This window comes from Nerophis lumbriciformis, linkage group LG28 (assembly GCF_033978685.3).
Source record: "Nerophis lumbriciformis linkage group LG28, RoL_Nlum_v2.1, whole genome shotgun sequence".
In the NCBI taxonomy this organism is placed as follows: domain Eukaryota; kingdom Metazoa; phylum Chordata; class Actinopteri; order Syngnathiformes; family Syngnathidae; genus Nerophis; species Nerophis lumbriciformis.
Genome location: NC_084575.2, coordinates 33,937 through 1,187,369, shown reverse-complemented (window position 1 = coordinate 1,187,369; position 1,153,433 = coordinate 33,937). Strand labels below are relative to the sequence as shown.

General features: G+C 40.1%; 28 protein-coding genes, 42 non-coding genes and 4 pseudogenes across 80 annotated transcripts in view; 43 read left to right on the top strand and 31 right to left on the bottom strand.

The window, feature by feature from the left end:
* LOC133570515 (uncharacterized) overlaps positions 1–173,951 on the bottom strand; it is a 905,074-nt gene extending 731,123 nt beyond the window's left edge. Inside the window, exons 1-2 of one of the 2 annotated variants that reach the window (XR_012051417.1) lie at positions 173,555–173,951; positions 164,903–165,164 (exon numbers count right to left, since the gene is read on the bottom strand). Coding sequence is in view for 1 of the 2 variants with exons in the window: in XM_072916637.1 (XP_072772738.1) it covers positions 173,555–173,678 (124 nt within the window). In the remaining variant the exon portion in view is untranslated. Of the gene's footprint in view, positions 1–164,902; positions 165,165–173,554 lie in introns of those variants that run through there. The other variant, XM_072916637.1, reaches the window with a different exon arrangement.
* LOC140680200 (uncharacterized) lies at positions 29,054–30,584 on the top strand. Its single transcript, XM_072916643.1, has one exon. It carries the CDS (start codon positions 29,180–29,182, stop codon positions 30,152–30,154), a length of 975 nt encoding a protein of 324 aa, XP_072772744.1. The 5' UTR covers positions 29,054–29,179; the 3' UTR covers positions 30,155–30,584.
* LOC133571335 (5S ribosomal RNA) lies at positions 66,783–66,901 on the top strand. Its single transcript, XR_009810426.1, has one exon. It is a non-coding gene; the product is annotated as a 5S ribosomal RNA (ribosomal RNA).
* On the top strand, positions 85,605–85,675 carry trnag-gcc (transfer RNA glycine (anticodon GCC)). The gene has a single exon. It is a non-coding gene; the product is annotated as a tRNA-Gly (tRNA).
* Positions 86,913–86,985, bottom strand: trnav-cac (transfer RNA valine (anticodon CAC)). The gene has a single exon. It is a non-coding gene; the product is annotated as a tRNA-Val (tRNA).
* Positions 87,520–87,593, top strand: trnan-guu (transfer RNA asparagine (anticodon GUU)). Its single transcript has one exon. It is a non-coding gene; the product is annotated as a tRNA-Asn (tRNA).
* trnav-cac (transfer RNA valine (anticodon CAC)) lies at positions 94,990–95,062 on the bottom strand. Its single transcript has one exon. It is a non-coding gene; the product is annotated as a tRNA-Val (tRNA).
* Positions 95,832–95,902, top strand: trnag-gcc (transfer RNA glycine (anticodon GCC)). Its single transcript has one exon. It is a non-coding gene; the product is annotated as a tRNA-Gly (tRNA).
* On the bottom strand, positions 97,183–97,255 carry trnav-cac (transfer RNA valine (anticodon CAC)). Its single transcript has one exon. It is a non-coding gene; the product is annotated as a tRNA-Val (tRNA).
* On the bottom strand, positions 97,742–99,701 carry LOC133570581 (uncharacterized). Its single transcript, XM_061923263.2, has one exon. It carries the CDS (start codon positions 99,699–99,701, stop codon positions 98,394–98,396), a length of 1,308 nt encoding a protein of 435 aa, XP_061779247.2. The 3' UTR covers positions 97,742–98,393.
* Positions 100,148–113,610, top strand: LOC133570555 (uncharacterized). Its single transcript, XM_061923238.2, has 2 exons — positions 100,148–100,181; positions 111,087–113,610. The coding sequence occupies exons 1-2, from the start codon at positions 100,148–100,150 to the stop codon at positions 112,568–112,570; spliced, it is 1,518 nt and encodes a 505-aa protein (XP_061779222.2). The 3' UTR covers positions 112,571–113,610.
* On the top strand, positions 120,598–153,771 carry LOC133570610 (uncharacterized). The gene is made up of 6 exons (XM_061923297.1): positions 120,598–120,719; positions 124,077–124,233; positions 151,026–151,248; positions 152,866–152,925; positions 153,055–153,579; positions 153,666–153,771. Exons 2-5 carry the CDS (start codon positions 124,150–124,152, stop codon positions 153,576–153,578), a joined length of 891 nt encoding a protein of 296 aa, XP_061779281.1. The 5' UTR covers positions 120,598–120,719; positions 124,077–124,149; the 3' UTR covers position 153,579; positions 153,666–153,771.
* On the bottom strand, positions 154,541–154,613 carry trnav-cac (transfer RNA valine (anticodon CAC)). The gene has a single exon. It is a non-coding gene; the product is annotated as a tRNA-Val (tRNA).
* trnag-gcc (transfer RNA glycine (anticodon GCC)) lies at positions 154,855–154,925 on the top strand. The gene has a single exon. It is a non-coding gene; the product is annotated as a tRNA-Gly (tRNA).
* On the bottom strand, positions 158,340–166,196 carry LOC133570819 (uncharacterized). Its single transcript, XM_072916512.1, has 2 exons — positions 166,151–166,196; positions 158,340–160,061 (listed from the first exon to the last, which is right to left on the bottom strand). The coding sequence occupies exons 1-2, from the start codon at positions 166,194–166,196 to the stop codon at positions 158,914–158,916; spliced, it is 1,194 nt and encodes a 397-aa protein (XP_072772613.1). The 3' UTR covers positions 158,340–158,913.
* Positions 173,952–184,791: 10,840 nt separating the features above from the next.
* Positions 184,792–867,168, top strand: LOC133570631 (uncharacterized). Of its 3 annotated transcripts, none has more exons than XM_072916640.1 (3): positions 184,792–185,255; positions 862,292–862,651; positions 865,755–867,168. In XM_072916640.1, exons 1-3 carry the CDS (start codon positions 185,069–185,071, stop codon positions 866,534–866,536), a joined length of 1,329 nt encoding a protein of 442 aa, XP_072772741.1. In that variant the 5' UTR covers positions 184,792–185,068; the 3' UTR covers positions 866,537–867,168. The 3 variants fall into 3 exon arrangements, with proteins under 3 accessions (XP_072772741.1, XP_072772742.1, XP_061779309.2); XM_061923325.2 differs by lacking the exon at positions 184,792–185,255 and adding an exon at positions 855,996–856,469; XM_072916641.1 differs by lacking the exons at positions 862,292–862,651; positions 865,755–867,168 and adding an exon at positions 191,822–193,107.
* On the bottom strand, positions 199,715–199,823 carry LOC133571253 (5S ribosomal RNA; annotated as a pseudogene).
* On the bottom strand, positions 208,105–242,953 carry LOC140680203 (uncharacterized). Its single transcript, XM_072916648.1, has 2 exons — positions 242,786–242,953; positions 208,105–209,224 (listed from the first exon to the last, which is right to left on the bottom strand). The coding sequence occupies exon 2, from the start codon at positions 208,962–208,964 to the stop codon at positions 208,341–208,343; it is 624 nt and encodes a 207-aa protein (XP_072772749.1). The 5' UTR covers positions 208,965–209,224; positions 242,786–242,953; the 3' UTR covers positions 208,105–208,340.
* On the bottom strand, positions 297,252–311,804 carry LOC133570605 (uncharacterized). The gene is made up of 3 exons (XM_061923289.2): positions 311,399–311,804; positions 300,845–301,303; positions 297,252–297,544 (listed from the first exon to the last, which is right to left on the bottom strand). Exons 1-3 carry the CDS (start codon positions 311,583–311,585, stop codon positions 297,252–297,254), a joined length of 939 nt encoding a protein of 312 aa, XP_061779273.1. The 5' UTR covers positions 311,586–311,804.
* LOC133571233 (5S ribosomal RNA) lies at positions 334,581–334,699 on the bottom strand. The gene has a single exon (XR_012051427.1). It is a non-coding gene; the product is annotated as a 5S ribosomal RNA (ribosomal RNA).
* Positions 336,172–336,280, top strand: LOC133571240 (5S ribosomal RNA; annotated as a pseudogene).
* Positions 341,789–343,671, top strand: LOC133570608 (uncharacterized). Its single transcript, XM_061923295.2, has one exon. It carries the CDS (start codon positions 341,790–341,792, stop codon positions 342,999–343,001), a length of 1,212 nt encoding a protein of 403 aa, XP_061779279.2. The 5' UTR covers position 341,789; the 3' UTR covers positions 343,002–343,671.
* Positions 344,143–344,215, top strand: trnav-cac (transfer RNA valine (anticodon CAC)). Its single transcript has one exon. It is a non-coding gene; the product is annotated as a tRNA-Val (tRNA).
* Positions 345,496–345,566, bottom strand: trnag-gcc (transfer RNA glycine (anticodon GCC)). Its single transcript has one exon. It is a non-coding gene; the product is annotated as a tRNA-Gly (tRNA).
* Positions 346,393–346,466, bottom strand: trnan-guu (transfer RNA asparagine (anticodon GUU)). The gene has a single exon. It is a non-coding gene; the product is annotated as a tRNA-Asn (tRNA).
* trnag-gcc (transfer RNA glycine (anticodon GCC)) lies at positions 346,689–346,759 on the bottom strand. The gene has a single exon. It is a non-coding gene; the product is annotated as a tRNA-Gly (tRNA).
* trnav-cac (transfer RNA valine (anticodon CAC)) lies at positions 351,834–351,906 on the top strand. The gene has a single exon. It is a non-coding gene; the product is annotated as a tRNA-Val (tRNA).
* LOC140680139 (uncharacterized) lies at positions 361,095–365,070 on the bottom strand. Its single transcript, XM_072916511.1, has 2 exons — positions 365,061–365,070; positions 361,095–364,019 (listed from the first exon to the last, which is right to left on the bottom strand). Exons 1-2 carry the CDS (start codon positions 365,068–365,070, stop codon positions 362,713–362,715), a joined length of 1,317 nt encoding a protein of 438 aa, XP_072772612.1. The 3' UTR covers positions 361,095–362,712.
* Positions 370,604–370,722, top strand: LOC133571184 (5S ribosomal RNA). The gene has a single exon (XR_009810340.1). It is a non-coding gene; the product is annotated as a 5S ribosomal RNA (ribosomal RNA).
* LOC133570718 (uncharacterized) lies at positions 389,202–413,929 on the bottom strand. Its single transcript, XM_061923412.2, has 3 exons — positions 413,510–413,929; positions 404,368–404,772; positions 389,202–390,681 (listed from the first exon to the last, which is right to left on the bottom strand). Exons 1-3 carry the CDS (start codon positions 413,619–413,621, stop codon positions 389,630–389,632), a joined length of 1,569 nt encoding a protein of 522 aa, XP_061779396.2. The 5' UTR covers positions 413,622–413,929; the 3' UTR covers positions 389,202–389,629.
* On the top strand, positions 417,715–417,833 carry LOC133571129 (5S ribosomal RNA). Its single transcript, XR_009810288.2, has one exon. It is a non-coding gene; the product is annotated as a 5S ribosomal RNA (ribosomal RNA).
* On the bottom strand, positions 429,880–441,419 carry LOC140680197 (uncharacterized). 2 transcript variants are annotated; one of them, XM_072916635.1, is made up of 3 exons: positions 440,957–441,419; positions 437,935–438,021; positions 429,880–431,732 (listed from the first exon to the last, which is right to left on the bottom strand). In XM_072916635.1, the coding sequence occupies exons 1-3, from the start codon at positions 441,141–441,143 to the stop codon at positions 430,390–430,392; spliced, it is 1,617 nt and encodes a 538-aa protein (XP_072772736.1). In that variant the 5' UTR covers positions 441,144–441,419; the 3' UTR covers positions 429,880–430,389. The 2 variants fall into 2 exon arrangements, with proteins under 2 accessions (XP_072772736.1, XP_072772737.1); XM_072916636.1 differs by lacking the exon at positions 437,935–438,021.
* On the bottom strand, positions 468,206–468,324 carry LOC133571333 (5S ribosomal RNA). Its single transcript, XR_009810424.1, has one exon. It is a non-coding gene; the product is annotated as a 5S ribosomal RNA (ribosomal RNA).
* On the bottom strand, positions 487,620–498,720 carry LOC140680138 (uncharacterized). The gene is made up of 3 exons (XM_072916510.1): positions 498,593–498,720; positions 493,933–494,193; positions 487,620–488,047 (listed from the first exon to the last, which is right to left on the bottom strand). Exons 2-3 carry the CDS (start codon positions 494,180–494,182, stop codon positions 487,620–487,622), a joined length of 678 nt encoding a protein of 225 aa, XP_072772611.1. The 5' UTR covers positions 494,183–494,193; positions 498,593–498,720.
* LOC133570606 (uncharacterized) lies at positions 503,922–506,408 on the top strand. Its single transcript, XM_061923292.2, has 2 exons — positions 503,922–503,978; positions 504,935–506,408. The coding sequence occupies exons 1-2, from the start codon at positions 503,922–503,924 to the stop codon at positions 506,090–506,092; spliced, it is 1,215 nt and encodes a 404-aa protein (XP_061779276.2). The 3' UTR covers positions 506,093–506,408.
* LOC133571225 (5S ribosomal RNA) lies at positions 528,453–528,561 on the top strand (annotated as a pseudogene).
* On the bottom strand, positions 589,699–597,730 carry LOC133570499 (uncharacterized). Its single transcript, XM_061923176.2, has 2 exons — positions 597,703–597,730; positions 589,699–591,963 (listed from the first exon to the last, which is right to left on the bottom strand). Exons 1-2 carry the CDS (start codon positions 597,728–597,730, stop codon positions 589,826–589,828), a joined length of 2,166 nt encoding a protein of 721 aa, XP_061779160.2. The 3' UTR covers positions 589,699–589,825.
* Positions 611,858–621,993, bottom strand: LOC133570617 (uncharacterized). Its single transcript, XM_061923305.2, has 2 exons — positions 621,474–621,993; positions 611,858–612,384 (listed from the first exon to the last, which is right to left on the bottom strand). Exons 1-2 carry the CDS (start codon positions 621,658–621,660, stop codon positions 611,858–611,860), a joined length of 714 nt encoding a protein of 237 aa, XP_061779289.2. The 5' UTR covers positions 621,661–621,993.
* LOC133570638 (uncharacterized) lies at positions 661,862–670,447 on the top strand. Its single transcript, XM_072916509.1, has 3 exons — positions 661,862–661,919; positions 663,835–664,095; positions 669,061–670,447. The coding sequence occupies exons 1-3, from the start codon at positions 661,862–661,864 to the stop codon at positions 670,365–670,367; spliced, it is 1,626 nt and encodes a 541-aa protein (XP_072772610.1). The 3' UTR covers positions 670,368–670,447.
* Positions 677,896–683,283, bottom strand: LOC140680137 (uncharacterized). The gene is made up of 2 exons (XM_072916508.1): positions 682,236–683,283; positions 677,896–678,020 (listed from the first exon to the last, which is right to left on the bottom strand). Exons 1-2 carry the CDS (start codon positions 683,281–683,283, stop codon positions 677,896–677,898), a joined length of 1,173 nt encoding a protein of 390 aa, XP_072772609.1.
* Positions 691,346–691,464, top strand: LOC133571138 (5S ribosomal RNA). The gene has a single exon (XR_009810296.1). It is a non-coding gene; the product is annotated as a 5S ribosomal RNA (ribosomal RNA).
* On the bottom strand, positions 696,655–698,351 carry LOC133570652 (uncharacterized). Its single transcript, XM_061923341.2, has one exon. It carries the CDS (start codon positions 698,291–698,293, stop codon positions 697,337–697,339), a length of 957 nt encoding a protein of 318 aa, XP_061779325.2. The 5' UTR covers positions 698,294–698,351; the 3' UTR covers positions 696,655–697,336.
* Positions 701,851–718,511, top strand: LOC133570717 (uncharacterized). The gene is made up of 2 exons (XM_061923410.2): positions 701,851–701,872; positions 716,235–718,511. Exons 1-2 carry the CDS (start codon positions 701,851–701,853, stop codon positions 717,734–717,736), a joined length of 1,524 nt encoding a protein of 507 aa, XP_061779394.2. The 3' UTR covers positions 717,737–718,511.
* Positions 723,594–918,419, top strand: LOC140680201 (uncharacterized). Its single transcript, XM_072916644.1, has 2 exons — positions 723,594–723,674; positions 916,816–918,419. The coding sequence occupies exon 2, from the start codon at positions 916,866–916,868 to the stop codon at positions 917,826–917,828; it is 963 nt and encodes a 320-aa protein (XP_072772745.1). The 5' UTR covers positions 723,594–723,674; positions 916,816–916,865; the 3' UTR covers positions 917,829–918,419.
* On the bottom strand, positions 744,021–744,139 carry LOC133571331 (5S ribosomal RNA). Its single transcript, XR_009810422.1, has one exon. It is a non-coding gene; the product is annotated as a 5S ribosomal RNA (ribosomal RNA).
* On the top strand, positions 745,645–745,763 carry LOC133571330 (5S ribosomal RNA). Its single transcript, XR_009810421.1, has one exon. It is a non-coding gene; the product is annotated as a 5S ribosomal RNA (ribosomal RNA).
* LOC140680202 (uncharacterized) lies at positions 746,397–829,584 on the top strand. Of its 3 annotated transcripts, none has more exons than XM_072916647.1 (5): positions 746,397–746,778; positions 747,774–748,004; positions 819,375–819,599; positions 827,152–827,324; positions 829,464–829,584. In XM_072916647.1, exons 1-5 carry the CDS (start codon positions 746,676–746,678, stop codon positions 829,503–829,505), a joined length of 774 nt encoding a protein of 257 aa, XP_072772748.1. In that variant the 5' UTR covers positions 746,397–746,675; the 3' UTR covers positions 829,506–829,584. The 3 variants fall into 3 exon arrangements, with proteins under 3 accessions (XP_072772748.1, XP_072772746.1, XP_072772747.1); XM_072916645.1 differs by having other exon boundaries at positions 827,152–827,490; positions 829,464–829,547; XM_072916646.1 differs by lacking the exons at positions 819,375–819,599; positions 827,152–827,324; positions 829,464–829,584 and adding exons at positions 755,620–755,880; positions 764,154–764,326; positions 765,456–765,648.
* Positions 764,519–765,473, top strand: LOC133570716 (uncharacterized; the record flags this gene model as incomplete). The annotated part of the gene is made up of 1 exon (XM_061923409.2): positions 764,519–765,473. A coding segment is annotated over one exon (783 nt), but the record flags the coding sequence as incomplete, so codon positions are not given.
* On the top strand, positions 774,248–774,320 carry trnav-cac (transfer RNA valine (anticodon CAC)). The gene has a single exon. It is a non-coding gene; the product is annotated as a tRNA-Val (tRNA).
* On the bottom strand, positions 808,178–808,296 carry LOC133571329 (5S ribosomal RNA). The gene has a single exon (XR_009810420.1). It is a non-coding gene; the product is annotated as a 5S ribosomal RNA (ribosomal RNA).
* LOC133571167 (5S ribosomal RNA) lies at positions 809,660–809,778 on the top strand. The gene has a single exon (XR_009810323.1). It is a non-coding gene; the product is annotated as a 5S ribosomal RNA (ribosomal RNA).
* Positions 834,082–834,153, top strand: trnap-ugg (transfer RNA proline (anticodon UGG)). Its single transcript has one exon. It is a non-coding gene; the product is annotated as a tRNA-Pro (tRNA).
* Positions 834,426–834,497, top strand: trnap-ugg (transfer RNA proline (anticodon UGG)). Its single transcript has one exon. It is a non-coding gene; the product is annotated as a tRNA-Pro (tRNA).
* On the top strand, positions 840,234–840,306 carry trnav-cac (transfer RNA valine (anticodon CAC)). The gene has a single exon. It is a non-coding gene; the product is annotated as a tRNA-Val (tRNA).
* On the bottom strand, positions 872,770–872,888 carry LOC133571326 (5S ribosomal RNA). The gene has a single exon (XR_009810417.1). It is a non-coding gene; the product is annotated as a 5S ribosomal RNA (ribosomal RNA).
* On the top strand, positions 874,225–874,343 carry LOC133571133 (5S ribosomal RNA). Its single transcript, XR_009810291.1, has one exon. It is a non-coding gene; the product is annotated as a 5S ribosomal RNA (ribosomal RNA).
* LOC140680196 (uncharacterized) lies at positions 875,063–979,097 on the top strand. 5 transcript variants are annotated; one of them, XM_072916631.1, is made up of 6 exons: positions 875,063–875,258; positions 929,692–929,743; positions 936,676–936,894; positions 953,978–954,208; positions 960,241–960,501; positions 977,979–979,097. In XM_072916631.1, the coding sequence occupies exons 1-6, from the start codon at positions 875,187–875,189 to the stop codon at positions 978,944–978,946; spliced, it is 1,803 nt and encodes a 600-aa protein (XP_072772732.1). In that variant the 5' UTR covers positions 875,063–875,186; the 3' UTR covers positions 978,947–979,097. The 5 variants fall into 5 exon arrangements, with proteins under 5 accessions (XP_072772732.1, XP_072772731.1, XP_072772733.1 ...); XM_072916630.1 differs by lacking the exon at positions 875,063–875,258 and having other exon boundaries at positions 929,294–929,743; XM_072916632.1 differs by lacking the exons at positions 875,063–875,258; positions 953,978–954,208 and having other exon boundaries at positions 929,294–929,743.
* LOC133571194 (5S ribosomal RNA) lies at positions 950,361–950,479 on the bottom strand. Its single transcript, XR_009810350.1, has one exon. It is a non-coding gene; the product is annotated as a 5S ribosomal RNA (ribosomal RNA).
* On the top strand, positions 951,819–951,937 carry LOC133571211 (5S ribosomal RNA). Its single transcript, XR_012051428.1, has one exon. It is a non-coding gene; the product is annotated as a 5S ribosomal RNA (ribosomal RNA).
* Positions 979,098–988,601: 9,504 nt separating the features above from the next.
* On the top strand, positions 988,602–1,023,308 carry LOC140676634 (uncharacterized). Its single transcript, XM_061923250.2, has 4 exons — positions 988,602–989,126; positions 1,005,548–1,006,006; positions 1,009,308–1,009,532; positions 1,021,617–1,023,308. The coding sequence occupies exons 1-4, from the start codon at positions 988,940–988,942 to the stop codon at positions 1,023,020–1,023,022; spliced, it is 2,277 nt and encodes a 758-aa protein (XP_061779234.2). The 5' UTR covers positions 988,602–988,939; the 3' UTR covers positions 1,023,023–1,023,308.
* Positions 1,023,309–1,035,570: 12,262 nt separating this feature from the next.
* Positions 1,035,571–1,035,641, top strand: trnag-gcc (transfer RNA glycine (anticodon GCC)). The gene has a single exon. It is a non-coding gene; the product is annotated as a tRNA-Gly (tRNA).
* Positions 1,035,642–1,037,380: 1,739 nt separating this feature from the next.
* Positions 1,037,381–1,037,451, top strand: trnag-gcc (transfer RNA glycine (anticodon GCC)). Its single transcript has one exon. It is a non-coding gene; the product is annotated as a tRNA-Gly (tRNA).
* A 1,866-nt stretch (positions 1,037,452–1,039,317) lies between these two features.
* Positions 1,039,318–1,039,390, bottom strand: trnav-cac (transfer RNA valine (anticodon CAC)). The gene has a single exon. It is a non-coding gene; the product is annotated as a tRNA-Val (tRNA).
* Positions 1,039,391–1,042,168: 2,778 nt separating this feature from the next.
* On the top strand, positions 1,042,169–1,042,242 carry trnan-guu (transfer RNA asparagine (anticodon GUU)). Its single transcript has one exon. It is a non-coding gene; the product is annotated as a tRNA-Asn (tRNA).
* Positions 1,042,243–1,043,068: 826 nt separating this feature from the next.
* Positions 1,043,069–1,043,139, top strand: trnag-gcc (transfer RNA glycine (anticodon GCC)). The gene has a single exon. It is a non-coding gene; the product is annotated as a tRNA-Gly (tRNA).
* Positions 1,043,140–1,045,108: 1,969 nt separating this feature from the next.
* On the top strand, positions 1,045,109–1,045,179 carry trnag-gcc (transfer RNA glycine (anticodon GCC)). Its single transcript has one exon. It is a non-coding gene; the product is annotated as a tRNA-Gly (tRNA).
* Positions 1,045,180–1,045,401: 222 nt separating this feature from the next.
* trnan-guu (transfer RNA asparagine (anticodon GUU)) lies at positions 1,045,402–1,045,475 on the top strand. Its single transcript has one exon. It is a non-coding gene; the product is annotated as a tRNA-Asn (tRNA).
* Positions 1,045,476–1,045,748: 273 nt separating this feature from the next.
* trnag-gcc (transfer RNA glycine (anticodon GCC)) lies at positions 1,045,749–1,045,819 on the top strand. The gene has a single exon. It is a non-coding gene; the product is annotated as a tRNA-Gly (tRNA).
* Positions 1,045,820–1,047,099: 1,280 nt separating this feature from the next.
* trnav-cac (transfer RNA valine (anticodon CAC)) lies at positions 1,047,100–1,047,172 on the bottom strand. The gene has a single exon. It is a non-coding gene; the product is annotated as a tRNA-Val (tRNA).
* An 11,629-nt stretch (positions 1,047,173–1,058,801) lies between these two features.
* On the bottom strand, positions 1,058,802–1,058,920 carry LOC133571180 (5S ribosomal RNA). The gene has a single exon (XR_009810337.1). It is a non-coding gene; the product is annotated as a 5S ribosomal RNA (ribosomal RNA).
* Positions 1,058,921–1,060,392: 1,472 nt separating this feature from the next.
* LOC133571239 (5S ribosomal RNA) lies at positions 1,060,393–1,060,501 on the top strand (annotated as a pseudogene).
* A 37,064-nt stretch (positions 1,060,502–1,097,565) lies between these two features.
* Positions 1,097,566–1,097,684, top strand: LOC133571175 (5S ribosomal RNA). Its single transcript, XR_009810331.2, has one exon. It is a non-coding gene; the product is annotated as a 5S ribosomal RNA (ribosomal RNA).
* A 4,658-nt stretch (positions 1,097,685–1,102,342) lies between these two features.
* On the bottom strand, positions 1,102,343–1,104,759 carry LOC133570501 (uncharacterized). The gene has a single exon (XM_072916619.1). It carries the CDS (start codon positions 1,104,716–1,104,718, stop codon positions 1,102,970–1,102,972), a length of 1,749 nt encoding a protein of 582 aa, XP_072772720.1. The 5' UTR covers positions 1,104,719–1,104,759; the 3' UTR covers positions 1,102,343–1,102,969.
* Positions 1,104,760–1,112,579: 7,820 nt separating this feature from the next.
* LOC140680173 (uncharacterized) lies at positions 1,112,580–1,123,996 on the top strand. The gene is made up of 2 exons (XM_072916551.1): positions 1,112,580–1,112,802; positions 1,122,650–1,123,996. Exons 1-2 carry the CDS (start codon positions 1,112,580–1,112,582, stop codon positions 1,123,867–1,123,869), a joined length of 1,443 nt encoding a protein of 480 aa, XP_072772652.1. The 3' UTR covers positions 1,123,870–1,123,996.
* Positions 1,123,997–1,153,433: the final 29,437 nt, after the last annotated feature.

The following is a 1,153,433-nucleotide window of genomic DNA, read 5'->3' as shown; positions in this document are numbered from 1 at the left end:
CAACAATGAGTAGATGAGTGTTATGTGTGTGTATATGTGTAAGTAAATGAACACTGATATTCAAGTATTTCTTTTGTTTATATATATATATATATATACTGTATATATATATATATGTATATATATTATATATATATATATACATATATATATATATCTGTGTTGGCCCTGTGATGAGGTGGCGACTTGTCCAGGGTGTACCCCGCCTTCCGCCCGATTGTAGCTGAGATAGGCTCCAGCGCCCCCCGCGACCCCAAAAGGAATAAGCGGTAGAAAATGGATGGATGGATGGATATGTATATATAATATATATATATATATATATATATATAGCTAGAATTCACTGAATGTCAATTATTTCTTGGATATATATATATATATATATATATATATATATATATATATATATATATATATATATATATATAAAATATATATATATATATATATCCATCCATCCATTTTCTAACGCTTATTCCCTTCGGGGTCACGGGGATATATATATATATATATATATGTTCTGTTACAACTAAAAGTTGTAAACTGTTGTTGTTGAAACGTGTTGTGCTTAAATAAGCTTGTTATGTAATTAACATTACATGTGTATTTGTCGCCATCATGTGGTCATGGCAGTTATTACATCATTGAGAAGTATGTATTTTGAATCAAACTTTATTGACCGGAAGTTGCATAAGCCAAGCAGAGAAATCTACGGTGCCAGCACGTACTTTATGGTGGTTATTTTCGAAGAAATACTGCATATATCTTTTGTTTAAGGTTGCATCGCCGGTATGTATCATAAGTTGAACTTTGAAACTTGGTTTTTGTCTAAAATATTTCGAGCTAAATTTATGACTTTTGATGTATGATCTTTGCCATACTCATTAGCAATCATTTGCGATGTCATCTAAGATGGCGTCGTAGTACACATTCACTTTGTTTACCTTCTCATGCCTTTTAAGGTAGCATTACAGCATATATATGATACATTTGCACAACATATGTATATATTGACTGTATTGTTTGTCTTTTTAGTTTCACCCTTTTGAATGTCAATAAACCTGCTGACAACGCTCATCGGTCTCCAGAGTCGTGACGTAAGAAAGGTGTTAAACAGCCCTTGCATCAGACATGCACCCCTAACGGCACAATATATATATATCTATGTATATATATATATATATATATATATATATATATATATATATATATATATATATATATACATATGAAATACTTGACTTGGTGAATTCTAGCTGTAAATATACTCCTCCCCTCTTAACCACGCCCCCAACCACGCCCCCCGCACCCACCCCCCAACCCCCACCTCCCGAAATTGGAGGTCTCAAGGTTGGCAAGTATGCTCAAACGCAACATTTTGGTTTGTGTTTGCAAGTAACTTTGACGTCTTGTGGTGTTATATTCAAGGTTGTTGAATCAAGGATTATTCTACATTAAAAATACCAACCAGGTTTTGTCTGATGTCTTTTTATGGGATCTAGGGTGATTTTTAGCTTGCTTAATTTCTAATAAATTTTGAGTTGGGCACATATAAATCAATTTCACTTAGTAACCAAAATAATTTCATTTTAGCTGTATTTGTTAAAAATTAGTCTGACAAATGTTAATCAATTTCGCTTAGTTATTGCAATAATTTCAGTTTGGCTTTATTTGCTAAAAATTAGTTGGATTAACACATTTTTGTTGTATTGTGAGAATGTACTAGTTTTGAGTTGGGCCAACATATATTTGTTGGATGGAAATCCTGCCCTCATTTTAATTGAGTTCATCCAATGAGTCATTTTTTTGAGCGTGTGGTGTCATTTTCCTACCTGTTAAGAGAAGTATTTGATCTTGAATATATATATAATCCTCCATATTGGCAGCCATAGTGATTCATTTATTCAGCAGAGCATTAAAACTTGGATCTGACAAAAAGTAAACACAAATGTTGTCTTCCTCGCTGATAAAACATGATAGCAACATGCATCTGCTAGCTCATGATCGCCCCTACTTCTCAGTGTGGCGAGTTGGAGTACTACAAGAGGTGCTTAAAGCTGTATTTGTAGTCTTATTATCAAGGAATAATGAGGTCACACTTATATTAAAACATTAATGCTAAGGTTTTGTCCAGTAGTGGACCGGTAACGTCTGATGATGATGATGATGAAGATGTATCTGTGCAAGTGAACAATTGGATCCACAAGGGACAACAACCCTTTCCACAGACTACACACACACATCAGAAACATAAATGTTAGAAGCCTACAACAATATATGTGAAGAAGACTTTAGGATTAAAAGTGAAGATGTGAGGTGAAATAAGTACAAATGCAGCAATAAAAACAAGCAACTCCACTCACGATGGCTCTAAAGTTCAGTGATGTGTTGCTAACTTCAGCATTTTTCTTCTTTGTTGATGTTTTGCAGTACCGTATTTTCCGCACTATAAGGCGCACCGGATTATTAGCCGCACCTTCTATGAATTACATATTTCATAATTTTGTCCACCAATAAGCCGCCCCGGACTATAAGCCGCGCCTACGCTGCGCTAAAGTGAATGTCAAAAAAACGCTGCGCTAAAGTGAATGTCAAAAAAACAGTCAGATAGTTCAGTCAAACTTTAATAATATATTGAAAACCAGCGTTCTAACAACTCTGTCCCAAAATGTACGCAAATGTGCAATCACAAACATAGTAAAATTCAAAATGGTGTAGAGCAATAGTAACATAATGTTGCTCGAACGTTAATGTCACAACACACAAAATAAACATAGCGCTCACCTTCTGAAGTTATTCTTCATTCGTAAATCCTTCGAATTCTTCGTCTTCGGTGTCCGAATTGAAAAGTTGCGCAAGCGTGGTATCCAAAATGGCCGGTTCCGTCTCGTAGAAGTCATCGGGAGTCAGTGTCGCTGTTGTTCTGTGAATCCTGCCTTCCGGAAAGCTCGGACCACAGTTGTGACCGAAATATCTGCCCAAGCATTTACGATCCACTGGCAAATGTTGGCGTATGTCGTCCGAGGCTGTCTGCCCGTCTTAGTGAAGGTGTGTTCGCCTTCGGAGCTGTGTGAAAAAAGCCACCCGGCCTCTTCGCGTAAACTTCCCTTAACCACTCGCTCATCTTTTCTTCATCCATCCATCCCTTCGAGTTAGCTTTTATGATGACGCCGGCTGGAAAGGTCTCTTTTGGCAAGGTCTTCCTTTTGAATATCACCATGAGTGGAAGTTAGCATGGCAAGCTAGAACCACAGTGAAGGATGACTTCTCATTCCCTGTGGTGCGAATATTCACCGTACGTGCTCCCGTTCCACAGTGCGGTTCAGTTGCTGTGAAATACGGTAGTAATCCGTGTGCGGATGGAGAGATTGCGTCTTTTTATGAACCGGATCGCTTAGTAGGAGCCATTTTGTGGTCTTTACAGATGTAAACAGGAAATGAAACGTACGGTGATATCCGCGCGTTTTTTCTTCTTCTTCCGGGGGCGGGTAGAAGAAGAAGCGCTTCCTGTTCTATGGGGGCGGGTGCTTTCCTTGGCGGTTGCTTGCGTAGAAGAAGAAGCGCTTCCTGTTCTACCGGGAAAAAAGATGGCGGCTGTTTACCGAAGTTGCGAGATCGAAACTTTATGAAAATTAATCGTAATAAAGCGCACCGGGTTATAAGGCGCACTGTTAGCTTTTGAGAAAATTTGTGGTTTTTAGGTGCGCCTTATAGTGCGGAAAATACAGTAGTTAACATCCATGATGTAACAATGCTGCTAATCTACCAGAGTCCACATTTTGTTAACCATTTTATTCATTCATACTTTTAATTGGATAATAACATCAATAAAATGAAATAGAAAATATGCATGAAAAAAACCTAATTAAAATAAGAAGATGTCCTCTGTTTAACAATGAGAAAATAGAATAAAATAGTAGCTACATATATAATATTCAATACATGCACACAACTTAAAAAGTAACTACAGGACAACATACAGTATAAGACTAGAAGATGAGAAGCACTACATACAACATCAAATATACATTCATATTAAAGGGGAACATTATCACCAGACCTATGTAAGCGTCAATATATACCTTGATGTTGCAGAAAAAAGACCATATATTTTTTTAACCGATTTCCGAACTCTAAATGGGTGAATTTTGGCGAATTAAACGCCTTTCTATTATTCGCTCTCGGAGCGATGACGTCACAACGTGACGTCACATCGGGAAGCAATCCGCCATTTTCTCACTTTCGTCGGTGTGTTGTCGGAGGGTGTAACAACACGAACAGGGACGGATTCAAGTTGCACCAGTGGCCCAAAGATGCCAAAGTGGCAAGAAATTGGACAAAATTTGTTCAAAATACGAGGCTGTGGGGAAAGCCGACGAAATGGTCAGTCGTTTGTTCCGCACACTTTACCGACGAAAGCTATGCTACGACAGAGATGGCAAGAATGTGTGGATATCCTGCGACACTCAAAGCAGATGCATTTCCAACCATAAAGTCAAAGAAATCTGCCGCCAGACCCCCATTGAATCTGCCGGAGTGTGTGAGCATTCAGGGACAAAGGACCTCGGTAGCACGGCAAGCAATGGCGGCAGTTTGTTCCCGTAGATGAGCGAGCTAAACCCCCTGGATGTCTTGGCTCACACCGTCCCTTATGCCACCGAAGATGATCAAGAGAAGAATATCGACCCTAGCTTCCCTGGCCTGCTGACATCAACTCCAAAACTGGACAGATCAGCTTTCAGGAAAAGAAAGCGGATGAGGGTATGTCTACAGAATATATTAATTGATGAAGACTTTATTCATTACTCGCGGTTTTACGTAAATTATTATCCATAAACTGTGTTTACCAATAATTTAGCTTAAAAACGTTTATTTTTTTCAATCATTCGAGTACATTCGGGTAGTCTTGTGTAATGCAGTATTTTGTGTCTATTTAGGTATGGTTAACCTGAGTGCTGAAATCGTGGAAAAATATATGTTCTTAGCGCGCCTGAAATGGGCTGTCTGCACTCTCAAAGTGCATGTTGTTGCCAAATGTATTTCATATGCTGTAAACCTAGTTCATAGTTGTTAGTTTCCTTTAATGCCAAACAAACACATACCAATCGTTGGTTAGAAGGCGATCGCCGAATTCGTCCTCGCTTTCTCCCGTGTCGCTGGCTGTCGTGTCGTTTTCCTCGGTTTCGCTTGCATACGGTTCAAACCGATATGGCTCAATAGCTTCAGTTTCTTCTTCAATTTGGTTTTCGCTACCTGCCTCCACACTACAACCATCCGTTTCAATACATGCGTAATCTGTTGAATCGCTTAAGCCGCTGAAATCCGAGTCTGAATCCAAGCTAATGTCGCTATAGCTTGCTGTTCTTTCCGCCATGTTTGTTTGTATTGGCATCACTATGTGACGTCACAGGAAAATGGACGGGTGTTTATAACGATGGTTAAAATCAGGCACTTTGAAGCTTTTTTACGTGATGGGTAAACATTTGAAAAAAACTTCGAAAAATAAAATAAGCCACTGGGAACTGATTTTTAATGGTTTTAACCCTTCTGAAATTGTGATAATGTTCCCCTTTAAATATGCTGTGTTTTTAAACTACATTTAACACAATCACTGTTTAAGTGTTTTTAAATCCCTGCAGCTTCCATGACTGTTACACACTTGTGTTTACTGACCTGATTCTTAAACCTGAACATCTTATCACACACAGTGCAACTAAACGGTTTCTCTCCAGTGTGTGTTCTCATGTGTGTGGTCATGTGTTGTTTTCTGGTGAAACTCTTCATACAAACAGAGCAAGTAAAAGGTTTCTCACCTGTGTATGTTCTCATGTGTCTGGTCATGCGTTGCTTTGTGGAGAAACTCTTCTTACAAACAGAGCAAGTAAAAGGTTTCTCACCTGTGTGTGTTCTCATGTGCAATATAAATTCATTCTTAGTGTTGAATCTTTTAGCACAAGCTGAACAAGCAAAAGGTTTCTCTCCAGTGTGTGTTCTCATGTGTGTGGTCATGCGTTGTTTTCTGGAGAAACTCTTCTTACAAACAGAGCAAGTAAAAGGTTTCTCTCCAGTATGTATTCTCATGTGTGTGGTCATGTCTTTCTTAGTGTTTAATCTTTTAGCACAAACAGAGCAAGTAAATTGTTTCTCTCCAGTGTGTATTCTCATGTGTGTGGTCATGTTAGGTTTTGTGGAGAAACTCTTCTTACAAACAGAGCAAGTAAAAGGTTTCTCTCCAGTATGGATTCTCATGTGTACTGTAAAATGACTCTTCTGTCTAAATGATTTCCCACATTCAGAGCAGTCAAAGTGTTTGTTGTTAGTGTGATGTCTCGTATCACCTTTAGAGTCATTTTTACTCTCCAAAGGTTTTTGGATGTGGTCACTGTGATCAGAAGAGTGTGACATCATGTGGTCCATGTCTGACAGTGGAGCAAAGATGCTGTCTGGTTCTGACTTGATATCTTCACAATGCTCTCCATCAGCTTCTGTGATGTGTTGACTTACAAGCTCCGCCCCTCTGTTCTCCTCACTTTGACTGTGATGAAGCTGGAAGGACTGAGCTTCATCTTCATCATGAAGCTGCTCCTCTTTAATGTGGGAGGGGGCCTGTAGCTCCTTCTGTCCCACACTGGTGTGCCACTCCTCTTCATGACTCCCCGCTGACACCCGCTGGACGTCTGCAGAACAAATGAGGTGTTACTGTATTGAAGTTTGCAGTATTCAAACTATTGACATGTGAGCTAGGCCAAATAGACAGTGATGGGCAAGCTACCTGGACAATGTAGTAAGCTAAGCTACAAGTTACTCTCAATTAAATGGAGCTAAGCTATCCTCAGAGAATTGGAGCACGCTACACTACAAGCTACACTGCAAAAGTAGCTTGCCACATCAAATATATATATATATATATATATATATATATATATATATATATTGGCCCACATGTATAATATCAATGTTTATGTTGTCCATGGAAAGAAGTTAGTAAGAAGCAAAAGAAAAACAACCAACCATGGATGACAAAAGGACTGAAAAATGCTTGTCACAAAAAAAAGACATTACATGGAATATTAATAACACAGACATCTATAGAGGCAGAAAATAAGTATAATAAATATAAAAAGAATCTAATTGGTATACTAGGAACATGTAAGAAGGAATACTACAGACAATTATTAAAGAAGAACAGAAACAACATGAGAGCAACATGGGGCATCCTAAATAGCATCATTAAAAATGCTGCTAAGAAAGATTACCCCCAGTACTTTCTACATGGAAATACAAAAAATGACAATATGAACCAAATAGTCGAACGTTTTAATGATTACTTTGTTAATATCGGAAACAATGTGGAACAAAGATTTCCAAATGCAGATGATGGATCAGTTGAGGACTTGAGTGAGCTCATAGACAGAAATCCCAATTCCATGTTTCTTAAGAACGTGACAAAAGAAGAAATAATCAAAATTGTAAAACATTGTAAATCCAAGACCTCAACCGACTGTCATGGAATAGATATGGTAATCATAAAAAAGGTTATAGAAGACATTTCAGAACCTCTGACATATATCAGCAACGTATCATTTCTAACCCGCAAATTCCCTGACAAAATGAAAATTGCAAAAGTCGTACCAATTTCTAAGAATGGAGACATACACCAGTTTACTAACTACACACCAGTTTCATTACTTCCACCATTCTCCAAAATCATGGAAAAACTATTCAATAGCTGATTAGATTTATTTATCAACAAAAGTGGGACGCTGGTGGAGAACCAATATGGACTCCCAGCAAATATCTCAACATCTGGTCAACATATGTACAAACCCCGTTTCCATATGAGTTGGGAAATTGTGTTAGATGTAAATATAAACAGAATACAATGATTTGCAAATCTTTTTCAACCCATATTCAGTTGAATATGCTACAAAGACAACATATTTGATGTTCAAACTCATAAAAAAAAATGTTCTTGCAAATAATCATTAACTTTAGAATTTGATGCCAGCAACATGTGACAAAGAAGTTGGGAAAGGTGGCAATAAATACTGATAAAGTTGAGGAATGCTCATCAAACACTTATTTGGAACATCCCACAGGTGTGCAGGCAAATTGGGAACAGGTGGGTGCCATGATTGGGTATAAAAGTAGATTCCATGAAATGCTCAGTCATTCACAAACAAGGATGGGGCGAGTGTCACCACTTTGTCAACAAATGCGTGCGCAAATTGTTGAACAGTTTAAGAAAAACCTTTCTCAACAAGCTATTGCAAGGAATTTAGGGATTTCACCATCTACGCTCCGTAATATCATCAAAGGGCTCAGAGAATCTGGAGAAATCACTGCACGTAAGCAGCTAAGCCCGTGACCTTCGATCCCAAAGGCTGTACTGCATCAACAAGCGACATCAGTGTGTAAAGGATATCACCACATGGGCTCAGGAACACTTCAGAAACCCACTGTCAGTAACTACAGTTGGTCGCTACATCTGTAAGTGCAAGTTAAAACTCTCCTATGCAAGGCTAAAAACCATTTATCAACAACACCCAGAAATGTATTGTATTGTATGCATGCATGTCTGATGTATCATGTTGTATGCATGCATGTGTGATGTATCATGTTGTATGCATGCATGTGTGATGTATCATGTTGTATGCATGCATGTGTGATGTATCATGTTGTATGCATGCATGTGTAATGTATCATGTTGTATGCATGCATGTGTGATGTATCATGTTGTATGCATGCATGTGTGATGTATCATGTTGTTTGCATGCATGTGTGATGCATCATGTTGTATGCATGCATGTGTAATGTATCATGTTGTATGCATGCATGAGTGATGTATCATGTTGTATGCATGCATGTGTGATGTACCATGTTGTATGCATGCATGTGTGATGTATCATGTTGTATGCATGCATGTCTGATGTATCATGTTGTATGCATAAATGTGTGATGTATCATGTTGTATGCATGCATGTCTGATGTATCATGTTGTATGCATGCATGTGTGATGAATCATGTTGTATGCATGCATGTCTGATGCATCATGTTGTATGCATGCATGTGTGATGTATCATGTTGTATGCATGCATGTGTGATGTATCATGTTGTATGCATGCATGTGTGATGTATCATGTTGTATGCATGCATGTGTGATGTACCATGTTGTATGCATGCATGTGTGATGTATCATGTTGTATGCATGCATGTCTGATGTATCATGTTGTATGCATGCATGTGTGATGCATCATGTTGTATGCATGCATGTGTGGTGTATGATGTTGTATGCATGCATGTGTGATGTATGATGTTGTATGCATGCATGTGTGATGTATCATGTTGTATGCATGCATGTCTGATGTATCATTTTGTATGCATGCATGTGTAATGTATCATGTTGTATGCATGCATGTGTGATGTATCATGTTGTATGCATGCATGTGTGATGTATCATGTTGTATGCATGCATGTGTGATGTACCATGTTGTATGCATGCATGTGTGATGAATCATGTTGTATGCATGCATGTCTGATGCATCATGTTGTATGCATGCATGTGTAATGTATCATGTTGTATGCATGCATGTGTGATGTATCATGTTGTATGCATGCATGTGTGATGTATCATGTTGTATGCATGCATGTCTGATGCATCATGTTGTATGCATGCATGTGTGATGTATCATGTTGTATGCATGCATGTGTGATGTATCATGTTGTATGCATGCATGTGTGATGTATCATGTTGTATGCATGCATGTGTGATGTATCATGTTGTATGCATGCATTTGTGATGTATCATGTTGTATGCATGCATGTGTGATGTATCATGTTGTATGCATGCATGTGTGATGTATCATGTTGTGTGCATGCATGTGTGATGTATCATGTTGTATGCATGCATGTGTGATGTATCATGTTGTATGCATGCATGTGTGATGTATCATGTTGTATTCATGCATGTGTGATGTATCATGTTGTATGCATGCATGTGTGATGTATCATGTTGTATTCATGCATGTGTGATGTATCATGTTGTATGCATGCATGTGTGATGTATCATATCGTATGCTTGCATGTTCCAAATAAACTCAACTCAACTCAACTAACACTTGGTGGACATTCAAGCCACAAAATGCAAATGGAGTATTGTTGGTGTATTTTGGATGGTTATAGAGGACCTCCCATTGGCTCCATTGCAAGTGGACTTTTATTTACATTTATGAGTTAGAATTAGGGCTGGGTGATATATGGAATATACTGGATATATCGTGGGTTTGTCTCTGTGCGATACAGAAAATGACTTTATGGTGATATTGGAGTATACGTTCTCACACAGTTGCTTTTAGCTGCAGGCATTACACTACAGGCTCTTCTCACTCTTTCTTGTCTCTCCTTCTCACAGAGACATAAAACAAGCGCACCTTCTTACATACGTCACATACTGTCACGTGTGCAACGTCATACGCTCTCACGGAGCGGCATGGTAACGTTAGCTGTGGTGCTAGTGGTAATATGAGAGAAAGAAGGTGCCAATCTGGTAACAAATGAAGGAAGAATTAATTCCCAAGACAAACAGCAGGGGGTCCATCGTCTGGCGGAGGTTTGGCTTCAAGCGGGTAGATGGTGAACAAGTATGCGGCAAAAGCGTTGCTACAAAAAGTAGCAGCACTGCTAATGTAGCATCATTTGAAAAGTCACCCGCTAGAGAATGAAGAGTGCTTGAAACTCTGCATGTCAACATCTCCGTTCGGTGCCACACCCACAAAATGTCCAAGCAACCATTTCCAGTTTAACACCATATGAAACAAATAGTCAACAATATGTGACTATTGAGTGTATGTCCTTCACATAGTGAAGGACATACACTATTTGATTTCCTATTATGCAGCTAATTTTTATTTGACACTTATTGAAATATCTTATGTGACATCATGCACAAAAGTGCACTTTATTTGTTTTAAACTATTGTAGTGGTGTTCTGTACAAAAAGTGCACTTTAATTTAGTGTTGTTTTGATGTCATCTTAGTGACATCATGCACAAAAGTGCACTAATAGCTTCTTTTAAAATGTCTCTGACAATCTTGCACTTTCTGTTTTGAAATGACATGAATGTTTGTGCCACTGCTTAATAACTGTTTAATAAATACACTTTTATTAATTGACTTAGTTGTGGTTTCCCTCTCTGCATGAAAGTTTAAAAGTAGCATATATTAATGCAGTATGAAGATGAATGTTTTAATGTAGACACAAATAATCATCATACTGCTGTGATTATATGCATCAAGTGTTCATTCAAGGCTAAGGCAAAATATCAACATATATATGGTGTATCGTGACATGGACTAAACATATCCACATATATATGGTGTATCGTGACATGGCCTAAACATATCCACATATATATGGTGTATCGTGACATGGCCTAAACATATCCACATACGGTATATATGGTGTATCATGACATGGACTAAACATATCGAGATATTAATAAAAGGCCATATCGCCCAGTCCTAATTAGAATGTTGTTTTTTTTTATATACATATCCACCATCATGTCTTTTATAATGATTGTGAACGATAGAAAAATTCCCCCAAAAAGTGCAGTTCCCCTCTAAATTCCAATGATTAGATTTAAGACTTGAAGTGTATGAGCATGAAGTGATGAAGCCTACTTGGATGAGTCTTCTAAGACAAAGTGAACAGTCCAGTTGTGATGGATTGAATGCTCTGAGAATAAAATGATATGTGCTTACTTGGACTGTGATGAAGCTGTGAGGACTCAGGTGCTTTGTCTTCATGCTCTTCAGTCTTCACAGAGACAATAGTCAGTGGAAACTTGCTGAGCTCAGTCTCCTCCTGCCCTGGAAGAAACTCTTCCTCTTGAGTAACCCAGAGATCCTCCTCTTCTTCTTTAATGTGGGGGGGCTGTGCATCCTCCTGCTGCTGAAGGGGACGTTCTTCTTGACGAGCGTTCATCTGTTGGACGTCCGCAAGACAACACAAACAAACTTCAGCTCAGATGTGTCAAATTTGTTTTAGTCCATCAAATATAATATTTTCCAAGTGGACAGACACCACTTTGTGGTGATGTTCTTCTACACATGGAATAATCATCAGTTATTGATTATTATGAATTGTGTAATTGATCTTATCTTATTGATAAAAAGTAACAACTTACAGAAAACCTCCTGCTGGGATTTTAATACCGTCATGACTGCATTAAATCAGTCTGCACAGATACAAGTTTCATTGTGCTGCAGCATCGAGTGACGCCAACTCGCTCCTCCCACTACCAACCTACCAGCCAACCTTGACGTGTCACGTGCACCTCCAAAATAGTCCGACCTCACGTCAACTGTGACCAGGACTGCAGAGCTGTGATCAGTTGGCTTTACTTTTACGCGCAATATCCTCTCCTCACGGCTTCACGGTGGCAGAGGGGTTAGTGCGTCTGCCTCACAATACGAAGGTCCTGAGTAGTCTTGGGTTCAATCCCGGGCTCGGTATCTTTCTGTGGGGAGTTTGCATGTCCTCCCCGTGACTGCGTGGGTTCCCTCCGGGTATTCCGGCTTCCTCCCACTTCCAAAGACATGCACCTGGGGATAAGTTGATTGGCAACACTAAATTGGCCCTAGTGTGTGGATGTGAGTGTGAATGTTGTCTGTCTATCTGTGTTGGCCCTGCGATGAGGTGGCGACTTGTCCAGGGTGTACCCCGCCTTCCGCCCGATTGTAGCTGAGATAGGCTCCAGCGCCCCCCGCGACCCCAAAGGGAATAAGCGGTAGAAAATGGATGGATCCTCTCCTCATTCTTCCTTCTGCGAAAGCAACATTCTTAAACCCAACAAAAAACAAACAGAAGTGCAGCGAAGCACGTGTAACAAGTGCCAGCGAGTGTGGCCGTGCGATAGTATGTTGGTTGAACCTCACTCACACCTTAAGAAATGTGCTGGCGTGAGAATATATATACACTATATTGCCAAAAGTATTTGGCCATTCATCCAAATGATGACAATCAGGTGTCCTAATCACTTATAAAACCAAGCACTTAGGCATGGAGACTGTTTTTACAAACATTTTGTGAAAGAATGGGCCGCTCTCAGTGATTTCCAGCGTGGATCTGTCATAGGATGCCACCTGTGCAACAAATCCAGTCGTGAAATTTCCTCGCTCCTAAATATTCCAAAGTCAACTGTCGGCTTTATTATAAGAAAAGTGAAGAGTTTGGGAACAACAGCAACTCAGCCACCAAGTGGTAGGCCACGTAAACTGATAGAGAGGTCAGCATAGTGCAAAGACTCTCTGCACAGTCAGTTGCTACAGAGCTCCAAACTTCATGTGACCTTCTAATTAGCCCACGTACAGAACGCAGAGAGCTTCATGGAATGGCTTTCCATGGCCGAGCAGCTGCATCTAAGCCATACATCACTAAGTCCAATGCAAAGCGTGGGATGCAGTGGTGTAAAGCATGTCACCACTGGACTCTAGAGCAGTGGAGACGCCTGGACTGATGAATCACGCTTTTCCATCTGGCAACCTGATGGGCCAGTCTGGGTTTGGAGGTTGCCAGGAGAACGCTACATTTCGGACTGCATTGTGCCGGGTGTGGAATTTGGTGGAGGAGGAATTATGGTGTGGGGTTGGTTTTTCAGGAGTTGGGCTTGGCCCCTTAGTTCCAGTGAAAGGAACTTTTAATGCTCCAGGATACCAAAACATTTTGGACAATTCCATGGGATGGCACTTCAAGTTCTTATGTGAGTAAAGGCAGGTGGCAAAATACTTTTGGAAAGATAGTGTATATATATACATATATATATATTTTTTGAGAATATTTGGATACCTCATGATTCAATTACAAACAAAATATTGATGCATGTTCAATTTGTGTACAGTATATTAAAGCCATTTTTAATATTTAACATGTATTTCATTAAATATTTACTTACATATATAATATATATATAATCACTTACAATTGTGCAAATTGTGTATTCGTAATAACAAGCATCAGTTGATTGAATTTCCATGATATGTCCGCCCGAACTATATTATATTTAATGGGCAGCACGGTGGAAGAGGGGTTAGTGCGTCTGCCTCACAATACGAAGGTCCTGAGTAGTCTTGGGTTCAATCCCGGGCTCGGGATCTTTCTGTGTGGAGTTTGCATGTTCTCCCCGTGACTGCGTGGGTTCCCTCCGGCTACTCCGGCTTCCTCCCACTCCAAAGACATGCACCTGGGGATAGGTTGATTGGCAACACTAAAATTGGCCCTAGTGTGTGAATGTGAGTGTGAATGTTGTCTGTCTATCTGTGTTGGCCCTGTGATGAGGTGGCGACTTGTCCAGGGTGTACCCCGCCTTCCGCCCGATTGTAGCTGAGATAGGCTCCAGCGCCCCCCGCGACCCCAAAGGGAATAAGCGGTAGAAAATGGATGGATGGATGGATGTCCGCCCGAATGTAGCTGAGATAGGCCCCCACCCCCTCCCGCAACCCCAAAAAAGGGACAAGCGGTAGGAAAATGGATGGATGGATGTTATCAAGGTAATAGAAGCGCGTGCAAACAACATAATTTGTATTTATTGCTAATAAAGTTAGCACCAACACAAAGTAGACTACTGCAATGTATGTGTAATATATTATATTACACTGTCATAATAATAATAATTTTAATGTTTATCCTGTAAAGCGTCTTTGAGTACACTGAAAAGTGCTATATCAAATAAAATGTATTATTATTATTATACCATGTGACTTATTACAGACTTAAATTACGAGACGTTCGTTCCTTTCTATTAACAAATATTTAATGATGTTAAGCGTGACTGTACTATACAGCAAAAAAACAGTTAAGGTATTAAATAAGTCAATATAATTGTCATAGAGAACATATAAAATACACTCCTCAGACGCTCGCATTTGCTACAAAGGCCTGCTAGCTGGCTAACGCTAGCACGTTAGCTTCGAACAACATATCAGGTAAATAATATAAACATATATAATGTATATTACCTCATAAGCCGCATGTACAAGAGAGGAGTGGAATATATTCTTCTTATTGTTACACCAGCAACTCTTAAATGGCACTTTCTGTTGTTCTGTGGCTGGGCGAAGGAAGTGTGCACCACTCACTATTGTCCCAGTGAAACACGTGTTTGGACAACATTTGTTCCGCGGTTGAGAACACCTCGATGACGTCACACAGGAGGAAGAACAAAACAAGATGGCGTCTGACGGAGAATACCTTGTTTTGGTTATTATGCTTTCTTGGTCTTAATTACAACGTCCATGTGCACATGTATGTCGTTTAACAGAGTAAACGTTTGTATGCGGATACATTAGTCTGAGTGCACTTTGACCTGCTAGCCTAGCCTGCTGCTTAGCTTAGCTTGTTAGCTGCTAACAAAGAGAGGCGGAAGTGATCGACACATCAAAGCAGAGATCCAATGTAAGTGTAAAGTGTTATTATTGTGTGAACATGTCTACATTAAGCAGAGATCCAATGTAAGTGTAAAGTGTTATTATTGTGTGAACATGTCTACATTAAGCAGAGATCCAATGTAAGTGTAAAGTGTTATTATTGTGTGAACATGTCTACATTAAGTAGAGATCCAATGTAAGTGTAAAGTGTTTTTATTGTGTGAACATGTCTACATTAAGCAGAGATCCAATGTAAGTGTAAAGTGTTATTATTGTGTGAACATGTCTACATTACAAATGATGTGAGTGTTGGTGAATCAGCGACTAGCTGCTGCCGTTGAAGAAATATTTGTAATGTTAGGAAGAAACAAAAAACAATAGTAGAGTATGAGGAGGAACTTTGTCCAAAAAAAGAGAAGAAGGAGCGACAACATCAACTACTGGACGCTTTTTTCAAGAAACATCAAGTTGTGTTACAAATCCATCCATCCAGCCATCCATTTTCTTCTGCTTAACCGAGGTCGGGTCACGGGGGCAGCAGCCTAAGCAGCGAAGCCCAGACTTTCCTTTCCCCAGCCGCTTCCTCCAGCTCTTCCCGGGGGATCCCGAGGCGTTCCCAGGCGTTCCCAGGCCAGCCGGGAGACATAGTCATAGTCTTCCCCGTGGCCTCCTACCGGTCGGACGTGCCCATAACACCTCCCTAGGGAGGCGTTCGGGTGGCATCCTGACCAGATGCCCTTACCACCTCATCTGGCTCTTCTCGATGTGGAGGAGCAGCGGCTTTACTTTGAGCTCCTCCTGGATGACAGAGCTTCTCACCCTATCTCTAAGGGAGAGCCCCACCACCCGGCGGAGGAAACTCATTTGGGCCGCTTGTACCCGTGATCTTGTCCTTTCAGTCATAACCCAAAGCTCATGACCATGGGTGAGGATGGGAACGTAGATCGACCGGTAAAATGAGAGCTTTGCTTTCCGGCTCAGCTCCTTCTTCACCACAACGGATTGATACAGCGTCCGCATTACTGAAGACGCCGCACCGATCCGCCTGTCGATCTCACCATCCACTCTTCCCTTACTCGTGAAGTAGACTTCGAGGAACTTGTACTCCTCCACTTGGGGCAGGGTCTCCTCCCCAACCCGGAGATGGCACTCCACCCTTTTCCGGGCGAGAACCTTGGACTCAGACTTGGAGGTGCTGATTCTCATCCCAGTCGCTTCACACTCGGCTGCGAACCGATCCAGTGAGAGCTGAAGATTCTGGTCAGATGAAGCCATCAGGACCACATCATCTGCAAAAAGCAGAGACCTAATCCTGCAGCCACCAAACCAGATCCCCTCAACGCCTTGACTGCGCCTAGAAATTATGTCCATAAAAGTTATGAACAGAATCGGTGCCTTGGCGTGTCCAACCCTGACTGGAAACGTGTCCGACTTATTGCCGGCAATGCGGACCAAGCTCTGACACTGATCGTACAGGGAGCGGACCACCACAATCAGACAGTCCGATACCCCATACTCTCTGAGCACTCCCCACAGGACGTCCCGAGGGAATGCCTTCTCCAAGTCCACAAAGCACATGTAGACTGGTTGGGCAACCTCCCATGCACCCTCAAGGACCCTGCCGAGAGTATAGACCCGGTCCACAGTTCCATGACCAGGATGAAAACCACACTGTTCCTCCTGAATCCGAGGTTCAACTATCCGGCGTAAACTCCTCTCCAGTACACCTGAATAGACCTTACCGGGAAGGCTGAGGATGCTTATACATATTGACACAAATATAATAAAAACACTAACCTTATGACGGATGCTTTTGCAATTGTTCGATTTGATCTTTCACAACACCTAGTGGCCACAATAATTCATTAGTCAAGCTCATGGCGTAGAAAGTTGAACGATGCGGACAGGTTTGTTACTGGATACTTTCTATCCGACTTCTGTTTTGGAGACTTAGTGTACGTATTAAGCAACTAAATTATTTTGATATGCTTAAATGTGCTGTTTTAGCTTAGCTGTTGTGTAGCTGCTAGCTCCTACAGCAGGTGTGTCCAAAGTGCAGCCCATAGCTATGTTTTTAACCGACAACAGGGAGTGTTGAAAATGTGGTATTTGCGTGTCGGTCCAATCAGCGGCAGCTACGCCCTGTTTCGTCATTGGACCTAAGTCTTTGGCTTGGTAGGCGGGACAGAGAGCAAGGGAACAATGTGGGACAGCAATGGTGTCCATCTCATACCATGCTAGTTGTTGCAATGAAAGGTCAACATGATCAGCCACACCCCGACTTCCAACATATATAGAAGTCTAAGGCCTCCTGGTATGAGTCGTCTGACTGGTGATCATAACAGGTGGCGGTACATACGGACGCAGCTCAGTCAGCCAGGGCTTTCACTGATAGAACAGTTGGAGCAGTCCTCGTCCTTGACTCCTTCCCGGGAGGAGGTGTACCCAATAGATGTTGGCCATTGCTGGTACTTCAGGCTGTGGTACGAGCACGAGCATGGAGGAGCCTTTGTAGTGGTGTCGCAGCTTGGTGGTCGTGCCGTCAGGTAACACCAGGAAGGTTCCTTCTGTGCGACACTGACTGCTGCTTTTTTCTCCCTGGACTCTGACTTCATATCTGGTGTTGTCCTTCAGACCTGGGCCAAGAAGCCACGTAAACCGTGGCAAGAATGTGGGCGATAAGAGTGTATGTGCGTGGGCATGAACTTGCACCCAGTTTCAACTGGAACTCAGGACATATGATTAGTTGCACGGCCTATTCTAATCTATATTAAACATTTCTTAATCACGTCATCCTTCATTATCTTAATTATATCCCAACTTTAGCTACTTTTAAAAATGAGTGACTTATTCTAGTCCATTTGTAAATAAATAGTTTTCCTAAATTATAGTCTCTTCACTTTAACCAGACAGTCATTAGGACAAAAGACCCTGCGAGGACTTTGCCCTTTAAAAGGGAAAGCCCGAAAAAGGACAGTAATAAGATAAATTCATCACATTTGCTATGAGGCATTTTATTATTAATGTATTTTGTTCTTGTTACTTGGGGCGGTATAGCTCGGTTGGTAGGGTGGCCGTGCCAGCAACTTGAGGGTTCCAGGTTCGATCCCAGCTTCTGCCATCGTAGCTGTTGTGTCCTTGGGCAAGACATTTTACTGACCTGCTCCCAGTTAACATTGGTTTAAATGTAACTTAGGTATTGGGTTTCACTATGTAAAGCGCTTTGAGTCACTAGAGAAAAGCGCTATATAAATATAATTCACTTCACATGATATGTTTTTGTTCTGTTTTCTCATTTCAAGGGGAACTGCACTTTTTGGAATCATTCACAGTCCCTTTGTAAGTTAAAGTTCAGGTCCCAACGGTAGTCCCACACTAGGTGTGGTGAAATGATCCTCTGCATTTGACCCATCCCCAAGTTCACCCCCTGGGAGGTGAGGGCAGCGGAGGCCGCGCTTGGGAATCATTTGGGGATTTAACCCCCAACCCTTGATGCTGAGTGCCAAGCAAGGAGGCAATGGGTCCCGTTTTTATAGTCTTTGGTATGACTCGGCCGGGGTTTGAACTCACGACTTTCCAGTGTCAGGGCAGACACTCTAACCACAAGGCCACTGAGCAGGTCGATGGTTAATGCATCCTCAATAGAAAATAAACCTTAGCAAAAGTTAGCTAACAATTGAGTCATTGGTAGCCGCTCTATTCTGCCTATAAAGTGCTCTAAATAACATCCTAAAACCTTCATCAACATTTTAAATACACACTGTACATATATACAGTATGTAATGTAGTAACATTCTTAATAACATGTCATATTTACATATCTTGCTCATTTTAAGCATACAATGTCTGCTCTCACTGGGATGCCGACTGATGAGATGTTCATATCTTCCCGTTTAGATGAAGAATTAATCCTCACAAAGGGTTAAAAAAGGGTGGGTGCAAAAGAGCGTATTTTCGTGTCTTTCTTGCCATCTCCAGGTCTAAGTTGGATGTCAAAGTTGACCAAGTTCTCGGTTTATGTCCACAACCTTCACCATATAAATGAGAGGCATGATTTATAATCTAGAATTAGCTTTCACCATTTTAGAGGCGAGAAAGCAGCTCAGTATGTCAATATAGCAGCATAAACTAGTTATTTCTGTGATCAATGCGCCGCTAAAAGTAGGTCCTTAACGTTAGCGCTTATAATAACAATATCGCTAATACTTGGTTATTATTCAGGTCACAAAATGTAAATGGAGTATTGTTGGCAGTTTTTGGATGGTTATTTGGAGGACTTTGTGGGTCTAATAGAGGAGCTCCCATTGACTCCAATATTAGCTGATTTTTGCTCACGTTTATTTACTAATTAGAATTCATAAAAATGAAAAACATATGTCTTACATAAGGATTGTGAATGATAGGCGACATTTAAAAAAAGTGCAGTTTCCTTTGAATTTGTCAGATAAGTAAACAGTCCTTCAAATTAAAGATGAAAAAGGTTGTTTAGCGATATTATCCACAATGAAGTTACAGTAAAACTAAGCACACAAGGGAAAGTACATTCATATACACATGAAGTACACATATGTGTAAGAATCATGTTTACCACCAAAATATCGCCTCGTTCTCCTAAAGCCAATATCGAGTATCCTTTGGTGAGCTGACCGTATCGTCACACCCTTAGTTAAAAGCACACCATCCCCATGACATGACACTTCCACGAGATGTAGAACAGTAGTACAACATTTTAAACATATACACACATCTGAAGAATATAAAAAATAAATATATTTGGTGGGCCAAACAAAATGACTCGGCGAACCAATGTTTGGTATGGGCGATATGACCTCAAATCTATATCCTAATAACAATATATGTCACCATATATCATTTGGTATATGATTGATAATAGAAGAATTTCAAAGCGGGTTACAAAAGCTCCTAATTTGGCAGCTGACATATGCAGTAACATATTGTGTCATTTATAATTGTATTATTTTGTTGAAACAATTGTTTTTTATGTGGGACGGCGTGGCGAAGTTGATAGAGTGGCCGTGCCAGCAATCGGAGGGTTGTTGGTTACTGGGGTTCAATCCTCACCTTCTACCATCCTAGTCACGTCCGTTGTGTCCTTGGGAAAGACACTTCACCCTTGCTCCTGATGGCTGCTGGTTAGCGCCTTGCATGGCAGCTCCCGCCATCAGTGTGTGAATGTGTGTGTGAATGTGGAAATAGTGTCAAAGCGCTTTGAGTACCTTGAAGGTAGAAAAGCGCTATACAAGTATAACCCATTTAGGTACTTGTTTATTTACTGTTAATATCTGGTTAATTTATTTGAGAAAATAATACTGCAAATGATGTAATATTTTACTGCATATTTCAGCAACTAAATTAGGAGCCTGTGTAGCCTGTTTTAAAATGGTTCTATTAGTAATTCTATATGAAATAATATATCGCAAAATCAATTTTAAACCATATCGTCCATCCAAAGTAAAAAGTCCTGTCGTCCTGGTTTGTTTTTCTTTTCCTGTGAATAATGTTGTAAAGAGCAGCGTGTTTGTGCGTCACTGAGATTTGAAGACAGTTCATACAAGAACTTGTTTTTCCTAAGTGCATGCAAACGTGACTGAGCAGAGATGGATGTTTTTAAAACGTGTTTGTCTTCTTGTGTCCTGCAGACGTCTGTGAAGAACATCTTCTCCCTGAGCAACAGAAGTGGAGCTTCAGGATGGAGCCACAGCCCTCCCACATTAAGAAGGAAGAGGAACACCCACTGATCCCCCATTTTAAAGAGGAAGAGGATGACCCACTGACCACTCACATCAAAGAGGAAGAGGAGGACACACTGATCCCCCATTTTAAAAAGGAAGAGGAGTACCCACTGACACCCCATTTTAAAAAGGAAGAGGAGTACCCACTGACACCTAATTTTAAAGAGGAACCAGTGGATCCACTGAGCCCTCACATTAAGGAGGAAGAGGAGTACCCACTGACACCTCATTTTAAAGAGGAACCAGTGGATCCACTGAGCCCTCACATTAAGGAGGAAGAAGAGGACCCACTGAGCCCTCACATTAAAGAGGAAGACCCACTGACCCCTCACATTAAAGAGGAAGAGGAGGACCCACTGACCCCTCACGTTAAGGATGAAGAGGAGGACCCACTGAGCTCTCACATTAAAGAGGAAGAGGAGGAACGCAGCATCAGTCAGCAGGGAGAGTATCTTGAAGGACTGGAGGAGGTTGATGTCACCAAGATGCCAGTGACTGGTGTCCCTGTGAAGAGTGAAGATGATGAGGTCAAAGGTGAGAGTGAGGAGAAGAGAGAGGCGGAGCCTCCAAGCAGCAGCTCAACACAACACATGACAACAGAAGCTGATGGAGACCACTGTGGAGGATCACAAGCAGACAAGATCTTAGCTCCACTATCAGATAGTGAGGACACAACGTCACACTCTCCTGACACTGATGATGAAGACTCTAAAGATGATAAGACATGTCACACTGACAACACTCACTTCACATGTTCTCACTGTGACAAAACTTTCAAATATCCTAGTCATCTGAAAAGACACATGAGAACACACACTGCAGAAAAAACTTTTTTTATGTTCAATCTGCGGTAAATGTTTAACTCATAGGCACGATTTGAAAATACATAAGAGAATACACACTGGAGAAAAACCTTTTCCTGCTCAGAATGTGGTAAGAGTTTTGTAAGAAATCAAAGTTTAAAAGGACACATAAGAACACACACTGGAGAACAACCTTTTTCATGTTCAATCTGCGGTAAAGATTTTACTCGAAGGGAACATTTCCAAAAATAGGACCCATTACCTCCCCGCTTGGCACTCAGCATCAAGGGTTGGAAATGGGGGTTAAATAACCATAAAAATTATTCCCGGGCGCAGCCACCGCTGCTGCTCACTGCTCTCCTCATCTCCCAGGGGGTGATCAAGGGTGATCGGTCAAATGCAGAGAATAATCTGGCCACACCTAGTGTGTGTGTGACAATCATTGGTACTTTAACTTTTTAATGTGGCAGTGATTGTGGAAAAAACAAAGCCTGATCTAAAGATGACATCTTGATCTCATACCATCTCAAACCAATTGGCCGTTCATTATTAAGTGAATTGTCTTAAAGTAGCTTAAATTTGTCTTTAACCAAGCAACACTGTTTTATCCAGTTACTCGATTAATCGTAAGCATTTCCAGTAGAACACTTGATTAATAACATTTTCAATAGCCACAGCCCTATATTTCATGTACGATTTAATATTTAGCATGTAGGAGTTAAAATGTGTTTTGTCTGTGTCCTGTAGACATCCATCAGCTGATTGGACACCAAGAAGAATGTCTCCCTCATCTGCAAGGGGACAGTTTCACTTCAGAGGATCCACAGCCCCCCTATTTTAAAGAGGAAGAGGAGGGAGAGTGTGTTGTAGGGCAGAAGGAGGATGATGTCAGCAAGTTTCCACTGACTGTCGTCTCTGTGAAGACTGAAGAGCATGAAGACAAAGCACCTGAGTCCTCACAGCTTCATCACAGTCCAAGTAAGCACATATCATTTTATTCTCAGGGCATTCAATCCATCACAACTGGACTGTTCACTTTGTCTTAGAAGACTCATCCAAGTAGGCTTCATCACTTCATGCTCATACACTTCAAGTCTTAAATCTAATCATTGGAATTTAGAGGGGAACTGCACTTTTTTGGGAGAATTTTTCTATCGTTCACAATCATTATAAAAGACATGATGGCGGATATATTTAAAAAAAAAATAAATCACATTCTTACTAGGGCTGGGCGATATGGCCTTTTATTAATATGTGAATAGGTTTAGGCCATGTCACGATACACCATATATATGTGGATATGTTTAGGCCATGTCACGATACACTGTATATATGTGGATATGTTTAGGCCATGTCACAATACACCGTATATATGTGGATATGTTTAGGCCATGTCACGATACACCATATATATGTGGATATGTTTAGGCCATGTCACGATACACCATATATATGTGGATATGTTTAGGTCATGTCACGATACACCATATATATGTGGCTATGTTTAGGCCATGTCACGATACACCATATATATGTGGATATGTTTAGGCCATGTCACGATACACCATATATATGTGGATATGTTTAGGCCATGTCACGATACACCGTATATATGTGGATATGTTTAGGCCATGTCACGATACACCATATATATGTGGATATGTTTAGTCCATGTCACGATACACCATATACTGTATATGTGGATATGTTTAGTCCATGTCACCATACACCATATATATGTGGATATGTTTAGGCCATGTCACGATACACCATATATATGTGGATATGTTTAGTCCATGTCACGATACACCATATATATGTGGATATGTTTAGTCCATGTCACGATACACCATATATATGTGGATATGTTTAGGCCATGTCACGATACACCATATATATGTGGATATGTTTAGTCCATGTCACGATACACCATATATATGTGGATATGTTTAGGCCATGTCACGATACACCGTATATATGTGGATATGTTTAGGCCATGTCACAATACACCGTATATATGTGGATATGTTTAGGCCATGTCACGATACACCGTATATATGTGGATATGTTTAGGTCATGTCACGATACACCATATATATGTGGATATGTTTAGGCCATGTCACGATACACCATATATATGTGGATATGTTTAGGCCATGTCACGATACACCATATATATGTGGATATGTTTAGGCCATGTCACGATACACCGTATATATGTGGATATGTTTAGGCCATGTCGCGATACACCATATATATGTGGATATGTTTAGGCCATGTCACGATACACCGTATATATGTGGATATGTTTAGGCCATGTCACGATACACCGTATATATGTGGATATGTTTAGGCCATGTCACGATACACCATATATATGTGGATATGTTTAGTCCATGTCACCATACACCATATATATGTGGATATGTTTAGGCCATGTCACGATACACCATATATATGTGGATATGTTTAGGCCATGTCACGATACACCATATATATGTGGATATGTTTAGGCCATGTCACGATACACCATATATATGTGGATATGTTTAGGCCATGTCACGATACACCATATATATGTGGATATGTTTAGGCCATGCCACGATACACCATGTATATTTGGATATGTTTAGGCCATGTCACGATACACCAAGTATATGTGGATATGTTTAGGCCATGTCACCATACACGTATATGTATATGTATATGTATATACAACATGATACATCACACATCCATGCATACAACATGATACATCACACATGCATGCATACAACATGATACATCACACATGCATGCATACAACATGATACATCACACATGCATGCATACAACATGATACATCACAATTTCCAGTTTGTCTTTTCAACATGTTAGAAAAGGAGTAGGAAGAAGCAGAGCTTATTTAATTCTACCACTTTTATTTTACATAACAGTTGTTAAAACGTTTGTTCACTTCCTGTTCTCAATGTATTCACAATATACTCCATAAGTAATAACAATAAAAATAAATAAATAATAATGAGTGAAGTAAGTTATATTTCATATGGTGAGATGAGTAAGATGATGTAGAAAATGAATGATGGATGAAATAAATTGAGAATGTTTATCTTCTTCTTTGTACTTTGTAAACACTTTAAGTGTGAAGAGTTTCTTGAAGTGGATCATATTAGTACATTGTTTGATTGCTTTGCTTCATCCATTCCATCATTTAATTCCACATACTGATATACTGAAGGTCTTAAGTGTTGTACGTGCATACAAATGTTTTAAATTACATTTTTTTCTAAGATTATATTTCTCCTCTTTTTTTGAGAATTGTTGTACATTCTTGGCTAGCAGGTTATAGTTTGCTTTGTGTATCATTTTAGCTGTTTGCAAATTCACTATGTGGTGGAATTTCAGTATTTTTGATTCAATAAATAAAGTGTTTGTATGTTGTCTATATCCAACATGATGTATTATTATAACTGATCTTTTTTGTAACACAGTTAATGAATGAAGTGTACTTTTGTAGATATTTCCCATATTTCTACACAATAAGTCAGATATGTAACACTAGTGAGCAGTAGAGAATATGAAGACATTTTTGTTCTAGAACATGTTTTGTTTTATTCATTATTGACGTGTTTCTTGCTACTTTATGTTGTATATTTTTTACATGAGATTTGCAGTTCATTGTATCATCAATTATTATACCTAGAAATTTGGTTTCATTTACTCTTTCCATCTATTTGTATTTGTGTTTGACTTTCTCTTCTACTGTTACCAAATAGCATTATTTTACTTTTACTGAGATTCAAAGATTGTCAAAGCATATTGTGTATACTGTTGTATCATCTGCAAATAATACTAACTTTAAATATTTTGTAACTTTACAAATGTCATCTATATAGAGATTGAATAATTGAGGTCCTAGTATTGATCCCTGAGGTACACCACAGGATATATTTAGTGTTGCCTAGCTTCACGTATTGTTTCCTGTTGGTTCAATAACTTCTTATCCAGTTTAAGACCAACCCTCTGATGCCATATCCTTCTAGTTTTTTGATGAAAATATTGTGATTAATTGTGTCAAATGCTTTAGTTAGATCCAACAACACTGCTGCTGCACATTTTTTACTATCTATTGCATTGCTCATTTCTTCTGTCATTTCAATTAAAGCCATCAAAGTTGAAATATTAGCTATGTATCCATATTGCTTCTCTTCTAGTATTCTATGTTTGTTTGTGAAACTCTCTAATCTGTTATTGGACACTTTTTCAATGATTTTGGAAAACTGTGGAAGTAAAGAAACAGGTCTATAATTTGTAAATTGGTGTTTGTCTCCAGTCTTATAAATTGGTGCAACTTTAGCTATTTTCATTTAGTTTGGGTATTTGAAATGATAGGTTACTAATATACATGAATGGTCCTGAGATCTCTTCTAGAACCTTTTGTATGGTTTCCATATCAATTCCATTACAATCAGTTGAAGTCTTAGATTACAGGATTATAACTATTTCCTCCTGTGTCACATTACTGAGGAACATGGAGTTGGGATTTGGCTCTATGGTATCATTATAGTCCTCAATTGAAACTGGGTCTGGAATCCTTTCTTCCAATATTTACAAAGTAATTATGGAAGCTTTCAACTACTTCCTTCATGTTGTCATTATTTGTGTTTCCGTCTAAGAAGTATTGGGGGTAATCCCCCCAAATATAAGCTTTGGCTTCAGCCTATTCCTTTTTCCGTCATTCTTTTTCTTTTCTTTTTGTGTGTAAATGTGTATGATTGTTAAATATGTATCATCTGTACTGTTAAACTGGTCACACAGAATGGTTGATGGTTGATTATATGATGGAAATAAACTTATTTCATTAAAATAAACATATGTGACACAGGTTGTCTTACGTCAGCACCAGAAGTGGTCAAATCAGCTGCTCACCTGGCAGGTTTTTGGGGGATGAATAGGGAAGTCCTTCTTTAGCTGCCATCTTGTTTTATCATATATTGTTGCCTTTTCACCTGTCAATGTTCACTTTTGTATGCACATTAAATCAACAACAAATCTTGACTTTGGAGCAATGTTCACAGACTCTAGTATTTGGCTCTCTATTAGATGTGACAGTGCCTACCTCTTTAGGACCACCGTTTCTAGATATATAAAGATTTGTATTTACAACATTAATACATACATACTATGCAAATATAAAAAAGGTAAGCTTTTAGTTAATTTTAATAAGTTTTGTTTTAAATGTTTTGTTTGTAATTGGTTTTTAATCTTCATTATTTACTTCAAGTTATTACAGTATGTCTCTATATACATATTTATTTTATATATAATTTGGCCAAAGGAGGCACATTTCAAATTCTTACTCACACTTGTTATTACATATGTTGACCAGAGGGGGATGAATAGGGAATTCCTTCTTTAGTCCTTCTTTAGCTGCCATCTTGTTTTATCATATATTGCTGCATTTGCACCTGTCAATGTTAGTTTTATATGCACATTAAATCAACAAAAAATCCTGACTTTGGAGCAATGTTCACAGATTCTAGTATTAGATGCAATGTTATTGGGACCATGATTTATGTCATCACTTGTTCACACCTCCTCATATTAAAGATACTTTTCCTTTTTCATGTCTCAAAAAAACACACACACACATTATTGTATGTGTGGCCTTCTTGACAACCTCTGAAAAATGCTTACCTCTTTAGGACCAGCATTTTTAAATATATAAAGATATATATATATACACATTGTTTTGATTCATTTCAATATCTTACCTACACTTGTTATTACATATGTTGACCAGATGTTGAGATATTTGCTGGGAGTCCATATTGGTTCTCCACCAGCGTCCCACTTTTGTTGATAAATAAATCTAATCAGCTATTGAATAGTTTTTCCATGATTTTGGAGAATGGTGGAAGTAATGAAACTGGTGTGTAGTTAGTAAACTGGTGTATGTCTCCATTCTTATAAATTGGTACGACTTTCGCAATTTTCATTTTGTCAGGGAATTTGCCGGTTAGAAATGATACGTTGCTGATATATGTCAGAGGTTCTGAAATGTCTTCTATAACCTTTTTTATGGTTATCATATCTATTCCATGACAGTCGGTTGAGGTCTTGGATTTACAATATTTTACAATTTTGATTATTTCTTCTTTTGTCACGTTCTTAAGAAACATGGAATTGGGATTTCTGTCTATGAGCTCACTCAAGTCCTCAACTGATCCATCATCTGCATTGGAAATCTTTGTTCCACATTTTTTCTGATATTAACAAAGTAATCATTAAAACGTTCAACTATTTGGTTCATATTGTCATTTTTTGTATTTCCATGTAGAAAGTACTGGGGGTTATCTTTCTTAGCGGCATTTTTAATGATGCTATTTAGGATGCCCCATGTTGCTCTCATGTTGTTTCTGTTCTACTTTAATAATTGTCTGTAGTATTCCTTCTTACATGTTCCTAGTATACCAATTAGATTGTTTTTATATTTCTTATACTTATTTTCTGCCTCTATAGATGTCTGTGTTATTAATATTCCATATAATGTCTTTTTTTTGTGACAAGCATTTTTCAGTCCTTTTGTCATCCATGGTTGGTTGTTTTTCTTTTGCTTCTTACTAACTTCTTTCCATGGACAACATAAACATTGATATTATACATGTGGGCCAATATATATATATATATATATATATATATATATATATATATATATATACTTGATGTGGCAAGCTACTTTTGCAGTGTAGCTTGTAGTGTAGCGTGCTACAATTCTCTGAGGATAGCTTAGCTCCATTTAATTGAGAGTAACTTGTAGCTTAGCTTCCTACATTGTCCAGGTAGCTTGCCCATCACTGTCTATTTGGCCTAGCTCACATGTCAATAGTTTGAATACTGCAAACTTCAATACAGTAACACCTCATTTGTTCTGCAGACGTCCAGCGGGTGTCAGCGGGGAGTCATGAAGAGGAGTGGCACACCAGTGTGGGACAGAAGGAGCTACAGGCCCCCTCCCACATTAAAGAGGAGCAGCTTCATGATGAAAATGAAGCTCAGTCCTTCCAGCTTCATCACAGTCAAAGTGAGGAGAACAGAGGGGCGGAGCTTGTAAGTCAACACATCACAGAAGCTGATGGAGAGCATTGTGAAGATATCAAGTCAGAACCAGACAGCATCTTTGCTCCACTGTCAGACATGGACCACATGATGTCACACTCTTCTGATCACAGTGACCACATCCAAAAACCTTTGGAGAGTAAAAATGACTCTAAAGGTGATACGAGACATCACACTAACAACAAACACTTTGACTGCTCCGAATGTGGGAAATTATTTAGAAAGAAGTGTAATTTTACAGTACACATGAGAATACATACTGGAGAGAAACCTTTTACTTGCTCTGTTTGTAAGAAGAGTTTCTCCAGAAAGGAATGCATGACCACACACATGAGAACACACACTGGAGAGAAACCTTTTGCTTGCTCCGTTTGTAAGAAGAGTTTCTTCAGAAAGGGTGACATGACCATACACATGAGAATGCACACTGGAGAGAAACCTTTTACTTGCTCTGTTTGTAAGAAAAATTTCTTCCAAAAGGGTAACATGACCACACACATGAGAACACACACTGGAGAGAAACCTTTTGCTTGCTCAGCTTGCACTAAAAGATTCAACACTGAGAATGACATGATATTACACATGAAAACACACACTGGAGAGAAACCTTTTACTTGCTCTGTTTGTAAGAAAAATTTCTTCCAAAAGGGTAACATGACCACACACATGAGAACACACACTGGAGAGAAACCTTTTGCTTGCTCAGCTTGCACTAAAAGATTCAACACTGAGAATGACATGATATTACACATGAAAACACACACTGGAGAGAAACCTTTTACTTGCTCTGTTTGTAAGAAAAATTTCTTCCAAAAGGGTAACATGACCACACACATGAGAACACACACTGGAGAGAAACCTTTTGCTTGCTCAGCTTGTGCTAAAAGATTCAACACTAAGAATGACATGACATTACACATGAGAACACACACAGGTGAGAAACCTTTTACTTGCTCTGTTTGTAAGAAGAGTTTCTCCACAAAGCATCACATGACCAGACACATGAGAACACACACTGGAGATAAACCTTTTGCTTGCTCAGTTTGTGCTTAAAGATTCAACACCAAGAATGACATGACATTACACATGAGAACACACACAGGTGAGAAACCTTTTACTTGCCCTTTTTGTGAGAAGAGTTTCTCGATAAAGGAACGCATGACCACACACATGAGAACACCCACTGGTGAGAAACCGTTTAGTTGCACTGTGTATGATAAGATGTTCAGGTTTAAGAAGCAGTTGAGTAAACACAAGTGTGTAACAGTCATGGAAGCTGCAGGGATGTAAAAACAGTTAAACAGTGATTGTGTTAAATGTAGTTTAAAAACACAGCATGTTTAATAAGAATGTATATTTTATGTTGTATGTAGTGCTTCTCATCTTCTAGTCTTATATGATGTCCTGTAGTTACTTTTTAAGTTGTGTGCATGTTTTGAATATTATAAATTTAGCTACTATTTTATTCTATTTTCTCATTGTTAAACGGAGGACATCTTATTATTATTTTTTTTTTTTCCATGCATATTTTCTATTTTATTTAATTGATGTTATTATCCAATTAAAAGTATGAATGAATAAAATGGTTAACGAAATGTGGACTCTGGTAGATTTGCAGCATTGTTACATCATGGATGTTAACTACTGCAAAACATCAACAAGGAAGAAAAATGCTGAAGTTAGCAACACATCACTGAACTTTAGAGCCATCGTGAGTGGAGTTGCTTGTTTTTATTGCTGCATTTGTACTTATTTCACCTCTCATCTTCACTTTTAATCCTAAAGTCTTCTTCACATATATTGTTGTAGGCTTCTAACATTTGTGTTTCTGATGTGTGTGTGTAGTCTGTCCAATTGTTCACTTGCACAGATACATCTTCATCATCATTAGTTTATTATTGTTCTTCGGTCAATGGTCAACAAAATAAACAAACAGTTGTACATTCATAGATTGAAAAAGAAAATGTTGCAGAGAGAAAGTGTTTAGGCTGAAGTTGAACACTTACTGCGCCTAACCCTATAAACAATGTCAAGTACAAGATGAACTTCCGAAAATGATGAAATGTCCTTTGTACAACATATTATAAATACACATTATACACAACATGAACACAGTTCAATGATATACACAGTAAAGGCATGTGAAATATCCTTGTACACCTTTGCACCAATTATATACTATATACAAACACTTCCATTATTATTTATATCTCACACTTAGTTTTCAATTAACATTGATCATAGTATTACCTGCAGTGTTGATTCAAGAGTGATATATTTTTTCAAGACATTGGTCTTAAAGTGTTTTTTAAATGTGTGAATGGAAGTGGAACATTTGAAGGAATGATCCAAGCTGTTCCTAACCCTGCAGTGTAACAGCATCACAGCTTGTTAGAGACCAGGGAAAACTGGAGCTCAGCCTTTTAGCGGCCCGGACAATAAGATAAGAAGTGGCAGGAGTTGGTCAGTGGGCAAGCAGTCAGAGCGTGGACTGTGGATGTCGGCCAGAGCGGAGTTACGTAACCTTTCCACGCCCACTTCCCCCTTGTGGAGCCGAGCAGACACACTCTAGCGCCCACTGATGATTTACTGCCGAGGATGACACAGCGGTTCCACGTTCCGTGCTCTCATCTCTCTGACGACTGGGACCAGCTGGATCAGTTGCAGTGTGTGCTATACAGCAGTGGTCCCCAACCACCGGGCCATGGCCCGGTACCGGTCCGCAGACCGATTGGTACCGGGCCGCACAAGAAATAAAAAAAATACATATATATATATATATATATATATTTTTTTTTTTTTTTTTTTTTTTTTAATTATTAAATCAACATAAAAAACACAATATATACATTATATGGGCTTTGTACCGAGGATGTCGTTGTGGCTTGTGCAGCCCTTTGAGACACTTGTGATTTAGGGCTATATAAATAAAGATTGATTGATTGATTGATTGATATATCAATATAGATCAATACAGTCTGCAGGGATACAGTCCGTAAGCACACATGATTGTATTTCTTTATGAAGAAAAAAAATAAATCATTTCATGTATTTGTTTTGAAAAGGTCAGGGGTAATAATAATAATAATAATAATAATAATAATAACTGGGATTTATATAGCGCTTTTCTAAGTACCCAAAGTCGCTTTACATGTAGAGGGGTAAGCGGGCAGATTTGGTGGGGGAGGTTTTACAAGAGGGCAGCACGGTAGAAGAGGGGTTAGTGCATGTGCCTCACAATACAAAGGTCCTGAGTAGCCCTGAGTTCAATCCCGGGCTTGGAATCTTTCTGTGTGGAGTTTGCATGTTCTCCCCATGACTGTGTGGGTTCAACTACGGCTTCCTCCCACCTCCAAAGACATGCACCTGGGGATAGGCCCCTCCCACCTCCAAAGACATGCACCTGGGGATAGGCCCCTCCCACCTCCAAAGACATGCACCTGGGGATAGGCCCCTCCCACCTCCAAAGACATGCACCTGGGGATAGGCCCCTCCCACCTCCAAAGACATGCACCTGGGGATAGGTTGATTGGCAACACTAAATGGTCCCTAGTGTGTGATGTTGTCTGTCTATCTGTGTTGGCCCTGTGATGAGGTGGCGACTTGTCCAGGGTGCACTCCGCTTTCCACCCGACTGTAGCTGAGATAGACTCCAGCACCACCCGCGACCCCGAAGGGAATAAGCGGTAGAAAATGGATGGATGGATGGATGGTTTTACAAGAAAAAATGTCAAATAAATGTGAGCACTTGCTTATTTAGACACTGTGTTGTACTGCACTGTTGATGCTGAATAAAGTGTTTTGAAAAAAATATCTATATTCAATATTTTTGAAAATACAATAGAATTCAGAAAAATATGCCTCTAAAATTGCACACGTCACAAAACTTTTACCATTTGTGTTTTAACTTCTTTTTCCACTCAACAGCTAAGAAAAACGGTTACATGCCTTCAAAATAAAATGCAGATACAACATAAAAAACAAATGAGAGTTTGAACTCACCGTAACGCTGTAGATTGGTCAAGCTGGAGTGCGTTACCACGGTGATTAGCAATCCTCTCTAACAATTGTGTCTCAATGTCTTCAGCTATTTCCTCAATGCGCCGAGTCACGGTGTAGCCGACAGAGATATCTTCTTAGCAGCCTCTCCTAGAAGTTGACTTTAGCGGCAGGAAGGATCAATTCTTCACCAATAGTGAATGGCTTTTTAGCCTTAGCAATATGATTAGCCACTAAGTACGATGCTCTCAGTGATTCTCATTTACTGATGTGGTCATTTCTTCTCTTTTTCATCTTCATCTTTTTTCTTTCAAAATACTTGTCTTTTAATCCAGGGTGCTCGGTCTCTAAGTGGCCAAGCAGTTTTGAAGGCTTCATGGCCTCATTAGAGAGCTGCTCGCCACATATTATGCAGAGTGCGGGGGAATCACCTGTTGCCATAAATCCATATTTCAAGTAGGACTTCTGCTATTGTCTGTTAAAAGATTTATTTTTGTTGGAAGTCATAGGCTGTTCTTCTCTCTCTTCCCAAAGCCTTTTCCCCTTCACAAAGAAACTTTCCAAAGACGTCTGTTTTTTGCTCATTTTCCTAGCAGGGTTACATTTTGCCGCTCAAGTGACCAATATATAATCCAGAGAATCCGGTCATTTTTCAAAATAAAATACTAAAAAAAATCAAAAAAAATCGTTCGGGCTCAGATAATAAATAAAACGGAAATAACTAATAATTTCTTGTGCGGCCCGGTACCAATCGATCCACGGACCGGTAGCGGGCCACGGCCCGGTGGTTGGGGACCACTGGTCTACAGTACAGGCCAAAAGTTTGGACACAGCTTCTCCTGACTATTTACATTGTAGATTGTCACATCAACACTATGAATGAACACATGAGGAGTTATGTACTTGACAAAAAAATAACTGAAAACATGTTTTATATTCTAGTTTCTTCAAAATAGCCACCATTTGCTCTGATTACTGTTTTGCACACTCCTGGCATTCTCTCCATGAGCTAACTCCTTCAAGACTGTTGGAAAACCATTTCAGGTGACTACCTCTTGAAGCTCATGGAGAGAATGCCAAGAGTGTGCAAAGCATTAATCAGAGCAAGGGTGGCTATTTTGAAGAAACTACAATATAAAACATGTCTTCAGTTTTTTCACTTTTTTTTTGTGTTCATTCATAGTTTTGATGACAATCTACAATGCAAATAGTCATGAAAATAAAGTTGAATGAGAAGGTGTGTCCAAATGTACTGATATGTCACACACTTGTATTGGAACTCCGAGCAAAGTACAAAGGTAGAGATGTCCAATAATAATAATAATAATACCTGAGATTTATATAGCGCTTTTCTAAGTACTGTTGCGTTTGGACCAGTTGTTCCTCCCAGGGAATTCAAGTCACAAGTCGCTCCCAAGCTCTTTACGACACTTAAAGCTGAGTAGAAAAACCACCAGAGACAGAATAGGTATTTTGTAATATATTTGCAAAGCTTTGTAAATACATTGAGACCAGTCCAGCATAGAACATTCAATCGCTCCGCCAAGATGGTCTGCCCCCCTCCCATGAAAAACCCTCTCCCCTATCAAGTCTCTCTCCCTCCCACCCTCGCAGTCATGTCCCTCCAGCCAAAACACATGCCCATTGCCCTCCGCACCTGGACATAAGGCTAGATAAGAGAAAGGAGTATCTCTCTTTCTTACATTCCTCACTCAAGGTTTAGCACACAGTATTTGCAGACAACCAAAAGACCACAATTGGAAGAAAAACACTAGCTGTTTTGTAATATGATTATGAAATCAAAAGAAGTAACACTTAAAAACGGATATATGTAAATATCTGCCTCCGACATTACCCAAAGTCGCTTTACATGTAGAACCCATCATTTATTCACACCTGGTGGTGGTAAGCTACTTTCATAGCCACAGCTGCCCTGGGGTAGACTGACGGAAGCATGGCTGCAATTTGCGCCAACGGCCCCTCTGACCACCACCTATCATTCATCATTCAATTCACCGGTGTGAGTGGCACCGGGGGCAAAGGGTGAAGTGCCCCGCCCAAGGACACAACGGCAGTGATTTTTGGATGGTAAAAGGCGGGGAGCGAACCTGCAACCCTCAGGTTTCTGGCACGGTTGCGCTACCCACTACGCCATGCCGATATTATCGGCCGATAAATGCTTTAAAATGTAATATTGGAAGTTATCAGTATCGCTTTTTTTATTATTGGTATCGTTTTTTTTGTTTTTTTTATTATTATTTGAAGTTTTTTATTTTTATTAAAGGGGTACATTATCACCAGACCTATGTAAGCGTCAATATATACCTTGATGTTGCAGAAAAAAGACCATATATTTTTTTAAAACGGTTTCCGAACTCTAAATGGGTGAATTTTGGCGAATTAAACGCCTTTCTAATATTCGCTCTCGGAGCAATGACGTCACAACGTGACGTCACATCGGGAAGCAATTCGCCATTTTCTCACTTTCGTCGGTGTGTTGTCGGAGGGTGTAACAACACGAATAGGGACGGATTCAAGTTGCACCAATGGCCCAAAGATGCGAAAGTGGCAAGAAACTGGACGAAATTTGTTCAAAATACGAGGCTGTGGGGAAAGCCGACGAAATGGTCAGTCGTTTGTTCCGCACACTTTACCGACGAAAGCTATGCTACGACAGAGATGGCAAGAATGTGTGGATATCCTGCGACACTCAAAGCAGATGCATTTCCAGCGATAAAGTCAAAGAAATCTGTCGCCAGACCCCCATTGAATCTGCCGGAGTGTGTGAGCAATTCAGGGACAAAAGACCTCGGTAGCACGGCAAGCAGTTTGTTCCCGCAGACGAGCGAGCTAAACCCCCTGGATGTCTTGGCTCACACCGTCCCTTATGCCACCGAAGATGATCAAGAGAAGAATATCGACCCTAGCTTCCCTGGCCTGCTGACATCAACTCCAAAACTGGACGGATCAGCTTTCAGGAAAAGAGAGCGGATGAGGGTATGTCTACAGAATATATTAATTGATGAAAACTTTATTCATTACTCGCGGTTTTACGTAAATTATTATACATAAACTGTGTTTACCAATAATTTAGCTTAAAAGCATTTTTTTTTTCAATCATTCGAGTACATTCGGGTAGTCTTGTGTAATGCAGTATTTTGTGTCTATTTAGGTATGGTTAACTTGAGTGCGGCAGCACGTTGGCAGAGGGGTAAGTGCGTCTGCCTCACAATACGAAGGTGCTGAGTAGTCTGGGGTTCAATCCCAGGCTCGGGATCTTTCTGTGTGGAGTTTGCATGTTCTCCCCGTGACTGCGTGGGTTCCCTCCGGGTACTCCGGCTTCCTCCCACATCCAAAGACATGCACCTGGGGAAAGGCCCCTCCCACCTTCAAAGACATGCACCTGGGGATAGGTTGATTGGCAACACTAAATGGTCCCTAGTGTGTGAATGTGAATGTTGTCTGTATATCTGTGTTGGCCCTGCGATGAGGTGGCGACTTGTCCAGGGTGTACACCGCCTTCCGCCCGATTGTAGCTGAGATAGGCTCCAGCTCCCCCCACGACCCCGAAGGGCATAAGCGGTAGGAAATGGATGGATGGATAACCTGATTGCTGAAATCGTGGAAAAATATATGTTCTTAGCGCGCCTGAAATGGGCTGTCTGCACTCTCAAAGTGCATGTTGTTGCCAAATGTATTTCATATGCTGTAAACCTAGTTGATAGTTGTTAGTAATTATCTTATCAGACAGTGTTAAGCCGCTGAAATCCGAGTCTGAATCTGAGCTAATGTCGCTATAGCTTGCTGTTCTATCCGCCATGTTTGTTTGTGTTGGCATCACTATGTGACGTCACAGGAAAATGGACGGGTGTATATAACGATGGTTAAAATCAGGCACATTGAAGCTTTTTTAGGGATATTGCGTGCTGGGTAGAATTTTGAAAAAAACTTCGAAAAATAAAATTAGCCACTGGGAACTGATTTTTAATGGTTTTAACCCTTCTGAAATTGTGATAATGTTCCCCTTTAACATGTTCTATCTACACTTCTGTTAAAATGTAATAATCACTTATTCTTATCTTCTTTGATACTTTACATTAGTTTTGGATGATACCACCCATTTAGGTATGGATCCGATACCAAGTAATTACAGGATCATACATTGGTCATATTCAAAGTCCTCATGTGTCCAGGGACATATTTCCTCAGTTATTAAACTGTGGAAGTCGCTTCCTAGCGGTTCCGCTGATCACAGACGTCACAGGAGACCTGCAGCGTCCAGAGTTGAACAAAGTTTTAATATGCATCAACAACTTTTTAAATTTATAAATGGTTGATTTATATAGGCTAGTAAGGTAAAGTTTTGTACCTGACAAGTTACCAACTATCCCACACCTGGGACACATCCAGACATCCAGACAACAGGGGGCGGCCCGCCCTACCCCCGACGCACACCAGGGGACACCACTTCAGGTGGGATGGAACAATACATATAACACGTCACGCTAACATCACGTGACACCTCTGATGAAGGCTGCAGAAGCAAGATAGCCCAAACTTCTCAGGTACAAAACTTTACCTTACTTGCCTATATAAATCTACCATTTATAAATACCAGTGGCATGCGGTGAGGTTGATGGCTGGTGAGGCACTGACTTCATCACAGTCAGATTTACAAACATATGAACCCTAAAGAGTATCTTATTCACCATTTGATTGGCAGCAGTTAACGGGTTATGTTTAAAAGCTCATACCAGCATTCTTCCCTGCTTGGCACTCAGCATCAAGGGTTGGAATTGGGGGTTAAGTCACCAAAAAATATTCCCGGGCGTGGCGCCGCTGCTGCCCACTGCTCCCCTCACCTCCTAGGAGGTGATCAAGGGGATGGGTCAAATTCATTACACCTAGTGTGTGTGTGACAATCATTGCTACTTTAACTTAACTTTAACTTTACACAAACAAACTGTAGCACACAAAAAAGCACATTTAATTAAAAAAACATTATTATGGTCTTACCTTTACTTATAAATGAAGTCCATGCGCCGCTGTTGCGCCGGATAATGTACCCCCGCCGTAGAATGCACCCCCTGACGGGAGTGTTATATCAACTAAAGCCCTCACTTAAACTTTCCACGTGCAAGATTGAATCTATTTAAAAAAGTGTAACCGAGGGTTTATAAATGTGGCCTATACTGTATGAAACTACAAAATAACAAACACGGATGCTCCAGTTTACACGAGGACCACTTTAATTACCTTCTTTCAAAAACCTCCGCTCCACTCCGTGTCATCACTTCCGCTCTTAGCGCCTTCAAAATAAGAGCTCAAGGCATATACTGCATAACAGCGTATAACAGGAAAATCACAAATAGGAAAGCCCATAAAAATAGGTTACAAAAGTTATTTAATAAGAAGCCAAAAAGTGCAAAAACAAAAATGTTCGTGTTGGAGGAGTTGTGAATGAACGAAATAAGAAATCCGTGCTGCAGTCTGCAGGTGTACCTAATGTTGTGTCCCTGCAGTCGTTCACGGCTCCTCCAACACGAACATTATTGTTTTTGCACTTTTTGGCTTCTTATTAAATAACTTTTTTAAATAGATTCAATCTTGCACGTGGAAAGTTTAAGTGTGGGTTTTAGTTGATATAACACTCCCGTCAGGGGGTGCATTCTACGGCATCCAGCACAAGGAGGCGGGATTACTGCGAGCCTCAGCCAGTGCGTCTCGGTATGATGACGTTTGCGCGTGACGTCACGGGTTGAAGCAGACATTTTGGATTAGCACGGTGGCCAGTTTAAGTCGTCTGTTTTCACCACATAATTCCACAGTATTCTGGACATCTGTGTTGGTGAATCTTTTGAAATTTGTTTAATGAACAATGGAGACAGCAAAGAAGAAAGCTGTAGGTGGGATCGTGTATTAGCGGCGGCTGCAGCAACACAACCAGGAGGACTTTGAGTTGGATAGCAGACGCGCTACCGTGAGTACAGCTTTGGCTTCCAAACATTTGATCACTTGCCCGTACGTGCGTGCCGCTATGTGTTTGTCACGTACGTAACTTTGGGGAAATATATGTTTCTTGCCGACTCTGATGGCGGCCGGGGTGTCGTCGAAAGCTACAACGCCCGCCGCCGCGCCGCTGTCCTCACCTGTCTGGGTTGACTTCTTCCGTCTCCGGGCCGCCGACCGCATCGATGATCGGGTGAAGTCCTTCGTCGCGCCGTCGATCGCTGGAACGCAGGTGAGCACGGGTGTTGATGAGCAGATGAGGGCTGGCTAGGTGGAGAGCTAATGTTTTTAGCATAGCTCTGTTGAGGTCCCGTAGCTAAGTTAGCTTCAATGGCGTCGTTAGCAACAGCATTGCTAGGCTTCGCCAGGCTGGACAGCATTAACCGTGTGGTTACAGGTCCAGAGTTTGGTTCGGTGTCTCCTGATAGTAGAAGTAATAGTAGTATTGTTGATATTCTGTCTACCCTTCCAATCAGGGGCTTATTTCTTCTGTTTCTATCTGCATTTAAGCACAATGCTATCACGCTAGCTCCGTAGCTAAAGTGCTTCGCCGATGTATTGTCGTGGAGATAAAAGTCACTGTGAATGTCCATTTTGCGTTCTCGACTCTCATTTTCAAGAGGATATAGTATCCCAGGTGGTTTAAAATACAAATCCGTGATCCACAATAGAAAAAGGAGAGAGTGTGGAATCCAATGAGCCCTTGTACCTAAGTTACGGTCAGAGCGAAAAAAGATGCGTCCTGCACTGCACTCTAATCCTTCACTCTCACGTTCCTCATCCACGAATCTTTCATCCTGGCTCAAATTAATGGGGTAATCGCCGCTTTCTCAGTCCGAATCGCTCTCGCTGCTGGTGTAAACAATGGGGAAATGTGAGGAGCTCTTCAACTTGTGACGTCACGCTACTTCCGGTACAGGCAAGGCTTTTTTATCAGCAACCAAAAGTTGCGAACTTTATCGTCGATGTTCTCTACTAAATCCTTTCAGCAAAAATATGGCAATATTGCAAAATTATCAAGTGTGACACATAGAATGGATCTGCTATCCCCGTTTAAATAAGAAAATTTCATTTCAGTAGGCCTTTAAGTGTTTTTAAATCCCTGCAGTTACACACTTGTGTTTACTGACCTGATACTTATACCTGAACATCTTATAACACGCAGTGCAACTAAACGATTTCTCTCCAGTGAGTGTTCTCATGTGTGTGGTCATGTTTTGCTTTCTGGAGAAACTCTTCATACAAACGGAGCAAGCAAAATGTTTCTCACCTGTGTGTGTTCTCATGTGTAATAAAAGTTCCCTTTTAGTGTTAAATCTTTAAGCACAACGTGAGTGTCAGGTTCAAACACTGATGACATCTATTAATCAGACAAGAAGCAAGGAATCATGCAGAGACAGAGTTCAATTTAGCTCATGTGGAGAACGCATGGAGCTGCACACTTAGTCACAGTCTCGGCCTACGCTCTAAGGTTCAGCTCCCGCGTCCCTCTATTTATTCAAGAGTTCCACAGTCAACATCACTGAGGCCGCCTCTAAAAGGAGTGGTCACATATATTATGCAAAGCAGGTCCAGGACGCACAACACGTGACAGAATGTGGTGGGGGCCTTGTGATTTCGCCTTGTCTCCGCTTCGACTGTGTGTTGTCATCTTATCTTCATTGAGGTCCTTCAAGTCTCTGCTTCGTCTGCGTGTTGTCGTCTTATCTGCGTTGAGTTCCTTGAAGTCCTTGGCTGTTAGCGGGCTAAAACAAAGATAACATCTGTGGCTGAGGCCACCCCTCAGACAAGAAGTTTTTGTCCTTGCACAAACAGAAAAGTCTAACTTGAGCACAATAACTAATAACTAAAGCAACAAACTTTAAGCATACTAAAGTAAGTGTGATAATATATACCGTATTTTCCGCACTATAAGGCGCACCTAAAAACCACAATTTTTCTCAAAAGCTGACAGTGCGCCTTATAACCCGGTGCGCTTTATTACGATTCATTTTCATAAAGTTTCGGTCTCGCAACTTCGGTAAACAGCCGCCATCTTTTTTCCCGGTAGAACAGGAAGCGCTTCTTCTTCTACGCAAGCAACCGCCAAGGAAAGCACCCGCCCCCATAGAACAGGAAGCGCTTCACCCGCCCCCGGAAGAAGAAGAAAAAACGCGCGGATATCACCGTACGTTTCATTTCCTGTTTACATCTGTAAAGACCACAAAATGGCTCCTACTACGCGACAAGGATCCGGTTCATAAAAAGACGCAATCTCTCCATCCGCACACGGATTACTACCGTATTTCACAGCAACTGATATTCCTGTGAACCGCACTGTGGAACGGGAGCACGTACGGTGAATATTCGCACCACAGGGAATGAGAAGTCATCCTTCACTGTGGTTCTAGCTTGCCATGCTAACTTCCACCCATGGTGATATTCAAAAGGAAGACCTTGCCAAAAGAGACCTTTCCAGCCGGCGTCATCATAAAAGCTAACTCGAAGGGATGGATGGATGAAGAAAAGATGAGCGAGTGGTTAAGGGAAGTTTACGCCAAGAGGCCGGGTGGCTTTTTTCACACAGCTCCGAAGGCGAACACACCTTCACTAAGACGGGCAGATAGCGCCGGTCGACATACACCAACATTTGCCAGTGGATCGTAAATGCCTGGGCAGATAGTTTCGGTCACAACTGTGGTCCGAGCTTTCCGGAAGGCAGGATTCACAGAACTGCTGCACAACAACAGCGACACTGAATCCGATGACTTCGACGAGGCGGAGCCGGCCATTTTTGGATCCCACGCTTGCGCAACTTTTCAATTCGGACACCGAAGACGAAGAATTCGAAGGATTTACGAATGAAGAATAACTTCAGAAGGTGAGCGCTATGTTTATTTTGTGTGTTGTGACATTAACGTTCGAGCAACATTATGTTACTATTGCTCTACACCATTTTGAATTTTACTATGTTTGTGATTGCACATTTGCGTACATTTTGGGACAGAGTTGTTAGAACGCTGGTTTTCAATATATTATTAAAGTTTGACTGAACTATCTGACTGTTTTTTTGACATTCACTTTAGCGCAGCGTTTTTTTGACATTCACTTTAGCGCAGCGTAGGCGCGGCTTATAGTCCGGGGCGGCTTATTGGTGGACAAAATTATGAAATATGTAAGTCATAGAAGGTGCGGCTAATAATCCGGTGCGCCTTATAGTGCGGAAAATACGGTACATAATTATTCTAACACTGAGCAAGCAAAAGGTTTCTCTCCAGTGTGTGTTCTCATGTGTAATATAATTTTCTTCTTAGTGTTGAATCTTTTAGCAAAAGCTGAGCAAGCAAAATGTTTCTCTCCAGTGTGTGTTCTCATGTGTGTGGTCATGTTAAGCTTTGTGGAGAAACTCTTCTTACAAACAGCGCAAATAAAAGGTTTCTCTCCAGTATGTGTTCTCATGTGTGTGGTCATGTCACCCTTTCTGGAGAAAGTCTTCTTACAAACAGAGCAAGTAAAAGGTTTCTCTCCAGTGTGTGTTCTCAAGTGTTTGGTCATATGTTCCTTTCTAGAGAAACTCTTCTTACAAACATAGCAAGTAAAAGGTTTCTCTCTATCGTGTGTTCTCATGTGTGTGGTCATGAAATCTTTTCTGGAGAAACTCTTCTTACAAACAGCGCAAGTAAAAGGTTTCTCTCCAGTGTGTGTTCTCATGTGTGTGGTCATGCATTCCTTTCTGGAGAAACTCTTCTTACAAATAGAGCAAGTAAAAGGTTTCTCACCTGTGTGTGTTCTCATGTGTAATATCATGTCATTCTTTTTGTTGAATCTTTTAGCACAAGCTGAGCAAGCAAAAGGTTTCTCTCCAGTGTGTGTTCTCATGTGTGTGGTCATGCTTTGCTTTGTGGAGAAGCTCTTCTTACAAACGGAGCAAGTAAAAGGTTTCTCTCCAGTATGTGTTCTCATGTGTACTGTACAATTAGTCTTCAGTCTAAATGATTTCCCACATTCAGAGCAGTCAAAGTGTTTGTTGTTAGTGTGATGTCTCGTATCACCTTTAGAGTCATTTTTACTCTCCAAAGGTTTTTGGATGTGGTCACTGTGATCAGAAGAGTGTGACATCATGTGGTCCATGTCTGACAGTGGAGCAAAGATGCTGTCTGGTTCTGACTTGATATCTTCACAATGCTTTCCATCAGCTTCTGTGATGTGTTGACTTACAAGCTCCGCCCCTCTGTTCTCCTCACTTTGACTGTGATGAAGCTGTAAGGACTGAGCTTCATCTTCATCATGAAGCTGCTCCTCTTTAATGTGGGAGGGGGCCTGTAGCTCCTTCTGTCCCACACTGGTGTGCCACTCCTCTTCATGACTCCCCGCTGACACCCGCTGGACGTCTGCAGAACAAATGAGGTGTTACTGTATTGAAGTTTGCAGTATTCAAACTATTGACATGTGAGCTAGGCCAAATAGACAGTGATGGGCAAGCTACCTGGACAATGTAGTAAGCTAAGCTACAAGTTACTCTCAATTAAATGGAGCTAAGCTATCCTCAGAGAATTGTAGCACACTACATTATATATATATATATATATATTGGCCCACATGTACAATATCAATGTTTATGTTGTCCATGGAAAGAAGTTAGTAAGAAGCAAAAGAAAAACAACCAACCATGGATGACAAAAGGACTGAAAAATGCTTGTCACAAAAAAAGACATTATATGGAATATTAATAACACAGACATCTATAGAGGCAGAAAATAAGTATAAGAAATATAAAAACAAGCTAATTGGTATACTAGGAAGATGTAAGAAGGAATACTACAGACAATTATTAAAGAAGAACAGAAACAACATGAGAGCAACATGGGGCATCCTAAATAGCATCATTAAAAATGCTGCTAAGAAAGATTACCCCCAGTACTTTCTACATGGAAATACAAAAAATGACAACATGAACCAAATAGTTGAACGTTTTATTGATTACTTTGTTAATATCGGAAAAAATCTGGATCAAAGACTTCCAAATGCAGATGATGGATCAGTTGAGGACTTGAGTGAGCTCATAGACAGAAATCCCAATTGGGTTCACCGTGCGTGACTGCTCGCTGACTATATTTATATATATATATATATATATATATATATATATATATATATATATATATATATATATATATATATATATATATATATACATATATATATATATATATATATATATATATATATATATATATATATATATATTGGCCCACATGTATAATATCAATGTTTATGTTGTCCATGGAAAGAAGTTAGTAAGAAGCAAAAGAAAAACAACCAACCATGGATGACAAAAGGACTGAAAAATGCTTGTCACAAAAAAAAGACATTATATAGAATATTAATAACACAGACATCTTTAGAGGCAGAAAATAAGTATAATAAATATAAAAATAAGCTAATTGGTATACTAGGAACATGTAAGAAGGAATACTACAGACAATTATTAAAGAAGAACAGAAACAACATGAGAGCAACATGGGGCATCCTAAATAGCATCATTAAAAATGCTGCTAAGAAAGATTACCCCCAGTACTTTCTATATGGAAATACAAAAAATGACAATATGAACCAAATAGTTGAACGTTTTAATGATTACTTTGTTAATATCGGAAAAAATGCGGAACAAAGATTTCCAAATGCAGATGATGGATCAGTTGAGGACTTGAGTGAGCTCATAGACAGAAATCCCAACTCCATGTTTCTTAAGAAATAATCAAAATTGTAAAACATTGTAAATCCAAGACCTCAACCGACTGTCATGGAATAGATATGGTAACCATAAAAAAGGTTATAGAAGACATTTCAGAACCTCTGACATATATCAGCAATGTATCATTTCTAACCGGCAAATTCCCTGACAAAATGAAAATTGCAAAAGTTGTACCAATTTATAAGAATGGAGACATACACCAGTTTACTAACTACACACCAGAATTCACAGCTAATATGTCAACATGGATAGCATTAATCCAAATAACAGAGGAAATGAGCAATGCAATAGATGGTAAAGAATGTGCGGCCGCAGTATTCATGGTCTTAACTAAAGCATTTGACACAATTAATCATGATATTTTAATAACAAAACTAGAACGATATGGCATCAGAGGGTTGGTCTTGAACTGGGTAAGAAGCTTTTTAACCAACAGGAAACAATACGTGAAGATGGGTGAAAATATGTCAACACAGCTAGATATATCTTGTGGTGTACCTCAGGGATCAATACTGGGACCAAGATTGTTTCATCTTTATATAAACCACATTTGTAAAGTTACAAAGGACTTAAAGTTAGTTTTATTTGCAGACGACACAACTGCTTTCTGTTCAGGAGAGAACACACAGAAGATAAAACAAATAATAACAGAAGAAATTAACACATTAAAAAGATGCTTTGACAAAAACAGACTATCTTTGAATTTCATTAAAAGTAAAATAATAATATTTGGTAACAGCAGAAAAGAGCATCAAACACAAATACAAATAGACGGAATAGAAATTGAAAGAGTAAATGAAACCACATGTCTAGGTATAATAATTGATGATAAATTGAACTTGAAATCTAATGTAAAAAATATAGCAAGAAACACATCAATAATGAATAAAACAAAACATGTTCTAGACCAAAAATGACTTCATATTCTCTACTGCTCACTAGTGTTACATATCTGACTTATTGTGTAGAAATATGGGAAATAACTACAAAAGTACACTTCATTCATTAACTGTGTTACAAAAAAGATCAGTTATAATAATACATCATGTTGGATATAGACAACTTACAAACACTTTATTTATTGAATCAAAAATACTGAAATTCCACCACATAGTGAATTAGCAAACAGCTAAAATGATACACAAAGCAAACTATAACCTGCTAGCCAACAATGTACAACAATTCTCAACAAATGAGGAGAAATATAATCTTAGAGAAACATGTAATTTAAAACATTTGTATGCACGTACAACACTTAAGACCTTCAGTATATCAGTATGTGGAATTAAATGATGGAAAGGATGAAGCAAAGCAATCAAACAATGTACTAATATGATCCACTTCAAGAAACTTTTCACACTTAAAGTGTTTACAAAGTACAAAGAAGAAGATAAACATTCTCAATTTATTTCATCCATCATTCATTTTCTACATCATCTTACTCATCTCACCATATGAAATATAACTTACTTCACTCATTATTATTTATTTATTTTTATTGTGATTACTTATGGAGTATATTGTGAATACATTGAGAACAGGAAGTGAACTAAAATTTAGACACTGTTATGTAAAAGAAAGGGGTAGGATTAAATAAGCTCTGCTTCTTCCTACTCCTTTTCCAACATGTTGAAAAGACAAACTGGAAATTGTGATGTATCATGTTGTATGCATGCATGTGTGAAGTATCATGTTGTATGCATGCATGTGTGATGTATCATGTTGTATGCATGCATGTGTGATGTATCATGTTGTATACATGCATGTGTGATGTATCATGTTGTATGCATGCATGTGTGATGTATCATGTTGTATACATGCATGTGTGATGTATCATGTTGTATGCATGCATGTGTGATGTATCATGTTGTATGCATGCATGTGTGATGCATAATGTTGTATGCATGCATGTGTAATGTATCATGTTGTATACATGCATGTGTGATGCATCATGTTGTATGCATGCATGTGTGATGTATCATGCTGTATGCATGCATGTGTGATGTATCATGTTGTATGCTTGCATGTGTGATGTATCATGTTGTATGTATGCATGTGTGATGTATCATGTTGTATGCATGCATGTGTGATGTATCATGTTGTATGCATGCATGTGTGATGTATCATGTTGTATGCTTGCATGTGTGATGTATCATGTTGTATGTATGCATGTGTGATGTATCATGTTGTATGCATGCATGTGTGATGTATCATATTGTATGCTTGCATGTGTGATGTATCATGTTGTATGTATGCATGTGTGATGTATCATGTTGTATGCATGCATGCATGTGTGACGTATCATGCTGTATGCATGCATGTGTGATGTATCATGTTGTATGCTTGCATGTGTGATGTATTATGTTGTATGCATGCATGTGTGATGTATCATATTGTATGCATGCATGTGTGATGTATCATGTTGTATGCTTGCATGTGTGATGTATCATGTTGTATGTATGCATGTGTGATGTATCATGTTGTATGTATGCATGTGTGATGTATCATGTTGTATGCATGCATGTGTGATGTATCATGTTGTATGCATGCATGTGTGATGTATCATGTTGTATGTATGCATGTGTGATGTATCATGTTGTATGTATGCATGTGTGATGTATCATGTTGTATGCATGCATGTGTGATGTATCATGTTGTATGCATGCATGTGTGATGTATCATGTTGTATGCTTGCATGTGTGATGTATCATGTTGTATGTATGCATGTGTGATGTATCATGCTGTATGCATGCATGTGTGATGTATCATGTTGTATGTATGCATGTGTGATGTATCATGGTGTATGCATTTGTGATGTATCATGTTGTATGCATGCATGTGTGATGTATCATGTTGTATGCATGCATGTGTGATGTATCATGTTGTATGCATGCATGTGAGATGTATCATGGTGTATGCATGCATGTGTGATGCATCATGTTGTATGCTTGCATGTTCCAAATAAACTCAAACTCAACTCAACTAACACTTGGTGGACATTCAAGCCACAAAATGCAAATGGAGTATTGTTGGTGTATTTTGGATGGTTATAGAGGACCTCCCATTGGCTCCATTGCAAGTGGACTTTTATTTACATTTATGAGTTAGAATTAGGGCTGGGTGATGTATGGAATATACTGGATATATCGTGGGTTTGTCTCTGTGCGATATAGAAAATGACTATATGGTGATATTGGAGTATACGTTCTCACACAGTTGCTTTTAGCTGCAGGCATTACACTACAGGCTCTTCTCACTCTTTCTTGTCTCTCCTTCTCACAGAGACATAAAACAAGCGCACCTTCTTACATACGTCACATACTGTCACGTGTGCAACGTCATACGCTCTCACGGAGCAGACAGGTAGCGGCATGGTAACATTAGCTGTGGTGCTAGTGGTAATATGAGAGAAAGAAAGTGCCAATCTGGTAACAAATGAAGGAAGAATTAATTCCCAAGACAAACAGCAGGGGGTCCATCGTCTGGCGGTGGTTTGGCTTCAAGCGGGTAGATGGTGAACAAGTATGCGGCAAAAGCGTTGCTACAAAAAGTAGCAGCACTGCTAATGTAGCATCTTTTGAAAAGTCACCCGCTAGAGAATGAGGAGTGCTTGAAACTCTGCATATCAACATCTCCGTTCGGTGCCACACCCACAAAATGTCCAAGCAACCATTTCCAGATCAACACCGTATGAAACAAATAGTCAACAATATGTGACTATTGAGTGTATGTCCTTCACATAGTGAAGGACATACACTATTTGATTTCCTATTATGCAGCTAATTTTTATTTGACACTTATTGAAATATCTTATGTGACATCATGCACAAAAGTGCACTTTATTTGTTTTAAACTATTGTAGTGGTGTTCTGTACAAAAAGTGCACTTTAATTTAGTGTTGTTTTGATATGTCATCTTAGTGACATCATGCACAGAAGTGAACTAATAGCTTGTTTTAAAATGTCTGACAATCTTGCACTTTCTGTTTTGAAATGACATGAATGTTTGTGCCACTGCTTAATAACTGTTTAATAAATACACTTTTGCTAAATTGACTTAGTTGTGGTTTCCCTCTCTGCATGAAAGTTTAAAAGTAGCATCTATTAAGGCAGTATGAAGAAGAATGTTTTAATGTAGACACATAGAATCATCATACTGCTGTCATTATATGCATCAAGTGTTCATTCAAGGCTAAGGCAAAATATCCACATATATATGGTGTATCGTGACATGGCCTAAACATATCCACATATATATGGTGTATGGTGACATGGACTAAACATATCCACATATATATGGTGTATCGTGACATGGACTAAACATATCGAGATATTAATAAAAGGCCATATCGCCCAGTCCTAATTAGAATGTTTTTTTTTTTACATACATATCCACCATCATGTCTTTTATAATGATTGTGAACGATAGAAAAATTCCCCCAAAAGGTGCAGTTCCCCTCTAAATTCCAATGATTAGATTTAAGACTTGAAGTGTATGAGCATGAAGTGATGAAGCCTACTTGGATGAGTCTTCTAAGACAAAGTGAACAGTCCAGTTGTGATGGATTGAATGCCCTGAGAATAAAATGTTATGTGCTTACTTGGACTGTGATGAAGCTGTGAGGACTCAGGTGCTTTGTCTTCATGCTCTTCAGTCTTCACAGAGACAACAGTCAGTGGAAACTTGCTGAGATCAGTCTCCTCCTGCCCTGGAAGAAACTCTTCTTCTTGAGTAACCCAGAGATCCTCCTCTTCTTCTTTAATGTGGGGGGGCTGTGCATCCTCCTGCTGCTGAAGGGGACGTTCTTCTTGACGAGCGTTCATCTGTTGGATGTCCGCAAGACAACACAAACAAACTTCAGCTCAGATGTGTCAAATATTTTTTAGTCTATCAAATATAATATTTTACAAGTAGACAGACACCACTTTGTGGTGATGTTCTTCTACACATGGAATAATCATCAGTTATTGATTATTATGAATTGTGTAATTGATCTTGCTTTCTGTATTTACATAAATTATTGATAAAAAGTAACAACTTATAGAAAACCTACTGCTGGGATTTTAATACCGTCATGACTGCATTAAATCAGTCTGCACAGATACAAGTTTCATTGTGCTGCAGCATCAAGTGACGCCAACTCGCTCCTCCCACTACCAACCTACCAGCCAACCTTGACGTGTCACGTGCACCTCCAAAATAGTCCGACCTCACGTCAACGGTGACCAGGACTGCAGAGCTGTGATCGGTTGGCTTTACTTTTACGCGCAATATCCTCTCCTCATTCTTCCTTCTGCGAAAGCAACATTCTTAAACCCAACAAAAAACAAACAGAAGAGCAGCGAAGCACGTGTAAGAAGTCCCAGCGAGTGTGGCCGTGCGATAGTATGTTGGTTGAACCTCACTCACACCTTAAGAAATGTGCTGGCGTGAGAATATATATACACTATATTGCCAAAAGTATTTGGCCACCCATCCAAATGATGACAATCAGGTGTCCTAATCACTTATAAAATCAAGCACTTAGGCATGGAGACTGTTTCTATAAACATTTGTGAAAGAATGGGCCGCTCTCAGTGATTTCCAGCGTGGAACAGTCATAGGATGCCACCTGTGCAACAAATCCAGTCGTGAAATTTCCTCGCTCCTAAATATTCCAAAGTCAACTGTCGGCTTTATTATAAGAAAAGTGAAGAGTTTGGGAACAACAGCAACTCAGCGACCAAGTGGTAGGCCACGTAAACTGATAGAGAGGTCAGCACAGTGCAAAGACTCTCTGCACAGTCAGTAGCTACAGAGCTCCAAACTTCATGTGACCTTCCAATTAGCCCACGTACAGACCGCAGAGAGCTTCATGGAATGCCTTTCCATGGCCGATCAGCTGCATCTAAGCCATACATCACTAAGTACAATGCAAAGCATGGGATGCAGTGGTGTAAAGCATGTCACCACTGGACTCTAGAGCAGTGGAGACGCCTGGACTGATGAATCACGCTTTTCCATCTGGCAACCTGATGGACCAGTCTGGGTTTGGAGGTTGCCAGGAGAACGCTATATTTCGTACTGCATTGTGCCGAGTGTGGAATTTGGTGGAGAAGGAATTATGGTGTGGGGTTGGTTTTTCAGGAGTTGGGCTTGGCCCCTTAGTTCATACTTGCCAACCTTGAGACCTCCGATTTCGGGAGGTGGGGGGAGGGGTGGGCGTGGTCGGGGTAGAAGGGGGCGTGGTCGGGGGCGTGGCTAAAAGGGGAGGAGTATATTTACAGCTAGAATTCACCAAGTCGAGAGAGGGGGAGAGGGAGCAAAGTTGTCCCAGGAGGTTTTTGGGAGAGGCGCTGAATTTCGGGAGTCTCCCGGAAAATCCGGGAGGGTTGGCAAGTATGCCTTAGTTCCAGTGAGAGGAACTTTGAATGCTCCAGGATACCAAAACATGTTGGACAATTCCATGGGATGGCACTTCAAGTTCTTATGTGAGTAAAGGCAGGTGGCCAAATACTTTTTGAAAGATAGTGTATATAAATATATAAATATATATATTTTTTTGAGAATATTTGGGTACCTCATGATTCGATTACAAACAAAATATTGATGCATGTTCAATTTGTGTACAGTATATTAAAGCCATTTTTATTATTTAACATTTATTTCATTAAATATTTACTTACATATATAATATATATATAATCATTTACAATTGTGCAAATAGTGTATTCGTAATAACAAGCATCAGTTGATTGAATTTTCATATGTCCGCCCGAATGCAGCTGAGATAGGCTCCAGCACCCCCCCCCCCCCAATCCCTAAAAAAAGACAAGCGGTAGGAAAATGGATGGGTGGATGTCATCAAGGTAATAGAAGTGCGTGCAAACAACATAATTTGTATTTATTGCCAATAAAGTTAGCACCAACACAAAGTAGACTACTGCAATGTATGTGTAACACATTATATTACACTGTCATAATAATAATAATTTAAATTGTTATCCTGTAAAGCGTCTTTGAGTACACTGAAAAGTACTGTACCAAATAAAATGTGTTATTATTATTATTATTATATTATGTGACTTATTCCAAACTTAAATTACGAGACGTTCGTTCCTTTCTAGTAACAAATATTTAATGATGTTAAGCGTGACTGTACTATACAGCAAAAAAACAGTTAAGGTATTAAATAAGTCAATTTTAATTCTCATAGAGAACATATAAAATACACTCCTCAGACGCTCGCATTTGCTACAAAGGCCTGCTAGCTGGCTAACGCTAGCACGTTAGCTTCGAACAACATATCAGGTAAATAATATAAACATATATAATGTATATTACCTCATAAGCCGCATGTACAAGAGAGGAGTGGAATATATTCTTCTTATTGTTACACCAGCAACTCTTAAATGGCACTTTCTGTTGTTCTGTGGCTGGGCGAAGGAAGTGTGCACCACTCACTATTGTCCCAGTGAAACACGTGTTTGGACAACATTTGTTCCGCGGTTGAGAACACCTCGATGACGTCACACAGGAGGAAGAACAAAACAAGCTGGCGTCTGACGGAGAATACCTTGTTTTGGTTATTATGCTTTCTTGGTCTTAATTACAACGTCCATGTGCACATGTATGTCGTTTAACAGAGTCATTGTTTGTATGCGGATACATTAGTCTGAGTGCACTTTGACCTGCTAGCCTAGCCTGCTGCTTAGCTTAGCTTGTTAGCTGCTAACAAAGAGAGGCGGAAGTGATCGACACATCAAAGTAGAGATCCAATGTAAGTGTAAAGTGTTATTATTGTGTGAACATGTCTACATTAAGCAGAGATCCAATGTAAGTGTAAAGTGTTATTATTGTGTGAACATGTCTACATTAAGCAGAGATCCAATGTAAGTGTAAAGTGTTATTATTGTGTGAACATGTCTACATTAAGCAGAGATCCAATGTAAGTGTAAAGTGTTATTATTGTGTGAACATGTCTACATTAAGTAGAGATCCAATGTAAGTGTAAAGTGTTATTATTGTGTGAACATGTCTACATTAAGCAGAGATCCAATGTAAGTGTAAAGTGTTTTTATTGTGTGAACATGTCTACATTAAGCAGAGATCCAATGTAAGTGTAAAGTGTTATTATTGTGTGAACATGTCTACATTACAAATGATGTGAGTGTTGGTGAATCAGCGACTAACTGCTGCCGTTGAAGAAATATTTGTAATGTTAGGAAAAAACAAAAAACAATAGCAGAGTATGAGGAGGAACTTTGTCCAAAAAAGAGGAGAAGGAGCGACAACATCAACTACTGGACGCTTTTTTCAAGAAACATCAAGTTGTGTTACAAATCCATCCATCCAGCCATCCATCCATCCATTTTCTTCTGCTTATCCGAGGTCGGGTCGCGGGGGCAGCAGCCTAAGCAGGGAAGCCCAGACTTCCCTCTCCCCAGCCGCTTCGTCCAGCTCTTCCCGGGGGCGTTCCCAGGCCAGCCGTGAAACATAGTCTACCCAACGTGTCCTGGGTCTTCCCCGTGGCCTCCTACCGGTCGGACGTGCCCATAACACCTCCCTAGGAAGGCGTTTGGGTGGCATCCTGACCAAATGCCCGAACCACCTCATCTGGCTCCTCTCGATGTGGAGGAGCAGCGGCTTTACTTTGAGCTCCTCCCGGATGACAGAGCTTCTCACCCTATCTCTAAGGGAGAGACCCGCCACCCAGCGGAGGAAACTCATTTCAGCCGCTTGTACCCGTGATCTTGTCCTTTCGGTCATGACCCAAAGCTCATGACCATAGGTGAGGATGGGAACGTAGATCGGCCGGTAAATTGAGAGCTTTGCCTTCCGGCTCAGCTCCTTCTTCACCACAACGGATCGATACAGCATTGGCATTACTGAAGACGCCGCACCGATCCACCTGTCGATCTCAGGATCCACTCTTCCCTCATTCGTGAACAAGACTCCTAAGTACTTGAACTCCGCCACATGTGGCAAGGTCTCCTCCCCAACCCGGAGATGACACTTCACCCTTTTCTGGGCGAGAACCATGGACTCGGACTTGGAGGTGTTGATTCTCATCCCAGTCGCTTCACACTCGGCTGCGAACCGATCCAGTGAGAGCTGAAGATCCTGTCCAGATGAAGCCATCAGGACCACATCATCTGCAAAAAGCAGAGACCTAATCCTGCAGCCACCAAACCAGATCCCCTCAACGCCTTGACTACGCCTAGAAATTCTGTCCATAAAAGTTATGAACAGAATCGGTGCCTTGGCGGAGTCCAACCCTCACTGGAAACGGGTCCGACTTACTGCCGGCAATGCGGTCCAAGCTCTGACACTGATCGTACCACCACAATCAGACAGTCCGATACCCCATACTCTGAGCATTCCCCACAGGACTTCCCGAGGGACACGGTCGAATGCCTTCTCCAAGTCCACAAAGCACATGCAGACTGGTTGGGTTACCTCCCATGCACCCTCAAGGACCCTGCCAAGAGTATAGACCAGGTCCACAGTTCCACCACCAGGACAAAAACCACACTGTTCCTCCTGAATCCGAGGTTCGACTATCCGGTGTAAACTCCTCTCCAGTACACCTGAATAGACCTTACCGGGAAGGCTGAGGATGCTTATACATATTGACACATATATAATAAAAACACTAATCTTATGACGGATGCTTTTGCAATTGTTCGATTTGATCTTTCACAACACCTAGTGGCCACAATATTTCATTAAGTCAAGCTCATGGCGCAGAAAGTTGAACAATGCGGACACCTTTGTTACTGGATATTTTCTATCAGATTTCTGTTTTGGAGACTTTGTGTACATATTAAGCAACTATAATTATTTGATATGCTTAAATGTGCTGTTTTAGCTTAGCTGTTGTGTAGCTGCTAGCTCCTACAGCAGGTGTGTCCAAAGTGCAGCCCATAGCTATGTTTTTAAGGGAGTGTTGAAAATGTGGTATTTGCGTGTCGGTCCAATCAGCGGCAGCTACGTCCTGTTTCGTCATTGGACCTAAGTCTTTGGCTTGGGAGCAAGGGAACAATGTGGGACAGCAATGGTGTCCATCTTAAACCATGCTAGTTGTTGCAATGAAAGGTCAACATGATCAGCCACACCCTGACTTCCAACATATATAGGAGTCTAAGGCCTCCTGGTATGAGTCGTCTGACTGGTGATCATAACAGGTGGCTCAGTCAGCCAGGGCTTTCACTGATAGAACAGTTGGAGCAGTCCTTGTCCTTCACTCCTTCCCGGGAGGAGGCGTACCCAGTAGATGTCAGCCATTGCTGGTACTTCAGGCTGTGGTACGAGCACGAGCATGGAGGAGCCTTTGTAGTGGTGTCGCAGCTTGGTGGTCGTTCCGTCAGGTAACACCAGGAAGGTTCCTTCTGTGCGATATTGACTGCTGCTTTTTTCTCCCTGGACTCTGACTTCATATCTGGTGTTGTCCTTCAGACCTGGGCCAAGAAGCCACGTAAACCGTGGCAAGAATGTGGGCGATAAGAGTGTATGTGCGTGGGCATGAACTTGCACCCAGTTTCAACTGGAACTCAGGACATATGATTAGTTGCACGGCCTATTCTAATCTATATCAAACATTTCTTAATCACGTCATCCTTCATTATCTTAATTATATCCCAACTTTAGCTACTTGTAAAAATGAGTGACTTATTCTAGTCCATTTGTAAATAAATAGTTTTCCTAAATTATAGTCTCTTCACTTTAACCAGACAGTCATTAGGACAAAAGACCCTGCGAGGACTTTGCCCTTTAAAAGGGAAAGCCCGAAAAAGGACAGTAATAAGATAAATTCATCACATTTGCTATGAGGCATTTTATTATTAATGTATTTTGTTCTTGTTACTTGGGGCGATATAGCTTGGTTGGTAGGGTGGTCGTGCCAGCAACTTGAGGGTTCCAGGTTCGATCCCAGCTTCTGCCATCGTAGCTGTTGTGTCCTTGGGCAAGACATTTTACTCACCTGCTCCCAGTTAACATTGGTTTAAATGTAACTTAGGTATTGGGTTTCACTATGTAAAGCGCTTTGAGTCACTAGAGAAAAGCGCTATATAAATATAATTCACTTCACATGATATCTTGTTGTTCTGTTTTCTCATTTCAAGGGGAACTGCACTTTTTGGAATCATTCACAGTCCCTATGTAAGTTAAAGTTCAGGTCCCAACGGTAGTCCCACACTAGGTGTGGTGAAATGATCCTCTGCATTTGACCCATCCCCAAGTTCACCCCCTGGGAGGTGAGAGCAGCGGAGGCCGCGCTCGGGAATCATTTGGTGATTTAACCCCCAACCCTTGATGCTGAGTGCCAAGCAAGGAGGCAATGGGTCCCGTTTTTATAGTCTTTGGTATGACTTGGCCAGGATTTGAACTCCCGACTTTCCAGTGTCAGGGCAGACACTCTAACCACAAGGCCACTGAGCAGGTCAATGGTTAATGCATCCTCAATAGAAAATAAACCTTCGCAAAAGTTAGCTAACAATTGAGTCATTGGTAGCCGCTCTATTCTGCCTATAAAGTGCTCTAAATAACATCCTAAAACCTTCATCAACATTTTAAATACACACTGTACATATATACAGTATGTAATGTAGTAACATTCTTAATAACATGTCATATTTACATATCTTGCTCATTTTAAGCCTACAATGTCTGCTCTCACTGGGATGCCGACTGATGGGATGTTCATATCTTCCCGTTTAGATGAAGAATTAATCCTCACAAAGGGTAAAAAAGGGTGAATGCAGAGGAGCGTATTTTTCTGTCTTTCTTGCCATCTCCAGGTCTAAGTTGGATGTCAAAGTTGACCAAGTTCTCCGGTTTATGTCCACAACCTTCTACTACATAAATGAGAAGAATGATTTATAATCTAGAATTAGCTTTCACCATCTTAGAGGCGAGAAAGCAGCTCAGTATGTCAATATAGCAGCATAAGCTCGCTATTTCTGTGATCAATGCACCGCTAAAAGTAGGTCCTTAACGTTAGCGCTTATAATAACAATATCACTAATACTTGGTTAATATTCAGGTCACAAAATGTAAATGGAGTATTGTTGGCAGTTTTTGGATGGTTATTTGGAGGAATTTGTGGGTCTAATAGAGGAGCTCCCATTGACTCCAATGTTAGCTGATTTTTGCTCACGTTTATTTACTAATTAGAATACATCAAAATGTAAAACACGTCTTACATAAGGATTGTGAATGATAGGCGACATTTTTTTTTAAAGTGCAGTTTCCTTTGAATTTGTCAGATAAGTAAACAGTCCTTCAAATTAAAGATGAAAAAGGTTGTTTATAGATATTATTCACAATGAAGTTACAGTAAAACTAAGCACACAAGGGAAAGTACATTCATATACACATGAAGTACACATATGTGTAAGAATCATGTTAACCACCAGAATATCGTCTCGTTCTCCTAAAGCCAATATCGAGTATTCTTTGGTGAGCTGACCGTATCGTCACACCCTTAGTTAAAAGCACACCATCCCCATGACATGACAATTCCACGTGATGTAGAACAGGAGTAACACATTTTAAACATATACACTAAGGGTGTAACGGTACACAAAAATTTCGGTTCGGTACCTACCTCGGTTTAGAGGTCACGGTTCGGTTCATTTTTGGTACGGTAAGAACACAACAAAATAGAAATTTTCTGGTTATTTATTTACCAAAATTTGTAAACAATGGCTTTATCCTTTTAACATTGCTTTAAAATAGCTCTGTGAGTGATGGATGTGAGCCACCACTAGGCTGATCAGTGCAACAGCAGGCAGTCATGAATGCTAAGCATAACAATAACATACATATACACACAGGGTCCATTGGCAGGGTTAATGTGGTCAACATATATCAATCAATCAATCAATGTTTATTTATATAGCCCTAAATCACAAGTGTCTCAAAGGGCTGCACAAGCCACAACAACATCCTTGGTTCAGAGCCCACAAAAGGGCAAGGAAAAACTCACAACCCAGTGGGACGTCGATGTGAATGAGAGGACCGCAGATGTGGGTGACCCACCATCCTCTAGGGGAGACCGGATGCAATGGACGTCGAGTGGGTCTAGTATAATATTGTGAAAGTCCAGTCCATAGTGGATCAAACATAATAGTGAGAGTCCAGTACATAGTGGGGCCAGTCGGAGACCACCCCGAGCGGAGACGGATCAGCAGCGCAGAGATGTCCCAGACCGATGCACAGGTCCACCCCGAGTCCCGACTCTGGACAGATATATATATATATATATATATATACAGGTAAAAGCCAGTAAATTAGAATATTTTGAAAAACTTGATTTATTTCAGTAATTGCATTCAAAAGGTGTAACTTGTACATTATATTTATTCATTGCACACAGACTGATGCATTCAAATGTTTATTTCATTTAATTTTGATGATTTGAAGTGGCAACAAATGAAAATCCAAAATTCCGTGTGTCACAAAATTAGAATATTACTTAAGGCTAATACAAAAAAGGGATTTTTAGAAATGTTGGCCAACTGAAAAGTATGAAAATGAAAAATATGAGCATGTACAATACTCAATACTTGGTTGGAGCTCCTTTTGCCTCAATTACTGCGTTAATGCGGCGTGGCATGGAGTCGATGAGTTTCTGGCACTGCTCAGGTGTTATGAGAGCCCAGGTTGCTCTGATAGTGGCCTTCAACTCTTCTGCGTTTTTGGGTCTGGCATTCTGCATCTTCCTTTTCACAATACCCCACAGATTTTCTATGGGGCTAAGGTCAGGGGAGTTGGCGGGCCAATTTAGAACAGAAATACCATGGTCCGTAAACCAGGCACGGGTACATTTTGCGCTGTGTGCAGGCGCCAAGTCCTGTTGGAACTTGAAATCTCCATCTCCATAGAGCAGGTCAGCAGCAGGAAGCATGAAGTGCTCTAAAACTTGCTGGTAGACGGCTGCGTTGACCCTGGATCTCAGGAAACAGAGTGGACCGACACCAGCAGATGACATGGCACCCCAAACCATCACTGATGGTGGAAACTTTACACTAGACTTCAGGCAACGTGGATCCTGTGCCTCTCCTGTCTTCCTCCAGACTCTGGGACCTCGATTTCCAAAGGAAATGCAAAATTTGCATGGTTGGGTGATGGAGAAAAACCTTTTTCTTGTTCATTCTGTGGTAAAGGTTTCACACAAAGGCAATCTTTGAAAATACACATGAGAGCACACACTGGTGAAAAACCCTTTTCCTGTTCAACCTGTGGTAAAGGTTTTACACATAGTCAACATTTGAAAGGACACATGAGAACACACACTGGTGAAAAACCTTTTTCCTGTTCAACTTGTGGTAAAGGTTTTACACAAAGTCAGAGTGTGAAAAGACACAAGAGAACACACACTGGGGAAAAACCTTTTATCTGTTCAATCTGTAGTAAAGGTTTTAGACAAAGTCAATATTTGAAAGTACACATGAGAACACACACTGGTGAAAAACCTTTTTCCTGTTTAATCTGTGGTAAAGTGTTTACACAAAGTCAATCTTTGAAAGAACACATGAGAACACACACTAGTGAAAAAACCTTTTCCTGTTCAACTTGTGGTAAAGGTTTTACACAAAGTCAACATTTGAAAAGACACATGAGAACACACACAGGAGAGAAGGTGTTGAGTTGCAGTGTGTGTGGTGAAAGATTGTCTTCTAAGTACCAGTGTAAGAAACACAAGTGTGCTGGTGAGAACAGCAGCAGCAAATGAAACTGCAGGATTTGAAATAAACTGTCAAGACTTTAATGTTGACTTTCTAACAACATCAGCACATATAACATGTGTGACATCATTGTTGTTTGTGTAACTATCTTGTTAATATGCTTCTACATTTTTTTTTTTAACGTTGATGTTCCAGGTAATCTTATTTTCAGTGAAGGTTTAGGATAGCCAAATATAAGCTTTGGCTTAGCCTATTCCTTTTTCGGTCATGCTTTTTCTTTTCTTTTCTTTTCCTTTTGTGTGTAAATGTGTATGATTGTTATAAATGTATAGTCTGTCACACACAATGGTTAATGGTTGATGGTTGATTCTATGACCGAAATAAACTTATTTCATTCATTCATTCATTCATTCATTTATAGATTAGATAGTTTGAAATATGGATGTATTACATAAATATAATTCACTTCACTTGGGTATAAATATAGTAATAAACGATTGGTAACTGAGGAAACTAATTGTTGAAGCTTTGGATTGGAATTGTTTCCTATTGTTTTATGTAGAGCTTCAGTCGTTCAACAGTCCGGGGTCTCCGCTGTCGTATTTTACGCTTCATAATGCGCCACACATTTTTGATGGGATACAGGTCTGGACTGCAGGCGGACCAGGAAAGTACCCGCACTCTTTTTTTATGAAGCCATGCTGTTGTAGCACATGCTGAATGTGGCTTGGCATTGTCTTGCTGAAATAAGCAGGGGCGTCCATGAAAAAGACGGCGCTTGGATGGCAGCATATATATATATATATAACTTGGATTTCTATAGCACTTTTCTAAGTACCCAAAGTCGCTTTACATGTAGAACCCATCATTCGTTCACACCTGGTGGTGGTAAGCTACTTTCATAGCCACAGCTGCCCTGGGGTAGACTGACGGAAGCGTGGCTGCAATTTGCGCCAACGGCCCCGCCGACCACCACCTATCATTCATCATTCAATTCACCGGTGTGAGTGGCACCGGGTGCAAAGGGTGAAGTGTCCCGCCCAAGGACACAACGGCAGCGATTTTTGGATGGTAAGAGGCGGGGAGCGAACCTGCAACCCTCAGGTTTCCGGCACGGTTGCTCTACCCACTACGCCATGCCGCCCCAAAAAGCATATGTTGTTCCAAAACCTGTATGTACCTTCCAGCAATAATGGTGCCTTCACAGATGTGTAAGTTACCCATGCCTTGGGCACTAATGCACCCCCATACCATCACACATGCTGCCTTTTCAACTCTGCGTCGATAACAGTTAGGATGGTTTGCTTCCCCTTTGGTCTGGATGACACGATGTCGAATATTTCCAAAGCAATTTGAAATGTGGACTCGTCAGACCACAGAACACTTTTCCACTTTGCATCAGTCCATCTTAGATGATCTCGGGCCCAGAGAAGCCAGCGGCGTTTCTGGATGTTGTTGATAAATGGCTTTCGCTTTGCATAGTAGAGCTTTAACTTGCAACTACAGATGTAGCGACCAACTGTATTTAGTGACAGTGGTTTTCTGAAGTGTTCCTGAGCCCATGTGGTGATATCCTTTAGAGATTGATGTCAATTTTTGATACAGTGCCGTCTGAAGGATCGAAGGTCACGGTCGTTCAATGTTGGTTTCCGGCCATGTCGCTTACGTGGAGTGATTTCTCCAGATTCTCTGAACCTTTTGATGATATTATGGACTCCAGATGTTGAAATCCCTACATTTCTTGCAATTGCACTTTGAGAAATGTTGTTCTTAAACTGTTTGACTATTTGCTCACGCAGTTGTGGACAAAGGGGTGTACCTCGCCCCATCCTTTCTTGTGATAGACTGACCATTTTTTGGGAAGCTGTTTTTATACCCAATCATGGCACCCACCTGTTCCCAATTAGCCTGCACACCTGTGGGATGTTCCAAATAAGTGTTTGATGAGCATTCCTCAACTTTATCAGTATTTATTGCCACCTTTCCCAACTTCTTTGTCACGTGTTGCTGGCATCAAATTCTAAAGTTAATGATTATTTGCAACAAAAAAAAAAAGTTTATGAGTTTGAACATCAAATATGTTGTCTTTGTAGCATATTCAACTGAATATGGGTTGAAAATGGTTTGCAAATCATTGTATTCCGTTTATATTTATATCTAACACAATTTCCCAAATCATATGGAAACGGGGTTTGTAAAAAAATGTCCACTTGCAATGGAGCCAATGGGAGGTCCTCTATAACCATCCAAAAAGTGCCAACAATACTCCATTTGCATTTAGTGGTTTGAATACCAACAAAGTATTAATGATATTGTTATTATAAGTGCTAACGCAGACAAACTATTTATAGCTTGTGTGTCTATGTTGACATCACCGGCTGGTGAGCTCCTTCCTCGCCTCGGTTCTGGTGAAAGATTATTCCAGATCATGAATTATGCCTCTCACCTGGATAGTAGAAGGATGAAAATGTACTTTGACAAGTTGGTACCGTTTGACAGCCAATTTAGACCCGGCAATGGCGAACGACACAAAAAGATGCTTAGTTTCACCCCTCTCTTCTGTGCGACGATTATGAATCATTGTTTATCTAAATGGGAATATAACAAGATTATATCAGTCTGTGTCATAGTCACAGCAGACTTTGTACAGTAGGTGATGTTTTTTGTTTGTTTGTTGGCTCTCATGAATTCTGTAGTGTGTAATATTCAGTAATCTTGTTAAAAAAAACAAAAAACTTTGTGATGTGTTTTTGAAATTAATGCGCTAATGAGCAACAATATGTAAATACATATATACCTACACTTTCTGACAGTCGCTTCCGGATGCGTCGTTTTGGGGGCGGTCTTATTTACGTGGCTCACCTTCGACAGCGTCTTCTCCCCGTCATCTTTGTTGTAGCGGTGTAGCGTGCAAGGACCGGATTGGAAGAAGTGTCAAAAGATGGAGCTAACTGTTTTAATGACATTCCGACTTTACTTCAATCAACAACGGAGCAGCATCTCCTCATCCGTGGCTCACTAGTGCAACAACAACATTGGAAATGTGTCCCGTGAAAAAGCGTCTGACCGGAAGTCTCTAATAACTAAAGTTCCTTGGGTGAATAATGTAAACTCACTACACCGGTTTGTTTTAGAGCTTTACTGACATCATTTTACACTACTTTATATTAGAAATGGCAACAGCAGAGGGTGAATATCCCATAACAAGAAGATAGGGAAAAAGAAGAAGCTTATCGATTATGGCATCGGCATGGACGTGCGCAAATTTCCAGGACTTCTGCAGATCCCAAATACACATCAGCAGGTACCAGAAGGTAAGAAAAGTTGGTTTTGCATAATATTGCGAAACAAAGCGCCAGATAATATGTCTGCTAATGGGTGCCATTTTGTGGTCCTTATACACACATCATAGTAAAACTTGTATCTCTGACTACGGTAGCCATAATGGTCCGACAATCCATCAAGCGGTGCGGCTTTTAAAGTCGTACTAAAACATTTTGACAGATTTTTGTGTGTGTAATGTTCTTTATTTTCAATGGAACATAAAAAGTTTTGTTGTTTAATGGCGTCATATTGCAGTCTACAGGTATCTCTTATGTGTGACTACCATCTACTGGTCACACTTATCATTGCACCTTGTACTAAATAAAATTGCTTCGAGGTCGGTAAGCACAACCAGAATTATGCCGCACATTAGGCGCACCGGACTATAAGGCGCACTGTCGAGTTTTGAGAAAATGAAAGTATCTTAAGTGCGCTTTATATTCTGAAAAATACAGTACATGAACAAATTGAGCCTTTTGTCAGTCATTTTTAATCTTTGTTTCGGTTACTTGCAATTCTCCTCCACACGTTTTCCTGTGTGCAGTAGTGTTAGTAGTGTTAGTGTTCATGTTGGAGATGGAACTAGTCATTTTAATACAACGCTGAATTTTAATGTACACATTGCTTTGAAACTGTAGGAGAATGATTTTTATTCAAGTCCTCGTATCAGCTGGTATTTGACACATGCCCCCATATGGCTGCCGGGGGATATGCCTGTTGTATGATTCTTTCATTTTGGGCCTTTTAGAATCAGCATGTCTTTGTCTATTTGTGTCAAGGAGGTGAAATTAGGTCTGAAAACCTTTTGACAAGTGGACTTCATGTCCATTAGGTATTTTCAAAGTGTAGAATACCATCCGCCTTAAACAGAATATTCTACTTTGAAAGTAAACTGGATCATTTATTTTGTGTTTATGCATGACTTCTTGTCCCACACGAGCAGATTTTAGCTCAATTGAACCGTCTTGTTGTGTCGACCACTAAATATAGAAGTCAGGCGGTGGAAACTGACATGTTGACTTCAAAACAATAAATGGAACGAGTCTGTCGCCGTGGCGCCGCTATTCCACATCCAGTGGAAATCCCCGGTTACACTTACAAACGTTGCTTGGCGAGATAAATTACGTAACCATACTTGGGGTTCAAGCAGGCCCGGCCCTAACCAATCTGGCGCCCTAGGCAAGATTTTAGGTGGTGCCCCCCCACATCGGCAGTGAAGTGTATATACTCACAAGAACCCGAATAGCTTTGTCTTTGACCTTTTTTTTTTACTTACAACTATACCTAATATATAAAGGGGTGGAAAAGTGACTATTACCTGCAGGGCAAACATTAGCTAACCAGAAGGCAATAACAATGTAAACAAAAAACACCTGCTTGAGAGAGACCTAATACAAACATTTATATGCACGTACAACACTTAGAACTTTTAGCATATCAGTATGAGGAATTAAATTATGAAATAGATTAAGTAAAAAAGTTAAAAATTGTACTGATATGATCCAATTGAAGAGGTTGTTCAAAATAATAGTGCTTACAGAGTACAAAGAAGAAGAATTATGAGAAATACTTTCAACCTTATTGAAAATAAGATATTCTTCATCTCAGTATGTTAATAATGACTGAATTAATTAATTAATTACATATTACAAAACTGTTGTATACTAACTCATAGATGTTATTTTATTATATAAAAAGGTCAGTAAATGATTCTATATATTTGTAAACGCTTTGAAGTGGGAAAGAGGTAGGATTAAATAAGCTTTGCTTCTTCCTACTCCTTTTCGGGCATGATGTAAAATGAAATGATATGAAATTGTGTGATGTATTATGATGTAAGTGTGTTCATGTTCCAAATAAACTAAAGAAAGAAAGAAGTGTCCCTGAGGAATGTAAAGTGGGAGTACTGTAATTACCTAACGTTACATTATTATTTTCCATAACAATTTAGCCCCCTCCACAATTAACCCGACGTTAAAACAGAACTAGCTATTTATTGATTAGCAATTGCCGAATCATGTAACATTAGCTTAATGCTAAAAAGCCAGGTTACTATCACATTCTGTAACAGACAAATAATTTCATGTAGGCTAACGTTACCTACCTGCTACCTCTGTCTTTTCTCGTTTCTCCTCCTCTTCTTTTCTCTTTTTTCTTCCCTGGGCACCTGACAGTTTTGGCATCTTGTGTTGATTTTTTGATGTGGGGAGGTCCAAAAAGAGTCACGATACGGGAAGGGAGGGTGCGCACCGTGCGGGGGAGGAGGGGGGGGGCGTAATGTTGTAACAAATAATATTTCTATTAAATAGGCTTTACTTTGCATTTTAATTAACGTGGGATTATTTTTTGTATTTAGAAATAATAGTACCAACTTTATTTTTTATTTTTTCTCTCCAACATTTATGGCACTGGCGTGGCGCCCCCTGATGGACGGCGCCCTTAGCATTTGCCTATACGGCCTATGCCACGGGCCGGCCCTGCTTGACTCGGACTTGAGGGCAAAGACTTGAGACTTACTTATGACTTGCAAAACAATGACTTGGTCCCACCTCTGGTAGTATGGCCGTAAGCCGAAGAAAGATGTAAAAACAACCTTTTTAAATGAAACTCTTACAGACGGGGTGAGAGACAATTGTTATTTATCTGAGAGCCTGGCGCGCATGCGTACACTAATGTGCTTTTTCTGGCTGTATGAGGTGCAGCTCTCCATCCATTGTCTACCGCTTGTCTCTTTTGGGGTGGCAGGGGGTGCTGGAGCCTATCCCAGCTGCATTCAGATGCCACCTCATCACAGCTCTCAACACTACTTTATGCTTAGGGACCGTCAATAAATCACTATTGTCTTGAAAAATGTATATCTGCTACATCAAAACACTGATTCATCTAAAAGAAGGTAAACAATTAGTCATACCTCCTTATTGTGCATGCCCATTATTTCATAATTTTAAAATTATATTCATGTTTAATATAAAAAAAAAAAAGGATATTTTCCCAATAGTCTGAATGTCATGCAACTTAGTAACCTAATTCCACTTATTAGTCATGTTAACCTTTTAGTGTAACGCACACCCTTTTATTTTAAAATAGGGTTTTATTTAAAAAAAAGTTTTTTAATAAAGATCATGTGCGTGATGATATTTCTTATACAGATAATTAGCAGCATTTTTATGAGCTCCAAATGAGAGTTAAGTTGGTTTTATGTTGGATAGTCGTAGTTGTTGCGGGAACTAAAAATGAAACCATGGTTTTCAATATTACAAATGTATATAAAATCCAATTAAACTTACATTTTAAAACAAAAAGGTGTGAAACACATTAGAGAAAACACTTCAAATATCAAGTGATTTTGGGATTTTAGGTCATATGACCAGGAATCTATTGAAAAGAAACATTTGTTTTTAATATCAAAATGTTTTTGATCCTATTTTAAAATAAAAGGTTAGCACGACTAATATAAAGTGGAATTTGGTTACTAAGTTGCATGATGACATGGAGACTTTTAAAACAAATAATTATTGTTTACATTAAAAAATGATTTAAATTATAAAATCAGGAACGATATTAAAAATGTAGGACTATTTATTTGACCTCCTTTTAGATGAATCAGTGTTTTGATGTAGCAGATATACATCTTCGAAGACAATAGTAATTTATTGACGGTCCCTAAGCATAAAGTAGTGTTGAGAGCGGCACCTCTCCTGCAATCTCCCCGCAGCATGAGAGAGCAGTGTGGGCACAGTGAGGGGGAGCTTCCGCTGGAGCTCCGGAGGCAAATATCCACCGTGAAAGCAACTTGACCGCCGTAGCAAAGGAAGACAATCATACAGCCAGAAAAAGCACATTAGTGTACGCATGCGCGCCAGGCTCTAAGATAAATAACAATTGTCTCCCATCCCGTCTGTAAGAGTTCCATTTAAAAAGGTTGGTTTTACCTCGTCTTTCGGCTTACGGCCATACTACCCTGAACACGCCCGATCTCGTCCGATCTCGGAAGCTAAGCAGGGTCGGGCCTGGTTAGTACTTGGATGGGAGACCGCCTGGGAATACCAGGTGCTGTAAGCTTTTACACTCACGCCAGAGGGCGCTACAAAGTGCTGAGACTACAGCTGTTGTGATTCATGTATTGCTTTAATTGCAACTATTCCAAAATAAGGGAATATATTCGGCTATTATAATACAATTCCACTTAATATTTACAACTACAGTTGAAAGTACAAACCTTTACAACCGGATTTAAAACATAAATACCAACTAGAGCAATACTTAGATTAATTTAAAAATAATGGTGTGGTCTTTTGCAGTCAGTCAACCTCGCCCACGCCTCCTACCACTCCGTCCTGCATGAAGCTGAGGAGCCACGACTCGTCTCGCTCTGATCAGGCAACTTATCATTTAAAGGGGTCATATAAGCTACTGTTTATTTACCAAAATAAGTTGTATGTCTTTGTTTTGAAAATGTAAAAGTTTATTTTTATTTTCAGAATGTGGAAATAGTTGTACCGGGGGGGGGGGGGGGGACTTGTTTCTCTCGCGAGATCTGACAAGACTGCGCGCGAAGCAAACAGGGCGAGGATAAAGCAAGATGGCGTCTGACGGTGAAGACGTTATTGCAGTCGTCACAGTTCAGTGTTCTTAATCTGTGCGTCCATGTACACATATATGTCCTTTACTACACTCTTCAATAGAGTTAACATCATTAATAACTGTTTGCATCCGGTTATATTAGTCTGAACGCACTTCTTAGAGCTAGCTTAGCTTGCTAGTTAGCTTAGCTTGTTAGCTGCTAACAAAGAGAGATGAAAACACATCGCTAAGCAGAGATCAAGTGTGAGTGTAAAGTGTTGTGATTGTGTGAAAATGTGCGAAAGAACCATAGCAGAGTACGAGGAGGAACTTTGTCCAACAAAAGAGGAGAAGGAGCGACAACATGAAAAACATCAAGTTGTGTTACACACAACAGGTTTGTTTACTTCTTACTCTCACATCTTTACTAACTTTATATTTATTATTAACACTTTTCTTCAATAGATTGTCTATAGGAAGATGAATTGTCATGTGAGGATGTTCAGACACACAATATTTATGAGAGGTTGATGTTCCTCTCAGTTTGTAACAAAGTGTATCAACATGTTTACACAAAACTCACACAGTCACCGGGGGAATATTCCAGAGAGCAGGTTAAGTGCAAACTCCTGAGTATGTAAAGCTCGACAGTTTGACCTCCAAAAATAAGAGAGGTAAGACAAAGTCAGAGTCAGTTACCATGGTAACTGACGCTGTAAACCTAGCCTGCTAGCTGGCAGGTTTGACAAGTTATTTATGTGTGTAAAAGCTATACTGACCTGTTATTTCCTTCATATTGGTGCAGCCATTAACCTACTACAACACCTGCTACATTAACCTACTACAGAGGTCGGCAACCTTTACCACTCAAAGAGCCATTTTGACCCGTTTCACAAATTAAAGAAAACAATGGGAGCCACAAAACTCTTTTGAAATTTAAAATGAAATAACACTGCATACAAAGTTTTTGCTTTGTGCTATGTATAAACCAGGGGTCTCAGACACGCGGCCCGTACCTTAATATGAAAATGTAATGTTAGTGCGGCCCGCGAATTTTATATGAATGCTGCTTGACAGCATCACACTTGCCAACCCTCCCGATTTTTCCGGGAGACTCCCGAATTCCAGGGTAACTATTCTCACGAATGTCTGCTGATTTTCACCCTAACAACAGTAATAAGGGCGTGCCGTAATGGCACTGCCTTTAGCGCCCTCTACAACCATTTGTACATGCAGCGTGACAGCCCAGTTACATATTGTATGCGGCTTCTGCAGACCCACATGAGTGACTGCAATGCATACTTGGTCAACACCCATACAGGTCACACTGAGGGTGGCCGTATAAACAACTTTAATTCTGTTACAAATATGCGCCACACTGTGAACCCACACTAAACAAGAATGACAAACACATTTCGGGAGAACATCCGCATTGTAACACAACATAAACACAACAGAACAAATACCCAGAATCCCATGCAGCCCTAACTCTTCCGGGCTACATTATACAACCCCCCCCCCGTAAGTCGGTTGAGGTGGGTGGGGTTTGGTGGTAGCGGGGGTGTATAATGTAGCGAATTAAACGCCTTTCTGTTATTCGCTCTCGAAGCGATGACGTCACAGCGTGACGTCACATCGGTAAGCAATCCGCCATTTTCTCAAACACAATACAAACACCGAGTCAAATCAGCTCTGTTATTTTCCGTTTTTTCGACTGTTTTCCGTACCTTGGAGACATCATGCCTCGTCGGTGTGTTGTCGGAGGGTGTAACAACACGAACAAGGACGGATTCAAGTTGCACCAGTGGCCCAAAGATGCAAAAGTGGCAAGAAATTGGACGTTTGTTCCGCACACTTTACCGACGAAAGCTATGCTACGACAGAGATGGCAAGAATGTGTGGATATCCTGCGACACTCAAAGCAGATGCATTCCCAACGATATAGTCAAAGAAATCTGTCGCCAGACCCCCAGGAAAAGAGAGCGGATGAGGGTATGTCTACAGAATATATTAATCGATGAAAACTGGGCTGTCTGCACTCTCAAAGTGCATGTTGTTGCCAAATGTATTTCATATGCTGTAAACCTAGTTCATAGTTGTTAGTTTCCTTTAATGCCAAACAAACACATACCAATCGTTGGTTAGAAGGCGATCGCCGAATTCGTCCTCGCTTTCTCCCGGGTCGCTGGCTGTCGTGTCGTTTTCGTCGGTTTCGCTTGCATACGGTTCAAACCGATATGAATCAATAGCTTCAGTTTCTTCTTCAATTTTGTTTTCGCTACCTGCCTCCACACTACAACCATCCGTTTCAATACATTCGTAATCTGTTGAAGCGCTTAAGCCGCTGAAATCCGAGTCTGAATCCGAGCTAATGTCGCTATAGCTTGCTGTTCTATCCGCCATGTTTGTTTGTATTGGCATCACTATGTGACGTCACAGGAAAATGGACGGGTGTATCTAACGATGGTTAAAATCAGGCACTTTGAAGCTTTTTTTTAGGGATATTGCGTGATGGGTAAAATTTAGAAAAAAACTTCGAAAAATAAAATAAGCCACTGGGAACTGATTTTTAATGGTTTTAACCCTTCTGAAATTGTGATAATGTTCCCCTTTAACCAAGCAACACTATGTTTTATCCAGATTAATCGAAAACATTTCCAGTAGAACACTTGATTAATAAAATGTTCAATAGCCATAGCCCTATACTTCATGTACAATTTAATATTTAGCATGTAGGAGTTAAAATGTGTTTTGTTTGTGTCCTGTAGACATCCATCAGCTGATTGTACACCGAGAAGAATGTCTCCCTCATCTACAGGGGGACAGTTTCACTTTAGAGGATCCACAGCCCTCACATTTTAAAGGGGACAAGGAAGATCCACAGCCCCCTTATTTTAAAGAGGAAGAGGAGGGAGAGTGTGTTGTAGGGCAGGAGGAGGATGATGTCAGCAAGTTTCCACTGATTGTTGTCTCTGTGAAGACTGAAGAGCATGAAGACAAAGCACCTGAGTCCTCACAGCTTCATCACAGTCCAAGTAAGCACAACATCCACATATCATCTAATACAATATAAATACAAGTCCACTTGCAATGGAGCCAATGGGAGGTCCTCTATAACCATCCAAAATACACCAACAATACTCCATTTGCATTTTGTGGCTTGAATGTCCACCAAGTGTTAGTTGAGTTGAGTTGACTTGACTTTGAGTTCATTTGGAACATGCAAGCATACAACATGATACATCACACATGCATGCATACAACATGATACATCACACATGCAAGCATACAACATGATACATCACACATGCAAGCATACAACATGATACATCACACATGCATGCATACAACATGATACATCACACATGCATGCATACAACATGATGCATCACACATGAATGCATACAACATGCATGTGCTATAGTACTGTATTCAGTGCTGTAGCCTTAACAGACATTATAACAAAATGAAAACAATGGAAAACAAAAAACAAAAACAAATGAGCATTGGACTTTCTTTTTCTTTCTTTTTTTTTTACATATTTGAAAATATGCATTGTGGGACGCCATAGCAGGATGGAGATCACTCAGTGTTAAAAGCCATGGAATAAAAGTATGTTTTTAAGAGCGATTTAAAAACAGGAAGACAGGAGGCCTGTCTAACACTCAGAGGTAAGTCGTTCCAGACCTTGGGAGCAGCAACGGCGAAAGCTCTGTCACCTCTAAGCTTCAGCCTTGTGTCAGGGACCGTCAACAGCAGCTGATCGGCTGATCTTAGGGATCGGGTGGGGCAGTAAGGCTGAAGGAGGTCGGAGAGATATGTTGGAACGAGGTTGTTTAGACATTTAAAAACAAATAGTAGGAGTTTAAAATGTATTGGGTAACGCACAGGGAGCCAGTGAAGGGACGCTAATATAGGGGTGATGTGCTCACACCTGCGGGTCTGTGTTAGCAGACGAGCAGCAGAGTTCTGCACGAGCTGCAGGCGGGCGAGGGAGTCCTGGCTAATGCCTACATACAGGGTATTGCAGTAGCCTAGACCAGTCAAGATAAAGGCATGGATTAATTTCTCAAGATCATGTCCTGACAGAAACGGTTTCACTTTCGCTGTTTGGCGTAGTTGATAAAAGCTTTTTTGTACGACGCTGCTGATTTGTTTTTCAAACTTAAAATCTGAGTCAAACATTACCCCCAGGTTTGTGACACAGTCACTAAGTCACTAAGATACTAATATATATATTAAATGTAGCTTTGATGTGGCAAGCTACTTTTGCAGTGTAGCTTGTAGTGTAGCGTGCTACAATTCTCTGAGGATAGCTTAGCTCCATTTAATTGAGAGTAACTTGTAGCTTAGCTTACTACATTGTCCAGGTAGCTTGCCCATCACTGTCTATTTGGCCTAGCTCACATGTCAATAGTTTGAATACTGCAAACTTCAATACAGTAACACCTCATTTGTTCTGCAGACGTCCAGCGGGTGTCAGCGGGGAGTCATGAAGAGGAGTGGCACACCAGTGTGGGACAGAAGGAGCTACAGGCCCCCTCCCACATTAAAGAGGAGCAGCTTCATGATGAAGATGAAGCTCAGTCCTTACAGCTTCATCACAGTCAAAGTGAGGAGAACAGAGGGGCGGAGCTTGTAAGTCAACACATCACAGAAGCTGATGGAGAGCATTGTGAAGATATCAAGTCAGAACCAGACAGCATCTTTGCTCCACTGTCAGACATGGACCACATGATGTCACACTCTTCTGATCACAGTGACCACATCCAAAAACCTTTGGAGAGTAAAAATGACTCTAAAGGTGATACGAGACATCACACTAACAACAAACACTTTGACTGCTCTGAATGTGGGAAATCATTTAGACTGAAGAGTGATTGTACAAGACACATGAGAACACACACTGGAGAGAAACCTTTTACTTGCTCTGTTTGTAAGAAGAGTTTCTCCAGAAAGGGTGTCATGACCAGACACATGAGGAGGACACACACTGGAGAGAAACCTTTTACCTGCTCAGCTTGTGCTAAAAGATTCAACACTAAGTATGCAATGACCACACACATGAGAACACACACAGGTGAGAAACCTTTTACTTGCTTTGTTTGTAAGAAGAGTTTCTCCAAAAAGGAACACATGACCACACATATGAGAACACACACTGGAGAGAAACCTTTTGCTTGCTCAGCTTGTGCTAAAAGATTCATCACGAAGAAGGAAATTATATTGCACATGAGAACACACACACGTGAGAAACCTTTTACTTGCTCTGTTTGTAAGAAGAGTTTCTCCAGAAAGGGTGACATGACCACACACATGAGAACACACACTGGAGAGAAACCTTTTGCTTGCTCAGCTTGTGCTAAAAGATTTAACACTAACAATGACATGATAGTACACATGAGAACACACACAGGTGAGAAACCGTTTACTTGCCCTGTTTGTAAGAAGAGTTTCTCCAGAAAGGAATGCATGACCACACACATGAAAACACACACTGGAGAGAAACCTTTTGCTTGCTCAGCTTGTGCTAAACGATTCAACACCAAGTATGACATGATATTACACATGAGAACACACACAGGTGAGAAACCTTTTACTTGCTCTGTTTGTAAGAAGAGTTTCTCCAGAAAGCAAAACATGACCACACACATGAGAACACACACTGGAAAGAAACCGTTTAGTTGCACTGTGTGTGATAAAAGGTTCAGGTATAAGTATCAGGCCAGTAAACACAAGTGTGTAACAGTCATGGAAGCTGCAGGGATTTAAAAACACTTAAACAGCTGTAACAAACGCACCCATGTTCTCCTGGTGTCTCTGCCACTACGCAAATTAAGGAGTCACGGGTGGGACCTGATATTCAGCTGGAAATAATTAATACAGTAAATAAACACAAGACATGTATAACTATTAGCCACAACACAACCAGGCTTATATTTAATATGCCACAAATTAATCCCGCATAACAAACACCTCCCCCCTCCCGTCCATATAACCCGCCAATACATCTCAAACACCCGCACAAAACACTCAATCCCACAGCCCAAAGTACCGTTCACCTCCCCAAAGTTCATATAACACATATATTTCCCCAAAGTCCCCAAAGTTGCGTACGTGACATGCACATAGCGGCACACACGTACGTGCAAGCGATGAAATGTTTGGAAGCCGCAGCTACGTACTCTCGGTACCGCGTCTGCGTATCCAACTCAAAGTCCTCCTGGAAAAAGTCTCTGTTGTCCCGGTTCTCCACAGGCCAATGGAAAGTCCACAAAAAAGGTAAAGAATGAGGATTCTTCCATGAAGTGGCTCCGTAGCAAAAAACGCTGGGTCTGACAGGTGCTCCTAGGTGGTTTGTGACCTCAATTTCCACTTCTGCCCGGTCTGATAGCACCGGATGCCTTTTATATCCCCACATTTTATTATGTTACATATTTAATAGTAACATGATTATTTAATACGCCTGTAACAGTTTATAATAAGTACATGGATGACATAATAAGTATATATATATATATATATATATATATATATATATATATATATATATATATATATATATATATATATATATATATTTATTTATTTTCCCAGCTGAGCACAAGTTAATTGTGACTGGCAATATTTATTATATATATATACGCCTCGATGGACCCCTATGGCCATCACACAGTGATTGTGCTAAATGTAGTTTAAAAACACAGCATGTTTAATAAGAATGTATATTTGATGTTGTATGTAGTGCTTCTCATCTTCTAGTCTTATATGTTGTCCTGTGCTTACTTTTTAAGTTGTGTGCATGTATTGAATATTATATATGTAGCTACATTTTTTTTTTCTCATCTTTGAAGAGAAGACATCTTATTAGTTTCATTTGGGTTTTTTTCCACACATTTTTCCATTGCATTTTATTGATGTTATTTTCCAATTAAAAGTAAGAATGAATAAAATGGTTAACAAAATGTGGACTCTGGTAGATTAGCAGCATTGTTACATCATGGATGTTAACTACTGCAAAACATCAACAAAGAAGAAAAATGCTGAAGTTAGCAACACATCACTGAACTTTAGAGCCATCGTGAGTGGAGTTGCTTGTTTTTATTGCTGCATTTGTACTTATTTCACCTCACATCTTCACTTTTAATCCTAAAGTCTTCTTCACATATATTGTTGTAGGCTTCTAACATTTATGTTTCTGATGTGTGTGTGTAGTCTGTGGAAAGGGTTGTTGTCCCTTGTGGATCCAATTGTTCACTTGCACAGATACATCTTCATCATCCTCATCATGATCATCATCATCATCACCGGCCCACTACCGGACGAAACCTCAGCATTAATGTTTTAATATAAGTGTGACCTCATTATTCCTTGATAATAAGACTAAAAATACAGATTTAAGCACTGTATTAGAGTGCTTCTTGTAGTACTCCAACTTGCCACACTGAGAAATGGGGGCGATCATGAGCTAGCAGATGCATGTTGCTATCATGTTTTATCAGCGAGGAAGACAACATTTGTGTTTACTTTTTTGTCAGATCCAAGTTTTAATGCTCTGCTGAATAAATGAATCACTATGGCTGCCAATATGGAGGATTATTTATATATTTAAGATCAAATACTTCTCTTAACAGCTAGAAAAATGACACCACAATAAAAGTGAAACAGCAGCAGGACTCAGTAAATATTTTATTAATTGACTAATTAATAAACTATAAAGAGTAACATGACAGTGTATATTTCACAAGAGTTGACTAAAAAGTGTAAAATGGGAATGCTACATAAAATGCTTAACATAGACTGATACTGATACTGTGTAATCATTTATTTGTCCTAACATTATTTTGGGATATAAATTGATGTCCCCCCAATGTTAAACTAATTTCTACGCTCACTGTGTGAAGACTGGAGGTTAATGTACTAATAAAGTAAAAACATGTAGCACAAATGATGTGTATATATGTTAGCCAATAACAAGTCCGTCTGTAAGGCACACAAACACATTTATTCAACATCGTTATGATGTAACATGGAAGATGCTAACGTTAAGCTAACTAGCGAGGTGATGCTGTGAAGAGCTGCTCCGCAAAGTTGGCATACAACCAGAAATTACTTTAAAATGTTATTATTAATGTTCACTTTCAATGTATTTATTTGGAACATGTCAAAACTTTACAAGCACAACTTTTGCTCAAGTGATCAAGCGTCCAACATGAGTGGAAGAAGCAGAGCTTGTCTGGTCCCCCCAGTGTAAAAACTAAATGCTTGTCTGGTCTCCCCCAGTGTAAAAACTAAATGCTTGTCTGGTCCCCCCCAGTGTAAAAACTAAATGATTGTCTGGTCCCCCCCCAGTGTAAAAAGTAAATGCTTGTCTGGTCCCCCCCAGTGTAAAAAGTAAATGCCACTCAATGATGTGTTGAGTTGAGTTGAGTGTATTTATTTCTATGTGACATTTAAAACAAGCTCAGTTGGCCAAAGTGCTGTACAGACATAAGACATAAGGTGCACATAGTGTCACATTAACATGGTAACACAGGAGGATGAATACAATACAATAGTAAAATATACCTTAAAAGAAGTGCAGAATATATCACCTAAAATACTAAAATGTAATAAATAAATACAAAAGGATAAAAGAAGAAATAATTAAAAACAGCCAAGATGCTGCCTAACTGGATTTGAACGCCAGGGAGTAAAAATATGTTTTTATATAGAAATAGTCTCAGAGACTGGGAGGATCTAATAGATAGTGGAAGGTTGTTCCACAGTCTGGGCCCTGCCACTGAGAAGGATCCATCTCCTCTGGTTTTTAGCCTAGTTCTTGGGACAGCCAGGAGGAGCTGGTCTGAAGACCTCAGAGTCCTGCTGGGTTAGGTTTAGGGTTACCCTAACCCCCTACTGTACTGTTTACTTGCTGAAATACCCTTTTTAGAGCAAATATCTACCCACATGGCCACTTTGTTGCTGCCAAAAATGTATTTCAAATAATATTTTGATATTGACACACAGGGGCGTCACTAGCTTTTAAGGACGGGGGGGGGGCTTAGCCCCCAGGAGATGCACAGGATGCGAGCGAACGTAGCGCACGAGCACAAATCTTCACAAATGGCTAACAAAGACTTAGAAATGATTCATTGTTATTATTATTATTTGAGTGGGTTTATTTTCAATGTGTGTTCAGTACAACAACAACAATGACATTTTGTTGACAGCATCAACAAGAAACAATGACTTGCATGATCCTTCAAGAGACACTGAAACACAATGAAAGTCATGGCATTAGCCTCTATGTTATTACTTCACAACATAGAGGCTAATGCCACCACTTTCGCTCACAATACTATAATTGTTTGTTCCCAAATATTTTGAAGTTGCACAGATTACATTTTGGGAACATATGTGACTAAAATGGTTGTAAATTCAAGCCCTGGAAATATTACTTAATTACTTGAATTAAAGTCATATCTGGACCGGGATAATTTGGCTTATATATAATATATTTATATATATATATATATATATATATATATATATATATATATATATATATATATATATATATATATATATATTATGGCAAGTCGTTAAGGAAATTAAATATATATGGAAGTCTGAATAGAAATGAGAAAGGTTTATATATACTGTAAATAAGAAAGACTGCTGATGTGAAAAAGAGCCAAAGCTGTCAAAGAGCTGAGGGACCATCTTCAAAGTGCAATGCTGGAACAAATAATGCAAACAATAAAATGTAACTTCCAGGGTTTGAGATTAACGTAGTCCCGTCGTCCCGGGGACGGTAAAAAAATGCACGGGACGAAATGAAATGCTCCCCGGGACGATGGCTTTTAACCATTTTTTTTCTTTTTCTTTTTATGTATTTATTCATTTTACATTTTTTATTAAATGTCTTGGTTTTTCCTCCCTTTGAAAATCCTATGAAATGATTAACACCCATCCATCCATCCCCCCCGCTTATTCCCTTCGGGGTCGCGGGGGGGGGTGCTGGAGCCTAGCTCAGCTACAATCGAGCGGAAGGCGGTGTACACACTGGACAAGTCGCCACCTCATCGCAGGGCCAACACAGATAGACAGACAACATTCACACTCACATTCACACACTAGGGACCATTTAGTGTTGCCAATCAACCTATCCCCAGGTGCATGTCTTTGGAGGTGGGAGGAGCCTATCCCCAGGTGCATGTCTTTGGAGGTGGGAGGGGCCTATCCCCAGGTGCATGTCTTTGGAGGTGGGAGGAAGCCGGAGTACCCGGAGGGAACCCACGTAGTCACGGGGAGAACATGCAAACTCCACACAGAAAGATCCCGAGCCTGGGATTGAACCCAGGACTGCTCAGGATCTTCGTATTGTGAGGCAGAAGCACTAACCCCTCTTCCACCGTGCAGCTATTAATGTAACAATACAATACAACAAATATATTTAATGATGCTTTTTCCATTATTTGAACAATAGGCTAATGTATATTACTTGATATAGATTCGACAAGAAACACAAAAGTTAAAAAGTAAATGATTTACAATTGCAGACACAAGGTTTGGTGCAGCTTCACTCATTGTAAAGGAGGACGGAAGTCCACGCAGGAGAAAAATGACTACAAAGATGGTGTATTTAGAGCGGGAAAGTAACTTTTTGTCAAACACAGACCAGGTGTAAAGTGGACATAATACATTTGACTACAAGCAGTGATGAATACTTACTTTCTTGAAAACCTTTCTTATGTCCTTTTTGCATCCGTTCACGTTCTTGTTCTGCAATCTGCAGTGCTGTGTGCTAATGTGCTTCGTACAACTGCAGGACCGCAAGCAAGGTCGCAGAGAAAATGCGGACTGGATTTTGAGTGATGTGGGCATTTTCTATATGAAGAAGTGGAATGGATTGGATACCGACGCACTAAAGGGGCTCGCTACCTTACGCTATGAAGTGAGGGGAAACTGAGTGAATAATGACAGGTTATATTATTATTTATTTAAACTCATATTCGGCCCACTTCATAATGAATATGTCAGCATGTATTTGTAAAATAAAAATATATAACACCAAATGATTTAGGGGGGCTTAAGAATATTTTAGGGGGGCTTGAGCCCCCCTAAAATAGGCCTAACAACGCCAATGTTGACACATCTCATCTCTGCATACTCTACTAGAATACCCTTATGAGCATTACATATACTGTATATAAATCAAGTACCTATTTTACTGTTTACTTGTAGAAATACCCTTTACAAAGTTAAAATATGCCAAAACAACCACTTTGCTACTGCCAAAAATTGATTTCAAGTAATATTTTGATATTGACACAACTCATCTCTGCATATTCTACTAGAATACCCTTATGAGCATTACATATATCAACACCTACTGTACTGTTTACTTGTTGAAATACCCTTTTTAGAGCTAAAAACGACCCAAATGGCCACTTTGCTGCTGCCAAAAATAGATTCCAGACAATATTAACAATAATAACAAAATGTCAAAACATTTCTGTTAGAATAATTGTTTCTAAATGATCACAAAAAACTTTGTATTACATTGTGTTCCTGACAAAAGGACAGGGGCTGTCTTCGAAACGTACCAAGAAGAATGCTCGTAAAACTCCACTGGGACTTCAAAGCGGACAGATGGCAGGATCTGCCCGACTTCCAGAGGAACTCTTTTTGAAGTATTTTACAAACTCTTTTTGAACTATTTTATGGAACTCTCTTTGGACTATTTTATGGAACTCTTTTTTTTAACTTTTTTACAACCTCTGCTTTTGAACTGTTGGGTAACCGAAGGCAACGCTGTTTACGACCCACTTCCCTTTGGAAGCAGCTGTGGTCAGGTGGGGGGAGAAAGTCAAATAAAGAAGGAGTGCAATCTTTTGGCAGAGCGTGGTTGAAGACTGTACAGAAAGTACAGTCGCCATGTTTCTCCTCAATATTGAGTCCAAATTTAATTCTGTTTCTGTTTGATTATTTGCCTCTTGTCTTGTATAGATGTCATCAGTGTTTGAACCTGATATTTCTCTAAAAAACAATATTATACATTCTGAAAATGTAAACGATAGCAAGAATATACCTACAACTTTCAGAAAAATTTCACTTGCAAACACTTTGTTTAAAAGGTTTTTACTGTACCAAAATTCTAAATAAGTAAATAAAAATGACTGATAAACACTGGAAAACTGTCACTGAATGTCTTAGTGTGATGTCATTCTGTCACAGACAAATGCTACACAGCTCCATGCTGGTGCTGAGAGGAAAAACATGTTATATTTGTGTCATTTTTTATATATATTTATATATATATATACACACGCACACACATACATATATACAGTATACATATATACACACAAACACTCAATTTGACATACAAAATAACTACTATTTTTAAGAACAAGTTACAGTAATATATAATACATATAACATATAATATATATGTATATATAAAAAAAATATATATATATATTATATTATATATAGACATATAAACTATATGGGTATATATTTTCTCCAAAAAGGGTATTTCAACAAGTAAACAGTACAGTAGGTAGTTGATGTTGATATATGTAATGCTCATAAGGGTATTCTAGTCAAATATGTGATGTGTAAATATCAAAATATTACGTGGAATCACTTTTTGTCAGGCACTATTACATTTAATGACAATGTTACATAAATGAATACATCCAAACACGTTGTACATATTTATTATGTGCAGGAAGAAATAACAGTTACAATTGTGTGTATCTTCCAAACAAGAAAGAGGTTTTATCACATCACCATGGGACTAACAACACTCCTTTAAATCTCATCAATACCACAGAAGAGGCAAACTGTCCTTTTCCAGGCACCATAAAGTCTTAAATAATGTCAAACACGTAGCGATACAACAACCAGGAAGATAAAGTGTTTGTCTCACACCTACTAATCCACTGTGGACACACCAAGACACAAATGGAGGTTCAGTGACCTCCGCCAAGGAAACACATTTTTGTCAGCCATTCACATTTTGCCACAACACACATGAGGGAAAGTCCTAGTTGGAAATACTAATATTGTGTGTCAGTCACCTGATACATGTTGTGTGTAAGTCACGTGATACATGTTGTGTGTAAGTCACGTGATACATGTTGTGTGTAAGTCACGTGATACATGTTGTGTGTAAGTCACGTGATACATGTTGTGTGTAAGTCACCTGATACATGTTGTGTGTAAGTCACCTGATACATGTTGTGTGTAAGTCACGTGATACATGTTGTGTGTAAGTCACGTGATACATGTTGTGTGTAAGTCACGTGATACATGTTGTGTGTAAGTCACCTGATACATGTTGTGTGTAAGTCACGTGATACATGTTGTGTGTAAGTCACGTGATACATGTTGTGTGTAAATCACGTGATACATGTTGTGTGTAAGTCACGTGATACATGTTGTGTGTAAGTCACGTGATACATGTTGTGTGTAAGTCACCTGATACATGTTGTGTGTAAGTCACGTGATACATGTTGTGTGTAAGTCACGTGATACATGTTGTGTGTAAATCACGTGATACATGTTGTGTGTAAGTCACGTGATACATGTTGTGTGTAAGTCACGTGATACATGTTGTGTGTAAGTCACGTGATACATGTTGTGTGTAAGTCACGTGATACATGTTGTGTGTAAATCACGTGATACATGTTGTGTGTAAGTCACGTGATACATGTTGTGTGTAAGTCACGTGATACATGTGTGTAAGTCACGTGATACATGTTGTGTGTAAGTCACGTGATACATGTTGTGTGTAAGTCACGTGATGCATGTTGTGTGTAAGTCACGTGATACATGTTGTGTGTAAGTCACGTGATACATGTTGTGTGTAAGTCACGTGATACATGTTGTGTGTAAGTCACATGATACATGTTGTGTGTAAGTCACGTGATACATGTTGTGTGTAAATCACGTGATACATGTTGTGTGTAAGTCACGTGATACATGTTGTGTGTAAGTCACGTGATACATGTTGTGTGTAAGTCACGTGATACATGTTGTGTGTAAGTCACGTGATACATGTTGTGTGTAAATCACGTGATACATGTTGTGTGTAAGTCACGTGATACATGTTGTGTGTAAGTCACGTGATACATGTTGTGTGTAAGTCACATGATACATGTTGTGTGTAAGTCACGTGATACATGTTGTGTGTAAGTCACGTGATACATGTTGTGTGTAAGTCACGTGATACATGTTGTGTGTAAGTCACGTGATACATGTTGTGTGTAAATCACGTGATACATGTTGTGTGTAAGTCACGTGATACATGTTGTGTGTAAGTCACGTGATACATGTTGTGTGTAAGTCACGTGATACATGTTGTGTGTAAGTCACGTGATACATGTTGTGTGTAAATCACGTGATACATGTTGTGTGTAAGTCACGTGATACATGTTGTGTGTAAGTCACGTGATACATGTGTGTAAGTCACGTGATACATGTTGTGTGTAAGTCACGTGATACATGTTGTGTGTAAGTCACGTGATGCATGTTCTGTGTAAGTCACGTGATGCATGTTGTTGAGTATTAAACTCTGCGACTGTTTTTTTCGGATATTGACCATGTTGGGGTTCCGGTCAGAGAACACACAGTCATCATTTGGACTCTTCCAACTTTAATGGTGCATATTGGTTTAGGTTCATTTCTTTAGTTAGTTAGTATCTGTAAATCAGAAGCAAACACCCATCAACATTTATGTCATTTAACTAAACAACAATATAATTATATGCTCAAAGTAAAATACTAGAGACATAATATATTGCATTTCTACAATGGCATGTGAGCTAGCCACATTAGCAGCAACAATGCTATCCTTAACAGGGAGATGTTAGCTCGTAGCATTCTGACAACACAGCACCAATAATACTCATAAAACACCACTAGATGTTACACAAACACAGTGATGTCCATTAATAAACTAAATTAGTCTTATATAATAATCAACATACTCACATCGTCAAAGACTAGAGCACCGATTAAACGTAGCAGAGAAACAAGTCAGCACACATTAACACACGTCAAAAGGGAAGCGGAAGTGACCCCTACAGGAAGGAAGCGGAAGTGACACTGTCAAGAAATGCTTCAAAATAAAGTATCTGAAAACATAGATAAACATGGAGAATTCTTAACACATGTTGTGTGTAAGTCACGTGTGTAAGATGACAAAAAGAGATGTGAGTTGTTTTCAAGGCTTTGGTCCTGAAAAGATGGAAGGCTTTTGCTGGGCGCGGTGGATATTTGGAATGGAAGAAACCTTGGAGGGGACCACAAGTGGTAATGATGATGCCAGCCTATTTCATCCTAAACTTCATTGCAAAAGGACGCTTTCTTCTTTCCTTTATCTTTTTCCGCAAAAACATTTCGGCGACGGGGTTTTCAATGTAAAAGCTTTAATTTGCATTTTCTTTGCAGCCGACTTGCTTCCTCTCGTCGAAACCAGGAAGTATCCTTCGGCCCGTTCAATCCCGGGTTGGGGTTGATGGAAGGAGTTTGGAAAAAAATACAAAGGTGAGAAAAGTTGGCCCCCCCGCGACGGTCCTTTGGTCCGGGGTCCCCCCTTACGACTGTCCTTCGCCATTCTTTTCTCTTCTTTTTTAATATTTGTACAAACCTTCACTCGCCCAAAAAAAAAGAAAAGTTTTCGTGCACGACTTGAGTCCAGCTTTTCTTCCATGTTAAAATCGGTAATGATAACAATCTTTTTTCGTGTTTTTCTGAGGTAAAAAAGAAACAAAACAAAAAAAGTTTCTCCCCCTTACCGTTAAACGCCGCCACGGGAATGGGGGGGGGGGGGGGGAGAAAAGAAAAGGCCCTTTTTAAAAAAAATCTTTGACCTGGTCCTGGCTATTTGGGCGTGCTTCAGTTGGGACAAAAGAAGCATGTAAAGGATCTTGGACTGTTTTGGACAAAAAGCCTTCCCACCTGACTTGTCAATGTGCTGCAGAGACTGAGAGGGCATCATCTTCTACCACCACACAAACAAATGAAGCAAGAAAAGTCTTTTCCCAACCTTGAAAAGGGAAGAGGCGGAGAGAAGCAGTTTGTCGCTACATGCGGAAACAAATGCCAAATGGTGTGTGTATCATCTAATAGTGGCCTTCAGATTTCTGTCCTGGGAGTTAAAGACATACACTTGGTTGTCTCCGGTACTGAGAAAGACATGATTCCGTAGTAAGGAGCCCACTTTCACAATACACCACTGTGATAAATAAGCAAACTCCTTCCTTCCATCTTTATTTACAGCGGAAGAGAGACCACCACTGTTTCCCGCGCCTCAAATTCTGACCAATAGCAGTTTGCATTTAGCGGTAGTCGCGTCATCAAGTCTTTATTTTGTCTCTTACTGTGGTGTTGTCTTTATTTTGATATGGCATACAGGATGTGATGTTATTATGCTTGACACATTGACTCCTCTGGAGAATAAACTGATCATTACAACTCATATTAGTAGATTAAAGAAAGTGAATTTTGGTTTGATTTATTGTTTGAAATACTTAAGGGTTAAACTATAGTATTGTTGTTACTTCAATGTTGACGCCAATCAAGCACTTGATGGCGTTGTGTTGCTAGACTAGGAAGCGGAAGTAGCGTTCATGAGGAGTTTCCATCATACAATTATTGATATTGTCTCTCAGTATGCAAAATAAAGGGACTTTGATTTATTGCATCAAATGTTAGTTGTAGTATTTACATGTTTTTCTTCAACAGTTGGGCAAGACAACCACAAGGTGGCGTAGGCCGCACCAGCACTTGTGTGGCTCAACCATGAAGAAGAAAACTATCCAATCAAAACATTTTCAAGAAAACTGTCATATTTCAATTCGCTTTGCATGTTTTTTTTTTTTGCCATTTTTACAACTTTTATCCGGCTTTTAAATCAAGCTTTTTAACGAAAGTGAAACATTTACGATGTACTTTTGGGAGAATAGGTTACAAACTTTTGAAGGGTGGCTTTTTGACAAAGACTGGAAAACGTGAGTTTTGAGTCCAAATTGAAAAGAAGTCAGTTTTAATTGTAAACACTGCAGATGGGACGGCGTGGCGCAGTGGAAGAGTGGCCGTGCGCGACCCGAGGGTCGCTTGTTCAATCCCCACCTAGTACCAACCTCGTCATGTCCGTTGTGTCCTGAGCAAGACACTTCACCCTTGCTCCTGATGGGTGCTGGTTAGCGCCTTGCATGGCAGCTCCCTCCATCAGTGTGTGAATGTGTGTGTGAATGGGTAAATGTGGAAGTAGTGTCAAAGCGCTTTGAGTACCTTGAAGGTAGAAAAGCGCTATACAAGTACAACCCATTTATCATTTATAAAATGACAAGACGCATGTAGCAGCTTTTTGTTTATAGCATTTCTTTGTTGCAAAGTAGTGTTGTTGAAGCAAGTCTTTAACTCTTTCATTCTTAATCATCAAATGTAAATAATCAAATGTAGATATTTTTTCTTATGCCTTCTGATCTCTCTCTCTCTCTCTCTCTCTCTCTCTCTCTCTCTCTCTCTCTCTCTCTCTCTCTCTCTCTCTCTCTCAAATTTGCAAAAAAGTTTCTAGTTAAAACGTTTGCAACATAACTTTCAAGCCATGCTTTTTTAAACTAATGTAAATTACTGATAATCAATGCTATCGCCTCAAATTGGCTATCATCAATTCAGTGTAGGGTTATAGACATCGTGTTGAAATCCCATGCTGTTCCAGGCACTGTAGCTGTCAGTCAAGGTGCCTGTTTGTTACATAGGAGATGTTGGGCTCAAATCCCGTCAGTGTCCTGATGTTTTTTCTGTAACACTTTCTCAGTTTGTTTTCAAACCACATGAATGCAAGCCAAATTCTATTCGTTTTGAATAAAATCCCAATGGATCCACAGAGTTTGATGTTTACTGCAATGTTTTCTTCAAAAAAATGCCATTTAAAATGTGGATTGAGTAGCCTATCGCCTCATTTTTGAGCCCATGTCCTCCTCTAAATTTGCAAAAAAGTTTCTAGTTAAAACGTGTGCCACATTTGCAACATAACTTTCAAGCCATTCTTGTTTAAACTAATGTAAATTACTGATAATCAATGCTATCGCCTCATATTGGCTATCATTAATTCAGTGTAGCATGTTTGGTACGTCGCAGCCCGCATTTCAAACGTTCTTCCTCTTAACCGAGTTCATAAATCTCTTTTACTCCACAGGCATTGGTGGTTCAGTGGTAGAATTCTCGCCTGCCATGCGCGAGACCCGGGTCCGATTCCCGGCCAATGCATTCTGTTGCTTTTATTACATTTTAACTAATATTCATAAGGGACAAAAACAATGTTTGTGACAACCGCAAGACGCAGGCATTCCACCCAAAAGGCATATTGGACTCACCGAAGGCTGAATCAGTATACTTCTAGTTACGCCCATCCAATGACAATGACAATCGGTCAGCGCGTTCGGCTGTTAACTGAGAGGATGGTGGTTCAAGCCCACCTAGGGACGAAATCTTGACGCGAACACGAGGGTTTGAGGGTTTTCTTGTACAGCCCATGTCCCTCTCTGAATTTGCAAAAAAGTTTCTAGTAAAAACGTTTGCAACATAACTTTCAAGCCATGCTTGTTTAAACTAATGTAAATTACTGATAATCAATGTTATCGCCTCAAATTGGCTATCATTAATTCAGTGTAGGGTTATAGACATCGTGTTGAAATCCCATGCTGTTCCAGGCGCTGTAGCTGTCAGTCAAGGTGCCTGTTTGTTAAATAGGAGATGTTGGGCTCAAATCCCGTCAGTGTCTTGAAGTTTTTTCTGTAACACTTTCTCAGTTTGTTTTCAAACCACATGAATGCAAGCCAAATTATATTCGTTTTGAATAAAATCCCAATGGATCCACAGAGTTTGATGTTTACTGCAATGTTTTCTTCAAAAAAATGCCATTTTAAATGTGGATTGAACCAGGACTCAGAAAGAAACACTACTTCAGATGGGTTCCAAATCACTTTGTAATTTAAGACAGCAGAGTGGCGCAGCGGAAGCGTGCTGGGCCCATAACCCAGAGGTCGATGGATCGAAACCATCCTCTGCTATGATTTAGGTTTCAGTTGTCTATTTGACTGGTTCTTAATTTGAAAGCAAGGCCAACACTCATTCAGACTGCAGCTGTCTTCTCTAACTCTTTGGGAATTACACCTATGATTCCTGCTAAAAGAGAGGTTAAACATCTTATAAGTCAATCTAAACAGTACAGTTGCAATCCATTGAAAGCCCTGAGAATACAGTGACTTGAATGAATGAGAAATTTCACAGGTTTGTGCGTGACATTTTCATGGAACCCAGCATTCATGATGTTGAAGCCTGAGGTCTGCCTATATGAGAACCCTCTAAATTTGGTGTCGTGTGTGCTCGGCTGTACATGAGGTGGTCAGCTATGTTGCAAACTACTTTATGATGAAACACAGGACCTTGCTATCATTTATTTCCTTGCTTATTTATAGAGGTAAGAAGGAAAGTAAAAAGACCTTGTTTCCACCCTGTTTCGAACAGGGGACCTTTCGCGTGTGAGGCGAATGTGATAACCACTACACCATGGAAACTGCTGCAAGATGCAGACCTTTATCAAGACTTACAAGTTGATTTTGGGCCAATGGAAAACATGGTGCTCGCTAGTCTTATTGCTGTTATTAGCTGCATTGCATTTCTTGCCTTTTGTGGATGTTGTTAAATCCCTTGTGCACGTAGAATGTGTTCTACTTTGTAGCATGTTTTGTCTGTCGCAGCCCGCATTTCAAACGTTCTTCCTCTTAACCGAGTTCATAAACCTATTTTCTCCACAGCCATTGGTGGTTCAGTGGTAGAATTCTCGCCTGCCACGCGGGAGACCCGGGTCCGATTCCCGGCCAATGCAATCTGTTGCTTTTATTACATATTAACTAATATTCATAAGGGACAAAAGCAATGTTTGTGACAACCGCAAGACGCAGGCATTCCACCCAAAAGGCATATTGGACTCCCTGAAGTCTGAAGCAGTGTACTTCTCGTTACGCTAATCCAAAGACAATGACATCGGGACATCGTAGCATGAGATTTTATAATTTTTTTGTGCAGTAATTAATCATGTAAACCAGTAAGTCTCTGTGGCGCAATCGGTCAGCGCGTTCGGTTGTTAACTGAGAGGATGGTGGTTCAAGCCCACCCAGGGACGAAATCTTGACTCGAGCACAGGTTTTTGAGGGTTTCCTTGTACAGCCCATGTCCTTCTCTAAATTTGCAAAAAAGTTTCTAGTTAAAACGTGTGCCACGTTTGCAACATAACTTTCAAGCTGATTCCCGGCAAATAAATTCTGTTGCTTTTATTACATTTTAACTAATATTCATTAGGGACAAAAGCAATGTTTGTGAAAACCGCAAGACGCAGGCATTCCACCCAAAGGGCATATTGGACTCACCGAAGGCTGAATCAGTATACTTCTAGTTACGCCCTGTACAGCCCATGTCCTTCTCTAAATTTGCAAAAAAGTTTCTAGTTAAAACGTGTGCCACGTTTGCAACATAACTTTCAAGCCATTCTTGTTTAAACTAATGTAAATTACTGATAATCAATGCTATCGCCTCATATTGGCTATCATTAATTCAGTGTAGCATGTTTGGTCCGTCGCAGCCCGCATTTCAAACGTTCTTCCTCTTAACTGAGTTCATAAATCTCTTTTACTCCACAGGCATTGGTGGTTTAGTGGTAGAATTCTCGCCTGCCACGCGGGAGACCCGGGTCAGATTCCCGGCCAATGCATTCTGTTGCTTTTATTACATTTTAACTAATATTCATAATGGACAAAAACAATGTTTGTGACAACCGCAAGACGCAGGCATTCCACCCAAAAGGCATATTGGACTCACCGAAGGCTGAATCAGTATACTTCTAGTTACGCCCATCCAATCACAATGACAATCGGTCAGCGCGTTCGGCTGTTAACTGAGAAGATGGCGGTTCAAGCCCACCCAGGGACGAAATCTTGACTCGACGACAGGTGTTTCAATCAATCAATCAATCAATCTTTATTTATATAGCCCTAAATCACAAGTGTCTCAAAGGGCTGCACAAGCCACAACGACATCCTCGGTACAAAGCCCACATACGGGCAAGGAAAAACTCACCCCAGTGGGACGTCGATGTGAATGACTATGAGAAACCTTGGAGAGGACCGCATATGTGGGTAACCCCCCCCCTCTAGGGGAGACCGAAAGCAATGGATGTCGAGTGGGTCTGACATAATATTGTGAGAGTCCAGTCCATAGTGGATCCAACATAATAGTAAGAGTCCAGTCCATAGTGGGGCCAGCAGGACACCATCCCGAGCGGAGACGGGTCAGCAGCGTAGAGATGTTCCCAGCCGATGCACAGGCGAGCGGTCCACCCCGGGTCCCGACTCTGGACAGCCAGCACTTCATCCATGGCCACCGGACCTGTGCCCCCCCCCCTCAAGGAAAAGGGGAGCAGAGGAGAAAAGAAAAGAAACGGCAGATCAACTGGTCCAACAGGGGGGCTATTTAAAGGCTAGAGTATACAAATGAGTTTTAAGATGGGACTTAAATGCTTCTACTGACGTAGCATCTCTAATTGTTACCGGGAGGGCATTCCATAGTACTGGAGCCCGAATAGAAAACGCTCTATAGCCCGCAGACTTTTTTTGGGCTCTGGGAATCACTAATAAGCCGGAGTTCTTTGAACGCAGATTTCTTGCCGGGACATATGGTACAATACAATCGACAAGATAGGACGGAGCTAGACCGTGTAGTATTTTATACGTAAGTAGTAAAACCTTAAAGTCACTTCTTAAGTGCACAGGAAGCCAGTGCAGGTGAGCCAGTATAGGCGTAATATGATCAAACTTTCTTGTTCTTGTCAAAAGTCTAGCAGCCGCATTTTGTACCAACTGTAATTTTTTAATGCTAGACATAGGGAGACCCGAAAATAATACGTTACAGTAGTCGAGACGAGACGTAACGAACGCATGAATAATGATCTCAGCGTCGCTAGTGGATAAAATAGAACGAATTTTAGCGATATTACGGAGATGAAAGAAGGCCGTTTTAGTAACACTCTTAATGTGTGATTCAAACGAGAGAGTTGGGTCGAAGATAATACCCAGATTCTTTACTGATTCGCCTTGTGTAATTGTTTGGTTGTCAAATGTTAAGGTGGTATTATTAAATAAATGTCGGTGTTTAGCAGGACCGATAATCAGCATTTCCGTTTTCTTGGCGTTGAGTTGCAAGAAGTTAGCGGACATCCAATGTTTAATTTCATTAAGACACGCCTCCAGCTGACTACAATCCGGCGTGTTGGTCAGCCTTAGGGGCATGTAGAGTTGGGTGTCATCAGCATAGCAATGAAAGCTAACACCGTATTTGCGTATGATGTCGCCTAGCGGCAGCATGTAAATACTAAAGAGTGCAGGGCCAAGAACCGAACCCTGAGGAACTCCGCACGTTACCTTAACATAGTCAGAGGTCACATTATTATGGGAGACGCATTGCATCCTGTCAGTAAGATAAGAGTTAAACCACGACAAGGCTAAGTCTGACATACCAATACGTGTTTTGATACGCTCTAATAAAATATTATGATCGACGGTATCGAAAGCAGCGCTAAGATCAAGAAGCAGCAACATAGATGACGCATCAGAATCCATCGTCAGCAGTAGATCATTAGTCATTTTTGCGAGGGCTGTCTCCGTAGAGTGATTTGCCCTGAAACCGGATTGAAAAGGTTCACAGAGATTGTTAGACACTAAGTGTTCATTTAGCTGCTGTGCGACAATTTTTTCGAGGATTTTCGAAATAAAGGGAAGGTGGGACACCGGTCGGTAGTTTACCATGAGGTCAGGATCAAGGTTAGGTCTTTTGAGCAGAGGATGAATAACCGCTTTCTTGAATGCTAGGGGAACAGTGCCAGAGGAAAGTGATAAGTTTATAATATTTAGCACTGATGGACCTAATAATACAAAAAGCTCCTTGATAAGTTTCCCAGGAAGTGGGTCAAGTAAACATGTTGTTTGTTTTATCCCACGTACACGCTGTAATAGTTCCTCTAATGTTATTTCATCAAAAAGAGAGAGACTATTTTGTATTGCAGTATCCGTCGTAGATACAGTTGTATCTGTGTTCATAGAACCCAGTTGTAGCTGGGATGCGTTGTCTTTAATCTCCTTTTTAATGAGTTCAATTTTCTTATTAAAGAAATTCATAAAGTCATCTGCCGAGTGGGTGGAGCTATTGGGAGGAGTCCCTTGTTGGGTTAGCGATGCTACTGTACTAAACAAAAATTTAGGGTCGTTTTTGTTGAGGCGGATGAGATTTGAGTAATATTTAGCTTTAGCTAAGGTAAGCATGCGTTTATACGATATTAAACTATCACTCCATGCTTGATGGAAAACCTCAAGCTTGGTCGCGCGCCATTTGCGTTCCAACTTTCTACATGATAATTTATGAGCTCTGGTTTCCTCTGTAAACCATGGGGTGCGCCTTTTAGGGGCCCTTTTTTGTTTTAGCGGTGCTATACTATCAATGGTTTTGCGCAGGGCATTGTCAAAGTTGTTAGTGAGGTTATCAATAGAGCCGACATAATTTGGGAATGGTGCCATTACCGAAGGCAGTAGGTCAGCAAGAGTCACCGTTGTGGCGGCATTAATGTTGCGGCTGCTATAGCAGTTATTATTATTATTAGTTTGTTGACAATGAGTCAGAACTTCGAATTTTATAAGGTAATGATCGGACATTACTTTAGTATACGGGAGTACCATAACTTTGGAGGTGGTGACACCCCTGACCAGCACTAGATCTATCGTATTGCCGTTGCGATGCGTAGGTTCATTTATTATTTGTGTAAGACCACAGCTATCAATTATAGTCTGGAGCGCCACGCACTGAGGGTCCGATGGGGTATTCATATGGATATTAAAGTCCCCCATTATGATTATATTGTCTGCGTGCGTCACTAGATCAGCAACGAACTCTGAGAATTCATTAATAAAGTCCGAGTAGGGCCCTGGGGGGCGGTAGATAACAGCCATATCGAGAGGCAGCGGTGCGACAGACCTCATAGTAAGCACCTCAAACGATTTGTATTTATTATTTAGGTTAGGGGTAAGGTTAAAGTTTTCATTGTATATTAATGCGACCCCCCCACCCCTTTTAAGGGGACGGGCAATATGCGCATTCGTATAGTTAGGAGGAGATGCCTCATTTAGCGCAAAAAATTCGTCTGGTTTGAGCCAGGTTTCGCTAAGACCAATGACGTTAAGATTGTTGTCTCTAATGACCTCATTAACTAATAACGTTTTGGGAGACAATGATCTTATGTTTAAAAAGCCCATATTATAAGTATTGGGCTGTTTTGACGAGTTTTTGTTTAAATTATCCGTAGTAGAAATATTAATAATGTTGCGTTTATTATACGTAGTGCACTTTAAATAGTTTCGACCATATCTAGGAATTGATACGACGGGAATTTTCAGATTGTTTGCTTGATGCTGCGATCGACTAAACGCATCATGATTTGCCACCTCAGTAGAATGCATATCTACCCCGGACACATTCACAACAGAAAACACATTATGTGAGTTGTGTGTTATTCTAAGAAAATTGCTATGCGTACAGGAATTATCCAGCCTGGCGCTGGCTAGTTCTAGCTTAACTGACTCCTCACCCGGACTAGCAGGCTCTGTAATTGCCTGTGACCGGGCTTGCTCTAGTGTAGTTAGTCAAATGTGACTTAAACAGTAGTCTATATTCTTAGACAGGATGATGGCGCCTTCCTGGTTAGGGTGAAGGCCGTCCCTCATCAGCAAGCCTGGTTTGCCCCAGAAAGAGGGCCAATTATCAATAAACGTTAGTCCCTGTTGTCTACAGAAGCTAGCCAGCCACTTGTTAAGCGAGACTAATCTGCTATATCTCTCATCATTGCCTCTCGCAGGCAGGGGGCCAGAGACAATTACTCGATGCCTGGACATCTTTCTAGCGAGATCACAAGTCCTGGCTATGTTTCTCTTTGTAATCTCTGACTGTCTCATTCTAGTGTCATTGGAGCCAACGTGTACAACTATATTCGCATAACTAGTGGTGCGATTAGCCTGTCGTACGTGTTTACTAGGCCTGTTGCGAGTTAGCTCCCTAAGATTAGCCTCTATGTCAGGTGCTCGGGCCCCCGGGATGCACTTAATTGTGGCTGGTTTGCTAAGCTTTATGTTTCGGGTGATGGAGTCCCCTATGACTAAGGTGTGGTGCCCGGTAGACTGGGGTGTAGGACTAGCTAAAGAGCTAAATCTATTATGCGTCTCAACCGGTACACCGTAGCTTGTAGGCTGCTTAGGACTACTACATGCTGGGCTAGTTAGCTCGCTACAGCTAACGCTAGCAGATGTGTCCGCAACATCTAAAGTTACGAGATTACTCTGCTCTAACTGGCGGACACGGCCCTCTAGCAGAGCCAGCCTCTCCGTGAGTAAGGTGCAAGACGCGCAGGAAGCCATACTCACGGTGTTTTCTGTCACCGAGTGAAGTTCCTGCTGTCTTCCGAGAAGTCCTGGTCACGGTGTGCAGGAGTAGACTCCTTCTGACCGGCGCCCGGCGACGCCTTTCTCCGCGCTAGCTTCGTTAGCTTAGCAGCTAGCTGCTAGCTAGCTGCGGGAGGGGTGGAGAGACAGAGATCGGGTGATTTGCAAGTTAAATAGTACTACTAAATATGTTGAGAAAGTAATAAAGAAAGCTGCAGAACAATTTAAAAGCACACAAATAGAACGATACTTAGCTTTTTCGAAACAGCGAGCAGTCAGCGAGCAGTCACGCACGGTGTTTGAGGGTTTTCTTGTACAGTCCATGTCCTTCTCTAAATTTGCAAAAAAGTTTCTAGTTAAAACGTGTGCCACGTTTGCAACATAACTTTCAAGTCATTCTTGTTTAAATTAATGTAAAATACTGATAATCAATGCTATCGCCTCATATTGGCTATCATTAAATCAGTGTAGCATGTTTGGTCCGTCGCAGCCCGCATTTCAAACGTTCTTCCTCTTAACCGAGTTCATTAATCATTTTTACTCCACAGGCATTGGTGGTTCAGTGGTAGAATTTTCGCCTGCCACGCGGGATACCCGGGTCGGATTTCCGGCCAATGCATTTTTTTGCTTTTATTACATTTTAACTAATATTCATAAGGGACAAAAGCAATGTTTGTGACAACCGCAAAACGCAGGCATTCCACCCAAAGGACATATTGGACTCACCGAAGGCTGAATCAGTATACTTCTAGTTACGTCCATCCAAAGACAATGACAATCGGTCAGCACGTTCGGCTGTTAACTGAGAGGATGGTGGTTCAAGCCCACCCAGGGACAAAATCTTGACGCGAGCACGAGGGTTTGAGGGTTTTCTTGTACAGTCCATGTCCTTCTCTAAATTTACAAAAAAGTTTCTAGTTAAAACGTTTGCAACGTAACTTTCAAGCCATGCTTGTTTAAACTAATGTAAATTACTGATAATCAATGCTATCGCCTCAAATTGGCTATCATTAATTCAGTGTAGGGTTATAGACATCGTGTTGAAATCCCATGCTGTTCCAGGCGCTGTAGCTGTCAGTCAAGGTGCCTGTTTGTTAAATAGTAGATGTTGGGCTCAAATCCCGTCAGTGTCTTGACTTTTTTTCTTGTAACACTTTCTCAGTTTGTTTTCAGACCACATGAATGCAAGCCAAATTCTATTCGTTTTGAATAAAATCCCAATGGATCCACAGAGTTTGATGTTTACTGCAATGTTTTCTTCAAAAAAATGCCATTTTAAATGTGGATTGAGTTGCCTATCGCCTCATTTTTGAGCCAATGTCCTTCTCTAAATTTGCCAAAAAGTTTCTAGTTAAAACGTGTGCCACGTTTGCAACATAACTTTCAACTTACTGCAATGTTTTCTTCAAAAAAATGCCATTTTAAATGTGGATTGAACCAGGACTCAGAAAGAAACCCTACTTTGGGTGGGTTCCAAATCACTTTGTTACAAGTAGTTTGTCTGGATATTCACCAGAGTAAGCATCCTGGAGATTAAGACAGCAGAGTGGCGCAGCGGAAGCGTGCTGGGCCCATAACCCAGAGGTCGATGAATCGAAACCATCCTCTGCTATGATTTAGGTTTCAGGTGACTATTTGACTGGTTCTTAATTTGAAAGCAAGGCCAACACTCATTCAGACTGCAGCTGTCTTCTCTAACTCTTTGGGAATTACACCTATGATTCCTGCTAAAAGAGAGGTTAAACATCTTATCAGTCAATCTAAACAGTACAGTTGCAATCCATTGAAAGCCCTGAGAATACAGTGACTTGAATGAATGAGAAATTTCACAGGTTTGTGCGTGACATTTTCATGGAACCCAGCATTCATGATGTTGAAGTCTGAGGTCTGCCTATATGAGAACCCTCTAAATTTGGTGTTGTGTGTGCTCGGCTGTACATGAGGTGGTCAGCTATGTTGCAAACTACTTTATGATGAAACACAGGACCTTGCTATCATTTATTTCCTTGCTTATTTATAGAGGTAAGAAGGAAAGTAAAAAGACTTTGTTTCCACCCCGTTTCGAACAGGGGACCTTTCGCGTGTGAGGCGAATGTGATAACCACTACACCATGGAAACTGCTGCAGTTTGCAGACCTATATCAAGACTTACAAGTTGATTTTCGGCCAATGGAAAACATGGTGCTCGCTAGTCTTATTGCTGTTATTAGCTGCATTGCATTTCTTACCTTTTGTGGATGTTGTTAAATCCCTTGTGCATGTAGAATGTGTTCTACTTTGTAGCATGTTTTGTCTGTCGCAGCCCGCATTTCAAACGTTCTTCCTCTTAACCGAGTTTAGAAAACTCTTTTACAGCACAGGCATTGGTGGTTCAGTGGTAGAATTCTCGCCTGCCACGCGGGAGACCCGGGTCCGATTCCAGGCCAATGCATTCTGTTGCTTTTATTACATTTTAACTACCGGTAATATTCATTAGGGACAAAAGCAATGTTTGTGACAACCGCAAGACGCAGGCATTCCACCCAAAAGGGATATATTGCACTCACCGAAGACTGAAGCAGTGTACTTCTCGTTACGCTAATCCAAAGACAATGACATCAGGACATCGTAACATGAGATTTTATAATTTTTTGGGGAGTAATGAATCATGTAAACCAGTAAGTCTCTGTGGCGCAATCGGTCAGCGCGTTCGGCTAGTTAAAACGTGTGCCACGTTTGCAACATAACTTTCAGCCATTCTTGTTTAAACTAATGTAAATTATTGATAATCAATGCTATCGCCTCATATTGGCTATCATTAATTCAGTGTAGCATGTTTGGTCCGTCGCAGCCCGCATTTCAAACGTTCTTCCTCTTAACCGAGTTCATAAATCTCTTTTACTCCACAGGCATTGGTGGTTCAGTGGTAGAATTCTCGCCTGCCACGCGGGAGACCCGGGTCCGATTCCCGGCCAATGCATTCTGTTGCTTTTATTACATTTTAACTAATATTCATAAGGGACAAAAGCAATGTTTGTGAAAACCGCAAGACGCAGGCATTCCACCCAAAGGGCATATTGGACTCACCGAAGGCTGAATCAGTATACTTCTAGTTACGCCCATCAAAAGACAATGACAATCGGTCAGCACGTTCGGCTGTTAACTGAGAGGATGGTGGTTCAAGCCCACCCAGGGACGAAATCTTGACGCGAGCACGAGGGTTTGAGGGTTTTCTTGTACAGTCCATGTCCTTCTCTAAATTTGCAAAAAAGTTTCTAGTAAAAACGTTTGCAACATAACTTTCAAGCCATGCTTGTTTAAACTAATGTAAATTACTGATAATCAATGCTATCGCCTCAAATTGGCTATCATTAATTCAGTGTAGGGTTATAGACATCGTGTTGAAATCCCATGCTGTTCCAGGCACTGTAGCCGTCAGTCAAGGTGCCTGTTTGTTAAATAGGAGATGTTGGGCTCAAATCCCGTCAGTGTCTTGAAGTTTTTTCTGTAACACTTTCTCAGTTTGTTTTCAAACCACATGAATGCAAGCCAAATTCTATTCGTTTTGAATAAAATCCCAATGGATCCACAGAGTTTGATGTTTACTGCAATGTTTTCTTCCAAAAAATGCCATTTTAAATGCGGATTGAACCAGGACTCAGAAAGAAACACTACTTCAGATGGGTTCCAAATCACTTTGTTACAAGTAGTTTGTCTGGATATTCACCAGAGTAAGCATCCTGGAGATTAAGACAGCAGAGTGGCGCAGCGAAAGCGTGCTGGGCCCATAACCGAGAGGTCGATGGATCGAAACCATCCTCTGCTATGATTTAGGTTTCAGTTGTCTATTTGACTGGTTCTTAATTTGAAAGCAAGGCCAACACTCATTCAGACTGCAGCTGTCTTCTCTAACTCTTTGGGAATTACACCTATGATTCCTGCTAAAAGAGAGGTTAAACATCTTATCAGTCAATCTAAACAGTACAGTTGCAATCCATTGAAAGCCCTGAGAATACAGTGACTTGAATGAATGAGAAATTTCACAGGTTTGTGCGTGACATTTTCATGGAACCCAGCATTCATGATGTTGAAGCCTGAGGTCTGCCTATATGAGAACCCTCTAAATTTGGTGTCGTGTGTGCTCGGCTGTACATGAGGTGGTCAGCTATGTTGCAAACTACTTTATGATGAAACACAGGACCTTGCTATCATTTATTTCCTTGCTTATTTATAGAGGTAAGAAGGAAAGTAAAAAGACCTTGTTTCCACCCTGTTTCGAACAGGGGACCTTTCGCGTGTGAGGCGAATGTGATAACCACTACACCATGGAAACTGCTGCAAGTTGCAGACCTTTATCAAGACTTACAAGTTGATTTTCGGCCAATGGAAAACATGGTGCTCGCTAGTCTTATTGCTGTTATTAGCTGCATTGCATTTCTTGCCTTTTGTGGATGTTGTTAAATCCCTTGTGCACGTAGAATGTGTTCTACTTTGTAGCATGTTTTGTCTGTCGCAGCCCGCATTTCAAACGTTCTTCCTCTTAACCGAGTTTAGAAAATTCTAATGTATGCTGACCTTGAATGGAACATTGTCACGACACGCACGGTCAAAAACTGTTTGTGTCCTCCATGCAAGCGCCCCGAGTGCTCCCACCTGAACCCAATTAAATGACGTTACCATGGCAACCGCACCATAGCAATGGTCCCATCCCTGTCAACACATTTCAGCATGAACAGAGGCCAGCAATCAATGAGAGAAAACAAAATAAAAACAATATGAACAAATAAGGAAATTGTCTCCTACAGTATGCAAAGTAAATGTCTGTGGGATGATGTACAATACTGGCTTGTGCCTGACACTCCAAACTTTGATTGATATTGATATTGTTTTGGGGATGTTTAAAAAGAAAACATACATTAAAAATGTTTAAAACCCAATAATGGGAATTTTTGTTTTATCCACGAATGTAAGTTTGTAAAAAGAAAAAATAAACATCCTTCCACAAACAATTCAGCCTTTTTCTCTCACTTTTATATTGCATAAAGGTCTGGGGACATACATATAAAACAATCATCATATTACAAAAGAGAGTAATAAAGATCATTAATAAAATGGATTATAGAGACCCAACAAATAATTCATAAAGTCACACATTTTAAAATGGTATAAAAGACAAGTGTTCAAATGATGTATAAAGTAAATAATAATATGCTTCCTGAAGTGGTCCAGAAGATGTTTCACATGTGAACCAGTACATATGTACATCATATAAAGGTGATCATCTATGGGATCATTACCAAGTAGAAATACAAATATGGAATACTTCAATATTTCAAACTATCTAATCTATAAATGTAGGAGCATATTAAAAAGATAGTTACACAAACAACAATGTCACACATGTTATATGTGCTGATGTTGTTAGAAAGTCAAAGTTAAAGTCTTGACAGTTTATTTCAAATCCTGCAGTTTCATTTGCTGCTGCTGTTCTCACCAGCACACTTGTGTTTCTTACACTGGTACTTAGAAGACAATCTTTCACCACACACACTGCAACTCAACACTTTCTCTCCTGGGTGTCTTCTCATGTGTCTTTTCAAAGAAAAAGGTTTTTCACCAGTGTGTATTCTCATGTGTCTTTTCAAAGATTGCCTTTTAGTAAAACCTTTACCACAGATTGAACAAGAAAAAGGTTTTTCACCAGTGTGTTTTCTCATGTGCATTTTCACACTCTGACTTTGTCTAAACTCTTTACCACAAGTTGAACAGGAAAAAGGTTTTTCACCAGTGTGTGTTCTCATGTGTATTTTCAAATTTTGACTCTGTGTAAAACCTTTACCACAGGTTGAACAGGAAAATGATTTTTCACTAGTGTGTGCTCTCATGTGTCCTTTCAAATGTTGACTTTGTGTAAAACTTTTACTACAGATTGAACAGATACAAGGTTTTTCACCAGTGTGTGTTCTCATGTGTCTTTTCACACTGTGACTTTGTGTAAAACCTTTACCACAAGTTGAACAGGAAAAAGGTTTTTCACCAGTGTGTATTCTCGCGTGTACTTTCAAATGTTGACTTTGTGTAAAACCTTTACCACAAGTTGAACAGGAAAAGGGATTTTCACCAGTGTGTGTTCTCATGTGTCCTTTCAAATGTTGACTTTGTGTAAAACCTTTACCACAGGTTGAACAGGAAAAGGGTTTTTCACCAGTGTGTGTTCTCATGTGTATTTTCAAAGATCGCCTTTGTGTCAAACCTTTACCACAGATTGAACAAGAAAAAGGTTTTTCACCAGTGTGTGTACTCATGTGTCTTACCAGATGACGATTGTGTTTAAAGGTTTTGTGACAGTGAGAACATGTGAAGTGAGTGTTGTCAGTGTGACATGTTGCATCATCTTTAGAGTGTTCATCATCAGTGTCAGGAGAGTGTGACGTTGTGTCCTCACTATCTGATAGTGGAGCTAAGATCTTGTCTGCTTGTGATCCTCCACAGTGGTCTCCATCAGCTTCTGTTGTCATGTGTTGTGTTGAGCTGCTGCTTGGAGGCTCCGCCTCTCTCTTCTCCTCACTTTCACCTTTGACCTCATCATCTTCACTCTTCACAGGGACACCAGTCACTTCCTGACTAACGCTGTGTTCCTCCTCTTCCTCTTTAATGTGGGGGGTCAGTGAGTCTTCCTCTTCCTTTTTACAGGGCAGGGTCTGTGTCAAAGAGGAAAAGGAGAAGCCAGAGGGTCCGTGGTGCCTGGTCTTCCTCTTTGGTGGATCCTCCTTCAACATCCTGAAGCTACTCTCCTGTTTTTCAGGCAGAAGTTGTTCTTCACAGACGTCTGCAGGACACAAAATGACAAACATGCTTGAGAAATGTCCAGATTTGCTCAGTCACATGAGGCATTCAGTAAGTTTACATGTACTTAAAATAACAAGTTAATGTATGAATTGGCCTGAAAACAAACACACTGCTGTTTACAACATCATTCACAGGAAAAGAAGACCACTTTTTACGAGGGGTGGGCAATATGGCCTAAAATCTGTATTGCCATAAATTCCCTTCTGCCTGAGGTATGATGTATAAAGTTGGAGAAAAGATTAGGTCGTTTACATTGTAAATCTGTATTCCGTATTGTTAGCTCTGCTATGGCGCTACCTTGTGGTCGAGTTCGCTCACTGCGAGTGCAGTGGGTTGAAAGTGCATTTCCTTTTGCTACGTGCCATAAACCCCAAGTATGGTTTCTTCATTTATCTCGCCAAGCAACGTTTGTAAGTGTAACCGAGGATTTCCATCCTAAACCACAATTTGTGGTTTAGAATGACGTCTGGAACTCAAGATAGTTCCACATGTCTGGGAACGCCACCGACGGATAATCCTTGATATTACTCAACAAATCTTTAGGGATCTATTCCGTTTCATAATTAGATTTTTTTCTCGTATCTGCTTTTCGCAGGAAGATCTCGGCCAGGGGTGTTTAAACTATATTTAGATGGGGGGCCACATGGAGGAAGATCTACTCCAAGTTGGCCGGACTGGTAAAATTACGGCAAGATAACGTAAAAATAAAGACAACTGCAGATTGTTTTCTTTGTTTAAAAATAGAACAAACACATTCTGAAAATCCCGTCTCATTCACTCATTCACACACTAATGGCGGGATCTGCCATGCAAGGCGCTTACCACGACCCATCAGGAGCAAGGGTGAAGTGTCCTGCTCAAGGACACAACAGACGTGACTAGGTTGGTAGAAGGTGGGGATTGAACCAGGAACCCTCAAGCACGGCCACTCTACCAACCGCGCCACTAGCCTTACACCATAGACCTGCCTACTAGCCTTCCACCATTGACCTGCCTACTAGCCTTCCACCATCAACCTGCCTACCAGCCTTCCACCATCAACCTGCCTACCAGCCTTCCACCATCGGCCTGCCTGCTAGCCTTCCACCATCGGCCTGACTGCTAGCCTTCCACCATCAACCTGTCTACCAGCCTTCCACCATCGACCTGCCTGCTTGCCTTCCACCATCGGCCTGTCTACCAGCCTTCCACCATCGACCTGCCTATTAGCCTTCCACCATCGGCCTGCCTGCTAGCCTTCCACCATCGACTTGCCTGCTAGCCTTCCACCATCGACTTGCCTGCTAGCCTTCCACCATCGACCTGCCTGCTAGCCTTCCACCATCGACCTGCCTACTAGCCTTCCATCGGCCTGCTGTTTGCCTCCAGCCATTGGCTTCGTCTACGGGCTTCCACCCATCGGCCTTGGTTGCTAGTCTTTAGCCCTGTCTGCTAACATCTTCAAAAGTGGTAAAACAAGTGGAACTTCTCCTCTCACTATGTCACAAATTATTATATTGTGTTTTATACTTTTGTGTGGTTTTACTGGTGTCCCAAATGGGTCTGGTCACCCCCACTCACGAGCTATGCTACTTCAAGATGCACAGTTTGACATATTTGATAATTTGACATGTCATCATAGTGGCAGCTACAAAATAACCTCGGCCTTATCTCAGTTGAAGATTTCTGTGACTTTGGACAAAACAAAATGGCTGCATACTATGGTAGAGTCCATTCATTCTTATTGTTTCCTTGTTTTGAGAGATCACGTCAACATTACTGCATCCTCCCCTATTGTGAGCACTTACTTTCACAGATTAAAGACCGACTCAAAAGATGGTAACTTTAAGTGCAAATGTTTAAATATATTATTGTTATTGCTCTCAGGAAATGTTGAGACTAATCCAGGCCTTGATACACCTACACAATGTTTTACACCTGCGGATTTTAAAACTAGATCTGGTTTTGGGATTATTCATATCAATGTTTGGAGTTTACTCCCTAAACTGGATATGATAAAGATCTGGATAAACTCAACAAATGTTGATATTGTAGTCTTATCTGAAACTTGGCTTAAACAATCTGTGCTTGATGAAGATATTTACATTCATGGCTATAATGTCTATCGTACTGACCGACAAAGAAAAGGTGGTGGAGTGGCCATATATATTAAGCAGAGGTTTGATGTTAAATTAGTGCTCTCTGAATCAGTAAGTAAAGAACTTGAACTGTTAGCACTTGAAATTGAATTAGCTAGAAATCACCACATTATGGCAGTGGGGTGTTATAGGCCTCCATCTGCCCCTAGTAATTCCCTATCTACTCTTGTGAAGCTTCTGTCTCAACTGAAATACAATGAAATAGTGATTTGAACTGGGACTGGCTCACATCTGTGTCTGACTCTTTGAAAGCACAGTGTGAATCTCTAAATGTAACACAATTAATTAACTCAGCTACAAGACCTAATCCTAAATGCCCTCAAAAAGCTACACTCATTGACTTAATTCTAACAAATATGCCCTTTAAATGTGTTGCATCTGGTGTTTTCCCTAATGATGTGAGTGATCATTGTGTGATTGCAGTAGTGCGAGACACAAGGTATCCTAAAAGCAAGCCTCGTCTTCTTGAAAAACATACCGGTAATATGAAATTATTTGAGACGCAAGCTTTTTTTACATGACTTGCATCTTTTTAATTGGGATAGAATTGCTCTTTTTGATCATGTTGAACTGGCTTGGAAATATTTTCACGGAAACTTCTTGAGTATAGTGAACAAACATGCCCCTTTTAGAAAATGTAGGGTTAAAGGACGTGACAATCAGTGGTTTACATCGGACCTGTCAGATGTATTGCATGAGCGTAATGCTGCTTGGGCCAGGGCACGCAAGTCAGGGTTAGAAGCAGATTGGTTGAATTTTAGACAATTAAGAAATCAATTTACCTCTCTCCTTCGGAAAGTCAAATCAGAATTGTATTTCTCCACAACAACTGAAAACATCAAACACCCAAAGAACTTTTGGAAAATCATCAAATCTTTGTCCACCTGCTGTAATTCAGTCAATCTCCCACCTAGTATACTTGTTGATGGTGTCAGAGTAAGTGACAGAAGAGAAATGGGTAGTCATTATAATAATCATTTTATTACCTCTGGTTTTCTCTATAATTCTGACAACTCTACTGAAGTTCCGCTAACTCCGGAAAGAACCGTTGAAAATACCCAGGTTTTTAACTTTACGCTCTTTACCACAACAGAGGTCATGAGGGCTCTAAAACAGGGGTGCCCATTACGTCGATCGCGAGCTACCGGTCGATCTCGGAGGGTGTGTCAGTCGATCGCCAGCCAGGCATTAAAAAAATAGTCCTAAAAATGAGCGATAATAAATCTTCACTATGTTGTCACTTTCGTCACTTGATTGACATTCACGGCACCCGAGGGTCTTCTGAGATGACGCTGGCTGCTGCCAGCACATTATTAAGAAAAAATTACCGACAGGAAGGCGAGAAACACTTTTTATTTCAACAGACTCTGGCGCCGTACCTGTCGTCAAAACTCCAAAGACCGACTGCACAGTTGCACAATAAAAGCGCTGCTTCATCCTGCCTGCGCTACCAAAATAAGAGTCTCAGAAAGCTGGCGTAAACAAGCTAGCAAGCTACGGAGTTTGCCGCCAATGTATTTCTTGTATAGTGTATACAAAGGAGTACGGAAGCTGGACAAATAAGATGCCAAAAACCAACCACTTTCATGTGGTATTGGACAGAAAGGAGGACTTTTTTTCTCCTCCATTTGAAAATGCGGACGTTATCAGCACCACCGTCTGATTCCTATCAATGCAAGTCATCACAATCAGGTAATACACCAACTTATATTCTTGTCTTCATGAAAGAAAGGAATCTATAAGTGTTAAACATGCTTGTATTATCATTAAACACCTTTAACTTGTTAACAATATTAACTATATGTGTTAAACATGCTTGTATTATCATTAAACACCTTTAACTTGTTAACAATATTAACTATATGTGTTAAACATGCTTGTATTATCATTAAACACCTTTAACTTGTTAACAATATTAACTATATGTGATAAACATGCTTGCATTATCTTTAAACACCTTTAACTTGTTAACAATATTAACTATATGTGTTAAACATGTTTGTATTATCTTTAAACACCTTTAACTTCTTAACAATATTAACTATATGTGATAAACATGCTTGCATTATCTTTAAACACCTTTAACTTGTTAACTATATTAACTATATGTATTAAACATTCTTGTATTATCATTAAACACCTTTAATTTATTAACAATATTAACTATATATGGGACGGCGTGGCGCAGTGGGAGAGTGGCCGTGCGCGACCCGAGGGTCACTGGTTCAATCCCCACCTAGTACCAACCTCGTCATGTCCGTTGTGTCCTGAGCAAGACACTTCACCCTTGCTCCTGATGGGTGCTGGTTAGCGCCTTGCATGGCAGCTCCCTCCATCAGTGTGTGAATGTGTGTGTGAATGGGTAAATGTGGAAGTAGTGTCAAAGCGCTTTGAGTACCTTGAAGGTAGAAAAGCGCTATACAAGTACAACCCATTTATCATTTATCATTTATATGTGTTAAACATGCTTGCATTATCATCAAACACCTTTCACTTGTTAACAAAAACATATCTTTCATAAATAAGTAAATATAAATGATATATATGAATGAGGTAGATCCCCACGACTTGATCAATTGAAAAGTAGCTCGCCTGCAGAAAAAGTGTGGGCACCCCTGCTCTAAAACAACTTAAACCTAGAAAGCCAGCTGGCTCAGATAAGTTGGAGCCGCTTTTCCTAAAGTTGGCAGGTGAAATTATAGCTGGACCACTGACTCACATTTTTAACCTTACTCTAATTTCAAATGAAATCCCCTTGGATTGGAAATCTGCCCTTGTAATCCCCCTATTAAAAGGAGGTGACCCTAGTAATCTAAATAATTACAGACCGATCTCTAAACTCTCTGTTGGGCCCATTATTAATTAATAATTAATAATCTTGGACAGAATATTCTGAACTCAACTTTCCATTCCTACGCTGATGATACTGTCATATACTGCACAGCACCCACTCCTGCTGAGGCCTTTAAATATCTACAACAAGCATTTGACAGAGTACAAGAACAACTTTGCTATCTTCAACTGCTTTTAAATGCAGAGAAAACAAAAGTGTATGTTCTTAACCACATCAAAAACTGTAAGATCAGCACTGTGTGAGAACATTTGAACAAGAAATGGGCAACACATTGTGTTAGTGTCTGCTTTTAAATATTCAAGATTTGTAATTGATGACCACTTGAGTTTTAAGGAGCACATTCAGTATGTTGTAAAAAAAACCTGAAACTTTTACTGGGATTTTATTATAGAAACAAGTCTTGCTTTTCTTTTACTGTGAAACAGAAATTGGTGGAAACAACCTTTTTACCTGTTATTGACTATGGAGATGTGTTGTACCGTATTTTCCGCACTATAAGGCGCACCGGATTATTAGCCGCACCTTCAATGAATGGCATATTTCATAACTTTGTCCACCAATAAGCCGCCCCGGACTATAAGCCGCGCCTACGCTGCGCTAAAGGGAATGTCAAAAAAACAGTCAGATAGGTCAGTCAAACTTTAATAATATATTAAAAACCAGCGTTCTAACAACTCTGTTCACTCCCAAAATGTACGCAAATGTGCAATCACAAACATAGTAAAATTCAAAATAGTGCAGAGCAATAGCAACATAATGTTGCTCGAACGTTAATGTCACAACACACAAAATAAACATAGCGCTCACTTTCTGAAGTTATTCTTCATTCGTAAATCCTTCGTCTTCGGTGTCCGAAGTGAAAAGTTGGGCAAATTTACGATCCACTGGCAGATGTTGGCGTCGTCTGGCGCTGCCTCCTCGTCTTAGTGAAGGTGTGTTCGCCTTCTGTCTTCCATTGTTCCCACGCAGTTAGCAGTCTAGCTTCGAATGCCCTGTTGACACCAATATCTAGCGGCTGGAGGTCTTTTGTCAATCCACCCGGAATGACGGCGAGTATTGAATTAAGCGCGTAAGCGTGTCTCTCAATGTGCTGTTATGAGCTAGCAAATATAACAACTACACTACCCAGCATGCAACGATAGTTACGAGCATGCGCGGTAGCCCTGAGAAGCGTTGTATGCTGGCAGTTAGAATGTGGTTATGAGCACGCTGTGAGTAAACGTTGAGAACTCAGTTAACACGCCTCGTCTGCATTATTTATAATTAGACAGACAACACACTTAATAGGAGCCATTTTGGGGTCTTTACATAAACACACAAATGGAAATGAAACGTCACATATCCCAGCATGCACCGCGCGCTTCTTCTACGGGGAAAAAAGATGGCGGCTGTTTACCGTAGTTGCGAGACCTAAACTTTATGAAAATGAATCTTAATATTTATCCATATATAAAGCGCACCGGGTTATAAGGCGCACTGTCAGCTTTTGAGAAAATTTGTGGTTTTTAGGTGCGCCTTATAGTGCGGAAAATACGGTATTAGTGCACTTTTGTGCATGATGTCACTAAGATGACATCAAAACAACACTAAATTAAAGTGCACTTTTTGTACAGAACACCACTACAATAGTTTAAAACAAATAAAGTGCACTTTTGTGCATGATGTCACATAAGATATTTCAATAAGTGTCAAATAAAAATTAGCTGCATAATAGGAAATCAAATAGTGTATGTCCTTCACTATGTGAAGGACATACACTCAATAGTCACATATTGTTGACTATTTGTTTCATATGGTGTTAAACTGGAAATGGTTGCTTGGACATTTTGTGGGTGTGGCACCGAACGGAGATGTTGACATGCAGAGTTTCAAGCACTCTTCATTCTCTAGCGGGTGACTTTTCAAATGATGCTACATTAGCAGTGCTGCTACTTTTTGTAGCAACGCTTTTGCCGCATACTTGTTCACCATCTACCCGCTTGAAGCCAAACCACCGCCAGACGATGGACCCCCTGCTGTTTGTCTTGGGAATTAATTCTTCCTTCATTTGTTACCAGATTGGCACCTTCTTTCTCTCATATTACCACTAGCACCACAGCTAACGTTACCATGCCGCTACCTGTCTGCTCCGTGAGAGCGTATGATGTTGCACACGTGACAGTATGTGACGTATGTAAGAAGGTGCGCTTGTTTTATGTCTCTGTGAGAAGGAGAGACAAGAAAGAGTGAGAAGAGCCTGTAGTGTAATGCCTGCAGCTAAAAGCAACTGTGTGAGAACGTATACTCCAATATCACCATATAGTCATTTTCTGTATCGCACAGAGACAAACCCACGATATATCCAGTATATTCCATACATCACCCAGCCCTAATTCTAACTCATAAATGTAAATAAAAGTCCACTTGCAATGGAGCCAATGGGAGGTCCTCTATAACCATCCAAAATACACCAACAATACTCCATTTGCATTTTGTGGCTTGAATGTCCACCAAGTGTTAGTTGAGTTGAGTTTATTTGGAACATGCAAGCATACAACATGATACATCACACATGCATGCATACAACATGATACATCACACATGCATGCATACAACATGATACATCACACATGTATGCATACAACACATGATACATCATACATGCATGCATACAACATGATACATCACACATGCATGCATACAACATGATACATCACACATGCATGCATACAACATGATACATCACACATGCATGAATACAACATGATACATCACACATGCATGCATACAACATGATACATCACACATGCATGCACACAACATGATACATCACACATGCATGCATACAACATGATACATCACACATGCATGCATACAACATGATACATCACAAATGCATGCATAAATAATAAATGATAAATGGGTTGTACTTGTATAGCGCTTTTCTACCTTCAAGGTACTCAAAGCGCTTTGACACTACTTCCACATTTACCCATTCACACACACATTCACACACTGATGGAGGGAGCTGCCATGCAAGGCGCTAACCAGCAGCCATCAGGAGCAAGGGTGAAGTGTCTTGCTCAGGACACAACGGACATGACGAGGTTGGTACTAGGTGGGGATTGAACCAGGGACCCTCGGGTCACGCACGGCCACTCTTCCACTGCGCCACGCCGCCCCTACATACAACATGATACATCACACATGCATGCATACAACATGATACATCACACATGCATGCATACAACATGATGCATCAGACATGCATGCATACAACATGATACATCACACATGCATGCATACAACATGATACATCAGACATGCATGCATACAACATGATACATCACACATGCATGCATACAACATGGTACATCACACATGCATGCATACAACATGATACATCACACATGCATGCATACAACATGATACATCACACATGTATGCATACAACATGATACATTACACATGCATGCATACAACATGATACATCAGACATGCATGCATACAACATGATACATCACACATGCATGCATACAACATCATACATCACACATGCATGCATACAACATCATACATCACACATGCATGCATACAACATGATGCATCACACATGCATGCATACAACATGATACATCAGACATGCATGCATACAACATGATACATCACACATGCATGCATACAACATGGTACATCACACATGCATGCATACAACATGATACATCACACATGCATGCATGCATAGAACATGATACATCACACATGCATGCATACAACATGATACATCACACATGCATGCATACAACATGATACATCACACATGCATGCATACAACATGATACATCACACATGCATGCATACAACATGATACATCACACATGCATGCATACAACATGATACATCACACATGCATCCATACAACATGATACATCACACATGCATGCATACAACATGATACATCACACATGCATGCATACAACATGATACATCACACATGCATGCATACAACATGATACATCACACATGCATCCATACAACATGATACATCACACATGCATGCATACAACATGATGCATCAGACATGCATGCATACAACATGATTCATCACACATGCATGCATACAACATGATACATCAGACATGCATGCATACAACATGATACATCACACATTTATGCATACAACATGATACATCAGACATGCATGCATACAACATGATACATCACACATGCATGCATACAACATGGTACATCACACATGCATGCATACAACATGATACATCACACATGCATGCATACAACATGATACATTACACATGCATGCATACAACATGATACATCACACATGCATGCATACAACATGATACATCACACATGCATGCATACAACATGATACATCACACATGCATGCTTACAACATGATACATCAGACATGCATGCATACAATACAATACATTTCTGGGTGTTGTTGATAAATGGTTTTTAGCCTTGCATAGGAGAGTTTTAACTTGCACTTACAGATGTAGCGACCAACTGTAGTTACTGACAGTGGGTTTCTGAAGTGTTCCTGAGCCCATGTGGTGATATCCTTTACACACTGATGTCGCTTGTTGATGCAGTACAGCCTTTGGGATCGAAGGTCACGGGCTTAGCTGCTTACGTGCAGTGATTTCTCCAGATTCTCTGAGCCCTTTGATGATATTACGGACCGTAGATGGTGAAATCCCTAAATTCCTTGCAATAGCTGGTTGAGAAAGGTTTTTCTTAAACTGTTCAACAATTTGCGCACGCATTTGTTGACAAAGTGGTGACACTCGCCCCATCCTTGTTTGTGAATGACTGAGCATTTCATGGAATCTACTTTTATACCCAATCATGGCACCCACCTGTTCCCAATTTGCCTGCACACCTGTGGGATGTTCCAAATAAGTGTTTGATGAGCATTCCTCAACTTTATCAGTATTTATTGCCACCTTTCCCAACTTCTTTGTCACATGTTGCTGGCATCAAATTCTAAAGTTAATGATTATTTGCAAGAACATTTTTTTTTATGAGTTTGAACATCAAATATGTTGTCTTTGTAGCATATTCAACTGAATATGGGTTGAAAAAGATTTGCAAATCATTGTATTCCGTTTATATTTACATCTAACACAACTTCCCAACTCATATGGAAACCGGGTTTGTACATATGTTGACCAGATGTTGAGATATTTGCTGGGAGTCCATATTGGTTCTCCACCAGCGTCCCACTTTTGTTGATAAATAAATCTAATCAGCTATTGAATAGTTTTTCCATGATTTTGGAGAATGGTGGAAGTAATGAAACTGGTGTGTAGTTAGTAAACTGGTGTATGTCTCCATTCTTAGAAATTGGTACGACTTTTGCAATTTTCATTTTGTCAGGGAATTTGCGGGTTAGAAATGATACGTTGCTGATATATGTCAGAGGTTCTGAAATGTCTTCTATAACCTTTTTTATGGTTACCATATCTATTCCATGACAGTCGGTTGAGGTCTTGGATTTACAATGTTTTACAATTTTGATTATTTCTTCTTTTGTCACGTTCTTAAGAAACATGGAATTGGGATTTCTGTCTATGAGCTCACTCAAGTCCTCAACTGATCCATCATCTGCATTTGGAAATCTTTGTTCCACATTGTTTCTGATATTAACAAAGTAATCATTAAAACGTTCAACTATTTGGTTCATATTGTCATTTTTTGTATTTCCATGTAGAAAGTACTGGGGGTAATCTTTCTTAGCAGCATTTTTAATGATGCTATTTAGGATGCCCCATGTTGCTCTCATGTTGTTTCTGTTCTTCTTTAATAATTGTCTGTAGTATTCCTTCTTACATGTTCCTAGTACACCAATTAGCTTGTTTTTTTATTTCTTATACTTATTTATAGAAGTCTGTGTTATTAGTATTCCATATAATGTGTTTTTTTTTTGTGACAAGCATTTTTCAGTCCTTTTGTCATCCATGGTTGGTTGTTTTTCTTTTGCTTCTTACTAACTTCTTTCCATGGACAACATAAACATTGATATTATACATGTGGGCCAATATATATATATATATATATATATATATATATATATATATATATTTTTTTTTTTTTTTTTTTTTTTTTTTTTTTGATGTGGCAAGCTACTTTTGCAGTGTATAGCTTAGCTACATTTAATTGAGAGTATAGCTTAGCTCCATTTAATTGAGAATAACTTGTAGCTTAGCTTACTACATTGTCCAGGTAGCTTGCCCATCACTGTCTATTTGGCCTAGCTCACATGTCAATAGTTTGAATACTGCAAACTTCAATACAGTAACACCTCATTTGTTCTGCAGACGTCCAGCGGGTGTCAGCGGGGAGTCATGAAGAGGAGTGGCACACCAGTGTGGGACAGAAGGAGCTACAGGCCCCCTCCCACATTAAAGAGGAGCAGCTTCATGATGAAGATGAAGCTCAGTCCTTACAGCTTCATCACAGTCAAAGTGAGGAGAACAGAGGGGCGGAGCTTGTAAGTCAACACATCACAGAAGCTGATGGAGAGCATTGTGAAGATATCAAGTCAGAACCAGACAGCATCTTTGCTCCACTGTCAGACATGGACCACATGATGTCACACTCTTCTGATCACAGTGACCACATCCAAAAACCTTTGGAGAGTAAAAATGACTCTAAAGGTGATACGAGACATCACACTAACAACAAACACTTTGACTGCTCTGAATGTGGGAAATCATTTAGAAAGAAGAGTCATTTTACAGTACACATGAGAACACACACTGGAGAGAAACCTTTTACTTGCTCCGTTTGTAAGAAGAGTTTCTTCAGAAAGGGTGACATGACCACACACATGAGAATACACACAGGAGAGAAACCTTTTACTTGCTCTGTTTGTAAGAAAAAATTCTTCCAAAAGGGTAACATGACCACACACATGAGAACACACACTGGAGAGAAACCTTTTGCTTGCTCAGCTTGCACTAAAAGATTCAACACTAAGAATGACATGATATTACACATGAGAACACACACAAGTGAGAAACCTTTTACTTGCTCTGTTTGTAAGAAGAGTTTCTCCAGGAAGCAACAAATGACCACACACATGAGAACACACACTGGAGAGAAACCTTTTACTTGCTCATCTTGTGCTAAAATGTTCAACACTATGACGGAAATTACATTACACATGAGAACACACACAGGTGAGAAACCTTTTACTTGCTCTGTTTGTAAGAAGAGTTTCTCCAGCAAGCAAAACATGACCACACACATGAGAACACACACTGGAGAGAAACCTTTTGCTTGCTCAGCTTGTGCTAAAAGATTCAACACTAAGAATGACATGACATTACACATGAGAACACACACAGGTGAGAAACCTTTTACATGCTCTGTTTGTAAGAAGAGTTTCTCCAGAAAGGAACGCATGACCACACACATGAGAACACACACTGGAGAGAAACCTTTTGCTTGCTCAGCTTGTGCTGTAAGATTAAACACTAAGATTGACATGACATTACACATGATAACACACACAGGTGAGAAACCTTTTACTTGCTCTGTTTGTAAGAAGAGTTTCTCCACAAAGCTTAACATGACCAGACACATGAGAACACACACTGGAGAGAAACCTTTTGCTTGCTCAGTTTGTGCTAAAAGATTCAACACTAAGAAGGAAATGATATTGCACATGAGAACACACACAGGTGAGAAACCTTTTACTTGCTCTGTTTGTAAGAAGAGTTTCTCCAGCAAGCAAATCATGACCAGACACATGAGAACACACTGGAGAGAAACCTTTTGCTTGTTCAGCTTGTGCTGAAAGATTCAAACACTAAGAATGACATGACATTACACATGAGAACACACACAGGTGAGAAACCTTTTACTTGCTCTGTTTGTAAGAAGAGTTTCTCCATAAAGCGTAACATGACCACACACATGACAACACACACTGGAGGGAAACCTTTTGCTTGCTCAGTTTGTGCTAAAAGATTCAACACTAAGAAGGAAATTATATTGCACATTAGAACACACAGGTGAGAAACCTTTTACTTGTTCTTTTTGTAAGAAGAGTTTCTCCAGCAAGCAAATCATGACCACACACATGAGAACACACACTGGAGAGAAACCTTTTGCTTGTTCAGCTTGTGTTAAAAGATTTAACACTAAGAAGGAAATGATATTGCACATGAGAACACACACAGGTGAGAAACCTTTTACTTGCCCTTTTTGTGAGAAGAGTTTCTCCATAAAGGAACGCATGACCACACACATGAGAACACACACTGGTGAGAAACCGTTTAGTTGCACTGCATGTGTTAAAAGGTTCTGGTCTAAGTATCAGGTCAGTAAACACAAGTGTGTAACAGTCATGGAAGCTGCAGGGATGTAAAAACACTTAAACAGTGATTGTGCTAAATGTAGTTTAAAAACACAGCATGTTTAATATGAATGTATATTTGATGTTGTATGTAGTGCTTCTCATCTTCTAGTCTTATATGTTGTCCTGTACTTACTATTTAAGTTGTGTGCATGTCTTGAATATTATATATGTAGCTACTATTTTATTCTATTTTCTCATTGTTAAACGGAGGACATCTTATTATTTTAATTAGGGATTTTTTCCATGCATATTTTCTATTTTATTTAATTGATGTTATTATCCAACTAAAAGTATGACTGAATAAAATGGTTAACAAAATGTGGACTCTGGTAGATTAGCAGCATTGTTACATCATGGATGTTAACTACTGCAAAACATCAACAAAGAAGAAAAATGCTGAAGTTAGCAACACATCACTGAACTTTAGAGCCATCGTGAGTGGAGTTGCTTGTTTTTATTGCTGCATTTGTACTTATTTCACCTCACATCTTCACTTTTAATCCTAAAGTCTTCTTCACATATATTGTTGTAGGCTTCTAACATTTATGTTTCTGATGTGTGTGTGTGTAGTCTGTGGAAAGGGTTGTTGTCCCTTGTGGATCCAATTGTTCACTTGCACAGATACATCTTCATCATCATTAGTTTATTATTGTTCTTCGGTCAATGGTCAACAAAATAAACAAACAGTTGTACATTCATAGATTGAAAAAGAAAATGTTGCAGAGAGAAAGTGTTTAGGCTGAAGTTGAACACTTACTGCGCCTAACCCTATAAACAATGTCAAGTACAAGATGAACTTCCGAAAATGATGAAATGTCCTTTGTACAACATATTATAAATACACATTATACACAACATGAACACAGTTCAATGATATACACAGTAAAGGCATGTGAAATATCCTTGTACACCTTTGCACCAATTATATACTATATACAAACACTTCCATTATTATTTATATCTCACACTTAGTTTGTAATGAACATTGATCATAGTATTACCTGCAGTGTTGATTCAAGAGTGATATATTTTTTCAAGACATGTTTTTTAAATGTGTGAATGGAAGTGGAACATTTGAAGGAATGATCCAAGCTGTTCCTAACCCTGCAGTGTAACAGCATCACAGCTTGTTAGAGACCAGGGAAAACTGGAGCTCAGCCTTTTAGCGGCCCGGACAATAAGATAAGAAGTGGCAGGAGTTGGTCAGTGGGCAAGCAGTCAGAGCGTGGACTGTGGATGTCGGCCAGAGCGGAGTTACGTAACCTTTCCACGCCCACTTCCCCCTTGTGGAGCCGAGCAGACACACTCTAGCGCCCACTGATGATTTACTGCCGAGGACGACACAGCGGTTCCACGTTCCGTGCTCTCATCTCTCTGACGACTGGGACCAGCTGGATCAGTTGCAGTGTGTGCTATACAGCAGTGGTCCCCAACCACCGGTATATATATATATATATATATATATATATATATATATATATATATATATATATATATATATATATATATATATATATATATATATATTTTTTTTTTTTTTTTTTTTTTTTTTTTTTAATTATTAAATCAACATAAAAAACACAATATATACATTATATGGGCTTTGTACCGAGGATGTTGTTGTGGCTTGTGCAGCCCTTTGAGACACTTGTGATTTAGGGCTATATAAATAAAGATTGATTGATTGATTGATTGATATATCAATATAGATCAATACAGTCTGCAGGGATACAGTCCGTAAGCACACATGATTGTATTTCTTTATGAAGAAAAAAAAAATAATAATTTCATGTATTTGTTTTGAAAAGGTCAGGGGTAATAATAATAATAATAATAATAATAATAACTGGGATTTATATAGCGCTTTTCTAAGTACCCAAAGTCGCTTTACATGTAGAGGGGTAAGCGGGCAGATTTGGTGGGGGAGGTTTTACAAGAGGGCAGCACGGTAGAAGAGGGGTTAGTGCATGTGCCTCACAATACAAAGGTCCTGAGTAGCCCTGAGTTCAATCCCGGGCTTGGAATCTTTCTGTGTGGAGTTTGCATGTTCTCCCCATGACTGCGTGGGTTCAACTACGGCTTCCTCCCACCTCCAAAGACATGCACCTGGGGATAGGCCCCTCCCACCTCCAAAGACATGCACCTGGGGATAGGTTGATTGGCAACACTAAATGGTCCCTAGTGTGTGATGTTGTCTGTCTATCTGTGTTGGCCCTGTGATGAGGTGGCGACTTGTCCAGGGTGTACCCCGCCTTCCGCCCAACTGTAGCTGAGATAGGCTCCAGCGACCCCGAAGGGAATAAGCGGTAGAAAATGGATGGATGGATGGATGGTTTTACAAGAAAAAATGTCAAAATAAATGTGAGCACTTGCTTATTTAGACACTGTGTTGTACTGCACTGTTGATGCTGAATAAAGTGTTTTGAAAAAAATATCTATATTAAATATTTTTGAAAATACAATAGAATTTAGAAAACTATGCCTCTAAAATTGCACACGTCACGAAACTTTTACCATTTGTGTTTTAACTTCTTTTTCCACTCAACAGCTAAGAAAAACGGTTACATGCCTTCAAAATAAAACGCAGCTACAACATAAAAAACAAATGAGATTTTTAACTCACCGTAACGCTGTAGATTTGTCAACCTGGAGTGCGTACCACGCTGAATCAGATCTAACAATTGTGTCTCAATGTCTTGGGCTATTTCCTCAATGCGCCGAGTCACGGTGAAGCCGACAGAGGCTACCTCGCTATATTGTTGGATAAGCTCAGAGCAATCGGATTTGACAAAATCTCATGGAGCTGGATGCAATCTTACTTGGAGGGGAGGGAACAGGCGGTAGAGGTGAACGGCACCGTGCCCCCCCCCCCCCCCCCCCCCCCCCTCAGTAAGTTGCGGAGTCCCCCAAGGCAGTATATTAGGGCCTTTACTGTTCCTAATATACATAAACGACATGTCATCAGCATGCGACTGTGCATTGTTCTTGTTTGCGGATGACTCAACCCTGCTGGTATCAGACAAGGACAAGTCACAGGTGGAGAAAATCCTCAGTGCTGAACTCTGTAGAACTTGCACCTGGCTCGCTGACAACAAGCTATCCATACACTTGGGTAAAACACAATCCATCCTGTTTGGGTCCCACATCAACCTTAAGAAAGTCAATGACTTCACTATAAAAGTGGGTGACATTGTTATCACCAGGAAAGATGAGGTCACCTACCTAGGTTCCATTCTAAAGGCTAATCTTTCCTGTGATCAAATGGCAACCAAGGTAATCAAAAAGGTCAACCAACGAACGAGATTTCTCTATAGAATCTCCTCTCTGGTCAACAAAAGCACCATGAAGATTCTAGCGGGAACTCTCGTTCAACCCTTTTTCGATTACGCATGCACCTCCTGGTACCCTAGCACCTCCAAAACCCTCAAATCTAGACTCCAAACATCCCAGAACAAGCTAGTCAGATTACTTCTAGACCTCCACCCCAGATCACACCTCACTCCTACCCACTTCTTCAAAGTGGGCTGGCTCAGGGTGGAGGACAGAGTCAAACAACTTGCACTGAGCCTGGTCTATAAAATCCGCTACACCTCCCTGATACCGAAGTACATGTCAAACTACTTCCTTAATGTAAATGACCGCCATAACCACAACACCAGGGGGAGCTCCACTACCCACGTTAAACCCAGATTCCGAACTAACAAAGGTCTTAACTCATTCTCTCTCTATGCCACATCAATATGGAATGCACTCCCAACAGGTGTAAAAGAAAGGGCATCTCTATCCTCCTTCAAAATTGCACTAAAACAACACCTCCAGGCAACTACAACCCTAAACTAACACCCTCCCCGGATTGTTAATAATCAAATGTAAATAATCAAAAGCAGATACTTTTTCTTATACTTTCTGATCTCTCTCTCTCTCTCTCTCTCTCTCTCTCTCTCTCTCTCTCTCTCTCTCTCTCTCTCTCTCTCTCTCTCTCTCTATGTCCACCGCTCGCTGTACATATCCTACCAAGTCAGTCATACACTGTTCCAATGTCCATTACTCTGGTGGCACAATTGTTGATGACTGAAGTGATGATAACAACCAAACCTACATATATGTGTACATGGACGCACAGATTAAGAACACTGAACTGTGACGACTGCAATAACGTCTTCACCGTCAGACGCCATCTTGCTTTATCCTCGCCCTGTTTGCTTCGCGCGCAGTCTTGTCAGATCTCGCGAGAGAAACAAGTAAGCAGCTCTTTTCCCTCCAACCCCGGTACAACTATTTTAGTATATACTATTTACTTATTCTGAAAATAAAAGTAAACTTGTCCATTTCAAATTTTCAAAACAAATACATACAACTTATTTTCGTAAAAATATTCAAATATTTAACAATGTATTGAAACAACATTAGCATAAGGAAAGAAAAAAAAAATAAACAAAATAAATATTACACTCATGATATTATTTTTGTCTTTGATGCTAATCGTTTTTATAATGTATCTTAGAATGTGGGAGGTTTTCATGTTCTTTTTAAATTTCCTTTGGTATTATATATATTATAACTATATAGCTATATCTATATATATCTATGCAAATATATATATATATATATATATATATATATATATATATATACATATATATATATATATATACATATATATATATATATTAATTAATAATTAATATAATTAATATATAATCTCCTGATGATTGAGGGAACCCCTCATGAAACAGGCCTGTAGAGATGAAGTAGTCTTGTGATTTTTTTTCCCACACATACATATATATATATATATATATATATATTGTGATTTAGGGCTATATAAATAAACATTGATTGATTGATTGATTGATATATACAGGTAAAAGCCAGTAAATTAGAATATTTTGAAAAACTTGATTTATTTCAGTAATTGCATTCAAAAGGTGTAACTTGTACATTATATTTATTCATTGCACACAGACTGATGCATTCAAATGTTTATTTCATTTAATTTTGATGATTTGAAGTGGCAACAAATGAAAATCCAAAATTCCGTGTGTCACAAAATTAGAATATTACTTAAGGCTAATACAAAAAAGGGATTTTTAGAAATGTTGGCCAACTGAAAAGTATGAAAATGAAAAATATGAGCATGTACAATACTCAATACTTGGTTGGAGCTCCTTTTGCCTCAATTACTGCGTTAATGCGGCGTGGCATGGAGTCGATGAGTTTCTGGCACTGCTCAGGTGTTATGAGAGCCCAGGTTGCTCTGATAGTGGCCTTCAACTCTTCTGCGTTTTTGGGTCTGGCATTCTGCATCTTCCTTTTCACAATACCCCACAGATTTTCTATGGGGCTAAGGTCAGGGGAGTTGGCGGGCCAATTTAGAACAGAAATACCATGGTCCGTAAACCAGGCACGGGTAGATTTTGCGCTGTGTGCAGGCGCCAAGTCCTGTTGGAACTTGAAATCTCCATCTCCATAGAGCAGGTCAGCAGCAGGAAGCATGAAGTGCTCTAAAACTTGCTGGTAGACGGCTGCGTTGACCCTGGATCTCAGGAAACAGAGTGGACCGACACCAGCAGATGACATGGCACCCCAAACCATCACTGATGGTGGAAACTTTACACTAGACTTCAGGCAACGTGGATCCTGTGCCTCTCCTGTCTTCCTCCAGACTCTGGGACCTCGATTCCCAAAGGAAATGCAAAATTTGCTTCCGTCAGAAAACATGACTTTGGACCACTCAGCAGCAGTCCAGCTCTTTTTTTCCTTAGCCCAGGTGAGACGCTTTTCGCGCTGTTTCTTGGTCAACAGTGGCTTGACACGAGGTATGCGGCAGTTGAAACCCATGTCTTTCAAGCGTCTCTTGGTGGTGGATCTTTAAGCACTGACTCCAGCAGCTGTCCACTCCTTCTGAATCTCCCCCACATTTTTGAATGGGTTTTTTTTCACAATCTTGACCAGGGCGCGGTGATCCCTATCGCTTGTACACTTTTTCTGACCACAGTTTTTCCTTCCCTTTGCCTCTCCATTAATGTGTTTGGACACAGAGCTCTGAGAACAGCCAGCCTCTTCAGCAATAACCTTTTGTGTCTTTCCCTCCTTGTGCAATGTGTCGATGGTTGCCTTTTGGACAGCTGTCAAATCTGAAGTCTTCCCCATGTTTGTGTAGGCTTCAGAACTGGACTGAGAGACCATTTAAAGCCCTTTGCAGGTGTTTTGAGTTAATCAGCTGATTAGTTTGTGGCACCAGGTGTCTTCAAAATTTAACCCTTACACAATATTCTAATTTTGTGACACACGGAATTTTGGATTTTCATTTGTTGCCACTTCAAATCATCAAAATTAAATGAAATAAACATTTGAATGCATCAGTCTGTGTGCAATGAATAAATATAATGTACAAGTTACACCTTTTGAATGCAATTACTGAAATAAATCAAGTTTTTCAAAATATTCTAATTTACTGGCTTTTACCTGTATATATATATATATATATATATATATATATATATATATATATATATATATATATATATATATATATATATATATATATATATATATATATATATATATATGTATGTGTGGGAAAAAAAATCACAAGACTATTTCTTCTCTACAGGCCTGTTTCATGAGGGGTTCCCTCAATCATCAGGAGATTTTAATGGAAGCATTCACATACCATGGTTTATATAGGGCACAGAGTGGGTGGGTACAGGCTGGCGTAGGGGCGTGGTGATTGGCTCATGTGTTACCTAGGAGGTGTTTCCGTCTGTGGCGGCATGCTGATACAATTTCGCTGCGCTTGTTGAGGGATGACAGGTCTGGACGGTATATAATAAACAGTTTCTCTTTCAAGCATAGGTTGCATCTTTTATTACCACTATTATAAGATGTGCTGGATGCAATAATTTGCCATGTTATTGAATATTCAACATTATTGTCTTTGAGGTCCCAAATGTGTTTGCTGAGTTCTGTGGTATTCCGCAGGTTTTGGTTCCTGAAAGAAGCCTTGTCTTTGTTCCATCTGGTTTTAAACTCTCCCTCAGTTAATCCTACATATGTGTCGGATGTGTTAATGTCCTTGCGTGTTACCTTAGATTGGTAAACAACTGATGTTTGTAAGCACCCCCCGTTGAGAGGGCAATCAGGTTTCTTGCGGCAGTTGCAGCCTTTGTTGGTTTTGGAGTCGCTCTGTCCGGGGGCCGACGGCTCATTTGCAATTGTTTTGTTGTGGTTTGAGATAATTTGTCGTATATTGTTCATACAGCTGTAGCTCAATTTAATGTTGTTCTTGTTGAATACTTTTCTTAGGGTGTTGCCTTTGGGGAAGTGTTTGTCAATCAGAGTGAGGAACTTGTGGCCAATGTTAGTCTTTTAAGACTATGATACCAATGATGTAATATTGTATAATCATGAACATCTTTCACCAATCTACTTTACTTTACGCCCTAATGCAAGTAGGACATGTTTGATGTCCTTCATGCTAATATGACATCACATGACATGCATAAGCTATAAGGAAGGGAGTTGTCCTTCACTCCATGGAACAGAACTACAGGAATGAAAGTGTAAAGCGAGAAGGACACAGGTATGTCATTTCTAGATCTGGGAAACTTCTATGTAAATATGATATGTATATTTGTTGTTGTTGTTTCCTACGCATTCATGTCTAGTGCAAGTACAATAAGCCATTCTTTGGTTCAATGTTAGCAACCTATCCTGCAAAGATCCTGTAATAGATGTGCTGTGAAATAACACCAGGACAAGCTACTGGACTTCATTTGATAGTGTCCTCTACCGTCTTCTCAGACATTTCAAGTGCAGGCGGACAAAAGTCCAGAAAGTAGTGGACAGTAAAACAAAAGTCCCAAATAAGCGGACTGTAAGACAAGGCCTTCTGCAGTGTACAGGACACATGGCATAAGAAGATTGATTGACAATGGTCTACAGTCCCTTTGCCAATCAGGATGCAGAACACAATGCGCAATCATGTGCTGTAAAAACAAAGGAAAAAAGCCTAAAAAAATACACACACAAAAAAGATGGGTGTAACAGCGAGGCCGTGTAAAGTGAAGCGTGTTGTAGTGAGAGAACACTATTAGTTTCACCTTGTAAATATCATTGCTGGAATAAAAACAACTTCACTATGTCCAGGTATATTCTTCCAAATTCAGAACATTACAAAATGGTAAAAGTCTGCACATGTGACAATAAATCTGGAGATGTAAAGTGCAAGTCATTGAATGGACTGGAAAACAACTCTAAAGAGCAAGTCAGGAATGCTCTCACTATTTGCCTACTAAGCAAAGGTTTGATTTTCAGCTGCTGGATCTTTACAACGACAGTCAAAATAAACTTGGCTTTTGATTCCAACAACTCAAAACAATAATACACTCACAGTCTCTTATAACACAAAGCTTATGTTGTCTTTAGACACTGTCAAAATGACGTGTTTTTTTTCATGAAGTGAAAAAATGCCCCCCCGCATTTTTACTATGCGACATGTTTTAGCATTACATCACAAACATTTGCTCTTTTTGACATTGTTCTAGTCCAACAAACAAAACTGCAGCTTTGGGCGCATGTCATGTTTTTGCACAATCAGACAGTTGTCAAGTTGAAGAAGACATGAGAGCAAGTAAAAGGAAGTGCACATTATTTCCAGGCTTCCACATCAAACAATGTGGCGGGCCAGATCTGGCCCTCAGACCTTGAGTTTGACACACATTATTTGCTCATCCTAGCCTAAGGTCTTAGTAACAATAATGAAATAGCTCTTCCTCCATGTATTCAATACCCAGGGGCACTAAGATGGACGAGGGTATGTATGGAACTTAAATGGCCGTGTCCCTGCCTGAATGTCTCCAAAGCAAATACCTTGTGTTATTGTGTAACTACATACATAGATGTAGTGTTATTGTTTAACTACATACATAGATGTAGTGTTATTGTGTAACTACATACATAGATGTAGTGTTATTGTGTAACTACATACATAGATGTAGTGTTATTGTATAACTACATACATAGATGTAGTGTTATTGTTTAACTACATACATAGATGTAGTGTTATTGTTTAACTACATACATAGATGTAGTGTTATTGTGTAACTGCATACATAGATGTAGTGTTATTGTTTAACTACATACATAGATGTAGTGTTATTGTTGAACTACATACATAGATGTAGTGTTATTGTGTAACTACATACATAGATGTAGTGTTATTGTTTAACTACATACATCGATGTAGTGTTATTGTTTAACTACATACATAGATGTAGTGTTATTGTTGAACTACATACATAGATGTAGTGTTATTGTTTAACTACATACATAGATGTAGTGTTATTGTATAACTACATACATAGATGTAGTGTTATTGTTTAACTACATACATAGATGTAGTGTTATTGTATAACTACATACATAGATGTAGTGTTATTGTTTAACTACATACATAGATGTAGTGTTATTGTTTAACTACATACATAGATGTAGTGTTATTGTTGAACTACATACATAGATGTAGTGTTATTGTATAACTACATACATAGATGTAGTGTTATTGTTTAACTACATACATAGATGTAGTGTTATTGTTGAACTACATACATAGATGTAGTGTTATTGTATAACTACATACATAGATGTAGTGTTATTGTATAACTACATACATAGATGTAGTGTTATTGTTTAACTACATACATAGATGTAGTGTTAGTGTTTAACTACATACATAGATGTAGTGTTATTGTTGAACTACATACATAGATGTAGTGTTATTGTTTAACTACATACATATATGTAGTGTTATTGTTTAACTACATACATAGATGTAGTGTTATTGTTTAACTACATACATAGATGTAGTGTTATTGTTTAACTACATACATAGATGTAGTGTTATTGTGTAACTACATACATAGATGTAGTGTTATTGTTTAACTACATACATAGATGTAGTGTTATTGTGTAACTACATACATAGATGTAGTGTTATTGTGTAACTACATACATAGATGTAGTGTTATTGTTTAACTACATACATAGATGTAGTGTTATTGTTTAACTACATACATAGATGTAGTGTTATTGTTTAACTACATACATAGATGTAGTGTTATTGTGTAACTACATACATAGATGTAGTGTTATTGTTGAACTACATACATAGATGTAGTGTTATTGTGTAACTACATACATAGATGTAGTGTTATTGTGTAACTACATACATAGATGTAGTGTTATTGTGTAACTACATACATAGATGTAGTGTTATTGTTTAACTACATACATAGATGTAGTGTTATTGTTTAACTACATACATAGATGTAGTGTTATTGTTTAACTACATACATAGATGTAGTGTTATTGTATAACTACATACATAGATGTAGTGTTATTGTGTAACTACATACATAGATGTAGTGTTATTGTTTAACTACATACATCGATGTAGTGTTAGTGTTTAACTACATACATAGATGTAGTGTTATTGTTTAACTACATACATAGATGTAGTGTTATTGTTTAACTACATACATAGATGTAGTGTTATTGTTTAACTACATACATAGATGTAGTGTTATTGTGTAACTACATACATAGATGTAGTGTTATTGTTTAACTACATACATAGATGTAGTGTTAGTGTTTAACTACATACATAGATGTAGTGTTATTGTTTAACTACATACATAGATGTAGTGTTATTGTTTAACTACATACATAGATGTAGTGTTATTGTTGAACTACATACATAGATGTAGTGTTATTGTTGAACTACATACATAGATGTAGTGTTATTGTGTAACTACATACATAGATGTAGTGTTGATGCTCGCTACCTTTGCCGTTTAGTTTGCAACAATTTTCCGGAGATAGCTTCCCCTGTAGCTTAGCTACATTTCATGGAGACTAACTTGCAGCTTACATGTTCCAGGTATCTTGCACATCACTTGGAGCCCACACAAGTTTGCTGAGTGTCTGAGGACAGCAGAGGAGGACAAGCAAACATGAAGGTGGAGATGTGGAAGGTGCACGCCACGCTACAGTCGGCGCTGGATGGCAACGTGGCGATTTCGACACCTCCAAATGTGGTAATTAAATGTACAATGCACATGTACAATGACAAGTGAATACATCCTATCTACAACACATGACAAGTGAGTACATCCTATCTACAAACCTCGTTTCCATATGAGTTGGGAAATTGTGTTAGATGTAAAAATTTGTGGCGCATTATGAAGCCTAAAATAGCACAACGGAGACCCCCGGACTGTTGAACAACTTGAGCTGTACATCAAGCAAGAATGGGAAAGAATTCCACCTGAGAAGCTTCAAAAATGTGTCTCCTCAGTTCCCAAACATTTGTGCCCCCCCCCCTCCTTGTGGAGGGGGGAGGGGGGGCACAGGTCCGGTGGCCATGGATGAAGTGCTGGCTGTCCAGAGTCGGGACCCGGGGTGGACCGCTCGCCTGTGCATCGGTTGGGAACATCTCTGCGCTGCTGACCCGTCTCCGCTCGGGATGGTGTCCTGCTGGCCCCACTATGGACTGGACTCTTACTATTATGTTGGATCCACTATGGACTGGACTCTCACAATATTATGTCAGACCCACTCGACATCCATTGCTTTTGGTCTCCCCTAGAGGGGGGGGGGGGGGTTACCCACATATGCGATCCTCTCCAAGGTTTCTCATAGTCATTCACATCGACGTCCCACTGGGGTGAGTTTTTCCTTGCCCTTATGTGGGCTTTGTACCAAGGATGTCGTTGTGGCTTGTGCAGCCCTTTGAGACACTTGTGATTTAGGGCTATATAAATAAACATTGATTGATTGATTGATTGATTGATTGATTGATTGATTGAGTGTTGTTCAAAGGAAAGGCCATGTAACACAGTGGTAAACATGCCCTTTCCCAACTACTTTGGCACGTGTTGCAGCCATGAAATTCTAAGTTAATTATTAGTTGCAAAAAAAAAATAAAGTTATGAGTTTGAACATCAAATATGTTGTCTTTGTAGTGCATTCAACTGACTATGGGTTGAAAAGGATTTGCATATATTTACATCTAACATAATTTCCCAACTCATATGGAAACGGGGTTTGTATATATGTCTCCGTCATCCATAGCTTTATCTATAAGCCATAAAGTAGGCAGGCACGGAGCTATTTCTCAGCGTGTGTTTATTCCAGCCGGCACATTAATACACTGACACGCAACATCCCGATTCCAATCATGCATTGCTTCAAAACTACGGCAAGTAGTAATGTCCAAAAAAAGATAGTGACAGAGAATTCAAGCCTAAAATCACTTCTTTCCTGCAAATGAAATGCCACAGATGCTGCCCATACCTATGCTCCTTCAAAGACTGTGCTACTGGCTGCAAAGCATTGCACTTCAAATACAACAATGAGTAGAGACGAGTGTTATGTGTGTGCATATATATGTGGAAATAAATGAACACTGAAATTCAAGTATTTCTTTATATATATATATATATATATATATATATATATATATATATATATATATATATATATATATATATATATATATATATATAAGAAAGATATATAAAAGAAATACTTGAATTTCAGTGTATTGTAGCTATAAATATTCCCCCCACCAATCTCCCGAATTCGGAGGTGTCCAGGGTGGCAAGTGTGTTTCAAATCCTAAAGTTGTTGTGGTTGTTTTACACTTACATGCTGTGGTTAATAGTATTCTATCTTTATTTGTCGTTATTTACACTTTCTGAATAAATGGTGTGATAAAGATCATCAGTCAACTCATTGGTGTTCATTGAGAAGCTCTGCCATCCGGGGGGAGCTCAAAGTGAAGCCGCTGCTCCTCCACATGGAGAGGAGCCAGATGAGGTGGTTCGGGCATCTGGTCAGGATGCCACCCGAACGTCTCCTGAGGTAGGTGTTTACGGCACGTCCCACCGGTAGGAGGCCACGGGGAAGACCCAGGACACGTTGGGAAGACTATGTCTCCCGGCTGGCCTGGGAACGCCTCGGGATCCCCCGGGAGGAGCTGGACGAAGTGGCTGGGGAGAGGGAAGTCTGGGCTTCCCTGCTTAGGCTGCTGCCCCCGCAACCCGACCTCTGATAAGTGGAAGAAGATGGATGGATGGATGAATGGAAATAATAAAAATGTTAAAAAAAATCGATTAAAAAAAAAAAAAAATCAAATCTGAATCGCACAACGGGAGGATCGCGATTCGAATTCACTTTTTTTTTTTCCCACACCCCTACTATATATATATATATATATATATATATATATATATATATAGATATATATATAGATAAATGAATAAATGGGTTATACTTGTATAGTGCTTTTCTACCTTCAAGGTACTCAAAGGGCTTTGACAGTATTTCCACATTCACCCATTCACACACACATTTACACACTGATGGCGGGAGCTGCCATGCAAGGCGCTAACCAGCAGCCATCAGGAGCAATATATATATATATATATATATATATATATATATATATATATATATATATATATATATAATATATACAAAGAAAAACCCAGAAACCATCTTTGTAGTCATTTTTCTCCTGCGTGGACTTCCGTCTTCCTTTACAATGAGTGAAGCTGCACGAAACCCTGTGTCTGCAAGTGTAAATAAATTAGGTTTTAAGTTTTGTGTTTCTTGTAGAATCTATATCAAGTAATATACATTAGCCTATTGTTAAAATAATGAAAAAAACTCATTTATATATTTGTTTTATTGTATTGTTACATTAATAGCTGTTGTATTATAGGATGGCTTGTTAAACATTTCATAGGATTTTCAGAGTTTTTCAGATCAGCAGACGGACTCTAAGTCGTTCTTATTTACAGTACATATACAGTCAAGAAAATAAGTATTTGAACACCCTGCTATTTTGCAAGTTGTCCCACTTAGAAATCATGGAAGGGTCTGAAATGTCCATGGTAGGTGCATGTCCACTGTATGAGAGATGACCTAAAAAGAAAAATCCATAAAACACAATCTATGATTTTTTTTAACAATTTATTTGTGTGATAAAGCTGAAAATAAGTATTTGAACACCAACATTAATATTTGGTAGAGTAGCCTTTGTTTGCAATTGCAGAGGTCAAACGTTTCCTGTAGTTCTTCAGCAGGTTTGCACAGACTGCAGGAGGGATTTTGGCCCACTCCTCCACACAGATCTTCTCTAGATCCGTCAGGTTTCTGGGCTGTCGCTGAGTAACACAGACTTTCAGCTCCCTCCAAAGATTTTCAATTGGATGTAGGTCTGGAGCCTGCCTAGGCCACTCCAGAACCTTGATATGGTTCTTACAAAGCCACTTCTTGGTTTTCCTGGCTGTGTGCTTTGGGTCATTGTCATGTTGGAAGATCCATCTTCAATGATCTGACTGAGGGAAGGAGGTTTTTGGCCAAAATCTCACAACACATGGCTGTAACTGATAACGTAAAAACTTTTTAAGTTATCATAATAAATGTTTTGAGTTACAGTATACTTAAAAATGTGTGTTCAGTTGACTTAATTTATATTCAAAGTTCAATATAACATTTTAAATGATCATTAACTTAGTATTTATGTCTTCTTCATACTTAAATGATCTGATAGAATATATTTATAAAAACTAAATGACATGGACTTGAAAAAAATAACTGAATACAATGTATTAATATCAATAGTATCTACTCAAAATATTACACCTTTTTGAACTCAAAATATTTACTTCTTGCCGACTTAATGTGCAAGATGCCCTGTTTTTAGAGAGCTGTGTTTTCTGAGAGGTTCTGTCCCCCAAAGACATGCCAAAAGTGTGCAAATTCAGTTGTGCAGATTGTTGTGTACATGTAACTGTAGAACTATAGTCATGTGCAAGAGAAACCTCATCCTTGCAATAAAAGGTTCTTGACTAAAGTGTTACTGTCAAAATGTCAACAATGTATTAGGGTATAAAACAGCACCTTAAAACTTACCTTTTAAAAAGGCAATAACAACTGTTACATTTTAAGTTTTTTATTTTCCCAGAACAGACTTAGTAAAACTGTGAAATGTCGAATAACATTAAAGTGCAACACCTGGAGTCAAACTTTTTTTTTTTACAAATATATTTTAGCAGCCTATTTTGAATCATTGGGGATGGACAAACTTCCCTTTCTCTGCTCTGTATTTTCTCAAGGAAGAGAAAAAAACTTATGAAAGCAGCAGCACAGACATCTAAATTTGTGCAAATGAGGAAAATAAAAAAACATTCCAAATAAAACAGAACAAAATACAATAAATAAAAGAAAATCTAATATAAATAAATAACTGAATCATCATTACAACTGAGGGTTGACTCAGATCAGTGAGGTCAAGGAGGCAGTACAATAAAATTAACAAAATATTTACCTCTCATTCTAAACTTATAAAAAGCCCACTGGGCATACGCAAAAGTGCTTTCAACATTTTAACAGACATGTCTATGGAAATCAGACATGTTAAGAGTAGAACAACATGGCTGCAATAATGATGCTGATCTGAAGCACATTTATGCATGGTTAATGAGTGCAGGCATGCACTTCTCAGCTGCTTCGTTACTCAAACTTTAACAAGTCATTTTTCAGGCAGAGTAGGCATGGCTTCAGTGCTTTGTTATCATCCAGACACAGCAGGACTTTCTGGATGAATGTGAATGTGTGAGTGAGTTTCTTTGGATAATCCAAGTCAGTGGTTCTTAACCTTGTTGGAGGTACCGAGCCCCGCCAGTTTCACTTTAGTGAAAAATAAAATGTTTTTTTTTTCAAATTCAAGAAAAAGTTGTTATTTTACTGGTGCACAAAATGAACCGTGCATGAACATCACCTTGTTCAAAGAACAAAACCAACACAGTGCATAAACTCACAACAAATAACACACCTTACCCACATTACCATGAATTGATTAACGTGGACCCCGACTTAAACAAGTTGAAAAACTTATTGGGGTGTTACCATTTAGTGCTCAATTGTACGGAATATGTACTGTACTGTGTAAACTGTACTGTTTCATATCATGTATCCTCCTCCTTTGCAATCTGCTAGTAAACGTTTCAATCGATCAATCAAACGGAAAATTAGAGGGAACATTGTTTGGGAGTATCCATAATACGCCGATAGGGAGAAGTTTTTATTTACACGATAAGTCGGATGTGTCTTGACCTCCGTGGCGGAGGCTCCGCCGAACCCCTGAGGCCGACCCCTAGGGTTCGATGGAACCCGGGTTAAGAACCACTGATCTAAGTGTGATGCATAGATTGAACCAAGCAGCACCACAAATGCATCAGCCAACCTGGGAAGCTCGCTCATAACAACTTCATCCTCTATCACGATGGATATGTTCTCCGGGCTGAAGCTGCTGGAACCATTGGAGTCAGGGGCCACAGAGAGAAACGCCAGTGGTGTGTCAGTGGTCTCCATCTCATCTTCACCCTGCAAAACACAAGAAAATCAACTATAACCAATCCAGAAGGATGTCACACAATTCTTGTTTGTAGAGCCAAAACATACAGTATGCATAGTCCCCCCCTCTCCTCCTCCTCATCTCCTCTGCTCCTTCTTCCTCCCCGTCATTGTTTCCTCTCCTCTCCTTTCCTGTCATTGTTTTCCCTCCCCTCCTCTCCTCTCATTCTTCTTCCTCCTCTCCTCTCCTGTCCTGTCCTTCCTCCTCCTCCTCCTCAAATCTCCAAGCATAACTTTGGCTGCAGAGACATACTTACATTACAGGTTTTGTAGAATTCAGTGTCATCCTCCCGGAGATACACTGGAAGTCCACGAAGAACCAGAGTGCGTCGCATGTTGATGTCATGTTCTTCCTAGAGCGAGAAACAAGAGAAAATGCCAGCATACCCAGTCCGTGTCACTGATATAACAGTGTGCATGCTTCAGTCATGTTAAAAACAGTAATCTATGATTCAGCAGGATGACTGACTACTATCAAGGCGTCTATAATCTGCAATGACAACACATATGATCAACATTGTCCCCATGAAAAAGGCAAACATAAACTTACCTCCAAGTCATAAATTCTCAGCATCTCTTGCAGTGCCTCTGCTCCCTTTCCAGTCCTTGAGGACTTCTGTCAATACAGTGCAGCCAGTTTTGGTGTGTAGCGGTCAAGTTCACAGTAGAACTGGTTGCGTAGATTCACATTTGTAATACGATGAAACTCTGCAAACACCTGTACAGACATAAATATTTCGGTGTAAAAACAATCAGACATGGCAATGATTTTGATGAACTATTACTAATCAAAACATACTACATATTTACCTGTGAGGCCGGCCAGTTCTCCAGGAATTCCCGCACCCCTGGACTTCCTTGAACAATGTGTCGCCGGCGAAGGCCAAAGGTTGTGTGCATGAGTTTCTCTATCAGTATCTGCTCTCTCTCAGTCTCTTGTGTGATTTGTACTCTCTTGTGTGGCGCAGAGACGTCACACAAGATCTGCAGGGAGACAATAAACAAATGTCATTTCTTTCCAAATCATGGTGAATGGCATAACCAAATGGTGTTTTAAAATGAACAAATACTCACCAATATAATCACAAATGTTGCTCAAAATGACAAACTTTATTTCCAACCACTCTATGGTACTATAACATAACAGAGAATGTGACTTAAGATGCAAAATGCATATGATGATGTATAGTGTACTGCATTACGTGGTCAATCCCTTATTGGCGAGGGCGACTCCGTTAGACAGCCCTTCTGAACATATTATGATTTTGCTTTTTTCTCCAAAGTCTAATCATTTCAAAAAAACTTTCACATATGCAGTAACTGCTTAATTCAAACATTTCACCAATATTTGAAACACGTCGTCCTCTGCATATTTATCAAGGCAAAGAACGTCTGTTTCCACTACGTTACCCTTAACGTTAACGTTACGTTGTTGACAGTAACAAAGTAACGTTAGCGACCTGGGCCTACAAACAACACTGACAATAAAGTCATAGGCTTTGGTTTCAACCAGTTGGAAATATGTGGAATATCGTAGCATGTAACCTGCACACATTCACTGCGTCGAACAAAAGATAGCCTAAGTTAACCTTATTGAACTTTTGAAACGTTCATTTTCTACGTTACTCACCGGCTTCACGCGCGAAACTTTCAAATTCTGGAGCCGGAACACAAAACACAGATAAAAGACCATTTTACAATAGCACGGCGAAAAAATGACCGTCGTCGTGTGGGTTTTTTGACGAATAACACTATTTTTCCACTTTTCTTGGCTCCAGACATCCCGAATGTTCTGGATACATGCCCTAAACCGCTAGGGGTAGTGACGTCAGACGTCACGTCCCCTCACGCACGCACGCTCGTTCTTCTTCTTCTTCTTCTTCTTCTTTTGATTTTTTATGGCGGTTGGCAAGCAACCTTGTGGTGTGCATTACCGCCACCTACTGTAATGGAGTGTGAACCGAGATGGATCCCTATTCTATTCATTTGGTGTGAGAGGAGTAGTTTTAGACTGGCTACGAAGTTATTTAGATAATAGACAAGAGGTTGTGGATGTTGTGGGTAATCCATCTGAACACATGAGGATTGAATGTGGACTTCCACAAGGTTCGGTTTTGGGACCAAAATGGTTTATTTTATATATGAATGATATATGTGAGGTATCAAAGTTATTGACATTTGTATTAATTGCGAACGACACCAACTTTTCTAGTTCGGGACATGACTTAAAAGCATTATCAAACATTATTGAACAGGAAATGATTCAACTTAAGAGACGGTTTGATGTCAATAAATTATCATTAAATGTAAAAAAAACCAAAGTTCATGATGTCTTGTAAGAGGAAAAGGGAGGAAAGGATCAAACTGGCAATAGATGGAATTGATATTGAAAGGGTTTCTGAACTTAGATTTTTAGGAGTGATACTGGATGACGGTCTGACATGGAAATCTCATATTGCACATGTACGGAAACAAATGTCTAAGAGTATTTTTATATTAAATAAGGTCAAATATGTGTTAGATTATAGGGCAATTGTGCACACTTACATTGCCATACATCAGCTACTGTGTGGAAGTGTGGGGGAACACATAAGAGTAACATAAAGGCATTGTATCAACTACAGAAAAGATTATTCATAAAGTAGATCACTTAGAACACACTAACATATTATTTATTAATTATGGTTTATTGAAACTACAGGGGCAGCACGGTGGCAGAGGGGTTAGTGCGTCTGCCTCACAATACGAAGGTCCTGAGTAGTCTTGGGTTCAATCCCGGGCTCGGGATCTTTCTGTGTGGAGTTTGCATGTTCTCCCCGTGACTGCGTGGATTCCCTCCGGGTACTCCGGCTTCCTCCCACCTCCAAAGACATGCACCTGGGGATAGGTTGATTGGCAACACTAAATGGGCCCTAGTGTGTGAATGTTGTCTGTCTATCTGTGTTGGCCCTGCGATGAGGTGGCGACTTGTCCAGGGTGTACCCCGCCTTCCGCCCATGTGCAGCTGAGATAGGCTCCAGCGCCCCCGCGACCCCAAAGGGAATAAGCGGTAGAAAATGGATGGATGGATGAAACTACAGGAGCTAGTAAAGTTACAGACATTATGTGTCACGTTTAAGGCTACAAGTAAAACATTACCAGCAAATTTACAACAAATGTTTGTCATCACTTGTGAGAATGAAGAGCATAGAAGAAAAGGTCATTTCCAACATGGGTATTCAGGGACAACTTGAAAACAAATGTGCATATCAGTGGTGGGGGTTCAACTATGGAATTCTCTTTACAATGAGATTTAGGCTGAAACGACGCGTCGACGTCATCGATTACGTAAATACGTCGACGCCGTTTTTGTGCGTCGACGCGTCACATACCGTATTTCCTTGAATAGCCGTCGGGGCGCTAATTGATTTAAAACCTCTTCTCACTCCTGCGCTTACCAAAAGGCGTCTGGTAAATTTAGGCCTGCGCTTATAAATTTGAGTGATGTAAGGATACCATCATGAAAAGTACATTTAATAAAAAAAAAAACGTTATTATGGTCTTACCTTTACTTATGAGTCCATGCGCAGCTGCTTCTGATCAAAAGCATCGATAACCTGTTTATAGAAGCCTTCTTTATCTTTCTTCAGTTTTAAAAGTCTCTCTGTCTCGATGGAGATCTTCCTTTAAGTATTACCTCCTGCTTCCATTGAAAGTCCAGTTTAGAAAACGGTTTTATTTTAGATATGTAATCCTCCATGTTAAAAGTGCAAGCAAACGATCGCTGCTCACTCTTGTGGCTTGTTGTCTTCTTCTGCAGCACCGGTCTTCTGCAGTACCGGTTAGGGATGTCCCGATCCAGGTTTTTGCACTTCCGATCCGATATCGATATTGTTTTTGCACTTTTGATACGATACCGATACTGACCTATCCGAGCATGTATTAAAGTTTAAAGTTATTTAGCCTACTTAGTTGTCAGAATCATGTTGAAAAGGGTTTTAGTACTCTTGATAACAACTAGCCAGCTGAATTAGGGGAGTTTGAATAATACACAATGGTTGGTAACAAGAAACTGACCTGTTTATTCAAGGATAAACACAAAATAGACAAAATTATACATGACAAACAGAAATGGCATCATTGAAACTAGGGCTGGGCGATATGGCCTTTTTTTAATATTGCAATATTTTAAGGCCATATTGCGATACACAATGTATATCTCCATATTTTGCCTTAGCCTTGAATGAACACTTGATGCATATAATCACAGCAGTATGATGATTCTATGTGTTTTGATTGATTGATTGAGACTTTTATTAGTAGGTTGCACAGTGAAGTACATATTCCGTACAATTGACCACTAAATGGTAACACCCCAATAAGTTTTTACACTTTTTTAAGTCGGGGTCCACTTACATTGATTCATGATACAGATATATACTATCAGATATATACTATCATCATAATACAGTCATCACACAAGATAATCACATTGAATTATTTACATTATTTATAATCCAGGGTGTGGAGGGGGGCGCCGGATGTAAGTGTCAGAGTTTGATATGAGAATAAATCTAAAGTTAAAATATAGGGTAGAAATGCACCCATTTGCAAGAAATGTAGTCTTGGTTTTCAACATTTTCTTTCAAGGCTTGCATGTCTACATTAAAACATTCTTCTTCATACTGCATTAATATATGCTACTTTTAAACTTTCATGCAGAGAAGGAAATCACAACTAAAAAAATCACACATTTTTTCATACGGTGTTGATGTGGAAATTTTTGCCTCGGCATTTTGATGGTGTGGACGTGTGGCACCGAATGGAGATAAGCGTCTCAACAGACGTCACAATATTTGAACAATGATGACGAAAACTGTTTTCTCTGTCGTGTCCGTGTGTCGAAAATTGTTATGCGCTTATTTTTTTATTAGATTTTGTGCGTGGCATAGATTTGCCGTGCGCAGAGGACGCTTGAGCAGTGCGTAATTGCGCAGGCGCGCACCTTAGATGGAGCGTTGTTCGCACGGCTGCGCTAGCATCACAGCTAACGTTAGCCATGCTGCTACCTCTCTGCTGGGAGAGGGCGTATACGTATGTGACGTATGACGTGACAGTATGTGACGTATGACGTGACAGTATGTGACGTATGACGTGACAGTATGTGACGTATGACGTGACAGTATGTGACGTATGACGTGACAGTATGTGACGTATGACGTGACAGTATGTGACGTATGACGTGACAGTATGTGACGTATGACGTGACAGTATGTGACGTATGACGTGACAGTATGTGACGTATGACGTGACGGTATGTGACGTATGACGTGACGGTATGTGACGTATGACGTGACAGTATGTGACGTATGACGTGACAGTATGTGACGTATGACGTGACAGTATGTGACGTATGACGTGACAGTATGTGACGTATGACGTGAAAGTATGTGACGTATGACGTGAAAGTATGTGACGTATGACGTGACAGTATGTGACGTATGACGTGACAGTATGTGACGTATGACGTGACAGTATGTGACGTATGACGTGAAAGTATGTGACGTATGACGTGACAGTATGTGACGTATGACGTGACAGTATGTGACGTATGACGTGACAGTATGTGACGTATGACGTGACGGTATGTGACGTATGACGTGAAAGTATGTGACGTATAACGTGACAGTATGTGACGTATGACGTGACAGTATGTGACGTATGACGTGACAGTATGTGACGTATGACGTGACAGTATGTGACGTATGACGTGACAGTATGTGACGTATGACGTGAAAGTATGTGACGTATGACGTGACAGTATGTGACGTATGACGTGACAGTATGTGACGTATGACGTGACAGTATGTGACGTGTGACGTGACAGTATGTGACGTGTGTCGTGACAGTATGTGACGTATGACGTGACAGTATGTGACGTATGACGTGACAGTATGTGGCGTATGACGTGACAGTATGTGACGTATGACGTGACGGTATGTGACGTATGACGTGAAAGTATGTGACGTATAACGTGACAGTATGTGACGTATGACGTGACAGTATGTGACGTATGACGTGACAGTATGTGACGTATGACGTGACAGTATGTGACGTATGACGTGACAGTATGTGACGTGTGTAAGAAGGTGCACTTGCTGTCTGTGAGAGGGAGACACAGAAAAGATTGAGAAGAGCCTGTCGTGTAATGCCAGCAGCTAAAAGCAACTGCGTGAGAATCCACAGACCTGTGGATGTGTTGAAGGTGTGCTGGAAAATGCGGAACGGAAATTAGGGAGCAGCAGAAAAGTGGAATGTATTATTTAAATCGGTGCGTTGGAAAACACGGACCGGAGGTTTTTTTTAAACTGGATCTGGATCAGCATTTTCCCATGCCTTGCCGATGCGCATTTTTTGGCAAATATCGGCGGCCGATCCGATCCAAATATCGGATCGGGACATCCCTGGTACCGGTAGTCGCAAGAAGGATCACTAGCGCCCTCTACCACCAGGAGGCGGGAGTCATTTAATGACTCATATTTGACACACGCAGCTACGGTATATTAATAAAACATAGCTGCTTACTGTTCTTTTTAGCAGATTCAATAGCTTGGACCTTAAATCCTACTGAATAGCTCTTAATCTTCTTCCCTTTATGTGATTTCAAATGATTGAAATCGGCCTCCTCCATTTTGAAAATGATGACAGGTGAAGTGTCACTCATGACGTGACGAGTTTGACCCGGCGGAAGTCCGAGACATATGCTAATTATTTTGCAAAACGAGTTTGACCCGGCGAAAATTCCAGACATGCACTAATAAAATGAATATTTTGCGAACTGAGTTTGATCCGGCGTTAATCCTGAGCCGGCGGTAAGGCCAAGCATGCGCTAATTATTTTGCGAAACGAGTTTGACCCGGCAGTAATTGGAGGCATGCGAATACTATACACCCGGCGCCAATTCAAGGAAATACGCACTTTTTTGTATTGGATGTTTATCTTTATTTTTGCACATTTTAAAGCAAAATAAGCAATACTTTTACCTTTGGAATGCTTATACTATTGCAGAATATTAAGATTTGCACTGTATGTTTATTTTATATTTGCACATTAAAAAGCAAATAAGCTACTTTTAGTTTTGTTAAATGTTAAAAGTTTTAAAGGTTTACATTGTTACAGAATAGTTTGTCATGTTGTTGTCAATGTTGACTGAGTGGCCACACTTTTTTTTTTGTAAATAAAAGCCATGCCTTCTGAAAAAACTGGCCTAAATTTATTTTTTCGTCTTCATTTTAAATAAAAAATAAAGAAATCGGTAAAAGGAAAAATAATCTATAGATTCATCGAAAAAAATAATCTATAGATTAACCGAAAAAATAATAGAAAAATAATCGTTAGCTGCAGCCTTAAATGAGATGAAAGACTGTAAAATATATTCCAATTGAAAAAATATATAAAGACAGAACAATAATATCATACGGACAGCCATAAGTGTTTACATTTCGCTTTATATTTATGATTTTACTTATTTTAATTTTTTGCCTGGTTTTGTATCATCCCGTGAGGTGTATATTACTTTTTTTGTACTTCATGAAGTTTTGCACTTGTTGTGGTTTTTTTGTGTGGGTTTTTTTTGTTTGTTTTCATTATATTTGGATGTAATTGTTGGTCTATATGATGTCTATTAGGTAAGACTGCGTGCTATGTTGAAAGGGGCAATAAGATTTGTCTTCATCCTACTCCTTCTCAGGCATTGCTGTGTAGATGTGTAGTTGAATGGTTGAGGTGTGATTGTCTGTTGATCGAGGATGCACATCAATGAAGGAGATAAATAAAAATGAAATATTCTTTTATTGAACCCAGTGTTTTTAAAATATGTGTATATTGCTTTATATCCTATATAAATGATAAATGGGTTGTACTTGTATAGCGCTTTTCTACCTTCAAGGTACTCAAAGCGCTTTGACACTACTTCCACATTTACCCATTCACACACACATTCACACACTGATGGAGGGAGCTGCCATGCAAGGCGCTAACCAGCACCCATCAGGAGCAAGGGTGAAGTGTCTTGCTCAGGACACAACGGACATGACGAGGTTGGTACTAGGTGGGGATTGAACCAGGGACCCTCGGGTCACGCACGGCCATTCTCCCACTGCGCCACGCCGTCCCATCCCGTATGTTCTGAATTCAATCCTAATATATCTTCCACTGCTAACCTTATATTTTCTTTCGCTAACTTACTTTCCAGTATTTCCCTTTCTCTATTATATTTCCTACAATGTATTAAAACATGTACGCACGCCCGTTAACTTAGACTTTTCAAGTTGAGGGACAGTGTTCAATGAATGAATGAATGAAATAAGTTTATTTCGGTCATGTAATCAACCATCAACCTTTAATCATTTTGTGTGACCAGTTTAAAAGAGTACAGATAATACATATATACAATCATACAGATTTACACACAAAAGAAAAGAAAAGAAAAGAAAAAAGAGAAAGCATGACCGAAAAAGGAGTAGGCTGAAGCCAAGGCTTATATTTGCCTGTCCTATACCTTTACTGAAAATAAGATTGCCTGGAACATCAACGTTAGAAAAAAAAAATCAAAGTAATTGTTACTATATTTGATCATTTTCAATTATTTCGCCTTTCAATGTTTTCTTAAACCTTAACAAAGAAGTACATGTCTTCAGCTCATCACTGAGCTTGTTCCACCATTTAACTCCTAAAACTGAAATACATTTGTACTTTATATTTGTTCTTGCTTTACCTATTTCAAAAATCAATATCCCACGTACATTATAGTTTTCTCCTCCTAATTGAAATAACATAAGAATACAAGCTGGAAGGCTGTTGTTCTTTACTCCAAACATCATTTCCATTGTTTTTAAAAACACAATATCCGAACATTTTAACACATTAGAACTTATAAATAATGGATTGCTATGTTCATAGTATTATTCTAATGACCCTTTTTTGAAGTTGAATTATTGGGTCTACGTTTGTTCTATAAACATTCCCCCAAACTTCAACACAATATGTTAAATGTGGAAAAATAAAAGAATATAACATATGCAGACATTTCTTATTCAGCATGTGTTTTACTTTCTAAAGAATAGCAATGGATTTGGATATTTTTCCCTTTATATATTCAATATGCGGTTTCCAACATAATTCATGATCAATTATTATTCCCAAGAATTTAGTTTCATGTACTCCATCAATTTCCACTAGATTTAATTTGAATTGTGCTTCACAATTTGCCCTTGCACCACTAAACACCATACATTTACTTTTCTTATCATTTAATGATAACTTATTAATATCAAACCATTTTTTTAGCTGAATCAACTCAACCTCAACACTTCCTTCAAGTCTTCTCCTGAACAATATACATTTGTATCATCTGCAAACATAATACATTTCCATTTATTAGACACTGAACAAATATCATTTAAATATAGTAGAAATAACTTAGGTCCCAATACCCAGCCTTGTGGAACCCCACAAGTTACTCTTCTTGGCTGTGATTTAGTCTTAGTCATTTCCACATATTGAGATCTATTACTTAAATAACTACTTTACCCCTGTTGTGAAACACCTCTTATGCCATAGTTTTCCCATTTTTGCAGAAGTAAGGAATGTGTCAAAAGCTTTACATAAGTCAATAACTACTCCAACGGTGTGTTGCTTTTTTTCTATTGCTGTGGCTACGTTTTCTACAAAGTCCATCACTGCTAGGGATGTAGATGGATTACTCCTGAAGCCATACTGATGATCATTCAGTAGCTCATGTTTGTCAATCAACTTATCAAGTCTATTTACAAATCATTTCTCAAGAATTTTTGCAAACTGAGGTAGTAGAGGCCCGTGTCTATAATTTGAGACCATATGTTTATCATCATTTTTATAAATCGGAATAACTTTAGCAATTTTCATTTTGTCAGGAAAAGTTCCAGATGATAAAGATTTATTACATATGTGAGTAAACGGCTTCAGGACACAATCCTCCACCACTTTAACAAGTGACATATCCACGTTGTTACCATCGACAGATGTTTTGTTTTTAAACTTTCTGACCACTTCTAACACATCACTTTGACAAACTCCACCAAGAAACATTGCATTTTTAATGTCAGATACACGTTTGAACTTTTTCTCATCATTCATCCATCCATCCATCATCTTCTTCCGCTTATCCGAGGTCGGGTCGCGGGGGCAGCAGCCTAAGCAGGGAAGCCCAGACTTCCCTCTTCCTGTGGGACCCCGAGGAGTTCCCAGGCCAGCCGGGAGACATCGTCTTCCCAACGTGTCCTGGGTCTTCCCCGCGGCCTCCTACCGGTCGGACGTGCCCTAAACACCTCCCTAGGGAGGCGTTCGGGTGGCATCCTGACCAGATGCCCGAACCACCTCATCTGGCTCCTCTCCATGTGGAGGAGCAGCGGCTTTACTTTGAGCTCCCCCCGGATGGCAGAGCTTCTCACCCTATCTCTAAGGGAGAGATCACTCCCATCAGTCACTAAGAGTCCACTTTTTCTATTCCCATCAAATACATTTATAAAAATATTGTCAATCAGTGCTAAGCTGTCCTTTGTTATTCTGCTAGGTTTTACAATTAGTGGAGAGAAACTCAAGCTAAACAAAATCAGTGGTTTTCATGTGATCATTGAAGGCCTACTGAAAGCCACTACTACCGACCACGCAGTCTGATAGTTTATATATCAATGATACGGCCGGGTTAGCTTACTAAAGTGCAATTTTAAGTTTCACGCCGAAATATCCTGCTGAAAACGTTTCGGTATGATGACGCCTGCGCGTGACGTCACGGATTGTAGAGGACATTTTGGGACAGCATGGTGGCCAGCTATTAAGTCGTCTGTTTTCATGGCAAAATTCCACAGTGTTCTGGACATCTGTGTTGGTGAGTCTTTTGCAATTTGTTCAATGAACAATGGAGACAGCAAAGAAGAAAGCTGTAGGTGGGAAGCGGTGTATTGCGGCCGGCTGCAGCAACACAAACACAGCCGGTGTTTCGTTGTTTACATTATCGGGACAGCTACTATTTGGACAGGACTTTGTTAAAAAATACACATATTTGAACCGAAATTTGACCGAAACGACGCACACTTTAGCCGAATAAGCAGGCAAGCTCTAAAAGTACAGAAGCGGGCGGAAAAAAAAGAGACAACAATCCAAAATTCACCAATCTATTTCAGTCTTAACAAGCTAACGCTGGTCATTACATCCGTCTGCTGGTTTACACGCTTTTCCCGTGTATTATGTATAGTAAACACATAACATTTAAGGCAACGTTTAAGTGGGTACCTTGGAACATTAATTTGGACAATAACCTTACATGACAAAAATCAATAAAAAATAGCCAATGCTAATGTTTTAGTCGTACAACACGGACGTTGTTGTGGGACATTTTTGGACTGATTTAGAATTCTGACGTTACCTGTCAGTGGTGCTTCTTCGTGCTTGTGTATGTCCGCCTGGGGCTGCCTTCGACGGGGCTGACGGCTGACTGAGGGCCGCAGAGCAATGAGGTGCGAGGCAAGGGGTTCGGCTATAAGCCGCCTACCGGCCCGACCAGAGCAGGTGGAGATCCTTGGCCTCAGGCTCGAGGCCTATCTACAGCTCGCCATCCAAGACTTAGGGACCTGGCCTGCGTAAGCACAGGACCCGAAGTTCAATCAATGTGCGCACATAACATCAACATTAAGTCATCTATCGTTCGACCTTCAATAAATAATACTGCTAACATTAACAATTACATGCATGTATAAAATAAACACGACAGTACACAGTGTTGTCACTATGACGGGAGTAGCATCTGAACAGTAACAGTGACGTCACTACGACGGCTCTAACCAAAGAACAGCTGCAGTGTTCATTCATTGTCTTTACCACAGCATAAAAAGTGCAAATGGCCTTAAAACGCCACAATACTCAGATACCATATGTAAGTTGAAGCAGGAACAGGAAGTAGTTGTAAAAAGATGGCGGCGCTCCCGTAAGTTGCGACAACATTTAGTAATTATTATCAAATCCACTCTGTCAAAATACAAAGAAAAGGCGTGGGAAGCATCGACGTAATTTTTGTCATGCCTCCTCCAAAGAAGAGCGCACAGATGGAGAATGACATAGAGGAAATACGCAAGTCGCTAAACTTCATGTCAGGGGACCTGGCTAGCGTCTCCCAACAGCTAAGCAAGCTAACGGAGCTTGTAGATGAAGTGAGGAAACTCAAAGAAACAATCCGACAAAAAGACAAGACAATAACTGATCTTGAAAGGAGAGTTGAAAACTTGGAGCAGTACACAAGGATGGAAGATGTCATCATCACGGGACTAAACATCAGACCGCGCTCATATGCCCGAGCTGCTACGGCGGGCAGGAATGTTGGAGAGGACGCGGAGACAGAGGATCTGCAAACTCTGGAGGACCAAGTCTTGCACTTTTTGAAAGGAAAAGACATACACGTGGATGCAAACAATATCTCAGCGTGTCATACACTGCCACGCAGAGACAGAGCAAAGCCTGCAGTCCTTGTGCGCTTTGTAAACCGGAGACACAAAACGGAACTACTGAGACAAGGAAGAAAGTTAAAGGGATCAGCGGTGTATATCAACGAGCATCCGACCAAGAAAATATGGGATATAGCACGGGAAGCACGGATCCTCAGGAAAAACAACAAGATTGGAGCCACATGGACAAGAAACTGCAAGGTTTTCATTCAGCTGAATGGATCTACGCCGGAAAAAGCTAAAGTGATACTGGTAAGAGAACTTGAAGACCTCGAACAATTCAGATAATGTCGATTGTTCCATTTTTTGGACAATCACAATTGCACTCTCGTCGAGCTCATTTTTTGATCGTTCCTTTTTTGATGAGGACAGCTACAGTGAGATTTTTGATGAGCTTATTTTTGGAATGCTCAGACTATTTTTGTTGTTTTTTACTTTTTCTTACCTTGGATCATAAAGACATATACTCAACACCACGTAAAAACACTAACTTAATACCAAATACAAACTTGTTTTCATTTGGACTGTTTTGGGACGCTCATAATAGAGTAAAAGTATTGTCAGTTGTGTGCGTGTGTTTGTGTGGGTGTGTGTGTGTGTGCGTGTTTCAGTGGAGGTGGATACAAATGTGTTATCTGTACAAAGAAAAAGATGTAAATATATACTAAAATATAATGGGGAGTGAATTAAAAAATATCTTTACCAATGTTGGTGATAAGGAATTAGAATGTAGAAATACTGATAATAATCATAGTAGTGAACTGTATAATAATTATAATCACATCCAACTAGACTTCTACGACAATATCAATTACAACTGCAATTCAAATGAGTTTGGCAGTGACATAGATCCCCATTGTAATCTTTACAATAATATTACCAGCAACTGTGAGTACTACACAGACGAACAATTTAAATGTGTGAATGTGGACAAATCGTTTACTGTAATACATTTTAATAGCCGAAGCTTGTATAAAAATGTTGACAATATTAGAGAATATCTGAGCCAGTTCAATAAATTTAGTATTGTTGCAGTCTCAGAGACTTGGCTTGATGAGAATAAGTGTTGTGAAATAAGATTGGATGGTTATGAATTATTCACCACAAACAGAGTTGGAAAAAGGGGAGGAGGAGTAGCACTTTTTGTAAATCAAGATTTAAAATGTTGGAAGATTGACAGCAAATCAACTGCTATAGCTGGAGTTTTTGAATGTATAACTGTAGAAATTGAAGTAGAAAAATCAAAAAAAATAAATGTCAGTTGTGTTTATAGAACACCTGGATCATGTCTAGATACATTCAATCAAAAATTGGATTATTTGTTTAGTAAATCAAACAAGATCCATATTGTGTGCGGTGATTTTAATATTAATCTTCTGAACCCCATGGACAGTACCAAAACAACCCATTTTATAACAGGACTGTACAGCAATCATTTCTTTCCCCTTATCACAAAACCAACTAGAATAACAGTAGACTTTGCCACACTGATAGATAACATTTTCACCAATCAACCGGAGAATCAAATTTTACACCATTTCTTTGATGAGAGAGGGGCCAAAAAAGCAGTTCAATATAGATTTGTTAGACACCAAACACCAGAAACTATGGCAGCATTCAAGTCTGAGTTATGTGCTCAAGACTGGGGGGAGGTTTATACCTCCACAGACCCGAATGAGGCATATGAAACCTTTCTCAACATTTTCATAACACTGTATGATATAAGCACTGTCCAATGAAAAAACATGTCATTAAGGACAGCACTGTCAAGGACAAACCGTGGATCACAAAAGGGTTATTGAAGTCCTGCAAAAAGAAAAATGATCTTTACAGAAGACATTTAAAGCACAGAACCAAAGAAACTGAACACAAATATAAAACGTACAAAAATAAGTTAACACAAATAATAAAGCACAGCAAAAGAACATATTACTGTAACCTATTAGAACAACATAAAAATAGCATCCAGGGTACGTGGAAAGTTTTAAATGGTATCATTAAAAAAAACATGACAAATAATGAACATCCAAGCTATTTCATAGAAAATAATCAAACTATAAATGACCCTAAGGAAATAACGGATGCTTTTAACACCTTCTTTGTGAATGTTGGACCTAATTTAGCAAATTAAATTGCACAACCTGAAAACTGTGTCAAATTTAATGAACAAACCATTCAAAGGAACTTAGAATCGTTTTTTATTCCCCCCGTTTATGAAAGTGAAATCACAGAAATTGTAAATTCTCAGAAAAACAAGAAGTCAACAGACTGCTCTGACTTGGACTTTTCTCTGATCAAAGAAATTGTTGATTTTATAGCTGTTCCCTTCACTTATATATGTAATATTTCTTTTATAAAAGGAGTTTTCCCAAAGAAAATGAAAACGGCAAAAGTTATTCCCATCTTCAAAAGTGGAGATAAGCATCAGTTCACCAACTATAGGCCTATTTCTCTACTCTCACAATTTTCAAAAGTCCTTGAAAAATTATTTGTGTCAAGATTAGACAGTTTTATTGACAAGCATCACTTGCTAAGTGAACACCAATACGGTTTTCGAGCAAACAGGTCCACTTCCATGGCAGTGATGGAACTAGTTGAGGAGGTAACCACTGCTATTGATAAGAGGGAGTTTGTTGTTGGCGTTTTTATTGACCTGAGCAAGGCCTTTGACACCATCCATCACACATTACTTTGAAACAAAATGCAGAGGTACGGTTTTAGAGGTCTTGCTCATGATTGGTTGAAAAGTTATCTTGGTGGTAGAGAACAGTATGTGCATATGAACAATGTAGATTCAGATAAAAAGATTATAACACATGGAGTGCCCCAAGGTTCTGTACTGGGACCAAAATTGTTTTTATTGTATATTAATGATATCTGCAAAATCTTTAAAAAACTCAATTGTATTCTCTTTGCTGACGATACAAGTCTGTACTGTTCTGGGCAAGACCTTGGCCAACTCTTAGAGACTGTAGAGAGCGAACTCCATATACTAAAGCAATGGTTTGATGCCAATAAACTGTCAATCAACCTAAATAAAACAAAATATATAATTTTTGGAAATAGGAAAAATAACATACAGTGTCATATAAGAATTGATGATATGGAGATAGAAAGGGTGTATTCAACAACATTTTTGGGAATCTATATAGATGATAAATTAAATTGGAAACTGTACATAAATATACTTAAGACAAAGATGGCAAAAAATATTGCTATGTTACATAAAATCAAAAACTCCGTAAATCAAAAGGCTCTTATTATGTTATATAATTCTTTCGTACTCCCTTATCTTAATTATTGTGTTGAAATCTGGGGTAACAATTACAAAACAAACATCAACTCTATATTCTTACTTCAAAAGACAGCGATTAGAATTGTAAATTATGCAGATTATCATGACCATACCAATGCTCTGTTTATTAAATTAAAAACCTTAAAACTGCATGATCTTGTTGACCTCAACACTGCTATTGTGACGTACAAAGCTCATAACCACATGCTGCCTGGGTGTCTACAGGAGAGGTTCAAACCCAGAGAGAATACCTATGACCTCAGAGGTTCAGCTGTCTTCCAGAAAGCTAAGATAAGAACAAGCTTAAAAAGTAGATGTGTTTCTGTCAGGGGGGTTCAACTGTGGAACAGCTTGGATGATTCCCTAAAATGTTCCAGGTCCATTCACACATTTAAAAAAACACTTTAAGACCAATGTCTTGGAAAAATATATCACTCTTGAATCAACACAGTAGTTAATACTATGATCAATGTTAATTAAAATACTAAATGTGGGATATAAATAATAATGGAAGTATAATTGTTTGTATATAGTATATAAATTGGTACAAAGGTTTAACACGCGTATAAGGATATTTTACATGCCTTTACTGTGTATATAATTGAACAGTGTTCATGTTGTGTATAATGTGTATTTATAATATGTTGTACAAAGGACATTTCATCATTTTCGGAAGTTCATCTTGTACTTGACATTGTTTATAGGGTTAGGCGCTATAAGTGTTCAACTTCAGCCTAAACCCTTTCGGTCTGCAACATTTTCATTTTCATTTTCAATCTATGAATGTGCAACTGTTTGTTTATTTTGTTGACCATTGACCGAAGAATAATAAACTAAAAAAAAAAAAAAAAAAAAAACCAAAATAAAGACTCGACATAAATATAAATTCAATCAGATCAGAAACATTGGAGGCAACGGGATTCAAAGCCGATGCTAATCGCCTATAGGAAATACATGGGTACGGCTAGTCGCTACTATTAGCAAACAGATTCACTTACCAACTCGGCTTAATATCTTATCATCGACACACTCTCTCGTCGCAACACGTCCCTGATGTTCGGCACCTACAAGTTTACAATTAGTTGTAAAATGTTGGACGGTTGTTTTTACAATATGCAAGCAAACGACAACTTTAAAACATACCGGCTTCATCCAGGCCTGGCAGCCATCTTGGAATGCTAGATTTTATAGAGCGTGATTGGCTGCAGCGGGTCACGTGAGCACCGTGCGGGGGGGGGGGGGGGGCCCTCTTGTCACGTGTCACGTAACATCAGTAGCGCACTGAATTCTTGCATCCTTTAAGTGTCTTTCATGTCATACACACACTTGCCGGCGCCACGCAGCAGACCAGACGCTTTTTTGGAAAATCCACATTTTGTCTTTGAGAATGGAACACCCGCAGGTACTTAATTTGCAATTCTCTCTTTCTTTCTTTCGAACAACACACTTAAGTGTGTAGGTAACACGCGAACGTTAGGAGAACGTCCATTTTGTCTTGAGAATAGAACACCCGCAGGTACTTTGCAATTCTCTCTTTCTTTCTTTCGAACAACACACTTAAGTGTGTAGGTAACACGCGAACGTTAGGAGAACGTCCATTTTGTCTTGAGAATAGAACACCCGCAGGTACTTTGCAATTCTCTCTTTCTTTCTTTCGAACAACACACTTAAGTGTGTAGGTAACACGCGAACGTTAGGAGAACGTCCATTTTGTCTTGAGAATAGAACACCCGCAGGTACTTTGCAATTCTCTCTTTCTTTCTTTCGAACAACACACTTAAGTTCTCATAAGTGAACGCGAACGTTATGAGAACGTTAGGAGAACGTAGGGCATTGTTATGGGAACGTTAGTTTGTAACGTTCAAAGAACGTTAGGTTGTGGAGTTCTTGCTTGGTTAGCAGAACGTTAGCCAAGAACGTTTGGCAAGAACGTTTAGGGAACTGTTTAGGAACATGCTATTTTCGTCTGTTTTTGCTCTATATTGTCAGGACTAACACTCAAACAGAAAATTCAACAATAATTCTTTATTAGTGATAATTATAATACAATAGAAATGGAATGCAGTGGTTTTTACGTCTGTTTTTGTGCTATATTGTCAGGACTAACACTCAAACACAAAATTCAACAATAATTCTTTATTAGTGATAATTATAATACAATAGAAATGGAATGCAGTGGTATTTACGTCTGTTTTTGTGCTATATTGTCAGGACTAATTACATCATAATACATCACACAATTTCAAATCATTTCATTTTACAGTAGGAAGAAGCAAAGCGTCCTATCCAGGGACGTGCACATGATTAAAGAGGGGCAGGGGCTCAAAGTCAGAAAAGGGCAGGACATTTTTTTTTGGTCCTTTACACAATATGGAAATTAATGTAAAATTAAAATTGCTAATAGGAAGCTAACTACTTGTAAAAGTGATTGCCATTTCTTTTGTGTCAACAAATTATTGTTATAATGAGTTAATTCACATTATCATAGTCTTGGAAGACATGAAAAGCAACAAAACACTGGTTTATTATTAGACACAGTGCATTTTATTTTGAAAATGAACCCGGTGTTTTATTTTGTATTTTGTACACTACTTCCTGTCCCGCACGATCCGCTCTGCTCTGTGCGGACTTGATGTGCGGTGCTCAATGGGGCAGGGCCGACATCCGGGCAACTGAGCTACATACGGGTTCTTCGAGCCATAGCAACCTGACTGGCGTTGAAAACAAACCGTCGCCATTACTCTTTAACCTGTCGACCTGCGCTGATTAAACCCGTCATTCTGCCTCCAAAATGCCCAAAAACTGTGTTGTTTTTGGTTGTGCAAACCACAACTGGAAACAGGGAAAACAAAGGTCGTATTTTGTTCTGCCAAAGCGTGCTAAAAGCCCACAGAGACGAGACAAATGGCTCGCAGCTTTACACCGGGAAAACGAGGACGGTTCTCACTGGAGTCCCCCAAAATCCCGGGTCGTGTGTTCGGATCACTTCGTTTCTGGTAAATATAAGGAACAAAAATCCACCTTCTTAACCACAACTTGGTCCATGCTAATGTTGAACCCGTTGAATTTTTACTGAATAACGTTCGACAGCTGAAGTTGTTGTTGTTGCACAACAATAACATACGGTATAAAGGCTATTTCCAGTCATTCAGCAAATAATAAATCATAATACTGAACTGAATTTGAATGAGCTCTCTACAGATATAATAAATGTACAGATACTGGTAGCCACCGTGTCATCCTTATTATCATTTATCAACATACCTTGGGTGATTTAACCATTTTTATGTGATTTATTCGTTATATAACAACCGAAGCGAACAACCGACCTGGTGCGCTTGTGACTCAGTGGCCTAGTGGTTAGAGTGTCCGCCCTGAGATCGGTAGGTTGTGAGTTCAAACCCCGGCCGAGTCATACCAAAGACTATAAAAATGGGACCCATTACCTCCCTGCTTGGCACTCAGCATCAAGGGTTGGAATTGGGGGTTAAATCACCAAAATGATTCCCGGGCGCGGCCACCGCTGCTGCCCACTGCTCCCCTCACCTCCCAGGGGGTGATCAAGGGTGATGGGTCAAATGCAGAGAATAATCTCGCCACACCTAGTGTGTGTGTGACAATCATTGGTACTTTAACTTTAACTTTAACTTTTAGACATAAAGATTTCCAAATTCCATGTCCGGCCATTGTGTAGGATTATCAGTCCACGCATCTGCTGGAAGGCGGTAAGGGCAACTACAGAACATTTTAACTCGTATCTTAACCTAGCCTCACTGGAAAGACTATTTACATAATCATACGCCATTTAGAACAGTTTAAAATGCCGTGAAACCTCGTTAAATGCCTTTTCTGTCAATGCTGTGTTCGCTGTGAGCTGGTTTGTTTTCAACCAATTCAATATGGCGACCGCGTTGCTAGAGGATTGGAGGGCGGAAGTGACGTAGGTCCGCCCTCGCCCATTGATGCGCCGTGCTCCGACGTCCGGCAAAAACAGAAGCTGGCACACTGAATACTAGAATAATACAGCGTGTTTCTGAAATATTACCCATATTAGATGCTGAATAAGTGGACGGCGACTAGACCATAACTCACAGGTTCAAGTTGCTCCACTGTCACGTCTCCTCACGGGCACAGTTGGCTCTCTCTCCTCTTACTTACTCACTCACTCGCCCTCTCTCTCTCTTTCTGGCGGAAGTGGCAGGCTTAAACAACCCGGTATTACAAGAAAACGTGGAGTTTTTGTACCGCTGGTTTTTTTGTTTGTTTTTTTTACATCCTTGACAGGAATTTATTACTGTTGTTTAAAGAAGAAGAAAAAAAGAGAAAAAGCACACACAGGCAGAGGGCACTTTTTAAGACGAGGCAAAAAAGGGCAGGGGCTCAAGCACCCATAGGGCCCTATGTGTGCACGTGCCTGATCCTATCCCTTTCCCACTTCAAAGCGTTTACAAATATATAGAATCATTTACTGACCTTTTTATACAACAAAATAACATATATGAATTAGTGTACAACAGTTTTGTAATATGTAATTAATTCATGAACGGGGCTTTATATTAAGCCCGGTCAGAATAACGTCATTTATTCTTGTGTACTGTTCCAGTTCGTCCACTCGGTCCGTTATTTGTTCTATTTGTACATTTTTTGCGTCATTCTCGACTCGTAGAATTTTGACCTCCTCCACCAGCTGCATAATTGTCTGTTGGTACTGCTTAATGGCTGATACCTCTGCTGTTCAAAATTCAAGCCATCTCCTTATCTCCTCACCTTCATCAGGAGAGAGCACCTTCTTTGGCCCCATGTTGATCTTGGCTGTCGCAGGTGTTCACTGCCTTCGGCCTAGGCTGTCCCCGGTCCCGATAGATGTCGTCTAATGCCCAAGATCTTTGATGGGATCCCGTCTGGCCTGGCAAGCCTCGCTCTAGCCTCTCTCGCGCTAGCCTCGCCGTTGTCACCGCGATGTGGTCCCGCTGCTGCCAGCCGCCAGCTGGGCCTCTCCAAGATCTTTGATGGGATCCCGTCTGGCCTGGCAAGCCTCGCTCTAGCCTCTCTCGCGCTAGCCTCGCCGTTGTCACCGCGATGTGGTCCCGCTGCTGCCAGCCGCCAGCTGGGCCTCTCCCTCGTCGCTCTGCTGCCGTCACACGCCGCCGCCGCCAACTGCCGGTCCCGTTTTGATTGATTGGTGAAGGTGAAGGTGGTTGACGCGAGGGGAGGGGCGATGGTGCGGCGGTGACCTTAGAGATGTATCGGGCCCTTCACAAAACATCCACATCCGCCCTGCAGCTGAGCTTTGAACCGGGGGTGTGAGGGCCTGGATAACGAGAGAAGGCAGCGATGCGGCTGCTTCCCCATCAACGACACCGTACATCACTGGTAGCGCGTTATTACCCACCTCTGTTTATAAAGCAAGTTTGAGTATCACTGGCAAATGTTCACCTAGTCGCATATATGTGTCCTCTTTTTGGGATTTCACAATATGGTCAGCCTAATGTAACCGAGGGTTTATATAAGTCGCCTATACTGTGTGTGTGTGTGTGTGTGTGTGTGTGTGTGTGTGTGTGTGTGTGTGTGTGTGTGTGTGTGTGTTGAACAGGACATTCAGCAATTGTTGGAAAACTTGCCGCCAGACCAGCGGGAACGACTGGAGGAGTACTACTTTGAAAAGGAAAGGGCCATACTCCTCGAACGTCAAGTTGCCGCAAAGGCCCTTCAGGATGCCGGAAAGGCCCTTCAGGATGCCGGAAAGGCCCTTCAGGATGCCGGAAAGGCCCGTCAAGATGCCGGAAAGGCGCGAGATGAGCTTGTCCAGAACCAATGTAAGGAAGGTAGATTCTACAAACCCCGTTTCCATATGAGTTGGGAAATTGTGCTAGATGTAAATATAAACGGAATACAATGATTTGCAAATCCTTTTCAACCCATATTCAGTTGAATGCACTACAAAGACAACATATTTGATGTTTTTTTTTTGCAAATGATAATTAACTTAGAATTTCATGGCTGCAACACGTGCCAAAGTAGTTGGGAAAGGGCATGTTCACCACTGTGTTACATGGCCTTTCCTTTTAACAACACTCAGTAAACGTGAGGAGACACATTTGTGAAGCTTCTCAGGTGGAATTCTTTCCCATTCTTGCTTGATGTACAGCTTAAGTTGTTCAACAGTCCGGGGGTCTCCGTTGTGCTATTTTAGGCTCCATAATGCGCCACACATTTTCAATGGGAGACAGGTCTGGACTACAGGCAGGCCAGTCTAGTACCCGCACTCTTTTACTATGAAGCCACATTGATGTAACACGTGGCTTGGCATTGTCTTGCTGAAATAAGCAGGGGCGTCCATGATAACGTTGCTTGGGTGGCAACATATGTTGCTCCAAAAGCTGTATGTACCTTTCAGCATTAATGGCGCCTTCACAGATGTGTAAGTTACCCATGTCTTGGGCACTAATACACCCCCATACCATCACACATGCTGCCTTTTACACTTTGCGCCTATAACAATCCGGATGGTTCTTTTCCTCTTTGGTCCGGAGGACACGACGTCCACAGTTTTTAAAAACAATTTGAAATGTGGACTCGTCAGACCACAGAACACGTTTCCACTTTAATCAGTCCATCTTAGATGAGCTCAGGCCCAGCGAAGCCGACGGAGTTTCTGGGTGTTGTTGATAAACGGTTTTCGCCTTGCATAGGAGAGTTTTAACTTGCACTTACAGATGTAGCGACCAACTGTAGTTACTGACAGTGGGTTTCTGAAGTGTTCCTGAGCCCATGTGGTGACATCCCTTACACACTGATGTCGCTTGTTGATGCAGTACAGCCTGAGGGATGGAAGGTCACGGGCTTAGCTGCTTACGTGCGGTGATTTCTCCAGATCCTCTGAACCCTTTGATGATATTACGGATCGTAGATGGTGAAATCCCTAAATTCCTTGCAATAGCTGCTTGAGAAAGGTTTTTCTTAAACTGTTCAACAATTTGCTCACGCATTTGTTGACAAAGTGGTGACCCTCGCCCCATCCTTGTTTGTGAATGACTGAGCATTTCAAGGAATCTACTTTTATACCCAATCATGGCACCCACCTGTTCCCAATTAGCCTGCACACCTGTGGGATGTTCCAAATAAGTGTTTGATGAGCATTCCTCAACGTTTTCAGTATTTATTGCCACCTTTCCCAACTTCTTTGTCACGTGTTGCTGCCATCAAATTCTAAAGTTAATTATTATTTGCAAAAAAAAAAAGGTTGATCAGTTTGAACATCAAATATGTTGTCTTTGTAGCATATTCAACTGAATATGGCTTGAAAATGATTTGCAAATCATTGTATTACGTTGATATTTACATCTAACACAATTTCCCACCTCGTATGGAAACGGGGTTTGTACCATCTGACATTATAATATTGTTTTTTTAATTTAAGCCCTCTCTTGCAGTGAAGTCCCTGAACACAATCCAAGCCCTTCAAGTTGAGAACAGAGCTCTCAAGAGAAGAGGTATGAAAAGTCAACATCAGCTCCTTGAGTAGCCTGACAATGAACTGTTTCATTTGTAACCTGTATCTTACCTTCACTGTAACTTGTATTTCTGTGTCTTACCAAACACAACTTGGAAAATGCCGACAGTCGCCCGCGATGTCGGTGAAGGGATCGGGGCCCGCGATGTCGGTGAAGGGATCGTGGCCCGCGATGTCGGTGAAGGGATCGTGGCCCCCGATGTCGGTGAAGGGATCGTGGCCCCCGATGTCGGTGAAGGGATCGTGGCCCCCGATGTCGGTGAAGGGATCGTGGCCCGCGATGTCGGCGAAGGGATCGTGGCCCGCGATGTCGGCGAAGGGATCGTGGCCCGCGATGTCGGCGAAGGGATCGTGGCCCGCGATGTCGGCGAAGGGATCGTGGCCCGCGATGTCGGCGAAGGGATCGTGGCCCGCGATGTCGGCGAAGGGATCGTGGCCCGCGATGGCGGCGAAGGGATCGTGGCCCGCGATGGCGGCGAAGGGATCGTGGCCCGCGATGTTGGCGGCGAAGGGATCGTGGCCCGCGATGGCGGTGAAGGGATCGTGGCCCGTGATGGCGGTGAAGGGATCGTAGAGGATCCCGGTGATGAGGCACCGGCGGCCAAAAGGGCCAGACGAAGCCACTCCATATAAGGTAGCAGGATTAACACACACAACTCTACTGACACATACACATTTTTTTGTACATCTCACTCCTTCTGATTGTCATCTTTTTTCCAGGCGGTACCATGGGCTCAGCGCTGCGGAGTGGTACCATGTGGCACCATGTGGTACCATGGGTTGAGTGCTGCTGCTGTCCCACTTCAATAAAAAATTGATTGACAAATGCTTGGTTGCTTTTTATCAATTCTATGCTTTTATGGGGATTGGCCCCTCCCACCTGCGAAGACATGCACCTGTCTTGCTCAAGGACACGACGGCAGTGACTAGGATGGTGGAAGTGGGGATTGAACCTGGAGCCCTCATGTTGCTGGCACGGCCGCTCTACCACCCGAGCTATACCGCTGTTTTCACTGCTGGACTCTAGAAAGAGGTTCCGCAGCCTCCGAAGCACAACCTCCAGGTTGTGTAACAGCTTCTTCCCTCAGGCCGTAAGACTCTTGAACGCATCATAATTAAATGATCCCCTCAACACCCCCCAAAATGGATTAACTCGCTATATGATTTAGGTTTCAGTTGTCTATTTGACCGGTTCTTAATTTGAAAGCAAGGCCAACACTCATTCAGACTGCAGCTGTCTTCTCTAACTCTTTGGGAATTACACCTATGATTCCTGCTAAAAGAGAGGTTAAACATCTTATCAGTCAATCTAAACAGTACAGTTGCAATCCATTGAAAGCCCTGAGAATACAGTGACTTGAATGAATGAGAAATTTCACAGGTTTGTGCGTGACATTTTCATGGAACCCAGCATTCATGATTTTGAAGCCTGAGGTCTGCCTATATGAGAACCCTCTAAATTTGGTGTTGTGTGTGCTCGGCTGTACATGAGGTGGTCAGCTATGTTGCAAACTACTTTATGATGAAACACAGGACCTTGCTATCATTTATTTCCTTGCTTATTTATAGAGGTAAGAAGGAAAGTATAAAGACCTTGTTTCCACCCTGTTTCAAACAGGGGACCTTTCGCGTGTGAGGCGAATGTGATAACCACTACACCATGGAAACTGCTGCAAGTTGCAGACCTTTATCAAGACTTACAAGTTGATTTTGGGCCAATGGAAAACATGGTGCTCGCTAGTCTTATTGCTGTTATTAGCTGCATTGCATTTCTTGCCTTTTGTGGATGTTGTTAAATCCCTTGTGCACGTAGAATGTGTTCTACTTTGTAGCATGTTTTGTCGGTCGCAGCCCGCATTTCAAACGTTCTTCCTCTTATTCGAGTTCAGAAACCTCTTTTACTCCACAGGCATTGGTGGTTCAGTGGTAGAATTCTCGCCTGCCACGCGGGAGACCCGGGTCCGATTCCCGGCCAATGCATTTTGTTGCTTTTATTACATTTTAACTAATATTCATAAGGGACAAAAGCAATGTTTGTGACAACCGCAAGACGCAGGCATTCCACCCAAAAGGCATATTGGACTCGCCGAAGGCTGAAGCAGTGTACTTCTAGTTACGCTAATCCAAAGACAATGACATCGGGACATCGTAACATGAGATTTAATAATTTTTTGGGGAGTAATTAATCATGTAAACCAGTAAGTCTCTGTGGCGCAATCGGTCAGCGCGTCCGGCTGTTAACTGAGAGGATGGTGGTTCAAAACCACCCAGGGATGAAATCTTGACTCGGGCACAGGTTTTTGAGGGTTTTCTTGTACAGCCCATGTCCTTCTCTAATTTTGCAAAAAAGTTTGTAGTTAAAATGTGTGCCACGTTTGCAACATAACTTTCAAGCCATTCTTGTTTAAACTAATGTAAATTACTGATAATCAATGCTATCGCCTCATATTGGCTATCATTAATTCAGTGTAGCATGTTTGGTCCGTCGCAGCCCGCATTTCAAACGTTCTTCCTCTTAACCGAGTTCAGAATCTCTCTCTCTCTCTCTCTCTCTCTCTCTCTCTCTCTCTCTCTCTCTCTCTCTCTCTCTCTCTCTCTCTCTCTCTCTCTCTCTCTCTCTCTCTCTCTCTCTCTCTCTCTCTCTCTCTCTCTCCCCCCCCCCCCCACTACTTGCTGTCCATATCCTACCAAGTCAGACCTACACTGTTTCAATATCCATTTCTCTGTTCTCAATTGTTGATGACTGATGATAACAACCAAACCCACCCCCCTCCAGACCCCAGATTGTAAATAATTCAATGTGATTCTCTTGTGTGATGGCTGTATTATGACGATAGTATATATATGAAGTGGACCCCGACTTAAAACAAGTTGAAAAACTTATTGGGGTGTTACCATTTAGTGGTCAATTGTACGGAATATGTACTTCACTGTGCAACCTACTAATAAAAGTCTCAATCAATCAATCCCTTGAGTCTGTGCAGTTTAGAAAATTGAGCTGAGGTTTCAAAAGCACTGTTAAGGGCTTGTCCAGGAATTGAACGCAGGACCTCTCGCACCCTAAGCGAGAATCATACCACTAGACCAACAAGCCCCAAAAAATATAATTTTAGATAAAAATCTCATGAATTGTGAGATTTTAACAGGGAAATCATTCTGAAACTGGGTTAGTATAGTACACTTTTACCACTAATTTAAAGGTATGACTATTTTCCTGCAAAAAAGAACTAAAGGTTACAAGCTCTGTCCTAAAACAATTAGAGCTTGTAAATTGAGCTACCACTGTATTTGATTTTATACATTTTCATTGATCCCTTGAGTGTGTGCAGTTTGGAAATTTGAGCTAAGAGTTTTAAATCACTGTTAAGGGCTTGTTCAGGAATTGAACCCGGGACTTCTCGCACCCTAAGAGAGAATCATACCACTAGACCAACAAGCCCCGAAAAATCAAGTTTCATCAAAAATGTTCATTAATTGTAAGATTTTAACAGGGAAATCATTCTGAAACTGGGTTAGTATATTGCACTTTTACCACTAATTTAAAGGTATGGCTATTTTCCTGCAAAAAAGCTCTGTCCTAAAACAATTAGAGCTCGTAAATTGAGCTACCACTGTATTTGATTTTATACATTTTCATTGATCCCTTGAGTGTGTGCAGTTTGGAAAATTAAGCTAAGAGATTTCCGATTTATAACCGATTTCCGAACTCTAAATGGGTGAATTTTGGCGAATTAAACGCCTTTCTATTATTTGCTCTCAGAGCGATGACGTCACATCGGGAAGCAATCCGCCATTTTCTCACTTTCGTCGGTGTGTTGTCGGAGGGTGTAACAACACGAACAGGGACGGATTCAAGTTGCACCAGTGGCCCAAAGATGCCAAAGTGGCAAGAAATTGGACGAAATTTGTTCAAAATACGAGGCTATGGGGAAAGCCGACGAAATGGTCAGTCGTTTGTTCCGCACACTTTACCGACGAAAGCTATGCTACGACAGAGATGGCAAGAATGTGTGGATATCCTGCGACACTCAAAGCAGATGCATTTCCAACCATAAAGTCAAAGAAATCTGCCGCCAGACCCCCATTGAATCTGCCAGAGTGTGTGAGCAATTCAGGGACAAAGGACCTCGGTAGCACGGCAAGCAATGGCGGCAGTTTGTTCCCGCAGACGAGCGAGCTAAACCCCCTGGATGTCTTGGCTCACACCGTCCCTTATGCCACCGAAGATGATCAAGAGAAGAATATCGACCCTAGCTTCCCTGGCCTGCTGACATCAACTCCAAAACTGGACAGATCAGCTTTCAGGAAAAGAGAGCGGATGAGGGTATGTCTACAGAATATATTAATTAATGAAAACTTTATTCATTACTCATGATTTTACGTAAATGATTATACATAAACTGTGTTTACCAATAATTTAGCTTAAAAACATTAATTTTTTTCAATCATTCGAGTACATTCGGGTAGTCTTGTGTAATGCAGTATTTTGTGTCTATTTAGGTATGGTTAACCTGAGTGCTGAAATCCTGGAAAAATATATGTTCTTAGCGCGCCTGAAATGGGCTGTCTGCACTCTCAAAGTGCATGTTGTTGCCAAATGTATTTCATATGCTGTAAACCTAGTTCATAGTTGTTAGTTTCCTTTAATGCCAAACAAACACATACCAATCGTTGGTTAGAAGGCGATCGCCGAATTCATCCTCGCTTTCTCCCGTGTCGCTGGCTGTCGTGTCGTTTTCCTCGGTTTCACTTGCATACGGTTCAAACCGATATGGCTCAATAGCTTCAGTTTCTTCTTCAATTTGGTTTTCGCTACCTGCCTCCACACTACAACCATCCGTTTCAATACATGCGTAATCTGTTGAATCGCTTAAGCCGCTGAAATCCGAGTCTGAATCCGAGCTAATGTCGCTATAGCTTGCTGTTCTATCCGCCATGTTTGTTTGTGTTGGCATCATGTGACGTCACAGGAAAATGGACGGGTGTATATAACGATGATTAAAATCAGGCACTTTGAAGCTTTTTTTAGGGATATTGCGTGATGGGTAGAATTTTGAAAAAAACTTCAAAAAATAAAATAAGCCACTGGGAACTGATTTTTAATGGTTTTAACCCTTCTGAAATTGTGATAATGTTCCCCTTTAAGTGTTTTTAAATCCCTGCAGCTTCCATGACTGTTACACACTTGTGTCTACTGGCCTGATACTTAAACCTGAACATCTGATCATACACAGTGCAACTAAACGTTTTTTCTCCAGTGTGTGTTCTCATGTGTGTGGTCATGATTTGCTTTCTGGAGAAATTCTTCTTACAAACATAGCAAGTAAAAGATTTCTCACCTATGTGTGTTCTCATGTGTAATAATAGTTCCTTTTTAGTGTAGAATCTTTTAGCACAAGCTGAGTGTCAGGTTCAAACACTGATGACATCTATTCATCAGACAAGAAGCAAGGAATCATGCAGAGACAGAGTTCAATTCAGCTCATGAGGAGAACACATGGAGCTGCACACTTAGTCACAGTCTCGCCCTACGCTCTAAGGTTCAGCTCCCGCGTCCCTCTATTTATTCAAGAGTTCCACAGTCAACATCACTGAGGCCGCCTCTAAAAGGAGTGGTCACATATATTATGCAAAGCAGGTCCAGGACGCACAATACGTGACAGAATGTGGTGGGGACCTTGTGATTTCGCCTTGTCTCCACTTCGTCTGCGTGTTGTCATCTTATCTTCATTGAGGTCCTTAAAGTCTCTGCTTCATCTGCGTGTTGTCGTCTTATCTTCGTTGAGGTCCTTGAAGTCCTTGGCTGTTAGCGGGCTAAAACAAAGATAACATCTGCGGCTGAGGCCACCCCTCAGACAAGAAGTTTGTGTCCTTGCACGAATACAAAAGTCTAACTTAAGCACAATAACTAATAACTAAAGCAACAGACTTTAAGGATACTAAAGTTAGTGTGCTACTATATACATAATTATTCTAACACTGAGCAAGGAAAAGGTTTCTCTCCAGTGTGTGTTCTCATGTGTAATATCATGCCATTCTTAGTGTTGAATCTTTTAGCACAAGCTGAGCAAGAAAAAGGTTTCTCTCCAGTGTGTGTTCTCATGTGTGTGGCCATGTGTTGCTTTCTAGAGAAAATCTTCTTACAAACAGAGCAAGTAAAAGGTTTCTCACCTGTGTGTGTTCTCATGTGTAATATCATGTCATTCTTTATGTTGAATCTTTTAGCACAAGCTGAGCAAGCAAAAGGTTTCTCTCCAGTGTGTGTTCTCATGTGTATGGTCATTTGTTCCTTTCTGGAGAAACTCTTCTTACAAACAGAGCAAGTAAAAGGTTTATCTCCGGTGTGTGTTCTCATGTGTGTGGTCAAGTGTGGCTTTGTGGAGAAACTCTTCTTACAAACAGAGCAAGTAAAAGGTTTCTCTCCAGTATGTGTTCTCATGTGTGTGGTCATGCTTTGCTTAGTGGAGAAACTTTTCTTACAAACAGAGCAAGTAAAAGGTTTCTCTCCAGTGTGTGTTCTCATGTGTGTGGTCATGTTACGCTTTATGGAGAAACTCGTCTTACAAACAGAGCAAGTAAAAGCTTTCTCTCCAGTGTGTGTTCTCATGTGTGTGGTCATGCTTTGCTTAGTGGAGAAACTTTTCTTACAAACAGAGCAAGTAAAAGGTTTCTCTCCAGTATGTGTTCTCATGTGTCTTGTAAAATTACTCTTCTGTCTAAATGATTTCCCACATTCAGAGCAGAAGTGTTTGTTGTTAGTGTGATGTCTCGTATCACCTTTAGAGTCATTTTTACTCTCCAAAGGTTTTTGGATGTGGTCACTGTGATCAGAAGAGTGTGACATCATGTGGTCCATGTCTGACAGTGGAGCAAAGATGCTGTCTGGTTCTGACTTGATATCTTCACAATGCTCTCCATCAGCTTCTGTGATGTGTTGACTTACAAGCTCCGCCCCTCTGTTCTCCTCACTTTGACTGTGATGAAGCTGTAAGGACTGAGCTTCATCTTCATCATGAAGCTGCTCCTCTTTAATGTGGGAGGGGGCCTGTAGCTCCTTCTGTCCCACACTGGTGTGCCACTCCTCTTCATGACTCCCCGCTGACACCCGCTGGACGTCTGCAGAACAAATGAGGTGTTACTGTATTGAAGTTTGCAGTATTCAAACTATTGACATGTGAGCTAGGCCAAATAGACAGTGATGGGCAAGCTACCTGGACAATGTAGTAAGCTAAGCTACAAGTTACTCTCAATTAAATGGAGCTAAGCTATCCTCAGAGAATTGGAGCACGCTACACTACAAGCTACACTGCAAAAGTAGCTTGTCACATCAAAGCTACATTTAACAGCATTTATATATATATATATATATATATATATATATATATATATATATTTTTTTTTTTTTTTTTTATATATATATATATATATATATATATATATATATATATATAGGGCAGCACGGTGGGAGAGGGGTTAGTGCGTCTGCCTCACAATACAAAGGTGCTGAGTAGTCTAGGGTTCAATCCCAGGCTCGGGATCTTTCTGTGTGGAGTTTGCATGTTCTCCCCGTGACTGCGTGGGTTCCCTCCGGGTACTCCGGCTTCCTCCCACCTCCAAAGACATGCACCTGGGGATAGGTTGATTGGCAACACTAAAATGGTCCCTAGTGTGTGAATGTGAGTGTGAATGTTGTCTGTCTATCTGTGTTGGCCCTGCGATGAGGTGGCGACTTGTCCAGGGTGTACCCCGCCTTCCGCCCGATTGTAGCTGAGATAGGCTCCAGCGACCCCGCGACCCCGAAGGGAATAAGCGGTAGAAAATGGATGGATGGATGGATATATATATATATATTTTATATATATGTATTGGCCCACATGTATAATATCAATGTTTATGTTGTCCATGGAAAGAAGTTAGTAAGAAGCAAAAGAAAAACAACCAACCATGGATGACAAAAGGACTGAAAAATGCTTGTCACAAAAAAAAGACATTATATGGAATATTAATAACACAGACATCTATAGAGGCAGAAAATAAGTATAAGAAATATAAAAAGAATCTAATTGGTATACTAGGAACATGTAAGAAGGAATACTACAGACAATTATTAAAGAAGAACAGAAACAACATGAGAGCAACATGGGGCATCCTAAATAGCATCATTAAAAATGCTGCTAAGAAAGATTACCCCCAGTACTTTCTACATGGAAATACAAAAAATGACAATATGAACCAAATCGTTGAACGTTTCAATGATTCAAAATGTCTAGGTATAATAATTGATGATAAATTGAACTGGAAATCTCATGTAAAAAATAAACAACATAAAGTAGCAAGAAACACGTCAATAATGAATAAAGCAAAACATGTTCTAGACCAAAAATGACTTCATATTCTCTACTGCTCACAAGTGTTACATATCTGACTTATTATGTAGAAATATGGGAAATAACTACAAAAGTACACTTCATTCATTAACTGTGTTACAAAAAAGATCAGTTATAATAATACATCATGTTGGATATAGACAACATACAAACACTTTATTTATTGAATCAAAAATACTGAAATTCCACCACATAGTGAATTTGCAAACATCTAAAATGATACACAAAGCAAACTATAACCTGCTAGCCAAGAATGTACAACTATTCTCAACAAAAGATGAGAAATATAAACTCAGAGAAAAATGTAATTTAAAACATTTGTATGCACGTACAACACTTAAGACCTTCAGTATATCAGTATGTGGAATTAAATGATGGAATTGATGAAGCAAAGCAATCAAACAATGTACTAATATGATCCACTTCAAGAAACTCTTCACACTTAAAGTGTTTACAAAGTACAAAGAAGAAGATAAACATTCTCAATTTATTTCATCCATCATTCATTTTCTACATCATCTTACTCATCTCACCATATGAAATATAACTTACTTCACTCATTATTATTGATTTATTTTTATTGTGATTACTTATGGAGTATATTGTGAATACATTGAGAACAGGAAGTGAACTAAAGTGTTAGCAACTGTTATGTAAAATAAAAGGGGTAGAATTAAAAAAGCTCTGCTTCTTCCTACTCCTTTTCCAACATGTTGAAAAGACAAACTGGAAATTGTGATGTATCATGTTGTATACATGCATGTGTGATGTATCATGTTGTATGCATGCATGTGTGATGTATCATGTTGTATACATGCATGTATGATGTATCATGTTGTATACATGCATGTGTGATGTATCATGTTGTATGCATGCATGTGTGATGTATCATGTTGTATACATGCATGTGTGATGTATCATGTTGTATGCATGCATGTGTGATGTATCATGTTGTATGCATGCATGTGTGATGTATCATGTTGTATACATGCATGTATGATGTATCATGTTGTATGCATGCATGTGTGATGTATCATGTTGTATACATGCATGTATGATGTATCATGTTGTATGCATGCATGTGTGATGTATCATGTTGTATACATGCATGTATGATGCATCATGTTGTATGCATGCATGTGTGGTGTATCATGTTGTATGCATGCATGTGTGATGTATCATGTTGTATTCATGCATGTGTGGTGTATCATGTTGTATGCATGCATGTGTGATGTATCATGTTGTATACATGCATGTGTGATGTATCACGTTGTATACATGCATGTGTGATGTATCATGTTGTATACATGCATGTATGATGTATCATGTTGTATACATGCATGTGTGATGTATCATGTTGTATACATGCATGTGTGATGTATCATGTTGTATGCATGCATGTGTGATGTATCATGTTGTATACATGCATGTATGATGTATTATGTTGTATACATGCATGTGTGATGTATCATGTTGTATACATGCATGTGTGATGTATCATGTTGTATGCATGCATGTGTGATGTATCATGTTGTATGCATGCATGTGTGATGTATCATGTTGTATGCATGCATGTGTGATGTATCATGTTGTATGCATGCATGTGTGATGTATCATGTTGTATGCATGCATGTGTGATGCATCATGTTGTATGCATGCATGTGTGATGTATCAAGTTGTATGCATGCATGTGTGATGCATCATGTTGTATGCATGCATGTGTGATGTATCATGTTGTATGCATGCATGTGTGATGTATCATGTTGTATGCATGCATGTGTGATGTATCATGTTGTATGTATGCATGTGTGATGTATCATGTTGTATGCATGCATGTGTGATGCATCATGTTGTATGCATGCATGTGTGATGTATCATTTTGTATGCATGCATGTTTGATGTATCATGTTGTATGCATGCATGTGTGATGCATCATGTTGTATGCATGCATGTGTGATGTATCATGTTGTATGCATACATGTGTGATGTATCATGTTGTATGCATGCATGTGTGATGTATCATGTTGTATGCATGCATGTGTGATGCATCATGTTGTATGCATGAATGTGTGATGCATAATGTTGTATGCATGAATGTGATGCATCATGTTGTATGCATGCATGTGTGATGTATCATGTTGTATGTATGCATGTGTGATGTATCATGTTGTATGCATGCATGTGTGATGTATCATGTTGTATGTATGCATGTGTGATGTATCATGTTGTATGCATGCATGTGTGATGTATCATGTTGTATGCATGCATGTGTGATGTATCATGTTGTATGCATGAATGTGTGATGCATCATGTTGTATGCATGAATGTGATGCATCATGTCTTATGCATGCATGTGTGATGTATCATGTTAGATGTATGCATGTGTGATGTATCATGTTTTATGCATGCATGTGTGATGCATCATGTTGTATGTATGCATGTGTGATGCATCATGTTGAATGCATGCATGTGTGATGTATCATGTTGTATGCATGCATGTGTGATGCATCATGTTGTATGCATGAATGTGTGATGCATCATGTTGTATGCCCAATTCCCAAGACAAACAGCAGGAGGTCCATCGTCTGGCGGTGGTTTGGCTTCAAGCGGGTAGATGGTGAACAAGTATGCGGCAAAAGCGTTGCTACAAAAAGTAGCAGCACTGCTAATGTAGCATCATTTGAAATGTCACCCGCTAGAGAATGAAGAGTGCTTGAAACTCTGCATGTCAACATCTCTGTTCAGTGCCACACGCACAAAATGCCCAAGCAACCATTTCCACATCAACACCGTATGAAACAAATAGTCAACAACAGAAGGAGATAACGTCCGCAGGAACCTACCGCATAGTGAAGCACATACACTATTTGATTTCCTATTATGCAGCTCATTTTTATTTGACACATATTAAAATATCTTGTGTGACATCATGCACAAAAGTGCACTTTATTTGTTTTTAACTACTGTAGTGGCGTTCGGTACAAAAAGTGCACTTTAATTTAGTGTTGTTTTGATATGTCATCTTAGTGACATCATGCACAAAACTGCACTAATAGCTTGTTTTAAAATGTCTCTGACAATCCTGCATTTTCTGTTTTGAAATGACATGAATGTTTGTGCCACTGCTTAATAACTGTTTAATAAATACACTTTTGCTAAATTGACTTAGTTGTGATTTCCCTCTCTGCATGAAAGTTTAAAAGTAGCATATATTAATGCAGTATGAAGAAGAATGTTTTAATGTAGACACATAGAATCACCATACTGCTGTCATTATATGCATCAAGTGTTCATTCAAGGCTAAGGCAAAATATCCACATATATATGGTGTATCGTGACATGGACTAAACATATCCACATATTAATAAAAGGCCATATCGCCCAGCCCTAGTTAGAATGTGATTATTATTTTTTTTATATATCCAACCTCATGTCTTTTATAATGATTGTGAACGATAGAAACAGTTCCCCCCCAAAAAGTGCAGTTCCCCTCTAAATTCCAATGATTAGATTTAAGACTTGAAGTGTATGAGCATGAAGTGATGAAGCCTACTTGGATGAGTCTTCTAAGACAAAGTGAACAGTCCAGTTGTGATGGATTGAATGCCCTGAGAATAAAATGATATGTGCTTACTTGGACTGTGATGAAGCTGTGAGGACTCAGGTGCTTTGTCTTCATGCTCTTCAGTCTTCACAGAGACAACAGTCAGTGGAAACTTGCTGACATCATCCTCCTCCTGCCCTACAACATACTCTCCCTCCTCTTCCTCTTTCATGTGGGTGGGCTGTGGATCATCCTCTTCCTCTTTCATGTGGGGGGGCTGCTGGATGTCTGTTTGGTAAATAAGTCAATAAGATAAATGATAAGCGATAAAGAGAGAATATAAATAGTTTTGGACTGACACTGTTAACACAATGAGATTATTTGTGTTTTTTTGTGTGTTGTGTTAAAAGTGTGTAGCAAAACAACCAATAAAAACACAGGAAATACCACCTTTTGTCCTAAAATGAATTCAAAAGTGGTACAGTGAGTACAAAAACAGACTTGAAAATTTGATGGGGGTCAATTTGAAAATGTTTATAAGTACGAGGCAGCATTGATTGAGGCATTCTTAACTTCACTGATGTAAAGTCTGTAAATATTGAGATTGTCATTACCATAACTTCATTATCATAGAAATAAAAAAAATCTAATTCCAAAATCACTTAAAAAAACATTCATGGATGTTTTTTTTATCATGCAGAATACTTTTGGGTAGTCATTTTGTTGGCTGGGTCAAAAGGAACTTTGAACAAAAACATGTTTTACTATGTGCTGTTTCATGGAGTATTTCCATTAACAATTCCTCTTTAAGAATTGGAGACCATCTACAACACACGGAAGGAAAGTCAGTCACCTTCATGTTCTTTTAATAATTCAAGTGTTGACTACTTTGGTTGTTGAAAATAAATGTTTACTTTCACTTATTGTTGCATGTAAGTCAGAATCAGGAAGTGTAATTATAACTTTAATTAGATTTGATTACAGTGAAAAATGTATTTAGTGAGTTTGTGACTTTTGTGTAAACATGTTGATACAGGTCTACATCTTCTTGGGGACTGGAACACAGATATGTCCTGAAAGGATGCACCCATTTTTAAAACCTTCACTAAGCTGTGCCACCAACATTGTCTCACTTAGCGCATTAAGCAAACTACCAGGGTGAGTGAGTCCTTTTAAACCTTCATAGACCTCGTTGTTACTTCTGACCAGTCTAAGATCACCACAAGTGGAACTACTGTATGCGGCTTAAGTGATCATTCCATCATTTTCTGTACCCATAAAAAACATAGAACTGAGTCTGAGGAGTTCCGGTGACGTCATCAAGTTGAATGGCAGCTTAGAGTAACATCTCCCTCGTGAGAAAAGTTATTTTGTCCCGTTAGACCGTAAAATGCCAAATTTTTAGATAATCTCTGAATAAACAAAAGGGCAAGAATGGGGAAAACCAGAGGAAATCGAGGAAATATTGTTGCAGAGCCTGTAAATGAGGAAAGTTCTGTGTCCGCAAACAGCTCACCTGTAAAGCTACAAGATGGCGGTGCTAACGCTAACCCTCGCTCAAAGAAGGCGGACGCCGAAGGTTTAGTCCAAGTTCTGGAGGAGATTCGGGACTTCCGAAAAGACATAAAAGAACAGCTGAACGATATTAAATCCGAGCTCACCAACATTAAACAACAAATAACAGACACAGAGGAGCGAATTGAGAAGGTGGAGGGCCGGATTCAAAACGTGGAGTATGTGTTGAACAACATGATAAAAGTCATTCATCAGCAAGAAAACAAACGACTCGACTATGAAGGGAGATCCTGACGCAAGAACTTGAGGATAAACAATGTTCCCGAAGGAGCCGAGGGACCGTCCATGCCAGAGTTTGTGGAAAAACTGCTACGGGACATGTTGGAGATCCCCGCAACTACGCGACTCGACATCGAAAGGGCACACCGCGCGCTGGCGCCAAGACCCGCCGGAGACAGAGAATACAAGCTGCGGTCAATAATAGTCACATTCCTCCGCTACAGGATGAAAGAAGAGGTCATGCGCAAAGCCTGGGGAAAGAAGAAGATTTTTCCGAATAGGACACTAATATATTTTGACCAGGATTACCTCCCAGCAGTCCTGCAAAAGAGGAAAGAATATGCTGAAGCGAAGCGAGTGTTAAAGCAAAGAAATATCCGCTTCCAGACTCCGTACCCGGCCAAACTACGAGTGTTCCAGGAGGACGGCACGCAGCTGTACCGGACAGCAAAGGAGGCGACAAAAGACATGAAGAACAGAGGACTGCAAGTCAGCGTGACTACGCCGAGGGAGAGCCCGCTGGATCACCTGTCCCGCTCCGCCTGGGAGACCATGGGAGGAAGGAGCCGGGAGGGGACAGGTGAGGAGCCAGAGAAAAGCATCAAGGAGAGACTGCAAGCCTTCAGAAGATAATCATCGCCTTCTCCGGGGGACCTGTTAATTTTGACTGACTTCTTAAAGTGTTGGTAAGATGAACAGAACCAAAACAGGTGACTTTAAATTCACTCCAAGACATTTGCGTTTATATAATAACCCCAGCTAGATGAGAATATATACAAATGAGGGATGTATCTATGTAATGAACAGAGATTTTTGTTCTCTTTCTACCAAGTGCCATGATGGGGGCCCTCAGCCCATAGTTGGGAGAGGATTTCCCCCACAGCTAGACGTTTTATCTAGCCTAACTCAGGGTCATCTATTAGAGACCCCTGCCTTGGAACCACACTTTTCTTTTTTAATTTTCTTTAGTTATTTTGCTTTGTTTTATTTATGTTATTTCAGTTGTTTTTGTAATGGGAGTAGACTTGCTAGGTTTTATTTTGAATATTTTATTGGTACACTTACAAGTAAATACATATGGCTAGTGACAAAGTAAAATGTGTATGGTTTAATGTTAATGGGCTATTGAACCCAATAAAATGCAATAAAATATTATCGAAGGTGAGGACAGAACAAGCCCACATAGTATATTTACAGGAGACCCATTTGACTGACAAGGAGCATGTAAAACTAAAGAGAATGGGCTTCACTCATTTGTTTTGTTCGTCATATAAATTAGGACATAGGAGAGGAGTTAAAATTCTCATCTCAAAAAAGCTACATTTTGAAAAAGTACTGGAATTTGGTGATAAGGAGGGTAGATTTATTTTAGTAAAGGGAAAGATAGATGGGAACCCAATCACCTTCTTGGTGAGTGATATTAATTTCTTCCAAAAAATCACCAATATAATGGTAACGGAAACCAAAGGTCTTTTGATTTGTGGTGGGGATTTAAATATATATTTACAGCCAAAATTGGACTCATCTAGTATAAAAATACATAACGTGAAACCCCTTTATAAGAAAATAAACACACTTTTTGAGGAAGTAGGCTTAATTGACATATGGCGAGACTTTTTCCCAGAAAGAAGGGATTATACTTATTTCTCTGCTCCGCACTGTCTTCATACAAGAATAGATTATTTCTAACATTTGGAAAGGATAAAGATAAAATATGTACCTGCGAAATTGGGACGATAGATCTAAGTGACCATGCACCTATTTACCTATCTATTGACTTTAATCTGAGGGCAAAAAATAATACATAGAAACTAAACTCAAGTCTGCTGAATGACCTATCCTTTAAGACACAAATTAAATCTGAAATTAGTCTCTTCTTGGAGTTCAATGACACAGGACAGGTTTCACCTCCCATATTATGGGACACTCTGAAGGCTGTTTTAAGAGGGAAAATTATAGCAATATCTTCATTTAAGAAAAAAAATGAGAATACAAAATCAAATGACTTAAAAAAATACAACTAAAAGAATTAGAAAGAAAACACAAACTAGATTTGGCACAGGATACATTAAGGGAAATAAGAAATACTAGGAATGAAATGAACAGTTTGGCCACACAAGAAATTAAAAAAAATCTAATGTTTTTGCAACAGAGACACTATGAAAGTGGCTCTAAGTCTATGAAAATACTGGCCTGGAAACTAAAAAAAAAGATAGCGGAAAACACCATTCATAAAATGAGGGATCCAAGAACAAAAAAGATAAAAACTAAATCAAATGAAATTCAGTAAGCCTTCGAACATTTTTATAAAACTTTATACTCTGAGGTCTCCAGTAGGAGGATAACCCAAATTGACAGCTTCCTGAACTCTCTGGATTTACCTATTTTAGATGAAAAACAAAACCAAACAATATCTGCAGATATAACTGAACATGAATTAAAAGTTGCAATTAGTAGGCTTAAATTAAGTAAATCGCCAGGATCAGACGGTTACACAGCTGAGTGGTATAAGGAATTTAAAAAATAATTAATACCTGTTTTACTCCCCACACTGAATTGGGTCTTAAAAAAGGCACAAACGCCACTTAGTTGGAGGGAGGCAATTATCTCAGCTATACCAAAAGAAGGCAAGGATATAATTGAATGTGCATCTTACAGGCTAATATCGGTTCTCAATGTAGATTATAAACTATGTACTTCCATTATGGGCAAACGATTAGAAGATTTCTTACCTATATTGATACATAAACCAAACAGGTTTTATACATCAACGACAAACACAAGACAATATAAGAAAGACACTACATATTATGGATCATATACAAAGAAAAAACATACAAGCAATTGTTATAAGTGTGGATGCTGAAAAGGCCTTTGATTCGGTCAATTGGAATTTTCTTTACAGAGTTTTATATACCGTATTTTCCGCACTATAAGGCGCACCTAAAAACCACAAATTTTCTCAAAAGCTGACAGTGCGCCTTATAACCCGGTGCGCTTTATGTATGGATAAATATTAAGATTCATTTTCATAAAGTTTCGGTCTCGCAATTTCGGTAAACAGCCGCCATCTTTTTTCCCGGTAGAACAGGAAGCGCTTCTTCTTCTACGCAAGCAACCGCCAAGGTAAGCACCCGCCCCCATAGAACAGGAAGCGCTTCTTCTTCTACTGTAAGCAACCACCCGCCCGCGTAGAAGAAGAAAAAGCGCGCGGATATTACCGTTTCATTTCCTTTGTGTGTTTACATCTGTAAAGACCACAAAATGGCTCCTACTAAGCGACAGGTATCCGGTTCATGAAAAGACGCAATCTCTCCATCCGCACACGGATTACTATTTCACAGCAACTGATATTCCTGTGAACCGCACTGTGGATACAACGGGAGCACGTACGGTGAATATTCGCACCACAGGGAATGAGAAGTCATCCTTCACTGTGGTTCTAGCTTGCCATGCTAATGGCCAGAAACTTCCACCCATGGTGATATTCAAAAGGAAGACCTTGCCAAAAGAGACCTTTCCAGCCGGCGTCATCATAAAAGCTAACTCGAAGGGATGGATGAAGAAAAGATGAGCGAGTGGTTAAGGTAAGTTTAAGTTTACGCGAAGAGGCCGGGTGGCTTTTTTTCACGCAGCTCTGTCCATGTTGATATACGATTCCATGCGCGCCCACATCACGCTGGTTTTAATATATTATTAAAGTTTGACTGACCTATCTGACTGTTTTTTTGACATTCCTTTAGCGCAGTTAGATGCGGCTTACAACACGGGGCGGCTTATAGGTGGACAAAGTTTTGAAATATGCCGTTCATTGAAGGCGCGGCTTATAACCCAGGGCGCCTTATGGTGCGGAAAATACGGTAAATTCGGTTTTCAGGATACAATCATTAAAACTATACAGGCACTATATAACAATCCTACTGCTACGATTAAAGTCAATGGATACTTATCAAACAGTTTTACCCTAGTAAGGGGCTCTAGACAGGGATGTGCATGGTCACCATTACTCCTTGCATTATATCTAGAGCCATTAGCTCAGTCTATTAGACACAATGAAGATATTAAGGGAATCATGATTAAAGGAAGAGAGTATAAATTGGCCTGCTATGCGGATTACATTTTGGTTTACCTCGGACACCCAACATACTCGCTCCCTAAATTAATGCAATCATTTAAACTGTATGGTCAACTATCAGGATATAAAATCAATATAGGTAAAACCCAGCTACTCTCATATAATTATAACCCACCAGGGGGAATCAGAAGTAGTTACCCTCTGATATGGCAAACAGAGTCTTTTAAATACCTGGGCATTAATTTGCCAAAAGATCTAACAAAATTATCAGAATACAATTATCTACCCATATATAAAAAAATAAAAGATGACATAGCAAGATAGAACTTAATTCCTTTTTTTAGCCTTAGTTCTAGAATTGATTCCATTAAAATGAATGTACTGCCAAGACTGCTGTACCTATTTCAAACCCTGCCAATAGAGATTAACCAAAACCAAGTCAATGAATGGGACAAAAGGCTATCAAGGTATATATGGCAAAGTAAAAGGCCAAGAGTTTGTCTCAAAACTTTACAATTGGTCAAACAAAAGGGAGGATGGGGTTTACCTTGCCTCCGATATTACTATTTTGCAGCCCAGATGAGAGCAGTGATATGCTGGTGCAACCCGTCATACATTGCTCAATGGAAAATTATTGAAGAAGAAATGCCCTCCATCCCCATACAAGCAATTCTGGCAGATAGCAATTTACAAACCCACATAAATAACATTGATAACCCATGGGTGAAATGGAGCCTTAAAGTGTGGAAAATGATCATAAAGGAATACAAACTCGAGAGTGATATTGCAGTTCTTAAATGGTGTGCCTATGATACAGAGTTTACACCTAATAAACTAGACTCAAGATTTAAGGACTGGATAGCTAAGGGTATAACAGCTTTATGTAGTGTAATGAAAGATAAAAAATGCTTAGTTTTGAAACTATTAAAAGGACATATATATAAGAAAACCAAGACTTCTATCGATATTTGCAGTTGCGGCTTTTTGTTAATATGAAGGTGAAAAGTGTCACAAAGACGAGTATATGTTTGATTGAACTGTTTACAAAAGCCTACAATTCAGAAATTATTGATAGAAGTGTTTCATGCTTGTATAAGGGTCTGTTGAATATGAAATCATATTCAACTTCATATATTAAAACAAAATGGGAGAAGGAAGGAGGGATAACTAAATCTGAGGAAGAATGGACAAAAAAATGGAAATATCAATGGACTTGTACCAGCTCACCAAGTGGAGGGAGTTTGGCTGGAAAACTTTGATCAGATTTTTTATTACACCTTTTCAGAAGTGTCACTATGATAACAACTCCCCTGCCTGCTGGAGAAATTGTGGGAATTCAAATGCAAATCACTACCATGTTTTGTGGGACTGCTCCACCATAAAGGACTATTGGAAAGAGATACACCAAGCTCTACAGGATATTTTCAAACGTGAAATACCCCTCCAAAGTAAAACTTTGTTTTTTGGACATGTACCTCAGGACTGGCTGAAGAAAGATAAACATTTAATGAATATCCTACTGGTGGCTTGTAAAAAGACCATTACTAGGAAATGAATATCCCAGGAGAGCCCAACTTTGAAGCAATGGATGGAAACAACAATGGACATATATAAAATGGAGAAGATAACTGCCTTTATTAATTATGAATTGGAGAAATGTACTTTATACTGGGAAAACTGTGTCAACTGTGTCACGCCCCATAAACCTGATTTTAATTTTTCGAATTAGTGATTGTACTGCAAAAAAAAAGAATAAAAGGGATTACTCCCTTTATGTGTATATGTATGTATATATATATATATTTATATATATGCATCTGTTTATATTTTATTTTATATCTGATTATTATTATTATTAATGTATTATTAATGTATTATTATTATTTTTTGTTCTTTGTTTACTTAATCGATGTATTTGTAGATATTACTTTGTTTTTTTTGTTCTTGCTTTCTTTTTTTGGGGTGGGGGTGGTATGGGTGGGATACAAACAAAAATATTTTGACATTTAGGGCAGACAATAGATATATGATTTATGTGAATATGATGTAAACTGTGGTACGCAGGCATCACCTAGTGGTACGCCAATTATTATTTCATTATTTAAATACAGTGTTTTATTTTTCTACATTCAAACACAGTGTTACTGTTCAAACTGTGTGTAATGTTAGAGTAACTAAAAATATTAAATATACTTGTTACATAACGTGTCTTCCTTGTTTTTAATGAATAATTAAGGCCTACTATGCTACTGTATTTTAATGCTGTTCATGATGGTGGTACTTGGAGATCCAAGTATTTTCTGAGGTGGTACTTGGTGAAAAAAGTTTGACAACTACTGACGTAGTGACATTGTAAACTACAATGGCAGACACCATTTTGTTATAACCAATACATCGCGCTTCCAACGAGATCCCGTTTTTTTCCCCGAGTTAGAAAGTTCCAGAACTGTTCACGTTTTACCATCTCATCTCATTGTGGATCATGTGAATGTTTGAAGTGGAACTAAATGTGATCTCTGAAAGGGGTACACATTATTTCCAAAGCAGGGCCCCCATCCACATATACAATACTAGTACATATCTGATGAAAAACAACAATATTTTTGCTATTTTATTATAAGTGTGCCAAATCACCTATATTTGAACATTATCTAATGGAAATGACTGCTGTCTGATAATCACATTAATAACACAATAACAATCATGTGTCTGACTACACCTATTAATCACAATTAATCTAACAAGTCATGTTCATGTTAATAATGAAATATAAAGTTAGTAAACATGTGAGAGTAAGAAGTAAACAAACCTGTTCTGTGTAACACAACTTGAGGTTTCTCGAAAACAGCGTCCAGTAGTTGACGTAGTCTTTTGTTTTCTTCTTTTGTCCGAGAAAGTTCCTCTTTGTACTCTGCTATCGTTCTTTCACACATTTTCACACAATCACAACACTTTACACTCACACTTGATCTTAACTAAGCGATGTGTTGATCAAATCCGCGTCTCTTTGTTAGCAGCTAACAAGCTAAGCTGACTAGCACGCTAAGCTAACTAACGCGCTAAAACAACTAGCAAGCTAAGCTAACTAACGCGCTAAAACAAGTAGCAAACTATGCGGGCCTAATAATGTCCAAAGTTGACAGAGACGAGTGGAGTTTATCCTGACACGGAGGATGAATAAAGTGTAGTTAGTAGCGAGGCTTAGAAGCGTGTGTGGAGTAAAGGAAGACTTTGCTGCGAAGCGCATATCCTCCACGCATGCGTCACTTAGGGGCGGGGCCAATGAGTCATAGTGATGGGCAAGTCATGAACGATTCGTAATAAATGTATGTTTTCATGGTGTCTCCACAAAAAAGCACGGCAACAAATGATCCATCCATCCATTTATCTACGGCGTGTCCCTTTCGGGGTCGCGGGGGGTGCTGGAGCCTATCTCAGCTGCATTCGGGCGGAAGGTGGGGTACACCCTGGACAAGCCGCCACCTCATCACAGGGCCAACACAGATAGACAGACAAGTATATAAACTGTATTTGACTTTAAATCAGATAAATATCATTCAACATTAACATAATGTGCAGACTATAATTACTGCTTTGCTGGTTTTACTGGTGTAAAATTCTGCATCCGAGAGATCACAACCATTGCAGCCATGCGTCCAAAACATAACATCATCTTGCAGGGACATAAGGACAAGCAAAAGTAAAGTGTCTGTTGTTTTACAATGTAATAATCTATTTAATAAGAAATGCTCAGAGAATACCTTTTTTTTTAGTATTTATTGGAGGCCTGAAAAGACAAAGGCCGTCTGTTTACAGGAGAGTGTCACTTTTTATCTTAGCTCAGGAATGCATGGGGGAAGGGTTGGAGACAAGCGGGAAACTCTTAGTTAGGAAAAGTGTAGCTGCTGACAGAAGCACATTGTATATATGTTATATCATTTCATAGTTGGTTAGGGTAAATAAATACAATGTATAAATATAAGGTCATATTTACATATAATGTGATTAAAAATGTGTTTCCTTTAGTTAATTCATGCAAGTATATGTTAACTTTATTTCTGTTACAAAACCCATGTCAATTGGAGGGGAACATATTTTTTGTTCCGGTTTGGTCACATTGTTGGGGGGACAATTAATATGTGACGGAAAAAGGGAAGCAGCATGAGACAGCAAGCATTCGATGTAAGAGGTTAATGGAGTCTCGGCTTGAAAATAAACTTTATTCCCTCGGAGTTTGTGAGGCCAATGAGGTATGATTCTTTCTGATAATGTATGTGAAATCAATGTGTTTTTCTTTTATTTGATGTCAGACTAATTGTAAGTTCTGTTTTTCTTATTTATATGTTCTGACGGCATTATTTTGGCATTGTTGTTAACAAGAATATTTTCAGTGACTCCCTTGTATGTTTATTTGACATCGAACAAAAGAAAGCTGTACTGCCACAAGTCAATTAATCACAATCATTAGTGAACATCACATGACTAACATTTCAATTAACTACACAGAAAAATGTTAGTTAAATAGTTCATGATCATTTCTTGTGTTTGTGTTCTTTTGCAAAGGCAGCTATAATTGTTGTTCCAATAGATGATTACTCACCTTCATTGATGAATTCCAAAAAGGTGAAAGCTGGCTGTGATCTGATGTACTTCTTGCTTTTCTCATGTTTCACCTTCACCAACATAATGGCCTCATGAAACCACACCTTGGAGAGAAAGTACAATTCTGAAAAGGTTATATTTCCCTAAGCCCAGCACTGTGGCAAAACTAAATTAGACCATTTCTAGGGAAAACAATTATGAAAACATTGTGCTATACATTTTATTTGAATTCATGCAACCCCCCAACTAACCTGACTCTGGCCAGATCCTTGTAGTTGGCTGAGCTCCACACAAGGATCTGGGCTCCAGGGCAATGATTTGTTGCTATCTCCTTCCAGATAGCAACAAATAATGAACCAATCAGGATCGCCGGGCGGGATTTCACAGATTTGACGTAGCGCCGAAGCGACTGTTTGATTGAAACAATGGTGGCATGCAGCGAGGAGTCGTGTGCTGACATGGATTCTGCTATTGCAGCTGTTTTGTCACATCTATCCAATATTCATTCTTTAAAAGATGAACAGAGAACTTTGTCACGATTGGGTCGCATCTTACTGCGGGGTTTGTTCCCCCGGGATGCAGACGGACCACTCCGAACAAGACGTGCAGGTAGGAACATGATTTCGAAATCAAACAAGTACCAAAAACGGAAAACAAGCCAGAGGAAAAAACGTGGCGATCGCACTGGACGCTAAAGCTAACACTTGGCATAGACTAGAGATAAGGAATACTCACATAACTGTGGCAAGAAGCAAACAATGAAGCCAGACTGAGTGTGGCAAGCAAGGTGAATAAATAGCTCTCTGATTAGTGGTTAACAGCAGCTGAGCGTGCCGACCACTAACCAGAGGCAGGTGAACCCAATTAATCCCCATGGAAACTAAAACAAACCCAGTGGTGCACAAACAGGAACTGTGGGAGTTCAAAACTAACAGAACATAACAAAACATGATCCGGGCCACGGATCATGACAAACTTTTTGCTGTGTCGCTACCCAATATGTCGGCTGTTCTGTTTTGTATTTGCCAGCATGGCTCTCATCAGCGTCACAGCTTGATTTTCATGTGAGTGCTTGAAGTAGCACCTCATTCAAGATAAATGCTTTATCCAATCACATACAAGGATTGTTTTTACAAGGCCCCGCCTTCTGCAATACAACTCCTATTGAGAAGTCCCACATCCTTGTGTGGAGCTCAGCGAACTACAGAGTCAGGTTACCCCCTACCCTCCCAACTACAGAGTCAGGTTACTCTCTAAACTCCCAACTACAGAGTCAGGTTACCCCCTAACCTCCCAACTACAGAGTCAGGTTACCCCTAACCTCCCAACTACAGAGTCAGGTTACCCCCTAACCTCCCAACTACAGAGTCAGGTTACCCCCTAACCTCCCAACTACAGAGTCAGGTTACCCCCTAATCTCCCAACTACAGAGTCAGGTTACCACCTAACCTCCCAACTACAGAGTCAGGTTACCCCTAACCTCCCAACTACAGAGTCAGGTTACCCCCTAACCTCCCAACTACAGAGTCAGGTTACCCCCTAACCTCCCAACTACAGAGTCAGGTCACCCCCTAACCTCCCAACTACAGAGTCAGGTTACCCCCTAATCTCCCAACTACAGAGTCAGGTTACCACCTAACCTCCCAACTACAGAGTCAGGTTATCCCCTACCCTCCCAACTACAGAGTCAGGTTACTCTCTAAACTCCCAACTACAGAGTCAGGTTACCCCCTAACCTCCCAACTACAGAGTCAGGTTACCCCTAACCTCCCAACTACAGAGTCAGGTTACCCCTAACCTCCCAACTACAGAGTCAGGTTACCCCCTAACCTCCCAACTACAGAGTCAGGTTACCCCTAACCTCCCAACTACAGAGTCAGGTTACCCCCTAACCTCCCAACTACAGAGTCAGGTTACCCCCTAACCTCCCAACTACAGAGTCAGGTTACCCCCTAATCTCCCAACTACAGAGTCAGGTTACCACCTAACCTCCCAACTACAGAGTCAGGTTACCCCCTAACCTCCCAACTACAGAGTCAGGTTACCCCCTAATCTCCCAACTACAGAGTCAGGTTACCACCTAACCTCCCAACTACAGAGTCAGGTTACCCCCTAACCTCCCAACTACAGAGTCAGGTTACCCCCTAACCTCCCAACTACAGAGTCAGGTTACCCCCTAACCTCCCAACTAACAATACAACAAGGTTGTGACATTCCAAAATACTCTTTTTTAGATGAAATGTTACTTCACTTATTATTTGGCTCATACATGACATTGAAATACACAAGAGCTATACATTATACATTTATACATGAGCTCTTAAAAGGACTGTAGTTTACTACTTGTTGGCTTTTCAGCATGTTTAGCATGTTGCATCTTAGCTAGCTAGCATACTAATTAATCACCCTGCTAGTTAGCTAGCTAACTTAGTAAGCAGATGAACATTTTGCTTTAATGACTAATGAATCATTTTACACCCCAGTAGACGATAACATATGACTTTAAGAAGCTGTACAAGTTTTAAGTACAATGAGTGATTGTTGAGTTTAGGCTTGGCTTATTATGTCACCTGTTTCCTCTTTCCAATCAATGAAATACTTTTACTTCTTACCTTTTTTTCAAGCAACTTGTTCTACGTCAAGGAAATGCGCGCGTTGACGGACAAGGAAAAGAGGAAATAGATCCCTAGATGGAGTAAAGGTGAACTCAGCCAGCTGTGTGTGCATTCATCAGCACCGCCCTCAGAGTGATGTCATCACTTCATTTTACACACTAATCAACACCCATCACATCTAAATATTTTACACACTTTTGCTGTGTAATTTAAAACATTTGTACGCACCAGTGACGTGCAGTCAGGGGAGGCAGGTGAGGCGGGGCCTCACGTGCCATCATGGAAAGAAAAAAAATGTCAAAAGAAGAAAAAAAAAATTAAATTGTTATATGTATCCAGTTATTATACTATAAAGTTATTTTCCATTTAACTTCACCAGTTTTAGATTATTTTTATTCAAAATCGTTGAATTTTCACATTTGCCGTTCAAATACTGAGAAGAGACTTGCGGTGATCAGCAGCCAGTTGAGCCTCACCATGGATTGCGCAATGACTCGGCTAACTGCTGGCCTGCTGTGCAGTGAGACCGTATTGCTATATGAACTATATTATACATTTCCATAGTTTAGTTAGCTGAGGTATATAATGTACAGTGTATTTTGTCAACAACTGTATGTGTGTAACGTATTTCTTGTGCTGAGCAATCATAAAACGGCTGCAAAAGACGCACTGTGTGAGGCTCGCAGTAATCCCGCCTCCTGGTGGTAGAGGGCGCTAGTGATCCCAGAGATCATTCTTGTGATTACTCGGGTGGCAGAAGAAGTGACAACAAGCAGCAACAGTTAGCAGCGATCATTTATTTTTTCCTCTTGCCTGGACTATTAACATGGAGGATTACATATCTAAAATAAAACAGTTTTCTAAACTAGACTTTCAATGGACGCAGGAGGTAATTCTTAAAGGAAGATCTCCATCGAGACAGAGAGACTTTTAAAACTGAAGAAAGATAAGGAAGACTTCTATAGACAAGTCATCGATGCTTTTGTTCAAAAGGAACTGCGCATGGACTTCATTTATAAGTAAAGGTAAGACCATAATAACGTTTTTTTTATTAAATGTGCTTTTCATGATGTTGGATCTGTGTTGTTGTTGTTGTTGTTGTTGGGGACAAGTGTTGTAAATTAGCTTTGGCTACAAACACAATGATGCATACATTGGATAACTGTTTCAGATGGCTATGTTTTGGTATCCGTCCCTATGTCAAATAAACCTCTATAAATATATATATATATATATATATATATATATATATATATATATATATATATATATATATATATATATATATCCTTACATCACACTCAAATTTATAAGCGCAGGCCTACATTTACCGCATGCCTTTGGTAAGCGCCGGAGTGAGAAGAGGTTTTAAATTAATTACCGCCCCGGCGGCAATTCAAGGAAATACGGTATCTAAAATAAAACAGTTTTCTAAACTAGACTTTCAATGGAAGCAGGAGGTAATACTTAAAGGAAGATCTCCATCGAGACAGAGAGACTTTTAAAACTGAAGAAAGATAAGGAAGACTTCTATAAACAAGTTATCGATGCTTTTGTTCAAAAGGAACTGCGCATGGACTTCATTTATAAGTAAAGGTAAGACCATAATAACGTTTTTTTTTAATAAATGTGCTTTTCATGATGTTGGATCTGTGTTGTTGTTGTTGTTGGGGACAAGTGTTGTAAATTAGCTTTGGCTACAAACACAATGATGCATACATTGGATAACTGTTTCAGATGGCTAAGTTTTTGTATCCGTCCCTATTTCAAATAAACCTCTTTCTCTCTCTATATATATATATATATCCTTACATCACACTAAAATGTATAAGCGCAGGCCTAAATTTACCGCATGCCTTTGGTAAGCGCCGGAGTGAGAAGAGGTTTTAAATTAATTACCGCCCCGGCGGCAATTCAAGGAAATACGGTATCTAAAATAAAACAGTTTTCTAAACTAGACTTTCAATGGAAGCAGGAGGTAATACTTAAAGGAAGATCTCCATCGAGACAGAGAGACTTTTAAAACTGAAGAAAGATAAGGAAGACTTCTATAAACAAGTTATCGATGCTTTTGTTCAAAAGGAACTGCGCATGGACTTCATTTATAAGTAAAGGTAAGACCATAATAACGTTTTTTTTTAATAAATGTGCTTTTCATGATGTTGGATCTGTGTTGTTGTTGTTGTTGGGGACAAGTGTTGTAAATTAGCTTTGGCTACAAACACAATGATGCATACATTGGATAACTGTTTCAGATGGCTAAGTTTTTGTATCCGTCCCTATTTCAAATAAACCTCTTTCTCTCTCTATATATATATATATATCCTTACATCACACTAAAATGTATAAGCGCAGGCCTAAATTTACCGCATGCCTTTGGTAAGCGCCGGAGTGAGAAGAGGTTTTAAATTAATTACCGCCCCTGCAGCAATTCAAGGAAATACGATATCTAAAATAAAACAGTTTTCTAAACTAGACTTTCAATGGAAGCAGGAGGTAATACTTAAAGGAAGATCTCCATCGAGACAGAGAGACTTAAAACTGAAGAAAGATAAGGAAGACTTCTATAAACAAGTTATCGATGCTTTTGTTCAAAAGGAGCTGCGCATGGACTTCATTTATAAGTAAAGGTAAGACCATAATAACGTTTTTTTTTTATTAAATGTGCTTTTTTGTGTGCTACAGTTTGTATGTGTAAAGTTAAAGTTAAGTTAAAGTACCAATGATTGTCACACACACACTAGGTGTGGTGAAATTTGTCCTCTGCATTTGACCCATCCCCTTGCTCACCCCCTGGGAGGTGAGGGGAGCAGTGGGCAGCAGCGGCGCTGCGCCCGGGAATCATTTTTGGTGATTTAACCCCCAATTCCAACCCTTGATGCTGAGTGCCAAGCAGGGAAGAATGCTGGTATTTAAGGTTTTACTACTTACGTATAAAATACTACACGGTCTAGCTCCGTCCTATCTTGTCGATTGCATTGTACCATATGTCCCGGCAAGAAATCTGCGTTCAAAGAACTCCGGCTTATTAGTGATTCCCAGAGCCCAAAAAAAGTCTGCGGGCTATAGAGCGTTTTCTATTCGGGCTCCAGTACTATGGAATGCCCTCCCGGTAACAGTTAGAGATGCTACCTCAGTAGAAGCATTTAAGTCCCATCTTAAAACTCATTTGTATACTCTAGCCTTTAAATAGCCCCCCTGTTGGACCAGTTGATCTGCCGTTTCTTTTCTTTTCTCCTCTGCTCCCCTTTTCCTTGAGGGGGGGGGGGCACAGGTCCGGTGGCCATGGATGAAGTGCTGGCTGTCCAGAGTCGGGACCCGGGGTGGACCGCTCGCCTGTGCATCGGCTGGGAACATCTCTACGCTGCTGACCCGTCTCCGCTCGGGATGGTGTCCTGCTGGCCCCACTATGGACTGGACTCTTACTATTATGTTGGATCCACTATGGACTGGACTCTCACAATATTATGTCAGACCCACTCGACATCCATTGCTTTCGGTCTCCCCTAGAGGGGGGGGGGTTACCCACATATGCGGTCCTCTCCAAGGTTTCTCATAGTCATTCACATCGACGTCCCACTGGGGTGAGTTTTTCCTTGCCCGTATGTGGGCTTTGTACCGAGGATGTCGTTGTGGCTTGTGCAGCCCTTTGAGACACTTGTGATTTAGGGCTATATAAATAAAGATTGATTGATTGATTGATTGATGAGCTTTTAAACGTAACCCGTTAACTGCTGCCAATCAAATGGTGAATAAGATACTCTTTAGGGTTCATATGTTTGTAAATCTGACTGTGATGAAGTCAGTGCCTCATCAGCCATCAACCTCACCGCACGTCACTGGTACGCACGTACAACACTTAAAACCTTTAGCATATCAGTATGTGAAATTAAAGGCCTACTGAAATGACATTTTCTTATTTAAACGGGGATAGCAGATCCATTTTATGTGTCATACTTGATCATTTTGTAATATTGCCATATTTTTGCTGAAAGGATTTAGTAGAGAACATCGACGATAAAGTTCGCAACTTTTGGTCGCTGATAAAAAAAAGCCTTTCCTGTACCGGAAGTAGCGTGACGTCACAGGTTGAAAGGCTCCTCACATTTCCCCATTGATGAAAGATTCGTGGATGAGGAAAGTGAGAGTGAAGGATTAGAGTGCAGTGCAGGACGCATCTTATTTCGCTCTGACCGTTACTTAGGTACAAGGGCTCATTGGATTCCACACGCTCTCCTTTTTCTATTGAGGATCACGGATTTGTATTTTAAACCACCTGGGATACTATATCCTCTTGAAAATGAGAGTCGAGAACGCGAAATGGACATTCACAGTGACTTTTATCTCCACGACAATACATCGGCGAAGCACTTTAGCTACGGAGCTAACGTGATAGCATCGTGCTTAACTGCAGATAGAAACAGAAGAAATAAGCCCCTGACTGGAAGGATAGACAGAATATCAACAATACTACCAAACTCTGGACCTGTAACCACACGGTTAATGCTGTACCGCCTGATGAAGCCTAGCAATGCTGTTGCTAACGACGCCATTGAAGCTAACTTAGCTACGGGACCTCGACAGAGCTATGCTAAAAACATTAGCTCTCCACCTACGCCAACCCTCATCTGCTCATCAACACCCGTGCTCACCTGCGTTCCAGCGATCGACGGCGCGACGAAGGACTTCACCCGATCATCGATGCGGTCGGCGGCCCGGAGACGGAGGAAGTCAACCCAGACAGGTGAGGACAGCGGTGCGGCGGACAGCGTTGTAGCTTTCGACGACACCCCGGCCGCCATCAGAGTCTGCAAGAAACATATATTTCCCCAAAGTTACATACGTGACATGCACATAGCGACACGCACGTACGGGCAAGCGATCAAATGTTTGGAAGCCAAAGCTGTAGTCACGGTAGCGCGTCTGCTATCCAAGTCAAAGTCCTCCTGGTTGTGTTGCTGTAGCCAACCGCTAATACACGATCCCACCTACAGCTTTCTTCTTTGCAGTCTCCATTGTTCATTGAACAAATTGCAAAAGATTCACCAACACAGATGTCCAGAATACTGTGGAATTTTCCGATGAAAACAGAGCTGTTTGTATTGGATACAATGGTATCCAAATACTTCCCCTTCAAATCGTGACGTCACGCGCAAACGTCATCATACCTAGACGTTTTCAACCGGAAGTTTCCCGGGAAATTTAAAATTGCACTTTATAAATTAACCCGGCCGTATTGGCATGTGTTGCAATGTTAAGATTTCATCATTGATATATAAACTATCAGACTGGTAGTAGTGGCTTTCAGTAGGCCTTTAAGAACCTTCTTAAAACCCATTTTTATTCACTGGCTTTTAACCCAGCATGAGATTTAAACTGTTTTTAACTTTTTTAACTGTTTTTAATTTTTTAACTGCTTTTTATATAACAAATTGTTCTTAGGATAATTTGTATTTGCTTTTTCAATTTGTATTTTACTTCTGTTTAAATGTTATTTTTTAGTCTGTGCTTTGCCTCTATTTCTTTGTGGTGTTCAGCCCTTTGATCTTCAACTGTGCTTCTTTTTAAAGGGCTTTTTAAATAAAGTTGGTATGGTATGGTATATATATATCTGTATATATAATATACTGTACACATATTATGTATATATTCGTATATATGTTAGATTTTTTATCGCTATATTAGTCTATTTATACCTGCATTGTCCTTTCCATCCTTACACTTTCCATCATTGTAACTGAGCTACTGTGTTGAACAATTTCCCTTGTGGATCATTAAAGTTAGTCTAAGTCTAAGTCTAAGTATGGTATATCATGTCATGTAATATGACTTCAACATTATTTATGTTAATATTAGACTTTGTTTGTAAACCAGTTCTACTTCTGACTATTTATTTTATTTTGTATTGAACAATTAAACATACATAAACAATGTACACACACATTAAGGTGCTTTCAATACAATATGAGTCAATGTTTTTCAATATTTTACTCAGCAATATAAAACACATCACATTAAATACAATCCTCCTACAAACAAAACATGTTAAAGAAAGTCAAAGTAAATATGAGAGACCATACGAATAAGATTAAAATAAAAATATATATAAATGAATAATAAACTTGTGCTTATTTAAAACCACTTAAATAATTCCAATAAATATAATCATTTAAGGGCTTTTTCTATTTGGTACAATCTTCCAAGATTGAATTAATAAAATGAAATCATTAACACAATGTGAGAATTAGGATTTCACTTCAAGAAAGAGACTTTTGTGTATGAGAGCAAATGTTTCACACTTTTTAAAAATGATAGAAATTCACGACACGATCGATCAACGCATGCGCGAAGAGGACGTCACTTCCTGGACTTTTTTAATGACAGATCTCCTGCGACATCACGCTCTGTGATATTTGAATGTTTTGTATAAAAATATATTACCTAAGAGTAAAAGAGAAGAACAATAAGAACACGTGGAAGGGTAAATTTAAAAGAATCAGGCAGTAATATCGCTACAATTTCTACCACTTTCACTCTTGTCATTGCAATGAATGTCGCACGGGGGCGCCACTGAACACCATCATTAAAGGTTTGTTATTTACTTTCCATTTATTTTTTTAAACATTTTATATCACATAGTTATTGAAATAAATATTATAGCAAAGAAAAGCATGATAACAGTGACAGCAGGCAATATCTTATATAGAGATGCCGCATCCACCTCTTCATCAGTGACGTCATTCCCAGCTTCCGGTGTAAACGGAAGACGGCAGAACAGAGCAGTCCTGCCTTGTAACGTCAAGTGTGCTAACTGTCGTGAAAGCACATCGACGGAGAAAGACGTGAGCAAGACGCTAATAAGTCAGTCTTATTATTTCTTATCTAGTTTGAAATATTTACGTCGTATAAAATACATATTTCATTCTTTATTCAAGGATAAAATGGTCTGAATGCGCTAGAAGCACTTTGCCGCTTCTCCTGCTATCTTTGCTTGTTAGTTAGCTTAGCTCGCTAGTTAGCTTAGCTTGTTAGCTGCTAACAGAAGTTATCAACACATCGCTAAGTAGAGATCAAGTGTGAGAGTAAAGTGTTGTGATTGTGTGAAAATGTCTACATTACACATGTTGAGAGCGTTGGTGGATCAGCGACTAACTGCTGCCGTTGAAGAAATATTTGTAGTGTTAGAAAGAACGATAGCAGAATACGAGGCGGAACTTTCTAGAACAAAGGAGGAGAACAATCAACTACTGGACGCTGTTTTCAAGAAACATCAAGTTGTGTTACACAGAACAGGTTTGTTGACTTCTTACTCTCACATGTTTACTAACTTTACATTTGACTAATAACAAGAAAAAGACATTTGTAATATATCATATAATCACATTGACCAGGGGTGGAGCAAGTCAGAGCTGGGCCGGGGGCGGGTCCCATGACGGGGCCCCCCTCAACCCAAATATCAAAGCTAATTCTAACATCATTTGACAACATACACATGCCTCTCTGGGTTTACTACCAACAATCTTTAACCAGGTTTTAAAACGTTTGCCAGCCATTTTTGCTAAAATTAGCATTTTCCCGACATGTATTTATTTTCTCACTTTCACCACAGCATCACCCGTTCACAGGATGTAGAAAAATTATCAAAGGGGATCAGATTTTTTTATTTTGCCTATCATTCACAATCCTTATGTAAGACAATAATATGTTTTTATTTTTTATGCATTCTAAGTCGTAAACAAACGTTAGCAAAATCTTAACTCTCCTAATTCTAACAATGGAGTCAATGGGAGCGCCTCTATTCTGCTCACTAAGCCCTCTAAATAAGAATTAGTTGATCAATATAATATACCCAGAATGCTATCTCTCTAAAACATGCTGTAAAAATACATATTCTCTGGAAATATGCCTTATAATAGCCACAAACTGGAGGATACATTTTTAATTAGGATAACATTTGAAAAAGAGTTTAAAGATTTTAAATTTTACAGGGTCTACCTCAACTTCTGCCCCCCTGTGGCCCCAAAAGGGACAAGAGGTAGAAAATGGATGGATGGATGGAAAAAGACACATCATAGAAAGATGCATTAAATATAAAGTTGAGTTAATGAAACATGTAGAATAGATTGTGTTCTACACCCTCTGTTGTTTAAAAGGGGTACAGTTAGGGTTGGACCATTATGGCAAAAATAATAATCACCATTATTTTCATTGATATTGTAATCACCATTAATTACACAATTATTTTCATATGAAAACACCAGTATTTATTTTACTACCAAAACTAAACTTTAAATATATCTCTGGAAAAATGTCTAAATTTGTGTATACATTTTAAAATACTTGTAATGATTTAAGCATGTATTTTATTATTATTATTAGCTTTCATGGCTGAAAAGACACAAGTGACAACAGACAAGCTCCGACTGGATATTAGTTAGTAACAAATAAAATAATAGTAAAAATAAATGTAAATAACAATGGCAATATAAAAACAATATAATTAAGTTTTTTGTTTTAAGGTCCATTTTTTACCTTATACACGTATTTTACTACCATTTAAGTGTGTGCTTTTTTGTCAATAAAAAATGTATAAAATGTTTAGTTAAATGCAGAATCTCTCACATTTATTGGTGCAATTTATATTTGGACCATTTTTAACCAGAACTTTGGGTCAAAGCATAATAATTGTGTAAATGCATCAATAAGTTCATTATGTTTGTGTGAGGTGCTTTTTTGAAAGCTTTATTTTGTCAGCGCAGTCAGGCCTATTATTGTGAAGGGGGAATTGTGTTGCTGTTCTTAGCTTGATGTGTGGAGGCGACTTGAGGGTGTTTAAAAAAAGGAGAGAGAGAGAGAGAGAGAGAGATTCTGAAGTTGCAACTGCTGTCCTGTTTGTACATTAATCCTACATGGATGATGTCGTTCACAACAACACAATCAGATGAGATGTGTTGTGGGTGTATGGATTTTCCTTGCCAGCTTTAGCTTCGTAGTTTAGTCGCTATTTCGATTGACCGCCTCAAGGACGGGACAGTTGTGTGTTTCATAGTAACGTTACTAGTCGTTGTGACATGTAGAGGACTAGGAGGTTTATTACCATTGCGGGGAAATTTTCTGTGTCTACGTACCTTCGACACATCCGTACACCCACCGGAGTGACGCCACGCTTTCTCCGCCGTGTGTTTGAGGAGCCTGCAAAAGACCTGCACATGCATGTAACAATCATGTTACATCAACAATACAGTTTGCTGTAAACTTAAAAAAAACAATACAACCATTAAGGATAAAGTTGGACTTTTTAGCTTAATGCTAACATACAATGGACGAGCACATTGACAGGCTAACAAAAAATAGCACTGCGATGGTTTTAAACTCCATATGAGTTGGGACATTGTGTTATATGTAAATATAAACGGAATACAATGATTTGCAAATCATTTTCAACCCATATTCAGTTGAATATGCTACAAAGACAACATATTTGATGTTCAAACTGATAACCTTTTTTTTTTGCAAATAATCATTAACTTTAGAATTTCATGCCAGCAACACGTGACAAAGAAGTTGGGAAAGGTGGCAATAAATACTGATAAAGTTGAGGAATGCTCATCAAACACTTATTTGGAACATCCCACAGGTGTGCAGTCTAATTGGGAACAGGTGGGTGCCATGATTGGGTATAAAAACAGCTTCCCAAAAAATACTCAGTCTTTCACAAGAAAGGATGGGGCGAGGTACACCCCTTTGTCCACAACTGCGTGAGCAAATAGTCAAACAGTTTAAGAACAACGTTTCTCTAAGAGCAATTGCAAGAAATTTAGGGATTTCAACATCTACGGTCCATAATATCATCAAAAGGTTCAGAGAATGTGGAGAAATCACTCCACGTAAGCGGCATGGCCGGAAACCAACATTGAATGACCGTGACCTTCCATCCCTCAGACGGCACTGTATCAAAAACCGACATCAATCTCTAAAGGATATCACCACATGGGCTCAGGAACACTTCAGAAAACCACTGTCATTAAATACAGTTGGTCGCTACATCTGTAAGTGCAAGTTAAAGCTCTACTATGCAAAGCCAAAGCCATTTATCAACAACACCCAGAAACGCCGCCGGCTTCTCTGGGCCCGAGATCATCTAAGATGGACTCATGCAAAGTGGAAAAGTGTTCTGTGGTCTGATGAGTCCACATTTCATATTGTTTTTGGAAATATTCGACATCGTGTCATCCGGACCAAAGGGGAAGCGAACCACCAAGACTGATATTGACGCAAAGTCCAAAAGCCAGCATGTGTGATGGTATGGGGGTGCACTAGTGCCCAAGGCATGGGTAACTTACACATCTGTGAAGGCACCATTAATGCTGAAAGGTACATGCAGGTTTTGGAACAACATATGCTGCCATCTAAGCGCCGTCTTTTTCATGGACGCCCCTGCTTATTTCAGCAAGACAATGCCAAGCCACATTCAGCACGTGTTACAACAGCGTGGCTTTGTAAAAAAAGAGTGCGGGTACTTTCCTGGCCCACCTGCAGTCCAGACCTGTCTCCCATCAAAAATGTGTGGCGCATTATTAAGCGTAAAATACGACAGCAGATACCCCGGACTGTTGAACGACTGAAGCTCTACATAAAACAAGAATGGGAAATAATTCCACTTTCAAAGCTTCAACAATTAGTTTCCTCAGTTCCCAATCATTTATTGAGTGTTGTTAAAAGAAAAGGTGATGTAACACAGTGGTGAACATGCCCTTTCCCAACTACTTTGGCACGTGTTGCAGCCATGAAATTCTAAGTTAATTATTATTTGCAAAAAAAAAATAAAGTTTATGAGTTTGAACATCAAATATGTTGTCTTTGTAGCATATTCAACTGAATATGGCTTGAAAAGGACTTGCAAATCATTGTATTCCGTTTATATTTACATCTAACACAATTTCCCGACTCATATGGAAACAGGGTTTGTACAAAGGTTTAACAAATAGGAGTTTAGTTGAACAAAACTGACATAAAACAACAGATGCATTTTTACTTACATACATATATTCACCAAAGTGTGTAGAAACTAAACTTTGTACTATTAGGCCATCAAACCTTACAACTCTGATTTAGTATGGGACATTATTGCCAGGTCTTCTTGTATCACAAAATTGTGAAATTAAATATTTTCCACTCACAAAGACCCCAAACATCCACATTTTTAACCGCTGATTTGTATTTTTGATGTTCAGTTGGCCGACCAGAGGAATTAGTTGTCACTACAACTAACTGCATCTTCTTACATCACACCTTCAACCATCCTCCATTGCAGCAAATACATTACATTTCTTACAAGTATTATTATCACTGAAGGACAGTAGAACAAGGCTAAACATGCTACACACAAAGGACGGGCAAGCTAAGAGCTAAGCTAGCCTCTAAACTAGCTTGAAACAAGAAGAAATAAGTGCTTAGTCGTTTTTCCCATTCAAAATAAATTGGCAATTTTTCAAACTTCAACCATTTACACATTTTTCAACCGATTCAAACATATTCCACTGATCCTGGACATTCAAACTATCATATTTCCAAGTTTAAAAAAATCCAGGAATTCCCAGAATTTCCGTTTTTTCTTGACCCTTTTTTCTGGCGACGACTCCTTTCCCATTTTTCAACCCACTTCAACCGTTCTACCGTCAAATCATTCTTCTTAATCAGGACAAAAATCAACGTTGTTTTTCGAACTTGAAAAATTCCTGTTTTTTCCGAAATTCCAGGAATTCCATAATACCATTTCTCAATTAAAATGTTACTACTTCAACACCTCAGCCTTCCCGGTTAGGTCTATTCAGGTGTACTGGAGAGGAGGCTACGCCGGATAGTCGAACCTCGGATTCAGGAGGAACAGTGTGGTTTTGGTCCTGGTGGTGGAACTGTGGACCAGCTCTATACTCTCGGCAGGGTCCTTGAGGGTGCATGGGAGTTTGCCCAACCAGTCTACATGTGCTTTGTGGACTTGGAGAAGGGAAGTCCTGTGGGGAGTGCTCAGAGAGTATGGGGTAACGGACTGTCTGATTGTGGCGGTCCGCTCCCTGTATGATCAGTGCCAGAGCTTGGTCCGCATTGCCGGCAGTAAGTCGGACACGTTTCCAGTCAGGGTTGGACTCCGCCAAGGCTGCCCTTTGTCACCCATTCTGTTCATAACTTTTATGGACAGAATTTCTAGGCGCAGTCAAGGCGTTGAGGGGATCCGGTTTGGCGGCTGCAGGATTAGGTCTCTGCTTTTTGCAGATGATGTGGTCCTGATGGCTTCATCTGGCCAGGATCTTCAGCTCTCACTGGATCGGTTCGCAGCTGAATGTGTGAAGCGACTGGGATGAGAATCAGCCCCTCTAAGTCCGAGTCCATGGTTCTCGCCCAGAAAATGATGGAGTGCCATCTCCAAGTTGGGGAGGAGATCTTGCCCCAAGTGGAGGAGTTCAAGTACCTGGGAGTCTTGTTCACGAGTGAGGGAAGAGTGGATGGTGAGATCGACAGGCGGATCGGTGCGGCGTCTTCAGTATTGCGGAAGGTGTATCGATCCGTTGTGGTGAAGAAGGAGCTGAGCCGGAAGGCAAAGCTCTCAATTTACCGGTCGATCTACGTTCCCATCCTCACCTATGGTCATGAGCTTTGGGTTATGACCGAAAGGACAAGATCACGGGTACAAGCGGCCCAAATGAGTTTCCTCCGCCAGGTGGCGGGGCTCACCCTTAGAGATAGGGTGAGAAGCTCTGTCATCCGGGAGGAGCTCAAAGTAAAGCCGCTGCTCCTCCACATGGAGAGGAGCCAGATGAGGTGGTTCGGGCATCTGGTCAGGATGCCACCCGAACGCCTCACTAGGGAGGTGTTTAGGGCACGTCCGACCGGTAGGAGGCCACGGGGAAAACCCAGGACACGTTGGGAAGACTATGTCTCCCGGCTGGCCTGGGAATGCCTCGGGATCCCCCTGGAGGAGCTGGACCAAGTGGCTGGGGAGAGGGAAGTCTGGGCTTCTCTGCTTAGGCTGCTGCCCCCGCGACCCGACCTCGGATAAGCGGAAGAAAATGGATGGATGGACGGGTTCTTTTATGAATTTATTATGGGTCTACTGAAAATGTGAGCAAATGTGCTGGGTCAAAAGTATACATACAGCAATGTTAATATTTGCTTACATGTTACCTGCAATAAGGCACTTTTGGTAGCCATCCACAAGCTTCTGCTTGACCACTTGACCACAAATTGGTGCAGTTCAGCTAAATGTGTTGCTTTTCTGACATGGACTTGTTTCTTCAGCATTGTCCACACCTTTAAGTCAGGACTTTGGGAAGGCCATTCTAAAACCTTCATTCTAGCCTGATTTAGCCATTCCTTTACCACTTTTGAGGTGTGTTTGGGGTCATTGTCCTGTTGGAACACCCAACTGTGCCCAAGACCCAACCTCCGGGCTGATGATTTTAGCTTGTCCTGAAGAATTTGGAGGTAATCCTTCTTTTTCATTGTCCCATTTAAAGCAGCAGTTCCATTGGCAGGAAAACAGGCCCAGAGCATAATACTACCATCACCATGCTTGACGGTAGGGATGGTGTTCCTGGGATTAAAGGCCTCACCTTTTCTCATCCAAACATATTGCTGGTTATTGTGGCCAAACAGCTCCACTTTTGTTTTATCTGACCACAGAACTTTCCTTCAGAAGGTCTTATCTTTGTCCATGTGATGTCAGATGAAACAAAAGTTATTTATTATTTTTACTACATTGTCCAGGTAGCTTGCCCATCACTGTCTATTTGGCCTAGCTCACATGTCAATAGTTTGAATACTGCAAACTTCAATACAGTAACACCTCATTTGTTCTGCAGACGTCCAGCGGGTGTCAGCAGAGAGTCAAGAAGAGGAGTGGCACAACAGTGTGGGACAGAAGGAGCTGGAGCCCCCACACATTAAAGAGGAAGAGGAGGAACTGTGGGAGCAGCTTCAAAGGTTGGAGGAGGCTAACGATGAAGATGAAGCTCAGTCCTTACAGCTTCATCACAGTCAAAGTGAGGAGAACAGAGGGGCGGAGCTTGTAAGTCAACACATCACAGAAGCTGATGGAGAGCATTGTGAAGATATCAAGTCAGAACCAGACAGCATCTTTGCTCCACTGTCAGACATGGACCACATGATGTCACACTCTTCTGATCACAGTGACCACATCCAAAAACCTTTGGAGAGTAAAAATGACTCTAAAGGTGATACGAGACATCACACTAACAACAAACACTTTGACTGCTCTGAATGTGGGAAATCATTTAGATGGAAGAGTGATTTTACAAGACACATGAGAATACATACTGGAGAGAAACCTTTTACTTGCTCTGTTTGTAAGAAGAGTTTCTCCACAAAAGATCACATGACCACACACATGAGAACACACACTGGAGAGAAACCCTTTACTTGCTCTGTTTGTAAGAAGAGTTTCTCCACAAAGCGTGACATGACCACACACATGAGAACACACACTGGAGAGAAACCTTTTGCTTGCTCAGCTTGTGCTAAAAGATTCAACACAAAGAATGAAAAGACCACACACATGAGAACACACACTGGTGAGAAACCTTTTACTTGCCCTGTTTGTAAGAAGAGTTTTTCCATGAAGCTTAACATGACCACACACATGAGAACACATACTGGAGAGAAACCTTTTACTTGCTCTGTTTGTAAGACAAGTTTCTCCACAAAGCTTAACATGACCACACACATGAGAACACACACTGGTGAGAAACCTTTTGCTTGCCCTGTTTGTAAGAAAAGTTTCTCCAGAAAGGAACGCATGACCAAACACATGAGAACACACACTGGAAAGAAACCGTTTAGTTGCACTGTGTGTGATAAAAACATTCAGGTTTAAGTATCAGGTCAGTAAACACAAGTGTGTAACAGTCATGGAAGCTGCAGGGATGTAAAACACTTAAACAGTGATTGTGCTAAATGTAGTTTAAAAACACAGCATGTTTAATAAGAATGTATATTTGATGTTGTATGTAGTGCTTCTCATCTTCTAGTCTTATATGTTGTCCTGTACTTACTTTTTAAGTTGTGTGCATTTATCGAATATTATATATGTAGCTACTATTTCATTCTATTTTCTCATTGTTTAAAGAGATGGCATCTTATTTAAATTTGTTTTTTTTTGTGTCTAATAAAATCACAATTTGTTTCCATTGCATTTTATTGATGTTATTATCCAACTAAAAGTATGAATGAATAAAATGGTTAACAAAATGTGGACTCTGGTAGATTAGCAGCATTGTTACATCATGGATGTTAACTACTGCAAAACAACAGAAGAAGAAAAATGCTGAAGTTAGCAACACATCACTGAACTTTAGAGCCATCGTGAGTGGAGTTGCTTGTTTTTATTGCTGCATTTGTACTTATTTCACCTCACATCTTCACTTTTAATCCTAAAGTCTTCTTCACATATATTGTTGTAGGCTTCTAACATTTATGTTTCTGATGTATGTGTGTAGTCTGTGGAAAGGGTTGTTGTCCCTTGTGGATCCAATTGTTCACTTGCACAGATACATCTTCATCATCATCATCATCATCACCGGCCCACTACTGGACGAAACCTTAACATTAATGTTTTAATATAAGTGTAACCTCATTATTCCTTGATAATAAGACTACAAATACAGCTTTAAGTACTCCAACTCGCCACACTGAGAAGTGGGGGCGATCATGAGCTAGCAGATGCACGTTGCTATCATGTTTTATGAGCGAAGAAGACAGCATTTGTGTTTACTTTTTGTCAGATCCAAGTTTTAATGCTCTGCTGAATAAATGAATCACTATGGCTGCCAATATGGAGGATTATTTATATATTTAAGATCAAATACTTCTCTTAAATGATCATGTTTACAGTCATTGTTTTAAATGTATTTTTTATGTATGTCGCTTTGGATAAAGCGTCTGCCAAATACTTCAACATAAACATATATAAACACCTGAAAGTCTTTATATCAGCTAAAACCACCAATCTGTTTCACTGGATTCAGAATAAAAGCAAATTCTGTCTTACCCAACAATGTTAGTATTTGAATATTGTTACTTGAAGCTAGACTAAATGTAGACTTGTATAATACTGTACAGCCACTGTATAATACTGTACAGCCCCCCCTCCCCCCTACACCATACTTGCCAACCCTCACGATATTCCCGGGAGACTCCCAAATTTCAGCGCCTCTCCCGAAAACCTCCCGGGACAAATATACTACCGATTTTTTCCCGATTTCCAGCCGGAGCTGGAGACCACGCCCCCTCCAGCTCCATGCGGACCTGAGTGACGAGTCGACAGCCTGTTCTCACGTCCGCTTTTCCACGATATAAACAGCGTGCCTGCCCAATCACGTTATAACATGTAGGGCTTTTAGAGAGTGCACAACTGCACACACAACGAGGAGACGAAGCAGAAGAACGAGGAAGATACAGCCATGGCGAGTTGGCGACGCCGACGACGAGTAAGATGAACAAATACGCTTGTAAGTTCCAAAACGAATGGAAACAAGAATTTCATTTTATCCAGGACAGTTCGAATATCCCGAATTCTGAGGTCTCAAGGTTGGCAAGTATGTCCTACACGATCTGGACTGTGGTCCTAACTTTTACCCCTGTTGGCTTTTACAATCTTTATCTTCATCATTTATTTCAACTTTATGTTATTCAAGTATGACATTCTTTCATTTAATTAATTTCATTGACAAGCAATTCTATTATGGTCATACTCTTGTTTGCTAGCGGCTACCATTTCAGTACTATTGAAGATCTTTGCTCCTTCTCAACTCTGTGCTAATATTCTTTTTACTAAATACAACCATCCATCTATCCATCCATTTTCTACCGCTTGTCCTTTTTGGGGTCGCTGGAGCCTATACCAGCTGCATTCGGCCGGAAGGCGGGGTACACCCTGGACAAGTCGCCAGCTCACCACAGGGCCAACACAGATAGACGGACAACATTCACACTCACATTCACACACTAGGGACCATTTAGTGTTGCCAATCAACCTATCCCCAGGTGCATGTCTTTGGAGGTGGGAGGAGCCTATCCCCATGTGCATGTCTTTGGAGGTAGGAGGGGCCTATCCCCAGGTGCATATCTTTCGAGGTGGGAGGGGCCTATCCCCAGATGCATGTCTTTGGAGTACAAATACAACCAATAGTACGTTAATGTTAAATCTTACTTGTGAAAAGTAATCCTCCATTCCTATTTTCAACAGTCAGCATCTTTGTTTTCTACCTGTCAACTGTCAGTTTAGCATCTTTGTTTTCTACCTGTCAACTGTCAGTTTAGCATCTTTGTTTTCTACCTGTCAACTGTCAGTTTAGCATCTTTGTTTTCTACCTGTCAACTGTCAGTTTAGCATCTTTGTTTTCTACCTGTCAACTGTCAGTTCAGCATCTTTGTTTTCTACCTGTCACCTGTCAGTTTAGCATCTTTGTTTTCTACCTGTCAACTGTCAGTTTAGCATCTTTGTTTTCTACCTGTCAACTGTCAGTTTAGCATCTTTGTTTTCTACCTGTCAACTGTCAGTTTAGCATCTCTGTTTTCTGCCTGTCAACTGTCAGTATAGCATCTTTGTTTTCTACCTGTCAACTGTCAGTTTAGCATCTTTGTTTTCTACTTGTCAACTGTCAGTTTAGCATCTTGTTTTCTACCTGTCAACTGTCAGTTTAGCATCTTTGTTTTCTACCTGTCAACTGTCAGTTTAGCATCTTTGTTTTCTACCTGTCAACTGTCAGTTTAGCATCTTTGTTTTCTACCTGTCAACTGTCAGTTCAGCATCTTTGTTTTCTACCTGTCAACTGTCAGTTTAGCATATTTGTTTTCTGCCTGTCAACTGTCAGTTTAGCATCTCTGTTTTGTACTTTTCAACTGTCAGTTTAGCATCTTTGTTTTCTACCTGTCAACTGTCAGTTTAGCATCTTTGTTTTCTAGCTGTCAACTGTCAGTTTAGCATCTCTGTTTTCTACCTGTCAACTGTCAGTTTAGCATCTTTGTTTTCTAGCTGTCAACTGTCAGTTTCGCATCTTTGTTTTCAGCCTGTCAACTGTCAGTTTAGCATCTTTGTTTTCTACCTGTCAACTGTCAGTTTAGCATCTTTGTTTTCTACCTGTCAACTATCAATTTAGCATCTTTGTTTTCTAGCTGTCAACTGTCAGTTTAGCATCTTTGTTTACTAGCTGTCAACTGTCAGTTTAGCATCTTTGTTTTCTACCTGTCAACTGTCAGTTTAGCATCTTTGTTTTCTACCTGTCAACTATCAGTTTAGCATCTTTGTTTTCTACCTGTCAACCGTCAGTTTAGCATCTTTGTTTTCTACCTGTCAACTGTCAGTTTAGCATCTTTGTTTTCTACCTGTCAACTGTCAGTTAAGCATCTTTGTTTTCTACCTGTCAACTGTCAGTTTAGCATCTTTGTTTTCTACCTGTCAACTGTCAGTTTAGCATCTTTGTTTTCTACCTGTCAACTGTGAACACCTGCGACAGCCAAGATCAACATGGGGCCAAAGAAGGTGCTCTCTAACAAGCAAAACGATGATGCTGTGTTCCACATTTCAGTTATTTACTGAACTTGTGTGAGCCTATGGCTTTGCATTTTGTTATATATATAATTTTATTTTTGCAATCTATTTTAGTTACTTTATGGAGTTAACCCCCTGGCGCTGATTTGTACTGTTTTTGTACTTTTGATTATTATTATTTCTCGATTGTTTGTAAATGTTGCAGTTTATAAATAAAGGTTTATAGAATAAATAAAAAAACAAAAACAAAAAAAAGACAAAATATCGTAATAAAAGCCTGCGACTATTATATATATATATATATATATATATATATATATATATATATAAATATATATATATATATATATATATATATATACAAAAAATTCATATATTTTCCCCCAAAAAATATTTCAAAGTGAAATATTTGATGTGTAGTAATTGAAGCCTTTTATAAGTCGATAATTCATAACATTATTTTGATTCATTATTCTTAGCTTTTAGAAATAAAATAAAGCAATCGACGATTGCCAATTATACGTTTTTATATTTGTTTATTTTTGTTTTTGTTTTATGCAGCTAAAAACAGCCTGCCTGACAGCTTTCTGTTATAAGAGTCAACATTGCAACTTTTTCTTATTACATTTCACCTGTATGCTCTTTTATTACACTTTTTTTGTTTTGTTTTTTATGAGTATTTTTTATGTCAGCAGTATTTTTCAGGTCCAGGTGCAGACACATTTTTCAGGCGAGCAGTCTGAAAAACATGATTTGAACTAGGGATGTCCCGATCCAGGTTTTTGCACTTCCAATCCGATACCGATGTTGTTTTTGCACTTCCGATCCGATTTCGATACTGGCGGTACTGGCCTATCCGAGCATGTATTAAAGTTTATAGTTTTTTAGCCTACTTCGTTGTCAGATTCATGTTGAAAAGGGTTTTAGTACTCTTGATAACAACTAGCCAGCTGAATTAGGGGAGTTTGAATAATACACAATGGTTGGTAACAAGAAACTGACCTGTTTATTCAAGGATAAACACAAAATAGACAAAATGATACATGACAAACAGAAATGGCATCATTGAACAGTAAAAAAGTGAACAGTATAAAGTGCAAATAATGCTGTAAACATTATTTAAAAAAAGCAAAACGCACAAACAACCTGAATGGGATAAAATGTTTATAACTCAGCATCAAACTTGCTCTTGAACAAGTGTAAGTGTGCAGTTAAACTTAATAATGATAAAGGACTGTGATCACAGCTCCATATATCGGTTGTGAAACTAAGAGCATTTGCACTCTCTACTTGTTTGGCAATGTAATCTCTAACATCTTCATGAATCTGGGGGATTGTTTTCTCAGGGATGTAATGACCGCTGGGCATGTTGTACCGTGGTTCAAGGTGTTGGATGGTGCCTCGAAATTCCACTTTACTCCCGAGAGATAGCGGCTCATCATCCAGAATTATTTCCTCGCCAATGATTCTAGTTATCCCCTGGGCTTTAGCACTGTTCAGTGGCAGTATGTTCTAGTTATCCCCTGGGCTTTAGCACTGTTCAGTAGCAGTATGTTCTAGTTATCCCCTGGGCTTTAGCACTGTTCAGTAGCAGTATGTTCTAGTTATCCCCTGGGCTTTAGCACTGTTCAGTAGCAGTATGTTCTAGTTATCCCCTGGGCTTTAGCACTGTTCAGTGGCAGTATGTTCTAGTTATCCCCTGGGCTTTAGCACTGTTCAGTGGCAGTATGTTCTAGTTATCCCCTGGGCTTTAGCACTGTTCAGTGGCAGTATGTTCTAGTTATCCCCTGGGCTTTAGCACTGTTCAGTGGCAGTATGTCACGCTTGCGAAAGTTTCTGTCAGAGTTAGTTGGGTAGGACCTTTCTTTTTCTTTTCCTCAGTTTTCTTTAGAAATTCTTCATATTCTTTACGGTGGTATTTCGCTAACTGCTTGATCAGATTTGTTGTATTAAAATGTCTTACAACTTTACCACCACGCTTGACTTTATTGTGGCATGTTTTGCACTCCACCTCTTCATCTTTTTCGTTTTGTAGGGTAAAATAATCCCACACAGCTGGCATTTTACCGGTAACTTCCGCTCGCCTTTCGGAACCATGAACCAGCATCCGCTTCCGGTTAGGACACAGACCTGTGGATGTGTTGAAGGTGTGCTGGAAAATTCAGAACAGAAATTAGGGAGCAGCAGAAAAGTGGAATGTATTATTTAAATCGGTGCGTTGGAAAACACGGGCTGGAATTTTTTTAAAAACTGAATCTGGATCGGCATTTTCCCATGCCTTGCCGATACACATTTTTTGGCAAATATCGGCGGCCGATTCGATCCAAATATCGGATCGGGACAACCCAAATTTGAACATGTTCTAGCTGCCTTTATTCATCCTTCAAGATAAATGCAAACTAATGCTTTTTAAATACCTGGGCTCTTGTATGCCTTTTAATTTTGGGTCTAAACTTTTGGAAATAAAATAAAGCAATCGACGTAAATCATTGTCAAATATTTTATATTACTTAATTAACACAATACATTAGCAAAATCTGTCACATTTGGTCTTCTATTCGTGTTCAATTCATTATAAATGAAATAAAACAATCAATAACAACTACACTTTAACATTACTAAATTAACACAACACATCAGTTTAGGTAATCCCTTGATATGTATTGTCATGATTTTGCTCATGTTGTGTTCTAATTAAATTAAGTAATTCATTCATTCATTTATACAGCACACATTCTCATATTGTGTATTAATTATGATACATTGTTATATTGTTATATTGCCAACCTGGTGTTGAACGGCGTGGCGCAGTGGAATGGCCGTGCGCGACCCAAGGGTCCCTGGTTCAATCCCCACCTAGTACCAACCTCGTCATGTCCGTTGTGTCCTGAGCAAGACACTTCACCCTTGCTCCTGATGGGTGCTGGTTAGCGCCTTGCATGGCAGCTCCCTCCATCAGTGTGTGAATGTGTGTGTGAATGGGTAAATGTGGAAGTAGTGTCAAAGCGCTTTGAGTACCTTGAAGGTAGAAAAGCAACCCATTTATTTATAACATATTGACGGACAATCTGTGACTGGTGAATTTATAAAATGACATGTGTTTTTGTAAAACTGAAAGTGAAATAAAAACCGTTGTTTTTTTTTTTTGCAAGAAGTGAGAAACAGCGCCCTCTGGCGTGAGTGTAAAAGCTTACAGCACCTGGTATTCCCAGGCGGTCTCCCATCCAAGTACTAACCAGGCCCGACCCTGCTTAGCTTCCGAGATCGGGCGTGTTCAGGGTAGTATGGCCGGAAGCCGAAAGACGAGGTAAGACCAACCTTTTTAAATCAAACTCTCACAGACGGGGTGAGAGACATCCATTTTCTACCGCTTGTCCCTTACCTCGCCCACGCCTCCTACCACCACTCCGTCCTGCATGAAGCTGAGGAGCCACGACTCGTCTCGCTCTGATCAGGCAACTTATGATTTAAAGGGGTCATATAAGCTACTGTTTATTTACCAAAATAAGTTGTATGTCTTTGTTTTGAAAATGTACAAGTTTATTTTTATTTTCAGAATGTTGAAATAGTTGTACCCAGGCCCGGCCCTAACCAATCTGGCGCCCTAGGCAAGATTTTAGGTGGCGCCCCCCCACATCGGCAGTGAAGTGTATATACTCACAAGAAACCGAATAGCTTTGTCTTTGACCTTTTTTTTTTACTTACAACTATACCTAATATATAAAGGGGTGGACAAGTGACTATTACCTGCAGGGCAAACATGAGCTAACCAGAAGGCAATAACAATGTAAACAAAAAACACCTGCTTAAAAGATCTAATACAAATGTCCCTGAGGAATGTAAGGTGAGTACTGTAATTACCTAACGTTACATTATTATTTTCCATAACAATTTAGCCCCCTCCACAATATTAACCCGACGTTAAAACAGAACTAGCTATTTATTGATTAGCAATTGCCGAATCATGTAACATTAGCTTAATGCTAAAAAGCCAGCTACTATCACATTCTGTAACAGACAAATCATTTCATGTAGGCTAACGTTACCTACTTGCTACCTCTGTCTTTTCTCGTTTCTACTCCTCTTCTTTTCTCTTTTTTCTTCCCTGGGCACCTGACAGTTTTGACCGTTTTGACATCTTGTGTTGATTTTTTGATGTGGTGACGTCCAAAAAGAGTCATGATACGGGAAGGGAGAGGGGGAGGCGTAATGTTGTAACAAATAATATTTCTATTAAATAGGCTTTACTTTGCATTTTAATTAACGTGGGATTATTTTTTGTATTTAGAAATAATAATACCAACTTTTTTTTTCTTTTTTTTTTTTTTCTCCAACATTTGTGGCACTGGCGTGGCGCCCCCTGATGGACGGCGCCCTTAGCATTTGCCTATACGGCCTATGCCACGGGCCGGCCCTGATTGCAATGACAAGAGTGAAAGTGGTAGAAATTGTAGCGATATTACTGCCTGATTCTTTTAAATTTACCCTTCCACGTGTTCTTATTGTTCTTCCCTTTTACTCTTAGGTAATATATTTTTATACAAAACATTCAAATATCACAGAGCGTGTTGTCGCAGGAGATCTGTCATAAAAAAAAGTCCAGGAAGTGACGTCCTCTTCGCGCATGCGTTGATCGATCGTGTCGTGAATTTCTATCATTTTTAAAAAGTGTGAAACATTTGCTCTCATACACAAAAGTCTCTTTCTTGAAGTGAAATACTAATTCTCACATTGTGTTAATGATTTCATTTTATTAATTCAATCTTGGAAGATTGTACAAAATAGAAAAAGCCCTTAAATGATTATATTTATTGGAATTATTTAAGTGGTTTTAAATAAGCACAAGTTTATTATTCATTTATATATATTTTTATTTTAATCTTATTCGTTTGACTTTCTTTAACATGTTTTGTTTGTAGGAGGATTGTATTTAATGTGATGTGTTTTATATTGCTGAGTAAAATATTGAAAAACATTGACTCATATTGTATTGAAAGTACCTTAATGTGTCTGTACATTGTTTATGTATGTTTAATTGTTCAATACAAAATAAAATAAATAGTCAGAAGTAGAACTGGTTTACAAACAAAGTCTAATATTAACATAAATAATGTTGAAGTCATATTACATGACATGATATACCATACTTAGACTTAGACTTAGACAAACTTTAATGATCCACAAGGGAAATTGTTCAACACAGTAGCTCAGTTACAATGATGGAAAGTGTAAGGATGGAAAGGACAATGCAGGTATAAATAGACTAATATAGCGATAAAAAATCTAACATATATACGAATATATACATAATATGTGTACAGTATATTATATGTACAGATATATATATACCATACCATCCATCCATCCATCCATCTTCTTCCGCTTAGCCGAGGTCGGGTCGCGGGGGCAGCAGCCTAAGCAGGGAAGCCCAGACTTCCCTCTCCCCAGCCACTTCGTCCAGCTCTTCCTGTGGGACCCGGAGACGTTCCCAGGCCAGCCGGGAGACATAGTCTTCCCAACGTGTCCTGGGTCTTCCCCGCGGCTTCCTACCGGTCCGACGTGCCCTAAACACCTCCCTAGGGAGGCGTTCGGGTGTCATCCTGACCAGATGCCCGAACCACCTCATCTGGCTCCTCTCCATGTGGAGGAGCAGCGGCTTTACTTTGAGCTCCCCCCGGATGACAGAGCTTCTCACCCTATCTCTAAGGGAGAGCCCCGCCACCCGGCGGAGGAAACTCATTTCGGCCGCTTGTACCCGTGATCTTGTCCTTTCGGTCATAACCCAAAGCTCATGACCATAGGTGAGGATGGGAACGTAGATCGACCGGTAAATTGAGAGCTTTGCCTTCCGGCTCAGCTCCTTCTTCACCACAACGGATCGATACAGCATCCGCATTACTGAAGACGCCGCACCGATCCGCCTGTCGATCTCACGATCTACTCTTCCCTCACTCGTGAACAAGACTCCGAGGTACTTGAACTCCTCCACTTGGAGCAAGATCTCCTCCCCAACCCGGAGATGGCACTCCACCCTTTTCCGGGCGAGAACCATGGACTCGGACTTGGAGGTGCTGATTCTCATCCCAGTCGCTTCACACAGCTGCGAACCGATCCAGTGAGAGCTGAAGATCCTGGCCAGATGAAGCCATCAGGACCACATCATCTGCAAAAAGCAGAGACCTAATCCTGCAGCCACCAAACCAGATCCCCTCAACGCCTTGACTGCGCCTAGAAATTCTGTCCATAAAAGTTATGAGCAGAATGGGTGACAAAGGGCAGCCTTGGCGGAGTCCAACCCTCACTGGAAACGTGTCCGACTTACTACCGGCAATGCGGACCAAGCTCTGGCACTGATCATACAGGGAGCGGACCGCCACAATCAGACAGTCCGATACCCCATACTCTCTGAGCAGTCCCCACAGGACCTCCCAAGGGACACGGTCGAATGCCTTCTCCAAGTCCACAAAGCACATGTAGACTGGTTGGGCAAACTCCCATGCACCCTCAAGGACCCTGCCGAGAGTATAGAGCTGGTCCACAGTTCCACGACCAAGACGGAAACCACACTGTTCCTCCTGAATCTGAGGTTTGACTATCCGGCGTAGCCTCCTCTCCAGTACACCTGAATAGACCTTACCGGGAAAGCTGATGAGTGTGATCCCACGATAGTTAGAACACACCCTCCGGTTCCCCTTCTTAAAGAGAGGAACCACCACCCCGGTCTGCCAATCCAGTGGTACCGCCCCCGATGTCCACGCGATGCTGCAGAGTCTTGTCAACCAAGACAGCCCCACAGCATCCAGAGCCTTAAGGAACTCCGGGCGGATCTCATCTACCCCCGGGGCCCTGCCACCGAGGAGCTACATCAGCAACCTCAGCCCCAGAAATAGGAGATACCATTAGAAATATACCATACCATTGAACTTTATTTATAAAGTCCTTTAAAAAGAAGCACAGTTGAAGAACAAAGGGCTGAACACCACAAAGAAATAGAGGCAAAGCACAGAAAAAAATAACATTTAAAACAGAAGTAATATACACATTGAAAAAGCAAATACAAATTATCCTAAGAACAATTTGTTAGATAAAAAGCAGTTAAAAAGTTAAAAACAGTTAAAAAAGTTAAAAACAGTTTAAAATCTCATGCTGGTTTAAAAGCCAGTGAATAAAAATGGGTTTTAAGAAGGTTCTTAAAGGCCTACTGAAAGCCACTACTACCAGTCTGATAGTTTATATATCAATGATGAAATCTTAACATTGCAACACATGCCAATACGGCCGGGTTAACTTATAAAGTGCAATTTTAAATTTCCCGGGAAAGTTCCGGCTGAAAATGTCTCGGTATGATGACGTTTGCGCGTGACGTCAAGGGTTGAAGCGGAAGTATTCGGACACCATTGTATCCAATACAAACAGCTCTGTTTTCATTGCAAAATTCCACAGTATTCTGGACATCTGTGTTGGTGAATCTTTTGCAATTTGTTCTATGAACAATGGAGACAGCAAAGAAGAAAGCTGTAGGTGGGATCGTGTATTAGCGGTGGCTGCAGCAACACAACCAGGAGGACTTTGACTTGGATAGCAGACGCGCTACCATGACTACAGCTTTGGCTTCCAAACATTTGATCGCTTGCCCGTACGTGCGTGTCGCTATGTGCATGTCACGTACGTAACTTTGGGGAAAAATATGTTTCTTGCCGACTCTGATGGCGGCCGGGGTGTCGTCGAAAGATACAACGCTGTCCACCGCACCGCTGTCCTCACCTGTCTGGGTTGACTTCCTCCGTCTCCGGGCCGCCGACCGCATCGATGATCGGGTGAAGTCCTTCGTCGCGCCGTTGATCGCTGGAACGCAGGTGAGCACGGGTGTTGATGGGTTGGCGTAGGTGAAGAGCTAATGTTTTTAGCATAGCTCTGTCGAGGTCCCGTAGCTAAGTTAGCTTCAATGGCGTCGTTAGCAACAGCATTGCTAGGCTTCGACAGGCGGCACAGCATTAACCGTGTGGTTACAGGTCCAGAGTTTGGTAGTATTGTTGATATTCTGTCTATCCTTCCAGTCAGGGGCTTATTTCTTTTGTTTCTATCTGCAGTTAAGCACGATGCTATCACGTTAGCCCTGTGAATAAAGTGCTTCGCCGATGTATTGTCGTGGAGATAAAAGTCACTGTGAATGTCCATTTCGCGTTCTCGACTCTCATTTTCAAGAGGATATAGTATCCGAGGTGGTTTAAAATACAAATCCGTGATCCACAATAGGAAAAGGAGAGAGTGTGGAATCCAATGAGCCCTTAATTGTACCTAAGTTACGGTCAGAGCGAAAAAAGATACGTCCTGCACTGCACTCTAATCCTTCACTCTCACTTTCCTCATCCACAAATCTTTCATCCTGGCTCAAATTAATGGGGTAATCGTCGCTTTCTCGGTCCAAATCACTCTCGCTGCTGGTGTAAACAATGTGCAGATGTGAGGAGCCTTTCAACCTGTGACGTCACGCTACTTCCGGTACAGGCAAGGTTTTTTTTATCAGGGACCAAAAGTTGCGAACTTTATCGTCGTTGTTGTATACTAAATCCTTTCAGCAAAAATATGGCAATATCGCGAAATGATCAAGTATGACACATAGACCTGCTATCCCCGTTTAAATAGTAGGCCTTTAAAAGTAGCCAAAGAAGGGGCCTGTCTCACATGGAAAGGGAGATGGTTCCAGAGTTTGGGACCCGCAACAGAGAAGGCTCTGTCCCCTCTGAGCTTGCGCTTTGATTTGGGTACCTCCAGGATCAGCTGATCAGCTGACCTGAGGGAGCGGGTGGGGGCATAGAGGTGGAGCAGCTCAGAGAGGTACGGTGGGGCAAGACCACGTAAGGATTTAAAAATGAGTAAGATGATTTTAAAATGGACTGTAAAAGACACAGTGGAGGGAGGCTAAAACAGGAGTAATGTGCTCTCTTTTTCTTGTGTTAGTTAAAAGTCGGGCAGCTGCATTTTGGAGCAACTGCAGACGTGAGAGGGAGGACTGACTCATTCCAAAATACAAAGAGTTACAGTAATCCAGCCCAGATGAGATAAAGGCATGGATTACTGTCTCTAACTGTTGCCTAGAAAGAAGGTTTTTAACCTTGGCCAGCTGACGTAAATACAAAAAAAGTTGTCTTTCACCACTGTGCCAATCTGACGCTACAATTTAAAATCAGTGTCAATACCAAAGCCCAGGTTGGTGACCATGGTCTTAACGTGCAAAGCCAAGGGGCCAAAGTCAACAGGGGGGAGCTCACAGGTACCACTAGGTCCAAACACTATTACTTCTGTCTTCTTTTCATTGAAATGTAAGAAGTTTAGGGCCATCCAGGCCTTGATATCATCAAGACAATCAAGTAGTGTCTGCATTGAAGAGGCATGATTTCTCTTTAACGGAAAATAAATGTGTGTGTCATCGGCATAACAATGAAAATAAATATCATGCTTTCTTAGGAATGAGCCCAGGGGAAGTAAATAAATAGAAAAGAGAAGTGGTCCTAAAACTGAGCCCTGTGGGAGGCCACATGTCAAGGGAGCAACAGAGGATTCAGAACCAGCAACATTTACAGAGAAGGTCCTGTTAGTCAAATATGACTTCAGCCAACTCAAAGCAGTACCACAGATGCCCACTTGATGCTGTAGGCGGATCATTCAAATATTATGGTCCACCGTATCAAATGCTGCTGTTAGATCCAGTAAAACTAAAATCACATGATCACCTAAATCTGTTGCTCCAAGGATGTCATTAAAAAGCTTTAAAAATGCTGACTCGGTACTGGCGTTCAAATCCAGTTAGGCAGGATGTCTTGTTTTGTTTTTTTATTTCTTGTTTTATCCTTTTTTATTAATTTATTACATGTTAGTATTTTGGGTGATATATTCTGCACTTCTTTTAAGGTATATTTTACTATTGTATTGTATTCATCCTCCTGTGTTACCATGTTAATGTGACACTATGTGCACCTTATGTCTTATGTCTGTACAGCACTTTGGCCAACTGAGCTTGTTTTAAATGTCACATAGAAATAAATACACTCAACTCAACTCAACACATCATTGAGTGGCATTTACTTTTTACACTGGGGGGGACCAGACAAACATTTACTTTTTACACTGGGGGGGACCAGATAAGCATTTAGTTTTTACACTGGGGGGGACCAGAAAAGCATTTAGTTTTTACACTGGGGGGGACCAGACAAGCATTTAGTTTTTACACTGGGGGGGACCAGACAAGCTCTGCTTCTTCCACTCATGTTGGACGCTTGATCACTTGAGCAAAAGTTGTGCTTGTAAAGTTTTGACATGTTCCAAATAAATACATTGAAAGTGAACATTAATAATAACATTTTAAAGTATGTTTTGGTTGTATGCCAACTTTGCGGAGCAGCTCTTCACAGCATCACCTCGCTAGTTAGCTTAACGTTAGCATCTTCCATGTTACATCATAACGATGTTGAATAAATGTGTTTGTGTGCCTTACAGACGGACTTGTTATTGGCTAACATATATACACATCATTTGTGCTACATCTTTTTATTTTATTAGTACATTAACCTCTAGTCTTCACACAGTGAGCGTAGAAATGAGTTTAACATTGGGGGGACATCAATTTATATCCCAAAATAATGTTAGGACAAATAAATGATTACACAGTATCAGTATCAGTCTATGTTAAGCATTTTATGTAGCATTCCCTTTTTACACTTTTTAGTCAACTCTTGTGAAATATCCACTGTCATGTTACTCTTTATAGTTTATTAATTAGTCAATTAATAACATATTTACTGAGTCTTGCTGCTGTTTCATTTTCATTGTGGAGTCATTTTTCTACCTGTTAAGAGAAGTATTTGATCTTAAATATATAAATAATCCTTCATATTGGCAGCCATAGTGATTCATTTATTCAGCAGAGCATTAAAACTTGGATCTGACAAAAAGTAAACACAAATGCTGTCTTCCTCGCTGATAAAACATGATAGCAACATGCATCTGCTAGCTCATGATCGCCCCCACTTGTCATTGTGGCGAGTCGGAGTACTACAAGAGGCACTCTAATACAGTGCTTAAATCTGTATTTTTAGTCTTATTATCAAGGAATAATGAGGTCGCACTTATATTAAAACATTAATGCTAAGGTTTCGTCCAGTATTGGGCCGGTGATGATGATGATGATGATGATGATGAAGATGTATCTGTGCAAGTGAACAATTGGATCCACAAGGGACAACAACCCTTTCCACAGACTACACACACACATCAGAAACATAAATGTTAGAAGCCTACAACAATATATGTGAAGAAGACTTTAGGATTAAAAGTGAAGATGTGAGGTGAAATAAGTACAAATGCAGCAATAAAAACAAGCAACTCCACTCACGATGGCTCTAAAGTTCAGTGATGTGTTGCTAACTTCAGCATTTTTCTTCTTTGTTGATGTTTTGCAGTAGTTAACATCCATGATGTAACAATCCTGCTAATCTACCAGAGTCCACATTTTGTTAACCATTTTATTCATTCATACATTTAGTTGGATAATAACATCAATAAAATGCAATGGAAAAAATGTGTAGAAAAAAAACCAAAAGAAAATAATAAGATGTCCTCTCTTTAACAATGACACAAAAAAAATAGTAGCTACATATTTAATATTCAATACATGCACACAACTTAAAAAGTAAGTACAGGACAACATATAAGACTAGAAAATGAGAAGCACTACATACAACATCAAATATACATTCATATTAAACATGCTGTGTTTTTAAACTACATTTAGCACAATCACTGTTTAACTGTTTTTACATCCCTGCAGCTTCCATGACTGTTACACACTTGTGTTTACTCACCTGCTTCTTAAACCTGAACATCTTATCACACACAGTGCAACTAAACGGTTTCTCTCCAGTGTGTATTGTCATGTGTGTGGTCATGGTTTGCTTTGTGGAGAAACTCCTCTTACAAATAGAGCAAGTAAAAGGTTTCTCTCCAGTGTGTGTTCTCATGTGTAATATCATGGTAAGCTTTGTGGAGAAACTCTTCTTACAAACAGAGCAAGTAAAAGGTTTCTCCCCAGTGTGTGTCCTCATGTGTCTGGTCATGTGTGGCTTTGTGGAGAAACTCTTCTTACAAACAGAGCAAGTAAAAGGTTTCTCCCCAGTGTGTGTTCTCATGTGTCTGGTCATGTGTGGCTTTCTAGAAAAAATCTTCTTACAAACAGAGCAAGTAAAAGGTTTCTCTCCAGTATGTGTTCTCATGTGTCTTGTACAATCACTCTTCTGTCTAAATGATTTCCCACATTCAGAGCAGTCAAAGTGTTTGTTGTTAGTGTGATGTCTCATATCACCTTTAGAGTCATTTTTACTCTCCAAAGGTTTTTGGATGTGGTCACTGTGATCAGAAGAGTCTGATATCATGTGGTCCATGTCTGACAGTGGAGCAAAGATGCTGTCTGGTTCTGACTTGATATCTTCACAATGCTCTCCATCAGCTTCTGTGATGTGTTGACTTACAAGCTCCGCCCCTCTGTTCTCCTCACTTTGACTGTGATGAAGCTGTAAGGACTGAGCTTCATCTTCATCATGAAGCTGCTCCTCTTTAATGTGGGAGGGGGCCTGTAGCTCCTTCTGTCCCACACTGGTGTGCCACTCCTCTTCATGACTCCCCGCTGACACCCGCTGGACGTCTGCAGAACAAATGAGGTGTTACTCTTTTGAAGTTTGCAGTATTCAAACTATTGACATGTGAGCTAGGCCAAATAGACAGTGATGGGCAAGCTACCTGGACAATGTAGTAAGCTAAGCTACAAGTTGCTCTCAATTAAATGTAGTTAAGCTGTCCTCAGAGAATTGTAGCACGCTACACTACAAGCTACACTGCAAAAGTAGCTTGCCACATCAAAGCTACATTTAACAGCATTTATATATATATATATATATATATATATATATATATATATATATATATATATATATATATATATATATATATATATATATTTTATATATATATTTTATATATATTGGCCCACATGTATAATATCAATGTTTATGTTGTCCATGGAAAGAAGTTAGTAAGAAGCAAAAGAAAAACAACCAACCATGGATGACAAAAGGACTGAAAAATGCTTGTCACAAAAAAAAGACATTATATGGAATATTAATAACACAGACATCTATAGAGGCAGAAAATAAGTATAATAAATATAAAAACAATCTAATTGGTATACTAGGAACATGTAAGAAGGAATACTACAGACAATTATTAAAGAAGAACAGAAACAACATGAGAGCAACATGGGGCATCCTAAATAGCATCATTAAAAATAATGCTGCTAAGAAAGATTACCCCCAGTACTTTCTACATGGAAATACAAAAAATGACAATATGAACCAAATAGTTGAACGTTTTAATGATTACTTTGTTAATATCGGAACAAATGTGGAACAAAGATTTCCAAATGCAGATGATGGATCAGTTGAGGACTTGAGTGAGCTCATAGACAGAAATCCCAATTCCATGTTTCTTAAGAACGTGACAAAAGAAGAAATAATCAAAATTGTAAAACATTGTAAATCCAAGACCTCAACCGACTGTCATGGAATAGATATGGTAACCATAAAAAAGGTTATAAAAGACATTTCAGAACCTCTGACATATATCAGCAACGTATCATTTCTAACCCGCAAATTCCCTCACGAAATGAAAATTGCAAAAGTCGTACCAATTTATAAGAATGGAGACATACACCAGTTTACTAACTACACACCAGAATTCACAGCAAATATGTCAACATGGATAGCATTAATCCAAATAACAGAGGAAATGAGCAATGCAATTGATGGTAAAGAATGTGCGGCCGCAGTATTCATGGACTTAATTAAAGCATTTGACACAATTAATCATCCATCCATCCATCTTCTTCCGCTTATCCGAGGTCAGGTCGCGGGGGCAGCAGCTTAAGCAGGGAAGCCCAGACCTCCCTCTCCCCAGTCACTTCGTCCAGCTCCTCCCGGGGGATCCCGAGGCGTTCCCAGGCCAGCCGGGAGAGATAGTCTTCCCAGCGTGTCCTGGGTCTTCCCCGTGGCCTCCTACCGGTCGGACGTGCCCGAAACACCTTCCTAGGGAGGCGTTCGGGTGGCATCCTGACCAGATGCCCGAACCACCTCATCTGGCTCCTCTCGATGTGGAGGAGCAGAGGCTTTACTTTGAGCTCCCCCCGAATGACAGAGCTTCTCACCCTATCTCTAAGGGAGAGCCCCGCCACTCGGCGGAGGAAACTCATTTCGGCCGCTTGTACCCGTGATCTTGTCCTTTCGGTCATGACCCAAAGCTCATGACCATAGGTGAGGATGGGAACGTAGATCGACCGGTAAATCGAGAGCTTTGCCTTCCGGCTCAGCTCCTTCTTCACCACAACGGATTGATACAGCGTCCGCATTACTGAAGACGCCGCACCGATCCGCCTGTCGATCTCACGATCCACTCTTGCCCCACTCGTGAACAAGACTCCGAGGTACTTGAACTCCTCCACTTGGGGCAAGATCTCCTCCCCAACCCGGAGATGGCACTCCACCCTTTTCCGGGAGAGAACCATGGACTCGGACTTGGAGGTGCTGATTCCCATCCCAGTCGCTTCACACTCGGCTGCGAACCGATCCAGTGAGAGCTGAAGATCTTGGCCGGAGGAAGCCATCAGGACCACATCATCTGCAAATAGCAGAGACCTAATCCTGCAGCCACCAAACCAGATCCCCTCAACGCCCTGACTGCGCCTAGAAATTCTGTCCATAAAGGTTATGAACAGAATCGGTGACAAAGGGCAGCCTTGGCGGAGTCCAACCCTCACTGGAAACGTGTCCGACTTACTGCCGGCAATGCGGACCAAGCTCTGACACTGATTATACAGGGAGCGAACTGCCACAATAAGACAGTCCGTTACCCCATACTCTCTGAGCACTCCCCACAGGACTTCCCGGGGTACACGGTCGAATGCCTTCTCCAAGTCCACAAAGCACATGTAGACTGGTTGGGCAAACTCCCATGCACCCTCAAGGACCCTGCCGAGAGTATAGAGCTGGTCCACAGTTCCACGACCAGGACGAAAACCACACTGTTCCTCCTGAATCCGAGGTTCGACTATCCGGCGTAGCCTCCTCTCCAGTACACCCGAATAGACCTTACCGGGAAGGCTGAGGAGTGTGATCCCACGATAGTTGGAACACACCCTCCGGTTCCCCTTCTTAAAGAGAGGAACCACCACCCGGTCTGCCAATCCAGAGGTACCGCCCCCGATGACCATGCGATGTTGCAGAGTCTTGTCAACCAAGACAGCCCCACAACATCCAGAGCCTTAAGGAACTCCGGGCGGATCTCATCCACCCCCGGGGCCTTGCCACCGAGGAGCTTTTTAACTACCTCGGCAACCTCAGCCCCAGAAATAGGAGAGCCCACCACAGATTCCCCAGGCCCTGCTTCCTCATAGGAAGACGTGCTGGTAGGATTGAGGAGGTCTTCGAAGTATTCTCTCCACCGATCCACAACATCCGCAGTCGAGGTCAGCAGAGCACCATCCCTACCATACACGGTGTTGACACTGCACCGCTTCCCCTTGCTGAGGCGGCGGATGGTGGTCCAGAATTGCTTCGAAGCCGTCCGGAAGTCTTTTTCCATGGCCTCCCCGAACTCCTCCCATGTCCGAGTTTTTGCCTCCGCGACCGCTGAAGCCGCACACCGCTTGGCCTGTCGGTACCTATCTGCTGCCTCAGGAGTCCCATGAGCCAAAAGAACCCGATAGGACTCCTTCTTCAGCCTGACGGCATCCCTCACCGCCGGCGTCCACCAACGGGTTCTAGGATTACCGCCACGACAGGCACCAACTACCTTGCGGCCACAGCTCCAATCGGCCGCCTCGACAACAGAGGTACGGAACATCGTCCACTCGGACTCAATGTCCAGCACCTCCCTCATGACATGTTCAAAGTTCTTCCGGAGGTGGGAATTGAAACTCTCTCTGACAGGAGACTCTGCCAGGCGTTCCCAGCAAACCCTCACAATGCGTTTGGGCCTGCCAGGTCTGTCCGGCATCCTCCCCCACCATCGCAGCCAACTCACCACCAGGTGATGATCGGTAGAAAGCTCCGCCCCTCTCTTCACCCGAGTGTCCAAAACATGAGACCGCAAATCCGATGACACAACTGCAAAGTCGATCATGGGACTGCGGCCTAGGGTGTCCTGGTGCCAAGTGCACATATGGACACCCTTATGTTTGAACATGGTGTTTGTTATCGACAATCTGTGACGAGCACAAAAGTCTAATAACAGAACACCACTCGGGTTCAGATCCGGGCGGCCATTCTTCCCAATCACACCTCTCCAGGTTTCACTGTCACTGCCAACATGAGCGTTGAAGTCCCCCAGTAGAACGAGGGAATCACCCGGGGGAGCACTCTCCAGTACTCCCTCGAGTGAATCCAAAAAGGGTGGGTACTCTTGAGCTGCCGCTTGGCGCGTAAACGCAAACAACAGTCAGGACCCGTCCCCCCACCCGAAGGCGGAGGGAAGCTACCCTCTCGTCCACCGGGTTGAACTCCAACGTGCAGGCTTTGAGCCGAGGGGCAACAAGAATTGCCACCCCAGCCCATCGCCTCTCACTGCCGGCAACGCCAGAGTGGAAGAGAGTCCAGCCCCTCTCAAGAGAAGTGGTTCCAGAGCCCTTGCTGTGCGTCGAAGTGAGTCCAACTATATCAAGCCGGAACTTCTCCACCTCACGCACTAGCTCAGGCTCCTTCCCCCCCAGCGAAGTGACGTTCCACGTCCCAAGAGCCAGCTTATGTAGCCGAGGATCGGACCGCCAAGTGCCCTGCCCTCGGCTGCCGCCCAGCTCACACTGCACCCGACCTCTATGGCCCCTGCTATGGGTGGTGAGCCCATTGGAGGGGGGACCCACGTTGCCTCTTCGGGCTGTGCCCGGCCGGGCCCCATGGGGACAGGCCCGGCCACCAGGCGCTCGCCATTGTGCCCCACCTCCGGGCCTGGCTCCAGAGGGGGGCCCCGGTGACCCGCGTCCGAGCGAGGGAAATCTGGTTCCTTCGTTTGTGTTCTTCATCGAGGTCTTCGAGCTGCTCTTTGTCTGATACCTCACCTAGGACCAGTTTGCCTTGGGAGGCCCTACCAGGGGGCATAGAAACCCCCGGACAACATAGCTCCTAGGATCATTGGGACACGCAAACTCCTCTACCACGGTAAGGTGGCAGCTCAGAGAGGAGACAATTAATCATGATATTTTAATAACAAAACTAGAAGGATATGGCATCAGAGGTTTGGTCTTGAACTGGGTAAGAAGCTATTTAACCAACAGGAAGCAATATGTGAAAATGGGTGAAAATATGTCAACACAGCTAGATATATCATGTAGTGTACCCCAGGGATCAATACTGGGACCAAGATTGTTTCATCTTTATATAAACCACATTTGTAAAGTTACAAAGGACTTAAAGTTAGTTTTATTTGCAGACGACACAACTGCTTTCTGTTCAGGAAAGAACACACAGAAGATAATACAAATAATAACAGAAGAAATGAACACATTAAAAAGATGCTTTGACCAAAACAGACTATCTTTGAGTCTCAGTAAAACTAAAATAATGCTATTTGGTAACAGTAGAAAAAAGCATCTTACACAAATACAAATAGACGGATTAGACATTGAAAGGGTAAAAGAAACCAGATTGTTGGGAGTATTAATAGATGATAAAATGAACTGGAAATCTCATATACAAAACATACACCACATAGTGAATTTGCAAACAGCTAAAATGATACACAAAGCAAACTATAACCTGCTAGCCAAGAATGTACAACAATTCTCAACAAATGAGGAGAAATATAATCTTAGAGAAAAATGTAATTTAAAACATTTGTATGCACGTACAACACTTAAGACCTTCAGTATATCAGTATGTGGAATTAAATGATGGAATGGATGAAGCAAAGCAATCAAACAATGTACTAATATGATCCACTTCAAGAAACTCTTCACACTTAAAGTGTTTACAAAGTACAAAGAAGAAGATAAACATTCTCAATTTATTTCATTCTTCATTCATTTTCTACATCATCTTACTCATCTCACCATATGAAATATAACTTACTTCACTCATTATTATTGATTTATTTTTATTGTGATTACTTATGGAGTATATTGTGAATACATTGAGAACAGGAAGTGAACAAAAGTTTTAGCAACTGTTATGTAAAAGAAAAGGGGTAGGATTAAATAAACTCTGATTCTTCCTACTCCTTTTCCAACATGTTGAATGGACAAACTGGAAATTGTGATGAATCATGTTGTATACATGCATGCATGTGTGATGTATCATGTTGTATGCATGCATGTGTGATGTATCACGTTGTATGCATGCATGTGTGATGTATCATGTTGTATGCATGCATGTGTGATGTATCATGTTGTATGCATGCATGTGTGATGTATCATGTTGTATGCATAAATGTGTGATGTATCATGTTGTATGCATGCATGTGTGATGTATCACGTTGTATGCATGCATGCATGTGTGATGTATCATGTTGTATGCATGCATGTGTGATGTATCATGTTGTATGCATGCATGTGTGATGTATCATGTTGTATGCATGCATGTGTGATGTATCATGTTGTATACATGCATGCATGTGTGATGTATCATGTTGTATGCATGCATGTGTGATGTATCATGTTGTATGCATAAATGTGTGATGTATCATGTTGTATGCATGCATGTGTGATGTATCACGTTGTATGCATGCATGTGTGATGTATCATGTTGTATGCATGCATGTGTGATGTATCATGTTGTATGCATGCATGTGTGATGTATCATGTTGTATGCATGCATGTGTGATGTATCATGATGTATGCGTGCATGTGTGATGTATCATGTTGTATGCATGCATGTGTGATGTATCATGTTGTATGCATGCATGTGTGATGTCTCATGTTGTATGCATGCATGTGTGATGTATCATATTGTATGCATGCACGTGTGATGTATCATGTTGTATGCATGCATGTGTGATGCATCATGTTGTATGCATGCATGTGTGATGTATCATGTTGTATGCATGTGTGATGTATCATGTTGTATGCATGCATGTGTGATGTATCATGTTGTATGCATGCATGTGTGATGTACCATGTTGTATGCATGCATGTGTGATGTATCATGTTGTATGCATGCATGTGTGATGTATCATGTTGTATGCATGCATGTGTGATGTATCATGTTGTATGCATGCATGTGTGATGTATCATGTTGTATGCCTGCATGTGTGATGTATCATGTTGTATGCCTGCATGTGTGATGTATCATGTTGTATGCATGCATGTGTGATGTATCATGTTGTATGCATGCATGTGTGATGTATCATGTTGTATGCATGCATGTGTGATGTATCATGTTGTATGCCTGCATGTGTGATGTATCATGTTGTATGCCTGCATGTGTGATGTATCATGTTGTATGCCTGCATGTGTGATGTATCATGTTGTATGCATGCATGTGTGATGTATCATGTTGTATGCATGCATGTGTGATGTATCATGTTGTATGCCTGCATGTGTGATGTATCATGTTGTATGCATGCATGTGTGATGTATCATGTTGTATGCATGCATGTGTGATGTATCATGTTGTATGCCTGCATGTGTGATGTATCATGTTGTATGCCTGCATGTGTGATGTATCATGTTGTATGCCTGCATGTGTGATGTATCATGTTGTATGCATGCATGTGTGATGTATCATGTTGTATGCATGCATGTGTGATGTATCATGTTGTATGCATGCATGTGTGATGTATCATGTTGTATGCATGCATGTGTGATGTATCATGTTGTATGCATGCATGTGTGATGTGTCATGTTGTATGCATGCATGTGTGATGTATCATGTTGTATGCATGCATGTGTGATGTATCATGTTGTATGCATGCATGTGTGATGTATCATGTTGTATGCATGCATGTGTGATGTATCATGTTGTATGCATGCATGTGTGATGTATCATGTTGTATGCATGCATGTGTGATGTGTCATGTTGTATGCATGCATGTGTGATGTATCATGTTGTATGCATGCATGTGTGATGTATCATGTTGTATGCATGCATGTGTGATGTATCATGTTGTATGCATGCATGTGTGATGTATCATGTTGTATGCATGCATGTGTGATGTATCATGTTGTATGCATACATGTGTGATGTATCATGTTGTATGCATGCATGTGTGATGTATCATGTTGTATGCATGCATGTGTGATGTATCATGTTGTATGCATGCATGTGTGATGTATCATGTTGTATGCATGCATGTGTGATGTATCATGTTGTATGCATGCATGTGTGATGTATCATGTTGTATGCTTGCATGTTCCAAACAAACTCAACTCAACTCAACTCAACTCAAGTCCACTCAACTCAAGTCAAGTCAACTCAACTCAAGTCAAGTCAACTCAACTCAAGTCAACTCAACTCAACTAACACTTGGTGGACATTCAAGCCACAAAATGCAAATGGAGTATTGTTGGTGTATTTTGGATGGTTATAGAGGACCTCCCATTGGCTCCATTGCAAGTGGACTTTTATTTACATTTATGAGTTAGAATTAGGGCTGGGTGATGTATGGAATATACTGGATATATTGTGGGTTTGTCTCTGTGCGATATAGAAAATTACTATATGGAGATATTGGAGTATACGTTCTCACACAGTTGCTTTTAGCTGCAAGCATTACACTACAGGCTCTTCTCACTCTTTCTTGTCTCTCTTCTTCTCACAGAGACATAAAACAAGCGCACCTTCTTACATACGTCACATACTGTCACGTGTGCAACGTCATACGTTCTCACGGAGCAGACAGGTAGCGGCATGGTAACGTTAGCTGTGGTGCTAGTGGTAATACGAGAGAAAGAAGGTGCCAATCTGGTAACAAATGAAGGAATAATTCATTCCCAAGACAAACAGCAGGGGGTCCATCGTCTGACGGTGGTTTGGCTTCAAGCGGGTAGATGGTGAACAAGTATGCGGCAAAAGCGTTGCTACAAAAAGTAGCAGCACTGCTAATGTAGCATCATTTGAAAAGTCACCCGCTAGAGAATGAAGAGTGCCTGAAACTCTGCATGTCAACATCTCCGTTTAGTGCCACACCCACAAAATGCCCAAGCAACCATTTCCACATCAACACCGTATGAAACAAATAGTCAACAACAGAAGGAGATAACGTCCGCAGGAACCTACCACATAGTGAAGGACATACACTATTTGATTTCCTATTATGAAGCTCATTTTTATTTGACACTTATTGAAATATCTTGTGTGACATCATGCACAAAAGTGCACCTTATTTGTTTTAAACTATTGTAGTGGCGTTCTGTACAAATAATTTAGTGTTGTTTTGATATGTCATCTTAGTGACATCATGCACAAAAGTGCACTAATAGCTTGTTTTAAAATGTCTCTGACAATCTTGCACTTTCTGTTTTGAAATGACATGAATGTTTGTGCCACTGCTTAATAACTGCTTAATAAATACACTTTTGCTAAATTGACTTAGTTGTGATTTCCTTCTCTGCATGAAAGTTTAAAAGTAGCATATATTAATGCAGTATGAAGAAGAATGTTTTAATGTAGACACATAGAATCATCATACTGCTGTGATTATATGCATCAAGTGTTCATTTAAGTCTAAGGCAAAATATCCACATATATATGGTGTATGGTGACATGGACTAAACATATCCGCATATATACGGTGTATCGTGACATGGACTAAACATATCCACATATATACGGTGTATCGTGACATGGACTAAACATATCAACATATATATGGTGTATCGTGACATGGACTAAACATATCCACATATATACGGTGTATCGTGACATGGACTAAACATATCAACATATATATGGTGTATCATGACATGGCCTAAACATATCCACATATATATGGTGTATCGTGACATGGACTAAACATATCCACATATATATGGTGTATCGTGACATGGCCTAAACATATCCACATATATATGGTGTATCGTGACATGGACTAAACATATCCACATATATATGGTGTATCGTGACATGGCCTAAACATATCCACATATATATGGTGTATCGTGACATGGACTAAACATATCCACATATATATGGTGTATCGTGACATGGCCTAAACATATCCACATATATATGGTGTATCGTGACATGGCCTAAACATATCCACATATATATGGTGTACCGTGACATGGACTAAACATATCCACATATATATGGTGTATCATGACATGGCCTAAACATATCCACATATATATGGTGTATCGTGACATGGACTAAACATATCCACATATATATGGTGTATCGTGACATGGCCTAAACATATCCACATATATATGGTGTATCGTGACATGGACTAAACATATCCACATATATATGGTGTATCGTGACATGGCCTAAACATATCCACATATATATGGTGTATCGTGACATGGACTAAACATATCCACATATATACGGTGTATCGTGACATGGACTAAACATATCAACATATATATGGTGTATCATGACATGGCCTAAACATATCCACATATATATGGTGTATCGTGACATGGACTAAACATATCCACATATATATGGTGTATCGTGACATGGCCTAAACATATCCACATATATATGGTGTATCGTGACATGGACTAAACATATCCACATATATATGGTGTATCGTGACATGGCCTAAACATATCCACATATATATGGTGTATCGTGACATGGACTAAACATATCCACATATATATGGTGTATCGTGACATGGCCTAAACATATCCACATATATATGGTGTATCGTGACATGGCCTAAACATATCCACATATATATGGTGTACCGTGACATGGACTAAACATATCCACATATATATGGTGTATCATGACATGGCCTAAACATATCCACATATATATGGTGTATCGTGACATGGCCTAAACATATCCACATATATATGGTGTATCGTGACATGGACTAAACATATCCACATATATATGGTGTATCGTGACATGGCCTAAACATATCCACATATATATGGTGTACCGTGACATGGACTAAACATATCCACATATATATGGTGTATGGTGACATGGACTAAACATATCCACATATATATGGTGTATCATGACATGGACTAAACACATCCACATATATACGGTGTATCGTGACATGGACTAAACATATCCACATATATATGGTGTATCATGACATGGACTAAACACATCCACATATATACGGTGTATCGTGACATGGCCTAAACATATCCACATATATATGGTGTATCGTGACATGGACTAAACATATCCACATATATATGGTGTATCGTGACATGGCCTAAACATATCCACATATATATGGTGTACCGTGACATGGACTAAACATATCCACATATATATGGTGTATGGTGACATGGACTAAACATATCCACATATATATGGTGTATCATGACATGGACTAAACACATCCACATATATACGGTGTATCGTGACATGGACTAAACATATCCACATATATATGGTGTATCATGACATGGACTAAACACATCCACATATATACGGTGTATCGTGACATGGCCTAAACATATCCACATATATATGGTGTATCGTGACATGGACTAAACATATCCACATATATATGGTGTATCGTGACATGGCCTAAACATATCCACATATATATGGTGTACCGTGACATGGACTAAACATATCCACATATATATGGTGTATGGTGACATGGACTAAACATATCCACATATATATGGTGTATCATGACATGGACTAAACATATCCACATATATACGGTGTATCGTGACATGGACTAAACATATCCACATATATATGGTGTATCATGACATGGACTAAACATATCCACATATATACGGTGTATCGTGACATGGACTAAACATATCCACATATATATGGTGTATCATGACATGGCCTAAACATATCCACATATATATGGTGTATCGTGACATGGCCTAAACATATCCACATATATATGGTGTATCGTGACATGGCCTAAACATATCCACATATATATGGTGTATCGTGACATGGACTAAACATATCCACATATATATGGTGTATCGTGACATGGCCTAAACATATCCACATATATATGGTGTACTGTGACATGGACTAAACATATCCACATATATATGGTGTATGGTGACATGGACTAAACATATCCACATATATATGGTGTATGGTGACATGGACTAAACACATCCACATATATATGGTGTATGGTGACATGGACTAAACATATCCACATATATATGGTGTATCATGACATGGACTAAACATATCCACATATATATGGTGTATGGTGACATGGACTAAACATATCCACATATATATGGTGTACCGTGACATGGACTAAACATATCCACATATATATGGTGTATCGTGACATGGCCTAAACATATCCACATATATATGGTGTATGGTGACATGGACTAAACATATCCACATATATATGGTGTATGGTGACATGGACTAAACACATCCACATATATATGGTGTATGGTGACATGGACTAAACATATCCACATATATATGGTGTATCATGACATGGACTAAACATATCCACATATATATGGTGTATGGTGACATGGACTAAACATATCCACATATATATGGTGTACCGTGACATGGACTAAACATATCCACATATATATGGGTGTATTGTGACATGAACTAAACACATCCACATATATATGGTGTATCGTGACATGGACTAAACATATCCACATATATATGGTGTATCGTGACATGGCCTAAACATATCCACATATATATGGTGTACCGTGACATGGACTAAACATATCCACATATATATGGTGTATGGTGACATGGACTAAACATATCCACATATATATGGTGTATCATGACATGGACTAAACATATCCACATATATACGGTGTATCGTGACATGGACTAAACATATCCACATATATATGGTGTATCATGACATGGACTAAACATATCCACATATATACGGTGTATCGTGACATGGACTAAACATATCCACATATATATGGTGTATCATGACATGGCCTAAACATATCCACATATATATGGTGTATCGTGACATGGCCTAAACATATCCACATATATATGGTGTATCGTGACATGGACTAAACATATCCACATATATATGGTGTATCGTGACATGGCCTAAACATATCCACATATATATGGTGTACTGTGACATGGACTAAACATATCCACATATATATGGTGTATGGTGACATGGACTAAACATATCCACATATATATGGTGTATGGTGACATGGACTAAACACATCCACATATATATGGTGTATGGTGACATGGACTAAACATATCCACATATATATGGTGTATCATGACATGGACTAAACATATCCACATATATATGGTGTATGGTGACATGGACTAAACATATCCACATATATATGGTGTACCGTGACATGGACTAAACATATCCACATATATATGGTGTATCGTGACATGGCCTAAACATATCCACATATATATGGTGTATGGTGACATGGACTAAACATATCCACATATATATGGTGTATGGTGACATGGACTAAACACATCCACATATATATGGTGTATGGTGACATGGACTAAACATATCCACATATATATGGTGTATCATGACATGGACTAAACATATCCACATATATATGGTGTATGGTGACATGGACTAAACATATCCACATATATATGGTGTACCGTGACATGGACTAAACATATCCACATATATATGGGTGTATTGTGACATGAACTAAACACATCCACCAGCTCTAGTTAGAATTTATTTTTTTATTCTTTTTAATATAGCCATCGTCATGTCTTTTATAATGATTGTGAACGATAGAAAAATTCCCCCAAAAGTGCAGTTCCCCTCTAAATTCCAATGATTAGATTTAAGACTTGAAGTGTAAGTGGAACACAGATATGTCCTGAAAGGATGCACCCATTTTTAAAATCTTCACTAAGCTGTGCCACCAACATTGTCTCACTTAGCTCATTAAGCAAACTACCAGGGTGAGTGAGTCCTTTTAAACCTTCATAGACCTCGTTGTTACTTCTGACCAGTTTAAGATCTCCACAAGTGGAACTACTGAATGCGGCTGAAGTGATCATTCCATCATTTTCTATACCCATAAAGAACATAGAACCGAGGCTGATGACCACAAAACAAGCGAAGCTACAATCCTTAAGACCTAGACTAGCAAGGCTTTCAATGACAAACTGGCAAATTAAGACTCGCCTGGTACTTGCAAGTACACAGGTTTTTGGGTCAATTCCTAACCTCAGAAAAGTAGATAACGTCACAGTCAAAGTGGGTGACAATATTATAACAAACAAAAATGAGATGACCTATCTTGGCTGCATCGTAGAGATTAATCTCTTCAGTGAAAAAATGACTACCAAGGTAGTCAAAGAATCAACCGACAAATTATGTTCTTACTAGTGTTGTCCCGATACCAATATTTTGGTACCGAGACCTGTACCAAAATGTATTTCGATACTTTTTGATACTTTTTTAAATAGAAAGAACCACAAAAAAGTGCATTATTGGCTTAATTTTAACAAAAAATCTTAGTGCACATTAAACATATGTTTCTTATTGCAAGTTTGTCCTTAAATAAAATAGTGAACTTACTAGACAACTTGTCTTTCAGTTGGAAGTAAACAAACAAAGGCTCCTAATTGAGTCTGCTGACATATACAGCAACATATTGTGTCATTTATCTACCTATTATTTTGTCAAAATTATTAAGGACAAGTGGTACAAAATGGATTATTAATCTACTTCTTCATTTACTGTTAATATCTGCTTATTTTCTGTTTTAACATGTGCTATCTACACTTCTGTTAAAATTTAATAATCACTTATTCCTCTGTTGTTTGATACTTTACATTAGTTTTGGATGATATGACAAATTTGGGTATCAATCTGATACCAAGTAGTTACAGGATCATACATTGGTCATATTCAAAGTCCTCATGTGTCCAGGGACATATTTACTGAATTTATAAACATAATATATTTTATTTTTAAAAAAAAGAAGATGTTGTGATGCCAAAAAATATTGATATAATCATAGAAATAGTACATTTTACAGGCGGTATAGTACCAAATATGATTCATTAGTATTGGGGTACTATACCAATACTGGTATACCGTACAACCCTAGTTCTTACATAGTAGGATCACCACGCTGGTGGGTAGAAATACACTTAAGACTCTAACACAAGCACTCATTTAACCCCACTTTGACTACAGAGTTCATGTTTGATACCGTGACGCCTTAAAAGCCCTGAAAAACAAACTCCAGACAGCCAAAACAAAATGATTGGGCTTCTACTCAACCGTCCATCTCAGGCTCACATTTCTGCCAACCATTTCAGAGTACAGCTTCTTGCAGTTGGTCTGGTGTACAAGATACACCATACCACTAAAATACCCATGTATTGCAACTACCCAGAGGTAGTTGTACAAATCACATTCAACCCAGATTTCACTACGAAAAAGGTTCTAAATCGTTTTCCTGCTATCCCACCAAAATGCGGAACTCCCTATCAAAAAGAGAAGACATTACAGGTTGCGGCTACTCGTAACTGGGACTATACAAAGCCTTTTGCTTATTGTAAATTATAATTTCATTTATTATCTTGCAGTATATTTGTATTTTAAATGCTAATTTCTACATAGTAATGTGAGTTAAAAAATATTTTGACTGAAACCATCTCAGGCTTTCTTGTAGCAGCAGGCTTTCCCGCAGTGTTTTGTTGTTAAGGCGGCCGCCTTAACAATGATGTACAAGAGCAGCAAGATTCCAATAGGAGCAATCCACAATCGTCTGTGGTGAAAGAGAGAAGAGCTCTACTTCAGGTATGTGGGCGCTAACTTCATTGCTAGGAAGTAATATTGTCAAAAGGCAGATAGATGTGGCATCAAAACATTTTTATATGAACTGCACTGCAACTACAAATGCTCTCAGATGACCACTTTCAACAATGTGGAATCATATTTGTTTGAATATGATCATTGTTTGACAACAGTGTGACAAAAATACTTGCTTTGGAATCAGAAGTCAAGATGGCAAGCATAAATTAAAGTTCAGCTGTTTTACATGTATTTAAATAGGCTTGTATTAAAAATGATTTGAGTAGTTTCTTGTAATAAATAATATTGAGTTAAGTAAAACTGCAGTTGCATTAAAATTGTTTTTTCTGTCCAAATTAAAATACCTCAAAGTGTTTTATTGACACACATTGTTTCCTGACGATGTTGACGGCCATTTGACATGTTGTAAATAACATGTCACTATATTACACTTGTGCTAAAGTGGCTTTATCCCAAATAATGTATTCATGATTGTTGAATTTAATTTTGTAAAAATCCTTATAAAATGTTTATATAAGGATTAACTAACACATTTTCTGGGGGAAACACTGAGCAGTGAATGTGTACCGTGATGAAAGTGTAGCCTTTCCGATGCAAACTTCTCATAACTCCTTCAATCAACCAATCACACATTGTTACAAACTGAGAGGAACATCAACCTCAAACTGTCTCGTTTTCATGAAGAATCTAAATGAAAGCATTGCATCATCCCCACAAGACAAACCATCTTCCTATTAAGTTCAACTTAAAGTACCAATGATTGTCTCACACACACACACACACACACACTAAGTGTGGCAAAATGATTCTCTGCATTTGACCCATCACCCTTGATCATCCCCTGGGAGGTGAGGGGAGCAGTGGGCAGCAGCGGTGGCCGCGCCCAGGAATCATTGTTGGTGATTCAACCCTCATTTTCAACCCTTAATGCTGATTGCCAAGCAGGGAGGTAATGGCTCCCATTTAATATAGTCTTTGGTATGACTTGGCTGGGGTTTGAACTCACAACCTACCCATCAGTGCGGACACTCTATAACCACTAGGCCACTGATTGACCATCTATTGAAGAAAGGTGTTATTAGTCAAATATAAAGTTAGTAAAGATGTGAGAGTAAGAAGTCAACAAACCTGTTCTGTGTAACACAACTTGATGTTTCTTGAAAACAGCGTCCAGTAGTTGATTGTTCTCCTCTTTTGTTCTAGAAAGTTCCGCCTCGTATTCTGCTATCGTTCTTTCTAACACTACAAATATTTCTTCAACGGCAGCAGTTAGTCGCTGATCAACCAACGCTCTCAACATGTGTAATGTAGACATTTTCACACAATCACAACACTTTACTCTCACACTTGATCTCTACTTAGCGATGTGTTGATAACTTCTGTTAGCAGCTAACAAGCTAACTAGCGAGCTAAGCTAACTAACAATAAACGAGCACGAGAAGCGGCAAAGTGCTTCTAGCGCATCGAGACGATTTTATCCTTGAATAAAGAATCAAAAATGTATTTTATACGACGTAAATATTTCAAACTAAAGAATAAATAATAAGACTGACTTATTAGCGTCCTTCTGGCTTCTTTCTGCGTCAATGTGCTTTCACGACAGTTGGCACGCTTGACGTTACAAGACGGTTCTGCTCTCGTCTACGACTGCTCTGCTCTCGCGAGATGTGTCATGCGCAGAAGACTCAAAGCTTTGTAGTAAATCAGGAGCGTGATCACTTTTGTATTTTCTACATTTATTTTGTATTATTGACTTTGTTAAAACTGTTGTTTGTAATAAAATGATTAATTTTATTATTGTGTTGTAATTGTTGTATTAACTAAAATGATGTATTGTTGTATTATTCACCAATAAGTCCATACATGTTGGTCCTGTGTTTTATTCTGATGATAATGAAAAATGAGGTAAAAGCCAAAGTGAAAGTGAAACTAAGCTACTGCCTCTCGCCTACACGTCAATTTATCGTGCGGTAGCCAAAAGTCACCAGTAGATGGCAGTACAGTATTGTAAAGTCCTACATATAGAACCATTGAAATGTTGCTGCTCATATTAATAAAACGCTAAATCCTTTATTTTTGACAAAATACCTCTAATAGTGATACAAATGTGCTCTGGCATAATAATATTATTTCCTTTGTTTGGCTTGAAAGAAGCTATGAAAATAAACATGACAAAAAGTGAGTAAATCTCCGCCATTTTAGTTTTTTGTTTTTTTTTTAGTTCTCAGGAAGAAAAAAAAAAGGTTGTAGATGATGTGAAAGGACCAAATCCTCTGTTTAATAATAATATAAATAATAATAATAATCCATTTTATTTATATGGTGCCTTTCCAGAGGTGTGGACTCGAGTCACATGACTTGGACTCGAGTCAGACTCGAGTCATGAATTTGATGACTTTAGACTCGACTTGACAAAATGTAAAGAGACTTGCAACTCGACTTAGACTTTAACATCAATGACTTGTGACTTCACTTGGACTTGAGCCTTTTGACTTGACATGACTTGACATGACTTGCCACTTTCCCCAAAATCCAAAGCTTAAAAAGTTATTTGGGAGCGCTCTGTGTTTTTCATTTTCTTCGTCTGTCTATCAGCGTGTTATTCCTGTCAGCTGGTGTGCTATCAGTACAACAGCCAATCAAATTAGAACTACGTTGTTTTCATCACACAGCATTCATCCAATCAAATTGCAGGACAACCAATGAACAAGAGTTGTCCAACAACGTGCCAGTGAGAAACAATTATGTTAAAGTTGGTTTCGTTCGGGTATAAAAACTACGACTTGGTCAATAAAAAACGAATTGCCGTATGCAAATCACGCAGTTCGAATATTACAGACGGAGACGCAACAACTTCCAACTTCGTTCGACATTTGAAGTTGCACAAAGAAGGGTAAGTTTTGAATGTAAGATAACGTTTATTGGCTAAGTAACGTGACTTTTATTTGCTGTGTAGTTAAATCAGTGAGGCTGCAAACTCACTGCTAACGTTATAACCATAGACATCTTATAAGTAGACGCAGCATCGAGCGCTACTGCCTACTGGCGCAGACGAGGCGCGGGGCCGCCATCTTGGAGTGGTGATCCGCTCCACTCAGTGCAATTCATTTGGCAGGAACAATGAACTGTCAGCGCATTTAATTCATTTTACCTCACTGAATACCACTGATTTTCACGCGCTTTTTTGTCATACGTGTGTAACAGACACATGTTTTGGCGTGTTTTATTATTCATAGTTTGCTTAACAGTAATATAATATTCTTATACGCTATAAGTGACCAGACGTCCGAGATCAAAACTGGGAATATAATCCCAGAGAAGGGGAAAAAAAACGGTAAACTATTTTTAAATTGAAGAAACAATATGATTAGGTTATATATACATATGCGTGTATCCTACATAAACAATGTATGAATACATTAGATGTCTATATATCTTAGGGACCTATAGACTGTATCGCTGTTTCTTCAGCAGCAGAGTTTATTCTGTCTTGACACTTTGTATTGATATTTTCTATTACATTCTTCCCTTAAATGATAATGTTTGCAGTGATTGTTTTATATGTATTATTTTATGTAAGTCGCTTTGGATAAAAGCGTCTGCCAAATACTTAAACATATATAAACACCTGAAAGTCTTCATATCAGCTAAAACCACCAATCTGTTTCACTGGATTCAGAATAAAACCAAATTCTGTTCAACCCAACAATGTTAGTATTTGAATATTGTTACTTGAAGACTGATTCCTGGTTACAATTATACTGTTAAGAAAGTATTGTCTTATACTTTGCCTAAAATGAGAATGCATCATAATCAGTGGCGGCTGGTAAATTTTGTTTTAGGTGGGGCTGAAAGTTTGTAAACCAAACCCCTGTAGGGGCGTCATCCTCCCCCAGAAGATTTATTTGTGATTTTCACATACAAATATTGAAGATCTTTGCTCCTTCTCAACTCTGTGTTAATATTATTTTCATAAAATACAACCAATAGTACGTTAATGTTAAATCTCACTTGTGAAAAGTAATCCCCCGATTCCTATTTTCAACAGTCCGCTCATTTGAGCAGGAAAACGGTGAACACCACCATATTTGTTTTCTACCTTTCAACTGTCAGTTTCGGCTGCTCGCCGGCTCCTCATCAGCACTTCAAGATGGCGGCCAAATTGCTCACGTCACAGCAACCAATGCTGCGTCTACTTATAAGATGTCTATGGTTATAACGTCATTGCAAACACGGCAATCTGTTGCGTCCACTGCAGTTTGCTACCTTATTCATACTTTTTGTCAAGTGATTTTTTTTAAGCAGGGTTTCATGAGGTACCTATACATAACGTTACGTTAGTCAATGTATCACACACAGTAACGTAACGTTAGACGGCAGTCAGCAGCACCGCGTATTTTAGCCACCTACAAAAAGACAAACATAGTCAAATAAAGGTCAGTTAAAATGTATACTATATTAAGAATATGTGTACATATTGCATAGGGTCCTGACATCTAAAAAGTACAACTCTGTTCATTGTTATGTTCATATATTTGTTATGTTTTTCATGTGTACGCACACATAAACACACATACAGTATGAGATGAGATCAATGAGATAAGGTAAGAACAGGATAGAAACTGCTGTGGAACTAGTTACAATGCAATATGCCATGGAAATACAGTGTTAACACTTTTGTGCAAATAAGTACAGTTGCACTTGTTTTTTTTCCAAATGTGTTTATTCTGTAAAGGAATGAGTTACATGTTTAAAATGACTGGTTAATAGTGCTATTTTGAAGTGCAATGTCAGCACTATCTTTTTCCCTGCAATTTCAAATGCACTTGTTTTAATAAATAAATACAGCGTTTTAAAAGCATACACAATCTGTGTAAATATATTAGTCTGTGGTTAAATGACTTGAAAGGACTCGAAACTCAAAATGCAGGACTTGGGACTTGACTTGAGACTTTCCAGTCTTGACTTTGGACTTGACTCGGACTTACCCTGTCTTGACTCGGGACTTGACTCGAGACTTGGGGGTAAAGACTTGAGACTTACTTGTGACTTGCAAAGCAATGACTTGGTCCCACCTCTGGCAGGGGGTCATGTGGGCAAGGAAATCGCGACAGAGCCAACATACCGTAAGTGTAGAGGACACAAAACATGTACACTTACACTTTGTATCATGATAATAATATTGTCAGGTTTCACTCTCCATGAGTATATTATGTTGTGAGCAGGAACATGTACAATTAATTGTATTTTGCAGGCTACGTAGATGACTTGATCAGGGAGTTTGTTGCTGGCTGCAGACAGACCCCTGACGAGAGAACACCAGTCAGCGTCTCTGTGAATGTGCCTCCCTTCCTCTGCGATGAACTGGAGAAGCCAGACAAGGAGGAAGCCATCGCCAAGCACAGGAGTCGCTTCGGTAAGTGTTAAATGCCCTCCCGGTAACAGTTAGAGATGCTACCTCAGTAGAAGCATTTAAGTCCCATCCTAAAACTCATTTGTATACTCTAGCCTTTAAATAGCCCCCCTTTTTAGACCAGTTGATCTGCCGTTTCTTTTCTTTTCTCCTCTGCCCCCCCCACCCCCCACGCACTCTCCCCCTTGTGGAGTGGTTATTCCGGTGACCATGGATGAAGTGCTGGCTGTCCAGAGTTGGGACCCGTGGTGGACCGCTCGCCTGTGCATCGGTTGGGAACATATCTGCGCTGCTGACCCGTCTCCGCTCGGGATGGTCTCCTGCTGGCCTCAATATGGACTGGACTCTCACTATTATGTTTGATCCACTAAGGACTGGACTTTCACAATATTATGTCAGACCCACTCGACATCCATTGCATTCGGTCTCCCCTAGAGGGGGGGGGGGGGGGGGGGGTTACCCACATATGCGGTCCTCTCCAAGGTTTCTCATAGTCATTCACATCGACGTCCCACTGGGGTGAGTTTTCCTTGCCCTTATGTGGGCTCTGTACCAAGGATGTCGTTGTGGCTTGTGCAGCCCTTTGAGACACTTGTGATTTAGGGCTACCGGTATATAAATAAACATTGATTGATTGATTGATTGATTGATTCTGTTGCAGTCACTGCACGTCTTGGAACCCGTTTAGTCCATCAATGGAAATGATGGACAGAATCAGTGATTGATTGTTTTGATTGTTTTGATTGTTTGATCCCATCACTGTTTACATATATATATATATATATATATATATATATATATACATATATATATATATATATATACATATATATATATATATATATATATACATATATATATATATATACATACATATATATATATATATATATATATATATATATATATATATATATATATATGTATGTATATACCGTATATACATATATATATATATATATATACATATATATATATATATATATATACATATATATATATATATATATATATATATATATATATATATATATATATATATATATATATATATATATACCGTATTTTCCGCACTATTAGCCGCACCTAAAAACCACAAATTTACTCAAAAGCTGACAGTGCGGCTTTTAACCCGGTGCGCTTTATATATGGATTAATATTACGATACATTTTCATAAAGTTTCGATCTCGCAACTTCGGTAAACAGCCGCCATCTTTTTTCCCGGTAGAACAGGAAGCGCTTCTTCTTCTACGCAAGCAACCGCCAAGGTAAGCACCCGCCCCCATAGAACAGGAAGCGCTTCTTCTTCTACTGTAAGCAACCACCCGTCCGTGTAGAAGAAGAAAAAGCGCGCGGATATCACCGTACGTTTCATTTCCTTTGTGTGTTTACATCTGTAAAGACCACAAAATGGCTCCTACTAAGCGTCAGGGATCCGGTTCATGAAAAGACGCAATCTCTCCATCCGCACACAGATTACTATTTCACAGCAACTGATATTCCTGTGAACCGCACTGGATACAACGGGAGCACGTACGGTGAATATTCGCACCACAGGGAATGAGAAGTCATCCTTCACTGTGGTTCTAGCTTGCCATGCTAATGGCCAGAAAATTCCATGGTGATATTCAAAAGGAAGACCTTGCCAAAAGAGACCTTTCCAGCCGGCGTCATCATAAAAGCTAACTCGAAGGGATGGATGAAGAAAAGATGAGCGAGTGGTTAAGGTAAGTTTAAGTTTACGCGAAGAGGCCGGGTGGCTTTTTTCACGCAGCTCTGTCCATGTTGATATACGTATGTTTGTGATTGCACATTTGCGTACATTTTGGGAGTGAACAGAGTTGTTAGAACGCTGGTTTTTAATATATTATTAAAGTTTGACTGACCTATCTGACTGTTTTTTTGACATTCCTTTAGCGCAGTTAGATGCGGCTTACAACACCGGGCGGCTTATAGGTGGACAAAGTTTTGAAATATGCCGTTCATTGAAGGCGCGGCTTTTAACCCAGGGCGCCTTATGGTGCGGAAACTACGGTATATATAGGCCCACATGTATAATATCAATGTTTATGTTGTCCATGGAAAGAAGTTAGTAAGAAGCAAAAGAAAAACAACCAACCATGGATGACAAAAGGACTGAAAAATGCTTGTCACAAAAAAAAGACATTATGTGGAATATTAATAACACAGACATCTATAGAGGCAGAAAATAAGTATAATAAATATAAAAACAATCTAATTGGTATACTAGGAACATGTAAGAAGGAATACTACAGACAATTATTAAAGAAGAACAGCAACAACATGAGAGCAACATGGGGCATCCTAAATGGATAAGAAGTTCATTAACCAACAGGAAACAATACGTGTATCATAACGTGGACTATATGGGTTGTTCGTTTTCCCGAGATGCAAGAATAGTTGGAGTGGACATCGGATGAAGGTAGGTACATGGTTTAATAATGACTATAAAAAGGTACAAACAAAAGGCACGCTCGAGGCGTAGATAAACTTGGCTAAGAAAAAAAACCTACCACAAAGGCAAAACTATGGACAATAAACAAAAGCTTACTTGGAACGCAGGGAACTATGATATGTATTTCAGAGGTATAATCAGGTAACATTGGTGTCAAGGAGGTAATGTCGCCAGACAGACTGCCTGGCAACTGAAAGCTTAAATAATACCGACATGATTAGTGACAGGTGCGCGAGTGCAAAACTTGAGACAGGTGAAACTAATGGGTCGCTATGGTGACAAAACAGACAAGAGTGCACAAAGAGTCCAAAAACCAAACCGAACATAACCAAAACAAAAAAAGGTCACACAGACATGACAACGTGAAGCTAGGCCAACACACTTCTACAACACTAAATATATCCTGTGGTGTACCTCAGGGATCAATACTAGGACCTAAATTGTTCAATCTCTATATAGATGACATTTGTAAAATTATTAAGGACTTAAAGTTAGTATTATTTGCAGATGATACAACAGTGTTTTGTTCAGGAGAGAACACACAGAAGATAATACAAATAATAACAGAAGAAATGAACACATTAAAAAGATGCTTTGACAATCTTTGAATCTCAGTAAAAGTAAAATAATGCTATTTGGTAACAGTAGAAATACAAAATACAAATAGACGGAATAGAAATTGAAAGAGTAAATGAAACCAAATGTCTAGGTATAATAATTGATGATAAATTGAACTGGAAATGTCATGTAAAAAATATACAACATAAAGTAGCAAGAAACACGTCAATAATGAATAAAGCAAAACATGTTCTCGACCAAAAATGACTTCATATTCTCTACTGCTCACTAGTGTTACATATCTGACTTATTGTGTAGAAATATGGGAAATAACTACAAAAGTACACTTCATTCATTAACTGTGTTACAAAAAAGATCAGTTATAATAATACATCATGTTGGATATAGACAACATACAAACACTTTATTTATTGTATCACAAATACCGAAATTCCACCACATAGTGAATTTGCAAACAGCTACAATGATACACAAAGCAAACTATAACCTACTAGCCAAGAATGTACAACTATTCTCTACTAAAGAGGAGAAATATAATCTTAGAAAAAAATGTAATTTAAAACATTTGTATGCATGTACAACACTTAAGACCTTCAGTATATCAGTATGTGGAATTAAATGATGGAATGGATTAAGCAAAGCAATCAAACAATGTACTAATATGATTCACTTCAAGAAACTCTTCACACTTAAAGTGTTTACAAAGTACAAAGAAGAAGATAAACATTCTCAATTTATTTCATCCATCATTCATTTTCTACATCATCTTACTCATCTCACCATATGAAATATAACTTACTTCACTCATTACTATTTATTTATTTTTATTGTGATTACTTATGGAGTATATTGTGAATACATTGAGAACAGGAAGTGAACTAAAGTTTTATCAACTGTTCCGTAAAAGAAAAGGGGTAGAATTAAATAAACACTGCTTCTTCCTACTCCTTTTCAAACATGTTGAAAAGACAAACTGGAAATTGTGATGTATCATGTTGTATGCATGCATGTGTGATGTATCATGTTGTATGCACGCATGCGTGATGTATCATGTTGTATACATGCATGTGTGATGTATCATGTAGTATGCATGCATGTGTGATGTATCATGTCGTATGCAGGCATGTGTAATGTATCATGTTGTGTGCATGCATGTGTGATGTATCATCTTGTATGCATGCATGTGTGAAGTATCATGCTGTATGCATGCATGTGTGATGTATCATGTTGTATGCATGCATGTGTGATGTATCATGTTGTATGCATGCATGTGTGATGCATCATGTGTGATGCATCATGTTGTATGCATGCATGTGTGATGTATCATGTTGTATGCTTGCATGTGTTATGTATCATGTTGTATGCATGCATGTGTGATGTACCATGTTGTATACATGCATGTGTGATGAATTATGTTGTATGCATGCATGTGTGATGTATCATGTTGTATGCATGCATGTGTGATGTATCATGTTGTATGCTTGCATGTGTTATGTATCATGTTGTATGCATGCATGTGTGATGTATCATGTTGTATACATGCATGTGTGATGTATCATGTTGTATGCTTGCATGTTCCAAATAAACTCAACTCAACTAACACTTGGTGGACATTCAAGCCACAAAATGCAAATGGAGTATTGTTGGTGTATTTTGGATGGTTATAGAGGACCTCCCATTGGCTCCATTGCAAGTGGACTTTTATTTACATTTATGAGTTAGAATTAGGGCTGGGTGATATATGGAATATACTGGATATATCGTGGGTTTGTCTCTGTGCGATATAGAACATGACTATATGGTGATATTGGAGTATACGTTCTCACACAGTTGCTTTTAGCTGCAGGCATTACACTACAGGCTCTTCTCACTCTTTCTTGTCTCTCCTTCTCACAGAGACATAAAACAAGCGCACCTTCTTACATACGTCACATACTGTCACGTGTGCAACGTCATACGCTCTCACGGAGCAGACAGGTAGCGGCATGGTAACGTCAGCTGTGGTGCTAGTGGTAATACGAGAGAAAGAAGGTGCCAATCTGGTAACAAATGAAGGAATAATTAATTCCCAAGACAAACAGCAGGGGGTCCATCGTCTGGCGGTGGTTTGGCTTCAAGCGGGTAGATGTTGAACAAGTATGCGGCAAAAGCGTTGGTAAAAAAAGTAGTAGCACTGCTAATGTAGCATCATTTGAAAAGTCACCCGCTAGAGAATGAAGAGTGCTTGAAACTCTGCATGTCAACATCTCCGTTCAGTGCCACACCCACAAAATGCCCAAGCAACCATTTCCAGATCAACACCATATGAAACAAATAGTCAACAACAGAACGAGATAACGTCCGCAGGAACCTACCACATAGCGAAGGACATACACTATTTGATTTCCTATAATGCAGCTCATTTTTATTTGACACTTATTGAAATATCGTGTGTGACATCATGCACAAAAGTGCACTTTATTTGTTTTAAACTATTGTAGTGGCGTTCTGTACAAAAAGTGCACTTTAATTTAGTGTTGTTATGATATGTCATCTTAGTGACATCATGCACAAAAGTGCACTAATAGCTTGTTTTAAAATGTCTCTGACAATCTTGAACTTTCTGTTTGGAAATGACATGAATGTTTGTGCCACTGCTTAATAACTGTTTAATAAATACACTTTTGCTAAATTGACTTAGTTGTGATTTCCCTCTATGCATGAAAGTTTAAAAGTAGCATATATTAATGCAGTATGAAGAAGAATGTTTTAATGTAGACACATAGAATCATCATACTGCTGTGATTATATGCATCAAGTGTTCATTCAAGGCTAAGGCAAAATATCCACATATATATGGTGTATCGTGACATGGCCTAAATATATCCACATATATATGGTGTATCGTGACATGGCCTAAACATATCCACATATATATGGTGTATCGTGACATGGCCTAAACATATCAACATATATATGGTGTATCGTGACCTGGCCTAAACATATCCACATATATATGGTGTATCGCAACATGGCCTAAACATTTTAACATATTAATAAAATGCCATATCGCCCAGCCCTAGTTAGAACGTGATTTTTATTTTATTTTTTTAATATATCCACCATCATGTCTTTTATAAAGATTGTGAACAATAAAAACATTCCCAAAAAGTGCAGTTCCCCTCTAAATTCCAATGATTAGATTTAAGACTTGAAGTGTATGAGCATGAAGTGATGAAGCCTACTTGGATGAGTCTTCTAAGACAAAGTGAACAGTCCAGTTGTGATGGATTGAATGCCCTGAGAATAAAATGATATGTGCTTACTTGGACTGTGATGAAGCTGTGAGGACTAAGGTGCTTTGTCTTCATGCTCTTCAGTCTTCACAGAGACAACAGTCAGTGGAAACTTGCTGACATCATCCTCCTCCTGCCCTACAACACACTCTCCCTCCTCTTCCTCTTTCATGTGTGGATCCTCCTCTTCCTCTTTAATGTGGGTGAGCTGTGGATCATCCTCTTCCTTTTTAATGTGGGTGGGCTGTGGATCATCCTCTTCCTCTTTAATGTGAAGGGGCTGTTGAACGTCTGTTGAGTAATTAAGTAAATAAGATAAAGAGAGAATAGACATAGTTTTGGACTGACACTGTTAACACGATGACATTATTTGTGTTCTTTCGTGTGTTGTGTTAAAATAGTGTAGCAAAACAACCAATAAAAACACGGGAAATACTTCCTTTTGTCCCAGCCACTAAAATTTATTCACAAGTGAGTACAAAAACAGACTTGGAAATTTGATGAGGAGCAAGTTTTTTTTATAAGTACAAGGCAGCATTGATTGAGGCATTCTTAACTTTACACTCACTGATATAAAGTGTGTAAATATTTTATTCTGTATACGGTCTATGTCACCTAAACTTTATCTCTAAACTTAACCATAATTTGTGGTGTAGAATGACGTCTGGAACTCAAGATAGTTCCACATGACTGGGAACGCCACCGACGGATAATCCTTGATATTACTCAACAAATCTTTAGGGATCTATTCCGTTTCATAATTAGATTTTTTTCTCGTATCTGCTTTTCGCAGGAAGATCTAGGCCAGGGTTGTTTAAACTAATTTTAGATGGGGGGGACCACATGGAGGAAGATCTACTCCAAGTTGGCCGGACTGGTAAAATTACGGCAAGATAACGTAAAAATAAAGACAACTGCAGATTGTTTTCTTTGTTTAAAAATAGAACAAACACATTCTGAAAATGTACAAATCATGTTGTTTTTTTTTACATCCAATAGTATTCTATCTTTAGTTGTCCTTTTTTACACTTTCAGAATCAATTATGTGATAATGTTCATCAGTCAACTCATTGGTGTTCATTTTCAATCTATCAAGATAAATAAATAATATCAAAATCAAATTACAGGATGTTATTGATGTAGTTTGCTCATTTTCCCCGACTGGTGCGCTAACATCATGTGTTTTAGTTGTGTTTTACATATGTAGCATCATCTACAAAGATACAAAGAATTGCTATTGCGACATCTAGAGGACACATTTAGAACAGCAGTTTCTTTCATTAAAAAATTTCGACTCATTTTTGTACTTAGCAAACTCATACTGTCTCATTCACACACTGATGGCGGGATCTGCCATGCAAGGCGCTTACCACGACCCATCAGGAGCAAGGGTGAAGTGTCCTGCTCAAGGACACAACAGACGTGACTAGGTTGGTAAAAGGTGGGGATTGAACCTGGAACCCTCAGGCACGGCCACTCTACCAACCGCGCCACTAGCCTTCCACCATTGACCTGCCTACTAGCCTTCCACCATCGACCTGCCTGCTAGCCTTCCACCATCAACCTGCCTACCAGCCTTCCCCCATCGGCCTGCCTGCTAGCCTTCCATCATCGACCTGCCTGCTAGCCTTCCACCATCGGCCTGCCTGCTAGTCTTCGACCATCGACCTGCCTCCTAGCCTACCACCATTGACCTGCCTGCTAGCCTTCCACCATCAACCTGCCTACCAGCCTTCCCCCATCGGCCTGCCTGCTAGCCTTCCATCATCGACCTGCCTCCTAGTCTTCCACCATTGACCTGCCTGCTAGCCTTCCACCATCAACCTGCCTACCAGCCTTCCCCCATCGGCCTGCCTGCTAGCCTTCCAACATCGACCTGCCTGCTAGCCTTCCACCATCGACCTGCCTCCTAGCCTTCCACCATCAACCTGCCTACCAGCCTTCCCCCATCGGCCTGCCTGCTAGCCTTCCATCATCGACCTGCCTGCTAGCCTTTCACCATCGGCCTGCCTGCTAGCCTTCCACCATCGACCTGCCTGCTAGGCTTCCACCATCGACCTGCCTACTAGCCTTCCATCGACCTGCTGTTTGCCTCCAGCCATTGGCTTTGTCTACGGGCTTCCACCCGTCGGCCTTGGTTGCTAGTCTTTAGCCCTGTCTGCTAACATCTTCAAAAGTGGTGAAACAAGTGGAACTTCTCCTCTCACTATGTCACAAATTATTATATTGTGTTTTATACTTTTGTGTGGTTTTACTGGTGTCCCAAATGGGTCTGGTCACCCCCACTCACGAGCTATGCTACTTCAAGATGCACAGTTTGACATATTTGATAATTTGACATTTCATCATAGTGGCAGCTACAAAATAACCTCGGCCTTATCTCAGTTGAAGATTTCTGTGACTTTGGACAAAACAAAATGGCTGCATACTATGGTAGAGTCCATTCATTCTTATTTGTTTCCTTGTTTTGAGAGATCACGTCAACATTACTGCATCCTCCCCTATTGTGAGCACTTACTTTCACAGATTAAAGACCGACTCAAAAGATGGTAACTTTAAGCGCAAATGTTTAGTTATATTATTGTTATTGCTCTCAGGAAATGTTGAGACTAATCCAGGCCCTGATACACCTACACAATGTTTTACACCTGCAGATTTTAAAACGAGATCTGGTCTTGGGATTATTCATATCAATGTTCGGAGTTTACTCCATAAACTGGATATGATAAAGATCTGGATAAACTCAACAAATGTTGATATTGTAGTCTTATCTGAAACTTGGCTTAAACAATCTGTGCTTGATAAAGATATTTATAATGTCTATCGTACTGACCGACAAAGAAAAGGTGGTGGAGTGGCCATATATATTAAGCAGAGGTTTGATGTTAAATTAGTGCTCTCTGAAGCAGTAAGTAAAGAACTTGAACTGTTAGCACTTGAAATTGAATTAGCTAGAAATCACCACATTATGGTAGTGGGGTGTTATAGGCCTCTATCTGCCCCTAGTAATTCCCTATCTACTCTTGTGAAACTTCTGTCTCAACTGAAATACATGGAAATAGTGATTTGAACTGGGACTGGCTCACATCTGTGTCTGACTCTTTGAAAGCACAGTGTGAATCTCTAAATTTAACACAATTAATTAACTCAGCTACAAGACCTAATCCTAAATGCCCTCAAAAAGCTACACTCATTGACTTCTCTGCCTTCTCTTCGGTGCAATAACCCATTCCACCAACCACCCTGTTTTTTTGTTTGTTTGTTTTTTCATGTATATATTCATTTTTTCTAGCATGCACACATCGCACTGTATGGAATGGCCTCAATCTCGTTACCTTGCGTAATGACAATAAAGCTGATTCTGATTCTGATTCTGATTAATTCTAACAAATATGCCCTTCAAATGTGTTGCATCTGGTGTTTTCCCTAATGATGTGAGTGATCATTGTGTGATTGCAGTAGTGCGAGACACAAGGATTCCTAAAAGAAAGCCTCGTCTTCTTGAAAAATATAATATGAAATTATTTGAGACGCAAGCTTTTTTACATGACTTGCATCTTTTTAATTGTGATAGAATTGCTCTTTTTGATAATGTTGAACTGGCTTGGAAATATTTTCACAAAAACTTCTTGAGTATAGTGAACAAACATGCCCCATTTAGAAAATGTAGGGTTAAAGGACGTGACAATCAGTGGTTTACATCGGACCTGTCAAATGTATTGCATGAGCGTAATGCTGCTTGGGCCAGGGCACGCAAGTCAGGGTTAGAAGCAGATTGGTTGAATTTTAGACATTTCAGAAATCAATTTACCTCTCTCCTTCGGAAAGTCAAATCAGAATTTTATTTCTCCACAACAACTGAAAACCTCAAACACCCAAAGAAGTTTTGGAAAATCATCAAATCTTTGTCCGCCTGCTGTAATTCAGTCAATCTCCCACCTAGTATACTTGTTGATGGTGTCAGAGTAAGTGACAGAAGAGAAATGGGTAGTCATTATAATAATCATTTTATTAACTCTGGTTTTCTCTATTATTCTGACAACTTTACTGAAGTTCCGCTAACTCCGGAAAGAACCGTTGAAAATACCCAGGTTTTTAACTTTACACCCTTTACCACAACAGAGGTCATGAGGGCTCTATAACAACTTAAACCTAGAAAGACAGCTGGCTCAGATAAGTTGGAGCCGCTCTTTTTAAAGTTGGCAGCTGAAATTATAGCTGGACCACTGACTCACATTTTTAACTTTACTCGAATTTCAAATGAAATCCCCTTGGATTGGAAATCTGCCCTTGTAATCCCCCTATTAAAAGGAGGTGACCCTAGTAATCTAAAAAATTACAGACCAATCTCTAAACTCTCTGTTCTGGCAAAAGTGCTCGAATCCCTTATCAGTGAACAGATAAAAAGACTTTTTGGACACCAACTTTATTCTGTCACCTTTTCAGTCAGGTTTTGGCAGAAATCACAGTACTGTTACTGCTGCTATGAAGTTTATAAATGATTTAACTTAAGCTCTTGACAAGAGGCAGTGCTGTCTGTCCCTCTTTATTGACTTTTCAAAAGCATTTGATACTGTTGATCATGTCATTTTAATCAAACGTCTTGCAGCTATTGGTTTTTCTCAGCAAGCAGTTGGATGGTTTGCAAATGACCTCACAAGCAGAACTCAGGCTGTTCAGATAGAAGGTTCCTTCTCGGACGTACTGCAAGCGAAAAAGGGTGTCCCTCAAGGTTCTGTGTTGGGCCCATTATTAATTAATAATTAATAATCTTGGACAGAATATTCCGAACTCAACTTTCCATTCCTATGCTGATGATACTGTCATATACTGCACAGCACCCACTCCTGCTGAGGCCTTTAAAAATCTACAACATGCATTTGACAGAGTACAAGAACAACTTTGCTATCTTCAACTGCTTTTAAATGCAGAGAAAACAAAGTGTATGTTCTTTACCACATCAAAAATTGTAAGAGCAGCACTGTGTGAGAACATTTGAACAAGAAATGGGCAACAAATTTTGTTAGTATCTGCTTTTAAATAGTTAGGATTTTTAATTGATGACCACTTGAGTTTTGAGGAGCACATTCAGTATGTTGTAAAAAAAAACCTGAAACTTTTACTGGGATTTTATTATAGAAACAAGTCTTGCTTTTCTTTTCCTGTGAAACAGAAATTGGTGGAAACAACCTTTTTACCTGTTATTGACTATGGAGATGTGTTGTACATGAATGCTACTGCTGGTTGTCTCCACAAGCTGGATAGTGTGTACCACGGGGCACTGAGATTCATCACCAACTTACTCACCATTGTGTGTTATACTCAATGGTTAACTTACTCACCATTGTGTGTTATACTCAATGGTTAACTTACTCACCATTGTGTGCTATACTCAATAATTAACTGGACATTTTTATGTGCTTGACGCCTCAATCATTGGTATGTGTTCATCTACAAAACCATTCTGGGTATCACCCCATCTTATCTGTCTTGTCTTTTAACAAAGAAACAAGGAAGTCACAATCTTTTTTCAATGAATGTTCTGCAATTTGTTGTCCCCAAAGTAAGAACTGAACTGGGCAAGAAAGCATTTAGGTTTTCAGCAGCGAAGGCTTGGAATAACCTACAATCCAATATTCAACTTCAAACCCTCGTTACATTGAAGGAGTTTAAAGCTTCTGTGAAAGGATTGCAGTCTACCTTGTCTGTATGCACATGTGTTATGTCAGCAAGTTTTAATGTTGTACATATGATGTTTTATGTGTTGTTTACTGTTTAAATGTAACCTTGCTGCTGCCCTCTTGGCCAGGTCTCCCTTGGAAAATAAATATTTGATTTCAATGGGATTTTACCTGGTTAAATAAAGAAACAAAACAAACAAACAAACAAAAACAGCTGTTTATTTGAAGTCTTAAAGAAGTCAACTATGTGTGCAGTGCAAGGTGAAATGCAGTTATGTCATCTTCTTGTCAATAACACACACATCAATCTTTTGCATGTTGTTGCTTCCTTATTTGTCATTATTCAAAGCTGATTTTAATGTGTAGCAGCGGCAGCTGAACTCAATGTGACAACGTGTCATAGTTACGTCAGTCAGCTGGAATTAAAAATACAAATAGTTGTGTCGTTAGTCCAGATTCATCACGGTCCTGATGGACGACATAATTAGGAACCAGTACTAAAAAAAAATGGTACTTGGTATACATCCCTAATCTTCACCACTAAAACTTTGAAATATGCTGACATATGTGCTGCTAAAGGTAAATAAACAGTAGCCATATTGAATGTTTGCCTTCATTTGACCACGTGAGGTAAGGAGGACGGCCTCTAGGTCACATGGTTACACCCCAGCAATTACACTGTTGATGATTGATGAGCATTCATTTTTAAATGGACGTGTTAAAAAGCAAGTATATCTCCATCTTTAGTCATAAATGTGGCCCCCGGATGAACATGTGTCACAAACATTGTATTAGATGATATGTGGATGTTGTGCTTACTTGGACTGTGATGAAGCTGTGAGGACTCAGGTGCTTTGTCTTCATGCTCTTCAGTCTTCACAGAGACAACAGTCAGTGGAAACTTGCTGACATCATCCTCCTCCTGCCCTACAGGACACTCTCCCTCCACTTCCTCTTTAAAATAAGGGGGCTGTGGATCCTCCTTGTCAACTTTAAAATGTGAGGGCTGTAGATCCTCTGAAGTGAAACGGTCCCCCTGCAGATGAGGGAGACATTCTTCTTCGTGTCCAATCAGCTGATGGATGTCTGCAGGACACAAACAAAACACATTTTAACTCCTACATGCTAAATATTAAATCGTACATGAAATATAGGGCTGTGGCTATTGAACATTTTATTAATCAAGTGTTCTACTGGAAATGTTTTCGATTAATCTGGATAAACCATAGTGTTGCTTGGTTAAAAAGGAACATTGTCACAATTTCAGAAGGGTTAAAACCATTAAAAATCAGTTCCCAGTGGCTTATTTTATTTTTCGAAGTTTTTTTCAAAATGTTACCCATCACGCAATATCCCTAAAAAAAGCTTCAAAGTGCCTGATTTTAACCATCGTTATATACACCCGTCCATTTTCCTGTGACGTCACATAGTGATGCCAATACAAACAAACATGGCGGATAGAACAGCAAGCTATAGCGACATTAGCTCTGATTCAGACTCGGATTTCAGCGGTTTAAGCGATTCAACAGATTACGCATGTATTGAAACGGATGGTTGTAGTGTGGAGGCAGGTAGCGAAAATGAAATTGAAGAATAAACTGAAGCTATTGAGCCATATCGTTTGGAACCGTATGCAAGCGAAACCGACGAAAACGACACGACAGCCAGCGACACGGGAGAAAGCGAGGACGAATTCGGCGATCGCCTTCTAACCAACGATTGGTATGTGTTTGTTTGGCATTAAAGGAAACTAACAACTATGAACTAGGTTTACAGCATATGAAATACATTTGGCAACAACATGCACTTTGAGAGTGCAGACAGCCCAGTTTTCATCAATTAATATATTCTGTAGACATACCCTCATCCGCTCTCTTTTCCTGGGGGTCTGGCGGCAGATTTCTTTGACTTTATCGTTGGAAATGCATCTGTTTTGAGTGTCGCAGGATATCCACACATTCTTGCCATCTCTGTCGTAGCATAGCTTTCGTCGGTAAAGTGTGCGGAACAAACGTCCAATTTCTTGCCACTTTGGCATCTTTGGGCCACTGGTGCAACTTGAATCCGTCCCTGTTCGTGTTGTTACACCCTCCGACAACACACCGATGAGGCATGATGTCTCCAAGGTACGGAAAACAGTCGAAAAAACGGAAAATAACAGAGCTGATTTGACTCGGTGTTTGTAATGTGTTTGAGAAAATGGCGGATTGCTTCCCGATGTGACGTCACGCTGTGACGTCATCGCTTCGAGAGCGAATAACAGAAAGGCGTTTAATTCGCCAAAATTCAGCCATTTAGAGTTCGGAAATCGGTTAAAAAAATATATGGTCTTTTTTCTGCAACATCAAGGTATATATTGACGCTTACATAGGTCTGGTGATAATGTTCCCCTTTAAAGACACATTTAAGCGACTTTAAGACATTTCACTTAATAATAAAAGGCCAATTGGTTTGAGATGGTATGAGATCAAGATGTCATCTTTAGATCAGGCTTTGTTTTTTCCACAATCACTGCCACATTAAAAAGTTAAAGTACCAATGATTGTCACACACACACTAGGTGTGGCCAGATTGTTCTCTGCATTTGACCCATCACCCTTGATCACCCCCTAGTAGGTGTTGTAGTAGGTCAGGGGTCGGCAACCCGCGGCTCCAAAGCCGCATGCGGCTCTTTGATCACTCTGATTCGGCTCAGCTGCATACTTGCTGACCCTCCCAATTTTTCCGGGAGACTTCCGGATTTCAGTGCCTCTCCCGGAGCAAACATTCCCCGATTTTCACCCGGACAACAACATTGAGGGCGTGCCGTGATGGCACTGCCTTTAGCGTCCTCTACAACCTGTCGTGGCGTCCGCTTTTTCACCAAACTATCTGCGTGCCGGCCCAGTCACATGTTGTATGCGGCCTCTGCTTACACACGTAAGCGACTGCAAGGCATACTTTGTCAACAGCCATACAGGTCACACTGAGGGTGGCCGTATAAAACAACTTTAACACTGTTACTAATATGCGCCACACTGTGAACCCACACCAAACAAGAATGACAAACACATTTCGGGAGAACATCCGCACTGTAACACAACATAAACACAACAGAACAAATTAGAGTTAGGGCTGCATGGGATTCTGGGTATTTGTTCTGTTGTGTTTATGTTGTGTTACAATGCGGATGTTCTCCCGAAATGTGTTTGTCATTCTTGTTTGGTGTGGGTTCACAGTGTGGCGCATATTTGTAACAGTGTTAAAGTTGTTTATACGGCCACCCTCAGTGTGACCTGTATGGCTGTTGACCAAGTATGCATTGTAGTCACTCATGTGTGAATGCAGAAGCCGCATACAACATGTAACTGGGCTGTCACGCTGCATGTACAGGTTGTAGAGGGCGCTAATGGCAGTGCCATCACGGCACGCCCTTATTATTGTTGCTTGGGTGAAAATCAGCGGACGTTGGAGAGAATAGTAGCCATGAATTTCGGGAGTCTCCCGGGAAAAATCGGGAGGGTTGGCAAGTATGACGCTGTCAAGCGCCGTCCATATAAAACTCGCGGGCCGCACTAACATTACATTTTCATATGAAGGTGCAGACCGCGTGTCTGAGACCCCTGGTTTATACATAGCACAAAGCAAAAAAAAACTTTGTATGCAGTGTTATTTCATTTTAAACTTCAAAAGAGTTTTGTGGCTCCCATTGTTTTCTTTAATTTGTGAAACGGGTCAAAATGGCTCTTTGAGTGGTAAAGGTTGCCGACCCCTGTAGTAGGTTAATGTAGCAGGTGTTGTAGTAGGTTAATGGCTGCAGCAATATGAAGGAAATAACAGGTCAGTATAGCTTTTACACACATAAATAACGTGTCAAACCTGCCAGCTAGCAGGCTAGGTTTACAGCGTCAGTTACCATGGTAACTGACTCTGACTTTGTCTTACCTCTCTTATTTTTGGAGGTCAAACTCTGGAGCTTTACATACTCAGGAGTTTGCACTTAACCTGCTCTCTGGAATATTCCCCCGGTGACTGTGTGAGTTTTGTGTAAACATGTTGATACACTTTGTTACAAACTGAGAGGAACATCAACCTCTCATAAATATTGTGTGTCTGAACATCCTCACATGACAATTCATCTTCCTATAGACAATCTATTGAAGAAAAGTGTTAATAATAAATATAAAGTTAGTAAAGATGTGAGAGTAAGAAGTAAACAAACCTGTTGTGTGTAACACAACTTGATGTTTTTCATGTTGTCGCTCCTTCTCCTCTTTTGTTGGACAAAGTTCCTCCTCGTACTCTGCTATGGTTCTTTCGCACATTTTCACACAATCACAACACTTTACACTCACACTTGATCTCTGCTTAGCGATGTGTTTTCATCTCTCTTTGTTAGCAGCTAACAAGCTAAGCTAACTAGCAAGCTAAGCTAGCTCGAGAAGTGCGCTCAGACTAATATAACCGGCTGCAAACAGTTATTAACGATGTTACTCTATTTAATAGAGTGTAATAAAGGACATATATGTGTACATGGACGCACAGATTAAGAACACTGAACTGTGACGACTGCAATAACGTCTTCACCGTCAGACGCCATCTTGCTTTATCATCGCCCTGTTTGCTTCGCGCGCAGTCTTGTCAGATCTCGCGAGAGAAACAAGTAACCAGCTCTAAATATGAACTTATATTTATACATTGTATTTATTTACTCTAACCAACTATGAAATGATATAACATATATACAATGTGCTTCTGTCAGCAGCTACACTTTTCCTAACTAAGAGTTTCCCGCTTGTCTCCAACCCTTCCCCCATGCATTCCTGAGCTAAGATAAAAAGTGACACTCTCCTGAAACAGACGGCCTTTGTCTTTTGAGGCCTCCAATAAATACTAAAAAAAAAGGTATTCTCTGAGCATTTCTTATTAAATAGATTATTACATTGTAAAACAACAGACACTTTACTTTTGCTTGTCCTTATGTCCCTGCAAGATGATGTTATGTTTTGGACGCATGGCTGCAATGGTTGTGATCTCTCAGATGCAGAATTTTACACCAGTAAAACCAGCAAAGCAGTAATTATAGTCTGCACATTGTGTTGTTGTTGAATTATATTTATCTGATTAAAAGTCAAATACAGTTTATATACTTGTCTGTCTATCTGTGTTGGCCCTGCGATGAGGTGGCGACTTGTCCCGGGTGTACACCGCCTTCCGCCCGAATGCAGCTGAGGTAGGCTCCAGCACCCCCCGCGACCCGAAAGGGACACGCGGTAGATAAATGGATGCATGGATCATTTGTTGCCTTGCTTTTTTGTGGAGACACCATGAAAACATACATTTAGAATGAATCGTTCATGACTTGCCCATCACTATGACTCTTGGCCCCGCCCCTAAGTGACGCATGCGTGGAGGATATGCGCTTTGCTGCAAAGTCTTCCTTTACTCCACACACGCTTCTAAGCCTCGCTACTAACTACACTTTATTCATCCTCCGTGTCAGGATAAACTCCACTCGTCTCAGTCAACTTTGGACATTATTAGGCCCGCTTAGCTTGCTAATTGTTTTAGCGCGCTAGTTAGCTTAGCTTGCTAGTTGTTTTAGTGCGCTAGTTAGCTTAGCTTGCTAGTTAGCTTAGCTTGTTAGCTGCTAACTAAGAGACGCGGATTTGATCAACACATCGCTTAGTTAAGATCAAGTGTGAGTGTAAAGTGTTGTGATTGTGTGAAAATGTGTGAAAGAACGATAGCAGAGTACAAAGAAGAACTTTCTCGGACAAAAGCAGAAAACAAAAGACTACGTCAACTACTGGACGCTGTTTTCAAGAAACCTCAAGTTGTGTTACACAGAACAGGTTTGTTTACTTCTTACTCTCACATGTTTACTAACTTTATATTTCATTATTAACATGAACATGACGTGTTAGATTAATTGTGATTAATAGGTGTAGTCAGACACATGATTGTTATTGTGTTATTAATGTGATTATCAGACAGCAGTCATTTCCATTAGATAATGTTCAAATATAGGTGATTTGGCACACTTATAATTAAAATAACAAAAATATTGTTGTTTTTCATCAGATATGTACTAGTATTGTATATGTGGATGGGGGCCCTGCTTTGGAAATAATGTGTAGCCCTTTCAGAGATCACATTTAGTTCCACTTTAAACATTCACATGTTGCACAATGAGATGAGATGGTATAACGTGAACAATTCTGGAACTTTCTAACTCGGGGGGGGGGCGCGATGTATTGGGTATAACAAAATGGTGTCTGCCAATGCGGTTTACAATGTCACTACGTCAGTAGTTGTCAAACTTTTTTCACCAAGTACCACCTCAGAAAATACTTGGATCTCCAAGTACCACCATCATGAACAGTATTAAAATACAGTAGCATAGTAGGCCTTAATTATTCATTAAAAACAAGGTAGACACGTTATTTAACAAGTATATTTAATATTTTTAGTTACTGTAACATTACACACAGTTTGGACAGTAACACTGTGTTTGCGTGTAGGAAAATAAAACACTGTACTTAAATAATACGCAGTGTGCACCAGATAGACTCTGGTGCGCACCAGTTAGTTTGTAGGATGCAGCTTCTTCAGTTGACCTCTGACCTGGTCCACAGAGATAACTAATGTCTGCGTAGAGGAGGAGGAGGTGGAGGAGGAGGAGGAGGAGGGGGGTGCAGCCATAGCTGGGGGGGAGGCGTGTTGAGGGGGTGGCTGCAATGAGGAGTGGGAGGTGAGGAGGACACGTGCTGGGTGAAGAAGTTATTCAAGTCACTCTATTGTCCCCCCTACTGCTCTGGTCTTTGTCTTGTGGCCTGTGATGGTTTTCACACCTTCCCAGACCTCCCTCATGTTGTTCTGCTGCAGCTTCTTCCTGTAGCTGTCCTTAGCCTTCCTCTCCTCCTGCTGTGCTGCTCTCATTGCCTCCCTGTCTCCACTCCTGAAGCAGCTTTCTTCTTGTTGAGGACAGCTTTAAGCTCCTGTGTTACCCAGGGTTTGTTATCAGGGTAGCACCGAACAGTCTTAGCAGGGCAGGTCACGTCTACGCAGCAGTTGAGGTCATCCGTAAGACAGTGAGTCAGACCATCAATGTCCTCACCTTGTGGAAACTGTGTAGCATTTGTCTGTCACAGAATGACATCACACTAAGACATTCAGTGACAGTTTTCCAGTGTTTATCAGTCATTTTTCTTTACTTATTTAGAATTTTGGTTTGATTGATTGAAACTTTTATTAGTAGATTGCACAGTACAGTACATATTCCGTACAATTGACCACTAAATGGTAACACCCCAATAAGTTTTTCAACTTGTTTAAGTCGGGGTCCACTTAAATTGATTCATGATACAGATATATACTATCATCGTAATACAGTCATCACACAAGTTAATCATCAGAGTATATACATTGAATTATTGACATAAATATCTGTATCTACATTTGATTATTTACATTTGATTATTTACAATCCGGGGATGTGGGATGTGGAAGGGAGGGTGTTAGTTTAGGGTTGAAGTTGCCTGGAGGTGTTGTTTTAGTGCGGTTTTGAAGGAGGATAAAGATGCCCTTTCTTTTACACCTGTTGGAAGTGCATTCCATATTGATGTGGCATAGAAGGAGAATGAGTTAAGACCTTTGTTAGATGGGAATCTGGGTTTAACGTGGTTAGTGGAGCTCCCCCTGGTGTTGTGGTTATGGCGGTCATTTACGTTAAGGAAGTAGTTTGACATGTACTTGGGTATCAGGGAGGTGTAGCGGATTTTATAGACTAGGCTCAGTGCAAGTAGTTTTACTCTGTCCTCCAACCTGAGCCAGCCCACTTTGGAGAAGTGGGTAGGAGTGAGGTGTGATCTGGGGTGGAGGTCTAGAAGTAATCTGACTAGCTTGTTCTGGGATGTTTGGAGTCTAGATTTGAGGGTTTTGGAGGTGCTAGGGTACCAGGAGGTGCATGCGTAATCGAAAAAGGGTGGAATGAGAGTTCCCGCTAGAATCTTCATGGTGCTTTTGTTGACCAGAGAGGAGATTCTATAGAGAAATCTCGTTGGTTGGTTGACCTTTCTCTAAAGAATCTCCTCTCTGGTCAACAAAAGCACCATGAAGATTGGTACAGTAAAAACCTTTTAAACAAAGTGTTTGCTCGTGAAATTTTCTGAAATTTGTAGGTGTATTCTTGCTATTGTTTACATTTTCAGAATGTATAATATTGTTTTTTAGAGAAATGCTTTGACATTTTGTTATTATTGTTAATATTATCTGGAATACATTTTTGGCAGCAGCAAAGTGGCCATTTGGGTAGTTTTTAGCTCTAAAAGGGTATTTCAACAAGTAAACATTACAGTAGGTGTTGATATATGTAATGCTCATAAGAGTATTCTAGTAGAATATGCAGAGATGAGTTGTGTCAATATCAAAATGTTACTTGAAATCAATTTTTGGTAGCAACAAAGTGGCCATTTGGGTAGTTTTTAGCTTTGTAAAGGATATTTCAACAAGTAAACAGTACAGTAGGCACTTCATTTATATATATGTAATGCTCATAAGGGTATTCTAATAAAATACGCATGTGTAAATATGCGATGTGTAAATATCAAAATATTACGTGGAATCACTTTTTGTCAGGCAATATTACATTTAATGACAATGTTACATAAATGAATACATCCAAACACGTTGTACATATTTATTATGTGCAGGAAGAAATAACAGTTACAATTGTGTGTATCTTCCAAACAAGAAAGAGGTTTTATCACATCACCATGGGACTAACAACACTCCTTTAAATCTCATCAATACCACAGAAGAGGCAAACTGTCCTTTTCCAGGCACCATAAAGTCTTAAATAATGTCAAACACGTAGCGATACAACAACCAGGAAGATAAAGTGTTTGTCTCACACCTACTAATCCACTGTGGACACACCAAGACAAAAATGCAGGTTCAGCGAAGGAAATACATTTTTGGCAGGCATTCACATTTTGCCACAACACCCCTAAACGGACATGGGAGAAAGTCCTAGTTGGAAATACAGCCCAATTAACTCCTGAACTGCCATTTTCACATACACCTCAAACCATGCGCACACATCCAATGCTATCTGGTGCACACCAGAAACTATCTGGTGCACACCAGATACAAACCCCGTTTCCATATGAGTTGGGAAATTGTGTTAGATGTAAATATAAACAGAATACAATGATTTGCAAATCATTTTCAACCCATATTCAGTTGAATGCACTACAAAGACAACATATTTGATGTTCAAATTCATTAATTTATTTATTTTTTTGCAAATAATAATTAACTTAGAATTTCATGGCTGCAACACGTGCCAAAGTAGTTGGGAAAGGGCATGTTCACCACTGTGTTACATGGCCTTTCCTTTTAACAACACTCAGTAAAGGTTTGGGAACTGAGGAGACACATTTTTGAAGCTTCTCAGGTGGAATTCTTTCCCATTCTTGCTTGATGTACAGCTTAAGTTGTTCAACAGTCCGGGGGTCTCCCTTCTGCTATTTTAGGCTTCATAATGCGCCACACATTTTCAATGGGAGACAGGTCTGGACTACAGGCAGGCCAGTCTAGTACCCGCACTCTTTTACTATGAAGCCACGTTGATGTAACACGTTGCTTGGCATTATCTTGCTGAAATAAGCAGGGGCGTCCATGGTTACATTGCCTGGATGGCAACATATGTTGCTCCAAAACCTGTATGTACCTTTCAGCATTAATGGTGCCTTCACAGATGTGTAAGTTACCCATGTCTTGGGCACTAATACACCCCCATACCATCACACATGCTGGTTTTTACACTTTGCGCCTATAACAATCCGGATGGTTCTTTTCCTCTTTGGTCCGGAGGACACGACGTCCAGTTTCCAAAAACAATTTGAAATGTGGACTCGTCAGACCACAGAACACTTTTCCACTTTGCATCAGTCCATCTTAGATGAGCTCAGGCCCAGCGAAGCCGACTGCGTTTCTGGGTGTTGTTGATAAACGGTTTTCGCCTTGCATAGGAGAGTTTTAACTTGCACTTACAGATGTAGCGACCAACGTAGTTACTGACAGTGGGTTTCTGAAGTGTTCCCTAGCCCATGTGGTGATATCCTTTACACACTGATGTCGCTTGTTGATGCAGTACAGCCTGAGGGATCGAAGGTCACGGGCTTAGCTGCTTACGTGCAGTGATTTCTCCAGATTCTCTGAACCCTTTGATGATATTACGGAGCGTAGATGGTGAAATCCCTAAATTCATTGTAATAGCTGCTTGAGAAAGGTTTTTCTTAAACTGTTCAACAATTTGCTCACTCGTTTGTTGACAAAGTGGTGACCCTCGCCCCATCCTTGTTTGTGAATGCCTGAGCATTTCATGGAATCTACTTTTATACCCAATCATGGCACCCACCTGTTCCCAATTAGCCTGTTCACCTGTGGGATGTTCCAAATAAGTGTTTGATGAGCATCCCTCAACTTTATCAGTATTTATTGCCACCTTTCCCAACTTCTTTGTCACGTGTTGCTGGCATCAAATTCTAAAGTTAATTATTATTTGCAAAAAAAAAAATGTTTATGAGTTTGAACATCAAATATGTTGTCTTTGTAGCATATTCAACTGAATATGAGTTGAAAATGATTTGCAAATCATTGTATTCCGTTTATATTTACATCTAACACAATTTCCCAACTCATATGGAAACGGGGTTTGTACATATACAAAAAAATGTTGTCCCCATGTCCCTTTAGGGGCTCTGTAAAAAAATAAGTACGTGGCTTGTTTAAAAAAACAAATCAACATTTAAACAATAAATGACATGATGGGAGTCAGTGGCGCCCCCTTACGTCATTCATTGCAATGACAGAAGAGTGAAAGTCATTGAAATTGTGGCCATAATACTCCCTGATTTTTTACATCTACCCTTTGTTCATGTTTATATTCTTGTTCCCTTTTACTCCTATGTAAGATAGTTTTTATACAGAACATTAATAAAATATCACAAATCTCACAGAATGTGACGTTTCAAAAGCACCTTTGTAAAAACAATTGTAAGTCCAGGAAGTGACGTAGTCTTCCGGTACCTATGGAGTAGTGACATTGACCACCACCACCGGAATATGTTTTATTTATTTCATGACAGCAGGTCCTCTAAACGTTAAAACATCATCGACACGATTGAACACAGCATCCAGCAGTGGAAACGTGGCTTAATATATATATATATTAGTTGTTAGTTGCAGCCCTAATATATATATATATATGTATATGTATATATATATATATATATATATATATATATATATATATATATATATGTATATATATAGTTGCAGCGTTGTTAGTTGCAGCCCTAATATATATATATATATGTATATGTATATATATATATATATATATATATATATATATATATGTATATATATAGTTGCAGCGTTGTTAGTTGCAGCCCTAATATATATATATATATATGTATATGTATATATATATATATATATATATATATATATGTATATATATAGTTGCAGCGTTGTTAGTTGCAGCCCTAATATATATATATATATGTATATATATATATATGTATATATATGTATATATATATATATATATATATATATATATATATATATATATATATATATATATATATATGTATGTATATATATATATATATATATATATATATATATATATATATATATATATATATATATATATATATATATATATATATTAGGGCTGCAACTAACAACTAATTTGATAATCGATTAATCTGTCGATTATTGCTTCGATTAATCGATCAATAATCGGATAAAAGAGACAAACTACATTTTTATCCTTTCCAGTATTTTATTGAGAAAAAAACAGCATACTGGCACCATACTTATTTTGATTATTGTTTCTCAGCTGTTTGTAAATGTTGCAGTTTATAAAATATTTAAAAAAAATTAAAAAGTAGCCTCTGCACATGCGCATAGCATAGATTCAACGAATCGATCACTAAATTAATCGCCAACTATTTTTGTAATCTATTTTAATTGATTTAATCGATTAGTTGTTGCAGCCCTAGTATACTGTGTGTATATATATATATATATATATATATATATATATATATATATATATATATATATATATATATATTTATATATATATATATATATATATATATATATATATATATATATATATATATATATATATATATATATATATATATATATATATATATATATATATATATATATATATTAGGGCTGCAACTAACAACTAATTTGATAATCGATTAATCTGTCGATTATTACTTCGATTAATCGATCAATAATCGGATAAAAGAGACAAACTACATTTTTGGCCTAAACATATCCACATATATATGGTGTATCGTGAAATGGCCTAAACATATCCACATATACCGTATTTTCCGCACTATAAGGCGCACCTAAAAACCACAATTTTTCTCAAAAGCTGACAGTGCGCCTAATAACCCGGTGCGCTTTATTACGATTCATTTTCATAAAGTTTCGGTCTCGCAACTTCGGTAAACAGCCGCCATCTTTTTTCCCGGTAGAACAGGAAGCGCTTCTTCTTCTACGCAAGCAACCGCCAAGGAAAGCACCCGCCCCCATAGAACAGGAAGCGCTTCACCCGCCCCCGGAAGAAGAAGAAAAAACGCGCGGATATCACCGTACGTTTCATTTCCTGTTTACATCTGTAAAGACCACAAAATGGCTCCTACTACGCGACAAGGATCCGGATCATAAAAAGACGCAATCTCTCCATCCGCACACGGATTACTACCGTATTTCACAGCAACTGATATTCCTGTGAACTGCACTGTGGAACGGGAGCACGTACGGTGAATATTCGCACCACAGGGAATGAGGAGTCATCCTTCACTGTGGTTCTAGCTTGCCATGCTAACTTCCACCCATCCAAAAGAGACCTTTCCAGCCGGCGTCATCATAAAAGCTAACTCGAAGGGATGGATGGATGAAGAAAAGATGAGCGAGTGGTTAAGGGAAGTTTACGCGAAGAGGCCGGGTGGCTTTTTTCACACAGCTCCGAAGGCGAACACACCTTCACTAAGACGGGCAGATAGCGCCGGTCGACATACGCCAACATCTGCCAGTGGATCGTAAATGCCTGGGCAGATAGTTTCGGTCACAACTGTGGTCCGAGCTTTCCGGAAGGCAGGATTCACAGAACTGCTGCACAACAACAGCGACACTGACTCCCGATGACTTCTACGAGACGGAACCGGCCATTTTTGGATCCCACGCTTGCGCAACTTTTCAATTCGGACACCGAAGACGAAGAATTCGAAGGATTTACGAATGAAGAATAACTTCAGAAGGTGAGCGCTATGTTTATTTTGTGTGTTGTGACATTAACGTTCGAGCAACATTATGTTGCTATTTATTGCTCTACACCATTTTGAATTTTACTATGTTTGTGATTGCACATTTGCGTACATTTTGGGACAGAGTTGTTAGAACGCTGGTTTTCAATATATTATTAAAGTTTGACTGAACTATCTGACTGTTTTTTTGACATTCACTTTAGCGCAGCGTTTTTTTGACATTCACTTTAGCGCAGCGTAGGCGCGGCTTTTAGTCCGGGGCGGCTTATTGGTGGACAAAATTATGAAATATGTAATTCATAGAAGGTGCGGCTAATAATCCGGTGCGCCTTATAGTGCGGAAAATACGGTATATGGTGTATCGTGAAATGGCCTAAACATATCCACATATATATGGTGTATGGTGACATGGCCTAAACATATCCACATATATATAGTGTATCGCGATATGGCCTAAAAATATCGAGATATTAAAAAAAGGCCGTATCGCCCAGCCCTAATATACAGTACATAAATACACATATATATATACATGTACATGTACATACATATATATATATATATATATATATAAAAATATGTATATATGTATATATATATATATATATACATATATATATATGTATACATACACACAGTATATTAGGGCTGCAACAACTAATCGATTAAATCAATTAATATATATATACCGGTATATATATATATATTCATATATATATATATATATATATATATATATATATATATATAGATTAGGGCTGCAACTAACAACTAATTTAATAATCAATTAATCTGTCGATTATTACTTCGATTAATCGATCAATAATCGGATAAAAGAGACAAACTACATTTTTATCCTTTCCAGTATTTTATTGAGAAAAAACAGCATACTGGCACCATACTTATTTTGATTATTGTTTCTCAGCTGTTTGTAAATGTTGCAGTTTATAAAATATTTAAAAAAAATTAAAAAGTAGCCTCTGCGCATGCGCATAGCATAGATTCAACGAATCGATCACTAAATTAATCGCCAACTATTTTTGTAATCTATTTTAATTGATTTAATCGATTAGTTGTTGCAGCCCTAATATACTGTGTGTGTATATATATATATATATATATATATATATATATATATACATACAGGTAAAAGCCAGTAAATTAGAATATTTTGAAAAACTTGATTTATTTCAGTAATTGCATTCAAAAGGTGTAACTTGTACATTATATTTATTCATTGCACACAGACTGATGCATTCAAATGTTTATTTCATTTAATTTTGATGATTTGAAGTGGCAACAAATGAAAATCCAAAATTCCGTGTGTCACAAAATTAGAATATTACTTAAGGCTAATACAAAAAAGGGATTTTTAGAAATGTTGGCCAACTGAAAAGTATGAAAATGAAAAATATGAGCATGTACAATACTCAATACTTGGTTGGAGCTCCTTTTGCCTCAATTACTGCGTTAATGCGGCGTGGCATGGAGTCGATGAGTTTCTGGCACTGCTCAGGTGTTATGAGAGCCCAGGTTGCTCTGATAGTGGCCTTCAACTCTTCTGCGTTTTTGGGTCTGGCATTCTGCATCTTCCTTTTCACAATACCCCACAGATTTTCTATGGGGCTAAGGTCAGGGGAGTTGGCGGGCCAATTTAGAACAGAAATACCATGGTCCGTAAACCAGGCACGGGTAGATTTTGCGCTGTGTGCAGGCGCCAAGTCCTGTTGGAACTTGAAATCTCCATCTCCATAGAGCAGGTCAGCAGCAGGAAGCATGAAGTGCTCTAAAACTTGCTGGTAGATGGCTGCGTTGACCCTGGATCTCAGGAAACAGAGTGGACCGACACCAGCAGATGACATGGCACCCCAAACCATCACCCAACCATGCAAATTTTGCATTTCCTTTGGAAATCGAGGTTCCAGAGTCTGGAGGAAGACAGGAGAGGCACAGGATCCACGTTGCCTGAAGTCTAGTGCAAAGTTTCCACCATCAGTGATGGTTTGGGGTGCCATGTCATCTGCTGGTGTCGGTCCACTCTGTTTCCTGAGATCCAGGGTCAACGCAGCAGTCTACCAGCAAGTTTTAGAGCACTTCATGCTTCCTGCTGCTGACCTGCTCTATGGAGATGGAGATTTCAAGTTCCAACAGGACTTGGCGCCTGCACACAGCGCAAAATCTACCCGTGCCTGGTTTACGGACCATGGTATTTCTGTTCTAAATTGGCCCGCCAACTCCCCTGACCTTAGCCCCATAGAAAATCTGTGGGGTATTGTGAAAAGGAAGATGCAGAATGCCAGACCCAAAAACGCAGAAGAGTTGAAGGCCACTATCAGAGCAACCTGGGCTCTCATAACACCTGAGCAGTGCCAGAAACTCATCGACTCCATGCCACGCCGCATTAACGCAGTAATTGAGGCAAAAGGAGCTCCAACCAAGTATTGAGTATTGTACATGCTCATATTTTTCATTTTCATACTTTTCAGTTGGCCAACATTTCTAAAAATCCCTTTTTTGTATTAGCCTTAAGTAATATTCTAATTTTGTGACACACGGAATTTTGGATTTTCATTTGTTGCCACTTCAAATCATCAAAATTAAATGAAATAAACATTTGAATGCATCAGTCTGTGTGCAATGAATAAATATAATGTACAAGTTACACCTTTTGAATGCAATTACTGAAATAAATCAAGTTTTTCAAAATATTCTAATTTACTGGCTTTTACCTGTATATATATATACATATATACATATTTTTATATATATATATATATATATATATATATATATATATATATATATATATATATATATATATATATATATATATATATATATATATATATATGTACATATATATGTATATATATATGTGTATTTATGTACTGTATATTAGGGCTGGGCGATATGGCCTTTTTTTAATATCTCGATATTTTTAGGCCATATCGCGATACACTATATATATGTGGATATGTTTAGTCCATGTCATGATACACCATATATATGTGGATATTTTGCCTTAGTCTTGAATGAACACTTGATGCATATAATCACAGCAGTATGATGATTCTATGTGTCTACATTAAAACATTCTTCTTCATACTGCATTAATATATGCTACTTTTAAACTTTCATTTAGAGAAGGAAACCACAACTAAGTCAATTTAGCAAAAGTGTATTTATTAAACAGTTATTAAGCAGTGGTACAAACATTCATGTCATTTCAAAACAGAAAGTGCAAGATTGTCAGACATTTTAAAACAAGCTATTAGTGCACTTTTGTGCATGATGTCACTAAGATGACATATCAAAACAACACTCAATTAAAGTGCACTTTTTGTACAGAACGCCACTACAATAGTTTAAAACAAATAAAGTGCACTTTTGTGCATGATGTCACACAAGATATTTCAATAAGTGTCAAATAAAAATGAGCTGCATAATAGGAAATCAAATAGTGTATGTCCTTCACTATGTGGTAGGTTCCTGCGGACGTTATCTCCTTCTGTTGTTGACTATTTGTTTCATACGGTGTTGATCTGGAAATGGTTGCTTGGGCATTTTGTGGGTGAGGCACTAAACGGAGATGTTGACATGCGGAGTTTCAAGCACTCTTCATTCTCTAGCGGGTGACTTTTCAAATGATGCTACATTAGCAGTGCTGCTACTTTTTGTAACGCTTTCGCCCCACACTTGACATATTACGGTTGTCTGTTCACCATCTACCCGCTTGAAGCCAAACCACCGCCAGACGATGGACCCCCTGCTGTTTGTCTTGGGAATGAATTATTCCTTCATTTATTACCAGATTGGCACCTTCTTTCTCTCGTATTACCACTAGCACCACAGCTAACGTTACCATGCCGCTACCTGTCTGCTCCGTGAGAGCGTATGACGTTGCACACGTGACAGTATGTGACGTATGTAAGAAGGTGTGCTTGTTTTATGTCTCTGTGAGAAGGAGAGACAAGAAAGAGTGAGAAGAGCCTGTAGTGTAATGCCTGCAGCTAAAAGCAACTGTGTGAGAACGTATACTCCAATATCACCATATAGTCATTTTCTATATCGCACAGAGACAAACCAGCAATATATCGAGTAAATCGAAATATCGCCCAGCCCTACTGTATACATATATGTATATATATGTATATATATATATATATATATATATATATATATATATATATATATATATATATATATATATATATATATGTATATATATATATTTATATGTATATATACATGTACATATGTATATGTATATATATATGTATTAGGGCTGCAACAACTAATCAATTAAATTGATTAAAATCGATTATAAAAATAGTTGGTGATTGATTTAGTCATCGATTCGTTGGATCTATGCTATGCTCATGCGCAGAGGCTACTTCTTTTTTTTTTATAAACCTTTATTTATAAACTGCAACATTTACAAACAGCTGAGAAACAATTATCAAAATAAGTATGGTGCTAGTATGCTGTTTTTTTTTCAATAAATTACTGGAAAGGATAGAAATGTAGTTTGTCTCTTTTATCCGATTATTAATCGATTAATCGGAGTAATAATCGACAGATTAATCGATTATCAAATTAGTTGTTGGTTGCAGCCCTAATATGTATATATATATATATATATATATATATATATATATATATATATATATATATATATATATATATATATATATATATATATATATATGTGTGTGTGTGTGTATATATATATATATATATATATATATATATATATATATATATATATATATATATACATATATATATATATATATATACACATATATATACATATATATACATATATATATACATACATACATATATACGTGTATATATATATGTGTGTATATATATATATATATATATATATATATATATATATATATATATATGTATATATATATATATATATATACCGTATTTTCCGCACCATAAGGCGCCCTGGGTTATAAGCCGCGCCTTCAATGAACGGCATATTTCAAAACTTTGTCCACCTATAAGCCGCCCCGTGTTGTAAGCCGCATCTAACTGCGCTAAAGGAATGTCAAAAAAACAGTCAGATAGGTCAGTCAAACTTTAATAATATATTAAAACCAGCGTGATGTGGGCGCGCATGGAGTCGTATATCAACATGGACAGAGCTGCGTGAAAAAAGCCACCCGGCCTCTTCGCGTAAACTTAAACTTCCCTTAACCACTCGCTCATCTTTTCTTCATCCATCCATCCCTTCGAGTTAGCTTTTATGATGACGCCGGCTGGAAAGGTCTCTTTTGGCAAGGTCTTCCTTTTGAATATCACCATGGGTGGAAGTTTCTGGCCATTAGCATGGCAAGCTAGAACCACAGTGAAGGATGACTTCTCATTCCCTGTGGTGCGAATATTCACCGTACGTGCTCCCGTTGTATCCACAGTGCGGTTCACAGGAATATCAGTTGCTGTGAAATAGTAATCCGTGTGCGGATGGAGAGATTGCGTCTTTTCATGAACCGGATACCTGTCGCTTAGTAGGAGCCATTTTGTGGTCTTTACAGATGTAAACACACAAAGGAAATGAAACGTACGGTAATATCCGCGCGCTTTTTCTTCTTCTACGCGGGCGGGTGGTTGCTTACAGTAGAAGAAGAAGCGCTTCCTGTTCTATGGGGGCGGGTGCTTACCTTGGCGGTTGCTTGCGTAGAAGAAGAAGCGCTTCCTGTTCTACCGGGAAAAAAGATGGCGGCTGTTTACCGAAGTTGCGAGACCGAAACTTTATGAAAATTAATCTTAATATTTATCCATATATAAAGCGCACCGGGTTATAAGGCGCACTGTCAGCTTTTGAGAAAATTTGTGGTTTTTAGGTGCGCCTTATAGTGCGGAAAATACGGTGTATATATATATATATATATATATATATATATATATATATATATATATATGTATAAACTGCTTTTGTGACATGAAAAAAACAAGAAAAGTAAAAAAAAAATACTGCGTTTAATTTTTGATATTAATATAAAAGTCAAAGCAGTTTGGCTAATGAAGATGAAGTCTAATAAACAAGCTTTGTTCTTCTCCAACAACGCCTCCTTGTAGTTCAGTGCAACAGTTTGGCCAACAAAAATGAAGACTAGTGACACCTCTCACATTGAATACACAATCTTCACAGCCAGCGTTCAATTCGATGAGATGACAAAACATTTTAGCTAATATTGATGTAAATTGAACACTGATACAGTTTGCAGTTAAATAAAGGAGGAATGACCATCCCAGTAAACAAACTAAAGGCTTTATAAACAAGTTGTGACAACGTCCACGACACATCACCTGCTGCATGTTTCCTCACCTCATTAACTCTCAGTCACAGCAGCTGATGGACAATGTATTGAGAAAATAAAAGCCACATCAAATTGTTTTCTACTTCGCTGTATACTTTTAGTGTGAGGACAAGTGTCTCCAATATTGTCCACACCTGTCTCCATCTAAACACAGCAGTGCGCTCTTAAACGCATGGCGGGAAGCGAGGGAAATTTACGTTAACCCAAGCGCTTGGTTCCGTTTACTCCGAGGGCAAATCTCCGTAGCAAAGTCCGTTTAGCTTTTCCGCCAAGCCAAACAACGCTAGTGCGCATGCACCTGACTTTGTGTTGCCCTAAAATGCATGAATAAATAGCGATTTTGCTGTAATTAAAAAAAATGACGTACTACTAACCGTCTGGAAATGTATCGCAAATTATCATTATACCGTTTACCGTTACATCCCTCGTCCATTAACAAGTAAAAAGTCAAGGGCGGTCACGGCATGTTCTTGTCGTCAATGTTGGTCAATTTTCTAGGGCATTACGGCAAGTCACAAGGGAAGTCGCGGCTTTTGCCACGGTTGCCGAGGTTAAATCCGAGCCCTGCTAACGGAATCACTTTTTAATAAATGCTATTAATTTGTGTGTTACTTCAAATATCTGGCATAATGCAGTTGAGATAAGTTTCGTATGAGAGCAGTCTGCACCGGACCGAACAGCAGGTCAGGTGTAACAATGCCATTATAACCTGTCACTCTTTATAACTCCTTGTGTAGATCTGAATGTTGACCTCAGTTTGAAGCAAAGGTGCTAATACTTTGGAGAGGCGTGTTTTAAAGCAGCTGTTGTGAGAGTAGCATATGTGTGTGTGTGCTCCTTTAAGAATGGCAGTATGTGGGGTGTGTGACGAGTAACTGAGTGGGCAAGTTAGGAGAGGTAGCGCTAGCATGCGCAGGTGGATATCCGGCTGTGTCCTTTGGAAATTATAAATAAAGTGACCAAGTTGTAACTAATCGATGGCCTGGTCATTCCGACCAAAGTGAAAGGTCTCCCCTGCTCTCCTCGACCACGGTCTGGGAGCCGACAAGCAGGAAAGGTGTAAAACAGTACTTGCAACGTGGTGCCTCCTTGTTTAAAGCGTCACCTTTATTTTTAATATAATGTATTGTGGCCAAACAGCTAAATTGTTGTTTCATCTGACATTACATGGACAAAGATAAGACCTTCTGGAGGAAAGTTCTGTGGTCAGATAAAATAAAAATGGAGCTGTTTGGCCACAATTCCCAGAAATATGTTTGGAGGAGAAAAAGTGAGACCTTTAATCCCAGGAACACCACACCTACCGTCAAGTATGGTGGTGGTAGTATTATGCTCTGGGCCTGTTTTGCCGCCAATGGAACTGCTGCTTTAAATGGGACAATAAAAAGGAGGATTATCTCCAAATTCTTCAAGGGGAACATTATCACAATTTCAGAATGGTTAAACCATTAAAAATCAGTTCCCAGTGGCTTATTATATTTTTCGAAGTTTTTTTCAAAATTTTACCCATCACGCAATATCCCTAAAAAAAGCTTCAAAGTGCCTGATTTTAACCATCGTTATATACACCCGTCCATTTTCCTGTGACGTCACATAGTGATGCCAACACAAACAAACATGGCGCATAGAACAGCAAGCTATAGCGACATTAGCTCGGATTCAGACTCGGATTTCAGCGGTTTAAGCGATTCAACAGATTACGCATGTATTGAAACGGATGGTTGTAGTGTGGAGGCAGGTAGCGAAAATGAAATTGAAGAAGAAACTGAAGCTATTGAGCCATATCGGTTTGAACCGTATGCAAGCGAAACTGACGAAAACGACACGACAGCCAGCGACACGGGAGAAAGCGAGGACGAATTCGGCGATCGCCTTCTACCCAACGATTGGTATGTGTTTGTTTGGCATTAAAGGAAACTAACAACTATGAACTAGGTTTACAGCATATGAAATACATTTGGCAACAACATGCACTTTGGGAGTGCAGACAGCCCAATTTTCATCAATTAATATATTCTGTAGACATACCCTCATCCGCGCTCTTTTCCTGAAAGCTAATCTGTCCAGTTTTGGAGTTGATGTCAGCAGGCCAGGGAAGCTAGGGTCGATATTCTTCTCTTGATCATCTTCGGTGGCATAAGGGACGGTGTGAGCCAAGACATCCAGGGGGTTTAGCTCTCTCGTCTGCGGGAACAAACTGCCGCCATTGCTTGCCGTGCTACCGAGGTCCTTTGTCCCTGAATTGCTCACACACTCCGGCAGATTCAATGGGGGTCTGGCGGCAGATTTCTTTGACTTTATGGTTGGAAATGCATCTGCTTTGAGTGTCGCAGGATATCCACACATTCTTGCCATCTCTGTCGTAGCATAGCTTTCGTGGGTAAAGTGTGCGGAACAAACGTCCAATTTCTTGCCACTTTGGCATCTTTGGGCCACTGGTGCAACTTGAATCCGTCCCTGTTGGTGTTGTTACACCCTCCGACAACACACCGACGAGGCATGATGTCTCCAAGGTACGGAAAACGGTCGAAAAACGGAAAATAACAGAGCTGATTTGACTCGGTGTTTGAGAAAATGGCGGATTGCTTCCCGATGTGACGTCATGTTGTGACGTCATCGCTCGGAGAGCGAATACTAGAAAGACGTTTCATTCGCCAAAATTCACCCATTTAGAGTTCGGAAATCGGTTAAAAGAATATATGGTCTTTTTTCTGCAACATCAAGGTATATATTGACGCTTACATAGGTCTGGTGATAGATAATGTTCCCCGGAGGTTGGGTCTTGGGCGCAGTTGGGTGTTCCAACAGGACAATGACCCCAAACACACCTCAAAAGTGATCAAGGAATGTCTAAATCAGGCTAGAATTAAGGTTTTAGAATGGCCTTCCCAAAGTCGTTTATACAATGCTGAAGAAACAAGTCTATATCAGAAAAAAAACACATTTAGCACCAATTTTGTCAAGAGGAGTGGTCAAAAATTGAAGCAGAAGCTTGTTGATGGCTACCAAAAGCGCCTTATTGCAGGTAAACTTGCCAAGAGACATGTAAGCAAATATTAACATTGCTGTATGTATACTTTTGACACAGCACATTTGCTCACATTTTCAGTAGAGCCATAATAAATTCATAAAAGAAGCAAACTTCATGAACTTTTTTAGTGAGCAACAAGTATGTGCTCCAATCACTACATCACAACAAAATAAGAGTTGTAGAAATGATTGACAGCCATGACATGATGTTCTTTACAAGTGTATGTACACTTTTGATCGCGGCTGTATATATGCATGTGTATATGTATATATATCCATCCATCCATCCATTTTCTACCGCGTATCCCTTTCGAAGTGGCAGGGGGCGCTGGAGCCTATCTCAGCTACAATCGGGTGGAAGGTGGGGTATGTATATATATATATATATATATATATATATATATATATATATATATATATATATATATATATATATATATATATATGTATATATATATATGTATACTGTATATTTATGTATATATGTTCACTTTAACAGTCCAGTTGTGATTGATTGAATGCCCTGAGAATAATACTGGACATTCTTTTGTAATTGCCACAAAATAACGTGTAGTATTTTGTTAATTTCTTGCCAAAAATATTTTTATTTTATGGATATTTTCAAAGCAGAATATTGTCCTTAGGGCCCTCTGGCACCTCATGGGGGACCCGTAAAATCTGTGCCTCTTAAGACCTCACTGTTGGCTTTGTACGCTCATGTTACTTCTCAACTAGTCAAAGTTGATGCTAATCCACCTGTTTCTTCTCCTTTTTACTGAACGTGAAAGCAAAAGTGAGTCCACAAATAACCGAATCGTAAAAGCAAAATCGAAAATAAAATCTGAATTGGTCAAATCTTATCTATTTCCATCCCAGCATGTGTTTGTCTTCTTGTGTCCTGTAGACGTCTGTGAAAAATATCGTCCACCTGAGCAGCAGGAGGGGTCCTCCAGTATGGAGCAGAAGAGGTCACTGCACCTCCACGTGAAAGAAGAGGAGCCACAGTCCCCCCACTTTAAGGATGAAGAAAAACAGTGGCTGACCCCCCACTTCATAGAAGAAGAGGTCACAGCACCTCCACGTGAAAGAAGAGGAGCCACAGTCCCCCCACTTTAAGGATGAAGAAAAACAGCGGCTGACCCCCCACTTCATAGAAGAAGACAAGAGACACCTCATCAGTGTGAAGAGTGAAGATGATGAGGTCAAAGGTGAAAGTGAAGAGAAGAGAGAGGCGGAGCCTCCAAGCAGCAGCTCAACACAACACATGACAACAGAAGCTGATGGAGACCACTGTGGAGGATCACAAGCAGACAAGATCTTAGCTCCACTATCAGATAGTGAGGACACAACGTCACACTCTCCTGACACTGATGATGAACACTCTAAAGATGATGCAACATGTCACACTGACAACACTCACTTCACATGTTCCCACTGTGACAAAACTTTTAAATACCATTGTCGTCTAAAAACACATATGAGAATACACACCGGAGAAAAACCTTTTTCCTGCTCAGAATGTGGTCAAAGTTTTGTAATAAATCAAAGTTTAAAAGAACACATGAGAATACACACTGGAGAAAAACCTTTTTCCTGCTCAGAATGTGGTAAAAGTTTGGTAACAAATCAAAGTTTAAAAGTACACATGAGAAGACACACTGGAGAAAAACCCTTTTCCTGCTCAGAATGTGGTAAAAGTTTTGTAATGAATGAAAGTTTAAAAGTTCACATGAGAACACACACTGGTGAAAAACCTTTTTCATGTTCAATCTGCGGTAAATATTTTACTCAAAGGCCCCATTTAAAATTACACATGAGAACCCACTCTGGTGAAAAACCATACTCCTGCTCAAGCTGCAGCAAAAGCTTTCGTCACCTAAACACTCTTAGAGCACACATGAGAAGACACACAGGAGAGAAAGTATTGAGTTGCAGTGTGTGTGGTGAAAGATTGTCTTCTAAGTACCAGTGTAAGAAACACAAGTGTGCTGGTGAGAACAGCAGCAGCAAATGAAGATGCAGGATTTGAAATAAACTGTCTAGACTTTAACTTTGACTTTGTAACAACATCAGCACATATAACATGTGTGACATCATTGTTGTTTGTGTAACACAATCTCGTTAATATGATTCTAACATTTATAGTTTAGACACTTCAGATTAGTGCTTTTATTTCAGTCAAGTACATGAGTTAATATACACATTTGTGTACTTTAAAATGAACAGAACAATTGGACTGAAAAGGTGAGAATAAACAGTACATAAAATATGTTACATACAGTAAACATTTTATGTGTAGTTATTCATAATTCACTGTTATACTTATTCATACTAGTGTTTTATATATGTTTTTTGAAATAATGAACTGTTGCATATTTTAATTTCTAACTGTAGATGATTCCATAAATGAACTCTTTTATATGATGTACATATTTGTTTTACATGTTCATACCTTTGCTTTTGAGTACTCATAAATCCCTCTTAGTTCATATTTACTGGTTCACATCTGAAACATCTTCTGGACCACTTCTGGAAGCATGTTATTATTGACTTTATACATCATTTGAGCAGCTGTCTTTTGTACAAGATCATTTACTTTTAAAATGTGTGACTTTATGAATCATTTGTTGGGTCTTTATAATCCATTCTATTAATTGTCTTTATTACTCTCTTGTGTAATATGAATATTGTTGTGTGATTGTTTTATATGTATGTCCCCAGACCTTTATGCAATAAACAATGTATGCTTCAACTGGAGTTGGGTACAATAATTGTAGTTAATATTTGTAAGTATGTACTTTATTCTATTTAGTATTGCTTTCCATTTTTTTTATTTATATGATTTATAGGTAGTGTCCAGCTTACTTCATCATCTATATTAACTCCTAAACGTGTGATTACCTTTATTCCTTTCATTTCAATATTATCCATCATAATTTTTGTTTTACATTTTTACAATCTCCAAATATGATATATTAAGTTTAGTGACAGTTTATTGATGTGCAGCCATCTTTTTATGGTCAAGTTCTCTCTGGATAAAATAAGATGAGAGTTAAATCAAGCGGTAATGAAGGTGAAGAATGTAAGATTATTATATCCATAATTATATATAGTTACACTCAGTAGTGACAATTAAAGACACTTTCATCCTGTTCATTTGAGCAAAGAAAAAGAGTAAAGTGTAATATTCTAAACAATAGAAGAATATTAATATCAGCAGTCAATGTGAAGCTGAGCTATGGTAAAAAACATATTCAGCTTTAAAAGCTTTATGAGAGTGATGTCATTATCAGAATCAGAAATACTTTATTAATCCCAGAGGGGAAATAAAAATGTTCAGCACTGTTCTAAACATGTGAATATTCAATGTAATAATATATGATATTAATAATAAAGTGGTACGTTTGGGGATGTGCAATATTGTTTGTATGAACATCCTGAATGTTTTTGTGATAGAATTGTTTGAATTAGTAGAATGAAAAATGAGGCAGTAATGATAATAATGGTTTGTTTTAAGCCTGTTTATGAATAATTAAAATACCAAAATGGAGCTTTCATCCTCAGTGAGCTGAACTGCAGCAGTAAAGATGAGATAAATAATGTGGAAAGGTCAGAAGTCAAATGTTTCTTCAGGTAATACATGGAGCCTCTGCTGCCACCCAGCGGCCGTTGGAAAGAATGCATACATTTTCTTTTGACCTCCTTAAAGCTGCTTTTTACTTCCTGTCCTGTTTGTGTCCAAGTCTGTAGTGTGGGCCATAGGACAGAAGGAGGACATTCTGTTAATAGCCTGTGGAGGGCAGCAATACACCTAAGATCTTCTACTAGTCTGCTGGAAACAGAAAGAAGAAGAAGGAGGAAAAAGCAAGATGGTGTTTGATGGAGAAAGTCTAAAGGTGGGCATTATAGTTCTGTATTTTTACACAGAACACATTTGTTTACTTCCTACTCTCACATGTTTACTAACTTTATATTTATTTATTACAGCCATTCTTAAATATGTTGTATGTACGAATGTGGGTGTTGTTGAGAAGATGATGCAGGCGTTCTGTCGAATTTAGCTACCTGTAAAAATGTGTTACTTATTCTAGTCCATTTGTGAAATAAATTGTTTTCCTGAATTATAGTCTCCTCACTTTATCCAGACAGTCATTAGGACAAAAGACCCTGGGAGGACTTTGCCCTTTAAAAGGGAAACATCTTCACTGTGGCAGGACAGTATCAAGATGCATTCATCACATTTGTATAATCACTTTATTATCATTGTACAGCCCTTACCTTTGGGCTGATACTGAGGGCGACTGTGTTGACCAGTTTGACGATTGCAAATGATTGAATGTCCAGTTCTGTAGAAATGTGTTTGGATATGACAATCCGTTTATTCCAAGCTATCAAAATGAAATGAAATGTAGGTTATAGAACATAATGTATGCTGACCTTGAATGGCACATTGTCACAGCAGCGAGACCTGACCACACACGGCCCGCACGGCAAGGTCCAAAACGGTTTGTCCTCATGCAATCGCCCCCCGAGTGTTCCCAGCTGAGCCCAATTAAAGGAGGCTACCATGGCAACCGCACCATAGCAACAGTCCCATCCCTGTCCACACTTCCTGGTTCTCAACAGGAAGTGGGCGGAGCAATCTGCCGAAAGGGAAATTCAGCATGAACTGAGGCCAGCCATCAATTAGAGAAAACAAAATAAAAACAATACAAACCCATCCCATCCATCCATTTTCTACCGCTTATTCCCTTTGGGGTCGCGGGGGGCGCTGGAGCCTATCTCAGCTACAATCGGGCGGAAGGCGGGGTACACCCTGGACAAGTCGCCACCTCATCGCAGGGCCAACACAGATAGACAGACAACATTCACACACTAGGGCCAATTTAGTGTTGCCAATCAACTTATCCCCAGGTGCATGTCTTTGTCTACAAACAAATAAGGAAATTTGGCTCCAACACTGCGGCCCCCAATTGAGAAGGGCAGGATTTCATGAACAATTCAAAATAAATAACAATGGAGCCATAAATATAAACAAATAATAATCATCGTTGAGTTTGGTGTTTCAGTGTAGTTTTAATGCGCATCATTTCCTGATCCACTTTGTCATCACTTAGTAGTTTCCTCTTTTGTCTCATCTCCAGTAGAGTCTTTATTTTCAGGATCCAGGCAACTGACCTCTTCAACCGTTTCCAATCGGAGAAGTAAGTGATCAGTTGGTGAGTAGCACTTGGACTATCAATAACTGCATTGGTGCTGAGCTCCTCTTTTACCTCAGGGTCCTCCGCTGCAATCCCATACTCCAAGATATCAGCTAGCTACTCCTCTTCTGTTTCTTCACAAACTCAGGGCCTTCTATCCATCCTTTGTGAGTCAGTAACTCATCCACTTTAACTCCTCTTGAGGCTCTGTCTGCAGGATTTTGAATGTGCCATTGTGTGACATCAGATGTTTGAAATCTTTCATCTTTCCCAAAGCTCCTTTTCAGACCAAGTATGCGTTGCCTAGCAACACACTGATTGTTGGACAGAGACACATCATCCTTCTTTTTAAAGGGTAATTCCAAAGTGTAGTGTCCATCTTGAAGCTTGCATGAATCAGTCATGACCTTCATGAACTTCATGTCATCTCTAGACATTTCTTCTTTGTCTTCTGATGACCTGTCGTGTAAATCATGGTTGTATTGATTGTGCAGCAGCTCCTCCAGCTTTGTTATGGAGATCCTGTTAACAGTAGTAGTGGAGCAGCCAATCTTACTCCTCTTCTCACTGTAATCAGGAAGGCCATTAATGAGTCACCCCAATAGGGTCTTAACGGCATACGGTCCATTTCCACGACTGTTGACCACTCCCCAGGGTTCAAGCAGTTTAGATGCATTGGTCCCAATCAATAGCTCTACATCAGCTTGAATACGAGGAAGAGTGACGCCATCCAAGTATGGCCATTTAGCCAACTCCTCTTCATTGATGAGGTTGCTTGTCGTTACAGGCATCCTTTTTTGGGTGTAGACCTTGGGAAGGTCATAGAACTGTTGCCCAGTGAGGTTGGAAATCTTTAAGTCCGTCAGCATGTAACTGGAAACTGATGTTTTTGGGCCCATAGTTAGGAGACTGATTTTAGCTTTTCTTTGTTTCAAGTTGAGCTTTGTCATCAAGCTTTCAGAACAAAATGTATCTTTGCTGCCCGGACCCAGGAATGCATAGGTTTGTATGACTGTGTGTCTTTTGCTGGACTTTTTCTGCATAGGCAGAATTGACAGAACTACATTTCCGTTACCAGCTCCCGTTTGTCCACATGTTTGCAGAGATACTTGTACATTACTCACAGATAGTTTCCTTGCCTTATTTTGGTTTGCATATATGTTGCTTGCTCTTTCCTTCTGACCAATAATAAGCAGACTTGGATGGTTTTGCTTGCATACCTTGCAGGTCAAGCGCTTGTCACAATGCCTGCTAAGATGTCCAACATGAAGACACCCAAAACAGATTCCTTTCTGTCTTATGAAAGTTATCTTTTTCCTGTGGGTCTTCTCCTCCAACTGAGGACACTGGTCAAGAGCATGATTTTTAGAGCAGCAAACACAGGCGTTTGTGGTACGAGCAGATGCACTTTGCTTTGGAGCAGGTTTGAATCTGGTTTGATCTTCCGCTTCAGGGGTTTCGATATTAATGGTCGTGGCAAAACTGTTACCTTGGAATTTGGGTTTACCTTGTGATTTCATTGATTTTACAGGGTTACTTCCTGTACTCTGTGGTGCATTCTGGATGTCTCCAAAGACTGGGTCAGAGACTATTTTCACCTGTCACTCAATGAATGCAACAATGTCTGAGAACTGAGGTCTGCGATGGTGGTTTTCCAATATGTTGCATGCAGAGACTCTCCAGCTTTCTCAGAGCTTGTACGGCAGCTTGAAGATCACAGTTTTCATGTTAGCTGGCATATTAAGTTCCTGCATGTACTGCACGTTTTCCATGGCAGTGCAACATTCTCGAAGGTAAAGAGAGTAGGCTTGCAGAGCTCGTACATCTTCAGACTTCACCAAAGGCCAGTTAAACACTTTCTCCATGTAAGCTGCTGTTATCTGGTGCTGGTCACCAAAGTGTTTTTCCAATAAATACTTTGCCATCTCATAGCCTCTTTCTGGGGGCATGTGTTGACAGCTACGCAGCAGTTCTGTAGGTTGACCCTTAGTGTACATTTCCAGGTAGTACAAACAGTCTCCTTTGTTGTTTGTGTTCTTCTCAATGCATTGCACAAATGCTCTGACAAAGGTTCTGTACAGCAATGGATCACCGTCAAAATAGGGAATCTCTCTTGGTGGGAGTAGATGAGAAGTTTGCAACGACATTTGCAATGTTGCAATCTCATTTTGCCTGTGCAATAAGTCACATAAAGTGGGGGTGCCATTCGTTGGAGGGGAAATGTTAGTTTGCCTTGATTGCTGTACAGGGGGGTCCATGTGGGTTGTAGGGCTATGGTACTGCACTGTATTCCAAGAGACCTGCTGCTGTTTTGGTACAGAAGGTGGTGGTTGCAGTGGTACCTGAATGGGTTTAGGGTGTGAAAGCATGGACTGTTGCTCTTGCCAAACGGTGGGTGGTTGAATGGGAAGTGGTGTCCTATATTGAAGTTGCCATGCTGTTATTTGTTGTTGCTCAGATGGATGGTGTATAGACTGCGGTGGAGGTGGTGGTGAAGCTTGGCTTGACTGCTGCTGCGTGAGGGGTTGATAGTCTTTAGCCTGGGGGTTGAGAGTGACTGGTGCTTTAGCCTGGGGGTTGAGAGTGACTGGTGGTTCCTTGGTTCTCTTTAAGTAGGAGCTCATGCCATCAGATGCTGTATGGGAGGAAGCATGAAGGCTGGGAGCTTTTAAAACTGCTAATTTTGCATTAGCAGCTGCCAATTGAGCATCCAGATCCATCATTTCCTTTTTCTTTCTGATTCTTTCCCTCTCCTCTTCCAATTTCTTTTTGATCTTTTCCTCCTCCTCTTCCAATGCATGTTTTTCCTTTAGAGCTGCAGAGAGGACAGCGAGGGCAGCCCTTTCGGCCTCTGCCTGTCTGCGAGCTGAGGAGGTGCTTGACCGACTAGAACCAGAGTGTGTGTGACTCCCATGTGATTTGTGACTTAAAACATTAGAAATGCTGTCATTTGGATTAATTTCACTTTCTAAATCCTCAATACTCTTCAGGGTTGGCGCTTTTATCCAGGTGTTAACATGCTCAACAAATTCATGTACATTAATTAATTTGGCTTTGTACCATATGTCATGTTTGATTTGGTCCTCTGTAGGTAGAATTGGTAGGAGGGATTTGTGTGCACTTGCAGTTTCATTTATAACATTGTGATATTTGGTGAAAGCACATTGTACTTCCATTTTGTCCTCTCCATTTTCCATCATCTCCATGATATATTTCTGCATGTTGCTTGCATTGTTTAATTTGGATCTTCTCTCCTTCTGAAGTGTTTCAATTCTCACCATTAGAGCTTTTGGTGTCATTTTCACTGTGCGTTTTTTTACATCCTGGGATTGTTTTTTTACAGCAGATGTTTGATCTGTGTCCACCTGATTTTCCCATCTCTGCAGGCTGTGACTGCTTTTCAGTCATTTCTGACAATTCAGCCTGTGAGGGTTCCATTTGACCTTTAATTGTGTCACCAATTGAATGCATTACATTTAACTCCTCCATTAACGCATGATCATGCATTTCCCAAGCATCATGTTTTCCTTTTCCAGGATCCATGATTATACACAACCCACAATTCAAAATCAGATCAAATATATGGAAATCTTGTTAATGTCAGTCAAAATACCAAACATCAAAACCTCAATTATTCATTTGCATTTGTTCGAACCAAAACCTCACCCACGAACGGGCTTGCACAAGGAATCATAAAACACCACCTTGTAATTGAAATGAACCCACGAACGGGTTGCAATCAGTCCATCGTATTGGGAAAAAACGACATTCTGGGGGAGAGAAGGTATGTCGCCCAATTGTTGCACAGTTTGTTGACCCAAAGAGTAAATCCATGGTAATGGAGCGTGGAAAAGAACTCAAGGGAACAACCTTCTTCATTAGTGAGCAGTTTCTAGCCGAGATACTCAAGAGAAGACAGCTGTTGTATGCTATAAAGAATGAGGCTAAAAAGAACAACAAACAAACCCGTCTAATTGTGGACAAACTCTACATTGAAGGTAGTCTTTATAGAAATGCTAGAATTACATACTGGTTGAGTGGCGGTGTTGATTTAATCCAAATGAACTGAAAAGAACATATTGCAACCGCACCAAAACAATGGCGCGAGATGGTGACGTCATGCATACACAGGTAGTCATGGAAACGTTTAAGAATGTGCTACTGGCGCTGACGAGACGCGGGGCCGCCATCTTGGAGTGGTGATCTCTGTCACTTCCTGTTCCGGTAGCTGAACCGCCGCTCGCAAATTTTACTCCAAACATTTAAGTTTAATAATGTAAGGAGGAAGTTTGCAATTAATCTAACAAGTGAATGTCTGGAGTAACTAGCAGGTGCGCTGTTACAAAGACGAGATGGCGCCCAAGGCTGATTATAGCGAACTTAAAAAAAGTCATGATCCATGTCCCGGATCATGTTTTATGTTCTGTTAGTTTTGGACTTCATAGTGCCTGTTTTTTGTGCACCCTTGTTTTTTTTAGTTACCATGGTTACTTATTATTTCCACCTGCCTCTGATTAGTGTTCGCCCGCTCACCTGCTGCCCAAGCACTAATCAGAGGCATTATTTAAACCTGCCTTGCCCTCCAGTCAGGGCTGGAGTATTGCTTGTTGTATGATGTGGACCATGCAATGCTCTGTTCATGCTTGTTTTCTGGAGATACCATAGTTCATGTTGATGATTTCATGTGTAGTTCATGCTGCTCGTGCCTTGCCAAGTAAGTTTTGTTTATTTATGCCACAGTTAGCGACTTTTTGTTTAATGTCCATAGTTCAGGCTAAGTGTTAGCTTTTGTTTCCTGCGTTAAGTTGTGCCTTCGCCTTGTGCGCCTTTTTGTTTTCACCTTTTTTTGAACATTAAAACCATGTTTTCTTGTACACCGCCTGTCATCTCTGCATCTTGGGGTTCGTCACCTCCACATCATGACAAAAAGTAAATCGACACTCTGATCGAGGAAGTTGCTACGATCAAGGAGCAGCAGAAAACCATCATGGTCCTTGTTGTGCAACTGGATCAGATGAGGGCTGACAATCTATCTGCAGAAAGATATGAAAATCGCAACTCTGGAGAACAGAGTTGCTGATATTGAGCAGTACACACGGATCAATGATGTGATCATCACCGGACTTAGCATCAAACCCCGGTCTTACGCACGAGCTGTGACCCCAGCGAATGGAGGGGAGCTGGCGGAGTTGGATATTATTTCAATGGAGCGACAGGTAGCGGTCTTCATGCAGTCCAAGGACATACAACTGGACTGTGACAGCATCGAAGCATGTCACCTTTTGCCCAGGAGAGGAACAAATGACAAGCCGAGCGTAGTCCTGAGATTTGTAAACAGAAAGAACAAGATGGCGTTGCTAAAACAGGGAAGAAAGCTAAAAGGAACAAACGTATACATGAACGACCATTTGACCAAACGAAATGCTGATATAGCCCGAAAAGCACGCCAAATGAGGAGAGAGAAGAAAATTCTACAAACTTGGACTGCGAACTGTAAAGTATTCATCAAACTCAACGGTACTCCGGAGAACGCCAAAGTGCTGGTGATTAGAAACATCGAAGATCTGAACGAATATGACATTTGAACTGGACTGTAAGGTAAAAGTGATTAAACACAATCATGACACACATTGACAATACACAAGATGACACTAGCCACATAATTCAGTTGGTAAGTGAATATGACAATGTACAGTTGAAAGCAGCTCAATACACTGAGCACCACCTACAAGACTTGGAACATGATATAGACCCGGACAATCATTTCCTCCTCAATATCAATGAGAACTGCTGCTACTACACCAATGAACAGTACAACCAGAATATTATTACTAAGGGCAAATTGTCAATTATCCATTTCAATAGTAGAAGCCTAAACGGGAATTTCAAGGACATCAAGGACTATTTACACACCTTTTCACAACCATTTAACATAATTGCAGTATCTGAAACTTGGATTAACAGTGAAAAAGTGACATATTTTGAACTGGATGGTTATGACCTTATTAATGTGAATAGACAAAACAAGGGGGTTAAAGGGGTGGCAATCTATGTGGATAACACCTTGAGATTCAAACGTCTGGATGATATGACAACTGTGGTTGATAACCTACTTGAATGTCTAACAGTTGAAATTTGTATGGAAATGTCATTATTAGTTGTATATACAGATCGCCAGGTACAAGCATTGAATGTTTTACAGATGCCTGTTTTCAAAGAAGAGTAACGTTAATAAAGCTGTCTTCATTTGTGAAGACTTTAATATTGACCTGTTAAATCTCAGTAAAAATAAAGATATGGATAATTTCATTGACACAATGTACAGTATGAGTCTATATCCCAAAATCACCAGACCCAGTCCAATGATGTCCCACTCTGCCACTCTAATCCACAACATATTCACTAATGATATTGAGAATAAGACCGTAAATGGGCTATTGATCAAAGATATCACTGACCACCTCCCAGTTTTTCAGATATTTAATGGAAATTACAGGACAAAAAAATTAGAAAAGCCAACCCAATACAGAAGAACGAGATCAGAAGAATCTATTAGTTCATTTAAACATGATTTACTGGAGCAGAATTGGGATGTCATTTATGAAAATGGTGATGTTAATAGCGCTTACAATATATTCTTGAGAATATTTAGGTCATTATATGATAAAAATTGCCCAATAAAAGAATGCACCAGTAAAAGAAAATATACTAATTGTCCTTGGATCACAAAGGGATTGCAAAATGCTTGCAAAAAGAAAAACACTCTTTACAGGGAATTTATAAGATTGAAAACAAAAGAAGCAGAAAATAAATACAAAAAAAATAAAAACAAATTAACTCATATTATAAGGTCAAATAAGAGAGATTATTATAAGAAATTACTAGATGATAATAAAAACAATATCAAAGGAATATGGAATTTATTAAACAGTATTATAAGAAACAGTACCTCTTCAATTAACTATCCAACGTATTTCACGAATGATGGTAAAGAAAATGATAATATTGAAGATGTGGCTAATGTCTTCAATAAATTATTTGTAAGTATTGGACCCGAACTTGCAGAAAAAATCCCAGATCCACGGACAACTGGTAAAAATATGGAGGGATTGTTGGAGAGAAATTCCAATTCTATGTTTTTAAATGCAGTGGGTGAAGAAGAAGTGTTGGATATTGTAAACAAATGTAAGAACAAAATGTCCACTGACTCCAATGACATTAGTATGGCATTGGTGAAAAAGGTCATTACAGGGATATCAAAACCATTAACATACATCTGGAATTTGTCATTTCAAATCGGCGCATTTCCAAATGAAATAAAAATAGCTAAAGTTATACCTCTGTTTAAAACTGGGAGCAAACACCACTTCCGTCTCCTTACTTCCACAATTCTCTAAAATATTAGAAAAACTATTCAATAACAGGTTAGATGCATGTTTAGAAAAGCATAAATGACTCTCTGACTGTCAATATGAGTTTAGATCAAACAGATCTACATCAATGGCAATAGTTGAAACAATAGAGGACATCACAAATGCCATAGACAAGAAACAATATGCAATGTATGGAATATTTATTGATCTAAAAAAGCATTGGACACAATTAACTATATATTCATCAATAAAATGGAAAAGTATGGAATCAGGGGAGTTGTACTAGACTGGCTTAAAAGTTACTTAATAAGAGACAACAGTTTGTGAAGTTGGGGGATTGCTGTTTATCGTGTTTGGACATTGCTTGTGGTGTCCCCCAAGGGTCAGTGTTGGGGCCCAAACTGTTCATCCTGTATATCAATGATATATGTCAAGTGTCTACATTATTGAAATTAGTCTTATTTGCTGATAACACTGATATTTTTTGTTCAGGGGATGACTTAAATCAATTGCAAGAAGTCATTACGGAAGAAATGAGTCAACTAAAAACTTGGTTTGACTATAATAAATTGTCATTAGACCTGACTAAGACTAAGTTAATGCTGTTTGGAAAGAGGACATGTGAAACAAGGGTGCAGGTACAAATAGATGGGGTGGATATTGAAAGGGTTTTTGAAATAAAATTCCTTGGAGTTACAATTGACTATCAAATGAACTGGAAATCGCATATAAAACATGAACAATCTAAGCTGACAAGAAGCATCTCAGTAATAAATAAAGCAAAGCAGGTTCTGGATCACAAATCACTCCACATTCTTTACTGTTCATTAGTCTTACCATACTTAACCTACTGTGTGGAAGTCTGGGGGAATAATTATAAAAGCTGATTAAACTCAATAAGTATACTTGAGAAAAGAGCTGTACGCATCATCAACAAGGTTGGATATCTGGACCATACTCACTCACTATTCTTACACTCACAAATATTGAAATTTAATGGTATTATTTTGTATCAAACTGCACAAATAATGTATAAAGCCAAAATAAATAAACTCCCAGGAAGCATTCAAAAATTGTTCAGCACACGAGAGGGGAGTTATAATTTAAGGGGCAATTTAAATTTCAAAATGCTTAGTTATAGAACGACCATTAAAAGTTTTTGTATTTCAATTTGTGGAGTGAAACTATGGAATGGTTTGAATGTGGAGTTAAAGCAATGTCCAAACATAAAGCAGTTTAAAAAGAAGTATAGGTACATGCTATTCCAGAGGTACAGAGATGAAGAAGGGCTTTGATATTGGCTTGTTTATGTCACAGAAGAGTGTGGGGCTGCCCATTGAGGCAGTTCTGTTGCTGTGGTGGCATCATACCATTTCCATCATCACTAGTGGTAATGGTGTGGCATGATACCATTGCCATCATCACTAGTGGTAATGGTGTGGCATGATAACATTTCCATCATCACTAGTGGTAATGGTGTGGCATGATACCATTTCCATCATCACTAGTGGTAATGGTGTGGCATCATACCATTTCCATCATCACTAGTGGTAATGGTGTGGCATGATACCATTGCCATCATCACTAGTGGTAATGGTGTGGCATGATAACATTTCCATCATCACTAGTGGTAATGGTGTGGCATGATACCATTTCCATCATCACTAGTGGTAATGGTGTGGCATGATACCATTTCCATCATCACTAGTGGTAATGGTGTGGCATGATAACATTTCCATCATCACTAGTGGTAATGGTGTGGCATGATAACATTTCCATCATCACTAGTGGTAATGGTGTGGCATGATAACATTTCCATCATCACTAGTGATAATGGTGTGGCTATGTACTGTATGTGTGTAGTGTGCACATGTATGGATATATTTATCATTTATGTATACAAGTTCATTAAGTTTGTACATAGAGTGAACAGGTAGTTCTAGCTCAGAGTAATTTATGATTTAAAGAAAAGGGGTGGGATTAAATAAGTGTAAACTTCTTCTCACTCCTTTTCAAATATGTAAATAAAAAAAGGAAGTCCATTTGTTTTCGTTTTTTTATCCTCCATTGTTTTCATTTTGTTATAATGGCTGTTAAGGCTATAGCACTGTATTGGATCAGGCTTGCTCTTGTTTTTATGCATATTTGAAATAAAAATATATCAAATCAAATCAAATCAAATCAAAAACCTCGAGCAGGTCTCATCCACCCCCGGGGCCTTGCCACGAGGATCTTTTTAACTACCTCAGCCCCAGAAATAGGAGAGCCCACCACAGATTCCCCAGGCAATGCTTCCTCATAGGAAGACGTGTTGGTAGGATTGAGGAGGTCTTCGAAGTATTCCCTCCACCGATTCACAACAGTCGCAGTCGAGGTCATCAGAACACCATCCCACCATACACGGTGTTGACAGTGCACAGCTTCCCCTTCCTGAGGCGGCGGATGGTGGTACAGAATCGCTTTGAAGCTGTCCGGAAGTCATTTTCCATGGCTTCCCCAAACTCCTCCCATGTCCGAGTTTTTGCCTCCGCGACCGCTGAAGCCGCACACCGCTTGGCCTGTCGGTACCGGTCCACTGCCTCCAGAGTCCTATGAGCCAAAAGAACCCGATATGACTCTTTCTTCAGCTTGACCGCATCCCTTACCGCCGGTGTCCACCAACAGGTTCTAGGATTACCGCCACGACAGGCACCAACTACCTTGCGGCCACAGCTCCGATCAGCCGCCTCGACAATAGAGGTGCGGAACATGGTCCACTCAGACTCAATGTCCAGCACCTCCCTCATGACATGTTTAAAGTTCTTCCGGAGGTGGGATTTGAAACTCTCTCTGACAGGAGACTCTGCTCGATGTTCCCAACAGACCCTCACAATGCGTTTGGGCCTGCCAGGTCTGTCCGGCATCCTCCCCCACTATCGCAGCCAGCTCACCACCAGGTGGTGATATGTAGAAAGCTCCGTCCCTCTCTTCACCCGAGTGTCCAAAACATGAGGCAGCAAATCCGATGACACAACTACAAAGTCGATCATGGAACTGCGGTCTAAGGTGTACTGGTGCCAAGTGCAAATATGGACACCCTTATGTTTGAACATGGTGTTCTTTCCAATCACGCCTCTCCAGGTGTCACTATCGTTGCCAACATGAGCGTTGAAGTCCCCCAGTAGGACAAGGGAATCACCCGGGGGAGCACTTTCCAGTACTCCCTCTGTTTGCAATCAAGACTATTTAAATTGATCCTTTTGCTACCTTCGTTGTCGGGACATTATTCTTTGTTCACGGGTGACCATCGACTATACTTTTTGATGCCAAGCTCTAGTACACACGTACTTTGTGGACGCCATCTGCTCCACATTTCCTGTGAGTGTTTTGCTGGGTTTCAGCAGTTTGTTTTTTCTTCATAGTTCCCTGTTGCTCTCGGTTTGTGTTCTTTTATCAATAAATATCCCTTTTTTTACTGCACAGTGCCAGATGTGAGGTGAAATAAGTACAAATGCAGCAATAAAAACAAGCAACTCCACTCACGATGGCTCTAAAGTTCAGTGATGTGTTGCTAACTTCAGCATTTTTCTTCTTTGTTGATGTTTTGCAGTAGTTAACATCCATGATGTAACAAATAAAAAGTCCACATTTTATTAACCATTTTATTCATCCATACTCTTAATTGGATAATAACATCAATAAAATAAAATAGAAAATATGCATGAAAAAAAAAACTAATAAAAATAATAAGATGTCCTCTGTTTAACAATGAGAAAATAGAATAAAATATTAGCTACATATATAATATTCAATACATGCACACAACTTAAAAAGTAACTACAGGACAACATATAAGACTAGAAGATGAGAAGCACTACATACAACATCAAATATACATTCTTATTAAACATGCTGTGTTTTTAAACTACATTTAGCACAATCACTGTTTAAGTGTTTTTACATCCCTGCAGCTTCCATGACTGTTACACACTTGTGTTTACTGACCTGATACTTAAACCTGAATGTTTTATCACACACAGTGCAACTAAACGGTTTCTTTCCAGTGTGTGTTCTCATGTGTGTGGTCATGCGTTCCTTTCTGGAGAAACTCTTCTTACAAACAGGGCAAGCAAAAGGTTTCTCACCAGTGTGTGTTCTCATGTGTGTGGTCATGCTATGCTTACAGAAGAAACTCTTCTTACAAACAGAGCAAGTAAAAGGTTTCTCACCAGTGTGTGTTCTCATGTGTACTATAATTTCCGTCTTAGTGTTGAATCTTTTAGCACAAGCTGAACAAGCAAAAGGTTTCTCTCCAGTGTGTGTTCTCATGTGTGTGGTCATGTGTTGCTTTCTAGAGAAACTCTTCTTACAAACAGAGCAAGTAAAAGGTTTCTCACCTGTGTGTGTTCTCATGTGGAATATAATTTTCTTCTTCGTGTTGAATCTTCTAGCACAAACAGAGCAAGTAAAAGGTTTCTCTCCAGTGTGTATTCTCATGTGTGTGGTCATATCACCCTTTCTGGAGAAACTCTTCTTACAAACAGAGCAGGTAAAAGGTTTCTCTCCAGTATGGATTCTCATGTGTACTGTAAAATGACTCTTCCGTCTAAATGATTTCCCACATTCAGAGCAGTCAAAGTGTTTGTTGTTAGTGTGATGTCTCGTATCACCTTTAGAGTCATTTTTACTCTCCAAAGGTTTTTGGATGTGGTCACTGTGATCAGAAGCTGAGCAAGTAAAAGGTTTCTCACCTGTGTGTGTTCTCATGTGTATGGTCATTTGTTCCTTTCTGGAGAAACTCTTCTTACAAACAGAGCAAGTAAAAGGTTTCTCTCCAGTATGTGTTCTCATGTGTCTTGTAAAATGACTCTTCCGTCTAAATGATTTCCCACATTCAGAGCAGTCAAAGTGTTTGTTGTTAGTGTGATGTCTCGTATCACCTTTAGAGTCATTTTTACTCTCCAAAGGTTTTTGGATGTGGTCACTGTGATCAGAAGAGTGTGACATCATGTGGTCCATGTCTGACAGTGGAGCAAAGATGCTGTCTGGTTCTGACTTGATATCTTCACAATGCTCTCCATCAGCTTCTGTGATGTGTTGACTTACAAGCTCCGCCCCTCTGTTCTCCTCACTTTGACTGTGATGAAGCTGTAAGGACTGAGCTTCATCTTCATCATGAAGCTGCTCCTCTTTAATGTGGGAGGGGGCCTGTAGCTCCTTCTGTCCCACACTGGTGTGCCACTCCTCTTCATGACTCCCCGCTGACACCCGCTGGACGTCTGCAGAACAAATGAGGTGTTACTCTTTTGAAGTTTGCAGTATTCAAACTATTGACATGTGAGCTAGGCCAAATAGACAGTGATGGGCAAGCTACCTGGACAATGTAGTAAGCTAAGCTACAAGTTACTCTCAATTAAATGGAGCTAAGCTATCCTCAGAGAATTGTAGCACGCTACACTACAAGCTACACTGCAAAAGTAGCTTGTCACATCAAAGCTACATTTAACAGCATTTATATAAATATATATATATATTGGCCCACATGTATAATATCAATGTTTATGTTGTCCATGGAAAGAAGTTAGTAAGAAGCAAAAGAAAAACAACCAACCATGGATGACAAAAGGACTGAAAAATGCTTGTCACAAAAAAAAGACATTATATGGAATATTAATAACACAGACATCTATAGAGGCAGAAAATAAGTATAAGAAATATAAAAACAAGCTAATTGGTATACTAGGAACATGTAAGAAGGAATACTACAGACAATTATTAAAGAAGAACAGAAAAATATTAAAGTTCAATGATTTGGTAAAATTGCAAACAGCTAAAATGATGTACAAAGCAAACTATAACCTGCTACCAAAGAATGTACAACAATTCTTCTCAACTAAAGAGGAGAAATATAACCTTAGAGGAAAATGTAATTTAAAACATTTGTATGCACGTACAACACTTAGAACCTTTAGTATATCAGTATGTGGAATTAAATGATGGAATGGATGAAGTAAATAAGTGAAACATTGTACTGATATGATCCACTTTAAGAGGTTGTTCAAATTAAAAGTGCTTACAAAGTACAAAGAAGAAGAATTATGAGAAATACTTTCAACCTTATTGAAATGAAGATATTCTTTATCTCAGTATGTTAATAATGACTGACTTTATTAATTATATATTACAAAACTGTTGTATTACTCATTCACGGATGTCATTTTACTATAAAAAGGTAAGTAAATGATGTATACATTTGTAAACGCTCTGAATTGGGAAAGGGGTAGGATTAAATAAGCTCTGCTTTTTCCTACTCCTATTCGGACATGAATGTAAAGTGAAATGATATGAAAGTGTGTGATGTATTATGCTGTAAGTGTGTTCATGTTCCAAATCAACTCCTACTCAGTGGCCTAATGGTTAGAGTGTCCGCCCTGAGATCGGTAGGTTGTGAGTTCAAACCCCGGCCGAGTCATACCAAAGACTATAAAAATGGGACCCATTACCTCCCTGCTTGGCACTCAGCATCAAGGGTTGGAATTGGGGGTTAAATCACCAAAATGATTCCCGGGCGCGGCCACCGCTGCTGCCCACTGCTCCCCTCACCTCCCAGGGGGTGATCAAGGGTGATGGGTCAAATGCAGAGAATAATCTCGCCACACCTAGTGTGTGTGTGTGTGACAATCATTGGTACTTTAACTTTAACTTTAACTTTAACTAAAGAAAGAAAGAAAGAATGTAACTGAGAGTGTACAAATGGACCCAGCTGGAGACACCTTACAACTACCTCTAGGGCTCCCCGCACTCCACTGTATGCATTCATGTATTTCTTCTTGTATTTCTACCCTTCTTGAGACATGAAGAAGGAAAAGTATCTTCCATATGAGGAGGTGTGCACAAGTGATGACATAAATCATGGTCCCAATAACATTGCATCTAATACTAGAGTATGTGAACATTGCTCCAAAGTCAGGATTTTTTGTTGAATTTAATGTGCATAAAAAATGAACATTGACAAGTGCAAAGGCAGCAATATATGATAAAACAAGACGGCAGCTAAAGAAGGACTTCCCTATTCATCCCCCTCTGGTCAACATATGAAATAACAAGTGTGAGTATGAAATTGAAATGTGCCTCCTTTGGCCAAAATGTATAAAATAAATATGTATATAGAGACATACTGTAATAACTTGAAGTAAATAATGAAGATTAAAAACCAATTACAAACAAAACATTTAAAACAAAACTTATTAAAATTAACTAAAAGCTTAACTTTTTTATATTTGCATAGTATATATGTATATATTAATGTTGTAAATACACATATTTATATATCTAGAAAGGGTGGTCCTAAAGAGGTAGGCACTGTCACATCTAATAGAGAGCCAAATACTAGAGTCTGTGAACATTGCTCCAAAGTCAAGATTTGTTGTTGATTTAATGTGCATACAAAAGTGAACATTGACAGGTGCAAAGTTAGCAATATATGATAAAACAAGACGGCAGCTAAAGAAGGACTTCCCTATTCATCCCCAAAAAACCTGCCAGGTGAGCAGCTGATTTGACCACTTCTGGTGCTGACGTAAGACAACCTGCGTCACATATGTTTATTTGAATGAAATAAGTTTATTTCCATCATATAATCAACCATCAACCATTCTGTGTGACCAGTTTAACAGTACAGATGATACATATTTAACAATCATACACATTTACACACAAAAAGAAAAGAAAAAGAATGACGGAAAAAGGAATAGGCTGAAGCCAAAGCTTATATTTGGGGGGATTACCCCCAATACTTCTTAGACGGAAACACAAATAATGACAACATGAAGGAAGTAGTTGAAAGCTTCAATAATTACTTATAATAAATATTGGACCAAAATTGGAGGAAAGGATTCCAGACCCAGTTTCAATTGAGGACTATAATGATACCATAGAGCCAAATCCCAACTCCATGTTCCTCAGTAATGTGACACAGGAGGAAATAGTTATAATCCTGTAATCTAAGACTTCAACTGATTGTAATGGAATTGATATGGAAACCATAAAAAAGGTTCTAGAAGAGATCTCAGGACCATTCATGTATATTAGAAACCTATCATTTCAAATACCCAAACTAAATGAAAATAGCTAAAATTGCACCAATTTATAAGACTGGAGACAAACACCAATTTACAAATTATAGACCTGTTTCTTTACTTCCACAGTTTTCTAAAATCATTGAAAAAGTGTCCAATAACAGATTAGAGAGTTTCACAAACAAACATAGAATACTAGAAGAGAACCAATATGGATACACAGCTAATATTTCAACTTTGATGGCTTTAATTGAAATGACAGAAGAAATGAGCAATGCAATAGATAGTAAAAAATGTGCAGCAGCAGTGTTGTTGGATCCAACTAAAGCATTTGACACAATTAATCACAATATTTTCATCAAAAAACTAGAAAGATATGGCATCAGAGGGTTGGTCTTAAACTGGATAAGAAGTTATTTAACCAACAGGAAACAATACGTGAAGCTAGGCCAACACACTTCTACAACACTAAATATATCCTGTGGTGTACCTCAGGGATCAATACTAGGACCTCAATTATTCAATCTCTATATAAATGACATTTGTAAAGTTACAAAAGATTTAAAGTTGGTATTATTTGCAGATGATACAACAGTGTTTTGTTCAGGAGAGAACACACAGAAGATAATACAAATAATAACAGAAGAAATGAACACATTAAAAAGATGCTTTGACAATATTTGAATCTCAGTAAAAGTAAAATAATGCTATTTGGTAACAGTAGAAGAGAAAGTCAAACACAAACACAAATAGACGGAATAGAAATTGAAAGAGTAAATGAAACCACATGTCTAGGTATAATAATTGATGAATAATGACTTCATATTCTCTACTGCTCACTAGTGTTACATATCTGACTTATTGTGTAGAAATATGGGAAATAACTACAAAAGTAAACTTCATTCATTAACTGTGTTACAAAAAAGATCAGTTATAATAATACATCATGTTGGATATAGAGCTTGTATGCATGCATGTGTGATGTATCATGTTGTATGCATGCATGTGTGATGTATCATGTTGTATGCATGCATGTGTGATATATCATGTTGTATGCATGCATGTGTGATGTATCATGTTGTATGCATGCATGTGTGATGTATCATGTTGTATGCATGCATGTGTGATGTATCATGTTGTATGCATGCATGTGTGATGTATCATGTTGTATGCATGCATGTGTGATGTATCATGTTGTATGCATGCATGTGTGATGTATCATGTTGTATGCATGCATGTGTGATGTATCATGTTGTATGCATGCATGTGTGATGTATCATGTTGTATGCATGCATGTGTGATGTATCATGTTGTATGCATGCATGTGTGATGTATCATGTTGTATGCATGCATGTGTGATGTATCATGTTGTATGCATGCATGTGTGATGTATCATGTTGTATGCATGCATGTGTGATGTATCATGTTGTATGCATGCATGTGTGATGTATCATGTTGTATGCATGCATGTGTGATGTATCATGTTGTATGCTTGCATGTTCCAAATAAACTCAACTCAACTAACACTTGGTGGACATTCAAGCCACAAAATGCAAATGGAGTATTGTTGGTGTATTTTGGATGGTTATAGAGGACCTCCCATTGGCTCCATTGCAAGTGGACTTTTATTTACATTTATGAGTTAGAATTAGGGCTGGGTGATATATGGAATATACTGGATATATCGTGGGTTTGTCTCTGTGCGATATAGAAAATGACTATATGGTGATATTGGAGTAAACGTTCTCACACAGTTGCTTTTAGCTGCAGGCATTACACTACAGGCTCTTCTCACTCTTTCTTGTCTCTCCTTCTCACAGAGACATAAAACAAGCGCACCTTCTTACATACGTCACATACTGTCACGTGTGCAACGTCATACGCTCTCACGGAGCAGACAGGTAGCGGCATGGTAACGTTAGCTGTGGTGCTAGTGGTAATACGAGAGAAAGAAGGTGCCAATCTGGTAACAAATGAAGGAATAATTCATTCCCAAGACAAACAGCAGGGGGTCCATCGTCTGGCGGTGGTTTGGCTTCAAGCGGGTAGACGGTGAACAAGTATGCGGCAAAAGTGTTGCTACAAAAAGTAGCAGCACTGCTAATGTAGCATCATTTGAAAAGTCACCCACTAGAGAATGAAGAGTGCTTGAAACTCTGCATGTCAACATCTCCGTTTAGTGCCACACCCACAAAATGCCCAAGCAACCATTTCCACATCAACACCGTATGAAACAAATAGTCAACAACAGAAGGAGATAACGTCCGCAGGAACCTACCACATAGTGAAGGACATACACTATTTGATTTCCTATTATGCAGCTCATTTTTATTTGACACATATTGAAATATCTTGTGTGACATCATGCACCAACGTGCACTTTATTTGTTTTAAACTACTGTAGTGGCATTCTGTACAAAAAGTGCACTTTAATTTAGTGTTGTTTTAATATGTGATATGTGACTAGTAAAAATGTAAAAAGAGCTCAGCAGCGCATGCACTTTTTGCGTCGGACGAAAAGAGCACCCCCCCATTCTCAGCACATTCTACAGAGGCACTATAGAGAGCCTGCTGACCAACAGCATCTCTGTCTGGACTGGAGCCTGCAATGCCACAGACTGGAAGTCTCTCCAGAGAGTGGTGAGGACGGCGGAAAAGATCATCAGGACTCCTCTTCCTCCTATTCAGGAGATCGCAAAAAGCCGCTGCCTGACCAGGGCTCAGAAAATCTGCAAAGACTCCTCCCACCCCCACCAAGGACTGTTTTCACTGCTGGACTCTAGAAAGAGGTTCCGCAGCCTCCGAAGCAGAACCTCCAGGTTCTGAAACAGCTTCTTCCATCAGGCCGTAAGACTCTTGAACGCATCATAATTAAATTATCCCCTTAACATAAGTCCACTCCCCGTGGACGGATGTGAAAAAGTGCAATATGTTTATCTGTACAGTAAATCTATTTATTTATATATGCACCGTATTGCTTTTTTATCCTGCACTACCATGAGCTTATGTAACGAAATTCCGTTCTTATCTGTGCTGTAAAGTTCACATTTGAATGACAATAAAAAGGAAGTCTAAGTCTAAGTCCACGTCTAAATATGTCATCTTAGTGACATCATGCACAAAAGTGCACTAATAGCTTGTTTTAAAATGTCTCTGACAATCTTGCACTTTCTGTTTTGAAATGACATGAATGTTTGTGCCACTGCTTAATAACTGTTTAATAAATACACTTTTGCTAAATTGACTTAGTTGTGATTTCTCTCTCTGCATGACAGTTTAAAAGTAGCATATATTAATGCAGTATGAAGAAGAATGTTTTAATGTAGACACATAGAATCATCATACTGCTGTGATTATATGCATCAAGTGTTCATTCAAGGCTAAGGCAAAATATCCACATATATATGGTGTATCGTGACATGGACTAAACATATCCACATATATATGGTGTATTGTGACATGGCCTAAACATATCCACATATATATGGTGTATGGTGACATGGCCTAAACATATCCACATATATATGGTGTATCGTGACATGGCCTAAACATATCCACATATATATGGTGTATGGTGACATGGCCTAAACATATCCACATATATATGGTAAAAGCCAGTAAATTAGAATATTTTGAAAAACTTGATTTATTTCAGTAATTGCATTCAAAAGGTGTAACTTGTACATTATATTTATTCATTGCACACAGACTGATGCATTCAAATGTTTATTTCATTTAATTTTGATGATTTGAAGTGGCAACAAATGAAAATCCAAAATTCCGTGTGTCACAAAATTAGAATATTACTTAAGGCTAATACAAAAAAGGGATTTTTAGAAATGTTGGCCAACTGAAAAGTATGAAAATGAAAAATATGAGCATGTACAATACTCAATACTTGGTTGGAGCTCCTTTTGCCTCAATTACTGCGTTAATGCGGCGTGGCATGGAGTCGATGAGTTTCTGGCACTGTTCAGGTGTTATGAGAGCCCAGGTTGCTCTGATAGTGGCCTTCAACTCTTCTGCGTTTTTTGGGTCTGGCATTCTGCATCTTCCTTTTCACAAAACCCCACAGATTTTCTATGGGGCTAAGGTCAGGGGAGTTGGCAGGCCAATTTAGAACAGAAATACCATGGTCCGTAAACCAGGCACGGGTAGATTTTGCGCTGTGTGCAGGCGCCAAGTCCTGTTGGAACTTGAAATCTCCATCTCCATAGAGCAGGTCAGCAGCAGAAAGCATGAAGTGCTCTAAAACTTGCTGGTAGACGGCTGCGTTGACCCTGGATCTCAGGAAACAGAGTGGACCGACACCAGCAGATGACATGGCACCCCAAACCATCACTGATGGTGGAAACTTTACACTAGACTTCAGGCAACGTGGATCCTGTGCCTCTCCTGTCTTCCTCCAGACTCTGGGTCCTCGATTTCCAAAGGAAATGCAAAATTTGCATGGTTGGGTGATGGTTTGGGGTGCCATGTCATCTGCTGGTGTCGGTCCACTCTGTTTCCTGAGATCCAGGGTCAACGCAGCCGTCTACCAGCAAGTTTTAGAGCACTTCATGCTTCCTGCTGCTGACCTGCTCTATGGAGATGGAGATTTCAAGTTCCAACAGGACTTGGCGCCTGCACACAGCGCAAAATCTACCCGTGCCTGGTTTACGGACCATGGTATTTCTGTTCTAAATTGGCCCGCCAACTCCCCTGACCTTAGCCCCATAGAAAATCTGTGGGGTATTGTGAAAAGGAAGATGCAGAATGCCAGACCCAAAAACGCAGAAGAGTCGAAGGCCACTATCAGAGCAACCTGGGCTCTCATAACACCTGAGCAGTGCCAGAAACTCATCGACTCCATGCCACGCCGCATTAACGCAGTAATTGAGGCAAAAGGAGCTCCAACCAAGTATTGAGTATTGTACATGCTCATATTTTTCATTTTCATACTTTTCAGTTGGCCAACATTTCTAAAAATCCCTTTTTTGTATTAGCCTTAAGTAATATTCTAATTTTGTGACACACGGAATTTTGGATTTTCATTTGTTGCCACTTCAAATCATCAAAATTAAATGAAATAAACATTTGAATGCATCAGTCTGTGTGCAATGAATAAATATAATGTACAAGTTACACCTTTTGAATGCAATTACTGAAATAAATCAAGTTTTTCAAAATATTCTAATTTACTGGCTTTTACCTGTATATGGTGTATCGTGACATGGCCTAAACACATCCACATATATATGGTGTATCGTGACATGGCCTAAACACATCCACATATATATGGTGTATGGTGACATGGCCTAAACATATCCACATATATATGGTGCATCGTGACATGGCCTAAACATATCCACATATATATGGTGTATCGTGACATGGCCTAAACATATCCACATATATATGGTGTATTGTGACATGGACTAAACATATCCACATATATATGGTGTATAGTGACATGGCCTAAACATATCCACATATATATGGTGTATTGTGACATGGACTAAACATATCCACATATATATGGTGTATCGTGACATGGACTAAACATATCCACATATATATGGTGTATGGTGACATGGACTAAACATATCCACATATATATGGTGTATAGTGACATGGCCTAAACATATCCACATATATATGGTGTATTGTGACATGGACTAAACATATCCACATATATATGGTGTATAGTGACATGGCCTAAACATATCCACATATATATGGTGTATCGTGACATGGACTAAACATATCCACATATATATGGTGTATCGTGACATGGCCTAAACATATCCACATATATATGGTGCATCGTGACATGGCCTAAACACATCCACATATATATGGTGTATCGTGACATGGCCTAAACATATCCACATATATATGGTGTATCGTGACATGGACTAAACATATCCACATATATATGGTGTATCGTGACATGGACTAAACATATCCACATATATATGGTGCATCGTGACATGGCCTAAACATATCCACATATATATGGTGTATGGTGACATGGCCTAAACATGTCCACATATATATGGTGTATCGTGACATGGACTAAACATATCCACATATATATGGTGTATCGTGACATGGCCTAAACATATCCACATATACATGGTGTATCGTGACATGGCCTAAACATATCCACATATATATGGTGTATCGTGACATGGCTAAACATATCCACATATATATAATGTATCGTGACATGGACTAAACATATCCACATATATATGGTGTATTGTGACATGGACTAAACATATCCACATATATATGGTGTATCGTGACATGGCCTAAACATATCCACATATATATGGTGTATCGTGACATGGCCTAAACATATCCACATATATATGGTGTATCGTGACATGGCCTAAACATATCCACATATATATGGTGTATCGTGACATGGACTAAACATATCCACATATATATGGTGTATTGTGACATGGACTAAACATATCCACATATATATGGTGTATGGTGACATGGCCTAAACATGTCCACATATATATGGTGTATTGTGACATGGACTAAACATATCCACATATATATGGTGTATCGTGACATGGCCTAAACATATCCACATATATATGGTGTATCGTGACATGGACTAAACATATCCACATATATATGGTGTATCGTGACATGGACTAAACATATCCACATATATATGGTGTATCGTGACATGGCCTAAACATATCCACATATATATGGTGTATCGTGACATGGCCTAAACATATCCACATATATATGGTGTATCGTGACATGGACTAAACTTATCCACATATATATGGTGTATCGTGACATGGACTAAACATATCCACATATATATGGTGTATCGTGACATGGACTAAACATATCCACATATATATGGTGTATTGTGACATGGACTAAACATATCCACATATATATGGTGTATGGTGACATGGCCTAAACATGTCCACATATATATGGTGTATTGTGACATGGACTAAACATATCCACATATATATGGTGTATCGTGACATGGCCTAAACATATTATACTGATATTCCTGTGAACCGCACTGTGGATACAAAGGGAGCACGTACGGTGAATATTCGCACCACAGGGAATGAGAAGTCATCCTTCACTGTGGTTCTAGCTTGCCATGCTAATGGCCAGAAACTTCCACCCATGGTGATATTCAAAAGGAAGACCTTGCCAAAAGAGACCTTTCCAGCCGGCGTCATCATAAAAGTTAACTCGAAGGGATGGATGAAGAAAAGATGAGCGAGTGGTTAAGGTAAGTTTAAGTTTACGCGAAGAGGCCGGGTGGCTTTTTTCACGCTGCTCCGTCCATGTTGATATACGATTCCATGCGCGCCCACATTACGCTGGTTTTAATATATTATTAAAGTTTGACTGACCTATCTGACTGTTTTTTTTGACATTCCTTTAGCGCAGTTAGATGCGGCTTATAACACGGGGCGGCTTATAGGTGGACAAAGTTTTGAAATATGCCGTTCATTGAAGGCGCGGCTTATAACCCAGGGCGCCTTACGGTGCGGAAAATACGGTATATATGGTGTATCGTGACATGGACTAAACATATCCACATATATATGGTGTATCGTGACATGGCCTAAACATATCCACATATATATGGTGTATCGTGACATGGACTAAACATATCCACATATACAAACCCCGTTTCCATATGAGTTGGGAAATTGTGTTAGATGTAAATATAAACGGAATACAATGATTTGCAAATCATTTTCAACCCATATTCAATTGAATGCACTACAAAGATAACATATTTGATGTTCAAACTAATAAACTTTATTTTTTTTTTGCAAACAATAATAAACTTAGAAGTTCATGGCTGCAACACGTGCCAAATTAGTTGGGAAAGGGCATGTTCACCACTGTGTTACATCACCTTTTCTTTTAACAACACTCAAACGATTGGGAACTGAGGAAACTAATTGTTGAAGCTTTGAAAGTGGAATTATTTCCCATTCTTGTTTTATGTAGAGCTTCAGTCGTTCAACAGTCCGGGGTCTCCGCTGTCGTATTTTACGCTTCTTAATGCGCCACACATTTTCGATTGCAGACAGGTCTGGACTGCAGGCGGGCCAGGAAATTACCCACACTCTTTTTTTTTTACGAAACCACGCTGTTGTAACACGTGCTGAATGTGGCTTGGCATTGTCTTGCTGAAATAAGCAGGGGCGTCTATGAAAAAGACGGCGCTTAGATGGCAGCATATGTTGTTCCAAAACCTGTATGTACCTTTCAGCATTAATGGTGCCTTCACATATGTGTAATTTACCCATGCCTTGGGCACTAATACACCCCCATACCATCACAGATGCTGGCTTTTGAACTTTGTGTCGATAACAGTCTGAATGGTTCGCTTCCCCTTTGGTCCGGATGACACGATGTCGAATATTTCAGAAAACAATTTCAAATGTGGACTCGTCAGACCACAGAACACTTTTCCACTTTGCATCAGTCCATCTTAGATAATCTCGGGCCCAGAGAAGCCGGCGGCGTTTCTGGATGTTGTTGATAAATAAGGGAATAGGCCTTTATTTATAAAAAAGGGACGGCGTGGCGCAGTGGAAGAGTGGCCGTGCGCGACCCGAGGGTCCCTGGTTCAATCCCCACCTAGTACCAACCTCGTCATGTCCGTTGTGTCCTGAGCAAGACACTTCACCCTTGCTCCTGATGGGTGCTGGTTAGCGCCTTGCATGGCAGCTCCCTCCATCAGTGTGTGAATGTGTGTGTGAATGGGTAAATGTGGAAGTAGTGTCAAAGCGCTTTGAGTACCGTATTTTCCGCACCATTAGCCGCACCTAAAAACCACAAATTTACTCAAAAGCTGACAGTGCGGCTTTTAACCCGGTGCGCTTTATATATGGATTAATATTAAGATTCATTTTCATAAAGTTTCGATCTCGCAACTTAGGTAAACAGCCGCCATCTTTTTTCCCGGTAGAACAGGAAGCGCTTCTTCTTCTACGCAAGCAACCGCCAAGGTAAGCACCCGCCCCCATAGAACAGGAAGCGCTTCTTCTTCTACTGTAAGCTACCACCCGCCCCCGGAAGAAGAATAAGCGCGCGGATTTTCGTTTCATTTCCTTTGTGTGTTTACATCTGTAAAGACCAGACTACAAAATGGCTCCTACTAAGCGACACGCGTATAACGCAGAATTTAAACTTAAGGCATTAAGTCATGCCGAAGAACACGGAAATAGAGCAGCAGCAAGAGAATATAACATAAATGAATCAATGGTGCGTAGGTGGAGGAAGCAAGAAGATGACCTGCGCCAGGTAAAGAAGACAAAACAGAGTTTCCGAGGGAACAAAGCAAGATGGCAACTGTTGGAGGACAAACTGGAACAGTGGGTTGTTGAGCAGAGAGCAGCAAGCAGAAGTGTCAGCACCATCACTATTCGAATGAAGGCAACAACGCTAGCAAGCGAACTTCACCTGGATGATTTTAAAGGTGGTGCTTCTTGGTGTTTCCGGTTCATGAAAAGACGCAATCTCTCCATCCGCACACGGACCACTATTTCACAGCAACTGCCTAACGACTTTAAAGAAAAGCTGGCTACTTTCCGTGCATATTGTAAAAACAAGATAGCTGAAAAAAAGATCCGGCCAGAGCACATTATCAACATGGACGAGGTTCCACTGACTTTTGATATTCCTGTGAACCGCACTGTTGATATAACGGGAGCACGTACGGTGAATATTCGCACCACAGGGAATGAGAAGTCGTCCTTCACTGTGGTTCTAGCTTGCCATGCTAATGGCCAGAAACTTCCTCCCATGGTGATATTCAAAAGGAAGACCTTGCCAAAAGAGACCTTTCCAGCCGGCGTCATCATAAAAGCTAACTCGAAGGGATGGATGGATGAAGAAAAGATGAGCGAGTGGTTAAGGGAAGTTTACGCGAAGAGGCCGGGTGGCTTTTTTCACACAGCTCCGTCCATGTTGATATACGACTCTATGCGCGCCCACATCACAGATGGTGTCAAAAAACAAGTGAAGCACACAAATACAACACTCGCCGTCATTCCGGGTGGATTAACCAAAGAACTCCAACCGCTGGATATTGGTGTCAACAGGGCATTCAAATCACGACTGCGAACGGCGTGGGAACAATGGATGACCGAAGGCGAACACACCTTCACTAAGACAGGCAGACAGCGCCGGACGACATACGCCAACATTTGCCAGTGGATCGTAAATGCCTGGGCAGATATTTCGGTCACAACTGTGGTCCGAGCTTTCCGGAAGGCAGGATTCACAGAACTACTGGACAACAACAGCGACACTGACTCCGATGACTTCGACGAGACGGAACCGGCCATTTTGGATCCCACACTTGCCCAACTTTTCAATTCGGACACCGAAGATGAAGAATTCGAAGGATTTACGAATGAAGAATAACTTCAGAAAGTGAGCGCTATGTTTATTTTGTGTGTTGTGACATTAACGTTCGAGCAACATTATGTTGCTATTGCTCTGCACTATTTTGAATTTGACTATGTTTGTGATTGCACATTTGCGTACATTTTGGGACAGAGTTGTTAGAACGCTGGTTTTCAATATATTATTAAAGTTTGACTGACCTATCTGACTGTTTTTTTGACATTCCCTTTAGCGCAGCGTAGGCGCGGCTTATAGTCCGGGGCGGCTTATTGGTGGACAAAGTTATGAAATATGCCATTCATTGAAGGTGCGGCTAATAATCCGGTGCTCCTTATAGTGCGGAAAATACGGTACCTTGAAGGTAGAAAAGCGCTATACAAGTACAACCCATTTATCATTTATTATCATAAATGGCTTTCGCTTTGCATAGGAGAGTTTTAACTTGCACTTACAGATGTAGCGACCAACTGTATTTAGTGACAGTGGTTTTCTGAAGTGTTCCTGAACCTATATGGTGATATCCTTTAGAGATTGATGTCGCTTGTTGATCCAGTTCCGTCTGAGGGATCGAAGGTCACGGTCATTCAATGTTGGTTTCCGGCCATGTCGCTTACGTGGAGTGATTTCTCCAGATTCTCTGAACCTTTTGATGATATTATGGACCGTAGATGTTGAAATCCCTAAATTTCTTGCAATTGCACTTTGAGAAACGTTGTTATTAAACTGTTTGACTATTTGCTCACGCAGTTGTGGACAAAAGGGTGTACCTCGCCCCATCCTTTCTTGTGAAAGACTGAGCATTTTTTGGGAAGCTGTTTTTATACCCAATCATGGCACCCACCTGTTCCCAATTAGCCTGCAAACCTGTGGGATATTCCAAATAAGTGTTTGATGAGCATTCCTCAACTTTATCAGTATTTATTGACACCTTTCCCAACTTCTTTGTCACGTGTTGCTGGCATCAAATTCTAAAGTTAATGATTATTTGCAAAAAAAAAAAAAATGTTTATCAGTTTGAACATCAAATATGTTGTCTTTGTAGCATATTCAACTGAATATGGGTTGAAAATCATTTGCAAATCATTGTATTCCATTTATATTTACATCTAACACAATTTCCCAACTCATATGGAAACAGGGTTTGTATATGGTGTATCGTGACATGGCCTAAACATATCCACATATATATGGTGTATCGTGACATGGCTTAAACATATTCACATATATATGGTGTATCGTGACATGGCCTAAACATATCCACATATATATGGTGTATCGTGACATGGCCTAAACATATCCACATATTAATAAAAAGCCATATCGCCCAGCCCTAGTTAGAATGTGATTTTTTTTTTTTTTTTTTTAAATATATCCACCGTTGTGTCTTTTATAATGATTGTGAACGATAGAAAAAAATTCCCCCAAAAAGTGCAGTTCCCCTCTAAATTCCAAGGATTAGATTTAAGACTTGAAGTGTATGAGCATGAAGTGATGAAGCCTTCTTGGATAAATCTTCTAAGACAAAGTGAACAGTCCAGTTGTGATGGATTGAATGCCCTGAGAATAAAATGATATGTGCTTACTTGGACTGTGATGAAGCTGTGAGGACTCAGGTGCTTTGTCTTCATGCTCTTCAGTCTTCACAGAGACAACAGTCAGTGGAAACTTGCTGACATCATCCTCCTCCTGCCCTACAACACACTCTCCCTCCTCTTCCTCTTTCATGAGTGGATCCTCCTCTTCCTCTTTCATGTGGGTGGGCTGTGGATCCTCCTCTTCCTCTTTCATGTGAGGGGGCTGCTGGATGTCTGTTGGGTAAATGTAAATAAGATAAAGAGAGAAGATAAATAGTTTTGGACTGACACTGTTAACACAATGACATATTTGTGTTCTTCCGTGTGTTGGGTTAAAAGTGTGTAGCAAAACAACTAATAAAAACACGGGAAATACCTCCTTTTTTCCTAAAATCAATTCAAAAGTGGCACAGTGAGTACCAAAACAGACTTGGAAATAGGATAAGGGGCAATTTGAAAAGTTTTTACAACTACGAGGCAGCACTGATTGAGGCATTTTGAACTTCACTGATGTAAAAAGTGTAAATATTTTATTCTGTATACGGTCCATTACACCTACTCTTTAGCTCTAAACTTAACCATAATCTTTTAATGACAAAGTCATTACCATAACTTCAATATCATGGAAATAAAAACAAAAGAATTCCAAAATCACTTAAAAAAAACATTCATGGTATGTTTTTGTCATCATGCAGAATACTTTTTTGTGGTCATTTTGTTGGCTGGACCAAAATAAACTTTTACCAAAAACATGTTTTACTTTTGAGAGATTGATTGAGACTTGTATTAGTAGATTGCACAGTACAGTATATATTCCGTACAATTGACCACTAAATGGTAACACCCGTTTAAGTTTTTCAACTTGTTTAAGTCGGGGTCCACTTAAATCAATTCATGGTAGTATGTGGTGTTTTATGGAGTATCTCCTTCAAAAATTCCTCTTTAGGAATTGGAAACCATCTACAACACGCTGAAGGAAAGTCAGTCACCTTTATGTTCTTTTAATAAATCAAGTGTTGACTACTTTGGCTATTGAAAATAAATGTTTACATTCCCTTATTGTTACATGTAAGTCACAATCAGGAAGTGAAATGATAACTAATTATATGTGATTACCTTATAAAATGTTTTGGTGAGTGTGTGAGTTTTGTGTAAACATGTTGATATAGGTTTACATCTTCTTGGGGACTGGAACACAGATATGTCCCGAAAGGATGCACCCATTTTTAAAACCTTCACTAAGCTGTGCCACCAACATTGTCTCACTTAGCTCATTAAGCAAACTACCAGGGTGAGTAAGTCCTTTTAAACCTTCATAAACCTTGTTGTTACTTCTGACCAGTCTAAGATCACCACAAGTGGAACTACTGTATGTGGCTTAAGTGATCATTCCGAGGCTGACGACCACAAAACAAGCGAAGTTACAATCCTTAAGACCTAGACTAGCAAGGCTTTCAATGACAAACTGGCACATTAAGACTCGCCTGGTACTTGCAAGTACACAGGTTTATGGGTCAATTCCTAACCTCAGAAAAGTAAATAACTTCCCAGTCAAAGTGGGTGACAATATTATAACAAACAAAAATGAGATTACCAATTTTGGCTGCATCACAGAGACTAATCTCTCCAGTGAAAAAATGACTACTAAGGTAGTCAAAGAATCAACCGACAAATTATGTTCTTACATAGTAATACTACTATTACGGGTAGTATTGCACTTAAGACTCTAACACAAGCGCTCATTTAACATCACTTTGAGTACAGAGTTCATATTTAGTACCGTGACGCCTTAAAAGCTCTGAAAAACAAACTCCAGACAGTCCAAAAAAAAATGATTGGGCTTCTACTCAACCGTCCATCTCACCTTTCCTTAACGTGGGGAGGCTCTTGGTAGGTGACAGAGTACATCTTCTTGCAGTTGGTCTGGTGTACAAGATACACCAAACCACTAACATACCCATGTACCTGTCTAGATACTTCAAAATATATTCACCATTACAACACCAGAGGTAGTTGTACAAGTCATATTCAACCCAGATCTCACTCCAAAACATGTTCCAATTAGTTTGCCTGCTATACCACCAACATGTGGAACTCCCTATCAATAGCCATAAAGGAGTGTAAATCCCTTACTTACTTCAAAGTTGCTCTGAAAAGACATTACAGGTTGCGGCTACTCGTAACTGGGAATTTACAAATCCTTTTGCTTTTATTTTATTTTCATTGACTTTCGTGCAGTATTTTTGTCTACTTTCTACATAGTACTGTGTTCTGTGAGAGTTTAAAAAAAATATTTCAACTGAAACCATCTCAGGCTTTTTTGTAGCAGTGAATGTGTACCGTCATGAAAGTGTAGCCTTTCCTATGCAAACTTCTCATAACTGCTTCAATCAATCAATCAATCACACATTGTTACAAACCGAGAGGAACATCAACTGTCTCGTTTACTTCTTTTCACTTAAAAGGGAACCACACTTTTTAAATGTATTTTGCCTATCAAGAACACACATTTTTTCTTTGTTATGCATTTTAAATAGTAAATAAATACGATCAAAAGTCTGCTTACAATAGAGGATATTAGAGTTGCACTATTCTGCCTATAAAGAACTTAAAAACATCCAAACACCTCCATTAAGGTTTTATGTACATGCAGTAGGTATATATGACATTTAGTAACAGGGGCATTTTTTTAAAAGATGTAATATTTACACATTTTTGCTCATTAGCGCAATAATTTTAAAAACGCATCACAACGTTCGCTTTTTTTTATTTAACATCACTGAATATTACACACTGCAGACTTCCTGAGAGCCAACAAACATAATAAAACATCACTTACTGTACAAGGTCTGCTGTCACTATGACGCAGACTGATAGAATCTAGTTATATTACCGTTTAGATGAAGAATTACTCATAATCCTCGAACGGAAAAGGGGGGTGACGTCAAGCGTCTTTTTAGGTCGTTCGGGTCTAAATTGGCTGACAAACGATACCAACTTGTCAGAGTACGACCTCATCCTTTTTACTATCCAGGTGAGAGTCACGATTCATGATCTGGAATAATCTTTCACCAGTACCGAGGTGAGGAAGGAGCTCACCAGCCGCTGATGTCAACATAAACACACAAGCTATAAATAGTTTGTCTGCGTTAGCACTTATAATAACAATATCACTAATACTTGCTTGCTATTCAAGCCACAAAATGCAAATGGAGTATTGTTGGCACTTTTTGGATGGTTATAGAGAACCTCCCATTGGCTTCATTGCAAGTGGACATTTATTTACATTTATGAGTTAGAATGTGATTTTGAAACAATATATATCCATCGTCATGTCTTTTATAATGATTGTGAACGATAGAAAAAATTCCCCCAAAAAGTGCAGTTCCCCTCTAAATTCCAATGATTAGATTTAAGACTTGAAGTGTATGAGCATGAAGTGATGAAGCCTACTTGGATGAGTCTTCTAAGACAAAGTGAACAGTCCAGTTGTGATGGATTGAATGCCCTGAGAATAAAATGATATGTGCTTACTTGGACTGTGATGGAGCTGTGAGGACTCAGGTGCTTTGTCTTCATGCTCTTCAGTCTTCACAGAGACAACAGTCAGTGGAAACTTGCTGACATCATCCTCCTCCTGCTCTACAACACACTCTCCCTCCTCTTCCTCTTTCATGTGTGGATCCTCCTCTTCCTCTTTCATGTGGGGATCCTCCTCTTCCTCTTTCATGTGTGGATCCTCCTCTTCCTCTTTCATGTAGGTGGGCTGTGGATCCTCCTCTTCCTCTTTAATGTGCGTGGGCTGTGGATCATCTTCTTCCTCTTTCATGTGGGTGGGCTGTGGATCCTCTTCTTCCTCTTTCATGTGGGTGGGCTGTGGATCCTCCTCTTCCTCTTTCATGTGGGTGGGCTGTGGATCCGCCTCTTCCTCTTTAATTTGGGTGGTCTGTGGATCCTCCTCTTCCTCTATAATGTGGGGGGGCTGCTGGACATCTGTTGGGTACATAAGTAAATAAGATACAGAGAGAATAGAAATAGTTTTGGACTGACACTGTTAACACAATTACATTATTTGTGTTCTTTTGTGTGTTGTGTTAAAAGTGTGTAGCTAAACAACCAATAAAAACAGGAAATACCACCTTTTGTCCTAAAATGTATTAACAAGTGGTACAGTGGGTACAAAAACAGACTTGGACATTTAATGGGGGTCAATTTGAAAAGTTTTATAAGTACGAGGCAGCATTGATTGAGGCATTCTTAACTTTACACTCACTGATGTAAAGTGTGTAAATATTGAGATTGTCAAATGATAAATGATAAATGGGTTATACTTGTACAGCGCTTTTCTACCTTCAAGGTACTCAAAGCGCTTTGACAGTATTTCCACATTCACACACACATTCACACACTGATGGCGGGAGCTGCCATGCAAGGCAGCTAACCAGCAGCGATCAGGAGCAAGGGGTGAAGTGTCTTGCCCAAGGACACAACGGACGTGACTAGGATGGTAAAAGGTGGGGATTGAACCCCAGTAACCAGCAACCCTCCGATTGCTGGCACGGCCACTCTACCAACTTCGCCACGCCGTCATTACCATAACTTAAATATCATGGAAATAAAACAAATCTAATTCCAAAATCACTTAAAAAAACATTCATGGTATATTTTTGTTATCATGCAGAATACTTTTGGGTGGCCATTTTGTTGGCTGGGCCAAAAGGAACTTTTAACAAAAACATGTTTTACTATGTGCTGTTTTATGGAGTATCTCCATCAACAATTCCTCTTTAGGAATTGGAGAAAATCTACAACACGCTGAAGGAAAGTCAGTCACCTTTATGTTCTTTATGTTCTTTTAATAAATCAAGTGTTGACTACTTTGGCTATTGAAAATAAATGTTTACTTTCACTTATTGTTGCATGTAAGTCAGAATCAGGAAGTGAAATGATAACTAATTAGATCTGATTACAGTGTAAAATGTATTTGGTGAGTGTGTGAGTTTTGTGTACGGTAAACATGTTGATACAGGTTTACATCTTCTTGGGGACTGGAACACAGATATGTCCTGAAAGGATGCACCTATTTTTAAAACCTTCACTAAGCTGTGCCATCAACATTGTCTCACTTAGCTCATTAAGCAAACTACCAGGGTGAGTGAGTCCTTTTAAACCTTCATAGTCCTCGTTGTTACTTCTGACCAGTCTAAGATCAGCACAAGTGGAACTACTGTATGCAGCTTAAGTGATCATTCAATGATTTTCTGTACCCATAAAGAACATAGAACTGAGGCTGACGACCACAAAACAAGCGAAGCTACAATCCTCAAGACCTAGACTAGCAAGGCTTTCAATGACAAACTGGCAAATTAAGACTCGCCTGGTACTTGCAAGTACACATGTTTTAGGGTCAATTCCTAACCTCAGAAAAGTAGATAACTTCACAGTCAAAGTGGGTGACAATATTATAACAAACAACAATGAGATTACCTATCTTGGCTGCATCGTAAAGACTAATCTCTCCAGTGAAAAAATGACTACTAAGGTAGTCAAAGAATCAACCGACAAATTCTGTTCTTACTAGTGTTGTCCCAATACCAATATTTTGGTACCGGGACCTGTACCAAAATGTATTTCAATACTTTTCCGAACTTTTTGATACTATTCTAAATAGAAAGGACCACAAAAAAGTGCATTATTGGCTTTATTTTAACAAAAAATCTTAGGGTACATTAAACATATGTTTATTATTGCAATTTAGTCCTTAAATAAAATAGTGAACGGACTAGACAACTTGTCTTTTATTAGGAAGTTAACAAACAAAAGCTCCCAGTTTAGTCTTCTGACATATGCAGTAACATATTGTGTCATTTATATTATATTATTTTGTCAATATTATTAAATGGTAAATGGTAAATGGTAAATGGGTTGTACTTAAACCCCCACTGGGGTGAGTTTTTCCTTGCCCTTATGTGGGCTTTGTACCGAGGATGTCGTTGTGGCTTGTGCAGCCCTTTGAGACACTTGTGATTTAGGGCTATATAAATAAACATTGATTGATTGATTGTACTTTTATAGCGCTTTTCTACCTTTTTAAAGAACTCAAAGCGCTTTGACACTATTTCCACATTCACCCATTCACACACACATTCACACACCGATGGCGGGAGCTGCCATGCACGGCGCTAACCAGCAGCCATCAGGAGCAAGGGTGAAGTGTCTTGCTCAAGGACACAATGGACGTGACTAGAATGGTAGAAGGTGGGGATTGAACAAGTAAACCTCAGAATGCTGGCATGGCCACGCTCACAACTTCGCCACGCCGTCCCCTGTTATTAAGGACAAGTGGTCGAAAATGGATTATTTATCTACTTGTTTATTTACTGTTAATATCTGCTTTTTTCTGTTTCAACATGTTCTATCTACACTTCTGTTAAAATGTAATAATCACTTATTCTTCTGTTGTTTGATACTTAACATTAGTTTTGGATGATACCACAAATTTGGGTATCAATCTGATACCAAGTAGTTACAGGATCATACATTGGTCATATTCAAAGTCCTCATGTGTCCAGGAACATATTTACTGACTTTATAAACATAATATATATTTTTTTAAACGAAAGAAGATGTTGTAATGCCAAAAAATATAGATGTAATCATAGAAGTAGTACTTTTTAGAGGCGGTATAGTACTGAATATGATTAATTAGTATTGCGATACTATACGAATGCTGGTATACCGTACAACCCTAGTTCTTACATAGTAGGATCACCCCGTTGGTGGGTAGAAATACACTTAAGACTCTAATACAAGCACTCATTTAACCCCACTTTGACTACAGAGTTCATGTTTGGTACCGTGACGCCTTAAAAGCCCTGAAAAACAAACTCCAGACAGCCCAAAACAAAATGATTGGGCTTCTACTCAACCGTCCATCTCGGGCTCACCTTTTCGCCAACCATTTCCTTAAAGTGGGGAGGCTTTTGGTAGGTGACAGAGTACATCTTCTTGCAGTTGCAGTGTGTGTGGGGGGGGGCAGCGGCGATGACCAAGAAGAACGCAGAGTTGGAATATAATTACAACATTTTATGTACATATTTATATACAGATTTGAACAATTAGTGATTCACTGAAATATATTTATTAATTGTGGTTCTTACAAAAAATATATCTTATAAAATATAAAAGCTAAAATGTCTCTTAAAGCTCTGCCCCTTTAATTAGTGAATACTAAATAATTTAACTTTAGCCTACTACTACAACCATATTATTTACCAGCAACATGAAGTGAAACAGAGGCAGAGGTGTCCTGCCACAGTCAGTCAACCTCCTCCTCCTCCTCCTGCTGAACAGGTCGCACCTGTGGTCCGGACTGTAGGCCTACCTCCTCTCCAAGTCCAGCCCTTTTCGGCCGTTGAAAATATTTTTCTATACTCATCTGTGTGAAGGAGTGAACATCCAACATTAGAATTTATTACTAACGAGCAGAAGCGCTCTATGTACAGTGCCGTCTAACCAGCAGCTCAACACATGCAGGGTTCAACGTTAAGGTTTTTTTCTACTTGCCCGACTTCTCAAATCTACTTGCCCCAATATTTTTACTTGTCCTGCCTAGGTTTTTTTCTGGCTGTGTAGTGCTCATGGCTTATATCTTACTAGAATCCTTCCCGTTGACTATTTACAACACTACACAGTATTTATTATTATTATTATTATCTATAATTACATTTAAATGGCATTGCATACATGTCAAATTAAATGCTATTTCACATTATTTGACCAGTAGCAGTTACACCCATCTGAACAGGTCATCCACCTGTTTAAAGCCCAATCACAGTTGAAATCTTGAAATGAAGGGCCTTTAATAAAACATTAACCTGGACAACATTTTAACAGCTGCTTGGCTCAGATTTGATTCTTTTCATTGCATTCACATGCTGCAGTGGACAGTGGACAATTTAGCTTCAGTCCACGTGTGTTTATTGACAACAGGGTTATAACCTGGACACGTTAGCTCGTCGGTATGAAAACAGGTGACCGAGTCAAACAGTGGCGGTGTTAATGAAGCTGCGTCAGGCGAAACCGTCAGTGAAACGCTCGGTGAAATCGCGGATTAACATTAAATATATGACGAGCCGCGAGCGATGCAGCTATAACCTATCTACCTATAACACCTGTAAAAATGAAGCAATGCTACCACGCTAGCAAGCGTTAGCTAGCCGGCTATGAGCCACCAAGCTGCTAACTATCGCCAAAAGGCACCATTTAAGTTTTTTTCCCCATGGCATCCTGGATCAAGGCGTTCAGCAGCTTTTGGACGTTTGAGGTAGAAACGTAGGAAGCGCCATCATTATGAAAAGTAGTCGGCGAGTATTTTGGTCCCGTCCGTCCGTCCCTCATCTTCTTCTTCTTCTGGCCCACCAGGTGAATTAAGTGCTATTGGCGGAGTTACAATGCATACCGCCACCTACTGCACCAGAGGTGTAACTACAAGCAACATTCACAGACAGTCCCATTGCTTTTATGAGCGGTCGAGCGAGTCAAAAGCCGAAAAATCAATTTGTGGCGGACATAATTATTTCGTGGCGGGCCGCCACAAATAAATGAATGTGTGGGAAACACTGAGTTGGTCTGGTATACAAGATACACCACAGCACTAAAATACCCATGTACCTGTCTAGATACTTCAAAATATATTGACCATTATAACACCAGAGGTAGTTGTACAAGTCACATTCAACCCAGATCTCACTCCAAAAAAGGTTCTAATTAGTTTGCCTGCTATACCACCAACATGTGGAAGTCCCTATCAATAGCCATAAAGGAGTGTAAATCCCTTACTTCCTTCAAAGCAGCTTTGACAAGACATTACAGGTTGTTGTTACTCGTAACTGGGAATATACAAAGCCTTTTGCTGCAATTTTCTTGCAGTATTGTTTTCTTTTTGCTACTTTCTACACACTTTGTGTTCTATCTGTGTGAGTGAACAAATATTTAAACTGAAACCATCTCAGGCTTTCTTGTAGCAGTGAATGTGTACCGTGATGAAAGTGTAGCCTTTAATATGCAAACTTCTCATAACTCCTTCAATCAATCAATCACACATTGTTACAAACTGAGAGGAACATCAACCTCAAACTGTCTCGTTTTCATGAAGAATCTAAATGAAAGCATTGCATCATCCCCATAAGACAAAGCATCTATTGAAGAAAAGTGTTAATAATGAAATATAAAGTTAGTAAAGATGTGAGAGTAAGAAGTAAACAAAGCTGTTGTGTGTAACACAACTTGATGTTTCTTGAAAACAGCGTCCAGTAGTTGATTGTTCTCTTTCGTTCTAGAAAGTTCCGCCTGGTAATCTGCTATCGTTCTTTCGCACATTTTCACACTATCATAACACTTTACACTCACATGTTCACACAATCACAACACCTTACACTCACATGTTCACACAATCACAACACTTTACACTCACATGTTCACACAATCACAACACTTTACACTCACATGTTCACACAATCACAACACCTTACACTCACATTTTCACACAATCACAACACTTTACACTCACATTTGATCTCTACTTAGCGATGTGTTGATAACATCCGCGTCTCTTTGTTAGCAGCTAACAAGCTAACAAGCTAAACTTGCTAGCACGATAAGGTTCTCGCTCACCGAGACGGGTTTTTTCCTGAATTAAAGACTCAAAGATGTATTTTATACGACGTAAATATGTCAAACTGGAGAACAAATAATAAGACTGACTTATTAGCGTCCTTCTGGCTTCTTTCTGCGTCAATGTGCTTTCACGACAGTTGGCACGCTTGACGTTACAAGACGGTTCTGCTCTCGTCTATGACTGCTCTGCTCTCGCGAGATGTGTCATGCGCAGAAGACTCAAAGCTTTGTTGTTTGTAATAAAATGATTAATTTTATTATTTTGTTGTAATTGTTACATTAACTAAAATGATGTGTATATTGTTGTATTATTCACCAATAAAACGATACAATTTAGTCCTGTGTTTTATTCCGATGATAATGAAAAATGAGGTAAAAGGCAAAGTGAAAGTGAAACTAAGCTACTGCCTCTCGCCTACACGTCAATTTATCATGTGGTAGCCAAAAGTCACCAGTAGATGGCAGTGCAATATTGTAAAGTCCTACATATAGTACTTTCTAAATGTTGCTGCTCATATTAATAAAGCGCTAAATCCTTTATTTTTGACAAAATACCTCTAGTAGTGATACAAATGTGCTCTGGCAAAATACTATTATTTCCTTTGTTTGGCTTGAAAGAAGCTATGAAAATAAACATGACAAAAAATGAGTAGTTCTCAGGGAGAAAAAAAGGTTGGAAATGATGTGAAAGGACCAAATCCTCTGTTTAAGAATAATACGAATAATAATAATCAATGTTATTTATAGGGTGCCTTTCTAGAAACGATACAAACATTACAACATTGAACAATATAAAACAGAAAATGTCAGTTTAGACAAGAAACTAGAAATAGCTGAAATGAAAGTGATTAAGCATTCTGGAATAAGTGTGTTCTTGATTTGAAAAGGCTAAATGAGTCCATATTGTGGAAGTCTTGCTGTTCCTAAAATATGGAGGGTCAAATTGGACAAAATTAAACAATTGATTGATTGAAATAAATACATCTTTAAATAATTACTTAAAAATGTGATAATTCATTACAAATGGAATTAAATACATAAATGTATTTTATCTTTCAAACTCAGCCATCAAAGTCAGTGGGCGGGTCCTAACATCTGATTGGTTCCAATGACCAGAGAGAATAGCGGTTGATATCTTTGTCCGAAAGTGAGGAAATTGTTACATCTTTGTAACTGTTTTGGACTTAAGTTTGCTTGTTATCTGTATGTGGTATATAAGTTCCTGTCCTGTGCCCATATTGGGTATTTTTCACTTCCTTGTGCTGTTCACAGGCTTCCACACCAGCTGCCTGATATGCAACCGGGACACACCTGTACCATGTTGCCAATCAGTCTCTTATTTCAGTCCAGATTGTCAACCAGACAGCTTCGGATCATTGCTTCGCGTACGTGTGATGTTTCCGGTACAAAATGAGTTCCGTCTCTTGCGCATTTACTTCTGCACTCGCCTTCTTTTGATTCCCCCACTCCTTTTGTGGTTGAGTTTTCTGTTCTTTTCTTCCCTTCATGTGAGTGCACCTTTTGTTTGTATTAAATAATATTATTTTACTCAGCGTCTGCCTCCCGTCTCTGCATCCTTGGGGTCTCGTTCGTCACTAAGCTGCATTCCAGCTCCTGACAGAAATAACTGTATTAAATTCCTCTACTTTATTTCCTACATGCTGTGGGTCAGCATAGGTCTTACTTGCACATGTTCCACATCTACCAGCAACTCCCCAAAAAGTATTAAAAAGTATGTCCTTCTAAGACGTCATGTTTTCAAATACCGTATTTTCCGCACTATAAGGCGCACCGGATTATTAGCCGCACCTTCAATGAATTACATATTTCATAACTTTGTCCACCAATAAGCCGCCCCGGATTATAAGCCGCGCCTACGCTGCGCTAAAGGGAATGTCAAAAAAACAGTCAGATAGTTCAGTCAAACTTTAATAATATATTGAAAACCAGCGTTCTAACAACTCTGTCCCAAAATGTACGCAAATGTGCAATCACAAACATAGTAAAATTCAAAATGGTGTAGAGCAATAGTAACATAATGTTGCTCGAACGTTAATGTCACAACACACAAAATAAACATAGCTCTCACCTTCTGAAGTTATTCTTCATTCGTAAATCCTTCGAATTCTTCGTCTTCGGTGTCCGAATTGAAAAGTTGCGCAAGCGTGGTATCCAAAATGGCCGGTTCCGTCTCGTCGAAGTCATCGGGAGTCAGTGTCGCTGTTGTTCTGTGAATCCTGCCTTCCGGAAAGCTCGGACCACAGTTGTGACCGAAATATCTGCCCAGGCATTTACGATCCACTGGCAAATGTTGGCGTATGTCGTCCGGCGCTGTCTGCCCGTCTTAGTGAAGGTGTGTTCGCCTTCGGAGCTGTGTGAAAAAAGCCACCCGGCCTCTTCGCGTAAACTTCCCTTAACCACTCGCTCATCTTTTCTTCATCCATCCATCCCTTCGAGTTAGCTTTTATGATGACGCCGGCTGGAAAGGTCTCTTTTGGCAAGGTCTTCCTTTTGAATATCACCATGGGTGGAAGTTAGCATGGCAAGCTAGAACCACAGTGAAGGATGACTTCTCATTCCCTGTGGTGCGAATATTCACCGTACGTGCTCCCGTTCCACAGTGCGGTTCACAGGAATATCAGTTGCTGTGAAATACGGTAGTAATCCGTGTGCGGATGGAGAGATTGCGTCTTTTTATGAACCGGATCCTTTTCGCTTAGTAGGAGCCATTTTGTGGTCTTTACAGATGTAAACAGGAAATGAAACGTACGGTGATATCCGCGCGTTTTTTCTTCTTCTTCCGGGGGCGGGCGGTAGCTTACAGTAGAAGAAGAAGCGCTTCCTGTTCTATGGGGGCGGGTGCTTACCTTGGCGGTTGCTTGCGTAGAAGAAGAAGCGCTTCCTGTTCTACCGGGAAAAAAGATGGCGGCTGTTTACCGAAGTTGCGAGATCGAAACTTTATGAAAATGAATCGTAATAAAGCGCACCGGGTTATAAGGCGCACTGTTAGCTTTTGAGAAAATTTGTGGTTTTTAGGTGCGCCTTATAGTGCGGAAAATACGGTACTTTTAAAGTTCCAAAGATATGAAGATATGACGGGGTGAGGTTGTGGATATTCAAGAAATACACGACGCACTTAACCGTGTAACAAATGATCCAAGGAGGGGAACCTTAAACGATGGGTTAGTGTGGCTGACACTGGGCTTAAGCTGAATAATTGTTTGTTTAAGGAGTTATCTGGCTTAATGTAGACAGGGCATGACTTTGCCTGTGACCTTTGCTGAATTAATTTTGTCAAATCTTTTAAGGAAGTCCTGGTCTCTGACTGTTCAATGGCAGAACATATAGTATATATATATATATATGTATATATATATATATATACACATATATATATATATATATATATATATATATATATATATATATATAAATACATCCATTTTCTACCGCTTGTCCCTTTATATATGTGTGTGTGTATATATATATATATATATATATATATATATATATATGCAGGGCTCAAATTTAACCACGGCAACCGCGGCATTTTCCGTGACCACCCTTGTGACTTGCCGTAATGCCCGAAAAAACTGACCGGCATTTAAGGCAAGAACATGCCGTGACCTCCCTTGACTTTTTACTTGTTAATGGACTATGGATGTAACAATAAACGGTATAATGATACATCCATCCATCCATCCATTTTCTACCGCTTATTCCCTTCGGGGTCGCGGGGGGCGCTGGAGCCTATCTCAGCTACAATCGGGCGGAAGTCGGGGTACACCCTGGACAAGTCGCCACCTCATCGCAGGGCTAAAATGATACACAGCGGTGAAATTCCAGATGTTTAGTAACACGTTTACATTTTTAATGACCGAAAAACCATCATTTATCAATGCATTTCACGCAACTGCTTACTTCCTGAATACTGAAGCGCCGCAGCGTCTGCTCATGCTCACTAGAGTCGTACGGCTCGGGAGACATGGCGGTGACTTCATGGACTTTATTTTGAAAATGTTCCCTCCGAGCTAACGGAGCCAATCTCCTCGTTTCACTTCATTTCTATGGCTTCTACTTCCATGGAGTGTCGGTGTGCGATTAAGAGCACATGCTGTTGGAGGAGAACAATATTTGATGTTGCACTTTCATTTTGAACCTGAAGCTAGCTAGCCTCCTTTAAGGTAACACTTTTCTTAACCTTAAAAAGTTACAATTGGAGGCCTGTATATGTGTGTATACAAATAGTAACAAGCTAGTTATTGATTTTTAGTTTTAGTTTAAGCAAGTTGCAAACAAGACACTTAAATGTTTGCGGTCATTGTGATTATATTATACATTAAAATGTCATTTTCTTGTTATTAGTCAATATAAAGTTAGTAAAGATGTGAGAGTAAGAAGTCAACAAACCTGTTCTGTGTAACACAACTTGATGTTTCTTGAAAACAGCGTCCAATAGTAGATTGTTCTGCTCCTTTGTTCTAGAAAGTTCCGCCTCGTATTCTGCTATCGTTCTTTCTAACACTACAAATATTTCTTCAACGGCAGCAGTTAGTCGCTGATCCACCAACGCTCTCAACATGTGTAATGTAGACATTTTCACACAATCACAACACTTTACTCTCACACTTGATCTCTACTTAGCGATGTGTTGATAACTTCTGCTAGCAGCTAACAAGCTAAGCTAACTAGCGAGCTAAGCTAACTAACAATAAACGAGCACGAGAAGCGGCACAGTGCTTCTAGCACATCGAGACCATTTTATCCTTGAATAAAGAATCAAAGATGTATTTTATACGACGTAAATATTTCAAACTGGAGAACAAATATTAAGACTGACTTATTAGCGTCCTTCTCACGTCTTTCTCCGTCGATGTGCTTTCACGACAGTTCGCACACTTGACGTTACAAGACGGTACCACTCTGCTCTCGCGAGATGTGTCATGCGCAGGAGAGCCAAAGAAACGATGCGTCATCACGGCCACCTTTTGAATCATTGACTGCGTATTTAGTGCACTACAGCAGTGGTCCCCAACCACCGGACCGCGGCCCGGTATCGGTCCGTGGATCGATTGGTACCGGGCCGCACAAGAACTAAAAAAAAAACAACAACTAATTCTTGTGCAGCCCGGTACCGGTACCAAAAAAAAATAAAAATAAAATAAAAAATAAAAACACTTACAATTAGTACACTTACCCAAAAAACCTCCCTCCCCCATTCACACTCATTCACACAAGTTAATATAAAGTAGCAATGATAGTCACACACACACTAGGTGTGGTGAAATGTGTCCTCTGCATTTGACCCATCCTCTTGTTCACCACCTGGGAGGTGAGGGGAGCAGTGGGCAGCAGCGGTGCCGCGCCCGGAAATCATTTTTGGTGATTTAACCCCCAATTCCAACCCTTGATGCTGAGTGCCAAGCAGGGAGGTAATGGCTCCCATTTTTATAGTCTTTGGTATGACTCGGCTGGGGTTTGAACTCACAACCTACCCATCTCAGGGCGGACACTCTAACCACTTGGCCACTGAGTAAAAGGGTTGTTTCTTTCTGTTATTAATATTCTGGTTCCTACATTATATATCAATATATATCAATACAGTCTGCAGGGATACAGTCCGTTAGCACACATGATTGTATTTTTTTATGACAAAAAAAATATATATATATAAAAAATAATAATAATAACACCCCGGTCCGTGGGACAAATTTTCAAGCGTTGACCGGTCCGCAGTTACATAAAGGTTGGGGACCACTGCATTACAGGGACAAGCGGTATAAAATGGATGGATGGATACAGAGGTCTATCAGTGATTAAAATCACCATAACTCACTGAATGTTCAACTGATTTTCAGGCCGTTTGCTTGAATTTAAATGTCAGACACGTAATTATCATGCAACATATTTTGAGTCAACATTAAAATGCTGCTTTTCATAGCAAAATAAATTCAGGTGACATCAGGTGACTACAGGGCACCTTGTTAGACACCGACTCTGAACCCGGGTTGGCCAAACTCTCTCTCTACACGACTCTGGAAAAGAGCACACATCAGTGACCTCTAGAGGACAATGCCAGTAAATACACAACATTGTTACTATGTTTTTTTGTTTGATTGATTGAGACTTTTATTAGTAGGTTGCACAGTGAAGTACATATGCCGTACAATTGACCCCAATAAGTTTTTCAACTTGTTTAAGTCGGGGTCCACTTAAATTGAGCAAAGCATTTTTGGTTGAAAAAAAGAGATAAAGAAGTAAAATACAGCACTATGTCATCAGTTTCTGATTCATTAAATTGTATAACAGTGCAAAATATTGCTCATTTGTAGTGGTCTTTCTTGAACTATTTGGGAAAAAAAACAAAAAAAAACCTAAAAACTTGTTGTAAAAAAAACAAGCGATTCAATTATAAATAAAGATTTCTACACATAGAAGTAATCATCAACTTAAAGTGCCCTCTTTGGGGATTGTAATAGAGATCCATCTGGATTCATGAACTTAATTCTAAACATTTGTTTTGTTGAAGTATTATTCAATAAATATATTTATAAAGGATTTTTGAATTGTTGCTATTTTTAGAATATTTAAAAAAAATCTCACGTACCCCTTGGCATACCTTCAAGTACCCCCAGGAGTACGCGTACCCCCATTTGAGAACCACTGGACTACTCCATGAACAATGAAATAAATTAACAATAAAATAGTCTACATATAATTATTGCTTCAAGTTCTAGTCAAGTTATTCTGCAGTATAAAGTATCGTACATTTACTGACATTACTGTCAATAGTGTCAATACTGTCAAAAGACTACAATAGGCATTAATGTAAAGTATTGTACATTTGTACAAACTGTCGATATGCTATGTGTCGTCTCCGCCTGCAAGTACAGAATAGTTGATAGCAAATGATGGCACCTGTTATTATCCGGACATGGATACACAGTGACTCACTGTTCTCTGAGATGCAAAAGACATTGTCATGCATTCTATTCATTTGTCATTTACTGTTGCAGTAAATTGTAAATATTGTTGACATCTACGGTCCATGTATGTAATACTTCTATGATATATAATGTCATGTACATTGTAGCACAGTACATTTCACAGAATAAGAATAAGAAAGTGCTCATTCTGACTTATCTTCCAAAGGTTGATAGAATAAAGAATGATTTAAACTTATTAGTGCCTCACTCATTTTGCTGTTGCTGCAGCACGCCATATTGCTGTTTGTAGGCGTAATACGCTGTCTGCAGCACCCATTCATCCAGACACACAGATTGAAAGCCAGGGTGGTCTATGATGCACGTCTCCACCCCTTCCTGCTCCATTGTTCCGGCCACTGCCTCCAGCTCATGACAGCAGGCACACTCAGCCACTGTCTCCATGTTCACACAGTTGTGACATGTACACCTGGAAATAGAAATATTCATAATATTTGTAAATCAATTCATATTATTGACACCTGCAATCTGCAAACATGTGCAATAATTAATATTATCATTGTCTTGTTGTGGATCTTATTAATCTACATGCATATTTTTAGTATTGCCGGTATATGGAGCTGTGGCCCATAGAGATAATGGGTAATTAATTAGGTTTGACATTGTGTCAAAGATAGATACTTAGTCTATAGATAGGCCTGGGGTGTAAGTTGTAACACTAACAGTAACAGTGCAAGACTAGGCCACAAGCTAAAACTATTCTATAAATAAATAACATTTTACCATTCTGTATTCTGAAGAAGATCTATGTCGTGTGCTACTCCAGCATCAATATCAGCAGCGTCCTCCTGACCGTCACCGTCAGCGTCGGGTTCAAAGCGGTATGGCTCTATCCCTCTCACAGCTTCTTCCCTATCTGAATCGCTTCCACTCCCCACTAGTCCTTCACTCGCACTTTCCTCATCCACAAATCTTTCATCCTCGCTCCAATTAATGGGGAAATCGTCACTTTCTCAGTCCGAATCGCTCTCGCTGCTGGCGGCCATCATTGTAAACAACGGGGAAATGTGAGGAGACTTTCAACTTGTGACGTCACGCTACTTCCGGTACAGGCAAGGCTTTTTTATCAGCGACCAAAAGTTGCGAACTTTATCGTCGATGTTCTCTACTAAATCCTTTCAGCAAAAATATGGCAATATCGCGAAATGATCAAGTATGACACATAGAATGGATCTGCTATCCCCGTTTAAATAAAAAAAAAATCATTTCAGTAGGCCTTTAAGGAACTCCGGGCGGTTCTCATCCATCCTCACCATACATGGTGTTGACAGTGCACTGCTTCCCCTTCCTGAGGCGGCGGATGGTGTTCCAGAATCGCTTCGAAGCCGTCCGGAAGTCGCTTCCCCAAACTCCTCCTATGTCCGAGTTTTTGCCTCCGCGACCGCTGAAGCCGCACACCGCTTGGCCTGTCGGTACCTGTCCACTGCCTCCGGAGTCCTATGAGCCAAAAGAACCCGATAGGACTCTTTCTTCAGCTTGACGGTATCCCTTACCGCCAGTGTCCACCAACAGGTTCTAGGATTACAGCCACGACAGGCACCAACTACCTTACGGCCACAGCTCCAATCAGCCGCCTCGACAATAGAGGTGCGGAACATGGTCCACTCGGACTCAATGCCCAGCACCTCCCTCGTGACATTTTCCAAGTTCTTCCGTAGGTGGGAATTGAAACTCTCTCTGACAGGAGACTCTGCTCGATGTTCCCAGCAAACCCTCACAATGCGTTTGGGCCTGCCAGGTCTGTGCGGCATCCTCCCCCACCATCGCAGCCAGCTCCCCACCAGGTGGTGATATGTAGAAATCTCCGCCCCTCTCTTCAGCCGAGTGTCCAAAACATGAGGCCGCAAATCCGATGACACAACTACAAAGTCGATCATGGAACTGCGGCCTAGGGTGCCCTGGTGCCAAGTACACATATGGACACCCTTATGTTTGAACATGGTGTTTGTTATGGACAATCTGTGACGAGCACAAAAGTCCAATAACAAAATACCACTCAAGTTCAGATCCGGGCGGCCATTCTTCCCAATCACGCCTTTCCAGGTTTCACTGTCGTTGCCAACATGAGCATTGAAGTCCCCCAGTAGGACAAGGGAATCACCCGGGGGAGCACTTTCCAGTACTCCCTCGAGTGTATCCAAAAAGGGTGGATACTCTGAACTGCCGTTTGGTGCGTAAGCACAAACAGTCAGGACCCGTCCCCCCACCCGAAAGCGGCGGTAAGCTACCCTCTCGTCCACTGGGTTGAACTCCAACGTGCAGGCTTTGAGCCGGGGGGCAACAAGAATTGCTTCCCCAGCCCGTTGCCTCTCAGTGCGTGCAACGCCAGTGTGGAAGAGAGTCCAGCCCCTCTCGAGAGAACTGGTTCCAGAGCCCTTGCTGTGCGTCGAAGTGAGTCCGACTATATCCAGCCGGAACTTCTCCACCTAGGGTACTAGTTCAGGCTCTTTTCCCCACAGTGAAGTGACATTCCACTTCCCAAGAGCCAGCTTATGTAGTCGAGGATCGGACCGCCAAGTGCCCTGCCTTTGGCTGCCGCCCAGCTCACAACACACCTGACCTTTATGGCCCCTGCTATGGGTGGTGAGCCCATTGGAGGGGGGACCCATGTTGCCTCTTCGGGCTGTGCCCGGCCGGGCCCCATGGGGACAGGCCCGACCACCAGGTGCTTGCATCGTGCCCCAACTCCGGGCCTGGCTCCAGAGGGGGGCCCCAGTGACCCGCGTCCGGGCGAGGGATATCGGAGTCTCGGTTTTTGCATTTCCATAGAAGTCTTCGAGTCTTCAAATTTTTTATTAATATCATAATTGTTTTTTATTTATTTATTTGATAATATTATTATTACTTTAGTTTGTGTTGTTTTTTGGCTGTTTTTCTCTTTTTATGGGGGCGAGGGGTGTCATCGTTGGGAAATAAACAAAAATAATATTTTGACCTTTAGGGCAGACAATAGATGTATGATGTATGCAAACATGATGTAATGGATAAGAAGGTCTGATGCTGGATGTCAATAAAAAAATAAAAAATATATATTTTGTAAGTAAAAAATGTATCTAAATGAAGTAAGAGTAGTTGTATTGATAGAAGTAGTTCTCACTTCTCTGATGCGGACTGTAGCCTCCACATAAAAGACAACAATCCTGCCTTCCAGTCACAGTGTGCTGACATGACACTAGATTGCTTATCCCTCATTATCCAGGGTGTCAATCTTGGCTCAGCTCATTTCTGAGAGTCCATTTGTCACATCTGGTTACACCAGGCCGTGCCTTATGTTTGCCTTTTGTTAGTATTTTACTTCCTGTCCTGTGCTTTTATTTTGGTGGCTCTTCTAGTTTTGTTGGTGTTTTCCTGTGGCTGCTTCACTTCTGTCCCCGAGCATTTCCCCTCACCTGTTTTCTGTTTGCAATCAAGACTATTTAAATTGATCCTTTTGCTACCTTCGTTGTCTGGACATTATTCTTTGTTCACGGGTGACCATCGACTATACTTTTTGATGCCAAGCTCTAGTACGCACGTACTTTGTGGACGCCATCTGCTCCACATTTCCTGTGAGTGTTTTGCTGGGTTTCAGCAGTTTGCTTTGTTTTCTTCATAGTTCCCTGTTGCTCTCGGTTTGTGTTCTTTAATAAATAAATATCCCATTTTTTACTGCACGGTGCCAGATGTGAGGTGAAATAAGTACAAATGCAGCAATAAAAACAAGCAACTCCACTCACGATGGCTCTAAAGTTCAGTGATGTGTTGCTAACTTCAGCATTTTTCTTCTTTGTTGATGTTTTGCAGTAGTTAACATCCATGATGTAACAATGCTGCTAATCTACCAGAGTCCACATTTTGTTAACCATTTTATTCATTCATACTCTTAATTGGATAATAACATCAATAAAATAAAATAGAAAATATGCATGAAAAAATAACTAATAAAAATAAGAAGATGTTCTCTGTTTAACAATGAGAAAATAGAATAAAATAGTAGCTACATATATAATATTCAATACATGCACACAACTTAAAAAGTAATTACCGGTACAGGCCAACATATAAGACTAGAAGATGAGAAGCACTACATACAACATCAAATATACATTCTTATTAAACATGCTGTGTTTTTAAACTACATTTAGCACAATCACTGTTTAAGTGTTTTTACATCCCTGGAGCTTCCATGACTGTTACACACTTGTGTTTACTGACCTGATACTTAAACCTGAACATCTTATCACACACAGTGCAACTGAACGGTTTCTCTCCAGTGTGTGTTCTCATGTGTGTGGTCATGTTTTCCTTTCTGGAGAAACTCCTCTTACAAACAGAGCAAGTAAAATGTTTCTCACCTGTGTGTGTTCTCATGTGTGTGGTCATTTCATTCTTAGTTCTGAATCTTTTAGCACAAGCTGAGCAAGCAAAAGGTTTCTCTCCAGTGTGTGTTCTCATGTGTCTGGTCAAGTTTTCCTTTCTGGGGAAACTCTTCTTACAAACAGAGCAAGTAAAAGGTTTCTCACCTGTGTGTGTTCTCATGTGTAATATCATTTCCTTCTTAGTGTTGAATCTTTTAGCACAAACTGAGCAAGCAAAAGGTTTCTCTCCAGTGTGTGTTCTCATGTGTGTGGTCATGTTAAGCTTTGTGGAGAAACTCTTCTTACAAACAGCACAAATAAAAGGTTTCTCTCCAGTATGTATTCTCATGTGTCTTGTAAAATCACTCTTCTTTCTAAATGATTTCCCACATTCAGAGCAGTCAAAGTGTTTGTTGTTAGTGTGATGTCTCGTATCACCTTTAGAGTCATTTTTACTCTCCAAAGGTTTTTGGATGTGGTCACTGTGATCAGAAGAGTGTGACATCATGTGGTCCATGTCTGACAGTGGAGCAAAGATGCTGTCTGGTTCTGACTTGATATCTTCACAATGCTCTCCATCAGCTTCTGTGATGTGTTGACTTACAAGCTCCGCCCCTCTGTTCTCCTCACTTTGACTGTGATGAAGCTGTAAGGACTGAGCTTCATCTTCATCATGAAGCTGCTCCTCTTTAATGTGGGAGGGGGCCTGTAGCTCCTTCTGTCCCACACTGGTGTGCCACTCCTCTTCATGACTCCCCGCTGACACCCGCTGGACGTCTGCAGAACAAATGAGGTGTTACTGTATTGAAGTTTGCAGTATTCAAACTATTGACATGTGAGCTAGGCCAAATAGACAGTGATGGGCAAGCTACCTGGACAATGTAGTAAGCTAAGCTACAAGTTACTCTCAATTAAATGGAGCTAAGCTATCCTCAGACAATTGTAGCACGCTACACTACAAGCTACACTGCAAAAGTAGCTTGCCACATCAAAGCTACATTTAACAGCATTTATATATATATATATATATATATATATATATATATATATATATATATATATATATATATATATATATATATATATATATATATATATATATATTGGCCCACATGTATAATATCAATGTTTATGTTGTCCATGGAAAGAAGTTAGTAAGAAGCAAAAGAAAAACAACCAACCATGGATGACAAAAGGACTGAAAAATGCTTGTCACAAAAAAAATACATTACATGGAATATCAATAACACAGACATCTATAAATAAGTATAAGAAATATAAAAACAAGCTAATTGGTATACTAGGAACATGTAAGAAGGAATACTACAGACAATTATTAAAGAAGAAAAGAAACAACATGAGAGCAACATGGGGCATCCTAAATAGCATCATTAAAAATGCTGCTAAGAAAGATTACCCCCAGTACTTTCTACATGGAAATACAAAAAATGACAATATGAACCAAATAGTTGAACGTTTTAATGACTACTTTGTAAATATCGGAAACAATGTGGAACAAAGATTTCCAAATGCAGATGATGGATCAGTTGAGGACTTGAGTGAGCTCATAGACAGAAATCCCAATTCCATGTTTCTTAAGAACGTGACAAAAGAAGAAATAATCAAAATTGTAAAACATTGTAAATCCAAGACCTCAACCGACTGTCATGGAATAGATATGGTAACCATAAAAAAGGTTATAGAAGACATTTCAGAACCTCTGACATATATCAGCAACGTATCATTTCTAACCAGCAAATTCCCTGACAAAATGAAAATTACAAAAGTCGTACCAAATTATTAGAATGGAGACATACACAAGTTTACTAACTACACACCAGAATTCACAGCTAATATCTCAACATGGATAGCATTAATCCAAATAACAGAGGAAATGAGCAATGCAATAGATGGTAAAGAATGTGCGGCCGCAGTATTCATGGACTTAACTAAAGCATTTGACACAATTAATCATGATATTTTAATAACAAAACTGGAACGATATGGCATCAGAGGGTTGGTCTTGAACTGGGTAAGAAGCTTTTTAACCAACAGGAAGCAATACGTGAAGCTAGGCCAACACACTTCTACAACACTAAATATATCCTGTGGTGTACCTCACGGATCAATACTGGGACCAAGATTGTTTCATCTTTATATAAATGACATTTGTAAAGTTACAAAGGACTTAAAGTTAGTTTTATTTGCGGACGACACAACTGCTTTCTGTTCAGGAGAGAACACACAGAAAATAATACAAATAATAACAGAAGAAATGAACACATTAAAAAGATGCTTTGACAAAAACAGACTATCTTTGAATCTCAGTAAAAGTAAAATAAGACTATTTGGTAACAGTAGAAGAGAAAGTCAGACACAAATAGACGGAATAGAAATTGAAAGAGTACCGCATTTTTCAGACTATAAGTCGCAGTTTTTTTCATAGTTTGGCCGGGGGTGCGACTTATACTCAGGAGCATCTTATGTGTGAAATTATTAACACATTACCGTAAAATATCAAATAATATTATTTATCTCATTCACGTAAGAGACTAGACGTATAAGATTTCATGGGATTTAGCGATTAGGAGTGACAGATTGTTTGGTAAACGTATAGCATGTTCTATATGTTATAGTTATCTGAATGACTCTTACCATAATATGTTACGTTAACATACCAGTTGGTTATTTATGCCTCATATAACGTACACTTATTCAGCCTGTTGTTCACTATTCTTGATTTATTTTAAATTGCCTTTCAAATGTCTATTCTTGGTGTTGGCTTTCATCAAATACATTTCCCCAAAAAATGCGACTTATACCGTATTTTCCGCACTATAAGGCGCACCGGATTATTAGCCGCACCTTCAATGAATGGCATATTTCATAACTTTGTCCACCAATAAGCCGCCCCGGACTATAAGCCGCGCCTACGCTGCGCTAAAGGGAATGTCAAAAAAACAGTCAGATAGGTCAGTCAAACTTTAATAATACATTAAAAACCAGCGTTCTAACAACTCTGTTCACTCCCAAAATGTACGCAAATGTGCAATCACAAACATAGTAAAATTCAAAATAGTGCAGAGCAATAGCAACATAATGTTGCTCGAACGTTAATGTCACAACACACAAAATAAACATAGCGCTCACTTTCTGAAGTTATTCTTCATTCGTAAATCCTTCGTCTTCGGTGTCCGAAGTGAAAAGTTGGGCAAATTTACGATCCACTGGCAGATGTTGGCGTCGTCTGGCGCTGCCTCCTCGTCTTAGTGAAGGTGTGTTCGCCTTCTGTCATCCATTGTTCCCACGCAGTTAGCAGTCTAGCTTCGAATGCCCTGTTGACACCAATATCTAGCGGCTGGAGGTCTTTTGTCAATCCACCCGGAATGACGGCGAGTATTGAATTAAGCGCGTAAGCGTGTCTCTCAATGTGCTGTTATGAGCTAGCAAATATAACAACTACACTACCCAGCATGCAACGATAGTGACGAGCATGCGCGGTAGCCCTGAGAAGCGTTGTTGTATGCTGGGAGTTAGAATGTGGTTATGAGCACGCTGTGAGTAAACGTTGAGAACTCAGTTAACACGCCTCGTCTGCATTATTTATAATTAGACAGACAACACACTTAATAGGAGCCATTTTGGGGTCTTTACATAAACACACAAATGGAAATGAAACGTCACATATCCCAGCATGCACTGCGCGCTTCTTCGTCATCCACTGTTCCCACGCAGTTAGCAGTCTAGCTTCGAATGCACTGTTGACACCAATATCTAGCGGCTGGAGGTCTTTTGTCAATCCACCCGGAATGACGGCGAGTATTGAATTAAGCGCGTAAGCGTGTCTCTCAATGTGCTGTTATGAGCTAGCAAATATAACAACTACACTACCCAGCATGCAACGATAGTTACGAGCATGCGCGGTAGCCCTGAGAAGCGTTGTTGTATGTGCTGGCAGTTAGAATGTGGTTATGAGCACGCTGTGAGTAAACGTTGAGAACTCAGTTAACACGCCTCGTCTGCATTATTTATAATTAGACAGACAACACACTTAATAGGAGCCATTTTGGGGTCTTTACATAAACACACAAATGGAAATGAAACGTCACATATCCCAGCATGCACAGCGCGCTTCTTCTACGGGGAAAAAAGATGGCGGCTGTTTACCGTAGTTGCGAGACCTAAACTTTATGAAAATGAATCTTAATATTTATCCATATATAAAGCGCACCGGGTTATAAGGCGCACTGTCAGCTTTTGAGAAAATTTGTGGTTTTTAGGTGCGCCTTATAGTGCGGAAAATACGGTAGTCCAGTGCGACTTATATATGTTTTTTTCCTTCTTTATTATGCATTTTCAGCCAGTGCGACTAAAACTCCGGAGCGACTTATACTCCGAAAAATACGGTAAATGAAACCAAATTTCTAGGTTTTATAATTGATGATAAATTGAACTGGAAATCTCATGTAAAAAATATACAACATAAAGTAGCAAGAAACACGTCAACAATGAATACAGCAAAACATGTTCTAGACCAAGAATGACTTCATATTCTCTACTGCTCACTAGTGTTACATATCTGACTTATTGTGTAGAAATATGGGAAATAACTACAAAAGTACACTTCATTCATTAACTGTGTTACAAAAAAGATCAGTTATAATAATACATCATGTTGGATATAGACAACATACAAACACTTTATTTATTGAATCACAAATACTGAAATTCCACCACATAGTGAATTAGCAAACAGCTAAAATGATACACAAAGCAAACTATAACCTGCTAGCCAAGAATGTACAACAATTCTCAACAAAAGAGGAGAAATATAATCTTAGAGAAAAATGTAATTTAAAACATTTGTATGCACGTACAACACTTAAGACCTTCAGTATATCAGTATGTGGAATTAAATGATGGAATGGATTAAGCAAAGCAATCAAACAATGTACTAATATGATCCACTTCAAGAAACTCTTCACACTTAAAGTGTTTACAAAGTACAAAGAAGAAGATAAACATTCTCAATTTATTTCATCCATCATTCATTTTCTACATCATCTTACTCATCTCACCATATGAAATACAACTTACTTCACTCATTATTATTTATTTATTTTTATTGTGATTACTTATGGAGTATATTGTGAATACATTGAGAACAGGAAGTTAACAAAAGTTTTATCAACTGTTATGTAAAAGAAAAGTGGTAGAATTAAATAAGCTCTGCTTCTTCCTACTCCTTTTCCAACATGTTGAAAAGACAAACTGGAAATTGTGATGTATCATGTTGTATGCATGCATGTGTGATGTATCATGTTGTATGCATGCATGTGTGGTGTATCATGATGTATGCATGCATGTGTGATGTATCATGTTGTATGCATGCATGTGTGATGTATCATGTTGTATGCATGCATGTGTGATGTATCATGTTGTATGCATGCATGTGTGATGTATCATGTTGTATGCATGCATGTGTGATGTATCATGTTGTATGCATGCATGTGTGATGCATCATGTTGTATGCATGCATGTGTGATGTATCATGTTGTATGCATGCATGTGTGATGTATCATGTTGTATGCATGCATGTGTGATGCATAATGTTGTATGCATGCATGTGTGATGTTTCATGTTGTATGCATGAATGTGTAATGTATCATGTCCTATGCATGCATGTATGTGTGATGTATCATGTTGTATGCATGCATGTGTGATGCATCATGTTGTATGCATGCACGTGTGATGTTTCATGTTGTATGCAAGCATGTGTGATGTATCGTGTTGTATGCATGCATGTGTGATGTATCATGTTGTATGCATGCATGTGTGATGTATCATGTTGTATGCATGCATGTGTGATGTATCATGTTGTATGCATGCATGTGTGATGTATCATGTTGTATGCATGCATGTGTGATGTATCATGTTGTATGCATGCATGTGTGATGTATCATGTTGCATGCATGCATGTGTGATGTATCATGTTGTATGCATGCATGTGTGATGTATCATGTTGTATGCTTGCATGTTCCAAATAAACTCAACTCAACTAACACTTGGTGGACATTCAAGCCACAAAATGCAAATGGAGTATTGTTGGTGTATTTTGGATGGTTATAGAGGACCTCCCATTGGCTCCATTGCAAGTGGACTTTTATTTACATTTATGAGTTAGAATTAGGGCTGGGTGATGTATGGAATATACTGGATATATCGTGGGTTTGTCTCTGTGCGATATAGAAAATGACTATATGGTGATATTGGAGTATACGTTCTCACACAGTTGCTTTTAGCTGCAGGCATTACACTACAGGCTCTTCTCACTCTTTCTTGTCTCTCCTTCTCACAGAGACATAAAACAAGCGCACCTTCTTACATACGTCACATACTGTCACGTGTGCAACGTCATACGCTCTCACGGAGCAGACAGGTAGCGACATGGTAACCTTAGCTGTGGTGCTAGTGGTAATATGAGAGAAAGAAGGTGCCAATCTGGTAACAAATGAAGGAATAATTAATTCCCCCCAAAAAAACAGCAGGGGGTCCATCGTCTGGCAGTGGTTATGCTTCAAGCAGGTAGATGGTGAACAAGTATGCGGCAAAAGCATTGCTACAAAAAGTAGCAGCACTGCTAATGTAGCATCATTTGAAAAGTCACCCGCTAGAGAATGAGGAGTGCTTGAAACTCTGCATGTAAACATCTCCGTTCAGTGCTCCACCCACAAAATGCCCAAGCAACCATTTCCACATCAACACCGTATGAAACAAATAGTCAACAACAGAAGGAGATAACGTCCGCAGGAACCTACCACATAGTGAAGGACATACACTATTTGATTTCCTATTATGCAGCTCATTTTTATTTGACACTTATTGAAATTTCTTGTGTGACATCATGCACAAAAGTGCACTTTATTTGTTTTAAACTATTGAAGTGGCGTTCTGTACAAAAAGTGCAGTTTAATTTAGTGTTGTTTTGATATGTCATCTTAGTGACATCATGCACAAAAATACACTAATAGCTTGTTTTAAAATGTCTCTGACAATGTTGCACTTTCTGTTTGGAAATGACATGAATGTTTGTGCCACTGCTTAATAACTGTTTAATAAATACACTTTTGCTAAATTGACTTAGTTGTGGTTTCCCTCTCTGCATGAAAGTTTAAAAGTAGCATATATTAATGCAGTGTGAAGAAAGATGTTTTAATGTAGTCACATAGAATCATCATACTGCTGTGATTATATGCATCAAGTGTTCATTCAAGGCTAAGGCAAAATATCCACATATATATGGTGTATGGTGACATGGACTAAACATATCCACATATATATGGTGTATGGTGACATGGCCTAAACATATCCACATATATATGGTGCATCGTGACATGGCCTGAATATATCCACATATATATGGTGTATCGTGACATGACCTAAGCATATCCACATATTAATAAAAGGCCATATCGCTTGGCCCTTGTTGTAATGTGATTTTTTTTGTTTTCATATACCCACCATCATGTCTTTTATAATGACTGTGAATGATAGAAAAATTCCCCCCAAAAGTGCAGTTACCCTCTAAATTCCAATGATTAGATTTAAGACTTGAAGTGTATGAGCATGAAGTGATGAAGCCTACTTGGATGAGTCTTCTAAGACAAAGTGAACAGTCCAGTTGTGATGGATTGAATGCCCTGAGAATAAAATGATATGTGCTTACTTGGACTGTGATGAAGCTGTGAGGACTCAGGTGCTTTGTCTTCATGCTCTTCAGTCTTCACAGAGACAACAGTCAGTGGAAACTTGCTGACATCATCCTCCTCCTGCCCTACAACACACTCTCCCTCCTCTTCCTCCTTCATGTGTGGATCCTCCTCTTCCTCTTTCATATGGGTGGGCTGTGAATCCTCCTCTTCCTCTTTAATGTAGGTGGGCTGTGGATCATCTTCTTCCTCTTTAATGTGAAGGGGCTGTTGAACGTCTGTTGGGTAAATAAGTAAATAAGATAAAGAGAGAATAGAAATAGTTTGGGACTGACACTGTTAACACAATGACAATATATGTGTTATTTCGTGTGTTGTGTTAAAAGTGTGTATCAAAACAACCAATAAAAACACGGGAAATACTTCCTTTTGTCCCAGCCACTAAAATTAATTCAAAAGTGAGTACAAAAACAGACTTGGAAATTTGATGAGGAGACAGTTTTTTTTTATAAGTACAAGGCAGCATTGATTGAGGCATTCTTAACTTTACACTCACTGATAAATAAATGATAAATGATAAATGATAAATGGGTTGTACTTGTATAGCGCTTTTCTACCTTCAAGGTACTCAAAGCGCTTTGACATTACTTCCACATTTACCCATTCACACACACATTCACACACTGATGGAGGGAGCTGCCATGCAAGGCGCTAACCAGCACCCATCAGGAGCAAGGGTGAAGTGTCTTGCTCAGGACACAACGGACATGACGAGGTTGGTACTAGGTGGGGATTGAACCAGGGACCCTCGGGTTGCGCACGGCCACTCTCCCACTGCGCCACGCCGTCCCTTGGCGTGGCGCAGTGGGATAAAAATTGTATAAATATTTTATTCTGTATACGGTCTATGACACCTAAACTTTATCTCTAAACTTAACCATAATTTGTGGTGCAGAATGACGTCTGGGTCTCAAGATAGTTCCACATGTCTAGGAATGCCACCGACGGATAATCCTTGATATTACTCAACAAATATTTAGGGATCTATTTCGTTTCATAATTAGATTTTTTTTCTCGTGTCTGCTTTTCGCAGAAAGAACTCGGCCAGGCCTGTTTAAACTATTTTTAGATGGGGGGTCACATGGAGAAAGATCTACTCCAAGTTGGCCGGACTGGTAAAATTACGGCAAGATAACGTAAAAATTAAGACAACTGCAGATTGTTTTCTTTGTTTAAAAATAAAACAAACACATTCTGAAAATGTACAAAACATAATGTTTTTTTTACATACAATAGTATCCTATCTTTAGTTGTCCTTTTTTACACTTTCAGAATCAATTATGTGATAATATTCATCAGTCAACTCATTGGTGTTCATTTTCAATCTATCAAGATAAATAGATAATATCAAAATCAAATTACAGGATGACATTGATGTAGTTTGCTCATTTTCCCCGACTGGTGCGCTAACATCATGTGTTTTTGTTGTGTTTTACATATGTAGCATCATCTACAAAGAATTGCTATTGCGACATCTAGAGGACACATTTAGAACAGCAGTTTCTTTCATTCAAAAATTCCGACTCATTTTTGTACTTAGCCAACTCATCCCGTCTCATTCACTCATTCACACACTGATGGCGGGATCTGCCATGCAAGGCGCTTACCACGACTCATCAGGAGCAAGGGTGAAGTGTCCTGCTCAAGGACACAACAGACGTGACTAGGTTGGTAGAAGGTGGGGATTGAACCAGGAACCCTCAGGCACGGCCACTCTACCAACCGGGCCACTAGCCTTCCACCATCGACCTGCCTGCTAGCCTTCCACCATTGACCTGCCTGCTAGCCTTCCACCATAAACCTGCCTACCAGCCTTCCACCATCGACCTGCCTCCTAGCCTTCCACCATCGACCTGCCTGCTAGCCTTCCATCATCGACCTGCCTGCTAGCCTTCCACCATCGGCCTGTCTATCAGCCTTCCACCATCGGCCTGCCTGCTAGCCTTCCACCGTCGACCTGCCTGCTAGCCTTCCACCGTCGACCTGTCTACCAGCCTTCCACCATCGGCCTGTCTATCAGCCTTCCACCATCGGCCTGCCTGCTAGCCTTCCACCGTCGACCTGCCTGCTAGCCTTCCACCATCGACCTGCCTACTAGCCTTCCATCGACCTGCTGTTTGCCTCCAGCCATTGGCTTCGTCTACGGTCTTCCACCCGTTGGCCTTGGTTGCTAGTCTTTAGCCCAGTCTGCTAACATCTTCAAAAGTGGTAAAACAAGTGGAACTTCTCTTCTCACTATGTCACAAATTATTATATTGTGTTTTATACTTTTGTGTGGTTTAACTGGTGCCCCAAATGGGTCTGGTCACCCCACTCACGGGCTATGCTACTTCAGGATGACAACTTTGATAATTTGACATTTCATCATAGTGGCAGCTACAAAATAACCCCGGCCTTATCTCAGTTGAAGATTTCTGTGACTTTGGACAAAACAAAATGGCTGCATACTATGGTAGAGTCCATTCATTCATATTGTTTCCTTGTTTTGAGAGATCACGTCAACATTACTGCATCCTCCCCTATTGTGAGCACTTACTTTCACAGATTAAAGACCGACTCAAAAGATGGTAACTTTAAGCGCAAATGTTTAGTTATATTATTGTTATTGCTCTCAGGAAATGTTGAGACTAATCCAGGCCCTGATACACCTACACAATGTTTTATACCTGCAGATTTTAAAACTAGATCTGGTTTTGGGATTATTCACATCAATGTTCGGAGTTTACTCCCTAAACTGGATATGATAAAGATCTGGATAAACTCAACAAATGCTGATATTGTAGTCTTATCTGAAACTTGGCTTAAACAATCTGTGCTTGATAAAGATATTTACATTCATGGCTATAATGTCTATCGTACTGACCGACAAAGAAAAGGTGGTGGAGTGGCCATAAATATTAAGCAGAGGTTTGATGTTAAATTAGTGCTCTCTGAAACAGTAAGTAAAGAACTTGAACTGTTAGCACTTGAAATCGAATTAGCTAGAAATCACCACATTATGGTAGTGGGGTGTTATAGGCCTCCATCTGCCCCTACTAATTCCCTATCTACTCTTGTAATGCTTCTGTCTCAACTGAAATACAATGAAATAGTGATTTAAACTGGGACTGGCTCACATCTGTGTCTGACTCCTTGAAAACACAGTGAGAATCTCTAAATTTAACACAATTAATTAACTCAGCTACAAGACCTAATCCTAAATGCCCTCAAAAAGCTACACTCATTGACTTAATTCCAACAAATATGCCCTTTAAATGTGTTGCATCTGGTGTTTTCCCTAATGATGTGAGTGATCATTGTGTGATTGCAGTAGTGCGAGACACAAGGATTCCTAAAAGCAAGCCTCGTCTTCTTGAAAAACATAATATGAAATTATTTGAGACGCAAGCTTTTTTACATGACTTGCATCTTTTTAATTGGGATAGAATTGCTCTTTTTGATAATGTTGAACTGGCTTGGAAAGATTTTCACGAAAACTGCTTGAGTATAGTGAACAAACATGCCCCTTTTAGAAAATGTAGGGTTAAAGGACGTGACAATCAGTGGTTTACATCGGACCTGTCAGATGTATTGCATGAGCGTAATGCTGCTTGGGCCAGGGCACGCAAGTCAGGGTTAGAAGCAGATTGGTTGAATTTTAGACAATTCAGAAATCAATTTACCTCTCTCCTTCGGAAAGTCAAATCAGAATTTTATTTCTCCACAACAACTGAAAACCTCAAACACCCAAAGAAGTTTTGGAAAATCATCAAATCTTTGTCAGCCTGCTGTAATTCAGTCAATCTCCCACCTAGTATACTTGTTGATGGTGTCAGAGTAAGTGACAGAAGAGAAATGGGTAGTCATTATAATAATCATTTTATTTCCTCTGGTTTTCTCTATAATTCTGACAACTTTACTGAAGTTCCGCTAACTCCGGAAAGAACCGTTGAAAATACCCAGGTTTTTAACTTTACGCCCTTTACCACAACAGAGGTCATGAGGGCTCTAAAACAACTTAAACCTAGAAAGCCAGCTGGCTCAGATAAGCTGGAGCCGCTCTTCCTAAAGTTGGCAAATGAAATTATAGCTGGACCACTGACTCACATTTTTAACCTTACTCTAATTTCAAATGAAATCCCCTTGGATTGGAAATCTGCCCTTGTAATCCCCCTATTAAAAGGAGGTGACCCTAGTAATCTAAATAATTACAGACCGAGCTCTAAACTCTCTGTTCTGGCAAAAGTGCTTGAATCCCTTATCAGTGAACAGATAAAAGACTTTTTGGACACAAACTTTATTCTGTCACCATTTCAGTAAGGTTTTGGCAGAAATCACAGTACTGTTACTGCTGCTATGAAGTTTATAAATGATGTAACTGAAGCTCTTGACAAGAAGCAGTGCTGTATGTCCTTCTTTATTGACTTTCCAAAGGCATTTGATACTGTTGATCATGTCATTTTAATCAAACGTCTTTCAGCTATTGGTTTTTCTCAGCAAGCAGTTGGATGGTTTGCAAATGACCTCACAAGTAGAACTCAGGCTGTTCAGATAGAAGGTTCCTTCTCGGACGTACTGCAAGTGGAAAAGGGTGTCCCTCAAGGTTCTGTGTTGTGCCCATTATTAATTAATAATTAATAATCTTGGACAGAATATTCCGAACTCAACTTTCCATTTCTATGCTGATGATACTGTCATATACTGCACAGCACCCACTCCTGCTGAGGCCTTTAAATATCTACAACATGCATTTGACAGAGTACAAGAACAACTTTGCTATCTTCAACTGCTTTTAAATGCAGAGAAAACAAAGTGTATTTCTTTACCACATCAAAAACTGTAAGATCAGCACTGTGTGAGAACATTTGAACAAGAAATGGGCAACAAATTGTGTTGGTATCTGCTTTTAAATATTTAGGATTTTTAATTGATGACCACTTGAGTTTTAAGGAGCACGTACAGTATGTTGTAAAAATAAACTGAAACTATTACTGGGATTTTATTATAGAAACAAGTCTTGCTTTTCTTTTACTGTGAAACAGAAATTGGTGGAAACAACCTTTTTACCTGTTATTGACTATGGAGATGTGTTGAACATGAATGCTACTGCTGGTTGTCTCCACAAGCTGGATAGTGTGTACCACGGGGCACCGAGATTCATCACCAACTTACTCACCATTGTGTGTTATACTCAATGGTTAACTTACTCACCATTGTGTTTTATACTCAATGGTTAACTTACTCACCATTGTGTGTTATACTCAATGGTTAACTGGACATCTTTATGTGCTCGACGCCTCAATCATTGGTACGTGTTCATCTACAAAACCATTCTGGGTATCACCCCATCTTATCTGTCTTGTCTTTTAACAAAGAAACAAGGAAGTCACAATCTTCTTTCAATGAATGTTCTGCAATTTGCCGTCCCCAAAGTAAGAACTGAACTGGGCAAGAAAGCATTTAGGTTTTCAGCAGCGAAGGCTTGGAATAACCTACAATCCAATATTCAACTTCAAACCCTTGTTACATTGAATGAGTTTAAAGCTTCTGTGAAAGGATTGCAGTCTACCTTGTCTGTATGCACATGTGTTATGTCAGCAAGTTTTAATGTTGTAAATGTCATGTTTTATGTGTTGTTTACTGTTTTTAATGTAACCTTGCTGCTGACCTCTTGGCCAGGTCTCCCTTGGAAAAGAGATCTTTGATCTCAATGGGATTTTTACCAGGTTAAATAAAGACAAAAAACAAACAAACAAAAAAAACAGCTGTTTATTTGAAGTCTTAAAGAAGTCAACTATGTGCGCAGTGCAAGGTGAAATGCAGTTATGTCATCTTCTTGTCAATAACACACACATCACACTTTTGCGTGTGGTTGCTTCCTTATTTGTCATTATTCAAAGCTGATTTTAATGTGTAGCAGCGGCAGCTGAACTCAATGTGACAACGTGTCATAGTTACGTCAGTCAGCCGGAATTAAAAAGACAAATAGTTGTGTCGTTAGTCCAGAATCTTCACGGTCCTCATGGACGTCATAATTAGGAACCAGCACTAAAAAAATGGTACTTGGTATACATCCCTAATCTTCACCACTAAACCTTTGAAATATGCTGACATATGTGCTGCTAAAGGTAAATAAACAGTAGCCATATTGAATGTTTGCCTTCATTTGACCACGTGAGGTAAGGAGGACGGCCTCTAGGTCACATGGTTACACCCCAGCAATTACACTGTTGATGATTGATGAGCATTCATTTTTAAATGGTGGTGTTAAAAAGCAAGTATATCTCCATCTTTAGTCATAAATGTGGCCCCCGGATGAACATGTGTCACAAACATTGTATTAGATGATATGTGGATGTTGTGCTTACTTGGACTGTGATGAAGCTGTGAGGACTCAGGTGCTTTGTCTTCATGCTCTTCAGTCTTCACAGAGACAACAGTCAGTGGAAACTTGCTGACATCATCCTCCTCCTGCCCTACAACACACTCTCCCTCCTCTTCCTCTTTCATGTGTGAGGGCTGTGGATCCTCTGAAGTGAAACTGTCCCCCTGCAGATGAGGGAGACATTCTTCTTGGTGTCCAATCAGCTGATGGATGTCTACAGGACACAAACAAAACACATTTTAACTCCTACATGCTAAATATTAAATCATACATGAAATATAGGGCTGTGGCTATTGAAAATGTTATTAATCAAGTGTTCTACTGGAAATGTTTTCGATTAATCGAGTAACTGGATAAAATAGTGTTGCTTGGTTAAAGACAAATTTAAGAGACTTTAAGACATTTCACTTAATAATGAACGGCCAATTGGTTTGAGATGGTATGAGATCAAGATGTCATCTTTAGATCAGGCTTTGATTTTTCCACAATCACTGCCACATTAAAAAGTTAAAGTACCATCGATTGTCACACACACACTCGGTGTGGCCAGATTGTTCTCTGCATTTGAACCATCACCCTTGATCACCCCCTGGAAGGTGAGTGGAGCAGTGAGCAGCAGCGGTGGCCGCGCCCGGGAATCATTTTTATGGTGATTTAACCCCCAATTCCAACCCTTGATGCTGAGTGCCATTTTTATAGTCTTTGGTATGACTCAGTCGGGGTTTGAACTCACAACCTACCCATCTCAGGACGGACACTCTAACCACTAGGCCACTGAGTAGGTGGATGTAGCAGGTGTTGTAGTAGGTTAATGGCTGCACCAATATGAAGGAAATAACAGGTCAGTATAGCTTTTACACACATAAATAACTTGTCAAACCTGCCAGCTAGAAGGCTAGGTTTACAGCATCAGTTACCATGGTAACTGACTCTGACTTTGTCTTACCTTTCTTATTTATATACTCAGGAGTTTGCACTTAACCTGCTCTCTGGAATATTCCCCCGGTGACTGTGTGAGTTTTGTGTAAACATGTTGATACACTTTGTTACAAACTGAGAGGAACATCAACCTCTCATAAATATTGTGTGTCTGAACATCCTCACATGACAATTCATCTTCCTATAGACAATCTATTGAAGAAAAGTGTTAATAATAAATATAAAGTTAGTAAAGATGTGAGAGTAAGAAGTAAACAAACCTGTTGTGTGTAACACAACTTGATGTTTTTCATGTTGTCGCTCCTTCTCCTCTTTTGTTGGACAAAGTTCCTCCTCGTACTCTGCTATGGTTCTTTCGCACATTTTCACACAATCACAACACTTTACACTCACACTTGATCTCTGCTTAGCGATGTGTTTTCATCTCTCTTTGTTAGCAGCTAACAAGCTAAGCTAACTAGCAAGCTAAGCTAGCTGGAGAAGCATCAAAGTGCGCTCAGACTAATATACAAACAGTTATTATGACTCTATTTAATAGAGTGTAATAAAGGACATATATGTGTACATGGACGCACAGATTAAGAACACTGAACTGTGACGACTACAATAACGTCTTCACCGTCAGACGCCATCTTGCTTTATCCTCGCCTTGTTTGGTTCGCGCGCAGTTTTGTCAGATCTCGCGAGAGAAAAAATTAACCAGCTCTTTTCGAGATCTTGCGAGAGAAACAAGTAACCAGCTCTTCCCCCCCACCTCCGGTGAAAATAAAAATAAACTTTTGCATTTTCAAAAACAAAGACATACAACTTATTTTGGTAAATAAACAGTAGCTTATATGACCCCTTTAAATGATAAGTTGCCTGATCAGAGCGAGACGAGTCGTGGCTCCTCAGCTTCATGCAGGACGGAGTGGTAGGAGGCGTGGGCGAGGTTGACTGACTGCAAAAGACCACACCATTATTTTTAAATCAATCTAAATATTGCTCTAGTTGGTATTTGTGTTTGAAATCCTGTTGTAAAGGTTTGTATCTTCAACTGTAGTTGTTAATATTAAGTGGAATTTTATTATAATAACCGAATATATTCCCTCATTTTGGAATAGTTGCAATTAAAGCAATACATGAATCACAACAGCTGTAGTCTCAGCACTTTGTAGCGCCCTCTGGCGTGAGTGTAAAAGCTTACAGCACCTGGTATTCCCAGGCGGTCTCCCATCCAAGTACTAACCAGGCCCGACCCTGCTTAGCTTCCGAGATCGGACGAGATCGGGCGTGTTCAGGGTAGTATGGCCGTAAGCCGAAAGACGAGGTAAAACCAACCTTTTTAAATGAAACTTTTACAGACGGGATGGGAGACAATTGTTATTTATCTTAGAGCCTGGCGCGCATGCGTACACTAATGTGCTGTTTCTGGCTGTGTGATTGTCTTCCTTTGCTACGGCGGTCAAGTTGCTTTCACGGTGGATATTTGCCTCCGGAGCTCCAGCGGAAGCTCCCCCTCACTGTGCCCACACTGCTCTCTCATGCTGCGGGGAGATTGCAGGAGAGGTGCCGCTCTCAACACTACTTTATGCTTAGGGACCGTCAATAAATTACTATTGTCTTCGAAGATGTATATCTGCTACATCAAAACACTGATTCATCTAAAAGGAGGTCAAATAAATAGTCCTACATTTTTAATATCGTTCCTGATTTTATAATTTAAATATTTTTTTAATATAAACAATAATTATTTGTTTTAAACGTCTCCATGTCATCATGCAACTTAGTAACCAAATTCCACTTTATATTAGTCGTGCTAACCTTTTATTTTAAAATAGGGTCAAAAACATTTTGATATTAAAAATAAATGTTTCTTTTCAATAGATTCCTGGTCATATGACCTAAAATCCCAAATTCACTTGATATTTGAAGTGTTTTCTCTAATGTGTTTCACACCTTTTTGTTTTAAATTGTAAGTTTAATTGGATTTTATATAAATTTGTAATATTGAAAACCATGGTTTCATTTTTAGCTCCCGCAACAACTACGACTATCCAACATAAAACCAACTTTACTCTCATTTGAAGCTAATAAAAATGTTGATAATTATCTGTATAAGATATATCATCACGCACATGATTTTTATTTAAAAACTTTTTTTTAGTAAAAACCCTATTTTAAAATAAAAGGGTGTGCGTTACACTAAAAGGTTAGCATGACTATTTAGTGGAATTAGGTTACCAAGTTGTATGACATTGAGACTATTGGGAAAATACCCTTATTTTTTTATATCAAACATGGATATAATGTTAAAATTATGAAATAATGGGTATGCACAATAAGGAGGTATGACTAATTATTTACTTTCTTTTAGATGAATCAGTGTTTTGATGTAGCAGATATACATTTTTCAAGGCAATGGTGATTTATTGACGGTCCCTACGCATAAAGCAGTGTTGAGAGCTGTGATTCAGCACCCCCCGCCACCCCAAAAGAGACAAGCGGTAGAAAATGGATGGAGAGCTGCACCTCACACAGCCACAAAAAGCACATTAGTGTATGCATGCGCGACAGGCTCTAAGATAAATAATAATTGTCTCTCACCCCCTGTGATGAGGTGGCGACTTGTCCAGGGTGTACCCCGCCTTCCGCCCGAATGCAGCTGAGATAGGCCCCAGCACTCCCCGCGACTCCAAAAGGGACAAGCGATAGACAATGGATGGATGGATGTCTCTCAGCCCGTCTGTAAGAGTTCCATTTAAAAAGATTGTTTTTACCTCGTCTCTCGGCTTACGGCCATACTACCCTGAACACGTCCGATCTCGGAAGCTAAGCAGGGTCGGGCCTGGTTAGTACTTGGATGGGAGACCGCCTGGGAATACCAGGTGCTGTAAGCTTTTACACTCACGCCAGAGGGCGCTGTTTCTACTTCTTGCAAAAGAAAACAATGGTTTTTATTTCACTTTCAGTTCAATTTACCCTAACCTGTCTAATATTTATCCATCTTTGGGCTGTTTTTGCCATCTTACCCGGCTACAAAAACACATATTATAAATTCACCAGTCACGGACTTTTGAGCGCTGATAGTCCGTCAATATGTTCAACACCGGGGTGATATGAACCAATCAGCGTGCCTTATTCCAACATCTCACACTTTCTAAGCCAATCAGATCCGCCTCTGTCCAACTTTCTTCAACACATTTAATATTTGGCCAATGACAGAACGGCTGCTTTACTTCCGGCTTCATTAGCATATTTCAACATGTAACCAATCACGGATGATGATGACATTCCGCTACCTCACAAGAAAGGAACTTATTTTCAAAACAATTTATACTTTTGTAACACTAGAACGTACAAACAATATTTAATTTTCTGCAGCTGATAAGAAGAGGGGAGAGTATTATTCACCTGTTCACGTTTAGTAAGGTGAAGATACACAACTACAAGAAGTGAATGCAGTAACAGTTTGGCCCTACAGACGTTCTAGCAATATAACAATATAACAATGTATCATAATTAATACACAATATGAGAATGTTTGCTGTATAAATGAATGAATGAATTACTTAATTTAATTAGAACACAACACGAGCAACATCATGACAGTAAATATGCAGGGATTGATTGATTGATTGATTGATTGATTGATTGATTGAAACTTTTACTAGTAGATTGCACAGTACAGTACATATTCTGTACAATTGACCACTAAATGGTAACACCCCAATAAGTTTTTCAACTTGTTTAAGTCGCGGTCCACTTAAATTGATTCATGATACAGATATATACTATCATCATAATATAGTCATCACACAAGATTAGGATTACCTAAACTGATGTGTTGTGTTAATTTAGTAATATTAAAGTGTAGTTGTTGTTGATTGTTTTATTTCATTTATAATTAATTGAACACAACATTAAACCGAGTACAAGACCAAATGTGCCAGATTTTGCTAATGTATTGTGTTGATTAACAATAGAAAATATATGACAATGATTTACTCGTCAATTACTTTATTTTATTTATAAAAGTTAAGACCCAAAATTAAAAGGCATACAAGAGCCCATGTATTTAAAAAGTATTAGTTTGCATTTCTCTTGAAAGACTTGGATGAATAAAGGCAGACACGTCTTCAAATCATGTCAGACTCGAGGTGGACTGTTGGCCTGAAACAGTTTGTCAGCACTGGGACCTGAAAAATACTCCTGACTTAAAAATACTCATACATAAAAACAAAAAAAAAGAGCAAACAGGTGAAAGTAACGAGAAAAAGTTGCAATGTTGACTCTTGTAACACAAGGTGTTTTTTTTGCTTTAAAGCTGTCATTGCTCAAAAAATAATAATGAATCAAAATAATGTTGTAATGAATTATTGACCTATTGAAGGCTCCAATTATTGCACATTAAAAATTCCACTTTTAAATATTTGTCGGGGGAAATATTACATATTTGGTGTGTTTGCATATAAAAGGCAACATTTTCTTTGACAAAAATAGCATAAAATATAAAATATATTAACGTATAATTGACGGATAGATCTAAAGTTGATATCAAAGTTTATAGGTTTAAAGTTAAAAAAATAAAAATAGCGTCTGATGTTGTGGGAGAACACCTTGCAGCCCTAACTCGGGGCGGGGCGGGGTTTGGTGGTAGCGGGCGTGTATATTGTAGCCCGGAAGAGTTAGGGCTGCATGGGATTCTGGGTATTTGTTCTGTTGTGTTTATGTTGTGTTACGGTGCGGATGTTCTCCCGAAATGTGTTTGTCATTCTTGTTTGGTGTGGGTTCACAGTGTGGCGCATATTTGTAACAGTGTTAAACTTGTTTATACGGCCACCCTCAGTGTGACCTGTATGGCTGTTGATCAAGCATGTCTTGTAGTCACTTACGTGTGTCTACAGAAGCCAAATACAACATGTGACTGGGCTGGCACGCTGTTTGTACAGGTTGTAGAAGACGCTAAAGGCAGTGCCATCACGGCACGCCCTTAATATTGTTGTCTGGGTGAAAATCGGCAGAAATTCAGGAGAATGGTTGCCCCTGGAGATTTCCGAAGGGGCACTGAAATTCGGGAGTCTCCCGGAAAAATCGGGAGGGTTTACAAGTTATATATATATATATATATATATAAAATTATCTTTATAATATTTATCATGAACTATGACCCACAACTACGACTCTTACTGGCCTACTGCCTTCAGTAATGGCACCATTACTGATAGTTTGGAAATCGGCACAATCTTGTGGGTTTTTTTTAGCCAAGGAACAAAAAAGGATTGTCCCAATTCAGCTGGTATACATCCACTGTTGTAAATGATGTTGCACAACGTTAATAACTTGTTAATAATTTTGTAGTGTATTTTCCGTAACATAGGGCACACCAGATTATAAGGCGCACTGCCGATGAGTAGGTCTAGTCAGGTCTATTTTATACAAAAGGCACACCAGATTGTAAGGCACATTAAAGGGGTCATATTATGATTTTTTTTCTAAATTTAAAACCCTTCCTTGTGGTCTGCATAACTTGTAATGGTGGTTCCATCCATCCATTTTCTACCACTTGTTCCTTTCAAGGTTGCGGGGGGTGCTGGAGCCTATCTCAGTTCTTTGGTGAAAATGTTTCATAGATTATGTTTTACAGATCATCTTCAAGCCGTCTTCAGACCGACGCTTCAGGATGTTCTGTGGGCGGTCTTATTTACGTGGCTTGGACAGCGTCTTCTCCCCGTCATATTTGTTGTAGCGGTGTAGCGTGCAAGGACGGGGGTAGAAGAAGTGTCAAAAGATGGAGCTAACTGTTTTAATGACATTCAGACTTTACTTCAATCAATAACGGAGCAGCATCTCCTCATCCGTGGCTCACTAGTGCAACAACAACGCCCGAAATGTGTCCCGTGAAAAAACGTCCGACTCTCTAATAACTAAAGTCCGTGGGTGAATAATGTAAACTCACTACACCGGTAGTTTTTAGGGCTTCCATGGCGAGATATAAGTTACAACTTTACACTACTTTATATTAGAAATGGCAACAGCAGAGGATGAATGTCCCATAACAAGAAGATAGAGAAAAAGAAGAAGCTTATCGACTGCGGTGTCGATATGGTGCCGGACTACAATGGCGGAGGCGCGCAAATTGTCAGGACTTATGCAGATCCCAAATACACATCAGCAGGTACCAGAAGGTAAGAAAAGTTGATTTTGCATAATATTGTGTAACAAAACGCCATATGTCTCCTAACAGGTGCCATTTTGCGGTCCTTATACACACACCATAATAAAACCCGTATGTTGAATCATAGCACCTCTGACTACGCTAGCCGTAATGCTCCGACAATCCATCAAGCATTGCTGCTTCTTAGCTTACCAAAGTCGTACTAAAATATTTTGACAGATTTTTGAGCACTGTGTTATGTTCTATATTCTCATGCACCAAATAAAATAGCTTCGAGGTTGGTAAGCACAACCAGAATTATTCTTTCGATTTTTTAAAAAAATTATGAATTTTAAGTGTGCCTTATAGTCCGGAAAATACGGTATCATGTTCATTTAGAGCTTTCAGTGATGATTCTGTTGGTATATCATCTGGACCAATAGCTTTTCCTTTCTTTATTGTAAATATTACTTCCTTTGTTATAATATTATGTCCATCAGTTAACTCTATAAATTGCATTTTTGCTCAGTTTGTGTCATCATATAGCTCAGTTACATATTCAACCCATCTGGTTGCTATCCGTTTTGGTCTTTGATAGCTGCCTTTTTCCTAGTTTTTCTATGTGATTTTCCAACCCGACGCATCACTACCTTATCGTGATGAGATGGTTCGCGCGCCGCCATGACCTCAAGAGCTATGTTGGCTGGAGTCTAATACTCCTGGCAGGGTCTCCCATGCCGAACAGGTAGAGACCAGACCAAGAGTGATCCCACCAGTTCTCCAGGTTAGGGGTTGGACTTAGGGCCAATAACCCGCTCCCGTAAAAAAGAGTTTATTACAGAAACCCACAGCAGAGCAAATTCACTAGCGGGAAACGCTGTAGCCAGTCCTCGAAATGAGAGAGACACCATGACCCAAGGGCCAAAGCCAACAGAACCAACGGGACGCCCTAAGGCCGAAAAAGCTACTGCTGCACCCCAGAAAAACGATGAAGATTGGAAATTTGAATGTTCGAACACTTTACACAAGTGGCAATATAGCACTGGCAGCAAAATAACTAACCACCAAAGGAATCGACATCATAAGAATCTGCTAAACACACTGGACAGAACAAGGAAAAGTAGAATTGGCAGAAGGAGAAATATGTACATATGTAAAACATAACTAAAACACATGATGTTAGCGCACCAGTCGGGGAAAATGAGCAAACTACATCAATAACATCCTGTAATTTGATTTTGATATTATTTATTTATCTTGATAGATTGAAAATGAACACCAATGAGTTGACTGATGAACATTATCACATAATTGATTCTGAAAGTGTAAAAAAGGACAACTAAATATAGAATACTATTGGATGTAAAAAAAACAAAACATGATTTGTACATTTTCAGAATGTGTTTGTTCTATTTTTAAACAAAGAAAACAATCTGCAATTGTCTTTATTTTTACGTTATCTTGCCGTAATTTTACCAGTCCGGTCAACTTGGAGTAGATCTTCCTCCATGTGGCCCCCCATCTAAAATTAGTTTAAACACCCCTGGCCGAGATCTTCCTGCGAAAAGCAGATACGAGAAAAAAATCTAATTATGAAATGGAATAGATCCCTAAAGATTTGTTGAGTAATATCAAGGATTATCCGTCGGTGGCGTTCCCAGACATGTGGAACTATCTTGAGTTCCAGACGTCATTCTACACCACAAATTGTGGTTAAGTCTGTCGCCGTGGCGCCGCCGTTCCACATCCAGTGGAAATCCCCGGTTACACTTACAAACGTTGCTTGGCGAGATAAAGAAGAAACCATACTTGGGGTTTATGGCACGTAGCAAAAGGAAATGCACTTTCAACCCACTGCACTCGCAGTGAGCAAACTCGACCACAAGGTAGCGCCATAGCAGAGCTAACAATACGGAATACAGATTTACAATGTAAACGACCTAATCTTTTCTCCAACTTTATACATCATACCTCAGGCAGAAGGGAATTTATGGCAATACAGATTTTAGGCCATATTGCCCACCCCTTGTAAAAAGTGGTCTTCTCTTCCTGTGAATGATGTTGTAAACAGCAGTGTGTTTGTTTTCAGGCCGTTCATACATTAACTTGTTATTTTAAGTACATGTAAACTTACTGAATGCCTCATGTGACTGAGCAAATCTGGACATTTCTCAAGCATGTTTGTCATTTTGTGTCCTGCAGACGTCTGTGAAGAACAACTTCTGCCTGAAAAACAGGAGAGTAGCTTCAGGATGTTGAAGGAGGATCCACCAAAGAGGAAGACCAGGCACCACGGACCCTCTGGCTTCTCCTTTTCCTCTTTGACACAGACCCTTCCCTGTAAAAAGGAAGAGGAAGACTCACTGACCCCCCACATTAAAGAGGAAGAGGAGGAACACAGCATCAGTCAGGAGGGAGATCATCTTGAAGGACTGGTGGAGTTCCCAGTGACTGGTGTCTCTGTGAAGAGTGAAGATGATGAGGTCAAAGGTGAAAGTGAGGAGAAGAGAGAGGCGGAGCCTCCAAGCAGCAGCTCAACACAACACATGACAACAGAAGCTGATGGAGACCACTGTGGAGGATCACAAGCAGACAAGATCTTAGCTCCACTATCAGATAGTGAGGACACAACGTCACACTCTCCTGACACTGATGATGAACACTCTAAAGATGATGCAACATGTCACACTGACAACACTCACTTCACATGTTCTCACTGTGACAAAACCTTTAATGACCATTGCAATTTGAAAGTACACATTAAAACACACACTGGTGAAAAACCTTTTTCTTGTTCATTCTGTGGTAAAGGTTTTACACAAAAGCGATCTTTGAAAATACACATGAGAATACACACTGGTGAAAAACCCTTTTCCTGTTCAACCTGTGGTAAAGGTTTTACACAAAGTCAACATTTGAAAGGACTCATGAGAACACACACTGGTGAAAATCCCTTTTCCTGTTCAACTTGTGGTAAAGGTTTTACACAAAGTCAACATTTGAAAGTACACATGAGAACACACACTGGTGAAAAACCTTTTTCCTGTTCAACTTGTGGTAAAGGTTTTACACAAAGTCACAGTGTGAAAAGACACATGAGAACACACACTGGTGAAAAACCCTTTTCCTGTTCAAACTGTGGTAAAGGTTTTACACAAAGTCAATATTTGAAAGTCCACATGAGAATACACACTGGTGAAAAACCTTTTTCCTGTTCAACTTGTGGTAAAGGTTTTACACAAAGTCACAGTGTGAAAAGACACATGAGAAAACACACTGGTGAAAAACCATTTTCTTGTTCAATCTGTGGTAAAGGTTTTACTAAAAGGCAATCTTTGAAAAGACACATGAGAAGACACCCAGGAGAGAAAGTGTTGAGTTGCAGTGTGTGTGGTGAAAGATTGTCTTCTAAGTACCAGTGTAAGAAACACAAGTGTGCTGGTGAGAACAGCAGCAGCAAATGAAACTGCAGGATTTGAAATAAACTGTCAAGACTTTAATGTTGACTTTCTAACAACATCAGCACATATAACATGTGTGACATCATTGTTGTTTGTGTAACTATCTTTTTAATATGCTTCTACATTTATAGATTAGATAGTTTGAAATATTGAAGTATTCCATATTTGTATTTCTACTTGGTAATGATCCCATAGATGATCACCTTTATATGATGTACATATGTACTGGTTCACATGTGAAACATCTTCTGGACCACTTCAGGAAGCATATTATTATTTACTTTATACATCATTTGAACACTTGTCTTTTATACCATTTTAAAATGTGTGACTTTATGAATTATTTGTTGGGTCTCTATAATCCATTTTATTAATGATCTTTATTACTCTCTTTTGTAATATGATGATTGTTTTATATGTATGTCCCCAGACCTTTATGCAATATAAAAGTGAGAGAAAAAGGCTGAATTGTTTGTGGAAGGATGTTTATTTTGTATTTTTACAAACTTACATTCGTGGATAAAACAAAAATTCCCATTATTGGGTTTTAAACATTTTTAATGTATGTTTTCTTTTTAAACATCCCCAAAACAATATCAATATCAATCAAAGTTTGGAGTGTCAGGCACAAGCCAGTATTGTACATCATCCCACAGACATTTACTTTGCATACTGTAGGAGCCAATTTCCTTATTTGTTCATATTGTTTTTATCTTGTTTTCTCTCATTGATTGCTGGCCTCTGTTCATGCTGAAATGTGTTGACAGGGATGGGACCGTTGCTATGGTGCAGTTGCCATGGTAACGTCATTTAATTGGGTTCAGGTGGGAGCACTCGGGGCGATTGCATGGAGGACACAAACAGTTTTTGGCCGTGCGTGTCGTGACAATGTTCCATTCAAGGTCAGCATACATTAGAATTTTCTAAACTCGGTTAAGAGGAAGAACGTTTGAAATGCGGGCTGCGACAGACAAAACATGCTACAAAGTAGAACACATTCTACGTGCACAAGGGATTTAACAACATCCACAAAAGGCAAGAAATGCAATGCAGCTAATAACAGCAATAAGACTAGCGAGCACCATGTTTTCCATTGGCCCAAAATCAACTTGTAAGTCTTGATAAAGGTCTGCAACTTGCAACTGTTTCCATGGTGTAGTGGTTATCACATTCGCCTCACACGCGAAAGGTCCCCTGTTCGAAACAGGGTGGAAACAAGGTCTTTTTACTTTCCTTCTTACCTCTATAAATAAGCAAGGAAATAAATGATAGCAAGGTCCTGTGTTTCATCATAAAGTAGTTTGCAACATAGCTGACCACCTCATGTACAGCCGAGCACACACGACACCAAATTTAGAGGGTTCTCATATAGGCAGACCTCAGGCTTCAACATCATGAATGCTGGGTTCCATGAAAATGTCACGCCCAACCTGTGAAATTTCTCATTCATTCAAGTCACTGTATTCTCAGGGCTTTCAATTGATTGCAACTGTACTGTTTAGATTGACTTATAAGATGTTTAACCTCTCTTTTAGCAGGAATCATAGGTGTAATTCCCAAAGAGTTAGAGAAGACAGCTGCAGTCTGAATGAGTGTTGGCCTTGCTTTCAAATTAAGAACCAGTCAAATAGACAACTGAAACCTAAATCATAGCAGAGGATGGTTTCGATCCATCGACCTCTGGGTTATGGGCCCAGCACGCTTCAGCTGCACCACTCTGCTGTCTTAATCTCCAGGATGCTTACTCTGGTGAATATCCAGACAAACTACTTGTAACAAAGTGATTTGGAACCCATCTGAAGTAGTGTTTCTTTCTGAGTCCTGGTTCAATCCACATTTAAAATGGCATTTTTTTGGAAGAAAACATTGCAGTAAACATCAAACTCTGTGGATCCATTGGGATTTTATTCAAAATGAATAGAATTTGGCTTGCATTCATGTGGTTTGAAAACAAACTGAGAAAGTGTTACAGAAAAAACTTCAAGACACTGACGGGATATGAGCCCAACATCTCCTATTTAATAAACAGGCACCTTGACTGACAGCTACAGTGCCTGGAACAGCATGGGATTTCAACACGATGTCTATAACCCTACACTGAATTAATGATAGCCAATTTGAGGCGATAGCATTGATTATCAGTAATTTACATTAGTTTAAACAAGCATGGCTTGAAAGTTATGTTGCAAACGTTTTTACTAGAAACTTTTTTGCAAATTTAGAGAAGGACATGGGCTGTACAAGAAAACCCTCAAACCCTCGTGCTCGCGTCAAGATTTCGTCCCTGGGTGGGCTTGAACCACCATCCTCTCAGTTAACAGCCGAACGCGCTGACCGATTGTCATTGTCTTTTGATGGGCGTAACTAGAAGTATACTGATTCAGCCTTCGGTGAGTCCAATATGCCCTTTGGGTGGAATGCCTGCGTCTTGCGGTTTTCACAAACATTGCTTTTGTCCCTTATGAATATTAGTTAAAATGCAATAAAAGCAACAGAATGCATTGGCCGGGAATCGGACCCGGGTCTCCCGCGTGGCAGGCGAGAATTCTACCACTGAACCACCAATGCCTGTGGAGTAAAAGAGATTTATGAACTCGGTTAAGAGGAAGAACGTTTGAAATGCGGGCTGCGACGGACCAAACATGCTACACTGAATTAATGATAGCCAAAATGAGGCGATAGCATTGATTATCAGTAATTTACATTAGTTTAAACAAGAATGGCTTGAAAGTTATGTTGCAAACGTGGCACACGTTTTAACTAGAAACTTTTTTGCAAATTTAGAGAAGGACATGGGCTGTACAAGAAAACCCTCAAACCCCCGTGCTCGAGTCAAGGTTTCGTCCCTGGGTGGGCTTGAACCACCATCCTCTCAGTTAACAGCCGAACGCGCTGACCGATTGTCATTGTCTTTGGATGGGCGTAACTGGAAGTACACTGATTCAGCCTTCGGTGAGTCCAATATGCCCTTTGGGTGGAATGCCTGCGTCTTGCGGTTGTCACAAACATTGCTTTTGTCCCTTATGAATATTAGTTAAAATGTAATAAAAGCAACAGAATGCATTGGCCGGGAATCGGACCCGGGTCTCCCGCGTGATTTCTACCATTGAACCACCAATGCCTGTGGAGTAAAAGAGATTTATGAACTCGGTTAAGAGGAAGAACGTTTGAAATGCGGGCTGCGACGGACCAAACATGCTACACTGAATTAATGATAGCCAATATGAGGCGATAGCATTGATTATCAGTAATTTACATTAGTTTGAACAAGAATGGCTTGAAAGTTATGTTGCAAACGTGGCACACGTTTTAACTAGAAACTTTTTTACAAATTTAGAGAAGGACATGGGCTGTACAAGAAAACCCTCAAACCCCTGTGCTCGAGTCAAGATTTCGTCCCTGGGTGGGCTTGAACCACCATCCTCTCAGTTAACAGCCGAACGCGCTGACCGATTGCGCCACAGAGACTTACTGGTTTACATGATTAATTACTCCCCAAAAAATTATAAAATCTCATGTTACGATGTCCCGATGTCATTGTCTTTGGATTAGCGTAATTAGAAGTACACTGCTTCAGACTTCGGCGAGTCCAATATGCCTTTTGGGTGGAATGCCTGCGTCTTGCGGTTGTCACAAACATTGCTTTTGTCCCTTATGAATATTAGTTAAAATGTAATAAAAGCAACAGAATGCATTGGCCGGGAATCGGACCCGGGTCTCCCGCGTGGCAGGCGAGAATTCTACCACTGAACCACCAATGCCTGTGGAGTAAAAGAGGTTTCTGAACTCGGTTAAGAGGAAGAACGTTTGAAATGCGGGCTGCGACAGACAAAACATGCTACAAAGTAGAACACATTCTACGTGCACAAGGGATTTAACAACATCCACAAAAGGCAAGAAATGCAATGCAGCTAATAACAGCAATAAGACTAGCGAGCACCATGTTTTCCATTGGCCGTCTTTTTACTTTCCTTCTTACCTTTTGTACAGCCCTTACCTTTGGGCTGGTACCGAGGGCGACTGTGTTGACCAGTTTGACGCGTGTAAATGATAGAATGTCCAGTACTGTAGAACTGTGTTTGGATATGACAATCCGTTTATTACAAGCTATCTAAATTAAACCAAATGTAAGTTATATAACAAAGTATGCTAACCTTGAATGGCACATTATACCAGCATTGTCACCACATGACACAACACGATATGATATGACACGACACCACACCACACGGTCGAAAACTGTTTGTCCTCCAACCGCCCTGCCCATGCTCACACCTGAACTCAATTTAAGGAGGCTGCCATGGTAACCCCACCATAGCAACAGTCCCCTCCCTGTCGACACTTCCTGGTTCTTAACAGGAAGTGGGCGGAGCAATCTGCCAAAAAAGGAAATACAACATGCTGAACCCAACAATCAATTAGAGAAAATAAAATAAAAGCATTATAAACAAATAGGGAAATTTGGCTCCAACACCTTTATAAATAAGCAAGGAAATAAATGATAGCAAGGTCCTGTGTTTCATCATAAAGTAGTTTGCAACATAGCTGACCACCTCATGTACAGCCGAGCACACACAACACCAAATTTAGAGGGTTCTCATATAGACAGACCTCAGGCTTCAACATCATGAATGCTGGGTTCCATGAAAATGTCACGCACAAACCTGTGAAATTTCTCATTCGTTCAAGTCACTGTATTCTCAGGGCTTTCAATGGATTGCAACTGTACTGTTTAGATTGACTTATAAGATGTTTAACCTCTCTTTTAGCAGGAATCATAGGTGTAATTCCCAAAGAGTTAGAGAAGACAGCTGCAGTCTGAATGAGTGTTGGCCTTGCTTTCAAATTAAGCACCAGTCAAAGAGACAACTGAAACCTAAATCATAGCAGAGGATGGTTTCGATTCATCGACCTCTGGGTTATGGGCCCAGCACGCTTCCGCTGCGCCACTCTGCTGTCTTAAATTACAAAGTGATTTGGAACCCATCTGAAGTAGTGTTTCTTTCTGAGTCCTGGTTCAATCCACATTTAAAATGGCATTTTTTTGAAGAAAACATTGCAGTAAGTTGAAAGTTATAATGCAAACGTGGCACACGTTTTAACTAGAATTTTTTTGCAAATTTAGAGAAGGACATGGGCTCAAAAATGAGGCGATAGGCAACTCAATCCACATTTAAAATGGCATTTTTTTTAAGAAAACATTGCAGTAAACATCAAACTCTGTGGATCCATTGGGATTTTATTCAAAATGAATAGAATTTGGCTTGCATTCATGTGGTCTGAAAACAAACTGAGAAAGTGTTACAGAAAAAACATCAAGACACTGACGGGATTTGAGCCCAACATCTCCTATTTAACAAACAGGCACCTTGACTGACAGCTACAGCGCCTGGAACAGCATGGGATTTCAACACAATGTCTATAACCCTACACTGAATTGATGATAGCCAATTTGAGGCGATAGCATTGATTATCAGTAATTTACATTAGTTTAAACAAGCATGGCTTGAAAGTTATGTTGCAAACGTTTTAACTAGAAACTTTTTTGCAAATTTAGAGAAGGACATGGGCTGTACAAGAAAACCCTCAAACCCCTGTGCTCGAGTCAAGATTTTGTCCCTGGGTGGGCTTGAACCACCATCCTCTCAGTTAACAGCCAAACGCGCTGACCGATTGTCATTGTCTTTGGATGGACGTAACTAGAAGTATACTGATTCAGCCTTCGGTGAGTCCAATATGTCCTTTGGGTGGAATGCCTGCGTTTTGCGGTTGTCACAAACATTGCTTTTGTCCCTTATGAATATTAGTTAAAATGTAATAAAAGCAACAGAATGCATTGGTCGGAAATCGGACCCGGGTCTCCCGCGTGGCAGGCGAAAATTCTACCACTGAACCACCAATGCCTGTGGAGTAAAAGAGATTTATGAACTCGGTTAAGAGGAAGAACGTTTGAAATGCGGGCTGCGACGGACCAAACATGCTACACTGATTTAATGATAGCCAATATGAGGCAATAGCATTGATTATCAGTATTTTACATTAATTTAAACAAGAATGGCTTGAAAGTTATGTTGCAAACGTGGCACACGTTTTAACTAGAAACTTTTTTGCAAATTTAGAGAAGGACATGGGCTGTACAAGAAAACCCTCAAACCCCTGTGCTCGAGTCAAGATTTCGTCCCTGGGTGGGCTTGAACCACCATCCTCTCAGTTAACGGCCGAACGCGCTACCCATTGCGCCACAGAGACTTACCGTATTTTCCGCACTATAAGGCGCACCGGATTATTAGCCGCACCTTCAATGAATGGCATATTTCATAACTTTGTCCACCAATAAGCCACCCCGGACTATAAGCCGCGCCTACGCTGCGCTAAAGGGAATGTCAAAAAAACAGTCGGATAGGTCAGTCAAACTTTAATAATATATTAAAAACCAGCGTTCTAACAACTCTGTTCACTCCCAAAATGTACGCAAATGTGCAATCACAAACATAGTAAAATTCAAAATAGTGCAGAGCAATAGCAACATAATGTTGCTCGAACGTTAATGTCACAACACACAAAATAAACATAGCGCTCACTTTCTGAAGTTATTCTTCATTCGTAAATCCTTCGTCTTCGGTGTCCGAAGTGAAAAGTTGGGCAAATGTGAGATCCAAAATGGCCGGCTCCGTCTCGTCGAAGTAATCGGAGTCAGTGTCACTGTTATCCAGCAGTTCTGTGAATCCTGCCTTCCGGAAAGCTCGGACCACAGTTGTGACCGAAATATCTGCCCAGGCATTTACGATCCACTGGCAGATGTTGGCGTCGTCTGGCGCTGCCTCCCTGTCTTAGTGAAGGTGTGTTCGCCTTCTGTCATCCATTGTTCCCACGCAGTTAGCAGTCTAGCTTCGAATGCCCTGTTGACACCAATATCTAGCGGCTGGAGGTCTTTTGTCAATCCACCCGGAATGACGGCGAGTATTGAATTAAGCGCGTAAGCGTGTCTCTTAATGTGATGTTATGAGCTAGCAAATATAACAACTACACTACCCAGCATGCAACGATAGTTACGAGCATGCGCGGTAGCCCTGAGAAGCGTTGTATGCTGGCAGTTAGAATGTGGTTATGAGCACGCTGTGAGTAAACGTTGAGAACTCAGTTAACACGCCTCGTCTGCATTATTTATAATTAGACAGACAACACACTTAATAGGAGCCATTTTGGGGTCTTTACATAAACACACAAATGGAAATGAAACGTCACATATCCCAGCATGCACCGCGCGCTTCTTCTTCTTCCGGGGGCGGGTGGTTGCTTACAGTACAAGAAGAAGCGCTTCCTGTTCTATGGGGGCGGGTGCTTACCTTGGCGGTTGCTTGCGTAGAAGAAGAAGCGCTTCCTGCTCTACCGGGAAAAAAGATGGCAGCTGTTTACCGAAGTTGCGAGAACGAAACTTTATGAAAATGAATCTTAATATTTATCCATATATAAAGCGCACCGGGTTAAAAGCCGCACTGTCAGCTTTTGAGTAAATTTGTGGTTTTTAGGTGTGGCTAATGGTGCGGAAAATACGGTACTGGTTTACATGATTACTTACTCCCCCAAAAATTATAAAATCTCATGTTACGATGTCCCGATGTCATTGTCTTTGGATTAGCGTAAGTAGAAGTACACTGCTTCAGACTTCAGGGAATCCAATATGCCTTTTGGGTGGAATGCCTGCGTCTTGCGGTTGTCACAAACATTGCTTTTGTCCCTTATGAATATTAGTTAAAATGTAATAAAAGCAACAGAATGCATTGGCCGGGAATCGGACCCGGGTCTCCCGCGTGGCAGGCAAGAATTCTACCACTGAACCACCAATGCCTGTGGAGTAAAAGAGATTTATGAACTCGGTTAAGAGGAAGAACGTTTGAAATGCGGGCTGCGATGAACCAAACATGCTACACTGAATTAATGATAGCCAATATGAGGCGATAGCATTGATTATCAGTAATTTACATTAGTTTAAACAAGAATGGCTTGAAAGTTATATTGCAATTGTGGCACACGTTTTAACTAGAAACTTTTTTGCAAATTTAGAGAAGGACATGGGCTGTACAAGAAAACCCTCAAACCCCTGTGCTCGAGTCAATATTTTGTCCCTGGGTGGGCTTGAACCACCATCCTCTCAGTTAACAGCCGAACGCGCTGACCCATTGCGCCACAGAGACTTATTGGTTTACGTGTTTATTAAAGCGCACCGGGTTAAAAGCCGCACTGTCAGCTTTTGAGTAAATTTGTGGTTTTTAGGTGCGGCTAATGGTGCGGAAAATACGGTACTGGTTTACATGATTACTTACTCCCCAAAAAATTATAAAATCTTATGTTACGATGTCCCGATGTCGTTGTCTTTGGATTAGCGTAACTGGAAGTACACTGCTTCAGCCTTCGGCGAGTCCAATATGCCTTTTGGGTGGAATGCCTGCGTCTTGAGGTTTTCACGAACATTGCTTTTGTCCCTTATGAATATTAGTTAAAATGTAATAAAAGCAACAGAATGCATTGGCCGGGAATCGGACCGGGGTCTCCCGCGTGGCAGGCAAGAAATCTACCACTGAACCACCAACGCCTGTGGAGTAAAAAAAGTTTTCTAAACTCGGTTAAGAGGAAGAACGTTTGAAATGCGGGCCGCGACAGACAAAACATGCTACAAAGTAGAACACATTCTACGTGCACAAGGGATTTAACAACATCCACAAAAGGCAAGAAATGCAATGCAGCTAATAACAGCAATAAGACTAGCGAGCACCATGTTTTCCATTGGCCGGAAATCAACTTGTAAGTTTTGATAAAGGTCTACAACTTGCAGCAGTTTCCATGGTGTAGTGGTTATCACATTCGCCTCACACGCGAAAGGTCCCCTGTTCGAAACAGGGTGGAAACAAGGTCTTTTTACTTTCCTTCTTACCTCTATAAATAAGCAAGGAAATAAATGATAGCAAGGTCCTGTGTTTCATCATAAAGTAGTTTGCAACATAGCTGACCACCTCATGTACAGCCGAGCACACACAACACCAAATTTAGAGGGTTCTCATATAGGCAGACCTCAGGCTTCAACATCATGAATGCTGGGTTCCATGAAAATGTCAGGCACAAACCTGTGAAATTTCTCATTCATTCAAGTCACTGTATTCTCAGGGCTTTCAATGGATTGCAACTGTACTGTTTAGATTGACTTATAAGATGTTTAACCTCTCTTTTAGCAGGAATCATAGGTGTAATTCCCAAAGAGTTAGAGAAGACAGCTGCAGTCTGAATGAGTGTTGGCCTTGCTTTCAAATTAAGAACCAGTCAAATAGTCACCTGAAACCTAAATCATAGCAGAGGATGGTTTCGATCCATCGACCTCTGGGTTATGGGCCCAGCACGCTTCCGCTGCGCCACTCTGCTGTCTTAAATTACAAAGTGATTTGGAACCCATCTGAAGTTGTGTTTCTTTCTGAGTCCTGGTTCAATCCACATTTAAAATGGCATTTTTTTGAAGAAAACATTGCAGTAAACATCAAACTCTGTGGATCCATTGGGATTTTATTCAAAACGAATATAATTTGGCTTGCATTCATGTGGTTTGAAAACAAACTGAGAAAGTGTTACAGAAAAAACGTCAAGACACTGACGGGATTTGAGCCCAACATCTCCTATTTAACAAACAGGCACCTTGACTGACAGCTACAGTGCCTGGAACAGCATGGGATTTCAACACGATGTCTATAACCCTACACTGAATTAATGATAGCCAATTTGAGGCGATAGCATTGATTATCAGTAATTTACATTAGTTTAAAAAAGCATGGCTTGAAAGTTATGTTGCAAACGTTTTAACTAGAAATTTTTTTGCAAATTTGAGAGAGAGAGAGAGAGAGAGAGAGAGAGAGAGAGAGAGAGAGAGAGAGAGAGAGAGAGAGAGAGAGAGAGAGAGAGAGATCAGAAGGCATAAGAAAAAGTATCTACATTTGATTATTAAGAATGAAAGAGTTAAAGACTTGCTTCAACAACACTACTTTGCAACAAAGAAATGCTATAAACAAAAAGCTGCTACATGCGTCTTGTCATTTTATCTGCAATGTTTACAATTAAAACTGACTTCTTTTCAATTTGGACTCAAAACTCACGTTTTCCAGTCTTTGTCAAAAGGCCACCCTTCAAAAGTTTGTAACCTATTCTCCCAAAAGTACATCGTAAATGTTTCACTTTCGTTAAAAAGCTCCATTTGGGCTTGATTTAAAAGCCGGATAAAAGTTGTAAAAATGGCAAAAAAAAAAACATGCAAAGCGAATTGAAATATGACAGTTTTCTTGAAAATGTTTTGATTGGATAGTTTTCTTCTTCATGGTTGAGCTACACAAGTGCTGGTGCGGCCTACGCCACCTTGTGGTTGTCTTGCTCAACTGTTGAAGAAAAACATGTAAATACTACAACTAACATTTGATGCAATAAATCAAAGTCCCTTTATTTTGCATACTGAGAGACAATATCAATAATTGTATGATGGAAACTCCTCATGAACGCTACTTCCGCTTCCTAGTCTAGCAACACAACGCCATCAAGTGCTTGATTGGCGTCAACATTGAAGTAACAACAATACTATAGTTTAAGTATTTCAAACAATAAATCAAACCAAAATTCACTTTCTTTAATCGACTAATATGAGTTGTAATGATCAGTTTATTCTCCAGAGGAGTCAATGTGTCAAGCATAATAACATCACATCCTGTATGCCATATCAAAATAAAGACAACACCACAGTAAGAGACAAAATAAAGACTTGATGACGCGACTACCGCTAAATGCAAACTGCTATTGGTCAGAATTTGAGGCGCGGGAAACAGTGGTGGTCTCTCTTCCGCTGTAAATAAAGATGGAAGGAAGGAGTTTGCTTATTTATCACAGTGGTGTATTGTGAAAGTGGGCTCCTTACTACGGAATCATGTCTTTCTCAGTACCGGAGACAACCAAGTGTATGTCTTTAACTCCCAGGACAGAAATCTGAAGGCCACTATTAGATGATACACACACCATTTGGCATTTTTTTCCGCATGTAGCGACAAACTGCTTCTCTCCGCCTCTTCCCTTTGCAAGGTTGGGAAAAGACTTTTCTTGCTTCATTTGTTTGTGTGGTGGTAGAAGATGATGCCCTCTCAGTCTCTGCAGCACATTGACAAGTCAGGTGGGAAGGCTTTTTGTCCAAAATAGTCCAAGATCCTTTACATGCTTTTTTTGTCCCAACTGAAGCACGCCCAAATAGCCAGGACCAGGTCAAAGATTTTTTCTAAAAAGGGCCTTTTCTTTTCTCCCTCCCCCCCCATTCCCGAGGCGGCGTTTAACGGTAAGGGGGAGAAACTTTTTTTTTTGTTTTGTTTTTTACCTCAGAAAAACACGAAAAAAGATTGTTATCATTACCGATTTTAACATGGAAGAAAAGCTGGACTCAAGTTGTGCACGAAAACTTTTTTTCTGTCACCAAGCGTAAAGTCGGCAAAGTTGTTGGAGCCCCCCCCCCTACCACATTTTTCGAAAACTTTTCTTTTTTTTTGGGCGAGTGAAGTTTTGTACAAATATTAAAAAAGAGGAGGAAAGAATGGCGAAGGACAGTCGTAAGGGGGGACCCCGGACCAAAGAGGAAAGGGGACCGTCGCGGGGGCCCAACTTTTCTCACATTTGTTTTTTTTTCCAAACTCCTTCCATCAACCCCAACCCGGGATTGAACGGGCCGAAGGACACTTCCTCGTTTCGACGAGAGGAAGCAAGTCGGCTGCAAAGAAAATGCAAATTAAAGCTTTTAAATTGAAAACCCCGTCGCCGAAATGTTTTTCCGGAAAAAAATAAAGGAAAGAAGAAAGCGTCCTTTTGCAATGAAGTTTAGGATGAAATAGGCTGGCATCATCATTACCACTTGTGGTCCCCTCCAAGGTTTCTTCCATTCCAAATATCCACCGCGCCCAGCAAAAGCCTTCCATCTTTTCAGGACCAAAGCCTTGAAAACAACTCACATCTCTTTTTGTCATCTTACACACGTGACTTACACACAACATGTATCACGTGACTTACACACAACATGTATCACGTGACTTACACACAACATGTATCACGTGACTTACACACAACATGTATCACGTGACTTACACACAACATGTACCACGTGACTTACACACAACATGTATCACGTGACTTACACACAACATGTATCACGTGACTTACACACAACATGTATCAGGTGACTTACACACAACATGTATCACGTGACTTACACACAACATGTATCACGTGACTTACACACAACATGTATCACGTGACTTACACACAACATGTATCACGTGACTTACACACAACATGTATCACGTGACTTACACACAACATGTATCACGTGACTTACACACAACATGTATCACGTGACTTACACACAACATGTATCACGTGACTTACACACAACATGTATCACGTGACTTACACACAACATGTATCACGTGACTTACACACAACATGTATCACGTGACTTACACACAACATGTATCACGTGACTTACACACAACATGTATCACGTGACTTACACACAACATGTATCACGTGACTTACACACAACATGTATCAGGTGACTTACACACAACATGTATCACGTGACTTACACACAACATGTATCACGTGACTTACACACAACATGTATCAGGTGACTTACACACAACATGTATCAGGTGACTTACACACAATATTAGTATTTCCAACTAGGACTTTCCCTCATGTGTGTTGTGGCAAAATGTGAATGGCTGACAAAAATGTGTTTCCTTGGCGGAGGTCACTGAACCTCCATTTGTGTCTTGGTGTGTCCACAGTGGATTAGTAGGTGTGAGACAAACACTTTATCTTCCTGGTTGTTGTATCGCTACATGTTTGACATTATTTAAGACTTTATGGTGCCCGGAAAAGGACAGTTTGCCTCTTCTGTGGTATTGATGAGATTTAAAGGAGTGTTGTTAGTCCCATGGTGATGTGATAAAACCTCTTTCTTGTTTGGAAGATACACACAATTGTAACTGTTATTTCTTCCTGCACATAATAAATATGTACAACGTGTTTGGATGTATTCATTTATGTAACATTGTCATTAAATGTAATATTGCCTGACAAAAAGTGATTCCACGTAATATTTTGATATTTACACATCGCATATTTGACTAGAATACCCTTATGAGCATTACATATATCAACATCAACTACCTACTGTACTGTTTACTTGTTGAAATACCCTTTTTGGAGCAAATATATACCCATCAAATCAAATCAAATCAAATCAAATCAACTTTATTTATAAAGCACATTTAAAATTTACCACAGGGGTAGCCAAAGTGCTGTACAATGAGCAGGTTAAAAGATAAAACGAGTACCGAGCAAACACAACACAACACAAACAGAACATGATAAAAAATAAATAATTAAAATAGAATTAATAAAAACATAAAAACATAAAAACAGGATCACAGCAGGTGTATTATGGGGCGCCATTGCAGGATGGATATCACTCAGTGTTAAAAGCCATGGAATAAAAGTATGTTTTTAAGAGAGATTTAAAAACAGGAAGAGAGGAGGCTTGTCTAACACTCAGGGGTAGGTCGTTCCAGAGCTTGGGAGCAGCAACGGCGAAAGCTCTGTCACCTCTAAGCTTCAGCCTTGTGTCAGGGACCGTCAACAGCAGCTGATCGGCTGATCTTAAGGATCGGGTGGGGCAGTAAGGCTGAAGGAGGTCGGAGAGATAGGTTGGCGCGAGGTTGTTTAGACATTTAAAAACAAATAAAAGGAGTTTAAAATGTATTCGGTAACGCACAGGGAGCCAGTGAAGGGACGCTAAAATAGGGGTGATGTGCTCACGTCTGCGGGTCTGTGTTAGCAGACGAGCAGCAGAGTTCTGTACGAGCTGCAGGCGGGCGAGGGAGGCCTGGCTAATGCCAACATACAGGGCATTACAGTAATCAAGACGAGTCGAGATAAAAGCGTGGATTAATTTCTCAAGATCATGTCTTGATAAAAGCGGTTTCACTTTCGCTATTTGGCGTAATTGATAAAAGCTTTTTTGAACGACGCTGCTGATTTGTTTTTCGAATTTAAAATCTGAGTCAAACTTTACCCCCAGGTTTGTGACAGAGTCGCTGAGATACGGGGTCAGAGTGCCGAGGTCAACGTTGGGGGAGGGAGAGCGACTTGGACCGAACAACATAACTTCTGTTTTGTCTTCATTTAGGCTCAGGAAGTTAGCTGAAAGCCAGACTTTGATGTCGTGCAGGCAGTCAATAAGACTTTGAACCGTGTTATTTTGTGCCATGGGAAAATAAATCTGGCAATCATCGGCATAAAAATGAAATGCAATACTGTACTTCCTAAAAATAGAACCAAGGGGGAGAAGGTAAAGCGCAAATAAAATTGGGGCAAGGATTGAACCCTGGGGGACCCCATGTGGTAAAGGAGCTGTGGACGACATAAAACTGTCTACTTTTACACAAAAACTCCTGTCGGTTAGGTACGACCGGAACCAGTTGAGGGCGGCGCCCTTAATGCCCACACAGTTCTCAAGACGAGTGATTAAGGTGGCGTGGTCGACGGTGTCGAACGCAGCAGACAGATCTAAAAGCACCAGGACAACATATTTACCAGAATCAGTGGACAGGAGGATATCGTTAAAAACTTTTACAAGCGCTGACTCTGTGCTGTGGAGGGCTTTAAAACCGGACTGGAACAGCTCAGTGATACCATTATCCTCTAAGAAGGGCAGCAACTGACTGTAGACAACCTTCTCTAATATTTTGGAAATGTATGGAAGATTAGAGATAGGTCTGAAGTTAGAGAGGAGAGAGGGGTCGAGGCTGGGTTTTTTAAGTAGAGGTCGTACCACTGCATGTTTAAACTCTACTGGAACTATTCCAGAAGAGAGGCTACTATTGATAATGTTAAGGACACTTGATCCAATAGTAGCAAGTACCTCCTTAAACAGGCGAGGTGGGAGGGCATCTGCAGGAGAACCAGAGGGCTTCATATGACTAACTGTGTCACTTAAAAAAGAAAAGGACACCGGCTCAAACTGATGGAAAACAGAAGAGAAATGCAGGGGAACAGAAGGGTCATATGAAGGCTGAGATAGACTGGCTCTAGTTGACACAATTTTGTCAGTGAAAAAATGGAGACAATTTTCACAGAATTCAAAAGAAGCATCAAAACCAGCAGATTTGGGAGCATCAATGACAGTGTTAATAGTTTTAAACAGAACTCTGGGGTTGTTACAGTTAGAAGATATAATCTGAGATAGATATATATTCATTTCTGCTTTTACAGTCATCTGAAAGGAAAACAGGCTTTCTTTAAAAATGGCAAAGGACACATGCAGCCTGTCTTTTTTCCATTTTCTCTCTGCTCTTCTACATACGCGCCTGGCAGCCCGAGTGACGTCATTCAACCAGGGTTGAGGCGTGGCTTTAGCGCGGCGGCATTTGAAAGGCGCGATCGTGTCCAGTGTTTGTGAACAGATAGAGTTGAACCCAGAAACCAACTCTTCAGTATTCAGACACACAGATGCTGCAGAATTATCATCACAAAGAGTCAAAAAAATAGAGGAGAACCGAGCAGGAGACGAAGAATTAAACATGCGAGAGCGTTGGGGCGGTGCGCACAATTTAACTGGACACTGCGTGGCAATATCAAACAGGATCGGCATGTGATCAGAGAACACAGCGTCGCAAATGTCCAAATTAAAAACACACAAACCATACGAGAGCACTAAATCGAGTGTATGCCCGCGTTCATGTGTAGAACCACACACAGACTGTACAAAGTTAAATGAGTCGATTATATTCAGGAAGCTCCTGGAAAGCGGCTCATCTGGACAGCAGGTGTGAATATTAAAATCACCCACAATAAGGACACGATCATATTTGGGCAGGATTTCAGCCAGAAATTCAGAAAAGTCAGTTATAAAGTCTTTGTGGTACTTGGGTGGTCGATAGATGACGGCACACAGGACGACATCAGAAAGACCCAGTTCAAACATGCACAGTTCGAAGCTTGAAAAGGAGGATTGTAGGCGGATCTGACGGCATTTAAAGTATAGTATATAGTATATATAATATAGTTTATATGTCTATATATAATATAATATATATATATATATATTTTTTTTTTATATATACATATATATTATATGTTATATGTATTATATATTACTGTAACTTGTTCTTAAAATTAGTAGTTATTTTGTATGTCAAATTGAGTGTTTGTGTGTATATATGTATACTGTATATATGTATGTGTGTGTGTGTGTATATATATATAAATATATATTAAAAAATACACAAATATAACACATGTTTTTCCTCTCAGCACCAGCATGGAGCTGTGTAGCATTTGTCTGTGACAGAATGACATCACACTAAGACATTCAGTGACAGTTTTCCAGTGTTTATCAGTCATTTTTCTTTACTTATATAGAATTTTGTTACAGTAAAAACCTTTTAAACAAAGTGTTTGCTTGTGACATTTTTCTGAAATTTGTAAGTATATTCTTGCTATCGTTTATAATATTGTTTTTTAGAGAAATGTTTTGACATTTTGTTATTATTGTTAATATTGTCTGGAATCAGTTTTTGGCAGCAACAAAGTGGCCATTTGGGTAGTTTTTAGCTCTAAAAAGGGTATTTCAACAAGTAAACAGTACAGTAGGTGTTGATATATGTAATGCTCATAAGGGTATTCTAGTAGAATATGCAGAGATGAGATGTGTCAATATCAAAATATTACTTGAAATCAATTTTTGGCAGCAGCAAAGTGGTTGTTTTGGCATATTTTAACTTTGTAAAGGGTATTTCTACAAGTAAACAGTAAAATAGGTACTTGATTTATATACAGTATATGTAATGCTCATAAGGGTATTCTAGTAGAGTATGCAGAGATGAGATGTGTCAACATTGGCGTTGTTAGGTCTATTTTAGGGGGGCTCAAGCCCCCCTAAAATATTCTTAAGCCCCCCTAAATCATTTGGTGTTATATATTTTTATTTTTTTATTTTACAAATACATGCTGACATATTCATTATAAAGTGGGCCGAATATGAGTTTAAATAAATAATCATATAACCTGTCATTATTCACTCAGTTTCCCCTCACTTCATAGCGTAAGGTAGCGAGCCCCTTTAGTGCCCCTGGGGGGGGGGGGGACCAGACAAGCATTTAGTTTTTACACTGGGGGGGACCAGACAAGCATTTAGTTTTTACACTGGGGGGGACCAGACAAGCTCTGCTTCTTCCACTCATGTTGGACGCTTGATCACTTGAGCAAAAGTTGTGCTTGTAAAGTTTTGACATGTTCCAAATAAATACATTGAAAGTGAACATTAATAATAACATTTTAAAGTATGTTTTGGTTGTATGCCAACTTTGCGGAGCAGCTCTTCACAGCATCACCTCGCTAGTTAGCTTAACGTTAGCATCTTCCATGTTACATCATAACGATGTTGAATAAATGTGTTTGTGTGCCTTACAGACGGACTTGTTATTGGCTAACATGTATACACATCATTTGTGCTACATGTTTTTACTTTATTAGTACATTAACCTCCAGTCTTCACACAGTGAGCGTAGAAATGAGTTTAACATTGGGGGGACATCAATTTATATCCCAAAATAATGTTAGGACAAAGAAATGATTACACAGTATCAGTATCAGTCTATGTTAAGCATTTTATGTAGCATTCCCATTTTACACTTTTTACTCAACTCTTGTGAAATATCCACTGTCATGTTACTCTTTATAATTTATTAATTAGTCAATTAATAAAATATTTACTGAGTCCTGCTGCTGCTTCACTTTTATTGTGGTGTCATTTTTCTACCTGTTAAGAGAAGTATTTGATCTTAAATATATAAATAATCCTCCATATTGGCAGCCATAGTGATTAATTTATTCAGCAGAGCATTAAAACTTGGATCTGACAAAAAGTAAACACAAATGTTGTCTTCCTCGCTGATAAAACATGATAGCAACATGCATCTGCTAGCTCATGATCGCCCCCACTTCTCAGTGTGGCGAGTTGGAGTACTACAAGAAGCACTCTAATACAGTGCTTAAATCTGTATTTTTAGTCTTATTATCAAGGAATAATGAGGTCACACTTATATTAAAACATTAATGCTGAGGTTTCGTCCGGTAGTGGGCCGGTGATGATGATGATGATGATGATGAGGATGATGAAGATGTATCTGTGCAAGTGAACAATTGGATCCACAAGGGACAACAACCCTTTCCACAGACTACACACACACATCAGAAACATAAATGTTAGAAGCCTACAACAATATATGTGAAGAAGACTTTAGGATTAAAAGTGAAGATGTGAGGTGAAATAAGTACAAATGCAGCAATAAAAACAAGCAACTCCACTCACGATGGCTCTAAAGTTCAGTGATGTGTTGCTAACTTCAGCATTTTTCTTCTTTGTTGATGTTTTGCAGTAGTTAACATCCATGATGTAACAATGCTGCTAATCTACCAGAGTCCACATTTTGTTAACCATTTTATTCATTCTTACTTTTAATTGGAAAATAACATCAATAAAATGCAATGGAAAAATGTGTGGAAAAAACCCCAAATGAAACTAATAAGATGTCTTCTCTTCAAAGATGAGAAAAAAAAAATGTAGCTACATATATAATATTCAATACATGCACACAAGTTAAAAAGTAAGCACAGGACAACATATAAGACTAGAAGATGAGAAGCACTACATACAACATCAAATATACATTCTTATTAAACATGCTGTGTTTTTAAACTACATTTAGCACAATCACTGTGTGATGGCCATAGTGGTCCATCGAGGCGTATATATATATAATAAATATTGCCAGTCACAATTAACTTGTGCTCAGCTGGGAAAATAAATATATATATATATATATATATATATATATATATATATATATATACTTATTATGTCATCCATGTACTTATTATAAACTGTTACAGGCGTATTAAATAATCATGTTACTATTAAATATGTAACGTAATAAAATGTGGGGATATAAAAGGCATCCGGTGCTATCAGACCGGGCGGAAGTGGAAATTGAGGTCACAAACCACCTAGGAGCACCTGTCAGACCCAGCGTTTTTTGCTACGGAGCCACTTCATGGAAGAATCCTCATTCTTTACCTTTTTTGTGGACTTTCCATTGGCCTGTGGAGAACCGGGACAACAGAGACTTTTTCCAGGAGGACTTTGAGTTGGATACGCAGACGCGGTACCGAGAGTACGTAGCTGCGGCTTCCAAACATTTCATCGCTTGCACGTACGTGCGTACCGCTATGTGCATGTCACGTACGCAACTTTGGGGACTTTGGGGAAATATATGTGTTATATGAACTTTGGGGAGGTGAACGGTACTTTGGGCTGTGGGATTGAGTGTTTTGTGCGGGTGTTTGAGATGTATTGGCGGGTTATATGGACGGGAGGGGGGAGGTGTTTGTTATGCGGGATTAATTTGTGGCATATTAAATATAAGCCTGGTTGTGTTGTGGCTAATAGTTATACATGTCTTGTGTTTATTTACTGTATTAATTATTTCCAGCTGAATATCAGGTCCCACCCGTGACTCCTTAATTTGCGTAGTGGCAGAGACACCAGGAGAACATGGGTGCGTTTGTTACAGCTGTTTAAGTGTTTTTAAATCCCTGCAGCTTCCATGACTGTTACACACTTGTGTTTACTGGCCTGATACTTATACCTGAACCTTTTATCACACACAGTGCAACTAAACGGTTTCTTTCCAGTGTGTGTTCTCATGTGTGTGGTCATGTTTTGCTTTCTGGAGAAACTCTTCTTACAAACAGAGCAAGTAAAAGGTTTCTCACCTGTGTGTGTTCTCATGTGTAATATCATGTCATACTTGGTGTTGAATCGTTTAGCACAAGCTGAGCAAGCAAAAGGTTTCTCTCCAGTGTGTGTTTTCATGTGTGTGGTCATGCATTCCTTTCTGGAGAAACTCTTCTTACAAACAGGGCAAGTAAACGGTTTCTCACCTGTGTGTGTTCTCATGTGTACTATCATGTCATTGTTAGTGTTAAATCTTTTAGCACAAGCTGAGCAAGCAAAAGGTTTCTCTCCAGTGTGTGTTCTCATGTGTGTGGTCATGTCACCCTTTCTGGAGAAACTCTTCTTACAAACAGAGCAAGTAAAAGGTTTCTCACGTGTGTGTGTTCTCATGTGCAATATAATTTCCTTCTTCGTGATGAATCTTTTAGCACAAGCTGAGCAAGCAAAAGGTTTCTCTCCAGTGTGTGTTCTCATGTGTGTGGTCATGCGTTCCTTTTTGGAGAAACTCTTCTTACAAACAGAGCAAGTAAAAGGTTTCTCACCTGTGTGTGTTCTCATGTGTGTGGTCATTGCATACTTAGTGTTGAATCTTTTAGCACAAGCTGAGCAGGCAAAAGGTTTCTCTCCAGTGTGTGTCCTCCTCATGTGTCTGGTCATGACACCCTTTCTGGAGAAACTCTTCTTACAAACAGAGCAAGTAAAAGGTTTCTCTCCAGTGTGTGTTCTCATGTGTCTTGTACAATCACTCTTCAGTCTAAATGATTTCCCACATTCAGAGCAGTCAAAGTGTTTGTTGTTAGTGTGATGTCTCGTATCACCTTTAGAGTCATTTTTACTCTCCAAAGGTTTTTGGATGTGGTCACTGTGATCAGAAGAGTGTGACATCATGTGGTCCATGTCTGACAGTGGAGCAAAGATGCTGTCTGGTTCTGACTTGATATCTTCACAATGCTCTCCATCAGCTTCTGTGATGTGTTGACTTACAAGCTCCGCCCCTCTGTTCTCCTCACTTTGACTGTGATGAAGCTGTAAGGACTGAGCTTCATCTTCATCATGAAGCTGCTCCTCTTTAATGTGGGAGGGGGCCTGTAGCTCCTTCTGTCCCACACTGGTGTGCCACTCCTCTTCATGACTCCCCGCTGACACCCGCTGGACGTCTGCAGAACAAATGAGGTGTTACTGTATTGAAGTTTGCAGTATTCAAACTATTGACATGTGAGCTAGGCCAAATAGACAGTGATGGGCAAGCTACCTGGACAATGTAGTAAGCTAAGCTACAAGTTACTCTCAATTAAATGGAGCTAAGCTATCCTCAGAGAATTGGAGCACGCTACACTACAAGCTACACTGCAAAAGTAGCTTGCCACGTCAAAGCTACATTTAATATATATATTAGTATCTTAGTGACTTAGTGACTGTGTCACAAACCTGGAGGTAATGTTTGACTCAGATTTTAAGTTTGAAAAACAAATCAGCAGCGTCGTACAAAAAAGCTTTTATCAACTACGCCAAACAGCGAAAGTGAAACCGTTTCTGTCAGGACATGATCTTGAGAAATTAATCCATGCCTTTATCTTGACTGGTCTAGGCTACTGCAATACCCTGTATGTAGGCATTAGCCAGGACTCCCTCGCCCGCCTGCAGCTCGTGCAGAACTCTGCTGCTCGTCTGCTAACACAGACCCGCAGGTGTGAGCACATCACCCCTATATTAGCGTCCCTTCACTGGCTCCCTGTGCGTTACCCAATACATTTTAAACTCCTACTATTTGTTTTTAAATGTCTAAACAACCTCGTTCCAACATATCTCTCCGACCTCCTTCAGCCTTACTGCCCCACCCGATCCCTAAGATCAGCCGATCAGCTGCTGTTGACGGTCCCTGACACAAGGCTGAAGCTTAGAGGTGACAGAGCTTTCGCCGTTGCTGCTCCCAAGCTCTGGAACGACTTACCTCTGAGTGTTAGACAGGCCTCTTGTCTTCCTGTTTTTAAATCGCTCTTAAAAACATACTTTTATTCCATGGCTTTTAACACTGAGTGATCTCCATCCTGCAATGGCGTCCCACAATGCATATTTTCAAATATGTAAAAAAAAAGAAAGAAAAAGAAAGTCCAATGCTCATTTGTTTTTGTTTTTTGTTTTCCATTGTTTTCATTTTGTTATAATGTCTGTTAAGGCTACAGCACTGAATACAGTACTATAGCACATGCATGTTGTATGCATGCATGTGTGATGCATCATGTTGGATGCATGCATGTGTGATGTATCATGTTGTATACATGCATGTGTGATGTATCATGTTGTATGCATGCATGTGTGATGTATCATGTTGTATGCTTGCATGTGTGATGTATCATGTTGTATGCTTGCATGTGTGATGTATCATGTTGTATGCATACATGTGTGATGTATCATGTTGTATGCATGCATGTGTGATGTATCATGTTGTATGCATGCATGTGTGATGTATCATGTTGTATGCATGCATGTGTGATGTATCATGTTGTATGCTTGCATGTGTGATGTATCATGTTGTATGCATGCATGTGTGATGTATCATGTTGTATGCATGCATGTGTGATGTATCATGTTGTATGCATGCATGTGTGATGTATCATGTTGTATGCATGCATGTGTGATGTATCATGTTGTATGCATGCATGTGTGATGTATCATGTTGTATGCATGCATGTGTGATGTGTCATGTTGTATGCATGCATGTGTGATGTATCATGTTGTATGCATGCATGTGTGATGTATCATGTTGTATGCATGCATGTGTGATGTATCATGTTGTATGCATGCATGTGTGATGTATCATGTTGTATGCATGCATGTGTGATGTATCATGTTGTATGCATGCATGTGTGATGTATCATGTTGTATGCATGCATGTGTGATGTATCATGTTGTATGCATGCATGTGTGATGTATCATGTTGTATGCTTGCATGTGTGATGTATCATGTTGTATGCATGCATGTGTGATGTATCATGTTGTATGCTTGCATGTGTGATGTATCATGTTGTATGCATGCATGTGTGATGTATCATGTTGTATGCTTGCATGTGTGATGTATCATGTTGTATGCATGCATGTGTGATGTATCATGTTGTATGCTTGCATGTGTGATGTATCATGTTGTATGCTTGCATGTGTGATGTATCATGTTGTATGCATGCATGTGTGATGTATCATGTTGTATGCTTGCATGTTCCAAATGAACTCAAAGTCAAGTCAACTCAACTCAACTAACACTTGGTGGACATTCAAGCCACAAAATGCAAATGGAGTATTGTTGGTGTATTTTGGATGGTTATAGAGGACCTCCCATTGGCTCCATTGCAAGTGGACTTGTATTTATATTGTATTAGATGATATGTGGATGTTGTGCTTACTTGGACTGTGATGAAGCTGTGAGGACTCAGGTGCTTTGTCTTCATGCTCTTCAGTCTTCACAGAGACAACAGTCAGTGGAAACTTGCTGACATCATCCTCCTCCTGCCCTACAACACACTCTCCCTCCTCTTCCTCTTTAAAATAAGGGGGCTGTGGATCTTCCTTGTCCCCTTTAAAATGTGAGGGCTGTGGATCCTCTAAAGTGAAACTGTCCCCCTGTAGATGAGGGAGACATTCTTCTTGGTGTCCAATCAGCTGATGGATGTCTACAGGACACAAACAAAACACATTTTAACTCCTACATGCTAAATATTAAATTGTACATGAAGTATAGGGCTATGGCTATTGAACATTTTATTAATCAAGTGTTCTACTGGAAATGTTTTCGATTAATCTGGATAAAACATAGTGTTGCTTGGTTAAAGGGGAACATTATCACAATTTCAGAAGGGTTAAAACCATTAAAAATCAGTTCCCAGTGGCTTATTTTATTTTTCGAAGTTTTTTTCTAAATTTTACCCATCACGCAATATCCCTAAAAAAAAGCTTCAAAGTGCCTGATTTTAACCATCGTTATATACACCCGTCCATTTTCCTGTGACGTCACATAGTGATGCCAATACAAACAAACATGGCGGATAGAACAGCAAGCTATAGCGACATTAGCTCGGATTCAGACTCGGATTTCAGCGGCTTAAGCGCTTCAACAGATTACGCATGTATTGAAACGGATGGTTGTAGTGTGGAGGCAGGTAGCGAAAACCAAATTGAAGAAGAAACTGAAGCTATTGAGCCATATCGGTTTGAACCGTATGCAAGCGAAACCCACGAAAACGACACGACAGCCAGCGACACGGGAGAAAGCGAGCACGAATTGGGCGATCGCCTTCTAACCAACGATTGGTATGTGTTTGTTTGGCATTAAAGGAAACTAACAACTATGAACTAGGTTTACAGCATATGAAATACATTTGGCAACAACATGCACTTTGAGAGTGCAGACAGCCCAGTTTTCATCAATTAATATATTCTGTAGACATACCCTCATCCGCTCTCTTTTCTTGGGGGTCTGGCGGCAGATTTCTTTGACTTTATGGTTGTAAATGCATCTGCTTTGAGTGTCGCAGGATATCCACACATTCTTGCCATCTCTGTCGTAGCATAGCTTTCGTGGGTAAAGTGTGCGGAACAAACGTCCAATTTCTTGCCACTTTGGCATCTTTGGGCCACTGGTGCAACTTGAATCCGTCCCTGTTGGTGTTGTTACACCCTCCGACAACACACCGACGAGGCATGATGTCTCCAAGGTACAGAAAACAGTCGAAAAAACGGAAAATAACAGAGCTGATTTGACTTGGTGTTTGTAATGTGTTTGACAAAATGGCGGATTGCTTCCCGATGTGACATCACGCTGTGACGTCATCGCTTCGAGAGCGAATAACAGAAAGGCGTTTAATTCGCCAAAATTCACCCATTTAGAGTTTGGAAATCGGTTAAAAAAAAATATGGTCTTTTTTCTGCAACATCAAGGTATATATTGACGCTTACATAGGTCTGGTGATAATGTTCCCCTTTAAAGACGAATTTAAGCGACTTTAAGACATTTCACTTAATAATGAACGGCCAATTGGTTTGAGATGGTATGAGATCAAGATGTCATCTTTAGATCAGGCTTTGCTTTTTCCACAATCACTGTCACATTAAAAAGTTAAAGTACCAATGATTGTCACACACACACTAGGTGTGGCCAGATTATTCTCTGCATTTGACCCATCACCCTTGATCACCCCCTGGGAGGTGAGGGGAGCAGTGAGCAGCAGCGGTGCAATAACTTTTATGGTGATTTAACTTCCACTTCCAACCTTTGATGCTGAGTGCCAAGCAGGGAGGTAATGGGTCCCATTTTTATAGTCTTTGGTATGACTCAGTCGGGGTTTGAACTCACAACCTAGTAGTCAGCATGCACACTACATCGAGTCGGTCGATGTAGTAGGTGTTGTAGTAGGTCAGGGGTCGGCAACCCGCGGCTCCAAAGCCGCATGCGGCTCTTTGATCACTCTGATTCGGCTAAGCTGCATACTTGCTGACCCTCCCAATTTTTCCGGGAGACTTCCGGATTTCAGTGCCTCTCCCGGAGCAAACATTCCCCGATTTTCACCCGGACAACAACATTGAGGGCGTGCCGTGATGGCACTGCCTTTAGCGTCCTCTACAACCTGTCGTCGCGTCCGCTTTTTCACCATACTATCTGCGTGCCGGCCCAGTCACATGTTGTATGCGGCCTCTGCTTACACACGTAAGTGACTGCAAGGCATACTTGGTCAACAGCCATACAGGTCACACTGAGGGTGGCCGTATAAAACAACTTTAACACTGTTACTAATATGCGCCACACTGTGAACCCACACCAAACAAGTATGACAAACACATTTCAGGAGAACATCCGCACTGTAACACAACATAAACACAACAGAACAAATACCCAGAATCCTATGCAGCCCTAACTCTTCCGGGCTACATTGTACACCCCCGCTACCACCAAACCCCACCCACCTCAACCGACACACGTATTGTATTTGTTCTGTTGTGTTTATGTTGTGTTACAATGCGGATGTTCTCCCGAAATGTGTTTGTCATTCTTGTTTGGTGTGGGTTCACAGTGTGGCGCATATTTGTAACAGTGTTAAAGTTGTTTATATAGCCACCCTCAGTGTGAACTGTATGGCTGTTGACCAAGTATGCATTGCAGTCACTCATGTGTGTCTGCAGAGGCCGCATACAACATGTAACTGGGCTGGCACGCTGCATGTACAAATGGTTGTAGAGGGCGCTAAAGGCAGTGCCATCACGGCACGCCCTTATTACTGTTGTTAGGGTGAAAATCAGCAGACATTCGTGAGAATAGTTACCCTGGAATTCGGGAGTCTCCCGGAAAAATCGGGAGGGTTGGCAAGTGTGATGCTGTCAAGCAGCATTCATATAAAATTCGCGGGCCGCACTAACATTACATTTTCATATTAAGGTACGGGCCGCGTGTCTGAGACCCCTGGTTTATACATAGCACAAAGCAAAAAAAAACTTTGTATGCAGTGTTATTTCATTTTAAATTTCAAAAGAGTTTTGTGGCTCCCATTGTTTTCTTTAATTTGTGAAACGGGTCAAAATGGCTCTTTGAGTGGTAAAGGTTGCCGACCCCTGTAGTAGGTGGATGTAGCAGGTGTTGTAGTAGGTTAATGGCTGCACCAATATGAAGGAAATAACAGGTCCGTATAGCTTTTACACACATAAATAACTTGTCAAACCTGCCAGCTAGCAGGCTAGGTTTACAGTTACCATGGTAACTGACTCTGACTTTGTCTTAGTTTTGTGTAAACATGTTGATACACTTTGTTACAAACTGAGAGGAACATCAACCTCTCATAAATATTGTGTGTCTGAACATCCTCACATGACAATTCATCTTCCTATAGACAATCTATTGAAGAAAAGTGTTAATAATAAATATAAAGTTAGTAAAGATGTGAGAGTAAGAAGTAAACAAACCTGTTGTGTGTAACACAACTTGATGTTTTTCATGTTGTCGCTCCTTCTCCTCTTTTGTTGGACAAAGTTCCTCCTCGTACTCTGCTATGGTTCTTTCGCACATTTTCACACAATCACAACACTTTACACTCACACTTGATCTCTGCTTAGCGATGTGTTTTCATCACTTCCGTCTCTCTTTGTTAGCAGCTAACAAGCTAAGCTAACTAGCAAGCTAAGCTAGCTGGAGAAGCATCAAAGTGCGCTCAGACTAATATACAAACAGTTATTATGACTCTATTTAATAGAGTGTAATAAAGGACATATATGTGTACATGGACGCACAGATTAAGAACACTGAACTGTGACGACTGCAATAACGTCTTCACCGTCAGACGCCATCTTGCTTTATCCTCGCCCTGTTTGCTTCGCGCGCAGTCTTGTAAGATCTCGCGAGAGAAACAATTAACCAGCTCTTTTACAGATCTCGCGAGAGAAACAAGTAACCACCTCTTCCCCCCACCCCCGGTACAACTATTTCAACATTCCGAAAATAAAAATAAACTTTTACATTTTCAAAACAAAGACATACACCTTATTTTGGTAAATAAACAGTAGCTTATATGACCCCTTTAAATCATAAGTTGCCTGATCAGAGCGAGACGAGTCGTGGCTCCTCAGCTTCATGCAGGACGGAGTGGTAGGAGGCGTGGGCGTCTGGGCGAGGTAAGGGACAAGCAGTAGAAAATGGATGGATGGATGTCTCTCACCCCGTCTGTAATAGTTACATTTAAAAAGGTTAATATAACTTCGTCTTTAGCCTTACGGCCATACTACCCTGAACACGCCCGATCTCGTCCGATCTCGGAAGCTAAGCAGGGTCGGGCCTGGTTAGTACTTGGATGGGAGACCGCCTGGGAATACCAGGTGCTGTAAGCTTTTACACTCACGCCAGAGGGCGCTCTTTCTCACTTCTTGCAAAAGAAAACAATGGTTTTTATTTCACTTTCAGTTCAATTTACCCTAACATGTCTAATATTTATCCATCTTTGGTCTGTTTTTGCCATCTTACCCGGCTACAAAAACACATGTCATATTATAAATTGACCAGTCACGGACTTTTGAGCGCTGATAGTCCGTCAATATGTTCAACACCGGGGTGATATGAACCAATCAGCGTGCCTTATTCCAACATCTCACACTTTCTAAGCCAATCAGATCCGCCTCTGTCCAACTTTCTTCAACACATTTAATATTTGGCCAATGACAGAACGGCTGCTTTACTTCCGGTCTCATTAGCATATTTCAACATTTAACCAATCACGGATGATGATGACATTCCGCTACCTCCCAAGAAAGGAACTTCTTTTCAAAACAACATTGCATACTTTTTTGACACTTCAACGTAAAAACAATATTTAATTTTCTGCAGCTGATAAGAAGAGGGGAGAGTATTATTCACCTGTTCACGTTTAGTAAGGTGAAGATACACAACTACAAGAAGTGAATGCAGTAACAGTTTGGCCGTACAGAAGTTCTAGCAATATAACAATATAACAATGTATCATAATTAATACACAATATGAGAATGTGTGCTGTATAAATGAATGAATTAATTACTTAATTTAATTAGAACACAACAGGAGCAGTAAATATGCAGGGATTACCTAAACTGATGTGTTGTGTTATTTTATTAATATGAAAATGTTGTTGTTGATTGTTTTATTTCATTTATAATTAATTGAACACAACATTAAACCGAGTACAAGACCAAATGTGCCAGATTTTGCTAATGTATTGTGTTGATTAACAATAGGAAATATCTGACAATGATTTACTCGTCAATTACTTTATTTTATTTATAAAAGTTTAGACCCAAAATTAAAAGGCATACAAGAGCCCATGTATTTAAAAAGTATTAGTTTGCATTTCTCTTGAAGGACTTGGATGAATAAAGGCAGACACAACGTCTTCAAATCATGTCAGACTCGAGGTGGACTGTTGGCCTGAAACAGTTTGTCAGCACTGGGACCTGAAAAATACTCCTGACTTAAAAATACTCATACATAAAAACAAAACAAAAAAAGAGCAAACAGGTGAAAGTAACGAAAAAAGTTGCAATGTTGACTCTTATAACACAAGGTGTTTTTTTCCTTTAAAGCTGTCATTGCTCAAAAAATAATAATGAATCAAAATAATGTTGTTATGAATTATTGACCTATTGAAGGCTCCAATTACTGCACATTAAAAATTCCACTTTTAAATATTTGTTGGGGGAAATATTACATATTTTGTGTGTTTGCATATAAAAGGCAACATTTTCTTTGACAAAAATAGCATAAAATATAAAATATATTAACGTATAATTGACGGATAGATCTGAAGTTGATATCAAAGTTTATAGGTTTAAAGTTAAAAAAAAAAAAAATAGCGTCTGATGTTGTGGGAGAACACCTTGCAGCCATAACTCGGGGCGGGGTGGGGTTTGGTGGTAACGGGCGTGTATATTGTAGCCCGGAAGAGTTAGGGCTTCATGGGATTCTGGGTATTTGTTCTGTTGTGTTTATGTTGTGTTACAGTGCGGATGTTTTCCCGGAATGTGTTTGTCATTCTTGTTTGGTGTGGGTTCACAGTGTGGCGCATATTTTTAACAGTGTTCAACTTGTTTATACGGCCACCCTCAGTGTGACCTGTATGGCTGTTGATCAAGCATGTCTTGTAGTCACTTACGTGTGTCTACAGAAGTCAAATACAACATGTGACTGGGCTGGCACGCTGTTTGTACAGGCTGTAGAGGACGCTAAAGGCAGTGCCATCACGGCACGCCCTTAGTATTATTGTCTGGGTGAAAATCGGCAGAAATTCGGGAGAATGGTTGCCCCTGGAGATTTCCGGGAGGGGCACTGAAATTCGGGAGACTCCCGGAAAAATCGGGAGGGTTTACAAGTATGACGCTGTCAAGGGCCATTCATATAAAACTTGCGGGCCGTACTAACATTACATTTTCATATTAAGGTGCGGGCCGCAAAATAACGTCTCGCAGGCCGCAATTGGCCCGCGGGCCGCGTGTTCGAGACCACTGCCCTAGTGTGTGAATATGAGTGTGAATGTTGTCTATCTGTGTTTCCCCTGTGAAGAGGTGGCGACTTGTCCAGGGTGTACGCCGCCTTCCGCCTGAATGCAGCTGAGATAGGCTACATCACCCCCCGCGACCCCGAAAGGGACAAGCGGTAGAAAATGGATGGATGTTTCTTTTCAAAATATTCCTGGTCATATGACCTAAAATCTCAAATTCACTTTATATTTGAAGTGTTTTTTTCTAATGTCATTCACACCTTTTTGTTTTAAAATGTAAGTTTAATTGGATTTTATATACATTTGTAATATTGAACATCATGGTTTCTTTTCTAGCTCCTGCTACAACTACGAATATCCAACATGTAACCAAATTAACTCTCAATTAGAGCTAAAATAAAATACATATTTTTGATAATTATCTTTATAATATTCATCATGAACTATGACTCACAACTACGACTCTTACTGGCCTACTGCCTTCGGTAATGGCACCATTACCGATAGTTCGGAAATCGGCACAATCTTGTGGGGTTTTTTTTAGCCAAGGAACAAAAAAGGATTGTCCCAATTCAGCTGGTATACATCCACTGTTGTAAATGATGTTGCACAACGTTAATAACTTGTTAATAATTTTGTAGTGTATTTTCCGTAACATAGGGCACACCAGATTATAAGGCGCACTGCCGATGAGCAGGTCTAGTCAGGTCTATTTTATACAAAAGGTGCACCGGATTGTAAGGCACATTAAAAGGGTCATATTGTGATTTTTTTTCCTAAATTTAAAACCCTTCCTTGTGGTCTACATAACTTGTAATGGTGGTTCCGTCCATCCATTTTCTACCGTTTGTTCCTTTCAGGGTCGCGGGGGGTGCTGGAGCCTATCTCAGTTCTTTGGTGAAAATGTTTCATAAATTATGTTTTGCAGATCATCTTCAAGCCGTCTTCTGACCGACGCTTCAGGATGTTTTGTGGGCGGTCTTATTTACGTGGCTTGGACAGCGTCTTCTCCCCCTCATCTTTGTTGTAGCGGTGTAGCGTGCAAGGACGGGAGTAGAAGAAGTGTCAAAAGATGGCGCTAACTGTTTTAATGACATTCAGACTTTACTTCAATCAATAACGGAGCAGCATCTCCTCATCCGTGGCTCACTAATGCAACAACAACGCCGGAAATGTTTCCCGTGAAAAACCTTCCGACTCTCTAATAACTAAAGTCCGTGGGTGAATAATGTAAACTCACGACACCGGTAGTTTTTAGGGCTTCCATGGCGAGATATAAATTAGAACTTTACACTACTTTATATTAGAAATGGCAACAGCAGAGGATGAATGTCCCATAACAAGAAGATAGAGAAAAAGAAGAAGCTTATCGACTGCGGTGTCGATATGGTGCCGGACTACAATGGCGGAGGCGCGCAAATTGTCAGGACTTATGCAGATCCAAATACACATCAGCAGGTACCAGAAGGTAAGAAAAGTTGATTTTGCATAATATTGTGTAACAAAACGCCATATGTCTCCTAATAGGTGCCATTTTGCGGTCCTTATACACACACCATAATAAAAGCCGTATGTTGAATCATAGCACCTCTGACTACGCTAGCCGTAATGCTCCGACAATCCATCAAGCGTTGCTGCTTCTTAGCTTACCAAAGTCATATTAAAACATTTTGAAAGATTGTTATGTTCAAAATTCTCAGGCACCAAATAAAATAGCTTCGAGGTCGGTAAGCACAACCAGAATTATTCTGTCGATTTTTTAAAAAAATTATGAATTTTAAGTGTGCCTTATAGTCCAGAAAATACGGTATCATGTTCATTTCGAGCTTTCAGTGATGATTCTGTTAGTATATCATCTGGACCGTTAGCTTTTCCTTTCTTTATTGTAAATATTGCAGTTATTACTTCCCCTGTTATAATATTATATCCATCAGTTAACTCTATAAATTGCATTTTTGCTCAGTTTGTGTCATCATATAGCTCAGTTACATATTCAACCCATCTGGTTGCTATCCGTTTTGGCCTTTTTCCTAGTTTTTCTATGTGATTTTCCACCCCGACGCATCACTACCTTATCGTGATGAGATGGTTCGCGCGCCTCCATGACCTCAAGAGCTATGTCGGCTGGAGTCTAATACTCCTGGCAGGGTCTCCCATGCCGAACAGGTCGAAGGGTAGAGACCAGACCAAGAGTGATCCCACCAGTTCTCCAGGTTAGGGGTTAGACTTAGGGCCAATAACCCGCTCCCGTAAAAAAGAGTTTATTACAGAAACCCATAGCAGAGCAAATTCACTAGCGGGAAACGCTGTAGCCAGTCCTCGAAATGAGAGAGACACCATGACCCAAGGGCCAAAGCCAACAGAACCAACGGGACGCCCTAAGGCCGAAAAAGCTTCTGCTGCACCCCAGAAAAACGATGAAGATTGGAAATTGGAAGGTTCGAACACTTTACACAAGTGGCAATATAGCACTGGCAGCAAAATAACTAACCACCAAAGGAATCGACATCATAAGAATCTGCTAAACACACTGGACAGAACAAGGAAAAGTAGAATTGGCAGAAGGAGAAACAATCATTTACTCTGGAAGAGACGACGACAACCACAGGCAAGGCGCAGGCATACTAATGTCAAAAACTGCAGTAAGAGCCCTGATTGATTGGACACCTGTCAACGAAATAAATATTTAAGCCAGGTACCATTACCAACACATCAAACTGACTTTCATACACACCTACGCCCCAACAGAATATGCAGAAGAACAAGCTAAGGACGAATTCTACAAGACGTACTTGACAGGAGGAACAAACACGACATGTTGATTGTGACAGGTTTATGAGAGAGTCATGGGCAAACATGGGCTCGGAAGAAGGAACAACAATGGAGAACGACTCTGCGAAATGTGTGACATGAATGAGCTGGTCATAACTGGGACTCGGTTCCCACAAAAAGACATACACAAGGCAACATGGGTATCTCCAGATGGGAAGACCAAGAATCAGATAGATCATACACTTGTCAGTAAGCATTTCAGGAATTCAGTAGATGATATACAAGAGCGGGCAGCACGGTGGAAGAGGGGTTAGTGCATGTGCCTCACAATACGAAGGTCCTGAGCAGTCCTGGGTTCAATCCCGGGTTTTAGGATCTTTCTGTGTGGAATTTGCATGTTCTCCCCGTGACTGCGTGGGTTCTCTCCGGGTACTCCGGCTTCCTCCCACCTCCAAAAACATGCACCTGGGGATAGGCCCCTCCCACCTCCAAAGACATGCACCTGGGGATAGGTTGATTGGCAACACTAAATGGTCGCTAGTGTGTGAATGTGAGTGTGAGTGTTGTCTGTCTATCTGTGTTGGCCCTGCGATGAGGTGGCGACTTGTCCAGGGTGTACCCCGCCTTCCGCCCGAATGCAGCTGAGATAGGCTCCAGCACCCCCCGCGACCCCAAAAAGGGACAAGCGGTAGAAAATAGATGGATATACAAGAGCATACAGGTCTGCAGACATCGGAAGGGACCACTATTTGGTTTGCACAACAATTAGGCTGAGGCTTAAGAGAAAACCTAATGAGAAGAAAAGCGCCAGAGTCAAGTATGACGCGGCAAAGCTGAGGAAGGAAAACATCTGGAAGACATTTCCCATCAGTCTAAGAAATAGGTACCAAGTCTTGGAGGAGGAGAAGCAGGGTGGAGTGGAAGATGAAGAGGTGGAACGCGACTTCAGAGTAATGGAGAAGGCTTACATGGAAGTAGCCGAGGCAGTTCTGGGCAGACCATCATCTTTTGCAGATAGATCATTGTTTTCAAGCTTCATGAGGCAGCCTCCTAATGTTAAGTGTTACCAAGCTCCTTGTGGCAGCCTCCTAATGTTAAGTGTTACCAAGCTCCTTGTGGCAGCCTCGTGATTGTAAGTAATAGGTTCTGTGTTTTGTGATCTCTATCATTGTCATCCTTTTGATGTGATACATGCTAATTCTCTTTAGTCTCTATTTCAGGATTATGATTGTGGCAGTGTAAAGAATGCAGTTTGGAACTAGCAAGCAGGTATTTGTTGTTGCAGCATTTTAGGCAGACTCACGGGCATTTAAGGGGCAGTTATCGTTATCCATGTCCATATACACATTGCCCATGCAGTTTTAGTGAGCTACTAAATCATTCATACAAAGTTCATGGTAAACAGCAAACTCCCACATGCAAAGACCTAACGACAAAAAGAGATTATTTTCAACACATAAATCGACATCTGAGGCGTAATGAAACGGTTCCATGTATATTTTTAGCTTGCTCATTTAAAACAAATGTATACAGTACATTTAACACACACAAAAGCAGGAAACACAACCAACATTCATTGATAGATTTTAGAGCTAATGTCAGACAAATCTGAAGCTGGGCCAATAGAGTCTGTCGATACAGATCATGAATTTGAAACACTTAGTTGTGACAGTGACGTGCGGTGAGGTTGATGGCTGGTGAGGCACTGACTTCATCACAGTCAGATTTACAAACATATGAACCCTAAAGAGTATCTTATTCACCATTTGATTGGCAGCAGTTAACGGGTTATGTTTAAAAGCTCATACCAGCATTCTTCCCTGCTTGGCACTCAGCATCAAGGCTTGGAATTGGGGGTTAAATCACCAAAAATGATTCCCAGGCGCGGCGCCGCTGCTGCCCACTGCTCCCCTCACCTCCCAGGGGGTTATCAAGGGGATGGGTCAAATACAGACGACACATTTCATTATACCTAGTGTGTGTGTGACAATCATTGCTACTTTAACTTAACTTTAACTTTACACATACAAACTGTAGCACACAAAAAAGCACATTTAATAAAAAAAACGTTATTATGGTCTTACCTTTACTTACAAATTAAGTCCATGCGCCGCAACTAAAGGCCTCACTTAAACTTTCCACGTGCAAGATTGAATCTATTTAAAAAAGTGTAACCGAGGGTTTATAAATGTGGCCTATACTGTATGAAACTACAAAATAACAAACACGGAGGCTCCAGTTTACACGAGGACCACTTTATTTACTTTCTTTCAAAAACTTCCGCTCCACCCCATGTCATCACTTCCGCTCTTAGCGCCTTCAAAATAAGAGCTCGAGGCATATACTGTATAACAGCGCATAACAGGAACTTAACATCACAAAGAGGAAAGCCCATGAAAATAGGTTACAAAAGTTATTTAATAAGAAGCCAAAAAGTGCAAAAACAATAATGTTCGTGTTGGAGGAGTTGTGAATTAGGTACACCTGCAGTCTGCAGGTGTACCTAATGTTGTGGCCCTGCAGTCATTCACAACTCCTCCAACACGAACATTATTGTTTTTGCACTTTTTGGCTTCTTATGAAATACATTTTTTAAATAGATTCAATCTTGCACGTGGAAAGTTTAAGTGTGGGCTTTAGTTGATATAACAATTCTACGGCGGGGGTGCAGGAGGCGGGGCTACTGGAGCCTCAGCCAGTGCGTCTTTTGCAGCCGTTTTATGATCGCTCAGCACAATAAATACGTTACACACATACAGTTGTTGACAAAATACACTGTACATTATATACCTCAGCTAACTAAACTATGGAAATGTATAATATAATTCATATAGCAATACAGTCTCACTGCACAGCAGACCAGCAGTTAGCCAAGTCATTGTGCAATCCATGTTGAGGCACTGAGTGACGTGCCTCAACTGGCTGCTGTTCACCGCACCGTTTCTTCTCAGTATTTGAACGGCAAATGTGAAAATTCAGCGATTTTGAATAAAAATAATCTAAAACTGGTGAAGTTAAATGGAAAATAACTTTATAGTATAATCACTGGATACATATAACAATTTAATAAAAAAAAAATCTTTTTACATTTTTTTTCTTTCCATGATGACAGGTGAGGCCCCGCCTCACCTACCTCTAGTGGCTGCACGTCACTGAGTTGTGATGATGCAACAATTGAAATTGCAAATATCTATTGAACAGGAAATTGCTTGTATTTTATTGAAGTTATAAAATATTGTTCATATTCTAAAGTCAGTTATTGATGAGGTCTTAAGTACAGCATCTTGGCCTGTCACAAAAGTTTTAGTTTGCGATGTATTTCAGCATCATAAACTACAAGTTCAAGAGTCACTAACTGATGAGCTGTCCACTGTCCTATGCCAATCTAATCAATTAGGCGTAGCTATCGCAAAGGACGGCCCCCTTGCTACTGCATATAAACGTAAACAGTACTAAACATCTCACTTTTCTGTTTTAGAGCCAGTTGAGTACATACCAGATGCCCAGTGGAATAAGGCCAAGGCAAAGCTGCAGCCAACTTCAAGAAAGCGACAAAGGCTGAAGTTTACTACATACCACTGCACCCAAAAGGCCAAACCACAGAAAGCTTGGAAAGTGAGAGAATGGCTTTGTTGTCAGAAATAAAAAAGCGTGACAATGAAGTGGTGATAAAAGCAAAAATGGAAAAAAAACCTTCTCCCACAGACGACGAGAGGTCGTTGAACAGAGGCCCATGATAGAGGGATTCAAAAAGTGGTGGCCTGCCCTGTTCCAGCAGAGTGAAGTAAGTTAACTTTTATTTTTATGTATTTAACTGTAAGAAAATGGCACATTTTTCTAAATACATTTGATTGAATATTTTTCAGACTAATGAGGAGTTCTTGTGGATCACTACAAAGCCACTGCAGTCAAAGTTTGTGTCACAACTGCACCACTTTTCACTCAAGCTGATGCACATCTTCAAAAGCAGAGGAGGAGTGAAGGGGCAACAAATCAAAGAAGTTCTGGCAAACATAGATTTGGTAAGTAGAAATGGTAGAACTGTTTTATTGAATTGATTTATTTATATATAGTAAGTGGCCTAAGCTTTGTGCAAAATAGTTTAGAGTTTCCCTTTCATTCATCCACTTTTTTGGTGTGCAAAGCAACTACAAGCTGGTTTGGGGCCTTTATGGTTGTGTGCCCTGCTCAGAAATGTGTTACAGATGTTATACTCTAGTCTTCAGAAGCTGTGCTGGTTTATCTAGTTTTCTTTACACCCTCTAGTCAACTTGCCCCCCTCCCTGTGCCACTGTTGCACCAATATTTAGCTACATTCTGTTTAGATTTTCCACCCTGCTTTAGTGTGACGACATTGACATCAGGAGGGAGTGCATCCTGAGAAGCCTTGTTATCTACCTCAATGAAGATCCACACACTTTCTTCAAGGAATATCTGCTAAGTTAATAGTTTGTGTTACACAGTAGCATGAAATAGTCTTACCCATTCTTATTTACATATATTGTGGTCCTCGGAGCTCAACACACTACAACTTTTTGAATAAACAATGGGGCTCTTTGAATTTTTATTTTTGTTTGCAATCACTGGTAAGTGCAAGAAAAGACAGAGTCAGAATCTCCTAAGCTGGTAGTGGCAAACGGGCGGAGGCCCTGTGGAGTAAAACAGCTATTTCTGTGCCACAGGTCCATCTCTATAGGGATGTGGTTGCTTAAAAGGATCATGCTGCAACAATTGCATTATGTTCATGGCTGCTTGCTCAACTTATTTACTGGCCAATTTCAAATATTATATATATACATATATTTATATAATGAACAGGCAAATTGGGAAGAGGAGGGTGCCATGATTGGGTATAAAAGTAGATTCCATGAAATGCTCAGTCATTCACAAACAAGGATGGGGAGAGGGTCACCACTTTGTCAACAAATGCGTGAACAAATTGTTGAACGGTTTAAGAAAAACCTTTCTCAAGCAGGAATTTAGGGATTTCACCATCTACGGTCCGTAATATCATCAAAGGGTTCAGAGAATCTGGAGAAATCACTGCATGTAAGCAGCTTAGCCTGTGACCTTCGATCCCTCAGGCTGTACTGCATCAACAAGCGACATCAATGTGTAAAGGATATCACCACATGGGCTCAGGAACACTTCAGAAACCCACTGTCAGTAACTACAGTTGGTCGCTACATCTGTAAGTGCAAGTTAAAACTCTCCTATGCAAGGTGAAAACCGTTTATCAACAACACCCAGAAACGCCGTCGGCTTCGCTGGGCCTGAGCTCATCTAAGATGGACTGATACAAAGTGGAAAAGTGTTTTGTGGTCTGACGAGTCCACATTTCAAATTGTTTTTGGAAACTGTGGACGTCGTGTTCTCCGGACCAAAGAGGAAAAGAACCATCCGGATTGTTATAGGCACAAAGTGTAAAAGCCAGCATGTGTGATGGTATGGGGGTGAATTAGTGGCCAAGACATGGGTAACTCACACATCTGTGAAGGCACCATTAATGCTGAAAGGTACATACAGGTTTTGGAGCAACATATGTTGCCATCCAAGCAACGTTATCATGGACGCCCCTGCTTATTTCAGCAAGACAATGCCAAGCCATGTGTTACATCAACGTGGCTTCATAGTAAAAGAGTGCGGGTACTAGACTGACCTGCCTGTAGTCCAGACCTGTCTCCCATTGAAAATGTGTGGTGCAATATGAAGCCTAAAATAGCAGAAGGGAGACCCCCGGACTGTTGAACAACTTAAGCTGTACATCAAGCAAGAATGGGAAAGAATTCCACCTGAGAAGCTTCAAAAATGTGTCTCCTCAGTTCCCAAACGTTTACTGAGTGTTGTTAAAAGAAAAGGTGATGTAACACAGTGGTGAACATGCCCTTTCCCAACTACTTTGGCACGTGTTGCAGCCATGAAATTCTAAGTTAATTATTATTTGCAAAAAAAAAATAAAGTTTATGAGTTTGAACATCAAATATGTTGTCTTTGTAGTGCATTCAACTGAATATGGGTTGAAAAGGATTTGCAAATCATTGTATTCCGTTTATATTTACATCTAACACAATTTCCCAACTCATATGGAAACAGGGTTTGTACATAATGTGTGGAGATGGCGATAGGCAGCCAGAGGATGTGGGAGTTGTTATCGTAGGCTTTAAAGTCCTGAGCAACGTGGACATTGTCATCATGAGGGTCATAATGATATTTGGCCTCATTTATGCCCTTGATCTAAGCTTTGCAGACAACCTCAAGTACACATTTGAGTTTTCCCAGAAGATCCTAATGAACCTGGATGGGCACAAGCTGAACACAAAGATACAGCAGCTGGAAATCAAGTTGTTTGCATGAGAGGTGAACACTTGTTGACAAACTTCATCATCGGATCTTTATTTTTGTTTTTGCCTTCATTTTCACCCATTTAAGACAATATGACCTACAACATTTTCAACTTGAGAATTGGACTCAGAATTGACTAAGTTACAGGGAAGAAGAGTGAAGTGCTGAAGTACACAATCAACATATGAAATGCAGTCATGGGGAGTGGAGAGAGATGACTTTAGGGTTTGGATTGGATCAACTTTACCTCCACATTTGATCTCTGAGTGTGACGACCCTCCACACTTCTCTCCTCCGTTTCATCACTCAACTCAGGATAAATGGATTGACTTCCATTCAAGATTTTGGATTTTTATTTTTTGAATAGCTAGTACTGTCTCATGTTTTGTTTTTACTTGCTAACGTTCAAAAGCTATTTGCTAACATCCCATTAATATCAGATTCCTGCTCTGTGAATGTTAACTTTTTCTTATTTATTTTTGTTTGTTGCCAATTTGATGCATGGGAATTTTGTAGTTGCCTTGTTTTCTTTTCTTTACTGAATGCAGCTGAGATAGGCTCCCGCAACCCCCAAAAGGGACAAGCGGTAGAAAATGGATGGATGGAACTCCATTCCATTTAGGCTAATGGCTACATTAGCACACTTGCGCAGGACTCAAATGTGTTTTTGCAGTTTCCTGAGTGTTCATTTTACACCACTTTAAACTATTTTGGAGAACCATTTCTCGTAAAGTTTGCCTGGAGTTATTTAAGAAAAGGTAAAACTGTTTCTTGGTGTTTTATAACTAAGACTGAGTTCTCTATGCTTTGTATCAAGTCAATTTGACATCTTTGTTTATATAAAACTAAGTTGTTGGTCTGTGTTGGTACGCAAATCTGACATCTTTATGTCAAATTGACTTCTTGATGTTTTGTTTTCACTCAAACGCAACATTTTGGTTTGTGTTTGCAAGTAACTTTGACATCTTGTGGTGTTATATTCAAGATTGTTGAATTAAGGATTATTCTACATTAAAAATACCAACCAGGTTTTGTCTGATGTGTTTTTATGGGATGTAGGGTGATTTTTAGCTTGCTTAATTTCCAATCAATTTTGAGTTGGGCACATAAAATCAATTTCACTTAGTAACCAAAATAAATTCATTTGAGCTGTATTTGTTAAAAATTAGTCTGACAAATGTAAATCAATTTCACTTAGTTATTGCAATAATTTCAGTTTGGCTTTATTTGCTAAAAATTAGTTGGATTAACACATTTTTGTTGTATTGTGAGAATGTACTAATTTTGAGTTGGGCCAACATATATTTGTTGGATGGAAATCCTGCCCTCATTTTAATTGAGTTTATCCAATGAGTCATTTTTTGAGTGTGTGGCAGAGGTGTGGACTCGAGTCACATGACTTGGACTCGAGTCAGACTCGAGTCATGAATTTGATGACTTTAGACTCGACTTGACAAAATGTAAAAAGACTTGCAACTCGACTTAGACTTTAACATCAATGACTTGTGACTTCACTTGGACTTGAGCCTTTTGAATTGACATGACTTGACATGACTTGCTACTTTCCCCAAAACCCAAAGATGAAAAAGTTATTCGGGAGCGCTCCGTATTTTTCATTGTGTACTTGTCTATCAGCGTTGCGTGTGTCAGCTGGTGTGGTCTCAGTACAACAGCCAATCAAATTACATCTACTTTGTTTTCATCACACAGCATTCATCCAATCAAATTGCAGGACAACCAACGAAGAAGACATGTCCAAACCACACGCCAGTGAACAAAAAATGATACCTAAAATAATTTTGTTTGGGTATAAAAATTACGAGGTGGTCAACACAAAACGGTTTGCAGTATGCAACACATGCGGTTCCAAAATGACTGATGGAGAGGCAACAACTTCCAACTTCGTCCGGCATTTGAAGTTGCACAAAGAAGGGTAAGTTTTGAATGTAAGATAACGTTTATTGGCTAAGTAACGTGACTTTTATTTGCTGTGTAGTTAAATCAGTGAGGCTGTAAACTCACTGCTAACGTTATAACGTTATTGCAAACACGGGAATCTGTTGCAGTTCACTACCTTATTCATACTTTTTGTTCAGTGATTTCTTTAAGCAGGGTTACGTTAGTCAATATATCACACGTAACGTTAGACGGCGGTCAGCAGCACCGCGTATTTTAGCCACCTAAAAAAAGACAAAAATAGTCAAATAAAGGTCAGTTAAAATGTATACTATATTATGAATATGGGTACCGTTTTAGCTAGCTTTCTGACATACTGTTGGTTGTTTACCTCAGTGGTCCCCAACCACCGGGCCGCGGCCCGGTACTGGTCCGTGGATCGATTGGTATCGGGCCGCACAAGAAATAATTTTTTTTTTCTCTTTTTTTAATTAAATCAACATAAAAAACACAAGATACACTTACAAGTAGTGCACCAACCCAAAAAAACTCTCTCCCCCCTTTTGTTCTGGGCATTGAACATGAAGACTCTTCCTTCACTGTTCCGAGTGGCCATGAGAGTCTTGGCAGTGCCTGCCTCCAGTGCTCCAGTGGAGCGAGTTTTCAGCCATGGTGGCATCATACTACGCCCCCATCGTGCACAAATGACTGACAGACTCTTGGCTAATTTGGTCTTTTGCAAATGCAATGCAGCATAGGGCCCTGACATATAAAAAGTACAACTTTTTTGTTATGTTCACGTATATGTCATGTTTTTTCAATGTTAACACTTTTGTACAAATAAGTACATTTGCACTTTATTTTTCAATGTGTTTGTTCTGTAAAGGAATGAGTTAATGTTTAAAATGACTGGTTAATAGTGCTATTATAAAGTGCAATGTCAGCACAATTTTCTTTCCTGCAATTTAAAATGCACTTGTTTTAATAAATAAATACAGCGTTTGAAAAGCATACACAATCTGTGTTAATATATTAGTCTGTGGTTAAAAGGACTTGAAAGGACTCGAAACTCAAAATGCAGGACTTAGGACTTGACTTGAGACTTTCCAGTCTTGACTTTGGACTTGACTCGGGGCTTGCCTGTCTTGACTCGGGACTTGACTCGGACTTGAGGGCAAAGACTTGAGACTTACTTGTGACTTGCAAAACAATGACTTGGTCCCACCTCTGGTGTGTGGTGTCATTTTTCTAGCTGTTAAGAGAAGTATTTGATCTTAAATATATAAATAATCCTCCATATTGGCAGCCATAGTGATTCATTTATTCAGCAGAGCATTAAAACTTGGATCTGACAAAAAGTAAACACAAATGCTGTCTTCCTCTCTGATAAAACATGATAGCAACATGCATCTGCTAGCTCATGATCGCCCCCACTTCTCAGTGTGGCGAGTTGGAGTACTACAAGAGGTGCTTAAAGCTGTATTTTTAGTCTTATTATCAAGGAATAATGAGGTCACACTTATATTAAAACATTAATGCTAAGGTTTTGTCCAGTAGTGGACCAGTAACGTCTGATGATGATGATGATGATGATGAAGATGTATCTGTGCAAGTGAACAATTGGATCCACAAGGGACAACAACCCTTTCCACAGACTACACACACACATCAGAAACATAAATGTTAGAAGCCTACAACAATATATGTGAAGAAGACTTTAGGATTAAAAGTGAAGATGTGAGGTGAAATAAGTACAAATGCAGCAATAAAAACAAGCAACTCCACTCACGATGGCTCTAAAGTTCAGTGATGTGTTGCTAACTTCAGCATTTTTCTTCTTTGTTGATGTTTTGCAGTAGTTAACATCCATGATGTAACAATGCTGCTAATCTACCAGAGTCCACATTTTGTTAACCATTTTATTCATTCATACTTTTAATTGGATAATAACATCAATATGTGTGAAAAAAAACAAATGAAAATAATAAGATGTCCTCTCTTTAACAATGACAAAATACAATAAAATAGTAGCTGTGGAGTTAAAAACTCAGAAGTGGCAGTAATCCATGCCCTACGTGGTCAAAATCAGTGAAAACTACAATTCCCAGAAAGCCGAGGTAAAATGGCCGCCAAATGACTAATTGAAGGCAGGGTAAAAGGAAGGAGGTCAGTCAGACTCATTCACCAAACAAACTACATGGAAGGAAGAACAGCTAGCAGCCACAACCGCAAGATCCACTCAACAAGTTTCTCCAAACACACCAATGGTCGGTGAATATGCTTCATTTGATGACCATGGAAATGTTTGTGTGATATGTTTAACTTCAACCTGCAAGCTTGTTAAATTGCTTACTGAACTATCCTACTTTGTTTGCCTTCAAGTTAAAGGGGAACATTATCAGCAGACCTATGTAAGCGTCAATATATACCTTGATGTTGCAGAAAAAAGACCATATATATTTTTAACCGATTTCCGAACTCTAAATGGGTGAATTTTGGCGAATTAAACGCTTTTCTATTATTCGCTCTCGGAGCGATGACGTCACGTTGTGACGTCACATCGGGAAGCAATCCGCCATTTTCTCAAACACCGAGTCAAATCAGCTCTGTTACTTTCTGTTTTTTCGACTGTTTTCCGTACCTTGGAGACATCATGCCTCGTCGGTGTGTTGTCGGAGGGTGTAACAACACCAACAGGGACGGATTCAAGTTGCACCAGTGGCCCAAAGATGCCAAAGTGGCAAGAAATTGGACGTTTGTTCCGCACACTTTACCCACGAAAGCTATGCTACGACAGAGATGGCAAGAATGTGTGGATATCCTGCGACACTCAAAGCAGATGCATTTCCAACCATAAAGTCAAAGAAATCTGCCGCCAGACCCCCATTGAATCTGCCGGAGTGTGTGAGCAATTCAGGGACAAAGGACCTCGGTAGCACGGCAAGCAATGGCGGCAGTTTGTTCCCGCAGACGAGCGAGCTAAACCCCCTGGATGTCTTGGCTCACACCGTCCCTTATGCCACCGAAGATGATCAAGAAGAAGAATATCGACCCTAGCTTCCCTGGCCTGCTGACATCAACTCCAAAACTGGACAGATCAGCTTTCAGGAAAAGAGTGCAGATGAGGGTATGTCTACAGAATATATTAACTGATGAAAATTGGGCTGTCTGCACTCTCAAAGTGCATGTTGTTGCCAAATGTATTTCATATGCTGTAAACCTAGTTCATAGTTGTTAGTTTCCTTTAATGCCAAACAAACACATACCAATCGTTGGTTAGAAGGCGATCGCCGAATTCATCCTCGCTTTCTCTCGTGTCGCTGGCTGTCGTGTCGTTTTCCTCGGTTTCGCTTGCATACGGTTCAAACCGATATGGCTCAATAGCTTCAGTTTCTTCTTCAATTTGGTTTTCGCTACCTGCCTCCACACTACAACCATCCGTTTCAATACATGCGTAATCTGTTGAATCGCTTAAGCCGCTGAAATCCGAGTCTGAATCCGAGCTAATGTCGCTATAGCTTGCTGTTCTTTCCGCCATGTTTGTTTGTGTTGGCATCACTATGTGACGTCACAGGAAAATGGACGGGTGTATATAACGATGGTTAAAATCAGGCACTTTGAAGCTTTTTTTAGGGATATTGCGTGATGGGTCAAATTTTGAAAAAAACTTTGAAAAATATAATAAGCCACTGGGAACTGATTTTTAATGGTTTTAACCCTTCTGAAACTGTGATGTTCCCCTTTAACTTGAACCTGCAAGCTTGTAAAATTACTTACTGAACTATCCTCATTTGTTTGTTTAAACTGCTGCCTTCAAGTTAAATGACTGCATTACATTTGAGCATTGATTGCATACTGTGTTTGACCACTTTAAAGCTCATGTAAAAGTTTAAAGCTGAAGTTAAAATGTTAACAGGTTTAAAGTTTAAGTTAAAATAGCAAATGGTTAAAGTTAAAAGGTTTGAAGTCAAAGATTATGGTTTAATGTTTAAAGGGGAACATTATCACAATTTCAGAAGGGTTAAAACCATTAAAAATCCGTTCCCAGTGGCTTATTTTATTTCGAAGTTTTATTTCAAAATTTTACCCATCACGCAATATCCCTAAAAAAAGCTTCAAAGTGCCTGATTTTAACCATCGTTATATACACCCATCCATTTTCCTGTGACGTCACATAGTGAAGCCAACACAAACAAACATGGCGGATAGAACAGCAAGATATAGCGACATTAGCTCGGATTCAGACTCGGATTTCAGCGGTTTAGGCGATTCAACAGATTACGCATGTATTGAAACGGATGGTTGTAGTGTGGAGGCAGGTAGCCAAAACCAAATTGAAGAAGAAACTGAAGCTATTGAGCCATATCGGTTTGAACCGTATGCAAGCGAAACCGAGGAAAACGACACGACAGCCAGCGACACGGGAGAAAGCGAGGACGAATTCGGCGATCGCCTTCTAACCAACGATTGGTATGTGTTTGTTTGGCATTAAAGGAAACTAACAACTATGAACTAGGTTTACAGCATATGAAATACATTTGGCAACAACATGCACTTTGAGAGTGCAGACAGCCCAGTTTTCATCAATTAATATATTCTGTAGACATACCCTCATCCGCTCTCTTTTCCTGAAAGCTGATCTGTCCAGTTTTGGAGTTGATGTCAGCAGGCCAGGGAAGCTAGGGTGGATATTCTGCTCTTGATCATCTTCGGTGGCATAAGGGACGGTGTGAGCCAAGACATCCAGGGGGTTTAGCTCGCTCGTCTGCGGGAACAAACTGCCGCCATTGCTTGCCGTGCTACCGAGGTCCTTTGTCCCTGAATTGCTCACACACTCCGGCAGATTCAATGGGGGTCTGGCGGCAGATTTCTTTGACTTTATGGTTGGAAATGCATCTGCTTTGAGTGTCGCAGGATATCCACACATTCTTGCCATCTCTGTCGTAGCATAGCTTTCGTGGGTAAAGTGTGCGGAACAAACGTCCAATTTCTTGCCACTTTTGCATCTTTGGGCCACTGGTGCAACTTGAATCCGTCCCTGTTGGTGTTGTTACACCCTCCGACAACACACCGACGAGGCATGATGTCTCCAAGGTACAGAAAACAGTCGAAAAAACGGAAAATAACAGAGCTGATTTGACTCGGTGTTTGAGAAAATGGCGGATTGCTTCCCGATGTGACGTCACGTTGTGACGTCATCGCTCCGAGAGTGAATAATAGAAAAGCGTTTAATTCGCCAAAATTCAGCCATTTAGAGTTCGGAAATCGGTTAAAAAAATATATGGTCTTTTTTCTGCAACATCAAGGTATATATTGACGCTTACATAGGTCTACTGATAATGTTCCCCTTTAATGTTTAAAACATTATTCAGCGGTTTAAAAGCATTTGTAAAACATTGTTTGAAAATAGCTGTGTAATCACATTGTTAGCATCTCTGTTTTTGTGGTTTAAAGGTTTACAACCTACTGATGATTTTGAATATCAACTGAAATTAAACCAACAATGCTTCAAGTTGGAAAATAAAAAGTTGATCAATTGGAAATCGTGAGTTGTCCTTGGGTCCTTTTTGGAGTAGAAGAGTGGAACTTAACAGTAGCTACATATATAATATTCAATACATGCACACAACTTAAAAAGTAAGTACAGGACAACATATAAGACTAGAAGATGAGAAGCACTACATACAACATCAAATATACATTCTTATTAAACATGCTGTGTTTTTAAACTACATTTAGCACAATCACTGTTTAACTGTTTTTAAATCCCTGCAGCTTCCATGACTGTTACACACTTGTGTCTACTGACCTGATACTTAAACCTGAACATCTTATCACACACAGTGCAACTAAACGGTTTCTCTCCAGTGTGTGTTCTCATGTGTGTGGTCATGTGATGCTTGTTGGAGAAACTCTTCATACAAACAGAGCAAGTAAAGGGTTTCTCTCCAGTGTGTGTCCTCTTGTGTCTGATCATGTTACGCTTTATGGAGAAACTCTTCTTACAAACAGAGCAAGCAAAACATTTCTCACCTGTGTGTGTTCTAATGTGCAATATGATTTCCTTCTTAGTGTTGAATCTTTTAATGCAAGCTGAGCAAGCAAAAGGTTTCTCTCCAGTGTGTGTTCTCATGTGTGTGGTCATGTTACACTTTTTGGAGAAACTCTTCTTACAAACGGAGCAAGTAAAAGGTTTCTCTCCAAGATGTGTTCTCATGTGTAATATCATTTCATTCTTAGTGTTGAATCTTTTAGCACAAGCTGAGCAAGAAAAAGGGTTCTCTCCAGTGTGTGTTCTCATGTGTCTGGTCATGATTTGCTTTCTGGAGAAACTCTTCTTACAAACAGAGCAAGTAAAAGGTTTCTCTCCAGTATGTGTTCTCATGTGTACTGTAAAATGACTCTTCTGTCTAAATGATTTCCCACATTCAGAGCAGTCAAAGTGTTTGTTGTTAGTGTGATGTCTCGTATCACCTTTAGAGTCATTTTTACTCTCCAAAGGTTTTTGGATGTGGTCACTGTGATCAGAAGAGTGTGACATCATGTGGTCCATGTCTGACAGTGGAGCAAAGATGCTGTCTGGTTCTGACTTGATATCTTCACAATGCTCTCCATCAGCTTCTGTGATGTGTTGACTTACAAGCTCCGCCCCTCTGTTCTCCTCACTTTGACTGTGATGAAGCTGTAAGGACTGAGCTTCATCTTCATCATGAAGCTGCTCCTCTTTAATGTGGGAGGGGGCCTGTAGCTCCTTCTGTCCCACACTGGTGTGCCACTCCTCTTCATGACTCCCCGCTGACACCCGCTGGACGTCTGCAGAACAAATGAGGTGTTACTGTATTGAAGTTTGCAGTATTCAAACTATTGACATGTGAGCTAGGCCAAATAGACAGTGATGGGCAAGCTACCTGGACAATGTAGTAAGCTAAGCTACAAGTTACTCTCAATTAAATGGAGCTAAGCTATCCTCAGAGAATTGTAGCACGCTACACTACAAGCTACACTGCAAAAGTAGCTTGCCACATCAAATATATATATATATATATATATATATATATATATATATATATATATATATATATATATATATATATATATATATATATTGACCCACATGTATAATATCAATGTTTATGTTGTCCATGGAAAGAAGTTAGTAAGAAGCAAAAGAAAAACAACCAACCATGGATGACAAAAGGACTGAAAAATGCTTGTCACAAAAAAAAGACATTATATGGAATATTAATAACACGGACATCTATAGAGGCAGAAAATAAGTATAATAAATATAAAAAGAATCTAATTGGTATACTAGGAACATGTAAGAAGGAATACTACAGACAATTATTAAAGAAGAACAGAAACAACATGAGAGCAACATGGGGCATCCTAAATAGCATCATTAAAAATGCTGCTAAGAAAATAGAGAGAGAGAGAGAGAGAGAGAGAGAGAGAGAGAGAGAGAGAGAGAGAGAGAGAGAGAGAGAGAGAGAGAGAGAGAGAGAGAGAGAGAGAGAGAGAGAGAGAGAGAGAGAGAGAGAGAGAGAGAGAGAGAGAGAGAGAGAGAGAGAGAGAGAGAGAGAGAGAGAGAGAGAGAGAGAGAGAGAGAGAGAGAGAGAGAGAGAGAGAGAGAGAGAGAGAGAGAGAGAGAGAGAGAGAGAGAGAGAGAGAGAGAGAGAGAGAGATCGTAATAACTTGAAGTAAATAATGTAGATTGAAAACAGATTACAAAAAACTAAATCCAAAACAAATCATCTTGGAGACCGGAACTGAACATATACAATAATGTGTGCGTGTGTGTGTGTGTGTGTGTGTGTGTGTGTGTGTGTGTGTGTGTGTGTGTGTGTGTGTGTGTGTGTGTGCGCGTGTGTTCTTGAAACATGAAGAAGGAAAAGTATCTTCCATATGAGGAGGTGTGAACAAGTTAGGACATAAATCATGGTCCCAATAACATTGCATCTAATACTAGAGTCCGTGAACATTGCTCCAAAGTCAGGATTTTTTGTTGAATTTAATGTGCATAAAAAACTAACATTGACAGGTGCAAAGGCAGCAATATATGATAAAACAAGACGGCAGCTAAAGAAGGACTTCCCTATTCATCCCCCTCTGGTCAACATATGTAATAACAAGTGTGAGTAAGAAATTGTGCCTCCTTTAGCCAAAATGTATAAAATAAATATGTATATAGAGACATACTGTAATAACTTGAAGTAAATAATGAAGATTAAAAACCAAATACAAACAAAACATTTAAAACAAAACTTATTAAAATTAACTAAAAGCTTACCTTTTTTATATTTGCAAATTATGTATGTATTAATGTTGTGAATACACATCTTTATATATCTAGAAAGGGTGGTCCTAAAGATGTAGGCACTGTCACATCTAATAGAGAGCCAAATACTAGAATCTGTGAACATTGCTCCAAAGTCAAGATTTGTTGTTGATTTAATGTGCATACAAAAGTGAACATTGACAGGTGCAAAGGTAGCAATATATGATAAAACAAGACGGCAGCTAAAGAAGGACTTCCCTATTCATCCCCAAAAAACCTGCCAGGTGAGCAGCTGATTTGACCACTTCTGGTGCTGACGTAAGACAACCTGCGTCCCATATGTTTATTTGAATGAAATAAGTTTATTTCCATCATATAATCAACCATCAACCATTCTGTGTGACCAGTTTAACAGTACAGATGATACATATTTAACAATCATACACATTTACACACAAAAAGAAAAGAAAAAGAATGACGGAAAAAGGAATAGGCTGAAGCCAAAGTTTATATTTGGGGGGATTACCCCCCAATACTTCTTAGACGGAAACACAAATAATGACAACATAAAGGAAGTAGTTGAAAGCTTCAATAATTACTTTGTAAATATTGGAAGAAAGGATTCCAGACCCAGTTTCAATTGAGGACTATAATGATACCATAGAGCCAAATCCCAACTCCATGTTCCTCAGTAATGTGACACAGGAGGAAATAGTTATAATCCTGTAATCTAAGACTTCAACTGATTGTAATGGAATTGATATGGAAACCATAAAAAAGGTTCTAGAAGAGATCTCAGGACCATTCATGTATATTAGTAACCTATCATTTCAAATACCCAAACTAAATGAAAATAGCTAAAGTTGCACCAATTTATAAGACTGGAGACAAACACCAATTTACAAATTATAGACCTGTTTCTTTACTTCCACAGTTTTCTAAAATCATTGAAAAAGTGTCCAATAACAGATTAGAGAGTTTCACAAACAAACACAGAATACTAGAAGAGAACCAATATGGATACACAGCTAATATTTCAACTTTGATGGCTTTCATTGAAATGACAGAAGAAATGAGCAATGCAAAAGATAGTAAAAAATGTGCAGCAGCAGTGTTGTTGGATCCAACTAAAGCATTTGACACAATTAATCACAATATTTTCATCAAAAAACTAGAAGGATATGGCATCAGAGGGTTGGTCTTAAACTGGATAAGAAGTTATTTAACCAACAGGAAACAATACGTGAAGCTAGGCCAACACACTTCTACAACACTAAATATATCCTGTGGTGTACCTCAGGGATCAATACTAGGACCTCAATTATTCAATCTCTATATAGATGACATTTGTAATAATAATAATAATAATAATAACTGGGATTTATATAGAGCTTTTCTAAGTACCCAAAGTCGCTTTACATGTAGAACCCATCATTCATTCACACCTGGTGGTGGTAAGCTACTTTCATAGCCACAGCTGCCCTGGGGTAGACTAAAGTTACAAAAGATTTAAAGTTAGTATTATTTGCAGATGATACAATAATAATAATAATAATAACTGGGATTTATATAGCGCTTTTCTAAGTACCCAAAGTCGCTTTACATGTAGAACCCATCAATCATTCACACCTGGTGGTGGTAAGCTACTTTCATAGCCACAGCTGCCCTGGGGTAGACTGACGGAAGCGTGGCTGAAATTTGCGCCAACGGCCCCTCCGACCACCACCTATCATTCATCATTAAATTCACCGGTGTGAGTGGCACCGGGGGCAAAGGGTGAAGTGTCCCGCCCAAGGACACAACGGCAGCGATTTTTTGGATGGTAAGAGGCGGGGAGCGAACCTGCAACCCTCAGGTTTCTGGCACGGTTGCTCTACCCACTACGCCAGGCCGCCCCAACAACAACAGTGTTTTGTTCAGGAGAGAACACACAGAAGATAATACAAATAATAAAAGAAGAAATGAACACATTAAAAAGATGCTTTAACAATCTTTGAATCTCAGTAAAAGTAAAATAATGCTATTTGGTAACAGTAGAAGAGAAAGTCAAACACAAACATAAATAGACGGAATAGAAATTGAAAGAGTACCGTATTTTTCAGACTATAAGTCACAGTTTTTTTCATAGTTTGGTGGGGGTGCGACTTATACTCAGGAGCGACTTATGTGTGAAATTATTAACACATTACCGTAAAATATCAAATAATATTATTTAGCTCATTCACGTAAGAGACTAGACGTATAAGATTTCATGGAATTTAGCGATTAGGAGTGACAGATTGTTTGGTAAACGTATAGCATGTTCTATACGTTATAGTTATTTGAATGACTCTTACCATAATATGTTACGTTAACATAGCAGTTGGTTATTTATGCCTCATATAACGTACACTTATTCAGCCTGTTGTTCACTATTCTTTATTTATTTTAAATTGCCTTTCAAATGTCTATTCTTGGTGTTGGCTTTTATCAAATACATTTCCCAAAAAAATGCGACTTATACGCCAGTGCGACTTATATATGTTTTTTTCCTTCTTTATTAGGCATTTTCGGTTGGTGCGACTTATAGTCCGGAGCGACTTATACTCCGAAAAATACGGTAAATGAAACCAAATTTCTAGGTATAATGATTGATGATAAATTGAACTGGAAATCTCATGTAAAAAATATACAACATAAAGTAGCAAGAAACACGTCAATAATGAATAAAACAAAACATGTTGTAGACCAAAAATGACTTCATATTCTCTACTGCTCACTAGTGTTACATATCTGACTTATTGTGTAGAAATATAGGAAATAACTACAAAAGTACACTTCATTCATTAACTGTGTTACAAAAAAGATCAGTTATAATAATACCTCATGTTGGATATAGACAACATACAAACACTTTATTTATTGAATCAAAAATACTGAAATTCCACCACATAGTGAATTAGCAAACAGCTAAAATTATACACAAAGCAAACTATAACCTGCTAGCCAAGAATGTACAACAATTCTCAACAAAAGAGGAGAAATATAATCTTAGAGCAAAATGTAAATTAAAACATTTGTATGCACGTACAACACTTAAGACCTTCAGTATATCAGTATGTGGAATTAAATGATGGAATGGAATTTCCGGACCTGAATTCTGTCCCCCCCTGTTATCACCATCTACGACAAGTCTTCAGCAAGACCAAGGCCCTGTCACTTCCACCCCACCGTTCCTACGACTGTGCCATCGATCTACTGCCCGGGGCCACAATTCCCAAGGGGCGTCTGTACTCCGTCTCTGGTCCAGAAAAAGCTGCGATGAACGATTACATCTCGGCATCACTGGAAACTGGCTTGATTCGCCCGTCATCATCGCCAGCAGGAGCAGGGTTCTTCTTTGTGAAGAAGAAAGACGGGTCGTTAAGGCCCTGCATCGATTACAGTCCCCTGAATGACATTACCATCAAGAACCGTTACCCTCTTCCCCTCATGTCTACTGTCTTCGACCAACTCCAACAGGCTAAAATATTCACCAAGCTGGACCTACGCAACGCTTACCATCTGGTCCGAATAAGAGAGGGAGACGAGTGGAAGACCGGATTCAACACACCCAATGGTCATTATGAATACAGAGTCATGCCTTTTGGTCTCACCAATGCCCCGGCCGTGTTCCAAGCCATGATCAACGAAGTACTAAGAGACTTCCTGGACCATTTTGTCTATGTTTACCTTGATGACATATTGATTTATTCACCTGACAGTGACACTCACCAAGACCATGTAAATCAGGTTTTAAAGAGACTCTTAGACAATGATCTATATGTTAAAGCTGAAAAAAGTGTTTTTCATGCCGACACTGTTTCATTCCTGGGCTTCATTGTAGCCCCTGGAAGAGTGCAGATGGATCCGGCTAAAGTTAGCGCTGTGGCCGATTGGCCGACACCTGACAGCCGCAAGAAAGTTCAGCAATTCTTGGGATTTGCTAACTTTTACAGGCGGTTTGTCAGAAACTTCAGCGCAATAGCTGCTCCTCTCCATGCTCTTACCTCCACCCAGGTGCGGTTCCACTGGTCTCCAGAGGCAGAGAGGGCATTCCAGACGCTCAAGCACCGCTTCACCTCAGCGCCCATCCTCACCATTCCGGACCCGCAGCGCCAGTTCGTCGTGGAGGTGGACGCTTCTAATGAAGGAGTTGGAGCAGTGCTGTCTCAACGCTCTCAGCAGGACGGGAAGATGCATCCCTGTGCCTTTGTGTCGCGGCGGCTGTCCAAAGCTGAAAGAAACTATGTCGTCGGCAATCGGGAGTTGCTGGCGGTGAAGCTCGCTTTGGAGGAATGGAGGCATTGGCTCGAGGGGGCCGAACACCCATTCATCGTCTGGACAGATCACAAGAACCTGGAATACATAAAGAAGGCTAAGAGACTCAACTCTCGCCAGGCCAGGTGGGCGCTTTTTTTTAATCGCTTTTCTTTCTCGCTCTCCTACAGGCCGGGGTCCCGAAACGTCAAGCCAGACGCCTTGTCACGATTATTCGACCCCGAGCTTGAGGCCAAGAAACCTGAGACCATCCTTCCACTGAACTGTGTGGTAGGAGCGGTAACTTGGCCAATAGAAACTGAGGTAAAGCAAGCTAACGGTATGGCCCCGCCACCTAGGGGATGTCCTGTTAATCGGTTGTTTGTCCCCACTGAGCTGCGTCCCCGGGTGATTCATTGGGCTCACACCTCGCTGCTTTCGTGTCATCCGGGAGTTAAAAGAACAATGTTTGTGATCTCCCGGCGGTTCTGGTGGCCAGCCATGGAGACGGAGGTCCGGGAGTACGTAGAGGCCTGTTCGGTCTGTGCCAGGAACAAGACGTCTTCCAGGTCTCGCATGGGACTTTTCCAGCCGCTCCCCATCCCCTCCAGACCGTGGTCAGACATCTCGATGGACTTCGTTACAGGCCTCCCGGTCTCACAAGGTAACACCACCGTCCTCACTGTGGTCGACAGATTCTCCAAAATGGTCAGATTCATCGCTATGCCTAAATTACCATCCGCCAAGGAGACGGCAGAGACTATGATGACTAATGTATTCCGAGTTCATGGATTTCCCAAAGACATTGTTTCAGACCGGTGACCTCAGTTTGCATCACGGTTCTGGGGGGAGTTCTGCCGACTCATTGGAGCCAAGGCCAGCCTGACATCAGGATATCATCCGGAAGCCAACGGCCAGACCGAACGACTTAACCAGCAGCTGGAAACCGGCCTCCGGTGCTTGGTCTGCCAGAACCCCTCCACATGGAGCAAACACCTGGTCTGGGTAGAGTATGCGCACAATTCGCTGCCTACATCAGCCACTGGCCTCTCTCCCTTTCATTGTGCCTTAGGGTACCAGCCCCCTCTCTTTCCTGAGAATGAGTCAGAAGTGTCGGTCCCCTCCGCCCATACCATGGTCCGACGTTGTCACCGCATTTGGGCAGCCGCCCGTCAAGTATTGATCAGACAACGAGATCGGATGAAGAGAGCGGCAGACCGCAAGAGACGACCTGCGCCTAAGTACCAACCCGGTCAGAGAGTCTGGCTTTCAGCCAAGGACCTACATCTCAAGGTCACATCAAAGAAACTGGCACCCCGCTTTGTAGGTCCATTCCCAATTACCAAGCTCGTCGGACCTGCAGCGGTTCGGCTTCGTCTGCCCCAATCCCTCCGCGCCTATCCCACCTTCCACGTCAGTCAGGTCAAACCAGTCAAAGAAAGCACCATGGTCCCACCCACCACGTCCCCTCCACCACCCGAAGTAATTGAAGGTGGAGCAGTATACAAAGTTAAACGCTTGTTGGCAGTGCGCAACCGGGGCCGGGGCAGACAATTCCTGGTAGATTGGGAAGGATACGGACCTGAAGAGAGACAGTGGGTTCCTTCCCGCCACATTGTCGACCCCACTCTCATCAGGGACCTCTACAGAGACCACCCTGAACAGTCTGGGCCGTCGGGAGTCGGCCATAGAAGGGGGGGGTACTGTCACATCGTGGTGAGGGAAGTCCTGTTTTGGGGTTGTCTGGCAAACTTCCTGTTTTATTTTGAAAATTCTAATCCTCCTCTCGTTTCAGGCCACTTGCCCTTCCTCCTGTGTCACTGGTCTGATGTCTCTCCTGATTGCCTGATTGTGTCCACCTGTGTCACCCTCCCTCATGTGTATATAGTCCTCGTCTTCCCCTGTCTTGTTGCCAGAGTATATCGTCTCGCTACGTACCTCCAGCCTTGTCCACAGCCTTGTCCACAGCCTTGATAAGTATTGTCTCGCTTTATTTATTGATTTCTTTGTTTCCTCTGAGAGAGTGATTTTCTTTTGCTAAAGTTTTTTCGGTCAAGTCTTTTTGTATCAATTTTCATAGTGCCTTGTCTTATTTTTTTTTCTCCTTCTGGAGCGCTTTTAGTTTGCAAACTTCTCGACTTCTTTTCATGAGTGAAATTATCTTTTTGTAGATTATCATAGATTGTTGTTTTTTTGTTATTAGACTTGTATATAAATTTTGCTATTGCCCTTTTCCTCCTTATGGAGTGATTTTCTGTTTATTGCCTTATGTCCTATGCTACACATCCTCTAGTTACTCAAGTATATAATAGATAGATTTTATAACCACTTTGTTTAATCACTCTGTCCAAGAGATAGCAAAGAAAACTAATTAAATAAAGTCTGAGTCAATTGTCTGTCTTCTGCATCTGAGTCCTCATTTTTGCCAAGACTTAACATGGATGAAGCAAAGCAATCAAACAATGTACTAATATGATCCACTTCAAGAAACTCTTCACACTTAAAGTGTTTACAAAGTACAAAGAAGAAGATAAACATTCTCAATTTATTTCATCCATCATTCATTTTCTACATCATCTTACTCATCTCACCATATGAAATATAACTTACTTCACTCATTATTATTTATTTATTTTCATTGTGATTACTTATGGAGCATATTGTGAATACATTGAGAACAGGAAGTGAACTAAAATGTAGACACTGTTATGTAAAAGAAAAGGGGTAGAATTAAATAAGCTCTGCTTCTTCCTACTCCTTTTCCAACATGTTGAAAAGACAAACTGGAAATAGTGATGTATCATGTTGTATACATGCATGTGTGATGTATCATGTTGTATGCATGCATGTGTGATGTATCATGTTGTATGCATGCATGTGTGATGTATCATGTTGTATGCATGCATGTGTGATGTATCATGTTGTATGCATGCATGTGTGATGTATCATGTTGTATGCATGCATGTGTGATGTATCATGTTGTATGCATGCATGTGTGATGTATCATGTTGTATGCATGCATGTGTGATGTATCATGTTGTCTGCATGCATGTGTGATGTATCATGTTGTATGCATGCATGTGTGATGTATCATGTTGTATGCATGCATGTGTGATGTATCATGTTGTATGCATGCATGTGTGATTTATCATGTTGTATGCATGCATGTGTGATGTATCATGTTGTATGCATGCATGTGTGATGTATCATGTTGTATGCATGCATGTGTGATGTATCATGTTGTATGCATGCATGTGTGATGTATCATGTTGTATGCTTGCATGTTCCAGATAAACTCAACTCAACTAACACTTGGTGGACATTCAAGCCACAAAATGCAAATGGAGTATTGTTGGTGTATTTTGGATGGTTATAGAGGACCTCCCATTGGCTCCATTGCAAGTGGTCTTTTATTTATATTTATGAGTTAGAATTAGGGCTGGGTGATGTATGGAATATACTGGATATATCGTGGGTTTGTCTCCGTGCGATATAGAAAATGACTATATGGTGATATTGGAGTATACGTTCTCACACAGTTGCTTTTAGCTGCAAGCATTACACTACAGGCTCTTCTTACTTTTTCTTGTCTCTCCTTCTCACAGAGACATAAAACAAGCGCACCTTCATACATACGTCACATACTGTCACGTGTGCAGCGTCATATGCTCTCACGGAGCAGACAGGTAGCGGCATGGAAACGTTAGCTGTGGTGCTAGTGGTAATACGAGAGAAAGAAGGTGCCAATCTGGTAACAAATGAAGGAAGAATTCATTCCCAAGACAAACAGCAGGGGGTCCATCGTCTGGCGGTGGTTTGGCTTAAAGCGGAAAGATGTTGAACAGACAACCGTGATATGTCAAGTACCGTATTTTCCGCACTATAAGGCGCACCTAAAAACCACAATTTTTCTCAAAAGCTGACAGTGCGCCTAATAACCCGGTGCGCTTTATTACGATTCATTTTCATAAAGTTTCGGTCTCGCAACTTCGGTAAACAGCCGCCATCTTTTTTCCCGGTAGAACAGGAAGCGCTTCTTCTTCTACGCAAGCAACCGCCAAGGAAAGCACCCGCCCCCATAGAACAGGAAGCGCTTCACCCGCCCCCGGAAGAAGAAGAAAAAACGCGCGGATATCACCGTACGTTTCATTTCCTGTTTACATCTGTAAAGACCACAAAATGGCTCCTACAAAGGACAAGGATCCGGTTCATAAAAAGACGCAATCTCTCCATCCGCACACGGATTACTACCGTATTTCACAGCTGATATTCCTGTGAACTGCACTGTGGAACGGGAGCACGTACGGTGAATATTCGCACCACAGAGAATGAGAAGTCATCCTTCACTGTGGTTCTAGCTTGCCATGCTAACTTCCACCCAGGGTGACATTCAAAAGGAAGACCTTGCCAAAAGAGACCTTTCCAGCCGGCGTCATCATAAAAGCTAACTCGAAGGGATGGATGGATGAAGAAAAGATGAGCGAGTGGTTAAGGGAAGTTTACGCGAAGAGGCCGGGTGGCTTTTTTCACACAGCTCCGAAGGCGAACACACCTTCACTAAGACGGGCAGATAGCGCCGGTCGACATACGCCAACATCTGCCAGTGGATCGTAAATGCCTGGGCAGATAGTTTCGGTCACAACTGTGGTCCGAGCTTTCCGGAAGGCAGGATTCACAGAACTGCTGCACAACAACAGCGACACTGAATCCGATGACTTCGACGAGGCGGAGCCGGCCATTTTTGGATCCCACGCTTGCGCAACTTTTCAATTCGGACACCGAAGACGAAGAATTCGAAGGATTTACGAATGAAGAATAACTTCAGAAGGTGAGCGCTATGTTTATTTTGTGTGTTGTGACATTAACGTTCGAGCAACATTATGTTGCTATTTATTGCTCTACACCATTTTGAATTTTACTATGTTTGTGATTGCACATTTGCGTACATTTCGGGACAGAGTTGTTAGAACGCTGGTTTTCAATATATTATTAAAGTTTGACTGAACTATCTGACTGTTTTTTTGACATTCACTTTAGCGCAGCGTTTTTTTGACATTCACTTTAGCGCAGCGTAGGCGCGGCTTTTAGTCCGGGGCGGCTTATTGGTGGACAAAATTATGAAATATGTAATTCATAGAAGGTGCGGCTAATAATCCGGTGCGCCTTATAGTGCGGAAAATACGGTATGCGGCAAAAGTGTTGCTACAAAAAGTAGCAGCACTGCTAATGTAGCATCCTCTGAAATGTCACCCGCTAGAGAATGAGGAGTGCTTGAAACTCTGCATGTCAACATCTCGGCCGGTGCCACACCCACAAAATATCCAAGCAACCATTTCCAGATCAACACCGTATGAAACAAATAGTCAACAACAGAAGGAAATAACGTCCGCAGGAACCTACCACATAGTGAAGGACATACACTATTTGATTTTCTATTATGCAGCTCATTTTTATTTGACACTTATTGAAATATCTTGTGTGACATCATGCACAAAAGTGCATTTTATTTGTTTTTAACTATTGTAGTGGCGTTCTGTACAAAAAGTGCACTTTAATTTAGTGTTGTTTTGATATGTCATCTTAGTGACATCATGCACAAAAGTGCACTAATACCGTATTTTCCGCACTATAAGGCGCACCTAAAAACCACACATTTTCTCAAAAGCTGACAGTGCGCCTTATAACCCGGTGCGCTTTATTACGATTCATTTTCATAAAGTTTCGATCTCGCAACTTCGGTAAACAGCCGCCATCTTTTTTCCCGGTAGAACAGGAAGCGCTTCTTCTTCTACGCAAGCAACCGCCAAGGAAAGCACCCGCCCCCATAGAACAGGAAGCGCTTCTTCTTCTACTGTAAGCAACCACCCGCCCCCGGAAGAAGAAGAAAAAACGCGCGGATATCACCGTACGTTTCATTTCCTGTTTACATCTGTAAAGACCACAAAATGGCTCCTACTAAGCGACAAGGATCCGGTTCATAAAAAGACGCAATCTCTCCATCCGAACACGGATTACTACCGTATTTCACAGCAACTGATATTCCTGTGAACCGCACTGTGGAACGGGAGCACGTACGGTGAATATTCGCACCACAGGGAATGAGAAGTCATCCTTCACTGTGGTTCTAGCTTGCCATGCTAACTTCCACCCATGGTGATATTCAAAAGGAAGACCTTGCCAAAAGAGACCTTTCCAGCCGGCGTCATCATAAAAGCTAACTCGAAGGGATGGATGGATGAAGAAAAGATGAGCGAGTGGTTAAGGGAAGTTTACGCGAAGAGGCCGGGTGGCTTTTTTCACACAGCTCCGAAGGCGAACACACCTTCACTAAGACGGGCAGACAGCGCCGGACGACATACGCCAACATTTGCCAGTGGATCGTAAATGCCTGGGCAGATATTTCGGTCACAACTGTGGTCCGAGCTTTCCGGAAGGCAGGATTCACAGAACTACTGGACAACAACAGCGACACTGACTCCGATGACTTCGACGAGACGGAACCGGCCATTTTGGATCCCACGCTTGCGCAACTTTTCAATTCGGACACCGAAGACGAAGAATTCGAAGGATTTACGAATGAAGAATAACTTCAGAAGGTGAGCGCTATGTTTATTTTGTGTGTTGTGACATTAACGTTCGAGCAACATTATGTTGCTATTGCTCTACACCATTTTGAATTTTACTATGTTTGTGATTGCACATTTGCGTACATTTTGGGACAGAGTTGTTAGAACGCTGGTTTTCAATATATTATTAAAGTTTGACTGAACTATCTGACTGTTTTTTTGACATTCCCTTTAGCGCAGCGTAGGCGCGGCTTATAATCCGGGGCGGCTTATTGGTGGACAAAGTTATGAAATATGTAATTCATTGAAGGTGCGGCTAATAATCCGGTGCGCCTTATAGTGCGGAAAATACGGTAGCTTGTTTTATAATGTCTCTGACAATCTTGTACTTTCTGTTTTGAAATGACATGAATGTTTGTGCCACTGCTTAATAACTGTTTAATAAATACACTTTTGCTAAATTGACTTAGTTGTGATTTCCCTCTCTGCATGAAAGTTTAAAAGTAGCATATATTAATGCAGTATGAAGAAGAATGTTTTAAAGTAAACACATAGAATCATCATACTGCTGTGATTATATGCATCAAGTGTTCATTCAAGGCTAAGGCAAAATATCCACATATATATGGTGTATCGTGACATGGCCTAAACATATCCACATATATATGGTGTATCGTGACATGGACTAAACATATCCACATATATATGGTGTATCGTGACATGGCCTAAACATATCCACATATATATGGTGTATGGTGACATGGACTAAACATATCCACATATATATGGTGTATGGTGACATGGACTAAACATATCCACATATATATGGTGTATCGTGACATGGCCTAAACATATCCACATATATATGGTGTATCGTGACATGGACTAAACATATCCACATATATATGGTGTATCGTGACATGGACTAAACATATCCACATATATATGGTGTATCGTGACATGGACTAAACATATCCACATATATATGGTGTATCGTGACATGGCCTAAACATATCCACATATACAGTATATGGTGTATCGTGACATGGCCTAAACATATCCACATATATATGGTGTATCGTGACAAGGACTAAACATATCCATATATTAATAAAAGGCCATATCGCCCAGCCCTAGTTAGAATGTGATTCATTTATTTTTATATATCCACCCTCATGTCTTTTATAATGATTGTGAACGATAGAAAAAATTCCCCCAAAAAGTGCAGTTCCCCTCTAAATTCCAATGATTAGATTTAAGACTTGAAGTGTATGAGCATGAAGTGATGAAGCCTACTTGGATGAGTCTTCTAAGACAAAGTGAACAGTCCAGTTGTGATGGATTGAATGCCCTGAGAATAAAATGATATGTGCTTACTTGGACTGTGATGAAGCTGTGAGGACTCAGGTGCTTTGTCTTCATGCTCTTCAGTCTTCACAGAGACAACAGTCAGTGGAAACTTGCTGACATCATCCTCCTCCTGCCCTACAGGACACTCTCCCTCCTCTTCCTCTTTCATGTGTGGATCCTCCTCTTCCTCTTTCATGTGGGGGGGCTGTGGATCCCCCTCTTCCTCTTTCATGTGGGGGGGCTGTGGATCATCCTCTTCCTCTTTCATGTGGCGGGGCTGTGGATCTCCCTCTTCCTCTTTCATGTGGGTAGGCTGTGGCTCATCATCTTCCTCTTTCATGTGGGTGGGCTGTGGATCCCCCTCTTCCTCTTTCATGTGGGTGGGCTGTGGATCATCCTCTTCCTCTTTCATGTGGGGGGGCTGCTGGACTTCTGTTGGGTAAATAAGTCAATAAGATAAATGATAAGAGATAAAGAGAGAATATAAATAGTTTTGGACTGACACTGTTAACACAATGAGATTATTTGTGTTCTTTTGTGTGTTGTGTTAAAAGTGTGTAGCAAAACAACCAATAAAAACACAGGAAATAACACCTTTTGTCCTAAAATTAATTCAAAAGTGGTACAGTGAGTACAAAAACAGACTTGGAAATTTGATGGGGGTCAATTTGAAATTTTTTATAAGTACGAGGCAGCATTGATTGAGGCATTCTTAACTTCACTGATGTAAAGTCTGTAAATATTGAGATTGTCATTACCATAACTTCATTGTCATGGAAATAAAACAAATCTACTTCCAAAATCACTTAAAAAAACATTCATGGTATGTTTTTGTTATCATGCAGAATACTTTTGGGTGGTCATTTTGTTGGCTGGGCCAAAGGGAACTCTTTAGGAATTGGAGACCATCTACAACACACAGAAGGAAAGTCAGTCACCTTTATGTTCTTTTAATGATTCAAGTGTTGACTACTTTGGCTATTGAAAATAAATGTTTACTTTCACTTATTGTTGCATGTAAGTCAGGATCAGGAAGTGAAATTATAACTTTAATTAGATTTGATTACAGTGAAAAATGTATTTAGTGAGTCTGTGAGTTTTGTGTAAACATGTTGATACAGGTTTACATCTTCTTGGGGACTGGAACACAGATATGTCCTGAAAGGATGCACCCATTTTTAAAACCTTCACTAAGCTGTGCCACCAACATTGTCTCACTTAGCTCATTAAGCAAACTACCAGGGTGAGTGAGTCCTTTTAAACCTTCATAGACCTCGTTGTTACTTCTGACCAGTCTATGATTTTCACAAGTGGAACTACTGTATGCGGCTTAAGTGATCATTCCATCATTTTCTGTACCCATAAAAAACATAGCACTGAGTCTGAGGAGTTTCGGTGACGTCATCAAGCTGAATGGCAGCTTAGAGTAACATCTCCCTCGTGAGAAAGGTTATTTTGCCCCGTTAGACGGTAAAATGCCAAATTTTTAGATAATCTCTGAACAAACAAAAGGGCAAGAATGGGGAAAACCAGAGGAAATCGAGGAAATATTGTTGCAGAGCCTGTAAATGAGGAAAGCTCTGTGTCCGCGAACAGCTCACCTGTAAAGCTAAAAGATGGCGGTGCTAACGCTAACCCTCGCTCAAAGTAGGCGGACGCCGAAGGTTTAGTCCAAGTTCTGGAGGAGATTCGGGACTTCCGAAAAGACATAAAAGAACAGCTGAACGATATTAAATCCGAGCTCACCAACATTAAACAACAAATAACAGACACAGAGGAGCGAATTGAGAAGGTGGAGGGCCGGATTCAAAACGTGGAGTATGTGTTGAACAACATGATAAAAGTCATTCATCAGCAAGAAAACAAACGACTCGACTATGAAGGGAGATCCTGACGCAAGAACTTGAGGATACACAATGTTCCCGAAGGAGCCGAGGGGCCGTCCATGCCAGAGTTTGTGGAAAAACTGCTGCGGGACATGTTGGAGATCCCCGCAACTACGCAACTCGACATCGAAAGGGCGCACCGCGCGCTGGCGCCAAGACCCGCCGGAGACAGAGAAGACAAGCCGCGGTCAATAATAGTCAAATTCCTCCGCTACAGGATGAAAGAAGAGGTTATGAGCAAAGCCTGGGGAAAGAAGAAGATTTCTCTGAATGGGAGACTAATGCATTTTGACCAGGATTACCTCCCAGCAGTCCTGCAAAAGAGGAAAAAATATTGCGAAGCGAGTGTTAAAGCAAAGAAATATCTGCTTCCAGACTCCGTACCCGGCCAAACTACGAGTGTTCCAGGAGGACGGCACGCAGCTGTACCGGACAGCAAATGAGGCGACAAAAGACATGAAGGACAGAGGACTTCCAGTCAGCGTGACTACGCCGAGGGAGAGCCTGCTGGATCAGCTGTCCCGCTCCGCCTGGGAGACCATGGGAGGAAGGAGCCGGGAGGGGACAGGTGAGGAGCCAGAGAAAATCATCAAGGAGAGACTGCAAGCCTTCAGAAGATAATCATCGCCTTCTCCGGAGGACCTGTTAATTTTGACTGACTTCTTAAAGTGTTGGTAAGATGAACAGAACCAAAACAGGTGACTTTAAATTCACTCCAAGACATTTGCGTTTATATAATAACCCCAGCTAGATGAGAATATATACAAATGAGGGATGTATCTATGTAATGAACAGAGATTTTGTTTCTCTTTCTACCAAGTGCCATGATGGGGGCCCTCAGCTCATAGTTGGGAGAGGATTTCCCACACAGCCAGATGTTTTATCTAGCCCAACTCAGGGGCATCTATTAGAGACCCCTGCCTTGGAACTACACTTTTCTTTTTTAATTTTCTTTAGTTATTTTGCTTTGTTTTATTTATGTTATGTCAGTTGTTTTCGTTATGGGAGTAGACTTGCTAGGTTTTATTTTGAATATTTTATTGGTACACTTACAAGTAAATAGTAAATGGTTAGTGACAAAGTAAAATGTGTATCGTTTAATGTTAATGGGCTATTGAACCCAATTAAACGCAATACAATATTATCGAAGGTGAGGACAGAACAAGCCCACATAGTATATTTACAGGAGACCCATTTGACTGACAAGGAGCATGTAAAACTAAAGAGAATGGGCTTCAATCATTTGTTTTGTTCGTCATATAAATTAGGACATAGGAGAGGAGTTACAATCCTCATCTCAAAAAAGCTACATTTTGAAAAAATACTGGAATTTGGTGATAAGGAGGGTAGATTTATTTTAGTAAAGGGAAAGATAGATGGGAACCCAATCACCTTATTGGTAAATGATATTAATTTCTTCCAAAAAAAATCACCAATATTATGGTAACGGAAACCAAAGGTCTTTTGATTTGCGGTGGGGATTTAAATATATATTTACAGCCAAAATTGGACTCATCTAGTATAAAAATACATAACGTGAAACCCATTTATAAGAAAATAAACACACTTTTTAGGAAGTAGGCTTAATTGACATATGGCGAGACTTTTTCCCAGACAAAAGGGATTATATTTATTTCTCTGCTCCGCACTGTCTTTATACAAGAATAGATTATTTCTAACATTTGGAAAGGATAAAGATAAAATATGTACCTGCGAAATTGGGATGATAGATCTAAGTGACCATGCACCTATATACCTATCTATTGACTTTAATCTGAGGGCAAAAAATAATACATAGAAACTAAACTCAAGTCTGCTGAATGACCTATCCTTTAAGACACAAATTAAATCTGAAATTAGTCTCTTCTTGGAGTTCAATGACACAGGAGAGGTTTCACCTCCCATATTATGGGACACTCTGAAGGCTGTTTTAAGAGGGAAAATTATAGCAATATCTTCATTTAAGAAAAAAAATGAGAATACAAAATCAAATGACTTAAAAAAATACAACTAAACGAATTAGAAAGAAAACACAAACTAGATTTGGTACAGGATACATTAAGGGAAATAAGAAATACTAGGAATGAAATGAACAGTTTAGCCACACAAGAAATTTAAAAAAATCTTAAATTTTTGCAAAAGAGACACTATGAAAGTAGCTCTAAGTCTATGAAAATACTGGCCTGGAAACTAAAAAAAAAGATAGCGGAAAACACCATTCATAAAATGAGGGATCCAAGAACAAAAGAGATAAAAACTAAACCAAATGAAATTCAGGAAGCCTTCGAACATTTTTATAAAACTTTATACTCTAAGGTCTCCAGTAGGAGGATAACCCAAATTGACAGCTTCCTGAACTCTCTGGATTTACCTATTTTAGATGAAAAACAAAACCAAACAATATCTGCAGATATAACTGAAAATGAATTAAAAGTTGCAATTAGTAGGCTTAAATTAAGTAAATCGCCAGGATCAGACGGTTACACAGCTGAGTGGTATAAGGAATTTAAAAAATAATGAATACCTGTTTTACTCCCCACACTGAATTGGGTCTTAAAAAAGGCACAAACGCCACTTAGTTGGAGGGAGGCAATTATCTCAGCTATACCAAAAGAAGGCAAGGATAGAATTGAATGTGCATCTTACAGGCCAATATCGGTTCTCAATGTAGATTATAAACTATTTACTTCCATTATGGGCAAACCATTAGAAGATTTCTTACCTATATTGATACATAATGATCAAACAGGTTTTATACATCAACGACAAACACAAGACAATATAAGAAAAACACTATATATTATGGATCATATACAAAGAAAAAACATCCAAGCAATTGTTATAAGTGTGGATGCTGAAAAGGCCTTTGATTTGGTAATTTGGAATTTTCTTTACAGAGTTTTATATAAATTCGGCTTTCAGGATACAATCATTAAAACTATACAGGCACTATATAACAATCCTACTGCTACGATTAAAGTCAATGGATACTTATCAAACAGTTTTACCCTAGAAAGGGGCTCTAGACAGGGATGTGCATGGTCACCATTACTCTTTGCATTATATCTAGAGCCATTAGCTCAGTCTATTAGACACAATGAAGATATTAAGGGAATCATGATTAAAGGAAGAGAGTATAAATTGGCCTGCTATGCGGATGACATTTTGGTTTACCTCGGACACCCAACATACTCGCTCCCTAAATTAATGCAATCATTTGAACTGTATGGTCAACTATCAGGATATAAAATCAATATTGGTAAAGCCCAGCTACTCTCATATAATTATAACCCACCAGGGGAAATCAGAAGTAGTTACCCTCTGATATGGCAAACAGAGTCTTTTAAATACCTGGGCATTAATTTGCCAAAAGATCTAACAAAATGATCAGAATACAATTATCTACCCATATATAAAAAAATAAAAGATGACATAGCAAGATGGAACTTAATTCCTTTTATTAGCCTTAGTTCTAGAATTGATTCCATTAAAATGAATGTACTGCCAAGACTGCTGTACCTATTTCAAACCCTGCCAATAGAGATTAACCAAAACCAAGTCAATGAATGGGACAAAATGCTATCAAGGTATATATGGCAAAGTAAAAGGCCAAGAGTTCATCTGAAAACTTTACAATTGGTCAAACAAAAGGGAGGATGGGGTTTACCTTGCCTCCGATTTTACTATTTTGCAGCCCAGATGAGAAGTGATATGCTGGTGCAACCCGTCATACATTGCTCAATGGAAAATTATTGAAGAAGAAATGCCCTCCATCCCCATACAAGCAATCCTGGCGGATAGCAATTTACAAACCCACATAAAAGACATTGATAACCCATGGGTGAAATGGAGCCTTAAAGTGTGGAAAATGATCATAAAGGAATACAAACTCGAGAGTGATATTGCAGTTCTTAAATGGTGTGCCTATGATACAGAGTTTACACCTAATAAATTAGACTCAAGATTTAAGGACTGGATATCTAAGGGTATAACAGTTTTATGTAGTGTAATGAAAGATAAAAAATGCTTAGTTTTGAAACTATTAAAAGGACATATATATTAGAAAACCAAGACTTCTATCGATATTCGCAGTTGCGGCATTTTGTTAATATGAAGGTGAAAAGTGTCACAAAGACGAGTATATGTTTGATTGAACTGTTTACAAAAGCCTACAATTCAGAAATTATTGATAGAAGTGTTTCATGCTTGTATAAGGGTCTGTTGAATATGAAATCATATTCAACTTCATATATTAAAACAAAATGGGAGAAGGAAGGAGGGATAACTATATCTGAGGAAGAATGGACAATAATATGGAAATATCAATGGACTTGTACCAGCTCACCCAAGTGGAGGGAGTTTGGCTGGAAAAGTTTGATCAGATTTTTTATTACACCTTTTCAGAAGTCTCACTATGATAACAACTCCCCTGCCTGCTGGAGAAATTGTGGGAATTCAAATGCAAATCACTACCATGTTTTGTGGGACTGCTCCACCATAAAGGACTATTGGAAAGAGATACACCAAGCTCTACAGGATATTTTCAAATGTGAAATACCCCTCGAAAGTAAAACTTTGTTTTTTGGACATGTACCTCAGGACTGGCTGAAGAAAGATAAACACTTCATGAATATCCTACTGGTGGCTTGTAAAAAGACCATTACTAGGAAATGGATATCCCAGGAGAGCCCAACTTTGAAGCAATGGATGGAAACAACAATGGACATATATAAAATGGAGAAAATAACAGCCTTTATTAAATATAAATTGGATAAATTTACTTCATACTGGGAAAACTGGGTCAACTATGTCACGCCCCATAAACCTGACTTTAATTTTTCGAATTAGTGATTGTGCGGAAAAAAAAAAAAAACAGGGGGATTACTCCCTATATGTGTATATGTATGTATATATATATATATATATATATATATATATATATATATATATATATATATATATATATATATATATATATATATATATATATATGTATCTGTTTATATTTTATTTTATTTCTGATTATTATCATTATTAATGTATTATTATTATTTATTTTTTTCTTTGTTCATTTAATCGATGTATTTGTAGATATTACTTTGTTTTTTTGTTGTTTCTTTCTTTTTTGGGGTGGGGTGGTATGGGTGGGATACAAACAAAAATATTTTGACATTTAGGGCAGACAATAGATATATGATTTATGTGAATATGATGTAATGGATAGGAATGTCTGATGCTGGATGTCAATAAAAATAAAATGAAAAAAAACCCAAAAAAACTGTGGTACGTGTACCACTAGTGGTACGCAGGCATCACCTAGTGGTACGCCAATTAATATTTCATTATTTAAGTACAGTGTTTTATTTTTCTACATTCAAACACAGTGTTACTGTTCAAACTGTGTGTAATGTTAGAGTACCGTATTTTCCGCACCATTAGCCGCACCTAAAAACCACAAATTTACTCAAAAGCTGACAGTGTGGCTTTTAACCCGGTGCGCTTTATATATGGATAAATATTAAGATTCATTTTCATAAAGTTTTGGTCTCGCAACTTCGGTAAACAGCCGCCATCTTTTTTCCCGGTAGAACAGGAAGCGCTTCTTCTTCTACGCAAGCAACCGCCAAGGTAAGCACCCGCCCCCATAGAACAGGAAGCGCTTCTTCTTCTACTGTAAGCAACCACCCGCCCCCGGAAGAAGAAGAAACGCGGATTTTCGTTTCATTTCCTTTGTGTGTTTACATCTGTAAAGACCAGACCACAAAATGGCTCCTACTAAGCGACACGCGTATAACGCAGAATTTAAACTTAAGGCAATAAGTCATGCCGAAGAACACGGAAATAGAGCAGCAGCAAGAGAATATAACATAAATGAATCAATGGTGCGTAGGTGGAGGAAGCAAGAAGATGACCTGCGCCAGGTAAAGAAGACAAAACAGAGTTTCCGAGGAGGGAACAAAGCAAGATGGCTACTGTTGGAGGACAAACTCGAACAGTGGGTTGTTGAGCAGAGAGCAGCAAGCAGAAGTGTCAGCACCATCACTATTCGAATGAAGGCAACAACGCTAGCAAGCGAACTTCACCTGGATGATTTTAAAGGTGGTGCTTCTTGGTGTTTCCGGTTCATGAAAAGACGCAATCTCTCCATCCGCACACGGACCACTATTTCACAGCAACTGCTGGACAACAGTGACACTGACTCCGATGACTTCGACGAGACGGAACCGGCCATTTTGGATCCCACATTTGCCCAACTTTTCAATTCGGACACCGAAGACGAAGAATTCGAAGGATTTACGAATGAAGAATAACTTCAGAAGGTGAGCGCTATGTTTATTTTGTGTGTTGTGACATTAACGTTTGAGCAACATTATGTTGCTATTGCTCTGCAATATTTTGAATTTGACTATGTTTGTGATTGCACATTTGCGTACATTTTGGGACAGAGTTGTTAGAACGCTGGTTTTTAATATATTATTAAAGTTTGACTGACCTATCTGACTGTTTTTTTGACATTCCCTTTAGCGCAGCGTAGGCGCGGCTTATAGTCCGGGGCGGCTTATAGGTGGACAAAGTTTTGAAATATGCCATTCATTGAAGTTGCGGCTAATAACCCGGGGCGGCTTATAGTGCGGAAAATACGGTAACTAAAAATATTAAATATACTTGTTACATAACGTGTCTTCCTTGTTTTTAATGAATAATTAAGGCCTACTATGCTACTGTATTTTAATGCTGTTCATGATGGTGGTACTTGGAGATCCAAGTATTTTCTGAGGTGGTACTTGGTGAAAAAAGTTTGACAACTACTGACGTAGTGACATTGTAAACTACAATGGCAGACACCATTTTGTTATACCCAATACATCGCGCTTCCAACGAGATCCCGTTTTTTTCCCCGAGTTAGAAAGTTCCAGAACTGTTCACGTTATACCATCTCATCTCATTGTGGATCATGTGAATGCTTGAAGTGGAACTAAATGTGATCTCTGAAAGGGGTACACATTATTTCCAAAGCAGGGCCCCCATCCACATATACAATACTAGTACATATCTGATGAAAAACAACATTATTTTTGTTATTTTAATTATAAGTGTGCCAAATCACCTATATTTGAACATTATCTAATGGAAATGACTGCTGTCTGATAATCACATTAATAACACAATAACAATCATGTGTCTGACTACACCTATTAATCACAATTAATCTAACACGTCATGTTCATGTTAATAATGAAATATAAAGTTAGTAAACATGTGAGAGTAAGAAGTAAACAAACCTGTTCTGTGTAACACAACTTGAGGTTTCTTGAAAACAGCGTCCAGTAGTTGACGTTCTTCCTTTGTCCGAGAAAGTTCCTCTTTGTACTCTGCTATCGTTCTTTCACACATTTTCACACAATCACAACACTTTACACTCACACTTGATCTTAACTAAGCGATGTGTTGATCAAATCCGCGTCTCTTTGTTAGCAGCTAACAAGCTAAGCTAACTAGCACGCTAAACCAACTAGCGCGCAAAAACAAGTAGCAAGCTAAGCTAACTAACGCGCTAAAACAAGTAGCAAGCTAAGCGGGCCTAATAATGTCCAAAGTTGACTGAGACGAGTGGAGTTTATCCTGACACGGAGGATGAATAAAGTGTAGTTAGTAGCGAGGCTTAGAAGCGTGTGTGGAGTAAAGGAAGACTTTGCAGCAAAGCGCATATCCTCCACGCATGCGTCACTTAGGGGCGGGGCCAATGAGTCATAGTGATGGGCAAGTCATGAACGATTCATTCTAAATGTATGTTTTCATGGTGTCTCAAGCACGGCAACAAATGATCCATCCATCCATTCAACTACCGCGTGTCACTTTCGGGGTCGCGGAGGGTGCTAGATCCTATCTCAGCTGCAATCGGGCGGAAGGCGTCGTACACCCTGGACAAGTCGCCACCTCATCACAGGGCCAACACAGATAGACAGACAAGTATATAAATTGTATTTGACTTTAAATCAGATAAATATCATTCAACAACAACACAATTTTCAGACTATAATTACTGCTTTGCTGGTTTTACTGGTGTAAAATTCTGCATCCGAGAGATCACAACCATTGCAGCCATGCGTCCAAAACATAACATCATCTTGCAGGGACATAAGGACAAGCAAAATTAAAGTGTCTGTTGTTTTACAATGTAATAATCTATTTAATCGGTCTCCCCTAGAGGGGGGGGGTTACCCACATATGCGGTCCTCTCCAAGGTTTCTCATAGTCATTCACATCGACGTCCCACTGGGGTGAGTTTTTCCTTGCCCGTATGTGGGCTTTGTACCGAGGATGTCGTTGTGACTTGTGCAGCCCTTTGAGACACTTGTGATTTAGGGCTATATAAATAAAGATTGATTGATTGATTGATTGATTAATAAGAAATGCTCAAAGAATACCTTTTTTTTTTTTTTTTTAGTATTTATTGGAAGCCTCAAAAGACAAAGGCCGTCTGTTTACAGGAGAGTGTCGCCTTTTATCTTAGCTCAGGAATGCATGGGGGAAGGGTTGGAGACAAGCGGGAAACTCTTAGTTAGGAAAAGTGTAGCTGCTGACAGAAGCACATTGTATATATGTTATATCATTTCATAGTTGGTTAGAGTAAATAAATACAATGTATAAATATAAGGTCATATTTAGAGCTGGTTACTTGTTTCTCTCGCGAGATCTGACAAGACTGCGCGCGAAGCAAACAGGGCGAGGATAAAGCAAGATGGCGTCTGACGGTGAGGACGTTATAGGCGAGGGCGGACCTACGTCACTTCCGCCTGCCAATCCCCTAGCAACCGGTCGCCATATTGAATTCGTTGAAAACAAACCAGCTCACAGCGAACACAGCATTGACAGAAAAGGCATTTAACGAGGTTTCACGGCATTTTAAATTGTTCTAAATGGCGTATGATTATGTAAATAGTCTTTCCAGTGAGGCTAGGTTAAGATACGAGTTAAAATGTTCTGTAGTTGGATTAAACGACTGCCCTTACCGCCTTCCAGCAGATGCGTGGACTGATAATCCTACACAATGGCCGGACATGGAATTTGGAAATCTTTATGTCTACCTCACAAGCGCACCAGGTCGGTTGTTATATAACGAATAAATCACATAAGAATTGTTAAATCACCCAAGGTATGTTGATAAATGATAATAAGGATGACACGGTGGCTACCAGTATCTGTATATTTATTATATCTGTAGAGAGCTCATTCAAATTCAGTTCAGTATTATGATTTATTATTTGCTGAATTACTGTTCCTTTTTTTAACTGAATTATTTATTTAAAATTACAGGCGTTTTTGCAGCAGGCTCAATGTTTTCACACTCATTTGTCCTTTCCGTTAGATCACTGAAAGGTAGTCGTTTCCCACAGTGTTTCTTTGTACTTTTTGAGTTCTCTGCTGCCGATTCACGCTTTGAAGTTGTCAGTTGATGTCGCTCGTAACTGTCCATCCTATGGGATGCCTTCTTTCCACTCTGTGGCAGGTGAGGTAAGATGGATGGTGCATGGGATTCTTTACAGGTCGTCCTGAGAGGCAGGGCCGGCCCGTGGCATAGGCCGTATAGGCAAATGCTAAGGGCGCCGTCCATCAGGGGGCGCCATGCCAGTGCTACAAATGTTGGAGAAAAAAAAAAAAAGAAAGAAAGTTGGTACTATTATTTCTAAATACAAAAAAATAATCCCACGTTAATTAAAATGCAAAGTAAAGCCTATTTAATAGAAATATTATTTGTTACAACATTACGCCCCCCGCCCCCCCTCCCTTCCCGTATCATGACTCTTTTTGGACGTCACCACATCAAAAAATCAACACAAGATGTCAAAACGGCCAAAACTGTCAGGTGCCCAAGGAAGAAAAAAAAGAAAAGAAGAGGAGTAGAAACGAGAAAAGACAGAGGTAGCAGGTAGGTAACGTTAGCCTACATGAAATTATTTGTCTGTTACAGAATGTGATAGTAACCTGGCTTGTTAGCATTAAGCTAATGTTACATGATTCGGCAATTGCTAATCAATAAATAGCTAGTTCTGTTTTAACGTCGGGTTAATATTGTGGAGGGGGCTAAATTGTTATGGAAAATAATAATGTAACGTTAGGTAATTACTGTACTCCCACCTTACATTCCTCAGGTATTATCTTTTAAGCAGGTGTTTTTGTTTACATTGTTATTGCCTTCTGGTTAGCTAATGTTTGCCCTGCAGGTAATAGTCACTTGTCCACCCCTTTATATATTAGGTATAGTTGTAAGTAAAAAAAAAAGGTCAAAGATAAAGCTATTCGGTTTCTTGTGAGGGGGGGGGCGCCACCTAAAATCTTGCCTAGGGTGCCAGATTGGTTAGGGCCGGGCCTGCTGAGAGGGGAAAAAAAAAGAAAAAATATTGAGAGATTTGAGGGCTACAACTACAAGTAATGTTTGATTACAACAAAGGAGACTTGCAGACAGCATTTTATGACTGTCTTGAAAAGTTGATTAAATGGCAACATGAAAATTATAGGGTTTATTGGTTTTTAAAAACCCAACCGTTAAGTGCAAATTTAAATGAAACCGGTTTTCGAAAATAGCCTTTATACCGTATGTTATTGTTGTGCAACAACAGCAACTTCAGCTGTCGAACGTTATTCAGTAAAAATTCAACGGGTTCAACATTAGCATGGACGGTATAGCCAAGTTGTGGTTAAGAAGGTGGATTTTTGTTCCTTATATTTACCAGAAACGAAGTGATCCGAACACACGACCCGGGATTTTGGGGGACTCCAGTGAGAACCGTCCTCGTTTTCCCGGTGTAAAGCTGCGAGCCATTTGTCTCGTCTCTGTGGGCTTTTAGCACGCTTTGGCAGAACAAAATACCACCTTTGTTTTCCCTGTTTCCAGTTGTGGTTTGCACAACCAAAAACAACACAGTTTTTGGGCATTTTGGAGGCAGAATGACGGGTTTAATCAGCGCAGGTCGACAGGTTAAAGAGTCATGGCGACGGTTTGTTTTCAACGCCAGTCAGGTTGCTATGGCTCGAAGAACCCGTATGTAGCTCAGTTGCCCGGATGTCGGCCCTGCCCCATAACGTCTTCACCGTCAGACGCCATCTTGCTTTATCCTCGCCCTGCTTGGTTCGCGCGCAGTCTTGTCAGATCTCGCGAGAGAAACAAGTAACCAGCTCCCCCCCCCACCCCCGGTACAACTATTTCAACATTCCGAAAATAAAAATAAACTTTTGCATTTTCAAAACAAAGACATACACCTTATTTTGGTAAATAAACAGTAGCTTATATGACCCCTTTAAATGATAAGTTGGCTGATCAGAGCGAGACGAGTCGTGGCTCCTCAGCTTCATGCAGGACGGAGTGGTAGGAGGCGTGGGCGTCTGGGCGAGGTAAGGGACAAGCAGTAGAAAATGGATGGATGGATGTCTCTCACCCCGTCTGTAATAGTTATATTTAAAACGGTTAATTTTACTTCGTCTTTCGACTTACGGCCATACTACCCTGAACACGCCCGATCTCGTCCGATCTCGGAAGCTAAGCAGGGTCGGGCCTGGTTAGTACTTGGATGGGAGACCGCCTGGGAATACCAGGTGCTGTAAGCTTTTACACTCACGCCAGAGGGCGCTGTTTCTCACTTCTTGCAAAAAATAAATTGTTTTTATTTCACTTTCAGTTCAATTTACCCTAACATGTCTAATATTTATCCATCTTTGGTCTGTTTTTGCCATCTTACCCGGCTACAAAAACACATGTCATATTATAAATTGACCAGTCACGGACTTTTGAGCGCTGATAGTCCGTCAATATGTTCAACACCGGGGTGATATGAACCAATCAGCGTGCCTTATTCCAACATCTCACACTTTCTAAGCCAATCAGATCCGCCTCTGTCCAACTTTCTTCAACACATTTAATATTTGGCCAATGACAGAACGGCTGCTTTACTTCCGGCCTCATTAGCATATTTCAACATTTAACCAATCACGGATGATGACGACATTCCGCTATCTCAGAAGAAAGGAACTTCTTTTCAAAACAACATTTTATACTTTTTTGACACTTGAACGTACAAACAATATTTAATTTTCTGCAGCTGATAAGAAGAGGGGAGAGTATTATTCACCTGTTCACGTTTAGTAAGGTGAAGATACACAACTACAAGAAGTGAATGCAGTAACAGTTTGGCCCTACAGACGTTCTAGCAATATAACAATATAACAATGTATCATAATTGATACAGGATATGAGAATGTGTGCTGTATAAGTGAATGAATTAATTACTTAATTTAATTATAACCAGAGGTGGGTAGTAACGCGCTACATTTACTCCGTTACATCTACTTGAGTAACTTTTGGGATAAATTGTACTTCTAAGAGTAGTTTTAATGCAACATACTTTTACTTTTACTTAAGTATATTTATAGAGAAGAAACGCTACTTTTACTCCGCTACTTTTATCTACATTCAGCTCGCTACTCGCTACTATTTTTTATCGATCTGTTAATGCACGCTTTGTTTGTTTTGGTCTGTCAGACAGACCTTCATAGTGCCTGCGTTTCAACAAATACAGTCACTGGTGACGTTCACTCCGTTCCACCAATCAGATGCAGTCACTGGTGACGTTGGACCAATCAAACAGAGCCAGGTGGTCACATGACCTGACTTAAACAAGTTGAAAAACTTATTGGGGTGTTACCATTTAGTGGTCAATTGTACGGAATATGCACTGTACTGTGCAATCTACTAATAAAAGTTCCAATCAATCAATCAAAAGTGTGAAGGAAAAAATACCCTTTTATTTCATCCGTACATCCCGTCAAAAGCCTAAAGACTGACTGCACAGTTCCTGTCTTCACAATAAAAGTGCCGCTCCATCGCGCCTGCGCTTTCAAAACAAGAGTCTCCGAAAGCCAGCGCAAACAAGCTAGCAAGCTACGGAGTTTGCCGCCAATGTATTTCTTGTAAAGTGTATAAAAACGAATATGGAAGCTGGACAAATAAGATGCCAAAAACCAACCACTTTCATGTGGTATTAGACAGAAAGGAGGAACTTTTTTTCTCCTCCATTTGAAAACATGGCCGTTATCATCACTACTGTCTGATTACAATCAATGCAAGTCATCAGAATCAGGTAATACACCAACTTATATTCTTGTCTTCATGAAAGAAAGGAATCTATATGTGTTAAACATGCATGTATATTCATTAAAACACCTTTAACATGTAAACAAAAACGGCAAAATAAATAAATATAAATTATATAAATAAATAAATGATAAATGGGTCGTACTTGTATAGCGCTTTTCTACCTTCAAGGTACTCAAAGCGCTTTGACACTACTTCCACATTCACACACTGATGGAGGGAGCTGCCATGCAAGGCGCTAACCAGCACCCATCAGGAGCAAGGGTGAAGTGTCTTGCTCAGGACACAACGGACATGACGAGGTTGGTACTAGGTGGGGATTGAACCAGGGACCCTCGGGTCGCGCACAGCCACTCTTCCACTGCGCCACGCCGTCATATACTGTATATGTATATATATATATATATATATATATATATATATATATATAAATGTGTGTGTATATATATATGTATATATATATATATATATATATATATATATATATATATATATATATATATATATATATATATATGTATATATATATATATATATATATATATATATATATATATATATATATATATATATATATATATATATATATATATATATGATATGTGTGTGTATGTTACTCATCAGTTACTCAGTACTTGAGTAGTTTTTTCACAACATACTTTTTACTTTTACTCAAGTAAATATTTGGGTGACTACTCCTTACTTTTACTTGAGTAATAAATCTCTAAAGTAACAGTACTCTTACTTGAGTACAATTTCTGGCTACTCTACCCACCTCTGATTATAACACAACACGAGCAAAATCATGACAGTAAATATGCAGGGATTGATTGATTGATTGATTGATTGAAACTTTTATTAGTAGATTGCACAGTACAGTACATATTCCATACAATTGACCACTAAAGTCAATTGACCAATAAGTTTTTCAACTTGTTTAAGTCGGGGTCCACTTAAATTGATTCATGATACAGATATATACTATCAGAGGTGTGGACTCGAGTCACATGACTTGGACTCGAGTCAGACTCGAGTCATGAATTTGATGACTTTAGACTCGACTTGACAAAATGTAAAAAGACTTGCAACTCGACTTAGACTTTAACATCAATGACTTGTGACTTCACTTGGACTTGAGCCTTTTGAATTGACATGACTTGACATGACTTGCTACTTTCCCCAAAACCCAAAGATGAAAAAGTTATTCGGGAGCGCTCCGTATTTTTCATTGTGTACTTGTCTATCAGCGTTGCGTGTGTCAGCTGGTGTGCTCTCAGTACAACAGCCAATCAAATTAGATCTACTTTGTTTTCATCACACAGCATTCATCCAATCAAATTGCAGGACAACCAACGAAGAAGACATGTCCAAACCACACGCCAGTGAACAAAAAATGATACCTAAAATAATTTTGTTTGGGTATAAAAATTACGAGGTGGTCAACACAAAACGGTTTGCAGTATGCAACACATGCGGTTCCAAAATGACTGATGGAGAGGCAACAACTTCCAACTTCGTCCGGCATTTGAAGTTGCACAAAGAACGGTAAGTTTTGAATGTAAGATAACGTTTATTGGCTAAGTAACGTGACTTTTATTTGCTGTGTAGTTAAATCAGTGAGGCTGTAAACTCACTGCTAACGTTATAACGTTATTGCAAACACGGGAATCTGTTGCAGTTCACTACCTTATTCATACTTTTTGTTCAGTGATTTTTTTTAAGCAGGGTTACGTTAGTCAATATATCACACGTAACGTTAGACGGCGGTCAGCAGCACCGCGTATTTTAGCCACCTAAAAAAAGACAAAAATAGTCAAATAAAGGTCAGTTAAAATGTATACTATATTATGAATATGTGTACCGTTTTAGCTAGCTTTCTGACATACTGTTGGTTGTTTACCTCAGTGGTCCCCAACCACCGGGCCGCGGCCCGGTACTGGTCCGTGGATCGATTGGTATCGGGCCGCACAAGAAATATATATATTTTTTTCTTTTTTTAATTAAATCAACATAAAAAACACAAGATACACTTACAAGTAGTGCACCAACCCAAAACAACTCTCTCCCCCTTTGTTCTGGGCATTGAACATGAAGACTCTTCCTTCACTGTTACGAGTGGCCATGAGAGTCTTGGCAGTGCCTGCCTCCAGTGCTCCAGTGGAGCGAGTTTTCAGCCATGGTGGCATCATACTACGCCCCCATCGTGCACAAATGACTGACAGACTCTTGGCTAATTTGGTCTTTTGCAAATGCAATGCAGCATAGGGCCCTGACATATAAAAAGTACAACTTTTTTGTTATGTTCACGTATATGTCATGTTTTTTCAATGTTAACACTTTTGTACAAATAAGTACATTTGCACTTTATTTTTCAATGTGTTTGTTCTGTAAAGGAATGAGTTAATGTTTCAAATGACTGGTTAATAGTGCTATTATAAAGTGCAATGTCAGCACAATTTTCTTTCCTGCAATTTAAAATGCACTTGTTTTAATAAATAAATACAGCGTTTGAAAAGCATACACAATCTGTGTTAATATATTAGTCTGTGGTTAAAAGGACTTGAAAGGACTCGAAACTCAAAATGCAGGACTTAGGACTTGACTTGAGACTTTCCAGTCTTGACTTTGGACTTGACTCGGGGCTTGCCTGTCTTGACTCGGGACTTGACTCGGACTTGAGGGCAAAGACTTGAGACTTACTTGTGACTTGCAAAACAATGACTTGGTCCCACCTCTGATATCAGGTAAACATGGTTTACTGGCTTGTACCGCTCGAAGTGTTGTATGCAGGGGACCAAAGATTTGGAACCGGCTTAATGAGAGCCTCAAGATGCTGTATCCATTCTCCAACTTCAAAAAGAAACTGAAAACTTACCTATTAACCACCTATATTTAATGCCTCATGTGGGGTAGACTACTGTTGGGTTTTGCATGGTTGAATGAATGTATGTATGTATGTATGTGTATGCTTGCTTTAGTACTATTATCTTGTGTTAATCATATAGCGTTGTTTTTGTTTTTGTTTTTTGTTGTTGTGCTTGCTACCATGTTTCATCATTCCATGTATATACTGTCCTCTGGACCCCCTGTCAAAAGCTTCTTCTAGCTTATTTGGGGGACCCTTTCACGTACCAACATCTTTAAATGATGATATTTCACTACTATTGTAATTGTTATATGGTATTGTGAATAAACTTGAAACTTGAAAACTTGAAAAAAAAATGTGAGCCAAGACATCCAGGGGGTTTAGCTCGCTCGTCTGCGGGAACAAATTGCCGCCATTGCTTGCCGTGCTACCGAGGCCCTTTGTCTCTGAATAGCTCACACACTCCGGCAGATTCAATGGGGGTCTGGCGGCAGATTTCTTTGACTTTATGGTTGGAAATGCATCTGCTTTGAGTGTCGCAGGATATCCACACATTCTTGCCATCTCTGTCGTAGCATAGCTTTCGTGGGTAAAGTGTGCGGAACAAACGTCCAATTTCTTGCCACTTTGGCATCTTTGGGCCACTGGTGCAACTTGAATCCGTCCCTGTTGGTGTTGTTACACCCTCCGACAACACACCCACGAGGCATGATGTCTCCAAGGTACGGAAAACAGTCGAAAAAACGGAAAATAACAGAGCTGATTTGACTCGGTGTTTGAGAAAATGGTGGATTGCTTCCTGATGTGACGTCACAACGCTCCGAGAGCGAATATTAGAAAGGCGTTTAATTCGCCAAAATTCACCCATTTAGAGTTCGGAAATCGGTTAAAAAATATATGGTCTTTTTTCTGCAACATCAAGGTATATATTGACGCTTACATAGGTCTGGTGATAATGTTCCTCTTTAAAAATATTTTTTCTTTTTTTTTTTTCTTTTTTTTTGTCCTGTCCAGCTTCTCAAGTAAGTCATATAGTAGATGTAGATGATCATATAGTTGATGTAGATGCCCATATCGGCTGTTCACATTTACTTTACAAAAGAGAAGTGTGGGATACTTCTCTTGTTGCCTTATTTGTATTTGACTTTATTAAATGTATTTATATTATCATTTGGTGCAGCCGGGCCGGAGCAGGAGGGGATAGAAAGAGAAAAAAAAGGAAGACAGAGGGGGAAATTGTGGGGACAAGAGGGGGATTAGACAGAGAGACAAAAACAACAACAGCAAACAACAACAACAACAACAATAGAGCAACATCAGCAAATAGGACATGTACAAATATGATGGTAAAAGTGATAGCAAATAAGAAGTTAGCAAAAATAAAAAATAATACAGAAATGACAATGAGCATTATTACACTACAAATGGATCAATACAAATACCAATAGAAATAACGCTATTGATAATGAACAATACCAATAATTTACCTTTATTATCAACAATACAGTTGTTCAAATGCAACAATACATATACGTAATGATAACTTGAGATATTCGAAAGAATGCAGAAAAATGGAGGGGGAGAAAGAGAAGCAACCTACATTAACCTTGTAGATTGTTATAGTAACAATAGGTTAAGCTTTGTCAGTGTGCCATGTGTTATACCCAGTTTACCCTAGGGCAACAACGTTAATATATGTTTGATGAAACCTGATTATGTGCATGAGTGTACGTATGCATATGTACTTGTATATGTACAGAATGTGTATATGTGTTTGTACAGTGAATATATATGTACAGAATGTATATATGTGTTTGTACAGTGAATATATATGTACAGAATGTGTATATGTGTTTGTACAGTGAATGTATATGTACAGTATGTGTATGTTTGTATATTGAATGTGCGTGTGGATGTACGAACTTTAAGTATGTAAATATGTACTGTATTTGTGTATGTATGTGGGAGCGTAGGTACCAATGTATGTATGTGTGTATGTATGTATGTGAGTATATGTGAATTTGTATGAACAATATATTCGACTCCCAGTGTGCGTGGGAGCCAGAGCACGGCCCCAGGCCCCCCCGAGAGCCCAACCCACAAACAGTAGGTGTGGTGCCCAGGGAACCAGGGACCACCGCCCCCACGCAGCCAAGCCGGCCAGCGACAGGAACCCCAGAGCCCGGCCCACCGCACCGCCCACAAGGGCCAGCAGCAGGCCGCAGAAAGACGCACCCAGAAGAGGACAAGGCACGAGAAAAGCAAGGGACAGCCAGACCCCAAGCCAGCGAGAGACCACACCCCACACGGGCAGAAAAGCGAGACGCCCCGCCCGAGGGACCCAGAGACTCCCCGCAACCGGACGGGACGACCGCCCCCGCCCCACCGGCAACCGGGCCCCCACGAGCCCACCCCCCACCCCAGGCAGAGAGCGCGGCGAGGCCATCCCCCGGCCACCCCACCCAAATCGGACGCCGCAGGACCACCCGGCACAGGGCCACGGGAACCACCCACCCCACCTGCAGGGACCCCAACGATGGAGATGGAACAACCAGCAACCGCCCCGCCGAGCTCCCCCCCTGAGGGAGGGGAAAATTAAAAAATAATATAAATAAAATATATTTAAAAAAATAAAATAAAATAAATAAAAACATTAAAAAAAAAAAAAGAATTAAAAGAAGATCACAGACATGCTGACACACAAGGTCACTACCCCAGCAACTGGCCGACTCGCAGCACCTCGTAATACCTTGCAGCACCAAGCTACCACAATAGACGCAGGGACTAGACCCAGCAGGCCCCAACCAAGACGGGCACCCGGAAGGGTTGGACGGCGAGACCCAGGAGCTCCAGACACGCAGTCCGGATGCAGTAGCCTGAGGCGTCGACCCCCGCCTGACAGGCAGGCCCAGAGCGTACCCCCAGAAATATACATACATACATACATATATACATATACATACACATACACATACACATACACATACACATACACATACACATACACATACACATACACATACACATATACATGTACACATACACTTATGTACATACAGTATACATACATATACAGTATGTACACATACATACATACACATACACACACATATACTGTACATACATATAGAATCAGCTTTATTGTCATTACGCAAGGTAACGAGATTGAGGCCATTCCATACAGTGCGATGTGTGCATGCTAGAAAAACAATGTGCAAATATATAAAAATTTAAAAAATGTAGAAGTGCAATGAATATGGTGTGAAATTAATATATACATGAAAAAACAAAACAAAAACAGGGTGGTTGGTGGAATGGGTTATTGCACCGAAGAGAAGGCAGTTATGAGGGACAATGGGGCAGTCCGTTCAGGATGGTTATGGCCCTGGGGAAGAAGCTGTTCTTTAGCCTGTTTGTTTTGGTTTTAATGCACCTGTAGCGCTTCCCAGAGGGCAGCAGGTGGAACAGGTCAGAGCCAGGGTGGGTGCTGTCTTTGATGATGGCACTGGCTCTGTTGAGGCAGCGGGAGGTGTAGATATCCGTCAGAGAGGGGAGAGGGCGGCCGATGATCTTCTGAGCCGTCTTGACCACTCTTTGCAGCCTCTCCCTGTCTGCTGCAGTGCAGCTGCCGTACCATACCGTAATACAGTAGGTCAGCAGGCTCTCGATGGACGAGCGGTAGAAGGTCAGCAGCAGGTCAGGCTTCAGGTTGTACTTCCCGAGGACTCTAAGGAAGTGTAGCCGCTGCTGAGCCTTCTAGATGATTGATGTGGTGTTGACTGTCCAGGAGAAGTCATTAGAGATGTGGACTCCAAGGTACCTGAAGGTGTGGACCCTCTCTACACGCTCGCCGTTGATGTAGAGGGGGGCAGGGTCGGTGCTGCTCCTCCTGAAGTCGACGATGATCTCTCTGGTCTTGCTGGTGTTGAGAGCGAGGTTGTTCTCCGAAGACCAGGCCGTCAGCTTCAGGACCTCCTCTCTGTAGGCAGCCTCGTCACCCCTGGAGATGAGCCCGACCACTGTGGTATCGTCGGCAAACTTGACGGTAAGGTTGTCACTGTGGGCCGGACTGCAGTCATGGGTGTAAAGGCAGTAGAGGAGGGGGCTCAGCACACAGCCCTGTGGGGAGCCGATGCTCAGCGTGCGGGAGGATGAGAGGTGCGGGCCAAGTCTCACATTCTGGGGTCGGTCCGTTAGGAAGTCCCTTATCCAGGCGTTTGTGAGAGGGGGGAGGCCAAGAGTGTCCAGTTTATTGCAGAGTCTGTCCGGGATTATTGTATTGAAGGCAGAGCTATAGTCCACAGAGAGCATCCGGACGTAGCTCTGCTGCTGCTCCAGGTGGTTCAGAGCAGAGTGGAGAGCAACAGCGATGGCGTCCTCTGTGGACCTGTTCGCCCGGTATGCGAACTGGTGGGGGTCGAAGTCTGGAGGGATATGGTCCTTGATGTGCTGGAGAACAAGTCGCTCGAAGCACTTCATGATTACCGGAGTGAGGGCCACTGGTCGGTAATCATTCAGGCTGGTGATGGGAGACTTCTTCGGCACCGGGATTATTGTAGATGACTTCAGGCAGGATGGGATGACTGCCTGAGCCAGGGAGAGGTTGAAGATCCTGGTGAGGGGGGGAGCGAGCTGGTGGGCGCACGTCCTGAGCACCTTTCCAGGTACTCCGTCTGGTCCGGTAGCCTTCCTGGGGTTCATAGCCAGGAGCACTCGTCTGACACTGTGCTCCTGTACAGTGAGTGGAGTGGCGCCGGAGCCCGGTGGGGGCGGGGGCAGGGCTGGAGCATATGAGTGTTGCTGGGGGGTTTCGAAACGGGCAAAGAAACAGTTAAGCTCCTCTGCCAGTGTCGCACTCTGATCCGCAGTTGTCATATTGCAGCCTCTGAAGTTCGTGATGTCATGAATGCCCCGCCACACCTCCCGTGAGTTTTTGCTGGACAGATGGGACTCTATGCACCTCCTGTGGTCCGCCTTTGCTTTTTTAATCCCTCTCTTCAGGACGGCTCTAGCAACACTGTACAGTGCCCTGTCCCCTGACCTGAAGGCTGCGTCGCGGGCCCTGAGGAGTGTGCGGACCTGGCTGGTCATCCAGGGTTTCTTGTTGGGGTAAACCCGGATGTTTTTTTCCACAGTCACATTCCCGATGCAGAACTTTATGTAGTCCAGCACCGTTCCTGTGGCTGTCTCCAGCTCCTGTTGTTGGAAGAGGTCCCAGTCTGTGTGTTGGAAGCAGTCCTGAAGTTTGGGGAGTGCATCGTCAGGCCAGGTCATAACAGTCTTTGTGATAGGCCTGGCCTGGCGTCTGATGGGGGTGTAGGTAGGAGAGAGCAGGAGGGAAAGATGGTCTGACTGTCCAAGCTGGGGGAGGGGTGTAGCTCTGTACGCGTGCTTTATGTTGGTATACATGTGGTCCAGGGTGTTCTTGCCCCTTGTAGAACACTTCACGTGCTGGTAGAACTAAGGGAGTACAGTCTTCAGATTGGCCTTATTAAAATCCCCTGCTATGATATGAACACCGTCGGGGTGGGCCCGCTGCTGTTCGTTGACGGTGTTCAGCAGAAGAGAGAGCGCTGTGTTTACTTTGGCGTCCGGTGGAATATACACAGCCGTGATGATAACAACAGAAAGCTCTCTCGGGAGAAAAAAAGGCCGACATCTAACAGACATGTACTCCACGTCCGGGCAACAGTGCTGTTCAGTGATTGTCCCGTTGTTGCACCAGTTCTCATGCACGTAGATACAGAGCCCCCCTCCTCTGCTCTTACCGGAGTCCTTAGTTCTGTCCCGGCGGAGCAGAGTGCGTCCGGCTAGCTGCATGCTAGCATCGGGTATTTCCGGGTGAAGCCAGGTTTCGGTGATAATCATAGCACAACAGTCCCGAACATAGCGGTTTCCAGCAAGTTGTAACTCCAGGTCGTCCATCTTCTGTACAAGGGATCTGGCATTAGAGAGGAACAGGCTCGGTAGAGGTGGCTTGTGGGGTTGTTTCCTAAGCCTGAGCAAGACGCCGGACCTGCGGCCACGCTTCTGCTTCCTCTCCCTCCTCCGTCTGCGCCGTCTCCCAGACCCGACAACAAACCACGGAGAGCCCTGTGCTCTCGCTATGTCATCTGGGATGTTGTGCTCGTGGTGAAAGTCGCTCGAAACAGATATCTGGTGCGAGTTACCGATATCCAAGAGTGACTGGCGGGTGTACCGGGTGTTTGCAGTACAGGTGGTGCACAAAAGGAAAAAAAACATGAAGAAAAGAAGGAAGAAAGAGCACTGAAATGGAGAGCCGTAAGCCGCTGCGTCTGTGCGCGCCGCCATCTTGGAAAAAAAAAATAATATATATATATATATATATATATATATGTATATATATATATATATATATATACACAGTTTGTCAGCCCCGACAACAACCATGCGCGCGCTACCACCAGTCACAACATCAGCCACCCGCCTGCACCAGACCCAGTAGCCACGGGCGCCCACACCACAAACAAACGGCAGCAGAAACAGCAGCCGCAATTCCCCCAGACAGGCAGCACCACCCAATCAAATCACAGCGATCAAAAAAACTGTGACCGGCAACCACAAGCCAACAGGACCACGGAGACCAGCCAGCGCCAGCCCGCCAGTCAGCCCAAACGCCAACACGCAAACAAGAGACACCAACACCCCCACCACCACCAAAAGACCCCACCACCCCAACCCAAACCCGCACAAACACACCACCGCCCAAACAACCGAGTCCCAGCATCCAGACCAGACATGGGGGCCACGCCGCCACCACATCAAGTCACCAACAGAAACCCCGCAGCGCAAGGTCGGGCCACACGGGCACGGACCCCACCCAACAGGAAGTGAGACCCGCGCGACACCACACACAAATAAATAATAAGATTTTAAAAATAATTAAAAAAATAAAATAAGATAAATTAAGTAAATAATACAAATACAAATAATAAATACATTACAAATAATAATAATAATAAATGAATAAAAGCCTGGCAGGCCACGCAGTCCCCGCCGGCCGACGAGGCAATGAGGGGTGCGCCGAACCCCAACCCCCCCATGCATGTGTACAAAGCCCCCAGAGTGTCTACTGTGTAGTTAAAATTAGGAGGTCAGCCGTTACAGCCGACCTCCAGTCCCTATTGATGTGTGTAGCGTGAGTGAGATATGTATGTTTGTGGGAACTAATAATGCCATTAAAATTGGGGGACATCAAGGTCATGGTGGGTCCCAACCAAGCCGAGCCCCCCAAATCCTAAGTGTCTAATATGAAGCTAAGATTGAGGGATGGACGAGCAGGGGACAAGACAGGAGGACTGGAGCCCCATAGGAGGCATCCTCACCCCCCTGCCATGCCTCCCTGCAGGACAATCCCCAAAGTCTTACATATGTGTGACTGTGTGTGCTATAAGTAGGAGGAGTAGAGGGTCCGGACATCCCCCCCAGTCCATGTGGCCTACAACCAGGAACTACGGCCAGGAGGCCGCCACCCATCCCTACCATCAAGTGTTAAACTGGAAACTAATTTACAAACACAACTTCATCACACACAATACTCCACTGTGGAGTTGTTGTTATATTAAAATGAGAAACTGATGCACTTATTGAGTGATAAAAGTATTTTATTATTTGAAGATTTCATTATTAAGTACGAGCTGGGGGGAAAAAAAATACAAAAATTAAAAAGGCTTTTGTTCAAAACATTCTAATTACAGTATATCATATTTTTAATTATTTACTGTTTATTCTTTACTGTATTTTCTCTGGAACAAAAAAATACTCACATCTTGAAAGTTTCCATTCTTCCAAAAAAGACAGAATTGACCACTTAAAATATTTTTTAAGATTTTGTTTTGTAATTGAAGACAACACTTAAACAGTTTATTTTATGAATGTATGCAAAGTGAATCTCTGTGGGATGATGTACAATATTGGCTTTTGCCTGACACTCCAAACTTTGATTGCATATTAATGCATGTACTTGACTGAAAAAAACACTAATATACAATATCTAATCTATAAATGTAGAAGTATATTAAAGAGATTGTTACACAAACAACAATGATGTCACACATGTTATATGTGCTGATGTTGTTAGAAAGTCAACATTAAAGTCTTGACAGTTTATTTCAAATCCTGCAGTTTCATTTGCTGCTGCTGTTCTCACCAGCACACTTGTGTTTCTTACACTGGTACTTAGAAGACAATCTTTCACCACACACACTGCAACTCAACACTTTCTCTCCTGGGTGTCTTCTCATGTGTGCTACAAGGTTTGATTGGTCACAAAAGCTTCTGTTGCAGATTGAACATGTGAAAGGTTTCTCACCAGTGTGTCTTCTCATGTGTACTTTCAAATTCTGACTTTGTCCAAAACCTTTACCACAGAGTGAACAGATAAAAGGTTTTTCATCTGTGTGTCTTCTCATGTGTACTTTCAAATTGTGACTTTGTACGAAACCTTTACCGCAGAGTGAACAGATAAAAGGTTTTTCAGCAGTGTGTGTTCTCATGTGTACTTTCAAATTGTGACTTTGTACAAAACCTTTACCACAGAGTGAACAGATGAAAGGTTTTTCAGCAGTGTGTCTTCTCATGTGTACTTTCAAATAGCGACTTTCTGCAAAACCTTTACCACAGAGTGAACAGATGAAAGGTTTTTCAGCAGTGTGTCTTCTCATGTGTACTTTCAAATAGCGACTTTCTACAAAACCTTTACCACAGAGTGAACAGATAAAAGGTTTTTCACCAGTGTGTATTCTCATGTGTGTTTTCAGACGACAATGGTATTTAAAAGTTTTGTGACAGTGAGAACATGTGAAGTGAGTGTTGTCAGTGTGACATGTTGCATCATCTTCAGAGTGTTCATCATCAGTGTCAGGAGAGTGTGACGTTGTGTCCTCACTATCTGATAGTGGAGCTAAGATCTTGTCTGCTTGTGATCCTCCACAGTGGTCTCCATCAGCTTCTGTTGTCATGTGTTGTGTTGAGCTGCTGCTTGGAGGCTCCGCCTCTCTCTTCTCCTCACTTTCACCTTTGACCTCATCATCTTCACTCTTCACAGGGACACCAGTCACTGGGAACTCCTCCAACCATTTAGGCTGACTGATGCGGTGCTCCTCCTCTTCCTCTTTAATGTGCAGCGGCTCTTGGTCCTCCTCTTCCTCTTTAAAGTAGGGGTTCAGTGGGTCCTCCTTTTCCTCTTTAATGTGAGGGGTCAGCGGGTTCTCTTGCTCCTTAAAGTGAGGGGTCAGTGGGCCCTCCTCTTCATTTTTGCTGTGTAAGACCAGTGGGTCCGCCGCTTGACCTTTAATGTGAAGGGACAGTTTAACACTATGCGTCTCGTCTTCCTCTGTAATATGGGGGGGTTGTGGCTCCTCCCCTCCCTCTTTAATGTGATGGGAATGTGGTACATCTTCTTCCTCTTTAATGTGGTGGGGCTGTGGCTCTTCTTCCTGCTCACGAGGAAGATGTTCTTCTACGACATCTGCGGGACAGGAGAAAACAAACATTCTTTAGAAAAGTCCAGCTTTGCTCAGTCACATGAGACATTTTCCTACACCAACATTTGATCTCACAATCTCATCAGTTTCCCCTCACAGCAGTCAGGGTACTTCCAGCTGACACATGAAGAAGACCTTCAGAGGAATGCCTTCCCAGGCCAACGTCCAATCCACCTTATTCATATTAAAACATCCTAAAAGTCATTCCTGCAATCCTTAATGGTAGACGCCATACGTGAAAGTGTGCTGTTCTCCCTCTGAATAAGTCATACACACACAGGAAATAATGTACCACAGGCCAGCCTCCACGCAGTAGTACTAGTGATGAGCTCCCCCTGCTGGTGGACAATAATTACAGTCATTTTCACATTCATCTTTAGAGACATGTCTGCTCTTAAAAAAACATGAGCACAGTCAACACGTTAGCCAAAAAAGATGACATCTGTTTTGCTTTCATTTAGATAGTGTTGCCATAGTTAAACTGGGAAGCAGTAATCAGATTACTGACTACTCCTTCAAAATATAACTTGTTTACCTTATTTATAATAGTAATAACGGATTGGATTAATTTAGTGCGTTTCTAGACACTCAAATTGCGTTAGAGTGAGAACTGAAAAGGCATCATTCATGTGGTAAGCTACGTTTCATTATAATAATAATAATAACTAGATGAAGCCATCCATTCATCCATCCATCTTCTTCCGCTTATCCGAGGTCGGGTCGCGGGGGCAGCAGCCTAAGCAGGGAAGCCCAGACTTCCCTCTCCCCAGCCACTTCGTCCAGCTCTTCCTGTGGGACCCCGAGGCGTTCCCAGGTCATCCGGGAGACATAGTCTTCCCAACGTGTCCTGGGTCTTCCCCGCGGCCTCCTACCGGTCGGACGTGCCCTAAACACCTCCCTAAGGAGGCGTTCGGGTGGCATCCTGACCAGATGCCCGAACCACCTCATCTGGCTCCTCTCCATGTGGAGGAGCAGCGGCTTTACTTTGAGCTCCCCCCGGATGGCAGAGCTTCTCACCCTATCTCTAAGGGAGAGCGCCGCCACCCGGCGGAGGAAACTCATTTCGGCCGCTTGTACCCGTGATCTTGTCCTTTGGGTCATAACCCAAAGCTCATGACCATAGGTGAGGATGGGAACGTAGATCGACCGGTAAATTGAGAGCTTTGCCTTCCGGCTCAGCTCCTTCTTCACCACAACGGATCGATACAGCATCCGCATTGCTGAAGATGCCGCACCGATCCGCCTGTCGATCTCACGATCCACTCTTCCCTCACTCGTGAACAAGACTCCGAGGTACCTGAACTCCTCCACTTGGGGCAAGATCTCCTCCCCAACCCGGAGATGACACTCCACCCTTTTCCGGGCAAAAACCATGGACTCGGACTTGGAGGTGCTGATTCTCATCCCAGTCGAAAATAAAAACCAAGGACCCAGATTTCCCTCGCCCGGACGCGGGTCACCGGGGCCCCCCTCTGGAGCCAGCCCCGGAGGTGGGGCCCGGCCGGGCACAGCCCGAAGAGGCAACGAGGGTCCCCCCTCCAATGGGCTCACCACCCATAGCAGGGGTCATAGAGGTCGGGTGCGATGTGAGCTGGGCGGCAGCCGAAGGCAGGGCACTTGGCGGTCCGATCCTCGGCTACAGAAGCTAGCTCTTGGGACGTGGAACGTCACTAGATGAAGCAATTCCTGAAAAAATTGTGTGTGAATGCTCCAACGCTGAAGTTGAACTGAAATGCTGACAGAATGTAGTATAAATGTAAGAATAGTTTAAATGTTGGAATGGTTTGAATGTTGAAGAGTTTGAATTTCGGGAAAACCGGGAATTTTTTAAGTTCTTAAACCAACTTCTTTTTTTGTCCTGACTCAGAGGAATGTTTTGACAGTGGAATGGTTGAAATGAGTTGAACAATGTGAAAGGAGTCATCGCACTAAAGAAGGTTGGAAATAAGGTTAGGAAAAAAACGGAATTCCTGGAAATTTGTTGAATGTGGAAAAATGGTTGTTTGAATTTCCAGGATGAATTGAATGAGTTGAAGGTGGAATGGTTTGAAAAATGTGGGAATTGTGGAAGTTTGAAAAATGGATAATTAATTTTGAATGGGGAAAATGTCCCGAAAGATTGGAAATTCTAGAAAATCAGAGAATTTCATGTATTAAGTGTTGAAAGGGATCACACAATTCCTGAACACACTGAATATTTTGAAGTTGGAACGGTTTGAATCGGATGAAAAATGTGCGAGTTGTGGAACTTTCATTTTATTTCTTTTAGTGGGAATTTCATGGACATTTTTGAGAATTTCGGGGAAAGCGGAATTTTTTTTGAAAATGCTAAAATATTTGAATGTTCTGAATGAGTTGAAATGGTTGGTGTTGGGATTTTTTTAAATCGGTTGAGAAAAGTTGAAGTCGTAACATTTTTAATTGAGAAATGGTATTATGGAATTCCTTGAATTTTGGGAAAACCGGGAATTTTTCCAGTTCAAAAAATAACTTTGTTTTCTGTCCTGATTAAGAGGAATGATTTGACAGTGGAACGGTTGAAGTGGGTTAAAAAATGTTGTAATTTCCATTTCCAGAATTAATGGAATATGTTGAAGGTGGAATGGTTTGAATCGGTTGAAAAAAGTGGAAATGGTGGAATTTTGAAAAATGGTTAATTCATTTTGAATGGTGAAAAATGTCCCGGAAAACATGGAATTCTGGGAATTTTTGGAATTTGTCAAGGGAAAGCCTGTGATTACTGAATAGGCTGAACAGTTTGAAGTTGGAACGGTCTGAATTGGATGAAAAATGTTGGAGTTGTTGAACTTTGAAAAATGTCCCATTATTTTCAATGAGAATTTCATGTAAATTTTGGGAATTTTGGGAAAAGGGAATTTTTTCGAAAATGCTAAAACATTTGAATGTTCTGAATGAGTGAATGGTTGGTGTTGGAATTTTTCAAATCGGTCGAGAAATGTTGAAGTAGTAAACATTTTTCAATTGAGAAACAGTGTTATGGAATTCCTGGAATTTTGGGAAAAGCTGGAATTTTTCCAGAGAAAAAAAACTTCGTTTTTTAAGAGGAATGATTTGCCGGTGGAAAGGTTGAAGTGGGTTGAAAAATGTGGTCGACAGAAAAAGGGTGAAAAAAGGGTTTGAAAATAACGGGAATTCTGGGTATTCTTCAAAGTTTTTGGAACTGGGAAAAATGATAGTTTGAATGTCCAGGATTAGCGGAATATGTTGAAGGTGGAATGATTAGAATCGGTTGAAAAAAGTGGAAATGATAGAAATTTGAAAAACGGCCAATTCATTTTGAATGGGAAAAATTACTAAGCACTTATTTATTCTTGTTTCAAGCTAATTTAGCGGCTTTCTTAGCTCTTATCTTGCCCGTCCTTTGTGTGTAACATGTTTAGCATTGTTCTACTGTCCTTCAGTGATAATAATACTTGTAAGACATGTAATGTATCAATCAATCAATCAATTACTTTATTGTCATTGTCATAATAACACTTAAGTCATACATGTCAACGAGATTTTGTTTGAGCTTTGTCCAATAGAAACTGCATTGAAGTGCAGGTTGACCATAGTTTACAGTTTAGCATTGTCAGGAAGATGGCGAATAGAGGGGTGTGGGGGTGGGAACAGTCAGATGTCTGATGGGTGTTACGTTGATGTTGCAGCAATGCAATGTCCAGAGCACAATTATTGAGGTGGTGAAGAGTGAGGTAATAAGATGGTCCGGGGCAGCAAAGGGGCAGGCTGTTCATTTAGCAGTCTCACAGCCTGGGGATACAGACTGTGAGACTTTCTGCTGGTCCTGGCGAAAATCGATCTATACCTCCTTCCAGAGGGTAGCAGGTTGAAGAGGCCATGTGCTGGGTGGTATCTGTCCTTCAGGATGTTATGTACTCGCTTTAGGCAGCGAGTTGTGTACATGGCACTCATCTCTGGGAGTATCGTCCTTGTAATTTTCCCCGCCGCTTTAACCACTCGCTGGAGGGCCTGTTGGTTGGCTTTAGTGCAGCTAGCAAACCACACTAAAAAGCCGTAAGTGAGGACACTGCTGATGGCACAGTTGTAAAAGTTGACCATTGATTTCTGCGGAATGTTTGCACATTTTAGTTTCCTCAAAAAAAAAGACGTTGTTGGGCCTTTCCGACTGTAGAAGCAGTGTTAATGTCCCAGCATAGATCTTCTGTTATGTTCACCACTAAGAATTTGAAATGCTTGACCCTTTCTACGAGATTGTTATTAATTAAAAGTGGAGGGTGTTTATTCTGCACTTTTCTGCGGAAGTCTACAATTAGTTCTTTGGTTTTGTTAGTGTTAAGAACCAAGTTGTTGTTAGCACACCATGAAGCCAGCTGTTGGACCTCTGCACTGTATGCTGTCTCATCATTGTTAAGTTAAAGTAAAGTTAAAGTAGCAATGATTGTCACACACACACTAGGTGTGGTGAAATGTGTCCTCTGCATTTGTGAGATTGGATGTTGAAGAGGCTATGCAGTCATGTGTGAAGAGGGTGAAGAGCACAGGGCTCAGCACACAACCCTGTGGGGCACCGGTGTTGATGGTGAGCGTGGCAGAAATGTGCTCGCCTATTTTCACATACTGTGTGTGCGATTCGTTAAAAAGTCCAAAATCCAGTTGCAGAGGAAGGGGTTCAGACCAAGGTTGTGAAGCTTAGCTCTGAGTCTGTTTGGCCTTATTGTGTTAAATGCTGAGCTGAAATGGACAAAGAGCAGTCTTGCGTAAGTGTTCCTAAGCTCAAGATGTTCCAAGAGTCTATGGAGTATAATAGCAATGGTGTCTTTGGTTGATCGGTTCTCCCGGTACGCAAACTGATATGGGTCAAGGGATGGTGGTATTGCCTTTTTAATCCGTTTCAATATCAGTCTCTCCATGCATTTGGCAGGTATGGAGGTGAGTGCTACAGGTCTGTAGTCATTTAGGCATGAGATGATAGCCTGTTTGGGGATGGGAATTATTGTAGCGGTTTTAAAACAGGCAGGGACCCAGGATGTAGACAGTGACAGATTAGAAATGGAAACAAATACATCCGTCAGTTTGTCCGTGCAGTGCTAAAGCACACGGCCCAGAACGCCATCAAGTCCAGCTGCTTTCCTTGGGTTGATGTTACGCAACGTGAGTCTTACATCATGCGGGCTGAGGACTGTGGCCGTGTCGTCGGAGGAGAGGGGGGGCAGTGCTGAGTCTGTTTTCCTTGTCAAAGCGGACATAAAAATTATTCAATTCCTCAGCTAAGATGGCGCTGCCTTTCACTGAGGAAGAAGTTGTTTTTTTAAAGTTTGTAATTGCTTTGACACCTTCCCACACCTTCCTAGGGTCGGAGTTATTTAAGCAATCCTGGAGTTTATTATAATGGTCCGATTTGGCAGCATTGATCTCCTTCTTTAAAGCAGTCCTGGCTGAACGGTAGGCATTTGGATCGCCTGATCTAAATGCCATGTCCCTCTCTTTGAGTAACTGTGTCACTTTGTGTGTCATCCAGGGGTTTTTTTTGGTAACACACTGATTGTTTTAAATGATGTAACACAATCAGCGCAGAAGGTAATATAGTTCAGCACAGTTGAGGTGTATTCGTCCAGAGATTCACGCGAAATCGCACGCTGGTCTCTAAATATGTCCCAGAGAGTGTGATGAAAACAATCTTGGAGCTGATGGATAGCATCTTCTGGCCATGTTCTTATAGTTTTGTTGGTAATTCCAGCAGTTCTGATTTTGGGTGTGTAACGTGGGTGCAACAGAAGAGAAAGGTGGTCTGACATGTCTAGATGAGGATATGCATGGGCTCTGTATGCATTTGCGATGTTTGTATACACCTGATCCAGCGTTTTCTCTCCCCTGGTTGCACAGATAACATTCCCATGGTATTTATGAAAGACACTTTTTAAGTCTGCATGGTTAAAATCTCCAGCTGCAATGAGAGCGCTGTCGGGTGTATGACAAGGCAATTGTTAATACTGTCATGTATGTGTGCTAGCGCAAGCTTCGCATTAGCTTCTGGGGGAATATACACCGCACAGATGTAAACAGCGGCAAACTCCCTAGGGTGATAGAATGGTCTGCATTTTAGCAACATAAACTCTACATCTGTGTTGCACAGTTTGTTCATCCTCACAGTCTGTGTGCACCAGTTGATGTTTATATAGACACACAATCCTACGCCAATCTTACCGAAGTTTGCGGTTCTGTTGGCTCGATGGGCGGTAGAGCCGGCTAGTTCAGTAGCCGCATCTGGGATGGTTCTGTCCAGCCAAGTTTCTGTAAAGATCAGGCAGCAGGAGTCACGTATATTCCTTCTCGTCGCCATCTGAAGGCAAATTTCATCTAGTTTATAGCGGATCGACCGGGCATTCAACAAGAAGATGGTAGCAAGTGGCGGTTTGAACGGGCTAGCCTTTAGCCTAGCCCAAACGCCCGCCCGCTTGCCTCTTTCGCGCTTCCGCTGGCAACGCCTCCTTCTTCGGCCGTCTGCTGTGGGGGGCCCGGGAGGTGGTCTGATGATCTCAGCCGGGAAAATAAACTCGGCTGACAGTTTGTGAAAAAGTCCCGTATTGAATTGCACCAGATCCTCGTGACTGTATTGTATCGCCACAGTTCCAACAATATACCAGAAAACACAGAGCAGTATCAACAGTGTGTGAATTGTGTAAAACTGTGTGTAAAACTGTGTGTAAAAACTATGCCGGCTGTAGGAGCTCCTGGCCGCCATCTTTCTTCTTTGCTGCAATGGAGGATGGTTGAAGGTGTGATGTAAGAAGATACAGTTAGCTGTCGTGACAACTAAGTCCTCTGGTCGGCCAACTGAACATCAAAAATAAAAATAGCGGTTAAAAATCTGGACGTTTGGGGTCTTTGTGAGTGAAGACAATTTAATTTTACAATTTTGCGATACAAGAAGACCTGGCAATAATGTCCCATACTAAATCAGAGTTTTAAGGTTTGATGAACATGATGGCCGAGTAGTACAAAGTTTAGTTTCTACACAGTTTAGTGAATATATGTATGTAAGTAAAAATGCATCTGTTGTTTTATGTCAGTTAAACTCCTATTTGTTAAACCTTTGTACAAGTTTAAAACGATTGCAGTGCTAATTTTTGTTAGCCTGTCAATGTGCTCGTCCATTGTATGTTAGCATTAAGCTAAAACGCCAACCTGTATCCTTTATGGTTGTATTGTTTTTGAAGTTTACAGCAAACTGTATTATTGATGTAACATGATTGTTACATGTATGTGCAGGTCTTTTGCAGGCTCCTCAAACACACGGTGGAGAAAGCGTGGCGTCACTCCGGTGGGTGTACGGATGTGTCGAAGGTACGTAGACACAGAAAATTCCCCCGCAATGGTAATAAACCTCCTAGTCCTCTACATGTCACAACGACTAGTAATGTTACTATGAAACACACAACCGTCCCGTCCTTGAGGCGGTCATTGGAAATAGCGACTAAACTACGAAGCTAAAGTTGGCAAGGAAAATCCATACACCCACAACACATCTCATCTGCTTGTGTTGTTGTGAACGGCATCATCCATGTAGGATTAATGTACAAACAGGACAGCAGTCGCAACTTCAGAATCTCTCTCTCTCTCTCGCTCTCTCTCTCTCTCTCTCTCTCCTTTTTTTAAACACCCTCAAGTCGCCTCCACACATCAAGCTGAGAACAGCAACACACTTCCTTCCCCCTTCACAATAATAGGCCTGACTGTGCTGACAAAATAAAGGTTTCAAAAAAGCACCTCACACAAACATAATGAACTTATTGATGCATTTACACAAATATTATGCTTTGATACAAAGTTCTGGTTAAAAATTGTCCAAATATATATTGCACCAATAAATGTGAGAGATTCTGCATTTAACTAAACATTTTATACATTTTTAATTGACAAAAAAGCACACACTTAAATGGTAGTAAAATATGTGTGTAAGGTAAAAAATGGAACTTAAAACAATTAAAACACAAAACTTAATTATATTGTTTTTTTATATTGCCATTGTTATTTACATTTATTTTTACTATTATTTTATTTGTTACTAACTAATATCCAGTAGGATCTTGTCTGTTATCACGTGTGTCTTTTCAGCCATGAAAGCTAATAATAATAATAAAATACATGCTTATATCATTACAAGTATTTTAAAATGTATACACATATTTAGACATTTTTCTAAAGATATATTTAAAGTTGAGTTTTGGTAGTAAAATAAATACTGGTGTTTTCATATGAAAATAATCTTGTAATTAATGGTGATTACAATATCAATCAAAATAATGGTGATTATTATTTTTGCCATAATGGTCCAACCCTAACTGTACCCTTTTTAAACAACAGAGGGTGTAGAACACAATCTAGTCTACATGTTTCATTAACTCAACTTTATATTTAATGCATCTAAAGGATATAAATATCATTCTATGATGTGTCTTTTTCCATCCAGCCATCCATTTCCTACCTCTTGTCCCTTTTGGGGCCACAGGGGGGCGGAAGGTGAGGTACACCCTGGAAAATTTAAAAACTTTAAACTATTTTTCAAATGTTATCCTAATTAAAAATGTATCCTCCAGTTTGTGGCTATTATAAGGCATATTTCCAGAGAAAATGCATTTTTACAGCATGTTTTGGAGAGATAGCATTCTGGGTATATTATATTGATCAACTAATTCTTATTTAGTGGGCTTAGTGAGCGGAATAGAGGCGCTCCCATTGACTCCATTGTTAGAATTAGGATAGTTAAGATTCTGCTAACGTTTGTTTACGACTTAGAATGCACAACAAATAAAAACATATTATTGTCTTACATAAGGATTGTGAATGATAGGCAAAATAAAAAAATCAGATCCCCTTTGATAATTTTTCTACATCCTGTGAACGGGTGATGCTGTGGTGAAAGTGAGAAAATAAATACATGTCAGGAAAATGCAAATTTCATCAAAAATGGCTGGCAAACGTTTTAAAACCTGGTTAAAGATTGTTGGTAGTAAACCCAGAGAGGCATGTGTATGTTGTCAAATGATGTTAGAATTAGCTTTGATATTTGGGTTGAGGGGGCCCCGTCATGGGACCCGCCCCCGGCCCAGCTCTGACTTGTTCCACCACTGGTCGTTGTGATTATATGATATATTACAAATATCATTTTCTTGTTATTAGTCAAATATAAAGTTAGTAAAGATGTGAGAGTAAGAAGTCAACAAACCTGTTCTGTGTAACACAACTTGATGTTTCTTGAAAACAGCGTCCAGTAGTTGATTGTTCTCCTCCTTTGTTCTAGAAAGTTCCGCCTCGTATTCTGCTATCGTTCTTTCTAACACTACAAATATTTCTTCAACGGCAGCAGTTAGTCGCTGATCCACCAACGCTCTCAACATGTGTAATGTAGACATTTTCACACAATCACAACACTTTACTCTCACACTTGATCTCTACTTAGCGATGTGTTGATAACTTCTGTTAGCAGCTAACAAGCTAAGCTAACTAGCGAGCTAGGCTAACTAACAAGCAAAGATAGCAGGAGAAGCGGCAACGTGCTTCTAGCGCATGCAGACCATTTTATCCTTAAATAAAGAATCAAAAATGTATTTTATAGGACGTAAATATTTCAAACTGGATAAGAAATAATAAGACTGACTTATTAGCGTCTTTCTCCGTCGATGTGCTTTCACGACAGTTAGCACACTTGACGTTACAAGGCAGGACTGCTCTGTTCTGCCGTCTTCCGTTTACACCGGAAGCTGGGAATGACGTCACTGATGAAGAGGTCGATGCGGCATCTCTATATAAGATATTGCCTGCTGTCACTGTTATCATGCTTTTCTTTGCTATAATATTTGTTTCAATAACTATGTGATATAAAATGTTTAAAAAATAAATGGAAAGTAAATAACAAACCTTTAATGATGGTGTTCAGTGGCGCCCCCGTGCGACATTCATTGCAATGACAAGAGTGAAAGTGGTAGAAATTGTAGCGATATTACTGCCTGATTCTTTTAAATTTACCCTTCCACGTGTTCTTATTGTTCTTCCCTTTTACTCTTAGGTAATATATTTTTATACAAAACATTGAAATATCACAGAGCGTGATGTCGCAGGAGATCTGTCATTAAAAAAAGTCCAGGAAGTGAAGTGCTTTTCGCGCATGCGTTGATCGATCGTGTCGTGAATTTCTATCATTTTTAAAAAGTGTGAAACATTTGCTCTCATACACAAAAGTCTCTTTCTTGAAGTGAAATCCTAATTCTCACATTGTGTTAATGATGAGATTTTATTATTTCAATCTTGGAAGATTGTACAAAATAGAAAAAGCCCTTAAATGATTATATTTATTGGAATTATTTAAGTGGTTTTAAATAAGCACGTTTAAGCACAAGTTTATTATTCATTTGTATATATGTTTATTTTAATCTTATTCGTATGGTCTCTCATATTTACTTTGACTTTCTTTAACATGTTTTGTTTGTAGGAGGATTGTATTTAATGTGATGTGTTTCATATTGCTGAGTAAAATATTGAAAAACATTGACTCATATTGTATTGAAAGCACCTTAATGTGTGTGTACATTGTTTATGTATGTTTAATTGTTCAATACAAAATAAAATAAATAGTCAGAAGTAGAACTGATTTACAAACAAAGTCTAATATTAACATAAATAATGTTGAAGTCATATTACATGACATGATATACCATACTTAGACTTAGACTTAGACTAACTTTAATGATCCACAAGGGAAATTGTTCAACACAGTAGCTCAGTTACAATGATGGAAAGTGTAAGGATGGAAAGGACAATGCAGGTATAAATAGACTAATATAGCCATAAAAGATCTAACATATATACGAATATATACATAATATGTGTACAGTAAATAATATATACAGATATATATATACCATACCATACCAACTTTATTTATAAAGCCCTTTAAAAAGAAGCACAGTTGAAGAACAATTAAAGGGCTGAACACCACAAAGAAATAGAGGCAAAGCACAGACTAAAAAATAACATTTAAAACAGAAGTAAAATACACATTGAAAAAGCAAATACAAATTATCCTAAGAACAATTTGTTAGATAAAAAGCAGTTAAAAAGTTAAAAACGGTTAAAAAAGTTAAAAACAGTTTAAATGTCATGCTGGGTTAAAAGCCAGTGAATAAAAATGGGTTTTAAGAAGGTTCTTAAAGGCCTACTGAAAGCCACTACTACCAGTCTGATAGTTTATATATCAATGATGAAATCTTAACATTGCAACACATGCCAATACGGCCGGGTTAACTTATAAAGTGCAATTTTAAATTTCCCGGGAAACTTCCGGTTGAAAACGTCTCGGTATGATGACATTTGCGCGTGACGTCACGGGTTGAAGCGGAAGTATTGGGACACCATTGAATCCAATTCAAACAGCTATGTTTTCATGGCAAAATTCCACAGTATTGTGGACATCTGTGTTGGTGAATCTTTTGCAATTTGTTCAATGAACAATGGAGACTGCAAAGAAGAAAGCTGTAGAGGCGATCGGTGTATTAGCGTCTGGCTACAGCAACACAACCAGGAGGACTTTGACTTGGATAGCAGACGCGCTACCGTGACTACAGCTTTGGCTTCCAAACATTTGATTGCTTGCCCGTACGTGCGTGCCGCTATGTGCATGTCGCGTACGTAACTTTGGGGAAAAATATGTTTCTTGCCGACTCTGATGGCGGCCGGGGTGTCGTCGAAAGCTACAACGCCCGCCGCCGCACCGCTGTCCTCACCTGTCTGGGTTGACTTCCTCCGTCTCCGGGCCGCCGACCGCATCGATGATCGGGTGAAGTCCTTCGTCGCACCGTGGATCACTGGAACGCAAGTGAGCACGGGTGTTGATGAGCAGATGAGAGCCGGCGTAGGTGGAGAGCTAATGTTTAGATCATAGCTCTGTCAGGTCCCGTAGCTAAGTTAGCTTCAATGGCGTCGTTAGCAACAGCATTGCTAGGCTTCGCCAGGCGGCACAGCATTAACCGTGTGGTTACAGGTCCAGAGTTTGGTAGTATTGTTGATCTTCTGTCTATCCTTCCAGTCAGGGGCTTATTTCTTCTGTTTCTATCTGCAGTTAAGCACGATGCTATCACGTTAGCTCCGTAGCTAAAGTGCTTCGCCGATGTATTGTCGTGGAGATAAAAGTCACTTTGAATGTCCATTTCGCGTTCTCGACTCTCATTTTCAAGAGGATATAGTATCCCAGGTGGTTTAAAATACAAATCCGTGATCCACAATAGAAAAAGGAGAAAATGTGGAATCCAATGAGCCCTTGTACCTAAGTTACGGTCAGAGCGAAAAAAGATGCGTCCTGCACTGCACTCTAGTCCTTCACTCTCACTTTCCTCATCCACAAATCTTTCATCCTGGCTCAAATTAATGGGGTAATCGTCGCTTTCTCGGTCCCAATCGCTCTCGCTGCTGGTGTAAACAATGTGCAGATGTGAGGAGCTCTTCAACCTGTGACGTCACGCTACTTCCGGTACAGGCAAGGCTTTTTTTTAATCAGCAACCAAAAGTTGCAAACTTTATCGTCGATGTTCTCTACTAAATCCTTTCAGCAAAAATATGGCAATATCGTGAAATGATCAAGTATGACACATAGAATGGATCTGCTATCCCCGTTTAAATAAGAACATTTCATTTCAGTAGGCCTTCAAACAGCTCTGCTTGTGCGCAAGTGTTTCATTGGTCTTGTGCCAAAGTACATCTCTGACATGTGAGAGCCATATGAAGCATCTCCTGCTCTGGGAACTTCAATGAGTGGTCTCCTGTTGGTACCTAGAGTCAGGGTCAACCATCATTTGTCTTATATTATCATCTAAGTTGAAGTGTTTTTATACTTCCAAAGTGTGTAGATGAGATATTTGTCAGTTTTCTTATTGGTTTAGTAAGTGTTTTCAGGCTGGATTTGAACTTTGCCAATGTTAATGCCTGTCTCACATCTTTAGGAATATGATTGTAGATTTTAGGAGCATAAAAGTGAAACATGACTCTGGCCACCAGCAGGAGAACACTCACTGAGGTTCCCAGAGCTGGGAATGGTTCATGTGACTCTAGCATGTCATAGAAGAAGATGAACATATACTAGTACAACAGCAGAGATGTTTTACACTCTATTCTTCTGAGCAAACTACTAATATGCTCATATTTGCGGGTTGTGTCAGGACTGGAGCAGCAGCATTGTGGATGTACTGCAGCTGCTCTACAGCTTGTTTAGAGAGCCCAGTGAGACGCTCTCAACTGCTGGAGACAACGGCATGGATGATTGACAATTTTTGTCATAATAATGCTTTCCATTATTCCATCTCATTTGAAATATTTCCATTACTTCAAATTAATTATAACAAGTATTATGCAAAGTTGCAGCCACAGAAATTTGAGTTCTATCCACCCATTGATTTATTTTTCTTTAAAGGGGAACATTATCACCAGACCTATGTAAGCGTCAATATATACCTTGATGTTGCAGAAAAAAGACCATATATTTTTTTAACCGATTTCCGAAGTCTAAATGGGTGAATTTTGGGGATTCAAACGCCTTTCTATTATTATCTCTCGGAGCGATGATGTCACAACGTGACGTCACATCGGGAAGCAATACGCCATTTTCTCAAACACCGAGTCAAATCAGCTCTGTTACTTTCTGTTTTTTCGACTGTTTTCCGTACCTTGGAGACATCATGCCTCGTCGGTGTGTTGTCGGAGGGTGTAACAACACCAACAGGGACGGATTCAAGTTGCACCAGTGGCCCAAAGATGCCAAAGTGGCAAGAAATTGGACGTTTGTTCCGCACACTTTACCGACGAAAGCTATGCTACGCCAGAGATGGCAAGAATGTGTGGATATCCTGCGACACTCAAAGCAGATGCATTTCCAACCATAAAGTCAAAGAAATCTGCCGCCAGACCCCCATTGAATCTGCCGGAGTGTGTGAGCAATTCAGGGACAAAGGACCTCGTTAGCACGGCAAGCAATGGCGGCAGTTTGTTCCCGCAGACGAGCGAGCTAAACCCCCTGGATGTCTTGGCTCACACCATCCCTTATGCCACCGAAGATGATCAAGAGAAGAATATCGACCCTAGCTTCCCTGGCCTGCTGACATCAACTCCAAAACTGGACAGATCAGCTTTCAGGAAAAGAGAGCAGATGAGGGTATGTCTACAGAATATATTAATTGATGAAAATTGGGCTGTCTGCACTCTCAAAGTGCATGTTGTTGCCAAATGTATTTCATATGCTGTAAACCTAGTTCATAGTTGTTAGTTTCCTTTAATGCCAAACAAACACATACCAATCGTTGGTTAGAAGGCCATCGCCGATTTCGTCCTCGCTTTCTCCCGTGTCGCTGGCTGTCGTGTCGTTTTCGTGGGTTTCGCTTGCATACGGTTCAAATCGTTATGGCTCAATAGCTTCAGTTTCTTATTCAATTTCGTTTTCGCTACCTGCCTCCACACTACAACCATCCGTTTCAATACATGCGTAATCTGTTGAATCGCTTAAGCCGCTGAAATCCGAGTCTGAATCCGAGCTAATGTCGCTATAGCTTGCTGTTCTTTCCGCCATGTTTGTTTGTGTTGGCATCACTATGTGACGTCACAGGAAAATGGACGGGTGTATATAACGATGGTTAAAATCAGGCACTTTGAAGCTTTGTTAGGGATATTGCGTGATGGGTAGAATTTTGAAAAAAACTTCGAAAAATAAAATAAGCCACTGGGAACTGATTTTTAATGGTTTTAACCCTTCTGAAATTGTGATAATGTTCCCCTTTAAGTGTTTTTAAATCCCTGCAGCTTCCATGACTGTTACACATTTGTGTATACTGGCCTGATACTTAAACCTGAACATCTTATCACACACAGTGCAACTAAACGGTATCTCTCCAGTGTGTGTGTTCTCATGTGTGTGGTCATGTCACGCTTTCTGGAGAAACTCATTTTACAAACAGCGCAAGCAAAAGGTTTCTCTCCAGTGTGTGTTCTCGTGTGTAATATCATGCCATTCTTAGTGTTGAATCTTTTAGCACAAGCTGAGCAAGCAAAAGGTTTCTCTCCAGTGTGTGTTCTCATGTGTGTGGTCATGATTTGCTTTCTGGAGAAACTCTTCTTACAAACAGAGCAAGTAAAGGGTTTCTCACCTGTGTGTGTTCTCATGTGTAATATAATTTCCTTCTTAGTGTTGAATCTTTTAGCACAAGCTGAGCAAGCAAAATGTTTCTCTCCAGTGTGTGTTCTCATGTGTCTGGTCATGTTACACTTTTTGGAGAAACTCTTCTTACAAACGGAGCAAGTAAAAGGTTTCTCTCCAGTATGTGTTCTCATGTGTCTGGTCATGTAATGCTTTGTGGAGAAATTCTTCTTACAAACAGAGCAAGTAAAAGGTTTCTCTCCAGTGTGTGTTCTCATGTGTGTGGTCATGTTTTGCTTGCTGGAGAAACTCTTCTTACAAACAGAGCAAGTAAAAGGTTTCTCTCCAGTACCGGTATGTGTTCTCACGTGTCTTGTAAAATTACTCTTCCATCTAAATGATTTCCCACATTCATTGCAGTCAAAGTGTTTGTTGTTAGTGTGATGTCTCGTATCACCTTTAGAGTCATTTTTACTCTCCAAAGGTTTTTGGATGTGGTCACTGTGATCAGAAGAGTGTGACATCATGTGGTCCATGTCTGACAGTGGAGCAAAGATGCTGTCTGGTTCTGACTTGATATCTTCACAATGCTCTCCATCAGCTTCTGTGATGTGTTGACTTACAAGCTCCGCCCCTCTGTTCTCCTCACTTTGACTGTGATGAAGCTGTAAGGACTGAGCTTCATCTTCATCATGAAGCTGCTCCTCTTTAATGTGGGAGGGGGCCTGTAGCTCCTTCTGTCCCACACTGGTGTGCCACTCCTCTTCATGACTCCCCGCTGACACCCGCTGGACGTCTGCAGAACAAATGAGGTGTTACTGTATTGAAGTTTGCAGTATTCAAACTATTGACATGTGAGCTAGGCCAAATAGACAGTGATGGGCAAGCTACCTGGACAATGTAGTAAGCTAAGCTACAAGTTACTCTCAATTAAATGGAGCTAAGCTATACACTGCAAAAGTAGCTTGCCACATCAAATATATATATATATATATATATATATATATATATATATATATATATATATATATATATATATATATATATATATATATATATATATATTGGCCCACATGTATAATATCAATGTTTATGTTGTCCATGGAAAGAAGTTAGTAAGAAGCAAAAGAAAAACAACCAACCATGGATGACAAAAGGACTGAAAAATGCTTGTCACAAAAAAAGACATTATATGGAATATTAATAACACAGACATCTATGGAGGCAGAAAATAAGTATAATAAATATAAAAACAAGCTAATTGGTATACTAGGAACATGTAAGAAGGAATACGACAGACAATTATTAAAGAAGAACAGAAACAACATGAGAGCAACATGGGGCATCCTAAATAGCATCATTAAAAATGCTGCTAAGAAAGATTACCCCCAGTACTTTCTACATGGAAATACAAAAAATGACAATATGAACCAAATAGTTCAACGTTTTAATGATTACTTTGTTAATATTGGAAAAAATGTGGAACAAAGATTTCCAAATGCAGATGATGGATCAGTTGAGGACTTGAGTGAGCTCATAGACAGAAATCCCAATTCCATGTTTCTTAAGAACGTGACTAAAGAAGAAATAATCAAAATTGTAAAACATTGTAAATCCAAGACCTCAACCGACTGTCATGGAATAGATATGGTAACCATAAAAAAGGTTCTAGAAGACATTTCAGAACCTCTGACATATATCAGCAACGTATCATTTCTAACCCGCAAATTCCCTGACCAAATGAAAACTGCAAAAGTCGTATCAATTTATAAGAATGGAGACATACACCAGTTTACTAACTACCGTATTTTCCGCACTATAAGGCTCATCGGATTATAAGGCGCACCTTCAATGAATGGCATATTTCAAAACTTTGTTCATATATAAGGCGCACCGGATTATAAGGCGCACCTATGTCAACAAAACAGTCAGATAGGTCAGTCAAACTTTATTAATAGATAACAAACCAGCGATATATATCTGGGATTTATATAGCGCTTTTCTAAGTACCCAAAGTCGCTTTACATGTAGAACCCATCATTCACACCTGGTGGTGGTAAGCTACTTTCATAGCCACAGCTGCCCTGGGGTAGACTGACGGAAGCGTGGCTGCAATTTGCGCCAACGGCCCCTCCGACCACCACCTATCATTCATCATTCAATTCACCGGTGTGAGTGGCACCGGGGACAAAGGGTGAAGTGTCCCGCCCAAGGACACAACGGCAGCGATTTTTGGATGGTAAGAGGCGGGGAGCGAACCTGCAACCCTCAGGTTTCTGGCACGGTTGCTCTACCCACTACACCATGCCGTTCTGACAACTCCGTTCACTCCCAAAATGAATAAACAGCTGATTTACTCGTGTTACGTAAATCAAACGTGCAATCACAATATAGTAACACGTGAAATAGTGCAGAGCAATAACAATATATCAATAACTCAACGTTGCTCAAACGTTAATGTCACACAACACAACACACTACCGTATTTTCCGCACTATAAGGCGCACCTAAAAACCACAAATTTTCTCAAAAGCTAACAGTGCGCCTTATAACCCGGTGCGCTTTATTACGATTCATTTTCATAAAGTTTCGATCTCGCAACTTCGGTAAACAGCCGCCATCTTTTTTCCCGGTAGAACAGGAAGCGCTTCTTCTTCTACGCAAGCAACCGCCAAGGTAAGCACCCGCCCCCATAGAACAGGAAGCGCTTCTTCTTCTACTGTAAGCTACCGCCCGCCCCCGGAAGAAGAAGAAAAAACGCGCGGATATCACCGTACGTTTCATTTCCTGTTTACATCTGTAAAGACCACAAAATGGCTCCTACTAAGCGAAAAGGATCCGGTTCATAAAAAGACGCAATCTCTCCATCCGCACACGGATTACTACCGTATTTCACAGCAACTGAACCGCACTGTGGAACGGGAGCACGTACGGTGAATATTCGCACCACAGGGAATGAGAAGTCATCCTTCACTGTGGTTCTAGCTTGCCATGCTAACTTCCACCCATGGTGATATTCAAAAGGAAGACCTTGCCAAAAGAGACCTTTCCAGCCGGCGTCATCATAAAAGCTAACTCGAAGGGATGGATGGATGAAGAAAAGATGAGCGAGTGGTTAAGGGAAGTTTACGCGAAGAGGCCGGGTGGCTTTTTTCACACAGCTCCGAAGGCGAACACACCTTCACTAAGACGGGCAGACAGCGCCGGACGACATACGCCAACATTTGCCAGTGGATCGTAAATGCCTGGGCAGATATTTCGGTCACAACTGTGGTCCGAGCTTTCCGGAAGGCAGGATTCACAGAACTGCTGCACAACAACAGCGACACTGAATCCGATGACTTCAACGAGACGGAGCCGGCCATTTTTGGATCCCACGCTTGCGCAACTTTTCAATTCGGACACCGAAGACGAAGAATTCGAAGGATTTACGAATGAAGAATAACTTCAGAAGGTGAGCGCTATGTTTATTTTGTGTGTTGTGACATTAACGTTCGAGCAACATTATGTTGCTATTGCTCTACACCATTTTGAATTTTACTATGTTTGTGATTGCACATTTGCGTACATTTTGGGACAGAGTTGTTAGAACGCTGGTTTTCAATATATTATTAAAGTTTGACTGAACTATCTGACTGTTTTTTTGACATTCCCTTTAGCGCAGCGTAGGCGCGGCTTATAATCCGGGGCGGCTTATTGGTGGACAAAGTTATGAAATATGTAATTCATTGAAGGTGCGGCTAATAATCCGGTGCGCCTTATAGTGCGGAAAATACGGTAAATAAAAATGTAAAGCTCACTTTATGAAGTTATAGCTCATTCACAAATCCCTCGAATTCTTCCTCTTCAGTGTCCGAATTAAACAGTTGAGCGAATACGGCATCCAACATGGCCGGCTCCGTCTCGTCAAAGTCGTCATTAATGGAGTCAGTGTCGTTGCCGTTTATTAGTTCAGTGACAATTCCTGCCTTCCTGAAAGCTCGGACCACAGATGAGACTGAATCAGCCCAGGCATTTACGATCCACTGGCAGATAGTGGCGTAAGTCGTCTGGCGCTGTCTCCCTGTCTTGGTGAACGTCACGTGTGTTCGCCTTCTGTCATCCACTGTTCCCACGCAGTTAGCAGTCTAGCTTCGAATGCCCTGTTGACACCAATATCTAGCGGCTGGAGGTCTTTTGTCAATCCACCCGGAATGACGGCGAGTATTGAATTAAGTGCATAAGCGTGTCTCTTAATGTGATGTTATGAGCTAGCAAATATAACAACTACACTACCCAGCATGCAACGATAGTGACGAGCATGCGCGGTAGCCCTGAGAAGCGTTGTTGTATGCTGGCAGTTAGAATGTGGTTATGAGCACGCTGTGAGTAAACGTTGAGAACTCAGTTAACACGCCTCGTCTGCATTATTTATAATTAGACAGACAACACACTTAATAGGAGCCATTTTGGGGTCTTTACATAAACACACAAATGGAAATGAAACGTCACATATCCCAGCATGCACCGCGCGCTTCTTCTTCTTCTACGGGGAAAAAAGATGGCGGCTGTTTACCGTAGTTGCGAGACCGAAACTTTATGAAAATTAATATTAATATTAACCCATATATAAGGCGCACCGGATTATAAGGCGCACTGTCAGCTTTTGAGAAAATTTGTGGTTTTTAGGTGCGCCTTATAGTGCGGAAAATACGGTACACACCAGAATTCACAGCTAATATGTCAACATGGATAGCATTAATCCAAATAACAAAAGAAATGAGCAATGCAATAGATGGTAAAGAATGTGCGGCCGCAGTATTCATGGACAAAACTAAAGCATTTGACACAATTAATCATGATATTTTTATAACAAAACTAGAAGGATATGGCATCAAAAGGGTTGGTCTTGAACTGGGTAAGAAGCTATTTAACCAACAGGAAGCAATATGTGAAGATGGGTGAAAATATGTCAACACGGCTAGATATATCTTGTGGTGTACCCCAGGGATCAATACTGGGACCAAGATTGTTTCATCTTTATATAAACCACATTTGTAAAGTTACAAAGGACTTAGTTAGTTTTATTTGCAGACGACACAACTGCTTTCTGTTTAGGAGAGAACACACAGAAAATAATACAAATAATAACAGAAGAAATGAACACATTAAAAAGATGCTTTGACAAAAACAAACTATCTTTGAGTCTCAGTAAAAGTAAAATAATGCTATTTGGTTACAGGAGAAGTCCAAATGGACAGAGTAGACATTGAATGGGTAAAATAAACCGGATTTTTGGGTGTAATAACAGATGATAAATTGAACTGGAAATCTCATGTAAAAAATATACCACATAAGGTGGCAAAAGACATTGCAATAATGAATAAAGCAAAATAAGTCCTGGGACAAAAATGACTTCATATTCTCTACTGCTCACTAGTGTTACATATCTGACTTATTGTGTAGAAATATGGGAAATAACTACAAAAGTACACTTCATTCATTAACTGTGTTACAAAAAAGATCAGTTATAATAATACATCATGTTGGATATAGACAACATACAAACACTTTATTTATTGAATCAAAAATACTGAAATTCCACCACATAGTGAATTAGCAAACAGCTAAAATGATACACAAAGCAAACTATAACCTGCTAGCCAAGAATGTACAACAATTCTCAAATAAAGATGAGAAATATCATCTTAGAGAAAAATGTAATTTAAAACATTTGTATGCACGTACAACACTTAAGACCTTCAGTATATCAGTATGTGGAATTAAATGATGGAATGGATGAAGCAAAGCAATCAAACAATGTACTAATATGATCCACTTCAAGAAACTCTTCACACTTAAAGTGTTTACAAAGTACAAAGAAGAAGATAAACATTCTCAATTTATTTCATCCATTATTCATTTTCTACATCATCTTTACTCATCTCACCATATGAAATATAACTTACTTCACTCATTATTATTTATTTATTTTTATTGTGATTACTTATGGAGTATATTGTGAACACATTGAGAACAGGAAGTGAACAAAAGTGTTCGCAACTGTTATGTAAAAGAAAAGGGGTAGAATTAAATAAGCTCTGCTTCTTCCTACTTGTTCTGTCGCTGTCCTGGGGGCCGCTGTCGCTGTCCTGGGGGCCTCACCCCACCAGGACAAGGAACTGTGTAACCTTGACGAGATGCGACAGCTTAAACCTACCTGGTGCCTGCCTGGGCTCAGTGCATGGTGAACCTGTAACCTTCGGGGGGCTCACGGCACCAGGATGGCACTAATGAGCAGCTTCCGCCGAACCCCCTGCCATACGTAAGGGGTTCACAGCCCGTCAGCATGCTGTAAGGTGGCAGCCCCACCAGCTGACTAGCCATCGCAGGGCCAACTACCCAGCATGGTGAAAACTAAACAGTTACGAATCCAACCAGAGCAACTAGATTTAACCGGACGGACTACCCTGGCAACAGACCCCTGCATGCCCTCGAACTACGACATTTGGATCTCCGTTACAAAACCCGCATTGCCTGCTGGAATGTCCAAACACTCCTACGCCCCGGCTATGCAACACTTCTCTCCCGTGAACTCTCCAACTACAACATTACCCTCGCTGGCCTTTGCGAGTCACGCTGGCGCGGTACTGGAGAGACCACCGCCGGCGACCACCTTTTTCTCTGGAGTGGCCCAAATGATGGTAGAGGCCTCTACGGCGTAGCCCTAGCCATCCCGCTATACCGGAGGAAGTCAATCATCAGCTGGAAACCAGTCAGTGATAGACTGCTCTCTGTCCGTCTATTACACCAACATGGGAAGATGACAGTTATTGTCGCCTATAGCCCAACTGATGTCACCCCAGACCAGGCAAAGGACACCTTCCACGACCGGCTACATGACGCCATCCTGGCAGCCCCCCCTCATGACATTGTCATCGTCCTCACAGATGCCAATGCTACAATCTCCACCCAGGACCTCACCCTCCCGGCAGTAACAGGTCCCGTCTTTATCAACAGCACCACCAATGATAACGGCCAACGATTGCTTAATCTGTGCAGAGCCACCAACCTCTGCATCGCCGACACTTGGTTTCCCCGGAAGCGGATCCATCATTGGACCTGGTACAGCCCAGATGGAAAAACAAAGAAAGCCATCGACCACATCCTCATATCCCGCCGCTGGAAAACATCCATCACCAACTGCCGTGTCTTCAGAGGTGCACAGCTTGGTAACACCGACCACCGCCTGCTGATAGCCGACATGCGGCTGAAGTTCAAGGCAGGGGCATTAACTAATGCCTCCCCCAGGCTAGACTCCTCACGACTGCAAGACCCGGCCATCATGGAGACGTACAGGTGTTCCATCGCAAACCGATTCAATGCCCTCTCCAGTGGGATTGATAAAGAATGGCCTCACTTTAAAAACAAGGTCATTGAGGCTTCCAAAGAATCAATCGGGCGGACGAGACCTGCCACCAAGAAGCCCTGGATATCACAAGACACACTAGATATCGTGAATAACAGACGAGCAGCCCGTCTGCGGGGAGACCTGGACCTGTATCGACGCCTCAACAGCCAACGCAATCTGCCTATTCGACGCGACAGGGAGAACTTCTGGAGCAACCAGGCGACAGCCATGGAGACGGCTTCCCAAAACAACAACCTGCGGCAGCTTTTCAACCTGCTCCGCAAAGGGAAAGCGGGCCCCCGCCAGCGCTGCTTCCTAGTCAAGGATCAGGCTGGCAACATCCTCTCCACTGAAACGGATTGCATCAGCCGCTGGAAGGAGCATTTCAGCGAGCTCCTCAACCATCCCCCTTCCCCGGAAGACCCCACCCCTACCACCCACACCACCACAATCCCGGACTGCTCCACCGCCCCTGTCTCTCCAGCTGAAGTCAGAGCAGCCCTAACGAAACTCAAGAATGGAAAAGCCCCTGGCTTATGTACCATCACAGCAGAGATGCTGAAGGCCAGAGGAGACAACATCATCCTCTGGCTCACACAGATCATCAACCATGTGTGGGTCTCTGAGTCGCTGCCTGATGACTGGAGGCGGGGCATTATACTACCATTTTGGAAGCATAAGGGAGACCAGCTGACCTGCAGCAACCATAGAGGGATCACACTCCTCTCCATCCCCGGTAAACTCTTTACCCGCATATTACTCACCCGAGCTCTACCTGCAACCAGAAGCAGACGCCGCCAAGAACAGGCCGGCTTCATGCTCAATCGTTCCACCATGGATCACATCTCTGCCATCCGGCTCTTAATAGAAAAGGCCCGGGAGCTCAGAAAGGACCGGCACCTCTACATTGCCTTCATTGACCTTAAGGCTGCCTTCGACACTGTGGACCACGGGTCCCTCTGGAACATCCTGAAGTCCCTCGGAGTCCCAACTAAAATCACCACACTCTTTCAGCAGTTGTATCAGGGTACAGAAAGCTGTGTGCGTGTGAGCTGTAAAGACTCTGAGTGGGTCAGGCAAGGCTGTGTTGCCGCACCAGAACTATTTAACTGTGTCATCGACCACCTGATGTCCAGAGTCTGTGTGCGAGTCCCCGGGGTGTCACTTGGAAACTACACCCTAAAGGACCTCGAATACGCCGATGACACCACCCTGTTCAGTGAGACCGCTGACCAGCTCAGGGAGGCCCTCTGTGTGTTTGATGAGGAGACCAAACAGCTCGGCCTGAAAATCAGCTGGTCCAAAACCGAACTCATGCATATCGGCGATGGACCAGACCCACCACCCTTCTTATTTGAGAATACCCCTGTCCACTTTGTCCCTACCTTCAGATACCTCGGCTCGACAGTCACCAACACCGGCGACCTCAAACGAGAGGTGGACCGCCGTCGCACCCTTGCAGCCTCCGTCATGCAGTCCCTGTGGAGACCGTTGTGGCGACACCGGCACATATCTCGGGACACCAAGTTGAGGGTCTACAATTCCTCTGTCATCTCTGTCCTTCTGTACGGCTCGGAAACATGGCCGCTGAATAACATCCTGGCGGCCAGGCTAGATGGCTTTGATTCCAGAGCCCTCAGGAGGATAGAAGGCATCACGTGGAGCCAGCATGTCACCAACAAGACCCTAAGAGAGCTAACCCAACAGCTCCCAGCCTCTCGCCTCGCGGCAATGCGGCGAGTGCGCTGGTATGGCCATGTCATCCGCCTGCCGGGGGAACACCCCACGCGCAAAATCCTGGACTTCAACCCGCAGCGAGCTGGCTGGAGACGCCCTAGAGGCGCCCCCAGGACTCGCTGGCTGGCTGTATTAGCCCAGGACCTTAAGGCCTGCAATGTGACTATGGCACAAGCTCAACACCTTGCCCACAACAGACCCAGATGGAGAGACCTGGTTGCTATGGTCGGCTCTACGCGCCCTGAAGTGCAAGAGGACTAAGTAAGTAAGTAAGTAAGTCTTCCTACTCCTTTTCCAAAATGTTGAAAAGACAAACTGGAAATTGTGATGTATCATGTTGTATACATGCATGTGTGATGTATCATGTTGTAAGCATGCATGTGTGATGTATCATGTTGTATGCATGCATGTGTGATGTATCATATTGTATGCATGTGTGATGTATCATGTTGTATGCATGCATGTGTAATGTATCATGTTGTATGCATGCATGTGTGATGTATCATGTTGTATGCATGCATGTGTAATGTATCATGTTGTATGCATGCATGTGTGATGTATCATGTTGTATGCATGAATGTGTGATGTATCATATTGTATGCATGCATGCATGTGTGATGTATCATGTTGTATGCATGCATGTGTGATGCATCATGTTGTATGCATGCATGTGTGATGTATCATATTGTATGCATGCATGCATGTGTGATGTATCATGTTGTATGCATGCATGTGTGATGTATCATGTTTGTATGCATGCATGTGTGATGTATCATGTTGTATGCATGCATGTGTGATGTATCATGCTGTATGCATGCATGTGTGATGTATCATGTTGTATGCATGCATGTGTGATGTATCATGTTTGTATGCATGCATGTGTGATGTATCATGTTGTATGCATGCATGTGTGATGTATCATGTTGTATGCATGCATGTGTGATGTATCATGTTGTATTCATGCATGTGTGATGTATCATGTTGTATGCTTGTATGTTCCAAATAAACTCAACTCAACTAACACTTGGTGGACATTCAAGCCACAAAATGCAAATGGAGTATTGTTGGTGTATTTTGGATGGTTATAGAGGACCTCCCATTGGCTCCATTGCAAGTGGACTTTTATTTACATTTATGAGTTAGAATTAGGGCTGGGTGATGTATGGAATATACTGGATATATCGTGGGTTTGTCTCCGTGCGATATAGAAAATGACTATATGGTGATATTGGAGTATACGTTCTCACACAGTTGCTTTTAGCTGCAGGCATTACACTACAGGCTCTTCTCACTCTTTCTTGTCTCTCCTTCTCACAGAGACATAAAACAAGCGCACCTTCTTACATACGTCACATACTGTCACGTGTGCAACGTCATACGCTCTCACGGAGCAGACAGGTAGCGGCATGGTAACGTTAGCTGTGGTGCTACTGGTAATACGAGAGAAAGAAGGTGCCAATCTGGTAACAAATGAAGGAAGAAATAGTTCCCAAAACAAACAGCAGGGGGTCCATCGTCTGGCGGTGGTTTGGCTTCAAGCGGGTAGATGGTGAACAAGTACGCGGCAAAAGCGTTGCTACAAAAAGTAGCAGCACTGCTAATGTAGCATCATTTGAAAAGTCACCCGCTGGAGAATGAGGAGTGCTTGAAACTCCGCATGTCAACATCTCCGTTCAGTGCCACACCCACAAAATGCCCAAGCAACCATTTCCACATCAACACCGTATGAAACAAATAGTCAACAACAGAAGGAGATAACGTCCGCAGGAACCTACCACATAGTGAAGGACATACACTATTTGATTTCCTATTATGCAGCTCATTATTATATGACACTTATTGAAATATCTTGTGTGACATCATGCACAAAAGTGCACTTCATTTGTTTTAAACTATTGTAGTGGCGTTCTGTACAGAAAGTGCACTTTAATTTAGTGTTGTTTTGATATGTCATCTTAGTGACATCATGCACAGAAGTGAACTAATAGCTTGTTTTAAAATGTCTGACAATCTTGCACTTTCTGTTTTGAAATGACATGAATGTTTGTACCACTGCTCAATAACTGTTTAATAAATACACTTTTGCTAAATTGACTTAGTTGTGGTTTCCCTCTCTGCATGAAAGTTTAAAAGTAGCATATATTAATGCAGTATGAAGAAGAATGTTTTAATGTAGACACATATAATCATCATACTGCTGTGATTATATGCATCAAGTGTTCATTCAAGGCTAAGGCAAAATATCCACATATATATGGTGTATCGTGACATGGACTAAACATATTGACATATATCTGGTGTATGGTGACATGGACTAAACATATCCACATATATATGGTGTATGGTGACATGGACTAAACATATCCACATATATATGGTGTATCGTGACATGGCCTAAACATATCCACATATATATGGTGTATCGTGACATGGACTAAACATATCCACATATATATGGTGTATCGTGACATGGACTAAACATATCCACATATATATGGTGTATCGTGACATGGCCTAAACATATCCACATATATATGGTGTATGGTGACATGGACTAAACATATCCACATATATATGGTGTATGGTGACATGGACTAAACATATCCACATATATATGGTGTATCGTGACATGGCCTAAACATATCCACATATATATGGTGTATCGTGACATGGACTAAACATATCCACATATATATGGTGTATCGTGACATGGACTAAACATATCCACATATATATGGTGTATCGTGACATGGACTAAAAATAGAGATTTTAATAAAAGGCCATATCTCCCAGCCCTACTTAGAATGCATTTTTGTTTATATATATATCCACCATCATGTCTTTTAAAAAGATTGTGAACAATAGAAAAATTCCCAAAAAGTGCAGTTCCCCTCTAAATTTGTGACATGGCCTAAACATATCCACATATATATGGTGTATCGTGACATGGACTAAACATATCCACATATTAATAAAAGGCCATATCGCCCAGCCCTAGTTAGAATGTGATTGTATTTATTCTTTAAATATATCCACCATCATGTCTTTTATAATGATTGTGAACGATAGAAAAATTCCCCCAAAAAGTGCAGTTCCCCTCTAAATTCCAATGATTAGATTTAAGACTTGAAGTGTATGAGCATGAAGTGATGAAGCCTACTTGGATGAGTCTTCTAAGACAAAGTGAACAGTCCAGTTGTGATGGATTGAATGCCCTGAGAATAAAATGATATGTGCTTACTTGGACTGTGATGAAGCTGTGAGGACTCAGGTGCTTTGTCTTCATGCTCTTCAGTCTTCACAGAGACAACAGTCAGTGGAAACTTGCTGACATCATCCTCCTCCTGCCCTACAACACACTCTCCCTCCTCTTCCTCTTTCATGTGTGGATCTTCCTCTTCCTCTTTCATGTGGGTGTGCTGTGGATCCTCCTCTTCCTCTTTAATGTAGGTGGGCTGTGGATCATCCTCTTCCTCTTTAATGTGAAGGGGCTGTTGAACGTCTGTTGGGTAAATAAGTCAATAAGATAAAGAGAGAATAGAAATAGTTTTGGACTGACACTGTTAACACAATGACATTATTTGTGTTCTTTCGTGTGTTGTGTTAAAAGTGTGTAGCAAAACAACCAATAAAAACACGGGAAATACTTCCTTTTGTCCCAGCCACTAAAATTTATTCAAAAGTGAGTACAAAAACAGACTTGGAAATTTGATGAGAAGTTTTATTATAAGTACAAGGCAGCATTGATTGAGGCATTCTTAACTTTACACTCACTGATATAAAGTGTGTAAATATTGTATTCTGTATACGGTCTATGACACCTAAACTTTATCTCTAAACTTAACCACAATTTGTGGTGTAGAATGACGTCTGGAACTCAAGATAGTTCCACATGTCTGGGAACGCCACCGACGGATAATCCTTGATATTACTCAACAAATCTGTAGGGATCTATTCCGTTTCATAATTAGATTTTTTTCTCGTATCTGCTTTTCGCAGGAAGATCTCGGCCAGGGGTGTTTAAACTAATTTTAGATGGGGGGCCACATGGAGAAAGATCTACTCCAAGTTGGCCGGACTGGTAAAATCACGGCAAGATAACGTAAAAATAAAGAAAATTGCAGATTGTTTTCTTTGTTTACAAATAGAACAAACACATTCTGAAAATGTACAAATAATGTTTTTTTTTTTTTTTTTACATACAATAGTATTCTATCTTTAGTTGTCCTTTTTTACACTTTCAGAATCAATTATGTGATAATGTTCATCAGTCAACTCATTGGTGTTCATTTTCAATCCATCAAGATAAATAAATAATATCAAAATCAAATTACAGGATGTTATTGATGTAGTTTGCTCATTTTCCCAGACTGGTGCGCTAACATCATGTGTTTTAGTTGTGTTTTAGATATGTAGCATCATATACAAAGATACAAAGAATTGCTATTGCGACATCTAGAGGACACATTTAGAACAGAAGTTTCTTTCATTCAAAAATTTCGACTCATTTTTGTACTTAGCAAACTCATCCCGTCTCATTCACTCATTCACACACTAATGGCGAGATCTGCCATGCAAGGCGCTTACCACGGCCTGCCAGCCTTCCACCATCGGCCTGCCTGCTAGCCTTCCACCATCGGCCAGCCTGATAGCCTTCCACCATCGACCTGCCTGCTAGCCTTCCACCGTCGACCTGCCTGCTAGCCTTCCACCATCGACCTGCCTGCTAGCCTTCCACCATCGACCTGCCTGCTAGCCTTCCACCGTCGACCTGCCTGCTAGCTTTCCACCATCGACTTGCCTGCTAGCCTTCCACCATCGACCTGCCTGCTAGCCTTCCACCGTTGACCTGCCTACCAAATGGCTGCATACTATGGTAGAGTCCATTCATTTTTATTGTTTCCTTGTTTTGAGAGATCACGTCAACATTACTGCATCCTCCCCTATTGTGAGAACTTACTTTCACAGATTAAAGACTGACTCAAAAGATGGTAACTTTAAGCGCAAATGTTTAGTTATATTATTGTTATTGCTCTCGGGAAATGTTGAGACTAATCCAGGCCCTGATACACCTACACAAGGTTTTCCACCTACAGATTTTAAAACTAGTCTTGGGATTATTCATATCAATGTTCGGAGTTTACTCCCTAAGCTGGATATGATAAAGATCTGGATAAACTCAACAAATGCTGATATTGTAGTCTTATCTGAAACTTGGCTTAAACAATCTGTGCTTAATAAAGATATTTACATTAATGGCTATAATGTCTATCGTACTGACCGACAAAGAAAAGGTGGTGGAGTGGCCATATATATTAAGCAGAGGTTTGATGTTAAATTAGTGCTCTCTGAATCAGTAAGTAAAGAACTTGAACTGTTAGCACTTGAAATTGAATTAGCTAGAAATCACCACATTATGGTAGTGGGGTGTTATAGGCCTCCATCTGCCCCTAGTACAGGGGTCGGCAACCCGCGGATCCGGAGCCGCATGCGGCTCTTTGATCACTCTGATGCGGCTCAGCTCCTGATTTTCCTGGGAGACTTCCGGATTTCAGTGCCTCTCCCAGAAATCTCCCGGGACAAATATTTTCAGATTTTCACCCTAACAATTATAATAAGGGCTTGCCGTGATGGTACAGCATTTAACGCCCTCTACAACCTGTACTTACAGTGTGCCAGCCAAGCCACATGTTGTATGCAACTACTGCTTGCTTACATAAGTGACAGCAAGTCATACTTGGTCAACAGCCACACAGGTTACACTGACGGTGGCCGTATAAAACAACTTTAACACTCTTACTAATATGCGCCACACTGTGAACCAAAACCAAACAAGAATGACAAACACATTTCGGGAGAACATCCGCACCTTAACACAACATAAACACAACAGAACAAATACCCAGAATCCCATGCAGCCCTAACTCTTCCGGGCTAAATTATACACCCCCGCTGCCACCAAACCCCGCCCACCCCAACCTTGCTCTCCCCCAACCATCACCCCCCAACCCCCTCCGTGCGTCGGTTGAGGTGGGCGGGGTTTGGTGGTAGGGGGGGGGGGGGTGTATAATGTAGCCCGGAAGAGTTAGGGCTGCTAAGGATTCTGGGTATTTGTTCTGTTGTGTTTATGTTGTGTTAAGGTGCGGATGTTCTCCCGAAATGTGTTTGTCATTCTTGTTTGGTGTGGGTTCACAGTGTGGCGCATTATTAGTAAGAGTGTTAAAGTTGTTTTACACGGCCGCCGTCAGTGTGACCTGTGTGGCTGTTAACCAAGTATGCCTTGCTGTCATTTGTGTGAGTTAGCAGAAGCCTCATACATCCTGTGGCTGGGCCGGCACTCTGTTTGTACAGGTTGTAGAGGGCGTTAAATGCCGTGTCATCACGGCACGCTCGAGAGAATAGTTGCCCTGAAATTATTCGTAGTCTCCCGGAAAAATCGGGAGGGTTGGCAAGTATGACGCTGTCAAGCGCCATTCATATAAAACTCTCGGGCCGCAGTAACATTCAATTTTCATATTAAGGTGCGGGCCGCGTGTCTGAGACCCCTGGTTTATACATAGCACAAAGCAAAAAAAAAAACGTTGTATGTAGTGTTATTTCATTTTAAATTTCAACAGAGTTTTGTGGCTCCCATTATCTTCTTTAATTTGTGAAACAGGTCAAAATGGCTCTTTGAGTGGTAAAAGTTGCCGACCCCTGCCCTAGTAATTCCATATCTACTCTTGTGAAGCTTCTGTCTCAACTGAAATACAATGAAATAGTGATTTGAACTGGGACTGGCTCACATTTGTGTCTGACTCTTTGAAAGCACAGTGTGAATCTCTAAATTTAACACAATTAATTAACTCAGCTACAAGACCTAATCCTAAATGCCCTCAAAAAGCTACACTCATTGACTTAATTCTAACAAATATGCCCTTTAAATGTGTTGTATCTGGTGTTTTCCCTAATGATGTGAGTGATCATTGTGTGATTGCAGTAGTGCGAGACACAAGGATTCCTATAAGCAAGCCTCGTCTTCTTGAAAAACATAATATGAAATTATTTGAGACACAAGCTTTTTTACATGACTTGCATCTTTTTAATTGGGATAGAATTGCTCTTTTTGATAATGTTGAACTGGCTTGGAAATATTTTCACAAAAACTTCTTGAGTATAGTGAACAAACATGCCCCTTTTAGAAAATGTAGGGTTAAAGGACGTGACAATCAGTGGTTTACATCGGACCTGTCAGATGTATTGCATGAGCGTAATGCTGCTTGGGCCAGGGCACGCAAGTCAGGGTTGGAAGCAGATTGGTTGAATTTTAGACAATTAAAAAATCAATTTACCTCTCTCCTTCGGAAAGTCAAATCAGAATTTTATTTCTCCACAACAACTGAAAACCTCAAACACCAAAAGAAGTTTTGGAAAATAATCAAATCTTTGTCCGCCTGCTGTAATTCAGTCAATCTCCCACCTAGTATACTTGTTGATGGTGTCAGAGTAAGTGACAGAAGAGAAATGGGTAGTCATTATAATAATCATTTTATTTCCTCTGGTTTTCTCTATAATTCTGACAACTTTACTGAAGTTCCGCTAACAAAAAGAACCGTTGAAAATACCCAAGTTTTTAACTTTACGCCTTTTACCACAACAGAGGTCATGAGGGCTCTAAAACAACTTAAACCTAGAAAACCAGCTGGCTCAGATAAGTTGGAGACGCTCTTCCTAAAGTTGGCAGCTGAAATTATAGCTGGACCACTGACTCACATTTTTAACCTTACTCTAATTTCAAATGAAATCCCCTTGGATTGGAAATCTGTCCTTGTAATCCTCCAATTAAAAGGAGGTGACCCTAGTAATCTAAATAATTACAGACCGATCTCTAAACTCTCTGTTCTGGCAAAAGTGCTTGAATCCCTTATCAGTGAACAGATAAAATACTTTTTGGACACCAACTTTATTCTGTCACCATTTCAGTCAGGTTTTGGCAGAAATCACAGTACTGTTATTGCTGCCATGAAGTTTATAAATGATGTAACTGAAGCTCTTGACAAGAAGCAGTGCTGTCTGTTCCTCTTCATTGACTTTTCAAAGGCATTTGATACTGTTGATCATGTCATTTTAATCAAACGTCTTTCAGCTATTGGTTTTTCTCAGCAAGCAGTTGGATGGTTTGCAAATGACCTCACAAGCAGAACTCAGGCTGTTCAGATAGAGGGTTCCTTCTCGGACGTACTGCAAGTGAAAAAGGGTGTCCCTCAAGGTTCTGTGTTGGGCCCATTATTAATTAATAATTAATAATCTTGGACAGAATATTCCGAACTCAACTTTCCATTCCTACGCTGATGATACTGTCATATACTGCACAGCACCCACCCCTGCTGAGGCCTTTAAATATCTACAACAAGCATTTGACAGAGTACAAGAACAACTTTGCTATCTTCAACTGCTTTTAAATGCAGAAAAAACAAAGTGTATGTTCTTTACCACATCAAAAACTGTAAGATCAGCACTGTGTGAGAACATTTGAACAAGAAATGGGCTACAAAATTGTGTTAGTATCTGCTTTTAAATATTTAGGATTTTTAATTAATGACCACTTGAGTTTTAAGGAACACATTCAGTGTGTTGTAAAAAAAACTGAAACTTTTACTGGGATTTTATTATAGAAACAAGTCTTGCTTTTCTTTTATTGTGAAACAGAAATTGGTGGAAACAACCTTTTTACCTGTTATTGACTATGGAGATGTGTTGTACATGAATGCTACTGCTGGTTGTCTCCACAAGCTGGATAGTGTGTACCACGGGGCACTGAGATTCATCACCAACTTACTCACCATTGTGTGTTATACTCAATGGTTAACTTACTCACCATTGTGTGTTATACTCAATGGTTAACTTACTCACCATTGTGTGTTATACTCAATGGTTAACTTACTCACCATTGTGTGTTATACTCAATGGTTAACTGGACATATTTATGTGCGTGACGCCTCAATCATTGGTATGTGTTCATCTACAAAACCATTCTGGGTATCACCCCATCTTATCTGTCATGTCTTTTAACAAAGAAACAAGGAAGTCACAATCTTCGTTCAATGAATGTTCTGCAATTTGTCGTCCCCAAAGTAAGAACTGAACTGGGCAAGAAAGCATTTAGGTTTTCAGCAGCGAAGGCTTGGAATAACCTACAATCCAATATTCAACTTCAAACCCTTGTTACATTGAATGAGTTTAAAGCTTCTGTGAAAGGATTGCAGTCTACCTTGTCTGTATGCACATGTGTTATGTCAGCAAGTTTTAATGTTGTACATTTGATGTTTTATGTGTTGTTTACTGTTTTTAATGTAACCTTGCTGCTGCCCTCTTGGCCAGGTCTCCCTTGGAAAATAAATATTTGATCTCAATGTGATTTTACCTGGTTAAATAAAGAAAGAAAAACAAAACAAAAAAACAGCTGTTTATTTGAAGTCTTAAAGAAGTCAACTATGTGTGCAGTGCAAGGTGAAATGCAGTTATGTCATCTTCTTGTCAATAACACACACATCAAACTTTTGCGTGTTGTTGCTTCCTTATTTGTCATTATTCAAAGCTGATGTTAATGTGTAGCAGCGGCAGCTGAACTCAATACAACGTGTCATAGTTACGTCAGTCAGCTGGAATTAAAAATACAAATAGTTGTGTCATTAGTCCAGAATCTTCACGGTCCTCATGGACGACATAATTAGGAAATAGTACTAAAAAAAATGGTACTTGGTATACCTCCCTAATCTTCACCACTAAACCTTTGAAATATGCTGACATATGTGCTGCTAAAGGTAAATAAACAGTAGCCATATTGAATGTTTGCCTTCATTTGACCACGTGAGGTAAGGAGGACGGCCTCTAGGTCACATGGTTACACCCCAGCAATTACACTGTTGATGATTGATGAGCATTCATTTTTAAATGGTGGTGTTAAAAAGCAAGTATATCTCCATCTTTAGTCATAAATGTGGCCCCCGGATGAACATGTGTCACAAACATTGTATTAGATGATATGTGGATGTTGTGCTTACTTGGACTGTGATGAAGCTGTGAGGACTCAGGTGCTTTGTCTTCATACTCTTCAGTCTTCACAGAGACAACAGTCAGTGGAAACTTGCTGACATCATCCTCCTCCTGCCCTACAACACACTCTCCCTCCTCTTCCTCTTTCATGTGTGGATCCTCCTCTTCCTCTTTAAAATGTGAGGGCTGTGGATCCTCTGAAGTGAAACTGTCCCCCTGCAGATGAGGGAGACATTCTTCTTGGTGTCCAATCAGCTGATGGATGTCTACAGGACACAAACAAAACACATTTTAACTCCTAGATGCTAAATATTATATCGTACATGAAATATAGGGCTGTGGCTATTGAAAATGTTATTACCGTAATCAAGTGTTCTACTGGAAATGTTTTCGATTAATCGAGTAACTGGATAAAATAGTGTTGCTTGGTTAAAGACAAATTTAAGCTACTTTAAGACATTTCACTTAATAATGAACGGCCAATTGGTTTGAGATGGTATGAGATCAAGATGTCATCTTTAGATCAGGCTTAGTTTTTTCCACAATCACTGCCACATTAAAAAGTTAAAGTACCAATGATTGTCACACACACACTAGGTGTGGCCAGATTGTTCTCTGCATTTGACCCATCACCCTTGATCACCCCCTGGAAGGTGAGTGGAGCAGTGAGCAGCAGCGGTGGCTGCGCCCGGGAATCATTTTTATGGTGATTTAACCCCCAATTCCAACCCTTGATGCTGAGTGCCATTTTTATAGTCTTTGGTATGACTCAGTCGGGGTTTGAACTCACAACCTACCCATCTCAGGACGGACACTCTAACCACTAGGCCACTGAGTAGGTGGATGTAGCAGGTGTTGTAGTAGGTTAATGGCTGCAGCAATATGAAGGAAATAACAGGTCAGTATAGCTTTTACACACATAAATAACTTGTCAAACCTGCCAGCTAACTTGTCAAACCTGCCAATATTCCCCCGGTGACTGTGTGAGTTTTGTGCAAACATGTTGATACACTTTGTTACAAACTGAGAGGAACATCAACCTCTCATAAATATTGTGTGTCTGAACATCCTCACATGACAATTCATCTTCCTATAGACAATCTATTGAAGAAAAGTGTTAATAATAAATATAAAGTTAGTAAAGATGTGAGAGTAAGAAGTAAACAAACCTGTTGTGTGTAACACAACTTGATGTTTTTCATGTTGTCGCTCCTTCTCCTCTTTTGTTGGACAAAGTTCCTCCTCGTACTCTGCTATGGTTCTTTCGCACATTTTCACACAATCACAACACTTTACACTCACACTTGATCTCTGCTTAGCGATGTGTTTTCATCTCTCTTTGTTAGCAGCTAACAAGCTAAGCTAACAAGCTAAGCTAAGCTAGCTCGAGAAGTGCGCTCAGACTAATATACAAACAGTTATTATGACTCTATTTAATAGAGTGTAATAAAGGACATATATGTGTACATGGACGCACAGATTAAGAACACTGAACTGTGACGACTGCAATAACGTCTTCACCGTCAGACGCCATCTTGCTTTATCCTCGCCGTGTTTGCTTCGCGCGCAGTCTTGTCAGATCTCGCGAGAGAAACAAGTAACCAGCTCTTTCCAGATCTCGCGAGAGAAACAAGTACAAACCTGCTCTTTTCTAGATCTCGCGAGAGAAACAAGTAACCAGCTCCCCCCCCCCCCCACCCCCAGTACAACTATTTCCACATTCTGAAAATAAAAATGCACTTGTACATTTTCAAAACAAAGACATACAACTTATTTTGGTAAATAAACAGTAGCTTATATGACCCCTTTAAATGATAAGTTGGCTGATCAGAGCGAGACGAGTCGTGGCTCCTCAGCTTCATGCAGGACGGAGTGGTAGGAGGCGTGGGCGAGGTTGACTGACTGCAAAAGACCACACCATTATTTTTAAATCAATCTAAATATTGCTCTAGTTGGTATTTGTGTTTGAAATCCTGTTGTAAAGGTTTGTACCTTCAACTGTAGTTGTAAATATTAAGTGGAATTGTATTATAATAACCGAATATATTCCCTTATTTTGGAATAGTTGCAATTAAAGCAATACATGAATCACAACAGCTGTAGTCTCAGCACTTTGTAGCGCCCTCTGGCGTGAGTGTAAAAGCTTACAGCACCTGGTATTCCCAGGCGGTCTCCCATCCAAGTACTAACCAGGCCCGACCCTGCTTAGCTTCCGAGATCGGACGAGATCGGGCGTGTTCAGGGTAGTATGGCCGTAAGCCGAAAGACGAGGTAAAACCAACCTTTTTAAATGGAACTCTTACAGACGGGATGGGAGACAATTGTTATTTATCTTAGAGCCTGGTGCGCATGCGTACACTAATGTGCTTTTTCATGCTGTGTGATTGTCTTCCTTTGCTACGGCGGTCAAGTTGCTTTCACGGTGGATATTTGCCTCCGGAGCTCCAGCGGAAGCTCCCCCTCACTGTGCCCACACTGCTCTCTCATGCTGCGGGGAGATTGCAGGAGAGGTGCCGCTCTCAACACTACTTTATGCTTAGGGACCGTCAATAAATTACTATTGTCTTCGAAGATGTATATCTGCTACATCAAAACACTGATTCATCTAAAAGGAGGTCAAATAAATAGTCCTACATTTTTAATATCGTTCCTGATTTCATAATTTAAATATTTTTTTAATGTAAACAATAATTATTTGTTTTAAAAGTCTCCATGTCATCATGCAACTTAGTGACCAAATTCCACTTTATATTAGTCCTTTTATTTTAAAATAGGATCAAAAACATTTGGATATTAAAAACAAATGTTTCTTTTCAATAGATTCCTGGTCATATGACCAGTGTTGGGTTAGTTACTGAAAAGCAGTAACTAGTTACAGTTACTAGTTACTTCATTTCAAAAGTATTTCAGTTACTAACTCAGTTACTTACACCAAAAAGTAATGCATTACTGTGAAAAGTAACTATTTAGTTACTTCTTTTTGTCTTTTTTTTTTTTTTTTAAAGCTCCCATTAATGCCCTTTTAGCCTTCATTTCAGTACTGTTATTGCACTGGAGAATAATACAATCTGTTGATCAACTTGACATGCATTTGCATCTCTCAACTCTGCTAAGCCATGTGCTCTACATACAACACACAAACAATGTGCTCTACATACAACACACAAAGACAAAGATATGTTACAAAGACCAATTTGTTTCTGGCCAGAACAAATTGACAAAACTATTTTAAATAGCTGCAACATAACGTACATAAGTAACAAACAGCATAATAACAGCATAGCTGTAAAGCAAGAAAGGCACACACTACATACACAAAGCCTAACCAGGCATTTTCTTCCTCAAGTAATTCTGATACAAAATCATGTCTGAAGCCCAGAACACTCTACACATTTCCCCAGTTTTAGTTTAGAGATAAGGAAAGATTGGCCTGGCCCACTAGGATCCCTCTTTATGTTTGTGAACTTTATAGTCTATACATTTAGAGTGATGGGATAATCAAACACTCTAGAAGTCTAGAATGAAAGAGTATATAAGAGAATTGACAGCAACGTTCCCTCTCAGGAGCGCGCCTGTGCAATTGTGCACTGCTCAAGCGTCCTCTGCGCACGGCAAATCTATGCCACGCACAAAATCAAATAAAAAAATAAGCGCATAACAATTTTCGACACGACACGGACACGACAGAGAAAACCGTTTTCGTCATCATTGTTCAAATATTGTAACGTCTGTCGAGACGCTTTGAGGACATGAATTCCATCCATCACTTTACTGAGCAAAACTCTTTATTGTCGGCCATAAACACATCACCAAAACATTAGTCAAAAAAATGATATCTAGCAAAAGTGGTCATTTTCTGCAGTACAAACCAGACCAAAAGTAACTTTGTTTTATCAACAGCAGCCGCTCGCTCTTTCTCACGTGCGCCAACACTTGCACATATGGCACTGAGCCAGTGATGCGTTTACAGCCACACAAAAAGTCGGACAACTCCAACACCACACATAAAGTGTCATTCCAGGTCGTTACACTATGATTTACCAATCAAATGTGTGCTTATTCTAGTGTCATTTATTAGGAATCTTAATTTATAAATATTAATCATTAAATGCTGTTAGTATATTAAATAAATACTAATAAAAATATATTTTTTACAAACAGGAAGTTGCAGGAATGTACACATGATCCCCTGCTTACATCTCATTGTGCAACATGTGAATGTTTTAATGGGAACTAAATGCAATGTCTGAAAGGGGTACAAATTATTTCCAAAGCAGGACCTCCACCCAGACAAACAATACAAGTACACAGTTCATGAAAAACAATATTTGTTGTTATTGTCATTGTAAGTGGGCCTAAACACTTATATTAGAAATGGAAATGACTGCTGTCATTTGATTATAATAATAAGAGAATGTTGTCTGTCTATCTGTGTTGGCCCTGTGATGAGGCGGGGACTTGTCCAGGGTGTACCCTGCCTTCCGCCCGAATGCAGCTGAGATAGGCTCCAGCGACCCCGAAAGGGACAAGCGGTAGAAAAATGGATGGATGGATGGAGATGTAAGTTGTTATTTAGTCATGTTTGGGCCATGTGTGCTGCTGGTGTAGCCACAGTGTGCACGTGTGATGTTGCTCACATGGGCTCCACTCAATGCTCAGGGAGTTTTTGCGTTTGCTCACACACATGAACAATTAGAGGGAACATTGATTGACAGAGTGTGTGTACCTTCAGCGGTGAATGATGAGAAGAGGCAGAGTTAATCCTTAAGTGGTGGAGGTGAAGTGGCATCAGAATCTCTATCTCTCTTTACTAGCTTCGTCGAAGCATGTTGCTTATGTAGCTTGTTTCAGCAGATTTGAATTGCTGTTTTGGGCAGTAGATGGCATCTTTGATCCAAAGCACAATTTACATTTAACTAAAATGTTCTTTTCTTTGTGCTCGACAAAAGAAAAGTAGTGAAAATATCTCCATGTTAGCAAACTCGACTTCTGGCTCCGCCATGATCAGACACGCCGCCCCCCCGCCCCCCCCTCCACACTCACACGCACACACACCCACACAGAGCGCATGTCTCTCTCTCTTCTCCGGCTTGACACAAGAAGAATCAGAACGATGACAGAGCAGCGCTCCGATAAAACACACTTTATACTACATAAAAAGTAACGTAAAATAACGCAGTACGCATCATGTAGTAACGGTAACTGAGTTACTGAAAATAAAAAATAACGCGTTAGATTACTAGTCACCGCCAAAACTAACGGCGTTACAGTTACGCGTTACTTTGTAACGCGTTAGTCCCAACACTGCATATGACCTAAAATCCCAAATGCACTTGATATTCGAAGTGTTTTCTCTAATGTGCTTCACACCTTTTTGTTTTAAAATGTAAGTTTAATTTGATTTTATATAAATTTGTAATATTGAAAACCATGGTTTCATGTTTAGCTCCCGCAACAACTACGACTATCCAACATAGAAACCAACTTGACTCTCATTTGGAGCTAATAAAAATGCTGCTAATTATCTGTATAAGATATATCATCACGCACATGATCTTTATTAAAACACTTTTTTTTAATAAAACCCTATTTTAAAATAAAAGGGTGTGCGTTACACTAAAAGGTTAGCACGACTAATAAGTGGAATTAGGTTACTAAATTGTATGACATGGAGACTATTGGGAAAATATTTTTTTATATTAAACATGGATATAATGTTAAAATTATGAAATAATGGGCATGCACAATAAGGGGGTATGACTAATTATTTACCTTATTTTAGATGAATCAGTGTTTTGATGTAGTAGATGAATACATTTTTCAAGACAATAGTGATTTATTGACGGTCCCTAAGCATAAAGTAGTGTTGAGAGCTGTGATGAGGTGGCATCTGAATGCAGCTGGGATAGGCTCCAGCACCCCTGCCACCCCAAAAGAGACAAGCGGTAGACAATGGATGGAGAGCTGCACCTCACACAGCCAGAAAAAGCACATTAGTGTACGCATGCGCGCCAGGCTCTAAGATAAATAATAATTGTCTCTTACCCCGTCTGTAAGAGTTCCATTTAAAAAGGTTGGTTGTACCTCGTCTTTCGGCTTACGGCCATACTACCCTGAACACGTCCGATCTCGGAAGCTAAGCAGGGTCGGGCCTGGTTAGTACTTGGATGGGAGACCGAATTATTTAATTTAATTAGAACACAACAGGAGCAGTAAATATGCAGGGATTACCTAAACTGATGTGTTGTGTTAATTTAGCAATATTAAAGGTGTCATATGTAGAATTTGCATGTCAAGTGATCATTAAATGTCCCTGATATGTCAAAAGGCGTTAATAAATCATGTTCTTTTCCAATACCTCTATAACTGATAACAGTAGTTCAGCTGGGATATGCTCACTTCATAATTAGATTTACAGCCCCGGAATCTTGTTATTGTTTTCATTTCCATGTCCCGCCCTCTACCGTTTGACCAATTAGAAAGTCTGTGAGTGTGTCACATCCAGGTTGCCAGTTACACACCGTCATCTTCGTCTGGCTACTGCCACTGGTAAAGTTACTAAACATGTCAGACCTTAGTCAATCTAAAAGGCCTCGTTACCATTTTCAACTTATTCATGACAAAGCCAGGAACAAAACGAGGATTTGTATCAGGGATGCCTTTGAAAGATGGAGACAATTGAAGGCGGAGAAGATTTTTTTCATCTGACGCCAAACTTGCTAATTTCCTCTTTGAAAGGTAAGTCAGGCATTTACCTTTTCTTATTACTTGTAATAAATGGAAATGGACATTTGGTATGTAAACTATATTGTCCAATACAGTCTATGATCTTGTCTAACAAAGCTAGTATGTTCATGCAACCAATGCTTAGTGTGATGGTGCTCAGCTCCTAATGTAATGCTTAGCATGGTAGCCCGGTTAATGACACATCCACATATAAGCTAACGGGGGAAATATATGCCTGTTATCCTGTATGTCCATGTGTATTTGAACTGACAAGGTCAAATATATTTTCCATAAATAAAACCAATGTGGATATGTGTAGTGTCAGTGCCTATTTCCTTCTTAACATGCTGATAGGCTGAGGAAATGTGTTCCAACATTAGCACGGCTGTCGTCATGGCAATGTGAAAGGTATGGAGACAGACACATCACATGATCAAATAATTCCTCATTGGTGTAGCCTATAGACACACCTTAGTAAAATGTCTCTTTAGTTTTGGGCGTACATTAGACTGCTAAGCATGCTCTGCTTATTTTCACCAGTAGAACCTTTGCTAGTGTTGGTTGTAGTTTGTTCGAGTCTTGGTTTTCTGATAGTACTGACAACAACCATATGGTTGCTATTTGTTGTGATATTGTACGCAGGCATGATTGCACTTCTTCCTGAAAATAGCCTAATTCTGTGTAAAATGTGTTGGTTAGAGATTTGTTATTGACAAAATGCTTGTCTATTCAGCATTTATGGTCCCAGCACCTCAACCCTTAGTAAGAGGCAGTGGAAGTTGGAAGTTCCTTGGAGTGGCCCAGTCCATGGAGCTGGATTCGGCTGCGTATCTGGCAACCTCAGTCAGGGAGAGAGGAGGGGGACTACAGAATTTTGAATGTGATTGCAGTACCATTTCTGGCCACATTATTACATATGGCTCCTTTAAAAAAAAAGCATGCATGTCAGCTTTATGTTAGTAGTAGGGGTGCATGATAAATATTGTACAGATAATTATCAATGTATATTTTTTTTTATTAGCTCCAATTGAGAGTTCATTCGGTTTTATGTTGGACATTCGTAGTTGTAGCGGGAGGTTGAAAAGTAACCATGGTTATCAATATCACAAATATATTATAAAATCCATCCATTCATCCATTTTCCACTGCTTGTCCCTCCAATTAAACTTAAATTTTAAAACAAAAAGGCATGAATGACACTAGAGAAAAGCACTTAAAATATTAAGTGAATTTGGTATTTTAAGTGAATTAGGAATCTTTTAAAAAGAAACCAAGATTTTTAATATGCAAATGTTTTTTTTAAATAAAATCCTATTTAAAAAAAAAAAAGGGTGTATATTATATAAAACTGGATATCCATCCATCCATCCATTTTCTACCGCTTATTCCCTTCGGGGTCGCGGGGGGCGCTGGAGCCTATTTTAGCTACAATTGGGCGGAAGGCGGGGTACACCCTGGACAAGTCGCCACCTCATCACAGGGCCAACACAGATAGACAGACAACATTCACACTCACTGGATATGAATGATAAAAGTAGGACATAATGGGCGTGCACGTTAGCACGTTATTAAGGAGGTATGACTATTTATTTGACCTCCTTTTAGATGAATCAGTGTTTTGATGTAGCAGATATACATTTTTCAAGACAATAGTGATTTATTGACGGTCCCTAAGCATAAAGTAGTGTTGAGAGCGGCACCTCTCCTGCAATCTCCCCGCAGCATGAGAGAGCAGTGTGGGCACAGTGAGGGGGAGCTTCCGCTGGAGCTCCGGAGGCAAATATCCACCGTGAAAGCAACTTGACCGCCGTAGCAAAGGAAGACAATCACACAAAGGAAAACACAAATAAGCCACGTGAGCTCTGGAAAATTCTCAACAACCAGCTTCCTGGTTGCAGCCAGAAACTGAAAACCAGACTCACCAACATCAACATCAAGGAGGGTGACTCCCTCATTACAGACCAAATGGAGGTAGTAAGCAGACTTAACACCTTTTTCACCAGCATAGCCACAACTCTTGTCAACAAGCTGTCCCACCACTCTGGTCGCTTTGGTGCAGAACACATTAAAGCCTTCTACAGAAAGCTAGGAGTATCCAACAATCATTTCAAATTAGAAATGGTCACAGCTGATGAGGTGTTTAAAAAATTGAGCGCGCTCCACCCAAACAAGGCCACCGGCCTTGACAATATCCCCTCCAGATTCCTCAGGGACTCTGCCTCCATCATTGCCCCGATCATCACGCACATAATAAACCTCTCAATTTCACAAGGCCAAGTATCAAAAGATTTTAAGATAGCAAGAGTAACTCCCCTCTTTAAAAAAGGAAGCAAATTGGAACCTGGCAACTATTGACCTGTTTCTATTCTCAGTTCCATTTCGAAAGTAATGGAAAACATAATTTATGAACAGGTCGATAGTTACCTTGCCACTAATAAACTCATGTACAAATTCCAATCCGGCTTCAGAACTAACCACTCCACTGACACATGCCTTCTCTATCTGACTTCAGAACTAACCACTCCACTGACACATGCCTTCTCTATCTGACTTCAGAACTAACCACTCCACTGAAACATGCCTTCTCTATCTGACTTCAGAACTAACCACTCCACTGACACATGCCTTCTCTATCTGACCGACCACATCAAACATGAGGTGGACGTGGGCATGGTCATGCTGGACCTTCAGAAGGCCTTTGACACCGTTGACCACGCTATACTGTTGGATAAGCTCAAAGCAATCGGATTTGATAAAACCTCATCGAGCTGGATGCAATCTTACTTGGAGGGGAGGGAGCAGGTGGTTGAGTTGAACGGCACCGTGTCCCCCCCCCCCCCTCTCAGTGTGCTGTGGAGTCCCCCAAGGCAGTATATTGGGGCCTTTACTGTTCCTAGTATACATAAACGACTTGTCATCAGCATGCGACTGTGAATTGTTTTTGTTTGCGGATGACTTGGCCCTGCTGGTATCAGACAAGGACAAGTCACAGGTGGAGAAAATCCTCAGTGCTGAACTCTGTAGAACTTGCACCTGGCTCGCTGACAACAAGCTATCCATACACTTGGGTAAAACAGAATCCATCCTGTTTGGGTCCCACATCAACCTTAAGAAAGTCAATGACTTCACTATAAAAGTGGGTGACATTGTTATCACCAGGAAAGATGAGGTCACCTATGTAGGTTCCATTCTAGAGGCTAATCTTTCCTGTGATAAAATGTCAACCAAGGTAATCAAAAAGGTCAACCAACGAACGAGATTTCTCTGTAGAATCTCCTCTCTGGTCAACAAAAGCACCATGAAGATTCTGGAGGGAACTCTCGTTCAACCCTTTTTCCATTACGCATGCACCTCCTGGTACCCTAGCACCTCCAAAACCCTCAAATCTAGACTCCAAACATCCCAGAACAAGCTAGTCAGATTACTTCTAGACCTCCGCCCCAGATCACACCTCACTCCTACCCGCTTCTCCAAAGTGGGCTGGCTCAGGGTGGAGGACAGAGTAAAACAACTTGCACTGAGCCTAGTCTATAAAATCCGCTACACCTCCCTGATACCCAAGTACATGTCAAACTACTTCCTTAACGTAAATGACCGCCATAACCACAACACCAGGGGGAGCTCCACTAACCATGTTAAACCCAGATTCCCATCTAACAAAGGTCTTAACTCATTCTCTTTCTATGCCACATCAATGTGGAATGCACTCCCAACAGGTGTAAAAGAAAGGGCATCTCTATCCTCCTTCAAAACCACAATAAAACAACACCTCCAGACAACTTCAACCCTTGACTAACACCCTCCCTTCCTCATCATACCTCTTCGGATTGTAAATAATCAAATGTAAATAATCAAATGTAGTCACTTTTTCTTATAATTTCTGATCTCTCTCTCTGTGTCCAATACTTGCTGTACATATGTACCAAGTCAGACCTACACTGTTCCAATGTCAATTTCTCTGAAGTGTTGATACCAACCAAATGTAACCCCCCCCCCCCCCCCCCTCCATATCCCACACCCCGGATTGTAAATAATGTAAATAATTACATTTATATACTGTGATGATTATCTTGTGTGATGACTGTATTATGATGATAGTATATATCTGTATCATAAATCGATTTAAGTGGACCCCCGACTTAAACAAGTTGAAAAACATATTGGGGTGTTACCATTTAGTGGTCAATTGTACGGAATATGTACTTCACTGTGCAATCTACTAATAAAAGTTTCAATCAAGCAACATGCATCTGCTAGCTCATGATCGCCACCACTTCTCAGTGTGGCGAGTTGGAGTACTACAAAAAGCACTCTAATACAGTGCTTAAATCTGTATTTGTAGTCTTATTATCAAGGAATAATGAGGTCACACTTATATTAAAACATTAATGCTAAGGTTTCGTCCAGTATTGGGCCAGTGATGATGATGATGATGATGAAGATGTATATGTGCAAGTGAACAATTGGATCCACAAGGGACAACAAGCCTTTCCACAGACTACACACACACATCAGAAACATAAATGTTAGAAGCCTACAACAATATATGTGAAGAAGACTTTAGGATTAAAAGTGAAGATGTGAGGTGAAATAAGTACAAATGCAGCAATAAAAACAAGCAACTCCACTCACGATGGCTCTAAAGTTCAGTGATGTGTTGCTAACTTCAGCATTTTTCTTCTTTGTTGATGTTTTGCAGTAGTTAACATCCATGATGTAACAATGCTGCTAATCTACCAGAGTCCACATTTTGTTAACCATTTTATTCATTCTTACTTTTAATTGGATAATAACATCAATAAAATGCAATGGAAAAAATGTGTGGGAAAAAAACAATGAAAATAATAAGATGTCCTCTCTTCAAAGATGAAAAAATAGAATAAAATAGTAGCTACATATATAATATTCAATACATGCACACAACTTAAAAAGTAAGTAGAGGACAACATATAAGACTAGAAGATGAGAAGAACTACATACAACATCAAATATACATTCATATTAAAGGGGTACATTATCACCAGACCTATGTAAGCGTCAATATATACCTTGATGTTGCAGAAAAAAGACCATATATTTTTTTAACCGATTTCCGAACTCTAAATGGGTGAATTTTGGCAAATTAAACGCCTTTCTATTATTTGCTCTCGAAACGATGACGTCACAACGTGACATCACATCCGCCATTTTCTCACTTTCGTCGGTGTGTTGTCGGAGGGTGTAACAACACGAACAGGGACGGATTCAAGTTGCACCAGTGGCCCAAAGATGCCAAAGTGGCAAGAAATTGGACAAAATTTGTTCAAAATACGAGGCTGTGGGGAAAGCCGACGAAATGGTCAGTCGTTTGTTCCGCACACTTTACCGACGAAAGCTATGCTACGACAGAGATGGCAAGAATGTGTGGATATCCTGCGACACTCAAAGCAGATGCATTTCCAACCATAAAGTCAAAGAAATCTGCCGCCAGACCCCCATTGAATCTGCCGGAGTGTGTGAGCAATTCAGGGACAAAGGACCTCGGTAGCACGGCAAGCAATGGCGGCAGTTTGTTCCCGCAGACGAGCGAGCTAAACCCCCTGGATGTCTTGGCTCACACCGTCCCTTATGCCACCGAAGATGATCAAGAGAAGAATATCGACCCTAGCTTCCCTGGCCTGCGGATATGAGGGTATGTCTACAGAATATATTCATTGATGAAAACTTTATTCATTACTTGCGGTTTTACGTACATTATTATACATAAACTGTGTTTACCAATAATTTAGCTTAAAAACATTTATTTTTTTCAATCATTCGAGTACATTCGTGTAGTCTTGTGTAATGCAGTATTTTGTGTCTATTTAGGTATGGTTAACCTGAGTGCTGAAATCGTGGAAAAATATATGTTCTTAGCGCGCCTGAAATGGGCTGTCTGCACTCTCAAAGTGCATGTTGTTGCCAAATGTATTTCATATGCTGTAAACCTAGTTCATAGTTGTTAGTTTCCTTTAATGCCAAACAAACACATACCAATCGTTGGTTAGAAGGCGATCGCCGAATTCGTCCTCGCTTTCTCCCGTGTCGCTGGCTGTCGTGTCGTTTTCGTCGGTTTCACTTGCATACGGTTCAAACCGATATGGCTCAATAGCTTCAGTTTCTTCTTCAATTTGATTTTCGCTACCTGCCTCCACACTACAACCATCCGTTTCAATACATTCGTAATCTGTTGAATCGCTTAAGTCGCTGAAATCCGAGTCTGAATCCGAGCTAATGTCGCTATAGCTTGCTGTTCTATCCGCCATGTTTGTTTGTGTTGGCATCACTATGTGACGTCACAGGAAAATGGACGGGTGTTTATAACGATGGTTAAAATCAGGCACTTTGAAGCTTTTTTTAGGGATATTGCGTGATGGGTAAAATTTTGAAAAAAACTTCGAAAAATAAAATAAGCCACTGGGAACTGATTTTTAATGGTTTTAACCCCTCTGAAATTGTGATAATGTTCCCCTTTAAACATGCTGTGTTTTTAAACTACATTTAGCACAATCACTGTTTAAGTGTTTTTAAATCCCTGCAGCTTCCATGACTGTTACACACTTGTGTTTACTGACCTGATTCTTAAACCTGAACTTCTTATCACACACAGTGCAACTAAACGGTTTCTCTCCAGTGTGTGTTCTCATGTGTGTGGTCAAGTGTTGTTTTCTGGAGAAACTCTTCATACAAACAGAGCAAGGAAAAGGTTTCTCACCTGTGTATGTTGTCATGTGTCTGGTCAGGCGTTGCTTTGTGGAGAAACTCTTCTTACAAACAGAGCAAGTAAAAGGTTTCTCACCAGTGTGTGTTCTCATGTGCAATATAAATTCATTTTTAGTGTTGAATCTTTTAGCACAAGCTGAACAAGCAAAAGGTTTCTCTCCAGTGTGTGCTCTCATGTGTGTGGTCATGCGTTGTTTTCTGGAGAAACTCATCTTACAAACAGAGCAAGTAAAAGGTTTCTCTCCAGTGTGTTTTCTCATGTGTGTGGTCATGTCTCTCTTAGTGTTAAATCTTTTAGCACAAACAGAGCAAGTAAAAGGTTTCTCTCCAGTGTGTGTTCTCATGTGTGTGGTCATGTTAGGTTTTGTGGAGAAACTCTTCTTACAAACAGAGCAGGTAAAAGGTTTCTCTCCAGTATGGATTCTCATGTGTTCTGTAAAATGACTCTTCTGTCTAAATGATTTCCCACATTCAGAGCAGTCAAAGTGTTTGTTGTTAGTGTGATGTCTCGTATCACCTTTAGAGTCATTTTTACTCTCCAAAGGTTTTTGGATGTGGTCACTGTGATCAGAAGAGTGTGACATCATGTGGTCCATGTCTGACAGTGGAGCAACGATGCTGTCTGGTTCTGACTTGATATCTTCACAATGCTCTCCATCAGCTTCTGTGATGTGTTGACTTACAAGCTCCGCCCCTCTGTTCTCCTCACTTTGACTGTGATGAAGCTGTAAGGACTGAGCTTCATCTTCATCATGAAGCTGCTCCTCTTTAATGTGGGAGGGGGCCTGTAGCTCCTTCTGTCCCACACTGGTGTGCCACTCCTCTTCATGACTCCCCGCTGACACCCGCTGGACGTCTGCAGAACAAATGAGGTGTTACTGTATTGAAGTTTGCAGTATTCAAACTATTGACATGTGAGCTAGGCCAAATAGACAGTGATGGGCAAGCTACCTGGACAATGTAGTAAGCTAAGCTACAAGTTACTCTCAATTAAATGGAGCTAAGCTATCCTCAGAGAATTGTAGCACGCTACACTACAAGCTACACTGCAAAAGTAGCTTGCCACATCAAATATATATATATATATATATATATATATATATATATATATATATATATATATATATATAGCCCTGTGATGAGGTGGCGACTTGTCCAGGGTGTACCCCGCCTTCCGCCCGATTGTAGCTGAGATAGGCTCCAGCGCCCCCCGCGACCCCGAAGGGATTAAGCGGTAGAAAATGGATGGATGGATGGATATATATATATTGGCCCACATGTATAATATCAATGTTTATGTTGTCCATGGAAAGAAGTTAGTAAGAAGCAAAAGAAAAACAACCAACCATGGATGACAAAAGGACTGAAAAATAGGAGAGAACACACAGAAGATAATACAAATAATAACAGAAGAAATGAACGCATTAAAAAGATGCTTTGACAATCTTTGAATCTCACTAAAAGTAAAATAATGCTATTTGGTAACAGTAGAAGAGAAAGTCAAACACAAACACAAATAGACGGAATAGAAATTCAAAGAGTAAATGAAACCACATGTCTAGGTATAATAATTGATGATAAATTGAACTGGAAATCTCATGTAAAAAATATACAACATAAAGTAGCAAGAAACACATCAATAATGAATAAAGCAAAATATGTTCTAGGCCAAAAATGACTTCATATTCTCTACTGCTCACTAGTGTTACATATCTGACTTATTGTGTAGAAATATGGGAAATAACTACAAAAGTACACTTCATTCATTAACTGTGTTACAAAAAAGATCAGTTATAATAATACATCATGTTGGATATAGACAACATACAAACACTTTATTTATTGAATCAAAAATACTGAAATTCCACCACATAGTGAATTAGCAAACAGCTAAAATGATACACAAAGCAAACTATAACCTGCTAGCCAAGAATGTACAACAATTCTCTACTAAAGAGGAGAAATATAATCTGAGAGAAAAATGTAATTTAAAACATTTGTATGCACGTACAACACTTAAGACCTTCAGTATATCAGTATGTGGAATTAAATGATGGAATGGATGAAGCAAAGCAATCAAACAATGTACTAATATGATCCACTTCAAGAAACTCTTCACACTTAAAGTGTTTACAAAGTACAAAGAAGAAGATAAACATTCTCAATTTATTTCATCCATCATTCATTTTCTACATCATCTTACTCATCTCACCATATGAAATATAACTTACTTCACTCATTATTATTTATTTATTTTTATTGTGATTACTTATGGAGTATATTGTGAATACATTGAGAACAGGAAGTGAACAAAAGTGTTAGCAACTGTTACGTAAAAGAAAAGTGGTAGAATTAAATAAGCTCTGCTTCTTCCTACTCCTTTTCCAACATGTTGAAAATACAAACTGGAAATTGTGATGTATCATGTTGTATGCATGCATGTGTGATGTATCATGTTGTATGCATGCATGTGTGATGTATCATGTTGTATGCATGCATGTGTGATGTATCATGTTGCATGCATGCATGTGTGATGTATCATGTTGTATGCATGCATGTGTGATGTATCATGTTGTATGCATGCATGTGTGATGTATCATGTTGTATGCATGCATGTGTGATGTATCATGTTGTATGCATGCATGTGTGATGTATCATGTTGTATGCATGCATGTGTGATGTATCATGTTGTATGCTTGCATGTGTGATGTATCATGTTGTATGCATGCATGTGTGACGTATCATATTGTATGCATGCATGTGTGATGTATCATGTTGTATGCATGCATGTGTGATGTATCATGTTGTATGCATGCATGTGTGATGTATCATGTTGTATGCATGTGTGTGTGATGTATCATGTTGTATGCATGCATGTGTGATGTATCATGTTGTATGCATGCATGTGTGATGTATCATGTTGTGTGCTTGCATGTTCCAAATAAACTCAAAGTCAACTCAACTCAATTCAACTCAACTCAACTCAACTCAACTCAACTCAACTCAACTCAACTCAACTCAACTCAACTCAACTAACACTTGGTGGACATTCAAGCCACAAAATGCAAATGGAGTATTGTTGGTGTATTTTGGATGGTTATAGAGGACCTCCCATTGGCTCCATTGCAAGTGGACTTTTATTTACATTCATGAGTTAGAATTAGGGCTGGGTGATGTATGGAATATACTGGATATATTGTGGGTTTGTCTCTGTGCGATATAGAAAATGAGTATATGGTGATATTGGAGTACCGTATTTTCCGCACTATTAGCCGCACCTAAAAACCACAAATTTACTCAAAAGCTGACAGTGCGGCTTTTAACCCGGTGCGCTTTATATATGGATAAATATTAAGATTCATTTTCATAAAGTTTCAGTCTCGTAACTACGGTAAACAGCCGCCATCTTTTTTCCCGGTAGAACAGGAAGCGCTTCTTCTTCTACGCAAGCAACCGCCAAGGTAAGCACCCGCCCCCATAGAACAGGAAGCGCTTCTTCTTCTACTGTAAGCAACCACCCGCCCGCGTAGAAGAAGAAAAAGCGCGCGGATATTACCGTACGTTTCATTTCCTGTTTACATCTGTAATGACCACAAAATGGCTCCTACTAAGCGACAAGGATCCGGTTCATGAAAAGACGCAATCTCTCCATCCTCACACGGATTACTATTTCACAGCAACTGATATTCCTGTGAACCGCACTGTGGATACAACGGGAGCACGTACGGTGAATATTCGCACCACAGGGAATGAGAAGTCGTCCTTCACTGTGGTTCTAGCTTGCCATGCTAATGGCCTGAAACTTCCACCCATGGTGATATTCAAAAGGAAGACCTTGCCAAAAGAGACCTTTCCAGCCGGCGTCATCATAAAAGCTAACTCGAAGGGATGGATGGATGAAGAAAAGATGAGCGAGTGGTTAAGGGAAGTTTACGCGAAGAGGCCGGGTGGCTTTTTTCACACAGCTCCGTCCATGTTGATATACGACTCTATGCGCGCCCACATCACAGATGGTGTCAAAAAACAAGTGAAGCACACAAATACAACACTCGCCGTCATTCCGGGTGGATTAACCAAAGAACTCCAACCGCTGGATATTGGTGTCAACAGGGCATTCAAATCACGACTGCGAACGGCGTGGGAACAATGGATGACCGAAGGCGAACACACCTTCACTAAGACAGGCAGACAGCGCCGGACGACATACGCCAACATTTGCCAGTGGATCGTAAATGCCTGGGCAGATATTTCGGTCACAACTGTGGTCCGAGCTTTCCGGAAGGCAGGATTCACAGAACTGCTGAACAGTGACACTGACTCCGATGACTTCGACGAGACGGAACCGGCCATTTTGGATCCCACATTTGCCCAACTTTTCAATTCGGACACCGAAGACGAAGAATTCGAAGGATTTACGAATGAAGAATAACTTCAGAAGGTGAGCGCTATGTTTATTTTGTGTGTTGTGACATTAACGTTCGAGCAACATTATGTTGCTATTGCTCTGCACTATTTTGAATTTTACTATGTTTGTGATTGCACATTTGCGTACATTTTGGGAGTGAACAGAGTTGTTAGAACGCTGGTTTTTAATATATTATTAAAGTTTGACTGACCTATCTGACTGTTTTTTTGACATTCCCTTTAGCGCAGCGTAGGCGCGGCTTATAGTCCGGGGCGGCTTATAGGTGGACAAAGTTTTGAAATATGCCATTCATTGAAGGTGCGGCTAATAATCCGGTGCGCCTTATAGTGCGGAAAATACGGTATATGTTCTCACACAGTTGCTTTTAGCTGCAGGCATTACACTACAGGCTCTTCTCACTCTTTCTTGTCTCTCCTTCTCACAGAGACATAAAACAAGCGCACCTTCTTACATACGTCACATACTGTCACGTGTGCAACGTCATACGCTCTCACGGAGCAGACAGGTAGCGGCATGGAAACGTTAGCTGTGGTGCTAGTGGTAATACGAGAGAAAGAAGGTGCCAATCTAGTAACAAATGAAGGAATAATTAATTCCCAAGAAAAACAGCAGGGGGTCCATCGTCTGGCGGTGGTTTGGCTTCAACGGGAAGATGTTGAACAGACAACCGTAATACTGTATGTCAAGTATGCGGCAAAAGCGTTGCTACAAAAAGTAGCAGCACTGCTAATATGTAGCATCATTTGAAATGTCACCCGCTAGAGAATGAGGAGTGCTTGAAACTCCGCATGTCAACATCTCGGCCGGTGCCACACCCACAAACTATCCAAGCAACCATTTCCAGATCAACACCGTATGAAACAAATAGTCAACAACAGAAGGAGATAACGTCCGCAGGAACCTACCACATAGTGAAGGACATACACTATTTGATTTCCTTCTATGCAGCTCATTTTTATTTGACACTTATTGAAATATCTTGTGTGACATCATGCACAAAAGTGCACTTTATTTGTTTTAAACTATTGTAGTGGCCTTCTGTACAAAAAGTGCACTTTAATTTAGTGTTGTTTTGATATGTCATCTTAGTGACATCATGCACAAAAGTGCACTAATAGCTTGTTTTAAAATGTCTGACAATCTTGCACTTTCTGTTTTGAAATGACATGAATGTTTGTGCCACTGCTTAATAACTGTTTAATAAATACACTTTTGCTAAATTGACTTAGTTGTGGTTTCCCTCTCTGCATGAAAGTTTAAAAGTAGCATATATTAATGCAGTATGAAGAATAATGTTTTAATGTAGACACATAGAATCATCATACTGCTGTGATTATATGCATCAAGTGTTCATTCAAGGCTAAGGCAAAATATCCACATATATATGGTGTATCGTGACATGGACTAAACATATCCACATATATATGGTGTATCGTGACATGGCCTAAACATATCCACATATATATGGAGTATCGTGATATGGACTAAACATATCCACATATACAGGTAAAAGCCAGTAAATTAGAATATTTTGAAAAACTTGATTTATTTCAGTAATTGCATTCAAAAGGTGTAACTTGTACATTATATTTATTCATTGCACACAGACTGATGCATTCAAATGTTTATTTCATTTAATTTTGATGATTTGAAGTGGCAACAAATGAAAATCCAAAATTCCGTGTGTCACAAAATTAGAATATTACTTAAGGCTAATACAAAAAAGGGATTTTTAGAAATGTTGGCCAACTGAGAAGTATGAAAATTAAAAATATGAGCATGTACAATACTCAATACTTGGTTGGAGCTCCTTTTGCCTCGATTACTGCGTTAATGCGGCGTGGCATGGAGTCGATGAGTTTCTGGCACTGCTCAGGTGTTATGAGAGCCCAGGTTGCTCTGATAGTGGCCTTCAACTCTTCTGCGTTTTTGGGTCTGGCATTCTGCATCTTCCTTTTCACAATACCCCACAGATTTTCTATGGGGCTATGGTCAGGGGAGTTGGCGGGCCAATTTAGAACAGAAATACCATGGTCCGTAAACCAGGCACGGGTAGATTTTGCGCTGTGTGCAGGCGCCAAGTCCTGTTGGAACTTGAAATCTCCATCTCCATAGAGCAGGTCAGCAGCAGGAAGCATGAAGTGCTCTAAAACTTGCTGGTAGACGGCTGCGTTGACCCTGGATCTCAGGAAACAGAGTGGACCGACACCAGCAGATGACATGGCACCCCAAACCATCACTGATGGTGGAAACTTTACACTAGACTTCAGGCAACGTGGATCCTGTGCCTCTCCTGTCTTCCTCCAGACTCTGGGACCTCGATTACCAAAGGAAATGCAAAATTTGCATGGTTGGGTGATGGTTTGGGGTGCCATGTCATCTGCTGGTGTCGGTCCACTCTGTTTCCTGAGATCCAGGGTCAACGCAGCCGTCTACCAGCAAGTTTTAGAGCACTTCATGCTTCCTGCTGCTGACCTGCTCTATGGAGATGGAGATTTCAAGTTCCAACAAGACTTGGCGCCTGCACACAGCGCAGAATCTACCCGTGCCTGGTTTACGGACCATGGTATTTCTGTTCTAAATTGGCCCGCCAACTCCCCTGACCTTAGCCCCATAGAAAATCTGTGGGGTATTGTGAAAAGGAAGATGCAGAATGCCAGACCCAAAAACGCAGAAGAGTTGAAGGCCACTATCAGAGCAACCTGGGCTCTCATAACACCTGAGCAGTGCCAGAAACTCATCGACTCCATGCCACGCCGCATTAACGCAGTAATTGAGGCAAAAGGAGCTCCAACCAAGTATTGAGTATTGTACATGCTCATATTTTTCATTTTCATACTTTTCAGTTGGCCAACATTTCTAAAAATCCCTTTTTTGTATTAGCCTTAAGTAATATTCTAATTTTGTGACACACGGAATTTTGGATTTTCATTTGTTGCCACTTCAAATCATCAAAATTAAATGAAATAAACATTTGAATGCATCAGTCTGTGTGCAATGAATAAATATAATGTACAAGTTACACCTTTTGAATGCAATTACTGAAATAAATCAAGTTTTTCAAAATATTCTAATTTACTGGCTTTTACCTGTATATGGTGTATCGTGACATGGACTAAACATATCCACATATATATGGTGTGTCGTGACATGGCCTAAACATATCCACATTTATATGGTGTATCGTGACATGGAATAAAAATATCCACATATATATGGTGTATGGTGACATGGCCTAAACATATCCACATATATATGGTGTATCGTGACATGGCCTAAACATATCCACATATATATGGTGTATCGTGACATGGCCTAAACATATCCACATATATATGATGCATCGTGACATGGCCTAAACATATCCACATATATATGGTGTATCGTGACATGGACTTAACATATCCACATATATATGGTGTATCGTGACATGGACTAAAAATATCCAAAAATAGAGATATTAATAAAAGTCCATATCGCCCAGCCCTACTTAGAATGCGATTTTTTTTTAAATTATATATCCACCATCATGTCTTTTATAATGATTGTGAACGATAGAACAATTCCCCAAAAAAGTGCAGTTCCCCTCTAAATTCCAATGATTAGATTTAAGACTTGAAGTGTATGAGCATGAAGTGATGAAGCCTACTTGGATGAGTCTTCTAAGACAAAGTGAACAGTCCAGTTGTGATGGATTGAATGCCCTGAGAATAAAATGATATGTGCTTACTTGGACTGTGATGAAGCTGTGAGGACTCAGGTGCTTTGTCTTCATGCTCTTCAGTCTTCACAGAGACAACAGTCAGTGGAAACTTGCTGACATCATCCTCCTCCTGCCCTACAACACACTCTCCCTCCTCTTCCTCTTTCATGTGTGTATCCTCCTCTTCCTCTTTTATGTGGGTGGGCTGTGGATCCTCCTCTTCCTCTTTAATGTGGGTGGGCTGTGGATCCTCCTCTTCCTCTTTAATGTGTGGATCCTCCTCTTCCTCTTTAATGTGGGTGGGCTGTGGATCCTCCTCTTCTTCTTTAATGTAGGTTGGCTGTGGATCATCCTCTTCCTCTTTAATGTGAAGGGGCTGTTGAGCGTCTGTTGGGTAAATAAGTAAATAAGATAAAGAGAGAATATAAATAGTTTTGGACTGACACTGTTAACACAATGACATTATTTGTGTTCTTTCGTGTGTTGTGTTAAAAGTGTGTAGCAAAACAACCAATAAAAACACGGGAAATACTTCCTTTTGTCCGAGCCACTAAAATTAATTCAAAAGTGAGTACAAAAACAGACTTGGAAATTTGATGAGGAGCAAGGTTTTTTTATAAGTACAAGACAGCATTGATTGAGGCATTCTTAACTTTACACTCACTGATATAAAGTGTGTAAATATTTTATTCTGTATACGGTCTATGACACCTAAACTTTATCTCTAAACTTAACCATAATTTGTGGTGTAAAATGACGTCTGGAACTCAAGATAGTTCCACGTCTGAGAACGCCACCGACGGATAATCCTTGATATTACTCAACAAATCTTAAGGGATCTATTCCGTTTCATAATTAGATTTTTTTCTCGTATCTGCTTTTCGCAGGAAGAACTCGGCCAGGGGTGTTTAAACTAATTTTAGATGGGGGGCCACATTGAGAAAGATCTACTCCAAGTTGGCCGGACTGGTAAAATCACGGCAAGATAACGTAAAAATAAAGACAACTGCAGATTGTTTCCTTTGTATAAAAATAGAACAAACACATTCTGAAAATGTATAAATCATGTTGGGTTTTTTTTTACATACAATAGTATTCTATCTTTAGCTGTCCTTTTTTACACTTTCAGAATCAATTATGTGATAATGTTCATCAGTCAACTCATTGGTGTTCATTTTCAATCGATCAAGATAAATAAATAATATCAAAATCAAATTACAGGATGTTATTGATGTAGTTTGCTCATTTTCTGCGACTGGTGCGCTAACATCATGTGTTTTAGTTGTGTTTTACATATGTAGCATAATCTACAAAGATAAAAAGAATTGCTATTGCGACATCTAGAGGACACATTTAGAACAGCAGTTTATTTCATTCAAAAATGTTGACTCATTTTTGTACTTAGCAAATTCATCCCGTCTCATTCACTCATTCACACAGTGATGGCGGGATCTGCCATGCAAGGCGCTTACCACGACCCATCAGGAGCAAGGGTGAAGTGTCCTGCTCAAGGACACAACAGACGTGACTAGGTTGGTAGAAGGTGGGGATTGAACCAGGAACCCTCAGGCACGGCCACTCTACCAACCACACCACTAGCCTTCTACCATCAACCTGCCTACTAGCCTTCCACCATCGGCCTGCTTGCTAGCCTTCCACCGTCGACCTGTCTACCAGCCTTCCACCATCGACCTGCCTGCTAGCCTTCCACCATCGACCTGCCTGCTAGCCTTCCACCATCGACCTGCCTGCTAGCCTTCCACCATCGACCTGCCTACTAGCCTTCCATCGACCTGCTGCTTGCCTCCAGCCATTGGCTTCGTCTACAGGCTTCCACCCGTCGGCCTTGGTTGCTAGTCTTCAGCCCTGTCTGCTAACATCTTCAAAAGTGGTAAAACAAGTGTAACTTCTCCTCTCACTATGTCACAAATTATTATATTGTGTTTTATACTTTTGTGTGGTTTTACTGGTGTCCCAAATGGGTCTGGTCACCCCCACTCACAAGCTATGCTACTTCAAGATGCACAGTTTGACATATTTGATAATTTGACATTTCATCATAGTGGCAGCTACAAAATAACCTCGGCCTTATCTCAGTTGAAGATTTTTGTGACTTTGGACAAAACAAAATGGCTGCATACTATGGTAGAGTCCATTCATTCTTATTGTTTCCTTGTTTTGAGAGATCACGTCAACATTACTGCATCCTCCCCTATTGTGAGCACTTACTTTCACAGATTAAAGACCGACTCAAAAGATCGTAACTTTAAGCGCAAATGTTTAGTTATATTATTGTTATTGCTCTCAGGGAATGTTGAGACTAATCCAGGCCCTGATACACCTACACAATGTTTTACACCTGCAGATTTTAAAACTAGATCTGGTCTTGGGATTATTCATATCAATGTTCGGCGTTTACTCTCTAAACTGGATATGATAAAGATCTGGATGAACTCAACAAATGTTGATATTGTAGTCTTATCTGAAACTTGGCTTAAGCAATCTGTGCTTGATAAAGATATTTACATTCATGGCTATAATGTCTATCGTACTGACCGACAAAGAAAAGGTGGTGGAGTGGCCATATATATTAAGCAGAGGTTTGATGTTAAATTAGTGCTCTCTGAATCAGTAAGTAAAGAACTTGAACTGTTAGCACTTGAAATTGAATTAGCTAGAAATCACCACATTATGGTAGTGGGGTGTTATAGGCCTCCATCTGCCCCTAGTAATTCCCTATCTACTCTTGTGAAGCTTCTGTCTCAACTGAAATACAAGGAAATAGTGATTTGAACTGGGACTGGCTCACATCTGTGTCTGACTCCTTGAAAGCACAGTGTGAATCTCTAAATTTAACACTATTAATTAACTCAGCTACAAGACCTAATCCTAAATGCCCTCAAAAAGCTACACTCATTGACTTTATTCTAACAAATATGCCCTTTAAATGTGTTGCATCTGGTGTTTTCCCTAATGATGTGAGTGATCATTGTGTGATTGCAGTAGTGCGAGACACAAGGATTCCTAAAAGCAAGCCTCGTCTTCTTGAAAAACGTAATATGAAATTACTTGAGACGCAAGCTTTTTTACATGACTTGCATCTTTTTAATTGGGATAGAATTGCTCTTTTTGATAATGTTGAACTGGCTTGGAAATATTTTCACGAAAACTTCTTGAGTATAGTGAAAAAACATGCCCCTTTTAGGAAATGTAGGGTTAAAGGACGTGACAATCAGTGGTTTACATCGGACCTGTCAGATGTATTGCATGAGCGTAATGCTGCTTGGGCCAGGGCACGCAAGTCAGGGTTGGAAGCAGATTGGTTGAATTTTAGACAATTAAGGAATCAATTTACCTCTCTCCTTCGGAAAGTCAAATCAGAATTTTATTTCTCCACAACAATTGAAAACCTCAAACACCCAAAGAAGTTTGGGAAAATCATCAAATCTTTGTCCGCCTGCTGTAATTCAGTCAATCTCCCACCTAGTATACGTGTTGATGGTGTCAGAGTAAGTGACAGAAGAGAAATGGGTAGTCATTATAATAATCATTTTATTTCCTCTGGTTTTCTCAATAATTCTGACAACTTTACTGAAGTTCCGCTAACTCCGGAAAGAACCGTTGAAAATACCCAGGTTTTTAACTTCACGCCCTTTACCACAACAGAGGTAATGAGGGCTCTAAAACAACTTAAACCTAGAAAGCCAGCTGGCTCAGATAAATTAGAGCCGCTCTTTTTAAAGTTGGCAGCTGAAATTATAGCTGGACCACTGACTCACATTTTTAATTTTACTCGAATTTCAAATGAAATCCCCCCGGATTGGAAATATGCCCTTGTAATCCGCCTATTAAAAGGAGGTGACCCTCCATCCATCCATCCATCCATCTTCTTCCGCTTATTCGAGGTCGGGTCGCGGGGGCAGCAGCCTAAGCAGGGAAGCCCAGACTTCCCTCTCCCCAGCCACTTCGTCCAGCTCCTCCCGGGGGATCCCGAGGCGTTCCCAGGCCAGCCGGGAGACATAGTCTTCCCAACGTGTCCTGGGTCTTCCTCGTGGCCTCCTAGTAATCTAAATGATTACAGACCGATCTCTAAACTCTCTGTTCTGGCAAAAGTGCTTGAATCCCTTATCAGTGAACAGATAAAATAATTTTTGGACACCAACTTTATTCTGTCACCATTTCAGTCAGGTTTTGGCAGAAATCCCAGTACTGTTACTGCTGCTATGAAGTTTATAAATGATGTAACTGAAGCTCTTGACAAGAAGCAGTGCTGTCTGTCCCTCTTTATTGACTTTTCAAAGGCATTTGATACTGTTGATCATGTCATTTTAATCAAACGTCTTTCAGCTATTGGTTTTTCTCAGCAAGCATTTGGATACTTTGCAAATGACCTCACAAGTAGAACTCAGGCTGTTCAGATAGAAGGTTCCTTCTCGGACGTACTGCAAGTGGAAAAGGGTGTCCCTCAAGGTTCTGTGTTGGGCCCATTATTAATTAATAATCTTGGACAGAATATTCTGAACTCAACTTTCCATTCCTACGCTGATGATACTGTCATATACTGCACAGCACCCACTCCTGCTGAGGCCTTTAAATATCTACAACAAGCATTTGACAGAGTACTAGAACAACTTTGCTATCTTCAACTGCTTTTAAATGCAGAGAAAACTAAGTGTATGTTCTTTACCACGTCAAAAACTGTAAGATCAGCACTGTGTGAGAACATTTGAACAAGAAATGGGCAACAAATTGTGTTAGTATCTGCTTTTAAATATTTAGGATTTTAATTGATGACCACTTGAGTTTTAAGGAGCACATTCAGTATGTTGCAAAAAAAACCTGAAACTTTTACTGGGATTTTATTATAGAAACAAGTCTTGCTTTTCTTTTACTGTGAAACAGAAATTGGTGGAAACAACAAATGTACATGTTATTGACTATGGAGATGTGTTGTACATGAATGCTACTGCTGGTTGTCTCCACAAGCTGGATAGTGTGTACCACGGGGCACTGACATTCATCACTAACTTACTCACCATTGTGTGTTATACTCAATGGTTAACTTACTCACCATTGTGTGTTATACTCAATGGTTAACTTACTCACCATTGTGTGTTATACTCAATGGTTAACTTACTCACCATTGTGTGTTATACTCAATGGTTAACTTACTCACCATTGTGTGTTATACTCAATAGTTAACTGGACATCTTTATGTGCTCGACGCCTCAATCATTGGTATGTGTTCATCTACAAAACCATTCTGGGTATCACCCCATCTTATCCGTCTTGTATTTTAACAAAGAAACAAGGAAGTCACAATCTTCTTTCAATGAATGTTCTGCAATTTGTCGTCCCCAAAGTAAGAACTGAACTGGGCAAGAAAGCATTTAGGTTTTCAGCAGCGAAGGCTTGGAATAACCTACAATCCAATATTCAACTTCAAACCCTTGTTACATGACATGAGTTTAAAGCTTCTGTGAAAGGATTGCAGTCTACCTTCTCTGTATGCACATGTGTTATGTCAGCAAGTTTTAATGTTGTACATTTAATGTTTTATGTGTTGTTTACTGTTTTAATGTAACCTTGCTGCTGCCCTCTTGGCCAGGTCTCCCTTGGAAAATAAATATTTGATCGCAATGGGATTTTACCTGGTTAAATAAAAACAGCTGTTTATTTGAAGTCTTAAAGAAGTCAACTATGTGTGCAGTGCAAGGTGAAATGCAGTTATGTCATCTTCTTGTCAATAACACACACATCAAACTTTTGCATGTTGTTGCTTCCTTATTTGTCATTATTCAAAGCTGATTTTAATGTGTAGCAGCGGCAGCTGAACTCAATGTGACAACGTGTCATAGTTACGTCAGTCAGCTGGAATTAAAAATACAAATAGTTGTGTCCTTAGTCCAGAATCTTCACGGTCCTCATGGAGGACATAATTAGGAACCAGTACTAAAAAAATGGTACTTGGTATACATCCCTAATCTTCACCACTAAACCTTTGAAATATGCTGACATATGTGCTGCTAAAGGTAAATAAACAGTAGCCATATTGAATGTTTGCCTTCATTTGACCAGGTGAGGTAAGGAGGACGGCCTCTAGGTCACATGGTTACACCCCAGCAATTACACTGTTGATGATTGATGAGCATTTATTTTTAAATGGACGTGTTAAAAAGCAAGTATATCTCCATCTTTAGTCATAAATGTGGCCCCCGGATGAACATGTGTCACAAACATTGTATTAGATGATATGTGGATGTTGTGCTTACTTGGACTGTGATGAAGCTGTGAGGACTCAGGTGCTTTGTCTTCATGCTCTTCAGTCTTCACAGAGACGACAGTCAGTGGAAACTTGCTGACTTCATCCTCCTCCTGCCCTACAGGACACTCTCCCTCCTCTTCCTCTTTCATGTGTAGATCCTCCTCTTCCTCTTTCATGTAAGGGTGCCGTGGATCCTCCTGCCTCAAAGAGGAGCCCCCCTGCTGCTGAAGGGCACGTTCTTCTTGACAAGCGTTCATCTGTTGGACGTCTGCAAGACAACACAAACAAACAGATGTGACAAATATTTTTTAGTCTATCAAATATAATATTTTTTCCATGAAGTACATGTTTGTGTACTTATGGACTAAGTACATCATATCAAAAGATGATTCTTAGTTTTTATTCTAATTTGGGTCCAATAAGCCCAAATAGCAAAGAGAAATAAAAAAATCATGTAAACAAACAGCTTGGGCTTTAAGAGGTTAAGTCAGTCTGCACGTATAAAAGTTTCATTGTGCTGCAGCATCGAGTGACGCCAACTTGCTCCTCCCACTACCAACCTACCAGCCAACCTTGACGTGCACCTCCAAAATAGTCTGACCTCACGTCAACGATGACCAGGACTGCAGAGCTGTGATTAGTTTGCTTTACTTTTACACGCAATATCCTCTCCTCGTTCTTCTTTCTGCGAAAGCAACATTCTTAAAACCAACAGAAGTGCAGCGAAGCACGTGTAACAAGTACCAGCGAGTGTGGCCGTGCAATAGTATGTTGGTCGAACCTCACTCACACCTTAAGAAATGTGCTGGCGTGAGAATATATATACACTATATTGCCAAAAGTATTTGGCCACCCATCCAAATGATGAGAATCAGGTGTCCTAATCACTTATAAAATCAAGCACTTAGGCATGGAGACTGTTTCTACAAACATTTGTGAAAGAATGGGCCGCTCTCAGTGATTTCCAGCGTGGAACTGTCATAGGATGCCACCTGTGCAACAAATCCAATCATGAAATTTCCTCGCTCCTAAATATTCCAAAGTCAACTGTCGGCTTTATTATAAGAAAAGTGAAGAGTTTGGGAACAACAGCAACTCAGCCACCAAGTGGTAGGCCACGTGAACTGACAGAGGTCAGCATAGTGCAAAGACTTTCTGCACAGTCAGTTGCTACAGAGCTCCAAACTTCATGTGACCTTCCAATTAGCCCACGCACAGTACGCAGAGTGCTTCATGGAATGGCTTTCCATGGCCGAGCAGCTGCATTTAAGCCATACATCACTAAGTCCAATGCAAAGCGTGGGATGCAGTGGTGTAAAGCATGTCACCACTGGACTCTAAAGCAGTAGAGACGCCTGGAGTGATGAATCACGCTTTTCCATCTGGCAACCTGATGGACGCTACATTTCGGACTGCATTGTGCCGAGTGTGGAATTTGGTGGAGGAGGAATTATGGTGTAAAGTTGGTTTTTCAGGAGTTGGGCTTGGCCCCTTAGTTCCAGTGAAAGGAACTTTGAATGCTCCAGGACACCAAAACATGTTGGACAATTCCATGGGATGGCACTTCAAGTTCTTATGTGAGTAAAGGCAGGTGGCCAAATACTTTTGGAAAGATATATATATATATATATATATATATTTTTTTTTTTTTTTTGAGAATATTTGGGTACCTCATGATTCGATTACAAACAAAATATTGATGCATGTTCAATTTGTGTACAGTATATTAAAGCCATTTTTATTATTTAACATTTATCCATCCATCTTCTTCCGCTTATCCGAGGTCGGGTCGCGGGGGCAGCAGCCTAAGCAATCAATCAATCAATCAATCTTTATTTATATAGCCCTAAATCACAAGTGTCTCAAAGGGCTGCACAAGCCACAACGACATCCTCGGTACAAAGCCCACATACGGGCAAGGAAAAACTCACCCCAGTGGGACGTCGATGTGAATGACTATGAGAAACCTTGGAGAGGACCGCATATGTGGGTAACCCCCCCCCTCTAGGGGAGACCGAAAGCAATGGATGTCGAGTGGGTCTGACATAATATTGTGAGAGTCCAGTCCATAGTGGATCCAACATAATAGTAAGAGTCCAGTCCATAGTGGGGCCAGCAGGACACCATCCCGAGCGGAGACGGGTCAGCAGCGTAGAGATGTTCCCAGCCGATGCACAGGCGAGCGGTCCACCCCGGGTCCCGACTCTGGACAGCCAGCACTTCATCCATGGCCACCGGACCTGTGCCCCCCCCCCCTCAAGGAAAAGGGGAGCAGAGGAGAAAAGAAAAGAAACGGCAGATCAACTGGTCCAACAGGGGGGCTATTTAAAGGCTAGAGTATACAAATGAGTTTTAAGATGGGACTTAAATGCTTCTACTGAGGTAGCATCTCTAATTGTTACCGGGAGGGCATTCCATAGTACTGGAGCCCGAATAGAAAACGCTCTATAGCCCGCAGACTTTTTTTGGGCTCTGGGAATCACTAATAAGCCGGAGTTCTTTGAACGCAGATTTCTTGCCGGGACATATGGTACAATACAATCGACAAGATAGGACGGAGCTAGACCGTGTAGTATTTTATACGTAAGTAGTAAAACCTTAAAGTCACTTCTTAAGTGCACAGGAAGCCAGTGCAGGTGAGCCAGTATAGGCGTAATATGATCAAACTTTCTTGTTCTTGTCAAAAGTCTAGCAGCCGCATTTTGTACCAACTGTAATTTTTTAATGCTAGACATAGGGAGACCGCAGGGAAGCCCAGACTTCCCTCTCCCCAGCCACTTCGTCCAGCTCCTCCCGGGGGATCCCGAGGCGTTCCCAGGCCAGCCGGGAGACATAGTCTTCCCAACGTGTCCTGGGTCTTCCTCGTGGCCTCCTACCGGTCGGACGTGCCCTAAACACCTCCTTAGGGAGGCGCTCGGGTGGCATCCTGACCAGATGCCCGAACCACCTCATCTGGCTCCTCTCGATGTGGAGGAGCAGCGGCTTTACATTGAGCTCCCCACAGATGACAGAGCTTCTCACCCTATCTCTAAGGGAGAGCCCCGCCACCCGGCGGAGGAAACTCATTTCGGCCGCTTGTACCCGTGATCTTGTCCTTTCGGTCATAACCCAAAGCTCATGACCATAGGTGAGGATGGGAACGTAGATCGACAGGTAAATTGAGAGCTTTGCCTTCCGGCTCAGCTCCTTCTTCACTACAACGGATCGATACAGCGTCCGCATTACTGAAGACGCCGCACCGATCCGCCTGTCGATCTCACGATCCACTCTTCCCTCACTCGTGAATAAGACTCCGAGGTACTTGAATTCCTCCACTTGGGGCAAGATCTCCTCCCCAACCTGGAGATGGCACTCCACCCTTTTCCGGGCGAGAACCATGGACTCGGACTTGGAGGTGCTGATTCTCATCCCAGTCGCTTCACACTCAGCTGCGAACCGATCCAGTGAGAGCTGAAGATCCTGGCCAGATGAAGCCATCAGGACCACATCATCTGCAAAAAGCAGAGACCTAATCCTGCAGCCACCAAACCGGATCCCCTCAACGCCTTGACTGCGCCTAGAAATTCTGTCCATAAAAGTTATGAACAGAATCGGTGACAAAGGGCAGCCTTGGCGGAGTCCAACCCTCACCGGAAACGTGTCCGACTTACTGCCGGCAATGCGAACCAAGCTCTGACACTGATCATACAGGGAGCGGACCGCCACAATCAGACAGTCCGAAACCCCATACTCTCTGAGCACTCCCCACAGGACTTCCCGAGGGACACGGTCGAATGCCTTCTCCAAGTCCACAAAGCACATGTAGACTGGTTGGGCAAACTCCCATGCACCCTCAAGGACCCTGCCGAGAGTATAGAGCTGGTCCACAGTTCCACGACCAGGACGAAAACCACACTGTTCCTCCTGAATCCGAGGTTCGACTATCCGGCGTAGCCTCCTCTCCAGTACACCTGAATAGACCTTACCGGGAAGGCTGAGGAGTGTATTTAACATTTATTTCATTAATTATTTACTTACATATATAATATATATATAATCATTTACAATTGTGCAAATAGTGTATTCGTAATAACAAGCATCAGTTGATTGAATTTTCATATGTCCGCCCGAATGCAGCTGAGATAGGCTCCAGGACCCCCCCATCCCAAAAAAAAGACAAGCGGTCGGAAAATGGATGGATGGATGTTATCAAGGTAATAGAAGTGCGTGCAAACAACATAATTTGTATTTATTGCTAATAAAGTTAGCACCAACACAAAGTAGACTACTGCAATGTATGTGTAATATATTATATTACACTGTCATAATAATAATAATAATGTTAATGTTTATCCTGTAAAGCGTCTTTGAGTACACTGAAAAGTGCTATACCAAATAAAATGTTTTATTATTATTATTATACCATGTGACTTATTCCAGACTTAAATTACGAGACGTTCGTTCCTTTCTATTAACAAATATTTAATGATGTTAAGCCTGACTGTACTATACAGCAAAAAAACAGTTAAGGAATTAAATAAGTCAATATAATTGTCATTGAGAACATATAAAATACACTCCTCAGACGCTCGCATTTGCTACAAAGGCCTGCTAGCTGGCTAACGCTAGCACGTTAGCTTCGAACAACATATCAGGTAAATAATATAAACATATATAATGTATATTACCTCATAAGCCGCATGTACAAGAGAGGAGTGGAATATATTCTTCTTATTGTTACACCAGCAACTCTTAAATGGCACTTTCTGTTGTTCTGTGGCTGGGCGAAGGAAGTGTGCACCACTCACTATTGTCCCAGTGAAACACGTGTTTGGACAACATTTGTTCCGCGGTTGAGAACACCTCGATGACGTCACACAGGAGGAAGAACAAAACAAGATGGCGTCTGACGGAGAATACCTTGTTTTGGTTATTATGCTTTCTTGGTCTTAATTACAACGTCCATGTGCACATGTATGTCGTTTAACAGAGTAAACGTCCTTATTCATTGTTTGTATGCGGATACATTAGTCTGAGTGCACTTTGACCTGCTAGCCTAGCCTGCTGCTTAGCTTAGCTTGTTAGCTGCTAACAAAGAGAGGCGGAAGTGATCGACACATCAAAGCAGAGATCCAATGTAAGTGTAAAGTGTTATTATTGTGTGAACATGTCTACATTAAGCAGAGATCCAATGTAAGTGTAAAGTGTTATTATTGTGTGAACATGTCTACATTAAGTAGAGATCCAATGTAAGTGTAAAGTGTTATTATTGTGTGAACATGTCTACATTAAGCAGAGATCCAATGTAAGTGTAAAGTGTTATTATTGTGTGAACATGTCTACATTAAGCAGAGATCCAATGTAAGTGTAAAGTGTTTTTATTGTGTGAACATGTCTACATTAAGCAGAGATCCAATGTAAGTGTAACGTGTTATTATTGTGTGAACATGTCTACATTAAGTAGAGATCCAATGTAAGTGTAAAGTGTTATTATTGTGTGAACATGTCTACATTAAGTAGAGATCCAATGTAAGTGTAAAGTGTTATTATTGTGTGAACATGTCTACATTAAGCAGAGATCCAATGTAAGTGTAAAGTGTTATTATTGTGTGAACATGTCTACATTAAGTAGAGATCCAATGTAAGTGTAAAGTGTTATTATTGTGTGAACATGTCTACATTACAAATGATGTGAGTGTTGGTGAATCAGCGACTAACTGCTGCCGTTGAAGAAATATTTGTAATGTTAGGAAAAAACAAAAGACAATAGCAGAGTATGAGGAGGAACTTTGTCCAAAAAAAGAGGAGAAGGAGCGACAACATCAACTACTGGACGCTTTTTTCAAGAAACATCAAGTTGTGTTACAAATCCATCCATCCATCCATCCATCCATTTTCTCCTGCTTATCCGAGGTTGGGTCGCGGGGGCAGCAGCCTAAGCAGGGAAGCCCAGACTTTCCTCTCCCCAGCCGCTTCCTCCAGCTCTTCCCGGGGGATCCCGAGGCGTTCCCAGGCCAGCCGGGAGACATAGTCTTCCCAACGTGTCCTGGGTCATCCCCGTGGCCTCCTACCGGTCGGACGTGCCCTAAACACCTCCCTAGGGAGGCGTTCGGGTGGCATCTGGACCAGATGCCCGAACCACCTCATCTGGCTCTTCTCCATGTGGAGGAGCAGCGGCTTTACTTTGAGCTCCTCCCGGATGACAGAGCTTCTCACCCTATCTCTAAGGGAGAGCCCCGCCACCCGGCGGAGGAAACTCATTTCGGCCGCTTGTACCCGTGATCTTGTCCTTTCGGTCATGACCCAAAGCTCATGACCATAGGTGAGGATGGGAACGTAGATCAACCGGTAAATTGAGAGCTTTGCCTTCCGGCTCAGCTCCTTCTTCACCACAACGGATCGATACAGCGTCCGCATTACTGAAGACGCTGCACTGATCCGCCTGTCGATCTCACGATCTACTCTTCCCTCACTCGTGAACAAGACTCCAAGGTACTTGAACTCTTCCTCTTGGGGCAGGGTCTCCTCCCCAACCCGGAGATGGCACTCCACCCTTTTCCCGGGCGAGAATCTTGGACTCGGACTTGGAGGTGCTGATTCTCATCCCCCTGAAGATCCTGGCCAGATGAAGCCATCAGGACCACATCATCTGCAAAAAGCAAAGACCTAATCCTGCAGCCACCAAACCAGATCCTCTCAACGCCTTGACTGTGCCTAGAAATTCTGTCCATAAAAGTTATGAACAGAATCGGTGCCTTGGCGGAGTCCAACCCTGACTGGAAACGTGTCCGACTTACTGCCGGCAATGCGGACCAAGCTCTGACACTGATCATACAGGGAGCAGACCACCACAATCAGACAGTCCGATACCCCATAATCTGTGAGCACTCCCCACAGGACTTCCCGAGGGACACGGTCTAATGCCTTCTCCAAGTCCACAAAGCACATGTAGACTGGTTGGGCAACCTCCCATGCACCCTCAAGGACCCTGCCGAGAGTATAGACCCGGTCCACAGTTCCACGACCAGGATGAAAACCACACTGTTCCTCCTGAATCCGAGGTTCGACTATCCGGTCTAAACTCCTCTCCAGTACACCTGAATAGACCTTACCGGGAAGGCTGAGGATGCTTATACATATTGACACAAATATAATAAAAACACTAACCTTAGGACGGATGCTTTTGCAATTGTTCGATTTGATCTTTCACAACACCTAGTGGCCACAATAATTCATTAGTCAAGCTCATGGCGTAGAAAGTTGAACTATGCGGACACCTTTGTTACTGGATACTTTCTATCTGACTTCTGTTTTGGAGAATTTGTGTACGTATTAAGCAACTATAATTATTTGATATGCTTAAATGTGCTGTTTTAGCTTAGCTGTTGTGTAGCTGCTAGTTCCTACAGCAGGTGTGTCCAAAGTGCAGCCCATAGCTATGTTTTTAACCGACAACTGGGAGTGTTGAAAATGTGGTGTTTGCGTGTCGGTCCAATCAGCGGCAGCTACGCCCTGTTTCGTCATTGGACCTAAGTCTTTGGCTTGGTAGGCGGGTACGAGCCTACCAAGCCAGGTGGTACGAGCACGAGCATGGAGGAGCCTTTGTAGTGGTGTCGCAGCTTGGTGGTCGTGTCATCAGGTAACACCAGGAAGGTTCCTTCTGCTTTTTTCTCCCTGGACTCTGACTTCATATCTGGTGTTGTCCTTCAGACCTGGGCCAAGAAGCCACGTAAACCGTGGCAAGAATGTGGGCGATAAGAGTGTATGTGCGTGGGCATGAACTTGCACCCAGTTTCAACTGGAACTCAGGACATATGATTAGTTGCACGGCCTATTCTAATCTATATTAAACATTTCTTAATCACTTCATCCTTCATTATCTTAATTATATCCCAACTTTAGCTACCTGTAAAAATGAGTGACTTATTCTAGTCCATTTGTAAATAAATAGTTTTCCTAAATTATAGTCTCCTCACTTTAACCAGACAGTCATTAGGACAAAAGACCCTGCGAGGACTTTGCCCTTTAAAAGGGAAAGCCCGAAAAAGGACAGTAATAAGATAAATTCATCACATTTGCTATTAGGCATTTTATTATTAATGTATTTTTGTGACGACCGGGGCGCATTGTGATGCGGGGTTCGTTCTCTCAGGAATGCAGACGGGCGTCAGACACAGCGTGCAGGTAAGAAGGTATTTATTTAATAAATAACTTATACTGGAACAAAGAAAAGGGTGCTCATAGCACATAAGGCAAAAACTAAAAGAGCTAGCATGGGAGCTAGAAGGTCAAAACTAAGGAAGATAAGCGTGGAAGCTAACAGGTACCGAGCCAGAACAAAAGTCGTCAACTGTTGCATGAAAACAAACTCAGGTGTACAAAACAGGTACTCAAGGAGTCCAAAACTAACCAAAAACACAAGTCTCTTGAAAACGTAAACAAAAAATATGATCCGGGCAGCGGATCATAACAATTTTGTTCTTGTTACTTGGGGCAGTATAGCTCGGTTGCTAGGGTGGCCGTGCCAGCAACTTGAGGGTTCCAGGTTCGATCCCAGCTTTTGCCATCGTAGCTGTTGTGTCCTTGGGCAAGACATTTTACTCACCTGCTCCCAGTTAACATTGGTTTAAATGTAACTTAGGTATTGGGTTTCACTATGTAAAGCGCTTTGAGTCACTAGAGAAAAGCGCTATATAAATATAATTCACTTCACATGATATCTTGTTGTTCTATTTTCTCATTTCAAGGGGAACTGCACTTTTTGGAATCATTCACAGTCCCTATGTAAGTTAAAGTAAAGGTCCCAACGGTAGTCCCACGCCAGGTGTGGTGAAATGATCCTCTGCATTTGACCCATCCCCAAGTTCACCCCCTGGGAGGTGAGGGCAGCGGAGGCCGCGCTCGGGAATCATTTGGTGATTTAACCCCCAACCCTTGATGCTGAGTGCCAAGCAAGGAGGCAATGGGTCCCGTTTTTATAGTCTTTGGTATGACTTGGCCAGGATTTGAACTCACAACTTTCCAGTGTCAGGGCAGACACTCTAACCACAAGGCCACTGAGCAGGTCGATGGTTAATGCATCCTCAATAGAAAATAAACCTTAGCAAAAGTTAGCTAACAATTGAGTCATTAGTAGCCGCTCTATTCTGCCTATAAAGTGCTCTAAATAACATCCTAAAACCTTCAACATTTTAAATACATACTGTAAGTATATATGTAATGTAGTAACATTCTTAATAACATGTCATATTTACATATCTTGCTCATTTTAAGCATACAATGTCTGCTCTCACTGGGATGCCGACTGATGGGATGTTCATATCTTCCCGTTTAGATGAAGAATTAATCCTCACAAAGGGTTAAAAAAGGGTGGGTGCAAAAGAGCATATTTTCGTGTCTTTCTTGCCATCTTCAGGTCTAAGTTGGATGTCAAAGTTGACCAAGTTCTTGGTTTATGTCCACAACCTTCTACTACATAAATGAGAGGCATGATTTATAATCTAGAATTAGCTTTCACCATCTTAGAGGCGAAAAAGCAGCTCAGTATGTCAATATAGCAACATAAGCTAGTTATTTCTGTTATCAATGCACCGCTAAAAGTAGGTCCTTAACGTTAGCGCTTATAATAACAATATCGCTAATACTTGGTTATTATTCAGGTCACAAAATGTAAATGGAGTATTGTTGGCAGTTTTTGGATGGTTATTTGGAGGACTTTGTGGGTCTAATAGAGGAGCTCCCATTGACTCCAATGTTAGCTGATTTTTGCTTACGTTTTTTTACTAATTATAATTCATGAAAATGAAAAAATATGTCTTATATAAGGATTGTGAATGATAGGCGACATTTTAAAAAAGTGCAGTTTCCTTTGAATTTGTCAGATAAGTAAACAGTCCTTCAAATTAAAGATGAAAAAGGTTGTTTATAGATATTATCCACAATGAAGTTACAGTAAAACTAAGCACACAAGGGAAAGTACATTCATATACACATGAAGTACACATATGTGTAAGAATCATGTTAACCACCAGAATATCGTCTCGTTCTCCTAAAGCCAATATCGAATATCCTTTGGTGAGCTGACCGTATCGTCACACCCCTAGTTTAATAGCACACCAACCCCATGACATGACACTTCCACGTGATGTAGAACAGTAGTACCACATTTTAAACGTACACACACATCTGAAGAATGTAAAAAATAAATATATTTGGTGGGCCAAACAAAATGACTCGGCGAACCAATGTTTGGTTTGGGCGATATGACCTCAAATCTATATCCTAATAACAATATATGTCACCATATATCATTTGGTATATGATTGATAATAGAAGAATTTCAAAGCGGGTTACAAAAGCTCCTAATTTGGCAGCTGACATATGCAGTAACATATTGTGTCATTTCTAATTGTATTATTTTGTTAAAACAATTATTATTAATGTACTTGTTTATTTACTGTTAATATCTGGTTACTTTCTTTGAGAAAATAATACTGGAAATGATGTAATATTTTACTGCATATTTCAGCAACTAAATTAGGAGCCTGTGTAGCCTGTTTTAAAATGGTTCTATTAGTAATTCTATATGAAATAATATATCGCAAAATCAATTTTAAACCATATCGTCTATCCATAGTAAAAAGTCCTGGTTTGTTTTTATTGTCCTGTGCATAATGTTGTAAAGAGCAGCGTGTTTGTGCGTCACTGAGATTTCAAGACAGTTCATACGAGAACTTGTTTTTCCTAAGTGCATGTAAAAGTACTGAATGCATTGTGTGACTGAGCAGAGATGGTGTGTTTGTCTTGCAGACGTCTGTGAAGAACATCTTCACCCTGAGCAACAGCAGTGGAGCTTCAGGATGGAGCCACAGCCCTCCCACATTAAGAAGGAAGAGGAATACCCACTGATCCCCCATTTTAAAGAGGAAGCGGAGGACCCACTGAAACCCCATTTTAAAGAGGAAGAGGAGAACCCACTGACACCCCATTTTAAAGAGGAAGTGGTGGATCCACTGACTCCTCACGTTAAGGACGAAGAGGAGGATCCTCTGACACCCCATTTTAAAGAGGAAGAGGAGGACCCACTGACCCCTCATGTTAAGGACAAAGAGGAGTACCCACCGACCCCTCACATTAAAGAAGAAGAGGAAGACCCACTGACCCCTCACATTAAAGAGGAAGAGGAGGAACACAGCATCAGTCAGCAGGGAGATCATATTGAAGGACTGGAGGAGGTTGATGTCACCAAGATGCCAGTGACTGGTGTCCCTGTGAAGAGTGAAGATGATGAGGTCAAAGGTGAAAGTGAGGAGAAGAGAGAGGCGGAGCCTCCAAGCAGCAGCTCAACACAACACATGACAACAGAAGCTGATGGAGACCACTGTGGAGGATCACAAGCAGACAAGATCTTAGCTCCACTATCAGATAGTGAGGACACAACGTCACACTCTCCTGACACTGATGATGAACACTCTAAAGATGATGCAACATGTCACACTGACAACACTCACTTCACATGTTCTCACTGTCACAAAACTTTTAAATACCATAGTTCTCTGAAAAGACACATGAGAACACACACTGGAGAAAAAACGTTTATCTGTTCAATCTGTAGTAAAAGTTTTGTAGAAAGTCACACATTGAAAGTACACATGAGAACACACACTAGTGAAAAAACTTTTTCTTGTTCAATCTGTGGTAAAGGTTTTACACAATGGCAATCTTTCAAAAAACACTTGAGAACACACACTGGTGAAAAACCCTTTTCCTGTTCAACCTGTGGTAAAGGTTTTACACAAAGTCAACATTTGAAAGGACACATGAGAACACACACTGGTGAAAAACCCTTTTCCTGTTCAAACTGTGGTAAAGGTTTTACTAAAAGTCAATATTTGAAAGTCCACATGAGAACACACACTGGTGAAAAACCTTTTTCCTGTTCAACTTGTGGTAAAGAGTTTACACAAAGTCAGAGTGTGAAAATGCACATGAGAAAACACACTGGTGAAAAACCTTTTTCTTGTTCAACTTGTGGTAAAGGTTTTACACAAAGGCAATCTTTGAAAAGACACATGAGAAGACACCCAGGAGAGAAAGTGTGTAGTTGCAGTGTGTGTGGTGAAAGATTGTCTTCTAAGTACCAGTGTAAGAAACACAAGTGTGCTGGTGAGAACAGCAGCAGCAAATGAAACTGCAGGATTTGAAATAAACTGTCAAGACTTTAATGTTGACTTTCTAACAACATCAGCACATATAACATGTGTGACATCATTGTTGTTTGTGTAACTATCTTTTTAATATGCTTCTACATTTATAGATTAGATAGTTTAAAATATGGAAGTATTCCATATTTGTATTTCTACTTGTTAATAATCCCATAGATTAGCCCCTCTTTATAATATACATATTTACTAGGTTAGGGTTAGGGGCGATTGCATGGAGGACACAAACAGTTTTTGGCCGTGCGTGTGGTGACAATGTTCCATTCATACATGATGTTCTATAGCCTACATTTCATTTCCTTTTCATAGCTTCACATAAAGAGATTGTCATATCCAAACATATTAACACATTCAATCATTTGCACGCCTCAAACTAGTCAACACAGTCGCCCTCACTATCAGCTTAAAGGTAAAGGCTGTCCAACTACCATAACTCAACCTGTACTACTACCATAAGTCAACTTAACTACTACCATAACTCAACCTGTACTACTATCATAAGTCAACTCAACAACTACCATAACTCAACCTGTACTACTACCATAAGTCAACTTAACTACTACCATAACTCAACCTGTACTACTACCATAAGTCAACTTAAATACTACCATAACTCAACCTGTACTACTATCACAAGTCAACTTAACTACTACCATAACTCAACCTGTACTACTATCATAAGTCAACTTAACTACTACCATAACTCAACCTGTACTACTATCATAAGTCAACTCAACATCTACCATAACTCAACCTGTACTACTACAATAAGTCAACTTAACTACTACCATAACTCAACCTGTACTACTACCATAAGTCAACTTAAATACTACCATAACTCAACCTGTACTACTATCACAAGTCAACTTAACTACTACCATAACTCAACCTGTACTACTACCATAAGTCAACTTAACTACTACCATAACTCAACCTGTACTACTACCATAAGTCAACTTAACTACTACCATAACTCAACCTGTACTACTACCATAAGTCAACTTAACTACTACCATAACTCAACCTGTACTACTACCATAAGTCAACTTAACTACTACCATAACTCAACCTGTACTACTATCATAAGTCAACTAAACTACTACCATAACTCAACCTGTACTACTATCATAAGTCAACTTAACTACTACCATAACTCAACCTGTACTACTACCATAAGTCAACTTAACTACTACCATAACTCAACCTGTACTACTACCATAAGTCAACTTAAATACTACCATAACTCAACCTGTACTACTATCATAAGTCAACTTAACTACTACCATAACTCAACCTGTACTACCATCACAAGTCAACTTAACTACTACCATAACTCAACCTGTACTACTACCGTAAGTCAACTTAAATACTACCATAACTCAACCTGTACTACTATCACAAGTCAACTTAACTACTACCATAACTCAACCTGTACTACTACCATAAGTCAATTTAACTACTACCATAACTCAACCTGTACTACTACCATAAGTCAACTTAACTACTACCATTACTCAACCTGTACTACTATCATAAGTCAACTTAACTACTACTATAACTCAACCTGTACTACTATCATAAGTCAACTCAACAACTACCATAACTCAACCTGTACTACTACCATAAGTCAACTTAACTACTACCATAACTCAACCTGTACTACTACCATAAGTCAACTTAACTACTACCATAACTCAACCTGTACTACTATCATAAGTCAACTCAACAACTACCATAACTCAACCTGTACTACTACCATAAGTCAACTTAAATACTACCATAAGTCAACCTGTACTACTATCACAAGTCAACTTAACTACTACCATAACTCAACCTGTACTACTACCATAAGTCAACTTAACTACTACCATAACTCAACCTGTACTACTACCATAAGTCAACTTAACTACTACCATAACTCAACCTGTACTACTACCATAAGTCAACTTAACTACTACCATAACTCAACCTGTACTACTATCATAAGTCAACTCAACAACTACCATAACTCAACCTGTACTACTACCATAAGTCAACTTAACTACTACCATAACTCAACCTGTACTACCATCACAAGTCAACTTAACTACTACCATAACTCAACCTGTACTACTACCATAAGTCAACTTAAATACTACCATAACTCAACCTGTACTACTATCATAAGTCAACTTAACTACTACCATAACTCAACCTGTACTACCATCACAAGTCAACTTAACTACTACCATAACTCAACCTGTACTACTACCGTAAGTCAACTTAAATACTACCATAACTCAACCTGTACTACTATCACAAGTCAACTTAACTACTACCATAACTCAACCTGTACTACTACCATAAGTCAATTTAACTACTACCATAACTCAACCTGTACTACTACCATAAGTCAACTTAACTACTACCATTACTCAACCTGTACTACTATCATAAGTCAACTTAACTACTACTATAACTCAACCTGTACTACTATCATAAGTCAACTCAACAACTACCATAACTCAACCTGTACTACTACCATAAGTCAACTTAACTACTACCATAACTCAACCTGTACTACTATCACAAGTCAACTTAACTACTACCATAACTCAACCTGTACTACCACCTTAAGTCAACTTAACTACTACCATAACTCAACCTGTACTACCACCATAAGTCAACTTAACTACTACCATAACTCAACCTGTACTACTACCATAAGTCAACTTAAATGCTACCATAACTCAACCTGTACTACTATCACAAGTCAACTTAACTACTACCATAACTCAACCTGTACGACTACCATAAGTCAACTTAACTACTACCATAACTCAACCTGTACTACTACCATAAGTCAACTTAACTACTATCATAACTCAACCTGTACTACTATCACAAGTCAACTTAACTACTACCATAACTCAACCTGTACTACTACCATAAGTCAACTTAACTACTACCATAACTCAACCTGTACTACTATCATAAGTCAACTTAACTACTACCATAACTCAACCTGTACTCCTACCATAAGTCAACTTAACTACTACCATAACTCAACCTGTACTACTATCACAAGTCAACTTAACTACTACCATAACTCAACCTGTACTACTACCATAAGTCAACTTAACTACTACCATAACTCAACCTGTACTACTACCATAAGTCAACTTAACTACTACCATAACTCAACCTGTACTACTACCATAAGTCAACTTAACTACTACCATAACTCAACCTGTACTACTACCATAAGTCAACTTATAGTTATTTTCCAATATGTGTGTTCATTTACTTGTCACAGTGTAGTCAGACAAATGTAAAAATGAGTCATTTAGAAGTTGAAGTTTGAATCCGTCTCACCTTCATTATAAAGCAGAAAAAGGCTGAGAAGAGATTGAATGAAAACATGCCTTGCTCTGAAATGCTGTCAGGACTGACTTCTACCATTTCAAGAATGACGTCTTCCACCAGCGTTAGTGTTGGGAATAACAGAAGATGTAATATGGATGATATTATCTGATGACTAATCACAACCACACATTATTTCAAATGAGATCAAGGTTAATGACATCATAGTTTAACTGTAAAGAATTGCTACACTACATTTTTGATGACATCTTTAAAAAATGGTTCAATATAAAAAGAAGAAATACAATATACTATTACACCAGCATGTTTTGTAAGTCTTTCCATTTGATCATTTGGAAATGCTAAATGTATTATTGTATATTCAAATAAATCACCCCCATCATGTTTCTTTATGGGCAATTTTGACTATTAGTTTTTAAAATGTGTTGTGAATAATGGAGCTGTATTCATTTTGTTTGTATTTAAAAATGGTTTAGACATGTTTAAAGGGGAACATTATCACAATTTCAGAAGGGTTAAAACCATTAAAAATCAGTTCCCAGTGGCTTATTTTATTTTTCGAAGTTTTTTTCAAAATTTTACCCATCACGCAATATCCCTAAAAAAAGCTTCAAAGTGCCTGATTTTAACCATCATTATATACACCCGTCCATTTTCCTGTGACGTCACATAGTGAAGCCAACACAAACACGCATGGCGGAAAGAACAGCAAGCTATAGCGACATTAGCTCGGATTCAGACTCGGATTTCAGCGACTTAAGCGATTCAACAGATTACGCATGTATTGAAACGGATGGTTGTAGTGTGGAGGCAGGTAGCGAAAACCAAATTGAAGAGGAAACTGAAACTATTGAGCCATATCGGTTTGAACCGTATGCAAGCCAAACCCACGAAAACGACACGACAGCCAGCGACACGGGAGAAAGCGAGGACGAATTCGGCGATCGCCTTCTAACCAACGATTGGTATGTGTTTGTTTGGCATTAAAGGAAACTAACAACTATGAACTAGGTTTACAGCATATGAAATACATTTGGCAACAACATGCACTTTTAGAGTGCAGACAGCCCAGTATTCAGTAATTAATATATTCTGTAGACATACTCTCATCCGCTCTCTTTTCCTGAAAGCTGATCTGTCCAGTTTTGGAGTTGATGTCAGCAGGCCAGGGAAGCTAGGGTCGATATTCTTCTCTTGATCATCTTCGGTGGCATAAGGGACGGTGTGAGCCAAGACATCCAGGGGGTTTAACTCGCTCATCTGCGGGAACAAACTGCCGCCATTGCTTGCCGTGCTACCGAGGTCCTTTGTCCCTGAATAGCTCACACACTCCGGCAGATTCAATGGGGGTCTGGCGGCAGATTTCTTTGACTTTATGGTTGGAAATGCATCTGCTTTGAATGTCGCAGGATATCCACACATTCTTGCCATCTCTGTCGTAGCATAGCTTTCGTCGGTAAAGTGTGCGGAACAAACGTCCAATTTCTTGCCACTTTCGCATCTTTGGGCCACTGGTGCAACTTGAATCCGTCCCTGTTGGTGTTGTTACACCCTCCGACGAGGCATGATGTCTCCAAGGTACGGAAAACAGTCGAAAAAACGGAAAATAACAGAGCTGATTTGACTCAGTGTTTGAGAAAATGGCGGATTGCTTCCCGATGTGACGTCACAACGTGACGTCATCGGTCCGAGAGCGAATAATAGAAAGGCGTTGAATTCGCCAAAATTCACCCATTTAGAGTTCGGAAATCGGTAAAAAAAATATATGGTCTTTTTTCTGCAACATCAAGGTATATATTGACGCTTACATAGGTCTGGTGATAATGTTCTCCTTTAAAGAAAAAAAAATCAATGGGTGGATGGAACTCAAATTTATGTGGCTGCAACTTTGCATAATAATTGTTGTAATTAATTTGAAGTAATGGAAATATTTCAAATGAGATGGAATAATGGAAAGCATTATTATGACAGAAATTGTCAATCATTCATGCTGTTGTCTCCAGCAGTTGAGAGCGTCATTGTCTTCTCACTGGGCTCTCTAAACAAGCTGTAGAGCAGCTGCAGTACATCCACAATGCTGCTGCTCCAGTCCTGACACAACCCGCAAAAATGAGCATATTAGTAGTTTGCTCAGAAGAATAGAGTGTAAAACATCTCTGCTGTTGTACTAGTATATGTTCATCTTCTTCTATGACATGCTAGAGTCACATGAACCATTCCCAGCTCTGGGAACCTCAGTGAGTGTTCTCCTGCTGGTGGCCAGAGTCATGTTTCACTTTTATGCTCCTAAAATCTACAATCATATTCCTAAAGATGTGAGACAGGCATTAACATTGGCAACGTTCAAATCCAGCCTGAGAACACTTACTAAACCAATAAGAAAACTGAAAAATATCTCATCTACACACTTTGGAAGTATAAAAACACTTCAACTTAGATGATAATATATGACAAATGATGGTTGACCCTGACTCTAGGTACCAACAGGAGACCACTCATTGAAGTTCCCAGAGCAGGAGATGCTTCATATGGCTCTCACATGTCAGAGATGTACTTTGGCACAAGACCATGAAAACACTTGCACACAAGCAGAGCTGTTTGAAGGCCTACTGAAATGAAATGTTCTTATTTCAACGGGGATAGCAGATCCATTCTATGTGTCATACTTGATCATTTCGCAATATTGCCATATTTTTGCTGAAAGGATTTAGTAAAGAACATCGACGATAAAGTTCGCTGATAAAAAAAGCCTTGCCTGTACCGGAAGTAGCGTGACGTCACAGGTTGAAGGTCTCCTCACATCTGCACCTTGTTTACACCAGCAGCGAGAGCTATTCGGACCGAGAAAGCGACGATTACCCCATTAATTTGAGCCAGGATGAAAGATTTGTGGATGAGGAAAGTGAGAGTGAAGGACTAGAGTGCAGTGCAGGACGCATCTTTTTTCGCTCTGACCGTAACTTAGGTACAAGGGCTCATTGGATTCCACACTCTCTCCTTTTTCTATTGTGGATCACGGATTTGTATTTTAAACCACCTGGGATACTATATCCTCTTGAAAATGAGAGTCGAGAACGCGAAATGGACATTCAAAGTGACTTTTATCTCCACGACAATACATCGGCGAAGCACTTTAGCTACGGAGCTAACGTGATAGCATCGGGCTTAACTGCAGATAGAAACAGAATAAATAAGCCCCTGACTGGAAGAATAGACAGAAGATCAACAATACTACCAAACTCTGGACCTGTAACCACACGGTTAATGCTGTGCCGCCTGTCGACGCCATTGAAGCTAACTTAGCTACGAGACCTCGACAGAGCTATGCTAAAAACATTAGCTCTCCACCTACGCCAGCCCTCATCTGCTCATCAACACCCGTAATCACCTGCGTTCCAGTGATCGACGGCGCGACGAAGGACTTCACCCGATCATCGATGCGGTCGGCAGCCCAGAGACGGAGGAAGTCAACCCAGACAGGTGAGGACAGCGGCGAGGCGGCAGACGGCGTTGTAGCTTTCGACGACACCCCGGCCGCCATCAGAGTCGGCAAGAAACATATATTTCCCCAAAGTTACGTACATGACATGCACATAGCGGCACGCACATACGGGCAAGCGATCAAATGTTTGGAAGCCAAAGCTGTAGTCACGGTAGCGCGTCTGCTATCCAACTTGTTGCAGCCGCCGCTAATACACGATCCCACCTACAGCTTTCTTCTTTGCAGTCTCCATTGTTCATTGAACAAATTGCAAAAGATTCACCAACACAGATGTCCAGAATACTGTGGAATTTTGCGATGAAAACAGAGCTGTTTGTATTGGATACAATGGTGTCCCAATACTTCCGCTTCAACCCGTGACGTCACGCGCAAACGTCATCATACCGAGACGTTTTCAGCCGGAAGTTTCCTGGGAAATTTAAAATTGCACTTTATAAGTTAACCCGGCTGTATTGGCATGTGTTGCAATGTTAAGATTTCATCATTGATATATAAACTATCAGACTGGTAGTAGTGGCTTTCAGTAGGCCTTTAAGAACCTTCTTAAAACCCATTTTTATTCACTGGCTTTTAACCCAGCATGAGATTTTAAACTGTTTTTAACTTTTTTAACTGTTTTTAACGTTTTAACTCCTTTTTATCTAACAAATTGTTCTTAGGATAATTTGTATTTGCTTTTTCAATGTGTATTTTACTTCTGTTTTAAATGTTATTTTTTAGTCTGTGCTTTGCCTCTATTTCTTTGTGGTGTTCAGCCCTTTAATTGTTCTTCAACTGTGCTTCTTTTTAAAGGGCTTTATAAATAAAGTTGGTATGGTATGGTATATATATATCTGTATATATAATATACTGTACACATATTATGTATATATTTGTATATATGTTAGATCTTTTATCGCTATATTAGTCTATTTATACCTGCATTGTCCTTTCCATCCTTACACTTTCCATCATTGTAACTGAGCTACTGTGTTGAACAATTTCCCTTGTGGATCATTAAAGTTAGTCTAAGTCTAAGTCTAAGTATGGTATATCATGTCATGTAATATGACTTCAACATATTTGTGTTAATATTAGACTTTGTTTGTAAACCAGTTCTACTTCTGACTATTTATTTTATTTTGTATTGAACAATTAAACATACATAAACAATGTACACACACATTAAGGTACTTTCAATACAATATGAGTCAATGTTTTTCAATATTTTACTCAGCAATATAAAACACATCACATTAAATACAATCCTCCTACAAACAAAACATGTTAAAGAAAGTCAAAGTAAATATGAGAGACCATACGAATAAGATTAAAATAAAAATATATATAAATGAATAATAAACTTGTGCTTATTTAAAACCACTTAAATAATTCCAATAAATATAATCATTTAAGGGCTTTTTCTATTTGGTACAATCTTTCAAGATTGAATTAATAAAATGAAATCATTAACACAATGTGAGAATTAGGATTTCACTTCAAGAAAGAGACTTTTGTGTATGAGAGCAAATGTTTCACACTTTTTAAAAATGATAGAAATTCACGACACGATCGATCAACGCATGCGCGAAGATCACGTCACTTCCTTTTTTTTTTGACAAATCTCCTGCGACATCACGCTCTGTGATATTTCAATGTTTTGTATAAAAATATATTACCTAAGAGTAAAAGGGAAGAAGAATAAGAACATGTGGAAGGGTAAATTTAAAAGAATCAGGCAGTAATATCGCTACAATTTCTACCACTTTCACTCTTGTCATTGCAATGAATGTCGCACGGGGGCGCCACTGAACACCATCATTAAAGGTTTGTTATTTACTTTCCATTTATTTTTTAAACATTTTATATCACATAGTTATTGAAATAAATATTAGAGCAAAGAAAAGCATGATAACAGTGACAGCAGGCAATATCTTATATAGAGATGCCGCATCGACCTCTTCATCAGTGACGTCATTCCCAGCTTCCGGTGTAAACGGAAGACGGCAGAACAGAGCAGTCCTGCCTTGTAACGTCAAGTGTGCTAACTGTCGTGAAAGCACATCGACGGAGAAAGACGCTAATAAGTCAGTCTTATTATTTCTTATCCAGTTTGAAATATTTACGTCGTATAAAATACATCTTTGATTCTTTATTTAAGGATAAATCGTCTGGATGCGCTAGAAGCACTTTGCCGCTTCTCCTGCTATCTTTGCTTGTTAGTTAGCTTAGCTCGCTAGTTAGCTTAGCCTGTTAGCTGCTAACAGAAGTTATCAACACATCGCTAAGTAGAGATCAAGTGTGAGAGTAAAGTGTTGTGATTGTGTGAAAATGTCTACATTACACATGTTGAGAGCGTTGGTGGATCAGCGACTAACTGCTGCCGTTGAAGAAATATTTGTAGTGTTAGAAAGAACGATAGCAGAATACGAGGCGGAACTTTCTAGAACAAAGGATCAGAACAAGCTACTATTGGACGCTGTTTTCAAGAAACATCAAGTTGTGTTACACAGAACAGGTTAGTTGACTTCTTACTCTCACATGTTTAATAACTTTATATTTGACTAATATCAAGAAAAAGACATTTGTAATATATCATATAATCACATCGACCAGGGGTGGAGCAAGTCAGAGCTGGGCCGGGGGCGGGTCCCATGACGGGGCCCCCTCAACCCAAATATCAAAGCTAATTCTAACATCATTTGACAACATACACATGCTTCTCTGGGTTTACTACCAACAATCTTTAACCAGGTTTTAAAACGTTTGCCAGCCATTTTTGCTAAAATTAGCATTTTCCCGACATGTATTTATTTTCTCACTTTCACCACAGCATCACCCGTTCACAGGATGTAGAAAAATTATCAAAGGGGATCAGATTTTTTTATTTTGCCTATCATTCACAATCCTTTTGTAAGACAATAATATGTTTTTATTTTTTATGCATTCTAAGTCGTAAACAAACGTTAGCAAAATCTTAACTCTCCTAATTCTAACAATGGAGTCAATGGGAGCGCCTCTATTCTGCTCACTAAGCCCTCTAAATAAGAATTAGTTGATCAATATAATATACCCAGAATGCTATCTCTCTAAAACATGCTGTAAAAATGCATTTTCTCTGGAAATATGCCTTATAATAGCCACAAACTGGAGGATACATTTTTAATTAGGATAACATTTGAAAAATAGTTTAAAGTTTTTAAATTTTACAGGGTCTACCTCAACTTCTGCCCCCCTGTGGCCCCAAAAGGGACAAGAGGTAGAAAATGGATGGATGGATGGAAAAAGACACATCATAGAAAGATGCATGAAAGATAAAGTTGAGTTAATGAAACATGTAGAATAGATTGTGTTCTACACCCTCTGTTGTTTAAAAAGGGTACAGTTAGGGTTGGACCATTATGGCAAAAATAATAATCACCATTATTGTGATTGATATTGTAATCACCATTAATTACACAATTATTTTCATATGAAAACACCAGTATTTATTTTACTACCAAAACTCAACTTTAAATGTATCTTTGGAAAAATGTCTAAATTTGTGTATACATTTTAAAATACTTGTAATGATTTAAGCATGTATTTTATTATTATTATTAGCTTTCATGGCTGAAAAGACACAAGTGACAACAGACAAGCTCCTACTGGATATTAGTTAGCAACAAATAAAATAATAGTAAAAATAAATGTAAATAACAATGGCAATATAAAAAACAATATAATTAAGTTTTTTGTTTTAATTGTTTTAAGGTCCATTTTTTACCTTATACACGTATTTTACTACCATTTAAGTGTGTGCTTTTTTGTCAATAAAAAATGTATAAAATGTTTAGTTAAGTGCAGAATCTCTCACATTTATTGGTGCAATTTATATTTGGACCATTTTTAACCAGAACTTTGGGTCAAAGCATAATAATTGTGTAAATGCATCAATAAGTTCATTATGTTTGTGTGAGGTGCTTTTTTGAAACCTTTATTTTGTCAGCGCAGTCAGGCCTATTATTGTGAAGGGGGAATTGTATTGCTGTTCTCAGCTTGATGTGTGGAGGCGACTTGAGGGTGTTTAAAAAGAGGAGAGCGAGAGAGAGACAGAGAGAGAGAGAGAGAGAGAGAGCGAGAGAGAGAGAGAGAGATTCTGAAGTTGCGACTGCTGTCCTGTTTGTACATTAATCCTACATGGATGATGTCGTTCACAACAACACAATCAGATGAGATGTGTTGTGGGTGTATGGATTTTCCTTGCCAGCTTTAGCTTCGTAGTTTAGTCGCTATTTCGATTGACCGCCTCAAGGACGGGACAGTTGTGTGTTTCATAGTAACGTTACTAGTCGTTGTGACATGTAGAGGACTAGGAGGTTTATTACCATTGCGGGGGAATTTTCTGTGTCTACGTACCTTCGACACATCCGTACACCCACCGGAGTGACGCCACGCTTTCTCCGCCGTGTGTTTGAGGAGCCTGCAAAAGACCTGCACATACATGTAACAATCATGTTACATCAATAATACAGTTTGCTGTAAACATAAAAAAAAAAAAACAGTACAACCAAAAAGGATAAAGGTTGGCGTTTTAGCTTAATGCTAACATACAATGGACGAGCACATTGACAGGCTAACAAAAAATAGCACTGCGATGGTTTTAAACTCCATATGAGTTGGGACATTGTGTTAGATGTAAATATAAACGGAATACAATGATTTGCAAATCATTTTCAACCCATATTCAGTTGAATATGCTACAAAGACAACATATTTGATGTTCAAACTGATAAACTTTTTTTTTTTGCAAATAATCATTAACTTTAGAATTTCATGCCAGCAACACGTGACAAAGAAGTTGGAAAAGGTGGCAATAAATACTGATAAAGTTGAGGAATGCTCATCAAACACTTATTTGGAACATCCCACAGGTGTGCAGGCTAATTGGGAACAGGTGGGTGCCATGATTGGGTACAAAAACAGCTTCCCAAAAAATGCTCAGTCTTTCACAAGAAAGGATGGGGCGAGGTACACCCCTTTGTCCACAACTGCGTGAGCAAATAGTCAAACAGTTTAAGAACAACATTTCTCAAAGTGCAATTGCAAGGAATCTAGGGATTTCAACATCTACGGTCCATAATATCATCAAATGGTTCAGAGAATCTGGAGAAATCACTACACGTAAGCGGCATGGCCGGAAACCAACATTGAATGACCGTGATCTTTGATCCCTCAGACGGCACTGTATCAAAAACCGACATCAATCTCTAAAGGATATCACCACATGGGCTCCGGAACACTTCAGAAAACCACTGTCACTAAATACAGTTGGTCGCTACATCTGTAAGTGCAAGTTAAAGCTCTACTATGCAAAGCCAAAGCCATTTATCAACAACACCCAGAAACGCCGCCGGCTTCTCATGCAAATAAAAGTGTTCTGTGGTCTGACGAGTCCACATTTCAAATTGTTTTTGGAAATATTCGACATCGTGTCATCCGGACCAAAGGAGAAGCGAACCATCCAGACTGTTATCGACGCAAAGTTAAAAAAACAGCATGTGTGATGGTATGGGGGTGTATTAGTGCCCAAGGCATGGGTAACTTACACATCTGTGAAGGCACCATTAATGCTGAAAGGTACATGCAGGTTTTGGAACAACATATGCTGCCATCTCAGCGCCGTCTTTTTCATGGACGCCCCTGCTTATTTCAGCAAGACAATGCCAAGCCACATTCAGCACGTGTTACAACAGCGTGGCTTCGTAAAAAAAGAGTGCGGGTACTTTCCTGGCTCGCCTGCAGTCCAGACCTGTCTCCCATCAAAAATGTGTGGCGCATTATGAAGCGTAAAATACGACAGCGGAGACCCCGGACTGTTGAACGACTGAAGCTCTACATAAAACAAGAATGGGAAATAATTCCACTTTCAAAGCTTCAACAATTAGTTTCCTCAGTTCCCAATCATTTACTGAGTGTTGTTAAAAGAAAAGGTGATGTAACACAGTGGTGAACATGCCCTTTCCCAACTACTTTGGCACGTGTTGCAACAATGAAATTCTAAGTTAATAATTATTTGCAAAAAATAAATAAAGTTTATGAGTTTGAACATCAAATATCTTGTCTTTGTAGTGCATTCAACTGAATATGGCTTGAAAATGATTTGCAAATCATTGTATTCAATTTCCCAACTCATATAGAAACAGGGTTTGTACAAAGGTTTAACAAATAGGAGTTTAGTTGAACAAAACTGACATAAAACAACAGATGCATTTTTACTTACATACATATATTCACCAAAGTGTGTAGAAACTCAACTTTGTACTACTAGGCCATCAAACCTTAAAACTCTGATTTAGTATGGGACATTATTGCCAGGTCTTCTTGTATCACAAAATTGTGAAATGAAATATTTTCCACTCACAAAGACCCAAACATCCACATTTTTAACCGCTGATTTGTATTTTTGATGTTCAGTTGGCCGACCAGAGGAATTAGTTGTCACTACAACTAACTGCATCTTCTTACATCACACCTTCAACCATCCTCCATTGCAGCAAATACATTACATTTCTTACAAGTATTATTATCACTGAAGGACAGTAGAACAAGCCTAAACATGCTACACACAAAGGACGGGCAAGCTAAGAGCTAAGCGAGCCTCTAAACTAGCTTGAAACAAGAAGAAATAAGTGCTTAGTCGTTTTTCCCATTCAAAATAAATTGGCAATTTTTCAAACTTCAACCATTTACACATTTTTCAACCGATTCAAACCATTACACCTTCAACGTATTCCACTGATCCTGGAAATTCAAACTATCATATTTCCAAGTTAAAAAAAATCCAGGAATTCCCAGAATTTCCGTTTTTTATTGACCCTTTTTTCTGGCGACGACTCCTTTCCCATTTTTCAACCCACTTCAACCGTTCTACCGTCAAATAATTCCTCTTAATCAGGACAAAAAACAAGGTTGTTTTTCGAACTTGAAAAATTCCTGTTTTTTCCGAAATTCCAGGAATTCCATAATACCATTTCTCAATTAAAAATGTTACTACTTCAACACCTCAGCCTTCCCGGTAAGGTCTATTCAGGTGTACTGGAGAGGAGGCTACGCCGGATAGTCGAACCTCGGATTCAAGAGGAACAGTGTGGTTTTCGTCCTGGTCGTGGAACTGTGGACCAGCTTTATACTCTCGGCAGGGTCCTTGAGGGTGCATGGGAGTTTGCCCAACCAGTCTACATGTGCTTTGTGGACTTGGAGAAGGCATTCGACCGTGTACCCCGGGAAGTCCTGTGGGGAGTGCTCAGAGAGTATGGGGTATTGGACTGTCTGATTGTGGCGGTCCGCTCCCTGTACGATCAGTGTCAGAGCTTGGTCCGCATTGCCGGCAGTAAGTGGGACACGTTTCCAGTGAGGGTTGGACTCCGCCAAGGCTGCCCTTTGTCACCCATTCTGTTCATAACTTTTATGGACAAAATTTCTAGGCGCAGTCAAGGCGTTGAGGGGATCTGGTTTGGTGGCTGCAGGATTAGGTCTCTGCTTTTTGCAGATGATGTTGTCCTGATTGCTTCATCAGGCCAAGATCTTCAGCTCTAACTGGATCAGTTCGCAGCCGAATGTGTGAAGCGACTGGGATGAGAATCAGCACCTCCAAGTCCGAGTCCATAGTTCTCGCCCAGAAAATGGTGGAGTGCCATCTCCAAGTTGGGGAGGAGATCTTGCCCCAAGTGGAGGAGTTCAAGTACCTGGGAGTCTTGTTCACGAGTGAGGGAAGAGTGGATCGTGAGATGGACAGGCGGATCGGTGCGGCGTCTTCAGTATTGTGGACGGTGTATCGATCCATTGTGGTGAAGAAGGAGCTGAGCCGGAAGGCAAAGCTCTCAATTTACCGGTCGATCTACGTTCCCATCCTCACCTATGGTCATGAGCTTTGGGTTATTACCAAAAGGACAAGATCACGGGTACAAATGAGTTTCCTCCGCCGGGTGGCGGGTCTCTCCCTTAGAGATAGGTTGAGAAGCTCTGTCATCCGGGAGGAGCTCAAAGTAAAGCCGCTGCTCCTCCACATGGAGAGGAGCCAGATGAGGTGGTTTGGGCATCTGGTCAGGATGCCACCCGAACGCCTCCCTAGGTAGGTGTTTAGGTCACGTCCGACCGGTAGGAGGCCACGGGGAAAACCCAGGACACGTTGGGAAGACTATGTCTCCCGGCTGGCCTGGGAACGCCTCGGGATCCCCCTGGAGGAGCTGGACCAAGTGGCTGGGGAGAGGGAAGTCTGGGCTTCTCTGCTTCTTCAGCATTGTCCACACCTTTAAGTCAGGACTTTGGGAAGGCCATTCTAAAACCTTCATTCTAGCCTGATTTAGCCATTCCTTTACCACTTTTGAGGTGTGTTTGGGGTCATTGTCCTGTTGGAACACCCAACTGCGCTCAAGACCCAACCTCCGGGCTGATGATTTTAGCTTGTCCTGAAGAATTTGGAGGTAATCCTCCTTTTTCATTGTCCCATTTAAAGCAGTCGTTCCATTGGCAGCAAAACAGGCCCAGAGCATAATACTACCACCACCATGCTTGACGGTAGGGATGGTGTTCCTGGGATTAAAGGCCTCACCTTTTCTCCTCCAAACATATTGCTGGTTATTGTGGCCAAACAGCTCCACTTTTGTTTCATCTGACCACAGAACTTTCCTTCAGAAGGTCTTATCTTTGTCCATGTGATGTCAGATGAAACAAAAGTTATTTATTATTTTTACTACATTGTCCAGGTAGCTTGCCCATCACTGTCTATTTGGCCTAGCTCACATGTCAATAGTTTGAATACTGCAAACTTCAATACAGTAACACCTCATTTGTTCTGCAGACGTCCAGCGGGTGTCAGCGGGGAGTCATGAAGAGGAGTGGCACACCAGTGTGGGACAGAAGGAGCTGGAGCCCCCACACATTAAAGAGGAAGAGGAGGAACTGTGGAAGCAGCTTCAAAGGTTGGAGGAGGCTAACGATGAAGATGAAGCTCAGTCCTTCCAGCTTCATCACAGTCAAAGTGAGGAGAACAGAGGGGCGGAGCTTGTAAGTCAACACATCACAGAAGCTGATGGAGAGCATTGTGAAGATATCAAGTCAGAACCAGACAGCATCTTTGCTCCACTGTCAGACATGGACCACATGATGTCACACTCTTCTGATCACAGTGACCACATCCAAAAACCTTTGGAGAGTAAAAATGACTCTAAAGGTGATACGAGACATCACACTAACAACAAACACTTTGACTGCTCTGAATGTGGGAAATTATTTAGAAAGAAGAGTAATTTTACAAGACACACGAGAACACATACTGGAGAGAAACCTTTTACTTGCTCTGTTTGTAAGAAGATTTTCTCCAGAAAGCTACACATGACCACACACATGAGAACACACACTGGGGAGAAACATTTTACTTGCTCCGTTTGTAAGAAGAGTTTCTCCAGAAAGGAACACATGACCACACACATGAGAACACACACTGGAGAGAAACCTTTTGCTTGCTCAGCTTGTGCTAAAAGATTCAACACAAAGAATGAAAAGACCACACACATGAGAACACATACTGGAGAGAAACCTTTTACTTGCTCTGTTTGTAAGAATAGTTTCTCCACAAAGCTTAACATGACCACACACATGAGAACACACACTGGTGAGAAACCTTTTGCTTGCCCTGTTTGTAAGAAGAGTTTCTCCAGAAAGGAACGCATGACCACACACATGAGAACACACACTGGAAAGAAACCGTTTAGTTGCACTGTGTGTGATAAAACATTCAGGTTTAAGTATCAGGTCAGTAAACACAAGTGTGTAACAGTCATGGAAGCTGCAGGGATGTAAAAACACTTAAACAGTGATTGTGCTAAATGTAGTTTAAAAACACAGCATGTTTAATATGAATGTATATTTGATGTTGTATGTAGTGCTTCTCATCTTCTAGTCTTATATGTTGTCCTGTACTTACTGGTTAAGTTGTGTGCATGTATTGAATATTATATATGTAGCTACTATTTCATTCTATTTTCTCATTGTTTAAAGAGATGGCATCTTATTTAAATTTGTTTTTTTTTGTGTCTAAATAAATCACAATTTGTTTCCATTTCATTTTATTGATGTTATTATCCAATTAAAAGTATGAATGAATAAAATGGTTAACAAAATGTGGACTCTGGTAGATTAGCAGCATTGTTACATCATGGATGTTAACTACTGCAAAACATCAACAAAGAAGAAAAATGCTGAAGTTAGCAACACATCACTGAACTTTAGAGCCATCGTGAGTGGAGTTGCTTGTTTTTATTGCTGCATTTGTACTTATTTCACCTCACATCTTCACTTTTAATCCTAAAGTCTTCTTCACATATATTGTTGTAGGCTTCTAACATTTATGTTTCTGATGTGTGTGTGTAGTCTGTGGAAAGGGTTGTTGTCCCTTGTGGATCCAATTGTTCACTTGCATAGATACATCTTCATCATCATCATCATCATCAGACATTACCGGTCCAATACTGGACAAAACCTTAGCATTAATGTTTTAATATAAGTGTGACCTCATTATTCCTTGATAATAAGACTAAAAATACAGATTTAAGCACCTCTTGTAGTATTCCAACTCGCCACACTGAGAAATGGGGGCGATCATGAGCTAGCAGATGCATGTTGCTATCATGTTTTATGAGCGAGGAAGACAGCATTTGTGTTTACTTTTTGTCAGATCCAAGTTTTAATGCTCTGCTGAATAAATGAATCACTATGGCTGCCAATATGGAGGATTGTTTATATATTTAAGATCAAATACTTCTCTTAACAGCTAGAAAAATGACACCACACACTCAAAAAATGACTGATTGGATAAACTCAATTAAAATGAGGGCAGGATTTCCATCCAACAAATATATGTTGGCCCAACTCAAAATTAGTACATTCTCACAATACAACAAAAATGTGTTAATCCAACTAATTTTTAGCAAATAAAGCCAAACTGAAATTATTGCAATAACTACGCAAAATTGATTTACATTTGTCAGACTAATTTTTAACAAATACAGCTAAAATGAAATTATTTTGGTTACTAAGTGAAATTGATTTATATGTGCCCAACTCAAAATAGATTGGAAATTAAGCAAGCTAAAAATCACCCTAGATCCCATAAAAACACATCAGACAAAACCTGGTTGGTATTTTTAATGTAGACTAATTCCTTAATTCAACAATCTTGAATATAACACCACAAGATGTCAAAGTTACTTGCAAACACAAACCAAAATGTTGCGTTTGAGTGAAAACAAAACATCAAGAAGTCCATTTGACATAAAGATGTCAGATTTGCGTACCAACACAGACCAAGAACTTAGTTTTATATAAACAAAGATGTCAAATTGACTTGATACAAAGCATAGAGAACTCAGTCTTAGTTATAAAACACCAAGAAACAGTTTTACCTTTTCTTCAATAACTCCAGGCAAACTTTACGAGAAATGGTTCTCCAAAAGAGTTTAAAGTGGTGTAAAATGAACACTCAGGAAACTGCAAAAACACATTTGAGTCCTGCGCAAGTGTGCTAATGTAGCCATTAGCCTAAATGTACTAGAGTTCCATCCATCCATTTTCTACCGCTTGTCCCTTTTGGGGTTGCGGGAGCCTATCTCAGCTGCATTCAGTAAAGAAAAGAAAACAAGGCAAATACAAAATTCCCATGCATCAAATTGGCAACAAACAAAAATAAATAAGAAAAACTTAACATTCACAGAGCAGGAATCTGATATTAATGGGATGTTAGCAAATAGCTTTTGAACATTAGCAAGTAAAAACAAAACATGAGACAGTACTAGCTATTCAAAAAATATATATAAAAATCCAAAATCTTGAATGGAACTCAATCCATTTATCCTGAGTTGAGTGATGAAACGGAGGAGAGAAGTGTGGAGGGTCGTCACACTCAGAGATCAAATGTGGAGGTAAAGTTGATCCAGTCTAAACCCTAAAGTCATCTCTCTCCACTCCCCATGACTGCATTTCATATGTTGATTGTGTACTTCAGCACTTCACTCTTCTTCCCTGTAACTTAGTCCATTCTGAGTCCAATTCTCAAGTTGAAAATGTTGTAGGTCATATTGTCTTAAATGGGTGAAAATGAAGGCAAAAACAAAAATAAAGATCCGATGATGAAGTTTGTCAACAAGTGTTCACCTCTCATGCAAACAACTTGATTTCCAGCTGCTGTATCTTTGTGTTCAGCTTGTGCCCATCCAGGTTCATTAGGATCTTCTGGAAAAACTCAAATGTGTACTTGAGGTTGTCTGCAAAGCTTAGATCAAGGGCATAAATGAGGCCAAATATCATTATGACCCTCATGATGACAATGTCCACGTTGCTCAGGACTTTAAAGCCTACGATAACAACTCCCACATCCTCTGGCTGCCTATCGCCATCTCCACACATTATGTATATCTCATAACTGTGAGGGCAATGTCCCTTTCTGCATCCTCAGTGGCGGAGGCCTGAACAACAACACAAAAACAGAACACTTGTGTTAGGTAAAATGCTGAACACCACTAGCAGAGAATGAATTGTTTTGTGGCATGCATATATTATATATAATAATATAATATTTGAAATTGGCCAGTAAATAAGTTGAGCAAGCAGCCATGAACATAATGCAATTGCTGCAGCATGATCCTTTAGGCAACCACATCCCTATAGAGATGGACCTGTGGCACAGAAATAGCTGTTTTACTCCACAGGGCCTCCGCCCGTTTGCCACTACCAGCTTAGGAGACTCTGACTCTGTCTTTTCTTGCACCTACCAGTGATAGCAAACAAAAATACAAATTCAAAGAGCCCCATTAATTATTCAAAAAGTTGTAGTGTGTTGAGCTCCAAGGACCACAATTTGGCTTCTGTAGACACACGTAAGTGACTACAAGACATACTTGATCAACAGCCACACAGGTCACACTGAGGGTGGCCGTATAAACAAGTTTAACACTGTTACAAATATGCGCCACACTGAACCCACACCAAACAAGAATGACAAACACATTTCGGGAGAACATCCGCACCGTAACACAACATAAACACAACAGAACAAGTACCCAGAATCCCATGCAGCCCTAACTCTTCCGGGCTACAATACACACCCCCGCTACCACCAAGCCCCGCCCTGCCCCGAGTTAGGGCTGCAAGGTGTTCTGGGCATTTGTTCTGTTGTGTTTATGTTGTGTTACGGTGCGGATGTTCTCCCGAAATGTGTTTGTCATTCTTGTTTGGTGTGGGTTCACAGTGTGGCGCATATTTGTAACAGTGATAAAGTTGTTTATACAGCCACCCTCAGCGTGACCTGTATGGCTGTTGATCAAGTATGTCTTGCAGTCACTTACGTGTGTCTGCAGAAGCCTCATTCAACATGTGACTGGGCCGGCACGCTGTTTGTATGGTGAAAAAGCGGACGCGACGACAGGTTGTAGAGGACGCTAAAGGCAGTGCCATCACGGCACGCCCTTAACATTGTTGTCCGGGTGAAAATCTGGAGAAATTTGGGAGAATGGTTGCCCCGGGAGATTGTCGGGAGGGGCATTGAAATTCGGGAGTTTCCCGGAAAAATCGGGAGGTTTGGCAAGTATGTTGCTAGGGCGGGAAAGCCATTCAAAGAAAGTGAATTCATTAAAAAGTGCATGTTTCTGCATCCAGTGGCCCCCAGGTAAATTGAAATTGAGACCCCTGCTGTAATTATTTTCACTAGTACAACCATTGTTTTAGTCTTTGTCTTCTGATAGTACTGACAATAACAATGTGATTGCCATTTGTTGTGATATTGTACGCAGGCATGACGTTCTTCTTCCTGAAAATAGCCATATTTCTGTGTAAAATGGAGTAGCCCAGTCCATCGAGCTGGATTCGGCTGCGCATCTGGCAACCTCAGTCAGAATTTTGACTGTGATTGCAGTACCATTTCTGGCCACATTATTACATATGGCTCCTTTAAATGAGTGTCTGTGGCAACAAAGGGAGCGCTGGAACAGAAAAGAACACTCAACTAAGGAGAAATAATAACAAAGACCAGAATATGACCTGGCGTTACAGGTCATAACAAATTACCCCGAAAAGTATTTCAAAGGGGAACATTTTGTGAAGTAATTGGAGCCTTAAATAGGTCAATAGTTCATAACAACATTGATTTTGATTTATTATTATATTTTGAGCTAAGACAGTTTTTAGGAAGTCACACTTCACTTTTTTTTTTACCCTTAATCCATACATTTCTAGATTAACTTCAGATCTCTCCATCAATTATTCATTTCTATTAATTTATTTTTGTTTGTTTTTGTTTTATACCCTTTTTGTGGTAGAAAACTTGTTTTTTTATGGCAAACACACAAAATATGCAACATTTCCACCCCTATTAAATATTTCAAAGTGGACTATTTGATGTGAACTAATTGGAGCTTTCTTTAGGTCAACATTGATTTTGATTCATCATTATATTTTGAGCAAATAAACTTTTTAATAAACAAAATCCTACTGAAATCTTCAGAGCCCCACTTATAAAAGTGTTAAAAATACATCTGTGACAATTCTGTGTCGCAGGGTTCTTGTCAGGACCGACAGACTGTGGCCAGGCTTGTTGCCAAGGTTACAATGTTTTATTTTTCAATGTTACAAAGTCTTTTTCCTTCTTCAATTCTCCAAAAGTCTTTCCTCTTTCCTCCTCTGGCTTTTCAGCTCCCTCCCTGCGGTCACCAGCGCTGCTAATAAAGAGACAGGTGATTAGATAACTCGTTCCAGCTGAGATATCCACTCACCTGGCATCTGCTTCACAGCTGGCTCCTGCACATGCCCCGCCCACAGGTGACGAGTGGACCACGCCCCTCCCACAACATCATACGCTATTTTTATTTTTTTAACTTTAAACCTATAAACTTTTATATCAACTGCAGATCTATCCGTCAATTATACGTTAATATATTTTATATTTTATGCTATTTTTGTCAAAGAAAATGTTGCCTTTTACATGCAAACACACAAAATATGTCATATTTCCCCCAACAAATATTTCAAAGTGGAATATTTAATGTGCAGTAATTGGAGCCTTCAATAGGTCAATAATTCATTACAACATTATTTTGATTCATTATTATTTTTTGAGCAATGACAGCTTTAAAGGAAAAAAAACACCTTGTGTTATAAGAGTCAAAATTGCAACTTTTTCTCGTTACTTTCACCTGTTTGCTCTTTTTTTTTTTTCTTTTTTTTTATGTATGAGTATTTTAAGTCAGGAGTATTTTTCAGGTCCCAGTGCTGACAAACTGTTTCCGGCCAACAGAAAGCAACTTGACCGCCGTAGCAAAGGAAGACAATCACACAGCCAGAAAAAGCACATTAGTGTACGCATGCGCACCAGGCTCTGAGATAAATAACAATTGTCTCCCATCCCGTCTATTAAAGTTATATTTAAAAATATTAGTTTTACTTCGTCTTTCGGCTTACGGCCATACTACCCTGAACACGTCCGATCTCGGAAGCTAAGCAGGGTCGGGCCTGGTTAGTACTTGGATGGGAGACCGCCTGGGAATACCAGGTGCTGTAAGCTTTTACACTCACGCCAGAGGGCGCTACAAAGTGCTGAGACTACAGCTGTTGTGATTCATGTATTGCTTTAATTGCAACTATTCCAAAATAAGGGAATATATTCGGTTATTATAATACAATTCCACTTAATATTTACAACTACAGTTGAAAGTACAAACCTTTACAACATGATTTAAAACACAAATACCAACTAGAGCAATATTTAGATTGATTTAAAAATAATGGTGTGGTCTTTTGCAGTCAGTCAACCTCGCCCACGCCTCCTACCACTCCGTCCTGCATGAAGCTGAGGAGCCACGACTCGTCTCGCTCTGATCAGCCAACTTATCATTTAAAGGGGTCATATAAGCTACTGTTTATTTACCAAAATAAGTTGTATGTCTTTGTTTTTGAAAATGCAAAAGTGCATTTTTATTTTCACCGGAGGTGGGGGGGAAGAGCTGGTTACTTGTTACTCTCGCGAGATCTGGAAAAGAGCTGGTTTGTACTTGTTTCTCTCGCGAGATCTGATAAGACTGCGAGCGAAGCAAACAGGGCGAGGATAAAGCAAGATGGCGTCTGACGGTGAAGACGTTATTGCAGTCGTCACAGTTCAGTGTTCTTAATCTGTGCGTCCATGTACACATATATGTCCTTTATTACACTCTTCAATAGAGTCATAATAACTGTTTGTATATTAGTCTGAGCGCACTTTGATGCTTCTCGAGCTAGCTTAGCTTGCTAGTTAGCTTAGCTTGTTAGCTGCTAACAAAGAGAGATGAAAACACATCGCTAAGCAGAGATCAAGTGTGAGTGTAAAGTGTTGTGATTGTGTGAAAATGTGCGAAAGAACCATAGCAGAGTACGAGGAGGAACTTTGTCCAACAAAAGAGGAGAAGGAGCGACAACATGAAAAACATCAAGTTGTGTTACACACAACAGGTTTGTTTACTTCTTACTCTCACATCTTTACTAACTTTATATTTATTATGAACACTTTTCTTCAATAGATTGTCTATAGGAAGATGAATTGTCATGTGAGGATCTTCAGACACACAATATTTATGAGAGGTTGATGTTCCTCTCAGTTTGTAACAAAGTGTATCAACATGTTTACACAAAACTCACACAGTCACCGGGGGAATATTCCAGAGAGCAGGTTAAGTGCAAACTCCTGAGTATATAAATAAGAGAGGTAAGACAAAGTCAGAGTCAGTTACCATGGTAACCGACGCTGTAAACCTAGCCTGCTAGCTGGCAGGTTTGACAAGTTATTTATGTGTGTAAAAGCTATACTGACCTGTTATTTCCTTCATATTGGTGCAGCCATTAACCTACTACAACACCTGCTACATTAACCTACTACAGGGGTCGGCAACCTTTACCACTCAAAGAGCCATTTTGACCCGTTTCACAAATTAAAGAAAACAATGGGAGCCACAAAACTCTTTTGAAATTTAAAATGAAATAACACTGCATACAAAGTTTATTTTTGCTTTGTGCTATGTATAAACCAGGGGTCTCAGACACGCGGCCCGTACCTTAATATGAAAATGTAATGTTAGTGCGGCCCGCAAGTTTGATATGAATGCTGCTTGACAGCATCACACTTGCCAACCCTCCCGATTTTTCCGGGAGACTCCCGAATTCCAGGGTAACTTTTCTCACGAATGTCTGCTGATATTCACCCTAACAACAGTAATAAGGGCGTGCCGTGATGGCACTGCCTTTAGCGCCCTCTACAACCATTTGTACATGCAGCGTGCCAGCCCAGTTACATGTTGTATGCGGCCTCTGCAGACACACATGAGTGACTGCAATGCATACTTGGTCAACAGCCATACAGTTCACACTGAGGGTGGCTATATAAACAACTTTAACACTGTTACAAATATGCGCCACACTGTGAACCCACACCAAACAAGAATGACAAACACATTTCGGGAGAACATCCGCATTGTAACACAACATAAACACAACAGAACAAATACAATACGTGTGTCGGTTGAGGTGGGTGGGGTTTGGTGGTAGCGGGGGTGTACAATGTAGCCCGGAAGAGTTAGGGCTGCATAGGATTCTGGGTATTTGTTCTGTTGTGTTTATGTTGTGTTACAGTGCGGATGTTCTCCCGAAATGTGTTTGTCATTCTTGTTTGGTGCGGGTTCACAGTGTGGCACATATAAGTAACAGTGTTAAAGTTGTTTTATACGGCCACCCTCAGTGTGACCTGTATGGCTGTTGACCAAGTATGCCTTGCAGTCACTTACGTGTGTAAGCAGAGGCCGCATACAACATGTGACTGGGCCGGCACGCAGATAGTATGGTGAAAAAGTGGACGCGACGACAGGTTGTAGAGGACGCTAAAGGCAGTGCCATCACGGCACGCCCTCAATGTTTTTGTCCGGGTGAAAATCGGGGAATGTTTGCTCCGGGAGAGACACTGAAATCCGGAAGTCTCCCGGAAAAATCGGGAGGGTCAGCAAGTATGCAGCTGAGCCGCATCAGAGTGATCAAAGAGCCGCATGCGGCTTTGGAGCCGCGGGTGTCCGACCCTTGACCTACTACAACACCTACTACATTGACCGACTCGATGTAGTGTGCATGCTGACTACTAGGTTGTGAGTTCAAACCCCGACTGAGTCATACCAAAGACTATAAAAATGGGACCCATTACCTCCCTGCTTGGCACTCAGCATCAAGGGTTGGAAGTGGAAGTTAAATCACCATAAAAGTTATTGCACCGCTGCTGCTCACTGCTCTCCTCACCTCCCAGGGGGTGATCAAGGTTAATGGGTCAAATGCAGAGAACAATCAGGTCAAACCTAGTGTGTGTGTGACAATCATTGGTACTTTAACTTTTTAATGTGGCAGTGATTGTGGAAAAAACAAAGCCTGATCTAAAGATGACATCTTGATCTCATACCATCTCAAACCAATTGGCTGTTCATTATTAAGTGAATTGTCTTAAAGTCGCTTAAATTTGTCTTTAACCAAGCAACACTAAGTTTTATCCAGTTACTCAATTAATCGAAAACATTTCCAGTAGAACACTTGATTAATGACATTTTCAATAGCCACAGCCCTATATTTCATGTACGATTTAATATTTAGCATGTAGGAGTTCAAATGTGATTTGTTTGTGTCCTGTAGACATCCATCAGCTGATTGGACACCAAGAAGAATGTCTCCCTCATCTGCAGGGGGACAGTTTCACTTCAGAGGATCCACAGCCCTCACATTTGAAAGAGGAAGAGGAGGGAGAGTGTTTTGTAGGGCAGGAGGAGGATGATGTCAGCAAGTTTCCACTGACTGTTGTCTCTGTGAAGACTGAAGAGCATGAAGACAAAGCACCTGAGTCCTCACAGCTTCATCACAGTCCAAGTAAGCACAACATCCACATATCATCTAATACAATGTTTGTGACACATGTTCATCCGGGGACCACATTTATGACTAAAGATGGAGATATACTTGCTTTTTAACACCACCATTTAAAAATGAATGCTCATCAATCATCAACAGTGTAATTGCTGGGGTGTAACCATGTGACCTAGAGGCCGTCCTCCTTACCTCACGTGGTCAAATGAAGGCAAACATTCAATATGGCTACTGTTTATTTACCTTTAGCAGCACATATGTCAGCATATTTCAAAGGTTTAGTGGTGAAGATTAGGGATGTATACCAACTACCATTTTTTTTTAGTACTGGTTCCTAATTATGTCGTCCATCAGGACCGTGATGAATCTGGACTAACGACACAACTATTTGTATTTTTAATTCCAGCTGACTGACGTAACTATGACACATTGTCACATTGAGTTCAGCTGCCGCTGCTACACATTAAAATCAGCTTTGAATAATGACAAATAAGGAAGCAACAACATGCAAAAGATTGATGTGTGTGTTATTGACAAGAAGATGACATAACTGCATTTCACCTTGCACTGCACACATAGTTGACTTCTTTAAGACTTCAAATAAACAGCTGTTTTTGTTTGTTTGTTTGTTTTGTTTCTTTATTTAACCAGGTAAAATCCCATTGAAATCAAATATTTATTTTCCAAGGGAGACCTGGCCAAGAGGGCAGCAGCAAGGTTACATTAAAACAGTAAACAACACATAAAACATCATATGTACAACATTAAAACTTGCTGACATAACACATGTGCATACAGACAAGGTAGACTGCAATCCTTTCACAGAAGCTTTAAACTCCTTCAATGTAACGAGGGTTTGAAGTTGAATATTGGATTGTAGGTTATTCCAAGCCTTCGCTGCTGAAAACCTAAATGCTTTCTTGCCCAGTTCAGTTCTTACTTTGGGGACAACAAATTGCAGAACATTCATTGAAAAAAGATTGTGACTTCCTTGTTTCTTTGTTAAAAGACAAGACAGATAAGATGGGGTGATACCCAGAATGGTTTTGTAGATGAACACATACCAATGATTGAGGCGTCAAGCACATAAAAATGTCCAGTTAATTATTGAGTATAGCACACAATGGTGAGTAAGTTAACCATTGAGTATAACACACAATGGTGAGTAAGTTAACCATTGAGTATAACACACAATGGTGAGTAAGTTGGTGATGAATCTCAGTGCTCTGTGGTACACACTATCCAGCTTGTGGAGACAACCAGCAGTAGCATTCATGTACAACACATCTCCATAGTCAATAACAGGTAAAAAGGTTGTTTCCACCAATTTCTGTTTCACAGGAAAAGAAAAGCAAGACTTGTTTCTATAATAAAATCCCAGTAAAAGTTTCAGGTTTTTTTTTACAACATACTGAATGTGCTCCTCAAAACTCAAGTGGTCATCAATTAAAAATCCTAACTATTTAAAAGCAGATACTAACAAAATGTGTTGCCCATTTCTTGTTCAAATGTTCTCACACAGTGCTGCTCTTACAATTTTTGATGTGGTAAAGAACATACACTTTGTTTTCTCTGCATTTAAAAGCAGTTGAAGATAGCAAAGTTGTTCTTGTACTCTGTCAAATGCATGTTGTAGATTTTTAAAGGCCTCAGCAGGAGTGGGTGCTGTGCAGTATATGACAGTATCATCAGCGTAGGAATGGAAAGTTGAGTTCGGAATATTCTGTCCAAGATTATTAATTATTAATTAATAATGGGCCCAACACAGAACCTTGAGGGACACCCTTTTTCACTTGCAGTATGTCCGAGAAGGAACCTTCTATCTGAACAGCCTGAGTTCTACTTGTGAGGTCATTTGCAAACCATCCAACTGCTTGCTGAGAAAAACCAATAGCTGCAAGACGTTTGATTAAAATGACATGATCAACAGTATCAAATGCCTTTGAAAAGTCAATAAAGAGGGACAGACAGCACTGCCTCTTGTCAAGAGCTTAAGTTAAATCATTTATAAACTTCATAGCAGCAGTAACAGTACTGTGATTTCTGCCAAAACATGACTGAAAAGGTGACAGAATAAAGTTGGTGTCCAAAAAGTCTTTTTATCTGTTCACTGATAAGGGATTCGAGCACTTTTGCCAGAACAGAGAGTTTAGAGATCGGTCTGTAATCATTTAGATTACTATGGTCACCTCCTTTTAATAGGGGGATTACAAGGGCAGATTTCCAATCCAAGGGGATTTCATTTGAAATTCGAGTAAAGTTAAAAATGTGAGTCAGTGGTCCAGCTATAATTTCAGCTGCCAACTTTAAAAAGAGCGGCTCCAACTTATCTGAGCCAGCTGTCTTTCTAGGTTTAAGTTGTTATAGAGCCCTCATGACCTCTGTTGTGGTAAAGGGTGTAAAGTTAAAAACCTGGGTATTTTCAACGGTTCTTTCCGGAGTTAGCGGAACTTCAGTAAAGTTGTCAGAATAATAGAGAAAACCAGAGTTAATAAAATGATTATTATAATGACTACCCATTTCTCTTCTGTCACTTACTCTGACACCATCAACAAGTATACTAGGTGGGAGATTGACTGAATTACAGCAGGCGGACAAAGATTTGATGATTTTCCAAAACTTCTTTGGGTGTTTGAGGTTTTCAGTTGTTGTGGAGAAATAAAATTCTGATTTGACTTTCCGAAGGAGAGAGGTAAATTGATTTCTGAAATGTCTAAAATTCAACCAATCTGCTTCTAACCCTGACTTGCGTGCCCTGGCCCAAGCAGCATTACGCTCATGCAATACATTTGACAGGTCCGATGTAAACCACTGATTGTCACGTCCTTTAACCCTACATTTTCTAAATGGGGCATGTTTGTTCACTATACTCAAGAAGTTTTTGTGAAAATATTTCCAAGCCAGTTCAACATTATCAAAAAGAGCAATTCTATCACAATTAAAAAGATGCAAGTCATGTAAAAAAGCTTGCGTCTCAAATAATTTCATATTATATTTTTCAAGAAGACGAGGCTTTCTTTTAGGAAGTCTTGTGTCTCGCACTACTGCAATCACACAATGATCACTCACATCATTAGGGAAAACACCAGATGCAACACATTTGAAGGGCATATTTGTTAGAATTAATCAGAATCAGAATCAGAATCAGCTTTATTGTCATTACGCAAGGTAACGAGATTGAGGCCATTTCATACAGTGCGATGTGTGCATGCTAGAAAAAATGAATATATACATGAAAAAACAAACAAAAAAAAAACAGGGTGGTTGGTGGAATGGGTTATTGCACCGAAGAGAAGGCAGAGAAGTCAATGAGTGTAGCTTTTTGAGGGCATTTAGGATTAGGTCTTGTAGCTGAGTTAATTAATTGTGTTAAATTTAGAGATTCACACTGTGCTTTCAAAGAGTCAGACACAGATGTGAGCCAGTCCCAGTTCAAATCACTATTTCCATGTATTTCAGTTGAGACAGAAGTTTCACAAGAGTAGATAGGGAATTACTAGGGGCAGATAGAGGCCTATAACACCCCACTACCATAATGTGGTGATTTCTAGCTAATTCAATTTCAAGTGCTAACAGTTCAAGTTCTTTACTTACTGCTTCAGAGAGCACTAATTTAACATCAAACCTCTGCTTAATATATATGGCCACTCCACCACCTTTTCTTTGTCGGTCAGTACGATAGACATTATAAATATCTTTATCAAGCACAGATTGTTTAAGCCAAGTTTCAGATAAGACTACAATATCAACATTTGTTGAGTTTATCCAGATCTTTATCATATCCAGTTTATGGAGTAAACTCCGAACATTGATATGAATAATCCCAAGACCAGATCTCGTTTTAAAATCTGCAGGTGTAAAACATTGTGTAGGTGTATCAGGGCCTGGATTAGTCTCAACATTTCCTGAGAGCAATAACAATAATATAACTAAACATTTGCGCTTAAAGTTACCATCTTTTGAGTCGGTCTTTAATCTGTGAAAGTAAGTGCTCACAATAGGGGAGGATGCAGTAATGTTGACGTGATCTCTCAAAACAAGGAAACAAATAAGAATGAATGGACTCTACCATAGTATGCAGCCATTTTGTTTTGTCCAAAGTCACAGAAATCTTCAACTGAGATAAGGCCGAGGTTATTTTGTAGCTGCCACTATGATGAAATGTCAAATTATCAAATATGTCAAACTGTGCATCTTGAAGTAGCATAGCTCGTGAGTGGGGGTGACCAGACCCATTTGGGACACCAGTAAAACCACACAAAAGTATAAAACACAATATAATAATTTGTGACATAGTGAGAGGAGAAGTTCCACTTGTTTTACCACTTTTGAAGATGTTAGCAGACAGGGCTAAAGACTAGCAACCAAGGCCGACGGGTGGAAGCCCGTAGACAAAGCCAATGGCTGGAGGCAAACAGCAGGTCGATGGAAGGCTAGTAGGCAGGTCGATGGTGGAAGCCTAGCAGGCAGGTCGATGGTGGAAGGCTAGCAGGCAGGCCGATGGTGAAAGGCTAGCAGGCAGGTCGATGATGGAAGGCTAGCAGGCAGGCCGATGGGGGAAGGCTGGTAGGCAGGTTGATGGTGGAAGGCTAGGAGGCAGGTCGATGGTGGAAGGCTAGCAGGCAGGTCGATGTTGGAAGGCTAGCAGGCAGGCCGATGGGGGAAGGCTGGTAGGCAGGTTGATGGTGGAAGGCTAGCAGGCAGGTCAATGGTGGAAGACTAGGAGGCAGGTCGATGATGGAAGGCTAGCAGGCAGGCCGATGGGGGAAGGCTGGTAGGCAGGTTGATGGTGGGAGGCTAGCAGGCAGGTCGATGGTGGTAGGCTAGGAGGCAGGTCGATGGTCGAAGACTAGCAGGCAGGCCGATGGTGGAAGGCTAGCAGGCAGGTCGATGATGGAAGGCTAGCAGGCAGGCCGATGGGGGAAGGCTGGTAGGCAGGTTGATGGTGGAAGGCTAGCAGGCAGGTCGATGGTGGAAGGCTAGTAGGCAGGTCAATGGTGGAAGGCTAGTGGCGCGGTTGGTAGAGTGGCCGTGCCTGAGGGTTCCAGGTTCAATCCCCACCTTTTACCAACCTAGTCACGTCTGTTGTGTCCTTGAGCAGGACACTTCACCCTTGCTCCTGATGGGTCGTGGTAAGCGCCTTGCATGGCAGATCCCGCCATCAGTGTGTGAATGAGACAGTATGAGTTTGCTAAGTACAAAAATGAGTCGAAATTTTTTAATGAAAGAAACTGCTGTTCTAAATGTGTCCTCTAGATGTCGCAATAGCAATTCTTTGTATCTTTGTAGATGATGCTACATATGTAAAACACAACTAAAACACATGATGTTAGCGCACCAGTCGGGGAAAATGAGCAAACTACATCAATAACATCCTGTAATTTGATTTTGATATTATTTATTTATCTTGATAGATTGAAAATGAACACCAATGAGTTGACTGATGAACATTATCACATAATTGATTCTGAAAGTGTAAAAAAGGACAACTAAAGATAGAATACTATTGGATGTAAAAAAAAACAACATGATTTGTACATTTTCAGAATGTGTTTGTTCTATTTTTAAACAAAGAAAACAATCTGCAGTTGTCTTTATTTTTACGTTATCTTGCCGTAATTTTACCAGTCCGGCCAACTTGGAGTAGATATTCCTCCATGTGGTCCCCCCCATCTAAAATTAGTTTAAACAACCCTGGCCTAGATCTTCCTGCGAAAAGCAGATACGAGAAAAAAATCTAATTATGAAACGGAATAGATCCCTAAAGATTTGTTGAGTAATATCAAGGATTATCCGTCGGTGGCGTTCCCAGTCATGTGGAACTATCTTGAGTTCCAGACGTCATTCTACACCACAAATTATGGTTAAGTTTAGAGATAAAGTTTAGCTGACATAGACCGTATACAGAATAAAATATTTACACACTTTATATCAGTGAGTGTAAAGTTAAGAATGCCTCAATCAATGCTGCCTTGTACTTATAAAAAAAACTTGCTCCTCATCAAATTTCCAAGTCTGTTTTTGTACTCACTTGTGAATAAATTTTAGTGGCTGGGACAAAAGGAAGTATTTCCCGTGTTTTTATTGGTTGTTTTGCTACACTATTTTAACACAACACACGAAAGAACACAAATAATGTCATCGTGTTAACAGTGTCAGTCCAAAACTATGTCTATTCTCTCTTTATCTTATTTACTTAATTACTCAACAGACGTTCAACAGCCCCTTCACATTAAAGAGGAAGAGGACGATCCACAGCCCACCCACATTAAAAAGGAAGAGGATGATCCACAGCTCACCCACATTAAAGAGGAAGAGGAGGATCCACACATGAAAGAGGAAGAGGAGGGAGAGTGTGTTGTAGGGCAGGAGGAGGATGATGTCAGCAAGTTTCCACTGACTGTTGTCTCTGTGAAGACTGAAGAGCATGAAGACAAAGCACCTGAGTCCTCACAGCTTCATCACAGTCCAAGTAAGCACATATCATTTTATTCTCAGGGCATTCAATCCATCACAACTGGACTGTTCACTTTGTCTTAGAAGACTCATCCAAGTAGGCTTCATCACTTCATGCTCATACACTTCAAGTCTTAAATCTAATCATTGGAATTTAGAGGGGAACTGCACTTCTTGGGAATGTTTTTATTGTTCACAATCTTTATAAAAGACATGATGGTGGATATATTAAAAAAATAAAATAAAAATCACGTTCTAACTAGGGCTGGGCGATATGGCATTTTATTAATATGTTAAAATGTTTAGGCCATGTTGCGATACACCATATATATGTGGATATGTTCAGGCCAGGTCACGATACACCATATATATGTCGATATGTTTAGGCCATGTCACGATACACCATATATATGTGGATATGTTTAGGCCATGTCACGATACACCATATATATGTGGATATATTTAGGCCATGTCACGATACACCATATATATGTGGATATGTTTAGTCCATGTCACGATACACCATATATATGTGAATATGTTTAGGCCATGTCACGATACACCATATATATGTGGATATTTTGCCTTAGCCTTGAATGAACACTTGATGCATATAATCACAGCAGTATGATGATTCTATGTGTCTACATTAAAACATTCTTCTTCATACTGCATTAATATATGCTACTTTTAAACTTTCATGCATAGAGGGAAATCACAACTAAGTCAATTTAGCAAAAGTGTATTTATTAAACAGTTATTAAGCAGTGGCACAAACATTCATGTCATTTCCAAACAGAAAGTTCAAGATTGTCAGAGACATTTTAAAACAAGCTATTAGTGCACTTTTGTGCATGATGTCACTAAGATGACATATCATAACAATACTAAATTAAAGTGCACTTTTTGTACAGAACGCCACTACAATAGTTTAAAACAAATAAAGTGCACTTTTGTGCATGATGTCACACACGATATTTCAATAAGTGTCAAATAAAAATGAGCTGCATTATAGGAAATCAAATAGTGTATGTCCTTCGCTATGTGGTAGGTTCCTGCGGACGTTATCTCGTTCTGTTGTTGACTATTTGTTTCATACGGTGTTGATCTGGAAATGGTTGCTTGGGCATTTTGTGGGTGTGGCACTGAACGGAGATGTTGACATGCAGAGTTTCAAGCACTCTTCATTCTCTAGCGGGTGACTTTTCAAATGATGCTACATTAGCAGTGCTACTACTTTTTTTACCAACGCTTTTGCCGCATACTTGTTCAACATCTACCTGCTTGAAGCCAAACCACCGCCAGACGATGGACCCCCTGCTGTTTGTCTTGGGAATTAATTATTCCTTCATTTGTTACCAGATTGGCACCTTCTTTCTCTCGTATTACCACTAGCACCACAGCTGACGTTACCATGCCGCTACCTGTCTGCTCCGTGAGAGCGTATGACGTTGCACACGTGACAGTATGTGACGTATGTAAGAAGGTGCGCTTGTTTTATGTCTCTGTGAGAAGGAGAGACAAGAAAGAGTGAGAAGAGCCTGTAGTGTAATGCCTGCAGCTAAAAGCAACTGTGTGAGAACGTATACTCCAATATCACCATATAGTCATGTTCTATATCGCACAGAGACAAACCCACGATATATCCAGTATATTCCATATATCACACAGCCCTAATTCTAACTCATAAATGTAAATAAAAGTCCACTTGCAATGGAGCCAATGGGAGGTCCTCTATAACCATCCAAAATACACCAACAATACTCCATTTGCATTTTGTGGCTTGAATGTCCACCAAGTGTTAGTTGAGTTGAGTTTATTTGGAACATGCAAGCATACAACATGATACATCACACATGCATGCATACAACATGATATATCACACATGCATGCATACAACATGATGCATCACACATGCATGCATACAACATGATACATCATACATGCATGCATACAACATGATTCATCACACATGCATGTATACAACATGATACATCACACATGCATGCATACAACATGATACATAACACATGCAAGCATACAACATGATACATAACACATGCAAGCATACAACATGATACATCACACATGCATGCATACAACATGATACATCACACATGCATGCATACAACATAATTCATCACACATGCATGTATACAACATGGTACATCACACATTGTTGGATTTAATATGTGTATTTGTTATGTGTATATGTATTGATGGCGGACTTACCTGGGACTTTAAGATGGGCGGGGCTACCACTGACAGGTGACCATGTCGGTAGCTTTAAAAATGGCGTCATTGTTTCGTTTGTAAAAACAGCGTGCTTCGTCACCAGCATACCCCACTGGTAAGATCATTTGTTATGTCCGCTTTGCTTTGTTAGATCAGCTGAATTATTGTTTAAATTCCATGCTTGCCTGCTTCCTTGCTTTTCTGTTTGTTGTAAATCCGCTGTGTCCGCAGCGCTTGTTGTGCGGCGGACTTGCTGCGTCACAACCAGGGCAAACACTCATTATTTAGTCTTTGAACAACATTGGCAAAATTAACAGTAATGTGTGGATTGAAATCTGCTGGATTAGATTGTTGTCACGTTGCGTGTGTCCAGCAGCATTTCGAAGGTTTGAGTTAAAAATACCGGCACTTTACTTCCTGGTTTGGCTGATGGGATTTGTAGTTCTTTTATGTAGTTCTGCTCATATGTGTAATGTGTGCCTCAAACAGAGCGCCGGTGTTTTATGTCTTTTTAATATGATTGTCCATGAACCATAGAGACATTATAAATAATTCTGATCACATTTAAAACATTATATGACATAAATTAATGGTGATAATAAAATGTAATGCTAAAATTAATAAGTTAGGATAAAATCACAGTGATTGATAATATGTCATATCATGGTTGACAACATTATGGTTCAGTTGATGAATTCATGTTTATTATTTACATTATGATGATTCAAGATAGATACATTGTTTTATGTTCATGTTTACTTGTAGGTTATTACCTGCTTCTGCTGCTGCTGCTGCTGCTGCTGCTGCTACTGTTTCTGCAATAGTACCAAATAAAACAAGCAAAAGAGTGCAGTGCGAGTAATTCCTTTTATGCTGAGTGACGACCCCTATTCAGAGGGCCAATACGGAAAAAACTGTATAGTAATAACCACGGATTGGATGAGATTGGAATTTACCTACAAATCCCCCGATGAGTTTTAAGTCTTGAAGAGGAATAAATAACTCTCCAAGCGAAACAACACTGTGTCCACCTAACAATTGACCAAAGGAGAACCACCATTTGGAGGGAAAGGACCCTGCTGGTGGAACCAAACCCAGGTCAGATAAAGAATAAGGAAAATGGACACGCAGGAACTTGAAGCCCTCAGAGGAATGCGCTCTGCTGCGCAATCCTCCTTCACCAAGAGGGCCAATAAGCTTGCCTCCAAAGTCAAACTGTTAGGAGAGAGAGCCCTGATTGACGAGCTGAGGATCCTTGAGGTGGACTATGAGAGGGTCAGTGATGCAGGAGATGACTATGCTGAAGCCCTCAATGCGGTGAACGGAACCGAGGATGAAGAGGACAAGGCAAAAGAAGAAGCAGCCTGCATAGCGGAGAAGACAGCTGAGTGCCTCCGTAAATACACAGAGACCGTTGAGCTCATTCAAGAAAGAATCTGGACTAAGTTTGCAGCAGATGACATCGGAGAATGTGTTTCCAGTGCAGAGACCAAGATGGATCAGGTTGAGGGCTGCAACATAAAGAAGTTAAAGAGGTCTGATTTTGAGCTCACCAGATGTGGCCTGAGAGAGAGGATCGATGAGCTCGAGCGAAGATGCAGGAACTGGGATGCTCTTATCTCATATGCCAACACAAAGATGCTCAAGGAGAAGGTCCGAGCTCTGTGGCGCCGAGTAAGAGACTGGGAGGATAGCTGGCGAGACCCAAGATGCACGCAGTCATCCGATGAAGATATGGATGACAAAGAGAAAAAAAAAAAAAAAAAAAAAAAAAAAAACAGCCCAGTCAGTCTCACAGAGCCCCCATTTAGCGGTCCCAGTCTAAAAGAGGAACTTCCTTCAGGAAGCAACACCCAAGTTGCTCCTTCCAATCCTCTCCCAACAACCATCTCAGCTTCAGGTGCCAGAATCCAGGCACTTAGTGGACCAGTTGGTGGCAGCACTGGAACCACATCAAATGCCTCTAGCACACCGCCGATGACCCAGAGTGCTCCCCGGGGCATCCCTGACATGTATCCTGGAGGTTACGGCTACAGAAATCAGTTCCCCCTCGAGAGCGCACGTCTCCCCACGTTTTCTGGTGACATAACAGATTATTACCGTTGGAAGGCTGAATGGGGAGAACTGGAGCAATTGGGGAACCCACTGAGGACGGCAGGTGTAACAAGGTTCCATCTCCTAGCTAGCCTCGGTGAGAAAGTGAAGAAGGACCTAGTCCTGTCCAGCTGCGTGTCCGCTGAGGAAATGTTCCAACGCTTGGACAACAGATATGGGAATAAGGCAAGGATTGTCCAGATGATTGCGAGTGAGGTGCAAGGCCTGCCCCCTGTAAAAGGAAATAACCCTAGGAGAGCAATTGAGCTGATCCAGACGGTGGAAAGGGCCCTAAGCAACCTTCTCATCCTGGGTGAAGAGGATGTTATGAAAAATCGTCTGGTGGCACAGTCTCTGGAGAGTAAGCTACCGAACTTCCTAAAGGAGAAATGGGTGGATCACAAGAATGTGCCCACCAATGGTTTCGCCCATCAGAACCATTTTGAGTGTCTTCTTCAATTCCTAAAGAGACAGGAGGTAATTCTTGAAGAGCTGGACCAGTTGGAAACTAGCCTTGCAGAAAATACTCCCTCTGAGAAACGCCCGATAGAAACTTCAGAGAAGAGGGCGAAGAAAGCTTTCTCCAGGGTCACTGCAGGACAACGCGGGCCTCCAGCAAAGACACAATCGCAATGCTCCGTCTGTGGCGACGAAACACACACTGGAAGGCTTTTTGCTTGCAAAACCTTCAGGGACTTGGACCTGGCAAAAAGAAAGTCTCACCTAAGGACCCATGGTGTGTGCAACAGGTGCTTGAACATTCACCCCAATGATGGCCGTTGCAACTCAGGGTTCCTCTGCAGTAAAGCGGACTGCCGGCAAGACGAGGCTCACCACTACCTGCTCTGCCCCAGGTTCGCCACTCAAAGGGACGGTGGCAGTAAAGTCCCAGCAAAAGTAGTGAAAAGGCCTCTTGGCCTAACCAACCAGCAGGAAGAGTTTCTTGCAACGCTAACTCCAGAGCAGAGGACAGAGTGCAGGAAAGTCTTCTCAAACAAAACCACCACAGCAATCTGCACCAGCAATAGAAGTCTACCTAAAGAATATCCAGTGCTAATGATGCTTCTCAAGGTCACTACCAACTCTGGCCATCTCATCGGAACATTGATTGACCTTGCTTCAGATACCAATTACATCACAAATACTGGAGCCAAGCGTCTCGGACTATGTGGAGAGAACATCAAATTGATTGTGCATGGAGTTGGTGGGATGCGGAGGACAATCATGACCAGGAGATACTCCCTTCGGTTGAGGGTAGAAACTCCCGAGGGAACGGTGGGAGTGCATAAGATCATTTGTTACGGCCTGGAGAGCATCGCAGAGGTCACCCAGAAAGCCACACCACATCAACTTCAAGGGTTCTTCCCTGGTGTTGCTGCTGAAGACTTGGTCCGGCCCACCAAAATCGATCTCCTCATCAGCCACAGGGAAGGTCGCCTGGTCCCACAGCCAGTCAGGAGAAAAGGGGACTTGATCCTTTGGGATGGCCCACTTGGAAAGACGGTCGCTGGGACCCACCCTGACCTCCTTGAGATGGTAGATTTAACCTTCCACCAGTCTGACACTCATGTCGCGAGGTCCATGAGAACTGCCTCAAAAGTATATGAGGAGGTCCTTGTGGACTCAAGCAATTCGAACACCGAGTTCACAAAGAAAGAGACAGTCCTCAGCAGCACCGCTACAACTAACAAGGAAGTGTTAGAGTGGTTCAGGTGGGACAGCATCGGAGCAGCGTGCGACCCTCAATGTGGGGGCTGCAAATGTGGCATGTGTGCCCCAGGAGGAAAGGAGATGACCCTTGGAGAAGAAAGGGAGTTGGAGAAAATCAAAAATGGCCTCTCCTATGTTCTAGCAGACAAGCACAGCCAGTTACCCCACTGGGAAGCTGCCTATCCCTGGCGAGGAGACCCAGCCTCTCTCCCTGACAATCGCAGAGCCGTGGAGGCTACTTTCAGGAGGACAGAGTCCAGGCTGGGACGAGAACCCGCTTGGAAAGCAGCGTATGGGGAACAAATCCATGACATGGTCAGAAGAGGTGCGGCTGTCAAGCTATCAGAAGAAGAGATGGATTCCTGGAAGGGCCCAAAGTGGTACATTAGCCACTTGGTCGCCCTGAACCCCCACTCTGCTTCCACCCCTGAGAGAATAGTGTGGAATAGCAGCCAAGAGTTTCAGGGTTGGAGCCTGAATGACCTTCTCCACAAAGGTCCAGATGTACTTAATCCAATAAAAGGAGTTCTCTTACGGTTCAGAAGCGGGCAACATGCTGCCCTGGGCGATGTACGAAAGATGTACAACTCAGTTTGGCTCAAGGATGAAGAGGTCCACCTGCATCGATTCCTGTGGAGGGATGACCCCCTGAACGAAATAGAGACGTTTGCAGTTGTCCGAGTGAACATTGGCGATAAGCCAGCAGGATGTATTGCCCAAGTTGCAATGCGAGAGACAGCTAAACTGCCACAGTTCTCATCAATGCTCAAAGAACGTAGAGTTTTAGAAGAAGACTGCTACGTCGATGACATTCTGACGTCGGACAATGATCTTGATGCTCTACGAGAGACAACTGTTGGTGTGGAGAAGATCTTAGAGGCAGGAGGGTTCTCTCTAAAACCCTGGGTCTTCTCTGGCCAAAGTGGTAGGGGGGGAACCCAAAGCAGTCCCCAGCTTGGCTGTCCAAGCACGCCGAACATCCTCATCCTCCCAAATCAGATGCAAGAGGAAGATAGCAAAGCCCTCGGGGTTGGGTACGAGCCCGAGTCAGACAAGCTACGCATCCTCGCTACAATAAACTTCTCAAAGAAGAGGGGAAAGATGAGGACTGGGCTTGACTTAAAAGAGGACGAGATTAGGAGCAGCACTCCTGAGCCGCTGAGCCGGCGCTTGCTTCTTGGCCAAATTGCCAGCCTCTATGACCCCATTGGTCTGGTCTCCCCTGCGAAACAGAAAGGGGTAATACTCGTAAGGGAGTCCTTTCAAGAAGCAAGAAAAGATCGCCCGATGAAGGACACATGGGATGACCCACTGTCACCAGGACTCCGGGAGTCAGCAGTCAGACTTTTTGAGGAGTATGCAAGGCTCGGCCAAATAAGATTTGACCGGAGCCTCACCCCCCCTGCAGCCTTAGGCCCCCCAATTGGGGTTACATTCTCTGATGGGAGCGAAGCTTCTTACGGAGCTGTGCTTTATCTTCGCTGGGAAACCGAGCCTGGTAAGGTCATCGTGAGGCTGGTGGAGTCGAAGGCCAAGCTTACTCCTCTCGACCAGAAGGGGGATGGAGTTAAAGCTGAACTTTGTGGCGCGGTAATTGCTACTCGCTTGAGGAAGTACTTTGAGAGGCACTGCCGCATCCCAGTCGATCATTGGGTACACCTAGTAGACAGCCAGACGATCCTTGGTGCGATCCAAAAGGACAGTTATGGATATCAGACCTTCTTTGCAAATCGAATCGGAGAAATCCAGAAGGCCGGCCCAGTGGACGCTTGGAAGTGGGTTGAAGGAGACCTAAACATTGCCGATATCCTTACGAGGGGAGCGACTCCTGAGGAGTTGAACGAGGACTCGGAGTGGCAGAACGGGCCTGACTTCCTCAAGTGGCCTGAAAGCAAGTGGCCGGTGAAGACTGCAAATGAAATCGCTGCCACGGTCGCCCCAGACAGCATCAAGAAGCTTCAAAGACGCGTATTCTCTGCCGTGGTCACAAGGCGACAGAAAAATGGGAGCGACAGCAGAATGAAGCCTCCTGAGTCTGCCGGCCCTAGGACCACTCCACCTCTATCTATCCCACGGGTGCGGCCCGTGGCCCTTGTGCGCCTCGTTGAGCCTGGGAGGTTTAGCTCCCTCACCAGGCTGTGTGGGACTGTTGCCTGGACTCGGCGGGCAGTGGAGGCCTGGTTAGGTGGCAGCCACCAGGCCACTGCCAATGAAAATGCAAAGCCTGGTCTTACAGCTGTTGAGAGGGCAGAGGCCTTCCATTACCTTGCCCTTGAAGCCCAGGACGGAGTTGAGTTCCGGGATGAAACTCTGGACCGACTCGTGGTCCGAAAAGATGAGGTCACGGGGCTCCTACTCTGCGGAGGACGAATTCAGTCCTGGAATGAAGGCAAGACTGCTATTCCTCTGATCCCTATGCAGTCAAGATTGGCCACATTACTAGCCCAAGAGGCTCATGAGAAGAACCACGAGGGGATTGCAGCAACTCTCCTAGGTACTCGAAGAAAAGCCTGGATCATACAGGGCCGTCGAGCAGTCAGGAGAGTTATAAATGACTGCATCCACTGCCGAAAGCAAAGAGCTAGAGTATGTCAGCAAGTGATGAGTGACCTCCCGCTGGAGCGCACGCAAAGGGCAGGCCCATTCGAGTACACAACCCTGGATCTATTCGGCCCCTATGAAGTCAAGGACGCAGTCAAGGGGAGAGCAAGGAAGAAAGTCTGGGGAATTGTTTTCTGCTGCATGGCTTCAAGGGCAGTCCATGCCGATGTATGCGATGACCAGTCCTCAGAAAGTTTTCTGCTGGCCTACTCCCGCTTTGTTGCCCTTAGAGGTCACCCACGCAAGCTATGGTCCGACAAAGGGACAAACTTCATCGGGGCTAAACCCGCTCTGAATGAGCTCCAAAACCACTTGCGCTGTCTACAAACATCATCTGTTGAGGACATTGCAGCCAAGAATGGGACAGACTGGGCATGGTGCTTCCACCCTGCCGATGCGCCTCACCGGAATGGAGCAGCAGAAGCTGCCGTAAAATTGATAAAAAGAGCCTTAACAAGTTTGAAAGGAGCGACAGACTCTCTCACCTGGGGTGAGTTCCAGACTCTAATTTTTCAGGCAGCCAACCTGACAAATGAGCGCCCAATCGACGCTCGCGCCCAGGAGCAAGAGGAGTCAGTCGACTACATAACTCCCAACTCTCTCATCCTCGGACGATCCTCAGTGGGAGGAGACACAGATGGACTTGATCTAGTCACCCACCCTTGGCGCAGGCTAAGGAACATCCACAATTTAGTTGACAGATTCTGGGCCAAGTGGAATGAACTAGCCGGTCCAAATCTCTTTGTCCGTGAGAAGTGGCATACAAAGGAGAGAAACGTCAAAGAGGGAGACATCGTCTGGATCGCAGACCCTAATGCTATGAGAGGACAATTCCGCTTGGGCATAGTTACAGCCACAAGACCAGACAGGCATGGAGTCGTCAGGGACGTCGATGTCAAAGTTTGTGCTGGCCTTCCAACGACGAATACTGAGAGAAAAGGCAGGACAAATCAACAACTCCCGTCAACCATCATCCTGCAAAGGGATGTAAGGCGGCTGATCGTGCTGATCCCAGCAGAGGATTCGACTCCAGCTGCGACTTCATGACGCTGTCTCCCGGGGCGACTTCAAAGTTCCAGTCACTGCCCCACCCTTTGGCCAAATCAACGCCCCAAAACCCCTTAAAACTATTTGGCTGGTTGGTGTAGGCGGATCGCTGCCACCATGCCCACACAGTGCACACAGTACATATACGAAGATGAGCATCCACACTCCATTTAAAAAAAAAAAAAAAAATAAATAAAAAATAAAAAATCATTGTAACTGGATTTTTGAATGTGTGTCACAAAGTGGGGTCTCTAGATTGTGGTGTAAGTTCCTTGGATGGGACATCAGGAACTTAAGTGGGAGGTGTTGGATTTAATATGTGTATTTGTTATGTGTATATGTATTGATGGCGGACTTACCTGGGACTTTAAGATGGGCGGGGCTACCACTGACAGGTGACCATGTCGGTAGCTTTAAAAATGGCGTCATTGTTTCGTTTGTAAAAACAGCGTGCTTCGTCACCAGCATACCCCACTGGTAAGATCATTTGTTATGTCCGCTTTGCTTTGTTAGATCAGCTGAATTATTGTTTAAATTCCATGCTTGCCTGCTTCCTTGCTTTTCTGTTTGTTGTAAATCCGCTGTGTCCGCAGCGCTTGTTGTGCGGCGGACTTGCTGCGTCACAACCAGGGCAAACACTCATTATTTAGTCTTTGAACAACATTGGCAAAATTAACAGTAATGTGTGGATTGAAATCTGCTGGATTAGATTGTTGTCACGTTGCGTGTGTCCAGCAGCATTTCGAAGGTTTGAGTTAAAAATACCGGCACTTTACTTCCTGGTTTGGCTGATGGGATTTGTAGTTCTTTTATGTAGTTCTGCTCATATGTGTAATGTGTGCCTCAAACAGAGCGCCGGTGTTTTATGTCTTTTTAATATGATTGTCCATGAACCATAGAGACATTATAAATAATTCTGATCACATTTAAAACATTATATGACATAAATTAATGGTGATAATAAAATGTAATGCTAAAATTAATAAGTTAGGATAAAATCACAGTGATTGATAATATGTCATATCATGGTTGACAACATTATGGTTCAGTTGATGAATTCATGTTTATTATTTACATTATGATGATTCAAGATAGATACATTGTTTTATGTTCATGTTTACTTGTAGGTTATTACCTGCTTCTGCTGCTGCTGCTGCTGCTGCTGCTGCTACTGTTTCTGCAATAGTACCAAATAAAACAAGCAAAAGAGTGCAGTGCGAGTAATTCCTTTTATGCTGAGTGACGACCCCTATTCAGAGGGCCAATACGGAAAAAACTGTACACACATGCATGCATACAACATGATACATAACACATGCAAGCATACAACATGATACATCACACATGCATGCATACAACATGATGCATCACACATGATGCATCACACATGCATGCATACAACATGATACATCACACATGCATGCATACAACATGATACATCACACATGCATGCATACAACATGATACATCACACATGCATGCATACAGCATGATACTTCACACATGCATGCATACAACATGATACATCACACATGCATGCACACAACATGATACATTACACATGCATGCATACGACATGATACATCACACATGCATGCATACTACATGGTACATCACACATGCATGTATACAACATGATACATCACGCATGCGTGCATACAACATGATACATCACACATGCATGCATACAACATGATACATCACAATTTCCAGTTTGTCTTTTCAACATGTTTGAAAAAGAGTAGGAAGAAGCAGTGTTTATTTAATTCTACCCCTTTTCTTTTACGGAACAGTTGATAAAACTTTAGTTCACTTCCTGTTCTCAATGTATTCACAATATACTCCATAAGTAATCACAATAAAAATAAATAAATAGTAATGAGTGAAGTAAGTTATATTTCATATGGTGAGATGAGTAAGATGATGTAGAAAATGAATGATGGATGAAATAAATTGAGAATGTTTATCTTCTTCTTTGTACTTTGTAAACACTTTAAGTGTGAAGAGTTTCTTGAAGTGAATCATATTAGTACATTGTTTGATTGCTTTGCTTAATCCATTCCATCATTTAATTCCACATACTGATATACTGAAGGTCTTAAGTGTTGTACATGCATACAAATGTTTTAAATTACATTTTTTTCTAAGATTATATTTCTCCTCTTTAGTAGAGAATAGTTGTACATTCTTGGCTAGTAGGTTATAGTTTGCTTTGTGTATCATTGTAGCTGTTTGCAAATTCACTATGTGGTGGAATTTCGGTATTTGTGATACAATAAATAAAGTGTTTGTATGTTGTCTATATCCAACATGATGTATTATTATAACTGATCTTTTTTGTAATACAGTTAATGAATGAAGTGTACTTTTGTAGTTATTTCCCATATTTCTACACAATAAGTCAGATATGTAACACTAGTGAGCAGTAGAGAATATGAAGTCATTTTTGGTCGAGAACATGTTTTGCTTTATTCATTATTGACGTGTTTCTTGCTACTTTATGTTGTATATTTTTTACATGACATTTCCAGTTCAATTTATCATCAACCATTATACCTAGACATTTGGTTTCATTTACTCTTTCAATTTCTATTCCGTCTATTTGTATTTTGTATTTCTACTGTTACCAAATAGCATTATTTTACTTTTACTGAGATTCAAAGATTGTCAAAGCATCTTTTTAATGTGTTCATTTCTTCTGTTATTATTTGTATTATCTTCTGTGTGTTCTCTCCTGAACAAAACACTGTTGTATCATCTGCAAATAATACTAACTTTAAGTCCTTAATAATTTTACAAATGTCATCTATATAGAGATTGAACAATTTAGGTCCTAGTATTGATCCCTGAGGTACACCACAGGATATATTTAGTGTTGTAGAAGTGTGTTGGCCTAGCTTCACGTTGTCATGTCTGTGTGATCTTTTTTTGTTTTGGTTATGTTCGGTTTGGTTTTTGGACTCTTTGTGCACTCTTGTCTGTTTTGTCACCATAGCGACCCATTAGTTTCACCTGTCTCAAGTTTTGCACTCGCGCACCTGTCACTAATCATGTCGGTATTATTTAAGCTTTCAGTTGCCAGGCAGTCTGTCTGGCGACATTACCTCCTTGACACCAATGTTACCTGATTATACCTCTGAAATACATATCATAGTTCCCTGCGTTCCAAGTAAGCTTTTGTTTATTGTCCATAGTTTTGCCTTTGTGGTAGGTTTTTTTTCTTAGCCAAGTTTATCTACGCCTCGAGCGTGCCTTTTGTTTGTACCTTTTTATAGTCATTATTAAACCATGTACCTACCTTCATCCGATGTCCACTCCAACTATTCTTGCATCTCGGGAAAACGAACAACCCATATAGTCCACGTTATGATACACGTATTGTTTCCTGTTGGTTAATGAACTTCTTATCCATTTAGGATGCCCCATGTTGCTCTCATGTTGTTGCTGTTCTTCTTTAATAATTGTCTGTAGTATTCCTTCTTACATGTTCCTAGTATACCAATTAGATTGTTTTTATATTTATTATACTTATTTTCTGCCTCTATAGATGTCTGTGTTATTAATATTCCACATAATGTCTTTTTTTTGTGACAAGCATTTTTCAGTCCTTTTGTCATCCATGGTTGGTTGTTTTTCTTTTGCTTCTTACTAACTTCTTTCCATGGACAACATAAACATTGATATTATACATGTGGGCCTATATATACCGTAGTTTCCGCACCATAAGGCGCCCTGGGTTAAAAGCCGCGCCTTCAATGAACGGCATATTTCAAAACTTTGTCCACCTATAAGCCGCCCGGTGTTGTAAGCCGCATCTAACTGCGCTAAAGGAATGTCAAAAAAACAGTCAGATAGGTCAGTCAAACTTTAATAATATATTAAAAACCAGCGTTCTAACAACTCTGTTCACTCCCAAAATGTACGCAAATGTGCAATCACAAACATACGTATATCAACATGGACAGAGCTGCGTGAAAAAAGCCACCCGGCCTCTTCGCGTAAACTTAAACTTACCTTAACCACTCGCTCATCTTTTCTTCATCCATCCCTTCGAGTTAGCTTTTATGATGACGCCGGCTGGAAAGGTCTCTTTTGGCAAGGTCTTCCTTTTGAATATCACCATGGAATTTTCTGGCCATTAGCATGGCAAGCTAGAACCACAGTGAAGGATGACTTCTCATTCCCTGTGGTGCGAATATTCACCGTACGTGCTCCCGTTGTATCCAGTGCGGTTCACAGGAATATCAGTTGCTGTGAAATAGTAATCTGTGTGCGGATGGAGAGATTGCGTCTTTTCATGAACCGGATCCCTGACGCTTAGTAGGAGCCATTTTGTGGTCTTTACAGATGTAAACACACAAAGGAAATGAAACGTACGGTGATATCCGCGCGCTTTTTCTTCTTCTACGCAGACGGGTGGTTGCTTACAGTAGAAGAAGAAGCGCTTCCTGTTCTATGGGGGCGGGTGCTTACCTTGGCGGTTGCTTGCGTAGAAGAAGAAGCGCTTCCTGTTCTACCGGGAAAAAAGATGGCGGCTGTTTACCGAAGTTGCGAGATCGAAACTTTATGAAAATGTATCGTAATATTAATCCATATATAAAGCGCACCGGGTTAAAAGCCGCACTGTCAGCTTTTGAGTAAATTTGTGGTTTTTAGGTGCGGCTAATAGTGCGGAAAATACGGTATATATATATATATATATATATATATATATATATATATATATGTATATATATATATATATATATGTATATACGGTGTATACATACATATATATATATATATATATATATATGTATATATATGTATATATATATATATATATATATATATATATGTATATATATATATATATATATGTATATATATATATATATATATATGTATATATATATATATATATATATATATATGTATATATATATATATATATATATGTATATATATATATATATATATATATATATATATATATATATATATGTATATATATATATATATAAAAATGCTGTTAAATGTAGCTTTGATGTGGAAAGCTACTTTTGCAGTGTAGCTTGTAGTGTAGCGTGCTCCAATTCTCTGAGGATAGCTTAGCTTCATTTAATTGAGAGTAACTTGTAGCTTAGCTTACTACATTGTCCGGGTAGCTTGCCCATCACTGTCTATTTGGCCTAGCTCACATGTCAATAGTTTGAATACTGCAAACTTCAATACAGTAACACCTCATTTGTTCTGCAGACGTCCAGCGGGTGTCAGCGGGGAGTCATGAAGAGGAGTGGCACACCAGTCTGGGACAGAAGGAGCTACAGGCCCCCTCCCACATTAAAGAGGAGCAGCTTCATGATGAAGATGAAGCTCAGTCCTTCCAGCTTCATCACAGTCAAAGTGAGGAGAACAGAGGGGCGGAGCTTGTAAGCCAACACATCACAGAAGCTGATGGAGAGCATTGTGAAGATATCAAGTCAGAACCAGACAGCATCTTTGCTCCACTGTCAGACATGGACCACATGATGTCACACTCTTCTGATCACAGTGACCACATCCAAAAACCTTTGGAGAGTAAAAATGACTCTAAAGGTGATACGAGACATCACACTAACAACAAACACTTTGACTGCTCTGAATGTGGGAAATCATTTAGAAAGAAGAGTGATTTTACAAGACACATGAGAACACACACAGGTGAGAAACCTTTTACTTGCTCTGTTTGTAAGACGAGTTTCTCCACAAAGCATTACATGACCAGACACATGAGAACACACACTGGAGAGAAACCTTTTGCTTGCTCAGCTTGTGCTAAAAGATTCAGAACTAAGAATGAAATGACCACACACATGAGAACACACACAGGTGAGAAACATTTTACTTGCTCTGTTTGTAAGAGGAGTTTCTCCAGAAAGGAAAACATGACCACACACATGAGAACACACACTGGAGAGAAACCTTTTGCTTGCTCAGCTTGTGCTAAAAGATGCACCACTAAGTATGACATGAAATCACACATGAGAACACACACTAGTAAGAAACTGTTTAGTTGCACTGTGTGTGATAAGATGTTCAGGTATAAGTGTCAGGTGAGTAAACACAAGTGTGTAACAGTCATGGAAGCTGCAGGGATGTAAAAACACTTAAACAGTGATTGTGCTAAATGTAGTTTAAAAACACAGCATGTTTAATAAGAATGTATATTTGATGTTGTATGTAGTGCTTCTCATCTTCTAGTCTTATATGTTGTCCTGTAATTACTTTTTTAGTTGTGTGCATGTATTGAATATTATGTATGTAGCTACTATTTTATTCTATTTTCTCATTGTTAAACAGAGGACATCTTATTATTTTAATTAGGTTTTCTTTCATGCATATTTTCTATTCTATTTTATTTTATTGATGTTATTATCCAATTAAGAGTATGAATGAATAAAATGGTTAACAAAATGTGGACTCTGGTAGATTAGCAGCATTGTTACATCATGGATGTTAACTACTGCAAAACATCAACAAAGAAGAAAAATGCTGAAGTTAGCAACACATCACTGAACTTTAGAGCCATCGTGAGTGGAGTTGCTTGTTTTTATTGCTGCATTTGTACTTATTTCAGCTCACATCTGGCACCGTGCAGTAAAAAATGGGATATTTATTGATAAAAGAACACAAACCGAGAGCAACAGGGAACTATGAAGAAAACAAAGCAAACTGCTGAAACCCAGCAAAACACACAGGAAATGTGGAGCAGATGGCGTCCACAAAGTACGTGCGTACTAGAGATTGGCATCAAAAAGTATAGTCGATGGTCACCCGTGAACAAAGAATAATGTCCAGACAACGAAGGTAGCAAAAGGATCAATTTAAATAGTCTTGATTGCAAACAAAAAACAGGTGAGGGGAAATGCTCGGGACAGAAGTGAAGCAGCCACAGGAAAACACCAACAAAACTAGAAGAGCCCCCAAAATAAAAGCACAGGACAGGAAGTAAAATACTAACAGAAGGCAAACATAAGGCACGGCCTGGTGTAACCAGATGTGACAAATGGACTCTCAGAAATGAGCTGAGCCAAGATTGACACCCTGGATAATGAGGGATAAGCAATCTAGTGTCATGTCAGCACACTGTGACTGGAAGGTAGGATTGTTGTCTTGTATGTGGAGGCTACAGTCCGCATGAGAGAAGTGAGTACTACTTCTATCAATACAACTACTCTTACTTCATTTTCATGTATTATTTACTTACAAAATATATATATAATTTTTTTTTTATTGACATCCAGCATCAGACATTCTTATCCATTACATCATGTTTTCATACATCATACATCTATTATCTGCCCTAAAGGTCTAAATATAATTTTTTTCTATATCCCAACAATGACACCCCCCCCCCCCCCCCACAAAAAGAGAAAAACAGCCAAAAAAAACAAAACGAACTAAAGTAATAATAATATTATCAAATAAATAACTAACAATAATGATATTAATAACAAATTTGAAGCACCACAAGCTAGCTATTGGGAAGTGGAATGTCACCTCGCTGGGGGGGAAGGAGCCTGAACTCGTGCCCGAGGTGGAGAAGTTCCGGCTGGATAGAGTCGGACTCACTTCGACGCACAGCAAGGGCTCTGGAACCAGTTCTCTCGAGAGGGGCTGGACTCTCTTCCACACTGGCGTTGCACGCAGTGAGAGGCAACGGGCTGGGGAAGCAATTTTTGTTGCCCCCCGGCTCAAAGCCTGCACGTTGGAGTTGAACCCAGTGGACGAGAGGGTAGCTTACTGCCGCTTTCGGGTGGGGGGACGGGTCCTGACTGTTTGTGCTTACGCACCAAACGGCAGTTCAGAGTATCCACCCTTTTTGGATACACTCGAGGGAGTACTGGAAAGTGCTCCCCCGGGTGATTCCCTTGTCCTACTGGGGGACTTCAATGCTCATGTTGGCAACGACAGTGAAACCTGGAGAGGCGTGATTGGGAAGAATGGCCGCCTGGATCTGAACCCGAGTGGTATTTTGTTATTGGACTTTTGTGCTCGTCACAGATTGTCCACAACAAACACCATGTTCAAACATAAGGGTGTCTATATGTGCACTTGGCACCAGGACACCCTAGGCCGCAGTTCCATGATCGACTTTGTAGTTGTGTCATCGGATTTGCGGCCTCATGTTTTGGACACTCGGGTGAAGAGAGGGGCAGAGCTTTCTACATATCACCACGTGGTGGTGAGCTGGCTGCGATAGTGTGGGAGGATGCCGGACAGACCTGGTAGGCCCAAACGCATTGTGAGGGTCTGCTGGGAACATCGAGCAGAGTCTCCTGTCAGAGAGAGTTTCAATTCCCACCTCCGGAAGAACTTTGAACATGTCACGAGGGAGGTGCTGGACATTGAGTCCGAGTGGACGATGTTCCGTACCTCTATTGTCGAGGCGGCTGATTGGAGCAGTGGCCGCAAGGTAGTTGGTGCCTGTCGTGGCGGTAATTCTAGAACCCGTTGGTGGACACCGGCGGTAAGGGATGCCGTCAAGCTGAAGAAAGAGTCCTATCGGGTTCTTTTGGCTCATAGGACTCCGGAGGCAGTGGACAGGTACCGACAGGCCAAGCGGTGTGCGGATTCAGCGGTCGCGGAGGCAAAAACTCGGACATGGGAGGAGTTTGGGGAAGTGACTTCCGGACGGCTTCGAAGCGATTCTGGAACACCATCCGCCGCCTCAGGAAGGGGAAGCAGTGCACTGTCAACACCGTGTATGGTGAGGATGGAAGAGATCCGCCCGGAGTTCCTTAAAGGCCTACTGAAATGATTTTTTTTCATTTAAACGGGGATAGCAGATCCATTCTATGTGTCATACTTGATCATTTCGCGATATTGCCATATTTTTGCTGAAAGGATTTAGTAGAGAACATCGATGATAAAGTTCGCAACTTTTGGTCGCTGATAAAAAAGCCTTGCCTGTACCGGAAGTAGCGTGACGTCACAAGTTGAAAGTCTCCTCACATTTCCCCGTTGTTTACAATGATGGCCGCCAGCAGCGAGAGCGATTCGGACCGAGAAAGCGCCGATTTCCCAATTAATTTGAGCGAGGATGAAAGATTTGTGGATGAGGAAAGTGCGAGTGAAGGACTAGTGGGGAGTGGAAGCGATTCAGATAGGGAAGAAGCTGTGAGAGGGATAGAGCCATACCGCTTTGAACCCGACGCTGACGGTGACGGTCAGGAGGACGCTGCTGATATTGATGCTGGAGTAGCACACGACATAGATCTTCTTCAGAATACAGAATGGTAAAATGTTATTTATTTATAGACTAGTTTTAGCTTGTGGCCTAGTCTTGCACTGTTACTGTTAGTGTTGCAACTTACACCCCAGGCCCAGGCCTATCTATAGACTAAGTATCCATCTTTGACACAATGTCAAACCTAATTAATTACCCATTACTTCTATGGGCCACAGCTCCATATACCGGCAATACTAAATATATGCATGTAGATTAATAAGATCCAAGACACGACAATGATAATATTAATTATTGCACATGTTTGCAGATTGCAGGTGTCAATAATATGAATTGATTTACAAATATTATGAATATTTCTATTTCCAGGTGTACATGTCACAACTGTGTGAACATGGAGACAGTGGCTGAGTGTGCCTGCTGTCATGAGCTGGAGGCAGTGGCCAGAACAATGGAGCAGGAAGGGGTGGAGACGTGCATCATAGACCACCCTGGCTTTCAATCTGTGTGTCTGGATGAATGGGTGCTGCAGACAGCGTATTACGCCTACAAACAGCAATATGGCGTGCTGCAGCAACAGCAAAATGAGTGAGGCACTAATAAGTTTAAATCATTCTTTATTCTATCAACCTTTGGAAGATAAGTCAGAATGAGCACTTTCTTATCTTATTCTTATTCTGTGAAATGTACTGTGCTACAATGTACATGACATTATATATCATAGAAGTATTACATACATGGACCGTAGATGTCAACAATAATTACAATTTACTGCAACAGTAAATGACAAATGAATAGAATGCATGACAATGTCTTTTGCATCTCAGAGAACAGTGAGTCACTGTGTATCCATGTCCGGATAATAACAGGTGCCATCATTTGCTATCAACTATTTTGTACTTGCAGGCGGAGACGACACACAGCATATCGACAGTTTGTCCGCTTTTGCTGGGGATATCTGGTAAAGGAGATAAGGGTGGTACTACCAGCTTGTGTAGTACATAAGATTAGGACAACATTTTCATCGATGGACTACACAGGTTCCAAGACGTGCAGTGACTGCAACAGAATCCACATGGCCACTGTAGTTAATCAATAAAATCAATCAATCAATCAATGTTTATTTATATAGCCCTAAATCACAAATGTCTCAAAGGGCTGCACAAGCCACAACGACATCCTCGGTACAGAGCCCACATAAGGGCAAGGAAAACTCACCCCAGTGGGACGTCGATGTGAATGACTATGAGAAACCTTGGAGAGGACCGCATATGTGGGTAAACCCCCCCCCCCCTCTCTAGGGGAGACCGAAAGCAATGGATGTCGAGTGGGTCTGACATAATATTGTGAAAGTCCAGTCCTTAGTGGATCAAACATAATAGTGAGAGTCCAGTCCATAGTGGGGCCAGCAGGAGACCATCCCGAGCGGAGACGGGTCAGCAGCGCAGAGATGTTCCCAACCGATGCACAGGCGAGCGGTCCACCCCGGGTCCCAACTCTGGACAGCCAGCACTTCATCCATGGTCACCGGAATAACCACTCCACAATGGGGAGAGTGCGTGGGGCGGGGGGCAGAGTAGAAAATAAAAGAAACGGCAGATCAACTGGTCTAAAAAGGGGGGCTATCTAAAGGCTAGAGTATACAAATGAGTTTTAAGATGGGACTTAAATGCTTCTACTGAGGTAGCATCTCTAACTGTTACCGGGAGGGCATTTAACACTTACCGAAGCGACTCCTGTGCTTGGCGATGGCTTCCTCCTTGTCTGGCTTCTCCAGTTCATCGCAGAGGAAGGGAGGCACATCCACAGTGACGCTGACTGGTGTTCTCTCGTCAGGGGTCTGTCTGCAGCCAGCAACAAACTCCCTGATCAAGTCATCTACGTAGCCTGCAAAATACAATTGTGCATGTTCCTGCTCACAACATAATATACTCATGGAGAGTGAAACCTGACAATATTATTATCATGATACAAAGTGTCAAGTGTTTACATGTTACATGTTCTGTCGCGATTTTCTTGACCACATGGCCCCCTGATTTATACTTCGGGTAGCGTACTGCATAGCGCTCAGCACCCGCTTGTGTAGTGGCTATAGGGCGGCTCGAGTTTTCATTCCAGTGCAGCCCAGCAAGCAGGTTCCTAGGTGTGGTAACAGAATAATGTAATAATTAGTACTAAAGTATGGCACACACTAGTGACACTTAGATTAGTGTGGAAACATACCTGCACAGCATTCCGATGTATGAGAAGACATACATTTTTGGTGCGAACTGTATAAGATAAAAGACACTTTATTCAGTCATGCGTCCATACAATGTGTGTGTAAATTTATAAATTGTTTGTAAATTTGAGTACAAATGTTTGTGTATTAAACTGTTTATAGTCAGCTATTAAAGCTTGATCTCCTGCAATAAAGAAGCTGTTTTGTTTTTAATTTTAACACCACGCCAGAATTGTTTGCAATGTTTCTCACCAAGATGCCTAGCCACTATGTTGGACCTCTAATATTCTCTTGCTTACACTGACTGTATCAAGGCTACATACATTTAGTATGCTCTAGTATTTTGCTCTCTGGCCCCCAAAGTCCTAGTGGCAGGTGGTAACCACCGACGCCACCTACAGGCGATCAGCCTAATTCTTACCTGTATGATAAGGCTATGGAACGCCTTCACCTTGGAAGTCTGGTGTTCACCAGACAGCATGGCGATACTGTATCTTTCAGCAGGGACTTGTTGTTGACCACCTCCTCCAGTTTCACTGCTGAGCGTGAACCTAAACATACATTTAAAATAGAACAATGTTTCTACAAAAATGTTCCAGTCAACTTAAACTGGTTATTTACTTACAAGTTTATCTGAATTTTTTGACTTTCAAAAGATGTGCAGGAAAATACTGCTAGTCCCTCACTGCTTTCGGGCAACTTATTTGCCTACTCACTTGGTTTGAGACATTTCTTTTGCAGCCTTGTACTGTGCAGTTGTCCATGAGCACAAATTGGGAAGAGGATGTTCTGAATGTGTCGCTCCACAGACTTCCACTTGGCAACCAGAAGTTCCCACCTCTCCAGGCGGTGTAGACACTGCTGCCCAGTAGAGGTGGTTGATTATACTTAGCACCCAGGGCTTCAGGTCTTCACAGTCCTTGAGCTTGTCGATGGCCTTCAGTTTCTTCCCGATGGCTTTAAACAGAAAAAAGCAGAAATTTGTGGATTAAATACAATATCGCATTCATCTGATCACTAATATGTACACACTACTTCACAACTTGTCATGCATACAAATAATCCAACTAACATTTTGCAACATGCCAGATGTCATAGCAGTGTCGTGTATTGGGCATGTTTTCGCGAATCCATGTAGTGATCTGTCTGTGTCTGTCTGTCACCAGCACCCCGACATCCAGGTCCCAGCTGATCAGCAGCTCCACCATCCTCTTCAGTCCTTCCATCTCCATATGGTAGCTGCCATGACATTCGTTGCTCTGAAATATATATAACAGAAAAGGAATGAGCAAAGAAAAAAATGAAAAAGGGGCTTAGTATACATTGAAAAGGTTAATGTTATTAGACAAATTTACTAGGATAATTCTGGAAAATCCCTTATCTGCTTATTATGTTACTAGTGTTTTAGTGAGATTATATGGTCGTACCTGTACAACCTGAAGGTCGAGAACCACATTGGCCTCAAGCTCCATTGTGGTGTAGGTACCGAACTTGGCGCTGTGTCCCGGACTGTCCGCTCGCCAATCACCACCGAGGACGAGGGGTCGGCCTTCCACCTGCAGCATGGTGAGGTGCGTCCGTTGCTGTTCCTCCCACACCTTTTTGATGGCTGGCTGCAGGATGAGCTCCTGGTGGTTGAAAAATGTACTCTTCACATACGTGACCACTCCGATGCTGTTCAGCACTTGCCAGAAGATGTGCCAGCGAAGAGGATGCCAGCAGATAGCAGGATGTTGCCAGCGGCATAAGGGCCAATGTTTGGCTGGCTGCTCCACCTACTCCTCTGGTCACATGATGCACATTGTATAGTCATGGTCAGCTGTGTACCGTTCAAATCCCAAGAAGGGCTTATGTCCTGGCTGCCACAGGCTGGACAGTGACACCACTTGACGAGACTCTGAAGGCACGACTCAAAGATGATGTACTTCGGTTCCTTGTGGCAGCCCTCTTCCCGCATCTTGGGAGTACGTGTGGGATCTGGCGACCCGTCAGATTGACACGGATCCGATGTCGATGACTCACTCGGCACATAGCTGTCATCGGAAGAACCACTAACAAAAGGCGCAGCGGGACTTGATGCTGGTCCTTCATCAAACAATGCAGGAGGTGGTCGTAGCTTGGCTTGCATTCCAGACGCACCTGGAGTTGCTATGTTGGGCTGCATCTCGGGGCTGTCAGATGGAGCTGCTACACTTAACGATGGGACTTCACTAACCCTGGCTGGCCGAGCTCTAACCCTCTCCTAGATCTCTGGGGTCACCTGGTGTCCTAGCAATAAAATAAAACACAAGTTGTTTTATTTAATCTGTTAAAATTAAACTAGGATCACATACTAATTATTGTCTTTGAATCACCTAATTTATCCGTCTACTCTGCACAGGCAGCTGTGCAATGTGTATTGTGATGTGCAGAATCATGTTCATCACCGAAATAGACATACCCTTTGATCTATGATGTATTTTCCCTGTTTGGGTGCTCTTGCTACTAGTCATTGCCGTTGGTGCTGTCCCAATCGGTACCCAATCCGTCTGGCATCCTTGTTCTCTTGTATTTCCCTGGGAATGGAGAAATAGCTACATGTAATATGGATACCTCATTTACATAAATGATGAATACTTTCTCTATTGGGCTTGAACTGTAATCCATTTGAACATTGATTTGGAAAACAAATCAAACCTGATCTTGATCGCCCTCCTCATCAGGCAAATCTAGTGCCATTGCCATTGGTTCATTCACCGCATCCGGCACTGATGCCGTAGTCGTACTGGCCATGATCTGATCTATTGTCTGTAAATGTACAAATGTACAATACTTTATATTATTGTCTATTGTAGTCTATTGACAGTAATGTCAGTAAATGTACGATACTTTATACTGCAGAATAACTTGACTAGAACTTGAAGCAATAATTATATGTAGACTATTTTATTGTTAATTTATTTCATTGTTCATGGAGTAGTCCAGTGGTTCTCAAATGGGGGTACGCGTACCCCTGGGGGTACTTGAAGGTATGCCAAGGGGTGCGTGAGATTTTTTTTAAATGTTCTAAGAATATCAACAATTCAAAAATCCTTTATAAATAAATTTATTGAATAATACTTCAACAAAATAAATGTTTAGAATTAAGTTCATGAATCCAGATGGATCTCTATTACAATCCCCAAAGAGGGCACTTTAAGTTGATGATTACTTCTATGTGTAGAAATATTTATTTATAATTGAATCACTTGTTTATTTTATAACAAGTTTTTAGTTTTTTTTGTAGTTTTTTTCCCAAATAGTTCAAGAAAGACCACTACAAATAACCAATATTTTGCACTGTTATACAATTTAATAAATCAGAACGTGCTGTATTTTACTTCTTTATCTCTTTTTTTCAACCAAAAATGCTTTGCTCTGATTAGGGGGTACTTGACTTAAAAAAATGTTCACAGGGGGTACATCACTGAAAAAAGGTTGAGAACCACTGGAGTAGTCTATGACTATGTGTGTGAGTATGACTATGGAAACTGGAAATCAAGATCCTTACCCTCTTCCAGTGGGGTGGTCTGAACGTGTCGAACTTGCACTGGGAGCACTAACAGTGACACTGCCACTGATGCCTGGCCGTGGTCTGTTGAAAATAGTTGGCCCCGCACCTTTCTTCAGCACCAGTCGACGGGTGGTGGCGATGCCCATCTCTGCCCTTCGCAAGGGACCCTCTTCGAAACACCATCTTTCGAAATGATCGCTGCATAATACACTGTATTTTGTGTGTGTGGTCCAATCCAACCGTGTTCGCTTGACTTCTCTGGCCCATAGTAAAGCTTGACCACCATCTTTCGGGAATGTAAACAATGAAACCCCGGTTGTGTTTGTGTTGCTGCATCCGGCGGCAACACACCGCTTCCCACCTACAGCTTTCTTATTTGCAGTCTCCATTGTTAATTGAACAAATTGCAAAAGATTCACCAACACAGATGTCCAGAATACCGTGGAATTTTGCGCTGAAAACAGACGACTTAAGCTGGCCACCGTGCTGTTCCAAAATGTCTGCTACAATCCGTGACGTCACGCGCAGACGTCATCATACCGAGACGTTTTCAGCAGGATATTTCGCGGGAAATTTAAAATTGCACTTTATAAGTTAACCTGGCCGTATTGGCATGTGTTGCAATGTTAAGATTTCATCATTGATATATAAACTATCAGACTGCGTGGTCGGTAGTAGTGGCTTTCAGTAGGCCTTTAAGGCCTTTGGAAATGTTCCAGTCTGAAGTGAGACGTTAACTAGATGAAGGACAAACTGCTCAGCACAGACTTTAGAAATCTAGTGGGTAACTCATCAAGGTGTGTATGTTAATGTTACATATGGTGCCGTCTCCAAGCAGAAGAAAACTTTGACCTTGGCTCTTGGCACACTTGTTCTGTCCATCTGACGCTTTGTGCTGACTTCACCCATTTTATAGTTTTATTTCTGTTTGGGATAGTCAGTCACATTTGGCAGTTCTTCCTTGCATGGGTTAGATTCCAAGCCAGGGTTGGATCAGGAAGTAAAAACTAAAGCTGAAACAATTCATGTGATTGACTCCCTGTGGCCAAAGTACTAAAAGTGGGAGGAGGGAAAAGTGTGAGGCTGAATCTTCTGGTGGCAAAGCATCCAAGAAAAGGAAAGTGAAATGTGAAATTAGACACGGTAAAGCCAAACATTGACTGGATGCTTGATCCAAACCACTTAACCGCAGTGACCATCATGAAAGATAAAGATGGTACATTTCAACATGATAGGACCTGCCGCTATGAATATTACTGAGTTACCTGTTACATCTCAGGACAACAGGTGTGTACTTGTGGTTAGGGACTACTTTACACGCTATGTCAACCTTTTCCAGTGTGCCTTTACAGCAGCAACATGTATGTTTGAGGACTATAACAGACAACATGGGTTGCCAGAGTGTAGTCACACAGACCAGGTAGACAATTTGAGTAAGACCTTGTAAAACATTTTGTAAAACCTTGCTGGAATAGCTACCTCTACTACCCCCCAGTGGCCGTTGGAAAGGATGCATACATTTTGTGTTGAAGTTTTGTCTTGTCCTTTGTGTCCCAGATGAAGTGGTTAGTGGCTCGGGGGAGGATAGGCGGGGCATTAGCTCAGCAACATTCTTCTTTTCTTTTCTTTGTCACAAGAACTTTGCTGACAAAGTGCAAGTGTTTGTGGGCGTTACTGTACATGTTGGTATTGATCACACCACCCAGTAAATACAGGGAAAGTTTTCAAGATCATTAAATGATTTTGACTATCATTTTGTGAACAATATAAACATATATGAACACAACAATGTAAAACAGTGAGTCTATAAAATCTGCTACACCTCCCTGATACCGAAGTACATGTCAAACTACTTCCTTAACGTAAATGACCGCCATAACCACAACACCAGGGGGAGCTCCACTAACCACGTTAAACCCAGATTCCGAACTAACAAAGGTCTTAACTCATTCTCTTTCTATGCCACATCAATGTGGAATGCGCTCCCAACAGGTATAAAAGAAAGGGCATCTCTATCCTCCTTCAAAACCGCACTAAAAGTTCACCTCCAGGCAACTTCAACCCTAAACTAACACCCTCACCGGATTGTTAATAATCAAATGTAAACAATCAAATGCAGATACTTTTTCTTATGCCTTCTGATCTCTCTCTCTCTCTCTCTCTCTCTCTCTCTCTCTCTCTCTCTCTCTCTCTCTCTCTCTCTCTCTCTCTCTCTCTCTCTCTCTCTCTCTCTCTCTCTCTCTCCATATCCTACCAACTCAGACCTACACGGGGGGACCAGACAAGCATTTAGTTTTTACACTGGGGGGGACCAGACAAGCTCTGCTTCTTCCACTCATGTTGGACGCTTGATCACTTGAGCAAAAGTTGTGCTTTGCGGAGCAGCTCTTCACAGCATCACCTCGCTAGTTAGCTTAACGTTAGCATCTTCCATGTTACATCATAACGATGTTGAATAAATGTGTTTGTGTGCCTTACAGACGGACTTGTTATTGGCTAACATATATACACATCATTTGTGCTACATCTTTTTACTTTATTAGTACATTAACCTCCAGTCTTCACACAGTGAGCGTAGAAATGAGTTTAACATTGGGGGGACATCAATTTATATCCCAAAATAATGTTAGGACAAATAAATGATTACACAGTATCAGTATCAGTCTATGTTAAGCATTTTATGTAGCATTCCCATTTTACACTTTTTAGTCAACTCTTGTGAAATATCCACTGTCATGTTACTCTTTATAGTTTATTAATTAGTCAATTAATAAAATATTTACTGAGTCCTGCTGCTAGTTCACTTTTATTGTGGTGTCATTTTTCTACCTGTTAAGAGAAGTATTTGATCTTAAATATATAAATAATCCTCCATATTGGCAGCCATAGTGATTCATTTATTCAGCAGAGCATTAAAACAAAAAGTAAACACAAAAGTTGTCTTCTGTCCTGATAAAACATGATAGCAACATGCATCTGCTAGCTCATGATCGCCCCCACTTCTCAGTGTGGCGAGTTGGAGTACTACAAGAGGTGTTTAAAGCTGTATTTTTAGTCTTATTATCAAAGAATAATGAGGTCACACTTATATTAAAACATTAATGCTAAGGTTTTGTCCAGTAGTGGACCGGTAACGTCTGATGATGATGATGATGAAGATGATGATGATGAAGATGTATCTGTGCAAGTGAACAATTGGATCCACAAGGGACAACAACCCTTTCCACAGACTACACACACACATCAGAAACATAAATGTTAGAAGCCTACAACAATATATGTGAAGAAGACTTTAGGATTAAGAGTGAAGATGTGAGGTGAAATAAGTACAAATGCAGCAATAAAAACAAGCAACTCCACTCACGATGGCTCTAAAGTTCAGTGATGTGTTGCTAACTTCAGCATTTTTCTTCTTTGTTGATGTTTTGCAGTAGTTAACATCCATGATGTAACAATGCTGCTAATCTACCAGAGTCCACATTTTGTTAACCATTTTATTCATTCATACTTTTAATTGGATAATAACAATACAATGCAAAGAAAAAAATGTGTGATTTTATATGACACAAAAAAAACCACACATTAAAATAAGATGTCCTCTCTTCAACAATGATAACATAAAATAGAATAGTAGCTACATATATAATATTCGATAAATGCACACAACTTAAAAAGTAAGTACAGGACAACATATAAGACTAGAAGATGAGAAGCACTACATACAACATCAAATATACATTCATATTAAACATGCTGTGTTTTTAAACTACATTTAGCACAATCACTGTTTAAGTGTTTTTACATCCCTGCAGCACAATGGAAGAGGGGTTAGTGCGTCTGCCTCACAATACGAAGGTCCTGAGTAGTCTTGGGTTCAAAACCGGGCTCGGGATCTTTCTGTGTGGAGTTTGCATGTTCTCCCCGTGACTGCGTGGGTTCCCTCCGGGTACTCCGGCTTCCTCCCACCTCCAAAGACATGCACCTGGGGATAAGTTGATTGGCAACACTAAATTGGCCCTAGTGTGTGAATGTGAGTGTGAATGTTGTCTGTCTATCTGTGTTGGCCCTGCGATGAGATGGCGACTTGTCCAGGGTGTACCCCGCCTTCCGCCCGATTGTAGCTGAGATAGGCTCCAGCGCCCCCCCGTGACCCCAAAGGGAATAAGCGGTAGAAAATGGATGGATGGATGGATGGACATCCCTGCAGCTTCCATGACTGTTACACACTTGTGTTTACTGACCTGATACTTAAACCTGAATGTTTTATCACACACAGTGCAACTAAACGGTTTCTTTCCAGTGTGTGTTCTCATGTGTGTGGTCATGTGATGCTTTCTGGAGAAACTCTTCTTACAAACAGAGCAAATAAATTGTTTCTCACCTGTGTGTGTTCTCATGTGTAATATCATGTCATACTTGGTGTTGAATCTTTTAGCACAAACAGAGCAAGTAAAAGGTTTCTCTCCAGTGTGTATTCTCATGTGTTCTGTAAAATGACTCTTCTTTCTAAATGATTTCCCACATTCAGAGCAGTGTTTGTTGTTAGTGTGATGTCTCGTATCACCTTTAGAGTCATTTTTACTCTCCAAAGGTTTTTGGATGTGGTCACTGTGATCAGAAGAGTGTGACATCATGTGGTCCATGTCTGACAGTGGAGCAAAGATGCTGTCTGGTTCTGACTTGATATCTTCACAATGCTCTCCATCAGCTTCTGTGATGTGTTGACTTACAAGCTCCGCCCCTCTGTTCTCCTCACTTTGACTGTGATGAAGCTGTAAGGACTGAGCTTCATCTTCATCATGAAGCTGCTCCTCTTTAATGTGTAGCTCCTTCTGTCCCACACTGGTGTGCCACTCCTCTTCATGACTCCCCGCTGACACCCGCTGGACGTCTGCAGAACATAGAACACACATGAGGTGTTACTGTATTTTACTTTGCAGCTCTTATGCCAACCATCCACATTATGTGAGGTTGGCCTAATCAAATATATGCATGAAAACTATCATATCTAAATCATTTATAGCTCTTATTACACATCTTACTGGAAGTCTTTTATGGTTGTGGACTTTTATTAATCAACAACAGGACAAACATGAAATATGGTGATGATTGAATAATAGTTAGTCAGTTAAATGGATATGCAGTCACGGGTGGCAGATGTGGGGTCCTAGTCCTTGTTTGTTTAAATGGACATCCTCGCAAGACGCAAAGTTGAATGATAAAATCCAACCTTACCTGCATGATTTATCCGTGAGAAATGGGTAGTCATTATAATAATAATTTTATTTCCTCTGGTTTTCTCTATAATTCTGACAACTTTACTGAAGTTCCGCTAACTCCGGAAAGAACCGTTGAAAATACCCAGGTTTTTAACTTAACGCCCTTTACCACAACAGAGGTCATGAGGGCTCGAAAACAATTTAAACCTAGAAAGTCAGCTGGCTCAGAAAAGTTGGAGCCGCTCTTCCTAAAGTTGGCAGCTGAAATTATAGCTGGACCACTGACTCACATTTTTAACCTTACTCTAATTTCAAATGAAATCCCCTTGGATTGGAAATCTGCCCTTGTAATCCCCCTATTAAAAGGAGGTGACCCTAGTAATCTAAATAATTACAGACCGATCTCTAAACTCTCTGTTCTGGCAAAAGTGATTGAATCCCTTATCAGTGAACAGATAAAAGACTTTTTGGACACCAACTTTATTTTGTCACCATTTCAGTCAGGTTTTGGCAGAAATCCCAGTACTGTTACTGCTGCTATGAAGTTTATAAATGATGTAACTGAAGCTCTTGACAAAAAGCAGTGCTGTCCGTCCCTCTTTATTGACTTTTCAAAGGCATTTGATACTGTTGATCATGTCATTTGAATCAAACGTCTTTCAGCTATTGGTTTTTCTCAGCAAGCAGTTGGATGGTTTGCAAATTACCTCACAAGCAGAACTCAGGCTGTTCAGATAGAAGGTTCCTTCTCGAACGTACTGCAAGTGGAAAAGGGTGTCACTCAAGGTTCTGTGTTGGGCCCATTATTAATTAATAATTAATAATTTTGGACAGAATATTCCGAACTCAACTTTCCATTCCTACGCTGATGATACTGTCATATACTGCACAGCACCCACTCCTGCTGAGGCCTTTAAATATCTACAACATGCATTTGACAGAGTACAAAACAACTTTGCTATCTTCAACTGCTTTTAAATGCAGAGAAAACAAAGTGTATGTTCTTTACCACATCAAAAACTGTAAGATCAGCACTGTGTGAGAACATTTGAACAAGACATGGGCAACAAATTATGTTAGTATCTTCTTTTATATATTTAGGATTTTTAATTGATGACCACTTGAGTTTTAAGGAGCACATTCTGTATGTTGTAAAAAAAAAACTGAAACTTTTACTGGGATTTTATTATAGAAACAAGTCTTGCTTTTCTTTTACTGTGAAACAGAAATTGGTGGAAACAACCTTTTTACCTGTTATTGACTATGGAGATGTGTTGCACATGAATGCTACTGCTGGTTGTCCCCACAAGCTGGATAGTGTGTACCACGGGGCACTGAGATTCATCACCAACTTACTCACCATTGTGTGTTATACTCAATGGTTAACTTACTCACCATTGTGTGTTATACTCAATGGTTAACTTACTCACCATTGTGTGTTATACTCAATGGTTAACCTACTCACCATTGTGTGTTATACTCAATGGTTAACTGGACATCTTTATGTGCTTGACGCCTCAATCATTGGTATGTGTTCATCTACAAAACCATTCTGGGTATCACCCCATCTTATCTGTCTTGTATTTTTACAAAGAAACAAGGAAGTCACAATCTTCTTTCAATGCATGTTCTTCAATTTGTCGTCCCCAAAGTAAGAACTGAACTGGGCAAGAAAGCATTTAGGTTTTCAGCAGCGAATGCTTGGAATAACCTACAATCCAATATTCAACTTCAAACCCTTGTTACATTGAATGAGTTTAAAGCTTCTGTGAAAGGATTGCAGTCTACCTTGTCTGTATGCACATGTGTTATGTCAGCAAGATTTAATGTTGTACATTTGATGTTTTAAGTGTTGTTTACTGTTTTTAATGTAACCTTGCTGCTGCTCTCTTGGCCAGGTCTCCCTTGGAATATAAATATTTGATCTCAATGGGATTTTACCTGTTAAATAAAGACTAAATAAAAAATAAAAATCACTGAATATTACACACTGCAAACTTCCTGAGAGCCAACAAACGAAATTAAACATCACTTACTGTACAAGGTTTGCTGTCACTATGACGCAGACTGATATAATGTCGTTATATTTCCGTTTAGATGAAGAATGATTCATAATCGTCGCACGGAAAAGGGGGGTGACGTCAAGTGTCTTTTTGTGTCATTCGCCATTGCTGGGTCTAAATTGGCTGTCAAACGATACCAACTTGTCTGAGTACGTCCTCATCCTTCTACTATCCAGGTGAGAGGCACGATTCATGATCTGGAATAATCTTTCACCAGCACCAAGGTGAGAAAGGAGCTCACCCACAAAATGCAAATGGAGTATTGTTGGCATTTTTTGGATGGTTATAGAGGACCTCCCATTGGCTTATTTACATTTATGAGTTAGAATGTGATTTTAAAACAATACATATCAACCATCATGTCTTTTATAATGATTGTGAACGATAGAAAAATTCCCCCAAAAAGTGCAGTTCCCCTCTAAATTCCAATGATTAGATTTAAGACTTGAAGTGTATGAGCATGAAGTGATGAAGCCTACTTGGATGAGTCTTCTAAGACAAAGTGAACAGTCCAGTTGTGATGGATTGAATGCCCTGAGAATAAAATGATATGTGCTTACTTGGACTGTGATGAAGCTGTGAGGACTCAGGTGCTTTGTCTTCATGCTCTTCAGTCTTCACAGAGACAACAGTCAGTGGAAACTTGCTGACATCATCCTCCTCCTGCCCTACAACACACTCTCCCACCTCTTCCTCTTTCATATGTGGACCCTCCTCTTCCTCTTTCATGTGTGGATCCTCCTCTTTCTCCTTCATGTGTGGATCCTCCTCTTCCTCTTTCAAGTAGGTGGGCTGTGGATCATCCTCTCCCTCTTTAATGTGGGTGGGCTGTGGATCCTACTCTTCCTCTTTAATGTGGGTGGGCTGTGGATCATCCTCTTCCTCTTTAATGTGGTTGGGCTGTGGATCCTCCTCTTCCTCTTTAATGTGAAGGGGCTGCTGGACGTCTGTTGGGTAAATAAGTAAAAAAGATAAAGAGAGAATAGAAATAGTTTTGGACTGACACTATTAACACAATGACATTATTTGTGTTCTTTTGTGTGTTGTGTTAAACGTGTGTAGCGAAACAACCAATAAAAACACGGGAAATACTTCCTTTTGTCCCAGCCACTAAAATTAATTCAAAAGTGAGTACAAAAACAGACTTGGAAATTTGATGAGGAGCAAGCTTTTTTTTATGAGTACAAGGCAGCATTGATTGAGGCATTCTTAACTCTACACTAACTGATATAAAGTGTGTAAATATTTTATTCTGTATACATTCTATAACACCTAAACTTTATCTCTAAACTTAACCATATTTTTTTAATGACATAGTCATCACTATAACTTAAATATCATGGAAATAAAAAAATCTAATTCCAAAATCATTTAAAAAAAACATTAATGGTATGTTTTTGTCATCATGCAGAATACTTTTTTGTGGTAATTTTGTTGCCTAGGCCAAAACGAACTTTTACCAAAACATGTTTTACTATGTGCTGTTTTATGGAGTATATCCATCAACAATTCCTCTTTAGGAATTGGAGACCATCTACGACACGCTGACAAAAAGCCAGTCACCTTTATGTTCTTTTATTAATTCAAGTGTTGACTACTTTGGTTACTGAAAATAAATGTTTACTTTCACTTATTGTTACATGTAAGTCAGAATCAGGAAGTGAAATTATAACTTTAATTAGATTTGATTACAGTATAACTTGTATTTGGTGAGTGTGTGAGTTCTGTGTAAACATGTTGATACAGGTTTACATCTTCTTGGGGACAGGAACACAGATATGTCCTGAAAGGATGCACCCATTTTTAAAACCTTCACTAAGCTGTGCCACCAACATTGTCTCACTTAGCTCATTAAGCAAACTACCAGGGTGAGTGACTCCTTTTAAACCTTCATAGACCTTGTTGTTACTTCTGACCAGTCTAAGATCACCACAAGTGGAACTACTGTATGCGGCTTAAGTGATCATTCCATTATTTTCTATACCCGTAAAAAAACATAGAACAAATGCTGACGGCCACAAAACAAGCAAAGCTACAATCCTTAAGACCTAGACTAGCAAGGCTTTCAATGACAAACTGGCAAATTAAGACTCACCTGGTACTTGCAAGTACACAGGTTTTTGGCTCAATTCCTAATCTCAGAAAAGTACATAACTTCACAATCAAAGTGGGTGACAATATTATAACAAACAAAAATGAGATTACCTATCTTGGCTGCATCGCAGAGACTAATCTCTCCAGTGAAAAAATGACTAAGGTAGTCAAAGAATCAACCGACAAATTATGTTCTTACTAGTGTTGTCCCGATACCAATATTTTGGTACCAAAATACCTTAACATTTGACAACCAAACAATTACACAAGGCGACTCGGTAAAGAATCTGGGTATTATCTTCCACCCAACTCTCTCCTTTGAGTCACACATTAAGAGTGTTACTAAAACGGCCTTCTTTCATCTCCGTAAAATCGCTAATATGTGTTCCATTTTGTCCACTAGCGACGCTGAGATTATTATTCATGCGTTCGTTACGTCTCGTCTCGATTACTGTAACGTATTATTTTGGGGTCTCCCTATGTCTAGCATTAAAAGATTACAGTTGGTACAAAATGCGGCTGCTAGACTCTTGACAAGAACAAGAAAGTTTGATCATATTACGCCTATACTGTATATACCTTTATATACATATATACATATATATATATATATATATATATATATATATATATATATATATATATATATATATATATATATATATATATATATATATATATATATATATATATATATACCCATACTGGCTCATCTGCACTGGCTTCCTGTGCACTTAAGATGCGACTTTAAGGTTTTACTACCGGTACTTACGTATAAAATACTACATGGTCTAGCTCCATCCTATCTTGCCGACTGTACCTGCGTTCAAAGAACTCCGGCTTATTAGTGATTCCCAGAGCCCAAAAAAAGTCTGCGGGCTATAGAGCGTTTTCTCTTCGGGCTCCAGTACTATGGAATGCCCTCCCGGTAACAGTTAGAGATGCTACCTCAGTAGAAGCATTTAAGTCCCATCTTAAAACTCATTTGTATACTCTAGCCTTTAAGTAGCCCCCCCTTTTTAGACCAGTTGATCTGCCGTTTCTTTTCTTTTCTCCTCTGCCTCCTCGCCGGGTTATTCCGGTTCCAGTGACCATGGATGAAGTGCTGGCTGTCCAGAGTTGGGACCCGGGGTGGATCGCTCGCCTGTGCATCTGTTGGGGACATCTCTGCGCTGCTGACCGGTCTCCGCTCGGGATGGTCTCCTGCTGGCCCCACTATGGACTGGACTCTCACTACTATGTTAGATCCACTAAGGACTGTACTTTCACAATGTCACTCGACATCCATTGCTTTCGGTCTCCCCTAGAGAGGGGGGTTACCCACTTATGCGGTCCTCTCCAAGGTTTCTCATAGTCATTCACATCGACGTCCCTTATGTGGGCTCTGTACCGAGGATGTCGTTGTGGCTTGTGCAGCCCTTTGAGACTTTTTGTGATTTAGGGCTATATAAATAAACATTGATTGATTGATTGATATTTCAGTCCAGATTGTCAACTAGACAGCGTTGGATCATTGCTTCGCGTACACGTGTAGTTCGCGGTACAAAATGAGTTCCGTCTCTTGCGTATTTACTTCTGCACTCGCCTTCTTTTGTTTTCCCCCACTCCTTTTGTGGTTGAGTTTTCTGTTCTTTTCTTCCCTTCATGTGAGTGCACCTTTTGTTTGTATTAAATAATATTATTTTACTCAGCGTCTGCCTCCCGTCTCTGCATCCTTGGGGTCTCGTCACTAAGCTGCATTCCAGCTCCTGACAGAAATAACTGTATTAAATTCCTCTACTTTATTTGTTACATGCTGTGGGTCAGCATAGGTCTTACTTGCACATGTTCCACATCTACCAGCAACTCCCCAAAAAGTATTAAAAAGTATGTCCTTCTAAGACGTCATGTTTTCAAATACTTTTAAAGTTCCAAAGATATGAAGATATGACGGGGTGAGGTTGTGAATATTTAAGAAATACACGACGCACTTACCCGTGTAAAAAATGATCCAAGGAGGGGAATCTTAAACGATGGGTTAGTGTGGCTGACACTGGGCTTAAGCTGAATAATTGTTTGTTTAAGGAGTTATCCGGCTTAATGTAGACAGGGCATGACTTTGACCGTGACCTTTGCTAAATGAATTTTGTCAAATCTTTTAAGGTTAATTTTGTCAAATCTTTTAAGGAAGTCCTGGTCTCTAACTGTTCAATGGCAGAACTATATATATATATATATATATATATATATATATATATATATATATATATATATATATATATATATATACATCAATTTTCTACCGCTTGTCCCTTTATATCTGTGTATATATATATATATATATATATATATATATATATATATGCAGGGCTCAAATTTAACCACGGCAACCGCGGCATTTTCCGTGACCACCCTTGTGACTTGCCGTAATGCCCGAAAAAATTGACCGGCATTTAAGGCAAGAACATGCCGTGACTGCCCTTGACTTTTTGCTTATTAATGGACTATGGATGTAACAATAAACGGTATAATGATACACAGCGGTGAAATTCCAGATGTTTAGTAACACGTTTACATTTTTAATGACCGAAAAACCGTCATTTATCAATGCATTTTACGCAACTGCTTACTTCCCGAACACTGAAGCGCCGCAGCGTCTGATCATGCTCACTGGAGTCGTACGACTCGGGAGACATGGCATTGAATTTATGGACTTTATTTTGAAAATTTTCCCTCTGAACTAACGGAGCCAATCTCTTGGTTTCACTTCATTTCAATGGCTTCTACTTCCATGGAGTGTCGGTGTGCGATTAAGAGCACAATGCTGTTGGAGGAGAACAATATTTGATGTTGCACTTTCATTTTGAACCTGAAGCTAGCGTCCTTCCGTCAGCTGCTGGGACTGAGAGTTAGCATGCAGCAGGTGATGTGTGGGGAACCTTGTCACAACTTCTTTATAAAGTCTGTAGTTTGTTTACTGGGATGCTCACTCCTCCTTTATTTAACTGCTTTCTTTGTTAGTGTTCCAATAACATCAATACTAGCTCAAATGTTTTGTCATCTAATCCAATTGATCGCTGGCTGAGTTGTCGGTGAGGCACAAAGATTGTGTGTTGGATGTGAGAGGTGTCACTCTTTATTTTTGTTGGCCAAACTGTTGTACTGAAGTACATGGTTGTTGTTGAAGAACAAAGCTTGTTTATTAGACTTAATTTTCATTATTCAAACTCCTTTATGTTTTATACACCATGGTTTTTTTACATTACTTGTGTTTTTTTTTTCATTACACAAAGTAATTACTTTAATAACCATTCATGTCACACAGCATTTTGTTCATGTTATATTGTGTATACATAATTCCTACACAACATATTTCTGCTCAAACTCTCAATGGATCTGTCCTGATACAGCATGTACATGTACACACATTAGTACATGTAAATGTACATAACTTAAACAATACTTCTCTCTATGAAAATGTAAAACTAGAGATAAAGGCATCATGTAATAACAATTCTGATGTGCTGATACTATTTATGAACAAAAACACAAATATTTGTGATTAAATATATAGATCCAGAATCTACAGCATTTGTATGAGATATTACAAATGACATGATGTTCACACCAACACTGTTTTACCAAACAATGGATAATCATGATTAATAATCAAGATATCAAAATTGATACAAATAATCTTAACTATTATTTTGCCCATAAACGTGCAGTCCTAGATGTAAGACTAGATCTTATACATGAACACTACTTGCATCTATATGGACAAAAGGTGCAGTTACATCTTATATCCACAAGGTGCCATCTTACAAATTGTTCACATGTATTTGTATATATTTATATTATTATTTTGTTTCTGCCATATGACTTTGTTTATAATGCTTGTGTTGCTTTCAGATGCACATTCAACTTTCTCCTTGAGGTACATATATATATTTTGACACAGTTTGTGTTTTAAAAAAAAAACTAAAACTTTGTAAAAGGATTTCAGTATAAGTAGTTTTTGAAAATGTTGAGCACATTTAAAATGACCGCGATAATAATGATAACCGTGATCATTTTGGTCACAATAACTGTGATAAATGTTCATACCGTGACATCCTTATAATGGACAATTGTAACGTAATTGTTTCCTCGAATAAATTGATAAAGATAAATGTTTTCGTACATTTTCAACTGTTTAAGACATTGCATAATTAACATTAATCAGTATAAACAACATGGCGCAGCCATTTTGGAAGCATGTGTCAAAGTTTAACCGACAATGAGAACAGCAGAGTTGTTGTAAGATTTTCCCAGAGATACACTAGTTGCATCAGGGTCTGGAAGGACATCAGGTGTTCCCTGAACTTAGGTCAGGCACATGCACCCTAGACCGGCCAGGTAGGCCGGCGTAATGGGACACTATGCTCACTATTTCATCTCTACAGGCCTGTTTCATGAGGGGGTTCCCTCAATCATCAGGAGATTTTAATGGGAGCATTCACATACCATGGTTTATATAGGGCACAGAGTGGGTGGGTACAGGCTGGCGTAGGGGCGTGGTGATTGGCTCATGTGTTACCTAGGAGGTGTTTCCGTCTGTGGCGGCATGCTGTTACAATTTCGCTGCGCTTGTTGAGGGATGACAGGTCTGGACGGTAAATAATAAACAGTTTCTCTTTCAAGCATAGGTTGCATCTTTTATTACCACTATTGTAAGGTGTGCTGGATGCAAGAATTTGCCATGTTATTGAATATTCAACATTATTGTCTTTGAGGTCCCAAATGTGTTTGCTGAGTTCTGTGGTATTCCGCAGGTTTTGGTTCCTGAAAGAAGCCTTGTGATTGTTCCATCTGGTTTTTTATTGCGCTCTACTACGGTATCGAGCACTATTTTTTGGATAACCTTATTAAGACATATATATATATATATATATATATATATATATATATATATATATATATATATATATATATATATATATATATATATATATATATATATATGGAGCCCCTGACTTGAAAGAACATGATGTTTGCCTTGGTGCCCTAACATATGAGCCCTCCTTTAAGGCAACACTTGCCTGAACCTTAAAAAGTTCCAATTGGAGGCCTGTATATGTGTGTATACCAATAGTAACAAGCTAGTCATTGATTTTTAGTTTTACTTTAAGCAAGTTGCAAACAAGACACTTAAATGTTTGCGGCCATTGTGATTATATTATACTTTAAAATGTCATTTTCTTGTTATTAATCAAATATAAAGTTAGTAAACATGTGAGAGTAAGAAGTCAACAAACCTGTTCTGTGTAACACAACTTGATGTTTCTTGAAAACAGCGTCCAGTAGTTGATTGTTCTCCTCCTTTGTTCTAGAAAGTTCCGCCTCGTATTCTGCTATCGTTCTTTCTAACACTACAAATATTTCTTCAACGGCAGCAGTTAGTCGCTGATCCGCCAACGCTCTCAACATGTGTAATGTAGACATTTTCACACAATCGCAACACTTTACTCTCACACTTGATCTCTACTTAGCGATGTGTTGATAACTTCTGCTAGCAGCTAACAAGCTAAGCTAACTAGCGATCTAAGCTAACTAACAATAAACGAGCATGAGAAGTGGCAAAGTGCTTCTAGCGCATCGAGACCATTTTATCCTTGAATAAAGAATGAAAGATGTATTTTATAGGACGTAAATATATTTTAAACTGGAGAACAAATAACAAGACTGACTTATTAGCGTCCTTCTCACGTCTTTCTCCGTCGATGTGCTTTCACGACAGTTGGCACACTTGACGTTACAAGACGGTACCACTCTGCTCTCGCGAGATGTGTCATGCGCAGAAGAGTCAAAGAAACGATGCGTCATCACAGCCACTTTTTGAATCATCCATCCATTTTCTACCGCTTATTCCCTTTGGGGTCGCGGGGGGCGCTGGAGCCTATCTCAGCTACAATCGGGCGGAAGGCGGGGTACACCCTGGACAAGTCGCCACCTCATCGCAGGGCCAACACAGATAGACAGACAACATTCACACTCACATTCACACACTAGGGCCAATTTAGTGTTGCCAATCAACCTATCCCCAGGTGCATGTCTTTGGAGGTGGGAGGAAGCCGGAGTACCCGGAGGGAACCCACGCAGTCACGGGGAGAACATGCAAACTCCACACAGAAAGATCCCGAGCCCGGGATTGAACCCAAGACTACTCAGGACCTTCGTATTGTGAGGCAGATGCACTAACCCCTCTGCCACTGTGAAGACCCCCTTTTTTTTTTTTTTTTTTTCTTTTTTTTTTGAATCATTGACTGCATATTTAGTGCACTACAGGGACAAGCGGTATAAAATGGATGGATGGATACAGAGGTCTATCAGTGATTAAAATCAGCATAACTCACTGAATGTTCAACTGATTTTCAGGCCGTTTGCTTGAATTTAAATGTCAGACACGTAATTATCATGCAACATATTTGGATTCAACATTAAAATGCTGCTTTTCATAGCAAAATAAATACATAGTGTGGCAGAGTGTGCACTATCATTACAACTTGCTCTTTGTTGGAAAATATTAGAACAGAATGGTAGATAATAATAACGAAAAAATCAATACCAAACCATTTTAATAATATTACGTTATGTATGAGAATAAAATAAAAAAAATAAATGGATAGTTTATGTATACAAAAGCCAAAATCAGTGAAGTTGCCATGTTGTGTAAATGGTAAATAAAAAGAGAATACAACAAATCCTTTTCAACTTATATTCAATTGAATAGACTGCAAAGACAAGATATTTCATGTTCACACTGAGAAACATATATATTTGTTTGCAAATAATCATTAACTTAAAATTTAATGGCAGCAACACATTGCAAAAAAGTTTCTACCAGTGTGTTACATGGCCTTTCTTTTTAACAACACTCAGTAAAGGTTTGGGAACTGAGGAGATACATTTTTGAAGTGGAATTATTTCCCATTCTTGCTTGATGTACAGCTTAAGTTGTTCAACAGTCTCCCTTCTCATATTTTAGCCTTCATATTGCACCACACATTTTCAATGTCTGGACTACAGGCAGGCCAGTCTAGTACCCACACTCTTTTACTATGAAGCCACGCTGTTGTAACACCTGGCTTGGCATTGTCTTGCTGAAATAAGCAGGGGCGTCCATGATAACGTTGCTTGGGTGGCAACATATGTTGCTCCAAAAGCTGTACCTTTCAGCATTAATGGTGCCTTCACAGATGTGTAAGTTACCCATGTCTTGGGCACTAATACACCCCCATACCATCACACATGCTGCCTTTTACACTTTCACCCTAGAACAATCCGGATGGTTCTTTTCCTCTTTGGTCCGGAGGACACGACGTCCACAGTTTCCAAAAACAATTTGAAATGTGGACTCGTCAGACCACAGAACACTTTTCCACTTTGCATCAGTCCATCTTAGATGAGGTCAGGCCAAGCGAAGCCGGTGGCGTTTCTGGGTGTTGTTGATAAATGGCTTTCGCTTTGCATAGTAGAGTTTTAACTTGCACTGACAGATGTAGCGACCAACTGTTGTTATTGACAGTGTTTCTGAAGTGTTCCTGAGCCTATGTGGTGATATCCTTTACACACTGATGTGGCTTTTTGATGCAGTACCGCCTGAGGGATCCAAGAAGCGTAATATCATGGCTTACGTGCAGTGATTTCTCCAGATTCTCTGAACCTTTTGATGATATGGGGAAGGCGTGGCAAAGTTGGGAGAGTGGCCGTGCCAGCAATCTGAGGGTTACTGGTTCAATCCCCACCTTCTACCATCCTCGTCACGTCCGTTGTGTCCTTGAGCAAGATACTTCACCCTTGCTCCTGATGGGCCTGGTTAGCGCCGTGCATGGCAGCTCCCGCCATCAGTGTGTGTTTGTGTGTGTGAATGGGTGAATGTGGAAATAGTGTCAAAGCGCTTTGAGTTCCTTAAAAAAAAGGTAGAAAAGCACTATACAAGTACAACCCATTTACCATATTACGGAGCGTAGATGGTGAAATCCCTAAATTCCTTGCAATAGCTGCTTGAGAAATGTTGTTCTTAAACAATTTGCTCAGGCATTTGTTGACAAAGTGGTGACCCTCGCCCCGTCCTTGTTTGTGAATGACTGAGCATTTCATGGAAGCTGCTTTTATACACAATCATGGCACCCACCTGTTCCCAATTAGCCTGTTCACCTGTGGGATGTTCCAAATAAGTGTTTGATGAGCATTCCACAACTTTCTCACTCTTTTTTGCCACTTGTGCCAGCTTTTTTGAAACATGTTGCAGGCATCAAATTCCAAATGAGCTAATATTTGCAAAAAAATAATGTTTTTCAGTTCCAACGTTAAATATCTTGTCTTTGCAGTCTATTCAATTGAATATAAGTTGAAAAAGATTTGCAAATCTTTGTATTCTCTTTTTATTTACCATTTACACAACTTCACTGCTTTTGGCTTTTGTATATATATATATATATATATATATATATATATATATATATATATATATATATATATATATATATATATATATATATATATATATATATATATATACAATATATAGCATATTTAAGTCAAGTTAATAACTCTTACACAGCAGAAGTGTGACAGAAGTCATGTGGTCTAGTGGTTAGAGTGTCCGCCCTGAGACTGGAAGGTCGTGAGTTCAAACCCCAGCCGAGTCATACCAAAAACTATAAAAATGGGAGCCATTTCCTCCCTGCTTGGGATTCAGCATCAAGGGTTGGAATTGGGGGTTAAATCACCAAAAATGATTCCCTCACCTCCCAGGGGGTGAACAAGGGGATGGGTCGAATGCAGAGGACAAATTTCACTACATTGTGTGTGTGTGTGTGACTATCATTGGTACTTTAACTTTAACTTTAACTTTACTGAGCCAAAAGTTGCGTTATTACAAGCAAGCGTCATTATTCAGGGTTGCAGGACATGGAGGAGGTTAGGTCAAAGTCCAGGGGTGTCAAAGTCATTTTAGATGGGGCCACATGGAGAAAAATCTACTCCCAAGTGGGTCACATGATTTGTTTCAGCTTTAGTTTTTACTTCCTGATCCAACCCTGGCTTGGAATCTAACCCTGGCTTGGAATCTAACCCATGCAAGGCAGAACTGCCAAATGTGACTGACTATCCCGAACAGAAATAAAACTATAAAATGGGTGAAGTCAGCACAAAGCGTCAGATGGACAGAACAAGTGTGCCAAGAGCCAAGGTCAAAGTTTTCTTCTGCTTGGAGACGGCACCATATGAAACATTAACATACACACCTTGATGACTTACCCACTAGATTTCTAAAGTCTGTGCTGAGCAGTTTGTCCTTCATCTAGTTAACGTCTCACTTCAGACTGGAACATTTCCAAAGGCCTTAAAGGCCTACTGAAAGCCACTACTACCGACCACGCAGTCTGATAGTTTATAGATCAATGATGAAATCTTAACATTGCAACACATGCCAATACGGCCGGGTTAACTTATAAAGTGCAATTTTAAATTTCCTGCAAAATATCCTGCTGAAAACGTCTCGGTATGATGACGTCTGCGCGTGACGTCACGGATTGTAGCAGACATTTTGGAACAGCACAGTGGCCAGCTTAAGTCGTCTGTTTTCATGGCAAAATTCCACAGTATTCTGGACATCTGTGTTGGTGAATCTTTTGCAATTTGTTCAATTAACAATGGAGACTGCAAATAAGAAAGCTGTTGGTGGGAAGCGGTGTGTTGCCGCCGGATGCAGCAACACAAACACAACCGGGGTTTCATTGTTTACATTCCCGAAAAATGGCGGTCAAGCTTTACTATGGAACAGAGAAGTCAAGCGAACACGGTTGGATTGGACCACACACACAAAGTACAGTGTATTATGCAGCGATCATTTCGAAAGATCGTGTTTCGAAGAGGTGGGCATCGCCACCACCCGTCGACTGGTGCTGAAGAAAGGTGCGGGGCCAACTATTTTCAACAGACCACGGCCAGGCATCAGTGGCAGTGTCACTGTTAGTGCTCCCAGTGCAAGTTCGACACGTTCAGACCACCCCACCCCCTCCACAAGTGGACAGACTGTGCACATGAGGTCTGCATTTGCCAAAAGGGAAAGGAAGAGGGTAAGGATCTTGATTTCCAGTTTCCATAGTCATACTCACACACTAAGTCATAGACTACTCCAGTGGTTCTCAACCTTTTTTCAGTGATGTACCCCCTGTGAACATTTTTTTAATTCAAGTACCCCCTAATCAGAGCAAAGCATTTTTGGTTGAAAAAAAGAGATAAAGAAGTAAAATACAGCACTATGTCATCAGTTTCTGATTTATTAAATTGTATAACAGTGCAAAATATTGCTTATTTGTAGTGGTCTTTCTTGAACTATTTGGGAAAAAAAATATAAAAATAACTAAAAACTTGTTGTAAAATAAGTGATTCAATTATAAATAAATATTTCTACACATAGAAGTAATCATCAACTTAAAGTGCCCTCTTTGGGGATTGTAATAGAGATCCATCTGGATTCATGAACTTAATTCTAAACATTTACTTTGTTGAAGTATTATTCAATAAATATATTTATAAAGGATTTTTGAATTGTTGCTATTTTTAGAACATTCAAAAAAAAATCTCACGCACCCCTTGGCATACCTTCAAGTACCCCCAGGGGTACGCGTAACCCCATTTGGACTACTCCATGATTAACAAAATAAATTAACAATAAAATAGTCTACATATAATTATTGCGGGCTTCACGGTGGTAGAGGGGTTAGTGCATCTGCCTCACAATACGAAGGTCCTGAGTAGTCTTGGGTTCAATCCCGGGCTCGGGATCTTTCTGTGTGGAGTTTGCATGTTCTCCCCGTGACTGCGTGGGTTCCCTACGGCTTCCTCCCACTTCCAAAGACATGCACCTAGGGATAAGTTTATTGGCAACACTAAAAATTGGCCCTAGTGTGTGGATGTGAGTGTGAATGTTGTCTGTCTATCTGTGTTGGCCCTGCGATGAGGTGGCGACTTGTCCAGGGTGTACCCCGCCTTCCGCCCGATTGTAGCTGAGATAGGCTCCAGCGCCCCCCGCGACCCCAAAGGGAATAAGCGGTAGAAAATGGATGGATAATTATTGCTTCAAGTTCTGGTCAAGTTATTCTGCAGTATAAAGTATCGTACATTTACTGACATTACTGTCAATAGTGTCAATACTGTCAATAGACTACAATAGACAATAATATAAAGTATTGTACATTTGTACATTTACAGACAATAGATCAGATCATGGCCAGTATGACTACGGCATCAGTGGCGGATGCGGTGAATGAACCAATGGCAATGGCACTAGATTTGCCTGATGAGGAGGGCGATCAAGATCAGGTTCGATTTGTTTTCCAAATCAATGTTCAAATGGATTACAGTTCAAGCCCAATAGAGAAAGTATTCATCATTTATGTAAATGAGGTATCCATATTACATGTAGCTATTTCTCCATTTCCAGGGAAATACAAGAGAACAAGGATGCCAGACGGATTGGGTACCGATTAGGACAGCACCAACGGCAATGACTAGTAGCAAGAGCACCCAAACAGGGAAAATACATCATAGATCAAAGGGTATGTCTATTTCGGTGATGAACATGATTCTGCACATCACAGTACACATTGCACAGCTGCCTGTGCAGAGTAGAGTAGACAGATAAACTAGGTGATTCAAAGACAATAATTAGTATGTGATCCTAGTTTAATTTTAACAGATTATATAAAACAACTTGTGTTTTATTTTATTGCTAGGACACCAGGTGACCCCAGAGATCCTCGAGAGGGTTAGAGCTCGGCCGACCAGGGTTAGTGAAGTCCCATCGTCAAGTGTAGCAGCTCCATTTGAAAGCCTTAAGAGGCAGACTAACATAGCAACTCCAGGTGCGTCTGGAATGCAAGCCAAGCTACGACCACCTCCTGCATTGTTTGATGAAGGACCAGCATCAAGGACCAGTGGCGTCGGTGGTTACCACCTGCCACTAGGACTTTGGGGGCCAGGGAGCAAAATACTAGAGCATACTAAATGTAGCCTTGATACAGTCAGTGTAAGCAAGAGAATATTAGAGGTCCAACATAGTGGCTAGGCATCTTGGTGAGAAAGATTGCAAACAATTCTGGCGTGGTGTTAAAATTAAAAACAAAACAGCTTCTTTATTGCGGGAGATCAAGCTTTAATAGCTGACTATAAACAGTTTAATACACAAACATTTGTATTCAAATTTACAAACAATTTATACATTTACACACACATTGTATGGACGCATGACTGAATAAAGTGTCTTTTATCTTATACAGTTCGCACCAAAAATGTATGTCTTCTCATACATCGGAATGCTGTGCAGGTATGTTTCCACACTAATCTTAGTGTCACTAGTGTGTGCCATACTTTAGTACTAATTATTACATTATTCTGTTACCACACCTAGGAACCTGCTTGCTGGGCTGCACTGGAATGAAAACTCCAGCCGCCCTATAGCCACTACACAAGCGGGTGCTGAGCGCTATGCAGTACGCTACCCTAAGTATAAAGCAGGGGGTCATGTGGTCAAGAAAATGGCGACAGAGCCAACATACCATAAGTGTAAAGGACACAAAACATGTACACTTAACACTTTGTATCATGATAATAATATTGTCAGGTTTCACTCTCCATGAGTATATTATGTTGTGAGCAGGAACATGTACAATTGTATTTTGCAGGCTACGTAGATGACTTGATCAGGGAGTTTGTTGCTGGCTGCAGACAGACCCCTGACGAGAGAACACCAGTCAGCGTCACTGTGGATGTGCCTCCCTTCCTCTGCGATGAACTGGAGAAGCCAGACAAGAAGGAAGCCATCGCCAAGCACAGGAGTCGCTTCGGTAAGTGTTAAATGCCCTCCCGGTAACAGTTAGAGATGCTACCTCAGTAGAAGAATTTAAGTCCCATCTTAAAACTCATTTGTATACTCTAGCCTTTAAATAACCCCCCTTTTTAGACCAGTTGATCTGCCGTTTCTTTTTTTTTCTCCTCCACCTCTTAATATTATCATTGTCTTGTTGTGGATCTTATTAATCTACATGCATATTTTTAGTATTGCCGGTATATGGAGCTGTGGCCCATAGAAATAATGGGTAATTAATTAGGTTTGACATTGTGTCAAAGATAGATACTTAGTCTATAGATAGGCCTGAGCTTAGGGTGTAAGTTGTAACACTAACAGTAACAGTGCAAGACTAGGCCACAAGCTAAAACTAGTCTATAAATAAATAACATTTTACCATTCTGTATTCTGAAGATCTATGTTGTGTGCTACTCCAGCATCAATATCAGCAGCGTCCTCCTGACCGTCACCGTCAGCGTCGGGTTCAAAGCGGTATGGCTCCATCCCTCTCACAGCTTCTTCCCTATCTGAATCGCTTCCACTCCCCTCTAGTCCTTCACTCGCACTTTCCTCATCCACAAATCTTTCATCCTCGCTCCAATTAATGGGGAAATTGTCGCTTTCTCGGTCCGAATCGCTCTCGCTGCTGGCGGCAATCATTGTAAACAACGGGGAAATGTGAGGAGACTTTCAACTTGTGACGTCACGCTACTTCCGGTACAGGCAAGGCTTTTTTATCAGCGACCAAAAGTTGCGAACTTTATCGTCGATGTTCTCTACTAAATCCTTTCAGTAAAAATATGGCAATATCACGAAATGATCAAGTATGACACATAGAATGGATCTGCTATCCCCGTTTAAATTAAAAAAAAAATATTTCAGTAGGCCTTTAAGGAACTCCGGGCGGATCTCATCCATCCTCACCATACACGGTGTTGACAGTGCACTGCTTCCCCTTCCTGAGGCGGCGGATGGTGTTCCAGAATCGCTTCGAAGCCGTCCGGAAGTCGCTTCCCCAAACTCCTCATATGTCCGAGTTTTTGCCTCCGTGACCGCTGAAGCCGCACACCGCTTGGCCTGTCGGTACCTGTCCACTGCCTCCGGAGTCCTATGAGCCAAAAGAACCCGATAGGACTCTTTCTTCAGCTTGACGGTATCCCTTACCGCCAGTGTCCACCAACAGGTTCTAGGATTACCGCCACGACAGGCACCAACTACCTTGCGGCCACAGCTCCAATCAGCCGCCTCGACAATAGAGGTGCGGAACATCGTCCACTCGGACTCAATGCCCAGCACCTCCCTCGTGACATGTTCCAAGTTCTTCCGTAGGTGGGAATTGAAACTCTCTCTGACAGGAGACTCTGCTCGATGTTCCCAGCAAACCCTCACAATGCGTTTGGGCCTGCCAGGTCTGTGCGGCATCCTCCCCCACCATCGCAGCCAGCTCCCCACCAGGTGGTGATATGTAGAAATCTCCGCCCCTCTCTTCAGCCGAGTGTCCAAAACATGAGGCCGCAAATCCGATGACACAACTACAAAGTCGATCATGGAACTGCGGCCTAGGGTGCCCTGGTGCCAAGTACACATATGGACACCCTTATGTTTGAACATGGTGTTTGTTATGGACAATCTGTGACGAGCACAAATGTCCAATAACAAAATACCACTCGGGTTCAGATCCGGGCGGCCATTCTTCCCAATCACGCCTCTCCAGGTTTCACTGTCGTTGCCAACATGAGCATTGAAGTCCCCCAGTAGGACAAGGGAATCACCCGGGGGAGCACTTTCCAGTACTCCCTCGAGTGTATCCAAAAAGGGTGGGTACTCTGAACTGCCGTTTGGTGCGTAAGCACAAACAACAGTCAGGACCCGTCCCCCCACCCGAAGGCGGAGGGAAGCTACACTCTCGTCCACTGGGTTGAACTCCAACGTGCAGGCTTTGAGCCGGGGGGCAACAAGAATTGCTACCCCAGCCCGTTGCCTCTCACTGCTTGCAACGCCAGTGTGGAAGAGAGTCCAGCCCCTCTCGAGAGAACTGGTTCCACAGCCCTTGCTGTGCGTCGAAGTGAGTCCGACTATATCCAGCCGGAACTTCTCCACCTAGGGTACTAGTTCAGGCTCCTTCCCCCACAGTGAAGTGACATTCCACTTCCCAAGAGCCAGCTTATGTAGTCGAGGATCGGACCGCCAAGTGCCCTGCCTTTGGCTGCCGCCCAGCTCACAACACACCTGACCTTTATGGCCCCTGCTATGGGTGGTGAGCCCATTGGAGGGGGGACCCATGTTGCCTCTTCGGGCTGTGCCCGGCCGGGCCCCATGGGGACAGGCCCGGCCACCAGATGCTTGCATCGTGCCCCAACTCCGGGCCTTGCTCCAGAGGGGGGCCCCAGTGATATTGGAGTCTCGGTTTTTGCATTTCCATAGAAGTCTTCGGGTCTTCAAATTTTTTATTAATTAATTGTTTTTTATTTATTTATTTGATAATATTATTATTACTTTAGTTTGTGTTGTTTTTTTGGCTATTTTTCTCTTTTTGTGGGGTCGATGGGTGTCATCGTTGGGATATAAACAAAAATAATATTTTGACCTTTAGGGCAGACAATAGATGTATGATGTATGCAAACATGATGTAATGGAAAAGAAGGTCTGATGCTGGATGTCAATAAAAAATTAAAAAATAGATATTTTGTAAGTAAAAAATGTATCTAAATGAAGTAAGAGTAGTTGTATTGATAGAAGTAGTTCTCACTTCTCTCATGGGGACTGTAGCCTCCACATAAAAGACAACAATCCTGCCTTCCAGTCATAGTGTGCTGACATGACACTAGATTGCTTATCCCTCATTATCCAGGGTGTCAATCTTGGCTCAGCTCATTTCTGAGAGTCCATTTGTCACATCTGGTGACACCAGGCCGTGCCTTATGTTTGCCTTTTGTTACTGTTTTACTTCCTGTCCTGTGCTTTTATTTTGGTGGCTCTTCCGGTTTTGTTGGTGTTTTCCTGTGGCTGCTTCACTTCTGTCCCCGAGCATTTCCCCTCACCTGTTTTCTGTTTGCAATCAAGACTATTTAAATTGATCTTTTTGCTACCTTCGTTGTCGGGACATTATTCTTTGTTCACGGGTGACCATCGACTATACTTTTTGACGCCAATCTCTAGTACGCACGTACTTTGTGGACGCCATCTGCTCCACATTTCCTGTGAGTGTTTTGCTGGGTTTCAGCAGATTGTTTTGTTTTCTTCAGAGTTCCCTGTTGCTCTCTGTTTGTGTTCTTTTATCAATAAATATCCCTTTTTTTTACTGCACGGTGCCACCTCCTTCATCTCCATTTTAAACATCACTAAAGGTTTTTATGTAGCATTCCCAATTTCAACTTTTTAGTGAATTCTTCTGAAATTTCCACTGTCATGTTACTCTTTATAGTTAATTAATTAGTATATTAAGAAAATATTTACTGGGTCCTGCTGCCAGTTCACTTTTTGTGGTGTCATTTTGTTACCTGTTAAGGAAAGTATTTAATCTTAAATATATGAATAATCCTCCATATTGACAGCCATAGGGATTTATTTATTCAGCAGAGCATTAAAACTTGGATTTGACAAAAAGTAAACACAAATGCTGTCTTCTTCGCTGATAAAACATGATAGCAACATGCATCTGCTAGCTCATGATCGCCCCCACTTCTCAGTGTGGCGAGTTGGAGTACTACAAGAAGCACTCTAATACAGTGCTTAAATCTGTAGTTTTAGTCTTATCAAGGAATAATGAGGTCACACTTATATTAAAACATTAATGCTGAGGTTTCGTCCAGTATTGGACCGGTGATGATGATGATGATAATGAAGAAGATGTATCTGTGCAAGTGAACAATTGGATCCACAAGGGACAACAACCCTTTCCACAGACTACACACACACATCAGAAACATAAATGTTAGAAGCCTACAACAATATATGTGAAGAAGACTTTAGGATTAAAAGTGAAGATGTGAGGTGAAATAAGTACAAATGCAGCAATAAAAACAAGCAACTCCACTCACGATGGCTCTAAAGTTCAGTGAGTGTTGCTAACTTCAGCATTTTTCTTCTTTGTTGATGTTTTGCAGTAGTTAACATCCATGATGTAACAATGCTGCTAATCTACCAGAGTCCACATTTTGTTAACCATTTTATTCATTCATACTTTTAATTGGATAATAACATCAATAAAATACAATGGAAAAAATGTGTGAAAAAAAACAAATGAAAATAATAAGATGTCCTCTCTTCAAAGATGAAAAATAGAATAAAATAGTAGCTACATATATAACATTCAATACATGCACACAACTTATAAAGTAGCTACAGGACAACATATAAGACTAGAAGATGAGAAGCACTACATACAACATCAAATATACATTCTATTAAACATGCTGTGTTTTTAAACTACATTTAGCACAATCACTGTTTAAGTGTTTTTACATCCCTGCAGCTTCCATGACTGTTACACACTTGTGTCTACTGACCTGATACTTATACCTGAACATCTTATCACACACAGTGCAACTAAACGGTTTCTCCAGTGTGTGTTCTCATGTGTGTGGTCATGCGTTCCTTTCTGGAGAAACTCTTCTTACAAACAGAGCAAGTAAAAGGTTTCTCACCTGTGTGTGTTCTAATGTGCAATATAATTTTCTTCTTAGTGTTGAATCGTTTAGCACAAGCTGAACAAGCAAAAGGTTTCTCTCCAGTGTGTGTTCTCATGTGTAAGGTCATTTGTTGCTTCCTGGAGAAACTCTTCTTACAAACAGAGCAAGTAAAAGGTTTCTCACTTGTGTGTGTTCTCATGTGTAATATCATGTCATTCTTATTGTTGAATCTTTTAGTGCAAGCTGAGCAAGCAAAAGGTTTCTCTCCAGTGTGTGTTCTCATGTGTGTGGTCATGTTACCCTTTTGGAAGAAATTCTTCTTACAAACAGAGCAAGTAAAAGGTTTCTCTCCAGTGTGTGTTCTCATGTGTGTGGTCATGTCACCCTTTCTGAAGAAACTCTTCTTACAAACTGAGCAAGCAAAAGGTTTCTCTCCAGTGTGTGTTCTCATGTGTGTGGTCATGCATTCCTTTCTGGAGAAACTCTTCTTACAAACAGAGCAAGTAAAAGGTTTCTCACCTGTGTGTGTTCTCATGTGTAATGTCATGTCATTCTTAGTATTGAATCTTTTAACACAAGCTGAGCAAGCAAAAGGTTTCTCTCCAGTGTGTGTTCTCATGTGTGTGGTCATGATTTTCTTGCTGGAGAAACTCTTCTTACAAACAGAGCAAGTAAATGGTTTCTCACCTGTGTGTGTTCTCATGTGCAATATCATTTCCTTCTTAGTGTTGAACATTTTAGCACAAGCTGAGCAAGCAAAAGGTTTCTCTCCAGTGTGTGTTCTCATGTGTAAGGTCATTTGATGCTTCCTGGAGAAACTCTTCTTACAAACAGAGCAAGTAAAAGGTTTCTCACCTGTGTGTGTTCTCATGTGCAATATAATTTCATGCTTAGTGTTGAATCTTTTAGCACAAGTTGAGCAAGCAAAAGGTTTCTCTCCAGTGTGTGTACTCATGTGTGTGGTCATGCATTCCTTTCTGGAGAAACTCTTCTTACAAACAGAGCAAGTAAAAGGTTTCTCACCTGTGTGTTTTCTCATGTGTAATGTCAAGTCATGCTTAGTGTTGAATCTTTTAGCACAAGCTGAGCAAGCAAAAGGTTTCTCTCCAGTGTGTGTTCTCATGTGTGTGGTCATGATTTGCTTGCTAGAGAAACTCTTCTTACAAACAGAGCAAGTAAAAGGTTTCTCACCTGTGTGTGTTCCCATGTGCAATATAATTTCCTTCTTAGTGTTGAACATTTTAGCACAAGCTGAGAAAGCAAAAGGTTTCTCTCCAGTGTGTGTTCTCATGTGTATGGTCATTTGTTGCTTTCTGGAGAAACTCTTCTTACAAACAGAGCAAGTAAAAGGTTTCTCACTTGTGTGTGTTCTCATGTGTAATATCATGTCATTCTTAGTGTTGAATCTTTTAGTGCAAGCTGAGCAAGCAAAAGGTTTCTCTCCAGTGTGTGTCCTCTTGTGTCTGATCATGTTACTCTTATTGGAGAAACTATTCTTACAAACAGAGCAAGTAAAGGGTTTCTCTCTAGTGTGTGTTCTCATGTGTGTGGTCATGTTTTGCTTTATGGAGAAACTCTTCTTACAAACAGAGCAAGTAAAAGGTTTCTTTCCAGTATGGATTTTCACGTGTCTTGTAAAATTACTTTTCCGTCTAAATGATTTCCCACATTCAGAGCAGTCAAAGTGTTTGTTGTTAGTGTGATGTCTCGTATCACCTTTAGAGTCATTTTTACTCTCCAAAGGTTTTTGGATGTGGTCACTGTGATCAGAAGAGTGTGACATCATGTGGTCCATGTCTGACAGTGGAGCAAAGATGCTGTCTGGTTCTGACTTGATATCTTCACAATGCTCTCCATCAGCTTCTGTGATGTGTTGACTTACAAGCTCCGCCCCTCTGTTCTCCTCACTTTGACTGTGATGAAGCTGTAAGGACTGAGCTTCATCTTCATCATGAAGCTGCTCCTCTTTAATGTGGGAGGGGGCCTGTAGCTCCTTCTGTCCCACACTGGTGTGCCACTCCTCTTCATGACTCCCCGCTGACACCCGCTGGACGTCTGCAGAACAAATGAGGTGTTACTGTATTGAAGTTTGCAGTATTCAAACTATTGACATGTGAGCTAGGCCAAATAGACAGTGATGGGCAAGCTACCTGGACAATGTAGTAAGCTAAGCTACAAGTTACTCTCAATTAAATGGAGCTAAGCTATCCTCAGAGAATTGGAGCACGCTACACTACAAGCTACACTGCAAAAGTAGCTTGCCACATCAAATATATATATATATATATATATATATATATATATATATATATATATATTGGCCCACATGTATAATATCAATGTTTATGTTGTCCATGGAAAGAAGTTAGTAAGAAGCAAAAGAAAAACAACCAACCATGGATGACAAAAGGACTGAAAAATGCTTGTCACAAAAAAAAGACATTATATGGAATATTAATAACACAGACATCTATAGAGGCAGAAAATAAGTATAATAAATATAAAAACAAGCTAATTGGTATACTAGGAACATGTAAGAAGGAATACTACAGACAATTATTAAAGAAGAACAGAAAAATATTAAAGTTCAATGATTTGGTAAAATTGCAAACAGCTAAAATGATGTACAAAGCAAACTATAACCTGCTACCAAAGAATGTACAACAATTCTTCTCAACTAAAGAGGAGAAATATAACCTTAGAGGAAAATGTAATTTAAAACATTTGTATGCACGTACAACACTTAGAACCTTTAGTATATCAGTATGTGGAATTAAATGACGGAATGGATTGAGTAAATAAGTGAAACATTGTACTGATATGATCCACTTTAAGAGGTTGTTCAAATTAAAAGTGCTTACAAAGTACAAAGAAGAAGAATTATGAGAAATACTTTCAACCTTATTGAAATGAAGATATTCTTCATCTCAGTATGTTAATAATGACTGACTTTATTAATTATATATTACAAAACTGTTGTATTACTCATTCACGGATGTCATTTTACTATAAAAAGGTAAGTAAATGATGTATACATTTGTAAACGCTCTGAATTGGGAAAGGGGTAAGATTAAATAAGCTCTGCTTTTTCCTACTCCTATTCGGACATGAATGTAAAGTGAAATGATATGAAAGTGTGTGATGTATTATGCTGTAAGTGTGTTCATGTTCCAAATCAACTCCTACTCAGTGGCCTAGTGGTTAGAGTGTCCGCCCTGAGATCGGTAGGTTGTGAGTTCAAACCCCGGCCGAGTCATACCAAAGACTATAAAAATGGGACCCATTACCTCCCTGCTTGGCACTCAGCATCAAGGGTTGGAATTGGGGGTTAAATCACCAAAATGATTCCCGGGCGCGGCCACCGCTGCTGCCCACTGCTCCCCTCACCTCCCAGGGGGTGATCAAGGGTGATGGGTCAAATGCAGAGAATAATCTCGCCACACCTAGTGTGTGTGTGTGACAATCATTGGTACTTTAACTTTAACTTTAACTTTAACTAAAGAAAGAAAGAAAGAATGTAACTGAGAGTGTACAAATGGACCCAGCTGGAGACACCTTACAACTACCTCTAGGGCTCCCCGCACTCCACTGTATGCATTCATGTATTTCTACCCTTCTTGAGACATGAAGAAGGAAAAGTATCTTCCATATGAGGTGTGCACAAGTGATGACATAAATCATGGTCCCAATAACATTGCATCTAATACTAGAGTATGTGAACATTGCTCCAAAGTCAGGATTTTTTGTTGAATTTAATGTGCATAAAAAATGAACATTGACAGGTGCAAAGGCAGCAATATATGATAAAACAAGACGGCAGCTAAAGAAGGACTTCCCTATTCATCCCCCTCTGGTCAACATATGAAATAACAAGTGTGAGTATGAAATTGAAATGTGCCTCCTTTGGCCAAAATGTATAAAATAAATATGTATATAGAGACATACTGTAATAACTTGAAGTAAATAATGAAGATTAAAAACCAATTACAAACAAAACATTTAAAACAAAACTTATTAAAATTAACTAAAAGCTTAACTTTTTTATATTTGCATAGTATATATGTATATATTAATGTTGTAAATACACATCTTTATATATCTAGAAAGGGTGGTCCTAAAGAGGTAGGCACTGTCACATCTAATAGAGAGCCAAATACTAGAGTCTGTGAACATTGCTCCAAAGTCAAGATTTGTTGTTGATTTAATGTGCATACAAAAGTGAACATTGACAGGTGCAAAGGCAGCAATATATGATAAAACAAGACAGCAGCTAAAGAAGGACTTCCCTATTCATCCCCAAAAAACCTGCCAGGTGAGCAGCTGATTTGACCACTTCTGGTGCTGACGTAAGACAACCTGCGTCACATATGTTTATTTGAATGAAATAAGTTTATTTCCATCATATAATCAACCATCAACCATTCTGTGTGACCAGTTTAACAGTACAGATGATACATATTTAACAATCATACACATTTACACACAAAAAGAAAAGAAAAAGAATGACGGAAAAAGGAATAGGCTGAAGCCAAAGCTTATATTTGGGGGGATTACCCCCAATACTTCTTAGACGGAAACACAAATAATGACAACATGAAGGAAGTAGTTGAAAGCTTCAATAATTACTTTGTAAATATTGGAAGAAAGGATTCCAGACCCAGTTTCAATTGAGGACTATAATGATACCATAGAGCCAAATCCCAACTCCATGTTCCTCAGTAATGTGACACAGGAGGAAATAGTTATAATCCTGTAATCTAAGACTTCAACTGATTGTAATGGAATTGATATGGAAACCATAAAAAAGGTTCTAGAAGAGATCTCAGGACCATTCATGTATATTAGTAACCTATCATTTCAAATACCCAAACTAAATGAAATTAGCTAAAGTTGCACCAATTTATAAGACTGGAGACAAACACCAATTTACAAATTATAGACCTGTTTCTTTACTTCCACAGTTTTCTAAAATCATTGAAAAAGTGTCCAATAACAGATTAGAGAGTTTCACAAACAAACATAGAATACTAGAAGAGAAGCAATATGGATACACAGCTAATATTTCAACTTTGATGGCTTTCATTGAAATGACAGAAGAAATGAGCAATGCAATAGATAGTAAAAAATGTTCAGCAGCAGTGTTGTTGGATCCAACTAAAGCATTTGACACAATTAATCACAATATTTTCATCAAAAAACTAGAAGGATATGGCATCAGAGGGTTGGTCTTAAACTGGATAAGAAGTTATTTAACCAACAGGAATACGTGAAGCTAGGCCAACACACTTCTACAACACTAAATATATCCTGTGGTGTACCTCAGGGATCAATACTAGGACCTCAATTATTCAATCTCTATATAAATGACATTTGTAAAGTTACAAAAGATTTAAAGTTAGTATTATTTGCAGATGATACAACAGTGTTTTGTTCAGGAGAGAACACACAGAAGATAATACAAATAATAACAGAAGAAATGAACACATTAAAAAGATGCTTTGACAATATTTGAATCTCAGTAAAAGTACAATAATGCTATTTGGTAACAGTAGAAGAGAAAGTCAAACACAAACACAAATAGACGGAATAGAAATTGAAAGAGTAAATGAAACCACATGTCTAGGTATAATAATTGATGAATAATCACTTCATATTCTCTACTGCTCACTAGTGTTACATATCTGACTTACTGTGTAGAAATATGGGAAATAACTACAAAAGTACACTTCATTCATTAACTGTGTTACAAAAAAGATCAGTTATAATAATACATCATGTTGGATATAGAGCTTGTATGCATGCATGTGTGATGTATCATGTTGTATGCATGCATGTGTGATGCATCATGTTGTATGCATGCATGTGTGATGTATCATGTTGTATGCATGCATGTGTGATGTATCATGTTGTATGCATGCATGTGTGATGTATCATGTTGTATGCATGCATGTGTGATGTATCATGTTGTATGCATGCATGTGTGATGTATCATGTTGTATGCATACATGTGTGATGTATCATGTTGTATGCATACATGTGTGATGTATCATGTTGTATGCATGCATGTGTGATGTATCATGTTGTATGCATGCATGTGTGATGTATCATGTTGTATGCATGCATGTGTGATGTATCATGTTGTATGCATGCATGTGTGATGTATCATGTTGTATGCATGCATGTGTGATGTATCATGTTGTATGCATGCATGTGTGATGTATCATGTTGTATGCATACATGTGTGATGTATCATGTTGTATGCATGCATGTGTGATGTATCATGTTGTATGCATGCATGTGTGATGTATCATGTTGTATGCATACATGTGTGATGTATCATGTTGTATGCATGCATGTGTGATGTATCATGTTGTATGCATGCATGTGTGATGTATCATGTTGTATGCATACATGTGTGATGTATCATGTTGTATGCATGCATGTGTGATGTATCATGTTGTATGCTTGCATGTTCCAAATAAACTCAACTCAACTAACACTTGGTGGACATTCAAGCCACAAAATGCAAATGGAGTATTGTTGGTGTATTTTGGATGGTTATAGAGGACCTCCCATTGGCTCCATTGCAAGTGGACTTTTATTTACATTTATGAGTTAGAATTAGGGCTGGGTGATATATGGAATATACTGGATATATTGTGGGTTTGTCTCTGTGCGATATAGAAAATGACTATATGGTGATATTGGAGTATACGTTCTCACACAGTTGCTTTTAGCTGCAGGCATTACACTACAGGCTCTTCTCACTCTTTCTTGTCTCTCCTTCTCACAGAGACATAAAACAAGCGCACCTTCTTACATACGTCACATACTGTCACGTGTGCAACGTCATACGCTCTCACAGAGCAGACAGGTAGCGGCATGGTAACGTTAGCTGTGGTGCTAGTGGTAATACGAGAGAAAGAAGGTGCCAATCTGGTAACAAATGAAGGAATAATTCATTCCCAAGACAAACAGCAGGGGGTCCATCGTCTGGCGGTGGTTTGGCTTCAAGCGGGTAGATGGTGAACAAGTATACGGCAAAAGTGTTGCTACAAAAAGTAGCAGCACTGCTAATGTAGCATCATTTGAAAAGTCACCCGCTAGAGAATGAAGAGTGCTTGAAACTCCGCATGTCAACATCTCCGTTTGGTGCCACACCCACAAAATGCCCAAGCAACCATTTCCACATCAACACCGTATGAAACAAATAGTCAACAACAGAAGGAGATAACGTCCGCAGGAACCTACCACATAGTGAAGGACATACACTATTTGATTTCCTATTATGCAGCTCATTTTTATTTGACACATATTGAAATATCTTGTGTGACATCATGCACCAACGTGCACTTTATTTGTTTTAAACTACTGTAGTGGCATTCTGTACAAAAAGTGCACTTTAATTTAGTGTTGTTTTAATATGTGATATGTGACTATGTGACTTGTAAAAATGTAAAAAGAGCTCAGCAGCGCATGCACTTTTTGCGTCGGACGAAAAGAGCACCCCCCCATTCTCAGCACATTCTACAGAGGCACTATAGAGAGCCTGCTGACCAACAGCATCTCTGTCTGGACTGGAGCCTGCAATGCCACAGACTGGAAGTCTCTCCAGAGAGTGGTGAGGACGGCGGAAAAGATCATCAGGACTCCTCTTCCTCCTATTCAGGAGATCGCAAAAAGCCGCTGCCTGACCAGGGCTCAGAAAATCTGCAAAGACTCCTCCCACCCCCACCAAGGACTGTTTTCACTGCTGGACTCTAGAAAGAGGTTCCGCAGCCTCCGAAGCAGAACCTCCAGGTTCTGAAACAGCTTCTTCCATCAGGCCGTAAGACTCTTGAACGCATCATAATTAAATTATCCCCTTAACATAAGTCCACTCCCCGTGGACGGATGTGAAAAAGTGCAATATGTTTATCTGTACAGTAATCTATTTATTTATTTATATATGCACCGTATTGCTTTTTTATCCTGCACTACCATGAGCTTATGTAACGAAATTTCGTTCTTATCTGTGCTGTAAAGTTCACATTTGAATGACAATAAAAAGGAAGTCTAAGTCTAAGTCCACGTCTAAATATGTCATCTTAGTGACATCATGCACAAAAGTGCACTAATAGCTTGTTTTAAAATGTCTCTGACAATCTTGCACTTTCTGTTTTGAAATGACATGAATGTTTGTGCCACTGCTTAATAACTCTTTAATAAGTACACTTTTGCTAAATTGACTTAGTTGTGATTTCCCTCTCTGTATGAAAGTTTAAAAGTAGCATATATTAATGCAGTATGAAGAAGAATGTTTTAATGTAGACACATAGAATCATCATACTGCTGTCATTATATGCATCAAGTGTTCATTCAAGGCTAAGGCAAAATATCCACATATATATGGTGTATCGTGACATGGCCTAAACATATCCACATATATATGGTGTATCGTGACATGGACTAAACATATCCACATATATATGGTGTATCATGACATGGACTAAACATATCCACATATATATGGTGTATCGTGACGTGGACTAAACATATCCACATATATATGGTGTATGGTGACATGGCCTAAACATATCCACATATACAGGTAAAAGCCAGTAAATTAGAATATTTTGAAAAACTTGATTTATTTCAGTAATTGCATTCAAAAGGTGTAACTTGTACATTATATTTATTCATTGCACACAGACTGATGCATTCAAATGTTTATTTCATTTAATTTTGATGATTTGAAGTGGCAACAAATGAAAATCCAAAATTCCGTGTGTCACAAAATTAGAATATTACTTAAGGCTAATACAAAAAAGGGATTTTTAGAAATGTTGGCCAACTGAAAAGTATGAAAATGAAAAATATGAGCATGTACAATACTCAATACTTGGTTGGAGCTCCTTTTGCCTCAATTACTGCGTTAATGCGGCGTGGCATGGAGTCGATGAGTTTCTGGCACTGCTCAGGTGTTATGAGAGCCCAGGTTGCTCTGATAGTGGCCTTCAACTCTTCTGCGTTTTTTGGGTCTGGCATTCTGCATCTTCCTTTTCACAATACCCCACAGATTTTCTATGGGGCTAAGGTCAGGGGAGTTGGCAGGCCAATTTAGAACAGAAATACCATGGTCCGTAAACCAGGCACGGGTAGATTTTGCGCTGTGTGCAGGCGCCAAGTCCTGTTGGAACTTGAAATCTCCATCTCCATAGAGCAGGTCAGCAGCAGGAAGCATGAAGTGCTCTAAAACTTGCTGGTAGACGGCTGCGTTGACCCTGGATCTCAGGAAACAGAGTGGACCGACACCAGCAGATGACATGGCACCCCAAACCATCACTGATGGTGGAAACTTTACACTAGACTTCAGGCAACGTGGATCCTGTGCCTCTCCTGTCTTCCTCCAGACTCTGGGTCCTCGATTTCCAAAGGAAATGCAAAATTTGCATGGTTGGGTGATGGTTTGGGGTGCCATGTCATCTGCTGGTGTCGGTCCACTCTGTTTCCTGAGATCCAGGGTCAACGCAGCCGTCTACCAGCAAGTTTTAGAGCACTTCATGCTTCCTGCTGCTGACCTGCTCTATGGAGATGGAGATTTCAAGTTCCAACAGGACTTGGCGCCTGCACACAGCGCAAAATCTACCCGTGCCTGGTTTACGGACCATGGTATTTCTGTTCTAAATTGGCCCGCCAACTCCCCTGACCTTAGCCCCATAGAAAATCTGTGGGGTATTGTGAAAAGGAAGATGCAGAATGCCAGACCCAAAAACGCAGAAGAGTTGAAGGCCACTATCAGAGCAACCTGGGCTCTCATAACACCTGAGCAGTGCCAGAAACTCATCGACTCCATGCCACGCCGCATTAACGCAGTAATTGAGACAAAAGGAGCTCCAACCAAGTATTGAGTATTGTACATGCTCATATTTTTCATTTTCATACTTTTCAGTTGGCCAACATTTCTAAAAATCCCTTTTTTGTATTAGCCTTAAGTAATATTCTAATTTTGTGACACACGGAATTTTGGATTTTCATTTGTTGCCACTTCAAATCATCAAAATTAAATGAAATAAACATTTGAATGCATCAGTCTGTGTGCAATGAATAAATATAATGTACAAGTTACACCTTTTGAATGCAATTACTGAAATAAATCAAGTTTTTCAAAATATTCTAATTTACTGGCTTTTACCTGTATATGGTGTATCGTGACATGGCCTAAACACATCCACATATATATGGTGTATGGTGACATGGCCTAAACATATCCACATATATATGGTGCATCGTGACATGGCCTAAACATATCCACATATATATGGTGTATGGTGACATGGCCTAAACATATCCACATATATATGGTGTATAGTGACATGGCCTAAACATATCCACATATATATGGTGTATTGTGACATGGACTAAACATATCCACATATATATGGTGTATAGTGACATGGCCTAAACATATCCACATATATACGGTGTATCGTGACATGGACTAAACATATCCACATATATATGGTGTATAGTGACATGGCCTAAACATATCCACATATATATGGTGTATTGTGACATGGACTAAACATATCCACATATATATGGTGCATCGTGACATGGCCTAAACACATCCACATATATATGGTGTATCGTGACATGGCCTAAACATATCCACATATATATGGTGTATCGTGACATGGACTAAACATATCCACATATATATGGTGTATCGTGACATGGACTAAACATATCCACATATATATGGTGTATGGTGACATGGCCTAAACATGTCCACATATATATGGTGTATCGTGACATGGACTAAACATATCCACATATATATGGTGTATCGTGACATGGCCTAAACATATCCACATATATATGGTGTATCGTGACATGGCCTAAACACATCCACATATATATGGTGTATCGTGACATGGCCTAAACATATCCACATATACATGGTGTATCGTGACATGGCCTAAACACATCCACATATATATGGTGCATCGTGACATGGCTAAACATATCCACATATATATGGTGTATCGTGACATGGACTAAACATATCCACATATATATGGTGTATTGTGACATGGACTAAACATATCCACATATATATGGTGTATCGTGACATGGACTAAACATATCCACATATATATGGTGTATCGTGACATGGACTAAACATATCCACATATATATGGTGTATCGTGACATGGCCTAAACACATCCACATATATATGGTGTATCGTGACATGGCCTAAACATATCCACATATATATGGTGTATTGTGACATGGACTAAACATATCCACATATATATGGTGTATGGTGACATGGCCTAAACATGTCCACATATATATGGTGTATCGTGACATGGACTAAACATATCCACATATATATGGTGTATCGTGACATGACCTAAACATATCCACATATATATGGTGTATCGTGACATGGCCTAAACATATCCACATATATATGGTGTATCGTGACATGACCTAAACATATCCACATATATATGGTATATCGTGACATGGCCTAAACACATCCACATATATATGGTGTATCGTGACATGGCCTAAACATATCCACATATATATGGTGTATCGTGACATGGACTAAACATATCCACATATATATGGTGTATCGTGACATGGCCTAAACATATCCACATACCGTATTTTCCGCACTATAAGGCGCACCTAAAAACCACAAATTTTCTCAAAAGCTGACAGTGCGCCTTATAACCCGGTGCGCTTTATATATGGATTAATATTAAGATTCATTTTCATAAAGTTTCGGTCTCGCAACTTCGGTAAACAGCCGCCATCTTTTTTCCCGGTAGAACAGGAAGCGCTTCTTCTTCTACGCAAGCAACCGCCAAGGTAAGCACCCGCCCCCATAGAACAGGAAGCGCTTCTTCTTCTACTGTAAGCAACCACCCGCCCGCGTAGAAGAAGAAAAAGCGCGCGGATATTACCGTACGTTTCATTTCCTTTGTGTGTTTACATCTGTAAAGACCACAAAATGGCTCCTACTAAGCGACAGGGATCCGGTTCATGAAAAGACGCAATCTCTCCATCCGCACACGGATTACTATTTCACAGCAACTGATATTCCTGTGAACCGCACTGTGGATACAAAGGGAGCACGTACGGTGAATATTCGCACCACAGGGAATGAGAAGTCATCCTTCACTGTGGTTCTAGCTTGCCATGCTAATGGCCAGAAACTTCCACCCATGGTGATATTCAAAAGGAAGACCTTGCCAAAAGAGACCTTTCCAGCCGGCGTCATCATAAAAGCTAACTCGAAGGGATGGATGAAGAAAAGATGAGCGAGTGGTTAAGGTAAGTTTAAGTTTACGCGAAGAGGCCGGGTGGCTTTTTTCACGCTGCTCCGTCCATGTTGATATACGATTCCATGCGCGCCCACATCACGCTGGTTTTAATATATTATTAAAGTTTGACTGACCTATCTGACTGTTTTCTTTGACATTCCTTTAGCGCAGTTAGATGCGGCTTACAACACGGGGCGGCTTATAGGTGGACAAAGTTTTGAAATATGCCGTTCATTGAAGGCGCGGCTTATAACCCAGGGCGCCTTATGGTGCGGAAAATACGGTATATATGGTGTATCGTGACATGGACTAAACATATCCACATATATATGGTGTATCGTGACATGGCCTAAACATATCCACATATATATGGTGTATCGTGACATGGACTAAACATATCCACATATACAAACCCCGTTTCCATATGAGTTGGGAAATTGTGTTAGATGTAAATATAAACGGAATACAATGATTTGCAAATCATTTTCAACCCATATTCAATTGAATGCACTACAAAGATAACATATTTGATGTTCAAACTAATAACTTTATTTTTTTTTTGCAAACAATAATAAACTTAGAAGTTCATGGCTGCAACACATGCCAAATTAGTTGGGAAAGGGCATGTTCACCACTGTGTTACATCACCTTTTCTTTTAACAACACTCAAACGATTGGGAACTGAGGAAACTAATTGTTGAAGCTTTGAAAGTGGAATTATTTCCCATTCTTGTTTTATGTAGAGCTTCAGTCGTTCAACAGTCCGGGGTCTCCGCTGTCGTATCTTACGCTTCTTAATGCGCCACACATTTTCGATTGCAGACAGGTCTGGACTGCAGGCGGACCAGGAAATTACCCACACTCTTTTTTTTTTACGAAACCACGCTGTTGTAACACGTGCTGAATGTGGCTTGGCATTGTCTTGCTGAAATAAGCAGGGGCGTCTATGAAAAAGACGGCGCTTAGATGGCAGCATATGTTGTTCCAAAACCTGTATGTACCTTTCAGCATTAATGGTGCCTTCACATATGTGTAATTTACCCATGCCTTGGGCACTAATACACCCCCATACCATCACAGATGCTGGCTTTTGAACTTTGTGTCGATAACAGTCTGAATGGTTCGCTTCCCCTTTGGTCCGGATGACACGATGTCGAATATTTCAGAAAACAATTTCAAATGTGGACTCGTCAGACCACAGAACACTTTTCCACTTTGCATCAGTCCATCTTAGATAATCTCGGGCCCAGAGAAGCCGGCGGCGTTTCTGGATGTTGTTGATAAATAAGGGAATAGGCCTTTATTTATAAAAAAGGGACGGCGTGGCGCAGTGGAAGAGTGGCCGTGCGCGACCCGAGGGTCCCTGGTTCAATCCCCACCTAGTACCAACCTCGTCATGTCCGTTGTGTCCTGAGCAAGACACTTCACCCTTGCTCCTGATGGGTGCTGGTTAGCGCCTTGCATGGCAGCTCCCTCCATCAGTGTGTGAATGTGTGTGTGAATGGGTAAATGTGGAAGTAGTGTCAAAGCGCTTTGAGTACCGTATTTTCCGCACCATTAGCCGCACCTAAAAACCACAAATTTACTCAAAAGCTGACAGTGCGGCTTTTAACCCGGTGCGCTTTATATATGGATTAATATTAAGATTCATTTTCATAAAGTTTCGATCTCGCAACTTAGGTAAACAGCCGCCATCTTTTTTCCCGGTAGAACAGGAAGCGCTTCTTCTTCTACGCAAGCAACCGCCAAGGTAAGCACCCGCCCCCATAGAACAGGAAGCGCTTCTTCTTCTACTGTAAGCTACCACCCGCCCCCCGAAGAAGAAGAAGCGCGCGGATTTTCGTTTCATTTCCTTTGTGTGTTTACATCTGTAAAGACCAGACTACAAAATGGCTCCTACTAAGCGACACGCGTATAACGCAGAATTTAAACTTAAGGCAATAAGTCATGCCGAAGAACACGGAAATAGAGCAGCAGCAAGAGAATATAACATAAATGAATCAATGGTGCGTAGGTGGAGGAAGCAAGAAGATGACCTGCGCCAGGTAAAGAAGACAAAACAGAGTTTCCGAGGGAACAAAGCAAGATGGCAACTGTTGGAGGACAAACTCGAACAGTGGGTTGTTGAGCAGAGAGCAGCAAGCAGAAGTGTCAGCACCATCACTATTCGAATGAAGGCAACAACGCTAGCAAGCGAACTTCACCTGGATGATTTTAAAGGTGGTGCTTCTTGGTGTTTCCGGTTCATGAAAAGACGCAATCTCTCCATCCGCACACGGACCACTATTTCACAGCAACTGCCTAACGACTTTAAAGAAAAGCTGGCTACTTTCCGTGCATATTGTAAAAACAAGATAGCTGAAAAAAAGATCCGGCCAGAGCACATTATCAACATGGACGAGGTTCCACTGACTTTTGATATTCCTGTGAACCGCACTGTTGATATAACGGGAGCACGTACGGTGAATATTCGCACCACAGGGAATGAGAAGTCATCCTTCACTGTGGTTCTAGCTTGCCATGCTAATGGCCAGAAACTTCCTCCCATGGTGATATTCAAAAGGAAGACCTTGCCAAAAGAGACCTTTCCAGCCGGCGTCATCATAAAAGCTAACTCGAAGGGATGGATGGATGAAGAAAAGATGAGCGAGTGGTTAAGGGAAGTTTACGCGAAGAGGCCGGGTGGCTTTTTTCACACAGCTCCGTCCATGTTGATATACGACTCTATGCGCGCCCACATCACAGATGGTGTCAAAAAACAAGTGAAGCACACAAATACAACACTCGCCGTCATTCCGGGTGGATTAACCAAAGAACTCCAACCGCTGGATATTGGTGTCAACAGGGCATTCAAATCACGACTGCGAACGGCGTGGGAACAATGGATGACCGAAGGCGAACACACCTTCACTAAGACAGGCAGACAGCGCCGGACGACATACGCCAACATTTGCCAGTGGATCGTAAATGCCTGGGCAGATATTTCGGTCACAACTGTGGTCCGAGCTTTCCGGAAGGCAGGATTCACAGAACTACTGGACAACAACAGCGACACTGACTCCGATGACTTCGACGAGACGGAACCGGCCATTTTGGATCCCACACTTGCCCAACTTTTCAATTCGGACACCGAAGACGAAGAATTCGAAGGATTTACGAATGAAGAATAACTTCAGAAAGTGAGCGCTATGTTTATTTTGTGTGTTGTGACATTAACGTTCGAGCAACATTATGTTGCTATTGCTCTACACTATTTTGAATTTTACTATGTTTGTGATTGCACATTTGCGTACATTTTGGGACAGAGTTGTTAGAACGCTGGTTTTCAATATATTATTAAAGTTTGACTGACCTATCTGACTGTTTTTTTGACATTCCCTTTAGCGCAGCGTAGGCGCGGCTTATAGTCCGGGGCGGCTTATTGGTGGACAAAGTTATGAAATATGCCATTCATTGAAGGTGCGGCTAATAATCCGGTGCGCCTTATAGTGCGGAAAATACGGTACCTTGAAGGTAGAAAAGCGCTATACAAGTACAACCCATTTATCATTTATTATCATAAATGGCTTTCGCTTTGCATAGGAGAGTTTTAACTTGCACTTACAGATGTAGCGACCAACTGTATTTAGTGACAGTGGTTTTCTGAAGTGTTCCTGAACCTATATGGTGATATCCTTTAGAGATTGATGTCGCTTGTTGATCCAGTTCCGTCTGAGGGATCGAAGGTCACGGTCATTCAATGTTGGTTTCCGGCCATGTCGCTTACGTGGAGTGATTTCTCCAGATTCTCTGAACCTTTTGATGATATTATGGACCGTAGATGTTGAAATCCCTAAATTTCTTGCAATTGCACTTTGAGAAACGTTGTTATTAAACTGTTTGACTATTTGCTCACGCAGTTGTGGACAAAAGGGTGTACCTCGCCCCATCCTTTCTTGTGAAAGACTGAGCATTTTTTGGGAAGCTGTTTTTATACCCAATCATGGCACCCACCTGTTCCCAATTAGCCTGCAAACCTGTGGGATATTCCAAATAAGTGTTTGATGAGCATTCCTCAACTTTATCAGTATTTATTGCCACCTTTCCCAACTTCTTTGTCACGTGTTGCTGGCATCAAATTCTAAAGTTAATGATTATTTGCAAAAAAAAAAAAATGTTTATCAGTTTGAACATCAAATATGTTGTCTTTGTAGCATATTCAACTGAATATGGGTTGAAAATCATTTGCAAATCATTGTATTCCATTTATATTTACATCTAACACAATTTCCCAACTCATATGGAAACAGGGTTTGTATATGGTGTATCGTGACATGGCCTAAACATATCCACATATATATGGTGTATCGTGACATGGCTTAAACATATTCACATATATATGGTGTATCGTGACATGGCCTAAACTTATCCACATATATATGGTGTATGGTGACATGGACTAAACATATCCACATATATATGGTGTATCGTGACATGGACTAAACATATCCACATATATATGGTGTATCGATACATGGCCTAAACATATCCACATATATATGGTGTATCGTGACATGGCCTAAACATATCCACATATTAATAAAAAGCCATATCGCCCAGCCCTAGTTAGAATGTGATTTTTTTTTTTTTTTTTAAATATATCCACCGTTGTGTCTTTTATAATGATTGTGAACGATAGAAAAAAATTCCCCAAAAAAGTGCAGTTCCCCTCTAAATTCCAAGGATTAGATTTAAGACTTGAAGTGTATGAGCATGAAGTGATGAAGCCTTCTTGGATAAATCTTCTAAGACAAAGTGAACAGTCCAGTTGTGATGGATTGAATGCCCTGAGAATAAAATGATATGTGCTTACTTGGACTGTGATGAAGCTGTGAGGACTCAGGTGCTTTGTCTTCATGCTCTTCAGTCTTCACAGAGACAACAGTCAGTGGAAACTTGCTGACATCATCCTCCTCCTGCCCTACAACACACTCTCCCTCCTCTTCCTCTTTCATGAGTGGATCCTCCTCTTCCTCTTTCATGTGGGTGGGCTGTGGATCCTCCTCTTCCTCTTTCATGTGAGGGGGCTGCTGGATGTCTGTTGGGTAAATGTAAATAAGATAAAGAGAGAAGATAAATAGTTTTGGACTGACACTGTTAACACAATGACATATTTGTGTTCTTCCGTGTGTTGGGTTAAAAGTGTGTAGCAAAACAACTAATAAAAACACGGGAAATACCTCCTTTTTTCCTAAAATCAATTCAAAAGTGGCACAGTGAGTACCAAAACAGACTTGGAAATAGGATAAGGGGCAATTTGAAAAGTTTTTACAACTACGAGGCAGCACTGATTGAGGCATTTTGAACTTCACTGATGTAAAAAGTGTAAATATTTTATTCTGTATACGGTCCATTACACCTACTCTTTAGCTCTAAACTTAACCATAATCTTTTAATTACAAAGTCATTACCATAACGTCAATATCATGGAAATAAAAACAAAAGAATTCCAAAATCACTTAAAAAAAACATTCATGGTATGTTTTTGTCATCATGCAGAATACTTTTTTGTGGTCATTTTGTTGGCTGGACCAAAATAAACTTTGACCAAAAACATGTTTTACTTTTGAGAGATTGATTGAGACTTGTATTAGTAGATTGCACAGTACAGTATATATTCCGTACAATTGACCACTAAATGGTAACCGTTTAAGTTTTTCAACTTGTTTAAGTCGGGGTCCACTTAAATCAATTCATGGTAGTATGTGGTGTTTTATGGAGTATCTCCTTCAAAAATTCCTCTTTAGGAATTGGAAACCATCTACAACACGCTGAAGGAAAGTCAGTCACCTTTATGTTCTTTTAATAAATCAAGTGTTGACTACTTTGGCTATTGAAAATAAATGTTTACATTCCCTTATTGTTACATGTAAGTCACAATCAGGAAGTGAAATGATAACTAATTATATGTGATTACCTTATAAAATGTTTTGGTGAGTGTGTGAGTTTTGTGTAAACATGTTGATATAGGTTTACATCTTCTTGGGGACTGGAACACAGATATGTCCCGAAAGGATGCACCCATTTTTAAAACCTTCACTAAGCTGTGCCACCAACATTGTCTCACTTAGCTCATTAAGCAAACTACCAGGGTGAGTAAGTCCTTTTAAACCTTCATAAACCTTGTTGTTACTTCTGACCAGTCTAAGATCACCACAAGTGGAACTACTGTATGTGGCTTAAGTGATCATTCCGAGGCTGACGACCACAAAACAAGCGAAGTTACAATCCTTAAGACCTAGACTAGCAAGGCTTTCAATGACAAACTGGCACATTAAGACTCGCCTGGTACTTGCAAGTACACAGGTTTATGGGTCAATTCCTAACCTCAGAAAAGTAAATAACTTCCCAGTCAAAGTGGGTGACAATATTATAACAAACAAAAATGAGATTACCAATTTTGGCTGCATCACAGAGACTAATCTCTCCAGTGAAAAAATGACTACTAAGGTAGTCAAAGAATCAACCGACAAATTATGTTCTTACATAGTAATACTACTATTACGGGTAGTATTGCACTTAAGACTCTAACACAAGCGCTCATTTAACATCACTTTGAGTACAGAGTTCATATTTAGTACCGTGACGCCTTAAAAGCTCTGAAAAACAAACTCCAGACAGTCCAAAAAAAAATGATTGGGCTTCTACTCAACCGTCCATCTCACCTTTCCTTAACGTGGGGAGGCTCTTGGTAGGTGACAGAGTACATCTTCTTGCAGTTGGTCTGGTGTACAAGATACACCAAACCACTAACATACCCATGTACCTGTCTAGATACTTCAAAATATATTCACCATTACAACACCAGAGGTAGTTGTACAAGTCATATTGAACCCAGATCTCACTCCAAAACATGTTCCAATTAGTTTGCCTGCTATACCACCAACATGTGGAACTCCCTATCAATAGCCATAAAGGAGTGTAAATCCCTTACTTACTTCAAAGTTGCTCTGAAAAGACATTACAGGTTGCGGCTACTCGTAACTGGGAATTTACAAATCCTTTTGCTTTTATTTTATTTTCATTGACTTTCGTGCAGTATTTTTGTCTACTTTCTACATAGTACTGTGTTCTGTGAGAGTTTAAAAAAAATATTTCAACTGAAACCATCTCAGGCTTTTTTGTAGCAGTGAATGTGTACCGTCATGAAAGTGTAGCCTTTCCTATGCAAACTTCTCATAACTCCTTCAATCAATCAATCAATCACACATTGTTACAAACCGAGAGGAACATCAACTGTCTCGTTTACTTCTTTTCACTTAAAAGGGAACCACACTTTTTAAATGTATTTTGCCTATCAAGAACACACATTTTTTCTTTGTTATGCATTTTAAATAGTAAATAAATACGATCAAAAGTCTGCTTACAATAGAGGATATTAGAGTTGCACTATTCTGCCTATAAAGAACTTAAAAACATCCAAACACCTCCATTAAGGTTTTATGTACCGTATTTTCCGCACTATAAGGCGCACCGGATTATTAGCCGCACCTTCTATGAATTACATATTTCATAATTTTGTCCACCAATAAGCCGCCCCGGACTATAAGCCGCGCCTACGCTGCGCTAAAGTGAATGTCAAAAAAACGCTGCGCTAAAGTGAATGTCAAAAAAACAGTCAGATAGTTCAGTCAAACTTTAATAATATATTGAAAACCAGCGTTCTAACAACTCTGTCCCAAAATGTACGCAAATGTGCAATCACAAACATAGTAAAATTCAAAATGGTGTAGAGCAATAGTAACATAATGTTGCTCGAACGTTAATGTCACAACACACAAAATAAACATAGCGCTCACCTTCTGAAGTTATTCTTCATTCGTAAATCCTTCGAATTCTTCGTCTTCGGTGTCCGAATTGAAAAGTTGCGCAAGCGTGGTATCCAAAATGGCCGGTTCCGTCTCGTCGAAGTCATCGGGAGTCAGTGTCGCTGTTGTTCTGTGAATCCTGCCTTCCGGAAAGCTCGGACCACAGTTGTGACCGAAATATCTGCCCAGGCATTTACGATCCACTGGCAAATGTTGGCGTATGTCGTCCGGCGCTGTCTGCCCGTCTTAGTGAAGGTGTGTTCGCCTTCGGAGCTGTGTGAAAAAAGCCACCCGGCCTCTTCGCGTAAACTTCCCTTAACCACTCGCTCATCTTTTCTTCATCCATCCATCCCTTCGAGTTAGCTTTTATGATGACGCCGGCTGGAAAGGTCTCTTTTGGCAAGGTCTTCCTTTTGAATATCACCATGGGTGGAAGTTAGCATGGCAAGCTAGAACCACAGTGAAGGATGACTTCTCATTCCCTGTGGTGCGAATATTCACCGTACGTGCTCCCGTTCCACAGTGCGGTTCACAGGAATATCAGTTGCTGTGAAATACGGTAGTAATCCGTGTGCGGATGGAGAGATTGCGTCTTTTTATGAACCGGATCGCTTAGTAGGAGCCATTTTGTGGTCTTTACAGATGTAAACAGGAAATGAAACGTACGGTGATATCCGCGCGTTTTTTCTTCTTCTTCCGGGGGCGGGCGGTAGCTTACAGTAGAAGAAGAAGCGCTTCCTGTTCTATGGGGGCGGGTGCTTACCTTGGCGGTTGCTTGCGTAGAAGAAGAAGCGCTTCCTGTTCTACCGGGAAAAAAGATGGCGGCTGTTTACCGAAGTTGCGAGATCGAAACTTTATGAAAATGAATCGTAATAAAGCGCACCGGGTTATAAGGCGCACTGTTAGCTTTTGAGAAAATTTGTGGTTTTTAGGTGCGCCTTATAGTGCGGAAAATACGGTACATGCAGTAGGTATATATGACATTTAGTAACAGGGGCATTTTTTTAAAAGATGTAATATTTACACATTTTTGCTCATTAGCGCAATAATTTTAAAAACGCATCACAACGTTCGCTTTTTTTTATTTAACATCACTGAATATTACACACTGCAGACTTCCTGAGAGCCAACAAACATAATAAAACATCACTTACTGTACAAGGTCTGCTGTCACTATGACGCAGACTGATAGAATCTAGTTATATTACCGTTTAGATGAAGAATTACTCATAATCCTCGAACGGAAAAGGGGGGTGACGTCAAGCGTCTTTTTAGGTCGTTCGGGTCTAAATTGGCTGACAAACGATACCAACTTGTCAGAGTACGACCTCATCCTTTTTACTATCCAGGTGAGAGGCACGATTCATGATCTGGAATAATCTTTCACCAGTACCGAGGTGAGGAAGGAGCTCACCAGCCGCTGATGTCAACATAAACACACAAGCTATAAATAGTTTGTCTGCGTTAGCACTTATAATAACAATATCACTAATACTTGCTTGCTATTCAAGCCACAAAATGCAAATGGAGTATTGTTGGCACTTTTTGGATGGTTATAGAGAACCTCCCATTGGCTTCATTGCAAGTGGACATTTATTTACATTTATGAGTTAGAATGTGATTTTGAAACAATATATATCCATCGTCATGTCTTTTATAATGATTGTGAACGATAGAAAAAATCCCCCCAAAAAGTGCAGTTCCCCTCTAAATTCCAATGATTAGATTTAAGACTTGAAGTGTATGAGCATGAAGTGATGAAGCCTACTTGGATGAGTCTTCTAAGACAAAGTGAACAGTCCAGTTGTGATGGATTGAATGCCCTGAGAATAAAATGATATGTGCTTACTTGGACTGTGATGAAGCTGTGAGGACTCAGGTGCTTTGTCTTCATGCTCTTCAGTCTTCACAGAGACAACAGTCAGTGGAAACTTGCTGACATCATCCTCCTCCTGCCCTACAGGACACTCTCCCTCCTCTTCCTCTTTCATGTGTGGATCCTCCTCTTCCTCTTTCATGTGGGGATCCTCCTCTTCCTCTTTCATGTGTGGATCCTCCTCTTCCTCTTTCATGTAGGTGGGCTGTGGATCCTCCTCTTCCTCTTTAATGTGCGTGGGCTGTGGATCATCTTCTTCCTCTTTCATGTGGGTGGGCTGTGGATCCTCTTCTTCCTCTTTCATGTGGGTGGGCTGTGGATCCTCCTCTTCCTCTTTCATGTGGGTGGGCTGTGGATCCGCCTCTTCCTCTTTAATTTGGGTGGTCTGTGGATCCTCCTCTTCCTCTATAATGTGGGGGGGCTGCTGGACATCTGTTGGGTACATAAGTAAATAAGATACAGAGAGAATAGAAATAGTTTTGGACTGACACTGTTAACACAATTACATTATTTGTGTTCTTTTGTGTGTTGTGTTAAAAGTGTGTAGCTAAACAACCAATAAAAACAGGAAATACCACCTTTTGTCCTAAAATGTATTAACAAGTGGTACAGTGGGTACAAAAACAGACTTGGACATTTAATGGGGGTCAATTTGAAAAGTTTTATAAGTACGAGGCAGCATTGATTGAGGCATTCTTAACTTTACACTCACTGATGTAAAGTGTGTAAATATTGAGATTGTCAAATGATAAATGATAAATGGGTTATACTTGTACAGCGCTTTTCTACCTTCAAGGTACTCAAAGCGCTTTGACAGTATTTCCACATTCACACACACACATTCACACACTGATGGCGGGAGCTGCCATGCAAGGCAGCTAACCAGCAGCGATCAGGAGCAAGGGGTGAAGTGTCTTGCCCAAGGACACAACGGACGTGACTAGGATGGTAGAAGGTGGGGATTGAACCCCAGTAACCAGCAACCCTCCGATTGCTGGCACGGCCACTCTACCAACTTCGCCACGCCGTCATTACCATAACTTAAATATCATGGAAATAAAACAAATCTAATTCCAAAATCACTTAAAAAAACATTCATGGTATGTTTTTGTTATCATGCAGAATACTTTTGGGTGGCCATTTTGTTGGCTGGGCCAAAAGGAACTTTTAACAAAAACATGTTTTACTATGTGCTGTTTTATGGAGTATCTCCATCAACAATTCCTCTTTAGGAATTGGAGAAAATCTACAACACGCTGAAGGAAAGTCAGTCACCTTTATGTTCTTTATGTTCTTTTAATAAATCAAGTGTTGACTACTTTGGCTATTGAAAATAAATGTTTACTTTCACTTATTGTTGCATGTAAGTCAGAATCAGGAAGTGAAATGATAACTAATTAGATCTGATTACAGTGTAAAATGTATTTGGTGAGTGTGTGAGTTTTGTGTACGGTAAACATGTTGATACAGGTTTACATCTTCTTGGGGACTGGAACACAGATATGTCCTGAAAGGATGCACCCATTTTTAAAACCTTCACTAAGCTGTGCCATCAACATTGTCTCACTTAGCTCATTAAGCAAACTACCAGGGTGAGTGAGTCCTTTTAAACCTTCATAGTCCTCGTTGTTACTTCTGACCAGTCTAAGATCAGCACAAGTGGAACTACTGTATGCAGCTTAAGTGATCATTCAATGATTTTCTGTACCCATAAAGAACATAGAACTGAGGCTGACGACCACAAAACAAGCGAAGCTACAATCCTCAAGACCTAGACTAGCAAGGCTTTCAATGACAAACTGGCAAATTAAGACTCGCCTGGTACTTGCAAGTACACATGTTTTAGGGTCAATTCCTAACCTCAGAAAAGTAGATAACTTCACAGTCAAAGTGGGTGACAATATTATAACAAACAACAATGAGATTACCTATCTTGGCTGCATCGTAAAGACTAATCTCTCCAGTGAAAAAATGACTACTAAGGTAGTCAAAGAATCAACCGACAAATTCTGTTCTTACTAGTGTTGTCCCAATACCAATATTTTGGTACCGGGACCTGTACCAAAATGTATTTCAATACTTTTCCGAACTTTTTGATACTATTCTAAATAGAAAGGACCACAAAAAAGTGCATTATTGGCTTTATTTTAACAAAAAATCTTAGGGTACATTAAACATATGTTTATTATTGCAATTTAGTCCTTAAATAAAATAGTGAACGGACTAGACAACTTGTCTTTTATTAGGAAGTTAACAAACAAAAGCTCCCAGTTTAGTCTTCTGACATATGCAGTAACATATTGTGTCATTTATATTATATTATTTTGTCAATATTATTAAATGGTAAATGGTAAATGGTAAATGGGTTGTACTTAAACCCCCACTGGGGTGAGTTTTTCCTTGCCCTTATGTGGGCAGCGGCGATGACCAAGAAGAACGCAGAGTTGGAATATAATTACAACATTTTATGTACATATTTATATACAGATTTGAACAATTAGTGATTCACTGAAATATATTTATTAATTGTGGTTCTTACAAAAAATATATCTTATAAAATATAAAAGCTAAAATGTCTCTTAAAGCTCTGCCCCTTTAATTAGTGAATACTAAATAATTTAACTTTAGCCTACTACTACAACCATATTATTTACCAGCAACATGAAGTGAAACAGAGGCAGAGGTGTCCTGCCACAGTCAGTCAACCTCCTCCTCCTCCTCCTGCTGAACAGGTCGCACCTGTGGTCCGGACTGTAGGCCTACCTCCTCTCCAAGTCCAGCCCTTTTCGGCCGTTGAAAATATTTTTCTATACTCATCTGTGTGAAGGAGTGAACATCCAACATTAGAATTTATTACTAACGAGCAGAAGCGCTCTATGTACAGTGCCGTCTAACCAGCAGCTCAACACATGCAGGGTTCAACGTTAAGGTTTTTTTCTACTTGCCCGACTTCTCAAATCTACTTGCCCCAATATTTTTACTTGTCCTGCCTAGGTTTTTTTCTGGCTGTGTAGTGCTCATGGCTTATATCTTACTAGAATCCTTCCCGTTGACTATTTACAACACTACACAGTATTTATTATTATTATTATTATCTATAATTACATTTAAATGGCATTGCATACATGTCAAATTAAATGCTATTTCACATTATTTGACCAGTAGCAGTTACACCCATCTGAACAGGTCATCCACCTGTTTAAAGCCCAATCACAGTTGAAATCTTGAAATGAAGGGCCTTTAATAAAACATTAACCTGGACAACATTTTAACAGCTGGTTGGCTCAGATTTTATTCTTTTCATTGCATTCACATGCTGCAGTGGACAGTGGACAATTTAGCTTCAGTCCACGTGTGTTTATTGACAACAGGGTTATAACCTGGACACGTTAGCTCGTCGGTATGAAAACAGGTGACCGAGTCAAACAGCGGCGGTGTTAATGAAGCAGCGTCAGGCGAAACCGTCAGTGAAACGCTCGGTGAAATCGCGGATTAACATTAAATATATGACGAGCCGCGAGCGATGCAGCTATAACCTATCTACCTATAACACCTGTAAAAATGAAGCAATTCTACCACGCTAGCAAGCGTTAGCTAGCCGGCTATGAGCCACCAAGCTGCTAACTATCGCCAAAAGGCACCATTTAAGTTTTTTTCCCCATGGCATCCTGGATCAAGGCTTTCAGCAGCTTTTGGACGTTTGAGGTAGAAACGTAGGAAGCGCCATCATTATGAAAAGTAGTCGGCGAGTATTTTGGTCCCGTCCGTCCGTCCCTCTTCTTCTTCTTCTTCTGGCCCACCAGGTGAATTAAGTGCTATTGGCGGAGTTACAATGCATACCGCCACCTACTGCACCAGAGGTGTAACTACAAGCAACATTCACAGACAGTCCCATTGCTTTTATGAGCGGTCGAGCGAGTCAAAAGCCGAAAAATCAATTTGTGGCGGACATAATTATTTCGTGGCGGGCCGCCACAAATAAATGAATGTGTGGGAAACACTGAGTTGGTCTGGTATACAAGATACACCACAGCACTAAAATACCCATGTACCTGTCTAGATACTTCAAAATATATTGACCATTATAACACCAGAGGTAGTTGTACAAGTCACATTCAACCCAGATCTCACTCCAAAAAAGGTTCTAATTAGTTTGCCTGCTATACCGCCAACATGTGGAACTCCCTATCAATAGCCATAAAGGAGTGTAAATCCCTTACTTCCTTCAAAGCAGCTTTGACAAGACATTACAGGTTGTTGTTACTCGTAACTGGGAATATACAAAGCCTTTTGCTGCAATTTTCTTGCAGTATTGTTTTCTTTTTGCTACTTTCTACATACTTTGTGTTCTATCTGTGTGAGTGAACAAATATTTCAACTGAAACCATCTCAGGCTTTCTTGTAGCAGTGAATGTGTACCGTGATGAAAGTGTAGTCTTTAATATGCAAACTTCTCATAACTCCTTCAATCAATCAATCACACATTGTTACAAACTGAGAGGAACATCAACCTCAAACTGTCTCGTTTTCATGAAGAATCTAAATGAAAGCATTGCATCATCCCCACAAGACAAAGCATCTATTGAAGAAAAGTGTTAATAATGAAATATAAAGTTAGTAAAGATGTGAGAGTAAGAAGTAAACAAAGCTGTTGTGTGTAACACAACTTGATGTTTCTTGAAAACAGCGTCCAGTAGTTGATTGTTCTCTTTCGTTCTAGAAAGTTCCGCCTGGTAATCTGCTATCGTTCTTTCGCACATTTTCACACTATCACAACACTTTACACTCACATGTTCACACTATCACAACACTTTACACTCACATGTTCACACAATCACAACACTTTACACTCACATGTTCACACAATCACAACACTTTACACTCACATGTTCACACAATCACAACACCTTACACTCACATGTTCACACAATCACAACACTTTACACTCACATGTTCACACAATCACAACACCTTACACTCACATTTTCACACAATCACAACACTTTACACTCACATTTGATCTCTACTTAGCGATGTGTTGATAACATCCGCGTCTCTTTGTTAGCAGCTAACAAGCTAAGCTAGCTAAACTTGCTAGCACGATAACAAATAATAAGACTGACTTATTAGCGTCCTTCTGGCTTCTTTCTGCGTCAATGTGCTTTCACGACAGTTGGCACGCTTGCCGTTACAAGACGGTTCTGCTCTCGTCTATGACTGCTCTGCTCTCGCGAGATGTGTCATGCGCAGAAGACTCAAAGCTTTGTTGTTTGTAATAAAATGATTAATTTTATTATTTTGTTGTAATTGTTACATTAACTAAAATGATGTGTATATTGTTGTATTATTCACCAATAAAACGATACAATTTAGTCCTGTGTTTTATTCTGATGATAATGAAAAATGAGGTAAAAGGCAAAGTGAAAGTGAAACTAAGCTACTGCCTCTCGCCTACACGTCAATTTATCATGTGGTAGCCAAAAGTCACCAGTAGATGGCAGTGCAATATTGTAATGTCCTACATATAGTACTTTCTAAATGTTGCTGCTCATATTAATAAAGCGCTAAATCCTTTATTTTTGACGAAATACCTCTAGTAGTGATACAAATGTGCTCTGGCAAAATAATCTTATTTCCTTTGTTTGGCTTGAAAGAAGCTATGAAAATAAACATGACAAAAAATGTGTAGTTCTCAGGGAGAAAAAAAGGTTGGAAATGATGTGAAAGGACCAAATCCTCTGTTTAAGAATAATACAAATAATAATAATCAATGTTATTTATAAGGTGCCTTTCCAGAGACGATACAAACATTACAACATTGAACAATATAAAACAGAAAATGTCAGTTTAGACAAGAAACTAGAAATAGCTGAAATGAAAGTGAATAAGCATTCTGGAATAAGTGTGTTCTTGATTTGAAAAGGCTAAATGAGTATATTGCGGAAGTCTTGCTGTTCCAAAAATATGGAGGGTCTAATTGGACAAAATTAAATAATTGATTGATTGAAAAAAATACATCTTTAAATAATTACTTAAAAATTTGATAATTCATTACAAATGGAATTAAATACATAAATGTATTTTATCTTTCAAACTCAGCCATCAAAGTCAGTGGGCGGGTCCTAACATCTGATTGGTTCCACTGACCAGAGAGAATAGCGGTTGATATATTCTTCCGAAAGTGAGGAAATTGTTACATCTTTGTAACTGTTTTGGACTTAAGTTTGCTTGTTATCTGTATGTGGTATATAAGTTCCTGTCCTGTGCACATATTTGGTATTTTTCACTTCCTTGTGCTGTTCAAAGGCTTCCACACCAGCTGCCTGATATGCAACCGGGACACACCTGTACCATGTTGCCAATCAGTCTCTTATTTCAGTCCAGATTGTCAACCAGACAGCTTCGGATCATTGCTTCACGTACGTGTGATGTTTCCGGTACAAAATGAGTTCCGTCTCTTGCGCATTTACTTCTGCACTCGCCTTCTTTTGTTTCCCCCCACTCCTTTTGTGGTTGAGTTTTCTGTTCTTTTCTTCCCTTCATGTGAGTGCACCTTTTGTTTGTATTAAATAATATTATTTTACTCAGCGTCTGCCTCCCGTCTCTGCATCCTTGGGGTCTCGTCACTAAGCTGCATTCCAGCTCCTGACAGAAATAACTGTATTAAATTCCTCTACTTTATTTGCTACATGCTGTGGGTCAGCATAGGTCTTACTTGCACATGTTCCACATCTACCAGCAACTCCCCAAAAAGTATTAAAAAGTATGTCCTTCTAAGACGTCATGTTTTCAAATACTTTTAAAGTTCCAAAGATATGAAGATATGACGGGGTGAGGTTGTGGACATTCAAGAAATACACGACGCACTTACCCGTGTAACAAATGATCCAAGGAGGGGAACCTTAAACGATGGGTTAGTGTGGCTGACACTGGGCTTAAGCTGAATAATTGTTTGTTTAAGGAGTTATCTGGCTTAATGTAGACAGGGCATGACTTTGCCTGTGACCTTTGCTGAATTAATTTTGTCAAATCTTTTAAGGAAGTCCTGGTCTCTGACTGTTCAATGGCAGAACATATAGTATATATATATATACATGTATATATATATACATGTATATATATATATATATATATATATATATATATATATATATATATATATATATATATATATATATATATATATATATATATATATATATATATAAATACATCATATGTATATATATATATATACAAATATATACATATATATATGTATATATATATATATATATATATATATATATATATATATATATATATATATATATATATAAATACATCCATTTTCTACCGCTTGTCCCTTTATATATGTGTGTATATACAGGTAAAAGCCAATAAATTAGAATATTTTGAAAAACTTGATTTATTTCAGTAATTGCATTCAAAAGGTGTAACTTGTACATTATATTTATTCATTGCACACAGACTGATGCATTCAAATGTTTATGTCATTTAATTTTGATGATTTGAAGTGGCAACAAATGAAAATCCAAAATTCCGTGTGTCACAAAATTAGAATATTGTGTAAGGCTAATACCCCACAGATTTTCTATGGGGCTAAGGTCAGGGGAGTTGGCGGGCCAATTTAGAACAGAAATACCATGGTCCGTAAACCAGGCACGGGTAGATTTTGCGCTGTGTGCAGGCGCCAAGTCCTGTTGGAACTTGAAATCTCCATCTCCATAGAGCAGGTCAGCAGCAGGAAGCATGAAGTGCTCTAAAACTTGCTGGTAGACGGCTGCGTTGACCCTGGATCTCAGGAAACAGAGTGGACCGACACCAGCAGATGACATGGCACCCCAAACCATCACCCAACCATGCAAATTTTGCATTTCCTTTGGAAATCGAGGTCCCAGAGTCTGGAGGAAGACAGGAGAGGCACAGGATCCACGTTGCCTGAGGTCTAGTGTAAAGTTTCCACCATCAGTGATGGTTTGGGGTGCCATGTCATCTGCTGGTGTCGGTCCACTCTGTTTCCTGAGATCTAGGGTCAACGCAGCCGTCTACCAGCAAGTTTTAGAGCACTTCATGCTTCCTGCTGCTGACCTGCTCTATGGAGATGGAGATTTCAAGTTCCAACAGGACTTGGCGCCTGCACACAGCGCAAAATCTACCCGTGCCTGGTTTACGGACCATGGTATTTCTGTTCTAAATTGGCCCGCCAACTCCCCTGACCTTAGCCCCATAGAAAATCTGTGGGGTATTGTGAAAAGGAAGATGCAGAATGCCAGACCCAAAAACGCAGAAGAGTTGAAGGCCACTATCAGAGCAACCTGGGCTCTCATAACACCTGAGCAGTGCCAGAAACTCATCGACTCCATGCCACGCCGCATTAACGCAGCAATTGAGGCAAAAGGAGCTCCAACCAAGTATTGAGTATTGTACATGCTCATATTTTTCATTTTCATACTTTTCAGTTGGCCAACATTTCTAAAAATCCCTTTTTTGTATTAGCCTTAAGTAATATTCTAATTTTGTGACACACGGAATTTTGGATTTTCATTTGTTGCCACTTCAAATCATCAAAATTAAATGAAATAAACATTTGAATGCATCAGTCTGTGTGCAATGAATAAATATAATTTACAAGTTACACCTTTTGAATGCAATTACTGAAATAAATCAAGTTTTTCAAAATATTCTAATTTACTGGCTTTTACCTGTATATATATATATATATATATATATATATATATATATATATATATATATATATATATATGCAGGGCTCAAATTTAACCACGGCAACCGCGGCATTTTCCGTGACCACCCTTGTGACTTGCCGTAATGCCCGAAAAAATTGACCGGCATTTAAGGCAAGAACATGCCGTGACCGCCCTTGACTTTTTACTTGTTAATGGACTATGGATGTAACAATAAACGGTATAATGATACATCCATCCATCCATCCATTTTCTACCGCTTATTCCCTTCGGGGTCGCGGGGGGCGCTGGAGCCTATCTCAGCTACAATCGGGCGGAAGGCGGGGTACACCCTGGACAAGTCGCCACCTCATCGTAGGGCTAAAATGATACACAGCGGTGAAATTCCAGATGTTTAGTAACACGTTTACATTTTTAATGACCGAAAAAACGTCATTTATCAATGCATTTCACGCAACTGCTTACTTCCTGAACACTGAAGCACCGCAGCGTCTGCTCATGCTCACTAGAGTCGTACGGCTCGGGAGACATGGCGGTGACTTCATGCACTTTCATTTTGAACCTGAAGCTAGCTAGCCTCCTTTAAGGTAACACTTTTCTTAACCTTAAAAAGTTACAATTGGAGGCCTGCATATGTGTGTATACAAATAGTAACAAGCTAGTTATTGATTTTTAGTTTTACTTTAAGCAAGTTGCAAACAAGACACTTACATGTTTGCGGTCATTGTGATTATATTATACATTAAAATGTCATTTTCTTGTTATTAGTCAATATAAAGTTAGTAAAGATGTGAGAGTAAGAAGTCAACAAACCTGTTCTGTGTAACACAACTTGATGTTTCTTGAAAACAGCGTCCAATAGTAGCTTGTTCTCCTCCTTTGTTCTAGAAAGTTCCGCCTCGTATTCTGCTATCGTTCTTTCTAACACTACAAATATTTCTTCAACGGCAGCAGTTAGTCGCTGATCCACCAACGCTCTCAACATGTGTAATGTAGACATTTTCACACAATCACAACACTTTACTCTCACACTTGATCTCTACTTAGCGATGTGTTGATAACTTCTGTTAGCAGCTAACAAGCTAAGCTAACTAGCGAGCTAAGCTAACTAACAATAAACGAGCACGAGAAGCAGCAAAGTGCTTCTAGCACATCGAGACCATTTTATCCTTGAATAAAGAATCAAAGATGTATTTTATAGGACGTAAATATTTCAAACTGTAGAACAAATAATAAGACTGACTTATTAGCGTCCTTCTCACGTCTTTCTCCGTCGATGTGCTTTCACGACAGTTCGCACACTTGACGTTACAAGACGGTACCACTCTGCTCTCGCGAGATGTGTCATGCGCAGGGGAGCCAAAGAAACGATGCGTCATCAAGGCCAACTTAAAAAAGAAAAAGAAAAAATATATATATATATATATATATATATATTTTAATTCTTGTGCGGCCCGGTACCGGTACCAATATATATATATATATATATATATATATATATATATATATATATATATATATATATAGTTAATTAAATCAACATTAAAAACACAAGATACACTTACAATTAGCACACTTTCCCAAAAAAACCTCCCTCCCCCATTCACACTCATTCACACAAGTTAATTTAAAGTAGCAATGATTGCCACACACACACTAGGTGTGGTGAAATTTGTCCTCTGCATTTGACCCATCCTCTTGTTCACCACCTGGGAGGTGAGGGGAGCAGTGGGCAGCAGTGATTTAACCCCCAATTCCAACCCTTGATGCTGAGTGCCAAGCAGGGAGGTAATGGCTCCCATTTTTATAGTCTTTGGTATGACTCGGCTGGGGTTTGAACTCACAACCTACCCATCTCAGGGCGGACACTCTAACCACATGGCCACTGAGTAAAAGGGTTGTTTCTTTCTGTTATTAATATTCTGGTTCCTACATTATATATCAATATATATCAATACAGTCTGCAGGGATACAGTCCGTAAGCACACATGATTGTATTTTTTTATGACAAAAAATAAATAAATAAATATTAATAATAATACAAAAGGTTGGGGACCACTGCACTACAGGGACAAGCGGTATAAAATGGATGGATGGATACAGAGGTCTATCAGTGATTAAAATCAGCGTAACTCACTGAATGTTCAACTGATTTTCAGGCCATTTGCTTGAATTTAAATGTCAGACACGTAATTATCATGCAACATATTTTGATTCAACATTAAAATGCTGCTTTTCATAGCAAAATAAATACAAAGTGTGGCAGAGTGTGCACTATCATTACAACTTGCTGTTTGTTTGCATATTAAAACAGAATGGTAGATAATAATAACGAAAAAATCAATACCAAACTATTTTAATAATATTACGTTGTGTATGAGAATAAACTGAAAAAAATGTTTATATATACAAAAGCCAAAAGCAGTGAAGTTGTCGCATTGTGTAAATGGTAAATAAAAAGAGAATACAACAAATCCTTTTCAACTTATATTCAATTGAATAGACTGCAAAGACAAGATATTTCATGTTCACACTGAGAAACATATATATTTGTTTGCAAATAATCATTAACTTAAAATTTAATGGCAGCAACACATTGCAAAAAGTTTTTACCAGTGTGTTACATGGCCTTTCCTTTTAACAACACTCAGTAAAGGTTTGGGAACTGAGGAGACACATTTTTGAAGTGGAATTCTTTCCCATTCTTGCTTGATTTACAGCTTAAGTCTCATATTTTAGCCTTCATATTGCACCACACATTTTTAATGTCTGGACTACAGGCAGGCCAGTCTAGTACATGCACTCTTTTACTATGAAGCCACACTGTTGTAACACCTGGCTTCTTGCTGAAATAAGCAGGGGCGTCCATGATAACGTTGCTTAGGTGGCAACATGTGTTGTTTCAAAACCTGTATGTACCTTTCAGCATTAATGGCTCCTTTACAGATGTGTAAGTTACCCATGTCTTGGGCCCTAATACACCCCCATACCATCACACATGCTGCTTTTTACACTTTCACCCTATAACAATCCGGATGGTTCTTTTCCTCTTTGGTCCGGAGGACACGACGTCCACAGTTTCCAAAAACAATTTGAAATGTGGACTCGTCAGACCACAGAAGACTTTTCCACTTTGCATCAGTCCATCTTAGATGAGCTCAGGCCCAGTGAAGCCTGAGCTTCACTGAGCGTTTCTGGGTGTTGTTGATAAATGGCTTTGGCTTTACATAGTAGGGTTTTAACTTGCACTTACAGATGTAGCGACCAACTGTAGTTACTGACAGTGGGTTTCTGAAGTGTTCCTGAGCCCATGTGGTGATATCCTTTACATACTGATGTGGCTTTTTGATGCAGTAGCGCCTGAGGGATCCAAGGTGCGTAATATCATGGCTTACGTGCAGTGATTTCTCCAGATTCTCTGAACCTTTTGATGATATGGGGACGGCGTGGCGAAGTTGGGGGAGTGGCCGTGCCAGCAATCTGAGGGTTCCTGGTTCAATCCCCACCTTCTATCATCCTAGTCACGTCCGTTGTGTCCTTGAGCAAGACACTTCACCCTTGCTCCTAATGGGCCTGGTTAGCGCCGTGCATGGCAGCTCCCGCCATCAGTGTGTGTTTGTGTGTGTGAATGGGTGAATGTGGAAATAGTGTCAAAGCGCTTTGAGTTCTTTAAAAAAAAAAAAAGGTAGAAAAGCGCTATACAAGTACAACCCATTTACCATTTACCATATTACGGACCGTAGATGGTGAAATCCCTAAATTCCTTGCAATAGCTGCTTGACAAATGTTGTTCTTAAACAATTTGCTCAGGCATTTGTTGACAAAGTGGTGACCCTCGCCCCGTCCTTGTTTGTGAATGACTGAGCATTTCATGGAATCTACTTTTATACCCAATCATGGCACCCACCTGTTCCCAATTAGCCTGTTCACCTGTGGGATGTTCCAAATATGTGTTTGATGAGCATTCCACAACGTTCTCACTCTTTTTTGCCACTTGTGCCAGCTTTTTTGAAACATGTTGCAGGCATCAAATTCCAAATGAGCTAATATTTGCAAAAAATAATGTTTTCCAGTTCGAACGTTAAATATCTTGTCTTTGCAGTCTATTCAATTGAATATAAGTTGAAAAAGATTTGCAAATCTTTGTATTCTCTTTTTATTTACCATTTACACAACTTCACTGCTTTTGGCTTTTGTATATATATATATATATATATATATATATATATATATATATATATATATATATATATATATATATATATATATATATATATATATATATATATATACACACACAATATATAGCATATACAGCATATTAAAGTCAAGTTAATAACTCTTACACAGCAGAAGTGTGACAGAAGTCATGTGGTCTAGTGGTTAGAGTGTCCGCCCTGAGACTGGAAGGTTGTGAGTTCAAACCCCAGCCGAGTCATACCAAAAACTATAAAAATGGGAGCCATTTCCTCCCTGCTTGGCACTCAGCATCAAGGGTTGGAATTGGGGGATTAAATCACCAAAAATGATTCCCGGGTGCGGCACCGCTGCTGCTCACTGCTCCCCTCACCTCCCAGGGGGTGAACAAGGGGATGGGTCGAATGCAGAGGACACATTTCACTACACCGAGTGTGTGTGTGTGTGTGTGTGTGTGACTATCATTGGTACTTTAACTTTAACTTTACTGAGCCAAAAGTTGCGTTATTACAAGCGAGCGTCATTATTCAGGGTTGCAGGACATGGAGGAGGTCAGGTCAAAAGATGAGGCACTCCTCCCTTGGAGAAGCCAAACCATCAGTTTTATATTCCCACCCCCTGTCTGCGTGTGTGTGCTGGGTCAGGAGTGTACATCCTGACCATAAAAGGGGTCTTTGTGTGTAAGTGGCTGAAAAACAACAGATGTATGTTAGATGTTTACATCCAGCTAAACATTTAGTCCAGGGGTGTCAAAGTCATTTTAGATGGGGGGCCACATGGAGAAAAATCTACTCCCAAGTGGGCCGGACTGGTACAATCACGGCACGATAACTTCAAAATAAAGACAACTTCAGATTGTTTTCTTTGTTTAAAAATAGAACAAGCACATTCTGAAAATGTACACATCATAATGTTGTAGGTTTTTTTCCACTTAAATGTTGCTGTTAATAATATTCTACCTTTATTTGTCCTTATTTATACTTTCTGAATAAATGATGTGATAATGTTCATCAGTCAACTCATTGGTGTTCATTTTCAATCTACATCTAAAAAATAACATCAAAATCAATTTACATGATGTTATTTATATACTTTGCTCATTTTCTTTGATTTTTTCTTTTTCTTTTACATATGTAGCATCATCTACAAAGATACAAATAATTGCTATTGTGACATCTAGTGGACATATTTGCATACCAAGGTCCAACTTTGTTGCCTCTTCTTCTGCCAGAACTAATCCAATCCACACACAAATGTCAGTACTAAAGGGCCCTATGTTATTATGTGCCCAGAGTGAAATAGCTACTAGTTAACCTGCTGCTTTGCTTTCTCCAACATGAATATAAACATTCACCATATGCAAAACACAATACCAGTTCATTCATTCACTTCAACACAGACATGTTTTATCGAGGGACGTAACTTTCACACTGCCTTATGTGACGTAGTGAGTGTCATCCGAGGCCAGAAAGGCGCAGAGAGAGTATAGAGAGAGTATAGCCAACAGGGTTTTGGAGTTGGTGTCCAACATGGCACCCTGTAGTCACGTGAAGGGTTTTTAACCAATCATTTGGGAGACTGTCTGGCCATACTCTCTCTAATTGGTCAAATCCCCTCAGGTGACTACAGGGCACCTTGTTAGACACCGACTCTGAACCCGGGTTGGCCAAACTCTCTCTCTACACGACTCTGGAAAAGAGCACACATCAGTGACCTCTAGAGGACAATGCCAGTAAATACACAACATTGTTACTATGTTTTTTTGATTGATTGATTGAGACTTTTATTAGTAGGTTGCACAGTGAAGTACATATGCCGTACAATTGACCCCAATAACTTTTTCAACTTGTTTAAGTCGGGGTCCACTTAAATTGAGCAAAGCATTTTTGGTTGAAAAAAAGAGATAAAGAAGTAAAATACAGCACTATGTCATCAGTTTCTGATTCATTAAATTGTATAACAGTGCAAAATATTGCTCATTTGTAGTGGTCTTTCTTGAACTATTTGGGGAAAAAAACAAAAAAAACCCTAAAAACTTGTTGTAAAAAAAACAAGTGATTCAATTATAAATAAAGATTTCTACACATAGAAGTAATCATCAACTTAAAGTGCCCTCTTTGGGGATTGTAATAGAGATCCATCTGGATTCATGAACTTAATTCTAAACATTTATTTTGTTGAAGTATTATTCAATAAATATATTTATAAAGGATTTTTGAATTGTTGCTATTTTTAGAATATTTAAAAAAAATCTCACGTACCCCTTGGCATACCTTCAAGTACCCCCGGGGGTACGCGTACCCCCATTTGAGAACCACTGGACTACTCCATGAACAATGAAATAAATTAACAATAAAATAGTCTACATATAATTATTGCTTCAAGTTCTAGTCAAGTTATTCTGCAGTATAAAGTATCGTACATTTACTGACATTACTGTCAATAGTGTCAATACTGTCAAAAGACTACAATAGGCATTAATGTAAAGTATTGTACATTTGTACAAACTGTCGATATGCTATGTGTCGTCTCCGCCTGCAAGTACAGAATAGTTGATAGCAAATGATGGCACCTGTTATTATCCGGACATGGATACACAGTGACTCACTGTTCTCTGAGATGCAAAAGACATTGTCATGCATTCTATTCATTTGTCATTTACTGTTGCAGTAAATTGTAATTATTGTTGACATCTACGGTCCATGTATGTAATACTTCTATGATATATAATGTCATGTACATTGTAGCACAGTACATTTCACAGAATAAGAATAAGAAAGTGCTCATTCTGACTTATCTTCCAAAGGTCGATAGAATAAAGAATGATTTAAACTTATTAGTGCCTCACTCATTTTGCTGTTGCTGCAGCACGCCATATTGCTGTTTGTAGGCGTAATACGCTGTCTGCAGCACCCATTCATCCAGACACACAGATTGAAAGCCAGGGTGGTCTATGATGCACGTCTCCACCCCTTCCTGCTCCATTGTTCCGGCCACTGCCTCCAGCTCATGACAGCAGGCACACTCAGCCACTGTCTCCATGTTCACACAGTTGTGACATGTACACCTGGAAATAGAAATATTCATAATATTTGTAAATCAATTCATATTATTGACACCTGCAATCTGCAAACATGTGCAATAATTAATATTATCATTGTCTTGTTGTGGATCTTATTAATCTACATGCATATTTTTAGTATTGCCGGTATATGGAGCTGTGGCCCATAGAGATAATGGGTAATTAATTAGGTTTGACATTGTGTCAAAGATAGATACTTAGTCTATAGATAGGCCTGGGCCTGGGGTGTAAGTTGTAACACTAACAGTAACAGTGCAAGACTAGGCCACAAGCTAAAACTAGTCTATAAATAAATAACATTTTACTATTCTGTATTCTGAAGAAGATCTATGTCGTGTGCTACTCCAGCATCAATACCAGCAGCGTCCTCCTGACCGTCACCGTCAGCGTCGGGTTCAAAGCGGTATGGCTTTATCCCTCTCACAGCTTCTTCCCTATCTGAATCGCTTCCACTCCCCACTCGTCCTTCACTCGCACTTTCCTCATCCACAAATCTTTCATCCTCGCTCCAATTAATGGGGAAATCGTCGCTTTCTCGGTCCGAATCGCTCTCGCTGCTGGCGGCCATCATTGTAAACAATGGGGAAATGTGAGGAGACTTTCAACTTGTGACGTCACGCTACTTCCGGTACAGGCAAGGCTTTTTTTATCAGCGACCAAAAGTTGCGAACTTTATCGTCGATGTTCTCTACTAAATCCTTTCAGCAAAAATATGGCAATATCGCGAAATGATCAAGTATGACACATAGAATGGATCTGCTATCCCCGTTTAAATTAAAAAAAAAATCATTTCAGTAGGCCTTTAAGGAACTCCGGGCGGTTCTCATCCATCCTCACCATACACGGTGTTGACAGTGCACTGCTTCCCCTTCCTGAGGCGGCGGATGGTGTTCCAGAATCGCTTCGAAGCCGTCCGGAAGTCGCTTCCCCAAACTCCTCCTATGTCCGAGTTTTTGCCTCCGCGACCGCTGAAGCCGCACACCGCTTGGCCTGTCGGTACCTGTCCACTGCCTCCGGAGTCCTATGAGCCAAAAGAACCCGATAGGACTCTTTCTTCAGCTTGACGGTATCCCTTACCGCCAGTGTCCACCAACAGGTTCTAGGATTACAGCCACGACAGGCACCAACTACCTTACGGCCACAGCTCCAATCAGCCGCCTCGACAATAGAGGTGCGGAACATGGTCCACTCGGACTCAATGCCCAGCACCTCCCTCGTGACATTTTCCAAGTTCTTCCGTAGGTGGGAATTGAAACTCTCTCTGACAGGAGACTCTGCTCGATGTTCCCAGCAAACCCTCACAATGCGTTTGGGCCTGCCAGGTCTGTGCGGCATCCTCCCCCACCATCGCAGCCAGCTCCCCACCAGGTGGTGATATGTAGAAATCTCCGCCCCTCTCTTCAGCCGAGTGTCCAAAACATGAGGCCGCAAATCCGATGACACAACTACAAAGTCGATCATGGAACTGCGGCCTAGGGTGCCCTGGTGCCAAGTACACATATGGACACCCTTATGTTTGAACATGGTGTTTGTTATGGACAATCTGTGACGAGCACAAAAGTCCAATAACAAAATACCACTCAAGTTCAGATCCGGGCGGCCATTCTTCCCAATCACGCCTTTCCAGGTTTCACTGTCGTTGCCAACATGAGCATTGAAGTCCCCCAGTAGGACAAGGGAATCACCCGGGGGAGCACTTTCCAGTACTCCCTCGAGTGTATCCAAAAAGGGTGGATACTCTGAACTGCCGTTTGGTGCGTAAGCACAAACAGTCAGGACCCGTCCCCCCACCCGAAAGCGGCGGTAAGCTACCCTCTCGTCCACTGGGTTGAACTCCAACGTGCAGGCTTTGAGCCGGGGGGCAACAAGAATTGCTTCCCCAGCCCGTTGCCTCTCACTGCGTGCAACGCCAGTGTGGAAGAGAGTCCAGCCCCTCTCGAGAGAACTGGTTCCAGAGCCCTTGCTGTGCGTCGAAGTGAGTCCGACTATATCCAGCCGGAACTTCTCCACCTAGGGTACTAGTTCAGGCTCTTTTCCCCACAGTGAAGTGACATTCCACTTCCCAAGAGCCAGCTTATGTAGTCGAGGATCGGACCGCCAAGTGCCCTGCCTTTGGCTGCCGCCCAGCTCACAACACACCTGACCTTTATGGCCCCTGCTATGGGTGGTGAGCCCATTGGAGGGGGGACCCATGTTGCCTCTTCGGGCTGTGCCCGGCCGGGCCCCATGGGGACAGGCCCGACCACCAGGTGCTTGCATCGTGCCCCAACTCCGGGCCTGGCTCCAGAGGGGGGCCCCAGTGACCCGCGTCCGGGCGAGGGATATCGGAGTCTCGGTTTTTGCATTTCCATAGAAGTCTTCGAGTCTTCAAATTTTTTATTAATATCATAATTGTTTTTTATTTATTTATTTGATAATATTATTATTACTTTAGTTTGTGTTGTTTTTTGGCTGTTTTTCTCTTTTTATGGGGGCGAGGGGTGTCATCGTTGGGAAATAAACAAAAATAATATTTTGACCTTTAGGGCAGACAATAGATGTATGATGTATGCAAACATGATGTAATGGATAAGAAGGTCTGATGCTGGATGTCAATAAAAAAATAAAAAATATATATTTTGTAAGTAAAAAATGTATCTAAATGAAGTAAGAGTAGTTGTATTGATAGAAGTAGTTCTCACTTCTCTCATGCGGACTGTAGCCTCCACATAAAAGACAACAATCCTGCCTTCCAGTCACAGTGTGCTGACATGACACTAGATTGCTTATCCCTCATTATCCAGGGTGTCAATCTTGGCTCAGCTCATTTCTGAGAGTCCATTTGTCACATCTGGTTACACCAGGCCGTGCCTTATGTTTGCCTTTTGTTAGTATTTTACTTCCTGTCCTGTGCTTTTATTTTGGTGGCTCTTCTAGTTTTGTTGGTGTTTTCCTGTGGCTGCTTCACTTCTGTCCCCGAGCATTTCCCCTCACCTGTTTTCTGTTTGCAATCAAGACTATTTAAATTGATCCTTTTGCTACCTTCGTTGTCTGGACATTATTCTTTGTTCACGGGTGACCATCGACTATACTTTTTGATGCCAAGCTCTAGTACGCACGTACTTTGTGGACGCCATCTGCTCCACATTTCCTGTGAGTGTTTTGCTGGGTTTCAGCAGTTTGCTTTGTTTTCTTCATAGTTCCCTGTTGCTCTCGGTTTGTGTTCTTTAATAAATAAATATCCCATTTTTTACTGCACGGTGCCAGATGTGAGGTGAAATAAGTACAAATGCAGCAATAAAAACAAGCAACTCCACTCACGATGGCTCTAAAGTTCAGTGATGTGTTGCTAACTTCAGCATTTTTCTTCTTTGTTGATGTTTTGCAGTAGTTAACATCCATGATGTAACAATGCTGCTAATCTACCAGAGTCCACATTTTGTTAACCATTTTATTCATTCATACTCTTAATTGGATAATAACATCAATAAAATAAAATAGAAAATATGCATGAAAAAATAACTAATAAAAATAAGAAGATGTTCTCTGTTTGACAATGAGAAAATAGAATAAAATAGTAGCTACATATATAATATTCAATACATGCACACAACTTAAAAAGTAATTACCGGTACAGGCCAACATATAAGACTAGAAGATGAGAAGCACTACATACAACATCAAATATACATTCTTATTAAACATGCTGTGTTTTTAAACTACATTTAGCACAATCACTGTTTAAGTGTTTTTACATCCCTGCAGCTTCCATGACTGTTACACACTTGTGTTTACTGACCTGATACTTAAACCTGAACATCTTATCACACACAGTGCAACTGAACGGTTTCTCTCCAGTGTGTGTTCTCATGTGTGTGGTCATGTTTTCCTTTCTGGAGAAACTCCTCTTACAAACAGAGCAAGTAAAATGTTTCTCACCTGTGTGTGTTCTCATGTGTGTGGTCATTTCATTCTTAGTTCTGAATCTTTTAGCACAAGCTGAGCAAGCAAAAGGTTTCTCTCCAGTGTGTGTTCTCATGTGTCTGGTCAAGTTTTCCTTTCTGGGGAAACTCTTCTTACAAACAGAGCAAGTAAAAGGTTTCTCACCTGTGTGTGTTCTCATGTGTAATATCATTTCCTTCTTAGTGTTGAATCTTTTAGCACAAACTGAGCAAGCAAAAGGTTTCTCTCCAGTGTGTGTTCTCATGTGTGTGGTCATGTTAAGCTTTGTGGAGAAACTCTTCTTACAAACAGCACAAATAAAAGGTTTCTCTCCAGTATGTATTCTCATGTGTCTTGTAAAATCACTCTTCTTTCTAAATGATTTCCCACATTCAGAGCAGTCAAAGTGTTTGTTGTTAGTGTGATGTCTCGTATCACCTTTAGAGTCATTTTTACTCTCCAAAGGTTTTTGGATGTGGTCACTGTGATCAGAAGAGTGTGACATCATGTGGTCCATGTCTGACAGTGGAGCAAAGATGCTGTCTGGTTCTGACTTGATATCTTCACAATGCTCTCCATCAGCTTCTGTGATGTGTTGACTTACAAGCTCCGCCCCTCTGTTCTCCTCACTTTGACTGTGATGAAGCTGTAAGGACTGAGCTTCATCTTCATCATGAAGCTGCTCCTCTTTAATGTGGGAGGGGGCCTGTAGCTCCTTCTGTCCCACACTGGTGTGCCACTCCTCTTCATGACTCCCCGCTGACACCCGCTGGACGTCTGCAGAACAAATGAGGTGTTACTGTATTGAAGTTTGCAGTATTCAAACTATTGACATGTGAGCTAGGCCAAATAGACAGTGATGGGCAAGCTACCTGGACAATGTAGTAAGCTAAGCTACAAGTTACTCTCAATTAAATGTAGCTAAGCTATCCTCAGACAATTGTAGCACGCTACACTACAAGCTACACTGCAAAAGCAGCTTGCCACATCAAAGCTACATTTAACAGCATTTATATATATATATATATATATATATATATATATATATATATATATATATATATATATATATATATATATATATATATATGTATATATATATATTGGCCCACATGTATAATATCAATGTTTATGTTGTCCATGGAAAGAAGTTAGTAAGAAGCAAAAGAAAAACAACCAACCATGGATGACAAAAGGACTGAAAAATGCTTGTCACAAAAAAAATACATTACATGGAATATCAATAACACAGACATCTATAAATAAGTATAAGAAATATAAAAACAAGCTAATTGGTATACTAGGAACATGTAAGAAGGAATACTACAGACAATTATTAAAGAAGAACAGAAACAACATGAGAGCAACATGGGGCATCCTAAATAGCATCATTAAAAATGCTGCTAAGAAAGATTACCCCCAGTACTTTCTACATGGAAATACAAAAAATGACAATATGAACCAAATAGTTGAACGTTTTAATGATTACTTTGTAAATATCGGAAACAATGTGGAACAAAGATTTCCAAATGCAGATGATGGATAAGTTGAGGACTTGAGTGAGCTCATAGACAGAAATCCCAATTCCATGTTTCTTAAGAACGTGACAAAAGAAGAAATAATCAAAATGTGTAAAATATTGTAAATCCAAGACCTCAACCGACTGTCATGGAATAGATATGGTAACCATAAAAAAGGTTATAGAATACATTTCAGAACCTCTGACATATATCAGCAACGTATCATTTCTAACCAGCAAATTCCCTGACAAAATGAAAATTACAAAAGTCGTACCAAATTATTAGAATGGAGACATACACAAGTTTACTAACTACACACCAGAATTCACAGCTAATATCTCAACATGGATAGCATTAATCCAAATAACAGAGGAAATGAGCATTGTAATAGATGGTAAAGAATGTGCGGCCGCAGTATTCATGGACTTAACTAAAGCATTTGACACAATTAATCATGATATTTTAATAACAAAACTAGAACGATATGACATCAGAGGGTTGGTCTTGAACTGGGTAAGAAGCTTTTTAACCAACAGGAAGCAATACGTGAAGCTAGGCCAACACACTTCTACAACACTAAATATATCCTGTGGTGTACCTCACGGATCAATACTGGGACCAAGATTGTTTCATCTTTATATAAATGACATTTGTAAAGTTACAAAGGACTTAAAGTTAGTTTTATTTGCAGACGACACAACTGCTTTCTGTTCAGGAGAGAACACACAGAAAATAATACAAATAATAACAGAAGAAATGAACACATTAAAAAGATGCTTTGACAAAAACAGACTATCTTTGAATCTCAGTAAAAGTAAAATAAGACTATTTGGTAACAGTAGAAGAGAAAGTCAGACACAAATAGACGGAATAGAAATTGAAAGAGTACCGCATTTTTCAGACTATAAGTCGCAGTTTTTTTCATAGTTTGGCCGGGGGTGCGACTTATACTCAGGAGCATCTTATGTGTGAAATTATTAACACATTACCGTAAAATATCAAATAATATTATTTATCTCATTCACGTAAGAGACTAGACGTATAAGATTTCATGGGATTTAGTGATTAGGAGTGACAGATTGTTTGGTAAACGTATAGCATGTTCTATATGTTATAGTTATCTGAATGACTCTTACCATAATATGTTACGTTAACATACCAGTTGGTTATTTATGCCTCATATAACGTACACTTATTCAGCCTGTTGGTCACTATTCTTGATTTATTTTAAATTGCCTTTCAAATGTCTATTCTTGGTGTTGGCTTTTATCAAATACATTTCCCCAAAAAATACGACTTATACTCCAGTGCGACTTATATATGTTTTTTTCCTTCTTTATTATGCATTTTCAGCCAGTGCGACTAAAACTCCGGAGCGACTTATACTCCGAAAAATACGGTAAATGAAACCAAATTTCTAGGTTTTATAATTGATGATAAATTGAACTGGAAATCTCATGTAAAAAATATACAACATAAAGTAGCAAGAAACACGTCAACAATAAATACAGCAAAACATGTTCTAGACCAAAAATGACTTCATATTCTCTACTGCTCACTAGTGTTACATATCTGACTTATTGTGTAGAAATATGGGAAATAACTACAAAAGTACACTTCATTCATTAACTGTGTTACAAAAAAGATCAGTTATAATAATACATCATGTTGGATATAGACAGCATACAAACACTTTATTTATAGAATCACAAATACTGAAATTCCACCACATAGTGAATTAGCAAACAGCTAAAATGATACACAAAGCAAACTATAACCTGCTAGCCAAGAATGTACAACAATTCTCAACAAAAGAGGAGAAATATAATCTTAGAGAAAAATGTAATTTAAAACATTTGTATGCACGTACAACACTTAAGACCTTCAGTATATCAGTATGTGGAATTAAATGATGGAATGGATTAAGCAAAGCAATCAAACAATGTACTAATATGATCCACTTCAAGAAACTCTTCACACTTAAAGTGTTTACAAAGTACAAAGAAGAAGATAAACATTCTCAATTTATTTCATCCATCATTCATTTTCTACATCATCTTACTCATCTCACCATATGAAATATAACTTACTTCACTCATTATTATTTATTTATTTTTATTGTGATTACTTATGGAGTATATTGTGAATACATTGAGAACAGGAAGTTAACAAAAGTTTTATCAACTGTTATGTAAAAGAAAAGTGGTAGAATTAAATAAGCTCTGCTTCTTCCTACTCCTTTTCCAACATGTTGAAAAGACAAACTGGAAATTGTGATGTATCATGTTGTATGCATGCATGTGTGATGTATCATGTTGTATGCATGCATGTGTGGTGTATCATGATGTATGCATGCATGTGTGATGTATCATGTTGTATGCATGCATGTGTGATGTATCATGTTGTATGCATGCATGTGTGATGTATCATGTTGTATGCATGCATGTGTGATGCATCATGTTGTATGCATGCATGTGTGATGTTTCATGTTGTATGCATGCATGTGTGATGTATCATGTTGTATGCATGCATGTGTGATGTATCATGTTGTATGCATGCATGTGTGATGCATAATGTTGTATGCATGCATGTGTGATGTTTCATGTTGTATGCATGAATGTGTAATGTATCATGTCCTATGCATGCATGTATGTGTGATGTATCATGTTGTATGCATGCATGTGTGATGCATCATGTTGTATGCATGCACGTGTGATGTTTCATGTTGTATGCAAGCATGTGTGATGTATCGTGTTGTATGCATGCATGTGTGATGTAACATGTTGTATGCATGCATGTGTGATGTATCATGTTGTATGCATGCATGTGTGATGTATCATGTTGTATGCATGCATGTGTGATGTATCATGTTGTATGCATGCGTGTGTGATGTATCATGTTGTATGCATGCATGTGTGATGTATCATGTTGTATGCATGCATGTGTGATGTATCATGTTGTATGCATGCATGTGTGATGTATCATGTTGTATGCATGCATGTGTGATGTATCATGTTGTATGCTTGCATGTTCCAAATAAACTCAACTCAACTAACACTTGGTGGACATTCAAGCCACAAAATGCAAATGGAGTATTGTTGGTGTATTTTGGATGGTTATAGAGGACCTCCCATTGGCTCCATTGCAAGTGGACTTTTATTTACACATATGAGTTAGAATTAGGGCTGGGTGATGTATGGAATATACTGGATATATCGTGGGTTTGTCTCTGTGCGATATAGAAAATGACTATATGGTGATATTGGAGTATACGTTCTCACACAGTTGCTTTTAGCTGCAGGCATTACACTACAGGCTCTTCTCACTCTTTCTTGTCTCTCCTTCTCACAGAGACATAAAACAAGCGCACCTTCTTACATACGTCACATACTGTCACGTGTGCAACGTCATACGCTCTCACGGAGCAGACAGGTAGCGACATGGTAACCTTAGCTGTGGTGCTAGTGGTAATATGAGAGAAAGAAGGTGCCAATCTGGTAACAAATGAAGGAATAATTAATTCCCCCCAAAAAAACAGCAGGGGGTCCATCGTCTGGCAGTGGTTATGCTTCAAGCAGGTAGATGGTGAACAAGTATGCGGCAAAAGCATTGCTACAAAAAGTAGCAGCACTGCTAATGTAGCATCATTTGAAAAGTCACCCGCTAGAGAATGAGTGCTTGAAACTCTGCATGTAAACATCTCCGTTCAGTGCCACACCCACAAAATGCCCAAGCAACCATTTCCACATCAACACCGTATGAAACAAATAGTCAACAACAGAAGGAGATAACGTCCGCAGGAACCTACCACATAGTGAAGGACATACACTAATTGATTTCCTATTATGCAGCTCATTTTTATTTGACACTTATTGAAATTTCTTGTGTGACATCATGCACAAAAGTGCACTTTATTTGTTTTAAACTATTGAAGTGGCGTTCTGTACAAAAAGTGCACTTTAATTTAGTGTTGTTTTGATATGTCATCTTAGTAACATCATGCACAAAAATACACTAATAGCTTGTTTTAAAATGTCTCTGACAATGTTGCACTTTCTGTTTTGAAATGACATGAATGTTTGTGCCACTGCTTAATAACTGTTTAATAAATACACTTTTGCTAAATTGACTTAGTTGTGGTTTCCCTCTCTGCATGAAAGTTTAAAAGTAGCATATATTAATGCAGTGTGAAGAAAGATGTTTTAATGTAGTCACATAGAATCATCATACTGCTGTGATTATATGCATCAAGTGTTCATTCAAGGCTAAGGCAAAATATCCACATATATATGGTGTATGGTGACATGGACTAAACATATCCACATATATATGGTGTATGGTGACATGGCCTAAACATATCCACATATATATGGTGCATCGTGACATGGCCTGAATATATCCACATATATATGGTGTATCGTGACATGACCTAAGCATATCCACATATTAATAAAAGGCCATATCGCTTGGCCCTTGTTGTAATGTGATTTTTTTTGTTTTCATATACCCACCATCATGTCTTTTATAATGACTGTGAATGATAGAAAAATTCCCCCCAAAAGTGCAGTTACCCTCTAAATTCCAATGATTAGATTTAAGACTTGAAGTGTATGAGCATGAAGTGATGAAGCCTACTTGGATGAGTCTTCTAAGACAAAGTGAACAGTCCAGTTGTGATGGATTGAATGCCCTGAGAATAAAATATGTGCTTACTTGGACTGTGATGAAGCTGTGAGGACTCAGGTGCTTTGTCTTCATGCTCTTCAGTCTTCACAGAGACAACAGTCAGTGGAAACTTGCTGACATCATCCTCCTCCTGCCCTACAACACACTCTCCCTCCTCTTCCTCCTTCATGTGTGGATCCTCCTCTTCCTCTTTCATATGGGTGGGCTGTGAATCCTCCTCTTCCTCTTTAATGTAGGTGGGCTGTGGATCATCTTCTTCCTCTTTAATGTGAAGGGGCTGTTGAACGTCTGTTGGGTAAATAAGTAAATAAGATAAAGAGAGAATAGAAATAGTTTGGGACTGACACTGTTAACACAATGACAATATATGTGTTATTTCGTGTGTTGTGTTAAAAGTGTGTATCAAAACAACCAATAAAAACACGGGAAATACTTCCTTTTGTCCCAGCCACTAAAATTAATTCAAAAGTGAGTACAAAAACAGACTTGGAAATTTGATGAGGAGACAGTTTTTTTTTTATAAGTACAAGGCAGCATTGATTGAGGCATTCTTAACTTTACACTCACTGATAAATAAATGATAAATGATAAATGATAAATGGGTTGTACTTGTATAGCGCTTTTCTACCTTCAAGGTACTCAAAGCGCTTTGACATTACTTCCACATTTACCCATTCACACACACATTCACACACTGATGGAGGGAGCTGCCATGCAAGGCGCTAACCAGCACCCATCAGGAGCAAGGGTGAAGTGTCTTGCTCAGGACACAACGGACATGACGAGGTTGGTACTAGGTGGGGATTGAACCAGGGACCCTCGGGTTGCGCACGGCCACTCTCCTACTGCGCCACGCCGTCCCTTGGCGTGGCGCAGTGGGATAAAAATTGTATAAATATTTTATTCTGTATACGGTCTATGACACCTAAACTTTATCTCTAAACTTAACCATAATTTGTGGTGCAGAATGACGTCTGGGTCTCAAGATAGTTCCACATGTCTAGGAATGCCACCGACGGATAATCCTTGATATTACTCAACAAATATTTAGGGATCTATTTCGTTTCATAATTAGATTTTTTTTCTCGTGTCTGCTTTTCGCAGAAAGAACTCGGCCAGGCCTGTTTAAACTATTTTTAGATGGGGGGTCACATGGAGAAAGATCTACTCCAAGTTGGCCGGACTGGTAAAATTACGGCAAGATAACGTAAAAATTAAGACAACTGCAGATTGTTTTCTTTGTTTAAAAATAAAACAAACACATTCTGAAAATGTACAAAACATAATGTTTTTTTTACATACAATAGTATCCTATCTTTAGTTGTCCTTTTTTACACTTTCAGAATCAATTATGTGATAATATTCATCAGTCAACTCATTGGTGTTCATTTTCAATCTATCAAGATAAATAAATAATATCAAAATCAAATTACAGGATGACATTGATGTAGTTTGCTCATTTTCCCCGACTGGTGCGCTAACATCATGTGTTTTTGTTGTGTTTTACATATGTAGCATCATCTACAAAGAATTGCTATTGCGACATCTAGAGGACACATTTAGAACAGCAGTTTCTTTCATTCAAAAATTTCGACTCATCTTTGTACTTAGCAAACTCATCCCGTCTCATTCACTCATTCACACACTGATGGCGGGATCTGCCATGCAAGGCGCTTACCACGACCCATCAGGAGCAAGGGTGAAGTGTCCTGCTCAAGGACACAACAGACGTGACTAGGTTGGTAGAAGGTGGGGATTGAACCAGGAACCGTCAGGCACGGCCACTCTACCAACCGCGCCACTAGCCTTCCACCATCGACCTGCCTGCTAGCCTTCCACCATCGACCTGCCTCCTAGCCTTCCACCATCGACTTGCCTGCTAGCCTTCCACCGTCGGCCTCCCTGCTAGCCTTCCACCGTCGACCTGCCTACTAGCCTTCCACCATCGACCTGCCTACTAGCCTTCCATCGACCTGCTGTTTGCCTCCAGCCATTGGCTTTGTCTACGGGCTTCCACCCGTCGGCCTTGGTTGCTAGTCTTTAGCCCTGTCTGCTAACATCTTCAAAAGTGGTAAAACGAGTGGAACTTCTCCTCTCACTATGTCACATATTATCATATTGTGTTTTATACTTTTGTGTGGTTTTACTGGTGTCCCAAATGGGTCTGGTCACCCCCACTCACAAGCTATGCTAATTCAAGATGCACAGTTTGACATATTTGATAATTTGACATTTCATCATAGTGGCAGCTACAAAATAACCTCGGCCTTACCTCAGTTGAAGATTTCTGTGACTTTGGACAAAACTAAATGGCTGCATACTATGGTAGAGTCCATTCATTCTTATTGTTTCCTTGTTTTGAGAGATCATGTCAACATTACTGCATCCTCCCCTATTGTGAGCACTTACTTTCACAGATTAAAGACCGACTCAAAAGATGGTAACTTTAAGCGCAAATGTTTAGTTATATTATTGTTATTGCTCTCAGGAAATGTTGAGACTAATCCAGGCCCTGATACACCTACACAATGTTTTACACCTGCAGATTTTAAAACTAGATCTGGTCTTGGGATTATTCATATCAATGTTCGGAGTTTACTCCCTAAACTGGATATGATAAAGATCTGGATAAACTCAACAAATGCTGATATTGTAGTCTTATCTGAAACTTAGCTTAAACAATCTGTGCTTGATAAAGATATTTACATTCATGGCTATAATGTCTATCGTACTGACCAACAAAGAAAAGGTGGTGGAGTGGCCATATATATTAAGCAGAGGTTTGATGTTAAATTAGTGCTCTCTGAATCAGTAAGTAAAGAACTTGAACTGTTAGCACTTGAAATTGAATTAGCTAGAAATCACCACATTATGGTAGTGGGGTGTTATAGGCCTCCATCTGCCCCTACTAATTCCCTATCTACTCTTGTAATGCTTCTGTGTCAACTGAAATACAAGGAAATAGTGATTTGAACTGGGACTGGCTCACATCTGTGTCTGACTCTTTGAAAGCACAGTTTGAATCTCTAAATTTAACACAATTAATTAACTCAGCTACAAGACCTAATCCTAAATGCCCTCAAAAAGCTACACTCATTGACTTAATTCTAACAAATATGCCCTTTAAATGTGTTGCATCTGGTGTTTTCCCTAATGATGTGAGTGATCATTGTGTGATTGCAGTAGTGCGAGACACAAGGATTCCTAAAAGCAAGCCTCATCTTCTTGAAAAACGTAATATGAAATTACTTGAGACGCAAGCTTTTTTACATGACTTGCATCTTTTTAATTGGGATAGAATTGCTCTTTTTGATCATGTTGAACTGGCTCGGAAATATTTTCACGAAAACTTCTTGAGTATAGTGAACAAACATGCCCCTTTTAGAAAATGTAGGGTTGGGTAACCCCCCCACCCCCCCCACCCCCCCACCCTCTAGGGGAGACCGAATGCAATGGATGTCGAGTGGGTCTGACATAATATTGTGAGAGTCCAGTCCATAGTGGATGCAACATAATAGTAAGAGTCCAGTCCATAGTGGTGTTATACTCAATGGTTAACTGGACATCTTTATGTGCTCGACGCCTCAATCATTGGTATGTGTTCATCTACAAAACCATTCTGGGTATCACCCCATCTTATCTGTCTTTTATTTTTACAAAGAAACAAGGAAGTCACAATCTTCTTTCAATGAATGTTCTGCAATTTGTCGTCCCCAAAGTAAGAACTGAACTGGGCAAGAAAGCATTTAGGTTTTCAGCAGTGATGGCTTGGAATAACCTACAATCCAATATTAACTTCAAACCCTTGTTACATTGAATGAGTTTAAAGCTTTTGTGAAAGGATTGCAGTCTACCTTGTCTGTATGCACATGTGTCATGTCAGCAAGTTTTAATGTTGTACATTTAATGTTTTATGTGTTGTTTACTGTTTTTAATGTAACCTTGCTGCTGCCCTCTTGGCCAGGTCTCCCTTGGAAAAGAGATATTTGATCTCAATGGGTTAAATAAAGAAAAAAAAACAAACAAACAAAAAAAACAGCTGTTTATTTGAAGTCTTAAATAAGTCAACTATGTGTGCAGTGCAAGGTGAAATGCAGTTATGTCATCTTCTTGTCAATAACACACACATCAAACTTTTGCATGTTGTTGCTTCCTTATTTGTCATTATTCAAAGCTGATTTTAATGTGTAGCAGCGGCAGCTGAACTCAACGTGACAACGTGTCATAGTTACGTCAGTCAGCTGGAATTAAAAATACAAATAGTTGTGTCGTTAGTCCAGAATCTCCACGGTCCTCATGGACGACATAATTAGGAACCAGGACTAAAAAAAATGATACTTGGTATACATCCCTAATCTTCACCACTAAACCTTTGAAATATGCTGACATATGTGCTGCTAAAGGTAAATAAACAGTAGCCATATTGAATGGTTGCCTTCATTTGACCACGTGAGGTAAGGAGGACGGCCTCTAGGTCACATGGTTACACCCCAGCAATTACACTGTTGATGATTGATGAGCATTCATTTTTAAATGGACGTGTTAAAAAGCAAGTATATCTCCATCTTTAGTCATAAATGTGGCCCCCGGATGAACATGTGTCACAAACATTGTATTAGATGATATGTGGATGTTGTGCTTACTTGGACTGTGATGAAGCTGCGAGGACTCAGGTGCTTTGTCTTCATGCTCTTCAGTCTTCACAGAGACAACAGTCAGTGGAAACTTGCTGACATCATCCTCCTCCTGCCCTACAGGACACTCTCCCTCCTCTTCCTCTTTCATGTGTGAGGGCTGTGGATCCTCTGAAGTGAAACTGTCCCCCTGCAGATGAGGGAGACATTCTTCTTGGTGTCCAATCAGCTGATGGATGTCTACAGGACACAAACAAAACACATTTTAACTCCTACATGCTAAATATTAAATCGTACATGAAATATAGGGCTGTGGCTATTGAAAATGTTATTAATCAAGTGTTCTACTGGAAATGTTTTCGATTAATCAAGTAACTGGATAAAACTTAGTGTTGCTTGGTTAAAGACAAATTTAAGCGACTTTAAGACATTTCACTTAATAATGAACGGCCAATTGGTTTGAGATGGTATGAGATCAAGATGTCATCTTTAGATCAGGCTTTGTTTTTTCCACAATCACTGCCACATTAAAAAGTTAAAGTACCAATGATTGTCACACACACACTAGGTGTGACCAGATTGTTCTCTGCATTTGACCCATTAACCTTGATCACCCCCTGGGAGGTGAGGGGAGCAGTGAGCAGCAGCGGTGGCCGCGCCCGAGAATCATTTTTTACGGAGATTTAACCCCCAATTCCAACCCCTGATGCTGAGTGCCAAGCAGGGAGGTAATGGGTCCCATTTTTATAGTCTTTGGTATGACACAAGCTACCCATCTCAGCGCAGACAGTCTAACCACTAGGCCACTGAGTAGGTGGATGTAGCAGGTGTTGTAGTAGGTTAATGGCTGCACCAATATGAAGGAAATAACAGGTCAGTATAGCTTTTACACACATAAATAACTTGTCAAACCTGCCAGCTAGCAGGCTAGGTTTACAGCGTCAGTTACCATGGTAACTGACTCTGACTTTGTCTTACCTTTCTTATTTACATACTCAGGAGTTTGCACTTAACCTGCTCTCCGGAATATTCCCCCGGTGACTGTGTGAGTTTTGTGTAAACATGTTGATACACTTTGTTACAAACTGAGAGGAACATCAACCTCTCATAAATATTGTGTGTCTGAACATCCTCACATGACAATTCATCTTCCTATAGACAATCTATTGAAGAAAAGTGTTAATAATAAATATAAAGTTAGTAAAGATGTGAGAGTAAGAAGTAAACAAACCTGTTGTGTGTTTTTCATGTTGTCGCTCCTTCTCCTCTTTTGTTGGACAAAGTTCCTCCTCGTACTCTGCTATGGTTCTTTCGCACATTTTCACACAATCACAACACTTTACACTCACACTTGATCTCTGCTTAGCGATGTGTTTTCATCTCTCTTTGTTAGCAGCTAACAAGCTAAGCTAACTAGCAAGCTAAGCTAGCTCGAAAAGTGCGCTCAGACTAATATAACCGGATGCAAACAGTTATCAACGATGTTACTCTATTTAATAGAGTGTAATAAAGGACATATATGTGTACATGGACGCACAGATTAAGAACACTGAACTGTGACGACTGCAATAACGTCTTCACCGTCAGACGCCATCTTGCTTTATCCTCGCCGTGTTTGGTTCGCGCGCAGTCTTGTCAGATCTCGCGAGAGAAACAAGTACAAACCAGCTCTTTTCCAGATCTCGCGAGAGAAAAAAGTACAAACCAGCTCTTTTCCAGATCTCGCGAGAGAAACAAGTAACCAGCTCCCCCCCGCCCCCCCCCCCCCCCCCACCCCGGTACAACCATTTCAACATTCTGAAAATAAAAATAAACTTTTACATTTTCAAAACAAAGACATACAACTTATTTTGGTAAATAAACAGTAGAGCCTGCTAGTCCGGGTGAGGAGTCAGTTAAGCTAGAACTAGCCAGCACCAGGCTGGATAATTCCTGTACGCATAGCAATTTTCTTAGAATAACACACAACTCACATAATGTGTTTTCTGTTGTGAATGTGTCCGGGGTAGATATGCATTCTACTGAGGTGGCAAATCATGATGCGTTCAGTCGATCGCAGCATCAAGTAAACAATCTGAAAATTCCCGTCGTATCAATTCCTAGATATGGTCGAAACTATTTAAAGTGCACTACGTATAATAAACGCAACATTATTAATATTTCTACTACGGATAATTTAAACAAAAACTCGTCAAAACAGCCCAATACTTATAATATGGGCTTTTTAAACATAAGATCATTGTCTCCCAAAACGTTATTAGTTAATGAGGTCATTAGAGACAACAATCTTAACGTCATTGGTCTTAGCGAAACCTGGCTCAAACCAGACGAATTTTTTGCGCTAAATGAGGCATCTCCTCCTAACTATACGAAGGCGCATATTGCCCGTCCCCTTAAAAGGGGTGGGGGGGTCGCACTAATTTACAATGAAAACTTTAACCTTACCCCTAACCTAAATAATAAATACAAATCGTTTGAGGTGCTTACTATGAGGTCTGTCGCACCGCTGCCTCTCGATATGGCTGTTATCTACCGCCTCCCAGGGCCCTACTCGGACTTTATTAATGAATTCTCAGAGTTCGTTGCTGATCTAGTGACGCACGCAGACAATATAATCATAATGGGGGACTTTAATATCCATATGAATAACCCATCAGACCCTCAGTGCGTGGCGCTCCAGACTATAATTGATAGCTGTGGTCTTACACAAATAATAAATGAACCTACGCATCGCAACGGCAATACGATAGATCTAGTGCTGGTCAGGGGTGTCACCACCTCCAAAGTTATGGTACTCCCGTATACTAAAGTAATGTCCGATCATTACCTTATAAAATTCGAAGTTCTGACTCATTGTCAACAAACTAATAATAATAATAACTGCTATAGCAGCCGCAACATTAATGCCGCCACAACGATGACTCTTGCTGACCTACTGCCTTCGGTAATGGCACCATTCCCAAATTATGTCGGCTCTATTGATAACCTCACTAACAACTTTGACAATGCCCTGCGCAAAACCATTGATAGTATAGCACCGCTAAAACAAAAAAGGGCCCCTAAAAGGCGCACCCCATGGTTTACAGAGGAAACCAGAGCTCATAAATTATCATGTAGAAAGTTGGAACGCAAATGGCGCGCGACCAAGCTTGAGGTTTTCCATCAAGCATGGAGTGATAGTTTAATATCGTATAAACGCATGCTTACCTTAGCTAAAGCTAAATATTACTCAAATCTCATCCGCCTCAACAAAAACGACCCTAAATTTTTGTTTAGTACAGTAGCATCGCTAACCCAACAAGGGACTCCTCCCAATAGCTCCACCCACCCGGCAGATGACTTTATGAATTTCTTTAATAAGAAAATTTAACTCATTAGAAAGGAGATTAAAGATACCGCATCCCAGCTACAACTGGGTTCTATGAACACAGATACAACTGTATCTACGACGGATACTGCAATACAAAATAGTCTCTCTCTTTTTGATGAAATAACATTAGAGGAACTATTACAGCGTGTAAGTGGGATAAAACAAACAACATGTTTACTTGACCCACTTCCTGGGAAACTTATCAAGGAGCTTTTTGTATTATTAGGTCCATCAGTGCTAAATATTATAAACTTATCACTTTCCTCTGGCACTGTTCCCCTAGCATTCAAGAAAGCGGTTATTCATCCTCTGCTCAAAAGACCTAACCTTGATCCTGACCTCATGGTAAACTACCGACCGGTGTCCCACCTTCCCTTTATTTCGAAAATCCTCGAAAAAATTGTCGCACAGCAGCTAAATGAACACTTAGTATCTAACAATCTCTGTGAACCTTTTCAATCCGGTTTCAGGGCAAATCACTCTACGGAGACAGCCCTCGCAAAAATGACTAATGATCTACTGCTAACGATGGATTCTGATGCGTCATCTATGTTGCTGCTTCTTGATCTTAGCGCTGCTTTCGATACCGTCGATCATAATATTTTATTAGAGCGTATCAAAACACGTATTGGTATGTCAGACTTAGCTTTGTCGTGGTTTAACTCTTATCTTACTGACAGGATGCAATGCGTCTCCCATAATAATGTGACCTCGGACTATGTTAAGGTAACGTGCGGAGTTCCTCAGGGTTCGGTTCTTGGCCCTGCACTCTTTAGTATTTACATGCTGCCGCTAGGCGACATCATACGCAAATACGGTGTTAGCTTTCATTGCTATGCTGATGACACCCAACTCTACATGCCCCTAAAGCTGACCAACACGCCGGATTGTAGTCAGCTGGAGGCGTGTCTTAATGAAATTAAACAATGGATGTCCGCTAACTTCTTGCAACTCAACGCCAAGAAAACGGAAATGCTGATTATCGGTCCTGCTAAACACCGACATTTATTTAATAATACCACCTCAACATTTGACAACCAAACAATTACACAAGGCGAATCAGTAAAGAATCTGGGTATTATCTTCGACCCAACTCTCTCCTTTGAGTCACACATTAAGAGTGTTACTAAAACGGCCTTCTTTCATCTCCGTAATATCGCTAAAATTCGTTCTATTTTATCCACTAGCGACGCTGAGATCATTATTCATGCGTTCGTTACGTCTCGTCTCGACTACTGTAACGTATTACTTTCGGGTCTCCCTATGTCTAGCATTAAAAAATTACAGTTGGTACAAAATGCGGCTGCTAGACTTTTGACAAGAACAAGAAAGTTTGATCATATTACGCCTATACTGGCTCACCTGCACTGGCTTCCTGTGCACTTAAGATGTGACTTTAAGGTTTTACTACTTACGTATAAAATACTACACGGTCTAGCTCCGTCCTATCTTGTCGATTGCATTGTACCAAATGTCCCGGCAAGAAATCTGCGTTCAAAGAACTCCGGCTTATTAGTGATTCCCAGAGCCCAAAAAAAGTCTGCGGGCTATAGAGCGTTTTCTATTCGGGCTCCAGTACTATGGAATGCCCTCCCGGTAACAATTAGAGATGCTACCTCAGTAGAAGCATTTAAGTCCCATCTTAAAACTCATTTGTATACTCTAGCCTTTAAATAGCCCCCCTGTTAGACCAGTTGATCTGCCGTTTCTTTTCTTTTCTCCTCTGCTCCCCTTTTCCTTGAGGGGGGGGGGGGGGGGGGGCATAGGTCCGGTGGCCATGGATGAAGTGCTGGCTGTCCAGAGTCGGGACCCGGGGTGGACCGCTCGCCTGTGCATCGGCTGGGAACATCTCTACGCTGCTGACCCGTCTCCGCTCGGGATGGTGTCCTGCTGGCCCCACTATGGACTGGACTCTTACTATTATGTTGGATCCACTATGGACTGGACTCTCACAATATTATGTCAGACCCACTCGACATCCATTGCTTTCGGTCTCCCCTAGAGGGGGGGGGTTACCCACATATGCGGTCCTCTCCAAGGTTTCTCATAGTCATTCAGATCGACGTCCCACTGGGGTGAGTTTTTCCTTGCCCGTATGTGGGCTTTGTACCGAGGATGTCGTTGTGGCTTGTGCAGGCCTTTGAGACACTTGTGATTTAGGGCTATATAAATAAAGATTGATTGATTGAGCTTATATGACCCCTTTAAATCATAAGTTGCCTGATCAGAGCGAGACGAGTCGTGGCTCCTCAGCTTCATGCAGGACGGAGTGGTAGGAGGCGTGGGCGAGGTTGACTGCTCCCTTTTGTGCAGGTGTTGTGCCGGAAAACGCACCCCTGCCATAATATGCACCCCTTGACGCGGGAGCGCGCTTACGTCACTCGGTTGCGTCACTTGTCTCGAAAAGTATATCTAACTCGGCTGTTGGCTGAAATCGCCTCTTTTAAATCGCCTCTTTTCGGCATAAAAAAGTACATAAAGTGAAATAATCCAAGTTTTCTTTACTTGTGCTTTACTTGTGGATGAATTAAAAATTGTGAGCCTTTAATGATTTCGCCGTCATTCAAGTGGCTGAAATCGCCTCTTTCGGCATAATAAAGTACATAAAGTGAAATTATCCTTACTTGTGGATGGATTCCAAATTGTGAGCATTTAATGATTTCGCCATCATTAGATCAGATAAGGCGAAAACAACAATTAATATTGGAATATTTGCTGTCCCGAAAATGTAGTATTGTCTACCTTGACAGCTACTGTAAAGAATATGTACACCAAAGTAAACCTCTATATGTACTTTTTTAGAGACATCAAGAAGAACGAATGTTTGCTGCTTCATTCGACGTGTTGTCGTGATCCAATACTCGTATTTTAAAAATATGACATTTTCTTTAACTTTAAGGAGCTCATGGGTGGATCGATGGATGAATAAATAAATGAATGCATCTGATATCTACCTTTGATTTGGTTTTAAGAAGTTTCAAATTGAACATTCACAAATAACGTTACCAAAAGTACCCGAAGTACCAGAGGCGGAGTTATGGGGGGGTGCATTACCCACCTGCCACAGAATGCACCCCCCATCTATCTCTGGCTAGGAAGGTCCTAGAGACATGAAACTCACCCTGGTTGCTCATCATAGCCCCCCGGGTATACACTGAAAACCATGTGAAAATTGGACTACCAGAAGTGGAGTTATGGGGGGGTGCATTTCCCACCTGCCACAGAATGCACCCCCCATCTATCTCTGGCTAAGAAGGTCCTAGAGACATGAAACTCACCCTGGTTACTCATCATAGCCCCCCGGGTATACACTGAAAACCATGTGAAAATTGGACTATCAGAAGTGGAGTTATGGGGGGGTGCATTACCCACCTGTCACAGAATGCTCCCCCCATCTATCTCTGGCTAGGAAGGTCCTAGAGACATGAAACTCACCCTGGTTACTCATCATAGCCCCCCCGGTATACACTGAAAACCATGTGATGATCGGACTACTAGAAGTGGAGTTATGGGGGGGGGATGCATTTCCCACCTGCCATAAAATGCACCCCCCATCTATCTCTGGCTAGGAAGGTCATAGAGACATCAAACTCACCCTGGTTACTCATCATAGCCCCCCCCCCCCCCCGGTATACACTGAAAACCATGTGATGATCGGACTACCAGAAGTGGAGTTATGGGGGGGGTGCATTTCCCACCTGCCATAAAATGCACCCCCCATCTATCTCTGGCTAGGAAGGTAGGTCATAGAGACATGAAACTCACCCTGGTTACTCATCATAGCCCTTTCCTTGCAGTGGGGGGGATATTTCTGTTCTAAAAATGTCTATATATATATATATATATATATATATATATATATATATATATATATATATATATATATATATATATATATATATATATATATATATATATATATATATATATATATATATATATATATGTATATATATGTATATATATATATATATATATATATATATATATATATATATATATATATATATATATATATATATATAGACATTTTGTATGTATATGTATATATATATTACACACACTGCTGTGTCAATCCAAAACACACAATTTATTGGTCTCTTAACATGTTTCCAGAAGAAAAGAAAATTATGGTTTCAAAGTTGGTTCCTTTTGGATGTTCCGATTCAGAAGAAGTGCAGTGTTATTTCTATGTAACACAAAATAAATAAAAACCTATACCAAACTTATTGCGTTTGTTTTTATTTGCCAATGATTTTGATAGGAAGCCATATAACTTCTCACAATTTACGTTTTCTTTTCTCGATTAAACTCTAGAGTACATTTGAATAAACTAATCGCTGAGATAGGCTCCAGCGCCCCCCGCAACCCCAAAGGGAATAAGCGGTAGAAAATGGATGGATGGATGGATAGTTGATTTTACGTTATTGTGTATCAATGTATGTTGAATTGCAACAATATCAAAGTAAAAACATGGATCTTATCATCTTGCTAGTTTATGTATTTATCATAAGATGCTTATACGCTAACCTAAGTTTTTTTTTAGTTTGCAGAGAAAATATTGAAAGGGCAGCCAATTAACATTGAGACGCACCTTTCAGCTGTGAACAATTTGAGACTGGATATTGCCACTATTCTCCTTCAAGAAACAGGTGAATTTTATTTTTAGCAGATCAATATTAATTACTTCATGTTTGAGCTGTTTTAAATCCCATGCCCTTCAGTTGAAATGACAGGGGAATGGGTAAATCATTATAGAGGAATGTACAGCACTGTATCCAAATGCTTAGTTCTAACCTGAAATTGCCCATAACCTTGGTACAAGACACTATGTTGTACCAATTTATAAATGCTGGATATTCTGGAATTATTTAAGTAACATTAATAGTGCATGTGTGGAAGGGGTCCTCTGGGTCCTACTGTCTCACTTTCTTTTAACCCTCTATGTCAGGGTTCCCCAAACTTTTTGACTCGGGGGCCGCATTGGGTTAAAAAAATTTGGCCGGGGGCCAGGCTGTATATATATATATATATATATATATATATATATATATATATATATATATATATATATATATATATATATATGTATGTATATATATGTATGTATATATACATATATACATTGTCTTTATAATCTGTTTTGTCATTTAACATCAATTAACATTGATGTTCATCAACATTTAACATTGTCACGTTATCTATGGGAAAATTCATTTTTAGACAATATGATTTGCCTGAGCAGCTAGGAGACACCAAGAGTAACAAGCGGTAGAAAATGGATTAGAAAAGAAAGATTTAAAAAAAATTAAATTAAAAATTAAAACTTTTTGTTTGACTTGGGACTTCCTGTGGGCCGGATTTTGGATGCTGGGGGGCCGGATCCAGCCCGTGGGCCGTAGTTTGGGGACCCCTGCTCCAGGTAATACAAGACAGTCTTGATTTTAAGAATTTGAAAATTGGTTGACTGCTTAACATATTGCTTTACTTTAACACATTTAAAAACAGATTTTTTTCTCGGTAAATGATGACGTATTTCAAATGAGGTTTGCCACTAACATTTTTAAACCATAAAAAATATTGATGGCACAGATTAAGTCAAATAATCAGCACAGCTTAATACAATTACATATTACTGGAGTTTATTTTAATTTCAGCAAGATATTTGAAGAAATTCGAGACTGAATATTGATGCATACTCTTTTTCGGAACAGATGATCTCAGCAAGGTCTGTCACAGCTTTGGGATGGAGGAGAGCGATAACCCTCAATGGGTACGTTTTCACTGTGCAATACAGTCAGGCTGTGAAATAGCAGGGCGTAGATAACATCATTATTGTAGTAAAATGGAAAATGTATTTTGGTGACAATGCATAATGCGTATGAGTTCAAACAGTGTACCTTCTGTTTTAATGTGTTTGTGTACAAATTGGTTGAATGATAAAGAGGTAAAAAAATAAAAAATTGTAATATGCCCTACAAATGTTAGTGAAACCAACAAATACAGAACAGTTTACTGAACTCTTCCATGACCTACTCCCTCATTTCATTCAGAAGCTGGAAAAAGGTCTCAGTCCATTTCATGTGTAGTATGAGCAAGTGGATTCTGTGGCTGTGAAGTCTCGATATGGAGCTGTAACAGTGATAATGATGAATTATTTAAATTCGGAATTTATATACATTTAATGGCCCAACTTATCTGCCTCCTCACCTCCATCCTCCTCCCCCACCTTAGATCTGCTGTGACATCTGTGATAGGTGGTTTCACCACGAGTGTGTCCTGAGGCCAGATGTGGATGGGGATTACCTGTGCCCTGCGTGTTCATGATGAGGGGAGTGTTGGAAGTATTAAACTATATTTATGTTATCCCCTTCTGCCCAATATATAATAATATTTCTGTTTATAGATGTATAGTTTTTTATGAGGAGTTACATTTTATTACAAAAAAGTGTTCTATTTTGAGTCAGTTAAGCTAGAACTAGCCAGCGATAGTCTGCGGGCTATAGAGCATTTTCTATTTGGGCTCCAGTACTATGGAATGTTCTAGCAGTAACAGTTAGAGATGCTACCTCAGTAGAAGCATTTAAGTCCCATCTTAAAACTCATTTGTATACTCTAGCCTTTAAATAGACCCCCTTTTTAGACCAGTTGATCTGCCGTTTCTTTTCTTTTCTCCTCTGCTCCCCTCTCCCTTGTGGAGGGGGCGGGGGGCACAGGTCCGGTGGCCATGGATGAAGTGCTGGCTGTCCAGAGTCGGGACCCGGGGTGGACCGCTCGCCTGTGCATCGGTTGGGAACATCTCTGCGCTGCTGACTCGTCTTCACTCGGGATGGTCTCCTGCTGACCCCACTATGGACTGGACTCTTACTATTATGTTGGATCCACTATGGACTGGACTCTCACAATATTATGTCAGACCCACTCAACATCCATTGCTTTCGGTCTCCCCTAGAGGGGGGGGGGGGGGGGGGGTACCCACATATGCGGTCCTCTCCAAGGTTTCTCATAGTCATTCACATCGACGTCCCACTGGGGTGAGTTTTTCCTTGCCCTTATGTGGGCTCTGTACCGAGGATGTCGTTGTGGCTTGTGCAGCCCTTTGAGTCACTTGTGATTTAGGGCTATATAAATAAATATTGATTGATTGATTGATTGATTGATTGATTGATTGTCTTTGTGTTCACTTTATTTGACGTTTGACTTTGAATATTGTATATATAAATTATTTAACTATTGGTGGATTTTGTTATTTGTTTGTATTAAAATAAATTGCATTATACCTTGTTTGATAAGAAATTATATTTCTTCTCCTCTCACCTGAAAAAACCTATTTAATTACAAGACTGGATTCAGATTATATTATCGTAATACAGATGTATTTATGATGTTTGGTGTGACAGGGACTTTATCTCTATTGTGAGGTAAACTTTGTTAGAGAAGTCCCATGTACCAAGAGCTGGGGACACTGTACATACCAAGAAAAACATAGGGGGTGCATTCTCAGGCAGCTGGCCTGAACGTCCTGCCTGAAAATGCAAATAACTCCACCTCTGGAGGTCCAATTTTCACATGGTTTTCAGTGTATACCCGGGGGGCTATGATGAGTAACCAGTGTGAGTTTCATGTCTCTAGGACCTTCCTAGCCAGAGATAGATGGGGGGTGCATTCTGTGGCAGGTGGGAAATGCACCCCACCCCATAACTCCACTTCTGGTAGTCCGATCATCACATGGTTTTCAGTGTATACCCCCCCCCCCCCCCATAACTCCGCCTCTGGTATTTCGGGTACTTTTGGTAACGTCATTTGTGAATGTTCAATTTGAAACTTCTTAAAACTAAATCAAAGGTAGATATCAGATGCATTCATTTATTTATTCATCCATCCACCCATGAGCTCCTAGCTTAGAGTTAAAGAAAATGTCATATTTTTAAAATACGAGTATTGGATCACGACAACACGTCGAATGAAGCAGCAAACATTCGTTCTTCTTGATGTCTCTAAAAAAGTACATATAGAGGTTTACTTTGGTGTACATATTCTTTACAGTAGCTGTCAAGGTAGACAATACTACATTTTCGGGACAGCAAATATTCCAATATTAATTGTTGTTTTCGCCTTATCTGATGTAATGATGGCGAAATCATTAAATGCTCACAATTTGGAATCCATCCACAAGTAAGGATAATTTCACTTTATGTACTTTATTATGCCGAAAGAGGCGATTAAGACAGCGAAATCATTAAAGGCTCACAATTTTTAATTCATCCACAAGTAAAGCACAAGTAAAGAAAACTTGGATTATTTCACTTTATGTACTTTTTTATGCCGAAAGAGGCGATTTAAAAGAGGCGATTTCAGCCAACAGCCGAGTTAGATATACTTTTCGAGACGAGTGACGCAACCGAGTGACGTAAGCGCGCTCCCGCGTCAAGGGGTGCATATTATGGCAGGGGTGCGTTTTCCGGCACAACACCTGCACAAAAGGGAGCAGTCAACCTCGCCCACGCCTCCTACCACTCCGTCCTGCATGAAGCTGAGGAGCCACGACTCGTCTCGCTCTGATCAGGCAACTTATGATTTAAAGGGGTCATATAAGCTACTGTTTATTTACCGAAATAAGTTGCATGTCTTTGTTTTGAAAATGTAAAAGTTTATTTTTATTTTCAGGATGTTGAAATAGTTGTACCGGGGGTGGGGGTGAAGAGCTGGTTACTTGTTTCTCTCGCGAGATCTGGAAAAGAGCTGGTTTGTACTTGTTTCTCTCGCGAGATCTGGGAAAGAGCTGGTTACTTGTTTCTCTCGCGAGATCTGACAAGACTGCGCGCGAACCAAACAGGGCGAGGATAAAGCAAGATGGCGTCTGACGGTGAAGACGTTATTGCAGTCGTCACAGTTCAGTGTTCTTAATCTGTGCGTCCATGTACACATATATGTCCTTTATTACACTCTATTAAATAGAGTAACATCGTTAATAACTGTTTGCATCCGGTTATATTAGTCTGAGCGCACTTCTAGAGCTAGCTTAGCTTGCTAGTTAGCTTAGCTTGTTAGCTGCTAACAAAGAGAGATGAAAACACATCGCTAAGCAGAGATCAAGTGTGAGTGTAAAGTGTTGTGATTGTGTGAAAATGTGCGAAAGAACCATAGCAGAGTACGAGGAGGAACTTTGTCCAACAAAAGAGGAGAAGGAGCGACAACATGAAAAACATCAATTTGTGTTACACACAACAGGGTGAATTTTGGCGAATTAAACGCCTTTCTATTATTCGCTCTTGGAGCGATGACGTCACAATGTGACGTCACATCGGTAAGCAATCTGCCATTTTCTCAAACACATTACAAACACCGAGTCAAATCAGCTCTGTTATTTTCCGTTTTTTCGACTGTTTTCCGTACCTTGGAGACATCATGCCTCGTCAGTGTGTTGTCGGAGGGTGTAACAACACGAACCGGGACGGATTCAAGTTGCACCATTGGCCCAAAGATGCGAAAGTGGCAAGAAATTGGACGAAATTTGTTCAAAATACGAGGGTGTGGGGAAAGCCGACAAAATGGTCAGTCGTTTGTTCCGCACACTTTACCGACGAAAGCTATGCTACGACAGAGATGGCAAGAATGTGTGGATATACTGCGACACTCAAAGCAGATGCATTTCCAACGATAAAGTCAAAGAAATCTGCTGCCAGACCCCCATTGAATCTGCCGGAGTGTGTGAGCAATTCAGGGACAAAGGACCTCGGTAGCACGGCAAGCAATGGCGGCAGTTTGTTCCTGCAGACAAGCGAGCTAAACCAACTGGATGTCTTGGCTCACACCGTCCCTTATGCCACCGAAGATGATCAAGAGAAGAATATCGACCCTAGCTTCCCTGGCCTGCTGACATCAACTCCAAAACTGGACAGATCGGCTTTCAGGAAAAAAGAGCGGAAGAGGGTATGTCTACAGAATATATTAATTGATGAAAACTTTATTCATTACTCGCGGTTTTACATAAATTATTATACATAAACTGTGTTTACCAATAATTTAGCTTAAAAACTTTTTTTTTTTTTCAATCATTCGAGTACATTCGGGTAGTCTTGTGCAATGCAGTATTTTGTGTCTATTTAGGTATGGTTAACCTGAGTGAAGTCTCCCCATTATTTTGTTACAGGTGTTACAGGACATTTTTTCGAACTCTTATCGACATTCACTGTTCTCTGAAGAGGATGATTGTCAAACTTTGTCAAGAGCGGATATTGGAGTTCAGATGTACTCTGATGTGAAGTCTAAAGGTAACAATTAATCGCCAAATTCGTCCGCGCTTTCTCCCGTGTCCCTGGCTGTCGTGTCGTTTTCGTCGGTTTCGCTTGCATACGGTTCAAACCGATATGACTCAATAGCTTCAGTTTCAATTTTGTTTTCGCTACCTGCCTCCACACTACAACCATCCGCTTCAATACATGCGTAATCTGTTAAATCGCTTAAGCCGCTGAAATCCGAGTCTGAATCCGAGCTAATGTCGCTATAGCTTGCTATTCTATCCACCATGTTTGTTTGTATTGGCATCACTATGTGACGTCACAGGAAAATGGACAGGTGTATATAACGATGGTTAAAATCAGGCACTTTGAAGCTTTTTTTAGGGATATTGCATGATGGGTAAAATTTTGAAAAAAAACTTCGAAAAAATAAAATAAGCCACTGGGAACAGATTTTTAATGGTTTTAACCATTCTGAAATTGTGATAATGTTCCCCTTTAAGGGTTGGAATTGAGGGTTAAATCACCATAAAAATGATTCCCGGGCGCGGCCCCCGCTGCTGCTCACTGCTCCCTTCACCTCCCAGGGGGTGATCAAGGGTGATGGGTCAAATGCAGAGAATGATCTGGCCACACTTAGTGTGTGTGTGACAATAATTGGCACTTTAACTTTTTAATGTAGCAGTGATTGTGGAAAAAACAAAGCCTGATCTAAAGATGACATCTTGATCTCATACCATCTCAAACCAATTGGCCGTTCATTATTAAGTGAAATGTCTTAAAGTCGCTTAAATTTGTCTTTAACCAAGCAACACTAAGTTTTATCCAGTTACTCGATTAATCGAAAACATTTCCAGTAGAACACTTGATTAATAACATTTTCAATAGCCACAGCCCTATATTTCATGTATGATTTAATATTTAGCATGTAGGAGTTAAAATGTGATTTGTTTGTGTCCTGTAGACATCCATCAGCTGATTGGACACCAAGAAGTATGTCTCCCTCATCTGCAGGGGGACAGTTTCACTTCAGAGGATCCACAGCCCTCACACTTGAAAGGGAACGAGAAGGATCCGAAGCCCCCCTATTTTAAAGAGGAAGAGGAGGGAGAGTGTTCTGTAGGGCAGGAGGAGGATGATGTCAGCAAGTTTCCACTGACTGTTGTCTCTGTGAAGACTGAAGAGCATGAAGACAAAGCACCTGAGTCCTCACAGCTTCATCACAGTCCAAGTAAGCACAACATCCACATATCATCTAATACAATGTTTGTGACACATGTTCATCCGGGGGCCACATTTATGACTAAAGATGGAGATATACTTGCTTTTTAACACCACCATTTAAAAATGAATGCTCATTAATCATCAACAGTGTAATTGCTGGGGTGTAACCATGTGACCTAGAGGCCGTCCTCCTTACCTCACGTGGTCAAATGAAGGCAAACATTCAATATGGCTACTGTTTATTTACCTTTAGCAGCACACATGTCAGCATATTTCAAAGGTTTAGTGGTGAAGATTAGGGATGTATACCAAGTATCATTTTTTTTAGTACTGGTTCCTAATTATGTCGTCCATGAGGACTGTGAAGATTCTGGACTAACGACACAACTATTTGTATTTTTAATTCCAGCTGACTGACGTAACTATGACACGTTGTCACATTGAGTTCAGCTGCCGCTGCTACACATTACAATCAGCTTTGAATAATGACAAATAAGGAAGCAACAACATGCAAAAGATTGATATGTGTGTTATTGACAAGAAGATGACATAACTGCATTTCACCTTGCACTGCACGCATAGTTGACTTCTTTAAGACTTCAAATAAACAGCTGTTTTTTTGTTGTTTTTGTTTTTTTTATTTATTTAACCAGGTAAAATCCCATTGAAATCAAATATTTATTTTCCAAGGGAGACCTGGCCAAGAGGGCAGCAGCAAGGTTACATTAAAACAGTAAACAACACATAAAACATCATATGTACAACATTGAAACTTGCTGACATAACACATGTGCATACAGACAAGGTAAACAGTAAACAACACATAAAACATTAAATGTACAACATTAAAACTTGCTGACATGACACATGTGCATACAGACAAGGTAGACTGCAATCCTTTCACAGAAGCTTTAAACTCATTCAATGTAACAAGGGTTTGAAGTTGAATATTGGATTGTAGGTTTTTCCAAGCCTTCGCTGCTGAAAACCTAAATGCTTTCTTGCCCAGTTCAGTTCTTACTTTGGGGACGACAAATTGCAGAACATTCATTGAACGCAGATTGTGACTTCCTTGTTTCTTTGTTAAAAGACAAGACAGATAAGATGGGGTGATACCCAGAATGGTTTTGTAGATGAACACATACCAATGATTGAGGCGTCGAGCACATAAAGATGTCCAGTTAATTATTGAGTATAACACACAATGGTGAGTAAGTTAACCATTGAGTATAACACACAATGGTGAGTAAGTTAACCATTGAGTATAACACACAATGGTGAGTAAGTTAACCATTGAGTATAACACACAATGGTGAGTAAGTTGGTGATGAATCTCAGTGCCCCGTGGTACACACTATCCAGCTTGTGGAGACAACCAGCAGTAGCATTCATGTACAACACATCTCCATAGTCAATAACAGGTAAAAGGTTGTTTCCACCAATTTCTGTTTCACAGTAAAAGAAAAGCAAGACTTGTTTCTATAATAAAATCCCAGTAAAAGTTTCAGTTTTTTTTACAACATACTGAATGTGTTCCTTAAAACTCAAGTGGTAATCAATTAAAAATCCAAAATATTTTAAAGCAGATACCAACACAATTTTGTTGCCCATTTCTTGTTCAAATGTTCTCACACAGTGCTGATCTTACAGTTTTTGATGTGGTAAAGAACATACACTTTGTTTTCTCTGCATTTAAAAGCAGTTGAAGATAGCAAAGTTGTTCTTGTACTCTGTCAAATGCATGTTGTAGATATTTAAAGGCCTCAGCAGGAGTGGGTGCTGTGCAGTATATGACAGTATCATCAGCGTAGGAATGGAAAGTTGAGTTCGGAATATTCTGTCCAAGATTATTAATTAATAATGGGCCCAACACAGAACCTTGAGGGACACCTTTTTTCACTTGCAGTACGTCCGAGATGGAACCCTCTATCTGAACAGCCTGAGTTCTGCTTGTGAGGTCATTTGCAAACCATCCAACTGCTTGCTGAGAAAAACCAATAGCTGAAAGACGTTTGATTAAAATGACATGATCAACAGTATCAAATGCCTTTGAAAAGTCAATAAAGAGGGACAGGGACAGCACTGCTTCTTGTCAAGAGCTTCAGTTACATCATTTATAAACTTCATAGCAGCAGTAACAGTACTGTAGTTTCTGCCAAAACCTGACTGAAATGGTGACAGAATAAAGTTGGTTTCCAAAAAATATTTTATCTGAACTTTTGCCAGAACAGAGAGTTTAGAGATCGGTCTGTAATCATTTAGATTACAAGGGTCACCTCCTTTTAATAGGGGGATTACAAGGGCATATTTCCAATCCGAGGGGATTTCATTTGAAATTCGAGTAAAGTTAAAAATGTGAGTCAGTGGTCCAGCTATAATTTCAGCTGCCAACTTTAAAAAGAGCGGCTCCAATTTATCTGAGCCAGCTGGCTTTCTAGGTTTAAGTTGTTTTAGAGCCCTCATGACCTCTGTTGTGGTAAAGGGTGTAAAGTTAAAAACTTGGGTATTTTCAACGGTTCTTTCCGGAGTTAGCGGAACTTCAGTAAAGTTGTCAGAATTATAGAGAAAACCAGAGGAAATAAAATGATTATTATAATGACTACCCATTTCTCTTCTGTCACTTACTCTGACACCATCAACAAGTATACTAGGTGGGAGATTGACTGAATTACAGCAGGCGGACAAAGATTTGATGATTTTCCAAAACTTCTTTGGGTGTTTGAGGTTTTCAGTTGTTGTGGAGAAATGCAATTCTAATTTTGACTATCCGAAAAAGAGAGGTAAATTGATTTCTTAATTGTCTAAAATTCAACCAATCTGCTTCTAACCCTGACTTGCGTGCCCTGGCCCAATCAGCATTACCGGTACGCTCATGCAATACATCTGATAGGTCCGATGTAAACCACTGATTGTCACGTCCTTTAACCCTACATTTTCTAAAAGGGGCATGTTTGTTCACTATACTCAAATCGTTTTCGTGAAAATATTTCCAAGCCAGTTCAACATTATCAAAAAGAGCAATTCTATCCCAATTAAAAAGATGCAAGTCATGTAAAAAAGCTTGCGTCTCAAATAATTTCATATAATGTTTTTCAAGAAGACGAGGCTTGCTTTTAGGAATCCTTGTGTCTCGCACTACTGCAATCACACAATGATCACTCACATCATTAGGGAAAACACCAGATGCAACTCTTTTGAAGGGCATATTTGTTAGAATTATGTCAATGAGTGTAGCTTTTTGAGGGCATTTAGGATTAGGTCTTGTAGCTGAGTTAATTAATTGTGTTAAATTTAGAGATTCACACTGTGCTTTCAAAGAGTCAGACACAGATGTGAGCCAGTCCCAGTTCAAATCACTATTTCCTTGTATTTCAGTTGAGACAGAAGCTTCACAAGAGTAGATAGGGAATTACTAGGGGCAGATGGAGGCCTATAACACCCCACTGCCATAATGTGGTGATTTCTAGCTAATTCGATTTCAAGTGCTAACAGTTCAAGTTCTTTACTTACTGATTCAGAGAGCACTAATTTAACATCAAACCTCTGCTTAATATATATGGCCACTCCACCACCTTTTCTTTGTCGGTCAGTACGATAGACATTATAGCCATGAATGTAAATATCTTTATCAAGCACAGATTGTTTAAGCCAAGTTTCAGATAAGACTACAATATCAGCATTTGTTGAGTTTATCCAGATCTTTATCATATCCAGTTTAGGGAGTATAAACTCCGAACATTGATATGAATAATCCCAAAACCAGATCTAGTTTTAAAATCTGCAGGTGTAAAACATTGTGTAGGTGTATCAGGGCCTGGATAAGTGTCAACATTTCCTGAGAGCAATAACAATAATATAACTAAACATTTGCGCTTAAAGTTACCATCTTTTGAGTTGGTCTTTAATCTGTGAAAGTAAGTGCTCACAATAGGGGAGGATGCAGTAATGTTGACGTGATCTCTCAAAACAAGGAAACAATAAGAATGAATGGACTCTATCATAGTATGCAGCCATTTAGTTTTGTCCAAAGTCACAGAAATCTTCAACTGAGATAAGGCCGAGGTTATTTTGTAGCTGCCACTATGAATTGTCAAATTATCAAATATGTCAAACTGTGCATCTTGAAGTAGCATAGCTCGTGAGTGGGGGTGACCAGACCCATCTGGGACACCAGTAAAACCACACAAAAGTATAAAACACAATATAATAATTTGTGACATAGTGAGAGGAGAAGTTTCACTTGTTTTACCACTTTTGAAGATGTTAGCAGACAGGGCTAAAGACTAGCAACCAAGGCCGACGGGTGGAAGCCCGTAGACGAAGCCAATGGCTGTAGGCAAACAGCAGGCCGATGGAAGGCTAGTTGGCAGGTCGATGGTGGAAGGTTGGTAGGCAGGTTGACGGTGGAAGGCTAGCAGGCAGGTCGACAGTGGAAGGCTAGCAGGCAGGTCGATGGTGGAAGGCTAGCAGGCAGGTCGATGGTGGAAGGCTAGTAGGCAGGTCGATGGTGGAAGGCTAGCAGGCAGGTCGATGGTGGAAGGCTAGCAGGCAGGTCGACGGTGGAAGGCTAGCAGGCAGGTCGACGGTGGAAGGCTAGCAGGCAGGTCGACGGTGGAAGGCTGGCAGGCAGGTTGATGGTGGAAGGCTAGCAGGCAGGTCGATGGTGGAAGGCTAGTAGGCAGGTCGATGGTGGAAAACTAGTGGCGCGGTTGGTAGAGTGGCCCTGCCTGAGGGTTCCTGGTTCAATCCCCACCTTCTACCAACCTAGTCACGTCTGTTGTGTCCTTGAGCAAGACACTTCATCCTTGCTCCTGATGGGTCGTGGTAAGCGCCTTGCATGGCAGATCCCGCCATTAGTGTGTGAATGAGTGAATGAGACGGGATGAGTTTGCTAAGTACAAAAATGAATCAAAATTTTGGAATGAAAGAAACTGCTGTTCTAAATGTGTCCTCTAGATGTCGCAATAGCAATTCTTTGTATCTTTGTAGATGATGCTATATATGTAAAACACAACTAAAACACACAATGTTAGCGCACCAGTCGGGGAAAATGAGCAAACTACATCAATAACATCCTGTAATTTGATTTTGATATTATTTATTTGTCTTGATAGATTGTAGCTGAGATAGGCTCCAGCGCCCCCCCGCGACCCCAAAGGGAATAAGCGGTAGAAAATGGATGGATGGATGGATGAAAATGAACACCAATGAGTTGACTGATGAACATTATCACATAATTGATTCTGAAAGTGTAAAAAAGGACAACTAAAGATAGAATACTATTGTATGTAAAATAACAACATGATTTGTACATTTTCTGAATGTGTTTGTTCTATTTTTAAACAAAGAAAACAATCTGCAGTTTTCTTTATTTTTACGTTATCTTGCCGTGATTTTACCAGTCCGGCCAACTTGGAGTAGATCTTCCTCCATGTGGCCCCCCATCTAAAATTGGTTTAAACACCCCTGGCCGAGTTGTTCCTGCGAAAAGCAGATACGAGAAAAAAATCCAATTATGAAACGGAATAGATCCCTAAAGATTTGTTGTGTAATATCAAGGATTATCCGTCGGTGGCGTTCCCAGACATGTGGAACTATCTTGAGTTCCAGACGTCATTCTACACCACAAATTATGGTTAAGTTTAGAGATAAAGTTTAGGTGTCATAGACCGTATACAGAATAAAATATTTACACACTTTTTATGGGGACGGCGTGGCGAATTTGGTAGAGTGGCCGTGCCAGCAGTCGGAGGGTTGCTGGTTACTGGGGTTCAATCCCCACCTTCTACCATCCTAGTCACGTCCGTTGTGTCCTTGGGCAAGACACTTCACACCTTGCTCCTGATGGCTGCTGGTTAGCGCCTTGCATGGCAACTCCCGCCATCAGTGTGTGAATGTGTGTGTGAATGGGTGAATGTGGAAATAGTGTCAAAGCGCTTTGAGTACCTTGAAGGTAGAAAAGCGCTATACAAGTATAACCCATTTATAACCCATTTATATCAGTGAGTGTAAAGTTAAGAATGCCTCAATCAATGCTGCCTTGTACTTATAAAACAACTTGCTCCTCATCAAATTTCCAAGTCTGTTTTTGTACTCACTTTAGTCTGTTTTTGTACTCACTTTTGAATGAATTTTAGTGGCTGGGACAAAAGCAAGTATTCCCGTGTTTGTATTGGTTGTTTTGCTACACACTTTTAACACAACACACGAAATAACACAAATATTGTCATTGTGTTAACAGTGTCAGTCTAAAACTATTTATATTCTCTCTTTATCTTATTTACTTATTTACCCAACAGACGTTCAACAGCCCCTTCACATTAAAGAAGAAGAGGATGATCCACAGCCCACCTACATTAAAGAGGAAGAGGGGGATCCACAGCCCACCCATATGAAAGAGGAAGAGGAGGATCCACACATGAAAGAGGAAGAGGAGGGAGAGTGTGTTGTAGGGCAGGAGGAGGACGATGTCAGCAAGTTTCCACTGACTGTTGTCTCTGTGAAGACTGAAGAGCATGAAGACAAAGCACCTGAGTCCTCACAGCTTCATCACAGTCCAAGTAAGCACATATCATTTTATTCTCAGGGCATTCAATCCATCACAACTGGACTGTTCACTTTGTCTTAGAAGACTCATCCAAGTAGGCTTCATCACTTCATGCTCATACACTTCAAGTCTTAAATCTAATCATTGGATTTAAGAGGGGAACTGCACTTTTTGGGGGAATTTTTCTATCGTTCACAATCATTATAAAAGACATGATGGCGGATATAAAAAAAAAAAAAAAATCGCATTCTAAGTAGGGCTGGGCGATATGGCCTTTTATTAATATGTGGATATGTTTAGGCCATGTCACGATACACCATATATATGTGGATATGTTTAGTCCATGTCACGATACACCATATATATGTAAATGGTAAATAAATGTTTATGTAATGCCTGCAGCTAAAAGCAACTGTGTGAGAACGTATACTCCAATATCACCATATGGTCATTTTCTATATCGCACAGAGACAAACCCACGATATATCTAGTATATTCCATACATCACCCAGCCCTAATTATAACTCATAAATGTAAATAAAAGACGACTTGCAATGGAGCCAATGGGAGGTCCTCTATAACCATCCAAAATACACCAACAATACTCCATTTGCATTTTGTGGCTTGAATGTCCACCAAGTGTTAGTTGAGTTGAGTTGACTTGACTTTGAATTTATTTGGAACATGCAAGCATACTACATGATACATCACACATGCATGCATGCAACATAATACATCACACATGCATGCATACAACATAATACATAACACATGCATGCATACAACATGATACATCACACATGCATGCATGCAACATGATACATCACACATGCATGCATACAACATGATACATCACACATGCATGCATACAACATGATACATCACACATGCATGCATACAACATGATACATCACACATGCATGCATACAACATGATACATCACACATGCATGCATACAACATGATACATCACACATGCATGCATACAACATGATACATCACACATGCATGCATACAACATGATACATCACACATGCATGCATACAACATGATACATCACACATGCATGCATACAACATGATACATCACACATGCATGCATACACCATGATACATCACACATGCATGCATACAACATGATACATCACACATGCATGCATACAACATGATACATCACACATGCATGCATACAACATGATACATCACACATGCATGTATACAACATGATACATCACAATTTCCAGTTTGTCTTTTCAACACTTTATAAATAAAGTTGATTTGATTTGATTTGATGTTGGAAAAGGAGTAGGAAGAAGCAGAGTTTATTTAATCCTACCCCTTTTATTTTACATAACAGTTGCTAACACTTTAGTTCACTTCCTGTTCTCAATGTATTCACAATATACTCCATAAGTAATCACAATAAAAATAAATAAATAATAATGAGTGAAGTAAGTTATATTTCATATGGTGAGATGAGTAAGATGATGTAGAAAATGAATGATGGATGAAATAAATTGAGAATGTTTATCTTCTTCTTTGTACTTTGTAAACACTTTAAGTGTGAAGAGTTTCTTGAAGTGGATCATATTAGTACATTGTTTGATTGCTTTGCTTCATCCATTCCATCATTTAATTCCACATACTGATATACTGAAGGTCTTAAGTGTTGTACGTGCATACAAATGTTTTAAATTACATTTTTCTCTGAGATTATATTTCTCCTCTTTTGTTGAGAATTGTTGTACATTCTTGGCTAGCAGGTTATAGTTTGCTTTGTGTATCATTTTAGCTGTTTGCAAATTCACTATGTGGTGGAATTTCAGTATTTTTGATTCAATAAATACTTGCTTTGTGTATCATTTTAGCTGTTTGCAAATTCACTATGTGGTGGAATTTCAGTATTTTTGATTCAATAAATAAAGTGTTTGTATGTTGTCTATATCCAACATGATGTATTATTATAACTGATCTTTTTTGTAACACAGTTAATGAATGAAGTGTACTTTTGTAGTTATTTCCCATATTTTTACACAATAAGTCAGATATGTAACACTAGTGAGCAGTAGAGAATATGAAGTCATTTTTGGTCTAGAACATGTTTTGCTTTATTCATTATTGATGTGTTTCTTGCTACTTTATGTTGTATATTTTTTACATGAGATTTCCAGTTCAATTTATCATCAATTATTATACCTGGACATTTGGTTTCATTTACCGTATTTTTTGGAGTATAAGTCGCACCGGCTGAAAATGCATAATAAAGAAGGAAAAAAACATATATAAGTCGCACTGGAGTATAAGTCGTATTTTTTGGGGAAATGTATTTGATAAAAGCCAACACCAAGAATAGACATTTGAAAGGCAATTTAAAATAAATAAAGAATAGTGAACAACAGGCTGAATAAGTGTACGTTTCATGAGGCATAAATAACCAACTGGTATGTTAACGTAACATATTATGGTAAGAGTCATTCAAATAACTATAACATATAGAACATGCTATACATTTACCAAACAATCTGTCACTCCTAATCGCTAAATTCCATGAAATCTTATACGTCTAGTCTCTTACATGAATGAGATAAATAATATTATTTGATATTTTACGGTAATGTGTTAATAATTTCACACATAAGTCGATCCTGAGTATAAGTCGCACCCCCGGACAAACTATGAAAAAAACTGCGACTTATAGTCCGAAAAATACGGTACTCTTTCAATTTATATTCCGTCTATTTGTGTCTGACTTTCTCTTCTGCTGTTACCAATTAGCATTATTTTACTTTTACTGAGATTCAAATATTGTCAAAGCATCTTTTTAATGTGTTCATTTCTTCTGTTATTATTTGTATTATCTTCTGTGTGTTCTCTCCTGAACAAAACACTGTTGTATCATCTGCAAATAATACCAACTTTAAATCTTTTGTAACTTTACAAATGTCATTTATATAGAGATTGAATAATTGAGGTCCTAGTATCGATCTCTGAGGTACACCACAGGATATATTTAGTGTTGTAGAAGTGTGTTGGCCTAGCTTCACGTATTGTTTCCTGTTGGTTAAATAACTTCTTATCCAGTTTAAAGGGGAACATTATCACAATTTCAGAAGGGTTAAAACCATTAAAAATCAGTTCCCAGTGGCTTATTTTACTTTTCGAAGTTTTTTTTCAAAATTTTACCCATCACGCAATATCCCTAAAAAAGCTTCAAAGTGCCTGATTTTAACCATCGTTATATACACCCGTCCATTTTCCTGTGACGTCACATAGTGATGCCAACACAAACAAACATGGCGGAAAGAACAGCAAGCTATAGCGACATTAGCTCGGATTCAGACTCGGATTTCAGCGGCTTAAGCGATTCAACAGATTACGCATGTATTGAAACGGATGGTTGTAGTGTGGAGGCAGGAAGCGAAAACGAAATTGAAGAAGAAACTGAAGCTATTGAGCCATATCGGTTTGAACCGTATGCAAGCGAAACCGACGAAAACGACACGACAGCCAGCGACACGGGAGAAAGCGAGGACGAAATCGGCGATCGCCTTCTAACCAACGATTGGTATGTGTTTGTTTGGCATTAAAGGAAACTAACAACTATGAACTAGGTTTACAGCATATGAAATACATTTGGCAACAACATGCACTTTGAGAGTGCAGACAGCCCAATTTTCATCAATTAATATATTCTGTAGACATACCCTCATCCACTCCCATTTCCTGAAAGCTGATCTGTCCAGTCCAGTTGAAAATGCATCTGCTTTGAGTGTCGCAGGATATCCACACATTCTTGCCATCTCTGTCGTAGCATAGCTTTCGTCGGTAAAGTGTGCGGAACAAACGTCCAATTTCTTGCCACTTTGGCATCTTTGGGCCACTGGTGCAACTTGAATCCGTCCCTGTTCGTGTTGTTACACCCTCCGACAACACACCGACGAAGCATGATGTCTCCAAGGTACGGAAAACAGTCGAAAAAACGGAAAATAACAGAGCTGATTTGACTCGGTGTTTGAGAAAATGGTGGATTGCTTCCCGATGTGACGTCACAACGAGAGAGCGAATATTAGAAAGGCGTTTAATTGGCCAAAATTCACCCATTTAGAGTTCGGAAATTGGCTAAAAAAATATATGGTCTTTTTTCTGCAACATCAAGGTATATATTGACGCTTACATAGGTCTGGTGATAATGTTCCCCTTTAAGAAACATGGAATTGGGATTTCTGTCTATGAGCTCACTCAAGTCCTCAACTGATCCATCATCTGCATTTGGAAATCTTTGTTCCACATTTTTTCCGATATTAACAAAGTAATCATTAAAACGTTCAACTATTTGGTTCATATTGTCATTTTTTGTATTTCTATGTAGAAAGTACTGGGGGTAATCTTTCTTAGCAGCATTTTTAATGATGCTATTTAGGATGCCCCATGTTGCTCTCATGTTGTTTCTGTTCTTCTTTAATAATTGTCTGTCATATTCCTTCTTACATGTTCCTAGTATACCAATTAGATTCTTTTTATATTTATTATACTTATTTTCTGCCTCTATAGATGTCTGTGTTATTAATATTCCATATAATGTCTTTTTTTTGTGACAAGCATTTTTCAGTCCTTTTGTCATCCATGGTTGGTTGTTTTTCTTTTGCTTCTTACTAACTTCTTTCCATGGACAACATAAACATTGATATTATACATGTGGGCCAATATATATATATATATATATATATATATGTATATATATATATATATATATATATATATATAATTGATGTGGCAAGCTACTTTTGCAGTGTAGCTTGTAGTGTAGCGTGCTAGAATTCTCTGAGGATAGCTTAGGTCCATTTAATTGAGAGTAACTTGTAGCTTAGCTTACTACATTGTCCAGGTAGCTTGCCCATCACTGTCTATTTGGCCTAGCTCACATGTCAATAGTTTGAATACTGCAAACTTCAATACAGTAACACCTCATTTGTTCTGCAGACGTCCAGCGGGTGTCAGCGGGGAGTCATGAAGAGGAGTGGCACACCAGTGTGGGACAGAAGGAGCTACAGGCCCCCTCCCACATTAAAGAGGAGCAGCTTCATGATGAAGATGAAGCTCAGTCCTTACAGCTTCATCACAGTCAAAGTGAGGAGAACAGAGGGGCGGAGCTTGTAAGTCAACACATCACAGAAGCTGATGGAGAGCATTGTGAAGATATCAAGTCAGAACCAGACAGCATCTTTGCTCCACTGTCAGACATGGACCACATGATGTCACACTCTTCTGATCACAGTGACCACATCCAAAAACCTTTGGAGAGTAAAAATGACTCTAAAGGTGATACGAGACATCACACTAACAACAAACACGTTGACAGCTCTGAATGTGGGAAATTATTTAGATGGAAGAGTCATTTTACAGTACACATGAGAATACATACTGGAGAGAAACCTTTTACTTGCTCTGTTTGTAAGAAAAGTTTCTACACAAAGCAAAGCATGACCACACACATGAGAACACACACTGGAGAGAAACCTTTTACTTGCTCCGTTTGTAAGAAGAGTTTCTCCAGAAAGGTACACATGACCACACACATGAGAACACACACTGGAGAGAAACCTTTTGCTTGCTCAGCTTGTGCTAAAAGATTCAACAATAAGAATGACATGATATTACACATGAGAACACACACAGGTGAGAAACTTTTTACTTGCTCTGTTTGTAAGAAGAGTTTCTCCAGAAAGGAACAAGTGACCACACACATGAGAACACACACTGGAGAGAAACCTTTTACTTGCTCTGTTTGTAAGAAGAGTTTCTACAGCAAGCAAATCATGACCACACACATGAGGAGGACACACACTGGAGATAAACATTTTGTTTGCTCAGCTTGTGCTAAAAGATTCAACACTAAGATTGAAATGATATTACACATGAGAACACACACAGGTGAGAAACCCTTTACTTGCTCTGTTTGTAAGAAGAGTTTCTCTAGAAAGCCACACATGACCAGACACATGAGAACACACACTGGAGAGAAACCTTTTTCTTGCTCAGCTTGTGCTAAAAGATTCAACACTAAGAATAACATGATATTACACATGAGAACACACACAGGTGAGAAACCCTTTACTTGCTCTGTTTGTAAGAAGACTTTCTCCACAAAGCAACGCATGACCAGACACATGAGAATACACACTGGAGAGAAACCGTTTAGTTGCACTGTGTGTGATAAGATGTTCAGGTTTAAGAATCAGGTCAGTAGACACAAGTGTGTAACAGTCATGGAAGCTGCAGGGATGTAAAAACACTTAAACAGTGATTGTGCTAAATGTAGTTTAAAAACACAGCATGTTTAATATGAATGTATATTTGATGTTGTATGTAGTGCTTCTCATCTTCTAGTCTTATATGTTGTCCTGTACTTACTTTTTAAAGGGGGACATTATCACAATTTCAGAAGGGTTAAAACCATTAAAAATCAGTTCCCAGTGGCTTATTTTATTTTTCGTAGTTTTTTTTCAAAATTTTACCCATCACGCAATATCCCTAAAAAAAGCTTCAAAGTGCCTGATTTTAACCATCGTTATATACACCCGTCCATTTTCCTGTGATGTCACACAGTGAAGCCAACACAAACAAACATGGCGGAAAGAACAGCAAGCTATAGCGACATTAGCTCGGATTCAGCGGTTTAAGCAATTCAACAGATTACGCATGTATTGAAACGGATGGTTGTAGTGTGGAGGCAGGTAGCGAAAACGAAATTGAATAAGAAACTGAAGCTATTGAGCCATATCGGTTTGAACCGTATGCAAGCGAAACCGACGAAAACGACACGACAGCCAGCGACACGGGAGAAAGCGAGGACGAATTCGCCTTCTAACCAACGATTGGTATGTGTTTGTTTGGCAGTAAAGGAAACTAACAACTATGAACTAGGTTTACAGCATATGAAATACATTTGGCAACAACATGCACTTTGAGAGTGCAAACAGCCCAATTTTCATCAATTAATATATTCTGTAGACATACCCTCATGTCAGCAGGCCAGGGAAGCTAGGGTCGATATTCTTCTCTTGATCATCTTCCGGACGGTGTGAGCCAAGACATCCAGGGGGTTTAGCTTGCTCGTCTGTGGGAACAAACTGCCGCCATTGCTTGCCGTGCTAGCGAGGTCCTTTGTCCCTGAATTGCTCACACACTCCGGCAGATTCAATGGGGGTCTGGCGGCAGATTTCTTTGACTTTATGGTTGGAAATGCATCTGCTTTGAGTGTCGCAGGATATCCACACATTCTTGCCATCTCTGTCGTAGCATAGCTTTCGTCGGTAAAGTGTGCGGAACAAACGTCCAATTTCTTGCCACTTTGGCATCTTTGGGCCACTGGTGCAACTTGAATCCGTCCCTGTTGGTGTTGTTACACCCTCCGACAACACACCGACGAGGCATGATGTCTCCAAGGTACGGAAAACAGTCGAAAAAACGGAAAATAACAGAGCTGATTTGACTCGGTGTTTGAGAAAATGGCGGATTGCTTCCCGATGTGACGTCACGTGGTGACGTCATTGCTCCGAGAGCGAATATTAGAAAGGCGTTTTATTCGCCAAAATTCACCCATTTAGAGTTAAAAAATATATGGTCTTTTTTCTGCAACATCAAGGTATATATTGACGCTTACATAGGTCTGGTGATATTGTTCCCCTTTAAAATAAACGAAAATGAGAAGCTATATTATCTATCAACTGTTAATGCAAATGAAGATCAGTGTAAAGTTTGTCATGACGTACAAACATGGCACAAGATTCTAGGGCACTGCAACTATGATGATGTAATCAAACTCCAAACTGTGGACAAAGGTATGGTAATTAAGGGAAATGTTGTTAAGCCAGATCAGATGTGTGAAATATGTACAAAAGGCAAGTTTACCCAAATGAGGAATAGGGAGCTAGATGCTAAAGCAAATAAACCCCTGGAGTTAATCCATACAGACCTAGCAGGGCCAATGAAAACTGAAAGCATAGAAGGACACAAATACGCACAATGTTTCACAGATGACTATTCAGGTGCTGTATTAGTATATTTTCTTAAGTCAAAAAGTGATGCAGTAGCTGCAACAGAAAAGTTCTTAGCAGATGTAGCACCCTATGGAGATGTGAAGTGTATACGTTCAGACAACGGCACTGAGTTTACAAACAGAGAGTTCCAAATGTTACTAACAAAGAACAAAATAAGACATGAGCCTTATTCGCCACACCAAAATGGCACAGCAGAGAGAGAATGGCGAACACTGTTTGACATGGCTAGATGCTTACTGATAGAAAGCAAACTACCAAACTTGTTGTGGAACTATGCCATTCAAACAGCAGCTCATGTTAGAAACAGGTGTTACAATAGACGGACTAAGAAAACAGCATATGAGTTACTTACAGGAAAAGTACCAAATGTGTCACAAATGCAAAAGTTTGGGTCTACATGTTTTAGTTACAAACAAGAAAAAGGAAAACTAAACTCCAAAAGTGAGCAGGGCATTTTCATAGGATATGATAAAAACAGCCCAGCCTTCCTTGTATATTATCCAGAAATGGAAAAGGTCCAAAAGATCAGATTGGTGAGATTCGCAACCAAAACAAGTGTAGAGAGAGACACACAAACTTGGGAGCCATACGCAGGACATGACATTGGCAACAGAGACAATGCAGTCTGTGACAGTGACCAGAAGGATGAGGACAGAGTTCAACCTGAAAACAGAACTGAGGATTTAAATGAGCAGGAAGATGTGGAACAGTCAGCGGCAAATGCCGAAACAGAAATCAGAAAGAATCCATTCAGGATAAAACAAAAGCCAGCTTATTTACAAGATTTTGAGACTGATGATTCATTGGACAGATTACAAACATGCGTTGATTTCTGTTATCGAGCAGTTTGTGACATTCCAGAAACTTATCAGGAAGCCGTGTTATCATCCAAGTCAATGCACTGGAAAAACGCCATGGATGAGGAGATGAACTCACTAGTGGAAAATGACACATTCCAGTTGACTGACTTACCACCAGGTAAGCGAGCTTTAAAAGCGAAGTGGGTTTATGCACTCAAAACAGACACAGATGCATCTAATAAATATAAGGCGAGATTTGTTGCCAAAGGATACGACCAGAAAGTAGGAACAGATTACGAAGCCACGTTTTCACCGACAGCTGACATATTAAGTGTAAGAATTCTCATGCAGAAGGCGGCACAGGAGGACTTAATCTTACATCAGATGGACGTGAAGACCGCATATCTGCACGCACCCATAGACTGTGAAATCTATTTAGAACAACCACAAGGATACGAGAAAATCTCTAACACTGGTGAAAAACTGGTATGTAAACTGAACAAATCATTGTATGGACTCAAACAGTCGGGCAGAAACTGGAATACAGTGTTACACACCCATTTATGTGAAAATGAATTGATGCAGATCATTGTGTGTATACAAGAGAAAAATATGGTCAAAAGGTAATACTTATTATTTGGGTAGATGACCTTATTTTAGCTGCTTCAAGTGAAAAATCAATGCAGGATGTAAAAAGAATGTTAACTCAGAGATTCAAAATGAAGGATTTGGGAATCCTAAAACATTTCTTAGGAATAGACTTTGCACAAACAAATGGACTAGTCAAAATGTCACAAGAGAGATATGTGAAAAAGGTTTTACAAAGGTTTGATATGGAAAATTGTAAACCAAGAGAAACTCCTTGTGAACCAAAACTTGATTACGCAGAAAATGCTGAAAAGTTGAAACAACCAAGACAGTACAGAGAAGCAGTGGGAAGTTTAATTGACTTATCCACATGCACTCGACCTGACATAAGCTTTGTTGTGAGTAAACTATCTCAAGACTTTAATGAACCTACTATGGAACATTGGAATACAGTGAAACATGTATTCAGATACCTAAAAGGTACATCAGAACAAGGACTTAACTTCAAGAAGAATGTAACTGAAAGACTCGGTCTGACAGTTTACTGTGATGCAAGTTGGGCATCAAATGAAACAGACAGACGTAGCACATCAGGCTATTGTGCAACTTTGTGTGAAGGCAGTTCATTCATTTCATGGAAGACAAGAAAACAACCAACAGTAGCTCTTTCTACCTGTGAAGCAGAGTACATTTCGTTAGCTTCAGCTATACAGGAGTGTCTTTACATTGAACAGCTACTAAAAGGACTTGATAACTATCAATATGTTAAAACAAAAGTGTACGAAGATAACCAAGGTACGATTGCACTCACTAAAAATCCTGTTAACAGACAAAGATGCAAACACATTGATGTGAAATACCATTTCATAAGAGACATTGTTGCTACTGGTAGGGTATTACTGGAATATTGCCCAACAGAACAAATGGTTGCTGATATCCTGACAAAACCAGCTACTAAACAGAAGTTGAAATGTTTTTCACAGAATATTTTTGGCATTTTGGGATAAAGACTAGAAGGAGGGATCTTAACAAAACAGGATGATGGAAGATGTTCTTGAAATATTGTTTACAAATTGGTTTAACACAGTGAGCTAATAGCGAGTGGGGGTGTTAAGATTGTATATATCTGCGCTTTTACTCTGTGGAGCTTTGTTGTAGAGGCTGGATGTTGTAGCGCATGTTCTCCACTTGGGGCGCTCTGGTGCTGTGTAGTGTTTAACACCGCAGCAGTTGTGTGTTCAACAGAAGAAGAAGAATAAAGTATCCTCGGTGAGAGGACGTTGATGATCGGACTCGATGAAAGTGTCGTTCATGTGCACGCATAAAGAGCTCCATTAAGCTCAAACACCTTAACACATACCATACCAACTTTATTTATAAAGCCCTTTAAAAAGAAGCACAGTTGAAGAACAAAGGGCTGAACACCACAAAGAAATAGAGGCAAAGCACAGACTAAAAAATAACATTTAAAACAGAAGTAAAATACACATTGATAAAGCAAATACAAATTATCCTAAGAACAATTTGTTAGATAAAAAGCAGTTAAAAAGTTAAAAACGGTTAAAAAAGTTAAAAACAGTTTACATCTCATGCTGGGTTAAAAGCCAGTGAATAAAAATGGGTTTTAAGAAGGTTCTTAAAGGCCTACTGAAAGCCACTACTACCAGTCTGATAGTTTATATATCAATGATGAAATCTTAACATTGCAACACATGCCAATGCAATTTTAAATTTCCCAGGAAACTTCCGGTTGAAAACGTCTAGGTATGATGACGTTTGCGCGTGACGTCACGGGTTGAAGTGGAAGTATTGGGACACCATTGTATCCAATACAAACAGCTCTGTTTTCATCGCAAAATTCCACAGTATTCTGGACATCTGTGTTGGTGAATCTTTTGCAATTTGTTCAATGAACAATGGAGACAGCAAAGAAGAAAGCTGTAGGTGGGATCGTGTATTAGCGTCTGGCTGCAGCAACACAACCAGGAGGACTTTGACTTGGATAGCAGATGCGTGACCGTGACTACAGCTTTGGCTTCCAAACATTTGATCTCTTGCCCGTACGTGCGTGTCGCTATGTGCATGTCACCAGAGGTGGGTAGTAACGCGCTACATTTACTCCGTTACATCTACTTGAGTAAGTTTTGGGATAAATTGTACTTCTAAGAGTAGTTTTAATGCAACTTACTTTTACTTTTACTTGAGTATATTTATAGAGAAGAAACGCTACTTTTACTCCGCTACTTTTATCTACATTCAGCTCGCTACTCGCTACTAATTTTTTATCCATCTGTTAATGCACGCTTTGTTTGTTTTGGTCTGTCAGACAGACCTTCATAGTGCCTGCGTTACTGGTGACGTTTCACTCCGTTCCACCAATAAAATGCAGTCACTAGTGACGTTCACTCCGTTCCACCAATCAAATGCAGTCACTGGTGACGTTGGACCAATCAAACAGAGCCAGGCGGTCACATGACCTGACTTAAACAAGTTGAAAAACGTATTGGGGTGTTACCATTTAGTGGTCAATTGTACGGAATAAGTACTGTACTGTGCAATCTACTAATACAAGTTCCAATCAATCAATCAAAAGTGTGAAGGAAAAAAGACCATTTTTTATTTTAACCGTACATCCCGTCAAAAGCCTAAAGACTGACTGCACAGTTCCTGTCTTCACAATAAAAGTGCCGCTCCATCGCGCCTGCGCTTTCAAAATAAGAGTCTCCGAAAGCCAGTGCAAACAAGCTAGCAAGCTACGGAGTTTGCCGCCAATGTATTTCTTGTAAAGTGTATAAAAACGAATATGGAAGCTGGACAAATAAGAAGCCAAAAACCAACCACTTTCATGTGGTATTAGACAGAAAGGAGGAACTTTTTTCCTCCTCCATTTGAAAACGTGGACGTTATCATCACTACTGTCTGATTACAATCAATGCAAGTCATCAGAATCAGGTAATACACCAACTTATACTCTTGTTTTCATGAAAGAAAGGAATATATATGTGTTAAACATGCATGTATATTCATTAAAACACCTTTAACATGTAAACAAAAATAATAAATATAAATTATATACTGTATATATCAATGTATGTATACATATATATATATATATATATATATATATATATATATATATATATATATATATATATATGTGTGTGTGTGTGTGTGTGTATGTTACTCATCAGTTACTCAGTACTTGAGTAGTTTTTTCACAACATACTTTTTACTTTTACTCAAGTAAATATTTGGGTGACTACTCCTTACTTTTACTTGAGTAATAAATCTCTAAAGTAACAGTACTCTTACTTGAGTACAATTTCTGGCTACTCTACCCACCTCTGCATGTCACGTACGTAACTTTGGGGAAATATATGTTTCTTGCTTACTTGCCAGGGTGTCGCCGAAAGCTACAATGCCTGCCGCCGCCGCGCCGCTGTCCTCACCTGTCTGGGTTGACTTCCTCCGTCTCCGGGCCGCCGACCGCATCGATGATCGGGTGAAGTCCTTCGTCGCGCCGTCGATCGCTGGAACGCAGGTGAGCACGGGTGTTGATGAGCAGATGACAGCTGGCGTAGGTGGAGAGCTAGTGTTTTTAGCACAGCTCTGTCGAGGTCCCGTAGCTAAGTTAGCGTCAATGGCGTTGTTAGCAACAGCTTTGCTAGGCTTCGACAGGCGGTACAGCATTAACCGTGTGGTTACAGGTCCAGGGTTTGGTAGTATTGTTGATATTCTGTCTATCCTTCCAATCAGGGGCTTATTTATTTTGTTTCTATCTGCAGTTAAGCATGATGCTATCACGTTAGCTTCGTAGCTAAAGTGTTTTGCCGATGTATTGTCGTGGAGATAAAAGTCACTGTGAATGTCCATTTCGCGTTCTCGACTCTCATTTTCAAGAGGATATAGTTTCCGAGGTGGTTTAAAATACAAATCCGTGATCCACAATAGTAAAAGGAGAACGTGTGGAATCCAATGAGCCCTTGTACCTAAGTTACGGTCAGAGGGAAAAAAAGATGCGTCCTGCACTGCACTCTAATCCTTCACTCTCACGTTCCTCATCCACAAATCTTTCATCCTGGCTCAAATTAATGGGGTAATCGTCGCTTTCTCGGTCCCAATCGCTCTCGCTGCTGGTGTAAACAATGGGGAAATGTGAGGAGCTCTACAACCTGTGACGTCACGCTACTTCCGGTACAGGTAAGGCTTTTTTTTATCAGCGACCAAAAGTTGCAAACTTTATCGTCGATGTTCTCTACTAAATCCTTTCAGCAAAAATATGGCAATATTGCGAAATGATCAAGTATGACACATAGAATGGATCTGCTATCCCCGTTGAAATAAGAACATTTCATTTCAGCAGGCCTTCAAACAGCTCTGCTTGTGTGCAAGTGTTTCATTGGTCTTGTGCCAAAGTACATCTCTGACATGTGAGAGCCATATGAAGCATCTCCTGCTCTGGGAACTTCAATGAGTGGTCTCCTGTTGGTACCTAGAGTCAGGGTCAACCATCATTTGTCTTATGTTATAATCTAAATTGAAGTGTTTTTATACTTCCAACGTGTGTAGATGAGATATTTGTCAGTTTTCTTATTGGTTTAGTAAGTGTTTTCAGGCTGGATTTGAACTTTGCCAATGTTAATGCCTGTCTCACATCTTTAGGAATATGATTGTAGATTTTAGGAGCATAAAAGTGAAACATGACTCCGGCCACCAGCAGGAGAACACTCACTGAGGTTCCCAGAGCTGGGAATGGTTCATGTGACTCTAGCATGTCATAGAAGAAGATGAACATATACTAGTACAACAGCAGAGATGTTTTACACTCTATTCTTCTGAGCAAACTACTAATATGCTCATATTTGCGGGTTGTGTCAGGACTGGAGCAGCAGCATTGTGGATGTACTGCAGCTGCTCTACAGCTTGTTTAGAGAGCCCAGTGAGACGCTCTCAACTGCTGGAGACAACGGCATGGATGATTGACAATTTTTGTCATAATAATGCTTTCCATTATTCCATCTCATTTGAAATATTTCCATTACTTCAAATTAATTATAACAAATATTATTCAAAGTTGCAGCCACAGAAATTTGAGTTCCATCCACCCATTGATTTTTTTTTCTTTAAAGGGGAACATTATCAGCAGACCTATGTAAGCGTCAATATATACCTTGATGTTGCAGAAAAAAGACCATATATTTTTTTAACCGATTTCCGAAGTCTAAATGGGTGAATTTTGGGGAATTAAACGCCTTTCTATTATTCGCTCTCGGAGCGATGACGTCACAACGTGACGTCACATCGGGAAGCAATCCGCCATTTTCTCAAACACTGAGTCAAATCAGCTCTGTTATTTTCCGTTTTTTCGACTGTTTTCCGTACCTTGGAGACATCATGCCTCGTCGGTGTGTTGTCGGAGGGTGTAACAACACCAACACGGACGGATTCAAGTTGCACCAGTGGCCCAAAGATGCGAAAGTGGCAAGAAATTGGACGAAATGTGTTCAAAATACCAGGGTGTTGGGGAAAGCCGACGAAATGGTCAGTCGTTTGTTCCGCACACTTTATCGACGAAAGCTATGCTACGACAGAGATGGCAAGAATGTGTGGATATCCTGCGACACTCAAAGCAGATGCATTTCCAACGATTAAGTCAAAGAAATCTGCCGCCAGACCCCCATTGAATCTGCCGGAGTTTGTGAGCAATTCAGGGACAAAAGACCTCGGTAGCACGGCAAGCAATGGCGGCAGTTTGTTCCCGCAGACGAGCGAGCTAAACCCCCTGGATGTCTTGGCTCACACCGTCCCTTATGCCACCGAAGATGATCAAGAGAAGAATATCGACCCTAGCTTCCCTGGCCTGCTGACATCAACTCCAAAACTGGACAGATCAGCTTTCAGGAAAAGAGAGCGGATGAGGGTATGTCTACAGAATATATTAATTGATGAAAATTGGGCTGTCTGCACTCTCAAAGTGCATGTTGTTGCCAAATGTATTTCATATGCTGTAAACCTAGTTCATAGTTGTTAGTTTCCTTTAATGCCAAACAAACACATACCAATCGTTGGTTAGAAGGCGATCGCCGAATTCGTCCTCGCTTTCTCCCGTGTCGCTGGCTGTCGTGTTGTTTTCGTCAGTTTCGCTTGCATACGGTTCAAACCGATATGGCTCAATAGCTTCAGTTTCTTCTTCAATTTGGTTTTCGCTACCTGCCTCCACACTACAACCATCCGTTTCAATACATGCGTAATCTGTTGAATCGCTTAAGCCGCTGAAATCCGAGTCTGAATCCGAGCTAATGTCGCTATAGCTTGCTGTTCTATCCGCCATGTTTGTTTGTGTTGGCATCACTATGTGACGTCACAGGAAAATGGACGGGTGTATATAACGATGGTTAAAATCAGGCACTTTGAAGCTTTTTTTTAGTGATATTGCGTGATGGGAAACATTTGGAAAAAAACTTTGAAAAATAAAATAAGCCACTGGGATCTGATTTTTAATGGTTTTAACCCTTCTGAAATTGTGATAATGTTCCCCTTTAAACATGTCTAAACCATTTTTAAATACAAACAAAATGAATACAGCTCCATTATTCACAACACATTTTAAAAACTAATAGTCATAAAGAAACATGATGGGGGGGATTTATTTGAATATACAATAATACATTTAGCATTTCCAAATGATCAAATGGAAAGACTTCCAAAACATGCTGGTGTAATAGTATATTGTATTTCTTCTTTTTATATTGAACCATTTTTTAAAGATGTCATCAAAAATGTAGTGTAGCAATTCTTTACAGTTAAACTATGATGTCATTAACCTTGATCTCATTTGAAATAATGTGTAGTTGTGATTAGTCATCAGATAATATCATCCATATTACATCTTCTGTTATTCCCAACACTAACGCTGGTGGAAGACGTCATTCTTGAAATGGTAGAAGTCAGTCCTGACAGCATTTCAGAGCAAGGCATGTTTTCATTCAATCTCTTCTCAGCCTTTTTCTGCTTTATAATGAAGGTGAGACAGATTCAAACTTCAACTTCTAAATGACTCATTTTTACATTTGTCTGACTACACTGTGACAACTAAATGAACACACATATTGGAAAATAACTCCATAAGTTGACTTATGGTAGTAGTACAGGTTGAGTTATGGTAGTAGTTAAGTTGACTTGTGATAGTAGTACAGGTTGAGTTATGGTAGTAGTTAAGTTGACTTATGGTAGTAGTACAGGTTGAGTTATGGTAGTAGTTAAGTTGACTTATGGTAGTAGTACAGGTTGACTTGTGGTAGTAGTTAAGTTGACTTATGGTAGTAGTACAGGTTGACTTATGGTAGTAGTTAAGTTGACTTATGGTAGTAGTACAGGTTGAGTTATGGTAGTAGTTAAGTTGACTTATGGTAGTAGTACAGGTTGAGTTATGGTAGTAGTTAAGTTGACTTATGGTAGTAGTACAGGTTGAGTTATGGTAGTAGTTAAGTTGACTTATGGTAGTAGTACAGGTTGAGTTACGGTAGTTGTACAGCTTTTACCTTTAAGCTGATACTGAGGGCGACTGTGTTGACTAGTTTGAGGCGTGCAAATGATAGAATGTGTTAATATGTTTGGATATGACAATCTCTTTATGTGAAGCTATGAAAAGGAAATGAAATGTAGGCTATAGAACATCATGTATGAATGGAACATTGTCACCACACGCACGGCCAAAAACTGTTTGTGTCCTCCATGCAATCGCCCCGAGTGCTCCCACCTGAACCCAATTAAATGACGTTACCATGGCAACCGCACCATAGCAACGGTCCCAACCCTGTCAACACTTCCTGTTTCTCAAGAGGAAGTGGGCGGAGCAATCTGCCGAAAAGGAATTTCAGCATGAACAGAGGCCAGCAATCAATTAGAGAAAACAAAATAAAAACAATATAAACAAATAAGGAAATTTGTCTCCTACAGTATGCAAAGTAAATGTCTGTGGGATGATGTACAATACTGGCTTGTGCCTGACACTCCAAACTTTGATTGATATTGATATTGTTTTGGGGATGTTTAAAAAGAAAACATACATTAAAAATGTTTAAAACCCAATAATGGGAATTTCTGTTTTATCCACGAATGTAAGTTTGTAAAAATACAAAATAAACATCCTTCCACAAACAATTCAGCCTTTTTCTCTCACTTTATATTGCATAAAGGTCTGGGGACATACATATAAAACAATCATCATTTTACAAAAGAGAGTAATAAAGATCATTAATAAAATGGATTATAGAGACCCAACAAATAATTCATAAAGTCACACATTTTAAAATGGTATAAAAGACAAGTGTTCAAATGATGTATAAAGTAAATAATAATATGCTTCCTGAAGTGGTCCAGAAGATGTTTCACATGTGAACCAGTACATATGTATATCATATAAAGGTGATCATCTATGGGATCATTAACAATTAGAAATACAAATATGGAATACTTCAATATTTCAAACTATCTAATCTATAAATGTAGGAGCATATTAAAAAGATAGTTACACAAACAACAATGATGTCACACATGTTATATGTGCTGATGTTGTTAGAAAGTCAACATTAAAGTCTTGACAGTTTATTTCAAATCCTGCAGTTTCATTTGCTGCTGCTGTTCTCACCAGCACACTTGTGTTTCTTACACTGGTACTTAGAAGACAATCTTTCACCACACACACTGCAACTCAACACTTTCTCTCCTGGGTGTCTTCTCATGTGTCTTTTCAAAGATTGCCTTTGTGTAAAACCTTTACCACAAGTTGAACAAGAAAAAGGTTTTTCACCAGTGTGTTTTTTCATGTGCATTTTCACACTCTGACTTTGTGTGAACTCTTTACCACAAGTTGAACAGGAAAAAGGTTTTTCACCAGTGTGTGTTCTCATGTGTACTTTCAAATATTGACTTTTAGTAAAACCTTTACCACAGTTTGAACAGGAAAAGGGTTTTTCACCAGTGTGTGTTCTCATGTGTCCTTTCAAATGTTGACTTTGTGTAAAACCTTTACCACAGGTTGAACAGGAAAAGGGTTTTTCACCAGTGTGTGTTCTCAAGTGTTTTTTGAAAGATTGCCATTGTGTAAAACCTTTACCACAGATTGAACAAGAAAAAGTTTTTTCACTAGTGTGTGTTCTCATGTGTACTTTCAATGTGTGACTTTCTACAAAACTTTTACTACAGATTGAACAGATAAAAGTTTTTTCTCCAGTGTGTGTTCTCATGTGTCTTTTCAGCGAACTATGGTATTTAAAAGTTTTGTGACAGTGAGAACATGTGAAGTGAGTGTTGTCAGTGTGACATGTTGCATCATCTTTAGAGTCTTCATCATCAGTGTCAGGAGAGTGTGACGTTGTGTCCTCACTATCTGATAGTGGAGCTAAGATCTTGTCTGCTTGTGATCCTTCACAGTGGTCTCCATCAGCTTCTGTTGTCATGTGTTGTGTTGAGCTGCTGCTTGGAGGCTCCGCCTCTCTCTTCTCCTCACTTTCACCTTTGACCTCATCATCTTCACTCTTCACAGGGACACCAGTCACTGGGAACTCCACCAGTCCTTCAATATGATCTTCTTCCTGACTAACGCTGTGTTCCTCCTCTTCCTCTTTAATGTGGGGGGTCAGTGAGTCTTCCTCTTCCTTTTTACAGGGCAGGGTCTGTGTCAAAGAGGAAAAAGAGACACCAGAGGGTCCGTGGTGCCTGGTCTTCCTCTTTGGTGGATCCTCCTTCAACATCCTGAAGCTACTCTCCTGTTTTTCAGGCAGAAGTTGTTCTTCACAGACGTCTGCAGGACACAAAATGACAAACATGCTTGACAAATGTCCAGATTTGCTCAGTCACATGAGGCATTCAGTAAGTTTACATGTACTTAAAATAACAAGTTAATGTATGAATTGGCCTGAAAACAAACACACTGCTGTTTACAACATCATTCACAGGAAAAGAAGACCACTTTTTACGAGGGGTGGGCAATATGGCCTAAAATCGGTATTGCCATAAATTCCCTTCTGCCTGAGGTATGATGTATAAAGTTGGAGAAAAGATTAGGTCGTTTACATTGTAAATCTGTATTCCGTATTGTTAGCTCTGCTATGGCGCTACCTTGTGGTCGAGTTCGCTCACTGCGAGTGCAGTGGGTTGAAAGTGCATTTCCTTTTGCTACGTGCCATAAACCCCAAGTATGGTTTCTTCATTTATCTCGCCAAGCAACGTTTGTAAGTGTAACCGGGGATTTCCACTGGATGTGGAACGGCGGCGCCACGGCGACAGACTTAACCACAATTTGTGGTTTAGAATGACGTCTGGAACTCAAGATAGTTCCACATGTCTGGGAACGCCACCGACGGATAATCCTTGATATTACTCAACAAATCTTTAGGGATCTATTCCGTTTCATAATTAGATTTTTTTCTCGTATCTGCTTTTCGCAGGAAGATCTCGGCCAGGGGTGTTTAAACTAATTTTAGATGGGGGGCCACATGGAGGAAGATCTACTCCAAGTTGGCCGGACTGGTAAAATTACAGCAAGATAACGTAAAAATAAAGACAACTGCAGATTGTTTTCTTTGTTTAAAAATAGAACAAACACATTCTGAAAATGTACAAATCATGTTTTTTTTTTTTTTTACATCCAATAGTATTCTATATTTAGTTGTCCTTTTTTACACTTTCAGAATCAATTATGTGATAATGTTCATCAGTCAACTCATTGGTGTTCATTTTCAATCCATCAAGATAAATAAATAATATCAAAATCAAATTACAGGATGTTATTGATGTAGTTTGCTCATTTTCCCCGACTGGTGCGCTAACATCATGTGTTTTAGTTGTGTTTTACATATGTAGCATCATCTACAAAGATACAAAGAATTGCTATTGCGGCATCTGGAGGACACATTTAGAACAGCAGTTTCTTTCATTCAAAAATTGCGACTCATTTTTGTACTTAGCAAACTCATCCCGTCTCATTCACTCATTCACACACTAATGGCGGGATCTGCCATGCAAGGCGCTTACAACGACCCATCAGGAGCAAGGGTGAAGTGTCCTGCTCAAGGACACAACAGACGTGACTAGGTTGGTAGAAGGTGGGGATTGAACCAGGAACCCTCAAGCACGGCCACTCTACCAACCGCGCCACTAGCCTTACACCATAGACCTGCCTACTAGCCTTCCACCATCAACCTGCCTACCAGCCTTCCACCATCGGCCTGACTGCTAGCCTTCCACCATCGACCTGCCTGCTTGCCTTCCACCATCGGCCTGTCTACCAGCCTTCCACCATCGGCCTGTCTACCAGCCTTCCACCATCGGCCTGCCTGCTAGCCTTCCACCATCGACCTGCCTGCTTGCCTTCCACCATCGGCCTGTCTACCAGCCTTCCACCATCGGCCTGTCTACCAGCCTTCCACCATCGACCTGCCTATTAGCCTTCCACCATCGGCCTGCCTGCTAGCCTTCCACCATCGACTTGCCTGCTAGCCTTCCACCATCGACCTGCCTGCTAGCCTTCCACCATCGACCTGCCTACTAGCCTTCCATCGGCCTGCTGTTTGCCTCCAGCCATTGGCTTCGTCTACGGGCTTCCACCCATCGGCCTTGGTTGCTAGTCTTTAGCCCTGTCTGCTAACATCTTCAAAAGTGGTAAAACAAGTGGAACTTCTCCTCTCACTATGTCACATATTATTATATTGTGTTTTATACTTTTGTGTGGTTTTACTGGTGTCCCAAATGGGTCTGGTCACCCCCACTCACGAGCTATGCTACTTCAAGATGCACAGTTTGACATATTTGATAATTTGACATTTCATCATAGTGGCAGCTACAAAATAACCTCGGCCTTATCTCAGTTGAAGATTTCTGTGACTTTGGACAAAACAAAATGGCTGCATACTATGGTAGAGTCCATTCATTCTTATTGTTTCCTTGTTTTGAGAGCTCACGTCAACATTACTGCATCCTCCCCTATTGTGAGCACTTACTTTCACAGATTAAAGACCGACTCAAAAGATGGTAACTTTAAGTGCAAATGTTTAAATATATTATTGTTATTGCTCTCAGGAAATGTTGAGACTAATCCAGGCCTTGATACACCTACACAATGTTTTACACCTGCGGATTTTAAAACTAGATCTGGTTTTGGGATTATTCATATCAATGTTTGGAGTTTACTCCCTAAACTGGATATGATAAAGATCTGGATAAACTCAACAAATGTTGATATTGTAGTCTTATCTGAAACTTGGCTTAAACAATCTGTGCTTGATGAAGATATTTACATTCATGGCTATAATGTCTATCGTACTGACCGACAAAGAAAAGGTGGTGGAGTGGCCATATATATTAAGCAGAGGTTTGATGTTAAATTAGTGCTCTCTGAATCAGTAAGTAAAGAACTTGAACTGTTATCACTTGAAATTGAATTAGCTAGAAATCAACACATTATGGTAGTGGGGTGTTTTAGGCCTCCATCGGACCCTAGTAATTCCCTATCTACTCTTGTGAAGCTTCTGTCTCAACTGAAATACAAGGAAATAGTGATTTGAACTGGGACTGGCTCACATCTGTGTCTGACTCTTTGAAAGCACAGTGTGAATCTCTAAATTTAACACAATTAATTAACTCAGCTACAAGACCTAATCCTAAATGCCCTCAAAAAGCTACACTCATTGACTTAATTCTAACAAATATACCCTTCAAATGTGTTGCATCTGGTGTTTTCCCTAATGATGTGAGTGATCATTGTGTGATTGCAGTAGTGCGAGACACAAGGATTCCTAAAAGCAAGCCTCGTCTTCTTGAAAAACATAATATGAAATTATTTGAGACGCAAGCTTTTTTTACATGACTTGCATCTTTTTAATTGGGATAGAATTGCTCTTTTTGATAATGTTGAACTGGCTTGGAAATATTTTCACGAAAACTTTTTGAGTATAGTGAACAAACATGCCCCTTTTAGAAAATGTAGGGTTAAAGGACGTGACAATCAGTGGTTTACATCGGACCTGTCAGATGTATTGCATGAGCGTAATGCTGATTGGGCCAGGGCACGCAAGTCAGCGTTAGAAGCAGATTGGTTGAATTTTAGACAATTAAGAAATCAATTTACCTCTTTCCTTCGGAAAGTCAAAATTAGAATTGCATTTCTCCACAACAACCTCAAACATCCAAAGAAGTTTGGGAAAATCATCAAATCTTTGTCCGCCTGCTGTAATTCAGTCAATCTCCCACCTAGTATACTTGTTGATGGTGTCAGAGTAAGTGACAGAAGAGAAATGGGTAGTCATTATAATAATCATTTTATTTCCTCTGGTTTTCTCTATAATTCTGACAACTTTACTGAAGTTCCGCTAACTCCGGAAAGAACCGTTGAAAATACCCAGGTTTTTAACTTTATGCCCTTAACCACAACAGAGGTCATGAGGGCTCTAAAACAACTTAAACCTAGAAAGCCAGCTGGCTCAGATAAGTTGGAGCCGTTCTTTTTAAAGTTGGCAGCTGAAATTATAGCTGGACCACTGACTGACAATTTTAACTTTACTCGAATTTCAAATGAAATCCCCTTGGATTGGAAATCTGCCCTTGTAATCCCCCTATTAAAAGGAGGTGACGCTAGTAATCTAAATGATTACAGACCGATCTCTAAACTCTCTGTTCTGGAAAAAGTGATTGAATCCCTTATCAGTGAACAGATAAAAGACTTTTTGGACACCAACTTTATTCTGTCACCATTTCAGTCAGGTTTTGGCAGAAATCACAGTACTGTTACTGCTGCTATGAAGTTTATAAATGATGTAACTGAAGCTCTTGACAAGAAGCAGTGCTGTCTGTCCCTCTTCATTGACTTTTCAAAGGCATTTGATAGTGTTGATCATGTCATTTTAATCAAACGTCTTTCAGCTATTGGTTTTTCTCAGCAAGCAGTTGGATGATTTGCAAATGACCTCACAAGTAGAACTCAGGCTGTTCAGATAGAGGGTTCCTTCTCGGACGTACTGCAAGTGGAAAAGGGTGTCCCTCAAGGTTCTGTGTTCGGCCCATTATTAATTAATAATCTTGGACAGAATATTCTGAACTCAACTTTCCATTCCTATGCTGATGATACTGTCATGTACTGCACAGCACCCACTTCAGCTGAGGCCTTTAAATATCTACAACAAGCATTTGACAGAGTACAAGAACAACTTTGCTATCTTCAACTGCTTTTAAATGCAGAGAAAACAAAGTGTATGTTCTTTACCACGTCAAAAACTGTAAGATCAGCACCGTGTGAGAACATTTGAACAAGAAATGGGCAACAAATTGTGTTAGTATCTGCTTTTAAATATTTAGGATTTTAATTGATGACCATTCACATTCAGTATGTTGCAAAAAAACCCTGAAACTTTTACTGGGATTTTATTATAGAAACAAATATTGCTTTTCTTTTACTGTGAAACAGAAATTGGTGGAAACAACCTTTTTACCTGTTATTGACTATGGAGATGTGTTGTACATGAATGCTATTGCTGGTTGTCTCCACAAGCTGGATAGTGTGTACCACGGGGCACTGAGATTCATCACCAACTTACTCACCATTGTGTGTTATACTCAATGGTTAACTTACTCACCATTGTGTGTTATACTCAATGGTTAACTTACTCACCATTGTGTGTTATACTCAATGGTTAACTTACTCACCATTGTGTGTTATACTCAATGGTTAACTTACTCACCATTGTGTGTTATACTCAATGGTTAACTGGACATCTTTATGTGCTCGACGCCTCAATCATTGGTATGTGTTCATCTACAAAACCATTCTGGGTATCACCCCATCTTATCTGTCTTTTATTTTTACAAAGAAACAAGGAAGTCACAATCTTCGTTCAATGAATGTTCTGCAATTTGTCGTCCCCAAAGTAAGAACTGAACTGGGCAAGAAAGCATTTAGGTTTTCAGCAGTGAAGGCTTGGAATAACCTACAATCCAATATTCAACTTCAAACCCTTGTTACATTGAATGAGTTTAAAGCTTCTGTGAAAAGATTGCAGTCTACCTTGTCTGTATGCACATGTGTTATGTCAGCAAGTTTTAATGTACATTTAATGTTTTATGTGTTGTTTACTGTTTTAATGTAACCTTGCTGCTGCCCTCTTGGCCATGTCTCCCTTAGAAAAGAGACCTTTGATCTCAATGGGATTTTTACCTGGTTAAATAAAGAAAAAAAAAACAAGAAAAAAAAACCAGCTGTTTATTTGAAGTCTTAAAGAAGTCAACTATGTGTGCAGTGCAAGGTGAAATGCAGTTATGTCATCTTCTTGTCAATAACACACACATCAAACTTCTGCGTGTTGTTGCTTCCTTATTTGTCATTATTCAAAGCTGATTTTAATGTGTAGCAGCGGCAGCTGAACTCAATGTGACAACGTGTCATAGTTACGTCAGTCAGCTGGAATTAAAAATACCAATAGTTGCGTCATTAGTCCAGAATCTTCACGGTCCTCATGGACGACATAATTAGAAACCAGTACTAAAAAAATGGTACTTGATATACATCCCTAATCTTCACCACTAAACCTTTGAAATATGCTGACATATGTGCTGCTAAAGGTAAATAAACAGTAGCCATATTGAATGTTTGCCTTCATTTGACCACGTGAGGTAAGGAGGACGGCCTCTAGGTCACATGGTTACACCCCAGCAATTACACTGTTGATGATTGATGAGCATTCATTTTTAAATGGACGTGTTAAAAAGCAAGTATATCTCCATCTTTAGTCATAAATGTGGCCCCCGGATGAACATGTGTCACAAACATTGTATTAGATGATATGTGGATGTTGTGCTTACTTGGACTGTGATGAAGCTGTGAGGACTCAGGTGCTTTGTCTTCATGCTCTTCAGTCTTCACAGAGACAACAGTCAGTGGAAACTTGCTGACATCATCCTCCTCCTGCCCTACAGGACACTCTCCCTCCTCTTCCTCTTTCATGTGTGAGGGCTGTGGATCCTCTGAAGTGAAACTGTACCCCTGCAGATGAGGGAGACATTCTTCTTGGCGTCCAATCAGCTGATGGATGTCTACAGGACACAAACAAAACACATTTTAACTCCTACATGCTAAATATTAAATAATACATGAAATATAGGGCTGTGGCTATTGAAAATGTTATTAATCAAGTGTTCTACTGGAAATGTTTTCGATTAATCGAGTAACTGGATAAAACTTAATGTTGCCTGGTTAAAGACAAATTTAAGCGACTTTAAGACATTTCACTTAATAATGAACGGCCAATTGGTTTGAGATGGTATGAGATCAAGATGTCATCTTTAGATCAGGCTTTGTTTTTTCCACAATCACTGCCACGTTAAAAAGTTAAAGTACCAATGATTGTCACACACACACTAGGTGTGGCCAGATTGTTCTCTGCATTTGACCCATTAACCTTGATCACCCCCTGGGAGGTGAGGAGAGCAGTGAGCAGCAGCGGTGGCCACGCCCGTGAATCACTTTTATGGTGATTTAACCCCCAATTCCAACCGTTGATGCTGAGTGCCAAGCAGGGAGGTAATGGGTCCCATTTTTATAGTCTTTGGTATGACACAAGCTACTGATCTCAGGGCGGACACTCTAACCACTAGGCCACTGAGTAGGTGGATGTAGCAGGTGTTGTAGTAGGTTAATGGCTGCACCAATATGAAGGAAATAACAGGTCAGTATAGCTTTTACACACATAAATAACTTGTCAAACCTGCCAGCTAGCAGGCTAGGTTTACAGCGTCAGTTACCATGGTAACTGACTCTGACTTTGTCTTACCTCTCTTATTTACATACTCAGGAGTTTGCACTTAACCTGCTCTCTGGAATATTCCCCCGGTGACTGTGTGAGTTTTGTGTAAACATGTTGATACACTTTGTTACAAACTGAGAGGAACATCAACCTCTCATAAATATTGTGTGTCTGAACATCCTCACATGACAATTCATCTTCCTATAGACAATCTATTGAAGAAAAGTGTTCATAATAAATATAAAGTTAGTAAAGATGTGAGAGTAAGAAGTAAACAAACCTGTTGTGTGTAACACAACTTGATGTTTTTCATGTTGTCGCTCCTTCTCCTCTTTTGTTGGACAAAGTTCCTCCTCGTACTCTGCTATGGTTCTTTCGCACATTTTCACACAATCACAACACTTTACACTCACACTTGATCTCTGCTTAGCGATGTGTTTTCATCTCTCTTTGTTAGCAGCTAACAAGCTAAGATAACTAGCAAGCTAAGCTAGCTGGAGAAGCATCAAAGTGCGCTCAGACTAATATACAAACAGTTATTATGACTCTATTTAATAGAGTGTAATAAAGGACATATATGTGTACATGGACGCACAGATTAAGAACACTGAACTGTGACGACTGCAATAACGTCTTCACCGTCAGACGCCATCTTGCTTTATCCTCGCCCTGTTTGCTTCGCGCGCAGTCTTGTCAGATCTCGCGAGAGAAACAAGTAACCAGCTCTTCCCCCCACCCCCGGTACAACTATTTCAACATTCTGAAAATAAAAATAAACTTGTACATTTTCAAAACAAAGACATACAACTTATTTTGGTAAACAAACAGTAGCTTATATGACCCCTTTAAATGATAAGTTGCCTGATCAGAGCGAGACGAGTCGTGGCTCCTCAGCTTCATGCAGGACGGAGTGGTAGGAGGCGTGGGCGAGGTAAGGGACAAGCGGTAGAAATGGATGGATGGATGTCTCTCACCCCGTCTGTAAGAGTTATATTTAAAAAGGTTTGTTTAACCACGTCTTTCGGCTTACGGCCATACTACCCTGAACACGCCCGATCTCGTCCGATCTCGGAAGCTAAGCAGGGTCGGGCCTGGTTAGTACTTGGATGGGAGACCGCCTGGGAATACCAGGTGCTGTAAGCTTTTACACTCACGCCAGAGGGCGCTGTTTCTCACTTCTTGCAAAAAAAAAAAACCCAACGGTTTTTATTTCACTTTCAGTTTTACAAAAACACATGTCATTTTATAAATTCACCAGTCACGGATAGTCCGTCAATATGTTCAACACCAGTTTGGCAATATAACAATATAACAATGTATCATAATTAATACACAGTATGAGAATGTGTGCTGTATAAATGAATGAATTAATTACTTAATTTAATTAGAACACAACATGAGCAAAATCATGACAGTAAATATGCAGGGATTACCTAAACTGATGTGTTGTGTTAATTTAGTAATGTTAAAGTGTAGTTGTTGTTGATTGTTTTATTTCATTTATAATGAATTGAACACGAATAGAAGACCAAATGTGACAGATTTTGCTAATGTATTGTGTTAATTAAGCAACATCAAATATTTGACAATTGTTTTATTTCATCTTCCAAAGTTTAGAGCCAAAATGAAAAGGCATACAAGAGCCCAGGTATTTAAAAAGTATTAGTTTACATTTCTCTTGAAGGATGAGTAAAGGCAGATAGAATGTGTTCAAATCATGTTTTTCAGACTGCTCGCCTGAAAAATGTGTCCGTACCTGGACCTGAAAAATACTCCTGACATAAAAATAATCATAAAAAAGAAAAAAAAGAAAAAAAGAAAGTGTAATAAAAGAGCAAACAGGTGAAATGTAATAAGAAAAAGTTGCAATGTTGACTCTTATAACAGAAAGCTGTCAGACAGGCTGTTTTTAGCTGCATAAAACAAAAACAAAAATAAACAAATATAAAAACGTATAATTGACAATCGTCGATTGCTTTATTTTATTTATAAAAGCTAAGAATAATGAATCAAAATAATGTTATGAATTATCGACCTATAGAAGGCTCCAATTACTACACATCAAATATTTCACTTTAAAATATTTTTTTGGGGAAAAAATATTAATTTTTTGTATATATATATATATATATATATATATATATATATATATATATATATATATATATATATATATATATATATATATATATAATAGTTGCAGGCTTTCATTACGATACTTTGTCTTTTTTTGTTTTTGTTTTTTAATTTATTCTATAAACCTTTATTTATAAACTGCAACATTTACAAACAATCGAGAAATAATAATAATCAAAAGTACAAAAACAGTACAAATCAGCGCCAGGGGGTAAACTCCATAAAGTAACTAAAATAGAATGCAAAAATAAAATTATATATATAACAAAATGCAAAGCCATAGGCTCACACAAGTTCAGTAAATAACTGAAATGTGGAACACAGCATCATCGTTTTGCTTGTTAGAGGTAGAGAGTGTTTTAACGTCAAGTTCTAATAAAACACAGGTCTGGTATTGAGAAACTTGCTTTTATGAATATAAAACTTAGCCAATAGTATCATGACGTTGCAAAGGTCAAATTCCTTTTCAAATGTTTTTTCATACAGTGTAAATCCAAATAGCACATCTTTAAAACAAAGCACACATTTGTCATGAATATTGTCCAGGATGAAGCCACAGATGGCTGCCATAGTGATGGAGTGCTTTCACAAGTCCAAAACAGCTGCTAAACTGTCTCTGGATGCATGGTACATAAGGTGCAACATGCATGGTACATAAGGTGCAGGTAACATAAGGTGCAACATGCATGTTACATAAGGAGCAGGTAACATAAGGTGCAGCATGCATGGTACATAAGGTGCAGGTAACATAAGGTGCAACATGCATGGTACATAAGGTGCAGGTAACATAAGGTGCAACATGCATGGTACATAAGGTGCAGGTAACATAAGGTGCAACATGCATGGTACATAAGGTGCAGGTAACATAAGGTGCAACATGCATGGTACATAAGGTGCAGGTAACATAAGGTGCAACATGCATGTTACATAAGGAGCACGTAACATAAGGTGCAGCATGCATGGTACATAAGGTGCAGGTAACATAAGGTGCAACATACATGGTACATAAGGTGCAGGTAACATAAGGTGCAACATGCATGGTACATAAGGTGCAGGTAACATAAGGTGCAACATGCATGGTACATAAGGTGCAGGTAACATAAGGTGCAACATGCATGGTACATAAGGTGCAGGTAACATAAGGTGCAACATGCATGTTACATAAGGAGCAGGTAACATAAGGTGCAGCATGCATGGTACATAAGGTGCAGGTAACATAAGGTGCAACATGCATGGTACATAAGGTGCAGGTAACATAAGGTGCAACATGCATGGTACATAAGGTGCAGGTAACATAAGGTGCAACATGCATGGTACATAAGGTGCAGGTAACATAAGGTGCAACATGCATGGTACATAAGGTGCAGGTAACATAAGGTGCAACATGCATGGTACATAAGGTGCAGGTAACATAAGGTGCAACATGCATGGTACATAAGGTGCAGGTAACATAAGGTGCAACATGCATGGTACATAAGGTGCAGGTAACATAAGGTGCAACATGCATGGTACATAAGGTGCAAGTAACATTAGGTACAACATGCATGGTACATAAGGTGCAGGTAACATAAGGTGCAACATGCATGGTACATAAGGTGCAGGTAACATCAATGTCCTTCTTGTATCTAAACATCACAGTCTTTACAGGGTAATAACTATAGACATCTTATAAGTAGACGCAGCATTGGCTGCTGTGACGCGAGAAATTCGGCCGCCATCTTGAAGAGGTGATGAGGAGCCGGCGAGCAGCCTAAACTGACAGTTGACAGGTAGAAAACAAAGATGCTAAACTGACAGTTGACAGGTAGAAAACAAAGATGCGGACTGTTGAAAATAGGTATCGGGGGATTACTTTTCACAAGTAAGATTTAACATTAACGTACTATTGGTTGTATTTGTACTACAAAGACATGCACCTGGGGATAGGCCCCTCCCACCTCCAAAGACATGCACCTGGGGATAGGCCCCTCCCACCTCCAAAGACATGCACCTGGGGATAGGCCCCTCCTACCTCCAAAGACATGCACCTGGGGATAGGCCCCTCCCACCTCCAAAGACATGCACCTGGGGATAGGCCCCTCCTACCTCCAAAGACATGCACCTGGGGATAGGCCCCTCCCACCTCCAAAGACATGCACCTGGGGATAGGCCCCTCCCACCTCCAAAGACATGCACCTGGGGATAGGCCCCTCCTACCTCCAAAGACATGCACCTGGGGATAGGCCCCTCCCACCTCCAAAGACATGCACCTGGGGATAGGCCCCTCCCACCTCCAAAGACATGCACCTGGGGATAGGTTGATTGGCAACATTAAATGGTCCCTAGTGTGTGAATGTGAGTGTGAATGTTGTCTGTCTATCTGTGTTGACACTGTGATGAGGTGGCGACTTGTCCGGGGTAGTACACCGCCTTCCGGCCGAATGCAGCTGGGATAGGCTCCAGCGACCCCAAAAGGGACAAGCGGTAGGAAATGGATGGATGGATGGATGGTTGTATTTTGTGAAAAGAATATTAGCACAGAGTTGAGAAGGAGCAAAGATCTTCAATAGTACTGAAATGGTAGCCGCTAGCAAACAAGAGTATGACCATAATAGAATTGCTTGTCAATGAAATTAATTAAATGAAAGAATGTCATACTTGAATAACATAAAGTTGAAATAAATGATGAAGATAAAGATTGTAAAAGCCAACAGGGGTAAAAGTTAGGACCACAGTCCAGATTGTGTAGGACATACTTGCCAACCTTGAAACTTCCGAATTCGGGAGATTCGAACTGTCCTGGATAAACTGAAATTCTTGATTCCATTTGTTTTGGAACTTACAAGCGTATTTCTTCATCTTACTCGTCGTCGGCGTCGCCAACTCGCCATGGCTGTATCTTCCTTGTTCTTCTGCTTCGTCTCCTCGTTGTGTGCGCAGTTGTGCACTCTCTAAAAGCCCTAGATGTTATAACGTGATTGGGCAGGCACGCTGTTTATATTGTGGAAAAGCGGACGTGAGAACAGGCTGTCGACTCGTCACTCAGGTCCACGCCCCCTCCAGCTCCGGCTAAAAATCGGGAGAAAATCGGGAGAATATTTGTCCCGGGAGGTTTTCGGGAGAGGCGCTGAAATTCGGGAGTCTCCCGGGAATATCGTGAGGGTTGGCAAGTATGGTGTAGGGGGGGATAATATATGTTAGCTAACTAGACAATCAGATGGACAGTGGCTGTACAGTATTATACAAGTCTACATTTAGTCTAGCTTCAAGTAACAATATTCAAATACTAACATTGTTGGGTAAAACAGAATTTGCTTTTATTCTGAATCCAGTGAAACAGATTGGTGGTTTTAGCTGATATAAAGACTTTCAGGTGTTTATATTTGTTTATGTTGAAGTATTTGGCAGACACTTTTATCCAAAGCGACATACATCAAAAATACATATAAAACAATGACTGTAAACATGATCATTTAAGGGAAGAATGTAATAGAAAATATCAATACAAAGTGTCAAGAGAGAATAAACTCTGTGCTGCTGCAGCAACAGAGATACAGTCTATAAGATATATAGATATCTAATGTATTCATACATTGTTTATGTAGCATGTATATATAACCTACTCATATTCTTTCTTCAACTTCAAAATAGCTGACCCTTCTCTGGGATTATATTCCCAGTTTTGATCTGGCAGGTCTGCTCACTTATAGCACATAAGAATATTCTATTACTGTTAAGCAAACTATGAATAATAAAACATGTGTCCTTTATCATAGCTACACGTATGACAAAAAAGCGTGTGAAAATCAGTGGTATTCAGTGAGGTAAGATGAATTAAATGTTCATTGCTCCTGCCAAATGAATTGCACTGATCACCACTCCAAGATGGCGGCCCCGCGTCTCGTCAGCGCCAGTAGGCAGTAGCGCTCCATGCTGCCTACCCTTAGAACATGTCTATGCTCCCCGGTACAACTATTTTATTATATACTATTTACTTATTCTGAAAATAAAAGTAAACTTGTCCATTTTACATTTTCAAAACAAAGACAAAGAACTTATTTTCGTAAAAATAATCAAATATTTAGCAATGTATTGAAACAACAGTAGCATTAGGAAAGAGAAAAATAACAAAATAAATATTACACTCATGATACTTTCCCATGTTTTCTGAGATTGATAATGTTTGAGGGATTCTAAAAAAGGGGGGGAAAAACAACTTTAAAAAACAATTGTCATGTGTAGTTTTTTAATTAGAAATGTAGATTATTAAAAACAAAACTATCCTTCATAACCTTCCACATATAATGTTGCCATTTTCTCTAATCTACATATTGCATAAAGGGGACATACATATAAAACAATATTCATATTACAAAAGAGAGTAATAAAGGTAATTAAAAGAATGGATTATTGAGACCCAACAAATGATTCATAAATTCACACATTTTAAAATTGTATAAAACACAACTGCTCAAATGATGTATAAAGTAAATAATAATATGCTTCCAGAAGATGTTTCACATGTGAACCAGTACATATGAACTAAGAGGGATTTATGTGTACTCAAAAGCAAAGGTATGAACACATGTAAAACAAATATGTACATCATATAAAGGAGTTCATCTATAACATCATTAATAGTTAAAAAATATTTCTGAATATTTCCATACACATAAAAAGTATTTGTAACATGTTTTGTCCTGTTTATTCTCACCTTTACAGTCAAAGTGTTGTGTTCATTTTTAAATGAAAGTACACAATGTTCTATATTAAAACGTGTACTTGACTGAAAAAAAGCAATAATCTACAATATCTAATCTATAAATGTTAGAATATATGTGCTGATGTTGTTAGAAAGTCAAAGTTAAAGTTTAGACAGCTTATTACAAATCCTGCATCTTCATTTGCTGCTGCTGTTCTCACCAGCACACTTGTGTTTCTTACACTGGTACTTAGAAGACAATCTTTCACCACACACACTGCAACTCAACACTTTCTCTCCAGTGTGTGTTCTCATGTGTCTTTTCAAATGCGGACTTTGTACAAAACTTTTACCACATACTGAACATGTATGAGGTTTTTCTCCAGTGTGTGTACTCATGTGTCTTTTCAAATGCGGACTTTGTGCAAAACTTTTACAACATACTGAACATGTATAAGGTTTTTCTCCAGTGTGTGTACTCATGTGTGTTTTGAAATAGTCCCTGCGAGTAAAATCTTTACAGCAGATTGAACATGAAAAAGGTTTTTCTCCAGTGTGTGTTTTCATGTGTGTTTTGAAATGCTCCCTTTGAGTAAAATCTTTATGGCAGATTGAACATGAAAAAGGTTTTTCTCCAGTGTGTGTTCTCATGTGTACTTTCAAATGTGGCCTATGTGTAAAATCTTTACCACAGATTGAACATGAAAAAGGTTTTTCTCCAGTGTGTGTTCTCATGTGTGCTTTTAAACTTTGATTTATTATAAAACTTTTACCACATTCTGAGCAGGAAAAAGGTTTTTCTCCAGTGTGTATTCTCATGTGTACTTTCAAATGTTGCCTATGAGTTAAACCTTTACTACAGATTGAACATGAAAAAGGTTTTTCTCCAGTGTGTGTTCCCATGTGTGCTTTTAAACTTTGATTTGTTACAAAACTTTTACTACATTTTGAGCAGGAAAAAGGTTTTTCTCCAGTGTGTATTCTCATGTGTATTTTTAAATGTTGCCTATGAGTTAAACCTTTACCGCAGATTGAACATGAAAAAGGTTTTTCTCCAGTGTGTGTTCCCATGTGTGCTTTTAAACTTTGATTTGTTACAAAACTTTTACCACATTCTGAGCAGGAAAAAGGTTTTTCTCCAGTGTGTATTCTCATGTGTATTTTCAAATCGTGCCTATGAGTAAAATCTTTACCGCAGAATGAACATGAAAACGTTTTTTCTCCAGTGTGTGTACTCATGTGTCTTACCAGATGACGATTGTGTTTAAAGGTTTTGTGACAGTGAGAACATGTGAAGTGAGTGTTGTCAGTGTGACATGTTGCATCATCTTTAGAGTGTTCATCATCAGTGTCAGGAGAGTGTGACGTTGTGTCCTCACTATCTGATAGTGGAGCTAAGATCTTGTCTGCTTGTGATCCTCCACAGTGGTCTCCATCAGCTTCTGTTGTCATGTGTTGTGTTGAGCTGCTGCTTGGAGGCTCCGCCTCTCTCTTCTCCTCACTTTCACCTTTGACCTCATCATCTTCACTCTTCACAGGGACACCAGTCACTGGCATCTTGGTGACATCAACCTCCTCCAGTCCTTCAATATGATCTCCCTGCTGACTGATGCTGTGTTCCTCCTCTTCCTCTTTAATGTGAGGGGTCAGTGGGTCTTCCTCTTCTTCTTTAATGTGAGGGGTCGGTGGGTACTCCTCTTTGTCCTTAACGTGAGGGGTCAGTGGGTCCTCCTCTTCCTCTTTAAAATGGGGTGTCAGAGGATCCTCCTCTTTGTCCTTAACGTGAGGAGTCAGTGGATCCACCACTTCCTCTTTAAAATGGGGTGTCAGTGGGTTCTCCTCTTCCTCTTTAAAATGGGGGATCAGTGGGTATTCCTCTTCCTTCTTAATGTGGGAGGGCTGTGGCTCCATCCTGAAGCTCCACTGCTGTTGCTCAGGGTGAAGATGTTCTTCACAGACGTCTGCAAGACAAACACACCATCTCTGCTCAGTCACACAATGCATTCAGTACTTTTACATGCACTTAGGAAAAACAAGTTCTCGTATGAACTGTCTTGAAATCTCAGTGACGCACAAACACGCTGCTCTTTACAACATTATGCACAGGACAATAAAAACAAACCAGGACGACAGGACTTTTTACTATGGATAGACGATATGGTTTAAAATTGATTTTGCGATATATTATTTCATATAGAATTACTAATAGAACCATTTTAAAACAGGCTACACAGGCTCCTAATTTAGTTGCTGAAATATGCAGTAAAATATTACATCATTTCCAGTATTATTTTCTCAAAGAAAGTAACCAGATATTAACAGTAAATAAACAAGTACATTAATAATAATTGTTTTAACACAATAATACAATTAGAAATGACACAATATGTTACTGCATATGTCAGCTGCCAAATTAGGAGCTTTTGTAACCCGCTTTGAAATTCTTCTATTATCAATCATATACCAAATGATATATGGTGACATATATTGTTATTAGGATATAGATTTTAGGTCATATCGCCCAAACCAAACATTGGTTCGCCGAGTCATTTTGTTTGGCCCACCAAATATATTTATTTTTTACATTCTTCAGATGTGTGTGTACGTTTAAAATGTGGTACTACTGTTCTATATCACGTGGAAGTGTCATGTCATGGGGTTGGTGTGCTATTAAACTAGGGGTGTGACGATACGGTCAGCTCACCAAAGGATATTCGATATTGGCTTTAGGAGAACGAGACGATATTCTGGTGGTTAACATGATTCTTACACATATGTGTACTTCATCTGTATATGAATGTACTTCCTCTTGTGTGCTTAGTTTTTACTGTAACTTCATTGTGGATAATATCTATAAACAACCTTTTTCATCTTTAATTTGAAGGACTGTTTACTTATCTGACAAATTCAAAGGAAACTGCACTTTTTTAAAATGTCGCCTATCATTCACAATCCTTATATAAGACATATGTTTTTCATTTTCATGAATTATAATTAGTAAAAAAACGTAAGCAAAAATCAGCTAACATTGGAGTCAATGGGAGCTCCTCTATTAGACCCACAAAGTCCTCCAAATAACCATCCAAAAACTGCCAACAATACTCCATTTACATTTTGTGACCTGAATAATAACCAAGTATTAGCGATATTGTTATTATAAGCGCTAACGTTAAGGACCTACTTTTAGCGGTGCATTGATAACAGAAATAACTAGCTTATGCTGCTATATTGACATACTGAGCTGCTTTTTCGCCTCTAAGATGGTGAAAGCTAATTCTAGATTATAAATCATGCCTCTCATTTATGTAGTAGAAGGTTGTGGACATAAACCAAGAACTTGGTCAACTTTGACATCCAACTTAGACCTGAAGATGGCAAGAAAGACACGAAAATATGCTCTTTTGCACCCACCCTTTTTTAACCCTTTGTGAGGATTAATTCTTCATCTAAACAGGAAGATATGAACATCCCATCAGTCGGCATCCCAGTGAGAGCAGACATTGTATGCTTAAAATGAGCAAGATATGTAAATATGACATGTTATTAAGAATGTTACTACATTACATACTGTATATATGTACAGTGTGTATTTAAAATGTTGAAGGTTTTAGGATGTTATTTAGAGCACTTTATAGGCAGAATAGAGCGGCTACCAATGACTCAATTGTTAGCTAACTTTTGCTAAGGTTTATTTTCTATTGAGGATGCATTAACCATCGACCTGCTCAGTGGCCTTGTGGTTAGACTGTCTGCCCTGACACTGGAAAGTTGTGAGTTCAAATCCTGGCCAAGTCATACCAAAGACTATAAAAACGGGACCCATTGCCTCCTTGCTTGGCACTCAGCATCAAGGGTTGGGGGTTAAATCACCAAATGATTCCCGAGCGCGGCCTCCGCTGCCCTCACCTCCCAGGGGGTGAACTTGGGGATGGGTCAAATGCAGAGGATCATTTCACCACACCTGGTGTGGGACTACCGTTGGGACCTTTACTTTAACTTACATAGGGACTGTGAATGATTCCAAAAAGTGCAGTTCCCCTTGAAATGAGAAAATAGAACAACAAGATATCATGTGAAGTGAATTATATTTATATAGCGCTTTTCTCTAGTGACTCAAAGCGCTTTACATAGTGAAACCCAATACCTAAGTTACATTTAAACCAATGTTAACTGGGAGCAGGTGAGTAAAATGTCTTGCCCAAGGACACAACAGCTACGATGGCAGAAGCTGGGATCGAACCTGGAACCCTCAAGTTGCTGGCACGGCCACCCTAGCAACCGAGCTATACTGCCCCAAGTAACAAGAACAAAATTGTTATGATCCGCTGCCCGGATCATATTTTTTGTTTACGTTTTCAAGAGACTTGTGTTTTTGGTTAGTTTTGGACTCCTTGAGTACCTGTTTTGTACACCTGAGTTTGTTTTCATGCAACAGTTGACGACTTTTGTTCTGGCTCGGTACCTGTTAGCTTCCACGCTTATCTTCCTTAGTTTTGACCTTCTAGCTCCCATGCTAGCTCTTTTAGTTTTTGCCTTATGTGCTATGAGCACCCTTTTCTTTGTTCCAGTATAAGTTATTTATTAAATAAATACCTTCTTACCTGCACGCTGTGTCTGACGCCCGTCTGCATTCCTGAGAGAACGAACCCCGCATCACAATGCGCCCCGGTCGTCACAGTACGAGGCAAGCAAAGAGTTCTTTCGCATCGGGCATGACTGAGGTGGATGAAGAAGGTGCGTGGATGGTCCTCCGAGCGATGGAGGCAGAGACGCTCCGCTGCAATCCAGATGACGAGATGATATGGGGACCTGGAGGTGTTCTGGTCCCGATCAACTCCATCTGGCCCGGGGAGGTCCGCTCTCAGCCCGCTCGCACGCGTCAGCGAAGGCGGAAGTCGCACAAAACGGCTTCAGCTCGGGACAGAGACGCGCCACCCCCGCAATTCTTCCCTCCGGAACACAGCCAAGCAGCCCAGGATTCCCCTCCGCCGATGTTTGGTAATCCCATCACTCACTTTGCCAAACAGTTCACTGATTGGGCTGTCAGTCAGCTGGAAACCCGCGCGGATGATGTCATCCTGTCCACTGGTGATGACGTCATAGACGAAGACATTTTTTTTAATTCAGTCAATTCTTTCTGTCAGCCGCCTCCAAATGACTTTAATTCAACAATTAAATACTATCAGGACATTTTTGTTAATTATAAGTCTAGTCAGTACCAGTCACATTCTGGTTTTCAAGCCCCACCCCCTATGGCTCAAGCTCCGCCCACTCCTCTGTTTTCTCCCTCCTGGTCGTCCCTACAGTCCACTATTGAATAGCAGAATAGTCAATTTGGACAATCAAAAGGGGAGGAGCCTACCCACCTCCTCACCTCCTCCCTCCCACCCCTAAAGACTTTTCCAGACTGCACAAGACGCGTCTGGGATCCACTTCTTGAGGGGGGGGCTAGTACTGGGTGCTTTGCTAGTGGGCGGGCACAGCTGCGCCCAGCCAAGCCCAAAACTCCATGCCGGCCTCCGCCACCAGACCTTCGGCATGCTAAGCCGCAACCCCCGGCCAGGCCACCTCCGCCAAAGTCACGCCCAGCACCTGCTCCAAGGCTGGTTCTCGCACCAGCACTGAATCCAAGTCTGGTTTCCGCACCAGCACCTGTTTCCACGACAACGACGGCCCGGACGCCTGCCACTCTGACGCCACCATCAACCCTGGTGGTCCTGCAAACACCATCCTCTCCACCTCCTGCTCCATCGCTGCAAAGCACACGAGACCCCGCAGTGACTGACCAAGTAAAAAGGGCATTGCACCAACAGGCCAAACAACTTGGACAACAGGAGGAACAGTTTGGCGTTCTTGGGGCTTGCGTCAATGCCATGGCGGAACGCCAAGACGCCCGCCTTGATGTTTTGGAGAGACAGCTGGGCAGTATACTCTCCGCGCTGCAGGTGATGATTCCCCCTACGGCCAACCCAGCAGTCCAGCTGAGACATCCACCACCCGCAGATACTCCGTTGCCTGCTCCGCCTCTGGCTCCGCCCACGCCGACAGACGAGCCGCCTGCTCCGCCTCTGGCTCCGCCCACGCCGACGGAGGAGCCGCCTGCTCCGCCTCTGGCTCCGCCCACGCCGACAGACGAGCCGCCTGCTCCGCCTCTGGCTCCGCCCACGCCGACAGACGAGCCGCCTGCTCTGCCCACGCGGACAGCGACGACGCCTTCTGTTTCCACGGCGACGACGCCTCCTGTTTCCACGGCGACGACGACGCTTCCTGTTTCCACGGTGACGATGACGCTTCCTGTTTCCACGGCGACGACGCTTCCTGTTTCCACGGCGGCGACGACGCTTCCTGTTTCCACGGCGACGACGACGCTTCCTGTTTCCACGGCGACGACGACGCTTCCTCTTTCCACGGCGACGACGACGCTTCCTCCTGTTTCCACGGCGACGACGACGCTTCCTCCTGCTTCCACGGCGACGACGACGCTTCCTCCTGCTTCCACGGCGACGACGACGCTTCCTCCTGCTTCCACGGCGATGACGACGCTTCCTCCTGCTTCCACGGCGAGGTCTGCTCTCTCCTCGTTGTCTCAGCGACCTCGGGTGTTCTGGCGGCGCAAGCGGCGCTCTCGGACGTTAGAGTATGGACGCCAGTGGCGCAAACAGCAGCGACACCCGAGACGTAGTCGCAGAACTCTCCGGCTGCTGAACTTCTGGCGCCACTCACGCCCACCTTCTCGGCAGCCACAAATGTGGCCTTTCCGTGGTCGACCGCCTCGCCTCCGGCAGCGGCGTTCCATTCGCCGCCGCCACCTGACTCGTCCCCGGTGGATTCGGGGACATGTGACCTGGCGACCCTCCGCCAAATCCTCCCTCCACCTTCCCTTGACTCTTGAACTTTGTTATAGTTGGGGGGGTTTTAGTTTTTCTAGGGGACATCTGGAATCTGTCCCTTAAGGGGGGGGTACTGTTATGAGCCGCTGCCCGGATCATATTTTTTGTTTACGTTTTCAAGAGACTTGTGTTTTTGGTTAGTTTTGGACTCCTTGAGTACCTGTTTTGTACACCTGAGTTTGTTTTCATGCAACAGTTGACGACTTTTGTTCTGGCTCGGTACCTGTTAGCTTCCACGCTTATCTTCCTTAGTTTTGACCTTCTAGCTCCCATGCTAGCTCTTTTAGTTTTTGCCTTATGTGCTATGAGCACCCTTTTCTTTGTTCCAGTATAACTTATTTATTAAATAAATACCTTCTTACCTGCACGCTGTGTCTGACGCCCGTCTGCATTCCTGAGAGAACGAACCCCGCATCACAATGCGCCCCGGTCGTCACAAAAATACATTAATAATAAAATGCCTAATAGCAAATGTGATGAATTTATCTTATTACTGTCCTTTTTCGGGCTTTCCCTTTTAAAGGGCAAAGTCCTCGCAGGGTCTTTTGTCCTAATGACTGTCTGGTTAAAGTGAGGAGACTATAATTTAGGAAAACTATTTATTTACAAATGGACTAGAATAAGTCACTCATTTTTACAGGTAGCTAAAGTTGGGATATAATTAAGATAATGAAGGATGAAGTGATTAAGAAATGTTTAATATAGATTAGAATAGGCCGTGCAACTAATCATATGTCCTGAGTTCCAGTTGAAACTGGGTGCAAGTTCATGCCCACGCACATACACTCTTATCGCCCACATTCTTGCCACGGTTTACGTGGCTTCTTGGCCCAGGTCTGAAGGACAACACCAGATATGAAGTCAGAGTCCAGGGAGAAAAAAGCAGAAGGAACCTTCCTGGTGTTACCTGATGACACGACCACCAAGCTGCGACACCACTACAAAGGCTCCTCCATGCTCGTGCTCGTACCACCTGGCTTGGTAGGCTCGTACCCGCCTACCAAGCCAAAGACTTAGGTCCAATGACGAAACAGGGCGTAGCTGCCGCTGATTGGACCGACACGCAAACACCACATTTTCAACACTCCCAGTTGTCGGTTAAAAACATAGCTATGGGCTGCACTTTGGACACACCTGCTGTAGGAACTAGCAGCTACACAACAGCTAAGCTAAAACAGCACATTTAAGCATATCAAATAATTATAGTTGCTTAATACGTACACAAATTCTCCAAAACAGAAGTCGGATAGAAAGTATCCAGTAACAAAGGTGTCCGCATAGTTCAACTTTCTACGCCATGAGCTTGACTAATGAATTATTGTGGCCACTAGGTGTTGTGAAAGATCAAATCGAACAATTGCAAAAGCATCCGTCCTAAGGTTAGTGTTTTTATTATATTTGTGTCAATATGTATAAGCATCCTCAGCCTTCCCGGTAAGGTCTATTCAGGTGTACTGGAGAGGAGTTTAGACCGGATAGTCGAACCTCGGATTCAGGAGGAACAGTGTGGTTTTCATCCTGGTCGTGGAACTGTGGACCGGGTCTATACTCTCGGCAGGGTCCTTGAGGGTGCATGGGAGGTTGCCCAACCAGTCTACATGTGCTTTGTGGACTTGGAGAAGGCATTAGACCGTGTCCCTCGGGAAGTCCTGTGGGGAGTGCTCACAGAGTATGGGGTATCGGACTGTCTGATTGTGGTGGTCTGCTCCCTGTATGATCAGTGTCAGAGCTTGGTCCGCATTGCCGGCAGTAAGTCGGACACGTTTCCAGTCAGGGTTGGACTCCGCCAAGGCACCGATTCTGTTCATAGCTTTTATGGACAGAATTACTAGGCGCAGTCAAGGCATTGAGGGGATCTGGTTTGGTGGCTGCAGGATTAGGTCTCTGCTTTTTGCAGATGATGTGGTCCTGATGGCTTCATCTGACCAGGATCTTCAGCTCTCACTAGATCGGTTCGCAGCCGAGTGGGAAGCGACTGGGATGAGAATCAGCACCTCCAAGTCTGAGTCCAAGGTTCTCGCCCGGAAAAGGGTGGAGTGCCATCTCCGGGTTGGGGAGGAGACCCTGCCCCAAGTGGAGGAGTACAAGTTCCTCGAAGTCTACTTCACGAGTAAGGGAAGAGTGGATGGTGAGATCGACAGGCGGATTGGTGCGGCGTCTTCAGTAATGCGGACGCTGTATCGATCCGTTGTGGTGAAGAAGGAGCTGAGCCGGAAGGCAAAGCTCTCATTTTACCGGTCGATCTACGTTCCCATCCTCACCTATGGTCATGAGCTTTGGGTTATGACCGAAAGGACAAGATCACGGGTACAAGCGGCCCAAATGAGTTTCCTCCGCCGGGTAGCGGGGCTCTCCCTTAGAGATAGGGTGAGAAGCTGTGTCATCCAGGAGGAGCTCAAAGTAAAGCCGCTGCTCCTCCACATCGAGAGGAACCAGATGAGGTGGTTTGGGCATTTGGTCAAGATGTCACCCGAACGCCTCCCTAGGGAGGTTTTATGGGCACGTCCGACTGGTAGGAGGCCACGGGGAAGACCCAGGACACGTTGGGTAGACTATGTCTCCCGCCTCACGAACCCCTGGTAAGAGCTGGATGAAGCGGCTGGGGAGAGGAAAGTCTGGGCTTTGCTGCTTAGGCTGCTGCCCCCGCGACCCGACCTTGGATAAGCAGAAGAAGATGGATGGATGGATGTGTAACACAACCTGATGTTTCTTGAATGTTGATGTTGTCGATAATTCTCCTCTTTTGTTGGACAAAGTTCCTCCTCGTACTCTGCTATCGTTTTTTTTTCTTTCTAACATCACAAATATTTCTTCAACGGCAGCAGTTAGTCTCTGATTCACCAACACTCACATCATTTGTAATGTAGACATGTTCACACAATAATAACACTTTACACTTACATTGGATCTCTGCTTAATGTAGACATGTTCACACAATAATAACACTTTACACTTACATTGGATCTCTACTTAATGTAGACATGTTCACACAATAATAACACTTTACACTTACATTGGATCTCTACTTAATGTAGACATGTTCACACAATAATAACACTTTACACTTACATTGGATCTCTACTTAATGTAGACATGTTCACACAATAATAACACTTTACACTTACATTGGATCTCTGCTTAATGTAGACATGTTCACACAATAATAACACTTTACACTTACATTAGATCTCTACTTAATGTAGACATGTTCACACAATAATAACACTTTACACTTACATTGGATCTCTGCTTAATGTAGACATGTTCACACAATAATAACACTTTACACTTACACTGGATCTCTGCTTAATGTAGACATGTTCACACAATAATAACACTTTACACTTACATTGGATCTCTACTTAATGTAGACATGTTCACACAATAATAACACTTTACACTTACATTGGATCTCTGTTTTGATGTGTCGATCACTTCCGCCTCTCTTTGTTAGCAGCTAACAAGCTAAGCTAAGCAGCAGGCTAGGCTAGCAGGTCAAAGTGCACTCAGACTAATGTATCCGCATACAAACAATTACTCTGTTAAACGACATACATGTGCACATGGACGTTGTAATTAAGACCAAGAAACCATAATAACCAAAACAAGGTATTCTCCGTCAGACGCCAGCTTGTTTTGTTCTTCCTCCTGTGTGACGTCATCGAGGTGTTCTCAACCGCGGAACAAATGTTGTCCAAACACGTGTTTCACTGGGACAATAGTGAGTGGTGCACACTTCCTTCGCCCAGCCACAGAACAACAGAAAGTCCCATTTAAGAGTTGCTGGTGTAACAATAAGAAGAATATATTCCACTCCTCTCTTGTACATGCGGCTTATGAGGTAATATACATTATATATGTTTATATTATTTACCTGATATGTTGTTCGAAGCTAACGTGCTAGCGTTAGCCCGCTAGCAGGCCTTTGTAGCAAATGCGAGCGTCTGAGGAGTGTATTTTATATGTTCTCTATGACAATTATATTGACTTATTTAATACCTTAACTGTTTTTTTGCTGTATAGTACAGTCACGCTTAACATCATTAAACATTTGTTAATAGAAAGGAATGAACGTCTCGTAATTTAAGTCTGGAATAAGTCACATGGTATAATAATAATAATACATTTTATTTGATATAGCACTTTTCAGTGTACTCAAAGACGCTTTACAGGATAAACATTAAAATTATTATTATTATGACAGTGTAATATAATATATTACACATACATTGCAGTAGTCTACTTTGTGTTGGTGCTAACTTTATTAGCAATAAATACAAATTATGTTGTTTGCACGCGCTTCTATTACCTTGATAACATCCATCCATCCATTTTCCTACCGCTTGTCCCTTTTTTGGGGTTGCGGGAGGGGGTGGGGGCCTATCTCAGCTACATTCGGGCGGACATCCATCCATCCATCCATTTTCTACCGCTTATTCCCTTTGGGGTCGCGGGGGGCGCTGGAGCCTATCTCAGCTACAATCGGGCGGAAGGCGGGGTACACCCTGGACAAGTCGCCACCTCATCACAGGGCCAACACAGATAGACAGACAACATTCACACTCACATTCACACACTAGGGCCAATTTTAGTGTTTCCAATCAACCTATCCCCAGGTGCATGTCTTTGGAGTGGGAGGAAGCTGGAGTAGCCGGAGGGAACCCACGCAGTCACGGGGAGAACATGCAAACTCCACACAGAAAGATCCCGAGCCCGGGATTGAACCCAAGACTACTCAGGACCTTCGTATTGTGAGGCAGACGCACTAACCCCTCTTCCACCGTGCTGCCCATTAAATATAATATAGTTCGGGCGGACATATCATGGAAATTCAATCAACTGATGCTTGTTATTACGAATACACAATTTGCACAATTGTAAGTGATTATATATATATTATATATGTAAGTAAATATTTAATGAAATACATGTTAAATATTAAAAATGGCTTTAATATACTGTACACAAATTGAACATGCATCAATATTTTGTTTGTAATCGAATCATGAGGTATCCAAATATTCTCAAAAAACATATATATATGTATATATATACACTATCTTTCCAAAAGTATTTTGCCACCTGCCTTTACTCACATAAGAACTTGAAGTGCCATCCCATGGAATTGTCCAAAATGTTTTGGTATCCTGGAGCATTAAAAGTTCCTTTCACTGGAACTAAGGGGCCAAGCCCAACTCCTGAAAAACCAACCCCACACCATAATTCCTCCTCCACCAAATTCCACACCCGGCACAATGCAGTCCGAAATGTAGCGTTCTCCTGGCAACCTCCAAACCCAGACTGGCCCATCAGGTTGCCAGATGGAAAAGCGTGATTCATCAGTCCAGGCGTCTCCACTGCTCTAGAGTCCAGTGGTGACATGCTTTACACCACTGCATCCCACGCTTTGCATTGGACTTAGTGATGTATGGCTTAGATGCAGCTCCTCGGCCATGGAAAGCCATTCCATGAAGCTCTCTGCGTTCTGTACGTGGGCTAATTAGAAGGTCACATGAAGTTTGGAGCTCTGTAGCAACTGACTGTGCAGAGAGTCTTTGCACTATGCTGACCTCTCTATCAGTTTACGTGGCCTACCACTTGGTGGCTGAGTTGCTGTTGTTCCCAAACTCTTCACTTTTCTTATAATAAAGCCGACAGTTGACTTTGGAATATTTAGGAGCGAGGAAATTTCACGACTGGATTTGTTGCACAGGTGGCATCCTATGACAGTTCCACGCTGGAAATCACTGAGAGCGGCCCATTCTTTCACAAAATGTTTGTAAAAACAGTCTCCATGCCTAAGTGCTTGGTTTTATAAGTGATTAGGACACCTGATTGTCATCATTTGGATGAATGGCCAAATACTTTTGGCAATATAGTGTATATATATTCTCACGCCAGCACATTTCTTAAGGTGTGAGTGAGGTTCAACCAACATACTATCGCACGGCCACACTCGCTGGCACTTGTTACACGTGCTTCGCTGCACTTCTGTTTGTTTTTTGTTGGGTTTAAGAATGTTGCTTTCGCAGAAGGAAGAATGAGGAGAGGATCCATCCATTTTCTACCGCTTATTCCCTTTGGGGTCGCGGGGGGCGCTGGAGCCTATCTCAGCTACAATCGGGCGGAAGGCGGGGTACACCCTGGACAAGTCGCCACCTCATCGCAGGGCCAACACAGATAGACAGACAACATTCACACTCACATCCACACACTAGGGCCAATTTAGTGTTGCCAATCAACTTATCCCCAGGTGCATGTCTTTGGAAGTGGGAGGAAGCCGGAATACCCGGAGGGAACCCACGCAGTCACGGGGAGGACATGCAAACTCCCCACAGAAAGATACCGAGCCCGGGATTGAACCCAAGACTACTCAGGACCTTCGTATTGTGAGGCAGACGCACTAACCCCTCTGCCACCGTGAAGCCGTGAGGAGAGGATATTGCGCGTAAAAGTAAAGCCAACTGATCACAGCTCTGCAGTCCTGGTCACCGTTGACGTGAGGTCGGACTATTTTGGAGGTGCACGTGACACGTCAAGGTTGGCTGGTAGGTTGGTAGTGGGAGGAGCGAGTTGGCGTCACTCGATGCTGCAGCACAATGAAACTTGTATCTGTGCAGACTGATTTAATGCAGTCATGACGGTATTAAAATCCCAGCAGGAGGTTTTCTGTAAGTTGTTACTTTTTATCAATAATTTATGTAAATACAGAAAACAAGATCAATTACACAATTCATAATAATCAATAACTGATGATTATTCCATGTGTAGAAGAACATCACCACAAAGTGGTGTCTGTCCACTTGGAAAATATTATATTTGATGGACTAAAACAAATTTGACACATCTGAGCTGAAGTTTGTTTGTGTTGTCTTGCGGACGTCCAACAGATGAACGCTCGTCAAGAAGAACGTCCCCTTCAGCAGCAGGAGGATGCACAGCCCCCCCACATTAAAGAAGAAGAGGAGGATCTCTGGGTTACTCAAGAGGAAGAGTTTCTTCCAGGGCAGGAGGAGACTGAGCTCAGCAAGTTTCCACTGACTATTGTCTCTGTGAAGACTGAAGAGCATGAAGACAAAGCACCTGAGTCCTCACAGCTTCATCACAGTCCAAGTAAGCACATATCATTTTATTCTCAGGGAATTCAAGCCATCACAACTGGACTGTTCACTTTGTCTTAGAAGACTCATCCAAGTAGGCTTCATCACGTCATGCTCATACACTTCAAGTCTTAAATCTAATCATTGGAATTTAGAGGGGAACTGCACCTTTTGGGGGAATTTTTCTATCGTTCACAATCATTATAAAAGACATGATGGTGGATATGTATATAAAAAAAAAACATTCTAATTAGGACTGGGCGATATGGCCTTTTATTAATATCTCGATATGTTTAGTCCATGTCATGATACACCATATATATGTGGATATGTTTAGGCCATGTCACGATACACCATATATATGTGGATATGTTTAGTCCATGTCACGATACACCATATATATGTTGATATTTTGCCTTAGCCTTGAATGAACACTTGATGCATATAATCACAGCAGTATGATGATTATTTGTGTCTACATTAAAACATTCATCTTCATACTGCATTAATATATGCTACTTTTAAACTTTCATGCAGAGAGGGAAACCACAACTAAGTCAATTAATAAAAGTGTATTTATTAAACAGTTATTAAGCAGTGGCACAAACATTCATGTCATTTCAAAACAGAAAGTGCAAGATTGTCAGAGACATTTTAAAAGAAGCTATTAGTGCACTTTTGTGCATGATGTCACTAAGATGACATCAAAACAACACTAAATTAAAGTGCACTTTTTGTACAGAACACCACTACAATAGTTTAAAACAAATAAAGTGCACTTTTGTGCATGATGTCACATAAGATATTTCAATAAGTGTCAAATAAAAATTAGCTGCATAATAGGAAATCAAATAGTGTATGTCCTTCACTATGTGAAGGACATACACTCAATAGTCACATATTGTTGACTATTTGTTTCATATGGTGTTAAACTGGAAATGGTTGCTTGGACATTTTGTGGGTGTGGCACCGAACGGAGATGTTGACATGCAGAGTTTCAAGCACTCTTCATTCTCTAGCGGGTGACTTTTCAAATGATGCTACATTAGCAGTGCTGCTACTTTTTGTAGCAACGCTTTTGCCGCATACTTGTTCACCATCTACCCGCTTGAAGCCAAACCACCGCCAGACGATGGACCCCCTGCTGTTTGTCTTGGGAATTAATTCTTCCTTCATTTGTTACCAGATTGGCACCTTCTTTCTCTCATATTACCACTAGCACCACAGCTAACGTTACCATGCCGCTCCGTGAGAGCGTATGACGTTGCACACGTGACAGTATGTGACGTATGTAAGAAGGTGCGCTTGTTTTATGTCTCTGTGAGAAGGACAGACAAGAAAGAGTGAGAAGAGCCTGTAGTGTAATGCCTGCAGCTAAAAGCAACTGTGTGAGAACGTATACTCCAATATCACCATATAATCATTTTCTGTATCGCACAGAGACAAACCCACGATATATCCAGTATATTCCATATATCACCCAGCCCTAATTCTAACTCATAAATGTAAATAAAAGTCCACTTGCAATGGAGCCAATGGGAGGTCCTCTATAACCATCCAAAATACACCAACAATACTCCATTTGCATTTTGTGGCTTGAATGTCCACCAAGTGTTAGTTGAGTTGAGTTTATTTGGAACATGCAAGCATACAACATGATACATCACACATGCATGCATACAACATGATACATCACACATGCATGAATACAACATGATACATCACACATGCATGCATACAACATGATACATCACACATGCATGCATACAACATGATACATCACACATGCATGCACACAACATGATACATCACACATGCATGCATACAACATGATACATCACACATGCATGCATACAACATGATACATCACAAATGCATGCATACAACATGATACATCACACATGCATGCATACAACATGATACATCACACATGCATGCATACAACATGATACATCACACATGCATGCATACAACATGATACATCACAAATGCATGCATACAACATGACACATCACACATGCATGCATACAACATGATACATCACACATGCATGCATACAACATGATGCATCAGACATGCATGCATACAACATGATACATCACACATGCATGCATACAACATGATACATCACACATGCATGCATACAACATGATACATTACACATGCATGCATACAACATGATGCATCAGACATGCATGCATACAACATGATTCATCACACATGCATGCATACAACATGATACATCAGACATGCATGCATACAACATGATACATCACACATGCATGCATACAACATGGTACATCACACATGCATGCATACAACATGATACATCACACATGCATGCATACAACATGATACATTACACATGCATGCATACAACATGATACATCAGACATGCATGCATACAACATGATACATCACACATGCATGCATACAACATCATACATCACACATGCATGCATACAACATGATACATCACACATGCATGCATACAACATGATGCATCACACATGCATGCATACAACATGATACATCAGACATGCATGCATACAACATGATACATCACACATGCATGCATACAACATGGTACATCACACATGCATGCATACAACATGATACATCACACATGCATGCATACAACATGATACATCACACATGCATGCATACAACATGATACATCACACATGCATGCATACAACATGATGCATCAGATATGCATGCATACAACATGATTCATCACACATGCATGCATACAACATGATACATCAGACATGCATGCATACAACATGATACATCACACATTTATGCATACAACATGATACATCAGACATGCATGCATACAACATGATACATCACACATGCATGCATACAACATGGTACATCACACATGCATGCATACAACATGATACATCACACATGCATGCATACAACATGATACATTACACATGCATGCATACAACATGATGCATCACACATGCATGCAAACAACATGATACATCACACATGCATGCATACAACATGATACATCACACATGCATGCATACAACATGATACATTACACATGCATGCATACAACATGATACATCACACATGCATGCATACAACATGATACATCACACATGCATGCATACAACATGATACATCACACATGCATGCATACAACATGATACATCAGACATGCATGCATACAATACAATACATTTCTGGGTGTTGTTGATAAATGGTTTTTAGCCTTGCATAGGAGAGTTTTAACTTGCACTTACAGATGTAGCGACCAACTGTAGTTACTGACAGTGGGTTTCTGAAGTGTTCCTGAGCCCATGTGGTGATATCCTTTACACACTGATGTCGCTTGTTGATGCAGTACAGCCTTTGGGATGGAAGGTCACGGGCTTAGCTGCTTACGTGCAGTGATTTCTCCAGATTCTCTGAGCCCTTTGATGATATTACGGACCGTAGATGGTGAAATCCCTAAATTCCTTGCAATAGCTGGTTGAGAAAGGTTTTTCTTAAACTGTTCAACAATTTGCGCACGCATTTGTTGACAAAGTGGTGACCCTCGCCCCATCCTTGTTTGTGAATGACTGAGCATTTCATGGAATCTACTTTTATACCCAATCATGGCACCCACCTGTTCCCAATTTGCCTGCACACCTGTGGGATGTTCCAAATAAGTGTTTGATGAGCATTCCTCAACTTTATCAGTATTTATTGCCACCTTTCCCAACTTCTTTGTCACATGTTGCTGCCATCAAATTCTAAAGTTAATGATTATTTGCAAGAACATTTTTTTTTTATGAGTTTGAACATCAAATATGTTGTCTTTGTAGCATATTCAACTGAATATGGGTTGAAAAAGATTTGCAAATCATTGTATTCCGTTTATATTTACATCTAACACAATTTCCCAACTCATATGGAAACCGGGTTTGTACATATGTTGACCAGATGTTGAGATATTTGCTGGGAGTCCATATTGGTTCTCCACCAGCGTCCCACTTTTGTTGATGAATAAATCTAATCAGCTATTGAATAGTTTTTCCATGATTTTGGAGAATGGTGGAAGTAATGAAACTGGTGTGTAGTTAGTAAACTGGTGTATGTCTCCATTCTTAGAAATTGGTACGACTTTTGCAATTTTCATTTTGTCAGGGAATTTGCGGGTTATAAATGATACGTTGCTGATATATGTCAGAGGTTCTGAAATGTCTTTTATAACCTTTTTTATGGTTACCATATCTATTCCATGACAGTCGGTTGAGGTCTTGGATTTACAATGTTTTACAATTTTGATTATTTCTTCTTTTGTCACATTCTTAAGAAACATGGAATTGGGATTTCTGTCTATGAGCTCACTCAAGTCCTCAACTGATCCATCATCTGCATTTGGAAATCTTTGTTCCACATTGTTTCCGATATTAACAAAGTAATCATTAAAACGTTCAACTATTTGGTTCATATTGTCATTTTTTGTATTTCCATGTAGAAAGTACTGGGGGTAATCTTTCTTAGCAGCATTTTTAATGATGCTATTTAGGATGCCCCATGTTGCTCTCATGTTGTTTCTGTTCTTCTTTAATAATTGTCTGTAGTATTCCTTCTTACATGTTCCTAGTATACCAATTAGCTTGTTTTTATATTTCTTATACTTATTTTCTGCCTCTATAGATGTCTGTGTTATTAATATTCCATATAATGTCTTTTTTTTGTGACAAGCATTTTTCAGTCCTTTTGTCATCCATGGTTGGTTGTTTTTCTTTTGCGTCTTACTAACTTCTTTCCATGGACAACATAAACATTGATATTATACATGTGGGACAATATATATATATATATATATATATATATATATATATATATATATATATATATATATATATATATATATATATATATATTTGATGTGGCAAGCTACTTTTGCAGTGTATAGCTTAGCTACATTTAATTGAGAGTATAGCTTAGCTCCATTTAATTGAGAGTAACTTGTAGCTTAGCTTACTACATTGTCCAGGTAGCTTGCCCATCACTGTCTATTTGGCCTAGCTCACATGTCAATAGTTTGAATACTGCAAAGTTCAATACAGTAACACCTCATTTGTTCTGCAGACGTCCAGCGGGTGTCAGCGGGGAGTCATGAAGAGGAGTGGCACACCAGTGTGGGACAGAAGGAGCTACAGGCCCCCTCCCACATTAAAGAGGAGCAGCTTCATGATGAAGATGAAGCTCAGTCCTTACAGCTTCATCACAGTCAAAGTGAGGAGAACAGAGGGGCGGAGCTTGTAAGTCAACACATCACAGAAGCTGATGGAGAGCATTGTGAAGATATCAAGTCAGAACCAGACAGCATCTTTGCTCCACTGTCAGACATGGACCACATGATGTCACACTCTTCTGATCACAGTGACCACATCCAAAAACCTTTGGAGAGTAAAAATGACTCTAAAGGTGATACGAGACATCACACTAACAACAAACACTTTGACTGCTCTGAATGTGGGAAATCATTTAGAAAGAAGAGTCATTTTACAGTACACATGAGAACACACACTGGAGAGAAACCTTTTACTTGCTCCGTTTGTAAGAAGAGTTTCTTCAGAAAGGGTGACATGACCACACACATGAGAATACACACAGGAGAGAAACCTTTTACTTGCTCTGTTTGTAAGAAAAAATTCTTCCAAAAGGGTAACATGACCACACACATGAGAACACACACTGGAGAGAAACCTTTTGCTTGCTCAGCTTGCACTAAAAGATTCAACACTAAGAATGACATGATATTACACATGAGAACACACACAAGTGAGAAACCTTTTACTTGCTCTGTTTGTAAGAAGAGTTTCTCCAGGAAGCAACAAATGACCACACACATGAGAACACACACTGGAGAGAAACCTTTTACTTGCTCATCTTGTGCTAAAATGTTCAACACTATGACGGAAATTATATTACACATGAGAACACACACAGGTGAGAAACCTTTTACTTGCTCTGTTTGTAAGAAGAGTTTCTCCAGCAAGCAAAACATGACCACACACATGAGAACACACACTGGAGAGAAACCTTTTGCTTGCTCAGCTTGTGCTAAAAGATTCAACACTAAGAATGACATGACATTACACACGAGAACACACACAGGTGAGAAACCTTTTACATGCTCTGTTTGTAAGAAGAGTTTCTCCAGAAAGGAACGCATGACCACACACATGAGAACACACACTGGAGAGAAACCTTTTGCTTGCTCAGCTTGTGCTGTAAGATTAAACACTAAGAATGACATGACATTACACATGATAACACACACAGGTGAGAAACCTTTTACTTGCTCTGTTTGTAAGAAGAGTTTCTCCACAAAGCTTAACATGACCAGACACATGAGAACACACACTGGAGAGAAACCTTTTGCTTGCTCAGTTTGTGCTAAAAGATTCAACACTAAGAAGGAAATTATATTGCACATGAGAACACACACAGGTGAGAAACCTTTTACTTGCTCTGTTTGTAAGAAGAGTTTCTCCAGCAAGCAAATCATGACCAGACACATGAGAACACACACTGGAGAGAAACCTTTTGCTTGTTCAGCTTGTGCTGAAAGATTCAAACACTAAGAATGACATGACATTACACATGAGAACACACACAGGTGAGAAACCTTTTACTTGCTCTGTTTGTAAGAAGAGTTTCTCCATAAAGCGTAACATGACCACACACATGAGAACACACACTGGAGGGAAACCTTTTGCTTGCTCAGTTTGTGCTAAAAGATTCAACACTAAGAAGGAAATTATATTGCACATTAGAACACACAGGTGAGAAACCTTTTACTTGTTCTTTTTGTAAGAAGAGTTTCTCCAGCAAGCAAATCATGACCACACACATGAGAACACACACTGGAGAGAAACCTTTTGCTTGTTCAGCTTGTGTTAAAAGATTTAACACTAAGAAGGAAATGATATTGCACATGAGAACACACACAGGTGAGAAACCTTTTACTTGCCCTTTTTGTGAGAAGAGTTTCTCCATAAAGGAACGCATGACCACACACATGAGAACACACACTGGTGAGAAACCGTTTAGTTGCACTGCATGTGTTAAAAGGTTCTGGTCTAAGTATCAGGTCAGTAAACACAAGTGTGTAACAGTCATGGAAGCTGCAGGGATGTAAAAACACTTAAACAGTGATTGTGCTAAATGTAGTTTAAAAACACAGCATGTTTAATAAGAATGTATATTTGATGTTGTATGTAGTGCTTCTCATCTTCTAGTCTTATATGTTGTCCTGTAGTTACTATTTAAGTTGTGTGCATGTCTTGAATATTATATATGTAGCTACTATTTTATTCTATTTTCTCATTGTTAAACGGAGGACATCTTATTATTTTAATTAGGGATTTTTTCCATGCATATTTTCTTTTTTATTTAATTGATGTTATTATCCAACTAAAAGTATGACTGAATAAAATGGTTAACAAAATGTGGACTCTGGTAGATTAGCAGCATTGTTACATCATGGATGTTAACTACTGCAAAACATCAACAAAGAAGAAAAATGCTGAAGTTAGCAACACATCACTGAACTTTAGAGCCATCGTGAGTGGAGTTGCTTGTTTTTATTGCTGCATTTGTACTTATTTCACCTCACATCTTCACTTTTAATCCTAAAGTCTTCTTCACATATATTGTTGTAGGCTTCTAACATTTATGTTTCTGATGTGTGTGTGTAGTCTGTGGAAAGTGTTGTTGTCCCTTGTGGATCCAATTGTTCACTTGCACAGATACATCTTCATCATCATTAGTTTATTATTGTTCTTTGGTCAATGGTCAACAAAATAAACAAACAGTTGTACATTCATAGATTGAAAAAGAAAATGTTGCAGAGCGAAAGTGTTTAGGCTGAAGTTGAACACGTATTTTGCCTAACCCTATAAACAATGTCAAGTACAAGATGAACTTCCGAAAATGATGAAATGTCCTTTGTACAACATATTCTAAATACACATTATACACAACATGAACACAGTTCAATGATATACACAGTAAAGGCATGTGAAATATCCTTGTACACCTTTGCACCAATTATATACTATATACAAACACTTCCATGATTATTTATATCTCACACTTAGTTTGTAATGACCATTGATCATAGTATTAACTACAGTGTTGATTCAAGAGTGATATATTTTTTCAAGACATGTTTTTTAAATGTGTGAATGGAAGTGGAACATTTGAAGGAATGATCCAAGCTGTTCCTAACCCTGCAGTGTAACAGCATCACAGCTTGTTAGAGACCAGGGAAAACTGGAGCTCAGCCTTTTAGCGGCCCGGACAATAAGATAAGAAGTGGCAGGAGTTGGTCAGTGGACAAGCAGTCAGAGTGTGGACTGTGGATGTCGGCCAGAGCGGAGTTACGTAACCTTTCCACGCCCGCTTCCCCCTTGTGGAGCCGAGCAGACACACTCCAGCGCCCACTGATGATTTACTGCCGAGGATGACACAGCGGTTCCACGTTCCGTGCTCTCATCCCTCTGACGACTGGGACCAGCTGGATCAGTTGCAGTGTGTGCTATACAGCAGTGGTCCCCAACCACCGGGCCGCGGACCGATTGGTACCGGGCCACACAAGAAATTATTATTATTTTTTTAAATTATTAAATCAACATAAAAAACACAATATATAGATTATATATCAATATAGATCAATACAGTGTGCAGGGATACAGTCCGTAAGCACACATGATTGTATTTCTTTATGAAAAAAAAACAAAAAACAATTTAATTTCATGTATTTCTTTTGAAAAGGTCAGTGGTAAGCGGGCAGATTTGGTGGGGGAGGTTTTACAAGAGGGCAGCACGGTGGCAGAGGGGTTAGTGCATGTGCCTCACAATACAAAGGTCCTGAGTAGTCCTGAGTTCAATCCCGGGCTCGGGATCTTTCTGTGTGGAGTTTGCATGTTCTCCCCGTGGCTGTGTGGGTTCCCTCCGGGTACTCCGGCTTCCTCCCACCTCCAAAGACATGCACCTGGGGATAGGCCCCTCCCACCTGCAAAGACATGCACCTGGGGATAGGCCCCTCCCACCTCCAAAGACATGCACCTGGGGATAGGCCCCTCCCACCTCCAAAGACATGCACCTGGGGATAGGTTGATTGGCAACACTAAATGGTCCCTAGTGTGTGATGTTGTCTATCTGTGTTGGCCCTGTGATGAGGTGGCGACTTGTCCAGGGTGTACCCCGCCTTCCGCCCGACTGTAGCTGAGATAGGCTCCAGCGACCCCGAAGGGAATAAGTGGTAGAAAATGGATGGATGGATTGATGGTTTTACAAGACAAAATGTCAAATAAATGTGAGCACTTGCTTATTTAGACACTGTGTTGTACTGCACTGTTGATGCTGAATAAAGTGTTTAGAAAAAAATATGTATATTAAATATTTTTGAAAATATAATAGAATTCAGAAAAATATGCCTCAAAAATTGCACACGTCACGAAACTTTTACCATTTGTGTTTTAACTTCTTTTCCCACTCAGCAGCTAAGAAAAACGGTTACATGCCTTCAAAATAAAATGCAGATACAACATAAAAAACAAATGAGAGTTTGAACTCACCGTAACGCTGTAGATTGGTCAAGCTGGAGTGCGTTACCACGGTGATTAGCAATCCTCTCTAACAATTGTGTCTCAATGTCTTCAGCTATTTCCTCAATGTGCCGAGTCGCGGTGTAGCCGACAGAGATATCTTCTTAGCAGCCTCTCCTAGAAGTTGACTTTAGCGGCAGGAAGGATCAATTATTCACCAATAGTGAATGGCTTTTTAGCCTTAGCAATATGATTAGCCACTAAGTACGATGCTCTCAGTGATTCTCATTTACTGATGTGGTCATTTCTTCTCTTTTTCATCTTCATCTTTTTTTCTTTCAAAATACTTGTCTTTGAATCCAGGGTGCTCGGTCTCTAAGTGGCCAAGCAGTTTTGAAGGCTTCATGGCCTCATTAGAGAGCTGCTGGCCACATATTATGCAGAGTGCGGGGGAATCACCTGTTGTCATAAATCCATATTCCAAGTAGGACTTCTGCTATTGTCTGTTAAAAGCTTTCTTTTGTTGGAAGTCGTAGGCTGTTCTTCTCTCTCTTCCCAAAGCCTTTTCCCCTTCACAAAGAAACTTTCCAAATGTCTGTTTTTTTGCTCATTTTCCTAGCAGGGTTACATTTTGCCGCTCAAGTGACCAATATATAACCCAGAGAATCCGGTCATTTTTCAAAATAAAATACTAAAAAAAAATCGTTCAGGCTCAGATAATAAATAAAATGGAAATAACTAATTATTTCTTGTGCGGCCCGGTACCAATCAATCCACAGACCGGTAGCGGGCCGCGGCCCGGTGGTTGGGGACCACTGGTCTACAGTACAGGCCAAAAGTTTGGACACAGCGTCTCCTGACTATTTACATTGTAGATTGTCACATCAACACTATGAATGAACACATGTGGAGTTATGTACTTGACAAAAAAATAACTGAAAACATGTTTTATATTCTAGTTTCTTCAAAATAGCCATCATTTGCTCTGATTACTGTTTTGCACACTCCTGGCATTCTCTCCATGAGCTAACTCCTTCAAGAATGTTGGAAAACCATTTCAGGTGACTACCTCTTGAAGCTCATGGAGAGAATGCCAAGAGTGTGCAAAGCATTAATCAGAACAAGGGTGGCTATTTTGAAGAAACTACAATATAAAACATGTCTTCAGTTATTTCACTTTATTTTGTGTTCATTCATAGTTTTGATGACAATCTACAATGCAAATAGTCATGAATGAGAAGGTGTGTCCAAATGTACTGATATGTCACACACTTGTATTGGAACTCTGAGCAAAGTACAAAGGTAGAGATGTCCAATAATAATAATAATAATAATACCTGAGATTTATATAGCGCTTTTCTAAGTACTGTTGCGTTTGGACCAGTTGTTCCTCTCAGGGAATTCAAGTCACAAGTCGCTCCCAAGCTCTTTACGACACTTTAAGCTGAGTAGAAAAACCACCAGAGACAGAATAGGTATTTTGTAATATATTTGCAAAGCTTTGTAAATACATTGAGACCAGTCCAGCATAGAACATTCAATCGCGCCGCCAAGATGGTCTGCCCCCCTCCCATGAAAAACCCTCTCCCCTATCAAGTCTCTCTCCCTCCCACCCTCGCAGTCATGTCCCTCCAGCCAAAACACATGCCCATTGTCCTCCGCACCTGGACATAAGGCTAGATAAGAGAAAGGAGTATCTCTCTTTCTTACATACCTCACTCAAGGTTTAGCACACAGTATTTGCAGACAACCAAAAGACCACAATTGGAAGAAAAACACTAGCTGTTTTGTAATATGATTATGAAATCAAAAGAAGTAACACTTAAAAACGGATATACGTAAATATCTGCCTCCGACATTACCCAAAGTCGCTTTACATGTAGAACCCATCATTTATTCACACCTGGTGGTGGTAAGCTACTTTCATAGCCACAGCTGCCCTGGGGTAGACTGACGGAAGCATGGCTGCAATTTGCGCCAACGGCCCCTCCGACCACCACCTATCATTCATCATTCAATTCACCGGTGTGAGTGGCACCGGGGGCAAAGGGTGAAGTGTCCCGCCCAAGGACACAACGGCAGTGATTTTTGGATGGTAAAAGGCGGGGAGTGAACCTGCAACCCTCAGGTTTCTGGCACGGTTGCTCTACCCACTACGCCATGCCGATATTATCGGCCGATAAATGCTTTAAAATGTAATATCGGAAGTTATCAGTATCGCTTTTTTTATTATTGGTATCTTTTTTTTGTTTTTTTTATTATTATTTGAATTTTTTTATTTTTATTAAAGGGGTACATTATCACCAGACCTATGTAAGCGTCAATATATACCTTGATGTTGCAGAAAAAAGACCATATATTTTTTTAACCGATTTCCGAACTCTAAATGGGTGAATTTTGGCGACGTTGTGACGTCACATCGGGAAGCAATTCGCCATTTTCTCACTTTCGTCGGTGTGTTGTCGGAGGGTGTAACAACACGAATAGGGACGGATTCAAGTTGCACCAATGGCCCAAAGATGCGAAAGTGGCAAGAAACTGGACGAAATTTGTTCAAAATACGAGGCTGTGGGGAAAGCCGACGAAATGGTCAGTCGTTTGTTCCGCACACTTTACCGACGAAAGCTATGCTACGACAGAGATGGCAAGAATGTGTGGATATCCTGCGACACTCAAAGCAGATGCATTTCCAACGATAAAGTCAAAGAAATCTGCCGCCAGACCCCCATTGAATCTGCCGGAGTGTGTGAGCTATTCAAGGACAAAGGACCTCGGTAGCACGGCAAGCAATGGCGGCAGTTTGTTCCCGCAGACGAGCGAGCTAAACCCCCTGGATGTCTTGGCTCACACCGTCCCTTATGCCACCGAAGATGATCAAGAGAAGAATATCGACCCTAGCTTCCCTGGCCTGCTGACATCAACTCCAAAACTGGACGGATCAGCTTTCAGGAAAAGAGAGCGGATGAGGGTATGTCTACAGAATATATTAATTGATGAAAACTTTATTCATTACTCGCGGTTTTACGTAAATTATTATACATAAACTGTGTTTACCAATAATTTAGCTTAAAAGCATTTTTTTTTTTCAATCATTCGAGTACATTCGGGTAGTCTTGTGTAATGCAGTATTTTGTGTCTATTTAGGTATGGTTAACTTGAGTGCGGCAGCACGTTGGCAGAGGGGTAAGTGCGTCTGCCTCACAATACGAAGGTGCTGAGTAGTCTGGGGTTCAATCCCAGGCTCGGGATCTTTCTGTGTGGAGTTTGCATGTTCTCCCCGTGACTGCGTGGGTTCCCTCCGGGTACTCCGGCTTCCTCCCACCTCCAAAGACATGCACCTTGGGATAGGTTGATTGGCAACACTAAATGGTCCCTAGTGTGTGAATGTGAATGTTGTCTGTATATCTGTGTTGGCCCTGCGATGAGGTGGCGACTTGTCCAGGGTGTACACCGCCTTCCGCCCGATTGTAGCTGAGATAGGCTCCAGCGCCCCCCGCGACCCCGAAGGGCATAAGCGGTAGGAAATGGATGGATGGATAACCTGATTGCTGAAATCGTGGAAAAATATATGTTCTTAGCGCGCCTGAAATGGGCTGTCTGCACTCTCAAAGTGCATGTTGTTGCCAAATGTATTTCATATGCTGTAAACCTAGTTCATAGTTGTTAGTAATTATCTTATCAGACAGTGTTAAGCCGCTGAAATCCGAGTCTGAATCCGAGCTAATGTCGCTATAGCTTGCTGTTCTATCCGCCATGTTTGTTTGTGTTGGCATCACTATGTGACGTCACAGGAAAATGGACGGGTGTATATAACGATGGTTAAAATCAGGCACTTTGAAGCTTTTTTTAGGGATATTGCGTGATGGGTAAAATTTTGAAAAAAACTTCAAAAAATAAAATAAGCCACTGGGAACTGATTTTTAATGGTTTTAACCCTTCTGAAATTGTGATAATGTTCCCCTTTAACATGTTCTATCTACACTTCTGTTAAAATGTAATAATCACTTATTCTTATCTTTTTTGATACTTTACATTAGTTTTGGATGATACCACACATTTAGGTATGGATTTGATACCAAGTAATTACAGGATCATACATTGGTCATATTCAAAGTCCTCATGTGTCCAGGGACATATTTCCTCAGTTATTAAACTGTGGAAGTCGCTTCCTAGCGGTTCCGCTGATCACAGACGTCACAGGAGACCTGCAGCGTCCAGAGTTGAACAAAGTTTTAATATGCATCAACAATTTTTTTAAATGTATAAATGGTTGATTTATAGAGGCTAGTAAGGTAAAGTTTTGTACCTGACAAGTTACCAACTATCCCACACCTGGGACACATCCAGACATCCAGACAACAGGGGGCGGCCCGCCCTACCCCCGACGCACACCAGGGGACACCACTTCAGGTGGGATGGAACAATACATATAACACGTCACGCTAACATCACGTGACACCTCTGATGAAGGCTGCAGAAGCAAGAAAGCCCAAACTTCTCAGGTACAAAACTTTACCTTACTTGCCTATATAAATCTACCATTTATAAATACCAGTGGCATGCGGTGAGGTTGATGGCTGGTGAGGCACTGACTTCATCACAGTCAGATTTACAAACATATGAACCCTAAAGAGTATCTTATTCACCATTTGATTGGCAGCAGTTAACGGGTTATGTTTAAAAGCTCATACCAGCATTCTTCCCTGCTTGGCACTCAGCATCAAGGCTTGGAATTGGGGGTTAAGTCACCAAAAAATATTCCCGGGCGCGGCGCCGCTGCTGCCCACTGCTCCCCTCACCTCCTAGGAGGTGTTTAAGGGGATGGGTCAAATTCATACACCTAGTGTGTGTGTGACAATCATTGCTACTTTAACTTAACTTTAACTTTACACAAACAAACTGTAGCACACAAAAAAGCACATTTAATTAAAAAAACATTATTATGGTCTTACCTTTACTTATAAATGAAGTCCATGCGCCGCTGTTGCGCCGGATAATGTACCCCCGCCGTAGAATGCACCCCCTGACGGGAGTGTTATATCAACTAAAGCCCTCACTTAAACTTTCCATGTGCAAGATTGAATCTATTTAAAAAAGTGTAACCGAGGGTTTATAAATGTCGCCTATACTGTATGAAACTACAAAATAACAAACACGGATGCTCCAGTTTACACGAGGACCACTTTAATTACCTTCTTTCAAAAACCTCCGCTCCACTCCGTGTCATCACTTCCGCTCTTAGCGCCTTCAAAATAAGAGCTCAAGGCATATACTGCATAACAGCGTATAACAGGCAAATCACAAATAGGAAAGCCCATAAAAATAGGTTACAAAAGTTATTTAATAAGAAGCCAAAAAGTGCAAAAACAAAAATGTTCGTGTTGGAGGAGTTGTGAATGAACGAAATAAGAAATCTGTGCTGCAGTCTGCAGGTGTACCTAATGTTGTGTCCCTGCAGTCGTTCACGGCTCCTCCAACACGAACATTATTGTTTTTGCACTTTTTGGCTTCTTATTAAATAACTTTTTTAAATAGATTCAATCTTGCACGTGGAAAGTTTAAGTGTGGGCTTTAGTTGATATAACACTCCCGTCAGGGGGTGCATTCTACGGCATCCAGCACAAGGAGGCGGGATTACTGCGAGCCTCAGCCAGTGCGTCTCGGTATGATGACGTTTGTGTGTGACGTCACGGGTTGAAGCAGACATTTTGGATTAGCACGGTGGCCAGCTTAAGTCGTCTGTTTTCACCACATAATTCCACAGTATTCTGGACATCTGTGTTGGTGAATCTTTTGAAATTTGTTTAATGAACAATGGAGACAGCAAAGAAGAAAGCTGTAGGTGGGATCGTGCATTAGCGGCGGCTGCAGCAACACAACCAGGAGGACTTTGACTTGGATAGCAGACGCGCTACCATGAGTACAGCTTTGGCTTCCAAACATTTGATCACTTGCCCGTACGTGCGTGTCGCTATGTGCTTGTCACGTACGTAACTTTGGGGAAATATATGTTTCTTGCCGACTCTGATGGCGGCCGGGGTGTCGTCGAAAGCTACAACGCCCGCCGCCGCGCCGCTGTCCTCACCTGTCTGGGTTGACTTCTTCCATCTCCGGGCCGCCGACCGCATCGATGATCGGGTGAAGTCCTTCGTCGCGCCGTCGATCGCTGGAACGCAGGTGAGCACGGGTGTTGATGAGCAGATGAGGGCTGGCTAGGTGGAGAGCTAATGTTTTTAGCATAGCTCTGTTGAGGTCCCGTAGCTAAATTAGCTTCAATGGCGTCGTTAGCAACAGCATTGCTAGGCTTCGCCAGGCTGGACAGCATTAACCGTGTGGTTACAGGTCCAGAGTTTGGTTCGGTGTCTCCTGATAGTAGAAGTAATAGTAGTATTGTTGATATTCTGTCTACCCTTCCAATCAGGGGCTTATTTCTTCTGTTTCTATCTGCATTTAAGCACAATGCTATCACGCTAGCTCCGTAGCTAAAGTGCTTCGCCGATGTATTGTCGTGGAGATAAAAGTCACTGTGAATGTCCATTTTGCGTTCTCGACTCTCATTTTCAAGAGGATATAGTATCCCAGGTGGTTTAAAATACAAATCCGTGATCCACAATAGAAAAAGGAGAGAGTGTGGAATCCAATGAGCCCTTGTACCTAAGTTACGGTCAGAGCGAAAAAAGATGCGTCCTGCACTGCACTCTAGTCCTTCACTCTCACGTTCCTCATCCACAAATCTTTCATCCTGGCTCAAATTAATGGGGTAATCGCCGCTTTCTCAGTCCGAATCGCTCTCGCAGCTGATGTAAACAATGGGGAAATGTGAGGAGCTCTTCAACTTGTGACGTCACGCTACTTCCGGTACAGGCAAGGCTTTTTTATCAGCAACCAAAAGTTGCGAACTTTATCGTCGATGTTCTCTACTAAATCCTTTCAGCAAAAATATGGCAATATTGCAAAATGATCAAGTGTGACACATAGAATGGATCTGCTATCCCCGTTTAAAAAAGAAAATTTCATTTCAGTAGGCCTTTAAGTGTTTTTAAATCCCTGCAGTTACACACTTGTGTTTACTGACCTGATACTTATACCTGAACATCTTATCACACGCAGTGCAACTAAACGATTTCTCTCCAGTGTGTGTTCTCATGTGTGTGGTCATGTTTTGCTTTCTGGAGAAACTCTTCATACAAACGGAGCAAGCAAAATGTTTCTCACCTGTGTGTGTTCTCATGTGTAATAAAAGTTCCCTTTTAGTGTTAAATCTTTAAGCACAACGTGAGTGTCAGGTTCAAACACTGATGACATCTATTAATCAGACAAGAAGCAAGGAATCATGCAGAGACAGAGTTCAATTTAGCTCATGTGGAGAACGCATGGAGCTGCACACTTAGTCACAGTCTCGGCCTACGCTCTAAGGTTCAGCTCCCGCGTCCCTCTATTTATTCAAGAGTTCCACAGTCAACATCACTGAGGCCGCCTCTAAAAGGAGTGGTCACATATATTATGCAAAGCAGGTCCAGGACGCACAACACGTGACAGAATGTGGTGGGGGCCTTGTGATTTCGCCTTGTCTCCGCTTCGACTGTGTGTTGTCATCTTATCTTCATTGAGGTCCTTCAAGTCTCTGCTTCGTCTGCGTGTTGTCGTCTTATCTGCGTTGAGTTCCTTGAAGTCCTTGGCTGTTAGCGGGCTAAAACAAAGATAACATCTGTGGCTGAGGCCACCCCTCAGACAAGAAGTTTTTGTCCTTGCACAAATAGAAAAGTCTAACTTGAGCACAATAACTAATAACTAAAGCAACAAACTTTAAGCATACTAAAGTTAGTGTGATAATATATACATAGTTATTCTAACACTGAGCAAGCAAAAGGTTTCTCTCCAGTGTGTGTTCTCATGTGTAATATAATTTTCTTCTTAGTGTTGAATCTTTTAGCAAAAGCTGAGCAAGCAAAATGTTTCTCTCCAGTGTGTGTTCTCATGTGTGTGGTCATGTCACCCTTTCTGGAGAAAGTCTTCTTACAAACAGAGCAAGTAAAAGGTTTCTCTCCAGTGTGTGTTCTCAAGTGTTTGGTCATATGTTCCTTTCTAGAGAAACTCTTCTTACAAACATAGCAAGTAAAAGGTTTCTCTCTAGTGTGTGTTCTCATGTGTGTGGTCATGAAATCTTTTCTGGAGAAACTCTTCTTACAAACAGCGCAAGTAAAAGGTTTCTCTCCAGTGTGTGTTCTCATGTGTGTGGTCATGCATTCCTTTCTGGAGAAACTCTTCTTACAAATAGAGCAAGTAAAAGGTTTCTCACCTGTGTGTGTTCTCATGTGTAATATCATGTCATTCTTTTTGTTGAATCTTTTAGCACAAGCTGAGCAAGCAAAAGGTTTCTCTCCAGTGTGTGTTCTCATGTGTGTGGTCATGCTTTGCTTTGTGGAGAAGCTCTTCTTACAAACGGAGCAAGTAAAAGGTTTCTCTCCAGTATGTGTTCTCATGTGTACTGTACAATTAGTCTTCAGTCTAAATGATTTCCCACATTCAGAGCAGTCAAAGTGTTTGTTGTTAGTGTGATGTCTCGTATCACCTTTAGAGTCATTTTTACTCTCCAAAGGTTTTTGGATGTGGTCACTGTGATCAGAAGAGTGTGACATCATGTGGTCCATGTCTGACAGTGGAGCAAAGATGCTGTCTGGTTCTGACTTGATATCTTCACAATGCTCTCCATCAGCTTCTGTGATGTGTTGACTTACAAGCTCCGCCCCTCTGTTCTCCTCACTTTGACTGTGATGAAGCTGTAAGGACTGAGCTTCATCTTCATCATGAAGCTGCTCCTCTTTAATGTGGGAGGGGGCCTGTAGCTCCTTCTGTCCCACACTGGTGTGCCACTCCTCTTCATGACTCCCCGCTGACACCCGCTGGACGTCTGCAGAACAAATGAGGTGTTACTGTATTGAAGTTTGCAGTATTCACACTATTGACATGTGAGCTAGGCCAAATAGACAGTGATGGGCAAGCTACCTGGACAATGTAGTAAGCTAAGCTACAAGTTACTCTCAATTAAATGGAGCTAAGCTATCCTTAGAGAATTGTAGCACGCTACACTACAAGCTACACTGCAAAAGTAGCTTGCCACATCAAAGCTACATTTAACAGCATTTATTTATATTTATTTATATATATATATATATATATATATATATATATATATATATATATATATATATATATATATATATACATATATATATATATATATATATATATATATATATATATATATATATATATATATATATTGGCCCACATGTATAATATCAATGTTTATGTTGTCCATGGAAAGAAGTTAGTAAGAAGCAAAAGAAAAACAACAAACCATGGATGACAAAAGGACTGAAAAATGCTTGTCACAAAAAAAAGACATTATATAGAATATTAATAACACAGACATCTTTAGAGGCAGAAAATAAGTATAATAAATATAAAAACAAGCTAATTGGTATACTAGGAACATGTAAGAAGGAATACTACAGACAATTATTAAAGAAGAACAGAAACAACATGAGAGCAACATGGGGCATCCTAAATAGCATCATTAAAAATGCTGCTAAGAAAGATTACCCCCAGTACTTTCTACATGGAAATACAAAAAATGACAATATGAACCAAATAGTTGAACGTTTTAATGATTACTTTGTTAATATCGGAAAAAATGCGGAACAAAGATTTCCAAATGCAGATGATGGGTCAGTTGAGGACTTGAGTGAGCTCATAGACAGAAATCCCAACTCCATATTTCTTAAGAAATAATCAAAATTGTAAAACATTGTAAATCCAAGACCTCAACCGACTGTCATGGAATAGATATGGTAACCATAAAAAAGGTTATAGAAGACATTTCAGAATCTCTGACATATATCAGCAATGTATCATTTCTAACCGGCAAATTCCCTGACAAAATGAAAATTGCAAAAGTCGTACCAATTTATAAGAATGGAGACATACACCAGTTTACTAACTACACACCAGAATTCACAGCTAATATGTCAACATGGATAGCATTAATCCAAATAACAGAGGAAATGAGCATTGCAATAGATGGTAAAGAATGTGCGGCCGCAGCATTCATGGACTTAACTAAAGCATTTGACACAATTAATCATGATATTTTTATAACAAAACTAGAACCATATGGCATCAGAGGGTTGGTCTTGAACTGGGTAAGAAGCTTTTAAACCAACAGGAAACAATACGTGAAGATGGGTGAAAATATGTCAACACAGCTAGATATATCTTGTGGTGTACCCCAGGGATCAATACTGGGACCAAGATTGTTTCATCTTTATATAAACCACATTTGTAAAGTTACAAAGGACTTAAAGTTAGTTTTATTTGCAGACGACACAACTGCTTTCTGTTCAGGAGAGAACACACAGAAGATAAAACAAATAATAACAGAAGAAATTAACACATTAAAAAGATGCTTTGACAAAAACAGACTATCTTTGAATTTCATTAAAAGTAAAATAATAATATTTGGTAACAGCAGAAAAGAGCATCATACATAAATACAAATAGACGGAATAGAAATTGAAAGAGTAAATGAAACCACATGTCTAGGTATAATAATTGATGATAAATTGAACTTGAAATCTAATGTAAAAAATATAGCAAGAAACACATCAATAATGAATAAAACAAAACATGTTCTAGACCAAAAATGACTTCATATTCTCTACTGCTCACTAGTGTTACATATCTGACTTATTGTGTAGAAATATGGGAAATAACTACAAAAGTACACTTCATTCATTAACTGTGTTACAAAAAAGATCAGTTATAATAATACATCATGTTGGATATAGACAACTTACAAACACTTTATTTATTGAATCAAAAATACTGAAATTCCACCACATAGTGAATTTGCAAACAGCTAAAATGATACACAAAGCAAACTATAACCTGCTAGCCAAGAATGTACAACAATTCTTCTCAACAAATGAGGAGAAATATAATCTTAGAGAAACATGTCATTTAAAACATTTGTATGCACGTACAACACTTAAGACCTTCAGTATATCAGTATGTGGAATTAAATGATGGAAAGGATGAAGCAAAGCAATCAAACAATGTACTAATATGATCCACTTCAAGAAACTTTTCACACTTAAAGTGTTTACAAAGTACAAAGAAGAAGATAAACATTCTCAATTTATTTCATCCATCATTCATTTTCTACATCATCTTACTCATCTCACCATATGAAATATAACTTACTTCACTCATTATTATTTATTTATTTTTATTGTGATTACTTATGGAGTATATTGTGAATACATTGAGAACAGGAAGTGAACAAAAGTGTTAGCAACTGTTATGTAAAAGAAAAGTGGTAGGATTAAATAAGCTCTGCTTCTTCCTACTCCTTTTCCAACATGTTGAAAAGACAAACTGGAAATTGTGATGTATCATGTAGTATGCATGCATGTGTGAAGTATCATGTTGTATGCATGCATGTGTGATGTATCATGTTGTATGCATGCATGTGTGATGTATCATGTTGTATACATGCATGTGTGATGTATCATGTTGTATACATGCATGTGTGATGCATCATGTTGTTTAAATGCATGTGTGATGTATCATGTTGTATGCATGCATGTGTGATGCATAATGTTGTATGCATGCATGTGTGATGTATCACGTTGTATGCATGCATGTGTGATGTATCATGTTGTATGCATGCATGTGTAATGTATCATGTTGTATACATGCATGTGTGATGCATCATGTTGTATGCATGCATGTGTGATGTATCATGTTGTATGCATGCATGTGTGATGTATCATGTTGTATGCATGCATGTGTGATGTATCATGTTGTATGCTTGCATGTGTGATGTATCATGTTGTATGTATGCATGTGTGATGTATCATGTTGTATGCATGCATGCATGTGTGACGTATCATGCTGTATGCATGCATGTGTGATGTATCATGTTGTATGCTTGCATGTGTGATGTATTATGTTGTATGCATGCATGTGTGATGTATCATATTGTATGCATGCATGTGTGATGTATCATGTTGTATGCTTGGATGTGTGATGTATCATGTTGTATGTATGCATGTGTGATGTATCATGTTGTATGTATGCATGTGTGATGTATCATGTTGTATGCATGCATGTGTGATGTATCATGTTGTATGCATGCATGTGTGATGTATCATGTTGTATGCTTGCATGTGTGATGTATCATGTTGTATGTATGCATGTGTGATGTATCATGCTGTATGCATGCATGTGTGATGTATCATGTTGTATGCATGCATGCATGTGTGACGTATCATGCTGTATGCATGCATGTGTGATGTATCATGTTGTATGCTTGCATGTGTGATGTATTATGTTGTATGCATGCATGTGTGATGTATCATATTGTATGCATGCATGTGTGATGTATCATGTTGTATGCTTGGATGTGTGATGTATCATGTTGTATGTATGCATGTGTGATGTATCATGTTGTATGTATGCATGTGTGATGTATCATGTTGTATGCATGCATGTGTGATGTATCATGTTGTATGCATGCATGTGTGATGTATCATGTTGTATGCTTGCATGTGTGATGTATCATGTTGTATGTATGCATGTGTGATGTATCATGCTGTATGCATGCATGTGTGATGTATCATGTTGTATGCATGCATGTGTGATGTATCATGGTGTATGCATTTGTGATGTATCATGTTGTATGCATGCATGTGTGATGTATCAAGTTGTATGCATGCATGTGTGATGTATCATGTTGTATGCATGCATGTGTGATGTATCATGTTGTATGCATGCATGTGTGATGTATCATGTTGTATGCATGCATGTGTGATGTATCATGTTGTATGCATGCATGTGTGATGTATCATGTTGTATGCATGCATGTGTGATGCATCATGTTGTATGCATGCATGTGTGATGTATCATGTTGTATGCTTGCATGTTCCAAATAAACTCAAAGTCAACTAACACTTGGTGGACATTCAAGCCACAAACTGCAAATGGAGTATTGTTGGTGTATTTTGGATGGTTATAGAGGACCTCCCATTGGCTCCATTGCAAGTGGACTTTTATTTACATTTATGAGTTAGAATTAGGGCTGGGTGATATATGGAATATACTGGATATATCGTGGGTTTGTCTCTGTGCGATATAGAAATTGACTATATGGTGATATTGGAGTATACGTTCTCACACAGTTGCTTTTAGCTGCAAGCATTACACTACAGGCTCTTCTCACTCTTTCTTGTCTCTCCTTCTCACAGAGACATAAAACAAGCGCACCTTCTTACATACGTCACATACTGTCACGTGTGCAACGTCATACGCTCTCACGGAGCAGACAGGTAGCGACATGGTAACCTTAGCTGTGGTGCTAGTGGTAATATGAGAGAAAGAAGGTGCCAATCTGGTAACAAATGAAGGAATAATTAATTCCCCCCCAAAAAACAGCAGGGGGTCCATCGTCTGGCAGTGGTTATGCTTCAAGCAGGTAGATGGTGAACAAGTATGCGGCAAAAGCATTGCTACAAAAAGTAGCAGCACTGCTAATGTAGCATCATTTGAAAAGTCACCCGCTAGAGAATGAGGAGTGCTTGAAACTCTGCATGTAAACATCTCCGTTCAGTGCCACACCCACAAAATGCCCAAGCAACCATTTCCACATCAACACCGTATGAAACAAATAGTCAACAACAGAAGGAGATAACGTCCGCAGGAACCTACCACATAGTGAAGGACATACACTATTTGATTTCCTATTATGCAGCTCATTTTTATTTGACACTTATTGAAATTTCTTGTGTGACATCATGCACAAAAGTGCACTTTATTTGTTTTAAACTATTGAAGTGGCGTTCTGTACAAAAAGTGCACTTTAATTTAGTGTTGTTTTGATATGTCATCTTAGTGACATCATGCACAAAAATACACTAATAGTTTGTTTTAAAATGTCTCTGACAATGTTGCACTTTCTGTTTTGAAATGACATGAATGTTTGTGCCACTGCTTAATAACTGTTTAATAAATACACTTTTGCTAAATTGACTTAGTTGTGGTTTCCCTCTCTGCATGAAAGTTTAAAAGTAGCATATATTAATGCAGTGTGAAGAAAGATGTTTTAATGTAGTCACATAGAATCATCATACTGCTGTGATTATATGCATCAAGTGTTCATTCAAGGCTAAGGCAAAATATCCACATATATATGGTGTATCGTGACATGGACTAAACATATCCACATATATATGGTGTATGGTGACATGGCCTAAACATATCCACATATATATGGTGTATCGTGACATGGACTAAACATATCCACATATATATGGTGCATCGTGACATGGACTAAACATATCCACATATATATGGTGCATCGTGACATGGCCTGAATATATCCACATATATATGGTGTATCGTGACATGACCTAAGCATATCCACATATTAATAAAAGGCCATATCGCTTGGCCCTTGTTGTAATGTGATTTTTTTTGTTTTCATATACCCACCATCATGTCTTTTATAATGACTGTGAATGATAGAAAAATTCCCCCCAAAAGTGCAGTTACCCTCTAAATTCCAATGATTAGATTTAAGACTTGAAGTGTATGAGCATGAAGTGATGAAGCCTACTTGGATGAGTCTTCTAAGACAAAGTGAACAGTCCAGTTGTGATGGATTGAATGCCCTGAGAATAAAATGATATGTGCTTACTTGGACTGTGATGAAGCTGTGAGGACTCAGGTGCTTTGTCTTCATGCTCTTCAGTCTTCACAGAGACAACAGTCAGTGGAAACTTGCTGACATCATCCTCCTCCTGCCCTACAACACACTCTCCCTCCTCTTCCTCCTTCATGTGTGGATCCTCCTCTTCCTCTTTCATATGGGTGGGCTGTGAATCCTCCTCTTCCTCTTTAATGTAGGTGGGCTGTGGATCATCTTCTTCCTCTTTAATGTGAAGGGGCTGTTGAACGTCTGTTGGGTAAATAAGTAAATAAGATAAAGAGAGAATATAAATAGTTTGGGACTGACACTGTTAACACAATGACAATATATGTGTTATTTCGTGTGTTGTGTTAAAAGTGTGTATCAAAACAACCAATAAAAACACGGGAAATACTTCCTTTTGTCCCAGCCACTAAAATTAATTCAAAAGTGAGTACAAAAACAGACTTGGAAATTTGATGAGGAGACAGTTTTTTTTTATAAGTACAAGGCAGCATTGATTGAGGCATTCTTAACTTTACACTCACTGATAAATAAATGATAAATGATAAATGATAAATGGGTTGTACTTGTATAGCGCTTTTCTACCTTCAAGGTACTCAAAGCGCTTTGACATTACTTCCACATTTACCCATTCACACACACATTCACACACTGATGGAGGGAGCTGCCATGCAAGGCGCTAACAAACACCCATCAGGAGCAAGGGTGAAGTGTCTTGCTCAGGACACAACGGACATGACGAGGTTGGTACTAGGTGGGGATTGAACCAGGGACCCTCGGGTTGCGCACGGCCACTCTCCCACTGCGCCACGCCGTCCCTTGGCGTGGCGCAGTGGGATAAAAATTGTATAAATATTTTATTCTGTATACGGTCTATGACACCTAAACTTTATCTCTAAACTTAACCATAATTTGTGGTGCAGAATGACGTCTGGGTCTCAAGATAGTTCCACATGTCTAGGAATGCCACCGACGGATAACCCTTGATATTACTCAACAAATATTTAGGGATCTATTTCGTTTCATAATTAGATTTTTTTTCTCGTGTCTGCTTTTCGCAGAAAGAACTCGGCCAGGCCTGTTTAAACTATTTTTAGATGGGGGGTCACATGGAGAAAGATCTACTCCAAGTTGGCCGGACTGGTAAAATTACGGCAAGATAACGTAAAAATTAAGACAACTGCAGATTGTTTTCTTTGTTTAAAAATAAAACAAACACATTCTGAAAATGTACAAAACATAATGTTTTTTTTACATACAATAGTATCCTATCTTTAGTTGTCCTTTTTTACACTTTCAGAATCAATTATGTGATAATATTCATCAGTCAACTCATTGGTGTTCATTTTCAATCTATCAAGATAAATAGATAATATCAAAATCAAATTACAGGATGACATTGATGTAGTTTGCTCATTTTCCCCGACTGGTGCGCTAACATCATGTGTTTTTGTTGTGTTTTACATATGTAGCATCATCTACAAAGAATTGCTATTGCGACATCTAGAGGACACATTTAGAACAGCAGTTTCTTTCATTCAAAAATTCCGACTCATTTTTGTACTTAGCCAACTCATCCCGTCTCATTCACTCATTCACACACTGATGGCGGGATCTGCCATGCAAGGCGCTTACCACGACTCATCAGGAGCAAGGGTGAAGTGTCCTGCTCAAGGACACAACAGACGTGACTAGGTTGGTAGAAGGTGGGGATTGAACCAGGAACCCTCAGGCACGGCCACTCTACCAACCGGGCCACTAGCCTTCCACCATCGACCTGCCTGCTAGCCTTCCACCATTGACCTGCCTGCTAGCCTTCCACCATAAACCTGCCTACCAGCCTTCCACCATCGACCTGCCTCCTAGCCTTCCACCATCGACCTGCCTGCTAGCCTTCCATCATCGACCTGCCTGCTAGCCTTCCACCATCGGCCTGTCTATCAGCCTTCCACCATCGGCCTGCCTGCTAGCCTTCCACCGTCGACCTGCCTGCTAGCCTTCCACCGTCGACCTGCCTACTAGCCTTCCATCGACCTGCTGTTTGCCTCCAGCCATTGGCTTCGTCTACGGTCTTCCACCCGTTGGCCTTGGTTGCTAGTCTTTAGCCCAGTCTGCTAACATCTTCAAAAGTGGTAAAACAAGTGGAACTTCTCTTCTCACTATGTCACAAATTATTATATTGTGTTTTATACTTTTGTGTGGTTTAACTGGTGCCCCAAATGGGTCTGGTCACCCCACTCACGGGCTATGCTACTTCAGGATGACAACTTTGATAATTTGACATTTCATCATAGTGGCAGCTACAAAATAACCCCGGCCTTATCTCAGTTGAAGATTTCTGTGACTTTGGACAAAACAAAATGGCTGCATACTATGGTAGAGTCCATTCATTCATATTGTTTCCTTGTTTTGAGAGATCACGTCAACATTACTGCATCCTCCCCTATTGTGAGCACTTACTTTCACAGATTAAAGACCGACTCAAAAGATGGTAACTTTAAGCGCAAATGTTTAGTTATATTATTGTTATTGCTCTCAGGAAATGTTGAGACTAATCCAGGCCCTGATACACCTACACAATGTTTTATACCTGCAGATTTTAAAACTTGAGTTTTGGGATTATTCACATCAATGTTCGGAGTTTACTCCCTAAACTGGATATGATAAAGATCTGGATAAACTCAACAAATGCTGATATTGTAGTCTTATCTGAAACTTGGCTTAAACAATCTGTGCTTGATAAAGATATTTACATTCATGGCTATAATGTCTATCGTACTGACCGACAAAGAAAAGGTGGTGGAGTGGCCATAAATATTAAGCAGAGGTTTGATGTTAAATTAGTGCTCTCTGAAACAGTAAGTAAAGAACTTGAACTGTTAGCACTTGAAATCGAATTAGCTAGAAATCACCACATTATGGTAGTGGGGTGTTATAGGCCTCCATCTGCCCCTACTAATTCCCTATCTACTCTTGTAATGCTTCTGTCTCAACTGAAATACAATGAAATAGTGATTTAAACTGGGACTGGCTCACATCTGTGTCTGACTCCTTGAAAACACAGTGAGAATCTCTAAATTTAACACAATTAATTAACTCAGCTACAAGACCTAATCCTAAATGCCCTCAAAAAGCTAAACTCATTGACTTAATTCCAACAAATATGCCCTTTAAATGTGTTGCATCTGGTGTTTTCCCTAATGATGTGAGTGATCATTGTGTGATTGCAGTAGTGCGAGACACAAGGATTCCTAAAAGCAAGCCTCGTCTTCTTGAAAAACATAATATGAAATTATTTGAGACGCAAGCTTTTTTACATGACTTGCATCTTTTTAATTGGGATAGAATTGCTCTTTTTGATAATGTTGAACTGGCTTGGAAAGATTTTCACGAAAACTGCTTGAGTATAGTGAACAAACATGCCCCTTTTAGAAAATGTAGGGTTAAAGGACGTGACAATCAGTGGTTTACATCGGACCTGTCAGATGTATTGCATGAGCGTAATGCTGCTTGGGCCAGGGCACGCAAGTCAGGGTTAGAAGCAGATTGGTTGAATTTTAGACAATTCAGAAATCAATTTACCTCTCTCCTTCGGAAAGTCAAATCAGAATTTTATTTCTCCACAACAACTGAAAACCTCAAACACCCAAAGAAGTTTTGGAAAATCATCAAATCTTTGTCAGCCTGCTGTAATTCAGTCAATCTCCCACCTAGTATACTTGTTGATGGTGTCAGAGTAAGTGACAGAAGAGAAATGGGTAGTCATTATAATAATCATTTTATTTCCTCTGGTTTTCTCTATAATTCTGACAACTTTACTAAAGTTCCGCTAACTCCGGAAAGAACCGTTGAAAATACCCAGGTTTTTAACTTTACGCCCTTTACCACAACAGAGGTCATGAGGGCTCTAAAACAACTTAAACCTAGAAAGCCAGCTGGCTCAGATAAGCTGGAGCCGCTCTTCCTAAAGTTGGCAAATGAAATTATAGCTGGACCACTGACTCACATTTTTAACCTTACTCTAATTTCAAATGAAATCCCCTTGGATTGGAAATCTGCCCTTGTAATCCCCCTTATTAAAAGGAGGTGACCCTAGTAATCTAAATAATTACAGACCGAGCTCTAAACTCTCTGTTCTGGCAAAAGTGCTTGAATCCCTTATCAGTGAACAGATAAAAGACTTTTTGGACACAAACTTTATTCTGTCACCATTTCAGTCAGGTTTTGGCAGAAATCACAGTACTGTTACTGCTGCTATGAAGTTTATAAATGATGTAACTGAAGCTCTTGACAAGAAGCAGTGCTGTCTGTCCCTCTTTATTGACTTTCCAAAGGCATTTGATACTGTTGATCATGTCATTTTAATCAAACGTCTTTCAGCTATTGGTTTTTCTCAGCAAGCAGTTGGATGGTTTGCAAATGACCTCACAAGTAGAACTCAGGCTGTTCAGATAGAAGGTTCCTTCTCGGACGTACTGCAAGTGGAAAAGGGTGTCCCTCAAGGTTCTGTGTTGTGCCCATTATTAATTAATAATTAATAATCTTGGACAGAATATTCCGAACTCAACTTTCCATTTCTATGCTGATGATACTGTCATATACTGCACAGCACCCACTCCTGCTGAGGCCTTTAAATATCTACAACAAGCATTTGACAGAGTACAAGAACAACTTTGCTATCTTCAACTGCTTTTAAATGCAGAGAAAACAAAGTGTATGTTCTTTACCACATCAAAAACTGTAAGATCAGCACTGTGTGAGAACATTTGAACAAGAAATGGGCAACAAATTGTGTTGGTATCTGCTTTTAAATATTTAGGATTTTTAATTGATGACCACTTGAGTTTTAAGGAGCACATATAGTATGTTGTAAAAATAAACTGAAACTATTACTGGGATTTTATTATAGAAACAAGTCTTGCTTTTCTTTTACTGTGAAACAGAAATTGGTGGAAACAACCTTTTTACCTGTTATTGACTATGGAGATGTGTTGAACATGAATGCTACTGCTGGTTGTCTCCACAAGCTGGATAGTGTGTACCACGGGGCACCGAGATTCATCACCAACTTACTCACCATTGTGTGTTATACTCAATGGTTAACTTACTCACCATTGTGTTTTATACTCAATGGTTAACTTACTCACCATTGTGTGTTATACTCAATGGTTAACTTACTCACCATTGTGTGTTATACTCAATGGTTAACTGGACATCTTTATGTGCTCGACGCCTCAATCATTGGTACGTGTTCATCTACAAAACCATTCTGGGTATCACCCCATCTTATCTGTCTTGTCTTTTAACAAAGAAACAAGGAAGTCACAATCTTCTTTCAATGAATGTTCTGCAATTTGCCGTCCCCAAAGTAAGAACTGAACTGGGCAAGAAAGCATTTAGGTTTTCAGCAGCGAAGGCTTGGAATAACCTACAATCCAATATTCAACTTCAAACCCTTGTTACATTGAATGAGTTTAAAGCTTCTGTGAAAGGATTGCAGTCTACCTTGTCTGTATGCACATGTGTTATGTCAGCAAGTTTTAATGTTGTACATTTTATGTTTTATGTGTTGTTTACTGTTTTTAATGTAACCTTGCTGCTGCCCTCTTGGCCAGGTCTCCCTTGGAAAAGAGATATTTGATCCCAATGGGATTTTTACCTGATTAAATAAAGAAGAAAAAAACAAGAAAAAAACAGCTGTTTATTTGAAGTCTTAAAGAAGTCAACTATGTGTGCAGTGCAAGGTGAAATGCAGTTATGTCATCTTCTTGTCAATAACACACACATCAAACTTTTGCGTGTTGTTGCTTCCTTATTTGTCATTATTCAAAGCTGATTTTAATGTGTAGCAGCGGCAGCTGAACTCAATACAACGTGTCATAGTTACGTCAGTCAGCTGGAATTAAAAATACAAATAGTTGTGTCATTAGTCCAGAATCTTCACGGTCCTCATGGACGACATAATTAGGAAATAGTACTAAAAAAAATGGTACTTGGTATACATCCCTAATCTTCACCACTAAACCTTTGAAATATGCTGACATATGTGCTGCTAAAGGTAAATAAACAGTAGCCATATTGAATGTTTGCCTTCATTTGACCACGTGAGGTAAGGAGGACGGCCTCTAGGTCACATGGTTACACCCCAGCAATTACACTGTTGATGATTGATGAGCATTCATTTTTAAATGGTGGTGTTAAAAAGCAAGTATATCTCCATCTTTAGTCATAAATGTGGCCCCCGGATGAACATGTGTCACAAACATTGTATTAGATATGTGGATGTTGTGCTTACTTGGACTGTGATGAAGCTGTGAGGACTCAGGTGCTTTGTCTTCATGCTCTTCAGTCTTCACAGAGACAACAGTCAGTGGAAACTTGCTGACATCATCCTCCTCCTGCCCTACAACACACTCTCCCTCCTCTTCCTCTTTCATGTGTGGATCCTCCTCTTCCTCTTTAAAATGTGAGGGCTGTGGATCCTCTGAAGTGAAACTGTCCCCCTGCAGATGAGGGAGACATTCTTCTTGGTGTCCAATCAGCTGATGGATGTCTACAGGACACAAACAAAACACATTTTAACTCCTAGATGCTAAATATTATATCGTACATGAAATATAGGGCTGTGGCTATTGAAAATGTTATTACCGTAATCAAGTGTTCTACTGGAAATGTTTTCGATTAATCGAGTAACTGGATAAAATAGTGTTGCTTGGTTAAAGACAAATTTAAGCTACTTTAAGACATTTCACTTAATAATGAACGGCCAATTGGTTTGAGATGGTATAAGATCAAGATGTCATCTTTAGATCAGGCTTTGTTTTTTCCACAATCACTGCCACATTAAAAAGTTAAAGTACCAATGATTGTCACACACACACTAGGTGTGGCCAGATTGTTCTCTGCATTTGACCCATCACCCTTGATCACCCCCTGGAAGGTGAGTGGAGCAGTGAGCAGCAGCGGTGGCTGCGCCCGGGAATCATTTTTATGGTGATTTAACCCCCAATTCCAACCCTTGATGCTGAGTGCCATTTTTATAGTCTTTGGTATGACTCAGTCGGGGTTTGAACTCACAACCTACCCATCTCAGGACGGACACTCTAACCACTAGGCCACTGAGTAGGTGGATGTAGCAGGTGTTGTAGTAGGTTAATAATATGAAGGAAATAACAGGTCAGTATAGCTTTTACACACATAAATAACTTGTCAAACCTGCCAGCTAGCAGGCTAGGTTTACAGCATCAGTTACCATGGTAACTGACTCTGACTTTGTCTTACCTTTCTTATTTATATACTCAGGAGTTTGCACTTAACCTGCTCTCTGGAATATTCCCCCGGTGACTGTGTGAGTTTTGTGTAAACATGTTGATACACTTTGTTACAAACTGAGAGGAACATCAACCTCTCATAAATATTGTGTGTCTGAACATCCTCACATGACAATTCATCTTCCTATAGACAATCTATTGAAGAAAAGTGTTAATAATAAATATAAAGTTAGTAAAGATGTGAGAGTAAGAAGTAAACAAACCTGTTGTGTGTAACACAACTTGATGTTTTTCATGTTGTCGCTCCTTCTCCTCTTTTGTTGGACAAAGTTCCTCCTCGTACTCTGCTATGGTTCTTTCGCACATTTTCACACAATCACAACACTTTACACTCACACTTGATCTCTGCTTAGCGATGTGTTTTCATCTCTCTTTGTTAGCAGCTAACAAGCTAAGCTAACTAGCAAGCTAAGCTAGCTGGAGAAGTGCGCTCAGACTAATATACAAACAGTTATTATGACTCTATTTAATAGAGTGTAATAAAGGACATATATGTGTACATGGACGCACAGATTAAGAACACTGAACTGTGACGACTGCAATAACGTCTTCACCGTCAGACGCCATCTTGCTTTATCCTCGCCCTGTTTAGTTCGCGCGCAGTCTTGTCAGATCTCGCGAGAGAAACAGTTAACCAGCTCAGATCTCGCGAGAGAAACAATTAACCAGCTCAGATCTCGTGAGAGAAACAATTGACCAGCTCAGATCTCGCGAGAGAAACAAGTACAAACCAGCTCTTTTCCAGATCTCGCGAGAGTAACAAGTAACCAGCTCTTCCCCCCCACCTCCGGTGAAAATAAAAATAAACTTTTGCATTTTCAAAAACAAAGACATACAACTTATTTTGGTAAATAAACAGTAGCTTATATGACCCCTTTAAATGATAAGTTGCGTGATCAGAGCGAGACGAGTCGTGGCTCCTCAGCTTCATGCAGGACGGAGTGGTAGGAGGCGTGGGCGAGGTTGACTGACTGCAAAAGACCACACCATTATTTTTAAATCAATCTAAATATTGCTCTAGTTGGTATTTGTGTTTTAAATCCTGTTGTAAAGGTTTGTACTTTCAACTGTAGTTGTAAATATTAAGTGGAATTGTATTATAATAACCGAATATATTCCCTTATTTTGGAATAGTTGCAATTAAAGCAATACATGAATCACAACAGCTGTAGTCTCAGCACTTTGTAGCGCCCTCTGGCGTGAGTGTAAAAGCTTACAGCACCTGGTATTCCCAGGCGGTCTCCCATCCAAGTACTAACCAGGCCCGACCCTGCTTAGCTTCCGAGATCGGACGAGATCGGGCGTGTTCAGGGTAGTATGGCCGTAAGCCGAAAGACGAGGTAAAAACAACCTTTTTAAATGGAACTCTTACAGACGGGATGGAAGACATCCATCCATCCATTTTCTACCGCTTGTCCTTTTTGGGGTCGCGGGGGGTGCTGGAGCCTATCTCAGCTGCATTCGGGCAGAAGGCGGAGTACACCCTGGACAAGTCGCCACCTCATCACAGGGGGTGAAAGACAATTATTATTTATCTTAGAGCCTGTCGCGCATGCGTACACTAATGTGCTTTTTGTGGCTGTGTGAGGTGCAGCTCTCCATCCATTGTCTACCGCTTGTCTCTTTTGGGGTGGCGGGGGGTGCTGGAGCCTATCCCAGCTGCATTCAGATGCCACCTCATCACAGCTCTCAACACTGCTTTATGCGTAGGGACCGTCAATAAATCAACATTGCCTTGAAAATTGTATATCTGCTACATCAAAACAATGATTCATCTAAAAGAATGTAAATAATTAGTCATACCTCCTTATTGTGCATGCCCATTATTTCATAATTTTAAAATTATATCCATGTTTAATATAAAAAAATAAGGATATTTTCCCAATAGTCTCAATGTCATACAACTTGGTAACCTAATTCCACTTATTAGTCATGCTAACCTTTTAGTGTAACGCACACCCTTTTATTTTAAAATAGGGTTTTATTTAAAAACAAAAAATAATACGTTTTTTAGTAAAAATCATGTGCATGATATATCTTATACAGATAATTATCAACATTTGTATTAGCTCCAAATGAGAGTCAAGTTGGTTTTATGTTGGATAGTCGTAGTTGTTGCGGGAGCTAAAAATGAAACCATGGTTTTCAATATTACTAATTTATATAAAATCATATTAAACTTACAATTTAAAACAAAAAGGTGTGAAACACATTAGAAAAATCACTTCTAATATTTAAAATGAATTTGGGATTTTAGGTCATATGACCAGGAATCTATTGAAAATAAACATTTGTTTTTAATATCAAAATATTTTTGATCCTATTTTAAAATAAAAGGACTAATATAAAGTGGAATTGGGTTACTAAGTTGCATGATGACATGGAGACTTTTAAAACAAATAATTATTGTTTACATTAAAAAAATATTTAAATTATAAAATCAGGAACGATATTAAAAATGTAGGACTATTTATTTGACCTCCTTTTAGATGAATCAGTGTTTTGATGTAGCAGATATACATCTTCGAAGACAATAGTAATTTATTGACGGTCCCTAAGCATAAAGTAGTGTTGAGAGCGGCACCTCTCCTGCAATCTCCCCGCAGCATGAGAGAGCAGTGTGGGCACAGTGAGGGGGAGCTTCCGCTGGAGCTCCGGAGGCAAATATCCACCGTGAAAGCAACTTGACCGCCGTAGCAAAGGAAGACAATCACACAGACAGTAAAAGCACATTAGTGTACGCATGCGCACCAGGCTCTTAGATAAATAACAATTGTCTCTCATCCCGTCTGTAAGAGTTCCATTTAAAAAGGTTGTTTTTACCTCTTCTTTCGGCTTACGGCCATACTACCCTGAACACGCCCGATCTCGTCCGATCTCGGAAGCTAAGCAGGGTCGGGCCTGGTTAGTACTTGGATGGGAGACCGCCTGGGAATACCAGGTGCTGTAAGCTTTTACACTCACGCCAGAGGGCGCTACAAAGTGCTGAGACTACAGCTGTTGTGATTCATGTATTGCTTTAATTGCAACTATTCCAAAATAAGGGAATATATTCGGTTATTATAATACAATTCCATTTAATATTTACAACTACAGTTGAAAGTACAAACCTTTACAACAGGATTTAAAACACAAATACCAACTAGAGCAATATTTAGATTAATTTAAAAATAATGGTGTGGTCTTTTGCAGTCAGTCAACCTCGCCCACGCCTCCTACCACTCCGTCCTGCATGAAGCTGAGGAGCCACGACTCGTCTCGCTCTGATCAGCCAACTTATCATTTAAAGGGGTCATATAAGCTACTGTTTATTTACCAAAATAAGTTGTATGTCTTTGTTTTTGAAAATGCAAAAGTTTATTTTTATTTTCACCGGAGGTGGGGGGGAAGAGCTGGTTACTTGTTACTCTCGCGAGATCTGGAAAAGAGCTGGTTTGTACTTGTTTCTCTCGCAAGATCTGAGCTGGTCAATTGTTTCTCTCACGAGATCTGAGCTGGTTAATTGTTTCTCTCGCGAGATCTGAGCTGGTTAACTGTTTCTCTCGCGAGATCTGACAAGACTGCGCGCGAACTAAACAGGGCGAGGATAAAGCAAGATGGCGTCTGACGGTGAAGACGTTATTGCAGTCGTCACAGTTCAGTGTTCTTAATCTGTGCGTCCATGTACACATATATGTCCTTTATTACACTCTATTAAATAGAGTCATAATAACTGTTTGTATATTAGTCTGAGCGCACTTTGATGCTTCTCCAGCTAGCTTAGCTTGCTAGTTAGCTTAGCTTGTTAGCTGCTAACAAAGAGAGATGAAAACACATCGCTAAGCAGAGATCAAGTGTGAGTGTAAAGTGTTGTGATTGTGTGAAAATGTGCGAAAGAACCATAGCAGAGTACGAGGAGGAACTTTGTCCAACAAAAGAGGAGAAGGAGCGACAACATGAAAAACATCAAGTTGTGTTACACACAACAGGTTTGTTTACTTCTTACTCTCACATCTTTACTAACTTTATATTTATTATTAACACTTTTCTTCAATAGATTGTCTATAGGAAGATGAATTGTCATGTGAGGATGTTCAGACACACAATATTTATGAGAGGTTGATGTTCCTCTCAGTTTGTAACAAAGTGTATCAACATGTTTACACAAAACTCACACAGTCACCGGGGGAATATTCCAGAGAGCAGGTTAAGTGCAAACTCCTGAGTATGTAAAGCTCCAGAGTTTGACCTCCAAAAATAAGAGAGGTAAGACAAAGTCAGAGTCAGTTACCATGGTAACTGACGCTGTAAACCTAGCCTGCTAGCTGGCAGGTTTGACAAGTTATTTATGTGTGTAAAAGCTATACTGACCTGTTATTTCCTTCATATTGCTGCAGCCATTAACCTACTACAACACCTGCTACATCCACCTACTCAGTGGCCTAGTGGTTAGAGTGTCCGTCCTGAGATGGGTAGGTTGTGAGTTCAAACCCCGACTGAGTCATACCAAAGACTATAAAAATGGCACTCAGCATCAAGGGTTGGAATTGGGGGTTAAATCACCATAAAAATGATTCCCGGGCGCGGCCATCGCTGCTGCTCACTGCTCCACTCACCTTCCAGGGGGTGATCAAGGTTAATGGGTCAAATGCAGAGAACAATCTGGCCACACCTAGTGTGTGTGTGACAATCATTGGTACTTTAACTTTTTAATGTGGCAGTGATTGTGGAAAAAACAAAGCCTGATCTAAAGATGACATCTTGATCTCATACCATCTCAAACCAATTGGCCGTTCATTATTAAGTGAAATGTCTTAAAGTTGCTTAAATTTGTCTTTAACCAAGCAACACTATTTTATCCAGTTACTCGATTAATCGAAAACATTTCCAGTAGAACACTTGATTAATAACATTTTCAATAGCCACAGCCCTATATTTCATGTACGATTTAATATTTAGCATATAGGAGTTAAAATGTGTGTAGACATCCATCAGCTGATTGGACACCAAGAAGAATGTCTCCCTCATCTGCAGGGGGACAGTTTCACTTCAGAGGATCCACAGCCCTCACACATGAAAGAGGAAGAGGAGGGAGAGTGTCCTGTAGGGCAGGAGGAGGATGATGTCAGCAAGTTTCCACTGACTGTTGTCTCTGTGAAGACTGAAGAGCATGAAGACAAAGCACCTGAGTCCTCACAGCTTCATCACAGTCCAAGTAAGCACAACATCCACATATCATCTAATACAATGTTTGTGACACATGTTCATCCGGGGGCCACATTTAAAGTTAAAGTTAAAAGTTAAAGTACCAATGATTGTCACACACACACACTAGGTGTGGCGAAATTATTCTCTGCATTTGACCCATCACCCTTGATCACCCCCTGGGAGGTGAGGGGAGCAGTGGGCAGCAGCGGTGGCTGCGCCCGGGAATCATTTTGGTGATTTAACCCCCAATTCCAACCCTTGATGCTGAGTGCCAAGCAGGGAGGTAATGGGTCCCATTTTTATAGTCTTTGGTATGACTCGGCCGGGATTTGAACTCCCAACCTACCGATCTCAGGACGGACACTCTAACCACTAGGCCACTGAGTAGGTAGTATTTATGACTAAAGATGGAGATATACTTGCTTTTTAACACCACCATTTAATAATGAATGCTCATCAATCATCAACAGTGTAATTGCTGGGGTGTAACCATGTGACCTAGAGGCCGTCCTCCTTACCTCACGTGGTCAAATGAAGGCAAACATTCAATATGGCTACTGTTTATTTACCTTTAGCAGCACATATGTCAGCATATTTCAAAGGTTTAGTGGTGAAGATTAGGGATGTATACCAAGTACCATTTTTTTTAGTACTGGTTCCTAATTATGTCGTCCATGAGGACCGTGAAGATTCTGGACTAATGACACAACTATTTGTATTTTTAATTCCAGCTGACTGACGTAACTATGACACGTTGTATTGAGTTCAGCTGCCGCTGCTACACATTAACATCAGCTTTGAATAATGACAAATAAGGAAGCAACAACACGCAAAAGTTTGATGTGTGTGTGTTATTGACAAGAAGATGACATAACTGCATTTCACCTTGCACTGCACACATAGTTGACTTCTTTAAGACTTCAAATAAACAGCTGTTTTTTTCTTCTTTTTTTTTCCTTTATTTAATCTGGTAAAAATCCCATTGAGATCAAAGATCTCTTTTCCAAGGGAAACCTGGCCAAGAGGGCAGCAGCAAGGTTACATTAAAAACAGTAAACAACACATAAAACATAAAACTTGCTGACATAACACATGTACATATAGACAAGGTAGACTGCAATCCTTTCACAGAAGCTTTAAACTCATGTCATGTAACAAGGGTTTGAAGTTGAATATTGGATTGTAGGTTATTCCAAGCCTTCGCTGCTGAAAACCTAAATGCTTTCTTGCCCAGTTCAGTTCTTACTTTGGGGACGACAAATTGCAGAACATTCATTGAACGCAGATTGTGACTTCCTTGTTTCTTTCTTAAAAGACATGCCAGATAAGATAGGGTGATACCCAGAATGGTTTTGTAGATGAACACATACCAATGATTGAGGCGTCACGCACATAAAGATGTCCAGTTAACCATTGAGTATAACACACAATGGTGAGTAAGTTAACCATTGAGTATAACACACAATGGTGAGTAAGTTAACCATTGAGTATAACACACAATGGTGAGTAAGTTGGTGATGAATCTCAGTGCCCCGTGGTACACACTATCCAGCTTGTGGAGACAACCAGCAGTAGCATTCATGTACAACACATCTCCATAGTCAATAACAGGTAAAAAGGTTGTTTCCACCAATTTCTGTTTCACAATAAAAGAAAAGCAAGACTTGTTTCTATAATAAAATCCCAGTAAAAGTTTAAGTTTTTTTTTACAACACACTGAATGTGTTCCTTAAAACTCAAGTGGTCATTAATTAAAAATCCTAAATATTTAAAATCAGATACTAACACAATTTTGTAGCCCATTTCTTGTTCAAATGTTCTCACACAGTGCTGATCTTACAGTTTTTGATGTGGTAAAGAACATACACTTTGTTTTCTCTGCATTTAAAAGCAGTTGAAGATAGCAAAGTTGTTCTTGTACTCTGTCAAATGCATGTTGTAGATATTTAAAGGCCTCAGCAGGAGTGGGTGCTGTGCAGTATATGACAGTATCATCAGCGTAGGAATGGAAAGTTGAGTTCGGAATATTCCGTCCAAGATTATTAATTATTAATTAATAATGGGCCCAACACAGAACCTTGAGGGACACCCTTTTTCACTTGCAGTACGTCCGAGAAGGAACCCTCTATCTGAACAGCCTGAGTTCTGCTTGTGAGGTCATTTGCAAACCATCCAACTGCTTGCTGAGAAAAACCAATAGCTGAAAGACGTTTGATTAAAATGACATGATCAACAGTATCAAATGCCTTTGAAAAGTCAATGAAGAGGGACAGACAGCACTGCTTCTTGTCAAGAGCTTCAGTTACATCATTTATAAACTTCATAGCAGCAGTAACAGTACTGTGATTTCTGCCAAAACCTGACTGAAATGGTGACAGAATAAAGTTGGTGTCCAAAAAGTATTTTATCTGTTCACTGATAAGGGATTCAAGCACTTTTGCCAGAACAGAGAGTTTAGAGATCGGTCTGTAATTATTTAGATTACTAGGCTCACCTCCTTTTAATTGGAGGATTACAAGGACAGATTTCCAATCCAAGGGGATTTCATTTGAAATTAGAGTAAGGTTAAAAATGTGAGTCAGTGGTCCAGCTATAATTTCAGCTGCCAACTTTAGGAAGAGCGGCTCCAACTTATCTGAGCCAGCTGGTTTTCTAGGTTTAAGTTGTTTTAGAGCACTCATTACCTCTGTTGTGGTAAAAGGCGTAAAGTTAAAAACCTGGGTATTTTCAATGGTTCTTTTTGTTAGCGGAACTTCAGTAAAGTTGTCAGAATTATAGAGAAAACCAGAGGAAATAAAATTATTATTATAATGACTACCCATTTCTCTTCTGTCACTTACTCTGACACCATCAACAAGTATACTAGGTGGGAGATTGACTGAATTACAGCAGGCGGACAAAGATTTGATGATTTTCCAAAACTTCTTTTGGTGTTTGAGGTTTTCAGTTGTTGTGGAGAAATAAAATTCTGATTTGACTTTCCGAAGGAGAGAGGTAAATAGATTTTTTAATTGTCTAAAATTCAACCAATCTGCTTCCAACCCTGACTTGCGTACCCTGGCCCAAGCAGCATTACGCTCATGCAATACATCTGACAGGTCCGATGTAAACCACTGATTGTCACGTCCTTTAACCCTATATTTTAAAAGGGGCATGTTTGTTCACTATACTCAAACAGTTTTTGTGAAAATATTTCCAAGCCAGTTCAACATTATCAAAAAGAGCAATTCTATCCCAATTAAAAAGATGCAAGTCATGTAAAAAAGCTTGCGTCTCAAATAATTTCATATTATGTTTTTCAAGAAGACGAGGCTTGCTTTTAGGAATCCTTGTGTCTCGCACTACTGCAATCACACAATGATCACTCACATCATTAGGGAAAACACCAGATACAACACATTTAAAGGGCATATTTGTTAGAATTAAGTCAATGAGTGTAGCTTTTTGAGGGCATTTAGGATTAGGTCTTGTAGCTGAGTTAATTAATTGTGTTAAATTTAGAGATTCACACTGTGCTTTCAAAGAGTCAGACACAAATGTGAGCCAGTCCCAGTTCAAATCACTATTTAATTGTATTTCAGTTGAGACAGAAGCTTCACAAGAGTAGATAGGGAATTACTAGGGCAGGGGTCGGCAACTTTTACCACTCAAAGAGCCATTTTGACCAGTTTCACAAATTAAAGAAGATAATGGGAGCCACAAAACTCTGTTGAAATTTAAAATGAAATAACACTACATACAACGTTTTTTTTTTTGCTTTGTGCTATGTATAACCAGGGGTCTCAGACACGCGGCCCGCACCTTAATATGAAAATTGAATGTTACTGCGGCCCGAGAGTTTTATATGAATGGCGCTTGACAGCGTCATACTTGCCAACCCTCCCGATTTTTCCGGGAGACTACGAATAATTTCAGGGCAACTATTCTCTCGAGCGTGCCGTGATGACACGGCATTTAACGCCCTCTACAACCTGTACAAACAGAGTGCCGGCCCAGCCACAGGATGTATGAGGCTTCTGCTAACTCACACAAATGACAGCAAGGCATACTTGGTTAACAGCCACACAGGTCACACTGACGGCGGCCGTGTAAAACAACTTTAACACTCTTACTAATAATGCGCCACACTGTGAACCCACACCAAACAAGAATGACAAACACATTTCGGGAGAACATCCGCACCTTAACACAACATAAACACAACAGAACAAATACCCAGAATCCTTTGCAGCCCTAACTCTTCCGGGCTACATTATACACCCCCCCCCCTACCACCAAACCCCGCCCACCTCAACCGACGCACGGAGGGGTTTGGGGGGTGATGGTTGGGGGAGAGCAAGGTTGGGGTGGGCGGGGTTTGGTGGTAGCGGGGGTGTATAATGTAGCCCGGAAGAGTTAGGGCTGCATGGGATTCTGGGTATTTGTTCTGTTGTGTTTATGTTGTGTTAAGGTGCGGATGTTCTCCCGAAATGTGTTTGTCATTCTTGTTTGGTTTTGGTTCACAGTGTGGCGCATATTAGTAAGAGTGTTAAAGTTGTTTTATACGGCCACCGTCAGTGTAACCTGTGTGGCTGTTGACCAAGTATGACTTGCTGTCACTTATGTAAGCAAGCAGTAGTTGAATACAACATGTGGCTTGGCTGGCACACTGTAAGTACAGGTTGTAGAGGGCGTTAAATGCTGTACCATCACGGCAAGCCCTTATTATAATTGTTAGGGTGAAAATCTGAAAATATTTGTCCCGGGAGATTTCTGGGAGAGGCACTGAAATACGGAAGTCTCCCAGGAAAATCAGGAGCTGAGCCGCATCAAAGTGATCAAAGAGCCGCATGCGGCTCCGGATCCGCGGGTTGCCGACCCCTGTACTAGGGGCAGATGGAGGCCTATAACACCCCACTACCATAATGTGGTGATTTCTAGCTAATTCAATTTCAAGTGCTAACAGTTCAAGTTCTTTACTTACTGATTCAGAGAGCACTAATTTAACATCAAACCTCTGCTTAATATATATGGCCACTCCACCACCTTTTCTTTGTCGGTCAGTACGATAGACATTATAGCCATGAATGTAAATATCTTTATTAAGCACAGATTGTTTAAGCCAAGTTTCAGATAAAACTACAATATCAGCATTTGTTGAGTTTATCCAGATCATTATCATATCCAGCTTAGGGTGTAAACTCCGAACATTGATATGAATAATCCCAAGACTAGTTTTAAAATCTGTAGGTGGAAAACCTTGTGTAGGTGTATCAGGGCCTGGATTAGTCTCAACATTTCCCGAGAGCAATAACAATAATATAACTAAACATTTGCGCTTAAAGTTACCATCTTTTGAGTCAGTCTTTAATCTGTGAAAGTAAGTTCTCACAATAGGGGAGGATGCAGTAATGTTGACGTGATCTCTCAAAACAAGGAAACAATAAGAATGAATGGACTCTACCATAGTATGCAGCCATTTGGTTTTGTCCAAAGTCACAGAAATCTTCAACTGAGATAAGGCCGAGGTTATTTTGTAGCTGCCACGATGATGAAATGTCAAATTATCAAATATGTCAAACTGTGCATCTTGAAGTAGCATAGCTCGTGGGTGGGGGTGACCAGACCCATTTGGGACACCAGTAAAACCACACGAAAGTATAAAACACAATATAATAATTTGTGACATAGTGAGAGGAGAAGTTCCACTTGTTTTACCACTTTTGAAGATGTTAGCAGACAGGGCTAAAGACTAGCAACCAAGGCCGACGGGTGGAAGTCCGTAGACAAAGCCAATGGCTGGAGGCAAACAGCAGGTCGATGGAAGGCTAGTAGGCAGGTCGATGGTGGAAGGCTAGCAGGCAGGTCGATGGTGAAAGGCTGGTAGGCAGGTCGACGGTGGAAGGCTGGCAGGCAGGTCGATGGTGGAAGGCTAGAAGGCAGGTCGATGGTGGAAGGCTGGTAGGCAGGTCAACGGTGGAAGGCTAGCAGGCAGGTCGATGGTGGAAGGCTAGCAGGCAGGTCGATGGTGGAAAGCTAGCAGGCAGGTCGACGGTGGAAGGCTAGCAGGCAGGTCGATGGTGGAAGGCTAGCAGGCAGGTCGATGGTGGAAGGCTAGCAGGCAGGTCGATGGTGGAAGGCTAGCAGGCAGGTCGACGGTGGAAGGCTAGCAGGCAGGTCGATGGTGGAAGGCTATCAGGCTGGCCGATGGTGGAAGGCTAGCAGGCAGGCCGATGGTGGAAGGCTGGCAGGCAGGTCGATGGTGGAAGGCTGGCAGGCAGGTTGATTGTGGAAGGCTAGCAGGCAGGTCGATGGTGGAAGGCTAGGAGGCAGGTCGATAGTGGAAGGCTGGTAGGCAGGTTGATGGTGGAAGGCTAGCAGGCAGGTCGATGGTGGAAGGCTAGGAGGCAGGTCGATGGTGGAAGGCTAGTGGCGCGGTTGGTAGAGTGGCCGTGCCTGAGGGTTCCTGGTTCAATCCCCACCTTCTACCAACCTAGTCACGTCTGTTGTGTCCTTGAGCAGGACACTTCACCCTTGCTCCTGATGGGTCGTGGTAAGCGCCTTGCATGGCAGATCTCGCCATTAGTGTGTGAATGAGTGAATGAGACGGGATGAGTTTGCTAAGTACAAAAATGAGTCGAAATTTTTGAATGAAAGAAACTTCTGTTCTAAATGTGTCCTCTAGATGTCGCAATAGCAATTCTTTGTATCTTTGTATATGATGCTACATATCTAAAACACAACTAAAACACATGATGTTAGCACACCAGTCGGGGAAAATGAGCAAACTACATCAATAACATCCTGTAATTTGATTTTGATATTATTTATTTATCTTGATGGATTGAAAATGAACACCAATGAGTTGACTGATGAACATTATCACATAATTGATTCTGAAAGTGTAAAAAAGGACAACTAAAGATAGAATACTATTGTATGTAAAAAAAAAAAAAAAAAACATGATTTGTACATTTTCAGAATGTGTTTGTTCTATTTGTAAACAAAGAAAACAATCTGCAATTTTCTTTATTTTTACGTTATCTTGCCGTGATTTTAACAGTCCGGCCAACTTGGAGTAGATCTTTCTCCATGTGGCCCCCCATCTAAAATTAGTTTAAACACCCCTGGCCGAGATCTTCCTGCGAAAAGCAGATACGAGAAAAAAATCTAATTATGAAACGGAATAGATCCCTAAAGATTTGTTGAGTAATATCAAGGATTATCCGTCGGTGGCGTTCCCAGACATGTGGAACTATCTTGAGTTCCAGACGTCATTCTACACCACAAATTGTGGTTAAGTTTAGAGATAAAGTTTAGGTGTCATAGACCGTATACAGAATACAATATTTACACACTTTATATCAGTGAGTGTAAAGTTAAGAATGCCTCAATCAATGCTGCCTTGTACTTATAATAAAACTTGCTCCTCATCAAATTTCCAAGTCTGTTTTTGTACTCACTTTTGAATAAATTTTAGTGGCTGGGACAAAAGGAAGTATATCCCGTGTTTTTATTGGTTGTTTTGTTACACTCTTTTAACACAACACACGAAAGAACACAAATAATGTCATTGTGTTAACAGTGTCAGTCTAAAACTATTTCTATTCTCTCTTTATCTTATTGACTTATTTACCCAACAGACGTTCAACAGCCCCTTCACATTAAAGAGGAAGAGGATGATCCACAGCCCACCTACATTAAAGAGGAAGAGGAGGATCCACAGCACACCCACATGAAAGAGGAAGAGGAAGATCCACACATGAAAGAGGAAGAGGAGGGAGAGTGTGTTGTAGGGCAGGAGGAGGATGATGTCAGCAAGTTTCCACTGACTGTTGTCTCTGTGAAGACTGAAGAGCATGAAGGCAAAGCACCTGAGTCCTCACAGCTTCATCACAGTCCAAGTAAGCACATATCATTTTATTCTCAGGGCATTCAATCCATCACAACTGGACTGTTCACTTTGTCTTAGAAGACTCAGCCAAGTAGGCCTCATCACTTCATGCTTATACACTTCAAGTCTTAAATCTAATCATTGGAATTTAGAGGGGAACTGCACTTTTTGGGGGAATTTTTCTATCGTTCACAATCATTATAAAAGACATGATGGTGGATCTATATATATATAAAAAAAAATCACATTCTAATTAGGACTGGGCGATATGGCCTTTTATTAATATGTGGATATGTTTAGTCCATGTCACGATACACCATATATATGTGGATATGTTTAGTCCATGTCACGAATTTAGAGGGGAACTGCACTTTTTGGGAATTTTTCTATTGTTCACAATCTTTTTAAAAGACATGATGGTGGATATATATATATAAACAAAAATACATTCTAAGTAGGGCTGGGAGATATGGCCTTTTATTAATATCTCTATTTTTAGTCCATGTCACGATACACCATATATATGTGGATATGTTTAGGCCATGTCACGATACACCATATATATGTGGATATGTTTAGGCCATGTCACGATACACCATATATATGTGGATATGTTTAGTCCATGTCACGATACACCATATATATGTGGATATTTTGCCTTAGCCTTGAATGAACACTTGATGCATATAATCACAGCAGTATGATGATTATATGTGTCTACATTAAAACATTCTTCTTCATACTGCATTAATATATGCTACTTTTAAACTTTCATGCAGAGAGGGAAACCACAACTAAGTCAATTTAGCAAAAGTGTATTTATTAAACAGTTATTAAGCAGTGGTACAAACATTCATGTCATTTCAAAACAGAAAGTGCAAGATTGTCAGACATTTTAAAACAAGCTATTAGTTCACTTCTGTGCATGATGTCACTAAGATGACATATCAAAACAACACTAAATTAAAGTGCACTTTCTGTACAGAACGCCACTACAATAGTTTAAAACAAATGAAGTGCACTTTTGTGCATGATGTCACACAATATATTTCAATAAGTGTCATATAATAATGAGCTGCATAATAGGAAATCAAATAGTGTATGTCCTTCACTATGTGGTAGGTTCCTGCGGACGATATCTCCTTCTGATGTGGAAATGGTTGCTTGGGCATTTTGTTGGTGTGGCACAGAACGGAGATGTTGACATGCAGAGTTTCAAGCACTCTTCATTCTCTAGCGGGTGACTTTTCAAATGATGCTACATTAGCAGTGCTGCTACTTTTTGTAGCAACGCTTTTGCCGCATACTTGTTCACCATCTACCCGCTTGAAGCCAAACCACCGCCAGACGATGGACCCCCTGCTGTTTGTTTTGGGAACTATTTCTTCCTTCATTTGTTACCAGATTGGCACCTTCTTTCTCTCGTATTACCAGTAGCACCACAGCTAACGTTACCATGCCGCTACCTGTCTGCTCCGTGAGAGCGTATGACGTTGCACACGTGACAGTATGTGACGTATGTAAGAAGGTGCGCTTGTTTTATGTCTCTGTGAGAAGGAGAGACAAGAAAGAGTGAGAAGAGCCTGTAGTGTAATGCCTGCAGCTAAAAGCAACTGTGTGAGAACGTATACTCCAATATCACCATATAGTCATTTTTATATCGCACGGAGACAAACCCACGATATATCCAGTATATTCCATACATCACACAGCCCTAATTCTAACTCATAAATGTAAATAAAAGTCCACTTGCAATGGAGCCAATGGGAGGTCCTCTATAACCATCCAAAATACACCAACAATACTCCATTTGCATTTTGTGGCTTGAATGTCCACCAAGTGTTAGTTGAGTTGAGTTTATTTGGAACATGCAAGCATACAACATGATACATCACACATGCATGCATACAACATGATACATCACACATGCATGAATACAACATGATACATCACACATGCATGTATACAACATGATACATCACACATGCATGCATACAACATGATACATCACACATGCATGCATACAAACATGATACATCACACATGCATGCATACAACATGATACATCACACATGCATGCATACAGCATGATACATCACACATGCATGCATACAACATGATACATCACACATGCATGCATACAAACATGATACATCACACATGCATGCATACAACATGATACATCACACATGCATGCATTCATACAATATGATACATCACACATGCATGCATACAACATGATGCATCACACATGCATGCATACAACATGATACATCACACATGCATGCATGCATACAATATGATACATCACACATTCATGCATACAACATGATACATCACACATGCATGCATACAACTTGATACATTACACATGCATGCATACAACATGATACATCACACATGCATGCAATATGATACATCACACATGCATGCATACAACATGATGCATCACACATGCATGCTTACAACATGATACATCACACATGCATGTATACAACATGATACATCACAATTTCCAGTTTGTCTTTTCAACATGTTGGAAAAGGAGTAGGAAGACTTACTTACTTACTTACTTAGTCCTCTTGCACTTCAGGGCGCGTAGAGCCGACCATAGCAACCAGGTCTCTCCATCTGGGTCTGTTGTGGGCAAGGTGTTGAGCTTGTGCCATAGTCACATTGCAGGCCTTAAGGTCCTGGGCTAATACATCCAGCCAGCGAGTCCTGGGGGCGCCTCTAGGGCGTCTCCAGCCAGCTCGCTGCGGGTTGAAGTCCAGGATTTTGCGCGTGGGGTGTTCCCCCGGCAGGCAGATGACATGGCCATACCAGCGCACTCGCCGCATTGCCGCGAGGCGAGAGGCTGGGAGCTGTTGGGTTAGCTCTCTTAGGGTCTTGTTGGTGACATGCTGGCTCCACGTGATGCCTTCTATCCTCCTGAGGGCTCTGGAATCAAAGCCATCTAGCCTGGCCGCCAGGATGTTATTCAGCGGCCATGTTTCCGAGCCGTACAGAAGGACAGAGATGACAGAGGAATTGTAGACCCTCAACTTGGTGTCCCGAGATATGTGCCGGTGTTGCCACAACGGTCTCCACAGGGACTGCATGACGGAGGCTGCAAGGGTGCGACGGCGGTCCACCTCTCGTTTGAGGTCGCCGGTGTTGGTGACTGTCGAGCCGAGGTATCTGAAGGTAGGGACAAAGTGGACAGGGGTATTCTCAAATAAGAAGGGTGGTGGGTCTGGTCCATCGCCGATATGCATGAGTTCGGTTTTGGACCAGCTGATTTTCAGGCTGAGCTGTTTGGTCTCCTCATCAAACACACCAAGGGCCTCCCTGAGCTGGTCAGCGGTCTCACTGAACAGGGTGGTGTCATCGGCGTATTCGAGGTCCTTTAGGGTGTAGTTTCCAAGTGACACCCCGGGGACTCGCACACAGACTCTGGACATCAGGTGGTCGATGACACAGTTAAATAGTTCTGGTGCGGCAACACAGCCTTGCCTGACCCACTCAGAGTCTTTACAGCTCACACGCACACAGCTTTCTGCACCCTGATACAACTGCTGAAAGAGTGTGGTGATTTTAGTTGGGACTCCGAGGGACTTCAGGATGTTCCAGAGGGACCCGTGGTCCACAGTGTCGAAGGCAGCCTTAAGGTCAATGAAGGCAATGTAGAGATGCCGGTCCTTTCTGAGCTCCCGGGCCTTTTCTATTAAGAGCCGGATGGCAGAGATGTGATCCATGGTGGAACGATTGAGCATGAAGCCGGCCTGTTCTTGGCGGCGTCTGCTTCTGGTTGCAGGTAGAGCTCGGGTGAGTAATATGCGGGTAAAGAGTTTACCGGGGATGGAGAGGAGTGTGATCCCTCTATGGTTGCTGCAGGTCAGCTGGTCTCCCTTATGCTTCCAAAATGGTAGTATAATGCCCCGCCTCCAGTCATCAGGCAGCGACTCAGAGACCCACACATGGTTGATGATCTGTGTGAGCCAGAGGATGATGTTGTCTCCTCTGGCCTTCAGCATCTCTGCTGTGATGGTACATAAGCCAGGGGCTTTTCCATTCTTGAGTTTCGTTAGGGCTGCTCTGACTTCAGCTGGAGAGACAGGGGCGGTGGAGCAGTCCGGGATTGTGGTGGTGTGGGTGGTAGGGGTGGGGTCTTCTGGGGCAGGGAGATGGTTGAGGAGCTCGCTGAAATGCTCCTTCCAGCGGCTGATGCAATCCGCTTCAGTGGAGAGGATGTTGCCAGCCTGATCCTTGACTAGGAAGCAGCGCTGGCGGGGGCCCGCTTTCCCTTTGCGGAGCAGGTTGAAAAGCTGCCGCAGGTTGTTGTTTTGGGAAGCCGTCTCCATGGCTGTCGCCTGGTTGCTCCAGAAGTTCGCCCTGTCGCGTCGAATAGGCAGATTGCGTTGGCTGTTGAGGCGTCGATACAGGTCCAGGTCTCCCCGCAGACGGGCTGCTCGTCTGTTATTCACGATATCTAGTGTGTCTTGTGATATCCAGGGCTTCTTGGTGGCAGGTCTCGTCCGCCCGATTGATTCTTTGGAAGCCTCAATGACCTTGTTTTTAAAGTGAGGCCATTCTTTATCAATCCCACTGGAGAGGGCATTGAATCGGTTTGCGATGGAACATCTGTACGTCTCCATGATGGTCGGGTCTTGCAGTCGTGAGGAGTCTAGCCTGGGGGAGGCATTAGTTAATGCCCCTGCCTTGAACTTCAGCCGCATGTCGGCTATCAGCAGGCGGTGGTCGGTGTTACCAAGCTGTGCACCTCTGAAGACACGGCAGTTGGTGATGGATGTTTTCCAGCGGCGGGATATGAGGATGTGGTCGATGGCTTTCTTTGTTTTTCCATCTGGGCTGTACCAGGTCCAATGATGGATCCGCTTCCGGGGAAACCAAGTGTCGGCGATGCAGAGGTTGGTGGCTCTGCACAGATTAAGCAATCGTTGGCCGTTATCATTGGTGGTGCTGTTGATAAAGATGGGACCTGTTACTGCCGGGAGGGTGAGGTCCTGGGTGGAGATTGTAGCATTGGCATCTGTGAGGACGATGACAATGTCATGAGGGGGGGCTGCCAGGATGGCGTCATGTAGCCGGTCGTGGAAGGTGTCCTTTGCCTGGTCTGGGGTGACATCAGTTGGGCTATAGGCGACAATAACTGTCATCTTCCCATGTTGGTGTAATAGACGGACAGAGAGCAGTCTATCACTGACTGGTTTCCAGCTGATGATTGACTTCCTCCGGTATAGCGGGATGGCTAGGGCTACGCCGTAGAGGCCTCTACCATCATTTGGGCCACTCCAGAGAAAAAGGTGGTCGCCGGCGGTGGTCTCTCCAGTACCGCGCCAGCGTGACTCGCAAAGGCCAGCGAGGGTAATGTTGTAGTTGGAGAGTTCACGGGAGAGAAGTGTTGCATAGCCGGGGCGTAGGAGTGTTTGGACATTCCAGCAGGCAATGCGGGTTTTGTAACGGAGATCCAAATGTCGTAGTTCGAGGGCATGCAGGGGTCTGTTGCCAGGGTAGTCCGTCCGGTTAAATCTAGTTGCTCTGGTTGGATTCGTAACTGTTTAGTTTTCACCATGCTGGGTAGTTGGCCCTGCGATGGCTAGTCAGCTGGTGGGGCTGCCACCTTACAGCATGCTGACAGGCTGTGAACCCCTTACGTATGGCAGGGGGTTCGGCGGAAGCTGCTCATTAGTGCCATCCTGGTGCCGTGAGCCCCCCGAAGGTTACAGGTTCACCATGCACTGAGCCCAGGCAGGCACCAGGTAGGTTTAAGCTGTCGCACCTCGTCAAGGTTACACAGTTCCTTGTCCTGGTGGAGTGAGGCCCCCAGGACAGCGACAGCGGCCCCCAGGACAGCGACAGAACAAGTAGGAAGAAGCAGAGCTTATTTAATTCTACCCCTTTTCTTTTACATAACAGTTGCGAACACTTTTGTTCACTTCCTGTTCTCAATGTGTTCACAATATACTCCATAAGTAATCACAATAAAAATAAATAAATAATAATGAGTGAAGTAAGTTATATTTCATATGGTGAGATGAGTAAGATGATGTAGAAAATGAATAATGGATGAAATAAATTGAGAATGTTTATCTTCTTCTTTGTACTTTGTAAACACTTTAAGTGTGAAGAGTTTCTTGAAGTGGATCATATTAGTACATTGTTTGATTGCTTTGCTTCATCCATTCCATCATTTAATTCCACATACTGATATACTGAAGGTCTTAAGTGTTGTACGTGCATAAAAATGTTTTAAATTACATTTTTCTCTAAGATGATATTTCTCATCTTTATTTGAGAATTGTTGTACATTCTTGGCTAGCAGGTTATAGTTTGCTTTGTGTATCATTTTAGCTGTTTGCTAATTCACTATGTGGTGGAATTTCAGTATTTTTGATTCAATAAATAAAGTGTTTGTATGTTGTCTATAACATGATGTATTATTATAACTGATCTTTTTTGTAACACAGTTAATGAATGAAGTGTACTTTTGTAGTTATTTCCCATATTTCTACACAATAAGTCAGATATGTAACACTAGTGAGCAGTAGAGAATATGAAGTCATTTTTGTCCCAGGACTTATTTTGCTTTATTCATTATTGCAATGTCTTTTGCCACCTTATGTGGTATATTTTTTACATGAGATTTCCAGTTCAATTTATCATCTGTTATTACACCCAAAAATCCGGTTTATTTTACCCATTCAATGTCTACTCTGTCCATTTGGACTTCTCCTGTAACCAAATAGCATTATTTTACTTTTACTGAGACTCAAAGATAGTCTGTTTTTGTCAAAGCATCTTTTTAATGTGTTCATTTCTTCTGTTATTATTTGTATTATTTTCTGTGTGTTCTCTCCTAAACAGAAAGCAGTTGTGTCGTCTGCAAATAAAACTAACTAAGTCCTTTGTAACTTTACAAATGTGGTTTATATAAAGATGAAACAATCTTGGTCCCAGTATTGATCCCTGGGGTACACCACAAGATATATCTAGCCGTGTTGACATATTTTCACCCATCTTCACATATTGCTTCCTGTTGGTTAAATAGCTTCTTACCCAGTTCAAGACCAACCCTCTGATGCCATATCCTTCTAGTTTTGTTATAAAAATATCATGATTAATTGTGTCAAATGCTTTAGTTTAGTCCATGAATACTGTGGCCGCACATTCTTTACCATCTATTGCATTGCTCATTTCCTCTGTTATTTGGATTAATGCTATCCATGTTGAGATATTTGCTGTGAATTCTGGTGTGTAGTTAGTAAACTGGTGTATGTCTCCATTCTTATAAATTGGTACGACTTTTGCAATTTTCATTTTGTCAGGGAATTTGCGGGTTAGAAATGATACGTTGCTGATATATGTCAGAGGTTCTGAAATGTCTTCTATAACCTTTTTTATGGTTACCATATCTATTCCATGACAGTCGGTTGAGGTCTTGGATTTACAATGTTTTACGATTTTGATTATTTCTTCTTTAGTCACGTTCTTAAGAAACATGGAATTGGGATTTCTGTCTATGAGCTCACTCAAGTCCTCAACTGATCCATCATCTGCATTTGGAAATCTTTGTTCCACATTTTTTCCAATATTAACAAAGTAATCATTAAAACGTTCAACTATTTGGTTCATATTGTCATTTTTTGTATTTCCATGTAGAAAGTACTGGGGGTAATCTTTCTTAGCAGCATTTTTAATGATGCTATTTAGGATGCCCCATGTTGCTCTCATGTTGTTTCTGTTCTTCTTTAATAATTGTCTGTAGTATTCCTTCTTACATGTTCCTAGTATACCAATTAGCTTGTTTTTATATTTCTTATACTTATTTTCTGCCTCTATAGATGTCTGTGTTATTAATATTCCATATAATGTCTTTTTTTTGTGACAAGCATTTTTCAGTCCTTTTGTCATCCATGGTTGGTTGTTTTTCTTTTGCTTCTTACTAACTTCTTTCCATGGACAACATAAACATTGATATTATACATGTGGGCCAATATATATATATATATATATATATATATATATATATATATATATTTATTTATTTATTTATTTATTTATTTATTTGATGTGGCAAGCTACTTTTGCAGTGTAGCTTGTAGTGTAGCGTGCTCCAATTCTCTGAGGATAGCTTAGCTCCATTTAATTGAGAGTAACTTGTAGCTTAGCTTACTACATTGTCCAGGTAGCTTGCCCATCACTGTCTATTTGGCCTAGCTCACATGTCAATAGTTTGAATACTGCAAACTTCAATACAGTAACACCTCATTTGTTCTGCAGACGTCCAGCGGGTGTCAGCGGGGAGTCATGAAGAGGAGTGGCACACCAGTGTGGGACAGAAGGAGCTACAGGCCCCCTCCCACATTAAAGAGGAGCAGCTTCATGATGAAGATGAAGCTCAGTCCTTACAGCTTCATCACAGTCAAAGTGAGGAGAACAGAGGGGCGGAGCTTGTAAGTCAACACATCACAGAAGCTGATGGAGAGCATTGTGAAGATATCAAGTCAGAACCAGACAGCATCTTTGCTCCACTGTCAGACATGGACCACATGATGTCACACTCTTCTGATCACAGTGACCACATCCAAAAACCTTTGGAGAGTAAAAATGACTCGAAAGGTGATACGAGACATCACACTAACAACAAACACTTCTGCTCTGAATGTGGGAAATCATTTAGAAAGAAGAGTCATTTTACAGTACACATGAGAACACATACTGGAGAGAAACCTTTTACTTGCTCTGTTTGTAAGAAAAGTTTCTCCACTAAGCAAAGCATGACCACACACATGAGAACACACACTGGAGAGAAAGCTTTTACTTGCTCTGTTTGTAAGACGAGTTTCTCCATAAAGCGTAACATGACCACACACATGAGAACACACACTGGAGAGAAACCTTTTACTTGCTCTGTTTGTAAGAAAAGTTTCTCCACTAAGCAAAGCATGACCACACACATGAGAACACATACTGGAGAGAAACCTTTTACTTGCTCTGTTTGTAAGAAGAGTTTCTCCACAAAGCCACACTTGACCACACACATGAGAACACACACTGGAGATAAACCTTTTACTTGCTCTGTTTGTAAGAAGAGTTTCTCCAGAAAGGAACAAATGACCATACACATGAGAACACACACTGGAGAGAAACCTTTTGCTTGCTCAGCTTGTGCTAAAAGATTCAACATAAAGAATGACATGATATTACACATGAGAACACACACAGGTGAGAAACCTTTTACTTGCTCTGTTTGTAAGAAGATTTTCTCTAGAAAGCAACACATGACCACACACATGAGAACACACACTGGAGAGAAACCTTTTTCTTGCTCAGCTTGTGCTAAAAGATTCAACACTAAGAATGTCATGATATTACACATGAGAACACACACTGGAGAGAAACCTTTTCCTTGCTCAGTGTTAGAATAATTATGTATATAGTAGCACACTAACTTTAGTATCCTTAAAGTCTGTTGCTTTAGTTATTAGTTATTGTGCTTAAGTTAGACTTTTGTATTCGTGCAAGGACAAAAACTTCTTGTCTGAGGGGTGGCCTCAGCCGCAGATGTTATCTTTGTTTTAGCCCGCTAACAGCCAAGGACTTCAAGGACCTCAACGAAGATAAGACGACAACACGCAGATGAAGCAGAGACTTTAAGGACCTCAATGAAGATAAGATGACAACACGCAGACGAAGCGGAGACAAGGCGAAATCACAAGGCCCCCACCACATTCTGTCACGTATTGTGCGTCCTGGACCTGCTTTGCATAATATATGTGACCACTCCTTTTGGAGGCGGCCTCAGTGATGTTGACTGTGGAACTCTTGAATAAATAGAGTGACGCGGGAGCTGAACCTTAGAGCGTAGGGCGAGACTGTGACTAAGTGTGCAGCTCCATGTGTTCTCCTCATGAGCTGAATTGAACTCTGTCTCTGCATGATTCTTTGCTTCTTGTCTGATGAATATATGTCATCAGTGTTTGAACCTGACACTCAGCTTGTGCTAAAAGATTCTACACTAAAAAGGAACTATTATTACACATGAGAACACACATAGGTGAGAAACCTTTTACTTGCTATGTTTGTAAGAAGAATTTCTCCAGAAAGCAAATCATGACCACACACATGAGAACACACACTGGAGAAAAACCGTTTAGTTGCACTGTGTATGATAAGATGTTCAGGTTTAAGTATCAGGCCAGTAGACACAAGTGTGTAACAGTCATGGAAGCTGCAGGGATTTAAAAACACTTAAAGGGGAACATTATCACAATTTCAGAAGGGTTAAAACCATTAAAAATCAGTTCCCAGTGGCTTATTTTATTTTTTGAAGTTTTTTTCAAAATTCTACCCATCACGCAATATCCCTAAAAAAAGCTTCAAAGTGCCTGATTTTAATCATCGTTATATACACCCGTCCATTTTCCTGTGACGTCACATGATGCCAACACAAACAAACATGGCGGATAGAACAGCAAGCTATAGCGACATTAGCTCGGATTCAGACTCGGATTTCAGCGGCTTAAGCGATTCAACAGATTACGCATGTATTGAAACGGATGGTTGTAGTGTGGAGGCAGGTAGCAAAAACGAAATTGAAGAAGAAACTGAAGCTATTGAGCCATATCGGTTTGAACCGTATGCAAGCGAAACCGACGAAAACGACACGACAGCCAGCGACACGGGAGAAAGCGAGGACGAATTGGGCGATCGCCTTCTAACCAACGATTGGTATGTGTTTGTTTGGCATTAAAGGAAACTAACAACTATGAACTAGGTTTACAGCATATGAAATACATTTGGCAACAACATGCACTTTGAGAGTGCAGACAGCCCATTTCAGGTGCGCTAAGAACATATATTTTTCCAGGATTTCAGCACTCAGGTTAACCATACCTAAATAGACACAAAATACTGCATTACACAAGACTACCCGAATGTACTCGAATGATTGAAAAAAATTAATGTTTTTAAGCTAAATTATTGGTAAACACAGTTTATGTATAATCATTTACGTAAAATCATGAGTAATGAATAAAGTTTTCATTAATTAATATATTCTGTAGACATACCCTCATCCGCTCTCTTTTCCTGAAAGCTGATCTGTCCAGTTTTGGAGTTGATGTCAGCAGGCCAGGGAAGCTAGGGTCGATATTCTTCTCTTGATCCTCTTCGGTGGCATAAGGGACGGTGTGAGCCAAGACATCCAGGGGGGTTTAGCTCGCTCGTCTGCGGGAACAAACTGCCGCCATTGCTTGCCGTGCTACCGAGGTCCTTTGTCCCTGAATTGCTCACACACTCTGGCAGATTCAATGGGGGTCTGGCGGCAGATTTCTTTGACTTTATGGTTGGAAATGCATCTGCTTTGAGTGTCGCAGGATATCCACACATTCTTGCCATCTCTGTCGTAGCATAGCTTTCGTCGGTAAAGTGTGCGGAACAAACGACTGACCATTTCGTCGGCTTTCCCCACACCCTCGTATTTTGAACAAATTTCGTCCAATTTCTTGCCACTTTGGCATCTTTGGGCCACTGGTGCAACTTGAATCCGTCCCTGTTCGTGTTGTTACACCCTCCGACAACACACCGACGAAAGTGAGAAAATGGCGGATTGCTTCCCGATGTGACGTCATCGCTCTGAGAGCAAATAATAGAAAGGCGTTTAATTCGCCAAAATTCACCCATTTAGAGTTCGGAAATCGGTTATAAATCGGAAATCTCTTAGCTTAATTTTCCAAACTGCACACACTCAAGGGATCAATGAAAATGTATAAAATCAAATACAGTGGTAGCTCAATTTACGAGCTCTAATTGTTTTAGGACAGAGCTTTTTTGCAGGAAAATAGCCATACCTTTAAATTAGTGGTAAAAGTGCAATATACTAACCCAGTTTCAGAATGATTTCCCTGTTAAAATCTTACAATTAATGAAAATTTTTGATGAAACTTGATTTTTCGGGGCTTGTTGGTCTAGTGGTATGATTCTCTCTTAGGGTGCGAGAAGTCCCGGGTTCAATTCCTGAACAAGCCCTTAACAGTGATTTAAAACTCTTAGCTCAAATTTCCAAACTGCACACACTCAAGGGATCAATGAAAATGTATAAAATCAAATACAGTGGTAGCTCAATTTACAAGCTCTAATTGTTTTAGGACAGAGCTTGTAACCCTTAGTTCTTTTTTGCAGGAAAATAGTCATACCTTTAAATTAGTGGTAAAAGTGTACTATACTAACCCAGTTTCAGAATGATTTCCCTGTTAAAATCTCACAATTCATGAGATTTTTATCTAAAATTATATTTTTTGGGGCTTGTTGGTCTAGTGGTATGATTCTCGCTTAGGGTGCGAGAGGTCCTGCGTTCAATTCCTGGACAAGCCCTTAACAGTGCTTTTGAAACCTCAGCTCAATTTTCTAAACTGCACAGACTCAAGGGATTGATTGATTGATTGATTGAGACTTTTATTAGTAGGTTGCACAGTGAAGTACATATTCCGTACAATTGACCACTAAATGGTAACACCCCAATAAGTTTTTCAACTTGTTTAAGTCGGGGTCCACTTCATATATATACTATCGTCATAATACAGCCATCACACAAGAGAATCACATTGAATTATTTACAATCTGGGGTCTGGAGGGGGGTGGGTTTGGTTGTTATCATCAGTCATCAACAATTGAGAACAGAGAAATGGATATTGAAACAGTGTAGGTCTGACTTGGTAGGATATGGACAGCAAGTAGTGGGGAGAGAGAGAGAGAGAGAGAGAGAGAGAGAGAGAGAGAGAGAGAGAGAGAGAGAGAGAGAGAGAGAGAGAGAGAGAGAGAGAGAGAGAGAGAGAGAGAGAGAGAGAGATGAGAGAGAGAGAGAGAGAGAGAGAGAGAGAGAGAGAGAGAGAGAGGAGAGAGAGAGAGAGAGAGAGAGAGAGAGAGAGAGAGAGAGAGAGAGAGAGAGAGAGAGAGAGAGAGAGAGAGAGAGAGAGAGAGAGAGAGAGAGAGAGAGAGAGAGAGAGAGAGAGAGAGAGAGAAGGGAGGAGAGAGAGGAGAGAGAGAGATTCTGAACTCGGTTAAGAGGAAGAACGTTTGAAATGCGGGCTGCGACGGACCAAACATGCTACACTGAATTAATGATAGCCAATATGAGGCGATAGCATTGATTATCAGTAATTTACATTAGTTTAAACAAGAATGGCTTGAAAGTTATGTTGCAAACGTGGCACACGTTTTAACTACAAACTTTTTTGCAAAATTAGAGAAAGACATGGGCTGTACAAGAAAACCCTCAAAAACCTGTGCCCGAGTCAAGATTTCGTCCCTGGGTGGTTTTGAACCACCATCCTCTCAGTTAACAGCCGGACGCGCTGACCGATTGCGCCACAGAGACTTACTGGTTTACATGATTAATTACTCCCCAAAAAATTATAAAATCTCATGTTACGATGTCCCGATGTCATTGTCTTTGGATTAGCGTAACTAGAAGTACACTGCTTCAGCCTTCGGCGAGTCCAATATGCCTTTTGGGTGGAATGCCTGCGTCTTGCGGTTGTCACAAACATTGCTTTTGTCCCTTATGAATATTAGTTAAAATGTAATAAAAGCAACAGAATGCATTGGCCGGGAATCGGACCCAGGTCTCCCGCGTGGCAGGCGAGAATTCTACCACTGAACCACCAATGCCTGTGGAGTAAAAGAGGTTTCTGAACTCGGTTAAGAGGAAGAACGTTTGAAATGCGGGCTGCGACAGACAAAACATGCTACAAAGTAGAACACATTCTACGTGCACAAGGGATTTAACAACATCCACAAAAGGTAAGAAATGCAATGCAGCTAATAACAGCAATAAGACTAGCGAGCACCATGTTTTCCATTGGCCGAAAATCAACTTGTAAGTCTTGATAAAGGTCTGCAACCTGCAGCAGTTTCCATGGTGTAGTGGTTTTCACATTCGCCTCACACACGAAAGGTCCCCTGTTCGAAACAGGGTGGAAACAAGGTCTTTTTACTTTCCTTCTTACCTCTATAAATGAGCAAGGAAATACATGATAGCAAGGTCCTGTGTTTCATCATAAAGTAGTTTGCAACATAGCTGACCACCTCATGTACAGCCGAGCACGCACAACACCAAATTTAGAGGGTTCTCATATAGGCAGACCTCAGGCTTCAACATCATGAATGCTGGGTTCCATGAAAATGTCACGCACAAACCTGTGAATTTCTCATTCGTTCAAGTCACTGTATTCTCAGGGCTTTCAATGGATTGCAACTGTACTGTTTAGATTGACTTATAAGATGTTTAACCTCTCTTTTAGCAGGAATCATAGGTGTAATTCCCAAAGAGTTAGAGAAGACAGCTGCAGTCTGAATGAGTGTTGGCCTTGCTTTCAAATTAAGAACCAGTCAAATAGTCACCTGAAACCTAAATCATAGCAGAGGATGGTTTCGATCCATCGACCTCTGGGTTATGGGCCCAGCACGCTTCCGCTGCGCCACTCTGCTGTCTTAAATTACAAAGTGATTTGGAACCCATCTGAAGTAGTGTTTCTTTTTGAGTCCTGGTTCAATCCACATTTAAAATGGCATTTTTTTGAAGAAAACATTGCAGTAAGTTGAAAGTTATGTTGCAAACGTGGCACACGTTTTAACTAGAATTTTTTTGCAAATTTAGAGAAGGACATGGGCTCAAAAATGAGGCGATAGGCAACTCTATCCACATTTAAAATGGCATTTTTTTTTAAGAAAACATTGCAGTAAACATCAAACTCTGTGGATCCATTGGGATTTTATTCAAAATGAATAGAATTTGGCTTGCATTCATGTGGTCTGAAAACAAACTGAGAAAGTGTTACAGAAAAAACATCAAGACACTGACGGGATTTGAGCCCAACATCTCCTATTTAACAAACAGGCACCTTGACTGACAGCTACAGCGCCTGGAACAGCATGGGATTTCAACAAGATGTCTATAACCCTACACTGAATTGATGATAGCCAATTTGAGGCGATAGTATTGATTATCAGTAATTTACATTAGTTTAAACAAGCATGGCTTGAAAGTTATGTTGCAAACGTTTTAACTAGAAACTTTTTTGCAAATTTAGAGAAGGACATGGGCTGTACAAGAAAACCCTCAAACCCCTGTGCTCGAGTCAAGATTTTGTCCCTGGGTGGGCTTGAACCACCATCCTCTCAGTTAACAGCCAAACGCGCTGACCGATTGTCATTGTCTTTGGATGGACGTAACTAGAAGTATACTGATTCAGCCTTCGGTGAGTCCAATATGTCCTTTGGGTGGAATGCCTGCGTCTTGCGGTTGTCACAAACATTGCTTTTGTCCCTTATGAATATTAGTTAAAATGTAATAAAAGCAACAGAATGCATTGGTCGGAAATCGGACCCGGGTCTCCCGCGTGGCAGGCGAAAATTCTACCACTGAACCACCAATGCCTGTGGAGTAAAAGAGATTTATGAACTCGGTTAAGAGGAAGAACGTTTGAAATGCGGGCTGCGACGGACCAAACATTCTACACTGAATTAATGATAGCCAATATGAGGCGATAGCATTGATTATCAGTATTTTACATTAATTTAAACAAGAATGGCTTGAAAGTTATGTTGCAAACGTGGCACACGTTTTAACTAGAAACTTTTTTGCAAATTTAGAGAAGGACATGGGCTGTACAAGAAAACCCTCAAACCCCTGTGCTCGAGTCAAGATTTCGTCCCTGGGTGGGCTTGAACCACCATCCTCTCAGTTAACGGCCGAACGCGCTACCCATTGCGCCACAGAGACTTACCGTATTTTCCGCACTATAAGGCGCACCGGATTATTAGCCGCACCTTCAATGAATGGCATATTTCATAACTTTGTCCACCAATAAGCCACCCCGGACTATAAGCCGCGCCTACGCTGCGCTAAAGGGAATGTCAAAAAAACAGTCAGATAGGTCAGTCAAACTTTAATAATATATTAAAAACCAGCGTTCTAACAACTCTGTTCACTCCCAAAATGTACGCAAATGTGCAATCACAAACATAGTAAAATTCAAAATAGTGCAGAGCAATAGCAACATAATGTTGCTCGAACGTTAATGTCACAACACACAAAATAAACATAGCGCTCACTTTCTGAAGTTACTCTTCATTCGTAAATCCTTCGTCTTCGGTGTCCGAAGTGAAAAGTTGGGCAAATGTGAGATCCAAAATGGCCGGCTCCGTCTCGTCGAAGTAATCGGAGTCAGTGTCACTGTTATCCAGCAGTTCTGTGAATCCTGCCTTCCGGAAAGCTCGGACCACAGTTGTGACCGAAATATCTGCCCAGGCATTTACGATCCACTGGCAGATGTTGGCGTCGTCTGGCGCTGTCTCCCTGTCTTAGTGAAGGTGTGTTCGCCTTCTGTCATCCATTGTTCCCACGCAGTTAGCAGTCTAGCTTCGAATGCCCTGTTGACACCAATATCTAGCGGCTGGAGGTCTTTTGTCAATCCACCCGGAATGACGGCGAGTATTGAATTAAGCGCGTAAGTGTGTCTCTTACTGTGATGTTATGAGCTAGCAAATATAACAACTACACTACCCAGCATGCAACGATAGTTACGAGCATGCGCGGTAGCCCTGAGAAGCGTTGTTGTATGCTGGGAGTTCGAATGTGGTTATGAGCACGCTGTGAGAAAACGTTGAGAACTCAGTTAACACGCCTCGTCTGCATTATTTATAATTAGACAGACAACACACTTAATAGGAGCCATTTTGGGGTCTTTACATAAACACACAAATGGAAATGAAACGTCACATATCCCAGCATGCACCGCGCGCTTCTTCTTCTTCCGGGGGCGGGTGGTTGCTTACAGTACAAGAAGAAGCGCTTCCTGTTCTATGGGGGCGGGTGCTTACCTTGGCGGTTGCTTGCGTAGAAGAAGAAGCGCTTCCTGCTCTACCGGGAAAAAAGATGGCGGCTGTTTACCGAAGTTGCGAGAACGAAACTTTATGAAAATGAATCTTAATATTTATCCATATATAAAGCGCACCGGGTTGAAAGCCGCACTGTCAGCTTTTGAGTAAATTTGTGGTTTTTAGGTGCGGCTAATGGTGCGGAAAATACGGTACTGGTTTACATGATTACTTACTCCCCCAAAAATTATAAAATCTCATGTTACGATGTCCCGATGTCATTGTCTTTGGATTAGCGTAAGTAGAAGTACACTGCTTCAGACTTCAGGGAATCCAATATGCCTTTTGGGTGGAATGCCTGCGTCTTGCGGTTGTCACAAACATTGCTTTTGTCCCTTATGAATATTAGTTAAAATGTAATAAAAGCAACAGAATGCATTGGCCGGGAATCGGACCCGGGTCTCCCGCGTGGCAGGCAAGAATTCTACCACTGAACCACCAATGCCTGTGGAGTAAAAGAGATTTATGAACTCGGTTAAGAGGAAGAACGTTTGAAATGCGGGCTGCGATGAACCAAACATGCTACACTGAATTAATGATAGCCAATATGAGGCGATAGCATTGATTATCAGTAATTTACATTAGTTTAAACAAGAATGGCTTGAAAGTTATATTGCAATTGTGGCACACGTTTTAACTAGAAACTTTTTTGCAAATTTAGAGAAGGACATGGGCTGTACAAGAAAACCCTCAAACCCCTGTGCTCGAGTCAATATTTTGTCCCTGGGTGGGCTTGAACCACCATCCTCTCAGTTAACAGCCGAACACGCTGACCCATTGCGCCACAGAGACTTATTGGTTTACATGTTTATTAAAGCGCACCGGGTTAAAAGCCGCACTGTCAGCTTTTGAGTAAATTTGTGGTTTTTAGGTGCGGCTAATGGTGCGGAAAATACGGTACTGGTTTACATGATTACTTACTCCCCAAAAAATTATAAAATCTTATGTTACGATGTCCCGATGTCATTGTCTTTGGATTAGCGTAACTAGAAGTACACTGTTTCAGCCTTCGGCGCTGTCCAATATGCCTTTTGGGTGGAATGCCTGCGTCTTGAGGTTTTCACGAACATTGCTTTTGTCCCTTATGAATATTAGTTAAAATGTAATAAAAGCAACAGAATGCATTGGCCGGGAATCGGACCGGGGTCTCCCGCGTGGCAGGCAAGAAATCTACCACTGAACCACCAATGCCTGTGGAGTAAAAAAAGTTTTCTAAACTCGGTTAAGAGGAAGAACGTTTGAAATGCGGGCCGCGACAGACAAAACATGCTACAAAGTAGAACACATTCTACGTGCACAAGGGATTTAACAACATCCACAAAAGGCAAGAAATGCAATGCAGCTAATAACAGCAATAAGACTAGCGAGCACCATGTTTTCCATTGGCCGGAAATCAACTTGTAAGTTTTGATAAAGGTCTACAACTTGCAGCAGTTTCCATGGTGTAGTGGTTATCACATTCGCCTCACACGCGAAAGGTCCCCTGTTCGAAACAGGGTGGAAACAAGGTCTTTTTACTTTCCTTCTTACCTCTATAAATGAGCAAGGAAATAAATGATAGCAAGGTCCTGTGTTTCATCATAAAGTAGTTTGCAACATAGCTGACCACCTCATGTACAGCCGAGCACACACTACACCAAATTTAGAGGGTTCTCATATAGGCAGACCTCAGGCTTCAACATCATGAATGCTGGGTTCCATGAAAATGTCACGCACAAACCTGTGAAATTTCTCATTCATTCAAGTCACTGTATTCTCAGGGCTTTCAATGGATTGCAACTGTACTGTTTAGATTGACTTATAAGATGTTTAACCTCTCTTTTAGCAGGAATCATAGGTGTAATTCCCAAAGAGTTAGAGAAGACAGCTGCAGTCTGAATGAGTGTTGGCCTTGCTTTCAAATTAAGAACCAGTCAAATAGTCACCTGAAACCTAAATCATAGCAGAGGATGGTTTCGATCCATCGACCTCTGGGTTATGGGCCCAGCACGCTTCCGCTGCGCCACTCTGCTGTCTTAAATTACAAAGTGATTTGGAACCCATCTGAAGTAGTGTTTCTTTCTGAGTCCTGGTTCAATCCACATTTAAAATGGCATTTTTTGGAAGAAAACATTGCAGTAAACATCAAACTCTGTGGATCCATTGGGATTTTATTCAAAACGAATATAATTTGGCTTGCATTCATGTGGTTTGAAAACAAACTGAGAAAGTGTTACAGAAAAAACATCAGGACACTGACGGGATTTGAGCCCAACATCTCCTATTTAACAAACAGGCACCTTGACTGACAGCTACAGTGCCTGGAACAGCATGGGATTTCAACACGATGTCTATAACCCTACACTGAATTAATGATAGCCAATTTGAGGCGATAGCATTGATTATCAGTAATTTACATTAGTTTAAAAAAGCATGGCTTGAAAGTTATGTTGCAAACGTTTTAACTAGAAATTTTTTTGCAAATTTGAGAGAGAGAGAGAGAGAGAGAGAGAGAGAGAGAGAGAGAGAGAGAGAGAGAGATCAGAAGGCATAAGAAAAAGTATCTACATTTGATTATTTACATTTGATGATTAAGAATGAAAGAGTTAAAGACTTGCTTCAACAACACTACTTTGCAACAAAGAAATGCTATAAACAAAAAGCTGCTACATGCGTCTTGTCATTTTATCTGCAGTGTTTACAATTAAAACTGACTTCTTTTCAATTTGGACTCAAAACTCACGTTTTCCAGTCTTCGTCAAAAGGCCACCCTTCAAAAGTTTTGAACCTATTCTCCCAAAAGTACATCGTAAATGTTTCACTTTCGTTAAAAAGCTCCATTTGGGCTTGATTTAAAAGCCGGATAAAAGTTGTAAAAATGGCAAAAATAAAACATGCAAAGCGAATTGAAATATGACAGTTTTCTTGAAAATGTTTTGATTGGATAGTTTTCTTCTTCATGGTTGAGCCACACAAGTGCTGGTGCGGCCTACGCCACCTTGTGGTTGTCTTGCCCAACTGTTGAAGAAAAACATGTAAATACTACAACTAACATTTGATGCAATAAATCAAAGTCCCTTTATTTTGCATACTGAGAGACAATATCAATAATTGTATGATGGAAACTCCTCATGAACGCTACTTCCGCTTCCTAGTCTAGCAACACAACGCCATCAAGTGCTTGATTGGCGTCAACATTGAAGTAACAACAATACTATAGTTTAAGTATTTCAAACAATAAATCAAAGCAAAATTCTTTCTTTAATCTACTAATATGAGTTGTAATGATCAGTTTATTCTCCAGAGGAGTCAATGTGTCAAGCATAATAACATCACATCCTGTATGCCATATCAAAATAAAGACAACACCACAGTAAGAGACAAAATAAAGACTTGATGACCGCTAAATGCAAACTGCTATTGGTCAGAATTTGAGGCGCGGGAAACAGTGGTGGTCTCTCTTCCGCTGTAAATAAAGATGGAAGGAAGGAGTTTGCTTATTTATCACAGTGGTGTATTGTGAAAGTGGGCTCCTTACTACGGAATCATGTCTTTCTCAGTACCGGAGACAACCAAGTGTATGTCTTTAACTCCCAGGACAGAAATCTGAAGGCCACTATTAGATGATACACACACCATTTGGCATTTGTTTCCGCATGTAGCGACAAACTGCTTCTCTCCGCCTCTTCCCTTTTCAAGGTTGGGAAAAGACTTTTCTTGCTTCATTTGTTTGTGTGGTGGTAGAAGATGATGCCCTCTCAGTCTCTGCAGCACATTGACAAGTCAGGTGGGAAGGCTTTTTGTCCAAAACAGTCCAAGAGCCTTTACATGCTTTTTTTGTCCCAACTGAAGCACGCCCAAATAGCCAGGACCAGGTCAAAGATTTTTTCTAAAAAGGGCCTTTTCTTTTCTCCCCCCCCCCCATTCCCGAGGCGGCGTTTAACGGTAAGGGGGAGAAACTTTTTTTGTTTTGTTTCTTTTTTACCTCAGAAAAACACGAAAAAAGATTGTTATCATTACCGATTTTAACATGGAAGAAAAGCTGGACTCAAGTCGAGCACGAAAACTTTTTTCCTGTCACCGAGCGTAAAGTCGGCAAAGTTGTTGGAGCCCCGCCCCCCCCTTACCACATTTTTCGAAAACGTTTCTTTTTTTTGGGGGCGAGTGAAGTTTTGTACAAATATTAAAAAAGAAGAGGAAAGAATGGCGAAGGACAGTCGTAAGGGGGGACCCCGGACCAAAGAGGAAAGGGGACCGTCGCAGGAGGGCCAACTTTTCTCACATTTGTTTTTTTTTTTCCAAACTCCTTCCATCAACCCCGACCCGGGATTGAACGGGCCGAAGGATACTTCCTGGTTTCGACGAGAGGAAGCAAATCGGCTGCAAAGAAAATGCAAATTAAAGCTTTTACATTGAAAACCCCGTCGCCGAAATGTTTTTCCGGAAAAAGATAAAGGAAAGAAGAAAGCGTCCTTTTGCAATGAAGTTTAGGATGAAATAGGCTGGCATCATCATTACCACTTGTGGTCCCCTCCAAGGTTTCTTCCATTCCAAATATCCACCGCGCCCAGCAAAAGCCTTCCATCTTTTCAGGACCAAAGCCTTGAAAACAACTCACATCTCTTTTTGGCATCTTACACACGTGACTTACACACAACATGTATCACGTGACTTACACACAACATGTATCACGTGACTTACACACAACATGTATCACGTGACTTACACACAACATGTATCAGGTGACTTACACACAACATGTATCACGTGACTTACACACAACATGTATCACGTGACTTACACACAACATGTATCACGTGACTTACACACAACATGTATCACGTGACTTACACACAACATGTATCACGTGACTTACACACAACATGTATCACGTGACTTACACACAACATGTATCACGTGACTTACACACAACATGTATCATGTGACTTACACACAATATTAGTATTTCCAACTAGGACTTTCCCTCATGTGTGTTGTGGCAAAATGTGAATGGCTGACAAAAATGTCTTTCCTTGGCGGAGGTCACTGAACCTCCATTTGTGTCTTGGTGTGTCCACAGTGGATTAGTAGGTGTGAGACAAACACTTTATCTTCCTGGTTGTTGTATCGCTACGTGTTTGACATTATTTAAGACTTTATGGTGCCTGGAAAAGGACAGTTTGCCTCTTCTGTGGTATTGATGAGATTTAAAGGAGTGTTGTTAGTCCCATGGTGATGTGATAAAACCTCTTTCTTGTTTGGAAGATACACACAATTGTAACTGTTATTTCTTCCTGCACATAATAAATATGTACAACGTGTTTGGATGTATTCATTTATGTAACATTGTCATTAAATGTAATATTGCCTGACAAAAAGTGATTCCACGTAATATTTTGATATTTACACATCGCATATTTGACTAGAATACCCTTATGAGCATTACATATATCAACATCAACTACCTACTGTACTGTTTACTTGTTGAAATACCCTTTTTGGAGAAAATATATACCCATATAGTTTATATGTCTATATATATATATATATATATATATATATATATATATATATATATATATATATATATATATATATATATATATATATATATAATATAAATATGTATAAGCATGTATATATATATATATTTTTTATATATACATATATATTATATGTTATATGTATTATATATTACTGTAACTTGTTCTTAAAAATAGTAGTTATTTTGTATGTCAAATTGAGTGTTTGTGTGTATATATGCATGTGTGTGCGTGTATATATATATATATATATATATATATATATATATATATATATATATATATATATATATATGTATATATATATATATATATATATATATATATATATATATATATATATATATATATATATATATATATATACACGCACACACATGCATATATACATATATATATATATATATATATATATATATATATATATATATATATATATATATATATATATATATATATATATATATATAAAACATTACACAAATATAACAAACAAATGTTCTCTCAGCACCAGCATGGAGCTGTGTAGCATTTGTCTGTGACAGAATGACATCACACTAAGACATTCAGTGACAGTTTTCCAGTGTTTATCAGTCATTTTTATTTACTTATTTAGAATTTTGGTACAGTAAAAACCTTTTAAACAAAGTGTTTGCAAGTGAAATTTTTCTGAAAGTTGTAGGTATATTCTTGCTATCGTTTACATTTTCAGAATGTATAATATTGTTTTTTAGAGAAATATCAGGTTCAAACACTGATGACATCTATACAAGACAAGAGGCAAATAATCAAACAGAAACAGAATTAAATTTGGACTCAATATTGAGGAGAAACATGGCGACTGTACTTTCTGTACAGTCTTCAACCACGCTCTGCCAAAAGATTGCACTCCTTCTTTATTTGACTTTCTACCCCCACCTGACCACAGCTGCTTCCAGAGGGAAGTGGGTCGTAAACAGCGTTGCCTTCGGTTACCGAACAGTTCAAAAGCAGAGGTTGTAAAAAAGTTAAAAAAAAGAGTTCCATAAAATAGTTCAAAGAGAGTTCCATAAAATAGTTCAAAAAGAGTTTGTAAAATACTTCAAAAAGAGTTCCTCTGGAAGTCGGGCAGATCCTGCCATCTGTCCGCTTTGAAGTCCCAGTGGAGTTTTACGAGCATTCTTCTTGGTACGTTTTGAAGACAGCCCCTGTCCTTTTGTCAGGAACACAATGTAATACAAAGTTTTTTGTGATAATTTAGAAACAATTATTTTAACAGAAATGTTTTGACATTTTGTTATTATTGTTAATATTGTCTGGAATCTATTTTTGGCAGCAGCAAAGTGGCCATTTGGGTAGTTTTTAGCTCTAAAAAGGGTATTTCAACAAGTAAACAGTACAGTAGGTGTTGATATATGTAATGCTCATAAGGGTATTCTAGTAGAATATGCAGAGATGAGATGTGTCAATATCAAAATATTACTTGAAATCATTTTTTGGCAGCAGCAAAGTGGTTGTTTTGGCATATTTTAACTTTGTAAAGGGTATTTCTACAGGTAAACAGTAAAATAGGTACTTGATTTATATACAGTATATGTAATGCTCATAAGGGTATTCTAGTAGAGTATGCAGAGATGAAATGTGTCAACATTGGCGTTGTTAGGCCTATTTTAGGAGGGCTCAAGCCCCCCTAAAATATTCTTAAGCCCCCCAGTGACCCGCGTCCGGGCGAGGGAAATCTGGGTTCCTTGTCAGTGTTCCTCATAGAGATCTTCGAGCTGCTCTTTGTCTGATCCCTCACCTAGGACCAGTTTGCCTTGGGAGACCCTACCAGGGGGCATAAAGCCCCCGGACAACATAGCTCCTAGGATCATTGGGACACGCAAACTCCTCTACCACGTTAAGGTGGCAGCTCAGAGAGGAGTATTCAGACTTCCATATATATTTAATTTCCTTAACGGCTTGCCATAATATATATATATATATATATATATATATATATATATATATACATATATATATATATATATATATATATATATAAATATATTATATATAAGCCAAATTATCCCGGTCCAGATATGACTTTAATTCAAGTAATTAAGTAATATTTCCAGGGCTTGAATTTACAACCATTTTAGTCACATATGTTCCCAAAATGTAATCTGTGCAACTTCAAAATATTTGGGAACAAACAATTATTGTATTGTGAGCAAAAGTGGTGGCATTAGCCTCTATGTTGTGAAGTAATAACATAGAGGCTAATGCCATGACTTTCATTGTGTTTCAGTGTATCTTGAAGGATCATGCAAGTCATTGTTTCTTGTTGATGCTGTCAACAAAATGTCATTGTTGTTGTTGTACTGAACACACATTGAAAATAAACCCACTGAAATAATAATAATAACAATGAATCATTTCTAAGTCTTTGTTAGACGTTTGTGAAGATTTGTGCTCGTGCGCTACGTTCGCTCGCATCCTGTGCATCTCCTGGGGGCTAAAATATATAAATACAGTGAGCGTAGAAATGAGTTTAACATTGGGGGGACATCAATTTATATCCCAAAATAGTGTTAGGACAAATAAATGATTACACAGTATCAGTATCAGTCTATGTTAAGCATTTTATGTAGCATTCCCATTTTACACTTTTTACTCAACTCTTGTGAAATATCCACTGTCATGTTACTCTTTATAGTTTATTAATTAGTCAATTAATAAAATATTTACTGAGTCCTGCTGCTAGTTCACTTTTTTTGTGGTGTCATTTTTCTAGCTGTTAAGAGAAGTATTTGATCTTAAATATATAAATAATCCTCCATATTTGCAGCCATAGTGATTCATTTATTCAGCAGAGCAATAAAACTTGGATCTGACAAAAAAGTAAACACAAATGTTGTCTTCGTCGCTGATAAAACATGATAGCAACATGCATCTGCTAGCTCATGATCGCCCCCACTTCTCAGTGTGGCGAGTTGGAGTACTACAAGAAGCACTCTAATACAGTGCTTAAATCTGTATTTTTAGTCTTATTATCAAAGAATAATGAGGTCACACTTATATTAAAACATTAATGCTAAGGTTTTGTCCAGTAGTGGGCCGGTGATGATGATGATGATGATGATGAAGATGTATCTGTGCAAGTGAACAATCGGATCCACAAGGGACAACAACCCTTTCCACAGACTACACACACACATCAGAAACAAAAATGTTAGAAGCCTACAACAATATATGTGAAGAAAACTTTAGGATTAAAAGTGAAGATGTGAGGTGAAATAAGTACAAATGCAGCAATAAAAACAAACAACTCCACTCACGATGGCTCTAAAGTTCAGTGATGTGTTGCTAACTTCAGCATTTTTCTTCTTTGTTGATGTTTTGCAGTAGTTAACATCCATGATGTAACAATGCTGCTAATCTACCAGAGTCCACATTTTGTTAACCATTTTATTCATTCATACTTTTAATTGGATAATAACATCAATAAAATGCAATGGAAAAATGTGTGGAAAAAACCCCAAATGAAACTAATAAGATGTCTTCTCTTCAAAGATGAGAAAAAAAAATGTAGCTACATATATAATATTCAATACATGCACACAACTTAAAAAGTAAGTACAGGACAACATATAAGACTAGAAGATGAGAAGCACTACATACAACATCAAATATACATTCTTATTAAACATGCTGTGTTTTTAAACTACATTTAGCACAATCACTGTGTGATGGCCATAGGGGTCCATCGAGGCGTATATATATATAATAAATATTGCCAGTCACAATTAACTTGTGCTCAGCTGGGAAAATAAATATATATATACTTATTATGTCATCCATGTACTTATTATAAACTGTTACAGGCGTATTAAATAATCATGTTACTATTAAATATGTAACATAATAAAATGTGGGGATATAAAAGGCATCCGGTGCTATCAGACCGGGCGGAAGTGGAAATTGAGGTCACAAACAACCTAGGAGCACCTGTCAGACCCAGCGTTTTTTGCTACGGAGCCACTTCATGGAAGAATCCTCATTCTTTACCTTTTTTGTGGACTTTCCATTGGCCTGTGGAGAACCGGGACAACAGAGACTTTTTCCAGGAGGACTTTGAGTTGGATACGCAGACGCGGTACCGAGAGTACGTAGCTGCGGCTTCCAAACATGTCATCGCTTGCACGTACGTGCGTGCCGCTATGTGCATGTCACGTACGCAACTTTGGGGACTTTGGGGAAATATATGTGTTATATGAACTTTGGGGAGGTGAACGGTACTTTGGGCTGTGGGATTGAGTGTTTTGTGCGGGTGTTTGAGATGTATTGGCGGGTTATATGGACGGGAGGGGGGAGGTGTTTGTTATGCGGGATTCATTTGTGGCATATTAAATATAAGCCTGGTTGTGTTGTGGCTAATAGTTATACATGTCTTGTGTTTATTTACTGTATTAATTATTTCCAGCTGAATATCAGGTCCCACCCGTGACTCCTTAATTTGCGTAGTGGCAGAGACACCAGGAGAACATGGGTGCGTTTGTTACAGCTGTTTAAGTGTTTTTAAATCCCTGCAGCTTTCATGACTGTTACACACTTGTGTTTACTGGCCTGATACTTATACCTGAACCTTTTATCACACACAGTGCAACTAAACGGTTTCTTTCCAGTGTGTGTTCTCATGTGTGTGGTCATGTTTTGCTTTCTGGAGAAACTCTTCTTACAAACAGAGCAAGTAAAAGGTTTCTCACCTGTGTGTGTTCTCATGTGTAATATCATGTCATACTTGGTGTTGAATCGTTTAGCACAAGCTGAGCAAGCAAAAGGTTTCTCTCCAGTGTGTGTTTTCATGTGTGTGGTCATGCATTCCTTTCTGGAGAAACTCTTCTTACAAACAGGGCAAGTAAACGGTTTCTCACCTGTGTGTGTTCTCATGTGTACTATCATGTCATTGTTAGTGTTAAATCTTTTAGCACAAGCTGAGCAAGCAAAAGGTTTCTCTCCAGTGTGTGTTCTCATGTGTGTGGTCATGTCACCCTTTCTGGAGAAACTCTTCTTACAAACAGAGCAAGTAAAAGGTTTCTCACGTGTGTGTGTTCTCATGTGCAATATAATTTCCTTCTTCGTGATGAATCTTTTAGCACAAGCTGAGCAAGCAAAAGGTTTCTCTCCAGTGTGTGTTCTCATGTGTGTGGTCATGCGTTCCTTTTTGGAGAAACTCTTCTTACAAACAGAGCAAGTAAAAGGTTTCTCACCTGTGTGTGTTCTCATGTGTGTGGTCATTGCATACTTAGTGTTGAATCTTTTAGCACAAGCTGAGCAGGCAAAAGGTTTCTCTCCAGTGTGTGTTCTCATGTGTATGGTCATTTGTTGCTTTCTGGAGAAACTCGTCTTACAAACAGAGCAAATAAAAGGTTTCTCTCCAGTATGTATTCTAATGTGTCTTGTAAAATCACTCTTCCATCTAAATGATTTCCCACATTCAGAGCAGAAGTGTTTGTTGTTAGTGTGATGTCTCGTATCACCTTTAGAGTCATTTTTACTCTCCAAAGGTTTTTGGATGTGGTCACTGTGATCAGAAGAGTGTGACATCATGTGGTCCATGTCTGACAGTGGAGCAAAGATGCTGTCTGGTTCTGACTTGATATCTTCACAATGCTCTCCATCAGCTTCTGTGATGTGTTGACTTACAAGCTCCGCCCCTCTGTTCTCCTCACTTTGACTGTGATGAAGCTGTAAGGACTGAGCTTCATCTTCATCATGAAGCTGCTCCTCTTTAATGTGGGAGGGGGCCTGTAGCTCCTTCTGTCCCACACTGGTGTGCCACTCCTCTTCATGACTCCCCGCTGACACCCGCTGGACGTCTGCAGAACAAATGAGGTGTTACTGTATTGAAGTTTGCAGTATTCAAACTATTGACATGTGAGCTAGGCCAAATAGACAGTGATGGGCAAGCTACCTGGACAATGTAGTAAGCTAAGCTACAAGTTACTCTCAATTAAATGGAGCTAAGCTATCCTCAGAGAATTGTAGCACGCTACACTACAAGCTACACTGCAAAAGTAGCTTGCCACATCAAAGCTACATTTAATATATATATTAGTATCTTAGTGACTTAGTGACTGTGTCACAAACCTGGAGGTAATGTTTGACTCAGATTTTAAGTTTGAAAAACAAATCAGCAGCGTCGTACAAAAAAGCTTTTATCAACTACGCCAAACAGCGAAAGTGAAACCGTTTCTGTCAGGACATGATCTTGAGAAATTAATCCATGCCTTTATCTTGACTGGTCTAGGCTACTGCAATACCCTGTATGTAGGCATTAGCCAGGACTCCCTCGCCCGCCTGCAGCTCGTGCAGAAAACTCTGCTGCTCGTCTGCTAACACAGACCCGCAGGTGTGAGCACATCACCCCTATATTAGCGTCCCTTCACTGGCTCCCTGTGCGATACCCAATACGTTTTAAACTCCTACTATTTGTTTTTAAATGCCTAAACAACCTCGTTCCAACATATCTCTCCGACCTCCTTCAGCCTTACTGCCCCACCCGATCCCTAAGATCAGCCGATCAGCTGCTACTCACGGTCCCTAACACAAGGCTGAAGCTTAGAGGTGACAGAGCTTTCGCCGTTGCTGCTCCCAAGCTCTGGAACGACTTACCCCTGAGTGTTAGACAGGCCTCCTGTCTTCCTGTTTTTAAATCGCTCTTAAAAACATACTTTTATTCCATGGCTTTTAACACTGAGTGATATCCATCCTGCTATGGCGTCTCACAATGCATATTTTCAAATATGTAAAAAAAAAGAAAGAAAAAGAAAGTCCAATGCTCATTTGTTTTTGTTTTTTGTTTTCCATTGTTTTCATTTTGTCATAATGTCTGTTAAGGCTACAGCACTGAATACAGTACTATAGCACATGCATGTTGTATGCATGCATGTGTGATGCATCATGTTGGATGCATGCATGTGTGATGCATCATGTTGTATGCATGCATGTGTGATGTATCATGTTGTATGCATGCATGTGTGATGTATCATGTTGTATGCATGCATGTGTGATGTATCATGTTGTATGCATGCATGTGTGATGTATCATGTTGTATGCTTGCATGTGTGATGTATCATGTTGTATGTTTGCATGTGTGATGTATCATGTTGTATGCATGCATGTGTGATGTATCATGTTGTATGCTTGCATGTTCCAAATGAACTCAAAGTCAAGTCAACTCAACTCAACTAACACTTGGGGGACATTCAAGCCACAAAATGCAAATGGAGTATTGTTGGTGTATTTTGGATGGTTATAGAGGACCTCCCATTGGCTCCATTGCAAGTGGACTTGTATTTATATTGTATTAGATGATATGTGGATGTTGTGCTTACTTGGACTGTGATGAAGCTGTGAGGACTCAGGTGCTTTGTCTTCATGCTCTTCAGTCTTCACAGAGACAACAGTCAGTGGAAACTTGCTGACATCATCCTCTTCCTGCCCTACAACACACTCTCCCTCCTCTTCCTCTTTAAAATAAGGGGGCTGTGGATCTTCCTTGTCCCCTTTAAAATGTGAGGGCTGTGGATCCTCTAAAGTGAAACTGTCCCCCTGTAGATGAGGAAGATATTCTTCTTGGTGTCCAATCAGCTGATGGATGTCTACAGGACACAAACAAAACACATTTTAACTCCTACATGCTAAATATTAAATTGTACATGAAGTATAGGGCTGTGGCTATTGAAAATGTTACTAATCAAGTGTTCTACTGGAAATGTTTTTGATTAATCTGGATAAAACATAGTGTTGCTTGGTTAAAGGGGAACATTATCACAATTTCAGAAGGGTTAAAACCATTAAAAATCAGTTCCCAGTGACTCTTTGATCACTCTGATTCGGCTCAGCTGCATACTTGCTGACCCTCCCAATTTTTCCGGGAGACTTCTGGATTTCAGTGCCTCTCCCGGAGCAAACATTCCCCGATATTCACCCGGACAACAACATTGGGGGCGTGCCGTGATGGCACTGCCTTTAGCGTCCTCTACAACCTGTCGTGGCGTCCGCTTTTTCACCATACTATCTGCGTGCCGGCCCAGTCACATGTTGTATGCGGCCTCTGCTTACCCACGTAAGTGACTGCAAGGCATACTTGGTCAACGGCCATACAGGTCACACTGAGGGTGGCCGTATAAAACAACTTTAACACTGTTACTAATATGCGCCACACTGTGAACCCACACCAAATAAGAATGACAAACACATTTCGGGAGAACATCCGCACTATAACACAACATAAACACAACAGAACAAATACCCAGAATCCCATGCAGCCCTAACTCTTCCGGGCTACATTATACACCCCCGCCCCCCAACCCCCCCAGTGCGTCGGTTGAGGTGGTGTTGGCCCTGCGATGAGGTGGCGACTTGTCCAGGGTGTACTCCACCTACCACCCGAATGCAGCTGAGATAGGCTCCAGCACCCCCCGCGACCCCGAAAGGGACACGCGGTAGATAAATGGATGGATGGATCATTTGTTGCCATGCTTTTTTTGTGTAAACACCATGAAAACATACATTTAGAATGAATCGTTCATGACTTGCCCATCACTATGACTCTTTGGCCCCGCCCCTAAGTGACGCATGCGTGGAGGATATGCGCTTTGCAGCAAAGTCTTCCTTTACTCCACACACGCTTCTAAGCCTCGCTACTAACTACACTTTATTCATCCTCCGTGTCAGGATAAACTCCACTCGTCTCAGTCAACTTCGGACATTATTAGGCCCGCTTAGCTTGCTACTTGTTTAAGCGCATTAGTTAGCTTGCTACTTGTTTTAGCGCGTTAGTTAGCTTAGCGTGCTAGTTAGCTTAGCTTGCTAGTTGTTTTAGCGCACTAGTTAGCTTAGCGTGCTAATCAGCTTAGCTTGTTAGCTGCTAACCAAGAGACGCGGATTTGATCAACACATTGCTTAGTTAAGATTAAGTGTGAGTGTAAAGTGTTGTGATTGTGTGAAAATGTGTGAAAGAACGATAGCAGAGTACAAAGAGGAACTTTCTCGGACAAAAGAAGAAAACAAAAGACTACGTCAACTACTGGACGCTGTTTTCGAGAAACCTCAAGTTGTGTTACACAGAACAGGTTTGTTTACTTCTTACTCTCACATGTTTACTAACTTTATATTTCATTATTAACATGAACATGACGTGTTAGATTAATTGTGATTAATAGGTGTAGTCAGACACATGATTGTTATTGTGTTATTAATGTGATTATCAGACAGCAGTCATTTCCATTAGATAATGTTCAAATATAGGTGATTTGGCACACTTATAATTAAAATATCAAAAATAATGTTGTATTTCATCAGATATGTACTAGTATTGTATATGTGGATGGGGGCCCTGCTTTGGAAATAATGTGTACCCCTTTCAGAGATCACATTTAGTTCCACTTCAAACATTCACATGTTGCACAATGAGATGAGATGGTATAACGTGAACAATTCTGGAACTTTCTAACTCGGGGAAAAAAACGGGATCTCGTTGGAAGCGCGATGTATTGGGTATAACAAAATGGTGTCTGCCATTGTAGTTTACAATGTCACTACGTCAGTAGTTGTCAAACTTTTTCCACCAAGTAACACCTCAGAAAATACTTGGATCTCCAAGTACCACCGTGATGAACAGCATTAAAATACAGTAGCATAGTAGGCCTTAATTATTCATTAAAAACAAGGAAGACACGTTATGTAACAAGTATATTTAATATTTTTGCATACAACATGATACATCACACATGCATGCATACAAACATGATACATCACACATGCATGCATACAAACATGACACATCACACGTGCATGCATACAACATGATACATCACACGTGCATGTATACAACATGATACATCACACGTGCATGAATACAGCATGATACATCACAGGTGTATGCATACAACATGATACATCACAGGTGTATGCATTCAACATGATACATCACACATGCATACATACAACATGATACATCACACTTGCATGCATACAACATGATACATCACACATGCATGCATACAACATGATACATCACACATGCATACAACATGATACATCACACATGCGTGCATACAACATGATACATCACACATGGGTGCATACAACATGATACATCACACATGCATGTATACAACATGATACATCACACGTGCATACATACAACATGATACATCACACATGCATGCATACAACATGATACATCACACATGCATGCATACAACATGATACATCACACATGCATGCATACAAAATGGTACATCACACATGCATGCATACAACATGATACATCACACATGCATGCATACAACATGATACATCACACATGCATGCATACAACATGATACATCACACATGCATGCATACAACATGATACATCACACATGCATGCATACAACATGATACATCACACATGCATGCATACAACATGATACATAACACATGCAAGCATGCAACATAATACATCACACATGCATGATACATCACACATGCATGCATACAACATGATGCATCACACATGCATGCATACAACATGATACGTCACACATGCATGCATACAACATGATACATCACACATGCATGTATACAACATGATACATCACACATGCATGCATACAACATGATACATCACACATGCATGCATACAACATGATACATCACACATGCATGCATACAACATGATGCATCACACATGCATGCATACAACATGATACGTCACACATGCATGCATACAACATGATACATCACACATGCATGTATACAACATGATACATCACACATGCATGCATACAACATGATACATCACACATGCATGCATACAAACATGACACATCACACGTGCATACATTTAACATGATACATCACACATGCATGTATACAACATGATATATCACACATGCATGCATACAACATGATATATCACACATGCATGCATACAACATGATTCATCACACGTGCATGCATACAGCATGATACATCACAGGTGTATGCATACAACATGATACATCACAGGTGTATGCATTCAACATGATACATCACACATGCATACATACAACATGATACATCACACATGCATGCATACAACATGATACATCACACATGCATGCATACAACATGATACATCACACTTGCATGCATACAACATGATACATCACACATGCATGCATACAACATGATACATCACACATGCATACAATATGATACATCACACATGCGTGCATACAACATGATACATCACACATGCATCCATACAACATGATACATTATACATGCATCCATACAACATGATACATCACACATGCATCCATACAACATGATACATTATGCATGCATCCATACAACATGACACATCACACATGCATGCATACAACATGATACATCACACATGCGTGCATACAACATGATACATCACACGTGCATGCATACAACATGATACATCACACATGCATACATACAACATGATACTTCACACATGCATGCATACAACATGATACATCACACATGCATGCATACAACATGATACATCACACATGCATGCATACAACATGATACATCACACATGCATGCATACAACATGGTACATCACACATGCATGCATACAACATGATACATAACACATGCAAGCATGCAACATAATACATCACACATGCATGCATACAACATGATACATCACACATGCATGCATACAACATGATGCATCACACATGCATGCATACAACATGATACGTCACACATGCATGCATACAACATGATACATCACACATGCATGTATACAACATGATACATCACAATTTCCAGTTTGTCTTTTCAACATGTTGGAAAAGGAGTAGGAAGAAGCAGAGCTTATTTAATTCTACCCCTTTTATTTTGCATAACAGTTGCTAACACTTTTGTTCACTTCCTGTTCTCAATGTATTCACAATATACTCCATAAGTAATCACAATAAAAATAAATAAATAATAATGAGTGAAGTAAGTTATATTTCATATGGTGAGATGAGTAAGATGATGTAGAAAATGAATGATGGATGAAATAAATTGAGAATGTTTATCTTCTTCTTTGTACTTTGTAAACACTTTAAGTGTGAAGAGTTTCTTGAAGTGGATCATATTAGTACATTGTTTGATTGCTTTGCTTCATCCATTCCATCATTTAATTCCACATACTGATATACTGAAGGTCTTAAGTGTTGTACGTGCATACAAATGTTTTTAATTACATTTTTCTCTAAGATTATATTTCTCCTCTTTTGTTGAGAATTGTTGTACATTCTTGGCCAGCAGGTTATAGTTTGCTTTGTGTATCATTTTAGCTGTTTGCAAATTCACTATGTGGTGGAATTTCAGTATTTGTGATTCAATAAATAAAGTGTTTGTATGTTGTCTATATCCAACATGATGTATTATTAAATCTGATCTTTTTTGTAACACAGTTAATGAATGAAGTGTACTTTTGTAGTTATTTCCCATATTTCTACACAATAAGTCAGATATGTAACACTAGTGAGCAGTAGAGAATATGAAGTCATTTTTGGTCTACAACATGTTTTGCTGTATTCATTATTGACGTGTTTCTTGCTACTTTATGTTGTATATTTTTTACATGAGATTTCCAGTTCAATTTATCATCAATTATTATACCTAGACATTTGGTTTCATTTACCGTATTTTTCGGAGTATAAGTCGCTCCGGAGTATAAGTCGCATTGGCCGAAAATGCATAATAAAGAAGGAAAAAAACATATATAAGTCGCACTGGAGTATAAGTCGCATTTTTTGGGGAAATGTATTTGATAAAAGCCAACACCAAGAATAGACATTTGAAAGGCAATTTAAAATAAATAAAGAATAGTGAACAACAGGCTGAATAAGTGTACGTTATATGAGGCATAAATAACCAACTGGTATGTTAACGTAACATATTATGGTAAGAGTCATTCAAATAACTATAACATATAGAACATGCTATACGTTTACCAAACAATCTGTCACTCCTAATCGCTAATTTCCATGAAATCTTATACGTCTAGTCTCTTACGTGAATGAGATAAATAATATTATTTGATATTTTACGGTAATGTGTTAATAATTTCACACATAAGTCGCTCCTGAGTATAAGTCGCACCCCCGGCCAAACTATGAAAAAAACTGCGACTTAAAGTCCGAAAAATACGGTACTCTTTGAATTTCTATTCCGTCTATTTGTGTCTGACTTTCTCTTCTGCTGTTACCAATTAGCATTATTTTAGTTTTACTGAGATTCAAAGATTGTCTGTTTTTGTCAAAGCATCTTTTTAATGTGTTCATTTCTTCTGTTATTATTTGTATTATCTTCTGTGTGTTCTCTCCTGAACAAAACACTGTTGTATCATCTGCAAATAATACTAACTTTAAATCTTTTGTAACTTTACAAATGTCATTTATATAGAGATTGAATAATTGCGGTCCTAGTATTGATCCCTGAGGTACACCACAGGATATATTTAGTGTTGTAGAAGTGTGTTGGCCTAGCTTCACGTATTGTTTCCTGTTGGTTAAATAACTTCTTATCCAGTTTAAAGGGGAACATTATCACAATTTCAGAAGGGTTAAAACCATTAAAAATCAGTTCCCAGTGGCTTATTTTATTTTTCGAAGTTTTTTAAAAAACATTTTACCCATCACGCAATATCCCTAAAAAAGCTTCAAAGTGCCTGATTTTAACCATCGTTATATACACCCGTCCATTTTCCTGTGACGTCACATAGTGATGCCAACACAAACAAACATGGCGGAAAGAACAGCAAGCTATAGCGACATTAGCTCGGATTCAGACTCGGATTTCAGCGGCTTAAGAGATTCAACAGATTACGCATGTATTGAAACGGATGGTTGTAGTGTGGAGGCAGGTAGCGAAAACGAAATTGAAGAAGAAACTGAAGCTATTGAGCCATATCGGTTTGAACCGTATGCAAGCGAAACCGACGAAAACAACACGACAGCCAGCGACACGGGAGAAAGCGAGGACGAATTCGGCGATGGCCTTCTAACCAACGATTGGTATGTGTTTGTTTGACATTAAAGGAAACTAACAACTATGAACTAGGTTTACAGCATATGAAATACATTTGGCAACAACATGCACTTTGAGAGTGCAGACAGCCCAATTTTCATCAATTAATATATTCTGTAGACATACCCTCATGTCAGCAGGCCAGGGAAGCTAGGGTCGATATTCTTCTCTTGATCATCTTCGGGACGGTGTGAGCCAAGACATCCAGGGGGTTTAGCTCGCTCGTCTGCGGGTACAAACTGCCGCCATTGCTTGCCGTGCTACCGAGGGCCTTTGTCCCTGAATTGCTCACACACTCCGGCAGATTCAATGGGGGTCTGGCAGCAGATTTCTTTGACTTTATGGTTGGAAATGCATCTGCTTTGAGTGTCGCAGGATATCCACACATTCTTGCCATCTCTGTTGTAGCATAGCTTTCGTGGGTAAAGTGTGCGGAACAAACGTCCAATTTCTTGCCACTTTGGCATCTTTGGGCCACTGGTGCAACTTGAATCCGTCCCTGTTCGTGTTGTTACACCCTCCGACAACACACCGACGAGGCATGATGTCTCCAAGGTACGGAAAACAGTCGAAAAAACGGAAAATAACAGAGCTGATTTGACTCGGTGTTTGAGAAAATGGCGGATTGCTTCCCGATGCGACGTCACGTTGTGACGTCATCGCTCCGAGAGCGAATAATAGAACGGCGTTTAATTCGCCAAAAGTCACCCATTTAGAGTTCGGAAATCGATCAAAAAAATACATGATCTTTTTTCTGCAACATCAAGGTATATATTGACGCTTACATAGGTCTGCTGATAATGTTCCCCTTTAAGACCAACCCTCTGATGCCATATCGTTCTAGTTTTTTGATGAAAATATTGTGATTAATTGTGTCAAATGCTTTAGTTAGATCCAACAACACTGCTGCTGCACATTTTTTACTATCTATTGCATTGCTCATTTCTTCTGTCATTTCAATTAAAGCCATCAAAGTTGAAATATTAGCTGTGTATCCATATTGCTTCTCTTCTAGTATTCTATGTTTGTTTGTGAAACTCTCTAATCTGTTATTGGACACTTTTTCAATGATTTTAGAAAACTGTGGAAGTAAAGAAACAGGTCTATAATTTGTAAATTGGTGTTTGTCTCCAGTCTTATAAATTGGTGCAACTTTAGCTATTTTCATTTAGTTTGGGTATTTGAAATGATAGGTTACTAATATACATGAATGGTCCTGAGATCTCTTCTAGAACCTTTTTTATGGTTTCCATATCAATTCCATTACAATCAGTTGAAGTCTTAGATTACAGGATTATAACTATTTCCTCCTGTGTCACATTACTGAGGAACATGGAGTTGGGATTTGGCTCTATGGTATCATTATAGTCCTCAATTGAAACTGGGTCTGGAATCCTTTCTTCCAATTTTACAAAGAAATTATTGAAGCTTTCAACTACTTCCTTCATGTTGTCATTATTTGTGTTTCCGTCTAAGAAGTATTGGGGGTAATCCCCCCAAATATAAGCTTTGGCTTCAGCCTATTCCTTTTTCCGTCATTCTTTTTCTTTTCTTTTTGTGTGTAAATGTGTATGATTGTTAAATATGTATCATCTGTACTGTTAAACTGGTCACACAGAATGGTTGATGGTTGATTATATGATGGAAATAAACTTATTTCATTCAAATAAACATATGGGACGCAGGTTGTCTTACGTCAGCACCAGAAGTGGTCAAATCAGCTGCTCACCTGGCAGGTTTTTTGGGGATGAATAGGGAAGTCCTTCTTTAGCTGCCGTCTTGTTTTATCATATATTGCTGCCTTTGCACCTGTCAATGTTAATATTTTTATGCACATTAAATCAACAAAAAACCCTGACTTTGGAGCAATGTTCACAGACTCTAGTATTAGATGCAATGTTATTGGGACCATGATTTATGTCATCACTTGTTCACACCTCCTCATATGGAAGATACTTTTTCTTCTTCATGTCTCAAGAACACACACACACACACACACACACACACACACACACACATAAAGATTTATATTTACAACAATAATAATATATACATACCATGGGGACGGCGTGGCAAAGTTGGTAGAGTGGCTGTGCCAGCAATCGGAGGGTTGCTGGTTACTGGGGTTCAATCCCCACCTTCTACCATCCTAGTCACGTCCGTTGTGTCCTTGAGCAAGACACTTCACCCTTGCTCATGATGGGTGCTGGTTAGCGCCTTGCATGGCAGCTCCGGCCATCAGTGTGTGAATGTGTGTGTGAATGGGTAAATGTGGAAGTAGTGTCAAAGCGCTTTGAGTACCTTGAAGGTAGAAAAGCGCTATACAAGTATAACCCATTTATCATTTTGCAATTTTCATTTTGTCAGGAAATTTGCGGGTTAGAAATGATACGTTGCTGATATATGTCAGAGGTTCTGAAATGTCTTCTATAACCTTTTTTATGGTTACCATATCTATTCCATGACAGTCGGTTGAGGTCTTGGATTTACAATGTTTTACAATTTTGATTATTTCTTCTTTTGTCACGTTCTTAAGAAACATGGAATTGGGATTTCTGTCTATGAGCTCACTCAAGTCCTCAACTGATCCATCATCTGCATTTGGAAATCTTTGTTCCACATTTTTTCCGATATTAACAAAGTAATCATTAAAACGTTCAACTATTTGGTTCATATTGTCATTTTTTGTATTTCCATGTAGAAAGTACTGGGGGTAATCTTTCTTAGCAGCATTTTTAATGATGCTATTTAGGATGCCCCATGTTGCTCTCATGTTGTTTCTGTTCTTCTTTAATAATTGTCTGTAGTATTCCTTCTTACATGTTCCTAGTATACCAATTAGCTTATTTTTATATTTCGTATACTTATTTTCTGCCTCTATAGATGTCTGTGTTATTAATATTCCATATAATGTCTTTTTTTTGTGACAAGCATTTTTCAGTCCTTTTGTCATCCATGGTTGGTTGTTTTTCTTTTGCTTCTTACTAACTTCTTTCCATGGACAACATAAACATTGATATTATACATGTGGGGCATATATATATATATATATATATATATATATACATATACATACATATATATATATATATATATATACATATACATATATATATATATATATATATATATATATATATGTATATATATATATATATATATATATATATATATATATATATATATATATATATATATATATATAATTGATGTGGCAAGCTACTTTTGCAGTGTAGCTTGTAGTGTAGCGTGCTACAATTCTCTGAGGATAGCTTAGCTCCATTTAGTTGAGAGTAACTTGTAGCTTAGCTTACTACATTGTCCAGGTAGCTTGCCCATCACTGTCTATTTGGCCTAGCTCACATGTCAATAGTTTGAATACTGCAAACTTCAATACAGTAACACCTCATTTGTTCTGCAGACGTCCAGCGGGTGTCAGCGGGGAGTCATGAAGAGGAGTGGCACACCAGTGTGGGACAGAAGGAGCTACAGGCCCCCTCCCACATTAAAGAGGAGCAGCTTCATGATGAAGATGAAGCTCAGTCCTTACAGCTTCATCACAGTCAAAGTGAGGAGAACATCACGAGACATCACACTAACAACAAACACTTTGACTGCTCTGAATGTGGGAAATCATTTAGAAGGAAGTGTAATTTTACATGAGACTTGACCACACACATGAGAATACATACTGGAGTGAAACCTTTTACTTGCTCTGTTTGTAAGAAGAGTTTCTCTAGAAAGGGTGACATGACCACACACATGAGAACACACACTGGAGGGAAACCTTTTACTTGCTCTGTTTGTAAGAAGAGTTTCTCCAGAAAGAAACAAGTGACCACACACATGAGAACACACACTGGAGAGAAACCTTTTGCTTGCTCAGTTTGTGTTAAAAGATTCAGCACTAAAATTGACATGACCACACACATGAGAACACACACAGATGAGAAACCTTTTATTTGCTCTGTTTGTAAGAAGAGTTTCTCCGGTAAGCAAAATATGACCAGACACATGAGAACACACACTGGAGAGAAACATTTTGCTTGCTCAGCTTGTGCTAAAAGATTCTACTCTAAGAATGACATGATATTACACATGAGAACACATACTGGAGAGAAACCTTTTACTTGCTCTGTTTGTAAGAAGAGTTTCTCCGGTAAGCGAAATATGACCACACACATGAGAACACACACTGGAGAGAAACCTTTTGCTTGCTCAGCTTGAGCTAAAAGATTCTACTCTAAGAATGACATGATATTACACATGAGAACACATACTGGAGAGAAACCTTTTACTTGCTCTGTTTGTAAGAAGAGTTTCTCCAGCAGGCATCACATGACCACACACATGAGAACACACACTGGAGAGAAACCGTTTAGTTGCTCTGCGTGTGTTAAAAGGTTCAGGTATAAGTATCAGGTCAGTAGACACAAGTGTGTAACAGTCATGGAAGCTGCAGGGATGTAAAAACACTTAAACAGTGATTGTGCTAAATGTAGTTTAAAATCACAGCATGTTTAATAAGAATTTATATTCGATGTTGTATGTAGTGCTTCTCATCTTCTAGTATTATATGTTGTCCTGTACTTACTTTTTAAGTTGTGTGCATGTATTGTGTATTATATATGTAGCTACTGTTAAGTTCCACTCTTCTACTCCAAAAAGGACCCAAGGATAACAAACGATTTCCAACTGATCAACTTTTTATTTTCCAACTTGAAGCATTGTTGGTTTAATTTCAGTTGATCTTCAAAATCATCAGTAGGTTGTAAACCTTTAAACCATAAAAACAGAGATGTTAACAATGTGATTACACAGCTATTTTCAAACAATGTTTTACAAATGCTTTTAAACCGCTGAATAATGTTTTAAACTTTAAACATTAAACCATAAACTTTGACTTTAAACCTTTTGACTTTAACCATTTGCTATTTTAACTTAAGCTTTAAACCTTTTAACATTTTAACTTCAGCTTTAAACTTTTACATGAGCTTTAAAGTAGTCAAACACAGTATGCAATCAATGCTCAAATGTAATGCAGTAATTTAACTTGAAGGCAAACAAAGTAGGATAGTTCAGTAAGCAATTTAACAAGCTTGCAGGTTGAAGTTAAGCATATCAAACAAACATTTCCATGGTCATCAAATGAAGCATATTCACCGACCATTGGTGTGTTTGGAGAAACTTGTTGAGTGGATCTTGCGGTTGTGGCTGCTAGCTGTTCTTCCTTCCATGTAGTTTGTTTGGTGAATGAGTCTGACTGACCTCCTTCCTTTTCACCTGCCTTCAATTTGGCGGCCATTTTACCTCGGCATTCTGGGAATTGTAGTTTTCACATATTTTGACCACGTAGGGCATGGATTACTGCCACTTCTGAGTTTTTGACTCCACAGCTACTATTTTATTGTATTTTGTCATTGTTAAAGAGAGGACGTCTTATTATTTTCATTTGGGTTTTTTTCCCACACATTTTTTCCATTGCATTTTATTGATGTTATTATCCAACTAAAAGTATGAATGAATAAAATGGTTAACAAAATGTGGACTCTGGTAGATTAGCAGCATTGTTACATCATGGACGTTAACTACTGCAAAACATCAACAAAGAAGAAAAATGCTGAAGTTAGCAACACATCACTGAACTTTAGAGCCATCGTGAGTGGAGTTGCTTGTTTTTATTGCTGCATTTGTACTTATTTCACCTCACATCTTCACTTTTAATCCTAAAGTCTTCTTCACATATATTGTTGTAGGCTTCTAACATTTATGTTTCTGATGTGTGTGTGTAGTCTGTGGAAAGGGTTGTTGTCCCTTGTGGATCCAATTGTTCACTTGCACAGATACATCTTCATCATCATCATCATCATCATCATCATCATCATCATCACCAGCCCAATACTGGACGAAACCTCAGCATTAATGTTTTAATATAAGTGTGACCTCATTATTCTTTGATAATAAGACTAAAAATACAGATTTAAGCACCTCTTGTAGTACTCCAACTCGCCACACTGAGAAGTGGGGGCGATCATGAGCTAGCAGATGCATGTTGCTATCATGTTTTATCAGCGAGGTAGACAGCATTTGTGTTTACTTTTTGTCAGATCCAAGTTTTAATGCTCTGCTGAATAAATGAATCACTATGGCTGCCAATATGGAGGATTATATATATATTTAAGATCAAATACTTCTCTTAACAGGTAGAAAAATGACACCACACGCTAAAAAAAATGACTGATTGGATAAACTCAATTAAAATGAGGGCAGGATTTCCATCCAACAAATATATGTTGCCCCAACTCAAAATTAGTACATTCTCACAATTCAACAAAAATGTGTTAATCCAACTAATTTTTAGCAAATAAAGCCAAACTGAAATTATTGCAATAACTAAGCAAAATTGATTTACATTTGTCAGACTAATTTTTAACAAATACAGCTCAAATGAAATTATTTTGGTTACTAAGTGAAATTGATTTTATGTGCCAAACTCAAAATTGATTGGAAATTAAGCAAGCTAAAAATCACCCTACATCCCATAAAAACACATCAGACAAAACCTGGTTGGTATTTTTAATGTAGAATAATCCTTAATTCAACAATCTTGAATATAACACCACAAGATGTCAAAGTTACTTGCAAACACAAACCAAAATGTTGCGTTTGAGTGAAAACAAAACATCAAGAAGTCAATTTTACATAAAGATGTCAGATTTGCGTACCAACACAGACCAAGAACTTAGTTTTATATAAACAAAGATGTCAAATTGACTTGATACAAAGCATAGAGAACTCAGTCTTAGTTATAAAACACCAAGAAACAGTTTTACCTTTTCTTCAATAACTCCAGGCAAACTTTACGAGAAATGGTTCTCCAAAATAGTTTAAAGTGGTGTAAAATGAACACTCAGGAAACTGCAAAAACACATTTGAGTCCTGCGCAAGTGTGCTAATGTAGCCATTAGCCTAAATGGAATAGAGTTCCATCCATCCATTTTCTACCGCTTGTCCCTTTTGGGGCTGCGGGAGCCTATCTCAGCTGCATTCAGTAAAGAAAAGAAAAGAAGGCAAATACAAAATTCCCATGCATCAAATTGGCAACAAACAAAAATAAATAAGAAAAAGTTAACATTCACAGACCAGGAATCTGATATTAATGGGATGTTAGCAAATAGCTTTTGAACGTTAGCAAGTAAAAACAAAACATGAGACAGTACTAGCTATTCAAAAAATAAAAATCCAAAATCTTGAATGGAACTCAATCCATTTATCCTGAGTTGAGTGATGAAACGGAGGAGAGAAGTGTGGAGGGTCGTCACACTCAGAGATCAAATGTGGAGGTAAAGTTGATCCAGTCTAAACCCTAAAGTCATCTCTCTCCACTCCCCATGACTGCATTTCATATGTTGATTGTGTACTTCAGCACTTCACTCTTCTTCCCTGTAACTTAGTCAATTCTGAGTCCAATTCTCAAGTTGAAAATGTTGTAGGTCATATTGTCTTAAATGGGTGAAAATGAAGGCAAAAACAAAAATAAAGATCCGATGATGAAGTTTGTCAACAAGTGTTCACCTCTCATGCAAACAACTTGATTTCCAGCTGCTGTATCTTTGTGTTCAGCTTGTGCCCATCCAGGTTCATTAGGATCTTCTGGGAAAACTCAAATGTGTACTTGAGGTTGTCTGCAAAGCTTAGATCAAGGGCATAAATGAGGCCAAATATTATTATGACCCTCATGATGACAATGTCCACGTTGCTCAGGACTTTAAAGCCTACGATAACAACTCCCACATCCTCTGGCTGCCTATCACCATCTCCACACATTATGTACAAACCCTGTTTCCATATGAGTTGGGAAATTGTGTTAGATGTAAATATAAACAGAATACAATGATTTGCAAATCATTTTCAACCCATATTCAGTTGAATGCACTACAAAGACAACATATTTGATGTTCAAACTCATAAACTTTATATATTTCTTTGCAAATAATAATTAACTTAGAATTTCATGGCTGCAACACGTGCCAAAGTAGTTGGGAAAGGGCATGTTCACCACTGTGTTACATGGCCTTTCCTTTTAACAACACTCAGTAAACGTTTGGGAACTGAGGAGACACATTTTTAAGCTTCTCAGGTGGAATTCTTTCCCATTCTTGCTTGATGTACAGCTTAAGTTGTTCAACAGTCCGGGGGTCTCCGTTGTGCTATTTTAGGCTTCATAATGCGCCACACATTTTCAATGGGAGACAGGTCTGGACTACAGGCAGGCCAGTCTAGTACCCGCACTCTTTTACTATGAAGCCATGTTGATGTAACACGTGGCTTGGCATTGTCTTGCTGAAATAAGCAGGGGCGTCCATGGTAATGTTGTTTGGATGGCAACATATGTTGCTCCAAAAGCTGTATGTATCTTTCAGCATTAATGGTGCCTTCACAGATGTGTAAGTTACCCATGTCTTGGGCACTAATACACCCCCATACCATCACACATGATGGCTTTTCAACTTTGCGCCTATAACAATCCGGATAGTTATTTTCCTCTTTGGTCCGGAGGACACGACGTCCACAATTTGTCTGACATTAGCTTTAAAATCTATCAATGCATGTTGGCTGTGGTTCTTGTTTTTGTGTGTGTTAAATGTACTGTATACATTTGTTTTAAATGAGCAAGCTAAAAATATACATGGAACCGTTTCATTACGCCTCAGATGTCGATTTATGTGTTGAAAATAATCTCTTTTTGTCGTTAGGTCTTTGCATGTGGGAGTTTGCTGTTTACTATGAACTTTGTATGTATGATTTAGTAGCTCACTAAAACTGCATGGGCAATGTGTATATGGACATGGATAACGATAACTGCCCCTTAAATGCCCGTGAGTCTGCCTAAAATGCTGCAACAACAAATACCTGCTTGCTAGTTCCAAACTGCATTCTTTACACTGCCACAATCATAATCCTGAAATAGAGACTAAAGAGAATTAGCATGTATCACATCAAAAGGATGACATTGATAGAGATCACAAAAAACATAACCTATTACTTACAATCACGAGGCTGCCACAAGGAGCTTGGTAACACTTAACATTAGGAGGCTGCCACATGAAGCTTGAAAACAATGATCTATCTGCAAAAGATGATGGTCTGCCCAGAACTGCCTCGGCTACTTCCATGTAAGCCTTCTCCATTACTCTGAAGTCGCGTTCCACCTCTTCATCTTCCACTCCACCCTGCTTCTCCTCCTCCAAGACTTGGTACCTATTTCTTAGACTGATGGGAAATGTCTTCCAGATGTTTTCCTTCCTCAGCTTTGCCGCGTCATACTTGACTCTGGCGCTTTTCTTCTCATTAGGTTTTCTCTTAAGCCTCAGCCTAATTGTTGTGCAAGCCAAATAGTGGTCCCTTCCGTTGTCTGCAGACCTGTATGCTCTTGTATATCCATCTATTTTCTTTTTGGGGTCGCGGGGGGTGCTGGAGCCTATCTCAGCTGCATTGGGGCAGAAGGCGGGGTACACCCTGGACAAGTCACCACCTCATCGCAGGGCCAACACAGATAGACAGACAACATTCACACTCACATTCACACACTAGGGACCATTTAGTGTTGCCAATCAACCTATCCCCAGGTGCATGTCTTTGGAGGTGGGAGGAAGCCGGAGTACCCAGAGAGAACCCACGCAGTCACAGGGAGAACATGCAAACTCCACACAGAAAGATCCTAAAACCCGGGATTGAACCTAGGACTGCTCAGGACCTTCGTATTGTGAGGCACATGCACTAACCCCTCTACTACCGTGCTGCCCGCTCTTGTATATCATCTGCTGAATTCCTGAAACGCTTATTGACAAGTGTATGATCTATCTGATTCTTGGTCTTCCCATCTGGAGGTACCCATGTTGCCTTGAGTATGTCTTTTTGTGGGAACCGAGTCCCAGTTATGACCAGCTCATTCATGTCACACATTTCGCAGAGTCGTTCTCCATTGTTGTTCCTTCTTCCGAGCCCATGTTTGCCCATGACTCTCTCATAACCCTGTCACAATCAACATGTCGTGTTTGTTCCTCCTGTCTTGTAGAAATCGTCTTTAGCTTGTTCTTCTGCATATTCTGTTGGGGCATAGGTGTGTATGAAAGTCAGTTTGATGTGTTGGTAATGGTACCTGGCTTAAATATTTATTTCGTTGACAGGTGTCCAATCAATCAGGGCTCTTGCTGCAGTTTTTGACATTAGTATGCCTACGCCTTGCCTGTGGTTGTCGTCGTCTCTTCCAGAGTAAATGATTGTTTCTCCTTCTGCCAATTCTACTTTTCCTTGTTCTGTCCAGTGTGTTTAGCAGATTCTTATGATGTCGATTCCTTTGGTGGTTAGTTATTTTGCTGCCAGTGCTATATTGCCACTTGTGTAAAGTGTTCGAACATTCCAATTTCCAATCTTCATCGTTTTTCTGGGGTGCAGCAGTAGCTTTTTCGGCCTTAGGGCGTCCCGTTGGTTCTGTTGGCTTCGGCCCTTGGGTCATGGTGTCTCTCTCATTTCGAGGACTGGCTACAGCATTTCCCGCTAGTGAATTTGCTCTGCTGTGGGTTTCTGTAATAAACTCTTTTTTACGGGAGCAGGTTATTGGCCCTAAATCCAACCCCTAACCTGGAGAACTGGTGGGATCACTCTTGGTCTGGTCTCTACCCTTCGACCTGTTCGGCATGGGAGACCCTGCCAGGAGTATTAGACTCCAGCCGACATAGCTCTTGAGGTCATGGAGGCGCGCGAATCATCTCATCACGATAAGGTAGTGATGTGTCGGGGTGGAAAATCACATAGAAAAAATAGGAAAAAGGCAGCTATCAAAGACCAAAACGGATAGCAACCAGATGGGTTGAATATGTAACTGAGCTTTATGATGACACAAACTGAGCAGAAATGCAATTTATAGAGTTAACTGATGGACATAATATTATAACAGGGGAAGTAATAACTGCAATATTTACAATAAAGAAAGGAAAAGCTAACGGTCCAGATGATATACCAACAGAATCATCACTGAAAGCTCTAAATGAACATGATACCGTATTTTCCGGACTATAAGGCACACTTAAAATTCATAATTTTTTTTAAAAATCGACAGAATAACTCTGGTTGTGCTTACCGATTTTGAAGCTATTTTATTTGGTGCATGAGAATATAGAACATAACACACGGTGCTTAAAGATCTGTCACAATGTTTTAGTACGACTTTGGTAAGCTAAGAAGCAGCAACGCTTGATGGATTGTCGGAGCATTACGGCTAGCGTAGTCAGAGGTGCTATGATTCAACATACAGCTTTTATTATGGTGTGTGTATAAGGACCGCAAAATGGCACCTATTAGGAGACATTATATGGCGTTTTGTTACACAATATTATGCAAAATCAACTTTTCTTACCTTCTGGTACCTGCTGATGTGTATTTGGGATCTGCATAAGTCCTGACAATTTGCGCGCCTCCGCCATTGTAGTCCGGCACCATATCGACACCGCAGTCGATAAGCTTCTTGTCAGGGCTTGGTAAAAGGATAGGACTCAGATGCAGAGTAGGGAACTTAGACAGGCTTTTATTTTGACAGCTTCCTTTTCACCTCCAAAGTCAAGGATTACAATATCTATTTATCAAAAAAAAACTAACCGGCAAAAAAGGTTCCAAAAAATAGGAACAACCAAAATTCGCTCCGAACGGAGGAAAACACAAAAGCAAAGACGAACTATAATTAATATATGCTATAAAATGTATAAACAAAAAAACGCTCCAACAGGAGGAAGAAACAACAACTATGAAAAAGTCTATACTATCTAATCTAATAAAGTATTAACAAAAATTGTCACTCAAAAATGTGAGGAAAGAATGAAAAATAACTGAAACTTACCACTTCGGCTGAATAAACTAAATAACAAAAAATCACTCTGCTGAGGAGGAAGAAAGGAAAACTCAAAATAGCAACGAAGGGATTCAGAATCAAAGAACATAAGCACAAGACGAGGCAAGGCAAGACAAGGCATGGACATGAGCATGGATGCTAGAGAGTACGAACAAACGAAACAATCTGGCACAGAACAAAGGAAGGAGTGGGCTTATAAGACACATGAGGGTAATAGGGAACAGGTGGAAACAATTAGGGAATCGGGATGACGTCAGACTGATGACACAAAAGGAAGGGCAAGTGACCTGAAACAAGAGGAGAGTTACTTTTCAAACTAAAACATGCACATCACAAGACAGAAAAAACCAAGACAAGACATCCCTCACCGCGGTGTGACACTTCTTCTTTTTCTCTATCTTCTTGTTATGGGACATTCATCCTCTGCTGTTACCATTTCTAATATAAAGTAGTGTAAATTTCTAACTTATATCTCGCCATGGAAGCCCTAAAAACTACCGGTGTAGTGAGTTTACATTATTCACCCACGGACTTTAGTTATTAGAGAGTCGGACGGTTTTTCACGGGAAACATTTCCGGCGTTGTTGTTGCACTAGTGAGCCACGGCTGAGGAGATGCTGCTCCGTTATTGATTGAAGTAAAGTCTGAATGTCATTAAAACAGTTAGCTCCATCTTTTGACCCTTCTTCTACCCCCGTCCTTGCACGCTACACCGCTACAACAAAGATGACGGGGAGAAGACGCTGTCCAAGCCACGTAAATAAGACCACCCACAGAACATCCTGAAGCGTCGGTCAGAAGACGGCTTGAAGATGATCTGTAAAACATAATTTATGAAACATTTTCACCAAAGAACTGAGATAGGCTCCAGCACCCCCCGTGACCCTGAAAGGAACAAGCGGTAAAAAAATGGATGGATGAAACCACCATTACAAGTTATGTAGACCACAAGGAAGGGTTTTAAATTTAGAAAAAAAAATCATAATATGACCCTTTTAATGTGCCTTACAATCCGGTGCACCTTTTGTATAAAATAGACCTGACTAGACCTGCTCATCGGCAGTGCGCCTTATAATCTGGTGTGCCCTATGTTACGGAAAATACACTACAAAATTATTAACAAGTTATTAACGTTGTGCAACACCATTTACAACAGTGGATGTATACCAGCTGAATTGGGACAATCCTTTTTTGTTCCTTGGCTAAAAAAAACCCACAAGATTGTGCCGATTTCCGAACTATCGGTAATGGTGCCATTACCGAAGGCAGTAGGCCAGTAAGAGTCGTAGTTGTGAGTCATAGTTCATGATAAATATTATAAAGGTAATTATCAAAAATATATATTTTATTTTAGCTCTAATTGAGAGTTAATTTGGTTACATGTTGGATATTCGTAGTTGTAGCAGGAGCTAGAAAAGAAACCAAGATGTTCAATATTACAAATGTATATAAAATCCAATTAAACTTACATTTTAAAACAAAAAGGTGTGAATGACATTAGAAAAAAACACTTCGAATATCAAGTGAATTTGAGATTTTAGGTCATATGACCAGGAATATTTTGAAAAGAAACATCCATCCATTTTCTACCGCTTGTCCCTTTCGGGGTCGCGGGGGGTGATGTAGCCTATCTCAGCTGCATTCAGGCGGAAGGCGGGGTACACCCTGGACAAGACGCCACCTCTTCACAGGGGAAACACAGATAGACAACATTCACACTCATATTCACACACTAGGGCAGTGGTCTCGAACACGCGGCCCGCGGGCCAATTGCGGCCTGCGAGACGTTATTTTGCGGCCCGCACCTTAATATGAAAATGTAATGTTAGTACGGCCCGCAAGTTTTATATGAATGGCCCTTGAAAGCGTCATACTTGTAAACCCTCCCGATTTTTCCGGGAGTCTCCCGAATTTCAGTGCCCCTCCCGGAAATCTCCAGGGGCAACCATTCTCCCAAATTTCTGCCGATTTTCACCCAGACAACAATATTAAGGGCGTGCCGTGACGACACTGCCTTTAGCGTCCTCTACAGCCTGTACAAACAGCGTGCCAGCCCAGTCACATGTTGTATTTGACTTCTGTAGACACACGTAAGTGACTATAAGACATGCTTGATCAACAGCCATACAGGTCACACTGAGGGTGGCCGTATAAACAAGTTGAACACTGTTAAAAATATGCGCCACACTGTGAACCCACACCAAACAAGAATGACAAACACATTCCGGGAAAACATCCGCACTGTAACACAACATAAACACAACAGAACAAATACCCAGAATCCCATGAAGCCCTAACTCTTCCGGGCTACAATATACACGCCCGTTACCACCAAACCCCGCCCCGCCCCGAGTTATGGCTGCAAGGTGTTCTCCCACAACATCAGACGCTATTTTTTTTTTTTTTAACTTTAAACCTATAAACTTTGATATCAACTTCAGATCTATCCGTCAATTATACGTTAATATATTTTATATTTTATGCTATTTTTGTCAAAGAAAATGTTGCCTTTTATATGCAAACACACAAAATATGTAATATTTCCCCCAACAAATATTTAAAAGTGGAATTTTTAATGTGCAGTAATTGGAGCCTTCAATAGGTCAATAATTCATAACAACATTATTTTGATTCATTATTATTTTTTGAGCAATGACAGCTTTAAAGGAAAAAAACACCTTGTGTTATAAGAGTCAACATTGCAACTTTTTTCGTTACTTTCACCTGTTTGCTCTTTTTTTGTTTTGTTTTTATGTATGAGTATTTTTAAGTCAGGAGTATTTTTCAGGTCCCAGTGCTGACAAACTGTTTCAGGCCAACAGTCCACCTCGAGTCTGACATGATTTGAAGACGTATCTGCCTTTATTGATCCAAGTCCTTCAAGAGAAATGCAAACTAATACTTTTTAAATACATGGGCTCTTGTATGCCTTTTAATTTTGGGTCTAAACTTTTATAAATAAAATAAAGTAATTGACGAGTAAATCATTGTCATATATTTCCTATTGTTAATCAACACAATACATTAGCAAAATCTGGCACATTTGGTCTTGTACTCGGTTTAATGTTGTGTTCAATTAATTATAAATGAAATAAAACAATCAACAACAACATTTTCATATTAATAAAATAACACAACACATCAGTTTAGGTAATCCCTGCATATTTACTGCTCCTGTTGTGTTCTAATTAAATTAAGTAATTAATTCATTCATTTATACAGCACACATTCTCTTATCGTGTATTAATTATGATACATTGTTATATTGTTATATTGCTAGAACGTCTGTAGGGCCAAACTGTTACTGCATTCACTTCTTGTAGTTGTGTATCTTCACCTTACTAAACGTGAACAGGTGAATAATACTCTCCCCTCTTCTTATCAGCTGCAGAAAATTAAATATGGTCTGAACGTTCAAGTGTTAAAAAAGTATAAAATGTTTTGAAAAGAAGTTCCTTTCTTGGGAGGTAGCGGAATGTCATCATCATCCGTGATTGGTTAAATGTTGAAATATGCTAATGAGGCCGGAAGTAAAGCAGCCGTTCTGTCATTGGCCAAATATTAAATGTGTTGAAGAAAGTTGGACAGAGGCGGATCTGATTGGCTTAGAAAGTGTGAGATGTTGGAATAAGGCACGCTGATTGGTTCATATCACCCCGGTGTTGAACATATTGACGGACTATCAGCGCTCAAAAGTCCGTGACTGGTCAATTTATAATATGACATGTGTTTTTGTAACCGGGTAAGATGGCAAAAACAGCCCAAAATGGATAAATATTAGACATGTTAGGGTAAATTGAACTGAGAGTGAAATAAAAACCATTTCTTTTTTGCAAGAAGTGAGAAACAGCGCCCTCTGGCGTGAGTGTAAAAGCTTACAGCACCTGGTATTCCCAGGCGGTCTCCCATCCAAGTACTAACCAGGCCCGACCCTGCTTAGCTTCCGAGATCGGACGAGATCGGGCGTGTTCAGGGTAGTATGGCCGTAAGCCGAAAGACGAGGTAGAACCAACCTTTTTAAATATAACTCTTACAGACGGGGTGAGAGACAATTATTGTTTATCTTAGAGTCTGGCGCGCATGCGTACACTAATGTGCTTTTTCTGGCTGTGTGAGGTGCAGCTCTCCATCCATTGTCTCTTTTGGGGTGGCAGGGGGTGCTGGAGCCTATCCCAGCTGCATTCAGATGCCACCTCATCACAGCTCTCAACACTACTTTATGCTTAGGGACCGTCAATAAATCACTATTGTCTTGAAAAATGTATATCTGCTACATCAAAACACTGATTCATCTAAAAGAAGGTAAATAATTAGTCATACCTCCTTATTGTGCATGCCCATTATTTCATAATTTTAACATCATATCCATGTTTAATATAAAAAAATAAGGTTATTTTCCCAATAGTCTCAATGTCATGCAACTTAGTAACCTAATTCCACTTATTGGTCATGCTAACCTTTTAGTGTAACGCACACACTTTTATTTTAAAATAGGGTTTTATTAAAAAAAAAAGTTTTTTTAATAAAGATCATGTGCGTGATGATATTTCTTATACAGATAATTAGCAGCATTTTTATGAGCTCCAAATGAGAGTTAAGTTGGTTTTATGTTGGATAGTCGTAGTTGTTGCGGGAACTAAAAATGAAACCATGGTTTTCAATATTACTAATTTATATAAAATCATATTAAACTTACAATTTAAAACAAAAAGGTGTGAAACACATTAGAAAAATCACTTCTAATATTTAAAATGAATTTGGGATTTTAGGTCATATGACCAGGAATCTATTGAAAATAAACATTTGTTTTTAATATCAAAATGTTTTTGATCCTATTTTAAAATAAAAGGTTAGCACGACTAATATAAAGTGGAATTGGGTTACTAAGTTGCATAATGACATGGAGACTTTTAAAACAAATAAATATTGTTTACATTAAAAAAATATTTAAATTATAAAATCAGGAACGATATTAAAAATGTAGGACTATTTATTTGACCTCCTTTTAGATGAATCAGTGTTTTGATGTAGCAGATATACATCTTCGAAGACAATAGTAATTTATTGACGGTCCCTAAGCATAAAGTAGTGTTGAGAGCGGCACCTCTCCTGCAATCTCCCCGCAGCATGAGAGAGCAGTGTGGGCACAGTGAGGGGGAGCTTCCGCTGGAGCTCCGGAGGCAAATATCCACCGTGAAAGCAACTTGACCGCCGTAGCAAAGGAAGACAATCACACAGACAGAAAAAGCACATTAGTGTACGCATGCGCGCCAGGCTCTTAGATAAATAACAATTGTCTCCCATCCCGTCTGTAAGAGTTCCATTTAAAAAGGTTGGTTTTACCTCGTCTTTCGGCTTACGGCCATACTACCCTGAACACGCCCGATCTCGTCCGATCTCGGAAGCTAAGCAGGGTCGGGCCTGGTTAGTACTTGGATGGGAGACCGCCTGGGAATACCAGGTGCTGTAAGTTTTTACACTCACGCCAGAGGGCGCTACAAAGTGCTGAGACTACAGCTGTTGTGATTCATGTAACATTTGCAACTATTCCAAAATGAGGGAATATATTCGGTTATTATAATAAAATTCCACTTAATATTAACAACTACAGTTGAAGATACAAACCTTTACAACAGGATTTAAAACACAAATACCAACTAGAGCAATATTTAGATTGATTTAAAAATAATGGTGTGGTCTTTTGCAGTCAGTCAACCTCGCCCACGCCTCCTACCACTCCGTCCTGCATGAAGCTGAGGAGCCACGACTCGTCTCGCTCTGATCAGGCAACTTATGATTTAAAGGGGTCATATAAGCTACTGTTTATTTACCAAAATAAGGTGTATGTCTTTGTTTTTGAAAATGCAAAAGTTTATTTTTATTTTCACCGGAGGTGGGGGGGAAGAGCTGGTTACTTGTTTCTCTCGCAAGATCTCGAAAAGAGCTGGTTAATTTTTTCTCTCGCGAGATCTGACAAAACTGCGCGCGAAGCAAACAAGGCGAGGATAAAGCAAGATGGCGTCTGACGGTGAAGACGTTATTGCAGTCGTCACAGTTCAGTGTTCTTAATCTGTGCGTCCATGTACACATATATGTCCTTTATTACACTCTATTAAATAGAGTCATAATAACTGTTTGTATATTAGTCTGAGCGCACTTCTCCAGCTAGCTTAGCTTGCTAGTTAGCTTAGCTTGTTAGCTGCTAACAAAGAGAGATGAAAACACATCGCTAAGCAGAGATCAAGTGTGAGTGTAAAGTGTTGTGATTGTGTGAAAATGTGCGAAAGAACCATAGCAGAGTACGAGGAGGAACTTTGTCCAACAAAAGAGGAGAAGGAGCGACAACATGAAAAACATCAAGTTGTGTTACACACAACAGGTTTGTTTACTTCTTACTCTCACATCTTTACTAACTTTATATTTATTATTAACACTTTTCTTCAATAGATTGTCTATAGGAAGATGAATTGTCATGTGAGGATGTTCAGACACACAATATTTATGAGAGGTTGATGTTCCTCTCAGTTTGTAACAAAGTGTATCAACATGTTTACACAAAACTCACACAGTCACCGGGGGAATATTCCAGAGAGCAGGTTAAGTGCAAACTCCTGAGTATATAAATAAGAAAGGTAAGACAAAGTCAGAGTCAGTTACCATGGTAACCGACGCTGTAAACCTAGCCTGCTAGCTGGCAGGTTTGACAAGTTATTTATGTGTGTAAAAGCTATACTGACCTGTTATTTCCTTCATATTGGTGCAGCCATTAACCTACTACAACACCTGCTACATCCACCTACTACAGGGGTCGGCAACCTTTACCACTCAAAGAGCCATTTTGACCCGTTTCACAAATTAAAGAAAACAATGGGAGCCACAAAACTCTTTTGAAATTTAAAATGAAATAACACTGCATACAAAGTTTTTTTTTGCTGTGTGCTATGTATAAACCAGGGGTCTCAGACACGCGGCCCGTACCTTAATATGAAAATGTAATGTTAGTGCGGCCCGCAAGTTTGATATGAATGCTGCTTGACAGCATCACACTTGCCAACCCTCCCGATTTTTCCGGGAGACTACCGAATTCCAGGGTAACTATTCTCACGAATGTCTGCTGATTTTCACCCTAACAACAGTAATAAGGGCGTGCTGTGATGGCACTGCCTTTAGCGCCCTCTACAACCATTTGTACATGCAGCGTGACAGCCCAGTTACATGTTGTATGCGGCCTCTGCAGACACACATGAGTGACTGCAATGCATACTTGGTCAACAGCCATACAGTTCACACTGAGGGTGGCTATATAAACAACTTTAACACTGTTACAAATATGCGCCACACTGTGAACCCACACCAAACAAGAATGACAAACACATTTCGGGAGAACATCCGCATTGTAACACAACATAAACACAACAGAACAAATACAATACGTGTGTCGGTTGAGGTGGGTGGGGTTTGGTGGTAGCGGGGGTGTACAATGTAGCCCGGAAGAGTTAGGGCTGCATAGGATTCTGGGTATTTGTTCTGTTGTGTTTATGTTGTGTTACAGTGCGGATGTTCTCCCGAAATGTGTTTGTCATTCTTGTTTGGTGCGGGTTCACAGTGTGGCGCATATAAGTAACAGTGTTAAAGTTGTTTTATACGGCCACCCTCAGTGTGACCTGTATGGCTGTTGACCAAGTATGCCTTGCAGTCACTTACGTGTGTAAGCAGAGGCCGCATACAACATGTGACTGGGCCGGCACGCAGATAGTATGGTGAAAAAGTGGACGCGACGACAGGTTGTAGAGGACGCTAAAGGCAGTGCCATCACGGCACGCCCTCAATGTTTTTGTCCGGGTGAAAATCGGGGAATGTTTGCTCCGGGAGAGACACTGAAATCCGGAAGTCTCCCGGAAAAATCGGGAGGGTCAGCAAGTATGCAGCTGAGCCGCATCAGAGTGATCAAAGAGCCGCATGCGGCTTTGGAGCCGCGGGTGTCCGACCCCTGACCTACTACAACACCTACTACATTGACCGACTCGATGTAGTGTGCATGCTGACTACTAGGTTGTGAGTTCAAACCCCGACTGAGTCATACCAAAGACTATAAAAATGGGACCCATTACCTCCCTGCTTGGCACTCAGCATCAAGGGTTGGAAGTGGAAGTTAAATCACCATAAAAGTTATTGCACCGCTGCTGCTCACTGCTCTCCTCACCTCCCAGGGGGTGATCAAGGTTAATGGGTCAAATGCAGAGAACAATCAGGTCAAACCTAGTGTGTGTGTGACAATCATTGGTACTTTAACTTTTTAATGTGGCAGTGATTGTGGAAAAAACAAAGCCTGATCTAAAGATGACGTCTTGATCTCATACCATCTCAAACCAATTGGCTGTTCATTATTAAGTGAATTGTCTTAAAGTCGCTTAAATTTGTCTTTAACCAAGCAACACTAAGTTTTATCCAGTTACTCAATTAATCGAAAACATTTCCAGAAGAACACTTGATTAATGACATTTTCAATAGCCACAGCCCTATATTTCATGTACGATTTAATATTTAGCATGTAGGAGTTCAAATGTGATTTGTTTGTGTCCTGTAGACATCCATCAGCTGATTGGACACCAAGAAGAATGTCTCCCTCATCTGCAGGGGGACAGTTTCACTTCAGAGGATCCACAGCCCTCACATTTGAAAGAGGAAGAGGAGGGAGAGTGTTTTGTAGGGCAGGAGGAGGATGATGTCAGCAAGTTTCCACTGACTGTTGTCTCTGTGAAGACTGAAGAGCATGAAGACAAAGCACCTGAGTCCTCACAGCTTCATCACAGTCCAAGTAAGCACAACATCCACATATCATCTAATACAATGTTTGTGACACATGTTCATCCGGGGGCCACATTTATGACTAAAGATGGAGATATACTTGCTTTTTAACACGTCCATTTAAAAATGAATGCTCATCAATCATCAACAGTGTAATTGCTGGGGTGTAACCATGTGACCTAGAGGCCGTCCTCCTTACCTCGCGTGGTCAAATGAAGGCAAACATTCAATATGGCTACTGTTTATTTACCTTTAGCCGCACACATGTCAGCATATTTCAAAGGTTTAGTGGTGAAGATTAGGGATGTATACCAAGTACCATTTTTTTAGTACTGGTTCCTAATTATGTCGTCCATGAGGACCGTGAAGATTTTGGACTAACGACACAACTATTTGTATTTTTAATTCCAGCTGACTGACGTAACTATGACACGTTGTCACATTGAGTTCAGCTGCCGCTGCTACACATTAAAATCAGCTTTGAATAATGACAAATAAGGAAGCAACAACATGCAAAAGTTTGATGTGTGTGTTATTGACAAGAAGATGACATAACTGCATTTCCCTTGCACTGCACACTTAGTTGACTTCTTTAACACTTCAAATAAACAGCTGTTTTTTTTCTTCTTTTTTTTTTTCTTTATTTAACCAGGTAAAAATCCCATTGAGATCAAAGATCTCTTTTCCAAGGGAGACCTGGCCAAGAGGGCAGCAGCAAGGTTACATTAAAAACAGTAAACAACACATAAAACATGACATTTACAACATTAAAACTTGCTGACATAACACATGTGCATACAGACAAGGTAGACTGCAATCCTTTCACAGAAGCTTTAAACTCATTCAATGTAACAAGGGTTTGAAGTTGAATATTGGATTGTAGGTTATTCCAAGCCTTTGCTGCTGAAAACCTAAATGCTTTCTTGCCCAGTTCAGTTCTTACCGGTACTTTGGGGACGACAAATTGCAGAACATTAATTGAAAGAAGATTGTGACTTCCTTGTTTCTTTGTTAAAAGACAAGACAAATAAGATGGGGTGATACCCAGAATGGTTTTGTAGATGAACACATACCAATGATTGAGGCGTCGAGCAAATAAAGATGTCCAGTTAACCATTGAGTATAACACACAATGGTGAGTAAGTTAACCATTGAGTATAACACACAACGGTGAGTAAGTTAACCATTGAGTATAACACACAATGGTGAGTAAGTTAACCATTGAGTATAACACACAATGGTGAGTAAGTTGGTGATGAATCTCAGTGCCCCGTGGTACACACTATCCAGCTTGTGGAGACAACCAGCAGTAGCATTCATGTACAACACATCTCCATAGTCAATAACAGGTAAAAAGGTTGTTTCCACCAATTTCTGTTTCACAGTAAAAGAAAAGCAAGACTTGTTTCTATAATAAAATCCCAGTAAAAGTTTCAGGTTTTTTTTACAACATACTTAATGTGCTCCTTAAAACTCAAGTGGTCATCAATTAAAAATCCTGAATATTTAAAAGCAGATACTAACACAATGTGTTGCCCATTTCTTGTTCAAATGTTCTCACACAGTGCTGATCTTACAGTTTTTGATGTGGTAAAGAACATACACTTTGTTTTCTCTGCATTTAAAAGCAGTTGAAGATAGCAAAGTTGTTCTTGTACTCTGTCAAATGCATGTTGTAGATATTTAAAGGCCTCAGCAGGAGTGGGTGCTGTGCAGTATATGACAGTATCATCAGCGTAGGAATGGAAAGTTGAGTTCGGAATATTCTGTCCAACATTATTAATTATTAATTAATAATGGGCCCAACACAGAACATTGAGGGACACTCTTTTTCACTTGCAGTACGTCCGAGAAGGAACCCTCTATCTGAACAGCCTGAGTTCTGCTTGTGAGGTCATTTGCAAACCATCCAACTGCTTGCTGAGAAAAACCAATAGCTGAAAGACGTTTGATTAAAAATACATGATCAACAGTATCAAATGCCTTTGAAAAGTCAATAAAGAGGGACAGACAGCACTGCTTCTTGTCAAGAGCTTCAGTTACATCATTTATAAACTTCATAGCAGCAGTAACAGTACTGTTATTTCTGCCAAAACCTGACTGAAATGGTGACAGAATAAAGTTGGTGTCCAAAAAGTCTTTTATCTGTTCACTGATAAGGGATTCAATCACTTTTGCCAGAACAGAGAGTTTAGAGATCGGTCTGTAATCATTTAGATTACTAGGGTCACCTCTTTTTAATAGGCGGATTACAAGGGCAGATTTCCAATCCAAGGGGATTTCATTTGAAATTCGAGTAAAGTTAAAAATGTGAGTCAGTGGTTCAGCTATAATTTCAGCTGCCAACTTTAAAAAGAACGGCTCCAACTTATCTGAGCTAGCTGGCTTTTTAGGTTTAAGTTGTTTTAGAGCCCTCATGACCTCTGTTGTGGTAAAGGGAGTAAAGTTAAAAACCTGGGTATTTTCAACGGTTCTTTCCGGAGTTAGCGGAACTTCAGTAAATTTGTCAGAATTATAGAGAAAACCAGAGTTAATAAAATGATTATTATAATGACTACCCATTTCTCTTCTGTCACTTACTCTGACACCATCATCAAGTATACTAGGTGGGAGATTGACTGAATTACAGCAGGCAGACAAAGATTTGATGATTTTCCAAAACTTCTTTGGGTGTTTGAGGTTTTCAGTTGTTGTGGAAAAATGCAATTCTAATTTTGACTTTCCGAAGGAGAGAGGTAAATTGTTTTCTTAATTGTTTAAAATTCAACCAATCTGCTTCTAACCCTGACTTGCGTGCCCTGGCCCAAGCAGCATTACGCTCATGCAATACATCTGACAGGTCTGATGTAAACCACTGATTGTCACGTCCTTTAACCCTACATTTTCTAAAAGGGGCATGTTTGTTCACTATACTCAAAAAGTTTTCGTGAAAATATTTCCAAGCCAGTTCAACATGATCAAAAAGAGCAATTCTATCCCAATTACAAAGATGCAAGTCATGTAAAAAAGCTTGCGTCTCAAATAATTTCATATAATGTTTTTCAAGAAGACGAGGCTTGCTTTTAGGAATCCTTGTGTCTCGCACTACTGCAATCACACAATGATCACTCACATCATTAGGGAAAACACCAGATGCAACACATTTAAAGGGCATATTTTGTCATGTCTGTGTAATCATGTTTTTGTTTTAAGTCATGTTTTTGTTTAGTTTCTGTCTTTTCACTCCCTTGTCTGGTCACCATAGCAACCATTAGTTTTCACCTGTCACGTCACGCACCTGTTTCACGTTTTGAGTCACGCACCTGCTTTCACTAATCATGTCCATAGTATTTAAGTTCAGTGTTTTTCAGTTTGTCTTTCTGACGACCTCACAACACATTTATGCTCTGTTCATGCCTGATACTTCTTTTCATGTCAATTCCTCAAGCCAAGTAAGTTTTTGTTCCATATTTATAGTCTTTTTGGTTTCATAGTTTGTTCTCCGCCATTGTGCGTGTTTTTTGTTTGTACTTTTTGCTATAGTCTTTTGGTTTTATAGTTTATTCTCCGCCAATGTGCGCGCTTTCATTTATTCCTTTTTTTGATAAATATAAATAAATCATGTACCTCCATTCCCGTCTCGCCCGTGCCAACTTTCCGTTGCATCCCGGAAAAGCACACACCCAGGACCAAGTCTTGACATATTTGTTAGAATTAAGTCAATGAGTGTAGCTTTTTGAGGGCATTTAGGATTAGGTCTTGTAGTTGAGTTAATTAATTGTGTTAAATTTAGAGATTCACACTGTGCTTTCAAAGAGTCAGACACAGATGTGAGCCAGTCCCAGTTCAAATCACTATTTCATTGTATTTCAGTTGAGACAGAAGCTTCACAAGAGTAGATAGGGAATTAGTAGGGGCAGATGGAGGCCTATAACACCCCACTACCATAATGTGGTGATTTCTAGCTAATTCGATTTCAAGTGCTAACAGTTCAAGTTCTTTACTTACTGATTCAGAGAGCACTAATTTAACATCAAACCTCTGCTTAATATATATGGCCACTCCACCACCTTTTCTTTGTCGGTCAGTACGATAGACATTATAGCCATGAATGTAAATATCTTTATCAAGCACAGATTGTTTAAGACAAGTTTCAGATAAGACTACAATATCAGCATTTGTTGAGTTTCTCCAGATCTTTATCATATCCAGTTTACGGAGTAAACTCCGAACATTGATATGAATAATCCCAAAACCAGATATAGTTTTAAAATCTGCAGGTGTAAAACATTGTGTAGGTGTATCAGGGCCTGGATTAGTCTCAACATTTCCTGAGAGCAATAACAATAATACAACTAAACATTTGCGCTTAAAGTTACCATCTTTTGAGTCGGTCTTTAATCTGTGAAAGTAAGTGCTCACAATAGGGGAGCATGCAGTAATGTTGACATGATCTCTCAAAACAAGCAAACAATAAGAATGAATGGACTCTACCATAGTATGCAGCCATTTTGTTTTGTCCAAAGTCACAGAAATCTTCAACTGAGATAAGGCCGAGGTTATTTTGTCGCTGCCACTATGATGAATTGTCAAATTATCAAATATGTCAAACTGTGCATCTTGAAGTAGCATAGCTCGTGAGTGGGGGTGACCAGACCCATTTGCGACACCAGTAAAACCACACAAAAGTATAAAACACAATATAATAATATGTGACATAGTGAGAGGAGAAGTTCCACTCATTTTACCACGTTTGAAGATGTTAGCAGACAGGGCTAAAGACTAGCAACCAAGGCCGACGGGTGGAAGCCCGTAGACAAAGCCAATGGCTGGAGGCAAACAGCAGGTCGATGGAAGGCTAGTAGGCAGGTCGATGGTGGAAGGCTGGTAGGCAGGTTGATGGTGGAAGGCTGGTAGGCAGGTCGACGGTGGAAGGCTAGCAGGCAGGTCGATGGTAGAAGGCTAGCAGGCAGGCCGATGGTGGAAGGCTGGTAGGCAGGTTGATGGTGGAAAGTTAGCAGGCAGGTCGATGGTGGAAGGCTTGGAGGCAGGTCGGTGGTGGAAGGCTAGTGGCGCGGTTGGTAGAGTGGCCGTGCCTGAGGGTTCCTGGTTCAATCCCCACCTTCTACCAACCTAGTCACGTCTGTTGTGTCCTTGAGCAGGACACTTCACCCTTGCTCCTGATGGGTCGTGGTAAGCGCCTTGCATGGCAGATCCCGCCATTAGTGTGTGAATGAGTGAATGAGACGGGATGAGTTGGCTAAGTACAAAAATGAGTAAATATTTTTGAATGAAAGAAACTGCTGTTCTAAATGTGTCCTCTAGATGTCGCAATAGCAATTCTTTGTATCTATGTAGATGATGCTACATATGTAAAACACAACTAAAACACATGATGTAAGCGCACCAGTCGGGGAAAATGAACAAACTACATCAATAACATCCTGTAATTTGATTTTGATATTATTTATTTATCTTGATAGATTGAAAATGAACACCAATGAGTTGACTGATGAACATTATCACATAATTGATTCTGAAAGTGTAAAAAAGGACAACTAAAGATAGAATACTATTGTATGTAAAAAAAAAAAAAAACATGATTTGTACATTTTCAGAATGTGTTTGTTCTATTTTTAAACAAAGAAAACAATCTGCAATTGTCTTTATTTTTTACGTTATCTTGCCGTGATTTTACCAGTCCGGCCAACTTGGAGTAGATCTTCCTCCACGTGGCCCCCCATCTAAAATTAGTTTAAACACCCCTGGCCGAGATCTTCCTGCGAAAAGCAGATATGAGAAAAAAATGTAATTATGAAACGGAATAGATCCCTAAAGATTTGTTGAGTAATATCAAGTATTATCCGTCGGTGGCGTTCCCAGACATGTGGAACTATCTTGAGTTCCCGACGTCATTCTACACCACAAATTGTGGTTAAGTTTAGAGATAAAGTTTAGGTGTCATAGACCGTATACAGAATAAAATATTTACACACTTTATATCAGTGAGTGTAAAGTTAAGAATGCCTCAATCAATGCTGCCTTGTACTTATAAATAAAAACTTGCTCCTCATCAAATTTCCAAGTCTGTTTTTGTACTCACTTTTGAATTAATTTTAGTGGCTGGGAAAAAAGGAAGTATTTCTGTGTTTTTGTTGGTTGTTTTGTTACACTCTTTTAACACAACACACAAAAGAACACAAATAATGTCATTGTGTTAACAGTGTCAGTCCAAAACTATTTATATTCTCTCTTTATCTTATTGACTTATTTACCCAACAGACATTCAACAGCCCCTTCACATTAAAGAGGAAGAGGATGATCCACAGCCCACCCACATTAAAGAGGAAGAGGAGGATCCACACATGAAAGAGGAAGAGGAGGGAGAGTGTGTTGTAGGGCAGGAGGAGGATGATGTCAGCAAGTTTCCACTGACTGTTGTCTCTGTGAAGACTGAAGAGCATGAAGACAAAGCACCTGAGTCCTCACAGCTTCATCACAGTCCAAGTAAGCACATATCATTTTATTCTCAGGGCATTCAATCCATCACAACTGGACTGTTCACTTTGTCTTAGAAGACTCATCCAAGTAGGCTTCATCACTTCATGCTCATACACTTCAAGTCTTAAATCTAATCATTGGAATTTAGAGGGGAACTGCACTTTTTGGGAATTTTTCTATTGTTCACAATCTTTATAAAAGACATGATGGTGGATATATATGTAAAAAAAAAAAAAAGCATTCTAAGTAGGGCTGGGCGATATGGCCTTTTATTAAAATCTCTATTTTTAGTCCATGTCACGATGCACCATATATATGTGTACATTTTGCCTTAGCCTTGAATGAACACTAATGCATATAATCAAAGCAGTATGATGATTCTATGTGTCTACTTTAAAACATTCTTTTTCATACTGCATTAATATATGCTACTTTTAAACTTTCATGCAGAGAGGGAACCACAACTAAGTCAATTTAGCAAAAGTGTATTTATTAAACAGTTACTAAGCAGTGGCACAAACATTCATGTCATTTCAAAACAGAAAGTGCAAGATTGTCAGACATTTTAAAACAAGCTATTAGTGCACTTTTGTGCATGATGTCACTAAGATGACATATCAAAACAACACTAAATTAAAGTACACTTTCTGTACAGAATGCCACTACAATAGTTTAAAACAAATAAAGTGCACTTTTGTGCATGATGTCACACAAGATATTTCAATAAGTGTCAAATAAAAATGAGCTGCATAATAGGAAATCAAATAGTGTATGTCCTTCACTATGTGGTAGGTTCCTGCTGACGTTATCTCCTTCTGTTGTTGACTATTTGTTTCATACGGTGTTGATCTGGAAATGGTTGCGTGGGCATTTTGTGGGTGTGGCACTGAACGGAGATGTTGACATGCAGAGTTTCATGCACTCCTCATTCTCTAGCGGGTGACTTTTCAAATGATGTTACATTAGCAGTGCTGCTACTTTTTGTAGCAACGCTTTTGCCGCATACTTGTTCACCATCTACCCGCTTGAAGCCAAACCAAACCCCCTGCTGTTTGTCTTGGGAATAAATTATTACTTCATTTGTTACCAGATTGGCACCTTCTTTCTCTCGTATTGCCACTAGCACCACAGCTAACGTTACCATGCCGCTATCTGTCTGCTCCGTGAGAGCGTATGACGTTGCACACGTGACAGTATGTGACGTATGTAAGAAGGTGCGCTTGTTTTTTGTCTTTGTGAGAAGAAGAGAGACAAGAAAGAGTGAGAAGAGCCTGTAGTGTAATGCCTGCAGCTAAAAGCAACTGTGTGAGATCGTATACTCCAATATCACACCATATAGTCATTTTCTATATCGCACAGACACAAACCCACGATATATCCAGTATATTCCATATATCACCCTGCCCTAATTCTAACTCATGAATGTAAAAAAAAGTCCACTTGCAATGGAGCCAATGGGAGGTCCTCTATAACCATCCAAAATACACCAACAATACTCCATTTGCATTTTGTGGCTTGAATGTCCACCAAGTGTTAGTTGAGTTGAGTTTATTTGGAACATGCAAGCATACAACATGATACATCACACATGCATGCATACAACATGATACATCACACATGCATGCATACAACATGATACATCACACATGCATGCATACAACATGAAACATCACACATGCATGCATACAACATGATGCATCACACATGCATACATACAACATGATACATCACACATGCATGCATACAACATGATACATCACACATGCATGCATGCATACAACATGATACATCACACATGCATGCATACAAACATGATACATCACACATGCATGCATACAACATGAAACATCACACATGCATGCATACAACATGATGCATCACACATGCATACATACAACATGATACATCACACATGCATGCATACAACATGATACATCACACATCCATGCATGCATACAACATGATACATCACACATGCATGCATACAAACATGATACATCACACATGCATGCATACAACATGAAACATCACACATGCATGCATACAACATGATGCATCACACATGCATACATACAACATGATAAATCACACATGCATGCATACAACATGATACATCACACATGCATGCATGCATACAACATGATACATCACACATGCATGCATACAAACATGATACATCACACATGCATGCATACAACATGAAACATCACACATGCATGCATACAACATGATGCATCACACATGCATACATACAACATGATACATCACACATGCATGCATACAACATGATACATCACACATACATGCATACAACATGATACATTACACATGCATCCATACAATATGATACATCACACATGCATGCATGCATACAACATGATGCATCACACATGCATGCATGCATACAACATGATACATCACACATGCATGCATACAACATGATGCATCACACATGCATGCATACAACATGAAACATCACACATGCATGCATACAACATGATGCATCACTATTTCCAGTTTGTCTTTTCAACATGTTGGAAAAGGAGTAGGAAGAAGCAGAGCTTATTTAATCCTACCCCTTTTCTTTTACATAACAGTTGCTAAAACTTTTGTTCACTTCCTGTTCTCAATGTATTCACAATATACTCCATAAGTAATCACAATGAAAATAAATAAATAATAATGAGTGAAGTAAGTTATATTTCATATGGTGAGATGAGTAAGGATGGATGAAATAAATTGAGAATGTTTATCTTCTTCTTTGTACTTTGTAAACACTTTAAGTGTGAAGAGTTTCTTGAAGTGGATCATATTAGTACATTGTTTGATTGCTTTGCTTCATCCATTCCATCATTTAATTCCACATACTGATATACTGAAGGTCTTAAGTGTTGTACGTGCATACAAATGTTTTAAATTACATTTTTCTCTAAGATTATATTTCTCCTCTTTTGTTGAGAATTGTTGTACATTCTTGGCTAGCAGGTTATAGTTTGCTTTGTGTATCATTTTAGCTGTTTGCAAATTCACTATGTGGTGGAATTTCAGTATTTTTGATTCTATAAATAAAGTGTTAGTATGTTGTCTATATCCAACATGATGTATTATTATAACTGATCTGTGTACTTTTGTAGTTATTTCCCATATTTCTACACAATAAGTCAGATATGTAACACTAGTGAGCAGTAGAGAATATGAAGTCATTTTTGGTCTAGAACATGTTTTGCTGTATTCATTATTGACGTGTTTCTTGCTACTTTATGTTGTATATTTTTTACATGAGATTTCCAGTTCAATTTATCATCAATTATTATACCTAGACATTTGGTTTCATTTACCGTATTTTTCGGAGTATAAGTCGCTCCGGAGTATAAGTCGCACCGGCCGAAAATGCATAATAAAAAAGGAAAAAAACATACATAAGTCGCACTGGAGTATAAGTCTTATTTTTTGGGGAAATGTATTTGATAAAAGCCAACACCAAGAATAGACATTTGAAAGGCAATTTAAAATAAATAAAGAATAGTGAACAACAGACTGAATAAGTGTACGTTATATGAGGCATAAATAACCAACTGGTATGTTAACGTAACATATTATGGTAAGAGTCATTCAAATAACTATAACATATAGAACATGCTATACGTTTACCAAACAATCTGTCACTCCTAATCGCTAAATGCCATGAAATCTTATACGTCTAGTCTCTTACGTGAATGAGATAAATAATATTATTTGATATTTTACGGTAATGTGTTAATAATTTCACACATAAGTCGCTCCTGAGTATAAGTCGCACCCCCGGCCAAACTATGAAAAAAACTGTGACTTATAGTCTAAAAAATACGGTACTCTTTCAATTTCTATTCCGTCTATTTGTGTTTGACTTTCTCTTCTACTGTTACCAAATAGTATTATTTTACTTTTACTGAGATTCGGTCAGTAATTACACATCTCATTCACACACCAAGCTGTCAATAAAACACGCTGACAGCTAAACGACGTCATCGTCTCCCTGTCGTCTTCTTCTCTCGCTATCACGTCACACTTTGTAACTTTACAAATGTGGTTTATATAAAGATGAAACAATCTTGGTCCCAGTATTGATCCCTGGGGTACACCACAAGATATATCTAGCTGTGTTGACATATTTTCACCCTACTTCACATATTGCTTCCTGTTGGTTAAATAGCTTCTTATCCAGTTCAAGACCAAACCTCTGATGCCATATCCTTCTAGTTTTGTTTTTAAAATATCATGATTAATTGTGTCAAATGCTGTAGTTAAGTCCATGAATGCTGCGGCCGCACATTCTTTACCATCTATTGCATTGCTCATTTCCTCTGTTATTTGGATTAATGCTATCCATGTTGACATATTTGCTGTGAATTCTGGTGTGTAGTTAGTAAACTGGTGTATGTCTCCATTCTTATAAATTGGTACGACTTTCGCAATTTTCATTTTGTCAGGGAATTTGCGGGTTAGAAATGATACGTTGCTGATATATGTCAGAGGTTCTGAAATGTCTTCTATAACCTTTTTTATGGTTACCATATCTATTCCATGACAGTCGGTTGAGGTCTTGGATTTACAATGTTTTACAATTTTGATTATTTCTTCTTTTGTCACGTTCTTAAGAAACATGGAATTGGGATTTCTGTCTATGAGCTCACTCAAGTCCTCAACTGATCCATCATCTGCATTTGGAAATCTTTGTTCCACATGTTTTCCGATATTAACAAAGTAATCATTAAAACGTTCAACTATTTGGTTCATATTGTCATTTTTTGTATTTCCATGTAGAAAGTACTGGGGGTAATCTTTCTTAGCAGCATTTTTAATGATGCTATTTAGGATGCCCCATGTTGCTCTCATGTTGTTTCTGTTCTTCTTTAATAATTGTCTGTAGTATTCCTTCTTACATGTTCCTAGTATACCAATTAGCTTCTTTTTATATTTCTTATACTTATTTTATGCCTCTATAGATGTCTGTGTTATTAATAATTAAACACGTATTGGTATGTCAGACTTAGCTTTGTCGTGGTTTAACTCTTATCTTACTGACAGGATGCAGTGCGTCTCCCATAACAATGTGACCTCGGACTATGTTAAGGTAACGTGCGGAGTTCCTCAGGGTTCGGTTCTTGGCCCTGCACTCTTTAGCATTTACATGCTGCCGCTAGGCGACATCATACGCAAATACGGTGTTAGCTTTCATTGTTATGCTGATGACAGCCAACTCTACATGCCCCTAAAGCTGACCAACACGCCGGATTGTAGTCAGCTGGAGGCGTGTCTTAATGAAATTAAACAATGGATGTCCGCTAACTTCTTGCAACTCAACGCCAAGAAAACGGAAATGCTGATTATCGGTCCTGCTAAACACCGACATTTATTTAATAATACCACCTTAACATTTGACAACCAAACAATTACACAAGGCGAATCAGTAAAGAATCTGGGTATTATCTTCCACCCAACTCTCTCCTTTGAGTCACACATTAAGAGTGTTACTAAAACGGCCTTCTTTCATCTCCGTAATATCGCTAAAATTCGTTCTATTTTATCCACTAGCGACGCTGAGATCATTATTCATGCGTTCGTTACGTCTCGTCTCGACTACTGTAACGTATTATTTTCGGGTCTCCCTATGTCTAGCATTAAAAGATTACAGTTGGTACAAAATGCGGCTGCTAGACTTTTGACAAGAACAAGAAAGTTTGGTCACATTACGCCTATACTGTATATACCTTTATATACATATATACATATATATATACCTATACTGGCTCACCTGCACTGGCTTCCTGTGCACTTAAGATGTGACTTTAAGGTTTTACTACTTACGTATAAAATACTACACGGTCTAGCTCCGTCCTATCTTGTTGATTGTATTGTACCATATGTCCCGGCAAGAAATCTGCGTTCAAAGAACTCCGGCTTATTAGTGATTCCCAGAGCCCAAAAAAAAGTCTGCAGGCTATAGAGCGTTTTCTATTGGGGCTCCAGTACTATGGAATGCCCTCCCGGTAACAATTAGAGATGCTACCTCAGTAGAAGCATTTAAGTCCCATCTTAAAACTCATTTGTATACGCTAGCCTTTAAATAGCCCCCCTGTTAGACCAGTTGATCTGCCGTTTCTTTTCTTTTCTCCTCTGCTCCCCTATTCCTTGTGGAGGGGGGGGCACAGGTCCGGTGGCCATGGATGAAGTGCTGGCTGTCCAGAGTCGGGACCCGGGGTGGACCGCTCGCCTGTGCATCGGCTGGGAACATCTCTGCGCTGCTGACCCGTCTCCGCTCGGGATGGTGTCCTGCTGGCCCCACTGTGAACTGGACTCTTACTATTATGTTGGATCCACTATGGACTGGACTCTCACAATATTATGTCAGACCCACTCGACATCCATTGCTTTCGGTCTCCCCTAGAGGGGGGGGGGGGTTACCCACATATGCGGTCCTCTCCAAGGTTTCTCATAGTCATTCACATCGACGTCCCACTGGGGTGAGTTTTTCCTTGCCCTTATGTTGGCTTTGTACCGAGGATGTCGTTGTGGCTTGTGCAGCCCTTTGAGACACTTGTGATTTAGGGCTATATAAATAAACATTGATTGATTGATTGATTGAATATTCCATATAATGTCTTTTTTTTGTGACAAGCATTTTTCAGTCCTTTTGTCATCCATGGTTGGTTGTTTTTCTTTTGCTTCTTACTAACTTCTTTCCATGGACAACATAAACATTGATATTATACATGTGGGCCAATATATATATATATATATATATATATATGTATATATATATATATATATATATGTATATATATATATATATTGTTGCGTTTTGGACCAGTTGTTCCTCCCAGGGAATTCAAGTCACAATTCGCTCCCAAGTTCTTTCCGACACTTAAAGCTGAGTTGAAAAACCACCAGAGACAGAATAGGTATTTTCTTGTATATTCTCAAAGCTTTGACAATATACATTTTAGATTGAGACCAGTCTATCCCTAGAACCTTCTATCCCGCACACCCAAAATGGTCTCTCTTCCCAACGCCAAACACCTCTCTTCCCTTCCACCTCCCTAGCCATAACAAAAGCACAACGTCTCCCTAGCCATAATACATTCCAAAGAACTCAAGGTTAACACACAGAGTTTGCTTGCTGACAGAGCATCAAGAGAAGAAGTGGAAAAGACGAGCTGTTTTCAAATATGACAAAGAAATGGAAGAAGTACAACTTAAATTCGGATATATGTAAATATCTGCCTCCGACAATATATATATATATATATATATATATATATATATATATATATATATATATATATATATATATATATATATATTTGATGTGGCAAGCTACTTTTGCAGTGTAGCTTGTAGTGTAGCGTGCTACAATTCTCTGAGGATAGCTTAGCTCCATTTAATTGAGAGTAACTTGTAGCTTAGCTTACTACATTGTCCAGGTAGCTTGCCCATCACTGTCTATTTGGCCTAGCTCACATGTCAATAGTTTGAATACTGCAAACTTCAATACAGTAACACCTCATTTGTTCTGCAGACGTCCAGCGGGTGTCAGCGGGGAGTCATGAAGAGGAGTGGCACACCAGTGTGGGACAGAAGGAGCTACAGGCCCCCTCCCACATTAAAGAGGAGCAGCTTCATGATGAAGATGAAGCTCAGTCCTTACAGCTTCATCACAGTCAAAGTGAGGAGAACAGAGGGGCGGAGCTTGTAAGTCAACACATCACAGAAGCTGATGGAGAGCATTGTGAAGATATCAAGTCAGAACCAGACAGCATCTTTGCTCCACTGTCAGACATGGACCACATGATGTCACACTCTTCTGATCACAGTGACCACATCCAAAAACCTTTGGAGAGTAAAAATGACTCTAAAGGTGATACGAGACATCACACTAACAACAAACACTTTGACTGCTCTGAATGTGGGAAATCATTTAGACAGAAGAGTCATTTTACAGAACACATGAGAATACATACTGGAGAGAAACCTTTTACTTGCTCTGTTTGTAAGAATAGTTTCTCCACAAAGCAAGTCATGACCACACACATGAGAACACACACTGGAGAGAAACCTTTTGCTTGCTCTGTTTGTAAAAAGAGTTTCTCCAGAAAGGAACACATGACCACACACATGAGAACACACACTGGAGAGAAACCTTTTACTTGCTCTGTTTGTAAGAAGAGTTTCTCCAGAAAGGGTGACATGACCACACACATGAGAACACACACTGGAGAGAAACCTTATGCTTGCTCAGCTTGTGCTAAAAGATTCAACACTAAGAAAGTCATGATCACACACATGAGAACACACACAGGTGAGAAACATTTTACTTGCTCTGTTTGTAAGAAGAGTTTCTCCAGAAAGGGTGACATGACCACACACATGAGAACACACACTGGAGAGAAACCTTTTGCTTGCTCAGCTTGTGCTAAAAGATTCAACACTAAGAAGGAACTTATATTACACGTGAGAACACACACAGGTGAGAAACCTTTTACGTGCTCCGTTTGTAAGAAGAGTTTCTCCACAAAACAGTACATAACCACACACATGAGAACACACACTGGAGAGAAACCTTTTGCTTGCTCAGCTTGTGCTGAAAGTTTCAACACTAAGAAGGAACTTATATTACATGTGAGAACACACACAGGTGGTAAACCTTTTACTTGCGCCGTTTGTAAGAAGAGTTTCTCCAGAAAGGAACACATGACCAGACACATGAGAACACACACTGGAGAGAGACCTTTTGTTTGCTCAGCTTGTGCTAAAAGATTCAACACTAAGAAGGAAATGATATTACACATGAGGACACACACAGGTGAGAAACCCTTTGCTTGCTCTGTTTGTAAGAAGATTTTCTCCAGAAAGGAACACATGACCACACACATGAGAACACACACTGGAGAGAAACCTTTTACTTGCTCTGTTTGTAAGAAGAGTTTCTCCAGAAAGGGTGACATGACCATACACATGAGAACACACACTGGAGAGAAACCTTTTGCTTGCTCAGCTTGTGCTAAAAGATTCAACACTAAAAAGAAAAGTATATTACACATGAGAACACACACTGGAAAGAAACCTTTTGCTTGCTCAGCTTGTGCTAAAAGATTCAACACTAAGATTGAAATGATGTTACACATGAGAACACACACAGGTGAGAAACCTTTTACTTGCTCTGTTTGTAAGAAGAGTTTCTCCAGAAAAGAACACATGACCACACACATGAGAACACACACTGGAGAGAAACCTTATACTTGCTCTGTTTGTAAGAAGAGTTTCTCCAGAAAGGGTGACATGACCATACACATGAGAACACACACTAGAGAGAAACCTTTTGCTTGCTCAGCTTGTGCTAAAAGATTCAACACTAAGAAGAAAATTATATTACACATGAGAACACACTCAGGTGAGAAACCTTTTACTTGCTCTGTTTGTAAGAAGAGCTTCTCCAGAAAGGAACACATGACTACACACATGAGAACACACACTGGAGAGAAACCTTTTACTTGCTCTGTTTGTAAGAAGAGTTTCTCCAGAAAGGGTGACATGACCATACACATGAGAACACACACTGGAGAGAAACCTTTTGCTTGCTCAGCTTGTGCTAAAAGATTCAACACTAAGAAGAAAATTATATTACACATGAGAACACACACTGAAAAGAAACCTTTTGCTTGCTCAATGTTAGAATAATTATGTATATATTCTCACACTAACTTTAGTTTCTTAAAGTCTGTTGCTTTAGTTATTAGTTATTGTGCTTAAGTTAGACTTTTCTATTTGTGCAAGGACAAACACTTCTTGTCTGAGGGGTGGCCTCAGCCACAGATGTTATCTTTGTTTTAGCCCGCTAACAGCCAAGGACTTCAAGGACCTCAACGAAGATAAGACGACAACACGCAGACGAAGCAGAGACTTTAAGGACCTCAATGAAGATAAGATGACAACATGCAGACAAAGCGGAGACAAGGCGAAATCACAAGGCCCCCACCACATTCTGTCACGTATTGTGCGTCCTGGACCTGCTTTGCATAAAATATGTGACCACTCCTTTTAGAGGCGGCCTCAGTGATGTTGACTGTGGAACTCTTGAATAAATAGAGGGACGCGGGAGCTGAACCTTAGAGCGTAGGGCGAGACTGTGACTAAGTGTGTAGCTCCATGTGTTCTCCTCATGAGCTATATTGAACTCTGTCTCTGCATGATTCCTTGCTTCTTGTCTGATGAATATATGTCATCAGTGTTTGATCCTGACACTCAGCTTGTGCTAAAAGATTCAACTCTAAAAAGGAACTTTTATTACACATGAGAACACACATTGGGGAGAAACCTTTTACTTGCTATGTTTGTAAGAAGAGTTTCTCCAGAAAGCAAATCATGACCAGACACATGAGAACACACACCGGAGAGAAACCTTTTGCTTGCTCTGTTTGTAAGATGAGTTTCTCCAGAAAGCGTGACATGACCACGCACATGAGAACACACACTGGAGAGAAACCGTTTAGTTGCACTGTGTTCTCCTATTTCTGGGGCTGAGGTTGCCGAGGTAGTTAAAAAGCTCCTCGGTGGCAAGGCCCCGGGGGTGGATGAGATCCGCCCGGAGTTCCTTAAGGCTCTGGATGTTATGGGGCTGTCTTGGTTGACAAGACTCTGCAACATCGCGTGGACATCGGGGGCGGTACCTCTGGATTGGCAGACCGGGGTGGTGGTTCCTCTCTTTAACCAACTATCGTGGGATCACACTCCTCAGCCTTCCCGGTAAGGTCTATTCAGGTGTACTGGAGAGGAGGCTACGCCGGATAGTCGAACCTCGGATTCAGGAGGAACAGTGTGGTTTTCGTCCTGGTCGTGGAACTGTGGACCAGCTTTATACTCTCGGCAGGGTCCTTGAGGGTGCATGGGAGTTTGCCCAACCAGTCTACATGTGCTTTGTGGACTTGGAGAAGGCATTCGACCGTGTACCCCGGGAAGTCCTGTGGGGAGTGCTCAGAGAGTATGGGGTAACGGACTGTCTTATTGTGGCAGTTCGCTCCCTGTATAATCAGTGTCAGAGCTTGGTCCGCATTGCCGGCAGTAAGTCGGACACGTTTCCAGTGAGGGTTGGACTCCGCCAAGGCTGCCCTTTGTCACCGATTCTGTTCATAACCTTTATGGACAGAATTTCTAGGCGCAGTCAGGGCGTTGAGGGGATCTGGTTTGGTGGCTGCAGGATTAGGTCACTGCTATTTGCAGATGATGTGGTCCTGATGGCTTCCTCCGGCCAAGATCTTCAGCTCTCACTGGATCGGTTCGCAGCCGAGTGTGAAGCGACTGGGATGGGAATCAGCACCTCCAAGTCCGAGTCCATGGTTCTCTTCCGGAAAAGGGTGGAGTGCCATCTCCGGGTTGGGGAGGAGATCTTGCCCCAAGTGGAGGAGTTCAAGTACCTCTGAGTCTTGTTCACGAGTGGGGGAAGAGTGGATCGTGAGATCGACAGGCGGATCGGTGCGGCGTCTTCAGTAATGCGGACGCTGTATCGATCCGTTGTGGTGAAGAAGGAGCTGAGCCGGAAGGCAAAGCTCTCGATTTACCGGTCGATCTACGTTCCCATCCTCACCTATGGTCATGAGCTTTGGGTCATGACCGAAAGGACAAGATCACGGGTACAAGCGGCCGAAATGAGTTTCCTCCGCCGAGTGGCGGGGCTCTCCCTTAGAGATAGGGTGAGAAGCTCTGTCATTCGGGGGGAGCTCAAAGTAAAGCCGCTGCTCCTCCACATCGAGAGGAGCCAGATGAGGTGGTTCGGGCATCTGGTCAGGATGCCACCCGAACGCCTCCCTAGGAAGGTGTTTCGGGCACGTCCGACCGGTAAGAGGCCACGGGGAAGACCCAGGACACGCTGGGAAGACTATCTCTCCCGGCTGGCCTGGGAACGCCTCGGGATCCCCCGGGAGGAGCTGGACGAAGTGGCTGGGGAGAGGGAAGTCTGGGCTTCCCTGCTTAAGCTGCTGCCCCCGCGACCCGACCTCGGATAAGCGGAAGAAGATGGATGGATGGATGGATGTGTGATAAGATGTTCAGGTTTAAGTATCAGGCCAGTAGACACAAGTGTGTAACAGTCATGGAAGCTGCAGGGATTTAAAAACACTTAAAGGGGGACATTATCACAATTTCAGAAGGGTTAAAACCATTAAAAATCAGTTCCCAGTGGCTAATTTTATTTTTCGAAGTTTTTTTCAAAATTTTACCCATCACGCAATATCCCTAAAAAACCTTCAAAGTGCCTGATTTTAACCATCGTTATATACACCCGTCCATTTTCCTGTGATGTCACATAGTGATGCCAATACAAACAAACATGGCGGATAGAACAGCAAGCTATAGCGACATTAGCTCGGATTCAGACTCGGATTTCAGCGGCTTAAGCGATTCAACAGATTACGCATGTATTGAAACGGATGGTTGTAGTGTGGAGGCAGGTAGCGAAAACCAAATTGAAGAAGAAACTGAAGCTATTGAGCCATATCGGTTTGAACCGTATGCAAGCGAAACCGACGAAAACGACACGACAGCCAGCGACACGGGAGAAAGCGAGGACGAATTGGGCGATCGCCTTCTAACCAACGATTGGTATGTGTTTGTTTGGCATTAAAGGAAACTAACAACTATGAACTAGGTTTACAGCATATGAAATACATTTGGCAACAACATGCACTTTGAGAGTGTAGACAGCCCATTTCAGGCGCGCTAAGAACATATATTTTTCCACGATTTCAGCACTCAGGTTAACCATACCTAAATAGACACAAAATACTGCATTACACAAGACTACCCGAATGTACTCGAATGATTGAAAAAAATAAATATTGTTAAGCTAAATTATTGGTAAACAGTTTATGTATAATAATTTACGTAAAACCGCGAGTAATGAATAAAGTTTTCATCAATTAATATATTCTGTAGACATACCCTCATCCACTCTCTTTTCCTGAAAGCTGATCTGTCCAGTTTTGGAGTTGATGTCAGCAGGACAGGGAAGCTAGGGTCGATATTCTTCTCTTGATCATCTTCGGTGGCATAAGGGACGGTGTGAGCCAAGACATCCAGGGGGTTTAGCTCGCTCGTCTGCGGGAACAAACTGCCGCCATTGCTTGCCGTGCTACCGAGGGCCTTTGTCCCTGAATAGCTCACACACTCCAGCAGATTGAATGGGGGTCTGGCGGCAGATTTCTTTGACTTTATGGTTGGAAATGCATCTGCTTTGAGTGTCGCAGGATATCCACACATTCTTGCCATCTCTGTCGTAGCATAGCTTTCGTCGGTAAAGTGTGCGGAACAAACGACTGACCATTTCGTCGGCTTTCCCCACAGCCTCGTATTTTGAACAAATTTCGTCCAATTTCTTGCCACTTTCACATCTTTGGGCCACTGGTGCAACTTGAATCCGTCCCTGTTCGTGTTGTTACACCCTCCGACAACACACCGACGAAAGTGAGAAAATGGCGGATTGCTTCCCGATGTGACGTCACGTTGTGACGTCATCGCTCCGAGAGCGAATAATAGAAAGGCGTTTAATTCGCCAAAATTCACCCATTTAGAGTTCGGAAATCGGTCAAAAAATTATATGGTCTTTTTTCTGCAACATCAAGGTATATATTGACGCTTACATAGGTCTGGTGATAATGTTCCCCTTTAAATTAGTGGTAAAAGTGCAATATAATAACACAATTTCAGAATGATTTCCTTGTTAAAATCTCACAATTCATGAGATTTTTATCTAAAATGATAATTTTTGGAGCTTGTTGGTCTAGTGGTATGATTCTTGTTTAGGGTGCGTAAGGTCCCAGGTTCAATTCCTGGACAAGCCCTTAACAGTGATTTAAAACTCTTAGCTTAATTTTCCAAACTGCACACAATGAAGGGATCAATGAAAATGTATAAAATCAAATACAGTGGTAGCTCAATTTACGAGCTCTATTTGTTTTAGGACAGAGCTTGTAACCCTTAGTTCTTTTTTGCAGGAAAATAGCCATACTTTTAAATTAGTGGTAAAAGTGCAATATACTAACCCAGTTTCAGAATGATTTCCCTGTTAAAATCTCACAATTCATGAACATTTTTGATGAAAGTTGATTTTTTTGGGGCTTGTTGGTCTAGTGGTATGATTCTCGCTTAGGGTGCGAGAGGTCCCGGGTTCAATTCACGGTGAAGCCCTAAACAGTGATTTAAAACGCTTCGCTGAATTTTCCAAACTGCACACACTCAAGGAACAATGAAAATTATAAAATCAAATACAGTGGTAGCTCAATTTACGAGCTCTAATTGTTTTAGGACAGAGCTTGTAACCCTTAGTTCTTTTTTGCATGAAAATTGCCATACATTTAAATTAGTGGTAAAAGTGCAATATACTAAGCCAGTTTCAGAATGATTTCCCTGTTAAAATCTCACAATTCATGAGATTTATATCTAAAATTATATTTTTCGGGGCTTGTTGGTCTAGTGGTATGATTCTCGCTTTGGGTGCGAGAGGTCCCGGGTTCAATTCCTGGACAAGCCCTTAGCAGTGATTTAAAACTTTTAGCTTAATTTTCCAAACTGCACACAATGAAGGGATCAATGAAAATGTATAAAATCAAATACAATGGTAGCTCAATTTACAAGCTCTAATTTTTTTAGGACAGAGCTTGTAACCCTTAGTTCTTTTTTGCAGGAAAATAGCCATACCTTTAAATAAGTGGTATAAGTGCAATATACTAACCCAGTTTCAGAATGATTTCCTGTTAAAATCTCACAATTCATGAGATTTGTATCTAAAATTATATTTTTCGGGGCTTGTTGGTCTAGTGGTATGATTCTCGCTTTGGGTGCGAGAGGTGCCGGGTTCAATTCCTGGACAAGCCCTTAACAGTGTTTTAAAACTCTTAGCTCAATTTTCCAAACTGCACACAATGAAGGGATCAATGAAAATGTATAAAATCAAATACAGTGGTAGCTCAATTTACGAGCTCTAATTGTTTTAGGACAGAGCTTGTAACACTTAGTTCATTTTTGCAGGAAAATAGCCATACCTTTAAATTAGTGGTAAACGTGCAATATACTAACCCAGTTTCAGAATGATTTCCCTGTTAAAATCTCACAATTTGTAAGACTTTTTGTTGAAACATGTTTTTGCGGTTTATGTTGGTCGAGTCGTATGATTCTCGCTTAGGGTGCAAAAGGTCCAGAGCTTGTAACCTTTAGTTCTTTTTTGCATGGAAATAGCCATACCTTTAAATTAGTGGTAAAAGTGCAATATACTAACCCAGTTTCAGAAGGATTTCCCTGTTAAAATCTCACAATTCATGAACATTTTTGATGAAACTTGTTTTTTCGGGGCTTGTTGGTCTAGTCCAGGGGTCGGCAACCTTTACCACTCAAAGAGCCATTTTGACCAGTTTCACAAATTAAAGAAAACAATGGGAGCCACAAAAACCTTTTGAAATTTAGAATGAAATAACACTGCATACAAAGTTGGTTTTTTTTGCTTTGTGCTATGTATAAACCAAGGGTCTCAGACACGCAGCCATCACCTTAATATGAAAATTGAATGTTTGTTAGCGCGGCCCGCCAGTTTTATATGAATGGCGCTTGACAGCGTCATACTTTTCAACCCTCCCGATTTTTCCGTCAGACTACGAATTTCAGGGCAACTGATGTGTGGGGGAGCAGGGTTGGGGTGGGGGCGGGGTTTGGTGGTAGCAGGGGTGTATAATGTAGCCCGGAAGAGTTAGGGCTGCATGGGATTCTGGGTATTTGTTCTGTTGTGTTTATGTTGTTTTACGGTGCAGATGTTCTCCCGAAATGTGTTTATCATTCTTGTTTGGTGTGGGTTCACAGTGTGGCGCATTATTAGTAAGAGTGTTAAAGTTTTTTATACCGCCACCGTCAGTGTAACCTGTGTGGCTGTTGACTAAGTATGCCTTGCTGTCACTTGCGTGTGCAAGTAGAAGATGCATACAACAAAGGGCTGGGCTGGCACACGCTGTTTGTACAGATTGTAGAGGGCGCTAAATGCTGTACCATCATGGCACGCCCTTATTATTATTGTTAGGGTGAAAATTGGAGAATATTAATCCCGGGAGTTTTCTGCGAGAGGTACCGAAATCCGGAAATCTCCCAGGAAAATCGGGGGGTTCAGCAAGTAAGCTGCTGAGCCGCATCAGAGTGATCAAAGAGCCGCATGCGGCTACGGCGTTGCGGGTTGCTGACCCCTGGTCTAGTCGTATGATTCTCGCTTAGGGTGCGAGAGGTCCCTGGTTCAATTCCCGGACAAGCCCTTAACAGTGCTTTTGAACCCTCAGCTCAATTTTCCAAACTGCAAACACTCAAGGGATCAATGAAAATAATTCAAAAAAATGCAGTGATACCTCAATTTTCTAGTTCTAATTGTTTTAGGACAGAGCTTGTAACCCTTAGTTCTTTTTTGCAGGAAAATATCCAAACCTTTAAATTAGTGGTAAAAGTGTATTATACTAACCTATAGCTTTAGATTGTGTTCCCTATCAACATGTCACATTTATTGAGATTTTTGCAAAATCACAAGTCAGAGCTTGTTGGTCTAGTCGTATGATTCTCGCCTGAGGTCTGGGGTTCAATTACTGAAAAAGCTCTTGTTCATTTATGCATGAAAATTGTAGTGAATCTAAATTTTTGTTAATAAAATTGCAGTTACAGGTTATCGCCCTAGATAAAATATAAACTTTTTTGAGAATTTGGTAACAATTGCCATAGGGCTTGATGGTCTATTGGTATGATTCTCGCTTAGGGTGCGAGAGGTCCCGTGTATAATTCCTGGACAAGCCCTTCACAGAGATTTAAAACTCTTAACTTAATTTTCCAAACTGCACACACTCAAGGGATCAACGAAAATGTATAAAATCAAATACAGTGGTAGCTCAATTTACAAGCTCTAATTGTTTTAGGACAGAGCTTGTAACCCTTAGTTCTTTTTTTGCAGGAAAATAGCCATACCTTTAAATTAGTGGTAAAAGTGCAATATACTAACACAGTTTCAGAATGATTTCCCTGTTAAAATCTCACAATTTGTAAGACTTTTTGTTGAAACATGTTTTTGCGGTTTATGTTGGTCGAGTCGTATGATTCTCGCTTAGGGTGCAAAAGGTCCAGAGCTTGTAACCTTTAGTTCTTTTTTGCATGAAAATAGCCATACCTTTAAATTAGTGGTAAAAGTGCAATATACCAACCCAGTTTCAGAATGATGTCCCTGTTAAAATCTCACAATTCATGAACATTTTTGATGAAACTTGATTTTTCAGGGCTTGTTGGTCTAGTCCAGGGGTCGGCAACCTTTACCACTCAAAGAGCCATTTTGACCAGTTTCACAAATTAAAGAAAACAATGGGAGCCACAAAAATCTTTTGAAATTTAGAATGAAATAACACTGCATTCAAAGTTTTTTTTTTTGCTTTGTGCTATGTATAAACCAAGGGTCTCAGACACGCAGCCATCACCTTAATATGAAAATTGAATGTTAGTGCGGCCCGCAAGTTTTATATGAATGGCGCTTGACAGCGTCATACTTGGCAGACTACAAATTTCAGGGCAACTGTTCTCTCGAACGTGCCGTGATGGTACAGCGTTTTGTGCCCACTACAACCAGCGAGCCGGCCCAACCACACGTTGTACGGGGCTTTTACTTGCTCACGTAAGTGACAGCAAGGCATACTTGGTCAACAACCACACAGGTTACACTGACGGTGGCGGTATAAAAAACTTTAACACTCTTACAAATAATGCGCCACACTGTGAACCCACACCAAACAAGAATGACAAACACATTTCGGTAGAACATCTGCACCTTAACACAACATAAACACAACAGAACAAATACCCAGAATCCCATGCAGCCCTAACTCTTCCCGGCTACATTATACACCCCCGCTACTAAACCCCGCCCACCTCAACCGACGCACGGAGGGGGGGTTGATGTGTGGGGGAGCAGGGTTGGGGTGGGGGCGGGGTTTGGTGGTAGCAGGGGTGTATAATGTAGCCCGGAAGAGTAAGGGCTGCATGGGATTCTGATTTCCCTGTTAAAATCTCACTATTCATGAGATTTTTATCTAAAATTATATTTTTTGGGGCTTGTTGGTCTAGTGGTATGATTCTCGCTTAGGGTGCGAGAGGTCCCGGGTTCAATTCCTGGACAACCCCTTAACAGGGATTTAAAACTCTTAGCTCAATTTTCCAAACTGCACACACTCAAGGGATTGATTGATTGAGACTTTTATTAGTAGGTTGCACAGTGAAGTACATATTCCGTATAATTGACACCCCAATAAGTTTTTCAACTTGTTTAAGTCGGGGTTCATATATATACTAACGTCATAATACAGTCATCACACAAGAGAATCACATTGAATTATTTACATTATTTACAATCTGGGGTCTGGAGGGGGGTGGGTTTGGTTGTTATCATCAGTCATCAACAATTGAGAACAGAGAAATGGATATTGAAACAGTGTAGGACTGACTTGGTAGGATATGGAAAGCAAGTAGTGGGCAGAGAGAGAGTGAGTGAGTGAGTGAAAACAAACTGAGAAAGTGTTACAGAAAAAACTTCAAGACACTGACGGGATTTGAGCCCAACATCTCCTATTTAACAAACAGGCACCTTGACTGACAGCTACAGCGCCTTGAACAGCATGGGATTTCAACACGATGTCTATAACCCTACACTGAATTAATGATAGCCAATTTGAGGCGATAGCATTGATTATCAGTAATTTACATTAGTTTAAACAAGCATGGCTTGAAAGTTATGTTGCAAACGTTTTTACTAGAAACTTTTTTGCAAATTTAGAGAAGGACATGGGCTGTACAAGAAAACCCTCAAACCCTCGTGCTCGCGTCAAGATTTCGTCCCTGGGTGGGCTTGAACCACCATCCTCTCAGTTAACAGCCGAACGTGCTGACCGATTGTCATTGTCTTTGGATGGGCGTAACTAGAAGTATACTGATTCAGCCTTCGGTGAGTCCAATATGCCCTTTGGGTGGAATGCCTGCGTCTTGCGGTTTTCACAAACATTGCTTTCGTCCCTTATGAATATTAGTTAAAATGTAATAAAAGCAACAGAATGCATTGGCCGGGAATCGGACCCGGGTCTCCCGCGTGGCAGGCGAGAATTCTACCATTGAACCACCAATGCCTGTGGAGTAAAAGAGATTTATGAACTCGGTGAAGAGGAAGAACGTTTGAAATGCGGGCTGCGACGGACCAAACATGCTACACTGAATTAATGATAGCCAAAATGAGGCGATAGCATTGATTATCAGTAATTTACATTAGTTGAACAAGAATGGCTTGAAAGTTATGTTGCAAACGTGGCACACGTTTTAACTAGAAACTTTTTTGCAAATTTAGAGAAGGACATGGGCTGTACAAGAAAACCCTCAAACCCCCGTGCTCGAGTCAAGATTTCGTCCCTGGGTGGGCTTGAACCACCATCCTCTCAGTTAACAGCCGAACGCGCTGACCGATTGTCATTGTCTTTGGATGGGCGTAACTAGAAGTACACTGATTCAGCCTTCGGTGAGTCCAATATGCCCTTTGGGTGGAATGCCTGCGTCTTGCGGTTGTCACAAACATTGCTTTTGTCCCTTATGAATATTAGTTAAAATGTAATAAAAGCAACAGAATGCATTGGCCGGGAATCGGACCCGGGTCTCCCGCGTGAATTCTACCATTGAACCACCAATGCCTGTGGAGTAAAAGAGATTTATGAACTCGGTAAAGAGGAAGAACGTTTGAAATGCGGGCTGCGACGGACCAAACATGCTACACTGATTTAATGATAGCCAATATGAGGCGATAGCATTGATTATCAGTAATTTACATTAGTTTAAACAAGAATGGCTTGAAAGTTATGTTGCAAACGTGGCACACGTTTTAACTAGAAACTTTTTTGCAAATTTAGAGAAGGACATGGGCTGTACAAGAAAACCCTCAAACACCTGTGCTCGAGTCAAGATTTCGTCCCTGGGTGGGCTTGAACCACCATCCTCTCAGTTAACAGCCGAACACGCTGACCGATTGCGCCACAGAGACTTACTGGTTTACATGATTAATTACTCCCCAAAAAATTATAAAATCTCATGTTACGATGTCCCGATGTCATTGTCTTTGGATTAGCGTAACTAGAAGTACACTGCTTCAGACTACGGCGAGTCCAATATGCCTTTTGGGTGGAATGCCTGCGTCTTGCGGTTGTCACAAACATTGCTTTTGTCCCTTATGAATATTAGTTAAAATGTAATAAAAGCAACAGTATGCATTGGCCGGGAATCGGACCCAGGTCTCCGCGTGGCAGGCGAGAATTCTACCACTGAACCACCAATGCCTGTGGAGTAAAAGAGGTTTCTGAACTCGGTTAAGAGGAAGAACGTTTGAAATGCGGGCTGCGACAGACAAAACATGCTACAAAGTAGAACCCATTCTACGTGCACAAGGGATTTAACAACATCCACAAAAGGCAAGAAATGCAATGCAGCTAATAACAGCAATAAGACTAGCGAGCACCATGTTTTCCATTGGCCGAAAATCAACTTGTAAGTTTTGATAAAGGTCTACAACTTGCAGCAGTTTCCATGGTGTAGTGGTTATCACATTCGCCTCACATGCGAACGGTCCCCTGTTTGAAACAGGGTGGAAACAAGGTCTTTTTCCTTTCCTTCTTACCTTTATAAATAAGCAAGGAAATAAATGATAGCAAGGTCCTGTGTTTCATCATAAAGTAGTTTGCAACATAGCTGACCACCTCATGTACAGCCGAGCACACACGACACAAAATTTAGAGGGTTCTCATATAGGCAGACCTCAGGCTTCAACATCATGAATGCTGGGTTCCATGAAAATGTCACGCACAAACCTGTGAAATTTCTCATTCATTCAAGTCACTGTATTCTCAGGGCTTTCAATGGATTGCAACTGTACTGTTTAGATTGACTTATAAGATGTTTAACCTCTCTTTTAGCAGGAATCATAGGTGTAATTCCCAAAGAGTTAGAGAAGACAGCTGCAGTCTGAATGAGTGTTGGCCTTGCTTTCAAATTAAGAACCAGTCAAATAGTCACCTGAAACCTAAATCATAGCAGAGGATGGTTTCGATCCATTGACCTCTGGGTTATGGGCCCAGCACGCTTCCGCTGCGCCACTCTGCTGTCTTAAACTACAAGAAGCTTACTCTGGTGAATATCCAGACAAACTACTTGTAACAAAGTGATTTGGAACCCATCTGAAGTAGTGTTTCTTTCTGAGTCCTGGTTCAATCCACATTTAAAGTGGCATTTTTTTTAAGAAAACATTGCAGTAAACATCAAACTCTGTGGATCCATTGGGATTTTATTCAAAATGAATAGAATTTGGCTTGCATTCATGTGGTTTGAAAACAAACTGAGAAAGTGTTACAGAAAAAACATCAAGACACTGACGGGATTTGAGCCCAACATCTCCTATTTAACAAACAGGAACCTTGACTGACAGCTACAGCGCCTGGAACAGCATGGGATTTCAACACGATGTCTATAACCCTACACTGAATTAATGATAGCCCATTTGAGGCGATAGCATTGATTATCAGTAATTTACATTAGTTTAAACAAGCATGGCTTGAAAGTTATGTTGCAAACGTTTTTACTAGACACTTTTTTGCAAATTTAAGAGAGAGAGAGAGAGAGAGAGAGAGAGAGAGAGAGATAGAGAGAGAGAGAGATCAGAAGGCATAAGAAAAAGTATCTACATTTGATTATTTACATTTGATTATTAACAATGAAATAGTTAAAGACTTGCTTCAACAACACTACTTTGCAACAAAGAAATGCTATAAACAAAAAGCTGCTACATGCGTCTTGTCATTTTATCTGCAGTGTTTACAATTAAAACTGACTTCTTTTCAACATCATAAATGTATCACTTTCGTTAAAAAGCTCCATTTGGGCTTGATTTAAAAGCCGGATAAAAGTTGTAAAAATGGCAAAAAAAACAAACAAGCAAAGCGAATTGAAATATGACAGTTTTCTTGAAAATGTTTTGATTGGATAGTTTTCTTCTTCATGGTTGAGCTACACAAGTGCTGGTGCGGCCTACGCCACCTTGTGGTTGTCTTGCCCAACTGTTGAAGAAAAACATCTAAGTACTACAACTAACATTTGATGCAATAAATCAAAGTCCCTTTATTTTGCATACTGAGAGACAATATCAATAATTGTATGATGGAAACTCCTCATGAACGCTACTTCCGCTTCCTAGTCTAGCAACACAACGCCATCAAGTGCTTGATTGGCGTAAACATTGAAGTAACAACAATACTATAGTTTAAGTATTTCAAACAATAAATCAAAGCAAAATTCTTTCTTTAATCTACTAATATGAGTTGTAATGATCAGTTTATTCTCCAGAGGAGTCAATGTGTCAAGCATAATAACATCACATCCTGTATGCCATATCAAAATAAAGACAACACCACAGTAAGAGACAAAATAAAGACTTGATGACCGCTAAATGCAAACTGCTATTGGTCAGAATTTGAGGCGCGGGAAACAGTGGTGGTCTCTCTTCCGCTGTAAATAAAGATGGAAGGAAGGAGTTTGCTTATTTATCACAGTGGTGTATTGTGAAAGTGGGCTCCTTACTACGGAATCATGTCTTTCTCAGTACCGGAGACAACCAAGTGTATGTCTTTAACTCCCAGGACAGAAATCTGAAGGCCACTATTAGATGATACACACACCATTTGGCATTTTTTTCCGCATGTAGCGACAAACTGCTTCTCTCCGCCTCTTCCCTTTTCAAGGTTGGGAAAAGACTTTTCTTGCTTCATTTGTTTTGTGGTGGTAGAAGATGATGCCCTCTCAGTCTCTGCAGCTCATTGACAAGTCAGGTGGGAAGGCTTTTTGTCCAAAACAGTCCAGGATCCTTTACATGCTTTTTTTGTCCCAACTGAAGCACGCCCAAATAGCCAGGACCAGGTCAAAGATTTTTTCTAAAAAGGGCCTTTTCTTTTCTCCCCCCTCCCCCATTCCCGAGGCGGCGTTTAACGGTAAGGGGGAGAAACTTTTTTTTTGTTTTTGTTTTTTACCTCAGAAAAACACGAAAAAAGATTGTTATCATTACCGATTTTAACATGGAAGAAAAGCTGGACTCAAGTTGTGCACGAAAACTTTTTTTCTGTCACCGAGCGTAAAGTCGGCAAAGTTGTTGGAGCCCCCCCCCCCCTACCACATTTTTCGAAAACTTTTCTTTTTTTTTGGGCGGTTGAAGTTTTGTACAAATATTAAAAAAGAAGAGGAAAGAATGGCGAAGGACAGTTGTAAGGGGGGACCCCGGACCAAAGAGGAAAGGGGACCGTCGCGGGGGGGCCAACTTTTCTCACATTTGTTTTTTTTTCCAAACTCCTTCCATCAACCCCAACCCGGGATTGAACGGGCCGAAGGATACTTCCTGGTTTCGACGAGAGGAAGCAAGTCGGCTGCAAAGAAAATGCAAATTAAAGCTTTTACATTGAAAACCCCGTCGCCGAAATGTTTTTCCGGAAAAAGATAAAGGAAAGAAGAAAGCGTCCTTTTGCAATGAAGTTTAGGATGAAATAGGCTGGCATCATCATTACCACTTGTGGTCCCCTCCAAGGTTTCTTCCATTCCAAATATCCACCGCGCCCAGCAAAAGCCTTCCATCTTTTCAGGACCAAAGCCTTGAAAACAACTCACATCTCTTTTTGGCATCTTACACACGTGACTTACACACAACATGTATCACGTGACTTACACACAACATGTATCACGTGACTTACACACAACATGTATCACGTGACTTACACACAACATGTATCACGTGACTGACACACAACATGTATCACGTGACTTACACACAACATGTACCACGTGACTTACACACAACATGTATCACGTGACTTACACACAACATGTATCACGTGACTTACACACAACATGTATCAGGTGACTTACACACAACATGTATCACGTGACTTACACACAACATGTATCACGTGACTTACACACAACATGTATCAGGTGACTTACACACAACATGTATCACGTGACTTACACACAACATGTATCACGTGACTTACACACAACATGTATCACGTGACTTACACACAACATGTATCACGTGACTGACACACAACATGTATCACGTGACTTACACACAACATGTACCACGTGACTTACACACAACATGTATCACGTGACTTACACACAACATGTATCACGTGACTTACACACAACATGTATCAGGTGACTTACACACAACATGTATCACGTGACTTACACACAACATGTATCACGTGACTTACACACAACATGTATCAGGTGACTTACACACAACATGTATCAGGTGACTTACACACAACATGTATCACGTGACTTACACACAACATGTATCACGTGACTTACACACAACATGTACCACGTGACTTACACACAACATGTATCACGTGACTTACACACAACATGTATCACGTGACTTACACACAACATGTACCACGTGACTTACACACAACATGTATCACGTGACTTACACACAACATGTATCACGTGACTTACACACAACATGTATCACGTGACTTACACACAACATGTATCACGTGACTTACACACAACATGTATCACGTGACTTACACACAACATGTATCACGTGACTTACACACAACATGTATCATGTGACTTACACACAACATGTATCACGTGACTTACACACAACATGTATCACGTGACTTACACACAACATGTATCACGTGACTTACACACATGTATCACGTGACTTACACACAACATGTATCACGTGACTTACACACAACATGTACCACGTGACTTACACACAACATGTATCACGTGACTTACACACAACATGTATCACGTGACTTACACACAACATGTATCACGTGACTTACACACAACATGTATCACGTGACTTACACACAACATGTATCACGTGACTTACACACAACATGTATCACGTGACTTACACACAACATGTATCACGTGACTTACACACAACATGTATCACGTGACTTACACACAACATGTATCACGTGACTTACACACAACATGTATCACGTGACTTACACACAACATGTATCACGTGACTTACACACAACATGTATCACGTGACTTACACACAACATGTATCACGTGACTTACACACAACATGTACCACGTGACTTACACACAACATGTATCACGTGACTTACACACAACATGTATCACGTGACTTACACACAACATGTATCACGTGACTTACACACAACATGTATCACGTGACTTACACACAACATGTATCACGTGACTTACACACAACATGTATCATGTGACTTACACACAACATGTATCACGTGACTTACACACAACATGTATCACGTGACTTACACACAACATGTATCACGTGACTTACACACAACATGTATCACGTGACTTACACACATGTATCACGTGACTTACACACAACATGTATCACGTGACTTACACACAACATGTATCACGTGACTTACACACAACATGTATCACGTGACTTACACACAACATGTATCACGTGACTTACACACAACATGTATCACGTGACTTACACACAACATGTATCACGTGACTTACACACAACATGTATCACGTGACTTACACACAACATGTATCACGTGACTTACACACAACATGTATCACGTGACTTACACACAACATGTATCACGTGACTTACACACAACATGTATCACGTGACTTACACACAACATGTATCACGTGACTTACACACAACATGTATCACGTGACTTACACACAACATGTATCACGTGACTTACACACAACATGTATCACGTGACTTACACACAACATGTACCACGTGACTTACACACAACATGTATCACGTGACTTACACACAACATGTATCACGTGACTTACACACAACATGTATCACGTGACTTACACACAACATGTATCACGTGACTTACACACAACATGTATCACGTGACTTACATACAACATGTATCACGTGACTTACACACATGTATCACGTGACTTACACACAACATGTATCACGTGACTTACACACAACATGTATCACGTGACTTACACACAACATGTATCACGTGACTTACACACAACATGTATCACGTGACTTACACACAACATGTATCACGTGACTTACACACAACATGTATCACGTGACTTACACACAACATGTATCACGTGACTTACACACAACATGTATCACGTGACTTACACACAACATGTATCAGGTGACTTACACACAACATGTATCACGTGACTTACACACAACATGTATCACGTGACTTACACACAACATGTATCACGTGACTTACACACAACATGTATCACGTGACTTACACACAACATGTATCACGTGACTTACACACAACATGTATCATGTGACTTACACACAACATGTATCACGTGACTTACACACAACATGTATCACGTGACTTACACACAACATGTATCACGTGACTTACACACATGTATCACGTGACTTACACACAACATGTATCACGTGACTTACACACAACATGTATCACGTGACTTACACACAACATGTATCACGTGACTTACACACAACATGTATCAGGTGACTTACACACAACATGTATCACGTGACTTACACACAACATGTATCACGTGACTTACACACAACATGTATCACGTGACTTACACACAACATGTACCACGTGACTTACACACAACATGTATCACGTGACTTACACACAACATGTATCACGTGACTTACACACAACATGTACCACGTGACTTACACACAACATGTATCACGTGACTTACACACAACATGTATCACGTGACTTACACACAACATGTATCACGTGACTTACACACAACATGTATCACGTGACTTACACACAACATGTATCACGTGACTTACACACAACATGTATCACGTGACTTACACACAACATGTATCACGTGACTTACACACAACATGTATCACGTGACTTACACACAACATGTATCACGTGACTTACACACAACATGTATCACGTGACTTACACACAACATGTATCATGTGACTTACACACAACATGTATCACGTGACTTACACACAACATGTATCACGTGACTTACACACAACATGTATCACGTGACTTACACACAACATGTACCACGTGACTTACACACAACATGTATCACGTGACTTACACACAACATGTATCACGTGACTTACACACAACATGTATCACGTGACTTACACACAACATGTATCACGTGACTTACACACATGTATCACGTGACTTACACACAACATGTATCACGTGACTTACACACAACATGTATCATGTGACTTACACACAACATGTATCACGTGACTTACATACAACATGTATCACGTGACTTACACACATGTATCACGTGACTTACACACAACATGTATCACGTGACTTACACACAACATGTATCACGTGACTTACACACAACATGTATCACGTGACTTACACACATGTATCACGTGACTTACACACAACATGTATCACGTGACTTACACACAACATGTATCATGTGACTTACACACAACATGTATCACGTGACTTACATACAACATGTATCACGTGACTTACACACATGTATCACGTGACTTACACACAACATGTATCACGTGACTTACACACAACATGTATCACGTGACTTACACACAACATGTATCACGTGACTTACACACAACATGTATCACGTGACTTACACACAACATGTATCACGTGACTTACACACAACATGTATCACGTGACTTACACACAACATGTATCACGTGACTTACACACAACATGTATCACGTGACTTACACACAACATGTATCACGTGACTTACACACAACATGTATCACGTGACTTACACACAACATGTATCACGTGACTTACACACAACATGTATCACGTGACTTACACACAACATGTATCACGTGACTTACACACAACATGTATCATGTGACTTACACACAACATGTATCACGTGACTTACACACAACATGTATCACGTGACTTACACACAACATGTATCACGTGACTTACACACATGTATCACGTGACTTACACACAACATGTATCACGTGACTTACACACAACATGTATCACGTGACTTACACACAACATGTATCACGTGACTTACACACAACATGTATCAGGTGACTTACACACAACATGTATCACGTGACTTACACACAACATGTATCACGTGACTTACACACAACATGTATCACGTGACTTACACACAACATGTACCACGTGACTTACACACAACATGTATCACGTGACTTACACACAACATGTATCACGTGACTTACACACAACATGTACCACGTGACTTACACACAACATGTATCACGTGACTTACACACAACATGTATCACGTGACTTACACACAACATGTATCACGTGACTTACACACAACATGTATCACGTGACTTACACACAACATGTATCACGTGACTTACACACAACATGTATCACGTGACTTACACACAACATGTATCACGTGACTTACACACAACATGTATCACGTGACTTACACACATGTATCACGTGACTTACACACAACATGTATCACGTGACTTACACACAACATGTATCACGTGACTTACACACAACATGTATCACGTGACTTACACACAACATGTATCACGTGACTTACACACAACATGTATCACATGACTTACACACAACATGTATCACGTGACTTACACACAACATGTATCACGTGACTTACACACAACATGTATCACGTGACTTACACACAACATGTATCACGTGACTTACACACAACATGTATCACGTGACTTACACACAACATGTATCACGTGACTTGGTGGGACCTGATATTCAGCTGGGAATGATTAATATAGTAAATAAACACAAGACGTGTATAACTATTAGCCACAAGACGATCAGGTTCGTATTTAATATGCCACAAATTAATCCCGCATAACAAACACCTCCCCCCTCCCGTCCATATAACCCGCCAATACAAAACCATACACCCGCACAAAACACTCAATCCCACAGCCCAAAGTACCATGCACTTTCCCGAAGTTCATACAACACATATATTTCCCCAAAGTCCCCAAAGTTACGTCCGTGACATGCACATAGAGGCATGCACGTACGGGCAAGCGATCAAATGTTTGGAAGCCGCAGCTGCGTACTCACGGTACCGCGTCTGCGCATCCAACTCAAAGTCCTCCTGGAAAAAGAGTCTGTTGTGCCGGTTCTCCACAGGCCAATGGAAAGTCCACAAAAAAGGTAAAAAATGAGGATTCTTCCAAGAAGTGGCTCCGTAGCAAAAACGCTGGGTCTGACAGGTGCTCCTATGGTTTATGACGTCAATTTCCGCTTCCGCCCGGTCTGATAGCACCGGATGCCTTTTATATCCCCACATATTTTTAAGTTACATTTTTAATATTAACATTATTATTTGATACGCCTGTAACAGTTTATAACAAGTAAATGGATGACATAATAAGTATATATATATATATATATATATATATATATATATATATATATATATATATATATATATATATATATATATATATATATATATATATATATATATATATTTATTTATTTTCCCAGCTGAGCACAAGTTAACTGTGACTGGCAATATTCATTATATATATACGCCTCGATGGACCCCTATGGCCATTACAAGCATCCAAGAAAAGGAAAGTGAACTGTGAAATTTGACACGGTAAGCCAAACATTGACTGGATGCTTGATCCAAGCCACTTAACCGCAGTGACCATCATGAAAGATAAAGATGGTACATTCCAACATGATAGGACCTGCCGCTATGAATATTACTGAGTTACCTGTTACATCTCAGGGCAACAGGTGTGTACTTGTGGTTAGGGACTACTTTACACGCTATGTCAACCTTTTCCAGCGTGCCTTTACAGTAGCAACATGTATGTTTGAGGACTATATCAGACAACATGGGTTGCCAGAGTGTAGTCACACAGACCAGGTAGACAATTTGAGTCAGACCTTGTAAAACACTTTGTAAAACCTTGCTGGAACAGTTACCTCTACTGCCCCCCAGTGGCCGTTGGAAAGGATGCATACATTTAGTGTTGCAGTTTTGTCTTGTCCTTTGTGTCCCAGATGAAGTGGTTAGTGGCTCGGGGGAGGATAGGCGGGGCATTAGCTCAGCAACATTCTTCTTTTCTTTTCTTTGTCACAAGAACTTTGCTGACAAAGTGCAAGTGTTTGTGGGCGTTACTGTACATGTTGGTATTGATCACACCACCCAGTAAATACAGAGGAAGTTTTCAAGATCATTAAATGATTTTGACTATCATTTTGTGAACAATATAAACATATATGAACACAACAATGTAAGACATTGAGTCTATAAAATCTGCTACACCTCCCTGATACCGAAGTACATGTCAAACTACTTCCTTAACGTAAATGACCGCCATAACCACAACACCAGGGGGAGCTCCACTAACCACGTTAAACCCAGATTCCGAACTAACAAAGGTCTTAACTCATTCTCTTTCTATGCCACATCAATGTGGAATGTGCTCCCAACAGGTATAAAAGAAAGGGCATCTCTATCCTCCTTCAAAACCGCACTAAAAGTTCACCTCCAGGCAACTTCAACCCTAAACTAACACCCTCCCCGGATTGTTAATAATCAAATGTAAACAATCAAATGCAGATACTTTTTCTTATGCCTTCTATTCTCTCTCTCTCTCTCTCTCTCTCTCTCTCTCTCTCTCTCTCTCTCTCTCTCTCCACTACTTGCTGTCCATATCCTACCAAGTCAGACCTATATGTTTCAATATCCATTTCTCTGTTCTCAATTGTTGATGATTGATGATAACAACCAAACTCAACCCCCCCCCCCCCCGCCCCCTCCACACCCCAGATTGTAAATAATGTAAATAATTCAATGTGATTATCTTGTGTGATGACTGTATTATGATGATAGTATATATCTGATAGTATATATCTGTATCATGAATCAATTTAAGTGGACCCCGACTTAAACAAGTTGAAAAACGTATTCGGGTGTTACCATTTAGTGGTCAATTGTACGGGATATGTACTTCACTGTGCAACCTACTAATAAAAGTCTCAATCAATCAATCAAAAAAACATAGTAACAATGTTGTGTATTTACTGGCATCGTCCTCTAGAGGTCACTGATGCGTGCTCCTTTCCAGAGTCGTGTAGAGAGAGAGTTTGGCCAACCCGGGTTCAGAGTCGGTGTCTAACAAGGTGCCCTGCAGTCACCTGAGGGGATTTGAGCAATTAGAGAGAGTATGGCCAGACAGTCTCCCAAATGATTGGTTAAAAACCCTTCACGTGACTACAGGGTGCCATGTTGGACACCAACTCCAAAACCCTGTTGGCTATACTCTCTCTATACTCTTTCTGCCCCTTTCTGGCCTCGGATGACACTCACTACGTCACATAAGGCAGTGTGAAAGTGACAGATTCGCAAAATCTGCACAATGTGCATGTCCCTTGTCTGTGTTGAAGTGAATGAATGAACTGGTATTGTGTTTTGCATATGGTGAATGTTTATATTCATGTTGGAGAAAGCAAAGCACCAGGTTAACTAGTAGCTATTTCACTCTGGGCACATAATAACATAGGGCCCTTTAGTACTGACATTTGTGTGTGGATTGGATTAGTTCTGGCAGAAGAAGAGGCAACAAAGTTGGACCTTGGTATGCAAATATGTCCACTAGATGTCACAATAGCAATTATTTGTATCTTTGTAGATGATGCTACATATGTAAAAAAAAAAACAACAACAAAAAAACACACATGTTGGTGCACCAGTCAAAGAAAATGAGCAAAGTATATAAATAACATCATGTAAATTGATTTTGATGTTATTTTTTTAGATATAGATTGAAAATGAACACCAATGACTGAAGAACATTATCACATCATTTATTCAGAAAGTATAAATAAGGACAAATAAAGGTAGAATATTATTAACAGCAACATTTAAGTGGAAAAAAACCTACAACATTATGATGTGTACATTTTCAGAATGTGCTTGTTCTATTTTTAAACAAAGAAAACAATCTGAAGTTGTCTTTATTTTGAAGTTATCATGCCGTGATTGTACCAGTCCGGCCTACTTGGGAGTAGATTTTTCTCCATGTGGCCCCCCATCTAAAATGACTTTGACACCCCTGGACTAAATGTTTAGCTGGATGTAAACATCTAACATACATCTGTTGTTTTTCAGCCACTTACACACAAAGCCCCCTTTTATGGTCAGGATGTACACTCCTGACCCAGCACACACACGCAGACAGGGGGTAGGAATATAAAACTGATGGTTTGGCTTCTCCAAGGGAGGAGTGCCTCATCTTTTGACCTGACCTCCTCCATGTCCTGCAACCCCGAATAATGACGCTCGCTTGTAATAACGCAACTTTTGGCTCAGTAAAGTTAAAGTTAAAGTACCAATGATAGTCACACACACACACACACTCGGTGTAGTGAAATGTGTCCTCTGCATTCGACCCATCCCCTTGTTCACCCCCTGGGAGGTGAGGGGAGCAGTGAGCAGCAGCGGTGCCGCACCCGGGAATCATTTTTGGTGATCTAACCCCCAATTCCAACCCTAGATGCTGAGTGCCAAGCAGGGAGGAAATGGCTCCCATTTTTAGAGTTTTTGGTATAACTCGGCCGGGGTTTGAACTCACAACCTTCCAGCCTCAGGGCGGACACTCTAACCACTAGACCACATGACTTCTGTCACATTTCTGCTGTGTAAGAGTTATTAACTGGACTTAAATATGCTATATATGCTATATATTGTGTGTATATGTATATATATATATATATATATATATATATATATATATATATATATATATATATATATATATATATATATATATATATATATATACAAAAGCCAAAAGCAGGGAAGTTGTCACGTTGTGTAAATGGTAAATAAAAAGAGAATACAACAAATCTTTTTCAACTTATATTCAATTGAATAGACTGCAAAGACAAGATATTTAACGTTCAAACTGGAAAACATTATTTTTTGCAAATATTAGCTCATTTGGAATTTGATGCCTGCAACATGTTTCAAAAAAGCTGGCACAAGTGGCAAAAAAGAGTGATAAAGTTGTGGAATGCTCATCAAACACTTATTTGGAACATCCCACAGGTGAACAGGCTAATTGGGAACAGGTGGGTGCCATGATTGGGTATAAAAGTAGATTCCATGAAATGCTCAGTCATTCACAAACAAGGACGGGGCGAGGGTCACCACTTTGTCAACAAATCAATCAATCAATCTTTATTTATATAGCCCTAAATCACAAGTGTCTCAAAGGGCTGCACAAGCCACAACGACATCCTCGGTACAAAGCCCACATACGGGCAAGGAAAAACTCACCCCAGTGGGACGTCGATGTGAATGACTATGAGAAACCTTGGAGAGGACCGCATATGTGGGTAACCCCCCCCCTCTAGGGGAGACCGAAAGCAATGGATGTCGAGTGGGTCTGACATAATATTGTGAGAGTCCAGTCCATAGTGGATCCAGCATAATAGTAAGAGTCCAGTCCATAGTGGGGCCAGCAGGACACCATCCCGAGCGGAGACGGGTCAGCAGCGCAGAGATGTTCCCTGCCGATGCACAGGCGAGCGGTCCACCCCGGGTCCCGACTCTGGACAGCCAGCACTTCATCCATGGCCACCGGACCTGTGCAAATTGTTTAAGAACAACATTTCTCAAGCAGCTATTGCAAGGAATTTAGGGATTTCACCATCTACGGTCCGTAATATGGTAAATGGTAAATGGGTTGTATTTGTATAGCGCTTTTCTACCTTTTTTTTAAGGAACTCAAAGTGCTTTGACACTATTTCCACATTCACCCATTCACACACACAAACACACACTGATGGCGGGAGCTGCCATGCACGGCGCTAACCAGGCCCATCAGGAGCAAGGGTGAAGTGTCTTGCTCAAGGACACAACGGACGTGACTAGGATGGTAGAAGGTGGGGATTGAACCAGGAACCCTCAGATTGCTGGCACAACCACTCTCCCAAGTTCGCCATGCCGTCCTCATATCATCAAAGGGTTCAGAGAATCTGGAGAAATCACTGCACGTAAGCCATGATATTACGCACCTTGGATCCCTCAGACGGTACTGCATCAAAAAGCGACATCAGTGTGTAAAGGATATCACCACATGGGCTCAGGAACACTTCAGAAACCCACTGTCAGTAACTACAGTTGGTCGCTACATCTGTAAGTGCAAGTTAAAACTCTACTATGCAAAGCCAAAGCCATTTATCAACAACACCCAGAAACGCTGTCGGCTTCGCTGGGCCTGAGCTCATCTAAGATGGACTGATACAAAGTGGAAAAGTCTTCTGTGGTCTGACGAGTCCACATTTCAAATTGTTTTTGGAAAATGTGGACGTGGTGTCCTCCGGACCAAAGAGGAAAAGAATCATCCGGATTGTTATAGGCGCAAAGTGTAAAAGGAAGCATGTGTGATGGTATGGGGGTGAATTAGTGCCCAAGACATGGGTAACTTACACATCTGTAAAGGAGCCATTAATGCTGAAAGGTACATACAGGTTTTGAAACAACACATGTTGCCACCTAAGCAACGTTATCATGGACGCCCCTGCTTATTTCAGCAAGAAGCCAGGTGTTACAACAGTGTGGCTTCATAGTAAAAGAGTGCATGTACTAGACTGGCCTGCCTGTAGTCCAGACATTAAAAATGTGTGGTGCAATATGAAGGCTAAAATATGAGACTTAAGCTGTAAATCAAGCAAGAATGGGAAAGAATTCCACTTCAAAAATGTGTCTCCTCAGTTCCCAAACGTTTACTGAGTGTTGTTAAAAGGAAAAGCCATGTAACACAGTGGTAAAAACTTTTTTGCAATGTGTTGCTGCCATTAAATTTTAAGTTAATGATTATTTGCAAACAAATATATATGTTTCTCAGTGTGAACATGAAATATCTTGTCTTTGCAGTCTATTCAATTGAATATAAGTTGAAAAGGATTTGTTGTATTCTCTTTTTATTTACCATTTACACAACGCGACAACTTCACTGCTTTTGGCTTTTGTATATATAACAAAAAAATTCAGTTTATTCTCATACACAACGTAATATCATTAAAATAGTTTGGTATTGATTTTTTCGTTATTATTATCTACCATTCTGTTTTAATATGCAAACAAACAGCAAGTTTTAATGATAGTGCACACTCTGCCACACTTTGTATTTATTTTGCTATGAAAAGCAGCATTTTAATGTTGACTCAAAATATGTTGCATGATAATTACGTGTCTGACATTTAAATTCAAGCAAACGGCCTGAAAATCAGTTGAACATTCAGTGAGTTATGCTGATTTTAATCACTGATAGACCTCTGTATCCATCCATCCATTTTATACCGCTTGTCCCTGTAATGCAGTGGTCCCCAACCTTTATGTAACTGCGGACCGGTCAACGCTTGAAAATTTGTCCCACGGACCGGGGTGTTATTATTATTATTTTTTATACATATATTTTTTTTTTGTCATAAAAAAATACAATCATGTGTGCTAACGGACTGTATCCCTGCAGACTGTATTGATATATATTGATATATAATGTAGGAACCAGAATATTAATAACAGAAAGAAACAACCCTTTTACTCAGTGGCCAAGTGGTTAGAGTGTCCGCCCTGAGATGGGTAGGTTGTGAGTTCAAACCCCAGCCGAGTCATACCAAAGACTATAAAAATGGGAGCCATTACCTCCCTGCTTGGCACTCAGCATCAAGGGTTGGAATTGGGGGTTAAATCACCAAAAATGATTTCCGGGCGCGGCACCGCTGCTGCCCACTGCTCCCCTCACCTCCCAGGTGGTGAACAAAAGGATGGGTCAAATGCAGAGGACACATTTCACCACACCTAGTGTGTGTGTGACTATCATTGCTACTTTAAATTAACTTGTGTGAATGAGTGTGAATGAGTGTGAATGGGGGAGGGAGGTTTTTTGGGTAAGTGTACTAATTGTAAGTGTTTTTATTTTTTATTTTATTTATTTATTTTTTTGGTACCGGTACCGGGCTGCACAAGAATTAGTTTTTTTTTTTTTTTTAGTTCTTGTGCGGCCCGGTACCAATCGATCCACGGACCGGTACCGGGCCGCGGTCCGGTGGTTGGGGACCACTGCTGTAGTGCACTAAATACGCAGTCAATGATTCAAAAGGTGGCCGTGATGACGCATCGTTTCTTTGGCTCTCCTGCGCATGACACATCTCGCGAGAGCAGAGTGGTACCGTCTTGTAACGTCAAGTGTGCCAACTGTCGTGAAAGCACATCGACGGAGAAAGACGTGAGAAGGACGCTAATAAGTCAGTCTGATTATTTGTTCTCCAGTTTGAAATATTTACGTCGTATAAAATACATCTTTGATTCTTTATTCAAGGATAAAATGGTCTCGATGTGCTAGAAGCACTGTGCCGCTTCTCGTGCTCGTTTATTGTTAGTTAGCTTAGCTCGCTAGTTAGCTTAGCTTGTTAGCTGCTAACAGAAGTTATCAACACATCGCTAAGTAGAGATCAAGTGTGAGAGTAAAGTGTTGTGATTGTGTGAAAATGTCTACATTACACATGTTGAGAGCGTTGGTGGATCAGCGACTAACTGCTGCCGTTGAAGAAATATTTGTAGTGTTAGAAAGAACGATAGCAGAATACGAGGCGGAACTTTCTAGAACAAAGGAGCAGAACAATCTACTATTGGACGCTGTTTTCAAGAAACATCAAGTTGTGTTACACAGAACAGGTTTGTTGACTTCTTACTCTCACATCTTTACTAACTTTATATTGACTAAAAACAAGAAAATTACATTTTAATGTATAATATAATCACAATGACCGCAAACATTTAAGTGTCTTGTTTGCAACTTGCTTAAACTAAAACTAAAAATCAATAACTAGCTTGTTACTATTTGTATACACACATATACAGGCCTCCAATTGTAACTTTTTAAGGTTAAGAAAAGTGTTACCTTAAAGGAGGCTAGCTAGCTTCAGGTTCAAAATGAAAGTGCAACATCAAATATTGTTCTCCTCCAACAGCATTGTGCTCTTAATCGCACACCGACACTCCATGGAAGTAGAAGCCATTGAAATGAAGTGAAACGAAGAGATCGGCTCCGTTAGCTCGGAGGGAACATTTTCAAAATAAAGTCCATGAAGTCACCGCCATGTCTCCCGAGCCGTACGACTCTAGTGAGCATGAGCAGACGCTGCGGCGCTTCAGTATTCAGGAAGTAAGCAGTTGCGTGAAATGCATTGATAAATGATGGTTTTTCGGTCATTAAAAATGTAAACGTGTTACTAAACATCTGGAATTTCACCGCTGTGTATCATTTTAGCCCTGCGATGAGGTGGCGACTTGTCCAGGGTGTACCCCGACTTCCGCCCGATTGTAGCTGAGATAGGCTCCAGCGCCCCCCGCGACCCCGAAGGGAATAAGCGGTAGAAAATGGATGGATGGATGGATGTATCATTATACCGTTTATTGTTACATCCATAGTCCATTAACAAGTAAAAAGTCAAGGGCGGTCACGGCATGTTCTTGCCTTAAATGCCGGTCAGTTTTTTCGGGCATTACGGCAAGTCACAAGGGTGGTCACGGAAAATGCCGCGGTTGCCGTGGTTAAATTTGAGCCCTGCATATATATATATATATATATATATATATATACACACACATATATAAAGGGACAAGCGGTAGAAAATGGATGTATTTATATATATATATATATATATATATATATATGTATATATATATATATATATATATATATATATATATATATATATATATATATATATATATATATATATATATATACTATATGTTCTGCCATTGAACAGTCAGAGACCAGGACTTCCTTAAAAGATTTGACAAAATTAATTTAGCAAAGGTCACAGGCAAAGTCATGCCCTGTCTACATTAAGCCAGATAACTCCTTAAACAAACAATTATTCAGCTTAAGCCCAGTGTCAGCCACACTAACCCATCGTTTAAGGTTCCCCTCCTTGGATCATTTGTTACACGGTTAAGTGCGTCGTGTATTTCTTGAATATCCACAACCTCACCCCGTCATATCTTCATATCTTTGGAACTTTAAAAGTATTTGAAAACATGACGTCTTAGAAGGACATACTTTTTAATACTTTTTGGGGAGTTGCTGGTAGATGTGGAACATGTGCAAGTAAGACCTATGCTGACCCACAGCATGTAGGAAATAAAGTAGAGGAATTTAATACAGTTATTTCTGTCAGGAGCTGGAATGCAGCTTAGTGACGAACGAGACCCCAAGGATGCAGAGACGGGAGGCAGACGCTGAGTAAAATAATATTATTTAATACAAACAAAAGGTGCACTCACATGAAGGGAAGAAAAGAACAGAAAACTCAACCACAAAAGGAGTGGGGGAATCAAAAGAAGGCGAGTGCAGAAGTAAATGCGCAAGAGACGGAACTCATTTTGTACCGGAAACATCACACGGACGCGAAGCAATGATCCGAAGCTGTCTGGTTGACAATCTGGACTGAAATAAGAGACTGATTGGCAACATGGTACAGGTGTGTCCCGGTTGCATATCAGGCAGCTGGTGTGGAAGCCTGTGAACAGCACAAGGAAGTGAAAAATACCCAATATGGGCACAGGACAGGAACTTATATACCACATACAGATAACAAGCAAACTTAAGTCCAAAACAGTTACAAAGATGTAACAATTTCCTCACTTTCGGACAAAGATATCAACCGCTATTCTCTCTGGTCATTGGAACCAATCAGATGTTAGCACCCGCCCACTGACTTTGATGGCTGGGTTTGAAAGATAAAATACATTTATGTATTTAATTCCATTTGTAATAAATTATCACATTTTTAAGTAATTATTTAAAGATGTATTTATTTCAATCAATCAATTGTTTAATTTTGTCCAATTTGACCCTCCATATTTTAGGAACAGCAAGACTTCCACAATATGGACTCATTTAGCCTTTTCAAATCAAGAACACACTTATTCCAGAATGCTTAATCACTTTCATTTCAGCTATTTCTAGTTTCTTGTCTAAACTGACATTTTCTGTTTTATATTGTTCAATGTTGTAATGTTTGTATCGTTTCTAGAAAGGCACCTTATAAATAACATTGATTATTATTATTCGTATTATTCTTAAACAGAGGATTTGGTCCTTTCACATCATTTCCAACCTTTTTTTCTCCCTGAGAACTACTCATTTTTTGTCATGTTTATTTTCATAGCTTCTTTCAAGCCAAACAAAGGAAATAATAGTATTTTGCCAGAGCACATTTGTATCACTACTAGAGGTATTTTGTCAAAAATAAAGGATTTAGCGCTTTATTAATATGAGCAGCAACATTTAGAAAGTACTATATGTAGGACTTTACAATATTGCACTGCCATCTACTGGTGACTTTTGGCTACCACATGATAAATTGACGTGTAGGCGAGAGGCAGTAGCTTAGTTTCACTTTCACTTTGCCTTTTCCCTCATTTTTCATTATCATCGGAATAAAACACAGGACTAAATTGTATCGTTTTATTGGTGAATAATACAACAATATACACATCATTTTAGTTAATGTAACAATTACAACAAAATAATAAAATTAATCATTTTATTACAAACAACAAAGCTTTGAGTCTTCTGCGCATGACACATCTCGCGAGAGCAGAGCAGTCATAGACGAGAGCAGAACCGTCTTGTAACGTCAAGCGTGCCAACTGTCGTGAAAGCACATTGACGCAGAAAGAAGCTAGAAGGACGCTAATAAGTCAGTCTTATTATTTGTTCTCCAGTTTGACATATTTACGTCGTATAAAATACATCTTTGAGTCTTTAATTCAGGAAAAAACCCGTCTCGGTGAGCGAGAACCTTATCGTGCTAGCAAGTTTAGCTAGCTTAGCTTGTTAGCTGCTAACAAAGAGACGCGGATGTTATCAACACATCGCTAAGTAGAGATCAAATGTGAGTGTAAAGTGTTGTGATTGTGTGAAAATGTGAGTGTAAGGTGTTGTGATTGTGTGAACATGTGAGTGTAAAGTGTTGTGATTGTGTGAACATGTCAGTGTAAGGTGTTGTGATTGTGTGAACATGTGAGTGTAAAGTGTTGTGATAGTGTGAACATGTGAGTGTAAAGTGTTGTGATAGTGTGGAAATGTGCGAACGAACGATAGCAGATTACCAGGCGGAACTTTCTAGAACGAAAGAGAACAACTACTGGACGCTGTTTTCAAGAAACATCAAGTTGTGTTACACACAACAGCTTTGTTTACTTCTTACTCTCACATCTTTACTAACTTTATATTTGATTATTAACACTTTTCTTCAATAGATGCTTTGTCTTGTGGGGATGATGCAATGCTTTCATTTAGATTCTTCATGAAAACGAGACAGTTTGAGGTTGATGTTCCTCTCAGTTTGTAACAATGTGTGATTGATTGATTGAAGGAGTTATGAGAAGTTTGCATATTAAAGGCTACACTTTCATCACGGTACACATTCACTGCTACAAGAAAGCCTGAGATGGTTTCAGTTGAAATATTTGTTCACTCACACAGATAGAACACAAAGTATGTAGAAAGTAGCAAAAAGAAAACAATACTGCAAGAAAATTGCAGCAAAAGGCTTTGTATATTCCCAATTACGAGTAACAACAACCTGTAATGTCTTGTCAAAGCTGCTTTGAAGGAAGTAAGGGATTTCCACTCCTTTGTGGCTACTGATAGGGACTTCCACATGTTGGTGGTACAGCAGGCAAACTAATTAGAACCTTTTTTGGAGTGAGATCTGGTTGAATGTGACTTGTTCAACTACCTCTGGTGTTATAATGGTCAATATATTTTGAAGTATCTAGACAGGTACATGGGTATTTTAGTGGTATGGTGTATCTTGTACACCAGACCAACTGCAAGAAGATGTACTCTGTCACCTACCAAGAGCCTACCCACTTTAAGGAAATGGTTGGCTGAAAGGTGAGCCCGAGATGGACGGTTGAGTAGAAGCCCAATCATTTTGTTTTGGGTTGTCTGGAGTTTGTTTTTCAGGGCTTCCAAACATGAACTCAGTAGTCAAAGTGGGGTTAAATGAGTGCTTGTGTTAGAGTCGTAAGTGTATTTCTACCCACCAGCCGGGTGATCCTACTATGTAAGAACTAGGGTTGTACGGTGTACCAGCATTCGTATAGTATCGCAATACTAATTAATCATATTCGGTACTATGCCGCCTCTAAAAAGTACTACTACTATGATTACATCAATTTTTTTTGGCATCACAACATCTTCTTTCATTTTTTAAACATGTATCTTATGTTTATAAACTCAGGAAATACGTCCCTGGACACATGAAGACTTTGAATATGACCAATGTATGATCCTGTAACTACTTGGTATCAAAATTTGTGGTATCATCCAAAAATAATGTATAGTATCCAAACAGCAGAAGAATAAGTGATTATTACATTTTAACAGAAGTGTAGATAGAACATGTTAAAACAGAAAATAAGCAGTTTGTTCAGTCTTGTTTGTTGAATGTATTGATGATGTATGTAAAACCAGTGTTTAAGTTCACTTTGGAATTCAACAGTGAGGTGCACTTCCTCCTTTAGACAGCGAGAGGCAGCATTGCCTAGTTTACAGTAAGGAGTTCTTTTCAGGTCTACTTTAAGCTAGTTTGGTGACGCTTGCAAAAGTTTTCATCTGCTCGAATCTCATGCCAAACAATGTATCATCGGTATGTATCGTTGAGTAGTATGTTAATTGATTGAGTTGTATTATTTAAAACTCACACACTCACCAAATACATGTTATACTGTAATCAAATCCATTTAAAGTTATAATTTCACTTCCTGATTCTGACTTACATGCAACAATAAGTGAAAGTAAACATTTATTTTCAGTAACCAAAGTAGTCAACACATGAATTATTAAAAGAACATAAAGGTGACTGGCTTTCTGTCAGCATGTCGTAGATGGTCTCCAATTCCTAAAGAGGAATTGTTGATGGATATACTCCATAAAACAGCACATAGTAAAACATGTTTTGGCAAAAGTTTGTTTTGGCCTAGCCAACAAAATGACCACAAAAAAGTATTCTGCATGATGACAAAAACATACCATGAATGTTTTTTTTAAATGATTTTGGAATTAGATTTTTTTTATTACCATGATATTGAAGTTATGGTGATGACTATGTCATTAAAAAAATATTGTTAAGTTTAGAGATAAAGTTTAGGTGTCATAGACCGTATACAGAATAAAATATTTACACACATTCTATCAGTTAGTGTAAAGTAAAGAATGCCTCAATCAATGCTGCCTTGTACTTATAAAAAAAACTTGCTCCTCATCAAATTTCCAAGTCTGTTTTTGTACTCACTTTTGAATTAATTTTAGTGGCTGGGACAAAAGGAAGTATTTCCCGTGTTTTTATTGGTTGTTTTGCTACACACTTTTAACACAACACACGAAAGAACACAAATAATGTCATTGTGTTAACAGTGTCAGTCCAAAACTATTTCTATTCTCTCTTTATCTTTTTTACTTATTTACCCAAAAGATGTCCAGCAGCCCCTTCATATTAAAGAGGAAAAGGAGGATCCACAGCCCACCCACATTAAAGAGGAAGAGGATGATCCACAGCCCACCCACATTAAAGAGGAAGAGGAGGATCCACAGCCCACCCACATTAAAGAGGAAGAGGATGATCCACAGCCCACCTACATGAAAGAGGAAGAGGAGGATCCACACATGAAAGAGAAAGAGGAGGATCCACACATGAAAGAGGAAGAGGAGGGAGAGTGTGTTGTAGGGCAGGAGGAGGATGATGTCAGCAAGTTTCCACTGACTGTTGTCTCTGTGAAGACTGAAGAGCATGAAGACAAAGCACCTGAGTCCTCACAGCTTCATCACAGTCCAAGTAAGCACATATCATTTTATTCTCAGGGCATTCAATCCATCACAACTGGACTGTTCACTTTGTCTTAGAAGACTCATCCAAGTAGGCTTCATCACTTCATGCTCATACACTTCAAGTCTTAAATCTAATCATTGGAATTTAGAGGGAAACTGCACTTTTTTGGGGGATGTTTCTATCGTTCACAATCATTATAAAAGACATCATGGTTGATATATATTGTTTTAAAATCACATTCTAACTCATAAATATAAATAAGCCAATGGGAGGTCCTCTATAACCATCCAAAAGTGCCAACAATACTCCATTTGCATTTTGTGGGTGAGCTCCTTTCTCACCTCGGTGCTGGTGAAAGATTATTCCAGATCATGAATCGTGCCTCTCACCTGGATAGTAGAAGGATGAGGACGTACTCTGACAAGTTGGTATCATTTGACAGCCAATTTAGACCCAGCAATGGCGAACGACACAAAAAGACACTTGACGTCACCCCCCTTTTCCGTGCGACGATTATGAATCATTCTTCATCTAAACGGAAATATAACAACATTCTATCAGTCTGCGTCATAGTGACTGCAGACCTTGTACAGTAAGTGATGTTTTATTTCGTTTGTTGGCTCTTAGGAAGTTTGCAGTGTGTAATATTCAGTGAATTTTATTTTTTTATTTTGTATTTAGTCTTTATTTAACAGGTAAAATCCCATTGAGATCAAATATTTCTTTTCCAAGGGAGACCTGGCCAAGAGAGCAGCAGCAAGGTTACATTAAAAACTGAAAACAACACTTAAAACATCAAATGTACAACATTAAAACTTGCTGACATAACACATGTGCATACAGACAAGGTGGACTGCAATCATTTCACAGAAGCTTTAAACTCATTCAATGTAACAAGGGTTTGAAGTTGAATATTGGATTGTAGGTTATTCCAAGTCTTCGCTGCTGAAAACCTAAATGCTTTCTTGCCCAGTTCAGTTCTTACTTTGGGGACGACAAACTGCAGAACAATCATTAAAAGAAGATTGTGACTTCCTTGTTTCTTTGTAAAAATACAAGACAGATAAGATGGGGTGATACCCAGAATGGTTTTGTAGATGAACACATACCAATGATTGAGGCGTCGAGCACATAAAGATGTCCAGTTAACCATTGAGTATAACACACAATGGTGAGTAAGTTAACCATTGAGTATAACACACAATGGTGAGTAAGTTAACTATTGAGTATAACACACAATGGTGAGTAAGTTAACCATTGAGTGTAACACACAATGGTGAGTAAGTTAACCATTGAGTATAACACACAATGGTGAGTAAGTTAACTATTGAGTATAACACACAATGGTGAGTAAGTTAACCATTAAGTGTAACACACAATGGTGAGTAAGTTAACCATTGAGTATAACACACAATGGTGAGTAAGTTGGTGATGAATCTCAGTGCCCCGTGGTACACACTATCCAGCTTGTGGGGACAACCAACAGTAGCATTCATGTACAACACATCTCCATAGTCAATAACAGGTAAAAAGGTTGTTTCCACCAATTTCTGTTTCACAGTAAAAGAAAAGCAAGACTTGTTTCTATAATAAAATCCCAGTAAAAGTTTCAGGTTTTTTTTTTTTACAACATACTGAATGTGCTCTTTAAAACTCAAGTGGTCATCAATTAAAAATCTTAAATATTTAAAAGAAGATACCAACATAATTTGTTGCCCATTTCTTGTTCAAATGTTCTCACACAGTGCTGATCTTACAGTTTTTGATGTGGTAAAGAACATACACTTTGTTTTCTCTGCATTTAAAAACAGTTGAAGATAGCAAAGTTGTTCTTGTACTCTGTCAAATGCTTGTTGTAGATATTTAAAAGCCTCAGCAGGAGTGGGTGCTGTGCAGTATATGACAGTATCATCAGCGTAGGAATGGAAAGTTGAGTTCGGAATATTCTGTCCAAGATGATTAATTATTAATTAATAATGGGCCCAACACAGAACCTTGAGGGACACCCTTTTCCACTTGCAGTCCGTCCGAGAAGGAACCTTCTATCTGAACAGCCTAAGTTCTACTTGTGAGGTCATTTGCAAACCATCCAACTGCTTGCTGAGAAAAACCAATAGCTGAAAGACATTTGATTAAAATGACATGATCAACAGTATCAAATGCCTTTGAAAAGTCAATAAAGAGGAACAGACAGCACTGCTTCTTGTCAAGAGCTTCAGTTACATCATTTATAAACTTCATAGCAGCAGTAACAGTACTGTGATTTCTGCCAAAATCTGACTGAAATGGTGACGGAATAAAGTTGGTGTCCAACAAGTCTTTTATCTGTTCACTGATAAGGGATTCAAGCACTTTTGCCAGAACAGAGAGTTTAGAGATCGGTCTGTAATTATTTAGATTACTAGGGTCACCTCCTTTTAATAGGGGGATTACAAGGGCAGATTTCCAATCCAAGGGGATTTCATTTGAAATTAGAGTACGGTTAAAAATGTGAGTCAGTGGTCCAGCTATAATTTCAGCTGCCAACTTTAGGAAGAGCGGCTCCAACTTATCTGAGCCAGCTGACTTTCTAGGCTTAAGTTTTTTTTAGAGCCCTCATGACCTCTGTTGTGGTAAAGGGCGTAAAGTTAAAAACCTGGGTATTTTCAACGGTTCTTTCCGGAGTTAGCGGAACTTCAGTAAAGTTGTCAGAATTATAGAGAAAACCAGAGGAAATAAAATGATTATTATAATGACTACCCATTTCTCACGGATAAATCATGCAGGTAAGGTTGGATTTCATCATACACCTTTGCGTCTTGCGAGGACGTCCATGTAAACAAACAAGGACTAGGACCCCACATCTGCCACCCGTGACTGCATATCCATTTAACTAACTAACTATTATTCAATCATCACCATATTTCATGTTTGTCCTGTTGTTGGTTAATAAAAGTCCACAACCATAAAAGACTTCCAGTAGGATGTGTAATAAGAGCTATAAATGATTTAGATATGATAGTTTTTATGCATATATTTGATTAGGCCAACCTCACATCATGTGGATGGTTGGCATAAGAGCTGCAAAGTAAAATACAGTAACACCTCTTTTGCGTTCTATGTTCTGCAGACGTCCAGCGGGTGTCAGCGGGGAGTCATGAAGAGGAGTGGCACACCAGTGTGGGACAGAAGGAGCTACAGGCCCCCTCCCACATTAAAGAGGAGCAGCTTCATGATGAAGATGAAGCTCAGTCCTCACAGCTTCATCACAGTCAAAGTGAGGAGAACAGAGGGGCGGAGCTTGTAAGTCAACACATCACAGAAGCTGATGGAGAGCATTGTGAAGATATCAAGTCAGAACCAGACAGCATCTTTACTCCACTGTCAGACATGGACCACATGATGTCACACTCTTCTGATCACAGTGACCACATCCAAAAACCTTTGGAGAGTAAAAATGACTCTAAAGGTGATAGGAGACATCACACTAACAACAAACACTTTGACTGCTCTGAATGTGGGAAATCATTTAGAAGGAAGTATAATTTTACAGTACACATGAGAATACATACTGGAGAGAAACCTTTTACTTGCTCTGTTTGTAAGAAGAGTTTCTACACAAAGCGTCACATGACCACACACATGAGAACACACACTGGAGAGAAACAGTTTGCTTGCTCAGCTTGTGCTAAAAGATTCAACACCAAGTATGAAATGATATCACACATGAGAACACACACAGGTGAGAAACCTTTTACTTGCTCTGTTTGTAAGAAGAGTTTCTCCAGAAAGCGTAACATGACCACCCACATGAGAACACACACTGGAGAGAAACATTTTGCTTGCTCAGCTTGTGCTAAAAGTTTCAACACCAAGTATGAAATGATATCACACATGAGAACACACAGGTGAGAAACCTTTTACTTGCTCTTTTTGTAAGAAGAGTTTCTCCAGAAAGGGTGAAATGACCACACACATGAGAACACACACTGGAGAGAAACCTTTTGCTTGCTCAGCTTGTGCTAAAAGATTCAACACTAGGAATTACATGATATTACACATTAGAACACACACAGGTGAGAAACCTTTTACTTGCTCTGTTTGTAAGAAGAATTTCTCCAGTAAGCAAATTATGCCCACACACGTGAGAACACACACTGGAGAGAAACCTTTTGCTTGCTCAGCTTGTGCTAAAAGATTCAACACTAAGAAGAAAATTATATTACACATGAGAACACACACAGGTGAGAAACCTTTTACTTGCTCTGTTTGTAAGAAGAGTTTCTCCAGCAAGGAAATCATGACCAGACACATGAGAACACACACTGGAGAGAAACCGTTTAGTTGCACTGTGTGTGATAAGATGTTCAGGTATAAGTATCAGGTCAGTAAACACAAGTGTGTAACAGTCATGGAAGCTGCAGGGATGTAAAAACACTTAAACAGTGATTGTGCTAAATGTAGTTTAAAAACACAGCATGTTTAATATGAATGTATATTTGATGTTGTATGTAGTGCTTCTCATCTTCTAGTCTTGTATGTTGTCCTGTAGTTACTTTATAAGTTGTGTGCATGCATTGAATATTATATATGTAGCTACTATTGTATTTTATTTTATCATTGTTGAAGAGAGGACATCTTATTTTCATGTGTTTTTTTTTTTTGTGTCTTATAAAATCAATTTGTTTCCATTGCATTTTATTGTTATTATCCAATTAAAAGTATGAATGAATAAAATGTTTAACAAAATGTGGACTCTGGTAGATTAGCAGCATTGTTACATCATGGATGTTAGCTACTGCAAAACATCAACAAAGAAGAAAAATGCTGAAGTTAGCAACACATCACTGAACTTTAGAGCCATCGTGAGTGGAGTTGCTTGTTTTTATTGCTGCATTTGTACTTATTTCACCTCACATCTTCACTTTTAATCCTAAAGTCTTCTTCACATATATTGTTGTAGGCTTCTAACATTTATGTTTCTGATGTGTGTGTGTCGTCTGTGGAAAGGGTTGTTGTCCCTTGTGGATCCAATTGTTCACTTGCACATATGCATCTTCATCATCATCATCATCATCGGCCCACTACTGGACGAAACCTTAGCATTAATGTTTTAATATAAGTGTGACCTCATTATTCCTTGATAATAAGACTAAAAATACAGATTTAAGCACTGAGTGCTTTTTGTAGTATTCCAACTCGCCACACTGAGAAGTGGGGGCGATCATGAGCTAGCAGATGCATGTTGCTTGATTGAGACTTTTATTAGTAGATTGCACAGTGAAGTACATATTCCGTACAATTGACCACTAAATGGTAACACCCGAATACGTTTTTCAACTTGTCTTCTAGGTCTACTTAAATCGATTTATGATACAGATATATACTATTTTCATAATACAGTCATCACACAAGTTAATCATCACAGTATATAAATGTAATTATTTACATTATTTACAATCCGGGGTGTGGGATATGAAGGGGGTGGGGGGTTGGGGGGGGGGTGTACGTTTGGTTGGTATCAACACTTCAGTCAGAGAAATTGACATTGGAACAGTGTAGGTCTGACTTGGTACATATGTACAGCAAGTAGTGGACACAGAGAGAGAGTTCAGAAATTATAAGAAAAAGTGACTACATTTGATTGTTTACATTTGATTATTTACATTACGAAGAGGTATGATGAGGAAGGGAGGGTGTTAGTCAAGGGTTGAAGTTGCCTGGAGGTGTTGTTTTATTGCGGTTTTGAAGGAGGATGGAGATACACTTTCTTTTACACCTGTTGGGAGCGCATTCCACATTGATGTGGCATAGAAGGAGAATGAGTTAAGACCTTTGTTAGATGGGAATCAGGGTTTAACGTGGTTAGTGGAGCTCCCCCTGGTGTTGTGGTTATGGCGGTCATTTACGTTAAGGAAGTAGTTTGACATATACTTCGGTATCAGGGAGGTGTAGCGGATTTTATAGACTAGGCTCAGTGCAAGTTGTTTGACTCTGTCCTCCACCCTGAGCCAGCCCACTTTGGAGAAGTGGGTATGAGTGAGGTGTGATCTGGGGTGGAGGTCTAGAAGTAATCTGACTAGCTTGTTCTGGGATGTTTGGAGTCTAGATTTGAGGGTTTTGGAGGTGCTAGGGTACCAGGAGGTGCATGCGTAATCGAAAAAGGGTTGAACGAGAGTTCCCTCCAGAATCTTCATGGTGCTTTTGTTGACCAGAGAGGAGATTCTACAGAGAAATCTCGTTCGTTGGTTGACCTTTTTGATGACCTTGGTTGCCATTTTATCTCAGGAAAGATTAGCCTCTAGAATGGAACCTAGGTAGGTGACCTCATCCTTCCTGGTGATAACAATGTCACCCACTTTTATAGTGAAGTCACTGACTTTCTTAAGGTTGATGTGGGACCCAAACAGGATGGATTCTGTTTTACCCAAGTGTATGGATAGCTTGTTGTCAGCGAGCCAGGTGCAAGTTCTACAGAGTTCAGCACTAAGGATTTTCTCCACCTGTGACTTGTCCCTGTCTGATACCAGCAGGGCCGAGTCATCCGCAAACAAGAACAATTCACAGTCGCATGCTGATGACAAGTTGTTTATGTATACTAGGAACACTAAAGGCCCCAATATACTGCCTTGGGGGACTCCACAGCTCACTGAGAGGGGGGGGAGGGGGCACGGTGCCGTTCACCTCTGCCACCTGTTCCCTCTCCTCCAAGTAAGATTGCATCCAGCTCGATGAGGTTTTGTCAAATCCGATTGCTCTGAGCTTATCCAACAGTATAGCGTGGTCAACGGTGTCAAAGGCCTTCTGAAGGTCCAGCATGACCATGCCGCAGTATTTGCCCGCGTCCACCTCATGTTTGATGTGGTCGCTCAGATAGAGAAGGCATGTGTCAGTGGAGTGGTTAGTTCTGAAGCCGGATTGGAATTTGTACATGAGTTTATTAGTGGCAAGGTAACCATCGACCTGTTCATAAACTATTTTTTCCATTACTTTCGAAATGGAACTGAGAATAGAAACAGGTCGGTAGTTGCCAGGTTCCAATTTGCTTCCTATTTTAAAGAGGGGAGTTACTCTTGCTATCTTAAAGTCTTTTGGTACTTGGCCTTGTGAAATTGAGAGGTTAATTATGTGTGTGATGACTGGGGCAATGATGGAGGCAGAGTCCCTGAGGAATCTGGAGGGGATATTGTCAAGGCTGGTGGCCTTGTTTGGGTGGAGCACGCTCAATTTTTTAAACACCTCTTATGCTGTGACCATTTCTAATTTGAAATCATTGTTGGATACTCCTAGCTTTCTGTAGAAGGCTTTAATGTGTTCTACACCAAAGCGACCAGAGTGGACAGCTTGTTGACAAGAGTTGTGGCTATGCTGGTGAAAAAGGTGTTAAGTCTGCTTACTACCTCCATTATGTCTGTAATGAGGGAGTCACCCTCCTTGATGCTGATGTTGGTGAGTCTGGTTTTAAGTTTCTGGCTGCAACCAGGAAGCTGGTTGTTGAGAATTTTCCAGAGCTCACGTGGCTTATTTGTGTTTTCCTTTGTGTGATTGTCTTCCTTTGCTACGGCGGTCAAGTTGCTTTCACGGTGGATATTTGCCTCCGGAGATTCAGCGGAAGCTCCCCCTCACTGTGCCCACACTGCTCTCTCATGCTGCGGGGAGATTGCAGGAGAGGTGCCGCTCTCAACACTACTTTATGCTTAGGGACCGTCAATAAATTACTATTGTCTTGAAAAATGTATATCTGCTACATCAAAACACTGATTCATCTGAAAGGAGGTCAAATAATTAGTCCTACCTCCTTAATAACGTGCTAACGTGCACGCCCATTGTTTCCTACTTTTATCATTCATATCCAGTGAGTGTGAATGTTGTCTGTCTATCTGTGTTGGCCCTGTGATGAGGTGGTGACTTGTCCAGGGTGTACCCCGCCTTCCGCCCGATTGTAGCTGAGATAGGCTCCAGCGCCCCCGCGACCCCGAAGGGAATAAGCGGTAGAAAATGGATGGATGGATATCCAGTTTTATATAATATACACCCTTTTTTTTTTTTAAATAGGATTTTATTGAAAAAAAACATTTGCATAATAAAAATCTTGGTTTCTTTTTAAAAGATTCCTAAGTCACTTAAAATACCAAATTCACTTAATATTTTAAGTGCTTTTCTCTAGTGTCATTCATGCTTTTTTGTTTTAAAATGTAAGTTTAATTGGAGGGACAAGCAGTAGAAAATGGATGAATGGATGGATTTTATAATACATTTTTGATATTGATAACCATGGTTACTTTTCAACCTCCCGCTACAACTACGAATGTCCAACATAAAACCCAATTAATTCTCAATTGGAGCTAATAAAAAAAAATATATACATTGATAGTTATCTGTACAATATTTATCATGCACCCCTACTACTAACATAAAGTTGACATGCATGCTTTTTTTTAAAGGTGCCATATGTAATAATTTGGCCAGAAATGGTACTGCAATCACAGTCAACATTCTGTAGTCCCCCTCCTCTCTCCCTGACTGAGGTTGCCAGATACGCAGCCGAATCCAGCTCCATGGACTGGGCCACTCCAAGGAACTTCCAACTTCCACTGCCTCTTACTAAGGGTTGAGGTGCTGGGACCATAAATGCTGAATAGACAAGCATTTTGTCAATAACAAATCTCTAACCAACACATTTTTACACAGAATTAGGCTATTTTCAGGAAGAAGTGCAATCATGCCTGTGTACAATATCACAACAAATAGCAACCATATGGTTGTTGTCAGTACTATCAGAAAACCAAGACTAAAACAAACTACAACCAACACTAGCAAAGGTTCTACTGGTGAAAATAAGCAGAGCATGCTTAGCAGCCTAATGTACGCCCAAAACTAAAGAGACATTTTACTAAGGTGTGTCTATAGGCTACACCAATGAGGAATTATTTGATCATGTGATGTGTCTGTCTCCATACCTTTCACATTGCCATGACAACAGCCGTGCTAATGTTGGAACACATTTCCTCAGCCTATCAGCATGTTGAGAAGGAAATAGGCACTGACACTACACATATCCACATTGGTTTTATCTATGGAAAATATATTTTACCTTGTCAGTTCAAATACACATGGACATACACGATAACAGGCATATATTTCCCCCGTTAGCTTATATGTGGATGTGTCATTGACCGGGCTAGCATGCTAAGCATTACACTAGGAGCTGAGCACCATCACACTAAGCATTGGTTGCATGAACATACTAGCTTTGTTAGACAAGATCATAGACTGTATTGGACAATATAGTTTACATACCAAATGTCAATTTCCATTTATTACAAGTAATAAGAAAACGTAAATGCCTGACTTACCTTTCAAGAAGGAAATTAGGAAGTTTGGCGTCAGATGAAAAAATCTTCTCTGCCTTCAATTGTCTCCATCTTTCAAAGGCATCCCTGATACAAATCCTCATTTTGTTCCTGGCTTTGTCATGAATAAGTTGAAAATGGTAACGAGGCCTTTTAGATTGACTAAGGTCTGACATGTTTAGTAACTTTACCAGTGGCAGTAGCCAGACGAAGATGACGGTGTGTAACTGGCAACCTGGATGTGACACACTCACAGACTTTCTAATTGGTCAAACGGTAGAGGGCGGGACATGGAAATGAAAACAATAACAAGATTCCGGGGCTTTTAATCTAATTATGAAGTGAGCATATCCCAGCTGAACTACTGTTATCAGTTATAGAGGTATTGGAAAAGAACATGATTTATTAACGCCTTTTGACATATCAGGGACATTTAATGATCACTTGACATGCAAATTCTACATATGACACCTTTAATATTGCTAAATTAACACAACACATCAGTTTAGGTAATCCCTGCATATTTACTGCTCCTGTTGTGTTATTAAATTAAGTAATTCATTCATTCATTTATACAGCACACATTCTCATATTGTGTATTAATTACGATACATTGTTATATTGTTATATTGCAGTAACAGCCAAACTGGTGTTGAACATATTGACGGACTATCCGTGACTGGTGAATTTATAAAATGAAATGTCTTTTTGTAAAACTGAAAGTGAAATAAAAACCATTGTTTTTTATTTTTGCAAGAAGTGAGAAACAGCGCCCTCTGGCGTGAGTGTAAAGGCTTACAGCACCTGGTATTCCCAGGCGGTCTCCCATCCAAGTACTAACCAGGCCCGACCCTGCTTAGCTTCCGAGATCGGACGAGATCGGGCGTGTTCAGGGTAGTATGGCCGTAAGCCGAAAGACGAGGTAAAAACAACCTTTTTAAATAGAACTCTAATAGACGGGATGGGAGACAATTCTTATTTATCTTAGAGCCTGGCGCGCATGCGTACACTAATGTGCTTTTTCTGGCTGTGTGAGGTGCAGCTCTCCATCCATTGTCTCTTTTGGGGTGGCAGGGGGTGCTGGAGCCTATCCCAGCTGCATTCAGATGCCACCTCATCACAGCTCTCAACACTACTTTATGCTTAGGGACCGTCAATAAATCACTATTGTCTTGAAAAATGTATATCTGCTACATCAAAACACTGATTCATCTAAAAGAAGGTAAATAATTAGTCATACCTCCTTATTGTGCATGCCCATTATTTCATAATTCTAACATATATATCCATGTTTAATATAAAAAATAAGGATATTTTCCCAATAGTCTCAATGTCATACAATTTAGTAACCTAATTCCACTTATTAGTCGTGCTAACCTTTTAGTGTAACGCACAACCTTTTATTCTGAAATAGGGTTTTATTTAAAAAAAGAGTGTTTTAATAAAGATCATGTGCATGATATGTCTTATACAGATAATTATCAACATTTTTATTAGCTCCAAATGAGAGTCAAGTTGGTTTTATGTTGGATAGTCGTAGTTGTTGTGGGAGCTAAAAATGAAACCATGGTTTTCAATATTACAAATTTATATAAAATCCAATTAAACTTACATTTTAAAACAAAAAGGTGTGAAACACATTAGAGAAAACACTTCAAATATCAAGTGAATTTGGGATTTTAGGTCATATGACCAGGAATCTATTAAAAAGAAACATTTATTTTTAATATCAAAATGTTTTTGATCCTATTTTAAAATAAAATGTTAGCACGACTAATATAAAGTGGAATTTGGTTACTAAGTTGCATGATGACATGGAGTTGTTTACATTAAAAAATATTTAAATTATAAAATCAGGAACGATATTAAAAATGTAGGACTATTTATTTGACCTCCTTTTAGATGAATCAGTGTTTTGATGTAGCAGATATACATCTTCGAAGACAATAGTAATTTATTGACGGTCCCTAAGCATAAAGTAGTGTTGAGAGCGGCACCTCTCCTGCAATCTCCCCGCAGCATGAGAGAGCAGTGTGGGCACAGTGAGGGGGAGCTTCCGCTGGAGCTCCGGAGGCAAATATCCACCGTGAAAGCAACTTGACCGCCATAGCAAAGGAGGACAATCGCACGGCCAAAAAAAGCACATTAGTGTACGTATGCGCGCCAGGCTCTTAGATAAATAACAATTGTCTCCCATCCCGTCTGTAAGAGTTCCATTTAAAAAGGTTGTTTTTACCTCGTCTTTCGGCTTACGGCCATACTACCCTGAACACGCCCGATCTCGTCCGATCTCGGAAGCTAAGCAGGGTCGGGCCTGGTTAGTACTTGGATGGGAGACCGCCTGGGAATACCAGGTGCTGTAAGCTTTTACACTCACGCCAGAGGGCGCTACAAAGTGCTGAGACTACAGCTGTTGTGATTCATGTATTGCTTTAATTGCAACTATTCCAAAATAAGGGAATATATTCGGTTATTATAATACAATTCCACTTAATATTTACAACTACAGTTGAAGGTACAAACCTTTACAACAGGATTTAAAACACAAATACCAACTAGAGCAATATTTAGATTGATTTAAAAATAATGGTGTGGTCTTTTGCAGTCAGTCAACCTCGCCCACGCCTCCTACCACTCCGTCCTGCATGAAGCTGAGGAGCCACGACTCGTCTCGCTCTGATCAGCCAACTTATCATTTAAAGGGGTCATATAAGCTACTGTTTATTTACCAAAATAAGTTGTATGTCTTTGTTTTGAAAATGTAAAAGTTTATTTTTATTTTCAGAATGTTGAAATAGTTGTACCGGGGGTGGGGGGAAAGAGCTGGTTACTTGTTTCTCTCGCGAGATCTGGAAAAGAGCTGGTTTGTACTTGTTTCTCTCGCGAGATCTGACAAGACTGCGCGCGAACCAAACAGGTCGATGATAAAGCAAGATGGCGTCTGACGGTGAAGACGTTATTGCAGTCGTCACAGTTCAGTGTTCTTAATCTGTGCGTCCATGTACACATATATGTCCTTTATTACACTCTATTAAATAGAGTAACATCGTTAATAACTGTTTGCATCCGGTTATATTAGTCTGAGCGCACTTTTCGAGCTAGCTTAGCTTGCGAGTTAGCTTAGCTTGTTAGCTGCTAACAAAGAGAGATGAAAACACATCGCTAAGCAGAGATCAAGTGTGAGTGTAAAGTGTTGTGATTGTGTGAAAATGTGCGAAAGAACCATAGCAGAGTACGAGGAGGAACTTTGTCCAACAAAAGAGGAGAAGGAGCGACAACATGAAAAACATCAAGTTGTGTTACACACAACAGGTTTGTTTACTTCTTACTCTCACATCTTTACTAACTTTATATTTATTATGAACACTTTTCTTCAATAGATTGTCTATAGGAAGATGAATTGTCATGTGAGGATGTTCAGACACACAATATTTATGAGAGGTTGATGTTCCTCTCAGTTTGTAACAAAGTGTATCAACATGTTTACACAAAACTCACACAGTCACCGGGGGAATATTCCAGAGAGCAGGTTAAGTGCAAACTCCTGAGTGTGTAAAGCTCCAGAGTTTGACCTCCAAAAATAAGAGAGGTAAGACAAAGTCAGAGTCAGTTACCATGGTAACTGACGCTGTAAACCTAGCCTGCTAGCTGGCAGGTTTGACAAGTTATTTATGTGTGTAAAAGCTATACTGACCTGTTATTTCCTTCATATTGGTGCAGCCATTAACCTACTACAACACCTGCTACATCCACCTACTCAGTGGCCTAGTGGTTAGAGTGTCCGCCCTGAGATCGGTAGGTTGTGTCATACCAAAGACTATAAAAATGGGACCCATTACCTCCCTGCTTGGCACTCAGCATCAAGAGTTGGAATTGGGGCTTAAATCACCGTAAAAAATGTTTACCGGGCGCGGCCACCGCTGCTGCTCACTGCTCCCCTCACCTCCCAGGGGGTGATCAAGGTTAATGGGTCAAATGCAGAGAACAATCTGGCCACACCTAGTGTGTGTGTGACAATCATTGGTACTTTAACTTTTTAATGTGGCAGTGATTGTGGAAAAAACAAAGCCTGATCTAAAGATGACATCTTGATCTCATACCATCTCAAACCAATTGTTTAGTTAGTTCATTATTAAGTGAAATGTCTTAAAGTCGCTTAAATTTGTCTTTAACAAAGCAACACTAAGTTTTATCCAGTTACTCGATTAATCGAAAACATTTCCAGTAGAACACTTGATTAATAACATTTTCAATAGCCACAGCCCTATATTTCATGTACGATTTAATATTTAGCATGTAGGAGTTAAAATGTGATTTGTTTGTGTCCTGTAGACATCCATCAGCTGATTGGACACCAAGAAGAATGTCTCCCTCATCTGCAGGGGGACAGTTTCACTTCAGAGGATCCACAGCCCTCACATTTGAAAGGGGACGAGAAGGATCCGAAGCCCCCCTATTTTAAAGAAGAAGAGGAGGGAGAGTGTGTTGTAGGGCAGGAGGAGGATGATGTCAGCAAGTTTCCACTGACTGTTGTCTCTGTGAAGACTGAAGAGCATGAAGACAAAGCACCTGAGTCCTCACAGCTTCATCACAGTCCAAGTAAGCACAACATCCACATATCATCTAATACAATGTTTGTGACACATGTTCATCCGGGGGCCACATTTATGACTAAAGATGGAGATATACTTGCTTTTTAACACCACCATTTAAAAATGAATGCTCATCAATCATCAACAGTGTAATTTCTGGGGTGTAACCATGTGACCTAGAGGCCGTCCTCCTTACCTCACGTGGTCAAATGAAGGCAAACATTCAATATGGCTACTGTTTATTTACCTTTAGCAGCACATATGTCAGCATATTTCAAAGGTTTAGTGGTGAAGATGAGGGATGTATACCAAGTACCATTTTTTTTAGTACTGGTTCCTATTTATGTCGTCCATGAGAACCGTGAAGATTCTGGACTGATGACGCAACTATTGGTATTTTTAATTCCAGCTGACTGACGTAACTATGACACGTTGTCACATTGAGTTCAGCTGCCGCTGCTACACATTAAAATCAGCTTTGAATAATGACAAATAAGGAAGCAACAACACGCAAAAGTTTGATGTGTGTGTTATTGACAAGAAGATGACATAACTGCATTTCACCTTGCACTGCACACATAGTTGACTTCTTTAAGACTTCAAATAAACAGCTGTTTTTTTTTTCTTGTTTTTTTTTCTTTATTTAACCAGGTAAAAATCCCATTGAGATCAAAGATCTCTTTTCTAAGGGAGACCTAGCCAAGAGGGCAGCAGCAAGGTTACATTAAAAACAGTAAACAACACATAAAACATGACATTTACAACATTAAAACTTGCTGACATAACACATGTGCATACAGACAAGGTAGACTGCAATCAATTCACAGAAGCTTTAAACTCATTCAATGTAACAAGGGTTTGAAGTTGAATATTGGATTGTAGGTTATTCCAAGCCTTCGCTGCTGAAAACCTAAATGCTTTCTTGCCCAGTTCAGTTCTTACTTTGGGGACGACAAATTGCAGAACATTCATTGAACGAAGATTGCGACTTCCTTGTTTCTTTGTTAAAAGACAAGGCAGATAAGATGGTGTGATACCCAGAATAGTTTTGTAGATGAACACATACAATGATTGAGACGTCGAGCACATAAAGATGTCCAGTTAACCATTGAGTATAACACACAATGGTGAGTAAGTTAACCATTGAGTATAACACACAATGGTGAGTAAGTTAACCATTGAGTATAACACACAATGGTGAGTAAGTTAGCCATTGAGTATAACACACAATGGTGAGTAAGTTAACCATTGAGTATAACACACAATGGTGAGTTAGTTGGTGATGAATCTCAGTGCCCCGTGGTACACACTATCCAGCTTGTGGAGACAAGCAGCAGTAGCATTCATGTACAACACATCTCCATAGTCAATAACAGGTAAAAAGGTTGTTTCCACCAATTTCTGTTTCACAGTAAAAAAAAAGCAAGACTTGTTTCTATAATAAAATCCCAGTAAAAGTTTCAGGGTTTTTTTGCAACATACTGAATGTGAATGGTCATCAATTAAAATCCTAAATATTTAAAAGCAGATACTAACACAATTTGTTGCCCATTTCTTGTTCAAATGTTCTCACACAGTGCTGATCTTACAGTTTTTGACGTGGTAAAGAACATACACTTTGTTTTCTCTGCATTTAAAAGCAGTTGAAGATAGCAAAGTTGTTCTTGTACTTTGTCAAATGCTTGTTGTAGATATTTAAAGGCCTCAGCAGGAGTGGGTGCTGTGCAGTATATGACAGTATCATCAGCGTAGGAATGGAAAGTTGAGTTCGGAATATTCTGTCCAAGATTATTAATTAATAATGGGCCCAACACAGAACCTTGAGGGACACCCTTTTCCACTTGAAGTACGTCCGAGAAGGAACCTTCTATCTGAACAGCCTGAGTTCTACTTGTGAGGTCATTTGCAAACCATCCAACTGCTTGCTGAGAAAAACCAATAGCTGGAAGACGTTTGATTAAAATGACATGATCAACAGTATCAAATGCCTTTGAAAAGTCAATGAAGAGGGACAGACAGCACTGCTTCTTGTCAAGAGCTTCAGTTACATCATTTATAAACTTCATAGCAGCAGTAACAGTACTGTAGTTTCTGCCAAAACCTGACTGAAATGGTGACAGAATAAAGTTGGTTTCCAAAAAATATTTTATCTGAACTTTTGCCAGAACAGAGAGTTTAGAGATCGGTCTGTAATCATTTAGATTACTTGGGTCACCTCCTTTTAATAGGCAGATTACAAGGGCATATTTCCAATCCGAGGGGATTTCATTTGAAATTCGAGTAAAGTTAAAAATGTGAGTCAGTGGTCCAGCTATAATTTCAGCTGCCAACTTTAAAAAGAGCGGCTCCAATTTATCTGAGCCAGCTGGCTTTGTAGGTTTAAGTTGTTTTAGAGCCCTCATGACCTCTGTTGTGGTAAAGGGTGTAAAGTTAAAAACTTGGGTATTTTCAACGGTTCTTTCCGGAGTTAGCGGAACTTCAGTAAAGTTGTCAGAATTATAGAGAAAACCAGAGGAAATAAAATGATTATTATAATGACTACCCATTTCTCTTCTGTCACTTACTCTGACACCATCAACAAGTATACTAGGTGGGAGATTGACATAATTACAGCAGGTGGACAAAGATTTGATGATTTTCCAAAACTTCTTTGGGTGTTTGAGATTTTCAGTTGTTGTGGAGAAATACAATTCTGATTTGACTTTCCGAAGGAGAGAGGTAAATTGATTTCTTAATTGTCTAAAATTGAACCAATCTGCTTCTAACCCTGACTTGCGTGCCCTGGCCCAAGCAGCATTACACTCATGCAATACATCTGACAGGTCCGATGTAAACCACTGATTGTCACGTCCTTTAACTCTACATTTTCTAAAAGGGGCATGTCTGTTCACTATACTCAAAAAGTTTTTGTGAAAATATTTCCAAGCCAGTTCAATATTATCAAAAAGAGCAATTCTATCCCAATTAAAAAGATGCAAGTCATGTAAAAAAGCTTGCGTCTCAAATAATTTAATATTATGTTTTTCAAGAAGACGAGTCTTGCTTTTAGGAATCCTTGTGTCTCGCACTACTGCAATCACACAATGATCACTTACATCATTAGGGAAAACACCAGATGCAACACATTTGAAGGGCATATTTGTTAGAATTAAGTGAATGAGTGTAGCTTTTTGAGGGCATTAAGGATTAGGTCTTGTAGCTGAGTTAATTAATTGTGTTAAATTTAGAGATTCACACTGTGCTTTCAAAGAGTCAGACACAGATGTGAGCCAGTCCCAGTTCAAATCACTATTTCCTTGTATTTCAGTTGAGACAGAAGCTTCACAAGAGTAGATAGGGAATTAGTAGGGGCAGATGGAGGCCTATAACACCCCACTACCAATATGTGGTGATTTCTAGCTAATTCGATTTAAAGTGCTAACAGTTCAAGTTCTTTACTTACTGATTCAGAGAGCACTAATTTAACATCAAGCCTCTGCTTAATATATATGGCCACTCCACCACCTTTTCTTTGTCGGTCAGTACGATAGACATTATAGCCATGAATGTAAATATCTGTATCAAGCACAGATTGTTTAAGCCAAGTTTCAGATAAGACTACAATATCAGCATTTGTTGAGTGTATCCAGATCTTTATCATATCCAGTTTAGGGAGTAAACTCCGAACATTGATATGAATAATCCCAAGACCAGATCTAGTTTTAAAATCCGCAGGTGTAAGACATTGTGTAGGTGTATCAGGGCCTGGATTAGTCTCAACATTTCCTGAGAGCAATAACAATATTATAACTAAACATTTGCACTTAAAATTACCATCTTTTGAGTCGGTCTTTAATCTGTGAAAGTAAGTGCTCACAATAGGAGAGGATGCAGTAATGTTGACGTGATCTCTCAAAACAAGGAAACAATAAGAATTAATGGACTCTACCATAGTATGCAGCCATTTTGTTTTGTCCAAAGTCACAGAAATCTTCAACTGAGATAAGGCCGAGGTTATTTTGTAGCTGCCACTATGATGAATTGTCAAATGATCAAATATGTCAAACTGTGCATCTTGAAGTAGCATAGCTCGTGAGTGGGGGGGACCAGACCCATTTGGGACACCAGTAAAACCACACAAAAGTATAAAACACAATATAATAATATGTGACATAGTGAGAGGAGAAGTTCCACTCGTTTTACCACTTTTGAAGATGTTAGCAGACAGGGCTAAAGACTAGCAACCAAGACCGACAGGTGGAAGCCTGTAGACAAAGCCAATGGCTGTAGGCAAACAGCAGGTCGATGGAAGGCTAGTAGGCAGGTCGATGGTGGAAGGCTGGTAGGCAGGTCGATTGTGGAAGGCTGGTAGGCAGGTCGATGGTGGAAGGCTAGCAGGCAGGTCGATGGAAGGCTAGTAGGCAGGTCGATGGTGGAAGGCTGGTAGGCAGGTCGATGGTGGAAGGCTAGCAGGCAGGTCGACGGTGGAAGGCTAGCAGGCAGGTCGATGGTAGAAGGCTAGCAGGCAGGCCGATGGTGGAAGGCTAGCAGGCAGGTCGATGGTGGAAGGCTGGTAGGCAGGTTGATGGTGGAAGACTAGCAGGCAGGTCGATGGTGGAAGGCTAGGAGGCAGGTCGATGGTGGAAGGCTAGTGGCGCGGTTGGTCGAGTGGCCGTGCCTGAGGGTTCCTGGTTCAATCCCCACCTTCTACCAACCTAGTCACGTCTGTTGTGTCCTTGAGCAGGACACTTCACCCTTGCTCCTGATGGGTCGTGGTAAGCGCCTTGCATGGCAGATCCCGCCATTAGTGTGTGAATGAGTGAATGAGACGGGATGAGTTGGCTAAGTACAAAAATGAGTCGAAATTTTTGAATGAAAGAAACTGCTGTTCTAAATGTGTCCTCTAGATGTCGCAATAGCAATTCTTTGTATCTTTGTAGATGATGCTACATATGTAAAACACAACTAAAACACATGATGTTAGCGCACCAGTCGGGGAAAATGAGCAAACTACATCAATAACATACTGTAATTTGATTTTGATATAATTTATTTATCTTGATAGATTGAAAATGAACACCAATGAGTTGACTGATGAACATTATCACATAATTGATTCTGAAAGTGTAAAAAAGGACAACTAAAGATAGAATACTATTGTATGTATAAAAAAAACAACAACATGATTTGTACATTTTCAGAATGTGTTTGTTCTCTTTTTAAACAAAGAAAGCAATTGTCTTTATTTTTTACGTTATCTTGCCGTAATTTTACCAGTCCGGCCAACTTGGAGTAGATCTTCCTCCATGTTGCCCCCCATCTAAAATTACTTTAAACACCCCTGGCCTAGATCTTCCTGCAAAAAGCAGATACGAGAAAAAAATCTAATTATGAAACGGAATAGATCCCTAAAGATTTGTTGAGTAATATCAAGGATTATCCGTCGGTGGCGTTCCCAGACATGTGGAACTATCTTGAGCTCCAGACGTCATTCTACACCACAAATTGTGGTTAAGTTTAGAGATAAAGTTTAGGTGTCATAGACCGTATACAGAAGAAAATATTTACACACTTTATATCAGTGAGTGTAAAGTTAAGAATGCCTCAATCAATGCTGCCTTGTACTTATAAAAAAAACTTGCTCCTCATCAAATTTCCAAGTCTGTTTTTGTACTCACTTTTGAATGAATTTTAGTGGCTGGAAGTATTTCCGTGTTTTTATTGGTTGTTTTGTTACACTCTTTTAACACAACACACAAAAGAACACAAATAATGTCATTGTGTTAACAGTGTCAGTCCAAAACTATTTCTATTCTCTCTTTATCTTATTGACTTATTTACCCAACAGACGTTCAACAGCCCCTTCACATTAAAGAGGAAGAGGATGATCCACAGCCCACCCACATTAAAGAGGAAGCGGAGGATCCACACATGAAAGAGGAAGAGGAGGGAGAGTGTGTTGTAGGGCAGGAGGAGGATGATGTCAGCAAGTTTCCACTGACTGTTGTCTCTGTGAAGACTGAAGAGCATGAAGACAAAGCACCTGAGTCCTCACAGCTTCATCACAGTCCAAGTAAGCACATATCATTTTATTCTCAGGGCATTCAATCCATCACAACTGGACTGTTCACTTTGTCTTAGAAGACTCATCCAAGTAGGCTTCATCACTTCATGCTCATACACTTCAAGTCTTAAATCTAATCATTGGAATTTAGAGGGGAACTGCACTTTTTGGGGGAATTTTTCTATCGTTCACAATCATTATAAAAGACATTATGGTGGATATATTAAAAAAATTAAATAAAAATCGTATTCTAACTAGGGCTGGGCGATATGGCCTTTTATTGATATGTGGATATGTTCAGGCCACGTCACGATACACCATATATATGTGGATATGTTTAGGCCATGTCACGATACACCATATATATGTGGATATGTTTAGGCCATGTCACGATACACCATATATATGTGGACATTTTGCCTTAGCCTTGAATGAACACTTAATGCAGTGTTTCCCACACATTCATTTATTTGTGGCGGCCCGCCACGAAATAATTACGTCCGCCACAAATGGATTTTTCGGCTTTTGACTCGCTCGACCGCTCATAAAAGCAAAGGGACTCTGTCTGTGAATGTACCTTGTAGTTACAACTCCGGTGCAGTAGGTGGCGGTAGCCTACTAACTCCGCCAATAGCACTTAATTCACCTGGTGGGCCAGAAGAAGAAGACGAAGACGAAGACGAAGACGGACGGACAGACGCTGCTTCATTAACACCGCCGCCGTTGTCACGTCACGTGTTACCATACCGACGAGCTAACGTGTCCAGGTTATAACCCTGTTGTCAATAAACACACGCGGAGACGGTGCTTCAGATACTGCATTAATAATTAAGCTAAATTGTCCACTGTCCACGGTAGCATGTGAATGCAATGAAAAGAATAAAATCTGAGCCAACCAGCTGTTAAAATGTTGTCCAGGTTAATGTTTTGGCCATTAAAGGCCCTTCATTTCAAGATTTCAACTGTGATCGGGCTTTAAACAGGTGGCTGACCTGTTCAGATGGGTGTAACTCAGGGGTGCTCACACTTTTTCTCCAGGCGAGCTACTTTTCAATTGATCAAGTCGTGGGGATCTACCTCATTCATATATATAATTTATATTTACTTATTTATGAAATATATGTTTTTGTTAACAAGTTAAAGGTGTTTAATGATAATGCAAGCATGTTTAACACATATAGTTAATATTGTTAATAAATTAAAGGTGTTTAATGATAATACAAGTATGTTTAATACATATAGTTAATATTGTTAACAAGTTAAAGGTGTTTAAAGATAATACAAGCATGTTTAACACATATTGTTAATAAATTAAAGGTGTTTAATGATAATACAAGTATGTTTAATACATATAGTTAATATTGTTAACAAGTTAAAGGTGTTTAATGACAATACAAGCATGTTTAACACATATAGTTAATATTGTTAACAAGTTAAAGGTGTTTAATGATAATGCAAGCATGTTTAACACATATAGTTAATATTGTTAATAAGTTAAAGGTGTTTAAAGATAATACAAGCATGTTTAACACATATAGTTAATATTGTTAACAAGTTAAAGGTGTTTAAAAATAATACAAGCATGTTTAACACATAGATTCCTTTCTTTCATGAAGACAAGAATATAAGTTGGTGTATTACCTGATTGTGATGACTTGCATTGATAGGAATCAGACAGTGGTGCTGATAACGTCCGCATTTTCGAATGGAGGAGAAAAAAAGTCCTCCTTTCTGTCCAATACCACATGAAAGTAGTTGGTTTTTGGCATCTTATTTGTCCAGCTTCTGTACTCCTTTGTATACACTTTACAAGAAATACATTGTCGGCAAACTCCGTAGCTTGCTAGCTTGTGCACGCCAGCTTTCTGAGACTCTTATTTTGTTAGCGCAACTGTGCAGTCGGTCTTTGGAGTTTTGACGACAGGTACGGCGCCAGAGTCTGTTGAAATAAAGTGTTTCTCGCCTTCATGTCGGTAATTTTAATGAGCTAAATATGTACATTAAGTGTTGTACTTACATTCCAACTCCGCGTTCTTCTTGGTCATCGCCGCTGCCGCCGTCACCCCCCGCACCCCGACCACACCACCACAAATAGATGCCTGTCCTGTGGGAAACACTGTAATGTATATAATCACAGCAGTATGATGATTCTATGTGTCTACATTAAAACATTCTTCTTCATACTGCATTAATATATGCTACTTTTAAACTTTCATGCAGAAAGGGAAATCACAACTAAGTCAATTTAGCAAAAGTGTATTTATTAAACAGTTATTAAGCAGTGGCACAAACATTCATGTCATTTCCAAACAGAAAGTTCAAGATTGTCAGAGACATTTTAAAACAAGATGTCACTAAGATGACATATCATAACAACACTAAATTAAAGTGCACTTTTTGTACAGAATGCCACTACAATAGTTTAAAACAAATAAAGTGCACTTTTGTGCTTGATGTCACACAAGATATTTCAATAAGTGTCAAATAAAAATGAGCTGCATAATAGGAAATCAAATAGTGTATGTCCTTCGCTATGTGGTAGGTTCCTGCGGACGTTATCTCGTTCTGTTGTTGACTATTTGTTTCATACGGTGTTGATCTGGAAATGGTTGCTTGGGCATTTTGTGGGTGTGGCACTGAACGGAGATGTTGACATGTGGAGTTTCAAGCACTCTTCATTCTCTAGCGGGTGACTTTTCAAATGATGCTACATTAGCAGTGCTGCTACTTTTTGTAGCAACGCTTTTGCCGCATACTTGTTCACCATCTACCTGCTTGAAGCCAAACCACCGCCAGACGATGGACCCCCTGCTGTTTGTCTTGGGAATGAATTATTCCTTCATTTGTTACCAGATTGGCACCTTCTTTCTCTCGTATTACCACTAGCACCACAGCTAACGTTACCATGCCGCTACCTGTCTGCTCCATGAGAGCGTATGACGTTGCACACGTGACAGTATGTGACGTATGTAAGAAGGTGCGCTTGTTTTATGTCTCTGTGAGAAGGAGAGACAAGAAAGAGTGAGAAGAGCCTGTAGTGTAATGCCTGCAGCTAAAAGCAACTGTGTGAGAACGTATACTCCAATATCACCATATAGTCATTTTCTATATCGCACAGAGACAAACCCACGATATATCCAGTATATTCCATACATCACCCAGCCCTAATTCTAACTCATAAATGTAAATAAAAGACCACTTGCAATGGAGCCAATGGGAGGTCCTCTATAACCATCCAAAATACACCAACAATACTCCATTTGCATTTTGTGGCTTGAATGTCCACCAAGTGTTAGTTGAGTTGAGTTGTGTTGACTTTGAGTTTATTTGGAACATGCAAGCATACAACATGATACATCACACATGCATGCATACAACAAGATGATGTAGAAAGTGAATGATGGATGAAATAAATTGAGAATGTTTATCTTCTTCTTTGTACTTTGTAAACACTTTAAGTGTGAAGAGTTTCTTGAAGTGGATCATATTAGTACATTGTTTGATTGCTTTGCTTCATCCATTCTATCATTTAATTCCACATACTGATATACTGAAGGTCTTAAGTGTTGTACGTGCATACAAATGTTTTAAATTACATTTTTCTCTAAGATTATATTTCTCCTCTTTTGTTGAGAATTGTTGTACATTCTTGGCTAGCAGGTTATAGTTTGCTTTGTGTATCATTTTAGCTGTTTGCAAATTCACTATGTGGTTGAATTTCAGTATTTTTGATTCAATAAATACAAAGTTGTTATGTTGTCTATATCCAACATGATATATTATTATAACTGATCTTTTTTGTAACACATTTAATGAATGAAGTGTACTTTTGTAGTTATTTCCCATATTTCTACACAATAAGTCAGATATGTAACACTAGTGAGCAGTAGAGAATATGAAGTCATTTTTCATCAATTATTATACCTAGACATGTGGTTTCATTTACTCTTTCAATTTCTATTCCGTCTATTTGTGTTTGTGTTTGACTTTCTCTTCTACTGTTACCAAATAGCATTATTGTACTTTTACTGAGATTCAAAAATTGTCAAAGCATCTTTTTAATGTGTTCATTTCTTCTGTTATTATTTGTATTATCTTCTGTGTGTTCTCTCCTGAACAAAACACTGTTGTATCATCTGCAAATAATACTAACTTTAAATCTTTTGTAACTTTACAAATGTCATTTATATAGAGATTGAATAATTGAGGTCCTAGTATTGATCCCTGAGGTACACCACAGGATATATTTAGTGTTGTAGAAGTGTGTTGGCCTAGCTTCACATATTGTTTCCTGTTGGTTAAATAACTTCTTATCCAGTTTAAGACCAACCCTCTGATGCCATATCCTTCTAGTTTTTTGATGAAAATATTGTGATTAATTGTGTCAAATGCTTTAGTTCGATCCAACAACACTGCTGCTGCACATTTTTTACTATCTATTGCATTGCTCATTTCTTCTGTCATTTCAAATAAAGCCATCAAAGTTGAAATATTAGCTGTGTATCCATATTGCTTCTCTTCTAGTATTCTATGTTTGTTTGTGAAACTCTCTAATCTGTTATTGGACACTTTTTCAATGATTTTAGAAAACTGTGGAAGTAAAGAAACAGGTCTATAATTTGTAAATTGGTGTTTGTCTCCAGTCTTATAAATTGGTGCAACTTTAGCTATTTTCATTTAGTTTGGGTATTTAAAATGATAGGTTACTAATATACATGAATGGTCCTGAGATCTCTTCTAGAACCTTTTTTATGGTTTCCATATCAATTCCATTACAATCAGTTGAAGTCTTAGATTACAGGATTATAACTATTTCCTCCTGTGTCACATTACTGAGGAACATGGAGTTGGGATTTGGCTCTATGGTATCATTATAGTCCTCAATTGAAACTGGGTCTGGAATCCTTTCTTCCAATTTTACAAAGTAATTATTGAAGCTTTCAACTACTTCCTTCATGTTGTCATTATTTGTGTTTCCGTCTAAGAAGTATTGGGGGTAATCCCCCCAAATATAAGCTTTGGCTTCAGCCTATTCCTTTTTCCGTCATTCCTTTTCTTTTCTTTTTGTGTGTAAATGTGTATGATTGTTAAATATGTATCATCTGTACTGTTAAACTGGTCACACAGAATGGTTGATGGTTGATTATATGATGGAAATAAACTTATTTCATTAAAATAAACATATGGGACGCAGGTTGTCTTACGTCAGCACCAGAAGTGGTCAAATCAGCTGCTCACCTGGCAGGTTTTTTGGGGATGAATAGGGAAGTCCTTCTTTAGCTGCCGTCTTGTTTTATCATATATTGCTGCCTTTGCATTGTCAATGTTAGTTTTATATGCACATTAAATCAACAAAAAATCCTGACTTTGGAGCAATGTTCACAGACTCTAGTATTAGATGCAATGTTAATGGGACCATGATTTATGTCATCACTTGTTCACACCTCCTCATATTAAAGATACTTTTCCTTTTTCATGTCTCAAAAACACACACACACTCACACACACACACACACACACACACACACACACACACACACACACACACACACACACACACACACACACACACACACACACACACACACACACACATTATTGTATGTGTGGCCTTCTTGACAACCTCTGAAAAATGCTTACCTCTTTAGGACCAGCATTTTTAAATATATAAACATATATATATATATATATACACATTGTTTTGATTCATTTCAATATCTTACATACACTTGTTATTACATACCGTATTTTCCGCACTATAAGGCGCACCTAAAAACCACAATTTTTCTCAAAAGCTGACAGTGCGCCTAATAACCCGGTGCGCTTTATTACGATTCATTTTCATAAAGTTTCGGTCTCGCAACTTCGGTAAACAGCCGCCATCTTTTTTCCCGGTAGAACAGGAAGCGCTTCTTCTTCTACGCAAGCAACCGCCAAGGAAAGCACCCGCCCCCATAGAACAGGAAGCGCTTCACCCGCCCCCGGAAGAAGAAGAAAAAACGCGCGGATATCACCGTACGTTTCATTTCCTGTTTACATCTGTAAAGACCACAAAATGGCTCCTACTACGCGACAAGGATCCGGATCATAAAAAGACGCAATCTCTCCATCCGCACACGGATTACTACCGTATTTCACAGCAACTGATATTCCTGTGAACTGCACTGTGGAACGGGAGCACGTACGGTGAATATTCGCACCACAGGGAATGAGGAGTCATCCTTCACTGTGGTTCTAGCTTGCCATGCTAACTTCCACCCATCCAAAAGAGACCTTTCCAGCCGGCGTCATCATAAAAGCTAACTCGAAGGGATGGATGGATGAAGAAAAGATGAGCGAGTGGTTAAGGGAAGTTTACGCGAAGAGGCCGGGTGGCTTTTTTCACACAGCTCCGAAGGCGAACACACCTTCACTAAGACGGGCAGATAGCGCCGGTCGACATACGCCAACATCTGCCAGTGGATCGTAAATGCCTGGGCAGATAGTTTCGGTCACAACTGTGGTCCGAGCTTTCCGGAAGGCAGGATTCACAGAACTGCTGCACAACAACAGCGACACTGACTCCCGATGACTTCTACGAGACGGAACCGGCCATTTTTGGATCCCACGCTTGCGCAACTTTTCAATTCGGACACCGAAGACGAAGAATTCGAAGGATTTACGAATGAAGAATAACTTCAGAAGGTGAGCGCTATGTTTATTTTGTGTGTTGTGACATTAACGTTCGAGCAACATTATGTTGCTATTTATTGCTCTACACCATTTTGAATTTTACTATGTTTGTGATTGCACATTTGCGTACATTTTGGGACAGAGTTGTTAGAACGCTGGTTTTCAATATATTATTAAAGTTTGACTGAACTATCTGACTGTTTTTTTGACATTCACTTTAGCGCAGCGTTTTTTTGACATTCACTTTAGCGCAGCGTAGGCGCGGCTTTTAGTCCGGGGCGGCTTATTGGTGGACAAAATTATGAAATATGTAATTCATAGAAGGTGCGGCTAATAATCCGGTGCGCCTTATAGTGCGGAAAATACGGTATGTTGACCAGATGTTGAGATATTTGCTGGGAGTCCATATTGGTTCTCCACCAGCGTCCCACTTTTGTTAATAAATAAATCTAATCAGCTATTGAATAGTTTTTCCATGATTTTGGAGAATGGTGAAAGTAATGAAACTGGTGTGTAGTTAGTAAACTGGTGTATGTCTCCATTCTTAGAAATTGGTACGACTTTTGCAATTTTCATTTTGTCAGGGAATTTGCGGGTTAGAAATGATACGTTGCTGATATATGTCAGAGGTTCTGAAATGTCTTCTATAACCTTTTTTATGGTTACCATATCTATTCCATGACAGTCGGTTGAGGTCTTGGATTTACAATGTTTTACAATTTTGATTATTTCTTCTTTTGTCACGTTCTTAAGAAACATGGAATTGGGATTTCTGTCTATGAGCTCACTCAAGTCCTCAACTGATCCATCATCAGCATTTGGAAATCTTTGTTCCGCATTTTTTCGATATTAACAAAGTAATCATTAAAACGTTCAACTATTTGGTTCATATTGTCATTTTTTGTATTTCCATGTAGAAAGTACTGGGGGTAATCTTTCTTAGCAGCATTTTTAATGATGCTATTTAGGATGCCCCATGTTGCTCTCATGTTGTTTCTGTTCTTCTTTAATAATTGTCTGTAGTATTCCTTCTTACATGTTCCTAGTATACCAATTAGATTATTTTTATATTTCTTATACTTATTTCCTGCCTCTATAGATGTCTGTGTTATTAATATTCCATATAATGTCTTTTTTTTGTGACAAGCATTTTTAAGTCCTTTTGTCATCCATGGTTGGTTGTTTTTCTTTTGCTTCTTACTAACTTCTTTCCATGGACAACATAAACATCGATATTATACATGTGGGCCAATATATATATATATATATATATATATATATATATATATATATATATATATATATATATATATATATATATATATATATTTGATGTGGCAAGCTACTTTTGCAGTGTAGCTTGTAGTGTAGCGTGCTACAATTCTCTGAGGATAGCTTAGCTCCATTTAATTGAGAGTAACTTGTAGCTTAGCTTACTACATTGTCCAGGTAGCTTGCCCATCACTGTCTATTTGGCCTAGCTCACATGTCAATAGTTTGAATACTGCAAACTTCAATACAGTAACACCTCATTTGTTCTGCAGACGTCCAGCGGGTGTCAGCGGGGAGTCAAGAAGAGATTCCCTCCAAGCAGCAGGAGTGGAGCTCCAGTGTGGGACAGAAGGAGCTGGAGCCCCCACACATTAAAGAGGAAGAGGAGGAACTGTGGGAGCAGCTTCAAAGGTTGGTGGAGGCTAACGATGAAGATGAAGCTCAGTCTTTCCAGCTTCATCACAGTCAAAGTGAGGAGAACAGAGGGGCGGAGCTTGTAAGTCAACACATCACAGAAGCTGATGGAGAGCATTGTGAAGATATCAAGTCAGAACCAGACAGCATCTTTGCTCAACTGTCAGACATGGACCACATGATGTCACACTCTTCTGATCACAGTGACCACATCCAAAAACCTTTGGAGAGTAAAAATGACTCTAAAGGTGATACGAGACATCACACTAACAACAAACACTTTGACTGCTCTGAATGTGGGAAATCATTTAGATGGAAGAGGGATTGTACAAGACACATAAGAACACATACTGGAGAGAAACCTTTTACTTGCTCTGTTTGTAGGAAGATTTTCTCCAGAAAGCCACACATGACCAGACACATGAGAACACACACTGGGGAGAAACCTTTTACTTGCTCTGTTTGTAAGAAGAGTTTCTCCAGAAAGGGTGACATGACCACACACATGAGAACACACACTGGAGAGAAACCTTTTGCTTGCTCAGCTTGTGCTAAAAGATTCAACACTAAGAAGGAAATGATATTGCACATGAGAACACACACAGGTGAGAAACCTTTTACTTGCTCTTTTTGTAAGAAGAGTTTCTCCACAAATCAAAGCATGACTAGACACATGAGAACACACACTGGAGAGAAACCTTTTGCTTGCTCAGCTTATGCTAAAAGATTCAACACTAAGAATGAAATGGCGACACACATGAGAATACACACAGGTGAGAAACATTTTACTTGCTCTGTTTGTAACAAGAGTTTCTCCAGAAAGGAACACATGACCATACACATGAGAACACACACTGGAGAGAAACCGTTTGCTTGCTCAGTTTGTGCTAAAACATTCAACACTATGAAGGAAATTGTATTGCACAGGAGAACACACACTGAAGAGAAACCTTTTGCTTGCTCAGCTTGTGCTAAAAGATTCAACACTAAGAATGACATGACATTACACATGAGAACACACACAGGTGGGAAACCTTTTACTTGCTCTGTTTGTAAGAATAGTTTCTCCAGAAAGGAACACATGACCATACACATGAGAACACACACTGGAGAGAAACCTTTTGCTTGCTCAGCTTGTGCTAAAAGATTCAACACTAAGAAGGAAATGATATTGCACATGAGAACACACACAGGTGAGAAACCTTTTACTTGCTCTGTTTGTAAGAAGAGTTTCTCCACAAAGCTTAACATGACCACACACATGAGAACACACACTGGAGAGAAACCTTTTTCTTGCTCAGCTTGTGCTAAAAGATTCAATACTAAGAAGGAAATGATATTGCACATGAGAACACACACAGGTGAGAAACCTTTTACTTGCTCTGTTTGTAAGAAGAGTTTCTCCAGCAAGCAACTCATGACCAGACACATGAGAACACACACTGGAGAGAAACCTTTTGCTTGCTCAGCTTGTGCTAAAAGATTCAACACTAAGAAGAAAATTATATTGCACATTAGAACACACACAGGTGAGAAACCTTTTACTTGCTCTGTTTGTAAGAAAAGTTTCTCCAGAAAGCGTGACATGGCCACACACATGAGAACACACACTGGAGAGAAACCGTTTAGTTGCACTGTGTGTGATAAGATGTTCAGGTATAAGTATCAGGTCAGTAGACACGAGTGTGTAACAGTCATGGAAGCTGCAGGGATGTAAAAACACTTAAACAGTGATTGTGCTAAATGTAGTTTAAAAACACAGCATGTTTAATAAGAATGTATATTTGATGTTGTATGTAGTGCTTCTCATCTTCTAGTCTTATATGTTGTCCTGTACTTACTTTTTAAGTTGTGTGCATGTATTGAATATTATATTTGTAGCTACTATTTTTTCTCATCTTTGAAGAGAGGACATCTTATTATTTTCTTTGTTTTTTTTCCACACATTTTTCCATTTCATTTTATTGATGTTATTATCCAACTAAAAGTATGAATGAATAAAATGGTAAACAAAATGTGGACTCTGGTAGATTAGCAGCATTGTTACATCATGGATGTTAACTACTGCAAAACATCAACAAAGAAGAAAAATGCTGAAGTTAGCAACACATCACTGAACTTTAGAGCCATCGTGAGTGGAGTTGCTTGTTTTTATTGCTGCATTTGTACTTATTTCACCTCACATCTTCACTTTTAATCCTAAAGTCTTCTTCACATATATTGTTGTAGGCTTCTAACATTTATGTTTCTGATGTGTGTGTGTAGTCTGTGGAAAGGGTTGTTGTCCCTTGTGGATCCAATTGTTCACTTGCACAGATACATCTTCATCATCATCATCATCATCATCACCGGCCCAATACTGGACGAAACCTTAGCATTAATGTTTTAATATAAGTGTGACCTCATTATTCCTTGATAATAAGACTAAAAATACAGATTTAAGCACTGTATTAGAGTGCTTCTTGTAGTACTCTAACTCGCCACACTGAGAAGTGGGGGCGATCATGAGCTAGCAAATGCATGTTGCTATCATGTTTTATCAGCGAGGAAGACAGCATTTGTGTTTACTTTTTGTCAGATCCAAGTTTTAATGCTCTGCTGAATAAATGAATCACTATGGCTGCCAATATGGAGGATTATTTATATATTTAATCAAATACTTTTCTTAACAGGTAGAAATATGACACCACAAAAAAGTAAAACAGCAGCAGGACTCATTAAATATTTTATTAATTGACTAATTAATAAACTATAAAGAGTAACATGACAGTGGATATTTCACAAGAGTAGACTAAAAAGTGTAAAATGGGAATGCTACATAAAATGCTTAAAGGCCTACTGAAAGCCACTACTACCGACCACGCAGTCTGATAGTTTATACATCAATGATGAAATCTTAACATTGCAACACATGCCAATACGGCCGGGTTAGCTTATAAAGTGCAATTTTAAATTTCCTGGGAAGTATCCGGCTGAAAACATCTCGGTATGATGACGTTTGCGCGTGACATCACAGATTGAGCAGAAGTATTGGGACACCATTGTGTCCCAATACAAACAGCTCTGTTTTCATCGCAAAATTCCACAGTATTCCGGACATCTGTGTTGGTGAATCTTTTGCAATTTGTTTCATGGACAATGAAGACAGCAAAGAAGAAAGCTGTAGGTGGGAAGCGGTGTATTAGCGACTGGCTGCAGTAACACAACCAGGAGGACTTTGAGTTGGATAGCAGACGCGCTACCGTGAGTGCGCATGCAGCTGCGGCTTCCAAACATTTGATCGCTATGTGCATGTCACGTACGTAACTTTGGGGAAATATATGTGCTGTATGAACTTTGGGGAGGTGAACGGTACTTTGGGCTGTGAGATTGAGTGTTTTGTGCGGGTGTTTGAGTTGTATTGGCGGGTTATATGGACGGGAGGGGGGAGGTGTTTCTTATGCGGGATTAATTTGTGGCATATTAAATATAAGCCTGGTTGTGTTGTGGCTAATAGAGTATATTGTGTTTATTTACTGTTTTAGTCATTCCCAGCTGAATATCAGGTCCCACCCACCTCTCACAGCATCTTCCCTATCTGAATCGCTCCCACTGCCCTCTAGTCCTTCACTCTCACTTTCCTCATCCACGAATCTTTCATCCTGGCTCAAATTATTGGGGAAATTGTCGCTTTCTCGGTCTGAATCGCTCACGCTGCTGGCGTCCATGATTGTAAACAATGTGCAGATGTGAGGAGCTCCACAACCTGTGACGTCACGCTACTCGTCTGCTTCTTCCGCTACAGGCAAGGCTTTTTTTTTATCAGCGACCAAAAGTTGCGAACTTTATCGTCGATGTTCTCTACTAAATCCTTTCAGCAAAAATATGGCAATATCGCGAAATGATCAAGTATGACACATAGAATGGACCTGCTATCCCCGTTTAAATAAGAAAATCACATTTCAGTAGGCCTTTAACATGGTAACATAGGAGGATGAATACAATACAATAGTAAAATATACCTTAAAAGAAGTGCAGAATATATCACCAAAGATACTAAAATGTAATAAATTAATAAAAAAGGATAAAACAAGAAATAACAAAGCAACCAAGATATCCTGCCTAACTGGATTTGAACGCCAGGGAGTAAAAATATGTTTTTATATTTAAGTTGTTTCAGAGACTGGAGGATCTAATAGATAGTGGAAGGTTGTTCCACGGTCTGAGCCCTGCCACTGAGAAGGATCCATCTCCTCTGGTTTTTAGCCTAGTCTGAAGACCTCAGGGTCCTGCTGAGACAACAAGGCTGCAGCAGCTCAATAAGATAGGACGGGGCTTCTTGGTGTAAGCATTTAAAAACAATAAGTACAATTCTAAATTGAAGGGAAGTCAGTACAGGGGTAATGTGCTCACATCGTTTGGTTTTGGTTAAAAGACGAGCAGCAGAGTTCTGTAAGTGCTGCAGCCTCTGGAGAGAGTCCTGATCCAACTTATGATTCAGTTCTGAAATGGCCACAGTCTGTGTTCCCACAGCTGGACCCATGTCATCCATTTTGATGGGCAGCCTTTTGGGCTCCTTGAATGTCTGCCATCATCCACCGAATTTGAGGATACACCAAAGCAATGCTCAGCCCAATCAGCAGATGGCCAGCGATCACGGTTCCAAATAGGTAGAGGTCTTCCACGTCCTGGACGGTAAACACTGAGAGTCACTTAATTCTCCATTTCTCCCAGGAGTCTCTCATGTACCCTGCAGCAATTGTTCCGTCAGGGCAGCCAGGCTCCCCAGAACCCCCACATCTATGGTCCGCTCCAAGGTTTCTCTTTGTGCCCATTGGGTTGACTTTTTCTTGAGTTTTTTCTTGCCCTGATGTGGGATGTCCTTGTGGCTTGTGCAGCCCTTTGAGACACTTGTGATTAAGGGCTATATAAATAAACTTTGATTGATTAATTGATTGATCTTAATTCAGCTTTTAAAATCAGCTCTAAGTCCGCCCGTTTGATCGTTGCAGCGAGAAACCAGCGAAGAAGAAAAGCCGGAAGTTAGCAACACGCAGGTTTTGTTTGCTTAAAAAATGTGTCCGGTCAGAAAGCTGAGAATGTTGATGGAACAGCGACTAATTTCTGTCGTTGAAGAAATATTTGGAGTGTTTGAAAGAACCATAGCAGAGTATGAGGAGGAACTTTCTCGGACGAAAGAGGAAAAAGAGCGACAACAAGAACTACTGGATGCTGTTTTCAAACCTCAAGGTATGCTACACAGATCAGGTTTGTTTACATCTTTTTACCTCATCATGTCATTTAAAAGTAACTTTCAATACGTGCACTGAATTAACATTGCATTTTGTTTGCTAAATGCATAGATGGTGTCCAGTTGGTTATACTACAACTCTTGTTTTGAAACAATGCTATTTTGCTGAATTTTAAAAAAAATGTGTGGGTAATAATTTGTATCACACCTTCAATAACGAACTATGATTAAACATTATACCAACTAAAAAACACATGACACATATATGGTCTTCATTTTGCTAGTCTGTTATAGTACAAGTCTTATTTTGAAAATACAGTATTTTGCTGAGTGTTGAGTACTTGTAGTTTTTAACTTCTTAATAACGTCATGATAATACTTCATAACAACTCAAATAACACTAGTTGGTTATTATCATATATAGCATATACTATAATTCTTTGTGGAAAAAAATTTAGAAATATTATTACTCATTCATTTTTAAAACCCTTATTATAAATATCATAACATCTAAAAACACACCTACCTAGATAATTTGATTATAGATTGTAAAGCAAAACATATGTGTGAGACATTTGTATTATCAGGGTGTGAATATCATCAAAATTGGCTTACTTATTTTTTAAGATTTTTACATCTTCTGCAGACATTTTTGTATACCAAATCACTGTCAATTATTTCTTTATGAAAGTTTTTAAGACAAAAGGTTGATACTCCATCATGATCGCTGGGTGTTTATGTCAGTAAAGTTGTAATAAAAGTCAGTCGTCTCTTTTTAATAACGGCAGAGAGCACTGCACCGTTATTCTTCACTCCCTAGTCCATACCAACACACCCCCAAAAAATATAACGGTGTCGGAAAAGGAGTAGGAAGAAGCAAAGCTTATTTATTCTACCCCTTTTCATATCATAGCATTTTAATCATTTGTTGTTCTCTGTTTTTTAACAGAACAGTGAACAAGTAAATACTTTTTTTTACAATAAGTAAGTAAACAAATAATACATACTTAAATATTAGACATACAACAATAATAAAGAAAAAGTTCAAGATGTTTATCATAATTCTTATTCTTTGTACTTAGTGAATGTCAGGCTTGTCACTGACAGTTTTGGTTATGTTTTAGTTTTCCCTCTGTTTGTGTTTTATTTCCTGTCAGCGCTCTTATTTGTGTTCAGTTTCCTGCTTGCCTCCATTAGCGCTGTTCCCCTCAGCTGCGACTGATTGGCACCTGGCCACACCTGCTGTCAATCAGTCGGCTGCTATTTAGACCTGCCTTGCCCTCCAGTCAGTGCTGGAGTATCGTTTGCTGTTGCCTGTTTCTTCAATGCTGTGAGCTATTCCCTGGATCCTGACTCCTGTCCCTGTTTGCTCTTTCCTGCTTTCTGCTTTGTGTTTTCCTTGCTTTTTGTTTAACATTAAAACCATGTTTTCTTTGACCAAGCCTGTCATCTCTGCATCTTGGGGTTCCTCACCACCACTTCATGACAGTGAACACTTGTAGTTTGAACACTTTCTTAAACTTTGTGTTTTGTTTGATTTCCTTGCTTAATCATTTTATAATTTAATTCCACATACTGATATGCTAAATGTTTTAAGTGTTGTACGAGCGTACAAATGTTTTAAATTAGATTTTAGGTTATATTTCTCCTCTTTTCTTGAGAAGAATTGTTGTAGATTCTTGGCGAGCAGATTAGTTTGCTTTGTACATAATTTTAGCTGTTTGCAAACTCACCGAGTCGTTGAAATTCAATATATTTGATTCATTAAATAGTTTGTATGTTCTCTATATCCAACATTATGGATTATTCTAATTGATCTTTTTTTTAAACACCGTTAGTGAATGAAGCGCACATTCGTAGTTTCCCCACATAGGCCAAAAGGTGAACCAGGAAAAAGTGGCTAGAAAGTGATTTTGGTTCCCACGTCTGGGCACTACTCTTTTTTTGCATTTTTGCATAGACAATGTCATTGTGGACATTAGGTTAAAAGTTATCCGCAAAATATCCTGGCGGGTTTTTTTAGAGCCATAAATGTATAAAAATAGGAATTACAAAAAAACGAAAATCTTAGGCAGCTGTTTTTTCTTATAAATGTATTTACATTCATTCTGGAAACAGAATCTCTCTCACAAATTGACATTAATACATTTACCTAACATTTGAGACAAGTTTTTTAGCATTGGTATACTTTCATTTGAATTGAAACCATGAAACGAACAAAAGAAAATGAAAAAACGCTTCCAAATAAGTGTACAAGCTGTACAATTGAACATACACATGGTACATTTTGATAAACAATGATGTTTTATACATTCAACATTTCAGTAGATACTGTGTTATAAGAGGAAGTCAAAAATACAATAAAATAAAGAACACTTTGGCCCAAAATGGCTGACATCAATCAAAATATCGAATAATACCGAAAAATGGAAATACAACAAAAAGTGCATTACAGTTTAGAATGTGTACACAATATGATACAAAACAATATTTACATGAACACAACAATGTGTTGATGTCACAGCAGGTCTTGAGGATTTTTTTAAATACATTTTTTTATTATTTTGTCTTAACTTTGCACATTGTTAAAGCCATATCTCAAGAATTCTTTGATAGATATTCCTCAAATTTGGCACAAACTCAAACTATGATTTTTTTTTTTTTTTTTAGGTCAAGTGCACTGTAGCCTCACATTCTATTTTTAAAGTATTTAACTTAAGTAACTAAAAGAAAATACATAGTAAAATACTCTGAGGGATTTTTTTCATATGTGGCAAAAACTCTTGATTAGAGAACTAACTCATTAAGTGTGACTTTGCGTTTTCTGAAGGAGGGAGACATTGTTCATCTCTTAGCTATCACTATCATCACAGCCATCTTCCCATGTGCTTTTATCCTCTGTTTCCATGGAAATATTGGCACAATTTTGGCAGCGACACAAATGAGTACAGGAAAGTCTTGCAGACATACAGGAACATCTTCCTGTCTCACATTTGCTCTGCTTGCAGCTGCAGTGGACTACCTTTAACACACTATCAGGGGCAGCATTTGTAGTCATCCATGTCACTTTGAACTCAATGTGCCATCCATTGCCATTGGGTGAAGGGACAGACATTATACCTTTGAGAGAATGTCTCATGAAGCACAATGTCCTAGTCCACTCAGCAGTGAGGAACCTGTTACATGCCCAATACTTAGACCAAGACATAATGATTTGGGTGTCTGCCTCCGACCTTTAGATGCAAGATACATAATGTCTTGACAAACAGATATCACTTTTAGGTTGACATCTTGTGGAATATCAACATAACAGGCTAATGTTGGTTCCTCTGTTGCACCTACAATCCAAGCAATAACATTGTACAGTTCAAGTGGCACAACACATTTTGCATTTAAATCATGTGATGTGGGTGGCCAGGGGCACGTCATTTCGGGAGAGTCACATAGTAGCTGCTTCAATATCAGCGCTGCACTATAAAGTGTCCTCGTGTTCTCAGTAGTTTGTGTTGTTCTTGCCATGTGTTCAGTGTCACTTTCACCTTGGCTTACTTCAGTTGACTCAGTTGTGTCTGCACCTGATGGATGAGGTAGCCTGTCTATCAGCTTATCAGCAGACAATGTCTCAACAAAAAGCAGTTGGTAGATGTTGGGCTAGAAACACCAGTTGGGGAAAGTCCAGAGTCAGCCTTCTCTTTAATTGATCCTGCCTGCGACATAAGAACACAGGGAAAGAGGAGCACAAGGGTGTAAATAAAGATATATTCATAAGTATTAGTAGTTTAAATATACGATCAAAGCCTTTTTTTTTATTATTATTTATTATTATTTTGATATTTTCCAGCATAAAAGTGTTTTACATCGCTGCCAAAATAAGCTTCTGTTTTTACGGCATGGCAAAGTTGGGAGAGTGGCCGTGCCAGCAATCTGAGGGTTACTGGTTCAATCTCCACTTTCTACCATCCTAGTCACGTCCGTTGTGTCCTTGAGCAAGACACTTCACCCTTGCTCCTGATGGGCCTGGTTAGCGCCGTGCATGGCAGCTACCGCCATCAGTGTGTGAATGCTCTCTGATTGTCTCACCTCGGGACACGCCCACGGCCGCGCACATCCAGGGACGCGCCGCACGCATCTCTGCCCTGCAGCAGCCACCAGCTGCAATCATTCACCGGCAATCAGTGCACCTGCATGTGATGATCAAGCTGCCTTCATAAGCCTGCACAACCTGGCAGGCTGGGGCCGGAATATAGTCTTCTGTTGGCGTACAGTAAGCCACGATCCTGCTTGATGCAATCCTGCTCTCTCTGTGTTTTGCCCCTCCGTGTTCTCAGTGTGTTTTCTTGTGTCGTCCCCGCAGTACCCTCCATCGTCTTGAAAGTGAGCTGTGCGTCTCACTTTTCCCCAGATTACCCTCTGGACTCTGACTGCCTCCTTCGATCCCTGACTTCCCTGGCTTTGGACTCTGACCTGTAGACTTCTCTCTCCCCTGGACTTCCTCGTCTCTTGACAACATTTGGTAACACACACCTCAGCTAAATACTTCACATAGTCTCAATCAATCAATCAATCTTTATTTATATAGCCCTAAATCACAAGTGTCTCAAAGGGCTGCACAAGCCACAACGACATCCTCGGTACAAAGCCCACATACGGGCAAGGAAAAACTCACCCCAGTGGGACGTCGATGTGAATGACTATGAGAAACCTTGGAGAGGACCGCATATGTGGGTAACCCCCCCCCCCTCTAGGGGAGACCGAAAGCAATGGATGTCGAGTGGGTCTGACATAATATTGTGAGAGTCCAGTCCATAGTGGATCCAACATAATAGTAAGAGTCCAGTCCATAGTGGGGCCAGCAGGACACCATCCCGAGCGGAGACGGGTCAGCAGCGCAGAGATGTTCCCAGCCGATGCACAGGCGAGCGGTCCACCCCGGGTCCCGACTCTGGACAGCCAGCACTTCATCCATGGCCACCGGACCTGTGCCCCCCCCCCCCCCCCCCCCCCCTCAAGGAAAAGGGGAGCAGAGGAGAAAAGAAAAGAAACGGCAGATCAACTGGTCCAACAGGGGGGCTATTTAAAGGCTAGAGTATACAAATGAGTTTTAAGATGGGACTTAAATGCTTCTACTGAGGTAGCATCTCTAATTGTTACCGGGAGGGCATTCCATAGTACTGGAGCCCGAATAGAAAACGCTCTATAGCCCGCAGACTTTTTTTGGGCTCTGGGAATCACTAATAAGTCGGAGTTCTTTGAACGCAGATTTCTTGCCGGGACATATGGTACAATGCAATCGACAAGATAGGACGGAGCTAGACCGTGTAGTATTTTATACGTAAGTAGTAAAACCTTAAAGTCACATCTTAAGTGCACAGGAAGCCAGTGCAGGTGAGCCAGTATAGGCGTAATATGATCAAACTTTCTTGTTCTTGTCAAAAGTCTAGCAGCCGCATTTTGTACCAACTGTAATTTTTTAATGCTAGACATAGGGAGACCCGAAAATAATACGTTACAGTAGTTGAGACGAGACGAAACGAACGCATTTCACCCATTCCCTTTTGGATCTAGTTCACACTCCATTTCCTTAGTTATATTACTATTGTTTGATTATTATACAGTGGGGCAAACAAGTATTTAGTCAGCCACCGATTGTGCAAGTTCTCCCACTTAAAATGATGACAAATGTCTGTAATTTTCATCATAGGTACACTTTAACTGTGAGAGACAGAATGTGAAAAAAAAATCCAGGAATTCACATTGTAGGATTTTTAAATAATTTATTTGTAAATTATGGTGGAAAATAAGTATTTGGTCAATAACAAAAATTCAACTCAATACCTTGTAATATAACCTTTGTTGGCAATAACAGAGGTCAAACGATTACTATAGGTCTTTACCAGGTTTGCACACACAGCAGCTGGTATTTTGGCCCATTCCTCCATGCAGATCTTCTCGAGAGCAGTGATGTTTTGGGGCTGTCGCCGAGCAACGCGGACTTTCAACTCCCTCCACAGATTTTCTATGGGGTTGAGGTCTGGAGACTGGCTAGGCCACTCCAGGACTTTCAAATGCTTCTTACGGAGCCACTCCTTCGTTGCCCGGGCGTTGTGTTTGGGATCATTGTCATGCTGGAAGACCCAGCCACGTTTCATCTTCAAAGCTCTCACTGATGGAAGGAGGTTGTGGCTCAAAATCTCTCGATACATGGCCCCATTCATTCTTTCCTTAACACGGATCAGTCTGCCTGTCCCCTTAGCAGAAAAACAGCCCCAAAGCATGATGTTTCCACCCCCATGCTTCACAGTAGGTATGGTGTTCTTGGGATGCAACTCAGTATTCTTCTTCCTCCAAACACGACAAGTTGAGTTTATACCAAAAAGTTCTATTTTGGTTTCATCTGACCACATGACATTCTCCCAACCCTCTGCTGTATCATCCATGTGCTCTCTGGCAAACTTCAGACGGGCCTGGACATGCACTGGCTTAAGCAGGGGGACACGTCTGGCACTGCAGGATTTGATTCCCTGTCGGTGTAGTGTGTTACTGATGGTAACCTTTGTTACTTTGGTCCCAGCTCTGTGCTGGTCATTCACCAGGTCCCCCCGTGTGGTTCTGGGATTTTTGCTCACTGTTCTCATGATCATTTTGACCCCACGGGATGAGATCTTGCGTGGAGGCCCAGATTGAGGGAGATTATCAGTGGTCTTGTATGTCTTCCATTTTCTGATAATTGCTCCCACAGTTGATTTTCTCACACCAAGCTGCTTGCCTATTGTAGATTCACTCTTCACAGTCTGGTGCAGGTCTACAATTGTTTTCCTGGTGTCCTTCGCTCTTTGGTCTTGGCCATAGTGGAGTTTGGAGTCTGACTGTTTGAGGCTGTGGACAGGTGTCTTTTATACAGATAACAAGTTCAAACAGGTGCCATTAATACAGGTAAAGAGTGGAGGACAGAAGAGCTTCTTAAAGAAGAAGTTACAGGTCTGTGAGAGCCAGAGATCTTCCTTGTTTGAAGTGACCAAATACTTATTTTCCACCATAATTTACAAATAAATTATTTAAAATTCCTACAATGTGAATTCCTGGATTTTTTTTCACATTCTGTCTCTCACAGTTGAAGTGTACCTATGATGAAAATTACAGACCTCTGTCTTCATTTTAAGTGGGAGAACTTGCACAATCGGTGGCTGACTAAATACTTTTTTGCCCCACTGTATATATAGTTAAATATATAATAAATACATAGAGCTAAAATTTTCCTCTAGTGTCTGTTGCCGTCACCTTCCCCTGCAAACCATAACAGAAATAGTGTCAAAGCGCTTTGAGTTCCTTAAAAAAAAAGGTAGAAAAGCGCTATACAAGTACAACCCATTTACCATTTACCTGTAGTTTGAAGCCTCACAATCTTCATGTTTTTGCACCGTATTTAAAAACATTGGTCGTAGCTGCTTCATTCTCAGCACCTCCTGATTAACAATTATCATTTGGTGGATGATCCTCTCGCAGAATATGTTGTAGCTGCCATCAAAGGTTGGTTCACTTCTGAAAAGAAACACACACACACACACACACACACACACACACACACACACACACACACACACACACACACACACACACACACACACACACACACACGCACACATTTAATATGTGCCAAAAGGTATGCAGTCAAGATTGTAGCTACATACAAACAGCCTTTACAAGTGTATCTAAAACAAATGTAATATCATGGAAAAGTCCATTCAAAAAGTGATTTATTCTATATTCATTTCATAATTATTGACACTGTATCTGTCATGCATCTATAATATGAATTGTAATGTATAGTGTGTATATAATTGATAATGTAATTTAATAACTCACACTTCTTCATCTGTGGTTCCAGTAAATAAATGATAATGATGAATGGGTTGTACTTGTATAGCGCTTTTCTACCTTCAAGGTACTCAAAGCGCTTTGACACTACTTCCACATTTACCCATTCACACACACATTCACACACTGATGGAGGGAGCTGCCATGCAAGGCGCTAACCAGCACCCATCAGGAGCAAGGGTGAAGTGTCTTGCTCAGGACACAACGGACATGACGAGGTTGGTACTAGGTGGGGATTGAACCAGGGACCCTCGGGTTGCGCACGGCCACTCTTCCACTGCGCCACGCCGGCCCAGTAAGTGTTACATCAGACTTTGTCATGAAGCTGGTCTACTGTCTGGAACAGGACTTGTGGTAGCGCACCTCCATGGCCACACAGTCTCTGTCTTCAACATGCTGTCTTGCTTTATCCTGGCAGCGTTCATCAACTGGCCTAAAAAGAAAAGATGATGAAATGGTTTGTACAAACCCTGTTTCCATATGAGTTGGGAAATTGTGTTAGATGTAAATATAAAACGGAATACAATGATTTGCAAATCCTTTTCAAGCCATATTCAGTTGAATATGCTACAAAGACAACATATTTGATGTTCAAACTGTTTTTGCAAATAATCATTAACTTTAGAATTTGATGGCAGCAACACGTGACAAAGAAGTTGTGAAAGGTGGCAATAAATACTGATAAAGTTGAGGAATGCTCATCAAACACTTATTTGGAACATCCCACAGGTGAACAGGCTAATTGGGAACAGGTGGGTGCCATGATTGGGTATAAAAGTAGATTCCATGAAATGCTCAGTCATTCACAAACAAGGATGGGGCGAGGGTCACCACTTTGTCAACAAATGCGTGAGCAAATTGTTGAACAGTTTAAGAAAAACCTTTCTCAACCAGCTATTGCAAGGAATTTAGGGATTTCACCATCTACGGTCCGTAATATCATCTAAAGGTTCAGATAATCTGGAGAAATCACTGCATGGAAGCAGCTAAGCCCGTGGCCTTCGATCTCTCAGGCTGTACTGCATCAACAAGTGACATCAGTGTGTAAAGGATATCACCACATGGGCTCAGGAACACTTCAGAAACCCACTGTCAGTAACTACAGTTGGTCGCTACATCTGTAAGTGCAAGTTAAAAATCTCTTATGCAAGGCGAAAACTGTTTATCATCAACACCCAGAAACGCCGTCGGCTTCGCTGGGCCTGAGCTCATCTAAGATGGACTGATACAAAGTGGAAAAGTGTTCTGTGGTCTGACGAGTCCACATTTCAAATTGTTTTTGGAAACTGTGGACGTCGTGTCCTCCAGACCAAAGAGGAAAAGAACCATCCGGTTTGTTATAGGCGCAAAGTGTAAAAGCCAGCATGTGTGATGGTATGGGGGTGTTTTAGTGGCCAAGACATGGGTAACTCACACATCTGTGAAGGCACCATTAATGCTGAAAGGTACATACAGGTTTTGGAACAACATATGTTGCCATCCAAACAACGTTACCATGGACGCCCCTGCTTATTTCAGCAAGACAATGCCAAGCCACGTGTTACATTAACGTGGCTTCATATTAAAAGAGTGCGGGTACTAGACTGGCCTGCCTGTAGTCCAGACCTGTCTCCCATTGAAAATGTGTGGCGCATTATGAAGCCTAAAATAGCACAACGGAGATTGAACAACTTAAGCTGTACATCAAGCAAGAATGGGAAAGAATTCCACCTGAGAAGCTTCAAAAATGTGTCTCCTCAGTTCCCAAACCTTTACTGAGTGTTGTTAAAAGGAAAGGCCATGTAACACAGTGGTGAACATGCCCTTTCCCAACTACTTTGGCACGTGTTGCAGCCATGAAATTCTAAGTTAATTATTATTTGCAAAGAAATATATAAAGTTTATGAGTTTGAACATCAAATATGTTGTCTTTGTAGTGCATTCAACTGAATATGGGTTGAAAATGATTTGCAAATCATTGTATTCCGTTTATATTTACATCTAACACAATTCCCCAACTCATATGGAAACAGGGTTTGTACATCATGTGTGGAGATGGCGATAGGCAGCCAGAGGATGTGGGAGTTGTTATCGTAGGCTTTAAAGTCCTGAGCAACGTGGACATTGTCATCATGAGGGTCTGAATGATATTTGGCCTCATGTATGCCCTTGATCTAAGCTTTGCAGACAACCTCAAGTACACATTTGAGTTTTCCCAGAAGATCCTAATGAACCTGGATGGGCACAAGCTGAACACAAAGATACAGCAGCTGGAAATCAAGTTGTTTGCATGAGAGGTGAACACTTGTTGACAAACTTCATCATCGGATCTTTATTTTTGTTTTTGCCTTCATTTTCACCCATTTAAGACAATATGACCTGCAACATTTTCAACTTGAGAATTGGACTCAGAATTGACTAAGTTACAGGGAAGAAGAGTGAAGTGCTGAAGTACACAATCAACATATGAAATGCAGTCATGGGGAGTGGAGAGAGATGACTTTAGGGTTTAGACTGGATCAACTTTACCTCCACATTTGATCTCTGAGTGTGACGACCCTCCACACTTCTCTCCTCCGTTTCATCACTCAACTCAGGATAAATGGATTGAGTTCCATTCAAGAATTTGGATTTTTATTTTTTGAATAGCTAGTACTGTCTCATGTTTTGTTTTTACTTGCTAACGTTCAAAAGCTATTTGCTAACATCCCATTAATATCAGATTCCTGCTCTGTGAATGTTAACTTTTTCTTATTTATTTTTGTTTGTTGCCAATTTGATGCATGGGAATTTTGTATTTACCTTCTTTTCTTTTCTTTACTGAATGCAGCTGAGATAGGCTCCCGCAGCCCCAAAAGGGACAAGCGGTAGAAAATGGATGGATGGAACTCTAGTACATTAAGGCTAATGGCTACATTAGCACACTTGCGCAGGACTCAAATGTGTTTTTGCAGTTTCCTGAGTGTTCATTTTACACCACTTTAAACTATTTTGGAGAACCATTTCTCGTAAAGTTTGCCTGGAGTTATTGAAGAAAAGGTAAAACTGTTTCTTGGTGTTTTATAACTAAGACTGAGTTCTCTATGCTTTGTATCAAGTCAATTTGACATCTTTGTTTATATAAAACTAAGTTCTTGGTCTGTGTTGGTACGCAAATCTGACATCTTTATGTCAAATGGACTTCTTGATGTTTTGTTTTCACTCAAACGCAACATTTTGGTTTGTGTTTGCAAGTAACTTTGACATCTTGTGGTGTTATATTCAAGATTGTTGAATTAAGGATTATTCTACATTAAAAATACCAACCAGGTTTTGTCTGATGTGTTTTTATGGGATCTAGGGTGATTTTTAGCTTGCTTAATTTCCAATCTATTTTGAGTTGGGCACATATAAATCAATTTCACTTAGTAACCAAAATAATTTCATTTGAGCTGTATTTGTTAAAAATTAGTCTGACAAATGTTAATCAATTTCACTTAGTTATTGCAATAATTTCAGTTTGGCTTTATTTGCTAAAAATTAGTTGGATTAACACATTTTTGTTGTATTGTGAGAATGTACTAATTTTGAGTTGGGCCAACATATATTTGTTGGATGGAAATCCTGCCCTCATTTTAATTGAGTTTATCCAATCAGTCATTTTTTGAGTGTGTGGCAGAGGTGTGGACCCGAGTCACATGACTTGGACTCGAGTCAGACTCGAGTCATGAATTTGATGACTTTAGACTGGACTTGACAAAATGTAAAAAGACTTGCAACTCGACTTCGACTTTAACATCAATGACTTGTGACTTCACTTGGACTTGAGCCTTTTGAATTGACATGACTTGACATGACTTGCTACTTTCCCCAAAACCCAAAGATGAAAAAGTTATTCGGGAGCGCTCCGTATTTTTCATTGTGTACTTGTCTATCAGCGTTGCGTGTGTCAGCTGGTGTGGTCTCAGTACAACAGCCAATCAAATTAGATCTACTTTGTTTTCATCACACAGCATTCATCCAATCAAATTGCAGGACAACCAACGAAGAAGACATGTCCAAACCACACGCCAGTGAACAAAAAATGATACCTAAAACAATTTTGTTTGGGTATAAAAATTACGAGGTGGTCAACACAAAACGGTTTGCAGTATGCAACACATGCGGTTCCAAAATGACTGATGGAGAGGCAACAACTTCCAACTTCGTCCGGCATTTGAAGTTGCACAAAGAAGGGTAAGTTTTGAATGTAAGATAACGTTTATTGGCTAAGTAACGTGACTTTTATTTGCTGTGTAGTTAAATCAGTGAGGCTGTAAACTCACTGCTAACGTTATAACGTTATTGCAAACACGGGAATCTGTTGCAGTTCACTACCTTATTCATACTTTTTGTTCAGTGATTTTTTTAAGCAGGGTTACGTTAGTCAATATATCACACGTAACGTTAGACGGCGGTCAGCAGCACCGCGTATTTTAGCCACCTAAAAAAAAGACAAAAATAGTAAAATAAAGGTCAGTTAAAATCTATATAATGAATATGTGTACCGTTTTAGCTAGCTTTCTGACATACTGTTGGTTGTTTACCTCAGTGGTCCCCAACCACCGGGCCGCGGCCCGGTACTGGTCCGTGGATCGATTGGTATCGGGCCGCACAAGAAATATTTTTTTTTTCTTTTTTTAATTAAATCAACATAAAAAACACAAGATACACTTACAAGTAGTGCACCAACCCAAAACAACTCTCTCCCCCCTTTTGTTCTGGGCATTGAACATGAAGACTCTTCCTTCACTGTTCCGAGTGGCCATGAGAGTCTTGGCAGTGCCTGCCTCCAGTGCTCCAGTGGAGCGAGTTTTCAGCCATGGTGGCATCATACTACGCCCCCATCGTGCACAAATGACTGACAGACTCTTGGCTAATTTGGTCTTTTGCAAATGCAATGCAGCATAGGGCCCTGACATATAAAAAGTACAACTTTTTTGTTATGTTCACGTATATGTCATGTTTTTTCAATGTTAACACTTTTGTACAAATAAGTACATTTGCACTTTATTTTTCAATGTGTTTGTTCTGTAAAGGAATGAGTTAATGTTTAAAATGACTGGTTAATAGTGCTATTATAAAGTGCAATGTCAGCACAATTTTCTTTCCTGCAATTTAAAATGCACTTGTTTTAATAAATAAATACAGCGTTTGAAAAGCATACACAATCTGTGTTAATATATTAGTCTGTGGTTAAAAGGACTTGAAAGGACTCGAAACTCAAAATGCAGGACTTAGGACTTGACTTGAGACTTTCCAGTCTTGACTTTGGACTTGACTCGGGGCTTGCCTGTTTTGACTCGGGACTTGACTCGGACTTGAGGGCAAAGACTTGAGACTTACTTGTGACTTGCAAAACAATGACTTGGTCCCACCTCTGGTGTGTGGTGTCATTTTTCTAGCTGTTAAGAGAAGTATTTGATCTTAAATATATAAATAATCCTCCATATTGGCAGCCATAGTGATTCATTTATTCAGCAGAGCATTAAAACTTGGATCTGACAAAAAGTAAACACAAATGCTGTCTTCCTCGCTGATAAAACATGATAGCAACATGCATCTGCTAGCTCATGATCGCCCCCACTTCTCAGTGTGGCGAGTTGGAGTACTACACGAGGTGCTTAAAGCTGTATTTTTAGTCTTATTATCAAGGAATAATGAGGTCACACTTATGTTAAAACATTAATGCTAAGGTTTCGTCCAGTATTGGGCCAGTGATGATGATGATGATGAGGATGAAGATGTATATGTGCAAGTGAACAATTGGATCCACAAGGGACAACAACCCTTTCCACAGACTACACACACACATCAGAAACATAAATGTTAGAAGCCTACAACAATATATGTGAAGAAGACTTTAGGATTAAAAGTGAAGATGTGAGGTGAAATAAGTACAAATGCAGCAATAAAAACAAGCAACTCCACTCACGATGGCTCTAAAGTTCAGTGATGTGTTGCTAACTTCAGCATTTTTCTTCTTTGTTGATGTTTTGCAGTAGTTAACATCCATGATGTAACAATGCTGCTAATCTACCAGAGTCCACATTTTGTTAACCATTTTATTCATTCATACTTTTAATTGGATAATAACATCAATATGTGTGAAAAAAACGAATGAAATGAAAATAATAAGATGTCCTCTCTTTAACAATGACAAAATACAATAAAATAGTAGCTGTGGAGTTAAAAACTCAGAAGTGGCAGTAATCCATGCCCTACGTGGTCAAAATCAGTGAAAACTACAATTCCCAGAATGCCGAGGTAAAATGGCCGCCAAATGACTAATTGAAGGCAGGGTAAAAGGAAGGAGGTCAGTCAGACTCATTCACCAAACAAACTACATGGAAGGAAGAACAGCTAGCAGCCACAACCGCAAGATCCACTCAACAAGTTTCTCCAAACACACCAATGGTCGGTGAATATGCTTCATTTGATGACCATGGAAATGTTTGTGTGATATGTTTAACTTCAACCTGCAAGCTTGTTAAATTGCTTACTGAACTATCCTTATTTGTTTGCCTTCAACTTAAAGGGGAACATTATCAGCAGACCTATGTAAGCGTCAATATATACCTTGATGTTGCAGAAAAAAGACCATATATATTTTTAACCGATTTCCGAACTCTAAATGGGTGAATTTTGGCGAATTAAACGCTTTTCTATTATTCGCTCTCGGAGCGATGACGTCACAACGTGACGTCACATCGGGAAGCAATCCGCCATTTTCTCAAACACCGAGTCAAATCAGCTCTGTTATTTTCCGTTTTTTCGACTGTTTTCCGTACCTTGGAGACATCATGCCTCGTGGGTGTGTTGTCGGAGGGTGTAACAACACCAACAGGGACGGATTCAAGTTGCACCAGTGGCCCAAAGATGCCAAAGTGGCAAGAAATTGGACGTTTGTTCCGCACACTTTACCGACGAAAGCTATGCTACGACAGAGATGGCAAGAATGTGTGGATATCCTGCGACACTCAAAGCAGATGCATTTCCAACCATAAAGTCAAAGAAATCTGCCGCCAGACCCCCATTGAATCTGCCGGAGTCCATCCATCCATCTTCTTCCGCTTATCCGAGGTCGGGTCGCGGGGGCAGCAGCCTAAGCAGGGAAGCCCAGACTTCCCTCTCCCCAGCCACTTCGTCCAGCTCCTCCCGGTGGATCCCGAGGCGTTCCCAGGCCAGCCGGGAGACATAGTCTTCCCAACGTGTCCTGGGTCTTCCCCGTGGCCTCCTACCGGTCGGACGTGCCCGAAACACCTCCCGAGGGAGGCGTTCGGGTGGCATCCTGACCAGATGCCCGAACCACCTCATCTGGCTCCTCTCGATATGGAGGAGCAGCGGCTATACTTTGAGCTCCCCCCGGATGGCAGAGCTTCTCACCCTATCTCTAAGGGAGAGCCCCGCCACCCGGCGGAGGAAACTCATTTCGGCCGCTTGTACCCGTGATCTTGTCCTTTCGGTCATGACCCAAAGCTCATGACCATAGGTGAGGATGGGAACGTAGATCGACCGGTAAATCGAGAGCTTTGCCTTCTGGCTCAGCTCCTTCTTCACCACAACGGATCGATACAGCGTCCGCATTACTGAAGACGCCGCACCGATCCGCCTGTCGATCTCACGATCCACTCTTCCCTCACTCGTGAACAAGACTCCGAGGTACTTGAACTCCTCCACTTGGGGCAAGATCTCCTCCCCAACCCGGAGATGGCACTCCACCCTTTTCCGGGCGAGAACCATGGACTCGGATTTGGAGGTGCTGATTCTCATCCCAGTCGCTTCACACTCGGCTGCGAACCGATCCAGTGAGAGCTGAAGATCTTGGCCAGATGAAGCCATCAGGACCACATCATCTGCAAAAAGCAGAGACCTAATCCTGCAGCCACCAAACCAGATACCCTCAACGCCCTGACTGCGCCTAGAAATTCTGTCCATAAAGGTTATGAACAGAATCGGTGACAAAGGGCAGCCCTGGCGGAGTCCAACCCTCACTGGAAACGTGTCCGACTTACTGCCGGCAATGCGGACCAAGCTCTGACACCGATTATACAGGGAGCGAACCGCCACAATAAGACAGTCCGTTACCCCATACTCTCTGAGCACTCCCCACAGGACTTCCCGGGGTACACGGTCGAATGCCTTCTCCAAGTCCACAAAGCACATGTAGACTGGTTGGGCAAACTCCCATGCACCCTCAAGGACCCTGCCGAGAGTATAGAGCTGGTCCACAGTTCCACGACCAGGACGAAAACCACACTGTTCCTCCTGAATCCGAGGTTCGACTATCCGGCGTAGCCTCCTCTCCAGTACACCTGAATAGACCTTACCGGGAAGGCTGAGGAGTGTGATCCCACGATAGTTGGAACACACCCTCCGGTTCCCCTTCTTAAAGAGAGGAACCACCACCCCGGTCTGCCAATCCAGAGGTACCGCCCCCGATGTCCACGCGATGTTGCAGAGTCTTGTCAACCAAGACAGCCCCACAACATCCAGAGCCTTAAGGAACTCCGGGCGGTTCTCATCCACCCCCGGGGCCTTGCCACCGAGGAGCTTTTTAACTACCTCGGCAACCTCAGCCCCAGAAATAGGAGAGCCCACCACAGATTCCCCAGGCCCTGCTTCCTCATAGGAAGACGTGCTGGTAGGATTGAGGAGGTCTTCGAAGTATTCTCTCCACCGATCCACAACATCCGCAGTCGAGGTCAACAGAGCACCATCCCCACCATACACGGTGTTGACACTGCACTGCTTCCCCTTCCTGAGGCGGCGGATGGTGGTCCAGAATTGCTTCGAAGCCGTCCGGAAGTCTTTTTCCATGGCCTCACCGAACTCCTCCCATGTCCGAGTTTTTGCCTCCGCGACCGCTGAAGCCGCACACCGCTTGGCCTGTCGGTACCTGTCTGCTGCGTCAGGAGTCCCATGAGCCAAAAGAACCCGATAGGACTCCTTCTTCAGCTTGACGGCATCCCTCACCGCCGGTGTCCACCAACGGGTTCTAGGATTACCGCCACGACAGGCACCAACTACCCTGCGGCCACAGCTCCAATCGGCCGCCCCGACAACAGAGGTACGGAACATCGTCCACTCGGACTCAATGTCCAGCGCCTCCCTCGTGACATGTTCAAAGTTCTTCCGGAGGTGGGAATTGAAACTCTCTCTGACAGAGTGTGTGAGCAATTCAGGGACAAAGGACCTCGTTAGCCCGGCAAGCAATGGCGGCAGTTTGTTCCCGCAGACGAGCGAGCTAAACCCCCTGGATGTCTTGGCTCACACCGTCCCTTATGCCACCGAAGATGATCAAGAGAAGAATATCGACCCTAGCTTCCCTGGCCTGCTGACATCAACTCCAAAACTGGACAGATCAGCTTTCAGGAAAAGAGTGCAGATGAGGGTATGTCTACAGAATATATTAACTGATGAAAATTGGGCTGTCTGCACTCTCAAAGTGCATGTTGTTGCCAAATGTATTTCATATGCTGTAAACCTAGTTCATAGTTGTTAGTTTCCTTTAATGCCAAACAAACACATACCAATCGTTGGTTAGAAGGCGATCGTCGAATTCGTCCTCGCTTTCTCCCGTGTCGCTGGCTGTCATGTCGTTTTCGTCGGTTTCGCTTGCATACGGTTCAAATCGTTATGGCTCAATAGCTTCAGTTTCTTCTTCAATTTGGTTTTCGCTACCTGCCTCCACACTACAACCATCCGTTTCAATACATGCGTAATCTGTTGAATCGCTTAAGCCGCTGAAATCCGAGTCTGAATCCGAGCTAATGTCGCTATAGCTTGCTGTTCTATCCGCCATGTTTGTTTGTGTTGGCATCACTATGTGACGTCACAGGAAAATGGACGGGTGTTTATAACGATGGTTAAAATCAGGCACTTTGAAGCTTTTTTTAGGGATATTGCGTGATGGGTAAAATTTTGAAAAAAACTTCGAAAAATATAATAAGCCACTGGGAACTGATTTTTAATGGTTTTAACCCTTCTGAAACTGTGATGTTCCCCTTTAACTTGAACCTGCAAGCTTGTAAAATTACTTACTGAACTATCCTCATTTGTTTGTTTAAACTGCTGCCTTCAAGTTAAATGACTGCATTACATTTGAGCATTGATTGCATACTGTGTTTGACCACTTTAAAGCTCATGTAAAAGTTTAAAGCTGAAGTTAAAATGTTATCAGGTTTAAAGTTTAAGTTAAAATAGCAAATGGTTAAAGTTAAAAGGTTTGAAGTCAAAGATTATGGTTTAATGTTTAAAGGGGAACATTATCACAATTTCAGAAGGGTTAAAACCATTAAAAATCCGTTCCCAGTGGCATATTTTCTTTCGAAGTTTTATTTCAAAATTTTACCCATCACGCAATATCCCTAAAAAAAGCTTCAAAGTGCCTGATTTTAACCATCGTTATATACACCCGTCCATTTTCCTGTGACGTCACATAGTGATGCCAACACAAACAAACATGGCGGATAGAACAGCAAGCTATAGCGACATTAGCTCGGATTCAAACTGGGATTTCAGCGGCTTAAGCGATTCAACAGATTACGCATGTATTGAAACGGATGGTTGTAGTGTGGAGGCAGGTAGCGAAAATGAAATTGAAGAAGAAACTGAAGCTATTGAGCCATATCGGTTTGAACCGTATGCAAGCGAAACCGAGGAAAACGACACGACAGCCAGCGACACGGGAGAAAGCGAGGACGAATTCGGCGATCGCCTTCTAACCAACGATTGGTATGTGTTTGTTTGGCATTAAAGGAAACTAACAACTATGAACTAGGTTTACAGCATATGAAATACATTTGGCAACAACATGCACTTTGGGAGTGCAGACAGCCCAATTTTCATCAATTAATATATTCTGTAGACATACCCCCATCCGCGCTCTTTTCCTGAAAGCTGATCCGTCCAGTTTTGGAGTTGATGTCAGCAGGCCAGGGAAGCTAGGGTCGATATTCTTCTCTTGATCATCTTCGGTGGCATAAGGGACGGTGTGAGCCAAGACATCCAGGGGGTTTAGCTCGCTCGTCTGCGGGAACAAACTGCCGCCATTGCTTGCCGTGCTAGCGAGGTCCTTTGTCCCTGAATTGCTCACACACTCCGGCAGATTCAATGGGGGTCTGGCGGCAGATTTCTTTGACTTTATCGTTGGAAATGCATCTGCTTTGAGTGTCGCAGGATATCCACACATTCTTGCCATCTCTGTCGTAGCATAGCTTTCGTCGGTAAAGTGTGCGGAACAAACGTCCAATTTCTTGCCACTTTGGCATCTTTGGGCCACTGGTGCAACTTGAATCCGTCCCTGTTGGTGTTGTTACACCCTCCGACAACACACCGACGAGGCATGATGTCTCCAAGGTACGGAAAACGGTCGAAAAACGGAAAATAACAGAGCTGATTTGACTCGGTGTTTGAGAAAATGGCGGATTGCTTCCCGATGTGACGTCATGTTGTGACGTCATCGCTCGGAGAGCGAATACTAGAAAGACGTTTCATTCGCCAAAATTCACCCATTTAGAGTTCGGAAATCGGTTAAAAGAATATATGGTCTTTTTTCTGCAACATCAAGGTATATATTGACGCTTACATAGGTCTGGTGATAATGTTCCCCAGAGGTTGGGTCTTGGGCGCAGTTGGGTGTTCCAACAGGACAATGACCCCAAACACACCTCAAAAGTGATCAAGGAATGTCTAAATCAGGCTAGAATTAAGGTTTTAGAATGGCCTTCCCAAAGTCGTTTATACAATGCTGAAGAAACAAGTCTATATCAGAAAAAAAACACATTTAGCACCAATTTTGTCAAGAGGAGTGGTCAAAAATTGAAGCAGAAGCTTGTGGATGGCTACCAAAAGCGCCTTATTGCAGGTAAACTTGCCAAGGGACATGTAAGCAAATATTAACATTGCTGTATGTATACTTTTGACCCTCACATTTTCAGTAGAGCCATAATAAATTCATCAAAGAAGCAAACTTCATGAACTTTTTTAGTGAGCAACAAGTATGTGCTCCAATCACTACATCACAACAAAATAAGAGTTGTAGAAATGATTGACAGCCATGACATGATGTTCTTTACAAGTGTATGTCAACTTTTGATCGCTGCTGTATATATGCATGTGTATATGTATATATATCCATCCATCCATCCATTTTCTACCGCGTATCCCTTTCGAAGTGGCAGGGGGCGCTGGAGCCTATCTCAGCTACAATCGGGTGGAAGGCGGGGTATGTATATATATATATATATATATATATATATATATATATATATATATATATATATATATATATATATATATACTGTATATTTATGTATATATGTTCACTTTAACAGTCCAGTTGTGATTGATTGAATGTCCTGAGAATAATACTGGACATTCTTTTGTAATTGCCACAAAATAACGTGTAGTATTTTGTTAATTTCTTGCCAAAAATATTTTTATTTTATGGATATTTTCAAAGCAGAATATTGTCCTTAGGGCCCTCTGGCACCTCATGGGGGACCCGTAAAATCTGTGCCTCTTAAGACCTCACTGTTGGCTTTGTACGCTCATGTTACTTCTCAACTAGTCAAAGTTGATGCTAATCGACCTGTTTCTTCTCCTTTTTACTGAACGTGAAAGCAAAAGTGAGTCCACAAATAACCGAATCGTGAAAGCAGAATCGAAAATGAAATCTGAAATGGTAAAATCTTATCTATTTCCATCCCAGCATGTGTTTGTCTTCTTGTGTCCTGCAGACGTCTGTGAAAAATATCGTCCACCTGAGCAGCAGGAGGGGTCCTCCAGTATGGAGCAGAAGAGGTCACAGCACCTCCACGTGAAAGAAGAGGAGCCACAGTCCCCCCACTTTAAGGATGAAGAAAAACAGCGGCTAACCCCCCACTTCATAGAAGAAGACAAGAGACACCTCATCAGTGTGAAGAGTGAAGATGATGAGGTCAAAGGTGAAAGTGAGGAGAAGAGAGAGGCGGAGCCTCCAAGCAGCAGCTCAACACAACACATGATAACAGAAGCTGATGGAGACCACTGTGGAGGATCACAAGCAGACAAGATCTTAGCTCCACTATCAGATAGTGAGGACACAACGTCACACTCTCCTGACACTGATGATGAACACTCTAAAGATGATGCAACATGTCACACTGACAACACTCACTTCACATGTTCCCACTGTGACAAAACTTTTAAATACCATTGTCGTCTAAAAACACATATGAGAATACACACCGGAGAAAAACCTTTTTCCTGCTCAGAATGTGGTCAAAGTTTTGTAATAAATCAAAGTTTAAAAGAACACATGAGAATACACACTGGAGAAAAACCTTTTTCCTGCTCAGAATGTGGTAAAAGTTTGGTAACAAATCAAAGTTTAAAAGTACACATGAGAAGACACACTGGAGAAAAACCCTTTTCCTGCTCAGAATGTGGTAAAAGTTTTGTAATGAATGAAAGTTTAAAAGTTCACATGAGAACACACACTGGTGAAAAACCTTTTTCATGTTCAATCTGCGGTAAATATTTTACTCAAAGGCCCCATTTAAAATTACACATGAGAACCCACTCTGGTGAAAAACCATACTCCTGCTCAAGCTGCAGCAAAAGCTTTCGTCACCTAAACACTCTTAGAGCACACATGAGAAGACACCCAGGAGAGAAAGTGTTGAGTTGCAGTGTGTGTGGTGAAAGATTCTCCTATAAGTACCAGTGTAAGAAACACAAGTGTGCTGGTGAGAACAGCAGCAGCAAATGAAACTGCAGGATTTGAAATAAACTGTCTAAACTTTAACTTTGACTTTCTAACAACATCAGCACATATAACATGTGTGACTTCATTGTTGTGTGTGTAACACAATCTTGTTAATATGATTCTAACATTTATAGATTAGACACTTCAGATTAGTGCTTTTATTTCAGTCAAGTACATGAGTTAATATACACATTTGTGTACTTTAAAATGAACAGAACAATTGGACTGAAAAGGTGGAAATAAACAGTACATAAAATATGTTACATTCAATTAACATTTTATATGTAGATATTCATAATTCACTTTTATAATTATTCATAATAGTGTTTTGTATATGTTTTTTGAAATAATGATGGGTTCTATATATGAACTCCTTTATATGATGTACATATTTGTTTTACATGTGTTCATACCTTTGCTTTTGAGTACACATAAATCCTTCTTAGTTCATATTTACTGGTTCACATTTGAAACATCTTCTGGACCACTTCTGGAAGCATATTATTATTTACTTTATACATCATTTGAGCTGTTGTCTTTTATACAAGATCATTTACTTTTAAAATGTGTGACTTTATGAATCATTTGTTGGGTCTCTATAATCCATTCTCTTAATTGTCTTTATTACTCTCTTGTGTAATATGATGATTGTTGTGTGATTGTTTTATATGTATGTCCCCAGACCTTTATGCAATAAACAATGTATGCTTCAACTGAAGTTGGGTACAATAATTGTAGTCAATATTTGTAAGTATGTACTTTATTCTATTTATTATTGCACTCCATTTTTTTAATGTTTTATGTGTATGATTTATATGTAGTGTCCAGCTTACTTCATCATCTATATTAACTCCTATACATGTGATTACCTTTATTCCTTTCATTTCAATATTATCCATCATAATTTCTGTTTTACATTTTTTACAATCTCCAAATATGATATATTTAGTTTTATTGAAGTTTAGTGACAGTTTATTGATGTGCAGCCATCTTTTTATGGTCAAGTTCTTTCTGGATAAAATAAGATGAGAGTTAAATCAAGCGGTAATGAAGGTGAAGAATGTAAGATTATTATACACATAATTATATATAGTTACACTCAGTAGTGACAATTAAAGACACTTTCATCCTGTTCATTTGAGCAAAGAAAAAGAGTAAAGTGTAATATTCTAAACAATAGAAGAATATTAATATCAGCAGTCAATATTCCAACATTGTGAAGCTGAGCTATGGTAAAAAACATATTCAGCTTTAAAAGCTTTATGAGAGTGATGTCATTATCAGAATCAGAAATACTTTATTAATTCCAGAGGGGAAATAAAAATGTTCAGCACTATTATAAACATGTGAATATTCAATGTAATAATATATGATATTAATACCATAATAAAGTGGTACGTTTGGGGATGTGTAATATTGTTTGTATGAACATCCTGAATGTTTTTGTGCTAGAATTGTTTGAATTAGTAGAGAGTGGGACAAAAATGAGGCAGTAATGATAATAATGGTTTGTTTTAAGACTGTTTATGAATAATTAAAGATAATTAAAATACTAAAATGGAGCTTACATCCTCAGTGAGCTGAACTGCAGCAGTACAGATGAGATAAATAATGTGGAAAGGTCAGAAGTCAAATGTTTCTTCAGGTAATACATGGAGCCTCTGCTGCCACCCAGCGGCCGTTGGAAAGAATGCATACATTTTCTTTTGACCTCCTTAAAGCTGCTTTTCACTTCCTGTCCTGTTTGTGTCCAAGTCTGTAGTGTGGGCCATAGGACAGAAGGAGGAAATCCCGTTAAGAACCTGTGGAGGGCAGCAATACACCAAAGATCTTCTACTAGTCTGCTGGAAATAGAAAGAAAAAGAAGAAGAAGGAGGAAAAAGCAAAATGGCATTTGATGGAGAAAGTCTAAAGGTGGGCATTATAATTCTGTATTTTTAATCAGTGCATACATGTGCACATATATGTCCTTTAATAGAGTTAACATCTTCAATAATTGTTTGTATCCGAATACACTTTGTATTTATTTATTACCGCCATTTTAAAATATGTTGTATGTAAGAATGTGGGTGTTGTTGAGAAGATGATGCAGGTGTTCTGTCGAATTTAGCTACCTGTAAAAATGTGTTACTTATTCTAGTCCATTTGTGAAATAAATTGTTTTCCTAAATTATAGTCTCCTCACTTTATCCAGACAGTCATTAGGACAAAAGACCCTGGGAGGACTTTGCCCTTTAAAAGGGAAACATATTCACTGTGGCAGGACAGTATCAAGATGAATTCATCACATTTGTATAATCGGCTATGAGGCATTTTATTATCATTGTACAGCCCTTACCATCGGTATTGGAATCGATCAACGCGAGACTGAGCAAGCTGGATATTCTGGATGCAATACAGCAGGACATCCGTGACTTGAGAAGTAGCCTGGAATTCAGTCAGAAGGAGATTGAGCATCTAAGAAAGGATAATGCCTTTCTGAGAGACGCGATGACTGACATGCAGAGATCTACCGACTTTCTCACCGCGAACAATAGGCGCATTAAAGACACGCTGTTGGATGTACAGTGCAGGGACATGAGAGACAATCTCATATTCTTGGGGATCCGAGAGAGCAACGCCGATCCGGAAAAAACTGTAAGAGAGTTCATGTCGGATAAGCTCAAACTCTCCCCGGAGGTGGTAAGAGATATAACTTTCCCCAGAGTGCACAGAATGGGCAGACCTGTGGACAATAAAGTCTGTCCCATAATAGCTCGTTTTGAGCATTTTAAGCACAAAGAGTTGGTGAAAAGCAGAGGAAAGGAGCTGAAAGGGACCTCTCTCTGGTTAAATGACCACTTTCCGGCAGAGATCAACGATAGGAGAAAGAAACTGTCGCCGATCATGAGAGAGAACCGAGCCCAGAACAAGAGAGTGGCACTAACAGTCGATAAGCTGTACGTAAAAAGACTTTAAAAAATGGGACCAATTACCTCCCTGCTTGGCACTCAGCATCAAGGGTTGAGATTGGGGGTTAAATCACCAAAAATGATTCCCGGGCGTGGCCACCGCTGCTGCCCACTGCTCCCCTCACCTCCCAAGGGGGTGATCAAGGGTGATGGGTCAAATGCAGAGAATAATTTTGCCACACCTTGTGTGTGTGTGACAATCATTGCTACTTTAACTTTATAAATGGACAGCTGTATCCGGACCCAAAGGTTACCCCCTGGCTTTTTTAGAATGGGCATTCGTGGGTGTTTTTAGCATCTTGGTGTCATGACTACTTCCAGTACTGTTATGTCCTGCACTAAGCTGGGCCTTCATCGGGGCCTGGTGTTAGCTCACGTAAATGTATGCAGCCTGCGTAATAAGTATCAGGAAGTAGAGTGTATTATCAGAGATCATTTTATTCTTATCTTTGCCATTTCTGAGACCCACCTTGATGATTCCTTTTCTGATTCAGTTGTAGCCATTGAGGGGTTCTCAATTTTTAGGAAAGCTAGGAACAGGTTTGGGGATGGGGTGGCTATTTATGTTCAGAATCATTTATCATTTAGGGCATACTTGCCAACCCTCCCGAATTTTCCGGGAGACTCCCGAAATTCAGCGCCTCTCCCGAAAACCTCCCGGGACAAATATTCTCCCGAAAATCTCCCGATTTTCAGTCGGAGCTGGAAGCCACGCCCCCTCCAGCTCCATGCGGACCTGAGTGAGGACAGCCTTTTTTCATGACGGGAGGACAACAGGGTGACAAGAACTAAATCATCCAGACTCGAGATAAATTGTATTATTATGTTTATCTTACCTAAAAATAAATATATTTATTAATTTACACAAAAAAAAACTAAATACATGTGTACTATATTTTGCTAAAAACATCAAAATTAATTGTATTTTTATTTGTATTTTTTCCTGACTCCTTAATACATCCAGCCATACAATTATACATTAAAATAAACATATTTGAAATAATTGATTTTAAATTATCATAATAATTCATTTAAAATGACCATATTTAATTATTAAAATAATTGCTTGTTTATCAACAACTTTAGCATTTTATTCATTACAATTTGAAACTCTCAGAAGCCAAATTATATTATATTCCTTAATATTTATTTATGCAAGTTTGAAGTATCAATTATCTAAACACAGTCTTGTTTGCATATTTTCAGGATATGTATATATATATATATATATATATATATATATATATATATATATATATATATATATATATATATATATATACATATATATACATATATATACATATATATATACATATACATATATATATACATATATATGTATATACATATATATACATACATATATACATATATATATATATATATATATATATATATATATATATATATATATATATATATATATATATATATATATATATATATATATATATATGTATATATATACACTGTATATGTATGAAATACTTGACTTGGTGAATTCTAGCTGTCAATATACTCCTCCCCTCCTAACCACGCCCCCAACCACGCCCCGCCCCACCCCCCTCCTCCCGAAATCGGAGGTCTCAAGGTTGGCAAGTATGATTTAGGGAGAGCATTGAAGCTATTTGTGTGCAGGTATTTGAAAGCAATTCTAGTATGCTATTTCTATAGGCCTCCTAGTGCTGATGCTCTGTATCTGAAGGAGTTATATGAATGGGTGATATGAATGTTGAGTGGCTGGGACAGGGGTGTACAAACAAAAATAAGTTACTATCCATTTTAAATGCTTGCAATCTGTCCCAAATTGTTGCCCCTCCCACGAGAATAGGTGTAGGTGGTTATGGTATTATATTAGCTACATGCATTGATCATATTTATACAAATGTTCCTGACCAATGCTCCAAAGCAGTCTCGGTTCCTGTAGGTTTTACTGACCACAATATAATAGCAGTCACTAGAAAGACAAGGGTTCCTAAACGAAAATTATTTTTACAAAGTCTTATAAGAGATTTGATGAAGACTGTTTTATTGATGATATATCCTGGAAGGAGGTGTGCAGCGAGGAAGAACCTGAGGCTGCACTGGACTTATTTATGTTAATGTCCATGAGTGTTGTGGACAAGCATGCCCCTTTGAAAAAGTTTTCTGTCCAAACTAAGTCTGCCCCATGGATTGATAATGGACTTAGGAGTTTAATGACAGAAAGACACATGGCTAAAAAAGCCTCCGTCAACTCCGGTTTAATTGATGACAGGCATAAGTACTGTTCCTTAAGAAACCAGGTCACAAAGTTAAACAAACTGAAAAAAAGGGAATATTACAAACTGAGGTTATATGATGTGAGATATGACAGCAAAAACTTATGGAATGTTTTGAATGAAATCATGGCTAGAAAGAACAATGTCCGTGGAATCAAATGGGTTGGTACTCACTAAGCCATGTGACATTGCCAATCATTTTAATAAATATTATGTTGACAAGGTATCTCAATTAAGGCATGGCATGCATATATCCAATAACAACACATCAGCTGACCTCATTAGGAATATTATAATGGATAATAAGGACTGTGAATTCAATTTTCATCAGACTGAAGTCAGTGAGGTTGAAAGGTTACTACACTCTCTTCCGGACAACAAAGTAGCTGGTGTAGACAACCTGGATAGTAAGTTACTGAGAATGACTGCTGGTATCATATCAATCAATCAATCAATCAATCTTTATTTATATAGCCCTAAATCACAAGTGTCTCAAAGGGCTGCACAAGCCACAACGACATCCTCGGTACAAAGCCCACATAAGGGCAAGGAAAAACTCACCCCAGTGGGACGTCGATGTGAATGACTATGAGAAACCTTGGAGAGGACCGCATATGTGGGTAACCACCCCCCCTCTAGGGGAGACCGAAAGCAATGGATGTCGAGTGGGTCTGACATAATATTGTGAGAGTCCAGTCCATAGTGGATCCAACATAATAGTAAGAGTCCAGTCCATAGTGGGGCCATACCAGTGCCTGTTTGTCATATTTTTAATACATGTTTACAAGTGGGCCTGTGTCCAAAGATATGAAAGGTGGCTAAGGTTACTCCTCTGCACAAATTGTCTTTCAATGAGGGCAATTCTAGACCAATAAGCATCCTACCTGGGTTATGTAAAATACTGGAGAAATGTGTCTATGCACAAATTCAAGCTTACTTTCAATCAAATGGGCTAGCAACTGATTCTCAACATGCATATAGAACGGGCCACTCTACGTCCACTGCTCTTATACAAATGACGGACGATTGGCTTAATGCTCTAGATAATTCTATGTTGGTTGGAGCTGTGCTGTTAGATTTTAGTGCTGCATTTGACGTGATTGACCACTCTCTTTTAATAGAGAAACTTAAATGTTATGGTTTTAATACTTCGGCTTTAATGTGGATATTTGTCCTCAAGATCACAACAGGTGTATCTTAACGGCAGTTTGTCTAATAGCAGAAGTTTGGATTGTGGTGTTCCACAGGGAAGTTGCCGAGGACCTTTACTTTTTTCTATATTCACAAATGATTTACCTTGGGCTACCGGGCGTGCAAGATTGGTTCTTTATGCTGATGATGCAACCTTATATCATGCAGTGTACTTAATGTAGTATTGAGTGAGGAACTAAAAGCTGGGCATGACTGGACAGTATGTAACACACTTGTCCTTAACATCGCAAAAACCAAAAGTATTGTATTGGGGACTAGGCAAGGATTATCTTGTGACCCAAAGTCAGAAGTGCCAAGCTCCTTGGAGTGATGCTGGACTGCACTCTATCCTGGTCAAATCATATCAGTGATATTGGCCCTGTGATGAGGTGGCGACTTGTCCAGGGTGTACCCTGCCTTCCGCCCGATTGTAGCTGAGATAGGCTCCAGCGACCCCAAAAGGGACAAGCGGTAGAAAATGGATGGATGGATATAGTTACAAAGATGGGAAGGGCTGTTGGTATTTCCAGGAAATGTGCTGCTTTTGTTGATCCACCTCTTCTTTGTCAGATTGTTAAGAGTTTAGTCTTGTGTCATCTGGACTATTGTTCTCCAGTTTGGGCGTCTGTTGCAAGTGGTGAGATCAGTAAACTCCAGATTGTCCAGAATAGGGAAGCAAGGCTGGTTCTGGGTTGTTCACTAAGAACCAATGTGAACCAAATACATAAAGTTAAAGTACCAATGACTGTCACACACACACTAGGTGTGGTGAAATGTGTCCTCTGCAATTGACCCATCCCCTTGTTCACCCCCTGGGAGGTGAGGGGAGCAGTGGGCAGCAGCGGGAATCATTTTTGGTGATTTAACCCCCAATTCCAACCTTTGATGCTGAGTGCCAAGCAGGGAGGTAATGGCTCCCATTTTTATAGTCTTTGGTATGACCCGGCCGGGGTTTGAACTCACAACCTACCGATCTCAGGGCGAACACTCTAACCACTAGGCCACTGAGTAGGTCTTTCCTGGCTAACAGTGCAGAACAGGTTGTCAGCGAATACTCTGATATTGTTCAAATCAGTAACCGCTAGCAAAACTCCTGCTTTTCTCATGGCCCAAATAGTTGACAGTAGCACTATACATAATCATAACACCAGGGCGTCTAGTGAGGGGCATTTTGTACTCCCTCGTCCCAGGAAGAATGCTTTGTGGAAATCTTTTATTTGTAGATCTGTATCGCTCTGGAATAACCTGCCTCAAATTATCACCGGCATTGAAAGTAAACAGCTTTTTAAAAAGAAAGTAATATTTTATCTGAGTCTTTAAATTAGTTTGCTCGTTGATGATTTGTTTGGTTTTATATTGTGTAGTTAAATTTATGTGGTAATTATTATTCTGTGACTGTAAATTGTTTGCTTGTTTTCTTATTGATGCTTTTATTTTCATTTTTTTTCTGTATTGTGTAGTTATAATTATATGCTTTTACTTGTAATTGTATTGAGTTTTTGGACCCCAGGAAGACTAGTGGGTTGTTGTGGCAACCAGCTAATGGGGATCCTTAATACAAATCTAAATCTAATCATGTTTATTGTGTGTATGTCCTATAATCATGTTTATTGTGTGTATGTCCTATAATCATGTTTATTGTGTGTATGTCCTATAATCATGTTTATGTCATATTGTTCTGAAGGTTTTCATATTTGTGTAAATTGTCCCTTTTAGTTTAATAGATAGATCATTTCTGTTAAGGGATTAATTATTATTATTCATTTCTATTTCATATGTGTTGTTTGGGAAGGTGAAATGTATTTTCTTTAAGTTGTTTAACCGTTGCTACGGTTACGGTTGCCATGGTTACGGGCAGTTCCGTTTCCGCCGGCAGGTAGAAAAAAGCGTTAAAAGAGCTCCAGCATTGACAGGCAGCGGAGCGTCGGTAGTATTACACGGGAGATAGAGTTCACCATAGTTGCAGATCGAAGAAGTAACTACTCTATGCTTCTTATTTAAGTGTGTCATAAGTGACAGTTAGTACACGAGTTTACGTTTAAGGACATTTGGGCGCTTCACGTTGCCAGTAGGAGGTGAAGCGCATGCTAACCGCTAGTTAGCTCACCGCAGCTCGCACCTGTGTTTGTTTGCTGCACCGTGACTTCACGAACGCCAGGTTCAGTCACATTTGGATTAAGTTTATTTAAGAGACACTCTTCCCTGTGACTGTTTTACTGTTTGGAGAGCGAGTTTGAACATTGTAGAGTTTAGTTGTGTGCTATCGTGGCTACATTGCTGCGAGGGAAGTGGACAGCGCGAGGCACGAGTGTTAATAGCACGCGCTCACGGACTAGTCGACAGAGAGGTGACCCAGGACGAGGCTGGTTCTCCTCTCGCTCCAGACTGGACTCGTGAGGCGAGCTAAGAGGAAGCACGGCCGAGGCCCCCCATTCTCTTCTCTTCTCTACAACGGGAGGTGTCCCCCCTCTCCTACGCCCCCTTGGTATCCAGCAGTTGCAACTCACCCCACCCCACCCCTACGTGCACCAACGATACAGCAGGACCACAACAGACTATCTTCTGGCCCAGCCAAGGGGCCCAGGTTGGACTGTGTGTGTGTTGTGTAATTGGTTTAGTGCGGGAGGTTCTATTGGGGAGGTAGCGTGTGAGTGGTGATAAGTGTATGAGTGTAATTAATGTGTGTTTATTATTGTCTGATTATTGTATGTTATATGGTATATAGTAAATAGTTTAACTAAATAAGTTGTCTCCTCTCACTCTCTCCTAGACTAGGTTATTGGGTAAATAGTGAAAATTAGAGCATCCCCCAAGGTAATATACAGTCCTTTACAGGCTCCCGTACACATATAATCATGTTTATTGTGTGTATGTCCTATAATAATGTTTATTGTGTGTATGTCCTATAATCATGTTTATTGTGTGTATGTCCTATAATCATGTTTATTGTGTGTATGTCCTATAATCATGTTTATTGTGTGTATGTCCTATAATCATGTTTATTGTGTGTATGTCCTATAATAATGTTTATGTCATATAATCATGTTTATTGTGTGTATGTCCTATAATAATGTTTATTGTGTGTATGTCCTATAATCATGTTTATTGTGTGTATGTCCTATAATCATGTTTATTGTGTGTATGTCCTATAATCATGTTTATTGTGTGCATGTCCTATAATCATGTTTATTGTGTGTATGTCCTATAATCATTTTTATTGTGTGTATGTCCTATAATAATGTTTATTGTGTGTTTGTCCTATAATCATGTGTATTGTGTGTTTGTCCTATAATCATGTTTATTGTGTGTATGTCCTATAATCATGTTTATTGTGTGCATGTCCTATAATCATGTTTATTGTGTGTATGTCCTATAATAATGTTTATGTCCTATAATCATGTTTATTGTGTGTATGTCCTATAATCATGTTTATTGTGTGTATGTCCTATTATAATGTTTATTGTGTGTCTGTCCTATAATCATGTGTATTGTGTGTATGTCCTATAATAATGTTCACCTCTAAAAACACCATAGTTAAAGGTCAGTTATTTTCATGTTGCTGCTGACATTTAAAGGTGTCCTCTTAAACCAGGGCACTTTATTTCAATGAGATTTAATTGGAATTTTCTTATATTAATTTCAAGGCTTTTAATTGTTTTCTTGTCTCAAAACCCCTCTTAGGTTGGGATCCTATAATACAAAACCTACTTTTCTTTCTTGTTGGCACCTGTTTTTGTGTATTTGGATTCAGAAATGATCTTTTTTAGAATCCGTTTCGAACCGAAACGCTACAGTTAGTTGAAAATTCAGTGCATAAAACTTCTGTTAAAAAATGCAGTGCTGAAAAATGTGCTGCTTGAAAAAGCAAGACTCACTTCCGTTAAAAGACTAAAACCATCGAGCCTGTCTCAGAAGCGGCCAATGCATCTTTGGAACTCTTTACCACCAGACCTTCGCAAATTAGATTCAACATCCCTCTTCAAATCAAGACTCAAAACACACCTATTCCTGACTGATTAGTCATTGTAATCATCTGTTCTTTTCTCTTTGTTGTTGTTGTTTTGTTTTTTTATTCAATTTGATTGTATTGTTGTGATTTTGTACGGTGTCCTTGAGTGCCCAGAAAGGCGCCTTATAAATAAAATGTATTATTATTATTATTTAGTCTTTTCAAATCAAGAACACACTTATTCTAGAATGCGTATTCACTTTAATTTGAGCTATTTCTAGTTTCTTGTCTAAACTGACATGTTCTGTCTTATATTTTCAATGTTGTAATGTTTGTGTCGTTTCTAGAAAGGCACCATATAAATAAAATGGATTATTATTATTATTCATATTATTATTAAACAGAGGATTTGGTCCTTTCACATCATCTACAACCTTTTTTTTTCTTCCTGAGAATTAAAAAAAAAAAAAAAAACTAAAATGGCGGAGATTTACTCACTTTTTGTCATGTTTATTTTCATAGCTTCTTTCAAGCCAAACAAAGGAAATAATATTATTTTGCCAGAGCACATTTGTATCACTACTAGAGGTATTTTGTCAAAAATAAAGGATTTAGCGTTTTATTAATATGACCAGCAACATTTCAATGGTTCTATATGTAGGACTTTACAATACTGTACTGCCATCTACTGGTGACTTTTGGCTACCGCACAATAAATTGACGTGTAGGCGAGAGGCAGTAGCTTAGTTTCACTTTCACTTTGGCTTTTACCTCATTTTTCATTATCATCAGAATAAAACACAGGACCAACATGTATGGACTTATTGGTGAATAATACAACAATATATACATCATTTTAGTTAATACAACAATTACAACACAATAATAAAACTAATCATTTTAATTTTATTACAAACAACAGTTTTAACAAAGTCAATAATACAAAATAAATGTAGAAAATCCAAAAGTGATCACGCTCCTGATTTACTACAAAGCTTTGAGTCTTCTGCGCATGACACATCTCGCGAGAGCAGAGCAGTCATAGACGAGAGCAGAACCGTCTTGTAACGTCAAGCGTGCCAACTGTCGTGAAAGCACATTGACGCAGAAAGAAGCCAGAAGGACGCTAATAAGTCAGTCTTATTATTTATTCTTTAGTTTGAAATATTTACGTCGTATAAAATACATTTTTGATTCTTTATTCAAGGATAAAATCGTCTCGATGCGCTAGAAGCACTTTGCCGCTTCTCGTGCTCGTTTATTGTTAGTTAGCTTAGCTCGCTAGTTAGCTTAGCTTGTTAGCTGCTAACAGAAGTTATCAACACATCGCTAAGTAGAGATCAAGTGTGAGAGTAAAGTGTTGTGATTGTGTGAAAATGTCTACATTACACATGTTGAGAGCGTTGGTGGATCAGCGACTAACTGCTGCCGTTGAAGAAATATTTGTAGTGTTAGAAAGAACGATAGCAGAATACGAGGCGGAACTTTCTAGAACAAAAGAGGAGAACAATCAACTACTGGACGCTGTTTTCAAGAAACATCAAGTTGTGTTACACAGAACAGGTTTGTTGACTTCTTACTCTCACATCTTTACTAACTTTATATTTGACTAATAACACCTTTCTTCAATAGATGGTCAATCAGTGGCCTAGTGGTTATAGAGTGTCCGCACTGATGGGTAGGTTGTGAGTTCAAACCCCAGCCAAGTCATACCAAAGACTATATTAAATGGGAGCCATTACCTCCCTGCTTGGCAATCAGCATTAAGGGTTGAAAATGAGGGTTGAATCACCAACAATGATTCCTGGGCGCGGCCACCGCTGCTGCCCACTGCTCCCCTCACCTCCCAGGGGATGATCAAGGGTGATGGGTCAAATGCAGAGAATCATTTTGCCACACTTAGTGTGTGTGTGTGTGTGTGAGACAATCATTGGTACTTTAAGTTGAACTTAATAGGAAGATGGTTTGTCTTGTGGGGATGATGCAATGCTTTCATTTAGATTCTTCATGAAAACGAGACAGTTTGAGGTTGATGTTCCTCTCAGTTTGTAACAATGTGTGATTGATTGATTGAAGGAGTTATGAGAAGTTTGCATCGGAAAGGCTACACTTTCATCACGGTACACATTCACTGCTCAGTGTTTCCCCCAGAAAATGTGTTAGTTAATCCTTATATAAACATTTTATAAGGATTTTTACAAAATTAAATTCAACAATCATGAATACATTATTTGGGATAAAGCCACTTTAGCACAAGTGTAATATAGTGACATGTTATTTACAACATGTCAAATGGCCGTCAACATCGTCAGGAAACAATGTGTGTCAATAAAACACTTTGAGGTATTTTAATTTGGACAGAAAAAACAATTTTAATGCAACTGCAGTTTTACTTAACTCAATATTATTTATTACAAGAAACTACTCAAATCATTTTTAATACAAGCCTATTTAAATACATGTAAAACAGCTGAACTTTAATTTATGCTTGCCATCTTGACTTCTGATTCCAAAGCAAGTATTTTTGTCACACTGTTGTCAAACAATGATCATATTCAAACAAATATGATTCCACATTGTTGAAAGTGGTCATCTGAGAGCATTTGTAGTTGCAGTGCAGTTCATATAAAAATGTTTTGATGCCCCATCTATCTGCCTTTTGACAATATTACTTCCTAGCAATGAAGTTAGCGCCCACATACCTGAAGTAGAGCTCTTCTCTCTTTCACCACAGACGATTGTGGATTGCTCCTATTGGAATCTTGCTGCTCTTGTACATCATTGTTAAGGCGGCCGCCTTAACAACAAAACACTGCGGGAAAGCCTGCTGCTACAAGAAAGCCTGAGATGGTTTCAGTCAAAATATTTTTTAACTCACATTACTATGTAGAAATTAGCATTTAAAATACAAATATACTGCAAGATAATAAATGAAATTATAATTTACAATAAGCAAAAGGCTTTGTATAGTCCCAGTTACGAGTAGCCGCAACCTGTAATGTCTTCTCTTTTTGATAGGGAGTTCCGCATTTTGGTGGGATAGCAGGAAAACGATTTAGAACCTTTTTCGTAGTGAAATCTGGGTTGAATGTGATTTGTACAACTACCTCTGGGTAGTTGCAATACATGGGTATTTTAGTGGTATGGTGTATCTTGTACACCAGACCAACTGCAAGAAGCTGTACTCTGAAATGGTTGGTGGAAAGGTGAGCCTGAGATGGACGGTTGAGTAGAAGCCCAATCATTTTGTTTTGGCTGTCTGGAGTTTGTTTTTCAGGGCTTTTAAGGCGTCACGGTATCAAACATGAACTCTGTAGTCAAAGTGGGGTTAAATGAGTGCTTGTGTTAGAGTCTTAAGTGTATTTCTACCCACCAGCGTGGTGATCCTACTATGTAAGAACTAGGGTTGTACGGTATACCAGTATTGGTATAGTACCCCAATACTAATGAATCATATTTGGTACTATACCGCCTGTAAAATGTACTATTTCTATGATTATATCAATATTTTTTGGCATCACAACATCTTCTTTTTTTTTTAAATAAAATATATTATGTTTATAAATTCAGTAAATATGTCCCTGGACACATGAGGACTTTGAATATGACCAATGTATGATCCTGTAACTACTTGGTATCAGATTGATACCCAAATTTGTCATATCATCCAAAACTAATGTAAAGTATCAAACAACAGAGGAATAAGTGATTATTAAATTTTAACAGAAGTGTAGATAGCACATGTTAAAACAGAAAATAAGCAGATATTAACAGTAAATGAAGAAGTAGATTAATAATCCATTTTGTACCACTTGTCCTTAATAATTTTGACAAAATAATAGGTAGATAAATGACACAATATGTTGCTGTATATGTCAGCAGACTCAATTAGGAGCCTTTGTTTGTTTACTTCCAACTGAAAGACAAGTTGTCTAGTAAGTTCACTATTTTATTTAAGGACAAACTTGCAATAAGAAACATATGTTTAATGTGCACTAAGATTTTTTGTTAAAATTAAGCCAATAATGCACTTTTTTGTGGTTCTTTCTATTTAAAAAAGTATCAAAAAGTATCGAAATACATTTTGGTACAGGTCTCGGTACCAAAATATTGGTATCGGGACAACACTAGTAAGAACATAATTTGTCGGTTGATTCTTTGACTACCTTAGTAGTCATTTTTTCACTGGAGAGATTAGTCTCTGCGATGCAGCCAAGATAGGTAATCTCATTTTTGTTTGTTATAATATTGTCACCCACTTTGACTGTGAAGTTATCTACTTTTCTGAGGTTAGGAATTGACCCAAAAACCTGTGTACTTGAAAGTACCAGGCGAGTCTTAATTTGCCAGTTTGTCATTGAAAGCCTTGCTAGTCTAGGTTTTAAGGATTGTAGCTTCGCTTGTTTTGTGGTTGTCAGCCTCAGTTCTATGTTTTTTATGGGTACAGAAAATCATTGAATGATCACTTCAGCCGCATACAGTAGTTCCACTTGTGGAGATCTTAAACTGGTGAAAAGTCAGTAAATATGTCCCTGGACACATGAGGACTTTGAATATGACCAATGTATGATCCTGTAACTACTTGGTATCAGATTGATACCCAAATTTGTGATATCATCCAAAACTAATGTAAAGTATCAAACAACAGAGGAATAAGTGATTATTAAATTTTAACAGAAGTGTAGATAGCACATGTTAAAACAGAAAATAAGCAGATATTAACAATAAATGAAGAAGTAGATTAATAATTCATTTTGTACCACTTGTCCTTAATAATTTTGACAAAATAATAGGTAGATGCATACAGTAGTTCCACTTGTGGAGATCTTAAACTGGTCAGAAGTAACAACGAGGTCTATGAAGGTTTAAAAGGACTCACTCACCCTGGTAGTTTGCTTAATGAGCTAAGTGAGACAATGTTGGTGGCACAGCTTAGTGAAGGTTTTGAAAATGGGTGCATCCTTTCAGGACATATCTGTTCCAGTCCCCAAGAAGATGTAAACCTATATCAACATGTTTACACAAAACTCACACACTCACCAAATACATCTTATACTGTAATCATATCTAATTAAAGTTATAATTTCACTTCCTGATTCTGACTTACATGCAACAATAAGTGAAAGTAAACATTTATTTTCAATAACCAAAGCATACCTGCCAACTACTCCGGTTTTCCCGTAATTAGTACGGTTTTCATCAACCTATTCCGGGTGACGGTTGCAGTGATAAAAAATACGGTTTTTCATTAATTAAAAAAAAAAAAAATTTTAAATGCGCGAGGCTATTTATAGCACCGCTGCCAAGCACGAGGCACCTGTTGCCATTGTTTCCAAATGAGCGAACGATCATGGAATCAGCCGGAGAAACATCGCAAACGAGTCTTAAACCGAAAAGAAAACTGCAGTCATTCCGTAAAGAATATTCAAAAGCCTATCCGGGAATAATTATCCGTTCCAAAAAGGGTGAAAACTACGCGAATTGCACCTTGTGCAGACAAGATTTTTCGATCGGACACGGAGGAATTGTAAAAGACCACGTTGGGACAAAAAAAACACAAGTCTAATGCCGTTGCTAGCGATACAAGTGGAAAACTTTCAACGTTTTTCGGATTTTAGCCACAAAAAGGTAATGACACCAATGTTATCTATTGGAATTGTTTAGTACTGTTATACTGTTAAAAGTGTTTATACTATTTATGCTTTCAAGTCCAAGTTGAAGAAATCTTGTTAAATGTTGACAGCATAACTACCAAAATACAGAAGTATGTCCTTAATATTTTTGCAGTGCTATTTCTGTTGAAAAGTTAAAATGATTACATTAGAGATGTGATGTGCCACTTTTCAAGTGTCTGATGGCTTAAATTAATTTTCATTAATTTTTCATATTTTGAATTCTTTTGAAAGGCTTACAAAAAAAACCTACATTTGAATTGTAATTCCATGCTATTGACAGGACTATTACCGTATTTTCCGCACTATAAGGCGCACCGGATTATTAGCCGCACCTTCTATGAATTACATATTTCATAATTTTGTCCACCAATAAGCCGCCCCGGACTAAAAGCCGCGCCTACGCTGCGCTAAAGTGAATGTCAAAAAAACGCTGCGCTAAAGTGAATGTCAAAAAAACAGTCAGATAGTTCAGTCAAACTTTAATAATATATTGAAAACCAGCGTTCTAACAACTCTGTCCCAAAATGTACGCAAATGTGCAATCACAAACATAGTAAAATTCAAAATGGTGTAGAGCAATAAATAGCAACATAATGTTGCTCGAACGTTAATGTCACAACACACAAAATAAACATAGCGCTCACCTTCTGAAGTTATTCTTCATTCGTAAATCCTTCGAATTCTTCGTCTTCGGTGTCCGAATTGAAAAGTTGCGCAAGCGTGGTATCCAAAATGGCCGGTTCCGTCTCGTAGAAGTCATCGGGAGTCAGTGTCGCTGTTGTTCTGTGAATCCTGCCTTCCGGAAAGCTCGGACCACAGTTGTGACCGAAATATCTGCCCAAGCATTTACGATCCACTGGCAAATGTTGGCGTATGTCGTCCGAGGCTGTCTGCCCGTCTTAGTGAAGGTGTGTTCGCCTTCGGAGCTGTGTGAAAAAAGCCACCCGGCCTCTTCGCGTAAACTTCCCTTAACCACTCGCTCATCTTTTCTTCATCCATCCATCCCTTCGAGTTAGCTTTTATGATGACGCCGGCTGGAAAGGTCTCTTTTGGCAAGGTCTTCCTTTTGAATATCACCATGAGTGGAAGTTAGCATGGCAAGCTAGAACCACAGTGAAGGATGACTTCTCATTCCCTGTGGAGCGAATATTCACCGTACGTGCTCCCGTTCCACAGTGCGGTTCAGTTGCTGTGAAATACGGTAGTAATCCGTGTGCGGATGGAGAGATTGCGTCTTTTTATGAACCGGATCGTTTAGTAGGAGCCATTTTGTGGTCTTTACAGATGTAAACAGGAAATGAAACGTACGGTGATATCCGCGCGTTTTTTCTTCTTCTTCCGGGGGCGGGTGAAGCGCTTCCTGTTCTATGGGGGCGGGTGAAGCGCTTCCTGTTCTATGGGGGCGGGTGCTTTCCTTGGCGGTTGCTTGCGTAGAAGAAGAAGCGCTTCCTGTTCTACCGGGAAAAAAGATGGCGGCTGTTTACCGAAGTTGCGAGATCGAAACTTTATGAAAATTAATCGTAATAAAGCGCACCGGGTTATAAGGCGCACTGTTAGCTTTTGAGAAAATTTGTGGTTTTTAGGTGCGCCTTATAGTGCGGAAAATACGGTAATTTTAATGAAGTTAGCTTACCATGTTTACAGTATGATAATTGTGATAGAAATGTGAATTTTAGGCACAGAATATTTTTTACAATTGAACAAGGCAGTAGATTATACAAGCTTGGACAGAAAGTTAATAATGACACCAATTTTTTTTTTTAATGGAATTGTTTAGTACTGTTTTACCATTTGTTTACTGTAAAAAGTGTTTATACTGTTTATACTTTCAATTAACAAATTGAAGTCTTGTGAAAGGTTGACAGGATAACTGGCATTAACTGTCAAAATCATTTCAAACTATTGAAGTTAGTTTACAGAATAAACATGTCAATCAACCCATATGATTTTTGCTGTAATATTTTTGTTTTGAAAAGTCACTGTGACTGATAGAAAAGTGATGGTTTTAGCAACATTTTAACCTGTCTGAATGCTAATAATCATTTTGCGTTGGGGGGCGAAGCCTGAACGCCCCACCAGGACTTTATCCTGGACCTACCAGGGCCTGCGGCCCCTGGACCCTGGCTACTAGGTTTTTCTGATTTCAAAAGTTGGCAGGTATGCCAAAGTAGTCAACACTTAATTTATTAAAAGAGCATAAAGGTGACTGACTTTCCTTCAGCGTGTCGTAGATGGTCTCCAATTCCTAAAGAGGAATTGTTGATGGAGATACTCCATAAAACAGAACATAGTAAAACATGTTTTGGTAAAAGTTCATTTTGGTCCAGCCAACAAAATGACCACAAAAAAAGTATCCTGCATGATAACAAAAACATACCATGAATGTTTTTTTAAGTGATTTTGGAATTAGATTTTTTATTTCCATGATATTGAAGTTATGGTAATGACCATGTCATTACAAGATTGTGGTTAAGTTTAGAGATACATTTTAGGTGTCATAGACCATATACAGAATAAAATATTTACACACTTTACATCAGTGAGTGTAAAGTTAAGAATGCCTCAATCAATGCTGCCTCGTACTTATAAAAACTTTTCAAATTGCCCCCATCAAATTTCCAAGTCTGTTTTTGTACTCACTTTTGAATTAATTGTAGTGACTGGGACAAAAGGAGGTATTTCCCGCATTTTTATTGGTCGTTTTGCTCCATACTTTTAACACCATACACAGAAGAACGCAAATAATGTCATTGTGTTAAAAGTGTCAGTCCAAAACTATTTCTATTCTCTCTTTATCTTATTTACTTATTTACCCAACAGACGTCCAGCAGCCCCCTCACATTAAATATGATGAGGAGGATCCACAGCCCCCTCACATGAAAGAGGAAGAGGAGGAAGTGTGGATCAGTCAGGAGGGAGAGTGTGTTGTAGGGCAGGAGGAGGATGATGTCAGCAAGTTTCCACTGACTGTTGTCTCTGTGAAGACTGAAGAGCATGAAGACAAAGCACCTGAGTCCTCACAGCTTCATCACAGTCCAAGTAAGCACATATCATTTTATTCTCAGGGCATTCAATCCATCACAACTGGACTGTTCACTTTGTCTTAGAAGACTCATCCAAGTAGGCTTCATCACTTCATGCTCATACACTTCAAGTCTTAAATCTAATCATTGGAATTTAGAGGGGAACTGCACTTTTTGGGGATTTTTCTATTGTTCACAATCATTATAAAAGACATGACGATGGATATATTAAAAAAACAAACACATTCTAACTAGGGCTGGTGGATGTGTTTAGACCATGTCACAATACACCATATATATGTGGATATGTTTAGTCCATGTCACGATACACCATATATATGTGGATATGTTTAGGCCATGTCACGATACACCATATATATGTGGATATGTTTAGTCCATGTCACGATACACCATATATATGTGGATATGTTTAGTCCATGTCACGATACACCATATATATGTGGATATGTTTAGTCCATGTCACGATACACCATATATATGTGGATATGTTTAGGCCATGTCACGATACACCATATATATGTGGATATGTTTAGTCCATGTCACGATACACCATATATATGTGGATATGTTTAGTCCATGTCACGATACACCATATATATGTGGATATGTTTAGTCCATGTCACGATACACCATATATATGTGGATATGTTTAGGCCATGTCACGATACACCATATATATGTGGATATGTTTAGTCCATGTCACGATACACCATATATATGTGGATATGTTTAGTCCATGTCACGATACACCATATATATGTGGATATGTTTAGTCCATGTCACGATACACCATATATATGTGGATATGTTTAGGCCATGTCACGATACACCATATATATGTGGATATTTTGCCTTAGCCTTGAATGAACACTTGATGCATATAATGACAGCAGTATGATGATTCTATGTGTCTACATTAAAACATTGTTCTTCATACTGCATTAATATATGCTACTTTTAAACATTCATGCAGAGAGGGAAATCACAACTAAGTCAATTTAGCAAAAGTGTATTTATTAAACAGTTATTAAGCAGTGGCACAAACATTCATGTCATTTCAAAACAAAGTGCAAGATTGTCAGAGACATTTTAAAACAAGCTATTAGTGCACTTTTGTGCATGATGTCACTAAGATGACATATCAAAACAACACTAAATTAAAGTGGACTTTTTGTACAGAACGCCACTACAATAGTTTAAAACAAATAAAGTGCACTTTTGTGCATGATGTCACACAAGATATTTCAATAAGTGTCAAATAAAAATGAGCTGCATAATAGGAAATCAAATAGTGTATGTCCTTCACTATGTGGTAGGTTCCTGCGGACGTTATCTCCTTCTGTTGTTGACTATTTGTTTCATACGGTGTTGATGTGGAAATGGTTGCTTGGGCATTTTGTGGGTGTGGCACTGAACGGAGATGTTGACATGCAGAGTTTCAAGAACTCTTCATTGTCTAGCGGGTGACTTTTCAAATGATGCTACATTAGCAGTGCTGCTACTTTTTGTAGCAACGCTTTTGCTGCATACTTGTTCACCATCTACCCGCTTGAAGCCAAACCACTGCCAGATGATGGACCTCCTGCTGTTTGTCTCGGGAATTAATTCTGCCTTAATTTGTGACCAGATTGGCACCTTCTTTCTCTCGTATTACCACTAGCACCACAGCTAACGTTACCATGCCGCTACCTGTCTGCTCCGTAAGAGCGTATGACATTGCACACGTGACAGTATGTGACGTATGTAAGAAGGTGCGCTTGTTTTATGTCTCTGTGAGAAGGAGAGACAAGAAAGAGTGAGAAGAGCCTGTAGTGTAGTGCTTGCAGCTAAAAGCAACTGTGTGAGAACGTATACTCCAATATCACCATATAGTCATTTTCTATATCGCACAGAGACAAACCCACGATATATCCAGTATATTCCATACATCACCCAGCCCTAATTTTAACTCATAAATGTAAATAAAAGTCCACTTGCAATGGAGCCAATGGGAGGTCCTCTATAACCATCCAAAATACAACAACAATACTCCATTTGCATTTTGTGGCTTGAATGTCCACCAAGTGTTAGTTGAGGTGAGTTTATTTGGAACATGCAAGCATACAACATGATACATCACACATGCATGCATACAACATGATACATCACACATGCATGCATACAACATGATACATCACACATGCATGTATACAACATGATACATCACACATGCATGCATACAACATGATACATCACACATGCATGCATACAACATGATACATCACACATGCATGCATACAACATGATACATCACACATGCATGCATACAACATGATACATCACACATGCATGCATACAACATGATACATCACACATGCATGCATACAACATGGTACATCACACATGCATGTATACAACATGATACATCACACATGCATGCATACAACATGATACATCACACATGCATGCATACAACATGATACATCACACATGCATGCATACAACATGATACATCACAATTTCCAGTTTGTCTTTTCAACATGTTGGAAAAGGAGTAGGAAGAAGCAGAGCTTATTTAATCCTACCACTTTTCTTTTACATAACAGTTGCTAACACTTTTGTTCACTTCCTGTTCTCAATGTATTCACAATATACTCCATAAGTAATCACAATAAAAATAAATAAATAATAATGAGTGAAGTAAGTTATATTTCATATGGTGAGATGAGTAAGATGATGTAGAAAATGAATGATGGATGAAATAAATTGAGAATGTTTATCTTCTTCTTTGTACTTTGTAAACACTTCAAGTGTGAAGAGTTTCTTGAAGTGGATCATATTAGTACATTGTTTGATTGCTTTGCTTAATCCATTCCATCATTTAATTCCACATACTGATATACTGAAGGTCTTAAGTGTTGTACGTGCATACAAATGTTTTAAATTACATTTTTCTCTGAGATTATATTTCTCCTCTTTTGTTGAGAATTGTTGTACATTCTTGGCTAGCAGGTAATAGTTTGCTTTGTGTATCATTTTAGCTGTTTGCAAATTCACCTTATGTTGTATGTTTTGTATGTGAGATTTCCAGTTCATTTTATCATCTATTAATACTCCCAACAATCTGGTTTCTTTTACCCTTTCAATATCTATTCCGTTTATTTGTATTTGTGTATGATGCTCTTTTCTACTGTCACAAATAGCATTATTTTAGTTTTACTGAGACTCAAAGATAGTCTGTTTTTGTCAAAGCATCTTTTTAATGTGTTAATTTCTTCTGTTATTATTTGTATTATCTTCTGTGTGTTCTCTCCTGAACAGAAAGCAGTTGTGTCGTCTGCAAATAAAACTAACTTTAAGTATTTTGTAACTTTACAAATGTGGTTTATATAAAGATAAAACAATCTTGGTCCCAGTATTGATCCCTGGGGTACACCACAGGATATATCTAGCCGTGTTGACATATTTTCACCCATCTTCACATATTGCTTCCTGTTGGTTAAATAACTTATTACCCAGTTCAAGACCAAACCTCTGATGCCATATCGTTCTAGTTTTGTTATTAAAATATCATGATTAATTGTGTCAAATGCTTTTGTTAAGTCCATGAATACTGCGGCCGCACATTCTTTACCATCTATTGCATTGCTCATTTCCTCTGTTATTTGGATTAATGCTATCCATGTTGAGATATTTGCTGTGAATTCTGGTGTGTAGTTAGTAAACTGGTGTATGTCTCCATTCTTATAAATTGGTAGACTTTTGCAATTTTCATTTTTTCAGGGAATTTGCCGGTTAGAAATGATACGTTGCTGATATATGTCAGAGGTTCTGAAATGTCTTCTATAACCTTTTTTATGGTTACCATATCTATTCCATGACAGTCGGTTGAGGTCTTGGATTTACAATGTTTTACAATTTTGATTATTTCTTCTTTTGTCACATTCTTAAGAAACATGGAATTGGGATTTCTGTCTATGAGCTCACTCAAGTCCTCAACTGATCCATCATCTGCATTTGGAAATCTTTGTTCCACATTGTTTCCGTTATTAACAAAGTAATCCTTAAAACATTCAACTATTTGGTTCATATTGTCATTTTTTGTATTTCCATGTAGAAAGTACTGGGGGTAATCTTTCTTAGCAGCATTTTTAATGATGCTATTTAGGATGCCCCATGTTGCTCTCATGTTGTTTCTGTTCTTCTTTAATAATTGTCTGTAGTATTCCTTCTTACCGTATTTTCCGCACTATAAGGTGCACCTAAAAACCACAAATTTTCTCAAAAGCTAACAGTGCGCCTTATAACCCGGTGCGCTTTATTACGATTCATTTTCATAAAGTTTCGATCTCGCAACTTCGGTAAACAGCCGCCATCTTTTTTCCCGGTAGAACAGGAAGTGCTTCTTCTTCTACGCAAGCAACCGCCAAGGTAAGCACCCGCCCCCATAGAACAGGAAGCGCTACCGCCCGCCCCCGGAAGAAAAAGAAGCGCGCGGATATTTCGTTTCATTTCCTTTGTGTGTCTACATCTGTAAAGACCAGACTACAAAATGGCTCCTACTAAACGACACGCTTATAACGCAGAATTTAAACTTAAGGCAATAAGTCATGCCGAAGAACACGGAAATAGAGCAGCAGCAAGAGAATATAACATAAATGAATCAATGGTGCGTAGGTGGAGGAAGCAAGAAGATGACCTGCGCCAGGTAAAGAAGACAAAACAGAGCTTCCGAGGGAACAAAGCACGATGGCAACAGTTGGAGGACGAACTCGAACAGTGGGTTGTTGAGCAGAGAGCAGCAAGCAGAAGTGTCAGCACCATCACTATTCGAATGAAGGCAACAACGCTAGCAAGCGAACTTCACCTGGATGATTTTAAAGGTGGTGCTTCTTGGTGTTTCCGGTTTATGAAAAGACGCAATCTCTCCATCCGCACACGGACCACTGTTTCACAGCAACTGCCTAACGACTTTAAAGAAAAGCTGGCTACTTTCCGTGCATATTGTAAAAAGAAGATAGCGGAAAAAAAGATCCGGCCAGAGAACATTATCAACATGGACGAGGTTCCACTGACTTTTGATATTCCTGTGAACCGCACTGTGGATTCAACGGGAGCACGTACGGTGAATATTCGCACCACAGGGAATGAGAAGTCGTCCTTCACTGTGGTTCTAGCTTGCCATGCTAATGGCCAGAAACTTCCTCCCATGGTGATATTCAAAAGGAAGACCTTGCCAAAAGAGACCTTTCCAGCCGGCGTCATCATAAAAGCTAACTCGAAGGGATGGATGGATGAAGAAAAGATGAGCGAGTGGTTAAGGGAAGTTTACGCGAAGAGGCCGGGTGGCTTTTTTCACGCTGCTCCGTCCATGTTGATATACGACTCTATGCGCGCCCACATCACAGATGGTGTCAAAAAACAAGTGAAGCACACAAATACAACACTCGCCGTCATTCCGGGTGGATTAACCAAAGAACTCCAACCGCTGGATATTGGTGTCAACAGGGCATTCAAATCACGACTGCGAACTGCGTGGGAAAAATGGATGACCGAAGGCGAACACACCTTCACTAAGACGGGCAGACAACGCCGGACGACATACGCCAACATCTGCCAGTGGATTGTAAATGCCTGGGCAGATATTTCTGTCACAACTGTGGTCCGAGCTTTCCGGAAGGCAGGATTCACAGAACTGCTGCACAACAACAGCGACACTGAATCCGATGACTTCGAAGAGACGGAGCCGGCCATTTTGGAACCCACGCTTGCGCAACTTTTCAATTCGGACACCGAAGACGAAGAATTCGAAGGATTTACCGGTACGAATGAAGAATAACTTCAGAAAGTGAGCGCTATGTTTATTTTGTGTGTTGTGTGTTGTGACATTAACGTTCGAGCAACATTACCGGTATGTTGCTATTGCTCTACACCATTTTGAATTTTACTATGTTTGTGATTGCACATTTGTACATTTTGGGACAGAGTTGTTAGAACGCTGGTTTTCAATATATTATTAAAGTTTGACTGAACTATCTGACTGTTTTTTTGACATTCACTTTAGCGCAGCGTTTTTTTGACATTCACTTTAGCGCAGCGTAGGCGCGGCTTATAGTCCGGGGCGGCTTATTGGTGGACAAAATTATGAAATATGTAATTCATAGAAGGTGCGGCTAATAATCCGGTGCGCCTTATAGTGCGGAAAATACGGTACATGTTCCTAGTAGACCAATTAGCTTGTTTTTATATTTCTTATACTTATTTTCTGCCTCTATAGATGTCTGTGTTATTAATATTCCATATAATGTCTTTTTTTTGTGACAAGCTTTTTTCAGTCCTTTTGTCATCCATGGTTGGTTGTTTTTCTTTTGCTTCTTACTAACTTCTTTCCATGGACAACATAAACATTGATATTATACATGTGGGCCAATATATATATATATATATATTTGATGTGGCAAGCTACTTTTGCAGTGTAGCTTGTAGTGTAGCGTGCTACAATTCTCTGAGGATAGCTTAGCTCCATTTAATTGAGAGTAACTTGTAGCTTAGCTTACTACATTGTCCAGGTAGCTTGCCCATCACTGTCTATTTGGCCTAGCTCACATGTCAATAGTTTGAATACTGCAAACTTCAGAAGAGTAACACCTCATTTGTTCTGCAGACGTCCAGCGGGTGTCAGCGGGGAGTCATGAAGAGGAGTGGCACACCAGTGTGGGACAGAAGGAGCTACAGGCCCCCTCCCACATTAAAGAGGAGCAGCTTCATGATGAAGATGAAGCTCAGTCCTTACAGCTTCATCACAGTCAAAGTGAGGAGAACAGAGGGGCGGAGCTTGTAAGTCAACACATCACAGAAGCTGATGGAGAGCATTGTGAAGATATCAAGTCAGAACCAGACAGCATCTTTGCTCCACTGTCAGACATGGACCACATGATGTCACACTCTTCTGATCACAGTGACCACATCCAAAAACCTTTGGAGAGTAAAAATGACTCTAAAGGTGATACGAGACATCACACTAACAACAAACACTTTGACTGCTCTGAATGTGGGAAATCATTTCGACACAAGGGTCATTTTACAGAACACATGAGAATACATACTGGAGAGAAACCTTTTACTTGCTCTGTTTGTAAGAAGAGTTACTCCAGAAAGCAAAGCATGACCACACACATGAGAACACACACTGGAGAGAAACCTTTTGCTTGCTCAGCTTGTGCTAAAAGATTCAACACTAAGAATGCAATTATATTACACATGAGAACACACACAGGTGAGAAACGTTTTACTTGCTCTGTTTGTAAGAAGAGTGTCTCCAGAAAGGAACACATGACCACACACATGACAACACACACTTGAGAGAAACCTTTTGCTTGCTCAGCTTGTGCTAAAAGATTCAACACTAAGAATGCAATTATATTACACATGAGAACACACACAGGTGAGAAACCTTTTGCTTGTTCAGCTTTTGTTAAAAGATTCAACACTAAGAAGGAAATTATATTGCACATGAGAACACACACGGGGCAGCACGGTGCCAGAGGGGTTAGTGCGTCGGCTTCACAAAACGAAGGTCCTGAGTAGTCGTGAGTTCAATCCCGGGCTCGGGATCTTTCTGTGTGGAGTTTGCATGTTCTCTCCGTGACTGCGTGGGTTCCCTCCGGGTACTCCGGCTTCCTCCCACCTCCAAAGACATGCACCTGGGGATAGGTTGATTGGCAACACTAAACTGGCCCTAGTGTGTGAATGTGAGTGTGAATGTTGTCTGTCTATCTGTGTTGGCCCTGCGATGAGGTGGCGACTTGTCCAGGGTGTACCCCGCCTTCCGCCGGATTGTAGCTGAGATAGGCTCCAGCGCCCCCTGCCACCCCGAAGGGAATAAGCGGTAGAAAATGGATGGATGGATGGATGTTTGTAAGAAGAGTTTCTCCAGAAAGGAAATCATGACCACACACATGAGAACACACACTGGAGAGAAACCGTTTAGTTGCACTGTGTGTGATAAGATGTTCAGGTATAAGTATCAGGTCAGTAGACACAAGTGTGTAACAGTCATGGAAGCTGCAGGGATGTAAAAACACTTAAACAGTGATTGTGCTAAATGTAGTTTAAAAACACAGCATGTTTAATATGAATGTATATTTGATGTTGTATGTAGTGCTTCTCATCTTCTAGTCTTATATGTTGTCCTGTACTTACTTTTTAAGTTGTGTGCATGTATTGAATGTTATATATGACGCTACTATTTTATTCTATTTTCTCATCTGTGAAGAGAGGACATCTTATTATTTTTATTGTTTATTTTTCACACATTTTTTCCATTGCATTTTATTGATGTTTTTATCCAATTAAAAGTATGAATGAATAAAATGGTTAACAAAATGTGGACTCTGGTAGATTAGCAGCATTGTTACATCATGGATGTTAACTACTGCAAAACATCAACAAAGAAGAAAAATGCTGAAGTTAGCAACACATCACTGAACTTTAGAGCCATCGTGAGTGGAGTTGCTTGTTTTTATTGCTGCATTTGTACTTATTTCACCTCACATCTTCACTTTTAATCCTAAAGTCTTCTTCACATATATTGTTGTAGGCTTCTAACATTTATGTTTCTGATGTGTGTGTGTAGTCTGTGGAAAGGGTTGTTGTCCCTTGTGGATCCAATTGTTCACTTGCACAGATACATCTTCATCATCATCATCATCATCATCATCATCACCGGCCCAATACTGGACGAAACCTTAGCATTAATGTTTTAATATAAGTGTGACCTCATTATTCCTTGATAATAAGACTAAAAATACAGATTTAAGCACTGTATTAGAGTGCTTCTTGTAGTACTCCAACTCGCCACACTGAGAAGTGGGGGCGATCATGAGCTAGCAGATGCATGTTGCTTGATTGAAACTTTTATTAGTAGATTGCACAGTGAAGTACATATTCCGTACAATTGACCGCTAAATGGTAACACCCGAATATGTTTTTCAACTTGTTTAAGTCGGGGTCCACTTAAATCGATTTGTGATACAGATATATACTATTTTCGTAATACAGTCATCACACAAGATAATCATCACAGTATATACATGTAATTATTTACATTTTTTACAATCCGGGGTGTGGGATATGGAGGGGGGGGGGGGTTACGTTTGGTTGGTATCAACACTTCAGAGAAATTGACATTGGAACAGTGTAGGTCTGACTTGGTACATTTGTACAGCAAGTATTGGACACAGAGAGAGAGATCAGAAATTATAAGAATAAGTGACTACATTTGATTATTTACAATCCGAAGAGGTATGATGAGGAAGAGAGGGTGTTAGTCAAGGGTTGAAGTTGCCTGGAGGTGTTGTTTTATTGCGGTTTTGAAGGAGGATAGAGATACACTTTCTTTTACACCTGTTGGGAGTGCATTCCATATTGATGTGGCATAGAAGGAGAATGAGTTAAGACCTTTGTTAGATCGGAATCTGGGTTTAACGTGGTTAGTGGAGCTCCCCCTGGTGTTGTGGTTATGGCGGTCATTTACGTTAAGGAAGTAGTTTGACATGTACTTGGGTATCAGTGAGGTGTAGCTGATTTTATAGACTAGGCTCAGTGCAAGTTGTTTTACTCTGTCCTCCACCCTGAGCCAGCCCACTTTGGAGAAGTGGGTAGGAGTGAGGTGTGATCTGGGGTGGAGGTCTAGAAGTAATCTGACTAGCTTGTTCTGGGATGTTTGGAGTCTAGATTTGAGGGTTTTGGAGGTGCTAGGGTACCAGGAGGTGCATGCGTAATGGAAAAAGGGTTGAACGAGAGTTCCCTCCAGAATCTTCATGGTGCTTTTGTTGACCAGAGAGGAGATTCTACAGAGAAATCTCGTTCGTTGGTTGACCTTTTTGATTACCTTGGTTGCCATTTTATCACAGGAAAGATTAGCCTCTAGAATGGAACCTAGGTAGGTGACCTCATCTTTCCTGGTGATAACAATGTCACCCACTTTTATAGTGAAGTCACTGACTTTCTTAAGGTTGATGTGGGACCCAAACAGGATGGATTCAGTTTTACCCAAGTGTATGGATAGCTTGTTGTCAGCGAGCCAGGTGCAAGTTCTACAGAGTTCAGCACTGAGGATTTTCTCCACCTGTGACTTGTCCTTGCCGGATACCAGCAGGGCCGAGTCATCCGCAAACAAAAACAATTCACAGTCGCATGCTGATGACATGTCGTTTATGTATATTAGGAACAGTAAAGGCCCTAATATACTGCCTTGGGGGACTCCACAGCTTACTGGGAGGGGGGGGGGGGACGGGACACGGTGCCGTTCAACTCAACCACCTGTTCCCTCCCCTCCAAGTAAGATTGCATCCAGCTCGATGAGGTTTTATCAAATCCGATTGCTCTGAGCTTATCCAACAGTATAGCGTGGTCAACGGTGTCAAAGGCCTTCTGAAGGTCCAGCATGACCATGCCCACGTCCACCTCATGTTTGATGTGGTCAGTCAGATAGAGAAGGCATGTGTCAGTGGAGTGGTTAGTTCTGAAGTCAGATAGAGAAGGCATGTGTCAGTGGTGTGGTTAGTTCTGAAGTCAGATAGAGAAGGCATGTGTCAGTGGAATGGTTAGTTCTGAAGTCAGATAGAGAAGGCATGTGTCAGTGGAATGGTTAGTTCTGAAGTCAGATAGTGAAGGCATGTGTCAGTGGAGTGGTTAGTTCTGAAGCCGGATTGTAATTTGTACATGAGTTTATTAGTGGCAAGGTAACTATCGACCTGTTCATAAACTATTTTTTCCATTACTTTCGAAATGGAACTGAGAATAGAAACAGGTCGGTAGTTGCCAGGTTCCAATTTGCTTCCTTTTTTTAAAGAGGGGAGTTACTCTTGCTATCTTAAAATCTTTTGGTACTTGGCCTTGTGAAATTGAGAGGTTTATTATGTGTGTGATGACTGGGGCAATGATGGAGGCAGAGTCCCTGCCCACACTGCTCTCTCATGCTGCGGGGAGATTGCAGGAGAGGTGCCGCTCTCAACACTACTTTATGCTTAGGGACCATCAATAAATTACTATTGTCTTGAAAAACGTATATCTGCTACATCAAAACACTGATTCATCTAAAAGGAGGTCAAATAAATAGTCCTACCTCCTTAATAACGTGCTAACGTGCACGCCCATTATTTCCTACTTTTATCATTCATATCCAGTGAGTGTGAATGTTGTCTGTCTATCTGTGTTGGCCCTGTGATGAGGTGGCGACTTGTCCAGGGTGTACCCCGCCTTCCGCCCGATTGTAGCTGAGATAGGCTCCAGCGCCCCCGTGAACCCGAAGGGAATAAGCGGTAGAAATTTGATGGATGGATATCCAGTTTTATATAATATACACCCTTTTTTTTAAAATAGGATTTTATTTAAAAAAAACATTTGCATATTAAAAATCTTGGTTTCTTTTTAAAAAATTCCTAAGTCACTTAAAATACTAAATTCACTTAAAATTTTAAGTGCTTTTCTCTAGTGTCATTCATGCCTTTTTGTTTTAAAATGTAAGTTTAATTGGAGGGACAAGCAGTAGAAAATGGATGAATGGATGGATTTTATAATACATTTGTGATATTGATAACCATGGTTACTTTTCAACCTCCCGCTACAACTACGAATGTCCAACATAAAACCGAATTAACTCTCAATTGGAGCTAATAAGAAATATATATACATTGATAATTATCTGTACAATATTTATCATGCACCCCAACTACTAACATAAAGCTGACATGCATGCTTTTTTTTTAAAGGTGCCATATGTAATAATGTAGCCAGAAATGGTACTGCAATCACAGTCAAAATTCTGTAGTCCCCCTCCTCTCTCCCTGACTGAGGTTGCCAGATACGCAGCCGAATCCAGCTCCATGGACTGGGCCACTCCAAGGAACTTCCAACTTCCACTGCCTCTTACTAAGGGTTGAGGTGCTGGGACCATAAATGCTGAATAGACAAGCATTTTGTCAATAACAAATCTCTAACCAACACATTTTACACAGAATTAGGCTATTTTCAGGAAGAAGTGCAATCATGCCTGCGCACAATATCACAACAAAGAGCAACCATATGGTTGTTGTCAGTACTATCAGAAAACCAAGACTAGAACAAACTACAACCAACACTAGCAAAGGTTCTACTGGTGAAAATAAGCAGAGCATGCTTAGCAGTCTAATGTACGCCCAAAACTAAAGAGACATTTTACTAAGGTGTGTCTATAGGCTACACCAATGAGGAATTATTTGATCATGTGATGTGTCTGTCTCCATACCTTCCACATTGCCATGATGACAGCCGTGCTAATGTTGGAACACATTTCCTCAGCCTATCAGCATGTTGAGAAGGAAATAGGCACAGACACTACACATATCCACATAGCTTTTATTTGTCGAAAATATATTTTACCTTGTCAGTTCAAATACACATGGACATACAGGATAACAGGCATAATATTTCCCCCGTTAGCTTATATGTGGATGTGTCATTGACCGGGCTAGCATGCTAAGCATTACACTAGGAGCTGAGCACCATCACACTAAGCATTGGTTGCATGAACATACTAGCTTTGTTAGACAAGATCATAGACTGTATTGGACAATATAGTTTACATACCAAATGTCCATTTCCATTTATTACAAGTAATAAGAAAAGGTAAATGCCTGACTTACCTTTCAAGGAGGAAATTAGGAAGTTTGGCATCAGATGAAAAAATCTTCTCCGCCTTCAATTGTCTCCATCTTTCAAAGTCATCCCTGATACAAATCCTCATTTTGTTCCTGGCTTTGTCATGAATAAGTTGAAAATGGTAACGAGGCCTTTTAGATTGACTAAGGTCTGACATGTTTAGTAACTTTACCAGTGGCAGTAGCCAGACGAAGATGACGGTGTGTAACTGGCAACCTGGATGTGACACACTCACAGACTTTCTAGTTGGTCAAACGGTAGAGGGCGGGACATGGAAATGAAAACAATAACAAGATTCCGGGGCTTTTAATCTAATTATGAAGTGAGCATATCCCAGCTGAACTACTGTTATCAGTTATAGAGGTATTGGAAAAGAACATGATTTATTAACGCCTTTTGACATATCAGAGACATTTAATGATCACTTGACATGCAAATTCTACATATGACACTTTTAATATTGCTAAATTAACACAACACATCAGTTTAGGTAATCCCTGCATATTTACTGCTCCTGTTGTGTTCTAATTAAATTAAGTAATTCATTCATTCATTCATTTATACAGCACACATTCTCATATTGTGTATTAATTACGATACATTGTTATATTGTTATATTGCAGTAACAGCCAAACTGATGTTGAACATATTGACGGACTATCCGTGACTGGTGAATTTATAAAATGACATGTGTTTTTGTAAAACTGAAAGTGAAATAAAAACCATTGTTTGTTTTTTTTGCAGGAAGTGAGAAACAGCGCCCTCTGGCGTGAGTGTAAAAGCTTACAGCACTTGGTATTCCCAGGCGGTCTCCCATCCAAGTACTAACCAGGCCCGACCCTGCTTAGCTTCCGAGATCGGACGAGATCGGACGTGTTCAGGGTAGTATGGCCGTAAGCCGAAAGACGAGGTAAAACCAACCTTTTTAAATGTAACTCTTACAGACGGGGTGAGAGACAATTATTATTTATCTTAGAGCCTGGCGCGCATGCGTACACTAATGTGCTTTTTCTGGCTGTGTGAGGTGCAGCTCTCCATCCATTGTCTCTTTTGGGGTGGCAGGGGGTGCTGGAGTCTATCCCAGCTGCATTCAGATGCCACCTCATCACAGCTCTCAACACTGCTTTATGCTTAGGGACCGTCAATAAATCACTATTGTCTTGAAAAATGTATATCTGCTACATCAAAACACTGATTCATCTAAAAGAAGGTAAATATATTAGTCATACCTCCTTATTGTGCATGCCCATTATTTCATAATTCTAACATATATATATCCATGTTTAATATAAAAAAATAAGGATATTTTCCCAATAGTCTCCATGTCATACAATTTAGTAACCTAATTCCACTTATTAGTCATGCTAACCTTTTAGTGTAACGCACACCCTTTTATTTTAAAATAGGGTTTTATTAAAAAAAAGTTTTTTAATAAAGATCATGTGCATGATAAGTCTTATACAGAAAATTATCAACATTTTTTTAGCTCCAAATGAGAGTCAAGTTGGTTTTATGTTGGATAGTCGTAGTTGTTGCGGGAGCTAAAAATGAAACCATGGTTTTCAATATTACAAATTTATATAAAATCTAATTAAACTTACATTTTAAAACAAAAAGGTGTGAAACACATTCGAGAAAACACTTCAAATATCAAGTGAATTTGGGATTTTAGGTCATATGACCAGGAATCTATTGAAAAGAAACATTTGTTTTTAATATCAAAATGTTTTTGATCCTATTTTAAAATAAAACAGTGGAATTTGGTTACTACGTTGCATGATGACATGGAGGCTTTTAAAACAAATAATTATTGTTTACATTAAAAAAATATTTAAATTATAAAATCAGGAACGATATTAAAAATGTAGGACTATTTATTTGACCTCCTTTTAGATGAATCAGTGTTTTGATGTAGCAGATATACATCTTCGAAGACAATAGTAATTTATTGACGGTCCCTAAGCATAAAGTAGTGTTGAGAGCGGCACCTCTCCTGCAATCTCCCCGCAGCATGAGAGAGCAGTGTGGGCACAGTGAGGGGGAGCTTCCGCTGGAGCTCCGGAGGCAAATATCCACCGTGAAAGCAACTTGACCGCCGTAGCAAAGGAAGACAATCACACAGACAGAAAAAGCACATTAGTGTACGCATGCGCGACAGACTCTTAGATAATTAGTCATTTTCTCCCATCCCGTCTGTAAGAGTTCCATTTAAAAAGGTTGATTTTACCTCGTCTTTCGGCTTACGGCCATACTACCCTGAACACGCCCGATCTCGTCCGATCTCGGAAACTAAGCAGGGTCGGGCCTGGTTAGTACTTGGATGGGAGACCGCCTGGGAATACCAGGTGCTGTAAGCTTTTACACTCACGCCAGAGGGCGCTACAAAGTGCTGAGACTACAGCTGTTGTGATTCATGTATTGCTTTAATTGCAACTATTCCAAAATAAGGGAATATATTCGGTTATTATAATACAATTCCACTTAATATTTACAACTACAGTTGAAGGTACAAACCTTTACAACAGGATTTCAAACACAAATACCAACTAGAGCAATATTTAGATTGATTTAAAAATAATGGTGTGGTCTTTTGCAGTCAGTCAACCTCGCCCACGCCTCCTACCACTCCGTCCTGCATGAAGCTGAGGAGCCACGACTCGTCTCGCTCTGATCAGGCAACTTATCATTTAAAGGGGTCATATAAGCTACTGTTTATTTACCAAAATAAGTTGTATGTCTTTGTTTTGAAAATGTAAAAGTTTATTTTTATTTTCAGAATGTTGAAATAGTTGTACTGGGGGTGGAGGGGAAAGAGCTGGTTACTTGTTTCTCTCGCGAGATCTGGAAAAGAGCTGGTTTGTACTTGTTTCTCTCGCGAGATCAGGAAAAGAGCTGGTTAATCGTTTCTCTCGCGAGACCTGGAAAAGAGCTGTCTTGTACTTGTTTCTCTCGCGACATCTGGAAAAGCGCTGGTTAATTGTTTCTCTCGCGAGATCTGACAAGACTGCGCGCGAAGCAAACAGGGCGAGGATAAAGCAAGATGGCGTCTGACGGTGAAGACGTTATTGCAGTCGTCACAGTTCAGTGTTCTTAATCTGTGCGTCCATGTACACATATATGTCCTTTATTACACTCTATTAAATAGAGTCATAATAACTGTTTGTATATTAGTCTGAGCGCACTTTGATGCTTCTAGAGCTAGCGTAGCTTGCTAGTTAGTTTAGCTTGTTAGCTGCTAACAAAGAGAGGCGGAAGTGATGAAAACACATCGCTAAGCAGAGATCAAGTGTGAGTGTAAAGTGTTGTGATTGTGTGAAAATGTGCGAAAGAACCATAGCAGAGTACGAGGAGGAACTTTGTCCAACAAAAGAGGAGAAGGAGCGACAACATGAAAAACATCAAGTTGTGTTACACACAACAGGTTTGTTTACTTCTTACTCTCACATCTTTACTAACTTTATATTTATTATTAACACTTTTCTTCAATAGATTGTCTATAGGAAGATGAATTGTCATGTGAGGATGTTCAGACACACAATATTTATGAGAGGTTGATGTTCCTCTCAGTTTGTAACAAAGTGTATCAACATGTTTACACAAAACTCACACAGTCACCGGGGGAATATTCCAGAGAGCAGGTTAAGTGCAAACTCCTGAGTATATAAATAAGAAAGGTAAGACAAAGTCAGAGTCAGTTACCATGGTAACTGATGCTGTAAACCTAGCCTGCTAGCTGGCAGGTTTAACAAGTTATTTATGTGTGTAAAAGCTATACTGACCTGTTATTTCCTTCATATTATTAACCTACTACAACACCTGCTACATCCACCTACTCAGTGGCCTAGTGGTTAGAGTGTCCGTCCTGAGATGGGTAGGTTGTGAGTTCAAACCCCGACTGAGTCATACCAAAGACTATAAAAATGGCACTCAGCATCAAGGGTTGGAATTGGGGGTTAAATCACCATAAAAATGATTCCCGGGCGCGGCCACTGCTGCTGCTCACTGCTCCACTCACCTTCCAGGGGGTGATCAAGGGTGATGGTTCAAATGCAGAGAACAATCTGGCCACACCGAGTGTGTGTGTGACAATCGATGGTACTTTAACTTTTTAATGTGGCAGTGATTGTGGAAAGATCAAAGCCTGATCTAAAGATGACATCTTGATCTCATACCATCTCAAACCAATTGGCCGTTCATTATTAAGTGAAATGTCTTAAAGTCTCTTAAATTTGTCTTTAACCAAGCAACACTATTTTATCCAGTTACTCGATTAATCGAAAACATTTCCAGTACAACACTTGATTAATAACATTTTCAATAGCCACAGCCCTATATTTCATGTATGATTTAATATTTAGCATGTAGGAGTTAAAATGTGTTTTGTTTGTGTCCTGTAGACATCCATCAGCTGATTGGACACCAAGAAGAATGTCTCCCTCATCTGCAGGGGGACAGTTTCACTTCAGAGGATCCACAGCCCTCACACATGAAAGAGGAAGAGGAGGGAGAGTGTGTTGTAGGGCAGGAGGAGGATGATGTCAGCAAGTTTCCACTGACTGTTGTCTCTGTGAAGACTGAAGAGCATGAATACAAAGCACCTGAGTCCTCACAGCTTCATCACAGTCCAAGTAAGCACAACATCCACATATCATCTAATACAATGTTTGTGACACATGTTCATCCGGGGGCCACATTTATGACTAAAGATGGAGATATACTTGCTTTTTTACACCACCATTTAAAAATGAATGCTCATCAATCATCAACAGTGTAATTGCTGGGGTGTAACCATGTGACCTAGAGGCCGTCCTCCTTACCTCGCGTGGTCAAATGAAGGCAAACATTCAATATGGCTACTGTTTATTTATCTTTAGCAGCACATATGTCAGCATATTTCAAAGGTTTAGTGGTGAAGATTAGGGATGTATACCAAGTACCATTTTTTTAGTGCTGGTTCCTAATCATGACGTCCATGAGGACCGTGAAGATTCTGGACTAACGACACAACTATTTGTCTTTTTAATTCCGGCTGACTGACGTAACTATGACACGTTGTCACATTGAGTTCAGCTGCCGCTGCTACACATTAAAATCAGCTTTGAATAATGACAAATAAGGAAGCAACCACACGCAAAAGTGTGATGTGTGTGTTATTGACAAGAAGATGACATAACTGCATTTCACCTTGCACTGCGCACATAGTTGACTTCTTTAAGACTTCACATAAACAGCTGTTTTTTTTGTTTGTTTGTTTTTTGTCTTTATTTAACCTGGTAAAAATCCCATTGAGATCAAAGATCTCTTTTCCAAGGGAGACCTGGCCAAGAGGTCAGCAGCAAGGTTACATTAAAAACAGTAAACAACACATAAAACATGACATTTACAACATTAAAACTTGCTGACATAACACATGTGCATATAGACAAGGTAGACTGCAATCCTTTCACAGAAGCTTTAAACTCATTCAATGTAACAAGGGTTTGAAGTTGAATATTGGATTGTAGGTTATTCCAAGCCTTCGCTGCTGAAAACCTAAATGCTTTCTTGCCCAGTTCAGTTCTTACTTTGGGGACGGCAAATTGCAGAACATTCATTGAAAGAAGATTGTGACTTCCTTGTTTCTTTGTTAAAAGACAAGACAGATAAGATGGGGTGATACCCAGAATGGTTTTGTAGATGAACACGTACCAATGATTGAGGCGTCGAGCACATAAAGATGTCCAGTTAACCATTGAGTATAACACACAATGGTGAGTAAGTTAACCATTGAGTATAAAACACAATGGTGAGTAAGTTAACCATTGAGTATAACACACAATGGTGAGTAAGTTGGTGATGAATCTCGGTGCCCCGTGGTACACACTATCCAGCTTGTGGAGACAACCAGCAGTAGCATTCATGTACAACACATCTCCATAGTCAATAACAGGTAAAAAGGTTGTTTCCACCAATTTCTGTTTCACAGTAAAAGAAAAGCAAGACTTGTTTCTATAATAAAATCCCAGTAATAGTTTCAGTTTATTTTTACAACATACTGTATGTGCTCCTTAAAACTCAAGTGGTCATCAATTAAAAATCCTAAATATTTAAAAGCAGATACCAACACAATTTGTTGCCCATTTCTTGTTCAAATGTTCTCACACAGTGCTGATCTTACAGTTTTTGATGTGGTAAAGAAATACACTTTGTTTTCTCTGCATTTAAAAGCAGTTGAAGATAGCAAAGTTGTTCTTGTACTCTGTCAAATGCATGTTGTAGATATTTAAAGGCCTCAGCAGGAGTGGGTGCTGTGCAGTATATGACAGTATCATCAGCATAGAAATGGAAAGTTGAGTTCGGAATATTCTGTCCAAGATTATTAATTATTAATTAATAATGGGCACAACACAGAACCTTGAGGGACACCCTTTTCCACTTGCAGTACGTCCGAGAAGGAACCTTCTATCTGAACAGCCTGAGTTCTACTTGTGAGGTCATTTGCAAACCATCCAACTGCTTGCTGAGAAAAACCAATAGCTGAAAGACGTTTGATTAAAATGACATGATCAACAGTATCAAATGCCTTTGGAAAGTCAATAAAGAGGGACAGACAGCACTGCTTCTTGTCAAGAGCTTCAGTTACATCATTTATAAACTTCATAGCAGCAGTAACAGTACTGTGATTTCTGCCAAAACCTTACTGAAATGGTGACAGAATAAAGTTTGTGTCCAAAAAGTCTTTTATCTGTTCACTGATAAGGGATTCAAGCACTTTTGCCAGAACAGAGAGTTTAGAGCTCGGTCTGTAATTATTTAGATTACTAGGGTCACCTCCTTTTAATAGGGGGATTACAAGGGCAGATTTCCAATCCAAGGGGATTTCATTTGAAATTAGAGTACCGGTAAGGTTAAAAATGTGAGTCAGTGGTCCAGCTATAATTTCATTTGCCAACTTTAGGAAGAGCGGCTCCAACTTATCTGAGCCAGCTGGCTTTCTAGGTTTAAGTTGTTTTAGAGCCCTCATGACCTCTGTTGTGGTAAAGGGCGTAAAGTTAAAAACCTGGGTATTTTCAACGGTTCTTTCCGGAGTTAGCGGAACTTCAGTAAAGTTGTCAGAATTATAGAGAAAACCAGAGGAAATAAAATGATTATTATAATTACTACCCATTTCTCTTCTGTCACTTACTCTGACACCATCAACAAGTATACTAGGTGGGAGATTGACTGAATTACAGCAGGCTGACAAAGATTTGATGATTTTCCAAAACTTCTTTGGGTGTTTGAGGTTTTCAGTTGTTGTGGAGAAATAAAATTCTGATTTGACTTTCCAAAGGAGAGAGGTAAATTGATTTCTGAATTGTCTAAAATTCAACCACTCTGCTTCTAACCCTGACTTGCGTGCCCTGGCCCAAGCAGCATTACGCTCATGCAATACATCTGACAGGTCCGATGTAAACCACTGATTGTCACGTCCTTTAACCCTACATTTTCTAAAAGGGGCATGTTTGTTCACTATACTCAAGCAGTTTTCGTGAAAATCTTTCCAAGCCAGTTCAACATTATCAAAAAGAGCAATTCTATCCCAATTAAAAAGATGCAAGTCATGTAAAAAAGCTTGCGTCTCAAATAATTTCATATTATGTTTTTCAAGAAGACGAGGCTTGCTTTTAGGAATCCTTGTGTCTCGCACTACTGCAATCACACAATGATCACTCACATCATTAGGGAAAACACCAGATGCAACACATTTAAAGGGCATATTTGTTGGAATTAAGTCAATGAGTGTAGCTTTTTGAGGGCATTTAGGATTAGGTCTTGTAGCTGAGTTAATTAATTGTGTTAAATTTAGAGATTCTCACTGTGTTTTCAAGGAGTCAGACACAGATGTGAGCCAGTCCCAGTTTAAATCACTATTTCATTGTATTTCAGTTGAGACAGAAGCATTACAAGAGTAGATAGTGAATTACTAGGGGCAGATGGAGGCCTATAACACCCCACTACCATAATGTGGTGATTTCTAGCTAATTCGATTTCAAGTGCTAACAGTTCAAGTTCTTTACTTACTGTTTCAGAGAGCACTAATTTAACATCAAACCTCTGCTTAATATTTATGGCCACTCCACCACCTTTTCTTTGTCGGTCAGTACGATAGACATTATAGCCATGAATGTAAATATCTTTATCAAGCACAGATTGTTTAAGCCAAGTTTCAGATAAGACTACAATATCAGCATTTGTTGAGTTTATCCAGATCTTTATCATATCCAGTTTAGGGAGTAAACTCCGAACATTGATGTGAATAATCCCAAAACCAGATCTAGTTTTAAAATCTGCAGGTATAAAACATTGTGTAGGTGTATCAGGGCCTGGATTAGTCTCAACATTTCCTGAGAGCAATAACAATAATATAACTAAACATTTGCGCTTAAAGTTACCATCTTTTGAGTCGGTCTTTAATCTGTGAAAGTAAGTGCTCACAATAGGGGAGGATGCAGTAATGTTGACGTGATCTCTCAAAACAAGGAAACAATATGAATGAATGGACTCTACCATAGTATGCAGCCATTTTGTTTTGTCCAAAGTCACAGAAATCTTCAACTGAGATAAGGCCGGGGTTATTTTGTAACTGCCACTATGATGAAATGTCAAATTATCAAAGTTGTCATCCTGAAGTAGCATAGCCCGTGAGTGGGGTGACCAGACCCATTTGGGGCACCAGTTAAACCACACAAAAGTATAAAACACAATATAATAATTTGTGACATAGTGAGAAGAGAAGTTCCACTTGTTTTACCACTTTTGAAGATGTTAGCAGACTGGGCTAAAGACTAGCAACCAAGGCCAACGGGTGGAAGACCGTAGACGAAGCCAATGGCTGGAGGCAAACAGCAGGTCGATGGAAGGCTAGTAGGCAGGTCGACGGTGGAAGGCTAGCAGGCAGGTCGACGGTGGAAGGCTAGCAGGCAGGCCGATGGTGGAAGGCTGATAGACAGGCCGATGGTGGAAGGCTAGCAGGCAGGTCGATGATGGAAGGCTAGCAGGCAGGTCGATGGTGGAAGGCTAGGAGGCAGGTCGATGGTGGAAGGCTGGTAGGCAGGTTTATGGTGGAAGGCTAGCAGGCAGGTCAATGGTGGAAGGCTAGCAGGCAGGTCGATGGTGGAAGGCTAGTGGCCCGGTTGGTAGAGTGGCCGTGCCTGAGGGTTCCTGGTTCAATCCCCACCTTCTACCAACCTAGTCACGTCTGTTGTGTCCTTGAGCAGGACACTTCACCCTTGCTCCTGATGAGTCGTGGTAAGCGCCTTGCATGGCAGATCCCGCCATCAGTGTGTGAATGAGTGAATGAGACGGGATGAGTTGGCTAAGTACAAAAATGAGTCGGAATTTTTGAATGAAAGAAACTGCTGTTCTAAATGTGTCCTCTAGATGTCGCAATAGCAATTCTTTGTAGATGATGCTACATATGTAAAACACAACAAAAACACATGATGTTAGCGCACCAGTCGGGGAAAATGAGCAAACTACATCAATGTCATCCTGTAATTTGATTTTGATATTATCTATTTATCTTGATAGATTGAAAATGAACACCAATGAGTTGACTGATGAATATTATCACATAATTGATTCTGAAAGTGTAAAAAAGGACAACTAAAGATAGGATACTATTGTATGTAAAAAAAAACATTATGTTTTGTACATTTTCAGAATGTGTTTGTTTTATTTTTAAACAAAGAAAACAATCTGCAGTTGTCTTAATTTTTACGTTATCTTGCCGTAATTTTACCAGTCCGGCCAACTTGGAGTAGATCTTTCTCCATGTGACCCCCCATCTAAAAATAGTTTAAACAGGCCTGGCCGAGTTCTTTCTGCAAAAAGCAGACACGAGAAAAAAAATCTAATTATGAAACGAAATAGATCCCTAAATATTTGTTGAGTAATATCAAGGATTATCCGTCGGTGGCATTCCTAGACATGTGGAACTATCTTGAGACCCAGACGTCATTCTGCACCACAAATTATGGTTAAGTTTAGAGATAAAGTTTAGGTGTCATAGACCGTATACAGAATAAAATATTTATACAATTTTTATCCCACTGCGCCACGCCAAGGGACGGCGTGGCGCAGTGAGAGAGTGGCCATGCGCAACCCGAGGGTCCCTGGTTCAATCCCCACCTAGTACCAACTTCGTCATGTCCGTTGTGTCCTGAGCAAGACACTTCACCCTTGCTCCTGATGGGTGCTGGTTAGCGCCTTGCATGGCAGCTCCCTCCATCAGTGTGTGAATGTGTGTGTGAATGGGTAAATGTGGAAGTAATGTCAATGCGCTTTGAGTACCTTGAAGGTAGAAAAGCGCTATACAAGTACAACCCATTTATCATTTATCATTTATCATTTATTTATCAGTGAGTGTAAAGTTAAGAATGCCTCAATCAATGCTGCCTTGTACTTATAAAAAAAAACTGTCTCCTCATCAAATTTCCAAGTCTGTTTTTGTACTCACTTTTGAATTAATTTTAGTGGCTGGGACAAAAGGAAGTGTTTCCCGTGTTTTTATTGGTTGTTTTGATACACACTTTTAACACAACACACGAAATAACACATATATTGTCATTGTGTTAACAGTGTCAGTCCCAAACTATTTCTATTCTCTCTTTATCTTATTTACTTATTTACCCAACAGACGTTCAACAGCCCCTTCACATTAAAGAGGAAGAAGATGATCCACAGCCCACCTACATTAAAGAGGAAGAGGAGGATTCACAGCCCACCCATATGAAAGAGGAAGAGGAGGATCCACACATGAAGGAGGAAGAGGAGGGAGAGTGTGTTGTAGGGCAGGAGGAGGATGATGTCAGCAAGTTTCCACTGACTGTTGTCTCTGTGAAGACTGAAGAGCATGAAGACAAAGCACTTGAGTCCTCACAGCTTCATGACAGTCCAAGTAAGCACATATTTTATTCTCAGGGCATTCAATCCATCACAACTGGACTGTTCACTTTGTCTTAGAAGACTCATCCAAGTAGGCTTCATCACTTCATGCTCATACACTTCAAGTCTTAAATCTAATCATTGGAATTGAGAGGGTAACTGCACTTTTGGGGGGAATTTTTCTATCATTCACAGTCATTATAAAAGACATGATGGTGGGTATATGAAAACAAAAAAAATCACATTACAACAAGGGCCAAGCGATATGGCCTTTTATTAATATGTGGATATGCTTAGGTCATGTCACGATACACCATATATATGTGGATATATTCAGGCCATGTCACGATGCACCATATATATGTGGATATGTTTAGGCCATGTCACCATACACCATATATATGTGGATATATTCAGGCCATGTCACCATACACCATATATATGTGGATATGTTTAGGCCATGTCACCATACACCATATATATGTGGATATGTTTAGTCCATGTCACCATACATCATATATATGTGGATATGTTCAGGCCATGTCACGATACACCATATATATGTGGATATGTTTAGGCCATGTCACGATACACCATATATATGTGGATATGTTTAGTCCATGTCACCATACACCATATATATGTGGATATGTTTAGTCCATGTCACGATACACCATATATATGTGGATATGTTTAGGCCATGTCACGATACACCATATATATGTGGATATGTTTAGGCCACGTCACCATACACCATATATATGTGGATATGTTTAGGCCACTTTACGATACACCATATATTTGGATATGTTTAGGCCACGTCACGATACACCATATATATGTGGATATGTTTAGGCCATGTCGCGATACACCATATATATGTGGATATGTTTAGTCCATGTCACGATACACCATATATATGTGGATATGTTTAGGCCATGTCACCATACACCATATATATGTGGATATGTTTAGTCCATGTCACGATACACCATATATATGTGGATATGTTTAGGCCATGTCACGATACACCATATATATGTGGATATGTTTAGGCCATGTCACGATACACCATATACATGTGGATATGTTTAGGCCATGTCACGATACACCATATATATGTGGATATGTTTAGTCCATGTCACCATACACCATATATATGTGGATATGTTTAGTCCATGTCACGATACACCATATATATGTGGATATGTTTAGGCCATGTCACGATACACCATATATATGTGGATATGTTTAGTCCACGTCACGATACACCATATATATGTGGATATGTTTAGGCCACTTTACGATACACCATATATTTGGATATGTTTAGGCCACGTCACGATACACCATATATATGTGGATATGTTTAGGCCATGTCGCGATACACCATATATATGTGGATATGTTTAGTCCATGTCACGATACACCATATATATGTGGATATGTTTAGGCCATGTCACCATACACCATATATATGTGGATATGTTTAGTCCATGTCACGATACACCATATATATGTGGATATGTTTAGGCCATGTCACGATACACCATATATATGTGGATATGTTTAGGCCATGTCACGATACACCATATATATGTGGATATGTTTAGGCCATGTCACGATACACCATATACATGTGGATATGTTTAGGCCATGTCACGATACACCATATATATGTGGATATGTTTAGTCCATGTCACCACACACCATATATATGTGGATATGTTTAGTTCATGTCACGATACACCATATATATGTGGATATGTTTAGGCCATGTCACGATACACCATATATATGTGGATATGTTTAGTCTACGTCACGATACACCATATATATGTGGATATGTTTAGGCCACTTTACGATACACCATATATTTGGATATGTTTAGGCCACGTCACGATACACCATATATATGTGGATATGTTTAGGCCATGTCGCGATACACCATATATATGTGGATATGTTTAGTCCATGTCACGATACACCATATATATGTGGATATGTTTAGGCCATGTCACCATACACCATATATATGTGGATATGTTTAGTCCATGTCACGATACACCATATATATGTGGATATGTTTAGTCCATGTCACGATACACCATATATATGTGGATATGTTTAGGCCATGTCACCATACACCATATATATGTGGATATGTTTAGGCCATGTCACGATACACCATATATATGTGGATATGTTTAGGCCATGTCACGATACACCATATACATGTGGATATGTTTAGGCCATGTCACGATACACCATATATATGTGGATATGTTTAGTCCATGTCACCACACACCATATATATGTGGATATGTTTAGTTCATGTCACGATACACCATATATATGTGGATATGTTTAGGCCATGTCGCGATACACCATATATATGTGGATATGTTTAGGCCATGTCGCGATACACCATATATATGTGGATATGTTTAGTCCATGTCACGATACACCATATATATGCGGATATGTTTAGGCCATGTCACGATACACCATATACATGTGGATATGTTTAGTCCATGTCACGATACACCATATATATGTGGATATGTTTAGTCCATGTCACGATACACCATATATATGTGGATATGTTTGGGCCATGTCACGATACACCATATATATGTGGATATGTTTAGGCCATGACACGATACACCATATATATGTGGATATGTTTAGGCCATGTCACCATACATCATATACTGTATATGTGGATATGTTTAGGCCATGTCACGATACACCATATACATGTGGATATGTTTAGGCCATGTCACGATACACCATATATATGTGGATATGTTTAGTCCATGTCACCATACACCATATATATGTGGATATGTTTAGTCCATGTCACGATACACCATATATATGTGGATATGTTTAGGCCATGTCACGATACACCATATATATGTGGATATGTTTAGTCCACGTCACGATACACCATATATATGTGGATATGTTTAGGCCACTTTACGATACACCATATATTTGGATATGTTTAGGCCACGTCACGATACACCATATATATGTGGATATGTTTAGGCCATGTCGCGATACACCATATATATGTGGATATGTTTAGTCCATGTCACGATACACCATATATATGTGGATATGTTTAGGCCATGTCACCATACACCATATATATGTGGATATGTTTAGTCCATGTCACGATACACCATATATATGTGGATATGTTTAGGCCATGTCACGATACACCATATATATGTGGATATGTTTAGGCCATGTCACGATACACCATATATATGTGGATATGTTTAGGCCATGTCACGATACACCATATACATGTGGATATGTTTAGGCCATGTCACGATACACCATATATATGTGGATATGTTTAGTCCATGTCACCACACACCATATATATGTGGATATGTTTAGTTCATGTCACGATACACCATATATATGTGGATATGTTTAGGCCATGTCACGATACACCATATATATGTGGATATGTTTAGTCTACGTCACGATACACCATATATATGTGGATATGTTTAGGCCACTTTACGATACACCATATATTTGGATATGTTTAGGCCACGTCACGATACACCATATATATGTGGATATGTTTAGTCTACGTCACGATACACCATATATATGTGGATATGTTTAGGCCACTTTACGATACACCATATATTTGGATATGTTTAGGCCATGTCACGATACACCATATATATGTGGATATGTTTAGTCCATGTCACGATACACCATATACATGTGGATATGTTTAGGCCATGTCACGATACACCATATACATGTGGATATGTTTAGGCCATGTCACGATACACCATATATATGTGGATATGTTTAGGCCACTTTACGATACACCATATATTTGGATATGTTTAGGCCACGTCACGATACACCATATACATGTGGATATGTTTAGGCCATGTCACGATACACCATATACATGTGGATATGTTTAGGCCATGTCACGATACACCATATATATGTGGATATGTTTAGTCCATGTCACCACACACCATATATATGTGGATATGTTTAGTTCATGTCACGATACACCATATATATGTGGATATGTTTAGGCCATGTCACCATACATCATATATATGTGGATATGTTCAGGCCATGTCACGATACACCATATATATGTGGATATGTTTAGGCCATGTCACGATACACCATATATATGTGGATATGTTTAGTCCATGTCACCATACACCATATATATGTGGATATGTTTAGTCCATGTCACGATACACCATATATATGTGGATATGTTTAGGCCATGTCACGATACACCATATATATGGATATGTTTAGGCCACGTCACGATACACCATATATATGTGGATATGTTTAGGCCATGTCGCGATACACCATATATATGTGGATATGTTTAGTCCATGTCACGATACACCATATATATGTGGATATGTTTAGGCCATGTCACCATACACCATATATATGTGGATATGTTTAGTCCATGTCACGATACACCATATATATGTGGATATGTTTAGGCCATGTCACGATACACCATATATATGTGGATATGTTTAGGCCATGTCACGATACACCATATACATGTGGATATGTTTAGGCCATGTCACGATACACCATATATATGTGGATATGTTTAGTCCATGTCACCATACACCATATATATGTGGATATGTTTAGTCCATGTCACGATACACCATATATATGTGGATATGTTTAGGCCATGTCACGATACACCATATATATGTGGATATGTTTAGTCCACGTCACGATACACCATATATATGTGGATATGTTTAGGCCACTTTACGATACACCATATATTTGGATATGTTTAGGCCACGTCACGATACACCATATATATGTGGATATGTTTAGGCCATGTCGCGATACACCATATATATGTGGATATGTTTAGTCCATGTCACGATACACCATATATATGTGGATATGTTTAGGCCATGTCACCATACACCATATATATGTGGATATGTTTAGTCCATGTCACGATACACCATATATATGTGGATATGTTTAGGCCATGTCACGATACACCATATATATGTGGATATGTTTAGGCCATGTCGCGATACACCATATATATGTGGATATGTTTAGTCCATGTCACGATACACCATATATATGTGGATATGTTTAGGCCATGTCACGATACACCATATATATGTGGATATGTTTAGTCCATGTCACGATACACCATATACATGTGGATATGTTTAGGCCATGTCACGATACACCATATATATGTGGATATGTTTAGTCCATGTCACCACACACCATATATATGTGGATATGTTTAGTTCATGTCACGATACACCATATATATGTGGATATGTTTAGGCCATGTCACGATACACCATATATATGTGGATATGTTTAGTCTACGTCACGATACACCATATATATGTGGATATGTTTAGGCCACTTTACGATACACCATATATTTGGATATGTTTAGGCCACGTCACGATACACCATATATATGTGGATATGTTTAGGCCATGTCGCGATACACCATATATATGTGGATATGTTTAGTCCATGTCACGATACACCATATATATGTGGATATGTTTAGGCCATGTCACCATACACCATATATATGTGGATATGTTTAGTCCATGTCACGATACACCATATATATGTGGATATGTTTAGGCCATGTCACGATACACCATATATATGTGGATATGTTTAGGCCATGTCACGATACACCATATACATGTGGATATGTTTAGGCCATGTCACGATACACCATATATATGTGGATATGTTTAGTCCATGTCACCACACACCATATATATGTGGATATGTTTAGTTCATGTCACGATACACCATATATATGTGGATATGTTTAGGCCATGTCGCGATACACCATATATATGTGGATATGTTTAGGCCATGTCGCGATACACCATATATATGTGGATATGTTTAGTCCATGTCACGATACACCATATATATGCGGATATGTTTAGGCCATGTCACGATACACCATATACATGTGGATATGTTTAGTCCATGTCACGATACACCATATATATGTGGATATGTTTAGTCCATGTCACGATACACCATATATATGTGGATATGTTTGGGCCATGTCACGATACACCATATATATGTGGATATGTTTAGGCCATGACACGATACACCATATATATGTGGATATGTTTAGGCCATGTCACCATACATCATATACTGTATATGTGGATATGTTTAGGCCATGTCACGATACACCATATACATGTGGATATGTTTAGGCCACGTCACGATACACCATATATATGTGGATATGTTTAGGCCATGTCACGATACACCATATATATGTGGATATGTTTAGTCCATGTCACCACACACCATATATATGTGGATATGTTTAGTTCATGTCACGATACACCATATATATGTGGATATGTTTAGGCCATGTCACGATACACCATATATATGTGGATATGTTTAGTCTACGTCACGATACACCATATATATGTGGATATGTTTAGGCCACTTTACGATACACCATATATTTGGATATGTTTAGGCCACGTCACGATACACCATATATATGTGGATATGTTTAGGCCATGTCGCGATACACCATATATATGTGGATATGTTTAGTCCATGTCACGATACACCATATATATGTGGATATGTTTAGGCCATGTCACCATACACCATATATATGTGGATATGTTTAGTCCATGTCACGATACACCATATATATGTGGATATGTTTAGGCCATGTCACGATACACCATATATATGTGGATATGTTTAGGCCATGTCACGATACACCATATACATGTGGATATGTTTAGGCCATGTCACGATACACCATATATATGTGGATATGTTTAGTCCATGTCACCACACACCATATATATGTGGATATGTTTAGTTCATGTCACGATACACCATATATATGTGGATATGTTTAGGCCATGTCGCGATACACCATATATATGTGGATATGTTTAGGCCATGTCGCGATACACCATATATATGTGGATATGTTTAGTCCATGTCACGATACACCATATATATGCGGATATGTTTAGGCCATGTCACGATACACCATATACATGTGGATATGTTTAGTCCATGTCACGATACACCATATATATGTGGATATGTTTAGTCCATGTCACGATACACCATATATATGTGGATATGTTTGGGCCATGTCACGATACACCATATATATGTGGATATGTTTAGGCCATGACACGATACACCATATATATGTGGATATGTTTAGGCCATGTCACCATACATCATATACTGTATATGTGGATATGTTTAGGCCACGTCACGATACACCATATATATGTGGATATGTTTAGGCCATGTCGCGATACACCATATATATGTGGATATGTTTAGTCCATGTCACGATACACCATATATATGTGGATATGTTTAGGCCATGTCACCATACACCATATATATGTGGATATGTTTAGTCCATGTCACGATACACCATATATATGTGGATATGTTTAGGCCATGTCACGATACACCATATATATGTGGATATGTTTAGGCCATGTCACGATACACCATATATATGTGGATATGTTTAGGCCATGTCACGATACACCATATACATGTGGATATGTTTAGGCCATGTCACGATACACCATATATATGTGGATATGTTTAGTCCATGTCACCACACACCATATATATGTGGATATGTTTAGTTCATGTCACGATACACCATATATATGTGGATATGTTTAGGCCATGTCACGATACACCATATATATGTGGATATGTTTAGTCTACGTCACGATACACCATATATATGTGGATATGTTTAGGCCACTTTACGATACACCATATATTTGGATATGTTTAGGCCACGTCACGATACACCATATATATGTGGATATGTTTAGTCCATGTCACGATACACCATATATATGTGGATATGTTTAGTCCATGTCACGATACACCATATACATGTGGATATGTTTAGGCCATGTCACGATACACCATATACATGTGGATATGTTTAGGCCATGTCACGATACACCATATATATGTGGATATGTTTAGGCCACTTTACGATACACCATATATTTGGATATGTTTAGGCCACGTCACGATACACCATATACATGTGGATATGTTTAGGCCATGTCACGATACACCATATATATGTGGATATGTTTAGTCCATGTCACCACACACCATATATATGTGGATATGTTTAGTTCATGTCACGATACACCATATATATGTGGATATGTTTAGGCCATGTCACCATACATCATATATATGTGGATATGTTCAGGCCATGTCACGATACACCATATATATGTGGATATGTTTAGGCCATGTCACGATACACCATATATATGTGGATATGTTTAGTCCATGTCACCATACACCATATATATGTGGATATGTTTAGTCCATGTCACGATACACCATATATATGTGGATATGTTTAGGCCACGTCACCATACACCATATATATGTGGATATGTTTAGGCCACTTTACGATACACCATATATTTGGATATGTTTAGGCCACGTCACGATACACCATATATATGTGGATATGTTTAGTCCATGTCACGATACACCATATATATGTGGATATGTTTAGGCCATGTCACGATACACCATATATATGTGGATATGTTTAGGCCATGTCACGATACACCATATACATGTGGATATGTTTAGGCCATGTCACGATACACCATATATATGTGGATATGTTTAGTCCATGTCACCATACACCATATATATGTGGATATGTTTAGTCCATGTCACGATACACCATATATATGTGGATATGTTTAGGCCATGTCACGATACACCATATATATGTGGATATGTTTAGTCCACGTCACGATACACCATATATATGTGGATATGTTTAGGCCACTTTACGATACACCATATATTTGGATATGTTTAGGCCACGTCACGATACACCATATATATGTGGATATGTTTAGGCCATGTCGCGATACACCATATATATGTGGATATGTTTAGTCCATGTCACGATACACCATATATATGTGGATATGTTTAGGCCATGTCACCATACACCATATATATGTGGATATGTTTAGTCCATGTCACGATACACCATATATATGTGGATATGTTTAGGCCATGTCACGATACACCATATATATGTGGATATGTTTAGGCCATGTCACGATACACCATATACATGTGGATATGTTTAGGCCATGTCACGATACACCATATATATGTGGATATGTTTAGTCCATGTCACCACACACCATATATATGTGGATATGTTTAGTTCATGTCACGATACACCATATATATGTGGATATGTTTAGGCCATGTCACGATACACCATATATATGTGGATATGTTTAGTCTACGTCACGATACACCATATATATGTGGATATGTTTAGGCCACTTTACGATACACCATATATTTGGATATGTTTAGGCCACGTCACGATACACCATATATATGTGGATATGTTTAGGCCATGTCGCGATACACCATATATATGTGGATATGTTTAGGCCATGTCACGATACACCATATATATGTGGATATGTTTAGGCCATGTCACGATACACCATATACATGTGGATATGTTTAGGCCATGTCACGATACACCATATATATGTGGATATGTTTAGTCCATGTCACCACACACCATATATATGTGGATATGTTTAGTTCATGTCACGATACACCATATATATGTGGATATGTTTAGGCCATGTCGCGATACACCATATATATGTGGATATGTTTAGGCCATGTCGCGATACACCATATATATGTGGATATGTTTAGTCCATGTCACGATACACCATATATATGCGGATATGTTTAGGCCATGTCACGATACACCATATACATGTGGATATGTTTAGTCCATGTCACGATACACCATATATATGTGGATATGTTTAGGCCATGACACGATACACCATATATATGTGGATATGTTTAGGCCATGTCACCATACACCATATATATGTGGATATGTTTAGGCCATGTCACCATACACCATATATATGTGGATATGTTTAGGCCATGTCACGATACACCATATACATGTGGATATGTTTAGGCCATGTCACGATACACCATATATATGTGGATATGTTTAGTCCATGTCACCATACACCATATATATGTGGATATGTTTAGTCCATGTCACGATACACCATATATATGTGGATATGTTTAGGCCATGTCACGATACACCATATATATGTGGATATGTTTAGTCCACGTCACGATACACCATATATATGTGGATATGTTTAGGCCACTTTACGATACACCATATATTTGGATATGTTTAGGCCACGTCATGATACACCAAATATATGTGGATATGTTTAGGCCATGTCGCGATACACCATATATATGTGGATATGTTTAGTCCATGTCACGATACACCATATATATGTGGATATGTTTAGGCCATGTCACCATACACCATATATATGTGGATATGTTTAGTCCATGTCACGATACACCATATATATGTGGATATGTTTAGGCCATGTCACGATACACCATATATATGTGGATATGTTTAGGCCATGTCACGATACACCATATATATGTGGATATGTTTAGGCCATGTCACGATACACCATATACATGTGGATATGTTTAGGCCATGTCACGATACACCATATATATGTGGATATGTTTAGTCCATGTCACCACACACCATATATATGTGGATATGTTTAGTTCATGTCACGATACACCATATATATGTGGATATGTTTAGGCCATGTCACGATACACCATATATATGTGGATATGTTTAGTCCATGTCACGATACACCATATATATGTGGATATGTTTAGTCTACGTCACGATACACCATATATATGTGGATATGTTTAGGCCACTTTACGATACACCATATATTTGGATATGTTTAGGCCACGTCACGATACACCATATATATGTGGATATGTTTAGTCCATGTCACGATACACCATATATATGTGGATATGTTTAGTCCATGTCACGATACACCATATACATGTGGATATGTTTAGGCCATGTCACGATACACCATATACATGTGGATATGTTTAGGCCATGTCACGATACACCATATATATGTGGATATGTTTAGGCCACTTTACGATACACCATATATTTGGATATGTTTAGGCCACGTCACGATACACCATATACATGTGGATATGTTTAGGCCATGTCACGATACACCATATACATGTGGATATGTTTAGGCCATGTCACGATACACCATATATATGTGGATATGTTTAGTCCATGTCACCACACACCATATATATGTGGATATGTTTAGTTCATGTCACGATACACCATATATATGTGGATATGTTTAGGCCATGTCACGATACACCATATATATGTGGATATGTTTAGTCTACGTCACGATACACCATATATATGTGGATATGTTTAGGCCACTTTACGATACACCATATATTTGGATATGTTTAGGCCACGTCACGATACACCATATATATGTGGATATGTTTAGGCCATGTCACGATACACCATATATATGTGGATATGTTTAGGCCATGTCACGATACACCATATATATGTGGATATGTTTAGGCCATGTCACGATACACCATATATATGTGGATATTTTGCCTTAGCCTTGAATGAACACTTGATGCATATAATCACAGCAGTATGATGATTCTATGTGACTACATTAAAACATCTTTCTTCACACTGCATTAATATATGCTACTTTTAAACTTTCATGCAGAGAGGGAAACCACAACTAAGTCAATTTAGCAAAAGTGTATTTATTAAACAGTTATTAAGCAGTGGCACAAACATTCATGTCATTTCAAAACAGAAAGTGCAACATTGTCAGAGACATTTTAAAACAAGCTATTAGTGTATTTTTGTGCATGATGTCACTAAGATGACATATCAAAACAACACTAAATTAAAGTGCACTTTTTGTACAGAACGCCACTTCAATAGTTTAAAACAAATAAAGTGCACTTTTGTGCATGATGTCACACAAGATATTTCAATAAGTGTCAAATAAAAATGAGCTGCATAATAGGAAATCAAATAGTGTATGTCCTTCACTATGTGGTAGGTTCCTGCGGACGTTATCTCCTTCTGTTGTTGACTATTTGTTTCATACGGTGTTGATCTGGAGATGGTTGCTTGGATATTTTGTGGGTGTGGCACCGAACGGAGATGTTGACATGCAGAGTTTCAAGCACTCCTCATTCTCTAGCGGGTGACTTTTCAAATGATGCTACATTAGCAGTGCTGCTACTTTTTGTAGCAATGCTTTTGCCGCATACTTGTTCACCATCTACCTGCTTGAAGCATAACCACTGCCAGACGATGGACCCCCTGCTGTTTTTTGGGGGGGAATTAATTATTCCTTCATTTGTTACCAGATTGGCACCTTCTTTCTCTCATATTACCACTAGCACCACAGCTAAGGTTACCATGCCGCTACCTGTCTGCTCCGTGAGAGCGTATGACGTTGCACACGTGACAGTATGTGACGTATGTAAGAAGGTGCGCTTGTTTTATGTCTCTGTGAGAAGGAGAGACAAGAAAGAGTGAGAAGAGCCTGTAGTGTAATGCCTGCAGCTAAAAGCAACTGTGTGAGAACGTATACTCCAATATCACCATATAGTCATTTTCTATATCGCACAGAGACAAACCCACGATATATCCAGTATATTCCATATATCACCCAGCCCTAATTCTAACTCATAAATGTAAATAAAAGTCCACTTGCAATGGAGCCAATGGGAGGTCCTCTATAACCATCCAAAATACACCAACAATACTCCATTTGCATTTTGTGGCTTGAATGTCCACCAAGTGTTAGTTGAGTTGAGTTTATTTGGAACATGCAAGCATACAACATGATACATCACACATGCATGCATACAACATGATACATCACACATGCATGCATACAACATGATACATCACACATGCATGCATACAACATGATACATCACACATGCATGCATACAACATGATACATCACACATGCATGCATACAACATGTTACATCACACATGCATGCATACAACACGATACATCACACATGCTTGCATACAACATGAAACATCACACGTGCATGCATACAACATGATGCATCACACATGCATGCATACAACATGATACATCACACATACATGCATGCATAGGACATGATACATTACACATTCATGCATACAACATGAAACATCACACATGCATGCATACAACATTATGCATCACACATGTATGCATACAACATGATACATCACACATGCATGCATACAACATGATACATCACACATGCATGCATACAACATGAAACATCACACATGCATGCATACAACATGATGCATCACACATGCATGCATACAACATGATACATCACACATGCATGCATACAACATGATACATCACACATGCATGCATACAACATGATGCATCACACATGCATGCATACAACATGATACATCACACATGCATGCATACAACATGATACATCACACATGCATGCATACAACATGATACATCACACATGCATGCATACAACATGAAACATCACACATGCATGCATACAACATGATACATCACACATGCATGCATACAACATGAAACATCACACATGCATGCATACAACATGAAACATCACACGTGCATGCATACAACATGATGCATCACACATGCATGCATACAACATGATACATCACACATACATGCATGCATAGGACATGATACATTACACATTCATGCATACAACATGAAACATCACACATGCATGCATACAACATTATGCATCACACATGCATGCATACAACATGATACATCACACATGCATGCATACAACATGATACATCACACATGCATGCATACAACATGAAACATCACACATGCATGCATACAACATGATGCATCACACATGCATGCATACAACATGATACATCACACATGCATGCATACAACATGATACATCACACATGCATGCATACAACATGATGCATCACACATGCATGCATACAACATGATACATCACACATGCATGCATACAACATGATACATCACACATGCATGCATACAACATGATACATCACACATGCATGCATACAACATGAAACATCACACATGCATGCATACAACATGATGCATCACACATGCATGCATACAACATGATACATCACACATGCATGCATACAACATGATACATCACACATGCATGCATACAACATGATGCATCACACATGCATGCATACAACATGATACATCACACATGCATGCATACAACATGATACATCACACATGCATGCATACAACATGATACATCACACATGCATGCATACAACATGATACATCACACATGCATGCATACATCATGATACACCACACATGCATGTATACAACATGATACATCACACATGCATGCATACAACATGATACATCACAATTTCCAGTTTGTCTTTTCAACATGTTGGAAAAGGAGTAGGAAGAAGCAGAGCTTATTTAATTCTACCACTTTTCTTTTACATAACAGTTGATAAAACTTTTGTTCACTTCCTGTTCTCAATGTATTCACAATATACTCCATAAGTAATCACAATAAAAATAAATAAATAATAATGAGTGAAGTAAGTTATATTTCATATGGTGAGATGAGTAAGATGATGTAGAAAATGAATGATGGATGAAATAAATTGAGAATGTTTATCTTCTTCTTTGTACTTTGTAAACACTTTAAGTGTGAAGAGTTTCTTGAAGTGGATCATATTAGTACATTGTTTGATTGCTTTGCTTAATCCATTCCATCATTTAATTCCACATACTGATTAACTGAAGGTCTTAAGTGTTGTACGTGCATACAAATGTTTTAAATTACATTTTTCTCTAAGATTATATTTCTCCTCTTTTGTTGAGAATTGTTGTACATTCTTGGCTAGCAGGTTATAGTTTGCTTTGTGTATCATTTTAGCTGTTTGCTAATTCACTATGTGGTGGAATTTCAGTATTTGTGATTCTATAAATAAAGTGTTTGTATGTTGTCTATATCCAACATGATGTATTATTATAACCGATCTTTTTTGTAACACAGTTAATGAATGAAGTGTACTTTTGTAGTTATTTCCCATATTTCTACACAATAAGTCAGATATGTAACACTAGTGAGCAGTAGAGAATATGAAGTCATTTTTGGTCTAGAACATGTTTTGCTGTATTCATTGTTGACGTGTTTCTTGCTACTTTATGTTGTATATTTTTTACATGAGATTTCCAGTTCAATTTATCATCAATTATAAAACCTAGAAATTTGGTTTCATTTACCGTATTTTTCGGAGTATAAGTCGCTCCGGAGTATAAGTCGCACTGGCTGAAAATGCATAATAAAGAAGGAAAAAAACATATATAAGTCGCACTGGAGTATAAGTCGCATTTTTTGGGGAAATGTATTTGATGAAAGCCAACACCAAGAATAGACATTTGAAAGGCAATTTAAAATAAATCAAGAATAGTGAACAACAGGCTGAATAAGTGTACGTTATATGAGGCATAAATAACCAACTGGTATGTTAACGTAACATATTATGGTAAGAGTCATTCAGATAACTATAACATATAGAACATGCTATACGTTTACCAAACAATCTGTCACTCCTAATCGCTAAATCCCATGAAATCTTATACGTCTAGTCTCTTACGTGAATGAGATAAATAATATTATTTGATATTTTACGGTAATGTGTTAATAATTTCACACATAAGATGCTCCTGAGTATAAGTCGCACCCCCGGCCAAACTATGAAAAAAACTGCGACTTATAGTCTGAAAAATGCGGTACTCTTTCAATTTCTATTCCGTCTATTTGTGTCTGACTTTCTCTTCTACTGTTACCAAATAGTCTTATTTTACTTTTACTGAGATTCAAAGATAGTCTGTTTTTGTCAAAGCATCTTTTTAATGTGTTCATTTCTTCTGTTATTATTTGTATTATTTTCTGTGTGTTCTCTCCTGAACAGAAAGCAGTTGTGTCGTCCGCAAATAAAACTAACTTTAAGTCCTTTGTAACTTTACAAATGTCATTTATATAAAGATGAAACAATCTTGGTCCCAGTATTGATCCGTGAGGTACACCACAGGATATATTTAGTGTTGTAGAAGTGTGTTGGCCTAGCTTCACGTATTGCTTCCTGTTGGTTAAAAAGCTTCTTACCCAGTTCAAGACCAACCCTCTGATGCCATATCGTTCCAGTTTTGTTATTAAAATATCATGATTAAGTGTGTCAAATGCTTTAGTTAAGTCCATGAATACTGCGGCCGCACATTCTTTACCATCTATTGCATTGCTCATTTCCTCTGTTATTTGGATTAATGCTATCCATGTTGAGATATTAGCTGTGAATTCTGGTGTGTAGTTAGTAAACTTGTGTATGTCTCCATTCTAATAATTTGGTACGACTTTTGTAATTTTCATTTTGTCAGGGAATTTGCTGGTTAGAAATGATACGTTGCTGATATATGTCAGAGGTTCTGAAATGTCTTCTATAACCTTTTTTATGGTTACCATATCTATTCCATGACAGTCGGTTGAGGTCTTGGATTTACAATGTTTTACAATTTTGATTATTTCTTCTTTAGTCACGTTCTTAAGAAACATGGAATTGGGATTTCTGTCTATGAGCTCACTCAAGTCCTCAACTGATCCATCATCTGCATTTGGAAATCTTTGTTCCACATTGTTTCCGATATTTACAAAGTAGTCATTAAAACGTTCAACTATTTGGTTTATATTGTCATTTTTTGTATTTCCATGTAGAAAGTACTGGGGGTAATCTTTCTTAGCAGCATTTTTAATGATGCTATTTAGGATGCCCCATGTTGCTCTCATGTTGTTTCTGTTCTTCTTTAATAATTGTCTGTAGTATTCCTTCTTACATGTTCCTAGTATACCAATTAGCTTGTTTTTATATTTCTTATACTTATTTATAGATGTCTGTGTTATTGATATTCCATGTAATGTATTTTTTTTGTGACAAGCATTTTTCAGTCCTTTTGTCATCCATGGTTGGTTGTTTTTCTTTTGCTTCTTACTAACTTCTTTCCATGGACAACATAAACATTGATATTATACATGTGGGCCAATATATATATATATATATATATATATATATATATATATATATATATATATATATATATATATATATATATATATATATATAAATGCTGTTAAATGTAGCTTTGATGTGGCAAGCTACTTTTGCAGTGTAGCTTGTAGTGTAGCGTGCTACAATTGTCTGAGGATAGCTTAGCTACATTTAATTGAGAGTAACTTGTAGCTTAGCTTACTACATTGTCCAGGTAGCTTGCCCATCACTGTCTATTTGGCCTAGCTCACATGTCAATAGTTTGAATACTGCAAACTTCAATACAGTAACACCTCATTTGTTCTGCAGACGTCCAGCGGGTGTCAGCGGGGAGTCATGAAGAGGAGTGGCACACCAGTGTGGGACAGAAGGAGCTACAGGCCCCCTCCCACATTAAAGAGGAGCAGCTTCATGATGAAGATGAAGCTCAGTCCTTACAGCTTCATCACAGTCAAAGTGAGGAGAACAGAGGGGCGGAGCTTGTAAGTCAACACATCACAGAAGCTGATGGAGAGCATTGTGAAGATATCAAGTCAGAACCAGACAGCATCTTTGCTCCACTGTCAGACATGGACCACATGATGTCACACTCTTCTGATCACAGTGACCACATCCAAAAACCTTTGGAGAGTAAAAATGACTCTAAAGGTGATACGAGACATCACACTAACAACAAACACTTTGACTGCTCTGAATGTGGGAAATCATTTAGAAAGAAGAGTGATTTTACAAGACACATGAGAATACATACTGGAGAGAAACCTTTTATTTGCGCTGTTTGTAAGAAGAGTTTCTCCACAAAGCTTAACATGACCACACACATGAGAACACACACTGGAGAGAAACCTTTTGCTTGCTCAGTTTGTGCTAAAAGATTCAACACTAAGAAGGAAATGATATTACACATGAGAACACACACAGGTGAGAAACCTTTTACTTGCTCTGTTTGTAAGAAGAGTTTCCCCAGAAAGGAAAACTTGACCAGACACATGAGAACACACACTGGAGAGAAACCTTTTGCTTGCTCAGCTTGTGCTAAAAGATTCAGAACTAAGAATGAAATGACCACACACATGAGAACACACACAGGTGAGAAACATTTTACTTGCTCTGTTTGTAAGAGGAGTTTCTCCAGAAAGGAAAACATGACCACACACATGAGAACACACACTGGAGAGAAACCGTTCAGTTGCACTGTGTGTGATAAGATGTTCAGGTTTAAGTATCAGGTCAGTAAACACAAGTGTGTAACAGTCATGGAAGCTGCAGGGATGTAAAAACACTTAAACAGTGATTGTGCTAAATGTAGTTTAAAAACACAGCATGTTTAATAAGAATGTATATTTGATGTTGTATGTAGTGCTTCTCATCTTCTAGTCTTGTATGTTGGCCTGTACCGGTAATTACTTTTTAAGTTGTGTGCATGTATTGAATATTATATATGTAGCTACTATTTTATTCTATTTTCTCATTGTTAAACAGAGAACATCTTCTTATTTTTATTAGTTATTTTTTCATGCATATTTTCTATTTTATTTTATTGATGTTATTATCCAATTAAGAGTATGAATGAATAAAATGGTTAACAAAATGTGGACTCTGGTAGATTAGCAGCATTGTTACATCATGGATGTTAACTACTGCAAAACATCAACAAAGAAGAAAAATGCTGAAGTTAGCAACACATCACTGAACTTTAGAGCCATCGTGAGTGGAGTTGCTTGTTTTTATTGCTGCATTTGTACTTATTTCACCTCACATCTGGCACCGTGCAGTAAAAAATGGGATATTTATTTATTAAAGAACACAAACCGAGAGCAACAGGGAACTATGAAGAAAACAAAGCAAACTGCTGAAACCCAGCAAAACACTCACAGGAAATGTGGAGCAGATGGCGTCCACAAAGTACGTGCGTACTAGAGCTTGGCATCAAAAAGTATAGTCGATGGTCACCCGTGAACAAAGAATAATGTCCAGACAACGAAGGTAGCAAAAGGATCAATTTAAATAGTCTTGATTGCAAACAGAAAACAGGTGAGGGGAAATGCTCGGGGACAGAAGTGAAGCAGCCACAGGAAAACACCAACAAAACTAGAAGAGCCACCAAAATAAAAGCACAGGACAGGAAGTAAAATACTAACAAAAGGCAAACATAAGGCACGGCCTGGTGTAACCAGATGTGACAAATGGACTCTCAGAAATGAGCTGAGCCAAGATTGACACCCTGGATAATGAGGGATAAGCAATCTAGTGTCATGTCAGCACACTGTGACTGGAAGGCAGGATTGTTGTCTTTTATGTGGAGGCTACAGTCCGCATGAGAGAAGTGAGAACTACTTCTATCAATACAACTACTCTTACTTCATTTAGATACATTTTTTACTTACAAAATATATATTTTTTATTTTTTTATTGACATCCAGCATCAGACCTTCTTATCCATTACATCATGTTTGCATACATCATACATCTATTGTCTGCCCTAAAGGTCAAAATATTATTTTTGTTTATTTCCCAACGATGACACCCCTCGCCCCCATAAAAAGAGAAAAACAGCCAAAAAACAACACAAACTAAAGTAATAATAATATTATCAAATAAATAAATAAAAAACAATTATGATATTAATAAAAAATTTGAAGACTCGAAGACTTCTATGGAAATGCAAAAACCGAGACTCCGATATCCCTCGCCCGGACGCGGGTCACTGGGGCCCCCCTCTGGAGCCAGGCCCGGAGTTGGGGCACGATGCAAGCACCTGGTGGTCGGGTCTGTCCCCATGGGGCCCGGCCGGGCACAGCCCGAAGAGGCAACATGGGTCCCCCCTCCAATGGGCTCACCACCCATAGCAGGGGCCATAAAGGTCAAGTGTGTTGTGAGCTGGGCGGCAGCCAAAGGCAGGGCACTTGGCGGTCCGATCCTCGACTACATAAGCTGGCTCTTGGGAAGTGGAATGTCACTTCACTGTGGGGAAAAGAGCCTGAACTAGTACCCTAGGTGGAGAAGTTCCGGCTGGATATAGTCGGACTCACTTCGACGCACAGCAAGGGCTCTGGAACCAGTTCTCTCGAGAGGGGCTGGACTCTCTTCCACACTGGCGTTGCACGCAGTGAGAGGCAACGGGCTGGGGAAGCAATTCTTGTTGCCCCCCGGCTCAAAGCCTGCACGTTGGAGTTCAACCCAGTGGACGAGAGGGTAGCTTACCGCCGCTTTCGGGTGGGGGGACGGGTCCTGACTGTTTGTGCTTACGCACCAAACGGCAGTTCAGAGTATCCACCCTTTTTGGATACACTCGAGGGAGTACTGGAAAGTGCTCCCCCGGGTGATTCCCTTGTCCTACTGGGGGACTTCAATGCTCATGTTGGCAACGACAGTGAAACCTGGAAAGGCGTGATTGGGAAGAATGGCCGCCCGGATCTGAACTTGAGTGGTATTTTGTTATTGGACTTTTGTGCTCGTCACAGATTGTCCATAACAAACACCATGTTCAAACATAAGGGTGTCCATATGTGTACTTGGCACCAGGGCACCCTAGGCCGCAGTTCCATGATCGACTTTGTAGTTGTGTCATCGGATTTGCGGCCTCATGTTTTGGACACTCGGCTGAAGAGAGGGGCGGAGATTTCTACATATCACCACCTGGTGGGGAGCTGGCTGCGATGGTGGGGGAGGATGCCGCACAGACCTGGCAGGCCCAAACGCATTGTGAGGGTTTGCTGGGAACATCGAGCAGAGTCTCCTGTCAGAGAGAGTTTCAATTCCCACCTACGGAAGAACTTGGAAAATGTCACGAGGGAGGTGCTGGGCATTGAGTCCGAGTGGACCATGTTCCGCACCTCTATTGTCGAGGCGGCTGATTGGAGCTGTGGCCGTAAGGTAGTTGGTGCCTGTCGTGGCTGTAATCCTAGAACCTGTTGGTGGACACTGGCGGTAAGGGATACCGTCAAGCTGAAGAAAGAGTCCTATCGGGTTCTTTTGGCTCATAGGACTCCGGAGGCAGTGGACAGGTACCGACAGGCCAAGCGGTGTGCGGCTTCAGCGGTCGCGGAGGCAAAAACTCGGACATAGGAGGAGTTTGGGGAAGCGACTTCCGGACGGCTTCGAAGCGATTCTGGAACACCATCCGCCGCCTCAGGAAGGGGAAGCAGTGCACTGTCAACACCGTGTATGGTGAGGATGGATGAGAACCGCCCGGAGTTCCTTAAAGGCCTACTGAAATGATTTTTTTTTTATTTAAACGGGGATAGCAGATCCATTCTATGTGTCATACTTGATCATTTCGCGATATTGCCATATTTTTGCTGAAAGGATTTAGTAGAGAACATCGACGATAAAGTTCGCAACTTTTGGTCGCTGATAAAAAAGCCTTGCCTGTACCGGAAGTAGCGTGACGTCACAAGTTGAACGTCTCCTCACATTTCCCCGTTGTTTACAATGATGGCCGCCAGCAGCGAGAGCGATTCGGACCGAGAAAGTGACGATTTCCCCATTAATTGGAGCGAGGATGAAAGATTTGTGGATGAGGAAAGTGCGAGTGAAGGACGAGTGGGGAGTGGAAGCGATTCAGATAGGGAAGAAGCTGTGAGAGGGATAGAGCCATACCGCTTTGAACCCGACGCTGACGGTGACGGTCAGGAGGACGCTGCTGATATTGATGCTGGAGTAGCACACGACATAGATCTTCTTCAGAATACAGAATGGTAAAATGTTATTTATTTATAGACTAGTTTTAGCTTGTGGCCTAGTCTTGCACTGTTACTGTTAGTGTTGCAACTTACACCCCAGGCCCAGGCCTATCTATAGACTAAGTATCTATCTTTGACACAATGTCAAACCTAATTAATTACCCATTATTTCTATGGGCCACAGCTCCATATACCGGCAATACTAAAAATATGCATGTAGATTAATAAGATCCACAATGATAATATTAATTATTGCACATGTTTGCAGATTGCAGGTGTCAATAATATGAATTGATTTACAAATATTATGAATATTTCTATTTCCAGGTGTACATGTCACAACTGTGTGAACATGGAGACAGTGGCTGAGTGTGCCTGCTGTCATGAGCTCGAGGCAGTGGCCAGAACAATGGAGCAGGAAGGGGTGGAGACGTGCATCATAGACCACCCTGGCTTTCAATCTGTGTGTCTGGATGAATGGGTGCTGCAGACAGCGTATTACGCCTACAAACAGCAATATGGCGTGCTGCAGCAACAGCAAAATGAGTGAGGCACTAATAAGTTTAAATCATTCTTTATTCTATCAACCTTTGGAAGATAAGTCAGAATGAGCACTTTCTTATATTATACTTATTCTGTGAAATGTACTGTGCTACAATGTACATGACATTATACATCATAGAAGTATTACTTACATGGACCGTAGATGTCAACAATAATTACAATTTACTGCAACAGTAAATGACAAATGAATAGAATGCATGACAATGTCTTTTGCATCTCAGAGAACAGTGAGTCACTGTGTATCCATGTCCGGATAATAACAGGTGCCATCATTTGCTATCAACTATTCTGTACTTGCAGGCGGAGACGACACACAGCATATCGACAGTTTGTACAAATGTACAATACTTTACATTAATGCCTATTGTAGTCTTTTGACAGTATTGACACTATTGACAGTAATGTCAGTAAATGTACGATACTTTATACTGCAGAATAACTTGACTAGAACTTGAAGCAATAATTATATGTAGACTATTTTATTGTTAATTTATTTCATTGTTCATGGAGTAGTCCAGTGGTTCTCAAATGGGGGTACGCGTACCCCTGGGGGTACTTGAAGGTATGCCAAGGGGTACGTGAGATTTATTTTTAAATATTCTAAAAATAGCAACAATTCAAAAATCCTTTATAAATATATTTATTGAATAATAATTCAACAAAATAAATGTTTAGAATTAAGTTCATGAATCCAGATGGATCTCTATTACAATCCCCAAAGAGGGCACTTTAAGTTGATGATTACTTCTATGTGTAGAAATATTTATTTATAATTGAATCACTTGTTTTTTTTACAACAAGTTTTTAGGTTTTTTTGGGTTTTTTTCCCCAAATAGTTCAAGAAAGACCACTACAAATGAGCAATATTTTGCACTGTTATACAATTTAATGAATCAGAAACTGATGACATAGTGCTGTATTTTACTTCTTTATCTCTTTTTTTCAACCAAAAATGCTTTGCTCAATTTAAGTGGACCCCGACTTAAACAAGTTGAAAAACTTATTGGGGTCAATTGTACGGCATATGTACTTCACTGTGCAACCTACTAATAAAAGTCTCAATCAATCAATCAAAAAAACATAGTAACAATGTTGTGTATTTACTGGCATTGTCCTCTAGAGGTCACTGATGTGTGCTCTTTTCCAGAGTCGTGTAGAGAGAGAGTTTGGCCAACCCGGGTTCAGAGTCGGTGTCTAACAAGGTGCCCTGTAGTCACCTGAGGGGATTTGACCAATTAGAGAGAGTATGGCCAGACAGTCTCCCAAATGATTGGTTAATAACCCTTCACGTGACTACAGGGTGCCATGTTGGACACCAACTCCAAAACCCTGTTGGCTATACTCTCTCTATACTCTCTCTGCATCTTTCTGGCCTCGGATGACACTCACTACGTCACATAAGGCAGTGTGAAAGTTACGTCCCTCGATAAAACATGTCTGTGTTGAAGTGAATGAATGAACTGGTATTGTGTTTTGCATATGGTGAATGTTTATATTCATGTTGGAGAAAGCAAAGCACCAGGTTAACTAGTAGCTATTTCACTCTGGGCACATAATAACATAGGGCCCTTTAGTACTGACATTTGTGTGTGGATTGGATTAGTTCTGGCAGAAGAAGAGGCAACAAAGTTGGACCTTGGTATGCAAATATGTCCACTAGATGTCACAATAGCAATTATTTGTATCTTTGTAGATGATGCTACATATGTAAAAGAAAAAGAAAAAATCAAAGAAAATGAGCAAAGTATATAAATAACATCATGTAAATTGATTTTGATGTTATTTTTTTAGATGTAGATTGAAAATGAACACCAATGAGTTGACTGATGAACATTATCACATCATTTATTCAGAAAGTATAAATAAGGACAAATAAAGGTAGAATTCTATTAACAGCAACATTTAAGTGTAAAAAAACAACAACATTATGATGTGTACATTTTCAGAATGTGCTTGTTCTATTTTTAAACAAAGAAAACAATCTGAAGTTGTCTTTATTTTGAAGTTATCGTGCCGTGATTGTACCAGTCCGGCCTACTTGGGAGTAGATTTTTCTCCATGTGGCCCCCATCTAAAATGACTTTGACACCCCTGGACTAAATGTTTAGCTGGATGTAAACATCTAACATACATCTGTTGTTTTTCAGCCACTTACACACAAAGCCCCCTTTTATGGTCAGGATGTACACTCCTGACCCAGCACACACACACGCAGACAGGGGGTAGGAATATAAAACTGATGGTTTGGCTTCTCCAAGGGAGGAGTGCCTCATCTTTTGACCTGACCTCCTCCATGTCCTGCAAACCTGAATAATGACGCTCGCTTGTAATAACGCAACTTTTGGCTCAGTAAAGTTAAAGTTAAAGTACCAATGATAGTCTCACACACACACACACACACACACACACACACACACACACACTCGGTGTAGTGAAATTTGTCCTCTGCATTCGACCCATCCCCTTGTTCACCCCCTGGGAGGTGAAGGGAGCAGTGAGCAGCAGCGGTGCCGTACCCGGGAATCATTTTTGGTGATTTAACCCCCAATTCCAACCCTTGATGCTGAGTGCCAAGCAGGGAGGAAATGGCTCCCATTTTTATAGTTTTTGGTAAAACTCGGCCGGGGTTTGAACTCACAACCTTCCAGTCTCAGGGCGGACACTCTAACCACTAGACCACATGACTTCTGTCACATTTCTGCTGTGTAAGAGTTATTAACTGGACTTAAATATGCTATATATGCTATATATTGTGTGTATATGTATATATATATATATATATATATATATATATATATATATATACATACAAAAGCCAAAAGCAGTGAAGTTGTGTAAATGGTAAATAAAAAGAGAATACAAAGATTTGCAAATCTTTTTCAACTTATATTCAATTGAATAGACTGCAAAGACAAGATATTTAACGTTCGAACTGGAAAACTTTATTTTTTGCAAATATTAGCTCATTTGGAATTTGATGCCTGCAACATGTTTCAAAAAAGCTGGCACAAGTGGCAAAAAAGAGTGAGAAAGTTGTGGAATGCTCATCAAAGACTTATTTGGAACATCCCACAGGTGAACAGGCTAATTGGGAACAGGTGGGTGCCATGATTGGGTATAAAAGTAGATTCCATGAAATGCTCAGTCATTCACAAACAAGGACGGGGCGAGGGTCACCACTTTGTCAACAAATGCCTGAGCAAATTGTTTAAGAACAACATTTCTCAAGCAGCTATTGCAAGGAATTTAGGGATTTCACCATCTACGGTCCGTAATATGGTAAATGGTAAATGGGTTGTACTTGTATCGCGCTTTTCTACCTTTTTTTTTCTTTAAAGAACTCAAAGCGCTTTGACACTATTTCCACATTCACCCATTCACACACACAAACACACACTGATGGCGGGAGCTGCCATGCACGGCGCTAACCAGGCCCATCAGGAGCAAGGGTGAAGTGTCTTGCTCAAGGACACAACGGACGTGACTAGGATGATAGAAGGTGGGGATTGAACCAGGAACCCTCAGATTGCTGGCACGGCCACTCCCCCAACTTCGCCACGCCGTCCCCATATCATCAAAAGGTTCAGAGAATCTGGAGAAATCACTGCACGTAAGCCATGATATTACGCACCTTGGATCCCTCAGACGGTACTGCATCAAAAAGCCACATCAGTATGTAAAGGATATCACCACATGGGCTCAGGAACACTTCAGAAACCCACTGTCAGTAACTACAGTTGGTCGCTACATCTGTAAGTGCAAGTTAAAACCCTACTATGTAAAGCCAAAGCCATTTATCAACAACACCCAGAAACGCTCAGTGAAGCTCAGGCTTCACTGGGCCTGAGCTCATCTAAGATGGACTGATGCAAAGTGGAAAAGTCTTCTGTGGTCTGACGAGTCCACATTTCAAATTGTTTTTGGAAACTGTGTCCTCCGGACCAAAGAGGAAAAGAACCATCCGGATTGTTATAGGGTCAAAGTGTAAAAAGCAGCATGTGTGATGGTATGGGGGTGTATTAGGGCCCAAGACATGGGTAACTTACACATCTGTGAAGGCGCCATTAATGCTGAAAGGTACTTACAGGTTTTGGAGCAACATATGTTGCCACCCAAGCAACGTTATCATGGACGCCCCTGCTTATTTCAGCAAGACAATGCCAATCCAGGTGTTACAACAGTGTGGCTTCATAGTAAAAGAGTGCAGCTACTAGACTGGCCTGCCTGTAGTCCAGACATTGAAAATGTGTGGTGCAAGATGAAGGCTAAAATATGAGAAGGGAGACTGTTGAACAACTTAAGCTGTACATCAAGCAAGAATGGGAAAGAATTTCACTTCAAAAATGTGTCTCCTCAGTTCCCAAACCTTTACTGAGTGTTGTTAAAAGGAAAGGCCATGTAACACACTGGTAAAAACTTTTTTGCAATGTGTTGCTGCCATTAAATTTTAAGTTAATGATTATTTGCAAACAAATATACATGTTTCTCAGTGTGAACATGAAATATCTTGTCTTTGGAGTCTATTCAATTGAATATAAGTTGAAAAGGATTTGTTGTATTCTCTTTTTATTTACCATTTACACAACCTGACAACTTCACTGCTTTTGGCTTTTGTATATATAAACTATACATATATTTTTTTCAGTTTATTCTCATACATAACGTAATATTATTAAAATAGTTTGGCATTGATTTTTTCGTTATTATTATCTACTATTCTGTTTTAATATGCAAACAAACAGCAAGTTGTAATGATAGTGCACACTCTGCCACACTATGTATTTATTTTGCTATGAAAAGCAGCATTTTAATGTTGAATCAAAATATGTTGCATGATAATTACGTGTCTGACATTTAAATTCAAGCAAATGGCCTGAAAATCAGTTGAACATTCAGTGAGTTAAGCTGATTTTAATCATTGATAGACCTCTCTATCCATCCATCCATTTCATACCGCTTGTCCCTGTAGTGCAGTGGTCCCCAACCTTTTGTATTATTATTAATATTTATTTATTTATTTTTTGTCATAAAAAAATACAATCATGTGTGCTTACGGACTGTATCCCTGCAGACTGTATTGATACATATTGATATATAATGTAGGAACCAGAATATTAATAACAGAAAGAAACAACCATTTTACTCAGTGGCCAAGTGGTTAGAGTGTCCGCCCTGAGATGGGTAGGTTGTGAGTTCAAACCCCGGCCGAGTCATAACAAAGACTATAAAAATGGGAGCCATTACCTCCCTGCTTGGCACTCAGCATCAAGGGTTGGAATTGGGGGTTAAATCACTGCTGCCCACTGCTCCCCTCACCTCCCAGGTGGTGAACAAGAGGATGGGTCAAATGCAGAGGACACATTTCACCACACCTAGTGTGTGTGTGACGATCATTGCTACTTTAAATTAACTTGTGTGAATGAGTGTGAATGAGTGTGAATGGGGGAGGGAGGTTTTTTGGGTAAGTGTGCTAAAAAACCTCCTATATATATATATATATATATATATATATATATATATATATATATATATATATATATATATATATATATTGGTACCGGTACCGGGCCGCACAAGAATTAAAATATATATATATATATATATTTTTTTTTTTTTTCTTTTTCTTTTTTAAGTTGGCCTTGATGACGCATCGTTTCTTTGGCTCCCCTGCGCATGACACATCTCGCGAGAGCAGAGTGGTACCGTCTTGTAACGTCAAGTGTGCGAACTGTCGTGAAAGCACATCGACGGAGAAAGACGTGAGAAGGACGCTAATAAGTCAGTCTTATTATTTGTTCTACAGTTTGAAATATTTACGTCCTATAAAATACATCTTTGATTCTTTATTCAAGGATAAAATGGTCTCGATGTGCTAGAAGCACTTTGCTGCTTCTCGTGCTCGTTTATTGTTAGTTAGCTTAGCTCGCTAGTTAGCTTAGCTTGTTAGCTGCTAACAGAAGTTATCAACACATCGCTAAGTAGAGATCAAGTGTGAGAGTAAAGTGTTGTGATTGTGTGAAAATGTCTACATTACACATGTTGAGAGCGTTGGTGGATCAGCGACTAACTGCTGCCGTTGAAGAAATATTTGTAGTGTTAGAAAGAACGATAGCAGAATACGAGGCGGAACTTTCTAGAACAAAGGAGGAGAACAAGCTACTACTGGACGCTGTTTTCAAGAAACATCAAGTTGTGTTACACAGAACAGGTTTGTTGACTTCTTACTCTCACATCTTTACTAACTTTATATTGACTAATAACAAGAAAATGACATTTTAATGTATAATATAATCACAATGACCGCAAACATTTAAGTGTCTTGTTTGCAACTTGCTTAAAGTAAAACTAAAAATCAATAACTAGCTTGTTACTATTTGTATACACACATATACAGGCCTCCAATTGTAACTTTTTAAGGTTAAGAAAAGTGTTACCTTAAAGGAGGCTAGCTAGCTTCAGGTTCAAAATGAAAGTCCATGAAGTCACCGCCATGTCTCCCGAGCCGTACGACTCTAGTGAGCATGAGCAGACGCTGCGGCGCTTCAGTGTTCAGGAAGTAAGCAGTTGCGTGAAATGCATTGATAAATGACGGTTATTCGGTCATTAAAAATGTAAACGTGTTACTAAACATCTGGAATTTCACCGCTGTGTATCATTTTAGCCCTGCGATGAGGTGGCGACTTGTCCAGGGTGTACCCCGCCTTCCGCCCGATTGTAGCTGAGATAGGCTCCAGCGCCCCCCGCGACCCCGAAGGGAATAAGCGGTAGAAAATGGATGGATGGATGGATGTATCATTATACAGTTTATTGTTACATCCATAGTCCATTAACAAGTAAAAAGTCAAGGGCGGTCACGGCATGTTCTTTCCTTAAATGCCGGTCAATTTTTTCGGGCATTACGGCAAGTCACAAGGGTGGTCACGGAAAATCAATCAATCAATCAATCAATCTTTATTTATATAGCCCTAAATCACAAGTGTCTCAAAGGGTTGCACAAGCCACAACGACATCCTCGGTACAAAGCCCACATACGGGCAAGGAAAAACTCACCCCAGTGGGACGTCGATGTGAATGACTATGAGAAACCTTGGAGAGGACCGCATATGTGGGTAACCCCCCCCCTCTAGGGGAGACCGAAAGCAATGGATGTCGAGTGGGTCTGACATAATATTGTGAGAGTCCAGTCCATAGTGGATCCAACATAATAGTAAGAGTCCAGTCCATAGTGGGGCCAGCAGGACACCATCCCGAGCGGAGACGGGTCAGCAGCGCAGAGATGTTCCCAGCCGATGCACAGGCGAGCGGTCCACCCCGGGTCCCGACTCTGGACAGCCAGCACTTCATCCATGGCCACCGGACCTGTGCCCCCCCCCCCTCAAGGAAAAGGGGAGCAGAGGAGAAAAGAAAAGAAACGAAACGGCAGATCAACTGGTCTAACAGGGGGGCTATTTAAAGGCTAGAGTATACAAATGAGTTTTAAGATGGGACTTAAATGCTTCTACTGAGGTAGCATCTCTAATTGTTACCGGGAGGGCATTCCATAGTACTGGAGCCCGAATAGAAAACGCTCTATAGCCCGCAGACTTTTTTTGGGCTCTGGGAATCACTAATAAGCCGGAGTTCTTTGAACGCAGATTTCTTGCCGGGACATATGGTACAATGCAATCGACAAGATAGGACGGAGCTAGACCGTGTAGTATTTTATACGTAAGTAGTAAAACCTTAAAGTCACATCTTAAGTGCACAGGAAGCCAGTGCAGGTGAGCCAGTATAGGCGTAATATGATCAAACTTTCTTGTTCTTGTCAAAAGTCTAGCAGCCGCATTTTGTACCAACTGTAATTTTTTAATGCTAGACATAGGGAGACCCGAAAATAATACGTTACAGTAGTCGAGACGAGACGTAACGAACGCATGAATAATGATCTCAGCGTCGCTAGTGGATAAAATAGAACGAATTTTAGCGATATTACGGAGATGAAAGAAGGCCGTTTTAGTAACACTCTTAATGTGTGATTCAAAGGAGAGAGTTGGGTCGAAGATAATACCCAGATTCTTTACTGATTCGCCTTGTGTAATTGTTTGGTTGTCAAATGTTAAGGTGGTATTTTTAAATAAATGTCGGTGTTTAGCAGGACCGATAATCAGCATTTCCGTTTTCTTGGCGTTGAGTTGCAAGAAGTTAGCGGACATCCATTGTTTAATTTCATTAAGACACGCCTCCAGCTGACTACAATCCGGCGTGTTGGTCAGCTTTAGGGGCATGTAGAGTTGGGTGTCATCAGCATAACAATGAAAGCTAACACCGTATTTGCGTATGATGTCGCCTAGCGGCAGCATGTAAATACTAAAGAGTGCAGGGCCAAGAACCGAACCCTGAGGAACTCCGCACGTTACCTTAACATAGTCCGAGGTCACATTATTATGGGAGACGCATTGCATCCTGTCAGTAAGATAAGAGTTAAACCACGACAAAGCTAAGTCTGACATACCAATACGTGTTTTGATACGCTCTAATAAAATATTATGATCGACGGTATCGAAAGCAGCGCTAAGATCAAGAAGCAGCAACATAGATGACGCATCAGAATCCATCGTTAGCAGTAGATCATTAGTCATTTTTGCGAGGGCTGTCTCCGTAGAGTGATTTGCCCTGAAACCGGATTGAAAAGGTTCACAGAGATTGTTAGACACTAAGTGTTCATTTAGCTGCTGTGCGACAATTTTTTCGAGGATTTTCGAAATAAAGGGAAGGTGGGACACCGGTCGGTAGTTTACCATGAGGTCAGGATCAAGGTTAGGTCTTTTGAGCAGAGGATGAATAACCGCTTTCTTGAATGCTAGGGGAACAGTGCCAGAGGAAAGTGATAAGTTTATAATATTTAGCACTGATGGACCTAATAATACAAAAAGCTCCTTGATAAGTTTCCCAGGAAGTGGGTCAAGTAAACATGTTGTTTGTTTTATCCCACTTACACGCTGTAATAGTTCCTCTAATGTTATTTCATCAAAAAGAGAGAGACTATTTTGTATTGCAGTATCCGTCGTAGATACAGTTGTATCTGTGTTCATAGAACCCAGTTGTAGCTGGGATGCGTTGTCTTTAATCTCCTTTCTAATGAGTTCAATTTTCTTATTAAAGAAATTCATAAAGTCATCTGCCGAGTGGGTGGAGCTATTGGGAGGAGTCCCTTGTTGGGTTAGCGATGCTACTGTACTAAACAAAAATTTAGGGTCGTTTTTGTTGAGGCGGATGAGATTTGAGTAATATTTAGCTTTAGCTAAGGTAAGCATGCGTTTATACGATATTAAACTATCACTCCATGCTTGATGGAAAACCTCAAGCTTGGTCGCGCGCCATTTGCGTTCCAACTTTCTACATGATAATTTATGAGGTCTGGTTTCCTCTGTAAACCATGGGGTGCGCCTTTTAGGGGCCCTTTTTTGTTTTAGCGGTGCTATACTATCAATGGTTTTGCGCAGGGCATTGTCAAAGTTGTTAGTGAGGTTATCAATAGAGCCGACATAATTTGGGAATGGTGCCATTACCGAAGGCAGTAGGTCAGCAAGAGTCATCGTTGTGGCGGCATTAATGTTGCGGCTGCTATAGCAGTTATTATTATTATTAGTTTGTTGACAATGAGTCAGAACTTCGAATTTTATAAGGTAATGATCGGACATTACTTTAGTATACGGGAGTACCATAACTTTGGAGGTGGTGACACCCCTGACCAGCACTAGATCTATCGTATTGCCGTTGCGATGCGTAGGTTCATTTATTATTTGTGTAAGACCACAGCTATCAATTATAGTCTGGAGCGCCACGCACTGAGGGTCCGATGGGGTATTCATATGTATATTAAAGTCCCCCATTATGATTATATTGTCTGCGTGCGTCACTAGATCAGCAACGAACTCTGAGAATTCATTAATAAAGTCCGAGTAGGGCCCTGGGGGGCGGTAGATAACAGCCATATCGAGAGGCAGCGGTGCGACAGACCTCATAGTAAGCACCTCAAACGATTTGTATTTATTATTTAGGTTAGGGGTAAGGTTAAAGTTTTCATTGTATATTAGTGCGACCCCCCCACCCCTTTTAAGGGGACGGGCAATATGCGCATTCGTATAGTTAGGAGGAGATGCCTCATTTAGCGCAAAAAATTTGTCTGGTTTGAGCCAGGTTTCGCTAAGACCAATGACGTTAAGATTGTTGTCTCTAATGACCTCATTAACTAATAACGTTTTGGGAGACAATGATCTTATGTTTAAAAAGCCCATATTATAAGTATTGGGCTGTTTTGACGAGTTTTTGTTTAAATTATCCGTAGTAGAAATATTAATAATGTTGCGTTTATTATACGTAGTGCACTTTAAATAGTTTCGACCATATCTAGGAATTGATACGACGGGAATTTTCAGATTGTTTGCTTGATGCTGCGATCGACTGAACGCATCATGATTTGCCACCTCAGTAGAATGCATATCTACCCCGGACACATTCACAACAGAAAACACATTATGTGGGTTGTGTGTTATTCTAAGAAAATTGCTATGCGTACAGGAATTATCCAGCCTGGCGCTGGCTAGTTCTAGCTTAACTGACTCCTCACCCGGACTAGCAGGCTCTGTAATTGCCTGTGACCGGGCTTGCTCTAGTGTAGTTAGTCAAATGTGACTTAAACAGTAGTCTATATTCTTAGACAGGATGATGGCGCCTTCCTGGTTAGGGTGAAGGCCGTCCCTCATCAGCAAGCCTGGTTTGCCCCAGAAAGAGGGCCAATTATCAATAAACGTTAGTCCCTGTTGTCTACAGAAGCTAGCCAGCCACTTGTTAAGCGAGACTAATCTGCTATACCTCTCATCATTGCCTCTCGCAGGCAGGGGGCCAGAGACAATTACTCGATGCCTGGACATCTTTCTAGCGAGATCACAAGTCCTGGCTATGTTTCTCTTTGTAATCTCTGACTGTCTCATTCTAGTGTCATTGGAGCCAACGTGTACAACTATATTCGCATAACTAGTGGTGCGATTAGCCTGTCGTACGTGTTTACTAGGCCTGTTGCGAGTTAGCTCCCTAAGATTAGCCTCTATGTCAGGTGCTCGGGCCCCCGGGATGCACTTAATTGTGGCTGGTTTGCTAAGCTTTATGTTTCGGGTGATGGAGTCCCCTATGACTAAGGTGTGGTGCCCGGTAGACTGGGGTGTAGGACTAGCTAAAGAGCTAAATCTATTATGCGTCTCAACCGGTACACCGTAGCTTGTAGGCCGCTTAGGACTGCTACAGGCTGGGCTAGTTAGCTCGCTACAGCTAACGCTAGCAGATGTGTCCGCAACATCTAAAGTTACGAGATTACTCTGCTCTAACTGGCGGACACGGCCCTCTAGCAGAGCCAGCCTCTCCGTGAGTAAGGTGCAAGACGCGCAGGAAGCCATACTCACGGTGTTTTCTGTCACCGAGTGAAGTTCCTGCTGTCTTCCGAGAAGTCCTGGTCACGGTGTGCAGGAGTAGACTCCTTCTGACCGGCGCCCGGCGACGCCTTTCTCCGCGCTAGCTTCGTTAGCTTAGCAGCTAGCTGCTAGCTAGCTGCGGGAGGGGTGGAGAGACAGAGATCGGGTGATTTGCAAGTTAAATAGTACTACTAAATATGTTGAGAAAGTAATAAAGAAAGCTGCAGAAAAATTTAAAAGCACACAAATAGAACGATACTTAGCTTTTTCGAAACAGCGAGCAGTCAGCGAGCAGTCACGCACGGTGAACCGGAACCGCAAATGCCACGGTTGCCGTGGTTAAATTTGAGCCCTGCATATATATATATATATATATATATATATATATATATATATACAGGTAAAAGCCAGTAAATTAGAATATTTTGAAAAACTTGATTTATTTCAGTAATTGCATTCAAAAGGTGTAACTTGTACATTATATTTATTCATTGCACACAGACTGATGCATTCAAATGTTTATTTCATTTAATTTTGATGATTTGAAGTGGCAACAAATGAAAATCCAAAATCACAAAATTAGAATATTACTTAAGGCTAATACAAAAAAGGGATTTTTAGAAATGTTGGCCAACTGAAAAGTATGAAAATGAAAAATATGAGCATGTACAATACTCAATACTTGGTTGGAGCTCCTTTTGCCTCAATTGCTGCGTTAATGCGGCGTGGCATGGAGTCGATGAGTTTCTGGCACTGCTCAGGTGTTATGAGAGCCCAGGTTGCTCTGATAGTGGCCTTCAACTCTTCTGCGTTTTTGGGTCTGGCATTCTGCATCTTCCTTTTCACAATACCCCACAGATTTTCTATGGGGCTAAGGTCAGGGGAGTTGGCGGGCCAATTTAGAACAGAAATACCATGGTCCGTAAACCAGGCACGGGTAGATTTTGCGCTGTGTGCAGGCGCCAAGTCCTGTTGGAACTTGAAATCTCCATCTCCATAGAGCAGGTCAGCAGCAGGAAGCATGAAGTGCTCTAAAACTTGCTGGTAGACGGCTGCGTTGACCCTGGATCTCAGGAAACAGAGTGGACCGACACCAGCAGATGACATGGCACCCCAAACCATCACCCAACCATGCAAATTTTGCATTTCCTTTGGAAATCGAGGTCCCAGAGTCTGGAGGAAGACAGGAGAGGCACAGGATCCACGTTGCCTGAGGTCTAGTGTAAAGTTTCCACCATCAGTGATGGTTTGGGGTGCCATGTCATCTGCTGGTGTCGGTCCACTCTGTTTCCTGAGATCTAGGGTCAACGCAGCCATCTACCAGCAAGTTTTAGAGCACTTCATGCTTCCTGCTGCTGACCTGCTCTATGGAGATGGAGATGGAGATTTCAAGTTCCAACAGGACTTGGCGCCTGCACACAGCGCAAAATCTACCCGTGCCTGGTTTACGGACCATGGTATTTCTGTTCTAAATTGGCCCGCCAACTCCCCTGACCTTAGCCCCATAGAAAATCTGTGGGGTATTGTGAAAAGGAAGATGCAGAATGCCAGACCCAAAAACGCAGAAGAGTTGAAGGCCACTATCAGAGCAACCTAGGCTCTCATAACACCTGAGCAGTGCCAGAAACTCATCGACTCCATGCCACGCCGCATTAACGCAGCAATTGAGGCAAAAGGAGCTCCAACCAAGTATTGAGTATTGTACATGCTCATATTTTTCATTTTCATACTTTTCAGTTGGCCAACATTTCTAAAAATCCCTTTTTTGTATTAGCCTTAAGTAATATTCTAATTTTGTGACACACGGAATTTTGGATTTTCATTTGTTGCCACTTCAAATCATCAAAATTAAATGAAATAAACATTTGAATGCATCAGTCTGTGTGCAATGAATAAATATAATGTACAAGTTACACCTTTTGAATGCAATTACTGAAATAAATCAAGTTTTTCAAAATATTCTAATTTACTGGCTTTTACCTGTGTGTGTATATATATATATATATATATATATATATATATATATATATATATATATATATATATGTGTATATATATATATATATATATATATATATATATATATATATATATATATATATATATATATATATATATATATATATATATATATGCAGGGCTCAAATTTAACCACGGCAACCGTGGCATTTTCCGTGACCACCCTTGTGACTTGCCGTAATACCCGAAAAAATTGACCGGCATTTAAGGCAAGAACATGCCGTGACCGCCCTTGACTTTTTACTTGTTAATGGACTATGGATGTAACAATAAACGGTATAATGATACATCCATCCATCCATCCATTTTCTACCGCTTATTCCCTTCGGGGTCGCGGGGGGCGCTGGAGCCTATCTCAGCTACAATCGGGCGGAAGGCGGGGTACACCCTGGACAAGTCGCCACCTCATCGCAGGGCTAAAATGATACACAGCGGTGAAATTCCAGATGTTTAGTAACACGTTTACATTTTTAATGACCGAAAAAACGTCATTTATCAATGCATTTCACGCAACTGCTTACTTCCTGAATACTGAAGCGCCGCAGCGTCTGCTCATGCTCACTAGAGTCGTACGGCTCGGGAGACATGGCGGTGACTTCATGCACTTTCATTTTGAACCTGAAGCTAGCTAGCCTCCTTTAAGGTAACACTTTTCTTAACCTTAAAAAGTTACAATTGGCCAACTGAAAAGTATGAAAATGAAAAATATGAGCATGTACAATACTCAATACTTGGTTGGAGCTCCTTTTGCCTCAATTGCTGCGTTAATGCGGCGTGGCATGGAGTCGATGAGTTTCTGGCACTGCTCAGGTGTTATGAGAGCCTAGGTTGCTCTGATAGTGGCCTTCAACTCTTCTGCGTTTTTGGGTCTGGCATTCTGCATCTTCCTTTTCACAATACCCCACAGATTTTCTATGGGGCTAAGGTCAGGGGAGTTGGCGGGCCAATTTAGAACAGAAATACCATGGTCCGTAAACCAGGCACGGGTAGATTTTGCGCTGTGTGCAGGCGCCAAGTCCTGTTGGAACTTGAAATCTCCATCTCCATCTCCATAGAGCAGGTCAGCAGCAGGAAGCATGAAGTGCTCTAAAACTTGCTGGTAGACGGCTGCGTTGACCCTAGATCTCAGGAAACAGAGTGGACCGACACCAGCAGATGACATGGCACCCCAAACCATCACTGATGGTGGAAACTTTACACTAGACCTCAGGCAACGTGGATCCTGTGCCTCTCCTGTCTTCCTCCAGACTCTGGGACCTCGATTTCCAAAGGAAATGCAAAATTTGCATGGTTGGGTGATGGTTTGGGGTGCCATGTCATCTGCTGGTGTCGGTCCACTCTGTTTCCTGAGATCCAGGGTCAACGCAGCCGTCTACCAGCAAGTTTTAGAGCACTTCATGCTTCCTGCTGCTGACCTGCTCTATGGAGATGGAGATTTCAAGTTCCAACAGGACTTGGCGCCTGCACACAGCGCAAAATCTACCCGTGCCTGGTTTACGGACCATGGTATTTCTGTTCTAAATTGGCCCGCCAACTCCCCTGACCTTAGCCCCATAGAAAATCTGTGGGGTATTAGCCTTACACAATATTCTAATTTTGTGACACACGGAATTTTGGATTTTCATTTGTTGCCACTTCAAATCATCAAAATTAAATGAAATAAACATTTGAATGCATCAGTCTGTGTGCAATGAATAAATATAATGTACAAGTTACACCTTTTGAATGCAATTACTGAAATAAATCAAGTTTTTCAAAATATTCTAATTTATTGGCTTTTACCTGTGTATATACACACATATATAAAGGGACAAGCGGTAGAAAATGGATGTATTTATATATATATATATATATATATATATATATATATATATATATATATATATATATATATATATATATATATATATATATATATATATATATATGTATATTTGTATATATATATACATATGATGTATTTATATATATATATATATATATATATATATATATATATATATATATATATATGTATGTTTGTATATATATATACATATGATGTATTTATATATATATATATATATATATATATATATATATATATATACATGTGTATATATATATACATGTATATATATATATACTATATGTTCTGCCATTGAACAGTCAGAGACCAGGACTTCCTTAAAAGATTTGACAAAATTAATTCAGCAAAGGTCACAGGCAAAGTCATGCCCTGTCTACATTAAGCCAGATAACTCCTTAAACAAACAATTATTCATCTTAAGCCCAGTGTCAGCCACACTAACCCATCGTTTAAGGTTCCCCTCCTTGGATCATTTGTTACACGGGTAAGTGCGTCGTGTATTTCTTGAATGTCCACAACCTCACCCCGTCATATCTTCATATCTTTGGAACTTTAAAAGTATTTGAAAACATGACGTCTTAGAAGGACATACTTTTTAATACTTTTTGGGGAGTTGCTGGTAGATGTGGAACATGTGCAAGTAAGACCTATGCTGACCCACAGCATGTAGCAAATAAAGTAGAGGAATTTAATACAGTTATTTCTGTCAGGAGCTGGAATGCAGCTTAGTGACGAGACCCCAAGGATGCAGAGACAGGAGGCAGACGCTGAGTAAAATAATATTATTTAATACAAACAAAAGGTGCACTCACATGAAGGGAAGAAAAGAACAGAAAACTCAACCACAAAAGGAGTGGGGGAAAACAAAAGAAGGCGAGTGCAGAAGTAAATGCGCAAGAGACGGAACTCATTTTGTACCGGAAACATCACACGTACGCGAAGCAATGATCCGAAGCTGTCTGGTTGACAATCTGGACTGAAATAAGAGACTGATTGGCAACATGGTACAGGTGTGTCCCGGTTGCATATCAGGCAGCTGGTGTGGAAGCCTTTGAACAGCACAAGGAAGTGAAAAATACCAAATATGTGCACAGGACATTTTTAAGTAATTATTTAAAGATGTATTTATTTCAATCAATCAATTGTTTAATTTTGTCCAATTTGACCCTCCATATTTTAGGAACAGCAAGACTTCCACAATATGGACTCATTTAGCCTTTCCAAATCAAGAACACACTTATTCCAGAATGCTTAATCACTTTCATTTCAGCTATTTCTAGTTTCTTGTCTAAACTGACATTTTCTGTTTTATATTGTTCAATGTTGTAATGTTTGTATCGTCTCTAGAAAGGCACCTTATAAATAACATTGATTATTATTATTTGTATTATTCTTAAACAGAGGATTTGGGCCTTTCACATCATTTCCAACCTTTTTTTCTCCCTGAGAACTACAAATTTTTTGTCATGTTTATTTTCATAGCTTCTTTCAAGCCAAACAAAGGAAATAAGATTATTTTGCCAAAGCACATTTGTATCACTACTAGAGGTATTTTGTCAAAAATAAAGGATTTAGCGCTTTATTAATATGAGCAGCAACATTTAGAAAGTACTATATGTAGGACATTACAATATTGCACTGCCATCTACTGGTGACTTTTGGCTACCACATGATAAATTGACGTGTAGGCGAGAGGCAGTAGCTTAGTTTCACTTTCACTTTGCCTTTTACATCATTTTTCATTATCATCAGAATAAAACACAGGACTAAATTGTATCGTTTTATTGGTGAATAATACAACAATATACACATCATTTTAGTTAATGTAACAATTACAACAAAATAATAAAATTAATCATTTTATTACAAACAACAAAGCTTTGAGTCTTCTGCGCATGACACATCTCGCGAGAGCAGAGCAGTCATAGACGAGAGCAGAACCGTCTTGTAACGTCAAGCGTGCCAACTGTCGTGAAAGCACATTGACGCAGAAAGAAGCCAGAAGGACGCTAATAAGTCAGTCTTATTATTTGTTATCGTGCTAGCAAGTTTAGCTAGCTTAGCTTGTTAGCTGCTAACAAAGAGACGCGGATGTTATCAACACATCGCTAAGTAGAGATCAAATGTGAGTGTAAAGTGTTGTGATTGTGTGAAAATGTGAGTGTAAAGTGTTGTGATTGTGTGAACATGTGAGTGTAAGGTGTTGTGATTGTGTGAACATGTGAGTGTAAGGTGTTGTGATTGTGTGAACATGTGAGTGTAAAGTGTTGTGATAGTGTGAACATGTGAGTGTAAAGTGTTGTGATAGTGTGAAAATGTGCGAAAGAACGATAGCAGATTACCAGGCGGAACTTTCTAGAACGAAAGAGAACAATCAACTACTGGACGCTGTTTTCAAGAAACATCAAGTTGTGTTACACACAACAGCTTTGTTTACTTCTTACTCTCACATCTTTACTAACTTTATATTTCATTATTAACACTTTTCTTCAATAGATGCTTTGTCTTGTGGGGATGATGCAATGCTTTCATTTAGATTCTTCATGAAAACGAGACAGTTTGAGGTTGATGTTCCTCTCAGTTTGTAACAATGTGTGATTGATTGATTGAAGGAGTTATGAGAAGTTTGCATATTAAAGGCTACACTTTCATCACGGTACACATTCACTGCTACAAGAAAGCCTGAGATGGTTTCAGTTGAAATATTTGTTCACTCACACAGATAGAACACAAAGTATGTAGAAAGTAGCAAAAAGAAAACAATACTGCAAGAAAATTGCAGCAAAAGGCTTTGTATATTCCCAGTTACGAGTAACAACAACCTGTAATGTCTTGTCAAAGCTGCTTTGAAGGAAGTAAGGGATTTACACTCCTTTATGGCTATTGATAGGGAGTTCCACATGTTGGTGGTATAGCAGGCAAACTAATTAGAACCTTTTTTGGAGTGAGATCTGGGTTGAATGTGACTTGTACAACTACCTCTGGTGTTATAATGGTCAATATATTTTGAAGTATCTAGACAGGTACATGGGTATTTTAGTGCTGTGGTGTATCTTGTATACCAGACCAACTCAGTGTTTCCCACACATTCATTTATTTGTGGCGGCCCGCCACGAAATAATTATGTCCGCCACAAATTGATTTTTCGGCTTTTGACTCGCTCGACCGCTCATAAAAGCAATGGGACTGTCTGTGAATGTTGCTTGTAGTTACACCTCTGGTGCAGTAGGTGGCGGTATGCATTGTAACTCCGCCAATAGCACTTAATTCACCTGGTGGGCCAGAAGAAGAAGAAGAAGAGGGACGGACGGACGGGACCAAAATACTCGCCGACTACTTTTCATAATGATGGCGCTTCCTACGTTTCTACCTCAAACGTCCAAAAGCTGCTGAAAGCCTTGATCCAGGATGCCATGGGGAAAAAAACTTAAATGGTGCCTTTTGGCGATAGTTAGCAGCTTGGTGGCTCATAGCCGGCTAGCTAACGCTTGCTAGCGTGGTAGCATTGCTTCATTTTTACAGGTGTTATAGGTAGATAGGTTATAGCTGCATCGCTCGCGGCTCGTCATATATTTAATGTTAATCCGCGATTTCACCGAGCGTTTCACTGACTGTTTCGCCTGACGCAGCTTCATTAACACCGCCACTGTTTGACTCGGTCACCTGTTTTCATACCGACGAGCTAACGTGTCCAGGTTATAACCCTGTTGTCAATAAACACACGTGGACTGAAGCTAAATTGTCCACTGTCCACTGCAGCATGTGAATGCAATGAAAAGAATCAAATCTGAGCCAACCAGCTGTTAAAATGTTGTCCAGGTTAATGTTTTATTAAAGGCCCTTCATTTCAAGATTTCAACTGTGATTGGGCTTTAAACAGGTGGATGACCTGTTCAGATGGGTGTAACTGCTACTGGTCAAATAATGTGAAATAGCATTTAATTTGACATGTATGCAATGCCATTTAAATGTAATTATAGATAATAATAATAATAATAAATACTGTGTAGTGTTGTAAATAGTCAACAGGAAGGATTCTAGTAAGATATAAGCCATGAGCACTACACAGCCAGAAAAAAACCTAGGCAGGACAAGTAAAAATATTGGGGCAAGTAGATTTGAGAAGTCGGGCAAGTAGAAAAAAACCTTAACGTTGAACCCTGCATGTGTTGAGCTGCTGGTTAGACGGCACTGTACATAGAGCGCTTCTGCTCGTTAGTAATAAATTCTAATGTTGGATGTTCACTCCTTCACACAGATGAGTATAGAAAAATATTTTCAACGGCCGAAAAGGGCTGGACTTGGAGAGGAGGTAGGCCTACAGTCCGGACCACAGGTGCGACCTGTTCAGCAGGAGGAGGAGGAGGAGGTTGACTGACTGTGGCAGGACACCTCTGCCTCTGTTTCACTTCATGTTAAGGGCTGTCTGGAGTTTGTTTTTCAGGGCTTTTAAGGCGTCACGGTACCAAACATGAACTCTGTAGTCAAAGTGGGGTTAAATGAGTGCTTGTATTAGAGTCTTAAGTGTATTTCTACCCACCAACGGGGTGATCCTACTATGTAAGAACTAGGGTTGTACGGTATACCAGCATTCGTATAGTATCGCAATACTAATTAATCATATTCGGTACTATACCGCCTCTAAAAAGTACTACTTCTATGATTACATCTATATTTTTTGGCATTACAACATCTTCTTTCGTTTAAAAAAAAATATATTATGTTTATAAAGTCAGTAAATATGTTCCTGGACAGATGAGGACTTTGAATATGACCAATGTATGATCCTGTAACTACTTGGTATCAGATTGATACCCAAATTTGTGGTATCATCCAAAACTAATGTTAAGTATCAAACAACAGAAGAATAAGTGATTATTACATTTTAACAGAAGTGTAGATAGAACATGTTGAAACAGAAAAAAGCAGATATTAACAGTAAATAAACAAGTAGATAAATAATCCATTTTCGACCACTTGTCCTTAATAACAGGGGACGGCGTGGCGAAGTTGTGAGCGTGGCCATGCCAGCATTCTGAGGTTTACTTGTTCAATCCCCACCTTCTACCATTCTAGTCACGTCCATTGTGTCCTTGAGCAAGACACTTCACCCTTGCTCCTGATGGCTGCTGGTTAGCGCCGTGCATGGCAGCTCCCGCCATCAGTGTGTGAATGTGTGTGTGAATGGGTGAATGTGGAAATAGTGTCAAAGCGCTTTGAGTTCTTTAAAAAGGTAGAAAAGCGCTATAAAAGTACAATCAATCAATCAATGTTTATTTATATAGCCCTAAATCACAAGTGTCTCAAAGGGCTGCACAAGCCACAACGACATCCTCGGTACAAAGCCCACATAAGGGCAAGGAAAAACTCACCCCAGTGGGGGTTTAAGTACAACCCATTTACCATTTACCATTTACCATTTAATAATATTGACAAAATAATATAATATAAATGACACAATATGTTACTGCATATGTCAGAAGACTAAACTGGGAGCTTTTGTTTGTTAACTTCCTAATAAAAGACAAGTTGTCTAGTCCGTTCACTATTTTATTTAAGGACTAAATTGCAATAATAAACATATGTTTAATGTACCCTAAGATTTTTTGTTAAAATAAAGCCAATAATGCACTTTTTTGTGGTCCTTTCTATTTAGAATAGTATCAAAAAGTTCGGAAAAGTATTGAAATACATTTTGGTACAGGTCCCGGTACCAAAATATTGGTATTGGGACAACACTAGTAAGAACAGAATTTGTCGGTTGATTCTTTGACTACCTTAGTAGTAATTTTTTCACTGGAGAGATTAGTCTTTACGATGCAGCCAAGATAGGTAATCTCATTGTTGTTTGTTATAATATTCTCACCCACTTTGACTGTGAAGTTATCTACTTTTCTGAGGTTAGGAATTGACCCTAAAACATGTGTACTTGCAAGTACCAGGCGAGTCTTAATTTGCCAGTTTGTCATTGAAAGCCTTGCTAGTCTAGGTCTTGAGGATTGTAGCTTCGCTTGTTTTGTGGTCGTCAGCCTCAGTTCTATGTTCTTTATGGGTACAGAAAATCATTGAATGATCACTTAAGCTGCATACAGTAGTTCCACTTGTGCTGATCTTAGACTGGTCAGAAGTAACAACGAGGACTATGAAGGTTTAAAAGGACTCACTCACCCTGGTAGTTTGCTTAATGAGCTAAGTGAGACAATGTTGATGGCACAGCTTAGTGAAGGTTTTAAAAATGGGTGCATCCTTTCAGGACATATCTGTGTTCCAGTCCCCAAGAAGATGTAAACCTGTATCAACATGTTTACCGTACACAAAACTCACACACTCACCAAATACATTTTACACTGTAATCAGATCTAATTAGTTATCATTTCACTTCCTGATTCTGACTTACATGCAACAATAAGTGAAAGTAAACATTTATTTTCAATAGCCAAAGTAGTCAACACTTGATTTATTAAAAGAACATAAAGAACATAAAGGTGACTGACTTTCCTTCAGCGTGTTGTAGATTTTCTCCAATTCCTAAAGAGGAATTGTTGATGGAGATACTCCATAAAACAGCACATAGTAAAACATGTTTTTGTCAAAAGTTCCTTTTGGCCCAGCCAACAAAATGGCCACCCAAAAGTATTCTGCATGATAACAAAAACATACCATGAATGTTTTTTTAAGTGATTTTGGAATTAGATTTGTTTTATTTCCATGATATTTAAGTTATGGTAATGACGGCGTGGCGAAGTTGGTAGAGTGGCCGTGCCAGCAATCGGAGGGTTGCTGGTTACTGGGGTTCAATCCCCACCTTCTACCATCCTAGTCACGTCCGTTGTGTCCTTGGGCAAGACACTTCACCCCTTGCTCCTGATCGCTGCTGGTTAGCTGCCTTGCATGGCAGCTCCCGCCATCAGTGTGTGAATGTGGAAATACTGTCAAAGCGCTTTGAGTACCTTGAAGGTAGAAAAGCGCTGTACAAGTATAACCCATTTATCATTTATCATTTGACAATCTCAATATTTACACACTTTACATCAGTGAGTGTAAAGTTAAGAATGCCTCAATCAATGCTGCCTCGTACTTATAAAACTTTTCAAATCGACCCCCATTAAATGTCCAAGTCTGTTTTTGTACCCACTGTACCACTTGTTAATACATTTTAGGACAAAAGGTGGTATTTCCTGTTTTTATTGGTTGTTTAGCTACACACTTTTAACACAACACACAAAAGAACACAAATAATGTAATTGTGTTAACAGTGTCAGTCCAAAACTATTTATATTCTCTCTGTATCTTATTTACTTATGTACCCAACAGATGTCCAGCAGCCCCCCCACATTATAGAGGAAGAGGAGGATCCACAGACCACCCAAATTAAAGAGGAAGAGGCGGATCCACAGCCCACCCACATGAAAGAGGAAGAGGAGGATCCACAGCCCACCCACATGAAAGAGGAAGAAGAGGATCCACAGCCCACCCACATGAAAGAGAAAGAAGATGATCCACAGCCCACGCACATTAAAGAGGAAGAGGAGGATCCACAGCCCACCTACATGAAAGAGGAAGAGGAGGATCCACACATGAAAGAGGAAGAGGAGGATCCCCACATGAAAGAGGAAGAGGAGGATCCACACATGAAAGCGGAAGAGGAGGGAGAGTGTGTTGTAGGGCAGGAGGAGGATGATGTCAGCAAGTTTCCACTGACTGTTGTCTCTGTGAAGACTGAAGAGCATGAAGACAAAGCACCTGAGTCCTCACAGCTCCATCACAGTCCAAGTAAGCACATATCATTTTATTCTCAGGGCATTCAATCCATCACAACTGGACTGTTCACTTTGTCTTAGAAGACTCATCCAAGTAGGCTTCATCACTTCATGCTCATACACTTCAAGTCTTAAATCTAATCACTGGAATTTAGAGGGGAACTGCACTTTTTGGGGGAATTTTTTCTATCGTTCACAATCATTATAAAAGACATGACGATGGATATATATTTTTTCAAAATCACATTCTAACTCATAAATGTAAATAAATGTCCACTTGCAATGAAGCCAATGGGAGGTTCTCTATAACCATCCAAAAAGTGCCAACAATACTCCATTTGCATTTTGTGGCTTGAATAGCAAGCAAGTATTAGTGATATTGTTATTATAAGTGCTAACGCAGACAAACTATTTATAGCTTGTGTGTTTATGTTGACATCAGCGGCTGGTGAGCTCCTTCCTCACCTCGGTACTGGTGAAAGATTATTCCAGATCATGAATCGTGCCTCTCACCTGGATAGTAAAAAGGATGAGGTCGTACTCTGACAAGTTGGTATCGTTTGTCAGCCAATTTAGACCCGAACGACCTAAAAAGACGCTTGACGTCACCCCCCTTTTCCGTTCGAGGATTATGAGTAATTCTTCATCTAAACGGTAATATAACTAGATTCTATCAGTCTGCGTCATAGTGACAGCAGACCTTGTACAGTAAGTGATGTTTTATTATGTTTGTTGGCTCTCAGGAAGTCTGCAGTGTGTAATATTCAGTGATGTTAAATAAAAAAAAGCGAACGTTGTGATGCGTTTTTAAAATTATTGCGCTAATGAGCAAAAATGTGTAAATATTACATCTTTAGAAAAAAATGCCCCTGTTACTAAATGTCATATATACCTACTGCATGTACATAAAACCTTAATGGAGGTGTTTGGATGTTTTTAAGTTCTTTATAGGCAGAATAGTGCAACTCTAATATCCTCTATTGTAAGCAGACTTTTGATCGTATTTATTTACTATTTAAAATGCATAACAAAGAAAAAATTTGTGTTCTTGATAGGCAAAATACATTTAAAAAGTGTGGTTCCCTTTTAAGTGAAAAGAAGTAAACGAGACAGTTGATGTTCCTCTCGGTTTGTAACAATGTGTGATTGATTGATTGATTGAAGGAGTTATGAGAAGTTTGCATAGGAAAGGCTACACTTTCATCACGGTACACATTCACTGCTACAAGAAAGCCTGAGATGGTTTCAGTTGAAATATTTTTTTTAAACTCTCACAGAATACAGTACTATGTAGAAAGTAGACAAAAATACTGCACGAAAGTCAATGAAAATAAAATAAAAGCAAAAGGATTTGTAAATTCCCAGTTACGAGTAGCCGCAACCTGTAATGTCTTTTCAGAGCAACTTTGAAGTAAGTAAGGGATTTACACTCCTTTATGGCTATTGATAGGGAGTTCCACATGTTGGTGGTATAGCAGGCAAACTAATTGGAACATGTTTTGGAGTGAGATCTGGGTTCAATATGACTTGTACAACTACCTCTGGTGTTGTAATGGTGAATATATTTTGAAGTATCTAGACAGGTACATGGGTATGTTAGTGGTTTGGTGTATCTTGTACACCAGACCAACTGCAAGAAGATGCACTCTGTCACCTACCAAGAGCCTCCCCACGTTAAGGAAAGGTGAGATGGACGGTTGAGTAGAAGCCCAATCATTTTTTTTTGGACTGTCTGGAGTTTGTTTTTCAGAGCTTTTAAGGCGTCACGGTACTAAATATGAACTCTGTACTCAAAGTGATGTTAAATGAGCGCTTGTGTTAGAGTCTTAAGTGCAATACTACCCGTAATAGTAGTATTACTATGTAAGAACATAATTTGTCGGTTGATTCTTTGACTACCTTAGTAGTCATTTTTTCACTGGAGAGATTAGTCTCTGTGATGCAGCCAAAATTGGTAATCTCATTTTTGTTTGTTATAATATTGTCACCCACTTTGACTGGGAAGTTATTTACTTTTCTGAGGTTTGGAATTGACCCATAAACCTGTGTACTTGCAAGTACCAGGCGAGTCTTAATGTGCCAGTTTGTCATTGAAAGCCTTGCTAGTCTAGGTCTTAAGGATTGTAACTTCGCTTGTTTTGTGGTCGTCAGCCTCGGAATGATCACTTAAGCCACATACAGTAGTTCCACTTGTGGTGATCTTAGACTGGTCAGAAGTAACAACAAGGTTTATGAAGGTTTAAAAGGACTTACTCACCCTGGTAGTTTGCTTAATGAGCTAAGTGAGACAATGTTGGTGGCACAGCTTAGTGAAGGTTTTAAAAATAGGTGCATCCTTTCGGGACATATCTGTGTTCCAGTCCCCAAGAAGATGTAAACCTATATCAACATGTTTACACAAAACTCACACACTCACCAAAACATTTTATAAGGTAATCACATATAATTAGTTATCATTTCACTTCCTGATTGTGACTTACATGTAACAATAAGGGAATGTAAACATTTATTTTCAATAGCCAAAGTAGTCAACACTTGATTTATTAAAAGAACATAAAGGTGACTGACTTTCCTTCAGCGTGTTGTAGATGGTTTCCAATTCCTAAAGAGGAATTTTTGAAGGAGATACTCCATAAAACACCACATACTACCATGAATTGATTTAAGTGGACCCCGACTTAAACAAGTTGAAAAACGTAAACGGGTGTTACCATTTAGTGGTCAATTGTACGGAATATATACTGTACTGTGCAATCTACTAATACAAGTCTCAATCAATCTCTCAAAAGTAAAACATGTTTTTGGTAAAAGTTTATTTTGGTCCAGCCAACAAAATGACCACAAAAAAGTATTCTGCATGATGACAAAAACATACCATGAATGTTTTTTTTAAGTGATTTTGGAATTCTTTTGTTTTTATTTCCATGATATTGAAGTTATGGTAATGACTTTGTCATTAAAAGATTATGGTTAAGTTTAGAGCTAAAGAGTAGGTGTAATGGACCGTATACAGAATAAAATATTTACACTTTTTACATCAGTGAAGTTCAAAATGCCTCAATCAGTGCTGCCTCGTAGTTGTAAAAACTTTTCAAATTGCCCCTTATCCTATTTCCAAGTCTGTTTTGGTACTCACTGTGCCACTTTTGAATTGATTTTAGGAAAAAAGGAGGTATTTCCCGTGTTTTTATTAGTTGTTTTGCTACACACTTTTAACCCAACACACGGAAGAACACAAATATGTCATTGTGTTAACAGTGTCAGTCCAAAACTATTTATCTTCTCTCTTTATCTTATTTACATTTACCCAACAGACATCCAGCAGCCCCCTCACATGAAAGAGGAAGAGGAGGATCCACAGCCCACCCACATGAAAGAGGAAGAGGAGGATCCACTCATGAAAGAGGAAGAGGAGGGAGAGTGTGTTGTAGGGCAGGAGGAGGATGATGTCAGCAAGTTTCCACTGACTGTTGTCTCTGTGAAGACTGAAGAGCATGAAGACAAAGCACCTGAGTCCTCACAGCTTCATCACAGTCCAAGTAAGCACATATCATTTTATTCTCAGGGCATTCAATCCATCACAACTGGACTGTTCACTTTGTCTTAGAAGACTCATCCAAGTAGGCTTCATCACTTCATGCTCATACACTTCAAGTCTTAAATCTAATCCTTGGAATTTAGAGGGGAACTGCACTTTTTTGGGGAATTTTTTTCTATCGTTCACAATCATTATAAAAGACACAACGGTGGATATATTTAAAAAAAAAAAAAAAATCACATTCTAACTAGGGCTGGGCGATATGGCTTTTTATTAATATGTGGATATGTTTAGGCCATGTCACGATACACCATATATATGTGGATATGTTTAGGCCATGTCACGATACACCATATATATGTGGATATGTTTAGGCCATGTCACGATACACCATATATATGTGGATATGTTTAGGCCATGTCACGATACACCATATATATGTGGATATGTTTAGTCCATGTCACGATACACCATATATATGTGGATATGTTTAGGCCATGTCACGATACACCATATACAAACCCTGTTTCCATATGAGTTGGGAAATTGTGTTAGATGTAAATATAAATGGAATACAATGATTTGCAAATGATTTTCAACCCATATTCAGTTGAATATGCTACAAAGACAACATATTTGATGTTCAAACTGATAAACATTTTTTTTTTTTTTGCAAATAATCATTAACTTTAGAATTTGATGCCAGCAACACGTGACAAAGAAGTTGGGAAAGGTGGCAATAAATACTGATAAAGTTGAGGAATGCTCATCAAACACTTATTTGGAATATCCCACAGGTTTGCAGGCTAATTGGGAACAGGTGGGTGCCATGATTGGGTATAAAAACAGCTTCCCAAAAAATGCTCAGTCTTTCACAAGAAAGGATGGGGCGAGGTACACCCTTTTGTCCACAACTGCGTGAGCAAATAGTCAAACAGTTTAATAACAACGTTTCTCAAAGTGCAATTGCAAGAAATTTAGGGATTTCAACATCTACGGTCCATAATATCATCAAAAGGTTCAGAGAATCTGGAGAAATCACTCCACGTAAGCGACATTGCCGGAAACCAACATTGAATGACCGTGACCTTCGATCCCTCAGACGGAACTGGATCAACAAGCGACATCAATCTCTAAAGGATATCACCATATAGGTTCAGGAACACTTCAGAAAACCACTGTCACTAAATACAGTTGGTCGCTACATCTGTAAGTGCAAGTTAAAACTCTCCTATGCAAAGCGAAAGCCATTTATGATAATAAATGATAAATGGGTTGTACTTGTATAGCGCTTTTCTACCTTCAAGGTACCGTATTTTCCGCACTATAAGGCGCACCGGATTATTAGCCGCACCTTCAATGAATGGCATATTTCATAACTTTGTCCACCAATAAGCCGCCCCGGACTATAAGCCGCGCCTACGCTGCGCTAAAGGGAATGTCAAAAAAACAGTCAGATAGGTCAGTCAAACTTTAATAATATATTGAAAACCAGCGTTCTAACAACTCTGTCCCAAAATGTACGCAAATGTGCAATCACAAACATAGTAAAATTCAAAATAGTGTAGAGCAATAGCAACATAATGTTGCTCGAACGTTAATGTCACAACACACAAAATAAACATAGCGCTCACTTTCTGAAGTTATTCTTCATTCGTAAATCCTTCGAATTCTTCGTCTTCGGTGTCCGAATTGAAAAGTTGGGCAAGTGTGGGATCCAAAATGGCCGGTTCCGTCTCGTCGAAGTCATCGGAGTCAGTGTCGCTGTTGTTGTCCAGTAGTTCTGTGAATCCTGCCTTCCGGAAAGCTCGGACCACAGTTGTGACCGAAATATCTGCCCAGGCATTTACGATCCACTGGCAAATGTTGGCGTATGTCGTCCGGCGCTGTCTGCCTGTCTTAGTGAAGGTGTGTTCGCCTTCGGTCATCCATTGTTCCCACGCCGTTCGCAGTCGTGATTTGAATGCCCTGTTGACACCAATATCCAGCGGTTGGAGTTCTTTGGTTAATCCACCCGGAATGACGGCGAGTGTTGTATTTGTGTGCTTCACTTGTTTTTTGACACCATCTGTGATGTGGGCGCGCATAGAGTCGTATATCAACATGGACGGAGCTGTGTGAAAAAAGCCACCCGGCCTCTTCGCGTAAACTTCCCTTAACCACTCGCTCATCTTTTCTTCATCCATCCATCCCTTCGAGTTAGCTTTTATGATGACGCCGGCTGGAAAGGTCTCTTTTGGCAAGGTCTTCCTTTTGAATATCACCATGGGAGGAAGTTTCTGGCCATTAGCATGGCAAGCTAGAACCACAGTGAAGGACGACTTCTCATTCCCTGTGGTGCGAATATTCACCGTACGTGCTCCCGTTATATCAACAGTGCGGTTCACAGGAATATCAAAAGTCAGTGGAACCTCGTCCATGTTGATAATGTGCTCTGGCCGGATCTTTTTTTCAGCTATCTTGTTTTTACAATATGCACGGAAAGTAGCCAGCTTTTCTTTAAAGTCGTTAGGCAGTTGCTGTGAAATAGTGGTCCGTGTGCGGATGGAGAGATTGCGTCTTTTCATGAACCGGAAACACCAAGAAGCACCACCTTTAAAATCATCCAGGTGAAGTTCGCTTGCTAGCGTTGTTGCCTTCATTCGAATAGTGATGGTGCTGACACTTCTGCTTGCTGCTCTCTGCTCAACAACCCACTGTTCGAGTTTGTCCTCCAACAGTTGCCATCTTGCTTTGTTCCCTCGGAAACTCTGTTTTGTCTTCTTTACCTGGCGCAGGTCATCTTCTTGCTTCCTCCACCTACGCACCATTGATTCATTTATGTTATATTCTCTTGCTGCTGCTCTATTTCCGTGTTCTTCGGCATGACTTATTGCCTTAAGTTTAAATTCTGCGTTATACGCGTGTCGCTTAGTAGGAGCCATTTTGTAGTCTGGTCTTTACAGATGTAAACACACAAAGGAAATGAAACGAAAATCCGCGCGCTTCTTCTTCTTCCGGGGGCGGGTGGTAGCTTACAGTAGAAGAAGAAGCGCTTCCTGTTCTATGGGGGCGGGTGCTTACCTTGGCGGTTGCTTGCGTAGAAGAAGAAGCGCTTCCTGTTCTACCGGGAAAAAAGATGGCGGCTGTTTACCTAAGTTGCGAGATCGAAACTTTATGAAAATGAATCTTAATATTAATCCATATATAAAGCGCACCGGGTTAAAATTCGCACTGTCAGCTTTTGAGTAAATTTGTGGTTTTTAGGTGCGGCTAATGGTGCGGAAAATACGGTACTCAAAGCGCTTTGACACTACTTCCACATTTACCCATTCACACACACATTCACACACTGATGGAGGGAGCTGCCATGCAAGGCGCTAACCAGCACCCATCAGGAGCAAGGGTGAAGTGTCTTGCTCAGGACACAACGGACATGACGAGGTTGGTACTAGGTGGGGATTGAACCAGGGACCCTCGAGTCGCGCACGGCCACTCTTCCACTGCGCCACGCCGTCCCTTTTTTATAAATAAAGGCCTATTCCCTTATTTATCAACAACATCCAGAAACGCCGCCGGCTTCTCTGGGCCCGAGATTATCTAAGATGGACTGATGCAAAGTGGAAAAGTGTTCTGTGGTCTGACGAGTCCACATTTGAAATTGTTTTCTGAAATATTCGACATCGTGTCATCCGGACCAAAGGGGAAGCGAACCATTCAGACTGTTATCGACACAAAGTTCAAAAGCCAGCATCTGTGATGGTATGGGGGTGTATTAGTGCCCAAGGCATGGGTAAATTACACATATGTGAAGGCACCATTAATGCTGAAAGGTACATACAGGTTTTGGAACAACATATGCTGCCATCTAAGCGCCGTCTTTTTCATAGACGCCCCTGCTTATTTCAGCAAGACAATGCCAAGCCACATTCAGCACGTGTTACAACAGCGTGGTTTCGTAAAAAAAAAAAAAGAGTGTGGGTAATTTCCTGGCCCGCCTGCAGTCCAGACCTGTCTGCAATCGAAAATGTGTGGCGCATTAAGAAGCGTAAAATACGACAGCGGAGACCCCGGACTGTTGAACGACTGAAGCTCTACATAAAACAAGAATGGGAAATAATTCCACTTTCAAAGCTTCAACAATTAGTTTCCTCAGTTCCCAATCGTTTGAGTGTTGTTAAAAGAAAAGGTGATGTAACACAGTGGTGAACATGCCCTTTCCCAACTAATTTGGCACGTGTTGCAGCCATGAACTTCTAAGTTTATTATTGTTTGCAAAAAAAAAATAAAGTTTATTAGTTTGAACATCAAATATGTTATCTTTGTAGTGCATTCAATTGAATATGGGTTGAAAATGATTTGCAAATCATTGTATTCCGTTTATATTTACATCTAACACAATTTCCCAACTCATATGGAAACGGGGTTTGTATATGTGGATATGTTTAGTCCATGTCACGATACACCATATATATGTGGATATGTTTAGGCCATGTCACGATACACCATATATATGTGGATATGTTTAGTCCATGTCACGATACACCATATATACCGTATTTTCCGCACCATAAGGCGCCCTGGGTTATAAGCCGCGCCTTCAATGAACGGCATATTTCAAAACTTTGTCCACCTATAAGCCGCCCCGTGTTGTAAGCCGCATCTAACTGCGCTAAAGGAATGTCAAAAAAAACAGTCAGATAGGTCAGTCAAACTTTAATAATATATTAAAACCAGCGTGATGTGGGCGCGCATGGAATCGTATATCAACATGGACGGAGCTGCGTGAAAAAAGCCACCCGGCCTCTTCGCGTAAACTTAAACTTACCTTAACCACTCGCTCATCTTTTCTTCATCCATCCCTTCGAGTTAGCTTTTATGATGACGCCGGCTGGAAAGGTCTCTTTTGGCAAGGTCTTCCTTTTGAATATCACCATGGGTGGAAGTTTCTGGCCATTAGCATGGCAAGCTAGAACCACAGTGAAGGATGACTTCTCATTCCCTGTGGTGCGAATATTCACCGTACGTGCTCCCTTTGTATCCACAGTGCGGTTCACAGGAATATCAGTTGCTGTGAAATAGTAATCCGTGTGCGGATGGAGAGATTGCGTCTTTTCATGAACCGGATCCCTGTCGCTTAGTAGGAGCCATTTTGTGGTCTTTACAGATGTAAACACACAAAGGAAATGAAACGTACGGTAATATCCGCGCGCTTTTTCTTCTTCTACGCGGGCGGGTGGTTGCTTACAGTAGAAGAAGAAGCGCTTCCTGTTCTATGGGGGCGGGTGCTTACCTTGGCGGTTGCTTGCGTAGAAGAAGAAGCGCTTCCTGTTCTACCAGGAAAAAAGATGGCGGCTGTTTACCGAAGTTGCGAGACCGAAACTTTATGAAAATGAATCTTAATATTAATCCATATATAAAGCGCACCGGGTTATAAGGCGCACTGTCAGCTTTTGAGAAAATTTGTGGTTTTTAGGTGCGCCTTATAGTGCGGAAAATACGGTATGTGGATATGTTTAGGCCATGTCACGATACACCATATATATGTGGATATGTTTAGTCCATGTCACGATACACCATATATATGTGGATATGTTTAGGCCATGTCACGATACACCATATATATGTGGATATGTTTAGTCCATGTCACCATACACCATATATATGTGGATATGTTTAGTCCATGTCACCATACACCATATATATGTGGATATGTTTAGTCCATGTCACGATACACCATATATATGTGGATATGTTTAGGCCATGTCACGATACACCATATATATGTGGATGTGTTTAGGCCATGTCACGATATACCATATATATGTGGATATGTTTAGGTCATGTCACGATACACCATATATATGTGAATATGTTTAGGCCATGTTACGATACACCATATATATGTGGATATGTTTAGTCCATGTCACAATACACCATATATATGTGGATATGTTTAGGCCATGTCACGATACACCATATATATGTGGATGTGTTTAGGCCATGTCACGATACACCATATATATGTGGATATGTTTAGGTCATGTCACGATACACCATATATATGTGGATATGTTTAGGTCATGTCACCATACACCATATATATGTGGATATGTTTAGTCCATGTCACCATACACCATATATATGTGGATATTTTGCCTTAGCCTTGAATGAACACTTGATGCATATAATGACAGCAGTATGATGATTCTATGTGTCTACATTAAAACATTCTTCTTCATACTGCATTAATATATGCTACTTTTAAACTGTCATGCAGAGAGGGAAATCACAACTAAGTCAATTTAGCAAAAGTGTATTTATTAAAGAGTTATTAAGCAGTGGCACAAACATTCATGTCATTTCAAAACAGAAAGTGCAAGATTGTCAGAGACATTTTAAAACAAGCTATTAGTGCACTTTTGTGCATGATGTCACTAAGATGACATATTTAGACGTGGACTTAGACTTCCTTTTTATTGTCATTCAAATGTGAACTTTACAGCACAGATAAGAACGGAATTTCGTTACATAAGCTCATGGTAGTGCAGGATAAAAAAGCAATACGGTGCATATATAAATAAATAAATAGATTACTGTACAGATAAACATATTGCACTTTTTCACATCCGTCCACGGGGAGTGGACTTATGTTAAGGGGATAATTTAATTATGATGCGTTCAAGAGTCTTACGGCCTGATGGAAGAAGCTGTTTCAGAACCTGGAGGTTCTGCTTCGGAGGCTGCGGAACCTCTTTCTAGAGTCCAGCAGTGAAAACAGTCCTTGGTGGGGGTGGGAGGAGTCTTTGCAGATTTTCTGAGCCCTGGTCAGGCAGCGGCTTTTTGCGATCTCCTGAATAGGAGGAAGAGGAGTCCTGATGATCTTTTCCGCCGTCCTCACCACTCTCTGGAGAGACTTCAAGTCTGTGGCATTGCAGGCTCCAGTCCAGACAGAGATGCTGTTGGTCAGCAGGCTCTCTATAGTGCCTCTGTAGAATGTGCTGAGAATGGGGTGGTGCTCTTTTCGTCCGACGCAAAAAGTGCATGCGCTGCTGAGCTCTTTTTACATTTTTACAAGTCACATAGTCACATATCACATATTAAAACAACACTAAATTAAAGTGCACTTTTTGTACAGAATGCCACTACAGTAGTTTAAAACAAATAAAGTGCATGTTGGTGCATGATGTCACACAAGATATTTCAATATGTGTCAAATAAAAATGAGCTGCATATTAGGAAATCAAATAGTGTATGTCCTTCACTATGTGGTAGGTTCCTGCGGACGTTATCTCCTTCTGTTGTTGACTATTTGTTTCATACGGTGTTGATGTGGAAATGGTTGCTTGGGCATTTTGTGGGTGTGGCACTAAACGGAGATGTTGACATGCGGAGTTTCAAGCACTCTTCATTCTCTAGTGGGTGACTTTTCAAATGATGCTACATTAGCAGTGCTGCTACTTTTTGTAGCAACACTTTTGCCGCATACTTGTTCACCGTCTACCCGCTTGAAGCCAAACCACCGCCAGACGATGGACCCCCTGCTGTTTGTCTTGGGAATGAATTATTCCTTCATTTGTTACCAGATTGGCACCTTCTTTCTCTCGTATTACCACTAGCACCACAGCTAACGTTACCATGCCGCTACCTGTCTGCTCCGTGAGAGCGTATGACGTTGCACACGTGACAGTATGTGACGTATGTAAGAAGGTGCGCTTGTTTTATGTCTCTGTGAGAAGGAGAGACAAGAAAGAGTGAGAAGAGCCTGTAGTGTAATGCCTGCAGCTAAAAGCAACTGTGTGAGAACGTATACTCCAATATCACCATATAGTCATTTTCTATATCGCACAGAGACAAACCCACAATATATCCAGTATATTCCATATATCACCCAGCCCTAATTCTAACTCATAAATGTAAATAAAAGTCCACTTGCAATGGAGCCAATGGGAGGTCCTCTATAACCATCCAAAATACACCAACAATACTCCATTTGCATTTTGTGGCTTGAATGTCCACCAAGTGTTAGTTGAGTTGAGTTTATTTGGAACATGCATGCATACAACATGATACATCACACATGCATGCATACAACATGATACATCACACATGCATGCATACAACATGATACATCACACATGTATGCATACAACATGATACATCACACATGCATGCATACAACATGATACATCACACATGCATGCATACAACATGATACATCACACATGCATGCATACAACATGATACATCACACATGCATGCATACAACATGATACATCACACATGCATGCATACAAGCTCTATATCCAACATGATGTATTATTATAACTGATCTTTTTTGTAACACAGTTAATGAATGAAGTGTACTTTTGTAGTTATTTCCCATATTTCTACACAATAAGTCAGATATGTAACACTAGTGATCAGTAGAGAATATGAAGTCATTATTCATCAATTATTATACCTAGACATGTGGTTTCATTTACTCTTTGAATTTCTATTCCGTCTATTTGTGTTTGTGTTTGACTTTCTCTTCTACTGTTACCAAATAGCATTATTTTACTTTTACTGAGATTCAAATATTGTCAAAGCATCTTTTTAATGTGTTCATTTCTTCTGTTATTATTTGTATTATCTTCTGTGTGTTCTCTCCTGAACAAAACACTGTTGTATCATCTGCAAATAATACCAACTTTAAATCTTTTGTAACTTTACAAATGTCATCTATATAGAGATTGAATAATTGAGGTCCTAGTATTGATCCCTGAGGTACACCACAGGATATATTTAGTGTTGTAGAAGTGTGTTGGCCTAGCTTCACGTATTGTTTCCTGTTGGTTAAATAACTTCTTATCCAGTTTAAGACCAACCCTCTGATGCCATATCCTTCTAGTTTTTTGATGAAAATATTGTGATTAATTGTGTCAAATGCTTTAGTTGGATCCAACAACACTGCTGCTGCACATTTTTTACTATCTATTGCATTGCTCATTTCTTCTGTCATTTCAATGAAAGCCATCAAAGTTGAAATATTAGCTGTGTATCCATATTGCTTCTCTTCTAGTATTCTATGTTTGTTTGTGAAACTCTCTAATCTGTTATTGGACACTTTTTCAATGATTTTAGAAAACTGTGGAAGTAAAGAAACAGGTCTATAATTTGTAAATTGGTGTTTGTCTCCAGTCTTATAAATTGTCGCAACTTTAGCTAATTTCATTTAGTTTGGGTATTTGAAATGATAGGTTACTAATATACATGAATGGTCCTGAGATCTCTTCTAGAACCTTTTTTATGGTTTCCATATCAATTCCATTACAATCAGTTGAAGTCTTAGATTACAGGATTATAACTATTTCCTCCTGTGTCACATTACTGAGGAACATGGAGTTGGGATTTGGCTCTATGGTATCATTATAGTCCTCAATTGAAACTGGGTCTGGAATCCTTTCTTCCAATTTTGGTCCAATATTTACAAAGTAATTATTGAAGCTTTCAACTACTTCCTTTATGTTGTCATTATTTGTGTTTCCGTCTAAGAAGTATTGGGGGTAATCCCCCCAAATATAAGCTTTGGCTTCAGCCTATTCCTTTTTCCGTCATTCTTTTTCTTTTCTTTTTGTGTGTAAATGTGTATGATTGTTAAATATGTATCATCTGTACTGTTAAGCTGGTCACACAGAATGGTTGATGGTTGATTATATGATGGAAATAAACTTATTTCATTCAAATAAACATATGGGACGCAGGTTGTCTTACGTCAGCACCAGAAGTGGTCAAATCAGCTGCTCACCTGGCAGGTTTTTTGGGGATGAATAGGGAAGTCCTTCTTTAGCTGCCGTCTTGTTTTATCATATATTGCTGCCTTTGCACCTGTCAATGTTCACTTTTGTATGCACATTAAATCAACAACACATTTTGACTTTGGAGCAATGTTCACAGACTCTAGTATTTGTCTCTCTATTAGATGTGACAGTGCCTACCTCTTTAGGACCACCCTTTCTAGATATATAAATATGTGTATTTACAACATTAATATATACATATATACTATGCAAATATAAAAAAGTTAAGCTTTTAGTTAATTTTAATACGTTTTGTTTTAAATGTTTTGTTTGTAATTGGTTTTTAATCTTCATTATTTACTTCAAGTTATTACAGTATGTCTCTATATACATATTTATTTTATACATTTTGGCCAAAGGAGGCACATTTCAATTTCATACTCACACTTATTTCTTCATATGTTGACCAGAGGGGGATGAATAGGGAAGTCCTTCTTTAGCTGCCGTCTTGTTTTATCATATATTGCTGCCTTTGCACCTGTCAATGTTCATTTTTTATGCACATTAAATTCAACAAAAAATCCTGACTTTGGAGCAATGTTCACAGACTCTAGTATTAGATGCAATGTTATTGGGACCATGATTTATGTCATCACTTGTGCACACCTCCTCATATGGAAGATACTTTTCCTTCTTCATGTCTCAAGAAGGGTAGAAATACAAGAAGAAATACATGAATGCATACAGTGGAGTGCGGGGAGCCCTAGAGGTAGTTGTAAGGTGTCTCCAGCTGGGTCCATTTGTACACTCTCAGTTACATTCTTTCTTTCTTTCTTTAGTTAAAGTTAAAGTTAAAGTTAAAGTACCAATGATTGTCACACACACACACTAGGTGTGGCGAGATTATTCTCTGCATTTGACCCATCACCCTTGATCACCCCCTGGGAGGTGAGGGGAGCAGTGGGCAGCAGGGGTGGCCGCGCCCGGGAATCATTTTGGTGATTTAACCCCCAATTCCAACCCTTGATGCTGAGTGCCAAGCAGGGAGGTAATGGGTCCCATTTTTATAGTCTTTGGTATGACTCGGCCGGGGTTTGAACTCACAACCTACCGATCTCAGGGCGGACACTCTAACCACTAGGCCACTGAGTAGGAGTTGATTTGGAACATGAACACACTTACAGCATAATACATCACACACTTTCATATCATTTCACTTTACATTCATGTCCGAATAGGAGTAGGAAAAAGCAGAGCTTATTTAATCCTACCCCTTTCCCAATTCAGAGCGTTTACAAATATATACATCATTTACTGACCTTTTTATAGTAAAATGACATCCGTGAATGAGTAATACAACAGTTTTGTAATATATAATTAATAAAGTCAGTCATTATTAACATACTGAGATAAAGAATATCTTCATTTCAATAAGGTTGAAAGTATTTCTCATAATTCTTCTTCTTTGTACTTTGTAAGCACTTTTAATTTGAACAACCTCTTAAAGTGGATCATATCAGTACAATGTTTCACTTATTTACTCAATCCATTCCATCATTTAATTCCACATACTGATATACTAAAGGTTCTAAGTGTTGTACGTGCATACAAATGTTTTAAATTACATTTTCCTCTAAGGTTATATTTCTCCTCTTTAGTTGAGAAGAATTGTTGTACATTCTTTGGTAGCAGGTTATAGTTTGCTTTGTACATCAATTTAGCTGTTTGCAATTTTACCAAATCATTGAACTTTAATATTTTTCTGTTCTTCTTTAATAATTGTCTGTAGTATTCCTTCTTACATGTTCCTAGTATACCAATTAGCTTGTTTTTATATTTATTATACTTATTTTCTGCCTCTATAGATGTCTGTGTTATTAATATTCCATATAATGTCTTTTTTTTGTGACAAGCATTTTTCAGTCCTTTTGTCATCCATGGTTGGTTGTTTTTCTTTTGCTTCTTACTAACTTCTTTCCATGGACAACATAAACATTGATACTATACATGTGGGCCAATATATATATATATATATATATATATATATATATATATATATATATATATATATATATATATATATATATATATATATATATACATATATATTTGATGTGGCAAGCTACTTTTGCAGTGTAGCTTGTAGTGTAGCGTGCTCCAATTCTCTGAGGATAGCTTAGCTCCATTTAATTGAGAGTAACTTGTAGCTTAGCTTACTACATTGTCCAGGTAGCTTGCCCATCACTGTCTATTTGGCCTAGCTCACATGTCAATAGTTTGAATACTGCAAACTTCAAAAGAGTAACACCTCATTTGTTCTGCAGACGTCCAGCGGGTGTCAGCGGGGAGTCATGAAGAGGAGTGGCACACCAGTGTGGGACAGAAGGAGCTACAGGCCCCCTCCCACATTAAAGAGGAGCAGCTTCATGATGAAGATGAAGCTCAGTCCTTACAGCTTCATCACAGTCAAAGTGAGGAGAACAGAGGGGCGGAGCTTGTAAGTCAACACATCACAGAAGCTGATGGAGAGCATTGTGAAGATATCAAGTCAGAACCAGACAGCATCTTTGCTCCACTGTCAGACATGGACCACATGATGTCACACTCTTCTGATCACAGTGACCACATCCAAAAACCTTTGGAGAGTAAAAATGACTCTAAAGGTGATACGAGACATCACACTAACAACAAACACTTTGACTGCTCTGAATGTGGGAAATTATTTACATGGAAGAGTGATTTTACAAGACACTTTAGAATACATACTGGAGAGAAACCTTTTACTTGCTCTGTTTGTAAGAAGAGTTTCTCCAGAAAGGAACAAATGACCATACACATGAGAACACACACAGGTGAGAAACCTTTTACTTGCTCAGCTTCTGATCACAGTGACCACATCCAAAAACCTTTGGAGAGTAAAAATGACTCTAAAGGTGATACGAGACATCACACTAACAACAAACACTTTGACTGCTCTGAATGTGGGAAATCATTTAGAAAGAAGAGTCATTTTACAAGACACATGAGAACACATACTGGAGAGAAACCTTTTACTTGCTCTGTTTGTAAGAAGAGTTTCTCCAGAAAGGGTGATATGACCACACACATGAGAATACACACTGGAGAGAAACCTTTTACTTGCTCTGTTTGTGCTAGAAGATTCAACACGAAGAAGGAAATTATATTCCACATGAGAACACACACAGGTGAGAAACCTTTTACTTGCTCTGTTTGTAAGAAGAGTTTCTCTAGAAAGCAACGCATGACCACACACATGAGAACACACACTGGAGAGAAACCTTTTGCTTGTTCAGCTTGTGCTAAAAGATTCAACACTAAGACGGAAATTATAGTACACATGAGAACACACACTGGTGAGAAACCTTTTACTTGCTCTGTTTGTAAGAAGAGTTTCCCTAGAAAGCAACTCATGACCACACACATGAGAACACACACAGGTGAGAAACCTTTTACTTGCTCTGTTTGTAAGAAGAGTTTCTTCTGTAAGCATAGCATGACCACACACATGAGAACACACACTGGTGAGAAACCTTTTGCTTGCCCTGTTTGTAAGAAGAGTTTCTCCAGAAAGGAACGCATGACCACACACATGAGAACACACACTGGTGAGAAACCGTTTAGTTGCACTGTGTGTGATAAGATGTTTAGGTTTAAGAATCAGGTCAGTAGACACAAGTGTGTAACAGTCATGGAAGCTGCAGGGATGTAAAAACACTTAAACAGTGATTGTGCTAAATGTAGTTTAAAAACACAGCATGTTTAATATGAATGTATATTTGATGTTGTATGTAGTGCTTCTCATCTTCTAGTCTTATTTGTTGTCCTGTAGTTACTTTTTAAGTTGTGTGCATGTATTGAATATTATATATGTAGCTACTATTCTATTTTATTTTATCGTTGTTGAAGAGAGGACATCTTATTATTATCATTTGTATTCTTTTCACACATTTTTTCCATTGCATTTTATTGATGTTATTATCCAATTAAAAGTATGAATGAATAAAATGGTTAACAAAATGTGGACTCTGGTAGATTAGCAGCATTGTTACATCATGGATGTTAACTACTGCAAAACATCAACAAAGAAGAAAAATGCTGAAGTTAGCAACACATCACTGAACTTTAGAGCCATCGTGAGTGGAGTTGCTTGTTTTTATTGCTGCATTTGTACTTATTTCACCTCACATCTGGCACTGTGCAGTAAAAAAAGGGATATTTATTGATAAAAGAACACAAACCGAGAGCAACAGGGAACTATGAAGAAAAAACAAACTGCTGAAACCCAGCAAAACACTCACAGGAAATGTGGAGCAGATGGCGTCCACAAAGTACGTGTGTACTAGAGCTTGGCATCAAAAAGTATAGTCGATGGTCACCCGTGAACAAAGAATAATGTCCCGACAACGAAGGTAGCAAAAGGATCAATTTAAATAGTCTTGATTGCAAACAGAAAACAGGTGAGGGGAAATGCTCGGGGACAGTTGTGAAGTAGCCATAGGAAAACACCAACAAAACTAGAAGAGCCACCAAAATAAAAGCACAGGACAGGAAGTGAAACACTAACAAAAGTGTTTATATCCCAACAATGACACCCCCCCCCCCCCCCCCCCCCCACAGAAAGAGAAAAACAGCCAAAAAACAAAATTAACTAAAGTAATAATAATGTTATCAAATAAATACATAAATAACAATAATGATATTAATAAAAAATTTGAAGACTCGAAGACTTCTATGGAAATGCAAAAACCGAGACTCCGATTTCCCTCGCCCGGACGCGGGTCACTGGGACCCCCCTCTGGAGCCAGGCCCGGAGTTGGGGCACGATGGCGAGCACCTGGTGGCCGGGCCTGTCCCCATGGGGCCCGGCCGGGCTCAGTCCGAAGAGGCAATGTGGGTCCCCCCTCCAATGGACTCACCACCCATAGCAGGGGCCATAGAGGTCGGGTGCGTTGAGAGCGGGGCGGAAGCCGAAGGCAGGGCACTTGGCGGTTCGATCCTCGGCTACATAAGCTAGCTCTTGGGACGTGGAATGTCACCTCGCTGTGGGAGAAGGAGCCTGAGCTCGTGCCCGAGGTGGAGAAGTTCCGGCTGGATATAGTTGGACTCACTTCGACGCACAGCAAGGGCTCTAGAACCAGTTCTCTCGAGAGGTGCTGGACTCTCATCCACACTGGCGTTGCACGCAGTGAGAAGCAACGGGCTGGGGTAGCAATTCTTGTTGCCCCCCAGCTCAAAATCTGCATGTTGGAGTTCAACCCAGTGGACGAGAGGGTAGCTTACCGCCGCCTTCGGGTGGGGGGACGGGTCCTGACTGTTGTTTGTGCTTACACACCAAACGGCAGTTCAGAGTACCCACCCTTTTTGGATACACTCGAGGGAGTACTAGAAAGTGCTCCCCCGGGTGATTCCCTTGTCCTACTGGGGGACTTCAACGCTCATGTTGGCAACGATAGTGACACCTGGAGAGGCGTGATTGGAAAGAATGGCCGCCCGGATCTGAACCCGAGTGGTGTTTTGTTATTGGACTTTTGTGCTCGTCACAGATTGTCCATAACAAACACCATGTTCAAACATAAGGGTGTCCATATTTGCACTTGGCACCAGTACACCTTAGGCCGCAGTTCCATGATCGACTTTGTAGTTGTGTCATCGGATTTGCTGCCTCATGTTTTGGACACTCGGGTGAAGAGAGGGACGGAGCTTTCTACATATCACCACCTGGTGGTGAGCTGGCTGCGATAGTGGGGGAGGATGCCGGACAGACCTGGCAGGCCCAAACGCATTGTGAGGGTCTGTTGGGAACATCGAGCAGAGTCTCCTGTCAGAGAGAGTTTCAAATCCCACCTCCGGAAGAACTTTAAACATGTCATGAGGGAGGTGCTGGACATTGAGTCTGAGTGGACGATGTTCCGCACCTCTATTGTCGAGGCGGCTGATCGGAGCTGTGGCCGCAAGGTAGTTGGTGCCTGTCGTGGCGGTAATCCTAGAACCTGTTGGTGGACACCGGCGGTAAGGGATGCGGTCAAGCTGAAGAAAGAGTCATATCGGGTTCTTTTGGCTCATAGGACTCTGGAGGCAGTGGACCGGTACCGACAGGCCAAGCGGTGTGCGGCTTCAGCGGTCGCGGAGGCAAAAACTCGGACATGGGAGGAGTTTGGGGAAGCTATGGAAAATGACTTCCGGACGGCTTCAAAGCGATTCTGTACCACCATCCGCCGCCTCAGGAAGGGGAAGCAGTGCACTGTCAACACCGTGTATGGTGGGATGGTGTTCTGATGACCTCGACTGCGACTGTTGTGAATCGGTGGAGGGAATACTTCGAAGACCTCCTCAATCCTACCAACACGTCTTCCTATGAGGAAGCATTGCCTGGGGAATCTGTGGTGGGCTCTCCTATTTCTGGGGCTGAGGTTGCTGAGGTAGTTAAAAAGATCCTCGTGGCAAGGCCCCGGGGGTGGATGAGACCTGCTCGAGGTTTTTGATTTGATTTGATTTGATTTGATATATTTTTATTTCAAATATGCATAAAAACAAGAGCAAGCCTGATCCAATACAGTGCTATAGCCTTAACAGCCATTATAACAAAATGAAAACAATGGAGGATAAAAAAACGAAAACAAATGGACTTCCTTTTTTTATTTACATATTTGAAAAGGAGTGAGAAGAAGTTTACACTTATTTAATCCCACCCCTTTTCTTTAAATCATAAATTACTCTGAGCTAGAACTACCTGTTCACTCTATGTACAAACTTAATGAACTTGTATACATAAATGATAAATATATCCATACATGTGCACACTACACACATACAGTACATAGCCACACCATTACCACTAGTGATGATGGAAATGTTATCATGCCACACCATTACCACTAGTGATGATGGCAATGGTATCATGCCACACCATTACCACTAGTGATGATGGAAATGGTATCATGCCACACCATTACCACTAGTGATGATGGAAATGTTATCATGCCACACCATTACCACTAGTGATGATGGAAATGTTATCATGCCACACCATTACCACTAGTGATGATGGAAATGTTATCATGCCACACCATTACCACTAGTGATGATGGAAATGGTATCATGCCACACCATTACCACTAGTGATGATGGAAATGGTATCATGCCACACCATTACCACTAGTGATGATGGAAATGGTATCATGCCACACCATTACCACTAGTGATGATGGAAATGGTATCATGCCACACCATTACCACTAGTGATGATGGAAATGGTATCATGCCACACCATTACCACTAGTGATGATGGAAATGGTATCATGCCACACCATTACCACTAGTGATGATGGAAATGGTATCATGCCACACCATTACCACTAGTGATGATGGAAATGTTATCATGCCACACCATTACCACTAGTGATGATGGCAATGGTATCATGCCACACCATTACCACTAGTGATGATGGAAATGGTATCATGCCACACCATTACCACTAGTGATGATGGAAATGTTATCATGCCACACCATTACCACTAGTGATGATGGAAATGTTATCATGCCACACCATTACCACTAGTGATGATGGAAATGTTATCATGCCACACCATTACCACTAGTGATGATGGAAATGGTATCATGCCACACCATTACCACTAGTGATGATGGAAATGGTATCATGCCACACCATTACCACTAGTGATGATGGAAATGGTATCATGCCACACCATTACCACTAGTGATGATGGAAATGGTATCATGCCACACCATTACCACTAGTGATGATGGAAATGGTATCATGCCACACCATTACCACTAGTGATGATGGAAATGGTATCATGCCACACCATTACCACTAGTGATGATGGAAATGGTATCATGCCACACCATTACTACTAGTGATGATGGCAATGGTATCATGCCACACCATTACCACTAGTGATGATGGCAATGGTATCATGCCACACCATTACCACTAGTGATGATGGAAATGGTATGATGCCACCACAGCAACAGAACTGCCTCAATGGGCAGCCCCACACTCTTCTGTGACATAAACAAGCCAATATCAAAGCCCTTCTTCATCTCTGTACCTCTGGAATAGCATGTACCTATACTTCTTTTTAAACTGCTTTATGTTTGGACATTGCTTTAACTCCACATTCAAACCATTCCATAGTTTCACTCCACAAATTGAAATACAAAAACTTTTAATGGTCGTTCTATAACTAAGCATTTTGAAATTTAAATTGCCCCTTAAATTATAACTCCCCTCTCGTGTGCTGAACAATTTTTGAATGCTTCCTGGGAGTTTATTTATTTTGGCTTTATACATTATTTGTGCAGTTTGATACAAAATAATACCATTAAATTTCAATATTTGTGAGTGTAAGAATAGTGAGTGAGTATGGTCCAGATATCCAACCTTGTTGATGATGCGTACAGCTCTTTTCTCAAGTGTAGTTATTGAGTTTAATCAGCTTTTATAATTATTCCCCCAGACTTCCACACAGTCGGTTAAGTATGGTAAGACTAATGAACAGTAAAGAATGTGGAGTGATTTGTGATCCAGAACCTGCTTTGCTTTATTCATTACTGAGATGCTTCTTGTCAGCTTAGATTGTTCATGTTTTATATGCGATTTCCAGTTCATTTGATAGTCAATTGTAACTCCAAGGAATTTTATTTCAAAAACCCTTTCAATATCCACCCCATCTATTTGTATCTGCACCCTTGTTTCACGTGTCCTCTTTCCAAACAGCATTAACTTAGTCTTAGTCAGGTCTAATGACAATTTATTATAGTCAAACCAAGTTTTTAGTTGACTCATTTCTTCCGTAATGACTTCTTGCAATTGATTTAAGTCATCCCCTGAACAAAAAATATCAGTGTTATCAGCAAATAAGACTAATTTCAATAATGTAGACACTCGACATATATCATTGATATACAGGATGAACAGTTTGGGCCCCAACACTGACCCTTGGGGGACACCACAAGCAATGTCCAAACACGATGAACAGCAATCCCCCAACTTCACAAACTGTTGTCTCTTATTAAGTAACTTTTAAGCCAGTCTAGTACAACTCCCCTGATTCCATACTTTTCCATTTTATTGATGAATATATAGTTAATTGTGTCCAATGCTTTTTTAGATCAATAAATATTCCATACATTGCATATTGTTTCTTGTCTATGGCATTTGTGATGTCCTCTATTGTTTCAACTATTGCCATTGATGTAGATCTGTTTGATCTAAACTCAAATTGACAGTCAGAGAGTCATTTATGCTTTTCTAAACATGCATCTAACCTGTTATTGAATAGTTTTTCTAATATTTTAGAGAATTGTGGAAGTAAGGAGACGGAAGTGGTGTTTGCTCCCAGTTTTAAACAGAGGTATAACTTTAGCTATTTTTATTTCATTTGGAAATGCGCCGATTTGAAATGACAAATTCCAGATGTATGTTAATGGTTTTGATATCCCTGTAATGACCTTTTTCACCAATGCCATACTAATGTCATTGGAGTCAGTGGACATTTTGTTCTTACATTTGTTTACAATATCCAACACTTCTTCTTCACCCACTGCATTTAAAAACATAGAATTGGAATTTCTCTCCAACAATCCCTCCATATTTTTACCAGTTGTCCGTGGATCTGGGATTTTTTCTGCAAGTTCGGGTCCAATACTTACAAATAATTTATTGAAGACATTAGCCACATCTTCAATATTATCATTTTCTTTACCATCATTCGTGAAATACGTTGGATAGTTAATTGAAGAGGTACTGTTTCTTATAATACTGTTTAATAAATTCCATATTCCTTTGATATTGTTTTTATTATCATCTAGTAATTTCTTATAATAATCTCTCTTATTTGACCTTATAATATGAGTTAATTTGTTTTTATTTTTTTTGTATTTATTTTCTGCTTCTTTTGTTTTCAATCTTATAAATTCCCTGTAAAGAGTGTTTTTCTTTTTGCAAGCATTTTGCAATCCCTTTGTGATCCAAGGACAATTAGTATATTTTCTTTTACTGGTGCATTCTTTTATTGGGCAATTTTTATCATATAATGACCTAAATATTCTCAAGAATATATTGTAAGCGCTATTAACATCACCATTTTCATAAATGACATCCCAATTCTGCTCCAGTAAATCATGTTTAAATGAACTAATAGATTCTTCTGATCTCGTTCTTCTGTATTGGGTTGGCTTTTCTAATTTTTTTGTCCTGTAATTTCCATTAAATATCTGAAAAACTGGGAGGTGGTCAGTGATATCTTTGATCAATAGCCCATTTACGGTCTTATTCTCAATATCATTAGTGAATATGTTGTGGATTAGAGTGGCAGAGTGGGACATCATTGGACTGGGTCTGGTGATTTTGGGATATAGACTCATACTGTACATTGTGTCAATGAAATTATCCATATCTTTATTTTTACTGCGATTTAACAGGTCAATATTAAAGTCTTCACAAATGAAGACAGCTTTATTAACATTACTCTTCTTTGAAAACAGGCATCTGTAAAACATTCAATGCTTGTACCTGGCGATCTGTATATACAACTAATAATGACATTTCCATACAAATTTCAACTGTTAGACATTCAAGTTGATTATCAACCACAGTTGTCATATCATCCAGACGTTTGAATCTCAAGGTGTTATCCACATAGATTGCCACCCCTCCACCCCCCTTGTTTTGTCTATTCATATTAATAAGGTCATAACCATCCAGTTCAAAATCTGTCACTTTTTCACTGTTAATCCAAGTTTCAGATACTGCAATTATGTTAAATGGTTGTGAAAAGGTGTGTAAATAGTCCTTGATGTCCTTGAAATTCCCGTTTAGGCTTCTACTATTGAAATGGATAATTGACAATTTGCCCTTAGTAATAATATTCTGGTTGTACTGTTCATTGGTGTAGTAGCAGCAGTTCTCATTGATATTGAGGAGGAAATTATTGTCCGGGTCTATATCATGTTCCAAGTCTTGTAGGTGGTGCTCAGTGTATTGAGCTGCCTTCAACTGTACATTGTCATATTCACTTACCAACTGATACATGTGGCTAGTGTCATCTTGCGTATTGTCAATGTGTGTCATGATTGTGTTTAATCACTTTTACCTTACAGTCCAGTTCAAACGTCATATTCGTTCAGATCTTCGATGTTTCTAATCACCAGCACTTTGGCGTTCTCCGGAGTACCGTTGAGTTTGATGAATACTTTACAGTTCGCAGTCCAAGTTTGTAGAATTTTCTTCTCTCTCCTCATTTGGCGTGCTTTTCGGGCTCTATCAGCATTTTGTTTGGTCAAATGGTCGTTCATGTATACGTTTGTTCCTTTTAGCTTTCTTCCCTGTTTTAGCAACGCCATCTTGTGCTTTCTGTTTACAAATCTCAGGACTACGCTCGGCTTGTCATTTGTTCCTCTCCTGGGCAAAAGGTGACATGCTTCGATGCTGTCACAGTCCAGTTGTATGTCCTTGGACTGCATGAAGACCGCTACCTGTCGCTCCATTGAAATAATATCCAACTCCGCCAGCTCCCCTCCATTCGCTGGGGTCACAGCTCGTGCGTAAGACCGGGGTTTGATGCTAAGTCCGGTGATGATCACATCATTGATCCATGTGTACTGCTCAATATCAGCAACTCTGTTCTCCAGAGTTGCGATTTTCATATCTTTCTCCAGATAGATTGTCAGCCCTCATCTGATCCAGTTGCACAACAAGGACCATGATGGTTTTCTGCTGCTCCTTGATCGTAGCAACTTCCTCGATCAGAGTGTCGATTGACTTTTTGTCATGATGTGGAGGTGACGAACCCCAAGATGCAGAGATGACAGGCGGTGTACAAGAAAACATGGTTTTAATGTTCAAAAAAAGGTGAAAACAAAAAGGCGCACAAGGCGAAGGCACAACTTAACGCAGGAAACAAAAGCTAACACTTAGCCTGAACTATGGACATTAAACAAAAAGTCGCTAACTGTGGCATAAATAAACAAAACTTACTTGGCAAGGCACGAGCAGCATGAACTACACATGAAATCATCAACATGAACTATGGTATCTCCAGAAAACAAGCATGAACAGAGCATTGCATGGAACAGGGAGTCCACATCATACAACAAGCAATACTCCAGCCCTGACTGGAGGGCAAGGCAGGTTTAAATAATGCCTCTGATTAGTGCTTGGGCAGCAGGTGAGCGGGCGAACACTAATCAGAGGCAGGTGGAAATAATAAGTAACCATGGTAACTAAAAAAAACAAGGGTGCACAAAAAACAGGCACTATGAAGTCCAAAACTAACAGAACATAAAACATGATCCGGGACATGGATCATGACTTTTTTTAAGTTCGCTATAATCAGCCTTGGGCGCCATCTCGTCTTTGTAACAGCGCACCTGCTAGTTACTCCAGACATTCACTTGTTAGATTAATTGCAAACTTCCTCCTTACATTATTAAACTTAAATGTTTGGAGTAAAATTTGCGAGCGGCGGTTCAGCTACCGGAACAGGAAGTGACAGAGATCACCACTCCAAGATGGCGGCCCCGCGTCTCGTCAGCGCCAGTAGCACATTCTTAAACGTTTCCATGACTACCTGTGTATGCATGACGTCACCATCTCGCGCCATTGTTTTGGTGCGGTTGCAATATGTTCTTTTCAGTTCATTTGGATTAAATCAACACCGCCACTCAACCAGTATGTAATTCTAGCATTTCTATAAAGACTATCTTCAATGTAGAGTTTGTCCACAATTAGACGGGTTTGTTTGTTGTTCTTTTTAGCCTCATTCTTTATAGCATACAACAGCTGTCTTCTCTTGAGTATCTCGGCTAGAAACTGCTCACTAATGAAGAAGGTTGTTCCCTTGAGTTCTTTTCCACGCTCCATTACCATGGATTTACTCTTTGGGTCAACAAACTGTGCAACAATTGGGCGACATACCTTCTCTCCCCCAGAATGTCGTTTTTTCCCAATACGATGGACCCGTTCGTGGGTTCATTTCAATTACAAGGTGGTGTTTTATGATTCCTTGTGCAAGCCCGTTCGTGGGTGAGGTTTTGGTTCGAACAAATGCAAATGAATAATTGAGGTTTTGATGTTTGGTATTTTGACTGACATTAACAAGATTTCCATATATTTGATCTGATTTTGAATTGTGGGTTGTGTATAATCATGGATCCTGGAAAAGGAAAACATGATGCTTGGGAAATGCATGATCATGCGTTAATGGAGGAGTTAAATGTAATGCATTCAATTGGTGACACAATTAAAGGTCAAATGGAACCCTCACAGGCTGAATTGTCAGAAATGACTGAAAAGCAGTCACAGCCTGCAGAGATGGGAAAATCAGGTGGACACAAATCAAACATCTGCTGTAAAAAAAACAATCCCAGGATGTAAAAAAACGCACAGTGAAAATGACACCAAAAGCTCTAATGGTGAGAATTGAAACACTTCAGAAGGAGAGAAGATCCAAATTAAACAATGCAAGCAACATGCAGAAACATATCATGGAGATGATGGAAAATGGAGAGGACAAAATGGAAGTACAATGTGCTTTCACCAAATATCACAATGTTATAAATGAAACTGCAAGTGCACACAAATCCCTCCTACCAATTCTACCTACAGAGGACCAAATCAAACATGACATATGGTACAAAGCCAAATTAATTAATGTACATGAATTTGTTGAGCATGTTAACACCTGGATAAAAGCGCCAACCCTGAAGAGTATTGAGGATTTAGAAAGTGAAATTAATCCAAATGACAGCATTTCTAATGTTTTAAGTCACAAATCACATGGGAGTCACACACACTCTGGTTCTAGTCGGTCAAGCTCCTCCTCAGCTCGCAGACAGGCAGAGGCCGAAAGGGCTGTCCTCTCTGCAGCTCTAAAGGAAAAACATGCATTGGAAGAGGAGGAGGAAAAGATCAAAAAGAAATTGGAAGAGGAGAGGGAAAGAATCAGAAAGAAAAAGGAAATGATGGATCTGGATGCTCAATTGGCAGCTGCTAATGCAAAATTAGCAGTTTTAAAAGCTCCCAGCCTTCATGCTTCCTCCCATACAGCATCTGATGGCATGAGCTCCTACTTAAAGAGAACCAAGAAACCACCAGTCACTCTCAACCCCCAGGCTAAAGCACCAGTCACTCTCAACCCCCAGGCTAAAGACTATCAACCCCTCACACAGCAGCAGTCAAGCAAAGCTTCACCACCACCTCCACCACAGTCTATACACCATCCATCTGAGCAACAACAAATAACAGCATGGCAACTACAATATAGGACACCACTTCCCATTCAACCACCCACCTTTTGGCAAGAGCAACAGTCCATGCTTTCACACCCTAAACCCATTCAGGTACCACTGCAACCACCACCTTCTGTACCAAAACAGCAGCAGGTCTCTTGGAATACAGTGCAGTACCATAGCCCTACAACCCACATGGACCCCCCTGTACAGCAATCAAGGCAAACTAACATTTCCCCTCCAATCAATGGCACCCCCACTTTATGTGACTTATTGCACAGGCAAAATGAGATTGCAACATTACAAATGTCGTTGCAAACTTCTCATCTACTCCCACCAAGGGAGATTCCCTATTTTGACGGTGATCCATTACTGTACAGAACCTTTGTCAGAGCATTTGTGCAATGCATTGAGAAGAACACAAGCAACAAAGGAGACTGTTTGTACTACCTGGAAATGTACACTAAGGGTCAACCTACAGAACTGCTGCGTAGCTGTCAACACATGCCCCCAGAAAGAGGCTATGAGATGGCAAAGTATTTATTGAAAAACACTTTGGTGACCAGCACCAGATAACAGCAGCTTACATGGAGAAAGTGTTTAACTGGCCTTTGGTAAAGTCTGAAGACGTACGAGCTCTGCAAGCCTACTCTCTTTACCTTCGAGAATGTTGCACTGCTATGGAAAACGTGCAGTACATGCAGGAACTTAATATGCCAGCTAACATGAAAACTGTGATCTCCAAGCTGCCGTACAGGCTGCGAGAAAGCTGGAGAGTCTCTGCATGCAACATAGTAGAAAACCACCATCGCAGACCTCAGTTCTCAGACATTGTAGCATTTATTGAGCGACAGGTGAAAATTGTCTCTGACCCAGTCTTTGGAGACATCCAGAATGCACCACAGAGTACAGGAAGTAAACTTGTAAAAGCAACAAAATCACAAGGTAAACCCAAATTCCAAGGTAGCAGTTTTGCCACAACTATTAATATCGAAACCCCTCAAGCGGAAGAGCAAACCAGATACAAACCTGCTCCAAAGCAAAGTGCATCTGCTCGTACCACAAATACCTGTGTTTGTTGCTCTAATAATCATGCTTTTGACCAGTGTCCTCAGTTGGAGGAGAAGACCCACAGGGAAAAGATAACTTTCATAAGACAGAAAGGAATCTGTTTTGGGTGTCTTCATGTTGGACATCTTAGCAGGCATTGTGACAAGCGCTTGACCTGCAAGATATGCAAGCAAAACCATCCAAGTCTGCTTCATATTGGTCAGAAGGAAAGAGCAAGCAACATAATTCCAAACCAAAATAAGGCAAGGGGACTATCTGTGAGCAGTGAACAAGTATCTCTGCAAACATATGGACAAACGGGGGCTGGAAATGGAATTCTGTCAATTCTGCCTGTACAGATAAAGTCCAGCAAAGGACACACAGTCATAAAAACCTATGCATTCCTGGATCCAGGCGGCACAGATACATTTTGTTCTGAAAGCTTGATGACAAAGCTCAACTTGAAAGGAAGAAAAACTAAAATCAATTTCCTAACCATTTGTCACAAATCACCGTTTGTGACAACCGCAAGACGCAGGCTTTCCACCCAAAGGGCATATTGGACTCACCGAAGGCTGAATCAGTATACTTCTAGTTACGCCCATCCAAAGACAATGACAATCGGTCAGCGCGTTCGGCTGTTAACTGAGAGGATGGTGATTCAAGCCCACCCAGGGACGAAACCTTGACTCGAGCACGGGGGTTTGAGAGTTTTCTTGTACAGCCCATGTCCTTCTCTAAATTTGCAAAAAAGTTTCTAGTTAAAACGTGTGCCACGTTTGCAACATAACTTTCAAGCCATTCTTGTTTAAACTAATGTAAATTACTGATAATCAATGCTATCGCCTCATTTTGGCTATCATTAATTCAGTGTAGCATGTTTGGTCCGTCGCAGCCCGCATTTCAAACGTTCTTCCTCTTAACCGAGTTCATAAATCTCTTTTACTCCACAGGCATTGGTGGTTCAGTGGTAGAATTCTCGCCTGCCACGCGGGAGACCCGGGTCCGATTCCCGGCCAATGCATTCTGTTGCTTTTATTGCATTTTAACTAATATTCATAAGGGACAAAAGCAATGTTTGTGAAAACCGCAAGACGCAGGCATTCCACCCAAAGGACATATTGGACTCACCGAAGGCTGAATCAGTGTACTTCTAGTTACGCCCATCCAAAGACAATGACAATCGGTCAGCACGTTCGGCTGTTAACTGAGAGGATGGTGGTTCAAGCCCACCCAGGGACGAAATCTTGACGCGAGCACGAGGGTTTGAGGGTTTTCTTGTACAGCCCATGTCCTTCTCTAAATTTGCAAAAAAGTTTCTAGTAAAAACGTTTGCAACAAAACTTTCAAGCCATACTTGTTTAAACTAATGTAAATTACTGATAATCAATGCTATCGCCTCAAATTGGCTATCATTAATTCAGTGTAGGGTTATAGACATCGTGTTGAAATCCCATGCTGTTCCAGGCACTGCAGCTGTCAGTCAAGGTGCCTGTTTGTTAAATAGGAGATGTTGGGCTCAAATCCCGTCAGTGTCTTGAAGTTTTTTCTGTAACCCTTTCTCAGTTTGTTTTCAAACCACATGAATGCAAGCCAAATTCTATTCGTTTTGAATAAAATTCCATTGGATCCACAGAGTTTGATGTTTACTGCAATGTTTTCTTCAAAAAAATGCCATTTTAAATGTGGATTGAACCAGGACTCAGAAAGAAACACTACTTCAGATGGGTTCCAAATTACTTTGTTACAAGTAGTTTGTCAGGATATTCACCAGAGTAAGCATCTCCTAGTTTAAGACAGCAGAGTGGCGCAGAGGAAGCGTGCTGGGCCCATAACCCAGAGGTCGATGGATCGAAACCATCCTCTGCTATGATTTAGGTTTCATTTGACTGGTTCTTATTTTGAAAGCAAGGCCAACACTCATTCAGACTGCAGCTGTCTTCTTCAAGTTTGGCCCCACTATGGACTGGACTCTTACTATTATGTTGGATCCACTATGGACTGGACTCTCACAATATTATGTCAGACCCACTCGACATCCATTGCTTTCGGTCTCCCCTAGACGGGGGGGGGGGGGGGGGGGTTACCCACATATGCGGTCCTCTCCAAGGTTTCTCATAGTCATTCACATCGACGTCCCACTGGGGTGAGTTTTTCCTTGCCCTTATGTGGGCTTTGTACCGAGGATGTCGTTGTGGCTTGTGCAGCCCTTTGAGACACTTGTGATTTAGGGCTATATAAATAAAGATTGATTGATTGATTGATTGATCATGATGTTGAAGCCTGAGGTCTGCCTATATGAGAACCCTCTAAATTTGGTGTCGTGTGTGCTCGGCTGTACATGAGGTGGTCAGCTATGTTGCAAACTACTTTATGATGAAACACAGGACCTTGCTAGCATTTATTTACTTGCTTATTTATAGAGGTAAGAAGGAAAGTAAAAAGACCTTGTTTCCACCCTGTTTCTAACAGGGGACCTTCCGCGTGTGAGGCGAATGTGATAACCACTACACCATGGAAACTGCTGCAAGTTGCAGACCTTTATCAAGACTTACAAGTTGATTTTGGGCCAATGGAAAACATGGTGCTCGCTAGTCGTATTGCTGTTATTAGCTGCATTGCATTTCTTACCTTTTGTGGATGTTGGTAAATCCCTTGTGCACGTAGAATGTGTTCTACATTGTAGCATGTTTTGTCTGTCGCAGCCCGCATTTCAAACGTTCTTCCTCTTAACCGAGTTTAGAAAACTCTTTTACACCACAGGCATTGGTGGTTCAGTGGTAGAATTCTCGCCTGCCACGCGGGAGACCCGGGTCCGATTCCCGGCCAATGCATACTGATGCTTTTATTACATTTTAACTAATATTCATAAGGGAGAAAAGCAATGTTTGCGACAACCTCAAGACGCAGGCATTCCACCCAAAAGGCATATTGGACTCGCCGAAGGCTGAAGCAGTGTACTTCTAGTTATGCTAATCCAAAGACAATGACATCGGGACATCGTAACATAAGATTTTATAATTTTTTGGGGAGTAATTAATCATGTAAACCAGTAAGTCTCTGTGGCGCAATCGGTCAGCGCGTTCGGCTGTTAACTGAGAGGATGAAAGTTCAAGCCCACCCAGGTACGAAATCTTGACTCGAGCACAGGCGTTTGAGGGTTTTCTTGTACAGCCCATGTCCTTCTCTAAATTTGCAAAAAAGTTTCTAGTTAAAACGTTTGCAACATAACTTTCAAGCCATTCTTGTTTAAACTAATGTAAATTACTGATAATCAATGCTATCGCCTCATATTGGCTATCATTAATTCAGTGTAGCATGTTTGGTCCGTCGCAGCCCGCATTTCAAACGTTCTTCCTCTTAACCGAGTTCAGAAACCTCTTTTACTCCACAGGCATTGGTGGTTCAGTGGTAGAGTTCTCGCCTACCACGCGGGAGACCCGGGTCAGATTCCCGGCAAATGCATTCTATTTGTTCTATTGCATTTTAACTAATATTCATAAGGTACAAAAGCAATGTTTGTGACAACCGCAAGACGCAGGCATTCCACCCAAAAGGCATATTGGACTCACCAAAGGCTGAATCTGTGTTCTACTAGTTACGCCCATCCAATGACAATGACAATCGGTCAGTGCGTTTCTGTTAACTGAGAGAATGGTGATTCAAGCCCACCCAGGGACGAAATCTTGACGCGAGCACGAGGGTTTGAGGGTTTTCTTGTACAGCCCATGTCCTTCTCTAAATTTGCAAAAAAGCTTCTAGTTAAAACGTTTGCAACATAACTTTCAAGCCATGCTTGTTTAAACTAATGTAAATTACTGATAATCAATGCTATCGCCTCAAATTGGCTATCATTAATTCAGTGTAGGGTTATAGACATCGTGTTCAAATCCCATGCTGTTCCAGGCACTGTAGCTGTCAGTCAAGGTGCCTGTTTGTTACATAGGAGATGTTGGGCTCAAATCCCGTCAGTGTCTTGATGTTTTTTCTGTAACACTTTCTCAGTTTGTTTTCAAACCACATGAATGCAAGCCAAATTCTATTCGTTTTGAATAAAATCCCAATGGATCCACAGAGTTTGATGTTTATTGCAATGTTTTCTTCAAAAAAATGCCATTTTAAATGTGGATTGAACCAGGACTCAGAAAGAAACACTACTTCAGATGGGTTCCAAATCACTTTGTAGTTTAAGACAGCAGAGTGGCGCAGCGGAAGCGTGCTGGGCCCATAACCCAGAGGTCGATGGATCGAAACCATCCTCTGCTATGATTTAGGTTTCAGGTGACTATTTGACTGGTTCTTAATTTGAAAGCAAGGCCAACACTCATTCAGACTGCAGCTGTCTTCTCTAACTCTTTGGGAATTACACCTATGATTCCTGCTAAAAGAGAGGTTAAACATCTTATAAGTCAATCTAAACAGTACAGTTGCAATCCATTGAAAGCCCTGAGAATACAGTGACTTGAATGAATGAGAAATTTCACAGGTTTGTGCGTGACATTTTCATGGAACCCAGCATTCATGATGTTGAAGCCTGAGGTCTGCCTATATGAGAACCCTCTAAATTTGGTGTTGTGTGTGCTCGGCTGTACATGAGGTGGTCAGCTATGTTGCAAACTACTTTATGATGAAACACAGGACCTTGCTATCATTTATTTCCTTGCTTATTTATAGAGGTAAGAAGGAAAGTAAAAAGACCTTGTTTCCACCCTGTTTCGAACAGGGGACCTTTCGCGTGTGAGGCGAATGTGATAACCACTACACCATGGAAACTGCTGCAAGATGCAGACCTTTATCAAGACTTACAAGTTGATTTTGGGCCAAAGGAAAACATGGTGCTAGCTAGTCTTATTGCTGTTATTAGCTGCATTGCATTTCTTGCCTTTTGTGGATGTTGTTAAATCCCTTGTGCATGTAGAATGTGTTCTACTTTGTAGCATGTTTTGTCTGTCGCGGCCCGCATTTCAAACGTTCTTCCTCTTAACCGAGTTTAGAAAACTTTTTTTACTCCACAGGCATTGGTGGTTCAGTGGTAGATTTCTTTTTTGCCACGCGGGATACCCCGGTCAGATTCCCGGCCAATGCAATCTGTTGCTTTTATTACATGTTAAGTATTATTCATAAGGGACAAAAGCAATGTTTGTGACAACCGCAAGACGCAGGCATTCCACCCAAAAGGCATATTGGACTCGCCGAAGCCTGAAGCAGTGTACTTCTAGTTACGCCCATCCAAAGACAATGACATCGGGACATCGTAACATGAGATTTCATAATTTTTTGGGGAGTAATTAATCATGTAAACCAGTAAGTCTCTGTGGCGCAATCGGTCAGTGCGTTCGGCTGTTAACTGAGAGGATGGTGGTTCAAGCCCACCCAGGGACGAAATCTTGACTCGAGCACGGAGGTTTGAGGGTTTTCTTGTAGAGCCCACGTCCTTCTCTAAATTTTCAAAAAAGTTTCTAGTTAAAACGTGCGCCACGTTTGCAACATAACTTTCAAGCCATTCTTGTTTAAACTAATGTAAATTACTGATAATCAATGCTATCGCCTCATATTGGCTATCATTAATTCAGTGTAGCATGTTTGGTACGTCGCAGCCCGCATTTCAAACATTCTTCCTCTTAACCGAGTTCATAAATCTCTTTTACTCCACAGGCATTGGTGGTTCAATGGTAGAATTCACGCGGGAGACCCGGGTCCGATTCCCGGCCAATGCATTCTGTTGCTTTTATTACATTTTAACTAATATTCATAAGGGACAAAAGCAATGTTTGTGAAAACCGCAAGACGCAGGCATTCCACCCAAAGGGCATATTGGACTCACCGAAGGCTGAATCAGTATACTTCTAGTTACGCCCATCCAAAGACAATGACAATCGGTCAGCGCGTTCGGCTGTTAACTGAGAGGATGGTGGTTCAAGCCCACCCAGGGACGAAATCTTGACGCAAGCACGAGGGTTTGAGGGTTTTCTTGTACAGCCCATGTCCTTCTCTACATTTGCAAAAAAGTTTCTAGTTAAAACGTTTGCAACATAACTTTCAAGCCATGCTTGTTTAAACTAATGTAAATTACTGATAATCAATGCTATCGCCTCAAATTGGCTATCATTAATTCAGTGTAGGGTTATAGACATCGTGTTGAAATCCCATGCTGTTCCAGGCACTGTAGCTGTCAGTCAAGGTGCCTGTTTGTTAAATAGGAGATGTTGGGCTCAAATCCCGTCAGTGTCTTGAAGTTTTTTCTGTAACACTTTCTCAGTTTGTTTTCAAACCACATGAATGCAAGCCAAATTCTATTCGTTTTGAATAAAATCCCAATGGATCCACAGAGTTTGATGTTTACTGCAATGTTTTCTTCAAAAAAATGCCATTTTAAATGTGGATTGAACCAGGACTCAGAAAGAAACACTACGTCAGATGGGTTCCAAATCACTTTGTAGTTTAAGACAGCAGAGTGGCGCAGCGGAAGCGTGCTGGGCCCATAACCCAGAGGTCGATGGATCGAAACCATCCTCTGCTATGATTTAGGTTTCAGGTGACTATTTGACTGGTTCTTATTTTGAAAGCAAGGCCAACACTCATTCAGACTGCAGCTGTCTTCTCTAACTCTTTGGGAATTACACCTATGATTCCTGCTAAAAGAGAGGTTAAACATCTTATAAGTCAATCTAAACAGTACAGTTGCAATCCATTGAAAGCCCTGAGAATACAGTGACTTGAATGAATGAGAAATTTCACAGGTTTGTGCGTGACATTTTCATGGAACCCGGCATTCATGATGTTGAAGCCTGAGGTCTGCCTATATGAGAACCCTCTAAATTTGGTGTCGTGTGTGCTCGGCTGTACATGAGGTGGTCAGCTATGTTGCAAACTACTTTATGATGAAACACAGGACCTTGCTATCATTTATTTCCTTGCTTATTTATAGAGGTAAGAAGGAAAGTAAAAAGACCTTGTTTCCACCAGGGGACCTTTCGCGTGTGAGGCGAATGTGATAACCACTACACCATGGAAACTGCTGCAAGATGCAGACCTTTATCAAGACTTACAAGTTGATTTTCGGCCAATGGAAAACATGGTGCTCGCTAGTCTTATTGCTGTTATTAGCTGCATTGCATTTCTTGCCTTTTGTGGATGTTGTTAAATCCCTTGTGCACATAGAACGTGTTCTACTTTGTAGCATGTTTTGTCTGTCGCGGCCCGCATTTCAACCATTCTTCTTCTTAACCGAGTTTAGAAAACTTTTTTTACTCCAAAGGCATTGGTGGTTCAGTGGTAGAATTCTTGCCTGCCACGCGGGAGACCCCGGTCCGATTCCCGGCCAATGCATTCTGTTGCTTTTATTACATTTTAACTAATATTCATAAGAGACAAAAGCAATGTTTGTGAAAACCGCAAGACGCAGGCATTCCACCCAAAAGGCATATTGGACTCGCCGAAGTCTGAAGCAGTGTACTTCTAGTTACGCTAATCCAAAGACAATGACATCGGGACATCGTAACATGAGATTTTATAATTATTTGGGGAGTAATTAATCAAGTGAACCAGTAAGTCTCTGTGGCGCAATCGGTCAGCGCGTTCGGCTGTTAACTGAGAGGATGGTGGTTCAAGCCCACCCAGGGACGAAATCTTGACTCGACCACAGGTGTTTGAGGGTTTTCTTGTACAGCCCATGTCCTTCTCTAAATTTGCAAAAAAGTTTCTAGTTAAAACGTGTGCCACGTTTGCAACATAACTTTCAAGCCATTCTTGTTTAAACTAATGTAAATTACTGATAATCAATGCTATCGCCTCATATTGGCTATCATTAATTCAGTGTCGCATGTTTGGTCCGTCGCAGCCCGCATTTCAAACGTTCTTCCTCTTAACCGAGTTCATAAATCTCTTTTACTCCACAGGCATTGGTGGTTCAATGGTAGAATTCACGCGGGAGACCCGGGTCCGATTCCCGGCCAATGCATTCTGTTGCTTTTATTACATTTTAACTAATATTCATAAGGGACAAAAGCAATGTTTGTGACAACCGCAAGACGCAGGCATTCCACCCAAAGGGCATATTGGACTCACCGAAGGCTGAATCAGTGTACTTCTAGTTACCCCCATCCAAAGACAATGACAATCGGTCAGCACGTTCGGCTGTTAACTGAGAGGATGGTGGTTCAAGCCCACCCAGGGACGAAATCTTGACTCGAGCATGGGGGTTTGAGGGTTTTCTTGTACAGCCCATGTCCTTCTCTAAATTTGCAAAAAAGTTTCTAGTTAAAACGTGTGCCACGTTTGTAACATAACTTTCAAGCCATTCTTGTTTAAACTAATGTAAATTACTGATAATCAATGCTATCGCCTCATTTTGGCTATCATTAATTCAGTGTAGCATGTTTGGTCCGTCGCAGCCCGCATTTCAAACGTTCTTCCTCTTAACCGAGTTCATAAATCTCTTTTACTCCACAGGCATTGGTGGTTCAGTGGTAGAATTCTCGCCTGCCACGCGGGAGACCCGGGTCCGATTCCCGGCCAATGCATTCTGTTGCTTTTATTACATTTTAACTAATATTCATAAGGGACAAAAGCAATGTTTGTGAAAACCGCAAGACGCAGGCATTCCACCCAAAGGGCATATTGGACTCACCGAAGGCTGAATCAGTATACTTCTAGTTACGCCCATCCAAAGACAATGACAATCGGTCAGCACGTTCGGCTGTTAACTGAGAGGATGGTGGTTCAAGCCCACCCAGGGACGAAATCTTGACGCGAGCACGAGGGTTTGAGGGTTTTCTTGTACAGTCCATGTCCTTCTCTAAATTTGCAAAAACGTTTCTAGTAAAAACGTTTGCAACATAACTTTCAAGCCATGCTTGTTTAAACTAATGTAAATTACTGATAATCAATGCTATCGCCTCAAATTGGCTATCATCAATTCAGTGTAGGGTTATAGACATCGTGTTCAAATCCCATGCTGTTCCAGGCGCTGTAGCTGTCAGTCAAGGTGCCTGTTTGTTAAATAGGAGATGTTGGGCTCAAATCCCGTCAGTGTCTTGAAGTTTTTTCTGTAACACTTTCTCAGTTTGTTTTCAAACCACATGAATGCAAGCCAAATTCTATTCGTTTTGAATAAAATCCCAATGGATCCACAGAGTTTGATGTTTACTGCAATGTTTTCTTCCAAAAAATGCCATTTTAAATGTGGATTGAACCAGGACTCAGAAAGAAACACTACTTCAGATGGGTTCCAAATCACTTTGTTACAAGTAGTTTGTCTGGATATTCACCAGAGTAGGCATCCTGGAGATTAAGACAGCAGAGTGGCGCAGCGGAAGCGTGCTGGGCCCATAACCCAGAGGTCGATGGATCGAAACCATCCTCTGCTATGATTTAGGTTTCAGTTGTCTATTTGACTGGTTCTTAATTTGAAAGCAAGGCCAACACTCATTCAGACTGCAGCTGTCTTCTCTAACTCTTTGGGAATTACACCTATGATTCCTGCTAAAAGAGAGGTTAAACATCTTATAAGTCAATCTAAACAGTACAGTTGCAATCCATTGAAAGCCCTGAGAATACAGTGACTTGAATGAATGAGAAATTTCACAGGTTTGTGCGTGACATTTTCATGGAACCCAGCATTCATGATGTTGAAGCCTGAGGTCTGCCTATATGAGAACCCTCTAAATTTGGTGTCGTGTGTGCTCGGCTGTACATGAGGTGGTCAGCTATGTTGCAAACTACTTTATGATGAAACACAGGACCTTGCTATCATTTATTTCCTTGCTTATTTATAAAGGTGTTGGAGCCAAATTTCCCTATTTGTTTATAATGCTTTTATTTTATTTTCTCTAATTGATTGTTGGGTTCAGCATGTTGTATTTCCTTTTTTGGCAGATTGCTCCGCCCACTGCCTGTTAAGAACCAGGAAGTGTCGACAGGGAGGGGACTGTTGCTATGGTGGGGTTACCATGGCAGCCTCCTTAAATTGAGTTCAGGTGTGAGCATGGGCAGGGCGATTGGAGGACAAACAGTTTTCGACCGTGTGGTGTGGTGTCGTGTCATATCATATCGTGTTGTGTCATGTGGTGACAATGCTGGTATAATGTGCCATTCAAGGTTAGCATACTTTGTTATATAACTTACATTTGGTTGAATTTAGATAGTTTGTAATAAACGGATTGTCATATCCAAACACAGTTCTACAGTACTGGACATTCTATCATTTACACGCGTCAAACTGGTCAACACAGTCGCCCTCGGTACCAGCCCAAAGGTAAGGGCTGTACAAAAGGTAAGAAGGAAAGTAAAAAGACGGCCAATGGAAAACATGGTGCTAGCTAGTCTTATTGCTGTTATTAGCTGCATTGCATTTCTTGCCTTTTGTGGATGTTGTTAAATCCCTTGTGCACGTAGAATGTGTTCTACTTTGTAGCATGTTTTGTCTGTCGCGGCCCGCATTTCAAACGTTCTTCCTCTTAACCGAGTTCAGAAACCTCTTTTACTCCACAGGCATTGGTGGTTCAGTGGTAGAATTCTCGCCTGCCACGCGGGAGACCCGGGTCCGATTCCCGGCCAATGCATTCTGTTGCTTTTATTACATTTTAACTAATATTCATAAGGGACAAAAGCAATGTTTGTGACAACCGCAAGACGCAGCCATTCCACCCAAAAGGCATATTGGACTCGCCGAAGTCTGAAGCAGTGTACTTCTAGTTACGCTAATCCAAAGACAATGACATCGGGACATCGTAACATGAGATTTTATAATTATTTGGGGAGTAATTAATCAAGTAAACCAGTAAGTCTCTGTGGCGCAATCGGTCAGCGCGTTCGGCTGTTAACTGAGAGGATGGTGGTTCAAGCCCACCCAGGGACGAAATCTTGACTCGACCACAGGTGTTTGAGGGTTTTCTTGTACAGCCCATGTCCTTCTCTAAATTTGCAAAAAAGTTTCTAGTTAAAACGTCTGCCACGTTTGCAACATAACTTTCAAGCCATTCTTGTTTAAACTAATGTAAATTACTGATAATCAATGCTATCGCCTCATTTTGGCTATCATTAATTCAGTGTAGCATGTTTGGTCCGTCGCAGCCCGCATTTCAAACGTTCTTCCTCTTAACCGAGTTCATAAATCTCTTTTACTCCACAGGCATTGGTGGTTCAGTGGTAGAATTCTCGCCTGCCACGCGGGAGACCCGGGTCCGATTCCCGGCCAATGCATTCTGTTGCTTTTATTGCATTTTAACTAATATTCATAAGGGACAAAAGCAATGTTTGTGAAAACCGCAAGACGCAGGCATTCCACCCAAAGGACATATTGGACTCACCGAAGGCTGAATCAGTGTACTTCTAGTTACGCCCATCCAAAGACAATGACAATCGGTCAGCACGTTCGGCTGTTAACTGAGAGGATGGTGGTTCAAGCCCACCCAGGGACGAAATCTTGACGCGAGCACGAGGGTTTGAGGGTTTTCTTGTACAGCCCATGTCCTTCTCTAAATTTGCAAAAAAGTTTCTAGTAAAAACGTTTGCAACATAACTTTCAAGCCATGCTTGTTTAAACTAATGTAAATTACTGATAATCAATGCTATCGCCTCAAATTGGCTATCATTAATTCAGTGTAGGGTTATAGACATCGTGTTGAAATCCCATGCTGTTCCAGGCGCTGTAGCTGTCAGTCAAGGTGCCTGTTTGTTAAATAGGAGATGTTGGGCTCAAATCCCGTCAGTGTCTTGAAGTTTTTTCTGTAACACTTTCTCAGTTTGTTTTCAAACCACATGAATGCAAGCCAAATTCTATTCATTTTGAATAAAATCCCAATGGATCCACAGAGTTTGATGTTTACTGCAATGTTTTCTTCCAAAAAATGCCATTTTAAATGTGGATTGAACCAGGACTCAGAAAGAAACACTACTTCAGATGGGTTCCAAATCACTTTGTTACAAGTAGTTTGTCTGGATATTCACCAGAGTAAGCATCCTGGAGATTAAGACAGCAGAGTGGCGCAGCGGAAGCGTGCTGGGCCCATAACCCAGAGGTCGATGGATCGAAACCATCCTCTGCTATGATTTAGGTTTCAGTTGTCTATTTGACTGGTTCTTAATTTGAAAGCAAGGCCAACACTCATTCAGACTGCAGCTGTCTTCTCTAACTCTTTGGGAATTACACCTATGATTCCTGCTAAAAGAGAGGTTAAACATCTTATAAGTCAATCTAAACAGTACAGTTGCAATCCATTGAAAGCCCTGAGAATACAGTGACTTGAATGAATGAGAAATTTCACAGGTTTGTGCGTGACATTTTCATGGAACCCAGCATCCATGATGTTGAAGCCTGAGGTCTGCCTATATGAGAACCCTCTAAATTTGGTGTCGTGTGTGCTCGGCTGTACATGAGGTGGTCAGCTATGTTGCAAACTACTTTATGATGAAACACAGGACCTTGCTATCATTTATTTCCTTGCTCATTTATAGAGGTAAGAAGGAAAGTAAAAAGACCTTGTTTCCACCCTGTTTCGAACAGGGGACCTTTCGCGTGTGAGGCGAATGTGATAACCACTACACCATGGAAACTGCTGAAAGTTGCAGACCTTTATCAAGACTTACAAGTTGATTTTCAGCCAATGGAAAACATGGTGCTCGCTAGTCTTATTGCTGTTATTAGCTGCATTGCATTTCTTGCCTTTTGTGGATGTTGTTTTGTAGAATGTGTTCTACTTTGTAGCATGTTTTGTCTGTCGCAGCCCGCATTTCAAACGTTCTTCCTCTTAACCGAGTTTAGAAAATTCTAATGTATGCTGACCTTGAATGGAACATTGTCACGACACGCACGGCCAAAAACTGTTTGTGTCCTCCATGCAAGCGCCCCGAGTGCTCCCACCTGAACCCAATTAAATGACGTTACCATGGCAACCGCACCATAGCAATGGTCCCATCCCTGTCAACACATTTCAGCATGAACAGAGGCCAGCAATCAATGAGAGAAAACAAGATAAAAACAATATGAACAAATAAGGAAATTTGTCTCCTACAGTATGCAAAGTAAATGTCTGTGGGATGATGTACAATACTGGCTTGTGCCTGACACTCCAAACTTTGATTGATATTGATATTGTTTTGGGGATGTTTAAAAAGAAAACATACATTAAAAATGTTTAAAACCCAATAATGGGAATTTTTGTTTTATCCACGAATGTAAGTTTGTAAAAAGAAAAAATAAACATCCTTCCACAAACAATTCAGCCTTTTTCTCTCACTTTTATATTGCATAAAGGTCTGGGGACATACATATAAAACAATCATCATATTACAAAAGAGAGTAATAAAGATCATTAATAAAATGGATTGTAGAGACCCAACAAATAATTCATAAAGTCACACATTTTAAAATGGTATAAAAGACAAGTGTTCAAATGATGTATAAAGTAAATAATAATATGCTTCCTGAAGTGGTCCAGAAGATGTTTCACATGTGAACCAGTACATATGTACATCATATAAAGGTGATCATCTATGGGATCATTAACAAGTAGAAATACAAATATGGAATACTTCAATATTTCAAACTATCTAATCTATAAATGTAGAAGCATATTAAAAAGATAGTTACACAAACAACAATGATGTCACACATGTTATATGTGCTGATGTTGTTAGAAAGTCAAAGTTAAAGTCTAGACAGTTTATTTCAAATCCTGCAGTTTCATTTGCTGCTGCTGTTCTCACCAGCACACTTGTGTTTCTTACACTGGTACTTAGAAGACAATCTTTCACCACACACACTGCAACTCAACACTTTCTCTCCTGGGTGTCTTCTCATGTGTCTTTTCAAAGATTGCCTTTTAGTAAAACCTTTACCACAGATTGAACAAGAAAATGGTTTTTCACCAGTGTGTTTTCTCATGTGTCTTTTCACACTGTGACTTTGTGTAAAACCTTTACCACAAGTTGAACAGGAAAAAGGTTTTTCACCAGTGTGTATTCTCATGTGGACTTTCAAATATTGACTTTGTGTAAAACCTTTACCACAGTTTGAACAGGAAAAGGGTTTTTCACCAGTGTGTGTTCTCATGTGTCTTTTCACACTGTGACTTTGTGTAAAACCTTTACCACAAGTTGAACAGGAAAAAGGTTTTTCACCAGGGTGTGTTCTCATGTGTCTTTTCACACTCTGACTTAGTCTAAACTCTTTACCACAAGTTGAACAGGAAAAGGGTTTTTCACCAGTGTGTGTTCTCATGTGTCCTTTCAAATGTTGACTTTGTGTAAAACCTTTACCACAGGTTGAACAGGAAAAGGGTTTTTCACCAGTGTGTATTCTCATGTGCATTTTCAAAGATCGCCTTTGTGTAAAACCTTTTCCACAGATTGAACAAGAAAAAGGTTTTTCACCAGTGTGTATTCTCATGTGTCTTTTCATATTGCAATGGTCATTAAAGGTTTTGTGACAGTGAGAACATGTGAAGTGAGTGTTGTCAGTGTGACATGTTGCATCATCTTTAGAGTCTTCATCATCAGTGTCAGGAGAGTGTGACGTTGTGTCCTCACTATCTGATAGTGGAGCTAAGATCTTGTCTGCTTGTGATCCTCCACAGTGGTCTCCATCAGCTTCTGTTGTCATGTGTTGTGTTGAGCTACTGCTTGGAGGCTCCGCCTCTCTCTTCTCCTCACTTTCACCTTTGACCTCATCATCTTCACTCTTCACAGGGACACCAGTCACTGGGAACTCCACCAGTCCTTCAATATGATCTCCTTCCTGACTAACGCTGTGTTCCTCCTCTTCCTCTTTAATGTGGGGGGTCAGTGAGTCTTCCTCTTCCTTTTTACAGGGAAGGGTCTGTGTCAAAGAGGAAAAGGAGAAGCCAGAGGGTCCGTGGTGCCTGGTCTTCCTCTTTGGTGGATCCTCCTTCAACATCCTGAAGCTACTCTCCTGTTTTTCAGGCAGAAGTTGTTCTTCACAGACGTCTGCAGGACACAAAATGACAAACATGCTTGAGAAATGTCCAGATTTGCTCAGTCACATGAGGCATTCAGTAAGTTTACATGTACTTAAAATAACAAGTTAATGTATGAACGGCCTGAAAACAAACACACTGCTGTTTACAACATCATTCACAGGAAAAGAAGACCACTTTTTACGAGGGGTGGGCAATATGGCCTAAAATCTGTATTGCCATAAATTCCCTTCTGCCTGAGGTATGATGTATAAAGTTGGAGAAAAGATTAGGTCGTTTACATTGTAAATCTGTATTCCGTATTGTTAGCTCTGCTATGGCGCTACCTTGTGGTCGAGTTCGCTCACTGCGAGTGCAGTGGGTTGAAAGTGCATTTCCTTTTGCTACGTGCCATAAACCCCAAGTATGGTTTCTTCATTTATCTCGCCAAGCAACGTTTGTAAGTGTAACCGAGGATTTCCACTGGATAAGAGACTTAACCACAATTTGTGGTTTAGAATGACGTCTGGAACTCAAGATAGTTCCACATGTCTGGGAACGCCACCGACGGATAATCCTTGATATTACTCAACAAATCTTTAGGGATCTATTCCGTTTCATAATTAGATTTTTTTCTCGTATCTGCTTTTCGCAGGAAGATCTCGGCCAGGGGTGTTTAAACTAATTTTAGATGGGGGGCCACATGGAGGAAGATCTACTCCAAGTTGGCCGGACTGGTAAAATTACAGCAAGATAACGTAAAAATAAAGACAACTGCAGATTGTTTTCTTTGTTTAAAAATAGAACAAACACATTCTGAAAATGTACAAATCATGTTTTGTTTTTTTACATCCAATAGTATTCTATATTTAGTTGTCCTTTTTTACACTTTCAGAATCAATGATGTGATAATGTTCATCAGTCAACTCATTGGTGTTCATTTTCAATCTATCAAGATAAATAAATAATATCAAAATCAAATTACAGGATGTTATTGATGTAGTTTGCTCATTTTCCCCGACTGGTGCGCTAACATCATGTGTTTTAGTTGTGTTTTACATATGTAGCATCATCTACAAAGATACAAAGAATTGCTATTGCGACATCTAGAGGACACATTTAGAACAGCAGTTTCTTTCATTCAAAAATTGCGACTGATTTTTGTACTTAGCAAACCCATCCCGTCTCATTCACTCATTCACACACTAATGGCGGGATCTGCCATGCAAGGCGCTTACAACGACCCATCAGGAGCAAGGGTGAAGTGTCCTGCTCAAGGACACAACAGACGTGACTAGGTTGGTAGAAGGTGGGGATTGAACCAGGAACCCTCAAGCACGGCCACTCTACCAACCGCGCCACTAGCCTTACACCATAGACCTGCCTACTAGCCTTCCACCATCAACCTGCCTACCAGCCTTCCACCATCGGCCTGCCTGCTAGCCTTCCACCATCGACCTGCCTACTAGCCTTCCATCGGCCTGCTGTTTGCCTCCAGCCATTGGCTTCGTCTACGGGCTTCCACCCATCGGCCTTGGTTGCTAGTCTTTAGCCCTGTCTGCTAACATCTTCAAAAGTGGTAAAACAAGTGGAACTTCTCCTCTCACTATGTCACAAATTATTATATTGTGTTTTATACTTTTGTGTGGTTTTACTGGTGTCCCAAATGGGTCTGGTCACCCCCACTCACGAGCTATGCTACTTCAAGATGCACAGTTTGACATATTTGATAATTTGACATTTCATCATAGTGGCAGCTACAAAATAACCTCGGCTTTATCTCAGTTGAAGATTTCTGTGACTTTGGACAAAACAAAATGGCTGCATACTATGGTAGAGTCCATTCATTCTTATTGTTTCCTTGTTTTGAGAGATCACGTCAACATTACTGCATCCTCCCCTATTGTGAGCACTTACTTTCACAGATTAAAGACCAACTCAAAAGATGGTAACTTTAAGTGCAAATGTTTAAATATATTATTGTTATTGCTCTCAGGAAATGTTGAGACTAATCCAGGCCCTGATACACCTACACAATGTTTTACACCTGCGGATTTTAAAACTAGATCTGGTTTTGGGATTATTCATATCAATGTTTGGAGTTTACTCCCTAAACTGGATATGATAAAGATCTGGATAAACTCAACAAATGTTGATATTGTAGTCTTATCTGAAACTTGGCTTAAACAATCTGTGCTTGATGAAGATATTTACATTCATGGCTATAATGTCTATCGTACTGACCGACAAAGAAAAGGTGGTGGAGTGGCCATATATATTAAGCAGAGGTTTGATGTTAAATTAGTGCTCTCTGAATCAGTAAGTAAAGAACTTGAACTGTTAGCACTTGAAATTGAATTAGCTAGAAATCACCACATTATGGTAGTGGGGTGTTTTAGGCCTCCATCTGCCCCTACTAATTCCCTATCTACTCTTGTGAAGCTTCTGTCTCAACTGAAATACAAGGAAATAGTGATTTGAACTGGGACTGGCTCACATCTGTGTCTGACTCTTTGAAAGCACAGTGTGAATCTCTAAATTTAACACAATTAATTAACTCAGCTACAAGACCTAATCCTAAATGCCCTCAAAAAGCTACACTCATTGACTTAATTCTAACAAATATGCCCTTTAAATGTGTTGCATCTGGTGTTTTCCCTAATGATGTGGGTGATCATTGTGTGATTGCAGTAGTGCGAGACACAAGGATTCCTAAAAGCAAGCCTCGTCTTCTTAAAAAACATAATATGAAATTATTTGAGACGCAAGCTTTTTTTACATGACTTGCATCTTTTTAATTGGGATAGAATTGCTCTTTTTGATCATGTTGAACTGGCTTGGAAATATTTTCACGAAAACTTCTTGAGTATAGTGAACAAACATGCCCCTTTTAGAAAATGTAGGGTCGAAGGACGTGACAATCAGTGGTTTACATCGGACCTGTCAGATGTATTGCATGAGCGTAATGCTGCTTGGGCCAGGGCACGCAAGTCAGGGTTAGAAGCAGATTGGTTGAATTTTAGACAATTAAGAAATCAATTTACCTCTCTCCTTCGGAAAGTCAAATCAGAATTGTATTTCTCCACAACAACTGAAAACCTCAAACACCCAAAGAACTTTTGGAAAATCATCAAATCTCTGTGCGCCTGCTGTAATTCAGTCAATCTCCCACCTAGTATACTTGTTGATGGTGTCAGAGTAAGTGACAGAAGAGAAATGGGTAGTCATTATAATAATCATTTTATTACCTCTGGTTTTCTCTATAATTCTGACAACTCTACTGAAGTTCCGCTAACTCCGGAAAGAACCGTTGAAAATACCCAGGTTTTTAACTTTACGCTCTTTACCACAACAGAGGTCATGAGGGCTCTAAAACAGGGGTGCCCATTACGTCGATTGCGAGCTACCGGTCGATCTCGGAGGGTGTGTCAGTCGATCGCCAGCCAGGCATTAAAAAAATAGTCCTAAAAATGAGCGATAATAAATCTTCACTGTTGTCACTTTCGTCACTTGATTGACATTCACGGCACCCGAGGGTCTTCTGAGATGACGCTGGCTGCTGCCAGCTCATTATTAAGAAAAAATTACCGACAGGAAGGCGAGAAACACTTTATTTCAACAGACTCTGGCGCCGTACCTGTCGTCAAAACTCCAAAGACCGACTGCACAGTTGCACAATAAAAGCGCTGCTTCATCCTGCCTGCGCTACCAAAATAAGAGTCTCAGAAAGCTGGCGTAAACAAGCTAGCAAGCTACGGAGTTTGCCGCCAATGTATTTCTTGTAAAGTGTATACAAAGGAGTACGGAAGCTGGACAAATAAGATGCCAAAAACCAACCACTTTCATGTGGTATTGGACAGAAAGGAGGACTTTTTTTCTCCTCCATTTGAAAATGCGGACGTTATCAGCACCACTGTCTGATTCCTATCAATGCAAGTCATCACAATCAGGTAATACACCAACTTATATTCTTGTCTTCATGAAAGAAAGGAATCTATAAGTGTTAAACATGCTTGTATTATCATTAAACACCTTTAACTTGTTAACAATATTAACTATATGTGTTAAACATGCTTGTATTATCTTTAAACACCTTTAACTTGTTAACAATATTAACTATATGTGTTAAACATGCTTGTATTATCTTTAAACACCTTTAACTTGTTAACAATATTAACTATATGTGTTAAACATGTTTGTATTATCTTTAAACACCTTTAACTTGTTAACAATATTAACTATATGTGTTAAACATTCTTGTATTATCATTAAACACCTTTAACTTGTTAACAATATTAACTACATGTATTAAACATTCTTGTATTATCATTAAACACCTTTAATGTATTAACAATATTAACTATATGTGTTAAACATGCTTGTATTATCATTAAACACCTTTAACTTCTTAACAATATTAACTATATGTGATAAACATGCTTGCATTATCTTTAAACACCTTTAACTTGTTAACTATATTAACTATATGTATTAAACATTCTTGTATTATCATTAAACACCTTTAATGTATTAACAATATTAACTATATGTGTTAAACATGCTTGCATTATCATCAAACACCTTTCACTTGTTAACAAAAACATATCTTTCATAAATAAGTAAATATAAATGATATATATGAATGAGGTAGATCCCCACGACTTGATCAATTGAAGAGTAGCTCGCCTGCAGAAAAAGGGTGGGCACCCCTGCTCTAAAACAACTTAAACCTAGAAAGCCAGCTGGCTCAGATAAGTTAGAGCCGCTTTTCCTAAAGTTGGCAGGTGAAATTATAGCTGGACCACTGACTCACATTTTTAACCTTACTCTAATTTCAAATGAAATCCCCTTGGATTGGAAATCTGCCCTTGTAATCCCCCTATTAAAAGGAGGTGACCCTAGTAATCTAAATGATTACAGACCAATCTCTAAACTCTCTGTTCTGGAAAAAGTGCTTGAATCCCTTCTCAGTGAACACATAAAATACTTTTTGGACACCAACTTTATTCTGTCACCATTTCAGTCAGGTTTTGGCAGAAATAACAGTACTGTTACTGCTGCTATGAAGTTTATAAATGATGTAACTGAAGCTCTTGACAAGAAGCAGTGCTGTCTATCCCTCTTTATTGACTTTTCAAAGGCATTTGATACTGTTGATCATGTCATTTTAATCAAACGTCTTTCAGTTATTAGTTTTTCTCAGCAAGCAGTTGGATGGTTTGCAAATGACCTCACAAGTAGAACTCAGGCTGTTCAGATAGCGGGTTCCTTCTCGGACGTACTGCAAGTAGAAAAGGGTGTCCCTCAAGGTTCTGTGTTGGGCCCATTATTAATTAATAATTAATAATCTTGGACAGAATATTCTGAACTCAACTTTCCATTCCTACGCTGATGATACTGTCATATACTGCACAGCACCCACTCCTGCTGAGGCCTTTAAATATCTACAACATGCATTTGACAGAGTACAAGAACAACTTTGCAGAGAAATGCAGAGAAAACAAAAGTGTATGTTCTTAACCACATCAAAAACTGTAAGATCAGCACTGAGTGAGAACATTTGAACAAAAAATGGGCAACAAATTGTGTTAGTATCTGCTTTTAAATATTTAGGATTTTTAATTGATGACCACTTGAGTTTTAAGGAGCACATTCAGTATGTTGTAAAAAAAAATCTGAAACTTTTACTGGGATTTTATTATAGAAACAAGTCTTGCTTTTCTTTTACTGTGAAACAGAAATTGGTGGAAACAACCTTTTTACCTGTTATTGACTATGGAGATGTGTTGTACATGAATGCTACTGCTGGTTGTCTCCACAAGCTGGATAGTGTGTACCACGGGGCACTGAGATTCATCACCAACTTACTCACCATTGTGTGTTATACATAATGGTTAACTTACTCACCATTGTGTGTTATACTCAATGGCTAACTTACTCAACATTGTGTTATACTCAATGGTTAACTTACTCACCATTGTGTGTTATACTCAATGGTTAACTTACTCACCATTGTGTGTTATACTCAATGGTTAACTGAACATCTTTATGTGCTCGACGCCTCAATCATTGGTATGTGTTCATCTACAAAACTATTCTGGGTATCACCCCATCCTATCTGTCTTGTATTTTAACAAAGAAAGAAACAAGGTAGTCACAATCTTCATTCAATGAATGATCGCAATTTGTCGTCCCCAAAGTAAGAACTGAACTGGGCAAGAAAGCATTTAGGTTTTCAGCAGCGAAGGCTTGGAATAACCTACAATCCAATATTCAACTTCAAACCCTTGTTACATTGAATGAGTTTAAAGCTTCTGTGAAAGGATTGCAGTCTACCTTGTCTGTATGCACATGTGTTATGTCAGCAAGTTTTAATATTGTACATTTGATGTTTTATGTGTTGTTTAATTTTTAATGTAACCTTGCTGCTGCCCTCTTGGCCAGGTCTCCCTTGGAAAAGAGATCTTTGATCTCTATGGGATTTTTACCTGGCTAAATAAAGAAGAAAAAACACAAACCAAAAAAAAACAGCTGTTTATTTGAAGTCTTAAAGAAGTCAACTATGTGTGCAGTGCAAGGTGAAATGCAGTTATGTCATCTTCTTGTCAATAACACACACATCACACTTTTGCGTGTTGTTGCTTCCTTATTTGTCATTATTCAAAGCTGATTTTAATGTGTAGCAGCGGCAGCTGAACTCAATGTGACAACGTGTCATAGTTACGTCAGTCAGCTGGAATTAAAAATACAAATAGTTGTGTCGTTAGTCCAGAATCTTCATGGACGACATAATTAGGAACCAGTACGAAAAAAAATGGTACTTGGTATACATCTCTTATCTTTAAACCTTTGAAATATGCTGACATATGTGCTGCTAAAGGTAAATAAACAGTAGCCATATTGAATGTTTGCCTTCATTTGACCACGTGAGGTAAGGAGGACGGCCTCTAGGTCACATGGTTACACCCCAGCAATTACACTGTTGATGATTGATGAGCATTCATTTTTAAATGGTGGTGTTAAAAAGCAAGTATATCTCCATCTTTAGTCATAAATGTGACCCCGGATGAACATGTGTCACAAACATTGTATTAGATGATATGTGGATGTTGTGCTTACTTGGACTGTGATGAAGCTGTGAGGACTCAGGTGCTTTGTCTTCATGCTCTTCAGTCTTCACAGAGACAACAGTCAGTGGAAACTTGCTGACATCATCCTCCTCCTGCCCTACAACACACTCTCCCTCCTCTTCCTCTTTCATGTGTGAGGCCTGTGGATCCTCTGAAGTGAAACTGTCCCCCTGCAGATGAGGGAGACATTCTTCTTGGTGTCCAATCAGCTGACGGATGTCTACAGGACACAAACAAAACACATTTTAACTCATACATGCTAAATATTAAATCATACATGAAATATAGGGCTGTGGCTATTGAAAATGTTATTAAACAAGTGTTCTACTGGAAATGTTTTCGATTAATCGAGTAACTGGATAAAACTTAGTGTTGCTTGGTTAAAGACAAATTTAAGCGACTTTAAGACATTTCACTTAATAATGAACGGCCAATTGGTTTGAGATGGTATGAGATCAAGATGTCATCTTTAGATCAGGCTTTGTTTTTTCCACAATCACTGCCACATTAAAAAGTTAAAGTACCAATGATTGTCACACACACACTAGGTGTGGCCAGATTGTTCTCTGCATTTGACCCATCACCCTTGATCACCCCCTGTAAGGTAAGAGGAGCAGTGAGCAGCAGCGGTGGCTGCGCCCGGGAATCATTTTTACGGTGATTTAACCCCCAATTCCAACCCTTGATGCTGAGTGCCAAGCAGGGAGGTAATGGGTCCCATTTTAATAGTCTTTGGTATGACACAACCTACTGATCTCAGGGCGGACACTCTAACCACTAGGCCACTGAGTAGGTGGATGTAGCAGGTGTTGTAGTAGGTTAATGGCTGCACCAATATGAAGGAAATAACAGGTCAGTATAGCTTTTACACACATAAATAACGTGTCAAACCTGCCAGCTAGCAGGCTAGGTTTACAGCGTCAGTTACCATGGTAACTGACTCTGACTTTGTCTTACCTCTCTTTTATTTTTGGAGGTCAAACTCTGGAGCTTTACATACTCAGGAGTTTGCACTTAACCTGCTCTCTGGAATATTCCCCCGGTGACTGTGTGAGTTTTGTGTAAACATGTTGATACACTTTGTTACAAACTGAGAGGAACATCAACCTCTCATAAATATTGTGTGTCTGAACATCCTCACATGACAATTCATCTTCCTATAGACAATCTATTGAAGAAAAGTGTTAATAATAAATATAAAGTTAGTAAAGATGTGAGAGTAAGAAGTAAACAAACCTGTTGTGTGTAACACAACTTGATGTTTTTCATGTTGTCGCTCCTTCTCCTCTTTTGTTGGACAAAGTTCCTCCTCGTACTCTGCTATGGTTCTTTCGCACATTTTCACACAATCACAACACTTTACACTCACACTTGATCTCTGCTTAGCGATGTGTTTTCATCTCTCTTTGTTAGCAGCTAACAAGCTAAGCTAACTAGCAAGCTAAGCTAGCTCTAGAAGCATCAAAGTGCGCTCAGACTAATATACAAACAGTTATTATGACTCTATTTAATAGAGTGTAATAAAGGACATATATGTGTACATGGACGCACAGATTAAGAACACTGAACTGTGACGACTGCAATAACGTCTTCACCGTCAGACGCCATCTTGCTTTATCCTCGCCCTGTTTGGTTCGCGCGCAGTCTTGTCAGATCTCGCGAGAGAAACAAGTAACCAGCTCTTTCCCTCTCCACCCCCGGTACAACTATTTCAAACATTCTGAAAATAAAAATAAACTTTTACATTTTCAAAACAAAGACATACAACTTGTTTTGGTAAATAAACAGTAGCTTATATGACCCCTTTAAATGATAAGTTGCCTGATCAGAGCGAGACGAGTCGTGGCTCCTCAGCTTCATGCAGGACGGAGTGGTAGGAGGCGTGGGCGAGGTTGACTGACTGCAAAAGACCACACCATTATTTTTAAATCAATCTAAATATTGCTCTAGTTGGTATTTGTGTTTGAAATCCTGTTGTAAAGGTTTGTACCTTCAACTGTAGTTGTAAATATTAAGTGGAATTTTATTATAATAACCGAATATATTCCCTCATTTTGGAATAGTTGCAATTAAAGCAATACATGAATCAAAACAGCTGTAGTCTCAGCACTTTGTAGCGCCCTCTGGCGTGAGTGTAAAAGCTTACAGCACCTGGTATTCCCAGGCGGTCTCCCATCCAAGTACTAACCAGGCCCGACCCTGCTTAGCATCCGAGATCGGACGAGATCGGGCGTGTTCAGGGTAGTATGGCCGTAAGCCGAAAGACGATGTAAAACCAGCCTTTTTAAATGAAACTTTTACAGACGGGATGGGAGATAATTGTTATTTATCTTAGAGCCTGGCGCGCATGCGTACACTAATGTGCTTTTACTGGCTGTGTGATTGTCTTCCTTTGCTACGGCGGTCAAGTTGCTTTCACGGTGGATATTTGCCTCCGGAGCTCCAGCGGAAGCTCCCCCTCACTGTGCCCACACTGCTCTCTCATGCTGCGGGGAGATTGCAGGAGAGGTGCCGCTCTCAACACTACTTTATGCTTAGGGACCGTCAATAAATTACTATTGTCTTCGAAGATGTATATCTGCTACATCAAAACACTGATTCATCTAAAAGGAGGTCAAATAAATAGTCCTACATTTTTAATATCGTTCCTGATTTTATAATTTAAATATTTTTTTAATATAAACAATAATTATTTGTTTTAAACGTCTCCATGTCATCATGCAACTTAGTAACCAAATTCCACTTTATATTAGTCGTGCTAACCTTTTATTTTAAAATAGGGTCAAAAACATTTTGATATTAAAAATAAATGTTTCTTTTCAATAGATTCCTGGTCATATGACCTAAAATCCCAAATTCACTTGATATTTGAAGTGTTTTCTCTAATGTGTTTCACACCTTTTTGTTTTAAAATGTAAGTTTAATTGGATTTTATATAAATTTGTAATATTGAAAACCATGGTTTCATTTTTAGCTCCCGCAACAACTACGACTATCCAACATAAAACCAACTTTACTCTCATTTGAAGCTAATAAAAATGTTGATAATTATCTGTATAAGATATATCATCACGCACATGATTTTTATTTAAAAACTTTTTTTTAGTAAAAACCCTATTTTAAAATAAAAGGGTGTGCGTTACACTAAAAGGTTAGCATGACTATTTAGTGGAATTAGGTTACCAAGTTGTATGACATTGAGACTATTGGGAAAATACCCTTATTTTTTTATATCAAACATGGATATAATGTTAAAATTATGAAATAATGGGTATGCACAATAAGGAGGTATGACTAATTATTTACTTTCTTTTAGATGAATCAGTGTTTTGATGTAGCAGATATACATTTTTCAAGGCAATGGTGATTTATTGACGGTCCCTACGCATAAAGCAGTGTTGAGAGCTGTGATTCAGCACCCCCCGCCACCCCAAAAGAGACAAGCGGTAGAAAATGGATGGAGAGCTGCACCTCACACAGCCACAAAAAGCACATTAGTGTATGCATGCGCGACAGGCTCTAAGATAAATAATAATTGTCTCTCACCCCCTGTGATGAGGTGGCGACTTGTCCAGGGTGTACCCCGCCTTCCGCCCGAATGCAGCTGAGATAGGCCCCAGCACTCCCCGCGACTCCAAAAGGGACAAGCGATAGACAATGGATGGATGGATGTCTCTCAGCCCGTCTGTAAGAGTTCCATTTAAAAAGATTGTTTTTACCTCGTCTCTCGGCTTACAGCCATACTACCCTGAACACGTCCGATCTCGGAAGCTAAGCAGGGTCGGGCCTGGTTAGTACTTGGATGGGAGACCGCCTGGGAATACCAGGTGCTGTAAGCTTTTACACTCACGCCAGAGGGCGCTGTTTCTACTTCTTGCAAAAGAAAACAATGGTTTTTATTTCACTTTCAGTTCAATTTACCCTAACCTGTCTAATATTTATCCATCTTTGAGCTGTTTTTGCCATCTTACCCGGCTACAAAAACACATGTCATATTATAAATTGACCAGTCACGGACTTTTGAGCGCTGATAGTCCGTCAATATGTTCAACACCAAGGTGATATGAACCAATCAGCGTGCCTTATTCCAACATCTCCAACTTTCTAAGCCAATCAGATCCGCCTCTGTCCAACTTTCTTCAACACATTTAATATTTGGCCAATGACAGAACGGCTGGTTTACTTCCGGCCTCATTAGCATATTTCAACATGTAACCAATCACGGATGATGATGACATTCCGCTACCTCACAAGAAAGGAACTTATTTTCAAAACAATTTATACTTTTTTAACACTAGAACGTACAAACAATATTTCATTTTCTGCAGCTGATAAGAAGAGGGTAGAGTATTATTCACCTGTTCACGTTTAGTAAGGTGAAGATACACAACTACAAGAAGTGAATGCAGTAACAGTTTGGCCCTACAGACGTTCTAGCAATATAACAATATAACAATGTATCATAATTAATACACAATATGAGAATGTTTGCTGTATAAATGAATGAATGAATTACTTAATTTAATTAGAACACAACACGAGCAACATCATGACAGTAAATATGCAGGGATTGATTGATTGATTGATTGATTGATTGATTGATTGATTGAAACTTTTACTAGTAGATTGCACAGTACAGTACATATTCTGTACAATTGACCACTAAATGGTAACACCCCAATAAGTTTTTCAACTTGTTTAAGTCGCGGTCCACTTAAATTGAGTCATGATACAGATATATACTATCATCATAATATAGTCATCACACAAGATTAGGATTACCTAAACTGATGTGTTGTGTTAATTTAGTAATATTAAAGTGTAGTTGTTGTTGATTGTTTTATTTCATTTATAATTAATTGAACACAACATTAAACCGAGTACAAGACCAAATGTGCCAGATTTTGCTAATGTATTGTGTTGATTAACAATAGAAAATATATGACAATGATTTACTCGTCAATTACTTTATTTTATTTATAAAAGTTAAGACCCAAAATTAAAAGGCATACAAGAGCCCATGTATTTAAAAAGTATTAGTTTGCATTTCTCTTGAAAGACTTGGATGAATAAAGGCAGACACGTCTTCAAATCATGTCAGACTCGAGGTGGACTGTTGGCCGGAAACAGTTTGTCAGCACTGGGACCTGAAAAATACTCCTGACTTAAAAATACTCATACATAAAAACAAAAAAAAAGAGCAAACAGGTGAAAGTAACGAGAAAAAGTTGCAATGTTGACTCTTGTAACACAAGGTGTTTTTTTTCCTTTAAAGCTGTCATTGCTCAAAAAATAATAATGAATCAAAATAATGTTGTAATGAATTATTGACCTATTGAAGGCTCCAATTACTGCACATTAAAAATTCCACTTTTAAATATTTGTCGGGGGAAATATTACATATTTGGTGTGTTTGCATATAAAAGGCAACATTTTCTTTGACAAAAATAGCATAAAATATAAAATATATTAACGTATAATTGACGGATAGATCTAAAGTTGATATCAAAGTTTATAGGTTTAAAGTTAAAAAAATAAAAATAGCGTCTGATGTTGTGGGAGAACACCTTGCAGCCCTAACTCGGGGCGGGGCGGGGTTTGGTGGTAGCGGGCGTGTATATTGTAGCCCGGAAGAGTTAGGGCTGCATGGGATTCTGGGTATTTGTTCTGTTGTGTTTATGTTGTGTTACGGTGCGGATGTTCTCCCGAAATGTGTTTGTCATTCTTGTTTGGTGTGGGTTCACAGTGTGGCGCATATTTGTAACAGTGTTAAACTTGTTTATACGGCCACCCTCAGTGTGACCTGTATGGCTGTTGATCAAGCATGTCTTGTAGTCACTTACGTGTGTCTACAGAAGCCAAATACAACATGTGACTGAGCTGGCACGCTGTTTGTACAGGCTGTAGAGGACGCTAAAGGCAGTGCCATCACGGCACGCCCTTAATATTGTTGTCTGGGTGAAAATCGGCAGAAATTCAGGAGAATGGTTGCCCCTGGAGATTTCCGAAGGGGCACTGAAATTCGGGAGTCTCCCGGAAAAATCGGGAGGGTTTACAAGTTATATATATATATATATATATATATATATATATATATATATATAAAATTATCTTTATAATATTTATCATGAACTATGACCCACAACTACGACTCTTACTGGCCTACTGCCTTCAGTAATGGCACCATTACTGATAGTTTGGAAATCGGCACAATCTTGTGTTTTTTTTTTAGCCAAGGAACAAAAAAGGATTGTCCCAATTCAGCTGGTATACATCCACTGTTGTAAATGATGTTGCACAACGTTAATAACTTGTTAATCATTTTGTAGTGTATTTTCCGTAACATAGGGCACACCAGATTATAAGGCGCACTGCCGATGAGCAGGTCTAGTCAGGTCTATTTTATACAAAAGGCACACCAGATTGTAAGGCACATTAAAGGGGTCATATTATGATTTTTTTTCTAAATTTAAAACCCTTCCTTGTGGTCTGCATAACTTGTAATGGTGGTTCCATCCATCCATTTTCTACCACTTGTTCCTTTCAAGGTTGCGGGGGGTGCTGGAGCCTATCTCAGTTCTTTGGTGAAAATGTTTCATAGATTATGTTTTACAGATCATCTTCAAGCCGTCTTCAGACCGACGCTTCAGGATGTTCTGTGGGCGGTCTTATTTACGTGGCTTGGACAGCATCTTCTCCCCGTCATATTTGTTGTAGCGGTGTAGCGTGCAAGGACGGGAGTGGAAGAAGTGTCAAAAGATGGAGCTAACTGTTTTAATGACATTCAGACTTTACTTCAATCAATAACGGAGCAGCATCTCCTCATCCGTGGCTCACTAGTGCAACAACAACGCCCGAAATGTGTCCCGTGAAAAAACGTCCGACTCTCTAATAACTAAAGTCCGTGGGTGAATAATGTAAACTCACTACACCGGTAGTTTTTAGGGCTTCCATGGCGAGATATAAGTTACAACTTTACACTACTTTATATTAGAAATGGCAACAGCAGAGGATGAATGTCCCATAACAAGAAGATAGAGGAAAAGAAGAAGCTTATCGACTGCGGTGTCGATATGGTGCCGGACTACAATGGCGGAGGCGCGCAAATTGTCAGGACTTATGCAGATCCCAAATACACATCAGCAGGTACCAGAAGGTAAGAAAAGTTGATTTTGCATAATATTGTGTAACAAAACGCCATATGTCTCCTAACAGGTGCCATTTTGCGGTCCTTATACACACACCATAATAAAAGCCGTATGTTGAATCATAGCACCTCTGACTACGCTAGCCGTAATGCTCCGACAATCCATCAAGCATTGCTGCTTCTTAGCTTACCAAAGTCGTACTAAAACATTTTGACAGATTTTTGAGCACTGTGTGTTATGTTCTATATTCTCATGCACCAAATAAAATAGCTTCGAGGTTGGTAAGCACAACCAGAATTATTCTTTCGATTTTTTAAAAAAATTATGAATTTTAAGTGTGCCTTATAGTCCGGAAAATACGGTATCATGTTCATTTAGAGCTTTCAGTGATGATTCTGTTGGTATATCATCTGGACCAATAGCTTTTCCTTTCTTTATTGTAAATATTACTTCCTTTGTTATAATATTATGTCCATCAGTTAACTCCATAAATTGCATTTTCGCTCAGTTTGTGTCATCATATAGCTCAGTTACATATTCAACCCATCTGGTTGCTATCCGTTTTGGTCTTTGATAGCTGCCTTTTTCCTAGTTTTTCTATGTGATTTTCCAACCCGACGCATCACTACCTTATCGTGATGAGATGGTTCGCGCGCCGCCATGACCTCAAGAGCTATGTTGGCTGGAGTCTAATACTCCTGGCAGGGTCTCCCATGCCGAACAGGTAGAGACCAGACCAAGAGTGATCCCACCAGTTCTCCAGGTTAGGGGTTGGACTTAGGGCCAATAACCCGCTCCCGTAAAAAAGAGTTTATTACAGAAACCCACAGCAGAGCAAATTCACTAGCGGGAAACGCTGTAGCCAGTCCTCGAAATGAGAGAAACACCATGACCCAAGGGCCAAAGCCAACAGAACCAACGGGACGCCCTAAGGCCGAAAAAGCTACTGCTGCACCCCAGAAAAACGATGAAGATTGGAAATTTGAATGTTCGAACACTTTACACAAGTGGCAATATAGCACTGGCAGCAAAATAACTAACCACCAAAGGAATCAACATCATAAGAATCTGCTAAACACACTGGACAGAACAAGGAAAAGTAGAATTGGCAGAAGGAGAAACAATCATTTACTCTGGAAGAGACGACGACAACCACAGGCAAGGCGTAGGCATACTAATGTCAAAAACTGCAGCAAGAGCCCTGATTGATTGTACACCTGTCAACGAAATAAATATTTAAGCCAGGTACCATTACCAACACATCAAACTGACTTTCATACACACCTATGCCCCAACAGAATATGCAGAAGAACAAGCAAAGACGTACTTGACAGGAGGAACAAACACGACATGTTGATTGTGACAGGGTTATGAGAGAGTCATGGGCAAACATGGGCTCGGAAGAAGGAACAACAATGGAGAACGACTCTGCAAAATGTGTGACATGAATGAGCTGGTCATAACTGGGACTCGGTTCCCACAAAAAGACATACACATGGCAACATGGGTATCTCCAGATGGGAAGACCAAGAATCAGATAGATCATACACTTGTCAATAAGCGTTTCAGGAATTCAGTAGACGATATACAAGAGCGGGCAGCACGGTGGAGGAGGGGTTAGTACATGTGCCTCACAATACGAAGGTCCTGAGCAGTCCTGGGTTCAATCCCGGGCTCAGGATCTTTCTGTGTGGAATTTGCATGTTCTCCCCGTGACTGTGTGGGTTCTCTCCGGGTACTCCGGCTTCCTCCCACCTCCAAAAACATGCACCTGGGGATAGGTTGATTGGCAACACTAAATGGTCCCTAGTGTGTGGATGTGAGTGTGAATGTTGTCTGTCTATCTGTGTTGGCCCTGCGATGAGGCGGTGACTTGTCCAGGGTGTACACCGCCTCCCGCCTGAATGCAGCTGAGATAGGCTCCAGTACCCCCCGCGACCCCAAAAAGGGACAAGCGGTAGACAATAGATGGCTATACAAGAGCATACAGGTCTGCAGACATCGGAAGGGACCACTATTTGGTTTGCACAACAATTAGGCTGAGGCTTAAGAGAAAACCTAATGAGAAGAAAAGCGCCAGAGTCAAGTATGACGCGGCAAAGCTGAGGAAGGAAAACATCTGGAAGACATTTCCCATCAGTCTAAGAAATAGGTACCAAGTCTTGGAGGAGGAGAAGCAGGGTGGAGTGGAAGATGAAGAGGTGGAACGCGACTTCAGAGTAATGGAGAAGGCTTACATGGAAGTAGCCGAGGCAGTCCTGGGCAGACCATCATCTTTTGCAGATAGATCATTGTTTTCAAGCTTCATGTGGCAGCCTCCTAATGTTAAGTGTTACCAAGCTCCTTGTGGCAGCCTCGTGATTGTAAGTAATAGTTATGTGTTTGGTGATCTCTATCATTGTCATCCTTTTGATGTGATACATGCTAATTCTCTTTAGTCTCTATTTCAGGATTATGACTGTGGCAGTGTAAAGAATGCAGTTTGGAACTAGCAAGCAGGTATTTGTTGTTGCAGCATTTTAGGCAGACTCATGGGCATTTAAGGGGCAGTTATCGCTATCCATGTCCATATACACATTGCCCATGCAGTTTTAGTGAGCTACTAAATCATACATACAAAGTTCATGGTAAACAGCAAACTCCCACATGCAAAGACCTAACGACAAAAAGAGATTATTTTCAACACATAAATCGACATCTGAGGCGTAATGAAATGGTTCCATGTATATTTTTAGCTTGCTCATTTAAAACAAATGTATACAGTACATTTAACACACACAAAAACAAGAACCACAGCCAACATGCATTGATAGATTTTAAAGCTAATGTCAGACAAATTGTGGACGTCGTGTCCTCCGGACCAAAGAGGAAAATAACTATCCGGATTGTTATAGGCGCAAAGTGTAAAAGCCAGCATGTGTGATGGTATGGGGGTGTATTAGTGCCCAAGACGTGGGTAACTTACACATCTGTGAAGGCACCATTAATGCTGAAAGGTACATACAGCTTTTGGAGCAACATATGTTGCCATCCAAGCAACGTTACCATGGACGCCCCTGCTTATTTCAGCAAGACAATACCAAGCCACGTGTTACATCAACGTGGCTTCATAGTAAAAGAGTGCGGGTACTAGACTGGCCTGCCTGTAGTCCAGACCTGTCTCCCATTGAAAATGTGTGGTGCATTATGAAGCCTAAAATATTAAGGGCGTGCCGTAAAAACTTAAGCTGTACATCAAGCAAGAATGGGAAAGAATTCCACCTGAGAAGCTTCAAAAATGTGTCTCCTCAGTTCCCAAACGTTTACTGAGTGTTGTTAAAAGGAAAGGCCATGTAACACAGTGGTGAACATGCCCTTTCCCAACTACTTTGGCACGTGTTGCAGCCATGAAATTCTAAGTTAATTATTATTTGCAAAAAAAAAATAAAGTTTATGAGTTTGAACATCAAATATGTTGTCTTTGTAGTGCATTCAACTGAATATGGGTTGAAAAGGATTTGCATATCATTGTATTCTGTTTATATTTACATCTAACACAATTTCCCAACTCATATGGAAACAGGGTTTGTACATAATGTGTGGAGATGGCGATAGGCAGCCAGAGGATGTGGGAGTTGTTATCGTAGGCTTTAAAGTCCTGAGCAACGTGGACATTGTCATCATGAGGGTCATAATGATATTTGGCCTCATTTATGCCCTTGATCTAAGCTTTGCAGACAACCTCAAGTACACATTTGAGTTTTTCCAGAAGATCCTAATGAACCTGGATGGGCACAAGCTGAACACAAAGATACAGCAGCTGGAAATCAAGTTGTTTGCATGAGAGGTGAACACTTGTTGACAAACTTCATCATCGGATCTTTATTTTTGTTTTTGCCTTCATTTTCACCCATTTAAGACAATATGACCTACAACATTTTCAACTTGAGAATTGGACTCAGAATTGACTAAGTTACAGGGAAGAAGAGTGAAGTGCTGAAGTACACAATCAACATATGAAATGCAGTCATGGGGAGTGGAGAGAGATGACTTTAGGGTTTAGACTGGATCAACTTTACCTCCACATTTGATCTCTGAGTGTGACGACCCTCCACACTTCTCTCCTCCGTTTCATCACTCAACTCAGGATAAATGGATTGACTTCCATTCAAGATTTTGGATTTTTATTTTTTGAATAGCTAGTACTGTCTCATGTTTTGTTTTTACTTGCTAACGTTCAAAAGCTATTTGCTAACATCCCATTAATATCAGATTCCTGCTCTGTGAATGTTAACTTTTTCTTATTTATTTTTGTTTGTTGCCAATTTGATGCATGGGAATTTTGTACTTGCCTTCTTTTCTTTTCTTTACTGAATGCAGCTGAGATAGGCTCCCGCAACCCCAAAAGGGACAAGCGGTAGAAAATGGATGGATGGAACTCTAGTACATTAAGGCTAATGGCTACATTAGCACACTTGCGCAGGACTCAAATGTGTTTTTGCAGTTTCCTGAGTGTTAATTTTACACCACTTTAAACTCTTTTGGAGAACCATTTCTCGTAAAGTTTGCCTGGAGTTATTGAAGAAAAGGTAAAACTGTTTCTTGGTGTTTTATAACTAAGACTGAGTTCTCTATGCTTTGTATCAAGTCAATTTGACATCTTTGTTTATATAAAACTAAGTTCTTGGTCTGTGTTGGTACGCAAATCTGACATCTTTATGTCAAATGGACTTCTTGATGTTTTGTTTTCACTCAAACGCAACATTTTGGTTTGTGTTTGCAAGTAACTTTGACATCTTGTGGTGTTATATTCAAGATTGTTGAATTAAGGATTATTCTACATTAAAAATACCAACCAGGTTTTGTCTGATGTGTTTTTATGGGATCTAGGGTGATTTTTAGCTTGCTTAATTTCCAATCAATTTTGAGTTGGGCACATATAAATCAATTTCACTTAGTAACTAAAATAATTTCATTTTAGCTGTATTTGTTAAAAATTAGTCTGACAAATGTAAATCAATTTTGCGTAGTTATTGCAATAATTTTAGTTGGGCTTTATTTGCTAAAAATTAGTTGGATTAACACATTTTTGTTGTATTGTGACAATGTACTAATTTTGAGTTGGGGCAACATATATTTGTTGGATGGAAATCCTGCCCTCATTTTAATTGAGTTCATCTAATGAGTCATTCTTTTGAGCGTGTGGTGTCATTTTTCTACCTGTTAAGAGAAGTATTTAATCTTAAATATATAAATAATCCTCCATATTGGCAGCCATAGTGATTCATTTATTCAGCAGAGCATTAAAACTTGGATCTGACAAAAAGTAAACACAAATGCTGTCTTCCTCGCTGATAGAACATGATAGCAACATGCATCTGCTAGCTCATGATCGCCCCCACTTCTCAGTGTGGCGAGTTGGAGTACTACAAGAGGTGCTTAAATCTGTATTTTTAGTCTTATTATCAAGGAATAATGAGGTCACACTTATATTAAAACATTAATGCTAAGGTTTTGTCCAGTAGTGGACCGGTGATGATGATGATGATGATGAAGATGTATCTGTGCAAGTGAACAATTGGATCCACAAGGGACAACAACCCTTTCCACAGACTACACACACACATCAGAAACATAAATGTTAGAAGCCTACAACAATATATGTGAAGAAGACTTTAGGATTAAAAGTGAAGATGTGAGGTGAAATAAGTACAAATGCAGCAATAAAAACAAGCAACTCCACTCACGATGGCTCTAAAGTTCAGTGATGTGTTGCTAACTTCAGCATTTTTCTTCTTTGTTGATGTTTTGCAGTAGTTAACATCCATGATGTGACAATGCTGCTAATCTACCAGAGTCCACATTTTGTTAACCATTTTATTCATTCATACTTTTAGTTGGATAATAACATCAATAAAATGCAATTGTAAAAATGTGTGATTTTATATGACACAAAAAAAACCACATGAAAATAAGATGTCCTCTCTTCAACAACGATAACATAAAATAGAACAGTAGCTATATATATAATATTCAATACATGCACACAACTTAAAAAGTAACTACAGGCCAACATATAAGACTAGAAGATGAGAAGCACTACATACAACATCAAATATACATTCTTATTAAACATGCTGTGTTTTTAAACTACATTTAGCACAATCACTGTTTAACTGTTTTTACATCCCTGCAGCTTCCATGACTGTTACACACTTGTGTTTACTGACCTGATACTTATACCTGAACATCTTATCACACACAGTGCAACTAAACGGCTTCTCTCCAGTGTGTGTTCTCATGTGTGATTTCATGTCATACTTAGTGCTGCATCTTTTAGCACAAACTGAGCAAGCAAAATGTTTCTCTCCAGTGTGTGTTCTCATGTGTGTGGTCATGTTACACTTTTTGGAGAAACTCTTCTTACAAACGGGGCAAGTAAAAGGTTTCTCTCCAGTATGTGTTCTCATGTGTCTGGTCATGTAACACTTTGTGGAGAAACTCTTCTTACAAACAGAGCAAGTAAAATAATTCTCTCCAGTATGTATTCTCATGTGTAATATCATTTCATTCTTAGTGTTGAATCTTTTAGCACAAACAGAGCAAGTAAAAGGTTTCTCTCCAGTGTGTGTTCTCATGTGTCTGGTCATGTGACGCTTTGTGTAGAAACTCTTCTTACAAACAGAGCAAGTAAAAGGTTTCTCTCCAGTGTGTGTTCTTATGTGTGTGGTCATGTCACCCTTTCTACAGAAACTCTTCTTACAAACAGAGCAAGTAAAAGGTTTCTCCCCAGTGTGTGTTCTCATGTGTCTGGTCATGTGTGGCTTTCTGGAGAAAATCTTCTTACAAACAGAGCAAGTAAAAGGTTTCTCTCCAGTATGTGTTCTTATGTGTCTTGTACAATCACTCTTCCATCTAAATGATTTCCCACATTCAGAGCAGTCAAAGTGTTTGTTGTTAGTGTGATGTCTCGTATCACCTTTAGAGTCATTTTTACTCTCCAAAGGTTTTTGGATGTGGTCACTGTGATCAGAAGAGTGTGACATCATGTGGTCCATGTCTGACAGTGGAGCAAAGATGCTGTCTGGTTCTGACTTGATATCTTCACAATGCTCTCCATCAGCTTCTGTGATGTGTTGACTTACAAGCTGCGCCCCTCTGTTCTCCTCACTTTGACTGTGATGAAGCTGGAAGGACTGAGCTTCATCTTCATCATGAAGCTGCTCCTCTTTAATGTGGGAGGGGGCCTGTAGCTCCTTCTGTCCCACACTGGTGTGCCACTCCTCTTCATGACTCCCCGCTGACACCCGCTGGACGTCTGCAGAACAAATGAGGTGTTACTGTATTGAAGTTTGCAGTATTCAAACTATTGACATGTGAGCTAGGCCAAATAGACAGTGATGGGCAAGCTACCTGGACAATGTAGTAAAAATAATAAATAATTTGTGTTTCATCTGACATCACATGGACAAAGATAAGACCTTCTGGAAGGAAGTTCTGTGGTCAGATGAAACAAAAGTGGAGCTGTTTGGCCACAGAAACCAGCAATATGTTTGGAGCAGAAAAGATGAGGCCTTTAATCCCAGGAACCCCATGCCTACCGTCAAGCATGGTGGTGGTAGTATTATGCTCTGGGCCTGTTTTGCTGCCAATGGAACTGCTGCTTTAAATGGGACAATGAAAAAGGATTACCTCCAAATTGTTCAAGACAGGCTAAAATCATCAGCCCGGAGGTTGGGTCTTGGGCGCAGTTGGGTGTTCCAACAGGACAATGACCCCAAACACACCTCAAAAGTGGTAAAGGAATGGCTAAATCAGGCTAGAATGAAGGTTTTAGAATGGCCTTCGCAAAGTCCTGACTTAAAGGTGTGGACAATGCTGAAGAAACAAGTCCATGTCAGAAAAGCAACACATTTAGCTGAACTGCAGCAATTTTGTGGTCAAGTGGTCAAGCAGAAGCTTGTGGATGGCTACCAAAAGCGCCTTATTGCAGGTAAACTTGCCAAGGGACATGTAAGCAAATATTAACATTGCTGTATGTATACTTTTGACCCTCACATTTGCTCACATTTTCAGTAGACCCATAATAAATTCATAAAAGAACCCATCCATCCATCCATTTTCTTCCGCTTATCCGAGGTCGGGTCGCGGGGGCAGCAGCCTAAGCAGAGAAGCCCAGACTTCCCTCTCCCCAGCCACTTGGTCCAGCTCCTCCAGGGGTATCCCGAGGCGTTCCCAGGCAAGCCGGGAGACATAGTCTTTCCAACGTGTCCTGGGTTTTCCCCGTGGCCTCCTACCGGTCGGACGTGACCTAAACACCTCCCTAGTGAGGCGTTCGGGTGGCATCCTGACCAGATGCCCGAACCACCTCATCTGGCTCCTCTCCATGTGGAGGAGCAGCGGCTTTACTTTGAGCTCCTCCCGGATGACAGAGCTTCTCACCCTATCTCTAAGGGAGAGACCCGCCACCCGGCGGAGGAAACAAATTTGGGGCACTTGTACCCGTGATCTTGTCCTTTCGGTCATAACCCAAAGCTCATGAACATAGGTGAGGATGGGAACGTAGATCGACCGGTAAATTGAGAGCTTTGCCTTCCGGCTCAGCTCCTTCTTCACCACAATGGATCGATACACCGTCCGCAATACTGAAGACGCCGCACCGATCCGCCTGTCCATCTCACGATCCACTCTTCCCTCACTCGTGAACAAGACTCCCAGGTACTTGAACTCCTCCACTTGGGGCAAGATCTCCTCCCCAACTTGGAGATGGTACTCCACCATTTTCTGGGCGAGAACCATGGACTCGGACTTGGAGGTGCTGATTCTCATCCCAGTCGCTTCACACTCTGCTGCGAACCGATCCAGTGAGAGCTGAAGATCCTGGCCAGATGAAGCCATCAGGACCACATCATCTGCAAAAAGCAGAGACCTAATCCTGCAGCCACCAAACCAGATCCCCTCAACGCCTTGACTGCGCCTAGACATTCTGTCCATAAAAGTTATGAACAGAATGGGTGACAAAGGGCAGTCTTGGCGGAGTCCAACCCTCACTGGAAACGTGTCCGACTTACTGGCGGCAATGCGGACCAAGCTCTGACACTGATCATACAGGGAGCGGACCGCCACAATCAGACAGTCCGATACCCCATACTCTCTGAGCACTCCCCACAGGACTTCCCGAGGGACACGCTCGAATGCTTTCTCCAAGTCCACAAAGCACATGTAGACTGGTTGGGCAAACTCCCATGCACCCTCAAGGACCCTGCCGAGAGTATAAAGCTGGTCCACAGTTCCACGACCAGGACGAAAACCACACTGTTCCTCTTGAATCCGAGGTTCGACTATCCGGCGTGGCCTCCTCTCCAGTACACCTGAATAGTCCTTACCGGGAAGGCTGAGGTGTTGAAGTAGTAACATTTTTAATTGAGAAATGGTATTATGGAATTCCTGGAATTTCAGAAAAAACAGGAATTTTTCAAGTTCGAAAAACAACGTTGTTTTTTGTCCTGATTAAGAGGAATGATTTGACGGTAGAACGGTTGAAGTGGGTTGAAAAATGGGAAAGGAGTCGTCGCCAGAAAAAAGGGTCAAGAAAAAACGGAAATTCTGGGAATTCCTGGATTTTTTTAAATTGGAAATATGATAGTTTGAATTTCCAGGATCAGTGGAATACGTTGAAGGTGTAATGGTTTGAATCGGTTGAAAAATGTGTAAATGGTTGAAGTTTGAAAAATTGCCAATTTATTTTGAATGGGAAAAATGACTAAGCACTTATTTATTCTTGTTTCAAGCTAGTTTAGAGGCTCGCTTAGCTCTTAGCTTGCCCGTCCTTTGTGTGTAGCATGTTTAGCCTTGTTCTACTGTCCTTCAGTGATAATAGTACTTGTAAGAAATGTAATGTATTTGCTGCAATGGAGGATGGTTGAAGGTGTGATGTAAGAAGATGCAGTTAGTTGTAGTGACAACTAATTCCTCTAGTCGGCCAACTGAACATCAAAAATACAAATCAGTGGTTAAAAATGTGGATGTTTGGGGTTTTTGTGGGTGGAAAATATTTCATTTCACAATTTTGTGATACAAGAAGACCTGGCAATAATGTCCCATACTAAATCAGAGTTGTAAGGTTTGATGGCCTAATAGTACAAAGTTGAGTTTCTACACACTTTGGTGAATATATGTATGTAAGTAAAAATGCATCTGTTGTTTTATGTCAGTTTTGTTCAACTAAACTCCTATTTGTTAAACCTTTGTACAAACCCTGTTTCTATATGAGTTGGGAAATTGAATACAATGATTTGCAAATCATTTTCAAGCCATATTCAGTTGAATATGCTACAAAGACAACATATTTGATGTTCAAACTCATAAACTTTATTTATTTTTTGCAAATAATTATTAACTTAGAATTTCATTGTTGCAACACGTGCCAAAGTAGTTGGGAAAGAGCATGTTCACCACTGTGTTACATCACCTTTTCTTTTAACAACACTCAGTAAATGATTGGGAACTGAGGAAACTAATTGTTGAAGCTTTGAAAGTGGAATTGTTTCCCATTCTTGTTTTATGTAGAGCTTCAGTCGTTCAACAGTCAGGGGTATCTGCTGTCGTATTTTACGCTTAATAATGCGCCACACATTTTTGATGGGAGACAGGTCTGGACTGCAGGTGGGCCAGGAGTGTACCCGCACTCTTTTTTTTACAAAGCCACGCTGTTGTAACACGTGCTGAATGTGGCTTGGCATTGTCTTGCTGAAATAAGCAGGGGCGTCCATGAAAAAGACGGCGCTTAGATGGCAGCATATGTTGTTCCAAAACCTGCATGTACCTTTCAGCATTAATGGTGCCTTCACAGATGTGTAAGTTACCCATGCCTTGGGCACTAGTGCACCCCTATACCATCACAGATGCTGGCTTTTGGACTTTGCGTCAATATCAGTCTTGATGGTTCGCTTCCCCTTTGGTCCGGATGACACGATGTCGAATATTTCCAAAAACAATATGAAATGTGGACTCGTCAGACCACAGAACACTTTTCCACTTTGCATGAGTCCATCTTAGATGAGCTCAGGCCCAGAGAAGCCGGCGGCGTTTCTGGGTGTTGTTGATAAATGGTTTTTGCTTTGTATAGTTGAGCTTTAACTTGCACTTACAGATGTAGCGACCAACTGTATTTAGTGACAGTGGTTTTCTGAAGTGTTCCTGAGCCCATGTGGTGATATCCTTTAGAGATTGATGTCGGTTTTTGATACAGTGCCGTCTGAGGGATGGAAGGTCACGGTCATTCAATGTTGGTTTCCGGCCATGCCGCTTACGTGGAGTGATTTATCTAGATTCTCTGAACCTTTTGATGATATTATGGACCGTAGATGTTGAAATCCCTAAATTTCTTGCAATTGCACTTTGAGAAACGTTGTTCTTAAACTGTTTGACTATTTGCTCACGCAGTTGTGGACAAAGGGGTGTACCTCGCCCCATCCTTTCTTGTGAAAGACTGAGCATTTTTTGGGAAGCTGTTTTTATACCCAATCATGGCACCCACCTGTTCCCAATTAGCCTGCACACCTGTGGGATGTTCCAAATAAGTGTTTGATGAGCATTCCTCAACTTTATCAGTATTTATTGCCACCTTTCCCAACTTCTTTGTCACGTGTTGCTGGCATCAAATGATAAAGTTAATGATTATTTGCAAAAAAAAAAATGGTTATGAGTTTGAACATCAAATATGTTGTCTTGGTAGCATATTCAACTGAATATGGGTTGATTGTATTCCGTTTATATTTACATCTAACACAATGTCCCAACTCATATGGAAACGGGGTTTGTACAAGTTTAAAATCATCGCAGTGCTAATTTTTGTTAGCCTGTCAATGTGCTCTTTCATTGTATGGTAGCATTAAGCTAAAACGCCAACCTTTATCCTTTATGGTTGTATTGTTTTTTTTAGGTTTACAGCAAACTGTATTGTTGATGTAACATGATTGTTACATGTATGTGCAGGTCTTTTGCAGGCTCCTCAAACACACGGTGGAGAAAAGATTGTACAAAATAGAAAAAGCCCTTACATGATTATATTTATTGGAATTATTTAAGTGGTTTTGAATAAGCACAAGTTTATTATTCATTTATATATATTTTTATTTTAATCTTATTCGTATGGTCTCTCATATTTACTTTGACTTTCTTTAACATGTTTTGTTTGTAGGAGGATTGTATTTAATGTGATGTGTTTTATATTGCTGAGTAAAATATTGAAAAACATTGACTCATATTGTATTGAAAGCACCTTAATGTGTCTGTACATTGTTTATGTATGTTTAATTGTTCAATACAAAATAAAATAAATAGTCAGAAGTAGAACTGGTTTACAAACAAAGTCTAATATTAACATAAATAATGTTGAAGTCATATTACATGACATTATATACCATACTTTGACTTAGACTTAGACTAACTTTTATGATCCACAAGGGAAATTGTTCAACACAGTAGCTCAGTTACAATGATGGAAAGTGTAAGGATGGAAAGGACAATGCAGGTATAAATAGACTAATATAGCCATAAAAGATCTAACATATATATGAATATATACATAATATGTGTACAGTAAATAATATATACAGATATATATATACCATACCATACCAACTTTATTTATAAAGCCCTTTAAAAAGAAGCACAGTTGAAGAACAATTAAAGGGCTGAACACCACAAAGAAATAGAGGCGAAGCACAGACTAAAAAATAACATTTAAAACAGAAGTAAAATACACATTGAAAAAGCAAATACAAATTATCCTAAGAACAATTTGTTAGATAAAAAGCAGTTAAAAAGTTAAAAACAGTTAAAAAAGTTAAAAACAGTTTAAAATGTCATGCTGGGTTAAAAGCCAGTGAATAAAAATGGGTTTTAAGAAGGTTCTTAAAGGCCTACTGAAAGCCACTACTACCAGTCTGATAGTTTATATATCAATGATGAAATCTTAACATTGCAACACATGCCAATACGGCCGGGTTAACTTATAAAGTGCAATTTTAAATTTCCCAGGAAACTTCCGGTTGAAAACGTCTCGGTATGATGATGTTTGCGCGTGACGTCACGGGTTGAAGCGGAAGTATTGGGACACCATTGTATCCAATACAAACAGCTCTGTTTTCATCGCAGAATTCCACAGTATTCTGGACATCTGTGTTGGTGAATCTTTTGCAATTTGTTCAATGAACAATGGAGACTGCAAAGAAGAAAGCTGTAGAGGCGATCGGTGTATTAGCGTCTGGCTACAGCAACAAAACCAGGAGGACTTTGAGTTGGCTAGCAGACGCGCTACCGTGACTACAGCTTTGCTTCCAAACATTTGATTGCTTGCCCGTACGTGCGTGCCGCTATGTGCATGTCGCGTACGTAACTTTGGGGAAAAATATGTTTCTTGCCGACTCTGATGGCGGCCGGGGTGTCGTCGAAAGCTACAACGCCCGCCGCCGCACCGCTGTCCTCACCTGTCTGGGTTGACTTCCTCCGTCTCTGGGCTGCCGACCGCATCGATGATCGGGTGAAGTCCTTCGTCGCACCGTCGATCACTGGAACGCAAGTGAGCACGGGTGTTGATGAGCAGATGAGAGCCGGCGTAGGTGGAGAGCTAATGTTTTTAGCATAGCTCTGTCGAGGTCCCGTAGCTAAGTTAGCTTCAATGGCGTCGTTAGCAACAGCATTGCTAGGCTTCGCCAGGCGGCACAGCATTAACTGTGTGGTTACAGGTCCAGGGTTTGGTAGTATTGTTGATCTTCTGTCTATCCTTCCAGTCAGGGGCTTATTTCTTCTGTTTCTATCTGCAGTTAAAGGGGAACATTATCACCAGACCTATGTAGGCGTCAATATATACCTTGATGTTGCAGAAAAAAGACCATATATTTTTTTAACCGATTTCCGAACTCTAAATGGGTGAATTTTGGCGAATTAAACGCTTTTCTATTATTCGCTCTCGGAGCGAATAATACAATGTGATGTCACATCGGGAAGCAATCCGCCATTTTCTCAAACACATTACAAACACCGAGTCAAAACAGCTCTGTTATTTTCCGTTTTTTCGACTGTTTTCCGTACCTTGGAGACATCATGCCTCGTCGGTGTGTTGTCGGAGGGTGTAACAACACGAACAGGGACGGATTCAAGTTGCACCAGTGGCCCAAAGATGCCAAAGTGGCAAGAAATTGGACGTTTGTTCCGCACACTTTACCCACGAAAGCTATGCTAAGACAGAGATGGCAAGAATGTGTGGATATCCTGCGACACTCAAAGCAGATGCATTTCCAACCATAAAGTCAAAGAAATCTGCCGCCAGACCCCCATTGAATCTGCCGGAGTGTGTGAGCAATTCAGGGACAAAGGGCCTCGCTAGCACGGCAAGCAATGGCGGCAGTTTGTTCCCGCAGATGAGCGAGCTAAACCCCCTGGATGTCTTGGCTCACACCGTCCCTTATGCCACCGAAGTTGATCAAGAGAAGAATATCGACCCTAGCTTCCCTGGCCTGCTGACATGAGGGTATGTCTACAGAATATATTAATTGATGAAAATTGGGCTGTCTGCACTCTCAAAGTGCATGTTGTTGCCAAATGTATTTCATATGCTGTAAACCTAGTTCATAGTTGTTAGTTTCCTTTAATGCCAAACAAACACATACCAATCGTTGGTTAGAAGACGATCGCCGAATTCGTCCTCGCTTTCTCCCGTGTCGCTGGCTGTCGTGTCGTTTTCCTCGGTTTCGCTTGCATACGGTTCAAACCGATATGGATCAATAGCTTCAGTTTCTTCTTCAATTTCGTTTTCGCTACCTGCCTCCACACTACAACCATCCGTTTCAATACATGCGTAATCTGTTGAATCGCCTAAACCGCTGAAATCCGAGTCTGAATCCGAGCTAATGTCGCTATAGCTTGCTGTTCTATCCGCCATGTTTGTTTGTGTTGGCTTCACTATGTGACGTCACAGGAAAATGGACGGGTGTATATAACGATTGTTAAAATCAGGCACTTTGAAGCTTTTTTTAGGGATATTGCGTGATGGGTAACATTTTGAAAAAAACTTCGAAAAATAAAATAAGCCACTGGGAACTGATTTTTAATGGTTTTAACCCTTCTGAAATTGTGATAATGTTCCCCTTTAAACATGTCTAAACCATTTTTAAATACAAACAAAATGAATACAGCTCCATTATTCACAACACATTTTAAAAACTAATAGTCAAAATTGCCCATAAAGAAACATGATGGGGGTGATTTATTTGAATACACAATAGTACATTTAGCATTTCCAAATGATCAAATGGAAAGACTTACAAAACATGCTGGTGTAATAGTATATTGTATTTCTTCTTTTTATATTGAACCATTTTTTAAAGATGTCATCAAAATTGGAGTGTTGCAATTCTTTACAGTTAAACTATGATGTCATTAACCTTGATCTCATTTGAAATAATGTGTAGTTGTGATTAGTCATCAGATAATATCATCCATATTACATCTTCTGTTATTCCCAACACTAACGCTGGTGGAAGACGTCATTCTTGAAATGGTAGAAGTCAGTCCTGACAGCATTTCAGAGCAAGGCATGTTTTCATTCAATCTCTTCTCAGCCTTTTTCTGCTTTATAATGAAGGTGAGACAGATTCAAACTTCAACTTCTAAATGACTCATTTTTACATTTGTCTGACTAGACTGTGACAAGTAAATGAACACACATATTTGAAAATAACTCCATAAGTTGACTTATGGTAGTAGTACAGGTTGAGTTATGGTAGTAGTTAAGTTGACTTATGGTAGTAGTACAGGTTGAGTTATGGTAGTAGTTAAGTTGACTTATGGTAGTAGTACAGGTTGAGTTATGGTAGTTGTACAGCCTTTACCTTTAAGCTGATAGTGAGGGCGACTGTGTTGACTAGTTTGAGGCGTGCAAATGATAGAATGTGTTAATATGTTTGGATATGACAATCTCTTTATTTGAAGCTATGAAAAGGAAATGAAATGTAGGCTATAGAACATCATGTATGAATGGAACATTGTCACCACACGCACGGCCAAAAACTGTTTGTGTCCTCCATGCAATCGCCCCGAGTGCTCCCACCTGAACCCAATTAAATGACGTTACCATGGCAACCGCACCATAGCAACGGTCCCATCCCTGTCAACACTTCCTGTTTCTCAAGAGGAAGTGGGCGGAGCAATCTGCCGAAAAGGAATTTCAGTTAGAGAAAACAAAATAAAAACAATATAAACAAATAAGGAAATTTGTCTCCTACAGTATGCAAAGTAAATGTCTGTGGGATGATGTACAATACTGGCTTGTGCCTGACACTCCAAACTTTGATTGATATTGATATTGTTTTGGGGATGTTTAAAAAGAAAACATACATTAAAAATGTTTAAAACCCAATAATGGGAATTTCTGTTTTATCCACAAATGTAAGTTTGTAAAAATACAAAAGAAACATCCTTCCACAAACAATTCAGCCTTTTTCTCTCACTTTTGAATTGCATAAAGGTCTGGGGACATACATATAAAACAATCATCATATTACAAAAGAGAGTAACAAAGATCATTAATAAAATGGATTATAGAGACCCAACAAATAATTCATAAAGTCACACATTTTAAAATGGTATAAAAGACAAGTGTTCAAATGATGTATAAAGTAAATAATAATATGCTTCCTGAAGTGGTCCAGAAGATGTTTCACATGTGAACCAGTACATATGTATATCATATAAAGGTGCTAATCTATGGGATCATTAACAATTAGAAATACAAATATGGAATACTTCAATATTTCAAACTATCTAATCTATAAATGTAGGAGCATATTAAAAAGATAGTTACACAAAAAACAATGTCACACATGTTATATGTGCTGATGTTGTTAGAAAGTCAACATTAAAGTCTTGACAGTTTATTTCAAATCCTGCAGTTTCATTTGCTGCTGCTGTTCTCACCAGCACACTTGTGTTTCTTACACTGGTACTTAGAAGACAATCTTTCACCACACACACTGCAACTCAACACTTTCTCTCCTGGGTGTCTTCTCATGTGTCTTTTCAAAGATTGCCTTTGTGTAAATCCTTTACCACAAGTTGAACAGGAAAAAGGTTTTTCACCAGTGTGTTTTCTCATGTGCATTTTCACACTCTGACTTTGTGTAAACTCTTTACCACAAGTTGAACAGGAAAAAGGTTTTTCACCAGTGTGTGTTCTCATGTGTACTTTCAAATATTGACTTTGTGTAAAACCTTTACCACAGTTTGAACAGGAAAATGGTTTTTCACCAGTGTGTACTCTCAAGTGTGTTTTCAAATTTTGACTTTGTGTAAAACCTTTACCACAGGTTGAACAGGAAAAGGGTTTTTCACCAGTGTGTGTTCTCATGTGTCCTTTCAAATGTTGACTTTGTGTAAAACCTTTACCACAGGTTGAACAGGAAAAGGGTTTTTCACCAGTGTGTGTTCTCAAGTGTTTTTTGAAAGATTGCCATTGTGTAAAACCTTTACCACAGATTGAACAATAAAAAATTTTTTCACTAGTGTGTGTTTTCATGTGTACTTTCAATGTGTGACTTTCTACAAAACCTTTACTACAGATTGAACAGATAAAAGTTTTTTCTCCAGTGTGTGTTCTCATGTGTCTTTTCAGAGAACTATGGTATTTAAAAGTTTTGTCACAGTGAGAGCAAGTGAGGTGAGTGTTGTCAGTGTGACATGTTGCATCATCTTTAGAGTGTTCATCATCAGTGTCAGGAGAGTGTGACGTTGTGTCCTCACTATCTGATAGTGGAGCTAAGATCTTGTCTGCTTGTGATCCTCCACAGTGGTCTCCATCAGCTTCTGTTGTCATGTGTTGTGTTGAGCTGCTGCTTGGAGGCTCCGCCTCTCTCTTCTCCTCACTTTCACCTTTGACCTCATCATCTTCACTCTTCACAGGGACACCAGTCACTGGGAACTCCACCAGTCCTTCAATATGATCTCCCTCCTGACTGATGCTGTGTTCCTCCTCTTCCTCTTTAATGTGGGGGGTCAGTGAGTCTTCCTCTTCCTTTTTACAGGGCAGGGTCTGTGTCAAAGAGGAAAAGGAGACGCCAGAGGGTCCGTGGTGCCTGGTCTTCCTCTTTGGTGGATCCTCCTTCAACATCCTGAAGCTACTCTCCTGTTTTTCAGGCAGAAATTGTTCTTCACAGACGTCTGCAGGACACAAAATGACAAACATGCTTGAGAAATGTCCAGATTTGCTCAGTCACATGAGGCATTCAGTAAGTTTACATGTACTTAAAATAACAAGTTAATGTACGAATTGGCCTGAAAACAAACACACTGCTGTTTACAACATCATTCACAGGAAAAGAAGACCACTTTTTACGAGGGGTGGGCAATATGGCCTAAAAACTGTATTGCCATAAATTCCCTTCTGCCTGAGGTATGATGTATAAAGTTGGAGAAAAGATTAGGTCGTTTACATTGTAAATCTGTATTCTGTATTGTTAGCTCTGCTATGGCGCTATCTTGTGGTCGAGTTCGCTCACTGCGAGTGCCGTGGGTTGAAAGTGCATTTCCTTTTGCTACGTGCCATGAACCCGAAGTATGGTTTCTTCTTTTATCTCGTCAAGCAACGTTTGTAAGTGTAACCGGGGATTTCCACTGGATGTGGAACGGCGGCGCCACGGCGACAGACTCGTTCGTTTTTTTTGTTTTCAAGTCAATGTGTCAGTTTCCACCGCCTGGCTTCTATATTTAGTGGTCGCCACAACAAGGCGGTTCAATTGAGCTAAAATCTGCTCGTGTGGGACAAGAAGTCATGCTTATACACAAAATAAATGATCCAGTTTACTTTCAAAGTAGAATATTCTGTTTAAGGCGGATGGTATTCTGCACTTTGAAAAGACCTAATGGACATGAAGTCCACTTGTCAAAGGTTTTCAGACCTAATTTCACCTCCTTGACACAAATAGACGAAGACATGCTGATTCTAAAAGGCCCAAAATTAAAGAATCATATAACAGGCATATCCCGGTCAGCTATATGGGGGCCTGTACTTCAGCATTGTATTAAAATGACCATCTCTAACATTAAAGTGAGTGTCGCCAACACTAGGAAAATGTGTAGAGGAGAATTGCAAGTAGCCGAACCAAAGGTTGTGAATAACTTACTTTGTTCATGTAAGTCTGCTGTGGAATTAACATGCTCAGGTGCTGAGAGCCATGCACAGAGTGAGACCTCTTAGTCCAGTTTAAAATCCAGAGACCACGAGGTCTCCGGCCCGGCTGCACCAAATGATAATATAAATCCATTTAATCAAGTCAAAATACAAATAACGCAACAAGAGAAGTATCCCACACTTCTCTTTTGTAAAGTAAAATTGTGCAGCCGATATCGGCATCTACATCAACAAAATGATTTGCCTGAGAAGCTGGACCGGACAAAATATATATATATATGTTTTTTAAGCAAAAATATCCATCCATCCGGCGGAGGAAACTCATTTCGGCCGCTTGTACCCGTAATCTTGTCCTTTCGGTCATAAACCAAAGTTCATGACCATCGGTGAGGGTGGGAACGTAGATCGACCGGTAAATTGAGAGCTTTGCTTTTCGGCTCAGCTCCTTCTTCACCACAACGGATCGATACAGCGTCCGCATTACTGAAGACGCCGCATCGATCCACCTGTCGATTTCACGATCCACTCTTCCCCCACTCGTGAGCAACACTCCTAGGTACTTGAACTCCTCCACTTGGGGCAAGATCTCCTCGCCAACCTGGAGATGGAACTCCACTCTTTCCCGGGCAAGAACCATGGACTGGGACTTGGAGGTGCTGATTCCAATCCCAGTCGCTTCACACTCGGCTGTGAACCAATTCAGCGAGGGCTGAAGATCCTGGCCAGATGAAGCCATGAGGACCACATCATCTGCAAAAAGCAGAGACCTAATCCTACAGCCGCCAAACCGGATCCCCTCAACGCCCTGACTGCGCCTAGAAATTCTGCCCATAAAAGTTATGAACAGAATCGGTGACAAAGTGCAGCTTTGGCGGAGTCCAACCCTCACTGGAAACGTGTCCAACTTACTGCCGGCAATGCGGACCATGCTGTGACACTGATCATACAGGGAGCGGACCGCCACAATCAGACAGTATGATACCCCATACTCTCTGAGCACTCCCCACAGGACTCTTCCGGGGGACACGGTCGAATGCCTTCTCCAAGTCCACAAAGCACATGTAGACTGGTTGGGCAAACTACCATGCACCTTCAAGGTCACTGCCAAGAGTATAGAGCTGGTCTACCGTTCCACGACCAGGACGAAAACCACTCTGTTCCTCCGGAATCCAACGTTTGACTATCCGGAGTAGCCTCCTCTCCAGTACACCTGAATAGACCTTACCGGGAAGGCTGAGGAGTGTGATCCCACAATAGTTGGAACACACCCTCCGGTTCCCCTTCTTAACGAGAGGAACCACCACCCCGGTCTGCCAATCCAGAGGTACCACCCCTGATGTCCATGCGATGTTGCAGAGTTTTGTCAACCAAGACAGCCCCACAGCATCCAGAGCCTTAAGGAACTCTGGGCGGATCTCAGCCACCCCCGGGGCCTTGCCACTGATGTGCTTTTTAACTACCCCGGCAACCTCAGCCCCAGAAATAGGAGAGCCCACCACAGATTCCCCAGGCACTGCTTCCTCATAGGAAGATGTGTTGGTGGGATTGAGGAGGTCTTCGAAGTATTCCCTCCACCGATCCACAACAGCCGCATTAGAGGTCAGCAGTACCTCTAGTACCCCGAGGCGGCGGATGGTGGACCAGAATCGCTTCGAGGCCGTCCGGAAGTCGTTTTCCATGACTTCCCCAAACTCCTCCCGTGTCCGAGTTTTTGCCTCCGCGACTGCTGAAGCCGCACTTCGCTTGACCTGTCGGTACCTGTGCGCTGCCTCTGGAGTCCCATGAGCCAAAAGGACCCGATAGGACACTTTCTTCAGCTTGACGCCATCCCTCACTGCTGGTGTCCACCAGCGGGTTCTAGGATTACCGCCACAACAGGCACAAACCACCTTAAGGCCACAGCTCCAATCAGAGGCACGGAACATGGTCCACTCGGACTCAATATCCAGTGCCTCCCTCGTGACATGTTCAAAGTCCTTCCGTAGGTGGAAATTGAAACTCTTTCTGACAGGAGATTCTGCTGGACGTTCCCAGCAGACCCTCACAATGCATTTGGGCCTGCCGGGTCCGTCTGGCATCCTCCATCGGAGCCAGCTCACCATCAGGTGGTGATCGGTAGAAAGCTCCGCCCCTCTCTTCACTCGAGTGTCCAAAACATGAGGCCGCAAATCCGATGACACAACTACTAAGTCAATAATGGAACTGCGGCTGCATCAAATAATAAGATAAATCCATTTAATAAAGTCAAAATACAAATAAGGCAACAAGAGAAGTATCCCACACTTCTCTTTTGTAAAGTAAATTTGTACAGCCGATGTGGGCATCTACATCAACTCCATGATTTGCCTGAGAAGCTGGACAGGACGAAACATATATCTTTTTTTAAGCAAAAATATGATTTGATCAATTACTCGATTAATCGATCGGGATTTTTTATAAAATACTCGATTAATAAAATATTCGATAGCTGCAGCTCTACAATGCAGACTTCATAAGATCCAACAAATAAAATAAAACAGTACTTACTATACAAGGTCTCTTGTCACTATGACGCAGACTGATAGAATGTGGTTATATTCTCATTTAGATAAAAAATGATTCATAATCCTCGCACGGAAAAGGGGGGTAAGCCAAGCGTCTTTTCGTGTCGTTTGCCATTGCCGGGTCTAAATTGGCTGTCAAATAATACCAACTTGTGAGAGTACGTCCTCATCCTTCTACTATCCAGGTGAAAGGCACGATTCATGATCTGAAACAATCTTTCACCAGCACCAAGGCGAGGAAGGAGCTTACCAGCCGCTGATGTCTACAAAGACACACAAGCTATAAATAGTTTGTCTGCGTTAGCACTTATAATAACAATATCAGTAATACTTGCTTGCTATTCAAGCCACAAAATACAAATGGAGTATTCTTGGTGTATTTTGGATGGTTATAGAGGACCTCCCATTGGCTTCTTTGCAAGTTGTCTTTTATTTACATTTAGAATTAGGGCTGGGCGCGATATCGAATATACTTCAAATATCGTGGGTTTGTCTCTGTGCAATAAAGAAATGGACTATATGGTGATATTGGAGTAAACGTTCTCACACAGTTGCTTTTAGCTGCAGGCATTACACTACAGGCTTTTCTCACTCTCTTGTCTCTCCTTCTCACAGAGACATAAAACAAGCGCACCTTCTTACATACGTCACATACTGTCACGTGTGCAACATCATACGCTCTCACGGAGCAGACAGGTAGCGGCATGGTAACGTTAGCTGTGGTGCTAGTGGTAATACAAGAGAAAGAAGGTGCGAATCTGGTAACAAATGAAGGAATAACTAATTCCCAAGACAAACAGCAGTGAGTCCATCATCTGGCAGTGGTTTGGCTTCAAGCGGGTAGATGGTGAACAAGTATGCGGCAAAAGCGTTGCTACAAAAAGTAGCAGCACTGCTAATGTAGCATCATTTGAAAAGTCACCCGCTAGAGAATGAGGAGTGCTTGAAACTCTGCATGTAAACATCTCCGTTTGGTGCCACATCCACAAAATGCCCAAGCAACCATTTCCACATCAACATCGTATGAAACAAATAGTCAACAACAGAAGGAGATAACGTCCGCAGGAACCTACCACATAGCGAAGGACATACAAACCCTGTTTCCATATGAGTTGGGAAATTGTGTTAGATGTAAATATGAACGGAATACAATGATTTGCAAATCATTTTCAACCCATATTCAATTGAATGCACTACAAAGACAAGATATTTGATGTTCAAACTCATAAACTATTTTTTTTGCAAATAATAATTAACTTAGAATTTCATGGCTGCAACACGTGCCAAAAAGTTGGGAAAGGGCATGTTCACCACTGTGTTACATGGCCTTTCCTTTTAACAACACTCAGTAAACGTTTGGGAACTGAGGAGACACATTTTTTAAGCTTCTCAGGTGGAATTCTTTCCCATTCTTGCTTGATGTACAGCTTAAGTTGTTCAACAGTCCGGGGGTCTCCGTTGTGCTATTTTAGGCTTCATAATGCGCCACACATTTTCAATGGGAGACAGGTCTGGACTACAGGCAGGCCAGTCTAGTACCCGCACTCTTTTACTATGAAGCCACATTGATGTAACACGTGGCTTGGCATTGTTTTGCTGAAATAAGCAGGGGTGTCCATGGTAACGTTGCTTGGATGGCACCATATGTTGCTCCAAAACCTGTATGTACCTTTCAGCATTAATGGCGCCTTCACAGATGTGTAAGTTACCCATGTCTTGGACACTAATACACCCCCATACCATCACACATGCTGGCTTTTCAACGTTGCGCCTATAACAATCCGGATGGTTCTTTTCCTCTTTGGTCCGGAGGACACGACGTCCACAGTTTCCAAAAACAATTTGAAATGTGGACTTGTCAGACCACAGAACACTTTTCCACTTTGTATCAGTCCATCTTAGATGAGCTCAGGCCCAGCGAAGCCGACGGCATTTCTGGGTGTTGTTGATAAACGGTTTTCGCCTTGCACAGGAGAGTTTTAACTTGCACTTACAGATGTCAATCAATCAATCAATCAATCTTTATTTATATAGCCCTAAATCACAAGTGTCTCAAAGGGCTGCACAAGCCACAACGACATCCTCGGTAAAAAGCCCACATACGGGCAAGGAAAAACTCACCCCAGTGGGACGTCGATGTGAATGACTTTGAGAAACCTTGGAGAGGACCGCATATGTGGGTAACCCCCCACCCTCTAGGGGAGACCGAAAGCAATGGATGTCGAGTGGGTCTGACATAATATTGTGAGAGTCCAGTCCATAGTGGATCCAACATAATAGTAAGAGTCCAGTCCATAGTGGGGCCAGCAGGAGACCATCCCGAGCAGAGACGGGTCAGCAGCGCAGAGTGTTCCTGAGCCCATGTGGTGACATCCTTTACACACTGATGTTGCTTGTTGATGCAGTACAGCCTAAGGGATCGAAGGTCACGGGCTTAGCTGCTTACGTGCAGTGACGTGTAGTGAATGATATTTATATAGCGCTTTTCTCTAGTGACTCAAAGCGCTTTACATAGTGAAACCCAATATCTAAGTTACATTTAAACCAGTGTGGGTGGCACTGGGAGCAGGTGGGTAAAGTGTCTTGCCCAAGGACACAACAGCAGTGACTAGGATGGCGGAAGCGGGGATCAAACCTGCAACCCTCAAGTTGTTGGCACGGCCGCTCTACCAACCGAGCTATACCGCCCACAGTGATTTCTCCAGATTCTCTGAACCCTTTGATGATATTACGGATCGTAGATGGTGAAATACCTAAATTCCTTGCAATAGCTGGTTGAGAAAGTTTTTTTTTAAACTGTTCAACAATTTGCTCACGCATTTGTTGACAAAGTGGTGACCCTCGCCCCATCCTTGTTTATGAATGACTGAGCATTTCATGGAATCTACTTTTATACCCAATCATGGCACCCACCTGTTTCCAATTAGCCTGTTCACCTGTGGGATGTTCTAAATAAGTGTTTGATGATCATTCCTCAACTTTATCTTTATTTATTGCCACCTTTCCCAACTTCTTTGTCACGTGTTGCTGGCATCAAATTTTAAAGTTAATGATTATTTGCAAAAAAAACAATGTTTATCAGTTTGAACATCAAATATGTTGTCTTTGTAGCATATTCAACTGAATATGGGTTGAAAATGATTTGCAAATCATTGTATTCTGTTTATATATACATCTAACACAATTTCCCAACTCATATGGAAACGGGGTTTGTATACTATTTGATTTCCTATTATGCAGCTAATTTTTATTTAACAGTTTTTGAAATATCTTAGTGACATCATGCACAAAAGTGCACTTTATTTGTTTTAAACTATTGTAGTGGTGTTCTGTACAAAAAGTGCACTTTAATTTAGTGTTGTTTTAATGTCATCTCAGTGACATCATGCACAAAAGTGCACTAATAGCTTGTTTTAAAATGTCTCTGACAATCTTGAACTTTCTGTTTGGAAATGACATGAATGTTTGTGCCACTGCTTAATAACTGTTTAATAAATACACTTTTGCTAAATTGACTTAGTTGTGGTTTCCCTCTCTGCATGAAAGTTTAAAAGTAGCATATAATAATGCAGTATGAAGAAGAATGTTTTACTGTAGACACATAGAATCATCATACTGCTGTGATTATATGCATCAAGTGTTCATTCAAGGCTAAGGCAAAACATCCACATATTTATGGTGTAACATGACATGGACTAAACATATCCACATATATATGGTGTATCGTGACATGGCCTAAACATATCCACATATATATGGTGTATCGTGACGTGGACTAAACATATCCACATATATATGGTGTATCGTGACATGGCCTAAACATATCCACATATATATGGTGTATCGTGACATGGCCTAAACATATTCACATATATATGGTGTATCGTGACATGGACTAAAAATAGAGATATTAATAAAAGGCCATATCGCCCAGCCCTACTTAGAAAGCGATTTTTTTTTTAATATATATATCCACAATCATGTCTTTTATAATGATTGTGAATGATAGAAAAATACCCCCCCCCCCCAAAAATTCCAATGATTAGATTTAAGACTTGAAGTGTATGAGCATGAAGTGATGAAGCCTACTTGGATGAGTCTTCTAAGACAAAGTGAACAGTCCAGTTGTGATGGATTGAATGCCCTGAGAATAAAATGATATGTGCTTACTTGGACTGTGATGAAGCTGTGAGGACTCAGGTGCTTTGTCTTCATGCTCTTCCTCTTTAATGTAGGTGGGCTGTGGATTATCCTCTTCCTCTTTAATGTTGGGGGGCTGCTGGACGTCTGTTGGGTAAATAAGTAAATAAGATAAAGAGAGAATATAAATAGTTTTGACTGACACAATGACACAATGACATTATTTGTGTTCTTCTGTGTGTTGTGTTAAAAGTGAGTAGCAAAACAACCAATAAAAACAGGGGAAATACTTCCTTTTGTCCCAGCCACTAAAATTCATTCAAAAGTGAGTACAAAAACAGACTTGGAAATTTGATGAGGAGCAAGTTTTTTTATAAGTACAAGGCAGCACTGATTGAGGCATTCTTAACTTTACACTCACTGATATAAAGTGTGTCAATATTTTACAGTCTATGACACCTAAACTTTATCTCTAAACTTAACCATAATTTGTGGTGTGGAATGACATCTGGAACTCAAGATAGTTCCACATGTCTGGGAACGCCACCGACGGATAATCCTTGATATTACTCAACAAATCTTTAGGGATCTATTCCGTTTCATAATTAGATTTTTTTTCTCGTATCTGCTTTTCGCAGAAAGAACTCGGCCAGGAGTGTTTAAACTAATTTTAGATGGGGGACCACATGGAGGAAGATCTACTCCAAGTTGGCCGGACGGTAAAATTACGGCAAGATAAAGTAAAAATAAAGACAACTGCAGATTGTTTTCTTTGTTTAAAAATAGAACAAACACATTCTGAAAATGTACAAATTATGTTTTTTTTTTTTTTTACATACAATAGTATTCTATCTTTAGTTGTCTTTTTTTACACTTTCAGAATCAATTATGTGATAATGTTCATCAGTCAACTCATTGGTGTTATATTTCAATCTATCAAGATAAATAAATAATATCAAAATCAAATTACAGGATGTTATTGATGTAGTTTGCTAATTTTCCCCGACTGGTGCGCTAACATCATGTGTTTTAGTTGTGTTTTACATATGTAGCATCATCTATAAAGATACAAAACATTGCTATTGCGACATCTAGAGGACACATTTAGAACAGCAGTTTCTTTCATTCAAAAATTTCGACTCATTTTTGTACTTAGCAAACTCATCCCGTCTCATTCACTCATTCACACACTAATGGCGGGATCTGCCATGCAAGGCGCTTACCACGACCCATCAGGAGCAAGGGTGAAGTGTCCTACTCAAGGACACAACAGACGTGACTAGGTTGGTAGAAGGTAGGGATTGAACCAGGAACCCTTAGGCACGGCCACTCTACCAACCGCGCCACTAGCCTTCCACCATCGACCTGCCTGCTAGCCTTCCACCATCGACCTGCCTGCTAGCCTTCCACCATCGACCTGCCTGCTAGCCTTCCACCGACCTGCTGTTTGCCTCCAGCCATTGGCTTTGTCTACGGGCTTCCATCCGTCGGCCTTGGTTGCTAGTCTTTAGCCCTGTCTGCTAACATCTTCAAAAGTGGTGAAACAAGTGGAACTTCTCCTCTCACTATGTCACAAATTATTATATTGTGTTTTATACTTTTGTGTGGTTTTACTGGTGTCCCAAATGGGTCTGGTCACCCCCACTCACGAGCTATGCTACTTCAAGATGCACAGTTTGACATATTGTGAGCACTTACTTTCACAGATTAAAGACCGACTCAAAAGATGGTAACTTTAAGCGCAAATGTTTAGTTATATTATTGTTATTGCTCTCAGGAAATGTTGAGACTAATCCAGGCCCTGATACACCTACACAATGTTTTACACCTGCGGATTTTAAAACTAGATCTGGTCTTGGGATTATTCATATCAATGTTCGGAGTTTACTCCCTAAACTGGATATGATAAAGATCTGGATAAACTCAACAAATGCTGATATTGTAGTCTTATCTGAAACTTGGCTTAAACAATCTGTGCTTGATAAAGATATTTACATTCATGACTATAATGTCTATCGTACTGACCGACAAAGAAAAGGTGGTGGAGTGGCCATATATATTAAGCAGAGGTTTGATGTTAAATTAGTGCTCTCTGAATCAGTAAGTAAACTTGAACTGTTTGCACTTGAAATTGAATTAGCTAGAAATCACCACATTATGGTAGTGGGGTGTTATAGGCCTCCATCTGCCCCAAGTAATTCCCTATCTACTCTTGTAATGCTTCTGTCTCAACTGAAATACAATGAAATCGTGATTTGAACTGGGACTGGCTCACATCTGTGTCTGACTCTTTGAAAGCACAGTGTGAATCTCTAAATTTAACACAATTAATTAACTCAGCTACAAGACCTAATCCTAAATGCCCTCAAAAAGCTACACTCATTGACTTAATTCTAACAAAGTTAAGTTAAAGTCCCAATGATTGTCACACACACACACTAGGTGTGGTGAAATTTGTCCTCTGCATTTGACCCATCCCCTTAATCACCCCCTGGGAGGCGAGGGGAGCAGTGGGCAGCAGCGAAGCCGCGCCCGGGAATCATTTTTGGTGATTTAACCCCCAATTCCAACCCTTGATGCTGAGTGCCAAGCAGGGAGGTAATGGGTCCCATTTTTATAGTCTTTGGTATGACTCGGCCGGGGTTTGAACTCACAACCTACCGATCTCAGGGCGGACACTCTAACCACTAGGCCACTGAGTATGCCCTTCAAATGTGTTGCATCTGGTGTTTTACCTAATGATGTGAGTGATCATTATGTGATTGCAGTAGTGCGAGACACAAGGATTCCTAAAAGCAAGCCTCGTCTTCTTGAAAAACGTAATATGAAATTATTTGAGACGCAAGCTTTTTTACATGACTTGCATCTTTTTAATTGGGATAGAATTGCTCTTTTTGATAATGTTGAACTGGCTTGGAAATATTTTCACGAAAACTTTTTGAGTATAGTGAACAAACATGCCCCTTTTAGGAAATGTAGGGTTAAAGGACGTGACAATCAGTGGTTTACATCGGACTTGTCAGATGTATTGCATGAGCGTAATGCTGCTTGGGCCAGGGCACGCAAGTCAGCGTTAGAAGCAGATTGGTTGAATTTTAGACAATTAAGAAATCAATTTACCTCTCTCCTTCGGAAAGTCAAAATTAGAATTGCATTTCTCCACAACAACCTCAAACATCCAAAGAAGTTTGGGAAAATCATCAAATCTTTGTCCGCCTGCTGTAATTCAGTCAATCTCCCACCTAGTATACTTGTTGATGGTGTCAGAGTAAGTGACAGAACAGAAATGCGTAGTCATTATAATAATCATTTTATTTCCTCTGGTTTTCTCTATAATTCTGACAACTTTACTGAAGTTCCGCTAACTCCGGAAAGAACCGTTGAAAATACCCAGGTTTTTAACTTTACGCCCTTAACCACAACAGAGGTCATGAGGGCTCTAAAACAACTTAAACCTAGAAAGCCAGCTGGCTCAGATAAGTTGGAGCCGTTCTTTTTAAAGTTGGCAGCTGAAATTATAGCTGGACCACTGACTGACAATTTTAACTTTACTCGAATTTCAAATGAAATCCCCTTGGAATGGAAATCTGCCCTTGTAATCCCCCTATTAAAAGGAGGTGACCCTAGTAATCTAAATGATTACAGACCGATCTCTAAACTCTCTGTTCTGGAAAAAGTGATTGAATCCCTTATCAGTGAACAGATAAAAGACTTTTTGGACACCAACTTTATTCTGTCACCATTTCAGTCAGGTTTTGGCAGAAATCCCCAGTACTGTTACTGCTGCTATGAAGTTTATAAATGATGTAACTGAAGCTCTTGACAAGAAGCAGTGCTGTCTGTCCCTCTTCATTGACTTTTCAAAGGCATTTGATACTGTTGATCATGTCATTTTAATCAAACGTCTTTCAGCTATTGGTTTTTCTCAGCAAGCAGTTGGATGGTTTGCAAATGACCTCACAAGTAGAACTCAGGCTGTTCAGATAGAGGGTTCCTTCTCGGACGTACTGCAAGTGGAAAAGGGTGTCCCTCAAGGTTCTGTGTTCGGCCCATTATTAATTAATAATCTTGGACAGAATATTCTGAACTCAACTTTCCTATGCTGATGATACTGTCATGTACTGCACAGCACCCACTCCTGCTGAGGCCTTTAAATATCTACAACATGCATTTGACAGAGTACAAGAACAACTTTGCTATCTTCAACTGCTTTTAAATGCAGAGAAAACAAAGTGTATGTTCTTTACCACGTCAAAAACTGTAAGATCAGCACTGTGTGAGAACATTTGAACAAGAAATGGGCAACAAATTGTGTTAGTATCTCCTTTTAAATATTTAGGATTTTAATTGAGTACCATTCACATTCAGTATGTTGCAAAAAAAACCTGAAACTTTTACTGGGATTTTATTATAGAAATAAATATTGCTTTTCTTTTACTGTGAAACAGAAATTGGTGGAAACAACCTTTTTACCTGTTATTGACTATGGAGATGTGTTGTACATGAATGCTACTGCTGGTTGTCTCCACAAGCTGGATAGTGTGTACCACGGGGCACTGAGATTCATCACCAACTTACTCACCATTGTGTGTTATACTCAATGGTTAACTTACTCACCATTGTGTGTTATACTCAATGGTTAACTTACTCACCATTGTGTGTTATACTCAATGGTTAACTGGACATCTTTATGTGCTCGACGCCTCAATCATTGGTACGTGTTCATCTACAAAACCATTCTGGGTATCACCCCATCTTATCTGTCTTTTATTTTTACAAAGAAACAAGGAAGTCACAATCTTCGTTCAATGAATGTTCTGCAATTTGTCGTCCCCAAAGTAAGAACTGAACTGGGCAAGAAAGCATTTAGGTTTTCAGCAGCGAAGGCTTGGAATAACCTACAATCCAATATCCAACTTCAAACCCTTGTTACATTGAATGAGTTTAAAGCTTCTGTGAAAGGATTGCAGTCTACCTTGTCTGTATGCACATGTGTTATGTCAGCAAGTTTTAATGTTGTACATTTAATGTTTTATGTGTTGTTTACTGTTTACCTTGTCTGTATGCACATGTGTTATGTCAGCAAGTTTTAATGTACATTTAATGTTTTATGTGTTGTTTACTGTTTTAATGTAACCTTGCTGCTGCCCTCTTGGCCATGTCTCCCTTAGAAAAGAGACCTTTGATCTCAATGGGATTTTTACCTGGTTAAATAAAGAAAAAAAAAACAAGAAAAAAAAAACAGCTGTTTATTTGAAATCTTAAAGAAGTCAACTATGTGTGCAGTGCAAGGTGAAATGCAGTTATGTCATCTTCTTGTCAATAACACACACATCAAACTTCTGCGTGTTGTTGCTTCCTTATTAGTCATTATTCAAAGCTGATTTTAATGTGTAGCAGCGGCAGCTGAACTCAATGTGACAACGTGTCATAGTTACGTCAGTCAACTGGAATTAAAAATACCAATAGTTGCGTCATTAGTCCAGAATCTTCACGGTCCTCATGGACGACATAATTAGAAACCAGTACTGAAAAAATGGTACTTGGTATACATCCCTAATCTTCACCACTAAACCTTTGAAATATGCTGACATGTGTGCTGCTAAAGGTAAATAAACAGTAGCCATATTGAATGTTTGCCTTCATTTGACCACGTGAGGTAAGGAGGACGGCCTCTAGGTCACATGGTTACACCCCAGCAATTACACTGTTGATGATTGATGAGCATTCATTTTTAAATGGTGGTGTTAAAAAGCAAGTATATCTCCATCTTTAGTCATAAATGTGGCCCCCGGATGAACATGTGTCACAAACATTGTATTAGATGATATGTGGATGTTGTGCTTACTTGGACTGTGATGAAGCTGTGAGGACTCAGGTGCTTTGTCTTCATGCTCTTCAGTCTTCACAGAGACAACAGTCAGTGGAAACTTGCTGACATCATCCTCCTCCTGCCCTACAGGACACTCTCCCTCCTCTTCCTCTTTCATGTGTGAGGGCTGTGGATCCTCCGAAGTGAAACTGTCCCCCTGCAGATGAGGGAGACATTCTTCTTGGCGTCCAATCAGCTGATGGATGTCTACAGGACACAAACAAAACACATTTTAACTCCTACATGCTAAATATTAAATAATACATGAAATATAGGGCTATGGCTATTGAAAATGTTATTAATCAAGTGTTCTACTGGAAATGTTTTCGATTAATCGAGTAACTGGATAAAACTTAATGTTGCCTGGTTAAAGACAAATTTAAGCGACTTTAAGACATTTCACTTAATAATGAACGGCCAATTGGTTTGAGATGGAATGAGATCAAGATGTCATCTTTAGATCAGGCTTTGTTTTTTCCACAATCACTGCCACGTTAAAAAGTTAAAGTGCCAATGATTGTCACACACACACTAGGTGTGGCCAGATTGTTCTCTGCATTTGACCCATTAACCTTGATCACCCCCTGGGAGGTGAGGAGAGCAGTGAGCAGCAGCGGTGGCTGCGCCCGGGAATCATTTTTATGGTGATTTAACCCCCAATTCCAACCCTTGATGGGGGAAGTAATGGCTCCCATTTTAATAGTCTTTGGTATGACTCAGTCGGGGTTTGAACTCAAAACCTACTGATCTCAGGGCGGACACTCTAACCACTAGGCCACTGAGTAGGTGGATGTAGCAGGTGTTGTAGTAGGTTAATGGCTGCACCAATATGAAGGAAATAACAGGTCAGTATAGCTTTTACACACATAAATAACTTGTCAAACCTGCCAGCTAGCAGGCTAGGTTTACAGCGTCAGTTACCATGGTAACTGACTTTGTCTTACTTCTCTATATTTGGAGGTAAAACTTTCGAGGAGTTTGCACTTAACCTGCTCTCTGGAATATTCCCCCGGTGACTGTGTGAGTTTTGTGTAAACATGTTGATACACTTTGTTACAAACTGAGAGGAACATCAACCTCTCATAAATATTGTGTGTCTGAACATCCTCACATGACAATTCATCTTCCTATAGACAATCTATTGAAGAAAAGTGTTAATAATAAATATAAAGTTAGTAAAGATGTGAGAGTAAGAAGTAAACAAACCTGTTGTGTGTAACACAACTTGATGTTTTTCATGTTGTCGCTCCTTCTCCTCTTTTGTTGGACAAAGTTCCTCCTCGTACTCTGCTATGGTTCTTTCGCACATTTTCACACAATCACAACACTTTACACTCACACTTGATCTCTGCTTAGCGATGTGTTTTCATCTCTCTTTGTTAGCAGCTAACAAGCTAAGCTAACTAGCAAGCTAAGCTAGCTGGAGAAGCATCAAAGTGCGCTCAGACTAATATACAAACAGTTATTATGACTCTATTTAATAGAGTGTAATAAAGGACATATATGTGTACATGGACGCACAGATTAAGAACACTGAACTGTGACGACTGCAATAACGTCTTCACCGTCAGACGCCATCTTGCTTTATCCTCGCCCTGTTTGCTTCGCGCGCAGTCTTGTCAGATCTCGCGAGAGAAAGAAGTACAAACCAGCTCTTTCCAGATCTCGCGAGAGAAACAAGTACAAACCAGCTCTTTTCCAGATCTCGCGAGAGAAACAAGAAACCAGCTTTTTGCCACCCACCCCCGGTACAACTATTTCAACATTCCGAAAATAAAAATAAACGTTTACATTTTCAAAACAAAGACATACAACTTATTTTGGTAAATAAACAGTAGCTTATATGACCCCTTTAAATCATAAGTTGCCTGATCAGAGCGAGACGAGTCGTGGCTCCTCAGCTTCATGCAGGACGGAGTGGTAGGAGGCGTGGGCGAGGTAAGGGACAAGCGGTAAGAAATGGATGGATGGAAGTCTCTCACCCTGCCTGTAATAGTTCCATTTAAAAAGGTTGGTTGTACCTCGTCTTTCGGCTTACGGCCATACTACCCTGAACACGCCCGATCTCGTCCGATCTCGGAAGCTAAGCAGGGTCGGGCCTGGTTAGTACTTGGATGGGAGACCGCCTGGGAATACCAGGTGCTGTAAGCTTTTACACTCACGCCAGAGGGCGCTGTTTCTCACTTCTCGCAAAAAAACCAATGGTTTTTATTTCACGTCCAGTTTTACAAAAACACATGTCATTTTATAAATTCACCAGTCACGGATAGTCCGTCAATATGTTTAATTCCAGTTTGGCAATATAACAATATAACAATGTATCATAATTAATACACAGTATGAGAATGTGTGCTGTATAAATGAATGAATTAATTACTTAATTTAATTAGAACACAACAGGAGCAAAATCATGACAGTAAATATGCAGAGATTACCTAAACTGATGTGTTGTGTTAATTTAGTAATGTTAAAGTGTAGTTGTTGTTGATTGTTTTATTTCATTTATAATGAATTGAACACGAATAGAAGACCACATGTGAGAGATGTTGCTATTGTATTGTGTTAATTAAGCAATATAAAATATTTGACAACGATTTACGTCAATTGCTTTATTTCATCTTCAAGAGTTTAGACCCAAAATTAAAAGGCATACAAGAGCCCAGGTATTTAAAAAGTATTAGTTTACATTTCTCTTGAAGGATGAGTAAAGGCAGATAGAATGTGTTCAAATCATGTTTTTCAGACTGCTCGTCTGAAAAATGTGTCCGTACCTGGACCTGAAAAATACTCCTGACATAAAAATACTCATAAAAAAGAAAAAAAAGAAAGTGTAATAAAAGAGCAAACAGGTGAAATGTAATAAGAAAAAGTTGCAATGTTGACTCTTATAACAGAAAGCTGTCAGACAGGCTGTTTTTAGCTGCATAAAACAAAAACAAAAATAATCAAATATAAAAACTTATAATTGACAATCGTCGATTGCTTTATTTTATTTATAAAAGCTCAAAATAATGAATCAAAATCAAAATAATGTTATCGACCTATAGAAGGCTCCAATTACTACACATCAAATATTTCAGTTTAAAGTATTTTTTTGTGGAAAAAATATTAATTTTTTGTATACATATATATATATATATATATATATATATATATATATATATATATATATATATATATATAATAGTTGCAGGCTTTCATTACGATACTTTGTCTTTTTTTGGTTTTTGTTTTTTTTATTTATTCTATAAACCTTTATTTATAAACTGCAACATTTACAAACAATCGAGAAATAATAATAATCAAAACTACAAAGTACAAAAACAGTACAAATCAGTGCCAGGGGGTAAACTCCATAAAGTAACTAAAATAGAAAGCAAAAATAAATATATATATATATATATATATATATATATATATATATATATATATATATATATATATATATATATATATATATATATATATATATATAACAAAGTGCAAAGCCATAGGCTCACACAAGTTCAGTAAATAACTTAAATGTGGATGTGGAACACGGCATCATCTTTTTGCTTGTTAGAGGTAGAGAGTGTTTTAACGTCGAGTTCGAATTCTTTTTTAAAGGCACAAAAAACTGGTCGGGTATTGAGAAACTTGCTTTTATGAATATAAAACTTAGCCAATAGTATCATGACATTAATTTTCAAATTGTATTCATACAGTGTAAATCCAAATAGCACATCTTTAAAACAAAGCACACATTTGTCATGAATATTGTCCAGGATGAAGCCACAGATGGCTGCCATAGTGATGGAGTGCTTTCACAAGTCCAAAACAGCTGCTAAACTGTCTCTGGATGCATGGTACATAAGGTGCAACATGCATGGTACATAAGGTGCAGGTAACATAAGGTGCAACATGCATGGTACATAAGGTGCAGGTAACATAAGGTGCAACATGCATGGTACATAAGGTGCAGGTAACATAAGGTGCAACATGCATGGTACATAAGGTGCAGGTAACATAAGGTGCAACATGCATGGTACATAAGGTGCAGGTAACATTAGGTGCAACATGCATGGTACATAAGGTGCAGGTAACATAAGGTGCAACATACATGGTACATAAGGTGCAGGTAACATCAATGTCCTTCTTGTATCTAAACATCACAGTCTTTACAGGGTAATAACTATAGACATCTTATAAGTAGACGCAGCATTGGCTGCTGTGACGCGAGAAATTCGGCCGCCATCTTGAAGAGGTGATGAGGAGCCGGCGAGCAGCCTAAACTGACAGTTGACAGGTAGAAAACAAAGATGGTAAACTGACAGTTGACAGGGAGAAAACAAAGATGCTAAACTGACAGTTGACAGGTAGAAAACAAAGATGCTAAACTGACAGTTGACAGGTAGAAAACAAAGATGCTAAACTGACAGTTGACAGGTAGAAAACAAAGATGCGGACTGTTGAAGATAGGTATCGGGGGATTACTTTTCACAAGTAAGATTTAACATTAACGTACTATTGGTTGTATTTGTACTACAAAGACATGCACCTGGGGATAGGCCCCTCCCACCTCCAAAGACATGCACCTGGGGATAGGCCCCTCCCACCTCCAAAGACATGCACCTGGGGATAGGCCCCTCCTACCTCCAAAGACATGCACCTGGGGATAGGCCCCTCCCACCTCCAAAGACATGCACCTGGGGCTGGGCCCCTCCCACCTCCAAAGACATGCACCTGGGGATAGGCCCCTCCTACCTCCAAAGACATGCACCTGGGGATAGGCCCCTCCCACCTCCAAAGACATGCACCTGGGGATAGGCCCCTCCCACCTCCAAAGACATGCACCTGGGGATAGGTTGATTGGCAACATTAAATGGTCCCTAGTGTGTGAATGTGAGTGTGAATGTTTTCTGTCTATCTGTGTTGACACTGTGATGAGGTGGCGACTTGTCCGGGGTAGTACACCGCCTTCCGGCCGAATGCAGCTGGGATAGGCTCCAGCGACCCCAAAAGGGACAAGCGGTAGAAAATGGATGGATGGATGGATGGTTGTATTTTGTGAAAAGAATATTAGCACAGAGTTGAGAAGGAGCAAAGATCTTCAATAGTACTGAAATGGTAGCCGCTAGCAAACAAGAGTATGACCATAATAGAATTGCTTGTCAATGAAATTAATTAAATTAAAGAATGTCATACTTGAATAACATAAAGTTGAAATAAATGATGGAGATAAAGATTGTAAAAGCCAACAGGGGTAAAAGTTAGGACCACAGTCCAGATTGTGTAGGACATACTTGCCAACCTTGAAACTTCCGAATTCGGGAGATTCGAACTGTCCTGGATAAACTAAAATTCTTGATTCCATTTGTTTTGGAACTTACAAGCGTATTTCTTCATCTTACTCGTCGTCGGCGTCGCCAACTCGCCATGGCTGTATCTTCCTCGTTCTTCTGCTTCGTCTCCTCGTTGTGTGTGCAGTTGTGCACTCTCTAAAAGCCCTAGATGTTATAACGTGATTGGGCAGGCACGCTGTTTATATTGTGGAAAAGCGGACGTGAGAACAGGCTGTCGACTCGTCACTCAGGTCCACGCCCCCTCCAGCTCCGGCTAAAAATCGGGAGAAAATCGGGAGAATATTTGTCCCGGGAGGTTTTCGGGAGAGGCGCTGAAATTCGGGAGTCTCCCGGGAATATCGTGAGGGTTGGCAAGTATGGTGTAGGGGGGGATAATATATGTTAGCTAACTAGACAATCAGATGGACAGTGGCTGTACAGTATTATACAAGTCTACATTTAGTCTAGCTTCAAGTAACAATATTCAAATACTAACATTGTTGGGTAAAACAGAATTTGCTTTTATTCTGAATCCAGTGAAACAGATTGGTGGTTTTAGCTGATATAAAGACTTTCAGGTGTTTACATTTGTTTATGTTGAAGTATTTGGCAGACACTTTTATCCAAAGCGACATACATCAAAAATACATATAAAACAATAACTGTAAACATGATCATTTAAGGGAAGAATGTAATAGAAAATATCAATACAAAGTGTCAAGAGAGAATAAACTCTGTGCTGCTGCAGCAACAGAGATACAGTCTATAAGATATATAGATATCTAATGTATTCATACATTGTTTATGTAGCATGTATATATAACCTCATCATATTGTTTCTTCAACTTCAAAATAGCTGACCCTTCTCTGGGATTATATTCCCAGTTTTGATCTGGCAGGTCTGCTCACTTATAGCACATAAGAATATTCTATTACTGTTAAGCAAACTATGAATAATAAAACATGTGTCCTTTATCATAGCTACACGTATGACAAAAAGCGTGTGAAAATCAGTGGTATTCAGTGAGGTAAGATGAATGAAATGTTCATTGCTCCTGCCAAATGAATTGCACTGATCACCACTCCAAGATGGCGGCCCCGCGTCTCGTCAGTGCCAGTAGGCAGTAGCGCTCCATGCTGCCTACCCTTAGAACATGTCTATGCTCCCCGGTACAACTATTTTATTATATACTATTTACTTATTCTGAAAATAAAAGTAAACTTGTCCATTATACATTTTCAAAACAAAGACAAAGAACTTATTTTCGTAAAAATAATCAAATATTTAGCAATGTATTGAAACAACAGTAGCATTAGGAAAGAGAAAAATAACAAAATAAATATTACACTCATGATACTTTCCCATGTTTTCTGAGATTGATAATGTTTGAGGGATTCTAAAAAAGGGGGGAAAAAACAACTTTAAAAAACAATTGTCATGTGTAGTTTTTTAATTAGAAATGTAGATTATTAAAAACAAAACTATCCTTCATAACCTTCCACATATAATGTTGACATTTTCTCTAATCTACATATTGCATAAAGGGGACATACATATAAAACAATATTCATATTACAAAAGAGAGTAATAAAGGTAATTAAAAGAATGGATTATTGAGACCCAACAAATGATTCATAAATTCACACATTTTAAAATTGTATAAAACACAACTGCTCAAATGATGTATAAAGTAAATAATAATATGCTTCCAGAAGTGGTCCAGAAGATGTTTCAGATGTGAACCAGTACATATGAACTAAGAGGGATTTATGTGTACTCAAAAGCAAAGGTATGAACACATGTAAAACAAATATGTACATCATATAAAGGAGTTCATCTATAACATCATTAATAGTTAAAAAATATTTCTGAATATCTCCATACACATAAAAAGTATTTGTAACATGTTTTGTCCTGTTTATTCTCACCTTTACAGTCAAAGTGTTGTGTTCATTTTTAAATGAAAGTACACAATGTTCTATATTAAAACGTGTACTTGACTGAAAAAAAGCAATAATCTACAATATCTAATCTATAAATGTTAGAATATATGTGCTGATGTTGTTAGAAAGTCAAAGTTAAAGTTTAGACAGCTTATTACAAATCCTGCATCTTCATTTGCTGCTGCTGTTCTCACCAGCACACTTGTGTTTCTTACACTGGTACTTAGAAGACAATCTTTCACCACACACACTGCAACTACACACTTTCTCTCCAGTGTGTGTTCTCATGTGTCTTTTCAAATGCGGACTTTGTACAAAACTTTTACCACATACTGAACATGTATGAGGTTTTTCTCCAGTGTGTGTACTCATGTGTCTTTTCAAATGCGGACTTTGTGCAAAACTTTTACAACATACTGAACATGTATAAGGTTTTTCTCCAGTGTGTGTACTCATGTGTGTTTTGAAATAGTCCCTGCGAGTAAAATCTTTACAGCAGATTGAACATGAAAAAGGTTTTTCTCCAGTGTGTGTTTTCATGTGTGTTTTGAAATGCTCCCTTTGAGTAAAATCTTTATGGCAGATTGAACATGAAAAAGGTTTTTCTCCAGTGTGTGTTCTCATGTGTACTTTCAAATGTGGCCTATGTGTAAAATCTTTACCACAGATTGAACATGAAAAAGGTTTTTCTCCAGTGTGTGTTCTCATGTGTGCTTTTAAACTTTGATTTATTATAAAACTTTTACCACATTCTGAGCAGGAAAAAGGTTTTTCTCCAGTGTGTATTCTCATGTGTACTTTCAAATGTTGCCTATGAGTTAAACCTTTACTACAGATTGAACATGAAAAAGGTTTTTCTCCAGTGTGTGTTCCCATGTGTGCTTTTAAACTTTGATTTGTTACAAAACTTTTACTACATTTTGAGCAGGAAAAAGGTTTTTCTCCAGTGTGTATTCTCATGTGTATTTTTAAATGTTGCCTATGAGTTAAACCTTTACCGCAGATTGAACATGAAAAAGGTTTTTCTCCAGTGTGTGTTCCCATGTGTGCTTTTAAACTTTGATTTGTTACAAAACTTTTACCACATTCTGAGCAGGAAAAAGGTTTTTCTCCAGTGTGTATTCTCATGTGTATTTTCAAATCGTGCCTATGAGTAAAATCTTTACCGCAGAATGAACATGAAAACGTTTTTTCTCCAGTGTGTGTTCTCATGTGTACTTTCAAATAACTATGGTATTTAAAAGTTTTGTGACAGTGAGAACATGTGAAGTGAGTGTTGTCAGTGTGACATGTTGCATCATCTTTAGAGTGTTCATCATCAGTGTCAGGAGAGTGTGACGTTGTGTCCTCACTATCTGATAGTGGAGCTAAGATCTTGTCTGCTTGTGATCCTCCACAGTGGTCTCCATCAGCTTCTGTTGTCATGTGTTGTGTTGAGCTGCTGCTTGGAGGCTCCGCCTCTCTCTTCTCCTCACTTTCACCTTTGACCTCATCATCTTCACTCTTCACAGGGACACCAGTCACTGGCATCTTGGTGACATCAACCTCCTCCAGTCCTTCAATATGATCTCCCTGCTGACTGATGCTGTGTTCCTCCTCTTCCTCTTTAATGTGAGGGGTCAGTGGGTCTTCCTCTTCTTCTTTAATGTGAGGGGTCGGTGGGTACTCCTCTTTGTCCTTAACGTGAGGGGTCAGTGGGTCCTCCTCTTCCTCTTTAAAATGGGGTGTCAGAGGATCCTCCTCTTCGTCCTTAACGTGAGGAGTCAGTGGATCCACCACTTCCTCTTTAAAATGGGGTGTCAGTGGGTTCTCCTCTTCCTCTTTAAAATGGGGTTTCAGTGGGTCCTCCGCTTCCTCTTTAAAATGGGGGATCAGTGGGTATTCCTCTTCCTTCTTAATGTGGGAGGGCTGTGGCTCCATCCTGAAGCTCCACTGCTGTTGCTCAGGGTGAAGATGTTCTTCACAGACGTCTGCAAGACAAACACACCATCTCTGCTCAGTCACACAATGCATTCAGTACTTTTACATGCACTTAGGAAAAACAAGTTCTCGTATGAACTGTCTTGAAATCTCAGTGACGCACAAACACGCTGCTCTTTACAACATTATGCACAGGACAATAAAAACAAACCAGGACGACAGGACTTTTTACTATGGATAGACGATATGGTTTAAAATTGATTTTGCGATATATTATTTCATATAGAATTACTAATAGAACCATTTTAAAACAGGCTACACAGGCTCCTAATTTAGTTGCTGAAATATGCAGTAAAATATTACATCATTTCCAGTATTATTTTCTCAAAGAAAGTAACCAGATATTAACAGTAAATAAACAAGTACATTAATAATAATTGTTTAGACAAAATAATACAATTATAAATGACACAATATGTTACTGCATATGTCAGCTGCCAAATTAGGAGCCTTTGTAACCCGCTTTGAAATTCTTCTATTATCAATCATATACCAAATGATATATGGTGACATATATTGTTATTAGGATATAGATTTGAGGTCATATCGCCCAAACCAAACATTGGTTCGCCGAGTCATTTTGTTTGGCCCACCAAATATATTTATTTTTTACATTCTTCAGATGTGTGTGTACGTTTAAAATGTGGTACTACTGTTCTACATCACGTGGAAGTGTCATGTCATGGGGTTGGTGTGCTATTAAACTAGGGGTGTGACGATACGGTCAGCTCACCAAAGGATATTCGATATTGGCTTTAGGAGAACGAGACGATATTCTGGTGGTTAACATGATTCTTACACATATGTGTACTTCATGTGTATATGAATGTACTTTCACTTGTGTGCTTAGTTTTACTGTAACTTCATTGTGGATAATATCTATAAACAACCTTTTTCATCTTTAATTTGAAGGACTGTTTACTTATCTGACAAATTCAAAGGAAACTGCACTTTTTTAAAATGTCGCCTATCATTCACAATCCTTATGTAAGACGTGTTTTACATTTTGATGTATTCTAATTAGTAAATAAACGTGAGCAAAAATCAGCTAACATTGGAGTCAATGGGAGCTCCTCTATTAGACCCACAAAGTCCTCCAAATAACCATCCAAAAACTGCCAACAATACTCCGTTTACATTTTGTGACCTGAATATTAACCAAATATTAGTGATATTGTTATTATAAGCGCTAACGTTACGGACCTACTTTTAGCGGTGCATTGATCACAGAAGTAACTAGCTTATGCTGCTATATTGACATACTGAGCTGCTTTCTCGCCTCTAAGATGGTGAAAGCTAATTATAGATTATAAATCAGTCTTCTCACTTATGTAGTAGAAGGTTGTGGACATAAACCGGAGAACTTGGTCAACTTTGACATCCAACTTAGACCTGAAGATGGCAAGAAAGACACGAAAATATGCTCTTTTGCACCCACCCTTTTTTAACCCTTTGTGAGGATTAATTCTTCATCTAAACGGGAAGATATGAACATCTCATCAGTCGGCATCCCAGTGAGAGCAGACATTGTATGCTTAAAATGAGCAAGATATGTAAATATGACATGTTATTAAGAATGTTACTACATTACATATATACTTACAGTGTGTATTTAAAATGTTGAAGGTTTTAGGATGTTATTTAGAGCACTTTATAGGCAGAATAGAGCGGCTACTAATGACTCAATTGTTAGCTAACTTTTGCGAAGGTTTATTTTCTATTGAGGATGCATTAACCATCGACCTGCTCAGTGGCCTTGTGGTTAGAGTGTCTGCCCTGACACTGGAAAGTCGGGAGTTCGTACCCCGGCAGAGTCATACCAAAGACTATACAAATGGGACCCATTACCTCCTTGCTTGGCACTCAGCATCAAGGGTTGGGGGTTAAATCACCAAATGATTCCCGAGCGCGGCCTCCGCTGCCCTCACCTCCCAGGGGGTGAACTTGGGGATGGGTCAAATGCAGAGGATCATTTCACCACACCTAGTGTGGGACTACCGTTGGGACCTTAACTTTAACTTACATAGGGACTGTGAATGATTCCAAAAAGTGCAGTTCCCCTTGAAATGAGAAAATGGAACAACAAGATGTGAAGTGAAGTGAATTATATTTATATAGCGCTTTTCTCTAGTGACTCAAAGCGCTTTACATAGTGAAACCCAATACCTAAGTTACATTTAAAGCAGTGTGGGTGGCACTGGGAGCAGGTGGGTAAAGTGTCTTGCCCAAGGACACAACAGCTAGGATGGCAGAAGTTGGGATCGAACCTGGAACCTTCAAGTTGCTGGCACAGCCACTCTACCAACCGAACTATACTGCCCCAAGTAACAAGAACATAATATATTAATAATAAAATGCCTGATAGCAAATGTGATGACTTCATCTTATTACTGTCCTTTTTCGGGCTTTCCTTTTAAAGGGCAAAGTCCTTGCAGGGTCTTTTGTCCTAATGACTGTCTGGTTAAAGTGAAGAGACTATAATTTAGGAAAACTATTTATTTACAAACTGCGATGAGGTGGCGACTTGTCCAGGGTGTACCCTGCCTTCCGCCTGATTGTAGCTGAGATAGGCTCCAGCGCCCCCCGCGACCCCGAAGGGAATAAGCGGTAGAAAATGGATGGATGGATTTATTTACAAATGGACTACAATATGTCACTCATTTTTACAGGTAGCTAAAGTTGGGATATAATTAAGATAATGAAGGATGAAGTGATTAAGAAATGTTTAATATAGATTAGAATAGGCCGTGCAACTAATCATATGTCCTGAGTTCCAGTTGAAACTGGGTGCAAGTTCATGCCCACGCACATACACTCTTATCGCCCACATTCTTGCCACGGTTTACGTGGCTTCTTGGCCCAGGTCTGAAGGACAACACCAGATATGAAGTCAGAGTCCAGGGAGAAAAAAGAAGCAGTCAATATCGCACAGAAGGAACCTTCCTGGTGTTACCTGACGGCACCACCACCAAGCTGCGACACCACTACAAAGGCTCCTCCATGCTCGTGCTCGTACCACCTGGCTTGGTAGGCTCGTACCCACCTACCAAGCCAAAGACTTAAGTCCAATGACGAAACAGGGCGTAGCTGCCGCTGATTGGACCGACACACAAATACCACATTTTCAACACTCCCTGTTGTCGGTTAAAAACATAGCTATGGGCTGCACTTTGGACACACCTGCTGTAGGAGCTAGCAGCTACACAACAACTAAGCTAAAACAGCACATTTAAGCATATCAAATAATTATAGTTGCTTAATACGTACACAAAGTCTCCAAAACGGAAGTCTGATAGAAAGTATCCAGTAACAAAAGTGTCCGCATCTTTGAACTTTCTGCGCCATGAGCTTGACTTAATGAATTATTGTGGCCACTAGGTGTTGTGAAAGATCAAATCGAACAATTGCAAAAGCATCCGTCATAAGATTAGTGTTTTTATTATATATGTGTCAATATGTATAAGCATCCTCAGCCTTCCCGGTAAGGTCTATTCAGGTGTACTGGAGAGGAGTTTATGCCGGATAGTTGAACCTCGGATTCAGGAGGAACAGTGTGGTTTTCATCCTGGTCGTGGAACTGTGGACCGGGTCTATACTCTCGGCAGGGTCCTTGAGGGTGCATTGGAGGTTGCCCAACCAGTCTACATGTGCTTTGTGGACTTGGAGAAGGCATTCCCTCGGGAAGTCCTGTGGGGAGTGCTCAGAGAGTATGGGGTATCGGACTGTCTGATTGTGGCGGTCCGCTCCCTGTACGATCAGTGTCAGAGCTTGGTCCGCATTGCCGGCAGTAAGTCGGACACGTTTCCAGTCAGGGTTGGACTCCGCCAAGGCACCGATTCTGTTCATAACTTTTATGGACAGAATTACTAGGCGCAGTCAAGGCGTTGAGAGGATCTGGTTTGGTGGCTGCAGGATTAGGTCTTTGCTTTTTGCAGATGATGTGGTCCTGATGGCTTCATATGGCCAGGATCTTCAGGGGGATGAGAATCAGCACCTCCAAGTCCGAGTCCAAGGTTCTCGCCCGGAAAAGGGTGGAGTGCCCTAAGTGGAGGAGTTCAAGTACCTCGGAGTCTTGTTCACGAGTAAGGGAAGAGTGGATCGTGAGATCGACAGGCGGATCGGTGCGGCGTCTTCAGTAATGCGGACGCTGTATCGATCCGTTGTGGTGAAGAAGGAGCTGAGCCGGAAGGCGAAGCTCTCAATTTACCGGTCGATCTACGTTACCATCCTCACCTATGGTCATGAGCTTTGGGTCGTGACCGAAAGGACAAGATCACGGGTACAAGCGGCCGAAATGAGTTTCCTCCGCCGGGTGGCGGGGCTCTCCCTTAGAGATCGGGTGAGAAGCTCTGTCATCCGGGAGGAGCTCAAAGTAAAGCCGCTGCTCCTCCACATGGAGAGGAGCCAGATGAGGTGGTTCGGGCATCTGGTCAGGATGCCACCCGAACGCCTCCCTAGGGAGGTGTTTAGGGCACGTCCGACCGGTAGGAGGCCACGGGGAAGACCCAGGACACGTTGGGTAGACTATGTTTCACGGCTGGCCTGGGAACGCCCCTGGGAAGAGCTGGACGAAGCGGCTGGGGAGAGGGAAGTCTGGGCTTCCCTACTTAGGCTGCTGCCCCCGCGACCCGACCTCGGATAAGCAGAAGAAAATGGATGGATGGATGGATGGATGGATGGATTTGTAACACAACTTGATGTTTCTTGAAAAAAGCGTCCAGTAGTTGATGTTGTCGCTCCTTCTCCTCTTTTTTGGACAAAGTTCCTCCTCATACTCTGCTATTGTTTTTTGTTTTTTCCTAACATTACAAATATTTCTTCAACGGCAGCAGTTAGTCGCTGATTCACTCACATCATTTGTAATGTAGACATGTTCACACAATAATAACACTTTACACTTACATTGGATCTCTGCTTTGATGTGTCGATCACTTCCGCTTCTCTTTGTTAGCAGCTAACAAGCTAAGCTAAGCAGCAGGCTAGGCTAGCAGGTCAAAGTGCACTCAGACTAATGTATCCGCATACAAACAATTAATAAGGACGTTTACTCTGTTAAACGACATACATGTGCACATGGACGTTGTAATTAAGACCAAGAAACCATAATAACCAAAACAAGGTATTCTCCGTCAGACGCCATCTTGTTTTGTTCTTCCTCCTGTGTGACGTCATCGAGGTGTTCTCAACCGCGGAACAAATGTTGTCCAAACACGTGTTTCACTGGGACAATAGTGAGTGGTGCACACTTCCTTCGCCCAGCCACAGAACAACAGAAAGTGCCATTTAAGAGTTGCTGGTGTAACAATAAGAAGAATATATTCCACTCCTCTCTTGTACATGCGGCTTATGAGGTAATATACATTATATATGTTTATATTATTTACCTGATATGTTGTTCGAAGCTAACGTGCTAGCGTTAGCCAGCTAGCAGGCCTTTGTAGCAAATGCGAGCGTCTGAGGAGTGTATTTTATATGTTCTCTATGAGAATTATATTGACTTATTTAATTCCTTAACTGTTTTTTTGCTGTATATTACAGTCACGCTTAACATCATTAAATATTTGTTACTAGAAAGGAACGAACGTCTCGTAATTTAAGTCTGGAATAAGTCACACGGTATAATAATAATAATAAAACATTTTATTTGGTATAGCGCTTTTCAGTGTACTCAAAGACGCTTTACAGGATAACAATTTAAATTATTGGCAACACTAAATTGGCCCTAGTGTGTGAATGTGAGTGTGAATGTTGTCTGTCTATCTGTGTTGGCCCTGCGATGAGGTGGCGACTTGTCCAGGGTGTACCCCGCCTTCCGCCCGATTGTAGCTGAGATAGGCTCCAGCACCCCCCGCGACCCCGAAAGGGACAAGCGGTAGAAAATGGATGGATGGATTATTATGACAGTGTAATATAATGTATTACACATACATTGCAGTAGTCTACTTTGTGTTGGTGCTAACTTTATTAGCAATAAATACAAATTATGTTGTTTGCGCGCACTTATATTACCTTGATAACATCCACCTATCCATTTTCCGACCGCTTGTCTTTTTTCGGGATTGGGGGGGGGGGGGGGGGGGGGTGCTGGAGCCTATCTCAGCTGCATTCGGGCGGACATATGAAAATTCAATTAACTGATGCTTGTTATTACGAATACACTATTTGCACAATTGTAAATGATTATATATATATTATATATGTAAGTAAATATTTAATGAAATAAATGTTAAATAATAAAAATGGCTTTAATATACTGTACACAAATTGAACATGCATCAATATTTTGTTTGTAATCGAATCATGAGGTACCCAAATATTCTCAAAAAAATATATATATTTATATATTTATATACACTATCTTTCAAAAAGTATTTGGCCACCTGCCTTTACTCACATAAGAACTTGAAGTGCCATCCCATGGAATTGTCCAACATGTTTTGGTATCCTGGAGCATTCAAAGTTCCTCTCACTGGAACTAAGGGGCCAAGCCCAACTCCTGAAAAACCAACCCCACACCATAATTCCTCCTCCACCAAATTCCACACTCGGCACAATGCAGTACGAAATATAGCGTTCTCCTGGCAACCTCCAAACCCAGACTGGTCCATCAGGTTGCCAGATGGAAAAGCGTGATTCATCAGTCCAGGCGTCTCCACTGTTCTAGAGTCCAGTGGTGACATGCTTTACACCACTGCATCCCACTCTTTGCATTGTACTTAGTGATGTATGGCTTAGATGCAGCTGATCGGCCATGGAAAGCCATTCCATGAAGCTCTCTGCGTTCTGTACGTGGGCTAATTGGAAGGTCACATGAAGTTTGGAGCTCTGTAGCAACTGACTGTTCAGAGAGTCTTTGCACTATGCTGACCTCTCTATCAGTTTACGTGGCCCACCACTTGGTGGCTGACTTGCTGTTGTTCCCAAACTCTTCACTTTTCTTATAATAAAGCCGACAGTTGACTTTGGAATATTTAGGAGCGAGGAAATTTCACGACTGGATTTGTTGCACAGGTGGCATCCTATGACAGTTCCACACTGGAAATCACTGAGAGCGGCCCATTCTTTCACAAAATGTTTGTAGAAACAGTCTCCATGCCTAAGTGCTTGGTTTTATAAGTGATTAGGACACTTGATTGTCATCATTTGGATGAATGGCCAAATACTTTTGGCAATATAGTGTATATATATTCTCACGCCAGCACATTTCTTAAGGTGTGAGTGAGGTTCAACCAACATACTATCGCACGGCCACACTCGCTGGCACTTGTTATACGTGCTTCGCTGCACTTCTGTTGTTTTTTTTGTTGGGTTTAAGAATGTTGCTTTCGCAGAAGGAAGAACGAGGAGAGGATATTGCGCGTAAAAGTAAAGCCAACCGATCACAGCTCTGCAGTCCTGGTCACCGTTGACGTGAGGTCGGACTATTTTGGAGGTGCACGTGACACGTCAAGGTTGGCTGGTAGGTTGGTAGTGGGAGGAGCGAGTTGGCGTCACTCGATGCTGCAGCACAATGAAACTTTTATACGTGCAGACTGACTTAATGCAGTTATGACGGTATTAAAATCCCAGCAGGAGGTTTTCTATAAGTTGTTACTTTTTATCAATAATTTATTTAAATGCAGAAAACAAGATCAATTACACAATTCATAATAATCAATAACTGATGATTATTCCATGTGTAGAAGAACATCACCACAAAGTGGTGTCTGTCCACTTGGAGAATATTATATTTGATAGACTAAAAAATATTTGACACATCTGAGCTGAAGTCTGTTTGTGTTGTCTTGCGGACGTCCAACAGATGAACGCTCGTCAAGAAGAACGTCCCCTTCAGCAGCAGGAGGATGCACAGCCCCCCCACATTAAAGAAGAAGAGGAGGATCTCTGGGTTACTCAGGAGGAAGAGTTTCTTCCAGGGCAGGAGGAGACTGATCTCAGCAAGTTTCCACTGACAGTTGTCTCTGTGAAGACTGAAGAGCATGAAGACAAAGCACCTGAGTCCTCACAGCTTCATCACAGTCCAAGTAAGCACATATCATTTTATTCTCAGGGCATTCAATCCATCACAACTGGACTGTTCACTTTGTCTTAGAAGACTCATCCAAGTAGGCTTCATCACTTCATGCTCATACACTTCAAGTCTTAAATCTAATCATTGGAATTTAGAGGGGAACTGCACTTTTTTGGGCATTGTTTTCTATCGTTCACAATCATTATAAAAGACATGAGGGTGGATATATAAAAATAAATAAATTACATTCTAACTAGGGCTGGGCGATATGGCCTTTTATTAATATGTGGATATGTTTAGTCCATGTCACGATACACCATATATATGTGGATATGTTTAGGCCATGTCACGATACACCATGTATATGTGGATATGTTTAGAACACGTCACGATACACCATATATTTGTGGATATGTTTAGGCCATGTCACGATACACCATATATATGTGGATATGTTTAGGCCATGTCACGATACACCATATATATGTGGATATGTTTAGGCCATGTCACGATACACCATATATATGTGGATATGTTTAGTCCATGTCACGATACACCATGTATATGTGGATATGTTTAGAACACGTCACGATACACCATATATATGTGGATATGTTTAGGCCATGTCACCATACACCATATATATGTGGATATGTTTAGAACACGTCACGATACACCATATATATGTGGATATGTTTAGAACACGTCACGATACACCATATATATGTGGATATGTTTAGGCCATGTCACGATACACCATATATATGTGGATATGTTTAGTCCATGTCACGATACACCATGCATATGTGGATATGTTTAGAACACGTCACGATACACCATATATATGTGGATATGTTTAGGCCATGTCACCATACACCATATATATGTGGATATGTTTAGGCCATGTCACGATACACCATATATATGTGGATATGTTTAGGCCACGTCACGATACTCCATATATATGTGGATATGTTTGCCTTAGCCTTGAATGAACACTTGATGCATATAATCACAGCAGTATGATGATTCTTTGTGTCTACTTTAAAACATTATTCTTCATACTGCATTAATATATGCTACTTTTAAACTTTCATGCAGAGAGGGAAACCACAACTAAGTCAATTTAGCAAAAGTGTATTTATTAAACAGTTATTAAGCAGTGGCACAAACATTCATGTAATTTCAAAACAGAAAGTGCAAGATTGTCAGAGACATTTTAAAACAAGCTATTAGTGCACTTTTGTGCATGATGTCACTAAGATGACATATCAAAACAACACTAAATTAAAGTGCACTTTTTGTACCAAACGCCACTACAGTAGTTAAAAACAAATAAAATGCACTTTTGTGCATGATGTCACACAAGATATTTCAATAAGTGTCAAATAAAAATGAGCTGCATAATAGGAAATCAAATAGTGTATGTCCTTCACTATGTGGTAGGTTTCTGCGGACGTTATCTCCTTCTGTTGTTGACTATTTGTTTCATACGGTGTTGATCTGGAAATGGTTGCTTAGATATTTTGTGGGTGTGGCACCGGCCGAGATGTTGACATGCAGAGTTTCAAGCACTCTTCATTCTCTAGCGGGTGACTTTTCAAATGATGCTACATTAGCAGTGCTGCTACTTTTTGTAGCAACGCTTTTGCCGCATACTTGTTCACCATCTACCCGCTTGAAGCCAAACCACTGCCAGACGATGGACCCCCTGCTGTTTTTCTTGGGAATTAATTCTTCCTTCATTTGTTACTAGATTGGCACCTTCTTTCTCTCGTATTACCACTAGCACCACAGCTAACGTTACCATGCCGCTACCTGTCTGCTCCGTGAGAGCGTATGACGTTGCACACGTGACAGTATGTGACGTATGTAAGAAGGTGCGCTTGTTTTATGGCTCTGTAAGAAGGAGAGACAAGAAAGAGTGAGAAGAGCCTGTAGTGTAATGCCTGCAGCTAAAAGCAACTGTGTGAGAACGTATACTCCAATATCACCATATAGTCATTTTCTATATCGCACAGAGACAAACCCACGATATATCCAGTATATTCCATACATCACCCAGCCCTAATTCTAACTCATAAATGTAAATAAAAGTCCACTTGCAATGGAGCCAATGGGAGGTCCTCTATAACCATCCAAAATACACCAACAATACTCCATTTGCATTTTGTGGCTTGAATGTCCACCAAGTGTTAGTTGAGGTGAGTTGACTTTGAGTTTATTTGGAACATGCAAGCATACAACATGATACATCACACATGCATGCATACAACATGATACATCACAATGCATGCATACAACATGATACATCACACATGCATGCATACAACATGATACATCACACATGCATGCATACAACATGATACATCACACATGCATGCATACAACATGATACATCACACATGCATGCATACAACATGATACATCACACATGCATGCATACAACATGATATATCACAATGCATGCATACAACATGATACATCACACATGCAAGCATACAACATGATACATCACACATGCATGCATACAACATGATACATCACACATGCATGCATACAACATGATACATCACACATGCATGCATACAACATGATACATCACAATGCATGCATACAACATGATACATCACAATGCATGCATACAACATGATACATCACACATGCATGCATACAACATGATACATCACAATGCATGCATACAACATGATACATCACACATGCATGCATACAACATGATACATCACACATGCAAGCATACAACATGATACATCACACATGCATGCATACAACATGATACATCACACATGCATGCATACAACATGATACATCACACATGCAAGCATACAACATGATACATCACACATGCATGCATACAACATGATACATCACACATGCATGCATACAACATGATACATCACACATGCATGCATACAACATGATACATCACAATGCATGCATACAACATGATACATCACACATGCATGCATACAACATGATACATCACAATGCATGCATACAACATGATACATCACACATGCATGCATACAACATGATACATCACACATGCAAGCATACAACATGATACATCACACATGCATGCATACAACATGATACATCACACATGCATGCATACAACATGATACATCACACATGCAAGCATACAACATGATACATCACACATGCATGCATACAACATGATACATCACACATGCATGCATACAACATGATACATCACACATGCATGCATACAACATGATACATCACAATGCATGCATACAACATGATACATCACACATGCATGCATACAACATGATACATCACACATGCAAGCATACAACATGATACATCACACATGCATGCATACAACATGATACATCACACATGCATGCATACAACATGATACATCACACATGCATGCATACAACATGATACATCACACATGCATGCATACAACATGATACATCACAATGCATGCATACAACATGATACATCACACATGCAAGCATACAACGTGATACATCACACATGCATGCATACAACATGATACATCACACATGCATGCATACAACACGATGCATCACACATGCATGCATACAACATGATGCATCACACATGCATGCATACAACATGATGCATCACACATGCATGCATACAACATGATACATCACACATGCATGTATACAACATGATGCATCACACATGCATGCATACAACATAATACATCACACATGCAAGCATACAACATGATACATCACACATGCATGTATACAACATGATACATCACACATGCATGCATACAACATGATACATCACACATGCATGCATACAACATGATACATCACACATGCATGCATACAACATGATACATCACACATGCATGCATACAACATGATACATCACACATGCATGCATACAAACATGACACATCACACATGCATGCATACAACATGAAACATCACACATGCATGCATACAACATGATGCATCACACATGCATGCATACAACATGATGCATCACACAGGCATGCATACAACATGATACATAACAATTTCCAGTTTGTCTTTTCAACATGTTGGAAAAGGAGTAGGAAGAAGCAGAGCTTATTTAATCCTACCACTTTTATTTTACATAACAGTTGCTAACACTTTTGTTCACTTCCTGTTCTCAATGTATTCACAATATACTCCATAAGTAATCACAATAAAAATAAATCAATAATAATGAGTGAAGTAAGTTATATTTCATATGGTGAGATGAGTAAGATGATGTAGAAAATGAATGATGGATGAAATAAATTGAGAATGTTTATCTTCTTCTTTGTACTTTGTAAACACTTTAAGTGTGAAGAGTTTCTTGAAGTGGATCATATTAGTACATTGTTTGATTGCTTTGCTTCATCCATTCCATCATTTAATTCCACATACTGATATACTGAAGGTCTTAAGTGTTGTACGTGCATACAAATGTTTTAAATTACATTTTTCTCTAAGATTATATTTCTCCTCTTTTGTTGAGAATTGTTGTACATTCTTGGCTAGCAGGTTATAGTTTGCTTTGTGTATCATTTTAGCTGTTTGCAAATTCACTATGTGGTGAAATTTCAGTATTTTTGATTCAATGATTAAAGGGATTGTATGTTGTCTATATCCAACATGATGTATTATTATAACTGATCTTTTTTGTAACACAGTTAATGAATGAAGTGTACTTTTGTAGTTATTTCCCATATTTCTACACAATAAGTCAGATATGTAACACTAGTGAGCAGTAGAGAATATGAAGTCATTTTTGGTCTACAACATGTTTTGCTTTATTCATTATTGACGTGTTTCTTGCTACTTTATGTTGTATATTTTTTACATGAGATTTCCAGTTCAATTTATCATCAATTATTATACCTAGACATTTGGTTTCATTTACTCTTTGAATTTCTATTCCGTCTATTTGTATTTGTGTCTGACTTTCTCTTCTACTGTTACCAAATAGCATTATTTTACTTTTACTGAGATTCAAAGATTGTCAAAGCATCTTTTTAATGTGTTCATTTCTTCTGTTATTATTTGTATTATCTTCTGTGTGTTCTCTCCTGAACAGAAAGCAGTTGTGTCGTCTGCAAATAAAACTAACTTTAAGTCCTTTGTAACTTTACAAATGTGGTTTATATAAAGATGAAACAATCTTGGTCCCAGTATTGATCCCTGGGGTACACCACAAGATATATCTAGCCGTGTTGACATATTTTCACCCATCTTCACATATTGTTTCCTGTTGGTTAAATAGCTTCTTACCCAGTTCAAGACCAAACCTCTGATGCCATATCCTTCTAGTTCTGTTATAAAAATATCATGATTAATTGTGTCAAATGCTTTAGTTAAGTCCATGAATACTGCGGCCGCACATTCTTTACCATCTATTGCATTGCTCATTTCCTCTGTTATTAGGATTAATGCTATCCATGTTGACATATTTGCTGTGAATTCTGGTGTGTAGTTAGTAAACTGGTGTATGTCTCCATTCTTATAAATTGGTACGACTTTTGCAATTTTCATTTTGTCAGGGAATTTGCGCGTTAGAAATGATACGTTGCTGATATATGTCAGAGGTTCTGAAATATCTTCTATAACCTTTTTTATGGTTACCATATCTATTCCATGACAGTCGGTTGAGGTCTTGGATTTACAATGTTTTACAATTTTGGATCTCCTCTCTGAGCTGCCACCTTAACGTGGTAGAGGAGTTTGCGTGTCCCAATGATCCTAGGAGCTATGTTGTCCGGGGGCTTCTACGCCCCCTGGTAGGGTCTCCCAAGGCAAACTGGTCCTAGGTGAGGGATCAGACAAAGAGCAGCTCGAAGACCTCTATGAAGAACACAAACAAGGAACCCAGATTTCCCTCGCCCGGACGCGGGTCACCGGGGCCCCCCTCTGGAGCCAGGCCCGTAGGTGGGGCACGATGGCGAGCGCCTGGTGGCCGGGCCTGTCCCCATGGGGCCCGGCCGGGCACAGCCCGAAGAGGCAACGTGGGTCCCCCCTCCAATGGGCTCACCACCCATAGCAGGGGCCATAGAGGTCGGGTACAGTGTGAGCTGGGCGGCAGCCGAAGGCAGGCCACTTGGCGGTCCGATCCTCGGCTACATAAGCTAGCTCTTGGGACGTGGAACGTCACCTCGCTGGGGGGGAAGGAGCCTGAGCTAGTGCGTGAGGTGGAGAAGTTCCGGCTAGATATAGTCGGACTCACTTCGACGCACAGCAAGGGCTCTGGAACCAGTTCTCTTGAGAGGGGCTGGACTCTCTTCCACTCTGGCGTTGCCGGCAGTGAGAGGCGACGGGCTGGGGTGGCAATTCTTGTTGCCCCCCGGCTCAAAGCCTGCACGTTGGAGTTCAACCCGGAGGACGAGAGGGTAGCCTCCCTCTGCCTTCGGGTGGGGGGACGGGTCCTGACTGTTGTTTACGCTTACGCGCCAAACGGCAGCTCAGATTACCCACCCTTTTTGGATTCACTCGAGGGAGTACTGGAGAGTGCTCCCCCGGGTGATTCCCTCGTTCTACTGGGGGACTTCAACGCTCATGTTGGCAACGACAGTGAAACCTGGAGAGGCGTGATTGGGAAGAATGGCCGCCCGGATCTGAATCCGAGTGGTGTTTTGTTATTGGACTTTTGTGCTCGTCACAGATTGTCAATAACAAACACCATGTTCAAACATAAGGGTGTCCATATGTGCACTTGGCACCAGGACACCCTAGGCCGCAGTTCCATGATCGACTTTGTAGTTATGTCATCGGATTTGCGGTCTCATGTTTTGGACACTCGGGTGAAGAGAGGGGCGGAGCTTTCTACCGATCACCACCTGGTGGTGAGTTGGCTGCGATGGTGGGGGAGGATGCCGGCCAGACCTGGCAGGCCCAAACGCATTGTGAGGGTTTGCTGGGAACGCCTGGCAGAGTCTCCTGTCAGAGAGAGTTTCAATTCCCACCTCCGGAAGAACTTTGAACATGTCACGAGGGAGGCACTAGACATTGAGTCCGAGTGGACGATGTTCCGTGCCTCTATTGTCGAGGCGGCCGATTGGAGCTGTGGCCGCAAGGTGGTTGGTGCCTGTCGTGGCGGTAATCCTAGAACCCGCACCAGCGGTAAGGGATGCCGTCAAGCTGAAGAAAGAGTCCTATCGGGCTCTTTTGGCTCATAGGACTCCGGAGGCAGCAGACAGGTACCGACAGGCCAAGCGATGTGCGGCTTCGGCGGTCGCAGAGGCAAAAACTCGGACATGGGAGGAGTTCGGGGAAGCCATGGAAAACGACTTCCGGACGGCTTCAAAGCGATTCTGGACCACCATCCGCCGCCTCAGGAAGGGGAAGCAGTGCAATGTCAACACCGTGTATGGTGAGGATGGTGTTCTGCTGACCTCGACTGCGGATGTTGTGGATCGGTGGAGGGAATACTTCGAAGACCTCCTCAATCCTACCAGCACGTCTTCCTATGACGAAGCAGGGCCTGGGGAATCTGTGGTGGACTCTCCTATTTCTGCGGCTGAGGTTGCCGAGGTAGTTAAAAAGCTCCTCGGTGGCAAGGCCCTGGGGGTGGATGAGATCCGCCCGGAGTTCCTTAAGGCTCTGGATGTTGTGGGGCTGTCTTGGTTGACAAGACTCTGCAACATCGTGTGGACATCGGGGGCGGTACCTCTGGATTGGCAGACCGGGGTGGTGGTTCCTCTCTTTAAGAAGGGGAACCGGAGGGTGTGTTCTAACTATCGTGGGATCACACTCCTCAGCCTTCCCGGTAAGGTCTATTGAGGTGTACTGGAGAGGAGGCTACGCCGGATAGTCGAACCTCGGATTCAGGAGGAACAGTGTGGTTTTCGTCCTGGTCGTGGAACTGTGGACCAGCTCTATACTCTCGGCAGGGTCCTTGAGGGTGCATGGGAGTTTGCTCAACCAGTCTACATGTGCTTTGTGGACTTGGAGAAGGCATTCGACCGTGTACCCCGGGAAGTCCTGTGGGGAGTGCTCAGAGAGTATGGGGTAACGGACTGTCTTATTGTGGTGGTTCGCTCCCTGTATAATCAGTGTCAGAGCTTGGTCCGCATTTCCGGCAGTAAGTCGGACCCGTTTTCAGTGAGGGTTGGACTCCGCCAGGGCTGCCCTTTGTCACCGATTCTGTTCATAACCTTTATGGACAGAATTTCTAGGCGCAGTCAAGGCGTTGAGGGTATCTGGTTTGGTGGCTGCAGGATTAGGTCTCTGCTTTTTGCAGATGATGTGGTCCTGATGGCTTCATCTGGCCAAGATCTTCAGCTCTCACTGGATCGGTTCGCAGCCGAGTGTGAAGCGACTGGGATGGGAATCAGCACCTCCAAATCTGAGTCCATGGTTCTTGCCCGGAAAAGGGTGGAGTGCCATCTCCGGGTTGGGGAGGAGATCTTGCCCCAAGTGGAGGAGTTCAAGTACCTCGGAGTCTTGTTCACGAGTGAGGGAAGAGTGGATCGTGAGATCGACAGGCGGATCGTTGCGGCGTCTTTAGTAATGCGGACACTGTATCAATCCGTTGTGGTGAAGAAGGAGCTGAGCCGGAAGGCAAAGCTCTCGATTTACTGGTCGATCTACGTTCCCATCCTCACCTATGGTCATGAGCTTTGGGTCATGACCGAAAGGACAAGATCACGGGTACAAGCGGCCGAAATGAGTTTCCTCCGCCGGGTGGCGGGGCTCTCCCTTAGAGATAGGGTGAGAAGCTCTGTCATCCGGGGGGAGCTCAAAGTAAAGCCGCTGCTCCTCCACATCAAGAGGAGCCAGATGAGGTGGTTCGGGCATCTGGTCAGGATGCCACCCGAACGCCTCCCTCGGGAGGTGTTTCGGGCACGTCTGACCGGTAGGAGGCCACGGGGAAGACCCAGGACACGTTGGGAAGACTATGTCTCCCGGCTGGCCTGGGAACGCCTCGGGATCCCCCGGGAGGAACTGGACGAAGTGGCTGGGGAGAGGGAAGTCTGGGCTTCCCTGCTTAAGCTGCTGCCCCCGCGACCCGACCTCGGATAAGCGGAAGAAGATGGATGGATGGATGGATACAATTTTGATTATTTCTTCTTTTGTCACGTTCTTAAGAAACATGGAATTGGGATTTCTGTCTATGAGCTTATTCAAGTCCTCAACTGATCCATCATCTGCATTTGGAAATCTTTGTTCCACATTGTTTCCGATATTAACAAAGTAATCATTAAAAGGTTCAACTATTTGGTTCATATTGTCATTTTTTGTATTTCCATGTAGAAAGTACTGGGGGTAATCTTTCTTAGCAGCATTTTTAATGATGCTATTTAGGATGCCCCATGTTGCTCTCATGTTGTTTCTGTTCTTCTTTAATAATTGTCTGTAGTATTCCTTCTTACATGTTCCTAGTATACCAATTAGCTTGTTTTTATATTTATTATACTTATTTTCTGCCTCTATAGATGTCTGTGTTATTAATATTCCATATAATGTCTTTTTTTTGTGACAAGCATTTTTCAATCCTTTTGTCATCCATGGTTGGTTGTTTTTCTTTTGCTTCTTACTAACTTCTTTCCATGGACAAAATAAACATTGATATTATACATGTGGACCAATATATATATATATATATATATATTTTATTTTTTATTTTATTTTTTTTATGTGGCAAGCTACTTTTGCAGTGTAGCTTGTAGTGTAGCGTGCTACAATTCTCTGAGGATAGCTTAGCTACATTTAATTGAGAGTAACTTGTAGCTTAGCTTACTACATTGTCCAGGTAGCTTGCCCATCACTGTCTATTTGGCCTAGCTCACATGTCAATAGTTTGAATACTGCAAACTTCAATACAGTAACACCTCATTTGTTCTGCAGACGTCCAGCGGGTGTCAGCGGGGAGTCATGAAGAGGAGTGGCACACCAGTGTGGGACAGAAGGAGCTACAGGCCCCCTCCCACATTAAAGAGGAGCAGCTTCATGATGAAGATGAAGCTCAGTCCTTACAGCTTCATCACAGTCAAAGTGAGGAGAACAGAGGGGCGGAGCTTGTAAGTCAACACATCACAGAAGCTGATGGAGAGCATTGTGAAGATATCAAGTCAGAACCAGACAGCATCTTTGCTCCACTGTCAGACATGGACCACATGATGTCACACTCTTCTGATCACAGTGACCACATCCAAAAACCTTTGGAGAGTAAAAATGACTCTAAAGGTGATACGAGACATCACACTAACAACAAACACTTTGACTGCTCTGATTGTGGGAAATCATTTACATGGAAGAGTGATTTTACAAGACACATTAGAATACATACTGGAGAGAAACCTTTTACTTGCTCTGTTTGTAAGAAGAGTTTCTCCAGAAAGGAACAAATGACCATACACATGAGAACACACACTGGAGAGAAACCTTTTGCTTGCTCAGCTTGTGCTAAAAGATTCAAAACTAAGAAGGAAATGATATTTCACATGAGAACACACACAGGTGAGAAACCTTTTACTTGCTCTGTTTGTAAGAAGAGTTTCTCCACAAAACCTACCATGACCACACACATGAGACTACACACTGGAGAGAAACCTTTTGCTTGCTCATCTTGTGCTAAAACATTCATCACTAAGAAGGAAATTATATTGCACCTGAGAACACACCTACATGAGAAACGTTTAACTTGCTCTGTTTGTAAGAAGAGTTTCTCCAGAAAGGGTATCATGACCACACACATGAGAACACACACTGGAGAGAAACCTTTTACTTGCTCTGTTTGTAAGAAGAGTTTCTCCATCAAGCAAGTCATGACCACACACATGAAAACACACACTGGAGAGAAACCTTTTGCTTGCTCAGCTTGTGCTAAAAGATTCTACACTAAGAAAGAAATGATATTACACATGAGAACACACACAGGTGAGAAACCTTTTACTTGCTCTGTTTGTAAGAAGAGTTTCTCCAGAAAGGAAAACATGACCACACACATGAGAACACACAATGGAAAGAAACCGTTTAGTTGCACTGTGTGTGATAAGATGTTCAGGTATAAATATCAGGTCAGTAGACACGAGTGTGTAACAGTCATGGAAGCTGCAGGGATGTAAAAACACTTAAACAGTGATTGTGCTAAATGTAGTTTAAAAACACAGCATGTTTAATATGAATGTATATTTGATGTTGTATGTAGTGCTTCTCATCTTCTAGTCTTATATGTTGTCCTGTACTTACTTTTTAAGTTGTGTGCATGTCTTGAATATTATATATGTAGCTACTATTTTATTTTATTTTCTCATCTTTGAAGAGAGGACATCTTATTATTTTCATTTGCATTTTTTTCCACACATTTCTTCCATTGCATTTTATTGATGTTATTATCCAACTAAAAGTATGAATGAATAAAATGGTAAACAAAATGTGGACTCTGGTAGATTAGCAGCATTGTTACATCATGGATGTTAACTACTGCAAAACATCAACAAAGAAGAAAAATGCTGAAGTTAGCAACACATCACTGAACTTTAGAGCCATCGTGAGTGGAGTTGCTTGTTTTTATTGCTGCATTTGTACTTATTTCACCTCACATCTTCACTTTTAATCCTAAAGTCTTCTTCACATATATTGTTGTAGGCTTCTAACATTTATGTTTCTGATGTGTGTGTGTAGTCTGTGGAAAGGGTTGTTGTCCCTTGTGGATCCAATTGTTCACTTGCACAGATACATCTTCATCATCATCATCATCATCATCACCGGTCCACTACTGGACGAAACCTTAGCATTAATATTTTAATATAAGTGTGACCTCATTATTCCTTGATAATAAGACTAAAAATACAGATTTAAGCACTGTATTAGAGTGCTTTTTGTAGTACTCCAACTCGCCACACTGAGAAGTGGGGGCGATCATGAGCTAGCAGATGTTATTAGTTTATTATTCCTCGGTCAATGGTCAACAAAATAAACAAACAGTTGCACATTCATAGAATGAAAATGAAAATGAAAATGTTGCAGACCGAAAGGGTTTAGGCTGAAGTTCAACACTTATAGCGCCTAACCCTATAAACAATGTCAAGTACAAGATGAACTTCCGAAAATTATGAAATGTCTTTTGTACAACATATTATAAATACACATTATACACAATATGAACATTGTTCAATTATATACACAGTAAAGGCATGTGAAATATCCTTATACGCGTATTAAACCTTTGTACCAATTTATATACGATATACAAACAATTATACTTCCATTATTATTCATATCCCACATTTAGTATATGTTGCTATCATGTTTTATCAGCGAGGAAGACAGCATTTGTGTTTACTTTTTTGTCAGATCCAAGTTTTATTGCTCTGCTGAATAAATGAATCACTATGGCTGCCAATATGGAGGATTGTTTATATATTTAAGATCAAATACTTCTCTTAACAGCTAGAAAAATGACACCACAAAAAAAGTGAACTAGCAGCAGGACTCAGTAAATATTTTATTAATTGACTAATTAATAAACTATAAAGAGTAACATGACAGTGGATATTTCACAAGAGTTGACTAAAAAGTGTAAAATGGGAATGCTACATAAAATGCTTAACATAGACTGATACTGATACTGTGTAATCATTTATTTGTCCTAACATTATTTTGGGATATAAATTGATGTCCCCCCAATGTTAAACTCATTTCTACGCTCACTGTGTGAAGACTGGAGGTTAATGTACTAATAAAGTAAAAAGATGTAGCACAAATGATGTGTATATATGTTAGCCAATAACAAGTCCGTCTGTAAGGCACACAAACACATTTATTCAACATCGTTATGATGTAACATGGAAGATGCTAACGTTAAGCTAACTAGCGAGGTGATGCTGTGAAGAGCTGCTCCGCAAAGTTGGCATACAACCAAAACATACTTTAAAATGTTATTATTAATGTTCACTTTCAATGTATTTATTTGGAACATGTCAAAACTTTACAAGCACAACTTTTGCTCAAGTGATCAAGTGTCCAACATGAGTGGAAGAAGCAGAGCTTGTCTGGTCCCCCTCAGTGTAAAAACTAAATGCTTGTCTGGTCCCCCCCAGTGTAAAAACTAAATGCTTGTCTGGTCCCCCCAGTGTAAAAAGTAAATGATTGTCTGGTCCCCCCCAGTGTAAAAACTAAATTCTTGTCTGGTCCCCCCTAGTGTAAAAACTAAATTCTTGTCTGGTCCCCCCCAGTGTAAAAACTAAATGCTTGTCTGGTCCCCCCAGTGTAAAAAGTAAATGATTGTCTGGTCCCCCCCAGTGTAAAAACTAAATTCTTGTCTGGTCCCCCCCAGTGTAAAAACTAAATTCTTGTCTGGTCCCCCCCAGTGTAAAAACGAAATGCTTGTCTGGTCCCCCCCAGTGTAAAAAGTAAATGCCACTCAATGATGTGTTGAGTTGAGTTGAGTGTATTTATTTACGGTATATGTGACATTTAAAACAAGCTCAGTTGGCCAAAGTGCTGTACAGACATAAGACATAAGGTGCACATAGTGTCACATTAACATGGTAACACAGGAGGATGAATACAATACAATAGTAAAATATACCTTAAAAGAAGTGCAGAATATATCACCTAAAATACTAAAATGTAATAAATAAATACAAAAGGATAAAACAAGAAATAATTAAAAACAGCCAAGATGCTGCCTAACTGGATTTGAACGCCAGGGAGTAAAAATATGTTTTTATATTGAAATAGTCTCAGAGACTGGGAGGATCTAATAGATAGTGGAAGGTTGTTCCACAGTCTGGGCCCTGCCACTGAGAAGGATCCATCTCCTCTGGTTTTTAGCCTAGTTTTTGGGACAGCCAGGAGGAGCTGGTCTGAAGACCTCAGGGTCCTGCTGGGTTATGTTTAGGGTTACCCTAACCCCCTACTGTACTGTTTACTTGTTGAAATACCCTTTTTAGAGCAAATATCTACCCACATGGCCACTTTGTTGCTGCCAAAAATGTATTTCAAATAATATTTTGATATTGACACACAGGGGCGTCACTAGCTTTTAAGGACAGGGGGGGCTTAGCCCCCAGGAGATGCATAGGATGCGAGCGAACGTAGCGCACGAGCACAAATCTTCACAAACGTCTAACAAAGACTTAGAAATGATTCATTGTTATTATTATTATTTCAGTGGGTTTATTTTCAATGTGTGTTCAGTACAACAACAACAATGACATTTTGTTGACAGCATCAACAAGAAACAATGACTTGCATGATCCTTCAAGATACACTGAAACACAATGAAAGTCATGGCATTAGCCTCGATGTTATTACTTCACAACATAGAGGCTAATGCCACCACTTTCGCTCACAATACAATAATTGTTTGTTCCCAAATATTTTGAAGTTGCACAGATTACATTTTGGGAACATATGTGACTAAAATGGTTGTAAATTCAAGCCCTGGAAATATTACTTAATTACTTGAATTAAAGTCATATCTGGACCGGGATAATTTGGCTTATATATAATATATTTATATATATATATATATATATATATATATATATATATATATATATATATATATATATATATATATATTTATATATTATGGCAAGCCGTTAAGGAAATGAAATATATATGGAAGTCTGAATAGAAATGAGAAAGGTTTATATATACTGTAAATAAGAAAGACTGCTGATGTGAAAAAGAGCCAAAGCTGTCAAAGAGCTGAGGGACCATCTTCAAAGTGCAATGCTGAATTAAATAATGCAAACAATAAAATGTAACTTCCAGGGCTTGAGATTAACGTAGTCCCGTCGTCCCGGGGACGGTAAAAAAATGCACGGGACGAAATGAAATGCTCCCCGGGACGATGGCTTTTAACCATTTTTTTTACTTTTTCTTTTTATGTATTTATTCATTTTACATTTTATATTCAATGTCTTGGTTTTTCCTCCCTCTGAAAATCCTATGAAATGATTAACACCCATCCATCCATCCATTTTCTACCGCTTATTCCCTTCGGGGTCGCGGGGGGTGCTGGAGCCTATCTCAGCTACAATCGGGCGGAAGGCGGGGTACACCCTGGACAAGTCGCCACCTCATCACAGGGCCAACACAGATAGACAGACAACATTCACACTCACATTCACACACTAGGGACCATTTAGTGTTGCCAATCAACCTATCCCCAGGTGCATGTCTTTGGAGGTGGGAGGGGCCTATCCCCAGGTGCATGTCTTTGGAAGTGGGAGGGGCCTATCCCCAGGTGCATGTCTTTGGAGGTGGGAGGAAGCCGGAGTACCCGGAGGGAACCCACGCAGTCACGGGGAGAACATGCAAACTCCACACAGAAAGATCCCGAGCCCGGGATTGAACCCAGGACTAGTCAGGACCTTCGTATTGTGAGGCAGACGCACTAACCCCTCTTCCACCGTGCAGCTATTAATGTAACAATACAATACAACAAATATATTTAATGATGCTTTTTCCATTATTTGAACAATAGGCTAATGTATATTACTTGATATAGATTCTACAAGAAACACAAAAGTTAAAAAGTAAATGATTTACAATTGCAGACACAAGGTTTGGTGCAGCTTCACTCATTGTAAAGGAGGACGGAAGTCCACGCAGGAGAAAAATGACTATAAAGATGGTGTATTTAGAGCGGGAAAGTAACTTTTTGTCAAACACAGACCAGGTGTAAAGTGGAGCTAATACATTTTACTACAAGCAGTGATGAATACTTACTTTCTTGAAAACCTTTCTTATGTCCATTTTGCATCCGTTCACGTTCTTGTTCTGCAATCTGCAGTGCTGTGTGCTAATGTGCTTCGTACACCTGCAGGACCGCAAGCAAGGTCGCAGAGAAAATGCGGACTGGATTTTGAGTGATGTGGGCATTTTCTATATGAAGAAGTGGAATGGATTGGATACCGACGCACTAAAGGGGCTCGCTACCTTACGCTATGAAGTGAGGGGAAACTGAGTGAATAATGACAGGTTATATGATTATTTATTTAAACTCATATTCGGCCCACTTTATAATGAATATGTCGGCATGTATTTGTAAAATAAAAAAATATAATATAAATATAACACCAAATGATTTAGGGAGGCTTAAGAATATTTTAGGGGGGCTTGAGCCCCCCTAAAATAGGCCTAACAACGCCAATGTTGACACATCTCATCTCTGCATACTCTACTAGAATACCCTTATGAGCATTACATATAGTAATATGGTCGCTTCCGGTTCCGGTTCACCGTGCGTGACTGCTCGCTGTTTCGAAAAAGCTAAGTATCGTTCTATTTGTGTGCTTTTAAATTGTTCTGCAGCTTTCTTTATTACTTTCTCAACATATTTAGTAGTACTATTTAACTTGCAAATCACCCGATCTCTGTCTCTCCACCCCTCCCGCAGCTAGCTAGCAGCTAGCTGCTAAGCTAACGAAGCTAGCGCGGAGAAAGGCGTCGCCGGGCGCCGGTCAGAAGGAGTCTACTCCTGCACACCGTGACCAGGACTTCTCGGAAGACAGCAGGAACTTCACTCGGTGACAGAAAACACCGTGAGTATGGCTTCCTGCGCGTCTTGCACCTTACTCACGGAGAGGCTGGCTCTGCTAGAGGGCCGTGTCCGCCAGTTAGAGCAGAGTAATGTCGTAACTTTAGATGTTGCGGACACATCTGCTAGCGTTAGCTGTAGCGAGCTAACTAGCCCAGCATGTAGTAGTCCTAAGCGGCCTACAAGCTACGGTGTACCGGTTGAGACGCATAATAGATTTAGCTCTTTAGCTAGTCCTACACCCCAGTCTACCGGGCACCACACCTTAGTCATAGGGGACTCCATCACCCGAAACATAAAGCTTAGCAAACCAGCCACAATTAAGTGCATCCCGGGGGCCCGAGCACCTGACATAGAGGCTAATCTTAGGGAGCTAACTCGCAACAGGCCTAGTAAACACGTACGACAGGCTAATCGCACCACTAGTTATGCGAATATAGTGGTACACGTTGGCTCCAATGACACTAGAATGAGACAGTCAGAGATTACAAAGAGAAACATAGCCAGGACTTGTGATCTCGCTAGAAAGATGTCCAGGCATCGAGTAATTGTCTCTGGCCCCCTGCCTGCGAGAGGCAATGATGAGAGATATAGCAGATTAGTCTCGCTTAACAAGTGGCTGGCTAGCTTCTGTAGACAACAGGGACTAACGTTTATTGATAATTGGCCCTCTTTCTGGGGCAAACCAGGCTTGCTGATGAGGGACGGCCTTCACCCTAACCAGGAAGGCGCCATCATCCTGTCTAAGAATATAGACTACTGTTTAAGTCACATTTGACTAACTACACTAGAGCAAGCCCGGTCACAGGCAATTACAGAGCCTGCTAGTCCGGGTGAGGAGTCAGTTAAGCTAGAACTAGCCAGCACCAGGCTGGATAATTCCTGTACGCATAGCAATTTTCTTAGAATAACACACAACTCACATAATGTGTTTTCTGTTGTGAATGTGTCCGGGGTAGATATGCATTCTACTGAGGTGGCAAATCATGATGCGTTCAGTCGATCGCAGCATCAAGTAAACAATCTGAAAATTCCCGTCGTATCAATTCCTAGATATGGTCGAAACTATTTAAAGTGCACTACGTATAATAAACGCAACATTATTAATATTTCTACTACGGATAATTTAAACAAAAACTCGTCAAAACAGCCCAATACTTATAATATGGGCTTTTTAAACATAAGATCATTGTCTCCCAAAACGTTATTAGTTAATGAGGTCATTAGAGACAACAATCTTAACGTCATTGGTCTTAGCGAAACCTGGCTCAAACCAGACGAATTTTTTGCGCTAAATGAGGCATCTCCTCCTAACTATACGAATGCGCATATTGCCCGTCCCCTTAAAAGGGGTGGGGGGGTCGCACTAATATACAATGAAAACTTTAACCTTACCCCTAACCTAAATAATAAATACAAATCGTTTGAGGTGCTTACTATGAGGTCTGTCGCACCGCTGCCTCTCGATATGGCTGTTATCTACCGCCCCCCAGGGCCCTACTCGGACTTTATTAATGAATTCTCAGAGTTCGTTGCTGATCTAGTGACGCACGCAGACAATATAATCATAATGGGGGACTTTAATATCCATATGAATAACCCATCGGACCCTCAGTGCGTGGCGCTCCAGACTATAATTGATAGCTGTGGTCTTACACAAATAATAAATGAACCTACGCATCGCAACGGCAATACGATAGATCTAGTGCTGGTCAGGGGTGTCACCACCTCCAAAGTTATGGTACTCCCGTATACTAAAGTAATGTCCGATCATTACCTTATAAAATTCGAAGTTCTGACTCATTGTCAACAAACTAATAATAATAATAACTGCTATAGCAGCCGCAACATTAATGCTGCCACAACGATGACTCTTGCTGACCTACTGCCTTCGGTAATGGCACCATTCCCAAATTATGTCGGCTCTATTGATAACCTCACTAACAACTTTGACAATGCCCTGCGCAAAACCATTGATAGTATAGCACCGCTAAAACAAAAAAGGGCCCCTAAAAGGCGCACCCCATGGTTTACAGAGGAAACCAGAGCTCATAAATTATCATGTAGAAAGTTGGAACGCAAATGGCGCGCGACCAAGCTTGAGGTTTTCCATCAAGCATGGAGTGATATTTTAATATCGTATAAACGCATGCTTACCTTAGCTAAAGCTAAATATTACTCAAATCTCATCCGCCTCAACAAAAACGACCCTAAATTTTTGTTTAGTACAGTAGCATCGCTAACCCAACAAGGGACTCCTCCCAATAGCTCCACCCACTCGGCAGATGACTTTATGAATTTCTTTAATAAGAAAATTGAACTCATTAGAAAGGAGATTAAAGATAACGCATCCCAGCTACAACTGGGTTCTATGAACACAGATACAACTGTATCTATGACGGATACTGCAATACAAAATAGTCTCTCTCTTTTTGATGAAATAACATTAGAGGAACTATTACAGCGTGTAAGTGGGATAAAACAAACAACATGTTTACTTGACCCACTTCCTGGGAAACTTATCAAGGAGCTTTTTGTATTATTAGGTCCATCAGTGCTAAATATTATAAACTTATCACTTTCCTCTGGCACTGTTCCCCTAGCATTCAAGAAAGCGGTTATTCATCCTCTGCTCAAAAGACCTAACCTTGATCCTGACCTCATGGTAAACTACCGACCGGTGTCCCACCTTCCCTTTATTTCGAAAATCCTCGAAAAAATTGTCGCACAGCAGCTAAATGAACACTTAGTGTCTAACAATCTCTGTGAACCTTTTCAATCCGGTTTCAGGGCAAATCACTCTACGGAGACAGCCCTCGCAAAAATGACTAATGATCTACTGCTAACGATGGATTCTGATGCGTCATCTATGTTGCTGCTTCTTGATCTTAGCGCTGCTTTCGATACCGTCGATCATAATATTTTATTAGAGCGTATCAAAACACGTATTGGTATGTCAGACTTAGCTTTGTCGTGGTTTAACTCTTATCTTACTGACAGGATGCAATGCGTCTCCCATAATAATGTGACCTCGGACTATGTTAAGGTAACGTGCGGAGTTCCTCAGGGTTCGGTTCTTGGCCCTGCACTCTTTAGTATTTACATGCTGCCGCTAGGCGACATCATACGCAAATACGGTGTTAGCTTTCACTGTTATGCTGATGACACCCAACTCTACATGCCCCTAAAGCTGACCAACACGCCGGATTGTAGTCAGCTGGAGGCGTGTCTTAATGAAATTAAACAATGGATGTCCGCTAACTTCTTGCAACTCAACGCCAAGAAAACGGAAATTCTGATTATCGGTCCTGCTAAACACCGACATTTATTTAATAATACCACCTTAACATTTGACAACCAAACAATTACACAAGGCGAATCAGTAAAGAATCTGGGTATTATCTTCCACCCAACTCTCTCGTTTGAATCACACATTAAGAGTGTTACTAAAACGGCCTTCTTTCATCTCCGTAATATCGCTAAAATTCGTTCTATTTTATCCACTAGCGACGCTGAGATCATTATTCATGCGTTCGTTACGTCTCGTCTCGACTACTGTAACGTATTATTTTCGGGTCTCCCTATGTCTAGCATTAAAAAATTACAGTTGGTACAAAATGCGGCTGCTAGACTTTTGACAAGAACAAGAAAGTTTGATCATATTACGCCTATACTGGCTCACCTGCACTGGCTTCCTGTGCACTTAAGATGTGACTTTAAGGTTTTACTACTTACGTATAAAATACTACACGGTCTAGCTCCGTCCTATCTTGTCGATTGCATTGTACCATATGTCCCGGCAAGAAATCTGCGTTCAAAGAACTCCGGCTTATTAGTGATTCCCAGAGCCCAAAAAAAGTCTGCGGGCTATAGAGCGTTTTCTATTCGGGCTCCAGTACTATGGAATGCCCTCCCGGTAACAATTAGAGATGCTACCTCAGTAGAAGCATTTAAGTCCCATCTTAAAACTCATTTGTATACTCTAGCCTTTAAATAGCCCCCCTGTTAGACCAGTTGATCTGCCGTTTCTTTTCTTTTCTCCTCTGCTCCCCTTTTCCTTGAGGGGGAGGGGGGGGGGGGGCATAGGTCCGGTGGCCATGGATGAAGTGCTGGCTGTCCAGAGTCGGGACCCGGGGTGGACCGCTCGCCTGTGCATCGGCTGGGAACATCTCTGCGCTGCTGACCCGTCTCCGCTCGGGATGGTGTCCTGCTGGCCCCACTATGGACTGGACTCTTACTATTATGTTGGATCCACTATGGACTGGACTCTCACAATATTATGTCAGACCCACTCGACATCCATTGCTTTCGGTCTCCCCTAGAGGGGGGGGGGTTACCCACATATGCGGTCCTCTCCAAGGTTTCTCATAGTCATTCACATCGACGTCCCACTGGGGTGAGTTTTTCCTTGCCCGTATGTGGGCTTTGTACCGAGGATGTCGTTGTGGCTTGTGCAGCCCTTTGAGACACTTGTGATTTAGGGCTATATAAATAAAGATTGATTGATTGATACTTTTACTCCGCTACTTTTATCTACATTCAGCTCGCTACTAATTTTTATCGATCTGTTAATGCACGCTTTGTTTGTTTTGGTCCGTCAGACAGACCTTCAAAGTGCCTGCCTGCCTAATGCAGTCACTAGTGACGTTTGACTCCGTTCCACCAATTAAATGCAGTCACTGGTGACGTTGGACCAATCAAACAGAGCCAGGCGGTCACATGACCTGACTTAAACAAGTTGAAAAACTTATTGGGGTGTTATCATTTAGTGGTCAATTGTACGGAATAAGTACTGTACTGTGCAATCTACTAATACAAGTTTCAATCAATCAATCAAAAGTGTGAAGGAAAAAAGACACGTTTTTATTTCAACCGTACATCCCGTCAAAAGCCTAAAGACTGACTGCACAGTTCCTGTCTTCACAATAAAAGTGCCGCTCCATCGCGCGTGCACTTACAAAATAAGAGTCTCCGAAAGCCAGCGCAAACAAGCTAGCAAGCTACGGAATTTGCCGCCAATGTATTTCTTGTAAAGTGTGTGAAAACGAATATGGAAGCTGGACAAATAAAATGCCAAAAACCAACCACTTTCATGTGGTATTAGACAGAAAGGAGGAACTTTTCTTCTCCTCCATTTGAAAACGTGGACGTTATCATCACTACTGTCTGATTACAATCAATGCAAGTCATCAGAATCAGGTAATACACCAACTTATATTCTTGTTTTCATGAAAGAAAGGAATCTATATGTGTTAAACATGCATGTATATTCATTAAAACACCTTTAACATGTAAACAAAAACGGCAAACTAAATAAATATAAATGATATACTGTATATATCAATTTATGTGTATATAAATATATATATATATATACACATATATATATATATATATATATATATATATATATATATATATATATATATATATATATATATATATATATATATATATATATATACATACATATATATATAAATACATACATATATATAAATATATATATATATATATATATATATATATATATATATATATATATATATATATATATATATATATATATATATATATATATATATATATATGTATGTGTGGGAAAAAAATCACAAGACTACTACTACACATACATATATTGCGCTCTACTACGGTATCGAGCACTATTTTTTGGATAACCTTATTAAGACATATATATATATATATATATATATATATATATATATATATATATATATATATATATATATATATATATATATATGATATGTGTGTGTATGTTACTCATCAGTTACTCAGTACTTGAGTAGTTTTTTCACAACATACTTTTTACTTTTACTCAAGTAAATATTTGGGTGACTACTCATTACTTTTACTTGAGTAATAAATCTCTAAAGTAACAGTACTCTTACTTGAGTACAATTTCTGGCTACTCTACCCACCTCTGGTCAAGCATAATAACATCACATCCTGTATGCCATATCAAAATAAAGACAACACCACAGTAAGAGACAAAATAAAGACTTGATGACGCGACTACCGCTAAATGCAAACTGCTATTGGTCAGAATTTGAGGCGCGGGAAACAGTGGTGGTCTCTCTTCCGCTGTAAATAAAGATGGAAGGAAGGAGTTTGCTTATTTATCACAGTGGTGTATTGTGAAAGTGGGCTCCTTACTACGGAATCATGTCTTTCTCAGTACCGGAGACAACCAAGTGTATGTCTTTAACTCCCAGGACAGAAATCTGAAGGCCACTATTAGATGATACACACACCATTTGGCATTTTTTTCCGCATGTAGCGACAAACTGCTTCTCTCCGTCTCTTCCCTTTTCAAGGTTGGGAAAAGACTTTTCTTGCTTCATTTGTTTTGTGGTGGTAGAAGATGATGCCCTCTCAGTCTCTGCAGCTCATTGACAAGTCAGGTGGGAAGGCTTTTTGTCCCAAACAGTCCAAGATCCTTTACATGCTTTTTGTGTTCCAACTGAAGCACGCCCAAATAGCCAGGACCAGGTCAAAGATTTTTTTTAAAAAGGGCCTTTTCTCCCCCCCCCATTCCCGGGGCGGCGTTTAACGGTAAGGGGGAGAAACGTTTTTTTGTTTGTTTTTTACCTCAGAAAAACATGAAAAAAGATTGTTATCATTACCGATTTTAACATGGAAGAAAAGCTGGACTCAAGTCGAGCACGAAAACTTTTTTTCTGCCACCGAGCGTAAAGTCGGCAAAGTTGTTGGAGCCCCCCCTTACCACATTTTTCAAAAACGTTTCTTTTTTTTTTGGGCAAGTAAAGTTTTCTACAAATATTAAAAAAGAAGTGGAAAGAATGGCGAAGGACAGTCTTAAGGGGGGACCCCGGACCAAAGAGGAAAGGGGACCGTCGCGGGGGGGGGCTAACTTTTCTCACATTTGTTTTTTTTTCCAAACTCCTTCCATCAACCCCAACCCGGGATTAAACGGGCCGAAGGATACTTCCTGGTTTCGACGAGAGGAAGCAAGTCGGCTGCAAAGAAAATGCAAATTAAAGCTTTTACATTGAAAATCCCGTCGCCGAAATGTTTTTCCGGAAAAAAATAAAGGAAAGAAGAAAGCGTCCTTTTGCAATGAAGTTTAGGATGAAATAGGCTGGCATCATCATTACCACTTGTGGTCCCCTCCAAGGTTTCTTCCATTCCAAATATCCACCGCGCCCAGCAAAAGCCTTCCATCTTTTCAGGACCAAAGCCTTGAAAACAACTCACATCTCTTTTTGTCATCTTACACACGTGACTTACACACAACATGTATCATGTGACTTACACACAACATGTATCACATGACTTACACACAACATGTATCACGTGACTTACACACAACATGTATCACGTGACTTACACACAACATGTATCACGTGACTTACACACAACATGTATCACGTGACTTACACACAACATGTATCACATGACTTACACACAACATGTATCATGTGACTTACACACAACATGTATCACATGACTTACACACAACATGTATCACGTGACTTACACACAACATGTATCACGTGACTTACACACAACATGTATCACGTGACTTACACACAACATGTATCACGTGACTTACACACAACATGTATCACGTGACTTACACACAACATGCATCACGTGACTTACACACAACATGTATCACGTGACTTACACACAACATGTATCACGTGACTTACACACAACATGTATCACGTGACTTACACACAACATGTATCACGTGACTTACACACAACATGTATCACGTGACTTACACACAACATGTATCACGTGACTTACACACAACATGTATCACGTGACACACAACATGTATCACGTGACACACAACATGTATCACGTGACTTACACACAACATGTATCATGTGACTTACACACAACATGTATCACGTGACTTACACACAACATGTATCACGTGACTTACACACAACATGTATCACGTGACTTACACACAACATGTATCACGTGACTTACACACAACATGTATCACGTGACTTACACACAACATGTATCACGTGACTTACACACAACATGTATCACGTGACTTACACACAACATGTATCACGTGACTTACACACAACATGTATCACGTGACTTACACACAACATGTATCACGTGACTTACACACAACATGTATCACGTGACTTACACACAACATGTATCACGTGACTTACACACAACATGTATCACGTGACTTACACACAACATGCATCACGTGACTTACACACAACATGTATCACGTGACTTACACACAACATGTATCACGTGACTTACACACAACATGTATCACGTGACTTACACACAACATGTATCACGTGACTTACACACAACATGTATCACGTGACTTACACACAACATGTATCACGTGACTTACACACAACATGTATCACATGACTTACACACAACATGTATCACGTGACTTACACACAACATGTATCACGTGACTTACACACAATATTAGTATTTCCAACTAGGACTTTCCCTCATGTGTGTTGTGGCAAAATGTGAATGGCTGACAAAAATGTGTTTCCTTGGCGGAGGTCACTGAACCTCCATTTGTGTCTTGGTGTGTCCACAGTGGATTAGTAGGTGTGAGACAAACACTTTATCTTCCTGGTTGTTGTATCGCTACGTGTTTGACATTATTTAAGACTTTATGGTGCCTGGAAAAGGACAGTTTGCCTCTTCTGTGGTATTGATGAGATTTAAAGGAGTGTTGTTAGTCCCATGGTGATGTGATAAAACCTCTTTCTTGTTTGGAAGATACACACAATTGTAACTGTTATTTCTTCCTGCACATAATAAATATGTACAACGTGTTTGGATGTATTCATTTATGTAACATTGTCATTAAATGTAACATTGCCTGACAAAAAGTGATTCCACGTAATATTTTGATATTTACACATCGCATATTTGACTAGAATACCCTTATGAGCATTACATATATCAACATCAACTACCTACTGTACTGTTTACTTGTTGAAATACCCTTTTTGGAGCAAATATATACCCATATAGTTTATATGTCTATATATAATATAATATATATATATATTTTTTTTATATATACATATATATTATATGTTATATGTATTATATATTACTGTAACTTGTTCTTAAAATTAGTAGTTATTTTGTATGTCAAATTGAGTGTTTGTGTGTATATATGTATACTGTATATATGTATGTGTGTGTGTGTATATATATATTAAAAAATACACAAATATAACACATGTTTTTCCTCTCAGCACCAGCATGGAGCTGTGTAGCATTTGTCTGTGACAGAATGACATCACACTAAGACATTCAGTGACAGTTTTCCAGTGTTTATCAGTCATTTTTCTTTACTTATTTAGAATTTTGGTACAGTAAAAACCTTTTAAACAAAGTGTTTGCTAGTGAAATTTTTCTGAAATTTGTATGTATATTCTTGCTATCGTTCACATTTTCAGAATGTATAATATTGTTTTTTAGAGAAATGTTTTGACATTTTGTTATTATTGTTAATATTATCTGGAATCTATTTTTGGCAGCAGCAAAGTGGCCATTTGGGTAGTTTTTAGCTCTAAAAAGGGTATTTCAACAAGTAAACAGTACAGTAGGTGTTGATATATGTAATGCTCATAAGGGTATTCTAGTAGAATATGCAGAGATGAGATGTGTCAATATCAAAATATTACTTGAAATCATTTTTTTGGCAGCAGCAAAGTTGTTGTTTTGGCATATTTTAACTTTGTAAAGGGTATTTCTACAAGTAAACAGTAAAATAGGTACTTGATTTATATACAGTATATGTAATGCTCATAAGGGTATTCTAGTAGAGTATGCAGAGATGAGATGTGTCAACATTGGCGTTGTTAGGCCTATTTTAGGAGGGCTCAAGCCCCCCTAAATATTCTTAAGCCCCCCTAAATCATTTGGTGTTATATATTTTTATTTTTTTATTTTACAAATACATGACGACATATTCATTATAAAGTGGCCCGAATATGAGTTTAAATAAATAATCATATAACCTGTCATTATTCACTCAGTTTCCCCTCACTTCATAGCGTAAGGTAGCGAGCCCCTTTAGTGCGTCGGTATCCAATCCATTCCACTTCTTCATATAGAAAATGCCCACATCACTCAAAATCCAGTCCGCATTTTCTCTGCAACCTTGCTTGCGGTCCTGCAGGTGTACGAAGCACATTAGCACACAGCACTGCAGATTGCAGAACAAGAACGTGAACGGATGCAAAATGAACATAAGAAAGGTTTTCAAGAAAGTAAGTATTCATCACTGCTTGTAGTAAAATGTATTAGCTCCACTTTACACCTGGTCTGTGTTTGACAAAAAGTTACTTTCCCGCTCTAAATACACCATCTTTGTAGTCATTTTTCTCCTGCGTGGACTTCCGTCCTCCTTTACAATGAGTGAAGCTGCACCAAACCTTGTGTCTGCAATTGTAAATCATTTACTTTTTAACTTTTGTGTTTCTTGTAGAATCTATATCAAGTAATATACATTAGCCTATTGTTCAAATAATGGAAAAAGCATCATTAAATATATTTGTTGTATTGTATTGTTACATTAATAGCTGCACGGTGGCAGAGGGGTTAGTGCGTCTGCCTCACAATACGAAGGTCCTGACTAGTCCTGGGTTCAATCCCGGGCTCGGGATCTTTCTGTGTGGAGTTTGCATGTTCTCCCCGTGACTGCGTGGGTTCCCTCCGGGTACTCCGGCTTCCTCCCACCTCCAAAGACATGCACCTGGGGATAGGCCCCTCCCACCTCCAAAGACATGCACCTGGGGATAGGCCCCTCCCACCTCCAAAGACATGCACCTGGGGATAGGCCCCTCCCACTTCCAAAGACATGCACCTGGGGATAGGTTGATTGGCAACACTAAATGGTCCCTAGTGTGTGAATGTGAGTGTGAATGTTGTCTGTCTATCTGTGTTGGCCCTGTGATGAGGTGGCGACTTGTCCAGGGTGTACCCCGCCTTCCGCCCGATTGTAGCTGAGATAGGCTCCAGAACCCCCCGCGACCCCGAAGGGAATAAGCGGTAGAAAATGGATGGATGGATGGGTGTTAATCATTTCATAGGATTTTCAGAGGGAGGAAAAACCAAGACATTGAATACAAAATATAAAATGAATAAATACATAAAAAGAAAAAGAAAAAACATGGTTAAAAGCCATCGTCCCGCGGAGCATTTCATTTTGTCTCGTGCATTTTTTCACTGTTCCCGGGGCGACGGGACTATGTTAATCTTAAACCCTGGAAGTTACATTTTATTGTTTGCATTATTTGTTTCAGCATTGCACTTTGAAGATGGTCCCTCAGCTCTTTGACAGCTTTGGCTCTTTTTCACATCAGCAGTCTTTCTTATTTACAGTATATATAAACCTTTCTCATTTCTATTCAGACTTCCATATATATTTCATTTCCTTAACGGCTTGCCATAATATATATATATATATATATATATATATATATATATATATATATATATATATATATATATATATATATATATATATATATATTATATATAAGCCAAATTATCCCGGTCCAGATATGACTTTAATTCAAGTAATTAAGTAATATTTCCAGGGCTTGAATTTACAACCATTTTAGTCACATATGTTCCCAAAATATAATCTGTGCAACTTCAAAATATTTGGGAACAAACAATTATTGTATTGTGAGCAAAAGTGGTGGCATTAGCCTCTATGTTGTGAAGTAATAACATCGAGGCTAATGCCATGACTTTCATTGTGTTTCAGTGTATCTTGAAGGATCATGCAAGTCATTGTTTCTTGTTGATGCTGTCAACAAAATGTCATTGTTGTTGTTGTACTGAACACACATTGAAAATAAACACACTGAAATAATAATAATAACAATGAATCATTTCTAAGTCTTTGTTAGACGTTTGTGAAGATTTGTGCTCGTGCGCTACGTTCGCTCGCATCCTGTGCATCTCCTGGGGGCTAAGCCCCCCCTGTCCTTAAAAGCTAGTGACACCCCTGTGTGTCAATATCAAAATATTATTTGAAATACATTTTTGGCAGCAACAAAGTGGCCATGTGGGTAGATATTTGCTCTAAAAAGGGTATTTCAGCAAGTAAACAGTACAGTAGGGGGTTAGGGTAACCCTAAACCTAACCCAGCAGGACCCTGAGGTCTTCAGACCAGCTCCTCCTGGCTGTTCCAAGAACTAGGCTAAAAACCAGAGGAGATGGATCCTTCTCAGTGGCAGGGCCCAGACTGTGGAACAACCTTCCACTATCTATTAGATCCTCCCAGTCTCTGAGACTATTTCAATATTAAAACATATTTTTACTCCCTGGCGTTCAAATCCAGTTAGGCAGCATCTTGGCTGTTTTTAATTATTTCTTGTTTTATCCTTTTGTATTTATTTATTACATTTTAGTATTTTAGGTGATATATTCTGCACTTCTTTTAAGGTATATTTTACTATTGTATTGTATTCATCCTCCTGTGTTACCATGTTAATGTGACACTATGTGCACCTTATGTCTTATGTCTGTACAGCACTTTGGCCAACTGAGCTTGTTTTCAATGTGACATAGAAATAAATACACTCAACTCAACTCAACACATCATTGAGTGGCATTTACTTTTTACACTGGGGGGGACCAGACAAGCATTTACTTTTTACACTGGGGGGGACCAGACAAGCATTTACTTTTTACACTGGGGGGGACCAGACAAGCATTTACTTTTTACACTGGGGGGGACCAGACAAGCATTTACTTTTTACACTGGGGGGGACCAGACAAGCATTTACTTTTTACACTGGGGGGGACCAGACAAGCATTTAGTTTTTACACTGGGGGGGACCAGACAAACATTTACTTTTTACACTGGGGGGACCAGACAAGCATTTACTTTTTACACTGGGGGGGACCAGACAAGCATTTACTTTTTACACTGGGGGGGACCAGACAAGCATTTAGTTTTTACACTGGGGGGGACCAGACAAACATTTACTTTTTACACTGGGGGGACCAGACAAGCATTTAGTTTTTACACTGGGGGGGACCAGACAAGCATTTACTTTTTACACTGGGGGGGACCAGACAAGCTCTGCTTCTTCCACTCATGTTGGACGCTTGATCACTTGAGCAAAAGTTGTGCTTGTAAAGTTTTGACATGTTCCAAATAAATACATTGAAAGTGAACATTAATAATAACATTTTAAAGTAATTTTGGGTTGTATGCCAACTTTGCGGAGCAGCTCTTCACAGCATCACCTCGCTAGTTAGCTTAACGTTAGCATCTTCCATGTTACATCATAACGATGTTGAATAAATGTGTTTGTGTGCCTTACAGACGGACTTGTTATTGGCTAACATATATACACATCATTTGTGCTACATCTTTTTACTTCATTAGTACATTAACCTCCAGTCTTCACACAGTGAGCGTAGAAATGAGTTTAACATTGGGGGGACATCAATTTATATCCCAAAATAATGTTAGGACAAATAAATGATTACACAGTATCAGTATCAGTCTATGTTTTTTTTCCAAGATGGCGGCGCGCACAGACGCAGCGGCTTACGGCTCTCCATTTCAGTGCTCTTTCTTCCTTCTTTTCTTCATGTTTTTTTTCCTTTTGTGCACCACCTGTACTGCAAACACCCGGTACACCCGCCAGTCACTCTTGGATATCGGTAACTCGCACCAGATATCGGTTTCGAGCGACTTTCACCACGAGCACAACATCCCAGATGACATAGCGAGAGCACAGAGCTCTCCGTGGTTTGTTGTCGGGTCTGGGAGACGGCGCAGACGGAGGAGGGAGAGGAAGCAGAAGCATGGCCGCAGGTCCGGCGTCTTACTCAGGCTTAGGAAACAACCCCACAAGCCACCTCTACCGAGCCTGTTCCTCTCTAATGCCAGATCCCTTGTACAGAAGATGGACGACCTGGAGTTACAACTTGCTGGAAACCGCTATATTCGGGACTGTTGTGCTATGATTATCACCGAAACCTGGCTTCACCCGGAAATACCCGATGCTAGCATGCAGCAAGCCGGATGCACTCTGCTCCGCCGGGACAGAACTAAGGACTCCGGTAAGAGCAGAGGAGGGGGGCTCTGTATCTACGTGCATGAGAACTGGTGCAACAACGGGACAATCACTGAACAGCACTGTTGCCCGGACGTGGAGTACATGTCTGTTAGATGTCGGCCTTTTTTTCTCCCGAGAGAGCTGTCTGTTGTTATCATCACGGCTGTGTATATTCCACCGGACGCCAAAGTAAACACAGCGCTCTCTCTTCTGCTGAACACCGTCAACGAACAGCAGCGGGCCCACCCCGACGGTGTTCATATCATAGCAGGGGATTTTAATAAGGCCAATCTGAAGACTGTACTCCCTAAGTTCTACCAGCACGTGAAGTGTTCTACAAGGGGCAAGAACACCCTGGACCACGTGTATACCAACATAAAGCACGCGTACAGAGCTACACCCCTCCCCCAGCTTGGACAGTCAGACCATCTTTCCCTCCTGCTCTCTCCTACCTACACCCCCATCAGACGCCAGGCCAGGCCTATCACAAAGACTGTTATGACCTGGCCTGACGATGCACTCCCCAAACTTCAGGACTGCTTCCAACACACAGACTGGGACCTCTTCCAACAACAGGAGCTGGAGACAGCCACAGGAACGGTGCTGGACTACATAAAGTTCTGCATCGGGAATGTGACTGTGGAAAAAACCATCCGGGTTTACCCCAACAAGAAACCCTGGATGACCAGCCAGGTCCGCACACTCCTCAGGGCCCGCGACGCAGCCTTCAGGTCAGGGGACAGGGCACTGTACAGTGTTGCTAGAGCCGACCTGAAGAGAGGGATTAAAAAAGCAAAGGCGGACCACAGGAGGTGCATAAAGTCCCATCTGTCCAGCAAAAACCCACGGGAGGTGTGGCGGGGCATTCATGACATCACGAACTTCAGAGGCTGCAATATGACAACTGCGGATCAGAGTGCGACACTGGCAGAGGAGCTTAACTGTTTCTTTGCCCGTTTCGAACCCCCCCAGCGACACTCATCTGCTCCAGCCCTGCCCCCGCCCCCACCGGGCTCCGGCGCCACTCCACTCACTGTACAGGAGCACAGTGTCAGACGAGTGCTCCTGGCTGTGAACCCCAGGAAGGCTACCGGACCAGACGGAGTACCTGGAAAGGTGCTCAGGACGTGCGCCCACCAGCTCGCTCCCCCCCTCACCAGGATCTTCAACCTCTCCCTGGCTCAGGCAGTCATCCCATCCTGCCTGAAGTCATCTACAATAATCCCGGTGCCGAAGAAGTCTCCCATCACCAGCCTGAATGATTACCGACCAGTGGCCCTCACTCCGGTAATCATGAAGTGCTTCGAGCGACTTGTTCTCCAGCACATCAAGGACCATATCCCTCCAGACTTCGACCCCCACCAGTTCGCATACCGGGCGAACAGGTCCACAGACGACGCCATCGCTGTTGCTCTCCACTCTGCTCTGAACCACCTGGAGCAGCAGCAGAGCTACGTCCGGATGCTCTCTGTGGACTATAGCTCTGCCTTCAATACAATAATCCCGGACAGACTCTGCAATAAACTGGACACTCTTGGCCTCCCCCCTCTCACAAACGCCTGGATAAGGGACTTCCTAACGGACCGACCCCAGAATGTGAGACTTGGCCCGCACCTCTCATCCTCCCGCACGCTGAGCATCGGCTCCCCACAGGGCTGTGTGCTGAGCCCCCTCCTCTACTGACTTTACACCCATGACTGCAGTCCGGCCCACAGTGACAACCTTACCGTCAAGTTCGCCGACGATACCACAGTGGTCGGGCTCATCTCCAGGGGTGACGAGGCTGCCTACAGAGAGGAGGTCCTGAAGCTGACGGCCTGGTCTTCGGAGAACAACCTCGCTCTCAACACCAGCAAGACCAGAGAGATCATCGTCGACTTCAGGAGGAGCAGCACCGACCCTGCCCCCCTCTACATCAACGGCGAGCGTGTAGAGAGGGTCCACACCTTCAGGTACCTTGGAGTCCACATCTCTAATGACTTCTCCTGGACAGTCAACACCACATCAATCATCAAGAAGGCTCAGCAGCGGCTACACTTCCTTAGAGTCCTCGGGAAGTACAACCTGAAGCCTGACCTGCTGCTGACCTTCTACCGCTCGTCCATCGAGAGCCTGCTGACCTACTGTATTACGGTATGGTACGGCAGCTGCACTGCAGCAGACAGGGAGAGGCTGCAAAGAGTGGTCAAGACGGCTCAGAAGATCATCGGCCGCCCTCTCCCCTCTCTGACGGACATCTACACCTCCCGCTGCCTCAACAGAGCCAGTGCCATCATCAAGGACAGCACCCACCCTGGCTCTGACCTGTTCCACCTGCTGCCCTCTGGGAAGCGCTACAGGTGCATTAAAACCAAAACAAACAGGCTAAAGAACAGCTTCTTCCCCAGGGCCATAACCATCCTGAACGGACTGCCCCATTGTCCCTCATAACTGCCTTCTCTTCGGTGCAATAACCCATTCCACCAACCACCCTGTTTTTGTTTTGTTTTTTCATGTATATATTCATTTCACACCATATTCATTGCACTTCTACATTTTTTACATTTTTATATATTTGCACATTGTTTTTCTAGCATGCACACATCGCACTGTATGGAATGGCCTCAATCTCGTTACCTTGCGTAATGACAATAAAGCTGATTCTGATTCTGATTCTGATGTTAAGCATTTTATGTAGCATTCCCATTTTACACTTTTTAGTCAACTCTTGTGAAATATTCACTGTCATGTTACTCTTTATAGTTTATTAATTAGTCAATTAATAAAATATTTACTGAGTCCTGCTGCTAGTTCACTTTTATTGTGGTGTCATTTTTCTAGCTGTTAAGAGAAGTATTTGATCTTAAATATATAAATAATCCTCCATATTGGCAGCCATAGTGATTCATTTATTCAGCAGAGCATTAAAACTTGGATCTGACAAAAAGTAAACACAAATGTTGTCTTCCTCGCTGATAAAACATGATAGCAACATGCATCTGCTAGCTCATGATCGCCCCCACTTCTCAGTGTGGCGAGTTGGAGTACTACAAGAGGCACTCTAATACAGTGCTTACATCTGTATTTTTAGTCTTATTATCAAGGAATAATGAGGTCACACTTATATTAAAACATTAATGCTAAGGTTTTGTCCAGTAGTGGACTGTTACTGCCTGATGATGATGATGATGAATATGTATCTGTGCAAGTGAACAATTGGAAACTACCCTTTCCACAGAACACACACATCAGAAACATCAATATTTAAAGAAGACTTTAGGATTAAAAGTGAAGATGTGAGGTGAAATAAGTACAAATGCAGCAATAAAAACAAGCAACTCCACTCACGATGGCTCTAAAGTTCAGTGATGTGTTGCTAACTTCAGCATTTTTCTTCTTTGTTGATGTTTTGCAGTAGTTAACATCCATGATGTAACAATGCTGCTAATCTACCAGAGTCCACATTTTGTTAACCATTTTATTCATTCATACTTTTAGTTGGATAATAACATGAATAAAATGCAATGGAAAAATGTGTGGAAAAAAAAAAAAGAAAATAATAAGATGTCCTCTCTTCAATGATGAGAAAATATAACAAAATAGTAGCTACATATATAATATTCAATACATGCACACAACTTAAAAAGTAAGTACAGGACAACATATAAGACTAGAAGATGAGAAGCACTACATACAACATCAAATATACATTCATATTAAACATGCTGTGTTTTTAAACTACATTTAGCACAATCACTGTTTAAGTGTTTTTAAATCCCTGCAGCTTCCATGATTGTTACACACTTGTGTCTACTGACCTGATACTTATACCTGAACCTTTTATCACACACAGTGCAACTAAACGGTTTCTTTCCATTGTGTGTTCTCATGTGTCTGGTCATGATTTGCTTGCTGTAGAAACTCTTCTTACAAACAGAGCAAGTAAAAGGTTTCTCTCCAGTGTGTGTTCTCATGTGTGTGGTCATGCGTTCCTTTCTGGAGAAACTCTTCTTACAAACAGAGCAAGAAAAAGGTTTCTCACCTGTGTGTGTTCTCATGTGTAATATCATTTCTTTCTTAGTGTAGAATCTTTTAGCACAAACTGAGCAAGCAAAAGGTTTCTCTCCAGTGTGTGTTTTCATGTGTGTGGTCATGACTTGCTTGATGGAGAAACTCTTCTTACAAACAGAGCAAGTAAAAGGTTTCTCACCTGTGTGTGTTCTCATGTGTAATATCATGTATTTCTTACTGTTGAATCTTTTAGCACAAGCTGAGCAAGCAAAAGGTTTCTCTCCAGTGTGTGTTCTCATGTGTCTGATCATGATACCCTTTCTGGAGAAGCTCTTCTTACAAACAGAGCAAGTAAAAGGTTTCTCACCTGTGTGTGTTCTCATGTGTGTGGTCATTGCATACTTAGTGTTGAATCTTTTAGCACAAGCTGAGCAGGCAAAAGGTTTCTCTCCAGTGTGTGTCCTCCTCATGTGTCTGGTCATGACGCCCTTTCTGGAGAAACTCTTCTTGCAAACAGAGCAAGTAAAATGTTTCTCTCCAGTGTGTGTTCTCATGTGTGTGGTCATGTGTTCCTTTCTGGAGAAATTCTTCTTACAAACGAAGCAAATAAAAGGTTTCTCTCCAGTATGTGTTCTCATGTGTCTTGTACAATCACTCTTCAGTCTAAATGATTTCCCACATTCAGAGCAGTCAAAGTGTTTGTTGTTAGTGTGATGTCTCGTATCATCTTTAGAGTCATTTTTACTGTCCAAAGGTTTTTGGATGTGGTCACTGTGATCAGAAGAGTGTGACATCATGTGGTCCATGTCTGACAGTGGAGCAAAGATGCTGTCTGGTTCTGACTTGATATCTTCACAATGCTCTCCATCAGCTTCTGTGATGTGTTGACTTACAAGCTCCGCCCCTCTGTTCTCCTCACTTTGACTGTGATGAAGCTGTAAGGACTGAGCTTCATCTTCATCATGAAGCTGCTCCTCTTTAATGTGGGAGGGGGCCTGTAGCTCCTTCTGTCCCACACTGGTGTGCCACTCCTCTTCATGACTCCCCGCTGACACCCGCTGGACGTCTGCAGAACAAATGAGGTGTTACTCTTTTGAAGTTTGCAGTATTCAAACTATTGACATGTGAGCTAGGCCAAATAGACAGTGATGGGCAAGCTACCTGGACAATGTAGTAAGCTAAGCTACAAGTTACTCTCAATTAAATGTAGCTAAGTTATCCTCAGAGAATTGTAGCACGCTACACTACAAGCTACACTGCAAAAGTAGCTTGCCACATCAAATATATATATATATATATATATATATATATATATATATATATATATATATATATATATATATATATATTGGCCCACATGTATAGTATCAATGTTTATGTTGTCCATGGAAAGAAGTTAGTAAGAAGCAAAAGAAAAACAACCAACCATGGATGACAAAAGGACTGAAAAATGCTTGTCACAAAAAAAAGACATTATATGGAATATTAATAACACAGACATCTATAGAGGCAGAAAATAAGTATAAGAAATATAAAAAGAAGCTAATTGGTATACTAGGAACATGTAAGAAGGAATACTACAGACAATTATTAAAGAAGAACAGAAACAACATGAGAGCAACATGGGGCATCCTAAATAGCATCATTAAAAATGCTGCTAAGAAAGATTACCCCCAGTACTTTCTACATGGAAATACAAAAAATGACAATATGAACCAAATAGTTGAACGTTTTAATGATTACTTTGTTAATATCGGAAACAATGTGGAACAAAGATTTCCAAATGCAGATGATGGATCAGTTGAGGACTTGAGTGAGCTCATAGACAGAAATCCCAATTCCATGTTTCTTAAGAACGTGACAAAAGAAATAATCAAAATTGTAAAACATTGTAAATCCAAGACCTCAACCGACTGTCATGGAATAGATATGGTAACCATAAAAAAGGTTCTAGAAGACATTTCAGAACCTCTGACATATATCAGCAACGTATCATTTCTAACCCGCAAATTCGCTGACAAAATGAAATTTGCTAAAGTCGTACCAATTTCTAAGAATGGAGACATACACCAGTTTACTAACTACACACCAGAATTCACAGCAAATATCTCAACAAGAATAGCATTAATCCAAATAACAGAGGAAATGAGCAATGCAATAGCACATTCATGGACTTAACTAAAGCATTTGACACAATTAATCATGATATTTTTATAACAAAACTAGAAGGATATGGCATCAGAGGGTTGGTCTTGAACTGGGTAAGAAGCTTTTTAACCAACAGGAAGCAAAATGTGAAGATGGGTGAAAATATGTCAACACAGCTAGATATATCTTGTGGTGTACCCCAGGGATCAATACTGGGACCAAGATTGTTTCATCTTTATATAAACCACATTTGTAAAGTTACAAAGGACTTAAAGTTAGATAATACAAATAATAAATAATAATAAAGCAAAACACGTCCTGGGTCAAAAATGACTTCATATTCTCTACTGCTCACTAGTGTTACATATCTGAGTTATTGTGCAGAAATATGGGAAACAACTACAAATGTGCGCTACATTCACTAACCGTGTTACAAAAAAGATCAATTAGACTGATACATAATGTTGGATATAGACAACATACAAACACTTTATTTATTGAATCAAAAATATTAAAGTTCAATGAATTGGTAAAATTGCAAACAGCTAAATTGATGTACAAAGCAAACTATAACCTGCTACCAAAGAATGTACAACAATTCTTCTCAACTAAAGAGGAGAAATATAACCTTAGAGGAAAATGTAATTTAAAACATTTGTATGCACGTACAACACTTAGAACCTTTAGTATATCAGTATGTGGAATTAAATGATGGAATGGATTGAGTAAATAAGTGAAACATTGTACTGATATGATCCACTTTAAGAGGTTGTTCACATGAATAGTGCTTACAAAGTCCAAAGAAGAAGAATTATGAGAAATACTTTCAACCTTATTGAAATGAAGATATTCTTCATCTCAGTATGTTAATAATGACTGACTTTATTAATTATATGTTACAAAACTGTTGTATTACTCATTCACGGATGTCATTTTACTATAAAAAGGTCAGTAAATGATGTATATATTTGTAAACGCTCTGAAGTGGGAAAAGGGTAGGATTAAATAAGCTCTGCTTCTTCCTACTCCTTTTCGGACATGATGAAAAGTGAAACGATATGAAAGTGTGTGATGTATTATGCTGTAAGTGTGTTCTTGTTCCAAATCAACTAAAGAAAGAAAGAAATAATGTAACTGAGAGTGTACAAATGGACCCAGTGAGGGTCCTTTGCTGTTAACTATCTGTCATTTAGCTGGGGACACCTTACAACTACCTCTAGGGCTCCCCGCACTCCACTATGCATTCATGTATTTCTTCTTGTATTTCTACCCTTCTTGAGACATGAAGAAGGAAAAGTATCTTCCATATGAGGAGGTGTGCACAAGTGATGACATAAATCATGGTCTCAATAACATTGCCTCTAATAACGAGCCAAATACTAGAGTCCGTGAACATTGCTCCAAAGTCAGGGTTTTTTGTTGATTTAATGTGCATAAACAATGAACATTGACAGGTGCAAAGGCAGCAATATATGATAAAACAAGACGACAGCTAAAGAAGGACTTCCCTATTCATCCCCCTCTGGTCAACATATGTAACAACAAGTGTGAGTCAGAAATTGAAATGTGCCTCCTTTGGCCAAAATGTATAAAATAAATATGTTTATAGAGACATACTGTAATAACTTGAAGTAAATAAAGAAGATTAAAAAACAATTACAAACAAAACATTTTAAACACAACTAAAAGCTTACCTTTTTTATGTTTGCATAGTATGTATATATTAATGTTGTAAATACACATCTTTATATATCTAGAAAGGGTGGTCCTAAAGAGGTAGGCACTGTCACATCTAATAGAGAGCCAGATACTAGAGTCTGTGAACATTGCTCCAAAGTCAAGATTTGTTGTTGATTTAATGTGCATACAAAAGTGAACATTGACAGGTGCAAAGGCAGCAATATATGATAAAACAAGACGGCAGCTAAAGAAGGACTTTCCTATTCATCCCCAAAAAACCTGCCAGGTGAGCAGCTGATTTGACCACTTCTGGTGCTGACGTAAGACAACCTGCGTCCCATATGTTTATTTTAATGAAATAAGTTTATTTCCATCATATAATCAACCATCAACCATTCTGTGTGACCAGTTTAACAGTACAGATGATACATATTTAACAATCATACACATTTACACACAAAAAGAAAAGAAAAAGAATGACGGAAAAAGGAATAGGCTGAAGCCAAAGCTTATATTTGGGGGGATTACCCCCAATACTTCTTAGACGGAAACACAAATAATGAAAACATAAAGGAAGTAGTTGAAAGCTTCAATAATTACTTATAATAAATATTGGACCAAAATTGGAGGAAAGGATTCCAGACCCAGTTTCAACTGAGGACTATAATGATACCATAGAGCCAAATCCCAACTCCATGTTCCTCAGTAATGTGACACAGGAGGAAATAGTTATAATCCTGTAATCTAAGACTTCAACTGATTGTAATGGAATTGATATGGAAACCATAAAAAAGGTTCTAGAAGAGATCTCAGGACCATTCATGTATATTAGTAACCTATCATTTCAAATACCCAAACTAAATGAAAATAGCTAAAGTTGCACCAATTTATAAGACTGGAGACAAACACCAATTTACAAATTATAGACCTGTTTCTTTACTTCCACAGTTTTCTAAAATCATTGAAAAAGTGTCCAATAACAGATTAGAGAGTTTCACAAACAAACATAGAATACTAGAAGAGAACCAATATGGATACACAGCTAATATTTCAACTTTGATGGCTTTAATTGAAATGACAGAAGAAATGAGCAATGCAATAGATAGTAAAAAATGTGCAGCAGCAGTGTTGTTGGATCGAACTAAAGCATTTGACACAATTAATCACAATATTTTCATCAAAAAACTAGAAGGATATGGCATCAGAGGGTTGGTCTTAAACTGGATAAGAAGTTATTTAACCAACAGGAAACAATACGTGAAGCTAGGCCAACACACTTCTACAACACTAAATATATCCTGTGGTGTACCTCAGGGATCAATACTAGGACATAAATAATTCAATCTCTATATAAATGACATTTGTAAAGTTACAAAAGATTTAAAGTTAGTATTATTTGCAGATGAAACAACAGTGTTTTGTTCAGGAGAGAACACACAGAAGATAATACAAATAATAACAGAAGAAATGAACACATTAAAAAGATGCTTTGACAATATTTGAATCTCAGTAAAAGTAAAATAATGCTATTTGGTAACAGTAGAAGAGAAAGTCAAACACAAATACAAATAGACGGAATAGAAATTCAAAGAGTAAATGAAACCACATGTCTAGGTATAATAATTGATGAATAATGACTTCATATTCTCTACTGCTCACTAGTGTTACATATCTGACTTATTGTGTAGAAATATGGGAAATAACTACAAAAGTACACTTCATTCATTAACTGTGTTACAAAAAAGATCAGTTATAATAATACATCATGTTGGATATAGAGCTTGTATGCATGCATGTGTGATGCATCATGTTGTATGCATGCATGTGTGATGTATCATGTTGTATGCATGCATGTGTGATGTATCATGTTGTATGCATGCATGTGTGATGTATCATGTTGTATGCATGCATGTGTGATGTATCATGTTGTATGCATACATGTGTGATGTATCATGTTGTATGCATGCATGTGTGATGTATCATGTTGTATGCATGCATGTGTGATGTATCATGTTGTATGCATGCATGTGTGATGTATCATGTTGTATGCATGCATGTGTGATGTATCATGTTGTATGCATGCATGTGTGATGTATCATGTTGTATGCTTGCATGTTCCAAACAAACTCAACTCAACTCAACTAACACTTGGTGGACATTCAAGCCACAAAATGCAAATGGAGTATTGTTGGTGTATTTTGGATGGTT

What these genes read in the sequence shown, in the direction of transcription:
- LOC140680200 (XM_072916643.1), top strand. Translation starts at nt 29,180, where the DNA reads ATGGACCACATGATGTCACACTCTTCTGATCACAGTGACCACATCCAA.
- LOC133570581 (XM_061923263.2), bottom strand. Translation starts at nt 99,701, where the DNA reads ATGTTGAAGGAGGATCCACCAAAGAGGAAGACCAGGCACCACGGACCC.
- LOC133570555 (XM_061923238.2), top strand. Translation starts at nt 100,148, where the DNA reads ATGGTTTCTTCATTTATCTCGCCAAGCAACGTTT. An exon ending in TATCTCGCCAAGCAACGTTT is followed by an intron (nt 100,182 to 111,086) that starts GTAAGTGTAACC and finishes TTTGTTCTGCAG; the next exon opens with ACGTCCAGCGGGTGTCAGCG.
- LOC133570610 (XM_061923297.1), top strand. Translation starts at nt 124,150, where the DNA reads ATGAAGGTGGAGATGTGGAAGGTGCACGCCACGCTACAGTCGGCGCTG. An exon ending in TGAGCTTGTCCAGAACCAAT is followed by an intron (nt 151,249 to 152,865) that starts GTAAGGAAGGTA and finishes CCTCTCTTGCAG; the next exon opens with TGAAGTCCCTGAACACAATC. An exon ending in CAGAGCTCTCAAGAGAAGAG is followed by an intron (nt 152,926 to 153,054) that starts GTATGAAAAGTC and finishes AAATGCCGACAG; the next exon opens with TCGCCCGCGATGTCGGTGAA.
- LOC133570819 (XM_072916512.1), bottom strand. Translation starts at nt 166,196, where the DNA reads ATGACGTCACCGGAACTCCTCAGACTCAGTTCTATGTTTTTTATGG. An exon ending in CAGTTCTATGTTTTTTATGG is followed by an intron (nt 160,062 to 166,150) that starts GTACAGAAAATG and finishes TTTGTTCTGCAG; the next exon opens with ACGTCCAGCGGGTGTCAGCG.
- LOC133570631 (XM_072916640.1), top strand. Translation starts at nt 185,069, where the DNA reads ATGTCTACATTACACATGTTGAGAGCGTTGGTGGATCAGCGACTAACT. An exon ending in AGTTGTGTTACACAGAACAG is followed by an intron (nt 185,256 to 862,291) that starts GTTTGTTGACTT and finishes TTTACCCAAAAG; the next exon opens with ATGTCCAGCAGCCCCTTCAT. An exon ending in ACAGCTTCATCACAGTCCAA is followed by an intron (nt 862,652 to 865,754) that starts GTAAGCACATAT and finishes TATGTTCTGCAG; the next exon opens with ACGTCCAGCGGGTGTCAGCG.
- LOC140680203 (XM_072916648.1), bottom strand. Translation starts at nt 208,964, where the DNA reads ATGGACCACATGATATCAGACTCTTCTGATCACAGTGACCACATCCAA.
- LOC133570605 (XM_061923289.2), bottom strand. Translation starts at nt 311,585, where the DNA reads ATGTCTACATTACACATGTTGAGAGCGTTGGTGGATCAGCGACTAACT. An exon ending in AGTTGTGTTACACAGAACAG is followed by an intron (nt 301,304 to 311,398) that starts GTTTGTTGACTT and finishes TGTACCCAACAG; the next exon opens with ATGTCCAGCAGCCCCCCCAC. An exon ending in ACAGCTCCATCACAGTCCAA is followed by an intron (nt 297,545 to 300,844) that starts GTAAGCACATAT and finishes TTTACCCAACAG; the next exon opens with ACATCCAGCAGCCCCCTCAC.
- LOC133570608 (XM_061923295.2), top strand. Translation starts at nt 341,790, where the DNA reads ATGTTGAAGGAGGATCCACCAAAGAGGAAGACCAGGCACCACGGACCC.
- LOC133570718 (XM_061923412.2), bottom strand. Translation starts at nt 413,621, where the DNA reads ATGTGTGAAAGAACGATAGCAGAGTACAAAGAGGAACTTTCTCGGACA. An exon ending in AGTTGTGTTACACAGAACAG is followed by an intron (nt 404,773 to 413,509) that starts GTTTGTTTACTT and finishes TTTACCCAACAG; the next exon opens with AAGTCCAGCAGCCCCCCCAC. An exon ending in ACAGCTTCATCACAGTCCAA is followed by an intron (nt 390,682 to 404,367) that starts GTAAGCACATAT and finishes TTTGTTCTGCAG; the next exon opens with ACGTCCAGCGGGTGTCAGCG.
- LOC140680197 (XM_072916635.1), bottom strand. Translation starts at nt 441,143, where the DNA reads ATGTCTACATTACACATGTTGAGAGCGTTGGTGGATCAGCGACTAACT. An exon ending in AGTTGTGTTACACAGAACAG is followed by an intron (nt 438,022 to 440,956) that starts GTTTGTTGACTT and finishes TGATCTTTACAG; the next exon opens with AAACTTGGCTGGACAGAACC. An exon ending in CAACAGAACCGCAAACTTCG is followed by an intron (nt 431,733 to 437,934) that starts GTAAGATTGGCG and finishes CCTGTCCCGCAG; the next exon opens with ATGTCGTAGAAGAACATCTT.
- LOC140680138 (XM_072916510.1), bottom strand. Translation starts at nt 494,182, where the DNA reads ATGAACGCTTGTCAAGAAGAACGTGCCCTTCAGCAGCAGGGGGGCTCC. An exon ending in ACAGCTTCATCACAGTCCAA is followed by an intron (nt 488,048 to 493,932) that starts GTAAGCACAACA and finishes TTTACCCAACAG; the next exon opens with ACGCTCAACAGCCCCTTCAC.
- LOC133570606 (XM_061923292.2), top strand. Translation starts at nt 503,922, where the DNA reads ATGTTAACCACCAGAATATCGTCTCGTTCTCCTAAAGCCAATATCGAA. An exon ending in CCAATATCGAATATCCTTTG is followed by an intron (nt 503,979 to 504,934) that starts GTGAGCTGACCG and finishes CCTCACGTTAAG; the next exon opens with GACGAAGAGGAGGATCCTCT.
- LOC133570499 (XM_061923176.2), bottom strand. Translation starts at nt 597,730, where the DNA reads ATGGAAGAAGCTGTTTCAGAACCTGGAG. An exon ending in AGCTGTTTCAGAACCTGGAG is followed by an intron (nt 591,964 to 597,702) that starts GTTCTGCTTCGG and finishes TTTGTTCTGCAG; the next exon opens with ACGTCCAGCGGGTGTCAGCG.
- LOC133570617 (XM_061923305.2), bottom strand. Translation starts at nt 621,660, where the DNA reads ATGTCTACATTACACATGTTGAGAGCGTTGGTGGATCAGCGACTAACT. An exon ending in AGTTGTGTTACACAGAACAG is followed by an intron (nt 612,385 to 621,473) that starts GTTTGTTGACTT and finishes TGTACCCAACAG; the next exon opens with ATGTCCAGCAGCCCCCCCAC.
- LOC133570638 (XM_072916509.1), top strand. Translation starts at nt 661,862, where the DNA reads ATGGCTGTAGGCAAACAGCAGGCCGATGGAAGGCTAGTTGGCAGGTCG. An exon ending in TGGCAGGTCGATGGTGGAAG is followed by an intron (nt 661,920 to 663,834) that starts GTTGGTAGGCAG and finishes TTTACCCAACAG; the next exon opens with ACGTTCAACAGCCCCTTCAC. An exon ending in ACAGCTTCATCACAGTCCAA is followed by an intron (nt 664,096 to 669,060) that starts GTAAGCACATAT and finishes TTTGTTCTGCAG; the next exon opens with ACGTCCAGCGGGTGTCAGCG.
- LOC140680137 (XM_072916508.1), bottom strand. Translation starts at nt 683,283, where the DNA reads ATGTTGAAGGAGGATCCACCAAAGAGGAAGACCAGGCACCACGGACCC. An exon ending in AGAGAAAGTGTTGAGTTGCA is followed by an intron (nt 678,021 to 682,235) that starts GTGTGTGTGGTG and finishes CCCTGACTCTAG; the next exon opens with GTACCAACAGGAGACCACTC.
- LOC133570652 (XM_061923341.2), bottom strand. Translation starts at nt 698,293, where the DNA reads ATGAGAATACACACTGGAGAAAAACCTTTTTCCTGCTCAGAATGTGGT.
- LOC133570717 (XM_061923410.2), top strand. Translation starts at nt 701,851, where the DNA reads ATGACTGAGGTGGATGAAGAAG. An exon ending in GACTGAGGTGGATGAAGAAG is followed by an intron (nt 701,873 to 716,234) that starts GTGCGTGGATGG and finishes TTTGTTCTGCAG; the next exon opens with ACGTCCAGCGGGTGTCAGCG.
- LOC140680202 (XM_072916645.1), top strand. Translation starts at nt 746,676, where the DNA reads ATGTGCGAAAGAACCATAGCAGAGTACGAGGAGGAACTTTGTCCAACA. An exon ending in AGTTGTGTTACACACAACAG is followed by an intron (nt 746,779 to 747,773) that starts GTTTGTTTACTT and finishes AAATGTGTGTAG; the next exon opens with ACATCCATCAGCTGATTGGA. An exon ending in ACAGCTTCATCACAGTCCAA is followed by an intron (nt 748,005 to 819,374) that starts GTAAGCACAACA and finishes TTTACCCAACAG; the next exon opens with ACATTCAACAGCCCCTTCAC.
- LOC140680201 (XM_072916644.1), top strand. Translation starts at nt 916,866, where the DNA reads ATGGAGCAGAAGAGGTCACAGCACCTCCACGTGAAAGAAGAGGAGCCA.
- LOC140680196 (XM_072916630.1), top strand. Translation starts at nt 929,557, where the DNA reads ATGTCTACATTACACATGTTGAGAGCGTTGGTGGATCAGCGACTAACT. An exon ending in AGTTGTGTTACACAGAACAG is followed by an intron (nt 929,744 to 936,675) that starts GTTTGTTGACTT and finishes TTTACCCAACAG; the next exon opens with ACGTCCAGCAGCCCCCTCAC. An exon ending in ACAGCTTCATCACAGTCCAA is followed by an intron (nt 954,209 to 960,240) that starts GTAAGCACAACA and finishes TTTACCCAACAG; the next exon opens with ACGTTCAACAGCCCCTTCAC.
- LOC140676634 (XM_061923250.2), top strand. Translation starts at nt 988,940, where the DNA reads ATGTCTACATTACACATGTTGAGAGCGTTGGTGGATCAGCGACTAACT. An exon ending in AGTTGTGTTACACAGAACAG is followed by an intron (nt 989,127 to 1,005,547) that starts GTTTGTTGACTT and finishes TGTACCCAACAG; the next exon opens with ATGTCCAGCAGCCCCCCCAC. An exon ending in ACAGCTCCATCACAGTCCAA is followed by an intron (nt 1,006,007 to 1,009,307) that starts GTAAGCACATAT and finishes TTTACCCAACAG; the next exon opens with ACATCCAGCAGCCCCCTCAC.
- LOC133570501 (XM_072916619.1), bottom strand. Translation starts at nt 1,104,718, where the DNA reads ATGGAGCCACAGCCCTCCCACATTAAGAAGGAAGAGGAATACCCACTG.
- LOC140680173 (XM_072916551.1), top strand. Translation starts at nt 1,112,580, where the DNA reads ATGAACGCTCGTCAAGAAGAACGTCCCCTTCAGCAGCAGGAGGATGCA. An exon ending in ACAGCTTCATCACAGTCCAA is followed by an intron (nt 1,112,803 to 1,122,649) that starts GTAAGCACATAT and finishes TTTGTTCTGCAG; the next exon opens with ACGTCCAGCGGGTGTCAGCG.